A 941771-nucleotide genomic window follows, 5' to 3' on the forward strand; every position below is an offset into this window, starting at 1 on the left:
GAGTCAGCATCCAGGCCAAGTCTTGAACCAGATTAGGAGAGCGTTGCGAAACAAGGAAATTGTTAGTGAGGTACTTCTCGAAGCAGCCCCCAGCTCTTGGGCGCCTGCTCGTAAAAGGTAACAGTACTCGGCGATCCTTGACAATCAAAATTTTCGTGTCACCATTTGAATTCAAATTGCCCGCAGCATCCTAGAACGTGTCCTTAATGCAGACTGGGGTTTTCACGAACCATAAACTCAACGTTCATAGTCCTGGAAATTTGAGTCCACAAACAGTCGTCACCATATAAAAGTTTGAATATCAAACCAAGAATTCAAACAGAAAGCTACGCATGATGATGGGGAATGAATCAAGATCAACATCTGAACCATCATGACGACTGCAAATTTTAAGGCACCTGCCAGAAGGTCCATGTACTGAGTACATGATGTAAAAAGCCAGCTAGTTGACGCACAGAGCCAGCCTCCCTAGCACTGCGAGGGGAGCAGATTGGGGTGTGGACTGATTCATGGTTGGCCAGAGTGGAATGACTCACTAAGTCAGCGGGCGGCTGGGGCTACAAAGAGAAAGGGCACACCAAGGACGAGAAAAATGGAAAAACCCACAGCTTACCTTACCTGCTGGTTGCCGCCGTCTGGGCGAAAAATCTGCTTTGCGGTGTGTCCGGAAACCAGGCTTTGTGCGTCTGTAGAGCAAATTGGATTATGCCGATAGTGGTTTTCTGCAGAAGCTTCTGATCATGGCATAATGTTTCTGAAAAAGATGAGACGCTTGCGAGACAACCATCGCTATCAGCAACATCAGCAACATTCGACCACACAGGCCTCTGAGGCTGCTAGGGTGACGACGCGTCGCGATGGAGGGCGCGTGGGCTGAGGAAATTATCAGTGAAGGGGGCAGAGCGTGTTTCAGGGTCCCGTCATGTCGTTGGTGGTTGGCAAGAGTTGGTGGTTAGGTTGGGATAAGAGTCCCACGGGGGCGAGAAGAGGGTTTGACAGGGCCGAGCATGGCTGGAACTTGAAGGTAGTGGGTGTCCGCTCCGACACTGACGGGGGTACGTGGTTGTGATTGGATCAACGGGTGTGATCTTGGTTGCGCTAGCGAACGAGTGCAATCAGACTGAAGGTGAGGAGTCGCATCTGAAATGAGTGAGTGAAAAAGCCGAAAGGTAACCAACCACGCCGCGTCGGACTAGCCCCCCCCCCGGTCCATAATTTCAACCCGTATCCGAGGTCCACAGGCATCTGAGGGCTCCATGGATAGGCGCTGTGACGCTTTTATCGCCTCCGGATTGCGTGCTGCTGTCGTCGCAAATTCCGGCTTGAGTCAAGCCAGTCCAGGTCAAGTCAGGCTCTGCTCGACGCTGGGCCTCGGTGCCCGCCTTTCCCACCTAAAGTGGTCGTTCCCGTCAGTGTTGGGCTTCGTTTTCGTCCGTGGTGATTCGCTCGGTGCTGGTTCTTGCCGGTCGCTTTTACTGTTCTGATGGGTTTTTATCTGATCTCGGCCGTGCAGTTGTCCTCATGTGGTGCGTTGTCGCTTGCCAAATCGATCATCATGCTCGAATGTCGGTGGCTGCTTCTTCAACCTGCAGATTGATGTGAGGTTTGTGGGTTGTTTGAGAGGAAGAGGAGGTGAGAGGCAAGGTGAGGTGACGGAGGGACAGAAAAGAAAGTCCAGGGGGAAGATGACGACAGGAAAAGAAACGAGAGGAGGCAGGCAGGTGGGCTGACCGCGCCAGACATCCTCGGTCGCGCTAGGGGCTACAGGAGGCATGCGTCCTCTGATTAATCAGGACAGAAACAAAAAAAAAAAACAAGACAAGACAAAGAAAGAACTGGTAAGCATGATCCAATACTTTCTCTGTACTCTTTTCTACTTTTCTTTCTTTTCCTGTTTACATCGACAGTCAGGTTTCTGGTGACGGACACATGCCGAATGGGCTATCACGCTTGGGCACGAACGATTCCTTCCTCATGATCTTGTTTCTCAGTGAGAACAGGACATTACAGGCTGAGAGTGAGCCGCGGCCAATGTCGGGCAGCAGGGCACATTGCCTACCTACTTGTTTGTAGTGGCGATCTGGAAGAGATTTGTTTTCCCCCCCCCAGTGCAGGGCTACTCAGTGCGTTGCAGGTGCTAGACCATACACTGAAGAAGGTAACCCAAATCCGAGGTTCGTGTGGAAAAGTCACTTGTACATAGACTTTGAGTATGTTATAGCGATACTTCAGGGGTTTAAGCCTTGGACTGGGGTGCGTGTGTGGGAAAAAAGGAGATAAAGCCAGCGTCGCAAGAGTGTTTGATTGGACCGACAGAGTTTAGTGCACAAACTAGCGCACGCCAAGCCTGCCAGCGTCGCCGCCACAGGTTGTGTTGTTGCCTGGGGTGTCCTGCCTGAGCAGCCTTTGCCCAAAATTATAAGTAGCCAGCCCTCCCCTCGCCCGCCTGTTTCGAAAGACCTGCGTGGAAGTTCCGATTGACGGCCCTACGTACCAACCACTTACGTCCGGCCACTCTTTTTATTCTTGCTCCCCCCACGACGTCACACCCCACATCACACCTCCATTACCTAACCAACCTTCCTCATCTTGACAATATTCACAACCTCACATCTCTTTGGGATAAAAGGTTATTGTCACTTCTCTTTGTCTCCACGTCACGATCTTGCTCTACTGCAAACGTGATCCCACTCTCTAGCACAGCAAGAAAAGAACTTGGTGCAGACACCCTAATCAACCAGGTCACAAGAAAGAACTGAAACACGTTCCTTTCCCTCTTCGCTCCTCGCGCGCAATCGATATCAACGACGACCGGAACGAAGCGATCCCCGCCGACAGCCGTCATCGTCACATCAGATTCGTTGCGCTGTTGTAGACAACAATAAAAGAAAAGAAAGAAAGAAAAAAAAAAACAAGCTGCTGTGAAGTGAAAGAAGCTCGTGGTCTTCCAATACCTAATTCTTTGGCCGATATCTTGAGTATCGCCTACCAAAAAAAAAATCGACCGCCTTTATTTCGTTTTTATACCGTTCTGCATCGAATCTATTCATTCGACGCTTTCCGGAACAATCTATTCAATTGCTGGGTCAGTTTCTTTGTAGGGGACACATTCACTTGTTTCTCTCCCACTATTGGTATGTGCCCCATGAATCACCGCACTGCCCCACTCCGCCTATAAAAGGCCAGCTTCTTCTCCCTTTTCTTAACTTCCCTTCTACATCATATCAACGGCGCTGCATTTTCTGTATCCCGTTACATCATCCACATAGCGATCGCATCTCCCTCATAGGGTAGGATGCATGTTTTTTATTATTATTCAATACGCGATGCTAACCTCAGTCTGCTCATAGATCTGTTCAGCGATTGTTCATAACCGTTGACACTTCTCGATACCGACTCCAATCATGGAAGGCATCCAGACTCACCCGTCCAACGCGGCGCAAGCCAAGGCCTTTACTGCGCCTGGATCGCTGTCGTTCCCCGGAGCCACGAACGAGCTCACACCGCCGCCTGTCGGCAACAGCGATGCTCAGCAACCTGCTCCTAATGGTCAGCAGGCGGCAAATGGCAACGGGGTGGCACCCGCAACGCCTGTCGCGACGCCTGCTGCTACTCAAGGACCCAGTGGAATCACTCCCACTCTACAGTATGTATCCTCCTGAGTGACCTTTTTATGCTCAGTGAGGCTTATCTCGCAAATTTAAAGGAACATCGTGGCTACAGTGAACCTTGACTGCCGCTTGGACCTCAAGACCATCGCTCTGCACGCGCGTAACGCAGAGTACAACCCCAAGGTACATCAGACTATATGAGTACACTGAGTATAAACATGTTGCTAACATACCAAGCGTTTCGCTGCCGTCATCATGCGAATTCGTGAGCCCAAGACGACCGCCCTGATCTTCGCTTCCGGCAAGATGGTTGTCACCGGTGCCAAGTCTGAGGATGACTCGAAGCTCGCTTCCAGAAAGTACGCCCGTATCATTCAGAAGCTTGGTTTTAACGCCAAGTTCACCGACTTCAAGATTCAGAACATTGTTGGCTCTTGCGATATCAAGTTCCCTATCCGACTGGAGGGTCTGGCATCTCGCCATCACAATTTCAGTTCCTACGAACCTGAGCTGTTCCCTGGTCTTATCTACCGCATGATCAAACCTAAGATCGTGCTACTCATCTTCGTCAGTGGAAAGATCGTTTTGACAGGTGCCAAAGTCCGCGAGGAAATCTACCAGGCCTTCGAGATGATCTATCCTGTGTTGCAAGGTTTGTTCACTCTTGTCATTCTATTTGAGTACGTCATGCTAACTGTTCTCAAGATTTCCGAAAGGTCTAAGGTGTCACTATGTCATCTCTTACCCAACACATCACACCACCACTATCTTATCGACGTGTATGATTAGACAAACCGTCACGATACCACGATTGCTTTTCAATTCACTGGTTTCCACCTGGTCTTGACGCCCAGGATGGAAGCCAGGAACTTGCGTTTGTACCATTTTGAATCTTTTCTGCATTGCATTGGCGTTGGGAGGGCGGTTAGGCGGGGGATTTTCACGAGGGATTTCGGTTCAGGGGGAAAAAGATAAGATACTCATCCCGCAACACATCTCATAGATTGCTCGCGCCGGTACTGCGGCGCATGCGCTCAGTTGATTTGAGCGCCTTAATATTTCAGGGATTCGTTGAGTTGAGAGGGGCTGATGAAACAAAGACGAGGAAGGTTGTTGACATGAGCCCTTTGGATGGTTCCATGAAAGAAACACAAGTTCGGTGACGGGCTTGTGAGTGAGCGCAATGGAGAGCAAGCCTCTGGCGACTGTGGCAAGGCGACAAGCATATGGTGTTCGTTACCATAATGACTTGAACTAACACCTGCGAGAAATGCCTCCAGGTGAATAGTTTTTCACAGTAGTGAGATAGAAATAAAGTTCAAGTTCTCTCCCAAAGCTGTCGCCTTTTTGACGTTTTTGCAGTTCTTGAAATGTGCATGCTTGTGCGATAACGATAAGAACGCGGTTGTTCTCACCGCACAGAGACCCACTCGCGTGCCCTCCAATAATGGCATCACTCAAGGTCAACCAGGAGACCAACCCCGATCGTCGGCAACCCCAACGCTAATCAGCCCATTCTTTAGTTATGTTTAGTCTTTTTGACGACGCCTCCCCGGCCAGCCAGCGCCGGGATCGGTGTGGGAACGGGGGAAAAGTCTTTCGAATTCATCGGCTCATCTAGACTTGCTTTTGTTGATAGTCTCGTAGATAAGTGACTGTTCTCTTGCAGGCGCTTGTGTTCTTCTTTCCATCTTGCAACTCATTTCTCATCTGTCTGTCGCAATGGCAGCCGCTCCCTCCTCCATCCTCATCGTCGGCTCTGGCGTATTCGGCCTCGGTACTGCCTGGGCTTTGACCAAGCGACCTCATTACTCCAACACCAAGATCACCATCGTCGAAGAATGCGCTGGCCAGTTCCCTCCTGAGGATGGTGCCAGTGTAGACTCGTCCCGAATCGTGCGAGCCGATTACTCAGATCCACACTACGCTGCCCTCGCCGCTGAGGCGCAAAAGGAATGGCGAAAGCAGGGTGACGAAGATGTCGGCGGTCAAGGACGGTACTCCGAGTCCGGCTTTGTCCTTTGCGCAAGCGAAACGCCCAAGGACTTTAAGATGAAGAAGTCTGGCATGGACTATACCAAGGAGAGCGCAAAGAACGTCGAATTGATCGCTGCGCAGACCGGCCTGCCCATGGACAAAATCCAGAGGCTTGAGAGCACCAAAGCACTACAAGAGTTCCTCGGTACGGACGGATATCCTGGCGACTGGGGCTACCTGAACGGTAACTCTGGTTGGGCTGATGCTGGAGAGGGTATGAAGTGGCTCTACAAGCAGGCCAGTGCCACAGGACGTATCGAGTTCGTCAACGGCAAGGTCACAGAGCTCGTGACAGAGGGCGATCGAGTTGTCGGCGCGAAGCTGAGCGATTCCAAGGTTCTCAAGGCCGAAGTGGTCATGGTTGCTGCGGGTGCTTGGTCGGGTTCGCTTGTCGACCTTCGAGGTAGAACAGAGGCTACTGGCCATGCAGTCACCTACATGGACATTACACCAGAGGAGCAGAAGCGTCTGGATAACTTCCCTGTGGTACTGAATCTTAGCACTGGTTTGTTCCTCATCCCCCCACGAAACAACGTTCTCAAGGTCGCCCGCCACACGTTCGGATACATCAACCCTGTTAAGATCACCAACGCTCTTCCCCCTTCACCCAACGACAAGAGGGAGCCTTTCATCGCATCTCAACCCTACACCACCCGCAACGACTCAGCAAACCCTCTTTCTACCGAGGCCGACAAAGATCTCCGCCGTGCCCTCAAAGACTTGTGTCCTATCCGTGGCCTGGAAACCCGGCCATGGAGGGAGGCGCGAATCTGCTGGTACTCCGATACACGAGACGGCGAGTGGCTCATCGATTATCACCCTGGCTGGAAGGGACTCTTTGTCGCGACAGGAGACAGCGGGCACGGATACAAGTTCCTCCCCAACCTTGGTGAGAAGATCGCCGATGTCTTGCAAGGTCAGGGCGGCGAGCTTGGTGAGAAGTGGCGCTGGAGGGAGATGAAGAACGATGGCGTCGGAAGAGAGACAAATGGTGTGTATAATGGATTGATGACGCAGGACGGAAGCAGAGGCGGACGTCCCCTGGTATTATGTGATGAGCTCGCAAAGGGTCGGGCGCCAGTTGGAGAGGCCAAGGCCAAGCTATGATAGAACATCAGATGGTCTTGCCCGTCACATTTTGCTCCGCCCTGTATACATGTTTTCAGCGCAAATTTCGAATCGTTTAGGGCTTTAGATGATAATAGTTGAAGCGTTTGTAGTAGCAAAAGAAAATATTGTTTGTTGAAAACCGAACGTGTTTGTAATTGGAACGTGATATGACATGACATGACATGACAAGAAGGGAAGGTGAGCCCAGTGTAACATCATTGGACTACATTCTGGCAGCATAGTCCTATAGCGGGGCGAATGTAATAGGCAAGTGAAATAAGCCGAGAGAGGCGTCTCAGTTAACGCGGATATTCATATACATGAGTTCGTTAACCGGAAATGAATTGTCTGAAGTTGTGTGTGTCCAAGCTTGGAGCCGAGATTTGGACTCAAATGCAATCTATTTTAACATGTAGCCAGGGTATCAAGTATTGGTCCCTGAAAGCACAGGGTAGTAACTCAGTCTAGGCTATTTGAAAGTAGACTCTTCTGTTGTTTATTTGTGTAGGCATGTGGTAAAGTTTAAAGGCTGACTGTTTGATTATCGTGAAGACAATTAAATTTCAGGTTCGGAATACCCTATAAGGCGATTATCACATTCTTTCTGGATGATTCTTAAGCTCAAGATATCACAACCACATCTTTCATACAAGTCCATAATGCTATTTATTGTATAGATGCCTAGCCGAGAAGAGAATATCCCAACGGAATCTTTCATGGGCAGATCAGTACCAAAGTAGATTTGTCCTGTCGATTTACCCCAATCCACGCTTAAATTGCAGCCCAGGTATGGAAACAACGTACCGGCAACAACCGTCGTTATGCAGCCGAGACACAAATTAAAACGAGACACTGGCAAATAATGATTCAGCGTTAGAAAAGAAATATAAAATGGATCCTTCATACATTTACTACTCGCTATTGCAGCATAACTGTGTGTCTGCCGCTATCGGCATCACGTGATACCCTTTGGAGGGGCAAAGTTTTGATGTTGGAGATCGATTGATACCCTGGAACTAGTAACTCACGCATATCGTTTTATTGTTTCGCCAGGTTCTTTAAAATGTCCAGCCAGGATAACTCACCATGCCGGATTCTTGTCATGGCCTCAGGCTTTGGCTCTAATTTTCAAGCCATCATAGATGCGATTTCCACAGGTTCTCTCCCAAACAGTCGTATCATTTCTCTCATCGTGAACCGCAAGAATGCACATGCGACTGTTCGGGCAGAGAAAGCAGGTACGACATTTTTCTTATAGCCTTGGAGTTCACGTCTATTTGCACAATAACTAACTCATGACCAGGTATTCCATGGGAATACTTCAACCTGATCAGCGGCGGTTTCCTGAAGAAGGGAGAGACAGACGAGCAGAAAGTTGTTGAGGGCCGTCAAAAGTACGACGCCGCATTGGCAGAGAAAATCCTATCAGCAGAGGTGAAGCCTGAACTGATTGTTCTCGCTGGTTGGATGCACGTTTTCTCGACTGCTTTCCTTGATCCCATCAAAAAGGCGGGCATCAACATCATTAATCTTCATCCGTCAGTGTTCCCGATATATGTATTTGCCTAAGAAATTTGTTTGGACGCTAACTCTGCTTTTTCAGTGCGCTTCCTGGAGAATTTGACGGAGCTAGTGCCATTGAGCGAGCCTATGATGAATTCAAGGCCGGACGACTAACACGCTCGGGTATCATGGCCCACTACGTAATTGCTGAGGTTGACAGGGGTACTCCTATCCTGGTCAAGGAGATCGAGTGGAAGGGTGAGAGTCTAGAAGAGTATAAGGAAAAGGTGCACTCTCATGAGCACGAGCTGATTGTGAACGCAACAGCCAAGGTTGCGCAGGAGACAGTTCAAAAGAGGGCATCATAGCGTTGAGATGGCTTAGCCATGAGATAAAATGAAACAAAAAGAAGACACTGCACGAGAATGGCACGACTTATCCATTACGAGATATGAAAAGCAGCTTGTGCCTCGTTCGATAAGCATAATCATTCCAATCATATGAGACATGGTGAGAGTGAGTCTTGTTAGTGGTGTTGAAGGTTGCTTGGACCCACGTCTGGGTCTAGGTTAACTCGATGCGCCTCAAAGTTGCGACAGCCAAGCTCCGCTCAGCTCTAAACGACATCACTTCGTTCTCTTGTAGTCGACATTTCACTTTCCACTTTCGACCCCGAAACCACTCACGAGCACTAGAAATGTACCAATAAAAATCATTCGCGACACAAGACCGATCATGTCCTCCGGCAAGGGCGCCCCCGACTTCCCAAACCTAGAAGCTAAGCTTCAAAAACCATCCAAACAGTCTGCCTTTGAGAAGCAGAAAGCAGAGGCCGAAGCCAAGCGATTACGAGAAGAAGCCGAAACTGCCGCCGTGTACAACGAATTTGTTAAGAGTTTCGACCGCGACGATGATTATGATGGCCACAGCACGCCCGGCTATTCAGCGCCTTCGCGCCCTCGACAAGGATTTGGAGGCCCGCCGCCTCCCTCAGGACCTGGTCGACGACATTTTGGCACCTCAGGACTAAAGAGTGGTCCAGGAAGCTTGGGACCACCGCCGTCCACGTTCGGGAAGAAGCGATCTTTCCAGGACTTTGCGCGGGCACCTCGTGAGAAAGGAGTACTGGGTTATGACGAGGGCAGTGGTAGTGGAGGAGCACTTCCAGCATCCAGAGTTTTTAACACGAGTGATGATGAGGATATGGATGGCGCGACGAATCGAGCCGAGGAGAAAGCGATTGCAAAGCCTACGTTGCGACTGTCGAACATACCACCAGGAACCTCACCAGCTACAATCAAGGCGTTGATTCCAGAGAGCTTGGTAGTTGATGATGTCAAAATGACTCCCTCCACTGGCTCTGCGGGATCAGAACGAAAGCATGCAGTTTCGATTGTGATTCTGTCCCAGGATACACCCGCGAACGAGATCGAGGCAGCCGTCAACGCGTTACAGAACCGATATCTGGGCTATGGTTACTATTTATCTCTGCATCGACATCTTTCCTCGGCTGTTGCGAGTTCAGTAGCGTTGCCAGCCATTGGTTCCAACTCGGCATCCCATCCTTTTGGAGCGAAACCTGTCGAGCAGCCATCAGGACCACAGAATGCACCCGTACAGCACGGCTTTCACAAAGGATTTGCGCCTCCAACCTCATACGGACCTCCTGGTGCTGGCGTCAACCGGTCTAACTTGTTACACGTGCCAGTCAAACCTCCATCAGACGTCAAAATTATTCAATTGATCAGCAAGGTCATCGAAGGGGCTCTCGAGCACGGCCCAGAGTTTGAGGCATTGCTAATGTCACGGCCTGAGGTTCAGAGAGAAGAGAAATGGGCATGGATATGGGACGCAAGAAGTCAAGGTGGTATATGGTATCGATGGAGATTATGGGAGATCATCACAGGTTCACAACAATCGCGACAGAAGGGCAAATACGTTCCCCTTTTCGACGGCTCGCATGCGTGGAAGGCCCCGGAGAAGAACCTCAAATTCGAGTACACAACCAAACTTGATGAGTTTGTATCGGATTCAGAGTACAACTCATCGGACGACGAGGACTTTGACGATGAGAACAAGCGTGAAACCGCAGATCCCGAGTCCGAGAAGACATTCCTCAACCCCCTGGACAAGGCCAAGCTCACACACTTACTGGCGCGATTACCGACATCAATGTCAAGGCTGAGAAAGGGCGACGTCGCAAGGATCACAAGCTTTGCGATCGCTCATGCAAGCCGGGGAGTTGACGAGGTTGTAGGAATGATCACATTCAACGTTGAGAAGCCAATTGCCCTTACCGGCGCAAATCCTGAGAAGAAACCAGACGCTAAAGACGTACAACCGGGCGCGCAGGAAGAGGCATCGAGGGAGGAGGGTGTTGACATCAGTGCTGCTAGCCTAGTAGGCTTGTATGTCGTAAGTGATATACTGTCGTCTTCATCAACAAGCGGCGTACGGCATGCATGGCGATTTCGACAACTGTTCGAGACATCGTTAAAGGACCGCAAAACCTTTGAAACACTAGGCCTTATGGCTGAGCGGCTTAAATTGGGTCGTTTACGCGCCGAAAAATGGAAGCGTAGTATTCACCTTGTCCTTAATCTTTGGGAGGGATGGTGTGTCTTCCCAGCTGAGAGCCATGAGTTATTTGTTCGAAGCTTCGAAAACCCACCATCATCGACTATTACCGAAAAGGAGAGTAACGAAGGGAGGAAGGGCAAATGGAAGACGGTGGAAGATGCTCAAGCGCGGGTACTGCCAGTATCAACTGCGGTTGAAGAAGAGGATGATGTGCCGGGCGAGGCGATCGAGGAAGACGATGTTATAGGGGAGCCGGTGGAAGAGGACGACATTGAAGGAGAACCTATTGACGAGGATGATATCGAAGGCGAGCCGATTGAGGAGGATGATGTGGTTGGCGAACCAATGGACGAGGACGAGGCTGTAGGAAGTGAACCGCCACCAGCACCTTTAGAACAGCCCCCCACTGAAAGTGGAAACAATGACCGAGAACAAGCGTCCAGAGCTGGACCACCTAGAAGGCGGATGCGAGCGGTGGACATGTTTGCGGATTCCGACGACTCGGAAAAGGAAAAGGGCGCATAACGATAGGCGAAGCTCGAGGATACCAGTTAATGAATTAAGCGTAACCGGTTCAATCTGCAAGATGGCGCAATTCAACGGCGCAAGACTAAAGCCAAGACCAAGACCGGACCAAGGAATCAGATGTGCTGTGAGTTGTTGTGTGACGCCAGGCCTTTGAAGATCACATTGAAAAGATCCAATATCAAAGCCAGTCATGGAGAGTCACGCTCGACTAGGGGAAGCCGTGGCAAGAAACTAGGCGAGGATCTCACAGGAGATGAGCCTAGAACAGAGAGAGAATGTAACGCTATTATGGAAAGGACATGGTTCTATGGGAATAAGTCTCGTAATCACTGTATCTTGGTTGGTTTAAGGCCTGTGAGGTTTAGAGCCGCGCATGGGCTGAAGCAACGGGCCGTGCCTTTGACGACTTGTAAGTTATATGATTTGGTACTCATGTCTACGTCACGGAGAATAATAATACGAATGGGATTATCTTGGTGTGCATGAAGCAAAGACAAGGTGAGGAGGAAGAAAAAGGGCAAGAGACTTGTGCATGAGCTATGATGGTGTTGAAGCGGCCGGGGCCTGTGAGCCAATGGAAACTTGCTCACCGGCCAGGTTGGCTGATGGAGCGAGCATACGGTAGTGGAGAGGTAAGAGAGAAGCGGCAAGAAGGTTAAAGAATTACGTTGGAGAGGTATTTTAAGTATCTGACTCTATCTGATGGTCTGGTAATTTTTTTAATATATTTTATCTTGTATTGGTGTCATTTGCTGGGTATCATACCGAGGCAGTATCGGCCGTCCAACGGAGGTAAATTGTCGGCTTCGGCCGATCAAATGCACTGCTCCGTACCGGCGGCCGGAAAATGGATGGGTTCATTCGTTTCTGTAAGGAACGGGGCTGCGGGATGAATTCGGTCTTGGCTTTTTTGAGGTTGTTGTCATGGAAATGAAGTCATGTTTTATTTCAAGACGTTGAAGATTATCCGTTACAAACTCCAGTATATTTATATATCCTCACTTGTCAATAATCTCGAACATGTCTATTCCGTGAATACATTCCGACATGACCTGACAAGACATCAAATGATAGATGCTGCACCTCAAGTTTGGCTTGTCACTAGCGTCGCAATGATCTTGCTAATCAAGTGCCTCGCTAGGATTAGACACCCTTTTGGAGCGCTTCTTGCTAGCCTAGCTTGTCCGCTGCAGCGCTGCAGCCCCCGCATAGTGGGGGGTTGATGCACCTTTGCAGGTAGAAAACCCGCTGTTCGCTTTTGCTGCTGACAAGGTAGCGGCAGACGCAGGCGCAGGCGCTGGGTCCCTGAATTACAAGACAAGTCTAGTCAACATCGCACTTCCTCTGGCTGGTCTGTTCTGTTGGCTTTGTTTCACCTTCTACTTTCAACACAACGCCAACGGAAACCATATTGGGCTTCAATCAGTCACTACTACAAGTCCACGTACACTCATAATTATTCTGTACACCAGCGAGTTCAAGTACGACAGTTTTGTATCGAATATCGAACCCCCACACCGAGATCGACGACTTGCGCTACAGCCGACACAAACCTCATCTTTTGTAGCCCCTCGCTCATCGCGGAGACATTACAAGCCTTGGTTATCGCCGAATAATTTGCGTCGCTTCACACGGATCCTCACATTTCCATGTCGAAATTCGCGAGAATCGCGTTCTCGTCGTAGGCTCGCTCCCGTTGCGGCTTTGCGCCGGCCACAATCCTTACAACCCATCCGTCTTGTTCCACCTCTGTCATCCGTTATACATACTACTCCTCGGACGACCTCCTCACCATGCCTCTCATCAATGGAATAAAAATGGCCTGGTATGTTGCCGCTCGGCCTGGCCTGATTGGCACCCGTAGGACTCGGTAGACTTGACTAACTCTTGACCTTGTAGCGAGCCTTGTATCCGGGGCCATCGCTCTACCAAGTGTACACATGCCAACGAGCGACTAATGGTGCCCGTGAGAAAGCCAGGCAGACCTCTAAGTAGCTGTCCTCATCCGGCCTCACGCCCATGCTCTTGCGGAAGGGTCACGGCTGCCATACCTAAGAAACAACCCTGCCATTGTGGTCCTAGCAAAGGCGCCGAATCACCAACTATTAACCCCGAGAATGGCGACAGTGCGAACAGCTCTGCACCCCAAAGCCCTGCTAGCAAGACCCCAGGCTCTGGTTATCGAGTGCAAAAGACGAGTTCCAAGGGGAGCAACTCGAGTCGCAGGGAATCGGTTGACCCGACAGCTTTGCAGCGGATGGATCCCAAAATGCTCAACATTCTACCTTCTTTCGAGGACGCCACCCCAAAGTCTCCTACACCCCTTGCTGATATGAATCCGTACGGGAGCATGGGCATGACTCCTGCAGAAAGCCCTTTTGGTCCTGTCATGTATCCAATGTTCCAACAAGTCCAAGCTCCTATTCTGAGCCCAAATAGCTCGAAAACGATAATGGACAACCACGCAGGTTCAATGACAACTACGCAAGTTCTAGAAGAACCAAACCCGCCTGCACCCAAAGTCGGATCTTGCTGTGGAGGAGGGAGTGCCCGAAACGCGGTCTCTACTCCTATAACACTCGCGTCTGTGCCGAGCCCTCCAAAACCCAAAAAGAGTTGCTGTTCTTCGAAGAATGACTCACCCAAGACTGACCAGAAGACTGATGCTATACCACCTGGCGACTTACCCACGCCCAATAGTATGATGATGCCTTTTCCGGCACCCGTCATAATGCCTAATGGCATGTATGCCTACTATCCTCAACCAACAGTATTCACCTACCCACCTCAGTATGGATCGTATTTGCAGCCTCTTCAACCGGAACAATGGAGACAAGTCATGGCTACCATGACGTTTGCTAGCCAAGGAGGCATGCCGTCACCCTATGGTATGCCTGGTGCGACGCCATTCCAAACTCCGCACCCCGCCGCGGGTACTTCTCATCAATGTAGTTGTGGTGCCGCGTGTGAGTGTGTCGGCTGTGCAGCTCATCCGTATAACGAGGCGACACAGAACTATGTGAAATCGGCTTGGCAGAGCATGATGGAAACAGGCTACACCCATGTCAACGGGCACAGTAACGGACATGTTAACGGCAGCGAGATACCAGCAACAAACGGCCACAGCATGAACGCAAACACTGCGGTTGCACCCTCTATCGGTTCGGCTGAGGGCACCGTGTCGCCAGTCGCCCCACAGACTCCTTCCGAAGCAGCCTCCGGTCTTAGTGAAGAGCAGGCATTGTCGGCCAATGACTTCTTCTTTGTCAGCTATCCATTTGGAGACTCGTGTGCAGGAGAGGAAGCGAGTTGCCCATGCGGAGATGACTGTCAATGCTTGGGATGTGTCATACATGGCAACAGTGAGGCAGCGGTGGAAGTAGAGAGCCAGGCCTAGAAGGCATTTATGCAGGAACCGGATAATATCAGAGCGCTAAATTACTCGATATCGCCCCCGGGCATCCGTTGATGCCAGAGGGAGCTGATTTTTTTCTGATTTTTTTTTTACCAGTCTGATGCTCTCAACATAACAGCATATTGAACAGAACGAATCTAGAAAACTATCATGACTTGGAGGAGCTCGTCAGATTGGAGGAGGATATATACCCTTTGTGAGCGAACATAAGCGGAATAGCAAGGTCGCTGAGCGACCAAGAACGCCATAGCGCAAAGTATAAAAATACTTTGGCAGAATACGTCCGTTACTTAAAAGTTATTTGCGTATAATGGAGTTTATTTTCCCTCTATGCCCGCATGTTTGAGGTATCATGAGAAAATTTAATGTATAAAATAAAACAGATCTCGACTCGAATATAGACAATTGGAGCTACTGGTAGCGTAACGTTAGAGAAAAGCGGGGCACACTGTGCTATCCCTTGACCTCAAAATCTCATCTATTTAAGAGCTTTGAACTTGTTTTAACTGCATGTTTCAATATTGGTTTATCGAATTTGAATCGCATGTCTTAGTATCCGGATTACTCGCCATAATATACCAGAGTCAAAATGGGGAATCATGATAAGGTCCGCGAAAGGTCACCGCGCCGGGACTATGGCTCTCACAACAGACGGAGCTACGATCGCGACAATAAAACCAGCACGCGCTCACGCTCAAGATCACCAGCGCATGAACGATCAAAATTATCATCATCACGACATGAAGGACGTTTATCTGAGCCAAGTCATCGCCATTCATCATCCAAACATCATGATGGCCATCACCATCACCGCTCATCCCACAAACATCGGGATCATGCAAGTCGTAGAACAGAAGTCGCAGTCAGACTTCCGTTTGATGCCCGACCTTTATCAAAAGCAGACCTGACTGCCTTTGAACCGCTTCTTGGCGAGTATCTCAGTGTCCAGAAGCAAAAGGACATGACGCAAATGGATGACCGTGAGGTCAAGGGACGATGGAAGAGTTTTATTGGGAAATGGAATCGCAATGAACTTGCAGAGGGATGGTACGACCCTGATACTTATGCTCGTATCACCGCGGAAAATCCAGTGACAGCTCGACCGAGACGTGCTTCAGTGCCCAAGGAAGAAAAAGAGGAGCCCCTCAAGGATACAGGGAACCAAGGTAGCGAAGATGAGGATGATGACTATGGACCTCCTCTTCCAGGATCAGATCGCGCACGACGTTCCGGCCCAGGCATCCCCACGCTCCAAGATTTATCTTTACGTGCTGAGCTCGCCGAGGAAGATAAACAAGCATCCATCGAAGACATCCGCAACGCACGCAAAGCCGACAGGGCTTTACAGAAAGAACGACTCGATGAGCTGGTTCCCCGTGCCGAAGCTGGAACGCGTGAGCGCATGCTCGAAAAGAAAACAGCCGTTGCAGATAAGATGCGCTCGTTCCGTGACAAGAGCCCAGGCGCTATGGAAGTTACTGACGAGAAGGAGCTCATGGGTGGCGGCGATTCACTAGACGAGTATAAAAAGGCCAAAGAGAGAGAGCAGCGACGCAAAACGGAAAGGGAGATTCGCAGAGAGGAGATCGACAGAGCCAAGAGGGAGGAAATGGAGGAGAAGAAGAGGGTCTACATGGAGAGAGAGGAGGGTACTGTGAGTATGTTGAGGGAGTTGGCGCGACAGCGATTCGGATAGAGAACTCCCTTTCTGTCTCGGGGGTCTGAGGTTGTGGCAATGGGCGCAGTTTCTATTCGTGTATATTGCTATTGTTGGCGTACCTATCGCATATAATGGCGTTAAAGCAAGAGGTGGATTTTTCACGCACTGTGAGCGCACATTTGGCCCACCACTCAGACCAAAACTCTTTTTTCCATGACATTCAACAATATCGACCGACGGCGCTTTGTCTCTAGAGACTGAGGTTTATTAGAGAAAATACCAGAAAAAGAGGTCAAGGCCCCAAGACCAGCTTCATACAGCCTACGGAATATCTTAGCTACCTTCACCGGATCGCCGGAATCTTACTCCAAACCTCACAATTTTGGTCTACACTCACTCACCATTAAACTACCACCATCGCTTATCACAATGTCTGGAGAAGTAGACTACGGCTTCGGCGACCTCATGGACGACCCAGAGGATTACTGCCCCCCTACGCCCCCGCCTACATCTCAGGTTTTCACTATGCAGAGCGGCAAGCCTATAACTTTGCATCTTGTCGGCGCCAGCCCTACTGAGGCTCATCATCTGTGGAACGGCGCAAAGATGATTTCTGATTTCTTCGAGGAGGATCCCTCACGGGTGAAGGACAAGACGGTTCTTGAACTCGGTGCTGCCGCTGGTCTTCCCAGTCTTGTCGCTGCTATCCTGGGTGCGCGCAAGGTCGTCGTGACGGATTATCCGGACCCTGATATCATCAGCACCATGCAGAAGAATGTTGACGAGTGTGACGAGACTGTCGAGCCTCGTGGCCGCATCACCAACACTGTCGATGCCATGGGCTTCGTTTGGGGCGCTGACTCGGTCCCACTGCTGGCTCGTCTGAACCCAACCCATGATTCTCACAAGGAACGTTTCGATGCTCTTATTCTAGCTGATCTTCTATTCCGACACAGCGAGCACGGAAACATGGTCAAGACGATCAAGGAGACACTCAAAGTCTCCCGTGAGAGCGTTGCCTACGTATTCTTCACCTCTTACCGGCCATGGAAGAAGGAACTCGACATGGGCTTCTTTGATATTGCGCGCGAGCAAGGCTTCGAGGTGGAGCAGATTGCTGAGCGAAAACTCGACAAGCCTTTGTTTGAGAACGACCCTGGTGATTTGGATGTTCAAAAGACTGTCAAGGGATTTGCTGTGCGGTGGTCCGCCGAGGCGTGCAACTGAGGGATTATGGTAAGGCAGATAGACAAAATGGCTTTGGTATAGGGGATAGTAAGACTTGAGAATCGGTATAATGAATGACGATTATGACAACAAACAGTTGATACTGGCGTGAAATCTCAATACACGCGAGGCGTCTGACTACGAATTGATACTCCCAACTGTTACGTTACTTGAACCGACATCGCAGATGCAACGAGCCGGCCGTAACAGTAGTGGAATTCCCCACATGGGTTTGATAAAGAGGACTCGTAGCACGAAAGAAAGAAAACACCTGCCTTATTACCTGCAGCCGTTTAACAATACTGAAACCCTTTTCTGCATATATCCGCGCCAAGTCTCGCTTCGTCTCGAGATACCCCGAAGCATCTCCAACATCTACTACACTGCCTGCCCTTCTGGCCGAAGAGTTGTTACAAGCCTTGTATCCCCCCAGGTGTGCTTAGGTAGCTCGAGAGAGGGGTTGCGGAATTCTGCCCTATTTTACCGGCGGTCCACCGGCTAGTTCATCGTTCCGCGCCGCACCGCACCACCGTAAGCCGCAATAGACAACGCCGGTGCAATATCACATCATATACCATGCCAACTTCGCAGTACCTCCAAGATCTCGACAGAGACGGCTTTGTCGTCATCAAGTCGATCGTGGACAGTGATAAGCTCGAAGCGTTGCGCGAGGTTAGCTCAAAGGCAACTCAGCTGGCTCGCGATGGACAATGGCCGTTTGTGCGTACGGTCCCAAAGCAATTCCCTCCGTGGGACGCGAGCCAAGCGCGCGAGCACGGAATATGGGGCGTGCAGCATCTCATGAACCCTGAACTTCCAGGCCACGAGCTTTTCACCGAGCTGTACTTTTCTGAGACCATCTTGGGTATTGTAAAACAGTTGCTACAGTGCCAAGATGAGCATCTCGTGATGGAGCTCTTCAATATGCTTGTTAGGCCAGAGAAGGATTTTGAGTTGAGATGGCATCGCGATGATATCCCCGCTGAGGCTAGTCAAGAGGAAGAGATGGAGCGTCTTGGCAAGCACGCCTACCATGCTCAGTATAATTTTGCCTTGTGGGAGGATGAGTCTCTCATCGTTGTGCCCGGTTCACATAAGCGCGCCAGGACCTCGACTGAGCGAAACGCTGACCCGTTTGCCAAGTATTTGCCTAACCAGCTCATTGTCAAGCTAGAGCCAGGTGACATTGTATTCTACAACAATAACATTCTGCATCGTGGCGCCTACAATAGTAGCAAGGAACGAATGACGCTGCATGGCTCAGTCGGTCACATACAGGGCAACAGTCTCCGAGCGAGGAACGTCTTACAACACGGAGTTGGTAGCTGGGTCGACAAGTGTGATTTTCAGCCACTCCTGGAAGATGATAGGCGAAAAGCCGAAGAAATGAGACAGCGTCTAATCCGCCTTGGCAGCGAAAGCGGTCAGGTTGGTTACTCACTCCAAGGCTGAACGGCTGGGGAAGAACGAGATAAGACATCAGAGTTGCTTTGATGTCATACCTAGCTTTGGCGCTCACTTATTGAGGCGGGCCTCAAGTTATAAGAGGACGCGAGGGGCGTATTCGGAAAGGGGTGTTAAGTGGCTACGATCTGTACTTGGACACTGACTCCGTGATCAGAGACCTATGTAGGTAGCCAATGTATGTTTGACAAAAGCAGTCATTCTGATCAAGACATGGGATGTGTGCCAGTAATAGCCAATGTGATTATTGTTAGTGTCTTGGCTTAGTATCAGACATTCTCTGAATCTGTTCTTGTATTACGAGCATAACACGATTTGAGCTACCTTGAATGTCCTCAGTTTCACTGTGATATATCAGCCAGTGAACCAGATCTGAGTGGCTTGGAGTGGCAGACACGACAGAGGGAAATGAGAATTCACGGGGAGATGGCCGATCTTCCGATGACCATCTTTTGATGGCCCTTGATATATGTATACGTATTCATGGGATTCTGAGCCGACCCCGCATCTTAATTACCCCGGATGCAAAGGGTATGTCGGATCATTTGGGGATCCCGGATTTTCAGCACGTAAAATGTTGAGTAGGCTGAACTTAATTATTGCCGGTCCAGGGCAAGACATTGTTGAGGGTGTAGCTGCCTGAACTTCCCAGCTCACAAGTAACAAGGCATGGCATCTTGTGCAGATGCGAGTCAGGCAGGCTGGCAGGTATCTCTATAAGTTTAACTTGATCAGGTCAACAAATGATACAGCGTACCGTAGCTCGGAGTCATCGACAAACTTTCTTTCATTGGACTCGGTAACATCCCGGTGGAAAGAAAAAAAAGGGTGGGCTCGGCTTATACGCGGTTTATGATAGGAAACCCCACGGGGAAATGAAGCCTCACGCGGGGGCAAATCCCGACGATTGAGTGCCATTATCCATCACCCATCATCTAGCGGTCTGCACCTTCAGGGGGCAGCGGGCAGAGTAAATACCTGCATAGTGGCGGCGGCATGGTGCAGTAGACAGGACAGGGTAAACATCCATGAGCTCATGTTCCAATGCATAGCTCGGGAAAAGTCCAAGCCAGAGTCCAAGTGTACCGTAGAGAGACGAGGTTCTTGTCTCAGTCGCGTCTGGATCAAGATCCTAAATCTAGACTACCCCACACGCACCGACCACCAGTCCCCGCACCTCCATAAGTCCCCAGAACTCGCTTGTCGTGAGCTAAACCCACCCACCAGGCCTAAGCATTGAAAAAATTAGCAAATACTAATAGCATCCTTCCATACAAATTTACCGTTGATAGTGGACGTCTGTGAACCGTTCTTGGTAATTGTGGCCGGGATGGTTTCTGAAAGTGGCTAATCGTAAGCTCATCTGCGGAAACCTGGTTCATCGGTTCCCCAATTCGAGTGAATTCGTTGTTCCCCAGCCAGACGCGAGCCATTCAGGCTGGCGTGCTCTGTAGGACTGCTTGACAAAGACAAGGCTGGCTATTGTCGGCCATCCAATAAAAGTCTTGTCAGGAATCGATTGATTCAACAAAGTTGTGGGCAGACCCCCAACACGTCGCTCATGAGCAAGGACCCTGGACCTTGGCGCAGAGGCTGATCACCACCGTGATTTGTGATGGTGTTGCAGTTACGTGGAGGCGAGTGTAGCGGAGGAGGGAGGAAAAGAAATAATGAGAATGATGGCCATGGCTGTCAAGCTTTTGGCAAGATACGACGAGTGGACTGTAATTTGTGTAACTTGACACTCGGAGGGTATCACATTGGGCAAGCAGATAACATATTTGCTCATCGTCTCCGATACATATCACGGCCCCCAAGCGCCTGTGTGATCTTCCCGATCCCACCACTTGAGAGAACAGAGTTTGGGGGCAACTGAGTGATTGTTCCGGTCATCTCGTTGCTTTTTGGGAGTCTCAGATTTGCCTTGCCTATGTCTTGTTGTTTCGAGAGGATCAGCAGCATGCCGTGGTCGTAACATGACACAGGATGTCTTGGTGATCATAGCATAGCATGGCATGGGTACGTGATATTACGCGACTGCGTCGTGGGGGAGAGGGAAAAAAGATAAACGAGGAACTATTCCTGGTGTTGCTCTCTTCCTTTGCTCCGCACCGACCTCGTCTCCGCTTCACGCCCTAAAAGAGAAGCGATTTTCATTGGAAAAAGTTATCTCATGCGTTTTGATTCTCCAAGTAACGGCGCAAAAGGCGGCATGAGGAGGAAAAGAGGAGTAGCTTTGATTGGATGCGAAAAGGTTGTGATTTGTCGAGGATTGAACAAAAACTTATCACGTGTAGAAAAAAAGTGCAAGTGCAACTGAAGCAATTTCAAGAAAAAGGAAGGCACTTTTTCAATAATGTGTGTTTCATCATTTGTACCTTCCGGTTGCGTACAACATGAGGTGAGGGCAATAGCAGACCAGCCTGTACAATTGACTAACACGGTATGATACCCGGAGATCGACCGACGATGATCCGGTCTCCAAATACCACTCAAAATATTAACCTGATAGAAGAGTTGGGAAACGAGTTTTCGCTAAATAAAACGACGCTGATTCCGTAAATGTTCAGCTCTTCGTGAACCACAAAAAATGCCAAGTGCTCACTCAATGTCGGCGAAAAGCGACACCTACTTTGGTAACTGTAGACGACCGTTTACCTGCCGTAACCAGGTAGACTCGGGGGTTGAGATCCATGAAAGTTGTCATGATTGGCTCGGAAAAGTATTTTCTGCTTGTAAGAGATGACAGACAAGGTGGATCAGTCTGGCCGCCCTAGCGGTCTCCAATCCCCATGGGGGGCAGTCTAGGCTCCCCCCGCATATACTTTACGGTACTTGGGTTCCATCGCTCGGGTAGTAGCCGCGGAGGTTCGGTATCGTTGGAATGCCCAGAAAGATACAGGGAAAAACTGGAAGGGAAACGGGATTTCTCCTACAAAAGGACTTCTGCTTGCATCATGCATACAGACTGTAAATATTTATATATGTTGTCACTAGATCGATCACGATTGCAGCTTGGGAGCCGAGATTGATCATCAACTGTTTGCGATTAACCGTCCCCCCTTCCCACCAACTTGATTTTTTTTTTTTTTTGACATGTGCCTTGGCTATCAATAAACACAGCTGTTCCTTCACGGTGGCTTACAAACAATACTGTATCTTTTACCTCGCGGCTCACTCTGACACATGCCCAGGGTGGCTTAGCAATTCTGACTGGGTGAGAGTTTACTTAGCTGCCCGTGCAGAGCTGTTACAATGGCCTGAATGGATGGGAGTTTAGGGGGGATTCATTCATTGATGACGAAGGCTACAATACGTTACAAGCCTCACTGCACGCCCCCAAGACGTCGCGGCCTTGGCTAGGCTGGGCTTGCGTTGAGGTTATTTCAACTAACAAGAACAAGAACAAAGCTTTACTGGCACGAGCTTGGTCCTACCGTTTCTCTGTTTCTCCCCAAGCTGCCAGTGCCTTGTTGCCTTGCGCTGACCCGTGCTGGCGCACAGTTGTGTAGAGTGTAGTAGGTAGGGACGGCAATAATCCCGTCCATTCCGTGCCCCTAGAATGGAATGTTTGAGTGCTAATCGTAGAGGCATGATAGGCTATATTCTCTCGTGTTTGTAACATTGATAATTGATCAAAATCTTGGGTATATGCTACATCCTTTATCGCATTTTTGTTTTCTTTCTTTTCTTTTTGCAGCTGTCCCTGTCATTTTTCAATTCCGCTTTGTGGCTTGCTTGTTTTGGCGGAATCAGTGGCTCCCAGACAGATCCATTCCCCCAGATTGATGCAGTCGGGTTAGTTTGCCCACTCACACTCCCCACACTTTGTTCTCGCTTGAATAGTGTCAAGATTTTAATCACTTACGTACAAGACAACTTGAATCTGATAGGGAAGAAGGATTAAGACTATCTTCAGCAATATAATTCCGGATATCCTAACTGCTAGCATGTATGCATCTCGGTCAAATCTTCCCCATCTTATTCTAATCCGTTGATTCTGTCAACTAAGCTTGGCACCATCAGGAACACTAAGTTACGTTAAGGTAATGGAAGCACCGGGCATCCAAGTAAGTACCTCCTAGTACTGTAGCTTATCACCTCCAATTTCCCCGCCCTGGCCCTTGCGCCCGCGCTACGCCGTCATACCTTGTCCAACCTGTAATCCGAGCCAGTGTCTCCGTCTTCTCAGCAGTCTCCGAACGACTTTACAGTGAGTTTGTTAGGGGACTGGCTGGCTGTACGGAAACCTTGCCACACCATTCCTGCTGGGCTTGTCTCCTCTCTTCCCCTCTTTCCCTGGACTGGCTTGGCTGGACTCTTTCGCCACGTCTGTTTCTCTTTTTTAATACTTACACCCCTGTATCGTCGTCTGGCTGGCTCGGCTCTTTCTGTCCCTCTCTCGGCGTATCGACGTGGCATGCTGAAGCTGCCCTACAGGCTACGCCTCGGTGTACTCCGCCGACCGCCCACTGACAGAACTTTGCGGCGAGCCCTTTGATTGACCTGACATGAATCTAGACCCAGTGGCTCCTGGTCACTGAATAACCTATGATTCCAAGTCAGCGTGCACCGTACCTTATCTAAACCTCTCCTTTCAGTGCTGTATTGCATTCTTATAGTGGGAATTATTATCTTGATACTTGAGATCTCATAAATGTGCCATATTGTCATAAACCCACATCCACGACTACTCCATCTTTTGTAGATCCGGTATCAGTGCCAGTCTCTCGGGCGTTAAGCCGGTGACTTAGACCGCAAACTCTGACACGCGCCAACCCATCTATTATGTTTTCCCCATTCTCTCCTCTCCTCTCCTCCATGCCCCGGGCAAAACCCCTCCTTGCTCTACCTATGTAATTCCGCCCTTCCTCTCTGGGTACCTGCCTGTCTAGTTTTCTCCTCTTCCACAACCTCGTTTCCCATCCACCCATATTCGTCCACAGATTACAAGGGCAAAACGTGATATTTACCGGATGAATTGATAGACGACAAATAAAAGATCTGGGCTTGATAGACCAAGGTCTTGGTTGGAATTTTTGAAAAATCGAAAGCAATATCCATATTCACGGTTCGGTTCGGCATCATACCGAAAACATCGTCCCTCCCTCCATACGGCATCACAACTACAATCACAAGTTGACTTACAACAACCACAATTACCACCACCCAAAAGTTGACGAGACCGGAGAGACGGTACGGCAGAGTACTCATCCAATAACGTGTTACACTCGGCCAACTCAGGTATTGCGCCGTACCTTTTGATGTCGGCACGAGAGGGGAAAAGCCGAGATACCATACTGCAGCGTACCTACCGTATGACACGAGAGGGGAAGCACTAAGGGGGCGTCTTCTGTTTTTGTGTATGGTTTGGTTTGGTTTGGCTTGATTTTGAGGCTTGCTGTCCGTCGTTGACCTTGTTGACCTTAACCTTGGCCTTGATCTCAACCTTGACCTTGTCCCCTCCATCTCATCCCATCCAGCTCCTTGGATTCATTCACTCTTCTTGGCTTAGGCTTGGATGCTTGGCTGTGGTCTTTTTTTCTTCTTTCATACTGGACCTGGACCCTAGTCACTCCTCCTTCCTTTCAGGCGCTGCCCCCCGTTCTTCCCGTCCACCCCATCTCCATCTTTCCTTCCCCCATCCCCGTCTCGTCTTGTCTTGTCTCTCCCGCGGAAGGCAAACCTAAGACCAAGCCCAAGCCCAGGCCTCCACCTTGCCTTCCACCTTTCACCCTCCACACACTCCACCCTCCTTTACAACGCTTGTATTGTATGTACTTACTGCAACTGCATTGCGCTGCACTGTAGCTCACGGGCCACCGTCTATTTCCTCCTCCACATGCCATGCTTTACCCTTAACGCACCCCGCAATCTTCCTGCATCTATCTCCCCAGTTCCAGCTCCAAATCCCAAATCTGTGTTGCTCTACTCTGTTCTGCTCCTTCTTTTCTTCACTATCTCTTTTATCTCTCCTCGATATCTTTCACCCCACATCTCGATATCAAACATTAAACATACTAGAAATCGACCAAGGACTTGTTATCTGAGCCTGCGTATCCACGATGCTTGCTATTCAGTCCATGGAAGGCCCTCCTCGGCCTCTTCCTGCTCCTCCTCCTGCTCTTGTAGGCCCAGAGTCAACTGAGGTTCGCCAGCCAAAGCCCAAGACTCTTCCCTGCAAGTACTGTAGTAAACGATTCAGGTTCGTTATCTTTCTCCTTCACCGACGATTCCATTGTAGGCTGACCAAACTTCGCCATAAAGACGTGTCGAGCATGTCCAGCGCCATGAGCGAACACATACCAAAGAGAAGCCATTTTCATGTGGATGGGATCGCTGCGGAAAGACGTTCGGACGAAGGTACGTTATTCTTAGTTCCCCTATATTCCCCAGTCTCTCAGCCCGTCCCACCCGGTCACTCATATACTGTAACTGAGTCACCACTCACTCATCCACTCATTTCTTAACCTGTGTTATTTCATGACCTCTGCCTCGTTTCCTGTCTATGCGAGCGCTATCCCAACCGGGACTTACACTTCACCTCAACTCTGTCAACACATATACTGACATGGATATAAGGGATCTTCTTGTTAGACACGAGAAGCTCGTGCATCTCAACGAAGGTAGCAAAGACAACAGTCGACCCAGGAAGCTGTCGTCTAATACATCTTCAACCTCACATAAGAGCTCTATCTCTGAAGGCCAAACAAACACTGAGGCTATCGGACATCAGCATACCAATGTTTCACGGCCCCCGCCACCTCAGCAACCTCTGCCACAGCCTCAGGCTTATCACCATGGGCCACCTCCAGGCCCCCAACAAAGCCCTCACGATCACCGGGCACAACCCCGATCAGCAGCTTGTAATCTTGACCTATTATCCGACGCAGCCCTTGCGAGTTCAGTGACGCCTGTTCAGAGAAATGCTGCGCCAGCGCCTCTCCCACCACATTCTCCAGAATCCCGAAGAAAGAGCAGTTATGGAGAATCTATCGTTGCCTACACGACGGAACGCCCACGAGACGACCAACCTTTGGGATCTGGCTATGTACCTCAGCAACCACCTCCTGGGACTTATGACGATTACAACCCATTCCTTGACGAGTTTGCTTCTTCTTCTCACTTTTTGCCCCCGAGCTTCGAAACCGAGCAGCAAATGATGTACTCTCGAAGCCAAGGCGGGACCGCTCAACGACGTTTATCGAAATCTTCATTTCTTCCGGGCCGTTTCCCGCCCATGCAGACTGAAGCCCGAGACCCTGCAGATCCTGCCTCACGAGGTATTGATGAAGCAGCGCGACAGTCTGCCCTTCGTATCTCTGTAGCCGACCATACCGTGATCAAGAACAGACTGGACGAATTTTCTGCCGTTCTACCCAACGACTTTGTGTTTCCTTCACGACATACTTTGACACGATTCTTAGAAGGCTATATCAGCGGGCTTCATGAACATCTGCCTTTTCTTCATCTTCCCACTTTCTCACCTGCCGAAGCCGCGCCCGAGTTGCTCCTTGCTATTCTTGCTGTAGGAGCACAGTATCGCTTTGAGAAGAATAGAGGCTATGCCCTATGGTATGCTGCTAAGGCTGTAGCCATGGAACAGATTCGTCGAAGGCGTATCTCGGAGGTACATGCACTGTTGCCGACTGCGGCTGCTTACAGTCCTCACTCGACACGCCCTTCACCAAGTGCAACATATCGTCACTCATTTGCATCTGCACAGTCCGAGCGGCCAGCAACACAGGATACTCACCGTGAGCCTTAGTAAGTTCGCACCTTCATCAACTAAAAAGATCTTCATTCTGACTATGCATCTAGCTCTCCTAATACGCCTCAAGCTCGGATCGAGACTATCCAAGCAGTTTTGCTTCTATTCGCCATTGGCCTCTGGGGTGTGCCAACTATTCTCCATGAAGCACTATCCTTGCAGAGTAATCTCGCTATCTTGATTCGGGAAGAAGGCTTGGTTGCTGAAGTTAACCAAAGTGTGGTCAACGACTGGGAAACGTGGATTCGACTCGAGACTGCGACACGGACCAAGCTTGTTGCCTACTGTTTCTTCAATCTTTGTAGCATTGCCTACAACATGCCACCGTTGCTTTTGACATCTGAGTTGAATCTACTCCTGCCTCAAAGAGGCAAGCTCTGGAGGGCTGAGACGGCCTGGCAATGGCAAGAAATGCGACAATCAACACCGATCATTGAGCTCACCTTACACGATGCTTTTTCACGACTATTCGGCCGGACAAACCAAGGCCTTCCCCAGCACCTGTCGTCCCTAGGCAGTTACGTTCTCATCCACGCACTTATCCAACACATTTACTTGCTAAAGCAGACATCTTTTGCGACTGGTCTACCATACAACATTCATCGAACCATGAAGCCTGAGGATGTTGAGGAGGTTTCGCAAGCACTTCGTGTATGGCAGACTAGCTTCGAGGATCAGCATCAGCTGAGGGCTGCGGAATCTGGCCACTATAGCATATCAGATTCAATTGAGGGCGGAACTCTGGATTACACGGCAACTGCCTTGTTGCGACAAGCGTACATCCGACTCTATACAGATGTGACCCCTTCGACCGCGCTCGAGACTCGGGATCCGCTTTTGGTGGCGTCCGCCTTGAGTAGGACCCCCTTACTAGTACGAAGCCTAAGACTGCATAGAGCAGTATTTCAAGCAATCCATGCCCTGTCTATGCTAGTCAAGGCTGGTGTCAATTACGTAGCCAGGACCAAGTCCGCCGACTGGAGCATTCAGCACTCATGTAGGTACTAATTGGAACGTTATTCTTCGACTCGATCACTAACTGGGTTCTATAGTGTGCAATTTCGAGTGTGCCATACTGGTATCTAAGTGGCTTTTGACAATTGGATCAATTGGACCGCATGATGCGCCTGCTTCCCCCGAGGAAAAGAACTTGTTGGATATGGTGCGTCGGATGCTTGATGAAACTGAATTCGCGGTTCCGCCAATCGACCCATCGCTTTCAGGACAGAACGAAGCGCCATCAAGCGACAGCGCCAAGCTACGACAACTCGCGGTTGCGGTTGTGCGACTCTGGGCTGAGACCTTCAAGGGAACGCATATCTTTGAGATTGTCAAGGTCATGGGCCAGAGTCTCGACGCATATGCCGATTTGATCGAGAAGCCAAGAGACAGAAGTCCTCAAGTGCGATTATTGGAGCCAAACGTCAACTAAGAGGCATGATAAAATATTACTGGATATTCCCGACGATGGGACTGGAAGAAGATGATTATTGGAAATTTTGGGCGTCAGGGTTGGACATGGGTTTGGCACTCATCTTTCAGGAAGTGTGCAGCAGGGTTAGGAAAGCCAATGTGGTTATGATGATTTACGATGTGGTATATTCTGTATATCAAGGCGTTTTCAGGCTGCGTTATAAGAGCCTTTGATTTAAGCATGTTGTAAAATAAGGATGAAGTTGGAATTTGTTGAGCGAGGACGAGAGTGACTGGAGGTAGAGTTGAACATGAATACCTAGTAATTCAATACCAGTTGAGATCTAGTTTTTGATATAAATTTTACTCTTTAGGTTGATGATTAACAATCTAATATTTGGTAATGACTTGTTATTCGTGACAACTGCTAATAAAGAAGTTGTCGTGTTCCCCGCAAAGTTGAATCTGATGTACGGTAAGTTGCGGTACTCCTTTCCGCCTTCCGCATGTGAGAGTGGAGGACCGAGCCGAGTGTGGGGGAAGGAGTGGGTCTTTACTGGCATCATACCTCGGCACCTTTTTTAAGGTTGATCATGGAAATGGTCATGAGGGACTGGACAGGTATGGACTAACGTAGGTACTGAAAATATCTAAACAACCTCGGGTCAACTCTCTCTTCATTCTTCTTTCTTATGTGAGACGGCTTAGACTATATAGACTTAGATATACAGGATCTCTCCCCCCTCCCCCTATCTTTTACATCTTTTGCACTTTGTTTTTTACACAAAGACAATCATCACAATGCCTTTTGCGACTGAACTGACAAAACGACTGGGCATCAGAGGTTCGTATCACATTAACTCTATCACCAACGACTTAATACTAACCTTTAAAAATCAGTGCCCGTCGTGCAAGGCGGCATGATGCACGTTGGCACCGCCGATCTCGCCTCAGCCGTTTCCAACGCTGGCGGCCTGGGCCTCATCACCGCCCTCATCTACCCGACCCCTGAGGAACTTCGCAAAGAGATCCAGCGCTGTCGCACCCTCACCAAGAACCCCTTCGGTGTCAACATCACCCTCCTTCCTTCCATGGTCCCTCCCAACTACGCCGCTTTCGCCCAGACCATCATTGACGAGGGTATCAAAGTCGTCGAGACAGCCGGTAACTCGCCCGGGCCTGTCATTACGCAGCTCAAGAAGGCCGGAATCATCGTTCTTCACAAGTGTACCACCATTCGTCACGCGCAGAGCGCCGTTAAGCTGGGCGTCGATTTCCTCAGCATAGACGGTTTCGAGTGCGCTGGCCACGTTGGAGAGAGCGACATTACCAACTTTATCCTTCTTAGCAAAGCGCGTCAAACGCTGGGTGTGCCCTTCATCGCGAGCGGTGGCTTCGCAGACGGTTATGGACTTGCCGCCGCTCTGTGCCTCGGCGCTTGTGGTATTAACATGGGAACGCGATTCATGTGCACCGTCGAGGCACCCGTGCACATCAAGGTCAAGGAGGAGATTGTTCGCGCCCAAGAGACAGACACGACACTTCTTCTTCGACGATGGACAAACACCACTCGATTGTACAAGAACAAGGTTGCGCTTGATGCGCTTGAGATTGAAAAGAAGAGCGAGTCGGGTGAATTCGCAGAGGTTGCGCCTTATATGAGCGGTAAGCGAGGAAAGGAAGTGTTTATCACTGGAGATGTCGATTATGGCGTAAGTTTTTTGTCTTATATGTTAGATTGCGAAACGAGTTTGCTAACTGATTGTAGGTTTGGACAACAGGACAGGTTATGGGTTTGATCAACGATATTCCTACATGCGATGTGCTTGTTAATAGAATTGAGAAGGAGGCTGAGACGGCCTTGAAAGAGAGACTCGCGCTGTTGGTGCCAGAGTCTAAACTATAGAGCTAGAGTATACTAGACACGCGAGATTCTGTTTTTAGAGCATGTGCAAAGATCTATGTTTTGTTTTTGGTAGTAAATACAACTGATGAGCGATTCTACAGCACAAACAATCTATGAGAATACAACCTCTGTGCTTCTATGCCTGTACTTGTTCAAAGTCTTGTGTTTTATGAAACGCATAGTCTAGTCGGTGCCGCTTCACCTGGTCTGATGATTCCGTCTGCTTCTGCGGTCGAGGTTGCTGAACGATGAGTTCCGGAACGCCACGGTTTTCGAGGGACCATTCTTTTGCCTGACAGAGACTCACGCCCGTCTCAATGAGTGATATCTTGCCTCCAGGTCTTCCCATGGTCCAGCCTGCCGGAACGGTGCGTTGTCCTGGATCATACTTTGCGTCGTCGGTGAGATGGAGGTTCATTTCGAGGATCGCGCCGCGAAGACCGCAGTACACTGTATCCGACAGATCAGATGATTTGGCCAGACAATAGATCCTATCGAATGTTGGACCGCCGATATGTAGTGTAGCATCGGGACGCCAGTAATTCCGTCTGGATGTACCGTGCCAGTTACACAACAGTCCAGCCTGGGGATCGCAACCCTGAGGTTGACAGTCTGGCGCCCAGCCTTGCCTCCACATCTTGTGGTCGTCCTTTTGGCTGGGAAAAGGCCATTGTGTTGTGCATGGAAGAGCGCTTGTGTGGTGATACGGCTTGGGGTATCTAAAGTCAAAGAGACGGATATCCGGTGATGTGTTACTGCCAGCTACGAAACGCTCTGTTCCGTAGACGAGAAGAGAACTACCTGCTTCATATGGCTGGAAGCGATCACGGTAGACTGCGTCTTGAGGTGAAGGAGTTCTTATATCCAATAGTCTTATGAGAGGTAAGTAGCTGGTTCAAGTAGTCGCGGAAGAGAAACTCACCTGTATGTACCGTCGTCCCACGTGCTCAAGAGAAGATTCTCATTTCCTCCCCTGACAGGCTCAATCGCTCGGACTGTCGTCTTCTCGCCCATTCTGACATCAGTCAACTTGGCAGCATCATCAAGCGGCCTTGGGTTATTAGCAGTATTGGTGAAGTGTATACCCGTTGGCGTGAGTTGTCCCCAGCGTAGAGGGTTTCTGCTCGCACCCAAAGCGCAAGCCACGACATCTTTGCTCATGAATTTGGTGCTTCGTAGGAACGATGCTTCATCATCGGGACTTGTCTTTGAGAAGTCGTAGGACTCTATGGGAGTCAATCCTGAGTCGTCCGATGCCGAGAGATCGTAGAGCATGAGGGTAGAGCCTTTTCCGCTTGCGAGACGATTCGCCTCTGGTTGCCACTGCAAGGATGAGACTGAAGTTTGGCCCGGCGACTTCCTCATGTCAGAAAGACTATCTCTTAGTGACCCATCTGTTCCCTTCAGTTGTCGTGAAACAGATGTAAAGTTATCCTTGCCAGATAGTATCTGGATATCTCCATTGGCTCTCCCGACAACAACGCCTGGTACCTCATCATACTCTATGACAGATACTGCTGTGACGTCTCCGATGCCTCCTTTGTACCCATGAGCCTGGCCCGGGATTTGATGCCAGGTATCAGGTTGTCCGTTCACGGGCTTTATTCGCACCATGAGATTCTCACCCACGCCAGCCGCGAGAACATCAGTCTGAAGTGACGATGAAAGCCGAGCATCGAGGACAGTGTGGAACAAAACCGATTGGCTTCCAGCTACCCTGCGATGAAACCTCTCTGGCTGCTGCTTCTTTTCATGAAGGACGTTAATCCAAAACCCACGCTTCTCCCAGCAACGATCAAGATACGTTGCCCGGTCTGCAATTGCACTCCATCGAGTATCATCATTCGTCGCTATTCCCAGTGAAGGAAATCTAGTTTTGACAAAAGTCCGCCAGCCATCCTGTTTAACAAGAGAGCGAAGATGTTTTGTCAAGGCCGAGACGTGCGCTACGTCACGAGCCGTGTCGAGATGCTCAACGATATCGAGAACGAGGTCATCTGGGAGACTTGCCAGAGATACCTTATCCATGGTTTATTCTTGGTTGAGGAGGTAGATTTTGTTGTATCAAGGGCATTTCGCCGAGGAATTTTAGATGGTTATGATGGCGTCTCTTTTTTTTTTTTCAACGCCGCTTTTCAATGAGTCGGTAAGGTTTATCAAGGAGCAGAATTCGAATTCGGCGGTTCCATAAATTAAGAATATTTTTATGTCCTTGTTTACCTATGAAAAAGGAAAGAATGATTCAATAGAAATGAGAAAGGCACAAGATCACTTTCCTAATGAGTCAGGATTTGTTACATTGCTTACTTACTTCTTATTCTCACTAGTTAGTGCCTGTCTGCCTAGAATTGATACAAAACACAGCGTCATTGCGGGTCTTGACAAAAGTTGGCCTCTTAAGTCTTAGGGTACAAAAATAAGTGGTCTAAGAAGTATAGTCTAAGGAGCATAAACTGGCCTACTAATTTCGTCTCTTATGCTTCTAGCGGTCAATTTTTCTGATACCCTGAGACTGAGATATCTCAAGCATTCCTCATTCATGGGCGTCTCATCTCGTAAATAAGTTTTGCACAAACAATATGTTTTTGTTTTGTTTATTGAATTTATGTACAGTAGCCAGTTTGCAATTTCAGTTGACAATACTGCACCCCAGTCGGCCAAACAGAAAATCAATGAGTGTGTTGTAAACCATCCCTCCTTTGACAATTCAAGATACCTCCTTCATTAAGTCACAATAGCAAATAAAAGAAAATGGTGTATGCTGGGAAATCGTCACAAATCTGTCGCTGTCGCTGTCCTTCTCTGTATGAAGTCCTGTCATGATAATATCTGGCTTGCAGACTATCTTGTGCTCAGAGTGTCAGCAAGAAGTCTGGATCCCTGAACTAGAAATTCGGCTCAATACCCAAGTCAACCGAGAAGCAGTCCCCTTACATATGGCCCAATATGTGTCCAAGGGACTGCCCTCAATTATTGCGACATGATTGTCGTATTGAAGCCCGAACGGTAACGTATAATAAAAGTAGTAACATGCGTCCCGTACAAAGCTACCCATGGTTAAGCCTTGTAGAGTTCATGTTGCATTAAGATAATCATCCTTGGCATTCTAAGCCCACACTCAAATCCGGTTGAGTGCTTGTTCCTCGATGCCGTTAAACCAACTTCGGCCCAGAACCAGCCTCGCGTCATGTATACCTCCATTTCCCCTATAGGGGACGAAGCACTGTGGACCAGACGGGAATGGAAGATTGGGAGATTCCCATTGAAGGTCGGCAAAGACGAGGTACCGAATGGGAGCTGATGTTCCGTCGGGAGTAAGGACTTCTTCATAGGTAGGTGGGCCTGGAATAAAGCAAGGTGGTTGTCCGGAAGCCGTCCGAAGCTTATTAAGATACGACTGGGAAACGAAATTGTACTTGAGGCCGCCGTTGTAAACAACGATCTCTCGGGATGTATATCCATTCGCAAAGGTCAGCCTGGCGGAGTAGCCTCCCTGGCCAGAGTTTAGATCCAGGGGCGGTGGTGGCGCCCGTCTTTGGATCTCGCGGGCTATGTCTTCCATGTGTCGTTCAAATTCAGCCGGACTCATACCTTCTGGATCGAAGGCGTTCCAAAAGTCACTAGAGGAGCCAAAAGGTAGTTCCTCCAACGCTGTCGGGATACTTTCAAGATATTAGAGGAGCAAAGAATATAGCATGGACGACAATACTAACTTGGGATGGGCTTTGTAAACAGCTGACCTTGGTCCTCCTATCAGGCCTCCTTCATCGACACCGGATATTCCTATATCGGTCACTTCGGTAGCAAAGGTCAAGTTTGAGTTCTGGCTGTTGAGTTGTGATGCAACACTCTCGGGTGTTAAAGCCAACGATCCAGGTATGACCGTATTGTGGGTGATCCCTTTAGAATCTCCAGGTCTGTTATCAAGCTCGACAAGCAAATCAGTATGGTCAAACTGCACTGGAGTCCTGAGGTTCTGGTCTGGCTGCGCAGTGTTGTTGATAAAGTCTCCCGGAAAAGGCGGGCCAGATGTTCGGGTTAAAGATCTGGTACTGGTTGACGAACTAGTCTCCATAATTTGTCTTGTATGTGATTGTACTGCTTGAAGACGTGGCTGTCTATTTCTCGGGTTTCTCTGACGCTCTGCTCTTTTCCTCTCACGCTCTGCTCTCTTGCTTGATGTTTTAGTAGTGACATACCCGTATAATTGGAGATAGAGTAAGTGTCTTTCGAGTTCTCGTTTGGACTTTCTATTAGGATTCAAAGATTTACTGAGAAACATTGCCACATTGGGCTACGCTCCTTAGTATTTGAAAGAGAGTATTGAAAGTGCAGGAAAGGATATTTGAGGAGAAAAGAAATAGCGGCAGAGCGGCAGGAAAGTAGGAAAGCCTTACCTACCCAAGCTTCACCTTTGAGCAGACCAAGAAGTGCTAGACAGGAGAGTATCTTCAGGCCTAATTGGATATGGGGGAGGGGGGCCATGCCATATAGTAGCCCTGGGTATTGCATTCTCTCTGCAGAGCCTCAATCGGCCAGGGGCGTATTGGAAGGAGATGGCCAAGGTGTTCATGTTGTAGTAGGTAATTTACATTGGGCACTCATCGCTGGCGGACAAAACAACAAAGCGGGCTGCCACTCTGTTGCCAATAAGCCATCGTGGAGAATCTGCCCTCGGATCCTTCTCCCCCTATGAAAAGAGGTTATTATTTTCAACCTGGCCTACTCTTCAGTTCAAATTCTGCCGTCTGATCATGCGGTCATCTTGTTTAGGAACCAAGGTATCATCGTGGTTGGTTGGGTTGGCCTCGGAGAGAGGGGCCGGGGGCAGTTGATGAGAAGGTAAAGTGATAAGTGGAATAACAAATGGGAATGGAGACGTGATGATATGGATTGAGCATGACATAGATGTGTATTCCAGGGTGTTGTAATTGCCGCAACTGATACTCGGCGTGAAGTCGTCAAGAGAAAGACAATAAACTCGAGGGATCCGACTCTTTGAATTGTAATTTCCAAATCATCTCTTGCATCGAGATATTAGGCTAATGCGATGCGATGCAATGTGATGTGATGAGAAATGATGTGACGACGCAGCTCCTCACATAAAGGTGTCATCCTACATACGGCAACAGGAAGAGGTGGGTGCGTTCATTGTCTCAGCTGCAACCTCCCCATCTGGACTCAGAGCCTGATTCAATACATCCCATCTCTCTCGGCAAAAACACTCCTTACCTACCAACCCAAGTTGGCATGCAACACTCCAAAAGGGCATCTGATGACCCCGTTCTTAGAAGTAGTTTCAGAATTCTTTTTCAATATTATAAGATTCGCCTCAATTCCAGTTCCACAAAGTTCCATTCCCGAATATCATGGTGTCGTTATTTGAGGCTCTAGAAATTCTTCTTCAGGCTTTGCCTACAAGTCCTGTATCCATCCCACCCTTATTCCCTTCCACATTGGGACTGTTGATTCACTCGTTTTAACAGTCACCTCTCAACTTCCTCAATTATCCTTATGTCAAGTTTCGTCTCCAGAGTCGTGTAAGCCTCAATCATTCCTCATCTTCCTCGCCAACTCAGCATTGACTGGTCTAACACAGAAAACCGAAGAAATGCCATATGAATGCACTGGTACTGATAGTAACCTCGCCATCATAACGCATTGGGAGCCACTTACTGCGGATCAACCCTTGTTGAAACAACAGCGCGAATCCCACGGCCCATTTCGCATCACTACTCTCGTATACGGAAGAGGAAAAAATGGCCTCATATCCAACGAACTTGCCGAGAAACTGCGAATCGTCGACAATAAGCAAACCACTAAAGTCCCTCCTGTTGTTTGTATCTCTTGGACATTCGAAGGACCTGATCAGAACCTTGAGACCAGTCAAGTTCACATCGTTCCTGGACTCCAGCAGGATCTGATCCTAGGAGACGATACTGACGAACTCTACCAAAGTGTCCACATAAACCGTCCTGAAGAATCATTGCCTTGTCAGCTCAACACTAGAGAAGACTTCGAGAAACACGGTATCTTGACTGCAGACAAACGGTCTGAAAACGAGTTAAAATACCTGATCAGCCTCTGTGGTTCCAAGACTCAACCGGACAACACCAACACCAACATTGCTGACTCGGAACCAGAAGACATTCAAAGACCATTAGAAGCCAACTTCGGGTCACTGCCTAGCGTAACACCTGATAGCATCAGCAACACTGGCTCAGACGCCGACAACTATATCATGGACTTTAGTAATAGCATCCAGAATGTTTCATTCCCGCAGTTCTCTCATTCAGGTACTTCTGATAAACAATGCGGTGCCTACTACAATGCTACTGCTCACCCGAGACGCACTCACTCCCAGTCTGGCCTCAAAGATCACGCCAACAATTGTGGTTGGGAATCATCCCTTGAATCGACGTCTTGTGCTTCACAGGTAGATTCTCCCATCTCCAATTGGTCCTTCGTAGAAAACGAGCCTGGAGAAATGGAGGATCAAGAAGTGATACAGCAGTGTCAACGAAGCGACTTTGAAACGCACCCGGGCCATCGCTTCTGGATTTGGGATCGTCAAAGGCAACTCTGGCGCCTAAGAGGGCGTGATGGGCTAGATGAGAGAGACTGGTTCACGGAATTGTTTTTTCAATAACATCAATTGAAGGTAAGCAACCCATTTCCTTGGTCAGCAGATGATTGCGAGCTTAACAGAAAGGACAGGTCCGGTTATATGGCAGGCGTTGGTTGTGGTATATCTAGTAATATAAGGAAGGGTTTATAGATTTCACTTACTTTATATAGTGATTTGTATACCAAATAGGCTATCAGTACTAATACTTGATTTTCTTTGTTTTTGTGGGTTCCAAGGGTAGCTAAGTGACCGAAATTGAACATCTTTCACAGATAGCACAAAGCCAAAATATATTCGCATCGTTGTCTGACTATCCAATCATAGTATATGCACACAAAGTAAAAACGCCATGCACCAGCAAATACGCCCATCTCCTTCCAAATGATGACGCCTTTCAATGCATGTCCTGTTATAACAAAAGATGCAGCGCTCGTACGCCCTTCTCAGCTACTGCGATATGCCAAGGCCGAACATCCATCTCACGATCTGTGACGCCTCTAGCACGGGCCAAAGTACCAAGACCCCTAAAGTAGCATAGCATCTCTCTTAGGAGAGGCTCGTATGCGCGTGGGGTAGCCTCTGTATGAACAAGGTTGACTTCCATCACGACTGGAGGATCTTCAATCTTGATTCCCGTCCGTTTGATCAAGTAACCACTGGCAAGCGCAGGTCGTACTTCAAGAAGTGTAGTAGAGTTGCCAAACCGATGTGCAGCGATGGCGCCCCATGTTTGGTCAGTGGCGTCAATCAAGAAAGAATCGGCGTCTGGTTCAGTGACACTCTCAGCACCTGGAGTGGCAGCCAGGGTATTTTCCCGCATAGGAGTTGCTGGAGTCGTTGTTTGCTCCGGCGAGACAATGTTAGCCTGCGGCGTGGACACGGGTGTTGAGTAGAATGCCGAAGTTGCCGCATGAGGAATCTTTACGACGGGAGGCACAAGTTGTAGGGATGGACTAGTGTCAACCGACATCAAGATCATCGTGAAAGAGTACTTGTCATCGAGTGTTGATGCTGCTTGCCACCACTCAACCTCTTTCTGATCCATCGGTCCGGCTCTGGTAATGATTACTCGCCATTGAACTTTCCATATCGATATCATGCTCAACGTCGTCGCCCAGATTTCAGTTATGATGGCCGCTTTGTGCTGGGAAGCAGATCGGTCAGGGGTTCTGCTCCGCGTAATCGAGTAAGATGCAGTGGCTTGTCGTTGCCCACGGTTATCTGTCCATGCAGCCGTGATCCATCGACCATCAAGGCTTTCAGCGTAGCCCACATGAATACATGAGTTTTCGTGCATAAGGGATTGAGAAGGCGAGGTAGTCAACTTGAAGTCAATCATTCGAGGCGGAGGCTGTTCAAGCATGACCGCAGGTGCAGGGGTAGGACCGCCATATTCAGGGGCCAGAAACAGCGTACATCTGTCGTAAGTCTCTACACAGAGTTTGATCATTTCTGCGGGAGTTGGAACAACTAGAGATGTCGTTGATGATATCAGGTTCGACGACACAAGCTGCAAAACCAGCTCGTTCTGCGGAGATTCTTTGCGAGCTGCTAGGAGTTCACTATACTCATCAAAGCAGCGGTAGAAAGCGGTGCAAGCTTCGATGATAGAGGCGGGATTGTCAGGTGAGTAGACGAAGTAAATGACCAGATTCTTGTCCTTGGACTTCAATTCTGATAGAGAGCTTCGGAGCACTTCCATGCTCTCCACTAGAGAGGAGCCATGACCAGTAACAGTTGCGTCAGGTGAGGTTGAGATCCTATCGACCTCATAAGGCAAAATGCCGTCGTCCCAGTCTCCAGATAAGGGCAGGTTGTTGAAGGTACCTAGCTTCAGCGATTCATATACACTCTTTGAGCGGCTGAGAAAACTTCCGACGTGATCTGGCATTCCCTTCCAGCCAGGAAATATGCAAAGGGCAGTGACATCCTTTGCGCCCCACGAAGGTGACAGTCCAAGACCTTCCCAGAAAGAGATAGATGACGGAAGTACGGATAGTTTCGTTTCCGATCTGCGAACCTCGAGGTGAGGTACTGGAATCTGGTAGAGGTTGTTGGCCCGTAGTTGCTCGACATTGGTATCCCTGCCAGGTATCGGTCGGGGTTGCATGCGATTTGGCTGCCCCACGAGTGGTAGGTCTAGTATCTCAAGCAATCCTTTTAATCGTACCGCCATAGCGCTTCCTAAATTCGAGGGAATAATGTTGTGAAGGAGCTGGAGCGAACTACGGGCAACATTGAGCTCATGACCTTTCATTGTTGCAAGTGCAGCAGACTCTTTCCTGTGATCAATACCGATATCAAGTCGGCCAGTGGCAGCTTGTTCGGTGACAATTTGTGCAACCTCAACGAACTCGAGGTTAGAAAGTCCCACTTCTGCATTGAGAGGCTCCGGATCCGAAAAAAAGCGATGAAGCGGCAGTTCTGGTGACTCGGTCTTTGATAGCTTGGGTAGTTCGATCGCAAACTGCTCTTCAGTGGCATCGTCTATCAGGTCTGCCTCGCGCGATGTTGTGGCTTGCGAAAGTGCATCATCATCCACAACTGTCCGTTTCACGCTGGACTTGATCGGTGACATAGGGCCACCAGAGATTGAACTTAGGTCATCCGCCTCTGAATCGACATCACTATCTTCGGAGAAGGATGCATTGCCGTTCGATTTTTGGGCATTTGTATAATTAGCAGATCCGTCTACGCCAGTCAAGCTTCTGATCAAAGACACACCAGAGAGGGTCTTGGAATCCGGCTTGATCTTCCCCTGTCGTTCAAGGTATTCATCTCTGGAAAGGCCTTCAGTATCACGCTTCAATTCCCCACTGCCCTGATCCTTTGAAAAGTCAAATGCACCGCCGTGTTCGTACTTCTTGTTGATCAGGGGGATCTTAGGGTCAAACTCGACTTTCTCAAAAATGCTACTCTTGCGCCGAAGAGGGGCTTGAAAGGTGAAGTTCTCCTGCGTAGGGCTAGCCAGAGAAGCTTTGACTCGCTTGAACACAGTATCTGGGTCAAAGGGGCTGGATCCTCGCTTGTTGGAATTTGACCGTTCAGTCTTGACCTTGTGGTTGATCTCATCATTGAGGGAGCTCCTGGCGTGTTTTAATTCTGGCTTCGCAAAAACAGGTTCATGGGTCTTGGGTTTTGACTTGATATTGGGCTTTGGCTCGATAACTTTCTGGGGTTGCGGTTGCGTGATCATCGGCGGGGGCATCGCTTGAGGGGGCATTGCTGGAGTGAGTATCGCCTGAGGGAGTATCGTTTGAGGAGGTATTGCTGGAGGGGGTATCGCTTGAGGGGGTGGTGGATGCGAAATTGGTTGTAAGTCGGCTATGTCGATATCCATATCGTTGCCATCAGGTCCATCAAAAAAGTTGAAGTCGTCTTCTGTCACATCATGATCACCAAATACATCTCCGCCCATACCGTTCATTATATCATCGGTATCGCCAAGCAAGTTACTGTCGCTTCGCTCTCTCTTTTGTTCATGGCCACCGTCCCACGTATCATGGTCAACGTCAGCCATCAATGTTACTGTCGGCATCGTGGCATCTGCGTCAACAACTGCAAGAGTTGGGTGGTGGTTATTAGGACTGGAGGTCGCCCCGTCTATAGAAGGAGTAACGCCGAGGTGCTGTTGGATAGCGTCAGGAGGAGTCGGATACATGACACCAGCAGCGGCCGTACTTGGACGCCGTACTGATAGTGGAGATTGGCCGTTGAGACTTTGAGCTTGGAGGTTAGCAACATTGACCTCTTTTGCGGCAGTATGGGCACGCTCGGCTTTTCGCCTGGAAACTCTCTCTTCCCTTTCAGAAGTACCAGCAAACCATCCACGAGCATCACCCAAAGGATCGTGGCATTCCTCGTGGCCACTCAGCATGGTATTTCCCACACGGTGAGTCGTCGATACCTCCAATAATTTCTTGCGAAAGCAAAGAGCTCCTGGCCATGGAACGGTGGCACGCAGTCGCTTCTGCTCTCCATCTACATCCTGCGAGGTCGGCTTCATGATGAGAAGATTGACCCATGAGCCCGCTTTGAAATTAGACGGATTAAGTCCACAATATTCGAGGGCTTTAAGGCACGAATGTTTCCAGAGTGAATCATTTGCGTCTGGGAAACTTCTGACGCTCAAAGCTTGTGTGTTCGGCGTCTGTACAAGACTCCGGTCCGCGTCTCCGTTGGAAAAGCTGGATTTCGTAGCAAAAACTCCATAAGGGGCAGCTAATATCGGACCGCTCGACGAAGTGGAATCTCCAGAAAGAACATCTTCCACCGTAGCCAGATTCTGACAATAAGAGAAGTAAAGACTGACCACAAGAGAACCTGTGGTTGTAAGATAAGTTTTGAATGTACCGATAACAGGATCGGCCTGCAAAGAATCCTTTTCATGTTCGTTTCTATCGGCTTGCAACGGTGGGATTAATATTGTCCTGTAGTTGAGAGGAACCGCCATAGATTGGCTACAAAACGCAAATGTTATCGCGGAAATTACTGCAATGATGAATTGCTCGTATATAATCTTGGGTACTGGCTGTGTCGTCTTGGTGTCGACAGGCTGAGCCGGAAGTTGAACGCCTCCTTCTGCTTGAGTCCCCACGGTTTGTGTAGGTGAAATTAGGGGGTTGCGCTGATGCGGTTCAGCTGGAGATGTGATTGCGGCCGTGTTTGTTGCAGCATTTTGTGTTGTGTTGCCAGGGATGCGGTTCTTCTGTAAAGCAGCAGGTTCGAGTGTGCCCTCCTCGACCATTCCCAGCGTGTAGCCACAAGCTTCAAGACTGACACCCGAGCCAAAACTGACAGCCTTGCTTGCTCCATCTTTGTTGGTGATCTGAAAGATCCATATCGCTCCTCGGTCGGTGTCGTACGAGACTAACTTTCCTTGGTCACGAAGTGTACTTTGAATCTCAAGGGCGGATGATTGGAAGCTATGCGATTGGTCTATGGACGGCTCGTAAATGCGAAAGGCTATCGACGCGATGTTGTTCTACAGATCCAAGTGTCAGATGGTGAACGAAAGGGAATGTTTGTACCACTCACTATCGACAGAGTATTCGTTTCATATTCGCTGGTCTCCATTGCGACAGTTTCCTCGCCGCCCCGAAGTCGCAACCGTGAAAGCGGTTTAATGCACAACGGCTAGGCGCAAGCCTAGATGGGCCCGGTGCTTATCGTTGTCACCTTTAAAGGCAGTCAAAGGGAGGTTAACACGGGGATCCTCGAAATATGGTTGTTAAGATTGTAGTTGTTGGGGCCGTCGATTCTCCGGACTCCATCTCAACGAACGAGACACTGGTGCCGAGCGAGCAGCTCGGAGATGGCGCCGCGGGGAGCTTATTAGGTACTCGGTCGGTAAGATGAGTGTTCGAACTGTAGGAATTGAAATAGAGTTAAGCCATTAGACCTATGCTGTGCTGTCTTGCAATTAGTGATCGGTGGGTTGATGTTCTGTATTAAATCGATGTTTGATGATATATTCGACGTCTGTCGCGATTCAGAGAGTAGGCGAGATAGAAATTCAGTGGAGGTTCGTACGGGAGCCAGGGCCTCAGCTAGGATGGGGCGCCAGAAAGTAAGTAAACAGGGACGTTTTAGGGGGGTCCCTAATGGATGTTTGATGGAGGACGTCAGTTGCACTTAGGGGCCCTCCCAAAGCGACTAGGTTTATTACGGACGTAGCCTATTGACTTTCCGATAGACAGATAGGAGCAGGTGGCCCGATGGCCGGGGAGGTCCCTTCACCGAAGCCTGGTCACCGAGCTCACCGAACTTGGTGGGGCAAGCTTTTTCTTCACCTTGATTTTTTTCTAACTACAGTCCAGTCGCATCCGCTGGACGCAAAACTTACTACCTGCAGCACAACAATCTTTGTTCTTGCGATTCACCAAGAACAACGCCGCCATGAAGTTGTCAAACCCGGGAACCGTTCCCGTATACACAATCTCGGGCGCATCTTCAGCCCGACCTCTTCCCGACTGGCTTGCGCGACGCAGAAAGCGAAGTTTGAAGGATGATGCCGAATACCAGAATCGTGTCGAGCTCCTACAGGATTTCGAATTCGAAGAGGCCAGCAACTGCATTCGAGTCAGTGAGGATGGTGACTGGATTATGAGTACTGGCACATACAAGCCGCAGATTCATGTTCACAACTTATCTCAGCTGTCGCTGTCTTTCGCCCGTCACACCAACGCCCTCAACCATTCCTTTCAACTTTTGTCGTCCGATTACTCCAAGTCTATCCATCTACAAACCGATCGCCGCCTCGAATTCCACACTCCCATGGGCTGCCACTATGAAGTTCGTCTTCCCAGATACGGCCGAGACCTAGTCTACGACCGACAGTCCACCGAGGCTCTTGTACCATCTGTCGGCCTTGATAGTGATGGTAAGGGCGAAGTATTTCGCCTAAACCTCGAGTTGGGACGTTTCATGAAGTCTTACCAGGTTGATGTTGGTGGTGACGATGAATTAACTGGTGGTGGTCTACAAGGAGGCATTGGAGTCGGTAGTGTCAACACTGCAGCCATCGCAGAAAACACCCACAATTTGCTTGCTTTCGGAACTTCGATAGGAACTGTTGAGTTCTGGGACCCTCGATCCAAGTCAAGAGTTGCCATGTTGGGCGGCCATGACGGTGAAGTTACAGCACTCGACTTCAGTCCTTCAGGTCTTTCTATCGTCACTGGCTCGTCGACCGGCATGATGCAGATTTTCGATCTTCGACGGCCTGTGCCTCTCCTGAAAAAGGATCAAGGTTATGGATTTGCAGTAAAGAAGCTTATACACATGACAACGGCATCCCAAGAAAAGAAGATCCTCTCAGCTGATAAGCGCATCATTAAGCTGTGGGATGAACAGACAGGAGACCCATGGACGTCCGTGGAACCTATCGTTGACATTAACGACGTTGCCTGGTGTAAAAACACTGGTATGATCATGACAGCCAACGAAGGCAAGCAGCAGCACGCATTCTTTGTTCCCCAACTTGGTCCCGCGCCCAAGTGGTGCTCTTTCTTGGACAACATGGTCGAAGAGATGGCCGAGGAGGTGCACACCGAAACATACGACAACTACAAGTTCTTGACACTCCCCGAACTGAAGCAACTAAGCTTGTCTCACCTTGTTGGAAAGACCAACCTGCTCCGACCATATATGCACGGTTACTTTGTGGCTTCCAAACTGTACGAGCAGGCTAGGTTGATTGCTAACCCCTACGTCTGGGAGGAAGAGAGGACGAAGCGTATCAAGGATAAGGTCGAGAAGGAGCGTGCAAGCAGAATCAGAGGCACCAAGAAGGTCAAGGTCAACCAGAAGTTGGTTGACAAGCTTCTCAAGAAGCAGGAGAACAGAGAAGAAGTCGATACCAAGGCTGGTGTTCTTGGCGATGATCGTTTCAACAAGATGTTCGAGGATGAAGCCTTCCAGGTCGACGAGAATACTGGAGAATTCCGCTCCCTCAACCCAAGCACTATGGTCGAACAGGCCATGCAGCCTAAGGGCGCCAAGCGTTACCAGGCCAAGGACTCCGATGACGATCAGTCCAGCGATGAAGATATGGATAAGCCTGTCACCGCACCCAAGAAGAAGTCCAAGGACGATGATGATGTTGTCATGCGTGTTACGTCAACCAGTAACCAGGGGCGAGCTGTCAGGGATACAGCGCTTGGCTCAAGACAACAGAAGTTCGGGCGCGACAACAAGGCCCGTGGTGAAGTTGTCGGCGAGCGACAAGTTTCATTTATCCCCGAGTCAAGGAGGAAACAGAAGGCGCGAGAGGAGGAGTTGCCCGCCGAGCCTCGAGACAAGCGAACTGGAGCTGCTCGACGAAGTGCCAGCGGTAATACATTTAGACGGATCTAAGAAGGAGAAAATAGGCGCTTGGAATTCATTATCAAAAATAGCAAAGGCGTTATCGTTCAGTTCATGGAGAAAAGATGAGACAGCCCATGCGTGGAGGGTTACTATTTATACATGAATGATACCCGGATCCTGTCCGTTGGAAACACCAGTTCAAGGCCGCGACCACCCGAATATTGTGTCAGACAACTTCCTGCGACCTTTCTCTACCAGTGTAGTTGCCAGCTGAGCCATTCTTGGCTGACACTTCTATGTTGCTGTCTACTTTCTTGCCCACTTCTTCTCCTTTCGCTTTGCCTTGGCTTGTGCTAGTCCCTTTTCGAGATCTTCAGGTCGGATTCTTGGTGTTGGGGGGACATCATCTTCAATCCGTGTACGGTTGCGATGAGTTGGAATAGACCCGTCCTTGACTGAAGATGGGAACTCTGTTCTTCTGGGTGTGAGAGCGGTGACAACCTTGCGGGCAGACTTTCTAAGCGTCTCTCGCATTGTCCATTCACGCTTCTTTGCGATGAAGAAAAGAGCAGCTGTAGAGACTGTGATGAGGTTAGCATATGTAGCGAGACAATACATTGGTGATACATACTACCGACTAAACTGACAACAACGACAACAATAACGATAGCGATCATGCCGCCTTGTGAGATAGAAATGGAGTTTCCTGAACTGTCGCCAGCAGCACCGGCATCGGTGCCAGTGTCTGCACTTGGGGCATCATTGTATACTTCCGATGCCAATGGGAAAGGGTCGGTTGTTTGAGACATTATGATTGAATAAGAGCTGAGTGCTGGTATTTGTTGTTCGAGAATGTGCAAAAGAAGGCTCACAGAACCTTAGATAGTATGGAAGAAAGCAACAACACGATATAATTAAGATAAAAGGACCAGAATTTTCATAAGAATATAGCCATATTGAGAGGATGTGCATTGTATTTACATCCATGGATCTCTTTTCTTTCATCCCCCACATAGGTTGCACCCAGCCCAGGCTACCCCTTGATACCGACTTGGCCCTCAACTCCCGAAGGTTCAAGACGAATCGTTATTGGATCCTCATTGCTGGGTCGAGACTCAAGCACAACACAGGAACCGCGATATAGGTACATGCTTGGTTGTGATTGGTGATCGCCGAGCTCGAAGCGCTGAGCGGCAAAGCCTCAAACAGGGGTCCAACCAATAAGATAAGCGTATAAGCACTTGAACAACCGCAATGCTCGTTGCTCGTCACGCGCCAAAGGGTGATTAATGCAGGGCCGTTGCTTGTGCCCAAGGAATATTTTTCTTATGTTTCACAGAGATGAGCCGCTGGATTGGTCCTACAGAGTCTTAGTCTAGGGATTAAGTTGTAGTGCATGTGGGTGTTTGGAGATGGGTTTCATTCTGACATAGGTCGGTGATAACAGCGGCTGGGACCAATATAGTGAGGGTGACCTAAGCGTCTCTGACGTCCATCTCTAAGTCTCATGTGAAGCGCCCAGGTTCAGAAATAGGTCTTGTATGCTTCTCTTGCATTTTCCTGACATTGTGTGGCCGACGTTGACGTTTCGTCTATTTCCTTAATTTCGAGATAACCGCCTCTGTACTGCCTTGTCTTTAAGCGAACTGTTTAGCCATGTAGTACAATTTGAACTTGAATAGATCATGATTGTCAGGTTTGGTGTTGTAGGGCAGCTCAGCGAGATGTTGCCTTTCTTTGAGACGGTCTCTTTTTGCGAGGAGCAATCCCCTGCATGATCTACAAAAGTCCTTGTCGACAGGGTTTGTGAGGCCGTATGTGATATCACTCGATAGTCATATTGAGGTTGTATTATCACAAGGAACTGTTTTCTCATTCTAAAGGTTCACACAATCCTTGAAGCAGTCAATTACCCGATTCGTGTTTATACCTAAGCGTGCAAACTATGCCCAAGAGAGTGCTCTCGTGAGAGGAAAAGAAGACACCATCACCTAGGCTTACTGTGTGCTGGGTATCGAAGTAGGCAGGAAATGGCGAGAGTCGCCTTTAGGTATAGAAGAAGTGGAAGCAACAGAGACGAAATAAGGTTAATTTATGCTTTTCAGACCAGACTCTTTAAGTTTATACCATAAAGGCCAAAGGTCAAAGGTCAATGTTTCTATTACCCACCAGACGCAGCAACTGTGATAGGAGAGTAGAGTGGCAGAACTGAACCGAACAGATAAGGAATAAAATGTTGGAATTGCGGCTACTGTACAAAATAATGGCATTGGTATAAGTGCTTCGTGACTCAAACGGCTGCATGTTGTGATGATGGTAGGAAGTGAAGAATGGCAATGGTTACTCGGATGCACCGGCTGCTCTTTCCATTCAAAAAATGTTTTACAGAGCACTCGCTGGCTGTTGCTTCCTCTGCACGCCCACCTTTACCTCACCATGATTGAAAGGGAAGCTACACAGCGAAAACTTTCTCAACTTGCCAGGCAGAAGGTGCAATGTTGTGGAAAAGGATGGCTCAACAAACCAGGCAGCATCCTCCTCTCATCCAAAACTCTTCTTCTTCAACGAATCGATTCACTGGAAAACTCTCTCTTTTCTTCATACCCTGTCACGTTGGACTTCTTCACGATCAAACCCATTCTGTTGCTCTGTCTAGATCAAGGCCGTCTTGGCCTGTGATAAGACAATGTCTGCTTCACCAGCATCAAGGTCTCAGAGCCTTGGCCAAGATACCAACCTAGCATCATTCGGCCATAACAGAAATAATAGAGATTTCGAGAAACTACCCTCCATCATCCCTGACTCCCAAGTATCATCCAACGTATACGCAAACCAGATTCCTGTCACATTCGGCCACAACGAAGATGGTAGAGGTTTCGAGAAACTGCCCTCCGTCATCCCCGACTCTCAAGTAACATCCAATGTGTACGCAAGTCAGATTCCCGTCAAACGGTTTTCCGTATCAAAAGAGGACGTATCAATATCCAACATCTCTGAGGGTTTCTCCTTTGGTGCAAAGAAACCACCTCGTCCTGGGCAGTTTTCTGAACGACCCAAAATTGACCAGTCTCAGCCAGGTGATGCTTCCAAGTTCTTCAACTCGACGGGCGCTCTTCCGCGCATTTCTCCTCCTGATCCGCCACGTCCTCTCAACATACAAATCCCTCCTCCTAGTCCACCACGCGCCCCTAACATGCAGAGTCCTCCTCCCAACCCACCACGTCCTACTAACGTACGGGTGCCCCGACATCCACCCTTGGATCTACCCGAGATCGGACTGGTTGGGAGACAATCTTCCCCCCAGGACTCTCCTACTCTGTCTCATCGAGATATCTCAGTCTCTCCTGAGCAACAGGAGCGACACTCTCCAAAGTCTCCTCGAGAGGGAACTCCTCAGAAGATTGACTCTGGCCCCGTGTCTTTGTCTGCTGAGAGGTCTAAGATTCCCTGTAGGGACAGAGCTCCTTCTGCTAGGCTACACGCGCCGCCCCCAAGAACCAAGGCATTCTCAAGCTCTCCACAGCCTTCTAGAGTGGTTGACTCGGCAGGAACACCTCGGCATATACAAGACAAGAATCGTCTCGAATCTTTCTCGTCTAACGAAAGTGGTAAGATGAAATCAATCACTTCTCAGGGGTTATTCATGCTAACACAGTCATCTAGCACGTAATTTTAAGCATCTAAAATTTCCACTTCCACACATTGTCCAGAATAATCCAACTCATCATAGTGTTTCATCTCCGAGTACTTGCGGTGATCCGGAAATGCCTGCTCCGCAATCTCCAAGGACTGCGAGACGAAGTCGTACTTCAGGTGGTTACTGGTCCAGGCAGCCAACTGCAAGATCTGATCACTATAGAGACTCGGAGAAACACCACGATCGCCCGCAATCCAGAGAAAGCAATGTCTCCAGAAAACGATCGTCGAGGCGAAAGGATCGGTCACGAACTACAGTAGATCCTGAGCGAAAGAAGCTTGCTATGCAGAATGTGGCTCAACACTGGAACGAATGTATCCAGATTTCTGAGGCTGAACGTATCGAAGCAGCCAAAGAGATTGCCCGCCTTGAGGATGAGGTTCACAATGCAGAAGAAGCCTTGGAGATGTCAAGGCAGCTCATCTCTGAGAAAGACGCCGCAATTCAAGAACTAACGGATCTTCACAAAAGTCAGGAAGAAGAAGGGTCTTTGGTCGAAAAAGAAAGTCAGAAGCTTCTGAACGAGGTCGAATCACTGCGTTCAGATCTGGCCAAATCCCATGAAGACAAAGAAGCGATTCATGAAAAATATCGCAAGAACCGAGCCAAGCTCAACGAAGCCATCACTGAACAACAAGATCTTTTCAATCGGTCCCGTGCCCGCTGCGACGAAATCGCGGAATTGCAAAAGGACAAAGAGAAACGTGATATAGATGTCAAAGCCGTCGAGTTGGCTCTTGAGGCTAGTCGAAAGAAACGTGAGGAGCTTAAGAGCTGTGTCGAGCAATATCGAGCTGAGACAGAACAAGAGGCTCAGAAGAGTAAGAATTCATTCCTTTGAGCGAGTACACTGACCAATTGTGTCCAAGAAAACCACGCCATCGAGAAGCTGAGGACGAAGCTTGAGCATCAGCAACAAGAAGTCATTCGCGAGAGGGCAGCTGCCAGTGAACTTCAAAGACAGCTTAAAACGGAATCAACTCTGATAGATATGGTGAAGAACATCCATTCTGATGTTTTTACCCTGAAAGAAAATAATGACAAGCACAACGAACGGTGCCAGAATCAAGACAGAGTGGCCAAATGCCTTTCCGAAAAGTAAGCCGCCGTTACACTTACCACCAGAAAATCTATTAACAGACCTCAGACTCGATCGTATAAGCGACCACCTGAATTCACACATCGAGGGACAGATTACAAATGGAGACGTCAAATCAATGCTGGAGAACTTCGAGACCAACATCATTACTCGGTATGCATTCCCACATATCTTCCGATTCTTCCACTAAGTTGTTCTAGCTTGGCGTCGGAAATATACAATGTCATCTCGTCACAGACAAATGCAGCAAAGACTGCTGCGTGTTTTCATGAAACTGTCCATGGCCACTTCGAAAAACTACATAATAATACGGCCGAACAGCAAAGCACCCAGTCTAAAACCCAGCGGTGGTTTGAAGAAAATCGACAGGTTTTCGTCGATTATCTAGATGCCATATCTGCCAAGACTGTCGAAACTCAAAGGGCTTACGAGGAATTGAAGAACGACTGGGTCGACTTTTCTGAAAGTAACTCCGTCTGGAGGGGTAGCTTCAAGGACAATTTGCACAACGAGATCATCCAACAACTTGAGAATCGAGAGTCAAAGATTGTTAAGCTTGAAGAGACGCTGCGCCAGGTTTCTTTTGGATGGTCTCAGAAGCTCGAAGGTATGAGATCATCTATGCTCGAAAACGACCAACAGACCGAGAAAGGTTTGCAAGGGGCCATCCGTGAGGTCAGAGAGACTCTCGACAAACGGTTTCAGGAGCAAAGTATTGCATCCCAGGGCGACATCTCCAAATCGGAAGCCATCCGCTCCACGATAGAAGCGCACCTTGAGCAAGTCCGACGGCAACTAGAAGCAGTTTCATCAGGCGATCTCGAGTCCCAACTTCTACGCGAGGCGTTACTTGAAGAACGCAAAAAGACTTCTGGCCTACAAGAACATCTTGTCAAATTACAAAGCGATGCTGGCACCAGTAGTGAACTTTACCGAAGAGAACGCAAGGACTTCAAGGCTATGGAGGCACTCAAGAGTCAGCTGGAAAGCATGAGTGTACGAATGCCTCGTGTGGAAAACCTGAACACCACATTCAACAAAATGATTGACCTTAATCAGATATTACAATCAACGGCTTCCTACTTGAGCAAAGAACACAATTGGGTCAGGGACGAGTTGGCTGCCAGACGGCAGACCATCACTCCTAACGAGTCACAGGAGAGCGAAGTCGGAACTGAATTGGGTTACTTCCAGGGGCAGCGTTCCGAGGAGCCACGTCCTGGCCTCCAGACACAGGACACTGGCGGCAAACGCCCCAACGATCTCAGTGATGTTTTGACGCTTGATGTCCATACTCAAGGAGAGAGATATCGCCGCAGGGTTGTCGTCGCCAGTCCTACAATCGAAGAATCGTTGCCAGCCCCTCCACTTTCAATTGCACAAGAGCAGCAAAGGCGCCGAGAGCCCAGCGTTGCGCGGCCCATCCTACGACCAGCAGCTGCATTGATGAAAGAGGCAAGTCCTCTCAGGACTGCCTTGAATCATGACCAATACAACCAGCCTGTAATAGCCAAGGCGAGCTCAGCTGCGAGCGGCACCAACCCAGCCATGGTAGAACAAGTTCGCACAAGGTTGATGCCAAGAATGGGGAAATGGGATTTGCCCACCATAGAGGACTTTACTAACGAGTCTGTCTTGAATGATACGGAGGGAGCCAAGCCAAGCAAAAAACGTCTCACAATTACCGATGAAGGAAATGACACTGCGAAAAGGATCAAATCAGAAAGTCAAGCTGAATAGGAAGACGCCGGCGGCATGTAAGCCGCAGCTACTTCAAACATACATATACCTCAAGAAGCAATGCGACTCATATACTTAACACAAAAACAGACAAGGCGGGACATGAGGGGTCAATGTTGCACGATTCTACCAATCTTCAGTCGACCGAAAATTCAAGCATATTATGGTTACCGGCCCCAGAAGAGGAACAGGCAGGCATGCCTATGGAGCGGCCAATGATGATTCAGTTTGGTGATTTGAAGGAGACAATTTGTGGACGGTGATGGGATGTGATTTTCTCCATGGTCTGTAATTAACCGGTAGACATAGCTCAAATACAGAATGCACAGAAGTGCTGGGTTCTGATCGTTAAATTCAATGGCATATCAGTGTAGCCATGTCGTGAGGATATAGTTGTAATCTATGTTGTACATGTTGAGTCGCATCTGTAGAGCGAGGATCCCAGGGCCCAAACTCCAGTAATGCTCTTTTGTGTATTGTTACATGGCGCGTAAGTGATGCGGCCGTCGAGTGAGCTGTTTCTAGCTCAAGCAAGAGATGGAGGAGTCGAAATTCTTGTATCGATAAGGTATCGTCGAACGAAATTGGGTGGGCGACGTTCATTTCCTCTTTTTGGTCTCGAGGAACAAGACCTTCTTGCGCACTACAATTAAGTGCATTAGCTAGTTGTTCAGAGTGTTATGGATTCGTATGGTCGTACCGATGGGATCATATTTCAACATGCTCATCATAGGTGCGGTTCTAGGACGCTTGAAGGTGTAGAAGAAGCCAGTCATGGCCATGGAAACGAGGCGTGCATGCACCAAACGAGCCTTGGCTATAGAAGAATTAAGTCAGTAAGAGGTTTTTCTGGTGAATAAATGCGCCACTGAAGCATCTGAAAACCATGCGTACCCTTCTTTGCCATGATGATTGACGATGATCTGATGGCTTAATCTTCCTATACCTCAGACGCTGTGAACGTACATATGAAATTTACGGATCCAACGACGTTGGTCGGAATCCGGGAAAACATGACGCCGCTATAGGGTGACCCATGTCCAGATCTCGGTGAGTGAGTGAGCTGGAATTCTCACCGAGAGGGATTGATTGACGCTTGGATCGACCAATTGGAAGCTGCATATTTACTACCTTATCTGCATGTTAGTAGTAGTTATCGGTACATGATGCAGAGATCCAACACAATTTGAGCAAGGATACCTAAACGTGTATAGATCCGAGACCGGTGCACTTTATTGTTGAACCCTTGTACAGCGTGTTACCAGGTACGATATCGGTCGGGCGTTTTCTCTTCTTTTATAAAGCGGTATAAAGAGCTAAAATATTATAATCACCCTTTACATTTTCCAGGAGTTATTTGTAGATTGTACGACACCATCAGTAGTTACATGTTGATTTACCCGCCGCGGCTGACATACCTAATCTCAGCTCCTAAACCCCAACAAACAACACTTCCCCCCTCATTAGGCTGGACAATAATTTACCTTGACTCCGCGCTCAGCACAACTGTGTTTCTTAGGCTCTTCGTCGCTGTACGACATCGCTTGTTGTGCCGGGCGTCATTTGCGCAAATCTTCGAGTTCTCCTCAGTCATCAATTGCCTGACTTGGCCGCTGTGGGAGTAAGCGAGACGAGGCTTTGACGATCCGATATCAACTGTCAACTTTCCACTCTGAGTTGTCTCTTGGTTTGTCTGGTCATACAACAAGATAACTCTCGCCTCGAGGTAGGCTTTGAGATTTCCCTTTCTTCAAATTTTGTGGATATTCATTCTTCGGAGTCACTTTCTGGCAGTGCTCACTTATACTCTTTCAACTGCCGGTTTCAGCGACTAACTCATCTCTGTGTTCAGCCTCTCAGATCCCCACGCCTCCACAGCTCCAGCCGTGAAACAAGATAAGACAAGGCAAGAAGATCGACTATGTTGTCACGTCGAACTCCCGTGGTATCAGTCCGTCTCGGACAAACGCTGCGATGCCAGCCGCTTCTAAACTCGTTGCGAGTGACTCTCAGTGCTGAGACAAATGAGTCTGCTATCAGTGGACAGAGCCCCGCTATCTCAGGTACGTTTTGTCACAAGAGAGCTTCCATTGTGGATGATGGAAGACTTTTCTGTGTACATTTTTAATTCCCTCAACCAACCAAATGCTTTATTTCCAATATGTACATCTGCAGGGCCGGTCCGGTCCCGTTGAAACATGTTCCCCGCAGAGCAAGATGCTCTTCAAGAGAGGCAAAGAGAGAAAGTTTATCTGATACCAATTAACAAATCTGACGCAAGGCGAGACGTTCTATTGGATCTCTTTCAAATCCTTCCTCTTTCTTATGTAACTGCAAGCGCTGTACCCCTTGTTCCTTTTTCTTTTTCGAAAGTCATTCTCAGCTGCCTTCTTATATTTTATACTCGAGCAAGACCCGAAGATCGGTGTTGTAGGCCCGAGCTAAACTCCGGGATGGTCTCGGAGGCTTCCAGTATCGGTCATGTTCTCGGGATGCTCCGAAGGGTTTCTTTCGGACAAAGTGACCGAAGACGATACCATTCAATGTCATGAATTTAATGTGGCTGCAGTCATATGATCTATCAGCTTTCCGCTATCATGCGGAATCAATATCTGCTGCTGAGTCTGAGTCTGAGACTCCGAGTCTGTGTCTTCCGGGGTCCCGGCTCCGGCCCTTGGAATCCCCAAATCTGCCCCCCATTTTCCATGCTTGGAGGCACCAAACCAACACACCCTGGCTGCATAGACTACCCACGCACTCTCTATCCCTCTCCACGTTCCCCCCTCCAAAGCGTCATCCGTCAGTTGACTGGGCTGAACTGAGCTGAGGCAAATATAATTTGTCCAGTCTTTTCGTCATGGACATTTTTCTGCGCCCCCCTATTCCTGCCCGTTGAAAGTCAGGCAATTTACAGGGCATCATGCGCTGATTTTGGGGAACCCCCGTTACTTTCTGACCTACCTACTTATACTACGTACCTACATCTTGAGGCTTTTGTCAGTACAAGAGCACTGGGGATACACTACTGAAGCTATGACTATGACCATGACCCATGCATCCACCCCGGGTCTCCATCCGCCCCCCAGACGTGGACGTGTTTGCGATGTCGATGTGCTTGTCTGAGTGGGTAACGAAGGGTTTCGGCCTTCTCTAGCCTTTGATTTCCTCTTCTTTTTGCCTTGGTACATGGACATTGTACCATGTGCCCGCATGAGTTTAGTCAATGGATGGGTGCTTTCTATCTGCCTTGCCTATATGGGCATGTCCCATTAGTTTTTTCTCTTACTCTATCTCTTTTGCTCTAATATTTGTATCCGGCTCTGCCCTCGTCTTTTTTATTTCGTCTTCTTCAGTTCACGATACCCTTCTGACACTTACACTTATATTTATACACAAGTGTTGTCTTGGCGTATTAGCCTTCTCCAGTGTATGCCTCTCTCTTTCTCATTCTCTTACACACACCGGGTTCACCATCCTTGTCTCATCCCTCTTTCCCCTTGACACAGGCTTCAGCTCAGGCCTCAAAGCATTGACATTTTTACTTAATTTGGATACTGTTACAAACTGTACAGTAGTACAGTACGGCCAGTTCTTGCTAACATTTGGCTTTTTTTAAACATATATAGTTGGTCCCCGTACTTGGAGTAAATCTATTACTACCGCATCTACCCCACGACCCTTACTCACCTCGACTTGTACCCCGCCAAAAAGTTCTACTGCTCGTCACCCCCACTACAACAACTACAAATACAACCTACACCTACAGACCTCATCTTTTTCGACATATTTTGCCAAAATGAGATTGACTACCGAGAATATCAACCAGCGCGTTGTCGCCGCCAAGTATGCCGTCCGTGGCGAACTTGCTGTCAAGTCCGAGGAGTACCGGGCCAAGATCGCGAAGGGCGATACCGGCGACCTTCCTTTTAGCGAGGTTATTTCTGCCAACATTGGCAACCCTCAGCAGCTCGACCAGAAGCCCATCACCTTCTTCCGACAGGTCGCCAGTCTTCTCGAGAACCCCATCCTGCTCGAGAACGAGGAGGCTCTTACTAAGCACTTTGGCTACAAGACCGATGTCATTGAGCGCGCCAAGTTCCTCCTGAGCAAGATTGGATCCGTTGGTGCCTACAGCGCCAGCACTGGTGTTCCTGCTATCCGCGATAGCATCGCACAGTTTATTGAGCGTTAGTTATGCCGTCCTTGGATGTATATGACCACTTACTGACAACACCCAGGTCGCGATGGCTTCCCTGCTGACCCCAATCACATTTACCTGTCCGCTGGTGCCTCTTCCGGTGTTAACACTCTCCTTAACGTTATCTGCGCCTCTCCTAAGACCGGTATCCTTATCCCTATTCCTCAGTACCCTCTTTACACCGCCACCCTGTCTCTCCTTGACGCCACCGCTGTTCCCTACCTGCTCGACGAGTCAAGGAACTGGGGTACTGATGTCGATACTATTCGCGCTTCTTACGAGAAGGCCAAGGCCGACGGCGTTGATGTTCGCTGTATCGTTATCATCAACCCTGGTAACCCCACTGGCGCTTCCCTCCCTGAGGAGGACATTCGCGCCGTCCTCGAGTTTGCCAACCAGGAGAACCTAGTCGTTATGGCTGATGAGGTTTACCAGACAAACGTCTTTGTCGGCAAGTTCCACAGCTTCAAGCAGGTCCTCTGCAAGCTCCAGAAGGAGAACCCTGGCAAGTTTGACGGTCTCGAGCTCGCCTCTCTTCACAGTGTCTCCAAGGGTATGGTTGGCGAGTGTGGCCACCGTGGTGGTTACTTCGAGCTTGTCAACTTCGACGCCGATGTCGAGGCCCACATCTACAAGTTCATCTCCATCATGCTCTGTGCCCCCGTTATCGGCCAGTGCATCGTCGAGTTAATGGTCAACCCTCCCAAGCAGGGTCAGCCTTCATACGAGCTTTACAAGAAGGAGTACGACGGTATTTTCTCTGGTCTTCAAGAGCGCGCCACCGCCCTGCACAAGGCTTTCTCCCAGATGGAGGGAGTCGAGTGCGCCGAGCCCCAAGGCTCCATGTACCTCTTCCCTACCATTAACCTTCCTGAGAAGGCCACCGAGGCTGCCAAGGCAGAGGGCCGAACCCCTGATGAGTTCTACTGTATGCGCCTCCTCGAGGCCACCGGTATCTGCGTCGTTCCCGGTTCCGGTTTCGGTCAGAAGGAGAACACCCTCCACTTCCGAACAACATTCCTCGCTCCCGGTACCGAGTGGGTTGGCAGCATCGTCAAGTTCCACAAGGAGTTCCTCGACAAGTACCGATGAAGCAACAACACCGATTAGAAAGAGTTGTGATATAGGAAAAAGGCCCCACTGCATCTATCGCGGGCCCGATCCTTTGGCGGGGTCCCCAGAGTGGTTTCAGCAGTGCGGAGCCGAAGATTCGGCACTGCGCTGTGACATGACCCACGGTGTGCGGATGAGAGAGAAGAAAATCAGGCGTCGTTCGACGAGAAATTGCATTGCATTGTTTAGCGTACTAGTCAGTATTGGATAGACAGAAGTTCACCAATCTAGCATTTTTATGATATGTAAAACCGGGACCTTTTCGGAAAGTGTGAGCGTATCAAGAACTCAATTCTGGGGTATAGACACACCATGCTGTCATGTTGCTGATCTTTCGATGTCTGTCACCCTTGTCTGCATGCGCAGGTACAAAAGAGCAATAGCTGGGGTAATCCGATTCTCGTTTCTATAACATCATCCAACGCACATGCAACTAACTCCACAGTTGTCACCTCGGTGTGGATGGGGGTAAACATCAGACCACTTTTTGGTGCCTCACCGGGACCCAGCCAAGTCTATTACCGCAATGGCCTGCCTAATTTATATCATACAGTCAAGCAAATAGGTAAAGGCATGGGATTTGTCTTCTTCTAACCCATTTCCTCCCCCACTGCGTTGTCTTTCTTGGCATGACATTACCAAATACCAGCTTCCTCATCCGTCTCGCACATCTATGCTCTCTCGCTACCCCTCAGCCGCACAGCCTGGCCGTACTTTTGTAGCTTTGTAATGAGCTGATCGCCCTGTCGCACGACGTCTTGGTATTGCTTGTTCTTGTCATCAGGTCGGTTGGTCTCGATGACACCCTTGCCTGTCACGCGGTCGATGGTGCAAGGGATACGACCAGCAGCAATGAAGCGGGCGAGGTCACTAGATAAGTAGAATTAGCTTGTGTTTGTGTATGTGATAGTGGGATAAATAACATACCGGTCGAGGAAGTCAACAGTGACACCAAAGTCGTTGGCCATGCTCTCAAGGCCGACAACACGGTAACTTTGCAGGAGCTGCTGGTAAGCGCGAAGTCGCATCTCCCGGATGAACCAGTTCTTGTGCTCGTGAAGGTAGCGATCCTGGTTCAGGAACGCCTCCTCAACGTTGGCCAGAGAAGTGAAGAAGGCCTTGTAGTCGCCCTTGTACAAGCTGCTGACGAGCAAGGCCAAGGGGCTGAAGTCAATGGCCATCTCAGCTTCGGGCTGATCAGCGCTTGAGCCCAGTGTGGTCAGGTTCACAGCAGCGGTGGCCGTCTTAGGTGCCTTCGCGCCGGTAGTGTCATCAGCACCTGGGCCGGCACTGAGAGCGCCGCTAAGAGCTAGCAGCTTGTCTTCACCATCACCAAGAATTGCCTTGATCTCTGGTGCGTCAACAACCTTTGACTTGAAATCGACTCGCTTGAGGGAAACTGAACCAGCGAGAACGGAATACACAACGAGGTTGGAGTAAGTGCAGAGTTCGTAACTGGTGAAGGTGGAAAGGGAGTCGAGGAGCAGCGGCGCAGCGAGGTTGTAGGATCGAACGGTGAGCAGGTGCAGGCCCTCGTAGGCCTTGAGGCGGTTGCGGCGGTCCCAGTCACCGCCTGTATCGACAAGTCCCCTGGCGCGCTCAACATGCTTCTTTACGAGAGGCTTGTCGCCATAAAACAAGCCCATACGTATTATAGCAAGGACGAGGTCGATCTTGGTACCGAGGATACCCGTCTTTTCGAAGAGGCTCTCGTAGGCGGCGATAGCCTTATCCTGTAGGGGTATTAGCACGGAGAGCTCGAATTGCTACCAGATCGTAAAGATCTGGGCGAAAATAGACATGCCTTATCTCCCACTCGAGCCCAGAACTCTGCTCGCTTGCCTTGGGCGGCCATGACCTCAGTATCTCCAGCTTGCTCCACAGCGTCATCCTCCTCTTTCTGGATCTCTTGTAGCTCACGGTCATTGTCCTCTGTCAGCTGGTTGTAAAGACCCTCATCCCAAGGGAGACTGATATTGGCAGCAGCAGACTTGGTGGCGATCATTCCAACAAGGCTCGACTTCCTGCTAAGAGGTCGGCCAGGAGCAGAAGCGCCGCCCTCGCCGACCGTGTTGAGGACGCCATCGAGAGGGTGAGCGAGATATCGGTAAAGGGGAGCCATCTTGTCCTGGGCGATGGCATCTTGGAGAGCCTTGACAGCGGCTTGTTGCGCATTCTTAGTGGCGTAGCCGTTTGTGAGGGTAAAGACATGCTGCGAAAGAGGCAGCAATGGCCATTTGGCGTACTGGGGGTCGGAACCCATGATGACGGTGCTAGGTGGTCGTCGAGTATGTGCCTAGTTTAATGCGCAGAATGCGATATCGGGGGAAGCTTTGTGGCTCGTTGGGTGTGACGGTATTTACTGTTGATTGTTGGTGATGTTGTTGTGTTTGGAGATGGATGACGAGAGAAGCTCAGAGATAGGTCGGTAGAGCTTGGTGGTGTATGGCATGGGCGATGGCAGGCAATTGGATGGCAAGGCGACTGTGGAGTGAGTGGCCCGGGCGGTTGTTGCAAGGCTCCAGCGGGACACGCACTGATTGATGTTAGTAGCTTGACTGGTACGTACCGGGTGTAGAAGCTGTAGGCAAACCACTCGCTGAATATTATGAAATATTCATACCAACTGGGTTTGACAGTTCCATGGCCTTGTTAGAACTACCTAGTCAAGTTACACAATATTATGATGTCAATTTGTAACTCAATGGTTTGATGCAACCTCCCTTTAACGTTCAGGGTTCCCGTTGGTGATTCAATGTGCCATATATTAGCACACCTTGCCAATTGAGAACACACAGTTGACATCACTTAAATAAAAGAGTGATATGTTGAATATGAGAAAACTAGTGAAGTTACTATTAAATATTTGTCAAGACCGCAAAGCATTGAAACTCACCCATCTTTGTGAACAAATCGCCAAGCCGACTCACTGCAGGGTAGATGTATGGCCCAAGCGCCTGCAGGATAAACTTGAGATTAGATAAGTTCTTGAGGACTTCATCATCTCACCCTCCAATCCTCAAACTTCAACTTTACATTCGAAATTGCAATACCGAGAGCTCGACGGTGATAGAATTCTCGTCGGAACAAACCTCCAAAATGGTCAGAGATTCGGATCGCGCCGAAGATTATGAGCGCAGCGGCCGTAAACGCCGTGCCAATGACGAACCGCAAGACGATCTCCCCCAGCCATACAATGCCAAGTCGCTTCAACCAGCAAAGCGACGCGCCCTCTCTCCTTCCGAACAGCCCCGGAAGTTGAAGCGTCCCGGTGCGCGCGCGCGTATCTCAGAAGCCGAGCGAGAAGCTATCCGACAGCGCCAGCTCGAAAGAGAACGAGAGGCTGCGGCGGACGACGCTGCCGAAGCTGAACAAGAGAGAATTCGTAACAACAGCGATCTTGTGCGACAACACTACAACAATGTACCGGAGCGCGGTCGCGACTGGAGAACGAGGGACAGCAAGATCAAGGGATTGCGCGTTTTCAACAATTGGATCAAGAGTTGCATCATTCAACGATATTCACCTGACGAAGATCATACCCCTGGTTCGCGCGAGGCTGGACGTTCTAGCGGTAAAGATCTGCTTGTACTCGATATGGGATGTGGAAAGGGCGGTGACCTTAATAAATGGCAGCAGGCTCCTCAACCGATTCAACTCTACGTTGGTCTGGACCCGGCTGACGTGAGTATCGAACAAGCTCGCGATCGCTACAGAACTTTGGGCAGTCGTGGAGGACGAGGAGGACGAGGCGGTCACCGACGACCGGCACCCCGCCTGTTTGATGCTCGTTTCCACGTCAAGGATTGTTTTGGCGACACCATTGAGAATCTTGACATCATCCAGCAAGTCGGCTTTGACCCTTCACCCATGAACCGCCGAGGCTTCGACGTTGTCAGCATGATGTTTTCCATGCACTACGCTTTCGAATCCGAAAAGAACGCGCGCAACATGCTCCGCAACGTTGCCGGAGCACTTAAGAAAGGAGGGCGATTCATTGGCTGCATCCCAAACTCTGATGTTCTGGGCGAGCGAGTCCGCAAATTCAATGAGGAGGCTGCTGCTAAGCGCGCAGCCAAGGAAGAAGCAGAGAAGAACGGCGACGGCTCAACAACCCCGCAACAGACAGAGCCTGAGGATGGCGAACTGGAAGAGGGCGAGGAGGAGCCAACGGCTGAATGGGGCAACTCTATCTATCGAGTGCGCTTCCCTGACAAGACACCAGATGATGGTGTGTTCCGACCCGCATACGGTTGGAAATACAACTTCTTCCTGGACGAGGCTGTGGAAGAGGTACCCGAGTATGTCGTACCATGGGAGGCTTTCCGTGCTCTTGCCGAGGAATTCAATCTTGAACTTCAGTTCCATCGCACGTTCCCTGAGATCTGGGAGGCTGAGAAGGATGACCGAGAGTTAGGCCCTCTGAGCGAGCGTATGGGCGTACGTGAGCGTGGCGGTGGTCCCTTGCTCGTATCTGATGAAGAAATGGAAGCTGCTAGCTTCTATGTCGGCTTTTGCTTCTACAAGGTCTAGTCTCTTGTACCGGTATAGGAAACGGCATTATGGATTTGGCGTTAGGGAGCTTGTCATGTTATATATAAGAGGGGTCGCATTGTACTAAGAGCTTATCAAAAGAAGAAAAGATGATGTTATTATATTTATTTGTGACCAAGCTTATCATTGGAACTGGGTATCATTTTCTTTGTAAATGGGAAATAGAACTCCTTCTCATGCAATTTATAAGTGACTTCAACAAAGCCATGACCCATGCATCCGACTGTATCCAAGCTTGCTGTTGCAGTTAAAAAGCGTTAGTTGCGCGCCGCCAGATTGTCAATGCAGCAACACCCGCACAAGCTGTGGCCCCAAGTGCGATATACAGGCTCGTTCTATCGGGCCCTTCTTCACTGCTCTTAGGAAACGCAGTGCTAGGGTTTGTAGCAGCATCTGCGTAGGCTACAAAAAGCTCACTGATACTGCCCCAAGTGACACTGACATGCAGTGGGAGGCTCATGTTAAGAGAAGAGGTGTACTGATCTGGCTGAAGTTCGCAACGTTGGTTGGTTTTATCCTTGTCGGCCTTGAGTGCGGTGTAGATAGAGGGAAGCTCATCAAGGTACGGGTACTTCTTTCGCAAGTCAACAATATGAGAGAACGAGTCAGGGTCCGATGAGTCGTATGCGTAGCAAATGAGATCGCAGGCGTCTATTTTGGCACGGTTCTCGAGGATTGCAGGTTCGAGTTCACCAAGCTCCTCCAAGATAAGATAGACTTGCTTCCCCCCAGGCAACTCAACACTGTTTACTGCGCGGCGGGGTTTGATAGTCGGATGGTACAGACCATAAAAGGGTCGGTTGAGGAACGAGTCCAGGAGAGCAGATTTTCCTGCACCTGATGCACCAACAACGTAGCAGAGCACTACATTTCGCTCGACTCGGCCAAGACGACTTCTCCTCTTGCGAGGCTTTGTGATCTTGAGTGCAGCGGTAATGGGGTCCTTTGGATTTGAAGGCTCAAATCCAAGATAGGCAAGATATTCGATTGTAGTCTTGGGTTCAATGAAAGTTGTCATGCTCCACTGAGCAAGCCAGCCCTGCAGAGTAACGTGGCCAGCCTCGTTTCTCACAGTTGAGGATGGGAACGACGAATCAGTCCAAGAACTAGGCGGTCCCGGAGCCGGGGCAAATAGAGCCTCCAGTTCCTCATCATTCAAGCCGCCATCGTTATCCTTGTCAAAGGTCAGAAACAGGTCTACAAAGAACCTATAACCAGCAGGACTCAGCTCAGCAGACGAGTATTCTGGGACCTCAAACTTTGGCCGAATAAACTTGTCTTCAAGGCTCAGACTGTCGGTATAGTGAAACTTTCGAAGAATGATCCAAATAGTCTCATGGCGTCCCTTCTCAGCATAAAGCTTGTTCAGTTGCAGAAATCCTGGCAGGTCAATTCCTTTCTCCATATCAGAAGCGGGCAACGACTTTGAGATGCTGAGCTTGATGTTATCCAGATCGTCAGTCGTTAGGGGTTTATCGAAACATCGGGCTTGGAAGTCTCGCATTTCCTGCTCGTTGAGATGGCCGTCCTGGTCTTTGTCGCAAAGGTAGAAGATGCGCTTTAAAGCGTTGATACACAAGGGTTTGAGATGACCCTCCTTGTAATCGAATAGAGGAGCGATTGGGTGGGTGACGGCCTTTTGGCAAAGGAAGAATACTTCGTTCACGTTTCGATGGTCGCGGGCGCTGGTACGAATGCAGGAGTCTACCTCGCGAAACTCGGCCATAACAGGTAACAGTTCCTCTTCAACTACCTGGGGCGTGGTACCCTGGCCGACCAGATCGGATTTGTTGGCGCATAACACAACGGGGACGTTGACACCTAACGATCGGAAATACGGCATCCAAAACAGTGCTACCCTTTCATAGCTGTAGTGGTCGGCGTAAACAAGAAGGATGACATTGCACTTTCGAATCTCTTTTCGCAACGTCGTCCGGTCTTGTGGGCGGGCTGAGGTATCGACGATGGTGGTCGAGACATTTTCAGGCGTACCGATGCTTGGTGGGATGGTGATTTGAGGAAGGACGGGCTGGATCTTGTTGTTGACAAACTGATCTTTGACGAGAGAGGCGATGAGGCTGGATTTACCAGTGCTCTCGTCGCCGCAGACACAGATCCTAACTGCACAAGGGAGGTTAGTCATTGGTTTGGGTGTCTTATTATTATTGTTGTCGAGTTATGATTTGGCAAGGGTCGGAAATATATGATGATGATTATAGGGCGTTCGTACCAGTGGACATGATGGAGATATTATTGGAGTTTTTGGTCCGAGTATGTCGTCATTAAGGTTCCATACCCAAGAGGGGACTGTGGTCTGCTGATATCGTGGGTTCGGTCGTCGATCGTGGGGAATGAATCGTAGTGACAGTGGCAGTGACAGCGGCGTTGGGGTAGTGGCAGAGGGAAAAGTGTTGAGGAACAATGGCAATTGTTTAAAGATATTAAAGAGAAGAAGAACTTGATAGAGGCAAGATGGTGGAAGAGGATTGACTATCAGGTGCAGATCTATCAGGCCATGTTTCAGTTGAAAATAGAAACAACACAGCACAGCAGTGTAATGTAATGCAATGCAAGACAAGACAAGACAAGGCAAATAGTGCAGGCGTCAAGAACACAAGTAGATGCAGCTAACTCAGGACAGGTACAGTGCTAGGATGGTTGTGGTTGAAAGCAGAAAAGAAGTGTTGCGACGAGCAAGGATTGGGCGGTTTTGGGGACGATCAATTAAAGATGCGTCCCTGCCCGCCTTCTGAGAGTTTGGTGTGTTGTCATGTGTGGAACCAACCTGTCGCTTCATCAACTCACCGCACGAGCCTGAATACAGGGAATAAAACGCTCCACACTCATCTTTCTTGTAATATCTATGGATGGATCTGTAATTTGAAATTGGGCGCTTATTCGAATCATTGTATGACTTGATTATATATTTAGCCTAACACCAACTTCAGGTTAGGAGTCATTCACACTACAGAGTGAGTATATTGCTTCGTTAAGTGATCTGGATAGGTTCCCGTCCCTGTTGAAGCCTCAACACCACATTGAATCCACTTGAATTACACATCACTCCATTGAGAGGCCAGGAACATGTTTGTTGGATGTAATTGAAGGTTTATAAACCATGATAGTTTCCAACCACTGCCCAGATACTCGGAGTATCCGTCGTACGTAGACCAGTGACCAATGCAAATGTACCATGGAATTCCCCTCCTCGGCAGTATAATATATAATGCTCAAGATGCTGAGGGTATCGGTTCGCTGCACCAAGCGATACGCCATTTCTTAGCCCGAAAACCCGGGCCATTGAAGCAGTCAACGAAGGGCATTCCGAAAGATCGACGGCGGATAGGAAAGAGTCCAGGTCGTATCGCGTCAACATTTATGTCACCTCCACGCTGACTTCTGGAACCCTGCCCGTTGATAGCGCTTTCCCCAGTTCTTACCCCACACTATCGTCTGCGCCTTCCTGCGCGCATAGTCCGATCCAGGTCCAACATCCGCTGCTCAAATACTTCTCGGCTGTTTCCTACCAGCCTCATACTACAAGGTCAAGCCTAACAAGTCAATTCACCACCAGTCCGGTATCTCACTAGAAGTATCTACCCCAGGGGCCTCTCGTCCCACCTCTGTGACGTACAGCACCTTCCAATTTCGACTCGGATCTGCTGTGCCTCTCAACCGTTCATCCACCTCTGCCTCTGGGTATCCGACCTCTTCACCGAACAACTAAATATCGCGATATCTTCATTCGACCAGAACCGGCTCAGCCCGAACTGAATCGACAATAGATCCCATTTGACATACAAACAGTGCATATACTCCCATCATGTTGTACGTACAATATCCCGACTGCGCACGCATGCTCTTGCGACAGCTTTGCGTCTGACACAAACTGACGCCATGAGATTCCAGTGTTCTACCTCCTCCGCCGCGGTATCCCACCATGGGGCCATATGGCGCCGGTGGAATACACCCTGTACCTATGATAGAGACAAACAATACGTTGTCAAACCCAACCGGCCCCGAGTGGCAGTTTTTAGTCGGAGAAGGTAACATTTCTGCCTGGCGCCGGGTCATCTGGACAGAAATTGACAGAGAACGACAGGAACATACACACTGAAAGAAGACTTACATCTTGCGACACCTCCTCCCCATCCTTCCGAAGCTACCGTCCCGAACCCGAACCCTTTATCGACCCTTCCCCAGCCTGCCAGCGCTGGTACCTCAGTTTCCCTCATCGCTCTCGAAAGTCGACCGGCCCCGAACTTCTTATACAAAGGCCTCTCGTCCACTACCCTTGCTTTGAGTGGTGCTCCGTCGAGTATTCAGGAACACCCTAATGAGGGCCGTTACTCTGCCGAGGGAGGTGTGGCCAGCGAGGATGGTCGAACTGGCTCAACTAGTGATGCTGCCGCTGCCTCAGCCTCCATAACCATAGGATCGGCACCTGCTTTTGGCGAAGGCAACGCTTTACTTACTCAGGCACCGACCAAGGATGTGAATAAGAAGAGGAAGCCCAAGAACAACATGACCAAGAGCAATTCCTCTTTTATTTCACGCGTTATCGTCAACGAGAGCCTCTCCAAGAAGCTTACAGAGCGACCAAACGATGGTATTTTTGCATTTGCCAATATTAACCGTGCCTTCCAATGGCTTGATATGTCATCCTCTTCAAAAGTGCGTCCAACTGCGAATCCAGTTAGTCTCACACACACACTGATATCCTGAGCAGCAAGACTATCTTACCAAAATTCTTTTCACAAAAGCGCATTGTTTATGCCATGACGTAAATATCCACACCAAGAGCGTTTCGCACCTGGATGTCATCATGGGCTTCTCTACTGGCGAAGTTATCTGGTGGGAGCCAATCTCACAACGCTATACTCGACTGAACAAGAACGTGAGAAAGCACTCAAGATTCCGAGATATACCGTATAAACTGCTGACACCAATGATAGGGGGCTATCAACGGAACGCCAGTGGCAGCAATCCGATGGATCCCTGGTTCCGAAAACCTATTCTTGGCTGCTCACATGGATGGGTCGCTCGTGGTTTACGACAAGGAGAAAGAAGATGCTCAGTTCAATCCAGAAGAGGAGGCAGTGAACGGAATGGCAAACGGGGCCAGTGGCGAGTCGCTGGACGCCAACAACATTGGAACTCATCACAATACCATCCGTATCAACAAGTCCGTCCACTCTAAAAACCAAAAGGTCAACCCAGTTGCCGCTTGGAAATTATCCAACCATCGAATCAATGCTTTCTCATTCTCACCAGATAACCGACATCTGGCGGTGGTCTCAGAGGATGGTACGCTAAGGATCATTGATTATCTGAAGGAGGAGTATGAATCCTGATATCTTATACACACGGCTTGGAAAGCTTATCTGACTGGTTCACAGGCTCCTTGACGTTTTCTACTCCTATTATGGCGGGCTCACATGCGTTTGCTGGTCTCCAGATGGTCAATACGTGCTGACTGGTGGTCAAGATGACTTGATATCTATCTGGTCACTATCAGAATCAGCGCTAGTAGCCAGATGCCAGGGACACCAGTCTTGGGTGTCAGCTGTTGCATTTGACCCTTGGAGATGTGACGAACGAAACTACCGATTTGGTAGCGTAGGAGAAGATGGACGCCTGTGTTTGTGGGACTTTAGTGTTGGCATGCTTCACCGACCCAAAGCGGTATGTGCCACTATCCTCATTAATCCTGAAGGGAAGCGTGTTATTGCACTGCCGCCTTCCGACAAGTATGATGCCTCAAGAGAAGCTGTAAGCTGACAATATACCTCATGTAGCAATCTGTGAGACACCGCGGGTCGATTTCGTCACGCTATACGGCGTTGCAGAGGGCTGAGACGGCCACCACATCTAACTCGCGCCTACGATCTAATTCCAACCTTGATACCGAAGATGAAGAGATGGCCATCGCACACCCTGTTGAGCCACGAGCTAGAATTCCAATGCTTCCCCCCGTTCTCGTAAGTATTGATAGGACTAGACGACATGTGATGGGGATTTGGTTTGGAGATCCTGCAAGCTAACTGTGAGATAAAACAGAACAAATCAATCGACACGCACCCAGTGTGTTGGCTGGACTTCACAGAAGATGCTATCATCACGAGCTGCAAGTCCGGTGAGTAACCATCAACAAACTATTCTTATCGATCTGCCGGACCGGCTACACTATCGGTGATCAACGATCGCTTGTTCCTGACATGCGCTGACATGTGAAATTCTGAAAATAGGACATATGAGAACGTGGTTGCGACCTGGATCGGAGCTTGCGGCACAGACCAAGGGAGCAGATGCCCCGGCAGCAGCGTCATGACGAGCGGGTCCATAACGAGCGATAAACACTCATGAAATTTGATTGAGATGGAGGCGACGACGAATTGGAGTTCACGGCGACATTTTCATATTTGACAGCAACACGCTCGTATAAGAGCAATTGCTTTTGGAGGCAAGGGGGTGTCCGTTATCGTTTCAATTATTGGTCGCTTTCAGGTTACGTATTGAGTTTGACGTTGAAATCGTATTAGGAACAGAAATAGGAAACCCACTTCAAGTCTTGGCTATTTGACAAGTTTTCAGCCCTGGTCGCCAACAAATTGTGTCTCCAAGGCAGCTAACAAATTTGCTCAGGCGCGGCTGGGATAGTCGAAGAGTCATATAGGTCTCGGGAATCCGTTTTTGGGCACCCAGGAAAAAGACTAAGTCGGTCCTATCGACCAAACGTCTCCGTTGAGCCCACATGGCCACCGGAGGCTCTTCGGTGAGCAACAAGCTGCCGTGTTTGAGGTCCACTATAGCTGCAGGACCCTGATTTTAAGCGTTTGGTTTTTTCTGTTCCTAGAGATATCAGTGGATAACAGCTAGCGCACGTAACGATTACATACATCCAATTGCGGCATGTTTTGAGATAAGCAAGGAATGGATGTACGAAGAGGCTGAATCTACTCGAGCACGTACCAAGGTCGAAGAGATGTGAAGTCTGTGATAGTATAACGAGGGAGGACTTGGAACTCGCAAACTGCCATTCTATATGATATCCCTAATGTATACAGAATGCATAAACATCTACATAGGCCGTAATACTACGATTTCGTTTATCCAATTGCATGGCTTAGTCAATGAAGTAGATTCTGCTACGACGAACAACAAATCACTGCCCTGTCCAATTTGTGTATCGTGCACTTCACACTTGACTAGACTAATGCAAGCTTATACGCCCGTTACGACCGGGTGTCATCTACCGAATCGACGCGCGCCTGTGCGTCAAGCAAGGATCAGGCCTCATGAAAGCCTAGGAGGCTGAAAAGTGTTGTTGGAACCTCAGAGCCTCTTCAGACACGAGAAATCCCGATATCAGATTGCATGTGGCTGGCTGGATCAGAGCCAGTCGTTGCTTGTAATCCTTGCAAATTGGGAAAAGGAGAGAGGGGCCACTCAGTCCACTAACACGGCCGATACCGAACCAGACGTGATAGACAGGGGCAGGATAGACCATCAGGCGGTGGCTTGTCTGATGGTGTGTGCTAAATGTTGGACACCGCCTGTAGGAGGATGTGTTGATATAACCCGATAGGGTAGAGTATGAGGAACAAAGAGATGGAGGCGCCGTTGGCGAATAAAACAGATATAAACATTGTGCATGATAATCGCGAACTACGATGAGCATGTATCATGAAGTCTTCTGCTTTACACGTTTGACAGAAAGTAAACAAATCGCCGGGGCTAACTTTTGCAATCATGATACCATGATGTAGTCGGATCTTGTAAGTGAACCACGAGTGTCGGAGAATTGTCTTCGAGTATTTGGCACTGAGATTGTATCAATCGTGTTTTTAGCGTCAAGGACTTTCAACTGGCTAAAAGCCTCAACCAACCAACCAAGAACATGCTCCAAATTTCGTGCTTTGATAGTAGGCGATTGTATCACACAGGGCTGACTGTCAATAATGGGTCCTGGTGACTAAGTTTCCGATCGAACGGCCCGGTTTTCGAGAATGAAAGCCCTCAACAAAAAGATCAGTGGATTCGTTTGTTTCTAGTCAAGTTTGAAGTAGTTAAGCGAGTAAAGATTGTCTCACAGTTGTAATTTCAGGAAACGTCGTACGTATACGGATACATGGCGACCCGGATCCCTTTTAGAACGTTTCTTCGTATATGTCGGTGTAGAGATGGTGTATCGCCGGCCAATTTCTTCAAAGAGTAAGTACCTAGGTATATGTAGTAGTCGGAAATTGAGGCTGTCCAGACATGGCACCGCCACATATGTACAAAGAACCGAGTTCTGTTAGGGCAGAGGAAAATTGTATCATGAAGCGGTGGCGCCTAATAAGCAATCAGGTTCATGAATGGTGGAACCTCTCTTAAGCTATGTTTTTCTCTGTGCTCTCTCGGTGCTTTGTTACGGCACGGTGCCATCCTAGTTGCCGGTGACGGGTGCTTGTTTGATGGAGACGAGTCAAATAGAAGGGGCCGGTTTACGTACGACTGGGTTGTCGTGAGTTGTAAGGGAGGTAGAATGGAGCCTGGCCAGACCGTCTGTTTGAGAGGCACGGCTATTGGTATAGGCACAGCAGACGAGACTGTGTTTGCTGCCAGTCCCGAACCGAGGATATTGAAAATGTTTGAAGGATTGTCGCGGGGAAACAATCCTAGAACATGTAGCCATGGTCTGACCGGCTAAAGGTAGAACCTGGTTTCTGCCTTTGCTGGCAAAATCCTGATGACCGAGTTCTAGACATCAGTGACCCCCACTCGATACCGTCAGACGAGTATCAATCTCAGTGAGATTCTAGGCCAGGGCCAACTGATCCGGACTCGCTTTTCCCGATTAAAGATATACCTCAGGTGAATCCTGCATGTGCTGCAGCAATAGTCTCGTGGCCCCCAACGCTGAAACCCCCATATTCTGCACCCGCCGTGTACAAGAATCATATGATGATCAGACACAATGGAGGGGACACAGAAGATGTGTTGAACAGTAGCACAAATGTATACTCTAATAGCTTGAGAAAATCGATGAACAATTCTTGGCTACAGTTAGTCGAGCCAATAGCCCCATCTCCCGATAAGCAGCGAAACGATAGCGAATATTCGAAGAGAAAGTCCGTGTTATGGCCGTGCGCAACAACAACGTGCCTGGCATGTTGCACTGGATTGGGAAAGAACCAAAAGACTAGACTAAAATGGTGGAGCCGCAAGAATGTGAGATCTTTTGAAATTGAGTCAGAACCAAGTTTAATACCTTCCGGACCTGATTCTCCATGATTTCCGTAGGTCGCCATTTAAAGTCCGTTCTTGCTCTCGAGAGCTTATCGATGAAGCCATGATCAATGATGGTTCAGAATGCAGGAACGTTGGAAGCAATCGTTGTGGCTGTGAATGTGATTGTGGCTGTAAGTACTTTCCATGATACCTCTTTCATCATTAAGGTATGCACAAAAGGTTAAAAGGTTTTTATCATCATCTTACCCAGACCAACACTCAAAAGCATCTCTTCGTCATCATCGTCCATTAGCTACATTTGTAAAGTCATTCCTGTTTGTCGTCCCGATAACTCCAAAATGCAAACTTGGTGTTGTGGTACCTTGTTTATGTACCTTTTCTCGGCGTTTCGGCGGTAGAAGCACAGTCGCTCGGTACAGCGTTTGAAACTGCAGGGCAAAAGCTTCGATCTGGCTTCGATGCCACGAATCGTCCCGACTCATGCAACAGCGAACCAGCCTCAATGCGTCGGCCGGCGCCTCCGCCCCACCGACCCTTGCGCGCGCAACATGACATGGCCTTGATCAATATCAATCACTCATCAGCCAAGCCAGTAGCACAGTCTCTTGCGTGCTTCGGCCTAAAACACGTCGACTCTCGCTAACAAGACAAAACGGCCGAGATATGTAATTTACGCGCAACAAGGCCCTCTTATCTGTAGCAACAGATTGCACTACTGTTCCTTGATCCGTTTCAACCTGTGTACGGATACAAGGCAATTTCACAGTTTTCGCCGTAAATATCTGTTTCGACTGCCGGCCCGTCATCATCCGACTTCCATTTGATGTACCATTCGCAACCTCCCGGGCACGTACGATACACGCGATACATAATACATGAGACTTGCAGCTAGATGCAAGGCTGTCCTATCTCGACCTGTTGTTGCTGTCGCAGCCAATGCCTTTCCTGCGTCGATTGCGCCATAATACCATGACCGTATGCCCGGCTTTTGCAACGGGAACTGTTGTGCACAAGACTGACCTGACTGAACTTCTTCAACAGGGCAGAAAGACCCCTGCAATCACTTATCACTACCTAAACGGGACTGGATCATGCCCTAAACTTGGGCAATACAGGGATGATATCACTGAACTGATTGACTGACATGACTGTTGTGCCAATGGCGTAGACTGTTTGGCTGGTCATGATCAAAGCCAGATGCGAGCATCAGATGTCATGCAAACCGCTTCGGTTTGCTCTCTTTGACGTCCCGTTCCTATTCTCCATGTTTCTTGTCATACGCATCTGGAAGCATCGTCGTGGTCCACACCACTATTAAAGGAAAGTCCATTACCGCCTCCAATCGAGACCCTGTTTGACCTTGGTCTTTTCCGCTACCCTCGCCTGCCGCCTCTCTAAACTTATCCTAGTTGTTCGCAACTTTTTTCTCTCTCTCCCCTGCTACGTTTGGATGTCAAATCTTTAGTGAGACTGACACGGTGGGCGTCTTATCAGAACAAGACCCTCTTTTCTACTTTTGTCGCAATCCTGACTCCACCAGACGCCGCGCCGCTTGATCTGCTCTGCTTTGCGCTATCGACCCTCGCCTCCCATTGCATGGAAGTTCCATTTTCCTATCCTTGCTTAACCTGATCCTCGTAGGTTTTGGCTTTTCCTGATCTCGTAGCCCCACTCAAGTTTTCTAGAGGCTGTACCGTATCCACAACGTCCCGTCGACTCGTGAGTGGCTTGGGCTGCTGCAACTCGTCACTCATGCACTTGACTTGGTCGTGAATCTAAATAAAAGCGTTCCATCTCCTCCAATTTATTCTCTCGTCCCTTCTAGTTCCCTTTCTCGGCAGTTTCGCAACCAATTCATTTTGAACCCTTTACACTTTGCTGCTTTGCAGCAAACCACAACCACTTATACGACAAACATCGTCGCTATGCCGTCTTTTAAACCCTTCGCCTCAGTGACGGGGCGAAACTCTTATAGTCTTTTTGACATTCGGTACGTACATACTCACCACCACAGCCAAATTAGAATCGAATACTGACTGAACTTGTTATGCAGCTTGGACAGCGATTTTATCGTTTTCCGAGGAAGCGACCATGAATCCTCTGGACAAATTCTCAAGGGCACATTAGTTTTGTGTCTTCAGTCATCACTCAAGATTGAGGACGTCCGACTGAGACTCGTTGGAACTCTACGCCATGTGTAAGTTTTGAAAATCCATACCTGTAAGCCAACACCTTCTTCGAACCAGTAACTAACATGTAACAGCTGGGCCGACCCTAGAGGAACCGCTCCGGGCGTTTCGGGACAAAAGGTTGACAAGACGACGACGATCCTCGAGCACCGATGGGCGCCTTTTATTGGCACACACGGTAAAAGCATGACACTCCCCGCCGGCAACTACGAATGGCCTTTCGAGTACATGCTCCCAGGCAACATGGCTGAAAGTGTCGAGGGAATTCCCGAGGCATCCATTACCTATAGACTGAGGGCGACTGTCGGACGCGGAAAGCTGGCATATGATCTACACGCAAACAAGCACCTCCGAATAATCCGAACACTAGAACCCGGTGCCTTAGAATTTCTGCACGCCATGAGCGTGGAGAACATCTGGCCCAACAAGGTTGATTACTCAATTATTATTCCTCAAAAGGCTGTGGTCTTTGGAGGGTTAGTCACGATGGAGATGCGATTTACACCTCTTCTCAAGGGTCTCGAATTGGGAGATATCACAGCAAGATTAATGGAGGTCCGTGAGTGCTACGTTCAAGGATCTTCTTCTGGTCACAGCACAAGGGAACACCGAACAGAACGCGAGGTAGCACTGTGGAAGTTTGCAGCGTCGAGGGAAGAGCATTGGCAAGACATGATCGAGGACACTGGCCAAGAAGGCTGGGCGTTGACCAAGAAGCTTAACCTTCCCAAGAGATTGCGCCAGTGCATTCAAGACTTGAACCATCACGGCATCAAGGTTCGACACAAAATTAAGTTGACCGTTGCTCTCTGCAACCCTGACGGCCACATTTCCGAGGTAAGTTCTTATCTAAGAGTTGTATCATCGGATTTACTAACATATCCTTCAGCTTAGAGCAACACTACCAGTATCCATCTTTATCTCTCCCAACATGCCCCTTGATGAAGAGGGTAACCTGGTCGACCAGTCACCTACCACACCCAACAACGAGCGAGAACTTTCCACTATTGCCCCTCCCGGATATGGCGAGCATGTCCTTGACCAGCTATACGAAAATGTCGATGTCAGCGGTTTCCAGACGCCTGGGTTCCAATCAGGTGTCAGCAGTCCTTTCTACGCACAGTCGCGAGCTGGCTCGAACGAAAACCTTGCAGCACTCGCACACAGTCGACCTGTTGCACCGGCAGCACTGTCATCCCGACTGGCCAATGTCTCACTAGATCCCTCTCAGCGAACATCTTCGTATACATCATTGCACTCAGCAGGCTCACCAGGGTTCATGTCCCCAACTTCAGCACCCCAGTACCAAGCTCCGCGATCGGAGCCCGCGACTGCCGCGCTCACCAGGACGAACAGCTCTGAAGATTCATCACGGCACTCGGCAGAACATATTGACCTCGACGCCACTGATTTGGCTGAACTGAGCAAGGTTCCCAGTTACCAGACAGCTGTCAAGACCCCAGCCCGCTCGCGCGCTGGCACTGGCGATTTACTTTTGCCTGATTATCAAACAGCGCTTAGCGCTCCTCGAACACCGCCTGCAACTGACCTCACACCGGATCCTCTGGGCACAATCTCGGAGGATCAGGACGGTGAGGATCACACTCAACATATCTCACGCCCAGCCAGCTGGATCTCTGGTGGACGTGCTTACACTGATGACCTTGCATCATATCGAAGGTCACAGAACCGTAACCAGGTTTTCTAAACAAGTGCCTGGATATTTCTCAGGTCGGAGAAACACTCAATTATGTGTCAAATATTTATGGGTATGAACAATAGGTCAAGAGACCTGGACGGCGTTGGTATATTTGTTTTTATTTGGAAATGTATTATGGGAACTATAGACATGGCGTATCTCTGATGGCGAGCTATTTGACTCGAAGATTCCAGCGCGATAGTTATGAACAGAACAAAGCGCAGGGAAGACGATGGATGAAAGGAAGACATTTGTATAATTAATACCCCTAAAGCATGATGATAGGAAGAGGAATATGAAGAACCAGATATGTTCAACTACAAAGATGAGCCGCATTGCACACAAAATCTTTAGACCGTGAATTGTCGTGCACATAGATAACTATACCATGAAGAAATATGGCATTTTAGAAGCTGATGTACCTCTGCTGTTCGACTTGTCGAATGACACAAGGGGCGTTAACGGTAGAGTATACAGTGGCAACTTGCTGAACGAAATTCTTCGGCACTCGGTGACATCCGTTACGAAAAAGCTTGTTATCTGTGGGTACAGTGCTATATCGTGGCGATCTGATTGATGGTGGTGGCGTGTAATTCCCTGAATGTTGACGGATGTCTGTACTGTTGGCAGTTAACGCTACTGTTTATGATGAAGAGTAATAGGTATTTCTGATTAATATTCAATGCCGCAGACTGCGTCATGGTCTAGTTTAGCATATGCTTTTTTGTAAGAGAGAATATCTCAAAGCCAAGGAAGGTTATTCAGGCAGCCAAGCTTTGAGATGCACAGATTTTACTATGCCAAGCCTGTGTTAGTTTTAAGCGTTGGTACGACAAATTCAAGGGACCAAGCCCAAAGTTTAGTTTGTACTACGCGCTACAGTTCGAGGGTGGTTGACGTCATTATCATAGATGTCAGGCAGGGTCTGGTGATGGGTTATTGTTGAAGTTGATGATAGTTTCAACGAATTATGTTTGTGACAGTTGTCACTCTCAAGGTTGGGTGTCGCAATACGATTTGTTTATTTCCGTTCAAGTACGGATCGAGGGAATATCCTTGTAGAGCTGAATCTGGAACCTGTTGAGTTGAAGGTATACAGAACGTACAAGCACAATCATGATCGACCGTCTGAGATTGTGATAGTGCAATATAGTTTCAAGGGACACAACCGATCTATTTCAATTAGTCTAGTCTTGCCAAAGAGGCCTCGTGCATACTACAAATCCTCACCGACTTGAGTAAATGTAGGCAGGCCTAGCGCCGGGACTTTCAGGTCTTTGGTGTCTCAACAACCCCTCACAAAATAAAAGGATCGACGTCATTTAGGCTCTCTCCTGGCGATCCTCTATCTACGACGTCAACACTAACTTAGTTGAGCTATTAAATCAATTACATGCCTCAACAGGTCACAAGCTACTAATACAAATACTTGTTCAATCCTGTTCTCATCAACTTATATAAACCCACTGAACAACCCCTGCAGGAAAGAAGCTTCAGAACCCTTGAACACCTGAACCGAACCGTGATACCCCTCTTCGCACCTCCCTGACCCTGTCTGCCAAGCTTGGACAGCTTAAATCTAATCTCAAAGCTATTAACTACGTTACAATCCTGACTGTCTATCATTATCACTCACCACCCCTTTACAAACGCAACACCAACACCGACAGATAATATCGCCATGGCCTCACCTACAACATCCAACCTTCCCTCAAGGGCTACTACTGGTTTCAGCACCGCAAGCGACGATGCTATCCCTGAAGTTGATCCTTCAAGCGTATGTCACTCCAGCGCGACACCTCCCTGCGCGCGATGCGCTTTCGTCAAGGCGGCTACTTTTGCAAAAGACATGGACTGACAATTCTGTGAATAGACCGCCGGCTTGCTCGCCGAGCGACTCCAGGCATGGAAGCATGCTGTTGGTTATATCGAGGAATACATGAAGGCTATGGAGAGAATCCACGGCCACCACGCCAAGGAGTACGAGAAGGCGCTCAAGGTACGATGATCCCGACGATAGCATCACTTTGCGCCAGTGCGACATATACTAACAATGTTCAACAGGCTATCAATAGCCCCCTGAAGGAGGGTCACCACTTCGACCAAAGCCTCGGCGGCATGGCTGGCTTCTTTGAGAATATGCGCTCCAACACCCAATCCCTTATCAACACCAACATCGAGACCGAAAAGAGCATCAAGGGCTCCGTCCTCCCCGTCCTCGAGCGCCTGCATAAGGAAATCAAGCACAAGGCCAAGGAACTCGCCCATGGCGCTGAAAAGGGAGCCAAGGAGGTCGAGAAGGCCCGCAACACCACCCAGAAGCAGATCGAGCTGCTCGGCCAACACTCTGCCTCTTTCGACTCGGCTGGTGGCCATCTTAACAGTCACGATGACCCTTACGTTGTGTACCGTGGTGTCCTGCACCGTCTCAACAGTCAGGTCATTGCTGAGAATAACCACCGAAATGACCTGATCGCTGTTCAGAACAACTTCCACGCCTTTGAGGCTCACATCATCGAGGTTATTCAGCAAGCTATGGAGGCTTTCACCCAGCTTGCCGGTGGTCAGGCCGACAAGACACGAGCCCTGTACAACGACCAGCTTTCGGTCATCCAACGCGTCGCTCCTGACTTTGAATGGAACGCTTTCAACGCTCGCAGCGGTGACCGTCTCGTTGACCCCAACGAGCCAGCGCGTTCTGTCGACGCCATCCAGTTCCCCAACATGAACCACCCCGCAACCAGGGCTCTGATTGAGGGTTCTCTGGAGCGCAAGTCGCGTAACAAGCTGTCTTGGGGATACTCAACTGGCTACTACGTGGTCACGCCCTCCAAGTACCTTCATGAGTTCAAGGACTCGGATAACAACCGAGTGGACCCCAAGCCTGAGCTCTCCATTTACCTTGGCGATGCCGTCATCGGAACCGTTCAGGGTGAGAAGTTCAGTGTCAAGGGCAAGGACAAGTCCAAGACCATGAGCAGCAAGCTTACGGGCTCTACTGAGCTCAACTTCAAGGCGCACACAGCTGCTGACGCCCAGAAGTGGTTCCAGGTTCTCTCAGAGTGCGGCAAGGCCACGGCTCCCCTTAGCACTGGGTCCAGCCCTGCCGGTTCTGCGCCCACATCTCCCAACCCTCAGGTCACCGCCGACCCTCTCGACTCCAAGGTTCAGTCTCCCATTAGCCCTGTCAATGAGCAAGGTGGTCAAGAGGCCGGCGTTGTAGGTGGAGAGGCTCCTGCAGCAGCACCCGTAGCAGCACCCGTTGCGCCAGCTGAGAAAAAAGAGACCGCTGCCTAGACGACCGAAATGAGGCTGTCGAAGAGTGACAGCCATTCCGTGTGTATGCTGGCGAAACTGTTTTGAATGGACGGAGTTTTCTATACCCAGTCCTGCACACACAGGCAACAAGTGTCTTTTCTTGTCTTTAATTTGGTTATCACTCAAAGTAAGGCTTGCGATAGCAACCTTTAACACTTTGGTAGCGGTGCTATCAATGTGGCTTTGGGTGGTTTGAGAAAGAGTTGGATGAAAACGATAGCATGTGGTCTTTCGCCTTGATTTTCAGGCGTATATGCTGTTGCATTGGTCACGATGCTTATCTTTACTTGAGTGGAAGAGAACAGGTTAATGTGGATGTGTTTACGATGGCTGCATTGTTACAAGGTTGACCTACATAAGTTACCTACAATAAATTATACATTTTATCCGTACATGCATGTACAACTGTTGAATCTCTATCGTGAAGATACAGTATCTGTGGTATAAAAAAAAATACATGTTATCTTGGGGTGTTGTTCTTCGACGTACAAGTAATCGCCCACGGCAGTCAATGTATCGAGACTTTTGACACTCGACAGGAAGGCCATCACATGTCTGCTGGAACTGAAGATGATACCTCTTCTATATCAAGATACAAGTGCGACATTATCAAACCACAAGACAGCATATCGTAGTGTGTTGTGTACAGGGATGAGGGCATTTTTGCCTTGTCATCAATAGAGCTGAGTACTCCATTGCCTTCTATGGGTAGTAGACAACGAATGTGGCTTACAGGGACAGTCTCCACGATATTGCGCAACAATGAACTGCGAGGGAATTCCATCAACAGTCTGAAATGAACAAGTGGATGTGCAAAACTACTCGATAATGCTCGATCAACAAAACTATATAAAGTGCAGAATCAAAAGTGAGGCGAACATGACGACGTATCGAAGACTTCTCGACTCGTTTCAACCAGGCTGACATAGCCAATGTCCTGGGATGGCAACCGTTTCGAATATCGGAAATCGCACATTATGCCTAGCACAGTAAGGGAGCTTTAGATCTGGTTGGTTCTTCAAGTAAAACAGGGCGAGTGCAATGTGTGAAAATAGGCACGTTTTGGTGTGGTTAGCCAAGGCGATCGATCAGATGCAGGGGTTGTCTATCAGGCTCTGGGGTAAAGGGAATGGGAGTTGCGGTTTTGAGAAGTGCTGATGACTTGTCTGTTCAGGGATATAAACAGCATGATTTTACTGTGCATATATGTATTTGTTCACTATTGTAGTAATGATATACTTGCATTCTAGTATAGTGGTCTTGACGGAGTGATATGATGTGATGGATGCGATGTGATGACCTGGGCGAGACACATGAGGCTGAATATAAACTGCCTTAGACACTACACCCACCCAAACATATCCTGCCTACCACGCCGGGCGAATTCAAGGTCGCATCCTTCCAGAATAATGTGTCACAATGAAATCTCGGTGTGTCTATGAATGCAAATGTTACTTACTTATTTCCTATGGACAGGAACAGACCTGGACTGAAAAGTCGAGGTATCTTGCACAAGTTCGCCCTATTTTGAACCTGCCAACGCAGAGAGAAACATCATATGTAGTCTCTCTCTATAAAACTTATTGTATGCCTTGCTGCGATTGCCTCTACGCCTCTCTAACACCACAGTCAAAAAACGAGGCTCTGCGAAAAAGTGACCGCATCTAAGTACCAAACGAGGCTCCGGTCAGCGACAAGAATGTGTCAAGAGTGGTAGAGTCATTGGCTCCCCTCATATGTGATAGACTTTTTCAGCTCTTCTTTATGGTATAGTTTGTGCTTTTCGTTTTTCTTGGGAAGGTTTACAGTACTTCTATCATAACCATAACCTCCAGCTTCAATCCCAATATCTCAATATCTCAATACGATTGGGATTGGGAACTTACATACAAAAAGCACACGCTAATTCTGAAAACATCTACTCAGAACAAAGAGGCTAATCTTTGTTTTGTTGATTTACCTCAATGATCGTTGAGATATTCGCTGTTGCTGAAACCCTGATTGTCCCGGGCTAAGAGCAAGAGGCATCATCACCGCAACAGTATCTATCCAACACTCCCAAGTCCAGATTAAACACTGAAAAAGCTATTCAAGATGATGGCAAAACCCTGGAACGAGCACCGTGAGGTTATCACCAAGTTGTATATCGACGAAGGGAGGACACTCGAGGACACACGCAACATCATGAGGGATCAATACAACTTTCATGCATCGTAAGGTCCCACGTCGAATATGTTATTTCTCTGCTAACTATTAATACAGAATTCGATCTTATCGACAACACTTTGACAAATGGCAAATTGGCAAGTATAACTGCAAGAAGCGTGACAGGCGTCGTCGTCAACCCCTCAGCAAAAACCTCCCACTCTCCCCACCACACTCTCCATCAGACGTGCCAGGAGAGGGAGAACGCAGCTCGCCAGCATCATCCTCCAGCTCGATGAGCCGACGCTCCTCTGAACAGAAGTCATTGCCTGTTCTGAAGCAGCCTCAAGCGTACACGGCCTACTTCTATGACCATGTTCAAGCTCAGGACGATCCGCAGATCAAAATTGAGAGCAATGGCCGGGAGCCGCTTTATGAGAGCTTGGTAACTAACTCGTTCCGCAACTCGAGCGTTGCTGATGGAATGTTGCCGCCGTGAGTGTCTTCCCCTTCCAAGTCCTCCAAATCATTGCGTTAACGGGAGCCCGCAGAACTGTACCTGTCCAGGCTTATCCCGATTCTGCAGGCTGGCCTGCTCATCGAGGAGCGCGACCCTCGTACCGCGCAAGCCCTCCACAGGGGTATTGTCCAACATCTTTGCAAGACACGGTACCGCGGTATGTGCCTGAGACAACGCTGTATCCTCGGGACGCAGAGTTTCGGACAGGGTTGCGAGCTCCCGACATTTCAATCGAAAGAAGTCATAGAGGAACAGACAGTATGATCAACCATATGGCCAACTATCAGAACATGGCTCGAGGCTGAGTATGTAGGTGACCAACAGCAGGGACGCAAACGTCTACCATCTATCAATCTCTTAGAATGGGACAGGACTTGGTTCAAGATTATGTTTTACTAGATCACACTCGTTTCACAATTTTCAAAAAGGGTCTCAGGCAAACGATCAAGTGTCAACTCGACGGTCTCATGTACAGAGTAGAAATACGTTATATTATTTTATATGGAATATTATTCGATATTGTTATCACTTACCTTTCTGGTATCTGCAAGATTATCATTGTTGGGATGCAGACCCAGGATGGATGCCTTCAAATCAACCGAAGGGTTGACTTGACAGGGCATGCTACCTTGTCACTTGACAAGATTGTTGAAATCGCAGCCGCGTTGCTAAACCGCATACATACGACCGATCCCAATACTATGGCAAGTGGTTGGGGAAAACCTTTGAAGTCATGTTAGTGACCTTTTCTTTACGTCATTGGCAAAGAAGAAAAATGGAGGAGGGAGGGATTTCAGGGTAAAGTGCCTTGTCACAGGCGTTATCGTCAAAGCATATGGCTACGTTGACCGTCGTGATATTGTAACATCATATAAGATGGAAGAGATGAGAGGATAATGAAGTTACTAACCTTGTTGCCAAAGATCCTGTTGTTTGGATTAAAAGTGGGAGTATGGCTGAGTATGCTTTCGAAATGTCAGCCGCTGTCGTTGAAAAGACTGCATTGACGTGACGTGAAGCATCTCGATCAGTCGATAAATGAGTTATCGTCGTAGCGTGAGCTCGGACATATGCTTGTCGTTTTCATTTTGGATCATCATAGAGATGATGTGGAATGCAAATGCTGGGGCCAGTTGGCTACTCACGTTTGATCTACCTGATAATTGGTTAGCACAAGCTATCAAAGGCTTGCAAATAAAGAATGTGCATGATATTCGCGATTCAGGAAATGCATGAATGGTAGTAAATATGGTGTCTGCATCGAAAACTCGGATAAGACTCGTCATCTGATGTTCATCAGGAAAGCGAGGTGGTGTTGGTAAAAGAAATACAACTCAATACGTACAATTTGGAAACGAATCCGGGCATGGTTGGGAACACAGGTTAAAGTGATAGAACACTGGCACTCGAGGTAGGTTAGCCCCAGTGGCTCAACGACATCCAGCATAATGAAGGTAGAGCGTGACAAGTCAGTGGGCGAGGTTTTCTAGGCCTGCCGCAAAGTGGCTTTTCGTACTCATGGGATATGATTCGGAGCCCAGTGCCGTTTCATCAGGAAAGGTCGAGAGCGAGGTCGAGGTGTGTGAAATCGCATACCTTGCTGGTGACTAAAATCTTTCGTTGTTGTTAGCGCGAGCTACTTTATGAAGAACAACAATAGTGAAGAATGAGTCTCGATCAGAAATAGCCATTTTATATCGTCAAAGAATAACTCAGCCGGTAATTTCCAGCGTATATTGTAAAAGAAATTGATCATCATGTGAGACGGGGAGAGCAGGTCGCAAGCGCGACGACTGTGAACGTACCATTTCAACCCATGCTGAGTGAGGGGAAAAGCTTGAGCATCGTCGCAATGATCCACCGCTTGGTGATGAGAGAGCTATTGATTGAATGGTCAGCGCGTGTTCAACTTGCAAAATACTGGAAACAGTGCGTGATCGTAGTCTTTCAGACTGACGTGCGAAAAAGAGGTTTCATTCCATTTAGGTCAAAGACTCTAGTTTGCGGTTTCGGTGTGTCATCAGGAAGAAAGGGCATAGCAGCACAAAATGCTGCGTTTACAAAACGTACCTCTGCTTTTGATTGTTGATTGTTTTTATGTTGTTGGTAAAGATAGAAAAGAACTTGGAGAAGTAAAAGTTTTTGTAGAGGAAAAGCTCGGACGAAAGTTTCTATGTGGGGTGTGCGGGTACTCATTCTTCCGCTGCCGGGCTTTGGTTCCGGAGCAGAAAGATGTTCGGCGACGAGCAACGACGGTCCACCTCGAGAAAACTCAGTCAAATATGGATCTTTTCACCTGAAAATGAAATTGTCCGTCATGAATCGCAAGGTTTATGGTGGAGTTATCGAGATCGTCTTACGTACAGGCCGGTAACCATGGTGAATTAGGATAGCGAGAGGCTGGTCTTAACTTTACACTTTGCTTCCCTTCAGATCACTTAACATCACGTGATATCGCGTCTGTAACAGACGCCCCAAGGACGCGCCAGGCTTCCAGGCCAGCCGAGAGTCTCTGACGCAATGTATTCTCCTTTACTGCATTCGCTACCATATATCGATCTTTGAACGTGTGCCAAAATGCCTGAAATTGCAGAAGGTCTGTTCGTGACTTAACATTTGTGAATAACATGTCTCTTGCTAAGATTCAAACAGTTGCACGCATTGTCCACTTCTTACGACTTCACGTTGTGGGGAAACGCATCATATCCGCTTCAGCAATAGATGACAAGAATGTGTTTGGTAAAGTTGGGACAAGTGGCGAGGAGGTTGAAGCTGCCCTGAAGGGAAAGAAGGTAAAACATATACTCCTATCGGTATTTTGCAAAGTATTGATCCATATTAGATTATATCTGTTGGAAGTCAGGGTAAATACTTCTGGTAAGACTTCAGTAGCTACCCTATGGACATGGAACTCGACTTATAGCCAAAAATAGGATAACCCTCGAAAAGCCTCCGCATCTAGTAATGCATTTTGGAATGACAGGTAATGGGATCAAGCTACGGAATCATCGATCATTTACTAATCAAGCCAGGTTGGATGCATATCAAGGATGAACAGACAGCATACACCAACTATTACAAGAAGATGAAGGAGGGCGAGCATGAGCAATGGCCACCAAGGTTCTGGAAGTTTCAGTTCAAGACCGAGGGTTCTCCTGGAGTTGAAGCTGCTTTCACAGATTCGCGCAGGTTTGGTCGTGTGCGACTCATCGACTGCCCAGGAGATGAGATACGACAGCACTCACCCCTTGTCGAGAATGGTCCAGATCCAGTGGTTGACGTTGATCGGTTCACCGAGGAATATTTGCACACCAAAATGAGAGCCCGTCACGTCCCTATCAAAGCCCTTTTGCTGGATCAAACAATGATCAGTGGTATCGGGAACTGGGTTGCAGACGAGACACTGTACCAAGCCAAACTCCACCCTGAACAGTACTGCGATCAGTTCAACGATGAGCAAATCAGCACTCTGTTTAAGATGATACGTTACGTCTGCCAAACAGCTGTCGACAAGCTAGGAGACTCCGACGAGTTCCCGGACCATTGGCTCTTTAATTACAGATGGGGTAAAGGATCCAAAGATGCTGCCACTAAGCTGCCCAACGGAGACAAATTAGCTTTCATCACAGTTGGCGGGCGAACGAGCTGTTATGCTCCAGGTATACAGAAGAAGACTGGCCATACAGCTTCCGGAGTCAAAGAAGAACCCCTCGAAAGTAAGGCCGAAGCAAAGCCCCCCAAAAAGTCAAGAAAGAAGTCACCAGTTGTGAAAGAAGAAGACGGTTCACCCCCAAAGAAGAAGCGTGCGAAGGCTGTCAAGAAGGAGGCCAATGGGGACGCCATAAAGAAAGAGGCCGATGCAGAGGAAGACCAGCCAGATCTAGGACGAAGGAGGTCGGCTCGTCTAAGGAAGTAGATGCGCGCATTGCCTTCTTGTATATTTGGGTTAGATGACTGCATTCTTGTGCCCAGTGTCAAACCTGGTGGTTACTCGCAAGCCATATATTGTATTGAATTATATCCCCACAATTGTCAGAATACGGTTGGCCGCCTTCATATGTACTATGACCAGACATCATTGTATGTGGGGAAGTTAAGAGTGAGGTTTCGTCTGGATACAAAACACTTGACATATGCTATATTTGACAGTGCTTACGGCCAGAGAGAACCAGATTCTCAGATCGCTGGTGTCTTAGAATACAAAAATAAACAACCTAGAAGTCTTGTCTAAGTAGCATAAGCTGACCTACTAATTTCGTCTCTTAGGCGTCCAGCGGTCAATTTTCTGATACCCTGAGGTCTGGATGTAACCATGAACCTTTTGCTGCCTCACAGCATTGGTTGCATGATTGACCATACAGAAACGTGACTTTCCGAGACTGCTTGCCTGTACTTCACGTAAGCTGTCATCAAGTTGGATGTAAGTAAAGTCACAAAGAAGCGTCTGACTTTAGACCAGATCCACGAGTGATCTCACATATTACAAGGGTTTGGTCACACTTACATTGTGAGATCTGCATAGCTAAATCAAGAATCGCCAGCCTGTACACATAAACTACATTCCATGATAGAAGAGTACAATATTTGATATCTTTTTTCGTTCTCTTTTCAACCGACACTTTTCGGGACGCCATATGAAACCCAGTCTATACCAAATAACCCTAGGAATCCAGAAACATATGCAAGAAATACATGAAGCAACCACCATTGCGCTTCGTCAACCATCAGCCACCATGTACATGTGTACATGAAACAAGTAGAACAGCCTGTCACTTGCCTAACCATCATATATCCAATCAAATTTACATAGAAATCGTATGCAAAATTCGGCTTAGTTGCCATCAGCCTCAGCACCATTGGACTCGAGCTTTCCCTCAGTCTTCTCAACGTAAGCCACCAGGTCAGCAATAGTGCAGACCTTCAAGCCCCACTTGCGGGCGAAAGTAATGCAGTCCTCTCCTCGCAGCATGCCATGGTTCTGAACAAGAGCTTGGCCTGGGGTCTCCTCGCCGTCATCAATAATCTCGCAGATAGCCGCGGCCTGGGCCTTGCCGGCCAAGCGACAGAACTCAGTGGCAGCCTCGGTGTGACCTGGGCGCTGTCGAACGCCACCAGGGCGAGATCGCAGAGGAAGGACGTGACCGGGACGACGGAAGCTATCGGGGCGGGCTTTGGGGTCGGCGAGGGTTCGGCATGCGAGAGCACGATCGCGAGCGCTGATTCCTGTGGTGACAGAAGGATCGGCCGAGTCGACAGAGATAGTGTAGGCAGTGCCTCGGGGATCCTGGTTGTTGGGGACCATCTGAGGAAGATCGAGAGATTTGGTGAGTTCGGGAGAGAGAGGAGCGCAGACGTAGCCGGAAGAGTGGCGGATGAGGAAGCCCATCTTCTCGGTTGTCATATCTTCAGCAGCGATGATCAGATCGGCTTCGTTCTCGCGCGAGGGGTCGTCGAGAACGACGAGGAACTCTCCATTTCCTGTTGCAAGACGTATCAGTGCTGTCAACACATTTACGGGAGTCAAGATCAATCACTTACGGAAAGCCTCAATCGAGTCGGGGATTGAGTCAAACTTGTTTTGTGGGATGGTTGCAGGCATCTTGAAGGTGGGATGACAAGTGGTGGAGGAGCAATTGAGCAGCGCAAAAGCCTGGAAGCAAGAATAGTGATTAAAGTTGAAGAAGACTTGGCTGTTCGACCTCGGCTTGTAATAATTGCGAATGCGACGGTCGCGAACGGGACGCACGAGGAGAGCGGGTTCGGAGGCGGAGACGGAAGCGGCAGCGTCAGCGGGGGATGGAATTGAAGAAGGAGGGGAACTTTTTTTTATTGGAGAATCGATCAACTGACGGAAGCCAATTCGGTGATTATTTAGCAAGCAGAAGCAGTTGGATATTAATAATAAATTATTAAGAACGATAATGCCCTTCATATATCTACTATCAAAGAATTTGGATCAAGTATTGTTTCTCGTATCGCATGATTCAACCCTTTTTCTAAGAAAAAGCCCCTCCATCTACAGAGTAGATAACCGGTCTTTATCATAACCGCGCGGTGAATTTCCCGCTCGGGCTCTGATAACTTATGGCCGGCTTATCCGGTCTAAGTCAGTTGAACCCTGAGTGAAATCCAACTCCCGATCAAGTTTACCCTCGGAATTATTGACTCTCTTACCGCGTTGTATCGGCGTTGTGATGAGCTCACATGTCAACGGGATGTTGGCCATGCGAGAAGGGTCTTTACTTGTTCGGACAAATCGGCTGCAGTCACTTCATCAAGATTGGTCAGAAGTGGAAAGACTATTATGTAAGCTTTGTAAGGCCATATTTGTACTAAGAAATTGTGAAGCATCAGTCAGCGAAAGAATCTACGAGACGGAAGAAATTCTAGAATAGCAACAGTGTAGTGGAACCAATGGCGGAGCTGTCCGATTGTGTCCTCTAAATTCGAATCTGGGTATCTTCAGGGTCCATCGAGTGCATCTTATCTTTTCTTGGCCCGTGGCTTTGTCAGCCTAACATTGACTGTCACACCATCCACACTTTACCCATTCAACCTCTTTGACTACCTTTATCTCTCCTCCAAGCTCCTAGCAATGGCGGCTCCGTCCCGGTCGGCGGGTGCCCTCTTCCGCAACCTCGCCCGATCAAGTCGACGATCATTGGCCATCTCATTGCCGGCAAACCGCATCGTCGCAGCTAGAACCACGACGCCACCTACTCCTCGATGGCACTCTACATCCTCATCCAGCAGCTCGTCGCAAAACTTCTCCTCAGTCAACCCCGATGAGGTCTCACACTTCAATGCTCTCGCCGCCGACTGGTGGGATCCTCATGGCTCCTCTCGACTACTTCATCTCATGAATCCTCTACGCCATGATTTCATCCGCGAATGTCAACGCAACGACCCCGATGCTCCCACTCGCGACCTGAAAATCCTTGACATTGGCTGTGGTGGTGGAATCTTTGCTGAAAGCGCTGCCCGTCTACCGACTACACGACATGTCACTGCTATCGATCCGACCCCGGAAGTCCTTGCTATAGCACGCGCGCATGCCCGCAAAGATCCCGGTCTTCGCTCGAAGCTTGAGTACCGCCAGACGTCCATAGAGAACCTACCTCTACCCGCGACACCACAAGATGCCTATGATATCGTCTCGCTATTCGAGGTTATTGAGCACATCGATGCTCCAGGCGCCTTCTTGGACAAGGTGCGCCCATTTGTCAAGCCTGGAGGATGGCTTGTCATGAGCACGATTGCCCGCACCTGGATGAGCTGGTTCACCACCAACTTCATGGCTGAGGATGTTCTGGGTATCGTTCCCAAGGGAACCCACGACTGGAACAAATATCTCAATGAGGAGGAGCTAAGAGCCTTCCTTGCAGGTCGAGGTTGGAGTCATCCAATGGTTCAGGGTGTGATATATGTCCCTGGATTTGGATGGAAACAGGTCAATGGAAGTGAGAAGGTGGGCAACTACTTTTTCGCTGTGCGTCGATCTGAGCCATGATAGACTTTGGTGTGAATGTGTATGATTTATGTTGGTGTACGGTTCTCGAAAAGTCAAAGGAAATAATGGCAATTGTACAATCTATTGTATTCTAGTGTAATGTTATGGTATATGTGCAAGGGATGACGATATCAATACCTCAAATGTGCCTGTGTTGATACGGTTTTGGTGTAGGACCACACCGTTGTGATCATCTAGATTGTGAAGAGATAACATAGCATGGATCTGTGATTGAAACACAAAACGTCATAGGTACACGATCCCTGATGCTCTGTAAGACGACTATTATTCCGAGAACCCAACACGTTGTCGCTCAGCTTACCCATTTTGGAAAGCTGCTCAAATTTAGAGCATTGTGTGGCTGACGGAATCATCATTTTAATCTGCTAATTTTCAGTAACTAATTCTGACAGTATAGAGATCAGCCAGTCATGGGATCTAACGTTGCCGTGGCTATGCAAGCTGAGGATTTAGCTTCTGCTTACCGGCATGGGTGTTGGTCCTGCGACTGATCATTGAGATTCATGTTTCACACAATCACAAAGAGAAATAGTACTACAAGGAAAGAAAGAAAAACCGGCCGTGTGTTTTCATATAACAATGGCTGTGTTTTAATGAACCAGTAGCCATTACATTCACTTCATCTCGTCAATATCAAATCCAAATTATAAGTGACATCTAAAATCTAGCACATGAACGCCTACCTGGGGCTGAATGCTTTTTAGTGCAGACTCCGCCAACTGCCAGGGCTCTGACAGGCCAAAACACTCTAAGGATCAGCCCTGGGGCAGGAACCAGGAGGGGCCGGTGACTGTAACGGTTCGCTTGGCCCACTTGGACCCGAAACTTCACTCTTCTGGGCTTGATCGGACATTTCCTCTTTCTTCTAGCTACATAATTTACAGGTACCATCTCATGATGCGTGTCGTCGTTCGTTGAAACTGCATACAAGGTTCTTTTCTTTCTTTCTTTTCTTTTTCTTGGTATACAATCGCTTATATCGTAGTCGTTCAATTGTTTTCGTCTCGGTAGCAACTGTATTTGTCTCGTCTCAGGAATTCCTTGTCTGTAGCTCGTTGTTGTCTTGCGATGAATTTGCTTATTTGCTGGATGACGACGACTACTATTCCGATACCCTCTCACCACTCTTGAGAGACTCGTTGCATCGTTGGCAACCTCACCTCGAATCGCCCGCCAACATGGCGGCTCCTCACCTCCTTTCACTTATATATATACGATTTCTTCTCCTTTTCACCTTGATTTCTTCATCTTCCTCACAGTTTCTCCCTGGCTCCGATGCTAAGGCGCGTAATTTAACAGTCGTCCACTCACCTGCAAATCGGGACGTCACTGTCTCTTATAAAACTCCCGAGGACGTGTGTTTAACAGCATTTGATTCCCAGAAGCAGTACACAGGCTGGGTATCAGTTCCTGGCGACTATCCAACCAATTTATTCTTTTGGTTTGTCGAGGCTCGTGAGCCTACTGACAGCCTGACCATCTGGCTCAATGGAGGGCCAGGATCCAGTTCACTATATGGTTTCTTCACAGGCAATGGCCCTTGTGAGATTGTCGAAAAGGGTTTGAATGAATACGAGACGCTTGTACGCGAATGGGGTTGGGACCGAGCTTCTAACATGCTGTTCATTGATCAGGTATGTTTCCTTCGGCAAGTATCACAAGTTTACAAACTCACGTGTACCTTTTTAGCCCAACCAAGTCGGCTTTTCATATGACACACCCAGTAATGGCACAATCAACTTTGCCAGTAACAAGGTCGAAGTGCCTCCTGAAGTCAATGCCGACTATCCTGATTGGGTACTTCGTAATGGTACATTCAGCTCCAACAATGGGAATTTCACTGCCAATACTACCGAGACTGCTGCCATGGCCGTTTGGCACATGGTTCAGGGCTTCTTGACCACCTTTCCTCAATATCAGCCATCCACCTTTTCCCATAACAGTTCACTAGGAATCAGTCTCTTTGCCGAAAGTTATGGTGGCCGCTATGGCCCTGTATTTGCGGAAACATTCGTCAAGCAAAACGCCCGTCGCCAAAGTGGTGAGCTACCACAAAATTCAACTATTGATGTCCACCTGAGCTCCTTGGGTATCGTTAACGGGTGTGTCGATATGGAGACACAAGTACCTTACTATCCAACCTTTGCTGTCGACAACACATATGGTTATGAAGCTTTGTCTGCTGGCGATGCAAAATTCTACCAGGACAAGTTTACTGCCGAGGGTGGCTGCCGAGACCTGCTCCAGAAATGTGCGATTGATGCGTCTGTGGGTGATCCCGAAGGAGAAGGAACTGAAGAATCTATCAATGAAGCGTGTTCTGATGCTTTGAATAACTGTTACGACATTCAAGATGCCTACACAGGTTCAGGTCGCGGCGTGTATGACCTTGCAGCAGCCTCAACCGACCCTTTCCCACCAATGACCTTTTTGGAATACCTCAACCAAGAAAGTGTGCAGCAAGCTATTGGTGCCCCTATCAACTATACTCTCAGCAATTACGAAGTTGGTCGCGAGTTCCAAGATACGGGCGATCAAGCCCGCGGCGGCAACATACAGCGCCTGGCTGCTCTTCTCAATCAGGGAGTTCGTATCGCTCTCATCTACGGTGATCGAGACTACATATGTAATTGGATGGGAGGAGAGGCTGTTTCTCAAAGCCTTGCTCAAGAAGCAGGCAGTGAATACAGCATTCGATTCCCTGAGGCAGGATATGCTCCTATTATTGTCAACGAGTCCTATATTGGTGGTGTTGTGCGTCAGTTTGGTAACCTTTCCTTTAGCCGGATCTATCAAGCAGGTCACGCCGTGGCCGCCTACCAGCCTGAAACAGCCTTTCAGGTCTTTGCCCGCATCATCTTGGGTACTTCTATCTCTACCGGCAAGGATATTGACCCCGCCACATATAACACCACAGGCGATGCCAACGCTACGCATACAGACAAGTTGCCTGGTCAACCAAATCCTACTTGCTATATACGCAATCTCCGGGCCACTTGCGACGATCGTGCTGCAGAACTGGCCGCAGAAGACAAGGGTGTCGTCATCAATGGCATATTGTATGCCTCTACAGATGACTGGCCGCTACAAGCAGAGACCACCGAGGAACCAACAACATCTACGACGAGTGCCAGCGCCACATCAGATATGACTGGCATCTATACCGCAACCGAAACGCCTGATGCCGCTGCAGCATGGAACTCACCCAACTCGGGCCTGGTTGTCGCCATAGTCTGCATTATGGTCCTTCATATTGTTTAAACATGTCAACTCATTCTACACCCTTTTGGTACAAAAAGTACGCGGCCGTCACAAACAGTTGAGGCGTTATGCTCTATGGTTTCGGATATAGGTTTGGATTCTTTTGAAAAAGCATCACATGGTGTATTTGTTGTTTGAATTAGATCAGCTGTTTCATCAGCTCAGAGGTGGATGTAATGAACTGCGTTAGATACCCTACGATGTCGTATATATTTACATAGAACGGATTATATCATTTTACACAACTCCCTTCCACTTAGTATTCTGGGCGAGTGGCCTTCATGCGACGCGCCTTTCTTATCACACCTGACGCAAAGTACTTTCCTGTTGCAATATCCATCAGCGCACCAGGTGTCGGGAGCAGCTGTGGTGGGGTATCATTCTATCATTTCTTCGTAGTGTACAGCCTCTCTATCCCACGAGAATATATCCTTTGATGCTTTCATCCATTGACTCCAGACAACACAGCAATCATTGTTCCCTCTTGAGTGCTCTTCCGGGAGCGACTTGCTGGCCACTAATCCTAACTTCGTCGTCATCACCATCAGCGTCCTCGTCCTCATCATCCATCTCCATCTCTTGTTCTGCCTGTGTCTGGCGGGCGCGCTTGATACGACGCTCCATGGCTTGATCATGGAAGAAGTCTTGGTCGAATCGCGCACGTGAGAAACTCTGCATCTTAGGTTAGCAAATATTTTATGGCAAGAAATGTTCGCACGGACCTGTGAGCAGCCTGCTTGTGGACACTGTGATTCTCCTCGCATGGGCAGATATTCAAGCAGGGCTGACTTTTCAAATGTGTGCTTGCAATTTCGGTTGGTGTATGGATCTTTCATGGGCTGTAGTGTCAAAGGACAGTTGATGCTGATGATCTCGCGCGCAACGGCAATATCATCATCGTCGTCGTCCGCGGCACCCGCAGCAGCGTCCATTACGGGTTCGCCGTCTTGGGTGAACCAGCGTGAGGCGTCTGGCAGAGGTGGTCCTTCTTCTCCGGCTGCGGCATCGTGCCAGAGCTTCTTGAAACCAGCGTAGTCGTTGTTGAGTGCATACCGCTGGTGGGCAGACATATTTTTGTATTCTGCCTCCTTCTTGCCACGCAGGTCTTTGAAAGTTTCAATGACGCTAGATGCCTTCTGTTCATCGCCTTCGTCTTGTTCTTCCTGGAGTTGTCTTTGTTGGTGCGCTTCAGCACTGGTAATGTCGTATAATTCGCTGAGAATACCAGCTTCATCTTCGAGTTCAGCTCTGCGGTCTATAAGTTCGCGAACAGCCTTCTCAGACGATTCGGTTAATTCATTGACACGATCCTCGAATTTGGCGAGATGAGCTTCGAGGCGTTGCTCGTCTTCGGTTTTATCCGTGCCTCTTTCTTCTCTCTTGGCTTTCTGGTTTTCGAGGTTCTCGCGCTGTGTGCGCAAACGTTCATGTATGTCACTAACGCTGAATCCGAGTAGTCGAATAGATTCGCTGACTTGCTGTTGGTATACGGCGCTTACGCGTGTGTTGGATAGGTCGTTAAGATTGCGACGGGCGTTATCTGTGAGAGGGCATACTGGTGGCTCGTAATCTGGCAGTACGACTGTAAATGATGATGACGATGGATCTAATGAGCCGCCTGGGCGGTTTAGTAGTCTCCGCGACATGATGGGCTCCAGGAAGACTGGATAATTATGTAGACACGATATTGAAGCCAGACGTGATATTCAATTTGGGTGCGACGCGTAAATTGAAAATAGACGCGCTGAAGTGGGTCTCTTTGTGGTTGACTTACCCTGTAGCAGCCGTCAAAGTCCACGAGCGAGTTCCTGCTTCCATGTTAGGCAGGTTGAGTACTAAGGCAGGTGCTTCACAACTCTACGATACATTCCCATCGTATCAATCTACTCGCTTGTATCTAATCAAAATTGCGGATCGGTTCATGGAGACTTCATATTCTCGAAATACTTCCTGCACGCTCAGGGAAACAATATCCGAGTCTATAATTGAATGTTGACAATTCTTATTGGCAGACAGTAGCCATGACCGTATCGCGGACCAGTCACAGACATCAAGCTGACAACCATCTCGATGATAGTTCCCAAGAAGGACCTAAAAACAGCAACAGGGTCCAAGACTGAAAACCGACGATCTCGACGGTCCTTGAGAATCGATGATAATCAGGGTCCCTCCCTTGTTAATATCAGAAACCTGGCAGCGACGCCGTCATTGATATTTGATCTTACATGATGAGTTCTGATCCAGTTACAAGATGGTCAAAAACATACCCTAAATACCGGGCTGCATCAAATGGATCTGAATTGACAGAATACTGACGATCATCGCAGGTGTATCGAGATCAATTCGATTCAATCCATCAATCATAATACCAGCAAAAGTGTGCAAGCATCATCACGCAGGGCAGCTAAGCTCAGCTCATAGCCCACAAACTTCACTAGTGACGATGCTGGGTCTAGACCCTCAGGAACGCTGTTATGACCTATCCAATATCTCGATGCGCTTCCCGATAAATCTGCTCTAGGAACATGCCGACTAACAGAACCCAGATCCTTGTCTTAGACGTTGTGTGCCTTTAACCAACGACAAATGGACTGTCGGGAACGGTCAGCCCCATTTCCCCAAATCCCGATACATCATGATCGAGGTGAACAAGACTTGGTTCCGCCCATCGAAGCCTTAGCCAGCTATCACGCCTCAACACCAACAAATTCTCTCGTCCCTACTATGGCGCATCGGCGATAGTATCGATCAAGCAAAGCGAAGTTCCGTACGCACGCTACTCAGACTTGACAACTATGTGATGCGTTTTCATTTCTTAGCGAGAGGGCCTAGAATATGTCTAGATATTACCTTGTATCTGTGAGCGTGGCAGGCCGCCGAATCAATGACGCGCGATGGAATATGATCATGATGGGGTTCACCGTCGCATCAGCAACAATAACATCGATCGAAAGCTATTATCAGCCATTTGATGGAATCTGAACGCCAAGAACGAACTACAAATTCAATTTTATCTAAAAGCTCAGGAAAACACAAATACGATTGATATTCATCTGGAAGCAAGCAAAAAAAACCCCGATTTACAACGACAAGAACAGCCGATTCAGAAGATCAAAAGATACACATTGATTGCACCGATCTAGAGCGGCGGACCAAAGTACCCGGCGATCATAAGAGGACGTACCTTTCTTGTTTCACCAATCTAACAAGTCGATTCCAAGTCTAAAGTGGAGAAGCACACCGATGGGTACCGATCGCGTGTATGGAGCCGGTCACCAGCGATCTCTCCAACTCTTCGGGGATCATGAGAATCGAGCACCCTCGACCAATCGTTGATGTCTGACCCCCTACCCACATCGATGTCTGTACTGCAGATACGCCTCATGTCTCATGATTCAAACCCCTTCCCTCTCTTTTTGAGCGGCTGTTCAACCACTACCGATTCTCTGTTAGTAGAGTAGAAAGACATGAGGCTGTAGCACAGGCTTTGGGACACCAGCAAACAAATGGATGAATCACAGTTCATCCAAGCGAAACATTAAGCAAAGCCTCAATTTTGTCCCTGTCCTAAAACCATATAAAAATGAAACTGCGCCTCTTGAAAACCCCAATGACAGACATCATCATCAGCATCATGACAACCAACACTAACATCTGAATACTACACTCACACCATTTAATTCTCTGTCACGCCCCCAAACATCGCCTGTCTTTGTTCTTCGCTTTTCAGGGTCCATCACGATTTGCATTCGAAAGTCTTCATAGCGTCCACCCTCACAACTCTATCCTGGCTGCCTGCAAATCTGACCTGGGATAACTATCCAACCAGCCGCAGCCTAAAAGAGTCTCCACGAGTTCTTCCTCGCTTACCTGCCAGTTCATACATGCAGCATACCCATCTCATCCAATACATACTCTCTCAATCAACCTGCCATCCGATACCGAGTCACATCCTCCAACTTATCCGCTTCCACTGACACCTTACCAACCGCTTACTCCGTCATACTGGATCTCGTTTTGGTTTACCTGGCCCTATCGCATCGAGGCCATACGGAACCAGCTCTATATATCTGCATACTTGTCTCTTCCCTCAACCTTTAAATGACAGCTTCAATGCGAACCATTAATAATTCACCACTACACCTGAGCTTTTCATCCTCACGCTCACCCTCTCCTCATTGTTCAACCATGACATCCAAGACAATTCCCGCCATGAATCCTTGGGAGGTCAATGCTCTTAACGTGAGTTTTGGTCAGATATCACCTTTTTTTTAATAAACATTTATTGACTTGGGTAGTATGAGTTTCCTCAAGAAGGCTCCTTAAACGTCGATGGCACAATGAACTCTGCGGGCACTTGGCGTCGAGTTCAAGACCCTGTCATCTACCCAGGCCTCTATGCTCCCAGTGGTATTGACATCATGTCCATCTTGGTAGGCTTGCCTCTTTCACCCTATCCGCCAAATATTAACCATCAACAGTTCCGAATAATGGGACGACCAAACCCCCAAGTTGTTCTGGGCCCTGTTGACTGCTCTGTCGCCCTTGTTGTTTGCGATATGGCCAGAGCTGATGCTCCCGTCATCTATGTCTCGGACTCTTTCACTGATCTTACCGGATACTCTTCTCGTGAAGCTGTAGGCCGAAACTGCCGCTTCCTACAAGCACCACCTGGACAAGAGCGTCGCTCCGATAGGAAGGGCGCAGACAAGGTCGCCTCGCATCGCATGCGTCAGGCCCTCATGGCTGGAATGGAGATTCAGACTTCTGTCACCAACTACAAAAAATACGGACAGCCATTCAACAATCTCCTGACCATCATTCCAGTCCCTGACGACAACAGTGGCACCTGTCACTGCATTGGCTTTCTATGCGAGATGGATTAAATAACAGCTATTCATAATAGCTGCGATATTCGACGACAACGACGATAATGACAACAATATGACGACTTGAAGTCTACGCCTCACGTTTTTTGGTCTCTACGACGATGCTGCAAGGGTGCCCCTCGCCAAACAACATCATTTTCAAATTTGACAGTACCGATGCACAAACTTCATCTTTACTCATCTTTCGTGTTTCGACATCGGGCTTTGGTTTCTTCATTTCATTCCGGTATCACTGCTTCAAGGCATTCACGACTTTTTTACGATACCCTCTACATCGACATATTTTCTTTCTTCAAAACGGTTACAGCTCATCACATTGGAAGCACTTCGAGGTGTTAAGGTCACATTTATGAAAACATATGGTTTAGCGTTGTTGTTTAGTTTACGATTTTGGTCTTCACTATCATATTTTGATGATTTACGCGCCATGAAGGTTTTGAATTTTTAGATTATTTGCTGAAACTCAAGCTCGGGCTTGGATGTTACAGTAGCATGGTTCGCGGAAAAGATCTTGTTTTTTCATTATAGACTCTGCTTTCAGGCACAGGCATATCTTGTTAGGCGCTTTAGGGGTACACTTTGTTTATTTCTTATTATCTGATCCTCATCAAGGAACAAGGAGTTGGCAGGACTCAGTTGGGCATCAAGTAGCAGATCAACGTGGCATGAGATCGTCAGTGAAACATTAACTGCCGAATATCCAGTTATTAAGTGGATAACCGAATCAGATCATATACAAATATAATTGTTCCAACAAGTTTTTGTTATAATTGGCATTTTATCTTGTGACTGACCGGCGTTTCCGAATAACAACCCTTGCTGACAAGTCTCGATCTTTACACCTCCCTGTCTTCCTACGCGATCGAGACAAGGGACCAACCAAGACAAAGTAAGCATAGCCAAGCCAAATGGGTCTCAGCCCGTTAGCTGTCACCGCCTAATATGGCAAAGGCGCAGATCAAGTTTCATGCAAGAATCCATTGGTTGTTTCATAGGCGAGTTGCGAGCCGATCAACAGGGAGGCCTGCTTGGAACCACATGATAAAGGCCTCTCATATCATAGCAAGAATATCCTCGAATATACACAGATCGCAGGCATGAGCTCCCTCTTCGGCAGTTGCACCTTTCTTCGCTGATCGATCATGTTCTGAGTTATCGATCAACCAGCCAGGATTCGATTCAGAACTGTTGGAATATACTCGAAACATGAGCATGCATTGTTGCTCCGACAGCGAAGATGGGTAACACCGACAAGAAAAGGAGGCCTTGAAGGTCAGAAAGGGGGGGGGGACTGGGTGGCTTATTTATTCGTCTTAATGATTGGAAGTATGCGTTTCCCGTCGGTTCAACAAACTCTGCTGCTACCGCAGCAACAACCAAATCATCGCCTCATATCTAACAATAGACTCTGCCACGCAATGAAGGCTGAAGCTACTGTTGGACAGAGGCTTGTATCACTTGATATTGTGCTACGGTGCTGATATTGAATGGGAGCGATGACCATGGAAAGCCTATGGCATGAGTATCGAGCATTGGCCATGACTGACTCGTTTTGCCAAGGGATCGAAGTTTCCACTAATAACTCGTGGGGCTCCGCGAATATAGGTCGGGTCTACCGAAGAGGTATCAGCGACCACAGCAACAAGGAGACAGTCAGCCAGCTAACAACCGCCGATGCGGGTCTCCAAGAACTATTCAAGAGCCACTTGGGGAGGTCAGCAAGAAAACAGTCTACCAATAGTGATGAGACTAGAGAGAAATGCATCAAAGGGTGGTCGAATCATAACGAGATGACCGTGGGGGCTGATTAGAGGGTAAGGCAATATTGTGCATAAACACAACCACCCCCTTCCTGAATAACATGTCCAATATCAATGGCGGCATCTTAAATAGGCACCTAGTCACATAAACGACAATTTAAGCAAAAGAATTGGTAAACCAAAGTCTACGTACCCGTGTATATAACACAAACGAATAAACTCCATGATAATGCAACCTTCAAGAAGTCAGCACCAGCACAGGCTCCTTTCTCCACCTTTGTGAAGAACTTCTCAAAAATTAAACAAGCTTAGGACCACCAAGGCCCTTTCCCTTTTGTCCGTAAGACGCCTTATGTTCCTATGCCAATCCTCATGTTTAATATGTCCGTCTTGATACCGCCTGAGTCATCACCCAGCCTTTTATGCCATAAAATCATCCTCGATGCTGCCTCGTCCACTTGGTTGGTTCAGATCGATTTTCCCTGCCCCATCCACGATATCGCTGGTTTCCTGCTCTCTTGGGCCTGCCGTACTTGAGCGGACTTGCACTTTGACATCTCCTTGAATACCATCGACTCTGATGGTTGACACAGTCGTACCACCGGGTGGGGGGCGCAGGTTGGGTGGAGGTGAAAGATTGACAAGCTCCCGGAAGAAGGTGTTGGCAGCCTCACATCCATCCAACAACCATTTGAGGCAGATTGTCACTCGTTCCTTGGCAAAAGGGTTGTGATCATCGTAAGCGCAGCAGTTGAGGAGAGGCACGATTCCGTTGTACTTGACCATCTGCATCTGGACATCAGGGTTACCTGGGCTACTCTGACCAGGGGGTGGCTGTAGGAGAGTAGCGATAATGGTAAATATTTGTCCCTTAATTCCGGACCAGGGGAACTTGTGAGCTGGCTCTTGCAGAGGAGGAGGTGGCGGCGAAGGTGGAAGGCCATCGTCAGCAGATGAATAGGGCCGCTCGACCATAGGGTTGCCGTTGGTTTCACTTCTTGGCGATCGCTTCGGGAGTTCAATTAGAGGTTTCTTAGGCACACCAGCCTCCAATCCACTCAGAATGGTGATGAGGTCGTAGACAGCCTCCCATTCGATAAGCTTCGCCCGAGTGTCCATCATCTCGGCAACCGTTGTGAGGAAGTCAAGGTATTGGGCCAATCCGTCTTTAGCACGTTCCATATCCCAGCTGTCCACAGGGAACTCAGATGGGTCAAAGTTCTCTTCGCGGATCTGAGCTTGGAGGTGCATCAAAGCAGCGCACTCTGGGACGATGCGGGTTCGGAAGAAGCTCAAGAAGAAGTGCACAAGCTTGATATCGCGAGCGTTATCCTTGTTTTCCTGGGAAGATGAATTGTTGACTCGAGCTCTGAACATGTGGTTAACAAGTCGCAGGAGAACTGTCTGTGCTGGCGAAATGATGTCCTTTGCTATACGCAATGAGTTCCATGCATACGGAATCAAAGCGCTGTGATGAAGAGCCTCCACGATCTGGGTTGTCACCTGGAATATCAGTGACTGCTCATCCTTTTCCCAGACGGCAATGAACACCAGCATCTCTCGTAGCAGACTCTTTCCACAGTCGAGCGCTAGGAACATACGACAGCGCGTCTTTTGAAGGTTCTCGCCCGCGCGAGTCAAGCCGGAGCCAGCATTGTCCAGTATGCATGACTTCACGATCATGTGCAAAGCCTCGATCTGCTTCGGGTCTAGGATGTTCGGCACCTCAGTAAGTAGCCCTGTCAACGGTCCTTCCCCGTAAGATTCATCATCGTCAACGTCTTCATCGTCCATTATATCTTCCACATAGTCATGACCATACTCATGATCATGATGGTGATGGTGGTGATGATGATGATCGTGTTCGTGTTCGTGTTCATGGTCATGGACGTGATCACATGTGCACTGGCATTCAAGGCCGTCTTCGTGGTGATGGTGACGGCCAATGAGCTCGTGCTCGTGTTCGTGATCATGGGTACATTCGTGCTCGTGCTCGTGGTCATGAGTGCATTCGTGAGTGTGCTCATGCTCATGGTCGTGGTCATCGTGCTCGCAGTGATGGCAATGTTCGTGGTCTGATAGCTGTTCTTCCTCAACGACGCCCGAAGGTGGTGAATGGTCCGTCCCGCAAGAGTGAGCGTATTGATGGATGAGGTTGTTACGACAATGCTCAAGACGAGTCTGCGCGAACTCCACGGAAGGCATGGGAACATTCCATTCATCGTAATTGGGGTCGCGGGCATTCAGCCACCAGGTATCGATCTCTCTAGAGACGCGACCGTAAGCACGATCTTGCTCGAATTTATCCGTCTCATCTGGCCTCCACACCGGGTTGATCTTCTCGTCAGTATTGGTCACGTCTCCAGGAACGTCGACGGAGCCATCCGGGAGCCAGTTCCAGGCCAATGGGCGGATGGGAGCAAGGTTTCCGGGTGGTTTATCGGCGTGGTTCTGAGCATGATCCTTGAGAAGTTTCCTGGCAGTGTCGCAAAGCTTGGAATTTCTATCCAACCAGTGTTGGACTTGTCTTTTGGCCTCTTCTGGTTGGAAACCTAAATTATCGCCAGGATTCTCATCGCGACATGAAAGCGCGCCATCGTCGTCAAACAAAACGTCGAACCAGAACGACATTTTGTTCCTGTCATGTTTGGCTGTCCAGTTATGCGCCTGTTGCAACGAAGTCACAAGTAGCTTTTTGTCTAGTAAATGTTAGTGAGGGTGTATTGCAGACGTTGATATTTGTCGGACACTTACATAGTTCAGTAACGCCACCCAATTTTATTCTCTGGGCCTCGTCAAGAATCTCTCCGTCATAGCCTTTGCTAGTAACATTGACACATAGGATGATTGTTTGGTAGACCATTTGATCAAAGTGAACCGCAGCACAGATATCTTGGGGCACTTCAGGCTCCGCATTGACAAGCAAGTTGCGCGCGATGTGCATCAGCTTGATGAGAGTTTCGAGGTCTTCCCTTATCGACACATGGTTCATAACGATTAAGGCTGTGCTCTCTTGTGGAGTGACGCCTTTCTCTGGATCGTTGAGGCTTGACAAGGGTCCCACGGATCTTGTGGTGAGACTGGGTATAGCAGCCGCAAAAATCCTTGTGAGCCAGATCCAGATCGCCACATTTCTTGAGACGGCTTCGCTGTATGCTCATCAGTAAAGAGACCCGACGAAAGAATGAGAAACCAGCCTACCGAGTCTTGCGGAATGTATGTGTTTTTTCTAGTGTTTTGTTGATCATAGAGCTCACTTTGGCTGCTGTGTGCGGTCCCATGGGAGGGGACTGGGTAAAGTGCCCTTCAAGGCAGATGAGCGCCGCAGAGAAGCATCGTTCCTCGATTGTTTCATCGTGTTGACCGTCTTCTTGCGGCTCAATCAATAGAGTTTCATTATCTGATAGTCGCGTCATTTTCCCACCCGAGTCACAACTGCAGCGCCCGGCGAATATGATATGTATCGTGATGAATTATTAGGCTGCTGAGGTTGTGGTGGGTTGAATTTTGGCGGAGCTCGGGAAAATTTTGGCCGCCCGCAGCTTGGTCAGCATGAGGAGGAAGGAAAGAATTAGGTTGAGGCTTAGAGCTAGAGGCAAAGAAATAGGAAAAAGAAGAATGACGAGACTGTCTTTTCAAAGATAAATGATTCATATGCCTTAGTAGTTTATTTGGAAATGATCGTTCATAAACGCCATTTGCTATTTAGTGCAAGTGTCAAAAACATTAAAAATATTGCAGGTGACATAATTCAAAATCAACCCCGCCATTCTAGATAGCAATTAAACAGTGTTCAAACAACCAGCAAAACTATTCAGTACAAAACATGTCGAATATTGAAAACATTCATAGCCAAGGGTGCTAAGATTCAACTCCAAAGATAGATTTGAACATTTATTCGGCTAACAGAGCCATGAAAATAAGGCCAGAAGGCGAGATTCCAGACCTCACGCTGCGAACATCAATCCTTCGGACACCAGCAATACATCCTTTCTATTGATCCCATTCACTGATGCCTTGTGCTCAAACAAGATCTAACTAATCCTCTAGGTAACTAGTTACTCTAATATCGACAGCAAACTCTTGCCATCATCACCAAAACCCCAAAGACCTAATAATCTTCAAATGGCTCAACCAATAATATAGCTCCCAAGGGTCCACGACCCCTCCATCAAATAGCCCAAGCACGTAATCTTGGCCATGGTATGGCGGGGTAGTTGGGTTAGTAGGTGATTACTCTCAGGTTCTTATCGCGACAAATATTTTTGGGCGACGACGACAACTTCCACCTTGCCATCATCACCGTTTCAAGCTTCAATCCCTGCGAAATCTATCGTTGCTCCAATTGTTCAGAATGGCTGACCTCCCAACTATCTTTGATAGTATGTAGACCCAAACGACGATCCCGACCCTGCCGAATCATCACAGGCGCAATGCTGATTCTTTACTCTTATAGAGCCTGTCCATATCGCCGTCATTGGCGGTACTGGTCTCGGCCAACTCGAGGGCTTCGAGCCTGTCGCTTCTCTGAACCCCATTACACCCTGGGGTGCTCCCGCGTCGCCCATCCAGATCCTCTCTCACAAGGGCGGTTACGTCGCTTTCCTTGCTCGACACGGCGTTCACCATCAATTTGCTCCTCACGAGGTTCCCAACCGTGCCAACATTGCTGCTCTACGACACATCGGAGTTCGATCCATTATTGCTTTCTCCGCTGTCGGTTCGTTGCAGGAGGAGATTAAGCCTATGGACTTTGTGCTCCCTGACCAGGCCATCGATCGCACAAAGGGCGTCCGACCTTTCACCTTTTTCGAGGGTGGTGTAGTCGGACACGTTGGGTTCGCTGATCCTTTCGATGCAGGCCTTGCCAACGTTGTCAAGGCTTGCGCAGCTCACATGGAGGGCGATGGTGTCGTCTTGCACGATAAGGGCACTGTCGTTGTTATGGGTAAGAACCTACTCTGAAAAATCTTGATCTGAATATGATCTGACACACACTCTAGAGGGACCACAGTTTTCGACTCGTGCTGAGTCGCACATGTACCGATCGTGGGGCGGTTCGGTCATCAACATGTCGACACTCCCCGAAGCTAAGCTTGCCCGCGAGGCCGAGCTGGCTTACCAGGTAATTGCAATGGCGACTGACTACGACTGCTGGCACTCGTTTGAGGATGTCAACGTCGAGTTGGTCCTGAAGTACATGAAGGCCAACAACGAGAATGCCAAGCGCTTGGTCGCCGGCGTTCTGGATCGCCTCGCCGAGCTTGAGAACAGCGATTTGGTTCTGGCCAAGCATTTGGCTGGCTCTTCTCAAGGAGCCGTTAAGTTCATGACCAAGCCTGCGGGCCGTAACCCCGAGGCCATGAAGAAGGTTGAGTACCTTTTCCCAGGCTTCTGGGAAGAGTAAGAAATCCAACAAAAGAGGTGGAAACTTGAAGGCCAAGAAAGTGCTATATAGACATCTGGTGTTAGTGAAGGAGGCGTTACTGCGAAGCGGCGAAACAATCATCGTATATCACTCTGCAACCATCATATTTACCGATTGCTGCGTAAGTAGAACGGGTACAAACGTCATTGGGTGTATGAGAAACTCAATTGGTCTGAAATGCTGTCAGCGATTGAGATGCAAAGCAGCTCTGCTTGCTGTCCATCAGTACCCTCTGATAGGATAAGAAAGGACACTGCAACGTCACCGTACCACGACTCAAGAACTGAAGGGTGTTGAATGACCCCTGGCCCGTGACAGGGCCTTTTTCCTGCATAATTCCTACCCAAAGTGTATGGTTGAAGATGGCTTTTTGTGATGGCAGTGGTCGACGCCTCAACGTCGTGTTTTCTCTTTTGTTCTCTCAAGCCCTGCATATGCCAGTTGATGTGGCAAAAAGCGGCTCTTACTGCATTGCATGCAGTAATTGTTCGCTTGCAATGCGTTTCTGAGAGCTGTACCTCAAGGTTTGAGGCCTGACGCAATTGACATCGCTTCCATCGCTTCCAACGCGTCCTACAAGTTCCCATTCTGCATGGACAACGCAGGACATGAGCTGCATTGACCCATGCTAAGATATCATGTGTCGGCAATGGCCAATCCATAGTAGGTTTGATGTCTGCCGGGGCCCTTGTACAATACCACCTGGCATTTCTTGCAGCTTACATTAGTGTTGCCGCGCAGGTAGTAACCACTTTCGTGACGATTGCCGGCGTGCTGAGAAACGTCGTTTCTCCCTAACATCTACACACCTCTTTTCTTGCGTGATAGAGTTTCGTCTCCATAGGGCGTAGGCAAATGTAATTGGGTGCCCATGTTGGCTATTTAGTGGAATATCTGACGCTTGCTTTGTGTAGAGTACTACACCGCTGAATCAAGATCGGGAGAAGGCAAGGGACCTGGGCTCACACCCTCTCGCCTGCGTGTAAAGGACACGCAGACGCCGTCTGACTGCATCTTGAATAAAGCCACGATTCATCTCGGCCGGAACACTAGGTAAAGCCCTGCTCCAGTTCACATATGTAGTGCCGGCTCCGACTCCGCGGCCCCTAAACGGTTGTTTGTTGTCTCAATTGTTCTCTCTTCCAAGCCAAGCTCTACACCCCCAGAAGAAGTGTGCATGCTCCCAAAGTGATGTGTGTCTCCGATTATGCTGCTGTGGTATCAAGGTTGAGCTAGCCACTATCCTGGGGAGGACCTCTTATAAGCGATTGATCTAACATGATATGATGTATCGAAGGCAAATTGTTGGGGACAGCCCTAAGAAAGTTATATTGACAAGAGCTATAATTGGGATTTTGGGTGCCAATGAAGGCAATGAATGTTAGGCCGTTGGCATGCGATATGATTCCATAACCAGATGCACTGTCCAACCTCCATCTGTACCATATACTCATAGGACGCTGTCAAAAGCAGTAGTGTCTGTAGTAACGCGGGAGTATGAATGCTGAGAAAGAGAGATAAACCAGAAATGAGCGGCTTCTGGCCGATCCGAATGGATCGGTGGCCGTGTTGTATTGTCAGGCATTTGCCGACCGGAGCGCCATCACCAGGTATAGACGGGAAGTGTGGCTTCCGTTTCCGTGTGGGCCGCCGATGCTGTTATCTCAAGGCTGAACGAAGCACAGGCCTTCAATGCGCAAGAAACTAACAAATGAAGCGAGTAAGACATGTACATACGGATAACATGTTCCATAAACTTGACGGCAGAGGGGCATATTGTTGGCCAATGTCAAGACCAAAGTGCTCATCCTGTGTTCTTTGCTTCTTCTCAGCTGTAGTGTTGATGAGTGTCACCGTTTATTGAACCTATTATCGGCCCTCTGAAACATGATCGTTCGTAACCAGATGAATGGGATCTTTTTGATAACCTTCCGTGCGTTGTTTTGGAATCAGACGGGCTGATGGTTTGATAGGCGAAGAATGATTCGTGACAAGTAACTTGACAACTTGATCATATCACATCTCAACTCGCATGAACACGGCGTAGTTGTGCGTTCCAGCCTCGGCTAACTATTGCTCGCCGCCATATTTGGTTAATGCTTCGGGGATGCATTACCAAGCGCTGTCAAAACACGCACCTGCAGGCACAGAATGCTTTTGAGTGGACTCGTCTCATCTAACTACCGGTCTCGCAGTGGGTAGCTGCTGCTACATCAACGGGCGGCGGGTTTTCTTCCGGAGAATCCCCCACAAGATGCCAGGGTCTTGTGTAATCGGGCTTGTCCCCCCGAGTGATTTCTCTGTGCCTGAAAAAAAAAATCGTTGTTGAGTCGAACAGTAGACTCTAACCTGACCAGATTCAGAGTACGTCGTTCAAGATATGGGGCGTTGTAGCCGGCGGATGATCGACGGATCCATCCAATACCGCCAGCATGAACCTGCACATCTCTGTGGTAGTCGTAGTTTAACTTATCAGGCGTTAGCTATTAATCCCACGTGGCATGTGACAGTCGGTCTGCAAAAAGCAAAAGGATCACCGACAAACAGTCTAGATCCTTTCAAGTAACAGGCATCGGGCCACTCGCCTGGGCCATTCAAACGCAAGTCGTGCCGTGGTAGTAATATCGTTTCTCACTTTTGGTACCCTGACGGTAGGGAGCTTGCGAGGCTAGTGAGCCATGGCGTCGTTGCTTGAATGTCAGGTATCTTGGGGTACTGGAAAATCCATTGCACTGTGACAGTTCAGACTTCTCATTTGTCCATCACAAGTGACAGAAATGCATCACGAAAAGCCACCGAGGATCCAGCAAGGGCGGGTTGTATTCCCGGCAAGCGATAATACGATGGATTACGTGAGTCAGCTTTTCGGTCGGTACTGTCTGTAGTCAAGGATGATGGATGTCTTGGATCTGGGATCACGCTTCACTCAGCCGCGTTGTTGCGATTGGTTCTAGTTGACGAACCTCCTGCTGTTTCCGTTTTAGGCCCTTCTTAAGCAGGTGCGTCGACCACTAAATCGAAGCCCGGAGCTACCTTCCAGTTGGCGTCCACATCTACATATCATATCACATTGAATAGACATTAATAAGGCATCAGCACATTAGCCGTCCTGTGTCTCATCCCGGCTACTTGCTTCTTGGCTTGTTTGTACAGCAAAGCAAAGCAATGCAGAAACAAAACAGAACATCAAAGCGTAACGACAAGGATTCATCTTTTTCTCTACATAGTAGCATACATGATCGAATCAACTTCACTTTTTTTCGTTTCTAGCGGCAAACCCGGGGAAACCGGGCATAATATGATTGCCTACTATAAGCATCCACTTTTCTGTTTGCTTTTTTGTGAGGCTCTCACGACATGACAACTTCCAACTTCAACGTCAACTGGGTCTCTTAGCTCAGCTCTTCTTCCTCCTCCTCCTTCCTTACTTGCCTAGACCTGGTAATAAACACTAAAGCTGCACCGGAAGCGGCCCGTTGACTCGGCCCTGTCCGGAAAATCCAGTCGTCCGTCAGATGCTCTACCGTAGTGCATCATCGTGTCCTCAACTCAACCAGGATGTCCAGAGTTGGTTTTGTGCTAGACTAAGCTAGCCATCCTGCCAATACCCGCAAATACTGTATGATGCTTGAATGTGCCCGACCCATATTTATCTCCTTGACGATACAACAGTACTGGAGAATGGCGAAGCCCAAATGGCGACTATTGACATTGACAGTATGAGTGACACTTCCCAAGCTGTCGAATGAGATAGCGTTGTTGGTCGTTACAGGAATACTCGGAAAGGAGCCGGTTCAGGCCTTACCAGGCTGTCGGGAGTCAAAGATGCGACATGCCATTGCTCGATCATCCTCCCGGCCCTGAAGTCCGGCAGAAAAGACAGGATGCTGATCCCCGGTGACACCACACCACACCACAACTCTTACCCCCGTTAAAACTCAGTACAACTCAGTAGGGTGTTAACCTTTAATCGCGATCTGTCCAGCTGCTGCTGACCTGTATTGGATGCCATGATGCCATCGTTATCAGTAAATTGCGCCCTCCTTCCATGGCTTCACATCTTGAAAAGTATACTCAGACTTCATATAGTACGTATTTGCCAAGTGTCTTAGGTCATAGCCAATTTTTGGTCGCGTGGAGCTGCTGCAGACCATTCATTATTAGTCGGTCCTAGTAAAAAAAAAAAAAAAAAAAAAAAAAAAAAAAAGAAGAAAAAAAATCCCCATATATGCATAACAGATGTACGATATGATATGATTTTGAATGAACATCCGTCAGTTTCATCTTTGTAGGGGTGAATGAAGGTTGTCGCTCTCTTCTATGATCGAGATACCTAAAGTAAGACAAGTTACTTTGGATTCTGAGAAGGGAGGGTGTTGTCGTATCGTAATACAATGGCAGCCGATAGCATTCGTCATGCAAGGTTTTCATATCTCGATTCGTACTGGTCAAGTTACGCAACTGTGCCATTCTGGGAAGCGGCTAAACCGGGTCGATAACAAGTTGAGTCTGACTTTTCCTCATTGCACCGAACACCGTGACCTGGGGTCCCAAGATAGAGGTGTCTGAGTTGCGTTCCTGGTTTGGCGGCTAAGAAAGTTGGAGGTGTGGGTATGTATGGCTGTCTTTTAGTCTCTACGGACAAGGGCAAGGGCAAGGACATGGGAAGGGTTATTATCCGTCTGTAAAACGTCACTACCTAGCCAGGATCCCTGATGATAGCTGCACGATGCTATTAAGCGTGTTTCTTCAATGCAATGCAAGTTGACTGACTGACTACACGTGCAGTTGGGTGATAAGTTAACAAAAGGACAAGTAAAGAGGATGAACCATGGTAGCAGATAAAGCTCCAAACGGAAATGAATGACGGAGAAAAGGAAAAAAACTCTGCATGGGATCAATTGATCAATTGCACCTAGTCAATAACAACGGCTTACTGTACATATAGCGCCCAGCCATTGACTTTTTCAACGTTGGAGCTCTACTAAGCATCAACCAACGAGATAGAACCTACCAAGACTCAAAACCAGTGGAGAACAAACACGGCCCCAGTTAACTTTGAGCGGACCTGCGGGAAAAGAAAGGAAACCATCCTAGCACGGCGGGAGTTCCCTTCCTTGCGTTTAGCTAAAGCCTAGTAAAACTTTGACGGCCCCATCAAAGACGTTGAGGCTTGGCTCATTACTCAAGACGGTAGCAGGGTCCATCGTGCCCAAAGTCAGTTGATATCAGCAACTGCCTTGCAAGATTCGTGCCTCATAGCCTGCTCTTCCAGTCTCTGTGACTGACAAGGACTTGATGATGGTTGCGCGTGTACCCCCAGCTGAGAGAGCATACTAGTTTAGTGCGCAGTTCTGAACCCTTGCAATGACTGCGGGCTATTTTTTCTGCATCTCACTCTTGCAGCACAGCACACCTCCACTTGCAACCCCCATCCACTCAAGTCTCTTCCAAGGCGTGTCTGCGAACAAAGCTTGACTGCAACAAACAAACATCAACACACCCTCCCCCCTGCATGGCTCTCGATTCTGCAGAGTCCATCTGAACTTGGAGCCTGTCGTCAAACCTTGAACCCGTATTGAGCTTTCCTGTGACCGCCAATAAATAAATAGTCCTCACGGTACGTCCTGGACTGCGTACGCGTGCACTCTTTCCCCACCGCCTCCGTGTGATGGGTTGTCGAGATGCAACAATGATCTGTGCCGCGGTGAAATGGGGCAGAGACGGGGCCGAGCCTTGTCAGGGAGTTGAAGAGCAGCGTTCTCTTTCAAGGTGTGTTGGATCAACAGGCGGTCAAGGTTTTGAGATTGGAGTGTAGGCATACTCCATCTTCGGCAAGACTCGCGAGATTCTCAACGCCTCGAACGATTTGCACCAAGGGTTTTGAAAAGACACCGTGCAAAAGGGGCCAGGAACCGTTGTCGAGATAGCACTGAGGATCAGCGACCAACGACGCCATTGTGCTACCCAAAGAGTCAGCCCATCAGTCTTTCAACACGGAAGAGGCAGACCAAGGGTATCGTGGCCAATAGAGTCCGACTTGAAAACCGCGCTATCTTTGCCGTCTGTCAAGCTCATGTTGCTTGTCTCTCTAGCTTGAGCGGGATTCGTTTTGAACCATGACGTGCATCTGTATGTATCCCACCTTCCAGGGCTGGAACTGGGGATGAAACAGGGGTGTTTGCAAAGTGCCCTATGTTGTTGTAGCCACCTTGACTGACATCGAGGATCAACCAAAAGCTCTGTTTTTCTTTTCTGGGCTGACATGACCAGTCATCTCATCAAGGCTTTTTTGCCGGCATTACCAGAGACGGCCTATGGATAGCAGACAGCATCAAGTTGGCCAGCACGGCAATGCCTAGCGGGTGAAGGCGGGTCCGTGGAGATCAAGACGGAGCCATGAATGAAATGCCTCGGTGGAATCTTTGGTCAAGTGTCGTTCTCCAGACTGCACAACCGATTGCGAAGCGCGCCATTCCTTGAACAGGCTCGTGCTTGTTTGGTGAGTTGATTACATGCCCTCCGGTGATGGTGGAGGGAGCGTAGGCCAAATGCCCAAATAGGCTTTCGTTTCTCACCACATCCTGGATCCTCGTTAGTGCTCGCTCGTGCAGGGTCAGGGCCTGGATATTACCGCGAGTGTTCTGAAGTTACAACAAAACTTCAACACGTGATTCCAAACCACGATATGCAGCAAGCCATCCCATTGCCACTTAGCTCCTCGGTAGCCTGATATAGCACCATTCTGGAAGGCTTTAAATACGACATCTGAGACAGATAATTGGGGTGATCAATTCCTTCTACAACAATGACTAAAGAGCAAGAAACAAAAACGACAGACGTGTAGGGGAAAAAACACGGCACACACAAACACACACACCAAAAAAAGGAAAAAACAAGGGTCTTGATATCTTCCCCAAAACTTAGCGGGACCCCCCATGTCTCGCAGTGGAGAGGTCAATGTTGGAGCAGCATGGGGGATGACACCCTCTACGCTCGCCCCAATGCAGGATTAATCGCTTTGAGTAAAGTCTGTACATGGCCAAGATCCGTCCCATTTCACTATACCACCTTGCGCACGCAAGCAAATACATTCTAGTGCTGGGGTATGCCGTATCACCCAGTAGCAGTCAGGGAATCAAGACCAGCATTGTACATACTGACGGGCATTGCATTGAGCTGTCAAACTGAAGAAGCAGAAAAACAGAAAGAAACCCATGGGAGATCCAGATGATGCATTGCTTTGTTTCCATTGAGGGGCAGACACTTTCGTTTCAGCGTCCAGGATCCACGCTCCGCGTTGCTCTTCTTGAATCGCTTCAAATCATATCACGCCCTTGCTAGTTCACTGCCTGCCTGTCTCTTTCTGTCTCGCACCATTCTACCACTTCCAGCGCCTGTCCACAGGCCTTCCTCGACTCCCTGAGCCGACTCCATTGAGCAGCGGTACTGGCACTGGCAGGCACTGAAACCAACATTGTCAGTGGTAGCTGGCAGCAGCTGGCATCTGATTGAAGTGATTTCCCAACGCCAGGGTATAAGAATCGACCGACGCAGACCTTCAATCGCAATCTCTTCTCCTTCCACTCGCTAGCTTCCTTTTTTTTTTTGGCGTCGACAACATTATCCGTCAACTTTCGACACATTTGCAGACACCGGTGCCACCTTGCGCAGTGTTATATCCTTTTTTCAATCGCCGTTTTTTTCTTTCGTTCTTTTCTGGAGGCGATACTTTGTCAACCCTTACACCACCGGTTGTGTGTAACAGACCCTGTTTGTGACTGACGTCAAGTCGCACCTTCCTCCGATTTTGGACAGTAGCTTCGGATAGCTGCTTTGAATAAACATTCGTTCAGTTCTTGTCCGGTTCATGAGACGCAATTAGCACCATGAGCCCCAAGAATGATGCTTCCGCCCATGGAGCTGTAGTCGATATCGGCGGCAGTAACATGTACGATGATGTTGCTGAACGGCTGGAGCAGACCCTCACGGCGTCGTATTCTTCAACCTCCAAGCCAACCCTTCCAGACGAGCTCCTATATGACGATGTAGGCTTGCCGATCTGGAACCAGATCATTTTCACCCCAGAGTTCTACCAAACTCATGACGAGATTGCGCTTTTCGATAAGCACGGTGCAGATGTCGCTGCGCGTTGCCAAGCTGGTGTCACTATTGTTGATCTAGGAGCCGGGTTAGTTTGTCCTCTGTTGTCCCCGCATTCTGCCCACCCTCAGCGAGTAGCGGCTATAAGCTTACCCTGTCAAAACTAACGCGCCTTTCTCTAGTGACACCCGCAAGGTTGGCCACCTTCTTGCTGCTTTCGACAAGGCCAACGTCTCCACCAAGTACCTTGCATTAGACATCTCTCGATCGTCATTGGACCACAACATCAAGTATCTGGTGGGACAACATCCGAGCAAGCAGTCTTCGGTCACCTGCGCAGGTATTTGGGGAACCTTTGGCGATGGCATGAACTACGTGAAGAAGATCCAGTCACCCCGACTGTTTCTCTCGCTCGGATCCGTACTGTGCAACGATCCCTGGCCCGAGGCATTGGCTCACCTAAAGTTCTGGGCCGATGCTCTTCGACCTGATGACCTCCTTCTTATCGGAATGGACGGCCACGTCCTTCCAGGCAACCGAGACAAGATCTGGGACGCTTACCACTCGTGTGATGACCTCTATCACCAGTTCTTCTTGAACGGATTCAAGCATGCCAACCGACTGGCAGGTGAAGAGTGGTTCCGTGAGGAGGACTGGGACTTCCTTGCTCAGCTGGAGGAGGAACCCACGACACGACACCGATTCTTCTTCCGCGCCAAGCAAGACGTCAAGCTCAAAAAGATGGGCCGCGTCATCCAGAAGGGTGAGGAATTTGACTGGTTCGATTCTCACAAGTATGGCGAAGACAACGTGCGCCTCATGTGCTATAAGGCAGGACTGAGCGTGATTGATGTCTGGCAGGCACCTAACTCGGAATTCCGTGAGTAATCCCTATCCACGCCGTTCATAGCGTTTTGTTTTCTTTTTCCTCCCTTATTTCTATTTTCTTCTTCTTCTTCTTCTTCTTCTTCTTTTACGATTTTCATACTGATGGGCGTGTAGGTCAATATCTTGTGCGCCGCAAGGATAGCAAGGACCAGCGAGACGACGCTGACAGTGCCGTCTCAGGGGTCAGTTAAGCTGTCCCATTGGTCGACCTTCATTTCGCCCTATCGATTCCTCAAAAATGAAAGGAAAACAAATGATAAAAAATCTTCACCTCTAAAAAGGCGGGCAACTATTTGCTGCGATTTGTTAAATACCGTTGGAGGTATTGGATCCCAAAATGGACAGAAAGACGTGTACAATGAATGTTTGCGTCAGGTCGGGCACAGAGTTTCGTCTTCTTCTTCGAGTACCCTCTTGACGAGGTGTTCCCACCAAGGATATCTCTGGCCGAGAGATTCAGGAATAGGAGTTGGGTCGAATTGGAGGTTTACATCGCTGTCGATCCAGTCCCAGATTCTTTTGAGCGCGTTGTATAATGGGGGGACACTCTGGGATGAGATGTTAGCACACTAATTCAACACTAGAGTAATTTTGCGGTAGACCTGACCAAGGGCAGAACCAGCCTGCCCTTTGCCATAGATTACGAAAATGGGAGGATTGCGTTTCTTTTTCTTTTGTCTTGTTTGTCTTACTTACACTTCGAACTGGCGTGTTTGTGACTTGTTGGAACCAGCCTCTTGATACCTCCTTATGCGCAGGATTAGTAGCAAGCAATCCTAAGAAGAAGACTGGCAGTAAAGGCGCCTGAGCTGTGAAATGTGTCCCTGATGTTGGCATAATGCGAATGCACTTGGCGAGATCGTCTAGATTGGAAAGAACTTCCGGGTGATTTCGTGGTAGTCTAGGCAGGTAAGGCCATGTGTTAGCGCACTTGCCATGTTTTTTTGTGTTTTTTTTTGGTTCTTTGTCGAGAAGCAGGAGTATAGATGCATGGAAGGAAAGAGACAGTGCTTTTACACAATCCTTATCCAACCAATTCTCTTGCTCCTCCTTCTCCATCTCTTGTTGTCTTCCAACTCATACCTTAAAAGACGACATTGATAATAAATTATCGCCGCAATTCTCCATGCTTCGGCTGTAACGTCCGTCATATCCTCCTTTGATGATACTATAACATCATCCGGGATGATACGCACCCAGGTTATCGTCTGGGCACGCTGTTGACACTGTTCCCAAGACTTCCCCTCACGGCTCCATTGGCGCATGTCAGTCAACGTCCGCATCAAGAATCTTGCCGTAATGGGGACGATGGTGCTCGTAGGTTCCTGCTGCAAACGCGCTGCGCAGTATGTGACCTGGCTCATGGTGTGCAACAGCTTCTTCGAAAATCCGCAGCCACCATGAATCTCGAACAGATCATTTTCCGCGCCATAAAGAAGCCAGTTAAACCTGTTGGATTCGATCTCGGGATTCATTGTTACGGGGTCAGGGAGTGCCATCATCGGTTGAGCAAGGATTACTGCCCGACCAACGATTATTGATTGAGATATTCGAAGGGGATCGTATTGCACAGTGCTGTGACTTTCATTCCAAAATCGACGACCAGGATCCGTTTGTTGAAGGAAATATTCGCCCTGCTTAAAACCTTCCAGCCATCGGGGCTTCTCAGGCTTTTTTAGACGTCGTTCGGTAAGGATGACCTGGGAAACTGTTAGGTCATTTCACGGCAAAACTAACAGAACATAGACTGCAAGACACAGTCACACATACATCTTGCATAGAAAGAAGCACGGCCATGGTGATAACCTCTCGCCCCTGTCCACGCGTTGTGCTTTCAGGCGCGTTGAGAAGTTCAACAAAATATTCATTCGCCATGGCATACCGTTCATTAATTCGTTTTCGAATACGCTCATCTGGCAAATAATCATAGATATAAACTCCAGCAAGGCTTTGAATAGCATGCAATATGCCTTTGTTTTGACCCATTGGAGCCAAATCTTTGAGCCAAAGATTCGTGTTTTGGAGAACGCTCCTTCCTGGGCACCAGTTGTTGATGTCTATAACGACAGTTAGGGATGGTTGAAACATGGTGGACTGACGACTGCCAGCCAGCACTGCCACTGAGCGGACTTACAAAAGTCGAATAATCGCCTGTCAATATAGTCCATGTCGGCCATGGCGGCTTCATGGCCGAACTTCTTGGGAACCTTTCGTGGAGCTCGTGCAAACGCTTCTTGAGGTGAAGGTGACGAATTCACCATCAATGCCTGCGATGGAGTGCCGCCTCCCAACACCAACTCAATGGTCACGGACGACGACCTCCTGCTTTGCCCTCGGGACATCGTGGGCGCAGACATATCCAAGTATACCATGCCAGAGTTGTGAGTGTCAGGACGCGATCGCGATATATGTGGCGTTATATCCACAACATCATCGTCTGATTGCGAAGAAGTAGGATCAGGCAGTTGGCTCGAGTCCTGTTTCGTAGGCCAGTTGAACTTGACATAACCATTCACCTGTCCATTATGAGGCCGAGCGAAACGAGGGAGGACGGACACAGTCAACCGTTCCTCTGAGTTGAAAGGGCTGACAAAAGGTGCCTCACCCTGCCTTGCAACCTCGTATCCTGCATCTTCCTCCAGAGTAGCGCTTGGTGCCGCAGGCAAGAGTCGAGGCAGTTCTTGTGTCTGAGGACGTTGCAGTTCAGGTTGAGGCGTCGTGGCTGCTTGAAGGTTCAACGTCGCAGGCTGGGGTGCTGCATGGAACGTCAGCTCACAGACTCGATAGTCTACCATGGCATGATCGGGTCAACGGAAAGCTTTAATTCCTTTATGATGGGCAGTGGAATGGAAGCAAGGGTTTGATGGGTAAAAGATGAGCTCTGAGTTAAAAGGTGCGACGGTGTGAGGGTAGGGGTGAGAGCGGGGTGGGCAGGTGCAATATGTTCTCTCAAACTGCCCAAGGCGTTGCACTCTCATATGAGACCCATCTCACCCCAAGGCCCTCCACAGGGACGGAATATGGACAATGAAAAAAAAACACGGCATGATGGGCAGAGTACTCGGGGCGCATAACCAAAAACGAAAAGGCATCAAGGGAAGCTGGAAGGATCCATTAGATGAGGGAAGACAGGTTCACTTCCTCACCTGTAAAATTAGGGGTCCAAGAGGTGTCAATGTCTTCAGAAAAGTTGAAGAATACCTGAGAAGGAGACGACAAGGCCGTCGTCGAAGGCCATGGGTTATCGAAAAACGGCACATCGGCAACTAAAGACCCGTTGATGGTTTCGGAAGCTCTGATATCGGCTCCAGGTATACTCATTTGAATCGCATCGTCATGTTGCTCGTATTTCACGCGCTTCGACGGACGAGTTGGCTCTGGTGAGCTTTCCATCTGAGCGGCTCGCCGCCGGAGTGTAACTCCGATGGGTCCGCGCGTTTGCAATCGACAAGAGAGATGAGATGAAAAGGCGGTCTTGTCGTTTCGGAGACGTCCGGATCAGAACACCAAGGAGACCAGCTGCGGCGGGCGGTAACAGGAAGCGATCTCAGATGTTGGATGAGCCGCCGGGCCCGGGGGCAACGCACAGCGCGTCGGTTTGAAAGCTTATTGATGAGATACTGTACCAGTAGAGTGGTTCGCTTCAAGGCAAAAGCCAGACCTGGCGAGAGTGGATTTCTGGAGGGTGAACCACCGGAACAGCGGGGGCGGAAGGAGACAACAAGAAGCGAAGAGGAAACAACAGAACTAAGGGGCCAGCAGAGGGGTGTTAAAGCAGAGTCAGGAAGAGCGTGAGGTCATGGTGTGAGTCTGGGGAGAGTACCTGCATTAAAAGGCACGTTTGACCAAGGTGTTGCTCTCTGTCTCTTTTGGACCCGTTCAGAGCTTTAACTATAAGAGATGTCTAGGAGCCGTTAGACAGGACAACGTCTGCCATGGGCGATGGTTGGATTGCGGCTTTCCCCACTTCAACGACAAGCTTAGAGCCCTTAACACAAGGGAAAGAGTTGGGCTTCTCCAATGGTTACAGTAAGCCGCCTCACGATATTGGGTCCAGTGCCGCCTGGTCAAGATCGGTAGGGCGGGCAACCTGAAGGCGAATCTCACCCTCGATTGCCTCAGGCGCTTCACGCGCCAGCCGCCGCTGTTAACACAAAAGCTATCTACTGAGGAACTGTACCTACACACACAAAGAGAGAGGGTCCGGGAGAGAGAGAGACAGGAAATGAGTGTGGCCCAGCAATTTGTACCTAGCGTGGCTTTTCGTCGATGTGATAGCCAGGGTCCAGGGATCAGGGGGGAAGGGGGCCAAATGAGATGGGGGGATCCAGTAAAGGAAAAACGCCATGGCGTCCCATGGACGCTAGCTATCCGCCCTTGCTTTTCCAGGTCCAGGATCGAGAGTCCACCGACCGGTATGGAGACAGCCCAGTCGCGCTGAACCTTGACCGGACGCACAATGGTGTTGCGCTGCGGCGTGCAGTTTGTCCCGTCCAGTGCCAACAATACTGTAAACTACGTTGGTACAAGCTGGGAGACCAGCCCCCGAACACACCAGCGTTACCTAGACCCAGTTGTCTCTTTTCTCTTAGCTAGTTGTCTCTTTTCCCGTCACCCGTTGCTCACACGAAAAAGTTGTGCTTGTATCCGGCACCGCATGTCTTGCCTCTCTGGCGGCCTCATAAGGAGCTGGTTCCAAGGACTGACTGAAACCACCACAGCATTCATATTGTCAATTCCCCGTTGGGTATTGCGGTTGTTCTCTTTCACGGGCCTAAGACGCAGGACGCTCGCTCACCGAGCATCTACAGCGACATTCGACTTTCGCCTTTGAGCACTGGCTTCTAGGCCAAACCAAACCAGACAGAGTACCTACAGTACAGTACACAACGCAACCCCGCCTATGGGCATTCGCCAACAGTTTACGCTACATGCTGTCCCATCTTCCTTCTCTGACCGGCCACCAAGGCAAGCAAGCAAGTGCATGAGCATCTTTTTCCTTTCTTCTGTTTTCAGGAGCGCTACAGTCAGAGCGAAACCCTACTACATACGTATCCGTGCCTGGGCCGTCTTTTTTTCCCCTCCCCCTCGGCTGCTGCCCCAAATTTTTGCCTTCCCGTGGTCGCCGCCGCGCCGCGCCGGTCCCGAGCCCTTCGTTAGCTTCCGTGCCACAATTTGTAGCAGCACTACTACTGCTAGGTCCCGTGTGGTTGGTTCAGACACTTGAGCATAGTACGGAGTACATAGTGGCTCTAGTTACATACAGTATTGACGCTAGTCAACAACAAATACAAGAGTATCTAGAGAGGTACAGAGTACAGATACATACGATACTGTCACCATGCCAGTCCCTTCAACTACGCTTGTCTTTGAATCGGGGATCCACGCTATACCCGGCAACTCGATGGGACCCAACTCTCTGGATGCCCTAGTCCGGCACCAATTAGCGGCTGCGTCCAGAGACCTAGCATCAGAGGCTGAATTCACCGCCGCCGGGACATCGCCCGGACATCACCAAAACATCATTAACGATGTGGGCGACTACCTTGCCCAAACCGCCCGAATGTGGTATTCCTTGACAAATAGACTGGTTCAAGGGCCACATGTGGAGAGAGCGGCGGAAGACGCTCATGAGCGGTCCTTTACAACGACTCATATGGCGGATTTACAACCAATGGCCACCATGGACATAAATATCACCAAGCTAGGGTAAGTTGTACCACTTATGAAACCCACTGTGAAAGCATGGCTCATCCGTTCTTATAGCAAGATTCGTGATCTGGCAGAGAAATTCTCCGAAGAAGTACAAGAAGTCTGGCAGCGGAAACCCGAATCTGGAGCAGGGTTATCTGGGTCTACTTACCAGGTCATTCCTCCGTTTCCTGCTGTCAAGTCTGAGCCTGCGGGTTGGATTCAGCAACCAGGCAGAGGAAGTGACGCTGGTCTTGGTGGCCGTGGTGGTCAGCGAAACCTACTATCTCAAAACACTGATGATACTCTATCTCCTGGAGGAAACATCTCTGCTTCAGAAGATTCGGGAGGAGATGAGGATGAGCAGTTCAGCAAGATTGATATGGATGCTCTCAAACAAAGAGGCAAAGGCTCATATCACTGCCCGTTAGAATATCGGTGCGACAAGGGTGGCGTTGACAAAGAGGGTAATCTTGTTATCTTTGATCGAAACTCTTCTTTCGCGTAAGTCTCACATCTCACACACAAAGTTTTCTGGTTCCTGCTGACCTTGATATAACACAGCCAACATTGCAACAAACACAGAAAACCTTGGAGGTGCGACGTGCCTGGTTGTCCAAACCCGCCTAAAAAACGCAAGTTTGCCCGCAGAGATGGACTTGAAAGACACAAATTGACGGTCAAGCATCGCGTCATGACATCTTGAGGCCCCGGGTCACGAGCTCAATCATTGAGATGCGTGACCTAGACCGGTCAGTTTCCTTACATTTGGAGTCGTACCCCTGATTGGAGGATCGCCACCGGTCAAAATCAACCATGCGGCTCATAGAAACCCGAAATGCCTGAAGTATGCATGAACCAATCATTGTACGCCAAGAGATTATCTGTCCAAGGGCGCATCAATCGCTGACTAGGCCCATCTATTATTAACGATCCAACGTTGTAACTCATTCATGGAAATTGTTTTGGGCATACACATGGACTGTCTGTATCTTCTGCAGTGGCAGCCACACTTCGGTGCTTTATCCGGCCTCAAAGAACTTACAAGACAATCATATATCACTCATAGCCGGTCACACTTCTTGGTGCTGAGCCGGTCGCCCAACCTTTCCTCGGCGCGGAGGACAGCTCGTTTTGTGGATGATGCAATCAAATCACCTGTAAGCTGGTGCATCATCGGTGAGAGTCACCAAAAAAAACTAAAAAAAACTCGTTACATATGCAGCTAGCCTTCGGGCAGGATGCAAGAATTCTTTCTCACACTGAATTGCAGGACATGCTTTTTTAGATTTAGCAAAGGATCGACTTAACAATAAGCCGAGTAATTTGAAAGGCCATGGCAGGCCTCAACGACTCATGAGCGCCCAGCTGCGGATACTACACTGTATGCAAGAGCTGGGTCGGTGTATGTGTCACAGATCAAGACGGGCAACAACATGAGCAAACTTATCAATGGGTGTCGGCGCTTGACGTTTCGGTTACACGCATCGGGCGATTGTTGATTGAGTCGTACGACGGGACCGCACATCAAGATCGTTCGAGAAAAGGAAGCAGAGCCACGTCTGAGGGTGAAACGTATTGGAGTTCCATAAGAGAACATGGGAGTAAGCTACCAGAAGGCGCCAAAGGCGGCAGGGTCTGAGGATCTACTAGAGTACATTTCAATACAGAGCAACGAGCCAGTCCGCCTTGTGAGGAACGGGTGGCTTTCCCAGACCTGTGGTCTGGCTGTCACTCGCGCCTCCGCAAGGCATAGATGACTTGCAGCCGTACGATCTCATATTGAAGCAATGTGACATTTCAACTTTAGGGTGCTCCAGAGCCTTTTCGTGGAAACAGGAGCTGAAATCTCGCCTTCTTTTGGGCATCTTGGAAAGACGATCCCGACGCTAGCGGGATTGCACAGACATGTACCCTGGCGATCAGAATATGAGCCAACCATTCGGAAACACTGATTGTGAGAAATCAATGTGTGATGATGGAGAGCCTGAGACCATTCCCGCATAACGGCAGCAAGCAATGCCATGTCTATGCAGACAAGGGAATCTCATCTCATCTCGACCATGGCATCATGCCATGATGTAGGCTCCAGCCCGGCACTACGATCCGATCTCAATGGTCAATCTACTCCTTCCCCACACATGTTTCCCCTCGACATCTCATCTCAACTCCAGAAACAAGACAGACAGGCTCCGCGCAACCCCTAGTGGCGCACGTGGCTTCTTAACGGTGCGGGACTAGGGCGGAAGCAGATGGGAACTTGCATGGGGGTTGCATGAGGGGTGACTTCCACCGCAAACTGGGATTAATAAAGGGCAAGGAGGCGAGACGGTACAAGACGCGAGGAGGCGAGACGAGAAGAGGAGAAGAGAGAAGAGAAAAGAAGGAGGAGAAAAGAAAGGATGAGAGAACAAAAGAAAAGGAGACAACAAAAAAGAAAGGCAAGCAAGCGAGCGGTGAGTTCCGACGGCAAGGCACTTCTGTCATAGCGTCCGTCAACTTCAGCTTCAGTTTTGTATCTGACTGTCAACAGTAGATCCACCAGGCACGAAACAGCAAGCAGCAATTCTTAATGACAGTGCGCGATCGCTGCTGTACGGAGAATCACTCCATATTGTTCCTGCTAGACGCAGACCCAGTATTCGTAGCGAATACCCAACGCGTGGGTGGGTGGATGGTACGGTACAGTGTATTCGTACCGGGAAAGCAGATCTCGCGGAGATCCTGGCATGCCGATAGCTTTGATGCATGGCATCCACGGGTTCTACAGCACTGTCGAGCATCGGTAACCTCGGGGCAAGTTGCAGAACTGAACTGCATCTAGGCGATACAAACAACGACAGCCCAAGCAGCCATCGCGCTTTGATCATAGTACAGTGCTGTATCAGTCTAGACTAGTTCCTCTCTTATCATTCAAGGGAGCCTTGTGGTACCTGGCACGGAACGAGGCAATAATTACAGGTTGTCTGAATGTATGAGCCCGCAACCAACCAAATCACAAAATCATGGCTACTCGAAGCTTGTTGCCCGTCCCAGCCCCATGACCCTAGCTGGGTTTTACTTTTCTACTGTTTCGGGTTGGGTGGAGAAGGTGAAGAGAGAAAAGAGCATGTTCTCTCTCAAGTCTTTCCAGAGATCGCCGAGAGACGACAAGGTTAATGCTCTACGAGAAAAGTACAACACAACCACTTTTGTTCGTGTGGCTCATCTGATATCACTCGCCCTATTTTTTCTTTCTTTTTTTCTAATTTTTTGTTCTTTTTTTTTCTTTTCGCAGTATATTTCTTTCACCCCCCTAAGCCGTCAACTAACTACGCAAAGTTCAGGGGTACAGATACTAACTAACTAGTTAGACTAGTAGTTGTCTAAGTTCTTTTTTTTAGTTGATTTTCTTGCGTGTGTTGTGTTGCTTCTTCTCCTAATTTTCTTTTCTTCTTTACTTTGTTGACCCCCCTTGCTGGAAGCCGTCAAGATGAGACAACTCCCTTGGCATACGTCCACGTCAATCAATCATTTAATCAGTCGATGTAATTACCCAAGTCTGTTTATTATGTATGTACATACTCAAAGGAGTGTGGAACTAGGTGGTTAGCCGCCTAGGACAGGACCCAGGATTAATGTAACTGGCCTTCTACTGTACTCTGCACTACCTTGTACGTAGAGCACTGTACTGTGGTGTATGTACCCATTGGATGGATTGGATGTTTGAACGCCTTGTCCTAGCCTTACCTTGCCTGACTTGCACGCATGCGGTCAGTACTAAGCCTATGTACACGAGACTGACCGGCAATTGCCTATGCTCTCAACGGTTACTAGTTTCGGGTTTCTGGCGTTTGTCTCTCAGTCGACCGCTTTTTGATATTAACTAGCATTGGCATTGGCCTAGAATTCCCGGCCCGGCCATGGGTTTGGTGGTTGAAGGCTGAGGATATAAAGTTAGTAGTCGTCCGCACCCATGAGACCCAACATGGCGTTGACAAGTCTCACTTTTCCTATACACCAAGAAACAAACAAACAATTATTTTACTACTCCCTTTTACTCTTTCAATTCTCATGCGCATTGGTTCTGAGACTCCAATTGAACTGAACTGAACACATCCCACCCCTCACTACCATCATGGTCATTCCTTCTGTCCTCATCATAGGGGCCGGCAACTTTGGTGCTGCCACGGCGCTCTCGCTTCTTAGAAAGGGCAACGTCAAGGTTACCATTGTTGACCCGGCCGCTTACCCCAACCCCAGAGCCGCATCGCACGACATCAACAAGATCATTCGTGATGACTACCCAGACAAGCTCTACATGCGCCTGCTGAAAAAGGCCATGCCCCTCTGGAGGGGTGACGAGCTCTACAAGAGTTTCTACCACGAGGTTGGCATGCTCCGTGCAGACGCTACTTCGTTTGGCGAAGAGAGCATTGCCTCTTACCGCGAGATGGGAATTCCCAACAAGTCAGAGCTACTACCCGTCGAGGAAGTACGCCGCCGCTGGAACGGTGCGTTTGAGACGGCTGACTTCAAGGGCGTGGATAAGGTTCTCTGGAACCCTAACGTGGGGTTCGGGGAGGCGGACAAGGCGCTCGGCGCAGTGGTGCAGGCTGCGGTCGACCTCGGAGCCGAGTTTGTCATGGGTGAGGTGACGACACTTGACTTTGGATCTGAAGATCAATGCGTCGGTGTCACGCTCAAGGACGGCACGACATTACGTGCTGACAAGACCCTTTTGGCAGCAGGGGCTCGAACAGCTTCTCTACTTGCACAAAGCGCGCCTGAAAAGCCACTGCTCCATGCTGGCGAAAGATTGTTGGCTACAGGTGCTGTGAGCTTTTACGCGAAGCTGCACGGCGCGCAAAAGGACAAGTTTTCTACAATTCCTGTTCTCAAGAATTGTTTGCCCCAGGTCAAAGGTATGTTGTTGCCGAGCTGAGTGAGGCAAGGCGGATATCATCGGTCATGAGGCTAACAATTGCTATCAGGCGAGGGCATGTCAATACTGGCTGACGGAACTATCAAGTTCAACTGCGACCTATGCTTCACCAACTACCAAGTATTTCCTCCGACCGGTGAGGCCATGTCAGTGGTGCCTGACCAGTCCGTGTATAACACGTGGACAGGGCCTCGGTTCCTCAAGTTCTTTGAGGATCGGGCGCGAAGGACGTTTAATGGTCTATATGGCAAGGAAGTTGAGAACATCAAGATTGAGGCCTACCGGATGTGTTGGTAAGTAAGCAAGGCCAACGGCCACCCCCATTTGCCGTTAACTGGAAATGAACGACATGTCTTGTCTTTTGTTTCAATGTATTGGGAAATATCATGGTCTGACCGGTTCTATGCCACAGGGACGCATCAACACCAACGCATGACTTCCTCATCTCTCCCCACCCGCAATCCGACAATCTCTATATCGCAACTGGAGGTTCATTCCACGGCTGGAAGTTCCTGCCCGTCATTGGTGACTACGTGATGGCCATGATGCAGGGCACCCTTGACAGCGACCTAGCCGACCGATGGGCCTGGAACAAGAAGGGCGGAGATGGCCACTCAGCGAACCCTACATACCAAATTGTCGGGGACCTCCAGGACTGGACTCGCGGTTGGGCCAACTAAAAGTGCCTTTGCTTTGACAGTATCTTTTTGCTGTTTTTCCAAAGGGGAAAAGCGACAACCAACAATCCATCGTCCCCAAAAAGGATCGAACCCAACCAACAGGGACATGACATGGGGACATGGAGCACAGGGGCCCTGGTCATCGTCCATTTTGCAAGTGAGTAGACACGAGCCACAGGCCATGTTCTACCTACCATTACCCCATGTCTAGCATTTGATCGGCGCCAAAAAAAAAGTTGAACCCCCCCCCCCCCCCCCCGGCAGTTCAAGACACCAACGACCTAGACCCGTCCGCCCTGAAATGCGTATGTTCTCATACATACGGCGCTCTTGCACTGAGCTGAACCAACAACCCATCGGGGAATGGGAGGAGGGCCTGGGGGATGATTGATGATGACGACAATGATGATGATTTGGGGGCACCCGGTTCCCATCTCTTGGTTATTATTATAAGCTTTACTTTTTCTGGTTACAAGCATTCACAAATGGGAGGGATTCTCTGACAGAGATGAGGAGTCTGCGGTGGCTTTTGGAAGGCCGAGTTTTAACATACATATTGCGATATCCATGGGATTCCTTTTTTTTGCTTTTTTTTTTGCTTGTCTTTTTATTTCCCCCTTTGCCTCGCCTTCTTCTCAACTGGTTCAGTCTTGGCTTATCCTTTTTTCTGTTGTTCTCTTTCTCCTTTTGTTTTTCAGTGTGTGACAACTATTAGAGATATCGTAACATATCACATGTTTGCATTGGGCATACTTTTTTGTAACTTTTTACTCTATTTCACTCGTCGTCACATTTATGTCAGAGTGTTCAAATGTCATTCGTCTTGCGCGTTTTATTGCCTTTCCTATTCTAGTAGTTTGGGGTTATACAAAGGGTCAGCATCCACTCGCAGCATCCAAGTTAAGAAGAAAACCCGGCGTAAGATACGGAGAGAATACATTCGATTCTAGCATTTATTATTACAAGGGGGCTTTTCTTCTAACTCATTGGTCAAAGATATAATTGCGCCGAGAAACTAGAACATTGTAAAGGATTCAGGCTCTTGTCGGAGAATTTTCACAGTGATTATGATATCTGACGACAGTGTTTGCTACGAGACAACAACAACAAGAGATATGGATACTCGTGCAGTAAGGGGGTCTGATGATTTAGTTGTACATGATACGGTACATTAGCCTTGGCGATGCCCTCCACTTGACAATACATCATATCATATCATGACAAGAAAAGATGTGGGTTGGGTTTGTCTGAGGTAAGACAAAGGGATGGGTACACAAACCCTACATCCTTGGTCATGTTATCTCTCATGTACTTGGTTGGAGTTTATGAGAGAGAGCCCCAGCATCGGTAGTTGGATATCTCCTGGCTCTCTCCTGTTACAGTGCCTTCGGTTATTAATTAGATGCGACACGGGACACGGGACAACAACAAACGAGGCTGAGAAAAGAGGCCTTGTTGTCTTGTCTCTCTCTCCCCATCTCAACATGTACTCTGTACGTGTGGTACAACATGTCTTCAACACACTGTATCCGTACTGCGTAGGGCTTTTCTTTTAGCTCTTCTTCAAATGGGACTGTGGGCTTGAGCTTTTGGGAAGAAGAGCTGAGACAGGGATATCGCAGATCTCGCTTGGACCATCTTCAGGTCCAGCAGCACGTACCAGGTACTCTCCGAAGTTAGCTTGCAATTAATTAGCTTTTTTACTTTTCCGCACTGCAGGGTCGTGCGAGAATCCTTCAGACTCCGTCGGACAATACGTTCAACCCGAACATGACGAGTAAAGAGAAAGGAGAAAATAAGAAAAGTATTCTGCATAAATCATATTGTTTACAGCCAACAGAGAGTTACAGGTTCAGTTGCATTAGTTTCCGATCTGTACCTTATAATTAATAAATGACAATCGTTTAATGTGCGTTGCCTCATCTTGCCTTATCTGATCTGTCATCTCTACCAAGACCAACGCGCCCCTTGCATCTTTTCCACATCGTTCTCTAGAAGTTTTCGATTTGAGTCAACGACTTGGAACTACGAGATCGACTATACCGTTCTTGTTGGACAGGAATTGTTTGTTCTTTTGCCAAGAGATGAATCTCCATATCGGTACGTGAGGGAATTGCATGTATTTAAGATATTGAGACATCAGTTAAGTACATGTAGACTGAGACGGGATATGCAGAGATCAACGTACGAACGGAATGGCTTGATACTAGGGAAGTTTATCCTTTCGCTAATAGCCTTTACTTCTTGGGTGGGGAATCTTTGCTCGATCGTTATGGGTATTCTCAACTTGCTTCCAGAAAAAAGGTACTGTACATTCCTATGTATACTGTGGCTGAAGCTGAACTGAAACAAAGTAGCCGGTCAACTACGGACTATTTCTAGTACTTGCATGAATGACTATGGCATGACGTAAATCACAGTGTCAAGTTCCATCTAGAACTAAATGGCATGTTTGTTGGTCGTTTAGAGATTGAGAATTGCGTGTCTGCTCATGATGGCGAACCCTCCACGCAACTTGACAGAAGGATCGTCACAGCCTCACTTGACAGGTTGAACTTCTGACACAGTGAGTGGGGGTAATTAGTTCATCTAGGTTCAGCCTCATTTGACATATCGTTCACCGTCAAATTGTCATATTTCAACCTGATACTGTGCTCGTACGCACGCCACCAGACGTCTACCCCATGTCAGTGATCGCAGTTCAGGAGACGTCGTATCCCAACCAGTCGGTCAAGGACGATACGGTGGGAAAATCTGCATTCGAAACTTGGTCCGATGAGATGAGATCTTGTCTTTTCCAGTTTCTCGTAGTAGCTCCATCGGACCTTACGTTTACCGTTCCCACATCTTTGGGGAAGAGATGAGGGTAAACTACACTAAACATTGCTTTTTCCTTCTCGATTGACGAAACGGATGGAAGGAAAAGGCCAAGAGAAGGGGCGCCGGTAATGTTTTCTTTTTCAGGTGTTCGTTGGTCATATGGTTGAAAGAAAACGACTATTCGTCTCGTAAACATTCGTCGAGATACGAGAAGTGGTCTCCGATGATCGGGCCCTCCCTTTCGCATTTCAGATTATGATACGATTCGATCTTGATTGTTTAAGATCGATGAAGGAATCGTAATTGCATTCCATGCGTACGGTATAGAATACGGTGCCAGGTACTTAAAAGGACAAGCACGATACTTCTGGATCATGAATGACAAGGCATAGGGTAAGTCGTCCATTCAAGATAGTGGACAAGGCTCTTTGCAGGGGAATAGTTTAGTGTGGACTTGTTAGGAAAACACACTCAACTTGACTGTCAAGCATTACAGATAAAGGCACTTACAAAATATATAATAATAATAAAAATAAGGTTGAGCAACGGCAACTAATAACTGAGTTGAGCATACTGTTGTCTACAGTTGAGTGTAATCAGAGGATGGTTGGTCTGAGAGTTGCACAACTGTCACGACATAAACACCAATAGGATACGCACTACCATCAATTAACCTGTCCCCTGTGGCTTAGTTGGCTAAAGCGTCCGACTGTTATTCATAGACAATCGGGAGATCGGAAGTTCGAGCCTTCCCGGGGGAGTTACCTTTTGCTGTTTGCACCAATTTTTATATGTCCATTGCTCTCAATAGCTCAGTGCTCAGATTGTTCTTTTTTTCAAACCGTCAAGTGCATTGTTGTTGTCATGTGTAATGCTGTGCAATGCTCGCTCCATACCCTGCAGATAGCTCAATGGATATCTCAGGCTCAAGTAAGTCATCTAATCAGATCAAAGCTCTTTATCTTCTGGAAGCGAAGCGCTGATTAAAGTAACTGATTGAGAATTAACCACATTGATTTTGTAACTTTTGACATTACTATGTGCTGTGTAATTTCCGTGGCAGCAATAACTTCCTAGGAATCCACGACTTCAACCTGTGGTACTCTGTAGTATGAGGGACAAATGGATATGTTCGGTTGGCTCAGGATTAGCCGTTTGGGCAATACTTTCTTCATCCAACTTTCTCAGCCCATATCTCCTAACTTCAGACATGCTCATCCCGCATTGTAGGTGCTTATCCACAGGACCGATCTATCAAATAGACATTCCACGCTGTCCCTCTATGTTAAACTCAAGCTCTTCCTCTGTCCATTGGAAACATTATTTCAAAGAGCAGAAGTCTCTTTAATAAGTTCGAAGAAGCCCCGTTGGCTCAGTGGTAAAGCGTATCACTAGTAATGATAAGATCACTGGTTCGATTCCAGTACGGGGCATGTAACTTGTCCTTTTGTCTCTTTTTGCCGTTTCATCCGACTACAAGCAGTCTCCCTCCCGAACCCGGTCACTGTCGTTCTTTGCCTACTCTCCGCTGCTTCGGTAAAGATGTCCCTGCACAGCATCTAGGATCGAACACGATGTGCCACTGCGGAGTTCTAGATAGAACTTGCAGTTGATTGATCACATACTTTATCTCCGTTATGCATGTCCATAATAGCACGTGCATCGTCTCAGCCAAACAGACGATGTTCGGAGCTTCTCCATTGCTGGGGACCAGCTCTATGCCGTCGGCTTTCCAGATTCGCTTATAGCGCTCCTGGGCTATAGTCGATATGGTATCATCACATATATACCGGAAGCTTAATCAACCTGCAAAAAAGGCTATCATCGGTATATCTCAATCTCCTTCACCGGTCGCTGAAACCCTAAAAACGGATCGACCTGACAGTGCAACCTACAGCCTCTCCAGCCTCTCAGCTTCGGATGGCTCCTTTCGTATCGCACCCATGCTGTCGGGCTTTTCACAACCCCAACCTAATAATTTCCGCTGAGTGGCTTATTTTTCATAGAGTTTAGGCCTGAGAAACCCCTTTATTTCCAAAAGTCCTACACGTGAACAGATATTGGGCATTCACTAGATTGGGCTGAGGCTCAACACGAGTAAAAAGCCACCTAGGTCTAGGGTTGATGCCCAAAGCGATCGGCAATCCTCGCTTGGATGGAGGGGGACATTTGGGATCAGAACAAAAAGGAAATTCAAATCTCGGGTTTCCAGATTTGCTCTGGCCGCGCCGGAGAAGTGCGGAAAACTCACTTTCGTTGGTCACTAGTCGGTTTCATTGTGCTGATATTTGCTTTTTCGCTGAAGCGATCTGGAGGTCTAGACCACTCCCGCAAAATGAGATGATATTTGGCGTTGGGCAGCATCTTGTGAATATTGTTAAGGCGGATAACAATTTGAAGTTTTACCGGTAGTCGCGCGTGTAAAGATCCAATCCCCGGTCATCAAGGGAGATATGAGTCTGGCCTGACGGTATGAGTGAGTCCTCAGGCACGAGGTATTGACGATATGGGCATACGTCTTCATATTGGCAATAGGTGGAGTGTGACCAGGAAGAGAGGACGTATCGAAATCGTGGTTATAGTTGATAGAGTTTCTCATGCTGATAGGTTGCTTATATGACAAGACTGTATGCAATACGAGTCACCAAATATCTCATGGATGAATAGATATAACATGAACAGCCAAATGTTCGGTTGTATTCAAACGCTTCAATGCTTTCTATACTACTAAGCACCATTTTGGACATTAATCATAAGAAGACACATCGTCTAGTAAACCTCAAGGACGTATCGTCCCTCCTCCTTAAGCTTCTCAATCTCCTTGCGGGGATCAATCTTCTTGCCGGCAGCCTTGGCCTCGTGGGCAATAGCCTCCTCGAGAACCTTGGTCACGTCAGGTACAGGCCAGGTAGGACCACACAGGTAGAAGCTGCCTTCATCCTGAACGTAGGCCTTGGCAATCTCCTTGAGAGTCTGGCGCATACGGTCCTGGATGTAGATCTTCTGAGGCTGGTCACGAGAGAAGGCAGAACCGATGAGAGTGACAACACCGGCAGCCAAGTAGGCCTCCCATTCCTCACCATAGAGGTACTCCTCACGCTGGTGACGAGAACCAAGGTACAGAAGGATGGAACCGATCTCCTTGCCCTGAGCCTTCTGCATAGCACGGTACTGGACAAAGGCACGGAAGGGAGCGAGACCCGTTCCGAGACCAGCCATGATAAGAGGAGCAGTGTCCTTGGTAGGCAGCTTCATGACGGAAGGCTTGACAGAGGCAGTGACCTTGGCGCCGACCGGCAGACGGCTGAGGTAATGGGTAGCATGTCCGTATCGGGTGCGGCCACGAGGGTCAACCCAGTCGACAACGACAATCATCAGAGACACCGAGTTGGGGGTGACAGCCTGGGCAGAGGCGATAGAGTACTCTCGGCGCTTCGCGGGGCTGACAATCTTGATAAGCTCCTGGAAGCTGGGGCGAGCAGACTTGAACTCCTCAAGGATATCGACGTAGGTAGCGGTGTCAACCTCGGTACGACGCTTCAGTTCCTCGGCACCAGTAGGACTGGCAAGAGCCTCAAGCTTCTGCTTCTCAGTCTCATCAGTGGCAAACTCAGCAAGGGCCTCATAGAAGCGCTTGGGAGGCTTGCCAAGAATATCAACGTTCTGAATGAGAGCCTGGAAGACGGTACGGGTCTCGAGAAGGCTAGAATCCTCACGAGCAGGAACCTGGACCAGCTCGGCAGGGTTAATGCCGTAGAACTCGATGAACTGGCTGACTTCCTCCTCGTCATTCTCAGCGTGGATGCCCAGAGCCTCACCGATCTTGTAAGTAAGACCAGAGTTGCCGAGATCGAACTCAATGTGGAAGATGTTGCGGTCATAATCCTGAGGAGTGAGACGGCGGTTCTCCTTAACAGTGATGGTGGAAGTCTTGACAGCCAACTCGGGTCGCAGAACGTTCTTGGTGCCATAAGCCTCCTTGAAAGCGAGGGACTTGGCAGCGGCCTGCCAGTCACGGAGCTCGAATGTCTCCTCAGCCTCCTCCTTGCTGTGGACAACGAAGCTGTTGGACTGGATGGTGGCGGGAAGGTTGGGGTCAGCAAAGTCAGCATCGACCTCGGCCCAGGTGGCAGGGACCTCGAACGGGCGGAGGCAGAGACCGACAGCATCGATGGCCTCCTCCAGAGTAGGAGGATGACCCTCGGCGAGGATGTGCTTGGCAATCTTCTCAGGGGTGTAGTCAGGAAGAGCAACCTTCAAGAAAGACAGCTCAAGGAGGAGCTTGGTGAAGAGAGGATCCTTCTCAAAAGCAGGAGAGTAGGTAGAGTCAAGGATGAAAAGCTGAGCGGACTTCTCCTGGAGACCCTTTCGGAAAGCAACAGGAAGACGCTTCTCAACCTCATCGTCCTTGAAGTTGGACAGCTTGACAATGACCTTGCCGCCATCAGCCAGACCCTTGAGGACATCGATCTCCTTGAGAATGTTCTCATCGCCAATAACGATGGTATCGGCATCGTCAATGTCGTAAGGAGCCTCGAGAGCCTTCTTGGAGGATCGCAGATCACTGCGGACAACACCACCTTGGGTAAGGTTGTCGAAGATCTCGTTGACATAGACGTTAGAGGTAGACTCCTGGGAGAGGAGGCTGCCGATCACACTAGGGGAGTTGAGAGCGGGAGAGCTGTCGAGGTCCCAGAAGGTGAACTGCTGAGCCTGGACGAGAGAAGGCAGCTTCTTGGCCTCGCCATCGTTGTTGAAGATCTTGTGCAGAGTGCCAACTAGACCCTGAGGAGTGAAAGACTGAGCAGGGGTGTACTTGATGTCAAGAACCTCAGGCTCGTTGGCAAACTTGCCGGAGAAAGCAACAGCGGTCAGAACATCGCTGTAGAGAGCAGACTGGGTAGCCTCGTCTTCGACAGCAAGCTCATCCTTGACCTGGCCAAGAACGGCGATGGTGCGGGTAGAGGAAGGGATAGCGTTGAGGAAAGCCTCCTCAATGAAAGGTCGGTAGATTCGGACATTGATCACGCCAACCTTGGCTCCATCAACGGAGAGCTTGGCCAGGACCTCCTTGGAGACCTGAGACTCGACGCTGCCAAAGGCAACGAGAACGACATCAGGAGACTCGTGGCCGTGGTACTCGAAAGGCTGGTAAACGGTGCCGAGCTCATCGTTGAAAAGCTTGAGAAGCTCGACAACTTTACCGGCAGTGTCAAGGCGGGTGTTGAGCTTGCCAGCCTCAGTAGAGAGCTTGCTGTACAGGTCAGCAACACCGTTCTCGCTCAAAGTATCAACAACACGAAGAGTCTCGCGGGCAACGCGGACACCATCGTAGATGTGAAGAGTGGGAAGGAGAGTAGCCAGGAGAGTCGCAAAGATGGACATATGCTGAGCCTCATAGGTAGAGGTGCTGGCAACAAGACCAAGGCCAAGGTCCTCAGCAAGGCGAAGAGCAACATCGTAGTTGGAGATCAATCCCTTGCTGTCAGAGTAGTCGAGAGCGGCAATGTGGGCAACAAAGGGGCTGGAGACGCCATAGAGGAGGGAGAGCTGGTCGAGAGTGCCGCGAAGTTGCTGAAGGCTGCCCGAGGGAGCAACCAGAGACTGGGGGATGTGGCGCTTGGTGACATCGAAGTCGGGAGAGAAGATGTAACCCAGGGCGAGCGCACCAGCACCGACTCGGGTCTGGAGGGGCAGAACCTCAGTGGAGTATCCGTGGATGTTCTTCTCGTTCTGGGAGGCCCATTGCTTGAGTGCGATATCGAGGTCGAAGGTCTCGGGAGAGTAAGAGAAGATCTTGTCGGACAACTTGTATGCGATCTGCTGGACAAGAAGCTGGGCAGTCACATATGTCGGACCGGAGATGGAAGAAAGAGAAACCTGCTGGCCAAAGGGGAGGCTAGACGACAACTTGGTGAAGTCAGCAGAGTTGGTCTTGGCCACGGGGGCCGACTCTTGGTGAGGCATCTTGAGGGTAAGAGTCCTGTGAGTTGAGATGCTTTCAGCTCAAAGTGAAGAGAGAGTGGGAGGAGGGAAAAGAACGAGCGGCGGAGTAGAATAAAAAGTACAACCCTCCAGGAGGCGACTCAACGGGACAGCGGTAATGATAGCGAACTCCATTGCGCCAATTTGTTCTTTGTTGCCGTTTGACTTGACAGAATTGAGAATTGTTGATGCTTTGACAGAATCACGCAATTGAACTAGGCCGACTTCGGAAAGGACATCGATGTCGCAAGATGGGAAAGCTGCATGACAAAAAAAGGGCAGGGGCAATTGACACCACGGTTCCTGCCTTTGTTTGGCCATTATTTTGGTAACTTCCCCACATCAAAGTCTGGCCCCTCCATGGAGACCCCGAAATCCCGATGCTCCTGCCGTTGACTTTTTTCCTTCCCTCTAGGGTCCCCCGAGGGTCCGACCGGCACTCGGCGGTGTCGCAATCGCTATTTTTGCCGCCCTTGACTTATTCAGCATCGGAGACAAAACCGTAAATTAGAGGTAATAAGAAGCCAATCATGTTGGTTTGTTTAGTATTGTGTGGTTGTAAAGTTCCAGGTACTATTTCCGGGCGCTCTTGTACGGTCTAGGAGTAAGTGATCGATATCAGAAGCCTAATGTTACGTTGTTTTGCGTTGCAATCAGTATACTTGCTATCTGTAGAGTTTCGAAATTCGTATAGCATTCAGGATGTACAAGCCTAGGGAGCTGAAGCGATATGTAGAAAGTATAAATGCCCGATAGGAAACATAAACATACTATAGGAGCTGAACACGGTTTAGGCTGTGGAGAGGAAAGTCAACTGAAACACAACGAGTTTTTTATATATATCTTATCTCTTGATGTTTAAAAGATCTAAAAGGATTTGCAATATCTCATAAAAAACAGGCTTCGTGGATAAGAATTGTTGGGGGCATAGCCTCTATCTCTGCCCCTCTACCCAAGCAGGTTGACTGTTTAACTCTTGTTTGAAGCTGCCCGATTGTTGCGAATTTCAACCACGTACGATTCACATATGTCAAAAGCAATTTGTTAACCATAAAGTCGAGGCCAAGACAGCTGTGTATAACCAGGAGCTTTCGATAAGACCTGAATTTCAAAGCAAACATCGCCCAAGTCGAGTACATGATGACTCGCTGTAAAAGAGTCAGTACAGTTGCCCCATTCCAGTATAAAAGACACCACTGTGTTGGGAAGCGTGCCAAGGCTATGCCTTGAGATGCCAAAAGTCTGAAGAAGGTTTCTTGATGATGGCAATCTAGACCAGTTACGCCCGTCAAGAGGCTCGACTGCTGGCCCTAGCATGACGCTATAAGGACAGCAAACAGATAATAGAGATGAGGGTGTTGTGCTTTCTATCTACTATACGCACAACTGAATTCCTGTGAAGGCCTTGGTATTTTTGCCTGCCGCGAATATCACGTTTGTCATGTATGTAGCTTGGCAGTTACTCTATTGACTCAGTTGGTTGGAAAGAGCACATACTCTATTGGCCCTGAAACATAATTCAGTCATCCCCAGACGAAGCCTTCGTTATCAGGTATGCCAAGGACAACCTAGAGCAGACCGGCTAGCGAACCTTGTTATCTCCGCAAACATGCAAATCTACTACTGCGCCCACGATCGAAATAAATGATACACTACTACCACAGGATAAACGATATGAGCTTCGTGCGTAATTCTAGATCTTGTCATAGCACATCGAGGTGAATAGAGTGCTGCCGTGAGTGTAATATACTGCAGAGGCAAGCCTGGAAAATTGCTGCTGTGACCATGTTCTGACCTAACAGGCTACACGCCCGACTATCCAAAGAAGATATTGTGAAACTCGCTGCTCGGTTTCATGAGCGATTGGGAATTTGAGACCGGAATCTGTAACGAACAAGCTACCAGGAACTGGATATTCGCCGACAGACATTCTCATTGCGCAAGCGGCGAACTATGATGGAAAGTTGTAAATTCCAACACCAATTCTCTAACTATATACAGTTAAACAAAACCCTGGCCATACGGGAATTCCCGAAAATTGGAATAACAGCTTGGCGGCTGTCAGTCAGTAGACGCCTGCCGGTTATCTTATTTGAAGCCCCGTGAAATATCGGCATCGTCAGTTACTAGCTTTCAACCATGCTGGGAAACACAATCCTGGATCATTTAGTAAACTTGTCGGAGAATTTTGAATGACTCTGTCATTGTAAGAAGGAATGCGGCTCAAATCTATCAGGACCAGACCATGAGGATGTGAACTCTAACTTGGACTTATACCATTTCCGGGTCACACACTCTAACCTCATTGGCCACTCAACTTATTGAGCTTGCTCTCGAATAGTTGACAACTCAAAGACCACGCGATTCGACTCGGGCAAGGACTCGGTCCCTGGAAAACTGGGACGCCACCAAACGATCCATCAATTAGACTAGCATCGGCTGCCCAATTCCGTACATACAGGAATGTGCTTGCTAACCCTAACTGAGCTTGACAAGCCAGCCATGCATAGTCCTTTGTTCTCTAATTCCTGACTAGAGCTATGACCCGCGGAGTTATTCAGTTTCTAACCTTTGGAATACACTGTTCCTGCATCAGCGTGGCGGACTACTAGGTATTCGGTTACGATGAGGCGCTTGCTAAAATTTGGAACGGCCATCCATATCGAAGCCTCTTCAGGGTCTCGTACGGTTTGCCGCTGGAAGCTTTATGACTACATACCTACCGAACAAAAGGCTTCTAACGATATTCCTGGTTCGTACTTAAGTCTAAAACGAGAACATCCGGATTGGAACCTGGTCCTTCTTCTCCAAACCAACACTCTCATTTATATCCAGGGATCTCTTTTACCAACTCTTGTCTCTCCTTATAACATATATTTGATCAATGGTTCAACTCAAGACCTTCGCAGTTATTGCGACCACGCTCTTTGGTTGCGCTCTAGCAGCTCCCACAACGTCAGAGGGCGTTGACAGTGCTATCCCCGACAGCTACATCATCACACTAAAGTCTGAGATTGGGCCACCCACAATTAAGGCTCACATGAAATGGGTTGGCGACGTTCATAAACGGAGTCTCGAAAAACGTGGTCTCGAAAAGCGTGATAGCGATAACGGTGTTGAGAAGACATTTGAGACCGAAGCCGGCTTTCGAGGCTACGCTGGTACTTTTGATCCTGAAACAATAAAGGAGATCAAGAAGAGCTCAGCTGTAAGAGTCATTAACCATGAGAGTGAGGATATATCTCTAACAATTTGAATAGGTGGCTCACGTAGAGCCTGATCGCCGAGTTCAGTTGACATGGAGACCAAGCAAGCGACAAGAACAGCCCGCGCAGCCCTCAACAGAAGCCGGTCAAGATGAACAACCTAGCGATGGGGATGATGACAACGAAGCCCTTGAGAAGAGGGATGAGGTCAACCAGACACCCGGCACATGGGGACTCGGAACTATCTCGCACCGTAAGAAAGGTTACAACAACTACTACTACCACAAGTCGAGCGGTTCCTCATCGTACGCCTACCTCGTTGATAGTGGCGTGCGCGCCACCCACAAGGAGTTCCAGGGCCGTGCCAAGAACGGCTGGACAGCTTTCAGGAGAGATTTCACTGACCGTCTCGGCCACGGTACTCACGTCGCTGGAATCCTCGCCGGTAAGACCTATGGCGTCGCTAAGAAGGCCAAGATCATCTCTGTCAAGGTCTTCCAAGGCGACTCGGCCGATCTCTCAGTCATCATGACCGGTATTGAGTGGGCTGTCAACGACATCATCAAGAAAAAGCGACAAGAGTTTTCCGTTATCAACCTGTCTCTCGGTGTTAATGGCGTCTCTGGCGCTCTCAATGATATCATCAAGAATGCCGCCAAGGCTGGTGTTATCATCGTTGTCGCTGCTGGCAACCAAGGCAAATCCGCCAGTCTGACATCCCCTTCTTCTGCCCCTCAGGCCATCACCGTTGGAGCCATTGACAACAAATGGAAGATTCCCGACTGGTCCAACTACGGTTCCTCGGTTGACATCTTGGCCCCCGGTGTCGATATCGTTTCTGCCTCGTGGCTGAGCGACAGCGGCACCTACATCCTGGATGGTACATCCATGGCCTGCCCTCACGTCGCTGGCCTTGTGCTTTACGCCCAGTCAGTTTACGGCATTGTTGGGGTCAAATCGACGACAAACTTCATTAAGAAGTATGCCACCAACAACAAGGTTTCTGGTTCGCGCCGTGGCACACCGAACCGAATTGCCAACAACAACAACTTCGCTCAAACCAAGTGATTTTCTCAAAACATCTTCAATGAGTATGGTTCCGTTTGAACAAAAATTAGACTGTAGACAACGATGTAGCATGGCGTTTGATACTGGTAGCACACATATACCTCGATAGCGATTTGTATTTTGCTTATAGACATTGCTTCCGATTCAATATTTACTTGCCTTTACATAAAAGTACACTTGAACTGCATTCAGTGATTCTTTGATGGGATAAATGCATTTATCTGAAAGTAAATGACTTAATCTCTACAAGTTATACACAAGATCGGATTTAGTAATTGTTAAGTCCGGAATCCGTCATGGAGATAGATAATATTCCTCAATCTTGCGTGTATTCGAACCCGCTTATTGTAACGCTAATAAGTGAGTCTATACTGAGACAAATTGTCGGGGTTCTGTAGTCCGCTCATGGCGGAGTTTGTTGCAGTATATAATCCCAAAGCTACCAATACCGAGCCTGGACCTTGACACACAAAGCTTATATTTATTCTCCCCTCCGACTTATCATTGAGCTACCAGTTCGACTTCACTCAAATAACAATGCATCTCATTCTCACTGGTGCTACAGGCCTTGTTGGCTCCAGCGTTCTAGATGCTATGCTCAAATCGAAGGAGATCACCAAGATCTCTATCTTGAGCAGAAGACCAGTACCTTTGGCGGAGAAAGATTCAAGAGTCAATACGATAATTCACAAAGACTTTGAAAAGTACGAGCCTCAAGTTCTTAACCAGTTGCAAGGCGCAAACGGGGTAGTATGGGCATTGGGGATCAGCCAACTCAAGGTGACAAAAGAGTCCGTCTGCGCCATGTCACTTACGTCGAAGAGTACAACATTTGCTGACAGTATGCAACAGAGAATATGTCACCATCACTAGAGACTTCCCTCTCGCTGCTGCTGAGGCTCTCTCTACCCTGTCGCCTACTGAGGAGCCCTTCCGCTTCATCTACGTCTCTGGTTACGGTGCGACCACAAGCCCAGGACCATTCACGTCACTATTCGGGCGTGTAAAGGGAGAAGCTGAGAGGAAACTATCTGAGCTGCGCACACCAAAGTTTCACGTCGAGACCGTACGTCCTTGTCATGTAGACGCTGCCAATCACGACGCGATCAAACCGCACATTCCCAACCCTGGTATGGTATATAATGCGCTGGATCTAGTTCTTGGACCGATTATACGGACGATGCTTCATTCTATGCACAGTCCAACCGAACGACTTGGACCTTTTCTGACTGAGATGGCGATGGGAAAGTACGATAAGCAGTTGGCCGCAGGCGGCAACGGTATCTCGAATTTGAATGGGTCAAGGATATTGGAGAATATAGCATTCCAAAGGCTATATCGGCCTTGAAAAGCCTGGGCTTCTTTGATCGACAGATAAGCCCTTGGTAAAGTCGAATCTATGTTCTTTTACTATTATACCAGCACTTGTAATCATCTAGCATCACGTGCTGATGTATTGTATCTTTGCGAATGGGGTAGGTGCCTCCTGGGTAGGCGCTACGTGGAAGGTGTCGGGTGCCTCTGGCCTTTGAGGGTCTAGAAGTGGCTGGAGGAAACTGATAAGAGTGGTCACCTACGTACCTACCTGTTTTAGATTAGACTACAGGCATTATCTTCTTACACGCTCTCATTCACTGTATAAGTAGGCAGGAAGGACCCTTGCGCCAAGAAATGCTTCGTCTAACTCTTTTGTTCTTGTTCATCCCCCCATCTTCACCATTCTTATTCTTGCCTATTTCTTCAGCGCCGCGATGTTGCCCCAAGACACTGTAGCGCATAAAAATGCGTTATAAAGATACCAAGACGTTCATCTTTCGCTTCTCAAGATGTTTTTATTGATTCGCATTCAATTATTCCTCTGCCAAGAGACTTCCCCACACAATGGACTGAACCTGGCCGTTTTCCAAGAGATCAAAAGGCCAAGCTTTCTACCCATCAGCGGCTTCCCTGTCAGACATTCTTGGCTTAAACGAGTCATCACATTCACCTGCTTCGGACAAGATGTCAACGAAATGAGTCACAAAACCGATAATTTGGAAACTTATTGTTTGTCTTGAAGACAGTGATCAATTCAGCTCTTCAACTATATACGATATGGTATTTCAAAAGCAACAACGCCGGCTATAAATTGTTCATCCTTCATTCAGCAAGCCTGTCTGGTCCAAACTTAGACCCGGTTGGCCGCATCCTTCTCTGCCGCATCAGTCTCCTGGGCGGTCTGCTCGATAACCTCTAGGGGATCCTCGATTCCGGTCTGCTTGTAAATGATCATGACAGCGAACAAATCGCCAGAAACGTTGATCGCAGTACGGAAACGGTCGAGGAGCCAGTCGATGGCGACAATGACAGCGTACATTCCAGTGATCTCAACGTTGACCGAGCGGGCAATCATGATCAGGAGTACGAGCGAAGCAGAGGGGATGGGAGAGACACCAATCGAAGCCAAGGTCGACAGAAGAGCAACAATGACATATGCGGTGGGTGCCAGGGTTATGCCTTGGGTTGAGGCCAGGAAAACACACGCAGCAGGGAGGTAGATGGCAGTACCGTCCATGTTAATCAGGCAACCAAGGGGACAAGCAAACTTGTAGATGATGGCAGGGATACCACGCTCCTTGGCGCATCGAAGGGTGACCGAAAGAGTGGCAGCAGATGAAGCCGATCCCCAAGCCGTGATCCAAGCCGGGGAGATCTTGATCCAATAGGAATAGGCGTTCATTCGAGTGAAGGCGAAGAAGATGATGGGCACAACGACCAAGATGTGGATGAGCATGGTGGACAAGGTGGCGCCAATGAGAATACCCAAGTTTGAGCCGATCTCACCAATGTCGAGCTTCATCAAGTTGGGCAGAATAAGGAAGAAGACACCAATGGGAGCCACTGCAATGAGGAAGTTGATGACTTTGGTGATCATGCGCTCGATCTCTTCGGCGACTCGGATGATGGGCGAATGAGGGGACTCGATGAGATATCCAACAATAATGGCAACAATGATGATGGCGAGAAGCTCATCGTTCGCCAAGGCAGCCACGATGTTTGCGGGAATGAAAGAGTAGAACATGTCTCGGACGACAATAGCGACTGGGCGCTCTTCGGTATTGGGAAGAGACTTGTCATTCTCATCCAAAGGCGTGTTATCGACCACGGTGTATTGCTTGGACCAGACAAGACCCTGCATGATACAAGAGACCGTGATGGAAAGGAGGGTGGTGATGATGTAGTATCCCACAGTCCATTTTGCAAGCAGCGAACCTCCGTTAGACATTTGTCGAAGTCTGGTGACAGCAAGCAACATGGAACAGACGATCAGTGGAAGGACTGGCTAATTGTCAGTCACGATTCTCCAGCAACACAAGTTGTCTATGTGGACTTACCGACTGCCTTGAGGGCTCTCAACCAGAGGTTACCAATAATACCCAGGAGTGTGATGGCAGTCTCAGGGATCTCATCAACCTGGGTAGCGACAACTACACCAATAGCGATGGCAAGAACGGCGGCGGTGATGATCTGAAGAGCGTGGCCAGGCTGCTTAAAGCCATGGTACCAAGGCCTCTTGATGGTCTCCTCCTCCATGATAGAGCCGCGAGGAAGATCACTGCTCGAGTTGGTGGGCACCTGAACCGGGTGCTCCTCAGGCATCCCCTTGGCTTCTTTGGTAGCCATTGCAACAGAAGCAAGCTTGGCCTGACTTTGTTTAAATACGAACGGCAAGAGGTTTGCTAAAGAGCTGGTCTATGGGTGAAAGAGGAGGCAAGAACGGATAATGGGAACCTGAGCGAAATTCCAAGAGGGCTTCCCATCATTTATAGCTCATGGTGCACCCCATCGCCAAGCCAGCTTGAACAGACGGGAGGGAAACGCTTGAGGCTTGGCCTGGCTGAGAAGAGAAGGTGAGCGTTACGAAATTCTCTCTTCAGTGCCAAGAGGACAAGCATCAACTCCTTGGTATTGATAACCTGGGGTGCCCGGGTAGACCGATGGGGAATCACTCGTTGGCTGACATTGTGGAGAAAACCCAAGAGCACCTGTTGATTGAGGATTGGGATTTGCCCGAGGAGGCGACGATGCCAACAGGGAATGCAGGCAGGCGAGTCGTTGGAGACGAAGAGCCAAGAAAGCCAAGACCTTGAGGCAGTCTCACAGCCGATAACATGTTGTACATTCACCCAAAGCCAAGGCGCCACACACGACAGAGTACCATACATTACGGGGAACAAGCCCCACGCTTCAGATATGAAAACTGCACAGACGGGGACGAATGTTTGTGTTATCTGGCCAAGCTTCTGGTCCATGCAAAAAGGTTGCATGTTTTACGAAATACCAAGACTTGATAACGCAGTGCGGAGACTCGGTCGGTTCCCCATACGCATATTCTCTATCTTTTCCATGAGATAAGACGCCGAAAAAGAGATCTCACTGGCTACCGATGGAAATAGAGGTCTTGGTTATGGCAGATCAATTTTGCCAATTGACGAGAAATGCGATGGCGTCTGAAATTACTGGAGGCATCGCGTGGTACAATACACGACTAGCGGTGCCTTGGACAAAGGCTGACTAACAGAAATACCAAGTTACTTGTACTGCCAACGCCATATCGTGGCAATATGTGCAGTACTGTAATTAAAGGCTTGCCGCACTCACGGTTGTCTTTCCAACCTAAACTTGAGGTACTGAGGGCCTCAGCGTTCGAGGCATCAAGTCGGGGTCTTGCTATGCGTGCAAGGCCCGCCTACCTACCCCTATAGCCCCTGGGGGTGGAGCTCTGAGTCTAAACCAAGATCCCGGTACGTACTGCGTCGTTTCTGCTTCTTACCGTAGCGGAAATTAGTATTGCTTGGATTGATCTCACCATTTGGCCTGGCGGCTAATTCTTTTTGTTAGGTAACAGCTTGAACAACAGAGAGAATGCTGGAGTCCATCTTGTGGATATCCTGTACCCCGTCTTCTTGGCCGACCGCGTTTTGGATCATTACTCACGCGCATGACTACTACGTTCCATCGAAACCCCATGTCGACCATTGTCTCGGAGCCATCTCGTGGTTTTGATGTCAGAACGCCCACGCAAATCGACCCTTTCGCAGGTATGGCAATTACCCAAAGGATGATGTCTGCCTATGCGCGTGCAGCGTTTGGAGATAACCGGACATGATCATCCAAACAATAACCACATGAGGCGATTCAGCGTAACCGGATCAAGGCTCCGCCCGAAATAAACTACTGTAAAGGTGGCCGGTGAAGCGCAGTGAGGGCCTGTCCAGTTGGAGTAGCCTGTCTCCAAAAGGTTCCAGAACTTAATTCGGAAGCAAATAGCACGCCTTATGTCAACAGATGGGGGCTGTTGGTCCATGGCTTACTTGGTTGTGAGTACCAATGACTCCAACCAGCCTGCAACCTGCACAGTCCTAAGGATTTGTCTACTGCAGTGTCTCATGCATCCGAGGCATATTTGAACGTGGCCAGATGGATCATCATGGATGTTGAGGCTTATCCAGCTTTGGTCCAACGTCCGCATAACACTGCATCCAACAAGTAACACGGACCCCAACCCTAACGGCCATCACGGTAAAGCATACCGACACGGAGTGCAGAGCAGAGGTGCGACTGATATTTGTTTAAAAGCCGCTCTTCCACCCCGCGAAAGATTGAGTTATTACGTTTGAATATCCACTTGTGTCCGCAGAATAAAGTAGGGGAGCAAGGTTACTTGACTCGTCATTGCTTCAACCGATTGGGGGAATTATGCAATCGTGCACTGGCGCTATCATTTGCCTCCCCGGAGCAGTTCATCTCAATGAGTGAGATTCTGGCAGCCTGCTATTGATGGTGCTGCAAAAAGAAGGAAATGCTTGAAATCACAGCACAAGACCAGATGGACGGTACAATTCGCCTGCGGGCGTCATAGGCTTGGCAGGTAGTGAGATTGAGAGAGTGATCGTCCGTAAAGGGCATGTGCAAAAAGTCTTGGAAAAGTCTTGGAAGGTCAATGGAACAAGGTCCTATAGGAGGGTTGGTCAAGGAATTGGAGAGCTGGAAAGCTTATTGGGGTCAGTCTGACGAGTGAGCCAAGTTGCTGACAACCCGCTCATAGCCGTCTCTGGCCTTGACATTTCGCCCCTCCCCCAGACGAAGGCCAAGATATTCCTGCACAGATGAATAGATCCCCCACAGTCCATCGACGCTTCTTGCTTCTTCTAACATGGTGAAGTGAGACTGTACGTAATGAAATGTTGATTGTCATGAACTTCTCCGCAATTTCCTGGAGTCGATGAAAGCTTGGACACGTGGAGTAACAGGCATTTCTCGCTTACAGCTGTTATTCAATCTGGTTGCGATGGCAGGATGGCAGGATGGCAGCTGCTGCTTGCTTTCCTCAAGTAAATATGCATACATATCTATGTATATGTCCCTGGAGTGCAACATCTAGATACGAAAAGGGGGATAGTTAGTAGTTATGGTGCCTGTGGCAGGCCCTGATACTGGTATCCATAAGAAATATCCGGCATGGGGGTCTCTCGGCATTCAATACTGTTTCCGTTGACATCCGTCAAGCCGTCCAAGGGCATATATAGATCAAGCTTTGGCCACGCACGAAAAGTAAGAAGGGGGACGCAAATGTCGGGAGATCCATCGACTGATGGAGAGACAGATGGAGACGGATCCATGCGCCTTTTATCAAGCAAAAGTGCGACTGATAAAGAAAGGGTGTTTTAGGAGTCGGGCCATTTTTTCGTCAACCACGTTGCTAATAGATTCACCAAAAAGTCTTGGCTAAAATACAGGTAGTTTGCTTCCCGCTGTTTTCGACTGACAGACTACCTACCTACCTACTATTCAGCCTGTGTTTTTCTCGTCATATAAGTTTGTATATGTTTACACTTCAAGATGTAAATCAGAGGGTTCCAACTCGTATTCTCAGGAGTCATGACCCTCGGTGTATCGGAAAGATTTACTGTTGTAAGCATAAGAGGCAAAACTAGTAACTGAGTTTATGCTTTTGGACCAGACTCTTTGGTTGTTTGTTTTTATAACCTAAAGCCTATGATTAGAGATCGGCTTTTTTACTATGTATTACCTTCGAGACGACCCCAGATGCTCCAGTCACGTACCGCATCTTGGCTTTGCAGTGAGTACAGGACCTACTTCTCTGTTATCATAGCTACTCAATATGTATTCAAGTACTCGGCTCCTGTCCATCCTCCATATTCCTTTCCATACTGTTTAACTAATCAATTTAATCACATTTTAAAGTCGAAGCGCGATGCACAATTAACGCAGGCAGCGGTTAGTGATTGGCAGCACATACCGCGCATCTAGGCTTTATCACATTCGGATTAGTGTCCTTTGCCTCACCTTGCTCTCACCGAGAATGGAAAAGAAGGGAAGGAAGGAGCAGCACTCGACCTTCTTTCGAAGACAATTCTTGGAATTTCTCACAAGTAGAGGCATTTTGCCCTTATCATCACTTTTATACATTATACAATACATACAAAGATTCTCGTCGGTCTTGAAATGCCAAATCAGACAAAGTTTATTGAGTATACGCATCACTAACCGTGCACCAAATTAGTGACAAAGCAATCATGACGATGGAGTCATCGTTTGCGACATTTGTGCGGTTTCTGATCACGACCCTTTGATATTAAATATCAGCTCTGGAAGCCTCTCGAGACAAACAGAACTTCTCATCCTTACTCACCAAGATTAAATATAATCCCCCCCGTGTTTTTCTGATACCAAACTCTCGCATTTTCCTGTCTTAGTTGCCTTGCTTGCGACAACTCTATTCACTAAACATATTATATACAAACCCCCAATACCTTTCACAGACGCAACACAGCACATATTATCAACCATGACAAACACCACAAAAATGTCGTCTCTATCACTTGTTGTCACGACCTCTTTTCTTTTGGGCAACCTCCACTGCCCGACTTGCGTCACCCTGATCCGCTCCCTATTACACGATACATTCGGCGACTGCGTACTATGGGTTTCTCCTAATCTTGTCACTTCTGTCGTCACAATCGAGCACAAAGATAGTTCCTTCGCCTCTGTGGGCAGCATGCAAAGAGTCCTTCAGGAAGCCGGCTTTGATGTATGCGGCGTCAACACCACTGCAAACTCTGCAAATGATCTCCACCACATCTCACAAGTAGATGGGGAAAGCAGCCGCGTTGCAGAACACTCCGATGGCTGGCTAGATTCATTCTTTCAGTTCTGGCGCCCACAGGTTTCACAGCTTGCACTCGAGCGGGCTCGTGAAGCTCACCTCGAGAACTGTGAGGCATGCAGACTCGAGAGACATACGCAGCAGTCTTTCCCATCAGATGATAAGCGACAACTGGTGAGAATCTCTTCAAGCGTATCTGAGACTCCTACGAGACGCGGCTCTGCACCTTTTCCTTTACAAAGTGTTGTCACTGATACAGCTCCCGCTCCGTCGTCTAGAGTGACACTCTCTATCGGCGGCATGACTTGTGCTGTTTGTGTCAATACAATCACACAAGAGATCGAGAAATATCCCTGGGTCACGAAAATTTCTGTCAATCTCGTATCAAACAGCGCAGCAATCGAATATACCGATGGAGACCGGGCTCAAGAGATCGTAGATTCCATCGAAGATCTAGGATACGAAGCTGCAATCGACAAGGTCGTCAACTTGCAAGACACCAAAGCATCAGTCGATGAGCGTGAGGTCGAGGTCCGCGTTGACGGTATATTCTGCTCGAGATGCCCACCACGAATTGTCACAACACTCAAGAGCCTTGCCCCGAACCGGCTTCAAATCCTACAAGAACCAACCGTTCAAAATCCCATTTTGAAAATTCGATATACCCCTAATGCTCCTACTTTTACCATCAGACAAATTTTGCGTGCCATCGAAGCAGCTGATGAGTCACTCAAAGCTTCTATCTACCACCCTCCAACACTCGAGGAGCGATCTCGAGTTATCAGGGCCAAACACCAAAGAGCGTTGTTGTACCGCGAGATCCTTACACTCATCTTTGCTGTACCTACCTTTGTTCTCGGAATAGTGTATATGAGCTTACTTCCTGACTCAAATCATGGAAAGATGTACCTTATGAAACCTTGGGTCTCCGGGCTGAGTCGCCTCGATATTGCACTTTTTATCCTCGCTACTCCGGTATACTTTTTTGCTGCTGATGTGTTTCATATCAGAGCAATCAAAGAAGTGCGAACAATGTGGCGTTCGGGAAGCCGCATGCCCGTTATGCAACGTTTCTACCGATTTGGTAGCATGAATATGCTTGTTTCGTTGGGAACCAGCATCGCCTACATATCATCGGTCGCACAGATGATTGCCGCGGCTGCATCTAGCCGCAATCATCATGGATCCGGAGCCGAAATGTACTTTGACTCTGTTGTCTTTTTGACGGTGTTTCTGCTCGCAGGCAGGCTTATCGAGGCATACAGCAAGTCCAAAACCGGCGATGCGATTGAGATGCTGGGCAGGCTTCGGCCAACAACAGCCCTACTTCTAGAGAAAGATTCTTCTGGGAACCAAGTAACTAGTACTGTTCCTGTCGATCAACTTGACTCTGGAGATCTGATTCGCGTGCCTCACGGTGCTTCTCCAGCTGCTGATGGTATTGTCGTCAGTGGAGAAACTAACTTTGATGAGTCGAGTCTCACTGGCGAGTCACGTCCTATCAAGAAAGTGGAAGGAGAAAAGGTTTTTGCTGGAACTATCAACAAAGCAGCCGCGATTGTTATGCGTGTTACTGGTACCTCTGGAAAGTCAATGCTTGATCAAATCGTTCAGGTCGTTCGAGAGGGACAGACAAAACGAGCCCCTATTGAACAAATTGCGGACCTGTTGACTACATATTTCGTGCCTGTTATCACTCTCATTGCTGTTCTCACCTGGATTGTCTGGATGGTGGTTGGATTTTCCGGAGGTATCCCAGATCACGAAGTAACTTCTTCTGGTGGCTCGGTTGTCTTTGCTCTCCAGTTTGCTATTGCTGTTTTCGTTGTCGCATGCCCTTGTGGCCTTGCTCTCGCAGCGCCCACGGCCATCTTTGTCGGAGGCGGTATCGCGGCTAAGCACGGTATTCTTGCCAAAGGTGGTGGTGAGGCGTTTGAGAAGGCGAGCAACATTGATTGCGTCGTGTTTGATAAGACAGGTACTCTCACTGAGGGAGGGGAGCCGCAGGTTACCGAATCCGTCATCTTTCCGGACACTCCATCTTCTAATGAGGAGGAGCGCCAGGCGCTTCTATCCGCGCTCAAAGCTATTGAGGAGAGCAGCAGCCATCCTATAGCCAAGGCGATTGTTTCATTCTGCGGTGATGTCCCGGCTGGTGGCATTACTAACCTTGAGGAGTTGGCTGGGAGAGGCATGAAAGCCTCATTCAAGGGTGTCGATAGCCAAATCGACATGGTCATTGGCAACGAATTGCTTATGCGAGACTTTTCAGTTACTATCTCGTCTCATGTCTGTTCACTTCTCAACACCTGGAAATCCGAGGCCAAGTCTGTCGCTTTAGTCGCTACAAAACCATCAACAGCTGAAGCCTGGACACTGGCAGCGGCACTTTCCATCTCAGATCCCATCCGCCGCGAAACCGCACCCGTGATCAAAGCATTGATCTCACGAGGTATACAAGTTTGGATGCTGTCTGGTGACAACATTACGACAGCCCGCGCGGTGGCGCAGCGCGTAGGCATTCCATCGTCTAATGTCCTAGCAGAAGTTCTCCCTTCGGACAAGGCAGCCAAAATCTCATCGCTCCAAGCCTCTCTCCACGCAAGCGGGTCGACCTCCAAACGCGCAACTATCGCCATGGTCGGCGACGGAATCAATGACTCCCCCGCGCTCACCACTGCCGATGTAGGCATCGCCATAGGAACGGGAAGCGACGTGGCCATTAGTAGCGCAGCCTTTGTCCTCGCAACATCGCAACTGACAGCTGTCGTCACGCTCCTGGATCTCAGCCGCGTCGTGTTTCGTCGCATTCGCACCAACTTTGCTTGGGCCCTTGTGTACAATATGCTGGCTGTGCCTGTTGCGGCTGGGTGTTTCTATCCCGTGGTAACGTCCGGCGGAGAAAACGTCAAGTTGGATCCCGTGTGGGCAGCTCTTGCGATGGCTCTATCAAGCATAAGCGTGGTATTGAGCAGCTTGAGCCTACGGTGTCGGATTCCTATTGTCGGGTTTCGGCACCGCAATATTGAAGTCGACGGGGAGTAAGAAAGAATGAGTGGCGTATTATGCCTACGTTTAGATAGTGATGGCTTGGCTAAGCCCCAAATTTGTTGTAAGCCGGGGTGGGATTTCAGGGTCTGTTTAGATAATACCACAATACCACACTGTTACTGTTACGTATACATGGCTTACTCTCAGGCATCTCACACGCATATGCCACGATGTCGATCTATCAAATAACCAATAGATGGATTCTCGCAAACACCATTTCTAGAATTTGTCCTCCGATGATTCCGCTTTTCGGCCCCGACGGCACGAAAAAAAGAGGCTGCAGAGTTGGACTAGAAATCCATATGCACACCATTTCGCTCCTCCAACGGTCGCGTCTCGTGTCTTGTTTCGCTCTTCGTCTCTCCGAAGGATCCGCAATGACATGACACTCACAACCATCTCTTCCCCCGCATTAATTGTTTGCGTATATATATCCGTTAAAATAGGGTTCAATTAATCAAGACTGACTGTAGGATTATGACGATATTCTACATTTGGAAAAAAAAAACTAAAAATACATCTTGACATGACTAGTAAATATGGGTTTAATAAAAAACGTTTCAATCAAGAATGAAACATGACGCTACTCATGCGCTCACTGACCTCGTATCAAGTAAACATTCTTTTGATAAACTCCATAAAACAAGCTCGAATCCCCGTATTTGCATTCGCCAATCCGCCACCCGCATACGCAACCGTCTACGTTGTATGTGGTCTTATCATACACCTGCTTGCCCCGCCTGACAACAAGTTTTTTTGAGTCATTGAAGATATGTGTTGTGTTATTTCATCATTATTCTTGATCCGGCATATGGTTGAATGTCTCCGTTTATTTCCTCTGCTTACACCTACGGAGGTCGGACTCTACGGAAACCGACAATGAAAGGATTCAGTTGTTTGCAGTTTAGTTATTCCTTCGTGATATGATTGGCTGTAGACTCGAATCAGCATACCAAAAATGGCAATTGGCCTAGGAACAACCCTGCAACAAACTCGGGCAGTGAAGAAGGCTTATTTTTATACGCAAAAGTAAGATCTACCAGGACTTGATCCTTGATCTTACCAAGTTGGTTGTAAGAATATAGTTGTAAAATTCACAAGGCTAAAAGAGGCATTCTTTGAGGTAGATCGCGGCATATCGCCCGATTTGTATTGAATAGTGTAAAAGGTATCTTATCTGTCTGATCTTATTGTTGTAGTATGCACCGCCTGAAAAAACTTTGTACCCAAAAAGTTCCCAATTAAAAAACAATAACAACTCCTGCATTCGAGGCAGTGTACTCCTTTGCCGTTTGATCCTATATCCTTTCCCAATCCATGGAACGTAAAAGTGATACGTTGTAGAGGCCGTCGAACAACGTTGATAGTGCGTGATCCAACCCAAACCATCCAGTACACCACCTTTACCCGTAACAGCAATTGTAATGCACACGCCCCCCTTAACCCCGGGGAGGCTCCTGTCTTTCATGCAAAACCCGAAGAACGCCGGTCTTTCTGTTGAAAGACTTTGAAGACCCAAGCAAATTCGACAATAGTGATAATAGAACAAAGGGAATAGTGATGGGTGGCAATTGACCATCCCATTGTGGATCTGGCTTTCTTGGAAAAGCAGATGTAGAGAGAAAAAACAAACCCGACCGACGCCTTGCCAAGCTTTCTTTTTACGATGCGAAAAAATGTGCAAAGTGAATTGATGCCAAACGTTGGTCCGTGTAAAACTCCATGCCTATGCATCAGGTATCAAGTGCGTGCGCGCACTGCCCGATTGTGGTTGGGTATTTATCGCACAGCGACACCACCACCGAGAAGACGACCCCACATGCCACGTCTTGAGCGCTGCTGCTGCTGCTGCTGCTTCTTGGACGAGGCGTCTTGGTAGTGCTGGTACTGTTGGTACTCATCGGCGGTGATCTCGTAAGGAAGCATGCGTCCACTCATATGCACCTTGGGGTAGTCAACATCGGGGACGATCTGCACAGGTGAGTCGTAGAGGCTGCCCTGTTGCGACTCGTAGTAGTAGTAAGGCTCGGCCTCGGAAGTCTCCAGGGGAGTAGTAGCCTGTGAGTAAGCGCGGCCAGAAGAGACAGATGAGGCGTAAGAGCTAGAAGAGCTGCTGTAGCTGAGACCGGGAGGAGTGACAGGTCCAGAGAGGTTTCGTGCGTGCTCGGGTGTTGATCCTCGAGAGCGGGAGTGGCCACGGGAAGAAGCAGGGCTGGGGTATCGGGCGGAGGCGGCATGGAGCTCCTTCTGTCGTCGCTTCTCCTCGCGGTGTCGAATCTTGCGGGCATGTCGCTCGGCAATCTTGTGGCGAAGAGGCTCAAGGAAGTCGTCGAGATCCCGGTAAAGGTCCTGCTCAGTAATTCGGAGATCCCACTCGAGAAGGAAGAGAAGCTGCTTCTCCATAAGGTTGACCTCTGTGCGGCTGAAGCCAAAGTTGTAGCACTCAGTGGTGATGTGGCTGTAGTTGGCCCAGTGCTTGTTCTTGGGTGAGCTGTCGTTAAGGTACTTGGCTGAGAGGATGAGAGCAGCGAGGAAGATGCGGTGGGCAGTACATCGCAGACCGCGAGCCATAGGCTGTAGCTTGGACTTGAGGCGGCCAAGGTAGACTAGTGTGGACATGAGAGTAGGGACCTGGACGTTGGAGGAGACGACGAGCTGAGTGATGAACTCCTCAAGAGTAGGTAGAGCTCCGTCTTCGGATCGGACAGTTCGGGGCTCGGGACTCCTGGGAGGAGTTGGGATGTTGTGACGAGGATCGGCGGGAGCGGGAGGCATCAAAGTCGAGTCGCAGGCGATGACGTTGTGAGCAGCTTGGGCGAGGTAGGCGATCATATCGCGGCCCACAGGCTGATAGACAAATTGTTCCAAGGCGTTCTTGTTAAGCTCCTCCATAGTGAGGTATCGTAGTGATGATGTGGAAGCCATTGTGAATGTGTATGTGGGTGAGAAGATTGAGAGAGGTGGAGGATATGAGAGTATATACACACAGCAACGAGGTGTGTATAAGTGAGGGTGGGGTGAGAAGGTTCAGGTACAGGTACAGAGTGTAAGATGTGAGGCCAAAAAAGGATTGGTAGGCCTTGAACCTTTTGACGTGAAAGCAAATGCAAAGCAAAAGCAGGTGATTAATATCTTGAGCGAATGTGACTGGAATAAGAAACCAGCCAGGGGTGAAGGAAGGCGACGTAAGGCTTGATATATCAATCAAGAGACAGAATGGCTCATGTGAGGTATAGTGGATGAGAACCTAAAGGTTGGGACGGGACCCTAGCTAGACTGAACTAAAACTGAACTGGCTTCGTAAGTAACCAAGCTAAAGTGACGTTTTTGGGGGTGGAGGGGCGTGTCTTGAAGAGGCTGAGCGCCGCGTCGCTCGCTGAGGTTGAGGTGGACAGGGGTTCACTTTCAGTGAGTCTCCAGTGCCACAAGCGGGCTGGGCTTGGCTGGCTGGCAGCTGGGCTCCATCGCTTTCGGGTCGGGTGCGTGCAGGGGTAAGGGGTAGGGGTAGTGGGCTTAGAGAGGGAGGGGTCACTTACTGGGCCTTTGCCTTTGCTTTTGCAGGGGAACGGAGATGCCTCGAGACTAGTAGGCTAGGTCCACCAAGTGAATGAATGGATGGATATCTGTAGAGGAAGAGTCCGCGGGCAAGAGTTGTTGGAGAATTGACGGCAGCTGAGCGATGGGCGGTCTGACCGGAGGATAAATGTTTTGGTTGGATGCCTTCAGCTAAGATGGGTTCCAGCAGGTACTGTATCTAACCAAAGAAAGGCAGATACCACAGGGCAAAACTTGACAGTTTTTTTCCCTTGGACTTGGAACCAAGATTGAGTGGCAAAGCGAGAGCGGTCTGTGGCTTGTTCAATCTGTCCGCGTAAGGGGAAGAAGAGAACAGAACAGTGACAGTTTTTTTAGTGTTGCTTCGCGTTGCGTTGCGTTGCGTTGCAGATGCGGCGTAGCAAATATTAAAAATGTCTTGTTGCTGTGCTGCGTCCGTTTGGTTTGTCTCAGTTTACCGAAACAACGAGATTGTGCTCGTGTTGTCCTTTCTTTTTTGCTTTCTTTGTTTGCGGGATAGCCTAGTCTTCCGAGATGTTGATTCTGATATTAATTAAAAAATACCAGACACTTGGTCTATGAAAAGTCCAGATTCAGTAGAGCCGATCGGTTAAGTGCAGCTGCTGCTGTTTGCTTTGCCGGGTACGGGATAAGGCGATCGAGGCCCTGGATTGTACGGCGATGAGCGAATTGAGACCTTTCCGAGAACAGTTTCTGTGGGAAGCGAAACGGATCGGAGCGGAAATAAAGCTGAAGCGATTTAGACTTTGTTCTACTTCTACTCTCTTTGCTCGTGGCTTAAGCTTTTGAGGCAAGAACGTAATCCAAGTTGAAGGTTGTGGGGGAGGCGTTGGAGCAGGACCTGACAACCGGAATGGTGGTGAAAGTGAATGATGAGAAATGATTTGAAATGTATGGATCGTAGGTGACGTGACGTCTTGGTTGACCGGATTGATTAATGTTGATCCAAGTGAATGATGCTGGTGATTGCAAGAGTTATATAATCCAACTTTTGTATCAAGACCGGCTTGACTGAAAAAGGGAAGGAATATTGATTCTTGATTAATCGTGAGGGTTGGCTTCAACTGGAATTTTAAGATTGCATACAAAGGGAGAGAGTCTTGCTCCTCGCCAGAGTATTGAAGGGTGAAGTTGCTTTTTTTGGTGGTTGGTGGACCTGCACCGGGAGATGAAGAACCGATAGCGCGGGGAGGTTATTAGTGGTAGTGATGGGGAATCGTCAAGATCCTCTTTTTTGTGTATCGGTACAATAGTACTCAATTAATTGTTGGCCAAGGGATGGTATGGTGTGATATGATGATGTCTATCTATACCTGCCAGAGGTATGCGGGAATGTCGAAACGTGGCAAACAAGAAAGAAAAAAAACAATAAGATCGACAAATGAATTCCAAAGGAAAGGTGAGGAGGAGAAGGATGGTGGAGTCGGGATGGGATGAAGATGATGTAGATGGAATAAAAAAAAGGTCACAAGATGAAACGGCAGTGATGAGGGCCTTAATACTCTGCTCCTAGGACTATGGTTTGATATCGATGTTTCCTTGTTCTTACTACGTGGTAGGCGACATTGCAGCAGAAGATCAGAGACGATCAAATTCATTGGCTGCAGATCCATACAACTTATGGCAGAAAATGGATCGTTGAACCTCTTTTGCGCCAGCTACGAATAGATGGCTAATAATAAGCTCATAAGCCCTTCCTTCAACCTTCAACCACCAACCAAGCTGCATAGAACAAGGGCCAGGTCTATCTGTCAGCGTATTTAGAAACTCGAATGCAATTGATTCAACCAGTCGGACGCGCATATCATGCATCTCTTTAAACGCTCGGGAAAATACTGACAGGGCTATTGATTGGGTTGCGCTATAACATCAAACACACGAAACAGTTCTCTGGGCGGTTGCAAGCTTGACGATTGGCTGTCGACTCGTTTGACATGAAACCAGCCTGTCTGAAGCAAAACTGGGGCTGCCTGCCACTAACAAAGTCCACTAAACATCAACTGAGGGGGAGGCAAAGTTAAGTAACAGGATCAACAGTCCCTGCATCTTTTTTTCTCTCTCCAATTTTTTTTTTTTGAACGCGTACCACAATGTGTGATATGAAAAGATCTACAGGGACCTTTTCCTTCTTCTTTCGTATTACATAGTGAAAATCCCTCGTCCAAGAGTTACGGTTACAGATCATCTTATTAACCGCTCATCAATATTACAAACTACCCTTGAGCATAAACATCAATCTCTAGTATTCACCAAACTAATATCGACAACGACTACGGGCCGCTCTCTCAGGCCTCTCAGTGGCGGTTGTCTCTGTATACTAATCTTGCGTGACCGTCGTTTCAGTCTCGGCTCTCTCGTCCCGTCTCGTGGAGCAGTCGTACAAAGTAAAAAAGACACATTGATTTGATCAATTGACTGTTTTGACACTTTCATCTCGCTCGAATGGCACAAAACGTTTCACCTACACCCACCACATGTCAACTGTGAACTGTACCTGGCGGCCTGTAAAATTGTGGCTGTTCTGCTGTCCTCTCCTGGCTAAGCTCACACGAATAACCTCACAGACCCTGCATTAGGTGAAATTCAATATCAACCAAAAGTTTCTCACAAAACGAAACAAATGGTTACCCACCATCAAACATTGTCAGCCAAACGAAAAAATGCATGAACAAACGCTTTTGATATTGACATTCGTGGAAACGGCAAAAGCAACGAAATCTGAGACCGCCAAGACGAGCTGGCCTGTGACATGCGTAGTTACATGGTTCTGAAGAAGCGAAGCCAGCGGAAACACAAATACAAACGCCAACGCATTTTTGTTAATGGAGGCCTACATCACCAGTAGATCCCAGCACACTGGGTGAGGATCGTGATTTAACGACTGCCAAATGCGTCCACGTTGTATCTGGGGCCTGGTCTGTGTGTTTAGTAAACCATTGATCGTCATACCATTTTTGGATTGTTTTCTATCTCTTGATGATATCGCATCCCAATTAACTTTTAGCCATGGCGCCTTGCTATGGAACCGAACCCTTGGGTTCAGGTTCAGGTCCAGATCCAGAGTCAGTATCCGTACTGCGCTTACTAAATTACTACTAACTTGGCAGTGTGTCGTTGACCACCGAGTCACATTCCTGTTGACATCTCGTCACAACCGTTGCTTTTTGTTCTCTTACTGATCGGATCTACTTTTGCCGGTCCGGCCCTGTACCTGGCGTTTTCCCCCCTTGGCGATGGCTTCCTTCAGAGGCCGATGGCGTTCGGATCATCAGCCACGAATGACAGATAAGTTTGCCGAAGGACTCGAGAGAAAATGATGCTATACAAATGGCCAAATCTGCATCTGTGCAAACATAGGCAATGCTTGATAAACAGCGTCTTGGCATAGGGATCCATCAATCCGCAGCGGCCAGTCCGCTATAGACTCTTATTGTACATACCTGCATATACATTCCGAGCCCCGACTGTCTTCAACATTGACTGCGGGGTAATTAATGAAAAGGCAAAGCAACCATCACCATTAACGAGATGCACATTCATCCCTTACAGTTACTGATGGTGGTCAAGTACATACAAAGACAGGCAGACAACTGTAGATCAATCACCGACCTCCTTCACCTGACGCTATCAGCCATCCACTGAACTGAACCGTTTCATCCCTTGCCCCGACGGTGATTATCCGTGAAGATCAAACATCAATCATGCTGCCATCATGTCTCAGTCCATACAAATAGTCCGTCCGTCCTTCTTCTCTTTGCTGCCCCATTAACCCATCAATCACTCACGACGAAGACACTAAAAGATAACCCCCTGCACCGCGCACGCTGTGAGTGTGTCGGCAGACGCCACTAGCTTCGCTCGGGAGCAGCCCTTTTAAGGAATGCGCATGTAAAAGGGTGGGCATCACCGCCAATGGTTTTTTTCCCCTCAAATGCGAGGGAGAGAGACTAAGCAAACTGATAAACTCTCGAGATACTCTGCCCTGGATAAAGGAGTAACCAGAACCAAAAACCCAATCGATAGCTTTGTTCAGGGCAACCGGTCAAGATCAATAGGTACGAAACCTTATAACCTATCTTTCGTATACAAAAACGTCCATTAAACAAAAGAGTCAATCAAATTGTTGCCATCTGCATACCAGACAGGTAGGCTATTGCGCTAATAAATCACCCCCCCTCCCCCCCCCTGCTCCTGCCCAGTAGATCCTCATTCACGATTTCCAGCTCAAACTCGGCTGGGATCTTCAATCAGAGCAGCCCTACAGTCCAATGTCAGTGCATTATAGTGACAAATCTCGACTTAGCCATCAATTCTTAACGGGCCGAGAAGAGTTAGCATTGTGATGATGCATTTTTTGTCTTATGTTCTATTTGCAATGAGGGTATCCACGATCGAGCACGTAGTGATCATCTGAGTCCATCGCGAGATCTATTGCAGCAAGTGGTCTGATTGAGGTTGTAGCTGTATCTTTGTGCTAAGTGACATGTCAATATCATCACATCACTCAACATGACTTTTCTGGTCACTTTTGTTCTGTTTTGGAAAAACTCTGCTTTCACCGACTGTTGCAGGCATATTTGATTGGGAGTATCGCATAGCATGAATCAAGGACGGCCACTAACAGCACACACAGAATCATCCATCCATCCATCTTGTCACGATAGTCAATCGTTAGCCAACTCTCAAATCGACTGAACTCTCCTGCTGAAGGTCCTTAGCCCCTGATCCTTAACCCCTGGCCACTGACCCCTGAGCCGGTCTAAGCCAGTAGCGCAATTGCACGAAGTCATGGCGTTACACGCCCTCCAAGATCCGTCCGATTTTCTCCCCTATCTGATCTTGTGATTGGCCAGCCCCGCATATGTATCCCTGACGCCTGCATGTCAAGAGCCCTCCCATCCAACGCGTGGCTCTGACTCGCTTTCCCCCTGCAAAAAGGAAGTTTTTGCTTTGCTTTTCGAGATGTGGCTGATGCATGTACGTCTTTTTCTACGCAAAGCAAGTGTGGCACAGGCACCGGAAGAGGTATGGTATGTGGGCTCATATTGGTGGCGACGCCGACGCGTACTGGATCGACCGCTTTCGGAGGGCTGCAGTCAGTCAAACAGTTCCAATATGGCTGGTTTCGGGATATGCAGCTATTCGCAGTTTGAGTCCACCTGGTTCTGTCTAGATCTTCAAGTTCTAGGGTGCCGTAGGCAGGGAGGTATATACAGTAGGTAGTAGTTGGTTTTATCAACACGAAGAGTTGGCAGACTAGAGCGTGACATGTCCTCCACTCACACTCATGCGTACAACTCGTGTATCCACTAAATTTGACCCCAAACTAGGTCCAGGTCCAATGGGTAGTCTACAGCACAGCAAAACACGACAAGAGATAAAGCATCTCGAATGAAACCTTATAGTTGCAGAACAAAACAAGACAGAAGCAGGACTGTCGTGGTCATCACTTGATCTTCAGTCTTTCATGCCTTATTCCAAGGTCTCTCCCAGTAGCGGTGGCTGCAACGAATGTCAAGAGTGGACCATCTCATGACCTTGAGCTGTAGCTAACGTGTCCGCGTGGTTGGGTTGGTCCTAGCCTCATGCCTCATGCCCAACATCCAACTACCTACCTGCCATGCGGGGAATAAGTCAACTAAAAATCGTAAACTAGTAAATCCGTGATCGGGCTGCAGCGAATGACTCCTCGTTGCTATATTGCGGTGTAGATATTCAATGCAAAAGCAAAGTCGTACTATCCACTATCAACCAGTACAGTCTAAGTGTTCGTGTAAAGTGGACTACCCCCAATTCCATCTCGTATTTCCACTACCGAACCTACTCTAACCAACCGTCAATACAACGACAAAACAATTATCCATGCTTTACTCTTTGAACAAATGAGGGAATCCTCCGTGGTCACGTCCGATGCTTTTCTTGTTCCGCTCCGGTCGATCGGTCGGTCCGGGCGATCCCCACAGAGAGTCCCCAGGCTGCCTCTGCTAAGAGTCTCCACATTTTGCCCAGACCTCGGTTCAAGCCGCGGGATTGGCGCTTCCCGCTGTAAAACCCCCGGTCGAGCTGTGCACTGCCGCTCACGATCGCCTGAACATATCATTGCATGATAACTCAGCATTGTAGGGGCTTTAAGCTTGATGCATAATGACATATTGGCTCAAAGAGGCTTCTCAACGGTTTTCGCGATGTCTATCTGAGTAAAGTTTACAGGCCTCTGTTACAAGAGTCGTAATCAAGGTTACATTTGCTTCTTGTCCTCTTGGATGCCTCCCAATGTTCATGCAACGCCAATGAGTCAACACGATTCAGAAACCAGTAAAGCATAAAGACAAAAGCAAAATGACAACACAGCCTCAGTGTTGGCATTAGACGTTTCAAAATTGATTAATACACCTTTTGCCAAGCTGAAACGAAATACTACAACTCCTACCCTGCACTTAAGATGAGGGCGCTTACAATCTTCCTCTAAGCGCCGCGTTTCAAGACCAACCCCACAGCTTGCTATTATTGTTAGGCGGCTATCAAGCCAGAGACGACATGGGGTTCACCAGATCGGAAATTGTTACCAGAATAGATTCGTGTTGCAGTACCGGCGGCCCTTTAGATGGAGACGCGCGACCTGGTCGGTCTATATTAGCTATCAGCGCCTATATTCTCCATTTGTAAAAACGCCTGGGATTTCTTCGGTCCGTGGTGTCTCCTTCGTGGCAGTGCAGACTTGCCAAGGTGATCCAGACCAACAGTCTGTTGTTGTTGTTGGTCGCGGGGGCGAGACGCACAATGCTCTGTTGTCGACGCAAGTGACCAGTCCTGATCTCCGGCCTGGTTCGTCCCGGTTTCTCGGTAAAGATCCCAAATTCCACCCGAGAGGCTGAGTGATGCTGGGTTGTAGGATCTGGCCGTCCATCGCTTCAACAATTGCACACCTCCATTGCATTGTCGCCGTACGACCGATGGGGGCCATCTATTCCTGATCAACCCCATATGCAGTTGGTCTTACGAGATAGCTCTGAAGAGCACACAATGAGTAGGAAAGACTGAACACGGTAACATTTGCCAAACGTATCATAATATCATCAATTGTCATGCTTTGCCACGCCCCGGATATCAAACCACACGCTGAGCTAAGTACTATCATTTACAAAGCACATTCAAAATCAAAGCCATACGAATAAAAGATCTGCCGCCCTTCGTAAGAACTTGATCTCAAGTCCTCTATCTGTCTGCCTTCCAAACGCCTAAAAGACAAGCAATTGCTTGTTGATTCTATCCCTGTTCTGTCATAACGAATCCACACCACCTCCATTAGTTGACCAGGCATAATAGCTTTTGACCCCATAACAGAACAAGCCAATTATGTTGGTCAAATGCCTGGTCCAGGTACTGATAGATCTTCCAGCAATGCATGGTCGAGTCAAGCAAGGCTAGCCGAACTGCAGTTTAAGCCAAGAGGCAGCCGACTGCTCAGGGTCGATTGGAAACCCCATCGCGGCCGTTGCCATGTCCGCATGTCCCATTGGCTTTGGCCGAAATGCCAAAGGTATCCTCAAAGCAAGAATACTATTTCCACCCGTCAGTCTTCCTGTCGGCGGAGTAAAGTTTAGTGCATCTGCATCTGCATCATCCGGTATGGAGCTGCGTATCCCATCTAGTGATAATAGCCATTCGTCTGAGCAGATGCCTGCTTCTGTGCCAGGTACGGCTCAAAATAGGGGTGGTTGAAAGCTCCCTTAGCCGAGATACGGTTTGCTGGGTCATACACCAACATCATCTCAAGCAATTCTAGACCGTGTTCATCAAGAGTGCTGCACAGAGAGTTACTGTAGTCACGCTGCCACTTGGGGAAGGATGCCTTGAAGTCTGGGTAAGATGTGACACCTGGCCAGATGTCTTCAGAGGGTGTACCGAGAGTGCTGGAGAACTATTAGTTGCCTGAATAATAGTCATGGCGTAGTCATATCACTTACCGGAAGATCTTGAAGATTTCATCAATTTCAGAGTCACCGGGGAAAAGAGGCTTGCGTGTGCACATCTCGGCAAAGATGCAGCCAACGGACCACATGTCCACGCCAGTCGAGTATTGACGGCCTCCCAGTAGAATTTCAGGGGATCGATACCAAAGAGTGACAACTTCGTGAGTGTATGTGCGCAGAGGCACGCCAAAAGCGCGAGCAAGACCAAAATCGGCGAGTTTGAGGTTACCCTCCTTGTCGATTAGAAGGTTCTGTGGCTTGAGATCACGGTGGAGGACCCGGCGGGAATGACAGTACTTGACACCATCACAAAGCTGGTACATGAACTTGCGAACGACCATGTCGCCGAGGCCAAGATGTTGCAAGTGCGGCGATGTACCATCGGGCAAGGCCTTGCCTCGACCGCCATCGCTTACGGGAAGAGATTCCATGTACTTCTTGAGATCGAGGTCGAGGAACTCAAAAACGAGATATAGTTTGTGACCATCTGAGTGAACAATATTGAACAGACGGACAATGTTGGGGTCTCGCATTTCCTTGAGGAGGGAAATTTCGCGAATGGCGGTACTTGGGACGCCTTCATCTTCAGCTTCAAGGCGAATCTTCTTTAGGGCGACAATTCGACCGCCATTGGCGAGGTCTCGAGCCTTGTACACGACACCGTATGTGCCTGGAACATGTCAGAATTATGGTCTTGCAGTAAAAAAGAAAGCTAGTGATCTGCGGGAGCTTTCAGGGTGAAGCTTGGCAGAGAAGAGCACACGTACCTTCACCAATCTTTTCCAGCTTCTGGTAATTCTCCATGGTCGGCGCTGTGTATGCGTAAAAGGTATCGCAAATCGATGATTGTGTTGAAGAAAGGGTGAAACGTGAGATCCGTCTTTTGAGAAGAATTAAGCAAGAGACAGCTGCGTCGGCGGCGTGGATGTTGGGAGCTGAAGCTGTAGGGAGAGCTTCTCGGGGTTTAAGTTGCGGTGATGCAAGTCCCGTCTTATTATCGAGATTGCGCAGTGGGTATCTCGCCCTGTCTTGTCTTGTCTTGTCTTTGCCTTGTTTCGTATTATGCGATCGTTAATCGTGAAACGTCAAGAAAGAATCAGACTCGAGTTGCTCGGGCAGCCAAAGAAAAATGTCTGCGAGTTTGAGACTATCTTTGCTAGTCGGTCAATGACCAAAGAAAAAGAGGTCTCGTTCTGCTGATGGTGGGGGAGGAGGAAGATGATGAATACGGGAAGGCGGGGGGAAAGGCAGAAGAAAGAAAAAGGGTCCAATTTCAAGTACGAACAGGCTCAAGTCTGTCAACAAACAGAAAATAAAAGAACAAAGAAAGACGCGAGTTAATGGACGGAATCTTTGAAAAGCTTTGTGTTATACGAGACGAGAATCTCGTTGTCTGTGCATTAACTTTGTGGCGGGCGTTGCAACAGATTGTGGTCTCTCTGCCGCTGTTCCTGGCGAACGAGAATTCGTGACTTGAGCGATGAATGAATATTACCAGGTAGGCGGTATGGATGAATGTTTACTTTTAGACGAGATAGGCAGGCTGCATACCTCTTTTGCTTGCTTGGTTACTGACCTCAGTAGGTTGCTGGCGTGGTCCTACCTGTAATACATCACTAATAGCAGTTAATCTTCAGAACCACCTAGGCGATCATATGGATGTGTTAGCAGGTAACAGGCTTAAACTCATTTCATCCAAAGCGCCTCTGTTCCTGCTTACACTGAACTTCTACTCAACCATTGGTGAGAAGAATCCAAAGCTCAATTAAACCTACGGGCATCTTTCTTATTTAGGTCTCGGGGAGACGGTGAGTCGTTCCAACCTTGCTACACTACTGTACGCGTCTTAGTCGCGCTTCTTTGTCTCGGGGCAATTCAAAGAATGACCATAAACCAGGTTGACTTATACAATTTCTTGTTTTCGAGAGAAACATGGCTATTCGTCCGGAATTTCAACATGTCATCAGGTCGTTTATTGTATGAGACAGCCCGGGTTGACTCATATTGGTCTGCCTCATTCAAAGTCAATATTGTTCAAGACATGCATTTATCCACCCAGCAACACTGCAACGTCTATCAACGCAATGAAACCAACCAACGTCGACTCATTAATAGCAAAAACTATGACAGGTCGACCAACTGACTTGATTGTCCAGGAAACAAAACATCCACACTGCAAAAAGATCAATTCGACGCAGGCCTGATTCGAACAGACGCCTCCGAAGAGAATAGATTTCTAGTCTATCGCATTAGACCACTCTGCCACTGCGCCTAGAACGAATTGATAGGGGTTAAGGTCAGTTTCAGACCTATACGCATATTCTTTGAGGAGTAACAAGCATTTTCCCGCTGATACTTGCTCTCAAAATGGTTCAATGGTATCGTGATGGGATGGGTATAAGACCGTTTTTCCCTAGTGATAAGAAAATTTTCCAGAGAGGCTGGTTTGCTAGGAGTTTATGAGTTGGCGCATTCTATCCGTGTTGCTTGGCCAAAGACATGCAGGCGCAACGGTTGTTCGATAAGCTCTGGAAGTTAATGCTCATGCATGAACTATAAAGCCTGGAAACTTTACAAGTATGTGTGCATGACCCCCCCTGATATGAGTACGATTGGGACTCAAGCATAAACCGTTGGGCACTTTTGATGGAACAATAGACAGGTTGGGCTCAGCACATGTCAGCACGATAGGTGACTGGACAGCAACTTCTGACATGATGATAGGTTCATCATCATGTTGAATAAACCGCATAATATTTGGGTTATGGGTCATAAGTGATGGTGTATGTATTCGTGGAACATAGGCATCCTGCTAGACAACACCCAGTCCCCAAGGCATCAGAAAACTTGGCCGCTGGAAGCATAACAGAAGAAATTCACATGTCATTTTATGCTACTTAGACCATAATTCTTAGAACACCTACGGATTTTTGTACCCTAAGACTTAGGAGGACAACTTTCTGCTGCCGACTGGCCAGTCTCCCATTTGGCGCGACTGCAACAGCATTGGACAATCCAAAACAAGATTCGAATTATTGAACTCGGCGTAAATGAACACCCCTACAATTTTTATACATTGTTCAGCCTGCTGTGTCTACATCTAGATACGAGATCTGAAAAGTCGCCTGCATAAGTAGCCATGTCCGACATGCTACCTATACGTGAAATCTGTCGAGTCTCTAGAGCAACCCGAAAGTTATATTGTCATCCATCCTTTCCTCGTGCCCCAAGTCACGTTTGTAAGTTCAAAATCGTGAGTTATTGCATCGGTCAGGACGAACATGTTAACTGGATTGTCAAGGTAAAATCATGGCGGATGTATATTAGTAGTTTTGTCGTTCTCAACCAGAGCTCATGTAATACATGCATTATGTACCTTCGTTCCTCCTCAAGTCCAATACCTTTCCTAAATTCAACGTTCCCTTTGCACCCCATCCCGCAGGTCCAGCTTGAACATCAGGCCGAAGGTTGATATACCAAGTCCACGCTCGCTTATCCAGCTCTTCGCGGCCCAGAGTACCACCCCAGCTCCCAAACAGTAATCGCAACGCACCGAGAACACGTCCCAGATTCTCATGTTTCTCTTCGTTGGCAGCGGTGACCGTCTTCTTTCCGCTATCCTCAACTGGCGCAAAGGCTCGTAGAATGTAGTTCCGTGCACCCTCTGGTCGATGGATCGGCATGCCGACAGTTGACGTTGAGGGATTCTTGTCTTCTGGATCGAGAGCCCAGACAGGTTCCCCATTGAGGCTAGATGTACGCTTCTGAGATGATAGAGCGTCGTTGAGGCACTCCCTCATCAGGCGCCAGCGATCGGGGCCAAGCATGACACCGCCGTACCATCTTGTAAGCACGACGAGCGTATTGCTGATGTCGAGATCGCGCAGTTGTTGGAGCAAGAAGTTTCCACATCCCGACTCTCCATCGTCAAAAGAGGCTTCTTGTTTAAGGGGTGAGTTTCCGAAGCTGGTCCGAATAGCCCAGGCGTTGTGCGTTGCAGTCTCCAACTCTGGCTTCTCAGCCATGAGAGATTTGATAACTGCACCACGTGTAGAAGGTGAAGTTATAGGTATAGCATGGGCTATGAATGTAGAACCCCTCGAAGATAACTTTCGACTTGCGATCCAGCCTTTTGGGTTTGGTGGACTGCTCTGAAGGGTTGCTGTTGAAGCGTTGGATGATGTAACCTGAGAAGAGCCTGACCAGGTATATCCGCCTCGTTTGAGAACCGGAACGGGACGGTTCATAATCGAAATCTTTGGTTGTCCCTCGGGGGCTTTTTCTTGTCCACCAGGGAGAGCCTTCTCGACACCTATACTTATAGCTTTGGTTCGCGAATTGGCGCTCACGACAGCCTGCGCGAGACTCAACCGACTGCTCAGAGGCTGTTCCGGCATAGTAAATCGTAATAGTTCAACAGCAAAAGCCAAGAGCAAGGGCGCCCTATTAGTAATAACGGTAGTGTTTCGAATGATTTCCTCGTCCTCTTCCAAGGGTAACTCTAGAGCTGCTTCGAGATCATCTCCAGACATAGCGCTATAGTCTAAATCACGTCGATGGGCCTCAAGTTTCGGCTTCTTCACTTCCGCAGTAGTTTTGGCGCCATCTTCAGCTGCGCGCTTAGTACCACTCTTCTTCTCGTGATTCTTGCACGCTGTGTGAAGACTCTTTGCTATCTTGGCATCATCACCGAGGGCTTCCTCGACTGTAGCCAAAGGGGCATCAGCGATTTGAGCGATACTGTAGTATACACGTTAGTATAATGTTATAAGATGATTTTACCAATGCTACCTCCGGAGATTCTTTGATTGCAGAGCTTTTACGTGGCCCATGGCTGCCATCATGGACACTTTACGCGCCGTGAGCAGGCGTATAAGCTCTTGGAGGTCATTTTGTGTTGCCATGCTTTATTTGTATCAGCTGAAAAGAGAGCTGTATGGTCTGTGAGGCTCTCTGTTGTAATTCTGGTTCAGCTTCTGATTCAAGAGATTTAGTGTCAACAGATGATTGTTGTAAGTCATAAAGGTATCAATGACCGTTAACGCTCCGCGATATGATGAATGCGCCCCCAGAGATCGGACCCACCCGTCGAATGGAACCGACCCGCTCCACGAAACCCTGCTTGTAATCGTATTTTCATCCACTCACTTCGACATGTAAAACCTCATCATCAAGACAGCTTCAATTCCCCCGTTTCGCACCTCAATAGTCGCCACGAACCCCATGGAAATACCGCCATCATGATCAATTCAGCTCGAGGTCTCACTATGAGAGCCTTCCGCACACAATGCCGTTTCGCGAGCTCTACACCTCGAACTCCCCGCCCTAATATCAAAACGCCGACATCTCGACCCCCACCAAAGATCTCGAAACCCTACAAACCGTACATCTCCTTGTCCGCATACGATACCCAAAAAGCGAGTATACTAATACACAACGCCCAGCAAACCTCGACCTGAATATATCCCGAAACCCTCCTCCACATCCACCTCATCCTCGTCCTCGTCCTCCGCTTCGTCGTCTCCCCAGCAAGCCGAAACTCTTCTCGATCTCTGGCGTGCAACATGGCTTCCTCTAACAGGAGCAGCTCTACTCGCCGGTGCTCTCGGCTTCTACATCTTCGGAACAGCTGCCGCGTCCTTCAAAGCGACACCCTGCAGCGGCGAATGCGAACACGCTACCCCTACTGGTCGACCACCAGCCCTCGATGGCGATAACGCGGAACAGTTCGACAAGGAGCTTACTCTTCCCGAGTGGTGGATGGGCATCACAAAGTTACGAAAGCGCTTAGCAGAACGCGCGGACGGACATGTACTGGAGTTGGCAATGGGCACAGGTCGCAACCTGGAATACTTCAACTGGGAGCCATTGAACATGCGCGTGGAAGGGAAACTCAGCAAATTCGGCAGTAAGATCCCTCGAGGTGTTTTGTCATTCACCGGTCTCGATATTTCGGTCGATATGCTCGATGTAGCTCGAAAACGCCTGGTCAAAACTGTTCCGCCTATGGAAGGGTCTGATCCCATTGTCCGCGCATCTACTATGGCCGACCATACCGGAGGACAATTATCGTATCTCAACGATCAACTCCGATTAATTCATTCCGACGCACATCATCCGATTCCCGGGCCGGCGACCCCTGCGACCACGAAATACGATACGGTTATTCAAACATTTGGCCTGTGCTCCGTGTCTGACCCTGTCGCTGTCGTCAATAACCTGGCCAAGGTTGTCAAGCCAGGGTCAGGTCGCATAATTCTCCTCGAGCACGGCAAGGGCTGGTATGGTATTGTTAATGGTCTCCTCGATCAAAATGCTGGCAAACATTTTGCGAAATACGGCTGTTGGTGGAATCGCGATATCGAGGCTCTCGTCGAAGAGGCAGCAAGCAAAACACCAGGCCTTGAAATCGTCAAGGTGGAACGGCCCAACTTTCTACAAATGGGCACCTTGGTCTGGGTCGAGTTACGCGTGAATGACAAGACTTGACACGTCACGCATTCACTCGAGCAAACGATTAATATGAAGAATGAGAAGGGTTTGTAGAATATAGGATTATGTACAATATTCAAGAGTCGAAAGCAGTATGAGCGGCATTGCATTTTTAGAACCCAAATATGCGCAACCTTTTTGGCGCCGAATAAATCAAAACCACGGGGATGCTGTAATCCCTTTTCCTGGTACTCCAAACCCAATCAATCCAAAACACCAGACTGTTCTAAATGTACAAATGCTTCAACAAGCGCCTTCCCCATGCAATTAATATGTAAGTGTGTGTCGTATATCCGTCGTCGCAGACATGGCGGAATTATCATCTCGTTCATCCCCGATCTCTTGCAGCTGCCAGAGAAGTCGTAATCGCTCAGCAGTCGTCAAGCAAGCCATCGAGCTCGTCAATTTCAATACTCTCGGCGCCTTGGTCCCATTCCATAAGCTTGTTAAACTTCAACCAGGTCTCGCCGTCATCTTCTTTTCGGGGACCTGATGTCATGTTTGACATGGAGCTAGGCTTTACCGCGGGGCTAGTAAGCAAGGCACTTGAAGTGAAGATGCGGTGGTCACCGAACCAAAAGTCGTCGCGGTATCCATACTCCGAGGTGTGAGTGGTGCGATCGGCGGTCTCAGCAGCAGGGGTGTCTTCGGCAAACTTGCGTTTCTGCAAGAAATCGGCCGTTTGAGTAAACTCCCGCTCGTCTTTTTCCAGAGGCGGTGAGTTGTGACGGCTGTTGCGACGGTTTGGCACAAAGCGATGATGAGAAGGAAGAGAGCCAATGGGAGTGGCAGGCATCATGACTTCATCGTCACCTTCCTCAAATCCGTGATCCGAGAGGTCAACCTCGGGCGAGGGACTGAGTTCGCGTCTGCGAGCTTCAACATCGTCAGAGCCAGAGTCGTCCGTCAACGACACGGAAGGCGTGTCGAGAGCGGAAAGAGAAGGCACAGCGGAACTGGGTTCAGGGATGGGTTGACGAGGGCAGGTAGCGAGAAAGTAGTAAGTCCTCCGAGGGTGAATGTTCTCGAGTTCTTTGGCGAGAGGGCAGGGTTTTTGGGCAGTCCAGCATGATCGCTTAGCATATGAAGCCAGCCGGGAAGAGATGATGGCGCAAGGGTTGGCAGAGCTGGGATCGGAATGTTAGCGCATGGGAAGTGGAGGGGTTGAGGGGAATGGTTGGTGTCTCAAAACTTACTGTTGCACAGAGGTAAGACGTTGGGCCAAAACGGTAGCCAACTCTTTGACCAGATGAGGACGGTTTCCAGTAGATTGCAATCGAATAATAACGGCTTCAACGATATCGTCGCGGATCGCTTCAAAGTCAATCTTGGACTTCACTGTATCTAGATCGAGGCTCGAGTCTAGTGTAGGCGAAGGAGGTGGTGTCTGCTCAATAGCACTGTCGTCGGTATGGGATCGCTTCTGTCGTTTGCTGGGATGCGCCTCGGGGGCCTCAGAACCTGATGAGGGTGATGACAAGGCGGATGAGGCAGCACTGGATAATGACGACGAGGACGATCTTGAAGCGCTCTTGGAGGCGGCGGCAGCAGCGCGAGCAGCATGTGTCATTGGGACGTGTATGCCGAGACTGGGTAAAGATAGCGACTTGCGGCGCGTATTGTAAGGCATGGCGAGAATGTTGTGTTGAAACAAGATGGAGATTAAGCTTGGAAGAGAAGAAGTCTAGTCTATCTATACAGATGATGGACGGATGGACTGTAGACTTTTGGTAGAACGGTCACCGGGACGTTGCTAGCAGTTTGTAAACTCGGTGTTGAAAGGGATCAGAGAGATCTCCAAGGGTCTACTATATGGATCTAGCGAGGACAACGGTGATGTAGATTATAGGTATGGATAAAGATGGAAGAATGAAGGAGGAGAGATGTCAAGGGAATGGTGATCGAAGGGGGGTGGGAGTGTTTGTTATTGATCGATGGACTGAAGCCGAGAGTGGAGGCGGTCTACGGGTGTTGACGACACAAGAGCAAGAGCAACAGAAGATGGAAAGTAGGCAAGGGAGCGCGCAATAATGGCAACCATGAGGAGGAGGATACTCCAGTAGAAGGGGATGAGATGGGGGGCAAAGAGTGGGCGATGAGACTTGTACAGTAGCGGTGCTGGGGAAGGCACAAACGGGGAAGCTAGCTAAGAAGGGACTTGCAATGAATCAATTCTTGTAAGCTGATAGGTCCGGAGAGAATGAACTTGTCTCCATTGCAGGACTGGAGGCACACTCTGACTTACAAGAGGAGAAGTGATGCTCCCCTCTATGACGGGAAAGAGTGAACTCTGTGTGCTGACTGCCACATGTTGGAGCAAGGGAAGCAGAGCAAGAGCAAGGGAAGCAGAGCAAGAGTAACGAGAGCACGAGAGCTCGAACTTTTTTTTTTTTTTTTTCGTTTCAACTAAACTGGATTGGTTGAGACTGGCGTGCATGGCTGCCGAGAGCGGGGCACGCTAACGCATGGTGGGGTCATGATTGTGGATATCTAGGAGCATCCTTGTAATTCAAGTATCCAGCCGCGACAAAATTGCAAAGGAAAAAACGACCGACATTGACAGCACTTTTCCCCTCTGCTGTCTGTGTTGTTCCTTTCAATGGGGGACGGGCAGAAGCAGCCTGGTTGCATAATGGCTGCCATCCAAATAAACAGGGCGCTTACTCTTGACCAGGCAGCTAAAGTAACCTTTTCACGTTCTGACACGACTCAATGTATATAAATCAATCAATCAATCAATCAATCAAATGTCAGTAATTATTATCGATGATGACCAGACGGCCCGGGCAGAGGCAATGGAACTTACGCAACCAGGTACAGTACTTACAAACATAAAATGACCTTAATCATTGTACTTACTTTGAAGAGTTTAGCCATCTTGACTCGCCAATGTCTTCCATTTCTTTTCTGTTTCTGGCTTAGTTTGGTAGGATCAACTGTGGTTGGACTGTACAGTACATGCCTCAGCAGCCTCTTCACTACTGCCTCTCAGGAAATAGCCTCGCCTCATGCCCGACTCTGTTGTTTTTTCCGCCTCATCCGCGTCCGTTCTGCAAAGGTAAAATACCTCCGGAACCCGGGCCACTTCGGGTCACTGCTACTAGGTACGTAGTTAGCGCGTGCTCGGAGGACCCTGAAATCTTTTTTGGGGAACGCCCGAGAATGGCCGTGGATACTCTGTAGGTAATGTGATCAGAGCTCAGGTAGCAGAGAGAGCAAAACACAGGACAGCACAGCAGATCAGACAGGCATTACCTGGTGTCCCTGTCAATAGATAATCATTCAAGTGAACTGAACCCTGGCTGCCCAACCTGGCTTCTCTTTTATTACAGGTCACACCGCATCTGCAACTACACCTGCAACTGCTGCATCTGCAGATGCATCTGTTTGCTCCGTGCGACCATCTTTCTTACACCGCATTCTCTTGACACGCTTATGCTGTACAGGACGAGATACTGTTAATGCATGAGCATCTATATTCAGCTCAATATGAGCGCCAAGCCAAGCGAGAAAGCTGGTCCCGACACATTTCAATTCCTAATGTTGTCGAATACGCAAAGTATCCACTTCATCTCAAAGTCGATGGAGATGAGCAGTGGGCCAAATCATCAAAAAGAATCCCGACAGCACCGGCAGGACCCCTTGTTTGACTCCATTTAACCGTCACCTATGGCAATCAAATCAAACCAATCCCTTATTGTTGCAATGCAGAGCAGACACTCTTTGTGCCTGAGGCCGATATCGAGGTCGAGACCAATGTGCAAGGCTATACTCATCCCATGTCCATGTCTCAACCGATATGTGTGTAAGTGTCTCGTCTCGCTTGACATTACACTCTTACATACATTAGCCTCAACAGCCAATGACACAATTGGTATTCCAGCATGTTTCCCTCTATCCTGACTGGCGTCAGTCAGTATTGGACAGGGGAGTGGGTTTCAGAGCGCTTTCTCCGGCCGAGGTTTTCCTTCACTCATATGACTTGATGCTATTACTATAGCCGCGGAGCCTTGATCGGCCCTCCACTTGCCTCTGTGTAAGTGAGCGACAGATTTGAGGGTACGCGGCAATCGATTCAGTCTCCGGCTCAGGCGTCATCTTGAGTCTTGTTTGGCCTCTGCTCAAATCCCATGTTGGATTGGCCGTTGGGCATTGATTACCGACGCAAAATCGCGATAAGCTGCCCTTGCACATCAAAACTTTGACCACCTCACGCAATGCCTCAAGCCAGCCATTGACTGATACCCCCCTGGTCCAGATCTGCTTATTAGATCGAATTCATCCAATTCTCTTACACGACTCTTTTACCCACCACACGCACAAAATAACGCCTGGACCCAGCCCAGCCACCATCCTGTAGTTGCTGCGTCATCTTTCAAAGTGGAAAGAGTTCGCCTCCTGATCAACAAAATCACCTTCTTTATGTTTACCCTACGGTCCACCGACGACTGAGTGAATGGATGTCACTCCATCCAAAGAGATGCATGCCACGAGGTGAATATCCACTGGCACATCTTTAGCCCTGCCCCTTGCCGCGCCAGCTGCAACAAGCGTCTGCCACTAGCATGGGTGCTCTCCACTTTCGCCTAGGCCTTGCTCAAGCTTTGCTCTGCAAAGGCCCACCGAGACTGGGTTCAGTCCACGGCCCCTTGCCCAGGCCCATCGTCTGATGAGTTTCCATTTACGGCAACAATGTTGGAAATGCCGACTTTTCGCTCATCATAGGTCTGAGAGATGTGTTCAACTGCGGGACATCTGAAGTCACCACGAGCTGCAACTTCTGTGTGTCTTTTGCAATATCCTTGGTTTGCCCTGTTCGTGCTTTATCCGCCATGAAGTCACTGGTAACGACTAGCCTGCAGATCCCTCGAAAACCAACCTACGAGGTGTCTGTCTTTTCCTTGCAAGTCCCCGTCGTTCGTCAAACTATTCATGTCTTGGCGCCTTGCAGACATGGAACCGACCTCCTGCTTGCCTGAGGCCACTCAAGCCGTTTTTGTCAGATGGGACAGGCCATGATCAACACTAAATAATCCTTGTTATTTGATTGGCCAATTCGTTTCAATGCCGTTCTTGTCTCCACCAAACCTTTGCGTTTTACCTAAGTGTAAAAGGACATACCAAACACAACAACTCTCTTTTAACAGAAAGCCCCCTTCTTTCTGGTGGTCTCATTTAGGAACCCTGTTTTGAACCTGAACAATCTCCGAATACTGAGATAGACTTCTGGTTCGTGACACCGTGGAAATATACTTACTTATCTGTCTAAGCAATTTATAACCGACTGGTTACAGTCACTTGCCTTTACGAGACGCCAGAATCCTGGGACAAGAGGTTACCCTATACTCAGCGTAGCACATGAACTCTCCTGACTCAGTTTTTACTTTTCCATCTTGCCAAAGTGACGCTGCCCCACCACACTCTTCCCCTCCTTCGTCATAATCCTCACTCAGCTTGTTGCTATATCGAGATTCATCAGGCCAAAGCTCTTGTCAAGGTCAGGTTCCCGCGCCCAATCTCCAGCCTATCTGTATCAGATCTCTCCAGTGCCGCATCTGTTGCAGCTGCACTTCCATAGAAGCTAACATCCCTCCAGCTGAAGCCACCAAAGCTTAACCATGGAGCTTCCCTTTGTTACACTCGATGTCTTCACAAAGACTCGCTACCGAGGCAATCCCCTCGCTGTCGTTACGATCCCAGCAGATAGCAGTAATCCTAAGCCTACGCAAGAGCAGAAGCAAACCATTGCCCGCGAATTCAACCTCTCCGAGACAGTCTTTATCCACGAGGCCAGCCCTGATGCCGGCAGTGATGTCACTCGCCGAGTGATCGACATATTTACAACGGACGCCGAAATCCCGTTTGCCGGACATCCTACTATAGGTGCCGCTGTCACGCTCATCCCCAAGGGCGTTGATACGGTCATAACAAAAGCAGGCCCAATTGCACTCACCCAGACCCGTCCCGGTTATATCCAAGCTGCTATTCCGCACAACGTTCGCTGCCATCAAAAGACCTTGGCCGATCTATCAGCACCAGCGCCTGGCCAAATCTCTCCAGACCCCGCGATACGCGATTGTGAACTGCGTGCACCCCTGTTCAGTATCGTCAATGGTATGACGTTTGTGCTCATCGAGCTTCCTGATCTTGATCATCTCGGAAGGGTTCAATTAAGCGGCGTATCCCTGCCTGCGAATGACGTTCTTGACGGTGGTTGGAAAAAAAGCCTCCTCTGCAAATATTACTACGTAGTCAACAACCGACGTGAGGAAGATGGTGTGTCAATATATTCTATCCGGTCGAGGATGATGGAAGCTGCCATGGAGGACCCAGCTACAGGCAGTGCTGCAAGCGCGCTTTCAAGCTACCTTTCGCTTCAGCAGACTAGCACTGGTGATCACGACTTCCGATACGAAATCGACCAGGGTGTTGAGATGGGCAGGGAGAGTAACATCGTAGTTGATGTTGGCATGAAAGGGTCCGAGATTGCTACAGTCAAGCTCTCGGGAACAGCTACCCCAGTTATGCGTGGCTTTGTCACTGTCTAGATCAATACACCAAGATTTTGGAACAACTTGGATATCGCGTATGGACAAGATGAAAAAGAGATGTAGCAGATCCAAGATCGATCATGCGCATGATATTTTATGTCTTTTGACACATCGTAAATACTATCGTACAGTAATACAGTATTAACTGCGAGCTGCTTTCAGGTTGAAGATACTCTTGCCCCCCCGGACAAGATGGCTCAGCACCTCATAACATTTCGCTCCTCTATAATTCTGAATTCTTTTTTTTTTTGGACCCAACGCCCCGTTCATCTCACAATTCATCGTAATGTATCGCCTCCCAAACCAAAACCCCTATTGATAGCATATTATGATTCTCCTATAATTTCCTTTTTGTACTGCCGTGTCCCAATCGTTCCAGGCTAAGAACGTGGCCTCCAGCTTAAGCTTGTGTAAGTACTCGTGAGAACTTCTCGGCAACCTGATAATACATATTAGTACCAAGACAAGATGGGAGCATACGGCCTAGACTTACGTCGGGGGTTGCCTTGATAAAGGGGAGATCGAAGAACATGTACTTTTCGTTCTTCATGAGTTCCACGACAGTATAGAGGAGACCCCATGGCTGAGGCCAGAAACTAACCAGCCGCTCAAGCAGCACTCGGGTGATCTCCTGACGAATCTCGTTCTCTTCAGGATCGTCAAGGTCCCTGCCAAAAAAGTATAGAAGCGCCTGTCGGAAGAAAGTGGTGTGCGCATTGGGGAATCGAAGTTGGTTAACCACACTGACGAGCAGATAATATCTAACCTCGGCAGAGAGCTCGTGGAGGATCATGGAAAGGAGGGTCACTTCGTGTTCATCGCCGGTGACAGACATTGTGATGCCTGCCTGTGCGGCCTTTTCTGCGGCACGCTGTCCAGTATAAATATTAACAGCATCGATGACCGCCATGTTAGCATCGACAGGGACGTGGCCGTAGGTTGTCGTCTTGCGAGTGTCCTGTGCCATGGCATGTGTGATATTAGCAACAATGTCTTCTGTCGGGCCACTTTGAAGCGCTTGGTCGATAGCGTTCAGGAGTCCTTGATCCTGAAGCACGGAAGTAGCTTCATGGATGAGGCTAGGGTGAACATTTGTCTCGTCGGTCTGGTCTTTGGCATTAGAATCGTTGAACCTTGGGATCTGTTGAGGAGTAGCAGCCAAGACAGCGTTGATGAGCTGGGTACAATGAGGCGGGATACTGGCGCAGAGCCTGATGTGATTGGCCGCAATAAACTCGGGGAAGTCATGGTGCAAAATGATGAGCAGCTTGAACGTAGCCCGGTAAATGTCCTTTGCAATATTTGAAACCTCGAATACCTTAAGTTGGTCACCCAGGGTGTCGAGTAACTGGCAAACAAGTGTGACGAAGGGTACCCAGCCAGCACCATCGGGCAGCTGCAAAATGGAAGGCATAAAAGCGCGGTGCTGGACGAGAGAGAGCCAGCCGTAAATAAAGCCAGGGGCAAAAGCAGGCCCGATCTTGTTGAGTCGAACTGCCATCTTGATCAGAACCTCGCGGCGTTCATCTTCGGGCAAGGCCTCAGAGATGGTCTGAATCTCATAGAAAAGCATAGAAAGGAGGCGGAAGAAAACTCTTTGGTTCAACTCCTCTCCGCGCTTGACATGGTGGTTGGTAAGGATAAGCTCAATGAGCGACAGAACCGAGTCGATGAATGCTGGGCGGGTGGATGTTGGCTCAAAACCCATGCCAATAAAAGTTCCGATGAGCTTGGAAAGTGCGTCCACCATCACATAGGCATCTCCAAGAGATCCAGTGCGGACGATGTATTCAAACCGGTCGGCAGAGAGGTCAAGTGCGACACGGATAAAGACAAAAAAGTCATCACGGGTTTGTAGAACCTGGTTGCTTTGTAGTTGCTGCACGAATGCCGCAATAATATTGTCAGATGCATTGTGGTTGTGGCAGAGTCTAATCCATTCGTCAAACACATACTCTATCTGGTCGTGTTTGAAGAGAACTTGGTTATCGACTGGTGTGGGACGCGTAAGGCCTGTATTGATCAGCTTCGACTTGATTCGTTGACCAGCAGAGGACTCAGGATCCTCTAGAATCCAAACCCAAGCTGCCTCCAAGGTGGAGGCAAAGTCAGCGTACAGGGCGATTGGGCGAGCATCGAGAAGAGTGAGATCAAGCATGTGCTCCAAGAAGTCGAGAGAGCCCTCCTTACGAGCCTGAAGTGCTTTGGACATGGCCAGATCGATGCTTCTCCACTCCAATAGATCGGTTCGGACCAGCGCTGCAAGCAATGGCAAGTTCAAGAACGTGGAACCGGCCTGCTGGCTGAAGAGAGTTCGGATACGGCTGTTGAGAGCAGGACCAGAGATCTTCCTCAATGTTTCCAACACATGGACCAAACTCTCAAGGGTCAAATTGTCATCTACCTGCGAGAAGATGAGGCCAGTGATCTGTTCCGCAGCGTAGATAGCAAATTCCTCCGAGTTCTGCGATGTCTTGATGATGTGCTGTACTAGCGCATCGACGACATCCAGGAGAGAATGAGGTCGTGGCAAGCCCTGGAAATGCTCCTCGGGTGACTCGCTAGCCACCCTGACAAGTTCTTGAAGCAATTTGTTCACTCGCTCAGCCAAGCTCTGAACATTCATCTGGAACCCAGGCGATCTTCCATTGGGCATGTTGTTAGCGCCGCTATGAACAGGCGCATAGGGTTGCATTTGAGCGCCCAAGTGCTGCTGCTGAACCGAAGGAGTCTCTGCAGGAGTTGGAATGTTGGGGACAGTGGTGAATGGCTCCTGCAACACCTCGTTTGCCATTGACCTGGTAGCATCAGAGGCTGACTGGCCATGGGAGGGTGTGGGGAGAGTTGCACTGCGTGGTTGCCGAGCAAAATCTTCGTATATGGCCATTTGCTCATGGTTTAAGCCGTTAATGTTTGGTGAAAGCTTGTAGGGGTGGGGAATGGCCATGGCCCAACGGCTAAGGCTCGAGTCGAAATAAGGATCATTGGGCCTCTGGATGCGGTGTCTTCGACGAGCCTCAAGTTCGGATTCGATCATCTCCTCAATTTCAGGGACAGCTCTCTCTTCAGCCTGTTTCTCGATAATGTTGCAAGCCAGGTCCAAGTTGGAGTTGACGCACATGATGATTGTGCCCTCGGGAAGTCCCTGAGGAAGGTCGTTCGAGAGGTTTCGCATATAATTAGTGAAATTGGCACGAAGAGGCTCCTTGGACGTGACAAGAGCAAGGCTACCAGCCGTGGCCTTCACCATGCTTACAGCCGAGGTTCGTACTCGGTTCTCGTCAGGCTCAATGGCAAAATCCTTATGAATCATCTGCTGAGTTGAAATTGCGGCAATCGTAACTGATCGGTCAACGACAGGCTGAATGATGTCCTGCAATGCACGGCTGAGCGCCGTACGCACAATCTCGTGAAGCCGAGTGGTGCTGACAACCATCTCATTAGTAGGGGGGATATTAATTAATGGACCAAGGTCTGGGATGGTTGGTGCAAGGGTTTGAGGGGAGAGCCCAGCACCAACAGTGGAACCGATGCCATTCAACGACAGATTCTCAAAGGCATCGAGTTGTTCGGTAGGCAAGACGTCAGCTGGCTCTTCAACGACGACAGGTCGATTTAGAATCTCGCCAGAGGGCTCAATACTCTTGTGGTCCAGGTTTAAGCCCTTACACAAAACCTCAATTTCGAATTTAAGGTTGAGCTTTAATTCAGCATTGTGATACAGTTCGATCAGCAAATGGATGATGTCCATAAGCCAGGGATTCGGAGGCCTGAAAACTGCTGATGTGGCGCCTTGTGTCAGTACCTTACAAACGAAAGGTATGACAACGATGAGCCGTTTAGTGTCGTGTGCCTCTATCAAAAGCTGCTTGAACGCGATGTTCTTATGCTTGATGGGGCGATCTCGCGCCAGTGTCAAGAGACCTAACCAGCCTCCGAGGTTTTTGAGATGTGTTCTCTCGGTTGAGTTTTGCATCGTTGCTTCGGAGTTCAACATGCGACATACGCTGACGTAAGTCTCTCGCAGAACCTCGCTCCAAAGAGCCCTATCCTCAAGCAACCTGACCAGTTCGAGGTACACGTGGTGGTAATTTGGTTGCATTTTGGCGCGTTCCTCGACCAGGTGGCTGGCGAACCACTGCTGGTGCCGACGTTCCATAGTCTCTCGGAGTTCCTGACACATCTCCCGGATCGTCCCCTCAGTAATGTTGTTAAGAACAAATTGTACCTTGTCCTGGGCGCCTTCATCCGGATCTTCGAATTCAACGTCGGGAGGTGGTGGGTCAACATTAAGAGAGGCAAATGCGGGCGCTTGACGGTCGGCAGTCGCAAGCTCTTCAACGTTTCCATTCGGGAATGCTTCGCCCTGGTATCCCAGCCCATGAGGTGTTCCAGCACCGTTGCGCCCACGCGAAAGCTCCTCGTCGTGTTCGCGAACGACCTCTTCTGCCTTTCTGAAAGCCTCTGTGTTATGGAGTCCTGGAATTTGAACAAGTTGTCTACAGAAGCTGGGCCACTCTCGGAATCGAACGAACAGCTGCATCAGTGCCTGAAGACCGAATTTGTACATAGGATCCTCCTGGGAGTGATCTCGGACGGCTTCCAGAATCATGCCCAATCCAATCTGAAGAGGTAGATTAGAGACAAGCTTGTGGGAGATAATACCGCCAAAGAGGACCGCGGTAGTAGCGAGGGCCTCCAATGGATAATCCCCATAATGACTATACTCATCGAAGAGCCCGTGGATCATGCAAGCAAACACATCCTGATCGAGAGGGTCCCTGGAGTGCTTGTACTGACTGAGGACCTCGACGATATTCCGGACTTGGACTTCTTCACTATACATTTTCTTGTAGTGCTCTTCCATCTTGCCATTGGCAATCGGCGATAGGGCGTTTCCATCCCTGCCGTTAGCGTCAATGAGGTCGTCGTAGCCTTCGCCGTAGTTAATCAACCGTGGGTAGGCAATGATACAATGCCGCTGAACGACGATTAGCTCGGGAACGGGAGGGCTTGGTAAGAAGTCTTCGAGGATTCGGAGCAACGCCGATACGGTGCGGACTTGAAGGGTTGTAGAATTCTTAATAGCAGGTTGCCCATCAACACCCCCTCGTTGAAATTGGCTTTCCAGATTCGCTTTGATCATTAAGAATTGAACAAGAGTGCGGGCAATTTCAGTGCTTCGTTCAGCATTGTTACGTGCCCACTTCGATAGATCCAAATATCCTTCAGCGTGCGCCAGGGCAGCTAAATCAATACCGAAACCGTTGGGCAGGTAAACCAACGAGTCAAGCCAGTTATGCTTCACTGCGTGTTCAAAAACAAGCGGGAGATCCACTGGCTTGATAGCGTGAGCATCAATCAAGCGCTGGATGACCCAATCCTTATCTTTTCTCCAGAGGCTATCAAGAACAAAGTCGTATTCGGGCGAACGTTTATAGAGGAAGTTCTCAAACAGAGAGCCGAGGGTTTCCATAGCCATCGGAGCCCAGTGTTGCCGGGGAACCTCGAAGGCGGAGACAAGAAAAATGTCCAGATTAGGAACAACCACTTCTTGGAAAAGCCTCTTGGCCTCAATACTAGTGGAAGCCATAACAGAACTAAGCGCAACGTTGAAGATCGAGGAAAGTGCGGCAACAGAAACGAGTGGATGCTTGACAGCAACAGCCGCTCGCTCTTGTACGTTGGGAGGAGAATTCGCGTAATCGTCGATGGTAATACTGCGCTGAAGCCCGGGGATTGTTGTCGCATTCAGCTGTTCCGGAACCAAGGAAGCATAGGCACTAACAAAAGAGAGCTGAGCTTCTGGGTTTCTCCAGACGCCGCCCCACAACCTCTGGATATCGAAACCAGATTTGGAGTCCTGGGCGATGGGCAAAAAGGCTTGGTAAAGACGCAAGAATTGCTGAGAAGAAACACGGGCCGAAGGCTGGTCAAACAAGACAATCACCTCCATCCAATCGAATGTCTTCGGAAGAACTCGCCTCAAGGCGGCAACCAAGATGCTCGGATCTTGTTGAGAGGTTTGACTGATGGCTGTGAAGGTCATGGCGGCCGAGATCTGTTCGGGGCCTAGCTGCAGACTACTGGACCGGTTCTGTAAGTACGAAACACATGTTTCCTCATCTCTAGTCAGTTCGCTGCCTATCTTTTGGATGTACTTGACCAGCCCATTGGAGGGTCGGTCGGCAAGTACCCTGCTCAGATCGAGGGCAGCAAGAATCTCGGACGGCGGTGTTTGCTCCGGGGTCTGACCGAGCCATCGCTTCGTGACAGAAGTCTCCAAATCACGTCTAGCAGACGCATTAAAGCTAGGAGGGTGATATTGAAGGAATCGGTCGACGATCATAGCGATAAAAGGGGGGGAAAGGTCGGCGTGGGCGTCAATAGTAGGTCGGGATATAATGTCGAGGAAAGAGGGAAAGTTGGTAGATAATATGGCATCGGCTGCAATTGGGTAAGCACAATGGATGGGGTACCTTGTGGTATGTGCGTGCGCTTACCTTTAGTCTTTAGATCTGCCCGTGAGCCAAGCTTGAAGGCCAAAGCTAACAATGTCTTTTCCAAGGGGTCGAGCTTGAAATGCTCCATAAAGGTTGAGAGATCAAAGTCACGAAAGATGTCTTCGGTGCCACTTTCAATCGACTCGGCGATTTTACTTGCTTGGTCGACATCGTGTGAAATCTTTTGCATCTCGCCCACAAGGATATGGTAGTTGCCTGGGTTCGACACGGGCCTGTTGAGGCCAGGGAATATTTGCGGCGCATTGCCGGCAACGAGCCGGGTGAAATACTTTGAAAAGACTTCCATACCGTTTTCATCGATGAGCTATAATGCAAATGTGTCGTTAGCCAACATGGAGCTTCACGGGAACAAGGGTGGCCAACCTTCTTCAGTTGATCAACTTGTATTTCCCACTTTGCGCGGTCCTTATCCTCCTTGATAGTGCTAAGCAAAAGATAGACTTGGGCCACAACAATTTTGGTTAAGGAGTTGGTGCCCGTTGGACTGCTGGCGCTGGGGCTTGCGCCAGCACTGAGAATGGCAGCTTGCGATGGGTGAGGTGAATGGCTCGCACCCGTCTGTAGTGTCTGCGCAGGATTGGGCGAAAATGATCCCGCTCGAGGTGGTGGGACCATGGAGGTGTATTCGCGGCGGAGGGGGATGAGATAATGGAGCGCCTGCTCTCGGTGTGGTGGCAGGCCGGAAGGCTCACGATGCTTGCGAGCGGGGAAGTGTGTAGGAGGCTGGGTCGATATATAAGATTCCTACATGGGGGAGCGGCCAATTCAAGCAGCGATTGGGGGGCGTGATAGTAGAGCCAGATATTGTGCGATCGTACAACCGGTTTCGATAGGAAGAGACCTGTGAGTCGGACTCGACTTGAAGGTGGAGATCGAGGTACGTGTCGAACTCAGAAGTCGTCGGAAAGAGATGGCCGAAAACGCAGCAAACTATATATCTCGGGGGGAGGCCTGCAACGAATCGGCGTCAAGATGATCCAACGGAATGCAGAGTATGTATGGCGCGTGGTAATGCAAGTATCGATATCGTCAAGACAGTCCGTACTCAGAGTGGTGGTCGATGTTGGGTTTGGAGGACAAGGTACAGTAACTGAAAATGACAAGGTACCGGAGAACGGCAAATCCCGATCCGTCAAGGAGCTCCACCACACCCGCATCACGTGCCTTGGAGAAACGATATTGAGGTGCCAGGTAGCCAGGTTCGATTGAAAGTGAGTTGGTCAATGCTTCTGCTGTCGCCCCGCCAACAACAACATGCCACCAAAACAATCTAGCTAGGTCCATCACCGCTTTCTTTAACACCATTGAATCAGCTACTCATCTCGTGTCTCGCTTCCTCTATCAATAGTGTGGAGTACAGCACGACCGAGGCTGGCCCTTTTCCTATCATTGCCCATTTATTAAAATACATCGTTACGATTGCCAATTAACGATTTTTAGTTGATTGACTTTCAATTAGGCATCATGCCTGGTTCAACAGTTGAGACTCCAACCGTTACGCTGTCCTGTAAGCAGAACTCGATTGAATACCGTTCACCTCTGGCTGATACATGAAATCTTAGTTGCAAACAACTTTTGGGGTAAAGAAGATGCCGGAGTTACGCCTTTGCTCAGTCGCATGACTGCGGCCAAGACGACATGCGATGAATTGAGAGCATTCTATGGCGGTATGCCAATATCCATAAGATCTTCTCGAAGCAACATAACTAATACAACATAGCTCGAGCGTCGATCGAGGAGGAATACTCCCGAAAACTACTAAACCTCAGCCGCAAGCCACTTGGTTCTCAAGAATCCGGTACACTGAAAACATCGTTGGATACCGTCCGAGGCGAAGTGGAACAGATGGCCAAACAACATCAACTTATCGGCGCAGAGGTGAAATCTGAACTCGAAGAACCATTGGCCGCTTTTGCCGGTGGAATGAAGGAACGCCGGAAAATTATACAAAACACTGTCGAAAAAATTCTCAAGGTCAAAATGCAACAAACACAAGTAGTCAACAAGGTCAGCTTTTCAATCCTGCTTGTTCTGACCAACTTGAACTAACATCAACATAGACACGAGATAAGTATGAGCAAGAGTGTTTAAAGATCAAAGGTTACCTTGCTCAGGGCCACATGGTCATGGGCCAAGAAGAACGCCGCAACAAAGCCAAATTGGAGAAGACACAGATCGCTCTTGCGGCATCCAGCACCGAGTATGAAAACGCCGTCAAGGCACTCGAAGATACAACAGCCCGATGGAACAGAGAATGGAAATCGGCTGCCGACAAATTCCAAGACCTGGAAGAAGAACGCTTGGACTTCACCAAGAGCAGCCTGTGGACATTTGCCAACATTGCCTCAACGGTATGTGTTAGTGATGATTCGTCATGTGAAAAGATTCGACTGTCGTTGGAGGTTATGGATGTGGAGAAGGATATCATTACCTTCATCACCGAGAAGGGGACCGGACAAGAGATTCCAGATGCACCCAAGTACATCAACTTTTGCCGTGGCGACGTGACAGACAACCAGTCCGAGGCATCAGATGACGACAACTACTCAGTAGCCCAGTTCCCTCGCATGATCAACCCTGCTTTCCGATCGTCTTCTCCTCAGCCATCGACCTTTGAGTCGCATCATGATCCGAACTCTGCGTTGGCCAAGGAGCTGGCACACAAAGACAACGCTCCAGCCAAGCGTGAACCCAATGCTCCAGTTCAGAAGTTAGCCACGCTACCTCCTGACGATATACTCCAAATCGGTCATCAAAAGACACAGCCCCAACAGATCCAGGCGGCTCCTCAGCAGCGTCAACATCACCAATCTCAGATGCAACATCCCTCTCAACTGCAACACCACTCGCAACTTCAGCGCCCCTCGCAGATGCAGCGTCCGTCCCAACTGCAGCACCCTTCTCAGCTGCAGCACTCATCTCAACTCCAGCATCCTTCTCAACTCCAGCATCCTTCTCAACTCCAGCATCCTTCTCAGCTACAACACCCTTCTCAGCTCCAATATCCATCCCAGTCGCACCGTCCTTCTCAGCCACAGCGTCCTTCTCAGCATCCTGCTCAATTGCAGCATCAATCTCAACAGCAATATTCTCCGCAGCGCCAGCACCCTTCCCAGCAGGCTCCTCACAATGTGGATCATCGTATGCAACAGCAAATGAGACCCTTGGAGATGAGGCCTACAGATACGAGAAACGCAAATATGCGGCAGCATGAACCTAGGCCTTCTTTGGAAATGCGCTATTCTGGAGAAGTGCGACCTTCGATGCAATCTCGACCCAGTGTCGATACGAGACAGACACCAGATACGAGAACCTCGTTGGAGCTGCGACGGCCTATTGAGGACCCCTCCCGCCGTCAGCAACCCGCGGCCTATACTGCATACGATGCTAACCAGCACGGTGCGGTTTCGGCGGTTCCCCACGATCCCTATCCCATGGAGGGCATGACTATGCTTTGCAGGACTGGCCCAAGCCCAATCTCAGATCACGATTCGCAGGTAACATCGGCTCGACCTTCCAGTAGGGACTCGCATAGTGATTATTCGAACCCGAACTCGTTCTCTAGCGTCGAGCCCCCTAGTGGTAAGACCTCGCCTGTTAAGCAGGATCCCATCAGACAGGATCCTGCTCCCGCCCCCGCGTCAGCTCCTGTGCAAACACGAGCACCGGCACCTGTACAATCACGAGCGCCAGCACCGGTCGCCGCGCCTGCACCAGCCCCCGTGCAAACTCGCGCACCAGCGCCAGCGCCAACGCCAGCTGCTCTGACTCCCGCTTCCAAGCCCGCTCCTGCTCCTATCGCTTATGCCCCTGCCCCTGCCCCTGCCCCGGCACCGGCACCAACGCCCGCTGCCGCCGCCCCTACTCCCAGTCCTGTTAAACTGGTCGCTAAGAAAAAGAGTGGCGGTTTCTTAAAGAACCACAGTCCTTTTAGACGTAAGAGCCAGAAGGAACTCCAACAGCAGAACAGGAACACTTGGCACGCTTCAAACACTCAAAGCTCGAGCAGCCCGGTTCGCAGACCCCAACCACAGACCCAAGGCTCAACAAACAATGTGGTGACTCAAGAACGTACTCAGAGTCCAGAGCCAATTGACGCCAATGCCAGCTTGGCTCTTGGTGTTGGGCAGAATGTCTTCCCAGTGTCAACCCCTGACACGAAAAAGAAGTCTGGCGCTGCCGCAGCTCAAGAGCCCGCAGAAGAGCTAGACCCTATCGCACTTGCTCTTGCAGAGCTTAAGGGCGTTACATTGGGCAAGAACTCCTCGATGAGGGTCTCAGCTGATCATTATTCCGGCATTGCAACTCCAGCATCGGGGTCGGAAGCCGCCTCAAGACAAGCTTCTGCCACTCGGCCAGTATCAACTCCTTCGAACCCCGACATCGCGGCAGCAAAGAGAGGAACGCCTCCGCCATCGTATCAAACCCCAACATCACGCCTGGGCGTTCCGCCACCTGCTGTCACTTCAAGGGCGATGAAGGAGGCCACGAAGAAGGCCACTTCGCAAACACGTAGCATGTTCGAGAATGGAGGTAACACACCAGGGGCGTTTAACAGTACATCTTCGAGATCCAACACTCGCGCTACCGAAACCAAGCGAGCAGAGCCATCTTCAAGCCAAAGTATCCCACCAACCGCTTCACGACCTGCCACTAGAACCGCTACACACGGTAGAGGTGAGTCTGGAAGTTATAGTTCAGCATCCATGTCTCGACCAGGCACACGAGGTACCGAAATGGGTCGAGGGGAACCTGCCGGCTATGGCACATCACCCGCACGATCAGGAACGAGGGCAACTGACATGTCTCGTCCGGACACGCGAGGCTTCAATGCCAGCCCTCTTTCACGACCCGGAACCAGGGGAAGTGACATGTCGCGCGGAGGATCCGGTGTTTACGGCACATCGCCAGGCTCACGACCAGGCACCAGAGGCACCGATATGCCTAGGGCCGCTTCCCCAGCTCCAGCTAGGAGTGTTTCTCCCCAGCCACCGATTAACGACAACATGAGTTATAGATCGGTATCTCCAAACCCTTATGCAGCCAGCCAACGCTCTCCCTCCGTCATGAGCTCAGCACAGAAGCACGGCTCTGCTCAAGGTTACTACCCCCAATCCCCTGCTAGTCGCGGGCCCTCCCCTTCACCCTACGGCCAGCAGAGCCGGCCTGGGAGCGGTTATGCGGGCAGTGATATGGCAATTCAACTGGCACCGGTTTCAGATCCCTATGGTTCTGTGAGAAGTGGAGGCAGCCGCCCTTCTTCCAGGGCTAATAGCTACTACGACGACGGTAGCACCCGTCAACGCAGTCAGAGTGTTGCTGATCCTTCACGACTATATACTCCCGACGGCAGAGCTATTCTTCATTATGGTAAGTCTTTTCTTGGTCACAAGTTATTAATGTTTGATACTAACATAACATTGCAGCACGCGCTCTGTATATGTACCAAGCCGCCATTCCCGAGGAGCTGAGCTTCGCCAAGGGTGATTATCTTGCTGTCCTTCGTCACCAAGACGATGGATGGTGGGAGGCAGAAGTCCATGGCGGGGATGGAAGCGTCGGGCTGGTCCCAAGTAACTATCTTGCGGCGTGCTAACTTTACCATGATATGAGCGAGTGAGCGGATTATTTGCGCAACGTTTCCCGGATGATTATGTTTCTTATATTGCGGTTAAGGCATTGATGGAATTGATTGACGACTTGATTAATATACCTTTCGGTTTGCTGTTTTTCGACGCAGCATTTATTTGATTTGGAGCTCGGGCTCGGATTGGGGGATTGTTGTACATGTACAAGCTATGATTGTTCAGGGAAGATTGAAACGAATGCTTTTGTTGTTTTTGTTGTTTATTACTAGTACGATTAGAGAGCACCCTCCTATTTCCTAATGTTAAATTTTACACGGTTGATTTGCTGCAGTAATTATTGCGACAATGATTAATGTGAAGTTACACAACTTACCTGTCTGTCGAGAGTGAGTAAGTGAGCTATGTACAGTACTGTGAGTACCTATGACGTTGGAGCTGCCAGAGCTTAGCTCCCTTGTCCATCCATCCCTGTCCAGGTCCAATGTGGGTGTAACTTGCTGTTGCTTGTCGCCTTCACATGCCACTCACCCAATAACTCCCTTGAACCTTTCCTCCCTTGTCGTATGCCACTCTCGTTTCCTTCCCACAAACCATAATTCGTCTCATCCCAGTTGATGGGCTAAGTAGGCTCAACATGGTGAGTTATGCTCACGATATTGACTGAATTCTGTATGACTGATCGTGTCTGCAAAGGAAACCCTTCAAGAGACGGCCCGTGTCGTCACATCTAAGCCTGTTCAACGAGCTGTCGTCAACACCGTCCTCCTCGTCTCAACAGCTGCAACTCTCTTTTGTACTGCTGCGATTGCTTCAGTACTCTTTTTTCAGAATTTCCTGCCTCATGAGGTTGTCACTTTGCCGGTACATCTCCAATATGGGTGCGTAATTTATTCTACCAACTTACCTACATGGATCACTGACATGGCTGGATTTCCCATAGCTCTGGAATTAACCCATATGGAATCACATCACTCCAAACGCCGCCCATGAAAACGCAGCAAGAGTACGACGTGTCGCTATTGCTATCCATGCCGCGCTCGGCCCCAAACGTGGAGCGCGGTAACTTTATGATCAGCCTGCACATGCTCGGCCCCAAAGCTGACGTTTGGCTTCACACCCAGGCTGAACAACATGCGTCGTCACACCAAGGGTTTGATCAAGCCAATGTTTTGTTCAGTTCCCGCAGGCCTGCTTTGTTTCCTTACGTGGATCCGCTCGTGTCTGTAGCATCCCGTCTTCTGTTTCTGATTTACCACCTGTTTACCCCGGGATCGAGCACGAACTCCGTGATCATCCCATTGGCCGAGCGAGTCTCTTTCTCAAAGGACTCATTGTTACCTAAGTCGGCATACATTGAGGTGGAGGCAGGTCAAACAATACAGGTGTACCATGCTTACCTACAGCTTACGGCTCAACTTCGCGGGCTTCGTTGGATGATGGTTCACTATCGTATTTCAACATTCCTGGCTCTTACCGTTGTTTTCTGGGCCTTTGAAATTGTATTCATGGGTGTAGCTTGGGGAATATGGAGCGTTGCCTCAGGATCACCGCCTGCAGAAGACGATGCCAAAGTCAGGAGACTCAAGGGTTTGAGGGATGACCATGAAGAGGAGCTCACGGACCACGAAGAGACCTTTCCCACGTATGGCAAGCAACGGCCTCTCAAGTACGAGCCGGACATCAAACCAGAATTGGACCCCGATCAGCCCCTGTCTGAAATTCCTCGAGCAGGAGCTGATGCTGACGATGAAGACGATGGAAGCTTTGACGACAAGGACGAGGATGTGGAACACAAGGACTCGGGTATTGGCACGAGTTATAGTGAGGACGGTACTTCAAGTATTCGACGGCGAACATCACGTAATAGACTATGAGGAGAAACTGGGGTATAGTGTGTATTAATCAGGGGCAGTGGTACGCGAAGTGGTTGAAGCAGATACCCATATATTTTAATATGAACGATAGAATAATGAGAAGTCGAAATTATATTATGTTTGGCGTTTATTCAGAGGGGTGTCTAAGTATCTTGATTGGGCCATGCCGATTTAAGGTGTATGCCGACTTGAGGTGCAATTCTATGACGAGCTCATAAAAGGTGCAGAGTAAAGTTTAGTTACGAAGGTCCAACCCATGACCTTGAGTGAGCCGTTTTTGTCCATATCAAAAACCTTTGTACAAGATTGGTGGTCATCTGTTCGCTCGAGGGTAAGGTTAGGCTTTTAGGTCCGCATTTGAACGTGTGATGAAATCAACACACGCTGTATGTATCATTGGCAGCAATGGCAATGACAAGCAATTCTTGTTGTTTAGTCTAGATAATCACAGCACATACCGACAGAAAAAGCTGCTAACAGATACCTACCTACCTGGGCTCTACACACAATATTCATGTTGACCAACGCACCTATTCTCATATTTCATATTGTACCTGGGCTTCTAGGTTAGGTACCTAGACTAGGTGTTTTGATTTTCCTCCCCTGCCCGCAATTCATCAACGAATTTTATAGCGGGCACACACATCCAACCCCTCCATATTGTAAGGAATACCCATGCTCGGGCTGGCTGATCTAGATCCCTATCTCTTCTCTTCTCTTCACATGGGTAACTTAGCCCCTCCACTTTCTACCCGTGAACAACAAACAGCACCCGCTTGGTTCGTTTCGGCTTGTCAGTCGAGTTTTTGCAGTACATCCGTTAGTTAGTTGCTTCATCAAAAATACCGACTCTTGTCTCCCCCCTTATATCAGTAGTCATATAAGAGATATGACCTTGAACCTCTGAATTGCTCATTGTCTCCACCTCAGTCTACTGGCCACCTCACTGCTACCACGACAGCAGCAGGTACCGTGCCGCTACGTACCGACCGCCATTACTAGTTCCATTCACTTGGACTCTATTGCGGGACCAACTACAGCCAGCGACTACCACCTCCACCGCCCACCCGCTTGTTCCTCTCGACGTCTCCCGAACCACGTCTGAACATTTACGACAAGCCCTGAGCTGAGCACACCGACCTGACCGCATGCGCTGAGTTAAGTACCGGCAAGCGACTGTCCGACTGCTTTTGCTGCTTGTATTTCGCGCCAGCCTAGCCCTGACCAGCCCAACGTTCAGCGAGCCTAAACGAGACCAGACTTTACGACCAGACCTTAGATCTCTCTCGCCGTTATCATCATCTCTGTCTCCCCTCACCTCGATTATACAAACCAGTTCGTCCTCAGCACGTACCGCCACGATGCCCTGCTTCAAGGGCATTGCGGTCAGCATCCATGCGAATTCTGCCCCGCTGCCAGAGCATGGTATGCAGAAGCAATCTCGTCTCTCGCGGATCAGCACCTACATTCCTGTACCCCAACCTCAGCTCGCAGAGTCAAACAAACCCGAGCCTGCCAAATTCGCCATCTCCATTACGCTCCTTACTCCAGGCCTGCCTATCCCATACTCAACCCCCAAGCCCAGTGATGAGAACCCTTACCCAAAGCCTCAGTTCGTTGGTGGGCTCAACACTGGTGAACGGGGCAAGTCAACTGGTGTGGTCAACCCCTACATTCCCATGACCAATTCCGAGAACGAGACCATCGCTGCTTATATCTACTTTGACGGCCGAGCCAAGGAAGAAGTTGCTACTCTGCTACGACCCGGCGAAGAGACTTGGGTCAACAGCCGTTGGGTTCAGGTCCCAGACTCTGAAGGTGGCGGTCTGGCCGAGCGCGAGTTCTTGTTCCGTGAAGTCGGCCTGGAGCGATGGCTCAACGGCTTGGATCTACAAGGACATGATGCTGCCGAGAAGCTAGAGAAGCGTCGTCAAAAGTTCGAGAAGCGCCGGCGACGACAAGGGGCTCTTGAGGGAAACGCCAGCGCCGACATAGAAGAAGGATCTTCCAGTCGAAGGAGCACACTACGCTACGGCGCTGACGACAAGTCCCCTATCGAGGCTGTCCTAGATGATTCCGATTCTTGGTCCGATGACGACGATGAGCCACCTGAGGCGACTGGTCAAATCAAAGTGGCCATGTTCCGTGTCCTTGCCTCAGGCGAAATTAAAAAGGGCGAGTATTCACCTCAATTCGACGCTCACGATGGCGATGAAGACGACATGGGGTCTAAAGAAGGCAACGGCATCGACGCTGATGTCGAACACACCACAAGTTTCGCCAAGCCTAAAACGCTTGACCCCAAAACTATTAGCACCCAAACCGTCACAGGCATTGACGGCCCAGACAAGCCTTACGCCGTTTTCACCTTCTTCTACCGTGGAGAGCGTAAGTACCATATCATATTCTGGCTTCCATATACTGACAAGTCGTTATAGGCCAACTGCAAAAGCTCGGCGTTATTCAGTCATCAAAGAACCCACAGACGACACCAAGCTCCGTCAAGCGAAGATCAGGCCAACTTGACTTCTCTAACCTGGGACCTCTCAAGGCTGGTGGTACCGTTGGCTTCTCTGCCTTCCGCGACCAAGCTAGTGAAGCCTCAAGACGACGCAAGGCCCGAAAGAAGAGTAACGGCAATATCGCTGATGACAGCGACGATGACGATGACGACGACGACGCGAACCTGGGCAAGATGGAAGAAGCCTACGACAAGGACGTAGACACCAAGCTCGCTCCAGAAGATGCTAAATTCCAGGGTGAGCTTGCTGACGGTGTGGACCGTATTCACGTAAGTCTGCCGTGATCATCATTCAAGACCCCCTGACTTAACATTCTGAATTTAGCTTAAGAGGGCACACTCCGCGGACCCGGATAGCATAGCTGCGTCTTCAGCATCACAGACTACCAATACTGCCAACTCATCGGCAGCTAACGCCGGAGGATCACCTGCAAACAATAGCTTGCCAAATGCAGCGATTTTTGACACCCCTAGCAAGTCTACTTTCCAGAGCCCACTGAAGAAGTACAGGCCTAGCGTTGACTACGGGGCCGAAGGCATCAACTTTGGATCAGGCTCTGGCTTGAAGACAGAGCTGGAGTCAACGCCACGTACGGGATCCGGATCTGGAACACCTTCCAACGCCGAGGTGCAAAAACCAAAGATTGACGACGAGGAAGAGCTATAGAAGCATCCAGTCAACTAACACGACGTTCCGCTTGTCCAGAATAAGCATGATGGCCGAACTCGGAAGCTGACGATAGAGTCCAGCAGTATTCCCACACGAAGCTGTTGGATCTCAAGACGGGCGGGCTGGTACGAGCAGATTCGATATAGACTGGTGGATTATCACTTGGGAAGACGCTGCGATTATGACCGGAATGACTACTTGCGGCAGATTTTAAACGGTCCACGAAAAACATGATAAGGTGTATTGGCAACGATCAAGGAGTCCTTGGGTGCTTCTGGCTTTTTGAGAACAAGTGGCGCGTTGACGAAAGGCCCTGCTTTTCTCGCTGCAGGAAACAAGGAAATCTTTATTTGGAGCGGAGCAGACTATTAGAGAGGCTGGAAGGTTAAAGCAAGTACTTTGTACCAGCCAGAGGAACTAGCTCATGGCTCTATGAACGAAACTACTGTATATATGATAGCATGACGAGAGAAAGAATATGACTCTGTTCTACACATTCATTGAAGCAATGTGAAGTATGAGATGGCGTATACAATGTTACCCGATACGATGCTTGGACGATTGTCAGACAACATGAAAACCATGCACTTCACTGGAGACAAAAAACATATTACTGAGAAGATTGAACTGTGTTTCATCGAAAGGTATATTGTATTCATTAAAGAGGAACTAATAAAGGAGTGAAGTAACAATACTATTGTCACAATACCGGAAGATCTCGAGCAATGATCGAGAAAAATTTACTAAACTGATTGTCGAGTTAGCCAATGCTTCTGACAAGGTTCTTGGAATGTTTAATGAATGTGAAGGAAGTTTGTCAGACTGTTGAGCTTGATAATTGATAAATCAACATAGAGATTCAGTTGGCCGTTCTTAATGGAAGAGTTTGTCATCATACAAAAGGGGAAGGGAAAAATGAATGGGTGCACGCGTCCGTCGCGGGTTGGACGAGACAACAAATCGTGTCGTGTCGTGTAACGTACCTTACTGTTGCTGGGTGAGAATTAAACCCGTGACGAGAAGATTATGATGGGGCAGAGCGTAAGCCTGCAGAGTCTTGAAGCATCATGACCTGAAAGTTCCGTTGGGGCAGTCAATTGCAGCCGTTGGAAATGTTGTTGAAAACGAAAGAAACTTTTCAAGCAGAGTTGCAGCCGCAGTTTTATTTCCCAGCCAGCCTGGAGTGGAGACACAATATCGCCCTATCCAAGCTCCATCCCACCATTTATGCATTTAGCGATGCCGCACAGTCCTGGCACAGCCCTGGGGCCCAACTCGCAGTAGGTTTCCGTGGCAGCCGCCCTCTGAATCGTCAAGTTGTGCCTAATCTGCACTGTGCCCCCTCAACCCCACCATCGATCTCATCTCTTGCTTTCGTGGTTGCTTCCCCTCGGGCAGACTTTGCGATAACCCAACTCAAACAAACGACTCTGTCGCAAAAACATACTCGCTTTCCTCTTCTCTACGCATTAGCGATTTAACCGACCCGAACAGGTCCCCAGATTTCAAAATGGCCGGAAGTGAGTTTCTATAGCAAGAAAACGATCAGGACAATTGGAAACTAACCGCGCACACTTCTAGACTTTGAGGATGTCGCCAGTACGTTTGGACCCCAGATGGGCTTTCAATCAGCCCGTCTTTAGCGGTATGGGCAACACCACTAACATAGCAAATAGAGCAATTTGTTGAGTTCTACTACAACACCTTCGACACTGATCGCAAGGGCCTCGCTTCTCTCTACGTAAGTGATTCGTTGCCAGGCGGTGGGCAGCAATGCAAAACGGTTTACTAACTTTTTCCTGATAGCGACCTCACTCCATGCTGACCTTTGAGTCTGCTTCCGTCCTCGGTGCCGAAGCTGTTGTTGAGAAGCTTGCCGTATGTATCCTGTCTACCTATGACCCGATGCTTACGTTCTAACGATCATATAACAGGGCCTCCCCTTCCAGAAAGTCAAGCACCAGGTTTCTACCATCGATGCCCAGCCCTCCAACGAGCAGGGTGGCATCATCATCCTCATCACTGGTGCTCTTCTCGTATGTCTCAACCCACACAATATGCTTGTGTAATAACTAACAATCTTGTTCAGATCGACGAGGAGCAGAACCCCATGAACTTCTCCCAGACCTTCCAGCTTCACCGCGACCAATCTGGACAATACTTCGTCTACAACGATCTTTTCAAGCTTGTTCTCGGTTAAAGAGCGTATTGAGTTTGACTGAGACATGAAAATGAAGTCTACACGAAGTGGGGCGAGAGAGGAGGGGAAATTAAAGCAGGAATGGCAATGGAATAGTGTTTTTTTGACGATACGATGAAATTTAGAGAATAGTTCCAAGTAGAACATATTCAATTTGCTTGGCTTGACTGTGGTTTTACCTGGAACATCTCCCCCATACTGTTAGCCAGTGACTGGGTTATTGAACGTTGTAGTCTTATATGATGACGTGACATAGAACACACAAACCAGTGCCCAAGATAGTGGGTAGCAGAAAAGTTAGCCTTTGAGCTTTAGGCCACAAAAATGAACAGCCTAAGAAGTATGGTCTAAGTACCATAAACTGGTCTACTAATTTCGTCTCTTATCTCACCTGTGTGGTCCACCGATGATCAATCGTGGATTTTGTTCCACGACTGAGAAGCAACGACGGTACATTGTTAAGACCAATGCATATGGTCTCTACAGAAACGGGTAATCTCGATTCTGGCAAGATATGAGGCGCACTACAATCACAATTACGGTCAAGACTTGTCCAGGAAGCAAGCTCATCATCTATTTTTAAGAGGGTTGGGTGACCAGCCCCTCATGTCACTGCGAGTGGGGATGGGAACAAAAAGTAACCCGAGAAAAATCATTCATTTTCCATGCCGTGAACCGTGCAACACCGTTGATCCCATTTTCGCAATGCATTTGAGGGGTATAAACAAATTAGACTTAGATCTTGGTAGCAGCCTCGAGAGCCTTCTGCTTCTTGATGATCTTCATCTGAGCCTTGGCACCCATGATACCACCACCCCATTGTCGGCGGGCCTGGTCGTGCTTCTCAAGGTAACCATCCTTGACAGCGGAGACGAGCTTGGAGAGCTCAGTCTTGTCCTCGGAGCGGACCTCGGTGATGGCGAGGACAGCAGCGGTCTGTTGTTTGTTAGATATAATTCTGAATTGGTAAGTTTGATAATGCTCACCTTCTTGTGGACGACAGTTCCGAGACGGGCCTTGCCCTTGACAATGGCGTAAGGGATACCCATCTTCTTGCAGAGAGAAGGAAGGAAGACAACGAGCTCAATGGGCTCGACGTCGTTGGGGATGAGGACGAGAGAAGCCTTCTTGTTCTCAATCAGGCCAACAACGTGGTTGAGACCGTACTTGACAGTGTAGGGCTTCTTGGAGACATCCTCCTTCTTCTTGCCCTCCTTGACGGCGGTAGCCTCCTGGAGGAGACGCTCCTTCTTCTCGGCCTTGGTCTCAGGTCGGTACTTGTTGAGGAGCTTGAAAGCCTGGGCAGCAGTGTTGCGGTCGAGGACGTGCTGGAACTGAGCAAGAGCCGGGGGAACCTTCAGGCGCATCTGAAGGATCTTCTTCTGGCGCTGGAGGCGGACATACTCGGGCCACTTGACCATGCGAGAGACATTTCGCTTGGGCTGGATGTCCTGGCCGATACCGAAGTTGCGGGGTCGCTTCTCGAGGAGAGGGTTCTAGAGGGCTGTCAGCGATCTTTGTATCCCGATGGGATAGATTATGGAATTTACTAACCTTGGCAGCCTTCTTGCCAGCCTTACCCTGAGGGAAAGGGGCGGGAGCGACCTTCTTGCCGGCTTTGGGAGGCTGTCATTGAGAAAAGAAGACATCAGCAAGGCATTCAAGCCAACAAAAGGTCTTCTCTGAACTCTAACGAGAATAGGCCATGGCATTTCTGCACACGCCGCATCTCCAGCCAAGTCTTCACCAGCTCGACACTTTTTTACGGTGATCGAAAACTGGCGGAATACCAACAGCATGTGTCGCCCACAAAATATGGACGACGCTGCGGCTTCAATTGCGCATAAAGCACATTTGACTCACAAAACTGTGGCCATTAGAGTCGAGTTGATTTTTTATTCACTCACCATCTTGAATCGTTCGGGTTAGTAGTTGCTCGTGGGTTGAAGAGCAAAGTCCGGGACACGAATGGTGGATGGAATAAATTCAAAGAAGAAAAGATGCGAAATAGGAAAAATAATTAGGGCTTCTGAAAATTGGTGGGACCTTTCGGAAAAAGTCTCCACCCTGGATCTGCCTCTCAGAGAGGCTGGACCAGATCTTTTTGTCCTTTTCGTAGTAGCACGTGACTGTGACTCGTACAGCGGCAAAGTTCCATATCACGAGTCAAACTTTGGGAGGCAACAAGTGGAAGGAAAGGGAAAGACTAGAATCTGTAAAGTTAAAGTAAACGCGAATACTTCTCTTGCACAAAATATTGTATACATTGATATAAGATCCCAACTTACAGACATTTGAACTTCTCCACTTAGACAACAAGCATTCAGATACTTTCAACCCAACTGAGAGACTAATTCAACCTACAACAAAATGGCACCTACACCTTGCTTTCGGTGTAAGAATAACAGGGCTGTTGTAAAGCGACCCAAGAACCACCATAAGCTATGTCGCGACTGCTTCATTCAAGTTTTTGAAGATGAAGTTCACCATACAATCACATCGTCAAAGCTCTTCTTCCGGGGTGAACGAGTTGCTATTGGTGCTTCAGGTGGCAAGGATTCAACAGTTCTGGCTTCTGTGATGAAAACCTTGAACGAACGCCACGACTACGGGCTGGATCTGGTATTGCTTAGTGTTGACGAAGGTATCAAGGGATACCGAGATGATTCACTAGAGACAGTCAAGCGAAATGCTGTTCAATACGACATGCCCCTGGAGATTGTCGGCTACGATGAGCTGTATGGATGGACTATGGACCAGGTCGTCGAAACTATTGGAAAGAAGGGAAACTGCACGTATTGTGGTGTTTTCCGACGACAGGCCTTGGATCGAGGGGCCAAGAAATTAGCTATTCAGCACGTTATTACCGGCCACAACGCCGACGATGTTGCTGAGACTGTCCTCATGAACCTTTTACGAGGAGACATGCCTCGGCTATCTCGAAGTACCAGCATCGTCACGGGAAACTCAAGCAGCGAGGTCATGAGAAGCAAGCCTCTCAAGTACGCCTACGAGAAGGAGATTGTTCTTTATGCACACCACAAGAAGTTGGACTACTTCAGCACAGAGTGTATATACAGTCCAGAGGCTTTCAGAGGTACAGCACGAGGACTTATCAAGAATCTCGAAAAGGTGCGGCCAAGCGCCATCTTGGATATTGTCAGGAGTGGAGAGGACATGGCTCGTCTTACACCCGACAAGGGCCAAGGGGCATGCGGCGGCTGCGACGAGGGCGAGGGGATTGGAGGCTGTGGTTCGGCCAACGGGCGAACTTCTGGCAACGAGATGGCCCAAGTCGAGGCTAGCTTAAAGACGCAGCACGAATCTGCAGCTCTCGAAACAGAGATCACGGTCAACGGAGCCCCCAAGGACGATGCCGTACCTCTACCAGTTAGGACAAAGAAGCCAAAGCAGAAGGAGGCACCGCCTGCACCGAAGCAGAGTCTAGGAAAGTGTGTCAAGTGTGGCTACATGTCGAGTCAGACCATGTGCCAGGCTTGTACGCTACTGGAGGGTCTGAATAAGAATAGAGCAGAGATAGCGATATAATGGAGATACCCCTGCTGTCAAGACCAAACCACTCGGCCTCAAACATTCTTCGCGATTTGGACAAGAGAAATTGTTTGATATTGTTGAATTCTCTCTCTTAGCCGCCGCCCACTCTATAGGCCAGGCCGTAGCCTTATTGCCTCGGACCCAAATTGTATAATTACATTTGTCGATCTGGGTTCCCTTCCTGTAACCACTCGCTCTAAGCCATCGTACTATTGTTTAAGAAAAGCGTGTTTCCAGCTGAATTCTCGTGTCAATTTGTGAATCATGGTATCAAGAGCACCACATACCTTCCAGGGGTTGTTCAATTCGAACCCTAAGGGTGCCTCTGGCTTGTCTGTTTGTCCTCGTAGAGTTCCTGTAAGACGACGGTCACGTTCCATCACTAATTCTTTGGTTAGTGTTCTTCAAATAGCGCACATTTCAGGGTTGTATCGTACTTTGCTGAAAGACAATTAGCATTATGTGTTGACTATAGGTGCGCATAACTTACTCTATCCCACTGATCCACCGAGTAACGAGGTCGCTTGCCCTCGTTTTGGATGTTCTTAATGACGGCAAGACCGGTACCAGAGATACCGAACATCTATAACTTAATGAGCCTCCATATTATAGAGCTGCGGAATCGGATGGCGACATACACCAATCATGATGGCATAGGGAAGAAGAGCCTCAAAAGGAACGGGCATTGTGACGGCGGCGCTGCCTAAGCAGACTTTGAGGTATTCGGTATGTTCTTCGGAGAATGGGAAATCGAATTGACCAGGCCTGACCTGTCGTCCTAGTTCGTCGTCGTGGTCGAGAATCTTTCGAATGGCCGGGCCTTGAATTGAAGCTCACGTCGAGCCGAGCCATTGACGATTCAGCGATTGGTGATGCGTTTTGTTGATGCCTGAGGCACAAATTTAGCTCTGATTCTATCCCTGCATGAAATACAGTTAAGAGCAAGATTAATCACACAGTGTGTCACCAGATTACAACGCCCAATCAATCAATCAATCGTCGCACGCACTGTGGCAACTAGCTCCCGCGACAGCTGTTTGATATCGACCAAGTCGACGCGACTTGATCAAGTGGCTTGACTTATTGCATCTCCACGGGATTTGTACTCTCTACAAACGCGTAGGTTGAATTGAGGCAGAATACTCGATAGACCTGTTAATTTTGTCTTTGGTTATTCTTGGTCCTGCATCTTTCACACGCCGCCCCTCAATCCAAGGCCGCGTCTTCAGCCGTAACCGCGATGAACAAGACGTGATCATACCGCGAGAAACGCTCCTTCAAATTCCGATAACGATCGCTATGCAAAATATAGGCTGCATTTCAGAATATTCGCTTCCGGTACGCGGGAGTAATTACAACAAGCGCACAAATAATGGAAGAGCAGCTTCAAAAAGGCGTCATGGTTTCAGACGAGGATGCCGAGTATGATACGGCAGGCGAAGCAGGAGGAGATACAACAATTATTGCAACAGGTTCTAGAGAAGATGGGGCAGTGTCTAGCGTCGACCGAGACCCATCAGACAATGCCGATATCGACCTGAGCGACCAAGATGCCTCAGGCGAGGATGTTGACGCATCGGGCGAGGAGGATAATGAATACCTAGCACCCCCGCAACTATCATCCCATAACAGCCGACAAACCGATCAAGAAGAAGATGAGGCGGACGAGGAAGTAGAAGGGGAAGAGGCCGAAGAGGAGCATGACGATGTAGATGCGGATGCTGAAGGCGACGAGGACATGGACGCTGAAGGAGAAGAGTACGAAGACGATGAGGGCGTTGGGGCTGTCAAATTTCAACCTGGAACCAGAAACGACGACGAAGACAGCGAAAGTGATAAATCCGAATTCCCTAGCGCCAACGAAGAAGAGTCAGACGAGGAGGCTGCTTGGGACGATGCTGCCGAAGCCGAAGAAGATCACGATGATGAGGAAACTGCAGAAACGAACAACTGCCATTTCTGCACTCAAGGAGAAGACGACGACCCAAGCGAGGAGTTCGAGGCGTACCTGGCTTGCGCTCGTTGTGGCCTGAATGGTGAGTATCCAAACTACAATATCAAACTTTTGGAGGCTTACAAACATATAGCTCACCAGCAATGCGCGCGCGACGCCGCGGCATTGAGCACCGAAAATAGTGAGTATGGTATGCCCTGAAATCTGGCCACTGCTAACACTTCTAGCCCCTGATCATTGGAAATGCCCAGATTGTTTTGGTCAAGAATCTGACGTCGAGGGAGAAGATGAGGTGATGGAGGATCATGATGCCGAGCATGATGCCGGACTTCCTTCTCAGCAGTCTGAAATTCCCGAACTCTCAGGCGAAGCCTATTTTGAGCAACAAGTGGAGGACGAAGACGCTAGCTCCCATCATGAATCACATCATGAAGACAACGACGAGCCTGATGAGGAGCTAAGAGAGGCGCCGCGCACCTTGAGAAAGCGCAAATCGTCGTCATTGGAAACCGATGGAAACCCGATTTCGTTAAGAAAACGCCGACGAAACCAGTCCAACGATGCAGCATCCGAAGGCACGGCGCGAAATGGAAGCGCCGAACCAAGTCGACATAACACTTCCAGAACTTTACGTCTCAAGGTTACACGGCCCCCACTAGTTTCAATCAAGAAGCACACACGTACATCGCTTGTACTTAAACTCCAGGTCAAGCCTGGCAACCTCAAGGAAGTTCTTGGCCGCAAAAAAAGAGAGACCCGACGACAACCTGGAACTGTCACACGACCGCCTCCCCAACGACCAGCCCCAACACCACGAGCTACCGCAATTGCAGCTATATCTGTCCTCCCAACCCCTTTTACATCGGACAACTATTCACAACCATTATACTTCGACTGTGATCTGGAAGAGATGCAGGGCAAACCCTACGGCGGTATTCTGTCAGAAGCAGATGCTGACACATCCAAAACTCTTCCAGCCGAAGACGACGAGAACAGGTTCAAAGATGCCTTGCAGAAGGCCGACGAAGAATGGAGAGCACGGCTTCTGGCCATGCAGGAAGAGGCCCATGCGCCTGTCCGAAAAGCAAAGAAGACGGCTGACAACGCCAGCCATATTGAGTGCATCGAATTTGGTGGATGGGAAATCGATACGTGGTATGCTGCGCCATATCCTGCCGAGTACTGCACAACTCGGGTACTGTACATCTGCGAGTTCTGCCTCAAATATATGGCATCAGACTACGTTGCCTGGCGACACAAACTCAAATGCCCAGCCAAGCATCCACCGGGAGACGAGATCTATCGACACGGATCTGTCTCGGTTTTCGAAGTTGACGGCCGCAAAAACCCAGTCTACTGTCAGAATCTGTGCCTTCTCGCCAAGCTATTTTTAGGTTCGAAAACGTTATACTACGACGTGGAACCATTCCTCTTCTACGTCTTGTGCGAATACAACGAGACAGGATACCACTTTGTGGGGTACTTCTCAAAAGAAAAGCGAGCAAGTAGCCAGAACAATGTTTCTTGTATTCTCACACTACCAATACACCAGCGGAAAGGCTATGGTAACTTACTTATTGATTTCTCATACTTGCTTACAAAAGTTGAGGAGAAAACTGGTTCGCCAGAAAAGCCGCTATCGGATATGGGTCTAGTTTCATACCGTAACTACTGGCGGCTGGTTATGTGTCGGTATTTCTTGACAGTGATGAAAGAGGAGAAGTATGCGATAGAGGGGCTTAGCATCAAGCGCATATCCGACAGTACCGGCATGACACCAGATGATGTTATATCCGCCCTGGAGGGTCTAAGAGCTCTGGTCAGGGATCCACAGACCAAGACTTATGCCTTCAGAGTTGACTTAGACTATTGCCGACAATATGTAGGCAAATGGGAGGCAAAGGGCTATGTACAGCTGAAGCCTGAATCTCTTGTTTGGACACCATATGTTATGGGCCGAAGCAATGCCGTCAACTTTGAACTGGGCCCCCCAATAAACACTATCGCACCAAGGGAAGACGACGAGGCCAAGGTCGACGAAGGACTTGGAACAACTGGCACTGGAGGCCAGTCCCTAATAAACGGAGAAAAGAATGAGGAAGCTACAAATATCGACACTGGTGCTGAAGCTGAAGCGAACGTCAACGGCGAAGCTCAGGATGATGTGGTCGAAGATGACGGTGCTGAGCCAGCCCCAGTCCCGTCCATCGAGGACATAGCACCTGGGGAAGAGAAAGACAAGGATGTGGAGATGAAGGATGCAGAAAATGATGGCCCGCCTACTTGGCTAAAGCCATATCAGGATATTCCGTATACTCGCTTCGAGGTATTCCCAGCTATTCCTGGAGGTAGACGTGAGAGGGCAAGACCAAGCGTCAGCCGTCCGACCGTGCCTCGTACTACTAGCAGCGCCCCAAGGCAAAAGCGCAGCAGCGGCAGCCATCGCACATCATCATCATCCAGACCTAAGAGCTCATCTAAGAAAAAGACTGGTGGCACAGGCCGTGGTCCAGGCCGATGGCCAAAGGGCACAAAGAAATCTGACTACGGCAACGCAGCCAGTGGTCCTGGTCTGCCGCCCGGGTGGCAGGATAAGCAAACCAAGCTACGAGACATCACCGAAGGGAACGACCCAGATCAGGAAGTGGCAGTCGAAGAGCCCGCAGAAGACTCAGTCGTGGTATCGATGCGGGCCAATGGAACAAAAGCTACTAATAGGACTGCTGCTACACGCAAAGCCTCTGTGGCGGACGAAAATGGAGAGCAAGCTGCCGAAGAAGGAGAGGAGGACGTTGACGCTGAAGGGGAGGACATTTAAATAATTATACCTAAGAGCGGGTAGCCACAGGTGATGAGAGTTTGTTTACGGTTGTGTTTATTATACCTTGGAGGAACGGCGTGGTTTGCTTTATTAGCTTTATCTCTCATACGATAGAGGCTTTTGTTTGTAGCAAGCGCATTTTGTTATTGAATCATTTAGACAGTCACAGGCTATAGCGTCCCTAGTATTATTAGGGGCCAAATCATTCAGGGATAGAAAGCAGAACAAAGGAAATTTGATTAAAAGAGTGTATCTATGTGAGTGCTGAAATAGAGTTAGTATTCAAGAACATCCTCACCTTGTTGCTAACCTTGCGGTTAGTTTGTCATGGCACGATGACCCCCTACTTGGACTCCCCGATGGGCTTGGGCTTGCCAAACACTTCAAGGGCTTTTTCGTGGTTCAACATGACCACTTCCTTGTACAGCCGAAGGAAATGGTCTGGTTCAAGCTTTCCCTCAATTGAACACTTTTGGAACAAAAGGTGGACAGCCCTCTCAGTTAGCTTGACAACTGACTTACCTGCAATGAATGTGTTTCTACCGGGCCAGTTGTCGTCACGAATAGCAAGCAATGGCTTGTCGCAAGTGTCTCCCGGTGCAGGACGCTTGTCATCGGCGTCACGGATATCCATGTACTCACTTACCATTCCTTGACGGTTTTCGAGACCTTTGCTGTTGTAGCTGTAGATGGGCAAGCAGACGACATGCTCTGCCCAACACTCGATGACGACCATTTTGCGATACTTGGAGTAAACAGCACTAAAGGCTGTCACTCCTGTGTTGTGGTCGTATGTCGAAACAGTGTCATCTCGTTTCTGACCGTGGTAAGGGGCCGAGATAATCGTGCCAAGTACGAGGTCATCTTTGTGATACATCTTGTCTGTACCACGCATATGCGCAGTGACCGATTCTCCGCGGCTAAGATCAAAATGAGCCTGGTGGACTCCGTAGAAGGGTTGACGATTACCTACATCTCTGTTTAGCGTTTGTCGTCTGAGAGCTTCAATGTTCTTAGAAACAGCGCTTCTTGGACCCAACTCAACACTGTTAGCTTCTGTAGCAGGTGATACAATCAATACCTGCGTCGTCAACATCAGAAGAGGGTAGGGAGGCGTGAAGCTAGCGTGCGCAAAGAGGTTTATCTTGGCCCTGAAAGAGAAGGCACCAGGCCCATTGCGTCGGTTGTTGCGTGGTGCCTTGCTTGATGCCTTGCTTATGCGGCTATTCCCTTGGAAAGGAGCCATCTTTGCGACTTAAATGCGAGTTTCTTAAGTTGTCTGTTTGCTAGTACGTTGGTTAGAGTGATGCTGTAGTTGTTTGTTAGCTTGTAGTGCTGGATGTTGAGTTGTTTGGTAATATCAGTTCTACGAGACGAAACTTAAGCTTTATACTACAAGATTGACATATCACAACTGAGAACTGTCATGTATCTTGGTGGTTGTTCAAGTTGCTAGTTCTTGTCGTTAAACAATGACATTGTTGGAACATTCTTTTGTTCCATTGTAATAACTATGCACTCCCCAATGTTCATAAGTATTGTTTAAAACATAACAGGTTGTTCTGTGCTACACCGTTCCTTTCTATTTAGAATGATTGCGGGATGTTAGCAACAAAGGATGCAACCGTTCTTACAGTCCCACGATACTTTGTTGTGTCTTCAACTCTAGAGTGGATGTTCAATACAGCACGACCCCAAGTATGATGCCAAGACTCGGACCATGTTCTTTTCCTGTAAGCTCATCAACAAGTGTTGTAGTTGGCCAACCAGTGATGTCTTAATCGAGTCAAATACCTGTCATATGAAGGGCCAACTCTCTGAGCATCATCAAGGCTGGACCCCAGGCAAAAAGCAGGATGAAATAGTAAGTCAGTTTAAACAATCTGAACCAGACTTTAGGTTTTTGTTTCAATACTAAAGGGCATGGGCCACTAATTCAGTTACATACACAGGGGGTTCTGTTGACTGTCAATATAGGGGGTCGAAACGTTTGCATTCCATCGCAATAAAGACTGGGTTGTATATTCTCGAATTCCCACATTAATCGAATGTAGTAACAAAGAAACAGTAGACAAGTTAAACTCCCCATGGTATCTTTTTGAGTTCGACCAGAACATGAACAACCTTGGCCCTTCAACCTGCGACCATTCCTCCCCTTCACGAGCTTCAGCCTCCGCTCTAACCTCAATCTCCTATCCTAGACGGGACTAGAGTTTCCAGGACGGGGCATCTGCCGAAATTTTTCCATAGTCCCGTAGCCAGAAACTCCAGACTTGTCGTTTCGGGGGATTGAGACAACGCTGCCGGATGAAGAATAGAGAGACTCAAGCCTGTCGAGATCTTCGTCTTCATCCATCATGGGCATCTTCTCCCCGTCTTGGTCTTGCGCCCGCTCTTCTTCCTCGACGTCCATATCGTAGTACTCGAAGGGAAGAAGGAAGTAAAGAATCGTGACGAAAAGCTGGGCAATGAAGACATAGGGGATGATGATGAAAGGTCCGTCGAGGGTTACCACAACGATGGAAGCGTACCACTCGGCCAGGGCCATGATGACGGCGAAGTTTATCATGGCCTGCGAGTGAGCACGGAAGCATTGCTGTAAATCGGGGCTAGCTATTTGAGTAAGAGTTCTGTTAGTGAATGAATCTAAGATACTAGTAACGAAGAGATAAATGGACGACATACACAACTTAACATCTCGGTGGATCTCTGATCCCACGCACAAGACCGCAATTTGGAACAAGGTAATTCCACCATACTTGAGGACTAGTAATAGTTAGTACAAATAATTGATATAATCTGTAGTGGTATACTAACATGGCGTCCACCAAATAGCAGAAAGATTCTCATAATCAGACTTCATGTTGACTGAGTTGAGTCGAGTCGACTTGCAGGAAAAATGTCGAAAAGGTGATTGGAGTAAAGAATCAAGACAGGGAAAAGGGCCGCCTGCTGAATTTAAACGAAATGGAAAGAATTCGTAAAGGTAAAAGATGGTTTGTTGCGCTGGTTTGTGTGAAGTATTTATAAGGGGACGAGGAGTGGTTGATGCGAGAGTTTTGATCCTTTTACTTTATAAAAGGACTCCGCCTCAAATACGTTCCACCTTCTACACCATAGCTCCCTCGTGGTGATATTCTATCTCTGCTCAAAATCATACACTATGGACTTTCAGTCACTATCAACAATCACTCCAGGCATGCCTGGCAGATCGACCATCATGGAAGCGGCCTCTTTGGATCCCCTCTGCGTGATATGTAAGTATTTACATTCTTTTTAAACAATCTCAGTACAATGTTAAACAATCATTAGACCTGACCGTACACTTCTCGTTACTCCTTGTTCTCCCGCATTACATGTTTTCTCGCCTTCATCATGTGCCGACGTTACATCATAGTAAGTACAGAACCAGTCCCCCCTATTTTGTATTGGTTCACTTGCTAACTAATGAAAGAAAACCCAGTCACTCTTGGGAAAGAAGTCAGACTAATCAGAAGAGTGACCATGATCATGTGGGCTGCGGTGGCTTTTGTGTGGGTTGACTCGATGGTGCATTTCGGATTCGACCCTCAGGCTCAGGGATGGTTGCTTCTGCTTCTTGTGCTCTTCAATGGCCTTGTATTTACATCATTTATCCTCCCTTATTGGACTGGGGAGCTTCCAGAGTACAATTCTGATGGCGCGAGTCTTGAGGCTTGAAACTACGAAACCTAGAAGAGAAAAGAGACTTTGATGGATGAGGTTTCTAGTTGTGAAGCTGGGTTTAGATCTATGAAGAGTGGCACCTTTACTTTTACTTATACTTTCCCAATAAATCTTCAATTTATGGTTTGTGTACTTAAATCACCCCCTCGCCATTATATATAGCTTAGGCTGTGCCCATATTGCATGCTCACTGATAAGTTTACCACAAGCAAATAATGTCGTCTGCCCTGTACTTCCTCGCTATCTCTTGCGGTATTTCCATTTGCCGGGTCCTCATGCAGATTTCGTCACATTCAGATCGAAATCTTGACCATATGTCAAACCTAAACCACACCTTCATCTACAACAACAAGACTCTCGTGACATTCTCTCCTGAGTTTCCCATGGATGTCCTGAGCATGTCGGAATTTTCAGATTTCAAGCGTGGGGTACTTCACTGTAAGACTTGTTCTATCTTCCTTCTTGTTGATTAGTATCCCGAATACTAACCGATACGCAGCTGTTCTCATTGGAATTACCGCCGTTACAGCTATAGCAAACACCACCCTGGCCGTAGCAGTCTCTCGCAAGATTCGCCGTCCCCAGACTATCGATGAACAAGGTAAATCCGCACCATCCTACTCCCCGGTCCATAGTTTACGACTCAAAAACTAACACTCTCGTTCTAGTCCCTGAGCCCGGCAAGATCTACGCTGAGGTACTGAATAATAACATCTGGGTCCTCTTAGGCTTGCAGATATGTTTGATGTTCAGCTCGTCAGCGTTCCGTTCGAAGCGCTGCAAGGAGGCTGGAACGGATAAAAAATGTGACAGAATGGGCTATGCCTTTATATGCTTCTCAGTCATTTTCATCGCCATGATCTTCCAGTGCTGGAACTTGTGGAGGTTCTCTCGGAAGTATGCGCCTCCCAGAGATGACGCTATCGAACTCAACGACTATCCTCCCCCCGCGGATGCTACTCAAGGGTGCGGACAGGAGCATACCGCGGCCCCCGCGCCGCCATACGCGGCCTATCTCCACCGACATGTGTAGAAGAATTGTATCTACATCCCGTGCCTACCTCTAAGGCTTGTTAGTCAAGCTCTGCGCTATCACAGGAACGGGAGGTCGGTCATGATCACCCTCGGGTGACGAATTCTGCACAGTTTCAGGAACGGTTTTACGGTTCAGGTATTTAGAATATGCAGATGATGGATCATAGTTCGATCTAAATACCATCTCCTAAGTTGGTAATAATCACTTCCTCTCTTTAGCGTCTCTCTCCTCTTCTTGCCCTTCTTGATACTTGTGCTCATACTCATACTCATATTCGAATTCCTGCGCCTGCCTGTTTCCCCAGAACCCTTTGCCATAACTAACAAGAATCTCTTCTCCCTTTTTGATTCCCACTCCCTTCTTCTTCTTTCCACCTCCCAAAACCCAAACTCCCACACAAAACTCCCCCCATCTCTCACACCAAACTGTCCGAAACTCTGCGTTCGCCCTGTCTCCCACGCCTCTGAAATCGTTCACGTAGCGTCCTTCATTTCCTTGATTCGCCGCATCAACCGCAGCGTCCATCTCGCGGTCCAGCCACAAGTCGTAGTCGCTCTCAGTCGATGATACGGTGCCTGAATGTACACGGCCCAGGTACGCGAGGATGAAACTACCAGGTGCGAGATTCTGCGCTGCAAAGAGGCCGCATTGGCCGTTGGCTGGATGTGAAGGGTTGGAGATGGGTTGGATCTTGACAAGGTTACATGGCGTTGTTGTTGAGGCTGATGGGATAATGGGGATGCCGCTTGACGGAGAGGGTTTGCTCCTGAGAGCTTGAATATGTATTAGGGTCAAACTCTTATCATGAAGAGGTGACTTGAGATAAGGGAAGCCATCTGGCCAGTTTTTAGGTTTAGACATGACTTGTTGGTTTATTTACAGAGCATAAACCTCTGCTGAGGTTGAGGTTGATGATCCACTCAACCCCACGTTCAGTACAGGTCCATCATACTTGGTTACAAATACTTCGCTCAAGGCTTTACTTATTCTCTATGTTTCGTTTAATTGCTTGCATTAGTAGGAAGTAGTATTGCTAACTTTTCATTCTGTGTAATTGATTCACTAACCATCATTATAAACATCACCATCAAGGAAATCCGACATCCCAAAATTCTTTTCCTTCATGCTCCTTATGACTATTTAGACTATTCTACAATGTGGTCTGCTTTTTAAGACCATTGATGCTCCTGCTCAGACTCAACTTCAAAACGCACTCTTTTGACTGCATTCTCCAATACAAAGGATATTACTAAATCACCGTAAAGCCACTCCAATGCGGCGTCATTTCTATACAGTTCCGACCTGTGCCCTTATCCTAGTGGGACATTACTTCGCGGTATCGTTCCATGCTCAAATCGACCGAGTAAGCCAGTAGACGGTCTTGTGTCAGAGGCAAGTTGAGTATTCTAGACCTCAGTTCCTTATCCTAAAAGTCGTCCAGTTAGTCATGTGTTCTGACGAAAGCATATCGACTCAAACATACCTGTTTCTTCTTACTAGCCTTGATAATCTCCTTGGCAGTCTCATCCGCCATGTCCGACACAGCAGCATATCTTAGAACGCCAGCATCTCCTGCTTCCTCATCCATCGCGTGCAGGCCAGCGAGGAGTTTCTCTAGAATGGGCTGCGGCGTAACCTCATGCTGGGCGCGGTGCTGAATCAGAGCAAGGAAGAAGCTGTAGATCTCACCTCCCAATGACCAATCAGAGATGAGTTCCTGTCGGCCCTCAAATTGAGAGATGAGAGAGGAGAGGTTTGCGTAATCGCGCTCGACAATGGCGAGTGGTGCAACCTCCTTGACGAGAACACGATGAGCCTCCACAAAGGAGGTAGCGCGCAGCAAACACTGAACCTCCAAGTACGCATCCTTCTTCACGCTGCGCATGTACAAAGCCAGGGCCTCCCAAATCCATAATGAAGGAATCAATAACTTCTCTGTAAGAATGCTAAACGCGGACGAGTTTTCATCTCCAATAAGACCAGCATGTCGCGCGAGATGTTCCTGGATAGCCATCTTGCGGGCAAGTGGCTTGCTCAGATGAAGCAGTACGAATACAGCCTCGAGCCATTCACCAGCGCTCGTGAGTTGGGAAGCAAACGCAACGGTAGCTGCGTCAGCCTTCTCTGCACCATCTTGGCCAAAAGAGACCTTGCCGCTGGATGAGAGAGCAAGACCAAGCTGCCATGTCAAACGCATGTCAAGAGGAGACAGCTGTGAGTTCTCTGGACGCAACACAGCCTGAAGGTCAGAGGCATCACTGGCATACATCTGCAAAAGACCCCAGAGAAGATCTTGTCGACGATCAGCGTCTACATCATCCCACAAAGGCTTGACACCTTGGTCAATATACCAAGGCAGTGGCAGATATTCTCTCTCCTGGTCAACATCGTTCTTGAACCCAGTCACTGCGGCCGCCAGATCATCGTTCTGGCCAATTGAGTACCAAAGGCGAAGGCCAAAAGATTGCTTCCAGTCAAGACCGAACTTCTTCGAAATGACAAAAGAATCCAGACGATCCTCGACAGGCACGCCCTTCATCCCTTCACAGACGCATGAATTGCCAGACAGAAGCTCATAGATGGTACGGATCGATTCCGAAAACTCCGAAAGCATTTTCGAGTCATGCCAAGCCTTTAGCTGATCTCGCATGTCCTTCTTGGCAGCGTCACTCGTGCCAATGAGAGGAACCAATGTGGCGAGGCGAAAGTTCTTTCCATCAAGAAGATGCTTGCAGGCTTCGATAATGCGATGGCCGGCCAAACAAGCCACAGCTTTTTCATCGCTCGACCTCGCAAGGCCGATGGTTGTGGATGAAGCCGAGTCCACCAAATGGGACCAGAAGTGAGAGAGCTTGGTTCTGCGAACGACATGTTCAGGTTGGGTAAATGTGTCGAGGGGGTCGAAGAGAATGCTGGCCAGCTCCCACACATGCTTCTCCTGCATGCTTGCAGGATCATTCATGTCCTGGTGATGGAAAACATCCTGGAGATGAGCAGCGTTTAGTGTCGCAAAAGGGACCTCATCAACAATTCGAATGTCAGTAAGCTTATCCTGGTTGCCGAGATATCGCTTAGAGTGCTGTACGACTAGTCAGTTTATATCAATCACTCATCCTCGGACCACAAACCTCGGTTGCAAATGTGGCCAAGCGGACCTCTTGGTTCTCAGTCTGGACTGTAGAGCGCTGGAAAGAAATGATATCGGCATGTTGGGTGAGGGATCGTCGACCACCATCCGAGACCAGGGGTCGAGGTACAACAAGCATCTCATCCGGTCCCCAGGTAGGTCGGGCAGCGTCGTGGAAGGCTTTCTCGTATCCATCCAAGCTCATCGTCTTGTCTTGTCTCTCGTAGGGCCACTATTCAAAATCAAATTTAGCTTCAATTCATGTAATATAAAATCATAGATACATAAACCTCCAGTATATTATTATAATGTGGGGTCAATCAGGATACAACTAGGGAACCGACCTTGGGAAAGCCTTTGCCAGACATTGAGGCTTGCATGTTCTGGGGTGCTGGCTTGGGTTTCTCAAACAGTGAGTTCATGAGATCGATGCTAGTCGCAAACCCACGACCTTTATCCATGCCAATGGTGCTTGCCGCAAGATTATCCAATCTGTCTTGCTTTGCTGTGCTCTTCCTCCAGATTGATGATTTCCGCATAGTGTCAGATCCACTCTTGTCAAGGTCAATCAACACGCCAGTTTTTCTTGATGGGGACTCATTCATCTCTCTCAAACGTTGTCGATCTCGCTTGACCGGGCTGACAGTCTTTCTTAACATTTCCATCCAATCGTCGCCATCTGCGACTTCGAGCTGCATTGGACCAGCAGAGTCCTTTACAGCTCGCATTCTAGCTCTGAGAATGCCTCCAGGGGTAGCCTTGACGGCTTCTGGGACACCCTCGGACGAGTTATCGTCGAGCTCCGCGGCCAGATGCTGTTCGAGTGAAGACCTCGCCATGTCTTCATCCTCGGACACGTCATATTCGTCACCCATGTCATCGGCGTACTCCTCGAGGGATAGCCTGACATCGTTGGGTGCAGAATCCGCGGAGCTAACCCCTAAAAAAGACTGCTGACCAGACATCTGGGTTTCCAAAGCTTGTGGCTGCTCATCAAATCCGCCAGGTAGGCCATGAGGACTTCCGAAGCTGAAGGTATCGTTTCCCATGGCGGAGTCGACAGAGCCGATGGAGGCATTGAAAGTCTGTGTAGGAACAGGCTCATCCTCGACCATATCCTCATCGTCAGAGTCGTCGTCATCGAGACCATAGGTAGTGAAATGTTCAACTGAGAAAACCCAGATGCCAGTGTCCTTGTCGTAGCTCTCAAAAGTTGTGTTCTCGATTCGCTTGAGACGCTCCACGTGTTTGTTAAATCGTTTGGGGTCGCTAGCAATCTTCTTATCGCGACCACCACGAGGCCATGACTGCTCAAGAGCAATTCTTGCAGGTACGTTGAGGCCCTTTCCGACCGGTGGCTTCTTAGCGGAAACGGGGTAAACAGTGGCGGAACGAGGCTCAAGCACAATCAGAGTGCCGCAAATGTCAGCGAGGTCAATGTTGCTGATATCAACAGGAACCTTGAAAGAGACATAGCCGACATTATCGCGTCCCACAGTGAATTGGTCAACCTTTTGTCGCTGCATACGGTTTAACTTCTCAAGATCCTCCATGGGAGGTGAGATCCAATACTGGCCGGGGGTGTTGTCAGCAACGCTAGTAGATGATGCCTCTGGGGTCGCAGTAATGTCCTCCTCATGAACGATAGCCAACTCATTGCCCTTGACTTCCTCCATCTCGGGGGTCTTTGAGCCGGGTGAAGCGTTAGCTGCGCGGGACTGGCGAGGGGTCTCATCGTTAGCAGGACTATCGACATCGCTAGCAGCAGGCAGAGCACCGCGCACAGGGGTGCTATCATCCATATCGACATTGGTGGTGTCAAAGCTGACACGCTTAGACAACTTGCGAGAACTGGTTCCATTATCGATAGCTTTATCCTTTTGGGGGGTAGAGAAGAGGTCACTTCTAATGTCTCGGTTGATAATAAGCTTCTTCGAGCCAGTGCTGCCATACCATCTGGGCTGAGATCCATTAGAAAAGGCTCCAGGGGCAAGGATACTGTCTTCGGTGTTGAAGCTGCGGCGCAAGTTGTTGCTTGACAAGCTCTTGCTGAGGTTTCCAGATCTGCTGGACCCTAGCAGACTGTGACCAAGGTTGCCAGGTGTGCTGGAAATGCTGCTAGCTGGACTACCGGAGGGAGTTCCATAAGCGCTGTAAGAGAATCCGAAACCTCGCTTTTGGGGAGTAGCGTATCGAGAGGCAGACGCAGGAGCCAGCTTGTACATGGGCAGGATGGAGCTCCTCCTAGGCTTGGAGCCGCCGCTAAGGGGGGTAGCGAGAGGCCCAGGATTCTGGACCTCGTTTCCTCCCAAGCCGGCGAATAGGCCAGGAGATCCGAATGCAGAAACGTCGTTGAGGTTGGCAGTTAGACCCTGAGGAGCATTGGCAGACTGGCTGTTGCCGAGAATTGACGAGCCATTTTGCTGCTGCTGCTGGTTCATGCTGCCGCCAAACAACGAGTTTCCGGCGCTTTGGTTATTCTGGCCCCCGAAGAGACCGCCGCTGGTGTTAGCTGTGCTGCTTCCGAAGAGACCACCAGGCTTCTGCTGTTGGTTGTTGGTGTTGCCGAAGAGACCGGTGCCGGTGTTCTGCTGGACCTGGTTATTCGAACCCAGTCCGCCAAACATTCCAGTGCCGCCAGTGTTCGCCTGGGTGGTAGCACCTCCTCCAAACATGCCCCCGCTAGGAGCAGCGGGCTTGTTGCCAAACAGACCGCCTGAAGCAGTATTGTTATTAGCTGCGCCAAAGCCAGTCGTATTTGGTTGTTGCTGTGTGTTTCCGAAAAGGCCACCGCCAGTGTTCGTCTGGGTCGCAGCGCCTCCTCCGAACATGCCTCCACCCCCAGCGGGAGCGGCAGGCTTATTGCCGAACAAACCGCCAGATTGCTGCTGAGCCTGGTTGTTTTGGCCACCGAAGAGACCGGAGCCAGTAGTTTGCTGAGCCTGGTTATTGTTCTGGCCGAAGAGACCACCACCAGTGCTGGCAGCTTGGGTGTTGTTGTTGCCGCCAAAGAGGCCACCGCCTGTGCTCTGGGCCGTGTTGTTGGCTCCGAACGCGCTGTTCGTCGTACCAGTCGCTCCAAACCCACCCGTAGCATTGTTGGTATTTGTGTTGCCAAAGCTGAAGCCGGTACCGGCAGGCTTGTTCTGGGTGTTGCCAAAGAGACCGCCTCCCGTGGTGTTGGTGTTCGTCTGACCAAAGCCGGTTCCAGTCGTGTTCGTGGCACCGAAACCACCTGTTGTGGCAGGATTTCCTCCTCCTCCGAAGAGGCCACCGCCGGTTGTATTCGTCTGCGCAGTGTTACTTCCAAATAGACCTCCGGCGGGCTTATTCGCGGTATTGCCAAACATTCCTCCACCGGTGGCGGTGTTGTTGTTGGCAGTAGCACCAAAGCCAGTAGAACCAAAGCCAGTGCTCGGGGCTGCGGTATTGTTGGTTGTGTTTGATCCAAAGAGTCCGCCGCCAGTGTTGTTCGTTGTGTTCGCCCCGAAACCTGAAGTCGCGGTGGTGTTCGTGTTAGCGCCAAACCCTCCGCCAAAACCAGAGCTCACTCCAAACGCACCACCGCCAGTAGCATTACCATGCCGTCTCCCTTGAACGTAATCAGTGAGCCTGAGTTCCTCGGCAGAAAACTTCTGGTAAGGGTCCTGGAACAGGATGTTTTGGTATGAGTTGGTGGAAGTACTATTTGCTTCCTTCTCGTTGTGGGCCTGGAAAGCGGCAACAGCAGTACCGGGAGGGTCGCCTGCGGCGCCGCCAATGGTGTTGGTATTGGCAGTACCGAAGCCAGAACCAAATCCACTCGAGGTACCGGCCGCAGTGTTGCTACCTCCAAAGAGCGAACCACCCGTGGTGGCCGCGGCGCCAAAGCCAGTCTTGTTGGCAGTGTTGCCTCCGAACATGCCGCCTCCTGTGTTGCTGCCGAACGCCGACGTTGTGGTGTTATTCGCAGTGTTTCCGAAACCCCCAAATCCTGCGCCAGTGGTAGCGGTGGTGTTTGTGGCAGTGGAACCAAAGAGACCGCCGCCTGCTGTGCCAGTGGTAGACCCAAAGGCTGGCTTCGCTCCGAAACCGCCGGCAGTGTTGGTTGCGCCGAAACCTCCTAGTGATTGTTAGTACATCCATATTGATTTGACATCTCGCCCATCGTTTCCTCTCGGTCGTGAATGACAGCGGTGCGTGTTGGCAGAATTTGCGTACCGGTCGTTGAGCCAAAGCCGCCTGCTGTGGTGTTGTTATTGCCGGCTCCAAAAAGGCCACCAGAAGCAGGAGTGGTGTTCGGTTGGCCAAATCCACCACCAGTATTGGTAGCTCCAAAGCCTTTCGAGCATTCCAATCAGCACCGCTGCCATCGACCATCCCGATGGTTTGAAAAAGGTTGCTTACCTGTAGAAGTGTTGTTGTTGGTCGCACCAAAACCTCCAAATCCTGAGGGTTGGGCGTTGTTGTTATTGTTTTGTTGGCCGAAGCCTCCGAAACCGCCGCCGAAGGACATGATTGTTGTCACGCAGCTGGCGCGGTTCGGGGTCGATGTAAGCTTGTTCGTATGCGAGCGAAGCAGTCGTCGCGCGTTTGCGTTTTGACGCTAGGAGAAGAGCTCTCGTCGCGAAAATCGATGGACGAATCGACACTGATCGCGATGACAACAGGAATTCGTTATCGAAAATTAGATGAAAGCAAAAACTTTCCCTCGCGACAGATGGCGCAAAGCTTTGTCTCGAGCTGCGAGGTGAAAACACGAGCTGGGTCGCAGCACACTGCAGATGATAGGGCCAAGGGGAATGTAGCTGCAATCAGCACTGTACAGCGGCAGTGGCCGCAAAAAGTTGGGAAAGGTCGCACAAGAAGAAGAAATTGAATATTAAGTAAATGAAAGAGATGAGCGTATGGGAGAGATAATGAAAGTGCTAGGACCAGGAGAGGTTACACCCTTATACTCTCAAAAGCTCGTGGCGATGAAGTTGGTGGTGAGGTCAGTCTGTCGCTCCTGTCATCTAGCCAGCTTTTTTTTCGGGGCGAACCTTTGCTCTTCAGGCAGGTTGGCTGTAGCTTGTTGCTGCCTCAGACAATAACTTTCCACCTCTGATTGGTCTTAGCTGGGATGGTGACGAATTTGGACCAATCACATTCAAGTATAACACTACTTGCTGCCTGAGTCACTGCTGCCTGTGATTTGCCATGCATCTACCTGTCGCAAAGGTACCAAGGCAGACTCATCGTCAACCAGTCGCGCGTTCTAATTGGCCTATTGGCCATGAACGCGCCTGAATGTGAAGAGTTACAAAAAGATGGTCTTCAGGTGACATATTTCTTCATCACTTGGTCTTTGTAATATACCAATTACTAATTATGATTTTCAATCCGATATTGAATTGCTTGATGCCAGCTGTGAAAACCCTTGGAAGATTCAATGGCAGCAAGATAATGACAGGTAGTTTCTTCAGTACTCCTTTTCGTCCCCACCTTCGAAAACAAACTTAAGTCACAGCAACGGATGATCAGATTGTTTGTCCATCAAAAAGAGTCCTTATCAGTCGAGGCTCGAATCGAAGTACTTGATCCCGATGAACAAGTTCTTCAATCGCATGCATTTATCATTTTTATAATCAGATATAGGGGAACAATCCTATTTTCCAATACTTTGACCATGGGTAAACATCTGCCTCGAAATGTGTTAGTGCCATTTTTTTTAAGTTGGGTAGTCGTACACCGCGTCTACGTCTGTAGTCGCGTCGCAACCCAAGCTCCTAGATCTCAGCGAATTGACTACAAGCAACAACACCAAGCCAACCCTTGCGCCTTTCTCTTCCAACGTCTTCCCGACATCCCGTGTAGTGCTTTTTTTCTATTTTTGAGCTTCGCGATCATAACTAGCCTCGAATTATCGCATTCCTTTTTTTCATCGCAGCGCGATTATATCCCATACCGATAACTCGGCTACTGCCTTTTTTCCGAATCCTACCAACCACATTCAGCAATCATCATCACCATGAATTCGCATGCAACGCCACGTACTGCCTTTCAAGGACGCTCTCTAGGTGGCTCTGGAATTCCTCCACAATCAAGACAACCTGTTGCTCCTCAGGTTTCGGCGAACGAGGAGTATAGCACGATTCCTGAAGAGGATCGCGAACATATTGACGAAGTTGTAAGCTGAACCCGACTCGCATCGAGAACGACGCCCATTAATAATCCCTCCTACCAGTTTGACTTAATGGATATGAAAAAGAAGGGATGGCTCAACAGTTATGAATTCCGACACTCGTTAGCAGCTCTAGGCTTCGATATGTCCAAGCCCGACTATTTCAGAGAATTACAATCCTACGGCTCAGTACCTCCCGAATGGCAAGACCCGCATACCTGCCCTGTCAACCGCCTCTACGTTTACTTGGATCAGTTCCGGTTATGTGCTGCAAAACTACTAGCCAGTCGGGATCCTAGACAAGAAGCGACAAAGGTATTCAACATGTTTGATTACGATGGCGATGGTGTGATTTCATTCGAAGACATGCGACGTCTGGCTTCTGATATTAAGGAAGAGAGGACGATGACAGATGAGGAAATTCAGAGTATGATCGAGCATCTGGATCACGAAGGCAAGGGCGGCGTCAACCTGGAAGAATTCATCCAAATGATGGAGGAGGCTGGTTAATTCCAATCACAGCAAGCTCAGGGACGGAACAAATACCAAAGCATGTCGGCCGATGGCGGTAGGAGAAAACAATGCCGCTTTTGGCATCCGGTGTCGGGGTTTGCGCGGTCACCGCAAGGCGTAACAGGCGTGAATGATCGCTTGTTGAGCTTGTTGCTCAATCGTAGGCTGGCGCTGACAAAGTCGTAGTCGCGAAGTGGTACTAACGACACTGTCTCACAAGTCACAACCATCTTTGCAACCCCATAATTGAGCCGCATGTATGAACGACTAGGCTAGCCAAGTCAAGCCACATGGTCGTGCCAGGTTGATTCAGAGCAAGGTTTTCTCCGTCAAGGCACATTGGAGACATTGAAACAGGAAAAAGGAAATGGCGCCATAAGGATACGACGGAGTCAGGAGTAGATTTCAATAAGATCTAAGAATTGTTTTTTTGAATGCTTCAGGGGCGCTCTCTAAATCCCCAAAATCCACAAAAGCTTTCCCATTCCCATCACAACTAGACCTCCTACATGCCAGGCTTTGATAGAACAAAACAACACCGAGAACAGGGGAATACCATCCTTCGCCTGCACAGAAAACGGGAATCGGGTTCAAACCGGAAGATGAAGATGAACACAACAAAGAAAAGTTGAAAGCAATCAAGCAGATGGTTCCTCGGCAACCAGTGAATCTGCCTAACCACCTACTAACAGGGTTAAGTTGACAATTTACAACGTAGATTAGAATTGGATCAAGTCATTGTTTTGCTGTTGTTGCTGCGGTGCCTGTTGATGGGCAAAGGGGTTGTTAGTCTGGCCATTCATACCTGCAGGTCCGGTAGCGGCTGGCATCTGAGCACCATAGTTAACTGTGGGCATGCCTGTGAACTGTTGTCGTAGGAAAGGGTTGTTTCCGGTGGCCTCAGCGTTAATGCGAGCAGCACCTGAGCCAGCACTGTTGATAAATGTGCCAGGAGCCGTATGTTGAGCAGGAATACGTAGGTTGCCTGTGTTACCAAAGGTATCCATGCCATCGCCACTGGCAAGCAAAGTGTTGAGTCGAGTCTCGTGCTCGCTCATCTCCTTTTGAGGAGCGTTGAATGAGGGTTGCGACTGAGGGAAGCTGTTCTGCGATTGCATAGGGAAGCTGTTTTGTTGCTGTAGCTGGGGTTGAGGTTGAGACTGGTTGCCGAATGAGTTGAGGCTCTTCTGTTCGGGTAGCGCTCCCAAGGATGACATGGGGTTTGGTCGAGCGGATTGGGGACGGCCAAACTGGGCGAAGGGGTTGTTGGAGCCAGTAGGGGTTGGTTGCATCGATTGCTGCTGGCTGTTGCTGGTTGCCCAAGGGTTATTGCTACCAGGCTGGAGAGTAGGCTCGGGAGACGCTGGTGAGGAGAAGGATTGCTGTTGAGGCTGCTGCTGCTGCTGCTGCTGTTGTTGCAGGTATGGGTTGTAACCAGTTGGTTGAGGCTGGAAGCTTTGCTGTTGTTGAGGCTGCTGCTGCTGCTGGCCAAATGGGTCGAAACCCATGCCAGTCTGTTGGCCCCCAAAGCCTGGGTTGTAGTTTGGCTGGAAACCAGTAGGCTGAGGCTGCTGGAAACCAGTGTAGGCGTTGTTCATATAGCCAGTAGGCTGAGGCTGGTTCTGTTCAATAGGGTTGGCAAAGAAGTCAACGGGGTTGCCTTGCTGGTAACCCTGATTGAAACCAGTGTACTGTGGCTGACTGGTCTGCTGCGAAGGCGTGGGATCATCGTCGAAGAGGGAAGCAGCATTACTGTTCTCTAGCTCCTTGCGCCTTCGTTCCTCTTCTTCCTCACTAAGCTTGATTGCTTTCGCAAGATCGTCATCGTCCTCGGGCCGGCTCTCGCGCTTCTTTCTGTCTTCCTCCTCCTGGTACTTGCTTGCTTCGAGAGCCAGGCGATATTCAGCATCTTCCTCTTCATTCATTTGTCTTCTTGGCTGCTGTCGTCGGTTTGCCTGGTGCACAGGTTCAGCGTGCTGAGGGGCGAACTCTTCGAGGCCAGTAACGCGCGACTTCCAGGATCTTCGGTCGCTTCGCTCGGCTCGCAATCTTTCTTCGTCAAGAATAAGGGAGGTTAACTCCTTGGCGGCAACTCGGACTATAGATATGTTAGAAACCGCCTAATGCGACACAAAGCCGGTACTTACCATTCTGTCCTACGTCACGACCTTCCTCATCAACATACTGGAATTCACGGAGAGTCTTGATGATATAGATGCTCTGGCGAGCCCATGTGACGACAAGTTCTGAGCCTTCGTGGAGACAATAATCCAAAACCTTGAGTGCCTTCAAGACGTGACGCCAGTTCTTGCCTTTATCGTTCAGGCGCTTATCGATCATGTCCATGATCTCGTAAAACTCGGTTGATCTAATCGCGTCATGCCAAGTCAGTACTTCACATCATGATTGGTAACCCAGCGATGCGCAGATCGTCTACGTACGTGTTGTATGTCATTTGAGCAATCTCGCTCATCTGGGTACCCGTCGGACCCCATGGATCATTGCTAGTAGCTGCGTGTACATGGTCAGCGATGGTGATCCAGGGACACGGATTGCGCGGTAGTTTCTAACCTTCTCGGACCTTGACCTGGGCGCTGGAATAACCCTTGGTCACATTTTTGACACTTCGCATTACCTTGGACATGATGGGCGATTTGTGATTTGTACTGTGGGATCTCGAACAGGTGGTTTAATAGGTGAGGTAGGTATGCTTCGTGAGCACCAATCGATCGGCCGATATAGGGTTTCCTTGGGTGATTCGACGAGACTTGAGGCAACGATGGAAACGTTTGAGCTTTTCGAGCGACAGTTTATGCGACTCGAACTTGAGATGCGCGCTCGTGAGACGGAGTCAACGGAACTAGTACCGGGAGGGGCGTTGAGGGGATAGAACGAGCGAGCTCCAGTGATGACGGTATAACCAGTGCCGCTCTCAGCAATGTTTGCGTGAGATCGCGATCAAATAAGACAATTTTTAGTCGCCGTTTGATCTGGAATTGGCGATCTGTAGGGAGATCGTTTGTGGAGGAGGTTGGAGAATACAATTCGTGGGGTGATCGATTAGGTCTCGATTTCAAGAGGTCGGGGAGACCGACCGGACACGAGTATATAAGAGACAGGAAGAAAGCGGCTAAGCACCAAGGTGTTATTGGAGAGGCGGATCGAAGTATAAAAAGAAGTTAGGTTCGGGCGTGTCGGAGCAGCGATTAGAGGAATAAAGGCGCTCTTGACGCGACTCTCAGCGAGGGAAAAAGGATGGGTGAGTGCAGGATGATGAATTGGCGCTCTCATGCGGATTGGGATTGGGGATTGGGAACTCACACCTACCGGGCTTGCTTGCACAGGCCTAGAAACAAGGCCTAAGGCAACTAGAGAGACGGGTTGTGGCACTGCAAGCTGATTACGTATCCATTTTCACTTGCCAGCTAAGAGAGAGCTATGCCAAGATTTGCGGGGGTCTTGGATCTTGCGTATGTATGCGTGTTTAGATTGATAGTTACTTTCTTTCTTGCATGATGACTTGGATGCTTTGGTTCATGTCGGCTCAAATTTGATTCTTGTCTGTACTCTATTGGGAGCTCTTGGAAGTCCATTTTGGTAGCGTCGTTAACTGTGGCTGAGATTTAACTCACACAGGCGTAAGTGTGATTTGCACCCGCTGTCCATATTAGGAAAGACCTACGTCACGTTCCCGAGACCCCTAACCGTCCCAGGGTATCAGAAAAATTGGCTATTAGGAGCATAAGAGACGAAATTAGTGGGACAATTCATGCTTTTTAGGCTCTGCTACTTAGATTACTTATTTTTGTTTCATAGAGCTTAGACTTTGACTTTTCTGTTACCCACTAGCCGTGTTAATTAAGCTGTTTAGACTTACTGAGATCTTACCCTATATGCTGATGCATTGAAGGCACTTGAATCTTGCCATGAAACGATTAGGGGGCAATTGGGGGATTATTATTATCGTGTACTGTAGATACCGGTGTATCTCACCTTGGTAGGCGATTTGTCAACCTACTAATTGGGGTATATCGCGCATTCCATCTCCAGGACCTCCCAAAAATATCTCCATCCGAACCTTGAAATAGCTCCATAGCAAAATCATCACCAAATCTCCCATTCCCGGTCCTAATCATTTCACCTGCAAATCAACCCGAAATCTTCACCTTTCGCTCGAAAATAGCAAATCAATCCTCATAATCTATGATGAAAGGCCTAGAGCTCGCATTGGCATCATTCCCGCTGCCACCGCCCTCAACACCACTGCCACCCTTACCATTTTCAGTTTTAATCCTCTTGGGGGAGCTTCCCATGTAGCGACAATCATCGTCATCATCATCCTTGCTGCAAGAGTCAAATGACCGTTTGTTCTGATCTTCAGGCATGTCAATATCCTGAGTCATGTCGATCGGTGACTCTCGGTTCACTGGAGGCGGAAGGGGAGAGCCTACAAACAAGCAACTCTCCTCACGATTTGCTCTTGCTGGAGTGCCTTCGGAGTGAGATGAGGTTCCTGGTGATGATGGTGTTTCCAGCTTCTGGACAAAAAATGGACGGGGAGACTCAGGGGTAGCGCTGGGTACGAACAATGACGATTCTGTTCCATGTCCAGGCGAATCCTCACGCATAGGAGCTGCTGGTGGCGGCATCGCCACTCTGTCGGCTTCTGCTGCGTGAGTGACTTCCATCGTGCCATCTCCAGCTTCGCCATGATCCTCATCCTCGTCATCAGCTTCATCGTCACTGATATCAATAGTCTCGATATTGTCAGTAGCAACAGCATCGTCTCCACCACCATCATCGTCGTCATCATCATCGTCGTCAGGATTGCTCTCACCATCTGAATCTTTAGCTTCACTGCCATTCTCAGTTTCACTGTCATCCTCAGCTTCACTGCCAAGCTCATTATCAGAATCCTCTCCATCATCAGAACCATGGACAACGATGGGATTGCCCACAGAACTCTGGAGTAGTGGATACAAGTCGGGCGGTGGTGTAAGGAGCCCTGTAGGCCGATTGACGAATGCCTCAAGTCTCGCAGCGAGCGCGGCACTGGGACGACACCCTTCCATTACGGGTGCCAAGTAGCAGATTTGAGAGAAGTGATCATCGTGGTGCGATTTCTCTCGACGTACACAATTGTTGATGTCCTGAACAAAAGTCCAGTCACGGACTGGCACCCTGGTCTCCCCCTCCTTGAGCCATTTGTCGTAGTCCCAGAAGGTGACTTCTTTCATACCACGAAGGCAATAGATGTAGTCAAGCCCCTGGGCGGTACGCAATGCGCGGAAGAGCCGATAGTTCGGCTGCTTTCGTGTGAGTTTTTCCATGTACTCGATCATGTCCCGGGGCTCATGCTTGCGTCGCATGTATTCCTTCGAAGACTCTGGTATGTGAACCGCCATTGTCTTCAGACGACAGGCCCCAGTGAGGTAAGCCAAGTCATGGGTTCTGCGAGACGTATACTTGCCCTTGCTGTCAACCTCATATGTCAGTCTTTGGGCGCCCATCCAAAGAAGCTCGACGTGCTGCACAATTTGGAGTTTACACTCAATGTTCTTCGCAAAGCGACCCTATTCGCCAACGGAAGAGAAAGCAAAGGTGTTCATCCCATAGAATAGATGGGAACCAATCGCATTCCAGGCTTTGCATACCAGGAGAGGAGCAAGAAGTCTCTGGGGATGAATAGTACCGAAAGTCAGAGAGACAGGCTCCCTTCCAATGTGGAACCGATGAAGGAGTGTCGTCTCGCCATTGCAGTTTCGATGCAATGATTCTGGCTCGTAGTAAGGATCGAGTCGAGACACAGTGTGAACAACGCCATCGAAAACGAGAACATGACGAAAGATCTTGAGCTGGATCTTTTTGGGAAGACTTTGGAAGCGAAACGGCCGAATCTCTTCTTCTTTATCCGAGGACTCGCTCTCGCGTGGTGTAGGTGGAGGAGTACAACTGTCCAAAGCACCAGCTTTTCCACTCTCCTCCTGACTCTTCGTCGGAGGCATAAGTTTCAGGTACGGGTGTGTTTTTGGCGGTCTGCCTTCTCCGAAAGCCCAAGACATGTTCTCTTCCTGACACGAGAGCTTGTAGATATCCCCCCAGGTTTTGTAGACGTTTTCAGGACTATTTGCGAGAAAGTCCTCGGCCGCGGTTGGCCATTCCTACGATCTGTCAGTAATCTGATATCATGAGATGTTGGAATGGATATGAGTACATACCCTCTCAGTCTTCCGGCGGCTCCCAGCTCGTAGCACATGTCGTGGCCCCTGGATTAGGTACACCTGGGTGCTCTCTGGCAGCCTATTCCAGACGGGCCGAGGCAAGGATGCTAACAAGTCAATGTGTGGTTCAGGCTCTGGGAAATCGGCCAGGTCGTCCTCTGTGAGGAACTCTCGAAGAGCATCGTTCTCTTCAGCAAGTCTGCTGTTCTCCTCGGCATTCAGAGTATATACTGCGTAGAATTCTTCGACTGCTTCCTCCAAAGCCGCGACCTGTCGGTTGAGGTGTCTCACCCTGCCTCTGTTCAATTCTCTGCAATCTTGCAGATCTGCTCTCTTTTCGAGGAAGCGTTGTCGATACTCGAGGTAGAACTGTGCCAGCGCATTCCGGTCGTGCATGGGAATACCATCTTCTGCCAGAGCCACCATAAGCTCCGCATCAGGATCCTTATTTCGGAATCGCTGTTCGTCTTCTTCCGTTTCATCATCATCATTGAAGGGATCATCAATGTCGATGGCGTCTAAAGCTCCTTCATCGCCGTCGTCGGATGAGGCGGACTCGTTGTCGGCGTCGTTGTCCTCAATCGATGGGACAGGTGTCGCATCCTCATGATCTGACTCTGAATGATTGTCATCATCAGGGTTGAGATCGATGAAGTCTACCTCATCAAGGCCTTCGTCCGCCATGAGGATGGTTGTTGTAGATGATGATGAAGGAAGAAAGAAGAAGAGAGATGAGAGAAGACGGAATACAGGGGGCTTTATATAGGAGATCTGGAAGGGATGATGAATCACTGTCGAAGGGACCATAAGATGTTAGAAGATATCATAAAAGATATAAGAGATTCAGGAGAAAGTTTAGGCTAAAAGAGAATAAAAGGAGGCCTAAGTTAGAATAGAATGAGTGGACATCTAAGCTAAAAGAGAAGAAGAGGAGAAGAGGAAGCCTAAGTATAGAGAAGCCCGGAATTGGTGGTGCGGTATATATGATAGAGCTGGAGCTACGAGGAAGCCAACCTGTGAAGTTCCGTGCAAGTCGGTAGCTGCGAGGAGATGAGAGTCAGGCTGCTACTACACGGAGCGGACGTCAAAGGGACACCCACATCGAAGATGATATACAACAAGGCACCACATGCAAGTTCTATGTTTAACAATCTATAAAAAAGATTCACTTGCGATGATATATGAGAATCCTGATTCTGGCAAGCCAGTGTTGGCTTTGTTTTTATTCAAACTCACCTTATATAAGAGCAACAAGCACGTTATGGGAATTGCAGATACAGAATGACTCGACTCAAGCTCTATTCAATGCTGTAGCTAACATCGAAGTAAAACGCCTTGTTCTTGCTCCTCTACATCATCTGATCTGAATTGACAGGATGCGTAGGTAAGAATTAGATTCTAGCATGCTGTTCCAGAATTTGATTTCCTCCGGAGACCGCCTAAATGTGGTTTGGTATCTTTCTATGCTCGTTTGACCTTATTCTCATTTTATAATCTAGTTCTTAAGGGCACTGGTAACAGGGTAGTGCCAGCTGCGGAAGGTATCCATAACAGTTGTGAACACGACCAAGAGGATACCACCTCCGGGACCAAGACGGAGAACCTGAAGAGTTGTTAGTACCTCGCGCCCTCTATCCGATAAGATGACTTACCTTGGGCAAGAAACCCTTGTACAGAGCACTGAAACCCTCCTCCTTGAGCACAGTTCCGACGGCAGGGAAAGCCCAGTTGTACTTGGGGACCAGGCCAGGGACCTTGGGGGTGTTTTGGATTCGGCTCTTGACGACATCAAGAGGAGTGTTGAGCATGGTTCCGAAAGTACCACCAATGGCACCAGAAATGAGATCGTTGGTGATCTGAGCCTTCTTGGTCTCAGCCTTGGGAAGCATTTGTCGGACCTGGAAAATGCAACCGAAGTAACCAGCGTTCCAGAGGATGTGGCGCCATAGGGTACTCTCGAGACCCTGGTAAAGAGTGAGAAGCCCCTCGTTCTTGACAGTCTTTACGACACAGTCGACCATGCCGTTGTACTTTCCAGCAGAGGCCTTGTCTTGCAGACGAATCTTGACGAGCTCAAAGGGAACGACGACGAAAGACTCGGTGGCACCAGCAGTGGCACCGGTGAGGACTGAAAGAGGCTGGTTCATCTTTTCCATGCCAAACATCTTTCGGTAGACCTTGCCCCATTCATCGTTGGCAGCGAACTTGGTAGCTCGCTTAGGAGCCTCCATAAGGATGGGGGCGGAGATACCACGGTAGAGTCGGGAGAAACTGGCGAATTTTGTTAGCTGCGAGCGCTATATCTAAGTGGTGAGCACAAAGCGTACCCCTCCTGCTTGATGATCTTGCGGAAGCAATCAAGCATGCCATTGTACTCAGCGGTGGCGCCGGAACCAGTCTGCAGTTGGCTAATTGTTTAGTTAGCGATTGTATAGTATTTCGAAAAGCGCACGCGAGGTTGGTCATACACTCGGGTCTTGACAACGTCAAGAGGGTACCTGAGGTCTTGTTAGCTAAAATATCTTGAGCACGCGACAGAAGCGGACTTACATCACCAGAATCTACAGCCAGCACAAAATTAGCAACGGCTCTCAACGGGATAAAACTCAGATGAGCATACCTCCGAGACACCAGCAATGGCGCCTATTCACCTCGAATTAGCCATTGAGTCTGGGGGAAACGTTTTAAGGTTGAACGGGCGAACGGGGAGATATTGCGTACCTGCGGCGAACTGGTACATGAAGGGGAGGGGCTGATCAGCAGACATTGCGACGATTGTACTGGCGACCGGATGAAGAGGAGCAAAGACAGGAAGAATGAACAAGAAGACGAGGTTGAGTGGAGAGTTGTCGCGAGTTGACAGAAGAACAAGTCAAGTCGAGATTAGCTAACGGAAGGGAAGATGGCGAGCTCCGAGCGAAGGCCGGACCGGAGAGTGGAGGGATTTGTTTTTGGTGGTGTGTCTTTCGTCTTATCGGGTTTGGGCTTGGATGATAAGATAGATTCCGTAACTTTTGAATAGTGGAGATGAACGACAGGACTGTCAACGGCGTTAATTAGAGCGATGCCGAATGGATCAATTGACTGTGGAGATGATGGACAGTCAAGACCTGGGGGAGGGGTCCTTTCCTGTCTCATCCCGTTCCGTTCTGTCCTGCCCTTGTTCTTTGATCCTCATTTTGGTAAAATGGTAACCGATCTATGGATATTTGCTTGAAAGTCTCCGATTCTTCTCCGACGCACAAGTTTAGGTATGATCTATAATGTCTTGGCTGCACGTATTCGTCATTGTCACAAATTCCAGAGAAGACAAAGAACACTTTGAGCTTGTATACTCTTGTACTCTTGTACAACTATCAACCTCATTACTGTTTGTGGTACACAGACAGATATTCGCTAGGATAAAGGCAGCCCAGATGCCCGATGTCTGCCACTAGGCAAAGCTCTTATCCAGCCAGAATTAGCCTTCAAACCGCTGTACCTGAGCAGCGGCGTCGAGGGGTCCCTTGTCCCTGGCTACGGGTTACTCATGCCTGATAGGCTCTGTTAAAAAACAAAAGTCCGCAAATGATGCACATGCGGCTCCACGGAGCTGGGACCTTTGGAAGCCAAGAGTACACAGCTCTCTAGGCTATTTTTAGAGGTTCAAAGATGCTCTCAGAGGACTCATTACTACAAAAACATGACATTAAAGAGGGTGTGACAATAGAGCAGAGCACCCCAACTACTATATGCCAATCTTATAAAGGAAGGAATTCGGAGACACAGTTGACCAGACGTTCTCGAATTGTTCCATTAAGCTGTTCTTGGCATAGAATAACCGCGGAAACTTACCATTTAGTTCACCGGCTTGAGAGTGTCTCATTTAAAATCTCGAACCACCTTACCGCTATCAAGAATACTGATAGAATATTTCAATTCGACACACAACTTCCTGAAGAGAGTTGTGCATCGTTCGCAGTAGGTAGCTGAGCATGAACATCCTTGATTCCTTTACCCCACGATTTCGATCACCGTGCACCGGCCTCCATCCCGTCGACCGAGCGGATCGGGCACTTTGACCGGTGATGGACAAGATGAGATAACCCTGACAGTACCATACCAGCTATAGTCTAGGTCGAATCGCAAGTGTACAGAGTACCTGTTGTTATAAGCCAGGACTGTCCGTAGAGCCGTAGTTCGACTGGTTTGTTTCAGAGATCTGAAAGGACTGAGGGGAATTGCGCATCCTTCAAAAACACCAGATGCTATTCATTTCAGCCCTCGGTTCCCGCAAAGCCAGTAGCAGACATCGAAGGACATGATTTTCCCGAGTATTGTCTGTGCTGGCTTCCCCCCCCCCCGATGAATACGGTAGGAGGCCTAATTCGAAACAGCTGATAAACCATACCTCATCATGGCCACGGGTATCCGGAGATGATGCATGTAACCTGATGCGCCAGTCCGTACATCTCTGAGAGAAGCACGATTTACTCGATACATGGCTTTGAATGCCTCGCTTGACCAAGAGAGAACTCGGCATATATCAAGTTGTTGCCATATTTCTCTGACTTGCGATGGGATATTGGAGTACCCAAGCAACTAAAAAGCTCACGACGTTTGATGTGTGCAGCACAAGAGCATCAATCCTTGATGATTCCTCTTAGTGTCTTGGGTAAGCCGCGAGAGACAAGTGGTTGTTCTGCCAAGCACGCACGATACCAGTGGCAAGAATCATGAGCGACAAATGAAAGGCATCTATCGAAGCCATGTGGTGAAGCCTCAGATTATGTTGTAGAGGTTTGAGCTGCACACCTTGAAGAGAAGAGCCATCATTGGTTTAATTTGAAGACAGTGATTGCATGCAGTTGCATGGTGGGGTAGGTCCTGTCGCTATTGGGGCATGGCACGTTTTTTGGGGCACGTTCATGGAAGGTTCTAAGGCGGGCACTTGCTGACGCGCACAATTGGCCCCTCCAGGGCTCGCTATCCGTACCTTGAATAGAGAGTCTCAAAATCGTTTATGACATCGCATCTTTACCCTTTTAACCCGATAGATCCGATCCTTCCTCATCATTTCGACTCATCAAATACGACTCTAACTGCTACACATTATCGAACAACTTTTTAATCGAAGAATCGCGACTCGAAACGAAGCACAACCGATCAGTACCCCTTTCTGCTTTACCCCGTCGCCCATCAAATCCACGCTCGGTGGCAACTTACACCAAAGACAATTATCGCAATTTATCTTGCGCCAACAGCATCACGTCCCAGATTTATTGGAGCCTGTCACTACTTCAAGCTCTCCTGCGCTTCAAATTGCACCTTTAAACAAGCCGTGACCCATCGAGAGTCACAGCGAGGTGCCTTTCGCGCCCGGGAGAGTCTGCTTGTCCTGTCCCCTGCCCATGAGTCACTTACTGTGGAAATATTACTGGGAAAACGATGTCGACCGATTTCGGCGTCTGCTGGCCCCAACCAGCTACAATGCTCAGCCCGTTTCAAAGAGTCCCGCGGTAGGAGGATCAGGTAGCTTTTTTGGAGGAAGCCCTGGTCTTCCTGGGACTTCTCCACGACCTGCAGCGAAGCAACGGCGTGCATCTGGCCATCCGCAGACACCGGGCAAACCAAGGGATAACAACACGCATCTTGGACGAACCGAAGTCAACAGCCGCGATCATGCTGGACTTACAGTCCTTCTCCGTGCCGCCTCCTCTACCGACCCAAACGCCCACGAATTTGTCCGAGCCCTTATCGAGCACCCCGCGATCGACCTTTATGTCCAAGATCCTGAGAGTGGCTGGAACGCCCTCCATCGATCTCTATATGCTGGAAATATTTCAATCGCACGCTTGCTGTTGGAACAGGAACGAGTCGACTTGACGAGCCATAATTTGAATGCTGTGAACAAAGTAGGTCTTTTAATTAAGACCAAAGACCATGAGGGCAACAGTCCTTTTGACGTTTACAACTCGACGATCGCCGCAAGGTCGTTGAAGAGCATGGAAGATGGAAACAGCTCTGATAGCGATGGTGAAAGCATTGACAGTGGGGGCGATGATTTCCATACGTGAGCAGCAATAGTGGTTTTCTCTTGTTGGGTTTGACTAATTATTATCCTAGCATGGTAAAAGCTTCGCATGGGTCGAGAAAATCGATCGATGGCGATGAGCTTTTTGTTTTTGGCAGTAACAAGAATCGGTCTCTTGGAGTTGGAGATGAAGATGATCGTCAGTATCCTGACCGGATTCACCTCTCCAGACCCGACCTTCTTGTGCACCGATTCTATCATTCTCATTTGGAAGATCAGGATGTCGAGGCGCCATCTTCACTTAATTTGGATGAGATACCGACTTTGGTCAGGAACCGTCCTATTGTCATTCAAGATGTGTGCATGTCCAAACTGCACAGCGCCATTTTGACCACCGATTCGGTATCAAATCTGTACATTTGCGGCGTTGGTCGTGGAGGTCGACTTGGATTAGGAGACGAGAACACGCAGTTCAAGTTTGTTCCTGTTCAAGGCCCATTCTTGGATAAGAAAATTCACCAAGTGGCGCTGGGCCAAAACCATACAATGGCTGTCGCTGACAATGGAGAACTCTGGACATGGGGCCTTAATTCTGCTTCGCAGCTTGGATATGCTCTACCTGCCCCGTTGAAGGTAGATGAGGAGCCCATGAGCCTTACCCCACGCCAAGTCTTTGGGTCTCTCAAGAAGGAAATCGTTCTGGGGGTTGCTGCCTCTGCAAACCATTCAGTCGCCCACACAGGAGCATCTCTGTTTACTTGGGGCCGGAATGTAGGACAGCTCGCTCTGATGGACGCTGATTCAAGATCTCTCGACATCCAACATACCCCCCGGAAAGTTGCTGCTTCACTTTTGGCGGCCCCGATTGAGATGGTATCCGCTATTGACAAAGCTACCATATGTCTGCTGTCCAACCATACTGTCTGGGTCTTTAGCCACTATGGTTATAATTTGGTGAAATTCCCGTTCCCCGATGTCTTTGCAAACAACATCACCATGACACGCTACGAGTCAGGAGGTCGAAGGGAGATCGATTTTATTACTGCGGGTGGTGAAACAATAGCGGCGGTAACTGCTCGCGGAGACCTTTTTACACTGCATCTCAACGAGAAGGGGGACTTAAGCCAATCTGTTGCTTCCACCACTAACCCCGTCAAAATTAAAAATGCGCTAACGCAGCCGCAATGCATCTGGGACTCCCGCAAGGATGGTGTTGCCTCTGTTGGAGTCGGAGAAGATGGCTCAGTCATCATCTGTACAGAGTCAGGGGCTGTGTGGAACCGAGTCAAACGCACCAAAGGCAAGCTGACTGGGTTTTCTGGATCGAACGGTATAAAACGTAAAGATGTCAAGTTCCAACGAGTGCCGTACATTACCAACTGTGTGGCTGTTCGAAGTTCCATTTTTGGTGCTTTTGCAGCTATCAGAAAGGACAGTAAGGTCATGGCACAGGAGATTGTAATTGGTGACAAGTCGCTTCGCGACGACATCGGTTCTTTACTTTGCCTCAATGACTTCGAGGCCTCGCAACACCAGAAGACTCGAAAAGTGTGGGAAGCAGCTATAAACAGAGAAAGACGTGATCCTGTAACCTACGAAATTCTCCGGTCAGCCGATATTGAGGCAGACTTGCAACATTGGCTGGATATGAATTCCTTCCACTACGACGACATGAATATGGCAATCTGTTCATCGTCCTTGCCTGATATAAAAATACCGGTTCACAGCTGGGTTCTTGCAGGGAGGAGTTCGGTTTTACGGCATGGGCTTTCGGAACTGCGTGACAGAGGGTCAACGTTGAGCACAGATTCGTTCCGCATCGAGGTTGTTAGCGATAGGCCCTTGTTGACACTTTTTGAAGTTGACATCTACACCGTCCTCAACGTTGTGGTTCATGCCTATCAGGACAGGTTCGTTCCTGTATGGAAGTACACGCGCGAGGCACCTTCACTTGCGTCCCGATTCCGACATGTTCGGACAGAATTGATGAAAATCGCAACCCATCTTGCTTTGCCCAAATTGGAAGCAGCAGTTCGTTTGCAGACAGGTGGTGTCGAAGACTCTCTTGATGACGATTTCAAACAAGCAATTTCTGACCCTTCATTTTTCGACGATGGCGACATCATTATTGAGTTGGATGGAGAAGACGTCATGGTTCACAGCCAGCTATTGTGTCAACGGTGCCCCTTTTTTGAGGGCATGTTCAATGGACGATCTCAAGGCCAGTGGCTCGCTGGACGCCGTGATGGCATGGATACTGCGGAAAGAATCAGGGTTGATCTCAATCATGTCGACCCTATAACATTCCACTATGTCATGTCCTTCATCTATGCGGATGTTGGGCAAGAGCTTTTCGACAATGTCTCAATGTCCAACGTGGACGAGCTCTCGGAGCTTGTCCTCGACGTGATGGGTGTTGCAAACGAGCTGATGCTCGACAGGCTATCTCAAGTTTGTCAAGCGCTCATAGGCAAGTTTGTAACAACAAGAAATATTTCGAATTTGCTTAATGAGATCAGTCCATGTTCCATCACGGAATTCAAGGATACTGGTCTCGAATACATCTGTCTCCAGCTAGAGTCAATGCTCGAAAACCATCTTCTCGATGATTTGGACGAGGATTTACTGCTCGAACTTGATGAGGTGGTTCGTGACAACCAACTTGCGCGATTCCCGTTTGTGCGCAGCGGAAGGGCGGAGCTCTTGCTTCACGAAAGCAACCCTGAGTTAGCTGCTGATATTGATGAGGAGCGCCAGACCAGGGTCAAAGAGATGGCCTACAAAACAACTCAGAGGGATGAAGAAAAGAAGCTATCAGCGTCATTCAAGACACGGATTGGAAGCTTGGATGAGGCAAGCCCCTTGCAGACCCCCGAGACAATTCGACGCAAGTCTAGAGGTGGGCGCAATGAGCCTTTTAGCCCTAGTCTACGGCCGAAGCAGTCACAGGCAGATATGATCTTTGACATGGAAGACGAGTATGACTCTCTGTCTGCCAAGCCTCAGTCGCCTTCAAATGAAGCTTCCAAGCTTCGTTCGCCTTCAGATACAGACGATATTCCTCATCTTCCTAAAACATGGCGGGAGTCGAAGGGCAAGGAGCATGCAAGCTCTGCGCATAACCCAGCTCCCCTCGGCTTTTCTTTGTCTCCTGAATCTCAGCCAACCGAGCTAAGTAGCTTGAAGACACCAGGAGGTCGAGCTTCCAAGCCTGGAGTTCCTTGGTCTTCTTCTAAGTTGGCTACTTCCAAGTTAGATCTAAAAGACATCATGTCAGAGGCGACTTCTACCTCGGCACTAACTACTGGGCTTGAAGCCCAGAGGATACAAGATGCGGCCACGAGCAAACCACAGACTAAGATATCACAAAAGGAAAGAAAGAGGCAGCTTCAGGCACTGGCGGCGGCGGAAGCTGCAGCGAAGGACGAGTCGACAAATCATGTACCCTGGGAAACAGTTCCAGAAGGTAGCCGACCAGCTCCTTGGAAAGCAGCAAGCTCTGGACCCAAGACGTCTCTCAAGGAGGCCATGTCTGATGAATCAAACATGCCCAAAGGGGTATCTGCTAGCGCGAAACCTCTTGTCGCTTCAGAAACAAAGCCAAAATCGGCAACAAAACGCACTGCGTCACCCGACACAAGGTTTCCGGGACAGGGTCGAACCAACAGCTCCCCCGCAATTGTTGCTGGACCCTTGACAGATCAGCCTAGAAAGCCGCTGGTACCACACTCCAAGTCGTACATTACACCAGCACCCAAGGCGGAGGCAATGCTCGGGTTCAGTATGGTCGATATTATTGGTCAGCAGCAGCGCGAGCAAGAAGCTGTCAAGGAAGCTGTTGCGAAGCGGTCACTACAAGAGATCCAGCAAGAGCAAGCGTTCCAAGAATGGTGGGACCAGGAGAGTCGTAGAACACAAGAGGAGGAGACTCGACGGAATCAGAAAGAAGTTCGAGAAAAAGACAACAAGGCATCAAAAAGGGGTCGACGAGGACGAGGTGGCAAGGCTAAGAGCACCGGTGAAGCGGTCGCGAACCCCGGACAAAGCAGCGCAAGCAGAGCCAGGGGCGGAGGGGCTGCTGGCTCAAGCACTAGCAATCGGGGATCCAGCGGAGGACGAGGTGGAGGTGGAGTCGGAGGCAGTCGTGGCAGAGCAGGGAAAGGACGTGGCAATAAGTCTCAGGCTGCATGATATGGCACCAGTGGTGTTGACCTTGAGGAGCATAGGACTCAACGAGACATGGTATAGGATAGGAACGACAAGTGGTGCCTGGAGGATGGGTCTGCTTCAGTGTATTTATTGGCACTTGGTTACAAAGCTAAGAATATCGTACATATGATCATCTCCCTTTTCAATAGAAGAATTTCCAAGAGGAAAATCAAAGCATTATGGTATGGTGCATAAAGGCGAAACAATATTGTGAAGTTTGAGATGTGCGGATTGTGTTGCCATGCTGCTTAAAGCTGTAAGCCAATGAGCTCAATCAATCATGTGTTTGTGGCACAAATATGCCATTATGCCTCCATCAAGGTGATATATCCCATTGGCCATTTGTAGCTCTCAAGGTGCTGAATGTGTACATGCCGCAGCGTAAATGTAAACTTTCATCCTTGCACACGATGCATCTGCGGGGATGTTTGATCAAAGACGCAAAACGTTCCGGATCTACAAGGCTAGACTCGATGAAGAAGGCTATAGCAAACGCATATCAGAGGCATGGCAGAGATGTGCGATAGGTTTGATAACGAGTTGAGTTGCATTGTGGTCAGGCAGACGTCTATCTATTGAAGTGAGGGTAGGCAGCTTATCTCCAAAACCGATGGGCTTATCTCTTGTACTCTTTTGGGTTGTCTGCGGTGAATGTGAGCCTGTGAGGAGAGGGGAATGTCATGAGTCAACACCCGACTCGATGACTGGCATTGAGTTGTGACAGTCATCATGAGCTAACCAGAAGAGAAGCTGCCTAAATCTATAGTTCAATTCATTCATGGTTCAGTTACAGTTGCTTGAGGAACATGGAATATTGATGATGGATTGCACATGCTCTTCCCATTGGATTGCGTGCTACAGAGGCAGTAATGAGCATACAAAGGTCTTGACGAGAACCTTTGTGGGGACCGAGACCCTGAAATGGAAGAGCAAGCAGATTTGAGGCGCTTACTCTTACTCGTACATACTGGGGCTGCCCCAGAGCGATTCGAGGCAAACCCCTGTTGGTGTTGATCCGAGCTTGAGCCCCCCTCTATAGGCCGTTTGAGGTGCATTGATACGAATCGTTATCTTTTGTGTTGATACGTCTTGTATTGTGCAGTTGTATGTACTAAGGGCTGTCCATCCTTTATTGTCGGGTCACAGGACGGAGTGACAATCGACCGATTACAGTCGTGCATCTTTGGAAATCGGCAAGTTGCGGTAAATCTTGGATTAACCAAAGATTACCTCGACTTGACTTGGCCTCTGACTCGACTCAGGCGCATACATAAGGTACCATACCCCATGAGCCCTGTGACGTGAGGCTCTAGCCGATGACGACAGCCCCGGTCCCCCATCACGAGGTCCTGAGTGGTGACCTTGAGCCTTCGTAGCTCGGCCTGTCTTCCGCAGTAGGAGGTACCTTGGTAGTCTACTGTGTTGCAGTCTATCACTCTCGGCTCAAACGAAACAATCAAACTTCGGCACAGGCACTCTATTCATTACTCGTTGTTTCTGCAACTGTCCATACTGCGGCAAACCGTTGCTTCATATTTGTTGCCGGGCACAAATAAACAGACAAATACGATACACAAACAACTACGCTGCCGAGTGCCTTCTTAGTACTACCTACCGCTCCTGCGGGACTGTCTTGTCTTGTCCCGTACAGTGCTAGATCCTTTTCACTCACACCTCACCTCTCCCAGACCTATTACATCTATCGACAACAACCCTGGGAAGCTGCCTACCCAGTCCAGTCCAGTCCGACCCTGCCTGGATTTTGCTTTTGCATTGCATTCACGTCCAATCTCACCGACAGCGACAACAGGTAGCCAACGGTCCAAGCTTCCTTCATCGCCCTGTCCCTTTTTACACTTTACATCTTCATCTACATACAACCAACCATCCTCCGCTCCTACTTCCGATTCCAGAGGATAAGACTGCCGAAATCTGAGCCCATCATTCATCCATCGAGCCTCCCTTCTCTATCGATCGATCTATCTATAACGACATGAACCATGGATAAGCAGGTCTCCTGGCCGATCAAGATCCCCATACGTTCGTGATCAATCCGATAGCAGACAACCAACACCAGTATACTTTGCGCGCACGAACACGATATACCATGCATCAGCAACCCCGTGCCCCAGCCAGGGTATCATCCCCAGGCGCAACAGGCCAGCCGAATCTGCCATCTCGATCCAACAGTACCCGAGAAGCTGTCTTGGGCTCTCGCCCTCGCGCCGGCTCGAATATTGCCGGCAGAGATGCCCCAAACTCGCCTTTCCTTGAGAGCCCACCAACACCGGCACCTCCTGCTGATTCTGTGCGGAAACTCGATCAGATAATACAGGTATGAGTTGGATGGCATGGCTGTGCAGGCCTGTCGAATGGCTTAATCCTATGGTTGCTGATACAATCCCATCTACAGAATTTCTACGCAAAGGCGGCTGTGCTTGTTCTCGACTCACGTATTAAATCCAAGCCTGCACGCGGCGCTAACGGCGCGCGGAAACCCAATAAATGGGTAGGTTTGCTGGCTATCCGTATACCTTCAGTGGCTGATTAGCGAATAGTTCCAAATCGAGACAGATGAGATTGACGATTTTAGAGATGAACTCAAGATCTGGAAGAATTGTGGTAGCCTCGATAACCTCCCTCCTCCAATGGTTATCGAGGTATATCTTGATGCCTCTCGATTAAAGGACAGCCAGAGTCTCGTCATTGTCGATGAGAACGGTAAAAGATGGGATGTAATGGAACAGTTGAATTCGTATGGATCCTCCACCGACAGCTCCGGCGCATCACGGAGAAACAACGAGGTTGTCATCGAAAGGTGGCAAGTCGAGCTGAAGCACTCAGGCATGACGTCCGCCGACTTTGGCCCAATATTGCCGACTGTGTACAAGAAGGCCATTGTCTTCTTCCGGTCACTATTCATCACAACCCGATTGCTCCCAGCATGGAAATTTGCCAGCCAAGGAGCTGCTAAAAACTCACATCCGGCTCTCATTCCCCGATGTCGAATACGTCTATCTCAACCTGAACGCCCACGTTATGATCAACTGCGCCTTCCCATTGATGGAAGGCCAGATCCAGTGACGGAGTATGTGTTTGGAGACCTGGAGGTGCCTGTTGGTCGATTGAGCACAGTTGTCACATATCGCAGTGACTGTAACTTTCGTGTGGATGATTCTGAGGCTCTACTGAGCTCTCGCTTTATGGGTGTGGATGAGAATTTCTTCAGACCCTCCCTTCCTCAACAGCATGACACGTCGAGAGCAACTGCGGCCGAGGTGGGATCGCTCCGTGATCACAGATCACGACCAAATCTGAGTGATATCCAGCAAGCTTATGGGAGCCTATCAACGTTCCACGGGAACGTTCCCATAGGGACCAGCCCGATCTCGGCTCTGAGATCAGTGCGACAACCGGGTTCCGACACAAGCTCACCCCCAGAATCTATTCCAGCACAAAACGATGTAGATGGTCCAAGCTCTCTGCCGGTCCGCCAAGGTACAGCACGACCGGCGTTACCAACTTTCGAGGGCTTAAGCAGAAGGCCCTCGGTGTCGTTTCAGCCTTTCAAGGCAGGCTCACTTTCTGGTTCACCTGTTCCTAGACAACTCGATGCTGAACCTGCTTCCCCTCAATCTTTGACGCGACCAGGCATCCCTTCACTTAGACAGGCGGGTAATCGTACATCTCTCACTGCTGGTATGCCAGCTTCTCTGCGAGGCGGCCCACCTACATCGTCGGGAGAAACTGCAGTTCCAGGCTCTCCTCGGCCCGCGTCAACTAGTCGTTATAGTAGCAGTTTCACCCACCGCCGTGGACGCCTCTCATTTGGAGGCGCTAGCAGAGCCGGAGACGATGAGCAGGGAAGTAGTGGAAGACAGAGCTTGGCTTCGTCGGTGGCACAGCCAGGGTCTGGGTTGCTTGCTGAGGTGGCAGGTACCAGCTCTGATTCCCTCCGAGACGACAGTGAACAACTTGAAGACTTCATTAAGGCCTTGGATAGCAAGAAAACCTTACAGAGTTTCAAGACTTCAACAACAGGCGAATCCGCGACGAATAAGACTGTAGCGCAACTATCTCGCTTTCATATGATGAGGGACTCAAACAACGCACTTACGGAGTCGATGACATCGTCCGTGCAAATGCAGAGATCGTCAAGCTCCTCTAGTAGGCAATTGACAAGCGTGCCTGGAATGACTGCACCAGCCTCTGTGTCTGCATCGTCATCTCCTGGTAAACCACTTTCACCTCACACACCTCACACGCCAGCGATTCCGTCTAGATTGAGCGAGAATTCAATTATTGATTATACTGGCCAAGGACGGATCACCTCACGTCAAGGACGAACTTCTGATAACGCCCAGCCAGGGACTATCAGAGAAAACACAATTACGCAGGACGGTACAACGGCGATTGATATCCCTCTTTCGCCACGACTTGCGACTTACCAGCGACGAGCGAGCTCCGTTGCGCTACAAAATCGGTCAATGGCTGATGATGATGATACAGACTCAGCCTTTGCACACCGAAGTATCAGCTTGGGTGCTGATGACAGAGAGCCGCCTACGTTGAGCATTCTGCTTGGCAGACAAATGCAACTTGAGGAAGAATCTACACAAAGGCCATCAGACAGCCTTGAGCCAGCTACCGATGTCGGGAGTGCGGAGACGCCAGATATGTTGCGACAAGGACTCTCGGAAGAGAATCCGCCTGAGGGTTTGATCCCGGCAGCGACGTCCAGCTCACCATTTGGACGCCGTCGATACATGGGCATGGCTTCACACAGACAAACCCCACCGCAGTCATCCCGAGGTAGCTTCAATGGATCTCTCAATAGGCAGGTCCGGGCTGATGATGACTCGGTCAACGAGGAGCCCTTGGTTTTTGATCTCTCAGAAATGGATGCACAGGGCCGACGAAGTATCGAAGAGGCGCGTAGTGGCGCATCTGGAGGGCCAAACATTGGACCTGATAGGGGAGGATATGAAAGCCGTAGCGCTTCAAGACGGGGTTGGTAAGAACGACATGTTGATCTATGCATATGCGTTTTGGACACACTGCGATGCAAACACAGCATTCATTTGGCAGCAAATAATGGATAGAGATCCATGATTTGATTAGAATTATTTGTTTCGTTTCAAAGGCACTGGAGTTGCCGGCAGTATGGCGCATTGGTTGCCTGATGGAAGGACACAGTAGATTGCCATGAATGGAATGAGCGGCGTACATGGACATGTATAAATTATTATGGGTTTACAGCAGCGTGTGTAGTGTATGTAGCTAGCGAGAGGCATCCCTTTTCCCGACAAGGGCCAAAGGCATTTGCAGCGTTGAATGTTACACTTGAGTAAAATGTGTTTGTCGTGAATCTGCGATCCAAACTGTAAGTGTCTATGATGATACCCAATCCAAGGGACCGCGCCACGTAAGGACGTCACCAAATGTGATGAGGACGCGCAACTGGACGCGAAATTGTAGGCATACAAAGAATGGAGAGCCGTGAAGGTTATTCTACAGTAGTACTGCTAATACCACAAATTACATCGTTTTTGGTGTTTTTAGAGTTCACTTTCAGAGCCTCCCAAGTTTCATAAGATTGAGATATCGATAAGCTTGATCTTTTAAAGTCAGATGAAAGCCAAGGAATCAATCGTGATACAGTTGTTGATCACTCTCAGATAGAGGTTGGCTGTGTAGGTATCTATGTGTGGCGCACGCGTGTCCTCTAGCCACATGAACCTGGACAAGTACAGGGGAGCTTCAAGGTCATGGTAACCGAACCTACTAAGCTCAGCCCCGCTGCTTCCTTCGCCGCTCGTTCGTCATCAGTGGTAGAGAAGCTGGAAGGAAGCCTGTTTAAACTCTCGTTTACCTTCACTTGCTTTGTCTGCAACTTTCCACAAACTTATTAGTCAGGTGAAATAAACAACAGGCAATACCTACAAAGACGCCTACGACGTACGATAACTGCCTTCTCAGGTACCTACCTCAATCTACCAGATCGGTTCAAGTGACGTGCTTGTGGGGTGCGACGGCCGACGTAACCCAGGGTCTTGGTACGGGACATCTTCATCTCGCATCACTGTCACCAACATATTCTCACCCTCAACTGTAATTTTGTCGCTTTAGTTGACCCTATTCTTCTGCCATACGATCGATATCCGCACAATACCCAAGGCTTCTAGCCAACAAATACCCCACGCGCCCCTACCGCGTTGACATTGTTTCCCCGCTGCCTATCGACAACTGATACCCAACTCACGCATCATGTTCCGAGCCTCAGCAGCAGGTCCCTACGACGATGTCGTCAGTACGTTATATCTCCCTCATTATTGCCAAACCGAGTGAGCGGGCTTCTTTCAGTCGGCGCTCGTTCCTATGTGTCTGTTCGTGCGACTAACCCTAGCATAGCCAAGGCCACCGACGAGAACCTCACATCCGAAGATTGGGGTGCCATTATCGAGGTCTGCGATAAAGTAAGCAACGACCAAAATGGCCCCAAGGAGGCTGTCCAGAGTATCATCAGACGTCTCGCGCATCGCAATGCCAACGTCCAGCTCTACACTCTTGAGGTACGATAGAGTCCTGCTTTCTGTAATGACTAGTTCACCTACTAACCCCGAACCAGCTTGCGCATGCGCTCGCCCAGAACTGTGGAAAGAACATGCATCGCGAACTCTCCAGCCGTGCTTTCACAGACGCCCTTCTTCGCCTGACGAACGACCGCAACACCCACACACAAGTCAAGTCAAAGATCATTGAGCACATGAAGAGTTGGACCGATATGTTCAACAACGACCCTGAGCTTGGTATCATGGGAGATGCCTACAACCGTGCTACACGAAGCAACCCGAACCTCCAGCCCCCAAGCGCTCCTCAAAAACAGGGTCTCACCGACGTCGATCGCCAGAAGGAAGAGGAGGAGCTGCAAATGGCGCTCACGCTTAGTCTTCAAGAAGAGGAACGCAAGAAGACTGCTGCCACCAGTCCAGGAGTACAAGCTGGCCCTAGCAACCAGACAGAGAGTCCTGCTCCTGCCCCGCCAGCTGGCACCACAGCTGCTACAGTGAGCCGAGTACGTGCTCTCTTTGACTTTGCGCCCTCTGAGCCTGGCGAGCTTGAATTCAAGAAGGGTGACGTGATTGCTGTTCTTGAGAGTGTCTACAAGGATTGGTGGCGAGGCTCTCTCAGGGGCAAGACTGGTATCTTTCCACTCAACTATGTCGAGAAGCTTACCGATCCTACTGCGGATGAGCTGCAGCGCGAGGCTCAGATGGAGGCCGAGGTGTTTGCTGAGATCAAGAACGTTGAGAAACTTCTCACATTGCTCAGCACCTCCAACACTGCGCCCAGAGAAGAGGATAATGAGGAGATTTCCGTATGTTTCAACTGTTGCGCATGAGTGGAGAAACCGAGCTAACATGATTTCTAGAAGCTGTATCACCAGACACTTGCTATTCGACCAAAACTCATCAAGTTGATCGAAAAGTATTCTCAGAAGAAAGGTTAGTTGATATGAGATTGTTGCTCATGCGACACGCAACTAACGATAGATAGACGACTTCACACAATTGAATGAAAAGTTCATCAAAGCTCGACGAGACTACGAGGCTTTGTTGGAGTCTTCCATGGCCCATCCTCCTCAGCACAACTACCAACAGTATGCCATGCGCCCAGCTCCTGGACAAGGTTATCCTCAGGCTGGCGGATATCCTCCCCAAGGAGCACCGCCTCAGGATCCATCACGGTACTACACACCTGGCCCTGGAGGTTAGTAACTTTTCTGAAAATCGACATGCAAACCTCATTCTAACCCTCTCTTAGAGCAGCCTCCATACCAGGCCTCATCCCCTCCCCCTAACTTCCAGAACCAACCCCAAGGTCAACCAGCTCCTTTTTACGTAGCAGGAGCTGAAGTGCCCGCTGGCTCGCAACCCTATCCTCCTAGAAATGAATCTCCTTCCAACGGCAAACAGCCCGCCCCTATCAACACATCGACACCTGGCCCGAACTTCAACCCTTACAATCAATCTCAGAGCAACAACCCGTATGGTCAAGCGCCTATGGGAGGTCGACCTGGAAGCACGTATGGAGCCCAAGAGCTGGCCACTTCTGTTTACGACTCACCTATCGCGACTAACAACCCACAACCGCTTGCTCCATCTGCTACATTCTCTAGCTCAGTGTATTCTCCTGAAGAACCCAATGAGAACGCCACTGCACCACCTGCTGGCCCCTACGGTGGTCATCAACAACAGCCACAGCAATACCAGAGCTACAACCCTTCACAAGCTCCCCCTATGCCCACAGGCTCAGCCCCTCCTCCGCCTCAGAGTGTCATGACCCCTCCCCCTCTGCAACCTGGAAATGCTGCCGGATATGATGCTCGACACGGTCTTCCCAGCCAAAGCGGCGGTGGTGGACAGAACCAGTACAAGCCGTATGTCCCTCCTGGTGACGGTCCCTCTGCTCCAGCACCAGACAGTTACTACCAAAGTGGTGGGGTTTACTAGAGACGCGGCCGCCCATGAAGGATAGTCGACTTTTACGATAGCTTTCAATAACCAGCCTTGCACTTTTTTACTGCTATGAGCTTTTCTATTCCACTTGTTGGTAATTCATGCAACACGTAACTACATGATTTTCTTTCAATCAGCTGGAGATGGTGAACTTTGCTATATGTTTGGGATACCAGGGTTGGAGTGAGGTCAAACCCGCAACAGGCCCATGAGATAGGTAGATAGTAGGAAATCTATCTTTTGTAAAGTCTTGAACTATGTCATTATTTACATGGTTAATTAAGCTCAGTAATAACTTGTACAGATCCGGACTATATCTCCCAATTGGTAAATAGCCGTTCCGTTTGACAACCTGAAACCTTGACCGTCACGCCCCTGTTACAGTCCCTTTTTTTTTTTGCCGCCTCCCGACTCCATTTCCCCCCCGTCTCGATTTTCCCTTTCTCCTCTGCTTTCCTGTTCTTCAAAACTTGACCAAAAATAAATTAATTCACCTTCTTTCGAAAAAGCCCTTGTCGGCCATATTTTTAATTCAATCTCTTCTTCTCTTGTGTTTCAGCTGGTTCTGTAACTTCAAGCGTCTTTCTCTCTTTTCCCCACATATTCACCAGTCTATCTATCTCTCTCTCTATCTCTTGAGTGCCGCTTCGAATATCACGCCATTGCGTATTAAACATCGTCACAATGAAGACTACAATCTTTGTCACGCTTCTTTCTGCTGCTGCGTCTCTCGTCAGCGCTGGCATCGTGGTTACACCTGTTTTCTTTGACCAGATCGTTGAGAAGATCTCTGGTGATTGTCCCTTTGGTGTTGTTACGCCTCAGGGCTGCGGGTAGGCTATTTACTTTCCATGTCTGGCTTCTTATCGTGATACTAACTCTTCAACAGTCGTCAGCGTGGTTAGAGGGTCGTGGTTACAGATGGAAAGAAAGTATTGGATTTTGGTTATGGGATAGACCCAAGTCTAGGGAACTGTTCAACTTGGTCGTACCGTTCTTTGATGAACGGAGAAATAATACCATTCAAGCGTGTCTTTTGATTTACAGCACAGACAAAGAACTTCTGTGACGTTCTGGCAATACTATAGTGAATATATTCAACATTCAATCAAGTCTCTTCTCTCAGAATTCTTCACCAAAGCTGAGGTGTTGCCTTACATACTTGTCGAACCTCAGTTCTTATAACACAAACATCTTACCTAGATCTACTCATTTATCAGATGCTCTTTATCTAAAAATCTGATAACAAAGGTGATACAATCTCTACGAAGGGTTTGCTATCATCACATGGACATTTCTTGTGATGCAATACCGATGAGCAAGACTCTTGAATTGTCCATCCTGTCTACCAACGAGTCTTCACATGCCCCTTAACATTACTGGATGCCAAATACCAAGACTACGAACTAACTCTGTTGTGTTCCAGACTCATCTCAGACAACCTCACTTCGTGATAAACATTCCCCAGTTCACCTGACTCTCAAATTGCTCAACACCTGCCTCTGCCATGAAACTCTTATGGTTTGAGTGGTGACATACTGGTTTCATATCAAGTCTGTAACACGGTTTCTCAGATTACTGTTTTATTCACTCCCCGTTGTATTCATCCTATGTCATGGTAGATTGTGAGAGAATTCTCATGAAGAGGCATTCACAGCACAATGCACATGTAGTTTTAGCGTGACCGATTCTTATTCAACTAATAAACAACAAATCTTGAAGGGCATTCACCTCCAAGTCCTAATATCCTATCATCACATTGTCCATAGGCGGGCGGATGTAAACCCAAACCGTTCTAACTAGCCATATACCCAAACTCCATCCTCATTAATCTTCTGGTCGAATATTGTAATATTTTTCGACTCAAGAACCACCATTGGGTACTCACACCGAAAACCTCCAGGGCCGCGGTCAAGTAGAATGGCTCTGCCTGTGTCTCTATAAACTCATCATTGTCTTCATGCGTCCGTAGTTGTACTGTTGGCAGCGCCATCTGCTGAAGCAGCTTGGAAGCCTCCGAATCGACCGCGACCGCCGCGTCCGAAACGACCACCTCCGAAGCCGCCACCTCCACCACCCTGACCCCCTTGGCCTCCGTTTTGATCACCACCCTGAGCTTGGTCACCACCTTGGGCTTGATCACCACCCTGAGCTTGGTCACCACCTTGGGCTTGATCACCACCCTGAGCTTGGTCACCACCCTGAGCTTGGTCACCACCTTGGCCTTGATCACCACCCTGAGCTTGATCACCACCCTGGGCTTGGTCACCACCTTGGCCTTGATCACCACCCTGAGCTTGGTCACCACCCTGGGCTTGGTCACCACCTTGGCCTTGATCACCACCCTGAGCTTGGTCACCACCCTGGGCTTGATCGCCGCCCTGATCACCACCTTGGCCTTGATCGCCGCCCTGGTTCTGGTCGCCACCCTGATCACCACCTTGGTTCTGGTCGCCGCCCTGGTTCTGATCACCACCTTGGCCTTGACCGCCGCCCTGGTTCTGGTCACCACCTTGGTTCTGATCGCCGCCCTGGTTCTGGTCACCACCTTGGTTCTGATCGCCGCCTTGGTTCTGGTCACCACCTTGGCCGTTGTTCTGGTCGCCTCCCTGGCCACCATTGTTGTTGTCACCTCCGTTGTTGCCTCCGTTGTTACCGCCGCCGCCGCCGCCATTGCCTCCAACAGTGATACGGATACAATCGTCCTGAGCTCCTCGCTGAGCAACAGGCATGAGGACAGGCTGATGGTTGGATGCGGCAGACATGCTGCAGATACGGTAGTTTCCATCAGGCAGACCACCTTCAACACTAGCAGTCAGGAGACCCTGGCCGTTACCGGCATCGTTGATACCCTTGAAGAAGGCAAAGACCTGAGGGTCCAGGGGCTGAGTAGGGTTTAAGTCATTACCGGTATCCTGGACTGTGACGTGGGTGTGACCGATAATGTTACCACCACCATCAAGATCCTGAGGAGCTGAGTAGTAGGTGTTCGTCGCGTTGGTAAACGAGCCAGGCGCGAAGTTGATAAACTGCACCGAGATGTCAAAGTCCTGGTTGGCTTGGATGTTGTCACCGTTTTGAGGTGATGTGAAGACAGAGGAAACCATGTTATTGGCTGAAGGGATCTTTCCCATAGCTGCATAAAGGGTTAATACAGGATGAGCAGGGAGGATATGCCACTACTTACGGATACCGTTACATGAGCCATCTCGGTTTTGCTCTCCGTTGGTGAGTGTTTGGCCGGAACAGAAGTTGATAAAGTTGTTGTCGTCTCTGTGGTCTGTTAATACTCCGTGTTTATCTTCGGTGTTGCTGTTGATTGACTCACGTTGCCGAGGCTGCTTGCTCATCCGAACCAGGGTTGTTACCATCCTGCTGAGATCCGGTCTGTACGGCGTTGCCTTGGAGAGTGTTTCCACCACCGCCGCCGCCGCCGCCGCCGCCGTTGTTACCGCCGTTGTTACCGCCGTTGTTACCGCCGTTGTTACCGCCGTTGTTTCCTCCGTTGTTGCCGCCGTTGTTGCCGCCGTTACCACCACCGAAGCCGCCGCCACCACCAAATTGTCGTCGTTGGAGAGCGCGAGCCAGGGGGTGTCTCTTTTGAACCACAGCAGCGTCTGCAATGACAGACATGCTCAAAAGAGCAACCATTACACCTTTCAACTGCATCTTGAATAAGAGTATGCTGGTACTGACTTGTTGAAGGAAAGGGGATGATAGAAAAGCTGAAGGAGAATAAAGCGTTGTCTAAAAGTTTTCGAATGGTACCAGACCAATTCGAAATAAAGATAAAAGAATGGTCACTGACACGAAAATAATTTCAACTAGGGCCTCAAAGGAACGAATGGAAGAAAGGAGACTACCAGAGCTGAAGAGAGAGTAAGAAGATGGTTCGATTGTAGGACGGTGGAACGAGGGTTTAAAGCCTTGTGGAAAACTGGAGTGGTCATCTAGAGATGATATCGGAAACGAAGTTGCCGAGAAAGATGCTTGCTTCCATTATGATAATCCCAGACAATTCAACGTCTCGGGCTCGCACATCAGACCGGATGGAATTCTGGGCGGTCGAGGGGGGAGGGCTAGGCTCAGGGTCACAACTCCATGAGCAAGGTCGAGGCTCGAAGCAAACAATGACCTCTCGCTTGCTCGGTAAGGGCAGCCCTGGTAGGGCCAAGGGGTAGAGGCCAAGATGTAGCGATCAAACTTGATGAGAAACACCAAGAGAAAGCATCGCGGGACAGAGAGACAGCACTAGCTGTGTTTGAGAAACAGTGACGGGGGCATGAGACAGCGGCAAGAGTAGCAGACGAGGCGGAGTACTGCATGTAGTCATCCAGAACCGATAATGCCTGAGTTGAATAATCAATAGTAGGCCCAGATAATGGTTCTCTTCCAGGTGGCTGATGGTTGGTGTGACAAGAGAATGTTAGTGAATCGTGAGCAGTCAGGGCACATTGGTTAGCGCTTGGCTAATCTTGGCGGGTGCACATAATGCCGAGTACTCGATAAGTTCAAGATTCCAAAGCCAAGAGAGAAGGTGCTTCTAGTTGATGAGTCAACAATGAGGATGTCATTCTGCTGCATGGTTGATGTTGGAAGCGTCTCAGCCCGTGCCTCCTTCCTTCCCTTTACGGAGTCTGCAACGGTGGGTGTGGCCAATCAGAGTACTTCAATCGTTGTACCTGCAGCAGCTGCCAGGGGCGAGCCTTAGGGGTCACCGCTTCCAGGCACAGCACGTTTCGACCTCTGGAGCTTCGAAACCTTCAACGTTAAGCGCAAGTGTCGGAGAGTGTCCACTCTGTCACAGTAGTCAGTCCACTGTACCTGCCTAACTCTTGAGGTCCCTCTCTTGGAAACCGTCATCTATCAAGACAAGAGGCATTTTCAAATATCCATATCTTGTCGCAATTTGTAGAATCCTCAAGCATTGGCTTGGCTCAGTCATTTTCAACTGAATCTAATTACCAATTTTGTTTCAATCATTCAGCTGCAAACCGGGCCAAGCCATAGTGGACATATATCATGGTCACTGTATACTGTCATTCATCTCCATACCTAGTCGATATCAAAACATGCGTATAAACTTAACGAAAAAGAACAGGTCGGCTGAGTGATGGTCCGAAAACTGTAAAGAAAACTCACATCGATTATCTATCGATCGAATCCTATCTAAATCGTTGTCTACTAATAAGATTTGAAGATCTTCTTCGAGCCGGTTTTCGATGGCCAATATTCGTTGCAGAAATGTTGCAAGCGAGTAAGCGTCCACGAAAGACTCACATGAACGTTGCAGCCACGAGGTTGCATTAAACGGCGACCCTTGCACTGTAACTTGACCTGCGACAAGATACATGTATCACTATTCTTTAACTTAGTTTAAGCTTAGTATTCCCATAAAAACTTCGTTTGTCTACCCCAATGTTCCAGTTTCATCCCGTTCTGTACTTTTGCAAAATCCCTTCAGCATAACAGCCGGGCTGACGTTTTGTCTCAGGCTCAGAGTAACATTGAATAAACGAGCATGATTAAAGTGGTTTATATTCCATTGCCTATATGATGTCATGTTATAAATGTTCATATCCGTACATACTCCGGTCTGTGGATTGTTTTCATGCGTAATTTTGTTACAAAATATTATCGTTATTCCACAAAACCATAGTGCCAAGTCGGAGGTTTATAAATGTGCAGTTACATGCAAAACAACGTGCATCGTCTGAACACATATGCTAACCAGAAAACAGCCACCTTAGAGCTCCTCAGAAATCTGCTTCTGCTCAGCATCCTTGTAGGCCTCGACGATCTTGTCCAGCCACGCCGCCATTCTGTAACCGGCCTTGGCAACCTGCTCCTCTAGAACAGGGGCAGCCTTCTCAAAGTACTCGCCCCCAAGTTCCTGACCGACAATAGCTTCGGGTCCCTCGGGTAAAACTGTAGATCCATGTTAGATAAGGCGAAATACAAACTGTTACCGGGGCGATCGCCTACCATGAGTGCAAACGAGTGCATTAGTCTCTCGGGACCAGGCAAGTGCCGTGTCAATGGGCTTCTCAAAGTCCAGGTCCTTCAACCAGGTCTCCTTAGCTTCCGCATACTTCCCATCTGTGATCTCAACAGCAAGCTGGTTGGCCCATTTGTTGGCCAGCTTAGAAGGGTCGCCGTGAAGGCCACCCAGGAGTTTCTCGGCAATGGAGCTGTCCCAGACGTGGTGGAGGTTGAAATGTTTACCATCAAAAATCACTGAAAGTCCATTGCCTCCCTTTTCAACATCTTCGTTATGCAGAGGTTGGTGGAGATCACCGACAAAATGGACAACAAACTTGGCGGCCTGGTTGCGCCTCCAGAAGGGCAGCTCAGGCTCGATTGATTGCTGAGTATAGTTGTGGAGGGCGGTGATGACACAACCATCGTCCTTGCAGTCGCGTTCATAGTCGACGTCACAATTATGAGGCGGGCGGTCGTGAGCATCGATAAAGTGAAAGTTCTTGGAAAAGCGGCCCCAGTTCGTGTATCGGATTGAGTCTGCCCATGAAGCAATCTTGGCAAGATAGTCCTCCTCATCGTTATACAGAATATACTTGAAGTGCGCTTCGGTTGTGTTGGCGACGAAGTGACCGGCAAGGTAAGCCGTGGTCATATGGCCAAGACCTGCAATTGTGAGCTTGGGATGAAGACTGGTTTCATGATAGGATGAACTCACTGCCCCAGGCAAGAGTTGCGGGCAAATTGGCCAGCCCGAGAGCCAGTGCACCGCTAGAGAGCTTCATGATGATAGGGAGGGGGTGTTACGAATGATGAGACGCTTATGGATGAACGTGAATACTAGACAGTAAAGGTCGATGTTGATGGTCACAGGATGAAGGAAACAAAACAATACTGAACTTGAAGAATGTGAGTGCAGATGTTTAAACTAAATCAACTCTGAGCTTGAGAAAGAGGCGAGTTCTAGATCGGCCAAAGTGTTTGAAGCTACAGAGCTGAACGCAAAGTGGTTGGCTGAGGTTGCCGTTGCGTACGCACGTTGCCTCAGTCTGGAGCATGATCAATCGTCTCTCATGAGCAGCTGTCAGGGGTTTAAGCTACCTACCGCCTGCTAGGCTGCACGGCTGGGGGAAGGGCGGGACGGGGAGCTTGTAGTAGCAACTTAGGGCGAATCATGGGGAAGCATGTGTTGCTCCACGCGAAACACTAAAAGCGTGGCTGGGAAGGGAGATGGAGTTGGCTGGCTGAGCTGAAGTTATGAATCTACCCTATAACTCAAGTAATGACTGAAACCAGTTGAGTGACTTTCAATTATTGGAACAACTTCAATAGATCCATCATGTTGCTTTCCATCAGGTATGAATAACTGTAGTTACTGTAACTGTGATTCAACATCGGTTTGTTATCGGAGGTGCCCGAGAGTCCCAGGACCTCACATCGTTTCCTCTACTCACTCACAAAAAAAGACTCACGCGCCTTGGAATCCCCATTTTTTAGCTCACAAGATCGTCCAGCCCAGTGCGTCACTGTTTACGATAAGCGCTCGTTCGCCAGCCAATACATAATTAGCAGTTACCAAACGACAGTGATAAGACCTGCACTATCAGAACCGACAACGGACGGGATTCCCTTATCAGACAGGGCTGGCAGTGCCTTTTGCCTTGGATAACCGTTCTTTTTAGAGTAACTTTAGTTAATAACTAACTTTTTTTTGCTTCAGTTTCTCTTTTTATCTTCTTACGTCTTCAGAGAGGTGAATAAAGTGTGACGAGAAACAAACGGTTCTGGATGTAAGCCCTTGGGTTCGACAAAACACGACCCTTGTTTTTGGAGCAAGATCTACACTTGCCTAGCTTATTTGCTTCGTACAGTGATAACTAGATCCCCGGTTTCGTTCTCTGTCGCTCGGTGCCCTCGTGATACCCACCTTTGTCGCACCACCTCCTCTTATTCTTGCTACTAACTTGGTCTTGGTCCCATACCTAGATCTGATTTCACCTCTTCCTCCGATCTTCTTCTTTCTTCTTACGTTCTAATCTTTACGGCCAGACGACGATTACCTTGCCATGCCTCTGTTGGCTTCAACCTCAATCGCCGCCGCGGCGCATGCGTTACCAGTCACATTAGCTCTGTCGGGTATCTTTGGCAGCATCAGTTTAACTTCTTGGATATGCCTTCTGGTACGTCCCTCATTCGCGCGTCTTTGCGTTACATTTTGCAGCTGCAATGGCTGTCGCATGCCTTTGACCCAGCTTAACTAACAATGCCCTGCAGCTACCCCAATTGTTCGCCAACTACAAGGCCAAGAGTGCTGATGGCCTCAGCATGGCCTTCCTCATCGTCTGGCTTCTGGGCGACGTCACAAATCTCATCGGTGGGTTCCCATTGCGAAGCGCATTCCTGCATACATACCCCCCAAAACAAAATTTGTATCGAGACAAATACTATTATTACGCCATTTTCGACGCCCTTGTCAGAAAATTTGTTATCGGCTAGAAGTGGCTTGCGCCCACGCCAGACCTTCATACTTGCTAACTTTGTATCTTTAGGAGCCTTGTTCACCCGCCTAGCCCCCACCGCCGTTGCCCTGGCAGGCTACTTTTGTATTGCCGACATTGTCCTCATCGGCCAAGCTGTTTACTACAACGCCATCAATGCCCGCCGAGCGAGTCGCCCTGAGGAAGCGAGACCAATTGACCCTTCGGAGGAATCGCCTCTCATCAACCGATCGCGCCGACGAAGCTCTTCTTTTGGCCTCCCGGGGTCTCAGCGACGCCATGCGACACATACCGAGTCCTCAATGGAGCCATTGAGGAAGATCGTGACCGGCGAAGACGACACCCCCGATAGCAGCCCTTGGGTCCACAACGCTCTGAGCCTGCTCGCTGTATACGTCATTGGATTTGCTGGCTGGTTTGTCTCATACAAGGTCGGCGCCTGGGAGAGTGGTGACACCGGCACCCCCGATGCGCCTGAAGATGCGCAGACTACAATTGAGCTTGCAGGACTCATTTTGGGATACATCAGTGCAGCTCTTTATCTCTGGTGCGTTTTTCTTCACGAGTGAAGCTTGATGGTCATACTAATGCGCTGTAGTGCCCGAATTCCCCAGATTATCAAGAACCACCGAGAAAAGTCATGCGAGGGTCAGTTTCATTTTTTCCTCTTTCGAACGTAACATCAGCAGACTAACAACATATAGGTCTCGCATTGCTTTTCTTTATGCTATCTATGAGCGGAAACCTCACATATGGCGTCAGCCTGGTTGCCTACTCTCAAGACAAGAAGTATCTGCTTAACGCGCTTCCTTGGTTGCTTGGTTCTCTGGGTACCATTGCAGAGGATCTCATCATCTTCGCTCAATTCCGAATCTACTCCAACGTTGACCGAGAAAGTGCCGTTGAGCCCTAGTCGACAATTGACTATACGAACGACATGGCACCGAACTTAGAGAGTATAAGAAGTCGATTTTTGGGGGGTCTAATGTGCATGAACTGGCGTTTCATTCATATGTTTGACATTTATTGATTTAGTTACATGGCAGACAGGTCGAGATTGGGATAAATCCTCAGGATAGAGGTATATACGAGACATGGTCCGGGTTTTCTCTTTGAATAAATTCAACAGATATTTCAATATGCTTCTGATGTCATTGGATCTTCTAGACATGACCCATCGTAAAAAAACACGGGCCTTGAATTAGATAACTCGACCCATGAATGAATATCCTCATACCATCCATAGTGGGGGCAACACCCACTAACGGCGAGTCGTCTCCGATGACGGGATAATTTGGCGGGGTTCTTAATGGACTACTGTAACTTTAGACTCACTCGTCTTCAACACCAAAATTTAAAAACATCTGCAACCTCTCACCAGGCATTGTGTGAATTGTCCCGGGCATTGTATCTTCCGTTTCAAGCGCTTCTATACAAAATATACCCACAATGGTCTCTCAGTTCCCTACCAAGAAGTGCGGTATGTCATCTACAGCCATTATTGCCCCTCCATCCGATTTCGCATCCAATGCTCTCATGCCACTTTTTATATCGCTGCCGTCAAATAATACAAGACTAATCGCTTCTCTCGTATAGGTGTCCTCGGTGCCACTGGCTCTGTTGGCCAGCGCTTCATCCTTCTTCTCGCCCAGCACCCTTACCTCACCCTCCACGCCATTGGCGCTTCCTCTCGATCTGCTGGCAAGAAGTACAAGGATGCTGTTCGATGGAAGCAGGCCTCTCCCATGGGCGACATCGCCGACATGGTCGTCAGAGAGTGCAAGGCTGAGGAGTTCCAGGACTGTGATGTTGTATTCAGTGGTCTTGACTCGGATGTCGCTGGAGATATTGGTATGCCTCCTCTTCATGTCTCATGATACATGCCTGTTAATAACCCTCACAGAGATGGCTTTCATCAAGGCCGATATCCCCGTCTTCTCCAACGCAAAGAACTACCGCCGCGATCCTCTAGTACCTCTCGTCGTCCCCACCGTCAACCTCCCTCATCTCGACCTCATCCCCCACCAGCGTTCCGTCCACAAGCTCAACAAGGGCTTCCTCGTCTGCAACTCCAACTGCGCCGTCATTGGTCTCGTCGGCCCCTTCGCCGCCCTCCAGGCTGCCTTTGGCCCCATATCTACCGTTTCAATCGTCACTCTTCAGGCCGTCTCCGGCGCCGGTTACCCTGGTGTTTCCAGCATGGACGTGATCGACAACATCGTCCCCTTCATCTCAGGCGAGGAGGACAAGCTCGAGACCGAAGCCCGCAAGATTCTCGGCCGTCTCGACGACAGCGGTACTGCCTTTATTGAGCAAGAGGGACTTCGCGTCTCAGCCACCTGCAACCGAGTTCCCGTCATGGACGGCCACACTGCCTGTGTCAGCTTGAGCTTCGAGCGCAAGCCCTCTCCCTCAGCTGAAGAGGTTCGCAAGGCTCTGCGCGACTACAAGTGCGAGGCCCAGACCCTTGGCTGCCCTTCAGCACCTGAGCCTGCTATCAAGGTCTTTGGTGATGATGAGCCTGACCGTCCTCAGCCCCGTCTCGACCGCGACCTTGGCCGTGGCTACACTGTCAGCGTTGGCCGTGTACGTGAGGATGAGGCCGGTATCTTTGACATCAAGTTCACTGCTCTGAGCCACAATAGTAAGTCTATTACTCCGTCGTTCAAAAACCCGACTTATACTGATTGTTTTAGCCGTCATTGGTGCTGCTGGATCCTCGATATTGAACGCCGAGGCTGCTATCCTCAAGGGTTATATCTAAATAGCATGTGGGACAAGGGAAATTGCAAAAAGTTTATCAAATAGGACAAAAAATAGACAGGAGTATTCATTCGGAGTTTCATATCTGACCACAAAATAAGGGCCATGACAGTCGTAGGCGAACGGTCTAAAAGAAAGATAGGATGACTTGAAGAAGGGTGAGCGTGAGCAGTACTCATCCATCCGCCAGCACCGATTCAAATATAAGACGCGGTTTTTTGCACTTGTAATGAGCATAGAGGTTTCATCTAGAGTTGTGGTGGAGAAGCGATTTGAATATGCTAATGCTAATTATTCAAGATCGTCTGTGAAATACACACAGCCGCCGATCAAGGGTATACCTATCTATGCATTCCAGCGCAAGTGTCTTGACACCCATAATGCGCACCCAAATAACTATAACCAAATTCATCCATGTGATTTAAGATCCGTAATCCATGCTGTGCTCTGTATCCCAGTGCGCCAGCTGCCCATCCTATTGCGCCAGTCAACAAATACAAGAAAACTCCAATGATTTCAAACAAAACTGTATCCCATGGCTTACTGACTGTTCCAGTAAGCAAACTGTGCGTAGCATCAGCATCAGCGGCTGCGATCCTCGGGAGAAGGAGATCTCGCCCTGGTGAAGCCGTTGGAGAAAATGCTCAGCCAACCATCGCGGCTCCATCGTGAGGATCTGGGGTCGGACGAGTGCAAGCCCTGCTCAAGATCCGACTCTCCATCACCGTCACGTGCCCCGGAGCCTTCTGCAATAGTTCCTTCGTCGTCATCGTCTTCATCATCGCTTGCGTCGTCTCGATATGGTTCATAATGGGGCTCGGAAGATGAGCCGTGAGCGAGGGATCGAACAACATCACCCTTGCAAATAGGGCAAGTTCGCCGGCGGGTAGTCAACCAAGGGGTACTAAAGACAGTTAGCCATTGAGCATAGAGGGACAAAATATTCGGTACTTACATGCACGCGACGTGGAATTCGTGGCCGCATGGCAGACTCATCACTTGGCTTACACCGTCGACGTATTCTTCGAGACAGACGACACACTCGACTTGGCGTCCCATATACTTCTTCCATTCGGCAGAGAAACCACCTGAACCCTTTTCACGCTCATTTTTAGTGTTGTTTTTAGTCGCGTTCGAGGGTGTTGGGATTGCTTCGCTAGGTGTCGATCGTGTTTCATCTGCAGGCGCACCAGATGAGCCTCTTGACCGAGGTCTAGCCCGCGAAGGAGACTCTTGGAGGAGAGGAGTGGTAGGCGTTGGTGCAGACGGTGAATGCGCCCTCGGGGTAAGAGTTGGCGAAGGAGCGACTGTGTGAAACGTGCGGACGGGAAGACGTTCCACGACGGACTTGGGGGCTCTCCAACGTCTTCGGCGGATTCGAGCGCGAAGGATGAGAAGGGCGTATACGACAGTCAATGTGACCAGGGGACTGATGACCAGTACGAGAAGCGTATCGAAAAATGGGCTAGCATTACTCGTGGGTGTGATGGTGACCCAGAGACCATCGTGTGCGTCATCGTCGAGTTCGTCGGGGTCCTCGTGGCTGTCGCCGGATCGGTCAATGGTAAAATCGAGTGCGTTTTCTTCGTCTTCGGTCAAGAACTCGACGAGAATTTCTTCTTCATCTGGCTCAAAATCGTCGGCGTCCGTGTCGTGGAGGGAATGGGAAGCCTTGGGTGGAAGAATAGGCTTGTACTTTCTGAAAGTCGTCTCTTTTTCCAAATCATCGTAATTGTCCTCAGACAGAAGAGGACTTCGAACCTTCTTGGGCGATTCTCTAGTTGCCCTGTTCTTTCGGGTGACTGTCTTTCTGGAATATCTAACAGCTGTCTTTCGCTTTCTCGAGGCAGGCTTGGCAGATCGCTTTTTATGTTGAGTAGTACCAGCGGATCGTCTATCATGAGTTGAAGCGGTAATTGTGGACTTGACTGCATCTTTGCGATGCTTCTTGGACTTGGGGCCTCGTTGAACTCTCAAAACGGGGTTGCCCTGATTGTCTAGTGTATCTTCGATAAAGCTGCCGGGCTGTGTAAGTGCGGACAGCAGCTGTGCGGTGGTACGGGCAGTGAAAACAGAAGGAATTGTGACATTATCAACTTCAGGACCATGCGCAAACATTTGAATGAGAGGGCCGCCTTTCTGGTTATCGCCAACAATGACTGCGAGAGCGCCTCTTCGTTGTGCCCACATTACTTTGTCGAGAAAGCCGCAGCCGCCTCGCATGATGAGGGCGACCTTGCCGTCAATTTCGGAATGGTCGTGCGTCGCAGAAACATGGCTAGAGGTGGTGTGACCATTACCAGCATTAGGGATGACGACCCGGCTTCGCTTGGCGCGCGCCGAAGAGCCTGACTTGATACCAGCAATGGAAGGGACAGCAGCCCTCAAAGCCTTGTGTAAAGCAATGGCCTCGGTCCTCTCATTCCATCCTGGGACGTCGCTGCAGCCCAACTCGCCAGTGCCATGTATAAGTGCGTCTTCTGCAAAGCCGCTACCGACCCATAATTGACCACTTAGACCGTTGATGGCCAGTTTGGGCCCAAAAGCGGCGGGACGGGCGGCAAACGAAGTGCTGTTGTCGTCGGTCAAGCTGATAGCAGCATTTGGTGGGAACAGAGAGAATGGCGTATTATAGTACATGGAGTTCCAGACGGACTTGGGTGATTTTTCTGAGCTGTCGTTATTATCATTGTCATGATCGTCATGAGACCCTGAAGGCCTGTAGCTTGTATTTGTTGTTTTGGTCTTGGACTTCCTCCCAGCGGGGTAATCTGCGTAGGCGGATCGAAGCGAAGACGATATAGCTCGGCAGAAGAGTAGGAGAGAAACTGCGACAAAGAGTATAAGGACAAAAACGCGTGGAGGACGCATTTTGAATGGTAGTTAAGTACCTCCAAGACTGAATGGAGAGTAGAGGTAGCAAAAGGAAAAGGAAAGAATGGAAAGGGAAGTGAGAGGATAAAAGAGTAAAAAGGAAAGAGAGGAGAGAGGTTGGTTGGTTGGTGAGCTGAGGTGTGAGTGAGGTGACCTTGGGGTCAGTCGGAGATATACCAAAGACGTCACCTCGGGCCTAGACCGATCATCAGTTGATTACTGCAGTCTTGTCTGGCTCGCAGTCTGGATGGAAGGTCGGATGGAAATATCCGGATAAAGAGAGAAAGGACGATAGGAAACTATAACATGGTTCTGCGGTCTGAGAGGGTTTTTTAACAGAAGTATGTTGAAAACAACAAGAGTTTATGCGGTGCTATGCAACGAGAAGCTTTGGGATGAGGATGCAATAGAGAACAAGGTTGATGTCAGTGTGGCTGATTAGAAAGTTCGACCGATCATCCATTCAGAGTGTGGAGAATGTACAAAAGAAACAGAAACAGAAGCAGAAGCAGAAGCAGAGAATAGACGACAGCTCGAGTAGGTAATCTTGGTAAACTATGGGAAAGGAGCGACTCATAAGGTCACTCGCGTACCAACAAGTCTACTAAAAACTACAAAATGTCAATCAGTGACGACAAAGACAAAAAGACATAAGAAGCTAAAGCTGATGAGAGGGGCCGTCTAGAGGGAAAAGACAAAGACCGCACGCGGCATACTGAGAGCCATGTGCCGTAAGTGGAGATCTTTGGGCGGGGCTTTCAGAAACAGAAACAGACTACAGGGGGCCGGTTACAGCGCTCACAGCAGGGCCCCTGCCACAGGACCCTCTGTTTACTTGGTCTGGTCCGGCCTCCATGGCTAGGTTGCTTGGCTCTGATTCTCAACTCACGGACAGCAAAAGAAAAAGCTTAGCCTTGGGTTGCTTGGCTAAGCGGAGATGTTGACTTTTTGATACCACCCAACATCGTCTCAGGATCAGTTGATCAAGTAGATTAATAATGAATTCTGGTATAAACGGTTGCTGACTTGACTGAGACCTGGGTATCCAAGCCGAGACCATGATAACCGCTCCGAAACCTATCTACCTACATACAGTAATGGAGCCTCCTCTCTCTATCGGACCCAACTCAGCTGGACAACTCTCGTGGGGTCCTTGACTTTTCTGAGCCTAGGCCATCATGATCAGGCGCCTGCCCACCAAAAGACCAAACCAAAACCAAAACCAGGGTCTTGTCTGCTTGGCCTTGGCCGTCACATCACGTCACATTACAGAACCTGAAGAGGGGGAAGCCCCAGCCATCTGCCATTCGTATCGTGAGCCAAGTAATCGGGGTTAGTCTTGACGCCGCAAAAGTTAACCACGCTGTTCCTGATTCTGTGTCTGACTGTTCCTGAAAGACCTCAACGACTGGACTCTCTCCTTGTACCGCAAACGGCTTGAGTTGTTGTGCAACAAGAAATTGCAGCAGGGAACGAACGGTCTTGTACAAGTGCAGTGCAACGTCGCACCTCATTAGTCAAGATAAAGTAATATTAATAGGCTACAGGAGTGTCGAGATGGCGTGTTTTTGTTCTGTCGCTGGTGAAACGGTCCATTGGATCTCCCTGTCGATGGGTTTGTTTCCCTTATCCATGCAGCCTGTCAATTTTATTCACGGACCCTGACCCGTGAGAGCATCAGGTGAGCTTACAGAACACCACCAACCTCGTGAAGATACCTCCTACATCACTTGTCAATTGGTAAAGAGATGAAATAAATTCAGAATTGAAAAAGTAACCGCTAAACTCGGCATCTTGAGTCCACTATGGATAGCCGATATATCCATATAATAATCTCGTCCATGTTTTGACTTACGCTCCATCCAATAATCTTTGAGATGCTTGCGCAACACTCATACGAATTCACCAATCAATCTCGTATAGATAGGACCAATCTAGCAAACCCATCATCTTCACTTCCTTCCTATATCTCGTACCTGATCTACGGAGTACACATGCCTAATATGGGTAGGTGTAGTATGTAGCTGTACCTGGTCATGTCAAGTCTGGGCTTAAAATAGTTCATCCCCTTGGTCCAAGTTTCAAGCTGTCATTATCATCCCTTCAACAACAAACGCCAGGACTCAAATTTAGATTCGTGACAAAGAGAAATCTTGATCTTAGACTCAACTCAATATTGAATAGCGACCCTTACTGTCCGTCCTTGGTATCGCTCCATCTGTACTACCGCCTTACAGGCTCAAAAGTCGCTACCAAAATCAGTCGTGTATTCTATCGTATTGTCTTGTATTGTGTTACCAGCCCGGTCCAGCCCCAGCTCCGACTTGTTTCTTTTGGTTCAACATGGCGTTAGGAGATCCATGCCACTACGCTACTTGACCTTTGTTGCCCGGATTCAGGTACCAAAGTCTGTTTCAAAACTTAATTGAACTTGTTATTCATCATATCCATGTGCTTATCCGGAGCCCTGACAATATTTCTTGCTCGTCTGCGCCGGATTTGGAGTGATTGTGGAGATTGTCAAGGTCGATCTAGACTTCCCTGATCGGTCAACCGATTGCCCGTCTCCAATCCGTCTATTCATACATCAATGTCTTTAACAAGACGGCTCCTTATCGTGATAAAGTGTCACCAAAAGTCAATACCCAGAAACAAGGCAGTGCTTGTTACGCTATGTCCAATCATCGCTGAATCAGTGTCTCGGCTCACAACCTCTATCCAATCCGTTGCACCGCCCCGTAACCACGTTGGAAGATTCAATCTTCTGATTGTAACACTCCGTCCGCCCCGATTACCTTGTCAACGTCCCATGCTCTCTTTTCTCCAGCCTTGGACCATTGCACGCTTTCTACCGACTTCTCCTCTGTACCACTGGCCCGTTGCATCTGCTCATCAGCGAAGCCGGCTGCCTTTGGTCGTTCCTCCTGGTTCTGACGTAGCTTTTGGCGGTCTCTAAACGCTTCCACTGCATCATCCCAGGTATGACCACCATCCTCATTCTCATCCATCTGTATATCAGTTTTCGGGTCATATGTCTCTGAAAATCGTCGATCGATACCCGAGGACCCTCCCACTGTTCCTCGGCCCCGGTATTTCGGAGGTGGTGCGGGTCCGATGGGATCTTCCAAAATATCCGAGTCCTCTTCTTGTTCCTCAATCCGTTTGCGGTCTTCCTTCGTCTCCAGAGGTGATCGATGTCGATGCCTACTCTTAGATTCTCTGGGCGATCGAGACCGTCGCCGGCGTGTAGGCGTTCTAGACCTATCTCTCCTCTTGTGACTGTGACGACGATGACCTTCTTCCTCCGAGTCTCTATCTCTGCTTCGTGATCTATCGCGTCGCTTGTGCTCTCTCCGTGACCTGTCTGACCGTCTGGAATCGTCGTCTGTCTTACTGTGACGATCTTCTCGCGACAATCGACCATGTTGGCCGCGATCGCTGCGCTTTTTCGCAAAAAGATCATTCGAATCTTGTTCTTGTTCGCGCTCTGATTTTTGGTCCCTGTCGCTGCGTTTTAAATCTCTCCTCGATGAAGGCCCGGCTTCGTCTTCAGTTCTTGGTCGTCGCTTGCCGCCTAGAATGGCATGAATATCGCCCATTTGCCGTCGCCTGATGTCGTTCACGTTCGGATTTGTCTTGCGCCGTTTGATTTCTTCGCTGCGCTCAAGGTCCTTCAATCGCGCCTTGGACTCGGCGGCCTCTTTGGCTAATAGTGCCTTGTTGTGATGGTCGGTATCTTTAATAATATGACGTAAAAATCGGGTGTTTGGTTTCATCATATTCGCAGGTCTGAAGCCATGTCAGCGACAGACATGCCAAAATCGATCGGGTTATGTTACTTCTTATTCGTGCGGTATGCTTCCATGCCCATGGTTGAGTATTTTAAAGAGCAGTCGGTTGCCTCCTGCGAAAGGAGGTCCGCGACGTAGTCATCGGTTAAAAGTTCGTTATTCTTCGACATACTTGCGCGTGTTTGAAAGTCCAAAATTGTGACACAACGTCAAGATATATATATGTCGACTGCAAAATTGTGTCAAAAAAAAGTAATTTGAGTTTAGGATTCAGATTCAGCCGTTACCTCTCGGCTTGAAGTTGCATCTAATTGATGTCAGCAGGTATCTGCCGTTCTTCACCGCTTCGCATGAAGCAGCCTAGGGCACTAATCCATATCGGGTTCATTGTCAACATCTCAGGCGCATCAACTCTTCATAAATGAAGCGTGTATTTTCTTTGTTACATTCTCAGCTATAATATCACTTCGGCAAACGACAGACTTAAAAATGGGACAGCCTGACGTGCAAAAGGTCTTGGATACCTTGACAAAACTCCAATCAACACAAGAAATCTCAATCATCAAACTCAGTGAACCCATCTCAAACTCAAAGCCCCAAGATGCACGACAGCGTACATCAGATGCGTCCAATTCAGCCTTTGACGCGCTCACGCCGGCAAGCTTAACGGCCGATCTTGCTCATTACAAAGAACTATTCGCAAAGTTACGATTCTCTTATGTGCAGCAAGTCACAAAGGAGAAGTTTATCCGAGCCATTGTTGGCGACCCACCAATGATTGTCACCATGGAAGAGAACCTTGAGCTTGAGAAGGAAAACATGGTTGTCAAAAAGGAGCTCAAAGAGTTAAAGACAGAAGTCGCAGAAATGGTGGCCAATCTTGAAAAACGGGGTATCGAACTGAGCAAGAAGTACGAGAGTGTACAGCTCGAAACCGCCCAACTGCGCGAGATGCCCGCCAAAATTGAGGAACTGGAAGAAATAATTGAAACACTGCGCTCGGAGCAAGAAATGCCAGATGGAACCGGCCCCGACATGAATTTACCATTGGCCAAGACACAAGACCTGGTCAATCAACGAAAGCTCGAACAACAGGAACTTGCGCGAGAACTGGAGTCTCTACAGGCCAAGGTCCCTCGAAAGAGGAAAGAAGCGGATAGACTTCTTATTGAACTTCAGCCCCTTGAAAATAAGCGCCAGAACAGCGCAACTGCTGCACGCGAGGCAAGGAGGAGAAAAGAAGCGGCTCTGGGTGGTGCAGCAGATGACTTGGAGGAGAGAGCTCGCTGGTGGAGAGCTAGCGAGGCTGTGTTGACCCAGGTACTGGATATCAAGAACTAGGGTTCAGTTCGGAAATGAGGATATGTAAATGATGATGTTATGGCCGGCGTTGGAAGGATAGAAATATGGTATATTGGAACAGAGGCGTTGGAGGCTACAGTGCTGGCCGAATTGATTACCTTTGAGTTCCAACTCAATTAGTAGATATATGATTGTTATGTTGCACACTCTTCCCCTTGAATAATATCACACTTACTCCAGCCGTGTATTTCTCCCACATGGTAACACTGAAACTGTGCTCTCATCTAGAATGTGATGTCTTCTTCTGGGTACTGACTGATATTCGTGACATGATATGCTAGGAAACAGCAGACAGCGTTCTTGTGCGACACAAGTGAGCTCTGTGGCTTTACTGGAGCCGCCTCCTGCAGTCTCTGCCTACTGTTACACTCCTGTGCCACTACCGTTGAGGTCACTTCTCTTCTCACCAAGATGCTACGTACATATAACATAGGGGGTTTCTGATCAACCAAATGTGCTTAAAGCTCAACATCCGGCTAGAAGTATTGATGCAAAGATCGATTTCCGGTTTGTGACGACCGTCTTACGAAGCACTATGGAGCAATCTTGCCAGCCAACTTTGCAATACTCTCGCCAGTTCTTCCTACAGGCCAGTATAGTTCCTTTCAATTGCATGCTCAAGCTGAGATGAGATCTTCGAGCCTGTAGCACCTAATCCCATTTTCATCTAATGTTAATGCACTAAGGAACTATCCAGGCGTAGAGCAGAGGTGATTATCAAGGGTTTGGTATATTCATACTAGCTGTTGCCAGTTACAGATGGTTTGCCTGTTGAAATGAGCTGGACACGAAATCGATATACTTGGAGTGTTCAATAACCTAACAGTCTGATTCACGAGCAGCAGAAACCGATAGAAGAAGCCATAATATGTGGTTGTTTCTTTACTTTTACAGTTATCAGCTTATTCAGGTATGTGAAACCAAGCATCTGACACCTCTAGATTAACCACAGTTCCGAGTTGTTCTCAGGAAGATGTCAGACCAACTTTTCAGAAACTTTGGTCAATCTAATCTACCCGGGGGATACCAACCCTACAGTTGGAGATCAAGCATATGTTTGTAAGACTTGGTTGTCAAGTCAAAGTTCTTGAAAGTAGATGATATGAGTCAGTATGTCTGGCTGAAGGACACAGGTCTTGTGAGATTGATAAGTTGCAACGACGGTTATAGTTACAGTTATACGACACATTAATATTCTCTCCTTCCCTTAGCTCATGCGAATTAAGTGTAATTTCATCGTGGAGATTCAATAGAAAAGATTGACTTCATCAGTGGCAGACAAGCAACTTTCTTTGCGTGCTTTCTGTGTGCCACTACGAAGTATCAGTCCATTCACGAATCAAATGACTACTATAATAGATAACATATGTCACACATGCCGATACATTCTAGTTAGGCACATCGTCTTTTCCCTGTGAAATATTGTGTTTTCTGGCACAGTCGTCTGAGTATCATCAACACACAAGATACATCCAACCACCTTGCTGTGACGCAGAACGATATTATGAAAGACTTGTTCCATGAGCCAGCTGCATGTACCGACTCATTCCGTGTTGGCGTCGGTGTCCAGAACCGTATCCTCATGAGCCAACTTGTTTCGATGGTACATTCTAGTTCCCTCATGGTACCTACCGCAATCGTCACGGAAGAAAACCATAAAGTGTCGTACTGTAGCCTCACGATAGCCATCTGAATACTTTTACACAACTCACCGATGAACGATTGCCACAAACTATGTTCGAGACTTGGATGAGGAGAGACAGATCGCGATGCGAGGGGTGCAAGAATCTGTACGATGGTGTAGCTGATGGCTTCAGCCCGTCATAGCAATGAGAATCTTGGCGATGCATGTTATAACCAACAACGATGAGAATGTTGTTGTTTTAGTAGATGATGACATGTATATATATACAGTGAGATATGTCATTCGTCGCAATACGGTGCCCGAAATGATGGCGCGCGGCAGAGAGTCTCTACAGTTTAATCCGCTGACATGAGAGTTTACAGATGTTGGTTGAGACCCAATGAATGTCCCGAATGGTATTTGACTTGTCTTTGATGCAATGAGATCAGGTCAGCGCTACTGTATATGGAAGATTGCGGAAATGCTTTGGGTTTGGATTGCATGAGGTAAACCCGCCCGATGAAGGCATATTTTCATATGGTAACACAAAACACCAAAAGACCTTCAACCCCTTTTCGCTATGGAGAGTCTGCATCGCCGAATTTCTAAAACCCGATCGGATCGTCAAGAGCAATACGCGTATCCAAGTTTTGAATGCGACTCGTTTAGGCGGGGAATAGAAAAGACCGACGCGGACACTGTACGGACAAATTGGCTGTGTAACAGCGACAGGAGAGGGCCTGTTCGATCGGGACCCGTAAAGCAAAGGCGTCCTTCTAACAAGTGTATTGATTATTTTGTCCGTCAAGGGTTGAAACCTTCTCTCTCTGTTTCTGTTTCCAAGACCGAGAACGAGGGTGATATTGACCGAGCCAAGCTGAGTCTTGGCTCTGCAATGGCGAGCAAGATTACGACAGAGTTTGAAGCTAGGGCGACGATTTCGTATCTCGTTTTTATTTTTCCAACCAGTAATTACCGCGCACGATCTCATTCTAGCAAGGCACAGCTCGGTCTTGAGCTTAACAGTTGTGTCTTGTGCCCTACGTTGCAGGGGTACCGCTGCACTTGGCGAGGCATGGCATAGCTTGGAGTCGAATCGAATGGTTTACCCAGATTAGCAAAGACCGGTTCCATGTAGCGCATGTGCGTATGCAAATCAAACAATTACGGCGTATACAACTGTCGTTCTGTACGCGTAGGAGGAGGCTTGGAAGACCTTGGCCAGTCTTGTTACGTGGACGAGCGGTCTAAGCCTCTCTGCCAGGGAAATGAGAAGACAATCACACAAGCAATCAAGCAAGGCCAAGCTTCAATCGCTCAGCTTTGCTAGGATATGCCTGATGCATAATGTCACTCCTCTTGATTTAGGTTGAGACGCCCGAACCGGCTCTTGGACTCTTGTGTTGGATTGTTGGATCATTGTAGTAGTGATCTACCAATATACAACAGGTATAGGGTTACAAGGCGCTGTAATTGCGGGTGCAAGTGCAACATGGATTCAAGCGAGGTTGGAGTTGAGGATGCGGGATGGAACAGAATACGAAAATGAATGTTGCGTTGCGTTGGGTCAAGGAATGTTGAATGCTGTGTTGTTGGTTGATGAGACTTGACAGGTTGATCTAAACCATGTGAAACCCTGGCTATGAATCATCAATGTGAGACTCTTGAGTCTAATTAGGTATTTCGTCGACCATGTGTAACCATGGATTAAGAGATGCAATTGCGGCAATTGTGTATCGACTGATTGGGCCAGAGTATAGGCACTGTTGATGCATCTAGTGATGCGTGTAAAATTCCATCACCTTCCTAAAATTCGGACTCGCTTCGCCATAGAAGGGGCACGGGATTTCCAAATGGAAGTTACAGAGTTGTTTAGGCAAGTACGTACCATTTAGTAACTGCCTCCCGCATCCCGGCCCCACATCTGCACATGCACATGCACTGCTGCACCTGCCGCATGGCATGGCCCATTGACACATCCAAAGCCCCACATGATCGCTTCCTCTTCTATCTAAACGAACAACTAAGAGAATGCGAGGAATGCGAAAAAAACATACACCGCGGTTCGTCTCTCAGGCCATACATCCACAGACTTTCCAACATGGTAGTTTACTATCCCAAATAATCAGACACGGTAATTACTTCCCTCAAGTAGGATATGCATTCATCGTTGCATGTTGGTCAGGCAATTGATCGACGCCCAGGTTGTTTCTGGTATGCCATGCGATGTTATCTAACGTAATACGCTTACTGCGTATTATATGGACAGATTCATTTGGCTAAAGCTTAAAAGGTTAACCTTTACGGGATAACAGGGCGCAATTGATGAACAGCCTATCGACCACGTTGTCGGTACAATATGTGTCAAGATGCCCTTTTTTTTTTACTCAAAGCAGTTACAGCTTACAGCAATGAAAGACAGCATTTTCCCAAAGCAATTTACCCCAAATAGACATGTATTGAATGGCTGAATCCTAAACAACATCCCTGCCTGTTTTCTTTCGTTTCCTGTCTTTTCCGTTCGTTCTTTTTCTTGTCTCTTTTCGAGGGTTTTCCTTCTAAAGTATGACTCCGTCGACCGAGACCGTGTCCGTAGCCCCGCTACGTACCGGAGGGTAGCAAAAACCCGAAGGCCGGACTCTAACAATCATTGGTCCATTCCCTTCTCAACTCCGCACTCCGCGGGGTGGGGACCACTGACTTGTGCTCCACGGAGGAAGTAGCTACGTACCTAGCGGATTTGGAAAGTTGGCCTCTGTTTTGGAGTGTAAAAATAAATGAAGAAAGTATGTGCTGTCAAGACGGCATGAGTTGACTCATTAATTTCGTCTCTTGAGCTTTGAGATGTCACTCTCTGACACTTTGAAGCGTATCTACCCCACAGGCAGAGGAACAATCGAAATCACAAACTGCATCACTAAGAACCGCTGACTGATTGTTCCCCTGTTCTCTGAACAAGGGCTGCGTATTTGCTAACGTGAGGTCAAGCACATTAACTCCTTTTCTGTATCGGTGATAATTGACTATTGTAATACTTCATAACTTGTGACGTTAAACATAGCTGCATCTCCAAGTTGCAATAGTCCACCATCACTAACACAGTTGCAGTCGTATACAGTGATGAGAAACCATAATAATACATTATATTAATGATGAATTGCTGAGATTGAAACCTTTCAACTGCATGCATCGAAGCACATACAGTACAGTACAGTGCTGTTCTGTACATCAAACGTTTGGTTCGTCCGTTGCTTCGTCCGACGACAACAGCAAGCTAGGGCTGACAGTGACACACATTCCCAACCTTGTCTGGCTGATCAATTAGAATCCTCATATCTTTGGTTGCTCTTCCAATAAGCCAACGAATTGACTAATCAACACAATCATCCTTCGTTCTACTCCTGAAGAGGAATAAGAGCGGAAAAGACGCCATCAGTAACCATATCCACCTGTATTACTAAACTGCCTCAATATTCCGTTATGCCTAGGGTTCGATTTTCCCTCTTCTACTAAAAAGTCTTCGATGCTATTGTAAGCAGCCCGCAGTACTCGGTCGGTCTGCTACTGTACCCAGCTGCCGCGAGACGCTCGACGAGGAACCAATTAATTCCTGTTCACCTTGTTGTTGGTGGGATCCATCTTCTGATGGTAAAATGATGAATGATGACTCTTATGCCATTTTTGTCAAGACTGACTAGCCTCTACTTTACATAAAAGAGGCAGACGAGCTTTTGAACCATTGGTCATCAAACACATTCCCATTTCCAAAGCAATAATAACCTCCCGGATTTACGGCTTACGGTAATCTAAATCCCACTCTGAAGAGGGAAGTGGCTGGATTGTATTGCCGTACAGTGTGTACCGTCTTAGCTCCGGGTTTCTGTACTAATACCAAATAAGTAGAGGCGTGTCTGTAACCCTGCGGCTCCTGAGTGTCACTGTTTTAGAGCTTATACGCAGAGCGTTTGTGACAACAAAAAAAAAGGTTCTTTTCTACCATGCATTCGGCGCAATTTTCCCGCTCATCAAGGTTGAGTTAGTTGTTGATTAGAAAGCAGCCCGTCCTTCTGGGGTGGGCCATACCTAGTAAACCAAAAAAGTATGTCCGAGTAATTGGTTAGCTTAACCATAACTTTTAAGAATAACATTTGATTACGCACTGGACCGACCGTTAGCACTCACTCGTGTGAATGGTCTGTGCTAAAGTTGAGTGAGTTTGTGTGTGTGTGTGTGTGTGTGTGTGGCCTACGGCACTACATGGGGCGTCAAAATCTGACAGCTCCGTGATTTGCGCTATCGATCTTCAAAGGACCCCGAGACCCCCAAACAAGAGGGGATTTGAAATAGGGGATTAGAGTCCAGACCGTTTCAGTGAGATTGTTGCCGACTGGTTCATGATCTGATGGAGGGGGGGGATAATATGATGTGCCTGTTTGTGGCTTATAGATGCACACGCACGGATACAGTGCAGAATTATTACCGTTGAGCTGTTGTTGCGGGCGGTTTAGTAGGCGATGGCAAGGTGGCTCACTCGATGTAACGCTGTAAGTTAATCATATTATTAGACGAGAGAACAAAATGGAAACGCGATAGTTGTGAAGAATGAATCATCTCGGGAGTTGGATTTGGGTATGCTAATGCACAGTCTATCTAGAAATGCCTTCTAACTTTACTCCATCCCTTTGTTTGGGCTCAACTTCAATATTGTAGTCGTGGTCGTAGCCAAATCTCTCGTATCATACCCATACATCCCTTTCACGACCTTGTCGGCCTTCGGGGAAAACATACACAACGCCGGACCAATTCTGAATCCGTGCCTTTAACACCGAACCACCACGGGTATAAACCCAGTTGAGAAAACCAAAAAAACGCCCAAAAGCCAAACAAACACCGTTCCCCGTGTGACAAATTTTCAACGAAACAAAGAATGGTCGTAAAACAAGTCTAATCGTGCTAGTCAAGTTTCAATTCGTTCTGTTGATTGGTTTATAGTCGCATTGGTTCGCCATCGTAGCCTGAATAAATCATGGGATCTCCCATACCCAGCATCACTTCGGGGTTAGGACATGAAAGGACGTGAGGCTTGATTGTTCCGAATTCCGATTCCAGCAGACCCTGATTCAACATCTCCATGTTGGCCATCATACCGCTTTGTTGTTGCTGTTGTAGAAATTGCATAGTAAGATCGGTGAGTTGAGGCTTAATCATTGGCCAGGCGGGGAAGTTGTTCATTGAAGGAGATTGTGAGGGGAACAGTGTTGAAGCATCGATTTCGGGTGGTGGAGGGGCAAAGTCGAAGTCGGGAGAGCCAGTGAAGCTCTGCGGTGAAAGGGTCATGGCGTTGGTGTTGCCAAATGCAGCTTTTCGGTAGTCATATTCGATGTCGACGTCGGAATGATCGAGTTCCGATGATGACGCTCTCTCGGTTCGGTTACACACTGAAGAGTCTGTGTCCTTGATGGCTTCCTTCGCAGGCTCGTGTTCCTTCTGCTGATCCTCGAGCTGTCGAGCCAGCTCAGCCATGCCGGCCTCGTCCTCAGGGAATACCGAGTGCACGGGAAGATCGATGTCGCTGTTGGGGCGGATACATCCGAGCTTTTGGGCGATGTTGTGGATTACGGGTTGGCCGCGATCGTTTAATTCGGGCTCGCCAAGGTCCCAGGATTGGTTGTTTCGAACCATTGAGTAAAGCTTGTGAACGGTAGCAATTAAAGCGAATTGAGTGTTCTCGAGAACTTCGGCGTAACTGTTGAGATTGCGTGTAAGTGAACTGCGGACCACAGTGTGTCATTCTTGGTGGAATTTCCACATACCCTCGAGGCAACTGCTTGTATTCCATCTTCTTTCGTACACCAGCAGTACAAACTAGACCATCATCCTTGCATCGCTTGCAGGGGAATTCACCGTCACACTTGAGCTCGTGTTAGTTGTGGAGTATAATAGAGAGTACATGAGAAACGTGCCTTGGTCTTCTTCATGCGACATCGCTCACAAGCCTTCCACACACGCTTGTGTCGACCGTCCATGCCAGTTGTATGTGTGACATGATCGTGGTGGTGAATTGTAGCAGCACTTGAGCTGGCTCGCTTGGAGGTGCGGTGCACAGGCTTGACCGATTTGGTACTTGAAGATGTACTTTTTCGAGAGAGGGTCGATTTTTGATCCTCAGCTGGAGGAGAGGGCAAGCTACCTGATCCCATTGTAGCGTAGAAATAGAAGCTATAGTATTTATTATATGCCAAGCAATGTGGGTGATCCACGATCCAAGTGAAGGATTAATAAATATTGGAGTAGGTAAGATAGTAAGAGGAGGGTGGAATGGATGGAGTGGAAGAGGGCATGTATATGTATATAGTAGATTGATACCCAGAAGAAAGTGGAAGATGGGGGGGGGAGGGAAGTAAAGAAGAGAAGGGATCGAGGAGCTTAATAATAGTGGAAGCAGAGTCGAGTTGAGGACCCATGAATGAATGGAATCTAGGTTGTGTGACTTGGTTACCCAAGTTATGTATGGCACGGCACAGTACAAGACAGTAGTGGTCATAGGAAAGCTATGTTATGCGCAGCGCAATGCAACGGCCATGAATTATGGATGAGATTATGTGAGAACACCTCAGTCTCTTCGACCACAGTGCAGTCATTCTGATCCTGATTCTGATCATGATCCTGGCTGGGCTGGGTCTTTGATCCCAGATCCACGCACGCCCTTCACACCCAATCCCGGCGCTCGGAAGCTTTTCGCTGGTAGCGGTAGGAAAGTTCCCGCCCGCTGGGAAAGGAAGGGAGGGTGTATGCATAACCATCGGCGTGGTCTTTATGCCCGAGATGGCGAGAATGGACAGAGAGATTTAAACAGGGATAATGGAGCGACGAGATCAGGTCAGGGGAGACCCACTAGAATGATGATTTGATGGTGTGGGCCTAGGCACCTAGGCCTTTCTCTACAGTGCAGCCCGCCCGTCTACAGGGCCCCAGTCAGAGGGGACTAGAGGGGGATTTAACGCACTGCAAAAGTCCGCGTAGCGTGCGGACTTAAGAGATGCAGCACCTCCACAACGTAGCCGGCCAACCATCCTAGTGGAGAGGTATCAATCAATGATTATCAGTACATCCAATATCATTCATCCGTTAGTTTTGGCTGACGGGGGAGGCTTTGATGTTTTCTTTCTAATGCGCTGTGTTGTGCTTACACTGACAGCGTAGTAGGTGCAAGAGCATCAATGCAATAGGTAGAAAGGGCGCATTGACATAGAAAAACGATTGGGCATCCATATACCGAGGACTAAGGGTATTTTCAGGGCGCATGCAAATTGAGTCCAAACCTAACTCAAAGGCGAGGCGATCAGAAGCAAGAACAGACCAGGTCAAAGACTAGGATCAGGGCGAGGAACTTTGATCGGATTGCTATCAGGGAACGTGTACGAGAAAGAAAGCCAAGCTTAGGCAAGCGAGTCGGGATTTGACGATCTTCTTCTCGCTGCCTCGTTTCCTGCCCCGTGGCTGTGGTATTTTGGATTTACGTGTTTTAGTTACATTATTACAGTCACCGTACCGTAGCTACGGTCGTGTAGTGCGAAGCTTGGGGTTGCCAAGAACCGAAAACCTAATGAGAACGACAATGCTGCGCTGCGCTGACTGCCGTGTTGTTGTTGAGTTGATTTTGATTTGACGTTGCGGCTTGGAAAGCTTGCTTTCAAAGATTTCAAAACGGCAAATGATTGATTACACAGGCTAACCGTGAACTACGCTACACTGCACTTACTGCACGGCAATGTAAGACGGGGCAACCAATGCTTATTATTTATTGTATTGGGATCGGGTGTTCAAATGATCGACCCAGCAATGGTCCAATAGGTATGTGTTGTATCCGTAGTAGTCACTGCTTTAGTTGATTACTTTGTGCCTACACCAACACCAAAAAATATTGTCAGATATTATCATGTGTGTAAGACGTTACCTCACAAGAGTGTGGGAGAACCCACTCAGCGTATGTGCAGCTATTTCTAGCTACATGCGTATTTTGGAAACGTATATATCCAAGGCGTTTCTCTTTCTCTCCCCGCGGTTGAGAACTTTTCCAGACCGATCTCACATCATCAGGGTTGATGAGCACTTGACGTTGACTGCTGTTGCATCGTAGATACTCCATGGTAATGACTGAAAATTAGTAAAGATTGACGTTGAATCACTTCAGTTTCAGTGGAGGCTCAACACCCATAGCCAACGTTTCTATCCACTTATTGCCGTATTTCCATCATCTCTCTGTCGCCACTGACCGAATAATTGGCGCTTCTAGAAGGTAGCTAGCTACTGTAAAGTAGGTGAGGAGCCAAATTAGCAATCATGAACCCCGAGCCCGATCGATCAAGAGGAGTCACGGAGTCTTGTCGGTTTTCCGTGACACCGATCTCCGTAGATTACAGTCACAATCCCCAATCCCCGGGTCCGTTTCATAGGCCTTGTAGTATAACGTAGGTCCATGACCTGATATCCACATGCCCACTCGTTCCCAGCACAGCGGATCGAAGCAGAAATTCGCTAACTAGTTTAGCTTTGCCAACAAGGGGACAAGATGAAATGATACATACCCCAATTAATTAGTCTAAAAATTCCCAATTACAAATGCCGCTGAGGGGACAACTCATTTCTCGGGATGGATTGACAGTTGACGTTGACAAGCCAGGAGGCAGACAAGGATGTGACCACCTTAAGGTTCTCATGCCCACGCTCTGCGGCCGTTGCACAATAGAATAGGGACGCGGATCAGTCTAACATCCCGCAACGCACGGCAACCCCCGAATGAACCTATTCCTTCTTTGTGTAGTGGTTGTGATGCTCCAGGTGACAAATACCCAAGCTCACGGGGTCGCGAGCAAGGGCATTGTTACTCGGCGCCGGTTACAACCACCGGCGCCGATGATAAATACGTACCGCCTACTTAATCAGATCCGTGGCAAATGAGAGACTGAACGCCTCTATTGGAAATGTTAATTATATGGGTCTGCCTCGGCTTGCTTGGTCACTAATAACCAAGTTTCTCCAATGCAGACAGACAATCAAACGAAACCCAGGCTGGCTTAAGCATCAAACTTCCGCGCGCGCGTTCTGCTTGTGCAAACCAACGTCAATGTCGCCGAGTAAGGGTGTTATACTACTGTCATGTGTAAGCGGGAATTTAGACGCGGGATATTCTAGCGCCGGAGGGTCTAACTAGCTTCTCGTGATGGAGCCCGCGGAGGAGCCTCATCTTCATCATTGCATTTTCCTTCACTTAACCTCACTTTGACCCTCCCTTGTCCCGCAGGGCAGGGGACGCTTCAAAGTCCCAAAATAAGTTAAATCAAGCACATACGTTGTATATCGCAAACCCTAAACAACATACAATGGTCTAGTTTACCCCCGTTACCGACTTTCGTTTTGCCCGCCTTTTGAGAATGACACATCAAGTGCCGCTCGGTTACCGCATTGATTCATTATAGGGCTGTTACATATTGTCCATGGGGTTCTTGGCTGATCCTTGAGCTGAGCTGCCGTAACGGTGACCAGCGAAGAATAGCTCACCGTTGAATTGCCGCCATGATACTTTGTCGATGCCGCGGATTTAGGCGGGTATACGTTGACAAATTGCCTTGATGGCTTCACAGGCGTCTTAGTCATTTCTCTTGGCTGATCAGGAAGAAAGAGTAAAGACTTTTCACATCATGGAGTGTATCACAGAAACTAGCACATCACTTTAGACATGAGAGTATCTCTTCCATCTTGTGTTTGCTGTGTTTGAGGGTCGCTGTTGTCCGGACTTGTTTATTGTACCGACACCGTTTCGGAGTCCGCAGCGGTCAAAACTTCCGCGGGGCTTTGCTGTCAATGCTTCCCTCTGCTTTGTGCATGTGCTTACTACCTAGCTTGCTGCGTAATTGAGAATGGAATCAATCAAATGTGAGGCACGGGTAGGTAGTAGCAGTGGTCGATCAGTTGATCCCTCATTCTGTGCAACTGCCGAATGGACGAAACCCTCCGCAAACCGTATTTCGATTCCCGAAAACCCAGTATTAGCGAGCCATGATAGATACTGTAGCATTCTACTAACATGATGATCTCATTATGTGGTCTTCTGTTCTGTTCTCTTCGCTGAACTACTGCATTGCCGAGAATCGTCGAGTGATTCTATTTGTTTCACGGTTCCGTTCATGGAACACAAAGAGGCTTTCTGTCATCGGTCCATCCCCTGTCAAATAATGCGCTGTCAAGTGAGATCCTGGGCACTTGCAATCTTGCGTCGTGGGTATTCTCGAAAAGCCTCGTTTAGAGCCAAGGCCGAGCTGAGTCTTTGTTGACCAATCACTGACAGCCAAGAATAACAATCGATCGAGTTTTATGTTTCCAAGCATCTTGGATGTTAGCTGATACTTGTTTTGCAGTATTGGTATTCTGTTACGTTATGTTACGCCTGAGATTGAGATGGATCTGTAAAGAGAAGAAACTTCCACCTTGACGACATGCAAATTGCTGGTAACTAACTGTACTGTCAGGATCAGGCCATCAACGCACCAGTAGCAAGCATTGAGCCTCTTCAAGATGGACCAAGAATGACGGCTTGAAGAATAAGGCTCCCCAAGAGCGGAATTTGGACCGCATAAATCTCCAAGGTGAGCTCAAGCCCCCATTTTTCTTTTTCTTTTCTCTCTTCTTTTTTTTATTTTTATTTTTTTTTCGCATTCTCTTTCTAACGATGCATTTCTTCAATCATTCCCCACAGCTGCCATGCTAAAACATCTAACCGTCGACGTCATGGGCCTCTTGATTACCAAACAACAAAAGTTCATCCCACTTTGGCCTTGCTTGGTCTCAACGGCACTTGATTTAGATCAAACTCTATTCGTTGTTGTTTGATTGTCAGGGCAAAAAGAAGAAAGAAAAAAAACAGAAGAAAGGCTAGTCAGGGCGTGTGTTTCTTGTCGAGTTATGCATTGATGCATTAGTCAATGACACCAACACAGAGGAAAAGCGAAAAACCCTGATCGCCAGATGGGGGGTTCAAGCACTAGCTTCCAGTGGGTATCAAATAACCCAACACAACACGGGCGGGCTGTCTCACGAGAAGCCGGAAATAGAACCCATGCGCCGGGTATAACGGCATAACGTTATCCTTGTCAAGGATCTAATACGTAAATTCTATCAATGACTCGACTGCAATGCTGTTTTTGCTCAATATCGCATCACAGCTGGTCAAACATATCTGATTGACTTTTTCCGTTGCACTTTGATGTGGCTTTCTTGATAACACAACGCCATACTTGACCATGATCTCATAGAATAACGTTGTCAGACATGATATCAGCTGTGTTATCTTCATATCTATGCTTTGTAGAACCTTGATAACTACGAGCCGGAGTTAACAAACATGTGCAGCAAACGTGACCTGCGACGGGCGTAGCAGTAAGCCGTTGTGCTGTTAAGGCTGGCGTCATACCAATAAGCAATTGTTGGTGAGAATTAAGCCGGCTAAGTTTCTAGTCGCAAATTTAACGTCAAGTGCTGATGATTGATAAAGACGGTTGGTCGACTCGGCAAGCACCAGCCGAGCAATAGACGTTATCTTTATTCGTGATGCATCATGTTTTGTATTGACCAACACAGGTGTAGCCCTATGGGATCAATTCCTTTCAACCGCGATGCGATGCGATATCCCTTTCAGAGCTTTAATTTCTCGATCAAGTGCGTAGCTACCTGTTGATTCCGCTTGAAGCTTCTGAATTCTGTGAAAACCCGCGGGGTTTCCATGGCCCTGAATCGGCACCGAGACGGCAGTGGATAACCAATCCTTCACCCCCCTGACCTGACCTGGAACAGCCTGTCGGATTGTAGAAGACCTTTTCGGGCGATACCGAAAAAGTGAGAGTCCATCAACGTTTGCATCGTTGCACGGACTTTCCATCATGGAACACCTTTCGGCGCCGATGTGGGGGGCTCCTCCATCTCTCTAGGTCATTACACTGCATCATCAACATAGTTTGTTACTATTCTGCCGTTGAAGAAAAGGTAAAAAGTATCTAATATCAGAATAAGATGAGATCAGTGGCTGCTTGATATTCAGGGATAGTTGTTAGTCCAGCCCAATTGATCTACGAATGTCGATACCCGTTTGAATAACCCGACTCGACCTCGGTGCCGAGGGAGGGCGTATGATTACGGTACAGACAATAGATTGTGCTATCTGATCCGCTCGTCGTCAAGTCGGCGTCTAAACCTCCGACGCGCCAATTTCAAGAGCCCGTCGGGGCATTCTCCAATACCACACACACTGCATGATGATATGAGAAACTTGTTATTAACGTGCTATCTCCGCGGTCCGCTGATGCCTTTTCTGGACGACGTCGTAACCCTCGGAAGGATTAAGGGTCTTCAAGGGTATGTTTTATTAATCAATTCGCTCTTTGAGAACGCGTATGGGCCAAAGTCAGCATTTGAGAAATGCCTCAGATTTGATATGAGACAGCCGTCTTAACCGTCACAGCTGTTTACAGAGTCGTTTTCAGTTGTATGGATGATGGATCCATGCATGAATGCAAATCATCAAGGATCAGGATTGATACTCGGAACATGGGGAACGAAAATGGAGAGGAAGGAAGAAGATCTTCAGCACTGTCTCGTTCTATTCCTTGTTGGCTTAGAACTTTCGCCAAACACCTGACAGTCTGCACAGTCGTTTGAGCTTCAAAAGTAAAATCGTGATTTTTGATAAACTTTTATCTTCAACAATCCGTTTCGGCTCACTAGACCCTTCTAGGACGTGCTCCTACATACCAATGCCGAATGCTAAGGCATGTCATGCCTTTCTTCGTGAGCCTCATTGAACCCGTTCCTCGGCCCCACCCGGCCGATGTGGAGCGGAACCGCATCTGGAGACAATTCCGAACGAACCCCGATCCTCAAACTACGGTAATTTCCGTATTGTACGATATATAGAAAGAAAGCAAACGTCACATGATAGACACAGAGCCTCATGTTAATTGATAGCTGATCTCATTCCCATCTTCGCTTGTTGCCAAGTCCTGAATCATATCATGAGCTTCCTTCTACCACTTTCACAAGTAAAATCATTGTGATTTCACATGGCCATGGAGTTCTTGTTCGGCTACGCCGAAGTGTATATCTAAATCTTTGAATTATGGGACCGTGATGGAGCCTCGCAAAATTCTCAATGTCAGTTCATCTTGAAATCCGGAATTCGGGTTTGATGTTAAACCCTTGTCAACAAGCACAAGCCTCACTCAGATATTATCTTCAGCTGCCATTCACCTCCCCGCGAACCAATGGCAAGAGGTGTCACTGAAGACACTACTTAGAATCTCCCTAGCCCCTGAATGTTTTCAAACTCCGATTCTTCTCCAGTTATGCCCGACATATGGGTACTGTCCCACGGGCGTATTGTATCGCAATGTGAGAGTGGACCCTGATGGATGAGCAACTTTGTTCTATCGGTTCCTAGATCGTTTGTATGGATGTAACTATTGGTCTCGCCAGGGCTTGAGTCGAGCTTAGACGTTACAGCCCAGCTGGGGCCACGGGGTTGTCGTGGATCAAGATTTTTTCAGGGCCGAGCCTGTGATAGTCTTGTGATAGTATTCTAGAATGCCATATCCTCGGTTAAGCATCCATTTATTCTGCTACCAAGAATCACATCCATGCTGATCTCCACAACCGATGCAGTGGATTCATGGGCCCATCACCAAGAAGTAACTGATACAAGAAAAAAGCATCCCGCCCTAGTGGGTAGCAGAAAAGTTGGCCTCCTAAGTCTTGGGGATAAAAATAAGTAGTCTAAGAACTTTAGTCTAAGCAGCATAAACTGACCTATTAATCTTGTCTCTTATGCTTCCAGCGGTTAATGTTTCTGATACCCCGAGGCCGCCCCGCCTGACGTTGCCAATATGTTCCTTCACCATATCAAGCAGCCGGTCACGATTCTCCTTTATTATACATCATTATACATGATGAGACTGGGGTGTTCTTGCTCACAAACAGCCCATGTCCACGCGGCACTCGGCAAGTAATTCATGAGAACTGCAGCTTTGTGGCCATACGATGCAGGCTCAAAGAGGTCAGGATCATGCCGGCGTACTTTCTCCACGGCATCGGCTGTAGCCAGGGCGAGGAAGTGTTGTCGTCTAGTTCCTTGGGGAAGCACCCTGTTTCGAGTCAGTTGATCCTGGATCCAAGATATTACCAAAATAGTTGTGGTTGGGTAAAAGGAAAACGTACAGTGCGTTCCCAAAGATTCCATGACACAAAGACGGCTCCTTTATTAGCAGACCATGTCTCCAGGTTATGCCCTCCCCCTTTTCGATGGCCGAGTCGATACGGCTCTGAAGTTCGGGAAAATAAGGGCGCAAGGATTGTAGCGAGTACAAGAAACCAGGAGCACCATGACACCACTGAACTAAGCTTGCACTCTTGCCCTCCTTAAGACTTCGCATACTTGACGGCCAATTCCCGTCCGGTAGCTGAAGCTCAAGAAGTTTCTCTAGGTGTCGGGCGAGTTGTGGAGCGAGCGATGGATTCGAGAGAACAACCTGTGTTATGATACCAATATCGCCATGGGCTGCGCCAAAGTACCGTTTTCCATGCCACTCCCAATTTCCTCGTCCGTCATCGTCCGTGGACATGATTCTCTCCGTTAGTCGTCGAAGAGGGGACTCGATAAGAGTCTCACTCCTCGGCATCCAATGTTTCACCATGCGCAGCAAGTACAAGGTACCTGCTCTTCCGTATGGTATCTCTGATGGAAAAGCATCTTCCTGAGGGCTCGTATATGGACCAAGAAGTATGGGCATATTGCTTAGGAACTCTATCAAGTGATCTTCGTCCTTCGTCACACATGCTCTTACTGCCTGGAATGATAACTTTTCGGAGGATATGCCGCAGTTACCCTTCTCCAAGACAAGTTTCCCTCGGTCTCCTTCAAGATATCGTTGCGCCCATGATATCAGTTTCTGACCTGATATCTGCAGATCTGGATACAGCTCGGAGAGCTGAAGAAACAGGTAGGCAAGGCCAGTGTACCCGGTGAAGAGACCACCGAGGTGGCGTTCATGGTACACTTTGCGGGGCGGTGTGTGTCGGACGACCAGCTCGAGAGCATACGTTAGCAGCTCTTTGGGGTCCGAGCCTAGACTCTGAGCTGGGAGGTTATTTGAGATGTATCGTTGAGCCATGACTATGGTTGTTGATGTAAGTATTCGTCACGTTGGGTAGAGTATAAAGAAGGCTTTCGGGTTGCCATTATTTCGATGAGGCTGTCATTAACGTTGGGCTCATAGCGAGATTATAAGCGCTGTCTTCTGTGACGCATACCTTTGATCTTTCAGGGGATGATCAGCAATTTGTTAGACAACTGAAGGAGGGGGCGACGAAGCTCACGCGACATAACCTACCACAAGTGCACCAGTGACAAGAGACTCTTTCGGGGGGTTATAGGACTCGTAGGGCAGACTTGAAACTGATCTGCCTTGTTTCAAGGTCAGTCTGCTTACAAGTCAACAGATAGACGTCAGTGTTGGTTGGAATCTTATAAGAGCTCCCACGATCTAAGGACGATGGTGGGTCATGAGCTCCCCGGCCGATGTGGGTCTATGGGATGTTTTGTCCGGCGATCTGCGAGTTGACGTTGTAGCGGGTGACTTTAGAAGCTCAGCCTAATGCTGAGAAAGGTGACTTAGAACACAATCGAAAGCGCGTGATTTTCCTTGGCACAGTAATTGGGTGAACAACTGAAGTTAATGAAACTGTTATATCAAAAGTTGTCAATTAGCGTAACAAACGCATCATTGCGACGATTTAAGGTAGCCCCACTCGTCCCTTAGTTACGTAGAGCCCCACGAGCTACTGTATGTATTAATGACGACATCGATGTGAGCTTCTTTCCTCCCTTGAGCTTGGAATGGAAAGCTTGTGATTGCCAGCCTCGCTGTGATAATAAAAAACAGAGAAGCCGATAGAATTTACCTTTTTCATTCTACAACATCATCGTTGTTGAAGCTGTTTATCACAACGCATTTCGAAACCCGTCTACATCACAGATCACGTCGTCACACCAACAACCTATCATGTCTGACACAGCTGAAGCTTCAGGAGCTGATCACCAGCAGCAACCCTCTCAACGCAACAGAGTGGTCGACACTGTGAACGAGAAAGCTCAAGAGGTCTTGTAAGATTGAACGCCGATTACATACATCACTTTCCTCAAGCTAACATCTTCAATTAGCAAGGAGGACTATGCTCAGGCCAGGGAACATGTCACTAATGCTGCCAAGAGCAGATCCTACCTCTACCCGATCAAGGTACGAAAATCACAGGGATAGAGCTCCACGGTAATTGTTTGCTAACATATCATGTCTCTTGTAGGGTATCTTCTACTTTCTCTCCCGTCGCTCGCTTTGGAAGCCTTTTATCTCCAAACTCGGTCCTCTGGTCCTCCTCTCTACCGGCGTAATTGGTGGCATGTTCTTCTTCACGTACCTGCCACAGCTCGCTATCCTATTCTTCGTAAATGGTCCTATTGCACCATTCTCCACGGTTCTTCTGGTTCTGAATGAGAGCACTACCATCATTAATCTCATATCACGCAACTACCTTCTCCAAGATTCGCTGTTGGATGTTTTTGATGGTACCCTCCTGGCTCGTGGAGACACTAAGATCGTCAGCGAGGGACGTGAGGTCAAGTCAGGAGGAGATCCGATGCAGAAGTTGGGCAAAATCATCAAGAGCCCCTTCGAGAAGTTCAGTCCAAAGGCCATCATCCGATACATCATGTATCTACCTCTCAACGCTATCCCAGTCGTCGGCACCGTGATTTTCATTCTCATCCAAGGTGGGAATTCTACTCCTCTATATCTATTGCTCCGCTGATTCAAAATAGGCCGCACCCGAGGAAAGGGAGTTCATGGCCGAGTAAGTCAAATGCCTGGACAGTATTCACAACTAAGCTAACGTTGCTCCAGTACTTTCAGCTCAAGCGATGGTCAGAGCCCAAGAAGGAGGATTGGCTTACAAAGAACGTTGGACCTTACACTGCGTATGTCACTCATTCATATTTTTCGACCATCTACTTGGTGGTTAATCGCACATTACGGTTCTAAATCAGCTAACTGATGTTTTCCAGATTCGGACTGGTTGCTACGCTCCTTGAAATGATCCCCGTTGCTTCAATGTTCTTCACTTTCAGCAACACAGGTAAGTTATTTGCATACTGACTATACATGTATGAGCTAACATCAACAAGTTGGCGCTGCTCTGTGGGCTGCTGATATCGAAGACAAAAACACTTCCATGACTGATGGGACTGCCCCAAGCCTGCGGGAAACCGCTGAAAAGGCCGAGTAAAACACATGAGTCTTTGTACAACACTCAAGCCTCAAGGCCACGCAACATTCAGTATCTGCGAAACAGTTAAAAAAACATGGTCAGGTGCCAAGTAATACAAATTTGTTTTTGGTTTGTTACGTGGAAGTTCAAAAGAAGACGGGGTTACTGTCGTCAATGCCCTACCCGGGAGCTCCAGGGAACACGTTCCTGACAATGGAAAGCAGCCTCGGGGTATCAGAAAAATTGACAGCTGGAAGCATAAGAGATAGAATTAGTAGGTCAGATTATGCTCTTTAGACCATAGTTCTTATAATACTTATTTTTATACCCTAAGGCTTAGGAGGCCAACTTTTCTACTACCCACCAGGGCGGGAAAGTCTCTGGTCGCCAGCGCAGCTATATGGGAAGGTCCTATTATTCGTGAGAGCATTAACACTTTTTCATGTCTTGGTTTCTTTTATTTCACACAACTTTCTCCGTCTCGATCCGTCTCCTTTTCACATCAACACATGCCTCGCAACCATGTCCTAATTGGTTCTTTTGCCTGTAATTTGGCGATATGTGTCGGTGCTCCTACGTCCATTTCCTTGAAGAAGTAGGAGGAAACCCTAATACACCGACAATTCCTGCTACAGTGGTGGCCGTAACTCTGGCACCCTGATAAAATATTGACGATCTAGATTTCAACTTAACGAATAAACGCCACTCATAACAAGTTTCGATGCAGCCAGGACTCAAGCAGGCTACATCTCTAATGTGACCCGACGGCAAGCTGCATCTCGCCTCGTTGCCGAAGCTGGTTACATGCACTACAACTGGACGGATAACATATCGCTTTTGGTATTCTGGGCCCTGAACCGTGGAACCTTTAACAAACACCTCCTTGTCCTCAATAGCTGAAAGCTCGACATCCTTTGTGTTTCATCACTTTGCCTGTCCAAGACCTCTGTCACAATGTTTACTGATACAAGCTAGACTCGAAGAGATACGCCAGCTCGAAGACAGTTTGCCCCTAGAGTCGAGCAACTTCCATTGCGCTTCGGTATGAAGCTCGTTTAGTGAAAGAGACAACTATTAAGCACACTCTCCCACCGGGTTCACACGTCTTGGACTCTGATACATCGTGGCGCTGTTCTCTGTATGGCAGGAACATTCTGGCCATACAAGCGAAGGAATTGCATCAGAATGTTTTATTCTGTTCCACTCTATCTATATAAAGGAAACACTTCAAAATGAAGGATGGCTTGTGAGATGGCTTGAAAACAATCATCGCTTGATGAAGCGAAGGGAGCAGTGGCAAGAGTCGACACCTGCAGGTAAGCGGTTGCGGAGAACCGAATTGAATTGTTATTCTCCGAAGGTACGAACAGAGTAACGCCCATGACTTCGAGGCTACCTGTACAGCCTGTCATTCTCACGACTATCATCACGGCATATGAAGGCGGGACGATGTGTCGGTCCAGGGGACTGGGTCCGCTCCCATCGGATAGATGGCAAAAAATCAATCGCAGAAATGCCCCATGGGTTGGTCCAAAAGGAATACTTGCATAGGTAGCCGAGAATATCACCGTGCCACCAGGTACTGATCAAGCTGAGGAAACATGCCTGCAGATTCACCAATGCAAAGATCCTGGGCCAGATGACTGTAACCTATTCGATTTGGAAACGCAATTTGTACGCTCATGCTGTGGTAAGCTCTCGGGGGTGAGCTAAAGATTACTCGAGCTGCTCGTAGTAGATCCTCGAGTGCCCCTTTTGCCTGACACTGGCAAGCACTGCGTGATAGCTGGCACTGGTGCATATCTCACATCTCCCACGTTGTTTATCATTCGGCTACGCACTCGCTTTCTAACGCGTGCTGGGCTTTCTTTCTCTTTCTCCTCTTTTCTACCGCGCTTTCATTTCTCTCGCTTCGTGGTTTTATTCTTGCCTTCTCCTTATCATCGCGAGAAAGCATCAAGGGAATACCCTCCAAGAAGTCAAATACCGCTCGTTTATCTTTACGCCTTGCTTTACATTCGGCTCACACACTCGTTTATTTCCCTTAATACTTTTACCGACTAATTTTCACTCGTTTCGCGTGCGGTAAGACTTCCTTTTCCTGTGTTCTTCAGGCATTTGTATGTGATCTCGTATACTGACAACAGCACCTGCAGAACTCTCGCATATTCATCATGAGACCACCAAAGATTTCTTTGGTTACCGTTCTGTCGGTATTCCTGCTACTCTCTTGCCTTCTTGGCAGCGCGGCTGCATCTCCTCGCCAGCAGCGCCCAAGTCGTCACCGGGTCGTGCGCAGCAACCGTTTCGTTGAGGCTCGCCAGCCTAATGATGACTATGGCCCCCCTCCCCAATACTACACGGGAGAGCCTGCTATTCCCACTGAGATGACCTCCTGTTAGTGTTCTGGTGCAGGCACCTCTCCGCACAGCTAACGCTTCTAGATTCCACTTCGAAGGAAACCACAACAACGGATATCGGCACTGAATCCTCTGAGGCTAGTGTGACCTCTCAGTCACACGCATCTTCCGGAAACTATACTGTTTCTCTCGGAATTTCCACTCCTTCTTTGTCTACTCGGTTTGATACCAGCATCGCTGTGCCCTCTGCTGCTTCAAGTGCCAAGGCTGGCAGTACAACTAGCTCTGAGGCATTAACATCCGTTGATACCACATCTTCTGGATTATCTCGTGTGGCCGGAACTTCTGGTGATGAGGCTTCTGAAACTGCAGGTGACCATATGTCTACCTTCTGGAACAACAGCACTTCGCCTATCAGCACTCGTTCCTCTGCTGTCAGTGATTCCGATTCCACCAGCATGACTGGAACTGCCTCATGGGAGACGGAACGCTCCTCCGCCAGTGTTTTGCCAGTCACAGTTTCCAGCATCATGACCCTAACAGAGACAACCACAGAGGTCATCTCACTCACAGATACTGCCTCGAGTCTCGAGGTTTCAGGTAACACCAATGTGACAGCCAGAACTTCTTCTACTGCTGAGGTTGAGTCATCCTCGGAAGTCTTTACGTCACTGGAGGAAAGCTCACAAATGACTGCCTTGACCACGACTACAACAAGTATTCTCAATACCGCTGTGACAGTCACAGATGTGGGAGACTCTACCGGACTGACATTTTCGTCCACGACCTACCTCACGCCGACCAATGGTTCTTCGAGTGTTGCTACCTCGTTTGGGCTTGTATCAGACGTCTCATCGAAGACTTCAGCCACTGCAGCTTCGGGTTCAGTCGTGACAAGCGCATCACAAGATGGCCTAACTGAAATCTCCGGTTCCGAGTCCACGCAAAAGACGTCTCTTGTCGCCAGTGGCTCCCGCAATAGAACTGTCATTGTTACTACAACTACTTATTTGACTTCAACACATGAGACTGCTACTCTCTCCACTGAGTTTTCCAACCAGTCCGGTGACTCCTCTGTTGTTACCTCCGAAGGGCTATCGAGTGCTAGTACTGGAGAGCCTTCTCAGACTGTTACTTCATCGACTTCAACGATGTTTAGTAGCGTTACGAACAAAGGATCTGCCGCGATTACCTTCGCATCGTCTGATGTAGAGTCTTCTACTTCCTTCATGTCTACCTCTACACCGAACGGAAGTTTTGTGGGTTCTGAATCAGATATCACCACACTCACCATTCAAACCACTTCAGACTTCTCAGTTGAATCCAGCTCTCTGCCAGTTAACGTAACGTCGAACGTAGTCACCAACTCGCTTACAACTACAACAATCTCAGAAACTCCGGTCATTACTATCATCCCTGGCGGTGTTTCCCCATCAAGCAATGTCACAGGTATGACTAGTGGCTCTGTCTCGACATCTACTGCTTCACTTTTCAATTCTTCAATGACCCGTATGGAAGTTTCATCTTCCCAAGAGACCAGCTCGTTGTTCGATTGGCCCACTTCAACATTAGTCGAGTCACATCGTTCCCTGCCTACTATCGGACTTCCCCCAGTATCTTTCACGAGTTTTTCGTTTTCGATCATCACCACTCCCATGACTCCACCTAGCATGGCAACTGGCTCAACATCGCCACCTTTTGAAAACGCAACAGTGATCAGTTCTACATGGACTTCAACCATCACGACTAGCCTCGGGCCAACAGGTTTGACTTCTACCAAGCTTACAGCTGCTCATAGCAGTAGTGGTTACAACTTTTCCAAGACCACAGAATCTGATATGAGTTCAGTTAGGTCTTTGTCCACATCTGCCAGCAATCTTACAGACATAATCACTTCCATCGTTACCAGGCAACCTACCAATTTGCCCTTCCCGACCAACACCTCCAGTGGATGGAATTCAACAGTGTCTCCGACATTACTGACCGATTCCACCAAGACCACCAACTCTCAAGGCCCGCAAACCTCGCTGTCCACAGCTGGTTCAGGCTTGAATGCTACTGCTCCGTATGCCAACTCGACGTCGACTACAAATTCCGCAACATACTCTCCACCATCTGGCAACGTGACCTCTTCCAAGCTGGCTGTCACTACTTACCGCTCATGGAACGCTACCAACATCGCTCAAGGGCCTTTCAACTCCACTATTCAGACTGCCACTAATGGTTTGAACGGGACGGCGACTGTTACGCATTTCCCAACTACAGATCATATTACTCTCACTACTATATCTGGCAGTGTCATGACCAAAACGTACACAGATATCTTGATGTCAATAATCACCCCCACAGACCCTGTGTTTTGGACGTCCTTGAACACGACAGTGGCTCCTCCTACTATCACCAGCACTCCCGGAATGTTTTCCACGCCTTACAAGGAATCCACTTCGACAAGTGAACGGAAATATCATACATCAAACGCTACTCGGCACTCTGGATCTGCCTCGGGCACGAATGCACCCCCGTTCCCTAGCTCTAACTCGACTGCCACGGCTACGATTACCTTTTCATCGATCGTTTCATGGACTCCTGACCCGGAACCTTGGACAACGTGGTCGACTTGGGATCTCACAAGAAAGCCAGGCTTCGTAACATCAATTGGTTTGCCCCGAGTGACTACTCGCAACCGGAGCAGTGAGACTTCAGAGTCAACTTCGTACACTCGCACTACAACATTGTTTGTCACTCCTACTATGGTAAAGCCAACTTCGTCCCGTCTCGTTACTGGTAATCTCAGCAGCAAGGCTTCAGATTCAACTTCTTATACTCGCACCACAACGGTGGTCCTCACTACTACTCTAGCAGATCCAAGCACACCTCTGTCTAGGTTCCAGAACACCACTGACGGTGCTTCATCGTTCATCTCCTACATTAGCACCACAACTCTGGTTCTGACTACCACTTTGGAAGAACCAAGTACCTCTCGTTTGTCCAATGCCGCAATCACTTCGACTGCCTCGACATGGATGAACACAACCTTGGTAACTGTTCATTCTTCGGAAGCATCAACCTCGTTGTCCGAGGTATCTGTTACCTTTCTTACTACTGGTAGTGCAAAGGGAGTAGCGACTTCCGCTGAAAACTCCGCCTTGGCGCCCTTCCCTGTGATCAACTCGACGCTCTCCCGAGTAACATCTTTGGCGATTGATACTTTGACGACCACATACACTTCGGATCGTTCAGTAAGCGCAGCTACTCCCTGCGAATCTTCGTCTACGACCTCATCGACTTACACGGAGTCACTGGACTATCCTCCGTATGAATCATCATCAGCGGGCTCACCCACAACCGATTGCTCGAGTGGACACTCGATGTCAAGCTGCAAAACGGCGCATTGGTCGAACATGACTGAAACATTTGGCGCGAAAGGTTTGTACTGTTCCACGCAATCAATTGAGTTATACTAACCCTTGAAGACTTAGGCACAAGTACCTATGGATCGCTCACGACATTCAAGACAGTCACCACCGTCCGGGCAGAGGAGTCCCATTCGGTATGGGATGACTACCCTACCCCTACTGACAGAGTCACTCCGTCAGATGTCGTGCCCGTGGACTCCAACTTTCCATGGGGAAACGACTCCCTGATTCACCGTCACCAAAACATGTCCGATGTAGGTATCGGTCTTGACGGTGGAGGTGTGAGCAAGAGAGTTGATTGGCGACTTCGATGGGAGAACGTCAAGGACAAAATCAACAGTTTGTGGCACGGGTAGGCTTTGGAGAGGGAAGATTAGTCTTGCCGCCGGCATGGATACAAGCGACGTGGATGGTCCCTCACATTAGGGGAGAAGGAATGAGTGTTATACAGATACCATGTCATTATTAAGGGGTCTCGTTTTCTTGTTAGTTTTTCTTGGCTGGACTCTATTTCTGATTCAGCCCTGTTGGTTTCGGTAGTTCGGGCTACTCTCAACTTCCGGATATACAAGGTATTGTGGATCGCCAAGCAGGGGTTAAGTAAGGTTTAGGGAGGCCTCGATGGGGAAGATTGCTCTGTTTATGAGTGAATGGATGAAAGGAAACGAGTATCCGTGTACAAGATTCACACAAGTCATTCTATTAATTTATGCTAAGACTGACCTAATTGTTTGGTGTTTGTGTTGATACTGTGACAATTGCCATTGCGAAACAAGTGTATCAGATGAGACAAGTGTGGATCATTGGCGACTTATTCACTAACATATTATTGTAAGTGCATGAATATGTGTAAAAATGAACATAATGAATGGATTCATTGTGCAGATAGTCAGACATAAAATATATATACGCGGATTGTTGGCCAATCGATCATGACTTGGAATCGTCGTCATCGGGGAGGGGTCTCTTTCCTTCCCGGCCCCAGATTCATGCCTCGCGCACCTGACGCCTTACCAAAAGCGGAGCCCTTGCCACCGAGACATCCGATGCAAGTGCAAGGGAAACTTAACAAGTAGAAGGCACGCTACTACTTTAACTTTCTCCTCGTCTTCAATCTCCCATCTTCCCACCCACACATACAACAACAACTATCCATCCATCGACCCATCCATTCATCCTTTTCAGCATAGGATATATCAAAACTCAATCAGTCACATCATGCTTTTTAAGCCCCTCGCCTTCGCAGCCACTGCTGCTGCAATTCTCATCGTCCCCGAGACCTCAAACAACGAGGATGGCATCTTCCGCGCTCTGCCTATCGAGGCCAGCACCTTCGAGCTCCCCGCTATCGCACATAAACAGGCCATCGATGTTCCTTGTCTCCAGTGCCGCGGAAAAGATACTCATTTAGAACTCGACTTTGGTATTAAGAACCGTCGCCTGGTCCTCAACGGCTTCGAACTCTACCCACGTGCCGACCCATGGAATGGTGATCTTTCAGCTGCCGTTATCAAGGGCAATGGCAAGAGCGATATGCGCCGATTGGGATACGGTCTAGCTATTCGCCCAGAGGGAATCGACGAGGATCAGCATTTGGAGATCGTCAACGTTGAAGTACGAATTATTGAAGTTGGCGATCGTTTCGTCGATGGCGTTCCTCCTGTGACAGTCAAACTTATCAAGTCTTTGAGCGGAGATATTCTCATCGGAAACATCGAGATTAAGGGTACTGGCGAGAAAGCACCAGAGGATTGCGACATGTGGTGCCGAACCAAGGACATGGTCCACGACACTTGGAAGGGCGTCAAGGGCAAGTTCAAGGGCTGCCACGGAATGAAGCCTCATCATGGCCACGAACACCACAAGCCCCACCATGGTGCTGGCAAGGCCGAGCACAAGCCTACCGATAACTTTAAGCAAGGCCCACTCATGCACAAGAAGCCTGAGCAGTCCATGGGTGAGGTCCTCAAGCACGTTGCCGCATACATCGTCCTCCCTGTCCTTATGGGCGTTGCTGCTGGTGTTGGAGTTGCATTGTACGTTGAATCTTATCGTTCTTGGTTTCATATACTGACCACTTTTAGTTTCGTCATGTGCCTTTTCAGTATGGTCCACCGCTTGGTTTGTCTCTTCAGAGGCGAATCTAGTGAATCCACTGAATCCCTCGCTGCTTATCATCAGGTGCCTTTCACCGAGCTTGACGTTGAGGACGAGAAGACTGTTCTCAACAAGACTCTTCCTCAGTACGAATCACGCAACTAGAGTCAACTTACACAACAATGTACTCGTACGCAACTCGGTCTATATAGAAAAAGGGAACGGCGAAACACTACCAACACAGAACTTCTAAAGAAGGCGTGTTATCGATTCCAAGATTGATTTTACTTGTGATTTGGGCTTGGAATAGGCGTTATAGCGTTGGATGCACCATGGACGGGATCATGTTTTACGAATTGGATGGAAACGTCTCAGTGCAGTCGTGGCATCACTGGTAACGAGTTTTGTAACGTTACTGTCCTCTCTTTAAAGGTCTCAGTCATGTCTATCGGGTTCAGTTCTATGTACCCAGGCATTATTTAAAATGAATAAAATGATCACTATATGATACATCTCCAGGCCACAATGTTCAACACCTACATACTGTCTGATTGACAATACTCTAGTGCTCCTTGTGGGAAACCACCTGTCTAATTGCTTAACTATATCAACCTTATGGAGACGTCAAATACAACTACTAGACGAAACTTGTGGGATTACGCAACATTCATCCGCCAGAGTGCGGACCCTGAAGATTAGATATTCCCGTTCCCACTCCCGTTTTCGCTTCCACTTTCGGCGATCCCACGATCCCCAAGTCGTGTAAGTGGATAAGTTATAAACGCAATGTCATTTGCGGGGTTACAGAGTGGACAACAACTCGCTACTCTCTAGCCCGATTGCCGAATTCATCTATATTACTGCCTTGTTCCCATTAGCCACAAACTTATTGTTGATGATTGTATATTCTCGCACTCCACACAAGTCATCACTCACTCACAGCACCAGAATACCCCAAAATGTCACAAACACCTCGTCGCTTCGCTCAAATCGTCAAGCTCAAACCAGAGCACCTTACAGAGTACAAAGAAGTACACGCTCGCGTCTGGCCTGATGTCCTGAAGCAAATCGGGGAGTGCAACATTCGAGATTGTACGATCAACAACCCTAACCTACATCATTCCCAAGGTATCAAGTGGCTAACATGACGGGGTCTTGCAGACAGCATCTTCTACGATGATCAGAGCCACATCCTCTTCGCTTCGTTCAAGTACATCGGTTCAGACTACAGTGGTGATATGGAAAAGATGGCTCAAAACCCTCGGGTGAGAGAATGGTGGAAGATGACAGATGCCTGGCAGGAAAGCCTTGTTCCTGGGGCCGTGAGCTCCGAGTCTGGCGAGCCATCCTGGTGGAAACCTGTCGAGGAGGTATTCTACCAGCCTTGATTTATCAAGTTAGAGAGCCATGTAAGGAACACAATCACAGGGAAATAAACAAGGAAACATGTTTCTAAAATATATTTCATTGACAAAACATGCCATTAAACACAGAGGCCTTTCTTTTGATAAACGCCCACGCTAATCTCGCTCGCGAGATATCTATGAAGGGAGGTTGAATAGAATAGAAGGAAAAGGAAAAGGAAAAGGAAAAGGAAAAGGTGCCTCTATAGTGTTTATGCAAAATCTCTCTTCTTGCTTCTTACTTGATCTTCTTTTTCATCAATCAATCCCCATCTCATATCCTCACTCATTACCAGCCACGGGCCAGCCTTGGTGAAAACAAAATAAACTAGACACCGGGGTGAACTGGCCCTATCATCGAGAAACGCATATTTACCTATGTTCGCGCATTATATACAGCGTCTATCCTTCACTTCATCTTTTTTTGATGGCTTCTGATCTGCCCTGTCTCCAAGTGTGTACTGCTCTATGGCGAACAGACACGTAGGCTGAAGGAGTTTTCAGAGACAAGACATGACGTTTGACGTTTCCCCCAACTGTACTTGACCCAATAGTGATCTTGTACCTCAGAAGGTCGACTGACTCCTTGTCGCCGATGCTGACGTTCTCTGCCTCCTTTGCCAGTACCCCATCATCTTTACGAGCCTTAGCAAAGAACTTATCAATGCTAGACTGTGCGTCTTGGGCACTATCTACATCCTGCTGCTGCAGAACAAAAAGTACAGCGACCCGCGCAAAGTCCAGAACCTCATTGGTAATCTGGAACTTGTTCGTAGGACTCTGTGTTTGTGTAGGGACAGCTGTACCTGAGCTTTGGGTTGCACTCCCCGTTGTAGTCGGCACGCTTTCTGGGCTTCCCTCATCTACAATCAGCTTTGTGGGGTTTGCAGTCTCTGAAGATACGACAATGGCAGTAGCGGATTCGGGTGCGCGAGGTACCAGGGAAGCGGCATGCGCCTCACGTTTATCCTGCTCGAGCATAAGTCCCCTTTTGCGCGAAGCTGCGCCATCAAAGGTGACCAGCGAATTTTGAGCAATGCAGGACAGCTCCTGAGCATTTATCTTGGCCATGATGGCGGTACCGGACAGAGGAATGGAGAAGTTCTTTGCACTGGCTTCGATGAGGCGCGGGATGTTCTTTCCCAGAGTCACATTGCTGAGATCGCCGCCCAAGTCCGTCATTGTGCAACCATCGGATCCCGCAACGCTGCAGTCCGAGCCCGTGAAGCCATTAGTACAGATGCACGAGCAAGTGCCCTGGGACATGATGTTTGTTCCACCGTTCTGGCATTTAAGTGATTCTTGGCATTGAGCAAGTGCAGACTGAGGCTTGTCATGGTTTCCCAAGTTCTTAAATACAAAGAACTCCAGCGGAACAAGCACTGCAGCCACGATGATACATAACAGCAATATCATTAAGACGACAAACGCCCAGACAGGGAGGCCACAGCAACGCCGACGTCGTTTACCTTGACCCTCATCTGAGGGTGTCTGATTGCGCTGGCCATTTCGTGACGGTCCGTTGCCTTGTCCGGGGCCAGGTGCAAGAGGCCAGGACGTTGTGCGAAACCAAGACCCGCGGCTTTGCCGGCCTGTTGGCTGGGCGGGGGGAGGGAATGCTGCCAGCATATCTGACAGGCCTAATAGGTGTTAGTAAAAGACATCATGTCTGATGCGGAGTATCTCACCTGAGTTCTCCTTGTCCCCCCCTCGCATCTGACCCTTATCGTCGAAGAAATCATTCAAGTTATCAAATCGGCTTCCTGGTCGTTTGCCATGATCAATCATAGTTGCAAGTCGAGTTGCTCGTCGGATTAAGTCAGGCAGACTTGTCATACTGCCTCTCTCTTCCGCTTTTCGAACGGCATCAATGTCCAGCTTCGGTGGTCGTCGAATGGCCGAGAGGCGGTTGTAAGGCTGAGGCGATGGTGATGGTGCAGGCGCCTGTGACTCTGACAGGTTGGTCGCACTAGCGGCTGCAAATGCTCCGAGAATGGCATCTGGGCTTAGGCTATCGCGAAGGTTTTGCTCAGGGGCCGATGTCTTTGCCAGTGGGAGTGTATTCGAGGAGCTTGATGATGCGTCGATATAACCAGTTCCTGAATCAAAGGCCTGAACTGGAGATGGTGCAGGCCGGTAACCAGGTTCCATAACAAATGATTTCGTGGTGATGAGGGAAGGCTTTCCTCTTTTGCCAATGCTGGCACTGCGGACCAATTTGCTCTCATCATGAAATTCTTCGTCTTGACTCCTGTCAGTAGCCCCGTCATCATAATACGAAGGACTGCCAGCTGGAGAGCCTCCGCGCCAGCTATCGGGCATGGCTGCGCTTGATGCGTATGAATCGTGCGACCTTGAGTTAAGGCTTTCTTCAGGAATTGGCGAGACAAACGACGCGTGTGAGTAAAATGACGAGACGCCTCGTCTCGCCGAGGGGGGAGGTCCAAGAGTGGCGCTTCGCCTGTTGGCTGCTTGAACTTGGTTAGGTTCTGGGAAGTCAGGAACAGATCCGAGGCTAGAGACAGTATTTCGTGAGGATGGAGAAGGGGGGACAGTAGAGCTGTATTCTTCGGGTTCTGGGGTGAGAAATACTGGAGTCGGTTCTTGAAGTCGAGACTGATCGAGTATTGAAGGAACTTGGCTAGGTCGAGGAGGTCGTCGAGGGGCCTGAGTTGGTCTACCAGGGGGTGGTCGGTATGGCTCAGCCTCAGGCTGGTTCATAGCAGCCATAGGGGGGCCAGACAGAGGCCATTGAGGTACTTGTTGAGGTCGAGAAATAGTGACGCCAGAGTTCCCGCTCCTGTCTATCGCGTGCTTGGATTTAGGAAGCCTGGATTGTCCCATGGTATTTGCGCCCAAGGGTCGGCGAGGAGGAGGAGCCCTGAGTTCGCCAGGCGGGTCATCTTCCATGGAATCTGAGTATGTCGGTTGGTGTCGCGAATATCCACCTTGTGTTCTCTCGCGTGCGCTTCTCGAGTTTGGGTCCATACCCCTCCCATCATACGCTTGGCTCATTTGATTGTCCTTATGCCGAGTCGAGAGTTCATTCAAACAGTGTCACACGGCTAGGGACCTAGTAACAGGCTTCTGTATGCAGTTCAACTGTATGTAAGAAGCCGTCGAGTCGCAGGGAATCGAAATGGTGAAATAATACGGGTATCCGACGGTTTGCGCCACCCTAAGTCGATGGTTTCAAGAAGCACTGACACAGCGTTCGTATATGGTGGAGACGATTCTATCCGAGATGCTGTGTTGCAGCATTAAAAATCGACTCTTCCGGATCGACCAAGTCGTACAGCTGCAGACTATGTCGATTTCACGAGAATTCCGACAAGCGTAGAGTAGTAATAGTTAAGACGAGAACGAGATAGAAACGAATGTAGAAGAAGATAAGACGAATCGAACCAAAAATGAGAGTTTGTTGCACGGTGAACCAGACCAAGCAGGCGTTGAAGCAACGCAAATGTGAAATGAACTATGCAGAATATCAGTATTAGAAGGGATAAGTAATAACACAACCAAGAAATGAAGTGAAACAATGAATATGATGTTGAAATCGCACCATCTCAAGAAATCCGAAGCAGCAAAGTTGAAGACATACCGAGGAAGGTCGCAATTCCTACAAGATCACTTGGTCGTGACGAATTAAGTCGAAACGGAGCTCTGTTGCAGTAGGCAAACCAATATATAATTGATACGTCACAGGGGCTTGCAATGAACGGTTCAAAAAAGAGATCAATGCGACGAGCAGATGCAGTGATCCAGTGTCAACAGAAAGATGAAAATTCAGTGGTCGTCGCTGTGGCAGTTAAAGCGGGAGACGTGGGCGAGGCGTGTCACCAGGTTGGACGAATCGCGTTTCAAAGTTGCGTCTGGACGGTTTGAGGTTGCTCCAGGTGTCGAGACGATAACGGTTGTGAATGGAAGTTCGGATCGATGAGATACCGACAGTCGAAAAGGAAGGCGTCGGGTACCTGGTGAGGTTTTTGAATTATCGACTCCTGCTCTTGCGATTTCCTTCTTCTCAACCACGAAATTATTTTGTGGCTGATGCAACTATCAAAGTGGCCAAGCAAAAGAAAAAAGGAAAACAGAACGCAGATCTGATTATCCTCTGGGGACACCGAAAACAGTAGTAGAAAAAGAAGTTTTAAGAAAAAAGAAGGTGCGCGATGCTACAGTAGCTAGGCACAAACGAAGAGGAATCGAAGTGGTTAGAGAAAAAAACGAATGTAACGAGGCGCAGACGACGACAACTTGGGTCGAGGCAGGCTTATCGAGAGGCACGAGAGTGCGGGTGAGAGATGAGATGGAAGGAACGGAAGCGAGAGGGGGGAGGAAGGAGTGAAAATGGAAAGATGGAGTGCAACCTGCCCGGACAAGGTACCTGCCCTGTGTCTGCGTGTGATGAGGCTATCGGGGACGGACCCTTGAGGTTAAGTTCGAGCAAGCAGGGAAAGCACGAAACAGGACGATTCAGCACTGGACTGGGCGAGATAGCAATGGAACGATAGCTTCATTCATTAGCATTACCCTTCTATCAAAGCAATGACTTCTAATTAATACGTTCTAATCAACAGGGTCGATGCCATTGTAGCATGAAAACGCCTCTGACCATTCATAAGCTCTGAATCCAGGTCAGAATGGCGAGCACAGAGCGCAGAGCAAACAGGCACAGAGAGATATATGAAGGGGTACCGGCCGTGACCTCTGAAAAGGGCGTTTCTATCCGTCCATTGCTTCGGCTAACGGTCGACCGTTTTCCCCCAAGCCACTGCTTTCTACTGGTTCAATTGAACTCATTCTATGTCAAAAACCCACTGTCTTCCGTCTTTTGTGTCAGTCCCACCAATCATGAAAGAGTATCACGCATGTCACAAATCGAAACCCCCTGGAAGCCAACATCAAGTGAGTACGTACCACTAACATACAGAGTGTTCCATGCTCACAGAGTTCAAGGTTGTGTCGATCCCATGCCAAAAATGTCTTAGTAGAAACACTAGCTCATTCTGTTCCTGCAGCCGAGATCCATCATCACTGAATACTAACACAAATATTTCACGAGATGCACTGCTGGATAATTTTCAGCGGACATACTTTATTACTTCTTTCGCATGTAGTACATATTGCAACGCTGTAGAATTTGTTCTATGTACTTTATTTTTCTCAGCTCTCTGATTAAACGCAATATAATATGACTCCGTCAGTGCGCAAGCATATGGCCGAATCTTTCCTCTCTTTAGATTCATCCACTTTGCGCCGAATTGACTCTTGAGCTCAATCCAAGCCAGCCTTGATCAAACTCCACCCAAGGCCGAACAGGATGAGACGGAACACGATGGAACTACAATGTTTGGATGAACTGAACCATTCCGCTGGAAGAACGGACTGATACCAGCCGGGCTTAACTAGGTAGAGGTGGGCTAGCTCTTTCAGAACATTGCTTTCAGTACGCGGAAACGAGCGCCCGTCCCTCGGATCATGGACGATCACATCGAATACACTCGTGAAGCTTAATAAATGAGGTTCAATTTGTTTGATGCACTAGTTGCAGTTATGCGCGATTTCTTATGGGCAGAGTTCCTTTCCTTTAATCTCTTTATGAATCCCTTTATTTAACTTAGCTTGGGGTTGTGCTGATTTCTGGCATTGGTTATTCGGAATAGCGGGACAAGTTGCCAGTGTATCCGACACTGCGTTTTTTGTAATACATCGTGTCATGTTGTATCCTGTCTGTATCTTACGACACACCCTCAGACTCAAAGTTAATGGATGAAGGCTGTGTTTCACCTTTTTGGAGCCAAGATCTGACCTCGATCGACTACTTCATTGATTGGTCAAACATATGACCAAAATCCAAAAGCGACGTGACACAACTGAGACAGGATGATTGAAGTTTTTTTTGTTTACTATAGCTCATATTGGACAAAAGCAAACTTGGCTGATGTTTTTGATGCTGGAAAATGCAGACAATTAACCATGGAAGGTGCTAAAAGAGTTGCTTGGGCTGTATTCCTTAGCGTGTTTCAAACTTGCATGTGGTGGGGGTGAGGGGCTTGGGGGATCCTTTCGCGTCATCGCCTGATAGCTCCAAGGGTCTTGGGCATTGAAGTGTCGATCATTTCTTGAGAGTGTGGTTTTTCTCGTATTTTCTCTAGGGTAGTTAGCTTAATTTGAATAATGTACCAAAATACATATACTTCAGGCTCTCAAACTGAGTTGCTTGTTATGTGCTTAGGATAATAAGCACTGAACGGGCACATAGGTTACCCACCTACTGGGTAGCAGACAAGTTGGCCTTCTGAGTCTCAGGGTACAAAAATAAGTAGTCTAAGAAGTGTTTGCCTCAGTAGCATAAACTAGTCAACGTTTCGTCTCTTATGCTTCCATCGGTCAACTTTTCTCATACCCTGATGCCTATCAAGGGTGGGTAAGTCTAGATGCCATGTAAGCTTACGTATAAGCCTCTCAAATCGCAACAAGGTCATGTCGGGAGAATGAGGCGCTGACTCCAACGGGCAGCAAGGATCACGAACTATACGCGGTGTAGACCCGTACCGTATGTAGTTCATGCATAGCACATAATTGAAAGTTGGTTCTAACATTACTATATTTTACTTTAATGGATCTCTACATTCTGAAGACACCGAACTTGGTATCGCCCGCCTTGACCTCGTTCCTACCTCCCATAGCAGCCTGTAGGCCCAGACCCAGGTACCGTCTTGTATGTTGAGGAGGAATAATACCGTCGTCCTGTGAAGGTGTTAGTCCTTAATGCTGTGCAGCAAGGTTTATGCGTATATCACTTACCCATAACCGTGCAGAAGAGAATGTGGCGTCACTCTCCTTTTCGATGCGCTCCTTTAAGCCCGCATCAACTGTCTTTCCAACTGTTTCCATAACAGCAGCTAGTTGCTCGCTACCCATGACACCCACCTTGGCGTTGGGCCACATCCATAAGAATCGCGGGCTGTATGCTCGCCCGCACATTCCGTAGTTACCAGCGCCGTAGCTACCGCCAACAACGACAGTGAACTTGGGCACGTCTGCGCAAGCCACAGCAGTCACAAGCTTAGCGCCGTGCTTTGCAATGCCCTCCCGCTCTGACTCTGAGCCGACCATGAAGCCAGAGATGTTCTGGAGAAACACAAGTGGAATGCCACGCTGCGAGCAGAGCTCGATAAAGTGAGCACCCTTGACGGCCGACTTGGCGAAAAGAATACCATCATTGGCCACGATGCCAACCTTGTGACCGTAAATCTCGGCGAAGCCAGTCACAAGAGTAGTACCGAAGTCGCGCTTGAATTCAGAGAACTCTGAGCCATCCACAACTCGAGCAATGACCTCGCGGATGGGAAGAGGTTTTCGCAGATTGGTGGTAGCAATGCCAAGAAGCTCCTCAGGGTTGTGGAGTGGTTCTAAGTATGTAGGCTTGGGAGCTTGCGTCTCTGGTGACTTCTTGGGCCAGTTCAGGTTGCTAATGCAGCGTCGGGCCAACACCACGGCGTGGGCATCGTCCACAGCCAGGTAATCTGTTACACCAGACACAGATGAGTGCATCTTGCCACCTCCTAAATCTTCATGGCTGACAACTTCTCCTGTCGCTGCCTTGACAAGAGGAGGACCGGCAAGGAAAATATGACCCTGCTCCTGAACGATGATGCTCTCATCACTCATGGCTGGGACATAGGCACCACCAGCTGTACATGGACCCATGACCACGGCGATCTGGGGAATACCCTCCGAGCTCATGCGAGCCTGGTTATAGAATATGCGACCAAAGTGATTCTGATCGGGGAAAACGTCGGCCTGGTGGGGGAGGTTGGCGCCGCCGCTATCGACAAGGTAGATGCATCTGGTAGCTGTCAGTTAAGGTGATCTCATGATGAGGCTGTTACGCATATGTACATACGGCAATTTGTTTTCTCTGGCAACGGCCTGAGCGCGCAAGTGCTTCTTGACTGTAATGGGATAATATGTACCGCCTTTGACAGTGCTATCATTGGCCACAATGACACAAGTCACGCCCTCGACAACACCAACACCTGTGATGATACCACCTGCTGGCACCTCGGCTTCAGGGTAAAGATCATATCCAGCCATAGGAGACAGCTCCATAAATGTAGTCCCAGGGTCGATCAATGCCGTAACTCGGTCTCTGGGCAGCATCTTCTTGCGCTCAATGTGCTTCTGCCTAGCCTTATCGGATCCTCCCTTCTGGATCTTGCGGGCAAGTTCCTGCATGCGGCTCATGACCTCGCTCATTTGCTTCTCATTCTCCTTGAACTCTTCCGACGAAGTATCGACGGAAGTTTGAATCCGTGAGATTGCACCTGCATGGTGTGGTGGAGTGAGGTTTGCGACAGCTCGTTTTTGTGAGGATATCTGTGAGCGGGAGCTCTGGCGACCGAATTGGCGACCAAGGAGCATCGCCTGACGAGATGAACGTGATAGAGTCATCTTTGGAAGCTCTATGAAGATTGTAAGGTCCCAATTACTCAAGGCGGATCTACGATGACAAGTAGAGGTAATCGTAGAAAAAGAAGAAGAGCCTCTTTCAAAGGAATCGGTCGGGACGGAAAACGAAGCTCTCTCTAGTAATTCTCCAAAGCCGAGACGCGGGTTACGCTAGAGGCCGAGGCTTGTGACGTATCTTAAAAACCTGGGGTAAGCGGGCCGGCCGCTAGAAGCCGTGAAGAGCCGGGTCACTCCAACGCGGCTATTGTAGCCTTTGCTGGCCGTGTCTCAATCCCTCGGTCGGTTCAACGTCAACGGGAAAGTAAAGCAAAGAAAGAAGGATAAGCTGGTTTTTTTCATCCTGACTTTACAATCTCTTCTCATTCACATCTCTTCATCACACATTCACAATGGCAAGCGTACGAACCCTCAGATCATTGGCGCGCCCAGTCGTTGCCCGTCAATGGCGTCCAGCTGTAACTCTCCCCGCTATCCAGTCACGATTGCACTCATCCAAACACCCCAAAGGCTTCGAGGCCCCTTCAAATGAGGAACTTGATGAGTTGAGAGAGCGAGTGCAAGAATTTACGCGCCGCGAAATCACAGAGGAGGTGGCGGCAAAGACAGACAAGACAAATGCCTTCCCAGCAGAGATGTGGCAAAAACTGGGTGAAGCTGGCTTCCTCGGTATCACAGCAGATGAGGATGTAGGAGGTCTCGCCATGGGTTACCAGGCGCACATTATCGTCATGGAGGAGCTATCACGAGCTTCTGGATCTATCGGTCTTAGCTACGCAGCACACTCACAGCTGTGCGTCAACCAGCTACAGCTCAACGGTTCACCCGAGCAGAAGCAAAAGTACCTACCCGGTCTCATCGCAGGCACAAGTGTCGGCGCGCTGGCCATGTCTGAGTCCGGCGCTGGAAGCGACGTTGTCAGCATGCGAACAACAGCAAAGGCTGTGGACGGTGGATATGTCCTGAACGGATCCAAGATGTGGATCACCAACGGACCTGACGCCGACTTTATCGTTGTCTATGCAAAGACAGAGCCTGAAAAGGGTTCAAAGGGTATGACTGCCTTCATCGTGGACACAAAAACCGAGGGCTTCAGCTGTGCTCGTAAGCTCGACAAGATGGGTATGCGTGGTAGCAACACCGGCGAACTCATGTTCGATGGCGTATTTGTTCCCACAGAGAACGTCCTCGGCAAGCTTAACGGAGGCGTTAGAGTGTTAATGGAGGGCCTCGACTTGGAGAGACTGGTATTGAGTGCTGGACCCTTGGGTATCATGCAGGCAGCGCTCGACGTTACCCTGCCCTTCACACACCAGCGCAAGCAGTTTGGCCAGCCTATTGCACACAACCAGCTCCTCCAGGGCAAGCTAGCAGACATGTACACAAAACTCCAGGCTTCTCGTGCTTACACCTACACAACAGCTAAGGCAGTAGACGAGAACGGCTTGATCCGTACTCAGGACTGCGCGGGAGCTATCTTGTATGCCGCAGAGCGGGCAACTGAATGCACACTTGATTGCATTCAGCTTCTGGGTGGAATGGGATATGTTGAGGAGATGCCTGCATCAAGATTACTTCGAGAGTAAGTCCACCCCGTTTAATTAGGTTCTCTATTACAAACAGGCCGAGATGACCTCTATGATGCAATATACTAACTTTGGACGCAGTGCCAAGCTATATGAAATTGGAGCCGGTACTTCCGAGATCAGACGTATGGTTATTGGCAGAGCCTTCAACAAGGAGTATGCGCAAGCATAAGGTGGATGAGACAAAGCACGATATCATGCACGGTATGGTGAAGAAAGAGATGTTCATAACATAGAACGGACGCAAAAGTCCTGATGAGTTGATGGAGCTTCATTCTGAGCAAGTACAAGAAGAGATGGAGCTCAGGACATATATGTCCCTGGGTCATACGTGGGAGGCTATTAGACCATTTCAGCCAAGGGTTGAGAGATCACACATAAAAATAGATACAAAAACAACACGAAACATTATGAAAGAAAGATCTTGAGCTCACATACACACACACCATATGTATGGTTAAGTCAACTTGTCCTCAATTCACGACAGAATAGGAATATTAGTAGATCGTGTGTTATGAGAATTGTGAGTCACTAGTACCAAAACATCTTGGTTATTTAAGCAATGCAGAGACTTACTTAAATTCATCATGAATTTTCTATCTCCCACGGAGCAAACGTCGTGATATGGCGGTGTTGGTGTTGACTGCCAGTCCCCACATCAAGATTTTGCTATTCCCGTGACATGTTACAAAAATGACAAGTCTCATCAGGCTCTTCACTTCGAGTGACAGGGATTATCTGCAGTTAAGTTCCATGTAGTTTCTACCAATCTCTAGAACAGGAAGCCCTGGTCAAATTTGCTTTTGACGACCGGTCTGGTCATCTCAGCAATAACTGATCGTCCTCATGACCCCGACGATCCTACTCAACAAAGGATCCTCAATTTCTACGATTTTCTTCCCTCAGTTTCCTCTTCCCCCTTTCAGATACGAATGGCTTCAATCGATCGATATGGTGACGATTGTGCATTGCAGTACGTTAATGTATGCTTATACCTCTAGCTTTGGTATACCGAACGGTGAAGTGGTGTCCATCGGATGCACACACCGAGTTCAATAGCCAGCTCTGATACGATGCTGTGATGGTACCTTTCTTTGACACATGTCGCGTGTGCATATTTGCTTCTTTCTTCAATAGGCTATGCTGCTGGCTCGATTCTGATCCTAGATCATTGCGGCTCTGAAACACTCGGGCGGACACGAGCGATGATTGTCTAGAACGGATTGGAAGCTCGTCTTGATGCCGTCGAGTGGAGTAGACTGCTGCATAGATACACCCACGGGCCAAGTAGTTAGAGATCATTGGAAGGGAGAAAAGACGGATTTCATGGGTATCGATATCCATGTGCTTCCTTGGCTGGGGAAGTTGTTAACCTAGTGGAGAATTTGTCTGACATCCACACCATATGCCAAAAATGGAAACCCGGGATCGTTTAAAGTATCCAGGGGTTATCCACTACCACGATCGGGCTTCTATAATTTTGGGTCTTGAGTGTTGAGAAGTTGCTGCCTAGCAGGCTTGTTGATGATATCGGAGCTGGCTTCCATCTCGCTTAGAGTGACGAGAGTATCGGAACAAGAGGTGTTTTCCTGTTTTCAGTATAGTCTTGATGTTGTTAGTAGAGATGAAAGTCAGGCTGGATTCTTAGACACGGAACTCTGTTCAAGTTGATGCCTGGGGCGGGGCAGCACTTAACGTACCACCACCCATCCACCATGGCTTGCAGTGATAGATGGATGGATGGACGGTATGTACGGTAAGGATGGAGACATGTGTCCAATACTGTGATGAGTTGTCTTGGTGAAGAAGGTAAAAGAGGGGATAAGATGGGAAATCGAATTCTAGACCGTCGTTTTTTCACCCAAATTGGATCATCTGAATTGTCGCAAGGATTCAAGATGGAAATTGTGGACCGATGAAATCCCAAGGGGATGGAAGGGAAGGAAGCCGGCCGGCCGGTCCGGAGGCGGGGGTGGGGGTTCACCTTCCATTTAGCTTTTTTTTTTTTTCGGTGAGTGAGCAGGTGGGGAGCTTTCAAGCTGAGCTCTCCCGTTCCTTCCAACCCTACCAGACCGACCTATCTGAAGGCAAGGTACCATTATTGCAGTACACGATGGAAAACAACCGTCCATCAGATGAGTCTCGTACATTCTATTCTATTGTGTACTTGAGTACAATGTAGCTTGGTATAAAGCTGAAATAAAATAAATACCAATTGATTTCCCACTCTCATTGATGATCATTCCATCCACGTCAGCTCCTCTCTCTTCTTCCCCCTGCATCTCAGTCATCATTATACCATCAGCATATCTTTTCCCCGTTTCGTTCCTGGGCGCTAATCATACTCTGCTCATCCCTGCACCATCGACGTCAAACTTCACGAGGGGAGCTTCAGCTTCATTCCCTAGATGCTCTGCCGCCACTTCCACTGAGATCATAGGAGCTGTCACTCGCTGTTCGCCTCCATAAGAACAAATTGATCCGCCAATTTCTTCCCCTCTTTTCTCCACGCTTCATTTCGTCCCAGAACCTTTTTAATCTCTTCCTTAGCCATGTCTTTTGCACCTTCTTTGCGTCTATGTGCGCGGCGTGTTGCTGTTTCACCTGCTACCCGCCCCCGATTCACTTTCACTGCTACGCGGAAGCTTCATAATGTCCCTCCCCGTCAGGACAAACCTGGAAAATATGCCCAGACTGATCCCCAGATCGAGGTTGAGTACCCCGAAGATCATGAGCTCCCTAGCAGTGAGCCCGTCTCGGGCGCTGGTGGCCAGTATGTGAAACCAACTCTGCCCACCTTCACACTCGATGGTCATGTCGGCATTGTCACTGGTGGTGCGCGTGGGCTGGGTCTTGTTATGGGCCAAGGAATGGTCTTCTCTGGATCCAATCTTGCTCTTGTTGACATGAATAGTAAGTCGTTATACCTTTCACAGCAAAAGCCAGTTCTAATACAATATCAGAGGAGGAGGCGGAGAAGCAAACTAGCTTGATTATTGAAGAGTTCAAAAAGGAGAACCCCCGAGCTCGACGGTAAGCTCACCACTTGTCAAGCTTCCAAATTGCACTGAAGGCTAATACAACCCTTCTCATAGAATCCCAAAGGTTACTGCTCACTATGCCGATGTATCTGATCCCGAATCCGTAGAGGCTTGTGTTGCCGAGGTCGTCAAGGAGCACGGAAAGGTCGACAACCTGGTCACCTCAGCTGGCTTCACGGAGAACTTCGAGGCCGTTAACTACCCCATCGACCGTCTCCGCAAGCTTTGGGCTGTCAACGTCGATGGTACCTATCTCTTTGCAACCTCAGTCGCCAGGCACTTGATGGAGAGAAAGGCACCTGGTAGTATCGTCATGATTGGTAGCATGTCTGGATCCATCGTCAACGTTCCTCAGCCTCAAGCTCCCTACAATGCCGCCAAGGCTGGTGTGCGCCATCTCGCAGCTTCCTTGGCGGTTGAGTGGGCCCAGGCAAACATCCGAGTTAACTGTATCTCTCCCGGTTACATGTTGACTGCACTGTAAGTCATACAGAATATTTTGAAGAGGCACTCGACTGACACGGATCCAACAGTACTCAGAAGATTCTTGACGATAACCCAGATCTCAAGGCGAAATGGACTTCCCTTATTCCCCAGGGTAAAATGGGACAACCCCAGGACCTTATGGGACCCGTGGCATTCCTTCTCTCAGATGTAAGTTGTGTAGTCCTACATCATGTGAGCGCAACTGACCATTTTAAGGCTTCTTCGTATGTGACTGGTGCCGACATCCGAGTTGATGGCGGTTACACCGTCACCTAGACATTCTCGTATAAAGGCGAAAAAGGGTTTGGCCAAAATCGCACCGTATTTGGTTTATGTGAGCGAGTTTGGAATTCGAAAATGTACCTAATGGTGGGAGAAAGGAGACCGTGATTTTGAACATCTCGAAAAGGAATTAATTGCATACTCCCCCTGGAGACTAGAATGCCTCCTTAGTTCAACTCCGGTTCTATCTCATGAAACAAATGATAATTTACGAAAGAAAGTCTTGATACTCAAGGTGACACAGCCCGAAAACGGACAGTTGTACTCTAAAACCCATGACATTACCGAGTGCAACCATCAGACGCCCAGCAATGCTGCTGTATTACTGAAGCGGGATCGGCCTGTAGAGATACCCCAACATTTTCGTCAAGTCCGAGGCTACGGTACAGCCAGACAAAAGCCCTTGTAAACGTGTTGATCACTTGTCATTGGGTTTTCTCCTTGTACGATGTGGTACAATACATTGTCGATGGATCCCCACGTGCTTCCGAAATGCAGCCACGGTGGACAGGCTTCGAAATAGAAGTGAGGGACATGCGTGTGGGTGTGGGTGTGCGTGAATGTGACCTACAATCTGGTGCAAGACGGCGATCTTATGGTAGGCTATTTGAATAGAATGTGCGTTATACTTTGTTTTAGACAACACATTTCGTAACATCTACTGGCTTGAAACTGTTGAGAGTACCAAGTTCTACTAGCTGGAATGGTGGCAGTACTTTGAAAAGCCAGCATCGGCATACGGGAACTAAATAGGAAGCTTATTATCTACTCTTGATCATTCGTAACCCCCTCCATCTCTTGTTGAAGCTCAATTCTAGGGTCTTGGGCAAGGGTCCCCACTACCACAAAGCTTGGTGTGGTTCAAAACGTGGGGGGAGGCAGGTTAAGCCGACGCTGATCTGGGCGGACTTGTTTTGTGGTACCTTGCACTGATTGAACTATTGAGCACGTGGGTGAGGGATCAATAATCTAAATACCTAAGAGGGATCTTCATTCGGTGTCGATGAAATTGGAGACTGGCAATGCAACAGGCCATTTGGTCCAGGATTTTGATGTGCGGGTTGTCTCTCTACTTTTCCACTACCCCAAATCTGGGGCTTCAAGCTTAAGCTCTCCACAGTTAGCCGAGTTTGCAAAGTTTCTAAGCCGACGTTGAGCATTGTTAACATCACCCCAGTTTTTTATTGGATGCTTCTCGGCAGTGGAACTTTACTTGATGCATCCTACAATTCCTCTCGGCCGACAACTTCATGGAGATCCCTGGAACTTACCTCAGAGTAGCTTAGACTAAGGTCAGCGAGGTGGCTGACTGCGAACCCCTCTTCAGTATCTCAACGTCAGGTGCCTTCAGGAACAAGCTTGTGCCGCCATAGTCCTAAAGGCTACAATGTGGTGTATCAGAACAAAGCGCAAAATCGGCCTTGATTGGTCTCTAGAAAACTAAATGAAGAGACACTTTGGAAGCGGGGAAGAGCCTCAAAAAGAAAAACATAAAAAAACCTGATCGAAAAGGTCTCGCATGAAACCTTTGCTGGGTGGCTGGTTTGATCAGTCACACGACCACGGATGGTCCTGGACAATGAATGACCCCGCCAAGAAACGGATCAGAAGACTCGAAGAAATTGACGCTTCTATAAGAGGAAAAGATGGGAGAGGAATCAAAAAAGAAAGGAACAATGGAAAAGAAGAAGAGGGGAAGCGGAGGGAAACCCGGTCGAACTCTTAGACATACATACATACATATAGGCTATGGCAAATACTGAGAATTGCATGAATGCCATGAACACTGTCCAGCAGCGACATGTTTATTTCAGGTAGGATGAGTGTTTCAGCTTCCGGGAAACTTGTTCTAGAAGTCGAAGGCAGAGACCATGTTTCGGTAGGATCGACGATCGTGCTGTTTTGGGCAGTTTCGAGTCAGGCTGCTTCAAGGGATGGGAGATAGGCTAACAGAACATGTGCAGAGCCTCAGAAGCATTCGTTGGATTATTTGGGGTTGTAAAATGATTATCTTGCGTTGGCGTTCTAAGGTAGCTCATTGCATACTGACTATCAGCTAGCAAGATTCGTTAAAGTGAACTTTTCGACATGGCAGGTATTTGTTTCCCAGCCTCGACGAGAGCAAATCTTCATTGCTTTCGAGGCGGTGAAATTACCTAATCGCCATGTTTGAGTACTTGGTACAGGTCCTGATTCAAAGTGACAGCTCGCCCTGCATATAAACGGGGAGTATGTCATTGTCATGGAAGTTGATGATTGGCGATATCTTATGTTATAATGGCTCGTGACCTTGATACTGAGATGTTTGCCTATCCTTGTCAATGCTATAGCCCCTGCCGACTGAGTGTACAAGCTCAGCCACTGGGCTACAATGACATCGAACAAAAGAAAGCATGAGAACAAAGTAGATCCGGTAACATTGGTATAGAATGGTAACTCATGGCGACTGGATACTGCCAGTTGGAACATCTAGACATAACGCATTTGTTGGTAAGTACCTGTGTCTAAGAAGAAATGAGAACTCTGGGCTACTGCGATCATCCGAGAAGATATGCCTCTCTGGTGGCCAGAATGTCCGTGTTGAAGAGATGGATGTGAATACCTATTACCCATGCCCATGTAAGAAATAGAAACCTGAAGTCTCCTGTAAAGTTCAGTTCGATTTAGCTGCCTCCTACGCACGTCACATGGAACCTAGGGGGGTGTCCACCCGCGTACGCGGTAGTTCAGGTTCCAATGTAACCTACATCTGTTAGCGTCCATTCTTAGCCTGCTATGCCTGGGCAGGGAAACCAGAAAATTTGAGACCTAAGCTTGGAATACAGAAGTTGATAGCCCAAGAGCGGGTCTGATAAAATGGCATGAAATAACCAAATTGTTTGATCTCTTGGGCAAGTATCAATACAGTATCAAGGTTTCTGCGACCTGCAAGTCAGGCGACTTACAGGTGACCTACTAGGGAGGTACCTAGCACTAGGAGCCCGCCAGCCCATCAAGCTCTAAACTAGACTGAGGCAGGTGCTCTGAATGGTGCCTTCCTAAGAAAAGACTTGAGCCCAGCAGGCTGGGGAAAGAACAGACCAGTCAACAACCACAAATCAACATATCTTTCTCCTCCATACCTGCATTGCTTTCCTCCCTCACAGTTGTGGCTTTTGCATGCCCCTGGCCTTCATATAGCACCCCATTGCACCTCGGACGCACTGCCTGCTTCGTCTGCCGAAGGGACTATCGACTCAACCACAAGACAGCTTATCCTTATAGCGTGCAAAACCTTTGGTGACAGGCATCCCTCACCTCAACCTACCTCCACCGAACAGATAAACGTGCTGGGCAATAAGTCGCTAAAAACACAGACCCCTGGTTTTTCTTTTGACGCAGAGGCTCTGATACATTCCGTCAACAGGGCTCATTCTGGCCTGGACCGGTCAGCGACCCAGCGGCCTCTCCGGAAGGTACCTGCCCGTCTTTCGCCGCCATCTAGGTACCTTGGCCAACTAAGCCGACCGAACTCCTTTTCAATTACTCCCGGCCCCCTCGTCACAAAGCCAACAATTCCGATCTATAATCACTTTGCCTACCTTTGTTACTGAATTTGCGGCTACGTACCGGAGTTTTGATCTGTTCTTCTTTCTTCCGAGATTTTCTCAATATTGTTTCCCTAGTATCGTCATCGACTCCGAAACTAATCGGCATCAAGTGTAAAGGCCTTTGCAGAGTCTTGGTACCTTGACTTCTACAAGACACGCCTTCACTGTCTGTCAACCTCCGACGTCGCCGTCCGCCGCCGCTATTGAAGTTTCCATATACCCCGGCCCGACGATTCAGCAGACCGAGCTGTACCCATGAACTCCAGCTGCAAGCATTCGATATCTTCAGCCATTATCATCAGTCCCTCCACCGGCTCTCCACCGTCTTTTTCTTTGGTTCACTAGCAGGTACAGACTTTTTTTTCACCTTGGGACCCTCAAAATTTTCTTACATCTGTGGCCAATTCTTCTTCTTTTCATATTCCTAATTGCTCAGCGCGCAGACTTTCTCCAATCTTAAGAACCTCGAGCTGCAGATGTAATGAAAGAGCCCCGAACGCGTTGTTACACTTACATAGCACCTATTCGAACGGCGCTCTTAATTTAGCTTACAGCTGCAACTAAAAGCTCGCGCTCAGTTAAGCTTTCGTTGCAACACCACTCGAGTTTCACACAGCAAAGCAGTTTCGCTTCACCAGTACAAGGTCCACTGTTATTCACTTTCGCCGCTTTTTCACACACAAGAAGCCAACTTTTGCGTCACGAGCTTACGAGTCACGAGCCATCCCGAAGCTCTTTTTTTGCAACAGTGTTTCGCTCGGAAGGAATCAACAATTACTAACCCACGCCAAGGGAAACAAAACAAGCATAGAGAACTGTATAACCTGGACTTTTGTGAACACCTAAACTGCGTCAGCTGCTGCATTCCTCATCTCGGTGTTGGTGTTGCCTGAATCCAAGCCCGTCTGAACTTATTCGACTCATTCACAACCACAAACTATCTGAGATCACTTTCAAATCTTGAGGTAGCTGCATTGAAGCTTTATGTCAGTTGCAGTTGGAAGAAAACAAAGAGGAACGATTTTATCGACCACCGAGTTACATTGTGCGCCCACAATCACTCAAAAGCATCAAAACTCATCCGCACACGGGTCACTCGCCTATCATTTTGTTTAAACGATCATGCTTCGCTTGTAGCCGTCAACAAACACCTTTGCACCAAGGAACCATCAGGGGTACTTGCAGACCAAATCAGATCACCAAGTTTGCATCCCGTCGCCGCAGAAGTTATCCATGACAGCCTGGTCCTACCATTTATTACAATTTCAATCATGGATCCAAGCATGCCGATGATGTTGCCAAAAGGCATTGTCACCAACTCGGAAAACATCTATAAGGAGGTTGCTGACTTCCCAATTGTTCCCCCTGACAAAGTTTGGAAGTATTGGCATGGTAAACCCATTGATCTTTCCGCACGTCTTTTCACACGGCTCATATTTGCTTAGTGTACACTACCACATATAAAAAGCTTCAGGATCCGACAGCATGTCGGCTCGAAAACTTTTGGTGGCATGTCTGGGGAAGTGATCGCAGGTTTCTTAAGGGCAGTGCCCTCGCCAAACTTTACGAAGAGATCTCCAACGGGCCAACATTTGTACCCCTCAAGGGACCACCAAACCGATGGGAGGGACCCGATGTATGTAGCATTGAGGCTTTTGGCCGAGGACTCCTCTCACCAACTGACACCGTGTAGATGCACCCCCTGATCAAGCAAATTCTGGAAGCCGCCGAAGCTCAGGCAACCCCACCTCTACCACAACCTCCAGGGTCCCACTCATCAAGACCTACCGACTCAGCGTTGAGAACCCTATCTTCGAGTGCCTCAAAACCGCCACCCACCCACCCGATCTTGAAAAAAGCCCGGGGTCCGTCGGCATCAGGACCACGGCCGACGGCTCGCTTTGTGTCACCACACGAATCTGCAGATGAAGATGAGATCCCGTCGTCGGGAAGCACAGCCGCGACAGCGTCTGAGGCGCCCGTGTATGTAACAGCTTCACCGAAGAAGAAAACGACTACAATACCTCCCCAAAAGCTCACTTCCTTATCACCTGTCGCCAATAAGAAAATGTCATCATCAAAGAAGCCGACTCCAACTGCAGAACCCCTTATTCGAGAAACTGGGTTTGGGACATCCGGCGGGTCGCGAAATGCCGTGCAGCAGTCTGCACCACCCAATACCCGCACAACCGTGGAACGTGACCAACCAACGAGTGTCCAGAGCAATGGTGTGGTGAAGGAACGCCCTTTAATGAGCGAAAAGGCACGTGGTAAACAACCAGCTGCACCTCTTCGGCCGGCATCACACAGGAAAGAAGCAGGAAAGGATGTGATAGCAGAGGAAAACCAGCAGACGTCGCCCTTGAAAGATCGCCCTTGTAGCATTCATCGCGAGAAAGGTGTACTCCCACAAGCTCGTTCACTTATAAATCTTTCGAACCATGGATCACGTAGAGGATCCAGGGGCTCTTCAATATCGACATTCGGCGTGGGATCTCTGGAGAGTAGCCAGAGCCAGGACTCGTCTGCCATGTCTCGGTCTCAGTCCCATGGCGGATACGACCAACACAAGCCGCAAAATGGCATCAGAGCGCCGGGTCTCTTTACAGAGGCCACCTCATCAACATCTAACGTTGCTGTCACAGGCACTATTCTCGATCAATCCGGATTTGGGTCTACATCAGACTTGAATAACATCGATCATGGACGACCCGAGCACCACACTATTTCTGCTGTGCCACCTCGGCCGTCTATTCTTGATGCTCGTTTCACCCCAACGCCGCCGACCACATCGGCAAGTGTGCCGTTAGGACGCACAAAAAGCCAGCTGACACTTCTCCTCGAACGCGAAAAGGCACGAGGCAGCGACAGACCGCGGTCAAAAAACTAAACATCTCCACTTCATTCTAAAATCACTATTTGTTGCTGCATATACTCGTGTTGAGGATTATGCATGCCATTTTCAACCAAATTCCGGCGTTCCTCTAGCGGGAATTACCGCTCTTTATACTGACCCGGAGTGCATGGCCATGGAGTTGTTGATGGGTGCATAGAAGTATGTATGGTCTTCAGTCTTATCTTATAGGTTGCCCATTTGCACTTAGTAACAAATGGCTCTGGTGCCAAGAATTGAAAGCTGCATGGTTGGTTCTTCCTAGATATATGATCGGTTCAGGAGTAAGGCGTTGACGGTGTAGCTGACTCGAATATGAGTAGCTTCAAGCGGACAGACTCAGAGGGAAAAGGAAGTGGGACGGGTTGGGTTGATACCATTATAGAACCAAAAGCAAGGCACCGCAACAGCATGCCCAAGTCACTATCGAAACACAAAAAGCCTATAAATAAAGTCAAGGACATATTCATCGTGGCCTGTGCCTTCAACTAAGTGCACAGATGGCTGTTTTGAACTCTAATAATAATAATGAGGTGCTGTGTATAAGTCTGTAAAAAATCTCAAAAGTCATAAAATCTGTGACACAAGTTCGATGCTGAAAAATATTGCTTAACATGGTATCTAATGTTACAGTTAGGAAACTGAAGGGTAAGATAAATAGCTACTATATATTATGATTGATAGGCTTTTGGTCCTGAGCGTGCATCTTGGGTGTTATCCAACCGATTAACCATCCATCAGTCCGTCCATCCGTCCGTCCATCCAATGTGATCCGTCAGTTTATGCATTAATCCAAGAATTTCGATGGCGCGTTATCGAGAACAAAGAGAAATGCACTGCTCTTTTTGAAACAGAGAAGCGCTGGAGCGAGTGTATGAGGGTAAAGAGCTAGGGACTAATTGTGTCGATAAATAGATGTTAAGTTATAACAGTTGTTGATATTATGAAGAGCGTGCGGTGAAGAGCACAATGCACGAAGAATATAGCTCACTCGTCAAGCTTGAACATTCTTCGTAGTGCTCCAAACTTCTTCTTCTTTGGCGTGCCGACCTCTGAACCATCAGTCGACATGGCATGGGAGCGCATTTGACTATGAGAAGTACTGCGACGCTTGAGGAAGCCTGTTTTGTTTGTCGGAGAAGATGGAGATGAGCCAAGACCGCCAGCAGTAGATGGCCTTTTCTCCTCATCGACGACGTATGTGTTCTGGGAGCCTTCATCAAAATGGTCCTCCTCTTCGTGAGCGTGCTCATGGTCTTTGAGAGGCCAATTCGCCCCACGTTTCTGCAGGCGTGAGTTATGGGCAGCTCCTTCACTGTTGCTTCGAATAACAGCAAGACGCTCCGGGGCACGCTCCAGATGGGTATCCTTGCGGGATGCGCTCTCACTTTTGTTGCGAGAAACCTTATCAGAGGGGTCCCTTTTGCGCCGCAGAATTGACGACATAAAGCTGCCTCGTCGCTTGTGGCCTGGCCGTTCCCCTGTTTTCTCGATAATTTCATTCTGGACGCCGAAATTGCCTCGCCCTGAGCCGTTGCGGTTCAATACTGGAGCAGATCGAGAAGCTGCACCATTGGAAGTAATTCTCTGCTGTGTTTGCTCTTCTTCGTCGTCGTCACTGTCTGGTAGGTCAGGGGAATCTTGAATACCAGCACGAGAAGGAGGGGCTTTCATGGCGGCAGCGGCGGCATCATTTGAAGTCGAGTCTCGCAGTGTTTTCGGTACACGCTTTTGCTTGGGCATGGGCGAAGGAACGTCCTCGTCACTGGAATCGGCAAAACGACTACGGAAAGATGGGCGCGTCTCATCTTCGTCGCTTGAATCTTCGAAACGACTCCCGCCTTTTGATTTCTTAGCTTTGGCTGAACGGCCAAATCCAGAAAGACGCTTGCGAGAAGACTCAGCTTCAGACGATTCGGAGCGCAGGGATTGTCGCATACGACCACCCATCGCAACAGGCGGAGGTGAACTTGTGTTAGAGTTGCGTCGGAACCCGGTAGGAGATAGCGACCGAAGGCTGAATCGACTACTTCCACGGGGAATTTCTTGAGCTGGTGATGCCGCTGGCGCTGGTTCTCGAACGCTTCCTCTCATCGTCTTACGGAAGCCAAGACCTTCCCCACCTCCCATCTTTGCACGTCGGAAACTGCTTTCGCTGGAGTCAGATCCTCGGCGTGTCGGGGCTGGATTCGTGGCACCTCGCATAGTAGGTCCCCTGTCTTCAGAATGTGTGCGACGTTTGGTTTTAACCGTCTCGGATGCGGTTGCTGGTTGATAAGATGTAGGCCGAGCACCCTTTGGAGTTGGGGACATGTTGTGTCCATTAGCCGTAGAGCCGTTTGCTCTAAGCGATTTACGCATCCCAGTGTTCGGAGTGGTACTAGCCTCAGGCTCTTGACGAAGAGACTTGCGTAGATGGCCGTCGTGCGAATGCTGCGGGCTCGAGGGAGCAGCGCCAGATCTCATAGATTTACGCATGCTGCCATCCTGAGCTGGTCTTGAACTATCGACTGCTGGGGCCGCAGAACCTCGCATAGACTTGCGGAGCTTGCCTCCCCCGTTTGGTGTTGCGTTGTTGGAAGTGGAAGTATGTTCCCGACGCTTTTCAACATCATCGCGGGGCCAGCTCGTGCCTGGTTGAATTTGATAGATTCGTTTCGTATCGCGATGCTTTTCTGGAACTTCGGCTTCTTCCACGGGTTCTCGGACTGGTTCCTTCACACCCTTTGCCTTGGTGTGACTTGTAGTCTTGTGCTTTGGTCGACGCACTGTTTCTTCTGGGATGGGTTCTTCGTCAGAATCCTCCATAGCCTCTTTTTCAAGCTGGCGTCTACCCTCCGGGCTTAGACTCCTCCAATACGCCTTTGCAGTCTGCCAGTCACTGGGTGACTGAAGAGGCAACTGAGGGGTGCTTTTTACAGGCGTAGACTGCCGAGACTTGTCGGCCTCTTGAGATTTGGCCATTGCCCTTTCTAATACCTTTTGGGGAACAGTGGGCTCAACGGGGCTATCCACAACTGCATCGAGCGATAAGAAGCCGTCACCCTCCATATCGGACAGGTCCTCATAAGCGTCACTGTAGATGCTGCTCCCATCGGATTCTTCTGACTCTTCTTGGATATCATGCATCTGGGAGTTTGAGGATACTGCACTGTTTGACTCGAAGGATCGTCGAGTCGCAATTTGTGCCGGCTCTTTACTCTCATCGGATATTCCCTTCTTGTTGTTACTAGCGTCAGTTTCTGCAGGAAAATCTCCAGGGACATCAAAGAAGTCTGAAGGCGAGTCTGACTGGTTTTCATCTGGGATACGCGGACTAGGATGTATGATTGAAATCGTCGGTATGTTGTCACTGGGACTAGATTTTGCCGAACCACTCTCAACTCCGCCAGTTGTATCACTGACTGTGGTTTGTGTTTCAAGCCCGTGGCCTGTGGATGTCTGAGTCTCTAAGTTTCCGATGTCTGATTCAATATCGGATTCCAAGTCGCTGTTACTAATATATCCCTGGCCGTCAACAGAGGTGACTACAGGAGGCAGTGGCTCTCGGTATCTGGAGGTGTTGGCTTCATTGCGAGAGGCTTCTTCTTGTGACAAGATAGAGCCAATAGCATGATCACTGGACTGAGCCAAATCCTGTGTAGTTGACTGATCAGCCGCAGGGTATGAAGATGAAGCAACTGGTGGTGATGCTGATCTGTCCGTGGGCCGAACCAGGGGTCGTTCCTCGGGTTCTCTGACCTTCTTCTCACGAACACTTCCAAAAGAAGGGAGAGCAGGACGGGGGGTCATTGTTTCGTCTTCGTCCAAAGTTATCGAGTCTCTCTTATTCCGTCCGATGATGCTGTGCCAAGGCTTCTTAGACTGAGGACTGGCTAACCGTGGCGAATCCGTATCAGATGCCGGCGTAGCCTCGCCCATAATTGCTGTGTTTCCATCATCAAAACTAACCCGCACACTTTTCTTTCGTGAAATATCTGAATCTTCTCGAGTCATGCCTGACCATGCAACGGATGCGTCTGAGCCATCTTCTGAAGGAGACGCGTCACGAGGGCTTGAATATTTGAGAGCAGATTTTCGAGGTGACAATGATCGTGGAGGTGGCTCGTGCCTGACGAGTAGTTGATCGGCTTTGGGCGCAAAGTGTGTTGTGCGACCGGGACTACGGGCAGGGCTTTCAGAGTGTACACGAGTGCGACGCACGCTTTCGTTGTGATGATCCACCAGAACCGATGGCTGCGTTTGGGGCGGAGTAGTAGACTTGACAGGTATCGCATCGACTTCATCCACTGGGCGTTCCTGGGACATAGTCGTCGTGACCGGCTCGTATTCCTCCTCCCGTTCACGATCTTCATGTACGATTGACGGGCGCTTCCTAACGGAGGTTTCAGACTTGTTAATTCGAGGTGGGCTTGCAACAATGTGATTTGTTTGCCTTGACGCTTCATCGTCTGACTCTAGATCCGACTCGTTCATCATTTGCTCCTCAAGCACGCTGGGCCTTGCTACAGACTTTACCCCACGCTCGACATCTGGTTCGAACTCAAGATCCGGTTCTGGCGCGGGCTCCGGCTCAGACTTGACTGGGATGACCTCTTTGGCCTGTCCAGGTTGTGTAACGGCCGCATGAACGACTGGCGGACTTTGTACGTGTTTGGACGTTTTAAGTGGCGGAGACGCTGGTTCGACTGCTGTACCCTTTAACCGTCCTAATGTCCCCTTGGAAAGATGGGTGCCAGCCCTGGAGCTTTCATGCTTCTGTTTGCGGACAGGTTTCTCGGATGCATCTCGGATATTTTGTTCTTGCATCAGCAACTGCACCTGAGGAACCATCCGCCTTGAATTGGGATCGTACACCATTTCGTTGTTTGATTGACTGGGTGAGTCAGTCATAGAACGGGGATAGGAGAAGTTGATGGAGCTTGGACTGGTGGGACGTAAATCTACTGACGCTCTCTTATCAACCACGGTGGCTCGTCGCATATTGGACATATCCCCAGCTGCAGCTGCTCCAAACCATGTGCCTTGACCGTTTTTCATCTTTTGGCTGGCTGTTTGAAAAGACTGCGTCTGTAAACTTGTTGCCCGTTTGCGGGTTGGGTTCTTTGCATCGGATTTGGCTTGCTCATTTTGAGGAATCTTGGGGACCGGAGGAACATCATTGGACTGTGGAGCAGGGTTCCTAGCTGGCGATGGCGAAGGAGATCGAAAGGTCCGCTCTGTCATGGAATTCGCACTCGGCGATCGATGAAGATCCCGACTCCGCCTATCCCGGCTGCCGGAAGACGATACAGATGCGCTCCTGCGCGAAACTCGCTTCGATTGGACCTGAGAGACATTTGTTGGTGTTGTAGGTCGAGCTTTGAGAGCGGCTGCGGCTGCTGCTGATGACAAAGATGGCGTTGTTTCCCGTCGCATAAAGGCCGATGCGGCGGCGGTCGCAGCGTTGGGATTGGCGGTCTCCCTTGTCAACGGCTGCGATGATATCGCCATGTTAGTGGTGCAAAGATGATTGCAAAGTCGATGAAAAAAGAAAAGAGAAGATAAGAAGACAAGGAGAGAAAAGTCGCGAGAAGAGTTGAAGGCTGATGATAATACAATGGCCAAGGACGAATGCGGCAAGGCTCACAATACTAAATGCCTTTGACGATCATGGCAGGTGCCGTGGCGCTCGAAACTCAAAAAAGCCAAAACCGGTTTTGCAGAAACGGACGGGAATATGAGTATTAAAGCAAATTACAGATAGACTCACCAGAGAGGGAGTGCGATGCCTCCTTGAACCAAACATGATGGGCTGGCTGGATTAGGGTGGGCTAGATCGAAAGCGGCGCGAGGCCAGCAAAGCTCAATAGGCGGCTTGCATTCAGGAAGGGCCGCGGATCTTCGGGAGAAAGTCAACAATGACGCTGAGATGTGAGTCAAGTTATCCGCTCACATTAAGATGCTATTATGTTGTGTTGGGAATACGTCAGGTTGAATGATTGAATGAGACAGAAATTAGGGCTGCAAAAGTAGTTTGAAGAAGAAGAGGGAGGTTCCATGCTAGTTTAAGAGACGATGACGACAAGTATCGAGCCACTGCGCACCAGCAACGCTAGCCTCAATTAGAGACCCACTGAGCTTTGCTCCGATTGATCTAGCTCCATTGCCAGGTCAGGTCTCAGGGCCAGGGGCGCGCATCGCATCACATAAGTAGCATCGCATCGCATAACAGAGGAAGGGAAGGGCTTAATAAAAGGGTCCAATAAAAAGGTTTGGCATGGATGTGACATTTGTCCAGCCATTGGGAACAATGATACTGTCATGTCCTCCCAGCTCATGGCACGTTGGCATAAACACGTGGTTGTTATTGTACAGAGCAGAGTCTTTGAAGCACCTCCTTATCCTTGATGTACACTGTGCAATGGGTACGTATCATGTAACTAACTTTCCTGTTTCTTGTGCCTTGACAATCTCAGCTGCAGCAGGAAAACAACCCGGCTACTGCACAGATCTTTCAAAAGATCACTAATCTACTCCATTCGTAGATCAGTTCCTCATCAGGTCCAGTTCGGCAGGCCTCAAGATTGCAGCTGCCGAGATCTACAAGATTTTCTCGGCGGAATAAACATAAACAATCTGGGGGCCTTGGGTTGCGTTGCGTTGCGTTGCGAGGAGTGAGGGTGGATCGCCCACACGCATGCACGCACCAGTTCGTCGCCGAAAAGCTTGGCCCCATGTATATATATAACTCTATCTGTGTATAGAAACATCTCCGAATTAGTACCTATTGAGACAGGAAGACGTTGCAATAAGGACAATGAAACTTTGAATACTGTCAGATTGTCATCCGTACATACCTGTCACTACCCTAATAAACTAACTTAAGGGTTCATGATTCTCAGCTGCATCTAAATCATAGTCCCCGCCACATGGTTAGATCCATCCATATCCACCAAGGGTAAACTCCAACTGAATTAATAAGGGGCCCTCTGACGTCAATATACAACTAGATCGTTTCATCTGTATTTGGTTTTGTTCACTTCATGCGATTCAGGACTCTCTAGACAACTGCACATATAGCATATCAAAAGGACGAGACAAAGCAACTGGCTAACAAAGAGTGGTCATAAAAGTATTTACTAGTACAGCTTTGCCAATACACACTGCGGCTATTCTTGACACTGAAAGTGTACTTATACTATCCATGGTGGCACATCCTACCACATTCCTACACCTGATAAACCGTAGTTGCTCTCAGTTACTGAGCCATCTCCCCACCGAGTGGCTCAGTCTTCAGTAAGCCGATACTTCCCCTGATCAAGTAAGAAGCAAGTGACTCGTAAGTCGTTAGGGTATTTCTGCAATGTCCAAGACCAATAACAAGAAACAAAGCCATTGGAGTTGCGGAACCCTTAGATTCAACGAAAACGTTCCGCATTGCACCAAGCCAACTGAAAGATGGCACCTCGTTTGTCCGTATCTTCTTGGTTGATCGATAACGAATGCACTTTCCTCAGATTGACAAGAGGAATGTGGTCGCTGAAGCAGTGCAATCCCCTGCATCATGTTCAAAGCTTATGGTGGTGGACCATCTGCTTTTATGTCGGGCCCCGTCCGTTCTCCAGGAGAATCGGGATAGTCCTCACCCTCTTCTGACTGGGTCGAGTGATGGTGGTTCGTGTCCATATGGCCGGCTGGTTCCTGACCTGGCGGTTGAGTAACAGAATGCTCTCCCCTGGACGACGCCTTGCCACTCTTTTTACCTTTCCTGCTCTTCGCCTTGGCCTTCTCAAGAAGTCGCTTGCGATCAGCTTCCTCTTGTCGACGTTTGCGATCTTTGATCTCATACATTCGGATCAGTGCTTTGGGAGGTTCACCGAAAATGCTTTCGTACTCGCAAAATTCACAGATCCAGTCGTGTGTTGCGCTGTTGGGATTTGTTCGTCGAGTTTCTGTAGCAACTTGACGACGGCGCCTAGCAGCCCTATCAAGTGACCGATCAAGACGGCGCTTGCTATCCCGACGAGAACTCCCGGAGCCTCTACTAGCAGCAACGGAGGAACCATCATGGTGAGCAACACTGCCAGCTGGCAAAGAACCAGGGCCACCCTGGGTCGACATGCTGTGCTTATTCGCGTGGCCTTGTGCTCAAATCAGTAAACGTACATCTTCATTGTCTCGTGTGCACACTTACCAGGCCACCGGATAGTGCCAGGAACTTGAGATTCACAGGTGAAGGTGAACTGGGTCGAAGCTGGAGTGCTTTTTGTCACAGCCGAATGTTGCTGGAGTAAGCTCACGTTGTCCTGGCCCTGGGGTCGCAGTTTCTCAGCGTTTGCTATAGCGTTTGAGATTATACCGCTTCCTTCTTGTTCTAATTTTCTGTGTTAGAGTCTGGTAACCTGTTGATGATAGTGATGAGGGGTAATTATAAGCGAGGCCGAGTGCGAAAATACAGAACAGATAATCAAAATATTTTGTACGTTGCTGGGTGGCTGCATCACTAAGGTTCCGTTCTGCCCCATATACGCAGCACAAAAGAAGCATAATGTCATTGATCCTATAGGTCGCCTGATACAATAGGATCATGCATAAGACTGGCCGATGAATGCTCAACTGCCATCACGGATCCATTGTTGGGAAACAAGACAATAGAACGAAAGAATAGAGGAACAACACGTGAACCTGTGCGTGAAAGAAAAAGAGAACTTACCACCTGGTGCCCATTGGGGTTGAGCAGGTTTTGGTGTTCGTCCGATCCACGAACTATTGCCATCAGACAAGGCTCGAAGTGGGCTTCTACCGTTCCTCGAGCGCCCAAGTCTACCTCTACCAGAACCTGAAATCCCCTGACTGTTGGTTATGAACCCACTGGTACTTGAATGCGGGTACGATCTGTCATTATGCAGCTCGTTGTCAGGTGAATGTCCTGTGCTAGTTGAAATAGCAATGGACCCCATCTCATTGTTCAACGCTTGAGTGTTATTCAATATGGCGTCTCCTGCGGAAGGTATCTTGCGCTTCTTTTTGTTGCTTGTGTTCTCGAACAAATCATAACCGTCTGCCGATGATGTCGCTGAAGGAGGCGGCTGTGCATTCGTGCGAGGCTGGTCTGGCTTTGAATGTCGTCGAGCACCACGGGTCAGGATCTTTGGAGGCGACCGAGTGACCATGGTACTTCGCAGGGTCGTTTCTTCATCATCACCGTCACGCATTCCCAGACCGTTCTGTCTGGGGGTGTAGTTGCGCCCTGTTTCGGTCCTTCGGCCCTGTTGAGTTGGGCTTGTAGATCCTATCCTTGGCGGGCTTCCCTCGTCCTTGAGAGTATATGGCGGATAATAGAAAAGGGGGGTGGTTTCGTGCGTTGGAGGGGGGTATTTGATCGTATCCGCGACCTCTGAAGAGAGCTTCTCTCGAAGTCGACGTCTCGGTAATGGCCGAATCGGTCGCTCTGGAAATAACGACGATGCAGTATCTGGTGACATATTGGGACTATGACCTGCGCGCAAAGAACGCAAATTTCTCGTTAGCAGATATATCACCAGAAACCCGATAAGAATAGTCACGGCCGAGGCAGTATCCAACATTGCGAGGGATGTGATAATGGGAATATTTCATGACGTTGCCAGACATCGCTCAGCCTGGGCAGCCATTGAGAAAGGTTGAAGTATCAAGACTTGCCAGGCGTCACAACTGCCTCGCAGCGTCCAAAGTGAATGGAAAGCGTACCCATCAAACATTGTATTGACTCTGATGCAAACCGCAAAAGAGGGAGCAGGCGAACAGCAAGTGTGGCCAAAGGAGGGGTCGTGTCGCAGTATATGCAATCAATATATTGTCGACAAACTGTCTTGATTGTAGTGTGCTGAGAATACAATCCGAAGGGGGTATCAAAACCGTGATTCGCAAACGCCAACACCGAGTTCGAGGCCTTGATGTTGTCTCAGAGGGGTAACTTGGTTCGGTCGGGCTATAAAACGTTCTGTGTGCGGGTCAGAACATATTGTCGACATAAGGTATCACGACTGGACGTGAAGTACTAGAGCGAGTTTCGGCCTGAGCCAATCCAGCCTCAGCCTTGAACCTCGTCTCAAATACAAAGTCAATCGATTCTTGAAGAGGTTATACGAATGGTCGCTGGACTCGCTCGTTGTCCAAGGTCGGGGCTCGCTTACCCAGTCACGGCCGGGTTACTTGTGGAGGGGGGCTTGAGAGACTGGAGAAACCTCAATCCAAACTCGTTCACCCGCTGAGGTCCAAAATCCAACAATAATTGACAAAAAGAATCCAGAATGTCGGTAGCCTGCAAAATAACAACGCGAAGCCCGATAACACCTCAAAGTTGTTGTACAGTATCTGTAGCTGTGTGGTTAAATCATCACCAGTGGAGTTGTCACAGCCAGAGCCATATGGCCGTTGGGAGGCAGTGGAGCAGTTAGTCAGCCAAGCTGGCGCCTAATGTCTATAGGCTGGAAGGGAAGTAATTGTCCCACCTTTTGAGTTTCTCCAATTCTAACTGACAGCACCCACAAGAAAAAGAAAAGGTCATGATTGGCTTCATGACTGCCATCCTCATGCTCTGCACTCTCTACATCATCGCATTTTGGGCGGAAAGACCGTTGATGGCGCTCTATAGACTAGCCTCTCCGTTGTTCGTGTGGTGTCGCCAGGAACTTGACGTACATCCATGGCATTCAATGTCTCCCTGATGTCATTCTCCCGAGAATCCCCATGTATGGATTGCAGGGTATGCACGGTAGAACATTTGATACATATGTACGGATATTATCTGTGAAAACGGACTTCATTGACTGACCATGATGGAAGCGGAAACAAACCGCCGACTGTGGGGGTTTAGTCGCTTGATCAGCAAACAAAACAAGGTCCCTGGCGACACTGGCAAATGGTACAAGACGGCATCAGAAACGTTAACATTTAAGCTTTAGGTAACAAATAAGCAATGGCCTAGGAGTCCTGTCTAAACAGTTATTCATCAACTGACTGATTTCGCTTTATATCTCCAACAGTCATGGAAGTTCATCTGCTACCCCGACGTCTCTAGGTTCGAGTTTGTTACGGTGAGTGGGACTAGAATTTTTCAGTGTGCCTTCTGAATGGTTAAGCACCTATGCACAGTGCTCCAGAAGACCCCTGTATCCTGGAGCTTGCAAGGTGCTGCACTGAGCGGGCAGTTCAGTGAGTGCTAGAATGCCCTGCAGGTGGTCTTGTAGTGGTTCCATCGGTTCAGGTCTTTCTGAAGCGATGCTAGGCAAGTGAGACCCGCGCCCACCTTCCTGCCCACTTTCCCATGCCCATGCCCACGCTTGAGCAAGCCCATGTCCGCGCCTCTTCTCTTCCTTCTCCTCCTCCAAAGAAAGCTTCCGCCCACTCTTCTCTCGGCACATACCACCTCATTGTTACGGTATCTCTCCGTTTCATACTCATAGCGTTTCTGCGCATTCTCGACATGCTTGCTTGCCAACCCCGTCTTCGATACGAACGTTCTACCTTCTTGTTCCAGTAGTCGCACTCGTCGCTGGTCGCTCACCAACCCAGCTCCCACGATCTTGGTCGCCGTTGCATTACGTTCAATTCTCGCGATTCTACCTTCTTCTGACGTGACCATCAACATCGGAGAGAGCCTGTCTACTATATAGTGTCACACGCGCCGTCATCTGCCGAACGAGGCGTCGATCCCCTACCCTTTCTACCATCTCGTTTTCTCCTCATATTCCACCTCACCTCGGTGACCCTACTCCCTCAATGGCACCACCTTCGCCGCGACGGTCATCGAGAGCCCGCATCACCAATTCTCAATCACAGCAATCATCGGTATCCTCAAACACGTCGGGTCGAGTCGAGCGGAACACAAGATCTGTCGCTAAACCTTCTTCCAACAAGTCCACGCCCAGCGGCTCATTATCCTCGGAGCCATTTGAAGATCTTGACGATACCCTCCTTGGTCGAAGGCGAAAGCGGAACCAGGAAGACGATAACGACAAAAATTCCAAGTCCGACAACTTTGACATGGTGAACGGAAGCGACGACCTTCAAGAAGAGGAGGACGAGGCTGTTCGATGCATCTGCGATGCTGAAGAGTATCCAGGTCGTCCGCCTGTCGAAGGTGCCGACTTGGACTTTTTCAATGCCATTGAATTCACCGAAGACGTTACCGGCTTCTTCGTTCAATGCGACATTTGTAAAGTCTGGCAGCACGGCGCCTGTGTAGGCATTTTTAGCGCCGAGAGCTCTCCTGATGAGTATTTTTGCGAGCAATGTCGCAAAGAACTCCACAAGATATATACGGCAAGCAATGGGTGAGTCAAACTTGTCATTCCGGTTGGACTTTGTTCAGTCAAGATGTCTCTGGGACGTTCACTTTCTGAAAATTCTGTTTTTTACCCCGACTACCTATTTCATCTCCCTTCGCTACGCACTCCCGTTACGATCGTCTTGCGCTGACATTATCTTTCTCAGTCAAAAATGGTCTAAATATGTTCCCCATAATCGTCCGTCGCGCGCGACCTCCCGAGCTACCTCGATCGCTAAGGATGGCAACCGCTCACCCAAGACTGGGACGAGCAAGAACTCGCGCCCTACTTCCGCTTCGCAAAGTTCCAAGCGTCGATCTACAATGAATAGCCGCGACCGTGCATACGAAGATGAGCAATTGTTGAGAGCCATTGAAGCAAGCAAAGAAGACGTACCTCAAGATGGATCAGAAATATTAACCCGACGAGCGAAACGAGGACGCAGCGACAGTGAGGAATCAGTAGCTGTCAACGCTCGTCCACGGGACGACAAGTTGGCGTCGCTGAGAAATCCAATAAGCGTCAAGCGGCAAAGGACCAGCTCTAGGTCACCTTCGCCCCCAATCGAACCGGCCGAAGTACAGACTCACAATGAGTCGGAGGACGAAATCAATACCCGTAACGGAACGAAGAGGGTTCGCAACAACAAGAACCAGCGAGCCAAAACTGAGAAGGAAGACAAAGAGCGTCAGAGACAAGAGGCCGCGGACAAACGCAAAGGCCGCGCAGAAAGGCGACGAGGAGAGGGTAAGATGAACAACGATGTCTACGGTACAGTTGAGGCTGACAATCACTTAGACTCAGATCCTGCCGAGGAGACGCCCCCTGCCACAGTCAAACCCCCAGCCACGAAGAGTATTGAGGCACCTGTCATTATGGAGACACCCGCGCCAGTCGAGCCTGTACCCGACACACCCCCTGCGAGTCATCAGCCTGTTTCAAGCATCCAGAAACGTGGCGGAAGAACGGCTCACAAGAAAGGCAAAGGGAGGAACCAGTATACGAGAGATCGAGACGGGGAAGGCGAGTCGCCAGCGCGGTCAATGTCGCGTGACATACAGAAGACCAGTGACGAGCCCACGCCGGCTCACCCGAAACCAACGAGTGAACATCGACATGGCAAGTCGAAGCCGGCCATTCACCACAAGTTGAATATGGTCGACATGAAGCGGCGTGTTGGCGCCATTATGGATTTTATTTCGAGGACTCAAGTAGACCTTGCAGCCGAAACTTTGCCAGTGACGAATGAGAACACGAGTAATGGGGAGGTGTCGCTTCAGAAGACTATGAGCTCTGAAGCTGCTGACAAGGAAAGTACTCGGGAGTCCTCTGAGGGTAAAGAGTTCAAAGACTTGAACCCCATGGAAATGATGGACGTTCTGACAAGAGATATGGTCAAATGGCAGAATCAGTATACCTGATAACACAGATTAGGTTCACAGCAGCACATCTTGGAGTCTCTACAGCAAGGGATACGTGCTCGATTGTTATTATTTCAGGCGTTTAAGGTTAAGGTACATCCAGCGGCGTCACCAGCATCCAAAATTGATGCAGCAGGCACGGGTTTTTCGTTCTTCTTAGGGTTTTGGTTGTTTGTCATTTGACTGGAAGCACTCTATCGAGGCAGGGACCCTTTGGTGTTCCGGCTATCATTCTATATATACCCTAGCACGCCTCAAGGACTTAGTCATTGGTGCCTGCACATTTTCAGCAAGAAAGGTTATGTGGGCAAGGGACAATACGAATTTGAGTATGATGTAAGACAATATGCTTAGACAGTAGTGTACATGGAAAAAATGCCCTATTATGCAGATACATTTTACAGTGATCAAGTCTTGAATTCATGATTCTAAGCACCCGCTCTTTCTTGTGCGCGTGCTTCTTTCAGTTGCTTTTTAGCCTGGTTCATGCTGAGTGGGGGATTTATCAATCGCTGTTGATGTTCCTCGATTGCTTCGTCCGTTAAATCTTCGAGCATGAACTTGCCCAGCTTCCCGGTTCTCCAATCTTTCAGGAACACGCTGGCCGCTCCATGGAAGTTTGGTGAACCCCCAGCCTTCAGTTTCCCTGTTTTCGTAGCAATGGATGTAAGTAATTCTTCAACGCTATTTGTGGGCTTTGAATACTGCTCGTAGAAGGCTGGGTCGATCTTGTTGAGGCGGTAGAGCAGGTAGTCTACCAGAACCTCTGAAGGTACCAGGCCAACCTTGATGCCTTGCACGAGCGCAATCTTTATCATGGTTTCTGGGTTGTCGACGTATGGTACGAAGACACCTGGAGTATCTAACATGAATACCCCTTCACCAACACCTCTCTGCGGATCATTGCCTTTTGTTTCCACGATGCGAACGCTCGTGCCGATCTTGCGCGTAATTCCTGGTTGCCCCCCAGTCTTGGCTGACTTTTTAGTTTTCTGCGGTAGCCCGTTACTCCGTAATGTGTTGAGCAATGAACTCTTTCCCACATTGGGCATCCCTACGATCATGGCCCTCATTCCCGTTATTGAGTCGACTGCGCGCGCAACATCTTTGACCTTTCTAAGGAGGTCTTTTGTTGTTTTTTCGCTCTCTTTATTCCAGAGCACAAAACGATCGCCGTACAACTTGCGCAGAGCGTTGACGTACTCGGGTTTGTTGGTTGTGAGGTCGCATTTTGTGAAGACAACAATTCGCTCGCGGCCGGCAAGGGATTGTTCGAGGATGGGATTATTCGTGGTCAATGGGAGACGTAGATCGCGGCATTCGAGGATGAGATGTATATTGTTCAGTCTCTTGATCATACCAGATTGGGCTGTAGCATGATGGCCTAGGTAATATGTCTTGGGAATTGAGTTTGGTAGGCCAAATGTTTGCCGAGGAATGAATTGCGCCATTGTATCGGTTTATTCAAGAAGATCTCCCGAGGTCATGTGTTTTGCATGTTATCTTGAATGTGGGACTGACGTCGAGAAACTCCAGATATTACAATGAGGATAATGGGATATTAGGTATTCAAGGACCCTGAAAAAGAAGACGACTAGTAAATCTAGAATTCAGCCTTGCCTAGATGCTCCACTTTTACTTACAGCCTTGCCCCTCCGCACGTGCAGATGTACGACAGAGCTGAAAGTGACGTCACTCTACCTCTCTTCAATGCCGAACCAATTGAGTTTCTGAATTCAACCACGCGGCTCAAGAGACTATAAACTAAAGCATGAACTAACATGATCGAATCGTTTCTCGTACTGACAAGGGAAGATGGCAAATAACCATTGAACGCCAAGAAATATTCCAAAGCCAAGAAAAAGCCAAGACCAGGCTTTACATATGGGACCAAAATGATAAATTGCCTCAGAGTCCTCACTCAGAGTCAAGGGAAGATGCATCATGTGCTTGCCTTCAATTCACTTCAGAACCGCCGAGTTTTGTCTTGTTGTTGTAGTCAAAGTTGACGTGAACAATGGCTAGGCCTGAGACTGAACCAGTTCAAGACTTGATTGACATCGAGAGAAGGCCAACCTTTGGATCTGCTAATACTGTCACACCAAACACCAACGCTCAAGATGCAGCAGGTCCACCTAATCAAGGAAATCGACCATCCAAGTATTTTGGCAAAGAGGGCAAACTTCGTCCCTTTCGATTACTAAAGGAAGATGTTATCAATCTCAAAGATCGATACCTGTCAGATTGGCAAGTCTTTAACCAGCAGGTGGTTGCGAGTGCTGTCTACATCTTCTTTACCAATCTTCTGCCCGGCATCACCTTTGCAAGTGACTTGTACACCTTGACTGGAAAGTCGTGGGGCACTATCGAGGTCGTCTTCAGCACTGGCCTCTGCGGTCTCATATTTTCTCTGTAAGTGGCACTCATAGTACAAGGCTCAGCTGAGCTGCACGCTGACAAGACCATAGTTTCTCGGGTCAACCTCTGACAATTCTTGGCGTGACTGGTCCTTTCTCAGTCTTGGCCGAGAACGTTTACGAACTATGTGACAAGCACTTCCATGTAAGTTACATGAGCAACACCAAGCCAAGTCTTCTAACATAAACAAACAGGTCGAATTTCTGCCTGTCATGGCATGGACTCTCATCCACGCCGGGTGGATGCACTATCTCCTGGCCATCTTCAATGCCCATGACTGGACGATGCAATATGTCACCCATTTCAGCGCCGACATCTTTTCTTTGCTCAACAGTGTCATCTACTTCCACAAGGCTGCCATGGAACTGAAGCGCACCCATGCCCGAGTCTCACTCGCTGCCTTCCTCTATGCTGTCCTAGGCGCCATAGGGACTTGTCTTCTGGCCATTTTGTTGTCAACCGCAAACTCGTGGAAACCCATGCTCCATCGCTACGTTCGTCTTGGTCTTACAGAGTATGCGGCTGCCATTTCCATCATCTTCTGGATTGGAATCCCATACATTGGAGAACTAGCCTCCCTGGATCATATTCGTCTTGAGGTGCAGACTAGCTTCCGGCCTACAAACCCTGACAGGGCGACATTCTTTGTTCGTTTCTGGGAGGCGCCCATTGAGTGGGTGTTCCTGTCCATGATTCCAGGTGCCATCGTTACAGTATTGTTCTACTTCGATCATGAAATCAGTAGCATCATCTGCACTGTAGAGCGATATGGGACTAAGAAGCCAGGCGGCTATGCTTGGGATGTGGCTCTATTGGGAACAACTACAATAATCTGCGGTATTCTCGGCATCCCTCCGGCCAACGGTCTCCTCCCTCAAGCACCTCTCCACTCCGAATCACTGATGCACTATGTCCTAGAGAGTCCTCCAGCTGAAGAGGGTGAGCAACCAGAGTCACCCCGCCACGTTGCAAGGACCTATGAGCAGAGATACTCGCACTTCATTCAAGCTGCTCTGATTCTCATTTTTGTATCACCTCCCCTGCAGAAGCTATTAGGTCTCACACAGACTTCTGTGCTAGCAGGGCTCTTTATTTTCATGGGCTATCAGTCATTGTCTGTCAACCCTATCTTGGAACGGGTTGTTAATCTTCTCACTGCACCGTCCGATCTTCCTGAACTTCCCGCTGGTGTTACCTGGCTCGGAATCCACATGTACACCATCACTCAAATTATCATGACTGGTGTCGTCTTTGGTGTGACTCTGACGGTTGCAGCTCCTGCATTTCCACTCATCATTATTGCTTTGGTCCCTATCCGATTGTCAGTCATGAACCGGATTTGGAGTCGTGAGACATTACGAAGAGTAGATGGATGGGCATGTCGAGAAGGGAAACCAGAGGATGATCTGATCCCAGTAGAGATACTTGCAGATGAAGAGAAGGCCAACGCCTAACTGCATGGAAGTGTGACCGGAACAGCTCAGGCACATCCAAGGGTGGGGAGGATACCTACATAGATTTAACTTTTAATGACAACACACACAACACTCTGATTTGTTAGCTATCCACCGTCTTTTTATATGCTCCCCCACAAAGTCTACCACTGTTAAGGCATTTATATTTTGGTCGTGAAAAGCAAATTTCAAGTCAGTCAATTATCGCAACTCGATCGAAGCTCCGAAATCCTGAGGACTGGCTAACATGGCATCGCCTGCACATGAAAAATATGCTTTCGTTACAGGCGGAGGCTCTGGTATGATTTCGCCATGATATAATAAGTATCAACCATTCCGAGACTGATTACGAGAACAGGCATCAACCTATGCTTTGTTCGCGTACTGCTCGAGAATAGATGCTCGGTTCTCATAGCAGATCTTAAGCTTCGATCCGAAGCCCAACAACTCATGGAACAACACCCATTTACGGGCGACAATGACAAAGCTAGAGTACTATTCCAAGAGACGGACGTTGCATCCTGGCCTCAGCTGACAACTGCATGGAGAATAGCCTTGGAGAAGTTTTCCAGGGTTGATATCGTCGTCGCCGGAGCGGGAATATTTGAACCTCAATGGTCTTCGTTCTGGGAAGCTCCGAAGACGGAGAGTAACCAAGACAGTGTTTCTCGGGATGATGCTGATGCTGATCCCGGACACTATGCTGTTCTGGACGTGAACTTGGTGTCTCCCATTCGGCTCAGTCAACTTGCTATTGGATACTGGACAAATACAAAGCACAAGGGATGTCTCATACATGTCGGCAGCATAGCCGGATATGCAGCGGCCATCACAACGCCTTTGTACTTTGCCAGTAAGCACGGCTTGCACGGGTTTGTGAGATCGCTAGGAGGACTTCGGGATGAACTTGGCATCCGCGTTGGATGTGTAGCTCCGGGAGCTGCAGCGGTAAGTTCATTCCATATCTACATGTGGTCTCTCGCGATGGCTGCTGATATCAGAACTAGACTCCTATATGGAGCGAAGACCCAACCAAAGCCATCATGCTAGAAGAGGATACAGTGCTCATCAGTCCCGAGGAAGTGGCACAAGGCATGTGGAGACTTGTTGTTGACCCGGAACTTGGCAACGGTACCATCCTTGAAGTGACAAAGGGTGCAACAAGAGTTGTACCTCTCTATAATGTACCAGCTCCTACTGGAGAAGGCATCATGGTACCCGGCTACGCAGCTTCCACCGCACAGATATATCAGAAGCTCAGAGATGGCGGTTTGAATGTATAATCGAATGCCCGTTGCAATCGGCCGTGACCTTCTACATGTTGGACCCCCGTACAAGCCGCCATGACCTCTTTACCAGTACTCATGGCCACAACCTCAACGGTAGATAGTTCAAATGCATCGATAAGTAGAACACACAGATCCCTCAACAAATGGTATTTTTAGAATCAGTGACGCAGATCGCTTCGCTTGTATATTCTGGCTCCAGCTCTGTATTACGACACGCAAGCCAGCCCTGTTATCCCATAGATCCCGAGTCAGTCTTCTGGCGCATGGATCAGACTGAGCACCGTGGATAGTCAGGATCTAGGGTCCAGTCCAGCATAGCCTCATACCCAATATTAACAAAGATTCTCTCTGGAAACCGAGCTTAGACCATCGTCTTGGCACTTTTAGGCCTCTTGAAGCTCTGTTTCCTCACACATTCAGAATTGCTGATTGAGATGACTTCTTTTTCAGAAATGGATTCGTACAACCCAAATAGCAGCCATAAACTCCCTTTTAATGTTTTGGACATTGACTGACCAGAAGTAGCCTGGTAGCTCTTACAAACAAGTATTTCCACAAGCACGTTCTCCCGGTTGCAATAACGGAAGACGCTCGTTTGATGGTGGCAAGAAATAAATGAAAGATATTGACATGAAACCCATAAGATGATGGTACACTTGAGTGCTGTATCATAATAGCGTAGATAACTAAAGCAAGGCCAGTGAAGAAGAAAATAAATCCATAATCGCACACCGGATAAGTGAGCTCGCGAAACGAGTTGGGTATCTTGATGAGCCGTCTTCATCATACTGCACTGCTCTTGATTTCCTTCTCTTCTACATCTCCTTGTCTATCACAGACACCCTCTCCTCCAAGACAAAAGCCGAAAACATCGTCCTCGCTGTGTTGAGAGAAACGTGTTGTTCCAAAAGAAGTAATAGATCGGCTCGCGTTGCGCCGTAAAAGCTGCAGGCTCAATCGTTAATAGGAATAGGTAGGTGTAAAATGGTTGTTTGTCTTGTTGTCTCAATTTCTGGTCTTTGAATATGTAAATGGTTGAATGGGAAAAACAGGGTGGCTGACGAGCCAGAAACGGTGGTATGGAACAGGTGCGGTTTGGCTCTAGGTATCCAAAAGCTTTGTCGGTCTACTTGATGTTCTTGAAAAGGTCAGAGCCCAGGCTTCCGTTGTCCTTTTGGATATCGGTTAATTCGGGTATCATAGGAGGCGGCGGGCCTGATTGCTTCTGGGGAGTCGTAGCGCGAGGAGGTTCTTCCATATACATGGTGCTGGCTCGTTTGTCGGGGAGGGGATCTCCGCTTCTCATGCGCCTGAACCAGCCGCTGGCTCTCTTGTTCTTGCGCTCGTCGAGATAGCTCGCACCGCCCTGGCTGGCTGGGCGAGCATATCCGGGTGGGGGTGACTGGACACTTGCGTTCGATGATTTCTGGCCCTCTGCATAACTGTTATTCAACATGGTCCTACTCAATAGGCGACGGATGCTGCCTTGACGGCTTGAAGCAGCTGGGCTCAGTGGAGCATCGTCGTCGGCGTTGCGCTTGGTTCCAGCGAGATTACCATTAGAAGAAGCAGTAACGCTTGGCTGCGGTGTGCTGTTGCCGACGTCCTCGGCGACACTGCTGTATGTATCCTGTGTCGACTCCTTGGGGGCTTCGTTCTTGGCTTCCTTGACGGGGGGCGGTGTCTGTGGAGGCGTTGGGACCTTCTGAACAGGTGAATCCGGAGGCGGTGGGATATTGGTGCCGTCTGTGATGCTGCCAAAATTGAGGTTGAGGGCAGGTAGCTGGAAGCGTGAGCCTCCGCTACTCTTGCCAAAGAGAGACGACATTTTGGTTAATTAGGTCGTTGATTCAAGACAACACGGATCGGACGGGTTCTGGAACAAGGCAGATGGAGAGTGTCGACCAAAAAATCGGAAAGGGGTTTTGGCGAGAAAGTATCGAGAAGCTCAAAGAGAAAAGAATTGAGCTAGCAATAGAAAGTCTCGATAAAGTTGCAATCGACGACTGGGATGCAACAGTTGCAAAAAGATGACGAAGCAGAGTTTCAACTCCCCGCAAGAACAAGGCGACGAGAAAGGAGAGGTTTGATCAACGGCTCAACCCAGGTCAGGTCAGGTCCAGGATGTGCAGTACAGGTATCTGTGTGTAGGTATGCTGTATGGATCTGTACAGTATGGAGGTGGTGGAAAATTGGAGCAAGGGTCGGGTGGCTTGTGGTTGACTGCAAGCTGCAAGGATTCGCAACGCGGCGTGGCGTGCTTTTCTGGATGCTATGATGATGGCCCTGGTCGTGGAGAGAGCAATTGATGCGACGAAGAGAAGGACAATTGCGATAGTAATGTTTGGCGCTCGCAAAGGAGACGCAGGATAGAATAGAGACGAGGGTTGGTTGTTGAGAGGATGATGAGGGAGGAGAAACGTCTTTGCTGAAGAAAGAATACTCAAAAGTACAAGTACAGTTAGCTACCTAACCTACTTGATCTAGGGTGCTAAGACAGGTAGAATTGGTGCAAGACGGGGTCTTGGGTCTTGGAAGGAACTGTGGGTTGAGGTAAGTGGAGAAATGCCGTGGCTGGCACTTGGACTTGCTCTAATGGGGATACATTGGAAATACTTGCAGCTTCGCATGCAACCCACTGTTTCCTCTTCTGGGCCTGCCCCTGAGAGACTGCAGTGAATCCGCCCTCTCCTGGACCCTGCTGCTAGCCACGCGGGTTGGGCGCTGGGCGACTTTGGGTTCGACAAGTCCTCTTTAGAACTCGGGATGCCAAGATGGGCCCCATGGGATTAGTCTCTATGGAGAATAGCGGGCCAACCCGCAGGCAGTGGTTTTACGAAGTACAAGTACCTCTAGAGTACCTGCGTCCAACTCCAACTGTCATGCAATCACTCAATGACAATTATTGAATAATAACAGGTAATACCTACCTCTGTTATACTCATTTCCAGGCAATTATAGTATTCAAAACTGTTGCGACATATATCGAGGTTGTATATACTATAGCATTGCTGATTAAAATTACAGCAACGTCTAGACGCTTCATCGCGATCAGGGCCCCCCATTCCTTACATTCCCATTCAATGCAGGCAGGCAAGCAGGACATTCTTCTGTCGTGCAGTATAGTGCTCTACTATAGATGGAAAAGCTGGCCTTTAAACTTTACGAAACAAGAATAAATGACCTTAAAGACCGGCCTAAGTAACGTAAATTGACTTGATAATTTTGTTTCTTATGCTTCTATCAGCCAACTTTTCCAACGCTGTGAGGATACTCCCAGTACTATAACGCCACAGACGTAGGCCAATGCCAGACTCAAATACCCCAGTGACGTATGTTTCAACCAGGTTGTGGACGTTTCGACAATCTGAATATATTCCAATCGTTTCAAGATCTTAGAGATGTCTTATCTGATCCCGAGATCTTCATCTTTGCTCAGATGCAATAAACACAACTGCCTCGTTAGCCCCAGTCAGTTCAGTCATGTATACCCTGAAGTACCTGAAGAGATAGTCGACCATTACCAGCAAGTGTTTGTTTTCTCTCCCGGACTTTAATACTTGGAGGGGTTCCCATGGGATCTTGGATTGTTTCGGGGCTTTCTGGCAGACCATATCGTGGTCTATTCACTCAACCACATCTTTCGCCATCATTAACCACCACAAACCACAATCGTCATCGATTGTGATGAGGGACCGAGAAATTACGTTGGCAGCGTTTCAGATATATCTATTTCCACTACTGTTGTCGTCATTGTTTCTCCAGTGTTCATGTTGTGAGCAGCGATATGCCTTGTCTTAAGTTTCAAGATACTACTATACCAAGACAACCGTGATGCATCACAATAGTCCATGTCGATAATTTGAGAATTATACCGTAGTACTGAGCCGCACTATAATACCGGCAAAATACTTTTCTTCCGAGATGAGATTAATTTCTCCTATGTCGCTGTGTAACTTGATTGAGAGCTTGGCATATTAACCTATACCTACAAAGACAGATACTTTATCAACAAAAAGAGAATGATCTGACTGGATTGCGTTTCCATAGGAGACCAGGAACAGAGTGGAAAGACGCTAAAACATGTTTCATCAACTGTTTTGCCTTTGCAGATTGAGCATTACATGATTCAAGATTTGAATGTCCTCCCTTTGGTCCGTCTGGCAAAGAGAGAAATCTGCTAGAATGGATACACACACTCTCCTTCCCCTGATTATCGCGAGTCATGATGCACCGGATGAAATATAAAAGTATCGTCAAGTACCTGGAGTTTTCTATGGTGACAAACTAAGGCAGTGGGAATATGCAAGCCCCCATTCCCTTCTCAGCTACCTACTACCTATTACAGAGAAAAATGTTTTACCCAGTCTCCAAAGTCGAAACCCCCGCGTTCCACAATTGATGAAGGGATCCAATTTTCCACAATTCGATTCTGGACCCCGATATTCAGACACTCTTTATGACCCCGCTTAATCGCATTTTTTGATTGGCAGATAAACCCGTTGCTCGCTTGTCCGTTAACGTCATGGTCTTGTAGAGCTTTCGTCAATTTGGACTGAGCTCGGCTGAACCTGTTTCGTCAGAGGTTGAGTTGAGTCGCAAAGCAACTTCAATTACAGAAGCAGTTCTCTAACAAGCACGGAATAATTGATAATTTATTCCATTCATCATGGCCAGCTCACAGTGTTTGCGCCTTAGGCCGCTTGCCTCTGGGCTAACCAGACCCTCGGCAAAGCTCAGCGCTCAACATATGACAAGACTTCCCATCACTGCGGCACGATATAAGTCGGGTCCTTATGGCTACACACAAGCAAAGGCCCTTGTTTTCTCTAAGCCCGGTGAACCTTCTGATGTCCTTAGGTGAGTAATTCATTCCTCTCAACAGGCACCACGATCTAACAGACAATTCTCAGCCTTCATACTCACTCCATCTCGCCATCCATCCCTTCAAACTCGGTTCTCGTCCGAACGCTGGCCGCTCCAATTAATCCCGCCGATATCAACACCGTCCAAGGCACATATGGTTCCAAGCCTCCCTTCACTTCTCTGATTGGAACATCTGAACCTTCTGCCATTCCTGGCAACGAAGGTGTTTTCGAGGTCGTCTCTACCGGTTCGCCCTCTTCATCGCTGCAGAAAGGCGATTGGGTTATCCCTGCCATTGGCCAGTTCGGAACCTGGCGGACACACGCCGTCGACGAGACCGACAAGTTCATCAAGATCGATAAAGAGGGCCTGACTCCTACACAGGTTGCGACTGTCAGTGTCAACCCATCTACTGCCTACCGGATCTTGCGACATTACGGTCCCAATGCTGGTCTTCAGGCTGGCCTGGGTATGCGCCCACTTGAGGTCGGCAGCGGACAGTGGTTCATTCAAAACGGCGCCAACTCAGGTGTTGGACGAGCCGCCATCCAATTCGGTAAGCTTTGGGGTCTGAGGAGCATCAACGTTATCCGCGACCGTGATACTCCCGAGGCCACTGAGACTCTCAAGAAGGAACTCCTCGATCTTGGCGCAGATGTCGTTGTCACTGAGTCGCAGTTCCTATCCCGTGAGTGGAGAGACCAGCTCGCCGAGATCACCCGCAAAGGCCGCGAGGAGATTGGACTGGGTCTCAACTGCGTTGGAGGCAAGTCAGCAACCGCCATCGCCCGATCTCTTGGCAACGGCGCAACCCTAGTTTCATACGGTGGTATGGCCAAGCAACCCGTCCAGCTGCCTCTCGGTCTTCTGATATTCAAGGACATCCGTTTCACTGGTTTCTGGCTGAGCCGACTGAACGAGCAGGATCCAACCGGAAGAAAACATGCAATCAACGATATCCTCCAAATCATTCGTTCAGGTCAGTTCCGCGACGTCCCTATTGAGGAAGTCAAGTGGGATTGGGAGACAGAAGAGGAGACTCTGCGCAATGCTGTGCAGCAGGGTCTTCAAGGATTCCGCAAGGGCAAGGGTGTCTTTACTTTTGGTGAGACATGAGACAAAAAAGAAAAATAGGCCGACAACGGTGTAATGATGCCTGTAAGCTCCTGGCTGGTAAAGTATGCGACGCCAAGCAAAAAGCAAAAGATGAAATGAGTACACGAGTCTCGATGTTTGATATAAACAACACTTATGCTCACGTGCATATACGAACATATACAAAATCAAATTGTTAGTCCATTGTCTAACCCATGCTTTAACTGCCTGTGTACCACAACGCCCCAACTCCATCACCAGATGAGATTATGTCATTAGGACTTCTAAGCCCGGAAAGCTTGCGCCCACTCATGCAACTTGTCAATGACAACGGGTGCATACGCTGTCAGTGTATCTTCAATGACCCGATCGAAATACCTCAGCGCCTCTTCCTCGCTCAACTCCAGATGGAAGCGCTCTCGAACCTTGAGCACTGCCTTGTCCGGCTCAAGTCTGATATCAGGGATATTAGCATCGACCATAAGACTAAAGAGATTGAGGATAAGGTTCGATGATTTGCGTAGTGCCGTGTATGATAGGAAACAGTACTGCTTGAACTGTCTATAGTGCTCCGACTGTACGCCGCCCATACAGTCCACCATTTCTTTTGAAAGCTTCATCAGCGGTGCAAAAGGTTTGGGATCTCGGCCAAGAATGAATCCAAAATCAGCGTGAAAGAAGTGGCCGTCGGGCGCAAGCAGAAGGTTCTCCAGATGACGATCACCGACACCAAGGATGTAAGTGATAACACAGTAGCCAGCGCAGGACCTCACGTATGTATCCAAGGTTTCCTGTCTAACACCAAGAGGTTGCCTATCATCTGGGTTATGATATTTAAGATAAGCCAAAGCTGGGTTGTTCTTGAATTTGTTGACAATGCTTGATAAGCTTGCCGATTGCACGAATTGCGAAGCGCCAGCCGAGGTACTGGTTGCCAGAATTTTGTATGGCGACAACTTGAGATCCAGATTCTCTTTCTGCAATAACTGATCCATAAGAGTGATAATTTGGATAACAAGCTGATCTTGTCTAAGATCATCGCCTAGCTTGAAGATGATAGGATACGAGCTTCCCGTCGTTGTTTTGAATGTGCATTTGAATGGATTAAGTGATGATTTAAAAACCACTGTCTGATCTGGGATAATTCCCGTCACCAATACTGAAGGATCAAGCGGCATCGGCAAAGGAGGATCGAAGGTAAGGAGCTCATTCTTTGGGTCAGCCAAGAAATGCTTTACCTTATCAACCTTCTTTGCAACAGATTCGTTCGACGTTTTGACTTCTTGCGCAATCCTTGAGAGTATGGCGACCAGCTCTGCTTGGCGTAGTAGAGTTTTGCGCATCTCTTGGCCGTCTGGTTGCTTCACAAGTTCAACCATAAAATCGTAAGCAACCTTTCGGTAGATGTTGCGGTTATCGACACCTTGCTCGGGACTCGGATCGTCGCACTCTACCATCAGATACCAGTGGAAATAGTTTCCCAACATGAAGTTAGCTGCCGCACGTTGGATTAGGAAGCGAGCCAAAGATGAATCATGACAGCTCTCCTCTTCTGTTTCAGTTGAGATGTGCTCATACTTGAGAGCCTGTACCAATTGCAACAGATATAGCAGTAATTCCTCGTCATCCGCTTTGCGGAGTCGCTCTACAGCGTAGGAACGGACAGCAGAGTTATCAAAAGACGGCCCAAGAAGTTCGAGAGCATCGTCGATGTCAATAGCGGTCCAACGACCAAGTACTTGTATAGCCTGCCTTGATTCGCTCTGATCACCCCAGTTGACTGATTTGACAAATTTGGTCAAAGCTCGCTTGTCTCTGGTCAAATGGTAGCGGAACTTCCAAACCAAATCAGTTTCCTCTGGGCTGAGGACATGGGTCGGAGAGTACGACATGATCAAGTTAAGCTCATCTCGAACCTTTGCATTCGGTTTCAGATCCTTGTCAAGAATACCATGTCGGTGTGAACTTCGGAATAATCTTCTGTGTTTGGCCTCTGCAGGATTGTCTCTATGCCCAGCTTCAGGATCATAAACCTTGATCAGTCGACCCCCAAGAGCTGTAGAGTGTTCGCCTAACGCATTTATGCCAGGGCCATACTGAACTTGCGGCTGACGGTGGGCGATGCTGGCCTGGGAGACTGAGAGATTCTGGAGGGCCGATATAGGAGGAGGGCCATATTCGTGGTCGGCAAAAACGACAGGAAAGTCGAATCGTGGAAGCTCAACATTCAGCAAAAATGTTGATTGGCCTGGGCGTCCATCTTTCTCCTCACCATCTTGGCCCTTCGTATCGTTCTCCCCGTTTATGGCTCGTTGTCTCTGGAGCATTTTCATTGATGATTTGGCGGCTTGTAGGCCTCGCTTTTCAAAGCTCCGGAAAACCATCTGATCCAGCCAGTCAACTCGAGGTATCTCGCCCATTTCGTGTTTCTTGAACAACGTCTCCATCCTGTCCAACTCCTCTGCATCTTTGTCCAGGGGAGGAAGTTGTCCTTTTCGAGATGTTTTCTTCTTGGCCGAAACCAGCGCAGGTGTCGTCGTATTATCATTGCCATCTGCGTGTTCATGTCGGTGTACAAGACACTTCTGTCGTCCCTTCTGCGCTTGATTTTCGTCGTCGAACATAGGTAGAGTCGTGCCTCCAAAGGGAATGGCGTGGCCGATGGCCCCATCTCCGCCCACCGGTGAAAGATCCCATACTGTGATTGCCAGACATGAGTTGGCCGGTAGAGAGTCGTAAGTAATGGGCAGCTGAATCCACTCGTTCCATCTATCATCTCGATCAGCATATGGCGCCTCAAACTCTATGGGTATCATACTTTCGCTCGGATCGGAAGGGTTTGTAGGCAGTTTGAACCGGAACAGTCAAGGGCTTGGAGCCGGACCAAACCTGGACAGTAACATAGAGGTCGGAGTTGGGGCTAGCAGCTCTAGTTAGCCTGCCGCAAAGGTGGTTTGGAGATCATCAACATGGCGGCGCACCTGATGTTGGAGCCAATGTGGCGCAAGTCTGGGCGCTCGAGAAGGGTTGAGAACTTGTAAGGGGGTTCCTCGCCCTCAAGGTTCATTCTTCGCAGATGTCAGTCCAGGCTTTGGTTGCGAAGAGGCCTTTCTTACATGCGAATACTCACAGGATGATGGACATCCTTGGAACCCGCAAAGGAGAACGGGTCCATACGCCCGTACTCAGCCATGTCGCTCTATATCATTCTGTGTCTAAGATATAATGGCAGTAAAACGACGGTAAAGTCGAAGGGCAGGCTGCGCAGGTAGAAATCGGTGCCAGAAGATGTTGGAACATGGAGTAGAGGTAGGTACTGGAGAATGACGGCGTAGTTGTCGCAGACAGGTACGATAAGATAAGAGGTGCCTATTAGGTACCTTACGTGATCCACTGTTGGGGATTGTGGGGGAGTCACATGGGGACTATCACAAGGCATCTAAGACAATATATCTACAGTCTTCCAATCCTTAACCAATTTACTCTCAAATTAAGATATATGTAACTGACAAGTTTTGGTACTCCATCCTCATTACCAAGTTAGCATAATGCAAGTTTGCTGCTCTACTCAATTGCCAATTTGCTTGCTTCTGTTGGAAGCAGGGGCCCTTGATAAACTTTCAAGCCTGTCGATTAATCAAAAAGCTTCTTTGCATGGCTAACCGAATATACAAGTCTTTTCATGCATCAAAGTTCCTTCGTATTTTGGACGAGTCATGATGCAGCAATGTTGAAGACGGCTCATTTCCTCGTCAATCATCACTGGTCAAATAGGTTATACAAGCAAGTACCGATGATAGGCACTAAATATATCCAACTTGGTCTTTTTGTCTCATGGAGATTGCATAAAGAAGATCTTACTGCCTATGATTTATTGGCTCCGGCAGTCATGTCTCTCTCTCGATCCTCGTCCCCTGCAACGGAATGCCGTCCATCCGCGCCTGTTTACCCGTCGCTGGTTCATGACAAGGATCAGAGACTACTAAAGCAGACTCCAAGCCTCCAAAGTGCATAGCTCAAACCTAGCAGCCACACCGGCAGCTTCATCAATCAATGAGTTTCCTTCGGAGACATTCGTTGGACCTTTTAGGCATTTCATACCCTGTATCCGTACTGACTTGGCGCACCAGTCTCTTCAGCTCTTCTCCCTACCTACAAATTGCAATACAGAGTACCCTGGGTACCTAACACAGATCTACAGTACGCTCCTTTGGGGCGGTGTAAATTGTCATAACTATTCCCGTGTTGACTGTCACTATAATTTAGTTATAGCTGGTCCTCCTCATGCTTCGTTTTTTCAGAGCTCTGTTCTCTGCTCCTCCAGCCCATGACACGGCCTCACCGCGCCCAAAGTAGGCCAAAATGGCTCACGAGAGTCGTAACGATGTTATGATGAGGATCATGCCCAACGGAAAATATACCCTAGAGGCAATAATGGTCATTGTACGAATCCCCTCATAATCTACCTTTCGAGTAACTGACTAACATTAACCTCCTTGACAGATCTGCGCCACTATCTCGCTCTACAATGGCATCGAGTTACTTGCTCTGATTTTCACCTCATCTAGGAGACGCAGCGATTTGTATTTCTGGAGTCTCACTGCTGCTTCTATCGGTATCCTGCCATACGCGGCTGGCTGGTTGATCCGCTACCTTGACATCGTTGGCGACGTACCGGACATGATCATCAACGATATCGGATGGATGCTCGTGACTACTGGTCAAGCACTTGTCCTGTACTCCCGACTTGTACTACTTGTCAAGAACCCGACAGTTTTGTGTTTTACCAAGTGGATGATTATTATCAACGCTGCCATTTGGCACAGTGCAATCACTGTTCTCATCTTCGCCATTGGCCATAAACAGAGACTCGACCGCAATGCTGCATATATTAGGGTCGAAAAGGTCCAAATGACAGTATTCTGCGTACAGAATTTTGTCCTATCTGGTATATATCTATGGAAAACGACCAAGATCATAAGAACGAAGGATCCGCAATACCGAACTAGCCGTGTCCTATGGCATCTTGTTTTCATCAACGTACTGCTCATACTCATCGACGTCGCTCTGCTCGCAGTTGGCTTTACCAACAATCCTCTTTGGCAGCAAGGCGTAAAGGCAGTCGGATATTCAGTCAAACTCAAGCTCGAATTTGCGATCCTTGGGAAGCTTAGCGATTATCTTTATAAAGGAGGGGAACTGGTGATTGACTCTCCCATGTTTGGATTCGTGGAAATGGAGCCTGAGCCTCCATCAAAATCAAGACCAGGGCAACCGATACCAGCTCCCGAGACAGCTCACTTTGAAAGTACCAGAAAGCCTTCAAGTGCCTCTGCTGCAGAGTCATCGCGACACCGGGAGTTTGTATCGGATGTAACGGTCGTTGACAAAGGCAAGGGTGTGATAAGGCGTACATTGGATAAGGGAAAAAGTAAATGTTCTGACGATTGCTGCAACAATGGTGTTCGGGCTTCGAGTTAGCATTATACCCATTTTTGTAATTGATGTTTTTTGTTTTGTATTATATGTTACTACCAAGTTTGTAGCTTACTCTTGCCTTTGTAAAAAAGAAAGCATTAATTTCGGGTAGATTGATTTGTTCTCTGTGACATTATCCCAACTCCTTGTCGCTACTCGTGCATGAATCATCTACTGCGCATCTATTTGCTACCCTGGATATGCCAATCAAACACCTTCATAAAGACTTCCTTTCCATCGCCTTCCAAAACATCTCCATGGCAAGGAATCATGGTAGTGAAGTCCCACTGAGCGATAACAGCCATGCTGTCGTTGAAGCTGTCACGGTTCTTGGCGAGCAAATACCAGTTGAAGCGCTGCAGCCACTTGGTGTCGCCACGGGGGTTCTGAACACAGGCGAAAAGCTTGCCGACAGCTCCATCATCAGGGAGCTCTGCTTCGGGGACCTTGCTGTACTGCTCAGTGGGTGGCAGGTTGAAGAGCAGATCAGCCTGAATCAAGACACGCTCGGGCTTGTAGCAAAAGACAATTTCGAGGTTGGCGTGGCCGTCGACGTATTCGTAGTCGAAATCGGCATCAAATTCCGGGTCGATCCTAGTCTCTCGCTTGGTCTCCTTGTTGAAGACTACAGCAAATTCCTCGTTACCAATCTTGGGGTCATCGGTCTGCTTGGCGCGCTTTTCAGGCAGACCCTCTGGGCCGATGATCTTGGCTGATGGGTATTCCTTTGCCCATTCTGAGATAAAGATGTGATGCTCATAGTCAAGGGCGACGATATAGCGAACATCGCCTCCCATCTCAATGACCTTGGCTTGCGTAGCTTTTGTGAGTGCTACTGGTGAGAAGACAGCAAGACCTCCAGAAGTAAGCTTGACTATAGAGTGTGTCAGTTTAGTGCAGCTTTATAATGAGTCGAGGCAAGAAGCATACCTAAAGTGCCTCGACCACCAATCTTGACCTTTCCAAAGCGTGAGAAGGGGACTGAGAAGGTTGCAATGTTGGGCGTGACATTGCGAATGACCATGACGTGGTCAGGGTCTGAAGGAATGAGCTTGGAAGACATTTCTGCAAAGATAGGTTCTTGTGAATGTGGTTGTGGTGAAGAAGTGAAACTGCGCTTTTGAACAGGAAAAGTAAGTGAAGTTGAAGTTGAAGATGCAACTCTTGGTTTTGAGGTTGGAGTTGAAGGATGTATGACGTTTAATCCAAGAGCACGTGAAAGTGTAAGAGACCTCTTTTGCAGCTGGAAGAATCTGGGCAATTCGTTGTTTAAGTTTCTGTTGATGGGGGCTGAGGAACGTATCATGACGAGGAATTAATAAGTAATAAGTACTAAGCTACTTCCTAGGTAGATGGGGGTCGTATGTTACCTATGTCAAGGCGGAGTTTCAATGCTGGCCATGACATCAACATTTATTATTAGCTATTAATTGTCATCCATTTCGGCCGATAAATCTTGCACGATTTCCTCGGTCATGGAATTACTGTCAAAAAGTCAATTAATTTTAGTTGGACCGGAAAAGTGGATGCTTTCCGAGTCCATTCATCATGTGAATGTCCTTAATAATGACTTGCATGTCGCCTGACTTATACGAATATATCAAATACACGAGAATCTCAAGTCTTGCACGATTAGAACAAATTCCAAATAAAAAAACGTCTTCTTTCTCTCCACTTCACTTTGCTTAATAATTCACTTTTGGGTTATCATTGATTCCACACCAAATTCTAGCTGACCCATTCGGCCAGTTCTTGAAACCCGAGAACCCGTCTTATGGTAGTTGTGTCAACCTCGGCATCGTCAACAGAACGGCCAATATTTCCACACCAGTCTAGGTCTGCCAAAACAATACGTTGGTATGAATCAGACTCGGATGAAACGGTAAAAGAACATGTTGATAATCTACCTCTGGGAGACTTGATGAAAGAAACTTAATAACTAAAGCAATAGAAAGCAATACTATCTGTTGACTCCTTAACCAGCTCATCTATCTTCAAGGAAATTGCAGCTGCTCAGCTGAGCCTTCAAGGTCCGCCAAATAAGGTCACTTTCACCTTATGTATACCAATCCTGAAAAGCGTCGTCAACACTAGGATCCCAGAATTAAAAAATTGACACACAACTACACACTCTTCCAGTATCCAGTCCTTCAAAGTTGTAATGCCGAGAGACCAGCACATAAACTCCACAAAGTTGCCAACACCCCGTATCAATCCTTGCTCTTCGCTGAGGCCCCAGACTGATACTTTCGATGACATGGCAGCTCTCTTCAACATGAGGGTCGATGCCATTCTGTTGGCCTCGAGCCACATGTTCCGTTCTCTCAGCAGAACCAAATAAACATTGTACGTTTTAACGTACAAGCAAAAGAACACAATCGTCAATATCATGGCAATTGCAGCGTTGATCAAGGAGGCATATGAGGGTAGCCGCTTGCCCACCTGTCGGTCCATCCACCTGTCGAAACGAAGACAATAGAAAGTAAGGACGGGAAATATAGCCGCCAACGATGAATCCGTTCCCCGTTTTTTAATAAAGGGCAGTCCCCAATAAAAGAAGACTATAAGCCAATACTGGAAAAAAGCCGATGCCTCGAAGCCTCTTGTCCTAGCCCTGAGGCCAGAGCTCTCTTGAGAATCTTGCGAATCTTGGGGCTGGGTTTGGGGTTTGGGCTCAGACTGGCTCTTCTTCGAACCGTCCCCGCTAGAAGAGAAACTACCTTCCTGGGTAGAACCCTTCTTGTCGGAAGAACCTTCCATTGGGGATGATTCTTGCACACGCTCTGGCTCATGAGGCTTTCCCTTGGGGCCAGCAGGCTCTGGAGCGTTTCCATACTCGGGAGAAACACGTTCTGGCGCATCCCACTGTGAACCTCCAACAAAGTCACTTTCGAATGAGTTGCCCATGCTACTGGACGGGGGAGAGCTTCCAAAAGAACGAGTTGGCCCTCCAAATGAGCTGGAACCAGCACGAGAGTTATGTTTCGATGGCGGAGGTTTGGTCTTGACTGATTCGAAATACATCACCGTCTGATGGAAATCGTGACGGTGCTTCTTCGTTGCATTTTGCCAGCATTCGAGCACGAATTTCGAAGAGGTTTCGTGCCCGAGTGAAGTTTTCATCTCCTTCTGACACATCTGCAACTCACTATTGCAGCGTGCGACTGCTGCACGGAGGAGCGCCACGATGCCACTCATACTATCAGGGTATTGGCTTGAACCCATGGTTGATGTGTTGAATCTGTATAGAGGCCCAGGGATAGGCGCGCTTGCCTTTGTAGGTGTACCTTGAATTGAACCATTCGATGAAACCGTGTCTGATGGGCCAGGTGACACTGGCGAAGTAAGTTTGGATGTACCAGTTGGGACGTTGTGATGTGAGGATGGTGATGGCGGCACTGATAATGACGATTTGACTTTGCCTGCTGTTGGTGGTGTATCAAGCATCGCTGGTACCTCACGTTGCTCTGTTTCCTCAGGTGAGGATGGGATATCCAGGTCTGGACCAGCACTGGCCCATGTTGTCACGTCAGTTTGATTGGTGTCGGCAGGCAGTCCTCGGTCAGGCGCCAACGACAAGTGAAGCTCTCCAATCTCCCGTTCCAATCCTTCCTTGGCATTCGTGAGTTCATTGACCATTTCTTGGAACTTGTCGTTCTTTTCACGAAGATCCTCGTTCGTCTCGTCCAGATCTCTGTTTTCGTCGACAAGCCTGCTGTTCCTGGCAGAAAGCTCGTCGAAGCTACGTCTCGGAACATAATCTTCATCTGCAAATGAATTTTTAGCGTTTGGTTCGTTATGAAGGGTATGGAACTCACCTTGCCATTCGTCTTCATCGTCATTCATGTTCTCCAAGCCAGATAGGTCGGTGTCATTGACCATAACCAGATTATCTTCATATTCTTGGTTGAGTTCCGAGGCAGTCTCGATCGACCCTCTCATCATAGGGTGTAAGTCATCGAATTTTCCATCTTTAAACGCTTCGTAATGTGATTGATTGCTTTTGGGCGATCGTGATTTTCTTGAGGCCGAAGGGTCCCTGGCTGGCGGTGATGCCTCAGGACTGGGGTGAGCAGATTGCTCTCTGAAAAAGTTTCTAGCAGGACTTATCGCGTATGAGCGAGCAGCAACATTCCTAGTAGCAGGCTCAACAATAGGCTCCAACTTCTGATTTTGCCTCTTGGGTGCAGCCTTACTAGGGCTAGATGTCAAGAAAACAGGTGTACGAGGGCTCTTCGTCTTTTTCGAGCGACGCTTGGCGGCCTCGAACGTTAACCCACCGCTACCCGGATTGACGCTTCTTCTCTCTTGAGTACCTCTCTTAGTTTGGGTTGACCCAGACATCATGTCTGACTGATCATTCATGCGTTTCTGGACCTTATCTTGAAAATTCTTCAATGCGACTTTAACCATGTTGGTCTCTTCTTTACTTATTTGAAGCTTGTGTTCATGGACTTTCATGACATCAAGTTGCGTTTTCCTCAGACGGGCTCCGAAATACTTGGCATCTTCGTGTTGTGACGCACTGCAGGTATGGAACATCGCTTCGATACTGTCTTTAGCCTTGGAATGAAGCATTCTCAAGACTGTCAGGGCCTGTTCTGGAAGATCAGGATGCATTTTCAGACACTCTTGTTCGTAAAAGTTGTCGAAGCTTGAATCAAGACTGGTCTTTTTCTTCTCCCATTTTTGCGTAGTTTCTTCTGATCGAGTTTTGGCATTCTGCAAAAATTGGCCGAAGCACTCATCTGCGGTGGCAGGCATGTTGGGTAGATGAACAAAAGGACAATAAGTGACGTATGATGATGTATTGGGGGATGATGTGTGCAAGAATGTAGAGAGCCCAGGAACGTAGTCCTAAAACCAAAGCTGCGTGAACCAGTTCACTTGTGTGGGCATAAAATCTTTTGAAAGAATGGGACACTTGGAACATGGACAGGAAAGCAGGTTGCAGACAAGAGGACAGGAGGGTATTATGAAGAGACGAGGAGAGCGTCCTCGAAGCTCGAAGGAGCCTTTGTTATTCATCCATCTTCTTTGATTCGAGTTCTTTCTTTGTTGGTATACGACATGCGCCAAAAATATACCGAGACCACACACCTCTTATCGTGCACAGGCACACTCTTTCACAAAGACAAAATGCCACCAACAGCACCAAGTCTATTCTATCGGTGCTCAAGGTAATGACGAGGCAAAGTGATGAACAAAGAAACCCTACCAAAAGTTTGCCATACTGACGCGTGGGACTAGCCGAAGTCGTGCCTGGCCTTTTGCAGCATCAAAGGTGTCTTGCTTGGGGGTTGCATGTCAATGGATCTGAAAGACTCGACATGTTCTTTCAACCTATTCACCTTGTCGTTTTTCAGCTGTACCATCCCCTAGCGCCGGGCCCTGAATTTGTTACATCCTTCCTGTGTGCGATCATGGGTTCTGTCAGGCCAAAAGTGTCTATGATGTCTTGCCAGGTCTCCATGTCCATGGATAAGATTGCCTGGTGCTTTGCTGCTCCGTGGCGTGTTGGCTCTTCTTCTTCTTCGACGTCCTCTCTATTGACCGGGGCTATAATACAACTTAGCGACATAAAGATAACTCCAGTAGCTGACTTACCTAGAGCGGGAAGGCCAAACTCGTCAAATTCGATTTCCACACGGCCATCTCGGATAAGGAAACTGACGTAGAACATGTTCTCTATAGTTTGGCCGAACGATTTAGGGTTCACAACGAAGCGCATCAAGTCGATGCCGCCAGTACTGCGGAGACCATACTGGTGCATGATTCTGTCCCTCTCTTCATCGTCCATATCGTCATTAATACTGTCCGATACGGTTTGTTGAAGGTGGGCTTGAATTCTTTGTAATTGATGGAGGATCTTGCTGCAGATTGCTGTGAGATCGTTCTCTTTGTGAGTCAAATCTTCGACATTGAGGACTTCCGGGCGAGTTTCTGTCAAGTTGTTTGGCCTGAACGGCGCACTTCGCTTGGCAATTTTTCGAGCTTTCTTCTCGACTGATAGGGGACCAAGAAGGAACCCAGGTAGAGCAGGGCGACGGATATACGGTAAGGCGGAAAACCGGCCAAGGTGAGGCCAGTTCATCATGTCACCGTCGTCGCCAATATCATCGTCCCCATTTTCGTCGGCTCTTGTAGTTCGTCTTCTCTGGCGTTGAGTGCTCGAAAGCTCGGGGGCATCGTCATCTATAATTCCTCTTCCATGTCTCATATACGTGATGCATTTTGACACAAACTCATCTACATCCACGCCTTGAGAAAGGCTTCCTTGAGTTAACCGCAAAGTCTTTCTATAAGACAGATCGGTCGTGCTGACAAGTAACCGTGAGTCTATCGTGGCTTCGGTCGTCTGCCGTACTTTCTTTGACAGTTCATTCGCACGAATAATAGTGTCGTAAATCCCACGCGAATCGGCTTGCAGGTACTCTTCCGTGTTCTCTGTCACTTCGCGGAGCAAGTCTCGGAATCCCTGTTGGACTTTACGACGCTCTTCCAATGGCTGGTCGGGGTCGTATATATCGTCATCATCACTGTCGTCGTGGCTGTCATGAGAAGGTTTAGCTGTCCGTCTTCTATGATTTGAGCTCTCGCCATTTTGTGTATCCGCTCGCTTTCGCTTTGACCCCGAAACAGAGCGACTGGATTCCCGTTCTCGCACGGTGAGGTCTCGATGCGATTGTGCTGCTCGTGGGGCTAGAGAAGGCGATCGTGACTGCGACTCTTCGTCTGAATCCCGCCTTCGAGTAGGCATCTGTGCGATGGGCTGAAAATGTGTTAAAAATGCAATGTAAATTTGACTGTCAGTTTAGTCTTGATGTGTGGATACACAGCATTGAATGACTAGCTAGTATCGTGTGATAATGTTCAAGATCGTACGAGACAAAGAGGTCGATGACACCCATGGAAGAAATCGCGTCTGTGTGTTAATAGAAATGGAAGACGCGACTGAAGGTACGTGTTTCCATTAAGCCCAGGGCCCACTCACAGTGCTAACAGAGGATACCTGGAGTGAACTGCGGGGCATCCCCAGCACTCAAGGTTCACACCAAAGGCGCTATTAACGCACCCGACCCGGCAGTTTCGTTGGGCTGGACCCTGAAATACAGATCAATCTAATGTCACATATAATAGTGATCCCATGAATTAATGGACTGGGTCGCCAGGGCCTTACCGATATATCACAAAAACATCACTTATATAAACAAACATTCAGATGGTTTCAAAGATAAGTTCTCAAAATCTCTAGTAACTTGATCGCTATAGAAATGCGTGACGCTATGATTGTTCTGTACAAAATCTTCATGGATGTCTTCATGACATAAACTACCATTTCCGTAAAATATATACTGTTTGAATGGAACCCCTTAATTACCTCCACCTCTGCCCTGCGGTCATAGTCTACCAGGTGAAACTTTCTTCTACAAAGTCCACCACGCTCGAGCCTTGCACCGCTCTGGCAGCTCCGCGAACATCGTCAGCAAGAGCGCCAGGTCCACATACTGTGACACACATGGCACCCATCTGCTCTTGAACTTCTCTTTCCAGAATAAGGGGAACGTTTGGTCGTCCTGGGAACATGCGCACCGTGGCGCTAGCACTGACAATATCGCGTGGGTTCTGAGGACGGGTGACGAAGATCTGGATACGGAGGACGTCTTTTCGATTGGGAATGCGGAGGATTGTGTCCATGTATGGTCGGACCCATTCGAGGGACTCGTATTCGCGGATGATCCAAACGAGTGTTATACGTCGAGTGGCAGTCGTACCTTGGTTGTATCCTTCGAGAAGGTGACGGATGTACGAGACTTGATGAGTAATTCCAGTCGACCCAGCAAAGAGGACTGCGTGGCCATAAGAGTCGAGACTGTGGTGTCCGGCATAGGGACCTTCCATGGCAGCTTTGGCGCGAAGGCCCCCGGGGTACTGAGCAGCACGGTCGTAGAGCTTCTTGGTGAAACCTGTCTGAGCTGCGATCAGAAAAGAAACACTCGTCGTCATAGTTGACTTGTCGACCGTGTTGGAACTTTCCTTCTCAGCAATGGGCAGGCTACTGTCACGAACGTGGTTGGTCCAGCAGATCGAGAAAGGGTGGCTTTCCCACGCGCAAACACCCCAGATGCGGAGGTAAGCGTGGGTGCCGGGCTCGATGTCCTTGTACCGTGGCAAGTGGAGGGTAACCCGAGTAACGTTGCCAGGCATAGCCTCACACACTGCCTCAGTCCAGCCCTTTGATGACCAGTTGACGGACAAAAGACGGAACATACGAGAGAGTCGGTCGCAGAACCAGATGGCCATGATGGCCATGATCCATGGGAGCTGGGGCAGACCTCCAGGAAGCGCAGAGGAGGCACAGTGAGCCCAGGTAGCAACGAAAGCCACAAAGGCCAAGATAATGTGGACGTTTAGGAATGTCTCGTAAAAGGCATGTCGTACAGGCGAGACGGAAAGCAGAGCGAGGAGGGTCATAGCCACCGTGCCCACGGCTCCCGAGCCGTAGAAGAGGATGCCAGTGATCTGACGACCAGCGCCATCCCAACCAAGGTCGTCTACGGCAGCAATGAGCCAGGCGACAGTGTGGATGATAGTCTCAAGAACAACAATGCGACCCATCCAACGATGGAGGAGGTTGTAAGTGTCAAAACTGATCTTGAGCCACGCAATAAGAGGGTTGTTGCGTCCAGCAAAGATAATCAAGGGCACCATGTTGACAAGTGCCAACGTTCCTGAACGGCCTCGTAGCTCAGCGCAAAAAGCAAACTTGTTCTCATTAGCCCAGTTGAGAACGAACATGTAAGCAAAGTTGCTGCCCAGGAGGATGAAAAGGATGGTGAAGTGAAGTCGCGATGGAAGAGTGCCCATGCTGATAGCAGAAGAGAGCCTGAACTCTCGGTTGTGACGTTTATTCCACAGGGGGGCGTAGATGATGTTCTTCTTCATGCCGGGCATCCATGACCACTGGGAGATCTTCCAGTACTCTTGCTTGTGCCCAGGCACGTTCATGGCCGACACATGGCGGAGTCTTGCCCATAGAATCTCAACGAATCTAATCCACAAAACAATGAGGGCCATGATTCCCAATGTCCACCACAGAACATCCTTAAATAGCATATTCATAGGTTGGTTAACACCGTCGAGATTGGAGTGGTAATTGGGAGTAGCTTCAGCATCTCCGTGAGCTGCTTCGGCACGAGATTTGAGTGTTGTCGTAGGTATATACGAGCTGATGTCGGCGATCCGGCGCCGTGTGAAATCCATTTTGTCGGCGTAGGCTCTCTGGGAGCGACGCGAGTAATGATCGGGTGAGCTTTTCTTATATGGGACTCTTTAGATGGGAAAGAAGGTGTGATTTGTCGTTGTTTGCTGTGAATGAATGATGAAACAAGGCGGTTGTGTGACTAATAAAGAATCCCAAACGAGCACGCAGAGACTGGTGGTGGTCTTTTAAAGAAAGTGAGTGTATGCTGTTCCTCCTTGTATTCGTTCTTTGGTGTCAGAACATGATCGTATCCAGGTGTTGATTTGGCGGTGGTATTGATAAATCGTGATCGACAAGCGGATTGTTCGGTAGTGACCTTGGTAATTTGGCGCTGTTGGAAGGGTGTTCAACACACAATGCAGCGAGCGAAAGAACAATGGGGACAAAAGAATCCGGGCAGAACAAGGGAGGCTTATTGACCAATGTCAACAATTCTCAATGACGTCTGAAATCTAAGCGCTGTTCACCTCGTCCACGAGGTAATGTTCTCGGTTGCAGCTAGAGGAAATCAGAACTAGCTGATGATATCTCTGGCTATTTTTGTTGTTCTGGCGGATTTGGATTTAGATCTGCAGTAAAGAACGGGTCGACTTCAATTGCCGCGAGTAAGTGAAAGTGAAGTAGAAAGGTTCAAGTTAAGTGAAGTTGAGGCAAGGGCGCTTGGAAGACAGTCCAGCGACAAGGAAGGTAGAGACAGGCGTACAGACGATCGACGTTTGGGCGCGTGTAGTAGGGCAGTGCAACGCAAGTCGCTTGTTGCAAGACAAAAAAAGGGTCTGATCTACCAGAGACAATCGTGACGTGACAAGACAATTCAGTCGGATCTGTAGGGGAAAAGGGCTGTTTTTGAATGTTTCAAGCCTTTCCGAGACCCAAGATCCAGGTAGAGAGACACGGATGAAGACGAAACGAAACGAGCAGCTGGCAAGCAGTGGCCGAGAACAATCGACGTCAGAAAAATGGAATGGCCAGCCTCAACGAAGAATGTATAGAAGGTCTCAAGGACAAACAAAGAAGAAGAAACAGGTAAGAAACTGAACAACCAGTATTGAGACCAGGAATGAAGGTAGGCAAGCCTACAAGGAGCAGACGTTGTGATAATATGTAAATGGATCGGTCTACTCCGCCCTCTTGTCAGCCCAGACTCCCTCACAAGCAAGCAAACAAAACTGAATTAGGTCTCGACTTGGCGCTGAAAGGATTTACTTGCTACCAGGTCCGTTGGGCCAGGATTCCTCCCTGTAGTACAAGTGGTACGTACAACGACAAGGGGCCCCTTACAGCTCTCTCCTGGCCTGGCTCCGTCCAACGAGTCAAGTTATCAAGACTCTGAGTGGCTACCAAATTCATCCGGAACCCCTTGCAAGGCGTGCTATATTTCTTGTTCCTGCCCGCATTGTTCGTGGAACCGAGAATTTATTCCAACTTTTCTGGATATGGTTCGATCATGTGCATCTCTACATATCTTGTGATGCTCTACAGAGAACAGCTGCACAATTTAACATGTACACGAGCGTATAAGCGCCTCTCCCATGGAGAAAACATGTGTTCTGTGCCTTATCTAGGAGCGCTCCCTTCGCTGGTTAGTGGTCAGTCAACCTTAATAGGCCCCGATCGCCTTTTGCCACGACAGGGGTAACCGCAGTAGTAACGGCGTGGCTGTTCAAGATATGGCCAATTGGATGAGAGATGTCGCTACCAGATCTCAGAGTTGGCCACTGACGGGAAAAAGAAGGTAACTTAGTGGCTGCTTGAGGAACCAGTTAGACCTCACCCTTGTCCACCTGTGCTCCTGAAACCAGCCACTACTTGGCCCTGGCTCGTGGAAGCAATTCCCAGACCCCTTTTGGAATGGCGACCAAGTTTTTTAGCTGTCTTCGTCAGGGGTGAGTGGCTGTCAACGGCCAGACTTGCTGCAAGAATACGGGTATTGAGCCGTTGCAGCGCTTGCGAGCCAGTCAATGCCCCATAAGACTGCCGCCAAGAGTTGGAGGATTCTCAACGTCGACTCCTCAGAGGCATCCAGTTGAAAATGGAAATGGAATGTTTCTACGTAGATACTCCGTACTTGTCTCAGGAACTGGCGGCATCACATCACCGCTACACCACAGATGTGCAGTATAACTTGTTTCTATGTTTCCTGTTTTATGTTTGGATAAACATATTTTGTTCCCGCCTTCCCGTTCTTCGTCGCCTGACACAAACTCGAGCTAGGCGGACGAAAACGAACTGACTGAAACAACCTATCCACTACCATACGGGAAACTCGGAGTGACTCGATCATGCGAGCATAAGATGAATAATCGCCGCACCCACAATCGTTACTTCCAAGATGACGAGAAGAGTTTTATAATTACTCGATATTTTTATGGTCGGTTAAGCATTGTCAGATTGCCAGCATGGAACACAAGCCTCAAAGACAGGGTAAAAACTAACATGGACCCTGGTAGACATCGTGGTCCAGGGTCAAAGGCGGCCCGCAATCTTATAATTCCCGTGCTGTGGTTGATGGAAATCAATTCCAACGTCAGGTTTGATACAAACTGCACCTGCGGCCCGTGTCACCGTCTACTAACATGATAACGGACAAATGCCCATACTGCACGAGGCACGCCGGCCTTAGCATCCAATATAGATATCGTGTCGACCGACAATTCTCTTGGCGTCGCAGGTAAAATGATCCAGTGCGTGAAAGCTCGGTTCCATTGCCTTGGGAAGCTGGATAATACGACCCACAGACGGGCACTATCTCGATTCTAGAAAGGGAAATCTTATATCTTGTTCAGGCGATTGCCCTGAATCTGACGCTTGCTTTTAATCCTTCCATTCCATCCAGTTATCCAACATGCATTTGATGACGAGTCCACAGTAACGGACTGTAAGCAGGGTTGTGTGACATACAAGTGGTATGCTCAGTGACAGCGGATGTGGCCCGAGACGTTCATCTGTTCTTAGAGTTCGGATAGATCATCTCCATTGCTCCAAGACAGATTAGGATCTGAGCGAGCATGATGTTAGTTACAGTTCTAAGAAAAAGAAATAAGATCGCTGATTATGCCACGTTGAGTCGGAATTGCGACAGCACGGACATAATATTAATTGATATGTGTCATGTTGGCAGCATACAACAGCTGCTCCCGTGTAAGAGCTTGATGATGACCAGGCCTCAGGGTATCAGAAAAATTAACTGCTGGAAGTATAGAAGACGAAATTATTAGGTCAGCTTATGCTTTTTATGCAATAGTTTTTAGACTACTTATTTTTATGCCCTACGACTTAGGAATGTAACTTTTCTGCTACCACTAGCCAGGCCTTGGTGAACAGTGTTGCGCCATAATTTGCGCCATACTCAGCGCCACACATTTCGTCACAGCAAGTCTTGACACCTGAGGCAGCAATATGGCCATTCCGTGATGCTCCCGATCAACGCCGGAAATTTCCAGGAAGGCTATCACGAGCTGGGTATTGAACATCGTTGCACAGCCATTGAGGTCGACACAATGGGTTCCAGCGAGTCGAAACCAATCTCCTCACATGTGTGGAAGGCGTATGTTGTTCCTAGTTTTCAAACCATCTTGATTGATCTCAATCAGTAACTGACAGCTTGCCAATAAACAGCTCAGCGCCCAACGGCATCTCACAAGATCTCGTAGATTCACTACAGTCTAGCAACGAGGTACATTCTTCCAACCGAAATACCACCATAAAGCTACACAGGAATCCGGTGACGCTAACAAAGTCTACCTCAACAGACTGATGCCTCTCGATCCAAGATAATCGAGCTCCAGATCCAGGCCCGCGTGGCCGAGGAGCTCAAGAAGCTCCAAAAGAAAGAGGCAGAAGCGCTCAAGATCGCACACGAGAAGCTCTCCAACGCCGAGTTCAAGGACGACGACAGCACAAGTCAGCACACTGTTAGCAAGGAAATCGAGGCAATGCGTCAAAAGCTCGAGGCTCGCAAGCAAGTGCGTGATCTTCCCGAGGGTGTCGAAGGTGCACGCAACGAGGTTATCCGATGTCTGCGAGAGCACGACCGAAGGCCGCTCGACTGCTGGCAGGAGGTGGAAAACTTCAAGGCTGAGGTCAAGAAGCTAGAGAAGAGCTGGGTCGAGAAGGTTGTCTCATAGACGGAACCTCGTGGGAACTTGTAATGAGAATTGTGAACGATTCTATAGAGATATAGAGAGGATGGGTCCTGGCATGCCCAGACAGGAACGTACGTGTACATTACGGTATTGGGAGCGAAAAAAGCTATGTTCAGGAATCAGAGTGTACAGCAACTTGTATCTCAAAAGAGCAGGCCCGCCTGTTCTTCCCCTTCTCCGTCATTGAGCTCATTTCCATCACTTTTGTTTGCTTCTTGCTTAGCTTTTAACTCGGCTTTCTTCCGCAGACCCTCGGCACGTTTCCTTTCTCGTCTCGTTGCTGCATCTTCCCACTCTTGTCCCTCTGGGTTTCGACGAAGGGCTGGTGCAGAAACGGCATCCCGAAAAGCGTTCTGGAAACGGTCGATACGCTTCTTGTTCTCTTCGAAGCGTTCGTTTGCAATGTCCACGAGTGTCTGAAGGTATTCAGGGGAGACTATCCGTTGGCGATGACCGTCAACCTGCTGTCCGATGAGTGACTCGAAGGCAAGGCCCATTGTCCGTATAGCAACCATGGGAGTAGTAGCATCTTTGCCGCTGGGGACAACGTTAAGAGCACCTGACTCTCGGAAGCCTGCCTGCAACCCGCATCGCAAAAGTATTTGAGCATGCTCAGGGGATGCTGTAAGGACGTGGAGGATCTACGTAGTGTTTCAGCTTAACATGTACTTGTATTCTAACATTGCCTCTCGTCTTGTGTAGAAAAACACGATTCCAGCTTACCATTGCTTCAAACTTGAAATGGACAAGTCTTCTCTCCTTGACCGTTGGAGCTGCGTTTTGAGCAGCTGTAGAATCTTCAAGTCCAAACTGACTACTCCAGTCCGTGGCCCCATCACCTTTATCGGGTATAGGATCGTGAGAAACAAACAACCAGGCTCCTCCAGCACCCTTTCCACCAACACCTGCTACTCGCTCATCCTCGCCTTCGGTCTCAGCAATCCTTCGTCCCTCAAGGAATACACTAACACGCCCTGCACAGCTGCTGGTAGTGACGAATCCTGACTGTTGATTGATTTCATTAATGAGATCCCGGATTCCCTCGTCTACAGAGCCTTTTGGTGAAGCATCCGTGTACTCAGTATCAGGAATTGCGAGTTGGTCAAGAATCTTTTTCTTCCTCTCGACAAAGGCCGGGGGACAACAGGCGAGTTCTTGCATCGTAGGTGTGAGACAAGACTTTTTATTTTTAGTCTATACGCGAGGCTGAGATAGGTCACGATGAACAGTAAAGGGTAAGTGGCAGGGCTTCGCTAATGTGGTATCAGATATCAGTAGTGGGGAGGAGACAACTTGTTAGCATGAAAACTGAATTATCGACGCGGGGTAGTTTGTCGGTGGGCTTTCACCTCGTGATCTTGATTACATACACTCAATCAACTTCATTCTCACATCTCATATCAATCATCACACGTCGAAAGGCAATCAGTCCTATGTTTGATAGATTCTTTTGTTTATTGTTTTGTCTGCTGTTTGGTGCAGGTTCTATCGTATCGATTGAGTGCTCGCTATTTGTTCCTCCACCGCACCAGGCTTCTCACATTTTACCCAACGCCAGTCGATGATTTTCGATATTCCCATTCCCTTTAGGCTCAGCATGATTCTGCTGAACCGGTTTATTCCTTAAAACGCCTTGCATAATGCTTCAATCATTAAGTCATCAAATATAAGTTTTTGTCTGTTTGCGAGTGCAATTAGACTGTGGGCAGAGCCACTTTCTCGAGGGCAGCAGCAAGCTTTTCCTCTTGTTGCTTGCGCTCCATCATGGCAACAAACTCGGAGTAGCGAGATTGCTTGTTGTGGATACCACATTCGGTCTTGTCCTGGCCCTTCCATCGGCCGGCTCGCTCGTCTTCGCCCTCCTTGACGGGGACGGTGGAGTGCCAGTCACCGACGGACTTGTAGCCTTGGTCGAGAAGAGCGTTGTAGGGGACGTTGTTCTCCTTGATGTATGCATCAACTTGCTTGAAAGACCAGGTGGCCAAGGGGTTGATCTTGACAACACCACGCTCATCATCAATCTCAATGATGGGGATGGAACCACGGGCAGCACCCTGAGATCGTCGACGACCGTTGAGGACGGCAGCAACCTTGAGCTCATCATATGCTCTCTGAAGGGGCTCAACCTTGACAATCCAGTCATACATCTCACTGGCGGTGTTCCACATCTCCTTGCCGTACATGTCCTCGAATTCTTCGGGGGTGTTGACACCGTCGGGCTTGAAGATGTGAACAGGCACGTTGGGGTACCGGGCCTTGACTCGATCGACGAGGTCGTGTGTCTCCTCGAAGTGGTACAAGGTATCCAAGAAGATGAGGTCGACAGTGGGGGTGTTGGGGTGCTCCTTCTGGATCTTGGAGAGCATATCCATGGTGGCGAGACCCGTCAAGCCAAAGGCAGTCGATTGGTACAAGTTAGGGAACATGACCTTGCAGAAGCGGAGAATGTCCATGGGGTGCATATCCTCGAGCATGTTGTTGAGATGGTCGACGTGAGGCTTTGTGAGAGTGACTCGAGGAAGAGTGGTGGATGATGATGGTGAAGAGTATTCTGAGTTTTGTCCAGAGACATAACCTGACTCGCATTCAAGCTTCATGTCGGGGAGGGACACCTGCGAGGAGGTTTCAGAGATGAAGGCAGGCATTTTGAAAACGCGTGGAAGATGATTCGAGGCGTTGTTTGTTAATGTTTGGACTTGTTGAAAGTTGGGACAGGCGAAGGGCGTATCCCAGTTATGTCTAATAAAGATCCAAAGGTAAGAAGGCTAGGTATAAGATAAGGTATAGTTGATGGCGCAGATATTCTGCTGACTTGAATATGGAACAGGATTTCAAAGCACTGGAAGAGTCAAGACGACGAGATGACGAACACGATAATGAACGAGCGAGGACAGTCAAATTCTTAAGAGGAGGGGAGAGTTGTGTAGTACGGGGGCCTATATGCTATGTCCGGGCGACCGCCCGCAGGGCCCCAATCTTAGGCGTCCTTAGTAATGAACAAGGACATCGTCCGAACCCGAGCATCTGCTTCCTCTAATGAGCTCAATACATGGAAAAAAGATGGGGAGTTGCAATTGCGCAATCGCCGCCAGGAGGACTATCGTCTCTAAGTTGCAACTGAGACTGATCACGACATCGACGCTATACCTTTCGCGATGGAGGGCGCCACGTTCTCGACAAACTTTGATTGGCCCACCCACCAAAGCCCTTGAAATGGAGGCTAGGCCCTGGGTCATGTTTGCCTCACCTCCAGTAACGACATATTTTTGATACAGCCGCCGAGCCGGAGCTCCATCAGGTAGCAAAGTGATTTTAGGTCTCGAAATCGGTGGGACTACAGCGGCAACCCCGGAGATCGATGTCTTCATTACAAGTACAGCTTATAAATGGACAGCCGACAGGTCATATCTGGATTCTGGTTCTTGTCGGAGACCAAAGTTGGATGAAATCTAGATCCAAATACGGTTGGGATGGCCATGGCGAATGATTGAGTATCATATCCCATGTTAGCTGAGACGGGTCTGTTGCATAATGTGCACGAGGGCGGTTTCCCCGCGATCATGCCATTTTGGTTGGTATTTCGCAATCGTATATCCGAATTGTCAATAGCTTCTATACATGTGGTTATGTCCCTTTGTATCTTTTTCGCAAGAAATAGCCATCGTGTCGTCACATCCCAAGATCGGGGATCAACGTTGTTGATGTTCCGATACTTATACATGGGTCCAACAACTACACACCTTTGCTGTGAATATACAATATTGTAGAGCATAATGACAAAATCAGAGTTCCATTTATAAAATTACGTCGTCGTCTTACATGTCTTGAACAAGACGCAATTGCAACACCAGACGACCGATGCGGCAATCGGTCTTCTTTACGTGCTGTCGGAGCGTCGGCACCGAGGAACCGGGCGACTACCGTCAATTCCTTGGCGTCCACTCTAATAAGCAATTTTTTCCCTCCTTTTCCGAGACGGGCCGTTTCTCAACATGGGATAAATGTTGAGCCGTAGTCCGTTTTCCCTTGCTCACTAATTGAGTCAACTTAGAAATCTGGAATGCTGACTTAGCAGATAGGCCCCTTACCCTAACGATGGGCGACTACGTCATACTACCAGCTTGTTTGCTTGCGTCATTGCTATCTCAATGTTACCGTGCTTTATATTCATCGTCGTTCGCATTTATGGACAGTGCTGTTGAAATTTCGCTCTTCCCGATGCCCTGCACAATACATGTGAAGACTGTCAATACTTATCTGCAAGATGCTATGACACATATCTCATTAGTATTGTGTACTTTGTCTACATATATACACATACCGCAATGTTTGTAGAGGTAACTTTAATCCGAAAAACTTACACAGGTATAGGTTATTGCGACGACATTATTCAGTAATTTCTCTATCTCGCAAGTAAGAACCACGTGATCAACGTTTCCTCATCTTCAATCCGTGTCGTTGTGGGCGTATTCACGCCAATCATACCCTATAGCAGCCTGACAGGAGCCGCAGAAGCCGACCCAAGGTTGCACGAGCCATCCATTGGCGGGGCAGAAGACGGAGAAGAGTGCCCTGGCGAAGGACGAGTCAAAGCAGGACCAGCAACAAACGCTCACCTCAACTAACCAACCTTTTGAAGATTGACTCAAATCTTTTGGGTTCGTTGCTGTACCGTATCGTCAACGGCGGTCGCGTATCACTATTTATCTGCTTTCCTGCATTGCCATATACTTTTAAGCATTTCTAGTCTTCATTTTTGATTTTCCAGGTCGTATCTCGGCTCATTTTCACTGCCTGCCTTACGCTATTTCCATTGTCAGACGTAGCAAGTCTCACCCCGCGCGCGCACGATACAATGGCAGACCAACCAAGCCCTGCCAAACAGAATGTCGCACGACCACAACTGAGCTCGATGAGGAGCAGCTCATACCTTAGTGACCATCAAGAATACCGCCCTCCTCGACAAGATTCAAACCGTCAGGACCAACTGTTCCACGGTATTGACACTGTTATAGAGGATACAAGTAACAACTCGCCTATTCCTCAAACGAGGCCAATCCTCCCATTTAATGGCATCCCTTCTGAGGAAAACCCCCCGACTGTGGTTGACAGCGGATTGAGTCACTCGTACTCTCACCCTAACTGTGCCCCTCGTGCTGGCGAGAAATCGGATCGTCTCATTGCGACTCTCTTTTACAAGCCAAGAGGCGAAGACCAAGGCTCTCGATCGCCTGTCAAGACCACATTTGCCGACAGTAATGAGTCTCTACCCGCCAACCTGGCCCCTACGACCGACCCAAACGAGTACCCTCTCGAGCCGCCTACCCAGGAGTCTGAGCAGCTGGATCATATTTATGGCTCCTACATCTCGCCTCTGTGCATTACCTCTTTCCTTCACCTCATGTCGTCGTTCCCTCTACCCCAAGACGCCGAGGAGCCTCACTCCTCTCACAGGTGCTTGGACAACCAGGAGCAACCGCGCATCGTGGAGCTAACGCTCTCACCCACACCATCTCCTGACTATCTTAGCCTGAATGATCTGAGAAAGCATGAGATGATTTACCGCTTTGAGCAGGAATGGAATGTGGACGTGGTCCTCCAGAGAGACAGTGTTTGGAGACGCCACCCTCGACTGGTGGTCTTTGACATGGACAGCACTCTCATTACTCAGGAAGTAATTGACCTTTTGGCTGATCATGTCAAGGATCCCCCAGATCTGGCTGCCCGGGTTGCCGAAATCACACATCGTGCGATGATGGGTGAGCTAGAGTTTGAGGCCTCTTTCCGTGAGCGAGTCGCTCTCCTCAAGGGTCTTTCTTCTACACTCTTTGAGGATCTTCGACCAGTCTTGGACGTTACCAGGGGTGTACCAGAGCTGATCAAATCTTTGAAGCGACTGGGTATCAAGACGGCAGTCCTTTCCGGCGGCTTCCAGCCCTTGACAGGATGGCTCGCTGGGCAATTGGGTATCGATTATGCCCATGCAAACCACGTCGTTATCGAGGATGGCAAGTTCACAGGCGAGGTTGAAGGTGTCATTGTTGGCAAGGAATGCAAGAGAGATCTTCTTGTCGAAATTGCCGCCAAGGAGGGAATTGACATGTCTCAGGTCATTGCCGTCGGCGATGGTGCTAACGACTTGCTCATGCTGGACAAGGCAGGTCTGGGTGTTGCGTGGAACGCAAAGCCTAGAGTGCAGATGGAGGCCAACGCTCGCCTAAACGGAGAGAGCCTACTGGATCTATTGTTCTTACTTGGCTTCACTGCCGAGGAGATTGACGCATTGTCTGTATAGGTCATTGGCGTTGGATGAAGAGAGTAGTATCACGAACGGTGAAGGTAGGAGTTCAGGATATGATAGGGAAAGTGGGTGTGTTGTGTTGGATTATTAAGATACCAGGCAGCAACGAGAAACAAGACTTCCTCAGGATGTGTCTTGGGTCGTAAGCATGAAATAAATAGTGATGACTAGTTGAATGTATATTGAACTTTAGGTGTATTTGAGTGCCAAAATCTGGCAACACTATATATATAAGTATGAACCATTTTGCTACCTTGATTAGTGTGTGAAATGTGAAGTCATTGCCTGCCTCCAGATTTTGGCAAGACACAAGCCATATCATATCTTCCGTAACAGAGTGAGCTGGATGCCCCTTTGAGGCACTCCGGTATTTTGGACACAACTCGTAGAACTCATCTGTTAGACCGTTTGCATCTTGGCTATAATACTAGCCGCTCGCCCGAGCAAGTTATTAAGAAGGCGTTGACGCAGAGAGTAACAATTCGAGACCAACAAAGACAAATTATAGTCAGACACAAAGCAAGTAAAAATCGCGAAGCGTCATATGTGAACTATGGGTGGTTGCTAAACTTCAGCCCACTCTGTCCTTCTTTCTACACTGGGCGTGAGGTGAGAACTGACTGATCCAACCCAGAACTCTCGCCACCCATTCCCTACAACATGTGCTTGCACATGTAACCAGCTTTAAATACGTTCAAACATGTCGATTTAAGGATATCCTTCCTTGCCCCACTTGTTGTACTTGTCGTGAAGCTCGGCAGGAAGGGTGACGTTGGGAACAACGACAACGTTGAGGGCGCTGGGAGCGTCCTTGGGAGCCTGGTTGGGGTCACCACCGGGGTGGTACTGGTACTTGCCAGAGCTGCCGCTCTCCCAGGGATGGCTGGCAATGGTGACGGGAGACTCGGAGGTAGCGCCAGTGGGCGATCGGCCTGAATTTCAATATGTCAGCAACTGCTTCGTCGTGCAGATACCTTTGTGGATTTCCATACCAAAGTAGAAGCCAGCACCGCCAAGAGCAGCAACCATAACACCACCGAGAATCTACCATTCATCCATATACGTTAGCAACGATAGTTCGTGGCACGCTGTTATTGTTTATGTTGTCGACCTGGCGCAGGTGAAGGGCTAGGCCGAGGCATTATGACGCACCAGAATCTCGGGGTTGCGCTGGGACTCCTTCTTGAGCTCATTCTTCTGGTGCTCCTGGAAACGGCGAGCAGTGGTGGAGAGGAAACGACGAGAGACGATGCGAGAGGCCATTGTGACGACGGGCTTTTGCGGCTGTGGTTGGAGAATGGGTTTCTACGTCGGGGCTTTGGTGGTAAAGCTTTGAAGTTCTCGTATGATTTCGGAGTCAGTCGCTACGATGAATGCGAGCATGATTATTGGCCAATCCCGGGGAGCATCATACATCACGTGATAGATGAGCTAGAGGGATGATGGATGACGTCTGGAGAGGCAGGTCAGTCCTCAACCCAGAACCTCTCGATGTATGCCTGAGACTCCAGGCCATGAGCTGGAGCATTCCGTTTACTTGTCCCTGGCTAGAGCGAACTATTCGTTCATTGTGACGCGACGCTGATCATTCGGACCTCTTAAAGCCAAGACTGATAAAGTTAGTCGACCCAGGAATGCAGCCAAAATCAAACTCTTTCCTATTCTCGTAACCGACGTTATTCTGGGATTGGATGTCAAACGTCAATGAGACGGGTTGCTGCAGAAGGCTCCAACGCTTGTGCCTCTCTAGATTGACTGACGTTTGCGGATGTGATTTGTGCATAAGAAATTCCTGGCGAGAGCAATTACAATGCTTTCAGCCATAAACAACCTTTGATTTCCGTGATCAGTTATCGCATTGAGTTATCACCCTCCAGACCAGTCCAGCTCATCCCTGCATCAGGGCCGCTAGCAGGGGCTTCAGTGACCTGAGGACAGGTCAGCCCCTGGCCCCTTACTGGGGCCCGAGAACAGCCTAGGAACTTGTCCTGCTTGTGCCGTAATATAGTGTGCGCAGCGGGAACGTCCAATTACCTGACGATTCTCGACCAAGGTTTCTGAGGCTGTCCTGTCCGGGCTTGGAAAAAGGAACCAAGACACAAGTCCAAGCCCAAGTTGGAAGTAGGAAAAAAAGGAACAAGCATACTCTGTACACCACCTCCTCTCATTCATCACATTTTCCTTTCTTTGCTGGCCGCTTCTTACGTTCTCTACTCTAAACCGGGTTAACTCTCGATTTGTGCGCTCCCTACCTATCTTATTTTTCAACTTGTTACGACCATTTCTCCTAATTTCTATTTTCCTTGGGCTTCAATCCGTCTTATGCCCCCTGTCCGTCCCTTTGGTTCATTTGTACAGTACTGCGTAACGCGAACAACTGCCGACCGTGCCGACTTTACCTTTGGATATACGAGCCGTTTGACATCATTCGTTGGTGAAAACGATCTTTGGAGGACGACTTTGAATGACATAACGAGACCGTGGCCAACACGCAACTACTTTAATTCCGAACGAACCGCAGACACGTCACTTCGCAGCGAACGAGCACTGCACGGACGACACAATTACTAAAATACCGTCGCCATGGCCTCGAAACCCGACGATGATGGCTTTCTGGCACCACATGTTTCCCGGTCTGACGCACAGAGGCCACTGAGTATCGTCTCTTCCCGAATGACGGATATTGCGAGTGAAGATGGTGATGAACCGGACGTGCAACAGAATAGATTGAGCATTCCACAAAGTACCGACATGGGCTCGCGACCTGATACTGCACGGACGGGAGCTTCTTCGAGAGGGCCGTGGCAGAGTCAGTCATTGCGAAATAAGACATATCTTGCTGGTGTTCAGGCTAAGAGGGGGAGTGTTGAAAGTTCGACGGCCGGTTCGACCAGTCAGCCACCAAGTTTGTCAAGCAGAAGCCATGTGCCGTCATTACAGTCGCATGCCTTCTTCCGTCCCATGAGCTCGCAGAAATTACAGGCGCAAAGAGGAGGATCTCATCGGCCATCGACAATGAGCCAGATGTCAGCTGCGTCACCTTCATCCCCAACATCTCCGACATCTCCGACATCGCCTAGGTCCGATGAGCTTGGCGAGGCCAGTGGCAGTCAACAAACGCGGCAGAGTATTATATCGAACCCCATTGCGCAGTTGCAACGCCAAATGAGCAATGAGGAAAACATGCGACCGCCGCCATCCCGAGGTACCGAAATGACCGAGCAAGAAACTTTGGACAGAATAACGGCGAATACAAGCCCAAGTCATGGCCATTACCCGACAGGAAGTTTAACTGATAGTGTTCGCCCCCTTCAAGGCAGAACTTCAGATACCAGTCAATTTCAGCATAGCATCATTGTGGACAAAAGCTATAAAGACCTTTCCAACCTACCTAGTCCTATAAAGACTCCAAGGTCATTCCGCTCAAGTTTTCTTATGCCTGGTCGAAGCAACGACGGGCAGCTAAGTCAAAACCGAAGCACTGAAGGAGCCGAGAAACTATCTTCGGCTGCCTCATCGCCCCAGTTTAGACCCATTGATTCTAGGACTGAGCAGCAGCACCCACGTGTTCCGTACAAGCCCAGCCAAAAATCCGATCTTGGTCGAGTCCATCAGTATTTTGATGGTAATACAGTATTTTGTTTGGGTGGCCGTTGGCAAAACACACGAGGAAGGCCCATCAACATAGCGACTGGCATCTTCGTTGTCGTCCCTTGTGCTCTGTTCTTTGGTTTTGAGGCGCCATGGCTATGGAACAATGTGTCACCTGCGATACCTATTGTATTTGCATACCTCGCTTACATCTGTTTCTCATCTTTCATTCATGCCTCAGTAACAGACCCAGGTGTAAGTTTCGAATCCTTTCAATAACAGAATTCAAATGTATGCTAACACCGCTCAGATCCTACCACGAAACCTACACCAATTCCCACCTGTAGATGACAATGACGACCCCCTTCAACTTAGCCCCCCTACAACGGATTGGGCGCTGATAAAATCCGCCGAATCAACCACTGCCGCTATGGAAGTTCCAGTTAAGCACTGTAGGACGTGCAATATCTGGCGGCCACCGCGTGCCCATCACTGTCGCCTGTGCGACAACTGCATCGAGACCCACGACCATCACTGCGTGTGGCTCAACAACTGTGTCGGAAAACGCAACTACCGATATTTCTTTACCTTTGTTACATCTGCGACCATTCTCGCAGCTTATTTAATTGCCACGTCTCTTACACAGATCCTTCTTTACAAATCCCGGGAGGGCATTTCCTTCGGACAAGCCGTCGATCATTTCAGAGTTCCTTTCGCCCTTGTTTTCCTTGGTTTTATCACCTTTCTCTACCCCGCTGCCTTGATGGGTTATCACATCTTCCTCATGGCACGAGGCGAAACAACAAGAGAGTACATGAACTCGCACAAATTTGCTAAGAAGGAGCGTTTCCGGGCATTTTCTCAAGCCAGCGCCTTCAAGAACTTTATTGTTGTTCTTTGTCGTCCACGACAACCCACGTATTATCAATTCAAGGCCCACTACCATGAAGGCGACCAGCGCTTGGGAATTCGAAGGGACAAGCGGCCAAGATCAAGTTCCCAGGGATTGGAAATGCACGATGTCAACCCTGGGTCATCTGGCTTTCAAGGCCCTGTCTCGTTGAGAAATGAAACTCCTCATTAATTGTGGTGCTTAATATTGGGATTGCATTACATTGCGCTGTGCTTATATTATTATAGTTTTGGTTGGCGCAGTTACTGGGAAGTATTCATCATTTGGGGGGCGGTGAGGATGATATGATGCCTGTTTCTTTCTTCTCTTTATTATACCCTATTCACGTTTAACTACTTGACCGCATTTATGTATCCCCCTTTTTTTGTAGTAAAAAATCCTGGAAAAGCCGGCACAGCCAGCAAGACAGACAGACAGACAGACAGGCGTTGGGCACTGAGTGGGATGAACAGCCTCGGTAGGCTCTGGGGCACATCTAAGATTCTATCCAGATTTCTTCATAGTGCAGTACAAGTAAACTCAACGTTAGATTCACTTCTTGTAATGCATATCCTTTCCATAAATGGAGTGACCGCCACCACTTAATTGATACGGACTAGGAAATCTCGTTTTTTAGGTTCTTCCTGGTTGGTGATATACTTTCAAAGTCCACTTAAACACTCCCCAGATGCACGTGGAAATAACTTAGGAAAAGGCGGAGTGCCCGATCCGTGCAGGCGATAAACGCATTGATAAGAAAAATTTCAAAATTTAGTGCGCCCAACCTTTGAAACTAAGGAGTCCCTGCTCTACCTAACATCGTAAGCAGCGCTTTTTCTACGCTCGCTATACTTTTTTCTTTTTTCCCTCAAGGGCATCGTTGGTTTTTGTTGGGTTTTCATTCTTTTGACTGCTTTCATCGACTGGAACAGCATCTAATACCGACTGAGGCCCTTTTCAACATCTGTCGTATTGACCGATTTGTTTGTTTGCGCACGGCGATACAACAAAGAACTCGATACGATGCCTCATCCTGTTACGCCGCCGTCCGGCGACGCCCCGCCCCCGCCATCTCAAGAAACCATCAACGATCTTCTTAACACAATCTTCACCGCAAAGACCTCGGCCTCGTCGATCGATGCTTGCTATGGCCTCTGCGAGATTCTTATCTCTTCCGTTGGCGTCGCTGGCTTGAACGATTACGGTGTCATTGCTGAGATCAAGAAGGCTGCTGCTGATAAGAAGTCTGGTCTTCGCCGCGAGTCTAGTCAGAACCTTCTTGGTGCTGTTTTCGAGCGCTTCCTCCCTCGTCAGCCTATCAGCGAGGTCGTTCTCCTTCTCCAGGATAGCAACCTTGTCGGCGTTGCCCTCGACGCTCTTTCCGATAAGGGTGCTGTCGTTCGCGATGCTGCCCACTATGGTCTTGATGCGGCTTTTGGCGTTCTAAGCCCAGAGGCCCTCGTTACTGGCCTCCTTCCTGCTCTGGTCGAGTACCTTTCCAGGAAGACTGGAAAATGGCAGGGAACTGTCGGCGCCTACAAGCTTCTCCAGAAGATGGCTGACAAGGCCAAGGTCTCCCTCGGAGGCACCAAGGAGGAGGCTGTTGAGAAGGATCTTCTCCGCGAGTCTCTGGGTGCCAAGCTTGCCGGTTTGATCCCTATCGTCGAGGGTGGCATGCACGACTTGAAGACCGAGGTTGAGAAGCAGGCTGTTGCGACCATGAACTCGCTTACCACTCTTCTCTCCAACGACGATGTCGCCCCCCGTATTCCTCTGCTCGTCGACACCATGCAGCACCCTTCATCCCAGACTCTTCAGAAGGCTATCCATGCCCTGTCTCAGACTACCTTCGTCGCCATTGTCACATCGCCTGTGCTGGCTCTCCTGACACCTTTCCTGGAGCGGTCTCTCAACAGCCCCACTACTGCTCAAGAGGTTCTGCGACAGACCGTTGTCATTGTCGAGAACTTGACCAAGCTGGTTCACGACCCCATCGAGGCCCGAACCTTCTTGCCCAAGCTAATTCCCGGTGTCAAGAGCGTTTGCGACCGAGCTTCTCTTCCTGAGGTTCGTGAGATCGCTGAGCGCGCCCTTGCCACTATGGAAAAGGCCATGGGTGATGATAAGGATGTTGTTGCTCGTACATCCGGCGAAGATGTTGCCAAGGTTCTTGACGAGCAGATCAAGGCCAACGGCGGTCTTGCTAGCCAGCAGGATCTCTTCAAGCAGGCTCGTCCCTACATCTCCGACATGGTCGCTATTGATGTCAACTACCGCTATGTTAACCGTATTTCTGGACGAATTGCTCCTTACATTACAAGCTTTATGAAGGATGCTGAGGCTTGCCAGAAGGTTGCCGATGCTGTTCAGAAGCACTACGTCGAGGAGGATGAGCGCAAATACGGTGTTCCCGAAAAGGAGGATGACGGTGAGGTTGAGATCGTCAACGCCGACTTCTCTCTCGCCTACGGTGGTATGCTTCTCCTGTCGCATACCAACTTGCGACTTCTCAAGGGCCACCGCTACGGTCTTTGCGGCCGAAATGGTGCTGGAAAGTCAACTCTTATGCGAAGTATCGCGAACGGCAAGCTTGAGGGCTTCCCTCCCCAGGATGTTCTCCGCACTTGTTATGTCGAACATAACCAGGGCGAGGATGCTGATATCAGCATTCTTGAGTTCGTTGCCAAGGACCCCGAGATTGCCACACAAGGCCTTGAGCGTATCTCCGAGGTTCTGGCCGAGTTCGGCTTCACTGCTGGCCCTGAGGGTCGACAGTCTGAGAGAGTTGGATCTCTGTCTGGAGGTTGGAAGATGAAGCTGGCTTTGGCCCGTGCTATGTTGCAGCGCGCAGATGTTCTTCTTCTTGACGAACCTACTAACCATCTCGACGTTGCCAACATTGCATGGCTCGAGAACTACCTCAAGTCTCACCCTGACATCACCAGTCTTATCGTTTCTCACGACTCCGGCTTCTTGGACAATGTCACCACTGACATCTACCATTACGAGCCTAACAAGAAGCTGGCCTGCTACAAGGGTAACCTGGCCAACTTTGTCAGGATCAAGCCCGAGGCCAAGAGTTACTACACTCTGTCCGCCTCTACTGTTCAGTTCAAGTTCCCTCCTCCCGGTATCTTGACTGGTGTCAAGTCTCAGACTCGTGCTATTATCCGCATGTCCAACGTTTCATTTTCCTACCCCAACGCACCAAAGCCTTCTCTATCAGATGTTTCTTGTCAGCTGACGCTGTCATCTCGTGTTGCCATTATTGGACCCAACGGTGCTGGAAAATCGACACTCATCAAGCTCCTTACTGGCGAGACCATTCCTAGCACCGGAAAGGTTGAGAAGCACCCCAACCTGCGTATCGGTTACATCAAGCAGCACGCTCTGGAGCACGTTGAGATGCACTTGGAGAAGACCCCTAACCAGTACCTTCAGTGGCGTTACCAGCACGGTGATGACCGAGAGGTTCACATGAAGCAGACTCGTGCCTTGTCAGAGGCCGATCGCATCCAGATGGACAAGTGGGTTGACCTGAAGGATGGAAAGTCCGCTCGTCAAGTCGAGACCTTGGTTGGTCGTCAGAAGTACAAGAAGACCTTCCAATACGAAGTGTAAGTCCTCTTTCTGTGTTGGAACAAAGTGCTTTACTAACCTCTAACAGCAAGTGGCGCGGCCTCCTGCCCAAGAACAACACTATGATTTCTCGTGAGACTCTTATCGAGCTTGGTTTCGACAAGCTCATTCAGGAGTTTGACGATCACGAGGCTTCCCGAGAGGGTCTTGGTTACCGTGAGCTTCAGCCCAAGATTATCTCCAAGCACTTTGAGGATCTTGGTCTTGACCCTGAGATTGCCAACCACAACGAGATCGGCTCTCTTTCTGGTGGACAGAAGGTCAAGGTCGTCATTGCCGGAGCCATGTGGAACAACCCCCATCTTCTCGTGCTTGACGAGCCTACTAACTTCTTGGACCGAGACTCTCTCGGTGGTCTTGCTGTCGCTATCCGTGACTTCAAGGGTGGTGTCATTCTGATTTCTCACAACGAGGAGTTCGTCGGCGCCCTGTGCTCTGAGCAGTGGCACGTCAACGATGGCCGTGTTGCCCTGAAGGGTACCGCTGCTATCAGCCTCGACCGCTTTGAGGACAGCCGTCCCAGCAGCGGTGTCAACAGCACTGCTGCCAGCTCCGTTGTGAGCAGCGCTGTCAACAGTGGCATCGAGGACAACTCTGATATGAAGTTCCGTGCCAGAAAGAAGAAGAAGATGACCAAGAAGGAGCTCAAGGAGCGTGAGGTCCGTCGTCGGCTTCGCCACATCGAGTGGCTCAACAGCCCCAAGGGTACTCCCCACCCTGTTGACACTGATGATGAGGACAACTAAGAAAAGTTTTGCTTTTTTAATTTTATTTTTGTGTGCGTCTTGTTTCGGAACATCTGCAGATATGAATGAGTTTTCATGTTGAGCGGCATACGACGATTGCTTTCAAAAGAGAACTCGAGGCATTGCGAGTCATCAATGATGTCGCATCACGCTATGAAGAATGAATGGTACTCACTTAGATAGAATTGATAGGATGGCATAGAGGCGTTGGTTTGTTTGGGATAGACGACTTTGAATCACATCAAACTTCGACTGACTTTATCTTTTATTCTTCTGTGATCTGAGCATTGTTCATTGACGATCTTTGTTTCCGATTATGCCCCAAACTGATGCTTCGTAAACGAGATTATTAGACATTACAACACTCTCACATGTAAGTGAGGAGAATTCTCTTCGAAGCAAGTCCGTATTGTTGTTAGATAGAATGTGTCTTGACCTGGCAGAATTCTCAAAAGTGATAAAACTGGATACTGAAGCGCTCATGTGCACGTCGCAGCCATGTTAGAACAGTACCGCGGCGGCGAACATCACAATGTACGTCAGATGGATTTAATCAGAAAGATTGAATTTATTGACTATGGAACTTGTGTATAGTTCTTCGAAATACAACGACTGGAACGAATGCTTCTTCGAGTACATGTTTCTATGCTCCTATCATGAAACTCGATATGAAAATAACACAAATGAAATAAACAGATATGCTTTTTTTGGGTGATACAGGAACCAGATTTACCAAGAGAAGGTCATCAGGGCAGGGTTCAGGGCCAAAGGCAACAGAAGGTGACTTCCAGCTACAGTGGCCATGGGTAGAATAGCAACGAAATCATTAATGCGCCAGTCATGAGGAACAAAGTCCGCCGTGGCCATGATGATGAGACCGATGATAGCCAGTAAAGAAAGAGTCATAGAGACACGGAACTATTGAAAGATGTTAGTAAATATTCGAAGCTACTCCATGGATGGGAAAGCTTACCTTCTTCAAAACCTTGGGAACTTCGATAAAGAAGTTAGAGAATTCGGCTTCCTTGGAAGTGGAACCCCAGCTCATGTCAATCTCAAACATATGTGCCAACAAAGCTTGGCTGACATGCAGAGAGAGACCTCCGAGGAAAAGAGCTAGCATCAGGGTCCATTTGAAGTTCTCGTAGATGGCATAACCCAGGCTACGTTCGCCAGAACGGTATCGCATCACGGCAAGCGCGATGTTACCAAGGCCGTTGAAGACAAGAATGATAGAAAACCACACCTGCCAGGAGTCAAGGTAGTACTTGTCGAGGTATCCGTTGAACCAGCCCATCAGGAAGTAATTGGCAGTAGTCATGATCCATGCAGCCCCAATAGCATAGTAGGTACCGATGTAGGAAATAACAGTGATCTTGGAAGTAAAGCGAATGTTGGAAAAGCAGAAACGACGGAACAAGGGAGTGAAAGGACCGCGCCACAACCATGTGCGAATGGGGTTGAACAACAACTCATTGCATCCAAAAGCGTACTTTTCCCATCGAGCAAGCTCATCATACACGGTCAGAGACACGCCCTCTTTGAAGCCGTCACCAGCCCATGCAGCGAGACGGATGATGTAACCACTGCATTGCAGACGGAGAGACATATCGAAATCTTCGGAGACGTGACTCTCGGACCAGAATTTGTCATATCCGTCTTCATCCTGATAAGCAACTTGTTGGATAGCAGACCAGCGAAGGATGGCATTGTGGCCAACAAATGGAGCAACATCGCCGTTGGAGACAGTGAAACGAATCGCCGTGTAGATGAGGTCAGTGAAGAAAGTGATGCCATTCTCGAAGTAGGTGTGCACAACTTGCATAACACCGGAAGAGAATTGCATGATACCAACTTCAGGTGACTGTTCCATCTCAGAGACGGAGTCCAGGAGGCAGTCAGTGGGAACTCGTGTATCAGAATCGATGAGGAGGATGTAGTCGCCAACACGAATGTTTCCGTCAGCCCAGGCACGACCATTCTCCTCGAGAACATCCTTAAGAGCCTGTTCGTAAGCCAGAGCCTCATCAGCTTGACTCCAATCGGCTGGTCGCTTGATAAGCTGTAGGCGTTCCTCAACTTTGCAGGAGATCATGAGACCAAAGTTCATGTTTGAAGCCTTCTTGAACTTGCCCTTTCGTATGAAACCATCCTCGCCATGCTTGGGTCGTGCGACCCAGCCAATGCTGTTATCGGCGTAGAACTCAATACGGGCATCGCGCTCCTCCGGGCTGACAAGCTGGAGACCATCGTCGTTGATGAACATATTGGCAGATCCTCCCTGAAGCTCATAGGTTGACATAGCTTGCTTGATAGACTTGACAGTAGGAAGAATGACCGCGTTTAGGCCTTCCTTGTAGACAGGACATTGGATGGTGATGTGAGGCAGTGTAGCGCCTTGGAGTCTTCTGGGAGGGCGGGCTGAGTAGAACTTGGAGTTGATGGTCAGTTGACGGATGGGACCGAAGATCTGTGCCAAACAACCGACAATGACCTGGGCGAAGAAAAGCGAAAAGAAGACCTGGATGGGAAAGAGAGCAACAAGGCCAAGGCGCTTGTAGTCACCATCAATAGCAATCTCGACGGCGAGCTGTCTCCAGGCAGCACCAAGGGAGGCCATAACGATTAGAAGTGTGAGCGAAACGAGAACGGCATTCTGGAGATGAATTGGCCGGTTTTCAGGCTTAATCTCACCACTCTCCTCGTCAATCTCATACTCGACCTCAGTGGACGAATCTTTCTCATCCTCGTCTATCGCCTGCCCCGAGTTCCATACAAGTTCCATGAGCTCTGATTCAATGATCTTAGCGCGGGCCATCAAGTTTAAGGCGTCATCGTCCCAAACAATCAACAAGCCATCAGAAGCAATGAAAGCTGCAAATTGATGCTTGCGAGCTCGGGGCAGGTCATTGACAGTGGGTAAAATCTGCACGCGAAGACCATTCATCAATGGTACATCCACTGCATCGGGCGACCATTGAAGAAAGGTCTTAATAACACGGGAGTTCACGGTCATAGCACACTGAGAGACAAGTTAGTAATGAGTTTATTGGTGGAATCGAGACCTGAACATACTTGAACGTTGAGTGCTGTGCAGGCAATAGCGAAGGGAGATTGTCCTAGTTGAGGTGGGCAAGCCATATATTGGCCGCGAGACTTGCGCAGAAGAACACCCTCAATCTCACCAGAGCTGTCACCAACCCAAAGTTGAGAACATTGTTGTTGGTAAAGGTAGTTGACCATGACTTCGTGTTTGATGTCATCAAGAAGTCCACTGCTGCCTGTCGAGGGCGCAATGGAGGGAGGACCAGCAGTGAACTTGGGACCAGGGTTCAATTCGACAACAGCAGCTGGAGGAACCTTTTCCTCTATGGGAGCATGGATAGAAACAGAAGGCCGGTGACTGGGCCTCCTGGGAAGAGGTCCTGCCGGAACCTGAGGCGGGATTTCCGCCTTGAAGTAGCTGCCAATGCCCATTATGGCGACAAATGGCTGAAATGAAATCTCGATACAGACTTGGGAAGTCTTGTTGGCTTGGGAAGGTGGTTGGAGTTTGTCCTAGTTAATGTCAAATACAGGAGTGAACGGAGACGTGGGATCCAGTTGGAATGATTGGAAGGCCTCAAATGTCGATGGCCATGAAAATTTCAAAAGAATGATGTGGTGAATGAATGACAGATAATTTTACGGAAGAAGAGAATGAGTGACTGGATGGTTGGATGAAAGAATGAATGAAGAGAGTGAAGGACAGTAGTGAGTGTAGATTAAAGATCCAAGAATCGAACCTCGAAGTGCAACGACCGGTCAATTAAACAAATTGGAATCCTGCATCAGGTTCAACACACAGGCAAGTGCATTAAAGTTTCCTTGTCCTAAGAAAAGCGCAGTATGCGATAATACGCCACCTCGGACGGGGAGTAAGGCAATGAGGTCGGACAAAGCGACATAAGCCATGAAAAGCGAATCAAAAACGGAGAACATGGAAAGAGACACCCACAAGACAATCATAACTAGGCTAGTCAAGCCCCGAGACCACTATTGTCCCGGACAGTCCTGAGTCTGGACAGTCATAGTAGATGACCGAGAGAGGGGTGACAAATTGGTAGTCTTGCAGGCGTGTTTCTGTAAATGCAGCGACTCTAACCGACTACCTGGTTCAGACGCAAAGCAAAAGCTTTCAGAAAAGAAAGCGTTCCCATGTGGCTGGAGCCTAGGCAGGTCCAAGTGGGCTCCAAAGCTTATTGGTAGTCAGATAGCGATTTGGCGGTTCTGTTCACAGTCGATGCTTGTTCGAGCCCGTCGATGCCAAGCATATCTGTAAGTACCTGAACAATCAAGAGACCGATCTGTAGCTTATCCTGTTGAAGCTGACATTGGGAGCTGGTGGCAAAGACTGCCTTTCTCGGGTGAAATTACCGAAGCCGAAGAGCTCCTAGCATTACGAGTAGCATTCCATCTTATAGAATGATCGAGGTGAGAACCAGCACGGTTACAACACCTTTCAGCCTATGCTTGTGAGGTTACAGGATAGCTGGTTTGTATGGCGGATTGGAATATACATTCTGAGTATCCAAGCATACAGCTCGTGATTTGCTTTTGTGTCCAGTTAGCGACGTGTGCTGTAGGCAGACGTTGATGAGTTATTGGTGTTGAGGTGAGGTTGGAGTGCGGATAAAGCATACACACGATCTAGACTAAGGAAATCTGGCTATGAACCAATAAAATCCTATCATTTCGTGCTTGCTACACAAATTGGGCAAGCGGATCGCACTTGCCCCTCCTCTAGTCCTACTGACGGCTTTCTGTGGCGTATGGCTTATTTGTGACCTCCGGGAAAGGGAAAGCACGATAGGATAAGTAAGATTCTGGCCAATGCACAGTCAGATGGAGGCAAACGCAGGAACGAACGAAAGACTGTACCTGCAGCAGGGTGAGATCCTTTCTTGAGATGCAGGAACGACTGAACAACTCCACTTCCTCAAAATCTATTCATTCGATACTGCTGATACCGACAAAAATAAACACTACCTATAATTTGTATTTGCTTTCACCACTTGTACTCACGACATTCCTTGCCAGCTATCGAGTTCCCGATCGAAACTGATACTCACGCTTAGTCCGTTTCACCCACATTTATTACCCTGCAGCATTCCTTCCGAGTACCTGACATGGTCATACAAAAGTCTACCCCCGAACTTTGACTTTAATGGCTTCTAGCTTCGCGCCGTCCCGAGAGTGTTTGCATAGCCCAAGGAACGCAGAGGCTCTAGATGTTCCGGTCGGTCCACGGTCTTTCCTACACACCCAACAGACAACTTAGATCAATGACCAGTAAGCTCCTTGATCTTGCCGACGCATGTCATCGGGAACACGGCTAGAGGAAGATTCAGCTTACCATGTGGGTAGCTGTTGGCCAAGACCACAACCAACTACGAGTTCCCACTCAAGAGGTTCAAGCAAACACAATTCTCTACTTACAATCCTTTCTACTTGGCTGCCGAAGGGTTTCGGTCATCCTTGAGTGGGTATACGTATTTTATCCCCTTGGCACCCACAATTCCCAAAGATCTGGATGAACTGTGTTTCATATCATGGTGATCTTTCAATCCACGTAGTATATGACCCAGTAGACTCCATAATCTGGAGACTTGAATCATCAACTTCGTGACGATTTTTATCACCTACACGGAAGACCTAAATATAGATACGAACCGGTATCAGATGCGGTGCCAAGAATCACCTCTTGGGCACTTCCAACACTATTCACGCCAGGTGGGACAATCTTTTGGTCCAAAATCAAAGTTCTGCCATCATAGACTGCTCTTATCACACGCTTTGGCCTCTTCTCGTTTGCCATAAGCCTCAGAGCTGACACGCGAGTGACGAGATTGCAACACTCAAGCTCGAAGAAAAGATGTTTGTTTATTCATGTTTCGTCAGAACAAATTTGAATGTCTAGCATGGCATTCGCAAAATCACAACTGCCAAAATCAAAGAAACGATTCTACAACTGACGACCGTTGAACCTTGATGCAGACTCAGTTGACTTGCAGGGCTGTATGCATCTTTCGTGCCTGAATCTGCATACCTTTCGTAATTTATCTGCAAGTGGTGAGTCGAAGCTCACCTATTGTGGTCGTCCTCTTGCAGATCTTCCCCTGGTACCTTAAACTGGTCACAGTGCTGAGCAAATCACAACGGGCTTTGCTCCGGAAATGGCATGGCCTTTAGGCCTGGATCAAACTTTCTGGAATTCCAGTCATCGAAATTGAGAATATGAATTAACAATAATAGACTAGACTGCCCTATTCACTCGTGAACGTGGCGCATCCCTACGATCCTCGAAGTTCGGCGCCTCCGCTCTCCACTGGCAGGAAGATCGTGCCCCACAAAGCCGGTGCAAGTTTTAATCTCGATTCATGACAAATAACATTCTTCGTATGCTAAGAGTACAATGCCTTCATGTGCTCATACCTAAGTAGTCAGTATGGCCAGAGCTCAGTGGCTCTTGACTCTCGGGCCGGAGGGACAGTATCACAGCCTCAACATGGCCAACCTCTGTAGCCACTAGCTTGATTGGAATACGATGACAATCTCAGGGAATTGAATTTCGATTCTATTGTCGTTGGTAAAATGTGAGTCATGGCCGTGAGCTAGGGGAAAGGTATGATGTCGAAGAACGATCCGCCGGAGGACAGCTCAGCACGGTGGCTTGGGTACTCTTGGATTACTGAAGGGGATGGTAATACCTCCCAGCCGTAAATATTAGAAAATACCAACACATGGAGATTAGTTTTTACTGTCGGGTCTCAATACAAAGTATCGGATGTTGGTGTTACGGAGCACATGAATTGGAAGTTCGAAATCGGATTCTCCATCAAATATAAAGCAATTTAAATACATCTAGGGGGTCATGGCTTTTTAGGAAAGCCAGAAAGCGATATGTAACAAAAAAGCAAAGAAATAAAAGAAAATCCAGGATATCACAACATGCTCTTATCGAGAAAGCTGTGCCACTCATAGCGCTCCTTCTCAAAGATCCACGTTTTCATTGCCATTGCACTGCTGCATCATAAGCACACGACTGACTTCAACCTGTGGCTGTTTCCATGTAGGATACCACTGGTCCCTGGCATCCCAAAAGTCATTCTTGGCTGTAGGTGAGGCATCATACCAGGGCTTGTCCGACTTGCCGTCTTGAAACCAACCATTCGTACCGCCAACAGCCAGATTGATAATAAGGTAAAACTCTTGGTCAAACGGTGCATTGACATCGCCTGCACCAGCCCAGGGATCATCGAGTCGGGTACCGTTCTGATCCACGTCAGGGAACCCTCCTCGTTGGTACATGGGTTTCTTGAAGTTGGTGTAAGTGACTTGAAGAAGACGGGTGTTGACATAAGTGAAGAGATACTTTTCAGACCACTCCAAGCCAAACATGTTGAAACCGGCACTGTAGGTTGTATGTAGGGCCTTTCGTTTGTTGTTGGTCTTCCACCAACCATCGTTGGCAGAATTGGGCCCCCAATGCAGAGCCGAGGAAACAATGTCATTTCCGCCTTGTTTATATGTCCAGTTGTTTCCGCGCGACTCAATGATGTCCATTTCACCAGAACGAGGCCAGGGGCCATACTTGCTTGTCCTGGGAAGCATCCAGATAGCGGGCCAGAGCCAATCGCCTTCAGGGAGCTTGGCAGTAACCTCAATGCGGCCATACTTGATGTTGGCGCCCTTCTTGGTATTGATACGCCCAGACCTGACGGGGGGGATGATGGTGTTATTTCCATTGGTCAGATTGGTGGCAGCAACGCAGTTGGACCAAACTTTGGAAGTGCAGGTGCCGTCTTTGAGAAGATTGATGACATTGTTCTTTTGCAACAGCTTAGAGTCTTGCAGAGTCGCCTTGACGATCAAATTGCCATTATCGACGTAGACATTCTCATCACCGCCGGTAGTTTCCTCGAACTGGCCATTCCTGTGGGTGTCAGTACTAAAGTACATGCCGAGTCTTTGAGAATCGAACATACCCGTATCCGCCGACTTCAACTTCCTTAGTCCAAATACTCGGGTTCAGACCTTGACTAAAGTCCTCATCTAGGACAAGGCAGTACTTGTTCTTGACCACACTTCTGACACCGTCCCAGACGAGGAAGCCGGATCCAACGAGGCCGAGGAAGATAGCGAGAATGGGGAAGATGCTAACCCATTTTTCCTTGGGATTAGTTTTCTCAAGCCAAGGCTTCTCAACTTCTCCAGGTCTCACTCTTCTAGAGTGAAAGTATCGATTTCGGTCATCGATTTGAGTTCCAGAATCGCACTCTGAGGAAGGACTTGCGTACTCGGGGATACTGAACATGCCTGCATTACCGGCAGAGCCTGAGCCACGTCCATTGTCGATACTTTGACGATATCCAGTTGCCATTGCATCCGTGTGACTGCCATTGGAGTCCATAGATCTTCGTGGCATATCGGTTGGGCCTGGGCCATCATGGCCGCCATAGCTACTTTTTCGATACGGGTTGCTCATGATAACGAGAGTGTTGAATATGCAAAGACTCGAAGAATGAATGAAAATGAAGAGGTAAAATCCAAAAAACCCAAGTGGACGAAAGCGACTGGCTTTGTCAAAAGGGAACAGACAGTGTCCTGATAAAGTTCAACGTCAGGGGTATCCGAGGCGCAGAAACTAGTCGGGAACAAAGGTGAGGAATGATCGGCTACTCCAGCATGAAGCATAGTTCAATGCAGATTTTTTCCTCTTTACTAGAGTCCTCCGAGTGAGATCATGACGCCGGTTTCCAAGGCCACCAAATCGAGAAGTCGCACGGATGATGAAGCTTAGAGGCGGAAAGACTAAGCCATGACGAGTAAGACATGACAAGTATAGACTTGGTAATCTTTTGCTGCGATGCTGAACTGAGCCTAGTATTGAGATGCTCGATGAAGTAAGAAAGAGGCTGATGAAAAGGCTTCTTGGCAAGACAACGATTGCCCAGATCGGATGGATTGTGTATAAGTTGAACGGATTAGGTAGGTATAGAGAGGTGCGAATCATGTATGCACTGTACATATCGATACTGTCCTGGCTTCTAAGGACTTAGCTCCATAAGCTACCGTCACAACATTCCATCGTCCTCCATCATCTACCTCCATTGGTTGCAGTATTATCGTCTCCATCCCGATTTCGCTCTCGCAGTTGTCAATAATACACTTTTTGAACAGAACTAACAGAAACCTTCTCTTTGATCTCATGTCATTCAGGTACGAGCCTCCCTGACTGCCAAGAGAGCTCACCAAGTCTCCAAACACAAAACACCAGTTTCTTGGAGCTAATCTTGGTTCATGCAGCTGCAAATACATTTACAATGTTTTCACCAGATGGCTATTTTTATGTTGATGCTTATAGGCCACGTCAACCTGGAACTACCCGTCTCTCCCGTCTTCCTGTATAGGATCGCTCTAACGAGCACCTTGAAACGGCAGTAGATAGATAGACAGGAACTTCTTGCACACTACCGTGGCCGAGGCCAAGGAATAGTAGCCACGCCCCCTCCCGCTTTCGAAAAGTTCCCAACTCTGTTTCCGCTTAGCCACACCTTTCGGCAATCAGAACCACCAAGCGATCCAAATGGACCCCTAATATACCCCCGTGCCCTCTCTCTATACGTTTGCTATCTCAGGCATTCAAGGAGCCTGTTACTCTGATAGAAAGTGATTGTATACTGAGAATCAGGAGCTGAAAGCCGGCTCTCTCTTGGCCTTTTGTGTTGGTTTCCTCGGGGAGCAACTCGGAAACACATGCTGATATTGGTGTCGTTTATGCCTTCGTTGAGGGTGCCACAACACCAAAGGATAATAGAGTTTCTGGCATCAAGGGTCATGCTTTTCCTGTCTATGCCTGCTTTCAAAAGGCTGGCCTGCTTGGATCCAGAGAAAGTATTACAAGGCTAAAATATGTAATCAGTATCCCGGGAAAACGGTGTAAGGCCATTCTTTTCCGTGCCGCAGGGCTATCATGTCTGCAACAGTCTTACATCTTTTCTGCCAGTGTTGGGGTCGGTTCGTCCCCGACAGCACATCATGATTGTTCATGGCAAACCACCCTCTCTTCCACAGCAAACGCCAATCTTCCATACGCGCGTACTTGGCAAAAAGAGAATATCCATACTTGAGACTAGCGCCACAAGAGAGGCTTTCCTTTTTGAGAAGAAACAGCTCCGGATTAGGCTGAGTGGGTGAGTTGAGAATGAGGTCTAGAGAGGCCTCGCCTTGTTCCACAGCTGGTAAAATTGAACCAGAAAGATTTTTACAGATGATAGTGGTTTAATGGATAATGATCTGACACGCTAGGGAGAGTACTGGCTTTCCTACGAGCTTACGCGGTGCTACAACGATGAACGTGGTTTATACCCTTGAGCTCAGGAAATACGAGCTTCTCCCCAAACGCCGTTGGGTTTGCCATCAAACCAGAACTATGGATATGTTAAAGCTAACTGCCATCAGTTCTTACTCTCTGACAATCTCACCATTCTGGGATGAACAACAGCGACACGTGCGAGTGTTCTTGTACACAGGAGAACAAGTGCTGTTGATATCTCATCATGTTCAAGTGACTATGGAGTTGCATCATTGGACAAGATTGTGGCTCGTGCCTGGCTGTCAATTCCAATCCGGAGATCTGGACCCTTGAAATCCTTGCCACGCAGGTTCACTAACAGGGTTCAGGGTTCATGTTTTGGAAAATTCGCCGATCTGATGCATGGTACTCTGTACTTACCTTTGTATACCACACTACACCACAATGTTGTTCCACGAGCCCAGAAGCTTGGCTTTATTTGGGTTTGCTCGTGAGTTCTTGAACAGCTATGATTGGTGATGTTAGTTAGTACACCATTTTCTTGGCTCTGTTATCTCAGGCTTCTTGCGGGTGACGGGATATCCGTAAGGCATGTCTGAGCCTAGACAATGAGAGAAGACCCTTCGAGGCTTCGTTCCTCGAGTCGGGCAGTATTAAGCTCAGTTGAACGACTGCCTCCCCCAGTTTCGGTTTCTTTGTTTTCCCTTGTCATTCTCAAACATATTCCACTCATTCAACGTGTTGATCACACTCCTTTTCGTTGCATTCACTCATTCATTATAAACAATAGTATTGTTAGGCCTGACACAGGTTTGCATACTTGTTTTTTGTCTTGGATACTACAGTAAATAAGTCTCAAGTCGGGTCACATTCATTGGCGAGAGCTTTGGCCAAAACGCCAACGATTTTGTGGGTTGTCGAACTTCTTCCAGGTGACCCATCAGTTTTCAGAGCATCACATCTCATACCAGAACTTACGCAATGCTCATATTTCGAGCATTTGCTGGCATTGCTAGCATAGTAGCTTTGGTCGGGGCTGCTGAAACCAACCAACCTATGGACCTAGGCAGTGTACTCAGCAGACATCCCAAGCTTTCTACATATTACAAGCTGATCAAGGTACGTCCTATATATTCAACATAAGAAGGTATGATATTAATATGTTTTGTTTAGAAATTTCCTGATATCCTGATGCAACTACCCAGTTACGACGGTGTCACTGTAAGTTGAGTGCTGCCCCTAGGTTGTGGCCCGTTCTTATGAGAATCGATCTGACATTTACCCAGATTGTTGCGCCTTCCAATGACGCTTTTGAACAAATTCCATACTCACCTCTTTCTAAAATCTGGGATCCAAATGATGCCAAGACTACCACCCCTATCCTCCAGTATCATATACTGCAGGGCACTATAAGCACCATGAAGCTCAAGGCAGGCCCTGCTTACGTCAAGCCTACACTCCTTATGGATCCAAAATGGAGCAATGTTACTGCTGGACAGAACATTCTCATCAACAAGCAGCCCGATGATGTCGTCTTCAGCACGAGATATGGGAACCGCGCTACGGTCATCAACTACGACATCAAGTTTCAAGGCGGCCTCATTCAGATTGTGGACAGTCTCCTGATCCCACCTTCTGGTGTGCTTCAAGTTCTTATGGCAAGCAAAGTTGAGTCGTTCCTTGGTGGACTTTTCAAAGCTGGCCTTATGCCTGATCTCGCTGATCGCAAAGACGTCACTGTCTTTGCTCCAAGAGATCAGGCCATGGAGAGCGTTGGAAGCACACTAAAATCCATGTCACGCAAGGAGCTGGCTCGCGTCATGGGCTACCATATAGTGCCTGGAAAAGTTCTAGTCTCGACTGATCTTGAGAATGCCACGTCTCTCAAGACATTGGAGGGCGAGGATACTTATATCCGTCAGATTGGCAACGAGAAGTTCATCAACTCGGCCAAGATCATAACAACCGACATCCTCATATCCAATGGCATACTGCACATTATTTCGAATGTCAACAATCCAAAGGATGCTGACGCTGTACCTAACCCTACTCTATGGGCTCAGAAGCCTGTCTTTAAGTCTGCTGGGGCTGACGACGTCTTCCATTCAGCCATTCCATGCACTTCAGATTGTCCAGTGACAAATACGCCAGTATCTACACCAGTTGAGAATAACGTGGCCACTACACCATGGTTCAACACAAGGTCGAGTACTGGGGAGGCAGCTGCGCGGGCCACAGCTCAAATTGCTCGTGCTGCGCTGGGAATCGTAGGTGTGGGTGCAGGTATGGCATTTCTATAGAAGAAAAGGTTTGGCGTGTTGTTCTGTTCTCTACGTTTCATTGAATTTGGTGATGTTGTCATCTGTTGTATATGAGGTTGCGTACATGAGCCAATACCCCTACAGTCTTTACAGATAATATTAATCTATCACTTCCTTGACGTTATACGATACTCGTTCAAAAAGGAAAGTCTTGCGTGCATTTGCTTTTTCTCGTAACCATGTCACCAGTATTAGACTTTTAGTTGTGTGACACAAACTTCTCATTAGTCTACCCCTGCCTCAGTTACTACACAGTTGACATGTAAAACCTAGCGCTTAGAACTCATGACTGAGCTGCATCAGTATCCCGTATCCAGCAGCATCCGTCTTCCCCTTGTCATACCATTCGCTGTGATACGATTGTAGCCCTTGTCTCACCTGCAATCATAAACGATGACTTACCATTTCCAGTACAACAGCACGACCCAAACGTCAAAGCGCAAGAGGCTCTAGGGTAGGGACCCTGTCAGTGACAACCAAGGAGAACCCAGTTAGCTCGTGGGGTAGACAAGGTGAAAATGCCTGAAAAGTGTTGCCGGTAGGGATCAGAAGCGCGGTAGATGGCCTTAATTGGCAAGCACCGATAGTGCGTGGTGGTGAATCAGGTGAATAGAGTGGCCAGTACACTGAACGGGAAAGATTTTTAACAAAGCCGCTTCATTCTGACAGCTTGAAACTAGAGGCATAAACTCTCTTACTAGTGATTGTTAGTTAGCAGTCGACAGACGGTGTCTTATGGACTAGCCTTAGATCGTAGGTTGCCAAGGTGAGGTTGACTGACAGCATGCTCGAAGTGAAAAACCTTGCACTCACGATCCATCTACTCTAGGAAAAGACACACAAGTGGCAATTATTTAGATAAGAGAAACCCTGCAAACCTGATTTGACTGTTTTATGAATAAAGCCCATGCTCTGGCGACCGAGTCAGGGACACAACCAATGGAGTCCACACACTTATAACACTCATCCCACGATACGACAAGTAGTTAGGCCGAAACAACAAACGTAATAGACCCGCTCTATAGTCTGGCTTGTAATATGCTGTCAAGACGAACCAACAAAACAGCTTGGTTTGGCCAGCTGGGGTGCTTAGCCAAAGAGAGCGGCGGAAACACAGATAACATGAATCAGGATTGTAGGTTGTAGTTCGCTAAAGACATCAGAAGGACGACTCTCACGGTGCTAACACCCGTCCTAGGAAGTGCCGAGTAGACAGAGGCACAGACGAGTCCCTTCTGAGAATGAGCAGAGGGGTGGCATCTCTCTCACCCTTCCGCCTATGCGCCAAGTCGCCTCATCGCATGGTTGCTACTCTGGCTTCCGTTGTACCCAATGATCTATCCTCCAGTCAGCTTTGCCTGTCGCTTCTGACAGTTTTCCTCCAGGAGTCCACTGGCTGACCATACTGTGCCGTGCTGTGCTCGGCTGAACTGGGCCATGCTGGCCTCATGCCTCCCCTCCATCAATTCCACACTACAGGCAATGCAAACTGCGCAACCTATACAAGCATTCGACCGCCATCCATCGGCTGAAGCGTCTCTCTTTGCCCGTTTCCCGGGTCACAACTTCAATCCCGGAAAGGAGAGCGTAAAAATAAGTTGAAGTGGACATGATGCCACATCCTGACCACTCCTCGATCAACACCGGACTCCTTGCCTCTACCACCACGCGAAGTCGATTTTCAAGTCATGAGTTCTAGGTGACAGAATGGTACATGCTATTTCTGGTAGTTGGTCCTGGCCCAAGAAGATGGGCCCTCGTTGCCCCAAAGACGTTGAATATGGCTAGATTGGCAGAGTGAATCTAGGAGAAGTTGCGACAAGTGAGCGTTGATAAGAAGTACAACAACATCTAGCTGTGAGGAGGAGAGGGCGGCCCATCTGGCTGAGGAGGAGGAACGCGTGGGCCTCCTGGAGGTGTCGGCGGAGGATCCGGGGTCTGCATCCCTAAAGATAGGATATACTGAGCTGTACCATGAGTGCAGGTATAGACATAAGTGTAGTTTTGAGATATCATGGATGTGAGAGAGAATTGCTGGAATTGCTATTCGAAAGAAATCGAGAGTATAGGGCAAATATACCCCTGGGTTTTCTTGTTAAAGTGGGAAGAGCGCTTGATCGACTCAGCCCAAGACCGAAGTTTATCTTAGTCTGAATCATTGTTGCCCCCATCATCTCCATCACTTGATGCGGCACTGGCTTCCTAATGGAGTTCACTGTTCATCCATTAAGATGGCATGATGTGTACCTTGTCGAACAACTAACTCCCGATACCCACGTTTCTTAGCATGATCAGCTGAGCAAGGTGCGATTATGCACGGTAACTGTATCCGTTGCCGCGGTCCTGGACCAGGCTTTGAAATTCATCTTAGCGGATCACTATTATCGTAGTTGGTGATGCACGTATTCAACCCACATGGCAGCCAAACTAACAAACTAGGGAATTTAAAGAGAGGGTGAAGGCCTCCCACCCGAGAATATTCCGAGCAGTTGAGTAAACTTTCGGACCGATGGGCGTAAGTAGAGGAGAAACGCTAACGAGGCAGCGGTACGGGTATGGATATCGGGATTGGCATGGGTACGATACCCTCATCGGCGATTTCAGCCTCGACTAGAGTGAACGTTCATGCTATTGAGTGAGATCCATGAATGGCAGCGTCAAAACAATAAGGAAATTTCCGGAAACGTTCCATGGTGACATACGTGGATGATAATGCATATACCCTACTTCTGGCAGTCTAGAATATCGTGCAAGCTGGAACCGACTGTTGCAATGGCTAATTGAAAATAATCGCATCAAGCCAAAAGAGCTGTCAGCCCCTCGGTGCCACAGCAATACAGGGTTCTGGCATTGCTGAAGATGTGACCGGAACAATGATTAGACAGTTCAGAACAGCAATGTTACACAGTTGAGCCATGGATCTTCGGAAGCACAACCGACTTGGACCCTGCACCGCGTGCGTCTTCCATGCAACTGGAATCTAGACTTAAAATGGCTTCGAAGTCTCACCCTCCTCCTTCCCTCTCCTGCTTGGACTTCATATGCATCAGATGTCCCGAAACAAGACAGGATCCGTAGGAGGGTGGTATATGCCTCGTACCATGCCATGCTGGCTGGCCATGCGAAGATCCTAAAGTGGTAATGCGATAAGGGAGTCTGAGGTCCGCGTATGAGCGGAAACGTGGTCTGTCGGGCCTCAGAATCGACTTGCGTCGTGATGTGTGTGTAATGATTGTTGTCCGACGAGAGGAGACTTGCTGGCCAAGTTTCTGTGCAGTCAATGAAACGCTGCATCGCACACTAACCCCAGTATCTTGTAGTCGGCTACTGTGCGAATTGATCACATGTAGCAGATTGTTTGGTGGATATACGATGTGTTGATGCAACGGCTAGGGGTAATGTATGGTTGAGCGCCGACGGCGGTCACAGTGACTTGATCGGTCAGCACGCATGGCGCATATGAGGATCTCTTCATGTCCATCCTGCCCATGGCTAGAGATTATGCCATACCCACCCAATCCATAACATGCATCCCATTAACGAAGAGCTAGCCAAATGTCGCGCAGCCTAAATCTAGACACTGCCGAATAATCCTCTGCTTTTCAGCTGATGTTCGTCGAATTATGCGTTGACAAGCAGGCTACGACTTGGCCTTCCGGGGCAGGGGAAGGGAGGTGTGCACCATGTCGTGGCAAAGAGTAGTGCAGGCTTGACAGCGGCCCCTCTTTAACGGTGGTCTAGACCCCTGCTGGTCAGTCCTTGGATCTTGCTTGCAGCGGCTATGTGATGGAATCGGGCCTCAGCCCTATAATAGAAGCCGGTCTGTTTGTTGGATGAAGAAACTAAGAGGGCAGTGTCCTGCGTCTGGGACAAGGGTAGTCAAGCGTGCGTGATCATCGGCCTCATCGCTTCTAGTGATTCAATGTCTTGTTATGTTTCGGTGCAAAGAAAAGTTTTGTTTCGAGTAAGGTCTCGGAAAGGGACTTGAGTCTTGCCAAGACGAATCTGGCTAAACGACATGGGAGCCCTCGCGTGTCCCCACACAAGGTCCCGTTGGTTATGAGTGGGGGAAATGTTACAAATGGTATGTATGTAGATGAGATCTAGTGATCCCTGAATGGCCGGCATGCGTTCGGGGAGAAGTATTAGCTGCAGCTCTAGCAGCATAATATTCAATGCCTATCCCACCTGCCGGGCACCCATGTAACATAACGACATGTTGAGGATTCATGGGAAGACAAAAACGTTGGGGTGTATTCCTTACTCGCCCCGTCCATCTGCCACAGCACATACGGAGTCATGGCTGATGCGCCGGAAACAAAGCGTGCGGTATCACGTAAAATGGCCATAGCCTTGGACATTGACACAATTGGAATTAGTTGATTGGCAGGTGGTTGGTTATATCGTAACGGAGGGGGGTAGCTCCGAATTGAAACAAGGGTATGATAGGCCAGAGTCCGAGAAGTGTTTGACGAAAGCACTGCCACGGAGTTTTGCTAGTAGGTGCATCTTGATCTAACCCAACTGTCAGCGCACCAATCGTTAGAAGATTTACAAGTAACCAACTCGTTTTCTTTTTCTTCCTGGGAGCTAATTAAAACTTGGGGCCCGTGCCTCTGTCCGTTTTCCTCGCCTCATAACGCCAAACGAAACCAATTAATTACACCATGTTTAAGCTTGACAGCTTATCGGGGATTGTGTCCCCGGCTGCGGGATCGACTTCGGTCGCCATGGCTATCGATGCTACCGCGACGTCTCGTATCGTGGTCATCGTGTCGGCCAGCCCCTTTCCGTCTTGGGGATCTTGAGCGCGACCTAGATGAGTGAGAATTGTTGGAGCGACTGCGATACCGGCCGACCCCACTACGTGAAGCAGGTCTGGCGGACGACCTGGAAGGTGAGCGAGATCCTGGGCGATATACATCCGATCTAGGACCGTACCGGCTTCCCGGAGACATACGACGGCGGCCTCTTCCACCACTCATGCCATTATTTCCTCCCATACCCGCACCAGGCGGACCCCCACGTCCTCCTGAAAAGGGCACTCTGGGATCAATATTGGCCCCACGGCGAGCTGTTGGAGGAGCAGGAGAAAGCTTGCGTCGAGGCAGCACTATAGAAACGTTGATCGCTGAACCGTCGACTTGTGCCTCATGCATATGAGCAATGGCAGCTTCAGCATCTTCCTCGTAATCATAAAGTATGTATGCTGTACCGCGATTGGTTCCAACTGTATATTGTGGTTAGGTGTTATTCCAACAGCAAGGTTTCGGTGACCTTACAAGTTCTATTGATTGGCAGATCAAGGTCCTTGATGCGTCCAAACTGCCCAAAAATCTCGTAAAGATGTTGCTCGTTGATATTCTTAGATAATCGCTCCACAACAATCTATTGGCAATAGTTTAGCTTATAAGATCAGAGACCACGAGGAGGAGGCATACCTTTGTGCTTCTGGTGGGTGGAGAACCGCTTCTGCCTCTATCACTACGCTCACGACCTCGGCTGCGACTGCGGCTCGGGCTTCGACTTCGACTATTGCTGCGGCTGCGGCTCCTGTAGCGGCCGTTTCGACGCTGGGGCGACGGAGAGCGGGCGGGTGAGCGCGAATCGTGTTGGTTGCGGCGCTGGGGGGATCGGGAACCCTGAGAGCGTGGAGTAGGAGAGCGCGTGCGCGACCTGTAACGGGCGCGGGATGGCGATGGCGATGGCGATGGCATTTGGAAGTTGGGATACGATGACCTCAGTGCAGGATATTTTATCGCGTGTTGAAGTAGAAAGAATTAACTTGAAACGCGGCAAGTGGCGGTTGACTGGTAGCTATGTTTCAACAGCTAGAGACTTCTTTGACAGGTAATCACGTGATATCCAGTAACGCGTCATATCAGACCCAGCTTCACTTACACTACAAACCAACTTGAACCATTATTTCCTATACTTAAGTCCTCAAACTCTTTCAAAATAGAATTTTCAATACTGATATAGCCTAAAAGATCCATATGCACAAAATTTCTGATTATTCCATTTGCCTGTAACTATCCTCCTCACTTGGGTTGATGAACGAACAACCCGTGATACTGCATTGTCGATCACTGCAGAACTAGGCTGATTTGGTACTATATCTACATAGATATACTGTAGCCTCCAATCTTGCGAGTCTGCGAGGGCACTTTGATAGCCCGACGGAAATAATCAACCTCGGTAACCTGGAACCTCCCATCCTTGCGCTATGTCGTATCATCTACAAGCATGGAACCATAACCACGTGTATGAGCCACGCCCCCCAGGGCTGGTCTGCTGCATCAAGGATCTTGTGGGATGTCTGACCCTAGTTCATATCCTTAGGGCTCGGCTGCGTGTTCTCAAAACCCCATGTTGACGTTCCCCTTTGTTTGACCATCCTTGGTCTTATTCGATGGAGCCTGTCCTCACTTGAATCGCTCTACGCGGTGTTTGAGAGCCTGCGTGCTACCTGTTATCATATTAGTCTTCTCTTTAGTCACGTCAAACTCGATACAACGCTTTGACTTACGTTCCCAGAAGTTCTCTTGACGCAGTTGAACAGGTTCTGGCTGCGCAAGCCCAGCGATTCTCGCCTCTTGAGCTGCATGATGTTCATCCTGGTTCGCCACGTTGCCATCTTCGGCTCTGCGCAGCGCGCCCCTGGCTTGATGACGCCCTTCAAGGCCTCTGGCGACAAAGATGGATGTGATGATAATGAGGAACAAAGCAACCGTGCCTACTATAAGGCCGATGTCGATACTGCCCATAGTTCGTGGGCGGGGGGGTTGAACCTCTGACTGAGAGGACACAACAGGGGCTTCAGTAGCCGTGATGCGTATTCTTGAGGTATAAGACGTTCTTGGTTCAAGAAAGGAACTTATTGGTAGATGGAATGCGGCTCAAGTAAAGCAATGGCGAAGTAGTCAAGAGATGGATTGAAGGGTAGCAAAGTGTTTTATAGACCAAAAAGGAGGGTTTCGCAACTCTTCAACAAGTGAAGTGAACTGTTCATAGCAGCGATCAATTTTGATGTTAATCCAACAACAAGTGAACAAGTTCTATTCAATCAACGGGTCAATGATGAATATCAGTTTGTTGCGTGGTTCAAGCAAACGCTGCCAGGTGCTGCCAGGTGACTAAAACCACAGTAAAACCAAAGCATAAACACATATTGATTGAAGACGTCGTTTGATTATATGTATATTCAGTAGTTTTAGTATCTCATCTAAATGGTTCAAACCCTGTCGGGATAAACATGAATAACCTAAGTTCCCACGGCTGTTTTCGTCAAACTAAACTACCTCTACAGCATATATCTACAGCATATATCTACAACCCAAAGACTGCCATATGACATGTCTATAGTTAACATACCTAGTATGGCGAAATCTTGCCTCATCCAAGTCAACTTCTGCTTGAATTTCCGTCAGGGACACCTGCCCCAAGCGGCATCTACATAACGTTCATCAACAGTCTGTGCTTGGGCATAAGGGGTGGCAACTGTGCGCTTGGCAGGCTCCCTTCTCAAGGATAACGTCCACAGGAAATATAGAGGTGTTACTTGGTAAAGGGTTTGTGAGTCCATATCAACTTATTCTTGACACAGACTATCTGTTAAGCGCAAGTCAAGCGGAGGAGTCCTTCTCATATTACTAAAGACGGCCAATGAGACCGTTCTTGGCTCATCCGACAGACAAAGGCAGGCTGCCAGCCACCAACTTCACTGCAGCCATAGCTCCTAGCGATTGTTTTAGATTCGCGATTACGAAAGATATCAGTCTTGGGTTGGTATAAGGAGCTGGTATTGTTACGTCCTCTGGCTTATATACGAAGTTCACATCATCCCAAACAAATCCCAAAAACAACGCCTTAGTCTTGTTGATGCAAATCACTACACCCCATATAACTTAACTAGTTTCGGCTCTGCGAGGCGTTCAAAGTCTCACTGGTAGTCTTCGCAGCGTTGCGAGGTCGTGACTCAAGGTTAGCATCACCAAGCCTTGAAGTCCTCAAAAACGGGAATGAGAGCCTCAGAGAGGAGATCGCATCCGTAGTAGAACAGGACGTTTCCGTTCCTGTTGAAGGAACCATCAGCCTTCTCGGAAAACCAAGTCAGGTTCTCGTCCTCCTCGCTGACAGTCCAGGCCAGGCTGGGGTGATCCTTCTTGATGGAAGCAAAGGCGTCCTCGATCTCACTGAGAGAAGAAACCTTACGGACGTTGTCTCCTCGGCGGATGAGAGTTCCAGCACCGGAGTCGGTAGAGAGTTCCTTCTGGAGATCCATGTGTACAGAGAGGTTCCACCCTCGGAGCAACCACTGTCATCTTGGTTTGGTTCGTTTAATATCGGCGGCTACAAGTGTCGTAAGACAAGTTTATGAGTATCACAATGTTAAGTGCATATTTAAGAAGTTATTATCATGTGATTGAACTTATGCTGGTAAGAAAACTCGTAGGCATTCCATCAGAAGGCAGAGGAGAAAACCGTTGTTACCTCCAACCACGCCCATGACCGACCTTGTCTTGCCAATGATTCCAAGAGCCCAGCAGGCTGATTCTCGAGCCGATACGAACCGCGCAACAAGACAAAACCCGAATCTGCCGATAAGAATGCGTAGAAAGGTATACATCTCAATTAATCGGGGAACGCCTAATCTCATACATCCAGCCCTGGCCAGCGTTGCAGGAGTGATGCTGAGACTGCGTCTTCAGCAGAAAACCCCAAGAGCAAAGTCGCCAGCACAACATGACCGGGACCCAACGTGAACAAACTCCACCGTGCTCAAATCATATTCCATTGCAATAATGGCTAGTTGCCCAAAAAAAAGTTCCATAACCCATGGTCGTAGCTTGCGATTATTCGAATTCGTCATGTCCCAAGCGTGTGCATCGTGAGGACCAAGTACCCAAAGCTTTTATTAGGTCTTTAGCGGGTAGCCACAACTGGAGAGAGTTAGCTGCATGTCTATGGTTTTGGAGATTTGGGAGGAGATCGTACCAGAGGGGACAATGATGATGACCAGCAGAATAATGATACCAATAATCAGGCACATGCGCATCTTCATGTCCTTCCACCACATCTGCTTTCGGACCCTGTTGGCTCCTCGGCGGAAACCTTGTGCTGAAACAGCCAAGTTGTCGGTCTTATCCTGAAGAGCATCGAGTCGCTCACCACGTTGAGATACCTTGTTGATATTGTCACGCATCACACCCACGGTGTCGTCGATTTGCTGGCGATCATGTCAGTAAATATTCAACTTGCTAAGCATCGTAAAGTCTGGTTTCTATGGCGCATGTGGTTGGGAGGCATTTTGACATGGAGAGCTAAATGACGCTTGGCCTAGAATGACAGAAGCTGACAGAATGAGGATGAACCAGAATAAGCAGCGCTCAGCCCGGTTGCCTGCAAAATAACCATACAATGCTGTGTGCCAGATTGCAACAAGTATTACATGGTTTTTTTTGGGGCCAAAGATTGATGCTCGTCACTCAAGAATAACCATCTCGTGTTTTGTTCGCGGGTTTCGGAAGGAGACGTCATCCGTCACCAATAACCTTTGCCGCCAGGTGTCACAACCCAAACCCGCCCAAAAACACCGGCGCATCAATAAAACCATTAGAAAAGCTACTTACAGCTTGCAGCGCCTGCGTCCTAGCATTGCCGCCGGCACCCTGCTGCTGCTGGGCTCCAGCCTGGCCGCTGGGGATATAGGGGTCGTAGGGGGCTTCCTGCTCAGGCATTTTGGCTGTGTTTTGTGAAGCTGTCGGAGCGCTAGAAAATAGCAATGGGTATCAATCGAAGAAGCGCGAAAAATGGACGATGGACGAGAAGAGGTTTCGAGATCAAGAAGTCGTTGTCGTTTCGTGCCGTGTTGTTGGGATATTGTATGCGAAAGAAGGAGGTTGGCGTAGCGAGAGGTTGGAAGAGGGAAGTTGATTATGAGACGTTGCGCTGGTTCAGGCGAAACGAGTAGTGACGGGAGTGAGTGACCAGGTTGCACGGAGACTGGTGGATGGGACTTGTGAAGGGAACCCAGGGACCCTACTGGGAAGGGCGGAGCTGGTCGGGGCTTGGTTTGGGGCGCTGCTTGGTGACGAGGCCCCCGAGAGGACCGGGCTTCAGACGTACTGAGCCTGAAATGGCTCCATCTGTGAGGTCGGGTGGCCAAGTATCTCTACTTTGATGGAGGGGTTTAAAGTCTCTAAATTATGAAAAATCGCCTACTCTGATATTTTTTTTTGGCTACCGCTAGCTAGCTCATGTGTAATTGTGGTGTTTGACGGTGATTGACAATCTATTTTTGGCATCTGTGAAACTTCAACACTTTATCTTGTTGTGGATGTCCTCTGGGGTTTCCGATTAATCTAAGTTGTTTCCACCGCATATCTCGGATACTGTAGTTCATTAACTGCCAAGCACATGGAAGCTGGGGAGTAAACGGATATACATTAGTTCTAACTACCCGGAGTTCCCTGAGTATCAGTACCTAACAAGGCTGACCATGAATTGGACGATATTCTCATGTGATGGTTTCTTTTAGCCAGCGACGGAGGGGTGTCGTATTCGTGTTGGATTACCAGCCACAACTAGCAATACAAAGCCGCCACGATCATGCAAACCATACCTTAACTTTAATGGGTCCAGTATCGTCATCAAACATTAAGCTTGTCCTGAAACAATTCAATACATTCAGACACATGGATAAGACGGTTTATATCAGAAATGCTCTAACGACCCTTACATTATTATTGTTAGATAAATCCCTAATCCTAGAGTAGCCTATAAGACCATATCGTTATCTGTGTTTCGCGACCATCATGAAACGACTGGATCTCTATTCAGAAGCAACATATCCTAAAGTACCTGCAATATAAGAGCATGGAAATTGCAGGAATTCTCAATGTTTGACAACAAGGTAGATACACCTTTGGGGCCATAGTCAGTGTAGCTGTGTAAAATGACAACCAACAATAACTACCCTATGCATGTCGCAACATCCTTCGATTATCTGTCATCCCGCAAAGCGATCACATAATAGTCGGAGCATACACATGACACATGTACACCTATGCTCGACTAATTTCACGTACTAAACCCATCCTAGACTGACTTGCAAAGTAACAAGGACTTCAATAATGCTATGGGGGAAAGATCACTTCAAAGGCTCTTTGTTCTCAAGTGAGTGTTTCAAAGACGTCAATAAGAAGCCACATTCAGTAAGCTTAAAAGGCTAAAACAGTGATATTGAGTGCCCAGATGTTGCTAAGCTCAGATGATGGCATTTAAACGTAGGATGAATTCGCAACTATTCCCGAGCTTCGAGGAGCTTTCAACGCCGCTGTGCCAATGTAACGGATCCTGAATGAAGGGTTAGTAACCCCCGATTTACACTGGGCTGTTCGGCTCCTGAGAGTCACATTCGGACAAGGTAAGAGAAATTCGGGCAAGGGTTCTGTTGATCATTCCCCATGACCAATGAATCTCTGCAGTTGTAAACCATAGTTGTGAAGATCTCGATCGTCAATAGCCGACCGATGCATAGCTAATCTCTATACATAGTCTGCTGCGCGCAAACCGTTTGTTAAGACCAAAGCCTTGGATGATAATATGCCAGTGTCCCGTTCGATTAAAACGCGATACCTGTCGTTTGTCCTTGACTTCTCATAAGAATTATATGTGTATGTCTGCTGTAGTATAGCCGCGACAAACGGATTATAACTGTGAGGTCGAATAGTACTCAACATTGGACGCTGTTTTTATTGCAAACGAAGTTCGAGACAGACATTTAGTGCGTTTCGATAGTGCATCCTATCTCGCTGTAGAAATGTTGAAGACAAGATTCGTTAGCATGCAATATGCTTGCAAAGCAGATCCATAGCTCCTGAGAGCATATGTACTGGTTGCAAGAGTTGAGAGGATGGCCCTGCCTCTATGTATTTAACTCGTGCGGAGAACATATATATGGATCAGATAACACTGCCGGATTAGTTTGATTAAAATTTCAAACAAACATCTCTAGCATAAGGCTGTTGTGACACTAAAATGGCACATTCTGTTGTCATCATGACGGAAAGGCGTCTGGGGGAACAAGCCCGTGGTAGAAAAATGGTCCCTTTTAAGAATGTCAGGAATCAAGAAATGATGGAAATCTCGATTTCAATTCGATTTACAAGGATGATTGACCAATCATACAGCCTGGACGATACTCCGGTCTGATGGTCCAACTGTACACCTGATATGCATGTTGTAGGTAACCTACTCAGTAGTTTTAGTAAACACATGCTCCTGGACCCTTGGTAGATTCACGTGAATTATGGGAAATCACAATGGGGAGCTAGATACATGCCATACAACACAAAATAACAATCCTTTTACTCGTCATTCACTCCTGGAGTCCCTCGGCCAATGTCATCAGCAAGCTAGGTTTCTTCTCGACTAGCTAACCCCTGTCGTCACCAGAAGTCAGAATCCAGCAATGTCAAAAAGATATCGCCAATTGCTCCCTATCCCTCAGTCTGAAAGTTCCTCTAATTCTCAGCCCTCTGGTTCCTCTGCAACTCCTCGGTCACCTGGCGAAGAGCCTCTCAAACGACAACGAATCAACACGCAATTAGCATGCAATTCGTGCCGTAAGAGGAAGATTCGCGTCAGTCTCTTTCACTCATTCACACCCTATCTTGCTTCTGTTGACTTGAGTCGCTTGAGTAGTGCAATGGCAAAAAGCCGATCTGCGAGGCCTGTCATCGACGCGGCGAGAAAGAGCCATGTGTCTATGCCGAGACCAAGAGTGCACCGCCGACAAGCAAAGAAACCGAACAGATACTGGAATTGTTTGAGACTATAAAGACAGGACCCGAAGCCCAAGCCATTGATATACTATGAGTCTTGCGAGGCCACGCCGACCTTGATACGGCTTTTTCGATAATCCAGTCGCGGATAGCACAGCCTGTTCGCGGCCAAAGGCGCGGCACTGCTCCTGAGCAGACCCGGTATCTAGGCCTTGAGTCTGAACTCATGGCAAGACATTCTCTTGTTTTTCCAACACTTCAATCCCCGGAGTCCATCATTCTAAAGTCAGTGGGCTATAAAAGACAGACCTAACAATATTGTTTGGTTGTATACATCCTATTCTATAGCTGACACTGACCATCATTAGGAAACTCTTTAGCACCAGTAAAAAAGCAACGCCAAACGGCGATAACGACGCACAAATGTCGAATAACGAACCTAACCCATTCCCGGCGCATAATCCTACACACGCTCAGGTGCCTACCCTGACTCTCTGTGACGATCGGCTAAAGAAACTCAACATTGGCTTTTGGACATCAGTACCTATTCCCTCCGACCTGGCTGCAAAAGTTGTTTCACTGTACCTGGAGACAGATCATCCTCTTCTAGGCCCCTTTGACCCGGACCTGTTCTTGGCTGATCTTGTTGAATGTCGAACTAATTACTGCAGTGGTATGCTAGTCAGTGCAATCATGTACTGGGGTTGTGTAAGTGACTAAGTCTGGATTTGGCACTTGAATCTAGCCGCTGAGACGATGATAGCAAATGTACAGTGGCATTGACTCTGCTGTTGGGAAATATATACCCGAGTTTTGCGAAGAGACAGAAAAGCGGTGGTCGTCGGAAAAGATGACCGACTCGCTTTTGACACTTGCAGCGACAGAGCTGCTCGGTTTGGGGTATCTGGGCAATGGAAAGGACCATTACGTCTTGACATATGTATCAGAGGTCAACTCTATGGGCAGGCGTATGGGCCTTTTTGGTGTCGACTCAAGTGTTGCGATTGCAAAGGCAAAGCAGGTCAGTCCTGATATGCAAAGCGCAACATCGTATACTGCTTGGGGCACTTTCAACTGGATAGTGTAAGTTGGTATGGCAGGTCAGAACGGATCCATGGCGAAACTGACACACACAGACTCATGGCTTTGTTTTATCAGCAGCCAGGACTTTCATATCCTGAATATCCGCCTGCTATGCCAATACCGGGACATACATGGCATCACTCATCCGAGGGCAGCCCACAGTCTGCACGGCAAACGTTGCAAGAAACGTACATGGGAGACACATTTCCAGTTCTCTGTCGATTCTGGCGAATAATGCACGGGGTGACCCTGAAGTACTACCGTGACCAGCCCCATCCGCGCGAGAGTCTCAGCAGCCATATCACACTCGCATTTGCCGAATACAAGTATCGAGAGCTGATAGCCTGGGGAGAGACGTTGCCACCGTCCATGGTGCGTTCCGAGCAGAGTCCGCACCATGTTCTGGTCTTTCAGTACGTGAGAACCCAGTTGATGCATCTACAATGAAACCTTTTGTTTGGAGACTAACTTGACGGTAGTATTTGGTTTCACGTGGGCATTCTCAGTATTTTACGGCCTTTTACCGTTCGAGCAAGGGGTTCTCACAAACCATTACGACTGAAGACATTTCCTTGCAGACGAAGCTCGCCGGATGCTGCTTATAGGGTATCAGTGAATCAATTGAAACGCCTTGTGGTGGTATATCGTGAAAAGCACCCGTGCTCGTCTTACACGATGCTATGGCACACTGCTCTAATCCACGTTACGAACGCCATCCTCGGCGACACAAGAGACCCCGCCTGGCGCTTCTATTTATTTTATTGTGTCCAGTCCTACAGCAACTTACGGGGATCTTTTCGTTTTGCCGAAACCATTGGCCGAAGCATACTCTCCATGACCCTTCAGCAAGGCGACATATCAGCAGAGGAGGCGCGAAAACTGATGGAGCAATTTGAAGAAAATCGGCTGAGTAGTCCTTCGGATGATATACGAGCTACATTTATGGCTGACTTGAATCTCGCCATGACTGATCCCGAAGAGGCGTCCGTGGAAAGTTTGTCCGACAAGTTTGAGGACATTGCACTGTTTCGGGAGTTTACGAATGGAGGGGGTTCTAGTGCGGACGAGCCCATGGAGTCGGATGACAATGCATGGGATACGTTTTGAGACGTTTATTATGAAATGATGAATAAACAATGCGTTTGGGTTGGTATGACAAAACTTGCCGTATTGACTGCTATTAACAAGATGACTAGAGTCGGCAACGATTCTCCTATCTCGAGTCGAAAATATTTTTAGGATGCTTGATTGAGGTGATGTGCGTGTAGCAGTCATAAGCATATGCCATGTTGGTGTATGAGAAGCTGGCGCATGTTATTTAGACTATCAACAATTGTTTGTAAAAACTGATTGAAGCTCACGTCAAATCAACAACGACGTCATTGACAAATATCTGGGCTTAAGCTCAGGTAATTAATGGCTTGGCAAGCTTGGCACGTGGATATAAGGATTTCGCCGAGGAACTGGGCGCTGGGGTCTCTTTGTAACGATTGGTCATGATCATGACAAAGGCTATGGATGTTTATATGGTGATGGATTTAAGCAGTGACTGTCTCTTTATTCGTTATCAATGCTGCCGAATTTCCGAGACAGTCTACTGTTCGTAATAATGGATACCCATCATTGCATGCCATTCAGGTACGAGTTAAGCTTATCCTGTCTCGGTTTGGCACTTTCCTTTCCTTTCCTACCTCGGACTACCAGGTTCTGTTTGTCCCGTCGTATTGGGAAATCCCCACAGAAGGTCAAAGGAGCGAGCCCCAGGAATTGAGGGGAAACATATCCACTATCCATGTACATAAGCATCACATCACGATGTAATGTTTCCGCATCCAAACTGTCTCAAGTCATCTGCTATACCGAAGCTGCATTCATCAGATGATACCCATAGTCAAATTGAAACAAGACATCAAACTCACTTGTTGGACAACAATTGCAGCATCTGAATAGATGGTAGTACTGGAACCGAAAAGAGCTTCGTATGGGACTTTGTAGTATACATGACTGCGGCTTAGACTGGACGATCGATCTCGAGTAGTAGGTACCTATACTGTAAGCTGTAATCCATCCTAGTTAGGTGTGTGTTGCTACACGAACGAGCCATTTACTGTCACTACCTATGAGGTTAGGTAGTACGCTCTTTTACAAGCTTGTGTCTGACCTTTCTTTCATTTCAACGTCTTCATATTCACATAATGATTGATTGGTCTTCTTCCCTTGTCATCACCCGACCTCCAACTTTTCCCTTTTTAAAGTTCTATCCATCAGAATAGGTACCTCCCTCTCTAAGTAAGCATATATTGGCTACAGTGCAGGATGCACCTAAACTTGCTTTAGCTCTTCCCGCCTCCCTCAATCTGACCCCTCTGCCCCTGTTCCTTCCCTTCTTGGATACTAGACTTACCTGCCTTTTTCCACTCAATTTATCCTCTGCTCACGCCGGCCTCTCCACTTCTCGCCGTCATCCTTCGTCTTGTCTTGTCCCGTTTTCTTTTTTGCCTTTTGTCGTAAATCTCATCCTCTCATGAAGTTCGACTCGCATACCAGTCGTCGTTTCTGATCTCATCGTCGACATGCGTTTTACCTCAAGATCACATGGGGTGAGGCCCGGCGCAAATAGCGTCATAGCTATTATTCTACTGGCGCTGAATCCTTTCACCATGGCCTACAAATTAGATCCTAATTCGACGAGTAAGTTATGCTGTGAAACAATGCCCAGGCTACTTTTCCTCGGCATTCACTCAATACTAACATTCGAAACAGCCTCTGTCAAATCCATTTCCAAGTCAATCGCCAAAGACATGGTTGCTATGTACCATGGGCATGAGCCCGGCGGAACGCCTGGTTTACTACCTGAACCTTATTACTGTATGAATTACACAGGTCTACCTCATTCACATATGCTAATTTTGATACCCAAGGGTGGTATGCTGGAGCCTTTATGGGAACACTTGTTGACTATTGGGCATATACTGGCGATGACCAATATGTCAATCTCACTAAGCAGGCACTCTTATTCCAGGTCGGCGACCATGATGATTACATGCCTATCAACCAGACAAGAACCGAAGGAAATGACGACCAGGGTTTCTGGGCACTCACCGTCATGTCTGCTGCCGAGTACAACTTCCCTCATCCCGAACCTGATGAGCCACAATGGCTTGGACTTGCTCAAGCTGTTTTCAACACCCAAGCTGCTCGCTGGGACACAGAGCACTGCAACGGCGGGCTGAAATGGCAGATCTTTGAGGTTAGTTGCTCATATTGTTCAGTGTTTCGATCCCCTCTGTTACTTACTACTTGTCTCCCATCCCCAAACACTCACAGCAATCGGAACGTGCACACAAAGGCTAACAAACAGTGACAGTGGAATAAAGGTTACGATTACAAAAACTCAATTTCCCAGGCTTGCTTCTTCGCCTTGGGCGCGCGTCTGGCTCTTTTCACTGGCAATAACAGCTATGCCGATTGGGCCGACAAAACCTGGGACTGGATGATCGGGACCGAATTCATTGACCCAAAGACTTGGTATGTTTACGATGGTGCTCACATCTACAACAATTGTACCAAATTGGTACCTTACCAGTTCTCCTACAATGCGGGCGGTATGATTCTTGGCGCTGCTGCCATGTACAATCATACAGAAAGTCAGGTCTGGAAAGATCGCCTGGACAGCCTCCTTGAAGGTGTCAAGGTTTTCTTCACAGGGCCCCAGAAAAACATCATGACAGAAGTCGCATGTGAGTCTGTAAAGCTCTGCAATCTGGACCAGAAGTCATTCAAGGCATATCTAAGCCGCTGGCTGGCCGTTACTACTCAATGGGCACCTTACACTCACGACTTCATCATGCCCCTTTTACGCGCCTCGGCCGTCGCAGCCAACGATGTATGCACCGGAGGTGAGAATGGACGAATGTGTAGTCTTTACTGGAACAAGAACAGATTCGAAGGTGATGTTACCGTTGGTCAGCAGATGGCGGCATTGGAAGTCACACTTGCTTGCATGATTCAAGATCGACCTGCTCCATTAACGAAGAACACTGGAGGAACAAGCAAGCCTAATCCTGGTGGCGGTTCCGCAGATATTGGACGAACAATCCCCGATTTGTCGTACGACCCTCTTCCTGCAGGCGATAAAGCTGGAGCTGCTATCCTCACCGCTTTGGTTATCACTGGCCTTCTTGCCCTCATGCTATGGGTCTTCTTGGATGAGACTTCGGACAGGGGCCCAATCGATCAAGTTCGAAACTTTGGAACATCAGCCACGGCAGCATTGGGCGCTCAGAAACACAAAGGTATCGACGAGAAGAATACCGCAGTGTTCCAAAATAATGACAGTTCCCAAGAGAGCAGCTTTAGGCGCGCTGCCGATGATATGATGATGTATGGAGGTGCTCCTAACGGTCAAGGTTATGCACACCGTCGAGTATCTAGCATGCCATTGGGTTGGCCACAGCACGCAGCGAGAGCAAGTGCTACATATGATGCTAACAGGATTTATCCCCTTTCTGCTTCAGATCTTCAGGCTCGAGGATAATGAACAGAAGCACCGATACAACTTCTTGATGAACTCGGCAGGAAAGACTTATAAACATTTGGAGATGCCGAGCCAGGTCCTTTTGAGACTGTTGAAGTAGCAGATTTATTACTCGGTGTTGGATGATCAGCGGTAAGAAGAGTATTTGAGATTTATGACTTTCGTACGGATACACCGTCAATCAAGATCACGGTGGACGTTTTCTACGTTATGGGGCGTTATGGCGATAACGGCGCATCTTGGATGACAGCCCGCGGCTGGGCTTTAAGAATTGTATATACAAGCTGGACTAGAGACCCTCATATAAAACAAGGTTTCCGTGTACAAGGGCAGAGCAGCATCACACAAACTCTCAATACGAAGCACAAATATTTGCCCTATCTTCCTTCCCTAGCTACCTCTGAATTACCAATCTAACTAGATATGTGGTAAGTCTCGTGGACGGCCACTTTCTCTCTTTGCAAAAACTCATCAAATGTACTCAACGGGATGCCCCATTCTTCAGTAGCTTCTTTTGTCGCTAGTTTGGCCATATCTCGCATGCAGAGTTGACCAGATATAAACGGATTGGTCGGTTTCTGTTTCTCAATCTCCTCATCCGAAAGGTATTCGGCTTTGAGTTCCTTGCCTACCGCACCAGAGAGCTTGCCTAGGATGGTCTCTGCGTCAAGCCAGTCATCAGCATACGTGATCTCCTTTTCGTGGAATCGCTCTAGGTTCGAAAATGCTTCGCCGCCGAACCTGCCGATAGTTATAGTATCAGTTAGGGGTATGATAGTAGTAGGTTTGAGGGCGGTTATCCAAACCCCCTTTTCGATGAGGTCAGGATACATTCTGACGAATGGTTCAACAAAGTTGGCCATGAAGAATCCAGGACGCAGGATAGTCCAGTAATCGAAGCCTGAGCTGCGAGTTTGTTCCTCAATGGCATTCTTGTTACGCATGACTATGTCCGCGAAACCTCCTCTTTCCAGGACTGTCAAACTGTCTGGGTCATCGGCGCTGAACCCGCTTGAGTAAATGGCATGCTTAACGCCAGCTGCATTGGCAGCGAGGAAAATGTTGGTAGCCCATCGCCTTTCTGCAGTAAGATCGGTGAAATCAGGCATGAGGACCAGGAAGAGAGAGGTGCAGCCTTTCATGGCTTCCTCCAGCGCGGCCTTGTTGTCATAGTCACCCGGTGTGAGTTTGACACCAATAGCCTTGAGCTCTTCAGCCTTCGCTGAGGTTGGGTTACGGGCGAGAGCGTGTACAGAAACGCTTTTGGATCGAAGGTAGCGGGCGACTGCACCTCCCTGGCAGCCTGTAGCTCCACTGACGAAAACTTTAGGTGTGTACATTTTGAAGATGAATGAGATTCGTGTTTAGATTGATTGTATTTCCCAAGAATGTGTCGTGAGTGATTGTGCAAGTTAAAGGGAGTCTGATGCTAATCCATTGTGAAGCAATTTTTGAATCATTATATACGGCATCATAAATAATGAGAACAGTATTATCCCCCGTATGCGGAATACCCAACTCCGTCGCCGGAGATCCGCTATCATCGTCCGTAAAACTCCCGACTCCGACTGTCTTGAGCCGGGCGGAGTTCCGCCAAGCCCCATTTTTCCCGGCGCATCTTACATCGCCCTAAGTGAGTGGTTGGATTCAGGCTTTCCCTTCTTTATCCTACTGTTATCAAGTCACATCATTATTCTCAATCTTCACTGCCTCATTTCCCACAATTTGACTCATTGAGGCAGGGAACCGTGACTATCATGTCTCTCACCGCGCGTGAACGCCGCAATCCGCCAACTCGGCGGAAATCCTGCGCCGCCTGCACCAAGGCTAAGCGGCGTTGTGATTTTGCCATGCCAGCATGTCTTCGGTGTTCACAAAGACACATCCACTGCCAGTACCCGACCCGAGTAATGAGAGAGCAGCCTGTGTCTTCATCGGAAGCATCGGTGGTGGCCGTATCTCCTGACTGCCTTGCCACTGACGACTCGTCTCCTCAAATAACAGAGAGTCTATCAAGCGATGCCCCAATAATCGAAGATTTCAATGCCCTTATTTCGGGACTTGATGCATGCTCTGGCGATCCTGGAGTACTCGAGTTTCCATTGGAGGACAATACGTTGAAATTTATTGAACAGCCATGGACATTAACTGCACCTTCGACAAAAGACTTTTCGCATGTTCCCGAGCGCATTTTGAATCGTCTCCAATGGGCTGTTGATGAAATAAAGCGATCTCCTGAGAAGATGGTTCTTGAAAACCAAACTCCTTGGTCCCATCCACTCCTTTACAAAGATGGAATGCCTAGGTCGATACAAGGTAATAGACCAAAGCTCCTATGTATACTATTCACTCATACTAATTCCAGTCTAGATGCTCATTCTTCCTGTGCTCTGTACATGGCCAAGAATCGAGTGAACTCTCCGATCATATTTCGTAGTATAGAATCTCGCGTCAACGACCTCCTTGCAGCGCCGGCACCAATAACTCCATTGGAATGTCTGGCACATACGCAAGCTCTTATTCTTTACCAAATTATTCGGCTATATGATGGCGATATCGGGGCTCGTGCATCAGCAGAGCGTATCATCCCAACTATAGAATCCTCTGCAGTATCGCTTTTCTCTTATGCGCAATTCGACATAGACGCAACGGCCATAACCCTTCCTACATATCCAGTAGCGCCAACGAAGGCATTTTGGCAAGACTGGATTCTACAGGAGTCTCTACGTCGCACACTACTATTTTCTTTCTATTTTGTCCAGGCATATCGCATTATGGCTGGCTGTAAAATACTGCAGTGCGATGGTAGGCTTGGTTTGTGTCACGCTTGGACGTTGTCGGCGCATTTGTGGAATGCGACGACGCCGTTAAGTTTTGCCGAAGCTTGGAGGGACAAAAATCATTTTGTTGTGACGAATGCCATCTTTTCGGAAGTTCTGACTGAGGCGCAAGCGGATGATATTGATGTCTTTGGCAAGATTATGATATCGAGTCTCCTGGGACAAGATGAGGCCGAAGGGTGGTTTGCGAGCAGGGGAGGAAAGTTGTAGATACTAGAAATGAAGTTTGTGTGATTTAAGGATAGCTCAAACCATCCTGCTTTTACCACTGCTTAACCAATATAGAAAATATACCATTTTCAACCATCGAACATATTATTCTCCAGCGATGGCTGCTCTTCGCACAGATTCTGCTGCACTTGGTCTGTATTACAGCGTATACTTATAAGCAACAGCGGGTTTAGCTCAGTTGGGAGAGCGTCAGACTGAAGCCAAACTTCAATCATTACGATATCTGAAGGTCATGTGTTCGATCCACATAAACCGCAAAGACTTTTCTTTTGCCTCGGTCAGCTCCACTGAGCGTCGAATGTGTTTCATTTTTAGTGTTACACTCACTCCAAATGGAGTTTCAGAGTGATTGATATTTTCCGTTAACTAGTAGTAAGTAACAACAATCAATGCACGCTGGGATGAGCCGGATTTCTGCGTGCAAGAAGAACTGACTGATATCTCGGATTCTGACTTTTTAAGCTTGTTCTGTTTGACTGGTACAGTGCGGCTGCTTTCGTTTGCTGATGAGTACCTGCTACCTCACTCAATATAGTGAGTCTTTGAGGGATGTTGTTCCTGTTCAATCCCTTGCATCTCCCAAACCAAACGTCAACCCATTAAACTACCGAATAAATGAGATCGCACCATTCATAAGCATCGTCGTTCGGAAGTGGATGAATGCGGAGCCCAACCGAAGTTAGCCCCCAGTCTTATTCGTGGGCGGCATTCAAGATGCTGTACTGAATAGTACTAGCACAGTGGTAGGCTTTCAAGGGTCTAACTATCCATGTCTTACGTCCCCTTAAATAGAATTCCTTAATAAATGCTACAGCCGCAACGTCGTAGTTGTGAGGACACTTTATGTTCCTCATGAACATTTTGACGTTACAAAATCATGCCGCCATCAAATCTAAATATTGCGCCTTCCCAGGCGGATCGTGATAACGCCTCGTTCCTCTCCCCGATCGCATACGACGATGATGCTTCTTCACTTCATTCCCGCAGCGACCAGGATACCGATACCGACGATGACGAGCTTATCTCGCGCGCGAGAAACAGCAGAGAACTGCGCGCCCATGATCGCATCGTATTAATGGAAGAAGAAGATATCGATCGGCTCGTGACAGATTCGCGGCAAAAGAAAGATCGAGAGCGACGTGGCTCGGGGTTAGCTGTGCCCAATATAGGGAAAATGTTTGGGCGCCGAGGAAGCAGTTCAGGAAACCGTTCCGTCAACAGCTCAACAGAAAATCTCGTGACTGAAAAGCGAAAGACTCGACGCCAGCGAAGACAAAAGAAGCGCGAGAATCTTGTGGAGCATGCGGAGCACGGAGAAGACGGCGAATTGATGTACGAGATGGAAGAGGGAGGCATGAAGGAGGGAAGCTCAACGGGCGAAAGCAGCGAGAGGGACGATAGCGATGAACTTGATCGACACCACCTCAATCTGATTGCCGAAGCGAAGACCCAGCGACGTCGCAGCTGGCGCCGGTGGGTCTTTATCCATTCACTTATTGCCATTGGATTTGCTATCTTGCTTCTCTTGGCCTGGAAGCTTTCCAAGAATCGCAAGAGCAGAAATATGAAAGTGAATCAGATATTGGTTAGCAATGGAACCGCCCTATTTGCGCCGACATCTCTTATCATCAGTCTGGACGGTTTCCGCGCCGACTTTCTCCAGAGGGGGCTTACACCCGCACTGAACTCGTTTGTTGCTGAGGGTGTATCGCCAAAATGGATGCATCCGTCTTTCCCATCAGTCACTTTCCCAAACCATTACACTCTGGCGACCGGCCTGTATCCTGAGAGCCATGGTATCATTAGCAATACATTCTGGGATCCCGAACTTCAATCACAATTCTATTACACCCATCCGGATCAGAGTCTGGACCCAAAATGGTGGGGAGGAGAGCCTTTCTGGGTGACAGCAGAGAGACAAGGAATCCGAAGTGCCATTCACATGTGGCCGGGGAGTGAAGCGCATGTTCTTCATACCGAGCCAAGTTTGATGGATAAATTCAATGGCAAGGAGACGCTCGACAACAAGGTCTCAAGGATTATGGAATTTCTGGATCTGCCTGGGTTTGAAGACAAGACTCTGGATGCGAGCGATGTGCGACCTCAACTGATTGCCGCCTACGTACCTCATGTTGACCGTGATGGCCATAAGTTTGGGCCCAATACCACCGAGATTCGCAAAACAATTCAAGATGTCGACGGTATGATAGGAAAGATTTTCCACGGTCTTGAAGAACGCAACTTGACAAATATTGTCAATGTAATCGTTGTTTCAGATCACGGCATGGCGTCAACTGACATCTCACGCCTCATTCAACTCGAGGACCTCATTGATACAAACAAGATCGAGCATATTGACGGCTGGCCATTGTATGGTCTTCGACCCAAAAACCCGGATGACTTACAAGGGCTCTACAATGAGCTAAAGGAGAAGTCTAAATCAAACCCCAACTTCCAGGTCTATCTCCGGGATGTCGACATGCCCGAGCGATACCACTTCTCCAAGCACCATCGCATTGCTCCCCTCTGGGTTGTTCCCGAAACAGGATGGGCTATCGTGACCAAGGAGGAGTTTGATGTTGAAGATGGAAAGAAAAAAAACCTTGTCTACCATCCTCGAGGTCTTCATGGATATGATCACGAGCACCCGTTGATGCGGGCTATCTTCATCGCTCGCGGCCCAGCATTCCCCCACCCGGCCAATAGCCAAATTGATGTTTTTCGTAAGTCTTAATTCCTGCCAAAAAGCGTGTTCATGCCACTAATTTTTGACAGAAAATATCGAGGTGTACAACATGCTGTGTGACTCTGTTGGCCTGACACCCGCTCCCAACAACGGAACACTGCGGCTCCCACTGAAGCCTATTGGTGTCCACGAGCCTGAAGATACATCTGAAGAACCAGAAGATCCCCCATCCGCTACCAAGGAGTCGGCTCGACCAACTGTGCCAGAGAAGCCAACTCAACCTGTGCGCCCTACTGTCCACCAGAAACCTACTCAGCCTCAACGGCCGACAGTGCCTGTCGCCCCTACGCAATCTGCCAAAACCACAGTCTCACTTAAGAAACCAGCAAAGCCATCCAAGTCACCAGCTCCATCCAAGGGAAGCGACGACAAAGATGAGGACAGCGATAGTGATAGTGATAGTGACGATGATGATGATGACATGGATAAAGGTATCTGGGACTGGTTCGCCCACAAGGTGGAGAAGGTCTGGCACAAGATTACTGGTGATGACTAGATGTTTTAGTGCGTGGTATATTATTGGCTTTATGGGATTTACATGGCGTTTGAAACGGATGATGAGTCTAAGGCTGACTCGTGGGGCGTTTGATATCATGCAGGGCTTGGATGGCTTTGTGAATCATTAGGCAGAATTGGTGTAAATGATATCGGTTTATTCTTACCATGAACGGTCTACTCATGCATTTTCCTGGTTGAAAGTGGGTCGATCTGCCATGCTTATTGTTGCATACCGCTGAGAAGAATGGGATTCAGCAGCAAGTCTCAATGCCAACCAGATATTAACCCAACCAGTCACCACCACTAAGAGAATGTCTAAGGAAGGGCCATCGATCGGCCAAAATGGCATGGTTACAATCTATGCTGTCACTATTACAATACCAACTAGCACTCAATTATGTACTTTTGAGATTGGTCGAATGATGGATGGTGTAGCCTGTCATCTGCATTTGTATTGCACTTCCACCCGCATATCCCTATACATTACTGCCACGTAGCATTGTTGTTCCAAGACATTGTGAGTTCTGAGTAATCTTTGAATTCTCAGCCAACAAGTCCATTCCTAATTTGAATTCGAGCTCTTATCAATGATAAGGACATAGGTTAAAAGGCTACGAGAGTTAAGTAAGGCCTTGAATTTACTTACACCCGACGATCGGAACTTTGAAGATATGGTATCACTGTTTACCTAATACGTAGATAAATCTATGCCTTGCCGGGGGAAAATAAATGGAATTTGCTGTGTTTATTAATTGATTCACTGACTGCCTCTTTTACAGCTAACGAATTGTTTATTGAACTCCAGACTACGGATGTCCTTGCGAATCATAGTACTGATTTTATCGATGATTTCATGACAGAAGTAGGCAATTCAATGTGGAGACCGACCGATGGAACTAACCTAGGTAGTGTTAAAAAAATAACCTTTAAGTAACCAATGGTGCACAAAATAAGTATTCTAAACGCCCATCTAAAATAGCATATAACTGACTTGGTAATTTATTCTCTTATACTCTCAGCAGTCAAATGCATCTTCTTGATCCCCCTGGCTAAAATGATATAGCCTACCTGCCCAGGGGGCAATCTTTGCCCTCCACTACAATATGCTGCTGCTGCCTGCATTAGTGCAATTTTCCCACTGTGAATACGCGTGACGCGGCATAGCTCCGTCCATACTGTCGGGTACACTCCATGCACTCACTCAAAGACTTAACAGTCACAGGCTACAATTAACCCTGAACAATAAACCTTACATCTATCAACTGCCCGCATACCAGCCTCCAACTGCCGCATACCAGACTTCAATTTGCTTCGCAGCATTGCATGGTCAGCAATTCGAGCGTTTTTGCCCTTCGCGCGTATCACCCAAAGCAGTAGACGTCCCCTGTGAATGCGCATATCTGCAGACTACAGTATCGAGCGTGGTCAGCCACTCAAGTCGCCTTGTGTACCCAAATCTTGATGGCCAGCCCCTTGCCCCCTGTAGCCTGCTGCTGTCGCTGACCGAGAGCCTCTCGGATGATACTGCGCTTGTACACTGTCTCGTTCGCCTTCCTGCAGGCTACAGCCTAAGATGGCCGACGAGGACGCCGCCTCCATGAGTGTGGAAGAGATTCAGGTCCAGGAGGAGTTAACCGTGCAAACTGTCGTGCTTGATTCCCTTGATGGTGCCGACTACGACGGAGCGGAGGAAATGCGACAAGATGCCCGTGAGGAGATTTCTCGCCTTAAAAAGCAACTTCGAGATTTGAGACAGAAAAAACAATCAAAAATACGTATGTATCGTCCACAAGCATATGTTGGGCACCATCTCTTCTTTGTAAATGAACTAATTTTCCCCCAGCCAGTGAAGTCCTTCAAAAAACCCATGCGCCGAAAGGTTCTTCGAGTGTATCCTCCAGTTCAGGTATGTATTCTTATCATGATTTTGTTCGAACCCTATGCAAAAGGTTGTCTTAAACCCAAGATCTGTCACCCCAACACCAGATGTTTGCAGCTCTTTCGGTCTTGCTGTGATTCACTGTTGTGTTTCATCCAAACATGGTTGCCTGCTCTTTGACAAAGAACACCACATGTATTTAGCAGGAATACACTCACTCAATTTTCTACAACTCTTGCTCTCTCTGTGTGAAACCTCTCTAAGCTTTGGGCTGATTTTTCTCCAGGTGGGCGACAACGAGATACAGCTCGCGTCATGAATCCTGCTACGGAGTATGGGAACATCTCCTACGCCTTGCCGAGCCGGAAAAGGGGAGCCGACTCAGCTCATCTATCTACCCACGAGAATCAAGCAAAATCTCGCCGGTTCTCTCCTACTCCGTTCGAGGATTTGACCTCAGATGTGCCGGCCATCAATAGCTTCGATCATGGATCTGTTGACTTCATTGACCTTACTGGGTAAATTGTTCAGCATTTTAAACAGCTCCCAAGCTAACAAAACTATTCTAGGGATGATGATGATTTTATCGCAGAACAGATCAAGGCCGAGCAGAGGCAAAAACAAGAACACTCGGACCGAGCGTTTGCAAAATTTCTTTCTAGCCAAGACTCTTCTGACCAGATGACAACACAGTCTCCTCAGAACAATGCCTTCACACGGATAATGGGCAGTCAGCTTCCAGCCGGCCCCATAGTCCCCGACGAAGAGAGCCCGTCTCGTATGCCTGGTGCTTACGATACACGCTGGGATGATCCGGCCGCTGGTCCAGCTTTTAGAATCCCCCAAAGACAACTAGGCCCCCAATACATACCTCCGCCAGCCCCTTCGTACCGCAACACCAACAACGAAGAGCCAGATATTATCTTTGAGGGGTCTGTTGCTCGTGCTCCCCGTCCTATAGGTCGCGCGGAACAACTGTTCCCTGGCATGGGTATGGGCTATCCAGATTTGACTAGACAGGATGTTCATCATTCACCTCATCTGGCCGGCATGCCCGGTCTTTCGTACAGACCTCCTCCTTCATTTGTACCAGGCTCGTTTGCAAGTCCGTCGTCTTTGAGCGAGCTTATTGGGCGGACGAATAGGTTCGATCTTACCAACGGAGTAGATGGCGGTGGCAATCCATTGCCTACTCAGCTCAGAGAATGGATGCAGGATCCTGATCACGATCCTTATGCCACTTTTCAAGGGCCTCAATTGGACGCAAAGGAGCTTGAGAATCTACTCGCAAACATCTCTTCCGACATGGATCTACCAAAGGCAGGTCTAGGGGAGGCTCCGGCCGGATTAAAGAGACCACTGTATCCTCACCAGGATATTGCCCTTGCCTGGATGAAGAAGATGGAGTCAGGTACAAGCAAGGGCGGTATTCTCGCAGACGACATGGGGTTAGGAAAGACGATTTCGACACTCGCCCTCATTCTGGCTCGCCCAGCGACGACTCGACCCAAGGTACGTATTTAAAACCTAGCAACAAACCCAGCACTGACCAAACAGACAAACTTGATTGTCGCTCCCGTCGCTCTCATTCGCCAGTGGGAGGAGGAGATCGCCACCAAAACCAAACAATCTCACCATCTATCGGTATATGTGCACCACGGTAAACGGACTTCGATAAACGAGCTGCTCACAAAAGACGTGGTCTTGACCACCTACGGCTCACTCTCACACGAACTCAAACGTCTTGACAAGTTTCTAGAGGAAAATCAGGAAGAGGATCAAATCGATTGGAATCACAGAACTCCTAGCCTCAGTTTCCCACTCCTGCATCCCAAGGCTAAATTTTACCGCGTAATCCTGGATGAAGCGCAGTGTATCAAGAACGAGAAGACACAAGCTGCCAAGGCATGCACTCAACTCAAGTCAATTCACCGATGGTGCCTCACCGGAACACCTATGATGAATGGTGTCTTGGAACTTTACTCGCTGGTCAAGTTTCTCAGAATCAGACCCTACTGCAAGTGGGAAGACTTCCGTCAGGTATGCCATTATTGATCTTGACGATTACTCGCCACTAACACTCACTACTCTAGTCTTTCGGACGACTGTTCGGCCGCAATGGTGACCCGAAAAGCACTGCAATGAGGAAACTGCAAGTGTTTCTCAAAGCCATCATGCTTCGCCGCAAGAAGAACTCGTTACTCGATGGCAAACCCATCCTCAGGCTGCCGGAGAAGACTGAGGAAATCGTTTATGCTACATTCTCTCCTGAGGAGCTTGACTTCTACACTCAATTGGAAAAGAATGCCCAAGTATTGGTCAGCAAGTATATTCGTGAGAGATCCGTCAGCAAGAACTACTCTAATATTCTTGTCCTTCTACTCCGTCTTCGTCAAGCTTGTTGCCATCCGCATCTCAACCTCGACGTCGACGACGCGCCATCTGCAGTCTCTGACGAGGAGAAAAAAAAGGTTGTCGAAAAGCTCGATGAAGCCATCGTTGAAAGAATCAAGGGTATCGAATCCTTCGAGTGCCCTATCTGCTACGACGCTGTTCAATGTCCCAGCTTCTTTGTTCCTTGCGGGCATGATAGCTGCGGCGAGTGCCTTGTCCGCATTGCCGAGAGTGCTCACGCAAGCAACTTACAGGAAGGGACCGAAAGCAGCCGGGCTAGGTGCCCTGTCTGTCGTGGCCACTTTGACCCTACTAAATGCTTTTCGTACGATGTCTTTAAGCAGGTGCACATGCCCGAAACCATCGAGCAAGAATCTGATAAAGAGGAGGAAGTTGTTGAGGAAACTAACACGAGTGAAGACTCGGAGAGCGATTCAGACTACGAATCTGACGATGAGGTTGATAAGCAAGGCAACCTCAAGGATTTTATCGTTAACGACGATCTTTCTGACGACGAGGCACCAACCAGAAAGAAGCGCAAAGCAAAGGCGAAAGGAAAGGGCAAAGAGAAAGCACTGGACGTGAGACCATCGATGCTCAAGACCCTGCGCAAAGAGGCTTGCAGGAACCGCGACGCGTACAAAAAGTACATGAGGTACTTGCGCAAGACCTGGGAGCCTGCTTCTAAAGTGACGGAGTGCTTGAATCTCCTCAGGGAAATCGAAGCTACCGGAGAGAAGACCATCATATTCTCTCAATGGACTCTGTTACTCGATCTTCTACAGGTGGCCATGCGGCGCGAGAACATGGCCAAAGCCGAACGTTACGACGGGTCCATGTCGGCAACCCAACGCAATATCGCCGCTCACAATTTCCGTGACGGAAAGGACGTCAAAGTAATGTTGGTATCTCTCAAAGCTGGCAACGCAGGCCTCAACCTTACTGCTGCTTCTCGGGTAATTATTATGGACCCTTTCTGGAACCCTTACATCGAGATGCAGGCTGTCGATCGTGCATATCGTATCGGCCAGCAGAAGCCAGTCAAGGTGTACCGTATATTGACAAAGGAAACGGTCGAAGATCGCATTGTTGATCTTCAGAACAAGAAGAAAGAAATGGTCGAAGCGGCCCTGGACGAGAACCAAGGTGCATACATTGGAAGACTGAGCGAAAACGACCTTAGAAATCTTTTCAACATTCGCGATTAGACAAGCATGGTCATTAATGGAATGTCGGCAAGGTGCCGACGATTTACTTTATGTTGTGGAAGAAGGCAAACTTTTTTCTTGAGATCTTTTTAGAGTCGAGGAAGGGGACAGCATCGTTACCACGGCTCTCATTTCTCCCAGAGATGTGGAAAGCCAGGAGACTGATTGCAGTCCAAGAAGCCAACATGTCGAGAGCTCTGGGGATTTTGGACGTAAACGGCATCTGAGCAATGCTGGCTGTCCACACGCGATGCTCTCAGGTGGTAGGGCAACGCGGAAAGGCATGGCAGGGATTATTTGCTGTAGGAACTAGCTAACGAAATTCTATTATGTATGCCATGCTGCATACGACGTGTAAGGGTGTGCTTCTGCGTATGTTCTGTTCCAAAGGTCTATCCAACTGTTGGCACATACGGGATGGCATCTCGAAACCCATCGTCTAGTTCTTTGAGTGAGCCCATGTCTCTCTTTTCATCGACAAGAAATACTCTTCCAGGACTTCGTAGGCAATGTCTCATGTCTGGTAAAAATCCAAACCACAGTCCCTTCTATCCTGCCCTGGTTTCCCGGAGTTTAGATCCCATCTTGTGATGATATCCTTCGGATCACTTGATCGACTATAGCCTGCACACTTTCCTTTTCACCATCGTCCGACCACGTCCATTCCTGGCGCGCCAGCTTACCGTCAACCAAAGATGTGCTTCTCACACGTAAGTCTGACGTCTCTGTAACAGCAAACGACAACTCAAACTCCTCACTGCTTCGGTTACGGATGACGTTGCCCTGGATACTCCGCGTCCATGGAGACGAAAGGTTGGAAAGGTAGTGCTCTACGAGCAGACGCGTGGCGGCGGTGCCGAGATAATCGGCCAAAGCGTTGGGGTCGGGGTATCCTTCTTTGTAGGGGGCGCAAACAGATGATAGTGGCGAATTGTGCGGTAAAATCACAGTGTAATGGGTCGCTGTGACAGGAACTTGAAATGTGCGGCCACGAACAGTGCAGGTGATGTTGGGGAGTATGGTAAGTTTTATGTTGAATTCAATATGGTTCAGCATATTCTTGATCATGGCCTGCGAAGACGCGAGTTGGTTAGGTCCTTGAGTTGAGGTGTCTGAATCTGAGGGGGACATTTTGGGGGTGCTGAGAACGAAATTAGAGAGGATTCCAGCTCGCTGTAGCGACTTGACAAGGTCGCCAACATGCTGGGTAACAATCCTGACGTTACTAAAATGCATGAGACGGGCGATGATAGGGCGAAGAAGGGCATGTGTTTGCTGGCCTCGAGATCGTGGGATATGAGGAGGCATAGGACGTGTCCTTAGCAGTTCGTTTTGTCTGTGGGCATAACCCAGGAGAATGTGTAAAGATAGCGATATCGCCTCAGCGATGTGGTTGTCTGGAAGGCCATCGTTTGACGAAGCATAAGTGCCGAGTGGTACCAACTCAAGGATGATTCTTGACTTGGACCCTGGATCAATGTCGCAGGTAAGCCGGGAGCCAGCTGGCTTAACATCATATGCTGCCAGGGTACGGGCTTCTCGCGTAAGCTCATGCCAAAGCTCTTGTGAGAAGATGGTGTTTCGAGCTTCCAGGACATGCTCTTCAAGGGGGGCATCGAGAGCTGTCTCGGCTGGTAAAGCAGAGCGACCAGCAATTTTACCGTCCCTCTCGAACGTCACCACGACTCTCTCCGAAACTCCTCCCAGTTTACCGCAGTCAAGCTGGACTGTCCCGTCGGCACCTCTCCTCATGGGTGCAAGGCTATTTCTGTATTCAGGTGCAGCTATCGAGCGCGTTAGTAAAACCGCGGCCGGTATTCATGGTGGAGACTTGCCTTCCGAGAAGCCAAATCGAACACCCAGTGTGTGCCTCTCCATGGGAACCCTAGTTATAGACCACCCCGACTTTTGGACGGCGACGATATCCTCCCAGTACTTTCCCTCGGCCGTGACTTGCTTTTGGAGGACAGAGCTCGCAGCTTCGGCAGCGTCGCGTACCTTGTTGGTTTGCATCAACGTGAAGCCAAGTGCTATATTCTCCTGCTCTTGTGCCTTGGCTAGGGTAATGGGCGAGTTGTCGAGCTTATCAGCGCCTATCGTACCGATTCCCACCATGTCGCGTAGGCCTTGGGAGAGGGTAATGCCGGCTTGTGTAGGGTTCTGCTTCGAAATGAGGAGGGAGAGGAAGTCGAGGGTAAGGAGGGCCGTATTTCCTGCGATGCTGAAAGATGTTAGCTTCAACGGCAAATTGAGATCAAGGATCAAATTCTCCTAGACAGAAAGGGTTTCCCATACTCAAGGTTCTTGAACATCTCCATGCGCACTTCTTGGGGATCTCTGGTCGCATCCTGATCCTCTTCGTCGTCGTCTTCGTCGGCTTCGTCCATATCTACGTCTTTCTCTTGGGAGTCTCCGTTTGTCGCATTCTCTTGAGCAATCTCCTCCCTGAGTTTAGCTTCTGATAGAGCTCGAAAGCCACCCGGTTGCGCGTTAACTCGCGCAATGAATTCGGCGATGTTTCGAGGTTTGCGATCGGCGACAGGAGGCGGTCGCAGGGACAGCGGTTGGCTCTCGCCGCCTGGTGTCATGATGGCTCGGTCTGTGGGTGTTCGCTAGGTGTTTCGTTTTCGAGTGATCTTGGAAGTTTTCAGGCGTACCTCGATTCGGGCAATTGAGCTTGATTTCCTTTATCTTCTTTGTTTGTTGGATGCAGTCAAGTTTTGATGATGTTGTTGCTCTAAAGTTTGGGTCGTACATTAGCTCCCGTCAAGGCCCATGACCGCGGGGCCATCCATCAGCTAAGACCCACCCAAGCTCTTTTTATACCAAGACCTCAGGGTATCAGAAAAATTGACCGCTGGAAGCATACGAGACGAAATTATTAGGCCACTTTACGCTCCTTAGGCTATAGTTCTTAGGTAGACTACTTATTTTTATACCCTAAGACTTAGGAGGCCAACTTTCCCAGTAGAAACCTATGATTTCAACAATAAAGGTAAACAATAAATATATCAGTAAGGCCACAAGGCTTCACAATACAAGATTTCAGTAAAAACTCTATATCAGAATAAATGCGTAAAAAATCCGCGATAATGCAGTGTTCTTTCTTCACCTTCGTCCAACAAGACAACCAGCCGAAACGACAAACAAGCAATTAAGCAAGCTGTATTATACTTTGTACATATTCGATTTTGTTTCATTCGTGAGAAATGTAAAGATTGAACAAATCAATGTGTTGCTTTCGTCCCATTCTATTTATATATAACTCCTACTCGTCTAGAAAAACCATCAACCGTGTACACAAATATATGCCATACCTCAAATCCACCATATCCATTTCGCCGTTACAATGCTTCATAGTTCTAATTATCAATATCAAGTTACTCATCCTGAACGCTACTTGCGCTACTCCATGTTTCTTCGTTTCCGCCTGTTCGTCGGTGTCCCTCTCGCTGCAACATCCTGACTCGTCTCAACTTGGACTGTGAGTTATCGGCTGTCATTGTCGGCATCAGATCGTCCTCAAGAATAGGGACTTCCCCCAAGGGGTCGAGTTGATCGATGATGTCGGAGATTTCGGTTGGCGGGACAGACTTGAAAACAGCCTGGACATCGTTGTGAGGCGATAGGGAAGTGAATTGCCACTTGGATCTCTTGCCGGCAGCACGTCTGGACTGCATCCAAAGACGGCGTCGCTCCACAAAGCTGATGAGGAGAAGAGTAGGCATGTTGAGAGTTCGAATCAGAGCTACATTCACAATATGGAAGATTCGGGCTGAGGTGACAAGCTTCAGGGGTAGAAGCGTCATGAGAGCCAAAATATTGAAAGGGGGAGGGTAGGCAAAGATTGAGTCGCTCTTGACACCTTCAAATGTCAAGACAGCGCGTCGGAACTGAATCTCAGCGGTTTCGTCGGCCACAATCTTGGAGAAAGTGTTTGTAAGCATAGCGATAAGGATAGTGAGGAAGAGTGTGTTGCCGAGGAACGCAAAGGCAATCATGAGTGCAGGACCGATGATAATGTGGAAACGCACTGACTCCTCGATTCCTTCACCATCAAGACCGAACCAGATCCAAAGCATCCACTTGCCCACGACATACCAACTGAACTCCTCATCGCCATCGTTGCTAGCACTAACAAGCCACTGCAAAGCAAGTAGAAAGCCAGTGAAACACCAAGTAGCGAGAAACGTCAACATGGTAAAGTCCTTCATCATGGCGTGAACTGAGATGAAGACCAAGTTGTTAGGCAGCAGGTTGAAAGCGACTCGAGTCAACATAACAGGCGCTGCAATACACAATATCGGTAATCCATAGCCGGAGTGAAGCTGATCGAGCAGAAAATCGTAGATGCGGAGAATGAAGTAGGCACCAAAGATAGAACCGAATGTAATATCCAAAAAGGCCCATAGATTTTGGGCGTGGACTGCCCAGCCGTGCTCGATAATGGCGGCCATCTTCTCAAGGAGCCAGCCGAAGGTGTAGATACAAAAGGCAAACTCCCACATGTTGACTTCAGAGTGGCGTGAGACCATGGTCATGACATACAAGACCAGAAGAATAATAAAATGGACAAGTTCGATCAGATTTCGGTTGCGAGGGACGATGAGACGGTGGTGATTTAGCAGGGGTGCGGTTCGAGGATCATAAAGTGAGATAGGTCGTCGTTTGTAGTAATCCGGAAGGAAATCCATGAACGATAGTGGTGTATAGATGATCTGTCCATTATGAACAGCGTCGACAGCTCGCTGACAGGCCGCAGAGCTAATGAAGAACTTGCTTTCTGAGACGATTGCTAACTCCAGTGCCGTAAGCTTTCTCTCAGATCCAGGGCTATCTTGAGAAGCTCCAGGCCACTGAGGACGGTTGGCTGGCCGCTCCATGTGACTAGGGGCCCCCTGGAATGGATCGAACCCCTCGACGAGGATATGGGATAGCAGCAAAAGGCCTTGGGGTCCTGGGTTATCCTCATGGAAACGACGGAGGACTCGACTGGCAAGTAGCTCGCACAGGATCGCACGAGCTTGGTTAACACTTTGATGAACTTCTGCAGATTGGTCTCTTAGGAAAGAGACACGGTTTGCCAATAGACAGTAGACTAAAGAGCGGTAAGTCTGGGAAAATTGGAAGAGAGATTCTGTCTGGCCAACTTACCAACCGAGATATCGTCTGGGTTATAAAGTCTTTCAACCAATGGTCTTACAACAAGAGCATTCATCTTTGGATCTCTAAAGTGTTCCATAGTATAAGGGTCATCTTTGTGCGTTGTTAGCTACAATATTCATGATAGTCCAAGGGATGAGACTTACCGATACTCGCAAGGACTAAACGCCGGACTCTGCACTCAAGAAATGTTAGCACACTGATATCTCACACCAGAGAGGACAGTTTCCGAGGTGGGCTTATACAATGGCTCACCATGGAGACTGAACAGGCTCTTGTGGCTCCGCAGGGATTGGGTCAAGGTTACCGGTGAATTGTCATATACACGGGAAGCTCAGAAGTCGTCAAGTTAAGCGTCGATCTGTTCCCCTCATCGAGGATTCCCTTTGATTCAGCATCTCCATCCTCTGCCAAGCCGAGGAAGCCGTCATCTTCATCATCGTCGACGGGCTTTAGCCAGTCGTTGGAGCGCTCAGTGCTTCTGCGGACCACCATAATGAGATGAGCTGTGTGACAGTCTTTTGGGTTTATATGTCAAATATGAGATGTTGAAGAAGGAATTGAACACCAGATTCCAGTCTCCAGCAAACACAAGAAACAGAAACACGAGGCGAGACGCTCGAGTTTTAGCTTTTAGTTCTTCGTCAAGTGAAGCGGAAGCCCCATTTCCGATGTAATTTTGGGTCATTCTGCCCCTGAGAGCTCCCATTCCAACATTACGGCGACCAATGAACGGCTTTAAATCGCTCAATTGACCCGCCTCTAGGTACGCGTGTCTTGTAGGCGAAATACTGAGTAACTAAAGTATTGATAAAGTAGGCAAGTGGCTTTTTGTTTACGACATTCTTTAATTAGTATTTTCTGTGCTGCATTGTAATTAAGCGCATTTGTAATTAATGCCTGTGATGCTTCCATTGCGGTGACAATGCAATGGATATTGATGCAAGATAGATTGCCCTGCGATAAACGGGCTCAGTTGCATGAGACAAGCCAGTCCTTATTGGAAGATTGTGGCGGCAGTAGTCACAACCTTAGGTAGTAATACCCCTGAATCATCACAAAAGTTTGGTGACAGATCTGCAAAGACGCTAAAAACAGGGTCCAAGAAGCAATAAGCAATGAAGAACATATGCAATATTTCTTGACCACAATCTATCGCATACCCTGATAGGTGACAGATCAAAGGCCAGGGTTGGCAGAACGAATTGAGTAAATGAGTGAATCTCACTTATCTTGATCAAAATCTCTCTCATGAGCGGATAGTTTCACCCTCAAGTTACATCAAGGCCTCCTTAGCTTAAAGAGGCTTTCCATTATTGAAACGAAGCTCACTATAACTAAATTGTCTCATGGAAGAATCAAGATTAAGAACAAAGCCTTATGATCAGACTCTCCGTCTTGTATCATGACACTCACCGCATGGCTTTTGTTTGCTATGACACTTTGAAGGTAGGACCATGAATTCCTTCAGGTTGTTGGTATCTTTTTGGTTTCATCATGGGGTCTTTAAGTTCATGGCTCAGCTTTGTTTCTACTTTGTTTCGTCAACTTTCGAGGTCCTTTGGTATCGTCAATCAACAGAAGCACTAAGTGGTTGTACAATTTTGTTAGTCAGCGGGCCTCTTGTCATTCAACCATCCTGACAGGCATTGTGAAGTTGCACTCAAGAGTTACTATAGACGCTTATTGACTCAAGACAGGCAGGGGTTTCAAGCAATGTAGACTATTCGGCAACCTTCTTTATCACAAAAACAGACATCGTCTGGCCTGCCCCTCTTCACCAGCAACACCTGACCACCGCCCAGTCTTGGCTGTGAGCAAGCTTAAATATGGGGTAACCTAATGAATGCTTGGCTTTTCTAATGGTGGCGTCCATATGCACGCAAAATTACACGCCAAGAAGACCTAGAGTGGCTATGTTTGAATAAAGTCAAGACCTGAGGGATACAGACCAACAAGATTGGTTCAGAATGCTGTTTGACCGAGAAGAACAAGGGCATGCGGATATCCATCCTGTCATTAACACATGCCACATGAACGTCTTGTAGTCTGCATCACCTCGGCTGGTCAGGGCAAAGTAACGCAACGCAGCTGATTGACTGGCGTCAGATCCAATCTGACAAGCACCCACCCACGACCACAACCTTCCTTGAAGAGTCCGGGGAGCCATGGCGGGGGATGGCATCCGGAGGTTTTGGTGGTGGATCCGATGATATGCGTCTTGATGAATCTGGCATGAATAAAATTTGGTTAAAGTGGTCTACAATCAAGTTCAAGTGAGGTGGCTGGTGACAAAGAGCTCCAGATTACAGTATCGGAGTTGGAGATATGCTGATAACGGCGACAAGTAATATTACCTGCCTTGAGAAATATCTCGCATGTCAGGGGAACACATTGAAGAATATCACTTTCTTCGTTAACTATGGCTATAGATACATGATGTACAGTAGTCATTGTACATCCATGTTATAGACCCTGGACCAAGTTACTGCATCGGCTAGGAGCTGTTTGTTTCCTCACTACCACTATCCTAAGCCCAGGTAGGCGCTAATTATCTGGGCACGCCCAGATAATTTTGGAGTCTAGAGTAATTGAGTGTGAATTGTGGCGTTATAAGAGGGTCAAGGCACGATAGGGTAGCTGGGTAGCCATGGATCCTGGCAGAAAAGTAGATGCACGGTGCTCACTAAGATAGGTTGGTATAGATATCCGTATTCTATTATTTCAAACCTCGATAATTTTGTCCTGCTCCTGATCAACAAGTATAGAAACCACAACGTAGCTGCACGTCGGTAGCTAATAAGGTGCTGACAACTGCTGACTTGCATCAAGTTGACATATACTTAGCAGTACCTTGACTCATAGAGACCAATATCCGACTGGGTACAGACGGTCTCCCTTTGAGGAATGAAGACGAGGGGCTCGAGGGCACACACACCAACTAGCCTTAACGGCCAAGCCTCAGCGAGGGTTTTAAGATCCGGTGATACAACAACCTAAGACCGAGCAGACCCTCCTAGGATACCCTAACCCAGTCTCGCTTGTATGGTGACAATACCTGGTGGGTAGATCTGATTTTTTGCTAGTGACGTTGAGCAATCAATGCACCAGCCGAAGCTACCGAATACTGCCTTCTGCCTTGCCTCATTGCTCATGATGACGACCACTTGCTGCCTTGTTGATAGTCTTGTGTTGTCCTGTCCTGTCTCTCCTTGGTTGAATGTACGTGGTAGGTCGCAAACCTACCAGCCCAAGCAAATTTGGAGGCTCCATTCGTGACGCAATGAGTAACCGACTTGCTGCTTCCCCAGCGGGCTTGGCGCCTGAGCACTTCCTTGTAGCTACGTCGAAAGATGCCCCGAGCTAATCTTAAAAAGGCTTAGGTGGCCTTTTAATCCTAAGTCGTACCTGAGCGTACCTTTTTTTCCGTTGTACAGGGAAATTGCTATGAAACTCTCCTAGCAAAACGATAAGTTTATGGTACGAAACTTGAACCCTATTTTCACATGAATTGCAATTGACTAAAAGATTTTCTCAAGGATCATAAGCTATCCCTGAGGTTACTGAAGATGCCAATCTAGGGCCGTCGCCATAGACAACTGAATTACGTTTATGTGGAGCTTGTAGCTGGTCCAGTTATTGCTGCAACATTGCAACTTCTTATCTGGTGTAAACAAGAGCGTCTTTATCCATTTTACTCGTCTGTCAAGAGGGGCTTAAGCTCTGGTGATGATGTAGGTATATCTGTGCCTATCATAAACAATATTGTTATGCCCTGGTTTCTCATCGCTACACCAAGTAGGAAGTAGGAAACTCATTCATCTCAGGTCTACCTACCTATTCAAAGTGACTCAGAAGATATAGGTGCAGGGGCAGGGACTATACTGACGTAGCTATCGATTAGGGAGAATTAGAACTTTAGCATCTATCTATTAATTAACCAGATGAATCGATCTGTTTAACTAGCCTCAAGATCAGTACTTCAACTTATGTTATACTTACTGCCAGTGTAAAACCGGAGACAGATACAATCCTACCCTTGTGGTCTATGGGTACCTCGGAGTACTTTGAGCAACATGCTGGCGCTCCACCTTCCAGTTGGCCCGGGCTTTTGCGGTACTGCTTTGGTGTGCCGTGCCGTGCCTTTCCTGCGGGCAGTGGGCAGTAGCTCCAACCTACCTAGCTTAGGTTTGGTTGAGGTGCTCTCTCGCAGTTGCTTCTATGCCAATTGACATTCTCCACGCTCACGCCTGCGCCGCGCTTTCTCTGTCTCCTACGTCGTGTCCGTGGCTTTACTTCCCGTCCCTTCCTCGCATTAATTGCACCGGCCTCCCTCTTCATCCTTCTTCCCTTTTTCTCCTTTCACTTCGCGATAACCTCGTCCCCCACTGTCGTCATCGCAGACCATTCTGTGAAGTTCTTTTGCTTCACCCTCACCTGCATCCTCATCTTCACTCTTATCTGCACGGTGCTCATCACCAGCTTCCTCATACACATACACACACACATACACCCTCCTACGTAAACTCCCGCGCAGTCAACATGGCGGACTGGAAGTCGGGCGTCATGCCGCTGTACCAAGTGCACAAGGCTCCTTTTACCATCGAGGCTCCTGGCTACGAGAAGATTCCTGGCGAAACCATTCCTCGACGTCATCCCAAGGCCAAGGACGGTCTCGTCAACTATCCTGCCCCCGATGCTAGGACTGTCTTCCAAATTGTCGAGCGTAGTGCTCGACTCTACCCAAACCACCACGCTGTCGGTGCTCGCAAGTTGGTCGAGATGCACAAGGAGAAGAAGAAGATCAAGAAGAACGTTGATGGCGAGGTCCAGGAAGTCGAGAAGGAGTGGTCATACTTTGAGTTGAGTGGCTACGAATACCTAACTTACAAGCAGTATCTCGAGCGCGTTCTACAGATTGGTTCCGGTCTAAGGAAAGTCGGCTTGACCAGCGAGGACAAGCTTCACGTTTTCGGCACTACCAGGTATGTTTAGACCAGATTGCCTATTGTGATTATCTCTAACTTTGATATGTAGCATCGGCTGGATTTCCACCTCTCACGCTGCTGCCTCTCAATCCATCTCGATCGTTACGGCATATGATACACTCGGCCCCAGCGGCGTCGAGCACTCTCTTGTGCAAACCAACTGCGCCGCCATGTACGTCGATTCGCAGCTTCTCAAGACCGCTTCAGAACCCATCAAGAAGTCGTCAGTCAAGATCGTTATCGTCAACGACGCAACCATCTTTTCCAAGGAAGGCGAGCTCGAAAAGTTCAAGGCAGATCACCCTGACCTGAAGGTCATCACCTTGGAAGAACTCCGAAAGCTTGGTGAAGAGAACCCCGTCGAGCCCAACCCGGCTAAGCCAGAAGACCTTTACTGCGTCATGTACACTTCTGGTTCAACGGGTCTCCCCAAGGGCGCCTGCATCACCCATGAGGGTCTCGTCGCTGGCAGTATGTTGACTTCCTACTTTGATGCACTCATTTAACTAATTCATTCCCCATCAGTTACCAGCTTGTACACCTGTGTCGAAGAATGCGTAAGCGACAAGGAGTGCATTCTTGCCTACCTCCCCCTCGCCCATATCTTCGAAATGGCCCTCGAAAACCTGGTTATGTACATCGGCGGAACGCTCGGATACGGTAACCCTCGAACACTGTCGGATGCCTCGATGAAGAACTGCGCTGGTGATATGCGCGAGTTCAAGCCCACTGTCATGGTCGGTGTTCCTCAAATCTGGGAAACTGTCAGGAAGGGTATCACCTCCAAGTTGGAGGCTGCCAGCCCTCTTCTCAAGAACCTGTTCTGGGGCGCCTATAACTGGAAGGCGTTTGCTTCTAAGAACAAGCTGCCATTGGCTGGCTTGTTCGATAGCCTGGTGTTTGGCAAGGTCCGCGAATTGACGGGTGGTCGCATGCGCTTCACTATGAATGGCGCCAGTGGTATTTCTGACGGCACAAAGAATTTCATCTCGCTGGTCGTTGCCCCTATGTTGGCCGGTTATGGTCTCACTGAAACCTGCGCCAATGGTTCACTGGGCTGCCCACTTGAGTTCTCTCCCGACGCCATTGGTCCTACTCCTTGTGCATGCGATGTCAAGCTCGTTGCGCTCCCTGATCTGGGCTACTCCACTGAGGCCAAGGTCCCTCAGGGCGAGATCTGGATCAGGGGTCTGCCTGTTATGACCAAGTACTGGAACGACCCTGAGGAGACGGAGAAGGCTCTCACTCCTGATGGTTGGTTCAAGACTGGTGATATTGGAGAGTTCAATGAGCAAGGTCATCTCCGAGTCTTTGACCGTGTCAAGAATCTTGTCAAGATGCAAGGTGGCGAGTACATCGCTCTTGAGAAGCTTGAGTCCGTGTATCGTGGTGTGCAGTCGGTAGGCAACGTCATGGTTCACGCTGACCCCGAGCACTCACGACCCATCGCTGTTATCATGCCCAACGAAAAGGTTGTGCAAGAGAAGGCTAAGGAGCTAGGCATTGATGAGCACAACCTCCACACCCTCCACACTAACCCCAAGATGGTGAGCTTTGTTCTCAAGGATCTTCAGGGTGCTGCAAAGCGTGCTGGTTTGAGCAGTCTGGAGACTGTTACTGGTGTCTTGATTACAGACGAGGAATGGACCTCAGACAACGTAAGAACACCCCTCTGCTTTCTGGCCACTCATAGACGTGTTACTAACTCATTGTAGGGACTTCTCACTGCCACCCAGAAGCTTAACCGACGAAAGATCACTGAGCACTTCAAGAAGGACATTTCTGCCACGCTCGAGCGCTCGTAGATAACGACAGAATCGGATATGCAACGAAATTGTGGAACATCATGTTTTGAAGTTGAGACGATGAATACCAGGATCGAAAGAGAGACGAGAGAGTGTATCGACTTTTAGCTTGATTTTGTTTTTAGTGTCTAATGTATTGTCGTGGCGTTGGCTCCAAGATATCTCGAAGGGAAATTTTGTAACGACACTGGAACTAGGCTCCAGGTCATATTGTGCTTGTTCCCAATACCCTGCTCTATTACGTATCTCAAAGCTGGTTTTGATATGAGCCGATAATATTTCAATTCTGCGTTACATGAAGTTGCCAACTCAGATCAACTGGTTAAAGGGACGCAGTCACGATCACTGCAACGCCACGGCGGCACTACCTAACCAATCGACTTGGTAGTGTTGATAGTGTTTCATAAGTACCTAGCTACTTCACGTTCGTGAGAAACCCGAGTTGAGCATGACCATAGCAGTCAGTTGAAACAAAACAAGTGTCGTTGGTATATATATGAACATATCAAGGCTGCCCCCAACAAAGAGATTCCCCGTGCACCGAGCCATGGTTGATTGAAAATGTATGACTCCCCAAGCAGATATACTGAAAGATTCACGCTACCCACTCCGTACAATGCCCTGCGATACCAGCTTGCTAGATACAATGCACGTGTGCCGAAAGGCGACCGAGAACAACTTTCCACCTACCCTAGCAAAGTGCTATGGCCAAAAAATCATAACATTTGCGCTAGAAAGCAAAAGACGGCCGTTAAAAGGGGTGTGTGCTTAGATGGGTATTTGAGAGCTCCCAATATTGGGGCGCTCACAGGACACAAGCAACACTTTACCTGCACAAAGTGGGAAACATGAGACGATACCATGATTGAATTCGTCCCCTGGTCTCCTTGACCGTTTCGAGAACACGTTGTGAAAATAGACGGAGAAACAGGGTACTCGACGGGATACCCGGATAGGCAAGACGAGCTTTGTTAGTAGCCACACGTCGAGATGTGGTGGGCTCAGCGCATGCCCTTGCGGCGGAAGAAGACCAAATATGGGACTTTATCTCGACCAGACTTAAAAACGTCTTCCTGAACATCATCACGATCTCCACTTCCGATGCGAACCTTTGACACACGGGTATCGTTACAGCAGTACCAAGCAAACGGATCGTGAGATGTGTAGTCGCGCACATATGCCAAATAATGCCCGTTATTAATTTGACTGCCGGTGTGAATAATGACTGCATAAGCCTCGTAGCGGAAGGGTCCTGTGAAGGCTGGGTCCATGGGATCGGTGCCGGATGAAGACTCGCGAGCACCTCGAGGCAGGAAGTAGCGGGTGAAGTCAGTGTCGTTGAAGTCCCATGTGATAGGCGCAGTAGATTTGCGCGTATCTCTTGTGGCTGGTTGATAGTTGAAGCGGCGAAATGCGACGCAGAGTAGGGTGGGAAAGCGAGCAAATGAGAGACTCTGTTGAGCCTGAGTAGGGCGGCAGCAACGGGCGCAAGCAAAGTCGTCAATAGGACTACTTGAGGCGTACTCATCGAAAGCCTGCTCAAGAGTCATACCACGGCCCATGCCTACCGTGACGGTGATGAGGTCGAAGGTGGTATACATGTAAGTACGTGTGCTGCATTCGAGGCACTCAACAGTTGATAATTCAAGACCACGCCAGAAGCGGTCAACGATAGATTGGTTGTATTCGAGGTGGTTGTTCCAGAATTGCATAGCAGCTTTCAGTAGTGTTTGGCGAGAGGTGTCCGGCTGCGGGATATTGCCCTGTCTGTCTCGGCGTATGTTGGTCTCATCGTGGAGGTGTGTCAGAATGAAACTCATAAACTCCTGAGCGTCTTGTTGCTGGGATCCACCGAACTGCTCGATGCTCCGACTTTGTTCGCATAGATGCCGCGAGTAGTCCTGTGGCATAGTCAGCTTCGTTCTTTTTTTTTTGTCATTCCTTAGCTTACCATGAGTGTTTGAGCCTTCATAACCTGGAACTTGCCCGAGTTCATCCAGTGGAACAGGTTCGAGATAATGCGAATCATGAGTTGAGGATGATCAATCTTTTCATCTTGTTTCCTCGGTGCCTTGTATTTGGCGGCCCATTCCGAATTTGCCAGCATCTTGCCGAAATCGGGTGAAGCAAGAAGACTCTGAAGTGTGCTGTTTGCATAGCACCAGTTATGGGGATTGTTAAGCCCTGTATAGAATCTGTTTGAATCACCCGTCGACTGGTGCTCCAAGGATTTCATGGTCGGTACTCTTGATGGTCGTGCTGGTACAACCGTGTTGTTGTTTCCGTAAAGCTCATTTTCATCACGCCCCTCAGTGAGGCCACTGTAGCTACGACGTGGAAGAGCGGGCGCTGGTCTTGTAGGCGGCGAAGGCAGGTCGGTATATAAATCTACCTTGTGGGATAGCCCGTAAACTGCTCGGTTTTGCGGCTTTTCCTCCGGGGAAACCATCGACTCCTGTTCCACGGACACTGGTGGGAACCTTCTCAGAAAGTCTTCAGTAGTGCGAGTAAAATTTGGCGACGATGCAGTTTGCATATCATCATCATGCTTGAGCGTTTCTTGCCAGACCTTGACTTCGTCCGGTTTGAGAGGTTTGACGATATATTTGGACCTCACCCGTTCGATACCTGATTGTCGGTTTCGATTTCGGTCAAGTTGCCCTGATCTGCTCACAGCTGAAGTGGTTGACCCTAGTGACGCCTGTCCCATCAGATCAATCCATGCATCTAGACCTCCTTTAAGCAACTTTGGCGTGTTTTTGAGTTCTTTCATATAGTTGAAATGGACCAGGGCGTGGTGAAGAGAGATGATCGCCATATCTTCTTGATTTCGTGGTTGTTGAGGAATATCTTGAGAGTCTTGGTCGTAGAGAACTACTAGATCGTAGATATTACGCTGCTCAAAAAGAGACTGCTCCTGGTTGGGTGACAGGATCAAACTTTCAGAGATATCGTCTGCGGAGGGGTTGTGTCTGAGTAAGATACTGGGCTCAATGCATATTGTTGACGATGACATGATGTGGCCATCGTTGAAATCATCACGCATTCGAACATCTATTATCAGAATACTGCCTTTGGCTTTCATGGCCTGGTACAACTCTTCGGGGGAGATGGTATGCCCATCAGGAATCTTGATAGAGCTCGTCAGATTGCTTGGAGGGGCGGGAGGGATGGAGTTGTTGGAATAGCTTTGCGTCGGGGCGAAATAGTCAGGTTGTGACTGTGATGAGGCGTTAGGCGTTCCAGGGCCTGAAGCTGTCGATGCCGTACGATACAAGCTACGTGGTGTATTTGATGGTGGTCTTGTTACTTCTCCTGAAATGCTTCCACGAGCAGGGCTGTAGATTGCATCGGGCATTTTTGGTAGAGTTGGCACACTTGTGTCGATACCAACCTTGGGAGGCCGAGGAGGAGGCATCTCTCGAGGGCCCATTGGTTTTGGAAGTGTTATTTGGTGCGTCTTTATACGAGGGTCTTGCCCAGGTGACGCTTGCGGGCCTCTTAGGTTGGCGAATCTGGCAGCAAGATCTTGGTTTACTGGCCTAGTTTCCTTTGGTACCCCGGGTTTAATGGCGTTCCCATGTAGAGATTGGGGCTTTGGTTGAATTGCTGGTTTTGATCGAGCGGGAGAACCATTGGTGACGGCCCCGTTGAAGCGAGGTTTTGACGACGACATGGTCCCATCCGCTGCCAACCCTGACGGGGTCTGGGGCCGACTCCCCCCTTGCGACGAGTTCGAACGGACTGTCCGTGGCTGTACACCTGATCGTTTGTTGTCTGCGATAATGTCTTGCTTAATCTTAGCATAGATGGGATCCTGCTGGCTAATCTTGGCGAGCAGGTTCGCATGAGCCCTCCTAAAGTCCGCGTGACTGGCCCTAAGATCATGATAGTCTGGGTGCTTGGGGAGGGTTTGTATTGAGACAATGGAGGCTCGTATGTATTCGTTCAGAGCAATGGCCGGTCTGCGAAACTCTCGAGACATCTCGGCTTGTCGAAAGGCCGTCTCGGCCATCTCGAGAAGCTTCCGGGCCGACGTATTAGGGCCTAGGTTTTGAGGAGGAGCAATAACATCGTCGATATGCGGAAATGAAGCCTTCGAGGGAGAGTCGCCCCCTCTATGGCCACCCGGTATCGAGCCATGACTGAATGCGCCTGAGTTTCCTAGAGAGTGCGATCCTGCTGTGGCTACGCTGCTTGCCCGCGAATGGCCTAGAGAAGCCATGATGGCTTACTCCCCCGGAGCGATTAATACTATAAGGACTCAGTCGAAGGGTTCGAGTTCGTAAATCGGACGTAGTCTCGGCGTCAAATCGTGGAAAAGAGGTTCGAGGTTGAGGTTGCAAGGTATATCTCGACAGCGACGCAACCTTGAGTGGCGGAGTATTAAGTAAGTGTCAACGTCTTGGCCTAGATTAGAAAGCGCGAACGTGCAGCATAACTCGAAAAGCCATTACACAAAGAAACGTGACAAAGGAATAGTTCTTTAGAAAACATCACCGAGGCGATGGAGGAGGGATATTCGAATCGCCTCGGAACAATGAAGTTGGTATAAAGGAGCCGCCTATGCCTATGGGCGAGTTGAATGCCTAGGTGCCATGAGGTGAGGTGTCGGCACCTAGGTATCTGTGGGGGAGGGTACCAATAAAGTCAGGGTCATCGGGTACCTTAGGGAGCTGGACCCGCCGCAAGGACACCTAAAGTATCTACTGTTTACCTCTTTTTAGTACCCCTCATGGGAGTTCTTTGTTTACCCAGCGCATGAGCCACCTCGAGTGTACTAAACCCATAACGACCCAAGTATGGAGAGGACATAGGTAGCTACGCCACAAATGAAATCCCTCCAGCTTCGTCATTTATGACCGTGCCCCCTGCCCGCGCTGACGAAAGGCCCTACGAGTATTTGGTCTTCAGTGGGGTCTAGGCTTCCTCGAAGTGAACTGCTGTGGAATCAATGTCCGCTCTCGTCCAATCCGCGCCGGTTGAGCTAGCTCTATGAGGGACCATTCTACGTAAGGCACCTGAACAGAGGCTGGGGTTCGTGATAGCCTGAACCAAGCTAGATGCTGAACCTCCATCAGTCATCAACAACCTCATCATATCGCATCGCATCGCATACCAGCCGCTCCGCCGTCACTTCCTGACATTTCGTATTGTCAAATCGAGAACCAGATTGCTCTATTACTAGTCGACTTTTGTTTCCTCAGCGTACATCTCCCTTGCTTATTGTCGGTGCCGAATTCAAGATGATGAGTTGGTGGTCCTCGTCCGCCAACACAGCCTTGGATGAGCAGGTCGAGAAGGCCACGAGCAGCAGCCTGTGCGTCATTATTCAGCTTCCAAAGTAACATCACCCGCTAACCTGGATTATCAGTGAAGATATTGCTCTTAACCTCGAGATTTCCGATGTCATTAGATCCAAGACGGTCGCGCCCAAAGAGGCGATGCGCTCCCTCAAGAAGCGCATCGGCAACAAGAATCCCAACACCCAACTGAGCGCTTTAAACGTACGGCTTCTACCATGTCAATAATGATCCATTCAAGCTGACTTTTTATCAGCTTACCGATACTTGTGTTAAAAATGGCGGATCGCACTTCCTTACGGAAGTCGCATCACGAGAGTTTATGGACAACCTCGTATCGCTTCTCCAAGCAGTCGGTGGTGCTGCTGTTAACGCTGACGTCAAATCAAAAATCCTCGAACTTATACAATCCTGGGCAGGTGCCACTGAGGGACGATATGAACTTTCATACATTGGCGAGGTGTACCGCACCTTGGAGCGCGACGGGTATCAATTCCCTCCCAAGACATCAGTGGCTAGCAGCATGATTGACAGTAGCGCGGTAAGCATAACCACCGAAGACCACCTTGACGACCAGCTAATAGTGTCTTAGCCACCTGAATGGACCGATTCCGACGTGTGTATGAGATGTCGAACGCCCTTCACATTCACAAACCGAAAGCATCATTGCCGAAACTGCGGCAACTGTTTCGACCAGCAATGTTCTGCCAAGGTGGTTGCGCTCCCCCATCTCGGCATCATGGCACCTGTGCGAGTCGATGATGGATGCTACGCGAAACTTACCAACAAGGGCCATAAACTCCCCAATCCGTCGCTCGATCGATCACCGACATACCCTCATAAGACGCGCAGTACTTCCGCTATGCAGCCCCGGAACGCTCGAGTTGACGATGGGTTTGATGAGGATTTGAAAAAAGCATTAGCAATGAGCTTGGAGGAAGTCACAACCCATTCCCACGGCTTTTCTGGGCCTGTTCAAGCTACCCATGCAACCGATGGCAATGCTTCGGCAGCTAAACAAGCAGAGGACGACGACGATGACCTTAAGGCCGCTATTGCTGCGTCCTTGGCCGATATGGAAGAGCAGAAAAAGAGGCACGCTACAGCGCTTAAGGAGCAAACTTCTAGCTCTGTTAATACGTCTTCCCCCGCCAACTTTGTTCTCCCTAAGAACGATTACGAATTAACTCCCGTGGAAGCGGAAAATATCAACTTGTTTGCAACATTGGTGGATCGCCTTCAGACCCAGCCCCCAGGAACTATTCTTCGCGAACCTCAGATTCAGGAGCTCTATGACAGCATCGGTACATTGAGACCCAAGCTCGCCAGAACTTACGGAGAGACCATGAGCAAGCATGGTGAGTAAACCATCCCTCACAAGCGCCAATAGCTAACACAAGCACAGACACACTCCTTGATCTCCATGCCAAGCTTTCAACCGTCGTTCGGTATTACGACCGTATGCTGGAAGATCGACTTTCTAAGGCATACAGCCAACAAAATCTCGGCGGATACAACCTACCTCCAACTCGCCAGCCGGCTGGCCCCTACCCTTCTATTTCTTCTCAAATTCCCAGCAATCCTGGTGTTGCAGAAAGCTTTTACACTGGGCAACAACAACCCAGTTACCAGGCTTCTCCTCAACACCAACATTACCAACAACCACCACATGCGACAACTCAGCCTCAGTATCCTCCATATGGATCTGCGCCAGAATCACAGCCCAGTCAATACCCTCCTCAACATGTCCAGGGAACTGATAGCTGGCAGAACAGGGCACCTTCAGCACCTCAAGACCAGTATCAGCAGCAGCCCCAGCAGTTATCACACGATCCAAACCAACAGGCGCAAAACGCCCAACCACCGCAGGCGCCTATCACCAACGACCCCAACGCCTCTTATTATTTCACACCCCAGCAGGCCCAGCAGGCTCCTCTTGGGCCATCTGCTCCAGGGGCAGCACCTGACGCTCCTCAGTCCCCGTATCCTAACTTGCAATCACCATCTCAATACCCTGGAGGGCCAGTGCCTGTCCCCTCACAGCCTACGCCAGGCCAAACACCCTCTCAGCCAACCCAGGCACCTCAACAACCTGTTCAGTCCCCCCAACTGCAGCACTCCCAACCACCGCAGCCCCAACAGCCTCAGATGGGCCAGCAAGCGCCTCCCCCACAGCAGCAAGCATACTGGCAGCCTTCTATGCCACAGCAGCACCAGCAGCCACCCGCAGCACCGCATAACTGGGCGTATGGTGGTTACACGCAAGATTCGTTCCCCTCGGTACCACAGCAGGAACCCGCGAAACAGCCTGTAAAGGAGGAGGCCCTGATTGAGTTTTGAATTTGTACCGAGTAATGGCCAGGGACTTGTATTCACTTACGCTTGACTGACTGCTTGTTAAGCAATGGCGTTTCAGTGGGATTGTTTGCCGTAGACGATCGGAAGAATGCATTTCAGGACAGATCAGGGACATGGTTCACGATCGGATGTACTGATAAATAATGAATTTGAACTGCGATACCATTATTTTTTTTTTTGGTGCAACGTGCAACGGGTTCTTGTGAAATGAGTCTTTTTGGAAACATCGTGACAGAGCTACTGAGTCCACCCTTAAAGCCAACACATCAGAGATGAAAACAGTCCACTGTGCCAATTGCCTAGTGAGTAGCAGAAAATTTGCCCTCCTAAGTCCTGGGGTACACGAATAAGTAGTCTGAACTATGGTCTAAGGAGCATAAACTGACCTAATAATTTCGTGTCTTATGCTTCAAGCGGTCAATTTTTCTGACCCTGAGGATTGCCTAAGAAGAGGCCAGATCAGGTACAAAACGGGCAAATGTATACAATTGCGTATTCTTGTATGTGATTCTCGGCTTCCTAGGCAGTTGAATCGTTTTTCACTCAAATACGATTACAGTCACCAAGCCGAAGAACATACGCAACAGGTATTCAAGGCGACCCAACAGGCTGGCCACTCTACTTTGAATAACCTACAGAGGCTAATGCATCTCGGAAAACCCCCACGGATTGTCCAATCGGTGAGCGATGGACACGCACGCCGTTCACCAAGGAGGGCAGCTCCGCTTACGCAGTTGGGTCCGGCCTCCGGGGATCATGATCATGACACCGGCTTTGGCGGGCCACGTCGGAGGTGTTTTGAGTCATTACATCTGTGATCCAAGTTTTCCCTGTTATCGTACAACTTGTCGTTTGTCCATTGTGATTCATTGAAATAAAGACCGCTTTGTCTTTAAAACATTTTTCTTCCTTTGAATTATTTTGATTACTGTTCTAGACATTATCTTTTGAAATATCACTCAGACACATCTTACTATTTTAGAATATACATACATCATCATGGCGCCTACTATCCACCTCGTTCGTCACGCTCAAGGCTTCCACAACCTCTCTATCGAGAATGAGTCAATGCAAGACCCGGACCTGACTCCCCTTGGTGAGAAGCAGTGTGCTGCTCTGCGCGAAGAGTTCCCTCACCACGATAAGCTTACCAAGCTCTTTGCTTCGCCTATGCGTCGCACGGTTTACACCTGTCTTCACGCTTTCGGCACTGATGAGCTCAAGCCAATCGTTGCCATGCCCGTTTTCCAGGAGGTGTCTGCCAATCCTTGCGATACTGGATCTCCAGTTGCCAAAGTGCAGGCCGAGTTCGAGGGTATTGCTGATTACTCCCGGGTAGAGGAGACATGGACCGATAAGGGCCCCGGGAGCGAGTATGAGCCTACTGTTGAGAAGCTCACGGTCCGCGGTCTTAAAGCTAGAAGAGCTCTAAGGGACCTTGTGAGTGGTGATGAACACGTTGTTGTCGTGTCTCACGGAGGATTCCTGCACTTTTTGACCGATGACTGGTATGGTGTGCCTGAAGAAAGAGGTAAGTAACAACTGTATCTCACGCAGAGAAAGTATGGTTATCTGACATATTCTGTAGCTACTGGCTGGTCAAACTGCGAGTTTCGATCGTATCGGTTTGTTGATCCCACAGGCAAGGACGAGGATGCTGCGCTGCTTGAAACTGAAGAAAGTTGGCATCGACGTCGGGGCGATACAAAGCCTCCCACTGTAACAGAATTGCGCCAAGTAAAGCCTGTTGCCCAAAAGGCCATGGCTCCTTACTTGAACCTCCAGATGCCCAAATGATCTTCGGAGATTGGACATTTATGGCATTGAGTCCACAATAACCCACAGCACTTCTTCGATGTGGACGGAACAGTACTATCAGTGAATACATCCCTTCAGCTAGATACTTGTTTCCTTTGAAAGGATCAGAGAGATACCAATTAGAGACTTTAGATGTCGATTCAGCATTGGGTTTCTGTAGGCTCCTGGACAGTCTTTGGGTTAGCTTTAGGGTATGCCATACATTTCTATGTCCACGAGAAATAGTACTGGCAATGTTAGACAGACATAGACATAGAAATACAAAGGATTCTGTTGGGCTTTGCCTGATTCATTGAGCAGATGAACGAAGCGTTACTTATATTTCGTGAAACTGACACCCGTCCTCAAAGCTAATTCCATCATTAACTCAATCCACAAAAGTGTTAGAGCGACTCCCTGGTTCATCTAGATCCTTTCTTCCAAGAGCATCCATAGCTCGCTGAATTTCCTTCCAAGTTGTAGTGCATATCTCAAGTACCGTAATGCCCCAATCAGATTCTGATCCGGGGTCTGGTCGCAACTTACATCGACAAAAGCATTTCATGTGCGATGAATGCGCCTTAAGCAGCTCTCGAGCTGCGCAATCAACTGGACTCCCTGCCTCCTAGCCTAGGAGAGAACCATTGAAATAAGGCGGGCACTCCTTGAGCAGGCTTCGAAAGCGAAAGTACTGCTTCTTGTGAAAGTTCTCGCGACTCGAGTATACCACTCGAGCAAACAGTTCGAAAATGACGTCGGGCTGATTTCGGAACATTTGTGCTTTAGCATCTAAGAGTTCCTGTAGATCGAAAAACGTTTTGAAAGGCCTTAACAATAATTGGCCAGTAAATACTGAGGAAGTATGAGTTTTTGTGGGCGGTGACGATCGAGATTGGGAAACGATCCAAGTTTTTTGCTCAACAGTCCGTGATTCATGCTCGGGGATTTTGCTCCTGTTTGCAGTGGAGGCTCCAATTGTTGACACAGGCTTTGGTTCCCGGCGTGTGTGCTCTCGAACCGCCCTCCAGTCTATTTCTTCTGGCAACAGGGCATATCTGATACTGGATCCTGGTATGTGTGAAGAAGAGTGCGGTGAGGAACGCTGTAGTTGCGGGTCATACTCGTCCACCGACTGTGAGTTTCGACTCAATGTACGAAGAACACTTGATGGTGGCTGTTGGGGCTCTTGCCAAGTATCCTGTTTCAAAAGCTCCTCCAGAGCATCTTCGTCGGATTGTTTCAGATCGAATTCATCTATGTCATCCAAATGCGGTGAAGGCCCAGAGCCTCCTGTGGGAATAAATCCAATGAGACCCTCGAGACATTGATTTAACTCCAGATCATCGAAAAGGTCGTCGTCATAAGGGTCTTGGGGCTCTCGTGGAGAGGGGTCGAGCGAACTCTGAGAGAATTCCACGTTGTCTGTGTTTGTCGAACGAAGGATCTCATCCAATGTGAAATTGGACCCTGGAGATTCAGTAACGCCACTGTAGGTAAGTTCTTGGATTGATTTGTCGATATTGGGCCGTTGACGTTTGAAGTCATCCACGCAAGGGTCCTGGTCCTGTAGCAAGTGACGTTTTGATGATTGCGCCAGAGGACCGGGCCTGATCGACATGTATAAGCACTGGGAAAATGAAATCATACAGCCGGGTCGATCATTTAACTCACATTAATAACTGAAGATTGTCGTTTGGTTGCATATCGACTGGAGTCAGTCCCGCTTGTGAGAGAAACGGTGTAACGTCATTGGATTTATGTGCCAAAGCGTTGTGTCATAGCCATGTCCACAGGTGGATTGCTGAAATGTGGACTCTGAATAGATATAACGATCTCCCACAGGCCACAGCCTCTAGAGTGACGTTGTGAAGTGACGTTTTTTGCATAGAAGAATAAAGGGTCTAGGTGTTGGTTTTTCTCGAATCTCGATGCAATTGTGATCGTCAAATATGTTCATCGATAAGGCATCGCGCTTGCCTTTACAGCACTGTCAGCCACATCCACTGCGACTCTCGCAACGCACTTGCCACGGATGTGACGTGAACCGCCACTTTTCAAAACCGGTTTAATCCCATGCGGACGACTTGGTCCGAAGGAAGGAGTAGAGAGAGCAGAAGCAATTAGAAATTGCGGACCCGGGCCACAGGGTAGACGCAGTGAAAAAGATGCGATTCTTCATGATCTTTTGCATGCATTTCTTGAAAGCACCACATGTCCCAACTTTTGTAGAAATTGATGGCTTAGCCTTTTTGGGAAGGACAAGGCTGTCCATTGGTTCAAATAGCTATCCACGTCCAGGATTGGATCTCGTATCCATGTAGTTGCAGAGCTATCTTCAGGAACGAATCCAGCTTATGGGTTTGATTGCCGGCTGGATGCAAATGCGTACAAGCAAAATACCCCCAATATTGAAGAATTTGGGTCACGTTTCTAAATGGAAGCCATTGGGGGTGCCGGCAGTACTTGTTGGGGGCGGGTACAGAAAATCCACCAACCAGGGGTCCAACTATAAAGAAAAAAAAGCATTGCAGCGTAGTAGCAGTCATTTGAGTGTCAATCGCTGCATTTGAGCCTCCCGAACGAGCCTGGGCAGCACGCGTCAACCAACCTAGTACGATACATGTAGGTCTATGCCCACCCTCCAAGTCTGGACTCGGTGGGTCCACCCCTTAAAGAAGGTTTCCGGGAGACAGAATTGAATTGAAAGAATGTTTGCCGGATTACTACATTGGTTTTAGGATAACGTGGGGAGGGCTATTTTGGGGTTGAGAATGCTAAAAAAGTTGCTCAGTAAACAGCTTCGAATGTGTTTCAGCTTTTCGTAAGCTTAATCTCAATCTGTCCTCATGATCTGAGAATCAATTTCCCCTGTGTGGGCTTCAGCCCGTGGAAAGCGATTTATCCAAATGTCCCGTTGAATTAACCAGTGGATGAGACCCCCGAGGCCGGGGCTCCGCATCGTCCGCCTGACCTGCAAAGTGGGGTTGGGGTATTAGAAGTAAAGTGCCCCGCTAAATGGATTGCAGAAGCCGACTGAAAATCAAACCTGCTTTTGAATTTGACCCGGCGATCGATCTCCCCGGGACTGCAAAGTGGTCCTTGTCGAGGCACAGCAACACAACATCCAAGCCTAGCAAGCCTGGGTACCTAGCAAGCATCCCCAACACCCCGCCCTCCTTCCCTATCCGGTTCTGGGCGTGGGCGTTAGACTGAGACTGACTGTTTACACAGTCGTCAGCATTGCACACACATCGTTCCTGCCCTGCACATGTCAGTTTCTGTTTGACTCCAGCCGTTTGGGCGCCGGTCTCCCGCCCTGTCCTTCCCCCGTGTCTAACTCACAATGGCATCCCGAGGCTCCCTCCGCTCTACCCTCCGCTCTTTCCCCCACCCTTCCCCTTGTTCCCCCTCGATCCTCAAGCATTTATCAAGGCCGACTTCCTCCCTCAATCGTCTACCTTCTTCATCTTCCATTCTCCATTCACCATCATCTATCAAGCATACTACCCATCCCTCCATCTTTATATATACAAACAACAATCTAGCTCCTTGGCTACCAACTCTATTACAACTTAGTAGAGCTCAACGACACTCAACCTCTTCGCCACATCCTTTACTTTGCTAGGGACGGCTCCCTTGCCACGATATCACAAACCACAAACTCACAAACACTTTGTCAACATTGTGTGCAAGGATGCAATTCTCAACAACCAACGCACCCCATTGTCTGGTGCAAGATAGTTTCGACGACATAAACCCCAAGGACTTCCTCAGACAAGAATTCAAGTCTAAGCGACCACGAACTGCCGATATCCTTCTCGAGGAGCTACCACAGGGTCTTGTTCAGGATGCTGAAGCAACAGATGTCACAGGAGATTTCTTCTCAGCCAAGTCTGAGTTAGAGTCAGACCACGAGGAACAACTCCCCGACGGAATCGAAGAGACCGAGGAAGAGAGACAGAAGCACTGGTTCGTCGGTAGCATCGACCAAGGCACAACATCAACCCGATTCCTCATCTTCAACGGACATGGTGAACCTGTCGCCAGTCATCAGATGGAATTCGAGAACCTTTACCCCAGCTCTGGATGGCATGAGCATGACCCTATGACCCTTCTTGAATCTGCCGAGATTTGCATCGAGAAGGCAACTGAGAAATTCTGCGCCCAAGGACACAGTGTCGAGGAAATTCGCTCTATTGGTATCACAAATCAGCGTGAAACCACCGTTCTTTGGGACAACACCACTGGCGAGCCCCTTTACAATGCTGTTGTTTGGCCTGACACCCGTACTTCTGCCCTCGTCCGTGACCTCAAGAACAAGCCTGGTGCCGACAAGCTCCAGGAATCTTGCGGCCTGCCATTGTCTACCTACCCTTCAAGTGTGAAGCTCCTTTGGGTCCTTCAGAATGTGGAATCTGTTCGGGAGGCCTACGAGGATTGCCGACTATCATTTGGTACTGTCGACTCATGGCTCATCTACAAGCTCAACGGTGGGCACGCACGTGAGGGTGGACCCATCTTTGTCACCGATGCCACCAACGCCAGCCGTACCATGTTCATGAACCTGAAGACCCTCGATTATGATGATGATCTTCTCAAGTTCTTTGATGTTGACCGCACCAAGGTCAGCCTACCCAAGATTGTTCCCTCTTCCCACCCCACTGCCTATGGTACTCTCTGCAAGGGACCACTCAAGGGTATCTCTATTGCTGGCTGTTTGGGTGACCAATCTTCTGCCCTCGTTGGCCAGTGTGGCTTCAAGCCCGGCCAGGCCAAGAACACCTATGGTACTGGCTGCTTCCTCCTTTACAACGTTGGCAGCGAACCTGTCATTTCCAAGACCGGCCTGCTCGCCACTGTTGCATACGACTTTGGCAAGGGCCGCAAGCCTGTCTACGCTCTTGAGGGTAGCATTGCTGTTGCTGGCTCTGGTGTCAAGTTCCTCGAGAACAACTTGGGCATTATCAAGAACTCTGCTGAAGTCGATACTGTTGCCCGATCTGTTCCTGACAACGGTGGTGTCACATTCGTGACTGCCTTTAGCGGCCTCTTCGCCCCCTACTGGATTGATGACGCCAAGGGTACTCTCTTCGGTGTCACCCAACACACCAACAAGGGTCATATTGTGCGAGCTACTCTCGAAGCTACTTGCCACCAGACAGCAGCCATTCTGGACGCTATGGCAGCTGACTCGGGCCACGCCCTCGACATCCTGGCAGTGGATGGCGGTCTATCTAACTCGGACCTCTGCATGCAAACACAGGCCGATATCAGCGGAGTTCCTGTCGATCGCCCGGCCATGCGCGAGACTACTGCACTAGGCGCTGCTATTGCTGCGGGTCTTGCCACTGGAGTATGGAACGAGCTTGAGGAGCTTCACGAAGTGAACCGAAAGGACCGCAAGGTCTTCTACCCCGAGGCTGACCCCAAGACTGTTCGTCGATCCCGACGAAGATGGGAGCGAGCTGTCGAAATGAGCCGGGGTTGGTTGCAGGAGGATGAGGATGATGAATAAAATAAGGCGAGGACGGATTAGACAAAAGTTTGTAAACTTTTTGTCACATAATGACTGGTTTACTGGCGTTCAACTGGCATAGCGCATCATGAGCATAGGAGCTCGGCATCTGATATTCTGGGATTTTTAGTATAGCTTAAAAAGCTTCCATATAGTGCATAATACCATAACGATTTAAATTAAGCCTTTTTCAAATTACTGAATCGTGAGAGTTGTGATTTTGATAGTTAAGAATTTTGTTTATCTGAAGTATTTGATGCAGCCTGACCGCCTTGGGACTAGGCTAGTGACTAGAGTAGTCACTTGGTTTCAACATCTATGGCTCTCGGAAGACTAAAAAGACCACATACTACAATTGAGAATGCCATACATGTTGCTAATTAAAGAGTCAACAAAGCGATCATTGAGCATGCAATTGTGATCTATGGTGTTGAACAATGTTAGTAGCATGGAGAATTTGTCTCTTAGATTAACTAGTGGGTATACAGGCACAATGCCAAAACCGTCCAACCAGGTCATACTTCTACAAGACAACTGTTCTAGGGGTGTGTCCTATGTTGCGGAATGTGACAAATGGTATAGTAATCAAAAAGACAAAGGAGTGAAAACTGGAACGCAAGAGGGGAAAAGACTTAGGGGTGGCGAGTTGTCAGAAACCAGACAAAGCAAAGTAAAGTCAAGCGGGATACTCAACGTCGTGCTTTTCGGAATGCCTTGATGGGTTAGTTGGATTCGTAAGGCGACAGCAATGCAATCCATGCCGTGCCATGTCGCTACAGCACTCGCTAAGGTGAGACACCTTCTATGGGAGATTCTAGCCCTGGTCTTAATTTAGATATTCTAGGATTAACAAGACATCACGCGGAAAGAAAGAAAAAGTTGAGGTGGGCCTATCCCCTAATGCCGGAAATCCCAAGAGCAAAGTACTTGTTCGGATCCGAGACAAAGAGTATGGGGGCATGGGCCTTAGGCCAAGGGAGCATGTTGATCCTCGTGAGCAGCAAAAAATCAATCTAAGACATGTTGTGGGATTGATTGATTCTTGTGTGGGTTCTGTTTAGCTTGCCTGAGCTTGTGCTTAAGCGAACGGAGCAGAGCCGCAAAGACGAGCCGGCTCTAGGCCCCGGTCTTGAGCAGTTGCAAGCGTTTCCCCGCTCAGGCACAAACTGTTTAGAAAACGAGACTAACCTGATTAGGAGTTTCCGAAAAGATGGGGAAGACAAACCTTCATGTGACGGCTAAGATTGGATTCCGGGGCCAGATGAAAGAGGGGAGAGGAAGAGGTCGGGGGCTCCGAGAGCGGAGACAGATTATGATTATTACTGCACCTAATTAGTTGTTCTTTGCTTCACACCGTATCTGATAACTGTTGAGTTGTTGATTCAATTGAGTTCTGAACCCCTTTCTTTGGCTCTGCTTTGCTTACTTTACCCACAACACCACGTACCCCTTCCCCATAACTAACTCACATGCTCACGATGATCTTCACTTACTCAACACTGCTCACTAGATTAGATCAATTTATATCAGATTCTAATCTGACTCACCAATTTGTGACAAACCGACACACGCATTCTCACCCCTCCCTCGTTCCATCTCAGAACCCCGTCCCATCCTATGGGTCAGGGTTTTGACCCCAGTCCCAAGCTTTAATTATTAATGCATGACACTAAAAACTCTTGTCAAAACTCTTGTTTGTCACGCTAACCTGGAAGCTGCATGGGACAGCAGTCCAAATACAAGCTAACTTATCCATAGTAACAAATGCTTGATCGGTTGGTAATTGATTGACATGAGTATCCGTATATGATAGCTATCTAGTGTATGGAAATAGCTTCAATCTTGAATGTAACCTTGATAGAATGGAATTCTTTCGGCAGAGTCTCGCTTGTTGGTCCCACTCTCATGGGAAGGACCTGGCTTGCATCTTCCCATTCTCTACATCGGATATAGCTGTTGGGGAATTCCTAGAATCTTCCATACTACCCATGCGTCCCAATCACATGGGGCCATGCACGTTGAGTTTCCATGAGCATCTTGCCCTTCTATCCATATCCTCGGTTAACTATGACAGTTTCTTGGTTCTAACAGAACCAAGACAACAGCCGAAACCCACAGTTTCGGTCAGTACATAACTGCCAACCTAATTACGATTCCTACCAATTCCTACAGCTTCTAAAATCTCGCATTTGGTTCGATGGGATCACCGACAAGCCCTCGAGTGGATCCGTAATACCTTAGTAAATGTAGCAGCATGATCCGTCTTCTTGAGTGCATAGTAAACATGGAAACAACATATCTGCGTCCTATCAAAGGCCGCTTCGGATGCTTATCTGTATTCTCTGTAGATCGGCGATCTATATCGCCTTGGTTCTCTGCCGCCTCCAACGATCGTGATGCTGTGCTAAAAGCCATGCGCGTGGACTGTCAATATTGGACACACGGGTAAGTACTCTATCGGTCTATAGTATCTGTCCTCGTGCAAATTTGCTGAAGCGGAGTCACTATTTACGTAGCAATGAAGTTCCTAACTTCAATGTTCAAACTATCACTCAGAAGTAAGCCGCAGTCGAAGGAATTAGTGACTTTCACTTCGAGTCGGGATCAACGCCAGCGTGATTATCTACCAATATTCCTCTCCTAGGTGATATAGCCATAATTTCCGTGTAATGATCGTCCAGAAGTTATTATCGACTCGATTGATAACAAGGATATTGAAATATTGCTTCTTGAATATGATAGCAAAGCGATCAACTATAGAGATTGTCCTTTCCGCAACTCCTATGTGAATTGCACCTTTGTAATGCTGGCGATTGTAGAAGCAGAATATATCAAGTTCGAGACATATGCATCTGACAAGCCTCTCTAGTATGTTCGTGTTGATTGTAGGTATCTAAGAACTCTATAGCTCTATATCAAGATACCATTGATGGTACAGCCTTGTAGTCTTACTGAATCGTATCTACCACTCTTCCTACTTGTATGCACCTGGGTCAATACTGCGGCATCTCTGCTCTTTTCTCTTGCAAAGATTGATTGCATCGCAAGATATCAAGATAACATCAGTCTCAATGTCTAGACTAGGGACTCGAAAGCCAATGCAACTAAGAGAGCATGGCTGGTCTTCTTCACGAAGAAGTGTTATGCCATTTACTTCTTATAATTTGCATTCATGATAAGTCTTTGAGCTGTATCTCGGATACAGTTTCCATTTGTTTGAGCCTGACCCGATAGTTATTCTACATAGATATTTTGCTGGACTGTGGTGTATTTGGAAGGTGCTTTTTGCCATCAAGTTAAGATCGATGGATGGTATTTAAAATTGTCTCGTGATAACTTAGAGTAGTTTAACTGAGACTGTCTCTGCTGGATACCTTTTTGTTGTATTCAGATTTATTGGTGAGCCTGATCCTCGATCCGTTGACAAGCCAAGTCCCAAGCGCAGATATGGCACTATCAGAACAGGCATATCGTAGCAGAGCAAAACATGATTATCTTCTGGGCAACCATTTGGCTTTCAACGCTCAAGAATGTAGTGGCAGTTGGACGAAGCTTGTATGCATGTGATATATTCGCCATCAACAAGAGTTGGGGTGACAGAGCTTCGAGTAACCAACAGCAATGGCTGCATACCGTATTTATTGCACAGGAATACCGTCATAATAGTTAAGACGACAGCCAAATCTCTTTGTTTCATCGTTTGTGGCGATGAGCTCTGGTAGTGATTTGGGCTTGTGCTTCACTTGCTGGTGTTTGCTTCTGGGCAGTCAAAGGCCGATTCACTTACTAGTTTGTTATACTAGTTTCCTCAGGGGACATAACGGGAAGAAGAATATGAGGCTATTATACCTTAATTCAAGTAGCGCCTACGTAAGTTATGTATGTATTCGTGATACCTAGAGTCGAGTCGCGTTGTACGACTTCTGTTAAACTAACACTTATAGAAGTTTATCCTGTTTGGGAGAAATGAACTTTGCAATTATAAGTAATGGGTACTTTTGGAGGATTTTGTATATGTTCAAAGTCTCCAAGATTTAACAATAGCGAACTTCCATGCCCTTTCATCTTACGTGCTATGGTAGTGCTGGTGTATATCATAACCTGATTGTCGACTTGTGACACCAACGAACGGTATCACTTCTTTTTCTCTTTACAGCCACGTTAGATCTAAGCTAGATAAATCCGAGAAGATGTGATTACTTTTTTACTAGCAAACACATATCATGTTGTTAATGCTGAAAATTATGTACTCTGCCTCAGACTAGGACGGGTAGAGTATGTGCATGTGTCTAATCCAAACTTGTTGCTATTCATGGCCCGGCACCATTCATCGGTACCTTTTACAATTACATGCCTCTTCAGGTTACAATCCCAGTGTATCTATATTCCCCCTGACACATGGAGAGTCGGTCCATCAGCAACAGTTGCATATCTATGTAAGCGAGTTGCCATATGAGGAGGTTCGACGATCAGTCATACAGTAATAGTGCTCACATGTGCCAGCAGTCTTTAATGCGTTCACGTCTTCTCTTTCTATTCAGTCTGGGAGACTCTTATTTCCCTAATCTAGACTTACAGCGCTCATACCTCGATAATCGTCAAGGTATGTTGCCACCAGTAAGAGACATTCCAAGTCAGCAGAAGACTTACATTTTCAACAAACTATTTGCGACGTGATTGCTTGTTGAGTACCTGAGTTCATAATGCGATTCGAGCTAGCAATTACTTACGGATAGACCGAGTACTGTTGCACTTATGGAGAAATACTGTCATAATCGCTACTCCTTTCCGTTTAGGTCGATAATGCATTGGCGCATATAAATACACCGAGGTGACTTCAACATATCTACGTTAACTGGAAGTGAGCCAATAGGTATTTGAACTATAAATTCAGTAATTCCCCGAGTGTACAAACATTATTGTTATCCGTCCCGAGTAGCTCTGGCACTCCTACATTTTGAACTTGGAACATTTCTATGATACTTTAGTATTATGGTGACAATTGGCTCACATATACCTTGTCTGGTAGAGCTGGCAGTTTGTGCAAAGCATTATGCATCCATAAACGACAAGTACCCGCCTTTCATTCACGCATACACCACAGCTACACCATTCGTGGTTCAACAAGAATTCAATATACATATCTAACTCTCAACTCAGTCCATCTAACCTTTGACTCAATGGAAACAACCCAATTGTCTAGGCCTCCTGACTGAGTCCTAAGTTAATGTATGGCCAGAACTAGGTAAGCGCTTTCACAGCAGGCTATATGTCTAACTTTAAATGCACGCTTCCCTTTGAGCAAATGGTTGTATCGGATGGAAAAGCTTGTCTGATAGTGGATGATAATTGTTAAGGATCGTGAGTTGAACATACGCGCAAGGTAATATGGTATATCTCGAGGAGTACATCTCGAGAGAAAACTTTACTGATTTCCATTCAGCTGTGGTAAATCACACCACAATAAACGGGAACATAGAGCAGAGATGCTGCCGGGAGAAAAGCCGCTACTGATTTCAGACCATTGGTAGTCGCTGACAGCCAAGCTTCTCGTTGCTGAGAAAGGACGCAATTCCATGTCGAATCAATAAAGTTGATGAGAGACTGGAGCCAACCAAATGTACACGACAAAGAAATGGATCCATATAAAGTCCTACGAAAGGTCCTGAAATCCGGGGCCCTGCATCGATTGTCCTACGCTTGCATACCCCAGCTAGTGGGTAGCAGAAAAAATGTCATCCTAAGTCTTAGGGTATAAAAATAAATAGTCTAAGAACTATATTCTAGGGGGCATAAAGTGAACTACTAATTTCGTTTCTTATGCATCCAGCGGTCAATTTTTCTGATACCCTGAGGGCCAGGCCTCAACTCAAACCCAAGCCTAAATAAGCCTACGTTTGGGTGGAAGCGGCTGAGAGATTGATGATCTGAACCATAACTGGCACATGGTAACCAGGCTCGCACCTGTACAGTATTCGGAATGAACTTCTCTGTAGCCTGTTTTCTTTGTTGCTTTTGGAATGACTGTATAGGTAGGCATGATGAGTATGATACGAAGTAACCAACGTCATCAGCATCGTCATGGTCAATCTCGGCGTGACCGTTCTTTATTTCTTTTTTACCTTGGATACTAGGATAGATACTCATTATCTCGTAAGGGATTGCCGTATCGTATTGGGGCTTTGCTCGTGTCCTGCATTTGCATCTTCCCCACCATCCAGATCACTACCAAACGTCATGATCGATAATCATGAGGCACTTTGTCAAGTTTATAGAGACAGAATAGAATGGTATTCTTGAACTGACCTCTACATACTAAACATAACCTTATATAAACGTCACTCTACTCTAATATACAAGTATTTAGTTATTGGCACAGAACGGTTGCCGAAAAAAGAAACATCTCAGCCGGTAGGATTCCACAGCACTAATTTAGTGCTGGATAACCCACAGCCACAATGGGAAACATCCATCGCCCAGTGTACCATCAGATTCATCCTGTCAGCAAACCATTGGACTTTGGTTTATATCCCAAAGAAAGAGCCTGTTGGACTGTCTTCTTTCAGTACAACCTTATTTTAGTGATCTAACATTGAACCGTAATTTAAGTTACAGAACACGTTGGGCCGTTATCCCACGGTCTTGCCAATGTTAATATTTAACTTAGTAACAGTAAGATCATGAACTTTCTCTCAATCAGAAAAACGGTGTAAAACAGACCTTCTTGGTCGCTAAAATGCACCTACAGTAGCATTACAGAAGGACATGGGTCCTGTAAACCCTTGCACTCAGCCTTAAACCGCTGGAAAGATCCTAGCTCTGTCAGCTGCGTCTCTACCATGTCTCCACTGGAAGCGGTCGGACACTGCTTTCTCGTCTCTTGTTGCTCGTTCTATTGGATCATTCATCTTTGAAGCGGATATCTAACCCAGCTCGCAGCGCCTCAATTCAGCCACTCACTAAACCTCAGCTTATTAGCCAAGCCCAGAAGGAAGAAGGTACCAGCATCCTCATTCTTCTTTTAACATTGATAGAGCCTTAACAGCATTTCCTAATAAATCTACTCAGTACCTGAACATTTCGCCTCTTCGGCCAACCCGTTCGTCTTTTCAACTGCGCCTCTTTGTTTGATCGTGTCTCGAAACGGTAATAAGCACTGAACGGGCCAACGCGTGTATCGTATCGACGCCAACCCGACAAAGCCCAACCCACTTTGAATCTCACGACTCCATCTGTCACTACGACCCTACACAACGGTGCAGAGACATTCTTCAATTCCCAAGATACCTAAAAAGCCCACAGATTGGAAGTGAAAGACCAAATCCAATTTGCCTACCACCATCCATACAGTGTTTGCCCAAGCTTCGAGCCTGCATCAAGCCAGAAAACCTGGAGTATCAACAGTCTGTTTTCGGTGCATTCAGCTTCAAGCCAGCTACAAGCCCAAGCTCAGCCCAAGCTCAATATTATTAACCAACCATCCCGTGAAGATCTCAGGCTCGCACACCCCTCTTTGTCCCTTCGCACGCTCCAGCAGTCTGTCTTTACTAGCTAGGACGCGACGGGACAGGACTGCTCAGTTCAGGACTCAACAAGAATTGAACGAAGCATTATATGGCATTAGCATCATAGCTTCAGAACCAGAATCAGCGCAACCATACGGTTTGACGGCCGATTACCTGTCCTTGGTCCTTTGCCTCGCCTCTCGCTATTCCTAGGTTCTCAAGACGAAAAAGAACCTAGCTTGACCATTTTTGCTTGCTGCGACTGAGACTGCCAGTGTACTGCTCTGTCGCTGCCCCTCCCACGCCCCCGTGCTAATTTCTGACCCGAGCCCAAACCTGACCCTCCACTCTTACTCTCAAATCCCCCTCCCCCTCTTACGCCCAATCCTAATCCGCCTCGATCCAAACCCCCCTCGTCCTGTCCGTCCTGCCCCCCGTCCTAGTCCCCGTCCTGCTGCGGCGCCTCGCTCACTCGCTCGCTGCCCTTTGTGTCTGTGCCTGTGCCTGCCTCTACCTCTTTTGACCTCTTGGGTCCTACTTCTCAACCCTTTCCCACCTCTGCTTCCTCTCCTCTTTTCCATATGAGTTCTATGAACTCCCGCTTCAAGAGCCTTGGCTTCGGAAAACGCAAGTCCACCGCAAGCATACAGACCCCGGAAGGTCTAACACCGAGCCCAACCCCTCCTCCAGGTCAAATACCGCAGCCTCCTCAGCAGCTACGCCCTGCCTCGATCGCCCCATCGTCTTCGACGACGAGTCTTCCGATGAATCACCCGGGCCCCGGCAACCGTCCGCCTAGCTATACTGCAAACTTCCCTGGCCAAGCTCCTCTTGGTCGAACCAGTCCTCTCACTCAACAACCTAACCGCACTCCTCCTACTCAAATGGTCGGCGGTCCTCCTCCGATCAACACCGGAGCCCCCATGGGCTACCCTCCCGGTATGGCTCCTATGGGCCAAGGTCCTCCTCCGATGGGAGGTCCTCCCGGGTTCGGACAACAACCACCACCTCCTCAAGGATACCCTCCTCCCGGTCCCCCAGGCGGACCCATGAACCAGCAGTTTCAGCGACCAGGCCCTGCCGCCGAGGTTGAGGGTGCTAGCAAGAGCAAGGCTCAGCTGATTGTTGGAATCGATTTTGTAGGCACATTGAACAGCCGCCGGTATGGCAAGAAGAGTGACTGACAAACAATCCATAGGGTACTACATTTTCTGGTGTCGCCTTTGCATTTGCGACCAACAACGAGGCCAAGGAAGATATTATCACCGAATGGCCCGGTGCCGGTTCTTACACAAAGCAAAAGGTACGTTGAGAAAACGAGATGGCTCAATTTCTTGAGCTGACATGATACTTCCCAGATTCCTACGGTTCTTTACTACGACCAATACCAAAAGGTGGTAGGATGGGGACCTGATATTGCTGACGCCCTCGCCCCTACCGGTTATCCCAAGCCCGGTGTGCAAAAGGTCGAGTGGTTCAAGTTGCAACTGATGCTGAGCGGTAACACATACATTGACCCCATCAACCTCCCTCCTCTGCCCCCAGGAAAGTCCGAGATCGATGTCGCCGCCGATTACCTTTTCAAGCTTCGACAGGCTATGCGGTCAGCCCTGCAGAAGGCATTGGGTGAAGTCTTTAACCGAGAAGAGCGCAATATCCGATACTACCTCACTGTCCCTGCCATTTGGAACGATGCTGGAAAGGCCGCCACCCGAGCCGCTGCTATTCAGGCCGGTTTCCTCCGTGACGAGAACGACAACCGTCTGACTCTCGTCTCAGAACCTGAGGCTGCTGCTTTGTTCTGCTCCAAGACCGGTCTTCTGGATCTCAAGGTGCACGACGCCGTTCTGATTGTGGATTGTGGCGGTGGTACTGTCGATTTGATTGCGTACGAAGTCGAGGAGGAAAACCCATTCACTGTCGCCGAGTGTACAGCTGGTTCTGGCGACTCATGTGGTTCAACAGCCCTGAACCGTAACTTCAGCAACATTCTCCGCACCAAGATCCGCAAAATGAAGTTGCCTGATGGCTCCAAGACGGCCGGCCGAGTCTACGCCAAGTGTATCATGGACTTTGAGAACCGAATCAAGGCTGACTTCCGAAACAACGGTCAAAAGTGGGCTGTTGATGTCGGTATCGAGGCCGAGTTCCCTGAGGCCGGCATTGAGGAGGGTTACATGACCTTCACCAACGAGGAGATCCTTCAGTGCTTCGAGCCTGTTGTCAACCGTATTCTGGAGCTTGTCAGAAACCAGATTATCGCTATTCAGGCTCAGAACCGTACTCTTCAGAACATTTTGGTTGTCGGTGGTTTCGGTGCCTCTGAATACCTCTTCCAGCAAATCAAGCTCCACGTTCCTCCCCAGTTCCAGTCCAAGGTTGTTCGACCTATGGACTCCGTTGCCGCCATTGTGAAGGGAGCTGTCACTGCTGGTATCACAGAGCGAATCGTCACCCACCGTGTTGCCCGTCGACACTACCTCATGGCTACTCTTCAGCCTTTCAAGGAGGGCTACCACCCCGAGGCCTACCGTGTACCCTCTCTTGATGGAAAGGATCGCTGCAAGTTCACCCGCCAGATCTTCGTCCAGAAGGGCCAAAAGGTCAAGAACGGCGAACCCGTCAAGGTCTCCTTCTTCCGACAAGTGGCCCCAGGTGCTACCCTCATGTACGAAGATGTCCTGTATGCCTGTGACGATGACGTCTGCCCTGAATATACCAAGGATCCCCGTAAGTTTGACTGGAATCATAAACCCAAAGCCATGACTAACAACAGTATGCAGGCATTAAGGAAGTCGTTACCCTTACTTCAGATTTGTCCCGCAAGAACCTGGAGAAGGACTTTGAACGCATGGATACCCCTCAAGGCACATTTTACCGCGTTTACTTCGATATTTACCTGACGCTGGATGGTTCAGAATTCAGCGCCGAGCTGGTTTGCCAAGGCGAGGTCATGGGTCGCTGCCGCTCTCGCTTCAGATAAACAGGATCAACAACGGGAGAGAAAGAGAAAAGTCGATAAGTTTAAGGTTCACTTTGAAACCGCATGATACCTAGGAAAACGCAGGTCGAGATGACACCCATTCAGAGCGTACGGGGAGATTATTTAAGACGGCCTTGAGAGCACTTGTAGAGGCCTTTCTACATGTCGAGCGAAATATGTTGGATTTAGTATTGAGAATTGAAATATAGGAGCGTGGTAAACAGACCAGTGTGTTTGAGCCTGGTGCTACGTTCCGGGTACAAGAGGGAAAGAGTTGCATGCCTGAACGACATGATGATTACTCGTATATAGACAATGAATTCCAGTTGAATGAACGCATGTACCCAAGTATGTTGCAGTGGTTACTCCCTGACCGAAGGCACTGCCTTTGATGCACACCGTCATCTCTAGCCTCATAACCCATTGAACGTTTACTGTTGATCACATACGACCAAAGCTCGTAGAGAATACGGGGTCCCGTCCGCTCCCCCATCGTCAAGCTGCGAAGCGCCGGATTAGTAGTTGGGTCGGTGACGACCAGCGAATCCCCGGTGTTGTATGTTTTTTTTTTAGTTAATTTCTATTTTTTTCCTCCCTTGTTTTCTTGAAGCCTTTGGATATGTTGTGTTCTTCAACATGAGTTGTCAGCGAACCACAATGTTTGACGCACCTAGGATTAGGCTTTTCTGACGGTCGATGCTAGTGATTGAATGAAACTAACTGGTGTTAAATTGCCCAATTAAATCGAGTTAAAGTAAAATTAGGCATCTCTAGGTAGATATCTGAGCTTATTCTGTTTGCTGTTTGTGATTCCCAATATGAGTTCATAGAGGTAGGTATCGTTGTATGTTCTATTGCAGGCGGCTCCTCTGACGTCATTTCCACCGTAACAGACAGGCGCCCAGCCAACATGAGAGCATGGCATCAATTTCAGCCATCCCATACTTCCTTCCTTCCTTCCTTCCTTGAGCAACCTGGGCGGGATCCCAGTGTGGAATCCATTAGTACCTACCATGGATGTTTCTCTGCTCATTCAATCACTGTCATTCCCTTGTTTATCTTCTCTCTTCTTCTTGGCCTTCTTGTAGACTTTTGATTCTCACCTTTGCTTAAGACGGCTTCTTTGGCTTTGTCGGTTACCTTATAATTACCCTTCATCCTTCTTCTCCTTTTGTTTATCTTTTGGACGATCGAACACCAAAAATAGTTGTTATCCCATCATCGTCATAACCTTTCTTGCCCCTTGTCGTTTCAGATATCTCGACTCGTCCTCTCATTGCCGTGCTTTCAAGCTAGCCTAGCCTACCACGTCTGCCTCGCCCAGACCACCCTGCTCGTTGGGCCAATCGCCCGTCATTCATCTGGTCATTTTCTTGAATCGCAGATCACTTGGACAGGGGTGATCAAGAAACAGTTGCTGGGAATCAAGCAAGCGGTCCCGGTTCGCAGCTTCGTTATCGCCTATACGTCACATTCGACCCTGGACCCTGGCTCCATACCAACACCACGCTTGTGTTATATCTATCCGCCTGTCAACCGCTGCTTGAATGCCTAGCTACTTGGACGTTATGATCACCAATTGTTGATACTCACTGCTTTTCACCTTGGATTCAAGGCCAGTTTGTTTGACAGTGGCATTGGATTGCAAACCTAACCACATATTTCTTTAACATCTTTACCCAACCTGAATTAAGCCTTGCGAGTCGTGAAATGGGGCCCTCTTCAAGACGTAGAGGCGTTAGTAGCATTTCCATCTGTCGAGTGTTGGTGCCTACTCTTGCCATTGGTCTCTTTCTGCAGACTGCAAAGGCAGGTGGCTCAAATGCTGCCGCCAAGAGATCAGACAAAGGACTTCTGAATTTCCCAGGACGAATTAGTGCTGCAACACGAAGGGAACCGGATGACTCCAGCGACTCTGATAGGCCTATCCCTTTGACCATCACCAACAAATGCGACTCAACAATATGGCCCGGTATTGCGACACAAGCTGGCAAAGGCCCAGGAACCGGAGGCTTCGAGCTCACCCAAGGAAAAAGCAAAGACCTTTGGGTCTCATCGGATTGGCAAGGACGGGTCTGGGGTCGCACAAATTGCACAGTGAAGGATGACTCGTGCTCTTGCAAAACGGGAGACTGTTCTGGAAAGTTGGATTGCGAGTCCAGTGTAAGTGCTCTCTACAGAAACAAGCCTTGCATTTCTAACGGTAACAGGGTGCTACGCCAGCGACTCTGGCTGAATTTACATTGGCTGGTGGTATGGAAGGGAAACAGACCTTTTACGATATCTCACTGGTAGATGGTTACAACCTCCCGATGGGTCTCAACTACATTCCTGCGAAGAACACGACCTTTGTCCCACCCAACCTTACCAATTGTGCCTGCATTGCATCTCCTAGTTGGATTTATGCAAGCAGTGAGACTGGAACCTACTACACAAACTCAACATACCCTGTTCCGTTGGAAACTCAGGTTAGTAATGAGAACGCTCGGAACTGGTGTCCATGGAAGTACCTCGCTTTCCCACCCACTAAGCCTGGGGATGGAGTCTACCCTTATCCAGACGACGACATCCAACGACCAGAGTTCTCCCCGTGCAACAGCGCATGCGCTGCATACGGGACTGACAAGGACTGTTGTGTTGGAGAGTACCACGACCCAGATGTCTGCAAGCCGTCGGCCTACAGCAAGAGGGCAAAGATAATCTGTCCCGATGCCTACAGTTTCGCTTTTGACGACCAGCAGTCCACTTTCATTATTCCCACAGGCGGAGGATTTGAAGTCATCATGTGTCCCAAGGGCCGGTCGACTAATATTTTGCGACAGCTTGGAAAAGAAATGAACGAGCTAGCTGAATCAGGCGGTCTGTCGGAGTTGACACAGAAGAAGCTCACAGACGTCACTTATATTGTATCTGAAAAGAGCCTTGGAAACAGTGTCTTGCCCACAAGACTCCTGATGGTTTCGACAGGATTGGCAACAGCACTTTGGCTTCTTGTCTGAGTGCGTCTCCTGTTAGTCGGAAAAGTAAGACTTACAGATAGCTCCTTTTTCCAGAGTTCAGGCAGGCTCCTGTTCTCATAGCACTGCTTTTGTGCACTTACGCTGCGAACGAGATGCCCACGACTGCATGATAGATGAAGAGGAGGAATTGATACCATCCCTGTATTAGAAGGCTTATACCCCTTATTTTCGATAACCTTAGATAAGAAATACTTATTCTTGCACCTTTGCGTAAGCTACCTTGGTTCTATCGCTCTGATATTCAATGCTATATGCCTGCCCATATGTTGATCCGCTTCTTCTCATGAGAAGCAACCTCTATTTGAATGATTTATAAGCGCCGTATATCGCTTGTCTATTTGCGCTGTTTCTCCTTCCGTCTCCTCTCCCATTCAGCACGCTCCTCGTCATCACTGCCACTGAACTCAGCATCATCGTCACTCTCGTCCGGAACATCAAGCACGGCACCCTGGCTACCCGAGTTGTTTACGGTGATGAAATCTCCTGCATTTTGGTTCGCATATTCGTGCTTCTGGATGAGCTCGCGGAGTTCTGTGTTGGTGGGGTCGACAAGCTGGTATGGGGTGAGGCGGGCCTTGTTCTTGACTCGGGTGTTGGAACCGGCCTCGAGCATCATCTCGACAAGGGCGTTACCGAAAGGTCGCTGGGCAGGCGGCTCCGAGTTTATCCATCTGATGACAGTGTGAAGTGGTGTGTCGCCTTCCCGGATGTTTACAGGATCGCACTCGAATTCGGGCTGGTCGAGGAGGTGGTCGATGATTTCGTCTAAGGGCGGTGGGGGTTAGCTCGTTTGGATCTCATGAGTTGTATGTATGTGAGGCGCACAATTTCCGCGAGAGGCAGCTTCATGGTAGAGGTGGTTGCCCATGACGGTTTTGGTCTCGTTGAGGAGCTTTGAGATTTCGGCGTCGGTCTTTGACTCTAGGCATTCGTCGAGAAGCTCAACGTTGTTGCGGCGGCATGCTTCGATCAAGATTTCCTGGACGGAAGCGCCCTAATGATAGAAAACGTATGAGTATGAGGTCCTCATGAGTTTGATCATGGTGAAGTGACATGACTTACATCGTGTTCTTCGTCTCCGGCCATGTTCAGGTCCCTGGTTATCAAATTGTTGTCGCGGGAGCGGGGTATAAATTGACCAAAGTCGACAATGACGATAGCCGGTTTTGAAGATTTGGTCAAGGTTCAAGAACAAGGAGCCGTAATGTGTGTAAGCGGCTTTCGTGTCGTTCAAGGCTAAAGGAGGTAGTAGTAAAAGAGGTGGCAGTAAAAGAGGTATGGACAAGACCACCTAAAATCAGGTACAGTTTTGATCTTGCTTGAAGTGTTTCGTCAGGCGGTGTTTGGAGGGGCTGCCCGACGAGAGTGGAGGGCTGATGCTGAGACAGACGCCTGAATGTACTAACCTATGAGCTTTCTCAAGGCGGAAATGGCGGGGGATGGCGCTAAAACAGCAAACAGCCGCCTGAGCGATGAGACCCACCAGCACTGTACCGTATCCAGAAATGGAATAAGCATCCTGCAGTACCCGCTCGAATTCATGGAGCCTCATTATCGTCGGCAAAATGAAAAAAAGTCATACTCCGAGTTTGCCTTGGTACTCAACAACGCGATTACCTCAACGACCACTGCCAAACCTGAGAGAGTATCCTCCCTATAAATTGGATACATATTCAACTATTCTACGCGCACATTTCAAACCGCCGTCATGTTGCTCTGTAAGACTCTCCAACCCCAAATCGATATGCACGTTCCAAGCTGACCAACGTCAACCTCCAGTCTGCCCCCATTGCGCGAACATTCTCACTGTCTCCCTCACCAACACGCGGACCAATCGACTCGAGTGCCGCACCTGCCCCTTCGAACACCACATTACCGAGCCTGTCTTTTCGCGACGATTGTACGAGCGTGTCGAGAGAGAAGACGTCTTTGGCGGTCCCGGCGCCTGGGACAATGCGCAGAAGGGTCCTGCTCAGTGTCCTGCCGATGGATGCGATGGCGAGGAAGCTGCCTTCTTCCAGGTCCAGATTCGCAGTGCTGATGAGCCTATGACCAGCTTTTTCAAGTGCATGTCCTGTGGTAACCGGTGGAGAGAAAACTGAGCTCAAAGGACTTTCTTTGAGTTGCGAGTCGATGGGTTGTTCTTTGTATGCGAGGAGAATCGGAGTTGGATCATCAAATGCTTGTCTTTTTAAAACAGTTTAGTCAAGAATATGCCTGCGGTGCCAATTCGTCATTGCTAAGCAGTGTTGGTACATAGGCTGATATTATTTCTTCTTGCCACGGCAATGTTTTCGCTTTTGCTTCGAAATATCAAGTATTTCAACATTATTGCCTGACGCCTGGGTATCATGTATGAAGTTCGTGTCATGTTTTGCTCCGCGTAGCATTCCGACTCGGTAGGACCATTTCAGTTCTCGCGGTGCCAGTCGACGGAGGCTTTCATGCCCTCCTCCATCAGTGCCCTTACTACATCAGGACTAATAATCTGTTGTCGGAATGTTTCCTGCTGAAGGAGCTCGAGATGTCGTAGTGTCGGGCCAGGGTATGTCAGGTATTTAAGATACGGCGGCTTGCTCCAATACCGAAGGTAGGCAAGGTATGCGACAAAGGCGGGCTGGTTAAGGAGCTTCTGGGATGCGAGGTGGTTGAGGTAGGCTGGGTTCGCCAGAGATTGAACAAACTATGTGAAGTGGGTTTTAGTTATGGCTATACTGAGCTGGGAGAAGAGGCAGGGCGAACCTCGAGTTCAATCTCGAATCGTGAGTAGCCACCATATTTGGGCTCCTGGTCTGTTTGAGTAGGCGCGGGGGGAGGTGATCCCATTGAGACGTCTTGAGATGCTTCTTCTGCCATGTTCAAGGGTATTCGTTGGCTCGAAAGGAGACGGAATGTTAAGGTAGGCTGATCGCGCTCGTGGATGGCGATGCGCAAAAGGTGGATTAGTTGGAGGTGTGTGTTTGATGTTGGTGTCTAGGGGTCTGTATACTAGGAATCTTAGTATGCTATAAATGCTGAGCTGAAGGCCAGAGGGTACAGAAATACTCTAACACCTAAGCGCCGTTTGCACCAGGCAGTAGCGCATTAAACTTTCATAACACCGATTTATTTTGTCTACCTTCACTTGCTTTTAATTCTCTACCTTTCACCTTCCACTATTCTCTACACCTGTTTAATACTACGACACCTGTTCATCTTTCACGATGAGCGCACAGCAGCCCAGTATATCCGAGATGCGCGAGATGCACGAACTCCTGGACAATTTTTTGCGTGGCGACGTCGCAGAAGCTCAGCCAGAGCTCATCCATGCTGTCAAAGCCCTGTTTAAAGCAGAACCGGAGTACCGCAAACCTACCACAATCATTCCCACACATGAAGTAGATACGCGTCATGAATACGCTATCAAGATCGAGGAACAGATTCTCAAGCACCGTCCAGACTTCGAGTTTACTGAGGTTCATTTAGTCGGCATCATGGTTACTCCTCTACATAACCTTGAGCCCGGTGGTTATCTCTCATACCGCCAACACTGGCACGATTTGGCCTACAAGATGAACTCACTACGTTGCCTGGTGAAGCGATGTAAGTTAATCTCTCTTCCCTGTACAATCTCACTTACTGACGAGTCTCAAGACCTTCTCCAGAAACCCGAAACCCCTGAGTCGTACGCTGTAGTCGCGACAACAACAGGTCCACGTCACTTGACAAGTATGAGCAAAAAAAGGGCCAGATCTGTATCAAATAAATCGAAATCGACATCTCGCAAAACACGGTCTTCCAAGAAGAATGAAGACCCTGACGCCGCCTTCCTCCCGCCCAGCGACAGTGAGAACGAAAAGAAACTCTGTCGACAACGTGACCACTACAGATGCATTTTTATGCAGACTGCCGAGGGAGAATGCGCTCATATTATTCCTCAAAGATGGAATGATACGAGAGAGAACGTGAACCTAACAGAAAAGGTCATTCATGTCGCCCGGATGTTCCTAGACGAAGATACCTTATTCAACCACGCAGACCTTTTTGCTCACCCTGACGACGTGGGTACTACCGATAAATGTTGGAATATGCTGTATTTTAACAGGCAACTCCATTGGTATTTGGATCACACATCGATCGGGTTCAAGTGCCTTGGTATCGATCCTTGTGAAGACGACAAAACAAAAGCAGTCGTCGTCATCCAACTCAACTGGCTACACCGTTCCAAAGATAAGCCCAAGATCGTTACCAGTAAGGGCGACGCAAATGATTTCGACAAGCTGATCAACGGACTGCGACAATTTGAAGAAGATGGCAGACCCGCCCGTGTTGAACCTGGGCAAGGCATGTTCGCGGCGGTACGAGTTAACAACAACGTACCTCTCATATCCGGCCATATTGCCCGTATAGAGATGCCAATTGCAGATGCTGTAAAGTGCCAGGTTATGTTGGATTTGGCCTGGGCCTTGAGCGTCGTTGCCGCCATGAGTGGTGCGGCTGACTGGCCAAACCTCCTTCCTGATCACGACGACTGGGACGAAATCAGGCAAAAGGCTGCTGTTGAACGATGGGTTGAAGACCAAGCACGACGTCATCTTGTGTCGCCAGAGCAGACTGACACCTCTGATTTCCTGCCTCACACCTCCGATCTCCAACATCGCATGCCAGACCGTCCATCTCATACCTCTGATCTCCAACCTCGCACGCCAGACCGTCCGCCGTACAGTCCAGATCGCCTACCTTACACTCCACGTCAGCCGCCAGCAGGAAGACTACAGTCACCAATACCTCTAGGCGAAATCACCAACCGATCCCGCCAGGATAGCTCTCCTGAGAAACGAAAGTTGAGACTTGAGGTGCTTGGCCAACGAACAGAGACAAGCTCGCGTAGAGACGACTCTCCTCACAAGGGGAGTGAGAAACTCCAGCAGAGCCAAGTACCGGGATCCCCATCAATCGTTTTGCAAACAGAAGAACGACGTCGCGATAGTTCTCCTCGCAAGTAGGATGTCAAAAGCTGAAAAAGACGGCGTCAAGTATTTGACAGAGGGTGTTCACGAGTTTACCTTGGCAACCGGCGCATTTCTGAAGCTGTATGCAAGTCCCTGGACTCCTGTATACGGTGGCTGGGCTTTCCAGTACGGCAACGGTCATGACTTTGATATCCCTTCAGGGATGGACGTGGCCGTGATTCATGGCCCTCCTCAAGGTATCCTCGACTTTGCGGGTATGACGGGTACCCACGCTGGATGTTCAGAACTTCTTGCAACCGTTGCTCGTGCGAAACCCAAGATTCATTGCTTTGGGCATATCCATGAAGCATGGGGAATGCATCATGTAACCTGGGATGGTAACGAAATCGATCAAGATCGGTCACGACAGCTTGGGCTTAAAGGGCTGCGACCGAACCGGGTGACACAGGACAAAGAGACAGCCCAGATGACGAGGGAGAACCTCATTGAAATGAGCAAGCAAAGAGCTGTTCAGCTTGACTTGACTCAAGGCGATACTCAGGTAGTTCCAGGCAAGCAGACGTTATTTGTAAATGCGGCGATCATGAGTATCAGATATCGACTAGTACAGCTGCCGTGGCTCATCGATATTGACTTGAAAAGGGCCGAACAATTAGCCCAAGTATGACTCGACAAAAGCGGAAGCTACACCTAGGTCGTGCATTATTCTCACAGGAATAAAAATAGAGTTTTCTTATACTTGTTTATTATTAGATGCTATATATCTATTACTAGTTTTCCCATCACGGTGAATGGCAACTTGTTGTGTTTCCGAAAGACTTAAACCTTCAATGTAACGTCATGTCGTGAATTCCTTCGCAATAACTCCAGCTTAGTAGCTTTCCCAAATTGTTCCATGGTAATACTGCATTATGTACAAACATCCAGTATGTAGGAGAGCTCTTACAGAGCAATGGCAGCAGCAAAAATGGCGAGAAGACCCATGGCAGGGCCAACGGCAGCAGCACCAGCGTCGGTGGGAACGCTGCTGGCACCACCGGTGCTGCCGCTGCCGCCGCCGCCGCCGGAAGTACCAGTGGGTGTGACAGCGCCTCCTCCGGATCCACCTCCCTCTGTCATGGTCTTGGTCATTGTTCCGTTACCGGGACGGGGAGTAACAGGAGGAATGGGCTTCTCATCAGGGATGCTTGAGAAGATGGCGGGAACGCTGGCAGAGCCAGTGATGGAGGTGTCGATGCTGACGGTGACGGAGCCGAGACTCTCGGTGGGAACGACAGTGGTGGAGCCGGCGCCAGCGGTGGCGGCGTAGGCCTTGCAGGCATCGACAGCAGCCTGCTGAGCCTTGAGGAGGTCTTCAACCTGGCATGATTCGGTCAAGCAGGGTGTGATGATGGGAGCGAGCTTGGTTTGGAAAGAGGACTCGCATTGGCATGCGGTGTCGTCGAGCTCGCAACCGGCCTTGGGGATGAATTCCTTAAGACATTTGAGCTGTGGAGGTTAGTTGGTGTCCATAAAATAAACATACAATGTGGGGGACTTACAGCACACTCGGGTTGGCCACTGAGATCCTGAGCGACAGCGAGGCCGGCAGCAGCGATGAAGAGAGCAGCCTTCATTTTGGTTGAGGTATGTTGATTAGGAGGTAGGTAGGTAGTTTACTTGAACGATTGATGTGTTGTAAATAGCGAGTGAGCTTCAAATGATCTGAAAGCAACAAGAGTGACTCTTATTAACGAAAGCGGGTTGACTGGATGTGATGAGAGGTAAGACATGAACCAGGGAGGTCAGCTTTGCCTCTTTATAGGAATGCATCGTACCTATCGAGAGAAGTATCGAATAGACTGGACTGCAATAGTCGACGCAAGCTAAGTTTCCGAAGCCTCCATGCCATACCTGTTCTAGGTAAAGAGTGGCTGGTCGCCCGTCTACGAATACAGGCTATTGATGGATTCGATTCGATACTTTTTTAGTCGCTTTTCTTTTTTGCCCCTAGACTTGACTGGACTGGACAGACTGGACAGACTGAACTAGACTGAACGAACCCCTGGCAGCCTTCCCTGCCCGCCCGTGGTTGACTTTTTGGAACTTTGGACACAGCCAATCAAGTTTTTACTACTGCTCTTCAGAGTTTCTGATGGCCTGTCCGTCAGGTTATCCTCTGTCGCCAAGGTGGTAGTACAACAACTCCCGGAATTATCATGTACCATGGCTCGATATTCCAGCAACTCTATTGTTATGGCAGCGCCTTTTTTCAGACGCAATTATGTGCTCGGGATTGCTTCTCGGGACATGATTTGAGTTTTAACTTAGGTTATTAACCTCGAGATAGTAATCTTCTCATCTTTTGCCGGTTGCCGTCCGTTTCGAGGGCTGCGCCATGGCGTTTTTTTTTGGTATGCACCTATTGCAGATGCATCTGCATTGAGTGTTTTAACAGGAGGGGAAGGGAGGTGGGAGGCTAAAATCGTGTTACTGCTGAGGGGACAGAAGGCTAAAAAGATTTATTGCCCCGGACAACCTCACACAAAAACATTGGCTGGACAAGTCGTATTGGAATAACCTTAACTTGCTATGGACAAGGTTTCCCGTTGCTACTGCAGAATCAAGAAAACACCAGCCCTGTTGCCTTTGTTTACTCTTCGATTACCTTGATAGAACCAACAGACAACCGCCGCAATCAGTTAGAGAAGAAAGGATCAAGCGCCATGGATTGATGACATGCTTTACCTTACCTACTCTCAACTCAGCCGCTACAAAGACGGTAGATACCTAGCTGTAGTTAGTTAGTGGGGAGGTAAGTAGATAGGTATTCAATATTGACAAGGCTGGTAATACCTAGTGGCAGTGAGCTTAACTGCAATTGCATTGAATGCCTGCGGCAGATAATCGCTTCCCTCTCTGCAACTGCCTACTACTAATCAACGTCAGCTTATACCCCTCCCTCTCTCCCTGCATGCGTATGCAACTGCGTCGACATAGTACGTCTGCGTCTGCGTTGTGATGTAGAGGTAGCAAAGCCCCCAACAGACATAGACACTTACGCGTCAATGTCCCTCGCTAGGACTTTTATGGCTTGAGGTGTGTATGATTCCCTAAGAAATTGCCCCCTCTCAGGGCCTCTCTCTTCTGGGTTGCCCTCTCCCTTTGGAGATCAGTAGCAGACTTGGACTATTCTCGTACTATTGGTGGAAGTTGATTTCCAATTCGGGTAGGTGTTGATGTCTGGTTGAGGTCGACAACGTAAACTGCAACTCCACGAAACAAAACAACCCAATTCTTTAAACAAATTGATTCTTTTTTGGCGGTTATTACTTTTCACTCTGACTGGATATTGATTGGGCCTTCAACGTCATGACATGTACCCGTGCAACGTCAGATCAGCATCACATCCAAGATGCATCTCGTATCCCGAGTAACATCCAATGGTGGCATAGTCGAGCCACCATGACACAGCAGACGCTTCTCATGCTGTCCTACGCAACAGTGCACATCTATAATGGATACATGTCCAACAATAATTGTTAATGTATCCCAAATCAAATCATGCTGCAAGCACATAGTGTGACCACGTAATAATAGGTAATAGTACCGCATATTCGTACCCAACAACAAATTCTCTCAGCCCTCGAACTCTACTTGAAGCCAATTAGCTCTCTGCTTAGACAATTCAGGCACGGAGAACTGGCACTACCATTTTTCCTTTCCGTATCTCCACGATTTTCCCCATATTATCAATTTCTAGAGCGTATCTGGACAAGTTGACTGACAGCTTGGTCTTTTTGTGCTCAATGGATCGAAGAGTGGTCTTTTCTTTGTGTTTAAGGAAGAATAAGTGGGCTGCTTAGCAGTGCTTTTGTATTGTGTGAGAATAAGGTTGCTCTTGAAGCCCTATCTTTCGTGACGAAGCCGCCTGATCAGATCTATTAGACTTTGAGAAGACCCCCATCAAAATCAATTTCTAGAGCGTTGCTCCGTGTGTTGCAGAACAAAAGCTTGGCCTAGCGCTGAGATTTTGCCAAGATTCTTTGTGGAAAACTGAATTGACATGGCAATTGCTTGTACAACTAAACTCCGAAAAGGGAATTTGACGCTGCAAGCGTGCCTATATTATCGTAATCGCGATATGTCTACGTCTATGTTCAAATTCAAAATACGCTGTCTACAACCAAATTCTGTCTATCCGGTCATGAATCATCATCCCATCGAGGTCGGTTCATGATGATAGGTCTCGCTGCATCCCATGGCCCTCGTATTTCGTTCTTGTACTTCTGAAGCCCGATCAGCCACCAACTGCAGCCTCCTGTACCTAGTATAGCAATCACTACTCCAACGATCATACCCACCAGTCCGCTCTTCCACGGCCATCCATCCGTGCCTACAACATCCCCCAGTATAAGTCCAACACCGAAGCCTGCTCCCAACACCAGTAAAATAGCTGAGAGTATATGAAAACGCCAGCTGCGGTGTCGTACATAGCGCCGAAACACTGGGAACAATCCAAATACCTGAATGCTGAAAAGTGTCAGACTAAACACCTGTTTAGTAGAAGGTAACCGGCTGGCCAGTACAGTTGATGCCATCAGAGCGGCATTGGTAGACAAGGACGCTGGGAACTTGGCACCTACGCCGCCTGAATAGTCGAAGAAAAAGATGTTGATGGCGAGAAGCCAGAAGGACATGGCCCAAATGCTGTCGCTCGATGTCGATCGTGTGAGTGATTTGAGTATTGGACTGAGTCCAAGCAGCGTACAGTAGATAAGGATCGCGGATTTAATGGTTTCCATCCTCTGTCTATATCTATTCTCTTCTGGCAGGAGTGGAGGGGGTAGTTCAGGAAGATGTTCCTGGCTCGCTCGTGGAGTATGGGCGATACCACCGAACAAGGACGTATTCGAAGCTGACTTCGTTCGATGCATCGTATTAGACGCATGTAGATTGGTCGTCGAGCTTGCTGCCGAAGGAGTAGCAGATGGCGCGGCAGTGGATGGTGCCGATTCGATCCGGAGCGGAGTTGGACGTCGGATGCTTCCTGTACGGGTTGGCCGTCTCAAACTTCCAGTGCGGCCGGCCCTCCCCATAACATTCGCCGCCACGCCCAGACTCGGGTCGTCAGGTTCCTCGATTTCGGATAGCCAACGTTCCCACAAGATCCACCCCACGAATGTCGCAAAGCTGCTCCAGCTTGTAACGGCAACAGGAGACACGCGGTCCTGGTTTATGCCAACAAAACAGACAACGAATATGATGACAGAGCATACATGTTGCAGTATGACGGTGGAATCGGCGACAAGAGGCCAGAAGTCGTACGGCTTGAGGCGAGGGTTGCGCTGTAAGTTTTCGAGAAAGGTCGCTTGGTCGGTATAATTATCAGGATCTTGGATCGGTTTATTAGCTAGTCTGTCTCCTCGGGGGCACCAAGCGTATACATACACGACTGCTTCACCCACATCAGCTTCTTCCATGGACGTTTACGTCTTCTGCTGCGGCCTCGTGGGCCTCGAGGAGGCGAAACGAAGGCATCGTCAGGGGAAAGATGCGAACGGCCAAACCCATGGAGGGTAGAACGGTCTAACGAGGGGAATGGCGTCTCGTCATCGGTAGGGGATGGCATTCTATCAAGAAGGCATTGAATGCGTCCGGGGTGTCGGCTTGGACTTGTGCTAGGGCCTGGAGCTGGACCAAGACTCTGGTGTGAAGTTCGGGATTGCGCCTGAGATTGGCAATGATGCCAATTGACATTGACAGTTGTCATGAGTGGGTCGGTGTCATTAAGGGCTAGTGGGCTTGGAGATCGTGTTGCAGCGTTTCCCATCATGGAATGGATCGGATTGATTGATTGATCTAAGCGCGTTCTGCTGCAGGTATCCGTACTTAGGAAGCTAAAAGCTCCGCTCTGACATTCAATATATGGACGGGATGTGTCTTCTTTGATTGTATCACGTTCACACTTGGATGTTGGTGATAGATATGCGTGTTTTCTCATTGCATGATGTTAAACACAGGCAAGACCTGCCTACATGGAACCTGTTGGCGAGTGGGGTAGGTGCCCTGCGATGCATGGACTCCCATACAGCAGCTTCCTGTTTGGACTGCAGGACGCAAAAACCTCAATCAGGCAGGTTTATCTCCCTTATTTCCTGTCTTATTCCAGCACCACCTTCCTTAGGAGCTATTAATTGCACTGAGTTCCATACACATCCATGATTCGTTCATATTGAGATGCTCCAACCACCTTGTGTATCAACACAAATTCCATTCCTTGCAAACGACCTAACGAAGCTTTTGAACTACCCTACACCATAAACTCACAGCTGCCACATCTCAACTTTCACAAGACAATCCAGTCCAACACTCGAGAGTTAATCACTCAAGAAACTGCATCGTTGGCGGCTATATCGAAGAACTCTTGATAAGATTGGGTATCGAAAGTGACCACATTGTTGCTATGCACACCGATGTTTCAAATCCAGCCGCTCGACCACAAATCCATTAGCCATTCTAATATCCAGCACACCACCGCCGCCCTTCTCTCGCCTGGGATCAATCCTCCTCCTGTCTGTCTCATTCAAATCAAGGAAGATGGCTTGTTATGGCTTGCACAATAAGCACTGTAGGCAATCAGAATGCAAGCCTATCTTTCTGTCACACTCATACGACCGCGGGTGCATCTTGACCAGATAGATAGCTTGGCCCTCGGACGTTTAGCCCAGTTCCCGATCTTGACAGGTCCAATTTGAAGAAAACGTGGTCTTGGGACCCAGATCAGCCACTTGTTTGCACCTGCTGATGCATCTTAAGCGACGAAGTTGATCACCATGATGGCAGATCATGAGCATGCGAAACAGTCCCAAGGTTACTGTTGCTCAGGGTCAGATCTCACTGCCAATCACATCCCGACTTGGGTAAATACATTCATGTTGGCTGGTCCCAGAACCATTACACTGGCACACCAATCGCGTACTCTCCCGCCTTAACTTTACAGACTCCACACGGGGTTACCCGATATCCCTTGCAGGTTCAAACCCTCCCGCCTCACTTTAACCACCCAAACCCCCGGGTCCAACCCTGAGTATGTGATTCGAGTCTAAGTACTGTGCATTGATAACAACACAGAGAATACGGCCCAACTGGAACGCTTTCGCCTCGGCCTGGCAAGCAAGTTCCAGAATCAAGGTTAGACGGGAGCCAGCGAGTCATATCCACTTCTCTTCTCCCATGCATACTGAGCTGAAAGCAATCATCTGTACGCTTTAATAGACCCACGTTCCCGGATAACCGCTCCCTAGACCGATGCTGGACAATCGGCATCCCTAGTGCGATATTGTCCTGTACAGTGCAGTATCATAAGCGGTCACCTCCCAACGTGACAGTGAACTGTACCCTGTACTGAGCTACAACCTGACGTTCTCTGGCTTTAGCATTGCATCGGCCTCGCCCGCAGGTTTCTGACGCATGACTGGGATAATCTATCACGGCTCAACTCGCATCAGACCATCGTCCAAGACAGCTCACCAACACTCACCCTGAGATAGCGACATATTTTAAGTCTTGGACCGATGCGTTCCGTCAACTGTTCTGCTGACCGCTCGACTGTTACTGGATATAATACTATCTGTAATATTAACATGGCTCGGAAAGAAAAGAAGATTAGTGAGCGTGTTTGACGAGATCACAGACGACCGGGAAAAAGGCCCGGCGCGGTGCGGCGCTGGCTAGCTTTGCTTTTTACAAGATAGACAGGCGAACGAGAAGCGCGAAATCCTCGATAAAGTGTGATCGTCCATTAGACGTCTTGCACCATCTGCGGCTCACCCCGGTCTCATCACCATTCCCTCCCTTGGAGAGCAGCCTCATTGGTAGGCCGGCTGAGGGAGCCAAATCCACCATGTACCATGCTGCTATCGAACCGCTCTAAGACGGTGTCGGTGAACCATCCCAGTTTTAGTAAACAGTGACATTGTACAAGCATCACGTCTGACGATGGCTTCACGAGGATCAACTATTTTTCCCGCCCCGGATATGCCGCAAACGGTCATGGCCCCCCCAACATGTAGGTATGACACCGTTTCCGTCTGTCCTCGTGAGAACCCCTGTGCTAGCATTTGGCACTATATACCCGACGTGGGTGGGATCCAAACCGCTGCTCATACATACGTACGTACCTCTTGGTTGGTTATAAACCTCAATGGTCTCCGTCAAACTATCTTCTCTGGAGGCTGCATCCTCCGTTCGTCATGGTAAACATGTCCTCGTTTTCAGTATACGACTCTGAAACCATGCCTTATTGGGACCTATCAACTTCATCCACAACCAGCTTCACTTCTTTGCCTCCCGAACTTCGCCTGAAGATATGGTCGCGGGCCAACGAGCCTCGCATCGTTTTATACGGTGATCTAGCCCAAGGGAATGGGTCTTGTCCGTTACCAACTGTTACACAAGTCAATACCGAAGCGCGAGATGAAACTCGACTAGGGTATGAGCCAATAGGCCGCGGATCTTTCTTGGATTTTTCTAAGGATATTCTTGTTTGCGACCATAAGATCTCAGACCAAGCAACAGACCAGTATTTAGATGAACTGGCGCCCCGGGTCAAACGGATGGCTTTCTGGGATTGTTTCCCCGATGATGGCCGGGTACAGATGCCTCATCACTACTCCGTCTACCTATCTATGTGCTTCAATCGACGGGGAGACTTTGGGAGAATCGAGTTTGACCGATGCTGGTTCCCTAACCTGGATGAACTATGGGTTGTGAAGGTGGGAGAAATCGATCCACGCTGGCAGATCCCGGTGAACAAGCAAGCGCCATATGAATCTCGGCTCAAAGAGCTGGCAAAGCAATTCAGGTACTGGGTAGAGGACGAGATCATCGAGATGGCACCGCTAGACCTCAGCGACCCTGATTCGCATGCTGTTCTCTACGAAGGCCGTTGCGGGAAAGAAGATTGCCACGAACTCAACCGGGGACGCACGAAAATCGTATCCAAGGTTGTCTTTCTCGATGGAAAATACAAAGCTCCTGATGATGATCAGCAATGGGTACGAATCTTTCCCTTGCAGGCAAAAAAAGAAACGGGCGATCAGATCCATGCGGATGAGTTGAGATGGGTTGCCATTGAGAGAATCTTAACCTTCAATCTACATCGCGAAGCCTGGAGCGAAGGTGGGAGGGAGGTTAGACGCAGCAGACAGTTGACTTGAAAGCAAGAGCTGGATAGCATGTTGAGGCTAAGAAAGCATTCTCCGACACACAGCCATACTCAAAGAACCCGTCTAAGAAGGGTTCATTACGGGCGATGGCTACGACACTGGTAAAGGGGGAGTAACAGAGCTGGAGAACGGAACGAGCTCACGACGTAATGAGCTATCTCGATTCTCACGAAAGAACCGAATGTTCATGACATACTGCGTAAATCAGAGCGTTATTATACAAGGCTATGATGCAGAGGCGGCAAATTAGTACCCAGTCACTCCACTACGTTAGGGCATACCAAGGTATGTTGTTTTTATTTACTATTTAATATATACTTGATTTTATTCTGAATGCCAAAGTAGCAGTTAGAGTATGCCATATGTGCAATGAATTTCGAGGCTGGGTAACTGGTGTTTGTCGTACCTCCATTATTTTGATACTTGCGGCTGGCTAGCGGTTTTGGGCACGATTCCTCGTAGAAAGATATTTCCGTCATTGCTCTTTTATTATGGAACTAAGCATTCCTTTTAACAAAGTTATAGTAGCCAAGTTACGAGCAATAGATTTCTATCTCATCTATTTTTGTAAACATCTCAACGCTATAATAGTAAAGACACATATGGCAAATATTCTACAAACTATGCATCCGACACACGTGGGTTGATGTTTCTACCAATATATTACATCATGTTCCTCCGATCACCTCGTCTCAAACTTGAAGCCCTTGACCACTCTCCCGCCGATTTCCTCAATCTGTTACCAAGACTAATGCTGGCGGCGGAAAACCCTTGCATTCGCGACGGAACAGCAGGCTCTACCCTTTCCCAGTCGCGAGTCACCTTAACGTCCTCATCACTATCTCCCATAGCCGGGCCAGGCAGCATCATATGTCTTTGTCCTTTGAGCATGGCACCCTGCAGCGCTGCCCATGACTCGACTTGGCCGTCTGCAGCCTCCTCCACGCAATTGCATTCATCGCCCGCAGGACATTGCGTCTCGCCAGCAGCATGCCACTCTGCCAGACATGCCTCATGGCTAGCACAGCCACAGGCTAAACAAGGAGGGAACAGAGCATCCACTGGCTCAAGACAATACACACATGTGAGCTGACTCTGGGTCTGGTGGCAACGATCACATGTGCCCACAGCGCCACCAACCTTGGGGTCACTAGACGTGTATCGAAGAGGCTCCAATTGGATCTCATGTATACGACACATGCCTGTGACATCCAAACCACGGCCCGATGCAAGCAAAGCTTGAAGTTGATCCTTCTTGCCCATAGCAATGGGAGACGAATTTGCGTGATTTCCATGATTCTTGCCATCATGACCAGTGGCTGAATCGTGGAAATTGTCATCGATGTGTCCACCAGTCATATCCTCCTTGAGCGAGTTGAACTTCATGATCTCAAGTCTAGCAAGAGGTTGATTCCACATTTGCAGCATCTCAGCATACGCATATCGGTAGCGAGCATGAGCATCCGCCTGACTGGACTCGAGTAATGGTATATTCAACCAGCCATCATCGTCAAACGCAGTTTGATCCTCCATAGTGACACAAATCTTTGTAGGAACGAGAGGTAGGAACTCATCCCTACGAAACTCATCATCATCCAATGAAGTCCTGCCGCCATTGGAGTCCATGGCAGTAGAAGCACTCCATGTGACATTGCCCGGAGCCAAACTGCTAAGATATGTTTCAGCAGGGCTTGGTTTCTTTCTTCCATGATTCGGGGGAGACGAAGAGCTCACTCCTGCGAACGAGCGCGGAAGGTTGGCTGCAAAAGCAGACGCCAATCCGGAGTTGGCTCGATTCAAGAAACGAGTGTTTGGGGATGTCGATACGCTAGGTGGTGCCTCAACATCTCCGAGATATCCTTTGAATCTGTTTGGTGGTGTTTCCCCACAAGAGTATGAGTTTGACGCTGCATCTCCAGCCCATATGCCATCATCGGATGCTTGCGATCCAGCATAGTGGACAGGAGTATGTACTGTCATTGGTGTGGTGATGGCCGAGTTTGTATAACTGCGGCCGCCGATGTTCCAGAGCGAGGCATCTGTTGGAAAGTAGTCCAGAGAGAATGCTGGGGCTTTCATAGGAAGGGGAGTATCGGGCTGAGGTATATGCGACTCAAAATATGCCACACTGTCCGCAGCAGTGGACTCGCTAAATATGCATGAAAGCATTGCCAACATCTGAATGTCCGCAATTTTTTCAAAATATGCAAACAGATCCATAATGAAATCGCGGGCTAAAGGGTGCTTGCCCCATTTCACTCTGCCTGACAGTGCACCTTCATGCTTGTCCCAGAGTGAATCGCGAGGAGAATAATTGGCATTGCATCTTGAGACCACATCGTGAGCGATCACCAAGATGGAGTCACGACGCTGGTTGTGTGAGAGAACCTCAAGTGGCACGCCCTTGTTCAATAATAGAGCGAGATATCGCCAGACATCAACAAGATCACGGGCGTTGTACTTCTCAGCGACCTTTGCATTGTGCTCACACACTTCAGCTCCATCTCCAAATATTGCGTACTCACGCGCAAACTCCTCCTTCGAGGGATGAAGAGCACGGAAATCATGTATCGATATGAGATTCTTTGGCCGACCGGGCCGGCGGCGACTTGTTCCCGTACCAGTGCCAGTGCCAACACCTGTGCCACCGCCGCTGGACCGTATCGACCTATCCTCGCTCCAAGTTTTCCTAAACTGACGACTTGGGTGATACCATAGACTTATCTTGTGCATTGATGTAGACTCTGAATCACTTGAAGACGAGGAGGAAGAAGAGGATCCTGAAGCAGAGGAGTCAGAATCTCCACTGGACGCAGAAGTGTCTTCTGCCATGAATCGCTGCCGGGGGCTGAGATCATGTGCGATTCTGCCAAAACCAGCAAAGAAGGGTTCCCCTTTTGGACGCTCCCTGTAAGCATCCATTGTAGTTGTGAAAAGAGCTCTGGCCTTTTCCTCTTTGGAAGGGAAGAAGCAGACTAGCCGTCCATTATGTGAGAATCTAGCACCGCACGTTCTAGGTGGCGGTGGCACGATAGTCCTGTTTGGAGGCGCAAGTGCAGTATCAAGTTCGTTGTGTGGTGGGAGTTCTTGAGACATGGATGCTGAACCTCCCGCGGGTATGTCTTCGTCAGACTCACTTGAGCTCTCATCAGCCAGACCATCAAGCTCATCATCAAGGTCCCTGACATTCTTGAAGAAGGTTGTGCTGCTTTCAAGATCAACCTCTCCTAGGAGATACGTAAAGGCAACCTCGAGACAGTTCTGTTTTCTTTGCAAAAACTGGTCCGCTAGTTGGTGAATTTCACGATCGATCTTCTTGTGAGTTTCCGCGGGCATGAAGGACGACTTTTCAACGAAGAACTTTGGTGCCTTGGTCTTGGGGTAACCGATCGGTATATCGATGCGGACCTTGATGAAGATGGTGTCTCCGTCAGTTCCCCATGGTCCGTTCAACGAAGCATTCAGGGTCATGTTGTCCATGTTGATATTATCCCACTTCACTTTGGGGAGCTGGTGGCTAATACGCAGAAGTTCTTCTTGGATAGTGTCGGGTTCAGCCCATTCGTCGTCAGGATAACCGTGTCCGAAAATACCCGAGTCTTTCGACAGGTGTCGTTTGACGCTTGTAGACGCCTTTCTCTTGGTCATGGCGATTCCCTTCATCCATCCTATCTGTGACTGATTGCGGTCGACGGCCCTTCCAGGAACCTTGGCCTTCATCGAAGGGCCTCGCCATGCCACCGCCGCACGATGACTCTGGGTCGTTCCCGATCGCATGCCCAACGTTAGTGCACTTTGTTTGTGATAATTGGTCCCAGGGCGGTGATCGCTCATGGTGGCAGATTTTCGATCACGGTCTGCCGTCTCGTCCACTGTACGGAATGTTTTATATGTAGCACCCTTTCGTGTGAGGCTAATGGCCGGATCTGCCGGTATGCCTCGCTTGTGTCCAATGGCAGCAAAAGCCTTGGGATCAATACATTGCAGCTTTAGTTCGTTGTCTGTGCCCCAGGAGACGAGCTGGAATTCACGGTTATCTTTGCCATCATCAGTTATACCACCACGGCATCTCCACAGGAACTCCTTTGCTTTGTGATCTCCGTGTCCAGGCCAAACATCAATTGGCTGAGTTGTCAACTTTGATTCTGGTTTGAAACGTGTGTCGTATAGATATAGATCACCTGGTTCGTTTTGGGGTATGGCCAAGAGACCGTGCCCAAAGGGAGTGTGACGAGCTCTCCATACCGGGAAACCAGTTTCAATGGTGTGCTGTAACGGTTCCTCAGCAGTATAATCCCAGAAGTTGATTCTCTTATCGATGGAACAAGAAACAATGGATTTTGGGTCTGAGCGGTTCCAATCTAGACCGTAAATTTTGGATTTATGGGCCTTGATAGATTTAAGAGGCTCGGAAGAGCGACGTTCATCCCAGATATGCAGCCATCGATCATGGGCTGAAGCAAGTATGTGGGATGCCTGACGATTGTACTTGACTTGTGATGCACCAGCAGTCCAATCGCAGAAGGTAAGAACGGGCTGGCGTGGTCTTCGGAGGTCCCATGCGTGGATATAGCCATCTACTGAGCAAGTTGACAAGAGGTCGGGATGATGAGCAGACCAGTTGACATCAGTGATGGCGCGGCTGTGGCCTTGCAGCGAGTGCTCGATCGCCCCTGAGCTGGAGTCTTCTCTGCGATTCAGATTCCACACAAGAGCGCGATGGTTGGCGGCCGAAACGATCCAGTAGTCGCGAGCAGCAAAAGGGGACCATTGAACATCCACGACGAGCCAAGGAAGACCGTGAGTTCTCAACCGTCGAGGAGGGCTATATGGCGAATCAAGGTCTATTATTGCGAGCCCATCGGGCCTTTTTACGGACAGTTAGATGTGCACATGTGGTTATGTTTTTAACTTACGAAGCTAATGCGACATCTCGTCCTGCAGGAGAGATAGTGGCTGAACCGACCAAACCGTCAACATGAATAGTACCATCAGATTCGAAGCTTTCGCTGTCATAGGCAGACTTTATGACCTTGCCCTTCTTAGGGGCATCAGCGAGTTGGTCGAATGACGGCATGGTAACGGATATTTGGAGAGACTATCACGACGTGCCTCATGTCATTACTCGTATGAGGCAGGAATGTAGTATACGGCGATCTGCCACGAAGAAACTTCTGATCATATCATTATCTGTTAGAGAAGAAAAGAAAAAACAGAGAGCTCTTATTAGAGAGAGCGAAACCCAAAAAAGGGCCCGTTGAAGGCTATTGTGAATGCGAAGTTGTTTATACAAGGTGATGTTCATGAAGTTGGTTAGTGAAGCTCGCGTTCTAGTGGTTGTTGAAAGGAGATGGTCAAAGCGCGTTACGACGTTGTACAAGTACCGCCCTTACTGTTTGAGGTGTGAAGGTACATCCCCGTCGTTATTAATTGGCCTAGGTCTAGCACCTGACGAGACAGCAACCTTTCTGTATCGGGTATATGTCGTGGGACTCTTTTTGTATGGCATAGAGCCTAAGAAAAGGCATCATAAGGTAAGTGAGTGGTGAGGCACCTACTAACTTATTAAATGATATTTCTTTCATGCATTTATTTCTTAGGGACTCTTATAATCCATACAATTAGAGTTGTTATCATTTTATAAACACTACCCCAGTCTTTTTTTCGTTTTTTGTGTTTACCATACCTATCTTAAGAGACCCTGCTGTTTATTGCCCCTCGATTCTACTTGATCCCTTCTATCTTTGCCCCGCCGTGACCCAAGCAGCACCTTACGGAATAGTGCATGTCAACCTTAGTAGTTTAAGTGCCCGCCTTATTTCAAGGATTCAACTTCATCTTAACCACGACCCTTCACTTGTCACAGACACAAAGGCTACGACGACACGATACGATACTGATACCAAAATCTACAAAAGTCAAACCTCGCGCACATTTGCTTAGCTTGCATCAGTATTCCAAAATGGCTCTTCCGAAGCGTATCATTAAAGAGACAGAAAGGCTCATGGCCGAACCGTAGGTTATCCGTCTCAGACACAAGTGCCCTGTCTTGCGCCCTCAAATCGCATCCTAACACCGCTCGCGATATAGTGTTCCAGGAATCAGTGCCATCCCTCACGAGGACAACCTCCGATACTTCGATGTTCAAATCCACGGCCCTGCCCAGTCTCCTTACGAGGGTACGTTTTCCGTCGATACAGACCATCTCGTTCAACTCTAACCACATGTCCAGGCGGCGTCTTCAACCTTGAGCTCTTCCTACCCGACGACTACCCCATGACACCTCCCAAGATCCGATTTCTTACCAAGATCTTCCACCCCAACGTTGATAAGCTTGGTCGCATCTGTCTTGACGTTCTTAAGAGTGGGTTCCATATCGAGGCATAATGTTCAGAGGCAACCCGGCTGACAAATCTTCCAGACAACTGGTCTCCCGCCCTCCAGATCCGAACCATCCTTCTCTCGATCCAAGCTCTTCTCGGTGCCCCTAACCCCGACGATCCCCTCGCTGCCGATGTTGCCAAGAGCTGGAAGGAGGACGAGCAGGCGGCTATCGCAACCGCCAAGGAGTGGACTGCTCAGTACGCGAAGCCTTGAAGGAAGTGTGAAATAACAAGAAATAATCAAAAAAGAATCAAGACTTGAACAGTCTTGTATGACCAAGTTAGGAATGCAGACGCTGGAGTTCGGGGCCAACTGGTTTCTCATGGAGAACCTCCCCCATCGAATTTTTGACTGGATACAAGAGCACTTGCAGGTTTGCGCTTGGCGTTGTCTTGTAGAACTGGAAGTTTTCGTTTGTCCGCAGCATACACAATGACTTTGACGATCTTATAACCGACATATACAAATTACCAATTGCATGTGATTGGCCTGTAAGACTTGTCTGCCTCAGTAGTCACCATGTCCAGCATATACACTTTGCCAGCAGGATGCCAGTGAGTTCGGTTGTGTTAAAATCATACCCAAAATTCTAACATCAGCTATTCTTCCTTAGCCATATAGATATGCTCAAGCCCTTTAAAAGATATGGCAGCCTCGCCATGCCAAAGCCGAAAACCTAAACATCTTTATTCACTGCACCGGGTCTGGGGTTGTGTTTCTACCTGGCATATCTATTTTCATTGCTAACTAACAGTCTGTGGGAATACCTGGTTTGCAGTTTTGCGAGTTATAGCCTCCGCTAAACGGAAAACCTGAGTGAGGTGTGCGCCGACTTGAACGATCTCTTCATTCGTGTCGCTCCTGAAAATTAGCAACTAGATGCTTACTATATGACAGCTATCGTTCAACATAGTTGCTCTCAATTCTACCGTGTACTATTTTGAAGTGACAAGCCAATTTAAGCCTTCCGTCATATGCTTTTCACACGCCAAAGCAAAGTCCAAGTGAGGAGCTTTGAGCCAGAAAGTATGTGGCCACCCAACCTCAACCTGCAATTTGACTTCGATTTCTGCCTCTCTGAGGAGCATCCCATAGCACAGCCCATCCGAATAAAGAGTGTCGTTGGAGGTGAGTTGGATCCATGTCCGAGGATGTCCCTTCAACTCCGCTGCGGTAGCCTCCAGAGGCAGTTTCTCAAGGCCATCCCTTGGCATATCCCGATTCAGGTATCCATTCAGAGAGGTGATGAAAGTAGGAGATACACTCGTGTGGTATGGGCGCAGTTTCTCAGGCACAAATTCTTCGCCACTAGCTCTATCGGCTGTAACAGGACACCTTAGTAGCAGACCATGTATCGATCCTTGAGGGACCGATTGAGCTACCGCAGATGCCATCTGCCCACCACTTGAGCTCCCAGCAACAATTATCTTCACACCCGGTTCGTGCAGTGCTCTGAACGCATCCAGGCAATCTGAAAGGCATATCTTGGCTGGATTCTGGGGCAACAAACGATAGCCTACCGAGTATAGACGGACCTTGGCCACCGCTGACTTGACGATATGCCGACACGAAAGCTCTTCACTATCTGCCTCGCCGACCTTTAGGCCTCCTCCATGAAAGAAGATAACTATAACCTCTGGTTCATGACTCTCATTCTCCTCAAGCTCTAGTTGAAGAATGGGAATTGGGTGGCCATCCACGGATGAGGACACCGTAAGCTCCTTCTTGATGAATCCCTGAGATAAATCGTAGTCTCGAGCCCCAGGTGCAGTCATTTGTTCGTAAAGAGCACGGCACTCTCGAGCATAGACTGGTTGTCTCTCCTGGGTAGTATTGAATGTCTGAGGAGGGCCCTTCTTCTTCACTTCATCCTCGTGTTCTAACCAAGCAGGTTCTAGGGGAGGAGCTTTCTCGAAGACATAGCTTACAAGCTCAGGATCAGGAAAACTCATGATTTCTAAGGGTAGAACGTTGTACCTATGGCTAAAGTATTGGTACCGAGTACATTCACACGAGGGATATTGTGGTGTAACCATGTAAGTGATAAGCGACTACAATTAGGCTAAAACAATGACCTTCCACACGTGACACAAATTTACCAAAAAGATACCATTCATAGACGAACATCTTTAATAAAGAACGCAATGCCAATATATCTAGAGAATACTTCGATTCAGGGAGTTCAGATTTCCCTGAGTGTACCTTTGGAGCAGACAGCATGACCATGACTAGGATAGCGGTTATATTATACCGGTTCAATCTCAATTTCAGACTAAGTCAGGTTTATATTGCGCTTCAAAAATAGGTCAAAGGAACTAGAGCCTCGCTACCCTATCTTGTTGCTTTGAGTTGAGATATGTATGATGGTGTATCGATCAGGAGACATGCGGTTTTAAGATGTAGGGTATGCTAATTGTGTAAAAAAACAAAACAAAAAAAACACTGAACCAGATAACATGAGTCGCTACGTGCAGAAATACATGATGCAGTCCTTTGCCATTGATGCGCTCTTATTTCTATATGTGACTCGGAGCAGTAGAGGTATTAGTGACGAAAGACATTAGAAGAGGTTTTAGGTTTTCGAGGTTAATTCGGTATTAGTGGTTACACTTGGCAAATAAATGCAAGAAGATAGATATTACGGCTTGCTTGTTGTAATCAGAGACGATGTTTAGTTCTTGCTAGTCCAGGTTAAATGCTATTAACTCCATAAAATTGTCTACTGGATAGGCACTTTGGTCTTACTAAATTTCAGGGACAGAAACGCAAAGGCGCTTTGCAAAGGCTTTAAGATGGATGGCCAGTTTTTCACTTGACAACACTCATTGTGAAACGTAACGTTGCTCTAGGCATTGGACATGCTCTCAACACTATGCTACCTTCAGACACCAGTCTGAACTGACATGTTCAGATAATAAGATATTATGAAGCACAGAGGAAATTTTGTAGATGTTTGGGTATGAGGAAAATCTGGGTTCAGACCCCAGTTCTCTCTTATCTACAATGCTAGAGTACACAACGCGAAGGCGGAAAGGGAACGTCGCAATTCGTCTAAACCATAGCCAAGTCGCCAAACTTCTCCTGCAGTGGGTGTTAGTACTGTTAAATATCATATAACCTCTGTAACGTACCTTGTAGCCTGGCACCATCCATCGGCCCTTGGAAACGAGCTGGTCGGTCTTCTCGTCGATAGACTTCTCAGCAGCAGCAACCTCGTCCTATGCAATGTGAGAATCGGTCTAATGGTCTCTAATATAGTGATACGTACGACAGTGAGGTCCTCGAATGGTCGGGCCTCCTCGATGTTCTTGAGGGTAGCGGCGAGGTCCTTGAGCTCGAGGTCGACGGCCTGCTTGGTGGCCTCTGCGTTCTTCACGGCTTCAGCCTCGAAAGCGTCGATGGCCTTCAGCTGTCGGCTAACATCGTAGGTAACGGGCTTGAAGGCGTTGAATCGCTTCTCGATCTCATCGATGATGGCCTGGTTCTTGAGGACGGATCGGTACTGGGAGAAATCGACGGTGGTGGGCTGCTCCTGGAGCTGCTGGACCTTGCGGCGGACGTCCTCGTTGCGCTTCTTGAAGGCCTGGAGGGAGGCAACGGTCTGGCCACGGAGACCGAGGGAGCTGGTGACCTTGGTCCAGTCAAGCTTGAGAGCTGCGCTTCGCTGTCGGAGAAGGGGAAAATTAGCTCATGATATCGTGGGACGTAGAGGCGCGGGATCGGGATCGGGGTAAAAATTCGACAGCATCTGTGATCAGTCAAACGCGCCAACTGATGAATTGAACTTACAGTCGCCATTTTGAGGAAGGTTGCGATGTCTAGAGGGCTGAGAGGTTGATCTTGATTTGATTGTTTGATGACTTTGCCGAACTTCCAGGGAACAACCGGGCGCTAGCAGGTCACGTGCACTGGCATCGAATATCCGGCGGGCAGCGTTTTCGGACCCCTCATTGATTGAAAGCTTGGGTTAAACGGAAGTTCAATTGAGGAAGATAATTAAAGTACACGATTGCGAACAAAAGATAACGTTTGCTGCACCCGAAATATTTGGCAATGCCAACTTGCGGTTTATCAACCGCACTTAGACGAAACTAGTTCTGGGTGGACAATTATACAATCACAATCAAGTCACTGTTTAGACTCAAAAATACAATATCACGTATGCAATGACAAAAGTAATGTTTGACGGATGTGGGTGCTTTCCCTTTGATTTTTTTCCGTTGTTTGACATCAACTCCATTCCGCAGAGTACAGTTCGCCCAGAACTAATACAGAGCCCAGTGTTCGTCCCATGCACATGCTTTTGTCGAAGATCGTCCGGTCAAAAACTTATGCCTAGATACTTAGAGCCATGATGGAATTGACAATGTCGTTGTCGTTCTCCTTCAATGCCTTAACAGCCTTGTTTCGGCTGACATTGGCCTGGGTCATGACAAGCTCGATGTCCTTATCCTCGAGTCCAGAGGCATCGACCTCCTCCTCCTCCTCATCCTCCTCCTCCTCATCATCTTCCTTGTCCTCCTTCTTCTCGTCAGCCTCAACAGCCTTGCTGGGCTCGCCGTGGTTGTGACCAGAGTGGTCCTCAGCGTTCTGGGAGGCGAGCTGAGCAGCAGCAGCTTGTTGAGCAGCGGCGTTAACGTCCTCAATCTTGGCCTCACCGAAGACACTGAATTGAAGGTTAGAAGGGAGTCGCTAACTGTATTTGTGAGACCGGCTTACATGTAGGTGTTGCTGTTGGGTGACTTGTAAACCTCGGGGGTGTTGATGACGAAGAGGATCTGGAGCAGATCGGTTAGCACCATTCCTCAATTTACCCCTCCAATGTCTCTTCGGGATTCCTCGTCACTCACGTTCTTGGGGCGGCGGAGAGTAACACGGGTGATGCCAGGGATGCGGGTGAGGTGCAGCTTCTCGAGGGCCTTGCGAGCCTTCTTCTCGTTGCGGTTGTGGATCACGGTAGAACCAGCGGGGAGCTGGCCCTCGCCAACCTCCTCAACCTCAGAGTCGTCGCTAGAGTCATCCTCGTGCTCCTGGACGGTGGTCTTCTTGGGCTCCTCGTCGGGAAGTTCTTCAACGCGGGGGTTCGACATTTTGGCGACTGGTGCGGGCACAGATGTTAGTAACTCTAGCTAACAGCAATTCTCTTCTGGCGAGATATTTGTGGCTTAAAAATGCACCCGATGTCGCAAAAATCGAGAGCCAAATAACACGATAAACAGAACCGTAGCTGCGTACTTACTTGTTTTTCTGGTCCCAGATACGTCTGTTTGCTGGCCTATTCTCTGACGTCCTCGTTTTGTGATGGGGATCTCGCACAGCGATAATTCTAGGGCTTGCTTGGTGGGAGGTGGGAACTAGGCGTATTAGGTAATCAAACTTTGCGTCGTTACTCCTCAGATCCCCCTCCAGATTCTCAGAGGGACGAGGGACGGAAAATAATGGACATGGAGGCAATAGTAATTAATTAAGGTTAATATGGGGGTAGATATCGATCAATTGACAAACAAAACGAGCAGATGCAAGCACAGCGGAGAGTAGGGGGTATTCATTTCATTTTTATTTTGGCTACACTTCACAATGAATCCATGTTCTTTTTGGTGCTCCTCATGCTTTGAATTCAGTTGATCTCAGAATTTCCGTATTGACGCCGTTCATCTTGAAAAAGACGAAATGTGGCATACAGCCTTCCAGAACGGAGCGAAAAGAGAATCCAGCAGCCTCTATACAGCCGTGATTGTGTTTCGTACCCTGTTCCGTGCCACTTGATCTAAACCCGACTTTCAAGCACCTCCCGTGACTCCAGCTAAATAACCCATTTATGCGGAGGCCTTGACCTTGGCCAGAGCCTTGCGCTCTTCGAATCGTCGCTGCTTCTTGAGTCGGAGAACCTGGAAACGCTCGAAGTCGGTAAGAGCCTTCCTTCGCTCCATCTGGTCCCGCTTCTTGGCCCAGTTGGTCTGCTCCCACTTGGAGTCGATCTCGGACTTCTCCCAGAGCTTTCGGACGACACCAGTTCGGGAACCACGGTTCAGGCCCTCAACAGAGAGAGAGGAGAGGAGAACCTTGTTGAGGGGAACAGCTTGTCGGGGAGTGGCGAGGCTAGCGTTCGCGGAAGGACCGTCGACGAGAATCTATGGCGAGGGTCAATATCGTGTGTTGCTGCAATCGAAGCAGGAAAAACCTACTCGCTTGTGGTCGATGATCTCGACGATCGTGGCCAGGTGGCCAGCGAAGGGGTGGTCGCCGTTGATAACAACGACTCGGCCAACCTCAACGAGGCGCCAGTTCGAACCCTCAATGACTGCGTCGCCCATTGTGACGGTGATCTATATAGTTGTCGATTAGTCGAAATATTCAAAAAAAAAAAGTCGCGCGCGCAGTGTGTATTCGGATTCAACTGCGATCGTAGGGGTCGAGGTTCATACCAGTTGTCGATTATGCTGTCCCGTTAGTTGGTTGTTTGCTGGAGCCGCGGACCTTGAAATCGCTAAGGTCTTTTTGATGGTGAGCAGAAAAAGAACCTGTGCGCGCCTGCCCTAACTTTCGGTCTAATCTGCCGGACTAATCTTTGACCGCCCCGAACGCGAACGGAATACCCGATAACGGTGCACGGGCCAGGCCTGCGAGAACTTCAAAAGAAAAATTCTGGTCGACAGGAAGTTTCCTGCGGACAAACTCCCTTCTCTTACAATTTGAGAGACGAGCATAGCGACAGCGACAAGATTTCGCCGGGCGCATCAAGGTAAGCTTCGAGTACTTCTTTTTCCCTTTCTTCGCTTCAAGATGAGGTAATTTGCGATTGATTCTACCGGATGGCTCTCTTTCGCCGGAGTAGCTAAATCGGGTGGATAACTGATATTCAATTCTTACATATTCTGAAAGCACCAAACTTCTTATCATTTTAGTCTTGCATACTTTGTTGCGCTACATGGACTAACCAAGACAATAGTGATACACTCGTTACAAGTACCTTTCATAATTTGTTAAGCTGTCAGTGGCTAGGCTTTCAATTAGATAAATACCTATGCAATATGAATACAGCATATGTTGTTCCAAACACCATAAAATCTTTAAAACTCGTGATGTTTTTGATGACTCTACTCCTTGTTTGCAACAGATATCTCGGCATGTCTATGTGCTTCATCTTTCGACTGTAAGGTCCATCTGTTCGCACATGTCCAAATCGATGGACAAATCACGCTAGACTTCCTGTCGAGATGAACACATGCCTAGTTTATTAATAGAGATGTACTTGTACAGCTGTCGGCTCTTGAAAACACAATCCTGCAAACTCATCATGCTGTTATAGCGATACTTATCACATGCTGTATTCATCACGGTACAGTGGTTATGGAGTGACTTCAATTATTGTTCATTAATTCATCCCTTCCGCATCATTTGCCTGCAATGAAGCGGCCGTGATCTAAGTATTGTTACAATTAAGCCTTGCCCTTGCGCTTCAGCTCCTCTTCCTCCTCAGCTTGCAACTCTGCATCGACCTTGGCGCCCTTGGAGGGTTCGTTACCGTGAGAGCGAGCCTTACGATTGATGTTAGAATGCGATGTCACGACCGGGGTTCGATTGGACTTACAGGCAGGGTAGGGTCCTTCTTTAATTGGGCAGTCTCAGTATCGTCACCAGACTCTGACTTCTGCTCCTCAGCAGCGAGTCGGTTGGCAATGGATCGCTCATCCTCTGCGAATTCGTTAGCATCAATCCTTCCTATCTTTGCGTTCTGGGTAATCTTACTAGAGTCGAGGTTGTCGTGGGAGTTCTCCTTGCCCTCGTGGTAGGGGTTAGACTCCTGGGCCTTGCGCTCAGCCTCAGAGATGTTTCTCTGGTCGCCAGCCTCGTAGACGCCACGGTTACCAACGTTGGAGTAGCCAGACATGATGAAAATTTGGAGGAGGTTGTGTTTTTTGGTAGGAGAGAAAGGAGTAGAATGTGAAATGATAAGATGCAGTGTGTATGAGAGAGAAGCTTTGAATCGACCGCGAGACCTTTTTGTAGTTTACACTTTGACGATGAATCGCTGCTACTGCCATGGTCATACACGCCTTCTCCACAACCTGACTTCATAGAATACGTCATTACAAGAGTGCTTGGTCGCGACAACAAAAGAAAAACGCATTAGATCGTAGCACATACGTCATAAGAGAGATGCAGAGATTTAACTCTTTCTTTAGGGTTCTGCGACACATGCTTGCTGCAGTCAATCTTCTAGTGCATGCGGTTCGACACAACTTGGCGAGGCGGCTCTCCCCTGATCGTCTTGAATAGCAACTTAACGAACAAACGGACGAGAGTCGATCTTCCTATACTATCATTGTCTGGTGACTTTGTATATCAGAAGACTACTTACGCATTTGCAATGTGCTGATTGTTATTATTTTGGCTTTTACTTTATTTTCACATACCCTATGCAAGCAAGAGTTGCTTCGGTAACACACATACTAAAAGTCTTATGAAGTACAGAGACAATGGTATTTATTTTACTCGCAAGATTTACTTTGCTTACCATGTACTATTGGCTACACTAGATAAATTGACATAGTAATTATGCCCCTCATTCATGCCTGTCCACATGGATCTTCTACATTAGTCCGGTTCACCTAATATCGATTTTGGCGGACTCGGACGATACTGTACGCTGAAGTCCGGTTCGAACTATAACGAGATGATGCGATTCGTATTGGTCGTATTGATACCGGCACCCAATGTGTACCATAAATGTTCTGGTTCTTCGTTGTTCTTCGTCTGATAAATACTAGGTACTCTTACTTCCGTTGTCGGTACACAGCATCTGCCTGTTGGCAGCTCATCTGACGATTATTTTTAGCAGCCAAGACTCTACTGTTTTTGCCATTTAAACCACTATAGATAAGCTAACATTGACATAAATGATATCTTAGTCGAAATATCTGCTTGTTTACTTCCTGCTCTTAAACTTGCAGTTTCGTGTTAGCTGCTACCCCTCGATGAGCTGGTATCAAGCCCCTCCAAGATCAGAAAACTTCTTTGCTGGAAGCACGAGAGACGAAATTAGTCAGTCAGCTTAGTCCACTTTAGACCGTGCTCTCGGGTCACTTATTTTTACACCTCAAAGCGTAGAAGTCAACTTTTCTGTTATCCACTAGCCGGGCTGTGGTGGGGTCGTGCACGGATCAGGTAAACACCGAGCCATTAAGTCGTCATATGGATTTCGGCGTGACAAGCTTCATGGAGCTATACCAAATCGGAGCTCAAATGTGAACTTCTCTTGAACAATCGTGATTTCTCTTTTATCGTCCCTTGACAAACGAAGTACAGGATCAATCCGGCAAAAAATGTTTCGCTTTGTAAGTTTGCACCCTGCGGTTATGGAATTGGTAACTAAACAATCAACAGCACAAGACACTCGATATCGTGACGGTCTTTCACAAGGCTAGCTCTCCGGCATCCGTGAGAGTCGCAAACCTTCTCAAGCAGGTCTCCGCCAACGCATCCTCCGGCGCCACTCTTGACCAGGCAAGCGATCATTCTGCCCAGACCGCTCCTATCCGAGAACAGTTTGAGCTCAACATCACTGAGGACCCCCCAACAGAAGACCAAGTTAAGACGATCCTGGAATATGTTGGTACCAGCGGCATTCCCAAGGTGATCAACGGCGCAAACACCGAGAAGGATGCGCTCAAGAAGTTCAAGGAAAGCAAGGAGAACTTCATCCGACCAGTGGTATGTAAAAGTCATCTTTCTGCAACGGCACCTCTTGGCTAACATCATCCCTAGGTTGTAGACTGGAACAATGGCAAGGCCATTGCTGGCGAAAACGAGTCCGAGATCCTCAAGCTTCTCAAGCAACAGCAGTAATGATTTCACTCTGGGAAAACTTCAAACTCTATCATACCTATGCCCCCCTTTATATACTTGTTATCAATGACCGAGAGACTGTCCGATGACGACGACTCATGTTGACACACTGTTCTTGAATAAAGATAAATCCAATATGGTAAACTCAACCAAAGTCTCAACCAACTATCCGTACCTCCAGACTTGGAAGCATAATCTACTAAGCTTATGAGTAACTGGCATGATGTACCCTCAGCCAAAAGCTGCACAGTATCGGTACCCATTTTGTTCGGGTGAGTACCTTAAATCATAACAGGTAACCAGCGTCAATAAATCCAATCGAATCGCATTGTTCGTCAATCAAGCTAGAAGAAAAGGATTCCCGGGTGAATGAATGTGGGCGTAGGACGCAAACAACTTTTATTACTTACGGGCGGCGGGTCGAGGTGGTTATGTGCAGCGGGAAGCAAGCACCCATAACCTCCAACTGACTTGGTCGATTGTGCTCATTGTGTATAAACAAGGCATTAACAAATTTGCAACAAACGTCGACTTTCTTCCATTTATATCTTCTGTGCAGGTTCAAATTTAACCCACTCTGACTCGTGGTAGCCAGGGTGTCGACCACCGACCTATCTACAGAGAGTTGCCTCGCGACTTTTTGCAGTTTGCACTCTCTAATTCACAGGAAAATCCAGGCCGAAGCGACTTTGCTTTGAACCTCCCTTAGGTTGGTACTTCCATTCTTTTTTAAGTTGTCATTTGCAGTTACCAGGCATCAGTGCAAGCCTCGGTCGGTGCCAGTGCAGTGTCAGTGCCAGCAACCGTGAGTGATTGCAACTCAAATAGTTTTTCAGTTTATGTTAACTTTTCCTTTATTATCTTTGGCCTTTCAGCTCTTCTGAATTTATCTCCTCCTTCATCCGCCTCCTTCTTCATCCGCGCACTTCGAGTACCTATCATCCGCATTCCCTACGCCTTCTCGCATCGCCTTGAACTGCCAGGAAGGAGCGACCTTCATCTTTTACTTTCCATTCCACACTCCCACCTCTGCAATCACCTGGAATTCATCCGCTCTGTCTTGTTGATTGATTTTCCAGTGCAGCGCTTCTGTGCTACAGGTAAGCATCATACCCTCCTTCGGCATGATTTGATTTGTCTTTGCAGACGTTTCATTTCATCGCATACAGAAGCTCGATACAAACTACATCACAACGCACACCTTGATTAAGAATGGTTGCATCTTACACACCATTTGCTAATCACTTCTTATAGGTCGCGCCATGCCTAAACCTAAACATCGTCCCGCCCCTGGGGGTGACTTACCAACCATGGGGCCATCGACCTCACCAGAGAAGGCCTCGGACCAAAGCAGAGTTTATGGTAGTCAGCAGCCGCCTAACCAGCGCGAAGCCTTCAACGAGTTCTATCCTAACGGACTACCCAACGTCTACAAGATGTTTCAGACCCCCAGCGCCGACGGTGTCCGGCAGACGTATCTTGAAGACTATCTCCCTGTGGGGTTTTACACGAACCCTCGTACTGAAGCTGGAGCTATCTTCTCAACACAATGTGGACGACGGCCTTTCCGCCGAATGGACCAGCTGATGGCCCAGCGTCGCGTCCACCTCTGGAACAAGGACGAAGTCCAGTCTGTTTGTAACTCGCTTCGCAGGCTCTACTGGAATTACATGAAGTACATGCAGAAACCCTCTTGCTGGGATGACTTGTGGATCTATTTCGATACCCACGATATCTACAACTATGGAGCCCTGAATCTCTGGAATGTGGTCAACCATCTCTATCATGAGAACCAAATCATCGCTGAGGACGTGAAAAAGACAACGGCTGTTGAAGTCGGCCTCTGGGCTGATTCATGGATGTATATGGATTCCAACTGCCAGAATCTTATAGACTGGGATGAAACTCAATCTATCATCTCACTTCTCAGTCAGGACGATTGGAAGTCGATCGGTCGTATTCCAGCTGAAGTTATGACGCTCGTTGAAAGCGCGCTTACACACCGTCGCTCCCTGTTACTTGCTCCCGAAAAGCTAAGGCTGGGTTCGGATGTAAAGCCAAATCATCTGATGAAGTCTTGCGCCGACAACAACCTTGAAAACTGGCTTGGTATGTATAAATAATCAACAGCACCACATATAACCTGAAGCTAACGAGATCACAGCTGGCCAACGCATCTTTGAGCCCTCAGGCCTTCCACCACCTCCAGCGGTCAACCCCCACCAAGCTTCGCCAACTTCCATGAAGGCTCTCGCACCCGTTCTTGTATTAGACGGGAAACACTACTATCAGTCGCCATCCGAAAAGCGCGTACCCAGCGCAGTGGAAGCCCTGCACCAGTCTGCCGCCGCCGCTGGACCTGTCGTCGCTCACAGTAACAGCGGCGTAGTGTTGACGGAACAGACTAAGATAACCAACTCCGGGGAAACTCTTCAAGTATCACCTCAAATCAGGTGCAAATCTACCGAGCCCTCTTATGCTATGCCATCCCCGCCATCTGGTAATGGAAAGAAAAATCAAGCTGCTCCTAACTCATCAACAAAGCGGAATAAGAAATCGTTTAAGAAACGCCGCGATCCAGAAGAGTTCGATGTACAAACCCCGACAAAAGCTGAGCGACGAGGTCGTGGCAACCCTCGGGCGACTCCAGGAGCTCGCAAGTCCACAGTTACAACATCACTGCCAACATCGACCGCAATGGAATTTTCAACCTTGAGGACTCCCGAAAAGCAGACCAACAGTGGTACACAACAAACTGGTTCCAGCCCTTCTCTCGATGATCTGAACGCTGTTTAGAAACCAGCCCAGGCTACTTCGAGCCCTTCGAAGGAGGATGACACCGGTCGTAACAGCAAGCAAAGAGATACCGTGTCGCAGGCTGACGCCTTCAAGGAGCCCAAGAAGAACCAACAGACGGGCCAATCTTCTGGTCGCCTAGGTCCCCAGGAACACAAGAACATGCGGCCCCTTGGTGGCACCAACAATCCCAACCAATTGCAAAGACTGGACTCAAATTTACATACCAACTACATGCCTGTTGTTCATATAGAGGGGGCAGTGCAGCCAAATCAGATGCACAATCCTCTGGGAATCACTTTCCACCCCTCTGGAGCCTTCAATCACGTTGCCCAAGGAGGGTACCTTGCCCCTCAAGATAATGCCTCTAATGGCTTAAACTACCGCCACGCGAGCATGCAGCAACCATTTTTTCATTCAAAGGGGTTCCCCCCCAACCGGGGTAGGAATTTCAGCAACTCTTCCCGCCTGGATCGCTCCGAGCTGAACGACAATCGTTGGTATCAGAACAGCGAGAACTTTAACGGTGCTAACTCAGGTTTCAATCGTGGAGCTAATCAGCGCGGTGGACGTAAAGGGACAGGCCGTCGAGGTGGCCATAACCAGCGAAACGCAACAGCACCTGTCACTCAACCACATGTTGGTTCCGACCCCATTCAGAAGATGCGTGACGGAGGACCATGGAAAAACAACAAGTGGCGCCGAGAAGGCTCGGACCCAGTACAAGTGACATGCCGGAACGTCCAGGATGGGTATGCCATTAGAGATTACGTTCTTTGCTCCTGCCAGATGTGCGAGGCTCGTAACCGATCTGTGCACGTCGCCGTGGAATCTCAACATAAAATATCATCGGTAGACATGCAGTCCCGGGTCAAGTATGGCTTGTCTGGACGATACGGGCTTGTGGACGAAGTATACCCATTACCTTCAAAGGAACCAGGACGTTTCATAGTCAGGTGGGTTGAAATCTCCGTTCTTCAGGCAAAATGTCTTTACTAACCGACTGCTATCAGGTTCAATAACCCTTCATCTGTTGCTGAAGCGCTGACGATGGGTGGCGGAAACATGCCCGAACACGCTCTGTCAGTTACTTTCACTCCGGCTATGCGTTCCAAGTGGACACTCTCCGAGCAAGCACCGACTCGGGTGACCTCTAGCCAGGCTATTGACCAACATCCCTCTTCTGTACCATTCTCTCCATATCCCTTTGGTATCGTTGTGCCTGGTAATACCCCAGGCGTTGCGGCGGCTCACCAGATTCCACCTGGAATGCTTCATCCATCTGTGGCGAACCCAGCCAATGCGCGTATGTGGCCCAAGACCGGTGGCCAACAGGCTTTCTCTGGATTTGCTCAACCGATGCCGAGACTACCTGATTTTGTTTCTGCCGTACGTAGCTATTCTCAAAACCAAACTTTTGTCCCAGGACCTACACATTTGGAGACTGCCGGCCAAGCCGTCGATGAGCCATTGCAGACAAAGCCGCCTGCTGAGGAAGCTTTGGAGGATATGCATCGCAATGATCGATGCGGTTCCTACAGTCCAGGAAGCGACGGAAATGGGACTACTGGAACCAAAGCTCGTGTTTCATTGCCTAACACCCCTTCTAAGGCTTCTCCAAAGGAAGTACACACAACACAGCCCACGGCCGCAGAGAAGGTTGCCGATAACCAGGCCAGTGAAGGGGTCGTGCCTCGCCTTACACACACAACATCTGTGCCAGGTAGTAGTGTAACGAGCCACAATTGGGTACCCAGTGTCTTCACCAAGAACGAAATCAAGGAAAGGCGCCAAGCTTGGGCAAAGATCCCCATGCCACTAAATCATCGCTGTTCTAGAAACTTCACACCAACTAAACCCAGCAGTGGCCCTATCAAGGATGGTGATAATTCACGGGTTTCAAAGGGCGACAAGCGCGAAATGTACGCTGCTGAATCCGAATTGTCAACTCCGACCAAGAACGTGACATTCACTCCTGATACTGGTAGTGTTTATGAGCAATCTCCTGGAAAACCCGTGTCTCCCACATGTGCGCCGAAGGATTCCTCTGCCCCCAACTCAACTGGACCGACAGGACAAGAAACAATCATCGAGGAGAACGAAGATCGGGACAGGGAATTGGCCACTACCTCTTCTCAAATCGGCAAGACTGGATGCCAGAGCGAGCTAGATCAAACCCAAGCGCTCAAGCCCATTGAACAAGACACTCAGCCCGAAGTTTTTGACACAAACCGGCGTTTAGACAACGGACAAGCAAATCAGCCAAAGGGGAAGGGAAAGGGCCCGAAATCGAAGTCGAAGAAGAAGAAGTCAAAACATAAGATGATGTCTCAAGACCACGAATCCAACTCTCACACACTCAATTCTCATACGGCCACTCAAGCTTCTCGAGGCGATTCTGAGAGTACGCATCACGGACTTTCATCCACAATTGGCCCCGATAATCAGCCGTCTGAATCATTCTCCCCTACAAAGCGGCAACATGACGACCCCGAACAACGTTCTGCATCCGATCTCTCCAAACGAAGCAAGAAGCATGGAAACAATCAGGAAATTTCTCACGATGAATCTGATTCACCTGATGAGGATGCCCGTGGCCGTAAGGGATTCAGGGTCGGCAGGGGAGGTTCGCTTCGTATGGGCAAGACACGTCGCCCCCGTGCCATTATGACTGTAGCAGCACTTGCAGAGCAGCCCACGGACACCCAAACTCCACCCCCTTCATCGGATTTTGCCTTTCAATGTCAGAGCTCTTCTGCCTCTACTAGTTCACCAAGCCTACATGGGCCCGACAACAGTGCAATGAGTCGACTGAATCCCAAAGCACAGGAGTTTGTCTCGCCATCTAGAGTGACACTTAATGACAAGCAAATAACTCCTGAAACTGACGGAATCGAGAATTTCGATAGGCTCATATCAGAAGATGAAACCAATCGCACACGAAACGCCATTCAAGAACCACTGAAGTCTGGCCTGGGCGCAGCTCCTACCGACGACTCCATGCTTTCTGAGGTAGCTACTTCAGCCCCAAAACATCGACGGGCTCTATCGGAAGCGGCTCAGAAAGAGACCCTGGCAAACGATAAAGAGGGAGCGTGCCAGGGCCATGCAAAGACGCCGGGAAAAGGCCCCAAGCGAGCGAAGGGCAAAGAAAGAGCCGCTACACTAGGCGCGAGAAAAGAAACGGCCGAGGGCACAGAGGACGCAACCCAGGATTCACCTCGAACTCCCAAACAACCAGTTACCAAAACCAGGAAGCCTGGCCTGATCAACGATGATTGGCCTTCTCTTCCAGCATCTCGGGATCGTGCCCCATCAAAGCCGCAAACACCCTCGATCTGGGGCGCAAAGACGAAAGCTGCGGTGGAAAATGGTGGCCTAGAACAGGGCTCTCCAGTCACCTAAAGATGAGCGACGGCCTTGACAAGGAATGAAGAATGATGAAATATGGGAGGGAATGGTTTACAGCATATGAGGGCACAGATGCGCAAATTTTGGTATTGTTCACTGCTTGACTTAAGGTCAATATCATCATGGGGATTCTCAGGACAAAAAGGGGTGTAGATTTGTGGAACTTGCATTGAATGTGGGCAACTTGGATTGTCCATTAAGTACTCTATTGTATTTGGGTGGCTGTCATTCATTACGATCATGACACATGAGACAAATGTAACAGTTGAGGAGAGGATAGTACATCAAGCACATTTCCACAGTATGGTACAGCTATCGACCAGTGAATGCACTCGTCCCTTTATAGTCACCCACTTACTATACATCAGCCATGCTGCTATAACATCCAAAAGTCAAGTGAGTTAGTTCTGTTGGTTGCAAGTAGTCTCACCTAATCAAACACGCCGGTATTTGGAAAACACCCTCTGTATAGCAACGCCAGTCGCTCACACAAAAGTCATAGACCCATGAGACGAGAGATTGGTTTTTATGGTGATGCAATACTCTTTTGTCGCATGCTGATTTTGACCCTTATGTACAATTCATCATCGCGGAACCCGACTTCAAGGCCCCCACTCTCAAGTTCAAGTCTCTTTCGCAAATAACAAGCAATAATCGTCTATTGAGCAGGTTGGACCAGGCTAGTAACAGTGTCCTCAATCTCCTTGTCGGAAAGACCCTCGAGGATCTGTGACTTCTCAACACCTCGCTCTATAGATGGCATGTTAGTATCGCTGTCTTTGAGTGCGTGCCATGTCGTGTCGTGGGAGTTGCAGATGGCTCGAGGGGTACCAACCGTATCGGGCGAAGACCTTGGGTTGAGTGCCGGCGGCTTCACGAATGAGGATAGGAATGTTGGGGTTGTTGCGCTTCATGGTAGGATACGATCGAGTAACGAATGATCTGTGTCGGCGCAAGTACAGTCAGTCTTGATGTCCCTCTAGCTGTGTATTCTTTCGGTAATGTTCTCCAATCTCTTGTGCACTCCAATTCCTCCAATTGACTACTCGTTGTGTATGTTCATGGTCGTTACTCCGGAGTGAATGGTTCAAACATACCGGAGGGCCGCGCTCTGCTCCGAAGTCTGGCAAAAGAGGAATCGCACCTCGCGGAGAGATTTTGCGAAAGCGTACTTTGCCGACATGGTGAGGTGAAGGGAATTGGGCGGATTGTTCAAGTCGTTGGACAGCGAGGGAGTCGTCGGGGTCGACCTTGAAGTGCCTATAGTGCTAAGTAATTGCGAGCTTGTGGTTGGCAAGGATCCTCAATGAGGCTCGGGCGGAATAAACTGAAGGCGGAGTGGCATAAAAGCTAATGGCGTAATAACGCAAGTTGTCTCTTTGCATAACCATTTTATGCACATGCTCCGGTGCCGCTGACACATTTTCCCCCACGTTAAACTCCGGGCACACGATATCTCCGGTTTCCGGGCATCGCGCTTAGAATCTCTCCAAAAGAATAGACGGGAATTAGCGCACCACCCACTAAATCCATAGCCTGGAAAAGTTGTAGGGGCTATCTCGGGGCGACAGCGACCGACCCTTGCCCCAACGCCTATCCGCAATCAAAGCTTCTTTCAATTGAACCTCGTCTTTTCGACTTGACTAGAATACCTATACAACTCGTCCCGTCCGAAGAAGCATCTCCTCTCCACCAAAAGATGTAAGTTAGTGATTGAGTTTTCGGATACTGAAGCAATTGCGTCATTTTTATTTTACCTATGTACTTGTCGCAAAATATTTTGAATGCGCGCCAACTTGTTCCGACTAACCTAGATTTGATACCTGATGTGCATGCATACATGTTTTAACATTGGTACTGATACTGATACTCAATAGCAACCATGGCCTCGTCCGCAAACACTCTCTTCCGCGCCTCGCGCCCTCTCTTCCGCCAGGCCACCATTGCTCAGCCTGCTCGCCAGGCTTTCCGCCAGCAGACCTTCCGACAGAACTTCTACCAGGGCAGCGGCCGTCGATGGCAGAGCACCGATGGCGCCCAACAGCAGCAGCAGGGCTGGTTCAAGCGCATGTATGAGAGCGAGATTGGCTTCAAGACTGTGCACTTCTGGTGAGAGAGCATCCGAACCAATATCAAGATTGGATTGTGGAAACGGGGTTTGCTAATATGCGTGGTTGTAGGGCTCCTGTCATGAAGGTTCGTTGACGATAATTACAACTCGCGATATCCCGCCTACGAAGACGGCTACGTCGGTACAAACGAGATAAGCACACATACTGACTTGGTTCGTCGCTTGTAGTGGGCTCTTGTCCTTGCCGGTATCTCCGATTTCGCTCGTCCCGCCGAGAAGCTCTCCTTCACCCAGAACCTCGCCCTTACCTGCACTGGTATCATCTGGACTCGCTGGTGCTTGATCATCAAGCCCAAGAACTACCTGTACGTATAATCCATTCTCTAAATATCCTAGACATTGGCTCACACTCCACTACAGCCTTGCTGCCGTCAACTTCTTCCTCGGACTGGTTGGTGTCGTTCAGGTCTCCCGAATTCTCAAGTACGAGTCCGAGAAGAAGAAGGGCCTACACGGTGTCGTTGAGGACATCAAGGCCGATGCCAAGGAGACCATCCGGGAGGTTAAGCCTTAAATCCACCCTTGAGCTTCGACAAACAAGACAATGGCCGTAAATTAACGTCTCTACCGGACATATCTCATGGTTTCTAATCCCCACACCCTGCAGCATCTTAACAGGTGCCGGTTGTGGAACTCTGGATTAAAACTGGACGCATTTGCTGCGTAAAAGGAGGGAGTTTCGGAAATTCAAATTCCAGGTTCAGGAGATCTCTCGGAATAGGTAGTTGTTTTTTACTCGTACAGGTTATGTAGAGTAATTCTCCTGCAGAGAAGGGTTGGGTTCAACGAACAAATATGGATGAGACACGTCTAGCCCTTGTAATTGTTGAGATGCAACGGTACGCTTGAGGATGTTACGCACAAGTCGTCATAACCTGTCACAGTGACTTGCTATTATCCAAAACTATCTCCTCTAATATTGTTTAGGTATCATTCATGATGGGTTTCATAACACCAGCAACTTCCTTGCACCACCTATGAACGCCCTGCCACAAAGATCCCCCCTCCGCCATAGATCCAATCATTAGGCTATAGGGCCATAGAACATCAAGTGAGAAACTGGTCAATATGTACATGTACACGAGCAAAGAGAGCTCCTCTTCCTCTGACCATCCATCACACATCAACCTTGTGATTTCAGGTCATGCATGTTGCTTTAAGATCTTGTTGCCACTCCAGGTGGGCCGAGACGTCTCTTCAGGACGGATCTGCATCATAACCATTATATCAGCCGTTCGCTTCTTCCCTCTCACTTCTCCATGTGACCGTCATTCAAAAGCATCTCCAAAACAATCTGTCGACCTGGAAGCTCAGGGTGTGACATGGCAATCTTGACCGTGCCCTTTGACCCTTCACTACCTGCGCTCGAAGTCTGCACATAACCGTTGCTATGTGACTGTGGGTTCAATGTGCTTCTTCCCGTAGGGCCCCGGACGCCGAGATCCAGAACACGCACATCTCGCCCAGCGATGATTTGACGCAAGCGTCCGTTTTCCGCATTTCGCACCTCAACATAGTCCTCGTTGAAGAGAAGCAGATACTGTCCGTACATGATCGCTCCACGAGCCTTCTTCTGCTTGCCCGTGTACTCCATGATAAGTGTGCGGCTGACATCGCCGTGCTTGTCCACGTACACCGCACAGTCCTCGTATGCCACGATAAATTCATTCTCGTTGAGTCTGAACATACCCAGCGGCTTCTGATTCTGGATGCGGCTGGCAATGTTAGCGATTGCCGGTGCTTTGAGATCAGGAATTGACATCGGTTGCTTCTTGTCTAGTGTGAGCATTTCTACTCCCTTGGCTGTTGCGACTGCAATGTACGTTTGGAACAGACTCAGTGAGTAGCACTCAGTTGGGAAGAAAAACTCGTCGAAATCACGGAATGTCTCTGCGGATCCTCCACTTGTCTTGCGTCCACCAAAGAGTCGCGACTTCTTTTCGGTAGACTTTTGGAAAATGGGCTCAAGAACCTTGAACGACGTATGTAGACCTTCCTTGCGCTTATAGAAAAGAAGCATTCTGTCCTTCATCTTAGCTGTGGCAAAATAAGTCACATCTTTAGCCAGTCTCTGCGGCGCTCGTCGGGGGTTGTCGTTCAGAGGAGCCGAGAAATCAGAAACTGGAGCGATTACGTCCAGGGGATAGGAAATGAGGTTTCTGTCTGCAATGAGCACACAGACAGCGAACTCTTCGAGGACTGCGATCTGAGTCACACGATTGGCTTGAACTGTCTAGAAAGAGTGTTAGTTTTGTCAAAGGAGGGGATAGGGGTACTACATACCCTCTGCCATCCACGGGGGTTCGATGGTTCTGATATGTAGACACCATAATCGGTTCCAATGGCGATCACGGACTTTCCAAAGGCAGTAAAGCTTGTGGCGCAGTTGACTTGGGCACGGCACACGGGAGCAACGCCTTGAGCTGGTCCTAGAACACTTTCCAGCTCATGGATGGCCCGGTCCAGAGGAGTGCCCTTGACTGGTACGCTTGCGTATCTGGCATATACAGAGGTGTTGTCGTAATGGAAAGCAGCATCCGCAAGCACTCGCAGTCTGAAGGGTTCGGCGTTCTGGGAGAAGAGAGCCTTGGCATGTCGTGTCTTGGTCTCAATGATCATGTTGCACCAGTCGGCTCGATCCTTTGCTGATGATGCATACAAGGTATACACCTCATGACCCAAATGCTTGACCTTGAAAGGGTACAAAATTCTACCTTCAGTGTCGTTAGAACCAGTCGGAGTCAGGGACGAGCCAAGAGAGGAGTTTGTAGCCACATGTTCCAGCCCAGGTCTGCCAGTGTTAGTTCCCACTTTGTTAAGTTGAGTGGTAGAGGCAGAAGCTGCTGTTGTCCTGCCTAGCGGAGCGGTGATGCCCTTTTGTTTCTGTACTGGCTCATCGTTGACACTCTCTGGGAACAACATAGGCATCGGGATAGGCTGCGTTGTGTTAGTAACAGCACCACGGTATCAGCCAGCAGATTTTGCATACCTCTTTTGAAACATCATACTTCTTGTCCTTGCCCTCTTTCGGTGTCACTGTCTTTGCCAGAATCATGTAGTGATCGAAAAGCAAGGCATGCGTATCAACCCATCTGACTCCCTTTGATCCCATTCTTTGCAGGTCTCCTTGGAAGATCAGTTCGCGGCCGAGATGGTCAAGGTTCAACACGGAGTGGAAGCCTGGCCTCAGCACGAGCATTCTGTTCAGCTCCATCATCTGGACTCTCTTGTTCTGTTCTGCAACCTTGGTATCAGACTCCAGAGTTACCTGTCGAATTTCGGCGATAGCCTTGGCCAAGTTTGTCTTTTCCTCGCTGTCGGTAACCATCTTGCCTTCGACACTTTCAAGAAGAAGAGTATAACGCTGAAGACGCTGAATTGGCGCAATCAGGTAATGAGTCCAGTCATGCTTGGATGAGACCTTCTGCTTTTGCATGTCGTCCAAAAATCGCTTGAAAAGAATGTTGCGATCGGCTTCTCTGCGAACCTGATAAACCGCATTGGGATAAGCCGAGGCGTATTCAATGTATACCGACTTGGCTTTTCTGATCCATTCTCGGAACAGATCGCTGAAGCCGATGATCCAAGGACCCTGCTCCTGTTGTCGATACTTGAGCTGCGACAACAAGTGATCTTTGTTGATCTCCTGCACCTCATCAAGCTTTCCGAACACCGTAAACAAGAACTTATCTCGCTTCTCGGGCTTTAAGATTGGAGGTTGCATCATGCGAAGTTGATCCCGGTAATATATGCGGAAGATATCCAGCTGCTTGATATAATTCTCTTCGCCAGTGACAATTTCATGGAGGATATTCTGACGGTCAACTTCCTTCTTTGGCTTCGATTCCCAGTCGGCCTTGCTGAGACCATAGAACACGTGCCATTCGTCAGCGGGCTTTGAGTCTTGGGACAACTCCTCCAGATCAACCTTCTTCAGGGTACGAGTGCAATGGTGTGAGTAACATCGGCCGCCGATCTCTTCATCATGCACCTTGGGAGCATAGCATCCAGAGCCTGTCAACTGCCACAGGACTCCGGAGATGCGTCCGTTTCCAAGCTTGACCCATTCTTCTTCTGGTATAAGCACACCGCGCTCCAACATCGACGTCACTACGTGCGTGCTGAGAACCTCGGCGTCTGCTACATTCATCATCGGGATCTTGCCGGTAAATAAGTTGATCAATGCTTCCTCGATTGACTTGGCCCTTAGATCCTGCTCGCCTTCTCCCATCTCGCGGATCCAGGCCTCAAGGCCACTAAGCGCCCATGGCTCAGGGCATCTGCGGAAATCGGCTGCATTGAGTTTTGAAGGTACGAATTTCTTCTTTCGGCCACTTGGTAGAGTGATTCCATCAAAGGCTGCTATTGAGCCAGCAGGAGTCTCATATTCGGGGAAAGACTGATTAGAAGGTACGTGATGGTGACCATGTCTGGCAAGTTTCCTCCGTTCTTCGGCGGCATCGGTCCTGGAGCGAGCGGGTGCTTGTACCTGAGGTGTGTGGCTGTGTCCAGCCAATGAGATGGATCGCTCGGGTTGCGGATTATAGGGCTGACCAGCAGTATAGTAAGCTTCAGGATTATCCGGCGCACCAAATCGTGAGTCTGAACTACGAGAGTATGCGTGCTGATACTGTTGACGGTTGTTGGTCTGGACTGAGAGCATCGAGCTACTGTCGGATCCAGGTCCTGGGATAGCTGGTAGAGGTCGACTTGACAGTCCTGGGTGATAGAATAGATCTTGTAGTTCATCTTTGCTCGGTGAGTCTGTTCCGCTTTGTCGGGAACGTAGTGATACCCGCTCGTCTTCCTCGTCGAAGCTCAATCGATGTTGTGTTGGTGGCTGTAAGCCCCCTGTGCCACCATAGTCCACCTCTGCTGTCTTGAACGCCGGAACGCTGTCACCTTGATCATACGCACGATTGAAGTGACCCGGCGTAGGGAGAGGTCGGCCAACATCTTGACCGGAGGAGTTGGGCGGTGATCCTACATCTCCGCCATAAGTCAAGGTGCCACCAAAGCCACCACCCAGCATTCCCAAGTCAACGCCGGCAAATTCGCTGTCGCTGCTATGAGTTTGCTCCTCGGGGTGAGTAGTTAGTGTGTTGGTTGACATATTCGTAGATAATGAGTTGGTATGGGCGGGAGTATGAGCGGGCTCCGGGCTAGGGTCTGCCATGACGGGCATGTCTGTGTATCCAAACCCAGTGCTGAAGCGCTGTTCATCAAGCTCAGCCTGTCGCATAGCCATCAGACCAGCCTCTCCGTACGCGTCGTCGTCATCATCTTCGGGTTCGTAAGCGGTTTGACCAGTTCGTCCTGAAGTTGTTCGGCTGGCTGTATTAGGGATTGTGGTAGCGCCAGAATCGAAACGCTGCAGCTGCTGGCCATGAAAATCTTCGTCGTATCGACCATTCTCAGGCTCCGGGAGCGGACGGTAACCTTGTCCGGAGCTGCCCAACTCAAGTTCCAACTCCTGCATCAGGTTGTCGCTCGTAATCCGTTCGTGTCCGGCGGTCCAGGCAAGTTCATCGTCGCCAGGCCTGATCGGCAGTGGTGCATTCGTCGGATGCCGTTGTAGTCCGGGTGAAGTTGATCCAGCGTTCGAGGGAGAGCCGATAGGCGAGGCTTGGGAATTTGAACGGGATGCCCTGTTGTAGAGTGAATTGTGCTCATTTGGGGAGTAGTACGGCCCAACGGGCATCTGCGCTGTAGTAGGATATGGAGGCTGCGAGGCGTTTGAGAAAGACGCCCCTCCGTTTGATAATTGACCCGGATATTGGCTGTATGACTGGTCATATCCACCAGTTGATGGGCTTCGTAATGGCTGATCGAACCCAGACGACAAAGCAGGTGAAGCCGCTGAGTGCGGGTAGCCTCCAGAGGATTGACTGAAGCCAGGAGATGGTTGAGAGCCATAGCTTTGGCCATAGTTGTTATATCCTTGGTAGGAGCCTTGTCGTTGTGGTACATTGGTGCTTGCATAAGCAGATGGGTCGTAAGCTTGCGGTGTGTAGGAGCTGGCATTGGAGGCGTAACGTGAGGAAGGCTGGGTCTGACTCTGGTTGCGGTATGGGAGAGCGTTGGTAGAAGTCGATCGCGAGAAGCCCGACGACTGCGCAAAGCTTTGAGGGTTGTACGAGTACGTAGGCGTGGGAGGCACGTCTTGGTACTGGTGCTGGTAGCCCGATAGGGCGCTGTTGGTGGAACCGTAACCAGGCCGAGCGGCGGAGTTGTTGTCTATGAAGAGCTCATCTTCGCCAGAACCGAAGCCGGGAGAACGGCTGGTGGGTTGCTGAAGATAGGCGGCATCATCGCCGCCGTTGAAGCTAGCTCGGCGCCCGAGGTCTTCGTATGGTGATGGTCGCTGCTGCTGCTGCTGTTGTTGTTGTTGTTGCTGGTACTCTTGATCGCGACCAGCAACTGGGTACCGTACAGGTGGCACATGGCCATATCTTCGCTGGTCGTCGCCTCGGAAAGACATGACGACGACAGGTGTGGTTTGAGTGGAAAAGTAGTGACGGAGGTTGTGGGAACAGTCGTAAGAACAAAAGTCAGGGCCTCTTGGGCTTGGCGTTTCGGGCGTCTACCTCGTACAGGACGTCGAGGGTTGATGAGCGCGGGCGGGTCGCATTGAGGGGTCGAGATGGACGGTATCAGATATGGTGAGAGCTGAATATAACGCTCAGTGTCGTTGACACCATTAAGAGGAGAGGGAGAGAAGGAAAAGAAGAAGAAAAAAGAGCGACGAGGTTGCTAAAAAATCAAAGCGAGGGGGGTCGAGTGAGCTTCGGCGGAGTAGATGGATCTGGTTTCGGTGGAGGGAGGGAGACGATGGTTATGTGATGAGCGGAGGGCGCGGGAGGATTGATTGATTAATTGAATGACTGAAAGTAGAGCCCCTCTTACTCAGACGTATGCGTATGTATGTAGGTAGGCTGGGCAGGGTCCTTCAGTTCCACTAACGTTGGGTACTAAGTTATCCTGTCCTTTGGTGGTAGTAGTAGTAGAGAGAGCTTTGGACTGCCTATGACCTATGTACGTCCTACGGTGTGAGATGATGGGTCTGTGTCGTGGGCACTGCAAGCGCAGGTCCTGTATGTAGGTAAGGTAGACTAGTCCTGAGATGACCGGAAGAAAAAGACAATTAATGTTGAAATAACGATCAGTCTCTCTCGCTCACTGTTGTCCAGGTCCAGTCAGAATTTGGCTGGGTGGTGTTAAGGCAGGGTTAAGCGAGTGAGTGTGAGATTGATTGATGAGGCGTCACTGAAGATCAATCAGGCTCTCAAGGGCAAAGGTCCTCGTCGGGAAAGCCTTGAGTTGATGTTATAGTCTGTGTTGTTTAAGGTCGCAAGCCACAATTAAATGATGACAAGATTCAACGGGCGAGTCTTGACAGACAAATGCTGTCAGTGTGTACATTTTAGTGACTCCACCCTTTGTTTCCCTACCTGGGGAACCCTGAGAACTTTGAACTCGGCCTTGTGCCACCATCATCGGTTAAAGGCTCGTGCTCATTACATCCATAGCACGGAGTATGACCTACATAGGTAGGTACTCGGACAATGTTGAGAATTATGGTTACTAGCTTCGTCACGACCGGTTAACAAAACGGTTCTCCTTTATAATCTAAAATCTAATTCTTGTACTGAGATTCATCCATGCGAAGTCTGCATCCTACAGATTATCATTTGGTACACCTGTATCTAATACCTTAGTACTGGGTCTCGCTACTTTCCCGCTGTCAGATTAGCGGATGAACCGCCCGTACTGCAATGTTTACGTCAGTGCAGCGATGGAGGGGAGGCATGGCACAATATACAAAAGCTTTTCGTATTCGACGGGACTCAGTTAAAATTGTGTTGGACAAATTACATACAAGTTTATTATTTAACGGGGGACATAATGTTAAGAAACCATGGCAAATGAGATCTTAAAGACCTGTTCTCTGTCTTGCCGAGTTTAGCATCTACTCGAGATGCGTACCAACCTAGGTACTAACCTAACTGTCTCTTGAAGTAAGTCCTGACCTGCTGTACAGTGAATACCTCGTGGAACGATGCAACAACACATGTGAATCGTTGAATATCCAATCGCAAGGTCCCAGAATCATTCTTTCTCCAAAAAAAAAAAAAAAAAAAAAAACTTAACTCGAGGCCGATTGTAGGGCTGATTTCGTGGTATCATGTAAATGATCTATCCCACACCAAACGCTCATCTGACTGCATATACTTACGGGCCGCAACATATAAACTCGGCCTATTACGGGGCGACCGAAGCATGTCAGCCGCCTTGAGCCCCAGCCCTATAGTACATACAGTCACAAGTTGGAAGAATTACTTGGGAGAAACCTCCTCTCATTCCCATGTACAATTAGACCCTGGGTTTGGGCTTGGATGATACCCAAGTAACTAGCCAAGAAGCGAACTTCATCTCGCTATATCCACATCACCCATGTCATAACGACTTGGCAGTTGGTTTAAACTTGTCTCTCCACTTATACAAAGCGGTTTGCTGGATGAAACCGTTCGCCCGTTATAGCCAACAGCAATTATCAAATCCGTGTCAAATTACCGAACCTGCAGGCTGACTTGCTCTTCTCAAACGTGCTAATACAGTCGTCGTTCCATGACTCTTTGCTCTCAAGACTGGCTCGACCCTTAGCTTCATGTTTTGGCTATTCTTGCCTGATTTGGGTCATGTGAAGTCAAGAGTCTTTCTTTTGTGGATAACTAACACAGAACTTAAGTCAGCGGATACATGAGGGTAAGTAAGTACCAGCAACCTAATTGCGATGAACTCATGCTACGGAATATTTTAACTTGTAAGCGAAAATAGTATTGTTTGATCAAGTTACTGTAATAAGATGATGATGCTGAAGTCTGCGGGTCTTTTACTTTTAATGGTGGGGTTCAATTCAATCGGGTTTCACATTGAACCCTTGAATCGACAACTTGAATCAGCTCCAGTCATTTCAAGAACCTCACGTCTTGTAACGTAACATACCGAGACTCTTCGAAACATAACCCAAAACTTCTAAATCGTCTTCCCACAATTACAATGACAGAAGATGCACACCGCAAAATCTGGCAGCCCCTCCACCCCGCTATTCGTGACCGTCTAGATCCCCAATACGTCGCTTATCATGAGGCACATCTACAGTATATCGAACCAGATGAGATCAAAGATTGGGATGGTTCGACAAGAACAAAGAAGGTATCTCTGCCTCCGGGAGGAACCAAGCCTATTCCTGTTGGAAGTATCAACGACTATCATGTTGGCCGGTTCAGGGTGAGGGTTTACACTCCTACAGGCCAGTGTGATGAGCGAGGCTGGCCTGTCCTCGTTTGGTTCCACGGTGGTGGATGGGCAGTAGGAGGCTTGAATAATGGCACAGATCTCTGCTGCTGGGCCTGTGAGAGTATGTAATGTCTATGAGTGCCTATCTCTGAGCATGAAACGCTAACCCTTGACCAAGGAGCACGCTGTTTAGTTATCAGTGTTGACTACGGCCTCGCCCCTGAACATCCATTCCCAGCTGCGGTCGAGGATTCGATCGATGCTGTAAGATGGGTTGCATCTTCTCCAGCCGAATTACAGAAAATAGATCCTTCACGTATCTCTATTAGCGGAACTTCATCTGGCGCTAATCTAGCAATTGTCGCTGCTATATCAGCATCAAACCCAGAAGTCGCTCTGCCAACAGCGCGGCCTTCACTCCCAAGCACCATAACCCAACCCCCAGTGTCACTACTTCTGTTTATACCAGTTGTCGACAACACTGCTACTGTCGACGGAGTCTGGAAGCCCAATGCAGAGACCGCCCCTTGGCTTACACCTTCTCGAATGGAATGGTATCGTAAGCTCTACTTTACCCAAGACGACCATCGCTCAAGATGGGACGCAAGCCCTAATCTAGCTCCGGAATCTCTTCTCAAGAAGCTTCCAAAGACGTGGATGGCAATTGCAGAGATGGATGTTCTTGCTCCCGAGGCGTCGAAATTCAGTCAGCAATTGAAAGGGTTGGGAGTTGATGTTGAGACCTTGATGGTACAGGGCGGAACACATTCGATTCTTTCCCTTCATGGAGTGATAGACCGAGGATACAAGATGATAGAAAACGCAATCAGGCATTTGCAAGAGACATTTGGCACTGACTAAGTGTTTAGATTAAAATTTACAAACACCAGAATACCTTATTCTGTATAACTGAGCTGCAGTGTCATATCATTATTGACCAATTAAGGAGCCATGGAGATTGTTACATGCCCATGCCGAAACTATAGTGCCTTGGTCTCACTCGCGGGTGTCTTCCTTTCGTAATCGGTCGAGTCCTGGCTAGTACTAGCCCTGCTCTTGCGACCACGGAATCCCCAAAGCCCCTTAAGACCGCCATCATCTAGTTCCAACAGTTCCCGCATACAGATGGCAGGATGGAAGATGTTGAGAACCACCACCGCAACCACTATCAAGATCCCCTCAAAGCCAACAAACATGTACTGGTCACCCATGATGGGGCCTTCCCACCCTCTGGACAACTCTGCCACTCGAAAGGCGCTCCGCCAGAGGATACAGAAAGTGGCCAGGGACAGGGCACCAAGAAAAGCCTTGAACCGGGTCGAGTTGCGAACCTTGACAATTTCAGGACGTTGATCGAGGGCTGCATCGCCGAGAGCGCGTTGACGGCGAATCGTTCGAATGGCAAAGTCGACTGAGCATGCGATGAAGCTAAGGATTGTGATGACTTGGAAAGCAAGCCCAGCGATCATGATGTTTGATCCGGTATCAGCACTCTTGTGCTGATGAGAAGCAATCGAGGCCATGGCACCTCCTAAGGCTTGGAGGACGAGAGATACAACATCGCAAGGGATGAACTAAAGAAAGACATGTTAGTGTTGAACATGGAGATATATCACCAACACCAAACGAAAATGAACTTACTATACGAGTGTAGTATTCTGGGGGAAGCCTTGAGTTCTCAGGCCCAAAAGCTGATACAATTCTCCGAAGGCAGAGGTACACTCCAGCAGCCATGAACGCAGGACCGATAGTCAGGCAGCAAATCTGCACCAGAAAACCATTCTCGCTCCAACGGTTCTGCCAACTCAAGATGCGTCCCGCGTAGCCGATAACCTCGCAGATGAGACCGAGGATCAGAGCAACATTGAAGGCGGTGCCACTGCGAGTTATGATCCAAGTGACGATAAAGCCGATTAAGGAAGCGGTAAATATGGCAAGGAAAGCAGCATTGGGAGCGAGGTCGACGCGGTATTGATAATATCCAGGAACATCTTCACAATATTGTGACTTTGGGTTCTGAAAGCAGAAGTAAAAAAGGCCGCCTTGGTCAATCCATGTCTGATTGTTAAGATCTGGAACGGACGTCGACATGATGTACAAGTGACAGAGGCAATACTGAGAGGGAAAGAAAATCTTAATTCTGCAGAGAAGAGGAGGCTAGGCCAGTATTTATGTTTCGAATTGAGTCAGTTGTTCTTCCGTCTTACTATGCTCACATATTTCAGCTTGAAAACAACTGGCCGAACCAATCCTTCAAGACAGCCACATAGGTAAGGATGAGACAGCCCTACAAGTCGCGCTAAGGAGCAACTGCAGTAAGATAGTGAAGAGAGGACAGGACAATGGATAAGACCTATCTGAAAGCTTCAACAAGAATGCACATGTGTTTCGACTATTTACTGCTTAAGATCGGAGACTTGTCCCTTCGCTCCGCCGGGGCGTACGTATTTCGTTTACTCTGACTAAACGATCTATCATCTCATTACAGATAGACCGCTACGGGCTTCTGGTAAGAAACTAGACATGCTACGGGAGGATGCTATCGGGAACCAATTCCGTCGTATTTCGTGTTTCAAGTAATCCTAGAGCCAGACATCGTTGTTTGATATATCCCGTCGGCCCTGTTGGACCGAAAGAACAGCAGGTTGTTATATGTGTCGACAATTGATCTAACAACAAGAAATAATGATCGGTTTTCGTCTTGGCTTGAAGTGTGTTAGCTCACTTCAGCCGCAATGTCCAAGTCGGTCTGGAGGATCAAACAACATCACAGTTGACCCACACACCCTTTCTCGCACCATGATCCCTTCTCGGCTGTAATATATGTTTCCTTCAATTTGATTCGTGCGTGTTTCATTCAATTTCGTTTCCTCATAGAGTCCCATATCAAAAATTCAGTACAGTCTTGTGTGCACCGTGGATTACATCAATCGTGAAAAGACATTGAATGTCACCCTAGATTGTTATGATATATGTCAGTCACGCCGTTTGATATCTCAGCTTTGACGAAATCATAAGGAAAAATATAAGGCTTGTATCGGAAAACACGATGACTCGACTCTCCCTCTTTCAGCATCTGCTTGCTTCCACTTGACCACCTACTTGTTCTTTTTCCTCTCCGAGCCACTTTCTCTTCCAGGGCTGCCCTCGCCGTTGATGCCGCTGGCGCCGCTTGTGGTCACCACACCACCGACGGCTCTACTCGCTCCAATGGTGATACCTCGACCTTCTCGCATGCCGTCCAGGCTGATGTTGCTACCCACGCTTCCGCTACGCGTAACACCGGCCTTGACCCTTGCCGCTATAGGGGTTCTGGCGCCCTCATCTACCTGTTCTTGACCTAGGGGCTGTTCAGTGGGTTCAGTCTGGACACCCTCCTCCAAGGATTCTTGACCAGCAGGAGGTTCGGCGGGTTCGGTCTGGAATGTCGGGGTCCTTGGCGGGGAGCCTATCTTGTCAATAGAGTAGTTGACCCTGTGCCGTGTTGTGTTCTTTGGCGATGGAATTCCGCTTGCAGTTTCTCTTGCTCGGTGAGGTTGAGGAGCTGGTGCAAGCTGGACGCTGTTCGTCCCTTCAAGACTTGGGGTAAGAGTCGACGACTCGCTCTCACTACCTGGATGAGCTTGAGCACGCGCATATGCATATCCTGAACCTAGCAGACTCTCCTGCCGGCTGACATAGTATCGATCATACTCCTCCTTTGTATGCTCGGCGTCGGTGAAACTGTCAAGCGCATCAAAGACGTGCTGGAAGACTTGCGTATCCACGTCTCTTGCCCAGAGGAAATCGAGGTGCTCATAGTGGGGAATTTCGGTTGCGACAGTCTGAGGTGGCAGTTCCTTCAGCATCACCTTGATATCCACAAGGGAGTCACTGCCTCCGTATACGAGAACGATGGGTGTCTTGATGTTGCGAGTCGGGTACTTGGCTACCTTTGAATATTTTCTGGTCGAGGTGACACTAATTGGCTGGTGAACGTCGTCGTCGTACATCTGGAAACATTTGTTTCGAATGATCTGGAACCAATGAACCACACTCTTGGTGCTTGTGAATGAGTACAAATGAGGATACGCAGCCAACTTTTGACTGGCCGAGATATTGAGAGTTTGCCAGTTGAACAGGAACGACAGCCCCATATCGATAAGCTTGCTGAAGATGGGCGGATATAGAATAGTTTCCCACATGGTTGCAGAACTTAGAATAGAGCGACGACCAAACAGAAGGAACAAAACCGAAGGCGATGCCGTGACAAGCGCGTCGACAATTCCACTAGACAAGCCGGCTGGAGCCATGGCAGGGGCGAGAGCGATGAAGACGTTGACCTGGTTGTTAAGCTTGGGGTGAATAGCTAAGCTGGCAAAAGCCTGAGCTGTGCCTTGTGAGAAACCAATGTACGACAGACTTTCCTGCTGGGTAGTGTCAAGGATGTAGCTGATGCTGTCTGGGATGTCATGAAAAGCAAATTCGTCGATGGAAAAGTCCCAGAAGGCATTGGAAGTTGGAGAGTGGTGAATCGATTTCTTGGAGTACTTGTTTCCTCGGTTGTTGCCAAACTACTAGTTGTTAGTTGAATATAGCTCGAGCATCAGTCGTGTTGATGAAATGGAACTCACCCAAACATCGTATCCCTTTTCTACCAGCTCGAATGGAAGGCATCGCTGCTCATCAGTGAGAGACACCCAAACCTCAGAATTCATAAGAAGGCCATGGTGCATGTATATGACTTTCTTTTTCAAACTTGTTGGTCCGTAGTTTACCTTCTGGCCCTCTTCACCCTTTCTCCATTGGAGTCGATGAAGACCTAGAAGATATCCATCCTTGGTTTGAGCAATATGTTCCTCTGCCTCATAACCCCAGATGCGACACAGCTCAACAAAGTCTGCTGCATCTCGAACTGAAGTGGATATCGCTGATCAATGATGTTAGTCTAAATTTTAAGCTAATGGGGGAAAACGCTGACATTTACGTTTGCTCTCCGCTCGCCTCCTCGAAGGGGCAGAGAACTTGTTGAAAAGCCTCCTAGAAGCCCTGTAAAAAAGCGAAACGAGAAATGGGGCTGGGATTGATGGTTAGTAAAAGTCCCTACACCGCTTGGGGTCGGTCTGTAACTCACGCAACGCCAACGTCAAAACGCGAATGACTGCCTCGAGACCAACGAGAATAAATGAGCCCACGAGGGCAAGATACTCGTAGCTAAAGGGATTAAAAGTTAGTAAAGTCGGCACATGCAAGGCAGGCAAGCAGAGCGTGTCAGCCTCGCTGATCATCAAAGCCACTCAAAGCCAAAGAGATAGGGGAAACCTACGGGCGAAGTCTCCCAATGAAGGGAATAGCCATCGCAACAATCCTTGACTGACGATTGTCGCGATGAACGCCTTATCGTAGTACAGATTTTTAGTTGTAATAAAGACCAGGGGGTTGATTAATGGGGGAAAAGGGAAAAAAAGAAGAAGACTGAGCAAGATGATCAAAAGTAAGTCGAGTCAAAGTGATGTCACATGTAATTGGAGATAACAAAATTCCATGCTCTGTACAGGTACCATGTACAGCTATATCGAGCACTGACGTCCACCAGAACCTGTCATGACGCTTAAGATTTTAGGTGCCGACTATGCTTTTTTAGGCGACATAACAGTGTAAAGCTTCCCTGCTTTGTGTACCTATTTACTAGGCGAGGCCTGCTGATGGGCCTTGACAACTCGAAACTCGGTGAGGCCATCCTTTATCAAGGGCCAGGAGATATAATGTTCTATGTCAAGGAATTACAGTAAATCAATCGCATCCCCTCCCGATACCCTGCTGAAACAGCTATTACCACCACTGCTGTTGTCGAGTCGTGAACAAGACATCCACATGGCTCATGCAAATGTCAGGGTCACAGACAGCAGGATTGGACTACTAAGACAATTATAGTGGGCCGCCAGCGTTGCGGCTAAGACATACGGATACAAGGAATAATTAGCCTAGATTCAGATTCAGATCTATTTCAGATTTAGGTCCAGAGACAGGTAGACAAGACGAACTATTCCGAACTACATACAGACAAGACACGTGCATATGCATATATATAATCGGGCTTAATTACTGAAATTGTGCGAATGTATCTCATCTGTTATAGTATCGCGGCTTACCATTCCCATTATTCACCACGCTTGCTCCATTCTTTAGTAAAAAAGCTCCAATATTCCATGCCTTGCCACGTCATGTCATGCAATGCAATGCAATGCCATGTCAGGCCATGCCATACTGTTCCCGTTCAACATCGCTCATCCTTCCAGAGTACAAGCAACGATATCATTTTCCTTCTGTCTCTTTTCCATCTCATCGTCTCATCTCATCTCGTCCTCATCCAGTGCTATCGTCTGCTCCATCTCCTATCCACACCTATACCTCAAACATCTTGGTAGCGCCCTCTCCTTGATCCGCTCCTCTAGCGTAGCCAGCTATCAAGTCTTTGTCTATTGACTCGACTGCTTGTATAGCCAGAAGCGCGGCGGCAACATCCACAGCGGTTCGAAGTGCGGCTTAATGTCTTACATCTTCTCTCACGCAGAAGATCCCAAGAGAAGCCGAAAACCGTAAACACTCTTGTGAGTATCTTCCACCAGGGACAGTTGACGCCACAGCACTCGGACGCCACCAAGTAATACAAGAAGAGAAGAGTAAAAAAAATCTTTCCAGGAAAACACTCCCCGTTACGAGGCCCAGGAGTTGCTCAGTGTTATGAACCGAGCAATTCTGACTTGCGGTTGCTCTTCCAAAAATCGATGGCTTCGACAATGTCATCTCCCTTTTCGTCTTCATGTGCAAACAAAATCTGCAATTCAAGTTAGCATTCTGATACCTAAATGTAGCGGTGCAAAGACATCACTCACCTCGTGTGTACTGCTATGCAGCATACGAATGTTCTTGCGGGGAACAATATGCACAGCACCGTTTTCCATGTTACGGAGCTCGATGAAGTTTGGTTCGAACGCAAGAATCCACGGGTAGCTGAGCGCGAAACTTTGTGGTGTACCCTCCCAGTCAATTCGCCATTCCGGCCGAGCCCTCCATCCGTTGCGATTAACAAAGAAGGAAAACTCTGAGTAGTTAAGCAAGAACTCCCCATTAAGTCGTTCAATATGGATCGGCTTAACTCCTTCTTTGCGAGCCACAAAGTCGAGCGAGGTGTCAGCCTGGTCAAGTAGCGATTGTGTCTCAAGAGTCTCGAGAGAAACGACCTCAAAGCCTCGAGCGCAAGCAACACAAAGTTTGGACTTAAGGAAGTGAACAGACGACGACTCGGTGGGAATGTAGAATTCCTTGAACGGCTTAAGTTCATCGTGTCCGCCGCTCATAAACTTGCCTATACCCTTCTGTTTCTTGGCCTTGGTCATGGCGTCATTAGGCTCAAACACCTTGATCGTAGTAGATAGAGCAGATGATTTGACGCAGCAGACCAGATGTCTACCCAAGCAAATTCCCGTCTTAAAGAAACTGCAATGGCTCTGGATCTTCTTAGGCCTCCTAGACAATGCGGGCTCATCGGGATTGAGGGCTGAAACAGGATAGGACTGCAGCGTCTTGTTGGATAACACCAAGAGAAGCTGGTACTCCTCCAGAATGTCAATCTGAGTGACACTAGCTGTCTCCAACACGCGGCGTGGTACCTGGTCCTTCACCTTACGATCGGAGAGGTAAACACCGCTGTCTGTGCCGTACAGGAGTTTACGACCGCCATCTGGATCAATGTTAGTTTGACGCGGACTGTATTCTACAATGTAGCAAACTTACCAAATGGCGTAACACAGTTAACTCGGTTAGTGCCAGCAAAGAAATGGCTTGATATAACTGTCGTGTTGAAGAAGTCGGCTCGAGACCGAAGACGCTCCTGTGCGGTGTGAATGAATTCAAGCCATTTCTGGCGTGTCGCCTGGTTCGATGCAAAAAGCGTCAGTTCATAGCCGGCTTTTCCAAGATGGCGGAATGTAATTGGCCAGCCTTCCTTTCTCGCTGGATCGTTGTTGGTGTTGTTACGGATCGAGGGAATCAAGCTTGAAGAAGTTCGCTTCATGTTGCCATCCTTCGGAATAACTTCATCCATTTCCTTAATTGCAAGAAGCTCCAAAGGAATGGGTCGACGATATGCCTTGATTTCTTCGGCCTTGCCTGTTTGCTTGATACGAACCAGAAGAACCGCGTGATCGAAGAGGAAAGCTGTAATCTCGGGAGGATCGGTAGCTGTCTTCTTAAACTGGCACTTGAAGACCATCTCGCGGCCTTCTTCGGTGAGCCGAAGATCCACCCTTTCGTTAGGCCTGAATCGAAGCTGCTCGTGGAGTCTTCTCAGGTTAAATCTATTTTCAGCCTTTCCAGACTCTGCGTTGACTCTACCCAGGATGTCTCGGATCATGACCAGGACCTTGGGAATGTCCTCCTTATCGGGGTTATCATCTTCTGTGTACTTCAAGACGTTTTCGAGTAGCAGGGGATAACGAGCCAGACGAGTTGTTGGCTTGGTCAGATAACCGTTTAACTCCAGTTTTCTAGACTCCTTGCGCCTCTCGATCTCATCCACAAACTTGCCGAAGTAAGGGTTCACCGATCGTTCGTTTTCAAACTCAAACTTTCCTTCCAATTGTTTTGAACCGTACAAAATGAAGGGTTCGAATTGAGGAACGTATTCTAGGAAAATGTCACCGATGTTGTGTACAATGGGCTCCTTCTGTTGTCGTGTTGTCAAGTTGGAAGCAAATCGGGAACTGACGGTGTGAATGCTGGGATGGTCGATAATGTTGCTGAAGATCGTCTTGACAACCTTTTCACGACGCTGAACGGGCACTGGCGAGGCCTTTGATCGCAAAGGCAAAATCCAAAAGTCTCGTAGGTATTCCAAATCCTTGACAAAGTCTCGTTCGGTATAGCAGATCTCTGAAATGACTTCTTGCCTCTTCTTCTCTTTATCTCCAACCTTTTCGGCAACTTCTTTGGGAACTGAGTTGATCCAAAGCTTTTGTTCGTCAGTCTGGTCGACTTCGTCGTCGACAGCATTGACAGCATCCTCTTTCCGCAAGCCAGGGTTGATCTTCAGATTAAGCCTAGAAACTTGCTCCAGACGTCTAGGACATGCGATAGAATAACATAGTTGGTCCCTGGTGCAAGTGGGAGAGTAACATTCGGAAAGGAGGACAAAGACACCGTTAACTGCAGGCTTGTCTTCTGGCTCATCCATCAGTGTCTCCCTAAACTGGTACATTTCCGATTGGGAGTCTCGTAGGCGATGCTCGTAAGTGACATCATGGAAGTACTTTTGTGCATCTAGAGCACGTCCAAGTAGCAAAGCCAAGTTACGGTCGGTAGTCCTGATAATGTATGATAAAACATCCACTGCCTCTGATCCGCTGAAGGCATTCTTGTACGTCAATTCGTTCTTGGTACGATCACCAACAATAATCTTCTTACGAAAACATTCTCCTACTCGAGAGAGAAGAGCCGGGTACACGAGGGGGGGTCGGATCTTGGTCGCAGTTGGGGGTCGTTCGCTCTCAATCGACTTGCTCCTGGTAGGTCGCTGAGCCAAAGTCGAAGCGTCTGACTCGGAAGGAGTGATGGTTGGCGCTATGGTAGACGCCATCGACATGGTCCTACCGTGATCGCCGCCACCATTGGATGAAACCATGCTGGATGTTCGGGTTTGTGCGCCAGGAGCATGAGGCATCGAGTTGGGATAGCCGTTGGCGGTTGGCAGCTCTGCTGGTGCTCGCCTGTTAGGTATAACTCGTCCACTCATGGTCTGATGGGCATCCATGTTTTGAGGCTGATAGTTGCCAGTCAAAGACATAGTACGATCCTCATGACGTTCTGGCACGACTCGCCCTTGAGCAGTCGTCCTCGATGAGTTCTGCTGCGCGTACGGGGCCTGTCGAAGGTGGTTTGCAGGGGCTTGCTGGTACGCGCTTGGAGGAGGATGGTACATTGGCTGGCGAGGAGTAGAGGCAAGTGATTGTGAGCGATAAGGATCATTGTTCATAGCCGGTGCTGGTGCTGGTCCTCCTTGATAGAAGCGCTGGGCTGGCGTCCTAGGGCCAGGAGCTTGCTGTGGTGGAGGGCCTCTTGGATCCATTCGCGGAGGTGCCGGCCCTCCAGGCCCAGGTCCGGGATATGGACGTCTCGCCTGTTGCTGCTGCATATAATGGGGTGGCATTTGCTGGCCACCGGATGCTGATCGTTGGGAAGGATAATAACCATTTCCCATCATGCTGTTGCTATCCATCGTCCGAGTTCTGCCGGAGTTCGGGTGGTCGCCATAATGACCTGGGGGAGCACGAGGCGGTGGCTGCCTCTGCATACCGGAGGACATGGAGGACATGGTCTGAGTGCGACCAGGGTCCATCATGGACGGAGGCATAGAAGACGACGAAGTCATAGTTTGTGAACGACCAGGAGGGGGAGCCGCGCCGAAGATATTGGAAAAGGCGGCATCTCGTTGACCGTAGTTGTCGTCACCATATCCCCTTTGTGGTGGTCGTTGAGGAGCTCCTCGAGGGTCGTAACCGTAGTTGGACATTGCAGCGGATACTTGGCAAGAAGCATGTCAGGAGACAGAGTCGAGGTTTAAGGGAGAGGTTTGATGGAGGGGAGTAATATTACCAGCAGTTGGGTGAGCGCCAGAGGCTGAAAGCTCGTTATCAGATGTATCAACAGCCGACCTTGACGGATGCGCCGCCGTCAGTCGACGCCAATACGTCCCCTTAAGCTAGGGTAATGTTGAGGAGGGTACGTGGGCGATAACCGTCCGTTTATGTTGCGCTGCGAGTACCCTCACGGGGTAGCGCCCGTCGATACAGCTAGGGAGACGTTCTAGAAGGATTCGAGGAGTTGATTCTGCCCAAGTATCGTGTCGGGGTTTTGCGAGTTTGGGCTCGAGGGGGTCGTCGGACAAGGCGGCTGGTCGAGCAAAATGTCAAGCCTCAGGCCTTGTTGCCGAGGTCGTCGACCGATCAGAGAAGGGACGAAACAACAATGGAAATGGCTATCGCAGACAATGGGCGGTCGCCGTCTCGGGAGGTTTTTTTTTGGGGGGGGTGTGGCCCTCTAGTAATGAACTTTCGAGGGAGTTGCAGGTTCACGATCCAAGCCAGGCACTGGACTCGTCGCAGGTAAAAGAGGCAAGGTAATCACAACCAATCCCAATCCAGGTCGAGGTGCTAACTGTATTGTCCTCTGGAGGACAGGGAGCCAACGATGGACAAGCCAGTGCTGGAGATCCACCATAAAACCCACCTATTTGATGGCGGCCTCTGTGCTATTTGGGGAGGTGAAAGTGGTGACAGGGGCGCGGCAGCGTAGTAGTGTACAGTAGTGGATGGGCAGTTAAATTATTTAGTACCAAGGTAAGGGGATGAAATATGCTGGGGTATACAGTCGCAGTGTAAGAGCATGGATCTCGGCGTTGCACCGTGGATACGAAAAGAGGATTACAGAGGGGATGATGATGTTGTCAGGGAGAAAGGAATCAATGAATCAATGAAATAGTCGACTCTGTCTACTACATATCAGTTGCCTTGTTTCAAGTTGGGGTGTTATTTGGAGGAGCTGCTACATACAGTGAATGGACGTGAATGGACTCTCCTTAATGTTTGTGTACCTCCTCCACTGTTACATACTACCTGAGGTTATGTACTAATCTTCGGTTCCATCTCTGCAACAAGTAATGTCTCTGTCCTCGTCATGCATCTTTGCTGTAGGTAGTCGAGGTGACATTGTCTACATAAGGTCAATGTAGCCACATCAAATTCAATTAGATTGCGAGGTTTCCGGCAATTAAACGTCGAGTTCGATTGAGGGACTCAAGGGTCACGCTAGTGGCCGTTAATTCTTACTTCTAACATTTGGGGCATCCTTTCATTATGCATAGTGCGATTGCCTATTCGCTTTGTCATTAAACTTCTCTTTTGTTACAAGCCATACAAATATGTCCTTTTCCTCCCTCCTGCTTTCATCCCGCTTCTGCTTGGCTGAGTGAACAGTATCGAACACGGCTACCTACAGAGGCAAAACCTGAGTGAGACAAGTACAGTCGGTAGGTTGTTCTGGCCTTCTAATCGTGGTCGATGGCGATATACAACGATCAGTAATGCCCAAGAGGCGTTCAAAGACACACTCGAGTTCAGAGATAAATTGTAAATTGTAAACTGAAGGAAGTAGCAGCAAAAGAGACTATCTGTAATGAACAAGAAGTCTCTCAACTATTCGGTTTGGACTTCGAGACAACTTGATTTGAGGCTGATGTCGTCACGTGAAGATACCGCTAGCCACCTGATTGCTCATTGGCTAAAACAGTCCACCAATGTGGCTGGCTTTCCACATCAGCTCTCAACTCCCGTCTCTAGCAGCCTTGGACCAGTAGCAGGCTACATCATCATCAAGCTTCTAACGTCAACTTATACGCCGCCCTTGACCTTTGAGCTCGTCGACGGCCGCATCTCTTTACCATGGCAGAATCAGAGCTTGCCCCCAAGTTTGCCCCCTTTATTGGGATGGTAAGTATTCCTCATGTCCAGTCTACGGCTAGACAGCGACCCAGGGGTGGACGCGATTGCTGATGCGGCGACTTTCTAGGCCGGAATTGCAGCTGCAATGATCTTCGGATGTACGATCCTCCATCTTCTTTACGCGACACAATGATCTCGAGAATCAATACTAAACCAGCGTGATAGGTATTGGAGCTGCCTATGGCACAGCGAAGTCCGGCATTGGCATTGCTGGTGTCGGTACCTTTCGACCAGATCTCATCATGAAGGTATTTAATCAATCATCTAGTCCAACAACGGCTATTTCTAAATCATCTCGCAGTGTCTAATTCCAGTCGTTATGTCCGGTATCATCGCCGTCTATTCGCTAGTCATCTCCGTCCTCATCGCTGAGGATCTCGACCCTTATCAGAACTACAGCTTGTTTTCGTACGTCAACACGAACTCTTTTCAGCAAACACGAATACTGATAATAGCAGGGGCTTTATGCATCTTGGATGTGGTATTGCAGTCGGCATGACTGGTCTTGCCGCTGGTTACTGTATCGGAATTGTTGGCGACACTGGTGTCCGTGCCTATATGGAACAGTCCAGGATTTTCGTCGGCATGGTCCTGATTCTTATTTTCGGCGAAGTTCTCGGTCTCTACGGGTAAGACTTCCCAATACATGCCATACATATGGCTCATACTGACTCTGTCACAGCCTCATTGTTGCCCTGATTCTCAACACCAAGAGCAAGGGTTAAATGAGACACGATTCGTATCGTAATCACACACCTATTCATATAACCTTTCTCAGGAGGAACCGACGTGTACGTTGAGGGAGCTCTGAGCTGCCATCCAGATACGGGGATAAACCATTGTTTGTACATCGGGCATGGCGTTATTGGACGTGTAACATATTTTTCAACGAGGTAGAAGAACAGCGGAGAAGTTGACAGTATCTAGTTTCGAGAATACATGCAAAGTCTAAGCTAACATGATATTTTCAAATTTGTTTTCATAGGTGGGTAGCTTTCAGCGATACTGAAATGGTTGTTGAATTTCATGCGATGTGTGAGCTACCTGATGCGGCTTATCCAGCACTATGCGACCTTACGATTGAAAGCGAGTGACAGAGAAGAATACTTTGACTCATGATAGCCGTCTCATGCCGTCAGTCAGTTTGCATATGGAAAAATCCGCGAACCCGTCATATGCCATGCCTCATCAGTAACCCAATCTAGATCATAACGCCTTGGAGACAATGCGACAATATGCTTCAGCAAGAACCAGCCCTGACACGGCAGCAGCGACCCAGCACAGTCGGAAGAGAGAAAATGACGACAAAGGAAATGAAAGAATCCATAGAGCAGAATCATAGCAAACGCCTTCCTCCCATACGACGGAACAGCTTCTTACGGCTCCCGGCATCCTGTTCTCGACGGTAAGAAGTCCAGCTCCTCTGCCGCTCATCCGAGTCCTTCATCCGAGCTACCCGGTCATTAGCGACTGCACCATACAATCTCATTATGGCTTCTCAAACTTACCCAGGAACCAGTCCCATTGGCGGTCTTCCCGGATCAAAATATCATCCCCTGTCTCCCGTGCAACTCGTTCTCGACGAGCCCGAGAAGCAGCCACCTCACCAACCAAGTAGGGGTCCTCCAAAGGCCTGGATGTGTATCTCTCTTGTTCTTGTTCGCTGATATCAGTCATAACGCGACGAAGGCTGTCTACGGGATCACGCTGTGCTGTCAATCTTCGGTTGGCAACGTTCTGGTAGTGTCGGGCGGCGGGATTGCTGGATACAGATGACCACGTCGCAATACGAAAGTTGTTCAAATTCGGCTGGGATCGCAAAGGGGCCGCGGGCACTGGAGGCAGGCCGATAGTCTGTTGGCGCGCAGTGGGAGTGGATGTGCCGCTGCTGGAAGGAATCATGGAGCTTCTCACAACCGCATGGTTTCGAGCTGGAGGGGTGTATGAAGGCAAGGTCTCGGGAAACGGGTTTGTTGAGTGGTAAGAGGGAGCTTCTGAGACTGGAGCGGTAAACAGGTCAGCAAGACTGATCTCGTGCCAGATTGCAGAGCTTTTGCTGGCGGCGTCCAGCTTCACGATATAAGTAGAGCTGACGGCCTTGCAAAGTGCTTACGATCGAAGCCGTTTTGGTCGACTTACCATAAGATGGAGCAGCTGAACGAACCGAAGCTGTCTCGAAGTCGTCGTTGCTGTACCGAGGGGTAGCGACAGCGCCCGTCATGATGGCAGTTTGTAGTGGAAACACAGTTGAGAGCAGAGTGGAAGAGGGGCAGCACAAGACAACTTGAGCATTAGTCTCGAGATTGTCGGGGAGGCTGAAGTTAAGTAGCGAGATGAGACGAGACAGTACAGCAGCTGAATCACAGAGCAAGAGGCTGGGACGCTTCAGAGATTTGTGAAAGGTCAGAGGGCAAGACAAGTGAGACTTGTTGGAGTGTGTAGGATTGAATCAGAACAATGGCCTTTTTGTCTTGTCCTGGGCTGAGGCCAAGCTAGGTGAACAGGGATGGTCAGTATGCCCAAGAGTTTAATGCACAACCACGGATAAACATGCATGGAGATTCCAAGGATGTAGCAGAAAGGTGTGTGGAAAGGAAGCAAGCGAGCGAGGTAAATAGGCGCAAGAGCGAGTACAGAATACACGAAAGCTATTGGCAACCGGAGCACTTCGGGGAGGTACCAGGTTCAACCCGAGCCAAGGTCTAGGCCGCCAGCCGTATCGCATCGTGGCGTGGAAATCCAGGGCGTGGAGGTTGCAAGGGGGACTGAGATGCGGGGACACGTGAGAAAAGACAGCGACGATGATGCTGTGGAGGACCTTGAGCAGCACCATGACGCGTTCTGTTCAAGGCAAGATAGAAGCAGAACTCTGTTGCTTGCTCGGCATAATCGAGCAGGTTTGTTGATGGCTGCTTGTTTGTGTTTGTGACACAAACTCAACTCTTGCATATATCCATACATTTTCTTTGATTGCCACAACTCCAACAGATGTGCAGAGGCAGGGTGCACGAAAGCATCAAGAGGATGCACTGTGACATCCCTATTTAGGTACAACCATCAGCGAGCTCCCCTGAAGACGTTCGGGCGTTTTCCTTAGTAGGAATAATGAGCTTCTACAGATGCTTCGATACGGCGATAGCGGGGTATGCGGACTGTTTGCCGGGCCTTGGACCGGCGAGGCCTCGGGGGAGCTTTTTACCCACTATGAATGGCGGGGTTGTCAATGCTGTGGATTATCGGGCTGTGTTCGCAGGGAGGGACTCAGATAGAAGTTCAGATGGCCAATCAACAGGACTGCTGCAATCTTCTTGGCTTTGAACTTCCATGGCAAAACCCGCAGAAACAGCGTAACTGACGGAAGCCAATGTTTCACGTCGACAATGTTTACGGTTCTCAATCCGGTTTTGTCAAAGACAACGTGGTTGGGCTATTTGTACCTTGGTGGAGCTTGATGATGATGCATTCGACGTTGAGCTTACGTTTTTATAGCCAGGTTTGTTCTCCGTCTCGTCCTGTTGCAAGAATAGACACAGCTGTCACGATATGTCCTTCAAGTTGCCGATCTCCCTAACCGGTCTGCGAGCCGCACGGTCGGGCCAGCCTATGATACTAGACCTGGCTATTCTTTTGGGATTCTGAAATTGCGCTATGTGACTCCCAACAGCATTCAACCTTGTGCAGCGAGCAACGACAACACCATCACTTTGGAACTTGTGCGCTAGTCCCCACAAGTGTTGATGTCTTGAGTCGATGTCTTGAGCGCACTAGAGGACTTGGGGAGTTGGTGTGCTGCCGCCCGCACGACTTCGCACCAACTCATTCGACAGATAGGCTCCAAAATCAATGCCTTGGTGTAGAGAATGATCAATCAGAAGCGGAGTGGCTTGTATGATCACCAGACGACTGGAACCTTAAACTTATGACTTTTGTTTGGCATATTATAGATGCAGGAACAGGTTGTGGGACATCAAGCACCCCTCTAAACGCCATTGTGAGATATCTTTTGCACCAGGACTTGTGAGGCACTATTGAATATTCCCCGCTTTCTCTTGTGAAAGGGGAGTCTATCGCAAGCCACCAGCCGACCCGAGCTCATTTCTCCGAGCTTCGAGACTTGTCGGTTGAATTTAGGCGACTCAGTTCTATCTCAGGGGAAGCGGCACGGTTCGCACCGAGATGGCCATTGGGGGTCGCAAGATGGGTGTCTTGCTCAAGCTGGGCGTAATCCGCATGCTGTACTCTGATAGCGGTAGAGGGCGGTGAGAACGTTCTGCTGACGTGCATCGACAGCTACCCAATATAGGAAGCGTGTGTAGGAATATAAGGCTACTGCATTTTGGGTGGTTGGACCCTTGAAACCGACAAGCCAAGTGGTGTTGTTTGGTTTTCACGAGAGGGAGTCCGGAAAATCTCGTATCGAAGCGCTGTGCTGTTTCATGATGATGGTCCTTATGAAGTGTCAATATTAAGCCGCTTGGTATTTCCTTGCATTTCTTCCTGCGTGGGTACTAAGGTAGTGATATGTATCTCTGATGATGACGATGGTGCCCAGGCAATTCAGTGGAGTTGTATGATGTGTGCCTGCCTAACGCCGACTTCACGTCAGTCCAGGTCGGGGCTCCTTCCTTTCTTGTATATCACATGTATTTTAGGTACCTTCTTTCCTATGACAAAAGAAAGTGAGACCTTTGTGCATTAGTAGAGCTTCGCCTATTTCTTTTTACGGGCAAGTTAGTAAAACGGTATATTTCCTGTACCACTGGAATAGGTACGTATAAGGCAACTGTTCAAGTATTGGAAATTTCTACCTCTTATGTACCTAGGTAGGTAGGTATCTATCTACTAGTAATATTCTATTGAATGTTTCTACGGCAGAAGGTCTGTAACAAGGATAGATCTAACATCACATCTCGTTGAACCAGGTTAAAACGAGAAATGTACATTGTCTTGGAATATTCTTATCGAAAGGATGACCCCGGTCCTAAGCCAGCAGATGCTATGTCAATAGGATGGATGTTGGTCTCAGTTGCACCATCCAATAGGCGGGTCAGCCCCCTAAGGATAGCAACCATCTCAAATCTTCTAAACTCTTAAAATGTCAGATGAGCTACCATCTCGCAGTTATCTAAACCCAGGAAAGCACCATCCCATAATAAGAGAAAAGTCGAGGCCTTTGAGCTAGTAACTATGGTACCGCACTGTGACCTAGGCGGAAGCATGCAGGGGACAATCTGAGATTGTCACTATCCCCATCCTTACTTCCTACAATTAACCCAAAAGACTTACAGTAAATAACAAAGCCAAAGGAATTGCTATGTTTTTTTTTTGTCTTTTTCTTTTCTACGACTCAACCTCCCTCGATTAACATCAATATCTTTTCTGTGTTACCAAGCTCAAAAAGACCTATTATCTTATCGGGTAGTTGAAGGCGTGATACCTAAGAGTATCTCGCCATTATCAACTTGACGTAGGGACACCAATGTTGCAGCTGGTTAATTTTTTTCCGAACCCATGCCCTATTGAGAGCTCGATCTTTCTTATCACAAAAGAAGAATCTAATATAAGATTGTAAACACCGAAACACTACACTGTATTCTAAAAGCTGGAATTTCGAGTTCACTCTTATCAAATAACCATGCGAGATGATTTATCTATCTCTGAAGAACCTGGAGTACTAGTACCTGAGTCACAGAGGAATGACGCCGAAGATGTCGTTCAACATCGTGAAGACCAGCCCCTACTCCACGCACCCGATGAGGACACCTGGAAACCCCCGCGGGGGTTCACATGGATTCAGCTAGCTATCATGTCTAACGTCTTTCTCTACGGGCTTGACAGTACAATCACTGCTGCTACGTATGCTGTCATCAGCTCTGAGTTTGATGCGGCCAACACTGCTTCATGGTTGACTACTTCATATCTTATCACAAGCACGGCCTTTCAGCCGCTCTATGGAAGAGTGTCTGATATTTTTGGTCGACGTTTGTGCTTCTTTATCTCAACTGTCACCTTTGCTCTTGGGTGTCTTGGATGCGGTCTTGCGAGCAATGTGGTCTTTCTCAACGTCATGAGGGCGTTGACTGGCTTCGGTGGAGGAGGCCTGATGACAATGGGTGAGTGTAACCCTAACTATTCTGGAACCATTTCACTAACTACAGTTTGAAGCTACCATTGTCAACTCAGACATGATTCCGTTTCGTAAACGTGGAATGTACCAAGCTCTTCAGAACGGTATCTATGGGTTTGGAGCCATATCTGGAGCCTACTTTGGAGGCTCGATTGCAGATCATATTGGATGGCGATGGTGTTTCCTGCTTCAAGTCCCGGTCTCGATTGCAGCCTTGATCATTGGCGCTTTAGTTGTTTCTAATCAAACCACATGTTCCGAATCCGAGAACAACCTGGGTGCCGTTTGGAAGAGGGTTGACTTTACCGGGTCTCTACTCATGGTCATGGCAGTCTCTATTCAACTCTTGGGACTAAGCCTTGGAGGCAATGAGCTACCTTGGAGCAGTCCTTGGGTCATTGGATGTTTGGTCGGCAGTATCGCTTTGTTCGCGTTGTTTTTTCTCGTCGAGGCCAAGACAAGCGCTATTCCAGTAATTCCTCTTCGTTTGTTACAAGGAAGGCTCCCTATTTCGACGCAGTTTGCAAATGTCTGCGCAGGTATGGCCGCTTATGGAGTAAGTTAACCATGAAAGGACCTCTTTATACTCGCTTTACTGACTTTGCGCAGTACCTGTTCATGCTCCCGCTTTTCTTCCAAGTTGTTCTTCTTGACTCGGCTACCACCGCCGGGGCCCGGCTTGCAATTCCATCTCTGGCAACCCCAATCGGTGGTGTTATTGCCGGTGTCGTAATGTCTCGCTGGGGCAAATTACTCACTCTTGTGCGCATTGGAGCTTTCCTGATGGTATTAGGGAATGGCTTAGTAGCTTCGTTACGGTTCCATGACTCGAAGTGGAAGTACTTTGTTTATGTCTTTCCGGCGAACCTTGGCCAGGGCATTATTTATCCCGGAATTCTCTTTACTTCACTCGCTTCATTCCCGCATTCCGGTGAGCTCCCATATTTCCACCTATCAACATTTGACTGACATATATCTAGATCATGCAGTTACCGCCTCGACAGTGTATCTTGTCCGTTCGATGGGAACGGTTTGGGGCGTTTCGACTACTTCTGCCATTGTGCAAACCACTCTCAGCGCCCGCTTACCGGAAGCATTGGTCGGCGTGCCAGATAAATGGAGTGTAAGTCTTATTAAATCTTATCCAAAATCTTAAAATGTCCTCGGAACACTTATTGATAGCACCGCTAGATCATTGAGCAAATCCGACACTCGGTCGATTACATTCACGAGCTCCCCTTAGACCTGCAACTCAAGGTTCGTTTAGCCTATTATGATGGGATCAGATATGCCTTTGGTGTCTCAACCGCCGTTGCTGTTATAGGATTCTGCGCCGCTTGCATCGCTAGCGGAACCGGGCTTCGAACCACTCACAAGTAACTGGAAAGAACCCGTGAGGAGCCAGTCCTCGATAAATCTCAGGCAGAATACACGGCATGCGTTTATCCAGCCAGGATTACCAGACGTCTAGTCGCCAAAGATAATCAGAGTTTCCCTATGGTCAGGAAACCACGCCTAAAGTCCAATAGTATCATCTCAACCGTTCCCTTCATCCACATTGAACGCTTCCCACTTCTTCACCCCCTTGTCTACTCACGTAGCTCGACAGAGCAAAAGAACGTCACCTACGATACTTCTACTTCGAAGGAGGTGGGTCAAAAAGTGAGGTTCTGCCCGGGCTCGAACCGGGGACCTTCTCGGTGTTAACGAGATGTCATAACCAACTAGACCACAGTACCATGTTTTTTTCCTGATATTTGATGCTGGTTTGTTGAGAATTTGTTATAATATCCCGAATTCAGTGCATCGGTATCTTCATTTCCTGAAATAATGGCTGTAGTCTTTCGTCGTGCGCATTGCAGACTCTGTCAGCAAACAGGGAGAGGGCCATATATACCTTCTCCAAAATAGGGAACAATAGAGGGTTGGCTTTCCGAAACGGAATCGTCGTGTGAGGTTGACGTACACTGTAAAAGGTACCATATCATCGTATTGAGAGCAGACCAAAAGTGATGGTCCTGAAGATCCGACTCAAATCTAACTTGCAATCTGATGTGAGTACATCCGAAAAATCGAGCGAATACTCTGACGCTACTCGCTTGATCTATATAATATCGATGGAGAAACCGAGGAGTGTATGTGGGAAACTAAAAAAGAAGGCCATTGAAGACAGAAGAGCTTATCAATAGACAATAAATCATATGATAGAAGAATGGTTTGCACTATCTTCAGATGCATAAAGACAATGGCTCAATGAACATCACAAATTTTGTGGACAATAGGAATTCAAGTGCAAACGCCAAGTTGCGGGCTGCCATTTGCTGCTGCCTGAGGTGCCAGCTGCTTGACAGTGACTGCCAGGCGTTGAAACTGCTCCCGCGAGAGGCTCTCTTAATTTCGACTGCGCGTGACGCATTCTCGTCACTCTTACTTTCTTCGCATCCTTGCATCAACTCCTCCTAAGTAATTCGGCCTCACCTCCTCCAGTATCACCAACAACTTTAACCCGGGCCTCCAACATCAGGGGTAGGCAGAGACTACACACTCCGATTCAAAAGAAGCTGCTTCCTGTCCGCCTTGATCGAATTCTCTAGGTGTTTTCGAGTCTTCAGATGCGCATGAGAGAGCACCATGTTTTATAGTCACGAGAGTAAGTGAGGCCATCATGCAACGCTTCTACTTCAACAGACTAACATATACATTAGTTCTCAGCAACACCCAGTATGGGGTTGCTACTATCTGGTATTTCTTGAGGTACTTGTACTGTTTCCAACACCCTCACTTACATATCCAAATAGGCTCGTCGCTACCGTGGGCAATAGTAGCCAGAAACGTCTGACTCGCAAAGCAATTCAAGGCGTTGACGTTCCAAAGGCATGCGAGACTATCATTGACCCGGGGGCCCCCTTGGCCTTGCGTCTTCAGGGAAATCTCCTTTACGGAGTTTCTCGAGTCTATTCTCAGCAGTGCCATTATGTTCTTTCAGATGCTGAAAAGACACAATCACACATGATAACATTCTTTCGGGCCATGAACACAAACGAAACAGACCCAAACGTGGGCAAGTCAAAGTAAGCAATTCTTTGTTGTTCTCAAAACTCTTTGTAACTGACCTTTTACTCCTTCGAGGCGACACCAAATCACCCTCCAAGATGACCCATCCTTTGATCCTTTGTCCACTGTCCCGAAACTAGATCTTCTGGCCAGTGTCGATGATTTGGTTTTCCTTTCAACTCAATTGTCGACGCAGAACAACGTCTCTCAAATGACCCCAATGACCCAGGGCACAAGTTCTTCTGGCCGAGGTAACTCACTCTTGAACTTCGGCTTCCCACAGTCTTCTCAATCTGGTCGGAGCTATCGTCTTCCAACTGACCTCGACCTTGATTTACCAAAGCCATTTCATGCGCAAGATCCATTCGAAGAATTCAACCCTTTCGGCGAAGACATAGCAAATATTCCCGATCTTGATCTCAACTTGGATATTGACGGAAACCTCATTGATATTGGTGATCTCGAGCCAGAGCTTCCTACTCTTCCTGGAACCGCAGCATACGAAGAACAACTCCACATCCAGGCAGCCAACGCCGACACCAACAAAGAGCGCAACACAGGTGGCAACGTGATCATCATGGGCGAGGATCCTCTGCCTGACGCTGAGCCATTTCTCAAGCGACCAACTGCTAAGCAGCCTCCCTCTAACGCCGAACCAACCACTACATCAACAACCGAGACTCTAGAAGTCAAGGCCCCTTTACAACGGGGAAGGCCACGACGGAAGCACCAAATGATTGACAAGAAGGATTACATCCCTTCAGCTACGATTCGAGGATGGTATTCGGCCTACCCCGATAGCATGAAAGCTCTTCTCAAGTTACGCCCAGCAACTACGACAACCCAAGCCCGCCGCAATGCCAAGGCCTTCATTTTTGGCAATGGGCTTGCTTACGTCGCCAGAACTCCATTAGGGAGGGCTCACCTTCTTGCTGAAAAGTTTTCTGGGATGGCCCTGATGGCGCAGTTTCAGGGACGAGATCCCGAACCAGAGCCAGAGCTTCAGCCTCGAGGTCGCCGTCGTACATCGGCTGAAGCTTTTCCAGATGAGCAAGATGAAGAACGAAATATCCGTCAGAGAACTGGACATAGGAATGGTGTCGGCGAATTGGGACGTGGGTATGACAATGACACGGTTGCAGTCATGTTCGGCGAAGATCTCGCCCCCGAGATGGGATTGGATGCAGCGAATGGTCTTGAAGACCGCCACTCATCTTCCATGGCTCCATGGAGCTGTCCTCCCTCTATCGCACCTGGCTCATCACGTCGAGGACAGGGACGTGTGCAGAAAAGGCTTCCCGCGCCGAGTCCCCTACATGGCCGCGGCAGTGTGGTTCGCTCTATTGAGCGCTTCAGCGATCTTCCTGACTTGCCTCAAAATTCTGACGATGTGGCAATATTGTACTCACAAGACTCCTCTGTAGGTGATGAAGGGTTTATGGGCGACTTTGACTTTACCAATGGGAAAGAAACACAGGACTCCGGCGTTATCGATTCTTCTGCTCTTGATTTTTTGGGTTACGCCACTACTCGTGCACAGGAAAAGGGCTATACTCGTCCCCGTGATCGGACTGACCGTCGCTGGATTGACTTCCATGTACTCACCGAGGAGCTCGATGATCCAGCCAGCACAAAGAAGTTTGTTTCAGAGGCGTTTATGCATGTTCTCGTTCTTGCCACCAAGACCGCTATCGCCGTGGAGCAAGAAGGCATCGCGAACAACCAGCCTTTTGGTACTATCCGCATAGGACTCACTGTTGTCGAGCAAGACGCCGACGACATGGCCGACAAGCTGGCCTAGACTTGTTTTCATAAATTGCGGGATCTGACAGGTACATCTTCTCATATACTCGGTCTGTACCACAGGAAGACTTACGAAAAGAACGGCTCATGACATTGCGGATTTAGCGGCATCACCTGGGTTTATTTTGACGGGGAAACGGAATTACTAATTCTTGGGAGTTCGGGGAAGTTTGGTCAGAAGCAATATGGGCAATGGGACAAACCAAAAAGACGTGAGAAACAGGTATGGGTGCACAGGCGCGTACGACGATTTCGGGAAGCAAAATAAAGAGCATCAACAAGCATTTATGGTGCATGGGCAATTTCCTTGGAGGCAGGCATGGCGCCGTTACAATCGCATAGCGAATAAACAAAAGATCAAAATTAATGGGTGCTTTATTATAGTTCGTGTTCATCTAATCATAAAACTCATCATCTGAGGCAGCCTCTCGATCTTCAAACTTCATGTACTCAAGATCGTCTTCCAAGCCAGCATTGACAAACTTCCAAGCCTCATGGACAGAGTCAAGGATAGAGTCATCGAACGCGAGGCTTTGCGAATAGGATGAGAATGTAGCAATGTTTCCATCAATACTCAGAGCGTTTATTCCGTCGCCCTGTTCATAGTACAGCTTATAAAGCAGTGGAAGTACTTCCTGGCCATTCGACACGGCAGACAAAAGAGACGAAAGAGCCTTATCCAGAAATGATTTCGCAGATGGTGTACAAACGGTGCTGAGATATATAGCATCTGTTATTCCTTCGTTAGCACACTGTTCTTGAAAAAATATGAAAAGAACAATAACGAAAGGAGGAAGGTGTGTATCAGTTTGTCAGAGATTTGATCGTCATTGGGATTCAGACAATGTAGATAAGTATTCGGTATGTGAATCATCATAACACCAAAGGGATAGGGAAAAAATGCTGTTGTTACTCACATTGTCCAGAAGGGCACTCCCCAGTGTCGCTTGAGTGTACCATCGCGTAGACGGGAAACTCTGAAGGATTCTCACCCTCAGAGACTGAGCCCGTTGGTAAGGCCACTACGGCAACAGCAGGCACGGGAGCGCCCTCAGTAAGGAGTTCAAAGAGCGAAGACAAGTCCGCCTTTGCCACCGCCGTAAGCCTGCTGATTCGAGGGCTGTTGGGGTCAACCTTATCAGTGCCTTGAACCACCAATTTGGCTTTGACATCGATGTCGTTCGTAAACGAAAGTTCAAGGGGAGCCTCGGCTTCAGCAGAGCTAGGGCGCTGCAAATTCTTAATGCCGGAACCCAGCATATAAGTTGCGCCGCCAACAGCTGCTGCTCGGCAGCCCACTTGAGCGACCTCTGACAATCCACCCCATTTGGGATAGACTGCAGCAAAGCCAGTACCAAAAACTCCCATGGAAGTCAGGTGTCTGCTAATCGCAGTCAGGCCATCCTTGACTGATATCTTGCCATCATGGCTCAAAGTCAGTGTGATAACATAGGACTGGAGAGCCGCATCAAGTTTGAACTCGGATGCCAGAAACTGCGTGAGCTCCTCATCGGCATGCGGCTTCCACGTCTCAATTTGAGGTTCCGAATTGAAATCAAGCACAAACTTGAGGAACTTCATCAAGGACCGCTTGGACCGAGCCGGTATGGACTTGTTGGAAAAGACATCTTCGCGAGTCGACGGTATCCGGCTGAGGGAAGGTAGCGACGAAGAATCCGAAGGGGGCTGGTAGATGTAGAAAGAGCCGACAGCGAGGAACTCGATCTGGCGAAATGCTTTCGAATCAACGAGCTGAGTGACAAGCTTCGACCGTGAATGTATCAACTGGGGCGCGAGAGCCAAACTGTAGGCACGTGCTGAACTCAAGGTGTCATCACGCTTTGCTTCCGCAGCAGAAAATAACCGGGAAGCGTCGGCGGATCGGTTCTTCTCAGCCCACTCGTCTGCCTCTTGGAGGCTGAAAGCGGCTTCGCTACCCCCGTAGAATGGGTTGGGATCGACGTGAAGTATGTTTTTGCCTGAACGCGACAGAGCTCTTCAACAAAGAAGGCTGGGTCAGTCCGACCGGGGCACATCTCGACGATGGAATCCAAAGCTTACAGGGCTAGGAGGGACTGTTGTAGCCCAGTGCCGCTGATCACTACATCCCACAGGGTGTCTGAGAGGGATTCCATGGTTGAGGTTGAGATTGTTGGAGAGGAGAGGAGAGAAAAGTGTGAGAGTTGATCTGTCTTTTTATGATGCGCGAAGATGAAGAATATTCCAGGTGGGGCAGGGTTGCTAAGCCAGCTGGACCCATGTAAATAAGAGCAAAGTGGCCCGTGCGCAGAGGCTGGGAGTGATGAAAAAGGATTGGCCAACATTTTCCTTTCCTCTTCTCTTCTTCTTTTTTCCTCAACATCCGCTCAGCCCTCTATGCAATGTCTACCTCTTCTGGCGGAACATTGCTTGTGGCGTGGTAGTTTCATTACTATTCACTTTATGAGTGGTAGAGCAATTTGTCTTCCGGTATCTCCTGCCCTAGAATAAAGTCTGACAGGGTGGGTCGAATGGTATAGACACATTTCTTCTCCAACGTAGTTCATGATAACCATGACATTGTAGTTAAGGACACAATCATGTTCAGTTTTGTATTATCTCTATTGGGGTATCATAAATCTACGACTGAGTGATGGCCGCATTGAACTGTTCCCATCGCTTCGTCGCCCAGCCCAGGAATTGTTCTGATGTGAGGAACTGAGGAGTCAAGGCAATTCCTCCGTGCTTCGAAATAGACAAGATGTTGACCTTTCCGTCCTTGCAATCCACCACAATCGTCACACTCTCGTCGCAGAGTGACTCTTCAAGTCTATCAGGATCAACGAGCATCCAGAACTCGCCGTCAGTGGGCCGGTCGGTTTCTTTGCCAGTGAAGACGACTGCTGTGCAGGCGATCGGGGTGCTGGTGATGCTAAGAAGCCTTGATTCCTTGCGGGAACAGACGATCATCTCTCGATCCACATCGAAACGAGCTCCAGGGAGCTTTGTATCTCGTAGTGCGGCCATAGTAGCAGCCCAAGCAGCGTCAAATGGGTTTCCGTCAAAGGAAATAAAGAAGATGTCGATGTAAAGCACCCAGTAGGCCACAACAGATCGATTCTCATTAGGTGCCTCGTCGTCATCCTCTTCCATGCGATCGTCGTCGGCTTCGAGGTCTTCCGACGCTGCTGCATGCCATATTCGTAGGTCTTCAGGCTTGATAATCTTAGAGCTGTGGAGGAGAGAGTATATTCGTGTGCTGAGAGTTTGAGCAAGAGTGCTTGGAGGACCACCGGGGAGGAATTGGGGGGCGCATCCTGTAGCGAGTTCAATGTTGGGAACAAGCAGGTCGTACTCTTTCAGCTCGGTTTCGATATTGGCAGCGCGGTAGCTTGGAATGTTTTGGGTCAAAATAGTCTCGGCTCGGACACCGCAAATAACAGTGGTGTCGCCCACACGCACCACGGCGCTACCATTTGCATGGGACAAGCTTGATACGTTTACTGTTGGGACGCGGGCCTCGTCTGAGGCTCGTCCGTTGCTTCGAGCCGGGCGTACATCGTTGGAGGAGGGCTTGAGGTTGGCGAGTAGATACGGATGAGGAGAAAGTTTGGCAAAAGTAGACCGAGTGAGTCCTGTGGTTGACGCCATTTTTTAGCAGCAGGATCTCCTTCTCGATGGCCTGTAGAAGATTAAAGCTGATTGTGGTGGTCGAGATTGTTGGGTAGACTCGACTTTTAATGTCAATGATGAAAAGTTGTAGGTATGGTCGCAGCCTCGTGGGGTCGGATGTGGGGCATAGATCTTGTATAACCAGTTAGAAGTCAGTGGATTGCGAGGCTGAGAAGCTTCGTTCACGGGTATAGGGTAAACAGATTAGCTTGAAAATGATTGATTCAGAAACAGATTTTTATATTTGCGATAGGCTAGTAAGATGGAAAGTAGTGTATCATTTTTATGGTTCATTTTATGTATTTGGTTTTGTATGTATCTGGTGCTGGATTTCTGCGACTTGTACCTGTGAAACCACCTACAAATGCAATTGCTCGATTTATACCTACAGTTAAGTTGTAACCACCACCTCGGTAGATAGATAGTTGATTATCACGCCAGTTCTTTCCCACGTATATAATTCACAGAATCAGAAAGAAAGAAAAAGACCAACTCTTATCCCTTGCTCATTATGAGCTTCCCTTTCTGTCATTCTATTACCTACCTGGTACTTAAAGCACGGCCAGTAATGTTGTTAAGGAACAAGATCGACGGCCTCAAGAAGTAGCGAACTCATCACCAACAAGAATTTATTGTCACCTACATCGTTCGGCATGTTGGAGGCGTGGTAAAGAAAGCGACCAACAGTCTACAGGGAAGCCTGGATCGTCTGTTGGTCCTCTCGCCTCATGGTTCGTTTGTTTAATGCCGCTGCGGTCCGCAGTGACTGTGCATGAGAGCCAGTTCATCACCAACAACCAAGCCTGATAACCATCATGGTATTGTTTGCCATCGAACGATGGGGTATGGATACCATTTTGATATCAAAAAATCGACCCTGACCCAATCCTCGCGCTCGGATGATGCTTGACCTTTTTGGGCTTCTAATGCCCGAGAAGAGAAAGGAGATCTTTGAATGAGGTCAAAAGCTTCTCTAGTAGACGAGCACGAATCAAAGGACGCATGCGCTTAAAACCCCCAGAAAACTATACAATATCAACAGCGAATCATATTTGATGTGTTACCGCCCGTTGACAACCCGCCTGAATAGTCACGGCGTCACTAGTCCAATCAGAGCAGCCTATCGCAACTCATCACCATCACAGAAGCAGCGTTACATCTTAAATGCTCCACTATGGCTGCTTCTCTTGCTCTTCCGCCATCCGGCCCCCCCAAACATTACCTATTACTGCAGCCAACAGTCTGAGAATGATTACCTGTTGCTTGGAAGGGGATAGAGCAGTATCTGGATCACGGTCCAAGTGCCAGGAACAGTTTTGCCTCGACCGATCGGGTTTTTAGAGCGCCCAATCCTGAGCCATGCTCAGACGCTCATCTTTTCCATGATTAGGAATGAGCCAACGGCCGTTAAGAACTTTGACACCAGCAGCCTATATCATCACAGATTTAATTTCTCATCTCGTACATAAAGCGCTAGCTACGATGAAGATACTTCTTTAGCGTTCGCACGCGATTATATTTGATGAAGAAGGAAAAGAAACGGCCAAAGTTTATGCTAACAGCAGATCAGCTATCATGTTACCTATACAAAAAGAACCAAGAAACAAAACCCCAACCATCGCTGATGATCCCTGGCCTAAACATGCAGTCTTGGAGCTACACCATGGTTCCTAATCCTAGAAAATATCAACCTTCCGCGGTCCCGCCATCTGAGCCGACCCTTTCTGCCTCTGTATGTCACTCACCTCATTAACTCCACCTGCAGACTGCGTCTGTTTCTCTCGAATATGATGCCGGCTCGCGGCTGTGTGACAACCGGATGATCCACCCACCGTGGGGAGACGGCATTTCAACAGCCAGCCAATATCAGAGCTCCGTCAGCCGCTGGCCCTTGAAGCTCTTTGGCCACCATTCAGGATCAGATGCTTTTATACTAGCACTAGGCATGTATGTTGCTGCACACTCTTCCAGCACGTCAATCTTGAATCCCAGTTCCAATTTTCCCTACCCCTGTCCAGAGTGACAAGCTTGCCGCCGCCGTATCACAAGAGGCACCCACCATATGCAGTGTTCTGCTGAGCCTTAGCTCTGCAGCTCTGCCGTTCTCCGCTTCACCGTGAGGATCTGATCGTCTGAGGCCATATATTCGGCCGCATGCCCTGTTGAACTCCACTGTAGCTTTCGCCTTAAGACCCTGCTCCCTAACTCAAGTTCTTTCGTTTATCATTTGTGTTGCTTGTTGTATTTGCCTCTGCACGTTTTATTCAAGAGTCCGGTATCTTTCGATGAGCGCCAATTGACCGGCTCACCCGTGCATATCTCACTAGATTGCGATCCTCAAGACTCTCATATACCAGTCAGCCAAGTCGTCGATTTGCCTTCTTGGTTTTGCCTTATAATAACCCATACACCACGATATACGAGATTGCCATTGATGTCGAAATAAAAGTGTTTCATCGCGCTTTGTCGCCAATTCATTATCGAACTTGCTGGAGTTTCAACGCTGGTCGAAATGGCTCCCAACTCAAACATCCGTCACATTCTCGAAGAGGCCGCCAACAACTTCTCTGGTTTGGTCAAGCGAATTTCCATTCCTCTAACACCAACAAGTCCACCAGGCCTAGTCCAAGCGCATACACTCGACCCATGGGAGAAGTCAGGAAAATACGGTCGAGGATGGTCTTATTTTGCGCTCGCCCTGATGGGCACCATCCTTGTCATGCGTGTTTGGCACTTCTGGCAGGACAAAATTCGACAAGCTATTTATAAGCAGGAGGTAGAGGAACATTACCAGAATCTCTATAATGCCGAGGCAGAGGCCATGTCTGGTATGCGAAGTGGTCAGAGTCAGCATTTCTTCCCTGAAGGAAACGAAGTGTTGGGTGAAAAGCACTTCCGACCAAAGGCGCATTTCTCTTCTGTCAACATGATCAACGATACTCTGGCTCTGTTTCGATGGATATTCTATCGCCCTATCCCTGATTTTGTATGGGGAAGACGCCGAGTGACATTCTCCTCCTTGGCAGTCCTCACCACTGTCTTCATCTCTCTTGTCTTTGTGGTACTTTACTGCTTCCTGCAACAACCACTTTACTGGCAGAGCATCCAGTTTGGCTCACCTCCCCTGGCTATCCGAGCAGGCATGATATCTATCGCCCTGACGCCTTGGATTATCGCAACCAGCATGAAAGCGAATATTCTTACCACCATTATTGGAATTGGTCCCGAGCGACTCAACGTTTTCCATCGTTGGGCAGGCTATCTATGTTTGTTTTTGTCACTTGTTCACGCCATTCCCTTTTATATCCAGCCTGTTTGGGATGACGGTGGAATGGAAGTATTCCAACGTTTGTTTCCTGGTGGCAGTGGTATTATCTACGGTACAGGCATAGCTTGTCTCGTACCCCTTATCTGGTTGTGTGTCGCCTCACTCCCTTTCATTAGGAGAACAGCTTATGAGGTTTTCGTTATTCTTCATATTCCTGTTGGAATGCTTTATGTCGGTCTCTTATTCTGGCACACAAAGAACTTTCTCATGTCTTGGGCATATCTATACACGACAATTGCTATCTGGGCATTTTGCTATTTCTTGAGGCTGTTCAAATTGAACTGGCTCAAGCCTTGGCGCATGTCTTTCATGGTTGGTGATGAAGCAGCCATTACCCTTATGGCCGAGAACGCGGTCAAAGTCACAATTCCAACACAGATGAAGTGGAAACCTGGCCAATACGTCTATCTACGAATGCCTGGAATTTCCATCTTCGAAAACCACCCTTTCACCATCTCGTCGTTATGCAGCGACGATTTCCCTTCAGAGTACGGTGAGCAATATCGTGACTGCACGTTGGTGTTCCGACCTTATGGCGGATTCACACGCAAGGTGCTAGACACTGCCATTGAGAAAGGACCTTTCCATACTTATCGTGCGTTTTTGGATGGCCCTTATGGTGGCATGCGCCGCGATCTGGCCGCCTTTGATACCTGCATTCTTATCGCAGGCGGAAGTGGTATCACGGCGCTTGTATCACAGCTTCTCAACCTTATTAAAAGAATGAGAGACGGCAAGGCCATCACCAAAAAGGTTGTGGTGATCTGGGCCCTCAAGCGACTTGAAGCTATGGACTGGTTCAGGGAGGAATTAAGAATTTGTCGTGAGGCTGCTCCCCCAGAGAGTGTCACTTGCAAGTTCTTTGTGACGTCGGCCGTAAGAGCACGACCCGGCATGGAGGGTGAAAGTCCGTTCAATCAGAACAATGGCCCCCACGGACCCAGGGCTCTGAGCCACATGTTCCATGACAAGCTGGACGGGTTTGTCGCGGGCATTGCTTCCAAGAGAAACTCAGCCCTGATTCATTCCGAGGCCCAGGGCGACCCGGAGCGTGAGCGTGAGCTACGTGCTGAGGACGAGGACCGCATAACAGCCCTTCCTCAGCAAAAGTATCTCCAGCCTCACTCATTCCCACCTCCACCGCCGGGACCACCGCCCACTAATCGGGAGGAGTCTCTTAGAAGGCTCGAAGGGCACGGCTATCCTGAAGACAAGAAGCCTCCGATTGAAGATGCCGATGAGCCTACAGCGAACGACGGAGAGTTTCACTTCAGACCCATGAAGAATGATAACCCACCTCAGTTCAATTACGCACCGCGATCACCTCAGCGACTTCCAGAATCATTCCCCACAGAGGAAGAAGCATTTCCAGTACGAGCTCCAGAGCTTGCACACCTTCGGACGGCCAATCCTGAGGCGGGAAGACCACGACCTACATCCACTTTTGGACCGCCATCTGGCTTCGATTTTGGGTTCCCGGAAACCCCAACCGAGTTTCAAAAGAGTCTCATGCGGTTTGCATTCCCAGTGCCTCATCAAATCGATGGAGGCTGGAGCGTTGAGTACGGCCGACCAGACCTGGGTTATATGCTCAAAGAATGGGCCACAGGAGGTGCTGATGGACGAGGCATCCTCGGCCGCCGCACAGCTGTGTTCGTTTGTGGCCCGCCAGCTATGAGAGTTGGTGTTGCCAACACAGTAGCTCGACTCCAGGCAGAGATCTGGGGCGATGATGAGCTGGAGGAAATCTTCTTGCACACCGAAAACTACGCCTTGTAGAAGACGAAAGGCGTGCACATAATATGAAGGAGAGTGTAATCCTATGAGTCGTGTTGACTCGAATGGAGGCAGAGCGGAGCAAAGAGATACCATGAGCGATCTGAATTTTTGATGATTTAGTATACATACCCGCACCATTGTTTTAGGTGTCTAAGCTGCATGAACGGGGCATTGAGCCCGAGCTATATAATATTTATATGACTATTCACGACCATAACAATTTATTGCTTGAACCTGCTCTTATTGAGAAGGATGAGCTGATTCCGCGACCGGAGGAGAATACTAAACATGTGAGAGTATGACATCTATCCATGATGGCTTTCATGACAGATGGGGAAAGTGGCCATAAGGGTTCACGGGAATGCCCCTCCTTCTTGATCAGAAGTCATGATGAACCCCACGCTGAGTGAAGCCATAAAACCGCGATAATATTTAGAGGGCCGTGATTGGGGGATAGCTCAATTGGGGACCTTGGGGTATGTTGAAGGGAGCACCTTGATGGCTTCACTTCGCGCTTCTGTTGCGATGCGACCAACGAAGCAAGCAGTAGGCAGACTTATACCAAAGAGGTCCTCAAAAACCTAAAAACTCTACAAATATAAATCCTTGACAGAATCCTTGTTAATCAAAGCCCTTGCCTGCAGGTTCCTACACTCTGGTAGTTGATTTATTACAAAGTTGAGTATAGTGTACACTCAAACTCCAACATTGCTCATACTATTCATTACCATTCCCCAACATTACCTCGAGCATCGACTTCAACAATCAACGACAATGGCAACGCGGCCAGAGAGAGATATTGAAGAGATGGCCAAGGGATGGTCCAAAGCCATGGGGTTCTCCAAGGCCCGATTACAGCGCGTGCACGATCTTGCAGAAGATCAACTTGACGACGCCATCAATGCCGGTCATCTGGTTCTTGAGAATGTGTGTTTGTTTATTCATGCATGCGTAAGGCATGGACAATTCCGGTATGTTTTCATGCTCTGCTGTATCTTATAACGGCAAACTGACCAAGACTGTAGACCTCCTCTGAACTTTTGGCAAGTTCTTCATTCTGAGTACGGTATTATCGTATATCCTTCTGCATTCCAGGAGGACATAAATATCCCAGGATTGGGCATCGAAGTGACATTTACGGAGGCATATCGGGGCCATATTAGTAAGTCACCAAATTACTACCCAATGGTTTGTATGGTTTATACTTACGAGTGATAGTGATGTATGGTGGAACACGCACCAAGTATCCTCCTCGCTGCCCCTTTGAGTTCATGCAAGAACCACCACCGGTCTACCAGGAGGAAACACCAAAGATGGAAGCATAAAGGCCAAGATCCAATTCGATTCGATTCAATGGTGGGGATATCCGATACGATGCAATGATTTTGGTTTTCAGCGGGTGGGTTTGGCGATAGCGGTGCGCCTGGAGTATAGGCTTCAACGTTGTTTGGTGGTGTTTTGAGCGCACGCCAGTTCGGCATGGAGTAAAAGAGTTAACGACGCAAAGTCACAGTCTCAGCGCATGAATTTTACAACTTCAATATTAAGAGTGATCGATCAAAAATGTCATGTTTCGTGCTGTCCTATAGCTCCATCCCTGTTGGCTCTCCAAACCCCCCCCTCACCTTCGAACTCTTCACGTTTCCATACCTCAACCTTGTTTTTACACTCTTCCAACGCCTCTTCGCCTGCTCGCCACGCTGCTTGACGATGAGGAGACGATACGGCGATTAGGATGCTCTCCTCGCCGATAGGAACAGCGCCGAGACGATGGATCATAGCTACCCCACGTAGGCCATGCTTGTCATGAACGTCTTTCGCAATGGCCATCATGGACTTGAGAGCACGAGGGTGATATGCTGTGTATTGCAATTCCTTGACCGGTTTACCAGCAAAGTTATCGCGGGTGGTTCCTGTTCAAGGTCAGACTTCTAGTTGAACGAAGGAAGATGAACAAGGGCAAGAGCTTGCCTGCAAAGAGAACAATAGCGCCAGCTGAGGGGCTGCGTACACGGTCCATGATGGCCTGGGCGTTTAAGTGATCGTGTGTCAAGGCGACGTAGCAGTCTTGTTCTGTTTGTTCCCATACATTTTGAGTATTTTGTGAACTCGCCATTTCGAATGATATATTTGAATATAGTAGTGAAGGATACTAATGCAGAGAGGGAGAGTATGAGTTAATCTCTCAGAATTGACTCTCTCAACCTATCAAGCAATAGTGGGCTTGGTTTGTATGATAACCACTAACCTACCTACCTACCTACCTACCTAGTAGCTTTGGGAAGTCAGGATGTACAATTCTACTACGATAATTAGCATTGTTTAAAGCGAAAACTGGGTGATATGAGCCACTGCACTAAAATAAATGCACATGTATCTTGAAGTTATTTCTATCAATCCATTAATGCTACTGGTTGCTATCAAAGTCGCACATGAGCGCTGATCCCGTCGCGAATGACTAAGCCCCACCTGACGTACTTTCTCCCTAAGCCTTGACTTTTCAACTTTGATTCGCAAACATCTTTTCACCTCATTGATGTATTATTGCTTTATGAAATTAGCTAGCCTTTCTCTTTTTGTTTCCAAAAGAAAACCTCAAAGTTGAGATCATCGTGCGCGACGATCACTCAAGGGACAAACCAACAAACAATGGACACAAGCGACGAATGTCAAGACCGAGATGCCGGCTACCAATCGCGGCAGGGTAAACACATAACCCGCGCCTCAGGCGGAGATGGGGAACTCGAGAAGGACCTCCATGGATGATTTGAGCCTCATAGCTAACTTCCCCACGGGATGGCGAGACCATTCCAGGTCTCCACCCAAGCAAGATTTCCGCAACGACTCGAGAGGGAGAGACTCTCAGCACCGGGACGACGAGGACTACGACAATGAATACTCAAAACGAGGTGGCGCATCTCGAGATGCGCGCTACAACACTCGCGATGAACATGACTATCGAGACATGTACGATGATGGCTATGTCGACGAAAGCGACCAAGGAAGACGGCGTTACGAGGAAGACAAGCAATCAGGTAGCAGAGGAAGATATCGCGACAACGATGACCCGCGGTCCCGATCTCCATCCGGAAGCTACCAGAATAACCGCCGCTCCAACAGTCCGACACGAGAGGCAGGCAAGCCCAGCGATACCGTCATTCTCGAAGGCCTGCCGTTCAGTATATCGTCGAATGAGGTTGGTACCCTGCTGGTCTGAACAAAAACTCTCGCAGCAATCAAACACTGGAATTACTTTGTTTCGTGAAAGGCAACGCAATCGCTTTGGAAAACCTATCCATGTGCCGCTCTTGTCGCCCCTATTTATTTACTATAAATGGCACCGGCGACGAAATACATATCCTTTGAAATGAGTCGACGTATCAGTTCGCAAGACTAATTCACGGACCTGTAGCTTCGAGACAGTATTCTGAGCAACACCGTTGCCGCCGAGTTCCCGTCAATAGACGTGCGCGTTTCCGCTTCTAAGGGTAAGCAAGATATGCTCGACAGCCGATAATACTTAATCAGTCGCTAACATGACCAAACAGGAAATCGCAGAGCGTTTGTGCAGTTTCAGGAAGTTAATCATGCTGTTACTTTCATGAGAGAGCATTATCCAAAGCTCCTTATCGAGATGACGCACTCCACTGATGATGTCCCAGAAGGGAAATTCGATGCGTACATCCACTACGCACGAAGCCGAGATTCGCGTGATGCGACTGATGTCCGTTGCATCCCAGGTGCTGATTGGACTTGTCCCACTGTAGGTCAACTCTCGTCGTCAGTTGCATAATTGCTAATTGAAGCTAGTGTGACTTTTCCAACTTCTCTACCCGTGTTAAATGCAAGATTTGTGGTGGCCCCCAAGCTGGTAAGTCGAAATCATATCAATTGACAACAATGAACGCTGACACTGCCTTGCTAGCTCCAGCATGGCAATTGAGCCTCACCGGCATGGCAGATGCCTCGGACGTACCTGCACAAATCCTTGTCGTCTATCCCCTTGCATCGTTCGTGACGGAGGATATGCTTGCGAACGATATGAAGCGTCTGGAGCTTGTGAAGCCGGAGAAAGATAAGGATGCCTCAAATGGGGGACCAAAACTGAAGTCTACAGCGCCGACCGGTGACACAACAGGCTACGGCGCCAGACCCGGATCCCTGCATCGAGTTTTTCTCATGCGTGATGCCAGCACTGATGAATCGTTCAAATACGGGTTTGCTGAGTTTTGGACTGTGGAAGATGCGACAGCTGCCATGACCAAATTCCAGAAGTCTAGGTCGTTCACTGTTGCCGCCTGCCCAGTGACGGTAGCAAGCACTCATATGGGTGTGTTCCTACCCGAAGAGCGAGAGGTTGTTCCAGCCATCGAACACACGTCGTTCAATCCTCTGTTCAACCCGAGCCTTCGTGTTCGCTACAGAGATTACCATGTCTATCCCAGTCAGCAGATTGTCGCCGAGCAGCCCCCAGAGGGCTGCAGGCTCTCCAAGGCACGCGAAGAGGAGGAGAACGACAAGAAGTCGAAGAAACGTAAAGCAGAGGCAAACCTGACCGCCTCGTCCACAAAGAAGTCTGCTCCTGTAATGGCAGGCCGTATGGCTATGTGGCAGCAGAAGAGTAATGAGCTTCGCGAGGAGAAGGAGGTCAGACCAGCGAGACCATCGAGACCAGGCAAGGTCGAGTTCAGCGATGTGAACCGAACTCCACTGCGTATAAATCTCTCGGGTTCGGGCGCAGATGCAGCCAAGCCTCAGAGCGCCATTAAGATCTCTATCACCCGGTCAACGAAGCTTGATACTCCTGAGCTTGCAGCTCCTGACAAGCAGGCTTCACCCGAGGAGGCTGGTACGCCTGGCACTTCCACACAGACAGCATCGAGTTCAGAGGAACCTCCAGTCTCCTACGTTGACCGCGATCGACTGATGTGTCTGATATGCATGCGCAAATACAAGTCTGTAGATGAAGTTAACATCCATGAAAAATCACGAAACCACAAGAATGCGACGGAAAATGAGGAGCAAGTCAAAGCTGCATTACCCAGACTTGCAGCACGCGACAAGAGACTTCAGAAACAGGCACCGGAGAACATCGACGCTGCAGCTGCAACTTCGCAATATCGTGACCGTGCCAAGGAGAGGCGAGCTGTTTACAACCAACCCACCAAACCCACAACCGCACCGCAAGGGAAACCCAAATCTGCCCCCAAGGCTGAAGATGCGGCGCCGGCTCCGAAGCCTGCCCAGTCCAAGGGAGCAGGCATGCTGGCCAAGATGGGTTGGTCTACCGGCGCAGGCCTAGGAGCCAATGGAGATGGGCGAACTGAAGTCATCGAGACAAACGCTTACCAAGAAGGGGTTGGACTGGGTGCGGAGGGTGGTAATTTGGGTGATGCGGCCCAGCTGGCTGAGCGCAAGACAAAGAACACTTACGCAGATTACGTGAATACGGTGCAAGACAAAGCACGGGAACGGTATAACAAGTTGGGCTAGTTTGGAACTCGACTCGCGGCGTGTGATTTGCACTGTTCGGGGATATAGCTGAATTTGGCGTTAAGGGAGCTTGTGTGCGTCGCGTATCGAGGCATAGATTGAAGAATGGAAATAGCCTGTCGGTAATACTATAGACTGGGGTGGTCCAAAAGGCCCTATTATGCTCTCTTTCGCAGAGGCAGACTTGTCTAAGGATCATCTATACTGGTGTAACGTAGCAATTTGACGAATAGTAGCTTTGTGTACAGGGGTATAATACTATATATACAACATGTACCATGAATGCCAGAAATCCTTTCCGTATCGTTGCATCTACAAATCCGCACCAATATCTGATGCGTTCTATCCGCATATACTGGTCAGAGTCTATTGAAATGCTTATAAAAGAGTCAATGCAATACCCGCAGAGACGATGAGGGCCACCAATGAAGCAGGGGAAACATGGCCAGCAGCATTCTCGGGCTCTGTGAAAGCGTTAGACCACAATAAACAGGGCGAGAAAGACAATTCGTTGAAAAATTACCTGGAACTCCAGAGACGGCTGGTAGTTTGGAGTTTGCCTTTAGTTCAACGACACTTGATCCGTTATTACCGTGAACAGCCTCGGCAATAGCCACTTGCTTGTTGGCCAGATCGTATACGACGTAAGTGGAGCGTAGGAACGTGTCGCCAAGTATAGCAAAGCTGGAAGTACCGACACCGTAGGTGCTTGCGGGAGAAATGCCAAACATGCAGACACCATCCCAGTCCTTGAAGTAGTAGTCGAGGCGGGGATCCTTGAAAAGATCCTGGTTATCGGGAAAGGCGTTGACGACCATCTCGCTCATGGGGATAGAGATCGTCTTATTGTCGAACTGGAACTCAAAGGTGATGCCTTCGCCCTTGTCTTTTCCATACCCGCAGTCTACAAAAGGGATGGGGACATCTCTCACACTGAGAACGTCAAAGGCCTTGTAGATTTCGTTGACCTGGGGATCGGGCAAGAGACAGACGGTGGATCCAGAGTCGAGAATAGCGACTGTGTTCTTCTTGAGGCTATCCATCTTGATGCCATCTGAATTCTTTGGCGTTCTGACATTAAGGCCCTGCAAAGAAACGCTGAAGGAGGTGACGTTCAGGGATTTGGCGGACTCGGGCAACAGAGGGAGGGTGGCAAGTTTGCCATAGAACTTCTTGGTATCGATGCCACCAAATAGAATGGTTCCTTGATCAGAATCTAGGTCGTTCTATGTTTGGTTAGAGATGATTGGACAAGTCCTCTGAGTTAACTTACCAGCCAGAGACTGTATGCAGCTGTATCGATGAGACCCTGAGATACCATATTGTCAACGATGGCAGGGTAAGACTTGTTGGTAGCAACGTTTTCAGAAAAGCCCAAGCCCATGATTCCAGTTGGGCGAACAGACTTGACCGCAAGACCCAGCTGCTGCTGCTTGACGGCCTTGCCGTCGATAGTAACAGTATCATTAAAATAGTCACCCTCGATTCGACGAGTGTCTAGATATCGAATATCAAAGCCATCGCGGTCCACAACCTTAAATGTGCGACTGTTCTGAGGCTTGACTATGGATTGTTAGTACTATTTTTCATTCGTAACAAGGATAAGAGCTTACAAGTAGTCATGCAGTATCCATTCTTCTTTTGCGCCTCCTGGCTATGGCAGAGATCGGTGTTGTTTGAGTTGACCCAAGTATCACTACTACCAGTATCAAGAAGGAAGCTGATGTTTTGAGGTGGCGTTCCAATCTGGAACTCTGCATAGTATCCTCCTCCCGTGATGTTATTCAGAGCCTCTAGATTTAGAGTATTGCGCTTGTCGATGGAGGCGCCATGGTGAAAGCCATGCTTCACGAAAGGAGCAGAGACTGTGCCAGCAGAAGCTCCTATAGTAAGAGAAGCGAGAATAGTAAAAGTACGCATGATCCTGGTTTCAATTGACAACGAACAGGGCTGTGATAAACTGAAACCTTGGTGACTCGAATACTATGTCGTCCTGAAGATTAATGAATCAAACTCTAGCACGCGTATCCGAGATTATTGGCTGATAAAGAATGAATGGAAATAAGAACAAAACGAATAACAACGAAATGAATGAACGAATGAGGGAAAATAACCAAGAATAAGCTTAATCCCACGATGTCCGATCGCCAGGACTAGATAAATTAGAACTAGAGAAGGGAAAAGGGAGAATCGACCAACAAGACGATACTAAGTTTTTAGGAGCTACTAGCCGGTTTAATTAATGGATCACAGAAGCCAAGCCTTGACGGTTAGACGGCACTGACCGCGCCGCTAAATAATTTCATTGGTTCGCGCCCCCTAGAAACAACATTCTTGGCCGTCTGTTTCAGCGGTAGGAGCGTGGAGACTTCAGTAGCATCATCAGAAGCATAAGAGACGAAATTAGTGGGCTAGCTTATGCTACTTAGACCATGGTTCTTAGGCTATTTATTTTTGTAGCCTAAAAGTGGATAGCATCCATCATGTAATGACGCTGTCAAATATCTGTACTTTGTCCCTTCTATGAACAAAGCTTATTGTATACAACATTGGAGATAGATATAGCCGCAATTGAGTGATAATCAACATGGCACAATGAAGATATTCGCAAATTATTCTGTGATGCATATATGTAAAGCTCGGGTCAAGATCCATGTCACGACATAACAAACATCACCTTGCCTCAAAACGTGATAAATAGTGGGAAAGAGTCTCATTCCATTTTTGGATAATTTTATTCTGTTTTTTTTCTGTCTTTTGTATATCTGTCTAGATTACCTAGTAGTGTTGGTAATGATGTTCTGAACCAGAACCGACAAAAGAAAAGATAGTCAAGAGAGCAACTTCCTCGGCTTGACTATGATTACACGCCTTTTCCTTTGTCGGGTCAAGAGCCCGCTGACAGAAATCCAACTGATGAGAGAGCTGACGAGAACATGAATCGTCCTTGATCCAGACGGAGTCAGGGCGCAAACGATAGACCTCGTTCTTCAGGGCTTGAAGCTCCCAGGTGCCGTCCTCTCGCTTGCCATCGGCATCGAATCGATCGGCTGGCACGTACTCTAGCTCTTCGAGACCAGCAAATGCCTGGTAGCCGACAGTCTCGGCGTCAACGGCCCAGAGGATTTGCATTTGAAACTTGATTGCCCAGTATCGAGCCATCGAACGAGAGTCCCAGAGGCTACGATAGCTAGCGGGACCACCGTTCCAGGTGTGTGGATGATCTTTGCAAAGCCGGCTTTACACTTTGGGCACCATTCGATAATAATCTGCAAGTCCGTTTGCGGCTCGCAGCCCTTCTTCTTGAGGAGTTCCTTGACGACACTCACCAAGGACTCAGCACCATTGCACCTGACCTTTCCCTCGTAGACCCAGTGGGCACAGGGAGCGTAGACGGAGAAGATTTCCTGACTCATTTTGAATACGTATCTCAAAAGAGATTTGCGTGTGTGTGGAAGGAGGAAGGGGAAAACCAGAGTTGTGTAGATAGGATATGATGATAGACTTACCTGACAGGTATGGGTTGTGTGAGTGAAAACGTAGGAGATGGAAGAACTCAGTTTGTTGAGGATACGAAGAAAAAGAAAACTTATTTCGATCAGGATGGAGGGGATAATTTATACCAAATCTGGGGGTTGAGGTCAATCAGACAAACGACATGGTCTGCACTTATTCTTGGTGAACAGAAAGTTAGCGTCAATGGACAAACAAAATCCCAACCTATTGAGAGAGAGGTACAACTGTCCTTGTGAGCATGACTGTGCGCTAAGCGCGATACCGTGTATTCACATCGCAGAAAGGAATGCGAAGTGAATGCGATCTTTATATTATACAACATCAATCTTGTAATGATGTAATAACTTCTAGGAAAACAAGGGTCATGTGTGGATGACCTGAGAAGAACAGCCTACTCAAAGAGAAATGTTCAACTTTCCATTAAAAAACTGAACAGAACATAAATAATGTTGAGACGGGATATCGAAACAAACCAGCAGAAGTTGAATAGGGAATAGTATTATTGTGGTATCAGTAAACAAACAAAATGAACAATCACATAGCCAACGACGAAAAACTACAGCTTTGCAGCTTTCTCTCCACCGTCTTTCTTAAGTCGAACAACGCCCTGCACAAAGTCAGTGTACTCATAATATCACAAGGTAACAAGTCAGGACTCACCTCTTGGAAACATGTCGCCAGCAAGGCTCCATCCTTGCCAAAGATCTTCTGCGTAACAACGCCCCTGCCATCTCCTGCCCATGGACTCTCCGTCTCTGTAAACATCCACTCATCCGCCTTGACGGCCGTCGGCTCGTGGAAGTAGATGCTGTGGTCTAGACTCACCATCATGCCGACGTGATCTCTCTTCTTCCAGTCCTCAACGTTGGAACCCATGCCTTCAAACTCGCACATCTCCTTGACCTTTTCCTGCGTCTTCTCATCTAGTGAGGGGACCTCTTCAGGGGAGAATGGGAAGCGCCATAGGCCATGGAGGCGGGAGACGGTGCCGATAAAGTAGCTATCCGACATGTAGGCTAAAGCATTTAGATGTGCTTGGTGGCCGCCTGCAGCTGAGATCTTTTGTCGCGATCGCATCCACTGTCTGCTCTTGCGGTCCTGTGGCTTTACTTCAGGGTCATTGGAACCCAGCACCTCAATTCTGTGACTCTGAAAGGGTCCGGTCCTTGCCCACTCTGGCTCGCCGTCCCAATCATCCGCGGGTGCAGTTACGTTCTCTGGAAGGGTCGCCGCATGGCTCACCTCCCGCTGCTTCTTGTCTGGACTAACCTGGCGCACAAAGCTGATAGTGGTGGTAAAGATGCATGCGCCCTTCTGTCGTGCCTGGACCGTGCGTGTCGCATATGAGCGGCCATCGCGTACCCGCTCAACGTGGTAGAGGATTGGGGTCTCGGACGAGCCAGCAAGGAGAAAATAACAGTGGAGGGAGTGCACCAAGAATGTCTCTGGAACTGTCTTTTGCGCAGCGGCAAGGCATTGGGCGATGACGGCGCCGCCATAAATACCACGGGCTCCAGGGGGACGCCATTGAGGATGTGTGTTTGTGAAGATATCCTGGGGTCAGTTAGTAAATTTTGTCTTTGCTAATATTGTCTGTCTCTATCATGAATTGACTGAGCATGGGTGATGTTGTACGTGTCGTAGCAACGATATACGCCCTGATATCAACGAAAATATAAAGCACAACTTACTGTTCCTAGAACCTTGAGCTCGGTAACGTCCAAGACGTTCTCAATCAAAGACTTATCTTCGTCATGCTCTGGCGGTCGCAGCAGCGTTGGCCTAACGTTTCCTTCAATAACGGTCATTGTGTACTCTTCGCCGCGTTAATTGAACGCGCCGATACTATTAATAGAGAATTTTTGTTGATGTTCTAAAGGACAAGCAGGATATTAAATGGGTAGAGAGAACAAAGTCAAGATTGTAGACCGGGCTTTTACAGGTATTGATAAGAAAGACGAGACTCATACGTAACCGGCCCCTGACGAGTTTAAGGCTAGCAAGGTGCTGTAGCTGTAACGAAATAAGGAACTAATTAGTTTTTTGCCGAGGTTCGGACTCCTACCGATCGTGGGGCCGAGTTATCAACCAGCCCGTGACCGGCAGTTCAACACTTTTATTCTCCGGTCCGGGAATTACAACGGCAAGCCAATAACGAACACGATGTTATCATTCCAACGTGACATTTCAACAACTATAACTCATTGTAACATACACTCGCTTCTTGTCTCTCATTTGTACAACGTTCCTCCACCGATTGCTGCACACCTTGTACTCCGACTCTCCTTGTTCGCTTTAACAGGCTATTAACAATTTTCTACTCAAAAGCACTAATACTGAACTGTATCCTGATTCTCATCCACATGGTCTTCGTAAATGGGCTCCAATCCCTCCCAAGCAGCTTGAGGGTCGCCCTGTGGTCCAGCCTTCTCGCGCTGTTGCCAATATTTGCCGGTGAATTGCCAGTACTCCTCTCCCGTGATCTCACAGCGTGCCTTTTGGAACCAAGCAGGTGCGAACTCTTCGCCACGCTCCTCTCGAAGTCGTCTACGTGCTCGCTGTGCGTTTTCCAAGCGATTCTTCTCCTCGGCAGCAAAGTCATACTCTCCGTCCTCCATTGCACGCTGGTCAGGGCGGAGACGAGAGTCGGTAGGAGGAAGCCAAGGCCGCAACTGGTCATCTATATGGTTGAATGTCAAGACGAATGGTGTCAAGTTGAAAGGGATTCCAGTTGGCCGCTCGTTTGCCTTCCAGATGAGATACGCCCGGTTGGGGTCGGAGAGACCGCTGTGTGCCATATCGGCACCACTCTCCTTTGACTCATCGATTGCTGCCTCGTAACCCGGTGTTAGGCGAGCGTACAGCTTGGAGTTCCAGCGACCACCGAGACTGACGCGCACTTTGCCGGAAGCATCAGTGACCTTTCCAGATACTTGATATGCGCTAGATGCCTTCCAGCCACGTGGCTTAAATTCGACATGAGCCACCTCGCCTGTCGTCCAGTTCTTAATCTCCATAACACCATAGTTGTCAACTGTTGGGTTTCCGGTAATAATACCGATGACTGAAGAGGTAACTTTTTTCCACGTGTAAAGTTCTTCCTTGCCTCCAGCGGTAGGACGAAGCTTGAGGAACCACGTGCCCAAGGGGTTGATGTCAAAAGATTTACCGTAGAACTTGGACCTGACGGCTGATTCTCCCCAGTAAGACCACTTGGGTGCCTCTGCATGGGCCGCGCCAACAGGTGGGTGGTGGCTGACTTGTTCGATGAAGAAGCGGTACCCCTTATCAGGTCGTACGTATTCGAACGTCTCTCCCAAAAGAGGGTTGAAAGGTTTAGCTACACGGCCAATCGTGGATGCGTATTCACTGGCAGCAAAAGCAGCCACGTAGATGAGCCGTTCAATCGAGTCAGCTCGATCCGCGGCCAGGTCGAGCAAGTCAGCATACTCCATATCCTCACCAGCGCGGTAGAGGAGAGAAGTCGGCTCGTTAAATGAAACAGGCAGAGTCATCTTGGTCATATCCTTGCCAATCATAGACTTGAGAATACCCTATTAAGAGTCAGTATAACGAAGATATTGTTTGCGTATAGCACACTTACCCATAAAGAAATCTTGGGTCGGTCATCAGCGTCCATTTTGAGTCTCGTTCGAACACCATTTTCGTAACCCTTGAAAGAGGAGCTGATGTCCATTCCGCCGGACACAACGATATCCTGGCTTTTGGGCTGAATCTCATCAGCAGGCAGTTCTGATACCTCAACTTGGCCGGCGTCCACAGCGTCAAAGAACTCGTCCTCTTGTTCGGATTCGCTCTCAGACAAGTCTACAACAATCGTGGGTTTCCTTCGGACAGTCTTCATTGTGGGTGACTTAGGCTGTGCCGTTGCCGCTGCTGGTGCTGATAGTTTGGTCGCTGCATCTTCGAACTGTCCCTCCTCGTCCTCTTTTTCTCTGTTGTCATCCAACTCCTTTTCCACATGTGTGTCCTGGATAGGGAGCTCAGCTCCAACGGGGATGCCGCTTTCGATAACCTCACGCAGCGCCCTCTTTGTTGCCTTACGCCTTTTCTCTGCTTCTCCGACACGAGCTTCCAAAACCTCTTGCTCACGAGCAACCTGTGCCATACTCTCCTCCCACATGCGTCGCATATTGGCCTCCCGATCGAGACGGTACTGCCAGTAGGCATCCCGGTCCTTTGATATCCGGAGTAAATCAGCAACAAGGGTGGATAGACTTCGAATGGCACCATCATAGGTGCCTAGAGCTTGTGATACGCTGTTATCAGAAAGAGGTGTATTTGGGTTTTGGTTAAGCTCGTTAAGGAGGGCCTGGTGAACATGAGACATTGTTTCGAGCTGAAGCTTGGCCGATTGGGCTGTAATATTTAGCGCATCTTTCGTGGCGGTAGGCTCTTCGTGGAGGCTCATGTCATCGCCATAGTCATCATCATCATCCATGTCGTTGTGTGTCGGTGCTCCATTCTTATATACTCGCGAGGTACCCGCGTCTGTCTCGACATCCACGAATTCATCTTCTTCAACACTGCCACTAGTGCCGGGGCTAGCGTGGCTCGGTCGTTGATCAACCGAAGAGATCTTTGAAAGCGATCTGCTCGGGAGTTGAGAGCTGTTTCTGCGCAGGTCCGTAACACTAGTACCCTCGCTATGAGATTCCTGAAGAGAAAGGGTGCTCGGGTCAGCCTTGGCTTGCCGCAAAAGCTCAGCACCACGAGCTGCCCGTTTCTCTTCTTCTTTGGCCTGATCCTTGGACCACTGAATTGAATTGTTCAGGGCCCAGAACCATCGTTTGGCCTCGACTTCGTGATTTGCCTTGAGGGTATACTTGACAGAAGATTTGCCGTGGATTTCAAATTTTGTCTTCTCGTCAGGGCTCATGTGAAGTTTGGCAATCCGCATATTGATGGCACCACGGCATGCAGAGCCTGCGTCGTCCTGGTGCTTGTAATAACTGAGAACACCATCCTCAAGTACGAACCAACGTAACTGGTAACCCTTTCTATAGTTGGTCCATTTCTTGAGATAGCCCTTCATCTCACGAGCTTCTCGCCCAGCTAGAGGATCGCCGGAGGTAGAACCTGCTGTGCCCTGGGAAGCAGCCTGTCCAAGCACTGCCTTCTCCTGGATTCCCCGTTGGGCAGCAACGGCTGCAGGGGATTTCTTGAGAATGCCCTTTGTAGCATCGTCGCTGGTGACGGACTGGGGTAGTTTGCCCTTTCGATCGCGGCGGAACGGGTCGGCGCCATGGAGAAGGAGGACTTGGATGAGGTTGGTGTTCTTCTTCCGGGCAGCTTCGTGGAGCAAAGTGCCTCCAGTCTGGACGGTGACAGGCTCGGATGCGAATTCGGGGCTGTTGATGTCGAGAACAGTCTTGACGCGGTGCTCCTCGAGAACGCCAGCAAGTGCGGCATAATTGCCCCGCGCGATCAGCTCCTGAACTTGCTTGACCTTGGCTTCGGCAAAAAGCGATCTTGAGAGCTGCAAAAGCTGGAAGATTTCAGGGTTTCGCGCTACATCCAGTGGCAATTTACCCTGCGCGTTGGCGATGGCATCATTGATATCCTTTTGTTCCAAGAGAAGCTTCACAACTGTGGTTCTGCCCTGGATTGCGGCCAAGTGAAGCGGGGTGTTTCCATCCTTGTCACGAGCATTGACATCGATCGATCCCTGTCCATCGGACAAGACGTATTCAATGACGGGAAATTCAGCACACTGGATAGCCAGGTGAAGGATTGTAGTATCGTCAAGGGCGCCTGAAGAGGAGCCGTTTACAGAGGAAATGCTCGGGCGGGGGGCATTCTCAGCAGTTTCGCGAATGGCGCGGGAGATGGATGATGTGTCGCCGCTTCGTAGGGCCTCGACAAATCTAAACTTGCGAACAGACTGCTCGAGGCTTGCGGTGCTCTTATCGGTAGTGGGTGATGTGAGGACCTGCTGAGGCTTTGACGGAGATGGGTTGGAAACCGTAGGAGAGAGGCCAGCCGAGGAAACGGACTGTTTGGCGGCGTGGCCGCGGGGGCTCTGTTGGTGCGCCATGGGGTTGATCGGGGTCAAGGCCGGGTTCGAGGATGAAGGAGCTTGCCGAAGCCTTCCGTCTTCGGAACCAGACTCTTCGTCTCGAGTATTGTTGCGCCGCAGGAGAGAGAGGGCGGCAGCGGATTTGGACCGCTTGTGGATGCTGAAGATAAAAGATAAACAGCGGTCAGTAGGTGGAACGACTTTGATACTGGGGTGGTTGGTGTTGGTCAAATAGCCCAGGGCAAGGCCAGCCCAGAATCGGAGGGGAAGCTAAGTTTAAATAAAAAGAGAAGCATCCAATGTCTGATGTGGACTGGAGACTGGCCAAGCTGGGTCTACATAGACGCATGTGCGTGCAGCAGGAATGGCGAATCAACCTGACATGCCAAGATGAATGCGGGATGCTTTACTTGGTGCTGCAACAACAGTATCATTAAGTTATCACTCAACTCACCTATCGCCAGTCTCAGACATTTTGGCCAACGTCTCGTCAATGGACCGAGCGCACCAAGCAACCGTACGTTATGCCAGCCGAATCGAGGCGGGGAACAATCGAGGATAAGGGGCCAGATACTGGATGTGCAGCAAGGTAGCGCGCTATAGTATCGATAACAGGGGTTGTTTTGACCAATGCCAAGATTTTGGGTGTAGATGCTATTATTTGGTGTTGTTGGCGATGATTAAAGTCGTGTAGTAGGGGAGAAAAGAATAAAGTGACCTGATCAAGAATATCGTGGTTGATGCATCCGTCAAGTTTGTTCTAGTTGATTATAAACAACGTCGTCGTTACAGACAAGGCAAGACGATAGAGTGACATAGGTAGGTAGGCAAGTTCCGTTAGGTTAACGAGGGGCAGCACCTACTAGTTTTAGAGCTTCACGCCAGGTGGAGATGAAGAGCCGACCCAACACATTCAGGATCAGCCACGACTGGAATACGGATACAGAATAAAGTAGTCTGATAGTTAATCTGAGCTTGGATGATCAATAATGTAGCATCCACCATACATCGGCTATTTCTCTACGGCCTATCATTGACACCTTGTCAGGGTAATCAAGCACTGCCCTAAATATTCGTCACCTTCACCAAACTCCATGGACTTTTTGTAGGCTGTCTTTAATGAGAAGCTTCCCCTCATATCGAATGACGTCTTCATCATCAACCAATCACTAGATTAAGCATTACCGTAAAGCCGGTGAGATAACACTGCTATTAGGAGTTAAGGGTATGGCATTACTTGTAAACTTGCAGCACTTGTCATATATTAATTAGAGGTATGATAAATCTACAAAAGATATTGGGGTACTCAATTTAATTGCAAATGTTGAAGTACCGAGTTATTTCGATATGCACAATGCTTGTCTTGTGGATGGTGCCCAAAGCGACGATCCAGCACAAAATGGGATATAGTGGCAGCCGCTGACGTTTTTGTCTGCATTCAGAAACCCAGCTTGTGACACTTTAAACGTTCACCAAAGACAGGGACAAATAAACAACGCATTGGATAAACGCCAATTGATAAGCAAATAACGTTAGAATACCCGGTAACTTAGATTCATCGAGTTGAGCGTAGAAGAGCGTTTCATATACATATACATAACATAATCAGGTGAGATTTTCTGAAACATTGTCATATACACAATCGCAGTTGTTTCTATAAACTACATTGGACATTATTATTGAGTTTTAGCCGTAACATGGGTAGTTATGTATTCGTTCTATACACATTATAACATAATTGGAGTGACATGAAGTTGTAAAGGTTGCCCTTTACGTTGAAGAAGGTATAGTAAAGCGATCCCGGTTTTGCTAACCAGAAAAAGAAAAAGAAGAATCAACAAAAAGGAGAGTAAACGTGGTGACACTACTACAGAGCAAGGACTTGCAGAAGTGCAATGCCTGCCAAAGCAGTCAGGCCTACGGCCATTGAAGAGGCGCCAGCAGTAACGGGAGTAATGGACGTGGGTATATAGGTATCGATAGGAGCCTCACCGTTGTGGCCACCTGTGGGAGCAGCAGCGCCAGAGTGTTGCTCTTGAGCAGGCTGCTTGTCTGTGGGCTTGGCCTGCTCGAAAACACCAGGCTTGGTTGCTGTCTTGAGCGTAGCAGGGGGGACAGCAACGCTGGTGTAGACTGTGCCATTGAGATGAGATCCAACCGTTAGCGGCTTAGGGAGCTCGGCAACAGGTTTGTAAGCCTTGATGGACTGGGTCTCCTTGACGGGCACAATGGCTGTTGTCCATGATGCGATCTCGGTAGTGACGGCACCGACTTGGCAGTTGGGGTTCTCAGGGGGACACTGGGCGACGGTATGAACCTGGCTCGTGTAGAGAGTCTTGGTCTTATGGTTGACAAGGACATCAGTAGGAGCTGGCTTATCAGCCTCTGTTACAGGACAGATAGTAGTGTAGACAGGGACAGTCTCAGTGGTGACAGATCCGTAAGGGCAGTTAACGACACCAGGAGCGCACTTGGTGATGGTGTGGACACTTGTGGTGTAGACAGTCCTGGTCTCATACTGAGGAGGAGCAGCATACTGGGAAGCGTAATCAGTAGGCTTAGCTTTACCAGTGACTGGGCAGACGGTAGTGTACAAGGGAATAGTCTCAGTTGTGACAGATCCATAGGGACAGTCAACAACCTCAGGGGGGCACTTGGTGACGGTGTGGACTCGCGTAGTGCAGACGGTGCTGGTAGTCATGCTAACAGCATCTGTGTTTCCAGGATAGTTGGTGTAGGCAGGCGATCCCTTTGTGGTAAGAGAGCCAGAATGAACAAGGGTAGAAGGGTTACCGTATGTCTGTGTGTAGGCAGCGGTGCCCGTTGATGTAGTGTTCCAGCCTCGGAGAGTGCTATAGGCGGTCGCGACAGTCGCGGGCTCAGTCTTTGTGGCCGAAGCGGTCGACTCTGTAGCTCGCGAAACATCGGTCGTCGCAGCAGTGCCAGTAGCAGTGTCGCTGCTAATGGGGGAATCGACAGTTGAGCTAGAAGCTGCTCCAGTGGCAGCAGAATTATCAACAGTCGCAGACACGTCAGATGTAACAAAGAGGGCATCACTTGTCGAGGCACTGTCGGTCGTTGAAGCCATAGTGGTGTCAGCTGAAGATTCTGTGGCTGTGACAGATGCTCCAGTGGTAGACTCGGTGACGGCGCTGGAAGTGTTTGTACCGGCACTAGTAGCTGTCTCCGCGGATGCAGTGGCATCAGTAGAAGCAGTAGCATCGGTAGAAGTAGTAGTATCAGTTGAGGCAATAGCGTCGGTAGAAGCACCATCAGTTGAAGTAGTAGCATCAGTTGATACAGCATCAGTAGAAGCAGTAGTATCAGTTGATACAGCACCAGTAGAAGCAGTAGTATCAGTTGATACAGCATCAGTAGAAGCAGTGGCATCGGCGGAAGTGGTGGCGGCAGTATAAGTGGCGGCATCGCTGTTGGTGGTAGCAGAAATGTCAGAGGTAGCTGTGGCATCATCAGTTGAAGATACATCAGAGGCGGTGGTGGTGTCAGTCGAAGTAGCATCCTCCGTCGATGAAGCACCAGAAGTTGTAGAAACATTAGATGCAGTGGTAGTATCAACTGTGGATGCTTCAGTTGTCGCGACGTCGGTAGAGGTAGAAGCCTCTTCAGTGGTTGTGGTCATGGCGCTGGTGGTGGTAGTAGGAACTGGCACAGGGGCACAGCCATACTTGAGAGCATCCATGACATGTTCGTTGTAGCTCTTTCCGTCAACAATGTTCTCTTCTCCACGAGTGAGATCCCACAGAGAAACACCACCGAAATGAGACTTTGTCGTGAGTTCACAGACAAGATCCTTCAGATCTTCGGGCTCAAGGTAACCGCCACCTGGTGCGGCTTCTTCGCTAGCAGGGAGACCGACATACAGCTTGGCATCCTTGCTGCAATCACTGTCTTCGATTATATCCACCCACTTGTCGTAGTTAAAACCTTCACCCTCAAGATCTTCTGAAACGGCATCACACCAGCGGTTGTTGTAAAATTGCACAAACAGGGCATCGAACTTGGCCGACTGGATCATCTCCTTCATGTAAAAGTACTCCTCGCTAGTTGGGCACTGAGGCGCACCAGTGATAGTGATTCCTTCGTCGAGTTCGCGAAGTCGGTTGATCATGGCGATGTAAGGGCCATTGGCTTTCAATTGTTAACGAATGTTCAACTCTAGAAGATGTCTTACTCAATCACTTACGAAGATCATGTTCGATATCGAAATCGAAACCATCAACTGCAGCATGAACAGTATTGCCATCTTCATCGACACTGTCAAAGGGGCGAATAGTACCCGAATGCTCATTGTAAGGACCGAACGCCTTGTAGAGGAAGTCGGCAAACTCTCGGCCTTTGTCGTCGTTGGTCACCTTATAGTTACTTCCTGCCTCGTTGTAAACACCACCGATACTCAGTAGAATTTTGACACCACGATCCTTGCAGTACGGAATTCCTTCCTTGATGGTATAGCATTCGCTGAGGAGATTGGAGTCTTCATAGGTGCCGCCTGCACAATGCCCAGCAAAGTTGGTTCCGGGAAGATTCGAGTCACTGTGTTCGGGAGCTTGGTTCACGAAAGAGAGTGTGATGTATTCAGGGTGAGAGTCACAGTAGGCTTTGAGGGGCTCAAACCCGCGTTGACCCTAGGTAGGAGATACACTTAGTTAACGGTTCTTTATGGTTGCGACAGTGTACATACCCAGTAGCCATTGAGACCACCGAAGGCCTGAATGACAGGAGCAATGACTGGAAGATTGTTGGGGATAGAAGACAGATCCATAGTGACTGATCAAAAGACGGTATTGCGTGAAAGACTGTAAAGTGGCCAAGGCCGGTAAAGAATGTGTGATGATATCGCGATCAAAGAAAGGACGCAAACCAAAGCTTGCAATGGGGCCTAGAACCAGGTCGTCACTTGGATCGAGTGTCAACGAAGTTGATGGGAAACAATAAGAGCACGAGAGAGAAGAAGAGGGAATGCCATATATTATCAAGAGAGCTACTCTACTCCGAGCAAGGGGCTGCTCGCACTGGACGCATCTCCTTTCCACTGTTAGTCAAGCTGCTGGAACCCAGCCATATGGGTTGGAAGTTGCCTATCTTGGACATAGTCAATACTCTTCTCACTAGAGAGGTGCGGTTTCGACATGGACTTTTGGGGTTCTCGATGGGACAGCTTGATGTCGGCCGCGCTACAAGAAGCAATCTCCACTAGAGAAAAAAGTGAGAAAGTTTAGGTCTAAGAGGCTGCACGTTTGTGCAGTTTAGACAGCTGAAGTTGTTAGTTAGTAGACTATCGTTTTCAGGAACAGGCTAAGCGTTGGTCGAAAGCGAGGGACTATTGAAAAATGGGCAGCTGAGCCGTGTAACCGATACGCCAAGGGGAGAATGGAGAATAGAGATAAGGCTAAGATGAATAAATGATACCATTTCTTGACGCTACGAGGCGGAGTGATGTAGATTTGATCTTGGCAAGAGAACCAAATGTACCGAAACTCCGTGGACGGGTGATATCCTCCTGAATCGCGGCGTCAACGTTGGGAGGTTTCCGGTGAGGGCTAAGACTTCAAGAGGCATTCTAACTGTGGGTATAGGGATTCAAAACAAGGTTAAGTATTTCCGGCAAAGATAGATCAAGTTGACATGAATGAATAGCTGAGCTTGACCACGTCTTTTGACTGAGATTTGAACTGCATTGCTGAGTGACCCGTTGTATATCAAAAAGAACTCCTTGAACTTGAACCTAAAGCCTCGGCTCAGTTTTCCAAACTAAGAAAAGCCCAAGGGGAAACCGAGTGATGAAGAAAGAAGCTGTAGAGGTTGGTTGTAACTTTGTTCGTTGTTGGTTCTCGGGCTCCTACCCCTGTTTGGGTCCAGCTTTCCCGTGGAGTCGTGAGCTAACTTAAGCGATGCGACTAGCGGTTCCTGCATCTCGGTTGACCAATAGCATTTTGTTACAGCTCGAGTCATCGCTGTAGGGCTAAAATCATAGTGTAAATATTGGATGGAAGCTATTGTCACTTCTGATGAATGCTGGACAGATACTGGCTTCCTTTACCAATGGAACCCGTGAGAGGAAATTGATCGCCACTTTTAATAAGGGTCTAACCTCTGGAGACTCGACTTGGCGGTGATGGAGCCAAGGACCCTCAAGCTCTGACCACGTTGTGACATGGCTGATCGGAGGGGTTATTCCTTGCCATTGATCGACACTCTTCGCTTCCTCCCGAGAATCCTTATTATAGTGACATCAGATATTTAATCCATCCTACCTACCTCAATACTTTCTTGAAGTATCATGTAAATGCATCGCTCACCTTTGTACGTACCTAGGTAGGTACCTAGAGAAACAGATAACGAATAACAAAAGGAGTTTGATTGTTAGCCTGAGACCTCCGCCTTGGCTCCGATTGTGGCTTTTATTCTTTTTTTCCTTCTGATGAGCCTAGAACTCATGGTTTACTCTCAATAACAGCCGCTAGCCAAGTTGTCAGTTAGTCCAATATTTACCAATATTTGTTTCGAAGGGTATCAGATGTGGCATATTAAGAACACCCATTGTGATTACTTCTTATATCTCATGTATGACCCCCTGTTGTCTACCTATGGTCTGTGGTTATTCTCGTGTTTCTATTTTGCTATTGGGTCTTACATTCATCGACCGCACATCCACCGCCTTTTCTTTTTGGCCTGACCTCTACACAATCTCCTCACAAAGCCGTCTCGCACCAAAATCCAACCGTTTCACTTGGCGAACAAATCCAGGACCCTACTTTGGAAGACTGACTTCAGCGTCACGATCTTGGCCCATCGGCTTTATCAAGCAGGCTTCAACATCAACTAACAATACCCAATTCTTTTCCCTCAATGTCAGATATATCGATTTCCCTCCTAGCCATCTTACGTGTCCTTCACTCTTTCTCGTCCAATCTGATAGTGGACTATTCATTTACATTGCAGGTATAACTACTGGCTCGGCAGACCAAGGTCAGTCGTGGATCCCTCAAGTGCTCAGCAACGCCCTAAAAACATACAAAAGATTCGGCCATCATTCATGGATATGATGTCGCTTTCCTTACACTGTTGGATAAACGAACCTTGTTCTCGTCCTGTAGGTCCTAGAACGAGCTCAAATTATTCTCCACTGCGGATTCAATTGGGACAACAACCTTCCTTGTCGATCTCGTTCACAACTGTGTTGCCTGAGTCATTTGATGCCTCCACTTGTTGGTTACACACATCACTATTTTAGGTCAGAGGGGAATTGAGAGATTTTATAGAAGGAAAATCAATTTTACTGATTTACGCTAAATACATTCAGAGACTTCTCTCGAGCGATATCGCTCGCCCATCTATAGTATACGAATAGGAAATCTTCGGCCAAGTCATGACTGGACATTTTGTGCTTATGCAGTGTCCAAAACAACAACCTCTGCCTCTACCTCACCAATGCTTTCCACTGCGAGCTTATCTCCGGCGTTGACACCCTCAATAAAGGCGCCGTCGCCTTCGAAGATCTCAGCATCCTCGCGGCCATCCAGACGGATCTTGGCCTTTCCTCCCTTGGTCATGGGAACGTGCACGTAAACCTTTCTCTTGGTTTGCTCAGTAGCGCCTCCTCCAACTGTCCATTCGAACTTGTTGGTTGGCTCGATGATACCAGCTCCCATGACAAAATCGGCGTGGATGGGGATGGTGTCGGGAATGACGGGCTCGGCAACCTTCTCCTGCTGGGCAGTAGCATCCTCGCCGCCCTTGAGAGGGCTCAGAATCTTGACAAAGCCCTGTCTCTTGGACTCATCGCTGAAGTGACGGGTGTGGTATCGGGGAACCAGGCCGCGCTTCCAGGGAATGGCCCAGATCTGCAGAAAGTGCACAGTGTCGGACTTGTGCTCGTTAAATTCAGAGTGGGCGATGCCAGTTCCACCAGTAGTGAATTGGACGTCTCCTCGATTCATGCGGAAGAACTTGTCGGACTGGCCTCCCTCCTTACCCTTGGTGAGCATTGAGTCTCGGTGTGTGAGTTCTCCTCCAATGATGTAAGAGAAGATCTCAAAGTCACGGTGAGGGTGCGTGGGAAAACCCGAGTTGGCCTTTACACGATCCTCATTGAGGACGCGGAGAGAACCAAAGTGAGTGAACTTTGGGTCATACCAGTCGGCAAAAGAAAACGAGTGGTATGTGTTGAGCCAGCCATGGTCGCTGTGACCCCTGTTGCTGGAACGGTGGGGAGTGATCTTTGCTTGGCGGAGTGACTTGGACATGTTCTTTGCAGCGTTGATCATTTGGCTCTGATGAGCTGCTTCTATTGTTGATGATTTGTTTGTGAAGATGAAGTTTGTGGTAAGTTGTTGAAGGTGGTTGATGTAGCTGTTTGCTGGTGAATAGATGATGATGAGGATGGAAACTGCAGCGACGAAAATCGCAATCAAGGGACCGGAACGAAACATATATAGACGAATTCACCGAATTCACGAGAATATACCTGTATTAAATTTGAAGTTGATTGAAAAACGCTGACAAGATATAGCTAATTGTGTTTTGCCATTTCTCATTAACTTTGTCATCATTGCTCAGCGGATTGGTCAATGATTGACAGTTCCAAATTGTGGGGATGCATGCAAGATTTTGGTTGATTATCTCAGGCTTACAGAGACACGACTAAGACACGATCACGTGATTAATCGTCAATTGAGCTAGGTTAGTAGTCTGAAATGTCAAACTCAATCCAACGAGTGCCCCGTCTAGCCCGTGGAAAACGTTTTGACTTTAGTTGGTTGTAAATGAACCCAAAAAGAGACGTTCAATACGAGGCGGCGTAAATTATTTTTTTATTACTCTTCCAGTGAAACTGTTTATGCATGGCTGGAAGCTTGAATAGTTTTCAGCTGATTGACTAATCAAACCACTGGTGGTCCAAGCCGGCCAGCCAGCCACTACTTCATCCCTTGAAGTAAAGAGAAAATCAGATTGCCCAGCATTGATCTTAACAGGGAAACCCATAATCTTTACCTGTTCGCCAATAGAAAATCATTCCAAAGGACCGGGAGACAGTGTTTCTCGTCGTGTTGACCTTACTACCATGACGCAGAGGGAACCCGACGCTTTGATAACCAACCTCTCAAAGACTGGGACAGACATATCAAACACCAACCATAGATACAATCCTGGTCTCTTTTCCAATCTATTTTGTTTTTATGTTGCATGTACCTTGCATGAATTAGTATGAGATACATTAATTACAGCGCGCCCTTGCAGAATATGCTCTATGTGTACAGTATTTGAGCTGTCAGTGGGTCGGTGATGCCACTTCAGCTAGTGTAAGCCGAGTTCAGGTTGCTTTTGCATGTAGTTCGCATGAGAAACAGATTTGACAGTTGAAGATGAATTACTTATGATTAAGTTGATCTAAAAATGAATTACTATTTTCATCTCTCTCTATTAGTGAAGGTCAGTGTGTTTGTATAAAATTAGATGCCTGACCGCACCTCTGCTGTTGTGTGACTCTTGTGTTACTCCCTACCCGAGTTCTCTCCCTGTTCAAAGCATTCAGTCTATTAAGGTCAAACAAAATATCGGACAGTCGAATTGACAACGAACGCTAGTGCCTGAAACGGTCGGCATGACACTTCGAACTCGTAGCCGAATCTCTAAACGCTCACCAAAGCCATGAGAGGAAGCTGAGCTGATTGCCTAGGTGAGCTCATGAGGTGGTTGGTAATGTCTCAGACCCCTGTCAATCATGAGTGGGAACTTCTAGTCTGGGGTAAGACAGACGTCATTACCTTCTAATTAGGAAGACTAGTGTAGTGAGCTTTACAAACCAAGATGGGCATCTGAGCACAAGCTTTACAAACAAGAGTAGCCTATACAACTAGTAGCCTCGTAGGCATCTACCTAGACCAAATTCATATCCATCATTCTCTAAATGGAGGTGTGATTGTGACAGCTCAAGCCATCAGTCATGGTGAGCTTGCTCCCGACGGGCCGTATGATTTAGACCCGACTAGGTATAGCCAAACTTTGCGCTGGCCTTGTTCTTTGCCCGTGCAGTGACAACACAGCAGTCGCAAGACATCCATCAGCATCCCATGGAAACCCGACTTTTCTCTCTGCCCAACGTTTTTTCTCTTTCCAAAACTCTTAAGAACCTCCCGAGACCTCTCTTGGTTCTCCATCTAGTATTGACAGTTTTGCTTCACTTTTTCTTTTCTTTTTCTTGCTTCTAGCTGTAAGTCAATCTCTTCCCTGTCATCACCTTCCTTGTCATCTTTAAGACATCAATCCAGCTTTGGTGGGGCACGGGGGCTGGGAACACTTAGTGCCTTCATGTTACTATCATTACCAGCCTCTCCAAAGAACCCAGCCTCGTGAAAAGAGTCTTCATAGTCCAACCATATCTCATATTTTCTCTTTAGCCTGCAGCATGCCTTTGCTATTTTCTCTCTAGAATCCTGTTTCGTGCTATCAATTGGTCCTGAGACGAAGAGTGAGTGTGGAGAGTGGGAACAAGTCGGTCTGCATCTGCAAGCCAAGTTTATACCCTCCCTCCCAATATCAGAGCCAAACAGGAAACAATTCAAGTCAACCTGCCCAAACCAGCATGAACTTCCAAAACTTCAACTTCGACTTTGTGGAAGGACCTCGTATGTGACACTACACCCTCTTTTTCCCCTCCAACATTCGCTTTTGGACACCACCACACATTTGCTACACAATCTGCACCTGCGTCTACACCCACATCCACACCCAACTACTACTGCACCTTCATTCATTGTCGGTGTCGCTGACGGGCAAACCCTCACAGGCCAAGGCCTCCCAAAGAGACAAACTCCAGGCCAACAATCAATTGACGACGACGATCAATCGCAGCCAATCCTTCATCCTTACTATGATCTTAGACAGCGTGTAGGCCGCAACTCAACCAACCCATCAGCATCACCACCTGGTGCTCTCTTCTTCGCTCCTTCGCCTCCTTCACTACCTCCATCCAAGGTCACAGCGTCATCAGCTGAGATTTACGGCCCAGAGCGACTCTTCGGCTCTGAACTTCCTGGAGGTTTTGCAGCGCCTACACCGCCAACACAAATACACTACACTGCTCCTCCTAGGCCTCGATCTGCTCGCAGTGCTCGAGCTGCACCGCCTACCGCACCGCCTGCTCCTGTTGCTATCCCTAGTCCTCCTACCGCTGTTCGTCCTACATCTGTACGCTTCGACGAGGCACAATTGGCCATGTTCGCCGCCGAGAACTCAGCTCGCATGGCTAGCATAAAGGATGAATTGACGATAGCCGCTGGCAAAGTCACTCCAGGTGTCGACGACACGCCTTATATTCAGTATGCTCTCGAAGCACTTACAAGAAATCATGGTGGTCCTTCTACCGCGCGATTCCCCTCTGGTTCATCAAATGACTACGAGGATGATTACGCGCAACCAAGACGGTATGCCAACGACGAGATGGGACACCATCAATTGAGACGCCCGGAGCCCGCTTACGTTGAAGATCGTTTACCAGAACCGATCGAAACACGCGCTCCCCAAGAAGAGATCCCCGCCGAGATGTTCCACGCTGCGCCAGCGGCTCGTCACGATGTGAGAAGTCCTCCTAAACCACCAACTCCCTCAAACCACTCTGAGCACGACCAATTCGCCCAACGGGAGAAGACTCGTCCTCGATCCATTCCCATCGACCGAGCGCATCCTCCTCTCACATTCAAGCCCGCCATCATTCGGCCAATCTCCCTGAGTATTCTTACTGTACTATGCTTGCTCATGATCACCGCTCTCATCTTCTGCGCCGTTTACTCACAGAAGCAATTTGGATTCACTCCGTATCCCGGAAGTATATACAGTGGTCAATACTTCTTGTTTCGCATCATGCCTCAGATGATTGCTGCCATTGTCCTCCTTTACGCGCAATCAGTTGTCGCTGCTTCAATGCGAACACTTCCATTCGCGGCCATGGCCGATGCTGAGCCCCGAGCACGATACCTCGCGCTTTTCCGAAGACTGTATCCTCTAACGTTCTTGTTACCGTCACTGACAGGCCCTTGGCAATTCCAATTCTTCAGTGTTTGTACATGGCTCGCCAACTTTACCATTCCTCTCATGAGCACTGCTTTCTCCTGCATCTATCAGGATGGGAGCTGGGTTTGGGCTGCAGTTCAGGGTATCACTTGGACTCTTGTCGCACTCTATGTTCTGTTACTGATTGCAACCATCTTACTGATGTTGTACTGGTCTAAACGATGGACAGGTCTCATGTGGGATATTCGATCTCTAGGACATCTTCTTCCACTACTGAGCCAGAGCAACACTACCAAAAGCTACGAGGGCGTCGATGTGGTTCAAAGGAGCTCCCTATTTCAAGCTCAGCTCCGAGATCGCCATCTTGACAGACTTGGATACTGGCAGATGGATGGCCCACAAGGTGGCATGTGGTACGGCATTGGTTCTGTGGGTGAAGATTTCCAAGGTGACCGCAGTACCTACAAGATTATCCCCAAGAAGGCCAGCTACAACATCTCGCCTGCTTCTTCCCGAGATGATCTCGAGGCCGAGGTCCGCTATGCGCATTACAGGTACTTGCCCATTGCCCTACGCACTCCTGTCATTCTGGGCTCGGTCATCTTCATGACTCTCTTCATCCTGGCCATTCTTGTGGTCTCCTTCTTGCCACAGACGAGGCTGGACCAGGGCTATTTCCCTCAAGTTCAAGCAAGGCCCAATGGCGGATCTTTCTCTGCGGCCAACTTCCTCTACGCCTTTGTCCCCTCGGTTTTGGGCATGATCATGTTCCTGCTCTTCCGAAGCGTCGACCATGCTCTGCGGGTTCATCAACCTTGGGCGGATCTGTCCAGATCATCTGGCTCAATCGCATCCAAGTCCATCCTTGCTGATTACGCAGCCTGCCTTCCGTTCCAGTGTACTTGGAACGCTCTTCGTAACGGCCATTGGCGAGTTGCAGTGATGTCCTTCATGGCCACCGTTTTCATTTTTATCCCTATCCTCGCTGGCGGCCTTTTCATGGCCCTCACCAACTTCCGCGGCCAAGTCAAGATGTTTCCCAACATGCCTGTCTTTGGCGTCTTACTTGCCTTTTTGTTCCTTTACCTTGGTTGTCTCACCTTGATGCTGCCTCGTCGTCAAGCTCTTCACATTCCCCATCCCGTCAACTGTCTCGCAGAGCTCATTGCCTTGTGCACAGCTGAGGATACAGTCCACGACGAAGCCTTCTTGGCTGTCCGTGATACCGCAGACCTCAAGTCCCGTCTGGGTCTTGACCGTCCCAACTCTCGCGAGCAATCAAGATGGTACTTTGGCGTTGCAGCAGGCCGCGACGAGCGCCGCCTGAGCGTTCGCCCAATGCAAAAGTTTACCGAGAAGATGAGATCGACGAGATCTCTGTAATAACGATCAGATGCACGATTGATTTTGCAATGTGCTGCACAGAGGGGTTGACGAGACTGTGTGTTATCTGACGATACGAATTTACCATGAAAATGAAATTGCGGGTTTCGATTTGGGTTTTGGATACTGTCAGCGTTTTCGTTTACACTCAGATGCATTGGTTGCATTATTTTTGGCGTTTTGGAAAGAAGGAATGGGTCCCTGATACTCACATGTTAGATCATGGTTTGTTTATGTATGTTAACGAGAAGGAATACTTACGACGAAAGGAATGAATTTAATGGAATGCTTCATATGTTGCTGGGGTCTGAGGAATTTCGTCACCGTTTGGAGAAAAAGTTGTGTCTCAGTTACTATTAGACTGTCTGCGTGGTATGTCTGGCGCAATCTAGAACGATTTAATAGGATGAATTCATGAAGAAGAGAGACTGTTGAGGTCCTTGATTCAAAACCTTGTTTATTTTCAGGCACTATGCAGGCCATGGCATGTTTTGACGTGTGCAGTATGTGTTTATTGTCACAGGTAACATCCACTGGTGGTTGGCTGAGACATTGCCAACCTCAACAAAGCATTCATTCATATCAGCACTAAGCACATGACAATCATGGCGAAGAACAAGCAGTTTCAGGATGTCATCATTGAACTAATCCAGTAATATATTCAAGCATGTGCAAAAGAATTTGGTAGTAAACCGTTAAGTTTCCTCGTTGTCCTTTCCCTTTCTGGATTTCCGAGGCCAAACAAGGAATGTTCTTTCATGAGAACCTGCACCCCTTTGGTCTGTGCACCTACACTCCAAGCCTTTGTTCTCATGTCAAAGACCAGCCATTTTTCCTGGTCCGCTCCGATTTTGGCATGTATTTGCTTTTGTCCTTTGGGCAAATGCCATGTAACAAAGGAAAGAATGAAACGAACAGATTGTTCGTCGAGCATTCGCTCAACCTTGAGCTTTTGGGAATATTTTCCAGGACTCCGTGCTGGCGTGATCCGTAAGAAAAGTCTTTGTGATAGTCATGTTGCGTCTAGTAACGTCGATACGTACGGTGGAAGGTTCCACTCAATCATAAAAGAGGGTAAATATGTCGTGGGTAGTCGTTGAGACATTCGTAGTTGGTATCATATACAAGAATTTTTGAAGAATGAAAGAATGTGGGGGAAAGACAACGAACAAATGAAGGTAGGATAAGTTTCAGCCTCGACTGCGTCGTCCTAACATTCGCCCTAAAACATCGTTTTGTCGCTTGCGCGGCGATGAAGGGGCAGTTTGTTGGCCTGTTTTGCGTGGGTCACTTCCTGACCGACGATGAAACCAGAATGAACGACCCCCAGATTCAGTGTCAGAATCATCATCGTACTCAAAGACTGAGTGGGGCTCTGCTTCCGGAGCCTCTTCCGCCTCCGGTGGTGGCGTTGGCGGTAGAGGCCGCATGCAAGGGAGGGACTTCTTTGGGAGAATGGCAGAAGTAGGAGGCTGGGAGTTTGTAGAACAAAGACGTTTGGCATGCTGGTGTGAGGCGGTTTCAAAGTAGGAATCACGTTCTCGAGGCGTTGGAAGTTTTGTCTCTTGTGCCGTTGTTGGACGGTTGTCCTTTGGTGTAATAGGACGAGGCGAGTCTTGAGAAACAGCAAAGTGTGCAACAAGGGGTGAGTTCTGAAGAGAACGGAAAACGTAAACTTCTTCGTGTGGGCGAGGTGGGCGTTGGGGCTTTTGCTTCGCATCTCGAGAACATTGCCATGATGGAGCTTGTGGTACAGTTCGAGGTGGCAGAGGCAGTGGTTTTGGGAAAGGGGAATAGGTTGCTGTCGGCTTTCGATCTTGGTTGCGAGCGTTTCCAGAAAGAGGCCATGCCTTGGCGCGGTACTCCTCTGCTTGCTTTTGCCATCGTTGCTGTTGTTGCTTCAGTTCCTGATGCTTTTGGCGTTGTTGTTGTTGTTGTTGTTGTTGGGTGATTGGAATAGAGTCCGCATTTTGCTTCCTAGGTTGAAGTTCAAGCTTGGTTGATTTGCTTGGAAGCCAGAAACTGTCCCATAGCTCCGCGCCGTGGGTATGGTATTGGTAGTCATCATCCAGAGAGACTTCTGAATCCGTTCGATCATCGATCAGACTGGGCGAAGACCCTTCAGATCCCAAAGACGCCCTGTCATCTGAGAAGCGACTCCGAACATGATGTGATGGGCGTTCCGGTTGCTGAGGGTATGAGTAGTTGGTAACCGGGTAGTACTTGGAAACGAGTTTGAGATCGGCCAGCTTGCTAGGGCGTTCCATGGTGGACCGTTGAATTGGCAAAACGAAATTAACTTGCAACAATATTGGTATCAAAATGAAGAAACCAGGGATGCAGACGGCATGATATACAAATAGATGTGAAAGCAGAACTGTCAAAGAGATGTTGAAACATAAGCGCGGGTCCACTACACCCACATAAGGCTTTGCATTGCATGTGTTCTAAATGTTGACAAAGCGTGCCCCCTTGGTCTGGAGGGGCATTCCTGGGTAGAGGGGCTGCTAAGTGTAGCCATCCCCCTTGTCAGACAACCTCAAGCATTCCGGCACTCATATCTTGTTCAAGGGCTTGAACTAGTCTGGGCTCGTGCCCCGGGGGTTTGTCGGTATGCAGCCGCGACTGGTCCCTTGCGTCACGTTTTTGGGTGTAGTTTCTATGTTAGACTTGCATCAACGTCAGAAGAAATGACTGCAGATGCATATATACTTGCTTTGGCGAACTCGTAGTCCATCGGAACAACAAATGCCAAGTCTAAAGAGCACCTCTTCCGATGGGAAAAAGCAATCTCGAAGGACCCGAAAGGGAATCGGCTCCTGAAATGGCAAGTGGTGGGCTTTGAGAACACCAAAATAGGTCTCCTCGAAAGGAACAAAGGGAAAATATGGACAGTGCTACTCACTACCCGTACATTTGACTTGTTCATGTAAGACAAGAAAGGGCTTCCTTGTATCGATGGTATGGCTCGCTCGCGTCTAGATGACTTCAGCGATTTCGTTGATTCCTTGATCCGAAGCTGCTTAGTGCCATTGCTCAACGCCTACTGCAATATCCCCTAAACGAACAGGCAAGCTTCCCAAGAATCGGGACCATAGTCCTGAGCCGAGACACGCAGGACTCATGAGATTTGGTCCCCAGGGAATGTAGCGGATGATACCAGTGATCGGCGACGAGGCTGGTGTTCAGGTCTCTCTCCATTTTGGTCGGCCGCTGTGAACTAGGCCGTTGGATCTTTGTTCAAGATGAGAGTCACAGTGTTGCCGAGATTGATGGCCTACATCAAACAGCATAAACTCCATCTCTATTTTTGCACGACAACGACGGCAGTGCACTGGCTTGCCATAATACGCGTCTAGGCGCCATGTTCATTCGAGGCATCTCAACAAGATTGCATCAGGCATTTAATACGCAGACCAGCTGTATGAAATTGGACACGAGTCGAGCTCGCTGACACAGTCACGGCCTGTACCGAAACTTGGAGCGAAAATGCATCCTCCCTGCTTGATTATCAAGTCCTTGGAGTGGAGTCGTGAGACACTTGTCTCCGATAGCTCGGGAAAACGTCTGATGAGAGCTGTTCGAGTAAACACAGTGGACCCTGATCCGTAGCAACGTGTTTCTGGTGGAAGAAGAAAACATTCGATTGAATCTGGACGTATAGGCCGGCGATTCCGCGCGTTTTTCGCTTGAGATAAGAAAAGAAAAGAAAAGGTAAAGACCTGGCGATGTTGAATGAGAGTATAGAAGAGAAGGAATGGAGAAAAGCTTAGTAGGTACAACTAAGGCACTCAGGTACAGGCAAGCTGCCCCTATCGGGTAGGCTCAATGTTTGTTAGGCCCCATTCATGGCTGAAGTCAACTACCAGGTAGGTACCGTATCTGGCGTTAGTGTAGGTAAACATCGCCCTGCTTGAGCCTTTTTTCACAAAACAAAACATCTCCCCAAGCTGAGAGGGAGAGAAGGGGAAAGAAAGAGAAAAAAAAAGTGACAGGTCCATCTGGATAGGTGATACAAGGCTTCAGCCCTCAGTCTACCCCCTGACTTTGACATTATCAACCTGTCAAGTGTCAAAGTCGCAGATCTCTTGTGATCCAGGAGCTACAGCTGCAGCTGCACACTCTGCATTAGTCCTGTCCATGCTAAGCTACTATTGACGCAGGGTCCCATCCGCCTTGGCAAAGCTGCCTATTCTGTATATCTACCTACACATCCAATAGGCTATGCCATGCATATGCTTTTTTCTCCCTTCAACAACATCGCATTGGACACTTATCTGCGGTCGAAATGTTCGATTCCATGAAACAGGAAAATCTTGAGTGTGACCCTGTCTTTGAACCCTGTGCTTCACCAAGCCAGCTGAGAAAGTCAACGTTCATTCGCGTCTTCTAGGGTAGCACCAAGAACGACAACAGTAATCGACAAATCCCTTGCTCATTCATTGAAACAAAGGCGGCTAGCACCAAAGCTCTCGATAGCTTCAGGCTTTGGCGATCCCTTCCCTCGACAGTTTAGACAACGCATGTCTCAAAAAAGGTCTTAGGTCAGATTACCAGCCAATCGCTGGGACTCTCCCGGAGCTCAGACTGTTCGATCACAGGTTTTTCCCGATCTTCGATCGGCGATCTGGACTTTCCGTGCTCTTTCTTCTATGCTGGCTTCAGTCGTGACGTCAAATATGTAGCAGCTCTTCAACAGGAGGAATGATGATGGTACTCGACGGGGAGGCGTCTTGTGGTTCTCACCTGCGCCTTGCGTGAGCTGCATTAGTAGTTTCGATCGGACAAGTGCTCGATCGAAAATGTTTCTGCCACTACCCAGCTGAAATACAGAGGGAAAGTGTGCCTGCATCGTGGCTGCATACTGATGCAAACCATGCATATTGTTGAGATTGGGATGGACGAGAGATCTCAAGAAAGCCATGAGCTGACTGCTTTCTGTCGTGCATGAACCCATCCTATGGATAATCAGCCTCTAGGAATCTTTGTGGCTAGGGGACGTTGAACTCGATCCTGACAGGTGCAAGGTTGTTGATCATCAAGCCCAGGGTCATGTTGAGCGTTATCTCAGTCCCTGTCCCTTGGCTAGCTCTTCACATTAGTTCCTGATAAGTTAATTCATCATACAGCAGTCTGCTTGCTTGTCTGTCAGGGAATCATCTCAACGATCTCGATGCACCGACGTGTAGCCCTGGAGGCGTCCAGTGAGATTGCTGCGATGGTGCCTTTAGTTCAATAGCGGGCACAGGATATCTCAGGAACATGTTTTCTTGCGTAGGGATGCATTTCATGGGGTGGTTGCAACCATCATGGGATTCTGCTTGATCGCTCGATCGCCCAAGACACTATGTGCTTTGCAAGAGGTCTGTATTATAATAAGAAGCTATGGACTCATTAAACTTGTGGCCATCCTTCATATCTCACGGGCCAGAAAATTTCCCTAATCGAGATGAAATGGGAGACTATCATATACTTTGCTTCTGTGATCACCATCCATCCAAGGAGACGTTTACGAACTACAAAAAACTGAGCGGCGCCATTTGCACGAGTTCATTCCAATTCTCTACCCGACAACCTACCCGAAAGAATCACACAACGACAGAAGGGGGGTTTCCAGTAAGACACGGCTATTGAGATTCAAGCCAACAACATCTTCCGAACCATTCGAGAGGCGAGGGCGAGGTATTTAGACAATGGAGTGCGTTTTGCCGAGAAGTTACCCTACAGAACGACTGCGTATCAGCTCAACGGATGTCTCAGACGGAAGAGAAAGCTGAAATCCGACTCAAGGGATATGATGGCGCCAATCCGGAGGGTTTCCGAAGATACACATCCAGTTTGATTCACTGCGTTTTAACACCCGAAGAGTTCTTTTTCAATCACCAGTGAACTGAAAAGAAGGAACCATTGGAAAAATCAAGAGCTCTCAGCAATTTGCGATATGTTCGAATGACCAGCAATTCAAACCTAGAGCTATGCCGAATCTAGATTAGAAAGACAATCAAGGGACGTCGGTATTGCATTTGGAGCCGACATTGAACCTTGTTGACAATGGCTGGCTGTATGCGGATCATACGACATCATTTCCAGATCGAAACCCTCTAGCTAATGCCCAGGTTCAGCTTCAATTTCGACTCCTCACCAAGGAACAAGACTCTGATTGGAAGTTGAGGACCCTGATTACGGGGCGTGCCGTCCATGGTTCCCGTTCTTCCAGGCTCTATCTGGGTTAGACCAATTCGATCGATGAACATGTTTCTCGAGGCTACGCTATCACTTTTGCCCTATCCCGGCAATCAAGAATTCACTGGCACTCAGATCGCATAGCTACGTTCCCAAGTTCCATCTAGGTTGGGTTTTCCCACTGACGTTGTCCTTAAACCTAAAACCGGCGGTAAGGCTCGAAACAGAACACGATATGCAGCCGTGGGAAACGTGGCAGACAACCGTTGTTCCGCTTAACGCCATGACGTGGTGTTACACCCGGACCCATTTCCGTTTCCTAATTCGCCCCAGTCAACCAGCTACTCGGTGCAGTCCAGTGGAGAATCGAATCCGCACAAAAGACAAAGTTGGGCGAAAGGCAGGGGCGGGATCAAGATCCGATATCCGGTAAATGACCACGGAGGAAATATCGAAACAAGATGGGCCCAAAGGGTTAGGCTCCATGGACCCAATGGTAACTGATTTTACGAAGATACTGTAAGCTCAAGGCCAATTATACCATCCGCCTTACGTAGATTGCCCAAGGTTCAACCCAGCGCAGCGTTGGGCCCTTGCACATATGCACCGGAGTACGCTTCAGCACTGCCATTTCAAGGAGGCAGCATAAAGCTCAGGATACATAAACCAAGTAACTTGAGAGCAGGTGTAAGATGAGTCCCTCTGGCGAACAAGTTTTTGGACATTGACAGTCCAGCCGCCCACCGCCTCGTCGAATTTTCCAACTCAGAAAGAGAGATCAAGCCCCCAGTCTTACCCATAAAATCACCGCTATTTGCCATGCGACAACTGTCAAGGTGATCATAAGGCAAAAAGCATAATATCTGCTTATTGGGTAAGTGGAATGAGCCGAGATCAGACGAGTCGAGGTGAGACACTGATGCCCTGAATGTTACTGGTTTTGAAGTCAGTGAAAGGAACGATCAGCGGGTCAAACGCCAGTCCCGAGACAATGCCTGGCAGAACGTAGTTTATGGAATGATTTCGAAGTCTCGGCAAGGGTTTCTTAAAGATTGATTGTGCATACGCTCTTTTCATGTCGTACGGAGTACTGACTAGTATCTTGCGACACATTTGGAAATACAACCATCAATTTTCAGCCCAATATCATAATTCCATGGCCCTATAACCCGTATGGATACGAGATAGACGATGTGAGTTAATGGAGGTACAAAGACACTCGGCTACGATTGCTTCCATAATCTTGGAATTCGACCAGATGTCATGTTTGCAAAGACTACTGCTGAAGACAAGACTTTGCGGTCTAAAGACCCTCGATCCTGGTCCAGTCGTGCCTTAAGCAAGCTGGCAGTATTGGTTGCATTAGCTAGGCACTTACTAAGGTAGTATACTTGTTAGTTGGCAAACCATTTCAATGACATGGCCAAGTTAAAAACCTGGCGCAGTTAATTAAGTTGTTAGACTAATAATCTAGGCACGGCGGTGCAAGTCTGATCGAGGGAGGAGCGGTCCAGCTGGTGCAGCTTCCTTCAATTTAGTCCGCTACGTCAGTGCGCTCTTTCTTCTTTTTCCCTCCCCTTCCAACTATTCAAACTTCTTCCATTCACTCATTACCACACTTCGAACAATGTCATCTCAGCGTATGCGTGGATAAAAAAACTTCAGCGAGACGCCATTGGCCTGTAAGAGGGCATGTCGGCATTGTATCGTGCTGCCCTTGCTTCCTTCACCTTTCCCAGCCGCTCGATTTACTTAGCTCTTGCGGACTCCGAGTTGCGTATGACAGCCTCGACATAAACCTTTGGGTCATCGCACGCCGATTGCGAATACCGAGCCGGAATCAGATTCGCTGGACGAACAAAAGCTTTCATGTTCCATAGGGACTCCTAGCCAGCACAAGTGATAAATAATCACGGCCACACGCGCGCGCAGACAGGCGAGCAAACTGGACGTGCCGTGGCTTTTGCGCCAGGATTATACCTACAACATATGCGACTGCGCGCATTCAAGTCGCGCCGCCTTTACAAAATCAGCGACACGAAGCAATTGGTTCCTTCAGCCAAAGTTTGACCACCGAGTATCCTCGAATTTCACGCATCGCGTGCGCGTGCGTTGTGCTTGCAGTCTCAAGTTTCTTTCTTGTTAGTGGCCCGTTTCTCAAGGGCCTCTGGGCTTTGTCTCCTTGGCCTGGTAGGCGGCCACAGCAGCTCCTAGCACCAGCCCCCCAAATTTCCAGCTTTAGGCCCAGCTTTGGGTTCCCTGCCACCAGCTTTTTTTTGACATCACCAGCCGATGCCCATCTTCTTAGGCCCGCACTGAGACTCACCACCCGACCTGATTCTTCTCACCTTAACCTCGCTCGTCTCAACATTCCAGTCGGGCAATCACACTCTCGGCCCTGTTTCGAGTGGACTCAGACCCAGACCCAGATCAGACTGAGACTTGGTTGTCCTTCCCGAGACCATATCGCAATTATCCTCAGTTTGAGTTGGGCTACTCTGCTGTGATCTGCTCACCGGTTGGTAACTCGAAAAAGAACCCGACTTTGTACAACGCATCAAGAGCTTCCCCCACTCCACCACCACCAGCGCCCGCTGGTGATCCATCAACTTGTCAAACTTTCATAACCAAATTCCTCGCCCCTTCAGCGCCGCAGAAGTGACTAGAATACGCTCGTCCTCTGCTTCTTACGACCGTCACGACCTTAACGCGCCCACGACCCCTGCCCAGTACCAGCAACGCCAGCACTCAAGAATTCCTAGCTCTAGCTCACGGCCACTGTTCAATCAGACCCAGGATCCTATTGAGCGACTCTCTACGCCCCGAAGTCTTCGTCGAACCCCAAAGTTTGACGCACCTCCTAGTCCAGCTCCCGAGCCTCGTAAATTTCACCGCCGAGCCGCCTCCCTTGGTTTTGAACCCAGGAGAACCGTCGCGCCCGTTGACGATTTACCGGAAAGCCATCCCACTGTATTAGGACTTGTCCCCGTTCGCTCAGTGCAGCCTCAAGCTCCCCGACTCCGCCGACGGCTTTCACAAGACTTGACCGAGGACCCTGACGAGGTCTCTTCCGAACATCCCCCGTCCCCTCCGAGACGAGCTCTCTCTGTGCCTGCACACTACCTAGATCCGCACCCTGTACTTAAGATCTCCAAGCATACCCACAGCGCCATCCTCTTTGCACTCGAGGAGGCGCTGCGCAACCCCAATCCTTTTACCCCAGATCTTGAAGAGGAGTCTGCAAGCATGGCCGACCTCATGGCTTCTGGAGGTATACCTCCACCCTCCAACGGCAAGCCTGCCCCTCCGTTCCGCCCAGGCTCAGCTCCTGGTCAATCAGGCTCGCCCTCCGGAATTAGAGGTCCGAGAATGATCATGCAGGAACGCGCAGCTCGTGAAGCGCGACAACGCGCAGAGGCTGAGGCGCAACAGCGCGAGAGAGCTGAGCAAGAGGCGCGCATCTTGGAGCAAGCTCGCAGAGCAGAAGAACAACGTAGATCTGCTTCTGGCATTGCTGGTGGGCAGGGTATTGACACGGAAGCGCGTCAATCCATGAACCCCCAACGACAGGCGCAAACCGCACCTGATAATACATCAGCTCGTCCTCGAGCAAATACTACCGGGCAAGCACCACAAAATCGAACCAATCGGTCTGGTACCACTAACCAACCGCCCCCTCAAACGTTTACTGGCCCAGCACCAGGAACACAACCTAACTTTACTGCTCAAGGCGCGGAGAGTGGCAACCAAGGAGGCACCGGTGGTTCGAAACCACGTAACTCCTTTCCTCATGCTTTTGAGCGATGGGAGACATTGTCTGCCCATTGGGAGGGTCTCACTAGCTACTGGATCCGTAAGCTCGAGCAAAACAAGGATGAGATGAATCGAGATCCTCTGAACCAGCAGTTGGCCCGTCAGGTCACAGATCTGTCAGCCGCTGGTGCCAACCTGTTTCATGCTGTCGTTGAGCTCCAGCGTCTTCGTGCAAGCTCCGAACGAAAGTTCCAGCGTTGGTTCTTCGAAACGCGTACGGAACTAGAGCGCGCACAAGAAGTTAACGCTATGCTGGAAGCTGCTTTGGACCAGGAACGCCAAGGTCGAGCTAATGCTATCCGAGACGCCGTTGAAAACGAGCGTGGAACTTCAAAGGCGCAGAAGCAGCTTGCCGAGATGCGCAAGGAGCTGTCCATATCCAAAGAAGAGGCACGCCGAGCATGGGAGGAACTCGGACGACGCGAGCAAGAGGAGCGTGACAGAACATTGTCTCTTCAATCAGGGCAACCTACCATTGTTGGAGGCGTTCAAGTTGTTCCAATGACTCAAGGCGGATCCAGACATCACAACAGTCGAGCTCAAGGGGCTTACCAAACTGAATATGGATCTGGCTACCCACCTGAAGCAACATCGTCTCCCCAGCACCAACCTCCCGCGACTAGTGCTAACAGTCAATACCGCCAACAAGGACTTCAAGCACCAATGTCTGAGGGTGGTTACAGCGAAGGTGAGTACGTGATTGATGCAAATGGCAACTTCTTGTTGGATGCCCAAGGAAATAAGATTCCCTTCGCTGCACCACCTTCCACTTATTCTGGTTCTGATGCTGAAGCAGAAGAGTATGCAACACCTGCCACCACTGTGCCACCAAGCGGTAAGCAAGATTCCCCGTCGACTTCTACTGGAGGGGGGAGTGGTGGTAATGGTGGCCAGTGGACTGGCACACACCCGGAGCCCCAGGATTATACTGGTCAAGGGTATGGCACTCCTGGTTGGGAAACAGTTCCTCGCCATCACCATCCTACCCGGCTGAGCGATGTCATGGAAGAGGAGGATGAACGCAGCCGAGCCAGCACGAGCCGTGTTTAGGACTCAACGAGCTCGTTCTGATACGAAAAGCCGACGTATATACTGTTCTGTTCCCGGTCACTAATCTAATTCCACCCTAATAGCGCACACATTCGAAGCACAAGCGAGTACCTAGCAATTGCCCCTTGCGAAATCAAGAAGACGACGGAACACATAAGAGTTGTCTGTTACAGTTTTTCTGTCATGTAATATCGGATTACAAGCAGCATTTCTCCACCACGCCAATGGGTGCACTGTTCCTGGTCTGGGACCTGGACATTCGACTGGAGGAGTTTCATAGACTAAGCCTGCATTTAGAGAGTTCATCATGTTCTAATTGCGATCCCGTCTTCGGTCTCATCTATTCGGAAATACCCCCTCATGGATCAACCTAATCATGTTACTATTTGCGGATTCGTTCAACTGGCAATATAGCAGACTTGTTATTATACAAGTTTGTGCATATTTATTTCATTATGTATTTTACTAAGGAGAGTTTTGGGACACTGCAACGAGAAACACAAAAGCAGCATGCCATGGATACGAGGGTTTCATCACAGAAACTCACTTTTTACCTCGCGGCACATAATCTGTTCAGTACGAGTTTTTGGAGTTCGCGTCTACCTGCATGCATGGCTACATAGCTAAAATAAGAAAGAAAAGGGGAAGCGGAGTTGACGGTTTTGGAGTACGGAACGGAGGAATTTTGGAGTTAATGTAGTCGCTATTTTTCTCACTCATGTGTATGACTGCAAGTACCCAGCCGTCTAATGTTCGCAGACGGGTTCACAGGCCAGGTTTACGAGAATTAGAGTACAGAGTTAATGGAAATTTTCTATGCATGGACAAAACACAAGACCCAAAACGCCTGCTACTCCTTCAATGATGATGTTGTAAAGCACGGCGCGGCATGACATACAAAGGTTATTATTTGCCTACCAAGGTCGAAGAATATTTAAGAGCATGATATTTTGAGGGGTTTATACAATCCATTACCATTGTCGTCATCAATAGCATTCGTCACCAGAAACGTATATATATATATATGAACATTACAGAATACTGTTTGCAACCCGTGAGTCCTGTTGCACGAATAATAACCAAGAGCAGACGTAAAGAAACTCTACACAAGAAAACGCCTATCGTTCGCCTTCCTTCCCCTATTACGACTCCGAAATGCTAGTTGAGTAAATATTCCGTGCTCATACAGCTGCATCGCCTCTTGCTTCAGAACCCCCTGGTTGTGATGTGGTGCCCCAAGGGAAGCCGTCACTAGTACTAGCTTGTGACGGTTGCCGGCTTGTGTTTCTGAACCAGCTGAGTGAGAGAATATTGTTAAGTGTGCCTGTCTCCGTGGAGCTTCTATTTCTCTGGTGCTTACGAGCAACAAGGCCTGGGAAGCCTGTGCTCTTCCGCCGTCTTCGGGTCTGTCTTCGAGGGGTAGATTCGGTGCTGGGACCCGATTCTTCTCCGCCTGGGCCACCTGCGAGAGATCTCTTTGTCGGTAACAAGGGTGATGACTCTGTGTGACGGGGGAGTGTGCTAGACCGCCGCCTGCTGCCCGGGGTGGTGGGCTCATCCCTATCCTCTAACTCGCCCCAGATCTCTGCTCGCTCAGCCCACCGTGGGGTTCTCTTGCGAGAAGGAACCAATGGTGTCTCGTCAATCGCGGGCGGGAACGTTTGATATGTGTGCGGAATCGAATCTTCTTCAGCGACGGCATTATCTGAGCCGAGAAGAGATTCCTCCTCCTCAGTATCTTCCACAAGTCCAAGGCCGGGCGCAAGAGATGATTGACCAACGCCAGGGGTGTGCTGCTCGTCGCTTAATCGCCATGACAACGCTAACACGCCAGACAGCAAAATAACTGTTCCCAAAGCGATGAGGCATGCCCTCAGGGGTGATATTAGGCTTGTCTGGTTAAAGTATATCAAGCCATCTAAAATAGCAATGATGTTGTAGACGCAGAAGACCAAAGGATAAAGAACAGACGTCGAAACCAGCTTGAGACCCCGGTGTAAGTAGTAGAGCTGGCAGAGTGCCAAAGTAACAAGCGCCATAACGATTGCCCAAGATTGCCAGTGCACGAACTGGTTACGTCCTGCAACGGTCTTGATGACTAGCTCCACGGAAGACTTGGCAAACAGAAGGGCATGAGCAGAGAGATCTCCGCTGATGACGCCGTATGTTATGCCTCGGGCTAGTCGGAATCGGGCATCGTGAGATAGGCTCGACATACTGTTGATTAGATCAACAGAAATTGCCAGCGTGAGAACGAAAAGCGCTTGGAGAATCATCCAGATGATGTATGGTCTTCTCGCCATGAGCGCTAGAAGCTCATTCAAATCGTGCGCCGGCGAAGGTATGGCTCCAAATATCGCGATCAGTACAGCGCCTGTTGTGACAAGAAGAGTGCCCGAGAAAGACCATCTTGTGAAAGGCTCGCTTAGGATTAATGATGCGCATATCGAGTTGAAAACAAGGCCAGCGGCCTGCAAAGTCGAAAGGACGGGTAGTGGAAGCGTCGAAATCTGAATACTACTTCCTAAAAGGTTCGCAACGATGAACATTCCCATGCCGATCTGCCATCTCCTCCTTCGGTAAGGTGGTCTTCGAACATCGTGGGGGCCTTTTTCATCTTCGAGTATATGCGACTTTCGTTGTAAGGTAAGACCTAGACTTTGGACACTTGTTGACAACAGTCCAACGATGATTCCAAGCTAAATTAGATCGAATTAGCACCATTATTCGTTGCAGAAGTGCTGTACGCGACGACGTACAGCTATGGTTCCTCCAGAAGAGATGCCGCCAAGCAACCCCATTGCGCCTTTGCCAGGCCCGGGGTCATCTGGCAAGGGAGAGTTGAAGCGGATTGTTGAGACGTCGCATAGGCAATGCCCTCGTTATAATGGTCGCTTCGTGTTACTAAAACAGTAGATGTTGTAATCGATTCGATACGGTCAAGAGGAATGGCTAGTCAAAGCGCCAAAGGTAAATAACAAGAGAGACTGTCGAGGCTGTCGCTGGCCGAGTCTATGTACCGTTCGGTGGCAGCGCCTGAAGAAGAAGAAGGATCAAGCAATGTTGGAGGAGGAAAAGGTGTTTGTTTCGATGTGATTTGTCTTGGTTTCAAACTAATCAATAGTTGAGAAAGTCGGAGGCGGACAAGCTCGAGTCGTGCGTGGGACACCTGACGTGAGTAGAGAGGCATGTAGCGCCGACACGAGACTAACTGCCCGGCTACCTAGCCACAGTGGCAGTGCAGTTACATAATGCATGTTCTTGCCCAGGCGGGATATTAATCAGAGCTGAAGATGAGTCCTGATGTTATATCAGTTCGTTGCGACAACTGCACTAAAGTACTTTCAAATAAAAATCAACCTCATCTAACACTGTTTAAACTACAAACGAATTCTAATGTCTGTCGATGTTAGTGACGTTGAGTCTTGCTGGGCGAATGACTGTATACTCTAAACTGTGGGGAGTAACTGTGGCTTAATCCCCCCAAGCTCCAGTTCCCTGCTGGAACACAGTAAGATGCAGCTAGGACGGAGCGGGTAGGTTGGGTCTTAGGCGGCTGGCGTCACATCACAGCTACCAACTCCATCATAGTTCATCCTTGACCTCACCACCAAAGAGGCCATCACTAGCCTTTCATCACCATATCCTCGACCCTGAAAAGGCCTGAACTCCTTCACACTTCGAATAAACAAACCTCTTATAATCCGAACAAAACCGCCCACCATGTCGCAACACGCTCTATCCGACCAGCAGGTACGCATTACCCGTGCTCAAACGACGCAATCCGTCGTCCATCTCATCAGTCCCGTATTCTAACGCGCGATGCCCCAAAACAGGTCAACAATGAGCTCAGCAAGATGACTGCGTTCATCAAGCAGGAAGCTATGGAGAAAGCCCGCGAGATCGAGATCAAGGCCAATGAGGAGTTCGAGATCGAGAAGTCCAAGCTTGTCCGCCAGGAGACAGACGCCATCGATACACAGTACGAGAAGAAGTTCAAGCAGGCCACCATGTCCCAACAGATCACCCGCTCTACCGTTTCCAACAAGACGCGACTCAAGGTTCTCGGCGCCCGTCAGGAGATGCTCGATAACATTTTCGAGGAGGCTCAGAAGAAGCTCGCCGAGGGTGCCAAGGATAAGGCCAAGTACCAAAAGGCCCTCAAGGGTCTCTTGCTCGAGGGCTTCTATGCTCTCAATGAGCCTGAACTTCAAGTTCGTGCACGCAGAAAGGACTACGACGTCGTCAAGAAGGCTATTGAGGAGGCCGCCAAGGACTTCAAGAAGGAGCTCGGAAAGGACATTACGGCAAAGATTCAGGAGGATGATCCTCTTCCTGAGGGAATGTATGTGATGCGCTTCTCATATCGATCCATGCGGATAGTAGCTAACGAAGAAACAGCGCCGGTGGAGTGTTTATCATTAGCGGAAGCGGAAAGATTGACATCGACAACACCTTCGAGGCCAGATTGAAGTTGCTTGAGGAGTCTGCTGCGCCTGCGGTGCGAGAGGCTCTATTCGGCAAGAACCCCAACCGCAAGTTCAACGACTAAACTCTCTCACCGGCCAGATATGTGTGTGGGTGCCTCTGCCTGTCTATACTTCAGCCGGCTTCGATGGGCGCATGGCTGGAGAGGCTTTCGAACTACCTGCGACCCGTATTGTTGATCAGTCTGCGCTTCGTAGTTTGGAGGCTGTGTATCGCGTGTTTAACCTGTTTTGATTGATTTGGAACTTGGCCCGTGGTAGAATTGATTACATTCCAATGACTCGTTTATTGTTAAACTACATCTAGTGAACATTATATGCTCAACATCTGGACGTCTGGTCCTGTTGGTCCCCTTGTCCTCACTTCCAGTTCACAGTAATAGTTTCTGGCTTATTATTTTCTTTCAAGCCCGTTTTTCCTGATGTTGACTGCTTTGGTGCCTATGCCGAGGTAGTTTCTTGGGTCTTACGCAGGAAGCTCCTCATGTAGTTCTGCTGTTCGGGAAGAAAAGAATCCTGCTTTTGGCTTGGAAGGTCAAAGATACTCTTCTTAGCCTTCCGGCGAGTGCGAACAGAGTGTGCCAGTCGTTGCTGTACCCATTCTATCACACTCTTTGCTTCCGTGCGAGCAAGCTTCATCCCCGCGTCGTTGATCTTTCGCCAGATCTCTCGTAGCTTTCCTGAGAGTTCGTCGATGTCGCTGTTGAATTGTTTCTCGTGTTCCGGGTCATCAGATGGCGCGAAAGAACCGTCATCTACTGTGATGTTAAGAAGTAGAATGTTGGCTTGAAGTTCAGTAAAATCTGTTTTAGGCCCGACGGCAAAGTCATTGTGGCCTAGTCTCTTTATGATGCTACGGATAGTTATTGTATCATCAGGATGAAAGCGGCCCAAAGCCGGATCATCGAACAAGAATACTGCAGCCAGACGTCGTCTCATTTCATGGGCCCTCGTCTTACTGATGGGCAGACATGCTAGAGTATTCGTTCTGACGCATTGTGCCTTGACCAAGGTATGTAATAGTGTGCAGGTTTCGAGGCACTAATCAACTGTCAGTGATTGTTTCCTGTACGATTTCAGAGCGCGACTCACGAATGCGTCCCAGCTGGGCTGGGGAATGGCTTCCAAGAGAGTACCAATAGTAATCTCGTAGGTAGTCAGGAGATTGATGTCGTAGATCAAAAACTTGTCCATCGACATACGCAGCAGCGCCTGTGATGCGTAAACAATAGAGTCTTCGGGCATGTACGGTGACACAGCTGTCAGGAGTGATAGGAAGGAGCTCAGAGGTGACCAGTCGCGTCCTTCATAAGGCTCAGCGCCGGGTTTTGATATATCTAACTCCGAGTCCCACTGCCCGAGCTCAGGGGAGGCGCCAAAACGATACAGGAGCTCTTCTAGTCGCTGCGGTGTGATACGTGGCTCGATAAGATCTATGCAATTACTGAGCAGGTTACAGTATTCTTGCCTGACAAGAGATGATTTTTGGGCGCATAGGTCGTTCAAGATCCAATCGAAAAGCTCTTCCGGTAAACCTCCTTGCAGTTGGAGCAGGGTGAGTGGCACACCAGATGCAAGATGCTGTTCGCGAGTTTTGTAATCGCCCTGAGTTAACAACCTCCAGTGGCCCTTGTTGAATTTCTTCGGGGCAGGACTAGGGGGAGGCATGGCGTAGTCTTTGGAGAAGAAACAATACCGAAGTTCCGACTGGCCAGTCTCTGATCTTTTTACTGCTCTCATGACTTTCTGTGCATCTTGAGCCGTGTTACTCTTGACAATACCCTCCATGACATCATGTGATGTCTCATCTGTCGTCATTTGTACATCTGCTTGGTCGTCAAGATTTGATAAAGCTTTTGCTCTCATCGAGCTTGCTGTAATAGCATCGTCCTGGCGAGCATCCTTGGCTAACGCTTTGAGGTCGAATCTGTGCTTGGATATTATGGCCAACGGAGAGGTATGAAACTCGACAGCAGTTCTCTTTGCTTTTGGCGTAGCAAATAGGTTGCGGGCAGGAGACTGAGTTGCCTTTGCTGGTCGCCCTCGTCCGATGATGGTGGATAGATCCTCGAGCGAGTCGTCGGACGAAGATCCGAAGTCATCCTCATCATCTGAGGCTTGAATCACACGATTCGGGGTTGGCGACACTGTCTTCTTCACAGGGGTAGTCGCCTTTTGTTCCAGCGGATATGAAGATGGCGGATCTGGCGTTGAGGATTTGGTAGCCTTGGGTGTTTGAGATCTTGCCTTGGGCTTGAAGAAGCTCATGATATTGCCATTTTTGCTATTCTGAGACATGTTGGACCCTGTCTCTTTGATGAAAAAGTGCGACAGTCAATAATCAGATAAGTGTCATAAGTCTTTAACCTGGTCAAGTCATCCGCAGAAGTAGAGTTATGATGGAGCTGTCATGCCAACCGCGTTAATTGGTTTGGATTGAGACCGCGTTTTGGTGGTATCAAAGCTAAAGAGTGATCATGTGTGGCTAAAGTGGCTGTTAAGTTCTTAGCGCTGAATAAGAGACTCTGAATCTTCCATGTTCGTCAATATACACATGAACAGAAACATTTGCAGTGCTATGTATCTATTGCATACTGATCCAAACCGTAAGTCTAAAGATAGTTGAGCAATTGATGCCGTATTGTTTACTGATAGACACTCTCACCCTACAGCGAATCAATCATCCCTGACTGTGGCGCAGGCAGCTAAAGAATGGAATGAGTTTTGGTTCTTGGTTCATGGCCCCTTTTCTCGAAACACGAATTTCCAGAAGAATCCCCATCTTGGTTGGTCTTGGTATTGTAGCCGACAGCATTGACCAGGTCTTTATCACGATACAAACGTACCTAATGTTGTTGTTTTTAGCTCAGAGGTTCGTGCCCAAGATACGCGGCGTCCATGGGGTGAACCAAGACCAAACCCAGTGAAGCCTCACTGTAGACTAATTAATCTACTGTTGACGCATGCGCGTTGTGTGGTTAAGAAAAAGGGGGTTATGTGTTTTACTGCCAAATCTGCCGAAAAGACAATGAATGGAAGGGAGGATCGTCAGTTCATTCCAGCATCTTATTCCTGGATTGCTGCACAAATCATGGCGCAGTATCTATAGGTAAAGGCTCGTACATCACCAAAATTGGGTTTGAATCCTTGTATTTGGTATGCGATCTGTCTTTAATCCCTGAAGAAAGCTTACGTGCGTCCATTGTCATTCCAATCTTGGCTTGTATTGCATGTGGGCCATAGAGAAGCGCGAACTAACGTCGACAAGGTATTGACTAACCTGGCTGCTTAGTTTATTATCAATCAGCGTTAGTGAGCTTGATAATGCTACTGCTTTGTTCTTCTCTGTTCTAGTGATGACGCTTTTCTAATGGCATCAAAATACATCACTGATTCATTTGCTAGAGCTTAATTGGCCTGACCAATTTGAGGCTGACAAAGCCCAACTTAGCGCTATCCTTCCTATAGAGGGTTGGCTCAGTACGTGTACCTCCCTGTCTAACGATGGATCTAACCTAATGAGGTAGCAGGTACTGATCCATGGATCTCATTATAGGTAGTCTGGGATCCCTGGGAGTACGAAAAAAAAAAAAGATCATCGGGACAAAAAATGCTTATTATTATTGATTGAGTGAACGTTTATAGAGTACGTCGCCACGACTATCCCAGTACCTAGAAGTCGCAAGACTGGCGGAGTAGACTCGGAATATATCCTTCTACATGCCCATTCCTTCTAGTATGTTTCATGCTACGGATATTGTGCCATGGATGGTTCAAAATAGGTTGTTGAACTTGACGATCTAGTTGTCGTGATTTCTGACTACCTACCCACCCCTGATATCTCGTCATGGACTGGAAATTTGGACCTGCAGAAGGTACGTAGGCTCAAGAGAGGAGACCCCTAACAAGGGTCTTATGGAGTTGACGAAACAGGGAGCAAAGGGCACTAGAGTTCCCGAGCGGCACTGAACTGTGCATGTACCTAGGTATGCATAAGGATTCAGGATATAAGGGAGAACAATGTATGGATCTTTACTTGTTACTCGTAGGTACCCGTGTCCTATGGGAGGAGAATACAGAGGGCCCGAGAATTGTGCACTGCTGGTATGTACATATTAAAAAGTCTTGAATGTAACGCTGCAGAAGCACAAATGGTTTGCCTTTGTGTTCCCGAAAACTAGACTCTTCGGCAGTACATGCGGAAATAGCAGACTTTTTATAAAGCGCATCACCGTACTTGATCAAGTTCAGTATCGAGTCAGGCTGAATCATGAAACGTCGATATTAGTGCCTTTCCATAACCGACCAAGTGGATCGTAAACCGTCGCCTTCAGAGTAGTGAGTATAGGTATCCGCAGATACCACGGCCTCGCCGCTCCTGGTCGAATGAGAACGGGTCCATCAGAATGAGAATAAAACAAAAAATGAAAGTCCCCGCTGTGATAGTTTGCATGTCGCATGTTTGTAAGCTCCGTTGACGGATTACGGTATTATCAGACAGCGACCGGCCGAGGCACGAGATTTTTGGTTTCTAATCGCGGGAGAAAAAGGATGTGGCGCTTCCCTCGCTCGTAATTAAACCCCGTGAACCCGACGTCACGAAAGCAGCTTAGTAGGGACATGTATACAACAGTATTGGCGGGATCTACGGAACTCGAGAAGAATCAGAAGAATTGCATCTAGCGTCGGAGTGAGGAAGGTGCTTGTAAGATCCTAGTATGTAAACACAAGAGCAAGTTAATTGCCGAAAACCTGAGGACGACACTGGCAGACTGGAGATAAAAGTTAAACCAGTATAAAACCAAGGACGCTTTGATGAAGCGTTTGCATAGAGGTACGCAGACTGTACTTTACTGGGTCACGTCGTTTCTCTGAATGAGGCAGTTACGCGAAGATCTGGAAGGAAGCTTGTTACGTAGTATGCAGACCTACTAGGTAATTAAGCATCCGTTAGTTAACCACGAAGATGTGGAGTGTCATTGGTATTCTATTACATACATAGGTACTCTTAGTTGTTCTCGCCAGATCTTAGTCCAAAATAGCCAAGGGCAGACAACCTTGAACAAGAGGACTCAAGAGTAGTCTCAGATCTAACTCATAGTATATCGACAATTAGACGGGACGATGCCGGATCTTGATGCCGCCAAGCGACTGAAACCCAGAAGGATCATCACGCAAGGTTAGAGAGAACGAAAGAGTGGAGGACCCCCAGACCCCGTCTCGAAACATTGTCCCTGAGTGCCAACTGGTGCAGTGACGGGTCCCTTGGTGCTTGGCTTTTGAGGTTAAAATGTGAGTTTTCGTTGCGCAACCTCCGTCCCCTGATCCTCGCCAGGAAATTTGCACAATCACCACTCAAATGACTATGAATGTAAAATACGACCTACCGCAAAACCGTAGTTGATAACGGCTGGCCGTCAAGGGTTGCTTTTACCGACACGGTAAAAAGCCGACGAGACTCATTGAAACTCCGCCCATTCTCTACCTCAAGACGGCGTCAATTAAAAAGACCACACTCTCACGGACTTATCGGAATGGGTTTTCACGATATGCATCACGCTATCGATATCTTCGGTCATCCGCGGACGAGTGCATTGCCCGTAAGCGGGGTCGATAAACGGAGGCATCGGAGCCAAGATCGTCAATTTCTGCCTCTTGCTCCGAGATTTCCATTTATTGATGTAGGCGACATCCAGGAAGACCAAAATCGCTTATGGCCTTCGTAAAAACAAGCAACACATGCTCAATGACAATCTTGACGGGCTGCTTGGCAAATTTAGACACGTCCTATTATAGGCTCCCCCTTTGCTAGGGGTATGTTGATGCTTCAAGGGGGGGCTAGCAAATGCCAGCCGGAGGCGTGGGCTGCAACAGAGAGTATGAAGTTGCTAACAAAACTCTTATAGGACCGAGTTTTCATCTGGCGCTTGGATAACAAGAACTCTTGGACTGATGCGAATATATTGATGAAGTCTTTCAGCTGTGCCAGTCGTTTTCGGCCAACATCGTTCTGGTGGTTACTCACTCAACTGCTGTGGTCTTTGTTAGGTACCCCTGGACGACGGGGTTTCATTGCAGGTCCCGTTTTTCCCAATTGGATTGGAAGAGATGCGATGCACACTCGAGTTAGCGTCGGGGATCTGTAGCGCCCGCCAATGCCGCAACAGACATCCGAGGGAGGCTCCTATTAGGTTCCCAGGGCTGAGGTTTGTACTGGCGTCACGTTGAATAATGATTGCATCAAACTGAAGACAGTCAAGAGAAGGAGGGAGGACGGGATAGAAAGAGTTAAACACGTGGCGCCAGCGTTAGCGGACGCGATCGATGAGTTCGGACACCGTTGAGGACAGAACTTATTGTATCGGGCTGTCTAGTAGCCCGGTAAGGACTCTTGCAAACTCCCTACAGGAGGCACTTACCTCTGTGCTGTGAGTAATACAACTGCACCCAGGTAGGAAATTGATTTCAAGACCAACCTGACGGATCATGTCCAGTCGTATTTGTTACACATGACTGATGAATACTATATTTGGATAGACGATCAATCGGACTGAACAGTATAGAATTGGATTGGATGAATTGGAGCTTAGCAACACTGCCTTAGTAGGGCTGTACCATCCTTTTGACCTGTGAAGCAGTAAAGTGAGGTACAGTAAGCATGAGATGAGTGCGAGACAGCCCAGCATATCGTGAAGCACTAGCCATTTGTACCTACCTAGGTACTGTGTAGGCGGGGAGCATAAGGTAAAGCAGGACAAGATGACAGGGTACTTAAGGGGTACATTCCGGGCAGAGCAGATGAGCGCGTCGGATGGGTCGGGAGTACGACTCTCACGCACACACACACCCACCGCGCCCCACGCCCCCCGACACCCTCTCTCCACTGTCTATTTCCCCTTCAGCAACGCTCCCCAGCGAGTCCCAGTGCTTGTCTCGAGCGGGTACCACCCAGAATTGTCCTCTTTCTTTGCCAGTCCGAGTGCTAGAGTCTCACTTTTTGGCGGTTTGCTCACTCTGACTGGCGGACAGGGTGCGGTCTCCTTCAAAAAGTCCACCGTATCTTTTTTTCCCTTTCTCAGGTTGCCTTGCTAGCTTGCCTTGCCTTGCCTCGCCGCCCCGTTCTTTCCATGGAGCGAGCCCCATTTGATCCTAACATTGCTTACACAATTCCCCTTGTACCATACTTCCGAGCCAGCCATCCAGACCAGACTTCTCACATCTCGTCACCATCAAACTTACCTTTACCCTCTCCACGTTCCCGCTTCACTCACTTTCTTGCATCGTCTTGACGACTTCTCAACGGCCCTGGCGACGTCGTTAATTTCCAAAACAACCATCCCGTCGGCTCCATTAATAATCTTCTAACGAGCAGCTGGTGTTGCTTCAATTGCACCTGCTCCATTCTCTTCGACACCGCACTGCACCGTAACGTGCCATATAATATTGATCGTGCCGAATTTCATCATCCGTATCCCGCCTCGACAGATTTAGCTCTGCTCATTTCTCCCAACCTGGCTGGCATCGAGGGGCCGATCGGGCGCTTGCCCGCGACTTCACCATGACCACAACAACAGCTGACGGTCATCTTGCTCCCGACGATTCTCAGCATTTGAGCGCTACTCAAAGATCGCGTTGGGCTACCCAAAGGAAAAGTGTTAACAGTAGTAACAATAAGCGCAACTCTCTTCTTGAACGAATGGGACACAAGAAGACAGGCTCCAACGAAAAGAACCCCCCTTCTGATGGATCCGACCCTGCCGGTGATGATGGACAACCACCGGAAGCGAATCCCAACAATGAGGATGATGCTGAGGAAGAAGAGGAGCACGAAAACCGGACCTTGTACTTCAACCAACCCCTACCAGCTGGACTTCTAGATGAGAATGGCGCCCCGAGCCAAACATTCACGAGAAATAAGATCCGAACAGCCAAATACACCCCTATATCGTTCGTTCCAAAGAACTTGTGGTTCCAGTTCCATAACGTTGCAAACATTTTTTTCTTGTTCTTGGTTATTCTGGTCGTAAGTTTACTATCTCGTTTTGACGTTCTTATGGCTTTGTAAATAACCTTTAACCGTTTGATATAGATTTTCCCAATCTTTGGCGGAGTCAACCCAGGTCTCAATGCTGTGCCTTTGATTTTTATTATTGCGGTTACAGCTATTAAGGATGCCATCGAAGATTACCGACGAACTGTTCTCGACATTGAGCTAAACAATGCTCCTGTGCACCGACTCCGAAACTGGAACAATGTCAACGTTTTGGAGGGCGACGTTTCTGCTTGGCGCCAGTTCAAGAAGGCAAACTCCAAATTCTTCGGTGCCATGTGGCGTGCTTGTCAGTCTGTCTGGTCCAAAAAGGCGAAGGAAGAAAGGGCGAAGCGCAAGGCGGCACCAACTGATAATGACGCCCCCCGCCCATCGGTTGAGACGCAACGAACTAGGCAGTCTATGCGTCAGTCTATCGCATCACCTTTCTCTGGACGGGAGTCCTTCATGTCTGCTCGAGAGGACATTCAGATGACCCCTGTTCCATCGCCGTCACCCCAGGCAACACCACACGCCCACTTTGAGATGCCAGATGAGCAAGATGCGAAGCGCGCTGCTGCTCTGATGCAGATGAAATCAGACGTTATCAACTATCATCACCCTGCCTCTGGAGCTCGTTTCCAGAAGGATACTTGGAAAAGCCTCAATGTCGGCGATTTTGTCCGCATCTATAACGACGAAGAACTGCCCGCTGATGTCATTATTCTCTCTACCTCCGATCCTGACGGAGCTTGTTACGTTGAAACGAAAAACTTGGACGGCGAAACCAATCTCAAGGTTCGCCAGGCTGTGCGTTGCGGTCGATCTCTCAAGCATGCCAGAGACTGTGAGCGCGCTGAGTTCGTAGTCGAGAGCGAGGGTCCCCAGCCTAATCTTTACAAGTATAATGGTGCCATCAAATGGAAGCAATCCGTGCCTGGTTACTTAGACGACGAACCCGAGGACATGACCGAACCTATCACCATCGACAATCTCCTACTGCGTGGCTGCAACCTCCGAAACACCGAATGGATTGTTGGTGTGGTCATTTATACAGGACACGACACAAAGATTATGATGAATGCCGGTATAACTCCTAGTAAGCGCGCCCGTATCGCTAGGGAGATGAACTTCAATGTTGTTTGCAATTTCGGCATTTTGCTCATAATGTGTTTGCTCGCTGCCATTATCAACGGTGTTGCTTGGGCGAAGACCGATGCTTCCCTCCATTTCTTTGACTTCGGTTCCATAGGCGGAAAACCAGCTATGAGCGGTTTCATCACATTTTGGGCCGCCATTATTCTGTTCCAGAACTTGGTACCCATTTCGCTCTACATCACACTAGAAATCGTCCGTACGTTGCAGGCTGTTTTCATTTATAACGACGTGGAAATGTACTACGAACCCATCGATCAACCATGTATTCCCAAGTCCTGGAACATCTCGGATGACGTTGGCCAAATTGAATACATTTTCTCCGACAAGACTGGCACCCTAACACAGAACGTCATGGAGTTCAAGAAAGCGACGATCAACGGACAGCCATACGGCGAGGCTTACACTGAAGCTCAAGCTGGAATGCAAAAGCGACTCGGCATTGATGTCGAGAAGGAAGGTGAACGGGTTCGTGCTGAGATTGCTGATGCCAAGGTTCGTGCGTTGGCTGGTCTGCGTAACATTCACGATAACCCGTTTCTACACGACGATGCTTTAACTTTCATTGCCCCTGATTTTGTATCCGATCTGGCTGGTGAATCAGGCCCTGAGCAGAAGGACGCCAATGAGTTTTTTATGCTTGCCCTGGCTCTTTGCCATACCGTAATGGCCGAAAAGGTGGACGGCGACTCTCCAAAGATGATCTTCAAGGCGCAATCTCCCGACGAAGAAGCTTTGGTCGCCACTGCTCGCGATATGGGCTTTACCGTCTTGGGAAGCTCAGGTGAAGGTATCAACCTCAACGTCATGGGCGAGGACCGCCATTATCAGATTTTGAACACCATTGAATTTAATTCTAGCCGAAAGCGAATGAGTTCGATTGTAAGGATGCCGGATGGCCGAATTATCCTCTTCTGCAAGGGAGCCGACAGTATCATTTATTCTCGTCTCAAGCGTGGGGAGCAGAAAGAGCTCAGACAGACCACCGCGGAACACCTCGAGATGTTTGCTCGTGAAGGTCTTCGAACACTCTGCATCGCCTGGAAGGAAGTTACAGAGCAAGACTACCGAGTCTGGAAGAAGGAGCATGACGCAGCCGCCTCCGCATTGGAGGAACGAGAAGAGAAGCTGGAAACCGTGGCTGAGCTGATCGAACAAGATCTTTACCTCGTTGGTGGCACAGCTATCGAAGATCGCCTGCAGGATGGAGTCCCCGATACAATCGCTCTCCTGGGTAACGCTGGTATCAAGCTCTGGGTTCTTACCGGTGACAAGGTTGAGACTGCTATCAACATCGGTTTCTCATGCAATCTTCTTAACAACGACATGGAGTTGATTCATCTGAAGGTGAACGAGGACGAGTCTGGTGAGATTACCGATGATGCCTTCTTTGAAATGGCAGAAAGGCTTCTCGACGACAATCTTCAAATCTTTGGTATTACCGGTAGCGACCACGATCTCGCTCTCGCTAAGAAGAATCACGAGCCACCGGCACCAACACATGGACTGGTTATTGATGGTTTTACTCTCCGATGGGTCCTTAATGACCGCTTGAAACAGAAATTCCTTCTACTCTGCAAGCAGTGCAAATCAGTCCTGTGTTGCCGTGTCAGTCCCGCCCAAAAGGCTGCTGTGGTAGCCATGGTCAAGAACGGCCTCGACGTCATGACTCTCTCCATTGGTGACGGTGCCAACGATGTCGCCATGATTCAGGAGGCCGACGTTGGTGTCGGTATTGCTGGTGTTGAAGGTCGTCAGGCTGCCATGTCTTCTGATTACGCGATTGCTCAGTTCCGGTTCCTATCAAGACTGGTGCTTGTACATGGTCGATGGTCCTATCGCCGTCTTGCTGAAAGTATAAGCAACTTCTTTTACAAGAACATGGTATGGACTTTCTCCATCTTTTGGTATGAGATTTATTGTGATATGGATATGACCTATTTGTTCGACTACACATACATTCTCATGTTCAACTTGTTCTTCACATCGATTCCTGTCGCTATCATGGGTGTCCTGGATCAGGACGTGTCTGACAAGGTATCTCTTGCTGTTCCTCAGCTCTACCGACGTGGTATTGAGCGACTGGAGTGGACCCAGCTCAAATTCTGGTAAGTAACGCTCTGGTAATATTACTGTACTGCTTCGTACTAACATGATCAAGGCTCTACATGATCGATGGCGTCTACCAGTCCATTATGGTCTTTTTCATTCCTTACTTGCTGTTCATGCCTGGTACCTTTTTGACTATGAATGGTCTTGGCCTAGAGGATCGCCTTCGATTTGGTGCCTACGTCGCCCACCCTGCCGTTATTACTATCAATATGTACATCTTGATCAATACCTATCGCTGGGATTGGCTCATGGTACTTATCGTTGTCATCTCGGACCTGTCCATCTTCTTCTGGACTGGAGTTTACACATGTTTCACTTCTTCGGCTTACTTCTACGGTACTGCCGCTCAAGTTTATGGAGAGGCAACTTTCTGGGCGTGTTTCTTCCTGGTGCCTGTCATTTGCCTCTTCCCTCGCTTTGCTATCAAGGCTCTGCAGAAGGTTTACTGGCCTTATGATGTCGATATCATCCGTGAGCAGGAGAGGATGGGCCAGTTCGCCCACCTTTACCAAACAGACGACACAAGTGACCCACCTACTGCTGACACTAAGAGCGACAAGTCGAAGTCTTCCAAGAGCTCTAGGAGGTCTAAGAAGATGCCGAAGCATGTTGCCTATGGTAGTATTGATGAGGACCTGCGACCCATTTACCCCCCTTCAACAGCGACGAGAACGACAACGTATAATCAGCACAGCCAGAATGGTAGCGACTCAACTAATTATACGGCGCACCGTATTTCGCTAGATGTACCCATGCAAGCTCGCCCTTCGATTGACCGTGCCCGGCCTTCGTACGATCGAATGAGGGCCTCAATGGACCGTGTCAGACCCAGCTTCGAGGCTAGCAATGACTTCACATCAGCAGCGCGGCTATCACGAATCGAGTCGAGTCAATCACAGGCAGGACGCTTCCATCCTCGCCTCAGAGGGCTTTCACTGACCAAGAGTGCCAACATATAAGAGATGGATGATGATTCACACAACTACTTGGTCCTTCCTGTATACTCCTCAACCATGGCTGATGACACGGATCTCCTTTTCAGTTTCTGAGCTTTGTTTCTCTTCGCCTTTTATTGCTTTTGATATCCCAGGCCTTTACGGGGCCAGTGATGCACGTACGATCTGCATGAGCGATCTGTCAGCTGCTCCCCCCGGTCTTTGTCCGTTTGTTCATGCGCTGAAGCACGCAACGAAGGCAACGAGGTCGAAATTAGTTCTTTTTTCTTGATCCTCCCACGCTTTACGCTGGGAGGTTTGCTTTACATACGCAGGGCGTTATAAAGGGGAAACGCAAAAGGAGGGTTTTGCTTTTTTTTGTATGAACTGTTTTTTGGTGGCTTCCAGTACTATCACTTTTAGTCTTATTTCCTCCGCCGAAGATTTTCTTTCCACCCTTTTCCTTTTCTTTTTAGCATCTTTAGAGCTGGAGAGCAGCGAAACCATTCCCTGACGAAGATTATTTCATTATTGCGTGGAAGGAGTTGAGAAGGGAGAAGAAAGCGGGCGAAGGAGGAGTCGAGAGAGGGGAGGGAACGATTCAAATCGAGAAGCGAAAGAGAGAAAGAGAGGGAGGCGGATGACGTTCCGAGACAGACAGTAAATAAGCAGCGGTTATATAATCAGGTTTTCCGTTGTTTTGGAAACCAGACATGAAAATCAATAAGACGATACGCAATTCAATTACTAGAATATCGGGCGCAGTAACATGAAGTGACTCTGTTAATGGTTCGATTTGGGATATGAGTAGCAAGCGGCGAGTACGAATACGCTATATCGGTCAAGGCTTGGCAGGAACGGGTTCCACAAAGTCCCTGGAGCTAGATATGGTACGGGCAATTAAAGGTGACTTCACTCCCACTTTAATAAATGACACTCGCGTGGGCTCCAGTTGTGGCATGATATAAAGAAGACGCCCAATTTCTACTCTCTGGGTCTTTCCTACATTTGTAAACAAGACTGATCGTGCTTGAACATACAATGGAGGATCAAGAGCCTCTGCTTCTCGCCGTTTGGCGGCGATGCAGTGAAATGGCAGCTGAGCACAACATCTCGTACGTTTAATCTATTCAGCCATTGAACACGTCTAAGCTAACACACTCCTCAAAGACAATCCACCCTCTCCGCCGCTGCAACAGTTGTCGCGATTATCGCCGCTACTTTCATCCTCCGCGTCACCAACGCCATTGCTGCAGCGTCCGTCTCAACAGCTACCAGCCGCCCTCGAAAGTACACTGTTCCTTCGCCCAAGGTCCCCGAGCCGCACACCACCGTCGATGTCACCTCTGTCAAGGTCTCCGGTAGCTCAGCTGTCCAATGTTACGCCCCAGCAACCGGTCAGTTCCTAGGAAACATCAACCCTTCTACACCTGCCGCCATCGACCGCGCCGTTTCTGCTGCTGCCGCCGCGCAGAAGACATGGGCCGAGACTACATTCGACCAGCGCCGTGCTGTGCTGCGCTCGCTGCTACAGCACGTTCTCGACAATGCTGAGGAGATTGTCAAGATTGCTTGTCTCGACAGTGGAAAAACCATGGTGGACGCCCAGCTGGGAGAGATTCTTGTTACAGCCGAGAAGCTCAAGTGGACGTTATCCCACGGAGAACAGGCATTGCGCCCCTCGCGCCGTCCGACCAACTTTCTCATGATGTACAAGCGCAATACAGTTCACTATGAGCCCCTCGGTGTCGTTGCTGCCCTGGTCAGCTGGAACTACCCTTTCCATAACTTCATTGGTCCCGTAATCAGCGCCCTCTTTTCTGGTAACGGCATTCTTGTCAAGGTTTCTGAGCAAACGGCTTGGTCTAGCAAGTACTTTACAAACATTGCTCGTGGCGCCCTCATCGCTCATGGGCACGATCCTCAGCTTGTCCAGACCATTGTGTGTTGGCCCCAGGCAGCTGGCCATCTCACTTCCCATCCTAGTATCAGCCACATCACATTCATCGGATCGCAATCTGTTGCCCATCATGTTGCCGCAAGCGCAGCAAAAAGTCTTACTCCCGTTGTTGCTGAACTCGGTGGCAAGGACCCTTTTATTGTTCTGGACTCTGCTTCTGGTGATCTCAAGCGCATTGCTGAAGTCATTCTTCGCGGAACCTTCCAAGCTGCTGGCCAGAACTGTATTGGTATTGAGCGAGTCATTGCCCCTAGCGCTATCCACGACAAGCTTGTCGAAATGCTTGCTCCCCGTGTCAACGCTCTGCGACTAGGTCCCGATGCTGATGTTGGTGCTATGATATCTGATGCCTCCTTTGACCGCCTCGAGGAACTCATTTCCGAAGCTGTTTCACAAGGCGCCCGTCTCCTTGCTGGCGGCAAGCGCTACAATCATCCTGAATACCACAGCGGCCACTACTTCCAGCCAACCTTCCTCGCAGACGTTACCCCTGACATGCGTATTGCACAAAACGAGTGCTTTGCCCCTGTTCTCACGCTTCTTCGTGCAAAGTCATCCTCTCCTGAAGACATCCTCTCTATTGCCAACGCACCTAACTTTGGCCTTGGTGCCTCCGTCCATGGTTCTGAGCGTGACCCCAACGTGCAGCCTATCGTCAAGGGACTTCGCGCCGGTATGGTCGCTGTTAACGACTTTGCCGTTTACTATGCTGTCCAGCTCCCCTTCGGTGGTGTCGGTGGTTCTGGTTATGGTCGTTTCGCAGGTGAGGAAGGCCTGCGGGGACTTTGCAATGCGAAGGCTGTCTGTGAGGACCGCTTTGGCTGGCTGGGCATTCGTACTAGCATCCCACCTCCTGTACAGTATCCTGTCAGGAGCCAGCCTGACAGCTGGAAGTTTACTCAAGGTGTTGTCGAGCTGGGCTATGGAGCCCCTATCAGGAAACTCCAAGGTCTTGGCAAGATTCTCCAGAACATGTAGGCTAGAGGGTTATAGCAAGCACTGGCGACGAGGTAGAAAACGCGGACACAAGTCTGCAACGTCAGATTACTCAAGTTTCGGACAAAACTTTGTTTGGTCACGGTTTGAATAAATCAGATGATAAATAATCTCACGACTGATGAGCAGAACTAAACAATAAAGAATACATACCTTCAAACAAGTGGGTGGCTACGGCATCACGAGTTCACAAGCAGTGGATTTAATTCATTGAGTGCAAATCTGTCATTCGTTGAGATGCTATCTATCTACTAATCTAGGAGCTCCCAGACGGTCAGATCATCCTTGTATCTCGGTAATGTCCTTTGCGTACAGCCAACACTAAGCTGTAATTCCTTTCACCTGAAAGTCTCATGGCCAAAAAGACCTGACAAGCCACTAGTAGATGCCTACCTGTGCTGTTGCGGAACTCGAAGATTTACCAAGCATCGGCGACAACGGGGGCAGGGGCAGCAGAGTCATTCCAGCCGCCGGCCTGAGGTTTGTCGTCAGGAGGGCCCCAAGCATCACCACCAGCATTGCCGTTGTCGCCACCACCTCCTCCCCAGGCACCACCCGCACCGACATCAGCGCCATCGCCATCGCCATCGCCATCACCGCCTCCCCAGGCATCGCCGCCAGCATCGCCAGCACCAGCATAGTCGTTCGGATCGAAATCCGAATCAGCCTCGAACTTGAGGTTGGCGCGGGCTTCGCCTTCAGGGACGTACTGCTGCAAGAACTCGGGAATTTCCTGGTCAGTCTCCAGCAAGGTGCGAGTGAGGACGCTGCCAATGGGTTCATCTCGCTCGGAAAAGAAGGACGTAGCTACGCCTCGATGTCCGATACGACCAGTTCGACCTGTTCAGGTTAGTAATTGAATATGAGTAAGGAATGTGATCATACCGATGCGGTGAGTGTATTCCTCGATACCGCCATACTCAAGAGAAGGCAGGTCATAGTTGATGACATGCATGACGTTCTGGACGTCGATGCCACGCGCAGTGACTCCAGTGGCAATGAGGATGGGTGCGTTACCCGATCGGAAAGAACGCATAGCGGCTTCGCGCTCCTGCTGGGTACGGTCGCTGTGCATGGAAGTGACCGGAAGATGCATGTTGAAAAGGAAATCATCGAGGTTGTCGGCGGCCTGACGGCTGTTCACGAAAATGATGGTGCGAATACCATGCATTTCCTCAAGCAAGCCGACCAAAAGCTCTCGCTTCTCGTGAGACTCCGCCTGCAGAACAATCTGCTTGATGTTGGCAGTAGTGCTTCCAGCACGACCAACGCGGAAGCGGACATGAGAAGCAGCCAGGTAGTTCTTGGCAAGATCACGGGCAGCCTTCGGGAAGGTAGCCGAAAACAAGCTGAACTTGACGTTTCCCTCATCCTGCTCTGTGAGTTGGTTAGCCACGAGTTGATAACTTGTCCGTTGAACTTACCACCACCAGAAAGGATGGGATTGAGCTCTTCGGCCCAATCATCGTTCAACAGTTCATCGGCTTCGTCAATCACGATATGGCGCAGACGGCGGAGGGTCAGGTGTCGGGGCCGCTGGATGAAATCAATAAGACGTCCAGGGGTTCCGACAAGAATGTCACAGCCCATGTTAAGCAAAGCAATCTGCTCGGAGATAGGCACACCGCCATATACGACACCGGGTCGTAGCATGGTGCGATAGCAGAGCTTTCGTGCTTCGTTGAAGATCTGAAGAGCAAGCTCTCGAGTAGGAACGACGATCAACACGAGAGGCTCGGCGGTCACGTCGTCAACACCAGGACGGTAAGTGAGAGGGTTTGGGCGAAAGGCAGCCAGCTTCTTAGCCTTGCCCATGAGCTTGCTCAGAATGGGGATCAGGTAAGCGGCTGTCTTGCCAGATCCTGGGATAGGGTCAGCAGTATCAACACATGCAAAAGATATGCCTACCTGTCTGAGCGATTCCGATAACGTCATGGCCAGTGAGGATCGATGGGATGGTGAACTTCTGGATGGGAGTGGGGTTGTCATACCCGCAGAGCTTGATGTTCTCCAACATCGCGGGATGAATGCCACCTTTCGCGAAGCTGTCAATGGGGTCGATTTTGCTTGGCCCCTCTTGCTGGACCTCGATACTGTCGATTCTGTAAAATAATTAGTTCGTCCAAGGAAAATGAGACGCAACTACTTACCGAGAGAAATCAAGCCCCGTTCGTTCGTGACGAGTGTCAGGCTCGCCGAAAAGCTCGAGTTCAAGTTCGGGGCATGGGGGGCCGACATCGCCATACTCGTCCTGCCAGGCGTAGGCGCGGGCGTTGCAGCCCCAAGCCTGGGTATCATTACCAGCGGCCAAAGCCGGGTAGTCGAATGCCTGGGGCTCAGTCCAGCGACCACGCGAAGCATCGTAGCCCTTGGGAGGCTCGGGCTGGGCATCGCCATTTTGGGCCTGGGTGTTCTGCTCAGTGATGGGGAGAGCGTCAGCCTCCTGAGTGGCAGGAAGCGCATTGGACATGTCGCCAGTTCCCCAGGGGTCCGACATCGTGTCCGAGACTATGGTGTGGTGGTTAGATTGACTGCTCGGATGGTATCGGGATAAATGCATCAAGAGTGGTTGAAGGGGATGGAGAAGACTTACTTCACAGATGAGTGTCGGCAAAAACAGACGAGTTGATGAGGCAAGAAGGCCTTTGCGAGATGGAGATAAAGACGATGCACTGCAAGAGCAAATGTTAGTATACCTTCCACCACGAAGTCATAGATAGAACACAAAGAGGTGAGCTGGCAAGCGAATCTGGACTGGAAAATGAAGGGGCTGCACGGATGCGCAGGGAAAAACAAACTGGGAGAAGGAAGGCGGGCGAAAAGAAACGTACCTGATGAAAGCTTCTCGAGAAGACAGTTGGTGTATCCTCAAGCTTCTACCTTTTGGCTAAAGTAGAAGGAGGAAAGAAAGAAAGATCTTTGACTCGGCTCAAAGGAAGCGAGTTGAGGCAGAGTGAAGATGGAAAGCAGAGTAAAGATCGAAGTGTGGATGGAGGGAAGGGAGAGAAGGAGGAAAGAGGAAGCCCGCAGCGGAGGGGGAGTATTTATAGTGTTGCCTAGCGACGCGCTGTGAAGGCAATGATTCACTGCAGAGGAGAAGAAAAGATAAAAACAGAGGAGGGGATAAGGGAAAGGGATACAGAAGACTAATGTTTGCCAGTCGAGGCAGGTGCCCGTGATGCGTTTGCAGTCATCTGCCAGCCGGCAGCCAGCTGCCAGCTGCAGAGAGAATAATTGGAGACAAGTGCACCTCAACGCGAGGTAGCCACCCGAGAAATCTCGGACTCGATTTACTAAAGTAAGAAAATTCAATGGCTTATCATTCAATGGGAGTGCCTGGAGTCCAAAATGGGGGAAACGATGTGATTGTTGTTACAAGTCAGGGGGAAACAATCGGGAGCGACACCGCAACGAGCAAGAAAATCCCTATTCTGTAATGGCTTATTCCAAACATGCCAATAATCATACGCCTGCATCGTATATTGCCTACCTGCGGTACTTATCGTTCTCATTGACCCTGGCTGTATGGGACTATGAGCCACAAATCTTGCTAAGCTTAGATCGGGGGCATGTTGCCTGCTTCTGGCTTAACGATATCACAATCGATGCATTCTGAGCTCAATACTGTAGACTTGGTTTCCCACACATGTTGAACTCGAGCGACAGACTCTGGGGTGGGAGAATATGCATAAGACGCATTACATCTAAACATACAGCGCCATTCTAGCAACCCGTAAGCATGACATAGACTTTTGAATGTATCTAAGCGAGTGTGTATCATTAGGGATCTATAAAAACCTTTCACCAAAGGCTCAGGAGATCCTGGGTATCCATTGCTGTTGAACTCTCATATTCGCCCATTCCGTTCTGGAGCACTTGGTCGAGGCCAGCCGCCGCTCGGCCTGTAGCACCGCCTTCTTTCTTCGCTTGGTCCGCACCCTTCAATACTGCCTCTAAAAACCTTCGCTCAAAAACTCGTTGTCTCGCGTCTCGGCTAGGGTACATTTCCCCTTCTTCGTCTCGTCTAGTGCCGTATAGGTTGAGATATTCGAAAGCATTCGAATCCTGGGGTATCCGGTACAAGTTGTCCCATATCTCCGACTCATCTGCTGGAATCTCAGCTTCCGGTCGAAGGCCGGCTTCCAGAAACCGTGATAGTGTAGCGATCTGGCGGGCATATGTTGCAGCACCCTTGGCGCTGAGTCCAGATTTTGTGCCAGAAGACCATCCGGCTTTTGGGGTTTTCAGTGCCCATCCCATCATGGCACAGAAACTGCTCAAGGTCTTGACCCAACCACCAGGGCATACAACCAAGTCATTCTCCGCCACATCCAGAAGCCATTCCATCATGCCCAGTGAGTCGTTGCTAATATCTGCTGATAGATGAGTCATGCCTGCCCGGACGAACATGATGGCTTGCTCAACACTGTGCCTGACCTCGTCAGATGGAAGCTCTCTAAAAAGTTTGAGAAGTTGACTTCGGACTGGTGTCGAGCTATCTGAGATTAAAGGGAGCAACTTGACAAGCACCGCATGTGTTCCTACAGGGTTGATAGGAGGTTCTGAAGAGAGTTGAGAAGTGAGATACGCCAATGCTTCCCTCCTTTGTTTGTCAGATTTTGAAGAAGATGCGAGTGATAGATTGTGCTTGAATTGTTGAACGACATCGGGGGCTACTGCTGACAGTGATTGATGTCCCATTACAATCGCTACGACTTGTTAGTAATTGGAAGATGCCGATAGTGTGACTTTTCATCTACCTCTGGACTTGAAACTCGTGTCTGTGAAGTTGGAGGCTTTTGCCTTGTCCTTTCCAACCTTGAACTTCGGTTTCTACATCATAATTGTGAATCCATGTTTCTGCAAGACAGTGACAATCGATACATACTTGGAAGTCCTTCTGCTTCTCACGCTTTTTCTTGTTGCTGGAGCCCATGTTGTCGGTTTATTTGCTATGAAAACCAGCAATAGTAGGTGTAGATTCAATGATGATAGGCGATTACGATTGTAATACTGAGATGCCGCTGGTACTTTAAGATTTAGATTCTTCGACCACCACTGATAAGATCTACTTTCCTTAATGGGTTTCTCAAAATTTTGGCGGTGTCTGGTGGCAGAATATGCGTCCTGTCAGCCTGCCCCGCGACCTCCCTGTCCTCTATCTAACCACGCCGGGAGCTGATAAGCCAGGTCTACCAAAGCAGCACTCAACACCACATTTAGAATGTCTGACACGACACTGGTATGCTGCATTACTAATTGATGGGAAATTTATCTGGCTTACAAGATTTTAGGTCAATGGGCACGATGCCCTCGAGGAGAAGCTCGGTCGCTTGTCGAAGAAGCCTGGTGTGAAAGCTAGCATTGTCCTTGACCGCGCTACAGGTGCGATCCTCAAAACAAGCGGACAAGTCGACGCCTTGCAGACCTCCAAGTCTCGGACTACATCTACGGCGACAACATTCTCCAATGAAACCCCTGCGCTAGAAGAAAGCGAAACCCAAGGAGTCGAGCAGTTCGCAGCGATCGTCTGGAATTATGTGAATAGCTCCGGAAATTTAGTCCAGGAATTGGACGGCGAGGTGAGAGCAGTATTCGGCATTATGGAAGTTCACTGCTGATACTTGACAGGATGAGGTGAAGCTTCTAAGATTGCGGACAAGGAAACAGGAATTGGTCATTGTGCCAGATCCCAAGTATCTGCTTGTCGTTGTGCATGACACGCCGCCAGCTTGAGCTTCGAAACATTCTTGTCTGAGTCTAATAATGCTTCAGCGGACTAGAGCCAATCGCTTGTTGGCTACTGCTAAAGGGTTGAGAAGAGACTCCTTGAATCAAAGAACATGTTTGCTTCATCGGCTGTCTATCCCCGTGCGACAGACCACGACACAGAAGATACCCAATACTCAATGTTGGCTGATGTTGCGTATAGTCATGGGCCTGAGAGGTAGTGCAAGAGATCTTCACCATGACTTTCTTAGGTTGGTGGTTGGTAAGGCAAGGTGCATGCATTACTGTACCTCAAAGGAGGAAACAGCATTGGCAATTGAGCTGGACTTTGCGCCCTTGCCACCATTCCACTACCCGATTTCATATTACCTTGCATCCGTTGTTCCGGGAGCTATCGTGGTGCGCGCGCAATCTTACTGAGGCGGCAGGCACAATAGAGGCGGCGAAAACAACGCTGCTGCAAGTTGCCGCGTGTTGCGAGGGATTAAATGGGCTGAGCAAGTATAACACAGCTAGGTTGTACCCCTTGTTTCGCAATAACAGTTTACTACGACGAAAATGGTGGCAGAAGTGGAAACGCTAAAGCAATCGTTAGCAAAGAGCACGGAAGGGTCTGATGGTGGTTAGGACAATCGAGGATCGCACTTAGATATCGGCAACCAACATAATTGAACGGCAATTCCATTCCACACTTGTAACGGATCGAGTTACGAACGTGAGCTTCATCATTTACAAGCAGGGTCGGTCTACGTACCAACAAGTCTGTATGAGAGACACGTACGCACGTACCTTGTGCGCACGTATACGAATTTGTAGCGAGAAACCTTGTTCTTTACTACCTACCTAGGCGCCTATCAAGTTGCAATCTACGTTGAAAGAAGGTTGCCACTATTGCAGGGCTGATACACGGTAAACAAGTTAACTGTTGAAAACGTTAATGCTAACGATGCAATGTGCCAGGCGCAAATAATTGCCGATTTTACAACGCAATAGCCTTTATTGCGCTATCCTCGATAATAGCATTTCGAACCCAGCTGATCAATATTGAATAATTGCTGCAAGATGCCTTGGCACAAATCGCAATTCTCCCTGGATCGCTTCTGGCAACGACGGTTTCGAAACACGTCGGCGGACCGACCTCCACTTTGACATCTTCATTTCCACAGGGAAGAGGCCCACAAACTCACTCGCCTCAGGGTATCAGGAAAAGTTAGCCGCTGGAAGTACAAGAGATGAAATTAGCGAGTCAGCTTATGCCGTCTAGATCGGACCTTTAGGTTGTTTATTTTTGTGCCCCAAAGATTAAAGGTCAGCTGTTCTGTCACCCTGTCACTCATGGGCTTCCTCCAAAACGAGAAGTGAGCCAGTTTGTCAATACGTACGCTTGTACATCCGGATGGTCACAGATGACGCTGGCATCATTGTTAGATAGTTCAACTTCACTAGCAAGGATCAAGCATTGAGCTCGCGGGTGCCGGGATCCTCGAAACCCGATTTTGCTCGGGGCATCATGCAACATAGTACTGTACAGCCTGTTGCAAGACTGAAGTTTAATATGCACCCAGGCCATAGGCCAGTTCATGGACAATATGTCGACCTTACTGCTGGATCTGCTCCCGTGTCCTCGCCCACATCAACGGCGAATCGATGCAAATAGCAGACTACTTCCGTTTTATCCACATCAAGGTGTAACGGCCCACGATCCTCCTGGTCCTAGGCCCACACTCCGGATTGTACTCGCCTAGTAATTATATCCGTCGCGCGTGGAGACCGAGTTATTGTTGCACGAACAAGAGAGAAGTGAAAGAGGGGCATTTACCTGTTACCGAAGACCTGAGACAACCGTTGAAGATACCCAGAAAAAGCATTGTGCTTTCTTGCATACGTACGTGGACCAACCGGTGAAGAAGCATACTTGAGTAGAAAAACAGATACGATGCCAACCATGACCCTGACCAACACTTTGCTGTGTTGTCTCTCAAAGATCAAGACCCCCATCTATCTCCGGATTCCAGCTGACAAATTGTGAATGCTGAAGCACAATTGTTGTTCAACTTTGGAACGAATACCGTGACTGACGGTGGTGACGTTTTTTTTTTTTTATAGGAAAACACGGAACTTGGTTTGGTTGAGCAGAGAGTTTGGATCTCGGCTCATCTCTCTATCCAAAGTTGCCTTGATGTGACTGCAGTCGCCAAACCCCAGCCTTACCTGTTCGTCGAGACCAAACCGACCCTTCGGCGGCGGATGTCCGCAGTGCGTCGAGTTTGTTGCGCAAAAAAGGCCGAAGACCAATCCTACACAACATGCCACTGACCAAAACAAGGCCGTCGCGGCCTTCTGCTACGAGCAGCTTCAGCGACGCAAACAGATCGGGAGAAACAGATGACAGACCCAGATTGGGGCTGAATGATGATCATGAGAACACGTCTAGGAGAAAGCGCCAGCATGGACGGCAATGGTCTCACGCATCTTGGAGAAACACGAGTGTCATACCAATCAAATATGATGCCGAGATCCAGAACGAGAACCAGAACAACGACAACGAAGCCATTGAAGAGTTTGGTACTGTAAATACAGTTCCATCTGCATCGACCGGGGGTCGCTTCAAGCGTCCGGATTTTGTACTTCAAGGTTTAATCACTCGAGCCAAAAATCGTGTAAGGGATCGCAATGGGAGAGGGGAGAAAGGAGGTGAAGATGTAAGTCAAGTTTTGATGCTCAAATGTTGTTGCCCATCGAAACATCCACTGCGACAATGTATCATTTCATCCGTCATGAATATGCATGGTTGCCAATTGGAAGCCCATTTGAAAGACATTGCGACATCAGGCCATTGCGCCTAGCCAACCCAGTGTCGTGTGCTATGGCGATCGTTGGTCAGGTCATGCCATTGTCCATTGACAGCCCTGAATTGGCCCCTCAATGGGCTCAGTTCGGGGGCGCCTTTGGCCGATGGATGGTATGGATGTCATGATAGTGCTATGTCATGTTAATTTTCCATCTTTCCTTCCTTCGTTCTTCTTTTTCTTCCTTTTCTTTTCTTTTCTTTCCTTTATAATCATTTTCATTTTGTTTCCCAATCAAATCGTATTCCATTACATATATGCACATTGTGTTCTGTCAATGCTCCCAATTGATCTCTTGTCAGCTACCACAGCCCTTTGAAGCTCACCTGACCTAGTTGACTGACTCTCTAGGTCCCATCGCTGCAACAGGAACAGAGTGACGCTCCCATCCTTTCTCCTTTGAGTAACAAGTCGTCCTCCCCGCATTCTCCTCCGCCACGAGCCGCTCCCCCCGACCGAGGCTTCCGCCGCAAATCCCCACCTGTAGTTCCTACGGGGATATTCCAGGGTACCACGACTAAGACAAGGACCAACACTAAGACGCCCTTGACGCCCTTGACGCCCACGCCTTCATCGTCACAGTCGCCGTCACATTTACCACAGGCTCTTATTTCCCCGCGTTCACCTCCGGACCAGAACAAGCCGCTTCCTCCTCCTCCACCGACTCCGGGTTCCTTGTCCAACAAGGAAAATGCTACTTCTCCCCCGCCCAAGCCCGTCTTAAAGCTGAATCGAATCATGTCTACTCTCACTGAGTCCGAGATCGAGAAGCTCTTCTCGGGAGCCCCTCAGTATTTCGCCCGTAGCGAGGGGCATTGCTCTGGTGCCCCCAATCCCAGCGTTGCATTTCCCTTTGACGAGGCATTGGAGATCCGTGATCTCACTGACCACGTACAAATCGAAGACCGAGCATGGAGCGGTCTTACAGCATGGCCTCACCTAACTCGGGACCTTAATCAGGATGCCGCTGCCCGAGCAAAGGCTGTCGACTCGCGCAAGGCGCACTTCTTTATCCGCTGCCGGGAGCGTCCTAATATGCTGAATATGCAGGGCCTGGAAAAGGGGACTATGGGCTTCTCAGCTGCTCTTGAGCTTGCCGTTGGCGATGCCCTCGAGGAGGAGCAATTCGGTTTCGACAGTCTCGGAAAGAAAGCCCATGCTATCGTCGAGGCACGTGAGCGCATGCTTTCCCCACTGGGTTACCTGCGTCGCCTTCCCGAGACTGAACTGATGGACCGTCTTAGGCGAAATTCTGAACTGTACCGAGTCAATGATCTTCGTAAGAAGACGTCTGTCCAGACTTACCAGGACCTCTTTCATTCATTCATGCGGCCATGCAATTCTGTTGTCGATAAGCGCGACCACTACAGCTTGGCCAACCAAATTAACGCCCTGATCAAGTGTCTCGGCACTGCCAATGTGTGGTTCGACTTCACCCATGTTGAGTGGAGGATCAGACTGGGACAGATCCTGTGGGGAAGTGAAGACAACGATGAACTGGAGGATACTTCATCAATTCACGATACAACCAATGCAAGTGAGCGAGCTGAGGAGAAGTATTGGCTCTTCATGCAAATTCTTGTCGCTACTGAACTGCTCATTCGACTAGATGCCATCACGGAGGGTGAGGAATACGGGGTCGAGGCGTTCCGACCTATCGACGTTGTTCACTTTGAGCGAGCCGCTACTCCGATGGTCAAATGGTCGCTACACCTTGCACGAAGCTGGCTTGACAATATCGAAATTGAAAAAGTTGAAGAGCAGCCTTCAAGCGGTTCCAAGACAGAGAAACCAGCCACGCCTCCTCCAGCATCAGGTTGGCTGGGCTCCCTCTTTAGCAAATTCACCTTCCGTCAACATCACGAAGATAAAACGACAGCCAGTCATAGCTATACTATTAAAGGCCGTAATCCACAACAGCAGGTGGACGGGCTTACCCATTTTGCAAAGAAACTACTCTGGCCTGGCATTGACACGTATGAGGGTCTCATCGCAAACAATGCACGTCGATCCATCATTGGTTTGGTTCCAAAGCCGACTCCTGCAGTTGCTCTTGATAAACCAGCCAAAAAGTCTTCTGAAACAAACGGATCCAAGCGATCGTTGTACTTCGGATCGTACGACCAGAAAGACAAGTCACGGCCACAACGACGAAAGCTCGCAGCAGCGCTCCATCCTTCCGGCTGGCTTTCAAAATCGTATGTGTATGGTCTGATGCTCCCTGGAGATGGCTTGTGTCATTTCCTGATGGCCACACTACTCGAGAACGACAGCAAAGCCATGGAACGCTTGGGCTCGTTTGCCAACTTGTGTGGGGGATTTGTGTACTCAGGCAAGAGCTTCTGGAGCACATCGTGTATTGTGGGCCGAGTCATTGCAGCAGGCCAAGGTTCCGCCGAATGCATGGGATGGGTTTCAAGTGATATTCTTCCTCTTGGCATTGACGAAGGTTGGGTGAATATTGAGGTGGAAAACGTAGCTGGCAAGTCCTTGTACGCATGCCGATGATGAAGACTAACTAACAAATAACAGACGATATGGCTCATTTGGGCAAGAAAGCGAGACTATGGGCAAAGAAGCGAGTCGAGCGCGAATCTTCTATCCTTGGAGATGCAGACGAATACTCTTGTTTCCCTGCAGACTTCATCATCCCCCACGAAAATAACTACTCGACACCTCCTCCGTTGATTAGCGTTACTTTTCGATCACTAGAACTCATATCATCCGAGTCGACCAAGGTTTTCCCCGCGAGGGCAGCTAACAAGGATCCTGAATTACTATCGTTACCAGCCACTGTCAATTTTGCTGTGGCCATTGACGGATTCACGGCTGAGAACTTCTCGTTCTCTCTGGCCTACGACATTAGTTTCGTAACGGCGCACCCGTGTTCACCTTCTCACCGAGTTCGTTTCATTAAATCGCCATCAAGCCCAACAATCCAACAAATTGACGTGACTGGGTCTGACACGTTCGGGCAAGGCTCTCGGCCTGCCAATCGCACAGGTATGGATAATCTCTACAAGGCTTACGGTTCCCAACTAAATGTATTCTCAGGCCATCCATTACACAAATGGTATAATTACGCTGTCATCCACATCTCGGAGCTTCTGAAGCGTCAGCACACTCCGCTTTCAGAGCTTCTTGCGGCCCCTCCAACTCACCGCCGTACGCCTTCGCGACTAGGAAGCGACCGGGTGCTTGTTATTGATTGCATCACCAACTTATCAGAAGTGCCTCAATCTCCCACCATCGAGAGGCTAACCTCAAAATATAATATCGTTCAGCGACGAGGCAGTTTCCCTGCCGCGGAACAAATGCATTTCGAGTCCAGGAAACGACAATTCGGCTCAGACATGGAAATTCTGGTTCGTGCGCTCTGTGCTCAAAAAGGCTGGAATGCCATCATCAGTCGACGAAAGAGAGGATGCCTTGCCTGCGCTATTCGCGAAGCCGGGGCATTGCAATGGAAGGTTATTATCAGGGTGGAGTAAATGAGACACATCTCTGCCATCACGAGCTTATGATATGGCGTTTGTGTTACGGGTGTATGATGTTTTGCAAAATAGGGTCTACGAACAGCTGCGACTGTCGTGGACTGGTCAAAGTTGCTGGTGTGTTACTATCATATGTATGTCTATGCTGGATATCAAATCTTGGTTGTGACCTGTGATGTGTGTACAATCATTATACGGCCAAGTATTATTATATCTGCATCTCTTTTTGTATCATGATAGTTAGAAGATTAGAAAATGGAAGCCTCTTCTACATAGGTAGTGTTTATCATGATCCTCTGTCTGCTCTAGTAAGTCAGCGTTTGGGTATATTCATTTCCCTTTTAGGCAGGTAAAATTCTACGCCACGCTACCCCATCCGAGAAAGCGCCACAATGCAAGCCTCACCCCAGTCCAATTGACTCGACGACAGGTCGCGCGAGCTAAGAGGTAATTGCGACACCCATCGACCAAGCACCACTTGTCATCACCACAACAGCAAACATGTCGCCTCCCAAAGACCCCAGAAGAACCGACCTCAGTAAGTACCACGGCTAGAACGCTCGGCAAAAACCTGTGCGCAAACTTCCAGCGCCATGCGATTGTCACAATTGCGACCAGCAAGCTAACTTAATGACACAGTCGTCCCTTACCAAGAGCCTAAGAGCTCGGGCGAGTCGACCGATATCTCCTCGACAATGTCTACCACCCTTCCTATGGCGGCTATGTTCACGCGCAACAAGCTTGTGGGATGGTATGTAGCCGAATGATTCCTGATGGTCGCGGAGATATGGCGCGATAACGACGAAACCATGCAAGATATACAGCCGGATTGCTAACGACTTTTGATATGAACAGGGCCTCGGTCGTTTTCTCCATCCAGAGCTGGCTCGGCGAGAGCGAGGATTCTAAGAAGAACTCCACCACCCCTGGATACTTTTCGGTCGGCATGTCAAGTATGTTTCCCCCATACATCCAGCAATAAGAATACGATGTCTAACGGGACGCAGTTATGGCTCTTGTCGTTACTTATCTACCTATCTTCCTCCCTCCCGTCGGTGGAAAACAGGCTTCTGGAACCGAGGCCCCTGCTCCTGTTCCCCTAGCATAATCAAGCCGTGTGCTGTTCAAGAAGAAATGTATAATAGTGGGTGATTCGTGCAAGAACGGGCGGAGGTCATATTATCTGAGATTAATTGTCATGGAGCGTTATCATTTTTCTATCTCAAGAAACGTCCGACACAAATCTCTGAGCAGGGAAATGTCTGGACAGCTATAAAGTCCTTCCTGTGATAACGGGCAGTTTCAAGGCCAGCGCGTCTTACTTGAGCAGTTGGTATTACACTGACTGGTGTGGTGATACTAGGTTGTCCTGACACAGCTTTGTTGGAAACAATATTTGTCAAGTTCAGGAATTCCACCGCCTTAATACTACGACTTACCTCGACAACTCGTAGTGTCTCACAGCATCAGGGTCGTTTCCTATCTTGCACATTTCGTCATACCTCGATTCGTAAGAAATAAAATAGAAAATGCCTGTACCTTATTTAGCGAGCTAGTAGGCAACAGAAGATGACCTCCGAGCTTTAGGATACAAATGTAACTAACCTTAGAGTATGGTCTAAATAGCATAAACTGACTTACTAAATTTTCGTCTCTTATGCCTCAAGCACTAACTTTTTAGTACCTAAAGACGAGGCATACTTCCATTGTGAAATATACAAGTCAAGTGAGAGTGATGATAGGGATCCAAAATCATGTTAAACTGCATCATAAAATCCTACAGCCTTCTAAAACGCCTTTCCTTCCCTTTCTAGAGCCATGCGTATAGTCATTATAGTGAGGCAAAGCCGGAGGCAACTTCCATTCACTTCGTTGCGCAAGTTGCCGGCTTTGCCTAATAGCATTCTACCATCTTCGACCGTAGATAGAGCTCTCTTCCTTCTTGAGCCGCCCCTGCGTTGGAGCCGCTGTCCTGGTCCTACGTCCGTTGCTATCAAAGCTGGCATCGGCCACACTAGAGGTATCAGCGATTATGCTAGGGTTTTCTGCAGAAGACCCTGGCTTGAACAGGTTGATGATTTCGTTGAGGCCAAGCTTGAGGGCTTCCTTGCGCATGCCACCCTCGATAGCCTGCTCGGCGAGTTCACGCTTTTTATCTTGCAATTCGAGGATACGTTCCTCAACTGTTTTGGATACAGTGAGCTTGTAGATGATGACATCGACGGTCTGTGTGAGGCGGTGAACACGATCGATGGCTTGTTCTTCCACAAACTGTATCTGTTAGCAAGTCTTTAGATAGGGGGGGCCTCAGGGTATCAGAAAAATTGGCCGCTAAAAGCATAAGGGACGAAATTGGTACGCCAGTTTATGCGAATTAGACTATGGTTCTTAGGCCACTTATTTTTGTACTCTAAGACTTAGGAGGCCAACTTTTCTGCTACCCACTAGGGAGTAGGGGAAGGGGGAAGGGGAGGGGACATACTGGATTCCAAAAAGGCTCGAGGATGACAACTCTGGTCGCCGCTGTGAGGTTGAGTCCTAAACTACCGCACTTCAAACTGCACAGCAGGATTCGCGTCTCAGGATCGCTCCTTAACTTTCGCAAGCTTTCTTCTCGCTCATCATTCTTCATGCTACCATCGTATCGGACGAAGCTGAACCGCTCCTTACGAAAGAAGGGTTCCACCAGGTTGAGCATGGAGGTGAATTGGGAGAAAACAATGAATTTGTGTTCCTTGACTTCATTCTGAAGGATCTTGATGAGCTCTCGAATCTTTGAGGAAGCGAGGACTTGTGGAGAGTCGGGGTCGCGTGAAGGATAGAAGACGCTGTCATCTTCATCAGAAGACGCGTCAGAAGAATCGATATCGGACTCGGATCCCGATCCAGAATCAGAGTCAGAAGATCCGGAGACAGCAGTTGTATCTGCAGTCGCTGTGTCTGCAGTTTTGGATCTTCTATCATCCAGTGTCTGTGCAGCCATACGCTTCGTAAGATCAGTCAGAGATGCCAAAGAGTCATCAGAGTCAGAGTCAGAGGCATTGCCAGCCTTTTGGTAAGGGTTGTCGGTAGTTTCGTCGTTCTCAATAAAACTGCTCAGGTTACTCTTGTCGTCGAGCTTACTCTCCTCGTCCTCAGAGTCTTCAGGGCCTATAGAATCGCCCCCACCTTCGGCATTTTCGTCTTCTTCGCCACCAGCCTTTCCGAGGTGAAGTGAGCCTTGTTCATCTTCAGCAACGAGCCATGAACCTTCGGCTTCTTCCTCCTCGTCACTATCCAAGATAGCGTTACGGTTTCGAGGCTTTCGAGCGGTCTTTTGTGGCGACAATACGTCCTCGTCATCACTGTCTACAACAGCGTTTCGGTTGCGAAGTCGTCTCGAGGTCGCCTTGTGGGACTCATCATTCTCCTCCTCATCGTCATCGACCTCGACGATTTCTCTATTGAGAACCTTTCGATCGACGACATTCTTTCTGGCCCCTTCCTTCTTCTTTTCTTTCTTGCCCTTGCTCTTGGATTTGGATTTGGACTTCTTTGACTTCTTAGGTCGTTCAGGCTGCTCTGATCGCTCATGGTCGTTAAAATATGCCAGGTCTGCGTGACATTCAGAGCAGATGTCTTTGCCTGATTTGTTATCTTCGCTACTCAAGCCTCGACCACAGATATTGCAATCCTTGGAGACGATGCCCATCCCCGCGAACATATCGGCCATAGAATCGATGTCTGCCTCCTGGTTCTTCTGAGTAGAACCTATCGACATTGCATCCTTATCCTTCTCTAGTTTGCCTTCAACAAGTTTGGGGTGGTTACAAGCTTGTCGGAGTCGGAGCAATAGAGTCAAAGCATTGGCGTAATTGACTTTGCCTTGTAACATCTGATCCTCAAGACTCCGGTCTGCCCGGGCTGCTAGCCGATCATAGAATTTGCGCTCTGCTGGTGATAGCTCAGCCGCCACAGTGACGACCTTGCGCTCGGTAACCTTGAAACCCGTCGAGGAGCCTTCGCCCTTGGCGGAAGGCTTACCACCAGGGTTAAGGGCGCCTTCTTCCTTGAGGATATCTTTAGTTCGTCGCTTCATGAAGCATCTGAGAAGGCTGTGTAATCTTCGAATGGCAATGTGACCTCGGCCGTTCTTCAAGGGCAGGTCAATATGCTCCTTCCATTCCTTGAGATTATCGTAGGGTCGAATGCGAAGAAACTTAATGAGAGATTGGAGTTCATCAAGGTTGTTTTGCATGGGCGTACCGGATAAACACCATCGATACTCTGAACTCAAGGCGTAGCATGCCTTTGTGGCTTTTGCGTTTCGGTTCTTGATGGTATGGGCTTCGTCCAGGACGACTCGCCACCAGTGCAGGCCGAAACAACCCGCCTTCAATCCATTCTCGGCATCAGATGAGTTTCCATGCTCTGAGACTAGAATTTGGTAGGTTGTAATAACAACGTCGTAAACGGCAAGATCTTTAAATCTTTTGGTGCGGTTGGGCCCATGATGGACACAAACTTTGAGGCCATGAGTCTTTTCCACTCTATCCTTAATTTCGTGTTCCCATTGACGAATCAGAGCTAGGGGCGCCACCACAAGTGTTGTCTTTTCAATCGTCTCAAAGTGCTTCTTCCAGCCAGGAGCGTTCTTGGCCGGCTTCTGGTTGGTGAGGATGAGCGAGATGGTTTGAAGGGTCTTTCCAAGACCCATATCGTCAGCGAGGATACCTCCCTTGGGCACCCTTCCTCGTTTCACAGGACCTAGTTCTCGTCCCCTCATCCATTCAACACCTTCGACTTGATGAGGCAACAACTTGACCTTAAGACCATCTATTGTGCCGTCTTTAGCATCTTTTGTTGCTTCTTGTTTCTTCTCGCCATGGCTTTCTCCGCCTTCCTCCCCACCTTCTTCTTCGCCCTCTTCCATGCCACCCTCAAGTAAGGCCTTCAAATCGGCGCTTGCCTTGGCAGGGTCTGTATAAAAGGTCTCCTCGCCGCCGTAGTTTCTGGAGGGTGCATACGAAGATGCGACTGGTGGTGCAGGTGGAGCATCTGAGCTGAACATCGGTAACGATGGCGCCCTCCGGTCGTGATATGTAGGGCCTCTGGGGCCTGTGATTTTGGTACCGCTGTTGCTGAGATGGTGTTCAGGTCGGGTCTTCTGCCGTATAAAAGGGTCTGCTCTCTGCTTACGAGAGGACATCATCTTGGTAGGGTGACCGAACGTGGGAGTGCTAGTAGCGCCAGTGATAAGGGCGGTGATGTCGTCGTCAGGAGAGGGCTCGCGAGGCGCCCTCGGGAGTGCACGTTCGTTCACCATGTTGGTCGATGAGATGGCTAAAAGGTAACAGAAAAGTTAGCCTCTAAGGTCTGGGGTATAAAAGTAAATAACCTAGGGGTATTGTCTCAATAACACAAACTAACTTACTGATATTTCTTGTCTTTATGCGGCCAACTTTTCTGATGCTTTGAGTGGTGTTGGGTTGACGCGGGGCAGTTTTGAACAAGTTGAAAGCCGTTGAGTAAGGGTAAGGAACTTTGTATGGTATGTCCAGCGTGGTGGGGTCCGTGTCCCCTTAGTTTTGGGTGTCAAAAAACAATGAACAGTTATGAGCCGGTAGACAGCAAAAACTGTCTTGTGATTTATGATACCCCTCATCGGTTACTGGGGCAACTCATTATGTCATTAGGTTGGCGATAAACGGCCGTGAAACCACATAACCCCGCGGTAGTCTACCGTTTGGTCCCCTCTAATGGGTAGCAGAAAAGTTGGCCTCCTAAGTCTTGGGCTATAGTTCTTAGACTACTTATTTTTATACCCTAAGGAACATAAAGTGACATACTAATTTCGTCTCGTATGCTTCCAGCGGTCAGTTTTTCTGATACCCTGAGGCCCCTAAATGGTGTATAATAGATTGCCTCGTTCAGGGTATTAGGAAAGCAGGTGCTAATGTACCAATCTAATGATTTAATGAAAGTATAGCTCGATGATTTCCAACTCGCAGGCATTTATCCTCTGTCCTATCCTCCCCAAATCAAGACTTGTCAGGTTATAAAAGATGGCCAACGATCATTACGTTGCAAAGGTATCCAGGGTTGTTGAATCAAGTCGTTTTGTGGACATTATTGGTGTATTTTTTAAACATTCACAGGAGACAGCTCGGAAGCCAAAGTGTAGAAGATATATACTTTTCTATTGCAGAATCGTAAAGCTGTTCATGCTTACATTACATACAATCTCATGCCATGTAAAAGAAAACCCTTCAGATATATAAAATTAAAAAAAGAGGGCAGCCGGTTGATGGCCGCCATGTAATGACGCCGGACCCAAATGGTAAACAGTTGCTCAAATTCATCACAAAAAAAAGATCGCTTTCCCTTTTTTCCCCTTCTTATCCTTTTCCTTAGACAACGGGGCCAGCCTTGACGACATCCTCGGTGGCCTCGCTCTCGTACTTGGCGAAGTTCTCGCGGAAGAGCTTGCCGAGCTTGACAACCTCGGTGTTGAAGCTGTCCTCGCCAGCGGTCCAAGCCTTGGAAGGGTTGAGGAGCTCTGAAGGAACGTTGGGGCAGGTCTTGGGGACCTGGAGGTTGAAGACACCGTAGTTCTCGTACTCAACGTTGGCGAGCTCGCCAGAGTGGATGGCGTCGAGGATGGCACGGGTGTACTTGAGGGGGCATCGCTTGCCGCCCTGAGCGAAACCGGCACCGACCCAACCGGTGTTGAGGAGCCAAGCGTTGGCCTTATGTGTCTCGATCTTGTCGGCAAGCATCTTGGCGTACTTCATGGGGTGCAGAGCAAGGAAGGGCTGAGCGAAGCAGCTGGAGAAGGTAGCCTGGGGCTCAGTGACGCCGTCCTCAGTACCGGCCATCTTGGAGGTGTAACCAGAGATGAAGTGGAACATGGTCTGGGCGCTGTCAAGCTTGGAGATAGGAGGCAGGACACCACGGGCGTCGCAAGTGAGGAGGATGATGTTGGAAGGGGAGTTGGGGGAGAGGCAAGGAATCTTGGCGTTGGAGATGTACTCGATGGGGTAGGCGCATCGGGTGTTCTCAGTGAGGGTAGCGTCGTCGTAGTCGACCTCACGGGTGAGAGGGTCGAAGACAACGTTCTCGAGGACGGAACCGTATCGGATAGCGCCGTAGATATCGGGCTCCTTCTCAGCAGACAGACCAATGGTCTTGGCGTAGCAACCACCCTCGATGTTGAAAACACCGTTGTCAGACCAGCAGTGCTCATCGTCACCAATAAGAGCTCGGTTGGGGTCGGCGGAGAGAGTGGTCTTGCCAGTTCCAGAGAGACCGAAGAAAAGGGTGACATCGCCATTCTTGCCCTCGTTGGCGGAGGAGTGAAGGGTGAGGACGTTGTGCTTGATAGGCATCTCGTAGAAAAGAACAGTGAAGACTCCCTTCTTCATTTCGCCAGCGTACTCAGTACCGAGGATGACCATCTCCTTCTGCTCGAAGTTGATGGCAACCGATGTACCGGAGGTCATACCCTCGGTGTATCGGTTGGCAGGGAACTTGCCAGCATTGTAGATTGTGTAGTCAGGGTGGAAGTCCTTGAGCTCCTCTCGTGTAGGTCGGATAAGCATGTTTCGCATGAAGAGAGCATGGTAGGCGCGGGCGCAGATAACTCGGACCTTGATGCGGTACTTCTCGTCCCAGCCGGCAAAACCGTCAATGACATAGATACGGCTTCGGGTGTTGAGGTAGTCGACAGCACGTTCTCGGTTGATCTTCCAGACCTGTAGTAATTATTTTGTCAGCCAATGTTTCAATGAGAAAGTTATGCGATGAATGAGATCATTCGGGGAAGGAGATCCGGCCGCCATTCCATAACGGGTTAAAGGCAGCCGGGTCGGAAGAAATCGTAGACGGGAAGAAAAGAGGGGCATAGCACGGTTGACAGCTTCGGGGGTCGGGACAGACATCTCGGATTGAGTCCGCAGACAATTGCCAGAGAGGAAAGTGAGCGTGTGAGGACTGAGACTGCGGGGTCAAGATTGCCGACCCCATGACGCGCCACCCCGGAACGACCAGGGGAACAAGCCAAGCGAACAGGTACCATGGCGTTAAGCCAATGAACCGCTAGAGAACCACTCGGTCAGGCTGTACCAACCAGCGACCAGGCAATTGGGTAAGAGAATAAGCACCAGTGGACAGGCCGTCAAAGCCATGACGCCCACGCTGCGGGTATCCTCGGAGTAGCCCCAATTGTAAGAGTCTGGTCGCTGGAATGGACAAAACCATCCCGTCGGTCTAGACAATTTGTTTGGTCTCGGTTCGTTCGTCTCGTTGTCGTCAAGCTCGTGATATTGGCAATTCTTCTTCTGTGACCGAGATCGGAAGAGAAAAGTCCAAATATCACAGCAAGCAAGTCTCAATTGATGATGTGGGCGGATATGATGTGCAATGTGCTTGGGCAGAGCGCCAAATGTTTCTTACCTCAGGAGTCATGGGCTTGTTAACAGGTCCCCACCTAGTAATTTTTTGTTAGCTGTCTGATGACCACGACTCATGCACACGACAATGGAACTCTATTGCCGGATTTTTGGGTGTTAACATACCAAATGTTGTCCTTGGAAGAAGCCTCCTCGACAATTCGCTTGTCAAGAGGAGATCGACCAGTCTTAGCACCAGAGTAGGCAGTCAGGGCACCGCTGGATGTGATAGCGGTACCAGTCTCGTAGACGAGAGCATCCTCGTAGAGAGCAGCGACTGAAGGGTTGGGGATCTGAGTAGTGCCATGTTAGTGCCGGCTACTTTTGAATGGGTCGCAAAATGTTTCTTACAATAGCGACACGGTCGTAATCGATGTGAGCCTTGTCGTGGAGCTCCTGTTCCAGCTCGGTGTGCTCCTGGTGAGGGCTGAAGTCTATGTTAGTGGACATGCGCAAACATGTGCATATCATGGGAAACATACGTAACACCGGTAGGGTGGAGAGAAGTCTTGTTAACGTTGTTGGGAAGCACTGCTACAGGGTCAGTATTGCGTTTTGGTATTGTGTGATGATGAGAATTGGACGTAGAGATTCGATCATGGGAATGACAGGCTGTGTGAGGGCATCATGACAAGTCGACCAAGGTGTAAAGACAAGACTCACTCTTGAAAAAATCGGTTCCTGAAGCCTGGATGTTTGAGCCTGGACCTTTGATGAAAGTTGTATTTGAATAGAGAGAAGCAGTTTTGAAGACGGGGTCATTCATGGCTTTTATAAAAGCTTCACGAGCAGCTTGAGATTTGAAGGTGAACGCCCTGGGGTGTGCTATACAAGGTGTGGCCCTCCGCAAACTGGGCACTTTAGATAGTGCCCGTTTACCATGGCCAAAACCGAGGATGGAGTAGGATGGGGACGGATAGAGGGCTAGGCTCTGACTGGCAGAGACAAGCGCGTAGTGGATCCGACGAGGCGTCGCAGGTGACGGGCACGATATTAAGTCGGAAGAGATTCCTTGGTACAAGGACAAGGTCAAGGTGACGGTGACGGGACGGGAAAGGTCATGATGAGGATGGTACAAATGTACCCGACACAGTCTGGGAGCCAGCTTTACGATGGGTTGTTGCGGGACGGAAGGGGGTCACAAAACGTAACCCAAACCCCCGGTCCACGTCCGTCCAGACTCTTGACAAGAATGAGGGGAGAAAGCGCCAGAGTTTTGGCGGGGAGAATTGGACTAAGCTAAGTCCAGGCCAGGAAGATGTCGGAAGACGTCGGTTCTTGGTTCAGGGAATTGTAAACAAGCAAGATGAGTGGGTGGATGAACGAATGGATGGATTCCTGAGACTGTCTTCGCTATAGATGATGCCGAACGACGGGTAGGTACAGTAACGCCCACTTGACGTCGATGTTGACGGTAAAAAGGATACTGAATGACACTGTATGCAGAAGACGGTAGGTATGTAGGTACGTAGACTCTCTTCACCTCGCTACCGTTGTTGTTGCTGGTAAAAGCAAAGCAGATGATAGTCAGGTTGTTTGTTTGTTTGTTTGTTTGTATGTAGCTTGCTTGTGTTGACAATGATGACAGTACCTGCCTATTTCTCTTCTGATATTCTTATATACGAGTCTACAATATTCAGCCAATTCATCAAAACACCACATCTTGTTATACTGAGGGCTCTGTACCGGCCACCTCTCTTTGACCGAATTTGTTAGGATATATTGTTACAATTACTTGTGTCTATAATTCTATTGCAAAACCACAATCATCTTGGGATCGTGTAGTTCAATCAGGAACAAATGTGTCGTCATGATCGTCGGTCCAGGACCCCAATCTAAAACATAACTGCGATTCAATACCCGCGATCTTCCGTAAAAAGAGACTCGGCTGCATATCAATTACATACTGAATACCTCCCAGAGCCCATTTCTACATGGATAAATTGTCATGCATAATATACATGGTAGAATTTAATTGGGAAGAAAACTCTTCCTGAGATTCGTTGCTGTATTGACGTGAATTCTCTTATTGAATGCCCCGTACCATGTTACCCACCGTAATCGGATCGCCTACCGTTTATTACTGTACCGTACTGCGCCGACTTACAGGGCCTGGCAAGGGCCGAGTCCCCGGTTTCCCCTCATCCATATTTGATTACCATCGGGGCAGTACGGGGTATAACAAGAGCTACTGCTAGGCCAGTCAAACTTGTACGGACATTGAATTCCTTAGAGTTTGGAGATTCTGTATGGGTGTAGTCCTGCAACCCTCTTTTTGCTTTGTCGCAAGGCAGTTTGGCACGATCCTGATATGGATAATGATATTTCCTCTTGCTGGCTTGACTGCCTGCTTTCTCGCAATGGCTGGCATGAAGAGCAGCGCAACAGTACATGGCTGTGGGGATGCATTGGATGCAAAGATTTTAACCCATTGGTTATACCGTTAAGGATGACGACGGGACATTACTGATAGTGGGTGGCCATCGTGAAGTACTTCGTCTTGGACGACGAGAGCCAAGACTGGGGAGGCCGGAAGTCTGGCTGCAGTCAGATCAATAATTTTTACGTACTGTAATGCGCATGCTAGTCAATGTCTTTTGAGTAACAGGTCAGCCGACCAACAAATTAAACATACGGCCAAAACTTCCATTCATGATCCAGAGTCTAGACAATGTACAAAGGTACAATAGGCATGTCAAGATCATGGGGAAACAAGCTTGCCAAGACCGCGTACTGGATGAGGGCGGTCAGGACTAAAAAGGGAATAACCTTGAGTCGAAGGAGCTAGAGCTGAGTTTGAAATTGTGGAGAGAAAAGGGAGATGAACAGGAGATGAAGAAAAAAGCAAAGAAAAAAGCGACACCGAGCCTCACCCCAGGCCCAGCTCGGTCTACGATGCACTCTTTGTCTGTGCTGCTAAAACTCATCGGTCAGCAGACAGCAATAACACGGAGACAGTGGATACGGTACGGAGAGAAGAGGCATTGCTATCGACGCTAGATCCATTAACGAAAAATCCAAAGCAATGCAACAGTTGTTAGTTTGGTGCTTGTACGTACCTTGGCTATTCCCGGCTGCTGATGGTATAGGCTGGTGTTTGTACTGTACACTCTGCCATTCACATGTTTAAGTTAAGCAAAGACGAGCAACATGATAGAGGAATATTGCAAATCATGTTTAATCAAGCATCAAATTTGTGTATGATGTAGAAAGTCTCATCGTAATGGAAAGACTTGAGACTATGCAGTGCCTGCCTCATCACCTACCCTAGGGTTGTCGCGTCGTTTTACCCCACGATCTGCTAGCTCAAAGTGCTTTGAAGGCATCAAAGTACTATTGCACATAAACAACACGAAAGTCTACATACTCTCCATACTGAGAACTTCGGGAATTAACTTCTGCAGGTGCCAATGCGGATTCCTTTTTGAGTAGGAGGTTGGTACATTTGTCAGTCTTCAATTTCCTTCTTGAAGACTAAAATTTCACAATCGAGGAAGTGCTTATTATCTCAGTGGACCAGTAATTAGCATCGACGATTTCCAAGTCACCATCTGCAACTGAATCTATTTCTGGGTTAGTACCTACATATGGTAAGAGTTGGGTACTGAACACAGCATAAGGATAGAGTACGAGGACAAAATTTATGAGACTCTACCTATTTCCGTCACCACATGGTGCCTAGGTAGGTGGTGTTCAGCTTTGAGTAAGGTGGAGGCTTCTAGACTGTGTTCTTATCTTCACTTGGGGTTTTTGACCATGAACCTGGGGACACCTACTTTTGGAACAGACGGTCCACATGACTCTCGTTACCGAGTCAAAACCAGTCACGATTTGGAGAAGAAAATTTCAACCAACTCCTTGCTACCGGACACTTGTACCCAGGTAATCTTCGTGGTTTGGATCCCGGTTTGACTGCCCCTGAACTAAGGGCTTGCTCGCCCCGCAACTCGGACTTGACAGTGCCAGTCATTACGCAAAATACAAGACCAAAAACAACAGTCACGATAATAATGCGAATACATTACCGTCAGTAGCCTCTTTCTTGGGGTCTGGGTGACGTACAGACCTTGAACTTGCATTCCCCTGTTGCACTTTTCAAGCTGCGTCTCTCCACACGACTCCGTATTTCGACAAAGCTAGCACATAAACAAGCCTGATTGGCTAGACCCTCACCTTGAAAACAGACACACCCTAGACACCCCTCTCCAAGTGCTCACCTTGTCAGTAACCGTGCTCTGAGTGTTCCGACATCATCCGAACCTCCGTTTCTGACCGTTTTCCCGCCCGGAGCCTCCATCATAAAATATGTCGGTACGTTCCCGCGGCTGGGGCTCAAGAACCGTGTGGGGAACTGGGGTTGACCTGCGGGGGCAGACAGACTGGCTGCTGGCTGCTGGCTGGAAGCGGCCCAGCGGATCGGGAGTTGGGGGCGTGCCAGATGAGATGCGGTTTAGTAGAATACGGCAAGCTGCCACTTCTCGGTGAGTGAAACCTTGCGACAGAATAATCTCATTGTAGAAATCTCTTCGGAAGGTTACCGAGAGGCCGGAGGTGCACGGAACGCTGTGAACACCATTGGGTTCAGGGCGGGTCAGTTTTGCATGCTGATGAGTTGAGGCTGGCGAAGTTCTAGTTTGATATTACTATTATCATGATTGTGCTTGAACGATGTGAGCTAGCCAGTACCAAAGGCGTTAATGAGGCGCGTTCTGTATCCACAGGAATTTAACGGCCGGACGGGAAAGAATATTAGTATTTCTACTCCGTACAACGAGAAGCGAAACGGTAGTAATCATTATGGAGGCCTATCCGTTATCACCAGCCTATTATTCCATTAGAGATAATGAGAACTGCAGGTGAGACTAAACAAGAGGCATGCAGCACAGGCATGGGCAAGGTGAGCGGGCGAGTGGTTGGCATCGCGTACCGGAGGCATACGGACGAAACGGAGCCGACTGACGGGGGCACAGTAGTCAGGAAGTTAACCGAAACATGGACAACGTTAGTCGGGTGTGACATTACAAAACCTCTATGCTCATGCCCACGTCCATATACATGGCACCGTATGGGGATCCGCATCCGCAACCGCAACCGCACCCGCAATCTACCTCCCTTCCCCATGTTCATCCCGGATCTTCATTTGAGATCTCGACGATAACTGTCTGTCTCAAGAACGCTGTCTTGGACCGTCCCGGCTTTTTCTCGTACGCATATCTCTCACTGATATTCTTTCTGATCCTAGCCATGAAAAACCTGTGACTCTGTTACATAGAAAGCACCCCCATTGGGTTTCCGTCCCGTCCCAGTTACCTAGCTAACTTCGGAAACCGTCCATCAAGATAACTATTCCTGTTTTCTATCTGGCACTTGAAACTGGGGTCACTCGAACGCGGATTAAGGCCTAGAATATGCATTATCGTGACTTTATGCGCATCTCGGTGGGGTGCAAGTCACCGGCTTTGTTGTTCCTTTGTATACATGGGTTGCCTCCCGACTCTACTTGCAAAACTCACGATAACAACTCGGACTGCCATTTTCGTTCACTTTGTCTTTTTCTTTTCACTGTCATGGTCTAACTTGGATCCCCTATCTCACTGCCCTATCAGTTTCCTTCGGCCAGACCTCTCATACGCGCCTACTTCTACGCAGATTCGTCATTCTCGCATTATGTCATTCACCAACTGCTTGTACCAGTCCATGAACTCTCTTCTACACCTGTTTGATATAACATGGAAGAATTGAGATGATGCCAAGTGCTCGTGTTTTGTCACTGTGCTCATTCTCACAGGCGTCTCCTGTTTACACATGTTTAGCACAAAAGGATGAGTGTCACAATATTTTACTATCAAACTCCTTTTTGTTTTCTCCTTGGCTCTCTATATATACCTGAAGTTTAGGAAATGCACGACACCACCAAATTGCCCACTATCCCTCCTTTTTGTGGCGTTGTTTTCAACTTCCTCCTGGTAAGTAACAAGAGTGGCCTTCGTCGTATAAATGCTGGTCTCGCATTCCTGAAAAATGTCTCCTCCCTTGGCGCCAAAACCGTGATGACTCGTGAAGATGACTGCGGTGAATGCCCGTTACATTCCCCTAGTCTTTTTGCCAATGGCCACTATCCTTTTTGGCGTCACATAATCGTGTCCTAGCGTGATTCAAGAACAATCATAATTCATTTAAGCTTCGTCAGAGATGAGCCTTGTGATCTTGCCAATAGCGATGGTTTGTCCCTGTGTACATATTAAGTTAGTCGCTGTTTCTTACATGATGAAAGCACTCCCCAAGACTCTTCCCACCACACCATGCTCGGTAGTGGTTCCTTTGCCCCTGGTTATCTAGGGATAAAGCCGGCAAAAGTATGGGGTCAGCAGAATGGGGGAATGTGTGTAATGGATATCGCCACAGGGGCTGGGGTGAGTAAACTTACCTGGTCTCTCAATGTGAAGCGACCCATCTGGGGGTAGTCCTCGAACTTCTCCACGCACACAGCGCCTGCTCCGCCAATCACCTGCATGCGGGCGATAATGCTGTCGCCCTTCTTGGCGTGTGTAGGTGGGTTCTTGCTCTTGCGGTTGGTTCCCTTTTGTAGCTTGTGTAGAAGGCTAGCGAATGTCACTTCCTCAATGGCGGAGTGGACGTGAAGAACACAGTTGAAGCCAGCGGTCAAGATACTCTTAAGCTCCAAAATGCGAATTTGCGCCTCGAACTCGGTGACAGTGTGCACAAGTCGCTTTGGTGAGCACAGCACGAATCCGGGCAGGATATCGTCCTCCTCGATACCCTTGAGTCTAATTCGCACTTGGTCACCACATTGAGCCAGTTGAACTTCATCTTCCTGCTCGCCGTAGACGGCGGCAGCCTCAACACTTTGCTTGTTGGGCATCATGATCATGTTCATGCCTTTCTTAACAACACCGGCCTCAATCTTTCCCTCTACCATTGTACCAAGATCACGGTACTTGCCATTGACGGGCAACATGAAAGGAGCATTGACCTTACGCTCAAGCGCCTTCATGCTGTCGAGGTACTCGAGCAGCGAGGGACCCTCCCACCAGGGAGCGTCTTCCTTGGGGATACGGGTCTTGATGCCCTTCATTTGCTGAGCAGCAATTGGCAAGAAGTAAACGTCGTTCTTGAGGTTGTAACCAGTACCCTTAAGAAACTGTGCGAGTTTGGATGTGCACTCGGTATATCGCTCTTGAGACCACTCTACAGTGGGGTCATCCATCTTGTTAACGGCAACGATGAGCTTGTTGACACCCTGAGTCTTTGCAAGCATAGCATGCTCACGGGTCTGTCCACCACGCTCGAAACCAGTTTCATACTCACCCTTTCGGGCGGAAATAACCAGAATACCGACATCGGCCTGTGATGCACCTCCAATCATGTTGGGGACGTACATCTTGTGACCAGGAGCATCAAGGATACTGTAACGACGCTTCTCGGTCTCAAAGAATCCACGTCCAACCTCGATAGTCTTTCCTTGTGTTCGCTCCTCCTTGTTCAAATCCATAACCCATGAAAGGTACCAAGACTCACGACCCAGTTCCTTGGCCTCTCTCTTGTACTTATCCATGGTTCGCTCATCAACCATACCGGTGGCATACAGAATCGAACCACCCAGAGTTGACTTTCCGGCATCAACGTGTCCCATGAAGATGATGTTGACGTGCTCCTTGCCGTAAATTTCCTTGAGTGTTTCCTCATCGACGTCGGCAGCCTGCTCCTTCTCGACAGCATCAATCTCTCGGGCAGTCGGCTTCTTCTCACCAGCAGTAGGGCTGTTACGTCCAGAAGCAGGGCTTGGTGAAGTCTTGCCAGAAGTCTTAGTGCTGGCAGCCTTGCCGGCCTTCTCGCCTGTCTTCTCGATGGCCTTGGCGGCTGTGGCCTTTTGACCAGCCTCAGGCTTGTCGTTGGGCTCAGGCTTGGGGGTTTCCTCCTGCTTGACGGGGGTAGCGGTACCGGATCCAGAGATGGAGAGAACCTTGGCCTTGGGTTTGGGAGCAGAAGTGTCGCCACTGATGCTGATCACCTTGGGCTTAGGGGCAGTAGCAGCGGGTTGGCTGGAGGCATCGGCGGCAGGTCGCTGGGCAATCGTGGGGGCAGCGGGCTGCTGAGATGGTTGCTGCTGTTGTTGTTGTTGCTGGCCATATTGAGGGTAGCCACCACCTATATTATGTTAGTAAGTCATATAATGAACCCTGGTGATGGGCAAATTTTTTGGCGCAAGTATCATACCATAACTTTGACCTTGACCTTGACCTTGGCCTTGGTTGTAGCCACCATAGCCCTGGTTGTACTGGCCGTAGCCCTGCTGAGCACCACCGTATTGAGGGTAGTAGCCTTGCTGGTAGTATTGTTGCTGCTGCTGGTATTGAGGTGCGTATCCTCCGTATGCTTGCTGACCAGGCTGGAAAGAAGTGGCGCCTGGTGTGAAAGCGGCGGCACCAGGCTGGAAAGAGTTGATGTTTGGTTGGAAGCCGCCTTGCGCGGGGGCGGGGTTCATGTTAAGTTGCTGCTGAGCCTGCTGGGCGAGGTTCTCATCCTGAGCAGAGGGATCATCCTCCCAAGAGTTAGGGGTCGCCATTGTGATGCGTTTAACGGCGGTAGAGTGGGATATGCCGCGTTGTAGAGGTGAGTGAAGGAGAGGAGAGGGTTTTGCGATCGGTCGTTGCGGTCTAATGGGGGTTGCGGATTTAAAAGGCCCTAGATATGCGGCCTGTTTTGTGGAAAATGGGGCTCGTTTCGATCACTAAGGTTAAAACAATGCCAAGTTCTTTGAAAGGCTGGACTGGATGCAAGGCACAGAGTAAGGGGATGGACCTCGATCTAGTATTCGCCCGAGACTGGCGTAATAGATAATTGATGTAATCTTTAGGCAGCGAATAAGCCCAACGATGGTATTCTGTGAATACTTTCCTTGTGCTCTGGTGGGGAGAGGCAAGGTTCAGTTGGGCAGGTTGAGGTTAGGTTGTAAAAATTACTGCCCCACCATCAATCATGACGCTGAAGGAAAAAAGTGTCAGGAGGGTAGAGGGGCAATTTAGTAGGTGTCTACTGTGCGCAATGTTTATTTCGCACATACCCATATATCAAACTTGGTGAGACGGAACAGGCAGAAGCTTGTCTTGCAATGACTGTTGATCCTATCCTTGAATATTACGCCCAGTGAATCTATCCATCAGCCTTGTTAACTTTACTCTTGACTCGTCTTGACTCATCCTGTGCCTGAAAATAAGCCTTATGACGAACTGGGTAGCAACACCAGCCACCATAAGTCTCAGCACGTGCCATACAAAACGAGGGGCATCCTGGTTTTCTGGCACTGTACACGTTGCCCCTCTATCGCCGCTGTAAGGGCAAAAAGTCAAAGCTCTAATGCGCTGGCGTGGTCAATTTCGTGCAGTGAATCAATCAACGCAATACAACCTCTTAGGAAACTTTTTATCAGGGACGTGCAATCTCGGCTTGCTCTATGTTTTAATCTTCTCTGAGTTTTATTGGCTTCCCCTTCTGGAGACTCTTTTACTTTAAGTGCTCTCCCAGCATGATAAGATATTCCATAACTGCGAGCCTATATTGTCCTGGTCATGGATGAGTTTCTCGCAACAGTTGGCGTTCAAGCCATGAGATATGCCATTCGCTCTGGTATCGCCTTAACATCATCCTATGCCATAGGTCAATGTTCGCGGCTACTAAAGTCGGTCGAAGACAAAGCAGTCCATGCCGAGCTCAAATCCTTGCAAAATCAGCTCGACAACAAAATAAAGGTGCGTCACATCATGAATTCCAACCGCCAGTCGAGAGAATACCTTGGCCATAACTTGAGGCCCAATAGAAGTTAACCAGCCTATTGCGTCACAGATCATCTCTCCTGCCATAGACTTGATCGAGTTCAAGTAAGTACCCCATTCTCTCACCAACTAGAATGCTCTAATTCGAGCTACTTGTCCTAGTCTAGTTCTGACATTTTCAACTACTCTAGGTCAGGAAGAGGCAATGTTTTTCTTGAATCAGCTGCTCCCCTTGCGAAGTCGCTTCATAAGGACATCGTCTCGCTTGGGCGGCGCATAGAGGCCGTCACTACTGTCGATACAAGCAGTAATCGTGTCCAAACGAAGCCATTGCGAGTTAGTCGTGATGACTTGCTGGCCATCGCTTCCGGGATAAAGGCATTGTTAGAGCGAATAGACCGCGAGATCCCACTTCTGCAGTTGGCTATTAGTGCGTCTGGGGAGAGCCTTTCAACATCATTGCCTGCTGGCATATCGCCCTCGAGATTACTGCAGGCCAGCACTCTACTTACTGTCGGTGACACGCAGTTTGCCCAAGATCCAACAAGACCCGTCCAGATTGGTCCAGCATTTACTCTTTCTTTGTATATGCTATTCCTTGGGCATGCATCCGCACTGATGCCACACGGCTCGACAGATGTCACAGACACCACAATCTCTACCCACAACCACTCCTCAAGTTCGTCAAGCGTCGGTACAGGCTACGGCTTGGGTGAAGGAGAACGAAAGCCATTGTGGCAAGAGGTCCTACACAAGGCTCGTGTGCGCATCTGTAGAACTCGAAGAGACACCTATTTCGATAGCCAGCGAGGTTATTGTGCTGTACCACTGGAAGACTACACGCTTCCTCTTCCTGAAGCGACTGGTGGTGGTGAATACGCCTATCATCTCGAAATTATCGAAGATCTAGACGATGGACGCGTACATGACGACGAGCGTGGTACTCAGTCATACGGTGACATCCCGCATGCAGGCATTCGCGAGTCTATACCTGTTCATCAGTTGTCAAAGATCTTCTACACAGATACAGGACGGATTTTAAACATAGGGTCAGCTACCGACAGCGAGCAAAGACCGGTTCTGCTCCTCAAAAGGGATGTTCAAGTTGGACCATCCAGGTCAGAGCATGATGATATCAACGGATTTATCGAGGAAATCGACAGAGAGAGTAACGGTACGGCATTGGATTTGACCAGTAAGGACGGCGACCAGGCAGACATTGACAAGCAATTGCTGGGAGAGTTTGTTCGCCCTGCAGCCGAGGACTCAAATGTCGCTATCCATCCCTCGAAGGACTATCTCAAGTGGAAGTTTCCTGCACATCTTGATCCCGAGTGGATGGCTCTCGAGGTGTATGAGGAACAAGACGACGATGACGACCCTGAAGAAGAGGACGACGATGACTCTTTAGACTCGGCGAGGCTAGATCAGCCAAGAGTGACATCAAAGTCCAGTACTCCTCGTCGTGGTAGGAGATCTCTAGATTCGAAGGTAGTTGATCAGATCAAGAGACTGTCACTGAGTAGCCCTGAGAAGATGAGCTCTTTACAAGCAGCCATTTCATCACCAACCGAGACAGAGGATTTTGTCGCCCGGTCACCATTCGGAGCGATCACAACATCCTTATCCTTGATGGAGATGCTGATACGACTGGCTAGTCTTCAGGAGTTTCAGCAAACGTCTCATCTGTCTATTCCTGATCACATCCTGACATTCTTCCTGGAAGAGACGTCGACTACGGGTTTGGTTGGTGAGACACAATGGAGGGCCCGAAGCGAGGCAAAGCGTCGCATGGGATTTGACCCTTATACCGATGCCCCGACAAGATAGTTGATGATCTTAAACCTAACAATTACAACAGAGATTTGGTCAAAACACTGTTGGAAGAGTGAGTGCAGTGATCAACAACGTATTATAAGGTTGTATCATGTACGTACAATAGCGAGCGTAGCAATAAAAACATAATGAAATCCTTCTGACTGTCGAGTTCCATGAGAACTGCCGAGTACTTCTTGGTCGAGGTTCACTTACCCTATGATGGTGACGACATTTTTGGCTGAAACAAACTGCCGACCTACTAAGGCACTCGCGTAGTAGGATATGGTTTCACATCCTACAGCTTAAACTTACCTACATATATAGCTCCGGCATCAACCCAACTCCACCGATAACAAAGTTTTCAGGCGATTCAAATAGTTTCTGAATCCTATTGCAACCAAAATGGCTCCTCTCGTCCCTCGGTTCCATCTCTTTGAGATTGATGACCAGACATGGTACGTACTCCAACCAAAGCTCCACCAGCTCTCAAGCTATGTACGTTAGCCAATTCGTACCTGAGCTTCACCTCCAAATTTCAAGCCAATTGAGCTTGAACAAGCAGCTTTATGATGCATCCCTATCTTACTGACATCGCATCATAGGTTTCCTGCTTTTCTTCGCGCACGTGTCCAAGATGGCCTCACCCGTGCTTGGCTCTTTAGCCCGCCTCTTCTGTCTCAAAGTCCCGCAAGCCTCAGCGCCCAAGTCCTGATCAAGGAGCTCAACACGTCTCTATCCGACTTCACCTTTATCGATTTCTGTGCCGGCGGTGGTGGACCTACGCCCTCCATAGCAAAGACAGTGAATGCACACCTGCGCTCCCACGGATTGGACTCTGTTCGCTTCATCCTTACGGATCTTCACCCCAATGTCGACGCTTGGGAGCAGGTCGCCCAGAAGAACCCGCTTCTGACGTACGAGCGTAAATCTGTCGATGCCGCATCAGCTCCGAAGCATCTCGTAAGAAGAGAGGACGGGACAAAGCCGTTTAGACTGTTTAATCTCGCCTTCCACCACTTTGACGACGACCTAGCTTCTGCGATCCTACGCGATAGCGTCGAGACAAGCGAGGGGCTCGCTATCTTTGAGCTTCAAGACCGTTCTCTTGCTAGTGTGTTGATGGTTACGTTGCTAGGTATTGGCGCGTTTCTCAGCGCGCCATTCTTCGCTCTCAAGTGGCGATCGCCTGCGACGTTTATCTTCTCGTGCTTGATTCCGATCCTGCCTTTTGTTCTCACGTTTGATGGCTACATCTCGGCGCTACGAACACGGACACCAGAGGAGGTCGAGAGTCTGTTGCGATCTTGCGGTGCTGACACAAGCAAGTGGGAGGTCAAGAGCGGCAGTGACGTGTTCCTCTGGCCTTGCGGATATGTTCATTGGATCATCTGCAAGCCCCGTAAAGCGTAGTAACGGATTATAGATAATATACATATGCGACTTCTATTTTACTCGATTTATTTTTATCGAAACCACCAGTTGACTGAGGCATTCAAATCTCCACTCTCTCCGACACTCTTGACAGAATGCCAATAATGGGTAGGAATGAACATAGCATCTCCAGGATTAAGCACGACCTCGTATGTCCCTGGTGGCACGGGCTTATCGGGATCAGCTTCCCAAACGGCCTGGTGTAGCTTATCTCGTTCCTCGCCCTGCATCATTTCGTCCGTTCTTATGCGGCTATTGCCTGATCTCTGCAGCTCGGCCTGGATCTGTCTGAACAACCAGTCTCCTGTCCTTGGTGCCATGAGTCTGATGACTTTGGTGCCGGACAGTTGGCAGAACAGATTGGGGTTTGGGTCCCGATGCAAAGGCGTATAAGTAGGTGTTATGCCCAGCCATATGCTGGAGCCATATATATCCCCCTTTCCAGCATGCAATACTATTTCTGGAGTGGGAATACCTTCCTGCAGAGCTTGAGGTAGATCGGCGATCGAACACTGAGCAATATATAGGGATATTCCTTGCATCCCTTTCTTCCGGCCAACATCATTAAACTCCAATACCTCAGTGAGGAGGCGAAGAGGAGCGTGAAGCTGAAAAAAATCCTGGCCATTTGTAGAACCTGCAAAGCATGAGTCCCAACTTCTTGAAATGGTCTTGTCTTGCGCTTGTTCTTTCTCGAGATAGTCTCGAAACAACACTAGACTCTCTTTCTGTGCAGGAGTTGAAGCGTATATTTCGTATGGGACCATGGCATCGTGAAACTGGCAAAAATATTCTGACAGTGTTGTCGAGGCGTTCCTAAGGTCTTTGGAGAACCATTTATTCAAGGCGGGCAGAAGAGGCGTCGGAGAACCATGCTCTTTTCCAAAGACGACAGGCTTCTTGCGCTCAAATAATTGCTCACGGAATATTTTGACAGTAGCGTGCTCTTTCGGCAAGTGTGCCAGTTGGGGAACTTTGTTTCTCTCAAACGAAACGCTCCCACTCATATAACGGCGAGAAGAAGCCGTTTTTGACATATGCCAAACCCATTTTGAGTTAACAGATAAGACTTTGGGCATAATTTCCCTAGTTTAGTCAATGAGTGTAACGGAGAAAATAAACAGTTTAACAGCCCATCATTTAAAGAATTGGCAAATTTTGTAGCCCCGTTAACCGTTCGAGGATTGATGATCGACATGATGTTCTGCATTCAGCGTCTGTTATCCGTACTTTGTTAGGTGATCTATGGTTTCTATATTAAGATTCATAGTTCGGAATGCGGCGAAATGTACCCCCGAACCAGATGCAGACCGTATCGGGATTTTCCTGGTTGGGCTTTCTGTTGCACCAGAATCGTTGAATCCTTGTGAAAATCGACAGAAAAGAAAAACAATTTCATTCGGCATTGTTTATTTATTGCTTCAATTCGTTCTCATTAACCTAGGTGGCCCGCTCACTTACTTTGAGTCGGTCTTGTCCCAATGCGCTGATTTTCTTTACTGTTAGTGATTTTGGTGCAATCACATACACCCACCTACCAACCGATCTTAGCGTATTTGCGTGCCCTGTCCCGTCTTGTCCTGTGCTCGTGGCTCGCGATATCCAATCTGCGCCCCTCAAAATACTCACCAACATCACCCCGCCTCAAGGTAGCTTCACAGCTATCCCATCGACACCGCGAGCCTCAACCCCACGTTTAGAGCTCTCGCAACAGCTTGGTTTCCACCGCCTACCCATTGCGATCCGTTTCCCCCTCGCATCTACAGTGCGCCCCCTCAGCCTCGCCACTGGCGTCCGTTGCCCCTCGACAGCGGAACCGACAACCACCATAGCGACACCATGTCAACCTCATCGGGCGTTCCCGAGTCCTGGATCTCGAGTTTCTGTTCCCTGCTTGGGCATGAATACTTCGCCGAGGTCTCGGAGGAGTTTATCGAAGATGACTTCAACCTGACTGGTTTGCAAACCCAAGTTGCGATGTACAAGGAAGCGTTGGAGGTATGTTTATCTTGCCAACGCGTCGACATTTCACGGCTTCACTCGAGGATATAGAATTGCTAACATCGTGCCCCATAGATGATCTTGGACGTGGAACCAGAAGACGATGAGGACGAGGAGGAAGAAGAGGAGGAAGAGGATGAAAACGAGTCCGACCCAGAACGCCTGACCAGGGCATCCAGCGAACGAAGGCACCACCGCATGGCCAGCGACTTGTCCGTCATCGAATCCTCAGCTGAAATGCTCTACGGCCTTATCCACCAGCGCTTTATCTGCTCCAGGGCGGGAATCCAGCAAATGAGCGAGAAATACGAGCTTGGCCACTTTGGCTGCTGTCCCCGGACGAACTGTGATCAGGCCCGTACTTTACCTGTCGGTCTTTCTGATATCCCTGGCGAGGACACAGTCAAACTTTTCTGTCCATCGTGTTTAGATGTCTACGTCCCGCCCAATAGCCGCTTCCAGACCGTCGACGGTGCCTTCTTCGGCCGCACCTTTGGTTCTCTTTTCCTACTCACTTTCCCCGAATATGACTTGACGAAGCGTGGAATTGAGGTGCTCTCTAGCAGCGGCCCTCGCGTCAACGAAGGTGACGGTCTTATCAACGGAATGTATGCCAAGAACATTGGTCCTGGTCTGGGCCGTGAACGCATATATGAGCCTCGAATCTACGGATTCCGTGTTTCTGAGAGAGCCAGATCTGGCCCCAGAATGCAGTGGCTTCGCGAGCGGCCGACAGACATCAACGAGCTTGACGAAGCTCGCCTTTACGCAGAGCAGAACCCAGACTCAGAAGATGATGACGACAACGGTGGTCAAGTTGGCATAAATGGTAGAGCCATGGTTCGTCGACGCCCACCTGGAAACGCTCGCCTTCGCCAACGACAAAACCAAAATGGTAGCCCTATGGCCATGTCAACAAACGGAGCTGAATCGGAGCTGTAGAGTTGTCATGTTACGCGACTAGCCTTGAAAAATTTAGGTTTACGACTCCAGTCATTGCTCGTGTCGGGATTGTTGGTATGGAAGGTGAAAGCCTGCCACAACATGGACATCCCGATATTGAACTGACTGGATTTTGGCGATACAGTTTAAGGGGAGCACAGGAAACAAACGTAGACACTTTGAGAGACGTATTAGGAGGAGCAGAACAAGAACATGCCATGTGGGAGTGGAATGGCACCATTGGGTTTTGCAATTAATGCATAGACGGCGTTGAACGTTCGAGGTAGGCAATGGAAAATACACAACGAATGCACATGAAACATCACTCAACTCGTTCTTGTGAATCCTTGTGGAAGACAACGCAGGACTCAGTCTGAACTGTGTTCTTGCTTGGATCGTTCAACTTGTCGTGTATTATTTTTCGTAGACTTGTTTGTAAGCATGACTTTTGTGGATAGATGCATGCATGCTGTTCCCTATTCTGTTCGTTCTCACGCGATACAAAACAATTCGCCAAACCTGGGCGATTGCATGTATGTCATGTGTACTCCCATCTCATCCCGCTGTGACTCAATAAGTCAGCCAAACTCAAGGTCCTCCTCTTCTCATCATGAATTCATTCACTAGCTCATTTCATTGAGTAGAAGCACAACTAGTGAATAAGATGAAGTAGTAAAAGCAGGAAAAAAAAAAAAAACAGCCTATCACCAAACACCCTGCCTTCAGAACCCATGCTAATCGTATACATCATGGCCCTTATCTGCCACCCGTTCTATGCTGATAAAAAGGAAAGGGGAGAAATGGAAGAAAGGAGAGGGGCTCGGCCATTGTAATGCTCATGCTGTGCAACGGCCTTCTTGCTTGCACTGACAGAGAAACCCTGCAACACCAAACTGCATTGGCATGATGAATTGTACACTCCTGAAGGTCCCGAACGCCAGTTACCAGTTCCGTTTCCATCATATCTATCGTGTACAGCGCATATATTCCAGGGGCTAAAACCGTTTAAGCAAAAGAAAAAAAAACAAGAAAAAGCAGAATAGTCAGTCACCATATGAGGTAGTGGTGAAAGACTGTCGTACTGAAGAATGCCAATACCTTGGAAAATCACTTGTTGTTTTGGTAAGACACCACCATGCCATATCTGCACAATGAATAAAACGTTTGTCGCCAAGAGCGAGACTCAGTGCTGTCGAATTCCCTTTTACACAGAAGAACAAGGGGTTGTATCAGGCGTCGCCGAGCTTGGCTTTGTCAGCACCGCCCGCTTCTTTCGAGTCTTCAGAAATAACAGTAGTTTCGCCAATGTCCTTGTCCTTCGCATCGTGCTCGGCCCTTGGCGTGATCTCGTCACTGGCCTCTGAGCCGCCCACCCTGGACCTTGGGAGGAACCAACCTCCACGTTCCCATTGACCAGGTTCGTATAAGCAAGAGTTGCGAACCTCTTCATCGGAAATCCCTGCAAGGAGAGTGTTGAGACGCTTGAAGTCGATCGGTTTGAGGATCCATCCATCAAAACCAGCATCAATATATTTCTGCTTTTCACGCTCAACGAGCGAGGCCGAGACAGCGAAGACGGGGATGCGATGGTTGATGTTAGCCAATGCTGAGTGGCCGTGATGATCTGCAGAAGCTTCCATTGATCTGATCATCTTGGTACTTGTGAGGCCGTCGACGATAGGCATCTTATTCTTGTTAGTGACCATGCGCATTTAGTTATGACTCGGATAACTCACCTGCATATCCATCAGGACAATGTCGAACTCCTTTGACCTTTCACGATAAGCTGCAGCACAATCCTCGCCATTTACAGTATGGTGCACACCATGGCCCACCCTCTCGAGACGCTTCCTCAGTATTTTCATGTTGATTGGATCATCTTCAGCCACAAGAACTTGGAGGTGCTGCTGCTCAGTCATCTGAGTTCCTGCACTAGTAACGCTTTCTGTACCAGCCTTGGCTACCGGACGATCGTTGGTTTTCATCTCGAAAAGAATACGAGATTGCTCACTAGGTTGTGGCTTTTGAGGCATATCAGTGTAGTCATCTGGCATCTTGACTGCACGGATTGGGGTTTTTGAATCCATGACTTCGGTGCTGCCGGGCTCGCTACGAGGTTTAGTCGAAACGGGACTTTGAGACCGCCTATTGGACGGGCTGGCAGATCGACCACCAAGGCTAACAGCTCCGCGAGACTCAGGGCGCATGGTGTTTGTTCGTAAGTCCCTTCCCCCTTGAATGGGAAACTCGGTGCCTTCCCGTTCATTTAGAGACAGTGGCGTCTGAATTGCATCGATAAGTCGATCGGCATCACTCTGGTGGCTACCCCGACTACCACGGCTGCCGTGACTTGTATGGCTGCCCATGCTACGTTGACTTGCCCCACTGCCCTTGAGCGATACATCACCGGCAGAAGCCATAGTACTAGCTCTGTCAACAAGCGTTATCTCCCCTTCCGGCACAGCTCTTAAAGCATCAGGGGCGGTACTGGCAGTGCTATTGCTATTGAAGGATTGGTTTCCTGGCCCGGCTGGAACACCTTCAAGATGAGAACCGCTGCATTCATTCGATAAGAGGAATGGGAGCTGAACGACGAATCTCGATCCTTGGCCGACTTCTGATTTCAAGCGAAGCTGCCCGTCCATGTTGCGAACGATACGCGCAACTACGGCAAGGCCTAGTCCTAGAGTACGCATTTCACGAGGCATCTCATCCAATGAGCTTGATGTAGGTGCGTCCTCTGAGCTGACCTGTTCAAGATCCCGGAATAGGGTGTCAAGCTGACCTGCACTCATGCCGATGCCAGAGTCCTCGATGACAAAGTCAACAACGACCTGCTGATCTCTGATCTCGGACACAAAAACTTCCACCTTGACATGGCCTTTGTGCGTATGAGCAACAGCATTTGCTGTTACATTGGAGAGTGCCTGACGAATTCGTCGTTCATCCCCTTTTACAAACTGAGGCAATCCGGGGTGTTGGACGACTGTGTAATGGATTCCCTTTCGCTTCGCATCGTTCAGAAAAGGGCTGGTTGCCTCTCTAATACAGCTGGCAAGATCGAACACATCATCTTTGACCAAATTCTGCCCTTCCTCGGTTTTCGTCAAATCCAATAGGTCATTGATGACGTAAATCAAGGACTTGGATGCGGAATGAGACCTAGCCAAGTTGTCGCGAGTTTCCTGATCTAGACTACCCTCGAGGGCAATCTCTAGATAGTTGATGATAGCATTTAGAGGGGTTCGAACTTCATGGGCAGAATTAGCAAGTAATAGTCGGGTTAGCTTGCTGCTCTGCAAAGCCTTCTCCTTTTGTCTCCAAACTTCGATAAATTTACCGTAAACGAGACAGAGAACAGCCGCAGTCTCTACCTGCTCCTCATTCCATTCTCTGCATTTACCAACAACAGTCTCGTGCCAAGTTTTGAAACTCTTCCTTGGCTCGAGATAGCCGGCAGTACCCTCACGAACAAACTTTTCGTAGGGATTGCCAGCCCACTTGACTTCTTTAATTTGGCCTTTGCGGAAGAAGACAATGAAGTCGTTGCCGCCAACACTCAGTGGTACGTAGAGTAACCCAGCGACAAGTTGAAAACCAGGTGGATATCGCAGATCGGGGAAGTCCTCTCTGACGTCTTGTGATGCAACAACAGAGGTAAGTTGACGCATTCTGAGATACTCCAACATGGCGAGTGCTTCTTGGCTCTGTTCAACAGGTCCCATGAGTTTGGTCTCACCCTTGATTGATAGCAAACCAAAATCGGCATCGAACAACTTCAATAGATCCTCCGAGGACGCAATGATATACCCAGAAGGGTTCTTGTCTGTAGGTGCGGTGTTGATCAGCTTGCGAGCTTGTAGTCGTGAGGCGTAAGACAGTCTCTCGATATTTCTGGATGCAGTATCTCCCACCAGACGACACATTTTGCGAATAGGAAAAGACACTCGCATCCCGTGATTTCCATAGGAATGGCAAGAAATGAGACCCCATAGTTCGTTGAAAGCGTTAATTGATATCGACATGGAGGATCTTACAGCCATGTTTTTCAGGTATTTGATATGAATAGGCGACATGGCTCGCAAATAGCAGTGGCTCATATCCAACGGAATGTCGAGGTCTTCTTTTGTTCGGCAAACAATTCTGGAGGTGTCTTGATCGCGGTCGTAGAGTAACCGTACTTTGTTGAGCTTATAGAGGTCGCGAGCTTGTCGTGGAATGTCTGATGCTGGGAAGTGGAGGCCTTTGTATAAATCCCTTGTCATGGATGTATCGACAAGTTCTGTCACAACCTTGCCGTTGAACGAGGAGTCAAACTGGTAGATCATGACGCGATGGAAGCCAGTCAATTCTTTGACTATGCCCACCAGGACCTTGAGGAAGGCCTCAAGGTTCGGGGCAGATGAAAGTTGTTCCTGGACTTGAGACATGATGTCAAAAACTTGCATGGCGCCTTGTTCGCCTCGTCTCTTTCTTGCACTCCTTAGTATCCTCAAAGGCTTACTAAGAACCTCTGTGCTGTCTTCTATCTCCTCCAAAGTTGGGTTCGATTGTAACGTGTCATGGGGGGTGTCTGGTGTCATTTCATCCGCAGGTCGTAAAGGATATTCGACGTCATCGTCCAACTCGAACTCGCAGATTATCAAATCAGGATGTGCCGGATTTATATGGATTGCGCACCAAAGCTTTGTGCTCTTGCATTTGGGGGGTCGGATCGATAAGCTGAAAACCTCGGGTCCATTGACAGCGGGATCTGCGTCTTCATCACGAATGAAATCGATGTGGTCAAGAAGATTATCCTGTTGCTCTTCCGTTAAGATGTCGAGGAAATTCTTGAGTTGAAATAATTGTTTCGGTGTATAGCCCAGCATACGAACGGAATTCTCGCTGACGTATCGGGCAACAAAGCAACCATCGTTCTCTTCGCGAAGAGCAACGAGAACACCGAAAGTTTGAACAGCACCAGGAGCGTGGATTGGTTCGTCCTCACAACGCTGAAGGACACCGTCACGACCAGTGATGACCGCATGGCCATCGTCAGTCACAACGTGGGTAAACCGAGCAGTTACATGTGAGACATCAGCACTGGAGAACCCGGCAGAAGAAGCATCGGGTTCAATCCCTCCCGCTGAAACGTTCGCCGAGCCATGGCCTATTACCCCCGATTCTTCGGTTTCTGTGTTTGCATCTGCGTCTGCCTCGTTGTCTGACGTCGATATATCAAATTCTAAAGGGACCGTACTGCTTCCGTGGCGGTTTGCATCTAGCTGGATGCTCGACATAGGCCCGCTCATTGTGTTCTTCCTTCGCATTAAAACGTCGATGCGTTCGCTGTGGGCTCGTGAGTGGTAATTCGCTGGGACTGTATCTGAACGTCTCAGATCTAGCCCTGTGTCAGCTCGAGGCGCACTTGGGATTTTGATAGGAATGCTCTGGCCATCGCGCTGAGGCAAGGCATGGAAGTAATCGTTGCTGGTTATCTTACTGGAGCTAGGGTCGACGCTAATGACGGATCTTATAGGAAAGACTCGGTCCCCAGAAACATCCGAAGCTGTGGAGTGATAGCCCAATTGCTTCTCTGAATCGACACTCCAGGGCGAAAACGGTGGCTCCGAGTTGGAGACACTGTTCTGCTCGCTGGGGGCAGCAGACGAGGCAGCTCGAGTCGTGCGGGTGGGCGTTGCGTCGTTGTGGGTGTTTGTACGAAGACCGGGCAGACTTTCTGGGCCGCTGGGCCGCTGGGTTGATGAAGATGCCGTCGAGGACTGAGGTGGAGGAGGATAAGACTCAGAAGGCAGAGCGGTAGGTGAGGGGTTGTGTTGCTGTTCTTCATGGCCATTTTGTTCAGGTTGACTGGTGTCCTGGCTCTCTTTATCGTGCGGCACATCCATTATGGCGTTTACTGGTCGCTAACCTAATACTTGCGAAGCTGAAATTGAAACGATGAGAGCTCAGAAGTTGACGAGGGTGCTAGAGATGGTACTCGAGCGGGAGATGAGGACGATCCTGTCACGTAGTGTCGCGCATCCCCGTGATGGCCTGTGATACCAGTGAAGGGTGTCGGCAGAGAATCTCACAAGATCAAAGAATTGAGGATGGCCAGTCGGAACTAGGAAAAATAGTAAAAAGGGATCGGCTCTCGTGTTCGTCGTAGTTGTGATAGTCGTGGTCGTTGGCGAGGGCTTGACTTTGACAGGAGCAGCGACGTGGGCTACAATGCAATAACAGTACTGTAAAATCGATAAAATAGAAAAGTAAGGGTCCAGATGCAGGAGTGACGAGGCTTCAATGCAAGATCAACAGGGGGCCGAGATCGGTAGACCAAACAGTAGGTAGTGAGAAACAGAAGCTATCACAATTCGAATCAACGGCGATGGATGGCGAAAGGGTTGCGAAGACGAATACCCAATGTGGAAAGAGTGACGAAGAATCTTGAGTGGCAAGGCGACTTGACCTGCTATTGATACGTAATGCCACTCTGGGCTCGAGAGAAAAGGAAGAGTCGAAACGAGGCGAGATAGGACGGAGCAGGGCGACGAATAATTTACTGTACCAGTTGGTAGCAGCTTTTGGCTGAGGGGACAAGATGTTAAACTGTAAGAGTAAGGTGTTGTAGGTTGGTTGTGTGGAGGTGGCAAATGTACAGTGTGGCCCTACAGTACAGCAGTACGTTTGTACCTATGATGGATTTCAGGTGTTAGCCCAGGGAACCCCAACCGTATCCCACCTAATCCTTGCTCCTCCTACTTAGCTACTGTATATACTTCACTGAACTGGGCTGGGCAGCCTGCACCTGCAGTCTGAGGGGAGGCAAGAGTGGCCCGGGACTACAAGGGCAGAAGTGGAGAAGGGCTGGAAGGTCAAGTGGAAATGGGACAGAGCCTGAAGGCAAGCCTGGCAAGGACTTCCCTACCAATGGGTCATCTCTCGCCTTGTTAGCTCTGTCGATCTCTACCATTTTCTCTCCCCTCAATGAGCAGAAGACCGGATTGCGCTGCCAAGACCGCTCAAAATCCCATCCTTATCCCTTGAAATCCCATCTTATTCTATTGTGTACTCTACGTTACAGTACCTACAGCCCCCTCCCTGGCCTTTTGCCATGGAGTGTGAAGTGCCCACTTACTATCCCTAACAAACGAGCTGAAGGCCTTTGGTCCATTGTATCCTGAAGAAATAGTTGTTGGACTGACAACGTGTTAACTCTTATTTTGTTTTCCTCCGAGTTCCTGTGCCGTAATGAGCTTGTGTTCCGGCATCATGGATTTTTCCGTGTCGGAAAGGAAGGGTTCTCATAGTGAATGAAGTCTTGGTGGTTTCGATGACCCCACGACCCTGCGTCACAGTCAGTGTACAACAATTAATCAGTCTTTTGAGAACTGGTCCGTATTGCCCTCGGATTATCTATGAATATAGTTGCTCATTCAGTCTGGCCCGACAAATAGTCCTTTCTCTCAACCTGAGATGCACCACAATCATTCCTAGGCATTCCTATAAGAATTATCTATAGTATGTGTAATCCTTGCGGGCACAAGAAGCGAGATCGACAAATCGTACAAAGGACAAAAAAACCTTGACTTTTGACGAGACAGACGCACAGCTCACCTAATGAGACCTGTGCTTCTTGGATCGAGACCCATAAATAATGGGCTAATCTAACATGAGAAATGCTAACTTAGTGTGCGAGTTTCATACTACTAAGGTTGAGCGACACTACTGATCCTAACTCTTGTTGCTTCATTTAGTTACCTTTATGATGCGGACAATTCTCAATCTAGGCGCGGATCGAAGCCTTTGGCCCGACAGTTTCGATCCGGTCTGCTGACAACTGCACCACTCGATAGTACGCGCACCAGCTCGTGGCTTGAAACAGGAGCAACGGTCTTTTTTGAATTGCGATACTGTCCCTCCTGGTGCCAATCTCGAAGACTGGAATTACCGATAGGCCAGACCGCTTGACAACGTTATGAATCGGCGATCATGATGCCTAGTCCCCCACTTGGCTTGCAGAGTCCCTTTGAGCTTTCTAGGATAGCCAACCAGCAAGTTCACAAGTGACTTGTTAGCTTGAAGAATCTGGCCCCAAGATACGTTTGAACCCCTCTCATCTTGATGCTAGGAGGTGGGTAGAACAACAATCCGCGTACGATCTCTAAGTAGGGAAGTGCAGTGAAGGAAATTTATGATCACCTTGCTGCTTCTGACCCGTATTGGCTAGCTCTTTACTTTTGTCGACCGCACAGGCTAGGACTGGGGAGCGGGGATTATTTTGTCCTCCATGGGGCTAGGTCCAGGGCACCTAGTCGATCCCTGTCCGTCTCTGGTGGACGGGCCAAGGCGTCGTGGGTGTCATGAGGTGAGAGAGGCAAAGTCCCTGAGCCACTTGTTGATCTCGCTGTCGACACCATTCTGTTACACTGACAATGGAGCAAGTGTCTCGAGGTGCACTATACGTATTGTTCCGGTGTTGTGCTGTGTGCAGATGCGATGGTAACCAAGTTGGACATATACATACAAGTGTACCGCATAGAAAGAAACATGGCGGAGCATGGCATACATAATATGCAAAGCTCATACCTAGGCATGATGAATGAGGCTCGGTAAAATATGTACGTACTCAGTGTATACATTCGTTCCGAAGCAAGTCTTCACACTGTGGGTGCGCCACATGGCTGTGACATCATTCGAGCCCGGTGCTTTCTCTCCGGCTTTAGAGACAAGGAATAGATATTCTTGGCAAATCATCGTTTTGAAACGAACGACTTTTGTGGTCATGACGATCATGCCCTCTCAAGGTGCAGATCCTGATGCATCAGCCACAGGTGGCGAACAACAACCGCTCAATAGCTGTTACTATCCTGGTTTTATGGGCAGTGATGCTTTGGTGGTGTTTTGGTGGACAAAGACAAATTTGCAGATAATGACTACCCAACTATTATTCCCTGTTCCTCGGAGGTGTTGTATTGCAAGAAATGCACTCTCCATTGAAAGGAGATCTTACCAAGTGTCCATCGTAACATCCCTCCAAGTTGCCAGTAGAGCAGAAAATTCTCTTTTGCCTGTGGATCACAGCGATGGCTATTCCCCAATAACCCGGCCTTGAATTACAGTATTGCCACTTGAATACCCGAAATTTCTGTCGATTATACATCATAAATTACATAAATCAACAAGCGTGGGACTGTCAGTTTTTAGGCCACTTCCTGGCTGGATACCCATATGAGAAAACGGCGCCAAGCACAATATTCACACTTTGATTCATCCGGAGGTGTTCCGAAGCAGCCCGGAGATCCGACGGCATTCGATTGTAGTGTCAAAACGGGTCTCGTTTTGTTTACATGTGAATTAGAATCAGTCATCGCATGCCCATCGGTATTTATTTATGTGTACACGTACGATAACAAGATGAAGAATGGACTGGTATTCAGACTTGCTAAAGTGTGACAAATTACTTCACTTGCATCGGATCCAAAGGAACCATGCCCCATACGTTCAGAAACATGAAGTCTGGTTTTTCCTCAAATACAACGTCGTAAAAGTACCCTGCTCGACGCCAAGACAGTGCGAAGATATGTAAGGTATTATTGCCCAAGCTTTACAAAATCGGCCAGATAGATTTGCATTTCACTCAGGTAAGGACACTGCACCGTGCCTATACGCGATATATCAGTGATAATCAGGTTATCATACTATTTTTAAGATTGTGAAAAGTGTATCGTTGCAATATGTTAGGCTAGGCACCTTATGCTGAGTTCTGATAGACGCTCAAACGTCGGAGCGCTAATTGCCTCTGTCAATTGGTTCAACATCACTTACACAATTTAGCTCAAGGTTATCAGGTATAAAGTTAATCTCCTCGGCTCGCAAAGCACTCCCTGCAATTGTCTATATCAAAATGAGGGCATTGTAGATAAAAGTCATGGCACTTTCATATACCCTGGGTGGGCCACAGTTGACCACGCAATATATACATAGTTCCAGATCTACCTGCGGATAGTAATTGTGATATATGACACAGCTCCTCCTCGCCTACTGATGCCCAAGGGGCCTCAAGGCTGACGAAAGCGGCAGATGGAAGTCTAGAACGTAGAGATTCTCCTAGTAATGGGCCCTATAAACATGGCTGCCCCTAGCTATCTATGTCGTGCAGGGTCTAGTTGTCTTGTGCCGCATGCGATGCTTACTGGTCGGCTTTACTCCCTTCAACTCGATTGGTCGATCTACGACTCTTGAAACAAATACTTCCATCGGGAATATGCTTGTTGATCACTAATGCTTGACCCAACTCAGCGTCTTATAAAGCGGTGTGATTGTTTGTTAAAGTGAATACAGAGACACTTCATGTTGATGTTACCCCGGGCCTCAGTCCGGGCATGTCCGCCGAAACAAAACTGGTGAGTTGTTCAGCATTCGCCAGAAAGAGAGTCCCTGCTCGCCATGTTGCATTGAGCTATAAGAACAAAGGAATGAAAAAGAAAACAGTCAGAAGAAGGAAAGCGTACAAATCATATTCATTTTCTTAGCTGCTAATGAGTATGCCATTTGTATCTGAGACATAGGCAACTCATCTAACACGTAATGAGTGCATTCTCCTCATTCGTATTTCCACCTCATGCTGTAGTGCCATTTAGGTTCTAGATATCCTATATTGTTGTTACTGATTAGTGAAGATGAGCTCTTAAGCAAACTCATTACTAATTGAGGATCAGTAATCAGCCATTTTGTGTTCATTGATTTGATGACTCGGGTGAACCTGGTGCTGAACTGTATTACGCTCTAACCTGGAAACAGTCATTCTGGCATACACACTAAGTGCATAGGTATGAGGATATATGGTAACAAAAAGGGACTGGGCTTGGAATTTGTGAGCTTGTTTACTCAATCATGCTTCGTCAGCCTGAGGAAAAAGAGATCAAGTAGTCTTTGTGACGTCAAAAGATGATGCAAAAGGAAACTCCGGTACAGGGAATCGAACCCTGGGCTCCGCGGTACTGATCTCTCAGGTTATGAGAGCGCGAAATGTTAGCCACTACACCATACCGGACTGGTTATAGTTTTAGGCTTCAATTGAATATCACAAAGCCCAGGGTGTCGGGAACGACATTCACCATCACCACCTCTAAACAAGCCTGGAATCTTAACAAGTTTACTTTGATTATCGTGACATCTCTTCCCTTAGTCTCATCAACTAGGAGACAGTGACCGTCACATTACCCATGAAGTTCTCGCTAGAGTTGCCTACAAAGATAGTAAAGTCTCCAGGCTCAACAACATACTTCATCTTGCGGTTCCACAGACCCCATTCCTCAACCTTGAGGTCGATCTTGACAGTTTCAGTCTTACCAGCTTTGACGGCGACCTTCTTAAAGCCCTTGAGCTGGTACCGAGGAACGTCGACGGAGGCGAGCATGTCTTTGACGTACAGCTGAACAACCTCAGAGCCATCGCGCTTGGACTTGTTGCTGACGTTGACAGAAACCGTGACTGTGTCGGATGATGTTACGTTCTTCTTGGAAACAGATATCTTGGAGAAGTCGAACTTGCTGTATGAAAGACCGTAGCCGAACGTGTAGAGAGCTTCGGGGTTTTCGAGGATGTAGTTGTTACCGAACTCGAGGGTGCCGTTCTCGTGAATCTTACCTGGATTGGGATAGGCACGCGCAGAGTTGAGGTAATCGTAGTAGATGGGTGTAGTGCCGACATCGTAGGGGAAGCTAACAGAAAGCTTGCCGGAGGGATTGACATTACCGTAGAGAATATCAGCGAGGGCATGACCTCCCTCCTGGGATTGGTAGAATTGCTGAACAAGGGCAGCAGCCTCCTTAGAGATCCATGGCTCAGTTATGGGCTTTCCGGAGCTGTAAACAACGATGGTGGGCTTTCCAGTGTCGATAATTGCCTTGACAAGCTTAGGCATGGCACCGATGAGGTTCAAGTTGCTAGCATCGATATGCTCACCGGTGGTGGCATTGAGGCCTCCCCAGAGTTCATTCTGGTCGCGAGTCCAGGTTCCGACAACAACGACAGCAACATCAGCAGATTCAGCAGCAGCGATGGCATCTTCGAAGCCAGACTCGTCTGCGGACCACCGCTCGCAGCCTTGGGTGAAAGTGACTTTGCCTTTACTAGCAGTCTTGATGCCATCATAGGGGGTGACACCTCTAGTCATGGCAGTATGAATGACATAGTCACCGTACTATTCAATGTCAGCGGATGTTCTCCAAGGTGGCAAAATTGTTATTTACGTTGACGTAGCCGTGGGCCATAGGGCCGATAACGGCAACATTGGCATCCTTCTTCAATGGAAGAACGTTCTCGTGGTTCTCAAGGAGAACGATACTCTCAGCATCAAGCTGTCGAGCTACCTTCTTGTGAGCCTTGGTGTTGACATAATCCCAGATTTTGTCGTCGGCAACACCAGTAAAGGGCTTCTCGAAAAGACCCATCTCGAACTTGGAACGAAGAACTCGGGACACAGCTGTATCGACGATCTTCTCATCCAGCTTGCCAGCCTTGACAAGCTCAGGGATGATCTCGAAGCTCCAGTAGCCACCACCCATCTCGGCATCGTTACCAGCAGGAAGAGCCTATGGCTAGTTAGCAGAGGGCTTATCACGTTGCGGAAAGAAACTCACCTCAAGAGTGATGCACTCATCGTCCTCAAGGGGGCAGACGTGGAATGCTTGGGCAAGGCGAGCAGTTCCACCGGCATCGGAGATGACATAGTACTTGTAATCCCATTCGTCTCGAAGGATATCTGTCAGGAGGTGGGAATCCGAGACAACTGGGACACCATCGTATGAGTTGTAGGAGGACATGATGGAAGTTGCCCCGCCATCGATGATGGCTCTCTTGAAGGGTGGGAGGTAGAGAGACCGCAGCTGTCGCTCACCACCATGCACAGGTGCAGTGTTTATACCTTGTTCGGGTGTAGCAAACGCAGCCTACACTGTTAGCTTTCAAGGTTGATGATGGAATGGCAATAGATATGGCTTACATAGTGCTTAACCATAGCTGATACTCCTCCAGCCTGAAGACCCTTGACGTATCTGTAACCCATTTCTCCGGCGCTACATGAGTATTAGTATATTTCATTGCCTAGAAACACGCAACCAGGACAGAACGTACAGATAAGCATCTTCACTGAAACACTCCTCAACTCGTCCGAATCGCAGTTCTCGAGCGAGATCGACTTGAGGAGAGAACAGCTGATTGATACCAAGAGCACGAGATTCGGTTGCGATGATGTCAGCCATCTTTTCGATGAGTTCCGGATTAAAAGAGCATCCCATGCCGATGGGAGAGTTGAAGATTGTTCCATTAAGGATTAAGACTCCGTGAAGACCTTCGCTTTGGATAAAGGCAGGGATTCCTTTATTCCGTTAGATCGCACAACAGGAAATCAAACAAGTAGCTTAGCTTACCTAGCTCGGTTTCCTTCATGAGATAATCTTGTCCCAACTTGGCAGCCTTCTTGATAGTGGTCATGTTGGCGTACAAGCCAGTCCAGATGGAATTGGCACGGTACTTGAAATTCCACTCCAGACCAGTCTTGTTAACAGCCTCGGTAGTAAGATTGAGATAGTTGGTCATGTCACCCTGGATTAACTGTGCCGTCTTGTCCTCGATAGTCATACGCTCAAGGAGATCCGAGACTCTGTCGTCGACAGAGGCTTTGGAGTCTTTGTAGACTGGCTTATCCTTGGCAGCTTGCCCGGCCGTGGCCAGGACAGCCACACAAACATAGCTAGAGAGCTTCATTCTGGAGACTTGAAGATGAGAAAGAAGCTACCTAGGAGCTATGGATTGTAATAAGGTGGGCTCCACATGGTTTTATGTAGAACTAGAAGAACCTTGGCTCTTTACAATTAACCGTGTAGCCTGGACGATGGTCCCCTCTTCTCGTACCGCAAGGCACAGGTCTACGATCCTGTTCGCCCTCAATGCATGCGAGTTTGATTTCGGGTTCAATTCGTGTTAGTTCATGTAATGAGTCGTCTTTGGGGATGTTACGGCCGAAGCACAGAGCAGATCATGACATGATGGGCTTTGCAAACCCTGGAGAATGCGGGGCAGAAGACCAGAAGAAGGAGATGGGCAAAGCATTGAGATTCGTGGATTTGTTTTTAAGTTGTCATGAGAACAGGGGAGAACAGAGCAGAGTAACAAAGGGTGTGTAGTCAACCATTGGACCGGTATATGATCTCAAGGCCAGATGGAAAGACGAGCCGAAGATCCTAGTAAAGACGCAGAGCAACTATGTGTCAAGAAACGTATGACATAGAGAGAAAGGGCTAGCTTGAAAAGAATTGGTCAGGGTAAAGAAGTTATGTATGCAGGTCATTTTACGACATTGAAACTGAGGAAGTTGAATATCGGTACAAGTTAAACCGAGCCCGAAGCTCAAGGTTCAACGGCCCAGCAGCCGTTAGCTCAGTCAAGCCGGGCACCAACTCGCCAACTTACAGTGGCTCCCCCTTGTAAACCCCGCATGTTCACTCTCTGTATTTAGCCGGGGGTGTTTCTAGTGCCCGCTAATTTATCCACCAGTCGATCATCTCGCAGGGGATCCTTGATTCTTTCTTTCCATTCATGCTCGATAGAGTATCATTAACACTTGTATCTTCACCTGTCAACGTCAATGCCATGACAAGATGGTGGGGTCAAGAGGGGAAAACATGAGATGGTCCCCATAACCAAAGGATGATGCTGTGCCGGATGAATTATCTTTGTAGGATGATGGAGAGTTAGAATCTCTCATCCAAACAACTACTTCTTCCTTGGAGCAAGCTCTCTACCTCTTACATTTCATTATACACTGACTGAGACTAAAATTTGATCTCCTAAACACCAAAGATGCATCTTCGCGATGGTATGTGGCTGCCCGCCGAAAACTTTCGCACAGAATACGCCGAAGATGTCTACGAAATCACCCCCACCCAAGACCAACAGGCATTGAGCTTGCTGTGCCCGACAAAGCATATCCGCACTCGTGGCGATGGCCTCAACCAACCCACTCTTACTATCGATATCAAAGCCGAGGCGGACGGCATCATATCGATTGAGAGCACACATTGGGCCGGTGCCCAACGAATAGGTCCTAACTTTGATCTCTTCCCGGATGGCCAGCCAAAGATCGAAGGGAAGATCATACAGAGTGACAAGGGAACCACCCTTCAGTCTGGCTCTTTGTCTGCCACTATTCATCCTGACCAACACAACTTTGACATCAAGTTCCATAGCTCTGATGGCAAGAAATATCTCACAAATCTCGGCAACCGCAGCACCGGTTTTGCCTACTCTCCTGCTCCTACCTCACAAATCCAGACCGGGGACATGAGAGACTTCAAGCACTACATGTTCATGCAGACAACTCTGTCCGTCGGCGAGTCTGTCCATGGTCTGGGCGAGCGATTCGGTGCCTGGAACAAGGTCGGCCAAAACGTCATTCTCTGGAACGCAGATGGTGGCACGTCAAGTGATCAGGCCTACAAGAACGTATCTTTCTGGATGAGCAATCGTGGATATGGAGTATTTATCGATTATCCTGGCAAGGTCGATCTCGAGATTGGCAGCGAGCGATGCTGTCGTGTGCAAACCACTATCGAAGGACAGCGTCTCAAGATGTACATCATTTACGGCGATGGACCCAAAGATGTGCTCAAAAAGTACACGGTCCTCACCGGAAAGGCCAACAAAGTCCCCAGCTGGAGTTTTGGTCTTTGGTTGACCACTAGCTTCACCACAAACTATGATGAAGCCACTGTTAACTCTTTCCTTGAGGGTATGAAGGCTCGCGGCTCGCCAGTTGACGTGTTTCACTACGACTGCTTCTGGATGAGAGCGTTCAGGTGGACAGACTTCATCTTTGACTCTGAGCGCTTCCCTGACCCCAAGGGTCAGATCTCGCGTCTCAAAGAAAAGGGGCTCTGCAAGAAGGTCTGCGTCTGGATTAACCCCTATATTGGCCAAGCTGGTGTTGCCTTCAAGCATGCCGCCGAGAAAGGCTACCTTCTCAAGCGTAAGAATGGCGATATTTGGCAGTGGGATCTGTGGCAGGCTGGTATGGGCCTTTTGGACGTCACAAACCCCGAAGCTTGTGCCTGGTATGTTGAGTGCCTCAATGACCTCTTTGATAAGGGTGTCGATGCCCTTAAAACCGACTTTGGCGAGCGCATTCCCACTCTTGATGTCCAATGGCATGATTCGACGGTTGATCCCCACAAGATGCACAACTACTATGCATTTGCGTATAACAAGCTTGTCTACGAAGCTCTTCAGAAGCGATATGGTGATAGTGAAGCCGTCCTCTACGCCCGTGCTGCCTGTGCTGGAACACAGCGATTCCCTCTCGTATGGGGTGGTGATTGTGAATCTACCCCTGAGGCCCTCGCTGAATCTGTCCGCGGTGGTTTGTCCATGGGTCTCAGTGGATTCACCTTCTGGAGTTGCGATATTGGTGGCTTCGAGGGTAAGCCCCCGCCGTGGATCTACAAGAGGTGGGTTGCCATGGGTCTCTTGTGTAGCCACAGTCGACTTCATGGAAGCAACTCTTATCGTGTACCCTGGACTGTCGATGACGATGATACTACGGAGGAAGGGTGCTCAAAGACCCTCGCAAAGTGGACCGCGCTCAAGACTCGTCTGATGCCGTACATCTTCTCCCAAGCGATTGAGTCTATCGAAGGTGGAATTCCCATGTCTCTTCGAGCTGTCGCCCTTGAGTTCCCCGATGATCCCACCTCGTGGTTCCTTGACCGCCAGTTCATGGTTGGATCTCAACTCCTGGCAGCCCCCATCTATGAAGAGTCTGGCGAAGTGGAGTTTTACCTACCTAAGGGTAAGTGGACATCCTACTTCACTAACGAGGTCAAGTCTGGTCCCGGTTGGTTCAAAGAGAAACATGCATTTGGCACCTTGCCTTTGTATGTCCGCGAGAACACTGTTCTTGTCCTTGGCAGCCGTAAGGAGGTTGGTGCTGCGTATGACTTTGCCAGCAATGTCGAGGTTGCTCTGTACCAAACTTCATCTGGTTCGAAGACTTTGGTAGTGGACGGCGATGGTAACACTGTTGCCGAGCTTGTTGTTGGTGATGATGGTAAGCTTCAGGGTACCGAAAAGCTCAATGGCGACTACAAGGTTACGGAGAAGGGTCGTGACTTGGAGGGGGATGCTCCTGTTTCGATTGAGTCATTATAATAGAGCTGAGCTTGTGAAGCTTATTTGTGTATACATGGCGTTACCATCCATGAGCAGGAATATATAGGCTTTGATGACTGAACTGTACTTTGTGTCTACTCGTTGACTTCTTTAGATCAACTGATATAAACACAATATTGATAAACACAATACTGATAAACACAATACTAATAAACACAATACTGATAAACACAAAGAACCAGCCGGTCAGTCTCGGTGATATCAGCCATTAAACTCGGCATCTATTAACCCGATATTCTGGTCATTGGCCAAACGAGAACATGCAAGAAGCTTTGTTGGTGTAACTACTATACCCGAAACTTTACATCCCAGAGCTGGAACATGTAAAAAATGGTGGTCAGTACCAACATAGATCTCATTCTTCATGTCACTCTACTTAGTCTAAAGTTCCGACATAGCTGCAGCAGTTCAAAGAGTACTCTTCACAGCCATCCGTAAAACTCACCCCCACTGAGGCTCCACTGCCAAAGCGAAATCGAGGGCATTGGGGGTTTCCCAAAGAGGAAAATCCAGGCGGTCCAATGCTACATGATTGGCCGAGTACTATCGTGGACTGAGAGAGTGGGATGGGGGTATTGGAAGGGCCTAAAGCTTGCTGTAGATTCATACATAGCAGGTTCGGTGTTAACTTAGCATATCAAAAGGTGCTGGATTACCTAGTTAGAGCTCTTGATTCGTCTAATATCCAAGCCCGGCTCCCATGATGCATCTGGGGATATGTTCAATTGACAAGTGCAGATCTCACTCTTCGTTCCTTTGTAGGAATTCCTACAATATGGCACAGTTCTCATTAACACTGAAGTTTTAATCTATAGTACAAGTTAATGGTTATTTCACCTGGCCAATGGCATAATTTCATGCAAAACGTTCGCAGTATAGGTTGGTTGGTATGTCTTATGCCCTTGTTACCTGTGCATGACCTAGCGTTGATCTGCAAGAACTACGGGCTCGGTGTCCGTGAATAAATCTTTGGTGAATTTTCTATCATCGTATGGTATTGACAGCATGTGAGACTGAGGAAGGAAGGATGGAATATCCACATATCTCATGATCATCTATGTCCGGGTGCGGTCTATCAAACCCCGACCAGAGACCTGATTGGTCCGGCTGTAAGTGAAAGCAAGAAGGATCAAAGGCACCTTCACTGCTAGACTCAATATGCATCTGTGAGTCTGCATTTAGCCGGATTGCAAAGAACTCGGACAAGGGGCTATACGCCGATGTCCTGTCTCGCCCGGGTCTATCATAGATGTGGCTGACAGACGGCATATGATATGGCCCAATGACTGATCAGATCATCATCGTGGTTCAACTTTTACATCAAGAAACAGGTCTGCAGCAATGCTTCTTGGCTCGGCCCTGAGGCATGCTGGTTTTGCTTTCTCTGGGACAATGAACCAATAAACGGCAATGAAGAGGAGTGGCCGACATACTATTTCTCCGGCCACTCGGGGCCGACCCAAAATCATCTCAGGGGAGCCATGCAAGACCCATCACGACTCGGCCTTTGCGTGCCGTGTTACATCTTACATAGTACTAGCCGATAGAGACATTTTATGGTCGAAAATCTACGGAGAACCCCGTAAACAAAGCCTTGCCGGTCACGTTGATCACTTCTGAACATGACGGAAGTTTACACTTGCGTAATTATGTTTGCACCCCATTGCTCAGTAACATGATCGCTATCGAGACATCCCTTTGACGCTCTCTGTAGACTTGGGTATGTGGGACCACCGGGATCACAGTGACCAACATCTTGGGGAATATTGATCATGACACTCACTATTGCTTTGGGAGAGGCGGCCATATAAGTAGACTCCCGAGCCACTGTTAACCACCCTAAAGTATCTTAATCCCATCGCCCCTAATACTTGAAGCACTCAATACAACAGATTCCAATTACTTGTATAACTAAACTATACGGGATAGTCTACGGGTATCATCATGGGGAAAGCCTATAACATTGGCCTGGCTTGCTTTGCAGCCATAGGGTGCGTACAAATCCTATACTATCACGGATGGAATTCCCAGTCATTCTGGTATGGATAATAATGGTCATCTCTTGAGTGCAGGTCCTTTCTCTTTGGTTACGACTCTGGTGTCATGACTGATGTCATTGCCTCGAAGCACTTCCAGAACTACTTCGATACTACATCCACTTCCTCCATCATAGGTGCCATTAACTCGACTTTCAGCGGAGGTGCTGTATTTGGAGCGTTGTTTGGTGGAGTCATCATGGATAAGTTCGGCCGAAGAAAGACTATTGGCATTGGTGCCTTTATCTGCACGGTCGGCGGAGTCCTTCAAGCTTCTGCTTACCAGTATGTACTCAGCTACTAACGTTGACATACCTCGTTGACTAACACATCGCGTAGTCTTGCCATGATGTTGGTTGGACGAATCATTGCTGGTTTCGCCGTTGGCTTGCTCTCCATGAGTGGTAAGGCTATTGTATACAGCCTCATGAATTCACGTTACTGACGAGCACTATAGTCCCAGTATATCAATCGGAATGCGCAAGCCCTAAGAACCGAGGTCTCATCGTTGGACTTGCCCAGCAAATGATCGGAGTCGGTTTCATTGTATCTACATGGGTTGGTTACGGCAGTCATCACATGCCCGATACTTCGTCCTTCCAATGGCGTTTCCCTCTTGCGTTCCAGGCATTTCCTTCTGCTCTGTTGTGCTTGGGCATGCTCTGGCTCCCAGAAACTCCTCGCCATCTTATTGCTACTGACCAGTTGGATGATGGCATGAGAACGCTCCGAAAGCTACACTTTGACGGCTCAAACGAGGAATGGATCAAGTCAGAATTCAATGAAATTAAACTGACTATCGATGCCGAGAAGTTGGCTACTGCACCGGGCTGGATGATTATGTTCAAGGTGCCACAGTGGCGGAAGAGACTCATGCTCGGAACTCTGGTTCAAGTATTCACTCAGTTCACTGGTAAGTGATAGTTGCATCGCTTGGACTGCGTGTCCTATGATAAAGAAAGTTGCTAACATCAGTTCTAGGAATCAATGTAATTGGGTACGTGGTATCATCGCTCCATCTCTCAGCTTCACCTTTGTCATGCAAAACTTCATTCCAGGTGAATATAACATAACATTGCTAACATAAAATAAGATACTATCAAACCATCATGTATGAGAGTCTTGGAATCACTGGCAAAACGAATCTACTTGTCGCAGGAATCTACAACTGCACAGGCCCTGTTGCAAGTAAGCTAGAGGCCCTATCATACAACATAACGCTCGCCAGAATACTTTGCTAACACTGTACAGATTTGGTCTTTATTACCTTGATCTCAGATAGAATCGGTCGAAAACGACCTCTGATTTATGGCATCGTTGCCATTTCTATCGCTCTGGTTCTGGAGAGCGTTGTCAACAGCCAAAACGTCGACGGCACCCACCATGGCCTCAGTATCGCTGGCGTTGCTTTCTTGTTTTGTGTCACGGTTATCTTCTCGTTGTCTTTTGGTCCCGTCAGCTGGACTTACATGGCCGAGATAATGCCTTACCAGATAAGAAGCAAAGGGTGTGCCTTCGCTACCGGTATTGGTAACTGGCTTGTTTCTACCTTCTGGAACCAAGTCAGTCCCCTGGCACTCAAAGAGCTAGGCTGGAAGTTTTACTTTCTCTTCGTTGGTAAGTAAATCCCTGTGACCTATTCAGGGTTGTCTGGCTCATAGTGAACAGCGTTCAACATTGTTGTTACTCTACCAACTCTCATCTTCGCTTTCCGAGAGACAAAGGGTCTGTCTCTCGAGGAAATCGACCTTTTGTTTGGAGACCGAGCACTAGGAAACCTCCCGGCTGATATCGAAAAAGATGGCGGTACCGTTGCTGTAACTAACTCGCACGAGGAGAGGTCTAAGCGGGAACTATAGTCTTTTTTGTACCTAATATGGAGTTAAATACGTCACTCACAGTCACGACTTCGTAGCACTAGCATATATAACATTTTATGGACATAGGCTTTCGTACTGAGGCGAGGATTGATAGACAGAGGTTAACCACAGTTACTACAAAGGTTCGCTTTTCGTGCCTGACCTGCCATCACTGACTAGAGGAGGAAGCTAGATACCTAAGATATCTGGAGAGTAATTAGTGCAAGATCATTCGACGTGATACTGAGCCATGGCAACTATTTGTGCTGTACGGATACAATTTCAAATCAAACCAAATTCACCCTCTCTTTCCATGTGCGATACGAGCGAGTATGTGAGAGCCCTTCGTCGTTGTTATTTCTTGTACAACGTCCGTTATGAAACTAAATAGGGTTTCCACGGAACCGCCGTGTTTATGAGCCTCAGCCATGTTGATGCCAATACTAAAGATCAACAATATATATACGATCCCCTTTGGCCGGACAACGTATGCATGTACATATAGTAACTCGACCAACGCGATGATTCGGGGAATTGATCGTGGGCGTCTCCCGATGTTTGTTTCTAGGGTCATGGTACCAAATTGTGAGTTCCAGGTCAATAATCACCAATCGCAATTATAACCAGTCCGGTATGGTGTAGTGGCTAACATTTCGCGCTCTCATAACTTGAGAGATCAGTACCGCGGAGCCCAGGGTTCGATTCCCTGTACCGGAGTTTCCTTTTTGCCGTTTGATGATCGAACTTGAATTAGTCCTCCATCACCCATAGCGACAGGTCAACCGACATAGCTAGCTGGCTAGCTATCTATTGTTTATTGTGTTATAAGAAAGTACAGGCAGGAGGCATTGAATTGCATACTTTGTTGATTTAGTTAGTATATTAACTCTATTATAAGATTACAATAAAACATGTGAAAACTATTCTATTTTCTCTTCCACTATAATTGACATTGAACCAATTCAAGACTTCATTAATTCCTTAAAGACAATCTGATATCCTATCTGTTATCGCAGTCGTGGAGTGCTCTATCCGGCACCGGTCATTTTATCATCCGGATTTTGGCCAATTAGGAGAGACCGCGCACGGAAATGTGGTCATGGGCTACGGGAAGGCGGGCAGCAGCCTCGCTTCCTGTTCCAGCTTCTCCTCGTCCCAACACCCGATCAAAATTGTTTTTGATCAAGTATACCACGTCAACACGGCCTTTTCTTTCGAATTGGGGCTTACCCCATTTCCTGGCATTGCGATTAATCTTCTATCTTCAACATATTCTTCCAAACGCGCCTGGACGGCCTGGCGCTCACTCGTCGCTTCTCGACATTCATCCATCGAGTCGGCTCTTGGATCCAATAACTGCCCGCCATGGCGTCGCAACAAATTCTCTTCGCCGAGACAATAGCGGGCATGAAAAAGGCTTTTAAAAGGAAATCATACGGTACGCGAGCATCTTTGCGCTTTTCGCGCCCAGGGGATCCTAAGCTGACCCTACCAACCACAGAGTCCGACTCAGATTCCGAAATCGAAAGCTATAGTAACCGTGGAAATAAGCTCAAGAAAAAGGCGCGGTTCGCTCGGCAAGGACAATTGGTTCCCAACAACGGCCCAAGCTCGTACAAAGAGGTTCGTTCTATGGACAAGCCCCTCCTGCTCAAGTCTAACATTGTCAGTATGTCGAATACGCAGGAGTCTGTCGCCCAATCCTTTATCGCAATCCTCTTTTAGTCGACGAGGAAGGATACGAAATAGACAGCGACGACGAGGATGAAGAGCGCGTTCAGGAAGCTGAGGCCTCTGCCGCAGAGTTGAACCCTTATGCCAATATCCAAATTGAGAGTATGTGAACCACTCTGCAGGCCAATCTCACGACTAACGGAAGCAGATATCCTTGCACCCCTCACTTCATCGACCGCCTTGCCGACACACCCAACCCTCTCGAAGCCTTTTACATCAAAGACCCTCACGCGGCTTGTTGATCAAGGCTGCGACATTATGCGCAAAGAAAACCGTTCCTTGTGGAAGGTCAGACACCTCCTGACAGCGTTATGTGGCGACTACACCTGGGCTCCATGCGAGATGATGGTCCGGCCGGCGGATGTCGAGCTTTACACAGATAATCACATGGCGCGCCATCTACTAGCCCTGTCCCAGGCAGTATCGGCGCTCCCTGCAATCACTAACGGCGATGTTGGAGTAACTCAAAACGGCGTCATAGCAGGAGATGCTGTTCTAGACACAACTTTGGTTGGAGAAACCATGGACAAAGACACAGCAGAGGATGCTGATATAACCATGACAGACGCTGGAACTGCCGACCCGGACGATTCCCATCTGGAAGACGCTGGCGAGGCCGAGAAGATGGATGTCGAAAAGAGCGCGGATACAAACTCGAATATTCCGAACGGCGAGCAGGCCCCGGCTGAACAGTCCGATTCCGCGAAAGTGATCCAGGTTGAATCAACAAACGTGGCCAACGATGGTTTGAATGAGCAGAAGCAAGATAAAATCCGAGCAGACAGAGCCGAAACCTCTGGACAACAGGCAACTAGCGGTGTACATCAACAGAGCGAGCTAGTCGAGCGAATAATACCAGACGCATCTCTGGTTTCTGAAGGAGAGGATGACTTTATTCACCCTCTGTTTCTTGCACCTGCAGGGGCAAGACCAGACAGAGACATTGGCTTGCCAGATCAGGAAGCAGAAGATATCCGACGACTTCTTGCTCTATATGTGCAAAAACAAGAAGAGGTATGCCGAGGGGCAAAGAAGTTGTTCTTGGGACTTCTCAAAGCTGAGCAGCTGCGCAAAGATGTGCTCCACTGGTCCAAGGCAGAAGCTCATTCAGGGCTCAACCGAGACATGTCGGATGGTGAGGACTGGTACGACAAGGAGGAATGGGGCCTGGCAGAAGATCTGAAGAAAGGGCAGGACGAAGAGGAGGAAGACGTCCAAACAACAGGCAAAAAGACAAGAAATCGACGGCAATAACGCCGAGTTCTCTCGCTGTTATATATTGGGATGATAATGACTGGTTTGTCGGGTTTAATTGTTTGGGCGTTCAAGGATGGCGTTTGGAACACACGCGAGATAGGCCTTGATGCCAACCGCGAGAAGAGCGCATGGTTTTGCATCTATAGATATGAATGTTGAAGCATTTTCTCTTTGGTGATTCTGATCACTTGATTCATTCATTAGTTTACTCAGCTTTGCTCCTCTTTGGTGGGTGCGTGAAGGAACATTGATTGATTTGGTTCATTGGTTGCAGGGATGTTATGGAGATGCGAGTGGGCGAATGCTGGTCGACCCCAGCCCCGCTGCTTGGCCATTATGACGCTGCCCATGACCCTGGACAGGCCCTCTCATCTTTCGCTTTCCAGTCACTTCCGGGCATGTGACAGGACAGGTAGGACATGCAAGACAGCGTAACTTACCTACCTACCTATTCCAGCTCTCCTAGTTTTCTCTTTCTCTTATTTTCTCCGCAAACTGTCAGTCATAACAGCAAGCAAAAGTTGACTGTCTCTACTCTTTGATCATCGCTGTTCTTTGTGACTTACACGTGAACTTGTTACGTCAGTGATCACGACTTTTACTTTACCTCACTTTACTCTTCGTTGCCTCGCACTTCATTAGCTGTCATCATGGGTATCATGGCTCTTGGTCCACAAGACTTCCTCGACTATGTCAACTACGACAAGCAGAGTTTGTACAGTGAGTTGACTTAACTTTGCCTCTGTTGAACAGTGAATCTAATTCGGTTCGTTTGCTCGTCTTAGTCTCAGCTGCCTCCATCGCCTTTAATCCGCTCTTCTGGAAGTGAGTTGTTTAGTCCCAATGTGACGACCTGGCATTGTTAACTTATTTCTCCCAAGTATCGTCGCCCGTCAAGGTATGCATAAGCTCGCTATTTAACAAGCGCATCGTGCTCTAGTATCGACTAACACTGACCTGCTAAAAAGAATACCACAACAAGCTTCTGACAAAGCTCTTTGGTGGAAACTCCAAAGCTGCTTGCTATGCCCTCGCCATCACTATCTTTTCTCTGGGTATGGTTCGCGACTTGATTTACAAGAATGCCATCTCTGAACAGCCTACGCATCCCGCTCTTGTCAACGACTACATACGGGCTGCTGCTGCTACTCTCTTTGTCGCCGGCAACGTCTTGGTTGTCACTTCGACCTGGCGACTTGGCATTACTGGTACATTCCTCGGTGACTACTTTGGCATTCTTATGGACGAGATGGTGACTGGCTTTCCCTTCAACGTGACTGGCTCTCCCATGTACACTGGCTCTACATGCAGTTTCCTCGCTACCGCTCTGTGGTATGGCAAGCCTGCTGGTGTCCTGCTCACCATCTGGGTCGATATTGTCTATAAGCTCGCCCTAAGATACGAGGACCCCTTTACTTCTGGGATCTACGCCAAGCGTGAGCGTGAGCGTGCTGCGGGTAAGAAGTCAAACTAAGCTTACCAGCTACACCCGTCGTTACTCTTGCAAGTGAAAAGACAAAAAGAGTAACCAGATGTCATGACGGCAGTGCACCATTCGCGTCTATACATAAAAAGGCCAGCGGACGGAAATGGGACACATGACAATACGATACAATATGCTATTGTGCAATATGCACCAGGCTGGCACAGGAAAGCTACGCCTTTCAACAGGCCGGGTGCCTCTCAACAGGCTTAAGGAGTTTTTCGGATACAGACACACATTTATACCATGCTATTACCGACACCAATCAGTCGACGGGCATAAGACAATACATTTCATTCTACACCAATACCAAAAATACATTGCATTCGATCATGAGATCACACATGTGAACAAGCATCATGTTCCTTTCATGACACCTACTCGAGACTGCATCTTGACCACCGTCTTCTGGTAAACACCTCTGGGCGATTATTGTTTGCTCTGAGTGTCACGATATACTATGTTTGGGTGGTAATAAGTTCAGTAGGAAGTTGGTTTCCAGAGCACACAAAGTTGAGAACATCGCATACCGTCTTTACTGGAGGTTCGGGGGTGGTAGTCCATTCACACATGTCTTGCCAGATTTCTGCTATCAGACAGTAGTAGAAACAAAGTAAGAACAAGCCTACAGTAAAGTCAAACCGAAATACACAAGATATTTCATCTTTCAAAGCTACTAAGCCTTTCTGTTCATTCCTCATAAGTTGATTTGAGAATCTACTTTACATTCCAATAGTCCTATAACAAAACAAATGGACTCTTTAACTTTACATCACTCCTCATGCACCGTTCTAAATCAGCCAACTGGTCCCATTTTTACCATCAACATCGACTCCAGTCTTGCCCAAGTTTCGATCATTTATGCCTCAGAGGGCTTATCGTTAGGGAGAAGGTCAACAGCTGTAGCCTCAACGGGCTTCTTCTCTTCAGCAGGCTTCTGCTCTTTTGAAGCTTCGCCCGCCTTCTCAGCTTGGCGCAAAGCGAGCTTCTTTTCCTTCTTCTTATCCTTGGCAGCCTTTTTGGCCGCGGCCTTTTCAGCCTCAAGGGCCTTCTGCTTTCGAATCTCCTCGCCACCGAAGGCCTCGCGCCACTCGTCAAGCTTGGATGCAGGAATCTGTGTAAAGAGAAGCTTGGGCTCGCCAATCTTTTGACCGGGCTTGATGAGATCGCCAGTCCATGTTTCGGGGATAGAAACAAGACCGGGGCTACCAATCTGCTCAAGAATGGCATCGGAAGTCGAGGGCATGTAGGGGTATACAATACTGGCAAGAAGTTGCAGGTGGTTGATACCGAGACCGATGACAGCGGCACAACGGTCAGGCTCATCGGCAAGAAGCTGGTTGTTCAGCTTGCTGTCTTGCAAGAGCTTGTTACCAAGGGCGGAAATATGCATGACGGAAGCAAGACCAGCACGAAGCTTGATGGCATTGAACTGGGCGATGAAGGTCTTGAGAGCCTCGTTGACTTCCTTCTTGTGCTCTTCCAGTCGCTCATCCGTGTACTTGGTGTAGTCTGGTACAACACCGTCCAGCTTGGCCTGGGTAAACTTGAGAATTCTCTGGTTCAAGTTACCAAGGTTCTTGAGAAGATCGTTGTTATTGCAGTCAATGAATTCCTGCCATTTGAATTCAGAATCGGCAGTTTCAGGTCGTCTTGACAGAAGGTAGTATCGCCAGACATCAGGATCAACGCCAGTTTCCTTGGCAGTGTTACCGAACACACCAACACCGCGAGACTTGCTGAACTTTCCGCCCTCGTAGTTAAGATACTCGGTTGTTGACATCTTGTGGACCTTGGTCCAGTTCTCTCCTGTTCCAAGTTGAGAAGCAGGGAAGATGATAGTGTGGAATCTAATTGACTTGCGTTAGTAAACACTCTGCACACGGTGCCTTTGGCTAATGGGGACCGTCAAGATTCGGGTTCACTTACGGAACGTTGTCCTTGCCCATGAACTGGTAGAGCTTGACATTCTCGGGGTTCTTCCACCACTTCTCCCAGTTTGTACCGTCCAAGTTATCACCATCCACCAAGTTCTTGGTAATGGAAACATAGCCAATGCAGGCATCGAACCAGACGTAAAAGACCTTCTCGGCGTACTCTTCATTGCTCAAACCTTCAAGATCCTGGGGGATTGGGACACCCCACTTGAGATCTCGAGTGATACCACGGGGGAGGAGACCCTTATCGATCCATGACTGTGTGATGGAGATACAGTTGGTGCTCCAGTCTCCTTCCTTGCTGCTCTTGTGGAACCAAGGAACTAGAAGATCCTTGACGGCATCGAGTCGGAGGAAAAGGTGCTTGGTCTTTCGCTTCTCGGGGGTGGTGCCATCGACCTTGCAGCGGGGGTTGATCAGGAAACCAGTGGCCTTGGCCTCGACGTGGTCGTCCTCTGAAGCACTGGGTTCGCGCTCGGGCTCGAAAGGGTCAAGGAGTCCACCACAAGCATCACATTGATCTCCACGAGCGCCGAGATCGTGGCAGATGCTACACTCTCCCTCGACAAAACGATCAGCGAGGAACTTGCCGTGGTTGGCATGTGTACAGAAGGGCTGGGTAGTCTCCCGCTCCTCAATGTAGCCATTCTTCCAGAGTTCCTTGAAGATCTGCTGCACAATCTGTGTTTGTTGCTGGGTGGGTGTTCGGCCGAAAATGTCAAAGTCGATTCGGAACCAGTCGTAGACTCCCTTGTGAAGGGCGTGGTACTTGGCGCAAAGGTCGGCGGGCGAAAGACCTTCCTCGAGAGCCTTTGTTTCGGTAGCGGTACCATATTCGTCAGAGCCACAAATGTAGATGGTGTTGTAATCTCTGGCTTTACAGTAGCGAGAAAACACATCAGCAGAAAGAACACTGCCGATGATGTTACCCAAATGTGGGATGTTGTTGACGTATGGAAGGGCAGAGGTGATGAGGATGTTGCGCTTGCCCTCCACGGGGAGGATTGGTGATTTGGAGGCCATTATAGGCAGTTAGTAGTCGCAGCCAGTGGTTAGATGAACTTCTGTAGGCTGTAAGTAGATTTTGCGTCGATGTTTGCGAAATATTTGTGAGTCACAGAGCTGCGATAACGCCGTTGACAGTCAAAATTCGTTGCTGAGGTGGTATGGCGGGGGCGGGGGAGGGGTGACCAAAATTATCTATGTCTGGGTCTAGGGTAGGCTCAGATCGATGTTATTGAAGTGGGTGCATTTGAGGCTCCCTACCTACCTAGGTACCTATCATCAATTTGCTTTCAACTATCTCATATAGCTTGTCGTGTACAGATCCAACAGTATCTTATGTGAATGCCTATTGATTGAGTGATAATACTGAAGCTCAGCTCATTACTGCACGGTGGTACATCACTGAAGTGAAGGGTGGAAACATTACAGAGATCTTTTGAAATGCAATTTGGGCAAGCATTACCAGTGGAATATGAACGGTTTCAGGACATGGAAAGCCTCCATGTCACAAATCATCTTTTTTCTAACATCTTCTCTGTGGCCTATCAGAGAGCCATGTCCAACTCTAATTAGAGCTTCACATAGTAATGTCCCTTTTTCGGATGACCCTGAAAGCTAGAAGTGACGACAGTCGACCCACCAAAGCTGGCAAGAGCCCCGCGTCACGGCCCGCGACCAAGTAACTAAACCCCACTATCCCTCCTTCTGTTACGGCAGTAGCGAGTAGGTATGCGCCTGACTGCCTGGGTACTACTCGATTGGAGCTACTAACCATACCTTGATTTGCCTTTCCTCATCCTACCTACCTACATTGCCTGATAGTTTCTTTGTTGTTACAAACACTTCTGCCTTCAGTCAACAGCTCGGGAAACTATCGTCTCTAGTCGCGTCACCGAAGCTTCGCATTGTGTCGTCTGACTATTGGCTAACCCCACATTCCTTGGTCTACCATCATTCATCAGATACTTGAGCTATCCAGAGCTATCGTAGCGCTTGAGATAGCATCGTCCTAGCATTATCAGGGAACAATATCGCAAGGACTTTAACGTACGCAACATAAACTACATACGGAATTTGTCAATATAGTTCATCATGAGTGTGTTCGCAACGGTAAGGTCACTCTATCCGACATGCATGTGCCAAACTCTACGGCTGCGACGTTACTCGTTGGCAACTCCTTTGAGCTATTTATATGCCACTGGTCCGCATTGAACAATCGTATATCAACTGGCTAACACTACTATAGAAGAAACCGTTCTCGGCCGTGACTGTCACAGTCGAGAATCTTACCTCTGAGGCGTATGAAGAGGAGGATTTCAGTGGTATCCCCGAGCTCGTCGAAGTCATCACTTTGCAAGCCACTGGCCCAAGCGAAGCAGCTCGCGCTCTTCGGAAGAAGCTCAAATATGGAAACGTCCATCGCCAGATCCGTGCACTAGTTCTCCTCGATGGTCTTATTCAGAATGCTGGCGAGAGGTTCCAGCGCACCTTTGTTGACGAGCCTCTGCTTGAGCGTCTACGTGTTTGTGGCACTTCTGACTTATCTGACGTGGCCGTGAGAAATAAATGCAGGGAGCTTTTTCGCTCATGGTCGCAATACGCCGGAAAACCGGGACTCGACAGTCTTTCACGACTTCACAGGGTGAGTCACAGCTGCTGAAAGCTCCTATGATTATATGCTCATTCTTTCAGGAACTTCCCAAGAGGAAGCAAGCTGTCACTCAAGAGCGATCCAAGGTCCTCAAAGAAACAGAAGAAAACCCATTTGTCGATGACGAACAAGAAGCTGCGGCAAAGGCTGCCCGCGATGCACGAAACGCCTCGGGCCCTTCAAATTCAACCCCTCTGTCTGGTTCAGGATTTGGTCATGCACCTTCCAAATCCTCATCCGGAGGCAGTTCCTTCTTCGGCGGTTCCAAGGACAAAAAGAAAGATAAGGATAAGGCCAAGGGGAAGCGAAATCCTTTCAATCTCGAGGCTGAGAAGGATCAGATGAAGTCTGTCATTGCCGACTCCTCTATTGCAGCCACGAATTTGATGAATTCGCTTCAAAGCGTTAACCGCGAAGTTGAGCGCATTTCGGAAAATCAAGTTGCGGTGGAACGTTTCGAAGCCTGTAAGCTCCTGAGACGAAAAGTTTTGCGTTATGTAAGTCATCCTCGAAGTTGCTTCTAATGTATTAAGCTCATGGTTGTCAGGTTCATCATGTCGAAGAAGAGCAGTGGTTAGGAGGGTTACTCCACGCCAATGACGAGCTTGTCCACGCTCTCATGTCATTTGAACAGTTCGATTGCTCTATTGACGCGGATAGTGACTCTGATGACGAACTTGCTGAGCAAGCCCATCTGTACCGAAGTATGTGTCGATGTTTTCTTTAGTCAGGCTTCAGCTAACTCTTCATAGTGGCTACGATCAAAGGCAAGGAGGCCATGGCCAAAGCAGCCGCCCAGTCTCCAACTACTTCGCAACCCCCAGATCTGTCCGAGCTGAACATTTCACATTCTCCTGCTCATGCTGCTCCTCCTCGCCCTCCTCCAATGTCAAAGCCTCACTCAAACCCACCTCCCCAACCCCCACGGCCGGCAGCAGTGTCTCCGCCTCCACAGGATGAAGAGGATGACGATGACCCTTTTGGAGATTCACATGCACTCGATACACCTTCACACGAGCGCGAACAGCCTAGGTGGTGACGATCGAAAGCAGGCGTCAATATCGGTAGTTTGAATAGTTGAATTTAGGCACAGGCTTTTGTTGGTTAGAACATTTAGGCACGACATTAACAGTGCTATTATCAAAATATCTTTACCATTTCGTCCTTCTGTCAGTATTAATGTTTAACGATTACTCAACGAGCCTCCATGTAAGATCCGATGGTGACATGTGTAGGTTAAGTTTTGGCATGACAGATCACCATTTGAACACCACAATTATATGTAATCAACTCAAGCTAGAGGTAAGCATAATCAATTATAAAAGAAATTTTATGTAGAATTCATGTTTGTATTTGACTCTGAACTCCTAACACGTCTGATTAGTTATCTATCATGACTGTCGGCAGAGTTCGAGCAGTGCGTGTCATTGCGAGTACATCACTTTGACGAGCTAGGCGCCAGAAAACCCTACGCATAATGTGGCTAGACTTGGACTCCATCAATTTCAGGCCTCTCATCTTACCGTGTATGATTGTTAGGATCCCGAGTCAGTTCATTCGCTTGGTATTGTATTCCCATGGTACTAATCGCGGGTCTCTTCAGCCCGAGATCACCCAGACCGCCTTCGCTCAACACACGGTCTGATGCGGCCGTGTCGGTGTGGGCGTCTCGCTGCACACTCCCCATATGTACCTCTTTACCGTACAACGTGTGCAGCTCATATGCATGAATGCGTGGAGTACCGAAGTGTTGATCTCCATACTGCAAGCAATAAGGTGCAATCTACAGCATTTCGTCTGCTGTATAGATCTTGCGGTCAACAAAGCAAAAGGACCTGCCCCAAGTGCCATGAAGCAGTACAGCAGAGTATTAAATAAGATTTAGTTCCCGTTGTCACCTAGGAAAAAGCAAAAGAAAAAGGAAAGTTTGCGAAATTCTTGTATGTAGATCTAATACACAAACAAACAGCCTGTTTCCTGACAGTTCCGATCGAAATAGTGTCAAGGAAGGGCACTTGCTCCCATGTTTAATTGCTTGTGCTTGATCTGCACAACCTGTCATGATCCTGACCGCATGTTGGCTATTTACGCTTGTCTTACGTTAGAAATTGCCCGACTAGACTACACGAGAAATGTAGTCTAGAGGCGACTCAGGCACACAGATCTGCTTGTTGAAGATTACCGGGATACGGCGGGGTCCTCGTTCACGTTGCATTGATCGGACATGGCGGTATGGACATATGTAGACTTGGACTGCTGTCGGCACGAGAAAGATAATTAACTGCCGCATCAAAGCTGGCATGGTGATGGCATGGCGCGTTCCTGAACAGCTGGCCGAAGCTTCTTGATCGACATGCCCGTCTCGCTTGTTGGAAGCGTTGTGAACAGGGCAGCGCAACTCGCTTTCCAACCAACGCATAATCCCAAGGATAGTCAGCTCGGAAGTGTGGGACGATTCTGGCCAGACCTTTCTCATGGTTGCGTTGTTATTCAGGCACGCTCTCATTGTGCGGTCAGCTTGAGCGCAAGAGAACGGTGACAGGCTGAGACAACTGTTTGGCACCACAAATACTTGAATAGGAAAAGAAAATGCGGGAACGCGCAGGTAGGTGTCCATCCCTAAAACCGCGTCGACGGCAATCTCAGCCCGGACCACCAGACGAGTCCACTTAGTCGTGGAGCAAGTAAAGTAGTAATTAGAGAGGCTGCAGGAGATTGCATACAGTACCATAGTACAGCAGCCCCGACAACACACGTCCACATGATCATTCAGGAGCTTCTCGTCTTGATTAAATTGCCAGCCTTGAATCACCAACCACTATTGCTCTCAAAGCAGACCCCACCTCGCCGGAGCCTAGTGTGAAGCGATTTCAGTCGTCGTGACCAAGTCCAGGTTGGTGGGTAGCAAGGTACCTTGTACTGAGAGGTAATGCTTCGGGTTTCTAGCGTCACATCTGGGGAACATGATGAAAGAAGACCAACGTTAATTGCGGCAGAAGCAAATGTGTGTACATACTGACATGGAACGAAAGTCCTCGTGGCAGCCATGGGCCAAAGACACCCCTGCGTTGGCCCTGCGTTGGTGTGTGTGCTCCTTGGTGTGGAGGGGGAAAGTCAAAGCCTGCATTCAGCCCTGAGAGACTCACTCTTTGACTCCGCTGCTCCACTGCTTCTGGAAGCTTTCCATCATTTGTTTCATCCTCCGGACCTTTGGGCACGTTCCTAGGCTCAAAATGCGGTGCAATTCAGGGACCCCTGGGAGAATACAGTGAGATAGGTTTCGACAATACAAAAGCGAAGAAATAATTCCATCTATATCGCCCACGTTATCAATGTAAATATAGTATCCGCGTCGCGAGCCATGACATCCCGATGCGGTTTGCATTGGTGTAGCACGAAACAACCAACTGTTGGTTGTAGGCTATTTTACATTCTTTCACGGATGTAGTGAAATGTCGATCACCAGACAGTTCTAGCAATTGCTGGCCCCACGACCCAAGTTTAGATTCGAGTCATTGCACGGTTGCGCTGCTGTTACAAGGAAAGCTTTGATACGATCGACCAAAGACATTCATTGATTGTAATGGATTTGCGACACCCGAAAGCCTTGACCAGCTGAGTTTCTCGGCCATATGCGGTACATTATGATGTATTTTTTTCTCCTCTCGAATCCTTTGTTTCAAGTTGATCATGGCTTCGTCTTCAGGAAGCCACTAAACAAAGATGTTTAAAAGGACAGCCGTGTTTCTTAGCAAAGATGGCTTGTCGTCTTCGACAATGGAAAAACACATCATGCTGTAGCTTACTGCATGACCCTTGAGGTTATTGCGGTTCTTGAAACAAAGATGTTATTTGTGCCACCTGCGCTAGGGCGGAGAATAAGGTCGAACTGTTTCATCCATGCTTCGAGTCTCTCAAGGTCTGTGTCCGAGCACAAAGCGCACGTAAGAGGACAGAAGGTATTTCGCACAGCCGCCAAGCTTTTCGCATTTAATCTTTCAAGCCACTAACCTTCTTGGTAGGGTCGGTGTATCGCCTTCGCCGAAAATGGCGTACGGATGGCGGGACGAACTGACTGGAATGGTGTCGCTACTGACAGCTCCCCAGCCTAACTTTGTCTCCTAATAATTCTAATAATAAGTGACATAGATGAAGCTTCGCTGATGTAAAAGAGGGGACGTCTGAGCATGCTTGGAACCTCAAAATTGGTATGTGCGCAATACTTCTGGAAGGGTTCTTGAGTGGGTTGATCACTTTGCTTGCCCATGTCTTGGATACTGAGACAAACTCAAGCCACACGAGTGATACTGCTCATAACATGTGGAAGCAGTTCGCCCCTTGCCTATCATCCTGGAGCCTTTGCTCTAACGGTAGTTTACGTGTGCTACAGAGTACAGAGTACAACAAAGCTGATCAAGTCAACGGTTGCTGACAAACATGGTCAGCAGCCCAAGACCGTCGTTGGTCAGACGACGTCCACCTCAGTTGTACACGGATGAGGGGTTCTGTTGGCTGTTGGTGTCGTATGTTTCTCTTTGCATCTTGAAGTAATGAAATGTGATAAAATAAAAGCCTCGTCGACTGTTGAAAGTTCGGTCAGACTCCGATACCCCCACGTCTCCTCGAATGCGATTTCTCAGCTGTTATGGTTGTCTTCAATGAATATAGGGTGGGCTGAGGGAGAAGCCAAAGAGCAGATGAAAACTTGGAATACAATCAATGAGGTTGTGTTCCGGAACCGCAGCCTGATTTGTACATTTCCAGGAACCGTGTACGAGCCTTGTTTGTATTGAAAAGACAGCGGTATATATGTCCGATGAGACCATCTAGGAAGATTCTTTGCAGTATAGCCTTGGAATGCCTCATCTGTTCGCATGTGGATTTATTCTGTCTCATTGAATGGTGATAGCCTTCTGTGTTTGAGTTGCGCCACAAGTCACCAATGCATGTTCACTTAATGAGTTGCCATACAACAATTAATTCCTCTTCCACCAACGTAGTATAGCCTAGAGCGGATAGTACGCCATGGCTGCTGCACCAAAACCGCCCAGCAACTCTTTCTTGAACTTCTAGAAAGCCACCAGAACAAATAGAATTGATCCATGCTCCTTCAGCACGGGGCAATTGAAGATGGGGCCCCGAGAGCATGGGGCCAGGGCCAGTGCAAGGGCCAGGGCGGCCGGTAGAGGGCTCTTACGTGTGTCTCGAGACAGAGACAACACGGATAATCATTAAAGATATGTGTATGAGTGGGAGAAGCCGAGCGGGATCTGTCGAGAGATTTTGGGCTTGGGCAGTTTGAACTGAAATTGTGGAGGAGAACAATTAAGTTAGCACAGCTATACGGCCAGCCTACCAGCCAAGGGACATAAGTTTCATCTCTCATGCGTGGGACAATTCTAGGAAGGAGGGGTGAAATGGAAGGGAAGTGGGTGGGTGGTGAGCGGGTTGGCGGCGGGCAGGCAAAGGAAGGATCGGAATGAGAAAGTGACATCGAGGAGAAGAAGGAGGGAAAGAAGCTCAATGGAAGGAACGATATGGTCGTGGGCGCAACGCTACGCTCGGACTTGCATTGTCACAGACGCTAGATCCGCCTTTTACATTACCATTGTTCCAGAAGGTTTCTCGAAACCTTCCTCGGAGAGTTAGCGTCATCTCCGAATTTGTAATGATTGTACTGATGGCCCTGTCTAGCGTCCGAAACAACCAACCAAAGCTCAGTACCCGAGCGTAGCCCCTGCCATCCTGTCGCGTTTAATACCCAAACCTGTTAGTCTCATTCAAACTCGAGCTTCGGTGTTTTTTTCTTCTTCTTTCTGTTGCTACACCCCTTTTCAAAATTCAAGTCAACTTGACTCAACACAACGCCAATTGCTCATCAGCGTCATGGTGGATCTTGAAGACTGTACATCTGCCTTCTGACTAACTATTGCTCTCAATATCTTTTCTTTCTGTAGATTAGTACATGTCCCTCCATTAATCTACAACGCGGCACTTGCCGGCAAAGGAAAATATATCTTGGAGATGACCGTTGCCACATAGTAAAGCCAGTCTCAAAACTAAATCAGTTCAGGCGGTGTAAGCCCAGTTGTGCCTGTCCAAAAGGCAGGTCCATCATAATGAAGCTCTTTGAAAAGACTGTCAGGTACTGACGAATTAGTCCCACCTCAGCCCACTACACCTCGAGCTATGATAGGTATCTTTGTTACACAGTGCAGGGTTGTTGACTCCAACACCGGGGAGCGCCCAGACCATCCGCTTCACTTCCGATTGGGCAAATAGTAACTGGAACGACCTTCGACCCAGGAACAGCAAACATCCCATGAGCGGCAGCCTCATGCGCATTGCATGCATTGACAGCCTAGTTAAGTTGCGGACTATCACAGGGAGAAAAGAGCGGAATATGAAGTGACACCGCCTTCACCGAGTCACTGAGAAATAATGAATGTGATATGCTGTTAATCCAGGGGCAGTTTTAGGTCTTTGTTCGCATCAGTCGAGTGACGGAGCTATCGATTGCCTAAGCCGCGAATCCCTGGGCTATGTGACCAAGAACAAAGAGAAGTCATGACTGACAATCAACTAACACGAACAGGTGATCAGATATTGAAATTACAGATGTCGAGTCTCATGCAGGTTCAGGCTACGCTCTAACCGGTTTCACCGAAGTTGATGGTAACGCATGGCTGGAGATTAATTAGCCTCTACCAACAATCAGCACTTATTGTCGCCTATGGCGCAGGAAACGATTGTAAAAAGACTACTGCCAAGAGAGGTGGATTCTTATTTGAGGCAAGCCACACTAGGTATATTACATACGAGACGACACCGCCAGTATGTGTGAGATGGGTCAGGGGGTATGTATGGGCACTGAATTCTTCTGGAAGCCAGCCAGATCTACCAGCCCCGGCAGCCCAACATTACCAGTTCTGGGTATCTCTGACCGTGCCCAAATTGACGGGACCCGTTTGAAAACCCCTAGGAACAGACCTGGGTTATTTTGAGGGGCGCACGCACAATCGCAGGGTACAGGGAAGACTCATGACGTCGGTCTTGGCGGGTAGGGGTAGGCAGGGGAGAGTGATGCGTTGTACATTAATTACATCCAGGGATTCTGTTGAGGGTTGAACATCAAACAACGGGAGCTGGGTCAGAGAGAGGCCTGTTCACGATCCCGAAGGGGAGAAACAATGACAACGTCCAGAAACAAGCAAACAGAGGATGGTTTGCATATACGGGATGCATCATCTCATTGCATGGCCAAATCGTCTGGCACAGGCTTATATGTATAAACCCTGCTCACCCACTCTATGTTATTTCATTGATGATGATCCGTTGTTTGGAAACACGAGTTGACAAAATGGGAGGTGATGGGGCGTCCACTCGCAACCCACGACAACACAGCATGATATGCCGGCGGCCCAATAGGCATAATGCAGTAGGAGCGAACGATACGATCAACGTCTGAGGATCACTCGGGTCGACCAGGAATGCCTGTCTTTAAGATGCTCGCCCATTCCTAGCAGCGATCCCGTTTTTCCACGACAGATGAAAAGGACTGCAGCATGGTCCCAATCAGCATCGTTCAATAGCTTGACGCTGCAAGACCAAGGCCTGATGCTATTGTTCAGGGACGCTTCCAAGCCTATCATCGACAGCCTTTTGGCTAGACAAGGCGGCGCCTCGCTTGGGGAAGCCCTGTTCAAGGCGGTGCACTGTAGGTATGCACTGTACTGTATGCTGTTTGTGCTTGTACTGCATTGGAGGCGGCAACATGACGGGAACCATCTTTTCCGAGAACCAGGGCACCCGTTCGCCTGGTACTGTAGCCTGGATCGATGCCGTTGCAGTGGAAGGGTTTCTCGTTGCTTTTCCCTCGGGGACACTATGCTGGGTACCGACTCCATGGGACCAGGACAAAGTACATAAATGATCTACTGTTCTTTCTGGCTTGAATTATGAGAATAGCATCGTTTTACAGTATTCCAAAACAGGACGGTGGAGGCTGAATTGAAGTTGTAGGTAGCCCTCACCGTTTGTGACGTCTTGCGTGCCCATCCATCCTGGTAGGCCTGATGTACCTCATAATTGCCGGACCTACTCTCAGCTGTTCGCCTTACTGTGCTAAAATAAAATTACTGAAGTGGACTTACTGGACTCAACACTGGGCCCTGTCCTGTCCGTCTTGTTCTCAGCTCGCGTTTGCCGTGAGATGAAACCCTTCATTTTGCAGCTCCTCCACTGTCGCAGTTTGTCGATCCCTCGATCATTGCTCTCCTGCCGCATCGTGACTCGAGTTTCTGCCAGCCCCCGTCCTGTGCTTCGATCCATGTTACGGTGCCCTTTGTGAGATCTGGTGCACAGAGTCAAAACCTACGAGATCCAGCTCAAACGAAACCCTCAATGCAACGGTACTCGGCTAGGAAAAAGAAAGTAAGAAAACAAAGACGGGAACGGGAACCATACCTAAATCATCATTATCCTTTGATTGATTGATCGAATAATTATCTACCTACTACGGAGTACGTATCCCAAGTATATCATCCAAACAAACAGATGTTATTATCACCTGCGACCATCCATCAAGTGTCCGTTTGATCATTACCAACCACCAGTGTGTTAAAATTATCACATTTTCTTTGTTTGAAACTTGTCAACAAGACTCGACGACTCGTCCAAATTGCACCAACTAACCAACCTGCTTTACTTACACCTGCACTACTGTTTCCATTATCTCATCCCATTAAATCTATTTCTGGCACTTTTCTCCTGGGCTGAGGTCCGAGAGCTCTTGGCCATGCTTTATTCTTATTTTCTAAATCCTGGTTTTTGGCCTTACTCTCTCTAACTAGAGAGCCTTTAATATGGCCCCTCATGCGGTGGTCGGTATTCGCGGTCACTAAGCTGGTGTGAACTGAATTGGAAGCGTTGGTTTGGCCTTCTTTGCGCGGTGGCCGCTTTACTGAGCTGAGTCTGAGTCCCAAGTCTGCGCTCCATTCCCATTCTCGCTAGGTTATGTACGCTACCGCTATTCACGCCCTCACCTAGGTCTGGTCGCCTCCCCTGTCGTTATGTATGGGTAAGGTATGGATCCTGGGCCTGGGGAGTGCCCTGCAATTTTTTTTTTGTACAGACCCCCCTCCCCCAAAAATGGAATCCACTCTCACTTTTCCCTTCACACTCCCGGAACTGCCTTGTCACGTCCCGCCATAGGGACCCGTCCTGGAACTTGACATAAAGACTTGGCCCCTACCTGGCCCTCGATCATCGCATCGACTCTCTCTTGGTCTATTTTATCTATCACGTTCCCGACTTTTGTTGTGTTGTATTCCTCCTGAGCTTCCTGGTCTCGGACGATTAATAACAACTACTACCTACCTGCCTAATCTCATCCTTCATCCTCTTTTGTAATCCCATCTCTCCCCCGACCTCTTTACGGTACCTGCATCTGGACCAGCGGCCTGTGAACAGACCACCTCCTGATCCCTTCCACTGTCTATCGCGCCTGTGAACGACTTCATCAACCACCCGCACCCGTTGAGCCGCAGCGAAGTGTAAATTGATTTCAACTTGACATAGACGAGAGTTTCTGTTCTGTTGACTTTTCAACACCCTCACCGCCCGATTGACAGTGCATTACTTTGTGGAGGGTACAAGAAAAAAATTAGTTATAATTTTTTTCCGCCTTACCCCTGTGGTCGCCGTTCTTTCACCTTACAACCTTGCGCGTTTCGCCCTGGCACGTCCCTAGACTCCGATTTAAACGCAAACACTTTTGTCGACAACGTATTCCTGTCGCCGGCCGACCTCCTTCCTCCCTCGCCCGATACCTCACCGAAAAGCGGTCAACAAGATTTCGTGTTCACGTTCGGTGTGATCATACACGTCATTTGTTTGCATTCAAACGCGGAAAGGTAAGTCACATATTTTGTCTACATGACCCCGACCCTTGAGTGGATCTTGCATACAGGCAACATCATCCCTCGGAAACTGGCTGGACCAGCTGTAATGCCCTGGCATTCGCTGAACCATCTGCCGGTCGCCTAGGGCGATGCTGGCTGGCGCAGTGCATTCAAAGTCGAACATGTCGACTCTACTATTCCAAAATCAAGCCACTGACCATGTATCTCTAGCCATCAAACAGCTTGACCGCCTTCCTGTCGTGACCCGTCACTTGTGAGCGCCCTCGCACATCCTTTCCCAAACGCGCCACGTCTTCAGCTGGCATCCCATACCCATATTGAAGATGAGCGGCATGCGATCACCTGCTCCTACGGAGGTTATGGACATCACCAACATGCTCAATAAGAAAGGTCAAATGCAACAACTTACATCCGGTCTCCTCGATCACCACCAATACCAACACTCCTTCGTTAAGCACGAACCCGGTATGGAGCGATCCGCCTCTCCTCACGGCTCCGAGCACTCGCAGTACTCTAACCCTCACAACATCGCACGAGCCTACCCATCGCCATCCACGATGCAAGCACCGATGCATATCCCCAACCCTATGCCCTCCGCCATGGGCCTGTCCGGCTACCCCGAGATGCCCAACATGGGCGGCATGCCTCACATGCACATGCAACACATGCCTCAGCAGCAACAACACCACCAGCCTCCTCCTCCTCCTCAGCAGCCCATTAAGGCATACCCTTGCAGCACCTGCGGAAAAGGCTTCGCGCGACGCAGCGATCTTGCTCGTCATGGTAAGTAAACCAAGGAGCAAATAAAGAGACAGCACTGACATCCTCCAGAACGCATCCACAGTGGTGTTCGACCCCACGTCTGCGACTGGCCTGCCTGTGGCAAGCAGTTTATTCAAAGATCTGCCTTGACTGTGCATCAGCGAGTTCACACAGGCGAGAAGCCTCACCATTGCGAGACTTGCGCCAAGGTCAGTACTAAGAAACCGTTCTATTTGGTACCAATGCTAACCAAAACTAGCCCTTCAGTGACAGCAGCTCTCTTGCCCGTCACCGCAGGACACACTCTGGAAAGCGTCCCTACAAGTGCCCTTACGCCGATTGCCAGAAGACGTTCACCCGTCGAACCACCCTCACCCGCCACCAGAACCACCACAGCGGTACCATCGAGGAGGCTGCCGCCGCGACTGCCGCTGCTCTTGCTGCGTCAAAGACTAAGGGAATGTCGCAAGCTCGATCTGAAAGCGACCACATGTCTAACCACGGCTCTCCTATGACCACTCCTTCTCCTAGCCAGCGAACAATGTCCATGTCGCCTAGTGTTGATCTCTCGGGCACGAACAGCATTCCTCGTCACCCCGGTGACTTCCAGTACCTCCAGCAGACTGGTTCTCTGCCCATGCACATGCGGGTCGGAAGCCCTACTTCTACCTCATCTGGTGGCTACAACATGATGCGACCTACCTCGCACCCAACTAGCTATGGTCCTCCTCCCACCCTGGAGCCCAACCTAGACAACAGCCAGGGCACCCCCAGCAGCAACGGTGGAAGCCCTCATATGGCCAACGTTGGCTGGCAATCGCCCTCGCACATGGCTTCTCCTTCGCAGAACAACGCCAGCTATGTGTATCCCGACCCTGCGGATGCCTACCCTACCAACAATGCCATGAGCCAGATGTACTACGGCGCTGCTACGCACATGCGCCGACCTCAGAGCGCCGAGCCTGGACTGGTGCATATGGCTTAGTTGGACCTTTTGCCAGTTTCCACTACTTGAGGAATGCTTTGAGGTCATCTTGGCGATCTGGAGCGTGCTCATCGATACCCTGTATTATTGATGCCGTGCCTGATGTAGGCACTCTGATTATCTCAGCGTTGTTTTGCATTTTGGAACCGAATTTCCACACCTCCACCGAACGAAGCTTGCCGCAACTGACGCCATATTTGCGTGCTTGTTTTCGAAATAATATCAATCTCCGCAACACCACCCCACACAACACTACTCAACGACTCCTACGCAGTTCGCTCCTAGATGGAGCATGTTTGACATGGAATATTGATTTCTGCACCGTTTCGTCATTTTCTGCTTTTATCGATTCCCCCTTTTTCCCGTGCGTTATGATGCTTTTTCATTTCCTTTGTTAAGTATCAAATAGACTGGCGGGCGGCACTCTTATGACGATGGACAGGGCATTGTGTGCATGAAGCAAACATAGGAAGGGAGTTACACCGGAATGAACATTTGCCGCTTTTCCATTTCTGAAATCAGAGGCGAAAAGACAACAGGCATCATGGGAAGCACAAGACGCTGGCCTGTTTGTGTAATTATTATCTAGACGGATTTGGGACTGGGAGCCAACACATAGACTTGATTTTTATGCAACGAACCAATTACATACTCCATCAAAAACCAACAACTCATTGTCGTGATTTTCCTTTGTGATTTGATCATTCGCATCTAAACGTGTCTACTACCATGCTGTAAATAGTTAATCACCGACTTTTAGAGCCGACCGCCTTTGTTATGAGTTATCATGCATGCCTCTAATTAAACCACATGAGGAGGGAGACTATGTTTCACCCTAGCAAGATCGACAAACCATGAATTCATCCCCTCTTGGCCCTTCAGCCCATCATGACGTCTATCTTGAAAGGCAAAAAGCCACCACAAGGCAAAACATGCGGCTGAAAGAGTCTAGACCTCATCAAAAACAGTACTGTTGGGCTAAAATAAACGAAAACGCGCCATTTCCCCAAATAATACTTCAAGCACAGATGTCAGACATCTTTACTGTAATGATCCTTCCAGCCCTTTCGTGTTTAATTCCCGGTAGCTCGCTTTTCCGAGCCAGTCCCTCCACCCCGCAGAAATTGATTTTCTGATTATTCATCGCAGACATATTCAATATTCAGCGACAGGCCTTGATGGGCGGGGATCATGCTCGACCCTGCGAATCGTGCAGCCTTTTGTGTCGTCTTCGCTTATTTCTACTGGATCGAATGACTTGTCATGACGGATAGCGTTTGGCTGGGCGTTGCTTGCCCCGAGCCGCCCTGGTCCTGAGGAGGTGAGAAGTGATACTCGATGGAACATAAGAGGACAGGAGATGCGGTATTCTTTTTATATAACTCGTGGGGTGCAGAAATAGATAAGCCCAGACTGTTCCTGAGATCTACAGTGGCAGCTAACTTGACTGAGCTTGTGTGTTCAACGTAATTCTACATTAAGATATTGGTAGTATTGCTCACTCGACTTGCGAATACAAGTCAACTGTTATTTGCTGTCCCTCTTGATCTATCCCGTGTCCAATTTGATAGGATGATTGTGGATATCGTTATTCACGGGGACATTCTCTGTCCATGGTGTTTCTTACAAAAGAAAAGCCTTGAAGAAGCTATGAAACGATACCAAGCACTTCACCCCGAGGTAGAATTCGATGTCATCTGGAAACCTTTCCTTCTCTACCCTACTCTACGAAAAGGTATACTGGATCCCTCTGTTGTTTGGAACAAGCTAACCTGTAATTCAAGGTGACAAGAGAGCTCTTTACGAAAAGATCATGTCCCCAGAGAAACTTCGTCTCTTTACCTCCCGTCTTCAAACAGCTGGGGCTCACCATGGCGTCTCGTTCTCTGTTACTGGTAATACAGGGCCCTCACAGCCTGCTCTTCGTCTCGCTACTCTAGCATTGCAGAGTCGCGGGCCAATCGTCCAGTCCGCGGTCCTTGATGCATTGTTCCGAGGCCACTTCGAGCACGGAGAGGACATTACCAACGAATCGTGGTTACTGCATGTGGGCAGGACAGAGGGGCAACTCGACGATGATGCTATGAGAGCGGCATTGATGGGACCAGAGATTGGTAAAGTGTTGGAAGAAGAAGTCAGGAGTGCTGCGGTGGGGGGCGTAGAAGCTGTACCATGTGTTACGGTGCAAAATAGATTTCGAGTTGGGGGATATCAAGCGGCAAACATCTTTGAAGGATTGTTCGACAAGATACGGCGGGAGAATAGGTGAATACGAAGGGGTTCGATGGGGGACACGATTAAGGTGCAAATATCCAGACCCGGTGTTTTCCATAAAGGCGCCGAAGAAGGCAATAAAAGTTGATAATCAATTATTCTTATTGATGTAATGCATTAATATGCCGCTGATGTACCTGGTTCCCCCATCTATCCGTCAATGTCCATCTCGTGATACCTTGTCTTTTTTATTTGGCATAATTTAATAGGTGCCGATGTCGCCAAACGCCGAAATAAAAAACAAATAACCAGTCCCTCGAGCCTTTAACTCGTTGATCAAACGCCTGGAAAGAAACAGAAATGTATTGCACACAATCTTATCGTCGCATACCACTGTAGTCCTGCATGAGATGCGCCATGTGGACATTGGTCGCCTTTCCGATCCTGTTGCCCTTGCGCCTCTTCTGCACCTTGGGCTTGTTGCCCTGTCCCTCCTTGGTCTTGCGCGGGTCCTCGCTCGTAGGCTTTTGCCCGACGCTGGTGAGTTTGCGGTGCATCTCGTCGATGGGCGGTAGCTGGACGCGCTGCCACATGGCCTGGAACTCTGGCTGAACCTTATGGTGTAGAGAAGCATCGTTGGGCCATACGTATCGTGGGAGGTTGTCCTTCTTTGTGCGGACCACAAGGATCTTGTACTCGCGCTCAAGTGCCGATATCGTGTCCTCGCAGTCGGGCCAGCCGTCCTTGAGATCTTTGACCGACACGCCTGACGCATCTGTCTTTGCTTGCAGGTGACCCAGAAGGGTGGTTGCGTCCTTAACTCCGGGGATGATGGGTCGGTGAGCGTAAGTGCCTGTCTTCCAGGTCTGCTCGCTCAAGTTCGCATCGGGCTTCCAGTCTACACGGGGATGTCCTCGCAATCCTTCTGCCAGCTGGCGCTTGTGCTCTTCGTCGTAGCCTCTCAGACTCAAATGATCGATAATTTCCGTAATGGTCTTTGAATCGCCCTTCTTTTTCAAGTATTCGACAGCAAAGGTCATTTGGGTCTTGACCTCAGCACCATAGCCCGTGAGTTGTGGCTGCGAGTAAGGGACCTCGGGCGCGGCATCTCGTTTTCGCTTGGTAGTAGGGGTATTAGGATCAGAAGCAGCTGAAGGGGAAGGCGAAGGAGGAGCTAGTAATGATGGTACAGCCAGGGACGCGGCTTTGTTGGTCGAGGGATTCGAGATCTTCGTTGCGGCAGAGGAGAGGGTGCCTCGGAAGGCGTTTGCCTGCTTTTCGAGGTAGGATGACATGATTGACGCTGGAGAAAAAAGAGTGAATTGTGCTTTTATCGCTTGGGTAGGTCGAAAAGCAGCAGGAGGTTATTCGTGGTTGATTTCAGGCCAAGGAGAGACGGTCAGGGCGGACGGAGGCGGAACAAGGGAATAAGGGAACAGAAAGAAAGAGATCCAAAGATGAGCTTTGAAGTTGGAGGATTGACGTTGTTCCGGAGGCAGCGAAGGGCGAGTGAGGCTGATATTAATGACCCAAGGTAGGCTAGTGTGGCGCTGAATGTAGGTACTCTGAGCTGAGGCAGGAGAACGTGCAGGGGTTCACTTTAATTGTTCCGCCAGATGGGCAATTAGATATGCAAAGATGAGGCTCAAAAATATCTTGTTGTTTCTGCACTTATATAACGATTCGAAACTGTTTCCTTTTCTTTTAAGGGATATTTTCCCAACCTTGTGAGAATAGACTCTGACTTATTGTATGACTCCCTCCTGCGTCCAAGCCACAGGACATAAGTTGTCACTTGCCACGTACATAATCTTATTTGTGAACCTTGAGGAAAAGAGTACACTTTGCACTCTTTCACAATACAACATCTAACTGATACAATTGTCAAGGTTCAAGGTTGGGATTGATGTCTCAAAACTTTACAAGGCTTCAAAACTTAGTAATGGGCATGTTTGTGCAGTGTAAGGAACATAGAACAAATGGTCATGACGTGTCGTCAATTAAAACAGTGATAGATGTTTACTTTAAATGTCGTTCCCTCTGTTGAAAGCATGTCCCAATCCCGTGCAACACCATTCTCCATAGGATGGATGTCTGCGCACGAGCCGCGTTTCAGCAAATCGGTCTCTCTATCCCCTTCTCGATATGCGATCCTTATCTCTTTCGGTCGCACTTCCAGGTCTCCCCCAACAAAAAAGTGAGAAATCGAAAACCCAGACATGGGTTCGGTCCGGGAGAATAGCCCACCCACTGTTCTCATCCATCCATCCATATGTCCAAGTCGGGATAAGTTAAACTGCCTTTGTAGTCGTTGTAGTCGCATGCCAACCGTCTATCGCCGAACGGCCTCTTCCCTCCAGGCCAAAAGAAAACTCCCCAATGCAATTGTCGGTCAATCATCCGTAGACCTGCATTGATGCCATAACGAAATCACAAAAGCTCCCCTTTTATAACTCTCCGTCCTCATGCGTTAAGATTGAGGTTAGACACTTATGCGGAGCCTTGGGCCTCGTTCTGCTTCTGGAGGTAGTTGTAGCCCATGTAGGCGGCGAAGCCGACAGCGACAACAAGAGCGTAAGAGGTCAAGCTGGAGCCGGTAGGATCCTGGCCGCTGCCCTGGTTTGAGTTGGCGATCTGGCGTTTGGGGCCCTCTTCACCAGGCTGGAAAGTGACACATGTTAGCTAATGATCGCCGGAGTCTAAATTGGATGAATAATTGAGTTCTTGACTTACCAGACGCTTGAGCTCACCAACAAGGAGACCATCGAGAACCTCTCGGGCCTCGTCACTGTGGCCGACATCCTCGAAAGCCTCGGTGGCGTCTTGACCGGCGACATCGAGCATAACTTCCTCACCACCGCTACTCTATGTCAGTATGCCATGTATGCGATTGCGCGATGCAATGGAGCGCAGAAGCGGGAGAAGGAGATAACGTACGGGTGCTCGTCGAGGAACTTGGTGCAGTCGTAGACCTTCTCGTGGACAACCATGTAGATGTCTTTGGAGGTGTTGTGCTCAGCAACATCCTGCATGGTGAACTCCTTTGTCGCGGACATGATTGCGGTGGATTATGATGAGGTCTTATCGAGAGGTGCTGTCGAACGAACAGGTGATTTGGGTAGAAGTTGACAAGTGGAGGAAGAGAAGAAGAAAGAGAAGAAAGGAGGAAGAAAGTGATAGGCAAGAGACGGAACTTTAGTCTAGGAAGCTGGTTGGGCTAAATTAATTTAGATCCCCTGTTCTAGGTGGCCTTCTGGAGATTTGGCGGCACCGGGCAGCTTTACGTTGAGGGGCAGACAGTGCAGGGATCCAGTTGGAGAGTGGGAGACTTTAATCAGCACCTACCTTAGTAGACAGAGGTGAGGAAGGTATCTGATCTGTACGAATACTATGTACTGTGTACATGATTACCCATTGGGAGGCGTCTACTTTGCATTGATTCAGTTGTCTTCCTCGGAAGGGCATCGGAAACAGAAACCGACGAGAGATTCTAACTTCCAATTAGTCCCCCAGATCTGTTTAGGTACCTGCTCAGTAGTAAACCCGTTGTCTTTTCTGGCAATACCATTTTAACACCAGTTTCACCACTACTATCCGTACAAACATACCTACCTAGGTAGGCTGCTTTCCCTCAATAATGGCCACGTAAGTCTCTTACAATAAAAATGTAATTCTTTCATCTTTTCTCACTCGAGTCCCTGGTACAATCAGGCCAGCCAAAAATCCGGACCCCCATCCGTTGCAGGACCCCATCACCGAGAATGTTTCTGAACCAATTAGACAAGTTAAAATTACCGTCTTTTCACTATGATTCGTCTATTCTCTTGAATACCCCAGCCTTACCAAAGCTAAGTCACTTGTACTGCTGCTGCTTGGACCCATGGAAGAGCCACGGACTGGTCAATTCTCATTGCATTGTTCGCTGTAACTTCTTTGTTTGCACTGACTGTACATACGAATACGGCGCCGTCTTCTTCTTCGCCCTCCACCGTGTCCGGAACTACACCGTCATTTTGAAGGATTGAAGGAAGGCCTTGTTGCTTCGTTTAGTGTTTGAACATGCATGGTATGATTACTTGCTTCCGTGTTTTAATTGCCTACGCAGCTACCTATAATCCTCTAGAGCACCTACCTATTTCGTGGCTCTTTAACAGGACGTCAACAATTGCTAGCTGGCTGCCTTCAACACCACACATACCCCTCTAACAAACCTATCTACTAGACAATCTCCCCGCATGCCTAAATAACTCAGTAGACCATACTTAAAACACGGACCTCTCCTCCGTCTACCGCGCGGGGTTAATCATGTCATCTGTTCCAGTTCACATTGACAAGACTCAGGGAGGGAATTTCCTCTTTAAGCCAAATCAAGCGGAGCCTCTCACAAGTTCATAACAAGAGTCAAGATACCCGAACACTATGCCGAGACCTACCTACCTATGACCGATTCCGCGGGTCATCATGATTACGGCACTTCATTGTACACAGGTACTCAAATCCGACATTTTGATTCCAGAATTGCTTGTCACTCGTCACACCAGTGCCACTTTCCACTGGTGCCCGGTCCCGGTACAGATACCGATGTCCGATTCCCGAGGGAGCCATCTCATACCTTTACCCGTTGTGGTATCTGTCATGCAAGATAAGCAAGGCATGCTAAGGGAACGGGCTTCTTTAACTCTTTTTGTTATCTTTCATGTACTTTTAAATCTGCTGTGACTGTGGTAAACTACACGGCAGCAGTTCAGTTGATAATGGACGTGAGGTCTCTGCGTTTCATCTTCAGTTGGAGTATTTGTATGCGCCGGTATAGATTTTAACAATCTTGTGCAAGTGGCTTTCCACCTACTGGCAGTATTTTGACCATGATCGGTTATGTATGCCCACCCCGTCCATCACTTAGTTCGTCTCATTCGCTACATCACAAACATGGTTTGGCAGCCGCAAATGGTGCATGAGACTAGAAGCCTTCTTTACGTTTCTATGTATGTATCTGGAATGCCCACACTTTATAGAGCAACTTCATGCCTTGACCACCATCGCTTGATAAGGTGATTCAACTCCAGACAATCAACTACCGAACCCGTGCACTATGGAGATATTCTTGTTTCAACCACAAAAGTAGATAATCCATGCTGGTCAAGCTAGGCCGTCCATCAATCACATTTACTCTACGCTTCTCCCTGTTCTGGTCTATCTTTCAAATCATGCGCTTCAAAAAACTCATACCCTATCGCCTCGAGCTTCCGCCGCCAATATCCTGGCCTAGACGGTAGCTTGTTACGCGGTCCCATTCGATCTTCTGTCTTGTCACAGGCAATTGCCGTCGCAGACCCTTGAATGCACCCTCGCTAAGGCTCACGAAACCCTTGTTCAGCTCCTCTTGGTACTTCTTCTCTGTTGTCGAGATTTCTCTAACGATACCAGCGCCGTTGACCGAGGAGATGGTACTGGAGACGGGCTTGTTAGTCAGGAGACGAACATTTCCGTCCTCGTAGTAGTGCACGTCAACCTTGAGAGAGCCCTCAAGGGCCCCAGATGAAGGGTCCAAGATGTAGAGCGATCGCCAGCGTCCGTTCCTGCGGTGCATTAGCTTCGGTTATGGAAGGCATTCCCAGCAGAGCTTACCAGAAGTTGTTAGGGCTGTATTTGTTGCCGACAATAACGATGGCAATCTTGGAGTCCGAGTCGATTGGGTAGACGCCATGCGCAGCGTTGGCAAAGTGCTCTTCAACGTAAGGACCGATGCTCTTGAGGATGGACTTGCTATAATTCTATTAATATTTCGTAGTATTGTCGTTTGATAAACAATCGGCTTACACAAGGTCCGCTTGAGCTCCTTCCAATACGTGGCTCTGGACAGCACTGGCTTTCTGATATCCTGTCAGGGGTTTCTTTCCATCAAATTTATTGCGTGCAGCTCACCTGCGTAGTATGGTCGAAGGCGAAGCTGGACGAGGTCTCAACATCGAAGTATCGGCCGTCTCCGAGAGAGTTGTAAGAGCTAATAATAACCTGTCACTCCATATTAGCCTTCCGATTTCTCATATCCATCCTAGACTGCTGGTCACCCACTGGTTGGCTGCTACCAGGCAGCTTCACCGTAACAAATTGCTCCTCATTGTACTTCTCGAAGGCGGGCGCGAGGTTATTGACGATATCGGGGTTGGAGTCGAGTGTCAGCGATTTGATATCTGTTGAACCTGCGTCAGTATTGCGCATCCCTATTCGATAGCGTCTTGGTCAACGGATACCTGCGATAACGTCGGCGAGCTGTATATCTGGTTAGCTGATGACACTCCAGACAGCCAGTGGCCCTGGGACGTACCTCTCCTGGAGGAGCTCCCTCTACAAAGGAAGAGACGGTTTCGATATCAGACATTTTTTATACAAGTTTAATGCGCCGCGACAAGTGGAAAGCGTAGGTGACGTGATGTGACGGCGTTTGAGGTTCGCAACGTGGAGTTCTCGAAGTACTGCATGGGCCGCAATCAAGGGGAGGCGGGGCAGGATGGCTATCGTAACTTGGGAGCTTAACTTGGGTGGAGCAATGAGATGGATCTGTATGAGCCATGTTAGTGGGGTGCACACTAATACCCTCCATTTACCTAACAGCTGTTATACTTCGAAATCAGTTCTTATATAATTTATACAGACTCATACAGGTAAATTTCCTTAGTTCACTCTAGACAGGACGCAATTTGAAGTTGCTCAGGTTTTCTTCGTTCACTAACTCTATGCTTGTCATAATCGAGGCCATATCAGAATCGCCGTCTTCATATAGATATTTTATGAGTGATAGGATTTATCAATCGCTAATAAAAAATTGAAGTAGAATTGGGTCCTTATTCTAAAGGGCTCCGTTTGTTCATAGTGATTTAGTACCTTTTTGGATCAATTGCGGCGGAATTATTATACTGAACTTCCTTTTGCGCCTTCGCTCTAGTATGTTTAACCACCATAGCTCAATAATCCAATAGCCTCTTGATGTTATCGTAAATTCCTAAAAATCGTTCAGTCAGTTTTGCGTTGTTCAAAGGAGTTTTTTTCCAGGGACTTACTAGCAACGTCAGGTAGGTTAAATCTCTCATATAGAAGAGGCTGGTGAATACTCCAACCAGCAACCCGAGCAACCGGAGCCTCCAACCTCAAGAAAGTATCGTGATCCTCTTGAATAACCGCAGCAACCTCAGCGCCAATACCTGCATTAACCATAGCCTCGTGGACAACCATAGCTCGCCCTGTTTTTCGAACACTCTCGAGCACAGTCTTCTTATCCCAGGGGTATAAAGTTCGCAGGTCGATCAACTCAACAGAAATACCCAAGTCCTGTTCTGCTTGCTTGATGGCGTTGTGACAGAGGTAAAGAGGTTGGCCATAGGAGACAATCGTGACGTCTTTGCCTTCCTTCAGAACTTCAGCTTTTGATAATGGGAGCTCGTATGATCCTGTAGGTACTTGTTCAACAGCTGCGCGATACAAGATCTTGGGTTCCAAGAAGACGCAGGGGTCGTTGCTGCGGATAGCTGCCAAGAGAAGACCTTTGGCCTGAGCCGGCGACCTTGGCATAATGACCTTCAGTCCAGGGATATGTGTAAACAAACTCTCGGGGGATTGTGAATGATAGAGGCCACCATGGCCGACACCGCCGCAAGGCATTCGAACAGTTAAGCCACCAACACTTCGGCCGCAGGTTCCATCACGATATCTGAATTTGGCTGCCTCGTTGACTAATTGGTCAAATGCTGGGTAGACATAGTCGGCGAACTGGATCTCGGCAATCGGTCGCATGCCTTCCGCAGCAAGACCAATACCGAAACCCATGATTCCTTGTTCTGTGAGAGGGGTATTAAACACTCTCTCAGCACCATGTGTTTCGGCAAGATTCATGGTACATCTGAAAACACCACCAAAGGCAACGTCTTCGCCAAAAACAACAACGGATTCATCTTCTGTAAGAGCAATTCCCATCGCATCATTGATGGCCTGGAATAGATTCATCTTCTTTGTTGGCCCATTGCGGATATGTTCAGGAAGCTCCTTATGACTTAGAGCAGTCTGGGAGCTATGTGCGAGTAGAGGTGTTGTGCCGTAGTCGACGGGTAGGTTGAGTTTGGCATTTGGGGGATGTGTCGAGTAACATCGTCGGCCTACAGGTAATGCAAGTGAGAGCCGAGCTGTCGAAGGGCAGCTGGCGATGTGAGCCCTCTTGAATTGGTGAATGACTCGGTGCTTCATGGTGATGGTTGGCAGTTCACAGATGGATTCAATGGCAGAAGGTGGACAGCAATAAATTCAATTCGGACGGCATAGTAGTGTAGTAGTAGTAGTAGTAATAGGTAGTAGCCGGAAATGCAGCAGATCGCTATACCTTAGATATCCAAAGCCAACCGAAGGGGGCTTATTGATCGTGTTCCTCGGCGAAGGTGATGTCAAACTTCGGCTTGCTGCGGGTTCCCGGGACCTTGACGGCTTTATCGCATGCCAATGCCGCCATGAGCACCGCTGATAAGATAAGAGATTGTTGTCCTGTCAACGGCGACGTTAAACAAACAGGTTCCATGTATGTCGTCACTTTTAGATGTAACTGCAACTAAAAGCACTGATCTTCGCTAAAATCTCATTCCTGAGAGGTTGCATACCAGCCAGCCACACCGCTACAGGTCTCAAAATGCCTACGCGAGAATCATCGCGACCCCCCCGCTCACATCGACCAAGGGACCGAGACAGGGAAAAAGATAGGGATAGAGATGGACGGCGAGACGGCCAACGAAAGAAAAAATCACGATCGCGGCAACCAGCTTCGGGCTCAGAAGATACTCGGGATAGAACCTCAAGAACACTATCATCCCATGCCCTAGCCGACCTTGAAAGAGAGAATGCGCGCCAAAAGAAGCGAAGCGAACGCGCAAGCCGAGACTATAGAGATGAATCCCGGAGACCAGAACGACGACGTGATGGACACCCAAGGAAAGATCGAGACCCGGAAAAGCCGCGCACTCATGGCAAGGGTAAGAAGAAAAGAGTTGTTAGCGGAGCTGTTATGGAAGAAGGGCAGTCAAAGGCGCATTTAAGAGGTGGTGGGGGAAGCGTTGATACCATCCAACAAGAGAAGGACTTTTACTTATCAAAACCACCTAAGAAAAAAAAGAAAAAGCTGTGTAAGTTTCAATGATTCTCCTGTTCTTAATCCATACTAACAGAAAATCAGGGATTGCAATTGGCGTGGGCGCTGTTGTTCTGCTCATCATCATTGTGGTGGCAGTTGTTGTCAGCCAGAAGAAAGATGGCGGAGATGGTGGTGGCAGCAGTAGCAGTGACAGCTCCGACGATGCAACCGATACGTCAGGCCTCGATGGAAAGGATCGTTCAGAAATACCCGAAAAGTGGCGGAACACATATCTCGACCCTTGGACTTGGAAATCAACAGCCGACTTCAACCTCACATTCACGGACGAAATGGTTGGCGACCTGCCGATTATGGGTCTCTACGATGACTGGGACGATTCAGCTCAAGCTAACGAGAATGTCCCTCCGCTGAACAAGCCCTGGGGTTCTTATGGCAAGAAGCCTGCTCGCGGAGTATGCATTGGTGGATGGCTTTATTTGGAACCTTTTATCTCACCATCTCTTTTCAACTACGACACAAAAGAGGGCATCATCGATGAGTGGACCTTATCTGAAAAGTTGGGTTCTGAAGCAGGAAAGACTCTGGAAAAACATTATGCATCGTTCATCACAGAGCAAACTTTCAAGGACATACAAGCAGCAGGTCTGGATCATGTCCGTATTGGCTTCAACTACTGGGCTGTAGAAGTTTATGATGGCGATCCTTACGTATACCGAACGTCTTGGCGATACCTCCTGCGTGCCATTGAGTGGTGCCGTAAGTACGGATTGCGAGTCAACTTGGATTTGCACGGCATTCCTGGTAGTCAAAACGGATGGAACCATAGTGGACGATGGGGTTCTATAGGTTGGTTGAACGGAAACGACGGCAGCAAGAACGCGGAGAGAGCACTCGAGATTCACGAAAGGCTGTCCAAGTTCTTCGCCCAGCCTCGCTATAAAAACATCATCACTCACTACGGTCTTGCCAACGAACCTCGAATGACGAGTTTGAAGACGAGCGATGTAATTAAGTGGACAGAAGATGCGTATAAGATTGTGCGCAAGAACGGTGTAAAAGCACTTGTGGTCTTTGGAGATGGCTTTATGGGACTCGAAAATTGGCAGGGCCTGATGACTGGTTACGATGACATGGTTCTCGACGTCCACCAATATGTCATCTTCAACGAGAACCAAATCGACTACACCCACAAGGAGAAGGTTGAGTATGCCTGCGACGGCTGGACCGAGCAAGCGGAGATCAGCATGGACCGTTCGAAAGGTTACGGGCCTACCATCTTTGCCGAGTGGTCCCAGGCGGATACAGACTGCGCAAAGTTCCTTACCGGAGTAGGCTGGGGTACTCGCTGGGAGGGTACATACGATACAGGAAACAAGGACTCGTCCATCCTGGAGCCTCGCTGCCCAACTAAAGACGACAAGTGTTCATGCCGCGGCGCCAACGCTGATCCCAGCGACTGGAGTGACGAATACAAAAAGTTCCTCAAGATGTTTGCCGAGGCGCAGATGCACAGTTTCGAGAAGGGCTGGGGATGGTGGTACTGGACATGGAAGACGGAGGACAACCACCAGTGGAGTTACGAATCTGGTCTCAAGTCTGGTGTTTTGCCTGAGAAGCCTTGGGATCGTGATTTTAACTGCGATAAAGATGTTCCCGACTTTGAAAAGATGGGATTGCCCGAGTATCTCTGAAAATAGAGAAGGGTTTGTGCTGCATATATTATAGGTTCTGGGTATGAAAGGTTTGTTTCGGCGTTTGGGTATGCATGGGATTGGTATATAGAGCAAGTATGTTTGGGCCAGTATGTCGAGGCTTTGGAGAGACGACCGGTTGAATGTACTTATAATCAAGGTACAGTACATTGTTACATGTTAGATAGATAGTTAATAAGAACAAAGAGAAATAGTTGCCATGATATTCAATTTCTTAACTTGGTGAGGCCTTGCCTGACATTTTAGCCAAAGTATGAATAACGTGGATTATGTAGACTTCAATGAACTTGCCGGCATGAATACATAAAAATGAGGGCATCGTGAAGCCCTCATCATGCCAAGGAGTCTCACATTGTAATTTTGACACTCTGATATTTCATGAGCCGACCGACAACCGCCGATTGGGTGTTGGGAATAGCACGGATCTGTGATGCAATCTGTTTTATGATTCGGTGAATAGTCGAGATAGATATGTCGATACATCCTGAACAGGCAAGACTTGGCTTAAGATTCAAGCCACTCATAGACAAGAACGAGCTTGAGAACTAAAACTCCAACGACAGTTTAGTTGCGGGGGATGTTTGAGGCCAGACACTGCTGCAGAGCGTATAAGAAAGTTGTCAAAGCAGAATGAGGATAGGTTTGAAGATAGACTTGTTTGGCCTCTGACCTGGAGAGATTATGGTTAGACTGAGATCCATATTAAGTACTTCACATATTGTTATTCCATAACAACTAGAGACGCAGGCCGAGATAAACTAATTAGAGTCCAGACACATCAACAAATCCCAAACTCATGATGGTCATCTACTTCGACAGATATGCCACATTCGAACTCATAATCATGGTCAACTTTGAAGCATAGGCATGTTTTAGTTTTATTCATCGTGCATGTGTCGGCAAAGGAATGTAACTGTAGATACTATGAAATTCAATCGAGGCAACTCATGGCGAGGGCCATGTGTTAAAAACGAAATCCATATCACAAACACTCTCAGTCGCGGTTCACAGAATTATCATTATTGCTGTTGGTTTGCCAGGAAAGTGTTTCTCTAATCAGAGGCAGCCTCTTGCGACAGTGCCGATATACTCCTCTCCAATAGGATCAGGTGTAAAGGGGGAGGTTTTCCTGTGCTGTTTCTGCTTTGTCGAAAGAGGTAAAGGAAGTCGAGGCCAGCCACACGTAGCATAATCATCATCGTCATGATCATCATCAGAGTCACCATCAGAATCACCATCAGCGAGTCACTTCAAGCGAGTCACTCAAGCAGACACTTGCAAGACGAGGTAGTAAGCCTGAGCTCCGGCTCCCCTTCGGTAGTCCTGGATCTCAGCGGACAGGACCTTGACCTTGTTCTGCTCGGCAAGGGCCTTCACATGGCTCTCGTAGCCTCCAGTCTGCCAGATCTCACGGATGACAGTGGCCACGATGTAACCTCCGGGCTTCACGATACGCACGAATTCACTGATAGCCTCGGGACCAACGTGAGACTGTGTCAGAGTGCCAACACACGTCACGACATCATAAGAGTCATTCTTTGCAGACAAGGGGCGAGACAGGTCTGTCACGTCCAGGTTGCGGTATGCTCCTGTAGTGCGGGCCTCTTCAAGCATTCCGGGGCTCAGGTCAACACCATCGAGCTTCTTTGCGCCCAGACGAGCGAGGAAGATTCCGACGAGGCCAGTACCACAGCCAGCGTCAAGGATCTCGACGTCTGGGTTGATGATGGGAGTTCCTAGGGCTTGGGGAACATGGGCAGCGGCAATGGCAGGGCCGACATAGTCTTGGCCCTTGCCTGTGATCTCCTCGTTGTAGGTCTTTGCCCACTCGTCGTAAACGGAGCGAGCATGATCAACAGAGGTGAGGGAGTAGATCTTGGGGAAGTATTGAGCAGTGGTTTGGGAAGACATGATGTTGAATGAGGATGGGGGTAGTTGGGAGGTGTTTAGGAAAGTGTGTTATGTAAGGGATAGTTGAATAGGAGTTGATTGATTGTATGTGTGTTGAAACCAAAGTAGTCTAAAGAGTTGAGTTGAATTGAAGAGTTATAATCTCAAAAAAATTGAGGAGAAAACATGCCCCTTTTATAAACAAAAGCTCGATCAACCAAAAAGCCCCGCGTCTCTTCTTGTTTCCCCTCGCCTCTTACCCCCCGCGTCGAAGAGATTCCGAGGTGACGTTTGGGCGTGCCTCTGGATGCGAATCAATTGGTGGATTGAATGAATGAACATAAACGATTGCGACTCGGCGCAGCCTAAAGCAGTGATCCGAGGTAAGCGTTGAAGAATAGTACGCCAGTGGAGAGCCTGTACTGTGCTGTACAGTTTGGACTAGTAGGGATAGAAACATAATAATGATAATAATAGGTTTTCGTCAGATAAAATGGGGGTTGTCAAAAAGAAACCGCCATGTTTATGTTGGGTTGTTATTTTGTTGTGGTGTTGAAATGCAAACCAAGGTAACGCAACGCAACGTTGGCGGTTATGATCAGCCGAGAACTCTTGGCCAACTGGGTCAATTGACGGAATTACTGCTGAATCGAGTGGTATTATGAGTGTTTTGCCCCCTCTGCTCCTTTTGTATTCTTGGGCGATATTTTGTCTGTCAGTTGCGTCGAGTTTCTTTTAGTACTTGTGGTATTCTTTACACCACCAAGACGATAAACTTGTGCATCATGGCAGCAACTCAATTTGCGCAGACACAAGTTCCTTATCACAAGGAAATAGATACTGGCCTTGGGAGAATCCAATAAAATAAGATTCAGGTCACCCAGTTTAATCCCCATCCTGTCGCGGGCGCATCATGAGTGCGTCCGTTGCGAGAATTATCTCATGCAGTTGCAGGGCTGCATAGGTAGTCATTGCCCTGTCTTGTTTTACAGGGCCGGGCAGTGCAGCTGCGGCGTCTTATTCCCTGGAAGTGCATCTCTGAGTTGCGACTAGAGCTCATGGTAGAAGCGAGTTGTTTCGAACTACGGTGTCCTTTGGGAGCTGGTGACTGTCTTGACAACTTTGACTGTTTGATGCGACGCGACACCAACACTCATGACTCTTTAATTGCATCTGTTCTCGTTAACTAGGAAAGCTGCTGCACGAAGGGACCTGCCTACCCTACAATAAACTAAAGCACTCGAAGCAGGTACTCTGGGACCTTTTTCCTGCTGACCGAGCTGTGACTGATGGATTGTGTTACGAGTTACAACCCTACCAACGCCCGCAGTGGAAATGCACATCACGGATGGAACTAAATGACGCCATTCACGTATGTCGTCTTGGTCCTCCTATCAAATGTTGAGGAAGAATCCAAGTGAATAGGCAGACAATTGGTCAAGATACAAAGGGTGATCTATGTTTCTGTACCATGGATGATACGAAGGAGTACCTCGACGGTGATTCGTTGACTAGAACTAACAAGTTCTTGTTTATTCGGACATTAATCAACAGGCATGTGAAAAATAACCGGGACTTGCAGGGTAGTCAAGAGAGTCTTATTCGACGTCATGAAGATGATGAATGTTAGCGCGATACTCTTCCATGCAGTCCCCGCAAGTAAATACTACAGGATGATAAGCATACTCAATGTGCTTGTCTTCGTAAACGGTACATCTGCATTGATAATAGCTCAAGTTTTGAAATGCGGGGAAATAACAATTATTGTTCTCTCATCATGTCGCCTCTTGGCTCTTTGTGCTCTCTTTCTCTCTCTAGGTTGGAACAAGACATCACAAAGGCGAGAAAGAACAGACAGGCGAGTTGCTTGTTATCTATGTATTACGATAGGTTGACGTCGGCTTGCCGTATCTCACTGTAAACCGGTAGCTAGATACCATCACCAATATTAAATCACACCGAATAAGTGACAGAGTCAATAGAACACTGTATATGGTCAAGTCCGAATCCCAAATCTTGCTTCTCATCGGCTCCTAAAGAAGTCCTTGCACAAGCAAAGACGAAGTCGCAAGGCTTATATAAATCTCAAAGATCTTCACAAACTTTGTAGATACGCTATACGACGCATTCCCTTTGATAAGCAAGCCACGGTGGTCGCTTGTCCATTGTTGATTGGATCGTGAGAATTGCTTTGCAGGTTTTGTTGGTCAGCAATTACGAAATGGCTCGAGTCGTATGTAATTGAGGTTTTATATGTAATGTTTTCTAAGCGAGCGTCGTGCCCCTAGTGGTGAAGAACGAGCTGTAACGTATCATACAGGAGTCGTTTGCGTATATATATAAAGGTCTTGAGGGCCCTGGTGGTTGATAAACTTGGCTCTTGGCAGAGTACCTTGAACAGAAAGTCAATGTCTACTTAAATCATTCATTGGTATAAGCAGGACTTGAGAAGCTACTGTGGAGCATCATCACTCTTCAGGATACCATCAATAGCAATGGATCGCGATATCGAAAAGACGTCAATAGACGAAGGAACTCTGAAGTCCGAGCCAGTATTCTTACCTGTTCGCCCAGGAACAACAGAAGCCATGAGAGCTCGCTCCAGAGCATCCAGAAACCTCTCTCGCTGCCAGTCTCAGAATGGTTACAGCTGCAACCCTTACCAGAAGCCTGACATTGATGATAATGATGATGAAAATGCGCCAGAGAAGGACCCCTTCGAGGTTGATTGGGAAAACAGAGACAGTGATCCCTGGTATCCGCGCAAGTTTGTCAAGATGAGAAAGTGGTTGATCATCTTTATTGTTTCGTCTGCAAGTCTATGCGTGTAAGTCAATTCTTCAACACTTTAGTGTCTTGTCACAGTGGAAACTCACTAACACAATGGGAATAGAACTGCCGCAAGTTCCATCTACACATCCACCTACGAGCAGATGGAGGCTGAATTTGGCAACTCGCGGGAGATATCTATCCTAGGTCTTTCAACCTTTGTCCTAGGAATTGGTCTTGGACCCATGTTCCTGGGACCCATGAGTGAATTCTATGGTCGAAGACCTATTTACATTGTCTCATGGTCTATGTACTTGATTTGGATTATTCCACAAGCTGTGGCTCAGAATATTGAGACTATCATCGTGAGTCGGTTTCTCGACGGCTTCTCAGGCAGCGCATTCCTTGCTGTATCCGGTGGTACTGTCGGAGATCTCTTCACTGCCAACGAAATACAAGCGCCCATGTTGATGTTCTCCATTGCACCCTTTGTAGGACCTTCGATCGGGCCCTTGATTGGAGGCTTCATCAATCATAATGTTGACTGGAGGTGGACGCATTGGACACTGCTAATATGGGCGGGCATTTTATGGATGGCCATTGTACTTTTCGTCCCTGAGACGTATCGTAAGTTCTTGACTGAATCAATACAGTGGCTGGCTAGTATCAACTGACCTTGGACTGTTTTAGATCCCATCGTTCTCAGAAATAAAGCAAGACATATTCGGAAAGAGACAGGCGATGATAGATGGAAGGCTTCTACAGAAAGGATGGAAAGGTCGGCCATCAGCGCAATCGGACGATCTCTCCTACGCCCCTTTCAGCTCCTCATCTTCGAGCCTATGTGTCTCAACCTCTGCATCTTTACAGCCATACTCCTCGGTATTCTCTACCTCTTCTTCGGAGCCTTCCCTCTTGTCTTTGGCAAGCTTTACAACTTTAGCCTCTGGCAAGTCGGCCTATCCTTTCTGGGCATCCTTGTGGGCATGGTGGCCGCTGCAGGACTCGATCCTGTGTGGCACCGCATCAGGAGTAATCTCATCCGCAAGCTGAGCACAGAAACAGGCGTTCAGGGCAACAGCCAGCCCGAGTTCAGACTCCCACCAGCGATCGTGGGGGCTCTCATCGTGCCTGTTGGTATCTTCATGTTTGGTTGGTCTTGTTATCCCTGGATACACTGGATTGTGCCCATTATTGGATCAGCCATATTTGGGTCTGGGTAAGTTAAGCCATCTCATTATTTCATCGCTCTATAACACCGAACAATTGGCAGGCCTCAAGGAGACGTGGCTCGGGGAGCATTGGGCTTTGGATCGTCCTACCCCAGTTGCGTAATTGTCTTAACACGGTGACTGAGACAGGAACCATACCAACGGAATCACACTCGCACAAGAAAAGCCAAACAAGAGTTTTTAATCTTAGTCACCGCTTGGTCATGCCTTTTGAATCTCGTATCTCAAGAGCTTGTGTCTTGACGAACTGCAGCTAACCGTTTGGTCCTGAGATAGAATCCTTCTTGTGTTTAGCGGAGTCTTTACGTTTCTTGTAAGTTCAATTGAAGCCTTTTTGCATTGTCCGGTTGTACAGAGGCTGTGACAGGCTCACCGCACGTTACACTGCTCTTCGCATGAGTGACTCTACTCTCGTTGCCGGGATCATGACAGGACTGCAATGCGATTCCTTGTGCTGATCGTGATGGGATAGGTGGATGCGTATCCGCAGTACGCTGCGAGTGCATTGGCTGCCAATGCCTTTGTGCGTTGTGCTTTTGCTGGTAAGTGACTGATATCTCACCCCTACCACTGTTTCATACCGCCGTTCACTTGATCTACTAGTTAGCTACCTTGTACTGCAAATGTATGATATTGTTATAGGTACAAACAAGCTGACTATTGTGTGCACAGCTGCATTTCCCCTGTTTGGCAACCAGATGTACAAAAAACTCAATAATCACTGGGCTTCGACACTATTGGCATTCCTAACAGTTGCTATGATGCCCTTCCCATATCTCTTCTATCGTTATGGAAAGCGGATCAGGGCCAATAGCCGCTTTGCTACTTCTTGATGGCTTGCTAGAGCTATAAGGGATAGTTTCGTCTATGTTTCCGCGCCACTAGAAAAGGCACTAAACGTACCTGCGCTGAGGAACTACTGCATCAATGAGATGGATGTACGACAGTGGGATACACCGAAAAAAGGAATGCTAGTCATTGAGAGGTGTTAAGAGTAGTTCAGTGAGTGGGTTGATAATTGATCATCGGTTGTACAAAAAAAGCCGGTCTATAGGAGTCATTATGCGTGAAGCCAGAGGGAGTTGAGTTTTGCTTGCTCCCAGGCTGCAAAGTGATTCACTATTATCCAACTCAACTAATGAATCGACCAAGATTAAGTCTATGGGGAAGTGAAGCCGATCTTCAGCCAGGATCTGCTTGACCCGCTGAGGCAAATGCGGGGATGCAGTTAGATGTTGACAGACATGCATGGCATTACTTGATTCAAGGACATTGACAGACGATGTATAAGAAGATGATTTGATAGTGTTCAAGTGCTAAGCGATTTCTTTCCTGAACAGGTCAAGTCATACGAGAGGCCCTTGCAAGCTGCCGACAAGGTTATATGCTTGTAACATTGTCAGCTGTTTCAACTAGGTACAAGCTTGATGTTCTTTCAGCTTGACAAAGGCCTGCATAGTTTACAACTCATCCGTCAACTGAGGTGCGAGATGAGCCAACCACAGCTTTGGTGTGAAGAACACAGTCAAGATGGACAAGGGTGTCTGTCTGAGCCTCTAAGGTCCTACGAAATAAAACCTACAATCTGCAAGTCCCATGATACTCGGCTATCGCAGCCTCGACTCTAGGTTTTCGGCCAGCGGCATGGATCATACTATGCAGTGTTATAGCCTCCAACCGGATGAACGCTTGCCTGCTTCTACCCGCTATAAAAAACAAGGAGCAAGGTGTAGTCAACTCAGCTGTCCGTGGCCCGGTTGTCATGCAATACAAGCCGCAGCCGCAGGAAAAAGAACAGAAAGAAAGAGTAGTGGTATTGACTCTAGCTTGTCGAGCAAGGTATTCGAGACAATGGCAACATAGCGAATTAGTTGAATTCAACTGGTATTGTACTTGCAACTATGTCCGCGCGGTTACTTGTTTTCTAACCAAATATTGCAACTCCATGTCTTGGCATGTGTAAGATAGACCCTGGACATGTCATATAATAACTCTCGGTCGCCGAGGTCAGGCGTCGGTTAACGACAGTTCCAGACCCTGGGGTATCTATGATCCAATAAAGTACCCTTGATATCAGAGATCCATGGTTCCAAGTACGGTAGTACTCACCGTAATAGATAACTGAGATCAAAAAATGGGAAAATACCATCAGACAAAGGATTCATCATGAACAAGACAAACCTCGGCGGCCTTCCGCTTCTGCCCCACCTTGGCCTCCGGCATCCGGACTCGGCATAAGCAAAACGCTCCGGATGGGCGGATATTTTGGAATAGCAGATGTTGATAAGGCATATCAAGGTATCAGAGTATTTTGATCAAATAACAATCAAGGCGAAAAATACATGGTCTACAATTTTCAGCTACTTGCATGGGGCCTTTTGCTGTTTCGGGTACCTTGCTTTGATGCTGCACACCGGCCGTCCCACACCGGCCTGTCGGTGACAGTCGCCGGGGTAGGGGTTTTTTCTTTTATGTATCTTTTTCTCTTATTTTTTTCTCTTTCTTAACAGCTAGCCTGTAGTGGGAAATGATCACGGTATTAGTTAGTGCTTTCTATAACTAAGTCAGTATCAATTTCAAGCACATATTTTGTGTCCATGTTGAATAGATGTATACCAATACAGGTGAACTTTCAAGTATCAGCAAGATACAGATTACTATCCTATACTAGGAATCACCTAGAAGCCCAAACTGTTCAACAAACATATAGATAGACGGGCATACAGATATAGACCCTTGTCTGATGAGGCACAATACCACTTTGCAAGAAAAAAATTGACATGAGACGTCTTGGTCAGAATCTCCTTGTCATCACAGCCTAAGCAGCCAGCCTAAGCTAATAACCAAGGGTGGTTGGGAAATTAGTGACAAAATGGATCAATGGAGTTATCCTAGCGGCGCAGCGGGATCTCTCTTAACTGGAGCCGGATCAAGACTTTGTTGCTCAAGTCAGGGAGAATTGGTTATTTATTTGTCCTTCTTGACCGCCAGGTCAAAGATTGAGTCAGGGTAACTTAAGTCAATGACCACCCTGGCTTCGTATCCGAAAATATGACAGAGTCAAGTCGCGAAAAAATCTGATCTCAATTTGCGACGGGCTTCAAGTTACAAATAGAAGCCATCGTCGGACCAATGGACAGCCTCGAGTTTCCCCCAGGGCGGGCTACCCTCTCCACTGTATTACAGTAGTAGTGAACCCCGCAATCAAAGTTTGGCCATGATTGGGCTCTATTTTAGCGGATGGAAATGGATTCATAAAGGTCCGTAGCTGGGTACCACCTGTCCATAGGTTCGGCTTGCTGAGGCATAAACAAACAACAAAGTATCAGCCATTGTTAGTATTATTAGTCTATCAAATCCACCTGAAACAACTCGTGGAAATCTTTCATGATTATCAGTGTGTTGAATGCATTGTTTACGATGATATCCATCTAGCAAATTGACTGCCGCTGATACCCATGCCTTCTAAGGTTGTATTAATTCCAGCATTTGCAAATTCAGGACTTGCAAAAACAGGCCCTGAGAAACATTTACCCACTCTGTCCATGTAAAGTTACCTGGACAATGCGGTTATTGAATCATCCGCCTGGCCTGTCAAGTGTCATGTTCCTTGTTTACGAGATTCTCTGTAGCATCAACACCTCGGTTTTTCACATTGACACATGCACAAGTATACATACTAGCCTTGGTTATTCATCAGTGCCATAATCACGCCCTACCGGTATGTTGTAAATGATTAAAGAAAGAAGGAATAATGTATCTGTTTGTCCCAGGTATTTCGATATGTATCCATATTCATTCCTCTAATGCAATCCACTTTCTCACTCGTTAATCCACTTTGTTGGTTGTACCGTACCTACTACCTTAGTACATACAATACATCAGGTACTTCTGGGGTCTCTAGCACGCGATTGATTTCCTCGGAAGGATTCATCGATCTTTACAGTTTACCTATGGGACTGTACCCGCGGGATTCCATGGAGAGATATATTCAATTGCCCTCTACTCTGTGGCGCCCACTAAATCTCAATCCATTTCACCAACCACCACCAAAAAACCCCACACTACAACACTCACTGGAACCAACCACTGTCGTCTGACCTTTGACCTCGCTGTTGGACTCTTTTCTCGCTGATCTTGAATTGCAACAGTTACTGCTGACGACTTGATCTGCGAATTGCCTCGTTCGACTTACCCTCCTACCTATCGTCTTACTTGACCAATTCAATCAATTTCTTTACCTACCAACTATCGCGATCCGATTTCTCCGCGCTGCGCTTCCCTCCACTTCGTCTCGCCTGGTTCGCATGCCTCATCTTTGCACGACGACGCTACTTCTACATTCAACTACACTGTCACCACAGCCTGCTTCTACTTCGACCGTCGCCGACGCTGTGCGAGCTGTTACTGTTGCTGCTGTACGCTTTGCTCATTAGATTGGTCAGTCCAGCTATACCACTGGGTCCAGCCGTTCCTCATGGGGCCGCGGGTAGCTGCATCCTATTCTTTCCTCTTCGTCATCGTCCTCCACAACCGCACCCTGGCCATATCGTACCTGTAGCTGTCGCTCTTTTCGTGTCGCCTCAGTCGCCTCTACCGCTACCTACGACTCCCATGCGTTGAACGATCATCGATTCTCCTATCGACCCTCGAATCACATCTCTACCACAGGTCACATCCTCCGCCTTCCTCAGTGACGAGACTCGCAGCCTCACGGTCCCCCCTGTGACTTGCAGTACTGTTGATTGCTTATACGTCGCACGAGAACGCCCCTTTGCGTATCATATATGGGTGCTTTATTGACTTTACTTGAGTACACCCCATCCAGCATACGAGCTCGACCGATCACTTTCGGTCTCGCTATTATCTCAAGGCTTAACACTCCAGACACGGCTGCATACAGCCCTCTGGCCTCGTTTGCGCCCAACGCCATAGTCCTACCAGATCTGTACCGTACAGCTTAGGCTTTTCCTAAAATTTCATACACCATCTTCGCTACTCGCATAAGTGAACGGTTAAGAGATCAGGAGAAGGATTCTGTTGCGCGTTACCGCGCCACCGTGGGGGTTATTGTCTGTGAATAATACGCATCGCGAATTTCATTCGGCGACGTACCTGTCCCTGCTTGTTTGTGCCATCGAGGCTTGTACAAGTGTGGTTCCGCAAAGGTGCCTGAAAGGGGTACGAAGAGACAGTGAGAAACGAAAAAAGGTTTCTAGGATTCGGAAGCTGCATTCCCGGGCCGCTTTGTGTACAGCAACCTAAACAAAGTCTCGGGCTCGACGAAGCTGAGAGGAGGATATTCCAGCCGTCGCATTACCTTGTGTTGGTCTCCAGGCCTTGTATATAAAACCTAAGACACCATGCCGCACGAGATGGAAGAGAATGGTGCTGAGGTCTCGGATGTTATGTCTGAGAACGAGGACGAGACAGAAACTTTTATCAAAGACGACGACGAAAAGATGGCAGACCAGAGCAATACTGAGGTCAAGAAGAAGTACGACCCAAAGGATCCTTTGCGTCCAAGAAGGAAAAAGGCTCGTAGGGCTTGCTTTGCCTGCCAAAGGGCCCATCTGACTTGTGGTAAGTCTCCTTGCAGCGGCCGTCCCGGCAATTTGTTGGCATACGCCAGTCATTACGATGCGAACTGTCTTTTCCCATTGTGAAGTTTGGCCCTTATATTAGTCCTTCGGTTACCAGTATCTAGCTGGCTGACTGTTTGCGTACTTCTCATAACCCATTTCTGTGAAAAGAGTCATGGTTGAGATCGTCGTGCTTGAAGGTCAAGAAGAAGGTTTCAAACTGACATCTTTCCAGGAGATGAGAGACCATGCCAGAGATGCATCAAGCGAGGTCTCGCCGATGCATGCCAGGATGGCGTTCGAAAGAAGGCGAAATACCTTCATGATGCTCCTCCAGAAGCTCTTCGACCTGTTCTTGGCCCCAACTACAACCCCAATACCAATCCTACGCCTCCGCGTCCCAACGCACAACGTCAAAATTCGAATGCCAGTCAGTCAGATAGCTTGTCTGCTACTGGGAGCAACTTTTTTTCTCAAGCAACTACAACGACTTTACCGGTCTATTCAACAGGTGCACAAACTCCTGTAGGCATCGATGGCCTGCCCTTTAATCCTCAAGCTTCGCCAACAGCTTTCCAACCTCCAATTGCCAATGCGCACCCGCCAATGAACAACATATTACCCACCGGAAATATGGACTTTAACGCCTTGTTCGATCCTAGTAACCCTGCCTTGTACAACTTTGACCTGGAGGGCCTCAATTTTGGTAGCCAGTATGCAGGCTGGGAATTCGGAATCCTCAACAAGATGGCCCTTGGGGCCGAGACACCACCACGGGAGAACTCAATGTCACAAACTCCAACAAACGAGGCCAATTATGCGGCTCTATTCGGGAATGCAAATGGGAACGCAAATGGCTTTGATCATTCCATGTTAGGGGCCGACTTCTCGGGTATGGACCAGAATAATCAGTCTCTGTATGCACAGGGGAACCTCCAGCACGGGTTGCCTCATGCCTATGCCATTGCGGCTGGGCCTACAAGTCTTGCCAGCCCAAGTACAGATGCTACAGCCAGTCCTCATTCAGTCGCGGGCATGGAAGGCTCCCCAAACCACAATTTCGCCGGTATCCCTACAGTTCCTGGCGCGCAACGACACAGGCCGAAGACTGCCAAAGCGGCTCCGAAGTCTTATCTCGGCAAGCGACAAAGGGATTCTGCCGCTATCTACGAAAGCGTTAAGGAGCCCTATCCGTATACCACCGGGTTCCACAACATGGTGGCTGTCTTGCGAAACCGCCTGCCCGCCAACAAGCTATTAAGAATTGCCAAGGCCCTTGGAGAGATTCGGCCGTCATTCATATCATGTACTAAAGACTTGACCCGGCAGGATCTGATCTTCATGGAAAAATGTTTTCAGAGAACATTGGTCGAGTACGATGACTTTTTGCAGCATTGCTGTGCCCCAACGATCGTGTGTCGAAGGTCGGGCGAAGTAGCTGCTGTCAACAAAGAGTTCACCGCGTTGACAGGATGGACAAAGGAGGTGCTGCTTGGGAAAGAGCCAAACCTCAACATCAATACGTATAGCGGCCGCTCGACCAATGGGTCCAGTACGCCAGACAACAATACTCAGGGAGATATGCCCACCCCTCGTCCTCAGAAAGCCACACTTGACAACAGCAGCGGGCGCCCTCAGCCTGTGTTCTTGGGTGAGCTTTTGGATGATGACAGCGTTGTCGAGTTCTACCAAGATTTTGCCGAACTGGCTTTTGAAGACAGTCGTGGTAAGGTACAGAGAAGCTGCAGGCTAAACAAGTATCGGTCATCTCAAAGCCTGGACATCAAGCCAGAACATGGTGTCCCAAAAGACATTCAACCGGGTATTCTCAGCAGCCGAGTCACGCGCATTGATAGTGAGCACGGCATCTCAAGGATTGAGAGAGATGGCAAGGTCGAGTGTACCTACTGCTGGACCATCAAACGAGATGTTTTCGACATTCCCATGATGATTATTATGAATGTGAGTTGCAACGCTGTTGCTGATACAAGATGTGAGCTAATTTTTCATGACAGTTCTTACCGCGATATCTACCAGACCAAGGCCCTCAGCAACTAGCTGTTTAGTCGGCCATGACTGCTGGTGGATTTGAAATACGTTGATTCCCTCTTTCTTGTTTGATGTCTTTTGACAAACGCGAGACCACTTTTAAGCCCTTGGGGGAGGGGCCGTAGTATGGATGAGACAGAAGAGGAAAACAATGGAGTACATGTTTTTGATAGAAGACTAGCCATGGTGCTATTTCATGGGTGGTTAGGAAAGATGGGGTTTCACATGATACCCGGGCAGTATTTAACAGATATAAAACGTCAAATAACAAATACATGAAATCGAAGTATATCTTCTATGTTGCTGTTCTATCCCTAACTCCCAGTCACTTTTCTTTACCCTGGTTTATCCCGCTGTCTCTAAGCATCACGAACTAACCACTGGACATCCAAGTTACCCCCACTGATAACACGGCCCTTCTCAGGGGCCCATGCCTCACGAGCAAGGCTGTTCTTTGCAACTTCGCAATCAAAGTTGATATCCTCAATAAGAGCCTCCAGACTCTTATAGTCTTTCTCCTCACGGATGAAGCCGAGAATGAGCAGGCGCATAGGCACATCGTAGAAGTCTGCAGTGAACTTATGTAGCACGTGAACCTCGGCACTACGGACCTTGTTCTTGTAGAAGGGATTGTAACCAATAGACATAACCATGGGGAAGATGTGGAATGGGGGGTTAGCGGGAGCTCCAGCTGAGAGAAGAGCGTCCTCTGTGCCATTTTGGGGAGCAGCGTTGGATGACGCTGATGAAGGAGCATCGGGATGCTCAGAAGGAAGCGCGAGAGAGGCATAGCCAAAGTAGACGCCTGATGCCATATTTGAGATCCAAGGGGTCAGAGCTTCATCGACGGGAAGGTTGGCGGTAGGGATGCCAAGCTGGGAGACGTTAGTAAGATGGAATAAGAAGGTAAGTGGATTAGAAAATGGTTTCACTTTACCTCTTTGGAGCCGCGTCCGAAACCAGAAATGACCTTGCCTTCCATATGAAGCGGATAAGGGGCCTCGGGGCCGGCGTCCGGGCCGACGACTGAAGGGCGAGAAGGCATGATGGACGATAGAGTCACAGAAGTAATATTGCTTAGTGATTGTTAATATTCAGTCGACTAAGAAGAATGAGAATGAGTACTATGAAACCAAGAGGGTGTGTTTTGTCAATGAGAGTAACTATACCTAAGTCTTGGCTGGTACGCAATGAGAAAAGGTGAGTCTTGGGATGAGTGAGTAAGTAAGAAGCTGATGGCAATTAATTATCAGAGTACAGGTGGGGGTGGAGTTGAGTTGATGATGAGATCCAATCCGATGAATGGTGGGGCACGGCGGGGAGTCGATACCGAAGTGCGAAGGTCGGAGGAATAATGTCGTCGTTGTACTTAAGTCTTTGCCTTAGTAGGTAGTTACCTAGTAGGTATCTAGGTAGTACTTTCAATGTTGCACGCAAATATCTGAGGTTTCCAGTAGATTATATGATAGACTTGAAAGTTACGAGTCATTGATGATCTGAGCGATGAAAGGAACAGTTGAGATTAGTAAGTAGCATGTAAGACAACGCTAGAAAGTGAGAGATAGCTTCAGAAACAGAACTGTATCATTCTCATCATTCTCATCATATTTGTCCCCTTAATCATAGAGGTGATCTCTCAGCCGACACCCGCCATCTGTAACATTTTCACAACAGACACCATTGTAAATTGTATGGCAGCAGCTCACTTCCATACGTCGTATTAGGTCAAGTAAATGTGCATTGTGAAGTACCAAACGATTGTAGTTCACCCGTGTTGAGTCTTTTTACCATAGCCACTCGGGTTATATTTCATTTTGGATAGGAACCAAGTAAGACACTAAACGCCGTTGCATTCCTTTCCATGCACTCTATGCAGCAGTCTCCGTCTTGGTCTCTGTAGCTGCAGTCTGATTGCCTGGCCACTCAGTCCTGCCCAGCTTAATGATATCGCTTGCGTTGAGAATCCAATACTTGCTCGGTGCCTTTCCCTCCTTCGCCAACTGCGCAGCTCTTATGGCCGCTTTGGCAATGACATCGGCGTCTTGACCAATGGTATCTCTGAACCCGGAACTGAGGCTTCCTAGACCGTTAATTGCACTCTGAGCTATGCCCTCCGCAAGGCGGCTTGTCTCTCGCTGGCCCATGATCATGCCTGGCTTGAGAATAACGGCCTGCTCAAATCCCATGTCCTTGATTGCGTCTTCAACCCCATTCTTCATCTTTCCGTAGGGTGAAGAGGCTCCCAAGAATGAGCGCGTACCCCCGCTTGAGATGAAGACAAAGGTCGACACACCTGCGGCCTTTGAGGCCTTTGCCAGTTCAATGTTCAAATCGTGGTCAATCTTCCATTGGTTCTGAATTCCTCCTGCCGCAGCACGGGTGGTACCAAGAGCAGAGTAGACAATAGAGGGTTTAGGTGTGAGGCCAGTGAGGAGGTCTGCCCACTTGGTGGTGTCGGTGTCGACTATCGCGTTGAGCAATGGGGATGTTGCCTTAGGAGCACGTCGAGTGATGGTGTGAACAGGATTATAGATGTCAGAATCAAGAAGGATTGAGAGAATGTTTGAGCCGACGAGGCCGGTAGAGCCAATGATGGCAGCTGAGGAAGACATGGCGTGTAGTTTTGTTATCTGTTGGCCAAGACAATGGTTTGTGATGAAGAGGTTGGGGTATCAGAACGTAAGAAGTGCTTGTGAAGATGGCCAGTTCACAATCGCAGTTTTTAGGGTATCAATTGGGAAAATGCAAATAATGTCCAGGGATCATCGTCTGGTCTTTTTAAAAAGCAAACAAGGACGTTAGGTGACGCTATGGCCCAAGCGATAAGGAACAAGCCACATTGAATTAGCAGGTACAGTACTAACGCAGCATCCAGCAATAACAATTCTCCAACAAAAACATCAATGTATTCCAGAAACTTAATCGTTCTGTAATCAGTTTATACACCATAGCCTCTTGGAGAATCAGTGAAACAGGCCATGTAAGTGAAGCTGTCAGCATATCTTATTGTAACAATCAATCAGCACCTAATCAATTGTACCTGCCTGCATAATCGTGGCTCAGCTGCAGGGTAACAGGGGTCCAAGCTCTTTACTAAGTACCTTCCTGTTACCCCACTTACAACTCGAGCTTCGATTTTGACTTGCGACATCTTTTCTCTGCCTGCGTCTTACACCACCACCTACTGTTCCACGACAACGGTTCGTCGCCTAGTTGTCCTCTCACATACTTATTTGACCGAATTTTATATACCTCTGGAGGTGATTCTTCATCAAACATCGCCACCCCAAATACTACAGCGACCGCTCACAATGGCTACTCAGTACGAAGGTATCTTCACTAAACCCCTCCACCCCTACACCCAGTAGCTAATCTTGTTCTTCCCAACAGTCGAACACAATGTCAAATTCACCGAGGGTCGTCGCTCAGGCCGTCGCGTAGATATGGCCTCCTTCTTCTCCCTCCTTGATCAGATCGCCGAGCCCTCAGGCGCCCAGACCCCTCACCACAACCCTCACGCGACGCCCACTCCCGTAGACACAGCCGCTCTTTTCCGCCTTCTTCAGGAACAATTGCACCAGCTTCAAATGACCGCTCCGACAGACGACAACCGCGAATTTCTCCAGTCTCTCATCGTTAATCTCGAGGGCGACATCAACGATCCTCCGACTCGACTAGCAGGCGTTTCGCAAGAATTTCTCGACTCACTCGATCGCGTGAATCGCAAAACTCTCAAGAAAGATGACGACTGTTCTATCTGCAAAATTCCTTACCTGGAAGATGAATACTGCCTTGTTGTTGAGCTGCCGTGCCCGGGCGGCCACCAATTTGACCTCGAGTGCGTTGGACCTTGGCTACGAAGCAAGGGAACATGCCCTATGTGCCGTCATGATCTGGTGAAGAAGAAGGAGGTTCCCGTTGTACAGGATGAAGAAGAGGAGGAAGACGGCGATATGATGTATGCGTAAAGAGCGACGTGTTGTTGGCATTGTGTATAGTCTGGCGTTTGGAGTCTGAGCCACAGTGGGTTTGACTTTCTGGTGAATATGAGAGATGATGAACATGAACCCACTCGGACATAAAGGGATATACATCACGATTTTGGCCTTCCTGGTGCAAGAGCTTTGTGTTCAACCCGCGAAAACCATCAAGCTATGTTTCTTCACACGATAATGACGCTCTTTCTACCTCAGCATGAACATTCCAAAGACGACTTAAAGACTCGTACGGAAATTATAATTTAATCTCTCTGATGGGCAATATCGTCATTAGTATAGCCTGTATTGCACAAACAGCGACTGGTCAAAGAGCTATCCATGAAAAGAATTCATTCCCCTGGCAAGAAGAAACAGCAGGGTATGGAACTTCAGTACGCAATGATGCAGTCCAACTGATCACTGAACTTCACGAATCGCAGTCGTACTTAAGACTTATGGTGCGTCATCCTAGACACTCGTGGATTTTTTCCTAAGGTCGTTTGACACTAGTATTGATAAGAGCTTCAAGTAAATAACGAAATGCTTGCCAATTCATCACTGATCCACACCCTGTTAGAGACTCAGTTTTCCGTGGCCAGCACTGTTTCTTCTCTCCCGCAGGAGCTCTCTTCATTCGCAGGGCGTTCATTCAACCTCCAATCGTGTCAGCGGCTTACGGCCACCTGAAGACCCTCAGATGGGACGTTAGTAGCGTGGATCGATATCCGGAGATGTGGGGCCGGTCAAGTCGGAGCTGTTGACGGAGATGCTCCGGTGCTCTCCGCATTTGAACATGTTCAAAGACAACAATTCTTAAATTCCAATAGAATGAATGAATTAGTATTATGCTATATATATAAATCAACTAACAAGGGGCGTATCGGTCGTTATAGCCACTGATTAGTAGCTGGCTCTTAACCACTAGCTGCCTATCACAAACCAAGCCATTCCAAGTAAAGCATATGGCCTTATGTCGACTCAATACTCACGATTTGTATAGGTCATCATTGATTCAGTTGTTGTTACAATTATGCAAGTGATCCTTCTGCTCCTGCCTAGGTGAAAACACAATGAATATAATGTGCATTTCGCAGCGGTAACACGCTTCTCATTACCATCCCTTCCTCCTACTTGGACTTGGGCAGATCACCCTTCTTTGGCGCACTTCCACTTCCACTGGATCCTCCCTTCGAGATTTCCTCGCCAGCTCCCTTGGTCTTGATGGTCTTCTCATCGCCCATAGGCTTGCTGATCTCCTGGTTTGCCCCGCTCGCATGCAGGGCATCCTCTCCCTCGGAACCTTTGGACTTGGTCTTCTTCCTCGTCTTCTCAGCCGCCTCCTCGGGCCGTGTCGTGTTGGGGTCAAAGGCAACATCGGCATGCTCAGACGCCATCTGGTCGTCGGTTCCAGACTTTGTGTTTTCATTTGCTGTAGGTTGGAGTGACTCGCGGTCCTGGTCGTGCTTGTAGGCCATTTGTCTGCGTGCTGTCATGTGAAGAGGGCGGATGGTGGTTGCGCTTGTGCGCATGATGCTGCGGAAGACAGACATGATGGCGAACGAGTATAGGGAATTAGAGTAGCAATTTGAGAGGCAATTGAAGTGATGAAGCTTCTTTCTTGTAGCTGGGATGATTTTCGAGGCAATTGGATTGTGCGGTCAGCGAGTTTAAAGCTCTGTGAGCTCCTCAAGCTGGAGTGATGGTATTTGACCTACGTCATCGAACATCATCTGCGATCATAATCGTCATTATTTTGCAGTGTAGGCTACCCTGCACCATCATGATGATGCTTCTCTCTACCATACTCTACATTTACGTGCCCAGAATAATTCACAAAATGGAATATAAGATCCTGTTTAGTTTAATTTATGGATAGCGGTTGCTTTCAGCAAGAAAACTATCGATAGAAAATCAGCGGTGGTCGATTACTCGTGAGTTGAGCTAAGAGAATACGGAACCACCTCCCAAAGCTGGTGGGAGGCATTTGGAATTACGGACGGTTGCAGACTTATTGTCACCACAGCGAGACTAACAGCTAGGTGTTGGAAAAGCCCCCATTGAATCGAAATCGACATTGGGATTATCCAGAACAAGCTAGTTTCTGAGACATCCATCTAGATATGTATTAAGCTCCAGGGATTTGATTCGCAACTGTTTCTCTCTGTCAGCAGTCCAAGAGGTAATACAACTGCCCGACTCAAGTACTCGATCTTGGCTGGATACTCTAGAAACTCTAGACTGCGGGAACATACGATTATGATGAAAAAAAAACTGCATCTTGCATGGATACTAGAAGTCAAACAGTAATGAAAAGAGCATCAAAGCCACGGCAAAGGCGGCTTTGACTATGAGTCGCCCGACCGCCTAACAACCATTTTGCTGGATAGCTAGGACTAGCATGGATTTCGGCGAAGAAACTTTGACGGAGAGAGTGTATTGAACCGGAGAAGCGATTCCTTATTGATAGCAATGTATCCGTACATGCGAAAGTATTGCGTATTCAATGTTGGTCGGGCAGCGGCATCGTCCAAAAGGCACTAACAACGGGTAGTTCGTGTTCTAGAACATTTCATTTTAATTCCTTTTTCTTTTCTCCTGTCGAATTTGAATTGTAGATGGGAGATCAGGACATGCTTGCCTGTTCGGTGTGACGACATATTCATATGAGTGAGGATCAACAGCAAATCACAACTGAACATATGCAGAAAGGATCATCGTTGTTCAGCTCGGCTTGACGACGCGGCCGTGGATCTGTATCAAAAGTAAGCGAGTATCATCTTCAGCTGACTTTATGCAGCCCAGTGAGTAGGTGAGTTACAGGACGAGAGTGAAGAAGACGATGTACACCGCAAATCTTTTTTGAGATTGCTCTATCTCCAGGATGCGATACGAATATGTAATCGTGGTAAAGGAAACGGCTGCGGCGTCAAGTACAAAAAGGAGGATCGGCATCTGATACGGGTGGGAAACAGGGGTAAGGGAGGGATTAGACGAACGCCTAACCACCGGGAGTTACAGATCCTGAAGGTACATACTCGATTGACAGCCTTGCGACTGAGCTGATGTTTAAGAGTAACCGGTCAGGTTGGTACTGTAACACCGTTGAAGAGGCACCGGCATCGACGGATAGATGGAGCCTCGGGATCTTTTCCTTTGATGTTAGTTATCTAGTGAATTGGCTGGGTTGGCTGAAGCCTCCAACTGCCCACATCAAAGAGGCGGGCGCCGTTGCAGCAGGAGCAGGGGCCTTTGGGTGGCACAGACAGCCAAGTACAGCAGGTACATATATTGATTCTGCAGCTAACATTGGTTTTGCTTTTTGCTTTTCTTGCTGTTCTTTTCTGCAACCGTTGTAATGGGTCCAGGCACTTGGCAGGGGCCGGTGTAAGTGAGAGTTCTCCATACCAGAGAAAAACATCAACCGACACCTCTTAAACCCACGAGAGGCATGCTCAACAAGGCAAATAAATCCGCGGGAGACCAAATCCACGCTGGTCTGACTATTAAGTTATAATGGACGCCACATACATGAAGGGTCCCTTAACATGACATGTCACCGGCATCTCCGTCGCTTATCTGCATATGAGAGGCGTTTGCGGTAAATCCAAGACAAGGAAATTTGCTTGCCCACATGTGTATGTAGCCGCAGATATTTTGTAACATGTGAAGCCAGCGAAGCCTTCCAGAACGATGCGATGCTGGGGACATACGGTCTCACAAGTATGAGATTTGGGCAAACACATGTAGTAGTGCTGATGCAGGGGCCCGTCAAGTGAGATCTGTGAACGCATCCCGAAGCCCAACAGCCTGGATAAACGGTTTGGTTGGCTCGTTGGTTGCTAATTCGTTGTGTGTAACGGAGCGAAAGTTGAGGTACATATGCATACAACACGACGACGACGTGAGTCAGCCAACAATAGTCCGTCTCCATTCATCGGTCAGTCCCTGACGAAACATAGGAAGGGGTTTGATGGTCGTGCGCCGGCCTCCTCCCTAATATTATTAACTGGTGCGAACCTGGGCTATTGATTCCAGCAGTAATTGGTTGCGCCACGATGTAGCAAAAAGGCTCAACTTGAACACTAAGAGTCGAATCAATGACCTGCGTACTACATAGTAATAAAGTTGTTAACCCAGGCAGAAAAGGGATGATGATCCGACAGGTAAATTAGGTCAGGGCCATGAGCTGAGACTGATGGGAGTAGTACCAGCAGTGGAGATCCTCACTTGCCTTAGTAGCTCACATGAGGGCTAAGCTGTCATGGTAGTTGATTGGAATTCTGAGATAAGACTCAAGAACCTGATAACTTCAGCTATGTACTGATAGACTACGGATACGATCTATCGCAAATGCCATATCCGGATTTATTGATCCTGGGCCTGACTTGAATGTTTATTTGAGGGGTTAATTGGTCAATGAACGAGCAGGAGCAAAGTTAGTTGGTCGTCTGCCAAGAGTGTAGATCTTGCCCTGTCAGCATTTGGCACTAGGGACCTACAGTACTGTACTCCTTCTTGTTCTCGTTTTTCTTCTTTTTTAGGTAGGTAGATTCACAGTTGCACTCTTCATACATAGCTGTCTTGTGGATCATGGGTTCGCCTCGGCAATAGAGTCAGTTTAGACGAGATTCCACTCTCCTCAACTCTTTCTGGCTCTGGTTGTAGGCACGTGTCGACATGAACCGTGAAGTTGATCAGTCAGTGGCTAGTTAGACCGATTTGCCAGCCACACGCCGTCTTATCCACAAGCGCTACCCCTTCGGACACGCCGAACAACAGGCACCGATTTCGAAGGTTGTAATTTAGTACTTAGCTCATCGGTTTTCAGTGGCTTCTGAAACAATGGAAATAATATCAATTTCACTTTAGAAACGCAGACTGAGCCAATAACCGGCAGCGATGCCTCATGGGTACATTGCGTGAAGAATGATACAAAGACATCCAGATATCCGTAGCTTCACCACTACTGGCTGTTGCTGCTACTGCACCTAGGGACGTTTGCCCACCCTCCTTTGAACGGCAGTGGAACCAGGGTACCGTACACTTCTTTTGTTCACCAAAATATGCAGTGCTGAGATGTACCTTTGTAAGTGCAAGAGTCAGGACCCTTGTCATGGGTCTGATCTGGGGCCGAGTGAACGAACTCAACTCTGAGCCAGACGACCACCAAGATGGCAACGCTCACTTGTCTGTCAATAATAATGTGGCATTGACAGATCTCGTCATGTGTCTGATATACTGCAGTAAATAGGGTTGACCAAAAGCTAGTTGCATGATTATGCAGCTGTGTTCATAGACTGCATACGTAGTAGATCCATAGATGTGGACAATCAAGCTCCAAATCATGTAGACCCTCTAACTGAATCAATCAGACAACGTCTCTTGTCCGTCGGGGATTTTCCGTTACTCTCAAAATCCTCGATACCATTCAATGGGATCTCCCGAGCCAAGCCAAACCAAGCCAGGTCATTCCACCCCATGGTACTAGGGAACGGTTGCTTGATCCTCTCTGCCTGCCGAAACAACACTGTTGTCTCCCAGGAATGATTCTTGATAATATTCACCTTCCAGCCATAACACATAATATTAACTGGTATCTATTAACGATCACTAATAACACCAGTTAGAGAGATGTCCGCCAATCTAGGTCGAGTCTGCCTGTCTTACACGAGACTGTAAGCAGGCAGACAATGTGCTTATGTATACCTACATACACACATGTACACACACATTCTTCAACGATATGCTACCTTCTTGGCTTGACGGTTGATAATCACCCCTGTTTCTGTTTCACTCGTCACAATATTGATACTGAATTAGGGTATATGTCAGTATGTACCTTCGACGATAATCACTACTTCTCTGGACATGGCTTTTTGACCATATTTGGCGATGTCCCCGTTCTAGTTCCATCCACTCATTGTATGTATCTATTCTTCACTCTTATTATTAGGTAGGTACATACTCATACTCTGGGACCCATGTTCTGCGCTGCACTGTCCTATCCGTTGATATGCGGTTGCCCGTGCTTTTCTCTAACATGGGATCTGACTACAAGGGAGCTGGCAAGATTCAGACCACTTTTGAGACGGAATGAATTGCACAGACCAGACATCGTCTTTGGCAGCGTAGAGTTGAGTCGAGTTAAGATGGACGACTCTGTAACAGACTTTCTGCAGCAAATACAGCAACTGCGATAGGTGTACCATGTAACCCCGGGACCCTGTATAGAAGGGACTCTTGCATACCCGCCTCCGCCTACCTGATATGTACGCCCGGCAGACACCTAGTGGCATCATTCCTTCTTTGTTTCGACGGTGTGGCTCTTTTCGCTTGTTGTGATTGTTGAAGCAATTGCTGCAGACTGCTCCTGGGTATTGTCTGATTCGACAAGTTGTAGATTATGTTCCCTTCCATCTCTGAGAAGGACCCTCTCGTCCACCCCACGGATAGCTACTAGCTCAGTTGAGTCTCCTGGGCTTCTCCCTTCCATTAATTTAGTAGTGCCTGGTGGACAGCTATCCGCTACAACACCGCTATCCATTGCTGTCTCAACACCTACTGGTCACTACCACCTTGTCTACACCGTACCTTAGTTGCTACTAGGTATCTCCCCTTCTACTACTTGAATTTCCACTTGACCCATCGAATCTTCTTTCATTTCTTCTTCGTCGTCTTCTTTTCCTCCCTGAACTTCCACCCAGTCTAAACCAGTCCAAGTCAAGGCCTTTCCTCCCATTGCCTTCCTTACTATAGCTTTATACCTACTAGGTTGGGACCTTCACCTACAATTCAAAATTTCAACGTGGCTAGGATCCCTAAGCTAGAGCAACTTTGACTTGACATCCCACGTCTCGAAACGCCTCCACAGGTAGACCCCCTCCTACTCGCTAGGCCTTCCTCTACCTCCTCCTTTTCTTCCCCTCAAATAAGAGCTGCTCTCCTCCCCCCTCTCTTCCCCCGAAAGTCGCACGCCGTCTCGTCGACTTCCCGCCGCCACCTGGACCCCCCGAACGACGTCCTAATTTTCCTCTACAAAACGAAACGAAAAGCGCTGCACTGCGAAAAAAAAAAATCCGATTCTCGCCTCCCGTCCTTTGCGCCGCCCGCTAAGGTCCAGACCCTGCTCTGCTGTTCGCACCCCGATTCGACTCTCTACTTCACAAGCGTCCTAAACCAAACCAAACCAAACCAAACCAAACCCAGCCAGGCCAAGCCTCGTCTTGCTTTGCTGACTTTTGAGCTGCATTTGCGTCTGCTGCACCCCTGCGAACCTGGTCTTCTTGCCATTATCATCACTGTTATCAACACTGCCGAAATCAACACAAACGAACCATATTCGAAAACCGAACTCGATTTCTCAACCTTTCTTTACGCGCCGCAAAGAAGACAAGTGCCCTGTCAGATACTGTCACGGCGCTCCGATTCCACCCTTGTTTCATCTACTAGACTCGAGACTCAGCATGGGACTTTGCTACCTTTCACGATAATTCAACGTCGTCCACCATATCGACCCCCTCACGATGGGCAACGGCCAAGGAAAGCCCGTCGACCTCAACGGCGAAGGTATGTCAACCGGCTCAACTGCTAGATTCATTTTCATCCTTGTCTTTTTCTGTCTTCTCCAAATCGCCATTGGGTCATTTCGATTCTTGTCACCCTGCATAGTATCTGTTGTCTCTGAGCTGCATTTTACTTGGCATCATGTCTTCCTGGTGTATCGTGCATACCCGAAGGATGGCTTACGCTCCAGCGTTCCCTTTCAAGACAACACGACGGTTCAACATTCGATTGTTTGTGAAAAAGCCATTGGTACATTACGCTGACTTTTGCTTACAGTAAATCTTAATCACTTCCGCCTGTTGCGAGTCGTCGGTCGAGGTGCCTTCGGAAAGGTACGAATTGTCGAGCGAAAGGATACAAACCTTGCGTTCGCTCTTAAATATATCCGAAAAGATGAAGGTAAGTTACCGTTAGTTCCTATCTTTTCGTTACATCACTGGCTTCGGAGTCATGGTGTTGAATCGTGTACTACTTCTATCCTTGGTGGCGATTGTCGATTAGATGGGATGTGCAGTCACCGCTTTTGTAGCACCCAGCTAATAGTTGTGAATCTCAGTTGTACGATCTGAGAGTGTGCGTAACATCATCCGAGAACGTCGAATGCTGGAATATGTCAACCATCCTTTCATCTGTAACTTGAGATACAGTTTCCAGGACATTGAATACATGTACGCCCTCCTGCGACACATCCTCGACTCTAGCTCACATTCGATACTAGGTACCTTGTGGTTGATTTGATGACCGGTGGAGACTTGCGGTTCCACATTTCAAGAAAGACCTTCACCGAAGAGGCTGTTAGATTTTGGATTGCCGAGCTTGGATGCGCCTTGCGATATGTGCATAGCCAGAATATCATCCACCGCGATATCAAGCCCGACAATGTGCTACTCGACGCCGATGGCCACGTCCATTTGACAGATTTTGTATGTTTCGTCTCTGTGGTGTTATATCGAAAACTAACCAAATTAGAACGTTGCTTCTGATGTCATTCCTGGCAGGACGCTTACAAGCAAATCTGGCACACTGGCTTATCTCGCACCTGAAGTATACGCTGGTAAAGGATATGACGTTCGAGCAGATTGGTGGTCTTTGGGTGTCTTATTTTACGAATGCATCTACAACAAGGTACGTGCTTATCAAGCCATGCTCTACGGAAGTGCTGACCCGATACAGCGACCATTCGAAGGCGGCTCAGAAGGATCCCTTAGTCAACAGATCCAGGCTGCTTCGCCCAAATACCCCGTAACACAGCCACCTGTTTCCCTCTCTTGCCTCTACGCAATCGGCTCCGCCCTCGATCCGAACCGTGACACTCGAATGGGATCGACGTGGGAAAGTTTCATTTACAACGAATTCTTCAAGTGCCTCGATTTCGAGCTTCTCGAGCTAAAGCGGATCGAGCCGATCTTCGTTCCTTCGTCAGAAAAGACGAACTTTGATGCCACCTACGATCTTGAAGAGCTACTGTTAGAAGAAGCTCCGCTTGAGGCTCGCGCAAGACGCCAGAAACCACGAGAGCGTCTAAAGGATGATGCAACTGAGAAGGAGATTCGAGAAGATGAGCTGTACCGTATGATCGAGTCGGATTTCAAGCCTTTCGACTACACAGTAGCCGCCTATAAAAGGTATGTGTCTATGATAACTATGAAACATCATTACGTTTGCTAATCCGGACAGAATTACTGAGGGCGCCGGTTCTACCGAGGAAGGTTCTCAAGCTACAGATAATACCCCCCAGGCAATCACAACCGACGAAGCAACACCTGTGCCCGTAGCTAATGGGGGCTACCAGTCGTCGCCTCTTAACCCAAGTACCAGCAACGAAAGTCGCACAGGACGCCCAGTACGCCCCGCCCCACCACCTCCACTACAGAACAATTTCCAAACTCGCCATGTTCCGATGGTTGCTGGTCAGCGAATGACGAGTCCTACTGGAGGCGTTCAGGTGACTCTGGATGGCAGTGGTAGCTGGTCTGAGCTGGCTCGTCAGGATGCAACCTTGCCCACGGACGCTAACAATATTGGTGACGGGAAGAGCGAAGGCTCTGGTGGCATGTTTGGATTCTTGAAGAGCAAGAAGGGCCGCACAAATAGCCCCAAGCCAAAGGAGAGAGGTGTGCTAGGCAAGGAAGGCGCAAGAGTTGTCATCGGTTAGAAGAGGATTGAGGCTCGCAACACGCCGTTCTCGCGCCAGATTCGAAGGACCGGCATTCAACCGGCTTTTTGCACGCCGACACTACGGACTGGAAGGCTCGGATATTCTCGCAATGTGCATTTAAGGGGCGAGTGCTCGGCGCTCTCTACGGTGCCTGTTTGCTTCTTACGACATGAGCCGATGCCTCGACAGCTGAAAGTTGGCGACGCATTGTATTTCAGGACGGTCGATGCCGAACGCGGTATGGCGACAGCAGCAGTGCAAGGGCGATGAGATACGGCCTCTCTACTTCATTCGTTATGGCGTTCGGTCATGTTTTACGGCTAGACGCCCTTGCTGCCCCCGGTTATAGAGGGGTATCGCATTTTGAGGAACGACTGCTAATTTGTAACAACGTGGTATAAAACCAAACAAACAACCAATATGGGAGGAATTATGCATCTGCAGGTATACTTCATTCACTTGAATCTGCAGCATCTGGGTGGTGCTTGAATTGCGAAGGCGTTTTTCTCTTAGTGGGGGCAGACATTGATGGGATATAGTTATATCTTACACATTATTCATACTATCGACATCTTCGCAGATGTCTTATGAAGAGAATGGAAGAGGTGGATCGTATACAACCGGCGTGTATGAAGAGGCGGCTGGAAGAGGGCACAAGTAGGAGATGCCCAGTATTTATGGTTTGCTTGTTTGTTATTGTGAGCATATTTGGAATAATACCCCGTTACACTTGGCTGTTCGCCCGTCTCTATTGGTTTACTGTGACTTGACAATGTCAAGCTTTGAAAAATTTGTATTGACTTGGATATAACAGGACGTGAAGAAACCAGCGTTGTTGGTAACTCTTGACTAATCCTCGATTGTTTGCAGGCGATAATATATATGACGCGATACTACAAGTTATTTACTACCCAACACAGTTATGAACCCATGCTAGCCTATCATTATCATTAAAAGGAAATTCAACAAGACCAATGTCCAGATACCACAACTATGCACAATATTCAATGAGCGCCAAAATATACCAGGACAACAACACCACTTGGGGGGTAAGCATACGGTTTCAGAGGTTTGCTCGAATATTATCTCTAATAGGGCCGCTCCCATCGAGTTTCTTAGGGACCACTTGGTCGCTATTACCGTGACCCGAAGAGCTCTCGCTCAAAAAATCGTTCACTAGTAATGTTAGTCGAGCTTGTATAGAATGGTGATTTGGGATTACTTACAACCGAGAGCACTAAGCGCATTTGAAAGGCCGTACACCTCCTCTTCGACTTGATACTTTTGTCTTTTCTCTCGGAAATTCCTCATGGCAGGAAGGACGATATCCTCGTACCAGTTCGGGTTTAAAGACAAGTCATCCCAAGACCAACGTCCGACGACCTCTTCCGCTTTGACTTCCCAAAGGCAGATGTAGTGGTTATCGAGTTCCTTTTTGTATAAATTATACGGAACGTCGATGCTGTAGTATCTTATCTCATCGCCGTAGTTGATTACAGGACGTTTTGCCTCGAGACGTACTACTGGGTCGATGACCACAACGGTCTGGTTTTCCCTGTATGGACGAGTTCGTCTGAAGTTTGCAGAACTTTCAAGCGCTTCAGGCGAGGATGTGAACGAAATATAAGGGGTAGGCTCCCATATATTGTTCCTGATATGGGTCTGCAGTGTCGATCGCCGAGCTTGAGAGGTGCTTAGAGGCATGTTGGATGCTCTGGCATACATGTCTCCCGACTTGTCTGGTAGACTTCCGGAATTGCAATCATATGTCCAGAGCAAAGGACGATTAGCTAGATCCCTCTGTACATACCTCTGAGCAGAGACTTTCCAGGAACGCAAAGGGCGCTCTAAACTGACCGGAGACATGGACTGAAATGGAGTGGCAGTATTGGTAACAATGGAAATGATGTGATGCATATTTGTGGTTGACGTGTCTCAAGACTGAAGTTTCTGATTGTTTCGTCGATGCTGTACGAGACAGATAGTTCCTTATTGAGTAAGGTAATTGTAGGCTGGATAATTGTGCAGAAGTATGTGTTCTTCTCACATCAGTTGAAAGTGAAGCACCACCAGCTTAAATACTTCAAGATGTAGCGAGGCTTCCCCTGGCTGGACACGTCGTGAAAGTTGCCTAGTAGGCAACAAGGCATTCAATCATTTCCTGATCCCCTCCGAAGAACATTATGATGGTTCCAATATTTCATGATGGTGATGGTCGGCCTCCAGCGCCAACTCTCTACCCAGTTGTTGGTTTGCATGTGGCTGAGCAGGCCTTCTGAAAGACCTCGGCGACCATTATTACGACCAATGAATCGAGCGGACATGCATCTGAAAGATGAAATGGACCAACTACACGGTATTCAAAGTGATGATCAAGAAAGCCTTATTTCCTTGTAGGATATAACGGTTTGGGGCAGTGTTATATGAAGAAAGACAAAAGTTAGTGAGAGAGAAGGGGTGGGAGGGATGTTAGTTGTTACATAGATAGTGAAATAGAAGATGCTGCTGCGCATGTTATTCCCAACACTTAAAAGGAAACTGAAATGCTCCTGCAATAAGTGTGATCAGATAATATTTCGCTATAGATGTAGAAGAAGTTCCCCGTCAACTTTGAGTGTCTTGGGTAAAACTCGGCGAAAACTGATAAGCCCGACGTCTCAAGTACGAAGTTGAATAAGATAAATATAGATCGAAAGAACAAAAGTAATGACAACCAAAAAACAAGGGTATAATGTGAATTAGTTACACCCGAATAACGCCTATTCCATGCAATTGACCCAACACTGGCTCAGGAGCTCATATCTTGTTCTCGCCAAGTGAGAACATGCCCGCCCTTGATGAGTCCCTCAAGACCGTCTCTGCCTCCACCTTCGCATTAGCATCCCCTTCCTCTTGTATGCCTGACTCGGTAGCGAGGGCTACGTCTGGTGACGTTGGACTCGGTAATTGCCCATTCTTCTTGAACAAAGGCACAAAATACCGTCTGCTCGGCGCCCGCTTCTGACCCTTCATGCTGTTCATTGATACAGGCGGAGGCTTCGTGGTCTTGGAGATGGGTGGCGGGGAATGAGGCAAGGCCGTCATTTCAGAAGGCGGGCTGAACTTGGTTGGAGGTAAGGGCTTCATCACATCATGAAGTAGTTTTCTGCCAAGGGTGCTCATCGTGCAGTTGGATGAAGTTCGGGCTCGAGCTCGGGAGTCTGGTAACGACTTGGAATTGTTTCTAGCAACCAACCCTGGAGTGGGTGGAAGAGAGCCTTGTGTCGATGGGACCTGGGGTGAAGGTTGTTGCTGTGGAGGATTCTGAGCCAAAGGATTCCGCGCGATGAAGTGCTTGACCAAAGGCGAATTTGGCGACCGTGGTGATGACAGAGGCGATATTATCAAGGGTGTCGTCGACTCCAAAGTATGAACCCCTTCAACTCCTAGCATCTGAGCAGCTTTCTGTGGTATTGTAGGTGGCGGGATCGATCGAGTTGGGACCATCTCAACCTGGGTAGCAATAGGAGAGTTCCCATACGATTGCTGCGAGTAGATGGATACTGAATCTGGGATTGATACCCGGTGGTTGAATGCGTGGCGCCAAGAACGATACGCCGAGCTGCCAGGGGTTGCTCCACGCCTCGAGCTCTTACTTGGTGATGATTTCGTGTCGTTAACTTGACCATTGGCACGCTGTCGTCGGATACGGTATTGTTTATAGATAAGAATACCTATGAACACTGTCACTCCAAGGATGATTCCGGCAGCAATGGTTCCTCCAACTATAGCGCCCTTCTCAGTCCCAGAGTTTGTATTCTTGTTTGAGTTGTTGCTGCTCGAGGAGTTGTCTTCATCTTCGACCAGGGAATTAGAGAGTTCAGAGCTCTTGAGTATATGGTGTACCATCGATTTGACGTCTTCCCTACTCAGGTCTGTTTCCGTGATAGCTAATGGCCTGGCTTCTGTATGTAGAATGGTAAGTGCCATGAGAAGGCAAAACGAATGATAGGTCCAAGAGTTTGTCATGTCCGTGACTGTCGTTCGCATCATTGTTGTGTTCCGTCTCCATCTTGTGAAATCTCCCGAGCCTTGGTATTTATCGAGCTGTAGAAAAATTAAAGACGTCGTGTTCTCGAGGCCCTTCGTATCTGAGGCTCAAAGCATTATAATAATAGTATCATCTCGGTCGAGTTGACAAAGGGACTTGCTCGGGATTAAGAACAACTCGGGAACATACTTCGAATGAGCTTTGTTGTTTCGTCATAGGAGTATTTTCGTTCGCGCTATATCGGACCGTCGACTCGTCGTTGCTTAAAGAAGCCAGATTTAACATGCTGTTTCATGTCTAGATCGATCTTAGGTAACAAAGACGACAACCCAAGAGACCTTGGGTGAACAAAGGACAGCTATGGTCAACAGCTCGTTTGCACTGACCTCCATGATGGCTCAAGGATATCAGTCAACATTTCAAATTTCTTTGTCAGTGAGAATAGATATGTTGCAAAAATCTTCATGTAGCCCTGTTCAATGTGCCTGACAAAGAAGTGGCAGCGACACATATATGGCTATGGTATCACAGGTATGCAGGGCGATGGCGTTGAGATAAGGTTACAGCATAACGAACGGCCGTGGATTGATATGCGGCCGTTTCTTCTGCAATGCGGATAGTGCATTTCTTGCATCTCCGGACTGATAATAAATAGTACATATCGCACGGCCAGACACAGTTCATGATTGGGAACTGGCCTATCTAATCTCCAGCCCTCGACGACTTTTTGCAAAGTGACGAGGGTCTTAGAGCCACGTAGGAATATAGAAGTGACTCGCATTGATTGTGCAAAAGATAACGCACATATCGCCTTATTGGATGCCCCGGATTTTGTATATCACACTCTATGGACGCTTGTGGACAGGCACAGGAGTTCTGTACAGCAGTCACCAACGCAGCCTGTACTCTGCACAGTGCTGTACTTCGAATGTGCATTTGGGTAGGTTGGGATACTCTCAAGGGTCCAATCTTTTCTTCATCACGACAAACGCAAACAAAGAGTTCCCCAGGGGACAATTCTACTGGGGATGTTCTGGTGTCCTGGTGAGCACACTGTGACCCAGTTTGTTTCCGTGATCAACACTTGCGTGGTGATCACAAGCTCCAACCACCAAGGTGAACAGGGCAGCAGACCTCTCAAGATAAGAGATAACATGGTTTTGTCCGAAGTATTGAACCGGCGCTCCTGGCTCCTAGACCCCCAACTGCGACCCCCACCTTGAGGCAAAGCAATATTGAAGTTGGTTTCCTATTTTTCAAGCACTCTAGGCACTCGATTGTCCTGTCTCCCTGCACTTTCCTGTACAGTACTGTTCCCACCAGAAGCAGGGAGTCAGAACTCAAATGGTGATTCTGTGCCGAGACTGAGAGTACAGTAATGTATTACTGTCGTTGTCTTGCGAGGATTTGACCGAAGCTAGAGAGGTGTCATGGCAGTAGCGAACGGCTCGCGACAGGCTTGGTGCTTCACTTCCTTGTTGGTCTCTGCCTCTCAGAGGCATTCTCACGTGTTGATTTGCGGGCCAAGAGTCTGTTGCGGGCGTTGGAGACGGACACTGAGAGATCTGATCGGTCAACCCACTCTTAATGTCCGGGGACACAAGCAGGCATGACATATTAATATCTGTCTCTATCTTCGGCCCACACCGCCATAGTGGGGCCAACTCCGGGCTCTAGATAATCTTGTGCTTTCAACATGTTACAGATCGTATTGCCCACAGGTCCTGAGCCATGATTTGCTCTTCTTAGCCACCGGATTTCCCGTTGAAGGTCTTCCGCAACCATTAGTATCATTGAAACCCCCCAGCATTGACGGTAAGTGGGTAGTAATCCTTACATACAGAACGCAGCATGCCCTGGTTGCTTGTTCCCGTTTTCGCTGTTGAGCTGCATCATCCACTGATGCCGTGCTTCTTTTCCATGTCAGGAAGCGGAGCAGAAGAGGAGAGCTTGACGCTCATCAACTGTTTAGATCGACCCAAGGCTCGACGGAAATCGAATACCGGAAGGACGCCCCGGATGCCCGTTCGCCTCCTGTCAAGACAAACTGGGGACGAACTCTCCAGTTATTTGGGAGCTTATTTAAGTAAGGTACGTGAAGATATTAGGCACAAGGCGACCTTTTACTTTCTTCTCAACGAGACGTATACCGTTTCCACCAGTATGGCGTATTAACAATGGATTATAGAACCGCATAAACGGTTGCCGGTAACAGATTTTCAAATCCCAAGCTTCCATAGTACTGAAACAGTGTTGCGAGGCTTGGATCTTTGTTTTCCCGGATATTGTAGTCTAAAAAGACCGAACCCGCCTGTGGTGGGTTCATTCGATTTCGACCAACAGGCTAAAGGCTAAAGGCTGAAGTTGCTGAACCCACCCAGCCACTATAAGGTAGCCTCTCATAGGGGGCTAAGCCGCTGACACCATGCTCGGTTGTTTAGTGCAGTATTTTGAATCAGTTGCGGGCGCAACTCTGACACGAGCCTCTCACAACTTACAAGTTGCAAGCCATTGACAGGAACGACTCCCAAACAGCCGACAAGGGTTGCCGCTCGTCCTTACCTGCCGGCCCGAGTAGAACGAATTTTGTTCTCGGCGTTACTATTCGATCTCATTGTTCCAAAGTCGTGAATACTGGGGAGTTACTTTCTCAGCATCGCATCATAATAGCCGTCATGTTGGCGAATTTAATAGTTCGATGAACTCGCCGTGTCGTGATCTAGACTAGACATACATACATACAACGGTTAGCATGATACCGAGGTACGGGAGAAACTGGTTCTCTGACTGATCTGCAATCCTAATCCTGCAAAGACTCGACTCAACCGGCCATAATCTGCACCGTATATCCGATATACAGTAACCTGGGTTCTCGACGAATATGCGGATGGAAGATGTCGGAACGACCACGTCTGTTGCCCAAGGGCCACGAACAGGGGCTCAATGGAACCCTCTTAGCTTGCCCGTCAGTACCCCTGCCGACTCGTGGGTAGCAAGTGGGGGTCGATGCAAGTGCTGTATGAACGAAGGCGTCTGTTTGTCTGATGTTGCACTCCACCAAGTCTTCTCCTCATTGCTGTTGTCTCGAACGTCGTCGTGCATCTCGTCCTTCCAGGATTCATACATGCGGCTAAATTAAGCATCTGTATGTATCCAGGGGCCGCTTTTGCCTCTTGATGCCGGCTAACTAATGTATTGCATGAGCATTTGATTCTTCTAATAAAAACCGAACGTGTTATGAATGCAACTTGAGTTTCAGGAGGAAGAAGACACTGAGTGGCCCGGAGCCTATAAACAAAGAATGGTTTTTCAGTATACATACCTGAATAGGTATCCGTGGAGCCTGATTTGTATGCAAGCTAATATATCAACGTCTTCAAGATGGATGATTGCTTGTTTTCTGCCTACGCCACTTAACAATCGGAGATGTGGGCTTGTTTGGTACACATAGGTAACTAATAATTAACGGACTTACTCATTCTGGAAACCGAATATGGGACTGTATAGAGAGTATCAGAATTGTGTTTTGACGCCAAGCTCATTTCGAGATAGGTGACGTTAATAAAGCGTTATGTTTCTAGAGAACGGATATTACATGAGGCTTCTTTACCAGAGACAGGGCGAGGGATGGGCCCCCCTAGTTCTCCGCCTCTGAATGACGATGGAACAGTGGAGCTGAGCTTGTACTTACTCCAATTCCCCAGCTCTCCATGCTCCCCAGTTCCCGTGTATTCCCCAACTCTGTTTGACGATTCGCGTGATGTCAAATTTTCATGCAAAGATCCTAAAAGCTTGACGAGTTCGGAGCCGCAATGACAATTAACGAATACAACTGGCCAATGAGCGCCTCGAAGAATACACCGACAGCACGGCTATCGAAGAGCCTCTAGCTCTAGCGGCTCATGGTTGGTAGCTATCACGGCGTGGCTGACGTGGTTTTGACAGTAGGTACGTACCCTAATCCCTACCGTACTCGGGGGAACTGCACAAAATGACGAATCAAGGCGAGGACTTCGCATGGCCAGATGCACAAGACCATGAACCGTTTCTGTATTGAGTAACAAACACTTAGGCAAGTACCCTGAAAATCGTCTTTCTAAACTCGGAATGGTGTTGCGGGCAGATGGCTCCACTGTCAAGGTAATATTGGGACATGCCAGGGCGACCCTTAGCCTAACCTCACGCACGGTCGTGGGCCTGACTTGACAAAGGAAGGATTCATACGGAGTATGTATATCGATGAGTTCGAAGATCCAGGCACCATTCCTGACGTCTATGTTCATTTTGCTCATGGTGCACTGAGGCTGTGAGGGCAAAGAGCATACAACAGTAGATCGTTTGTCACAAAGGTTGCGAAGAGAGACAGGAACTGCTGTCAGCATGCGACAAACACCTATACTACTCACTGGTTAGTACCGAAGTCGCAGACATCCATGCAGTTCGGCAGGGGCTGACAGTTGTATCGCATCAAGAGCGATATTCGCCGAGATCCCAAAGTTGTAAATCACAATCATTGCTTGCTTACTATGAAGCAGAAGTGACTACTCTAGGTGATATGGGAACATGAGCGGGCGTCATGACTCAATTTTTTCTTCTAGGGTTTCCCGCGGAATAAAAGTACTTGACTGTAGTTTAAACGAAACCTACCTCACATGCAAATCCCAGCCGTTGGGAGACAAGCCAGGTTGCGACTAATATAGTCAAGTGTTGCTTGCAAGGACTGGCCTAGCGTCAAGTTATGCTTGAGGCGGCTAACGGAACCTCAAAACAAAGCCCATGCCATGTGCGTTGCAGAACGGAAAAACGCCACGGCATATAAATCGCGCCTTGATCAATAATCTACCCCCTCACTGGTGCTGGTACTATGAGTCGCAACCTTAGTATCTCAGATCGAATCTTAAATACCATGATCGATTGAGTCGGACGTGCCTAGCGTCCCAGTTATCGACAATGCCGACAACTTGGCCCTTTACGTCTCGGGGCCAACATTATGGGCCTGAAGTCTGGCGGTCTTCTCCCGCCTGGACAATGCCATTGTGGCCAGTCATGGTCCTGGAGTTCGTCAGCCCATGGGTCTGCTGCTCATATGGTACCCGGCACCGAAAGGTGGATAACAGGGACAACGATACTGACCCTCACGACGATACTTGGGTGCACAAATTGGAGAATGATTTTGGGTTGCTTATTACGTTAGGATGTTTACAAAGTAGAGACGATAGCAAGATACATGTTTTGAAGATACATAAACCGGGGCAGGCAACAAAACTATGCCGATGTAGCTTCTTCACATGCATGACTTCAAAGGACCCAGGTACCACCTACTTAGGTTCTCATGAGGCTCAAGGATTAGGAAGGAACACTCCCACCAGAATGCAAGACGCATCCGCACTCGGAGGCAGTTGCGATATGAGGGAAAAAACAGAGGCGAGAGTTTCGCCGAGCTCGCACAGAGTCTGCAATAACAAAACAGACAAGGTTTTCAATGGAATGGGATATATTCTGTGTCCGTTGTACTTGCAAATTGGTTGCATTGCATTGCTTTGAATATTTTTTTCCTTCCAAATATTCGCTTGAGGAGCTATGTCATTGATCTATTGTAATATGTAGGTATCAAGATCTTCTTACAACCTACCTACCCATGGACACCCGCAATGTCATTGTTACATGGATCCCTGCTGTAAGGCCATGATACTGGGGGCCCATAGCATATATTGCATAGTTGCGGGAATGGGCGGCCTGGACCCTTGAAATCTGAAGCACTCGTCAACCTGTTCGTGACCTTGTCCTGGGACTATTATGGATGTCAGGTCCGGTCATAGGAATTGGTAGCGCAACGATGAATCCACCAGCGTGTTCATTTCGAATGAATACCCTGCGAACGCGGAATGCGGTTGTTCGTCCATCTCCTCTTCTCCTAGGTAGTGACTCTTCTGGTCCAGCAAAACGCGCATCGAGTCCAGTCGTCAAAGTTCATCTTTGTCGATTCGGGCCTAAGTGTTGTGGCGGGATCCGCTGTGATGGATACCCTTCTAAACGATGAAAGGCTTGGCGAGTAGCCTTGGACGTCGTCGCCTAGTCAAATTTGGCACTCGAGAGACTCGGATTGGTTCATCCAGTATTGCTTGTCTCGGGCTTTGATGTGCGATGCTCGATGCACCCTCAGCGCTGAGACTAGGTAGTATGGAGGAGAGACGTGGGGCACTAACAGTTATTCTGAATGGAAATAAACGACCCAGTAACATTTGTTCTGTTCTGTTCATGGATCTTGTTTAGTTCCCTCTCTCCCATGCTTGTCAAATTGTCACTGTAAACTTCAAGTTCTCGACTCGACTCAAGCTTCCAACTTAACTCTCAAAAGCCGCCGACCCTCCCTCTTTAATCCCCCTCCCCCTTCCCCCCTCGTCTCTGCATACATCTGTTCTTGTCCTGCTCTACCTATCGCCTGATCTTCCTGTCGGCCAGCACTCTGCATCCATCTCAACATACATACAGAGTAACGTACTCTTCCATCATCGACTTGCGCACACAGCATTCGGGCAGTCAATCAACCTCTCCCCCCCGCCCAGCAACGCCCGTTCGCACACTCTACTGGAGCCTGGAGCCCACTGAAGTCCCCGGAGGCTCTCCCAAAAACAAGCACCCCACCCCGTTCGGAACCTGGTGCATCCCAGTCAAGTCGAGGTGGCCGCTTTTGGGTGTAATGAAGTGGTTGCCCTGATCTCAACGAGGTTGGATTTTTTTTTTACAGGGCTCTTCCAGCTACAACCCATAGCGCTACCGCACCATTACCTCCAGTAAGTCGAGCGGCATCTGAGGTGTTCTGCTTGCAGCAGCTGCAGCAGTGTAACCCACACCCGAACTTTCTCACACCCTCCCACTAAAGCCACTACGTGGGGGGCCCTTCTCTTCTTCGTCACCTCAGCCTCTCGCGCTCACACTTTCATACCCTCTTCCCTCTTCCATACATTTTGTAGTCCGTTTAAGTTTCGCTCCACCACAAGCCTTTTATTCCAACATTCATGAGCACGTCTATCTCAATCGCCAACTCAAGTCCTGTTCTGACCATGAACCCAACAATAACAGAGCACGACTTTCGCTTTCCTAGAAGGCCAGGTGCATGGCCCACCACCGCTCACAACGCACCCACTCAGCGCAGCGGCCAGTCGAACCATATCCCAATTTCTCGTGACGTCTCGGCCAGCTTCAAGGAGCACAAGACCGACATGGCAACTACCTACTCCCTTGCTAGGCAGGGCCTGGGCGGTACACCATCTTTCCCATTCCTTCAGAATGGTCTCGCCGACCCCGACCGCAGTATCGACAAGATGCAGCAAGACGACCCTCTGGCGACTCAAGTCTGGAAATTTTTTGCGAGGACCAAGCAGCAGCTTCCTAGCCAGCATCGTATGGAGAATTTGACTTGGCGCATGATGGCTCTTAGTATGCGCAAGCATAAGCAGGAGCAGCAGAGGCAGAACGAAGCAGAGGCTCGAAGGAAAAGAAACATGGAGGCCAGCAACCGGTATGTGAATTACTATTTATACCTGTGACGTTTTTTTGCGCTTCCTGTCACCATCACTTTGGTTCATGACGTGCTGACAAGGGCCTAAAGACTTGGGCGCCCATTGATGCAAAGCTCTCCCAGCGGCATTGCTCAACTGCGAAAATCGTCTGAGCACAACATGCCACAACCCGATGCCATGAATCTCGACGACTTCATCTTTTCCGACAACTCTGCTTCGCCTGGCAACTTTGCTTCGCCTGGCGGTGACAAAATGGCCGACGACAGGGCTAGTAATCTAATGGCCTCGGCCATTCCTATCAAATCCCGCAAGGAGCTATCGCACCAGACCTTCGTCCCACAATCAGTACCTGTTCAACCGCTTCACCAAGCCACCCAAGGCCATGAGTTCAACTACGTCAACCGCCATCTTCGAAAAACCAGCATCGATGACCGTAGGGTGAGTGATTCCAATGGCTCCTCCCTCCTCTTTTTTGCTTGATTGGTTGCGCCCGTCTCTTCCCCATCATCGCAAAGTTTCAGTTCTACCCACTGCCCGATTCACATGTGATAGCACACTTATTTTGTGCACGTAGGCTAACTTTTGCAATAGACTCGGAAGCGCCCCGCTGATTTCTCACCACAAGTTCCGGCTGTTAACACTTCTGCGCAGCAGAACGATCTTGATATTGATTCGGAGCTTCATGATTACTCTCTGGATCAACCTAACCAAACAGGCATTCCCCAGCAGTCAAACGGCGTCGGCGTCCCCTTTGGTCTTGACACTTTCATGGAGAATGACACCTCCATGGTCAACAACAATGGAAATTTCCAGCAGAATTTCTCATTTTCTCCTTCTACTTCACCTATGATACCCCATGGTCCCTTTTCCGGCATGTACCACAATTCTTCAGTTCCTACAGCATCTGTCAACAACAATGACTTTTACTCCCCCCCAGCATCCGCCTACCCATCGAATGTTTCAACTCCTCACCCTGTGCCCGAACAGGATGGATTTTATTTTGGTTCCCAGGATGCGCGAACTCAGCGGCCCCAAGGCTTCCAACAAAGTATCAACACCATGCTTAGCCATCAGTTCATGTATGGTAATGCAAACGGCAACAACGGCAACACCATGTTCTCTGCTCCAGGAACTGGATCAGAATCCATGTCTGCCTACAGCACTGCTCCTAGCTCCTTTGGACATATCGACCCTTCGCAGGTGTTCCAAAATGACCAGCCTGTGCAATCTCCGACGATGCAAACACAGCAAGACAGCATGTTCTCGTTCGGAGCCGACTCGGATGACGAGGATAATAACGCATTTGCTGACCGCAATGTGCCAATGCAAAAGGATATTTCCTCATCTCTTGATGATTCTGGATCCATGGGCTGGGATGCAAGCCTACCGGGTCAGTTCAGCACCCAGGCTGCTCGTTTCCCCGGTGGGCCAACTCGCAAGCAGGTGACAATCGGAGGTACTACAACCGATTTCGTCGATAATACTGGAGACTGGGAATCAAACGGTCTTGAGCGATCACAGTCACAGTCCTTCAGAGGTGGTAATCTCAGGAGACAGCATCCCAAACTACCACGAAACGCTTCCACACCAGTGCACTTCTCTGGCCAGCAGAACGGCTTCGAGCAGCTTGCCCAATCGATGCAAAGTTCACCTGCTGGTGATGCAAATGGAACCATGTCGGGATTCTCGTCTGTTGCTCCAAGTAGACCATCTTCGCCGCCTATGTCAAAGCAAGGCTCGACAACGAACCTGCAGGCGGCCGCAGGCAATGGCAGTGATGGAAATGCTCCGACCACGTGCACCAATTGTTTCACTCAGACGACGCCTTTGTGGAGGCGAAACCCTGAGGGCCAACCGTTGTGTAACGCCTGTGGCCTCTTCCTAAAACTACACGGTGTTGTGCGACCATTGAGCTTGAAGACGGACGTTATTAAGAAGCGTAACCGTGGTTCTGGAACCAATGTTCCGGTCGGGGCCAGCAGCACCAGGTCTAAGAAGACGGTGAGCGCGCTGAATTCGCGTAAGAATTCAACACTTTCGATGTCTACTGCGACGGGCAACAACACCAATCCCAACAGCAGCAACCCGACTCCTAAAGCAACGACACCGCCTGCTGCCAGCCGACCTGCAAGCAGCAAGGACGTGGAGAGCCCCATTAGCGGTACTACATCGGGTACCAACACCGCTGGCAGTACTCCAAACAGTCATCTTGTTGGCCCAGGTCCTTCATCTGGTGCCATGGGTGGCAAAGGTGTTGTTCCTATAGCAGCTGCACCCCCTAAAACTAGTCCTGGACCTGGCGCCTCATCGATGTCGATGCAGCGACCTACCACTGCATCATCAAAACGACAACGCCGTCACAGTAAGAGTATCGGCGGAGATGTGCCAGTATCTATGGACATTGATAGCCCTGACTCGACTAGTTCCATTGATGCTCCACGTCCCTTTGGCTCATCTGCTGGTTTGTCGAGTCTGCCCGGTGGCATGTCTGCCAGTAGCTTCAACCTCAACCAGCGGCCGAGCACACTGGGTTCAGCCACAGGCATGATTAGTATGTCTGGCGGTGGACAAACAAGCTCGCTGATTGGCAGCTCTGCTGGTCCACAAGAGTGGGAATGGTTAACAATGAGTCTTTGATCGCAATGAGACTTGTGTGCTTTGTTGATCAAGAACACGCGAACTACAACATTTGACGAGACATGGAATTATTCGAGGCGTTTTAGATGGAGGCGTTTTTTGACGGATTTATGACACGACGAATTGATACCTTATTACTTGGATGTATGACACTGGCGGATTATCGCTTCCAAATTTCCTGGAGTTCTATGTGGCGGAAAGGCCGTCATTATATCATTGCTTTTGGGCGTTTGTGTACATGCAAGAACCAAGCGCGGTATGAGAATAGCACATCTTGTGACGGTGACTATACCGCATCATTGCATACACCCTTTCAAGAAGCTTGAATTAGCTGGGAATTCCCTTTGTTTCGCTTATAGAAAGCCTGGATATATATGGGATCTGGGAGGCCAGTTTGATACATAGGACACATTCTTACGGTAAATGCGCGGCTTTGAAACAATTTAAGATACCATTTGAAGCACAATATATTCAGAATCTTGCATCCCGTCTCATTTCTTCGCCATGCGCTCTCTCACAACTGCTCGTCTACAACCCGTGATAGCCCACACAATGGAGAGGACCACTGTTCATGATCATTCGTTGGATTGTGCTGTACGCTATGTCGTTCCTCACTAAAAGGGCAAGGTCGGAGAAAGAGAGGGCTGGAATCATTACATGGTTCATCTTGAGCGCACAGTACTCAAGAAGTCCCATCATGCTTCTTGCTCCCAGCTACACGCTTGCGACTGAACTTATAGAATTGCATTGGGTCTTCCGTTTGTGATTCCACTCCTTTCCCTGACCTCATACCAGCTAAAGTAAGGGTCGGAGTAGTAGTCCTATTCTCCAAGCATACATACATGACTGGAACTGTTCCCTAAAGTCTGGCCGTCATCAGACTCCTTTCCACTAAACCGCATACATGAACCTGGTCCGTATCAAACTCCTGCCTGCCGTAATGAAGAGCAAAAAGACCAGACTGCCAAAAATGACAGCCCTGAATACATGGTCAAAAGTGGTAATACAGCAGCGTCGAAAAGTAACAGGAAAACGATGGATGGGTGATAAAAGTCTCCATCATCATGGCACACAAGCCATATCGTTAAAACACTGATTGCTAGTTATTAGAGTAAATCGCCACCGTTGCTTCACAAGAGGGCCTTCCGTCGGTTGACGAACCCACGCCAACCCAACACCCTCTGGGAAATTTGAGGCTCGTCCTAGAACATCGTCCCAAATGACTCGTCGGTCGGAATGCGTTTCCGAGGACTCCCGCCGTCTTCTGTGGCAGGTTTACGATGCCTAAATGTGAAGCCGACAAAGAGGCTCTTGCTCATTTGATCCTCACGTTCAGCCATAGTCTCGAGAGCTTGTTGCTTGTCGTGGACTTCCTTGTACTTTGCCATGTCAGCTTCGTTGGTAAAGTCGTCGAAGTAGCCCGCATCGGTCTCCGAGTCCAGCTCAGGGACAAAAGGTGCACGAGTCTGTCGTAAAACATCCCATTCAACTTCAGCAAAATATTGATGGGCAAAGATATCGGTAATATTCGAGAACCGTCTTGAGCGGGAGTTGATGCATCTGCATATCATAGTTAGTTCACACTCATGATGTATGTGCCGGGATTCGAATATGCTTACGTGCAGATGAAGTTCCAGGTTCGGTTGCTCAGGAAATAGTTGGGATCCTCCCATACAGGCCTCTTCAGGACTTCTTTCCAGTGCTTCAGGTTGCGCCACGTCTCATCAGGAGTAGCACCTGCGAAGGGAGGGAACCCAGTGAGAGCTTCAAACAGCATACAGCCTAAACTCCAGTAATCTACTGTAAAGTCGTATTCCTCCCCTCTAAGGACTTCGGGAGCCATGTAGTCGGGTGAACCTACGATAGATTTGGCGTAGTTGACATCGTTTTCACGCATCGTCCGGTAGCTCTCTCGACGTTCGGCCACGGTTCGTTGATCCATGGGCTTGCCGAAGGGGACTGAACTCTCAGACGCCTTTTCCAGCTTGACGCGCATCGACTCGATTTTGGACGGGGCCAAGACACCGGCAGCAAGACCAAAATCGGTTAACTTTATGTGGCCTGTCGAATCAACCAGGAAGTTTTCAGGCTTGAGATCCCGATGAATGTAGCCCAGCTGGTGCAAGGCGTCTACGGAGCAAAACATTTCGGCGATGTAAAAGCGGGCGTGGCGATTTGATAGCACACCCGTATTGTTAAGTAGGGTGCGGAAGTCACCACCAGGCACGTACTCCATAGCGAGATAGATACTCTTCTCGTCCTGGAAAGAGTAGAGGAGCCTAACGAGCCACTCGCTCTGGGCGGTTGTGAGAATATCTCTTTCGGTCAAAACGTGACGAACTTCATCCAGCTTGAAAAGCAGCTTCTTGCTCATGACTTTGAGAGCGCAAACCTCACGGGTGTCTTTCTTTTGGGCTAGGAAAACTTGGCCATAGCCGCCCTGACCAACTTGGGTCAGGATTTGGAAGTCTCCGTGTCGAAGTCGCACCCGACGCTTGCGAAGGTTGGCGCGCTCTCGCCCAGCATACTTGGTCCACATTTGGTTGTGCGTCTGTTCATCGGTCTCTGGTGGCGGGGGGTATTCATTCTTGAAAGCTTGTAATCGGTTTTGGCGAGCACCAACGTATGTGAGAAGGTCAAAATAATAGTCTAGAAAGTCTAGGAAATGTTAGAGGCTGATGAATAGAAGTTACGTTGTATTCAAGCAATTGTGAGAAGGGCTTACAAAGTTGCGTAACATTCACCAGTCGCTTGACGTTGGGCTTTTGGAGGATTTCGCGCTCCTCTGCTGTCAAGCCTCGATGGGTGTTGAATCGTTTGGTCGCAGGTGTGGTAGGTCGGTCTCTCTGCTCGTAGAGCTGTTGGCGGGTAACAGCAGCATGGCTGTGCTGATGGGGAGATTCGATAGCGGCCAAGCGAGAGGTTGGGGGCGTATTTTCCTGGCCTTGCTTCTTGTTAGGGCTCCCCGGTCGTGTCTTATGGACGACACTTTCATCAACATTCGGGCTGGACTCGTCAAGAGGTTGGGTCTTGGTCTTGCCAGTCGCTAGCGGGGTCACGACACTCTGAGGGCGGCCCAATCTGAGAGGCGGCTCAATTGTTGGGGTGTTGAGATTCAGGGCATTGTCGAAGGCGGAAGGAAGGTCGTGCGCGCCAGGAGGATTGGTCTTCTTGCTCGGACTACCTTGAGGCGTGCTCACGGGGTTAAGGAAGTTGTCCAACTTGGTAGACGGTGTAGCAGGGCGCGAGGTACTGTTTTCGCCAGAAGCATTGGTTGCTTTTCCGCCAGGAAAGAAGCTTGACATGAAACTAGCCATGACCGGTTGTCTTTCCTAGGCAATTCTAGCTTATGCTTGGGTGGATGAGAGAATATGAAATAAGAAGACGCTGAGGAGCGTAGTCTATGGCGGGGATGTTTTGTTGTCGCAATACAAAGTTGGGGTTAGAGTCGAGGGGTACCGTAATAATGGGCTTTCTTGTTTGGCAAGGTTGGCTTGAGCTAGGCGGGTGAGCGGTGGGGAACCTGGACAGATAAGAACAGCACTGAGCTCTCCCAGTGGACTCAAATAAATAAAACGATAATGTTGGATCCCAAGGCAAGAAGAGTTATTTGGTGGTGTAAAGTCGGGCAGAGATGAAGGATAAGTGCACCGGCTGAGGTAACCGGTTCCAAATAACAAAGCATTAGAGAGCAAGAGCTGCCACCGCTATTGACAACAAGAACTTGATAAATTAGGTGCTTGCTACTCTGTACTATCTTAGTACATGTGGAAAGCAAGGTCAAGGCCACCTAAGATCGGTCGGGCTGTGGTGGGGTTTGTTTTTTGATGATGCGATTGGTGGGACCCGATCGATCAACAATGGCATGGTTGCAGCAGCAACCGATCGTCTGTACCCGAGATATACTCCAAGTTTAGTAGATATCTCTAGAAATGACTTTTTATTATTATGTTGCACAGCTGCTAACTAGACTAGTCTACTCATGGAAAATGATGCCCCTGTCTGTCGTTTGTCATTGATCTACCTTGATCTATAGCCAAATTTAGGTCATATGGGATCACACCAGCAAGGCTAAACCAATACCAGTCTCGATCTGTTTTTGTTGCCGAGCAAGCCAGCATGCATTACTCGTAGGTACATTTATACGAATACAATATTGGCTAGGACTGGAGCCTACTTCTTTCCCTAACATACCTACCTAGCAGCGCACCTTCTTGGTCAACATTTGAGAACTATACCCTATGCTACCACCCACAACACTGGCAGACAAATAGGTAAATGGCGTTACAAACAGGGCAACTTGGTCAATCGCCTGCCAACGCTCTGCAGTCATTTGTAATCAAAGTGTTATCGAATGATTGTGCTTTGCGGAAACATGTAGACATATTATTATGTTACGCAGCTGGTAGGAATCTCCGTGTATAGGTATCTAGAGGTAACTTGTTTGATTTTCATTAATTACTTTTCTTAATGGGAGTAACCGCATTGCCAGGCTATCTATTAATAGATTTTGATCTTGGAACTAAAGCTATTCTTCCTGCCTTGTATTAGGCTTGAGATTATCTCCTCATGAGGAGGACTCTTAAGATCTGATGTGCGTCTAGTAGATGGAGTTGCATCAAACTAACGACAAACGAGAACCAACCACCAATAAGTACTACTATCTATCCACACACCTAAAATACATGTTATCCACCCTTGGTTCGTCAAAGATGTTCATAATTCGAGAAAGGCTTGTTGAGGTTGTCGAGTATGTGGCCCGGTCTTCTTCTATATGCAAACAACTTATATTTTGCAGCAAATACTTCCTTACCATCACGTTGGCAATCAAATTTCCAGTCTACTTGGACTCAGACTTACATCTCTCTAGCAGCGTCACCATTACTTTGATTTTCAATGAGTGCTGAAATTTGTGTCAGCTTACATCCTTCTCCTCAATCATGTTTGTCCATATACAGAAAGTTATTGAGGTAAACACTCTATCGCATTCTAAAACCACAACGACTAGTTCTCAAGAAATGCAACCTGATTGAATCTTCTCTTCAAACTGGCGGCTAGAGCAATTGATTTTACACGATAGGCAGTTTACATCTGTAAGCAGTTAAACAAAGTAAACAACTGATCGCTGAGCAAACGCTGCGTGTATCTATAAACTTATCACGAATAGACCACTCCCGTTTTTTTTATATTCCACAATATGGTGGGGTCTTCCAAGTAACCATACGAGAGGAAGGAAGTTCTTGTTCAGGGCAAGATTCGTGTCCCCAGCTACCTGTTACGTTGTATGGTTTCTTTCGTGTTCAGTAATGGGCGTCTTATCGTTCTCTCCTCCATTAAACAGATCTTTACAGCCGAATAAAGATTTTAAGTGCTCTTATTGTTTGTATTCATGGCGAGAACTTTCTTTTATTTAGGAGTGCAACACCAGGTGACTCGACTCAATCATGTCTAGTAGATAACAAAAAGTATGACCTCTAAGCCTTAGAGTATAAAAATAAATGACCCAAGATTATAGTGTAAATAGCATAAAGTGACCTGCTGATTTCGTCTCGTATACCTCGAGCGCAACGCTTTTGATACCCTGAGGCATGTGTTATTGATAAACTACAAAACGAGCCGACAGTGAAAATTGCATTTTAGAAACTCTTTCGAACTTACTACTGTAATATGTCTTGTGGGTACAAATAGCCCGTTGCAACTTCAACGGTTGTGTGTCATGGCGCGGTTTCCACCGGCCATCCATGACAAGGATCTAATCTTATCAATCTACCGCTTGGCGAGTAACATCATCATGGGATCAGTCCCCCTCAGCTTAGCGCGGACAACTTCCGCCTCGATTCACTAGCGAAGGTCTCACGCCCCATCTGAATCAGAAGCTTAACGTTGTAGCCAAAATCTGCCACCGCTTTGCTCCTCTTTTGCTCTTGCCCCGTGCCTTTGCTCTTCTTGCGGCAAACTTAATAGAGGCGTACCCTCCTTCTGTTGTCAACTCTGCCAAACGCGCACAACCCGGACATAGCAACACATCATGAAGTTTTCCCACGTAGTCGCCGGCTTCGCTGCCACGGCGCATGCTTTTAGTCCCAAGTTCAACATCTTCGGCGACAACGATAATGCCGACACCAACGCTCCTCATAGGATCCCTACGGCCCATGAGTCTGTTGTCATGGCGCGTCGCATCCTTGCTCTCACCAAGGTCGCCACTCTCTCGACTGTTTTCCCTTCTGGCCACCCCAACGGTGATCTTGCCATCGATGAGAACCGCCCGACCGGACTCGAGGGTGTGCCTATTGGCATGATGGATTATGTGGCAGATTGCGAGGATGAAGGTAACCCTACCATTCTCGAAATTAAGATCGCAACAACGTTCAAGAACATCCGCGCTGGATCGAACCTTACACTCTCCATGAACTGGGTCCCGCCCTATCCACCCGCCAAGCGCATCTCCCTTCTCTCTCGTCTCTCGGCATATATTCCCTTCCTCCCTAGCTACGACTACAACAGTCGTGTCGAGGAGTCTTCCACCCCGGACACCGTTCCTTACTCAGCGGCCAATCTGCCCCGGTTCGCCCTTTTTGGATACCTGGAGCCCATTGAAACCACTCCCGTATCGGCTGTCAAGCTTGCAGCATGCTTTACGCGCAAGCATCAAGACGCTAAGTACTGGCTGCCAGGTAATGTCATCCATGAGAGCTCATGGGCGCGCCTGGTTGTGACCAAGATATATTGGGTTGGCGGCTTTGGCGACCGGGCGCGAATTGGCTGGCTGCCTGTTGACGAATGGAAGAGCGTCACCAGAGATGAATGGGAGAGCATCAAGCTCCCCGGTGAGGAGAGAGGTTGGAGCGAGTGGTCAGTCAGCTCTGCGGGAGAGCTGTAAAGGTGGTATGACCTGACTCTGTTGGAAAGAGTCTTTACTTTTTATTGTTTGGCTTTGTGGTGAGTTTCGGGCGGCAGAATTCTTTTGCATATGGATGGATATAGTCTATAACTTGATCGTGGCTTTGGTTATGTACACGGAAGATCTTGCTTTTTTTTATTTTACATAGTCAGCCAGGGACAGCAATATGTTGACAGGGTGCTTTGTATCACAGGCCCTTTTTACGTCTCCAGTCTGTTTTACATCATTGGCAACTTGCAGCATTCCCTTTGGAAATGTCTTGGGCAAAATATGCAGATAGCCGAATCGACCAATCTTGAATACCATGCAGCTGTTTCCCTTGGTTTGGTTCACCGTGCTACAGAGTTGCCGTGATACGAGAAGTATTTGTCTCACAGAACCTTCATTCGGTAGTCCGAATTGTTACGCTTGGCAACGTGTTATGGTCACCGGTGACTTTGGTTCATATTGCTTAACCTTATCAGCCTGCAAGAGCCCATGGCGCGTCACAAACAGAACACCCTTGCTCGTATCTACTGCAACCGTGCGCTTAAACGGATTGGGACGGGGCGGGAAGTTCATCAACCCTATGGGCTGGCTGGCACAAGGGCAAAAGGGATGGCAGCGATGTCGTGATGGCCGTGTTAGGGACTACATTGTGGTGGGTTACAGCTGCGTAGCTGTGGCGGCTTGATCCGGCGGGCCACGGGCGATCCGACTCCTCGCGCAATGTGAGAGTTTTGAGTAGATAAGTTTCGACTGTTTGTCGATGTTGCGGCATCGTTTGCGATATAGTCTAGTTTTTGTCTTGAATAATAAATCGCTGAGCTGGTAACCATTTGAGATATCTCATGCGTTGTCAACGATGTCAAATCTGTTTTAGCAAGGGTTGCCCTCCCTGTTCTATTATATTCGACTCAGCCAGAAATATTGGCCCGTTTAGTGCAAGGACACAAAGGATCTACAAATGAGACAATCAGAGAGTATTGAGCGGCTCAGTGCAACGAGGCACTGTAACTACCTGTGCAGCTAAGTAAGTAAGTAGCCTACATGAGCATGTGAAGACCCTAGCCCCATGTTTCGGAATACGATCACCGCAGAACAAATAACGATGCCCTCCCCGAAAAGGAAGGTTTCTTGTGTCGTTGAGTCTCTTCTCGGTAGAGGAACTCGGCCCGGGATGGGATCCCGACGGAAAGGCTGGGGGGCTCCGCTCCGTAGGTGGTCGGTCCAGGGATATCCCTCTGTCTGACATCCATGGTTTCCGGATACATTACAGCTATACTGCACTGCGCCGAGACAGTAGAGATTGGCGTTAGGCTATCAGTTTAAGAATGCGAGACTGGCAGTGAAAAGTGCATTAGAGGCGTTTACTTGCAGATAAATGATGCAAGTGGTTCAGACATGGGCTGATAAGACAAACCACACCTGTATCTTAACGGTTATCTTCTCCGCGACTGTATTGCACTAATTACACCGCAGAAAATGCCAAGCCAGTCACGCCTACTGGTTGTGAGCCAACAAATAAACCCATGATTCAGACTGGGGAGCCTTGAGCTTGTTAGAGTCAGCTTTAATCCACTCTCATCAGTAACGTCAGTCACCCAAGAACTTGGCTCTTGAAGAGAAGTAGAATATTGAAAAAGATGGCATGGTTTATGTATTAGTTCTCGACCCTGCGCTATTGTCGGGGCTTGCGATGTGGCTTGCACTATTCATTCCTATAACCGTCCTATCGGTGTGGTGTTTGTCCCTTGGAAATCCAATGTCCATGTTGATGGAAAAAGAAGCCAAGGGAAACGGATTGGACTTCATGTGGGTGGGAACACAGACCAGACCACAATAGGCACCTGCAAGAGCTTCGCACTGCGGTAAAAAAGTAGGGTTTCCAGGCCGCTGAGGGGATGAGAGGAACTATCGGCCGATTATCATCCAATGGCTTAGGTTGGCGGATAAACTAGGTGTATGCATGACGGTTGATGATGAACAACATTAAAGCATCATGTGCCGCCTGGACTTGGCCGATGAGGGCAGAGTTGAAGGTCAATGAGAAGAGGTAAACATTGACCAAAAGGGGTGCTTCTTCCAATGATCTGGACTGGATGCCGTCATGGGGGCATTTCGAGAAATGATGGCTGATGAGCTTCGCTTACTGGTTGGTTAAGTCGTAGCTGACATTGGACCATGTTCTACAAACACGACACAAGAAGCCAAGACAAGCTTTTGATGAGGAGACACTTTGTTGTTTCCTGTCCTAAGGAAAATGGGGTGTCGTATGGAGAAGAGTTTCTGTATCTAGCCTGTAATCTCTGACACGTCAAGAAGTGATGGTGCTCCTACTCAACTGCTGTATGTATGTACCAATTCAATAGTGCGCACCACCAATAAATAACGTACATTCCGCGAGGCAAAAGGCTTCCTTGCGATCTTAGCTGCGCGATTGAGTGTGCCCTCAAGCGGGGTCGATGGCTTTCGGCTGGGGGAGCTGCTGTAATGTTTTTTGGTCGCCAAGGTCAGCCAACCGTGACCCCTGAATACCACAAACGACGTTATGCACTCTGATGTGACCTGAGCCTGCCAGCCTGCACCTCGAAACGCCCGTTTACCTTGAGAGCAATCAGCCCGCTTCCGAATTGCCTACCTACCTATCCCTTCCATATTGAAAGAAAGTACAGCACTGTATCGGGAAGTGTAACGCAGTGCGGCATGTACGTATTAATGGATGTTTAGTCTGTAGTATAGGACCAACCAAGCCATTGGTTATGGCACACAAGGTATCGCCACCTGCCTTAGTAGTTTAGCACTTGTTCCCAGCCACTGGCGTTTCAATAAATCCAAAAGTCTCCTACAGTAATAGTAATAGAGCTCATGTAATAGAATTGTTTCCCTAATAACAGTTCCCCACCCGCTACTATCCCGTCAACCTTAGCCGTAACCATTACCCGTGAAACATAGTCGGGTAGGTAGGTTCCTTGGATCCGCACAATCTAGAGGATAATGAGCACAAAATCTCTCCCCAAGATATCCGGACAGGCAGGGTCCCGTCGTAGACAGACTCAAGGGACCTGACCGAACAAGCGACAGGCTGAGGGGGACACATCCATGCCAGTTTACCACTAGCAAGTAATCGGTACTTAGTGGTTATGGGGCATGGCGGGCCCTCTGACGCAAAAGCCCTGCTATCAGTGCATGCTGGCAATCTCTCCATGTGTAGCGTCTACCTGCATCTCCACCTTCCTTCGCGTCCCCATATTTCCTTTTGAGGGCCCGAAGGCCTTCTTAAGTTAGTACCTTGCCTTGCCAACCTTGCCTTGCCTCACCTCAAAAACGCTCTAAACAACGTACCTGCACTGCACTGCACTGCATATTACCTACCTTGCCCCGTCCGACCCCATCCATCTCATAATCCATCGACGTTCCCGCTCTCGGTCGGGGTTCCGTGCCGCTCGTGTACATACTTGCGCTATCTTGACACTTATTGTTAATTCTTTGTTCTTTACATCCTCCTCCTCTTTTCTCGCATCAGCAAGGGCCATTCGCGTGCGTGGTCAACCGAACAACAACGGGCGTTTACTCGACGACTGCGGTGGTGATAGTTTGGAAACGATATAACGCACGGGCGACGGTCACGATCCAAGTCAAATACTCGACTCGCCATTCGTCATTCGGATTGCGCGGCAGGTCCATCAAGCATTTATAGGTCAGCGACGATAACGCGATCGAGAGAACGCAAACCTGAGGCGACACTTCGATATCGAGTATCCGGCCCTTCGAGGCGCTAAGGAGCATCGCACGGCATCGCGGTCTGATCTTTGACGACCGCGTTGACTGCGACCGTCTGCGATAAACTCCAACATAATTCAATATACCCCTTGTCTAGATCTTTCGGAATGGCGCCTCCGCCCACGAATCGAAAATGACCTCGCGGACCCCCATGGGCGCCCATCCGCGGCCGCCTCAGCGTTCCGTGAGCTCATCGTCGTTACCTGTCCAGCGCCCTCCTCCTCAACGAACGTTATCACACCAGCAGCAGTTTGTACCCGCCTCACCAGTTCGAAAAGACTCTTCATTCATCGATCTTACCGCCGATGCCGGCGATACCACCCCTAACCGTTATAATACAACACCGAGAAGAGGCGGCTCACGTCTCCGGCTTGAGTTATCCCATAATGCTTCGACCAACTCCTTACCGACGTCCGAATCACCACAATCTCTGACACCCTCACGAATACCTGCCAACTCCGACCCTTTCCAAACCATGGTCGGAAGCCCAATCCCCATCAATAGCGCTAACTCAACTTCGATGCCAATGCCGACACGCCGACCCGTCGCTTCACAATTGAGGTCAGCTCCTCCCGTCACCACAACGACTGCACCTGCACTAGTAAAAAAAGACACCCGGCCAAAGCCGTATACAGTTGAGGTTCCTTCCGCTGCACCAAGATATTTCGCGGCAAACCGGCCTGAAACCACCCCTCGGAATCCCGTTGACCCATTCAGCAAAGGTCTTAACTCTGGATATGCCGATTTCTTCCCTTGGAACGGAGCGCATCACGAAGATGAGTGGAGCAGCGAAGCCATCACAAAGGGAACCTGGGATAAGGTGAACTTGAATGTTCCCGAAACCTCATCTGCTAAACTTGCCATCTTCCCAGCTTTGAAGCAAAAGACTGGCCTGACTGCTCTTTCCACGATTTTCATGGGTGTTCTGACTCAGCGTAGACATCGAGGCCAGATCAATGCACCCTCGACTTTCAAGCCACCACCGCGAGTCACACTCACGGATACGAAGAGAGAGGTCTGGCTCAAGGACCTTGCCAACCCCGCCATATCTCTACGACGTCTCAGTCGAACAATTCCTCATGGCATTCGTGGCAGAACTCTGCTCGACCAATGCTTGAACAAGAACGTTCCTGCTGAGCGGGCTGTGTGGCTGGCAAAATGCGTCGGTGCCAACGAGATTAGAGGGCTGAAGCGAAAGGGCGTCAACGGTGCCTTTGTTATGGGTGGCGAGCTAAAGTGGGCTCGCGACTGGACCGTCTTTGTCGAGCAGTTCGTTGATGCTGTTGTAACTGGCTTCAGTGAGAAGGACTGGAAGACCAGAGTTACATATGCGTAAGTTTGGACTGTTTACAATAGTCTTATAATTGCGAGTACTAACGGTCAATGCAGGATTCGTCTAGCAACAAATCTTTACTCGGAGCAGTTGCTGGATCGGGATCATTATCTTGATTGGATCGTTTCTGGAATTGAGAATAGCCTTCAGTCAAGAATCCCAATGTGGCTGCTAATAGCTCAGATATATTGGAAAGATATCCTTAGGTTTCGCAAGTACGGCCGACGGCTTGTCTTTGCCCTACTGAGTCATTTGCACGTAGTACGTCAAAGCACACTCGTTCAGGCTGACGTGTTGACTAACTGAAAAATAGATATACAACGACCCTGATCAGGATCTTCTTATGCAACTTTCAAGTAGACTATCAACCCTACTCAGCTCCTTGGTCCTGTCTAACCCAGAGAGCTTCATCAATCCCGGTGCTTGGCCACGATACAAAAACACTCTTCAGGCCTTCTTACGTACCGATCATGAGCCAACCCAAAAGTCTCTACATATAATTAACTCACGAAACTCGCGACTAGTTGTGTCCAGTACCGCTTCCCCTCCCGCCGGTAGAAGTCAGCTAGTGAAATTACTCGATGCCGCTCTTAAGGAATCTAGTGACGATCATCTGGCGGCGACATGTTGGGCCACGAGTGAAAACAAACCTCTGATCATGAAGACAGTCGTTGAGTGGGCTACTTCCTTCCACCGCCCCGGTTTGGCGAAAGTTTATGCTGCGGCTCGATTAATTCGACAATGGAGCCAGTTCCGTGTGAATCCTACAACGCCGATACTCGAGACACTCGATAGCATTTCCATCGAAGACAAGACGCGAAAGAATTTGATTTATCATCTGGTCACTGAATTGGTTCGGACTGGCCATTTCTCTGTCTCCCAGTACATGCAATGGACTATTGCACGTGGTGGCTACCACAGCGGAGCGGAGATCGACGCCGATTCAGGCCCGTGTTCTAGCAGATTGTTAGTTGAGCTGCCGCTCCATGCTTTGTCTGAGAAAAAGAGAGCCGAGAGAGGAAACCTGCTAAGGCGAGCTGGAAACTATTCGATCGTTGAAGAAGAGCAAGATATCGCCAACGCCATCAAGTTTGTCAGGCATACCGTGGGACTTCCCTTACCGCCAGGTGATCCGCTGTCAGAACGAAAACCCGTTTCCCTAAAGAAGCTGCTTCCAAGATTAAGTAGCAGCAGCGGTGCTCTCAGGAGCTGCATTGGTGCACATCTTCGTGATGTACTAACCAGTCAGTTCAACCACAACAACCAACCATCTCTGCCTTTGACCATGTACAACTCGGTTCGAGCTATCATGGAAGCAGTTGAAGACTACTCTATGTTGTCAGATGTCCTCGGGGCGTGTTCAAAAATTGCCGATTATGATGTGCTAGCGTCCGTTGCCGATACCGTTCACTCAAATCTTCAAATCTTTTCGGCTCTGGGCAGTGCAAACGATTTGTTCAATGTACTGATCGAACGCCTAAAGTCGATGAACGAAGAGCAAGGAATCGTGCCGCGGCCATTACTCGCTTCCCTTTCAAGCCTCGCCCAGCGCATGACAGGTTATGAAGTCATTGCTTCCCATCTACGACAAGAATTACTCCAAAGTGACCGCAGCAATGCTGTTGATGCTTGCTCTCCGGTATCCGATATTGTGGCAGCTCCTACTCAACACGCCGAAAACGAACTGGCAGAAGATATTGAGAAACAACTGTCTAGTGGAACGCGGTTAGATCCCCCAACCATGAACAAATTGTTCAGAAGGATCATCCCTGCACTTGAGCGAGGCTGGGAGAAGACGGATGATACACGTCGAGTGTTTGCAACGTTGTTAACCAGGATACGAGTTTTTGATGCTCATCATTTCGATAAACTGATGACAGACTGGACAAGTCACGTTCGATCTCTTTCCAATCGTTCCCCTCTTGTCAGTCTATTCCCTCTTCTGGTCAGTACAGGTTGCCTCACGATGCCAATCGTCATGAGTACTGCGAGCCCGCCATCAGCCAGTTTCCAGAATTTATCTTCGGATCCCTCGGGGAACAAATTTGGCCCAGCAACATACTTGCAGGAACTCTTGCAGCTTATCATCATGCCACTGCCCTCAGGAACGGGACTTTATGCTGAGGAAGGTTACCGGTTCCATACTGAACAAAAGTGTGCCAAGTTCGAGCAGTCGAAGGGGCTCTTGAATTTGGTCCGCAATGCCCTCTTGGAGTACTCAGGCTTGAGAAATCATGCCAACAGTCCTGAATTCCCACTTGACAATCCCACATGTCAAGAGAGTCTTCTCGAAACCCTACGAACTCTTGTACTAGTCGACTCGTCCGCCGTCTCCAATGCTCTTGGTATTAAGTCGTTACCAGCTGAAGCCGTGGGTCTTGTTCGTAAGGTGACGACCAAGCTCCTTATCCCTGGCGATTCTGGCGACACCCAAATCTCGTTCGACCATATCTTACAAATTGCCAACGAGCTGACCCTACCATTTTGTCAACTTAAGCTAAACTTGGACTTGTCTTTACCACAGCCTAACGCAAATGAAGGTCAAGATCAGGGTTCTTCCCGCTTTGAGATTTTTGCCAAGGCTATGGATCGAGCCATCGAAGCGGGCAATATCATGTGGACCAGCCTCCTACCTTGCCTGAGCGACGATATCACCCAGCACCTCAAGAGTCAGGCTCAATCTGTATTTCTTGAGTTGATTCCTTCATCCAAGGCGCCCGAATGTGCCGACACCGGGTCAAGACAGTCGCTGCGCATGGCCGAGAACTTGCTGGAAGTAGTAGAAGCCATTATCTCTGGGCAACCCCCTCCGAAGGTGGCACAACTATCTTCAGGGATGGTTGAGAAACTGACAGACCTATGGGAAATTATTGCAACGGGACCCCACGAACGTCCTAACTGCTACGCCGCTGTGCTACAGCACTGGTTGCCTGCAATGCTTCGCTTTGTTACCCTCCACAGCTTATCGTCTGAACCTCCTTCGGCACCACTTCCGACCGCATCAGCAACACGGCCTCCTATCCCACCTGTTCACGACACTCGTGCCCGTATAATTCTTGTCCTCTGCGGCTTGCTGCTTGAGATTGATACGCTATCGCCTGCCATCGTCGGTTCGCTTCCTCAACAGGTCTTCGACATCGCAATTCTACTTGTGGATGCGCTGCCAGAAGATTTGCGAGCCAACTGTGCCAAGGCCATCTTGCTTACCTCCGGCGGACTACCCAACCAAGGAACTTCCTCTGACCCTCGGCTCTACTACCTATTCAGCTCGCCGCCGCCGTCGGTTGCAGACAATATTATGCTATCCCACCGGGAAAAGGCAGCAACCCCGCAAAGCGCTGTGGCTCGTGGCATGGGTGCACAATACGGCATCGGTCCCGCCGTTCAGGAACGTCTCACTCCTTTTGTTCTCCGTCGCTGGGAGGTGCTTAGTGAGCCAACTCCCAATGTCGGCGAGAATGATACAAGTCTTAGCTTGGGTCTCTTTGAAGCTATCAAGCTTCAATAAGATTGTCAAGAAGGCACCTTACTACTATTATCACCTTATTATTGATGCCAAGATCCCTTGGCACACCACTTTACATCGTGGACACTATACGAACTATTCCTTACACCATCATACTTCTAACTCTGTCTGAGTTCTTTTCTTTAAATCTCATGGCTATACCCCTGTTACGGAACTCAGGCGTGTTTGCATCAGCGATAGTGTGCACTGCAAGACGGATCTTTCTTTTTATCAATGTTCAATCGGGTTACACAGGGCATCGTACAACGAATGGTCTCTTTGTTCTTCTTTGTTTTCGGTAGTTGGGGCAGTTTATTATTCGTTTGTTTCCTTTTGATTCATCTTATTGCTTCCCATCTTTGTTTTGGGATCGCTTGACTTTGACTTTTTGCATGGCGCTGCGTACAAAGAGGACTGGTGAAACGGTTGATGATATGTCAAGCACAGAACACGCACGATACATTTAGCATATATGTATGAAAAACATTGGATTACGGCGTGTTGATGGGGGAATGAGAGGGCGTAAGGCTCGCTGCATTTGTTTACATCACTCGCCGAAGTGCAAAACATAGAAGTCAAATCAAGTTACTTGATTCACATAACCTCTCTGAACATGTTTGTTATCTTGGAGCAACACTGCTCATGTGAATGATGGTCATAACGGGCCAGCTAAGCAAACTATAACGGCTATGATGATACCATGATATCGATAAGGTGCAGTAATTTGCCGTAAGGCTAACAAGGCCCAAGTTGAGAGAGACTACCAGGTTGAATAATTACCTGTGAAAGAACCGGTATCATCTGACACGTTCGTTAATAGTTGACTCATGGTTACTTTCGTCGAATCTCTCAAAGACTTTTGGAAGAGTTGCCAACCAGTGGTTTCCGACAATGAAGTGCTCCTAGCTGAACCGGAAGGTTCGAACCAATAAAACTCGGATAAAAGATGCCAATCAATGACACGTTGCTTTCACCTTCTCTTTGTATGTCGAGTGAGTTGTTTGTCTCTTTCTATTAGTCGCAAGTCAATTTTGTTTCTTTCGCGCAGCTTACCCTAAAGCCACACACCAATTAGCCTTAGTGTTATCATGACGATGAACTGAGTTCACGAGAATAAGATTTGGATTGCGGAAATCATATACAATTGTAGAGGCGCGCTCAAGATGACTGTCCAGTAATTATCTTACACTAAGTTCCAAGTACGAAGAGACGAACATGCATTAGATACGAGACGCCATGCAACATAAATGAGCTAGCATGGACGGAAGGAACCAAGCTCCCCCTTCTTTCCCCTTAACAAACTATACCCATTAGGTCCCTCTTACCCTTACCCAAAATGTGACGCAGATACAAGTCTAACTAATCCTCGTCGAAGATTTGCAGTGTGTTCTGCAGGATGGTGTCGATAGCCTTGATCTGCCAGCCCGCATCAGCAATGGCGGTGCTGGGATCAGTACCCATGAGTGTAGGACCAAAAATGACGGCAAGGTTGTGACAGTTCATACGGTTCACATGGCTATTGTCCATAACTCTCCCGAGGTGAAGGGTGAGGGCACGGAGAGTAGCATAGTTGGGGTCAGGCAGACTGTTAATGATAGCGTGAAGAGAATCACGGCGAAGTGTATCATCTTCGTGCTCTGCGTATACTAGTCAGTACTTTCCTGTGGTAATTCACTTGGGAGGCGAGAAACATACTGGCAGCAGCGATGAAGCTATCGTGATACTCGAGAGTAAGTAAGGGGTCAGGGAGGTCCCGGAAGAACTGCTTCAATAGACCGGTGACACTGTTGACATCATGATAGAAGTTCTCGGGGTTCCTAAAGTCGAGAGCTGGGCTGGAAGACTCTGTTACATGATTAGTTCTGTCCTCTGACAATGATCCAGCACAACATACCTGTGTCGAACATGTTCTTCAGCTTCTGAATGTGAGCCATAGATCCAGATTGCCGGTAGATACCCTCCACATTAAGGCCGTACATATCTACCGCCTGGATACACTGGTGGACCACCATTGGTACAGCTAGACTGTCCCGCTCATAAAGACGACTCAGTGGTAGGCCGAACACTGGCTTCGAAGGCCCAGAAGGCCCAGGACCAGGTGGGGGATGACTAGACGCCCCGTAAGGAGGCGGTGATCGTCCAGCACCCGGAGGTCCATGACCCATAATTGCACCGCTACCCGTGCGTTCGTGAGGAGGCTGATGAGGGCCAGTTTGTTGAGAAGGAGAGTCACTCGGCTGGAAGGGTAATGCACCCAGCTGTGGTGGACCAGTTGAGCTGACGGAACCGCCGTTGCCATATCTCTGGCTAGGTGCTTGCTGATTAGGGCCACGGCCCGGGAACTGTTGTCCAGGTGCGGATCCGGGGCCGCCCTGCTGCAGTGGCATGTTTCCTTGGCTGAAGCTCCTGTTATGAGGCTGCGAGAATGGGCGCGGGTCGTCAGAAGGGAAAGAAGAATCGCCAGTAATACCAGTGATGGGGCCAAGTCCCAGAGTACTGGTTCTTGATCCCGGGCCAAGGGGCTGGGGCCCAGAGAAGCCCCCTTGAGGCGGTGTCTGTGATACAGGTGATTGCACGGTGGCAGGTTGTTGAACGGGACCACCTGGTACATGACCGCTAGAGTTTGGGGGGTTGAGAACCTAGAATTGGCGTAAGCGACGAGGCTAATTACCTGTTGATGCATTTTACTTACTGGGTTACGCTTGTACTCAACCTCGCCAGTGTTGGCGGGTACGCTTCTGTGCTGCGCTGTGACATAATCATTCAAGTCTTTCTCATTATCGATCGACGAAGCGGCCTGTCGCAGGCTGCGCTGGGAACTGCTGCCCTGACCTCCCGGGCCGTGAATAGGGCTCACACTCAGACCGTTGCTTAATAGCAAACGTTCGTTGAAGGAGGCTAGTAAATGTAAGTGAAGATCGCACTTTGGCAATACTGGAAAACTTACCAAACTTCTGCATTTGCAAAGAGATACCAGCGTCAATCTCCTTGATGGAGTCCTGCAGGGCTCGAATGGCTTCTGGACGTGTCGTCGAAACGAGCTGGGCCTTCTCAGCCTGCAACGCTTGGACATGTCCGTGATATGTAGAATCGGCGGCCTGAACCTTCTTCAGCAACTCGCCCTCATGCTGTTGAGCAGACTTGTGACCCTTGAGACCGAACATCTTGCCGCTCTGGCGCGACTCGCCTGTCTTAACTCGCTCGTAATCGTCGGCGAGAGAGTCGTACTTGGCCTTGCTCTTACGCATAGTCTGTTCCATCTCCGCAACCTTATTCTCGGCGGACAGGCCATTTTGCTTCCACGACTTGCGGCTGCGTTCTGCAACACCGGCGAGCTCCATAAGCTCATCGTGCATTTGGTGCAACTCTTTCGAAAACTCAATTCCGTTCTCGGCCATGCGTTCGTGGGTGCTCGCCATTGCTTCGTATGCGCTACCAAACGTGCCTTGGCGGTGGTCAGGCCGGCGCATGACCTCTTGAGTCGTACGTGTGAGCTTCCTGATACCATTGGCATGATCTTCTTCGAGACTGGACCGCTTCTTGAGAAACAATGCGAATTCCTACACGATAACTTGTCAGCGAAACGAGTCGCTTCGGAAGCTTGAATAACCACTCACCTTTGCTGAAGCTATGCTCTGCTTGAGACGATTTAGCAGAGTAACAATACCGATCTGCAAAGTGAAGTTAGCCCATGGTTCAAACCTCGTTATACCACTCCCTCGTAGGTTGATTGTACCTCAGAGGACAAGACATCTGAAACTTGTTTGAACTGTTCAGAATTCGCACCAGATGGACCGGCCGGTTGTGTAGGAGAAGTGCTTTCGCCATCTGGATTCTGGGATTTGTTCATGACATCGTCAACGGCAGCGCCACCGTTGTCTGACGGAGGACCCTGAGTATTTGTTGGAATGTAGCCCAAGGACATCATGCTGCCTGATCTTCCGCGTTCCTGTTGAGGAGAGAAGGCGTCGTTCGCCGACGGATTGTAGTCGTTCATGGTATCGAGCGCAATCTGAGATTCCGAAGGATTTATATACTGAAGCTTATCAGGAACCGTTCGAGGTTTCTAACTGTGAGACCTTGTCGAGGTGGTGGCTCACATTCCTCGAGCTGTTCGGGTCGTGGAGTAGCGATTGGGCAGGAAGTGTCGCTGTAACGGAGCGATAGACCAGCCTCTGTGATTAAGTACGACGCCAACGTCTACTATGAATGCGATGAAAACTCTTGGGGGCTCGAGTCAAGTCGAGGCGACAATAGTGACAAATGTGCTGTGAAGCTGTTGGCAGAAGGGGCCGTAGTGTTCTGATGGGGAGAGCTTCGCAATCCGCAGCGGGGGTCTCAATTGATTCTGTGCCAGGGACTGGTTGGGCCGATCGATAGTCGTCGAGACAGCACGGCCTCTCGGAAATGATGGATGGCGGGGGTAGAAGAGAGAGAGTGAGAGGGAGTGAGAGAGAGTGAGAGAGAACAGAACGAAACAGAAGAACGAATACGCGCGCACCCGTATTACGCAGAAACAATGACACAAAACAAACAAGTTCCAACCAAGAGATTCGAACAGTTTATAAGATAATGTGGAAGGAAAACAAGATGCAAATCAAATGAAAGGTGCAAGCGGAAATGGAACTGGAGACCTATGAAATGGAGATGGAGATCGACTGGTCGGTCGGCGGAGTGAGGGAATGGAAAAGGAAACACTCCACTGAAGCTACAGTGTAACACGGCACCGGATTGGATAGGGTTTGGTTGATTGTGGCTGAGCCTAGTCTTTACGGGTTGGGTTTCATGAGCAGACGCCACCAGGGAACTAAATTTCTCTCCATGGGCAGCTGGGTAGTTCTTTGGCCTAGTGCCTTTAGGGGTCTCTTGATTGACGCTCAAGGAATGCCGTCAGGGGATGGGACCCTTGTAAGCTAGTAGAATGAAGATGCCTTAGTAGATCGGTCCATAAGGTTCGATTCTCAGAGTCAGACAGTACCTACCTGGGTAGCTTATAATAGCCTCGACCTCCCATCCATCTATCGTGACTTGGCCATTGTTTTTACCTTGGCTGTGCTGTGACAAGACTACCCTTCGCCTACAACATCATTCACGCTTCTCCGTGACAGTGCCTGAATACCCTTCCTTCCTGCTAGGGAATACCAAGACAAGTCCCCCGCTCGCTCATTAGCCAATGCGTATAGCAACGAGATGGATACGTTTACAAGCCACAACGACAAACGGCAGCTTTCAAAACAAAACACTTTACCGTCTGTTGCCCTCGAGATTTACCTTTTCTTATCCTATAAACATGTTAAGTGTTACGAAACTTCTTACCTCTGATGGCGGCCTGGCAGTATCAGATCACCATCCTGCCAGCCTGCCAGCCCGGTGTGCTTGCCATGTATCGTCCCACTCAGGGTTCTTTGACCGTTGAAACATTGCCCTTCTTTGGTTGCGGGCGCCAGCATTAGCTCGTCTATCAAATGGGCAACCAATCTGGCCCAGTGCCGCATTACTCTCTGCGGCGATATGCAGTCGTGTTTGCAGAAGCGAGTGAAACAGTGGGTGGTGGTTTCTTTGTTGCTTACACCTTCGGCTTTTGAGGGCTTCAACGAGGTTTGATCTGTCATATGTATGCATATACTCGGAAGAGAACCGAGAAAAGAAGCTCTTCTACGCTAATAAAGCATACGAACCCCGAAAACTGCAAAAAGGCTAATTATTGCTTAGACATGGCGTCTCCTATTTATAAACCCACTAGTGTTAAAAGTCCTCGAGCTAATGTTCCTGTTTCATATCCAACCCCAGTATCATTCGTTCTAGCACAGGATACACGCACGAGACTATTGAAAGTCTACTTGAATTGCCGAAGCACCTTTCTAAAACGAGAGAAACGACATACAGCCACAGCCGTAAACAAACAACGATAACCTGCATTGGGGTGGGTGGGTGTGTAGGTGGTTCGTATCACAAGCCGAGTCCTCATATCACCCACGTTACACACATTAATACGCTCCCACAAGAAGGCAACAGAAGAGGGAAGATAGAGGGGGAGGAAAGGAATTGCTGTATTCTCTGACACACGAGCCGTGTTTGCCACTTTGATTTACAATGCGACTCCAGCCCTGGCAAACAAACCAAATGGAGGTGATGGCGAAGGTCAGCCCACCCTTGCACGATAACGAGGGCACTTAATTCAGTTGCAATGAAGGGCCCTGGATTGAACACCAACGTCAGCCCTCCCCCATCTAGCGGGTAGCAGAAAAGTTGACCTCCTGAGACTTAGGGTATAAAAACAAGTAGTCTAAGGAGCATAAACTGACGTACTAATTTCGTTTCTTATGCTTCCAGCGGTCAATTTTTCTGATATCCTGAGGCCCGTTGATGCCCTAACTGGAACATAGCATGTAGCGGCCGAGGCCAACAGGGAATCTGAAAGAGCCAAGTTCAGGCCCAAGTAATTGGATTCGTAAACCCCTTTCAGTCAGAGTCATCGTAGGCAGCAGATTAGATCTCGCTCTCTTTGTAGGTAATCAATCTGGTGCTGCTTGCCAAAGCCATACGTTGTTCACTGCAAAGTCGGGTGATAAATACTACCGACCAATGCACATAAAGAGCGTGGTCTGATTCATTCAGTTGTCATTTCAAATCCTATCTAGATAGAGCCCGGGGTATAAACAATTATGCACAATCATCCGGACCTCCACACATCTCTCGTGGAGACTGATCCAAAACAAAAGACAGTGTCTAATCCAAGTCTGTCACCCACTCATATCTCTATATCGCAAAAAAAAAACAAAAAAAACCGCTCTATTAAGACCAATGTCTGGGTATGATAGTAACCAATAGAGCGCCATAGCAGAATGGGTCCTTGCCCTTCATAATTGCCCCTATTTGAAATAGAGACGAAAAAGCACGCGGTTATGATGATAGAGTCATGCTTTTGAACAGATGCCTACAACTCCGAGAAAGAAAAAGGAGAGAAAAAGGAAAGAAAAAGGAAAGAAAAAGAACCAACGGAAACGAATGAGGAAGTCATCCGCTTTCCGTGGCCGTCGGGACCTGGTATCATGCTGCGAAAGAAAACTGTCGACGATCAGACAGAAATTATAAGGGGAAAAGACGTATAGGTATATCCTGTGATATCAAGGAGATTCGTAAAACGCAGGTGAATCATTTCGTGAATGTGGTTGTGCAACAGCGTTGCTATACATTCCCTCAAAAACAAAGCCATAGTTGCTCTCACTCGATGGAAGTGGGAACATGCGCCTTATCTTCGGGCCATGTTGGTGTAGGAATGGGTGCGTACTTGACGCCATTTTGAGCTTCAAGCTCCTTACGAAGGATCTCAATAGCCAATTCCCATCGACGTACAAGCTTAGCCTTCCGTGACGAAAAGGTGCTGGCCAGCATTTCTTCCTCATGTGCCGCTTGGGCTGCCAACTCGTCGAGTTCATCACGGTTTTGGTTGAGGAGATTCTCGTGCTCGGTCTCTTGTTGGTCGATGAGCTCTTCCATGCGCCTGGCCTGGCGGTCTCTCATGACGTTGATCTTGGCTTGATGTGACCTTTCCATGCCATCGCGGATGTTGTACTGTTGGCCCAGTTCACGAAGATCACGTTCGGTGACCACACGCTGAGGCTGAGTACTTGCCGAGTCTGGACTTGAGCTTCCACTACTACGTCCCAGACCGTCGCAATAAGCTTCCATGTGCCTCAGTCGAATATTAACACTGCGGGCACTTGCTTCCAAGGTATTTCGGAGGTCCATCTCAGCAGCCACTTGTCGATCTTCCAACTGACTAATCGATTTGGCGTGCCTTTCCTCCATCTTTTTCTCGTCTTCCACATGTCGTAGCAACATCGCCCTCTTTTCCTCGACAAACCGAGACCGCATGTGCTCTCTACCTTCTTCAGAAAAATTGAGGAAGCGAGTCATCTCTTGCTTTTGCGTCTTGGCTATGTCAGAGAAGTCCCCGTTGTTGTGCGTTCGTCGCTCGGCTTCGAGCCTTTCGGCTGAGGCTGCCGCCGCAGCTGTCTCTTGCATAGCTTTCTCTTCCTCATACTCAGCCAACTGAACCTGCTCCTCCCTTCTCCTTCGTTCCATCTCTTCCTCTTGTCCACAACTGTTAGGGCATCCGGAAGTAGAATCCCACACACCGCCGCAGGTATAGCAAAACTGGGCTTTGCACTTGCAAGTCATGCGTGAGCTCCCCTTTTCTTGTGGAACCAAATTTTGACACTTGTAGCACCTTTTCCAACCGGCTTTATCCCCTGTTTTGATAACCTGATCCAGCTCCCAATCCTCAGGGCAGTCCTTTCCGGTAGGATGAGCGTTGTGTTTGCACATAAGACAAACTTTAGTGTTACATTTACGGCATGTAACATTGGATGGGTATTTGAGGTCCAGTTTTTGACGCGGTGGAATGAACTCGCCGCAGGACGGATTCGAACAAAATATCCTCGCTTGCCAGGGTGTGCTGTATTGGACGATAGCCTTCAAAAATTCCTGCTGAGCATCGCGGCTAAGCAAATCCCTTATCACCGAGCCGGGTAGCGGCTGGGCACAGCACCTTGGAGGCATGCTAGATTCATCAGACATGGCCGCATGAATGAGTGATCTTAAACAATTATCGCAATAGGTATGGCCGCATGAAACGCTGTGTAGTGATTTCGAACTCTTAAAATCGGCACGGCAGCTCACACAGGTCCTATGCCAATAGTCAGTATGTTCTGCTTGTGATACATATCCATCTGAGTCCGGGTTACAACGCACAAAACGACCTGAATTGGCTGAGGGGACCTCTTTTTCCATCGCAATTTGAAACCTGATTTGACACTGAACAGACTACGCTTCGTCTTGCCGCTAAAAATGCTTGGAGGAGGGTTGGCGGGCGAAAGCGATTGCCTCGTTGTTTTTGGGTGGTTATGATGAGGATCGATCACGGATAGATATCGATCGTATTGACCGAAGCTTAGATCCTTGGATTGACGACCACTCGATGGCGCTGGGTCAGGTGTAGGTGGACCAAACAATGACGAGTGTGCCGTCAAGGCGGTACTCGTTGAACCGCCAGAAAGCATGGAGAATGTCCGCGCATTGTAGGCTGTGGAAGCCGACTCGACGCTTGACGTGTTGCGTTTATCAGCGACTGGCGCACTCGAGATGCCGAGGGCATTTGCTTTAGACACAAGAGCATCCTCGATCTGGTTCTCCGTTCTGCCATCTTGTAATTGAAGAACATTGACGAAGTAGTCCAAATCGTTTAGCTCAGGAGCTGTGACACCTGTGTTAGTGTCTGCGCCGTTGTTGACGCCAGGGCTAACGCTTGTGGTCGTTGAAGGCGTTGTTGTGGTTGTGGTGGAGTTAGCCATGCCGACAGCGATGATCGGACTCTGGCGAAGGGCTGTCGCGATCATGGCTTGGGGAAAACGGCTCGTTAGCCAGGGGTGGTGAGAAATTTGGCGGTGAAGTTGTCGAGTCGAGGCGGGTCGGAGGATGCTATGATCTCAGTGCATCGTCGAGAGAAAAGACAAGATCGGTATGGGAAATGGTTGTTGTAAGCTGAGAATTAAGAGAGACGAGGTTGTCGTGATTTGGTTTATTTGCGTATGGTGAGGCACTGAAAGTCGGTTGAATCTTGACTTGGTATGTACCTAGTACTGTAGGAGGCAGGTACTACCTAATGTATGGGGTTGGGCGGTTCCGGTGTCTTTCGAAGTTGGATCAACAATGGAGCGAACAAATCAGACCAGACCAGACCAGATTAGGGTAATTCAGCTGGCGGTTGACAGTTGGCAGTATGCGACACCTCTTTTTCTCGGATTTGAGTCAGGTTTTGGCAATTCAAATCTTGGGCTTGCATTCGATCCAATACCAGTTGCTGGGATAAGAATTCCGGCCAGAACGTTGCAGGTAGGTTTGGTGTGGATCGAAGAATGACGACGGGTTGAGGTAGGTAGTTGATAAAGTTCGATGGTTGAAGATTGCGCCACTAGGTAGACTAGATAGCGACAAAAGACACAGAGAGTGTGTGTGTGGGAGGCAGAGAAGGAAATGCGCCTGGGTATAAGTTCAAGTGTGAAATATCCGGGTACTGTACCAAGAGAGAAGAGAAGAGAGACAGAAGTATTGAATGTTCTGTACTCGATATAGAAACAAAGATTCCGATGGGCGCAAATATGAGCCGGAAACAAGACTAAGAAATCCGAGATAGAAGCGGATGGAGTCGTCAGTTTTAAAAGACCAAGGTCGAGGGCAGTCCAAGAAGCCGGGATGTGATGGGGTGGGATGGTGAGCTCTTATTTAATTAATAGCCTGACCAGAATCAGACAGGAGGGGACTGACCCGACCCTCTTTATTAGTTGGGAGGGCAGGAGGGATATCTGCTCCGAAAGAGAGCATTCAAAGGTTCAGGGCCAAACCGTAATGGGGTGAGGTGAGCAGATCAGAGACAAGGCTAGAGTTGAGTGAGTTGAATTGAATTGAGTTCACGGTACAGCTTACAGGGTTGTTGATGCTGTTATAATGGGGAAACAGGTTATCCGTAGGTCGGTACTCGATTCAACCAACTACCTACCATTCCCATGCATCAAGGGACTATCGAACAATGTTGTTTACACGGTACACGTTGTTTCATTCGACTCGGTTCGATACAAACCCATCCACATCATCATCAACATCAAGATTGAAAAGTGTACGGAGTATCCGACATGCGAAATAGGAATATCCATGATTGTTCATCCGCCTCATTCTTATTCATATTCGGTCTTGGCCATTGGGTATCCATCGAATGTAAAGAGTCCACCAACAACCCGAAAATTAGATCTGACCTGGCCCAAGCAAATAATTGATCAATCAATCAGTCAGTCAGTTAATCACCTCGGGACGGGTCAAACGTCAATGTCAATGTCAATGCCAGGGTTCGGCTGACTGGACGAGCGAATGACTTACAAGGGCAGGGCGGCAAACCAAAAGCGAGACAGGGGTGTTAAGTAAGTGTGTGAGGGAGGATAAATGGGGAACAAGAGTCACAGGAAGAATGTGTAGCTATATTAATCATAAGAGAAACTTGCACAATGTAGGGGGATGCCTTTTCTTACCCCTTAAAGTATTCAAGTCTGCATTTCCAGTCTCTCCCTTTGTGTTGTAACGAGCAACCTATTGTCTGTCTCTATTCCTAGTATACCTAAGTATATCAAGCGGTTGCAATTGATCTTGACCACCAACTGTGCCCCCCGTCGTATAGCAGTCCCGTGTCGTCTCACAACGGCGGGGAGTTGCCTGTCTTGAATCATCTGTGCCGCAAATTAGATGTAACCATCAAAAGCCGTTCCTGTTCCTGTCCTGAATTTGTCCCCGGCAGTCCGGTAAGGTCAGGTAGGTCAAGCCAGACAAAGCGTCACGGGCTTGACAGGGAGTGTCTCGTTCACCGAATGAGGCCCATCGCCAAGAAGAAGCCAACATCATTAGCTTCACTATCCCACTATTGTTACGAATACCGTTTGTGTTGCTGGTTGCTCTTCACTTCGTCAGCGATTGCTTTGTTTCCCGGTGTTTTGCTTCTATGACCCACGGACCATACAACGAATAAAAAGACTGCTGCTTCTTGAAGGTTGACGATAGCAATCACTTTATTTCATACAAAGAACGTCTCGAGGAGTAGTCTAGTTCGGGCTCTTTTACCGACTTGACTACATGGCACGTCAAGTCAAGCAATTTTTGTCGGAATCCGATATGTTGATCCTCTTGCCTATCATGACGTAAAACGAAAGCTCTGTAGTTCCTAGACTAACCAATTACTCTAATGATCAACCTATAAATTTTGCTTGTCGATCCTTTGTCAATTGGCACAAGCCGTGTCAGTTGATGCGGCAGGAATACAGCTAGTACAGATAATCTATGTGGATGTGTGGAATCGATATTCTAACCAAGAAGTTAGGTAGTACATAGATATAACTCTTGTATGAATCTCGATAAACACTTTCCGTAAACACTTTGGTAGCCAATCAGGAAGCAGACATACCGCCCTGACTCAATAACTCATGATAGCCTCGCTAAGAATAACCTAGTAACTAATGCTTTCTTTTGGCACATATGTAGGACATCGAGTTTGACCCACAGCAATACCATCACATCTTTACACGTAGGTATTGTGTACTGCAGTGCAAGCGCAATATGTATCAGCCGTAGTAGTCACTAATAATGCATCATTCAATGTGAGCCTGGGATGAGCGAGTCCTATTTGTTTGTGTTACAATATGGCGGCCAACCATGGCACACTTTGGGGGACGAAAAATTGAAGAATGAAAAACACTTCCGATGATCACCGCATCTTCATTTCCCAAATATTCGGGCGAGCTCCATGCCGAACTGGGCACCCTTGAAATGGTATTGATAAGAAACAGAATAACGAAAAAAGCAAACATGCTATCATCGGCGATAGGATACAGTAATTATCCCCAACACTGAGATCAGCATACAGGTATGATGTACATATCATGAACAGAGAAAAAAAAGCCTCACATGATGAGTCTCCAGATTTTCCGATCGATGAAAGATTGTTTGCTTGTCTATCACATATTATAATGTGAATTGTCTGTGATTTGCGCAGATCTTGATATCCCTCATTAGTAGATCACCCGCATGTCTCGGAGTGATAACCTCTAAGAACTTGGGCCAAGGGAAAACCCCACGCCCCTCGATCAAGGGTTTTCCTCCCGGAGGAATTTGTAAAAGACTGGGGCCCATTTAGTGTTCTCTGACCGAGATACATACCGTGCAGTTCATTCAACTGTTTAACGTATGCGGTTGCAAGGCCGTCTGAGAGACCTGGAATTGTAACGGCAAGGGAGACGTCGGGAGCATATGATGTGAGCCGTTGAGAGCTGACAACTGTTCTGCAAGTTCCAGGCCCTCCATCCCTGTGATCAAAGCTGCTCATGTTTTCAAGTCAATTTAACATGCCCTATTGGCACAGCTATTCAAAGGCACCTGATGAATTAGCTGAAACTCCTTACTTAGTAGCCTACCCAACACATGCCACCAAAAGGCCGTTCGCCTTTGCCTAGTTAGTACTTGACTCTTCAACCGCCTGTCCGGCCGAAGCATCGGCCGATCAATTTAATGGCCAACTAGCTGCAACCCGACACACCAGCCAAAGAGAGACCCTCGACCTCAGATTGGCGGCAGCTGTGCTCCTCGCAGACGCAAGCTCGCGGGAACTAAGAGTTAGTCCAACTTCATAGTAAAAACGCCTATCATCGAGTCAGAAACTCGAACTTGGCCAAAGCTTGTGCGCGTTGGATGGGTGGCAGAGCTGAGTCTTAATTGAGCACTGAACTTGGCTTTCCAGCGATGAATGTCGCCCAAGGCTGTCAACACGATGACCAAGTTCACGCGGGCTGAGCTGGGCTGAGCTGGAAGTCAAAAGACAGAAGCTAGATCTTCCGTACTACATCAACCAATAGCTATGTATCAGAGCCGAGACATCAAAAACCAGCATCGTCCTGATAACGCAGACCTCAAAACCTTGGCGGCCACTCACTGCATGCCGCTTTAAACTATTTGTGGCCATTATAACCCAATTCTATTATGCCTTATTCTTGCCTAACTTAGGTCCCAAGTCAAGTGTACTAAGGTCGCCAGACTGTCTGTATGCTGGCAAACAAAAACGGGCTGCATAAGTGATCGACGCGGATCGACGATTCCCGAAGCCAAGACGAGCCATCAACAACGGTTGACCTCTCTTGTGACAGGGCATAAGGCACCCAATGCTCCACTCCAGACTATAACTATGTAGTATTTCAACACATGCTCATCCTTTTGAACCGATGGCGTCTCGTCCGTTTGCAGTCTGAAAGGTTCAAATTAATATGCTGCAAAATATACCGGACCTCGGGCTGAAATAGCGATCAACGCTTTTACCCAAGCTATGGGTACAAACAAAAAACAAACCAACACGGTTGACTTATCACCAACAGTTGTTGGTTGACAGCCAGCATCAGTTGACATGACTTGCGACATAATTCAGGGGTCTAGCGGGATAGGCTAAAGACATTCGTGTGTTTGTCGATACGATCAATCCCGAGACCGAGCATCCTACTATTATGGCAATGTAAGTGCACAGACAAGAGAAACACAAGGAGCTTGGACACGAAAAGATAGGTAAGGGACCCGACAGAAGAAATATAATCAAAAAGTCGGTGTATGACAATACCATCACTCTTTTTCATCTTGCCCTGCCTTGCATAATTAGACAGGCAGCTAGCTATAACCATCATCAATCATGCCGACTGGACTACATTGTCCGTGTAACGCTTCTCACCGACTAACATCACAAGATTACTCTCTGGAACATGCATCGTCTTCAGAGTCAAACTCGTCCTCTGACTTGACCCCACCAGTTTCAATGTTTCGCCCGTTAGGAGGTACTGTGGAAACAGTCCTTGTTTAGCCTTATAGTAGGATATAAACCCTGATCCTGGGTAATCCTCTCTCTTCTGAATATACCACCAATGATGTTATTATTTCATCAACAGTAAGGAATATGCAGGATGTTGGGTGATTTAACGCAGTACTATAAAGTGCCTGAGCCATCCGAAAGTTATAGGAACTTGTATCACGGACCGAGTCACCGTCTCAGCACTGACAAAGGCTATACACTTCCTTGCATCGTTCTATGTCCTGTCTCATCCTGATCAGTGAGTGACCTGGAGTCCGACCGAACCAACAACATGTAAGTATCTAGTCTAGTGGCTTGCTGATCAGAAACACATCACGGCAAGTCAAGTTCGCAAGATCGTCTATCTATAGCTAGCTCCAGGGCCAATTCAAGATCGGAGAGAGAGACAAACGATACTGTAGGCCCCATTCGCTGCATATACCTATAAGTACGATGAAGGCCTGGTTGCCGATGACACTGTCTTCAACCCATGCCTGCCAAATATAACCCCATTTGGTTATTGACAAGGTTGAGATCATTGCATCAAAGCTCATTGAGCGTTTTTAATTATATAAGCATAAAAATTATATATGGACGCCTTTCGTTTGAGCCGCCATGTCATGGTCAGAGAAGAAAGGACGCCTCGAAACATGGTTGAAAACAATCATCCTATACGGTGCACGTGTAGCAAAGAAGGGCGATAAAGAGCGAAATTTCATTCGGACTTATATTAAACTAAATCTGTGTCTCTAGTATGGAAAGGGCTATATGAGTTCTTGGAACTGTAGGTAAGAGTTATTGAATCGGGATCGTGAAGCTTCTATACATAAGTCACATTACTTCAAATTCACCTGGAGAGCTTTAGAACACCGGGCTTAATGAAAGACCCAGCTTAATACCATACGCAATTTTTTGAAGAATAAATCATAAGACTGGGGGTTTAAAGATTGCCTTGTCAAAGCCAAAGCCCTGTCAAGTGATGTTGAAAACAGGCCAATTGTGATACTACCCAACTAGGGATGTGTCTCTGAAAGAATTAACCGTTGGTGCGATTGAGGTCAAGTCACCCGCCTTTCAAAAACCTGAAAGACTGTTACAAAATAAAACGTCAGCCCTCTTTGTTGTAAATAAAGCTTATGTGTAAACCTTTATCAGTTTCTCAGCTGAGTCGCATGGCTTAAAGCTGTTATGTTAATAAGAGCAAATGAGGACCCAATGAATGGTATGGACGTCATTGTGTATCACGGAGCCCAAGTATCTGACGAACCACTCATATAATCACAATCTGTTTGTGTAACTTTGTGAGGTTATTCTTGTTAACCTTACATCCACCCAGACATGTGGGTGTAGGTTCCTTTGTATTATGCCTCCACTTGCACTCTCGGGCCCCCCTGTTGCCGTCGGGTATCCCCACTAACTAACACTTAACTTACTTAATTCTAGACCCCAGACCAGACCCTCCTCCGGACTTCCCTTTCCTTCACCTGCGCGTCAACTTCGTCCTTGAATAACACTCGATCATTACCATTTGGACATTATCAGCCGCCAACATACGATACTCCAACACCCATCATTATATTTTAAACATAGATACCCTCAAACTCTTGTACTTGAACCTTTTCACGCTCTGTCGCGCATCACATCATGGCAGCGTCTGGCCTCATTGACCCGACAAAGACGGGCAACTATCCCGTTATCCTTGGTGACGCACTCTTGGGTAAAACCTCAAATGAAATCTTTACTGGCATACAATGTGTGTTTACTTCGCTCCTGTAACCGAACTTCCTAGTACTCACATCCCTTTTAGACAACCACAAACCTACTCTCTCATCAGACCAAGCCCCAAATTCGGCCCGCATAAAACCCTCGGTCCCTGGCAAAACAACCTCATACGACCTCACCTATACCGATAACGACGAGAAGTATGCCTTCACAGGCACAAGAAATACCGACAGCGGCCAATATGTCCTTTACTTCGATCCCAGCCGTGAGGCCTTCATTCTCGACCTTGTCGACTCTACCTTCAAGATGAACGTCACTCGACTGCCTGGTAATAGCGATCCCGATAGTCTACGTCGACAATTTCCACATATCGATAGCAGCGCGTCAAAAGCCAGTGCCAAAACAGAAAAGAACAACACGGACACAGAGAAGCCCATGACAAAGGCACGCGCCAAGCCATCTACTCAGAAGAAAGAAGTCAAGCGCAAACCCGAGAAGAAGCAGGCACCCAAGAATGTCGCGCTCTCACTCCCTGTACCAATGCCTGCGCAGCAACAGAAGCCTGCCGAATCTAAGAAACGTACACCAGCTCCCGAAGAAGATGAAGAGGAGGATGATGACGATGATGGTGGTCTTTTGGTGGAGAACCCTGGCGCCGACACTAGCACGGCGCGTAGAACCGACTTCTCCCCGGCCTTTCCTTCTTTCCGCCGATTTGACGAGTTTATGGACCAGCGCGAATCCGAGGGAGATGATGCTGATGGTGAAGAGGATGACGAGCCCGACCTTGACTTCAAGTTGCCAAGTCCCGTCAACAACCGCAGTCATTATGAAACGGGGCCCGACCCTATGGACGTAGATGAAGAGGAGGAAGCCGAAGAGGAAGAGCCCGAGTTGGATCTTGCTAAGGAGCTCGAGGATGCATTTGAAAACTTTGAGAACAGCCAACAGGAGAGCCCCGACGGTGATGAGAGTGAGATTAGTGAAGAGGACTAGAAGATGACAGAGTGAATTACTGGCTATCTTTTGGAGGAGTTTGGTTTTGGGTTTACTTGGAGTTTTCAGGGAGACGGTTCAATATCTGTCGCACAACGGTTATTTGGTCAACCCGGCGTTGTAGAGGTTCATTCCGAAAGGCACAATGTTTAACGATACCACCAGCACACCTCAAGACTCTTTCTTGGTCTCGAAATTTAGTTATACTATTATAAATAGCAACATATGAACAAGAACTACGACGACATGGACAAATGTGGAATTTCCGAAACACACTATCCAACTTTCTCGGCACCCTCTCCTTTGTCATGGTACTTCCACTTCTCCCCGGGTAAATGATCTGATATACCCTCGATAGCATCCTCGGACCACAGGTGCACCTCTGAGTACGCCAATTTCAGGCCCCACTGCTTGAGATCCTCTTGGTCAAAAGTTCCAACCGACATGCTCATCGAGTTCGACTGCTCACTACGCCAAAAGAGCCAGCTACCGCACTTAGTACAGAAGCCACGCGCAGCGTCTGGTGTAGCATGGTATCGCGACAGCGTTGACTGAGAGATGAAAACGACGCTTGATACGGGCACCTTGTGCAGCCATGCGATAAGTGACCCGCCATTCTTACGGCATTGGGAGCATTGACATGTTGAACACTTCGCAGATGGATCAGCATGTGAAGATCAGATGGAGAGATGATAGTTACGCCTCTCTTCCATTCATGACTGGACGGGAATGTCACTTTATAACGTACAGAACCGCAAAGGCACCCGCCAGAGACAGCCGTCGGATGTTGCTCTGAAGTCATAGCGCTGTTGAGGAACCAGGATATTGAAGCATTTATTTTGTAACAAGTGGTTAAGTTGTATTTTGTGGGTTGTATGACTCCGTCATTCGTACGTTTATATAGACGAGCCGTGAGTGTCAACGACGCCTTTCACTTCCTTGCTTTTTGGGTGCTTGGCTGTTGTCGATTTCATTATTTTTCGTGTTGAACTCGTGGCGTCGAAGGGCGCAGTAAGCGAACATCCACTAGTAACTGCAGATCAGGTTCGGTCCTGATTATACACACGCTTCAAGTGATCTCATTTCAATAAACTCTGAAGTATGTCGCAGGAATTTTGACCTGCGCTTAATGTGCTCCGTTCAAACGGCTTCCCATTTCGCAAGCCATCCAACACTTTCACCCGCGTTGCGCACGATACAGTACCTTCCTTCCCTCGCATCCTTTTTAACATCGTCAAGGACCTTTTGAATGGCAATAGAGCCAATGGCCATACCATGCCCTTCGCTGAGACTGAAAGATCCAGTAGTCACAAAGCCAACCAGGTCCTCGGCATTTGGTACAAGGGGATGTCCGTTCAAATCAGACTTGTTGGCTGCCAGGGGTGGGAAAGGTGAAGGTTTGGCGATGAGTTCAGCAGCAAGTTGACGCTTCAAAGATTCCAAGTCGCGAGGGCCTGAAGTCCTTGGTGGCTTGTTCCTGCTTGCAGTAGAGGGAGGTGCTTGAGAAAGCCATTGTGAGCGGAGATCATGTGGGAGAGAAGAAGATGATAGTGATTCAGGGGGGATGGTGGCTGGTACTTCGGTTTCGGAGGATTGAGGTGCTGGCGACGGCCGGGAAGGGAGGCGGTAGATGCGAGCGCAGGGTGTGACTGTGCCTCGAGAGACGAGCGATATGCGGACGCCTAGAAGGGCGTTCGTGGGTACTGGAGGTGGTGTAGGAGAAATAACGGTTTGGGAGAAAATATCTTTGGAAATATGGCGGAGTTGGTATAGGCGCGGCTCTTTTTGCTTCTTCGGTGCTTGTGTTGAGTCCATTGACTCGTCGTTGTCAACATCCATGGCGTCCTGGCCGTGACTCTCTTCACTTTCCGGTGCACCCGCAGTACCGAACAGCATCTCAAAATCGCTAGCGAAGCCATCTCCAACCTCACCTTTCCTCCCTCCGCCCAGATCGAGAGATTCCCAGATTGTTCTCTTACTCTTTGGCCGCCTCTCCCAAGCCGCCTTCCTTTTACGCCGCTCTTCAAGCTCCCAATCAGCACCTGCCTTGGTCCCAGGGAAATCTCCCGGAAACCAAGGCTGGCCTCGTTCGAAGGCGACCTGACGAATCTCGTCCAGGCCTGCAAAGCGCGGGTTGCCCCCTGAAGAAAGGGGGTAATGCACTAAGCAGTACCAAATATGCTGTATACACTTCCAAGGGGCAATTAAGGTCCATGTGCCTTGTGTTTGGGTACCAGTACCCGTACGTGAGGTAAGGAGAGTGATAGGGATGGGAGGGTCGGTTTGTATTGGTTTGAGAGGTGTCCCAGGGTTACTTTTGCTTTTCCGTCTATCGACTTGTTTCTGTGACGGAAGAAGCGACGCGCGATGGCGAACATCTCGGTCAAAAATTGCATATGGCTTTAAACCCTCCTCCGCTGGCCAGGCCGCAATCTTTTCGAGCAATCGTAATTGCGCATCATTATCCTCAGGGGGCTCAATGCGCTTCGGGGGGTAGTGAAAGCGAGGATCCTGCACTGACAAACTCAGTACGGTGCCTACAGGTAGGGTAGCCGCATTGGTAAGCCCTGTCAGTCCTTTAAACATCTCTGCGTGTGTATTCTTGGTCTTGTCTTTCTGGGTATAGGGATGCAACACAGCCAAAAGGGACTCTGTTGAACCCGGACCGGACAGATCGATACTGCCGATTTCAAATCGAAGGTCCTCAATGTAGAGTAGAGGGGTTTCCTGTTTTGTCAACGACAATAATTCGTTAAAGAGTTCAAGGAAGGCCGATGGGTGTATTCTTAAGAACACCTGTCTCTGTTGCTTCTTGGGTTCCTGGTTTGGTTCCGCTGTGGGCGACTCAGGATTCCATAGGATAGTGCATGGTCCAATAACTTGTCGATCATGGTGATTTGGCTGTCCTCCATTCATGGCCCGACTCAAAACCCCGGTCCACGTCCTACTTCCAAGCCTCCATTTAGTTCCCTTGTTATTCCAACATGAATCTTGAACAACACCTATTCGTTTCAAAACGCGTTCGATTCCAGCGCGATTGCCAAACAAGCCAATTGTGCTCATGTAGCTCGTCTCCCAGATGACCGCTCCTCTGTCGCCTTGTGCTCGATGGGTTGGTCGATGAATCTTTTCATTCGGCGTCAACGGTATAGCGAACCGCCATAGAGGGCCCAATGGATCAGTCATTCTTGCCCTTTTCGCATGCCATGAGTGAGTTGGTAACCAGGTTTTGTTCATTTGTCGCTTGCGGAACTTGGCCTTGGGTTTCGGGGGCTCGTTCAGTTCGTTTCGCCGAATCTTTGGTCTTGGTGCCCGTCCTACAACAGCCAATGACTTTTCCATGTCGATATTACCGTCCTTTTTGGCCTTCACCAGACTAGCCTTGCGCTTCCTCATCGCTAAAATACCTAACTTTCGCGCTGTCTCGGCCCGTATCCTCGCTCTTGTTGTCCTGGGCTTTCTCCGCCTCGCTTCCACTACTGGGGTGTTGTCGTCCTTCATCTCTTTGACTGCGCGCTTCCTCAGTCGACGAGGCACCCGCTTGGGGTTGTGGCTCGCCGTGCGACGGCGTAAGCCCCGGGGAACTTTCTGAAAGGCACGGCTGCTACCGATGGCCTTGGACGTTGCCATACTTTGTTCCAGAGCGCGGATTTCGAATTCGTGAGCAGCCACGAAGGCCTGAAGATCGAGTGCGCCATCTTTGAGTGCAGTCTCAGCAGGTAGTGCAGGAATACTGCGTGCTGCGTAGACCATTTGGCGCCTCTGCGCAAAGTTGTCGCCGCGACCATTTGCCGCTGGAGTATCGGCCTTTCGCTTTCTGCTATCAGTCCCAGATTGGGCTCCGGTAGACGATCCCGGAGCCATGGTGAAAGAAAGTCGATAGCAAGGATGTCAAAGTTGTGAGCTTTGAGATTGGATCTGATATCAATTAACTTTGACGCGCAGGGTTGGCGCAAAAATAAAGCTTTATCGATAAGCTATCTTGTTGCTGACGATGATGGATGGCTCTCCAACCCACCCAGGCTCTTGACCAACAGCACCACGACATCTTAGTAAAAAGTACTTTTCGTTCTAGAACGATATTTAGCTCCCTTCGCATCATTTCTGGCCAAGACAATCGTTATTAAATATTTCAAATCTCGGACAGTAAGTTTTTATTGAAGAGAAGAAGATCGGACGCTAAATCAGCTTGAGCAGAACACAATGCCGTATTATATCCTGGAAGCATTCAGGTCCATATTTCGCGAAAGCTCCGTACAAATTGGAAAGCGAGCAGACTCTTCTTTAAAACACGAGTCTTTGGTCTTGGCCAGGTTCGTATCGCACCCTAGCCTAGCTATCTGGTTGACGACGGACAATCAATGGAGCTGATTGTTGAGAGACAACAAGATGGTATCAAAAATCACTAACTAGATGAAGTATCTTGGAAAAGATGAAAACGCCTCTAATAAGGGTACGTATCTATAATATCCGTTGCGCCGTTCGCCATGTCCCTCTCCTTGATGTTGATCTGCGAAGATCAACTTTTTATAACCAATTCATAACAAAGAAGCCTTTGTAACAGCAAATAAGTGTTGAAAGATAAAAGCCTTCATGGCAGTATTTCATCTCGTCAACCAATAACACTGTAATGCCTTCTCACGGCTTCAGCCAGCTGTCCGGGAGGCTGGCACTTGGAACACAGCTTATGGCCCCTGTAAACTGGTCAGTTATGTCTCGACAAGTGTGAGAGGAACAAAGCATACCAAAACTCTGGGGGGTCAACAACTTTGGGCGAGCATGGTCTCTGAGATCTTTCATAGTTGGGGCACCACTTTCGTACAATCCAAGCGTGATGCTGGCACCGGAATTCGACCTGAATAACCGATTAGCAGAGTTCAAGGCTCATATTGTGGGTACAAGAGCAACTCGTACATATGAGTAGTTACACATCGCAAATAGTACGGACAAAGAAATGGTCAAAGGTCAACAACGATCGTCCCCTTTTCTGCAGGAACGGCTTCCTTAATACATTCATCCCCCCTCCCCCTCCCATTCCAGTGTCATAAACTATTGCGGAACTCTCAAAAGTGACCGATGAGAAATGACCGATGCTTGGAACATCACCAACAACGTATCATGCTTCAAGTATCACATTGCTTTTTTTCTCTCGAAAAAGCCATTTACTGGAAGCGATGGCACTTACAGTCCCTAGCAGGGGATCGAGAGACAAATCGAGCAATATGCGCTTAGAACTACAGAGCGAAAAGAGCATACATGGCAGGGAGTTTTCTCTTTTGTCATCTCTTTTCCCGTGGGGAGAGAGATCTCTCTCAATCTAAACCAGGAACCGTTATGGCCCAAGGATTCACACGTGGTTGGGGGAATTCCTAATCCCTGTTATAGCAGGTGTGTTATCATGATAAACAGGCCAGGAATTCGTACTTGCAGAATCATCTGCTGTGTTGTAGATTCTTCACTTCGAGCTAATGGCCTTTTGGTTCTTCAAATTCTCAAGCATTATCTCTTTTCTCAGCCGTCTTCCATCGTCTTGACCCTGGTCTATTCGTTTCAGGTAATTAGCCTCGCTTACCACTTCAGCTCAAGAACATGGGTTCCTGGTTGTTGAATCGTCACATTGAGCTAGTTGGTAGATTCAACGGGATTCAAGACATATGTAGAGAAGCAATTTCTCTCACAGCAAAGAGCATGATATGGTAATGCTATTGTGTTCTGTCGCGTCTGTGCTATGAAGCGGCAGTAAGAGCAGCTCAAGATATGCATTACGACACTCCAAGACATTGAGAACGATTTCCCGAAACTCGACTCAGGATTCCCTTTCTACATGAAACATGTGCATCGGTGGCTGTCCGTCAAGTCGGGTTCAAGCTTGCAGAAATGACCTGCATGTGAATGGGTCTGATTTCTCCTCAAAATCAAGGGAGAGGAAACCCAGAAGCCCATAAGCCTCGTGTGGCTGTGCAACTCCAAAAACCATATTATCTGTGGCGTCATGACGACCACAGGGGCTACCTACCTACAATCTTTCCCTCTGTCATCGGATGCGATTCGTACCAACTGCCAACCCACAGAATTACATGTGACGGTATCTCCATCATACCTTTACATGTAATAAGTCGAACAATTTGCAATACTTTTATTGTCACTAACTACCTACTTATCATCCCATTCCCCTCCACACTTCGCAGACTGCAAACTACAGGCTAAGACTACAAACAACGGGTAGACGGCCCACCAGACAGCACGATAGGGGACCGCATTCTCGGGCCAGCCACTGGCGGCGTCCACTAGAATTGGAACCGTTTGTCAATTCAAGGCCGAAGCCTTCGCCAAAGTCAAAGCGTGAACAGCAGAAGAAGAATGGCCTCTATAAGTAAGCCGCAGCCCCAAGAAAATTAGAGTTTCACTGCATAGTTATATGACCAAAGATATCCCCGATCCAATTTTGTGCTCTATATAGTCTTGATACTCCTTCCTACATACGAAAATCCTGACGAAAGACTGGGTGTCGTCATAACCACGCTCAAGCGAGCTCCTTATCAACGCAACTGTTCATTCAGTCATCTACATCTTGGTCACGACGGACTCTTGAACCAGAGAGTATCTCAAAATCTCTACTAACATGGGCTTTCTCAAACCTGAAGTCGGCAAGGCGCGAAAGGTTAGCATTTCCCTCCCGCCATCACTCACCGTTATACCAATTGACTTCTATAGCCAAAATTCGACCTTCATCTCAAGGTAACATTTTCCCATCTACAGCCAGTAATTTGAATAGAGGGCATCGACTCATGTTTGTTAGATATATGACCTCAACAATGTGCCACTCGTTTCCGGTCAGTCATTCGTCAAATGGCACCTTTCCCATTCCATGACCGCGGAACACCGCGGCCGCACTCAGAAATGCCCAATCGCCAACCATAGAGTCGACTACAGCTTTGTCACTGCGGTCCCCGGCATTCGCATATCAATAGACCGCAACAATCACCTTGCCGAGTGTCCTATGGAATTCGAGGTTATTCAGGAGTTTGGTATAGCCGAAAAAGTCACACTCGGTGTCGTTCGCCTCAACCTCAGTGAGTATGTCGAAGAGAGCGAAGCCTTTGTCAAGGATGTTGCGTCGCCTGGTCGCATGCGTAGCGGCAGTTTTGGTGTCAACTCACATGGCACCGGGACATCACGACCACGCCGTGATTCCGATGTTGTTGAAGATGGCATTGTGAGAAGATATCTCATGCAAGAAAGTAAAGTCAACAGTACCTTGAAGATCAGCATTCTCATGGTTCAAGTCGACGGCGAACGCAGTTATGTAGCGCCGCCTCTTAAGACCGCCCCTGTGTTTGGTGGTATCGGAGGTATCATGGGCGAGGCGATAGAAGACGAGGCTGGACGTAAGTGAAACCCCACATACCCCATGTATGCCACGGCTAACAGTTCGATCAGCCATAGCTGCTGCCGTACCTAACTTATCAAAACCACGCGACGCTGCCGAGCTTCAGGACCTCTACCGGAGTGTCCTCACTGCTTCATGGTGCCGTCAACCCGAAGAGCATTCCGCAGAGGAAGTCATCGACGACATCTTTAATGGCGGCAACGGCTGGAAAACGAAACCGCATAATGCCTCGCCCGTCACGGATGGGGATGATGACGACGACGATATTGGCCACCGCGGTACCGTTCGAACCCGTGACGTCCGTCGTATAACTCACAACCTCCTTCATCCTCATATTCACGGCCACAACCATCGATCACCGTCACGCCACCGGTCTAACAACGGTCCAAATGGCTCCTCACATAGGCGTACACCAAGTAATTCAAGCGACAAAAGCTTTTCTACCGTCACAGTCACACCGTCCAACCGACGCAAGGGTGTCCGCATCCACGAGCGTCATCTTGACCATGCGCGGAGTATGGCGAGTATGACGTCCACCATGACGCTCGACAGTGATCCCATGCGGGAAGCGAATTATAAAGGGGCTCGCGAGGTCAAGGAGAATGATATGCGGAACGATCTGGTTGCTTGGCGGCTACCGGGCGATCAGGCCATGTAAAGTATCATTTGAATAGCCAGGAGTTGGGGAAACACGGGCCGCTTGCTGTCTTCGAGCAATCGCATACGAGCCAATCAACACAAATAATTAATCAAATCCATTGTCTTCTATTTTTGGAAAGTTTCATTTAATTCATCCCGACGACCCTCTATAGTGTCTTCTAGAATCTACCAATAAACCCATGCTTTGGATATCCATCCACCTTAAATGCCTACTCATAAAAATCATTGCGGCTTTTGAATCAAGTCTTTGCTTTTGAGTCTATTAATCCCAGACTCTTAAATGCTTCCTCGCACACCACCCTTGCCACCGACTTCACGGGTTGTAACGGTGACACTCAGGTCGGCAAGAACGTTAATCGTGACCTCGACCTTGCCACCAGCCTTGACGCCCTTAACAGCGGCTTCAGCAAGTGTGTTTCCAATCTTCCAGATCTTCTCACGGGTCTCCTCATCCTCCTCATCGGAATCGTCAAAGTCAGAGTCATCCTCATCCTTGGCCTCCTCCTTCGCCTTGGGCTCAGGCTTGGTGACCTTGATGTGAGTGTTACCCTCAGCAATCTTGATTAGCACATCACCACCATCCTTGGGAGCAGGGATGTGAACGGTGCGTCGAGCGGGAACGGCGGTCTCGGGAGCGACGATAGGGGTAAAGACATCCTCGCCGTTAGCGCCAACAGTGATAACACCAATGGCGTTGGAGATGTGCTTGACGGTGGTGACAGCAAGGTGGGTAGACTGCTCAATGTCAGAGGCCTCGTACTCCTGGATGAGAGAGGCCTGGAGGGCAGCACCGCGAGCGAGGAGCTCAGAGGGGTTGATAGCAGAGACGCTGGTGGCGGGAGCCTGGATCTCGGTAGTCTCAGGGAAGATAGTGCGAAGGTTGTTGGCAATGCGAGGGGTGTGAGAAGTACCACCAGACAGGATAACCTCGTCAATATCGAGAACGTCAAGACCAGCCTTCTTGACAACACCCTCGATAAGTCGGTTGAAGCCCTCAAAGACCTTGCGGGCAACCATCTCGTATCTTGTTCTGTTGATAGTAACAGAGAAGTCGAAGCCTTCAGCCAAGCTCTCAACACTGAATTGAGCGTTGGCACCCAGACTCAGAGCTCGCTTGGTAGCCTCAGACTCGAGTCGGAGCTTGGCGAGACTGCGGGCGTTGTTCCGGGGGTCGATGTTGTGCTTCTTCTGGAACTCCTTGGCGAAGTGCTCCATGAGGGCGTTATCCAGGTGAACACCAGCGAATTCGTAGTCGTGAGCAGTGGCAAGGATGGTATAGAGGCCACCTCGCGAAGCGATAACAGCAACATCAGATCGGGTGCCGCCAAGGTCAGCGACAACAACGATCTTGTCCTCGATCTTGGCCTCAGGACGGGCATCGTAAGCCAGAACGGCGGCAACCGGGTCGGAGATGAGCTGGAGGATCTCGAGACCAGCCTCGTTGGCGGACTTGGTCAGGGCCTCTCGCTGCTTCTCAGAAAAGTTTGTGGGGACGGTGACAACGGCAGAGGTGACCTTCTTGCCAAGGTAGTCGGAAGCGGAACCGACAAGTCGTCGCAGGTATCGGGTAGTAACCTCAGAGACAGGAATGCTGGAGGCATCCTCCTCGGCCTTATCTTTCACAGTGAAAGCAACGGAACCAGAAACGTCCTGAGGATGAGCGGAGGCGTGAGAGTGGGTAGGGTCGATAGACTTGAATCTGAGAGGTCCTAGTTAGTACATTGGTCACAGAGGTCAATGCGAGGTGGAAATGCAGCTGCATACTCTTGTCCGAGGAAGTCCCGGAAGTTGGCGATGGTGTTGTCGGGGTTTCGAACAAGGAAAGCCTTAGCTTGACCACCATAGTACTCGTCGCCGTCAATGTATGAGAGAACGGTAGGAATTTGTCGATCTATCAAATAGACTTATTAGTAAACTACGCCATAGAAAGTACAGAGGACCTCTTTCTCAGAAAGCCTCTTCTCCTTCTTGTTGTAAGACATACCTCCGTCCTCGTTGGCAATAACCTCGGCCTTGTCGTCAACAGTGTAGGCAATAGAACTGTTGGAGTTGCCAAAGGTGATGCCAATGGCAACTCGATCACCAGGCTCGGGGCCCTTAGCGCCAGCGTTGTCACTCATAGGGTCGGTCGGAAGAGGAATTCGTGAATTGGGGTATAGAAAGGAGGTTGATCAAAACTCGTCGTCCTTGTTGAGTTGAGAAAAAGAAGGTTGTGGTGAGTGTCGAGTTTTGGAAGGCGACTTGGTGATGGATGGTAGTGGGGGTTCTTTCTTTTCCCGCAGAGACTGGGAAAAAAAACTGCCCGCTAATCTTCAATTGCCCACATTTTTCTGAGCGGCTAGTGGGGGGCAGAAAGGTTGACCCGACGTGGTTTGGGAAACAAAAATAAATAGTTCAGGATGCTCAGTCTACAAGGCATAGACTGACCAGCTGATTTCGCTTCGTACACCCCTAGCGGTCAATTTTTCTAATATCCCGATCAACGACAACCGATACGTATTTTATCTTATCATTATCAGTGTCCCACTACGCGGCTTCTGCTCAATGTTTTTGACGACAAGGCTGTGAATGAAGCTTGTTGCATTACATTTCAAGCTTGTAAGATTCTCATTCGCTACAGATACTTCAACAACAGAAATATCACAGAATGTCATCCGATACTGTATTTGTACTACCGGGCGATAACATTGACCCATCTCTCATTCCCTCGCATCCAAAGAAACCTCTTCGTCTCGGCCCTGGTCTGCGACATGTCCCTCCTAACGATATCATTCCCACACTCGCTGGTCAGCTCGTAACCGATCGACAAAAGAATGCGATTCGGGTAGAGAATGCTCGAGGGAGGGTGCGCACCCAATATCATTGATCAATTTCCTTACGCTAACATATGACAGTACACTCCACGTGTCGGTGAACTCGTCATCGGAACGATTCAGCGCAGCGCTGCAGACTTCTTCTTCGTTACCCTTTCCGACTATACCGCACCCGCACAACTCCCACAGCTCTCCTTCGAGGGTGCTACAAAGAAGACTCGCCCTCAGCTCGCTGCGGGTGCACTCGTGTACGCACGTGTCGCTCTCGCCAATCGCCACATGGACCCAGAGATAGAATGTGTGTCTGCATCAACAGGAAAGTCTGAAGGTCTGGGTCCTTTAACAGGTGGTATGCTATACAACGTGTCACTTGGGATGGCCCGGCGTCTCATGATGCCCAAGAGCGTGCAAGAAGGCCGTATTGTGGTGTTAGAAGAGCTTGGCAATGCGGGTCTTCAGTTTGAGACCGCAACAGGACGTAATGGCAAGTTCTGGGTCGACAGCGAAAGCGTGAAGGCAGTTATTGCTGTAGGAAGGGCGGTACAAGAGACGGACGAGAAAAATCTAGATGTCGAGGAACAGAAGAAGCTGGTGAGGAAAATCATCAAAGAGCTAAGCTAATGAGGCTGCATTGATGAAGAATACGGTGCTACTTGGCACTCTTTTCATTGAAATAGGTCAGGTATACAATGTCGTACTTAATAGATACCCGAGAACGAACACGTCTGGCTCGTCCTCTGTCAGACGAATTCGTCTTTCCCACAACCAAACGCCGATAGCCCTGCATGTCTGCTGACGTTGCTTTTTTGTGATGAACCCTAAACTTCTAGTACCCGAATGTGCCAACACGAAAAGAATGTTAAAACCGGCTCGCTATTAGGAAATGAGAAACGCTGAGTGATGACCAGATGGGACTGGCCGCATATTACAATGGCGCAAAACGAACACTTCAGCCTTCGCCTCTTACACGTATCTTCATGTGCCTCCCATATCTTGATCAACTTCCACGGGGTCTGGAAGGTATCTTTGATCCATGTTGTGGATTTTCGTCATATGTCGCTTCCAATTATCCTTACGGGGGAATCCCTTCCCACCCTGTCTTGAATAATCGCAGCCTGGAACTGCACAGTGAAACTTCTTCTTCCTCTCATGTCGATCATTGACATGACGCTGAAGATGAGTTTTGGTTCCAAAACCTTTGCCACAGTTCGGGTAAGGACATTTGTGGTCTTTTGTATGATAGCGCTGATGGTGTCTGTAGGCAGTCAGTACGGCTCAATTGGCACTGGCGAATGTTGGCTTACTTGAGCTTGTGTGCCTGGTCAAAGACCTGGTGACAGCCAGGCTCGTCACACGCGTACACGCCATTCTTGGGCGACAGATTGCTGGCACCGGTACCGGGTGATACGCTCGGACGGTGGTAGGAGGATGCACCAGAATGAGGAGAGGGTGTATCAAGCTGAGTTGCAGGAGTGTTTAGTGATGAAGGGTTAGTGGATGCAGGTCCCGGCTGAGGAGTTGATGCATCAGAGGGATAGCTCTGGTGTCGGACGTTGCTGTCAGGCAAAGGACTCAAGTGGACATTCGACGGAATATCAGACATGGAGATATCCTGGCTCTCGTCGGGCTCTTCCTTCTTCAATGCAGTTTCGCTCTGTGTGGGAGTAGGTGACTGGATGACGGGCAGAAGTTGAGGCTGAGGTTGGGGAGTATTAGGAGCAAGCGTCAATGGTGAGGGTGAATCGACAGGTCCCTCTTTTCTCCTAGGCTCCATTGATGGGTGCATTTGTTGTGGCGAGGATTGCGCTACGTATAGTTGATAGTTTGTTCTGTGCCATAATTCGCTTTCCGTTGAAGCCGGCATCATATCCATCGGGTTCACAGTACCGGGAGCAGGGTGGCTAGGAGGGGACTGAGATGCGTTGAAGTTGAACGTGGTTGGTGAATAATCTGGAGAACTTGACACGGCGTCTTTGGGGAGGGTAGATGGTAAGGTGATAGGCGAGCCCAGGGCCTGTGCAGGATGAGGTACTGGTAATGAGTCGGCAGCTGGCGCAGTGATATCGGTGGGAGATTCAGTCGGGTCTCCAGCTGTGGTGATCCGCTGAAGAGGAACGTCCTGCGCAGTGCAAGGAGCAGCTCTTGTGGTTTCAGGACCTTCAGCAAGTGACAACGACGTCGGTGAACTGAAGGATTGGTCACGCGTACTCTTTCGACTGAACATCTGCTTCAAGTTATGTTTCAATGAACTTCCACGCGACCACGAGCGTTGGGGCTGAGGGCGAGGTTCCTCAGCTGTGAACATGCCGAAGGCCTCCGAAGGCACGGCTGGACTGTAATAGTCTGCACTGGTTCCATTGAGAGTTCCATCATGTGCATCGCCAATGGATTGGGGCATGTATTCTTCATGATATGTTCCATCGATACCAAATGGCGCCGAACGTGGTATCGAGTTGTCGAAACCCGGCTGAGCGTTGTTGAAGCTTTGTGCAGGTAAGTTGGTATCAAGTCCGTGGCCAGTGTTAGGTTGATTTAATGGCTGAGTTTGTCCGTTGGGCTGTATCAGAGCATCATGGGGAGCCCAATCTAAATCCTTAACAGATCCGTCCACACCTCCACGCGTGTTCTCTCCGGAGGGTTTAAATGAGTCCTGGGAAGATAAGCGTCGTTGGTGATCGACGGTGGGCGAAGATCCAGCTGTAGGAGCCTCGCCCGTCTCAGGGTCGTTCGCGTCGCCTGGCCCATGAGAATGGTCTTGCCTTCGGCGTCTAATTCGACGGATAATGAAGGGATAGGAACAGAGCGCTACAAGCGCAAGGCCGACGATAACACCAACAACAACGCCAGCGATCCCCCCATCACTCAGTTGCCTCCTGGATACTATTCCTCTTGTTTCGAGACGGCCTGTCACATGGCTCTTCCTCACACTTGGATGTCGCAATATATCCATCGAATTGGACCCCGCCGGGCTTGAAGACTTGCGTGGCGAGTGGGAAAGTAGCCACCAGCAGCTGGCGAGAGCTGATGGAAACTATAATTTGGAGCGGCAATTCGAGCGTTGATTATTTTTCTGTCGTATTCTGATGGTTTGGTTATTGGGCGGGGCGGCTGGTATTGTACTGGGGACCCGAGTCTTGGGAGGCCGCCGTCGCAGTCGCGCGAGACACGACAGGAACCGATCTGGAGTCAGTCAAAGGCTCGTGCGTTGTCCAAGGGTCCAGTGGGAGAATCGAAGATGGAGCGATTATCAAGGGATGATCACTTTAGCTTCTGTTAATGACATCGTGATCAAAGGAAAAGAGAATGAGAACTACTATGCACGGGTGAGATGCAACGGCATGGCACGACCAAGAAATCCGGGGGTGGTCGTCAGCACAGCGCACCTACCTAAAGCACCCTCTGACAATCACTTTTTGTCGCGCCTTTCAGGGCCACCTCCAGAGCCTTCAACTTCCCATAACGAGAGTAGCTCACACAAGCGAGATTTGATTGGTTCAGGAAGTGACCTAGGTCCCCGCGTACCGTCCGAAGCTCCGCAGTCTAAGCCACACTCATCTCGACTTAGTGTCACTCACCCCTGATGTCCTTCGTTAGAGACGATGGTCCCTGAACTAGAGGCTCCATTTATGTAGATGACAATTTGCAGACAAGCGCTATAAAAAGAACCTGTTTTAAAGATCAAGTGAATCAGGACACTAGGTGCGGATAAGGAGCAGAGTATATACCTAGGAATACTGTGCTGCAGTTGCAGCTTAAACCGCATGTACCGTGTATACAGAGTAGGAGGTACTCAAATACCTCTCACTCAAGAGTTACCTTTATTGACTGTACGCTTACTCCATCGATAAGACCAACTACATACGGTGATAGGCACGGCAGGGTATGTAGTGAAACATTGAATATGGCTACAATTGACCTCTGTTTAAGTTGCAGACTGCCTAGTAGGTAGTACTTATGTATGTGCACATCGTAGGCCAGGCTCTTGTCGCCAGCACTACATGCCAAAACCAGGATAGGACCATGACGGATGACTTCCACTCCATCAACAACGAATAGATCTCAGGCGATCAATGACTAACACGAACAATACCCTACAGGTGTAGCGACCAACAAACAGCGGTCTGTACACAATCTTTAAGAAACGTGGTTGCTTCCTCAATCACAAATGGAACATTAACTAGCCATCGAACTATCAGCTCCCGCACGTAGCCTGGACATCTTCAGACAACCCGTTCTTGGATATCTATCATCCCATGGCCACTAAGTTATAATTTCCATGTACTAACTCAATTATAACGTCATTCGGTCTTTATTCTACACATGAACGTAAATTTATTTCCTAGAGTCTCATCATCAAGTCGATTGTCATTTAACGATTCCAATCCAATGTTTCAGGCCCTGGATCCATATTCAAAACTACTCTGCAAGGCTCCCACAGCCAAGCTATCTTTTCTGCTGGCATTCGTTGATCACATGTGGCTTGGTGGCTTCCAAGACACTAGATTGCGGGACTAGTATCTTGTTTTAACTTCATGTCATTAAGAATTGGGCAACTTTTCCTGTCGTTTGCATATTGCATCTAACTGAGTGTCATGCGGCGAAATTAAAACATGAACACCTCCACATCCGATGCCTTCGGGAATTCCTGACTACCTGGAATCGAAAACAAAAACACCCAATCCGAAAAACCAACCAAACTAGCTCAAGTGCATGCTTCAACAATCACAGCAACTGCCATCTCCATTCTGGAGTAGTTGATATCCATCAACACATCGTTCCTTTCTCACTCAGAGCTACAACACAAACAGACGGTCATCCTGTACTGCGTCGTTCCATACTTTTGAAGTGTAATCAGTTGGAACCCGCATCCCAGCGCGAAGGCGGAAAGTCATTTCGGGATGCATTAGTATGACTTCGGCCTGTCGTGCCCGAGTAATGGCCACATTCATTCTCTGTGGCTCATCCATAAACCCGGGTCGGGTTGTTCGGACCATGTCGAGAAAAACCACATCCGCCTGGTTCCCCTGGGCCCTGTCCACAGTCAAAACTTCGACCCTGTCCTGCCATTCGACGGGCCACTGCTTGACCGAACAAGTGTACTGACGCATCGCAACGCTGTATGGAGTCTGTATCATTATTCTCCCCGGCTGTTCAACGTCTGTGACACATCTGAAATCTGGGTCTTGGAGTAGTTCTTGAACCTGTCCCACGACCCATTGGTGGTTTACGGGATTCCAAAAGCTGCGACATTGCATCTCTTCTTTGCTCTTCGAGAGAGCAACAACGGCTCGGTTCTCTTTCAGCTTCCTTCCACCACCAAGTCTTTCGAGGTAGGTACGCAAATAGCCAACTGTTTCCGGGAACTGCTTCGTTACTGAATACCCAGAGATCATCCGTCCGTGATAAAAGAGCATGGATGGCAACTTTTGCAAGTTGCCGTATGCCCGCCTGTTAATTAAAAGCGAGCTGTTGATCGCTCCAACCTTTGCCGCTCTGGCCATCAGACTGAGTCGCATTTGCTCTGCATACGGATTGTACTCGAGGCCTTGTTTAGCGGTATCCCGTAAATCGCCGCTTTTGACAAAGGGACGGGTCTGGTTAACATCCCCGGTAAAAATCCAGGCAAGAGGCTCGAAATAAGCAATAGGTATCAGGGTGGTGAGCTCGCGTGCATGTGGAGCTTCGTCAACAAAGATGATTTCTGGCTTGAAATGCTTAGAGAATCCGCCGTATGCTGCTACAGGTGTTGTTGCGATGAAGTCGGTCTGTCGCAGAACTGCTGTATACAATTTTGTGACTTGGCCCCTTAGGGTCTTCCAGTTATCATTGCCCAATGCCTCTCCGGTGTCCATTCGAGTCAGGACTCGTTTCAGAGCCAAGAAGCCGTCGTTCTTGTGCTTTTCGTAGTACTCCCACGCCGCTTCGTCCAGGGTTGGCGCCTTGTTGGGATTGCGTCCTACGTGAATGCTTTTGTTGATACTCATCGTAGCAAGAAACTTCTTAGTAAAGTCCGCACCGTGTCCGTCATCGTCTTCAGAGGTGCTGGCATTCAACTTCGAGCTGTTTCTGATCTCATATGGCCAACCATGCATTCGAACAACCCTCAGTTTCAGCCCAGCTTCTTTGCAGAGGTTGTAGTAGCGATCAGCTGCATCATCGACCGTTTTGTTGAGATCAACCAAGAAAAGGATCGGGCTTCTCCTTTTGGCTCCAGGGCGTCGCTTCGATTGAAGAAGGGCAGAAATAACCATGTTCCATTCCGTCTTGCCTGCACCAGGGCACCCGTTGACAAAGTAAAGGCCGTTTGGGATTTTCTTCAATCCCATAAAGGCGGCACGGTGGTCATTGTTGAAGGAATGAAACTTTCGGAGGATCGTGTACCTGATCCTGTGCTCGAAAGCGTCAGGATTCTTCAGATGGGGGAATAGACTATGGAGGTCCAAATAGGTCTTGTCGCAACCTTTCAGATCAAGGATCATCTCGAAAGCTGCCTTGGACTTTTGTCCAACCTGGCGACTTTCCAGTTGGCACCCCTGTGTAAGCCGGCGTAGTGCTGAAAGCTCGGCCTCGAACGTATTCGAAAAGGTATCCCACGTGATAGTTATTGTCTGGTGTTTCGACTCGTCTAGGGAGAGATTTTCGAAATCGTCGAGAGAAGAAGCAGTTTGCATTGATGACATCAGATCAAGGCTCACTTTTTCTCCGTCCTCATTCTTCCACGATCTGCACACGTCGACCTTGAAGGCCGCACACTTTGCAACTACCTTGCTAACGAGATATTCTGCATCCTCGTATGGATTGCCGATGCGGGTGGCAGGTAGATTGACCAGAGAGTACGTTCCATCTGGTAACTGGATTCTGCTCTCGAAATCGACGTGGAAGTTGTCATCAAGGCTCGGAAATACGATGACTTCTGATGGCTGCGGAACCACCACGAGAACCAGCCACGAGGTGTGGAAGGAGGTAGCTAGTCCGGGAATAGGGGCAACAGGCCAGGCCTTGAATGGTGTTCGTTGCTTGTTGAAGCGTACCAAGATATCCAACTCATTTTTCTGTTCTATGAGTGTCCCCTGTTCATGGCGGTGCACATAAGTCGACTCCGATAGAACGCAGAGTGGTGGGAGCGGCTATTTGGAATTAGAAAGGCACTGAACGCAACGTCATCGGGAGTTATTCGCACTCACCTTATCGACCACAATCTGGCCGGGCGTTATTGCCGCGGGCATCATGAAATACCTGTGCGACTGTGCGAACACCAATCGTGTTTTCAGTGTGTGACGGGTGAGTACAGGAGGCTGCGGCGGATGGGCCTCACAGGGCTTGAGCGGGCCAGGATTGATCGCAGAAAAGAGGTACGATATTGACGAAAAATTTTGAGCGAAAAAGAATAGCTCTGACTGTCACTCGCGCAAAGCACCATGCCAGTCTCCAGCAAAGGGTTGGGTGAGGAATCTCTAAAATGCTGCAGAGTGATGAGCCAAGGAGACAAACGAGGAGAAATAAATTGAGAGGGCAGAAATGTACGGGCAGGTGACAACTTAGGCAGCATCCATGCTGTGAGGAGGTGGAGGAGTGTTTGCGCCTGCCGTTTGTTGCTGCCGGCCGTCAACACTGCTGCCCCTGCTAGCGGTCTTTACAGCTAATTGACTGACAGCTACAGGAGCCAAATTTGTGTGATGAAGTTGAAAGAGAGAGGGAGGAAGGCGGGAGAGAGTGCGGCGTACGAAATTCAAGGAGAGTGTGTTATAGCCGCGTTGAGTCGGCAGTGATTCACTATCAAAGAGTCACCTACAAACAAAGGGGTGCTCCATACTAACCATGTAAACTTAGGTAGAAGTGCTCGTGTGCACATTCTATGCGAATATTACAGAGTCTTTGCATCGTAAATTCTGGGCTAAGGAGCCGAAGAATAGCGATCACATAATACATAAACTAGACCCGCCCTACTTCGATGCAGAGGAGTGCGTTCACTCGTCACAAGAGTATGCAGGGATGGCGTATTGATTGGTGTTATTGGCCTAGCTACCTAGGTAAATAGGTCGTGATATTCCAGTTATTCCCATCCATATCAATAAAGAACTTGCCAACACAATCAAGATTTAATTCATAATAACTACAAATCTATATAGCCGACTCCCTACATCCAGCTCAACAGCAGCAACCTATGGCTTGCTACAGTACTTGGCTCTTAATTTGGCCATCTTATCGACCACTCGTCTCTAAATGAAGCCATCTCTGTATCTTCACAGGTACTCCGTCTCTCAATCATCCAGCGGCCATCCTACCACCTCAATGTATGTATCCTGGTCATCATGTCAAGTCAATCACCATCGTCTCAGATACACAGTGGTCATAGTTGCTTCTCTCCTCGATGTCTACCTCCATCATCTCTGGGGAGCGGCGTGACTCGTCCTCGGAGTCCTCTTCTATGGCAATGATGTTTCGATCATGACAGGGCATCATGCCGTCTTCTTTCAGGAGCCACTGTTCTATGTGCTTATATAGCACACGGACAGTGACTGGCGGAAAGGCGTTGCCAATCTGTCGCTTGATGGATGTGATATTCCCTAAGAACAGGTGCCACCTTGGGAATCCTTGAAGGCTTGCAAACTCTCGCAGAGTCAGCTTTCTGGACCCATCCAGATAGTAAACGTCACCTCCTCTAGTGGTGATTGTTCCTGCGAGGCGTTCGGAATTGTATGGGGCACGTGGGGGGTTAAATTGTTGGACCCTATCAGGATCATGAAGATCGTCTCCAAGTCGAACTCCCCTAAGAGCTTTGCCAATGGTGTTGTATGGCAACAAGCCAGATTCTTCTCCGTGTGTCGGCATTGGGAATGGTGGCAGTCTTTCTCCAGGCGCAGAAGCAATTATGATCAGTCTCTTCCGATCTTGCGCTGCGCCCCAGGTACAGAGCTTGACCACTTTCCAGCGGAATGAGTAGTTCCACTGCGTGAAGTCATGAAGGAGGCCGTTGAAATAATCTCCATGACGGTCATGGGTGAGACCAAACGTCTGCTCCACCGTAACTATGCGCGGCCGCAGCTTCTGCAGCAGTTCATTGCATCCAAAGAGCGCGGCAATATTGTCGTCGTCATGTATAGACGCATGAGTGTGTGCAGGAGAAAAAAATTGGCATGGTGGAGAAAAATGCAGAACATCTACTCTCTTATGGCCAACATTAGGCTGCGAAATGAACTCATCAAGGGGCATTCGGAATAGTTCAGTATCAGGAAAGTTGGTCTCATAGGTATCCCATACTTCCGGGGCCTTGTCAATAGCATACTGGATCTTAAATCCTGCCATGAGGGCACCTCGCGACACCCCTCCTGCGCCGGAGCATGAGTCGAACATTGTGTATCTTTGTCCGTCGAGTCGAGTCTGGTTATCTTCAGTGTCGGACTCGAGATCGACGGGGTGGCCCATGTTTGAAGGGATCCAAGACCCTCCTTTATTCGTTTTGCCTCGCCATCGCTTTCGCAGCACTTCGTCGGAAACCTTGAACTGTGTGTCTGCTTCACTCGAGTGTATGCGGATGAATGCCTCTTCAACCTGCCTCTTGCGGCTCCCTTGTCCGACAAAGCAAACCTCCAGCTTCTAGCGGCAGATCAGATGTGTGTAGCAGTTGTTTGGGCGGTCTCTTTCTTCTGGGTAACAAGGGTTGAATTCGGGAAATTCGGCGTTTGTGGTGATAAGATGGTGCGATTGAAGAACATCGGAGAGGTTGATGTCCACGAATTCCTGATGTTTTGCTTCATCTTGGTAAATGAGCATACAAACTTCATTCGACATCATGTTGTAGGGTTTCGAGTATCCCTCACTAGCCTTGATAAAGGGAATGCCGCGGATTTTGATCGTATTTGCAGATAGGCATCGGATCACTGCCTTGACCAGAACAAACTTGACATGGTATTTACCGAAAAGAAATTTTCTGACCCGGATGAATGACTCTTTTTGTACTGTGACACTGAGCAGTTGTATTTTCTCCAAATGAAGCTCGCCTTGACGAGAGAGTGGCAGGCCTGTGAGTTCTGCAGTGAGATCGATGATCTCCTCGTAATCAACGGCTTCGGTAGTCTCAACGCCATCAAGCGTACATGAAGATAAACGCCTCCTGTGTTCTGGAAACCCTGTGGGTCTTTCGGTTAAAAATATCACCTCCTCCATTACTTCTCGCTGCTCGAGGTCAATATGTGTAACCACCATGTTATGCGAGGTAGGCTAACCCAGAGTAGAGCAAAGAATGTCTGTGTTATTGTGTGAGCCGCATGTGATTGCATCTAGAGAAAGAAATCGCAGTTTCGTACCTTCAGTGAGCTATGTTGAGAGCAGCAAATTTCTGGCCAGGTCTAAAAAGAAATTATGTTGGTGTAGAGGCAAGGTGGTGAAGTGAGGTCGGAGAAAGAGGTTGAGAGAGGTAAACTCTACGTGCATGCAGGTATACAAAAACCTCCTCCACACCAAGGGCAATTTATTCTTGATAACTCTAGCTACATGGCTCGTGCGGTATGAGCTATGGACTGTTCTTATTCAGATTGCTTCAATCTGTCATAGGACTGTAAATCAAACACTGCGGTTTAAACGTGAGATTCATATTACAATAATTACGGTGTAGTAGCATGCAAACACCCTCCATAGTTAAGTGCGAACAACGGAAGACCTCCAGGGGTACTTTGATACTCTTCATCTTCGGCTAGAGAAGTCGAGTCCTATACATAGTTCTTATATCGTCATGCAGTCTTGGGATCTTTGAGCTTGACTCTTTCGACTCATACGAGAGCTAATAAGCAGCCTTTTGGTCCCAAGACGGATTCTCCTTCTTGCGGTCCTCAATACACCAGTTCACTTCCAATATCACAGCTAAGTGCTGCAGACAGTGGTCTAATCCATGCCCGTAGATGTGGACGTATGTAGCACTCGCTGGCACTGCAAAGCAGGTCCTGCATTGTAAAGCCCTGCTGTAAGTGTGCGATATAGCGACAACTTTTAAATTCAATTATTATTGAATGGTTATCATGCCAATGTTACAGTATGCCTTTGTGTAGCAGCTATCATCTACCCAAAGCCGTGATGAGAGCCCTGGCATAACGGGTGAAGGCCTACGATCAACGTCACTATCCTGCTAGCGTGTTTGCTTCAGATTTTGTCAACATTCCCTTTTTTTTTCCTCGGGAGAGTTTTCCTGTTAATTCACGATAAAAACTATTGCACAGTACTCCGCGCGTGGCGTTATCCGATATCATCTGTTTGCTGAATGTATAAATGGATAAGCTGTAGACAGTTAGGCAACATTTCATCCCGATAGTGAACTCCTGGGTCAGCCAGCCATCTACCATAGATACCTCAGTAAGTTACAACCTTGGGCTGAAGGTGGTTCAATTGAATTCCGTATTCTGTCACCACTACAAGTAAGACAACTATAATAGTGTTGAGATATCTCAAAATGGATCAAGACAGGGCTCTAGTAAATGTACCAGAAATAAACAAAGATTTTTTTTAGTTATTATGTGATTCTAACACTTGATGAGACCTAGTACAGGGTAGATTGGCTTACTCGAATTGGTAGTCTAACACGGGCGATCTATATCTACCTAATAAGGTTAGTCAGGGCAACGTCAAGCAGTGGCGTACTGATGGAGTGGCAGAGTGGATATAGCATCGGCGATCCTTGTTTCGACTGTTGAGGTCATTGATGCGATCAACCATGATTGTAAAACCAACTACAAAGACGTTGGAATTGCACTATACGGCAGAACGAGCGACCTTATATTATTGATTACACGGAATTCTCTTGATTCTTGGTGATGATCAGAGGCCTGCCATATACCCCCAGGCTTTTTGTACTACCAAACACCCTTTACAGTCAGTATACACCACACGAAGCCTATTATCATTTTAATATCTATACCCATTCAGCAAAACTAATCATGGCTGCCCGGACGCTGCGTAAGCGTGGAGTCGAAAGCCAAAATGAGACTTCAGCGAAGAAGCAGAAGAATGCCAAAACCCAGATTAAGGACGAGTCCCCAGAAGAACTTCCACACAACCTCGGACCTATTCGTGCTACTCATAAGAATGTCCGGAAAATACCTACTCCCCCAATAGACTCAACGGAGTCAGTCAAGGGCATAAAGGTAGAAGATGCTTCATCCGAAGTTCTGAATCCGCTTTCGCCACAGGGGACAAAGTCTGTAACCCGGCGGTCATTGCGACCGCGGCGCACAGCCGCCAAATCCATGTACTTTGAGTCGGACGAGGAGTCAAGCATGAAACCACAGGCCAAGAAGTCGAGCAAATCTTCTTCTATTAAGCAGGAAGTCAAAGATGAGGACGAAGACGCCAATGTGGCGATGGAAACCCCAGTCCGCAAAACGGTCAAGAAGACCAAGGAAAACCCATATGGGCTTACTCCCGGTATTACACCTTTTCCTGAATGGGAAGCTCCATCGGAAGAAGACTGTGAAGAAGTCTATCGCCGACTGGCCAAGATCCACGGAGAGGCAAAGGCTCCCGAGAAAATACCAGCACCATCTCTTGAAGTCTCAGGCTGCGGAGAAGTTCCAGCTGTCCTAGACGCTTTGATTAGAACCCGCCTAAGCGCAAATACGTCCAACCGTAATTCTAGCGCAGCATTTCGTGGGCTGGTGAGCACATTTGGAACTGTCGACAAAGGCATTGGAAAGGGCAGTGTGGACTGGAACAAGGTCAGAATTGCTCCTCTTCCTACCATTGTTGAGTCTATCAAAACCGGCGGTCTAGCTCAGGTCAAAGGCAAAGATATCAAAGCAATCTTGGAGCTGGTATATGAAGAGAATACAAAGCGACGAGAGGCCTTCTTGGAAGAGAAGAGCGGAGGCAAAGCATCGGGAATCACTGGGGCAGATGGAAAGACACAGGGTCAAAAAGACCTGGAGATCTTGAAGACAGACCAAGAGATTCTTTCCTTGGACCATATACACGGGATGGCTCCGGAGAAAGCTATGCAGACCCTCACCAAGTTCCCCGGTATTGGTGTCAAGACAGCATCCTGCGTTATCCTCTTCTGTCTGCAACAACCCAGCTTCGCAGTTGATACCCATGTGCACCGCATCAGCGGATGGCTAAAATGGATACCACCGAAAGCTACTCGAGATCAAACGTTCAGCCACTTGGAAGTTCGCATACCTGACCACTTGAAATATGGGCTGCACAAGCTGTTTGTTCAGCATGGGCGAAGCTGCATCCGCTGTAGAGCAAACACAAGTGAGGGAAGTGAGGAATGGAATAAATCGGAGTGTCCACTTGATGAGCTCATGGAAAGAACAGGCAAACGGCAATATGGAGGCAAAGGAGGATCAAAGAAGCAGTCGAAGGTAGATGACAGTGATTAACTGCATGACGCAGATGATAAGATAAGGTCTTGGGCCTGTGTATAAAGAGCCTGTGTTACGTCCTTTTCGCTTTTTCTTTACAACCTTCTCCATACACTTTATATAAAAACTTATCTGTGTAGTTGGCTTTCTAAATGTGCCCATAGCACGAACATAAAGACGTGAGAACAAGACGAGAGAAGGGATCCAACCTGCCTGGTTACATGCAAACTCAAACAGTCCAGAAACAGGCACCCATTAGTACCTAAGTGGCTGCTCAGCGACCAAGACACCCCACACCATTCATTAAACCCCCTGCAGAAACGCGGCAAACCAAGCGCGTCGAAGCTTGGAAACTAGGACCAAGGTTGTTCGTCTCCATTTGCGCTCAACTCAAAGCTTCGACTATCCTACTGTTTTTCAGTCCCCTGCATTTTCTTTCATCACATATCGCAGCCTCATCATTTGCCAGCCAACAAAAGCAAAGGCATTGGTAGGTAGGGCATTGCAATTTATGTTCAATTACATTGACTCATTTCTCTCCAGTTCATCACTCCTTTGTTTCTCAACGCCATCGGCTCGTGACCCTCCAACGGGTTGTTTGATTTCAAAATTGGAACTGCCCCTAGCAAGAACGACCATTCAATACCGACATAGATTTTTATTCCCAACCATTCGACGACTACTCCCACTACCAATAAATACACGGCACCGCCCGTAAACTAGAACCTAGAGTCGACCCAAAAACCTCTTCTCGCATAGTCGCATCGCACCTGGTATCCCGTTCAAAACCCCGAGACCTTGTTCCAGACACAATCCCGAGAGATGCGCAAATGCATCAATAAATTCGAAATTTCACAATGGATCTTCACGAAGAACTAACTCAGTGGTACGAGAAAATACAAGCCTTTGACAACGAATGCCATCTGCTGTGCCCTCGTATCAACGACGAAGACAACGAAAACTACAGGATCCAACATGACCCTGAATCGGCCATCTCGGAAGAGGAAAAGACGAAACGAATCGAACAAGGACGAGCGCGCCTAGAAGTTACGTACTGGAACTGCTTGATCTTTGGATTTGATCTAGACAGCCAAGGGAAATGGGGGAAGCAGCTTGGAGACCGGCTCAACACCTGCCTAAAGCACTGCGCAGACTGTGTCTACAACTGGCACATGAACCGCCGACCTCTTCTGCAACAGTTCCAGGATCGGTGGAGTGAAGATGTTGCCGCCGAAATCAAGTCCATGCTCGAAGGCAAAGATATCACGCGGATCGACTTGAGTTTGCAATGGGCCAAGAAAACTATCGAGACTATCGTAGCAACCTATTCTACCTTCAAGAAGTCACAACTTGGCGAACATTTGTCAGAGGTCCACATTGCTGTTTATGAGGCGTTGTGTTGCATGCCTTACATGGAGGATCCAGAGCGACGAACTACATTTCAATTTGTTTTCCAGCGCCTCCAAGGAAAGAGTGGCCTCAAACTTGGAACCAAGGAGCCCCTGCCGGGAATGACATACTTCATCTTCGATCTCAGGAACCAAGACCGACGCACATGGGCAACAAGCAACTATCAGAATCTCGACAGCAACTCCATGACGCTCGATCAATTCGACTGGGCTGTTAGTGGTGGCCTCTCAAGAGCCATTGACGATATCAGCAGAAGAGATCCGCTCGTCCCAGAGTCATGGCCCGACATTGAGCAGTTCTGGCAAAGCTTCACAGAAATAATGAGAACGCTGAGTGCAGATGTCATCCTTCAACGCCTACGGAACCTAGAGCTCAAGCCCGGGAGTTTAAGTACATACGACCTTCTCTTTCGTCACATTCAGGATTGTCCCGCAGAAAGTGTCTTGGTTAGCAACATCATTGTCTTGACAAATTTCTTCAAGAAAGCGCCCAGGGCCTTTTGGGACGTCATTGGCGATGCTCGGCCTACTGTTATCCCTGATCTAGTCTTGAAAAGTCGAGTCTACAAGAACTTACTCCGTCAATCACTGGACAACTGCTGGACAGGCTTTGACAGTGGCGCATCCGACGCACCGTTTCCTACCTCGTGGGTTAACCCATGGCTACAGTCTATCCAGCGTGATCATAGATATGACGCTTGTGATGGCTTTATGCACACTCTACTCGAGACACTTGCCAAGGACCAGACTATAGGAGAACCAGGTCGTGCAGCCTGCGTTCGAGCTGGGTTCGATGCATTGCAGCTCACTATGTCTACATTTGTTGATCAGGAGACCAAAATCGGTGCCGGTACCACTCACCTCTACGCTTGTTGCGCATTTAACCTACCCATGAAATACAAAGACCTCATCCTCCGAAACCTGCGTGCACCTGGACAAGAACGGGAGGGTTGGCAGACCTTCCAAGTGGCAAACGCGGCCAGGAAGGCTATGCAAACTGCCATGAAACTCGATATGAAGATATTTGCAGAGGAGTATTCAGCATGTCTCGATGGAAAACAGCTTCAGGCAGCCGTCATCAGGGACTCTAAGGTTTTCTGGCAAGGTGTTGTTGAGATGTTTGATGTGTCAAGTGAGCAGATCGACCTCGCTAAAGATATCATTTTGTCCTTGGAGCCACTGGTTGGTGTTGAGCAAGTCAGAGCTCTGAAGGGTAATGATCAATTGAGTGACTCGAGCAAGAACTTCAACAAATCCCTAAGCGAAACAGTGGATATCCTTGGAAATCTACTCGGTCGTGTATCGGAATTGGACGCCACAGACTTGAATACTCTTTTCAATGACCGACTGGCGTTTCAGGGAACTATAGCGCTATCGACTCATGGAGAATCGGCGCTTGCTGAAGCAGCTTCTGAATTGCTTAAAAGCTGGACTGGAGAATTATCCCAGAGTGGCGCTTTTGAACAGATGTCCCAGCTTCACCCCGACCAAACGCTGTCGTCCATAGTATGGGCCTTAGAACGAGTTCTGAAACCGCCCTACCCCTGGGGACCTATTCGGCCTATTCTCAACATGAGTAGAGACATTCTTCGCGGATTGACTGATCCGATATCTGGAGTTCTGCGAGTCAAAACACTTGAGCCTATGTCAGCTGCTAAAGTCTTGCGGTGGTGGAACGAACAATGGCGGTTTGTGTCTATAGCATGCAGGAATATCGATGGATGGTCTCGATACATCCAGAACGCTGTCATGACAGAGTTTTGTCGAGAGATCATGGAACTCGCTGAAGCTTTGGTTGCGGAAGACGGCTTGATTACTTCTGCCATCTCCAAGGCGCTCAGCAGGAGTGAGGAAGACACTATGACTTCAATCCTTGGTGCACCGAAACAGTACTTTTCTGGCATGGAAATCATGATCCGTCTGAAGGACAAGTGGCTTGTTGATGTTACCGTAAGAGTCATCTGCAAAATCCTGACCCGACTCCGGGAAAACAAGCTTGAAATTGCCCCAGCATCCCGCAAGCTCATCACCGATGCCTGCTTACCTACTAATATCCCTGGAAAGTATGTTAGGTCGACCAATATGACCGACCAACAACGAGCAGAGCTCCTTCAAGCTCTTGGACAATCGGACGAGGAGGTGCAAATCTTCCAGCTGGGATTCGCTGAGAAGGGACCACCATCGTCTAAACCCAAAGATACTGTCAAGAAGCAGAGCAAGATCGATGCTTGGTCAAAATCTGGGACCTCATCCAGTGGCACTATCACAACCCCATCATCCAGATCTAACCGTGATGATGTGCATGACCTTAGTAGATCTATCGACAGTCCCATACTCAAGCAGCTGGACGCCCAGAAAGCTAGGGAACAGGCAAGAGCCAAATCAAAGACCAACGCTATGCTCAAGTCTAAGTCGAAGGTACCTGACCAGAAAGCTATCTCCGCTCTGAAAGAGAGTAGACAGAAGGAGAAGCTTGAAAAGCAGAAGCGTGATGCTGCAGCCATTGCGAAGGCTAAGGCTCTCAGAGGAGAGACTGTACCTGGTGAGGGCTCAGGCTTGCTTGGTCTCGGCCTCAGCGGCAAAGACCATGGCAAGAGCGAGATAATGGTCAACAGTTCGGATGAAGAATCTGATGAGGACGAAGAGGACGAAGAAGAAGATGCCGATAACGAACTCGCTGCCCTAAGCACCGGAGGTCTGAAGACTATGGACGAGGCCGAGAAACGCCTTTCAAAAGCCATGCAAGATATGATTCGTAGACCGGTTAAGAAGGTTAGACAACAGCGCTCAGTCAAAGAGATGAGAGCCAGACTGATTCCGCCTATGGACCGACTGCACAACACCATCCTATCTTGGGATATCTTCCATGGCGGTAACGATCCCCCGAAGGGCCCAGTTGCATCCGAGGTTGCTACCAAGTATTCAAACCCCAAAACTTATCAAGACACCTTCTTTCCACTACTAGCCTCAGAAGCCTGGCGGTCTTTCGTCACAGCCAAGGATGAGATAACATCCCAAGCCTTCGGCATGAAGATTGCAAGTCGTGCTAGCGTCGACAGCTACCTGGAGGCGACGTTCACGATGCCCGTGGTTCAGAATCGGGAACGTGGTGTTTCTGAGGGGGATATTCTCCTCGTTTCCGAAGCTGAAAATCCGTTGGGAGACCAGACAGCTCGACATTGTTTGGCCAGAGTTCATCGTATCACCTACAAAAGAGAGTTGATCGAGATCACATACCGTGTGGCTTCTCGAAACAACCCTATGACACAGGTACTGACCCCTAACGTAAGCGTGTTTGGAGTGAAAATTACCAACATGACTACAATCGAGCGAGAGTATGCTGCTCTGGAAAGCTTGCAGTATTACGATCTGATGGACGAGATTCTGAATGCGAAGCCGTCTCCTATTCTTCGATATGATGAGGCGAAGGTCAGCAACTGCATGCAAAACTATTCCCTGAACCATGGACAAGCTATGGCTGTTTTGGGTGCGCACGACAATGATGGTTTCACTCTTATTCAGGGGTAAGTTGCTCTATTACAATCTTTTTCAAAACTGACGCAAGTAGTCCACCTGGTACTGGAAAAACCAAGACCATCGTTGCCATGGTTGGCACTTTACTCTCTGAACAACTCAGCCAAGCTGGCAATCAAGGTATCCCTGTGGGTGTCCCTCTACGACCAAGTGGCCCACAGACGGCAATCAACCAAAAGCGATCCAAAAAGCTTCTTGTTTGCGCGCCCAGCAACGCTGCTGTAGACGAACTAGTACTGCGACTGAAGGCTGGAGTCAAGACAATATCAGGCAAGACCAAGAATATCAACGTGTTACGACTTGGTCGAAGCGACGCTATCAATGCCGCTGTAAGAGATGTGACTCTGGACGAACTTGTCAAGGCCCGTATGGAGAGTGACCAAACCAAGGACAAGGCCAAGGCCGACCGTGATAAGCTTCATGAGAATGCTGGAAAGATCAAAGAGCAACTAGCAGTCCTTCGACCTCTCATGGAAGCATCAAAAGGCCACGAGGACCGAACGACTTACAACAAGCACTCCCGAGAGTTTGATGCGTTGAAACGACGTCAGATGGACATCGGAAAGCAAATCGATGCCGACAAGAGCAGCGGCAATTCGGTAGCTCGAGAGATGGAACTACGTCGCCGACAAGTCCAGCAAGAAATCTTAAATAATGCCCAAGTACTATGCGCTACTCTGAGTGGTAGCGGCCACGAAATGTTCCGAAACCTGGATGTCGAATTTGAAACGGTCATCATTGACGAAGCTGCTCAGTGTGTAGAGCTGAGTGCCCTGATCCCCCTCAAGTATGGTTGCTACAGGTGCATTCTTGTCGGCGACCCCAAACAGCTACCCCCCACAGTCCTCTCCCAGTCCGCGGCGAAATTTGGTTACGACCAAAGTTTGTTTGTCCGGATGCAACAAAACCACCCCGACTGGGTTCACCTGCTGGACATGCAGTACCGTATGCACCCTGAAATTAGCATGTTCCCTAGTCGTGAGTTCTACGAAGGGCAACTTGCTGATGGCCAAAACATGCATGAACTCCGACAACAGCCATGGCATCAGAGTGCGCTACTTGGGCCTTACCGCTTCTTTGATGTACAAGGTGTCCAGGCGCGAGGTCACAAGGGACAATCTCTAGTCAACACCAAGGAGCTGGATGTCGCCATGCAAATGTACGATCGCTTCAGCAACGAATACGGCGAGTGCGACCTGACAGGCAAAATTGGTATCATCACACCCTATAAAGCCCAGCTCTATGAGTTGAGGAACCGTTTCCGATCGCGATATGGTGAGAGCATCACGGACATTATCGAGTTCAACACGACAGATGCATTTCAGGGTCGTGAATGTGAGATTATCATCTTCTCATGTGTTCGTGCCAGTTCTACAGGTGGTATTGGTTTCATGACTGACATCCGGCGTATGAATGTCGGTCTGACTCGTGCTAAGTCGTCCCTTTGGATTCTTGGAGACTCGAGAGCACTTGTTCAAGGCGAGTTCTGGAAAAAGCTCATCGAAGATGCTCAATCCAGAGATCGGTATACGAAGGGTGACATCTTGTCGATGTTCAGGAAACCTTTGGAAAAGGCTAGGCCTGGTACTTACCTTCCGCCACCTAAAACCCAAGACCGAGAGGTTGTGATCCGAGATGCATCACACGTAATGTCCTCGGTGTCTTCTTCTCGGTCGAATTCGCCGAATAGCGTCGCAGCTCAGAAATCAACACCCGCACCACAGATACCTGGCATTGGAGGAAGTGAAGAAGCAGAAATTGTACCGCGGTCTGCTGGACCCCCTGTTATTCATACGCCAAGCACATCTGGGGGAGAAATAAAGAAGCGGCCACACGAGGGGCAGGAGACAAATCAGCCATTGTCCAAGAGGGTGCGTTAACAAGGCTTAACAGTTCTTTCGTCCATCAGCTAACGGTGATACAGATAGCGAGTGACACTAAAGTTCGAGGCAGCGGTCTCATGAGCAAATTTGGGCAGAAGCCGCCCCGGCCGCCCAGGCCCCCCACAGATCCTTCGGCAATGTCAGTGATGGGATTGGTGCCTCCCGAAAGACCACCTCCTGCTTCTATACCTACTGGCCCGAAAATCCCGACTGAGTCTCCAAATCAAGACCACCGACAGTCTTTGGATGGAAATCGCCAGGTGCGTTGAGTAACTGACCACAAGACTTAATTAGACATTTGACTTACATCAGATTTAGCAAGCCAGACGTCCACCTGGTCCACCACCGCCATCTCGGAAGAAGGCCAAGCCAAGTCTCTTCGTACCAAAGAAACGGTAAAGAGGGACAATTTGTTCATTAGAATAAAGGGGTTATAGATAGTCGAAGCATTTTATGGGCGTTGGAGGAAGATGGGCATCATTTTCCCTTTGTATGGGGGGAACATTCATGATTGGTACTGAAAGAAGCTGCAAAGGTTGCAGCCTTCAATTAATTGGAGATACTATAAATAATTGCTTTACTCTTGGCTCGGGAGTATGATTCGAAGCCAAGCTACAAGATAGTCTGGCGAGTACATGCGCGGGTGGATTTGGGGTGTTTGACATGCAAGGGAGTCCTCTTGATAATGTGACCGAACAAACCGAACAGGCTCCGAAGCTAGAAGGCGCATATCACAACGCGGCTTGATGATGAACTATGGTAGTACTGGGGATTCTACTCTCGACCACGTAAAGTCGGTGCGTAGAAAATCTCTGCACGACTTGAGACTTGAATCTAATCCGATGTTCCCCAAATCAAACCTGATGAAGTTGTTTTGTGTCACGTGACGTGAAACAAAACACCAAGGTCTGGGTGCTTACGCAAATGAGCATGGTTCAGCTCGCCTAACCATCCGTTAGTGAAGACGATCTCCAAGAGCCAGGGTTTTGTCATCTCACTTAACAGGGGCCAATGGCAAGGGGCCCTAGCAGAAGACAGGGTCAGGTCAGGTAATGTAATGTCCGATCCTAGTCATAGTCATCCATCACAAGAACAAAGTTGTGCACTTACACTATCATGGTCGGTGCAACATGACAACAAATTCGAGGCGTGCGTACGGATACAACAGAATAATGATGTAAAGGGTCCGTGATAGCTTAGGCGCTGACGACAGAGTGTGAGCTTTTTTATTAGTCTCCCTGTGGCTTTTTGTTAGAGAGGGCGGGCGAGCTAAGATAGATTAGCAACAGCCATGACGCTACTGTGCAGCTGCACCTAAAAAGACTACCCAGGCACACAATTTGCTTTCCCCCTACTCGGTAACTTGGCAAAGCGAAGGCGCTAACGGTTTCCTGCAGATGAGATCGGCGGTGGCTTTTCCGGGACTTGATGAGAAGAGAGCTGAAAAGAAATGGTTCCCTCCCTCATCCTCTGGGGACTTGAATTTGTGGTTGAGATGGGAGGAAACTGCTGTTGCGTTCGCGTACGATGTTAGGTTACACGTTCAGGTGGTGTAACGAATAATACACACACCATGAGTATAGGACCAAATAAGACAGCCATGGTATAATGATGCCAATCAAGTTATTGTTGTTTCCGCACTGACCAATCTTTGTCACATTGTGTCTGTTCACACGACCCGGTAGTTCCACCACGATTTACTCACAGTTTAGCGGTGACGACAGTACTGACTTCGCCTTGCTTTTTCTTGATAGATAGACAAAGTTTGTGGAAGAGGCTGGGGTCTAAGACTTTGCTTTAACAGTAATGTCTTGCAGTGGTGGGAAAAAGAGACATTCTTAATGCATAGATCTATAATTCATCGAGGGGCAGAGAAGAAGCAAAAAGAAGCAAATGTGATAGGAATGGGGCTAGACATGGGGCTAGACATGGGGCTGGAAAATGAGATCTCCAAAGCAAATACGACTAGTTTACGTTGAGTGGATTTGTACCTATGTATAGTAAAAGTAATCAACTCCAGATACTGTACAGACGCTGATCATGGTCGTAACCCGAATAGCCGGGCGACTTGGCTTCGTTTCCTTCGTCATTGCAACCTTGGAAAGGGACAGAAAAAGGGACGCGAACAACGACAGAGATTAGCTGGGCTTAGAACAAAGGAGACGATCTCCCTTCTGACAGAACGACCCTGATTGGGGAGTTTGGCCAAAGGGTTTCCGCCTCCCATCCATTAAATGGAATAATTAACATTAGACCCAGGGCTAGAGGTAATAGCGACAATCTTGGCCTTTGGTGGCTGTCCAGGGTTCTACAGGGAGTGACGGCATTTTTCTGTTTGTCTTGTGAGGGGCCTGAGAGGGGAGGGAATAAGAAAAGAAGGGCCCTGATTCTGAATTGGGTTGGATTAGAGTGGACTGTGTTATGCTAGGCTGAGCCGTGACATGGATATGGATGTGAGAGACTAACAAAGATGGGATTAAGTTATGGGAACGAGGCGTCACTCCCCCAGTCTTGTAGTTAATTAATTACTAGGTAGCCTCTTTCTTTTCTTTTTGCAACACAATCACTTCTCAACTTTTTCATCTTTGTCATAAGCTTGGCCATCTACATTGCTAGTCACAAAGTACCGAAATACCTCCTTGTGGCTTTCTAGTTCATCATCGTCTGTCTATTATACGGTCTCCTAGTGACACAGGTTACCTGCTCATCTCCACTATCACGCATTCTCCCGTCTGCATTCTCCCGTCTCCCTATCCCCCAGAGGAGGAAGGACACGACAAAAGCCCCAATAGCAGAGACCATACTGTACGTACGTAGGGTCAGCTGAACCAGGATCTTTTCTTTTTCTTCTTCCTTCTTTTGCACACATCCATGCTGACACAATACTATAGGCCATCGTCTTGTCTCTCCATGGATGCGAGTGCATCGTTTGGCAAGAGCGTCTAGACAAACAAACAAAACCAAATCAAATCAAGCAATCAAGCAATCGATTGTCTAGACCCATGTTTCATTGATTGTTGGCCCGGCATGGCTCAAGTTACTGGCCTCGATCCTGAGGCCTCTGTCACGTCGGGCAATGGCGCTTCCTATCCTCGCACAGTCCCTCCGGGTTTTTCTTCTCCCTCTGCATCTGATTTTGCGTCTGCATCTGGCTCCAAGAGGCTGAACCGAAGTTCGTACCAGAACCTACCGCGCTCGAGCTCCCAGTTCCAAACACAAGCACGTACCCGGCTAAGAGCAAAGTCTGCGTCAAACCTGTCTGCCCGACCCAGTCAGGACCAGGACCAGGACCAGGACGTGCGATTCAACGACGACACTTTTATCGGCGAGAAGGAAGACGACGGCGAACCGCATGATGGCATTGCAGAGCTAATTGACTTCCTGAGGAATCACAGCCCGCCGTCTGGTAACTTTATGTCTATCCCTGACGATATCTCCCCCGAAGACAGGGGGCGATGGTACAGGCTACGGAAGCTAGGCAAGAGAGGCAAATCATTTTCCAAGTCGCCTCAGACAATTCGCCTCCCAGACTCAGCTATCTCAGGCACCACGATAGGGGGACACAGGCATATCGCAATATCTATCCCCTTGGACGCCTCGCCCTTTGGTCGAACACCTAGGTCTCAGTATCCTGTTTACCAGCAAAGAAACGCCAGACCCCTTAGTTCCCAGTACGGTCCCACGAGAGCCGTCGTGAACGACAAGGGTGTCGTGACAGTATTGCGCACCGTCAAGGAGGATCGGGAGACGAGTCCTTCAGTGAGCCCAGCAAATTCTCAGCTCCTTCTGTCTTCGGTACCCCAAGGACCTTCGAATACCACAACTGGAGGACGATTTCATCCGGGGACTATTAATAGCAGCAACCAGACAAGGTCACCAGAGCACTCGAACGTTATGGCGACACCTCCAAGGGTCGTCTCCTCAGAGCAAGTCAGACAAACTAATGAGCAGTCCGGAGGATTTCAAAACCATGAGCAAGGCAATACGTCCGCAACGAACCCGACTCAGCATGAGCGAGCTCCGTCACGAAACTCTAACTCAGCAGGGGGTCGCTTCGTACATCTCGGTGACCTGTCGATCGACACCATGATGTCTCAGCCAGTAACGACGGATATCAAGTCAGAATCTACTTCATCTGCCCGTCCTGTCTCCCGAGACGGATCCTACCAGCATTCACTCTCTAAAAGCATCATGACTACAAGCGACAACGACCCTGTGGTTGCAGAGGCCAGGCCAGTCGAGGCGAAGTCTGTTGCAGCCAGAGAGTCGCGTATACGACCGCCAGCTAAGCAGTCTGGTGAACACCATGTTACTATCATCACGAAAAGCCCGCTTCGTGTATCTCGGGACTATTCTACCCAAAAAGGTAGCGAGGAGTCACCCTCTTCGTCGTCCAAATCACCCCAAAATCGTCGCGACAAAGTAAGGGACAAGAAGAAGAGGGACCTTGAAGCTGCTTCTTCGAAGCGACGCAGTATGCTGGTCAATACGCCAGAACCCAAGCAGGAATCTGACCAAGATACCCTTCAGGAGATGCCTGAGGATGATGCGGATGAGCCCCCGCCTGTCCCTTTGAAATCACCCCAGAGACAGAGTATCTGTCCTATTATGGTCGTCGCAAACGTTACGCCATCGCCTCCTCCATCAACTAGCATCAGCACCTTTCCCGAGAAGAGGGACAGCGCGGATTCCGAAACCATCAAGCCTCTCTCAAAATCCAAATCGGGTGGAGTCAGCTTCCTAATTGGAGACGAAGACACAGCCAGCCGGCCAATTTCACCCTCTCCCGTTTCTTACATGAACGGATCTCCAACACCGCCTCAGTCAGCTCGATCATCGCCAACTCACGAGCAGAGGTCTCAAGACCGAACCTCTCTCTCGCGACGTCGGGAATGGAACGCCGCACGAGATATTGAGCGCAAGCGTAAAGAAGCGGCATCCAGCAGCAGCCCCCAACCCAGAGCGAGAAGAGCGACTACAGGCCGAGACGAAAATGATGACAAGACAACTGGTGCAGAGGTTCTTCGACGATACGAAGCATACCGGGAGTACCGTATCAGGGAGATGGAACGCCGTGTTCGACGACTAGAGCGCAACGGAGACGTATGGCTACGAGCGCTTGTGCCAGTACTAGACAACCTCAACCGCACACTTGCCAGCTCTCAGGATGATAAGACCAGCAAAGCACAGGGATGGGTCTCTGACGACGATGACAAATCAAAATCGCCAAAGCCATCGCCGATTAGGCCATCGAGTCGAGGTCGGATGATGACCAGGGCAGGCACATCGGAGCGAGAATTCCTGGAGCAACTTGTGAAGACAAGGGAGGAACTTGAAGCTGGGAGCATCAGTGACGACATGAGCGGATTCGATACCATTGAACCTCTCATGAGGGAATTGGCTGGACGATCTCGACTGAGCTTTGAAGCACGATCATTGGGAATGGACGACGAGGGATTGCTGCAATCACTCTCCCATTAGTCAAATGTCAAACGAGAGGATAGGGGTATTATCTAATTATATGAGGCGGATTTTAAGATTTTGCATTTATATGCAGTGGAATTTATTTGGGTTGTTCGAACAAAATGGAGCGAAGCGTTTGGACTTGAAAACATTTCAACATTTTATATAGCATACCTACCTGTTATGCACTCGACGTGCGCTTTCCTATTTAACGCCTCTTACGAACTACTCTAGAGCATCATTTTTGCCATTAGTTATTTGTCTTATTTATATAATCAATCTAGTTATACTATTGTCAATCATCTCCTGTGAAGTTAGTAAATTGTGGTATTCGATCAGGAACCAACTACCTTGGTTCAACGGTCAACACATAACAAGCTCATATAGTCAAGACCTTAACGCCTCAAACAGCCGCGTTCTCTAAGCTTCAACTTTATATCCTCTAGAAACTATTGAAGGTTGGTTTGGAGAATGAGTTCTCGGTTATGCCCAATTGGGTATCAAGCATCTGCAAGTAGATCGGGGCCCGCTCGACCGAGATCTTGACCTTGCATGACGTATTTGGCGTATTCGGGGATATTCTCAACCTTTCAAGGACGTCTCGTTAGTAGGTCTATGCATCATTGAAACGATGAGCTGCCAAGAAGTTGTGCGATTGGGACAGAATCCAAATATGCCATCGTGAGAATAAATGAATTACCCAATAAATAAATTACTTTGCCTCATTTACTTTCGGTAATCAATCTTTAAAGAGTTCAAAGTCATTTACGAACGTACTTTCATACCAACACAGAAAATGAGCAAACCATGGATTTTTGTCTCGCCTTCAACCAGAGGTATTGGCTATGCTCTTACTCGCCATCTCCTCCAAAAGACGTCCCTTCCTATTCTCGCAACGGCCCGTCTCCGCCACGACCCAGAAGATGTAAAAAAATCACTCCTCGAGGGCTTCCCCGAGAAAGACAATCTTGCCAGACGCCTCTCAATAGTCCATGCAGATGTCACAGACGACAAATCTCTAAGCGACGCTGCATCGAGGGCCGCGGAGTTGTTCCCTACCGACAAACATCACCTTCGTCTTGCATGCGCCGTCCCCGGTATTCTTAAACCCGAGAAGAACCCTAGTCAAATCGACGCCGATGCCAGTCTGGAGCAGTTCCGCGTCAACACAGTTGGCCCCCTTCTTCTCATCAAGCACTTTGATCAATTCCTCCCCAGACGCTCCACCAAGCTAGAACAGAGTCCGGAGAGTGACGAGGTCAGGATGCCACCACACTCTGTATGGCTCACCATGGCTGCTCGCGTGGGTTCTATATCGGACAACAGAGCTGGAGGTTGGTTCTCGTACCGAGCAAGCAAAGCAGGCGTCATCAGTGTGGGCAAAAGTTACGATATTTTCTTAAAGGGGCGAAGTGGTGACAGGGCAATTTCTATTGCTTATCACCCAGGAACAGTCAAGACGGATCTGAGCAAAGACTTCTGGAGTAGCACCAAAGCAGATAGGCTATTCAACCCAGAGTTTGCGGTAGACAGGCTTGTTAGTGTTGCGACAGACACGACACTGGATGGACGAGGGAAATGCTGGGATTGGGACCACAAGGAGATTCTCCCATAGATGAGACATGACAGTAGAGTTGCAATTTCGACGGAATCAAACAGACAACGAGGACTTGTAACAGTCGTGAGAATAACAATATATTAAATCAGTATCTGCGGTGCCGTTACCCCTAGCCCTGGCCGACCTACATAACCGAACATAGTCGTATATGAGACAATAAACAGCTAGACACAGCCGCGCGCTATCTGATAGAGTATACATTCAACCCCAAAAGTCAAGTCACATCAATAAACCATCAAGCCTCTTCGTCTATAGCTCGACTTCTTGGAAAGATGCTCCATCAGGTGTTGGTGCAGTCTTTGCGGTTGTTTCATCCTCTGACTCATCCTCTGACTTTTCTTGCTTATTATCCTGCTCAGCTTTGACCGATTCCCCATTACTGGCTGGTCGCAGAGCAACCTTCTGTTCTTCTTTGTCCTCGAACCGTACCTTTTGTTCCTCTTGCGGCGACTTCATGGCCTTCTGTTCGACCTCCACATCGTCATCGTCTTCACTGCTGCTGTCGCTTGAGTTCTTCTTCTCGCCGTTCTCCTGGGGTTCCTCTATTTCCTTCTTTTCATTCTCTTCCTTCTCCTGTATCTTATCGTCCAGCTTCTCCTCTGATCTCGAAGCCGATTCACCGTTCTGACTGGGCGGCACGGGTAAGCTCTTCTCCTCCTTCTCGGGTGGTGGTGGTGGTGGTGTAGACTCCTCTGCTGGGGGACCAGGTTTCATTGCATCAAGGTAGAACTTTGTGACGCCCAGAATACGGCCGCCCTTTTCACAAGCCTCTACCCATTCGGGACGTACAACAGGAATGTTACTCTCGACAGCCTTCTCCCATTGCTGTCCACGACCCTCAGTTGTGACGAAATGCGTCGTATCAATGCGGACTCCATCCACAAGCTTGGCTCCAATGCGCTCGACCGCCTTTGTCAGATTATCCTTGACAGAGCTTGGCAGTATACCAGTGGTAATGGTGATACCTCTCAAGTCTGTCATCTTGTGTGTGCGCACCGGTACGCGCTCGCTGACATAGGTACCTGCGCTCGTGCGTAGAACCAGGTGGAAGGTGTACTCGGTGTCGACAGCAAGGCCACTGATCTTTGTGCTATGCATTTGCAATGGGCGGGGAATGTTTCCGGCCTTCTGGCCATTTCGATAGAGGCTCAGAGAGATGAGGTCGGCGGTAGCAAGCTGAATAGGATCCCATTCCAGGACAACCGAAGTCTGAGTAGCATTGCGGCAGCGCAGCACGGGGGTCGTAGGCTCGGAAGCACCAAAGGAATTGTAAATGCTGTCTTGAAGAGCACGGAATGCACGATCGGCGGCGGCTTCTTTGGTTGCGTTTTGCGAGACGTTGATGTCAACGATGCTGCCGGAGGAGATATTGGGAGGGAGAAGGATAGAAGGAAACTCGATCTACAAGCACAAGACATGTCATATTAGCAGATACCCAAGTGAGCCTTTCGGGTGTAGCTTACCAGGCGCTTGTCCGGTGTCAGAAGGACAGTAACGCCGGCATCGACCTTGCCGACAGTGAGAGAAACAAGCATCGCAGCTTAAGTCGCAGGGGACGAATTAGAGTGGTGGCAGGGACAGGTTCTAGGAGAACACGCGAGCGCAATGGAAGTGAAACAAGGATATCTTCGATTGGGAGGAATTGGAAAGATAGACAACTGCAAAGTATGTCTTCGCTGTCTTCCTGCGCTGAGGAAGATGCTGTAGAGGAGAAGCAAGGGAGGTTGGTGATAATGGTAAGAACGTTGACGTGGAATCTCTGGGGCAGCTGTATTCGTATGGTAGGTAGGTACATCCAGTGCAAGCCACTCAAACCAAGGACAAAGAGCTCGAGGGGTTTGGCGTGGGCTTAGGCACGGAACCGCGCGTGGCCAAGCAGGAACGACAGGCTCCTGAGGGGTGAATAGCCCCTGTATTTTAGGTCTCTAATAAAGCTTACACCCCTTGTGAGGCTCCCTAGCTAGCATTGCCCGGGAATTCTATCGCTAATTTAAAATGTAGTGTAAGAAATGAATGAGCAAAAAGCAGGCCTTGATACCAGTAATTTGACTCGATGATTTCGTCTCTTCGGCGGGATATCAACAGTCAAGCTTTTAGCTACCCCCAGGGACCTAGAGCTAGTTACGTTGGAAGAAAGCTTTTATCGTGCACGCACACTTCCATGGAAGTGTTGTATGTATCAAGCGTGCCGCCCCTTGTCAAGTTACAGTACGTATTCTCAATTTAGCCCAGACATGCTATATTAGATGTTTGAAGCCATTATTGTATCCCTGAATCAAAGGAATGAATTTTAATTGAATAATCCGATATGAACAGTGAAAATGTTCTAAACATAAACGGAGATCTGCTGTATCTTTCACAGCATAGCACAAGGCATTGGTATCAAAGTTTCCATAATATACACCAAATTCCTCAACCATAACTCCAGCTAGCAAGCTTTGCTTCGTAACAGTCATTGTCCCCTTCAATACTTTCGGTTCCATATCCAGGGCTCACTCAACAAGTCCTAGATAGAAGAAGCCTCGGATTTTCGACATTAAAGAATGCCTACCGTTTTTTCTCCGAAGCCGTCGGCGGTCCTGTCTTCTTGGCGATTTCGCGCAAGTGTTGCTGCCACCTTCTCTGCACTGCCTTTGCTACCGCCTCCCCGAGAATGTGGGCCGGAGCTTGACTGACACGCAACGCGTCGAATATCTTTATCATGACAGTCCCTTTTGGGCCATCCATAGAAAACCCCAAGTCTTTTGCTGCCCTCCAAACAGCTCCCGATAACCTCTTCGTTATTAAGCTTTTCACAATAGCATGATCGCCGTGGGATGTCGTGTACACCCACAGTGGTTCCTCTTCCAACTTTTGTCGGTACTTCGACATGACCACGGGCAGCATTGAAGACCCTCCAGGCCTTAGATGTTGTAGGTCAAATGGATGTAATATGTAAAGAGGCCCGTACTGAATTTGGCAGCCGAAGAGAGCGCGGATTTGTTGGGTATCAGGGCCCAAGTCCAGGCCTTCAGCCTTGGAATTATCGTACTCAATGCCTGTCTCCTGGAGGAATGACCATACTTCTGGTGTGGTGTATAATTGGTTTGAAGATGAGATATGAGACTGGGATGCTTGTTGTGGTACGAACATTTTGTATCGTTTCGCTTTCCTTTCTTGCCCGTGTTTTTGTGGATGCGTTCGTACATTTGCGGTCGATTGGGCCTGGCGAGATTTCGGTTTCCGTTTATCAAGCGCATCTTTCGTTGTGGAAGAGTAGGAACGGCATATGGGTAAGGGCATCGACCGCAGATGCCTACAGACTGAAGACGTTCGTGCTATTGGCATGATGATTGTGTGAAAGTAGAGTTTTTGATCATGTTCTGCTTGTGGTCGCGCTGATAAACAGAACTCCCAGAGAGACGTCGATATCAATTCGTAAGGTAATGCGCCAGCAGAGTGGAAGTTTACAAAATGAACTATCCCAATCTACATGACGCCTGAGGGCTCGTCTGTGCGATTTCCAGATGTCCGGCAACGGCGCCACATGTGGCAGTGCATTAGGTCGACAACCTCAGTGACAGTGGTATCAGAAAAATTGGCGCTGGAAGCATAGGAGGAGGGACAGTGTGTTCAGTAGTGACTATGAGTGAATGCAGTAAAGTGATTAAGATCTCACTGACTGTAGGAAGGGATTCTTGTGTATTCATTGTTACCATCTCGATAATAGCTGTTTGACTCAACTTGACATTAACAGGTCATTGACCAAAACTTTTCGCAGATCGTCTTAGTCTGCATGGTAACGAGATAAATACCTTTTTTATTAAGCGTGTTTACTATGTCTTCAAAGTATTGCTAAACCACTCAACCGCCACACTTTGACTCATAGTGGACTAGTTAGTACATAAACCACAAGCCAGTCGCCCCATTTTCCCTTGCCCAACCCAATCTTTCTCAGTCAGCAGAGTAGTTAACTCGAGGAAAAATCCACTTTCTGTCCAAGGCCCATCAACGACACTACAACATCATCACCAGCTTTCTTCTCTCCCCACCAAAACCTCTCTCCTTCACCAAACCCATAAAGCATAAACCGCCAACATGCCTAAGAACAAGGGAAAGGTAAGCAACCCATCCTCACTCATATCGTCGTTGTATTCTCGCTTCCTCTCTCTTTTCCTGGGTCGCATTTCCACGCATGCGATCGTTGCCCCGCCCCCACTATCGTTGCCCAAGTTCTACCGCAATAACAAAGGAACCATCGCTAACAATTCTACAGGGTGGAAAGAACCGCAGACGTGGTACCAAGGAGAACGATGACCAGCGCCGAGAGCTTACCTTCAAGGAGGATGGTCAGGAGTACGCCCAAGTGATTAAGATGCTTGGAAACGGTCGTCTCGAGGCTCTGTGCTTTGACGGCAGCAAGCGTCTCGCCAACGTGAGTAACCCGAATCTCCGCTCCCGCCAAAATGTTCTGCGACAGACTCGTGGCTGGCACTCCTTCCCTACCGCACCATGCTAACCTCTGTTGTAGATTCGTGGAAAGATGCGAAAGAAGGTCTGGATTAACCAGGGTGATATTATCCTCCTGTCTCTTCGAGACTTCCAGGACAACAAGGGCGATGTCATTCTCAAGTACACTGCCGACGAAGCCCGTACCCTCAAGTCCTACGGCGAGCTTCCCGAGAACGCCAAGATCAACGAGACCGATTCATTCGGGCAGGGCGAGGATGGCGAAGCCTACTTCGAGTTCGGTGACGCTGACTCAGACGAAGACTCTGACGATGGTGCTGCTGGCAAGAAGGAGGTCGACATTGACGACATTTAAGCTCCTTCCTGGAATCACCAAATCCCCTTCTCTCTCCACCGAGCCCCCGACCTGGTCCCGGGTGCTTTACGCGTTCCTCGGCTGGCGTTGTTGATACTGTCTTCTCTCTCAAACCCGGAGCCGAGCACTAAAACTCTGTGCGTCGGGTCCCACGACAGTAGTTGCTGTGGAGTCATAGACAGCCATGGTGGGAGGGACGTCATGGCGTGTCGCTCTCTTGTCGGTTTACAATATCACGTTTGAGTTTTCTGTCTTGGTCTGTTATTAAGGTAGTTTTACTGGACGAACATGGTTTTTTTCTTAACGCGTCATGGTCATCGCATTCATCTCAAAAGCACAGGGTTACTTAGACAAGACAAGAAAATGCATACAATTCTTTCATAAATATTTATTTCATGCTTTCGCTACATCCATCCAGGCTGTGATCAAAACAATGACAACATTGTCTGCTGTGTTCTTTATTCTCTCAATCTGGTGATCTTGGACAACTCCCCAACACCATGCAAGCTTTTTCTTGAAACCATAGCCGCTGCACCTTGCCGTGCCAGTATTTACGATGGGTATAGACGTACGTTAGCTTTTTGAATACGTACAGCGGCTTGAAAAACTGCGTCAGTCCGCGGCCGAGAAAACGCCTGGGACTGAATGATCTGAAATCATCACCATTGCCCGAACGCGCGTGCGTTATCAACCCCGGATCGAGGAGATCTTGCGGGCTTTGCTTGCCAGTTCTCTTCTTCCTTCTCTTAAGGTTTGCAGCTTTGTAGCCTGCCTTACCAATCGTCGTTATCGCTTTCATCATCTAGACTAGGGTTAGTACTGTCTTCTTGATCAGTATAGAATTGGTAGCGAAACTTACCACTCTTCGAGACCTTTTCCTTTCTCTTCTGCAGCGCCGCCGCAAGAGCATCGGCCATGCCACCGCCACCGCCTGAAGCACTAACAGCTGAGGCTGTAGCACTGTTTCCGCCAACGTCGCTACCACCAACTTGAGCACCACTACGATCGCGAATCTGCGAGCGATCAACCTTTTTGAGAGAGTGAATGCCGCCAGCCTGTTGAATGCCTGCCAGCACAGCAGAGCGACTAGGGTCTCCTGCAGCAGAGGGAGCAGGGGCGCCGCCACCAGGAGGCATGGGAGGAGGAGGAGGAGGAGCTCCATGGCCTCCTGGAGGTGGCGGAGGAGGTGGCGGAGGAGGAGCACCGCCGCTTGGTGGCAGCGGAGGAGGTGGAGGAGGAGGAGCAGCAGGACCTCCAGGAGGTGGAGGAGGAGGTGGTGGAGGAGGTGCGCCATTTGTTATTGGAGGCAATGGTGGAGGAACTGGAGGGTGGGAGCTCGCGGCTGGGGGAGGAGGTACAGGCCGGGTGCTTGGAGGCGGTAGTGGTGGAGCTGAGCTTGTCGGCACCTTTGGAGGCAGAGGCGGAGGAAGAGCTGCGGGGGGTTCGCTGCGCGGAGGAGGTGGAGGAGGAACCGATCCACGGCTGGGTGTTGGCGGGGGTACCCTTGAGCCAGGGAAAGGAGGAGGGACTCCAAACCTATGACTCTCGTTCTTCGTCGAGTCCATTGGAGTCTTTGCTGGTCGCGGAGGAGGTGGTGGTCCAGGGTTGGGTGCTGCTGGAACAGCTCGGGGAGGCTCAGAGTGAGCGAACTTGCCTGCATCTGCCAATGGTGGTGGTACGCCAAACTTGGGTCGAGGAGGTGACGGTGCTCGCTCAGGCGCAGTCTCAGCCTTGCCAGATCGTCTGGGGGCCGGAGGAGGTGGGGGTCCGCCTTTTCTCGGGGCCGGTGGCGCGGGAGGTCCATCTTGAGAACGGCCAGCAGACGGCGGAGGAGGAGGCGGTGGTGGAGCTCGAGAGTTTCGTCCATCATTACCGTTGGCAGGTGAAGCTGGCGCTGGTGGAGGTGGTGGTGTTGAGTGAGGTTGAGAAGCCTTCTGCTGCTCCTCCCTCAAGAAGTCTACGATGAACTCCTGGTTCTCCTTAATGAAGTCATCTGTCAAGCCCTTGTCCTGAAGATCCGCTCCAAAGTGCTCACGCCAAAGGGGATCAAAGGCATCCAATAGAGAAAACTCCGAATGTCTGTGGCCATTGAGATTGGGCGTTGAGTTAATGACGTGATGTTGAATGGAATTTGCGGGCATTCGTGGAGACTCCGGAGGTGTCGGGCCTGTAGGATGATGGGTAGAATGGCGATGGCTGAACAATCCTCCCAGCAATCCATGCTTATGGGATGGTTGTGCTCCTCCTCCGAAGGGTGTTGCCTTTGTGGCTCGACTGGCGTTCTTTTCTCGCTCGTCCATTTTCTTTTTGAATTGTTTGGCCTCCTTCTCATCGACAAAGCTCAGGCCAGCCAAGCATTCCTCGAGTTCAAAGGTATGAAAGAAAGTTCGATCCTGGTTGTAGTTCCATGTGTCGAAGATCTCCTGGTCCCAAATCACTCCTCGGTTGGTGGGCTGGGCGAGTTAGCAAGCAATGGTTAGGTGTGGCATGGTAGCCACAAGAGACTGCATCATGAGCATACCGAGATATCGACCATCTTGATCCAGTACGTATTTCCAACTAGATCATTGACGAGTGCAACGGCTCCCTGTATCCCGGTATATGTCCATTTTGAGCGATTGGGATAGGCGACATAGAGTCTAGCAACAGCGACGGCCTGGATCTTGTTGGACTGTTTAGGAATGAACCGTTTGACGGCATCCTTATCGTCGTCGTTGAGAATGGACGGCATTGTTGCGTCGCAATCGAATAGAGGTAGAACGAATCGGAGTCGTAATATCAAGTGTGTCGACGATGTCGTAGCGAAGGATATGAACGAAGGGTAAGACGAATTCGTCAGTCGTCGCCTCGGCTGAACGCGTGGAGTGGCGCTTGTCAAGCAAGTCTCTCCTCTTTCAGTGTCTCTTCAGAATCGCTTGGCGCTCGCGTGAGAATGCAATGCAATGTTTAAGAGGTTTCGCAGGTATTCTACTAAGAGAGCGTATGAGCGCCCGAGCTTCCGGGCTTGAGTGGTAAGAGATCCCTCTCGAATGGCGTAGGTGAGTGAGCACGGATAGTCGTCGCACGCACGTCAAAAGGTGTTCGTCCGTGGGGAACGGAACCAGACTGGGCCAGCGGTCGGTCGGTTAGAATGATGTGTAAAGAGACCACTCCAGGCCAAGACGGACGAGGACCAGCCACAATTGTCTAGGTAGCACTTGCAGAAGCTGACCACAGCCACAAATCGAAGCGGGGCAAACTACGTCTTCGTGCAGATGACAAAGACGACAGGTTTGGTTTGTTCTCTTGTTTGGAATGGGCAACGTTGACTTTATGGCGACAATTACTAACTATATGACTGTGACTATGACTGTGCTTGTGCTTGTGACATTCTATCACTACCTGACCAAGGTGTCCTGCGTAATGCAGCGGTCAACTCTCAAAGCTTCAGGTATCGAACTGTTCACCGCTCCAGCCACCTTACCAGGTTCTAGAAATTTCGCAGGGCAGCAGTAGGCGGGCAGTTGGGCAGCCAGAGGTTAGCAAGTCAACCGCTGTCTTTTGGTGGAGCCGATAAGGGGCACGGTTTAGTGGGCGTGTGTAAGGACTAAGGAGACAGACATGGAGGCTGTCTGCCTGGCTGTTCACTGATTAACAGGTACCTAAAGTGATTAACTACAAATGCAGGAACTCAGGACAACTGCAGCAAGTGTATCGAGTCAATGGGCTGTTATAGTAAGCAAAATACTTTCAACATCTGGACGGTGTCTCATATTTGACCACTGCATAGAGAGCATTGTCTCGGATCTGAGGAGTAGGAGGGGTATAGGCCACAGTGGTATGGAAATCAACTAGAAATCAACTAGCTGTGTGTCGGGCTACTTGTCAGCGGGGGCCTCTGAGGCTACCGTTGGTCAGTGCCATGATGTGAGCATGAAACCACGACTTGACAACGATGGACACGTTCATATGCGAATTATAAATAGCTGTCTAGCTGTGTTGTAATAAGTCGTAAAGCAATCCGCTCCCATATCTAGTCATACAATCATGTCGGCGAAATAGCTTCTGTTGCAGAAGTCACCTGCTTATTTCTTGTTGAGAGCCTCCATCTTAGCCTTGCGCTCCTCCTTGGTACCCTCTTCTTGAGGCATATCCTTGGGCATGGCGGGTCCGGGGTGAGCGTTAAAGGCAGAGACCTTGTCCTTAGCTTCATCCTTGATGGGCTGGATGGAGAATTGCTTCTCGCCCTGTTTGAAGAGACGGTCAGTACCGTATTACATGACGCAGTATTAAAGCTCGCGTGTAGCTGGGCTGACTTACGTCCTTCTGTTGCTCGGTGCCAGTCATTTTGGTAGTTTGTCTTTGTGTGTTGTTTTTGGTAAAAGAGAAAGGGTCTGTTGGAGTTAGGCTTTCTTTGTTGATTTAATATGATCTGGGATCGTAATCGATACTGCAGTCGGGGTTATCAACGTCCTTTTGTAGTCACCAGCCCTATCATGACCGATGACGTCGTCGCCCTACGTAAGACTGTTCTGTGGCGCAAGTTGCGACGGGTAGAAACGCAAGCTCTCTGAGGAAGTGTCACAAGAGATCAAGTACAGTTTCTAATTGGTTCTCGTGATACAAAAACCGCCGATATTGAGACCACTACTGTGTAGGACTCTGCAGGATCTTGAGAATGACGTGGTGATGTTAACTATAGGTATACACGACCCCCCTTCTCACTAAGTTCCTGGCACGCCAAGGACTGCTGCAACCCATCTGTTCCACTAATAATCCCAAATCGATTTGCAGTCATCGCCATAGGCCCATCCGAAACTCTAGAGAAACTTGTTAATAGAACTTCGGTTATCGAGATTGAAACACTTACAAGAAGACCACAAATGACCGATAGTTTCGTGAGAGCTGCCTACCACCCCCATCCGCGCTTTTCAAGTTGTCCGAGTCTCTGATCGTGTTGTACTAGTCTCTGGTCGTGTTGTACTTTAAGAGTTAGCTATAAAATAATTAAAAATAATCGTGGATATCTTACTGCCTCTGAGATACATAGCTTTAAGCAACGCACTATGTAGCGCCATGGGTTCTGTGCTGCTTGATGATCTTTCGAGGAGATCTTGAACTTGCGCGTCGGCGCGCTGAAGTTCTGCTTCCCTATCCATGCGTGATAATTTGAGCGGCGGCAGGGCAGGGACACGCGTTGTTCCATAGACATGTCTCTTCTTCATCCATAAATGGATCGCGTTCGAAATATGTCGAAAAGGATTCATCTTTTTGATGTACGTTGAGCGTATTGCATTAGCTGGAAATGTTGTTGCAAGGTTGAAGTGGGGAAGTAATCAGGGGTGGCACGGACCCCCACTAAGATCTCCAATGCATCATTCACGGTCATCATCCCTTCCTTTACAACACTTTCTCTGCCAGCACCAATACTTGGGTGGCCCGCATGTCTGCAAACAATGCTCCCCAGCCAGTGAAGCTTTCACTTCCGCTTGTATGTTGGCCAAAGGTTTCCTGCTATCGCATCTATCTAATTCATCCTAGGAATACCAGCAGAGCTTATTTCAGGAGCTTCGCGCCGAAGATGAGCTTGTCGTGATTGCCCGCGGCCTTGGGCTAATGCGCCTTGTCAACAATCTCCTCCACTCCTACGATGCGGCTGGCAACAATTTGATTGTAGTGGTCGGCGCTGATGATCGAGAAAATGGCTGGATTGGAGAAGCATTGGCTGAGCATGCGGCCATCAGCATGTCGCCCAAGGCGCGTGGCTTGACGGTCGTCAACACGGATTCCCAGAGCGTCAGTGCAAGAGAAAAGATGTATACCAAGGGGGGGATATTCAGCATCACATCACGCATCTTAGTCGTGGATCTCCTCACAAGTTTGCTCAACCCCGAGTCCATCACAGGTCTTGTTGTACTCCACGCCGATCGTGTCATCGCAACATCCCTTGAAGCTTTCATCCTAAGAGTTTACCGCCAAAAGAACAAGATTGGTTTTCTGAAAGCCTTTTCTGATAATCCTGATCCTTTCACGACCGGTTTCTCCCCTCTAGCTACTATGATGAGAAACCTTTTTCTTCGAAAAGCCTCGCTGTGGCCCCGATTTCATGTCACAGTTGCGCAATCCTTGGAAGGAAAGAAGAAAGCCGAGGTTATAGAACTCGAAGTCCCCATGACAGACTACATGCGTGATATACAGACCGCAATCATGGAGTGCGTTGAAGTCAGCATTCACGAGCTCAAGAAAAGTAACAGTGGCCTGGAAATGGACGACTGGAATCTCGACAGCGCTCTTCTCAAGAACTTTGACGTTATTGTACGGCGACAGCTCGATCCTAATTGGCATCGTGTGAGCTGGAAGACTAAACAGATTGTCAACGATCTAACGGTACTGAGGGGCATGCTCAATTCGATTTTATCGTATGATGCTGTTTCCTTCCTCCAACACCTTGACACCATACATGCAGCTCACTCTCCACCGCCGGGGTCGACTCGACAAAACCAGTCACCGTGGCTTTTTCTGGACGCCGCCCAAACCATTTTTGACACTGCAAGACGACGAGTTTATTCTGCTAGTGCCAGGGATGCGGCTCGGGAAGATAATATCGACTCCTTGAGACCTGTTCTTGAGGAGCTTCCTAAATGGGCGCTGCTGGCTGAAGTCCTCGAGGAGATCGACCGCGACTTATACTTTGAGCCTCCTGTTCGAGACGATTCCAATGGCACCATTCTCGTCATGTGTTCAAATACCGATACATGCCGCCAGTTACGAGACTTCTTGCAGACAATGCACGTTAAGCCCAAGACGGAGAAGCGAGCAGGGGAGGACGAGGAAGATGAAGATAAGCCCTCTGCAGCTTTCATGATGAGAAGGCGCTTGCGAAACTACCTTAAATGGAAGAGGCAATTCGCTCAGATCAGCGCCACTCTCTTTTCTGAAAACCAAAAGGCTCTCAATGGTGCTACTGACACCCGCCCGGGTTTTGGAGGATCGCGGGGCGGGAAGGCTCCTGCAAATAAGAGGCGGCGAGTGCGCGGTGGAGGCAACGCCGGTACGAGCATGGGCCGCGCTGAGAACGGCAGCATCATGCAGTATATCGAAAAGCCAGGAGAGGTTGCCGATCTCATGGCGGAGGTACAGATCACAGAAGAGGAAGCACAGCAGAAAGAAGAGGTTGTATCCGATCCTCTTGACAATATGGAAGAGTACTTCAAGATGTACGATATGCAAGATCTCGTTGTTGTTCATGCCTACGACGGAGATCAGGATGAGCATGTTCTCGAGGAAACCAAGCCCCGTTACATCATCATGTACGAGCCTGACGCCGCTTTCATTCGTCGAGTTGAAGTATACCGATCCTCGCACAACGACAGGAACGTGAGGGTATACTTTATGTATTACGGTGGCTCAGTTGAGGAGCAGAAGTACTTGTCATCTGTCCGCCGAGAAAAAGACTCATTCACAAAACTCATCAAAGAAAGAGCAAGCATGTCACTTGTCATGACAGTCGACCCGACCGAGGATCCTGAAGAGGCGTTCCTTCGTACCGTTAATACCCGAATTGCCGGTGGTGGAAGGCTGGCTGCAACAGCTGAACCACCGCGTGTAGTGGTAGACGTACGAGAATTCCGTTCCTCTTTACCTTCACTCCTTCACGGTCGCTCCATGGTCATAGTCCCATGTATGCTCACGGTTGGGGATTACATTCTGTCACCGAATATCTGTGTGGAACGTAAGTCCATCAGTGATCTGATCTCATCGTTCAAGGATGGCAGGCTCTACAGTCAGGCCGAGACCATGTTCCAGTACTACAAGAATGTGATGCTTCTGATCGAGTTTGACCAGAACAAGTCCTTCACTTTGGAGCCATTCGCTGATCTTTCTGGAAGCCTGAGCAGTGTTGCCCCAACTAACATGTCATCCGACCTTCAATCCAAACTAGTGCTACTCACCATAGCATTTCCCAAGTTGCGCATCATCTGGTCCTCTTCTCCCTATCAGACCGCCGAGATCTTTGAGACTCTCAAGACCCAAGAAGAGGAGCCAGATCCGATCGCCGCTGTCAGAGCTGGTCTGGATAAGGACACCCGGGCTGAGGAGCAGGCTTTCAACCAAGAACCACAAGATATGCTTGCCATTGTGCCAGGTGTCACACCACAAAACATCAAGAACTTGGTGCTCAAAACCGAGAGTATTCGCGAGGTTGCTAATATGTCTGTACAAGAATTAACGCCCCTGGTAGGCGCGGCATCTGGGCGTCAGATCCATGGGTTCTTTACCCGTAATGTGATGGAAGAGGATGACTAAATCAATGAGATAGGCGTTGCATCATATCCTATTTACATATAATTAATAAAGCGTTCGCGTCGTCCACGTATATCGTGTTTTCTACTACTCGCGTATTTTACAATTACTACGTACTTTGTGCCAAGCACAATACCTGTCGCTAAAATTGTGGTGTTAGCGATGATGGATAACGGTCAGACATTTGACAATTTTACCCTATCCTTATGCTAAACTCAATAAATTGGGTCACTGAGTGGATTGTTATATCATAGTCAAGAATCACTTCGAAGGAGCAGCACCAAGTATTCGCAGAAAGATCTTTGGATTGGGTATCCTAATACTATCGCAGGAATTACAAAAGAAACCAGATACGGCCGTTATCGTGACAGTCGCAAAACTCCTCTACCATGTGCCAGTGTATCATTATCCGCACTTCTTCCTCCTTCCCTATTTCTCTCTTCTCAAATTGGTATCATTAAGCGCTTCTCTATTCCTTGGCGTCGTTCAGAGGGAGTGTTGGAGCTTCTATACTCTCGTCGATCTCATGTGGTTGCCCGTTCGTCGCTTGGTGCGTCCACCCTTGCTACCGCAGTAGCCGCAGGTGAGGAAGCTGACAATGATACCGCAGAAGCGGACAACGGCGCCGATGATGGCCTGGAGGATGCGGCCGATACCGCCGATAACAGCCATGATTGCATCTCCAATGGTCTGGAGGCAAGATCGAATCTGTGAAACAGGTTGTTAGTTTGTGTTGTTGAAGATAGAGATGTGGCTGTGGTGACCTACGCAAGACATAATACCGCCCATTTTGGATGATTTGTGTAGTTTTGAGTTTAGGTGGTTGTGTTGTTGTGTAGCTGCACGAGATGGTCTTGTAAAAGACTAATGAGATGTTGTAGGATGTTGTAGGAGTAGTAGTTGTTTGTTATTGTTGATGTGATGGAATAAAGTTTTGTCTGCTCCAACGTCCTCGCAGCCTTATATATCTGAAAACCGTTGCTTGTCAATCGGGATTTTTGCAGGGGTGATTTTCTTGGATCATACCTACTGTGACTTTTCCTCCATCATGTTATTTCCTGACGTCAGTTTGCGATCTTAGATTTCCTCATGACCCGCGCCTCAAATGCTGTGGCTACAGCGATGGCTAATCACTGATTGGCCATGTCACGAACTATGACGTCCAGCTTGTGGCTGATCCACCAAGAAAACAAGGTCTGAAATATTCGCTGCCGCTGTAGCCCTTTGCGGCTCTGATTAAAAGGTTGCAGCCGCGACGTCAGGCAAATCGATCTTTCGCGATGATTCCCTGCAATGACTCCGCTGATTTTCCCGCCCTTACCCCTACAGATGGTGCGACACCACCTTGCGTTTGTCACATCTCGTCCAATTGTGTAAATTTGGTTAAACGAGTTTGAAGGAGGGCTCAAAAAAGGAAATAACGTCTGACATCACTATGTCATGATGAAATCAATTTACACGAGAATTCGTGTCACAACGGCGATCAGACCCCAGCCTGGACATCGGAATGAAAACAGGATGTTCGCAAATTTTATTTGGGGTATTCTCGTTGGTCGTCATTCTCGTAGGGTAGTATTAGGCTATTGGATATCTCGATGGGTGATGCCTGTCAAAAGATGTCTGCTGTCCGCATTAGGGTATCTTTCGCTTCAACTCCAGCCTCATTGAGATGAGTAGGTATCTAGTTTCTAGTAAATATGCTCTAGTTCATACAGGTGGCTTGATTTGTGCCACGATATAGGGTAGTCAGGAATACCCAAATCTATTGTTGGAACTTGTATTCCAACACGTCTTTGTCTGTGCCTTGCCAGCTCATAACCTACAACCACTTCTTTTTCTGCTGTGATACGGCTTTCTGCATGTTGATTCGTCGGAGCATCTCTCGGTTCCTGTTATCAAGGAGTCCCAGCGCCGAGCGATCATCAGGGAAATAAGACTGTCCACGAGCGATCGCCGGCCGTTCATCGTCCATCATCTTGATACGCTGTACGCGGCGGAGCTTGGTGAGGCCGTACCAGCATACGATAAGCGAGAAGACAACCGAGACCCCGGTGACACCAGCGAAGCCCCAGTTAGTCTCTTCGATAAAGTTCTCCAGGTTCATGCCGTAAAGACCAGCCAGGAATGTTCCCATTGCCAAGCCCAATGTTCCAACGCTGAACCTGAGGTCAAGCAGCATGAGAGCGTTGCGGTTGGCATCTAGAATAGCACGAACGCTGCGCTTGTCAGATAGATGAGCGGTACTAAGTCAAGGGTGTCCTTACATTTCTTCCGTGTTTCGGATGCCAGAAACAAGGTTGCCAGCCTCCTGCACGATTTCGTCTGTCAACTTGTGGTACGACTCCAACAGCATTTCAACTTCAGTATGGTCATCCACTCCTCGGTACAGATCGTGCGTTTTCTCAGTCAGATACATATCTGCGAGATCATCATCCGCTTCAAGGAGGTCTTCGATAGCATCCCTGACAAGCTTGGCCTTTTGTTCGAAAGTGCTCACCCGCTTGGACAGGATGAGAAGCATGCGCAGCTTGTGTCTGTCAATGTCGTCCTCGAGTTCACTAAGAATATGCATGACGGGCTCGCGCACCGCCTCAAAGTCGGCTTCCAGTTCAGACGTGACCGACGTCAGTACGGCTTCCAGCGCACGGAACTCGTAAGGGAGAGAGGCATTTCCTGGCGCGGTCTTTTGCTGTAGCTTCCCCTGCAGATCGTACATAAAGGCCGATTGGGGGTATGACGTCTTGGAACCGTAAATATCGAAGAGAAGAACTCTGTCATGCTTGATCAAGACCTTGAGATGAAGCAGATTGAGTAAGATGGCCGAAGGACGGATGAGTATGTGAGGTAGGTTTGACGAATCAATTTTTCGCAAATCACGGGGCAGCAAGCCAAACTAGAAGAAAAGCAGTATGAGCATCGTCCTACGCAAAGTTTGTATATTCGCCCATACCTTGGCAATGAGCTCGGTCTTTTTAAATTCCCCATCCACCAGGATTACGTTCCCATGCTCATCGACTTCCGTGCAGCGTAGTCGAGGCTCAGATGCCGCCTTGGCTGCAAGTGTTCGCCGATTGTTGAAAATAGACGAGTTGTCACTAAACTCGTCATGATTCGGTAGGTCGTCTGGCTTCAGAGCCTTGTTATCTTTCTTCCCTGCCAACTTGAAAAGGCTGTTCCAGGTTGGCATATAACTCGAGCTCGACTTCCGTCCACTCCAGAAACCGCGCGCATTTCGGCTCGTACTGAAATAGTTTTGTGATGTCAAAGGTTGGTTTCGATGTGGAAGCTTTCGGGTAACAGGGTCTCTGTCGAAGAGCGACGGCTCCAAAGTTGTGACTTGTCTTTCGCATGCCGTAGTCAATGCTAAAGGTTGTTTCCGTATCGCAGTATTCAACGATCGAGCGTGACAGCGTATAGCTGAAGTAGTTATTGTGTCTCGGCCATGGTTTGCGCACGCGAAAGCCCTCTTGGACTGACACCGAAGAAATCGTAAGAGGCTTCGAGACGGAACCGGAAGACACAGAGTTGACTGCATCACTGGATATTCGTATTACACATGCATTGGAGTTGAATATAATTCGAGGTCGCTCAGAGAAAATACACTCTTATCGATCGTTGACGATATCTAGGAAAAGTCGATGTCACAAAAAAATGTCTTAGTCATCGGGCCCAAGCCTTTGGTTCTGTGGTGGCGGATGTCGGGTGGGTTGCACAAACAGGTCCGCAAATTATAGGAATAGGTATCTGATCCAAACGCGGCATCCATCTAAAACACGGAACGCAAATAAGCATAGGGTTTATAACTAGAATAATAAATGAGAGAGTATGCAAGATCTTAATACACATGAAAATAGTTTTCTCTCTCTCTTGAATATGCTTTGTGCGTCTTCAACTAATGCCTGAACGTTGACTTATCTACCCACCTAGTAATCAGCATGTCATAGGATCAGTTCTTCTATACCAGCTTTTCTTTTCGCCAAACATCTAAACCTTCTCGAATCCGTTTTTCTACACCCTCTTGACGGCCACATCAATGAAGCTCCAGATGACGGGAAATCTCTTCTTGTGGGCATGATACCGTGAATTTTCGAAGGGCACGCTCTCTGCATGCACACATGAGCTTCAAATTTCCCCAGTCCACCCAGTGCTCGCCGTCGACTTGACTTGAAGGCCTCTACGCCCCCATCTATACGCGGTCTTGAGCAGCAATACATCCTTCGAGTTCTGATCATAGGCTTCAAACAATGACTCTCACGCCTGTTCGAATTCGAGGCAAACGAAAACATCAATCTGCTAGCAAGCCATCATCTCGAGGCATTTCCACAACTACGCCAGTCGCCATAGAAACCCGTCCTCTCAAAAGGATGAAGCGCTCTCTATCCAATGTTCTCGCCTCCCGGGCAACTCGCTGGAAGCCTGTTTTACAAGCTCTTCCGGCAGAGATTATCGAGAGCATATTTCTCTACAGCGCCAACGTTGATTTACCTTGCGCCTCGCCAGTTATCGGCGCAAAGCTATCTGGACGTGTGACTCTCATTAGGTTCCTCATGTGGGCATTTCATGGAACCTGGGATCAATGTTTCGGTAATATTTCGATAGGTCTTGCGGAAGACAAGAGCGACGTAGGCGGTGATCGACAGCTTCAGGTACGCCAACACCCTCTTAAACTGTGTAGTATTCTCGAGCGTCTAACAAGGTATAGTCAACTATACTACGTCTACCATGGATCAGCGTAGACTTGATAGTTCAAGCACAACAAATATGGGCAGACACTTATGCTAGAGATCGTCATTATAGGCATTGCCTTCCCCAGATAGACGCAGAAGGTGACCCCTTTATGTATAGCCATGACCACCCATTCGAAGGCGGCGTCGGACACTTCAACTCCAAAGAATGCTTCGAAGCTGATTATCAGGAGGTCTCATCCTGGAAGCCCTTCGAGAAGGTCGGGAAATGGGGTGGATGTGATATTCACCCAAGGGTACGCATACCTACAGTCCTCATTACTGGCCCATGGGACGAGAAGAGACTACGCCTCCTGTTCTGGCTCCGAAGGGCTGGGAGACTTTATGGCCTTGAAGAAAATGAGTCGTCATGGGAGATACAGCTGGACTGTCTTCGAAACGCATTCATCGATGCCTCTGAGCCCAGTATTCTCATCACAAACTTGATCGATCTCACTTCGCTCTGTCGCGGCTTACCCAGAGATATTGCTCGGGAAGAACGACGTCGCATCGACCAGCGGCTGAAATGGGGCGCTGATGGCGTTGTTGCCAAAGAGATCCTTCGGGAGGTCTACAGCACCATCGGGATGTATCACGACGGATTCGAGGCTCCTGGCTCACCGAAGTAACCCATCTTGACACAACCCTCCCGTCAGTAGCGTGGTCTCCAGTAACACGTTGATAGGGAGGCAAACAAAGCACTTCCTGTCGGTCTACCCAATGCAGCTCGCCGGCTCTGCCGTTCTAAACACAAGATGAATGACCCTAGGGTTCTAAGGGCTCAACCGATTCCCACTCCCTGGGGTGAAGGATTAGTGTATCGGTCTTTATTGAAGCTCACTTGTAATCATTATGGCTCATCATATATCACATCACAATACTTACATGAACGACCCCCCCGGGTTGCAACTTACCTCAAGGTCACATGTCACATCTCATGGAAAGACAAGGAAAAGTGTCAAGGATAATTAGAAGTATATCCTTATGTTGTTTATAGACTTCTGCCTGCAGTGGGCAGTATGGGTACTTTTACTACTACGCTATGTATATTTAGGTTTGGTGTGGATAGAGTATCGTGAGACCCTCAACATCACGGTTTGCAGCAAAGCTACTATGTAAGCACAGTCACCATAAGCGAAAAGACCCTCGTCCTTCAACTCACCTTCGTTCTCGCTTACCATGCAAAATCTTTTTCATCTCCACCTGGGCCAACAACCTGCCTCAACATCACTCATTTTCACGATGTTTGTACGGCGACACCAACCAGAACTCAGCCCTTTCTTACAGCCCACACACACAACTCTGTGTCTTTGCCTCTGATTGCCCAATGAAGATAGTTTCCGGCTTCTCGGAACAAAGAAGGTAAGAGGGATACAAGATAGTATCCTGTCAAGTTTGCGCCAAGCGAACGGGGAGGGCAGAGGATGACTCACACACCGTGAGCACACCATGCCCAGTAAACCACGCGATGCCGGGATTTCACGGCCTGGGTCCATCCCTTTCCTGGTAGTCCCAAAAAAGGAAGGCCTTTTTTGCAGAAGGTGCGTGTGACTGATGTGCGTATGGTTCGGTTATGCAACAGATCACACAACTCCATATCGATGGAAGACGTACTTGATCGTGCGTGGCAAAAATCGCAATCTGGAGATGGCTTCAGTCTTGTGTTTAGAGCTTCTTTGCCCAACCTCGATTATGGCGCGTATCACGTAGTCACGGTATTCGCTTTAGTTGCGTGTAAAATAGTCAGCGTAGGCGAAGAAAGTCAAAGTGTTGCAGCATAATGCTTCTTTTTTTGTTTTTGATTTGGTGGTTGTCTTGGTATGCTCGTGTGTCTTTCTCCTATCCGAAAATTGGTTCCATAAGGGATCGGAAACGACTGGCACGAGTCCACTATCGCGAGGACTGTTTCAAGCTAGCTATTAGATTTCGCCATAGCGTCATCGCTCTCCTCAATTCAGCTCACTCTTGGGACTCCTCTGATCGAGTCCGCGTCCGAAATCGACTGGTTTGTTTGCCATTGAAGTTCCCAGGGTCTGCCTTTGACGAGGTCGAGTGGATTCAAGCTTTGGCTGTGTCTCTCAGACATTATGTGGTGCTTTGGTTATCTTGATTGTAGAAAGGGCAGATCGGACTCCATTTGATGCAAAACCCATTCCCTCACAGAAGCAACACTCGACGCCAAGTTGTTGTCCTTTCGTGGTGTTCATCTGCTAGGTTTTGGCAGCAAATTAAACCCATTGCTCCCCTTGTACTATCCGTTTCTCCTCCATAACTCTCTGGATCGTCCCTCATCTCTCGCGAAAGACTGCAGTGACGAAACGAGTAAACAACGCTATATAAAAGCACAATGTACAAGCAAAACAAAAATGCAGTGACATCCTAGTCATACAAAAGTTGCAATCGTCATCTCTTCACTTCCTCTGATAAAACAAGACGTTCACCGCCGTCTCCCTCTCCCTCGTGATCGATCCTAGAGATGCACGTAAATGAACACGCTTTTTGGCCGAATCTCAACACCTACAAAGTGCTTTCCGGGCACTTTGTCAAGTCATCAAGATGGGTGGTATCCAAGGCCTTTTAGCAAAAGACTCCTTGCTTGCCAGCAACCCAGTTCAATATTTGACATAGAAAATGTTATTGATTCAACATTAATTCTTCACATTGTGGTAAGGATGTTAGTTTGTCGGTAGTCGACGGGGTATCGAGTTGATCAAGAAAATTAAGGCGACCAACGAGGTACGATGGGCTTAGTTCAAGATACCCTCCCACATACCAGGTCCCCGAATGCCGAGGGCAGGATGGACAGACGAAAATTCGTAGCCCTGTGCGGCTTCAGCAGAACAACACACTCGCTTGCCAGTGCCTGGCAGGCTAGGTCGGACGGGGACCTGAAGGTTGGACTCGGAGGTAATACCTCGAGTACGAACCAACGTATTAGGCCAGGTAGGTCTCTGAATAGAGTAACGACCACCGAGCATCTCGCGAACATTCTCCTGGAGACAGTTGTCCATAGAGGCAGTTCGGCTTCGCTTTGTGCCACTTCTAGGGGCCGAGGCGTTGTAGTTCTGAAGCTCTTGCAGAGCGCGCGCAGCATCAGAATCACGAGCCATATCCTCAAGCTCTTGTTGTCTTCTTGCCAATGGAGTATCCAGCGACAAATCTCCGAGTTTGCCAACAGGGCCGGTGAAATTCTCGGGAGATGACGTGTAGCAGTGTGCATCACGATCCTCAGGAACCGAAGAAACGGTCGGCTTCTGGCTCAGTCTCTCATTGCAAAACTTCTGCGCTCGGAATCGCGACGGAACACACAGCCTGGAAGGGCCGAGGGTCGCGCTAGCAAGCGTTGAAGTAGAAGAAATAGAGGATGAGCGCGAGGAGCGCGAAGTATCCGAAATCATGGATTCAGGTGAGGAAGCTGTTGACACTGAGTTGGCAAGAGAGGATCGACGAACAGGACAGTAGTTTTGAGGTGAAGAGGTCATAGAAGTAGGAAGACGATCGAGATACTGAACAGTAGTCATGTTGCTAGCCTGGGCCATGGCCATACCCATAGAACTCTTACTGAGCATGTGGGAAGCGGCACTCGCGGCAGGAGTGCAGAGTCCATTACTCTGAGGAGTAAGTCGAGGAGTTGGCAGCTTTCCTAAGGCGGGAGCCAAACGACCAGGGGTAAATCCTGCAGGCGCAGGCTCCATGACCATTGGAGCGTTGTACGACTTAGGAGTAGGGGTAGCCTCGGCTGATTCATAGCCAATTGTAGGCTGAGCCTCTTGAGGAAGGTTGAGGATGCTGCGAGGAGACAGTGCGCAAAGGTCACTTGACCTAGGCATAGTGGGAACAGCAGGAATCAACAAGGCGAGGTTGGTCAATTCAGGGTTAAGGCCTAAAATAATTCGGTTCCAGTCCAAGACCTGTTGAGACACAGTCTGAGAGACTCCTCCAGGAGATGATGGGCCAGACGGAGGTGGTGTATACTTGAGAACGATGTCAGTCCATCGCTGAAAGACTTCATCGGCAATGTGCATCTTCCAGTTAACAGCAAGCAGGAAAGCAATTTCGTTCTGGTTAATCTCTTCAGTTCTGAGCCCCGAGATCTTGCTCCAGGCACGGGCAGAGTAATTTCTGTCCTGAAGGTACTTAGAGGCCAAGATCAGAGCGGCAAGAAACATGCGACGGCCACATTGAAGTGCGCGATCAGCGTGTCGATCAACAGGCTGCTCCATTGTGAAGTTGTGTTTGGGCACATGAGGCTTGATGAGAATCAAGTAATACAGGGCAACCTGTAGAGTGGAGTAACTCGTCCGTGAGCGGCGCAAGGTCTCCTGGATGAAGTTGCGCAGCGGCAAGACTGGGTTGTCTGAGGTAACATTTCGACAGGCGACAGATGACAGAGGCCAAATGGCTTCGACGATCTGCGTCGACGAATCTAGAAGGACAATGGTTAAACGGACGAAGGAGAATTCAGGATCTTGTCAAAACATACCAACTAGGCTATCGACAAAGTTGACTTTTCGCTCGGACTGTCGGACCAGAGCAGGCGGGCAAGGGCCACGAGCACTCGAAGTTCTTCGAGGATTTTGACGCAGCTCGACAGGAAGCGCCTCCGTCTGTGTCCTCTGAGCGCGGCGTCGGAAGTTCAGTGCGCTTTCGGCGACGGCAGCCTTTCTCGAAAAGTAAGAGTCGCAAGAGTCTGAGTCGGAAGAATGGGCGGAAATAGAGGTATCGTCGGAAGTCTGCGAGGTGGTGTCGGACCAAACAGAAGAAAGTGAGCTTGAGGCGGAAGAAGCTAGAGATGTGTTGTAGGGAGCATATCGTGCGGTGTGAATAGTAGCGGGCGAGATGATCGCGTCGCACGTCATTTTGGGTGGTCGTTTGTAACAGGCCTGAACGGTGTATTCAAGCCGGTACGATTATCCAGTCGCCGTCAACGGCTAAGTCAACCAATCAAATCGTGGTTTACCAGTAATAGTTCGCGAGGTCAAGATCGAGTAAATATACTCCGTAACAGCGTGTAATTGCTGTCTCAAAGTAAATCCGTAGGTGTGATTACAAGGGGCGTCTAGACAAGGAAGTCGAGAAGCAACTTAAAAACACAAGTGATAAGACCGGAAGACGAAGCAGAGACGACGACAGAAATAAGATTTGTTTTTTCAATAGGCATTGCGACAATGCTTCAAATCTCGAAAGTGAGGTTGGAAGCAAATGGTAGTCTTAGAACAAGGCTACCATCGGGGCGGGTTGGCGAATGATAGATGGGGGTCGGGGGGTCGGAAGTCGAAAGTCGAAAGTCGAGATCGAGGATTGAAGTCGGGGATCAAGCCGGTGTTGTCTTGTCGAGTTGATCGACTGGTTGATATGCAAGGTACAACGGTTGGCGAGATTGGAAGTCGTGGCTGAAAAGTGATGAAGCGACCTGGAAGAGGTGATGGAAGGATTTATTAGATGGCCGAAAGAAAGTGAGTCTTGTTCAATGTGGCCTAAGGGGCGAGGCGTGAGGCGTCGAGATGGTGAGTGACAGCCTGGCGTGGTGGGATGTGACTCTTTTCGGTTTGCACGGTGGCGAGCCCGAGCAAGTTCGGTGGGGGCGTGTAGTAGGCGGGAGCCAACTGGCGATCTCGGAGAGAGCGTGAGAGAGTGTGCGCGGCGGTAGCCTGTGCCTGATTTGGTGGGATTGTAATGCAAAGCAAGGCAAGGATGACTAACAACCAGTTCGTCACAGGCACGCACAGTGAGTGAGTGAGTGTGGCGAAGGAGCTGATAGAGGGCTGTAACGGGCTGTAGCCTGGACTGACAGGGGGAACAGTTGACAATGAGAGAATATACAGTAGTGTAGTAGGTACAGTAGCAGTGACAGAAATAGAATTTGAACAAAGTAAAAGTGTAATAGGTAGATAGATAGACAGACAGAGGAGACACAAAAAAGAAGAAAGAAGAAAAAAAGGGGACTGAATCAGACGGCAAAGAGATGGGTAATGGTGATGAAGGATGAGTATACAGCGAGGTCCGGAGACTGACTGACTGACTGGAGATACTGACTGACACGAAGAGTCACTCAGGGTAGGAAGGACAGGACACTTCTCCGTAAAGTCACCTCACTGAGAAGAAGGCGATCTTTCTGGGTCAGGGCCAAGGACGGGCAAAAGCCGGGGTGGGAGGCAAGGTTGGTACTTTCGGGCTTGGGCTCTCGGCTCGGCTTGGCTGGGCTCGACTGGACTGGACTGGACCCAGGCAGTGCTGCGCTGTGTGTTCTGGTGGAGGAATTCGTAGTAGAATTCAAAACTGTGACTCTTTTTTTTTGTACCGTCAGGCGGCAAAAGAGAATGAGTCTGTTTTTTTCTTTCTTTCTTTTTTTGGAGTGAAAAGTCGCAAGGTGCAAGTGAATGCCGCTGCGGCCTGACTGAGGGTCGTTGATTGATTGTTTGTTCTGAGATGAGATTTGATATTACCAAGATGAAAACAACAAGAATTCAAGACAAGACGCCGTGGAGAGTGGAGATGTACACGATCCAGAGCAGACTTCAGAGAGTCGCTTGGGACGGATTTAGAGGGCGAAATCGAACATGATGGCGACGATGTCTGTTCGATGGGGGGAGGGGGAAAAGGCGGGAGATGGCAGCGGCGGGCTATGGCATAGTTTTGAATGCCTGGGACAGTGACAGCGTGAGCAAGACCAGGAGGAGAAGACGAGTTTAACGTCGGTACCTACGGCGCGCTGCAAAGAGTGCCCACGGCGCGAGGTATAGTACTTGACGACAGTTGGCGTGCGCGTTATCAGCACTGTATAATCGAACCCTTGTAAGTGGCACAGCCAGTCAGTAAAGCGCTGAATCTCGCGCTGTTGCCTTCCACTGGACTACGTGTTGCCCCTCTTTTGTAGCTCCGTGCGATACCGTGTCTAGATCGCGCAGTCTGTACATGGTTGCGGCCTTCCTCGATGGACCTGGAAGCGTGTCTGCCTTTTGGCATCTCCCCATTGGTTCTCCAATCTGTAAAGCGCGTGTGTTTCTTCTGGCCGCCCCCTCCACTTTTTCCCACGACGCCTCCACCTCCACCTTCGTGCCCTTCCACTTCCCGGGCCTCTCTCTATCTTGCAAGGCCTCAAGGCATCCACGAATTCAATGTTTCCCTGGCATCGACCTAGGAGTCACTTGCTTTGCTGTCCCGTTCTGTGCTATACGGTGAGGAGATGAATAGGGTTGAATTATTGTTATGCGTGATTAACGCATCAACAGCCACCCTGGATGATCATCTACCTACCTGTGTGAAAGCCCTGACGTCGTCTCTGCTACATGTGAATATGTGTCAAGAATGCCTTTTCCATTATAGAATGCATCGGCTACCCTCACATCATGCAGCATCATGAATGAAACTGGTGTTTTCCTGGGCGAGGAAAATGAGTGACGATGACCAACAACAACAACAACAACTGTATACATGTCTCCGACTCTCATCTTTGAACACTTCACTTGGCTGGCTAGCCCTCTACTAGCACGCCAACCCAGCCTGGCCTGGTTCGTGCATCTCGCGTATCCCTGCCGTCCCGACCACCCTGGTCACCCTCCCAACCCTTTCTGGCTTCACTGAGTTGTCTGATCTCGAAATGAAGCCGCCCTCGTTTTAGGTTCTCTTCATCCTCATCCTCGCTTCGGCAAACAGCTTCTTGCTTCACATCCGCCCCCGGCTTGCGCATAATACCTGATTCCGTATTTAGTTTCTAGGTATACGTGCATGATCTGGCCCGATAATGCAGATCACGGAAATCTCAAATCTTCAAGGTCTGGAACAACCCTGGAAGCACTATAACTTCCTTCATTTGAAATAGGTCGGTAACCGCTGTGCTGTGATTTCAGTCTGCCAGAGGAAAACTTCAACTGGTGCTGACTATTCTCCAGACTTGACCATTTTGGGGTGAGCATGGTCCTCTAAAACTTGGCTGCTGATGTACGATGACTCTTCTTCAGTTCTTGGTAGTGTAGTCTATACTTCTCCACCCCCACCTTTTCCGCCTTCATCTGGTGAGTTTTTAGACCTGATATCTTCATGATGACTTGAAAGAGGGGGTTTCTCGTAACATCTGGTGTTGGTTCTGTGCGTGATCACCCATGTGTCGGTGTCTTTACCTCGTCTCTGCACTTCGAAACCTCACTATTATATCTCCTTTCCCAATAACCAACCATGTGTACTCTGTGGTACTGATGATCTAGATGTCCAATGGCGAGACGACAACTTGACGCTAATGTGAAACCATCCAATGCCCTTGTGCCTTGTGGATATGATGAAATGGTTTTGAGATTTGGACTTGTCTCGTCTCAGACGCAAGCTGTCCACAGTGACTCGCTCAACCTCTTTCAGGCAGGGCAGGCTGGCAGGTAAGTCAAACTCGGGGCAACTGACTTGAGAATCGGTGGCGTACAAGACGAAAAAAGCAACTGTTGTCCAGTTTATCAGATCTTGGATCAGGCGTCAGCCTGTTTCTTTACTGGGAGTTCAGGCTTCTGGTTACTAACTAACCCACAGGCAGGCACCATAATTCGAAGCAAAAAAAACTTTGAGCTTGTCTCAATACAAGCTTTTCATAAATGCCTCGGAATTTGAGTTGATACCTATCAGAAGCGCTTGTTGAAGTCCGATGCCGCCGTGGTATGGTTCTTGCTTACAAGCCTTCCAGCACCCTGCTGGTGCCCTCATTCATACAGAGGTTTCTGAGAGATCTCGCCATTTCTCCCTGGAGTGTTGCTAATTAATGACCACGGGGAACCCGGCCGTCCCACAATGACCTCACCGCAATTGAACTGTTCCGATGCAGCCCGTCTGATAACCAAATAAACAATAGTATCTTATACATAGAGTTGCTTCATAGTCAAGTGTCCTCAAGAGTATGGCCCGAGAATATTGTTGAGAGTTTGGAGTCTGTTCTGGTGGGCTAGGAGGTTTTCTAGCAACGAGAAGTACATCCCTCATCTTGAATTTGTTTACTTATTGGAGGTGATGTTACATGTGTCTAACGTGAATTCATCCGGGCTTCCGTATATGGTTGAACTCTTGATCATATCCGTATTGTCGATTCATCTATAAGACCTATGATTTATAACAAGTTCGATCAATCAAGACACAACTTTTTGTGTAGCATCGCTTCACAATAGTGTATGTACCACGTTGATCGTTCTCGTTGCACCTGTGCGACGACCAGCACTCTCTCTTTGAGCTCATATCATGAGAATGACATTGCGGGCGCCATCATGACTTTGGTTCCACCGCGCATACACGCACGGCTTCTCCTTAGTTGTGCATGATGGGCGAGAACTCACTTATTCTCTACCTGTATTTGGTCTCTTTTACTTTTGTCATCTGTGCCATGTGTACCTGTATCTGACTAATGGTGAAACATGAGCGCTTTCTTCATCACGCATCTCAATTTCGTAAACATGATAAACACTCTTTCATCTGGCTCGTGCGCCCACCATTGTGTGGCGGCAGCGCTACCAGTCTTCAGCCCCTTAACAGAGTCCAATCTCCTTGTGCTGGACCGAAAGTCGCTACGTCGAACTGCATGTACCCTTCGTTATGGTTCACCGCACAAATCCCACTACAATGTTGTGCTGTTCATTTCATTGCGCATTGTCCAAGTTGTACAAATCATTACCTCAGCAGGGACCATCTCGGTTCAGATATGGGCCCCGTTGAGTCCGTGGACCCTTAACAGACGTGGGAGAGTAGGGACTTGTAGATTCACTTACAGTATTCCCAATAACTTGCCTGTTCATGCGCTTTCGTATCGTATCACGGGTTGTTGTTGTCTTATCTACTCGAAACGTTATTGTACTCTCCTGTTTTTAAAGTCAAAATCTTCGATATTACTGCGTCTTTCTCGACATTCTCTGTGCGTTGACTGTGCTACACTCCATAGCCGAAACCCCGCTTGAGAAGATGTACTTTGGTTGGTTCATGCAAAGGTTGGATGAGTCAGTGGTAGATAGTGGTATTAAATCTGAACACTTGAGTTCGGTCAGGTTGTGTGCAAGGCCGACTGCAACAAGATCTCACATAACCACAACAGTACGCAATGAAAATATTCATGTAATATGGAGAGTTACTATTTACTGCCAAGTGCACGTGTTTTGTGTTTGAGTCACGAAGTTCGACCAACTACTTGGACTTACCCTAGATGACAACAGTCGCCGCGTCTGTTTCATTACTTATGTTCAGTACACTCAAGTGGATAACTGCTATTGATATTGCTCCACTGTCAAATCATACCTGTAAGATGTTATGTATTTTTTATTATTGTGTACTACGTATCTATTAAGGCGAAGTCGTATACGTCGCCTGTTGCACCGCCCGCTTGGAAGCTTAGCTACAGGCAGATGGCTGAGTACAGAGTTCCGTATGATGGGTACTATGACGCACCGCGTAAGGGAAACTTCTCATGGGACCTCGAGGGTTCCGTAAAACTCACGAGAACTACCAGTCATTCATCGTCGAACCAAGTGCGTTGTCACTCACGAGTTGGATTGGATCCATTATATTCAAGCCTTACCTCTACTCAAACTTCGGTGAACCCTTCTTCCATATGCCCCCACATTCCGGACCCCGGCCGGCAGCTTCGGGGCCCAACCGCTTCCACCAAGGTTTCCTATTATATGCGGTGCGAGGTTACGACTGTTTATGCAGTGCTTTTTTAACAAAACAACTCCAGTAGCTTGCGTATCTAAAAGTTGCCAGAAGCCAGAGTTCAGGCGGTATCGATCTGATGTGGATGAACTCTTGAACTGGGATATCTTATCTGCGATGGCCCTCAGGGTTCCAAAGTCCCATCAAGATGGATCCCCCCATCCCTACCCTGGCTCTCGACCTCTTCACCGTCAGGTTTCAAGACAGCTGCATACATACATAGTCGAAAACGTGGTTGCCTAACCCTGTCAAGGCTATACATACCTTGCGCATACATGTCTCTCTGGCTCTGTTCTGTTATTTCCATATGGACACATGAAGCAGGCATCAAATCAGACTGACTCTGTTTGCTTACTAGATCTTGTAGGCAATCGTCATCGTGGTGCCGGATCGTGAATGTCAAGCAAAACCTTGTCGGATTAGGCACCATTCCAGAAGCGATGGAACAAGGCTTCAGTCAAATCCAAAAGACGTCAGAAACCACAAGCCGATATCGCTTACACTCGAGCAAGTCATGGCACAGGACCTTGATCGGCTTTGTAGGGCAAAACGTAAAGAAGGTCTTGTAGAAGCATATCTCAAGGCGCATGGCTTCAAGGCAGGGGTGTCGGTTAGCTACCCCGTCAGGCAATCACAAGTGTTGATCAGGCGGAGAAGCTTGCCACAAGGGAAAGATGCGAAAGAGTGAATCCGAGTATGAAGGCAATAACTAGATTTCTCTAACTAATATACTTTTCCCCGTTACCAACAGGTAAACAAGGAAGTCAGGTGGACAGTCCATGCATGATACAGTCGTGGTTGAGGTAGTTGACACTGAATGTCTTGAATCCATCCAGTCTTGCTTGTCGCGATCTTTCCTTCCACAACATGTTATCCCTCAGCGCAGAATTCGACGTGAACGAAGCGACTGCATAATCACTAGAGTCCATAATCCCTATACAACTAACTAACTAGCTTACGTCCAGTGTCTCAACCTGGACACCCATTTGCCTGCAAACATCCTAGGCAGGATAAGCGCTTGCAAAGCACAAGGTTGATTCCATGTCAGGAACACGCCACCAACGATGCACACGACAAAATCGAGGGTCGTTCGGGCTGACGGGAAAAATTGTACTCAGGCGGTAGAAAGCATTTTCCGATCTTGTCTTATTGTGCGACATAACCTACTAAGAGATATCACGACAAATTAAAGTACTCATAATTCCGCCGTGAATGATACTACCCAGTCACAAGTCACAGAACAATAGAGGTGGGTTGAGGGCAACACACAAGCAGGTATCCTTGACACTCCATGAATGGTGAGACCCGGGAACTGGCAGATACATCACATACTTGTTGAACGGCGAACGAACCTGGCTCACTGGAGCCTACCATAGCGTAGTGCGAGTGAATTTGAAAAACAATCAATACATTTGACCAAGACTAAAACGGTTGCAACTTTTGCCCTTCGCTGACTTAATATCTCAATTCCAATTTCCCAGCTTGTTAATATCGGCCCTTAGCAGCGAAAGAAGTTGACTCTTGTCGTGGCGGTGCCCACCATAGTGTTGTCAGGCCTTTAGGAAGCCATGTAAGTGCTGGCGTCGACACCCTCCTTGGGGAACTCACTGCAAAGTGTTAGTCAGGGAAATGGTGCGAACAAAGAGCAAGTCAACTTACGGCAGAGCGACCTCAAATCGCTTCTCAATCTCCTTGAGCACCTCCTGGTCTTGATCGGTGCTGACAAACGAGATGGCCAAACCCTTGGTACCGAATCGTCCAGCACGACCTACACGGTGCAGGTAAGAGCTGGCATCGTTGGACAGATCGTAGTTGATCGCCAGGTTGATACGCTCAATGTCGATACCTCGTCCGAAAACGTCAGTGGCAACACAGATTCTCTTCTTGAACTCCTTGAACTCCTTGTAACGACGGATACTGTGCAAAGTCAGAAATAGTTTTATGTATGTCGGATTGATGATAACTTACCGCTCTTCCTGACTGACACCAGAGTGGACGGCAATCGAAGGGAAGTTGCACTCGCGGAGAAGCTTGTCGAGCTCAGTAGCGCGGACGGTGCTACGCACAAAGATGATGACCTGGTTGAATTGGAGATCATCCAGGAGCTCGTTGAGCTTGCGGTTCTTTTCCTTCTCTTCTAACTTGATGTAGTACTGCTGAAGACCGTGGAGAGTGAGTTTGGTGTCCTCGTCGACGTAGTGCTCAGTAGGGTTCTGCATGAACTTTCGGCAGATGGGCTTGACTTCCTCGGAAAGGGTGGCTGAGAACATCATAACCTGCTTCTGCTGAGGAGTAGCACGAAAAACGTCCTGCACATCAGTGCGCATGTCTGATTGGTTAGTATGTTACTGTCAGAAACGTATGAAGTAGTGCTCACCAGGCTGATCGAGCATCTTGTCACACTCGTCGAGAACAAAGATGCGAACGCTGCCAAGACGCAGAGCCTTGTCACGGACAAGAGCCTTGAGACGACCAGGGGTACCGACAATGATGTGAGGGCATGTCTCCTTGTTCTTGAGCGTCTCCATGTCGGTCTTGATGGGAGTACCACCATAGAAGACACCGGTCTTGATGTCGGGCATGTACTTGCTGAAACGGTTGTACTCGTCGCGGATCTGGTAGGCTAGCTCACGAGTGTGGCACATGACAACCACAGAGACCTCTCCGTTCACGGGCTCGACTTGCTGAAGGGTAGCAAGAACAAAGACAGCAGTCTTACCCAGACCGGACTTGGCTTGGCAGATAATGTCACCACCGAGGAGCGCCTGGGGGATACAGGTTTGTTGGACTGTCGATCGAATCGATGTTAGAGTGGGTTTCTAAGAAGCAACGAACGACGGGTGTAATGTCAAGTGTCCGTCCATCGTCGCAGCTTAGCCATAATGAATTCTCGCACTTTCCACCGGCGTGGTGCTACAGGAGGGCGTGATAATAACCCGAAGGTCGACACCTGAAGGCCGGATGGTCGCGCAAGCAACCGTGGCGGAGGAGAACCAAGAGCTCCTTGATGTCTTGAAAGATTTTTCTCGTTTCGCTGGTCTTTTCCCAGGAAATCCGTTCGCAACAACGAATGATGTCTTATCCGCTTCTGCGCGATAATCCTGACATCAAAGTTGTGGTTTCGCGGAGAGCCACGTCTCTCAACCATGGGCTCATTCCGCCCGGATGCTCGGACCACCTCAAACTTTCCTGAACCACCTCTGACGACGATAACGATTGCGGAGAAGATTTGGCCATTTGTTCTTGCTTGCGAGATGGACGAACGCTTGAAGGAAGGGGATATGATGACTTAGGGTATTAGAATATCAGGACTGACCCTCCGATGGATGCTCGAAACCGCAGTCGGCGATGGCGCGAAGCAACTCAGCCTTCAGGAGGAAATCGCGGAAACCGGTCGAATGGATACCGACGTAGCTGCCCTTCTTGTCGACATTGTTACCGGCGGCGAGCTCGCCCTTCTTGCCATTGGAGGCAGTCGCGGCGGTCTCGTTGCCACCGATCTCCTCGTCGGAGTAGTCAATGAGATCTTCCTCGTGAGACATGTTGATTGTGATATACGAGCTGTTAGACTGTTGATGTGGAAGCTATCGCGAAAGTTGTTCTCTGCAGCGGAATTGCGTTGACGAGTCTGACGCGAATACGTTTGAGTCGCGTCGCCGTAGAAAGTCGAAGGTGTGGTGTGGGTGTTCCACTGAATTAGAAAAACGATGAATGAAGCGGATTTGAGATGAGATGGGAAAAGGATAGATCGAACCCAGTCTCGTTCCAAGGATGACTTGAGGAGTCTTTGTTGAGGCTGAGAAGGGAGGTGCCAGAAACAGGCAGGAGCAGTGCAAGGTCGCTGCTGGCACGGGGTCCGTGCTTCGTATATCACGTGACTAAACTTGATACAGTGTCAAGTTTTTCCGCACGCACTGGCACGTGAGAATTGCGATTAGTTTTACTGAATTCATTTACCACCTCTCTTACCTGTTCGCAACGACATATACCAAATTATCAGTTCTTATGGCGAAGACCAAGGAGAGTAAGAGCGTTCAAAACCGCATCATATACTCAAGAGCATCTTATCTCTACCAAGCAGCTTCGTATCTCGCTCAGCAACAATCTCTAGCCGGGCAAGATGATCTATCAAAATCCTCAACCTCAGGCCAGGGGTACAGTGCTTCTGCGACAACGAAGAACGAACAAAAAGCCTTGCAAAACCTGTCTCGTCAAGCTGTGACAGACTTACGGGCCGTGACACAGAAAGCACAGATCCGACAAAGCCCGGCTATGAAACAAACCATGTGCAAGTTTTGCGATACCTTACAGATTGAGGGTGATACCTGCACATCAACCGTGGAGAATGCTAGCAAGGGAGGCAGAAAACCATGGGCTGATGTTTTGACTATCAAGTGCGGAACATGCGGCAATGTAAAGAGGTACCCTGTGAGTGCACCGAGACAGAAGCGGAAAGCTCTGCGCAAGCCGGAACGACAAGAAGGTACAGAAGACAGCAGCCACGAGACAGGGGGATGCAAATCTACGATGCAGACGACACCAAATGATACGCCATATCAGACGCCGAGTCAGACGCCGAGTCAGACGCCAGGCCAAACCCTAGGACCCTAAGCTGGAAATAAGAAAGGTCTTGTTGTTCAAATCCAGCAAACGTAATTGCTGCAAGCTCTCAATACTGAAAGCTCCTAGATGAGAGGCTCAGTAGCTCAAGCCATCACAGATGGGATACTATTGGGAAGACCCAGGATTATTACGGAAATCAAGGCCTAGGCTCTATCCTCGTATATTTACAATTGAATATAAAACTAATATCCGTCTGCCACCAATACCAGGGTGGCTTATTTTCCAGGCTGTCCAGCTTCCTTCACGCTCTCCTCTCCTAACACCTTGCTTGCTGCCATAAACCTGTCTCTAGTAAGCTATACCATTCTTATGGAGTCATAGAGAACTTTAATGGTATTACTTACAGCCCGCCGTGCCAGCTCCCTAGTCCTCGCATTGCTTCCGCCTGAACGCTTGTCATGCGCAACAAGTTTTCCGTGTCAGAGAGATTAGATGATAGTTGAGCAAGTTGTGAATTAAGCTGGGCCTAGTAAAAGCACAAGAATATTAGAACAATGGTTTCGTAGCACGAATAGAGACTGTGAAATTCGAATGTGGTATTGCCTGAGGATATAACAACAAACAAGACAGTTCAAAACATGGCTTTGAAGAACTCACTAGTTGTCTGGCCTTGACGGCACCTCCACTGGCCACCATGCTCTGCCGCACGTGAGATCCGGTAACATTACGCGTAGCCATATTGATATCGAGTTTGCGCTCTTTTGTAGGCGTTTTTAATGAATGGTAGAAAAGGTAACAGAATGGACTGACACACTTCTGATCGAGTGCTTGTCAGGATTGGTGAACCGCTCAGAAGGATACGCAACGTCTTAAGTCAACGCGATCGGAGTTTGAGCTCGTAATATGAATTTTGTCCCAGCTCGTGTGTGCTGGAATTCTAAAAGTAATAAAAGTTGCAAACAACTTGAAAGATTGATAGTAGTTTGTTTACAGACAGGCGGGGCCAATCGAGATGACTTGACCGACCCGTGCACTTGACAATCTCATTGGCTCAATCATTAAATCACATAGTTACCTGTACAATCGGAAAGCCACTTCTCCAGTAAATAAACAATATGATATGGCTTTCTTGTGAGGAATCGGATCATGTCAGGGTTTATAGACTACCTTCGTGGGTAAAACATTGCATACACCACTTGTAGTACATGCGTGCTGATAATGTATACACTGATCTTGAGGAGAGATTGCTTCCCAAATCTAGCAATCCCCGGAACCACCTTCAAGGAACCAGCAGTCAGCCTAGGGTCTAACCGACCATGTAGTTGAACGCAGATAGCTACCAGTCAGCGACTTTGAATCATCACCTAACCAAGTTATGATGTCAAGCAAACTACTGCATCTTGGCAAAAAGGCACATCGTGCAAGCGCGCATTTTCTCTTGTTCTGGCAATTGTAGTAATAAACGAATTGCCATTAAATACAAGCCGCTGATTAATTTTAATTTCGGAGTCCATATGGGATTATAGGTCACTATTCGTTAAGAGCTCTGTGTCTTTGTAGGAACTGAGGGCAGTTGTGGCACTGCACTCTTGTCATGGCCGTAATTATATACCTAAGAAGGGAGTTTTGAAGAGGCTCAGAAGGAACAAATAAAAGAATAATCAGTTGCAGAACAACAAGCCCTAATGGTATTCTCTATGCCTGGGTAGAATGATGTCACCTGGGTCATGAGATTCCTGTTGTTTCTTCGATTCAGACGTCACAGCTTGCCTACTCTAGGCAGACTGTAGTAGTTAACTGTTCAGCCCAGCTTGGCCCAGACACGAAGGATCTGAATCCAGGACCAACACGTCCTTCAGCCTTCCAAAACATCAAATCAGCTCGAGAGATATTTTGATGCCAAGCCTTGGCATTGAACATCCTCTTGGAGGCCTAGGCTGACTGATGTCGATCAAAATGCTGGATAAAGGTTTAAAGTACCCCATAGACATAGTGATTAGTTCATGCGTATCGTGTCTCTATTTTACTTGTATCCGCAATCCATCATGAAGGTAGCCCTTTCGCTGACAGCTCTGGCCTCCTCAGCCTTTGCGTTTAGTGGTGGTTACGGTGTTGGCGGAGCTTTTGGAAACATGACCACCAACGAATGGCAAGCTCGTTTCGAAGACGCCAACGCAACGGGAACATACTATTTCGATGCCTACAATGTATCGGAAAGTTTCCCACCCAACAAAACTACCAGCGGCTGGTCGGCTACCATTCGCGTGGCTAATATCACCGACGACCCTGACCCAGAGAGCATTCCATATCCAGGCACCGACATCAGTATCAAAGCTCCAGATGGGATGAAGTTGCCGGAGTCCAACTCTACCGGGTGGCAGGCCTGTGCGACTTTCTGGCCCCCTGACCTTCTCACTTCTGGGGCAACTGGTGATGCTCAACACGACGACGGAGACTGCAGTTCTTTCCTTTCCGAAGAATGCATTGAAGCCATCAAAGCTTCAGCAAATAACTATATCGGTGATAGAGGGAGATGTACAAACACCGCCAGTGTCCCTTCTTTATGTGAGAAGTGGTATGGAGGGTCGGGAACTACCATAGGTAGTGGCAGCAGTAAGTCCAACCTTTGAGCATTGTCTTCTTCTTCTTTATCCTTTCTTTCCGAAACGTGATCTTAACCTTAATATAGTTGGGAACTTCAGTAGGCGCTTCAACGGTAGCACACTTTTCTCCGAGCGTCCACAGCTCATAGGATCAAGTGAGTATACGAAGACTGAGGAGGAGGCCTACGAAGAAGCTATTCGTGGCGTTTGGACTGTCATAATTAACTGGGGCCGCCGTTCTTCGTTTTCCTACAGTCCTGGTGATGCATTGCAGCCAACGGTGTTGTGCTTGCGTACGAGGAATATCACAGAAGGAAGCAAAGATCCCAATGCTGGCGCGAGAACAGCAGCCTACGCACCTATGGCGCTATTTATATCTATGTTGGCTGTAATCATGTTAGTGCACTAGGACTTGTTGAGATAACAGGTAGTTGTCTGTAATAATTAGGAATGATTATAACGTACAATTTTTTATATACGCATCTATCTTTGTCAAATGACCGGAAATGCCAATGTCAAGGCCGAGTATGTTTGGAAGAAGGGTATTTGCTGAGCATTAATAATGAATAATGCGATGGGCTTCAGACAAAATCTGATTGGTTGCAATGCTTTTTGGTTATATACTTTATAACACCGCCGGATACATTGATAAACATTCCGAAGCAGACATATGGCACTTCAAAACAGGATCGTTCCTTGCTTTAGATATAGAATTTCTTTCAATGCATTTCATCAGTGCCTACTGCTGTTTCGTATCTATGTATGTTTCCAACAGAAACTCTCGAGGCTCATGGACAAGTTTCCTACTCGCATCCCATGACTTCTCGCAATGAACAGATTAACCAGAAAAAGAAACAACCATCCTAATCTAATTTGCTTGTGTAAACCCATCAAGAACAATGACTCATAGCCCTCCCTGTTTGCTACCTCCATCCGACTTTTCTTTTTTCATGACATTTCCATGCAAACAATCGGGAGGGTACCTCAACAACCAAGAAAAACAAAGACATGCTCGGCTTCTGCAATGCCTTCATTTCGCCCAATTACTTCCCAAATTGTCCTCGTAAAGATGGGCTTCAGTCTTCGTTGGGATCCCAATCCGTTAGTACAAGCTTATCTCAACAGAGCTTGTAACAACGGATGGTTGATTATATGCTGAAAAGCACCAGAACGTGATCCATAATTCCAATGCAGTATTACCAAAGACAGGCTATTCTGTTTGATCGTTCAGTGTGTATGTACGGAATGTGTTGGGAACGGAATAATTAAAAAGACGTCGAGTCTGAGAATAGTCCAAAGCGACTGTGACTTTTGTCGTGTCGTTGCGTTTTTTTTCGATGGAGCTGGGCGTATAATAAAAACAAAAAGAAAAAGGGTCGTCTTCGCCGAGTGGCGTGTCGTATAGTTATTCAAGCCAGATGAATAGATGTAGTACAAATGGCCTCAACAGGTCCAACAACGAGTAAACCAAACATGGCCCTCTGTTGGCGGCATTAAAAGCATAACCGGAACTCCATAACTGCGAATATCAGAACCTCGAAGCCTCATTCGTCCAACGCTGCGCAATAGCTCTCCCGACATCACCACCGTCAAGGTGTATCCTAACGCACACCGATCGGGGGTCGTGGAGGCAAGCTGCCCTGGCTGCTGTTTGCAGACTGTTCGGAGTCAAATTCACCACTGCCCGCGCTGGCGCTCGCACTACCCGTCAGACTGCGAACATTCCTAGGCTTAGTTTGATGGAGGGCGCTCACCCCTATATGTTGTTCAACTTGTTGTGGTGCTACTGAGTTTCCTTGCCCGGGCGGGTGTCGGGGGACAGGTTGGCGGACACCATCAGGAGGTGATGGCCGTCCGTTCATACCGGGGCCAGGGCCATAGCCACCTGGTGGCGACCCCCGACGGCTGCCACCACGCATCGATGGGGGGTAGGGCTGCCCGGGGGATTGGCTCACACGTCGAGGGAAAGCACCATTCATCCCAGGAGGTCCGCCAGGACCGGGGCCGTACTGCATGTCGTCTAGCCTCGAGGCTGTCAGCGAATTTGCTCGAGAGCCTGCATTCATAGCTCCGCGATCGACTGATCCATATCGATCCGAGGAGCAGCTCATGAGGGGATCTTCAAGGATGTTCTCAGTTGTCATAGAGCTGTGGCCGACCTGACTGGATCGATTGCGTCCGAAGTTGGGTCTGAACCGACCACCCCTGGTAGGAGGTGGCATGTCATCAGGGTTACGGCGAAATTGGCCAGGAGTAGGTCCTGGCGCCTTTCGGTTCTTTCTTGATGTTACACTCATCATGTCAAAATTGTCTGGGTCAATCATTGGGGCGCCAGTGTTGGCTGTAGGATCAAAGTAATCGTCATCGTCATCATCGTCGTCGTCAAACACCTGCTTACTGTTGCGCATAGGATGAGGACCACGACGGGGACCGGGGCCTCCAGGGGGGCCGGATGGAGGTGGCCCACGACGCATTCGCATCTCCTGCTCGCGGAGAGCCATTTCTCGCTGCCGTAGAGCCAGTTCTCGCTCCCTAATGTTGATATCTGAGAGATCGCCGGTAACGGATGGTTCAGAGCCTTCAGGAATATCGTCGTAAAGCACCAGGTGAGAGAACTCCTCCAAGTTGGTCTCTTCCAGCGAGCCTCTCCTTGAAGGCTGACGCGATCCACCGCCATTAATAGAAGGAGGGCCTCGGCCATAGCCATTGGGTGGTCCACCGTTCATAGGTGGTGGGCCACGGCGCATACCACCTTGACTGAAATTTGACGAGTTTCGGGGTCTGGGCTGACGAGGTGGCATTCCGTTACCGTTAGGCATTCCGTTCATTATAGGGCGGTGGCTGTTCTGAGAGGGCATTCGAGGAACTGTCTGCGCCGATGGGGACACTGGCGGCATTGTGTTCGCGTTCGGGTCGCCAGGCTTGGGTCTGTTGCGGTTGACAAGGTTGAGGTTATGGAGAACTGAATACAGGGTCTCAATTCTGGGGAGTGTCATGTTCGCATCTCTGGCCAACTTGATGGGCGAGCCTAGGTAAGTCTCGACTTCCATCGGTCTTCGAGCAACGTAGTCTTGCCACATAATACTCTCTCCTGAAGTCTTGGTCATCTCATCCATTGTCTTCTGCTTGAAGTCGTGTTCAAATTTGCACCCGCTGGCGTTGGCTAGACGAAGCAGTTCATCAATGACGTCCGAGACCATGTCTTTAACACCAACTTTTTCCAAAAGCAGTGCATGATTTGGCGTCTCAAAGATAACACTGATGGGATGGAATGCTATGGGACTGTGCTGCGAATTAGCTAGGTTTTACTCAATGGTGCAAAAGGCATACCCGATGACCCTCTCGTATTGCTGTTGACGAATGTTTGGCGAGACCTTGCACTCTACCTGGCCGGAGCTGAGTGTCATTGCCAAAGCCTGTGCCATATCCTCCTGTATAGTTTTGGGAATGTTATTGGGAGTACTGGCTGGACCGATCCAGATATCGGTTGGACCCTTGTGTTCGAATTCACTCTGGCCCAGTTGTGTGAGTTCGGCACCTGAAACGAGTGACAAGACTACATTGGTAGGAAATCTCTCTTCTAAGGCAGCTTCGACACCAAGTGTGTGTGTTGTGTTAATGAGGATGCATGTATGTTGAGGAGTTACGACCGAGTCGATAACGGAGGCGAGGTCGTATACATCAGGCAAAGCCTTGACGCATAGTACTACATAGTCGAAGGGACCGTCTCGTGCGCTGGCGGCATCTTCGGGATTTCGAACAACTGCGATTGACATGTCAACATAATGGGAAAAAAGAAGCTCGATAGCAGGGAAAGACATACCATGTCGAGGCTTGAATCTTTCGTTACCAAATGTCGGGGACCTTGGGGCTTTGATTAGCATGTGGTAAAAGATTGAATCACCCTGATTCACGTACTTGAACGAGATTCCATATTGTGCCACATGGTCGTAGCCAGACTTCCAAACGAGTGTCACATCACACGCATTGGTGGCCTGGAGTCGCCATGACAAGAACGCTGAAACTGGGTTTCCTCCCACTGAACAAACAGACATTAGCTCGCGGTTCGCCATGATGAGCAGTAAAGGCGGGTCGCTACACTAACAACCGTCCTGACGGTTGCCGTGAGATTATGAAGTCAAACGAGTGAATTGAAAACGAGGAAGATAGGGAAGATGACGAGAGGCAGTGTTGGACTAATGAAGGAATGGTAGGCCAGCTGGTTTCTACGTGAACTAGCCCTAGATTTGAAGGGAGAATTGTAAGAAAAGAAACGACAAACCTGATAGAATCTTGAGCCGGGGCGATACAGGCGCCATAGTGTCTGGCGGGTCCAGATGTGGAATAGTGGCCTAGGCCAGTGATGGTGTAGCGGAGCGGTTTCTAACGACGGACCCGTAGCCTCGGGGCGTATATTGGGTACCACGACACAACGCAATGAGATCCGGAGTACCTCCCTAGTGGATGGCAGGGTATGGATAAGCTTCTAGTGACGATGATTGCCGTTTTCTGAGTGATAATGTGAGCGACGAGAATGATACGAGGATCCAAGGCGATAGTCCAGCTCAAGTGTGCATGTAGCGGCTCGGGAGAAGGAGATTATCGAATAGGAATGGTGCCAGGAAGGCGTCGCAGGCGAGAGATGATGGCCGCAGAAGTGACAGCCAGCGGTAGAAACAACGAGCGACGGGTTCAAAAATCGTGGCGTAACCGGCAGGATGGCGTGCCAGGGGTGTTCTGTAGTGTTGTTACGTGCGTCAATTCGCGATAGGTAATGAAGCAACGAGAAGTCGACGGTCAGTAAGCAGTGAGTGTGACGAGTGGGACGAGAGCTGAGATGGTCTCGGTGGACGATGCACTAAATGGGGGGTGGGAGATTATCTGGGGATCGTAGTCGGACAGATTATAGGAGCGAGAGTGGGTTGAGCTGAGAAGCTGCAACAAGAGAATTGGAGCTCGATCAAGCAGGCTTAGAAATCTCACAGCGGGCGCGGATCAAGTTGCGCGGACTTGGCCCAAGGTAGGTATCGGTGCGGGAACGGCGGGCCTCCGATTTCTCTTTCGCAGTCGTCGTACGTACTGCAGGCGAAAGTTGCCTTGAATCAATCAGCTTCGTTTTGATGGGAAAAATAGAGGGTCCCTCTCGGTTTCTGATCTGAGCAACAGGACAGTGCAGTGCGTGTTGGCTGGCTGTGTAAATGATGATATGGCCCGTGAATGATTGGGTCTCAATTTGGATTGAGGTGGCAGGGGGGGGCGCCGCCGAGAATGAAGAAGCGTAGTGCCTACCTTGGGTGTACTTGGCAAGACAACCACTGCAATCTCTCTGGGTACCGGGGGTGTTCAAGAAGCTATGCTATGCAATGCGGTGCTCCGGGGAGGCTAGGTAATCTTGACAAGAAGAAGGAAAGTTAGAGGAGGCGTGTGGGAGAAAGGGAAAATGCGAGTGGACAAAGATAGGCCAACAAAGTAGGTACCAAGGGGACCAAGCTTGACAAGGGGCCAGTCTCAGCAACAAGCAATGAGTACGTGCTGTACACACTATGTAGCGACGAGGTAGGTATGTGCAGAGAGGCTTAGATACAGAAAAAAACAAGACAAGGGGACCCCGGCCTCGACAAGGTAGCGGCATGTGCGATTTGCGGGAGTGGCTCAGTCCGAAGGAGTGAAGATGGATATCATGAGCTATCAGTGGTTGGAAGGATCAAATCAGATGACAGAGGATGGATGGGTGACGAAATGAGATGAGGAAGGATGTATATATTGTGGTTGTGATTTTGTGAAGAAGAAGTGGAAGAAGAAGAAGAAAAAACCACTGCCACCCGAAGAAATGCAAAAACCCCGTATTTGATTCTGTTGTGGCAGAAATGCCAACGGCAGACAAGACAAGGGATTGGCGATGAGCAATTAATAGAGGGGTGGGCTAGGTCGTGACTTGCGTGAAGGAAGGGATGGAGAATGGGACGATGGATAGACTTTCAAGTCATGATGAGCAGCAGATACTGTCTGCATGCTACATAAACTTAATTGATACGAGCTGGTAATGCTTCACCCTCTCGGACAGTTTTGTTTTACAGCAGAAATTGATCAACTTACAAGTTCTGGTGATTTCCTTGCTCCCTCAGTAATCTAGTAATTCCCTTCGATTGAATTATTTCCTAACCCAATAACAAAAAATAAGATAAAAACCAGTGGCGTGGGAGAGCAGTGACGAATGCTGACGAGGACGGGGACACGGAAGGCCTTTGTTCGTTTCGAGATTTGCTGTTAGTCCACGAAGCCCCGTAGCATGGATACCGTATGTACTGATACTGTACTGCAGAGATACCCTGGTGAGGATGGATCGGTTGGTGCGAACTGCGGGCGGAGGGGGCGGTTGTTGAGGAACCCAATGAAGCGAGTGTTCCCACCAGAGAATATACACGAGCTTAAGCTTGATTGAAAGATTATACAGACCGAAAGTAACTGAACTGTTCCTCTATTGAGATTGGGACTTGAAGGAGGATATCCGCCGATACTCGAGCAATTCAATTCCAGGCTGTCTTAGTGTGCAGTTGTTTCGTTCGTCCGAGACAGACGCCTGTTATATCGAATACGGTTCAAGATTAATTAATTAATCACTTCAAACGTCCAGAATGACCGGAAGTTTGAGAATGATAACTCAATCTTGTTTGTCGTTATTGTTTTCGAATCGTTCTGTTTCGCTGTCTGCCTTGGTTTCGTTTCAATCGAGTTGCTCGCTTCGTCTTTGCTTTGCGTTTCGTCCAGACTCCGCTCTTGATTTCTTTTCCACTAGTGTCGGTGATAGGCAGGTATTGATTATTTCCCCAGACGCCACCACACTGCCCGAAATATCCAAAGAGGGAAGAAAAAGACGTCAAGCTGCGAGTGGTCGATCGTCGATGCAGCAAAATTGAAGCCTACAGCATTCAAGAAGAAGAAAGTAAAAAGAAAATAGCGAGGGAGGAGACGAGAAATTGTTGTTCAGTCAAGGGAGAAGGAAACAAGGGGAATCAATGAGGCACGGTCAACCTACATACGAACATTCTACCACCCACCTAATGGATACGAAGCAAACCCTAGAAGCGAGAAGCTTCCAACAGTAAATCAATGGCACCCTGACTTGATTGCCTCAGCCCATCCAAGCCCAAACTCAAACGGCCTCCTCATAACTGCCTACCCAGAACCCAGTAGGGCCCTCACACACACAAGGAGATACCAGATTTGCTATCGTGATCCCCACAAGCAGCATCCCGTTCTCACATCCACATGCGGCACGAGGCTGCGCTGATGTTGGAGAAGCAAACTACAGTACAACACGCCAATGTAACGGGTAGAATGATGTGATGTCGCCATCCGAATATCATCTGTTGAAAAATTAGTCAACATGCAGATAACCAGTTTCTGAAACCTCTCAATAACATGCCCTTGTCCCAATCTTCAATAAAATTCTCTAGTATTACAACTGCTTTTATCGTGCTGACATGGATGCATCAACAACGGAGATTTTGCTATATTACAGCTAAAAGCGATCGTATACATACATGTGTACACAGTTTGGATGACACTTCAATGGGTTTTTGACATGGGTGCCTGTATCCAAGTTCGTCACAACATATAGTAGCATCGCATTATTATCAAGAAGGCGAAGCGAACACATGCCAAAGATAATATCCATGACTTATCCGCTCTAGCCAAGATGCAGGGCGACCAAAACCTCGTGTAGAGTTCAATGCCGTGGAGCATCGCACAGCACACGCACTCACGCAGGCATCCCACAATGCTGCGCCACGAAGAGGAGAGCAGCAGACGCAGAATATAGAAAGACCACTGGCCAAGTATAATCAGTGGGTAAACGGAATAATTCCCACCTTCCACCAACCGGGGATTAAACCTCCTCCGCTTCGGGTGCAGAGAAGGCGGTTCTTATCTGCTACCATTTTTCACACGAAAGGACTTTGATGTGCGCACCAAACCGCTTCTGACAGCCATGAACGCAAGTGCAACTTGTCGAAGCTATATCGAGTCGAAGAAGACGATATGGAAAATTCATCTGGTGTTAAAGTTTTGAAACAATACCAATTGTCAGTTGCTTCGGTGGGGTCATGCCCTGCCCTCTTGGACTCTATTTTAGAACCCCAACAGCCTAGCATCTGAGTTTATCATTGACTATATTCGGTTCGTTTCAATGGCCATTTCTTGATTGGGCTAGTATAATGGTAGCTTGTCAGCAAACTCACAACTTTTTATTTTCTACATCTGAAAATGCTTCTCAACCCAGTAAACATTGCACGATACATTGCCAAGGTAGAGAGGATTTACTTCTCCCACGTACTCCGTAGATGCCTATAATAGCATCCAATCTCTACGATGAGTAGATGGAAATCAAGATTCAAGCTGCTAGCTTCCGTCCATCGTTACACCCAAAAACCGGAATCTATATCCCCGTCTATACTATATGACCTAGAGTATAATTAAAGTTGCAGACTTTGGTTCAGTTCTCCTCCTAAAAACATAGCTGGGTATGCAAAGAGGTACGGATATTGCAGCATCGAATTTCCTCTTCTCCAGACATGTATGGGGCTTTGGCAGTAAATCCCATGCCCATCTTGTGGAGCAGTCCTGATACACGTTTACTCCGCTGCCATGGCACGATTATCAAGGCTACCAGGGGGTAAACTTGTCTTTGCCCAACGCCAAACTGGATAGTGTGCCAGTTACTTGGCAGACTGTTTAAACTTCTTGAACAACTTCACAATATCACTGCTGGAACATGTGGGGTTTTATAAGAAGGTACATAGTAGCAGCCAGTAGATAATTCCTGAATCAAACTCTCCGACTCAGATCAGAGCAGAAAAGAATAGAGCCCGATGATAGACCAGAGACAACAGCAAAGTATCCCTCATGTACCTTTGAGGTACTTACTGCTAGATCGATCGTGGATCCTGGACATTATCCCTGTCTTGTCGCGCTGTACCTTGCAGGCCAAACCCACATTCCGTCACCATCCACTAATTAGTTACGAGTACGCGTCTCCCAGTGTGGTCCAAATATGTATGGACGCGTACCTACTGGCAGAGAAGGAGTCAAACAAGCTTTTTTATTATTGTTTATGTTCCCTCCTAAATATCGCCCTACTTGTAAACCCCTATTTCCTTGCAGTCACTGCATATTTTCTTCTCTTCGGAGTATCCTGTTTTACTACGAAAGCTGTGAGGTAAACACTCGTCTTCCGGATGGTCCGGCGGTAGTTTTTGTCCAACGGCGCAGTCAATGACGTATGAACAGACAGAGCCAAACTACTTTAGACAATTTTGGCAGGACGATGAAATGGACATGGGACGAGTTTCGATTTCTGGCCAGCTAAAAGGGCCAGGGTCAGGGATAAGGACCGAGTGTTGGCGTTTTTCCAACGTGCCACGAAACCACTCCTATTTTAGTGAGCGAGGCTCAGCGCTGAGCCCAATGAGGCTACGCTGTAAAAATACGCTTCCATGCCCCGGGATAGACCGTTCAAGCTACCGTCCTTAGGCGTTGCTTGATCCGCTTTGGTCCGGCCAGTCACGTTGCTTTCTCTCTTTCACATCGTCGATCTGCCGACCTTGCTCTTTGTATGCTGCCGGCTACCGGTCCTGTAATTGAAGCTATCGACTGGCTGCAGAATACACTGTAGTACGCTTCACTGCTGCTGTATGCACCGAAAGTATACCCCAGACGATGAGCTGGTCAGACCAACATCACATCTACACCGAAACTTGGCAGAGAAGCCATAGTCATAAATATTGGGAACTTAGGCAGTCAATCTTAATCCTTGAAAGGAATGAACCAAAAACTCTCCCTGTGTTGATGGATCCATCCTTTCGGGTTCGGTTCCACCGGAGACCAGGTAGGCTTGGGCCTGTCTATGTCTAGGTCTCGGTCTAGGTGTTCACGAATCCTTCCCATATCTGCCGCTGCTCATTCATATATCACAAATTGGCTTGAAGCTCGACGCATATGTGACATATCTGTTTCTTCCCGCTGTGTCCGCTCCACGGCTGAGCAGATAAAGTGAGGCTGAAATATAAGGACTTTCTGTGCCCAAACCAAGGGCCTTTGAGAGCTCTCCAATCACACGTGGGCTCAACTATGAGTAGCTACAGTTGTTGACGATCCGCTCATCAACATGTGGACAAGCCAGTCAATAAACAGATGGTAATCCGACAAAGGGACCCTACCAGATCTTCCGTCATGATCTTGAATCACCTACGGGTCACCGTTGTTTAGTATGATCTACAAGAGATGGGCAACTATCTTTATCCTCGCTTAGGCATCGCTTAATCGTTTAGTGCTGGAAACACAGATTCCCTTGACACTATTGGTTGGCATCCCACCCATCGACTCGCATTTTTTATGTATCCTCGGCAATAAAATGATGATTATTTCACGCTCGGTCATTTGGTGCAGTGGCTAGTATTCGAGTATGGGTTTTGGCGGGCCTTTATCTCCGCGCAGCATAAGTATGACATTCTCATCCTCTCTTCCGCCCACACAGGTGCACAAGGCTGAACTTCGTCGAGATTGGCTTTCCAGGATAACATTGATCATCCCGTCTAAGCTGAAAACAAAAACAAAAAACGGTCGCGGCCTGAACGGTGTTACGCTGGACCCAGTAGTTAGTTAAGTGAAATGGAGGCGCATGCTAAATTTGACATCACAGGGGGATCTTCAACCCAGGTACCCAAGCGGGTCCCTCCATGGGATTTCTAGAATATTGCATGTGCTTGTCAGGCGTCAGCACATCATGTTCTGGAGGACCGTACGGAGTCATAATCCGTAACTCATCACCCGCTTATAACACAGTTCAGTACATAGGCGCCTACGGATACTCCGGCGCTGATCATGCATGCATTGGTTACTTTCCACGTATCCCTGCGACAACGGGATACTAACCCGCCATGTGTTCTGATGTCTAATTAGGACACCATGATAGAACAAGTAGTTTAATGAGACGTGCAGAGATCGACATGTCCAGGAATCGTACGGAGTAGAGTTAGGAGAGAGGGTGTCCATTTCATAACTAATGGCACTGGCTACATACAAAGTAAACACGGTAAACATAAAATCGTTTCATATACTGTCGATCTGCTCACGTTCAAGTGATTTTCATAAGGTCATTGTCCTATACCAGATTGTGACTGACTACTATATACATTACAATTTCGACACTGGGTTGAAATAACGACTTTCTATCCCGGTTGTACAATTAGTCGCGCTTGAAATGATTGGGTTGCTTAATACAGAGCCGTGGTAACACGAGCATTCACTTTTGTACAGGGTAGGCAGAACCTGATTGATGGTGGTCAATAGAGAGACATTCGAGACGATTTGTTCTACTGTAGCAAGACCTAAAATAAGATAATATATAGGAGTCAATCTTGTCCATACCTGTTTGAGCACATCCTCAATGTTTACTTCATGTGAGCTGTATCTCTCAAGAAGTCTCTGCTAAGCATTTGCGAGACATGTTCACGGTCATTAGTCAATATTGATCACCATACCATAGAAACCTGAATTTGGCATTCCGAGAGACACTTAATTTATGTTTTCATTCTTCAGCAGAGATATTCAACTATGACGAAACGAAACTGCCCAGCATGTGGGTCATGTAGTAGTATTGAGCAGTTATTAAAGACCCAAGTCCAGTTAGCCACAGAGAAGAAAGGAATGAACGGTATGCATTATCAGTACATGCAGAGGATAGTCGGAGCGCAACTGTGAGAATGGACATGTATAGAACACCGGAACTTGACTGTTGTACAAAGTTCGAATGCTTGGAGGCCCGCCTGTACATATCTTCACAACGTGGTAAGCGGCCAGCTGCATACCCGACGATGCATATAACAGGTGTACTGCCGCGTTCCGAAATCTGATGCAGGAGGATTAACTTCTCATGGTTTAATCAAGGCTGAGGAAGACCGGAGTTGTCTAGGATAGGAGCATATTCGGAAGGAACAGGAGTTCACCAGAAAAACTTGTCAACCTTGATATCAGGTTGGTTTTGCATTTTGCTATGGGACCCGTGACATCAAATAACCACTAAGTCAAGTACATACATGAACTATAGGTTGCAGCAATAAATGTAGGCCGAGACTGATAACTACCGACATAGACTGAGCACCCTGAGGGTCCACACCGTTTTGAGTCTGCAATTGCTGTAACACAGCTCAATCCTGCTGTGATATATGCAGAAGAAAGTCACTAGAGAGTGAAAGCAGCTGCCCGAGGCGTGGCTGTCATACAATAAACAAAGCTGTGTTGCAAGTTAGAGCGTATGCTGATGCATTCTGGCGTCAATCACATATTGGTGAATGTTCGTTTTGGCAACCTGGGGCCAATGCTCGAGTCTTTTGCGCGGAATAGACGAAGGTGCTCTCATCTCACTACCATACCCGAAGCTAGGTGACCATCAGACTGGTCTACAAGAGTGTACTGTATAGTATGTTTGATTGTATGTAAATGTGACATTTGTATACCAAGTGGAAGTTCCTATAGCAGAGCGATGTGAATTACACGATAGGAGTAGGCTTGAAATGCAAGAGTGCTTCTACAGGCTCGGTTCTTCCCACAGACCTCCCTGTAGCTATCAAACTTTTGCTAGTTTTCCTCTGGAATTGTTGATAGAGCAATGATGCTGAACTCGAGGTTACCATCGGCAACCTTGGTGTACCTCTTGACAGTTGCTTCAAGCGCCTGTTCGCTAAGGAGGTCATTTCCTTCATCCAAGATACCGCAATCAACTGGTTCGCCCCAACCTCCCTCTAGGTCGTAGAGATGACCGTCTGAACCTTTGACGAAGCTGATAAAATGATACCCGACAGGTTCTTGGCTCGTAGGTGCTGCAGAATCCCCTGTCATAGCTGCATCCATATGGGCCTTTTCCAGTTCAACGGAATTGTAGAGGAAGTCGGCACGTGCAAGGGGCTTAAGGTCCTGTGTCTCCTTGATGATCTCGTCTAGGAGCGAGTCTGGGTTGATAAAATCCTTGGCCGTACCGTTGCTTACACTGTGTAGGAGAGCGATGAGGCCGCAGGCGTGTCCGATAGTCTGTCTATACCACATGACGGGTTCATCTGGACCAGAGCCATCGTATGTTAACTCTTTTGAACCAGGATCACTTTCCCGAACGCGAGCCCACATAGGCGCAGGAGTGATAAAGATGAGGGCGTGGACGGGGTGAGGAATCATGGCCAGCAACTCAGGCTCGTCAACGCTGTAGACATCGTAGAAACCGAGCTTCTTGGAGATGCCTAGGTTATGAATGAGCTTGGTGAACACTTCTGGGTTGTTCTCGAGCGGGATGAATGTTTTCGTTCCGTCCTTTCGGAAAGTTACTCCTGGAGTGGTCGACATGATGATGGTTGACAATGTTCAAATCAGAGTAATAAGCGGTGGGATGTTCCTTTACCCCGCGCTTGTTGTTCATTGATCCTCAAGAACTCTGCTGGTTGGAGTTAAAGGCAACGACACAGAGTAGGTCTTCGTCGTGTTAGTCATGTTAGGCAGGCAACACTTGTTGCGTCACCTTCATACCTGCAAACCTACAACTATAAGGGCGTATGCCTGTAGACACGGATTCCTATCAAACTGGCTGCTACCTCTGCGAAATAAACGAACGTGCTGCAATCAACAAAGCCTACGGAGATTAACATGCCAAAAGTACCGAATGATGTTTGAATTGAGCAACCGGATTGTTCCTGAAACGAAGTGACTATTATTATCCTACAAAGCAAATTATGCAAGCCGCGTTTAATAAACTTCACCATACCTTTGTGAAACTCACGTTTTCTATTTAAACCTTTGGCTACTGACGACTTCATAATGCTGCTAGCAACATGGCATAGCGTCTCATCGACGTTACCTTTGGCTGTATTTGTTGCCAATTCTTACCGACTTGGAGGCCCTCGGGCATAAGGCACAAGAGAAATCCATATTTGTGACCAGGAGGACTCACATTATTATTGACAATGGTGATAAATAGAGCTATACTTTGAAGAGTTATCTCAAAGTAGTAGATCGCCCATATAACCACACGTAAAAGGTTGTACCGGTGAAACAGCCACTGTTTTTGAAGAGTCGTTGTCTTTGAGTGTTAGCCACTTACACGAATGACCTGACGCACTAACTACACTGTCATCCAGTTAGGACCAGGAACCAGTATTTAGGTAGTCCAATACTCTGTAGTAGTATTGCAATTATAAGCCCGAGGCCGCAGTAAACTGAACATATCTTACGAAACTTGCCGATCGCCCGTTGACAATTATGAAGATCATGTTTGACATTTTGGCAGAAATTTCATGGCTATGAGTGGGTTGGCCAAAGGTTCCAACACCTTTTGGTGACAATGTGAGCCGAGCTGAACAAAAGTTCGCCACGTGATGAAGATTGGCTGGAGACAAATGGAACCATCTTGTTTGACGAAGGACCTTTTGCTAACAAGTTGGATGAGTTTTCCATATTGATTAAGTGGGACGATCAAACCAAGACATTCTCATTCTCGTTCCCTTTCTTGCTCTATCTAGGTAGGCAAGATAATTATTTTTATCAGTGCAAGCTCTGACAAAACATCAGTCAAGAACGGCAGCGAGATTCAGCCTGCCTTTACCTAGTAGGTAGCCACCCCTAGTCTGTGTTCCAGAAGCGTGCTGAATTGGTCCCAAACCCGACACTATGGTGAGGAGGCAAGTTCTCAGCGCTGTTGTTAGTCCGATAGTTGACTGGACCCTGAATTGATCGAGAATCATTCAGCAGGTGATTCTTGCTTCTCTCTTTCAGCATGATATATAGCCGGGTGTGCCGTTTATGTGGACAAAAGTGCCAGGCTGGGGTTGAGTGCTTTAAAACTAACACACACCAGCAAGTAAATTTTCACTGACCTGACGGTTATCTTATGGGCCGAGGCTAATACTAGAGGGGCTGGAGATAAGCCGTGTGTTCTGAAGGGTTGAGCACCCATCTGAGCCTGGGTCTATTGGATGAATTAAGATCCCTCAAATGGCGTGCCAACGTTTGGATGTGACCTTGGAGGGACATGACTGGGCTGGGCTGGACTGGTAGCCTGGGCATACTGGGCTTTCGTCAAGATGCGTTATCTTGAGAGGAGATAGGCGTTGGATGGCTTCTTGGTCTTCAAATTGAAGCGTTTGGATGCTCGAAATATCTCCCATTTTCCGACCCAAAGAATTGACCAAACAGAATACGTGAACAAGACTCCAGCTGTGTTTTCAACAAAAGGTCCAAAAAATTCGACATACTGAGAGGCCACAGAAGGACCATCAGAGCTCTGCAGTTGACATGGTCTAAGCTTGTTCTATCCCCAATCAAGAAGGTGGTCTAGATTGAACCATGCCGTTGTCCGCGATAGCCAATGCATAGAGAACAACACTACGGCCCAAGACGTCTAGTGCCGGGTTCTGATGGGAGTGCCAATCTTTTCTTCGCGGGGAGTGACCCTCCTTGTCCCTTGGGGCTGAGAATCCCCCCCAGTTCCAGTCCCAGTCAGTCTCAGTCTGTATAACCACACCCGCAAAGCAGCAGCCGCTGTCGGCATCTTCTTTTGCCTGCTTCAACATCACCTCACGACACCAGAAGATCAAGCCCAGGCTGTTGTTGTCGCTGTCATAGCGGGTTTAAACCCACGCACTGCCGTCGGTTTGCTGTCGCTTTTGCTGTCTGTCCGTTTGCTATCTGCAAAGGATATCCATTAACCACCATGGCGCCCTCTCTCTTTCGCAAGCGCCATGAGGCCGAGGATATTATTCCTATCCCCGGCCCCCTCGAGACTGTCTCCGCCTCCGGTCGCGATTATCTCGAGAACCTTCAGCAATTCGAAAAGTCGCACAAGTTCGATCCCAACTTGCCCATCGACGACCTCACCGATGTGGACGCCGCTATCGCGACAGGAAATGCTGAGAAGGGAATTGAGATTGAGCACGCGCTCATGGAAGACAACAGTCCCTATCCTGAAGTCCGATCTGTCGTCCGAAACTACGATGTTGACGTCCCCGCCAACACCATCCGTGCTTGGGTCATTGGCCTGGTTCTGTGCACTATCGGCTCTGGTGTTAACATGCTCTTCTCGCTGCGAAACCCTAGTGTCACGGTCACTACCTATGTTGTCCAGCTTGTCGCATACCCTTTTGGTCTGGGCTGGGACTTGATCATGCCCGATCGTGAATGGAACTTATTCGGCCTCAAATTCAACCTGAAGCCTGGTAAATTCAACTACAAGGAGCATGTGGTGATTGTCGCCATGTCAAATGTAAGCACAACTTCTTGATATACCTCAGCACTCACTAATTCCGTATCAAGGCTGCCTATGGTGGTGGCGTCCTCTACGCAACCGATGTACTTCTTGCCCAGCAGATTTTCTATGGCCAGGAGTTTGGCTGGGCGTTCCAGATACTGTTCGGCATAACTACTCTTTGTACTGGTTATGGACTGGCTGGCCTTGCCCGTCGTTTCTTAGTGTGGCCAGCTGCCATGATCTGGCCTACTGATCTAGTCAACTGCGCCTTGTTTTACACGCTTCACGACCACTCTGGTTCCGACCCCACCAAAACCAACGGTTGGAAGATGGGACGTTATAGATGGTTCCTGATTGTGGGATGTGGAGGCTTCGTTTGGTACTGGTTCCCCGGCTGGATCTTCAAGGGACTGTCCTACTTCACTTGGGTTTGCTGGATTGCGCCTCACAACGTTACCGTTAACAAGCTCTTCGGTGGCATGACTGGTTATGGCTTGATGCCTACATCCTTCGACTGGACCGTGTACAGCGGCTACCTGCAGTCTCCCTTGATCCCGCCATTCCACGCCGTTGCCAACGTCATCGTGGGTATTGTCGTTTTCTTCATTTGCATATCAATGGGAATTCACTTTACAGGTACATGGTATGCGGATTACTTCCCCGTTCAGTCATCCGAGTCCTACGATAACACAGGCGCCATCTACAATGTCTCAAGGATCCTTGACAGCAACTTCCACTTCAACGAGACAGCGTACAAGGAGTACTCGCCGCTCTTTTTACCGACACAATTCGCTCTTTCGTATGGATTGTCTTTCGCAGCTGTGACGGCTGTCGTCGTGCACGTTGTACTCTACCATGGACACGAAATCTGGAGGCAATTCAAGCTTGCCCGTAACCAGGAGGACGATGTCCACATGCGCCTAATGAAGAAGTACCGAGATGCAGAGGACTGGTGGTATGCTGGTAAGTTTAAATCCTTGATATTTGATCACTAATGAGTGATACTGATCGTAAATAGCTCTGTTCATCGTCATGGTAGCCATCTCGATTGGTGTCATTGCTGGCTGGCCGACTGGTTTTCCAGTCTGGGCCTACTTCATCTGCCTTCTCATCCCCGTGTTGTGGCTCATCCCCATTGGTGTTGTTCAGGCCATCACCAACATTCAGCTCGGTCTCAACGTTTTGACAGAGTTTATCATTGGTTACATGGTTCCTGGCCGTCCCATGGCTATGATGATGTTCAAGAACTACGGCTACATCTGTATGGGCCAGGCACTCTACTTTGCCCAGGACCTCAAGCTCGGTCATTACATGAAGGTCCCTCCTCGTGTTATGTTTTCTTCGCAGCTCGTCGCGTCTATTTGGTCGGCTATTGTACAGATTTGTGTGATGAACTGGGCTCTTGGTCATATCCCCGACGTTTGTGCCATTGACCAACCCAACAACTACACCTGCCCAGGAGGTCGTGTCTTTTACACAGCCTCTGTTATTTGGGGAGCCATCGGCCCAGCCCGTATCTTCAGCCACGGTGCCATTTACTCATCTCTCCAGTGGTTCTGGCTGGTGGGTGCTGTCACGCCTATCATTACATGGCTTCTCGCTCGCAAGTGGCCGCGTTCAATCTGGCGCTATGTCAGCACCCCTCTGATTTATGGAGGTGCTGGTATGCTGCCTCCCGCCTCTGTCTACATTTATCTCTGCTGGGGTATTGTCGGTGCTTTCTTCAACCGCTTTGTCAAGAGGAGATACACTGGCTGGTGGCTGCAGTACAACTACGTCACATCGGCAGCTCTGGACTGTGGTCTCATCATGTCGACTATGGTAATCTTCTTCACACTGTACTTGACGAGTGCATCTCCTCCGAACTGGTGGGGAAATTATGGTGCCATGGAGACAATGGATTGGAAGACGCATGCTATTTCAAAATCGGTGCCTGAAGGAACCATTATTGGGCCTTCAACATGGAACTGAGGTTTTCGACTTTATAAAGAGTGACGGTTATGAATATGTGTTATACGTGCTTGGAAAGCGAGATTTGGCGATTGATGGTTTATCGGCGTTATGGTCTAGGTTGTGTGCTATTTACATAATGATTTTTGGTTACATGTGCGAGATACCTCAATAACGGTTGATGTTTATTGACGTTGATTGACGTTAGAAAAGATTCAGTCTAATGATATAAGGGAACAATTCAATCCAAGAATACCTACGTAGTCTAATCATCCATTCCACTTCAATTCATAACTGTCTATACTTAAATATTGACCAATGAACAGCTTTGTTGATCAATTTGTTTAAATGACCCATATCTGTCCCACCGCTAGAAAGAAGGTGCAACCAGTCGCTCTTGCCCCAGTCACGTGCCTTTCACATCACATGACGATCGAAACTGCCACACCTTCCGTTTCTTAGGGTTGTAAATTCGCACTCCGCCAAAAAAAGGTCTCCCAAATTGAGAATTTCTCGATCGCCATCCAACTAACCGCCCAAACACCACAGCCAAGATGAGTACGTCGCTGCCTGTCAGCTGCTGCTCGCGAAACGACAGCAGATGATCCTCTCGAAAGCAATTCCGCAGTTTTGCTAATGCGTTTCAACAGCGAAGGGTACCTCCAGCTTCGGTAAGCGTCACAACAAGACGCACACCCTGTGCCGACGATGCGGTTAGTTCTTATGCCCTCTGGTCTCTCCCTTCAGGCATCCCTCGATACGCGCAATGGGATACGCGACAAAGAAAGACGACATCGAAAATTAGACGATTGCGAACGTTGAAGAATGTCTGAGCGGAGGGGCTCGAAAATTATTAAAAATGGATCGGAAAACTGATGGAATATCTCTAGGTCGCCGCTCTCTTCACGTCCAGAAGCATGAGTGCTCTTCTTGCGGTTACCCTGCTGCCAAGATCCGCAAGTGTACGTGAACATCTCACAGATATTCGTCGACAATTTCGATATCGAAACAAACACCCAATACTGTTGAACTGCAGTACTGACCTGGCTTTACAGACAACTGGTCCGAGAAGGCTAAGCGAAGAAAGACCGTCGGTACCGGCCGCACTCGCTACCTCAAGGATGTGTCCCGACGATTCAAGAACGGTTTCCAGACTGGCACACCCAAGGGTGCCCGTGGCGCTACTGCCGAGAAGGCCTAAACGGGGACTGCATCCCTTCTGATCCCCTCCACCACCTCTCCGGCCCTATCCCTCTTCAACCACGGACGTTCGAAACACCCATTCTTTCGAGCACGCGCATATCAACAATAACGGTTCTCTCATAACATGAACTGAGACCGCAGGGGAATCTGGTTGGAACTGGAGTAAGGTGGTGGCTGGGGCGGTTGTGTTTGTTGGTTCGTGGATGAAGGACCTCTAAAGGGACGGCTTGGAGCATGGGCACGGTGTTTTACATGTTTGAGCAAGGAAGTAAAAAAAAGAACCCCTTTGCTCTTCTGAGATTCCATAGGGTTTCGGTTACGAGGTTCTGAAATGGCATCTTGATTCTGCATGAACATGCCTATAGTTCTTGGACAGGGCATACGTGAGAAAACACTTGCCCTGGCAATTGACGCATTTGTGCATGATACCCTTGAAACATAACCCAAACTCTATTCGGCGGTAAGCTATCATTTGCGGTGATCAAGCTTGATTTTTACAACATATTTATGATCGTTGTGTCATTCGTAGTATTCGTGTTTTCTCGTATCTAGATTTTCATGTCCCCCTCTCGAAGACTTTAACACCACTGTCCGCAACAATATGGTAAAGGTATTCGGCAGCACCTCCTATCCCTTCGATATCAGGTCCTGTAATGCGGACGACACCACTGACATCCCTTGCTGTTCCTGTGTCCAACATGCGCAGAGCCAAAACAACGTCAGACGTATGAGCTATCGAGAGCACAAGGCTGGCGTGCTCTCGTTCGAGGGTAGTAGCTTGGGCAGCAACCAGGGATGTGTCGGCAGAGAGTGTGAGAAGAGTGCTGTGAACAAGCTGAGAGATTCGAGTTAGATATTGTCATCGACCTTTACGAGCTGGTGTAAACTTACACTGCGGAGGCCGAGAACGAGGTTTTGTAATGTGAGGCTTGTGGTTGACTCATCAGTGACAGCAAGTAAGGCATCGAGTTGGTCAATGATGAGAACTTTGCGTGAGGCTTTCAAGTCCCCAATAGCGCCTTCGATTTCCTTCTTGATATCTGCAAGATCAGTACCTCGAAGCGCTCTCTCTTTTCGTGCACCTGGTGCTTGGGGCTTGCTGTCACCGTAGATTCCCGTGAGTCCATCTACGAAAGTGAAGCGTCCTGTTCTGCTGTGGGCATCAAGATCTAATCCCTGGAGTAGTATGAGTCTCATGTATCTATGGAGAAGAATTGCTGTAAAGACAAGGGACCTCACCAGCTTCGTAGAACCCTCTTTCCAGAAAGCGCCATCTCTCATAAAACTGACCAGCACCACACCTGTGTCTTTGGTGCTCTCGTCGCCATCTGTGCTTCCTCTCAGGTATGAGTACACATGTCGTAGAAGCAGCCAATTTGAACTCGCGCCGAGTACGCTTGTGACAAGACTGAGTGAGCCTTCTGAGGGAAGAGCAAGATATGGCTCTAAGATATGAGGTATCCGTGACACGGAAGCCATTTTGTGGGCTGTATCAACAAGGTTGTTTGGTTGATATTAAAGATTTTGAGGTTCGATTGTACTGTGCGAGAAGTGTCATAGTGGAGCGTAAGTTTTGGGAGAAATAACCTAGCTCAACACTGCTACCCGGCATAGGTAGGTGCCGAACACTTCTCGAATTATCGAACTTGATCAGATTTACGAATGCACTTCCTCTATATTTTTCTAGAGCGCCGGGTTTTTCACAAGAAAATAGTCATGCTCCTCTAATTGATTATTGTCTGATCTCTCATAGTTAGTGTGCGGTCCTGAGGTTTAACTCGCAATGTGTGTGGCCAAGTCTCCTTGGCTGAATTGTCGATTGTCCAGAAATCACAAGATGGTTATGGAGTAATGATGCACTGAATAAAGGCCTTACTATTGCTGATAGATGACAGGGAGCTACTACTGTTCGTTTCTTACCATTGTGCTCCCAACTGAGAGATGTTCACTAGGAATATGCTGGGGCTGGAATAGTGTCCCAATGATCAGATGCTATAGCATAGCTTCTCACCAACACTCATATGAAATTTTCATATGTACCAAGTGATAGTATGTAAGGACTGCATCCGTGACAAATATCCAGGACGTGTCGCGTACGGAATATACTAGAGGCAGGGTACATGTAATCAGTACTAGTTTTGAAAATGTCCAAAATACCGGCTCTGTCTCATTAAACTTCATACTGCAGTTCAGAAGTGATATTATAGATAGTGATCTGTACATAACCAGATTATAATTGTCATGACTTGCTGAACAAACCTCCAAAGAGCGATGATCCTCCGCCGCCTCCTCCACGGCCTCCATGTCTCCTCGCTTCGGTTCTGATCCATTCCTTTAGGAAATCTCGATCAGCAAGCTTTCTGGCATCAGAAAGCTTGGTAGCCGTCTGAGCTTCCCCGCCGTCAAAGCTCAGAAGCGTGGGGATGCTGGTAATCATGTAAGTCATGGCCAGGTTGGGATCCCCCGACATGATATCTGGTGAGTCAAACTCGACAGTAGCAAGAGATACTCCACCTTCCTCCTCGCCAACACCAGACTCGACGAGGTCGTGAAGGAGGGGACTGACAGCTTTGCATGTTGAGCACCACGAAGCGGACCAGAAAGTCAGCAGGGGTGTGCGGGACGATGTTGAAAGTGAAAGGTAGGTTGAGAAAGAGTCATTGTTGCGGATACTAGCTGGCGGTCAACAAACAAGCTATTTCTCGGCGTACGAAGACCCAGACAGCGATCGGCAAATAAGGGTTGCAAAGGAGGGAACATGTGCGGAGACATATGATCTGTCAAAGCAACGCGATTCGACTTACGGGGCATATATTTGGTTCTTGGCTTGTCGCGGTGTGCTTGATGAGATTGAGACTCGTTGAATTAAGACAGCCCGCAAAGATGACGTTTTGCAGTATAGCGGGCGTAGTCCAGCGCGTAGAAAAAATGTATGCATTTTTTTTTTGTGCGGTCGGTGTTGATTTCAAGGATACAAGAAGGAAAGTGTCAAAACACAACAATCTGACACTGCAGTAACAATTGAGCCTCAATAATGGGTGAACGGGATGAAACCATGGAATGCGAGCAGATTCTCGAGGTTAGCTGCCCAGCCTCAGCAATGATGTAATAATGCTTCCAGCATACCGTATCTCCCGCAGCGACCCTTGGTCCAGTGGCTCCAGGACCCTTCGATAGGCGGGGGTTGCAGAACCCACTGGGGACAGTTCACAGTGAGATAAGCCAGTAATAGGACGCACGGGACACCGTTTAAACGCCATAAGTCGGTCACGCGTGCAGCATCTACAATAAACGAAACTTGGTTTAACCTGGAATCGATCGTGTTTAATGACTCTGCCGCCGCTCCCGCTGGTGACTATCGCTATTGTTATTGTCACCAGGCCCCGAATCCTACCATATTGGATGCGTGGGAGTGGAGTTGGGCCCCGGTGATCCAACGTTAACCTTACTCGTGTTAGAATGGCAGGCTGAACGAGCAGTTGAAAATTAACCTTTCATGCTTGGCTTTGCTTGGGTCTGTCCAGTGCCCTTACCTATCAAGGAATATGGACGGACCCTTGTTAATCTATCTCAAGTATCGTATCTGCCTACCTACTAGTGATACACATATATCTAGATGATCGTGTCCTCCCGTTGTTGTCGTACCATCTCCCTCTCTCCGTGTGTATACCAAGACTCGAGCGGCCTCTCCCCTTCGATTTCCTTGTTTTCTAGCTATCATATTGGCAGGATTCTTATTGTCTTTGTTCCTGAAGGATTTGACGACAGCCAGCATACACAAGCGATCTTCTCACGACACTCCACAATTTATTGGACCTTTATGCCTTCCATTACTTCGCTACACTAACGACCTGCCTCCCAACCTTTCCATATCATTCCTATCATAAATCCTTCATCTCCATCTTCATCTGCATATGCCCTGAAACTACCTAGAAATCCTTCATCCTTCATCCTACTTCTTCCAGTCTTCATTCAGCTTGGTAGACCTATAGACGAAATACGTTCAACTCCTGAAATCGACCACACCAAGTTTCTATTTATCAAGGTCGTCTCACTCGGTCCACAGGCATTGCGCCTAGCCCGCTCTTTGCCCCAGAGAAAATTTACAATATCAGAAAATTCTTTGTGTCTTAAAATTATTGTCTTGTAAAGACTGTCATCATGTCAGAAAACACCAATGTGCCCAGATGGCGGCGCTTTCTGGGCGTCAGCCCTGGCGCCGGCTCTACCGACGCCCCCCCTCAGAACGATGCTTACGGGCCGTCAAAATGGAGCATGGGAGTTTTGAACGATAAAAAGACCATTGAGGTTCCAGGTAAGTACAAAAATATCTTGATCTGGTGAACATGACAATGCTAACGCGCCGCAGGCTCTGTTCTTCTTCTTGCATCCCATCGCAATGAACCGCTTGGTCTGCGAAACGTTCATGCGAGAAACTCCCATTCTTCTATTCCCACTGGCTTTGTTGTCGATGAGCGGAGAGCATCAGCCTCGTCAGCAGCCGCGGCGGCGGCAGCAGCATCAGTTGCGGCGGAAAGCCATCGGCCAGCAAGTTCAAGTCGCCCGGCCAGTGCAAATGAAGGCAAGAAGAAGACAAGTGACGGTGCGATCATCCTGGAACCTCAACCCGAGGAATCAGGAAATGACCCCTTGAATTGGCCATCCTGGAAACGAGATGCTGCTCTTTTGTCACTTGGCTTTTACTGCATGATTGGTGGTGGCACCACTCCCTTGATTGCCGCTGGCTTCACGGATGTCGCTGAAGAGTACAACGTCGACGTCGAGAGAGTGGCTCTAACTACTGGACTTTACATGATGGGCATGGGCCTTGGTTCAGTTGTGTTCTCGCCAACTGCCATTCTTTATGGTAAGCGCCCAGTATACTTGGCCAGCTCCGTCATGTTCATTGGCACATCGCTCTGGTCTGCATGGTCTCCAAGCTTCAACTCTCTACTGGCCGCCAGAGTCTTTCAAGGCTTCGCCGTCGCACCAGTCGAATGTCTCCCGTCAGCTACAATCGCCGAGATCTTTTTCCTTCACGAGCGAGCATACCGTATTGGCATCTATACCCTCCTTTTGCTTGGTGGCAAGAACTTGGTCCCTCTTGTTAGCGCAGTCATTATTGGCAGTCTCGGATGGCGCTGGACCTTCTGGATCTTAGCTATGATCATTGGTTTGGGCGCTGTACTCCTCTTCTTATTCGTCCCCGAGACATTTTGGGATCGAACACCTCACGCAAGACCCAAGCATCCTTCAAAGAGGCCGAGCTTCCTCCGCCGACTCTCATCTCGTCATCACCAGGTTCAACAACCCACAGAAGAAAAGGTATTGGAGCCCGAGCATGGAGAACATTCAGTTGATGTGCCTCCTGCCCAAGATGGACGACAGTCGCCTGCTCCCTCCCATCACTCCCACCACCACCGGGCTAGAAACCTCCATGTGGGCTTCGCCGGGCCTGACGCTACTGACAAAGAGACCGCAGCTCCCGAAGTCGACGCTGGCTCGCCCAAGGCATTGGCGGATTTTTCGGATAAAGACTCGACTTTACCTTCTGGTGCTGATACCGGAAGTGGAAGCGGTTCCGTCAACAACTCATTCAAGTTGGGCCCAACCCTCGAGAACGAAAAGTTGAACGCTTCGGACGTTGAGGGCCTACCGAAAGTCCAGGCATACACGCATAACCTCCGCCAACAACCCCCGAAGTCGTTCACTCAAACTCTGAAGCCTTGGCATGGAAGACTCAATGGTGACAATTGGTTCAAGGTTATGATCCGCCCATTCGTACTCTTTGCCTATCCTGCCGTTTTGTGGTCATCTGCCGTGTATGCTTGCTCTGTCGGCTGGCTGATTGTCATCTCCGAGTCGATTGCCATGATTTACCGCGACCGAGAGTCTTATAACTTCACTGCTCTCCAGACTGGTCTGGTGTATATCTCGCCGTTCATCGGCGGCATCCTAGGAACCGGTGTTGCAGGCAAGGTCAGCGATATCATTGTCAAGATGATGTCTCGTCGTAATGGCGGACTTTACGAGCCCGAGTTCCGTCTTGTCATGGCCATCCCTATCCTAATTACTACCTGTATTGGTCTTATGGGATTTGGGTGGTCGGCCGAGGAGAAAGACCATTGGATGGTCCCTACCTTCTTCTTTGGTGTTGTTTCGTTTGGATGTTCGCTTGGCTCGACAACAGCCATCACGTTCTGCGTCGACAGTTACCGTCAATACGCAGGAGAGGCTTTGGTGACTCTCAACTTCTCCAAGAATATCCTACACGGTCTTGTCTTCAGTCTCTTTGTTACCCATTGGCTCCACGGAGATGGTCCTAAGATGGTCTATATCTGGATTGGTATAATCCAGCTGGCCTTGATGCTTTGCACGATTCCCATGTACATTTATGGCAAGAGGGCTCGCATGTGGACGGTCCGGGCCAACTTGATGGAGAAGTTCTGATTGTAGCACGTTTTTATTGTCTTGTTTCGACGCATCATATGCATTCTGATAAAGGTGTTTTGCACTCGCACTCATTGGCACGACAAACAGGAGTTTGGGTTTCTGTATTACTTGCATCCCACGGGGTAGCACGCAAGTGCTACAGTACGGCATGACTTGCATATTAGCATTTGGTAGAATGATAGCGCTCAGAATAACACTGAAATGTTCGCCCCTACATATTTATCCACAAGAGAGTACAACCTGTGAACACATGCCACGAACATTATTTGGCACAACAAACTACCACCGCCAAACTTTTGAAACATATCTAGAGGTATCCTTGTTCATCTAATTCGTTCATCGGGAATTTATTTAAACTATGTCTTAGCTTACCCGTTCTATGGTAATGTGCTAACGCTGGAAGCCTGTGATATATCCGATCGATCCGAGATATCGTCACACGCCCTCACAGATGACACACGACGCTTGTCGCGTGTTGTCAGGCGACATCGTAAACGTAATATGGTTATACCGATGTATACTCTAACACGTGTAAAGTGCACCTCCATGGTTTGGATCCGGCAAATAAACAACATTATACGTGTTCCATCGTAGTTCTGATGTCTTTGTTTCAAGGTTGGATTGAGAGTGCATGTATCTCTATTCATCGGGGTTCCAAATACTACTTCCCTCCGGGATGAAGCCGAGTCGCTCGGTTCAAGGAGCACTTTTTAGCAGATGCGTATTGCCCAAGTTGTATCAACATGTCCAATGCTACATGACTAGGCCGCAGGAAGGCCAATTGGCTCCAGATACCCAAGACTTTGATTTTCGTCTCTATAAAAAGACAGAAGATCTTATGGAAAAACAGAGAAAGCTTGTCAATCAACAATTCTTGGTGAGTCTTTTATCATAATGTGAAATTGCTCTGTTGTAATGGTATATATGCGCCATATGCAAGACCTACCCATGCCATTCAAAGATACAAGACTCAACGCCCCTTTCTTTTCTCTTTTATATACATGCCAGGATTTGTTCTTCTTTCCCTGTGCTTACAAAACACGGCTCACATCCTGGCTGCCTCATAGTTCATATAACTCCTATATACGCTTGTGTCACGACCGCTGCGTATAGGTCATCCGTAGTTTATCGTTAGAAGTCGAAGAGATAATGCTGGCTTACATGAGGACACAGTCGCCCTCCTGCTTCTGATCCATCTTGCTTCGAGAGATACGCTCACGCTGGCGTGCGCCATTCTTGCCTGCGCCCCGTTTCAAATCCTCTAGTCGCTCGCGAGCTTTAGGGAAGTCTTGGGCTACAAATAATTGTTAGTTATATATCTTTTTTTGTCAATGTGATTGCACTCACCGGCTGCTCGCCAATACCAACGCTTTGCGTCCTCAAGATTCGGCGCGGCACCAATGCCTACCTCTGTGAAGTATCCCATAGCATACTCCGCCTTGGCCAGACCTGCAATGGCAGCTTTTCGGGCCCATAGGTATGCTTCTGTGTCACTCTGTCCCATCACACCTTCACTACCTGTTAAGTACCAGCCGCTTAGAGCGAGCTCTGCTTGGTGCTCCTCCTGTGTTGCCGCTTTCGAATACCACTGAATGGACTGTCGAGGATCAATTGGGCAACCCAACAATCCATACTCAAAGGCACAGCCAAGTCGGTACTGCGAAAATTTGTACCCCAAATTGGCAGATTGAAGGAACAAGTTATAGGCGTATGCCTCGTCTCGAATGATAACATCATTTGGCTGCGCTGACTCGTACAGCAACCCTAACTCATGTAGAGCATGGGGGTTATCCTTGTCGGCTCGTTCTGCTGCTCGTTTCAACCAGCCCACGGCTTCTCTCGGGTTTCTAGGTTGGCCAAGAAGCCCCTTTAACAATATCATTCCGACCTTGTACATCGCTGGAGGATCACCCAGAGTTGCAGCTCGCTTATACCATTGAATCGCCTTCATTGGATCCTTCCGCGTACCACCACCATCTTCGTGACCGATTTCACAACATACTGCAGTTCGGTAAGCTGCTGCAGCATGTCCAAGTTTGGCGGCAGACTGGTACTGGGTGAAAGCCTCCTTGTAATCAGCCTCACCGAAGAGACCTCTTCCAAGGCAATCGGCTAGCAAAAACATAGCATCTGGGTTCTGAGCGTTTGCAAGCTTCTTGAGAATTTTGTGACAATCGATCAGGTAACGTTCACGGGCCCTAGAACGTTGCTTAGGGTCTGGCATCTTGGGTGCCAGCACATCGGCAGCTTCAACCAGCTTCTTGGCTAGCCTCAAGGCCGAGTCCTGGTCGTTCGCGTTGCTTTTAATAAGCATTCGGAGATGCTCCAGTTCTTGAGTTGTGACGGGACCTTCTTCTCTAATGGGTGGCTGCGAACCATTGTTACGAGGCGGCGATTGTTGCTGCTGCTGCTGATACTGGGGCTGTCGCTGTGTCTGGAGCTGGGGCTGTGGTCGAGGTGCTGGTGTAGAAGCCCCATAGTTCCGGACTGGTGCTGGCTTGCTACCCATATGAACCATAGTGTCTTGCATCAAGCCCGGGCGGATGGGCGTAGGATGTGTAGGGAGGCCATCCATGGTCACTGGTTCTCTAGTATGAGCATCGTTCATCGCTACCGGTGCGCTCGGTCCCCTGGGTGGGAGCTGGCTGTAATCTTGATCATAACCTGCCTGGTACTTGCTCATAGGTGGCATAGGAGGGACTGCAGGGACGTCTGGTACATCCCCAGCCATTTCAAAGATGGCTGTTTGAGGTTGACGGAGCATTGGCTGAGATTTTGCATGGTTAAGTACTGCGGTTTGATGGGCTACACGCTGAGGCTGTTCATTGGTAGGACGCATTGACTGTTCGAAAGAATCGCGTTGCCCTGGGCCAGATGCCGCATCGAAGTCAGGAAGGCTGGTTCGATTCTGCTGAGGGTTCTGCCCGTAATCTGGGTTGCTATTCCGTTGGGGATCGAGGTAGGCGTCGTATACTTCTTCGTATGAAGCCCTCGGTGGGGTTTGGTATGCGCTTTCGTCGTTATAGCCACCGCTATATGGAGCAGCCTGGCCTCCCTGAGGGCCGGGCGTATATAGTCGCTGAGGGGGCGCCCTGTGACCGCCAGCAGTCGAAGGCCGTTGAGGTATCCCTCGACCGGCAGGGGTGCTGTATTGCATTGACTCCATCTGTTGAGGGGGTGGCATGTTCGACGTCTGTCTCATGTCGTCCACTGGCATGGTTCGGCTTCGCGCTGGGGGTCCAAACCCACCCACGGGAGGTTCTTGCGAACCATGATACCCATTATCATAATCACTATAACCACCTTGAGGCCCATAACCTGTATTTTGTCTTGGGGGAGGCCCTTGAGGATATCCTCTGGGAGGAGGCCCACGACCCCCATTTCCTGGATGTCGTCCGTACTCGCCTTGGCTGTAATGGGTGTCTGAACTTGCGCGTCCAGTTGTTGGCATCATTTGCCTCTGATTCATGTCCATTTTCGACATTTGATCGACCATTTGTTGTTCATAGCCCATGTCCGGTCTTTGTCTGTTTTGCGGCGGATACTGTTGCCCAAATTGGCCGTCTCGAGGACTCATGGGAGGAGTATTCATCTGTTTTCGGCGGGCTTTTTTCTCTTTGATGAGTTAAGTAGCAAGTTGTGATGTGAAGGGGACTCACCTGTAGGATCTGAATTCGTAGCATGCGGTCCTGGACGCATACCATTCTGCGTAGGATGTCTATTTGACATGCCCAGACCTGGACCTCCTCGAGGAGGAGGAAGGCGCTGTGGGCCACGATGAGGATCAGCCGTTTGTGAACGAGGAATTGGCCCTCCGTGAGGACCAGGCATCGGGCGTCCGCTACGTCCATACAGGTCGTGGGGAGGTGGCCCTCTGCCGTAGTTCTGGTCTTGATATTGCCCTCCATATCCCTGATTAGAACCTCCGTCATATTCATCATAGCCATGGCCTCTTTGATGCCGATCGTAGTGTGGTTGTGTTCCGTATTGCTGCGGCGGCGCACCACCATGTTGTCGCGGGGCAGGTCTGGGCGGCCCTTGTTGCTGTTGGCCACCGTAACCACCTTCGTACAGAGATGCCATGGTCACGGTTCGATGGCTAAAGAATAGAAGAGCTTCAGTTTCGCCTCGTCGGTTATGTTTATCGGCTATGAAGAAGACAATATGAGTTCATAGGTCGGTTGGCGCAAAATCGGGTTCAATCACTGTCGCATGGCGTGCCGCAGCTACGGCAACTGGGTTCCCAGTAGGCGTGTGATCGGCAGTCCGGATCGCGGAACTAGTGTAAGAGAGTCGATTGTGATCTCACCACAAGAGGTGGTGAAAAGAATACAAAAAGACAGTAATACTCTTGAGTCTGTCGACAGCTATTAAGAAAATGCGAGGAAAGCACCAATTGTTCGCTGATCAGAAACCAAAGAGGGTGATAGTGATAAGTGAATGCTTTGAGGAATAAGGATAGCCTCAGCCAGAATCAATATGTCTGATGGACAGGTAGAAATGCCTTTCGAGCGATGCAAATTAAAAGAGGATGGGGAATCCCTTTATGTTTGGTCATCCGAAACGGCAAAGCTCATGGATAAGAGGTCAGGTTGCCTCCAACCTCCAACGTGACCTGCCCCCGGGTTTGTTGCCATATTAGCTGCAGCCCAGTAGAACCCGTCCAACTTCTTCAATAGGACCTAGAGCATGTGGAGTGAGGGCGCTAAATCTACAGTGGCTTTTCGGGTCGTTTATGCCCGTTTTCCAGGTTACCTTGAGTGGATACTGTCCTGCATGCGGGTGGTACCTTACTTGACGTTTAACCCCTGTTAGCCAGGTCGGAAGAAGTTTTGAGACTGCGCGATGAAAGGCTCCAGGGGCATCGCATCATTTATTAATACTCACCCCCGGGGCCTTACTTATTTTATGTGTCAGGTGTACTGAGGTAGCGTTAGGCCTGTCGCAAGATAATTAAGCGACCCGGCATCAAGGACATGCCGATGAGAGAACGCATGGGTAAAGCGTATCCATATACCTAGGTAAGTACATACTGTATAGGTAGTACTTCGGTTTTCCACAATTATGAACGGATTAAACGGGCTGTGAAGGTTTTCCCATTCCAACAGGACGAGAGATTGGGCGCTTCGCCGTTGCCGGCGCATACATAACTATTTGTGGCTTGAACCAGCCCCTGGCTGTTCAACGGCGACGTTGACCGGTTCTACCACGCCCTCTTACTATTGCCGCGCTGTATAGTAGGATTCGACGTGTCAATGCCTGGTTGAGACAAAGCTTTGTTGTGTATCACAATGCTGGTCATTATAACTCAGTGACCTAATGGTGTTATGGAAACTAGTAATACCATCGACTCCATGCGAACAAGAATTGCTGAAGACTGGTCAAAGTCGAAACAAATCAATAAAACGAATGATCCTTTGAAAGCCGTGTCTATTTTCTTGACAGACCCCTGGTAGCCCTAAGCACGGTTCCTCGCATATCATCATCTGTGGATCTGACCAAGACACATGGTTTCCTGTCAACGAACGATTCATAGGTAGTGTTTCCGGAGAGTTAGAGGAGCCCTGTGGCGGCTAATCGGCGCTAGATACCTGCTGTAGGCTGCTAGAAGACTTCCCCCTCCCAGTACTTGTGCGTAGTCTTATAGACAGAACCTGGTATCATGTTCGCGCTTGGCACTCTGGGTGTATTGACGTCAGGAGAGATCTTCTGGTGCACTCTTGGCTGAAGTTGCGAACTCACAAGCTTGATCCTATGGTAAAGGTTGGGCAAGTGCCTGGGAGGGTGTGTATAACCGACAAAGCCGGAGACTTGTCCACCCGATCTAGTTTCCTGCGACACGATTTGTCAAGTGAGCATCCAAGCTGAAATTGTCTACTAGCCAGTAAGAAGCTCCGGAACGTCTTATTCGGGAAGAGGGCTCTTCGCCACCTCCCAGCGACTCGTTCGGTACGAGAATGTAAATTCGAGCTACGGAAAGCTGAGATAATGGTATGAGCCTCGTAAAGGGCTTGTCCAATCGATGCTGCTATTCGTACCCCCAAAGCTGAGCCTCCAGAGATTGTTAATGGAGGAATGAAGAACCTGCATAAAACAGTCGACGACTCTATAGGTTCGTTTGCACATTGGCAGCCATTCCCATATTTCATAGAGAATACATCACTATGCAAAGGACTGCGGCCAAAATATCCATTGATATCGCAACCTGAAATAAGTACTCTTCAATTACAGCATAGTTAGCTTGGTATGTCAGTCGGGCCCGGGTGAAGATTGGTTCCGTGACCGCTTTCCCAATCAAACCGCCCACCAATGAAGGAATACTGCCAAATCAATGACGGATGCAGAATCGTGAAAATCATCATTGGAACAACCAGCGCCCAGTCCAATCCGACCGTATTCACGGACTACTCTGTGCGAATTGAGTCTTTGCGAAATTTACTGCATCTTACCATTGCAATGGCAGCTAAGCAGCCGTCTTCAAGGTGGTGGTTTTGGACCAAGGTCGTTATGGGGTACGGATTCTATGATCATAGCATACCCGCGAAACCACAGGCTAATACATTGATGCAGTGGTGCTGTCGTCGCTGTTGGCGGCCCAGCCTTCACCATGTGGTTGACACCTACCGAGGAAGAACTTCGATCAAGATATAACCCCGAACTACGCAAGAAGAGTCTAGAGAACCGCGAAGAGCGACAACAAGATTTCGATGACTTTGTGACCCGATTGAAGGAGTATTCAAAGTCTGACAAGCCTAGTACGTTTGTCTTGTTACTTCGACCTCAACCACTAATCAGTTGGCAGTCTGGATCGTTGTGAAGGAGGAAGAGGAGCGAAAGCGAAAGAACGCCGCCGCTGCTGCAAAGGCGTCGAAAGTCGAGACCGAGACCCGACGAGAAGAGATGAGAAGAGAGGCTGGCCTAGATGCGAAATAGGTTCGTCAATGGCCGTGTATATTAAACACTATCTTTACTTGTAAGACTATGAAGAATGATCAAGGGACGACTCATGTACAACAGCTGGGTAACCTGGGAAGCCAGTTGGAGGGTTAAGAAATCACTTGGAGTTGGTATATTACCTGGTAATTCGTTGAAACAAAAATGCTTTCATTCTTTGTCTTCGATTCAATCCTAATAATGTTTTCTATCAAATCAGATATGAATGCAGATTCTGTTACAACGATACCCATTGCAGTGTGAATAAAAAAGTCGAATCTTGGGAAAGCATTTGTACCTTTTATTAATACCAATTATACTCAAAAATTGTTCTAGCATGATTTCACTGCTTTTATTCAGTTGTTCACTACTCAAGCAAATGAACTGAAGCTCTGAGTTACCCCACGAGCTGACTGAGCCTGTAACGTCACGTCCTACCTTTAGCTGGTGGTTTTAAGCAAAGCACCCCTACCGAGCCTAAGGGCGGAGCGCCCAGAGCCCCTCCTCATCCTCGGCGAAATGGTAGTTCCACAGGCGAAAACTCTTGGCACGCACAAAATCTACTTTGACTTATCACCACTGATTCGAAGCCGACGGCGACAAACAGCTAATTAACCAAGCCTAACTACTGGTACGTTACCCGACCCGCGCATGCACGAATTCACGATCAATTCCTCTCCGAATAATCGATTTATACCGTTCGAATTCGACCCCGACTGACGAGTTTTGTTCCAGTTTCGATCGAGTCCCCCGATCCCCCGCAATCGAATTTCGCCCATCATGTCCGACGTCCAAGAACGCCTCAAGAAGCTCGGCCTCGGTGCCCGAACTGGTACGTGATTTTTGCGCAATTTTGAAATTATCTCTGAGGTGGGAGCAAAAAGCTGATATATAATACAGGGTATGTTTGCGCATAACGAGGCTTATACGCCGTCACAGCCGAACATCGCAGCTAACGGAACGACTTAGTGGAAAGGGTACCCCCCGACGAAAGGTCAAGCGCGCACCTGCCCGCTCCGGTGCCGACGACAAGAAGCTTCAGCTCGCCCTTAAGAAGCTGAACACCCAGCCCATCCAGGCCATCGAGGAGGTCAACATGTTCAAGCAGGACGGAAACGTCATCCACTTTGCTGCCCCCAAGGGTTAGTCATCCCACTTTGTTGTTGTGCGCGGGGCTTTGGTGTATACTGACATGTGCCCTTCCATCCCGACAGTCCACGCCGCTGTCCCCTCCAACACCTTCGCCATCTACGGTAACGGTGAGGACAAGGAGCTCACTGAGCTTGTCCCCGGCATCCTTAACCAGCTCGGCCCCGACTCCCTTGCTTCTCTCCGCAAGCTCGCTGAGAGCTACCAGAACCTCCAGAAGGAGAAGGGTGAGGACGACGACGAGATCCCCGACCTTGTCGAGGGTGAGAACTTCGAGGGAGAGCCCAAGGTCGAGTAAATTTCCTCCAGAAAAACTCGAGGGCGATGGGGCAGTGAGATCGTAGGCATGTCCGGCCAAGAGGCTGGCTAGTTTCTCCTGCGAGGCGGGTTTTATGTTTTCCCCCTTATGGGTGGATAGTCGTAACAATCACTCCCCGGCTCTCTATTTCGAGTAGCTGAGGAGTAGGTACGGGTATGCAAAAGGTCACAGCTTGGGAACGGTCGCGGTGGAATGGCGATTTATGCTGGCTGAGGTTGATTGATCTGTACAAACAAACAAAAAATACGACTTACATCGGGAGAAATACCAATCTCTAATGATGTCAATGATTGCTACGCTTTTCTAGTTGGAAATCTGATCCCCCGTCATTCCTAATCCACCCTACAAGTGCCGTCTCGCGCGCCTCTTCCTTAACTCTTCTTCTATGAGCTGTTAGCTGGCCTTGCTTTACATCCCGATAAGTACAAGACTTGAGATATAGTGCTGTGGCAGAGCACCCGGCACCGAGTCTATCGGCAAGGTCCCCGGCTGCCTCCCACATGCGTTGTCTTGACATGCGACTTGCTGCATTTGTGTTGAAAGCTTTCCGACCTTGAATAACTCCCCCGATTATGTTCTCTTCAAACCCTGAAGATGACCACGTTGCTGCAAGATTGCTTGCCGATATCTTATCAGCCCGAGCTTTCACGGCTATTTTTGAGAATTCAAACTCCAGACCAGTTGTCAAGGTTGAGAATTGCTTGAAAGAATATCCTCCCAACCACATCTTACCAGCCAAAGGTTTCAATCTACCTTCTTCTGAAAAAGCCCGTCTACAAGCGACTTCAGAATGTTGGGATTCTGGCAATACGATACTGTGAATGTATGCGTTGGTTGTGTCAATAAAAAGTGATGATAGAGCTGAGAGGAGCGAAGTGCACTGTTTAAGTGCTAGTTTGTCGGAGCAGGACTTGGAGAGCGTTGGCGGTGCATCTCCTCGAGCAGGCTTTCGCCTAACAATACCAGTTCGAGAAAAGCAGGCTCGCCCTAACAGAGAGGTATCGGCATTTGGATCAGGAGTCCTGGTTGTGGGTGTTGGGGCCTCCCATGCTGAAGCATCTTCTTGGGCGGCCATTGTGAGCTCCATGCTGGCATCGCCACCTGTTTGAGTCAGGGATAAAATCGACGGCGATCTGGGAATGTCATACATGGCGCTTCTGAGCAGTACATATGCAGTCTTACATCGTCTTTAACCTGGAAAGACTGTGGACACATTCCATCGCTGTTGGGTATATTCTTTTTTCTCTGCAAAATGCTCAATTTGTTTTCATTTTCCAGGAGACTTTGACATTCGTCAAGCAGAAAGCGATTAAAAGTCCTGATGGCCAGGATCTCGGCATGCCAGTCATGGATGCCAACACCGTTCGACTGTGCTATTTTCGACACCGGAAGGCATTTCATGCCAGTTCTACGTAATCAAACTTAGAATCGAAGCAAGCCATGAGAGCCTGATATATCTTACGCCAGAGCAAGACAGGTCAAGACCCCGTTCTGTTCAGCAACGATGCCACTCAGAGGAACCCATTCATGTAAACCATTATCGCGAACGGCAGGTTTCCGTTTTGCAGGTAACTTGTGGAATTGCTGCAATACTGCTTGCGCAATCAAATCAGCCTGTGAAGACATCTAAGCATCCATGCCTAGATTATTCAAGACCCGGGTTGGTCCCTGAATGAATGGATTAGCAAACGAGTGGTTTGTGACAACCAATGGTGATATAAGTGAAGCTGAGCCTCTTCCCAGGATGTTGCACCGACGATTCTCCGGTTTCAGTGAATGAAGTGCCCTGAAGCCCGCTGTGGATGCGCAGCTGCACGTGATAGCATTCGCCAAATCAGATCTAGCGATTCGCCTGCCCTAGGTCGCTTAGTCATTTAGCACACAATCCGAGCGAAATTGACTGCCCGTAGACAATCGACCCCCCTCAACTTCCATTTGCAATCGCCAATCCACGGTCAACTACACAACACCTTGTCGCCTTTAACGCACAACCAGCGACAAGATGCGAACCTACGAGGACACCTTCTCCGGCGCGAGAATCTACCCTGGCAAGGTACGCTCCTTCTGCCATTTACCCCGTTGATGCGATCCGGTCGATTATCGAAATGCGAAGTTCCAAGTCGCTGGAGGTGGATGATGACGATGATGGATCGCATGGACAAGGCACACTTGGTGCTGAACAAGATGAGGACATCAAAGGCTAACGGATATCGCTTTACAGGGTAAGCTCTACGTCCGTGGCGACAGCAAGATCTTCCGATTCCAGAACGGCAAGTCGGAGTCTCTCTTCCTCCAAAGGAAGAACCCCCGCCGTATCGCATGGACCGTCCTCTACCGCCGACAGCACCGCAAGGGTATCTCTGAGGTATGCAACAATTAAAAGCCGGCAGCACTTAACACGAATCCCCTCACTGCTGCTGGCTCTCCCATCCTTTGCTATATGACAGAACTGACGCATTCTACAGGAGGTTGCCAAGAAGCGAACCCGCCGCACTGTCAAGGCTCAGCGTGGTATCGTTGGTGCTTCTCTCGACGTGATCAAGGAGAAGCGCAACATCCGACCCGAGGCCCGTTCCGCTGCCCGCGCCCAGGCCATCAAGGAGAGCAAGGAGAAGAAGCAGGCCGAGGCTGCTACCAAGAAGTCCGAGAAGGCTAAGCTCGCTGCCCAGGCCTCCAAGGGCCAGGCTGTCCGACAGGTCAGCAAGCAGGGTGCCAAGGGCTCTGCTCCCAAGGTCCAGGCCAAGACCCGTTAAATTAGGAATGGAACTTGAGCGAGGATGAAAATGGGAGAGTGGAGTCCGTGGTTCTTGTGTCTTTGTCCGGCCGGTTCTTCTACAATCTCGGGTGCATGGAATGCCAATAGGGTGCATTGATAGTTGAAATGCAAAATGGTCAAACAAACAAACAGACAACGCATCTGATTCTTGTCGTGACGAACAAGGGATGTGCAGTTATGCGGTGGCTGGGTAAATACCTCACGGCGTTATTCAGGAAACTAGCAACTTAGCTTGTTAGATAACGACACAATGCCTTACGATGCAAGACCAGACGTCACGGGAATCGCTTCAATTAGATTGTGTTCAATGGTATTCATGTAGTTTGTCTCTATTCTATTGTTGTCTCATACGCTCGTATATATTCTGTCTTGAGAATCTCTTGTGCGAGTAAACTGGATTACAAATGAGCAAGGACACCAAGGGCACCAGACTTCTCGATGCTGCCGGGCTCATCATTGGAGGCGTAGACGATCCTGCCATGGTCAACAATCACGGCGAAACGGCCAGTTCTCTCGCCCAAGTTCCAGCCGATGCTGGTGGAGAACTTGGCATTGTGGTCGGACATGAAGAGCTAGCCATGTTAGTATTGTATCTTGGTAATAGAGAGGTTCCGAAAGACTTACAATCTTGTCATCTGTAATTCCATTGGCCTTGGCCCAACCATGCATGACAAATGCGTCGTTGACAGCAATGACGATGACCTGGTCAACGCCCTTGGCCTTGATCTTGTCAATGTTCTCGACGTAGGAAGGAACGTGAGATCCACTGCAAGTAGGAGTGAAAGCACCGGGGACGGAGACAACGACAACCTTCTTATCCTTGAACTCTACAGAACAATGTCAGTATGGAACTCGAGTAAGATATAAGAGGACATCGCTTACCATGACTGGCGTTGTAGTTGGTGGGAGCGCCGCAGGTAGAGAATTCAGCGATCTCAGGAGTGGGCTTGATGTAGCTGAAGAAGACACCTTCGGGGAAGTTGGCGCCGACCTTGAGTTCAGACATTTTGAATGTGTTGGTGAGGGTTGTGGTTTTGGTGTTGGGTTTCTTTTGTGATGATGAAAGGGCCAAGGTTTGATGTGTATTAGGATGCGAGAAGAGAGATGGAGTCAACAGAGTTCATGGAAATATATAGAATATTGGGTTGGTAGCAGCTTCTCGTTCCAGGTAGTCGTCCGTGTCTGAACTATGCCGCTCTTTCCCCAAGGCACTCTAGAGCCAACGTGGGATTCTCCGCCTTTACCTGGCCCTCAGGGTATCAGAAAAATTGACCGTTGGAAGCATAAAAGACGAAATTAGTAGGTCACTTTATACTCCTTAGACTATAGTTCTTAGACTACTTATTTTTATACCCTAATACTTGGAAGGCCATTTTTTCTGCTACCCACTAGCTGGCCTCCATTCTCTCTACCTTTTCGGAGAGCCATCGGAGAATCAGATTCGGCACTGGCGCAATGAGGGTCACCCATGAGGTCAGTGAAGGGCCTGTGGGGATATTCCGAAGGCAGTCGGCGCGGCCTTGGTGGAACCGCCATCTGCCGCTCAAGGCGCACTGGTCAGGTATTTAGACGCGGGTCCTGTTTGGAATCATTTCTGACGCTGCATGCTCCGCAAAAGATTCACGTTGGCATGTCTTCTCTAACGAATATCAAACCTGTCACGATGCTGTTAGATGAGGCTCGGCTTCAGCTTCGGTATGCGAGTTGCACTCGGCAGAGTATTTGTCATCCGGCGCGTGATCTAATAGGTAGGTAGGCAGATTATCAATGCCAGAAGTATCGCCGACAGGCTCCAAAATGGAGAGCAGGTGGTTGGAATAAGACATGTTGCTTGATTCCAAATGATCAAGTCATAGTAGGTAAATCATGCTGTGTATCGATACAGCTAATCCACGTGGTTGGTTCCTCTGCTTCGAGACCAGTAACAACGACTCATGTTTAAGTCTGGATCATTTAAGTTCATTGCGAGTCGGAGGCTCGGGCCTTGCAATATGGAGGTGATAGTGACATCGGCTGGTTATGTACGTACAGTAAGTATAATTTTAGCGAACGTTCTGTATCGTCTCCGACTGGATTGACTTTGCTGAAAGTTTTGAGTCCATAAGGTAGCTTTCGACGATGTCGCGATTTTCTAATTACCCTAGAGCACATATACTTATTTTCTATTTGTATATATTGTTAACAGGGCGGTAGTGCAAGCCTTTCGTATAAGTAAATTTAGGTTGAATTCGTAGGGTGTTCGTTAGTAGATGTGTTTTGTTTCAAAGTATGATGGTTTTTTCGGCATGCAGCTTCGGGATTTCGTTATATTTTGACCAAAACGGATGTCTTTTTATTAACGTGCATGGCAACTGTTAACACTAATCTCGGCGTCTCGTTCATTTGCTATATAGCAACACCATAATCGCAGAAACAATATTTAATCACCCCATGTCTGGGATGATTTGTGACTTGTTTCTCACTATATTGTCCATGAAAATTTCCTAAGCATTTCTTTCGATGCGAGGAGTGAATGTCTTCACTTGATGTTGTTTGTGACAATGCCACTCGCCTACCAATCATAAGTGATGATGATTCACATATTTGCCTATTTTGAACAATAAAGATTGCTGTGGGATACACGGACCGAACCGTCCCGGAGCGGGGGAAGACCTTTCGTGCGTGAGTTGACAACACCAACTAACGTTTATTTATTCAACTAAACACAAGATAAAATGCCAGAAACAAGTTCTGAACAACCAGTTGCCGGCTCAGGTATACACTCCCATACTGCTTATCCTTCAGCACTAACTGGTATACCAGAGACATGGACTGTGGAGAATGTTTTGAGCGGTAACAAGCTGGTCCAGTCATCAAACTCGCCCATCTCATTTTTCCACCTTCTGGGTGGTCTAAAGACAACGAAGCGTGAGGGATGGAAGAGACATGGAATTGAGTGAGTTACTTCGCCCGCGAGCTAGACGTGATAGAGGCTTATGGTATGTTAGCCCCGAGTCAGTCGCCGACCACTCTTATCGGATGGGCATGATAGCTATGTTCGCTCCTCAAGGTCTCAACCAGGTCAAGTGTATGAAAATGTGTCTTGTTCACGACATCGCTGAATCTGTTGTGGGCGATATCACCCCGTTCAGTGGAGTGTCCAGGGACGAGAAGGGCAGAAGAGAGGCTGCAACTATCGAGTACATAGCCAACCGTTGGTCTGGACCGTATACTGCCGAGATAAAGGAGCTTTGGCACGAGTTCGAGGCTGCAGAGACCCCAGAAGCTCATTTTGCCCAAGACATCGACAAGATCGAGCTTCTGCTTCAGGCAGTGGAGTACGAAAGGAACAGTGAGAACAAAAAGGACCTGGGCGAGTTTATGGGAGTTGCGCGTAAGCTACGATCTGAAGCTGGCAAGGCATGGGCGGATGAGATCCTGGCTGATAGAGAACATTTTTGGGAAGGAACGCAGCATTTGAGAGGAGAACATGCTGAGAAGGGAGGTCTCACAGAGGAGATGACAAAGGCACACGATGCATACTACGGATGATTATTGGTAACATGCCACAGATATCCAAACATTTAACCAAATTAACCAATTTTGGTGGTATCTGAACTGAGGTTCTAAACTCATCCTGGAGTGCCAGAGCAGCGCAAACACAATGTCCACCCAAGGCTGACGAAACAGAGGATGCGATTGAGGATTTCGATACTAATGTACCTATCGAGAGGATCAATCCTGCCTGATGGCAAGAGACTTCGACAACATATTTCCACCCCCTTTCTCTTCAACATTTAATTTACTATTATTTTTAAACTAGGTATCTATTATGGATGCATTGAATCACCAGTACCGCCAAGAGCTATATGTTATGCGTTATAACTCTCGTGCAAAAGCAATATTGAAGCTTTCTGTACTATCCTACCTCACCAGCTCACACGATACGTGGTTGAGTGTTCCTCAGGGTATCAGAAAAGTTGGCCGCTGAAAGCAAAAGAAACGAAAATAGTAAATCAGTTTATGCTACTTAGACTATGGTTCTTAGACCACGTATCTCAATACCTAATAGGCCAGCCTTTCTGCTACCCACTAAGTGTTTTCTTTTCTGATGTTATAGTTAGCAGACGTGTTTGCTTTTGAGCAGTGATTGATTATAGGCACATGCTCTTAAGACACCTAGGTAGGTGTATGGCTGGAATCTGAGCTTGAGCCAAAGTAACCTGGTAACCTCCTTCTCACCCGCTTTCCCGTATGAGCACGTCACTATGACAAAAACCTCTTAGTAGGTGCTGACCAGGAGAATACACACCGGCGCATGTCCGCATTGCTTCTAAAATCAACCGAGAAGTTTTGAAATTCTTCAAATTCCGCGATCGCAACTCAATTCTTTCATCCGTCTTTGACCCTGAAAAAGCAACTACAGTAGTAACACGGCGACTGCGTACAGCACTACTGAGTAGCTGCATTCCGAACGAGACATTGCGTTTGCACAGCAAGAATTACTAATTGTAAGAGGGTATCGGGACGAAAACACTCATTTGGTTTGGCGCCTTTTTGCTAAAGCTGATCCTTCAGATTGCCGAAGTATCGGCAACAAGGAACAAGGCCCTCCCTTGCTCGAGTCTGAATATCTTCTCCACTCACATCTTGCATCGCATCGCACCGATTAACACACAGCAGTGAACAACTTGTCAATCGCCCAAGATCCATTCCATTGGTTGTTCTTTACCTATAACCAAATTAGACGTTCAAAGGTGATGGCTTTCGGCCTATTAAAACTAGTCTACAAAAGTGTCTAGACTGGAGCAACATTCACGCTTTCGAGTCTTTTTCACCATAACATTTCATTCCCCAATGCGAATTTTCATGGACCGTTTATGCGGGCTGCCCGATAATTGGGATGTGGTGTCAGCCGCAAGCAATAAACTTCAGCTCACACATTCCTATCGGTAGATCACAGGAACAACAAGGGCCCTTGCCGCCACTCGATTCCCCTTCTGGACTGTATAAGCACAGTTGATCAACCGGACGAGGATACAAGCTATGGACGTTTCGTTCATTCTTCAAGCAATCTGTTCTGGCCCAGCCTCGAGCTATGAGGAAACAGCCACATCTAACCTACCTTGGTAGGATTTTATGCCTCCAACCTTTGGACCCGAACTTGCATTGCTAGCAATGTCCTTCGGAGTGAGGTCCCGGCGACAACTAAATTAGAATCCAAGCAAAAGCTCAACGCTAGGTCGATCCTAGCCTTCAGAGATACAGTACCGGATTTAGTTACAGACAGAGAGAAGCTCGTCAGAGTTGGAGATCGAGCTGGACTGGGATGGATATGGGAAATTGCTTTTCACATCAGCTCCTGTTCATCGTGCATATTTGTCCGGGTCAGCTTGTTGGTGTGCTGCACGACTAGATGACGGATGTTTCGAGGGTCAGTGCAGCCAAACGAGGAAGGGCTGAACAACTCTCAGGCCGCCGTACAACCCAATCATATGCCTCTGCCCGCTCTTGACTACTAACTGTTTGTGGTGTGTGCAATCTAGTTTTCGATTGTGTACCTGGGCCCGTGGGCTGTGGCTGGTTTCAAACATATTAAGTTTGTGGGTGATAAAGTTCGTTGCCATAGATCCACCCAACCATCTCGGGATGATGACTTCTTTCAATGTACTGTGTCGTTAGAGAGGCTTAAATCGACGAGTCTAACGCTTCTGGGTATCAAACTACCCAGCAAACTGGACACCCCTGGCCAATATTCTAACCAACCCCAACGTGTAGCATGCTTTTAGCCCAATGCGAGATGGTTATGGGTGCCTTCGATGACTGGGAGGCGGCTTCAGCGCTTGGGATCTTTCGCTATGTACCAGCAAGTTATTTAAGCAACAGACTATCCCCATCTCTCAACCCTCGTGTGACTCGCAGACCTGCTGAGATCACAACGTTCTATCTACCCCTTCTCTTTGCATTTCGGTTCACTCTTTCACTCAACTGCCTTTCACTTAACTTTATCACCATGGGTCTTCTTCCACTCACTTATACACGCCCAAAGCACATGGATCAGAGATCATATCGTAGCAACAGCGCCAGCAGCAGTGGCGAGTCTCTATCTGATGGAGAAAAGACTGATGGCTCAGTCAGCTCTGGATTCTCTGGCTACTCTAGTGGTATACCTGACTCCTTGGCTTTTGACAAGATTATTGATGGAGGAACATGTCCTGTAAGCTTGCACACCCCAGCCAGATCGCCACATGGACTGCCACTTATTGATTCTTATTGTAGCCTATGACTGTCCGGGATTTCATGTCCTATCTTATTTATGTAGAACACGCTGCCGAGAACCTTCAGTTTTACCTCTGGTTTAAAGACTATGAGAAACGGTTCAACTCAAACCCCACGACCGATATCAAGCTTGCTCCAGAGTGGACCAGGGCTATGCAGGATGAGGCCATTATCAAGATCCGAAAAGAACAGGCAGATAAGATGCGCAAAGAGCCCAAGGCTGCCGCAATCTTCAAGGGTACCGACTTTGAGAAAACCCCTACAGCTCAGAACCGGAGCATGAGTGCCACCATTGATCCCTTTACAACGCCTCCCCAGAGCAGCGGAGGGGATGTGGCCTCAATCTTTACAGCGACCAACATTATGCCTTCGCTCGATGCGACGAGCTATATGAGCCGAGCCTCTGACGCCTTCCAGGCCACTGGCACCCAACAGCCTTGTAAGTCGATGTGCTTCCAACACTCCGTTATCTCCCAGACACTAATCAGGGACCAGTCACTATCCAACCATTCCGAGAAGAGGTTAACAGAGTGATCGTGACGTATATAATGGATGGAGCTCCTCGACAACTGAATCTCTCATCTGCTGAACAAAAAGCGACCATCGTGGCACTCTCTCAGACAACACACCCAAGTGCATTCCGCAGCATCTTCAAGACGGTTGACTCAAGTCTTCGTCACCAGGCCCATCCCAACTTTGTTAGATGGTCAATCTGTAACGGCAACCCTGCTCGCGTGTTCTTCGCGCGGTCACTCGGGGTTGGCCTCATCATGGTTGGCATTGTCATTGGCCTCATCCTCGCTCTCAGCAGCGCAGGTCGAGGATACCGGGCTCTAGCAGCAATCTCTCTTGTTCTAGGTATCAGCACGCTTGTTGCGGCTTACAAGGGTATGTGTGTTGTTCTTCACGGAATGCATCATCGCCACATCAGACCGTGGGAGTTGTTCGCGGACAGTGAGAACATGGATGACTTGGCTAAGCGAAGCTTTGATTCTTTCGGACTCAAGAACAGCTACGAGGATGAACCTTGGGTGGTCAAGTATGAGAAGCGCAACATTGTCCGCAAGGTGTTTGATCGCGAAGTCTGGATCCAAGAGCCAGCGCTGCGTCAGATTCAAGACACTATTTTCATCCAGGCGGTACTTGCTTCAATCCTTATGGGTGGTATTATCGCAGCAATCTTTGTGGCCGTCCCAGGTGGTCACTTCTTTTGATAAAGGTTCTCACCTGGCGATGAAAAGGATAGACCGTCGCACACTCAGGATACAATGCCTTGTCAGATTTTCCTTTATAACTTTTTGAATTATTCACGGATACCCAATTATTGATAAAAGCGCGCCTTGATGGAGTTAAGCATCAACGGGGGAGCTACCTCACAGCCATTAGTATTAAATACAATCATGGATTGATGCAAGCTGTTCAGTTGACCGCAGGTTGAATATACTTTGTGAAGAATCAAGTGTCGAGAGGCTTTGCAGATTAGGATCACTCCTTTTGCAGCCGCTCAATGCCGCTTAACATGGAGAGCCGACGGCATTTAGCAAGCCAAGCTCGGCATCAACCTTGAACCCCTCCTTGTAGTAGTTAGTTATCCGGGCCATCGGGGCTGTCAAACAAGCCGCAATGCATGGAAATACGTAGTAGGTCCCTATTTACCGACGTTATTCGCGGGTAAATAAATGCGACAATCCCTGAGTGTACCGTACTACTTAACTACGTCTCAACAGAGTTGATCCTCATCGGCCAAAAGCCGGGGGAAGGGAGCCAATTTCCCAGGTTCAACCTTTGTTGATCTTTGTTGAGTTAATGATACGTTAGGTACTGTAGTACCTTTATGGAGTTCTTCCCCAAAGACCTCGGCCCACCGGCTTTGTTTGAAGGAGCAAGCGCTGTCGAAAAAGGGTCGACCCCATTGTAATGTCAAGTCTCCCCATCCGATTGAGAGTCAACCCCTCCACAGCCGTTTATTGTACCGATTTACCTAGGTATTAGCTTACCTAGCTCATCTCCCTTATTACTCCTTATCTCAAGTTTGTCTGTTCTTCAATATCTTGCATGTAACCTTCGATTTAATCCTTATATCTAGCAGACAAGACCATCCACCATCGCGGTGCTTTGGGATTAACTTTGCGCCAAAGTATCGAACTCTCGTGTCTGAGACCCTTCAACTCCAGTATCTCCACTATCTATTTAACCCCCCTTCTATCCTCTTCAGAGTCCTCGTGCGCGACACGAGAGAAATAGTCACGCCATGACGCCCGCCTTAGAACACGAGGATGCCATTGCGCAGGAACCTCAACCGCCAGCGCATTCTTCAAACCACAAGCATCGCAGAACCATGACATCGACCGACGAGATAGACAGCACCATCATTCGACCCGGCAGCGTCAAGATCAATGTTAAGGGCGCTTTTATCGTCGATCCCGATACTGCGACGCCAGCGTCGACTTCGGGCGCAAGCGCTGGTGCTGTCAATTCGATCAACGGCCGAACGAGTCCGACGCACCCTGAGACGAGCGACATTCGACTTCCATATCACACTGCCATTGTGAGCCATATTGCGATTGACGTATGTATACTCTTGCCGGAACGATATCCCCAGAGAAAGGCGAAGGCTGACAGAGGTGGCGCTACAGATTGGCGGTTCACTTATAAAAGTCGTTTACTTTTCGCGTGAGGTTGATTCTACAGATCCTGGTGGCCGGTTAAACTTTCAGAGCTTCGAAACAGATCGCATCGATGATTGTGTCGAGTTTATGCGCCATTTGCGCGATAACCAGCTTGTCAATGGCTCACAACCGGGAGAGCTGTGTGTGATGGCTACAGGTGGTGGCGCATACAAGTATTATGACAAGATTCGGGCGGCTTTGGAAGTGGATGTGTCGCAAGAGGACGAAATGGAGTGTCTCATTATCGGTCAGTAGCTCGACTCGCGATCACTCGTTCTACAGCTAACCATATCTTCTAGGCCTTGACTTCTTCATCACCGAAATCCCCCGCGAGGTCTTTACCTACTCTGAAACGGACCCCATGCACTTTGTTGTGCCGCAAGAAAATATCTATCCCTATCTCCTTGTCAACATCGGCTCAGGAGTTTCATTCCTAAAAGTTACTGGACCACGATCATATCAACGAGTCGGCGGCACATCACTTGGTGGTGGTACCCTCTGGGGCCTATTGTCGCTATTGACAGGCGCCCGAACCTTTGACGAGATGCTTGAACAAGCCGCCCATGGCGATAACGCTAACGTCGACATGTTGGTTGGCGACATTTATGGAACAGACTATGGTAAGATAGGACTGAAGAGCACGACTATTGCCTCCTCTTTTGGCAAGGTCTTTCGCATGAAGAGAGAAGCCGAATCAGCTGCGGAAGATGGCAGATCGGCGACACCAGAAGATGCATCCTTTAATAGCGCCGATGTTTCACGTTCTCTGCTTTACGCGATATCAAACAACATTGGCCAAATCGCCTACCTTCAGTCACAAATTCACAATCTATCTAACATTTACTTTGGTGGATCCTTCATTAGAGGCCACCGACAAACTATCAACACACTGAGTTACGCCATTAAATTCTGGAGTAAGGGAGAGAAGCAGGCGTACTTCCTCAGACACGAGGGTTATCTCGGGTCAGTAGGCGCCTTTCTCAAGAGGAAGCCCAAGAACTGGGGTCGGAAGGGCAGCCTTGAGGGTATGGACGACATTGCTGAGTTGAGGAGGAATCTTCGCGATGAGGCACCCAGCTCCGGTACATTGTAGGCCTAAGAAGATGACGGACGAGCCACAGAGATTTATTCCCAGAGAGCTTCAAAAATATGTACAAAGACTGACGGCACCTCATTCAATGTCAGGCTGAACGGAAGGGTTGATGGCAAACATAGTTGGTGGTACAACCACAGGCAGCATTGGCGGCGTACAATCGGGCGTTGTTTATTTCGGGATGGCGCATAGTCTTTCTTCTGTGGGTTCTAGCGCATTATACAAAGAAACCACCGGCGATATCCGAGGTCATTTCATTCGAAGTTCTTATTTGCTGTGGTTGAGAATTGGAAACTTGCATAAAGCGGTCAAATCAACTATCATATCATGGATGGCTACTGGCCTTACGATAGTCGGAATCTAATGAATCAGATTTGTGCTTGAATGGATAGCAAAACTACGTCGTCAAAGAATGATGTTTTGTGTCGTACATTTCATGCCCCTATCCTGACGATAAAGGATGAAAGCACACGCGACGCAAGCACACTCTTGTCGCGTGCTGCCCGGCATTTCTCGACGTGCACTTTTTTTTTTTAATTTAAGAACTACTGTCTTCTCTATTCATCTTTCTTCTACAGATATCTTACGATCCCGAAGAGCTTCCGTTCAATATGGCTAATGGGATTGCAGTCGTTGATAACTGGATTAGCGTTCCTGATCCCAGAATATCACAACAACCTTACTACACAAGCTACCCAGCACCTGCTGGATATTACCAGCTATACAGCCCAGCGGGCGTAGTCTGGGAAACGGAAACCTTGAGCTCTTGGTCAGAATGGAGTTGCGATCACGACAGTCCTTGTTGCGGGTGCGACTGCGACTGCCGGCCTGAGATTAAGCATATCAATTTGGGAGATCAACGTGAACGAAGAGAGCAGAATAAGCGAGACCCCGTGAGCAACTCTTTTATCCATGATTTTCAGAATACCGCTGACTTTAGGTATAGCCCGGCACTGCCAATGTCCAGAACCATAAGGTCACCTGCGAGCCATCGCCGTCCTTGCACGTCGACGGCAAGCCCAACGCTCAACACTACATGCGACAATTTTCAGACAGAGAGGCACTCCAGTACGATAAACAAGACCTGTCGTCTATGGAAGATCTCATATACCAAGCCGCTAAACAACAGCGTCACCTGGACGACGCCCGGAGAAGAATACAAGATTGGATAAAGATCATGCCTGGACTTGTTAGCGACAACATGACTCAAGCAACAGAGCAAAAGACCGAAAAGTGCCATTGCAAGGGTTGTAAAGAAGAAAGAAAGCGAGAAGCACGGAGTGCTGGCAAGGGGAAGAAACACAGGCACAAGCAAGAGGCAGAGAAGAAGAAGAACAGAAAGAAGTCTAGACGATAGAGTATGGGATGCAATGCTTTGAGTCAAGGGTTCCGAAGGAAGGAGGTTGAGGTTACGTATGGTATGAATGGTGAATATGTTGCTGGAAGCATATTTCAGGTCGTTAGTGTAAGTGACAAGGTGGGTGTTGATAAGACACATAGAGCATACAGAACAATTCTATCTAGACCATGGCTAACAAATTTACCAACGAAATAAGCACTCTATACATTATTCAACTTTGAATCCGAATTGTTGTCAAACTTGAAAGTTGTAAATGTGGTTGAACAAGGCTGATTTAAGCTCGACCAATCGGGCGTTGAACGGTAATCCCACCAACTGTACATAGATCTCAAACCCCAACCAGTCGTGGATGTCAAAAAGGAACACAGTCTGCGTGTACTAGATACAAAAAAGGAAGTCTGTCTTGTCTGCTCTGTGTTAATGGATAGGCAGAATCGGCAAAAGTGAAGGGTCTGGCCGGGGATTGAACCCGGGACCTCTCGCAAGCAATGCTATAGGGTTTTCCCTAAGCGAGAATCATACCACTAGACCACCAGACCTGGTCAAGCGAATCTGAAGATTCGCCCGTGTGTTGTTGTTGGGGATCGACATATTATTTGAACTTATACTCTTGGAACTGTTGTTGACTTCGATTGGTCTTTGGTGGGGTTAACTTCTTTGGCTTTAACGGATCTCGATGTCGTGCATGTCCCACCCGGCTCCTCAGGGAATAAGATTCTGCTCTCCCGAAACCCAATTGGCTACTCGTACACATCACCAGGGATTGCTTGCCGATTGCCCTGACGGGGTGCATCTTGACAGCACGCGACCGTCGTAACGTCTGGCTTTAAGCCTTTTGCCACTTCATAGCTAATTGTCAACACCCCAGAAAACATCGCTAGACAACTCACTACTGATATTGTAGCAGCAACACCTCGACTATATCAATCACATCATCACGGTAGTAACAACTGTTGTTGGTCATTTGTTTGTATTCATTTCGTTGTCATCATGATGCACCTTCCCGTGCAGACAGCATTAGGTATTGTTCATCCTCTGTTCTCTTATCTCCTCTCTCGGGCATAAAGTTTCTCGCTTTACTTCTAGTTGCCCTGTCCGACATCCTTGCCCTGGGCGAGACCCTGGCTCTGGCCACCGCTGGCGTTGAGGTCCTTGATAGCCAGGCCCTGCTCGTCCTTGCCCTCAGGGAGTTCAGCGGTCTTGTCGGCACGGTCGACGTGGTCAGACTGAAATAGAAGGTTAGCCAAGTGTTTGTATCGGGATGCAGTACACAGATAAAACTCACCTCGACCTTGCCAGTGCCGTGTGTGATGTCGTGCTTGGCCTCCTCAAAGGGGCCGTTGTCAGAAGAGCCGTCTCCGTTGCGAGGCATGATGATGGTTTGTTTGTGGTGGTGAGGGGCTTGTGTTGTTTTAGAAAGATTAGATTGGTTGTTGAGTGTGAATGAAGAAGGGAGTGATCATAAATGGCGAGTACAAGCAAAGTTATTTATATGTCACTGTGGTCCGGCTTTTTTACCTTTTGGCAGCCCCGTGCTTAGCATCGTGATGCGATGAATCAACGACGTCATTTGAACGACGTCATTCTGATGATTGCCCTGGATGCCCCTCCATTCTCCTCCATTCTCTCGTCTCCGCAGCTGCGAGAAGCCGTCTGTGGGGAACAAAACAAAGCACGAGCTGAGCAAACGCTCCTTGAATGGACCTGCATTCCCTTCAATCTCCATCGGATTGAACGGCCAGCCGCCATTTTCCGTCATCACCGTCTCCTCCACGACTCATGCTTCGACAGCATCATGCCTTCTCCACAGTTGCTATTTTAGTTAAGTATTCAATCCATATAGAAATGGGGTCTATGTCAGTTTTCAAACTGTTGTTTCCAGTTCCATCGAATTCCAAAGTCATCCACCTATTGGCTCACTAGATTGCTTTTCATGGCTGGCTACCAAGTCAACATTACATCAGTTCAAACCGCTCAAGTCAGATACTTATTGCATTGCTACTTTCTACTGTTCCTCGTTACTACATATCATGAACTGGTCATCTAAAGGACCATTATGCCATGAAACAAATCCATCGGCACTTCGTAGCCTTTACAGATCGCTCCCAAGACAATGTACACTCGCGCCTTAACAATGATAATAAAAAACATGGCCAGCCTCCTCATGGTCAAGGGACTACAAGCCTCACCCTTGACTTCAACGATAGACATTTAAACCTTGGCAGAACGGCCTCGACGGAGATTGGTCTTCGGAGCTGGCTTCACCTCCTCCTGTTCTTCTTCAGTAGCGTCCTCCTCCTCAGCAAGAGCTGCCTTCTTGGTGGCCGCCTTTCGTCCTCGCTTGGCAGGGGCAGGCTTCTCATTCTCATCTACCTTCGCAGCTGCAGCTTTGCGTCCTCGTTTGGTGGGAGCGGGAGTAGGGGCTTCGTCTTCGTTTTCGTCCTTGACCTTTTTCGTAGCTGCCTTTCGTCCCTTCTTGGTAGGTGTTGGTTTCTCCTCGGTATCGGATTCATCCTTGACTTTCTGAGCTGAAGCTCGGCGTCCTTTCTTAGTGGCGGTAGGAGCGGGGGCCTCATCCTCACTCTCGTTCTTGACCTGGGCGGCCTTACGGCCACGGGCAGGCTTAGCAGCAGGCTTCTTCTCCTTGTCCTCTTCAACCTTGACGGACTCGGTCTTTCGGGCTTTCTTGGCCTGCGGCTCATCCTCCTCGCCATCATCATCGCCGGTGGCCTTCTTTCGTCCACGCTTGCCCTTGGCCTTGGGCTTGTCCTCACCGCCTGCGGCAGCCTGTAAAACGTTAGAAACATGTGCCATGATATCAGTATAGCACTTACAGCCTCGGCCTCCTCCTTCTTCCTCTTCTGAACAGCAGTCAAGTGAATACCTATAACACCGAGCTTGTTCTTTTCGGGGTCCTATATGACATGTTAGCTGCAGTAGACAAACGGACATGTTTCAAGACATACCCCGTTGAAATCTTCGGGGTCAATGAAGCCCTGCGTAACGCAACGGCGGACCTTCTCCTGCAGTTCTGGATACTCGCTGCCATTGTCAGCAACATATAGATGTAAACCTGTAACTGTAACTTACTCAAGCTCATCGTAGCCGTCGATTATAGTGCAATCGAAGCTACCATCGCCTTGCTGGCACATTTCACGGACGTTCTCTAGCTGTTGACCAGAGACACAACCCCTAAGAAAAACACACATGAGTTAGTTACCTGATGTGAACTTTTCTCACGACAGACAAATGCTTACCAATGTTTCCATGCCCAGCTTCCATGTTCTTCGATTTCGAACCAGGATCCGAAGCGAAGAGTTCCTTTGGTGCATTTCGCGGAATTCTTCTTGCATTGCGAGTCCTTGCAACCAGCGCGGTTGTTGGGGGACACCTCTAGTGTGCTGTGAGCAGACTACTCCTGGTAGAATCGCAGCCAAGGTATGAAGCGGTAACTTGACTGTGAAAAAGACATGTACATCTTGCAACTTACCAATACGATATTCGCCCATTTTTGCGATGATATAAGACACCTGTGGAGTACCAAACGTCGAACAGAGATATAATGCTGGAAATGTCGATTCGCAGGCAAAGCTTTGGTTTTGGCTGAATGTGTGGTGTGGGCTCTGATTGAAGAGGCTGAATAAAATTCGCACGTTGAGTAAAAAGAAAAGAAAAGATCGCTTGGCCCAAAGCGACAGAGAGATTATATACTCTTCTTCTTACCAGTGAAGAAAAACAGGCAGCAAAAAAGGTGAAAGGGTGAGATGCGATGGGTGAAGGTGGGAGGTGTGAGCTCAAGCTCAGTCGGGCAGTTTTGGGGAAGGAGTGATCCGACGCGACCAACGCGTCCCAGCCCAGCACCTCAGCAGTGTTATCCCTCGTTTACCACTCACTGCCAACAAATTGCCGCCTGAAACGTCAGCACATTCAAGGCGGCCAATCTAGAGACAATAAATTTATTGAATTTAGGTGCACAATGAATATTAATGAGGCGAGTTCAAAGAGGGGGTTCGTTTAATTAAAATCAGCATAATAAAAATTCAATGTGTTGTGAGTAACCCAGCCCTTTTCTTGCTTGCATGCATTCAACCCAACGCCATTCTTTTTTCTAGCTTTGTCCTTTCTCACAGGAACGGACACCAGCCTATATACATTGCAGCTAAGTTTCTGGGATCAACCGCTTGTTTGATCAGTTCTTCCACTTGGCCTTCAACTCCCAGAGGAATGCTTTCAGTTGGGAGCAACCCCCTAACCTTGCGTTTGATGCTGTCCACAACGCTCTGAGGCTGAAGCTTGACGCCTACATCTCCTCTCCGATGTGTACGTTTTTCTTTCTGCAAGTCCAACGTTGGATCGTATATAAATGCCTCAAGAATGGTCATCAACGTTTCCTCTTGTTGGCGAAGAATGCTTAGAGTCAGTTCGCAAGACTTGCGGAAAGGCCCTTCGTAGCCGTAAATACCCATTGCAGCTACCATGTTGTGAGTGAGTCGGAACGGCACCCGCTCAGGTTTTGCAAACGTCAAGCCTTTGTCAAATAGACAGTTGAAATCAACGTGGAATACTCCACCGTTGCCTTCCTCCAGGTTCACGTTCTCACCATGCCTGTCGCCAAGTCCCAGGATGGTGCCTACCATAGACATGACAGCACATGATCGTGTATACTTCAGTCGTGCAGCGAACCATGCTGACGGATTGGGAAATTGTTGTGTGAACCAGAGCTGAAGAACTGGGGGGAATCTTCCCATAACCTCATCAGTAAAAATTCTGATTTTGCCATCGGAAAGACATGCTTCATCCATAAGCTGCTTTAGGACTGTATAATCGGGATAAATCTTTCGAGAAGCATAGAGGTTGATAAGGATATCTCGCATGGTTTTGATCCCTGGCACCCATTCGATAATACCACATTCTTCGTTGAGTGGTGTTACAGCATACGTTCGGATGTATAATTGTCTTCGACTGGACTCTACGTCCCGTTTCAACGATCGATTGATTAACCCGTTGAACTCCATGAGGCGCTGGTCCGTTCGTAAATCGTCTTTGGGTTTGATGAGAAGCATGTAGTTTTTTCCATCACTACCACGCGCTGTGAGTCGTCTTGGTTTGGCCAATGAACTCAGCACCAAAACGTCGTCGAGGAAAGAATCGATTGTAACCACGTCTCTGGAGAATGCTTTGTGCTTCTTGACGTACTCTGACACCGCTGGCAATGTTGCTGTCAAAGAGTTCTCGACAGGCACCACCAATGGACAAGGAGTGCACTTGTGATGGAATCGAAGATCTCTGCTTAGGCTGGCATGGACAGTCTTGTTGCTACGGAAGTCTCCGTTTTGACACGCCAACAGCAACTGCTCAGCTAATTTCTCCCCCATCCTGAGTAAGTGCTTGAAGTCAGTCGAAGAGCCTTCCACCTTCTTTGATATATTCCTAAGTGTTTGAAGGATTTGGGTTCCCCGCGCCTTTCGTTCCGACACCTGCCTGGTTGTCATAATTCCGATCAAGCTCCAAAGTGCCTGTCGAGGATGAGCTTCCACGACCTTGACAATTATATGCGTCAACCGGTCGAATACTTGCGGATTGGGATGGGCGATACGTGCAACAATCTGCGGCAAAGCAGTGTAAAAGATATACGCTGGCAGCCTATGGATGTACTTGTCGAGGAATGAATGCAGCAGGTTGAGCTGCTCCACACGTCGTCGGTGAAGTTCGCGAGAAAGTGAGGCCTTGCCTTCTGGTGCCTTGTCCACCTGTGCTCCGAGATCAAGCCAGAGAGTCAATATTCTTGGAAGAGTTTGATAGAGATATTTAGTACCCGAGTTGAGGGATCGCACATAATTCTCTATGACAAGCCTTGCAACCTCACCGGTGATGTAGTTATCGCTTTGGTCCTCGGCTTTAAGAGGCTTTTCGGCTTCGAGGATCTTTTTGTAGTGCCGACCGAGATAGTAGTGACCCTTCTCCCAGGCCGCAAATGTTTTTGGAGGCTGCTGATACTTCTCACGCAAAGCACCCGCATGTGTCTGCCCAGCGCTATCCAGCCACTTGGCGAGGAGCAGTTGTGCTCGAGCTGTCAAGAGCTTCTGCTGCGGGTTTAGTTTGTTGGTGTTAGTGCTGGTTGCCGTTCCTGTCTGTGTCATAAACTTGTTGCTCTTGATTGCTCCCTGCAGGACTTGAATTGCCTTTCGGTGCTGGTCTTCTCTCCAGAGAAGCTTGGCATTCTCGATGGTCGCCGCATCGTCACCCAGCTGCGAGGCATGCAAGACAGCGTTGAAAGATTGATGTAGAGAATTCGACTTTCGAGCGAGTCGTGCACTTGATAACCACAATCCAGAAATGTCTAGGTCTGTAAAGCTTGGTCTATGTTGGTTAGGATAAGAACATGCATAGACACTAGCTGGAACAAACATACCTGTTCAACTCCATGGCTGCGCGTCGAATACCAAGGAGATATTGCTTGTCACTCATATAAGCACCTATAATCTCAAGCCGTCTGTCTAGCAGCGCCATTGTGTTTTGCCGAGCCGCTTCGTCTCCCGCCTTGGTGTCAATGATGATCTCCAAGTCTGTAAGAATATGAGCCTTGAGGAGGAGATCGTGACAGGCTTGGAGTGATGATGTGGATGCAGCGTTCATTGACGATGAAATTTTGACTCTTATGTCGTTCATTATCGCAGATATCTCTTTGGACTTGTTTTTGGCCATGAGCTTATCGAGAACAGCCGCGACCGATACATTGAAGTCCTCAATGATGTCTCCATGAAATCGCTTGGTGAATTTGACGAGGCTCTCCCACCTCCCTGTTACCCATGCTGCTTCTACTGCATAAGGCATAATCTTGTTGTCTATGGATGCATCAGTTCGCATGCTCTCGACGTGATTCAAAAGCGCCTCTGTTTCTTATTAGCCACTGATTTGGACCGGGCAACCAAGTGTTCTTACCATGCTGGCCGGCTTGCTTCAGACAATGCAGCAAGTCGATCTGTGCATCTATGTTGGCAGGTTCCTTTGCAAGTTTTATCTCGTACCAGTTCTGTACAGCGGTCCATCTACCAGCTTTGCGATGACTCAGAATCTGCTGGTTGATGTCAAGAACTTGCAGGTGAGCTGAAATCCCGTCAAGTCCGTCAGGCTCATCAACGTTGGCATAAATATCTTGCAATTTTTGCAACAGCCGTACGCGCTCTTCTGGCTCCTTCTTCCGTTGCTCCATCTTCTGAGCGTGCTGTTCTAGATGGAAAAGCGCCCGAGCGTAATCATTACAATCGACGGCCCTTTGTGCGATTAACTCGGCCGGAATCTTGTCGAGAGCTTCCTGTACTTGGGTCAACCTTTCCTTATCAGATTCGGTGAGGCGACCGGCTGCTCGCTTTGTTTGCATCCATCTCATTGCATAATCCACGATGCGAAAAACAGCCTAAACCAATTAGTTTGTGACCAAAAACGTTGAAATCCAAGACTTACGTGACAAAATCTCTTCATATCCTCTTTCTCCAAATAGGACGCCCCTTCGCCAGGCTGATGCTCTAAGATGGCCAGAAGCTCGCCAAGGACGTTCTCCCTATCCTTTTGAGTAGCACGAGAGCCTAGCAGAGTATGCAGTACTATGTAGGGTAGAATGAATTCGGCAATGGCAAGATCCCGGACACGAATGACACGCGCCAAAGGCTCGAATATCAGATCAGCAAATGCGGTCTGCCCTTTCCGAAGAAGGTCTATAACGTAATGCCTCAGCCAATTCCCATATGACCTCTCAGGTCGGAAAATAGGATAATTTATTTCCGAGTGCGCCATTGGGGCAACAACGTACTTGGAAGTCAGGAAAGGGCTGACCACTTCTCGGACAGCTTCTGGCATCGTGATCCACTTGCGATAAATATCGTTGCCACCTGACATCCCGCTGGTCGCCATGGCACATGCAGCACTGAGGTCACACCTGCTCGTAAGCTCCTGCATAACGTAGGACAGAAACCCCTGGAACTTGACATCGGTCGTGGACAGAAAAGCTGGCACGAGGGCCTCCTCCAGAAGAAAAATAACAAAGTCAGTGGTTTCTTCTGTATCCACGAAGTTGTTTAGAATCACAATGGATTTCTGTTCCTTCACAGTTTCGGTCTTGCTGGGATCCAGACAGCCTATCAAGCCCAGAGCTTCTGTACATAGCCGCGCGATGTCTCCCGGGAGACCGTTGTATTTGCAAGCACAGTCGAGGAGAGATCGCACAAGGACCACAACACCAGTGTCTGATTGTAGACTGGCATCGGAGGTATGTAGAGCTGCCTGGTTTCCGCGAAGATATGGAATCAACTCGGTCAGCGCTTGAAGCGTGACGCCCGAGTTCTCATGGCGGATTCTCTCAGCAAAGGCTCCCAGCACCTCTTCAACCGCAAGTGCTGCTGGTCTGTGCTGTTCCAGTTTTGACTCTATATCTTTGAGCTCAGGAATATGTCCAAGTGAAGGCAATTTGACGATGTATTTGGCGACAAGAGCTTCAAATTTATCGACCAGCTGTTGAAGGGTCCGCCGAGCTAGAAGAGTTGTTGGCTCGTTCATTGAAGGCCAGTAGCGAGTAACGACAAAGAATGTCGTTTCTAGCAATGCCTCAACGTCTTCAGGGCCAAGATGGGTGAGCATTGACACCCAGCAAGAGAAACTGGCCTCCCTCAAAGCATCTTGCGCAAGTGTGGACAGTAAACAAGCAGAAATCTGGAAACAACTTAGTCATTATTTTCATGACATGTGTGCTTTGTACCTACCTGAGGTCTGGCGGTGCTTGCGTAGCCCCTCGACACTCTAATCATTTCTTCCATAGCTCGAATGTGGCACCGGCGCTCTGGGTCTGGAAGGTTCTGATCATTAATTACATCGAAGAGACGTGCCATAAGCCCAAGAAGCGAGGAATGAATAAACCGAGCCGTATGATCTCCTTTCTTAGATCGAGTTCCTTTACTTGAAGGCAATAGCATCTCGGCCATTGTATCCAAGGCTTTCCGAATCTAGGGATGGATCAGTTGGTCAAAACGTCAAGCATATGCAAAGGATGACTTACTGGTCCCTTTCTGGTCTCGTCTGAATCGCCGGCTGCCTTTAGCAGTTCCATCACAGTGAGTACTGGCTCCACTTGAAGAAGATTGGCAAGCGACTCAGTTTCAAAATGCGCTGATAGCTCGTCCAGGCGTGACTTTGCAAATGCCGCGATGTCTTCTGTATCCTGTATCAGAAGCAACGCGAGAGTAGCAGCCAGATTCGCAGGGTCGATCAGAGGCAGCCAAATCTCCGACTCTTGTCGGGCCTCGGCAATCTTTCGAATGACGTCTTTTTGTTTATCGAGTACAAGCCACGGCAATGCGTGGGTTTGGATTAGGAGAAGAAGGTCGTTGACAGAAACCTGAAGGAGTTCAGCAATCGTCCGGCTCATTTGAGGGCGCTGGACCATGTCCTTAGTGGCCATGTATGCCAGATTTGGCCAAAAGGGTTCAAACAGGCGTCTTGGGGTCACTCGGCGGGCATCTGCAAGGTTCAAGAGCTCGTTGAAAGCAAAAGCAGAAATTACGTTGTTACTGCTTCCCAGGTACTCCAGGAGTTTAATAAGTACCAAGTTGAGTTCGTGCTCCCAAACAACTGTGCCTAGTTGACCCCATGCCATAATGAGTGTTTCGGTCAAATTTGGTTGGTCCTTGTCCGAGATTGATTTCAATAACGCGATCGAGTTCTTTCTGTTGCGCGATACCAAGTCCTGGCGCTTCATTGAGGAGGCTCTATCTGCTGTACTCAAATGCATATTAGCATGAATAGGAGGCTCCTGAAGATGGTTCACTCGTGGGTTTTTAGTACCATTTCCCTCTGCTGGGCGAGCTGGTAGAACAATGCTCGAGGGGACAGTATCTGGCCTGGTTAAAGAAAAAGTAGCCAGAACTCTTCCTGCAGCTATCCGAAGCTCTCTTATCGAGCTATTCAAAGACTGAAGACACCACTGGCCCAACGCAGAGGTTTCTAGATTGAGTATCTCTGCGTCATCGCAGTGCAAAATTATCTTCCTTAATGCCATCATGGCAGTAACCCTTAGGCGCCGAGATTCGGCAACAATTGGAAGTCGGATCAACTGGGTAAAAAGTGCCTCGACTCGAGACTTCTGAGCAGTTGTTGCATTGAGGTTTGAACGACTCGAAAATTCGTTTGTCTCGCAAATAGAGCAACGGGCCTTCGCATCGGATGTTTTCTCATCGTTGGACAGCGGGACCTTCCTGTCAGCCAGGCATGATACCCTCGAGAGCAGATCAAGCGCGAGGCATTGACGTGATTCATCAAGAGATGGAAATATATTCCTGTGCCAGTAAGAATTTGGAAAGTAGAGGCAGGAAAGTGACTTACAGAAATTTCTGTTCAAGGTTCGGGAAGCCATCATCAATGCTCTCTAACCCCAGGGTAGCCCCCAAGGAGCTCATCAGAACAGCCATAGGGCTAGAATCTACTTGCGATACTTTACGTCGTTTGGAACGATCTTGTGAGTTCTCATCAGGTGCATCGTATGTTAAAGCCAGCGCCTGGAGGATCTCGCGCACTTCTGCATCCTCAAAATTGGATGGGTGCGTATTTGAGCTGAGCAATCCTGGTTCGGAACTGGCATTCACTTGCCTCAACATCTGTGTCATTCTCTTTTCAAAAGTTAGTGGTCAATAGAAGAAGAAGATGTAGATAATACCATACCCATATATCTGTTCCTTCAGGCATAGCAGAATAAAACATCGAGGATTCGTCTACAAGGCTAGACATCGCCAGTCGTCCGATCGACCTGTCCTCAACCGATGCTGCTATGATTATAGCAAGAGCTAGGACGTATGATCGACAGGTTTCCTCATCATTAGGGTCTAGCATAGATGATGCATCCAAGCTTGCTACTATATCGCCACAGAGAAGGATCAAGAGAGTGATAGCTTTTTTGTGAGCTGAAGCACTGACCCCTGTCTTTCTTGACAGTGCTCTCTCGATTTGGATGGTTTTCTGTAGAATGTGAAGTGAAGGGGCGGGAAATGCATGACCGTAGCGGTTCCTGATAGCTTGCATATCTCCCAAAACATCAATCAACCATACTGCACTCTCCGAGAAAAATATCACAGTATGGAATGTCTCATCCGTCGATATAATAGGATGGGCTACTACGTTGCAGAAGCTTATGAGTTGTTGTAAAGCATGTTGCATCCGGTCAACGGAATATGTCAATTGGCCGATCAAGGACGAGCTTTTGTCGACGTATCGACAAAGAGCAAGTTCCGAGGGTAGAGATAACATCGCAAAGCTCTCCTCCACATCGGGTACGACAAGGGGATCTTGGAGTCGATTGAGTATGTCTATTGTATACCCGTGAGTTACTGCATCTCCACCTTTGGGGACGCCACTTACGAGAGGTAATTGTACGAAGATAGAACAGAAAGGCAGGGACCATATCCCACAAACTCCAGTTTTGTGCCATGATAAGCATCGTATACTGAAGGAAGCTCTCAATGGCTTCTGTAAGTTCAAGGCATTGAGCATGGCCAAGAAGCCTGAGCAACTGGGGAAGAAGCCAAATCCATAGTGGCTCCTGCCCACGGAACATGTACTCTTGGCTGCTCACTTTATGCTTGAGCACAGCAGGTGTTTCTTTGATGGAGAATCTCAAGAAATTGATTGCTTTTAGAGCTTCTGTTCGTACTTGTGCCTGGTCAAGGAAAGGATCGTCTAATCGAATACCTTCGAGGACGGCTCTCGAATAGACGTATATGAGCATGTGGTTATGCTCAACTCGATCTTCCGGGGTCTTTAATAGAGTAGGATCGTCCTTGACACGCTGAATGATGGCAAAAAAACCCTTCAGTTCACTATTCTCATCTGATTTGGAGGATTTCGTAGATGCGGAAATGTTCTCCACGAGCTGTGCAGCTAGGGTCGATGGAGGAGGTCCAGCAGCATATCCACCAGCCATTTGCCCATGATCGGAAACAGCCGCTCTGGGATGAAGGTTGTTGGCCATAATGTATGAAGCATTATGAATACTGCCTAAACACACGATGATGCACGAAGGTCTTTGTAATGACAAGTGAGAAGGGCGCGACCAACGATGTGGGGCGACGCGTGATCACGTGACTTTTATATCATCTTTACCTACACTACCTACTAAGGTATTGAACCTACCTACCTGGTACCTAACACAAACATGAGTTGCAGAGAATAACTTTTTAATTTTATTTCGTTATATCAAGATGCAGAATCAAATACCTTCCCTAAGGAAAGGTACATGTTTGGGAAAACGCCCAGTTCGATACTAGTTGGCCGCAATATCGAAATATGCTCTTCCATACTCCTTTCCCATTGATGCCTGCCATCGAGTCTAGCGTTCATACCGCACACTGATCATATCGTGTGTAATCCCTATTTAAGCACGAGTTAGCCACGGTCATACTCCTAATAACCAGAAATTTCCCACCTCCAAGTTTAACTGTGTATGTGATTTCTGCTGATCCGTACACTGCTTCAATAGCACCTTTCAGGCAATAATATTGATGCATTCCCATGCGTCTGACCCTCGACGCCCTTTTGACACCTTCAGGAATCTTCCTAAGGTCGATTGAGAGTGTTCCGATCCGTTGGGTGGTTGAATCGCGATGTACCGGAGCCTTGCCATCATTGTTGTTGCTATAAATATCGACCTCGGTTTGAGGTTCATGGCCAACCGTTACAGGAAGATCGCATTGGTACTCTATCCGTGATGGCCTGCCCTCAGGATAGGATTCGCCCTGATCAAGTTAGCATGAAGAAATCACCGTTATATAAATTTGGAATACTTTTTGGATGAACCAACACATTTCGGAAACGACGTGTTCTTGTTCTTTTTCAGACCAAAACCTGCAAGCAGTCAGCAAAAGCGGCTACAAGAAAGAATGTTAGTTACCCACGCTTCTTTCGGGTTATGCTTCATTCTATCATATTTCGTCATCAAGCATGTTCCATATGATCGTCTAGCGATTCGAGACGCAACTTCTACCCGGGTCGACGAGGACTGGTATCGACTGAGCCCATGCATTGCGGCACCTTTAACCACAGCTGTCCAGCCATCTTCTGGTTGAAGGACTTCCGTGCGATTCGAGACGGCTTCCTTGACGCGGGACTTCAGATACTTGCTCTGGCCGAACCCTCCAACAAGAATCACAGCAGCAACTCCCTCTCCAGCCATCCTGATTTGCTCCTTAATAAGACACATGACATCCTTCATGATGGGTTCAAATATCTTGGTCTTCATATCGTCCTGTGACATTGTGTAACGATTTCGCTTCAGACCAAGACTAGGATCGACCTTGAGAGTTAGAGGTTCACCTTTTGGTGAAAAGGTCTTCTTGAACTGTATGTCGTGAGCGAGCTGACCTCAAGCAATGCCTTGGAGATACCTACCGTCTCAAACTCATTTAAGGCTGGAACAAGTCTCTCGTCGGTCCAGTACTTTTCACCATGAGTCTGCTTCAAATGTCGACGAAAACGCATGTTCAGCATAGATGAACCACATTTCCCACCTGTGCCCTCGGTGACTTCTCTCACTTCAACACTGCCTGTTCGCGTTACTTGGTAGGATATCAAGTCAACGGTACCACCGCCTGCATCGCAGACAACAAACTTGCGACCTACTTGCAACGTTGCAGGGCTAAGAGTATTGAGAGTATATAGCGCTGCGGCTTCCTGCATGTTGTCAGCACTGCAACTTCACTATCCTTTGAGCCTTCGACCTACAGGCTCTGAAATGAGCATGATGCGTTGGTTGCCACAGAATCCTGCCATAGCTGCGGCTTGTTCCGTCATCTGCTTTGCCTTGGGTGACCAAATAGCCGGGACCGTCACGACAAAGTCCATAGGCGTTGATCTTACTACACTTGGCGACAGACGCTTTCCAAGAACACTGACGAAATGCGACTGAAGACACGACAGGTAGACCTTGGTGAGGTCCTTTGCTGACTCTCCATCTTTCGTGAGCCCAGATGGATCGTCCAACTTCCTACAAAAGATTTTGGTCAAACAAGGCAGTAGAGAAAGAACGCAGAAAGACTAACAACTTGAAGTATTTACTTCTTTTCGCCGTTTCAGGGATCTGGAACCCCCACTGCCATCCAGCTGCCACCTTTCGGAGTTCGGTAGGCACCTTTGCGCTGCTCTTGAACGAGTCGGCTGCGGGCCATTCTGTCACGACATGCTGAACATCAGGCTACTGGAGTTAGCGGTCTCGCAGTTGAGGAGATGTAAGGGCAAAGCTTACCCGGCTCGTGTCGGCCCAGGCGACGCCTGAGTAGGTCGTTCCAAAGTCTATGGAAACAACGATTCTGCGACCTGTCATGGCTAAATTTTGTTCACTCGAGGTACGATATGGTGTTTCATTACTATGTCAACTATTTGTGGTGGGACGGCCAGGTATGGTCCTGTGATGTATGAGGTATGGGAACTCTGCCAACAGCTCATTCGTGAACAGCAACTTGCCCCAGATTTCGTTCATGTCAACCCCCAATTGGATACATCTGAATTCAGTACGTTACCGGAACGTTCTTTATTAACCCGCCGATGAGCTGTTCTGCAGTTTGAGCGCATTCAGCCACTCATCGTGGTTCTTTCAGGCCTCATCGCGGTGTGACCGGGGTTCATTGGGCCTCATCCAACCCTCACCGATCAGTCATGGAGCAGCGACCACGTTGGTCTCCAACTTTGACCTTTTCCAAGGCTTCAAATCGAGTGGGTTGTCATTTCCTAAGCACTGTCGTCTTGGCCCTCGATGGAAATTCGGCACAATCGAAGACCATTTTGACCCCGGCAACATGTAGTGGAGCTCACAGTGACCGCTCAAGACGAGACCGACTTTTTGCTGTCGCACAACTCAGCAAAGGATTAGGTACCCATTAGCTGGCGCCTAATGCCAACAACGAAAGTGTCCAACCACAACATGAGGCTGCAGTTAGGTCCTTGTTGGGCAACCTTGATGCCCATTGGCGGTGGTCTTCCTGCAGAGTGACCCAGCCGTGCCACATGTGGCTTCATTTCGATTTACCAGACTTAATCAACCAGACTTAGAGCCAATCTCCGGCAGTCACAGAGTTGCAAATGCAAGGCTAGATGATTTGATTTTCTCACTAATGCTTCGCTATCTTCAACTTCTAACACAAGGCACCGATGCCGCAAACTCGGGAACGGCGCGCCATCACAGAAACAGAGGAGAAAGTGGTACGACAACAGAGCAAGCATCTTCACACGCACACGGACTTGAAGACAGGTTAACTAGCGAGACCCATTTGCGTCGCTTCACTGAGACCGTACTGGACTCACGGCAACAGGAAATTGAGGACCGTGAAATGGAGAAAGACGAACTGGTACTCCGTGTGGAAACACTCGAAAAACAGCTTGCTATCACCCAACAGCAGCTCGAGGAGACCCAGGACCAGGTTTTTCGTCTACAACCTAGCAGAAAGGACATTACAGAATCAGAGGCAAAGGATGCCTACAAGACTCTTGTTGCGAATGTTCAACGATGGGTTGAGAACCGTGCCGGACATGTCATTGATGAATTGGAAACCGGCCGCCTCACGAGTAGACCAGTTCCTCCAGAAGGTTCACGACTTGTCACACTTCTCAGAGAACAATCCAGGCGGTGTATTAATGTGAGTCAATCTGATGAGTTCCAAATCATGGGAGCCATTATGAACTATCTCCACATTACCATGTTTTCCAAGTCATTTTATTGTCCTCTGGATGATAGTGACGACGACGGAACCGCTGTCTGGATTGATGAGCTTGAAAGCACTATGTCTCGGCTGCAAAGAGGTTTGTCTCGTCCCTATGGATGGTGCATCTGGCAAGTCGCTAACTTGTCTTGAGATATAACTCAGTGCAGGGAATGGAGAAGTGAAACGTTGACAGCGCTGACACACCAACCCGCCTTCAAAGCTCGACGGCAACGGTATATCAATTTTGTTGTCGATGATCTGACTTCTTTGCTATCAATTGTTGTGCCAAGAACACCTCCCGCAGATCTTCAGGCTTCTGTTCGACGGAGTATCGTGGAGCCTGCGGCAGACCTCGTCCACCAGCTTCACCTGGCACCTAGTATCTATTCCTTGAAGTGGCCAGCTCGGTCAGCCTCAACACGACTTGAAGTTTACCAATGCTTCAACCTTGCAAATGGGGGGACACTTCTTGACTTATCTGGGACCAAGTCCTCTTCGCCAGCAAGGCGCAATGTCATGTATTTATTTGATATAGCTCCTGGGCTGTTTGTCGAGAGGATTGACGAGGGGAGAAAGCTCGGGCTGAAAGCAATTGTCAAGCCTACCGTTCTCGTTACAAACGCAGGGGGGGATATATCTCAGGGGCCAACGGTAATGAGATGGCTATGGGATGGCATACCATCTTCCCAGGGTTCCAGCCGAAGCGCATCAAGGGCGTCAAGTGCAAGAAGTAAGTATGCGTGTCTATAACAATTCTTCAAGCTCTGACGCGTCTCAAGGGCCAGCTGGATCCGTCGTGTCATCATCAGGCAGATCAAGATATTAGCATGCATGGAAAGATCGCTTCTTCTTTTTTTCTTTTTTTTTTTTTTTTAATGAAATACACAAAGTCAGCCAAATGCAGGGCACAGCACTAAGAAGACGGTAGACACAACAGGGAAACGATTGAATGTACGGAAATTTCGACTGGGTGCTTGTGCAGGATAACGATCTTGGGTATTTAAGGGAATTTCGTGCTAGATTTGAACGTTTTATCGATACCAGTAACCACTATAGCTTTCCTGTACAACAATGACTGGTATGCTCCGTACTCGACGAGGTCGAGGAGGCAAGGGAGGCAAAGGAGGTGCCGGCGCGCCAACATCTGACACAGGCCTCGGCCGGTTCGAAGTAGGAACTCGTAGGGTAACTCCAGGGTAAACTGGCCGTTGGGGAAGTGGTGGCGCTGATGCTGCATGAGAACGTGACTGCGAAGGTCGCATAAGCCGGTCAAGGCCACCGGGTGCAGAGTTTCTTGGGAAACGTTGATTATAAGCCCCTGGCGACTGAGGTTGTTGCTGTTGTGGCGATGGTCTTCGGCTGGTTGTCTTGTTTGGCGACGGGTCTCTGCCTCTGGGAGGAGTTGTGCGTTTTACTTCAAGCGCAGGTTGCTTGGCTTTTTTGGCTGGAGCTGGAGCTGGAGCGGGAGCGGGAGTGGAAGTGGGAGTAGGAGCCTTTCTCACAACTTTTGGCTTATTGCCTGCCGTTGTGTTAGTGGTTGTCCCAGACGGTCCCGGGTTCTGGGTGGATGTCACTGGGATAAAGGGTCGAACACAGTTGCTGATGTAGTCGTGACTGACCCCCAGAGCTCTGGCATCGGCAATTCCCAAGTTGATTCGGTCAATATATTCTTCCTTGGGATCACTGTCGACGATGTATCTTGGACTGATATATACCAATATGTTGTGTTCCAAATGAGGTTTGTAGACCATGAGTCTGCTCTGTCCGGCGCTTTGCTGAGCCACAATTCTCGCCTGGTCTGGACCGCCGTTGTTCACAATCCAAGGCACAGGCCGGCGGTACAATGCAGCATCAGCACGCCGTAACAAGACTGACATGTACTGTTTTCTGTATGCGTCCTTGGAAACGCCTTCATTGATATCGAGACGAGCTTCGTCTCGAGAATTGATCTCGTAGACCAAGCCTTCAACCCAGTGGCCTTGCGCCTCAACGACATTTGCGTACCCGCGCTCATTGATCTGCCATCTGTAGTCTACAAGCTTTGCAGAACCGATGAACTTGCTTCCAGGACATCTTTTTTTCATCTGCTGTAGATGGAGGTTGCTTCCATAGGCAAAATAATATTTGGTGGACTGGCCTTCGTCATCTGTATGTGTGTTCATTTTGAAAATCTTTCGGGGGCATCAGATTCCGAGCATCCGGTAATCTGGTATGGTATGGTATTGTGCGGTGCGGTGCAGGTACGGAGAGAAACGTATGGTATGTTGCGTTATGTTTCGTTTTTGGTACAGCAGAAGAGTGTGATAGTGGGTTGCTAACGTCGATTAAGATGTGATGGGAATCGGCTCCCTCACATGAAAGGAAAAAACAAGGAGCCGGCCAAACAAGCAGCGTCCACGTCAACTTTGCCAAAGCATAAACTGACTTACGCACAGTAGTCGCTCTCGGCGCCAACAGCGGTCGGCAGGCGGAGTGGACTGCTGGCCCTGGAGCTCGCTGTCACATTGGGCAGCAACTGAGTCAGATTTTGACAACAACTCACGACCAATTGCTGAGGTCCACGTTAAGACGACTTGTTAAACAACTAGCGAGCGGGTATTGCAGGGTATGTGCAGCTATCCCCCAGAATACCGACTGTTTGGCGAGCCTCAATGGCAGGCAAAGAAACCAGCTGTCGTCTGATACTGCAGCCTTGGAAGTTTGAGACGCTACGAGGCGGCCCAGCCCGCTCCTTTTCCATGTTAGGCGTTGGCACCCCGGCCTCTCGGCAGACCCCCGTACCCCCGGCGAGGTTCCACACCGGCATCGTCTGCCAGAGCATCCGTCCGCACCGCCTATTCGAGGAGAGAGACGTTTTGCTGTACTTAACAGCACGAAAAGACAACGCTTTTCTTGGGATGTGACGATATTGTACAGCTTCTGTCAGGTGAACAACTATCATCACTCATTGCCTGGACAGCTGAGAGCCAATTGTTCATATATCTTACAAGACAAAAAGGATATCAATCAACAGTCAATCAGCTTCATGCATGTGGAACAACATCATTCCTACTAAAAAGCACTTCGATACCTGTACAGAAATCAAGGACGGTCATCTTCGACATACATCTGCAGGCCCAATCCGCCACCTTTATCCCTGAACTTATCGACTCGGCCAACTTTTTTCTTTTTCAAGTCCCGCCTTTACATCAAGCAATGTCGATCATGTCGGTTACAAAGCTTAAACATTACAACTTTGGTGTTGAGATTGAAGCTGTTGTGAAGCCTTACGGTCCTGTGGAAAGTTTTACCAACGTTGATTGGTATCGACAACTCGCCCAGAAACTACGCAACCGAGACATTGCAGCAGTACATGATGACTGCTCAAAGTACAGCAAACACCCAGAGTATTACGGTGGCAAGTGGTTTGTCACTAGAGATGGCTCTCTGAAGAGAGAGCGTCCCATGGGTATGTAATTCCGTCCAACACGGCACCAACCGAACCTAGCTAGTCAGCTCACTAACATGGGATCCTAGTCTGCATGGAAGTCGTCTCCCCTCGTTTGGATACCAAACAACCCGTCAGTCAAATCCTCGGTGACTTCTGGGAAGCCATGCGAGTACACTTCAGTCCTCAGCGCGACATCTCCTGTGGAGGTCACGTTCACATTACACCTGTCTCCAGTCACAACAAGTTCTCCTTGCGCAGTCTTAAGAAGATTGCCTTTGCAACTGTCCTTTACGAAGACTTTGTCGCGGCCATGCTTCCAAGGGTCCGTCGTGAGAACCAGTACTGTCGCCCTAATAGCCAGAGTATGGGTTCTGGACTGCGCGACACGCTGACCATGTTTGGGAGAAACAAGAGCTCACTGATGAAAGTAGCGGCATCAATCAAGGCTGCAACATCAGAGATTGACTTGTGCTACTACATGCAAGGAAACCGATACGTGCTCTGGAATTTCCAGAACATCTTCCCAAGTCCCAAGACCGGAAAATGCACTGGCACGGTCGAGTTCCGAGGCGGTAACCAATTCCTGAACACAACCGGAACCCTTGCTTGGGTGGCATTTGTGATGGGTTTCATCACGCTGGCTATAGAGGAGGTGAGTTTAAACGCATACCCATAAAGCTCGTCCATTCTGACAAAAATCTAGGATCTCATCAACAAATTTACTATCTTTACAACGTCTGATGATCCAAAGTTCCAAGCACGTATTGAAAGCTGGTGGAAACGGATTCGCTCATCGGCCAAGGCATCCAAACTTAGCCGATATCTCCCTTCGGAGTATACTGCAATGCATACCCGATAATCGGGCAGCACTGGTTCTTCATCTACAACAGACTCGACCCAGAAACATCAGGGTCAAGGCAAATATTCTTTTGCTATTGTTTTGGTTTGATTTTAAGTTTTTTTCCTGTCTAAGATTGCATTGCAGGAGTTGGTGGAGTTTGGGCATATGGCGGAGAGACACAGCTGAACGACAAATAGGAAGGATAAATACCTGCTCAACCATCAAGTGAGAGTTTGAGCCAATAGAGGTTTTCAAAGTCATAATTAAACCATTGAATAGATCTACACTCATACATCCTTTATTTAACGCCAGAATTTATTATATCATTATATCCAAATCAATCATGCATCTCCATCCTTTCCTTCGGCTTCTTCAAACATCACAAGCACTGTGCCTGCTTTGCAAATATCCTGAACCGTGTTAGTGATAATCTCTGTGAAAGTTTGTTGTATTGACTCACTCCTTCCTTGTGTGCCAGCTTCTTGATCACACCGTCTTGCGGCGATCGGATAATAGTCTCCATCTTCATTGATTCGATCCTAGGAGTATGTTAGTCTTTCTATAAGAAAGGACACAAGTGAATGACTTACACTACAAGAGGGGCACCCTTTTGTACTGTTTGGCCCTCTTCAACTTCATTCTTCAGGATCTTACAGGGCATGGGTGCTGCCACCGAGGCACTTGATTCCTTAAGGCCCAGTGCCTTCTCATACCACTTGGGTGGCAGTAGGGCAAGATCCGTCTTCACACCATGCTGAAAGACAGTGACTTTTGTATCGTTATCTGTGTGTTGGGGTACAACCGAAGACTGAATACGTTCGAGTGGGAAGTATGATTCAAGCTTCATAACCTCGCCTTCTGGCTCTGGCTTGCAGGCAACGTTGGTGAATACTTGAGACGTTTCATCGTCTTTTCGGGAGATAGTAACGTTGTACAGGTTATGTGCTACCTGTGTCACACTGGCCTCAACAACTTCTCCTTCTTCTTGGCTGTATCCGTCCTGGATCTTGAAAGAAAGTTTTCGTTCGCCAATGTTGTTGGTCTCGCCAAAGCCAAGTGTGAGGCCATGAGGCCCAGAGTTTTGGAGTTCGAAGTTGATCATACCAAGGGCTGCTTGCGCAACGACTTCGTTCTTAATAGCTCGAGGTTTAAATAGCTGCTCTCGCCATTTGTCGATAAAGCCGGTCTCTACGTCGCCCTCCACAAAAGCGTCAGTCTCACAAAGACGCTTCAGGAATTCGATATTTGTAGCAACGCCGACGATCTCATAGGATCTTAGAACGCTCTCCATCTTAGCAATAGCGCGTTCTCTTGTATCGCCTCGTACGATAAGCTTGGCGATCATACCATCATAAGCCTCGGAAATGGTGTTTCCAGAACGGAAGCCCCAGTCCAGACGAACGTCTTCGTTCTGCAGCTCGGCTGGGAGGTACGCCCTTACTAGCTTGCCAGAGTCGGGAATAAACCCCTTTTCGGGATTCTCGGCGTAGATTCTTGCCTCAATGGCGGCACCTCTCGCGTTCATCTGGGTTTCCACCTCCTCTTGAGACAGAGGAAGCTTCTCGCCAGCAGCAACTCGGAACTGCCACTCCACCAAATCCAGACCAGTGACCATCTCGGTGACAGGATGCTCTACTTGAAGTCGGGTGTTCATCTCCATGAAGTAAAACTTGTTGGTATCCTTGTCGAGAATAAACTCAACGGTGCCAGCACCGACGTAACCGACCGCTGAAGCTGCTTTTCGGGCCTTGTCCCAAAGATCGTGCCGAGTTGCCAGATCCAGATCAGGAGCAGGAGATTCCTCAAGGATCTTCTGGTGTCGGCGCTGAATACTGCAGTCTCGTTCGCCTAGAGCGACGGTATTGCCCCATTTATCGGCGAAGACTTGCACTTCAACGTGTCGTGGGCGAATAATGTACTTTTCCACCAACATGACCTCGCCACCTTCACCAAATGAAGCCTTTGCCTCAGCTCGGGCGCTTCTGAGCTGTGTCAAGAACTCTTCCTCAGTCAACACGATACGCATTCCTTTACCGCCACCACCACGGACACTTTTGAGAAGTACGGGGAATGTGATCTTCTTGGCGTGTTCTAGGAGCTCTTGCTCGCCCTGATCTGCGCCGTGATATCCTGGGACGCAGGGAACGTTGGCAGCTGTCATGATCTCTTTACTGCGAGCCTTGTGTCCCATATCGGCCATAGCAGTAGCGGGTGGCCCGACAAATACGATACCCTCTTCCTCGCAGCGTTCCGCGAACTTGGAGTTTTCAGACAAAAAGCCATAACCAGGATGGAGTGCTTGGATGCCATTCTGCTTCGCTAGAGAGATAATCTTCTCGCCGTCTAGATAAGCATTTGCGGGACCCAAACCCAGAGATTGAAATCCTGAAGAGGCATGCCAAGAGCCAGCATCAATGTCGGTATAAACAGTAGTGGCCCGGATACCGAGGCGCTCAGCAGTTCGGTTAATGCGAATTGCGATTTCACCACGGTTAGCGATAAGGACCGAACTGATGGGCGTGTGCTTTGGCGTGGGTGACGAAGAGGCTACAGAAGAGGTAGAAGCGCTTGGAGGAGTAGTGGTAGATAGAAACCGAGGGAGAGGCTTCAAAGGAAGACGTCGGTTTGTTGCGCGAAGTGTAGAACGCATGATGGGTAATTAGGTTATAGAAGCACCCAATTCAGTGTCTGGGAACAGTATGCAGCTTGACAAAACTTCAGAACGAAGTCCTGGGGCATAAATAAGAAGACGACCGTCTACAAATATCTGCCTCGGAATATTATTCTCGATCCTAATGCCGTGAATGTGCTTATGCCGTCGGCTCTGAAGGTTGAACGCGGCAACAACAACCGTGACCGTATGGAACCGCAAGTAGCCGGTACTTAGGTACCTTCCCCAGACGGCAACTTTAGAAGCTTAGCTCCTAGATTCTGGGGAAAACAACCTAAAGGAACAGAATAAGACATGAACATATTATACAAAATGGTGTATAGCTGCCTTTTCCAATTCGAAATCATATCCATTCGGTTTTGGATGTGGGTATTAAACGAATAAACTCAGATCTTGTTATTATTACTGATCCTAACTTTGGACTATCTGTCTCATGGGACAAGAGTCCCCAGTTGCACTTCCCCACGACATATACTACGTCACCTGCCCCTCAATTGACGAATGACTAAGCCCAGATGAGTGCGTCGGGACTTGCGGAATGTGCCGTATAGCAAAGCTAGGCTGAAGCTCCTGCAGAGCCTATCTCATGCATCTTCAACCACCAAATTATTAAGATACATACCTCAAGATGGAGCAAATACCTCTCAACTCTGAAGCTTCTGTGGGTGATACTCACAAGCAGACAACATCGACACTGCCCCCGGATGTCGTTCAATGTCTTGATAATGCTCGCTTTGTACGCTCTGCCCCTCCCCCACATTGGTATCGTGTTCAACGAACAATCACCACAGATCAATTACTGACAATCAATATAGCTTCACTTGGCAACATGCACAGATAACATGCCCCATGTTTCCCTTATGAACTATACATACCTCCCATCTTCGCCTTATTCCAACTACCCAGTCATCATCATGACAACAAACCCGGCTTCTAAAAAGACATCCAACCTGGTGACTAACCCCAACGTATCGTTGCTTGTCCATGATTGTACGCATTCCTTACATCACTTCTGAATAAGGATACTCCAATACTAACAAAATCTTAGGGGTCTCCCACCGACCGCCGACTCACGGCCGCCGACCGTCAGGCGGTTCTCCTGGTCCCGAGCACCGCTCGAGTCTTGCCTCACTCCTTCTAAATATCAACACTGCAGCACTCTCTAGTATCAGCGCGACCATAGGAGGTGCCGCTCGCTTGGTGCCTAGTGGAACTGAAGAGGAGAAGTATTATCGCGAGCAGCATCTCGAGAACAACACCTTTGACGAGTCTACGACCGAGTCGTTTCAGCGTGAGAACGGGCTTGTTGAGGATGGAGGCCGCGGCTGCTTCGTAGCTGGCGAAGAAGTCAGAGTTGTATCGGTTGATATCAAGGACGTGCGCATCAGTGACTGGAAGGGCACTGTAAGAGACTGGGAGATCGTGCCGGAGGAAAACATGGTTAACGGGACCCAATGAAAAGGGTATGTTGCAGCTAGCAATTCTCTGTTCAGTATGTTATAATTTCACAGTTGGCAGACGGTAGTCAAGCACAACACGGTGCATCAATCATGAAGGTTGATACAGACCAAAACAACTCGTTTTATTTTTCCATTACTCATTTGCACTATTATGAGCCAGGCCCAGAACCAAGAAACTCCCGCTTATAACAATACCTTGCATATAATAAACAGTGGGCGCAAGTCAATCAAGCATTGGCCAATTTTCGACGTTAACTCCAAGTTTCTGTAAAGCCTTGCCGGTACATGTTTCCCGAGCAATAACTGACTCAACCCGTAACACCAATAGAGACCGACAGATGTAGAGACAGTCCAACCAGACCTAAGATAATCGACTTAACAAAACTCTGTTGGCTTTTCAAATCCACGTTTAACTTGTGAATTATCGAGCCCATTCGACGACTTCGAGAGCCATCATAACAAGGATCAGGGTTGAGGGAAGGATCCTGCATAAGTTAGCGCGGTTCGGGTCATATCATACCGAGGCGAAGAATTGGTGACTTACCAGATGACATAGCTCTGGAACAAGATTCTGCCCATGGTCTTCTCAAAGACGTTGTTGATTTGGCAAATCTGAGCAAGTTGAAGCGCACTGGGTGCTCCAGTGAGCAAGAAACAAACAATGACAAAAATGGGATCATCGAGAATGCTAACATTCACATACTTGGCAATGAGAGCAAGCATGGGAGCCATGATAGCAGTCGGCAGAACCATGCGACAAAGCAGAGAGGCAACTAAGAGCTTGGTTCCGATGCGCTCCTCCTCGGGGTCCAGTGCCTCATCCTTGGCCATGGTGTTACGAGCCAGGTTGGCACCAAGAACGACCAAAATCAATGGAACGGCGACATTTCCACTTGAGCGAATGGCGTTGGTCACACTGTTCTGAACGAAAGAACCCTCTTCGAAGAAAAGTCGCTGAAGCGACGGGATGGAAGCAACAAGGATGGCAATCAGCATAGCCCAAAGAGGAGGGTTCATGAATTCCCAGATGAAGTTGTTGAACTTTCCAGCCGCACGCTTAGTAAACCTCAAGGTGGCCTTGATAGGGGCAGGAGACTTCTGGTACCAGTTGCAAAGTGTTTTGGATGTCCCCCTGTGTAGACGGATGAAGGGTGATTTGACAGCGGACTTGGTTCTCGCTGCGATACCGGCAGGTTCCTCGTCATCCTCAAGCGATGGGACAGGTGGGAAAGAATCCATGCTACCCGCATTACCATTAAGAGGAGCAGTGATATCAGTTTGTCCCTGCTTGCTCTTTGGCATAGACTTCTTGGGCATATCGTCGTCGCTAGAAACCGCAAGCGAGACACGGGAGGTACTCGCGATAGGGGTCCGACCGGCGGGATCATAGTTTTGCGAGTCGATACTCAGGCGGTCTCCCTCATCCTCCGTCTCGCCATCAAGGCCATCAATCAAGGCCGCATTTTCGTGATCTTCATCGTCACGGTAGCGCTGGCCTTCTTCGGCGATCTCTTCCCGGTACTCGGGGTACTTTTCCTTAGGAGCAAGGAGGACATGATAACCCCAGCTCCAACGGACAAGCTGACCGAGCTGCTGGAAGATAAGGAGATAGAGAATACCACGCGCGCCAACCTCATCGTCGTTGTCGCCAGGAACCTTATCCCAGTGCAGGCCTTTCAGTGTTTGGGAGAGCGAGAGAACGAGGGAGATAGGCAGCGAGTTTGAGTTTCCGAAAACACCCATTGCTGTAACAAAATTGGATGCTCGCCTGTTGAATCCGAACAACTTTGCGACAACGAAGGATACGATCCATGATACGAATGTCTGGATGATGAAAATGACGGGAATAATGGCGAGGTCGGAAAGTTTCTCTGCAGTAAGCTGAGAGGCGAGCTTAGTGAAGACTGCGATCATAATGTTAGCATACCGAATTACAGTTGGTGCTGAACCATAGCATACTCAGGCATGGCGTGAATAGCATCACATTGAGATTGGCCAAGAACTTCTGCTTCTCAGCATCGAAGTGGCCGAGCCGCGCGACGATGTAGCCAGGCAAACTGACACATACTACTTCTAGTACAGCTTCGAACACCAGGAGACATAGGTGCGCTATCGAAGGATGCGTATCATTAGTGGTGACGAACGTTTGTAGGGGCAACTCGTATGCATCTTGAGCAAGTTGCGTCAGTCGAAAAGACGGGACCGAAAAGGACTGCCAAGAAGCCATCAAGTAGTTGAACTGCTTCGGATTGTTGTTTGTTGTAAGGTAAAAATCAACGATCGGCACGAATCGGAGGATTATCAAATGCTTATATCTCTGGGCACGCGTCCGTGGCGATGCAACTGATAAGGCTTTTGTCCGGCTTGAGTGGAGATCGGGCGCGCAGAAAAGCCAACGGGGGACTCAGTTGATATATACGAAAGTGAGGCCTTTCAATTGCGCCGAAGAATTGCGTCGTTGAATAGTATTTAAAGAAAATAAGGTCAAAGGATAGCGAGTGCGAAATGATAGAACGCCGCGTGGGTGGGTACTTTTCTGGGGCCAAAGGCGGCGGTGCCTCCTAGGCTTGGACCTGGAACGGGAACTGGAACAAGTTACAAGATGGCGATGTGCGTCCCCAATCCCCGATTGATAACCTTGAGCTAGTAGTTTGGAGGTACAGAACTATGACAACAGCCCCATAAGCTTCCTTGTTTAGGCTACTTTTGACTATCCTATCCTCACCTGTTGGGTTACCTCAATCCGGGCCTTCAGCTCCTTGGGGAATCATCTATCCTCGTCACTGGCTGCTTCAGTAATGTGCCAGCGGCCTGAATGAGGTAACCAAACCATTTCATCTGGACCCTTGTCTCGCAACAAACTTAACCATTGAAACACGCCCATGTGTGCCGTGGCGCCAGGGCAGCATCCCCCAAGCAGGGGTTTCCAATGCAGACGAGGCGACTTTCTGGGTGACGCCACAGCCAACTACTCACTAGTAGACTCCTATTGGGCTCATCCAGAAACATCCTTCTACAGGGCCAAGTCGGCCATACACCTCCTTTGTATCATCAAACAAACAGAAACAAATCACATCTTTTCTTTAACGATGATGTATTGAAACATAGTTCTGACAGTCCACCATCAAGACGCCCTAATGTCTCAAAATCGTTCAAGAATACCAAGTTAGGAATGTTGATCCTGTCCTGTCTATTCGTACAGGGGTCGGGTAGGATAGTGATCTCCCGGCACGACGCACTATTGCATTTAGGTGTGGCGCCAACTTTCGTCATGGTGTTATCTGGCACGTTGCCTGGTGCTTCACGCTCAGAGGCTGGAGTTGTTAGGCCTCTGTGATGAGCCACGCAAGCCGTCATTACGCATTTTGTACTCCTCGAACAGCGAGACAGTGTGCACCGTTATTGGGCAATACTGATGTTTGTATATGAGGCGAGGTCTATCAGTTTGCGTAGCTTGTCACGCGATGCTTTTCAATTCTGATATGACATAGCCAAATGTTCCTTACCAGCATGATTCGTTCCGATAGATAGTAGCCCATATGATAGCACAAATATCATCATTATCGCAGACAAATTGTTTCGTGCTAGGATTTCCAATCGCTACTCCGACAGAATATATTAAATCCATTTACTAATAATAGTGTTTACCGTCTATGTAGGACTGGGCAATCCTACATATAATAGCAACAGTTGTTAAGGAGTTGCATTCAATAATATGTGCGGGATATGCTTATTCGCCTTGACCATCAATCAATGCTGCTGGCATTCCGAAGCCCGCTGACTTATCCAAATACCCACTCATGGATGGATGTGATAGAACTCCAATTGACGACCCTCCGAAGTCTTGGCAACTTTGTTTTAGAGAATCTTCTCAGTTACGTTTCGTGCTTGGCCTCCGATGCCACGGCCACATTGATAGGAGTCGCTCTGTAAAGACATGTATCATGACGGTTTCGAAGTACCCTGCATTCTGCATTACCCAAAGAGATCGACTCTGCGTTGGAAGCTTTAGAGTTTAAGATGGCCTGCAGGGATCGCCGCTGGCGTGTAAAACGCTGCAGAAGGGTAAAACGCTGCAGAAGGGTAAATTTAAGTGTGATTAAAATTGGAAAGAAGCATCGTCAATTGTGCCCCTTCCATAATACTATACCAGAAACAAGGTCGTTAAGAAAAGGAGCTCGCGATAACTATCTCAGGGTGTGATAAGAATTCTTACGATATAACTTTTGTGCACTTACTTCCATTTCAGGCTCGCACATCATCAACGTAGCCATCCTCACTCAGACCTCAAACTTCAATGGGTTAAGCCTCTCTCAATAAAAAACAACAAGTACATAATACGCCACGTGGAGCAAATAGCTTGGTCCCTGAGAAGAACGTGATATTTGTAGGGCATGTTATCCCCTTTTCTTCCTGTATTATCATTGATGTTTGTTTATAAGATACCTCCTGGGATGTTGTTTGTAAACATGGGCCTGGCATAATCTCTCCCTCTCAAAGTCATGAGCACCTAACAAAGGACAGTTCACCCCCATTGGCTGATATTCTGTATTTATTGCCATAGCTATTCGTTAAGCGGCCAAATAGATCAACATTTCACATGTTTGGTCATTGAGGTCAAGGAATCAAGAGTGTTATGTTATGTACCTATGGTACTGATGAAATTCGTTTGCATGCCTAGAGTAGTTGTGTTCTACCAGCAGGTTGCTATCAGATTGCATTTGCAAATAGCAAACAACTATCCGCACCTCTAGATTATTTGGTGATAAATGATCTAGGGAATGTCCTTCTTTGCTTTAGATCTACCAGTTTAGAGTAGTAATATTCGTGTCATTCGTAGATGCTCTGGTTGTCTTTACCTGCCTATGAGAAGTTTGCATCTTTAACAAGTGCCCACACGTCTGCGCAATCCAATAGGGAATGTTATCAATTACATAGATAAAGCTGCAAGGCCAGGGGAAAAGTCACTACCAGACTTTGGAAGCCGAGAATCATCAAATAGGTATCTGTGGATGCGGATAACTCATTTCTTCTATGACCAGTGGAGTCGGTGTTCATCATTGCAGCTGGATAAACAGTATTGACATCAACTGCGAAATCCAGCGGACATACCACTCACTTTTACGCGCGGTATCTGCAGCCGTATTTATGTCAACCATAGCTCATGGGTATTACATGCAAGTCCCCACCTCGAATCAAGGTTTGACATCAAGTGCATTTGACACCGACCGCATTAACGTCATCGGTACAGCTCTCCATCGACGATGGCGTCGCAGATTAAGAAAAATCAAGGACGAACTGTAAATGAAGCCTGAAAGCAATTATCTCCTTTGAATAGTGCATATTGCTTTTCATAAATGCCACTATTGCCCATAGCTCCTTAATATTATCAGGTGCCCAATATTACAAGAAAAGCCGTGGAATGAGTTCATCATGACGCCAGTCAACTCGAATCCTTTCTTTTTGACGGAATCCCATTCTCATCATGATGGAACATTAGCCCAAATCTTTTGACGTTAGCGTATATTCTCGCAAGATAGACCCATCCTGTGGCGCCCGCCATGGGGAATTCCTCCTGCCACTGTAGTCCATCACGTCGGGCTGGGACAACCCCTGGAGAAGGTAGGTTTTAGCGCGTGGCAGCGGTCCGTCTTTAGGTGCCCATTGCCTTTGCCATGCTCTGAGCCTGGTTTCCATGCTAGATTACCAGGTAGATGCGTGAACCGCCACACATCAGCGTTCCATCCAAAACTATCACCAACATATTCAGCCTCATCTTGTTTTTCCCTCTGCTTCGTCACTGCTACTTGTCCGTGTTTCTCGGGGCCTTTTCCTGTCTTACACACGACTTACGCAGGCCTAGACTGTTGCTTAACAAGATTCGTTCATCTCTATTCTTGCATCGCCGTCGAGTTCGCCTGGCAACTTAGTTTTTAACCCCGCACCCAGCCATCTGTATCTTGCTCGACTCTACGGATACGAATACATGTGGGATCGAATTAATCGCTGAATCAATTCTTTACCCTTCTTTATTCATTTACGGCCAGGCCCTTGCTTTCGGGTGCGTACATAGCCTTGATTACACCATCAACACTGGATATTTTGCATCCAGGTTCCAGAATAATTTATTCTAACTATAACCTTTCCTCAGTCGACCGATTTTAAAGTCCCAACAACGCCACTACATTTCATCACTACCGTTTGGAACCTTGGCTGCCCAACTGTCCGTCAGGGCAATTGAACTCGCTTGAGTAGTATCCGTCATATTGTACAACGGACAAATCCACCCGCCTCGTGTCACCCGGAACAGACGAAACAAATCAGACACATTGCGAAAGGCTTTATTGCAGATACGGAACGTTATCAGGACATCAAACTTATTTGCCGTCCCTGGGATTCTACAGTCTTCTTCCTTAATAACAAGGAGAGTCCCGGTTGTTGCAGTACTAGGGACGTTCTAAAAGCCTAGACCGCCCGCTGCTTGACTCTTTTAGCCCCGACATAATCGCACCATCTGCTTCCCCTCCATCGCTCCTTCTTGTACCCGTCTAATCGATCGCGTCCCGTCTCCCGATCGAGAGCTCCCCGCGGTCCTGTCAGGATACCTATCTCGATCCTTGCGCCGCCCAGAATTTACACCGAGCACATCTCACATTCAAAACCTCCAAGTCTTTCCAAGACACAACTCTTACCGCCATACCTTACCTCATTACCATCAACGTACCGTAATACTCGATGTCCGCCTCCGACTCGGTTCCGGCCACACCGGAGGACTGGAAAGACCTCTCGACGCCCGGATCTCCTGGCTCTGAAGATTCGTCTGAACCCAGCACGCCACTCGAGTCTCCCAATCATGACAGTCCCCATGAGCCCCCTCGAAGGGTCCCGTCCCTACGGTCCGTTTCTGATCCTCGCAATATGAATCCGAACTCGACTGCGATGGGAGTTTTGGGCATGGCCAGACGTCCCGTGCAAACATCCTCCAGTTTTGCTGGAAACAGTAGTGCTTCGGTAGAAAATAGTATTATGGCCAAGGCGCGGGCACTGCATCAGCAACGCCTGCAAAAAGGCAACCCAGCATCACCTGTTGGGCAGTCACCAACATCCAGCGTATCGACCGGATTTCCTGGCAACCTACGAATGCCCCCGAACATGCAAAGACCACAGGCTCCACACGTTAACTCGGCCCCTGCGATCACAAAGCCTTCTCTAAGCGCCAGAAGGGCCAATTTGGGCATGAAGCTGTCCGATATGGGGGGACCCGGCCCTACCGCAACCACGGGTAAGAAGCGTGGACCTCCTGGAAAACTATCGGACATCACAGGTGACGCACCAAGTAATGAAGAATCGAACGGGACAGGAGGTGGCCACGGGTCGAAAATGGACGACTTCAAGAAATATATCGATACGGAGAAAGGATGGGTCACATTTGATGGCGCTGCCACCATCACACGCACGGGAGTCAACTTTGCCAACGGCCAGACCTTCAGCATATCCCTCGATGAAGTGGAAGTATTGACCGAGCTGGGCAAGGGAAACTATGGAACAGTCTACAAGGTTAAGCATGCCAAGAGAAGTCTTCCGCGGTTTGGACAAGGCTTATCAAGAAAGCCGCCCCCTGTCCAGTATTCGCAGTCGGACCCTTTACCAGTCAGGCCGATCGAAGACTCAACTAACGGCCAATCAAACTCGGGTGATGGCACCACAGGTACGGTTATGGCAATGAAGGAAATGCGGCTGGAACTCGATGACGCCAAGTTCACAACTATTCTGAAGGAGCTCGTCATATTACACGAGTGTATTTCGCCCTACATCATTGACTTTTACGGTGCTTTCTTCCAGGAGGGTGCTGTCTACATGTGCATTGAGTATATGGATGGAGGTTCCATTGATAAGCTATATGCTGGAGGAATTCCCGAAAACGTGTTGCGGAAGATCACCTATTCCACAGTGATGGGTCTGAAGTCGCTGAAGGACGAGCACAGTATTATTCACCGCGATGTCAAGCCAACAAACATTCTAGTCAACACACGAGGCCAAGTCAAGATCTGCGATTTCGGCGTCAGTGGCAATCTGGTCGCCAGTATAGCCCGAACCAACATCGGCTGTCAGAGCTACATGGCACCCGAAAGAATTTCAGGCGGTGGATACGCACAAGCAGGAAACTCCGATGGATCTTACAGTGTCCAGAGTGACGTCTGGAGTCTGGGCCTAACGGTTATCGAGTGTGCCAAGGGTGCATACCCTTACCCGCCAGAGGTGTCCTCTACCATTTTCAGTCAACTAAGTGTAAGTCGGCCCTCTTTTTGCCGGCGATGTGAATGCGGTTTATTAACGTAGAACAGGCTATTGTCGAGGGCGAACCACCTGCTATGCCTGAGGAGGGCTACTCGGATACAGCCACGGATTTTGTCAGGAGCTGTCTTCACAAGATTCCCAAACAGCGACCAACCTACGCAATGCTGTTGAAGCACCCCTGGCTTATTGATTTCACAAAACCCCAGACCATCGCAGAAGAAGCTGAGGATGGTGATGAGGCTGACAAGATGGCGGAAGCTGTCGGTAAAATTGCTCTCAACTCCACAACGGAGGACGCAGAAGTGGCCGACTGGGTAAACGGTGTGTTGCAGAAGGAGAGGGACGGTTTGAAGGTGGATGGTCCTCTAAGGCCTGCATTACACACCGCTCCGCTCGACAGCGTCAGTCCTATATCAAGCCCGAATGACGCCTAGGGGCCGAAATTTGGGGACGAATGAATCCTGTATTCTTCTCAGAGGCTGGCTGGACGCGACAATCAGTCAACAGAGCAGGTATCTAGTTGGCTACAAAACCAAGAAATTTACAGGCACCTGTCAAATTGATGCGATGGCTGCTATCAATGAGTCCTTTCTTACCACGAGACGGTACATTACGAAGTCTTTCGATCAGCATGTGTTATCTATACCGTTTTGATCGGTCTTTTCTGCGACTTCTTTCTTTTGAGAACACCCCTGTATACGCTTTAGGATGGCTTTAGACGAACCTGGATCGGATTTTGGCTTGTATTACGGAAGAACAAAACTAGGCAAGGACTCTTGGGAGATGCATCAGGACAGCATTTTGGTTTTTCAAGCATGTACACGACGGACGAAAACGAAGGTGGTGGAGCGAGGTAGGATAAAGAGACGGTTATGAAGGCGACTTCAGACTTCAATCGTTGACGGAAAGTCAAGACAAGGAAGGCGAGTATCAAGGAAGGGGCTGAACGAACAATCAACGAAATCACGATATTCGCATGCCGGCTTTGCTTCATTTTATGCTTTAGCAACGTATCGGCGGCAACAATATCATCTAACTTTGTGTTGAATATGAAGCACAGGCGATGTGAGCTTGTGAAACATTGAATCAACAAAACAACGTGGAGGTAGGTTAGTTGGAGTTGCAAAAGTGTAGGGGACAATTTGTATATCGAGACGAGATATAATTTGAAAATACTTGTATTACTGCAGTATCATATATTCATAACTATTACGCGATTGACGAACAAGCCTCTCGTAGATCTCGTCGTAACTTTCGCTTCAACATTTTCGAAGCATTCAATGCTTCCCACCAAAAGGTTTCATGTGTACAAGCCTGCCAAACACAACAGGCCAGTGACTAGATCAAATATGAACAGACAAAATCAAGCTGTCGAAAACACTTGAGCCGCCGCATTTGCGGGCATTGCAGTTGGCCGGCTAGATGACAATTGGGTTCTGCAAAATTGACGTTGAACTTTCTCGAGTTCCTGATTAACGCCTTGCCAACGCCCCCCTCCAAAACCGATCGCTTAAATAAGTCCTAAGTGGCAATTTTTGAGTGATAGTTTAAGAGTAGTCGTCCTTCACACGGCGTCCCTCGTAACCGTTGGTGCTGCGAACGCTGCGTCTGCGACGCCATGAGCGACCGCTGTAACCGCCGCTGGAGCCCTTGTCACCACGCATGCCGAGGCAGAAGAGAACGGTGGCGATGAAAAGAGCAGCCCAGGAGGCCCAAGCAAAACCAAAGGCGTAGCGACCGATTGAGGCCGAACGACCCGCACTCTTGAAAGCGTTGCGGGCGAGAACCCAAGTAGCACTGCGCCAAATTGTTAGTAAACAATAATCATTGGACTTGGGGAACGCGAGGGAACATACGTCATCAGGGACATAGCAACAGAGGAGCAGAACAGGGCGAACATGGACGCGAAGCCAGAGATGCCGGCGCCGAGACGGCCGCAGCAGGCAATGAAGCCGGTGAAAAAGGCAATGGTCTCGAAGAACAGGGTGATGAGGATGAAGACCCAGCCGAACCTCCAGAGGAAGAACTGGCGGTTGGAGGTAGTGTCGCCGGCGCGACCGCCGACGAGCGAGCTGGGCGCATTGCGAGGGTTAGAGTCCCAAGCTCGACCGATGACAGGAGCAGCGCGAGCACCATCGCAGTCGTTGTTCCCGGCGCCACAAATATAAAAGAAGTTCCATTGCGTAGTGTCACGAGCCCCAGTGATATCGCTCGTGTCGGCGCGGAGGAAATACGTCTTGTCAAATGGAGTGGTTGAAGTCAGTCCAGACAGAACAATGAACCAAAGGAGGAGCAGTGAAACTGCCATGAGGACCAGGCCTGCAAGGCCAAGAGGTGCGTCTACAGCATGTTAGTCTACGATTGCCGAGATGATGTGATGAAAAGCAAAGCAGCAGTGAGAATAGTCTTCGCTCCTAGGCTTGGCGCCAAATCACGAACATGATGGGAGAACTTACTCTTCGCCATGATGATACTTGGTGGTTTCAATCACGGAAAACTCAGTTGTTGAATGCACTGTCGCCCAAAAAAAAAATAAGTAGTAGGGATTAATTTGTTGTGATGGAGCCTGGGAATTGGGTGTTGTCACGCCCAGGATCACTGTCAGGGGAGCCAAAGGCTGCAGCTAAAAAGGCCACTACTGTACTGTAATGGGATTATGCGTCGGGTGTTGTCTCGTGCGTCTGGCTCTCAACAAGGGGTCCAAACCAAGTCCTGTATTATACAGACCAGGTGGTGCGATAGGGTGACAAAGTGAATAATCTTATATCAAGGTCGAACAGAGATGGGAGGAGGGAACCAAGAGAAAAGGGAAACCTGAGACGGGGAGATTGACGATCCTTATGAACCTTGTTTAGCTCTTGTGGATGGTTTTCTTGTTTTTGTTTCTGGAGCTTTTTTTCTTAGCGTCTACTACGTACGGTAGTTTCTAGCTAAGTGCTAGGGGTGATGTGATGGACTGATGCTTGCTCGCTCGGGATACGGCCTGTCGCTGTGGAGTATGTCTCTGTCTTGGTCAAATTGTACGACGACGACAAAGATATTTTGTCTCCCTTTGGCGAAGAGAGACACCGAGTTTCTGGTAGAAAATGGGTAACAATGAGTTTCTAAGAGGATGGGAAGGAGAGGGAATAAGCGTAGTAGTCCTAGAAACAGCTTGTATTACGGCTTGGGTTCTTGCTTATGAACCCAAGCGACTCAACTTGGCCCTCATTCATACGTAAATTCACATTCATCCATCATTCATGGAGGGTGTTACGTAGGTACGGTACATACATTGCACATGCATGGTAGCCCCAAGGTACCTCTGCCTGTGGCTGCCGTTCCCTGGCCTCCATGGTATTCGGGCATTCAATCACCCAGATCCCAGGGCATCTTGATCCCGGATTTTCCATCCATCCATTACAGTCCAGTGACCCCCCCAAGCGGAGATTGGATGCCCAAGTTACAGCAGATGATGCTCTCTCGGCCCTCTACCATCTTCCAACGGGTCTAGCCTACAATCCAATCTCTCTCCCAAGCGGTCGCTAAAGAGATAGAGATAGACCAAGAAAAGTTCCGAGTGCACAGCAGCTCGGTTATGACGACACTTGGCAGTAATGGAGAAAATGAAAGTTAAGCACCAAAGCACCAATAACATCTTACCCAATGGGGAAAAGCTGCAACAACCATCTGTCCTCTGTTGGGGTTTAGCGCACGTCTCCTCTGATGTCATGAGTCACAAAAATGAATGATGCGACAGCGATCCTGGTGAAAAGGAAGTGATTGTCGATGATGAATGGGGCGACAACACTACGATCAGCCAAGACTCGCCAACCACGGGTCTCCTCAGTCTTTAGCTAATAGGTTTGTAAGTCCACTATACTGCGTTGTTTCGTGCTATGATGTGTTGTTGAGACAGGGCCTTTGCCGCCGACTTGCTCTTGACGGAACTTTCCAAGTAACTTCCGTTGCTTGTTACATGGGCATCGCTTATTTGGTGGGCATTTTTCGCATTTCAGCTCTCGGTTCTCTCGATCTGTGTCTTGGATTTGAATTAGTTTCAGCTAGCATCGTGTACTTATTATGCCATCGTGCAGTGAGTGGTAGTGAGCTAGCTGGTGTTACATACTTACCATCACTTGACAGCTGTTGTACATGAGGAATCTTGCAAGCTTTTACCACAACACTACTGAGCCACTCGTGAAACTGTAACGCCTATAGCACAACAACAAAAAATTCGTTTTATTATCGAAACACCATCAATTTGATCGAGATTACTAAGAGCCGCAATGCACAAAATATTCACATTCACATACGCCAGAGACGGTTGAGTCCATGACTGTTAATTGACTCTCGGGCTGCCTCCGTTAATCTTCGGCCCTGATTGACCGACGTCACCGTCAGCCGTCTCTCTTTGGCCCCACGGGATCGTCCAGGAGCAGAAACTCACTTTTGCTAACAACCATTGTCTTTTGTTGGTCTTGACGCATAGGATAGGTTGTCCCTCCTGACTATCACCACCCACGCCTGCTTGGATCCCATCGACCAACCAACTGATCGTCATTTCTAAAGTGCTCGTGCTTCCACCGGCTCGTTCCAGGCTTGTCTGGTTGCCTGGACGCCGGGATAAAGAATGCCGCCCAGTATGCGGCTCAAGGCCGTTCCGTCTTCCGGCATTCTATCCACCCTGTTCCGCTCCGGGGCCGGGCTAACGTCCGGTCGATGGTCATCTACACGTGCTGTTGGCCAACCTTCTCTCAAGCTCCTTACTCATCAACATCTCACGGAATCAGGATCTGATACTTTTGTCTCTTATGACATTGCCCACGCTGCTCAGGAGGACCTACGCTCTCGGTTTCTCCAATGGAAGGGTTTGGCCGATGAAGAGCAAAGGGGCCGAGTACCTCGTCCTCATCTTGTTTCTTTTGAGCCTACACCAACTCTTACCCTTGGACGTCGTCAACCGCCTCTGACTCCGGCTCAGACGTCCCGTTTTCAGGCGCCCCTTTCTGTTACTCTCCCTAGCCGGCGTAGCCCCGTCCCTGAGCGGACCTTTACTCCTGATGTTAGGCAAACCAGTCGTGGCGGTTTAACGACATACCACGGCCCGGGGCAGCTTGTGCTCTGGCCTGTGTTAGACATGCATTCACCATTGTTTGCCCATTACTCGGTTATGTCCTATGCGAGTCATCTCGAGGCTACCACACGTCGCCTTCTCGCCGATATATTCGGGTTGAAAACTTACACAACACGGGATGAACCTGGAGTTTGGGTCTACACCTCTGCTGGTCAGCCGGAGCGCAAGATAGCGGCTATGGGGGTCCATCATCGGCGACACGTCACAGCACTTGGTATCGCCGTGAACATAGATATTCCCGTGGAAGGGCCTGAGGATGTAAACCCTTGGGCCCGTTTTGTTCCATGTGGCCTTGAAGGCAAGCTCGTAACATCCGTGGCCGCCGAGTTGAGAGGGAGTGGTGATATGTCACGATTGAGTGATTGGGATATGGCATCTCTAGCAGCCAGATGGGCGAAGATTTTTGACGAGGGATTGGTGGATGACACGAAGAGGGATGTTTACGGCGAAGCCAGCACTGAGCTTCGCCGTGCTGCCATGTAGAAAATATGCCTTCGAGAGGACAATAGGTAACTATTAAAATGCCGATATTCACAGTTTAGACTTGCTGAAAAGGGCAAAAGAACTTGACTGATAATAGCATAAGCGATGAAACAAGCATATCAGCTATCATAGTTTGGACAGGTAGTTAGCCTAGCCACCATGAACGTGGGTGTCGAGTTGTTGTAATGTTCAATCTTAGGTCGTTTCCACCCTACATTCAACAATCACAAAATGGCCTCGTCGGCTCAGTGTAGTACGTTGAGAGAATAACACACCAAATAACATCTATTTAAAAAAAAAAAAAAAGGAGAGGAAAGCCCTTAAGAAAAGCTCCCCATGCTGGCCAACCGTCTGTTTGATCTTGGTTTATTTGCTTCTATTTAAGAAATTTGGATTGCGATTTGGTAACTACTGAAAGTTGAGGGTTTTATTTCTTCGACCACCCGGTTTGCCGATGAGTTTCTCACAGTCTAAACAATTGTACGCAAGATCTCATGGCTCAACATGATTTTAAGAGCATAAAAACAACATTTCTCTTACTCTGCAGTACGTTGAGAATCTTGGCCGTATTCCACCACATACAAAACAAGGACCAAAAATGATTCAACATTGTCGTAGGGTAGGTCGCTCTGAACGTTCAAATGATGGGACTTGAGACCTAATGACACCACCGATTATCCCTGCAATCGCTTAGAAAGCATTATCGTCTCGGCCTGATCCGATAAATATCGTTGACGATTAGACGTCTAGAACGCTGCATGTGCGACCAATCAAAGCTGAATATTCGATCAACAGCACCCTGTCAGAACAATCCAGGGACCTGCGATCGGCCATTATTTTTTATTGAATTTCTCGATTGTGATTCTATCCCGCTCCATGCCGCCAACGGCCTACACCTCTTCACAAAATGTTTTGCTTCGGTCCCTCCGGATTTCGTTCCTGCAATGTACCTAGTTTCTTGCATACCTACGTAACTACAGAGGTGCTTGATATACCCATTAATAACCCTATGCAAACGGGGTTTTGCCAAAACAGCGAAGCTCAACTTTATGACTCCGATACTGACCCACCCACCCGCCGGAAACTTCGATGCGACTACGCCCACTTCGGCATCAAGCAATTATATTTCACTCGTCTTTTTGATATATTAGCTTGATCCTGCCACTCTCTTGATCTTCTTTCCTCAGAGTCAACTTGTGATCGGTCGCGATTTACGCATCGCCATGGATGCTCTTGTGGCCTTGGAGTTGGAAAAGCTGGACGATGGCGTGCCATTCCGCGCCCGGCCACAACATGTTCACCACACTTGGGCGCGCACATTTTCGTCCCTCCCAGAACTATTTATTCAGCCTGAATCTCTGGCAGAAGTCGAAAAGGTTGTGAATTTGGCAAGGAAATGTCGCCGGCGTCTAGTGACGACTGGATGTGGCCACTCGCCTTCCAATATCACTTGCACATCCAGCTGGCTTATCAATCTAGACAACTTCAACAAGATTCTCTCAGTGAACAGAGAGACCGGCGTCGTTGCTATGGAAGGAGGAATAAGGCTATATGCTCTTTGCGGAGAGCTTGAGAAACACGGACTCACGATGCCCAACCTTGGGAGCATCAACGAGCAGTCTATCAGCGGCGCTATCTCCACAGGTACCCATGGTAGCAGTTTGCGTCACGGCCTCATGTCCGAGAACATTATCTCTCTCAAGTTGACACTGGCCAATGGAAAAACTGTCTCATGTTCTAAAGATAAAAAGACAGACCTTTTCAGGGCCGCTCTCCTTTCTCTTGGTGCTGTTGGTATCATCACAGAAGTCACTTTTCAAGCAGTTCCGTCTTTCACTCTGAAGTGGCAGCAAAGCGTGGACACAGACTACAAGATGTTCAAGTCTTGGAATGGTGATCTTTGGACACAGAGTGAATTCGTTAGGGTTTGGTGGTTTCCCTACACAAGACGTGCGGTCGTCTGGAACGCCGAAAAGACCGACGAGGAACTCCGTGACCCCCCTCAAAGTGGCTACGATGGCTCAATCGGTTACTATGTATACCACAACCTACTGTATGCCGCACAGTACGTTCCACGAATTTTACCCTGGGTCGAGTGGTTTGTCTTTGGGATGCAGTACGGCTTCCGCAATGGCACTACCTCATCAGCTGTTCAACCCAGTGGCAAGGCTCTACTCATGAACTGCCTATATTCTCAGTTTGTCAACGAGTGGGCCATTCCCCTTCGCAAGGGACCCGAGGCTCTTAGGCGCCTCAGCTCATGGATCAACCACTTGACACCCAACGACCCTGACTACGTTCCTCACAACATCCCCTTCTCTGCCGATGGCCTCTACGTACATGCACCTGTCGAGGTCCGTGTAAGCGACACTACACTCACATCCAACGTACGACCGTACCTTGACATCACTGTTGATGATGGACCGACCCTGTACCTCAACGCAACACTCTACCGGCCCTATCTGATGGATCCCCCGTGCCACGAGCGATACTACGAGGGATTTGAGTGGCTGATGAAGGATCTTGGAGGTCGACCTCACTGGGCTAAAAACTTCGAAACGTCACGGGCCGATATTGAATCATTTTACGGCAAAAATCTGGAAGCCTTCCGAGCAGTGCGCAGTGATGCTGATCCCCAGGGTATGTTTGTTGGACCTTGGCACCGGGAGAGAATCATGGAAGAGGGCGAAGGCCTTGAACTCGAAGAGGTCGAGATTCGACGAGAGAAGAACAACAGTGGAGGCTTGACAACATTTGGAGTTATTTGATGGTATTGTCAATCACGTAAAATGTCACAGAATAAATAGACAACCACTTGCCACATGGCCAATGCCAATAATCTTGAATTCAGGATGTTGATACGATCTGAAGTTCTGTATGATGAACAAAGCATGTCGAATCCACCACATCCTTGACGAAATAATGAATTATTAAAATTACAAATCAATCGCTTGTATTCGTTACATGTGAGCGTAGAGGTATAAAAAATGGCAAGTTAATGAGTTCTCTAGAATTGGCGCAACTCACACCAGTCAATGGTGAAGCTGTGCCATGCTTTGTCTTAGATCTGTCGGTAGCCTGACTTTTCGTCGATATGTCGGTAACGCTCACGCTCCTTGCGGTCCTTTAGTAGACAGGCAATGCATAGAACAAAGATAGCGTCGATGCCTTAGGAGAAGGTCAGACATCGCCTTTGAGACCAGAAGTAGTATAGGAACTTACCAACAAGACCAAAGAGAACAGTAAAGATACCATCGATATGCAGATTGGCAAAACTGGAGATGGACGTGGCACATCCACGTAGCAGAGCTGAACTAGCAGGGCTGGTACATATCGAGTCCATGACAAAGGCGGGCGATGTGCTGTTGTTGTAACCGCAGCATTGAAACTGTGAATCGCGGGTCAGTACACAGTATTATGTGGCTTTCTGGTGAAACGACGTACAGAGTTCTGGATTAGGCTCTGCACTTCCGGCTCCTGATCAATGTAGATGTCGAAAAACTGCTCCTTCATCCTCAATGTCATGACCCAGAGAAATACAGCCACACACATGGTGAATATCGAGCACACCGTCACCATGTATCCCGAAACCTTGAGAAAACTGCGAGCGGGCATGACAAGTCCCGGCAAGGTTGCGGCGAAAGTGACGAGAATAAATATGGCATTGACGATACCTGCAGTCAAAGGGAACCTCTGATACAACAGATTTCTCGTGACAGTCTCTCCATCGCCTGCCATGTCGTTCATTTGGCTCTTTACGACCAGCGAGAAAACCAGCTCCATCACACCCGATGCTAGAAAGAGAATATCGGCGCAGACCGTCGTGAGAAAGATTTTGTCGACCATGTTGACGATGTCGTGTTCGGTATGCGATAATTACGAGTAAATGAAATCGGTAGCGAAGAATCGATATGTATTTTTTTTTTCAGTGTTGTATTGAAAAGCTCTGCAAATCGTATTACTGGAAGATGCTGTTTCTAGACGGCCAGCGTCCGGGATATTGAGATCTCGTCAAGAGATGGAAATGAATGAATGAATGAAGGGAGCGGCCCCAAGAGATCAACCCTTGAGAAATGCTCAACGAATATGTTCAAAGAAAGAGAGGACTGGTTAACGCCGAAGCGAGCACGGAAAGAAGATCCGGCCGAAGAGAAAGTCGTATAGTATTAAAGAGAGTTGAAGATCAAAAGATGACGAATAACCACTATGAGAAAGCTGAACCAAACAAGAGAAACAGACCACCCCTTTGCCAAAGAGTCGCGAAGAAAGAGCAAACCGAGACCGTACCATGAAACTGGACGTCAACTCAAACGTCTCGGAAAACAGCTGATAACGGACAAATTCTCTACCAATTGACGTTTCAGGAGGTGGTTTTTGAGTCGCCAAAGTCAACGGTCCCCTTGTGCTGTGGCCCCTTGTTGGGGCGGTGGCCAATCAGAGACTCAAGATGCGTGGTTGAATACCCTCTTCGGGACACTGGCCGTTGGAGCCAAGAAACTTGAGACTCGGCAACAGGTGGCGAGCGTGGCTCAAGTTCATGGCAGAACCACTTGAAAGGAGTATAATTGCAAGAAAACTCGTGGCAGCAGACGCCCAAGTTATAATTCTCGGATGATTTATGGCGTGACTTTGTTTCTTTTCACAAGATCTGCGACGTCTCGAATCACTGACACGTTTCGACGCTGCCCTAGCTCAGGTTGTAGAAGAACTCTACACATCCATCTCTACGGATATAACGGTCAATCAGTCATTTCGGTAGTTGGAGAGAGGCTCAACTCCCTGAGGCTAGGGGATTTGAGGAAAGGTTCACTGAGGGATGCCTTCACTGTTGCAATGTGCGGGTGCAAACCCTAGCTTGCCGCTAGATCAGTCGAGCTTAATTCTGCTAAACATGGAGATAGAGAGCCAACCCCTTGAGGGATGGTGTTGTCATGCTAGTTGATTGACAATGAGCCACATATCATTTTGATATAGAATTGATATAAAACCATACCACCGCCATGCATCCATTGACTGTTGCTATGATTATTGCAGCTTATTTCTTCCCGGGGGTTCGCTTCATTATGCACCTTCCCTCCATGCTAACAGCATGTCCACTGACTACTACCCCTCTCTACAACACAGCAAGATCCGATAACCTGCTTCATCTTCGATTACGTGCAGAAGACATGTCATGAGAGCACTCTCATTTTTACTTGTCCTGCAGCTTCAACGTTAGAGCTAATCAGGCGAACCCTTACGTTACTACTGGGTGACATCGAGTTTTAGCAATGGAGGGTATCTAGGATGCTATGCTGTCATAGATCCTCTAGATGTGAGCGATCGAACGATCTCACGCTTTGATTCGGTCGTGTAGTGAGTGACTGTAGGGTGAGGATCAAGGCATTCCTAAAGAAAAGAAAAGAAAGGGCATCGTCCCAATTGATACCGGATGCTGCCATGCTGCACGTGAGAATGTAGGCATAGTAGGTGAGTCAAACATATTCTGAAAGGAGGGAGGGAACTATCGCTTTCCTTTGATTAATTCTGCTTTGTGACTGCGAGGAGGCCTAAGCGCCCATAGTCCCCACATCGGAGGACTATGCAACTAACGATGCTGTCTTGATAAATAATAGCTCGTTAAAATAATACCCCGATAGGCACCCTAGAATATTAGGCTCAGTAAAATCAGCAGTGAGCTTTCCGGCAAGTGAGATCGATGCATTGCCTGCCTCTATTTTGGCATAATTCAACTCCAACGTCAACGCGAATCTATTCAACTCATTGCTCGATTCATGTTCACGATTGATATGGTCCATCGTGTTTAAGATACGTATATTGTCGACACGAGAAACACAAACTCCACGCTGACACTGTGCCATTCTTGGTGAGCTTCCTATTTAAGCTAAGCGTGGTCTTCCAGGATGGAGGGGCCGTTCAGAACCTTAGCTCAGTAGCCAGCAAGCTTTGACCTGGGCTAATTGCTACCATTCACTCGTCGTTGTCGTTTGCATGGATGGCTGGGTAGCTCCGAGGCATGAGCTTCCCCGCCTGTCGTACTGTATCTCGAGACCGTGCGCCTGAGTCGCCGGAGACTCAGCCTGCAGGGCTTGCTGGAAGTCCCATCTCGGACATTGGGTTCATGGCTATTCGAGAGTTGCTTTGCTGCACCTTTCCCACTGCGGAATGAAGCCTTGCTGGTTCCATATGCGTCTCCAGCCTTAAATGCGAGGTTGGACTCGACATTGTCTGACATGTGAGATACTGGGATGAGCTCGAAGAACGAACAATCAACATTTGTTTGTACAGTACTGTTGCCATCTTGCCGAAACCGAACTCAACGCGACTCGACTCGAGTTACAGCATCTCATCATTTCAAGCACGGTTCCAGCCTAAAAGTCGCCCCTTATCAGGGAACAAACAAACCCTGAAGCCGTTCCCGCCACCCTCCGACGGAGCCGAGGACTTCGTCCACCAATCCCCGGGCCATTGCTGTGGTGTTTTCAGGATTTCTCCCTTCGTGGTCAACAAATAATAACGAGCCGTTAATTTGTTTGGCACAATTACTCCACAGTCTCTGTACCCTCCTTCAACCAGGCCCTTGATCAGAATAATGGGATGGATGACATGAATGCTTCTGGGTGTCCTCAACCTCTTGCTAGACTCGGCCCCACCATCCTGACGGTAGTTTTGTGCAAGCGCATTAGCTATTTCAGCAAGATTGGTATTGAAAATTGAGATTTAAAGACCGTTTTCGAGGCTTCCCGCCAATCACGTCTTTTAAACTGTGAGGCATATTTGCAGATGGGGTTGAGTACTCCATGAGGACTATGCTAATGGTCTCGATCAGTTGCACTGCGACTCTGCAAGTATCCCTGGCGGCCAGGGGTTCAGAGCCGAGGAATTAGGGCCGTCCATCCTGAGATCCCCATCTGCCTCATCAATATGCGATACGCACTCAGACACCCTTGAAGCTCGTCTTTGCCTCTTAAGCTCATTGACTTATACCAATAGGGAAGATCCCCTCAAGAGAGATTGTGCAGTTGAGATAGGATAAATATTGCCGATTCTTTACGACATCTGCTATTACGAGTTCTTGGTGAAGCACGTATCCCATTGAGCGTTCTCGTCATGATCAGTTAATCCCAGTACTGATTAGATAGCCCCACTTACTAAAGTGGATGATGCGACAGGTCGAGGCCTTTGCAGACGCACGCGCTACAGGGGAGTAGCGCCATGTGTCCATCGAAGTCCAACAATTCGTGCTTTTCGTGTTCAGTTTGGTCCCCAGGATTGTGAGGACGGGGACACTGTGCGACAGATCTGCACTAGTCGAGATTTGATTGCAAACGGGAGGTTGGCGGCTGAATAGGTAACAAACATCAAGGCTTGTCCTTGATGTTTTCGTATTTCCAGCATCGGGCATTCTGGGTAAGGAGCTTCAGGAATACTACCTCCCGCCAAACAATACCCTTTCTTAATTACATAGCTTGCGTAAGTACAAAGTGCGAAAGCCTTCCGCGCTTGCAGCTGTTGTATGGTTCGTCACGCGGGAGCATGCGTGCGGCGCAGAATGGCCCACCGCGTTCAACGGCTTGGGATATCCTGGATAAGGCCGAGGCCTTTTCCTCTGAAGCAATGTCAACGCGTGAGGTCAACAGGATCTTTCCGCAAAGCGTAGAGGTACGTGCATCGGCACTCTTTGCGGTAGGGCAACACTGTGTCACTCGCTTGAAAGATAGATGACCGGAGAGGATTACTCCTAGTAACAGTGGAGTGCTCTATTGCCTGATGGGCCGACTCGCGGACCTCCGTCTCCACAGCAAGCAAGAACTCTGTCCACTATGTACGTTGTTGAGTTGAGGCTTTGTGGCAAGATTGCAGTTGAGACTCCAGTGAAGGTCGAAATGCCATCCCGGAAAGGCAAGTCAATAATTAATGTCCTTGCACAAGCTGTAACGGTCGTCGTTCCCACGCTCCGCTTGAGCAGGACACATTGGGTGACGGTTGAGAAGCCGAAACGAGACACTACCAGGTACAAGTTGTGCTGTATGTCATCACTGACGTCCCACCCTGTCTGTTTTATTGTCATCGACCTGAGATTCTTCTGCCTGGCACGGAGGTTGGCCGGTGCGAATTTGGTCGAGATGATGGATGGTCAGTCAAAATTCGTTGACCAAGAAAGATCGAAATGGAAGAACCCTGTTGATAACAGCGGTTTGCAAATGGCTCCATTCGATCAGTGATGAATGCGTCGATTGACGAAATCAACAGCATCAACGAGGATTTCTGCCAGGGCACGACGATCTTTCCATTGTCCACAGGATAGTCCGTGTGCAGGACGGCTACAACATCACTATCCTCGTTTCATCGTCGGATCGTGATGACGTTGGTGATCACAGTTGCTCTCCCCAGATTCGGCGGGCGGCTATGAACCAATTGTTGATTCTCAATCCGAACGAAAAGGGCAAATGCGCGCAAGCGAAAAAAAAAAAAAAGGCAAAGACAAGGAGTCTCAAATAGCGATAGCTCATCTAAACTACCCACTGGATACTTCGTTGTTTACATCGACTTGTTCTAATGACACGGTATCATCAACTTTCGGTCAAAATGATGCACAGGCGACAAACATATCAGCCATTGTATGACAAACATGTTTATTCGCCAACCTCATCCCAACAATCCAGGTCTCTTAGGAAAACACTTGCGTTCGCCGACACTTTGGGCTCCAAGTGGAAGAGCCCATGCAAATTCTCACACATGCTCTCACCAATATTCACCATACGCGTGCCACAGTCCACTCATGCAATCCCAGTCTCACCAGCAATGGCGCGCTGCATGTAGCAACCCACCAGACGATTCAATCGTGACTCCCTAACTCAGCAACGAACAGGCTAATTTGAAGTCTGTGGTTGGTCAAGGCTGGACCTCACATCCCTTCCATCTCGCTCTCATCTTGTACCCATTCCACTCGTGGAGACTGCACGCCGTCCCGCTGCAGCACCCAGGAAGCTTGCTACCTGCTGAGACGTTGCAGAGCCCTCGTAATTCAGCAAAGCATAGCAGGTCTTGCCCCCAGCATCCTGGACAGTGGTGATGCACTGTCGGATATATGTTGCTAAAAACTGGAACACCTTGCTGCTTTATCTGTATCTGTAATTTATCATCCCCTGCCCACACGTCGCTAGTACAAACTCACACAGTGAACGAAATGAAGGCCCATCTGCTCAGATTCCCCCGCTCCATGTTCCTACCCCCATCGGCTTGAACCCTGGCAGCTGCTGGGACTTTTAGCCTGGCTAGACTCTTGTCGCAGTAAGCTTTCGAACCCGCCCCACACCCTGTCATCTCCGCTTCCGGTCAAGCGCCTCGTCAGTTGCATGCGGTGTCCAGCGGTTGCATTTAGCTCTGCCAATCAACGTTGGGGAACCTTTTGCTTAAGGTAAATTCCCTCGTCTTCGTCTGCATACAGCAATCTCTCCCCTGTCATTTTGCTCCTGCCCCCCTGCACTCTCACACTGACCCTTAGAACACGCGCACTTGCACTTGCCTCGCCTGGCCTCGCTTCTTTCCCGTCCGCGCCACCCACGTTCTCCACAGCCCGCACTCAGAAAAAGGAAAGGCCCCCCCGACCTGAACCCAGACACACCCAGACCAGACTCGAAGCAGCAAACAAGCAAGAGCAATACCCAACCAGGTTTCTGCGACAATAAACGCAGAGCACCGCAGCTCCCTCCATTTTCTCTCCGCTCCCACTCCAGATACAGTATAGATCCATCGGCACCACGCTCAAAGCAGTATCTCCACCACTCTTTTTTTGTTCTTTCTGTCGCGGTTGTTCGTGGTAATACAAACAAGAGCTCTTCCTTTTTTGAGATAATTCAATCCAAGCCCATTTGAGACGATTATCAACTCTCAGACGCCATGGCCGACATCACAGATCAGCACGACCAGACCTCTCCCACCGAGCTCGATGAGCAGAATGTTGGCAATGGCAACGCCACAGAGTCTCGCGGTATCAAGCGTCAGCGTCCTTCAGCTGGCGACGACGACGACGACGATGATGAGAAGGGCAGCCGTGAGCGTCGCAAGATTGAGATCAAGTTCATCAGCGACAAGTCTCGCCGGCATATCACATTCTCCAAGCGTAAGGCTGGAATCATGAAGAAGGTATGTTTGCACTTTGATGTTCTCCAAACCCAATAAAGAGGAAGCTTCCTGCAACGACCGAGGTATCGTAAATCGCGGTATAATGCGCATCAAACCCACCACGCGCAATTGCCGACGTGATTTCAGCACAAAAACTCTGCGCGGAACAGATTATGACCTCCCAAATCCTCTGTCGCGTCCAACCAGGGCTCTGCAAGCTTCCGCGTCAACTCACTTGTGCCCGTCGCAGACCATTATACAATGCACAGATCACTAACATTGCTTGCTCCATAGGCTTACGAGCTTTCTGTTCTTACAGGCACTCAGGTGCTACTTCTTGTCGTGTCCGAAACTGGTCTCGTCTATACCTTCACCACACCTAAGCTTCAGCCTCTTGTGACCAAGTCTGAAGGCAAGAACTTGATTCAGGTACGTGACGGTTGTTTTGCTATTCGTGTCGCGTTTTGCGATTCAGAAACCCCAGATGTGCTATGCAATATATACTGACTCTTATCAGGCATGCCTTAATGCACCCGAGCCCACCCCAGGCAACGAGAACGGTGTTGATGGCGGCGACCAAGTCGAGTCTCCCGAAGAGCCCCCTAACCAACACCTTCCTCCTCAGGGCAACCGGCCTGGTATGCCCCAGAACCCTCATATGCCGCCCAACAACTATATGCCCAACATGCCCATGGATCCCCAGCAAGCTTTGGCTTACCAAAGCTACGTGCAACGAAATCAGGCTTACGGCTCCGGCATACCTCCTCAGCCAGGTATGCCCGCCAACAGCCATCACCAGTCGTAATGACGCCCGACTCCAAAGATGGGTCTTTGGCCACTGATACCCGGCGCTCAATGCTTTTTCGAGACATTGCCTCTCGACCTTGCACGCCACTCCTGGACATGAGAATTGTTCTGTGAGGACCTGGTGAAAAGGCGTTGGTTGGTGTTGATTTGCCACCTGCATTTTCTCTTTGATTTTTCTTTTATCTCCAGTTTACATGGCTTTTAAGCCACAGCGAAGTCTGACGAGACCCTTCACTGGATTATAATAATAGCATCTGGTAGCGGTGTACTTGTGGGCTATAGTGCTTGTTTTTGGTGGCCCAGACAGCTCCGCCCTTCAGGCTTGAAACCACTGGCATAAAGCCCATGTTGGCGAAGCCTGTCGCGGCTCGCCTTACATATCATTGTTTCTTGCGGCCAATGACCGCGGCAGCGGAAATATCGCCGTAGGGCGTTCACACGTGGTTCAGGCGTGTTTGAGCATACACATGTTGTCACTGAAGAGTATAAGGGGCGCGATTTTGGCTTGTGAATTACTGCAGAGTGTTTGGGATGGCACTGAAATGGATGGGATGAAGGCATGAACATTATGGAATGGGAACCTTATGCAGATTTGACGTCTATCATGGGCCAAAAAGAGACAAAAGGATGCTTCTACACGAGAGGTTTCGATACCCAAAAGCTCTAATCGTTTGACTGTTGCGTAGTGAACGCGCCGAGTTCTTGATATTAACATCAATGATCCTTTGTAAATCTTGAAAGCGATCAGGTGTGTAAATCAGGAGCTGGCCTGGCGTGACGGACGCAATAACATTGTTCATGGAGTTCTTAGCTGACGACGGATTTGCCCAAGGCGGCTATTCCACTTGTAAAATACCACAGGTTTTTAAGCAACCAACATGTAAGTTGGGTCACTTTAATTGACTTTGCTTGGCTGCCAGATAAGGAAAGTTTTTAAACTACAAATCGGCACTACCGACGACAATTGCCATGTTCTTTTAAAACTTCAGGGTCCTCTTTTGCGACTAGAACAGAAAGAAGGAAAGTTCATGTTGTGAATGTGTATCGCGATGGATCTCTTACCGCATTAGGTGACTTGGTCGCTCATGATTGGGAGGTTACGTGGAGGGGGAAAATCATCTGTGCCTGGCCGGGCTTTACTGTTTTTGTCATAATTTATTTTCTTATTCCTCCTGCACGTAATTTGTACGTGGATGGATCGAGACGAGATGACGTCTAGTTAGAGAAATTTGAGCACATCACCTACGACAGAAGGGGTTTGGGGTCGGCCTTTCCCTTCTTTGGAGGTGAGGTGGGGATGAGGAATCAGGTGGGTTTAGTTGGGATGAGAATGGGGTAATGAACGTGATTATAATTCTGGATAATTGTTAAGCTCAAAGATTGTTAGCTAATGGTAGGATATGCCGATGCTGATGTGGCCCAGTAGTAGATTCGCGGTGAAGTTGTGGGTTTATTGTTACTTCTTAGCCACACCCTCGCCGATCAAAACGGCGGCTACAACGGGATAACTTGATAATCCTTCAAGAACCCGGACGACTCCGCTGATCAGTATTACTCAAAGGACGATCAACTGGCGCGTTTTCAGAGACTATCCAAAGCTGTCTATTCACCGTTATTTCCCTGATATATGTAGTCCGCTGTGCATACTGACAACATCAAGGGTATATAACAGAAGGAACTTGACACTTGACCAAGTAATCGACCTCATGGAGAAAACTGCTAATGCTCAGAAGTGAATCGAATTTCAATATTGCCCTGAAGCCCTTCTATTCACTTCACTGTGTGTATCCTTATTGTGTCTTTATTGGTGGCGGAGTTTGTCATTGAGGAGAGCTCACCGCTTTTGTCTTGATGATGTGAAATAGGGGAGGAAAAGAACGCAAGATGTCCAAATTTCCTGGATGTTATCGGCTTTGTATTTTGAATTCCCATTTAGATCTGTCAGCATGTACAATCTTGACACTTTGCTGCAGTCTCAGCCTGGATAACAACCTGCCTTTAGACTTGGCCAAGGTACCACCAGGACACACAAAGTACGGTGAAACGGGGACTATTTTAACTATCTACTGCTATAAGACATCTTGCCCCTTCGTAAACAACCTAAAAGCGTCGAGAATCATGGCTGCTCCACATTGTCTTCATACCCTCGTACTGCCAGCACTGGCACTTGCACATTTTGTATGGGCCGTTTTCGCCATGAGAGATACTCATTACCTACCTCTAACGTAGCGAAAGAAGAAAAAACACAATATGGACTTGATCAGTTCGAGGAATTAGAATAAGTCTCAGCCATTGCTAGGCTTTCCTCACGTTTGGGCTTCGTTCTGACATCAGAGGATATAGGAGACAATAAACTCGACAAAACAGAAGAGGATCCTATTGACTTACGCAACACGCACAGAAAGACTTGCTTATAGCTGAAGAAAGCCAGAAGGAGTAACATAGATTTAATGTGTCTTGTTGTCGATATCGAAATGCTTTTCTACTTGGGAAGCTTTACAATACGCTGCGATAAGCCCGCTGGCTACTACGTTGTACATTAGAGTTGATAGGCAATAGTCATATCCTGTCGGGAATCTATTGATAAGGTACAGAGGTACAGAATTAGAATGGTAGGCAGGTAGGTTAGCTAGTACCTTGGTAAGTTCCATCTACTTTTATGCTGTACACTGATTGATAAGGAAGGTACATCTTTTGCTGATAATATCACTAATACCACTTTGGCATAGCCTGTACATTTGCGCAGGTGAGCAGGTTTGAGAAGGTTTTCATGCCAGACCCCGCTAGGTACCAGTACTTGAGACACTGCCTCGAACCTCATCAGAAGGATCGAATTAGTACGCAAAGAAATCGACAAGGAAATCATGGTGATAATGAATAATCAATGACCTTCTTAGGTGAGTAGACCCACGATTGTGAACGTATAACCTGGATCATTCCATGTATAATAAATAGCAATCAAAACCTCAGACGCCAAATAAACATCGCTCGTAATTCCAGATTTCGAATTCCAGTAATTGCGTGGAATAACTGATGTGAGTATATTTAATGCTCGACTCCTGATGTGTATCGACCGACTGCTAGGCTACCGGCAAAGACACCAGCCAGCACCGAAAGAAAGTAACCGACATTCATTGTCATGACAGCCAACATGCTGCGAAATAGAATTAGCATTAAAGTCAAAAAAGGAATATGTAAATCAGACAGGGATAGATAGACGTACAGCAGGTACCCAATACCGACAATCACAGTATCGAGACATGCGCGAATAGGGTCAACACTGAACCGCCATGGTCTCGTCGCAGCTCTCTTCCTCTCAACAACGACAACCGTTTCCTCAACTCCGTTCTCCGTGAGGGTCATGCGGCGTGCATCCGGGCTAGAAGCTATCTGCTCCGATAGCGGAATTTTGCCATTGACAGCGACGTAGCGGCGTGCAGCTTCGCGGTCAAGCCAGCGGGCTTCTTGGATGGCTTTCAAAGCAACAAGTACTCGTGCAACAATCGCAAGGACGGCGAGAAAGATGCATGTTCCTGCATAGGCGCCGGCGTTGTTTGGTGTCCAGGAACTTGCGTAGAGAGGTGTGCGGGTTTCGGTTTGGAAGACCATTGTCATCATGTTACTCGAACTGTGGGAGTCGGAGTGCGAGGAGGAGCCGGACGCGTCGCCGCCCATGTCCATACCGGGCATATCGCCGTGTCTCGGGAAGTTCATATTGGAGGTGATATTGTTGATATGGATTATGTTCGGTATGGGCGCGTGTATGATACGAATAGATGGGCAACTGGATTCGTAGTTTGCCGGATACAGGAGCGTCGATGTAGGTGTATCAAGTCGCTGAACTTGGGATAATTGTTCGAATTTTGCAATGTATTGTAGTGTTGGTGAACCAGAGATCCAGAAGAGGAAGTGAAAAGAGGACAGGGAATATTGGAGGAGTTGCACAGAGTGAAAAGTATTAATGAAGAACAGAGGAAACCGGCACGTTCAAATACGAAGCTGGATTAAATAATGCAACGTTTTTGTATTTAACGGCCGCTGGGGAAAGCAATTTACGGTAGTAGGTATGTTTTAAGAGAGTTTCCTGCTCAAACGGACTCATCTCCTCAGTCTGGGGTTATCCGTGCAGAAGTACCAGTACATACCCCATGCACCATTTAAACACCAGACAGATAGATCGATGTTCAACATACTCATGTTCGAATAAAATACATGATAAAAAAATCAGGCGAATTTATCATCTTGACATCTTTGGTATGTTTGCATCGAGTGAATTATCAGCAGAACATGCCACCAAAAAGTCAGTACCCAGCCCGCATTCCAGTGACAAAGTGACGGCATATGCCTCATGGGAATGCCTTCGCTCACGATTCCTGGCACAAGTGAACCGTCCAGAAGCCGATCAGTTTCATCGACGCCCCCATTAAGACGCAAACCTTTAGAAGGCTAATATATGCTTATTTTCGTGGTCTGATTAAAAAGCAATTTGTACAACGGATTGGATATTAACCCGGAAGTTGAAATCCGTGACCATCCTGTAACTACCCATGAAACCTCGATCAAACTGGCAGCTCAAGATTCCGATACTTCCATATATCTACAGGACTTCTAAGTGTACAGTGACATACGATACTCAGACTGCTAAATAGCTTTCAACGGAACAAATGGTGAATAGCTCCGACGCCCATAATGAACAAGTGTTGATGTTCCATGTTGCCCGGTAATGCCACAGAACATGGAGCTATCACTTATACACTCACAGATACTAACGAGGGTATCCTGTCGCATAGGGATTACTATGAGAACTCTATGTTAGCTGCCGCTCGCTGCTCGCCAAAGTCGCCGAGTATCAACAATGCTATAGAAGTTCAATCGGAACTCAACATTTTCCTCCACACGGCTAACCACCACAACATTGGAAATAGTCAGAGGTGGCATAAGACTCAAGATCTATCCATAGGTTCCATAAGTTCTTCCTGGTTTATAGAGCATCAAGGTACACATCGAAACAGACAGCAAAACTACCTAGGCAAGAAGGCAATACCAGTCAGGTTTATGATAAAGTTGTAGTACAACCCACGGGATACTTGCCATTAATTTCCATATGTGTCTATATAGAGTACGAATAGGAATATTCATATTCATACCAAGGTTTATGGGTACTTTCGAGGTAGTCCGGGTTGAAACTTGCCTTCACCTCATATACCTTCTCATCCTAGGAACATGTATCCAACTGTACGATTAATATACACGTGCAATGAATTTAGTGATGAGTTACAATATCATCACGCAATCTCCAACAAACAGCATAATTATTCCTCAATATTGTGATTCGGCCTCATGGCATAATTTGGTGGCGGTCACACAGATGCACATACTTGCCGATACTCACTCAGGTCGACAGCTGAGCTGTCCCTATGAAGCAAAGTAGGCAGCACAAATACTCTTCAACAACACAATCAATTTTAATATTTTCACAGTGACCCCGTAGCATGCTGACTGGAAGATCTACACCCCCCTTGGATGCCTCTTCCCGTGGACTCGACCGTTGTGTTACACAACTATTCGTCGTTATTGCTCAGCTCCTGCGATGCACAGGAGCGGCACATTTGTTTCCCTGAAGAGCGAGCACAGCGTACGGGCAATAAATTCTCGGCAGACTGCATGGGCCTTATGATCTAGTCTGGCGTCTGAACTTGATATAGAATTTGGCGGGAGGCTGCAGACGGCAGCGCTCGGAATGGACCGGGAATTTGGATCGGTTGCGGACGACACGGCGATAGCTGTCGGGTCTTCCGACGATAACCTAGGCAAATCAAATAGTAATTATATCAGAATAATGGAGAGAAGTTCCGGAGTTAAAGGTAGAGCCTTTACCAAGAGTAGTAGAAACACGGTAAGAATAAGGCTGAGCCACGTTGTGCACCTCAAGTAGCATCGAAATAGAAGCTGCTCTATTGACCTCACGAACTTGGTTTTAAAAGGTACAGTAAATACAGTCAACACATTGCTCTCAGCCGTCATAAGCATGTCCGTCGCTGTGAAATGGACCAGCTACAAGCGAGTTACTCTCATCACATATGCAGATTGTCACATATATTTGGGGAGAACAGCAGCTGATGGATAACCCAATCTGAAATACATGAGGAGCATAAAAGGGGGGTTGTACTCACCCCGTTACAAAATTATCAAGATAGCATGGAGTATGCGGATCGGCGACGAAGAAGCGCCTGCCGAGAACCTGCGAGGTTCAACTCGAGAATACTTGCTGTCTAGTCAGCAAGGATACGGAGGTGAAGATGTGACCATTCACTATGTGGCCCAAGCGGAAAGAAATTTTTGTGTGTGTTAAATTCCGTCTACGTGCGGGTCGACTGAGGCACACCCATGACCTGACCTCCTCCTCAGCTCAGACATGTGGACGAGAGGGCTCCTCGGGAGTGGATGGGCTGAAGAAGGCCAAGGCAAGTAAACGGCGGTCTATAATAATCATGGGGAATGAGATAAATCCAAGGTACAGTGCAGTGCCATGTTTTGCTGAGACGACCCAATCTCAACAGTGCGACACAGAGAGTTGGACTCGAGTCCAGATTTCATTCAGGGGTCAATGTAAAACTATAGGCCGATAAATTGGATCTTCCTTCTTGACAGAAGGCCCTTAACATCTTTTGACCCTCCATTTTGTTGGTTATCGTCCTGAGTGAGCATGTCACTGAAGGCGAAGCTGGTGGTTTCTGTCTCGCCGGGCCCATGTCCGGGTCTTGGATGAACATCATGGCTAGACTCTGTTCTTGGGCATCTAGAACCCTTTCTGCAGTGCGGGTGTTGGTATTCTGGTATGGAAGCTGCTGAAGATCTTGTAGGTACAGTAGCATACAACATGAATGGATGAATGGATAAAGTCGAAATCCTACACTGAACTTTCAGCCTTGATGCCAGACCAGATCCGTGGCTGGCTGTCTAGAGCCACATCGTCTCATTCTTCGATCTCAGCGGTAAGATCACGCCCTGATTCACAAGCCGAACTCAGGTTCTGCCCTTAGCTACATTTCGTTTCGCCTTCTAGAGAAGAGGCAATGTGGTGAGGGGAAGCCACCTACTACGTGACCTGTTGGATGTACAGTCTGTACTGTACCTCCACGCTTCCACAAAACACATCCACTCCCGCTGGCGGACGCCTCTTTTACTCACCCTTGCAACTTATCGACTGGGCTTTCGCCTCCCACATACTTTAATTCCCTTTCTTTGCACGCCGTTCCAGGCTCTAGTTCGGTTCAGTTCCAGGACTTGCGTGACCACCCTCTTCAGCTTCACACTTGTGCGCTTCCCCGTATACTCAAACGCCGCAGCATGAACTCTTACCGTAGATGGACCTGGCGAGAATCACTAGGAGATCAGGGAACTGATCGGATTTGGAAAAGGGCAATGATGGTGATACGCACTCACTCTCTTGATGTCGATACTTTGGTGGCAAGCTGTCACCTAGTCCTGGCATTGAATCTGTCCAAGTACCTACCTTAACCCAGTCCAGAAGCCACACGCCCCGTGGGCTGCAGTTAAAGGATGCTTGATAGTGCGCCTGTCCCGGCCAGCAGGTTTGACGTTTCTGCCTCATCTGACGCCCCAAACCTAGCGAAGCCTACCTAGCACTAAGCCATGTAGTACACTTCTGTTCTTTACAGAGTACATCAAAGAATAATTGAAAAGAAGGTGGTTCAATGATATGACGGTGATGAGAGCGTGGGGGGTGAAGGGATTCCCAGCTCATTGAGCCTTGTACGGGACATGTGGACGGGAAAGGAACGACCATAATCCCAGTAATACCAGTCCAAAACATGGGTTATTTTCTTCTTCTTCTTCACTTTCACCTCCATGCCATTTTCTGTGTATGCTCGTATTTATTCTTCATTTTCTATGGCCAGTCCCACTGCTCTTGGTATCACTACAGCATGATCAACGTCCCATTGATTCCGTTGCAATCTCTTCAACAAAGCTGTACATTAAGACAGATGCTCCTGCTTCAGCTTCGGTTTCGGCATCAGTTTGCATAATTCCCTCTGGAGCAGCCACTGAATGGGCGCAATTGGGAGAGCACCTCACTTCGCTCATCCCCTTTCTGCTCAAGACAGTCAGACTCAGCCCCGAATCCGTTGAGGCCAGAAAGTCAAAGCACTAGTCTCAGTATTGGAAGACGCCAGGCTCCAGGGATTTGATCCCTAAAGGGACAAGGACACCATGGACAGGGAGGGCAGCCCCCTAAACGGAATAGCCTCGCCTTACCCATCAACACATGCTGACCGAATGCACCTTGAAGACAGGTAGTTCCAGTGCGGACGGACGGCAGGATGATGAGGTGCAATACATTTGTTTCATGTCTTCGTACAAGTGGTGCGCTTTTGAAGTAAATTGGAAGAATAGCTCCGCAACATATACATGCCTGGTCCTGTTATTTTTCCTTTCTTTTTCGATGCGAGAAATCAACACCGTATTTGTTACATATCGCTCGTAAATCATAGTGTTGGTCAGCTTTAAATGAGACTCCCAGCGACAATCCGTCACCAAGCTCTCTTCGGCCACCAACCACCTCGATAAACGAGATGAACTTTTGAGGCTGTAACTCAATTCAAATTCTTTGCCATTATTGGTATCAATACAAAGATATGCCATCGTACAGTACGCAGTATGGTACCCGATGTGTTTGCTGGATCCAGGCTCATTGGGAGCTCTCGGTTATCTCCTTGCATTGCCCAATCACTCGACACTCAAACTTTAAACTAGAGACGATTCTATGATGGTAGCTGTTCTCTTTGCGCTTGGGGATTGGCCAGAGGTAAACTTGATTTCGGCTACTGCACGTCTTTGATAGGCATAACAGTAGTCTTTTGTGGCTGGCTGGCCAAATTTCCGTGCCAAACATTGCTCTAGAATCGCCATAGTACTCGGCCAAACCATTCCCACTCCGGACCCCATCTTCAATAGCATTACTTGCTTGCAAAGAGGGACCATGGCCAGAATCGGCCAGGCCGCCTTTGACAAGATTCTTGTGCGCTGTTGTGTCGGGGCTGTTGTACAGCTGTACAATAATACGTTTTGTGGGTTCTGGCAATACCGGAAGAGACAATTGACTCATTAGAGAGAATGCAGAGTATCGTTAGATTTCCAACAAGTCTAAATCGATCGAATAGCTGTTGAACATACATACACATATCGTGAAGATGTCAGAATTACCTTGATTTTACAAATTCATACCTGCCATAGCTAACCGTTTCCCTTTCCGTTATACCCAACCAAACCCATCCTGTTCCTTAAACACCCATCGCTGAAAAACGACACAAAGACGGAATGCAGTCCTAGTTTTGGCCTGGTCCCTGGATTTCTAAAGCTTTCCTGTCCGCAAACCCCTCATGAGGCCTTAGCTCCAGCTCACGTTGGTTGCTTGATTCCTTGACGCCGTTCCAAAACATATCCGTCCTCCATAACACATGCAAAAAAGAAAAGACAGAACTCCTCATGGATGTCGAACGCTCTGGTCTTTGCCAGTGGTATCGATTATTGCCTTGAATAGGCGCCGTTGTACGCAGTTTATGGCCAAAGTAAATCAAGGCCCTTTGTGGGCCATGGAACGTGGCGTAGTTGTCATCTCGCGATAGAGGCACTTGGTGAATCAACAACTCTTTCTTTACTGTTCACGCTTGATAGGGCTGTCGTTCTCCTCTCCACTTCGATCTGTCCCATTACTGTCTGCGTTCATGGCCTCGTTGGCCTTGTTCTCACAACCCTTGACGAGTCGGTGCCTCTATATCAGAATTAGTAATTATTTCAGACAGAGTTGAGTTGTTAATCGGAGAAATCAACTCCGCAAACATGATGTGTTTCTTACCTTCAAGGCATCCTTGCGAGAGAAGCTCTTGCTACAGAATGTGCAAGGGAAGGGCTTCACAGCCAGATGAATTCGTTTGTGACGCTTCAGATCATGGTTCCGACTGAACGATTGAGTGCACTGATCACACTTAAAAGGACGCTCTGATTGTGGAGGAGGCGCCCCGTGTCCGCTGTAAATCATAGGTCCATACGGAGGTACACCCATTCCTGGAATCATCGACATTTGACTACCGGGCTGGTGGATGTTCGACATGATAGCTGACCCGCTCATGTTGTGAAGCGACTGATAGGGAGGATAATGCCGGAAGGAGCCAGGGGGCGCCATGCCAGCTGATCCCATGCCTCTGGGAATAGGCCCATGACCTGGTGAGTGCTGAGTCGGCGAAGGTTGGGTATGGTAGGACGAAAAGCTTGGCTGCTGGGTTGTAGAGGAAGCTGTGTAGTAGTTCGACGTACTCGGGGGTCTTGAATGTGTATAAGAGTCCGCATGAGCCGGTACGTTCGCAGGAGCAGGGGGTTGTGTGGAAACCGAGTTTTGTGAGGCGAGAATCGTGTTCTGAGCATGATGGGATGTCGACAATCCTGGCGAAGTGACCTGGCCACCTCCCCCTGAGATGGGAGTTTGGAAAGGATGGTGCACCTGATCGTAAGGAGGCGCTGGAAGGCCTTCAGCTCCAGTAGCGGGCGACTGTGAGCTTCGCGGATGGTTGTACTGATGTATTCCGGGGCCTTGGCTATACAAGGGCTGACCTCGAAGAGCGAAATGCTGCTGGCCGAGAGCGGGCGGGGCCTGAGTCGCGGAACTAACGGTATAAGCAGAGTTGTTCGCCGCCGACCAGTTGCCTTGGAGACCGTTATACGAATAGATTCCACCTGGTGCTTGAGAACCCTGGGAACTTCCCGTGTTGACACTGGAAATACTAGGGCTCAGATCTTCACTGGCTCCTGGCGAAGGGGTCAGAATACTAGGCGAAGACGAAACGCGGCGATCAGGGAAGGAACCGTGATGGGAAGAATAAGACGGATGATAGGAATAGCCAACCGAGTCGGCATCCCGAGGGTTGTGGAACGAGTCTGACTGGTTGCCTGCAGGAAGAGGGTAGAGGGGTTGTCTGGCCATACTTGGTACATCAACATTCGGAGGCGGCAGAGAGAAAGCCGGCAGTGAATTTGCGGCAGGGCGCCGCGATGTAAAGCTTTCGGGATCCCCTGACATTGTTCCCCGAGAGTTCTGTGTCTTACAGCTCTAAAGTCAATTTGGGGAGGCTTAGTCCTGTCGTTTTCCTCGCAGGTCCGGGGCTTGCTGGCGTTGAAAAGGGGACCGCGACGTTTTCTGAAAGGCGTCTCTGATAATAAATGAAGTCAATGGCGAAAATGATTTTCGCTGGGGTTCGATGTCGCAACCCAGTCAACAGAAATAAAGTTTAGTTTTTTCTGGCGAAGCTTAAGCCCGGCTATGTTGTCGTGTGAGGGGGCGCTTCTTTGGAACTTTCAAAAAGATATCGTGGTCATGTACTATACGGCTGGTAGGGGAAGTTTGTAACTCTTCGTTGATATCCAATAGTGTGTAGATGATACAGCAGTTTTGTGCAAGTGGAAGGGTAATCTAATGGATAGCGCCAACAAACGGTAAGACGGAAACAGGAGTATAACAGCGACGTCGAGGTGTGATAGAATGACTTGAAGCTGGGTTGGGTAGTTGGGTTTGAAAGGAAGAGAAGGGGAAAAGAGAAGAGCTGAAAAACGGAGGAGGATCGAGGTAGATGAATGAAGAGCTTCAGAGTAAGGCAGTCACGATATGTACATATGTAGAGTTTGGATCGGGATAATGGGGTCAACTGGGGTGGTCTTTCTTGGGGTGTCGTCAATGGGAAACAGGTACTTACATACAGACCAGACTATCAATAAGGTTTCTTTGCACAGAGTGGCGTGTACCTCCAACCCCGATACACGAAGCATTTTCTCGGCTCTACTACTTGCACCCCCAGTACGGGCAGGACCAGACGAAGAGAACGAGATGAAAATGAATGAGCGCAGAGACCAGTACTGGGTCGAGGTAAGGCCAACTCTGGGAAGCAAACCCAGCTAAAACGTAGTGAGACTAAAGCACCATCAGAGCTCTAGAGTACGTACTCTCCCCAACAGAGCTAGAGTAGGCCCCTCCCAACTGCTCTGAACAGCTTCTCGCCTTGGCATCCTTCTGCGTTAGCATCCTTGCTAGTTCCTCTCTTGACGGGATCTCTCAGGACAGGACACCAGGCACTAAAAGCGACTAGCGTGGGAGGGCTGAAAGAGAATCATGGGCCCAGTTGGTTCCAAGACAGACTCCAAAGTCTCTGACGAAGCGGGAGGACTTGCCTACCTAATGTAAAAAGTACGTCCATGGTACTCTGTATAAGGAGCCATATCGAACAAGAGTGCCATTATTTACCGTACCAAAGTTTAAACTCCAAAAAGAAGGAGGCGGGATTGCTGAGATAACCAATGGCAAGAACAGCAGTTAGATAACATCACGATTCTCGTACATTAATAGTTTCTATTAGCACAACATTAGTCCTAACCACAATCATCTCTCTAGACGAGGATGCCCACCACTTTACGTATTGGCAGCTGGAAGACTCACTGACAATGCAGGAGAGGAGACCTACCAACACTTGATCTGGGCAAGTCTAGTGCAGTATGAAAGGCCTAGGCATGTACAAGTGCAGGCCCTGGCACTGTACCACCACCACCAGTAGGCCGGAGCTGGAGCCGGAAAGAAGAACAGGGGTGGCACCCAGATTGACATGGGGAGAGGGGTGTGATGTGTCTGCATTCTGCAGGTGTGGATCAGGATGAGTTGGGGTGCGAGACATTCAATTGAAGACACAAACCACGTCTTTCAGAAGCAATTGTGCTTGGTAGTAAGGTTATACTCTGCTCGGCTGTGGAGAAAAGAGGCAACGAAGCTGCTATACAAAATACTTGCCGAAGTACTTGCAAGTACTGTATCCGCTGAGGTAAGAGAAGAGGTAAGCTGAAAAGACAGATGTTCTCACGACCTGCTGCAATCGAAAACTGGGCGAGTACTGCCGAAAACTCTGCAAATATAGTTATTCAGCTGCCCGGCAACAACCTCGATATAGAAGCGCCATTCGCTGAAATCGCAGGCATGTGAGTTGGAGTTTTGCGATGACCTGACGGTTCGCCCGGGTCCGCCTCGCTCATCAGCATCACAGATAACCATGGATCAAGCTCCCAGCCTTCTCTTCGGTTGGATCTAGCTGGCTGTATGGCCTTGTTGATCTTCGTCTACTGTGCTCTGGCACACGGGATCTCCATCCCCGTCCCTACTTTTCACTGCGTGGCTTGGGCCAGATCGGGAACCAGGGGTGGGAAAGCGGCTGACGCCCGCCCTGGGCGAATGGCACGCAAATCGCTCTCACAGAATACCTTTGTACACTCAGAACGACTAATTCTTGTTATTCAATCACTACTTCTTTCTTGATTTCCTTCTCACTACTTACATTGGTGGCTCTGGTTTTAGCTGGCGTTTACCCTCGGGTTATTCCGTTAGATGACGGGCCTACCTCATCATGCTGAAAACAGGTGTCGTCTCCCAAGTCCGGGGATGGCTAGACTGACAAACCGCTGAGCTTGCATGGCAGTCCGTGCCTCTCCAAGTCAAACAATTTATTATGGTTTTTTTTTTTTGGGGGTGCAAAGAAATGCAGTCCCGACTGCGGGCTGGCGGCTACTTTTGTTGGCTATTCGGGAGAGGTTGTCTTTGACCCTAGTACCCCGGCTGTGGCAGTGGCGGAAACCGACCAGCTGGACTCTGTTTCTTTTATAACCCCTGAAGGCGTAGAGCACAACGGGGACGGCGTCCGGAAGGCGTCCCTGATGGTACTAAGATGGAGTGCAGATGATGCTTGTCAAAAATGGTGGTGTTGATGGGTGATGTACAATACCACCTACAGTAGAAGTACATTTCTTTATACATGGTAAAGGGTTGTGGCCAATGTCTTTGACTGTCACATTTAGTAGTCGTGGTAAAGAAAAAAGAAAAAAAAACGGTTAATACAACAGTGAATTAAAAGAAAGTGTGCCTGATATTAATCGTGTGAGTGGACGCATACATACAACGTGGCAGGTGAGCACCTCCTCCCTACTTACGCTTGCTCGCTCGCTTATTCACTGACTTCCATCAGAAGAGACAGTCAGACAGTTCAGGCGCCTGTTGTAGATGGGACCCGCCAGCGACCAGGTACACACGGGCCTTGGGTTACCTAAGAGCTGATAAAATAAAGGTTGTCAAGGGCTCAAGACTTTCGAAAATGCATGGAGAGAAAAAAAGAAGGGGGAGAGAAAAAGGCTTTAGTCTAAAGTTGGACCCTGAATTTGAAATCCTCGGCCACAGCGAAGTTGAGAAGAGCCCATCGTTGACAAAACGGGACTATTGCTAACAAGCCCAATATGCCGGGGCTGTGTTGGACTTGCCCAATCCGCCGAACAAGAAAAGCCTACCTACAACTTCACGGAGGGAACCCCCAGCATGGGAATGGTCAGTCCCGATAGAGGTTCGGCTGCCATGGTCTAGAACATCGTCCCTCATATGATGGGTAGTTCTTTGACCAACACACTTTTATTTCGCCCGCATCTTGTCTGAAATATCAGAGTGATGTAGAAAAGAGAAATAAGAAATAAGCGAGAAAAGCAAAAAAAGACAAGCACGACGGGTGTCTAGCGGAAGCCTCAGTGCCGAACTTAGCGCTGGGCCAAAGACAAAGGGGATGGATGTGCAGTCTGTCTCTTTCCAGACACTGTCCGCGTATTGCTCTACGAATCCAATATAAATGCAATCTTGCCAGCGATATGTTCTTACTTTCAACTATCAGCAGGGGGGCAGGCACCAACGAAGGAGCCTCAAAAGCCACATCCAGCTTCTCCCCTGCCAAGATTTGTGGTGTTCTGCTATCCCGACGTGTCAAGACCCAGCTTAACGGCATGGCTGATCTGAAATACATTCGTCGTCATGAGATTTGTTTCAGGAAAAGTAGAGAACTTGAGGAAAGGAACCGATGGTCTCACCTGCAATTCCTCTGCAAGTGCGTGCGCGCTGCCGGTATTAAACTGTACTGCGCTCGTGTTGTAGGGTAAATTGCTTGCTCGTCAGCTTTGATTGAACATGACCGTCCTGCAGGGTACAAATGCATACATATTTGTTTATCAATTAAATATCAATATCAACAACAGCTAGAGTAGAAAGCATCATCGCCAAGCGTGTTGATTCCGTGTCAGCGTGTCCACTTGGGATGTCAGGGTCCCCTGTTACACTCCCGTGTCCATGGTTCGAGTTGCAGTGCAGATCAAAAAAATAAATAAATAAAATTAAAGAAAGAAGAAAAAAAGAAAGAAAAAAAAAGGGAATGCTTTGTCTTGCCTCAGATCAGCGATTCATTGCTCTTTGCAGAGCGTTATGGAGTTTGGATATTAGGCCTGCGAAGTGCAATGCAAAGCACAATTGCCATTGCTCCATCATTTGCAACAATCTTTACGATTACCTACTAATGTTTACATGTCGTAAGTACCTAAGGTGAGAGAGACAAGAACTGGGTTACCCAATAACAATTATTACACAACATGCCGCAGAGGTATTTGATTGCTCCGATACCCCTGTCAGTTACGTTACTGCACTGTGACCCATTGATTTACAGACAACGCCCTCTACCTGTCTGTGCCTTCTTATAGTAACCACCCACCATCATGGGCCCCTTGAACATTCCCCACGTTTAATTGTTTAATCCTGTCCTGTATTAGGAAAATAGAACTTTGTGATTGATTCTCAGTAAGCGGGTTGTCATAAGCAAAAGTCTCTACTCATTTGCGTTTTCGCAGCGTCATTCCCCTGTTCTACACTTCTTCTGTCCAGAGACGGCCTACTTGACAACATTCAGCTGGGAAGAAGCCGTATTCATTTCCATCTTCCCTAGAGCCAAAAGTCGTTGAACAGATTATACTAGTGAACAAGGCTATCGAAAGAGATTGGGCGTCTCTCCACCGGATCGCTGCTCCATGTTCCCCCCTTGTCTACAATCACATCGCAACCCCTGTTATGGTCTCAGATGCACGCCCCTTCTCTTCTGGCACTCGTACCTACAAGAGGGGCTAATGCTAGTCGAGCGACCGGGGAGAATGCTTAGTTTTTGAGACCATCGTGGATCCCGGGCGCGACACCAACACCAACACAAACGCAAACACCTCGCCCTGTCCCACCCT

The 941771-nt window shown here is 48.6% G+C and overlaps 293 protein-coding genes and 8 non-coding genes across 301 annotated transcripts; 156 read left to right on the forward strand and 145 right to left on the reverse strand.

The window, feature by feature from the left end:
* Positions 1-3404: 3404 nt before the first annotated feature.
* EDB82DRAFT_473965 (transcription factor TFIID-domain-containing protein) lies at positions 3405-4333 on the forward strand (the record flags this gene model as incomplete). Its single annotated transcript, XM_025733401.1, has 4 exons — positions 3405-3646; positions 3707-3794; positions 3849-4263; positions 4317-4333. 4 exons carry the CDS (start codon positions 3405-3407, stop codon positions 4331-4333), a joined length of 762 nt encoding a protein of 253 aa, XP_025584310.1.
* A 1000-nt stretch (positions 4334-5333) lies between these two features.
* On the forward strand, positions 5334-6755 carry EDB82DRAFT_427959 (FAD dependent oxidoreductase; the record flags this gene model as incomplete). Its single annotated transcript, XM_025733402.1, has 1 exon — positions 5334-6755. The coding sequence occupies one exon, from the start codon at positions 5334-5336 to the stop codon at positions 6753-6755; it is 1422 nt and encodes a 473-aa protein (XP_025584311.1).
* A 1030-nt stretch (positions 6756-7785) lies between these two features.
* On the forward strand, positions 7786-8768 carry EDB82DRAFT_495426 (formyl transferase). The gene is made up of 3 exons (XM_025733403.2): positions 7786-7996; positions 8062-8296; positions 8362-8768. The coding sequence occupies exons 1-3, from the start codon at positions 7822-7824 to the stop codon at positions 8627-8629; spliced, it is 678 nt and encodes a 225-aa protein (XP_025584312.1). The 5' UTR covers positions 7786-7821; the 3' UTR covers positions 8630-8768.
* A 55-nt stretch (positions 8769-8823) lies between these two features.
* Positions 8824-11366, forward strand: EDB82DRAFT_459460 (uncharacterized protein; the record flags this gene model as incomplete). The annotated part of the gene is made up of 2 exons (XM_065607866.1): positions 8824-10676; positions 10761-11366. The coding sequence occupies exons 1-2, from the start codon at positions 8997-8999 to the stop codon at positions 11364-11366; spliced, it is 2286 nt and encodes a 761-aa protein (XP_065464548.1). The 5' UTR covers positions 8824-8996.
* Positions 11367-13162: 1796 nt separating this feature from the next.
* EDB82DRAFT_544818 (uncharacterized protein) lies at positions 13163-14766 on the forward strand (the record flags this gene model as incomplete). The annotated part of the gene is made up of 2 exons (XM_025733405.2): positions 13163-13194; positions 13269-14766. 2 exons carry the CDS (start codon positions 13163-13165, stop codon positions 14764-14766), a joined length of 1530 nt encoding a protein of 509 aa, XP_025584314.2.
* A 524-nt stretch (positions 14767-15290) lies between these two features.
* On the forward strand, positions 15291-16962 carry EDB82DRAFT_495430 (uncharacterized protein). Its single transcript, XM_065608511.1, has one exon. It carries the CDS (start codon positions 15374-15376, stop codon positions 16478-16480), a length of 1107 nt encoding a protein of 368 aa, XP_065464549.1. The 5' UTR covers positions 15291-15373; the 3' UTR covers positions 16481-16962.
* On the forward strand, positions 16678-17959 carry EDB82DRAFT_132287 (uncharacterized protein). The gene has a single exon (XM_025733406.2). It carries the CDS (start codon positions 16874-16876, stop codon positions 17669-17671), a length of 798 nt encoding a protein of 265 aa, XP_025584315.2. The 5' UTR covers positions 16678-16873; the 3' UTR covers positions 17672-17959.
* Positions 17789-19488, forward strand: EDB82DRAFT_132356 (uncharacterized protein). The gene has a single exon (XM_025733407.2). It carries the CDS (start codon positions 18248-18250, stop codon positions 19121-19123), a length of 876 nt encoding a protein of 291 aa, XP_025584316.1. The 5' UTR covers positions 17789-18247; the 3' UTR covers positions 19124-19488.
* A 5712-nt stretch (positions 19489-25200) lies between these two features.
* Positions 25201-28338, forward strand: EDB82DRAFT_473972 (uncharacterized protein; the record flags this gene model as incomplete). The annotated part of the gene is made up of 5 exons (XM_025733409.1): positions 25201-25340; positions 25403-25498; positions 25718-26902; positions 26957-27903; positions 27959-28338. The coding sequence occupies 5 exons, from the start codon at positions 25201-25203 to the stop codon at positions 28336-28338; spliced, it is 2748 nt and encodes a 915-aa protein (XP_025584318.1).
* A 674-nt stretch (positions 28339-29012) lies between these two features.
* EDB82DRAFT_495440 (uncharacterized protein) lies at positions 29013-30333 on the forward strand. Its single transcript, XM_025733411.2, has 3 exons — positions 29013-29163; positions 29220-30031; positions 30088-30333. The coding sequence occupies exons 1-3, from the start codon at positions 29121-29123 to the stop codon at positions 30223-30225; spliced, it is 993 nt and encodes a 330-aa protein (XP_025584319.1). The 5' UTR covers positions 29013-29120; the 3' UTR covers positions 30226-30333.
* EDB82DRAFT_495443 (uncharacterized protein) lies at positions 30334-32573 on the reverse strand. The gene is made up of 2 exons (XM_025733412.2): positions 31148-32573; positions 30334-31097 (listed from the first exon to the last, which is right to left on the reverse strand). Exons 1-2 carry the CDS (start codon positions 32251-32253, stop codon positions 30362-30364), a joined length of 1842 nt encoding a protein of 613 aa, XP_025584320.1. The 5' UTR covers positions 32254-32573; the 3' UTR covers positions 30334-30361.
* Positions 32574-33343: 770 nt separating this feature from the next.
* On the reverse strand, positions 33344-34300 carry EDB82DRAFT_523267 (uncharacterized protein; the record flags this gene model as incomplete). Its single annotated transcript, XM_025733413.1, has 2 exons — positions 33344-33887; positions 33939-34300. 2 exons carry the CDS (start codon positions 34298-34300, stop codon positions 33344-33346), a joined length of 906 nt encoding a protein of 301 aa, XP_025584321.1.
* Positions 34301-35631: 1331 nt separating this feature from the next.
* Positions 35632-37214, forward strand: EDB82DRAFT_132573 (uncharacterized protein). Its single transcript, XM_025733414.2, has 3 exons — positions 35632-35763; positions 35835-36886; positions 37178-37214. The coding sequence occupies exon 2, from the start codon at positions 35837-35839 to the stop codon at positions 36872-36874; it is 1038 nt and encodes a 345-aa protein (XP_025584322.2). The 5' UTR covers positions 35632-35763; positions 35835-35836; the 3' UTR covers positions 36875-36886; positions 37178-37214.
* EDB82DRAFT_132577 (mediator complex subunit 13 C-terminal-domain-containing protein) lies at positions 37069-42111 on the reverse strand. Its single transcript, XM_025733415.2, has 2 exons — positions 41891-42111; positions 37069-41837 (listed from the first exon to the last, which is right to left on the reverse strand). Exons 1-2 carry the CDS (start codon positions 41927-41929, stop codon positions 37263-37265), a joined length of 4614 nt encoding a protein of 1537 aa, XP_025584323.1. The 5' UTR covers positions 41930-42111; the 3' UTR covers positions 37069-37262.
* Positions 42077-44710, forward strand: EDB82DRAFT_473978 (uncharacterized protein; the record flags this gene model as incomplete). The annotated part of the gene is made up of 4 exons (XM_025733416.2): positions 42077-42191; positions 42280-42422; positions 42553-42623; positions 42673-44710. The coding sequence occupies 4 exons, from the start codon at positions 42077-42079 to the stop codon at positions 44708-44710; spliced, it is 2367 nt and encodes a 788-aa protein (XP_025584324.2).
* A 129-nt stretch (positions 44711-44839) lies between these two features.
* On the reverse strand, positions 44840-45643 carry EDB82DRAFT_132599 (uncharacterized protein). Its single transcript, XM_025733417.2, has 2 exons — positions 45294-45643; positions 44840-45243 (listed from the first exon to the last, which is right to left on the reverse strand). Exons 1-2 carry the CDS (start codon positions 45469-45471, stop codon positions 44969-44971), a joined length of 453 nt encoding a protein of 150 aa, XP_025584325.1. The 5' UTR covers positions 45472-45643; the 3' UTR covers positions 44840-44968.
* A 1497-nt stretch (positions 45644-47140) lies between these two features.
* EDB82DRAFT_132594 (uncharacterized protein) lies at positions 47141-51375 on the forward strand. Its single transcript, XM_025733418.2, has 5 exons — positions 47141-48270; positions 48326-49180; positions 49229-49457; positions 49507-49611; positions 49659-51375. Exons 1-5 carry the CDS (start codon positions 47349-47351, stop codon positions 51196-51198), a joined length of 3651 nt encoding a protein of 1216 aa, XP_025584326.1. The 5' UTR covers positions 47141-47348; the 3' UTR covers positions 51199-51375.
* A 422-nt stretch (positions 51376-51797) lies between these two features.
* Positions 51798-52105, reverse strand: EDB82DRAFT_523273 (mitochondrial 54S ribosomal protein bL33m; the record flags this gene model as incomplete). The annotated part of the gene is made up of 3 exons (XM_025733419.1): positions 51798-51841; positions 51899-52015; positions 52093-52105. The coding sequence occupies 3 exons, from the start codon at positions 52103-52105 to the stop codon at positions 51798-51800; spliced, it is 174 nt and encodes a 57-aa protein (XP_025584327.1).
* A 2498-nt stretch (positions 52106-54603) lies between these two features.
* Positions 54604-56618, forward strand: EDB82DRAFT_132637 (pyridoxal phosphate-dependent transferase). Its single transcript, XM_025733420.2, has 3 exons — positions 54604-54625; positions 54825-55385; positions 55437-56618. The coding sequence occupies exons 2-3, from the start codon at positions 54995-54997 to the stop codon at positions 56486-56488; spliced, it is 1443 nt and encodes a 480-aa protein (XP_025584328.1). The 5' UTR covers positions 54604-54625; positions 54825-54994; the 3' UTR covers positions 56489-56618.
* Positions 56619-57180: 562 nt separating this feature from the next.
* Positions 57181-58772, reverse strand: EDB82DRAFT_523275 (26S proteasome subunit RPN7-domain-containing protein; the record flags this gene model as incomplete). The annotated part of the gene is made up of 3 exons (XM_025733422.1): positions 57181-57379; positions 57437-58242; positions 58326-58772. 3 exons carry the CDS (start codon positions 58770-58772, stop codon positions 57181-57183), a joined length of 1452 nt encoding a protein of 483 aa, XP_025584329.1.
* A 544-nt stretch (positions 58773-59316) lies between these two features.
* On the forward strand, positions 59317-61155 carry EDB82DRAFT_495468 (mRNA capping enzyme-domain-containing protein). Its single transcript, XM_025733423.2, has one exon. It carries the CDS (start codon positions 59450-59452, stop codon positions 61040-61042), a length of 1593 nt encoding a protein of 530 aa, XP_025584330.2. The 5' UTR covers positions 59317-59449; the 3' UTR covers positions 61043-61155.
* A 21-nt stretch (positions 61156-61176) lies between these two features.
* On the reverse strand, positions 61177-63548 carry EDB82DRAFT_132907 (mitochondrial Rho GTPase 1). Its single transcript, XM_025733424.2, has 2 exons — positions 63294-63548; positions 61177-63184 (listed from the first exon to the last, which is right to left on the reverse strand). Exons 1-2 carry the CDS (start codon positions 63301-63303, stop codon positions 61311-61313), a joined length of 1884 nt encoding a protein of 627 aa, XP_025584331.1. The 5' UTR covers positions 63304-63548; the 3' UTR covers positions 61177-61310.
* A 1455-nt stretch (positions 63549-65003) lies between these two features.
* EDB82DRAFT_523278 (WD40-repeat-containing domain protein) lies at positions 65004-67394 on the forward strand (the record flags this gene model as incomplete). The annotated part of the gene is made up of 8 exons (XM_065609111.1): positions 65004-65109; positions 65166-65737; positions 65793-65960; positions 66019-66404; positions 66463-66835; positions 66913-67044; positions 67124-67199; positions 67312-67394. The coding sequence occupies 8 exons, from the start codon at positions 65004-65006 to the stop codon at positions 67392-67394; spliced, it is 1896 nt and encodes a 631-aa protein (XP_065464550.1).
* A 4831-nt stretch (positions 67395-72225) lies between these two features.
* Positions 72226-74197, forward strand: EDB82DRAFT_523279 (uncharacterized protein; the record flags this gene model as incomplete). The annotated part of the gene is made up of 4 exons (XM_025733426.1): positions 72226-72290; positions 72354-72497; positions 72564-73326; positions 73379-74197. 4 exons carry the CDS (start codon positions 72226-72228, stop codon positions 74195-74197), a joined length of 1791 nt encoding a protein of 596 aa, XP_025584333.1.
* Positions 74198-75942: 1745 nt separating this feature from the next.
* EDB82DRAFT_495477 (uncharacterized protein) lies at positions 75943-77900 on the forward strand. The gene has a single exon (XM_065608512.1). The coding sequence runs from the start codon at positions 76094-76096 to the stop codon at positions 77483-77485; it is 1392 nt and encodes a 463-aa protein (XP_065464551.1). The 5' UTR covers positions 75943-76093; the 3' UTR covers positions 77486-77900.
* A 1540-nt stretch (positions 77901-79440) lies between these two features.
* On the forward strand, positions 79441-80342 carry EDB82DRAFT_133493 (Clr5 domain-containing protein). Its single transcript, XM_065607041.1, has 3 exons — positions 79441-79547; positions 79601-79719; positions 79769-80342. Exons 2-3 carry the CDS (start codon positions 79601-79603, stop codon positions 80148-80150), a joined length of 501 nt encoding a protein of 166 aa, XP_065464552.1. The 5' UTR covers positions 79441-79547; the 3' UTR covers positions 80151-80342.
* Positions 80343-82427: 2085 nt separating this feature from the next.
* Positions 82428-84476, forward strand: EDB82DRAFT_495496 (Formamidopyrimidine-DNA glycosylase N-terminal domain-containing protein). The gene is made up of 5 exons (XM_025733429.2): positions 82428-82767; positions 82824-82963; positions 83014-83048; positions 83105-83154; positions 83204-84476. Exons 1-5 carry the CDS (start codon positions 82749-82751, stop codon positions 84085-84087), a joined length of 1128 nt encoding a protein of 375 aa, XP_025584336.1. The 5' UTR covers positions 82428-82748; the 3' UTR covers positions 84088-84476.
* A 117-nt stretch (positions 84477-84593) lies between these two features.
* EDB82DRAFT_495499 (DHBP synthase RibB-like alpha/beta domain-containing protein) lies at positions 84594-86515 on the reverse strand. Its single transcript, XM_025733430.2, has 2 exons — positions 85710-86515; positions 84594-85649 (listed from the first exon to the last, which is right to left on the reverse strand). Exons 1-2 carry the CDS (start codon positions 86101-86103, stop codon positions 85003-85005), a joined length of 1041 nt encoding a protein of 346 aa, XP_025584337.1. The 5' UTR covers positions 86104-86515; the 3' UTR covers positions 84594-85002.
* A 151-nt stretch (positions 86516-86666) lies between these two features.
* On the forward strand, positions 86667-87778 carry EDB82DRAFT_133566 (S-adenosyl-L-methionine-dependent methyltransferase). Its single transcript, XM_025733431.2, has one exon. It carries the CDS (start codon positions 86767-86769, stop codon positions 87679-87681), a length of 915 nt encoding a protein of 304 aa, XP_025584338.1. The 5' UTR covers positions 86667-86766; the 3' UTR covers positions 87682-87778.
* Positions 87779-88478: 700 nt separating this feature from the next.
* Positions 88479-91220, forward strand: EDB82DRAFT_495502 (Alpha/Beta hydrolase protein). Its single transcript, XM_025733433.2, has 2 exons — positions 88479-89336; positions 89392-91220. Exons 1-2 carry the CDS (start codon positions 88881-88883, stop codon positions 90961-90963), a joined length of 2028 nt encoding a protein of 675 aa, XP_025584339.1. The 5' UTR covers positions 88479-88880; the 3' UTR covers positions 90964-91220.
* Positions 91221-92783, reverse strand: EDB82DRAFT_495504 (zinc-finger of the MIZ type in Nse subunit-domain-containing protein). The gene is made up of 2 exons (XM_025733434.2): positions 91686-92783; positions 91221-91635 (listed from the first exon to the last, which is right to left on the reverse strand). The coding sequence occupies exons 1-2, from the start codon at positions 92607-92609 to the stop codon at positions 91435-91437; spliced, it is 1125 nt and encodes a 374-aa protein (XP_025584340.1). The 5' UTR covers positions 92610-92783; the 3' UTR covers positions 91221-91434.
* Positions 92784-95151: 2368 nt separating this feature from the next.
* On the forward strand, positions 95152-95849 carry EDB82DRAFT_523287 (uncharacterized protein; the record flags this gene model as incomplete). Its single annotated transcript, XM_025733435.1, has 3 exons — positions 95152-95205; positions 95262-95396; positions 95445-95849. 3 exons carry the CDS (start codon positions 95152-95154, stop codon positions 95847-95849), a joined length of 594 nt encoding a protein of 197 aa, XP_025584341.1.
* A 2183-nt stretch (positions 95850-98032) lies between these two features.
* EDB82DRAFT_428485 (uncharacterized protein) lies at positions 98033-101028 on the reverse strand (the record flags this gene model as incomplete). The annotated part of the gene is made up of 4 exons (XM_065607673.1): positions 98033-99517; positions 99713-100311; positions 100367-100761; positions 100814-101028. 4 exons carry the CDS (start codon positions 101026-101028, stop codon positions 98033-98035), a joined length of 2694 nt encoding a protein of 897 aa, XP_065464553.1.
* A 938-nt stretch (positions 101029-101966) lies between these two features.
* Positions 101967-103019, forward strand: EDB82DRAFT_473996 (nucleoside phosphorylase domain-containing protein; the record flags this gene model as incomplete). The annotated part of the gene is made up of 3 exons (XM_025733437.1): positions 101967-101994; positions 102069-102560; positions 102616-103019. 3 exons carry the CDS (start codon positions 101967-101969, stop codon positions 103017-103019), a joined length of 924 nt encoding a protein of 307 aa, XP_025584343.1.
* A 7789-nt stretch (positions 103020-110808) lies between these two features.
* EDB82DRAFT_134011 (histidine-specific methyltransferase) lies at positions 110809-112308 on the forward strand. The gene is made up of 3 exons (XM_025733438.2): positions 110809-111231; positions 111326-112023; positions 112146-112308. Exons 1-3 carry the CDS (start codon positions 110930-110932, stop codon positions 112220-112222), a joined length of 1077 nt encoding a protein of 358 aa, XP_025584344.1. The 5' UTR covers positions 110809-110929; the 3' UTR covers positions 112223-112308.
* Positions 112217-115673, reverse strand: EDB82DRAFT_134135 (fungal-specific transcription factor domain-containing protein). Its single transcript, XM_065607042.1, has 6 exons — positions 115178-115673; positions 114166-114819; positions 113802-114088; positions 113115-113731; positions 112728-112932; positions 112217-112579 (listed from the first exon to the last, which is right to left on the reverse strand). Exons 1-6 carry the CDS (start codon positions 115422-115424, stop codon positions 112403-112405), a joined length of 2187 nt encoding a protein of 728 aa, XP_065464554.1. The 5' UTR covers positions 115425-115673; the 3' UTR covers positions 112217-112402.
* Positions 115674-117372: 1699 nt separating this feature from the next.
* EDB82DRAFT_523292 (uncharacterized protein) lies at positions 117373-118230 on the forward strand (the record flags this gene model as incomplete). The annotated part of the gene is made up of 2 exons (XM_025733440.2): positions 117373-117740; positions 117798-118230. The coding sequence occupies 2 exons, from the start codon at positions 117373-117375 to the stop codon at positions 118228-118230; spliced, it is 801 nt and encodes a 266-aa protein (XP_025584346.1).
* Positions 118231-121715: 3485 nt separating this feature from the next.
* On the forward strand, positions 121716-123430 carry EDB82DRAFT_134223 (FAD dependent oxidoreductase). The gene is made up of 3 exons (XM_025733442.2): positions 121716-122626; positions 122696-122939; positions 123059-123430. Exons 1-3 carry the CDS (start codon positions 121840-121842, stop codon positions 123324-123326), a joined length of 1299 nt encoding a protein of 432 aa, XP_025584348.1. The 5' UTR covers positions 121716-121839; the 3' UTR covers positions 123327-123430.
* Positions 123431-126823: 3393 nt separating this feature from the next.
* Positions 126824-126907, forward strand: EDB82DRAFT_t80. Its single transcript has one exon. It is a non-coding gene; the product is annotated as a tRNA-Asn (tRNA).
* Positions 126908-126988: 81 nt separating this feature from the next.
* On the forward strand, positions 126989-127526 carry EDB82DRAFT_495568 (uncharacterized protein). Its single transcript, XM_065608513.1, has one exon. It carries the CDS (start codon positions 127258-127260, stop codon positions 127492-127494), a length of 237 nt encoding a protein of 78 aa, XP_065464555.1. The 5' UTR covers positions 126989-127257; the 3' UTR covers positions 127495-127526.
* Positions 127508-127579, forward strand: EDB82DRAFT_t81. The gene has a single exon. It is a non-coding gene; the product is annotated as a tRNA-Thr (tRNA).
* A 1230-nt stretch (positions 127580-128809) lies between these two features.
* On the reverse strand, positions 128810-132361 carry EDB82DRAFT_495571 (uncharacterized protein). The gene has a single exon (XM_025733446.2). It carries the CDS (start codon positions 132111-132113, stop codon positions 128916-128918), a length of 3198 nt encoding a protein of 1065 aa, XP_025584351.2. The 5' UTR covers positions 132114-132361; the 3' UTR covers positions 128810-128915.
* A 2488-nt stretch (positions 132362-134849) lies between these two features.
* On the forward strand, positions 134850-136565 carry EDB82DRAFT_573933 (peptidase S8/S53 domain-containing protein). Its single transcript, XM_025733447.2, has 2 exons — positions 134850-135339; positions 135392-136565. The coding sequence occupies exons 1-2, from the start codon at positions 135016-135018 to the stop codon at positions 136403-136405; spliced, it is 1338 nt and encodes a 445-aa protein (XP_025584352.2). The 5' UTR covers positions 134850-135015; the 3' UTR covers positions 136406-136565.
* A 94-nt stretch (positions 136566-136659) lies between these two features.
* On the forward strand, positions 136660-138075 carry EDB82DRAFT_495573 (uncharacterized protein). Its single transcript, XM_065608514.1, has 2 exons — positions 136660-137196; positions 137258-138075. Exons 1-2 carry the CDS (start codon positions 136943-136945, stop codon positions 137751-137753), a joined length of 750 nt encoding a protein of 249 aa, XP_065464556.1. The 5' UTR covers positions 136660-136942; the 3' UTR covers positions 137754-138075.
* A 370-nt stretch (positions 138076-138445) lies between these two features.
* EDB82DRAFT_495575 (Sodium:dicarboxylate symporter) lies at positions 138446-140182 on the reverse strand. Its single transcript, XM_025733449.2, has 2 exons — positions 139780-140182; positions 138446-139723 (listed from the first exon to the last, which is right to left on the reverse strand). Exons 1-2 carry the CDS (start codon positions 140066-140068, stop codon positions 138573-138575), a joined length of 1440 nt encoding a protein of 479 aa, XP_025584354.1. The 5' UTR covers positions 140069-140182; the 3' UTR covers positions 138446-138572.
* A 4093-nt stretch (positions 140183-144275) lies between these two features.
* On the forward strand, positions 144276-147620 carry EDB82DRAFT_429225 (E1-E2 ATPase-domain-containing protein; the record flags this gene model as incomplete). Its single annotated transcript, XM_025733450.2, has 1 exon — positions 144276-147620. One exon carries the CDS (start codon positions 144276-144278, stop codon positions 147618-147620), a length of 3345 nt encoding a protein of 1114 aa, XP_025584355.2.
* Positions 147621-149405: 1785 nt separating this feature from the next.
* EDB82DRAFT_474006 (uncharacterized protein) lies at positions 149406-150551 on the reverse strand (the record flags this gene model as incomplete). Its single annotated transcript, XM_025733452.1, has 1 exon — positions 149406-150551. The coding sequence occupies one exon, from the start codon at positions 150549-150551 to the stop codon at positions 149406-149408; it is 1146 nt and encodes a 381-aa protein (XP_025584357.1).
* A 3315-nt stretch (positions 150552-153866) lies between these two features.
* Positions 153867-154860, reverse strand: EDB82DRAFT_134934 (uncharacterized protein). The gene is made up of 2 exons (XM_065607043.1): positions 154392-154860; positions 153867-154336 (listed from the first exon to the last, which is right to left on the reverse strand). Exons 1-2 carry the CDS (start codon positions 154586-154588, stop codon positions 154033-154035), a joined length of 501 nt encoding a protein of 166 aa, XP_065464557.1. The 5' UTR covers positions 154589-154860; the 3' UTR covers positions 153867-154032.
* Positions 154861-158850: 3990 nt separating this feature from the next.
* EDB82DRAFT_474007 (cell division control protein 2) lies at positions 158851-159979 on the reverse strand (the record flags this gene model as incomplete). The annotated part of the gene is made up of 3 exons (XM_025733453.2): positions 158851-159115; positions 159170-159845; positions 159943-159979. The coding sequence occupies 3 exons, from the start codon at positions 159977-159979 to the stop codon at positions 158851-158853; spliced, it is 978 nt and encodes a 325-aa protein (XP_025584358.2).
* A 1386-nt stretch (positions 159980-161365) lies between these two features.
* EDB82DRAFT_t163 lies at positions 161366-161447 on the reverse strand. Its single transcript has one exon. It is a non-coding gene; the product is annotated as a tRNA-Ser (tRNA).
* Positions 161448-162125: 678 nt separating this feature from the next.
* EDB82DRAFT_495590 (uncharacterized protein) lies at positions 162126-164219 on the reverse strand. Its single transcript, XM_025733455.2, has 2 exons — positions 163967-164219; positions 162126-163915 (listed from the first exon to the last, which is right to left on the reverse strand). Exons 1-2 carry the CDS (start codon positions 164077-164079, stop codon positions 162544-162546), a joined length of 1485 nt encoding a protein of 494 aa, XP_025584359.1. The 5' UTR covers positions 164080-164219; the 3' UTR covers positions 162126-162543.
* Positions 164220-164415: 196 nt separating this feature from the next.
* On the forward strand, positions 164416-165664 carry EDB82DRAFT_474009 (S-adenosyl-L-methionine-dependent methyltransferase; the record flags this gene model as incomplete). The annotated part of the gene is made up of 2 exons (XM_025733456.1): positions 164416-164558; positions 164620-165664. 2 exons carry the CDS (start codon positions 164416-164418, stop codon positions 165662-165664), a joined length of 1188 nt encoding a protein of 395 aa, XP_025584360.1.
* Positions 165665-165850: 186 nt separating this feature from the next.
* On the reverse strand, positions 165851-167407 carry EDB82DRAFT_135017 (uncharacterized protein). The gene is made up of 2 exons (XM_025733457.2): positions 166864-167407; positions 165851-166794 (listed from the first exon to the last, which is right to left on the reverse strand). The coding sequence occupies exons 1-2, from the start codon at positions 167295-167297 to the stop codon at positions 166038-166040; spliced, it is 1191 nt and encodes a 396-aa protein (XP_025584361.1). The 5' UTR covers positions 167298-167407; the 3' UTR covers positions 165851-166037.
* Positions 167408-171285: 3878 nt separating this feature from the next.
* On the forward strand, positions 171286-172215 carry EDB82DRAFT_523304 (uncharacterized protein; the record flags this gene model as incomplete). The annotated part of the gene is made up of 1 exon (XM_025733458.1): positions 171286-172215. The coding sequence occupies one exon, from the start codon at positions 171286-171288 to the stop codon at positions 172213-172215; it is 930 nt and encodes a 309-aa protein (XP_025584362.1).
* Positions 172216-172278: 63 nt separating this feature from the next.
* On the reverse strand, positions 172279-179800 carry EDB82DRAFT_495599 (CCR4-Not complex component, Not1-domain-containing protein). The gene is made up of 4 exons (XM_025733459.2): positions 179106-179800; positions 178722-179046; positions 172712-178665; positions 172279-172657 (listed from the first exon to the last, which is right to left on the reverse strand). Exons 1-4 carry the CDS (start codon positions 179355-179357, stop codon positions 172619-172621), a joined length of 6570 nt encoding a protein of 2189 aa, XP_025584363.1. The 5' UTR covers positions 179358-179800; the 3' UTR covers positions 172279-172618.
* Positions 179801-180097: 297 nt separating this feature from the next.
* Positions 180098-186384, forward strand: EDB82DRAFT_535337 (uncharacterized protein). Its single transcript, XM_025733460.2, has 8 exons — positions 180098-180249; positions 180305-180409; positions 180463-180749; positions 180803-184112; positions 184169-184265; positions 184958-184967; positions 185024-185208; positions 185271-186384. The coding sequence occupies exons 1-8, from the start codon at positions 180207-180209 to the stop codon at positions 186202-186204; spliced, it is 4971 nt and encodes a 1656-aa protein (XP_025584364.2). The 5' UTR covers positions 180098-180206; the 3' UTR covers positions 186205-186384.
* An 849-nt stretch (positions 186385-187233) lies between these two features.
* Positions 187234-189397, forward strand: EDB82DRAFT_135201 (uncharacterized protein). Its single transcript, XM_025733463.2, has 3 exons — positions 187234-188592; positions 188643-188995; positions 189051-189397. Exons 1-3 carry the CDS (start codon positions 187566-187568, stop codon positions 189390-189392), a joined length of 1722 nt encoding a protein of 573 aa, XP_025584367.1. The 5' UTR covers positions 187234-187565; the 3' UTR covers positions 189393-189397.
* Positions 189398-190716: 1319 nt separating this feature from the next.
* On the forward strand, positions 190717-191874 carry EDB82DRAFT_495613 (uncharacterized protein). Its single transcript, XM_025733464.2, has 6 exons — positions 190717-190915; positions 190977-190994; positions 191072-191136; positions 191202-191273; positions 191330-191431; positions 191485-191874. Exons 1-6 carry the CDS (start codon positions 190906-190908, stop codon positions 191593-191595), a joined length of 378 nt encoding a protein of 125 aa, XP_025584368.1. The 5' UTR covers positions 190717-190905; the 3' UTR covers positions 191596-191874.
* Positions 191875-192036: 162 nt separating this feature from the next.
* On the reverse strand, positions 192037-193637 carry EDB82DRAFT_495618 (60S ribosomal protein eL8). Its single transcript, XM_025733466.2, has 4 exons — positions 193503-193637; positions 193150-193221; positions 192582-193091; positions 192037-192531 (listed from the first exon to the last, which is right to left on the reverse strand). The coding sequence occupies exons 1-4, from the start codon at positions 193503-193505 to the stop codon at positions 192331-192333; spliced, it is 786 nt and encodes a 261-aa protein (XP_025584369.1). The 5' UTR covers positions 193506-193637; the 3' UTR covers positions 192037-192330.
* On the forward strand, positions 193492-195279 carry EDB82DRAFT_135227 (uncharacterized protein). Its single transcript, XM_025733467.2, has one exon. The coding sequence runs from the start codon at positions 193966-193968 to the stop codon at positions 195142-195144; it is 1179 nt and encodes a 392-aa protein (XP_025584370.1). The 5' UTR covers positions 193492-193965; the 3' UTR covers positions 195145-195279.
* Positions 195280-195366: 87 nt separating this feature from the next.
* EDB82DRAFT_523311 (uncharacterized protein) lies at positions 195367-195836 on the reverse strand (the record flags this gene model as incomplete). The annotated part of the gene is made up of 5 exons (XM_065609112.1): positions 195367-195387; positions 195438-195532; positions 195568-195586; positions 195641-195733; positions 195789-195836. The coding sequence occupies 5 exons, from the start codon at positions 195834-195836 to the stop codon at positions 195367-195369; spliced, it is 276 nt and encodes a 91-aa protein (XP_065464558.1).
* Positions 195837-196167: 331 nt separating this feature from the next.
* Positions 196168-200182, forward strand: EDB82DRAFT_495621 (uncharacterized protein). Its single transcript, XM_025733469.2, has 3 exons — positions 196168-197186; positions 197238-197285; positions 197332-200182. Exons 1-3 carry the CDS (start codon positions 196523-196525, stop codon positions 199920-199922), a joined length of 3303 nt encoding a protein of 1100 aa, XP_025584372.1. The 5' UTR covers positions 196168-196522; the 3' UTR covers positions 199923-200182.
* Positions 200183-200268: 86 nt separating this feature from the next.
* Positions 200269-201171, reverse strand: EDB82DRAFT_554169 (uncharacterized protein; the record flags this gene model as incomplete). Its single annotated transcript, XM_025733470.1, has 1 exon — positions 200269-201171. The coding sequence occupies one exon, from the start codon at positions 201169-201171 to the stop codon at positions 200269-200271; it is 903 nt and encodes a 300-aa protein (XP_025584373.1).
* Positions 201172-202122: 951 nt separating this feature from the next.
* EDB82DRAFT_523314 (uncharacterized protein) lies at positions 202123-202788 on the reverse strand (the record flags this gene model as incomplete). Its single annotated transcript, XM_025733471.2, has 3 exons — positions 202123-202538; positions 202611-202691; positions 202743-202788. The coding sequence occupies 3 exons, from the start codon at positions 202786-202788 to the stop codon at positions 202123-202125; spliced, it is 543 nt and encodes a 180-aa protein (XP_025584374.2).
* A 269-nt stretch (positions 202789-203057) lies between these two features.
* Positions 203058-203708, forward strand: EDB82DRAFT_554172 (uncharacterized protein). Its single transcript, XM_025733472.2, has 3 exons — positions 203058-203182; positions 203238-203321; positions 203380-203708. The coding sequence occupies exons 1-3, from the start codon at positions 203089-203091 to the stop codon at positions 203622-203624; spliced, it is 423 nt and encodes a 140-aa protein (XP_025584375.1). The 5' UTR covers positions 203058-203088; the 3' UTR covers positions 203625-203708.
* A 137-nt stretch (positions 203709-203845) lies between these two features.
* EDB82DRAFT_535344 (uncharacterized protein) lies at positions 203846-204663 on the forward strand (the record flags this gene model as incomplete). The annotated part of the gene is made up of 3 exons (XM_065609279.1): positions 203846-204068; positions 204130-204231; positions 204299-204663. 3 exons carry the CDS (start codon positions 203846-203848, stop codon positions 204661-204663), a joined length of 690 nt encoding a protein of 229 aa, XP_065464559.1.
* Positions 204664-204782: 119 nt separating this feature from the next.
* EDB82DRAFT_495624 (uncharacterized protein) lies at positions 204783-205558 on the reverse strand. Its single transcript, XM_025733474.2, has one exon. It carries the CDS (start codon positions 205525-205527, stop codon positions 204868-204870), a length of 660 nt encoding a protein of 219 aa, XP_025584377.1. The 5' UTR covers positions 205528-205558; the 3' UTR covers positions 204783-204867.
* Positions 205559-205664: 106 nt separating this feature from the next.
* On the reverse strand, positions 205665-212775 carry EDB82DRAFT_495628 (nuclear protein 96-domain-containing protein). The gene is made up of 6 exons (XM_025733475.2): positions 212180-212775; positions 211994-212113; positions 208138-211895; positions 207795-208025; positions 206150-207745; positions 205665-206092 (listed from the first exon to the last, which is right to left on the reverse strand). Exons 1-6 carry the CDS (start codon positions 212286-212288, stop codon positions 205982-205984), a joined length of 5925 nt encoding a protein of 1974 aa, XP_025584378.1. The 5' UTR covers positions 212289-212775; the 3' UTR covers positions 205665-205981.
* Positions 212776-213528: 753 nt separating this feature from the next.
* On the forward strand, positions 213529-214454 carry EDB82DRAFT_135485 (uncharacterized protein). Its single transcript, XM_025733477.2, has 2 exons — positions 213529-213941; positions 213999-214454. The coding sequence occupies exons 1-2, from the start codon at positions 213783-213785 to the stop codon at positions 214443-214445; spliced, it is 606 nt and encodes a 201-aa protein (XP_025584379.1). The 5' UTR covers positions 213529-213782; the 3' UTR covers positions 214446-214454.
* Positions 214455-214861: 407 nt separating this feature from the next.
* On the reverse strand, positions 214862-217042 carry EDB82DRAFT_495638 (ENTH domain-containing protein). The gene is made up of 3 exons (XM_065608515.1): positions 216890-217042; positions 216596-216816; positions 214862-216546 (listed from the first exon to the last, which is right to left on the reverse strand). Exons 1-3 carry the CDS (start codon positions 216919-216921, stop codon positions 215168-215170), a joined length of 1632 nt encoding a protein of 543 aa, XP_065464560.1. The 5' UTR covers positions 216922-217042; the 3' UTR covers positions 214862-215167.
* Positions 217043-218233: 1191 nt separating this feature from the next.
* EDB82DRAFT_535349 (uncharacterized protein) lies at positions 218234-221353 on the reverse strand (the record flags this gene model as incomplete). Its single annotated transcript, XM_025733479.2, has 3 exons — positions 218234-219976; positions 220103-220609; positions 220667-221353. 3 exons carry the CDS (start codon positions 221351-221353, stop codon positions 218636-218638), a joined length of 2535 nt encoding a protein of 844 aa, XP_025584381.1. The 3' UTR covers positions 218234-218635.
* Positions 221354-221863: 510 nt separating this feature from the next.
* EDB82DRAFT_495644 (mitochondrial carrier domain-containing protein) lies at positions 221864-223843 on the reverse strand. The gene is made up of 7 exons (XM_025733480.2): positions 223391-223843; positions 223290-223312; positions 223220-223230; positions 223138-223167; positions 222997-223077; positions 222322-222940; positions 221864-222272 (listed from the first exon to the last, which is right to left on the reverse strand). The coding sequence occupies exons 1-7, from the start codon at positions 223434-223436 to the stop codon at positions 222165-222167; spliced, it is 918 nt and encodes a 305-aa protein (XP_025584382.1). The 5' UTR covers positions 223437-223843; the 3' UTR covers positions 221864-222164.
* A 1835-nt stretch (positions 223844-225678) lies between these two features.
* EDB82DRAFT_135638 (uncharacterized protein) lies at positions 225679-231032 on the forward strand. The gene is made up of 2 exons (XM_025733481.2): positions 225679-226721; positions 226775-231032. Exons 1-2 carry the CDS (start codon positions 226060-226062, stop codon positions 230871-230873), a joined length of 4761 nt encoding a protein of 1586 aa, XP_025584383.1. The 5' UTR covers positions 225679-226059; the 3' UTR covers positions 230874-231032.
* Positions 231033-232998: 1966 nt separating this feature from the next.
* Positions 232999-235909, forward strand: EDB82DRAFT_523324 (autophagy-related protein 13-domain-containing protein; the record flags this gene model as incomplete). The annotated part of the gene is made up of 3 exons (XM_025733482.2): positions 232999-233226; positions 233305-233400; positions 233450-235909. 3 exons carry the CDS (start codon positions 232999-233001, stop codon positions 235907-235909), a joined length of 2784 nt encoding a protein of 927 aa, XP_025584384.1.
* Positions 235910-236685: 776 nt separating this feature from the next.
* EDB82DRAFT_443701 (uncharacterized protein) lies at positions 236686-239707 on the forward strand. Its single transcript, XM_025733483.2, has 6 exons — positions 236686-237201; positions 237303-237463; positions 237520-238269; positions 238324-238396; positions 238449-238661; positions 238716-239707. Exons 1-6 carry the CDS (start codon positions 237159-237161, stop codon positions 239402-239404), a joined length of 1929 nt encoding a protein of 642 aa, XP_025584385.1. The 5' UTR covers positions 236686-237158; the 3' UTR covers positions 239405-239707.
* A 387-nt stretch (positions 239708-240094) lies between these two features.
* EDB82DRAFT_523326 (uncharacterized protein) lies at positions 240095-240315 on the forward strand (the record flags this gene model as incomplete). The annotated part of the gene is made up of 2 exons (XM_025733484.1): positions 240095-240243; positions 240300-240315. 2 exons carry the CDS (start codon positions 240095-240097, stop codon positions 240313-240315), a joined length of 165 nt encoding a protein of 54 aa, XP_025584386.1.
* Positions 240316-241231: 916 nt separating this feature from the next.
* On the reverse strand, positions 241232-243290 carry EDB82DRAFT_135704 (uncharacterized protein). The gene is made up of 4 exons (XM_065607044.1): positions 242739-243290; positions 242598-242683; positions 241995-242546; positions 241232-241538 (listed from the first exon to the last, which is right to left on the reverse strand). Exons 1-4 carry the CDS (start codon positions 243077-243079, stop codon positions 241369-241371), a joined length of 1149 nt encoding a protein of 382 aa, XP_065464561.1. The 5' UTR covers positions 243080-243290; the 3' UTR covers positions 241232-241368.
* A 1640-nt stretch (positions 243291-244930) lies between these two features.
* EDB82DRAFT_495662 (phospholipase C/P1 nuclease domain-containing protein) lies at positions 244931-246579 on the reverse strand. Its single transcript, XM_025733486.2, has 3 exons — positions 246108-246579; positions 245396-246055; positions 244931-245338 (listed from the first exon to the last, which is right to left on the reverse strand). Exons 1-3 carry the CDS (start codon positions 246172-246174, stop codon positions 245157-245159), a joined length of 909 nt encoding a protein of 302 aa, XP_025584388.1. The 5' UTR covers positions 246175-246579; the 3' UTR covers positions 244931-245156.
* Positions 246580-247358: 779 nt separating this feature from the next.
* EDB82DRAFT_573961 (PQ loop repeat-domain-containing protein) lies at positions 247359-249187 on the forward strand. Its single transcript, XM_025733489.2, has 5 exons — positions 247359-247569; positions 247664-247763; positions 247939-248434; positions 248486-248535; positions 248592-249187. Exons 1-5 carry the CDS (start codon positions 247456-247458, stop codon positions 248798-248800), a joined length of 969 nt encoding a protein of 322 aa, XP_025584389.1. The 5' UTR covers positions 247359-247455; the 3' UTR covers positions 248801-249187.
* Positions 249188-249221: 34 nt separating this feature from the next.
* On the forward strand, positions 249222-250904 carry EDB82DRAFT_443704 (uncharacterized protein). Its single transcript, XM_025733490.2, has 4 exons — positions 249222-249367; positions 249484-249738; positions 249791-250531; positions 250584-250904. The coding sequence occupies exons 1-4, from the start codon at positions 249337-249339 to the stop codon at positions 250649-250651; spliced, it is 1095 nt and encodes a 364-aa protein (XP_025584390.1). The 5' UTR covers positions 249222-249336; the 3' UTR covers positions 250652-250904.
* Positions 250905-251198: 294 nt separating this feature from the next.
* On the reverse strand, positions 251199-253949 carry EDB82DRAFT_135832 (RING-9 protein). Its single transcript, XM_025733491.2, has 2 exons — positions 251606-253949; positions 251199-251554 (listed from the first exon to the last, which is right to left on the reverse strand). The coding sequence occupies exons 1-2, from the start codon at positions 253519-253521 to the stop codon at positions 251233-251235; spliced, it is 2238 nt and encodes a 745-aa protein (XP_025584391.2). The 5' UTR covers positions 253522-253949; the 3' UTR covers positions 251199-251232.
* Positions 253950-256280: 2331 nt separating this feature from the next.
* EDB82DRAFT_474038 (uncharacterized protein) lies at positions 256281-257485 on the reverse strand (the record flags this gene model as incomplete). The annotated part of the gene is made up of 2 exons (XM_025733492.1): positions 256281-257313; positions 257364-257485. 2 exons carry the CDS (start codon positions 257483-257485, stop codon positions 256281-256283), a joined length of 1155 nt encoding a protein of 384 aa, XP_025584392.1.
* A 237-nt stretch (positions 257486-257722) lies between these two features.
* On the forward strand, positions 257723-258942 carry EDB82DRAFT_495673 (uncharacterized protein). The gene has a single exon (XM_025733493.2). The coding sequence runs from the start codon at positions 257805-257807 to the stop codon at positions 258654-258656; it is 852 nt and encodes a 283-aa protein (XP_025584393.1). The 5' UTR covers positions 257723-257804; the 3' UTR covers positions 258657-258942.
* A 5952-nt stretch (positions 258943-264894) lies between these two features.
* EDB82DRAFT_495682 (uncharacterized protein) lies at positions 264895-266908 on the reverse strand. Its single transcript, XM_065608516.1, has 3 exons — positions 266265-266908; positions 266115-266212; positions 264895-266047 (listed from the first exon to the last, which is right to left on the reverse strand). Exons 1-3 carry the CDS (start codon positions 266499-266501, stop codon positions 265288-265290), a joined length of 1095 nt encoding a protein of 364 aa, XP_065464562.1. The 5' UTR covers positions 266502-266908; the 3' UTR covers positions 264895-265287.
* A 6883-nt stretch (positions 266909-273791) lies between these two features.
* EDB82DRAFT_135980 (uncharacterized protein) lies at positions 273792-275753 on the reverse strand. The gene is made up of 2 exons (XM_025733495.2): positions 274564-275753; positions 273792-274490 (listed from the first exon to the last, which is right to left on the reverse strand). Exons 1-2 carry the CDS (start codon positions 275514-275516, stop codon positions 274277-274279), a joined length of 1167 nt encoding a protein of 388 aa, XP_025584395.1. The 5' UTR covers positions 275517-275753; the 3' UTR covers positions 273792-274276.
* Positions 275754-276107: 354 nt separating this feature from the next.
* Positions 276108-278018, forward strand: EDB82DRAFT_495701 (uncharacterized protein). Its single transcript, XM_025733496.2, has 7 exons — positions 276108-276508; positions 276566-276641; positions 276706-277171; positions 277220-277251; positions 277302-277375; positions 277463-277533; positions 277583-278018. Exons 1-7 carry the CDS (start codon positions 276408-276410, stop codon positions 277681-277683), a joined length of 921 nt encoding a protein of 306 aa, XP_025584396.1. The 5' UTR covers positions 276108-276407; the 3' UTR covers positions 277684-278018.
* A 4948-nt stretch (positions 278019-282966) lies between these two features.
* EDB82DRAFT_136431 (uncharacterized protein) lies at positions 282967-284009 on the forward strand. Its single transcript, XM_065607045.1, has 2 exons — positions 282967-283451; positions 283499-284009. The coding sequence occupies exons 1-2, from the start codon at positions 283049-283051 to the stop codon at positions 283795-283797; spliced, it is 702 nt and encodes a 233-aa protein (XP_065464563.1). The 5' UTR covers positions 282967-283048; the 3' UTR covers positions 283798-284009.
* Positions 284010-284449: 440 nt separating this feature from the next.
* EDB82DRAFT_495710 (uncharacterized protein) lies at positions 284450-286050 on the forward strand. Its single transcript, XM_025733498.2, has 2 exons — positions 284450-285477; positions 285526-286050. The coding sequence occupies exons 1-2, from the start codon at positions 284660-284662 to the stop codon at positions 285701-285703; spliced, it is 996 nt and encodes a 331-aa protein (XP_025584398.1). The 5' UTR covers positions 284450-284659; the 3' UTR covers positions 285704-286050.
* A 43-nt stretch (positions 286051-286093) lies between these two features.
* EDB82DRAFT_495712 (rhamnose mutarotase) lies at positions 286094-287139 on the forward strand. Its single transcript, XM_025733500.2, has 2 exons — positions 286094-286630; positions 286700-287139. Exons 1-2 carry the CDS (start codon positions 286498-286500, stop codon positions 286924-286926), a joined length of 360 nt encoding a protein of 119 aa, XP_025584399.1. The 5' UTR covers positions 286094-286497; the 3' UTR covers positions 286927-287139.
* A 69-nt stretch (positions 287140-287208) lies between these two features.
* On the reverse strand, positions 287209-290345 carry EDB82DRAFT_136456 (uncharacterized protein). Its single transcript, XM_025733501.2, has 2 exons — positions 288630-290345; positions 287209-288581 (listed from the first exon to the last, which is right to left on the reverse strand). Exons 1-2 carry the CDS (start codon positions 289954-289956, stop codon positions 287356-287358), a joined length of 2553 nt encoding a protein of 850 aa, XP_025584400.1. The 5' UTR covers positions 289957-290345; the 3' UTR covers positions 287209-287355.
* A 2928-nt stretch (positions 290346-293273) lies between these two features.
* On the reverse strand, positions 293274-295706 carry EDB82DRAFT_495716 (carboxyl transferase). The gene is made up of 3 exons (XM_025733502.2): positions 294854-295706; positions 293752-294796; positions 293274-293694 (listed from the first exon to the last, which is right to left on the reverse strand). Exons 1-3 carry the CDS (start codon positions 295399-295401, stop codon positions 293572-293574), a joined length of 1716 nt encoding a protein of 571 aa, XP_025584401.2. The 5' UTR covers positions 295402-295706; the 3' UTR covers positions 293274-293571.
* Positions 295707-295808: 102 nt separating this feature from the next.
* On the forward strand, positions 295809-297174 carry EDB82DRAFT_426774 (acyl-CoA dehydrogenase/oxidase; the record flags this gene model as incomplete). The annotated part of the gene is made up of 2 exons (XM_025733503.1): positions 295809-296998; positions 297084-297174. 2 exons carry the CDS (start codon positions 295809-295811, stop codon positions 297172-297174), a joined length of 1281 nt encoding a protein of 426 aa, XP_025584402.1.
* Positions 297175-299062: 1888 nt separating this feature from the next.
* EDB82DRAFT_495722 (uncharacterized protein) lies at positions 299063-301039 on the forward strand. The gene is made up of 5 exons (XM_025733504.2): positions 299063-299915; positions 299966-300035; positions 300098-300523; positions 300577-300697; positions 300746-301039. Exons 1-5 carry the CDS (start codon positions 299555-299557, stop codon positions 300803-300805), a joined length of 1038 nt encoding a protein of 345 aa, XP_025584403.1. The 5' UTR covers positions 299063-299554; the 3' UTR covers positions 300806-301039.
* Positions 301040-305469: 4430 nt separating this feature from the next.
* EDB82DRAFT_136779 (uncharacterized protein) lies at positions 305470-307426 on the forward strand. The gene is made up of 3 exons (XM_025733505.2): positions 305470-305793; positions 305847-306037; positions 306095-307426. The coding sequence occupies exons 1-3, from the start codon at positions 305673-305675 to the stop codon at positions 307289-307291; spliced, it is 1509 nt and encodes a 502-aa protein (XP_025584404.1). The 5' UTR covers positions 305470-305672; the 3' UTR covers positions 307292-307426.
* Positions 307427-307869: 443 nt separating this feature from the next.
* EDB82DRAFT_136800 (uncharacterized protein) lies at positions 307870-313267 on the reverse strand. The gene is made up of 3 exons (XM_025733506.2): positions 313230-313267; positions 313047-313175; positions 307870-312769 (listed from the first exon to the last, which is right to left on the reverse strand). Exons 2-3 carry the CDS (start codon positions 313080-313082, stop codon positions 308282-308284), a joined length of 4524 nt encoding a protein of 1507 aa, XP_025584405.2. The 5' UTR covers positions 313083-313175; positions 313230-313267; the 3' UTR covers positions 307870-308281.
* Positions 313268-314851: 1584 nt separating this feature from the next.
* EDB82DRAFT_523346 (uncharacterized protein) lies at positions 314852-316761 on the reverse strand (the record flags this gene model as incomplete). The annotated part of the gene is made up of 3 exons (XM_025733507.1): positions 314852-315417; positions 315471-315650; positions 315990-316761. 3 exons carry the CDS (start codon positions 316759-316761, stop codon positions 314852-314854), a joined length of 1518 nt encoding a protein of 505 aa, XP_025584406.1.
* Positions 316762-318659: 1898 nt separating this feature from the next.
* Positions 318660-321405, forward strand: EDB82DRAFT_495744 (uncharacterized protein). Its single transcript, XM_065608517.1, has 3 exons — positions 318660-319593; positions 319754-320334; positions 320386-321405. The coding sequence occupies exons 1-3, from the start codon at positions 319040-319042 to the stop codon at positions 321006-321008; spliced, it is 1758 nt and encodes a 585-aa protein (XP_065464564.1). The 5' UTR covers positions 318660-319039; the 3' UTR covers positions 321009-321405.
* On the reverse strand, positions 321406-322586 carry EDB82DRAFT_495746 (P-loop containing nucleoside triphosphate hydrolase protein). The gene has a single exon (XM_025733509.2). It carries the CDS (start codon positions 322457-322459, stop codon positions 321437-321439), a length of 1023 nt encoding a protein of 340 aa, XP_025584408.1. The 5' UTR covers positions 322460-322586; the 3' UTR covers positions 321406-321436.
* Positions 322587-322757: 171 nt separating this feature from the next.
* On the forward strand, positions 322758-324988 carry EDB82DRAFT_495749 (HCO3 transporter family-domain-containing protein). Its single transcript, XM_025733511.2, has 3 exons — positions 322758-323420; positions 323477-323570; positions 323621-324988. The coding sequence occupies exons 1-3, from the start codon at positions 323026-323028 to the stop codon at positions 324878-324880; spliced, it is 1749 nt and encodes a 582-aa protein (XP_025584409.1). The 5' UTR covers positions 322758-323025; the 3' UTR covers positions 324881-324988.
* EDB82DRAFT_495753 (uncharacterized protein) lies at positions 324989-326318 on the forward strand. Its single transcript, XM_025733512.2, has 3 exons — positions 324989-325179; positions 325239-325828; positions 325888-326318. Exons 1-3 carry the CDS (start codon positions 325128-325130, stop codon positions 326161-326163), a joined length of 918 nt encoding a protein of 305 aa, XP_025584410.2. The 5' UTR covers positions 324989-325127; the 3' UTR covers positions 326164-326318.
* An 808-nt stretch (positions 326319-327126) lies between these two features.
* Positions 327127-328089, reverse strand: EDB82DRAFT_136933 (uncharacterized protein). The gene has a single exon (XM_025733513.2). It carries the CDS (start codon positions 327995-327997, stop codon positions 327296-327298), a length of 702 nt encoding a protein of 233 aa, XP_025584411.1. The 5' UTR covers positions 327998-328089; the 3' UTR covers positions 327127-327295.
* Positions 328090-330572: 2483 nt separating this feature from the next.
* Positions 330573-332338, forward strand: EDB82DRAFT_566159 (uncharacterized protein). The gene is made up of 2 exons (XM_025733515.2): positions 330573-331029; positions 331083-332338. Exons 1-2 carry the CDS (start codon positions 330839-330841, stop codon positions 332149-332151), a joined length of 1260 nt encoding a protein of 419 aa, XP_025584413.1. The 5' UTR covers positions 330573-330838; the 3' UTR covers positions 332152-332338.
* On the reverse strand, positions 332339-335471 carry EDB82DRAFT_495760 (kinase-like domain-containing protein). The gene is made up of 4 exons (XM_065608518.1): positions 335247-335471; positions 335112-335198; positions 334949-335050; positions 332339-334899 (listed from the first exon to the last, which is right to left on the reverse strand). The coding sequence occupies exons 1-4, from the start codon at positions 335321-335323 to the stop codon at positions 332415-332417; spliced, it is 2751 nt and encodes a 916-aa protein (XP_065464565.1). The 5' UTR covers positions 335324-335471; the 3' UTR covers positions 332339-332414.
* A 602-nt stretch (positions 335472-336073) lies between these two features.
* Positions 336074-337640, forward strand: EDB82DRAFT_495763 (uncharacterized protein). The gene is made up of 2 exons (XM_025733517.2): positions 336074-336573; positions 336634-337640. The coding sequence occupies exons 1-2, from the start codon at positions 336493-336495 to the stop codon at positions 337609-337611; spliced, it is 1059 nt and encodes a 352-aa protein (XP_025584415.2). The 5' UTR covers positions 336074-336492; the 3' UTR covers positions 337612-337640.
* On the reverse strand, positions 337641-339123 carry EDB82DRAFT_495764 (uncharacterized protein). The gene is made up of 2 exons (XM_025733518.2): positions 338539-339123; positions 337641-338482 (listed from the first exon to the last, which is right to left on the reverse strand). The coding sequence occupies exons 1-2, from the start codon at positions 338912-338914 to the stop codon at positions 337791-337793; spliced, it is 1068 nt and encodes a 355-aa protein (XP_025584416.2). The 5' UTR covers positions 338915-339123; the 3' UTR covers positions 337641-337790.
* Positions 339124-339664: 541 nt separating this feature from the next.
* Positions 339665-342372, reverse strand: EDB82DRAFT_523356 (uncharacterized protein; the record flags this gene model as incomplete). The annotated part of the gene is made up of 3 exons (XM_065609113.1): positions 339665-339679; positions 339730-341375; positions 341427-342372. The coding sequence occupies 3 exons, from the start codon at positions 342370-342372 to the stop codon at positions 339665-339667; spliced, it is 2607 nt and encodes an 868-aa protein (XP_065464566.1).
* Positions 342373-342970: 598 nt separating this feature from the next.
* On the reverse strand, positions 342971-346872 carry EDB82DRAFT_427185 (uncharacterized protein; the record flags this gene model as incomplete). The annotated part of the gene is made up of 3 exons (XM_025733520.2): positions 342971-343167; positions 343216-344380; positions 345040-346872. The coding sequence occupies 3 exons, from the start codon at positions 346870-346872 to the stop codon at positions 342971-342973; spliced, it is 3195 nt and encodes a 1064-aa protein (XP_025584418.2).
* Positions 346873-350142: 3270 nt separating this feature from the next.
* On the forward strand, positions 350143-351315 carry EDB82DRAFT_137174 (uncharacterized protein). Its single transcript, XM_025733523.2, has 3 exons — positions 350143-350420; positions 350492-350549; positions 350626-351315. The coding sequence occupies exons 1-3, from the start codon at positions 350287-350289 to the stop codon at positions 350998-351000; spliced, it is 567 nt and encodes a 188-aa protein (XP_025584420.1). The 5' UTR covers positions 350143-350286; the 3' UTR covers positions 351001-351315.
* On the reverse strand, positions 351162-352179 carry EDB82DRAFT_523360 (methyltransferase TYW3-domain-containing protein; the record flags this gene model as incomplete). The annotated part of the gene is made up of 2 exons (XM_025733524.1): positions 351162-351659; positions 351742-352179. The coding sequence occupies 2 exons, from the start codon at positions 352177-352179 to the stop codon at positions 351162-351164; spliced, it is 936 nt and encodes a 311-aa protein (XP_025584421.1).
* A 406-nt stretch (positions 352180-352585) lies between these two features.
* EDB82DRAFT_137246 (uncharacterized protein) lies at positions 352586-353962 on the reverse strand. Its single transcript, XM_025733525.2, has one exon. It carries the CDS (start codon positions 353661-353663, stop codon positions 352713-352715), a length of 951 nt encoding a protein of 316 aa, XP_025584422.1. The 5' UTR covers positions 353664-353962; the 3' UTR covers positions 352586-352712.
* A 1651-nt stretch (positions 353963-355613) lies between these two features.
* EDB82DRAFT_137212 (HAD-like domain-containing protein) lies at positions 355614-357339 on the forward strand. The gene has a single exon (XM_025733526.2). It carries the CDS (start codon positions 355874-355876, stop codon positions 357311-357313), a length of 1440 nt encoding a protein of 479 aa, XP_025584423.1. The 5' UTR covers positions 355614-355873; the 3' UTR covers positions 357314-357339.
* A 495-nt stretch (positions 357340-357834) lies between these two features.
* Positions 357835-358711, reverse strand: EDB82DRAFT_495792 (uncharacterized protein). The gene is made up of 3 exons (XM_025733527.2): positions 358472-358711; positions 358312-358363; positions 357835-358251 (listed from the first exon to the last, which is right to left on the reverse strand). The coding sequence occupies exons 1-3, from the start codon at positions 358580-358582 to the stop codon at positions 358028-358030; spliced, it is 387 nt and encodes a 128-aa protein (XP_025584424.1). The 5' UTR covers positions 358583-358711; the 3' UTR covers positions 357835-358027.
* Positions 358712-359697: 986 nt separating this feature from the next.
* Positions 359698-362083, forward strand: EDB82DRAFT_137264 (Palmitoyltransferase ERF2). Its single transcript, XM_025733528.2, has 2 exons — positions 359698-361165; positions 361221-362083. The coding sequence occupies exons 1-2, from the start codon at positions 359903-359905 to the stop codon at positions 361992-361994; spliced, it is 2037 nt and encodes a 678-aa protein (XP_025584425.1). The 5' UTR covers positions 359698-359902; the 3' UTR covers positions 361995-362083.
* Positions 362084-362561: 478 nt separating this feature from the next.
* On the forward strand, positions 362562-366333 carry EDB82DRAFT_137266 (P-loop containing nucleoside triphosphate hydrolase protein). Its single transcript, XM_025733529.2, has 2 exons — positions 362562-365419; positions 365470-366333. Exons 1-2 carry the CDS (start codon positions 362826-362828, stop codon positions 366185-366187), a joined length of 3312 nt encoding a protein of 1103 aa, XP_025584426.1. The 5' UTR covers positions 362562-362825; the 3' UTR covers positions 366188-366333.
* A 140-nt stretch (positions 366334-366473) lies between these two features.
* EDB82DRAFT_535392 (glycosyl transferase family group 2-domain-containing protein) lies at positions 366474-369664 on the reverse strand (the record flags this gene model as incomplete). Its single annotated transcript, XM_025733530.2, has 3 exons — positions 366474-367105; positions 367161-369209; positions 369263-369664. The coding sequence occupies 3 exons, from the start codon at positions 369662-369664 to the stop codon at positions 366917-366919; spliced, it is 2640 nt and encodes an 879-aa protein (XP_025584427.1). The 3' UTR covers positions 366474-366916.
* Positions 369665-373059: 3395 nt separating this feature from the next.
* Positions 373060-375166, reverse strand: EDB82DRAFT_495797 (concanavalin A-like lectin/glucanase domain-containing protein). Its single transcript, XM_025733531.2, has 2 exons — positions 374215-375166; positions 373060-374162 (listed from the first exon to the last, which is right to left on the reverse strand). The coding sequence occupies exons 1-2, from the start codon at positions 374712-374714 to the stop codon at positions 373220-373222; spliced, it is 1443 nt and encodes a 480-aa protein (XP_025584428.1). The 5' UTR covers positions 374715-375166; the 3' UTR covers positions 373060-373219.
* A 1916-nt stretch (positions 375167-377082) lies between these two features.
* On the forward strand, positions 377083-378999 carry EDB82DRAFT_137341 (FAS1 domain-containing protein). Its single transcript, XM_065607046.1, has 3 exons — positions 377083-377663; positions 377718-377765; positions 377831-378999. The coding sequence occupies exons 1-3, from the start codon at positions 377526-377528 to the stop codon at positions 378842-378844; spliced, it is 1200 nt and encodes a 399-aa protein (XP_065464567.1). The 5' UTR covers positions 377083-377525; the 3' UTR covers positions 378845-378999.
* Positions 379000-383525: 4526 nt separating this feature from the next.
* EDB82DRAFT_474074 (uncharacterized protein) lies at positions 383526-385632 on the reverse strand (the record flags this gene model as incomplete). Its single annotated transcript, XM_065608012.1, has 6 exons — positions 383526-383755; positions 383826-384095; positions 384148-384253; positions 384360-384507; positions 384767-384848; positions 385395-385632. The coding sequence occupies 6 exons, from the start codon at positions 385630-385632 to the stop codon at positions 383526-383528; spliced, it is 1074 nt and encodes a 357-aa protein (XP_065464568.1).
* Positions 385633-386648: 1016 nt separating this feature from the next.
* EDB82DRAFT_495816 (uncharacterized protein) lies at positions 386649-387215 on the reverse strand. The gene has a single exon (XM_025733537.2). The coding sequence runs from the start codon at positions 387147-387149 to the stop codon at positions 386856-386858; it is 294 nt and encodes a 97-aa protein (XP_025584433.1). The 5' UTR covers positions 387150-387215; the 3' UTR covers positions 386649-386855.
* A 495-nt stretch (positions 387216-387710) lies between these two features.
* Positions 387711-388741, reverse strand: EDB82DRAFT_137453 (synaptobrevin-domain-containing protein). Its single transcript, XM_025733538.2, has 3 exons — positions 388498-388741; positions 387863-388094; positions 387711-387807 (listed from the first exon to the last, which is right to left on the reverse strand). The coding sequence occupies exons 1-3, from the start codon at positions 388603-388605 to the stop codon at positions 387791-387793; spliced, it is 357 nt and encodes a 118-aa protein (XP_025584434.1). The 5' UTR covers positions 388606-388741; the 3' UTR covers positions 387711-387790.
* A 3138-nt stretch (positions 388742-391879) lies between these two features.
* EDB82DRAFT_474076 (uncharacterized protein) lies at positions 391880-393843 on the forward strand (the record flags this gene model as incomplete). The annotated part of the gene is made up of 5 exons (XM_025733540.2): positions 391880-391938; positions 392022-392361; positions 392417-392736; positions 392790-393149; positions 393216-393843. The coding sequence occupies 5 exons, from the start codon at positions 391880-391882 to the stop codon at positions 393841-393843; spliced, it is 1707 nt and encodes a 568-aa protein (XP_025584436.2).
* A 1466-nt stretch (positions 393844-395309) lies between these two features.
* Positions 395310-397273, forward strand: EDB82DRAFT_428084 (glycosyl hydrolase family 76-domain-containing protein; the record flags this gene model as incomplete). Its single annotated transcript, XM_025733541.1, has 4 exons — positions 395310-395427; positions 395500-395604; positions 395658-395986; positions 396104-397273. 4 exons carry the CDS (start codon positions 395310-395312, stop codon positions 397271-397273), a joined length of 1722 nt encoding a protein of 573 aa, XP_025584437.1.
* Positions 397274-397479: 206 nt separating this feature from the next.
* Positions 397480-398840, reverse strand: EDB82DRAFT_137559 (uncharacterized protein). Its single transcript, XM_025733542.2, has one exon. The coding sequence runs from the start codon at positions 398611-398613 to the stop codon at positions 397687-397689; it is 927 nt and encodes a 308-aa protein (XP_025584438.1). The 5' UTR covers positions 398614-398840; the 3' UTR covers positions 397480-397686.
* A 45-nt stretch (positions 398841-398885) lies between these two features.
* EDB82DRAFT_535399 (uncharacterized protein) lies at positions 398886-400392 on the forward strand. Its single transcript, XM_025733544.2, has 2 exons — positions 398886-399589; positions 399644-400392. The coding sequence occupies exons 1-2, from the start codon at positions 399031-399033 to the stop codon at positions 400321-400323; spliced, it is 1239 nt and encodes a 412-aa protein (XP_025584439.1). The 5' UTR covers positions 398886-399030; the 3' UTR covers positions 400324-400392.
* Positions 400393-400507: 115 nt separating this feature from the next.
* On the forward strand, positions 400508-400601 carry EDB82DRAFT_t82. The gene has a single exon. It is a non-coding gene; the product is annotated as a tRNA-Phe (tRNA).
* Positions 400602-401124: 523 nt separating this feature from the next.
* Positions 401125-403743, forward strand: EDB82DRAFT_137575 (alkaline-phosphatase-like protein). The gene is made up of 2 exons (XM_025733545.2): positions 401125-403067; positions 403120-403743. Exons 1-2 carry the CDS (start codon positions 401222-401224, stop codon positions 403584-403586), a joined length of 2313 nt encoding a protein of 770 aa, XP_025584440.2. The 5' UTR covers positions 401125-401221; the 3' UTR covers positions 403587-403743.
* A 1418-nt stretch (positions 403744-405161) lies between these two features.
* Positions 405162-409498, forward strand: EDB82DRAFT_554224 (RING-13 protein; the record flags this gene model as incomplete). Its single annotated transcript, XM_025733546.2, has 6 exons — positions 405162-405363; positions 405432-405494; positions 405754-405985; positions 406037-406979; positions 407025-407507; positions 407561-409498. The coding sequence occupies 6 exons, from the start codon at positions 405162-405164 to the stop codon at positions 409067-409069; spliced, it is 3432 nt and encodes a 1143-aa protein (XP_025584441.1). The 3' UTR covers positions 409070-409498.
* A 144-nt stretch (positions 409499-409642) lies between these two features.
* EDB82DRAFT_544866 (subunit 17 of mediator complex-domain-containing protein) lies at positions 409643-411657 on the reverse strand (the record flags this gene model as incomplete). Its single annotated transcript, XM_065609424.1, has 3 exons — positions 409643-410853; positions 410905-411290; positions 411365-411657. The coding sequence occupies 3 exons, from the start codon at positions 411655-411657 to the stop codon at positions 409643-409645; spliced, it is 1890 nt and encodes a 629-aa protein (XP_065464569.1).
* Positions 411658-412175: 518 nt separating this feature from the next.
* EDB82DRAFT_443762 (uncharacterized protein) lies at positions 412176-414879 on the reverse strand. The gene is made up of 4 exons (XM_025733548.2): positions 414540-414879; positions 414379-414407; positions 414224-414325; positions 412176-414167 (listed from the first exon to the last, which is right to left on the reverse strand). The coding sequence occupies exons 1-4, from the start codon at positions 414725-414727 to the stop codon at positions 412450-412452; spliced, it is 2037 nt and encodes a 678-aa protein (XP_025584443.1). The 5' UTR covers positions 414728-414879; the 3' UTR covers positions 412176-412449.
* A 3895-nt stretch (positions 414880-418774) lies between these two features.
* EDB82DRAFT_523380 (uncharacterized protein) lies at positions 418775-421025 on the forward strand (the record flags this gene model as incomplete). Its single annotated transcript, XM_025733549.1, has 4 exons — positions 418775-419217; positions 419270-419691; positions 419746-420878; positions 420936-421025. The coding sequence occupies 4 exons, from the start codon at positions 418775-418777 to the stop codon at positions 421023-421025; spliced, it is 2088 nt and encodes a 695-aa protein (XP_025584444.1).
* Positions 421026-421951: 926 nt separating this feature from the next.
* Positions 421952-425342, reverse strand: EDB82DRAFT_137705 (uncharacterized protein). Its single transcript, XM_025733550.2, has 2 exons — positions 422977-425342; positions 421952-422926 (listed from the first exon to the last, which is right to left on the reverse strand). The coding sequence occupies exons 1-2, from the start codon at positions 425248-425250 to the stop codon at positions 422027-422029; spliced, it is 3174 nt and encodes a 1057-aa protein (XP_025584445.1). The 5' UTR covers positions 425251-425342; the 3' UTR covers positions 421952-422026.
* Positions 425343-426271: 929 nt separating this feature from the next.
* EDB82DRAFT_474086 (uncharacterized protein) lies at positions 426272-428668 on the forward strand (the record flags this gene model as incomplete). The annotated part of the gene is made up of 5 exons (XM_025733551.1): positions 426272-426345; positions 426400-426532; positions 426585-426869; positions 426921-427686; positions 427734-428668. 5 exons carry the CDS (start codon positions 426272-426274, stop codon positions 428666-428668), a joined length of 2193 nt encoding a protein of 730 aa, XP_025584446.1.
* Positions 428669-429405: 737 nt separating this feature from the next.
* Positions 429406-430784, forward strand: EDB82DRAFT_495870 (histidine phosphatase superfamily). The gene is made up of 2 exons (XM_025733552.2): positions 429406-430217; positions 430275-430784. The coding sequence occupies exons 1-2, from the start codon at positions 429686-429688 to the stop codon at positions 430481-430483; spliced, it is 741 nt and encodes a 246-aa protein (XP_025584447.1). The 5' UTR covers positions 429406-429685; the 3' UTR covers positions 430484-430784.
* Positions 430785-431108: 324 nt separating this feature from the next.
* Positions 431109-432101, reverse strand: EDB82DRAFT_523384 (uncharacterized protein; the record flags this gene model as incomplete). The annotated part of the gene is made up of 1 exon (XM_025733553.1): positions 431109-432101. The coding sequence occupies one exon, from the start codon at positions 432099-432101 to the stop codon at positions 431109-431111; it is 993 nt and encodes a 330-aa protein (XP_025584448.1).
* A 1836-nt stretch (positions 432102-433937) lies between these two features.
* EDB82DRAFT_137816 (uncharacterized protein) lies at positions 433938-436193 on the forward strand. The gene has a single exon (XM_025733555.2). It carries the CDS (start codon positions 434178-434180, stop codon positions 435996-435998), a length of 1821 nt encoding a protein of 606 aa, XP_025584449.1. The 5' UTR covers positions 433938-434177; the 3' UTR covers positions 435999-436193.
* Positions 436194-443607: 7414 nt separating this feature from the next.
* Positions 443608-446521, forward strand: EDB82DRAFT_137847 (uncharacterized protein). Its single transcript, XM_025733556.2, has 4 exons — positions 443608-444642; positions 444702-444806; positions 444862-446233; positions 446287-446521. Exons 1-4 carry the CDS (start codon positions 444085-444087, stop codon positions 446484-446486), a joined length of 2235 nt encoding a protein of 744 aa, XP_025584450.1. The 5' UTR covers positions 443608-444084; the 3' UTR covers positions 446487-446521.
* A 1368-nt stretch (positions 446522-447889) lies between these two features.
* EDB82DRAFT_137895 (thaumatin family-domain-containing protein) lies at positions 447890-449648 on the forward strand. Its single transcript, XM_025733557.2, has 2 exons — positions 447890-448649; positions 448697-449648. Exons 1-2 carry the CDS (start codon positions 448197-448199, stop codon positions 449483-449485), a joined length of 1242 nt encoding a protein of 413 aa, XP_025584451.1. The 5' UTR covers positions 447890-448196; the 3' UTR covers positions 449486-449648.
* A 54-nt stretch (positions 449649-449702) lies between these two features.
* Positions 449703-450897, reverse strand: EDB82DRAFT_495886 (uncharacterized protein). Its single transcript, XM_025733558.2, has 3 exons — positions 450569-450897; positions 450332-450500; positions 449703-450271 (listed from the first exon to the last, which is right to left on the reverse strand). Exons 1-3 carry the CDS (start codon positions 450590-450592, stop codon positions 449841-449843), a joined length of 624 nt encoding a protein of 207 aa, XP_025584452.1. The 5' UTR covers positions 450593-450897; the 3' UTR covers positions 449703-449840.
* Positions 450898-451214: 317 nt separating this feature from the next.
* On the forward strand, positions 451215-451608 carry EDB82DRAFT_523389 (transcription factor S-II-domain-containing protein; the record flags this gene model as incomplete). The annotated part of the gene is made up of 2 exons (XM_025733559.1): positions 451215-451224; positions 451286-451608. The coding sequence occupies 2 exons, from the start codon at positions 451215-451217 to the stop codon at positions 451606-451608; spliced, it is 333 nt and encodes a 110-aa protein (XP_025584453.1).
* A 154-nt stretch (positions 451609-451762) lies between these two features.
* On the reverse strand, positions 451763-452576 carry EDB82DRAFT_137915 (SOH1-domain-containing protein). The gene is made up of 2 exons (XM_025733560.2): positions 452249-452576; positions 451763-452189 (listed from the first exon to the last, which is right to left on the reverse strand). Exons 1-2 carry the CDS (start codon positions 452360-452362, stop codon positions 451917-451919), a joined length of 387 nt encoding a protein of 128 aa, XP_025584454.1. The 5' UTR covers positions 452363-452576; the 3' UTR covers positions 451763-451916.
* Positions 452577-452607: 31 nt separating this feature from the next.
* Positions 452608-455125, forward strand: EDB82DRAFT_535414 (uncharacterized protein; the record flags this gene model as incomplete). Its single annotated transcript, XM_025733561.2, has 3 exons — positions 452608-453088; positions 453140-454399; positions 454476-455125. The coding sequence occupies exons 1-3, from the start codon at positions 452710-452712 to the stop codon at positions 455123-455125; spliced, it is 2289 nt and encodes a 762-aa protein (XP_025584455.1). The 5' UTR covers positions 452608-452709.
* Positions 455126-455177: 52 nt separating this feature from the next.
* EDB82DRAFT_137972 (uncharacterized protein) lies at positions 455178-456336 on the reverse strand. The gene is made up of 3 exons (XM_025733562.2): positions 456276-456336; positions 456000-456162; positions 455178-455946 (listed from the first exon to the last, which is right to left on the reverse strand). Exons 2-3 carry the CDS (start codon positions 456072-456074, stop codon positions 455401-455403), a joined length of 621 nt encoding a protein of 206 aa, XP_025584456.1. The 5' UTR covers positions 456075-456162; positions 456276-456336; the 3' UTR covers positions 455178-455400.
* A 1915-nt stretch (positions 456337-458251) lies between these two features.
* On the reverse strand, positions 458252-460450 carry EDB82DRAFT_495903 (phosphatidylinositol N-acetylglucosaminyltransferase-domain-containing protein). Its single transcript, XM_025733563.2, has 2 exons — positions 459889-460450; positions 458252-459832 (listed from the first exon to the last, which is right to left on the reverse strand). Exons 1-2 carry the CDS (start codon positions 460439-460441, stop codon positions 458643-458645), a joined length of 1743 nt encoding a protein of 580 aa, XP_025584457.2. The 5' UTR covers positions 460442-460450; the 3' UTR covers positions 458252-458642.
* A 2251-nt stretch (positions 460451-462701) lies between these two features.
* EDB82DRAFT_523394 (uncharacterized protein) lies at positions 462702-463658 on the forward strand (the record flags this gene model as incomplete). The annotated part of the gene is made up of 1 exon (XM_025733564.1): positions 462702-463658. One exon carries the CDS (start codon positions 462702-462704, stop codon positions 463656-463658), a length of 957 nt encoding a protein of 318 aa, XP_025584458.1.
* Positions 463659-464221: 563 nt separating this feature from the next.
* Positions 464222-468971, reverse strand: EDB82DRAFT_535418 (uncharacterized protein). The gene is made up of 2 exons (XM_025733566.2): positions 468584-468971; positions 464222-468534 (listed from the first exon to the last, which is right to left on the reverse strand). Exons 1-2 carry the CDS (start codon positions 468742-468744, stop codon positions 464331-464333), a joined length of 4365 nt encoding a protein of 1454 aa, XP_025584459.1. The 5' UTR covers positions 468745-468971; the 3' UTR covers positions 464222-464330.
* A 217-nt stretch (positions 468972-469188) lies between these two features.
* EDB82DRAFT_495908 (ubiquitin-conjugating enzyme/RWD-like protein) lies at positions 469189-470544 on the forward strand. The gene is made up of 4 exons (XM_025733567.2): positions 469189-469682; positions 469758-469846; positions 469900-470031; positions 470089-470544. The coding sequence occupies exons 1-4, from the start codon at positions 469630-469632 to the stop codon at positions 470262-470264; spliced, it is 450 nt and encodes a 149-aa protein (XP_025584460.2). The 5' UTR covers positions 469189-469629; the 3' UTR covers positions 470265-470544.
* A 136-nt stretch (positions 470545-470680) lies between these two features.
* EDB82DRAFT_138228 (Alpha/Beta hydrolase protein) lies at positions 470681-472078 on the reverse strand. Its single transcript, XM_025733568.2, has one exon. The coding sequence runs from the start codon at positions 472001-472003 to the stop codon at positions 470987-470989; it is 1017 nt and encodes a 338-aa protein (XP_025584461.1). The 5' UTR covers positions 472004-472078; the 3' UTR covers positions 470681-470986.
* A 1024-nt stretch (positions 472079-473102) lies between these two features.
* EDB82DRAFT_523398 (uncharacterized protein) lies at positions 473103-473849 on the reverse strand (the record flags this gene model as incomplete). The annotated part of the gene is made up of 4 exons (XM_025733569.1): positions 473103-473132; positions 473183-473269; positions 473320-473715; positions 473841-473849. 4 exons carry the CDS (start codon positions 473847-473849, stop codon positions 473103-473105), a joined length of 522 nt encoding a protein of 173 aa, XP_025584462.1.
* Positions 473850-474228: 379 nt separating this feature from the next.
* Positions 474229-475395, reverse strand: EDB82DRAFT_574024 (nascent polypeptide-associated complex subunit alpha). The gene is made up of 4 exons (XM_025733570.2): positions 475291-475395; positions 474902-475149; positions 474771-474829; positions 474229-474717 (listed from the first exon to the last, which is right to left on the reverse strand). The coding sequence occupies exons 2-4, from the start codon at positions 475139-475141 to the stop codon at positions 474387-474389; spliced, it is 630 nt and encodes a 209-aa protein (XP_025584463.1). The 5' UTR covers positions 475142-475149; positions 475291-475395; the 3' UTR covers positions 474229-474386.
* A 170-nt stretch (positions 475396-475565) lies between these two features.
* On the reverse strand, positions 475566-476712 carry EDB82DRAFT_459641 (60S ribosomal protein eL14). Its single transcript, XM_025733571.2, has 3 exons — positions 476477-476712; positions 476237-476377; positions 475566-476182 (listed from the first exon to the last, which is right to left on the reverse strand). Exons 2-3 carry the CDS (start codon positions 476363-476365, stop codon positions 475868-475870), a joined length of 444 nt encoding a protein of 147 aa, XP_025584464.1. The 5' UTR covers positions 476366-476377; positions 476477-476712; the 3' UTR covers positions 475566-475867.
* Positions 476713-477490: 778 nt separating this feature from the next.
* Positions 477491-477942, reverse strand: EDB82DRAFT_523401 (uncharacterized protein; the record flags this gene model as incomplete). Its single annotated transcript, XM_025733572.1, has 3 exons — positions 477491-477589; positions 477643-477746; positions 477801-477942. 3 exons carry the CDS (start codon positions 477940-477942, stop codon positions 477491-477493), a joined length of 345 nt encoding a protein of 114 aa, XP_025584465.1.
* A 1435-nt stretch (positions 477943-479377) lies between these two features.
* Positions 479378-479900, forward strand: EDB82DRAFT_523402 (thioredoxin-like protein; the record flags this gene model as incomplete). The annotated part of the gene is made up of 3 exons (XM_025733573.1): positions 479378-479389; positions 479439-479765; positions 479820-479900. 3 exons carry the CDS (start codon positions 479378-479380, stop codon positions 479898-479900), a joined length of 420 nt encoding a protein of 139 aa, XP_025584466.1.
* A 1262-nt stretch (positions 479901-481162) lies between these two features.
* Positions 481163-486101, forward strand: EDB82DRAFT_474107 (uncharacterized protein; the record flags this gene model as incomplete). Its single annotated transcript, XM_025733574.2, has 4 exons — positions 481163-482009; positions 482065-482643; positions 482704-483652; positions 483710-486101. 4 exons carry the CDS (start codon positions 481163-481165, stop codon positions 486099-486101), a joined length of 4767 nt encoding a protein of 1588 aa, XP_025584467.1.
* A 664-nt stretch (positions 486102-486765) lies between these two features.
* EDB82DRAFT_523404 (thioredoxin-like protein) lies at positions 486766-487290 on the reverse strand (the record flags this gene model as incomplete). Its single annotated transcript, XM_025733575.1, has 3 exons — positions 486766-486857; positions 486943-487049; positions 487205-487290. 3 exons carry the CDS (start codon positions 487288-487290, stop codon positions 486766-486768), a joined length of 285 nt encoding a protein of 94 aa, XP_025584468.1.
* Positions 487291-487636: 346 nt separating this feature from the next.
* Positions 487637-489101, forward strand: EDB82DRAFT_495932 (uncharacterized protein). The gene is made up of 5 exons (XM_065608520.1): positions 487637-487808; positions 487985-488216; positions 488288-488303; positions 488407-488543; positions 488599-489101. Exons 2-5 carry the CDS (start codon positions 487990-487992, stop codon positions 488750-488752), a joined length of 534 nt encoding a protein of 177 aa, XP_065464570.1. The 5' UTR covers positions 487637-487808; positions 487985-487989; the 3' UTR covers positions 488753-489101.
* A 66-nt stretch (positions 489102-489167) lies between these two features.
* On the reverse strand, positions 489168-495141 carry EDB82DRAFT_138616 (CNH domain-containing protein). The gene is made up of 3 exons (XM_025733578.2): positions 491228-495141; positions 490522-491175; positions 489168-490471 (listed from the first exon to the last, which is right to left on the reverse strand). Exons 1-3 carry the CDS (start codon positions 494717-494719, stop codon positions 489488-489490), a joined length of 5130 nt encoding a protein of 1709 aa, XP_025584470.1. The 5' UTR covers positions 494720-495141; the 3' UTR covers positions 489168-489487.
* Positions 495142-496892: 1751 nt separating this feature from the next.
* EDB82DRAFT_138686 (Alpha/Beta hydrolase protein) lies at positions 496893-498535 on the forward strand. The gene is made up of 2 exons (XM_065607047.1): positions 496893-497659; positions 497717-498535. Exons 1-2 carry the CDS (start codon positions 497299-497301, stop codon positions 498397-498399), a joined length of 1044 nt encoding a protein of 347 aa, XP_065464571.1. The 5' UTR covers positions 496893-497298; the 3' UTR covers positions 498400-498535.
* On the reverse strand, positions 498459-500044 carry EDB82DRAFT_138667 (RTA1 like protein-domain-containing protein). The gene is made up of 2 exons (XM_025733580.2): positions 499180-500044; positions 498459-499112 (listed from the first exon to the last, which is right to left on the reverse strand). The coding sequence occupies exons 1-2, from the start codon at positions 499627-499629 to the stop codon at positions 498519-498521; spliced, it is 1044 nt and encodes a 347-aa protein (XP_025584472.1). The 5' UTR covers positions 499630-500044; the 3' UTR covers positions 498459-498518.
* Positions 500045-500529: 485 nt separating this feature from the next.
* Positions 500530-503027, reverse strand: EDB82DRAFT_138672 (Alpha/Beta hydrolase protein). The gene is made up of 5 exons (XM_025733581.2): positions 502844-503027; positions 502652-502731; positions 502505-502594; positions 502152-502447; positions 500530-502091 (listed from the first exon to the last, which is right to left on the reverse strand). The coding sequence occupies exons 1-5, from the start codon at positions 502873-502875 to the stop codon at positions 500637-500639; spliced, it is 1953 nt and encodes a 650-aa protein (XP_025584473.1). The 5' UTR covers positions 502876-503027; the 3' UTR covers positions 500530-500636.
* Positions 503028-504102: 1075 nt separating this feature from the next.
* EDB82DRAFT_138726 (CNH domain-containing protein) lies at positions 504103-508386 on the reverse strand. The gene is made up of 4 exons (XM_065607048.1): positions 508171-508386; positions 505315-508098; positions 504414-505261; positions 504103-504355 (listed from the first exon to the last, which is right to left on the reverse strand). The coding sequence occupies exons 2-4, from the start codon at positions 508085-508087 to the stop codon at positions 504260-504262; spliced, it is 3717 nt and encodes a 1238-aa protein (XP_065464572.1). The 5' UTR covers positions 508088-508098; positions 508171-508386; the 3' UTR covers positions 504103-504259.
* Positions 508387-509898: 1512 nt separating this feature from the next.
* On the forward strand, positions 509899-511048 carry EDB82DRAFT_495948 (V-ATPase proteolipid subunit C-like domain-containing protein). Its single transcript, XM_065608521.1, has 6 exons — positions 509899-510062; positions 510142-510172; positions 510240-510322; positions 510376-510482; positions 510533-510703; positions 510757-511048. The coding sequence occupies exons 1-6, from the start codon at positions 510015-510017 to the stop codon at positions 510797-510799; spliced, it is 483 nt and encodes a 160-aa protein (XP_065464573.1). The 5' UTR covers positions 509899-510014; the 3' UTR covers positions 510800-511048.
* Positions 511049-511410: 362 nt separating this feature from the next.
* EDB82DRAFT_474115 (uncharacterized protein) lies at positions 511411-512295 on the reverse strand (the record flags this gene model as incomplete). The annotated part of the gene is made up of 3 exons (XM_065608013.1): positions 511411-511526; positions 511583-512144; positions 512188-512295. The coding sequence occupies 3 exons, from the start codon at positions 512293-512295 to the stop codon at positions 511411-511413; spliced, it is 786 nt and encodes a 261-aa protein (XP_065464574.1).
* Positions 512296-515509: 3214 nt separating this feature from the next.
* EDB82DRAFT_138865 (major facilitator superfamily-domain-containing protein) lies at positions 515510-517861 on the forward strand. Its single transcript, XM_025733585.2, has 5 exons — positions 515510-516187; positions 516240-516757; positions 516811-517132; positions 517182-517324; positions 517393-517861. Exons 1-5 carry the CDS (start codon positions 515710-515712, stop codon positions 517579-517581), a joined length of 1650 nt encoding a protein of 549 aa, XP_025584477.1. The 5' UTR covers positions 515510-515709; the 3' UTR covers positions 517582-517861.
* Positions 517862-517866: 5 nt separating this feature from the next.
* EDB82DRAFT_t162 lies at positions 517867-517940 on the reverse strand. Its single transcript has one exon. It is a non-coding gene; the product is annotated as a tRNA-Val (tRNA).
* A 673-nt stretch (positions 517941-518613) lies between these two features.
* EDB82DRAFT_495955 (Rec8 like protein-domain-containing protein) lies at positions 518614-521422 on the forward strand. The gene is made up of 4 exons (XM_065608522.1): positions 518614-518851; positions 518907-518943; positions 519000-519272; positions 519331-521422. Exons 1-4 carry the CDS (start codon positions 518833-518835, stop codon positions 521054-521056), a joined length of 2055 nt encoding a protein of 684 aa, XP_065464575.1. The 5' UTR covers positions 518614-518832; the 3' UTR covers positions 521057-521422.
* EDB82DRAFT_574038 (GDP dissociation inhibitor) lies at positions 521423-523193 on the reverse strand (the record flags this gene model as incomplete). The annotated part of the gene is made up of 3 exons (XM_025733588.2): positions 521423-521788; positions 521976-523054; positions 523120-523193. The coding sequence occupies 3 exons, from the start codon at positions 523191-523193 to the stop codon at positions 521454-521456; spliced, it is 1488 nt and encodes a 495-aa protein (XP_025584479.1). The 3' UTR covers positions 521423-521453.
* Positions 523194-523417: 224 nt separating this feature from the next.
* EDB82DRAFT_495960 (ribosomal protein S5 domain 2-type protein) lies at positions 523418-524921 on the reverse strand. Its single transcript, XM_025733589.2, has one exon. The coding sequence runs from the start codon at positions 524686-524688 to the stop codon at positions 523678-523680; it is 1011 nt and encodes a 336-aa protein (XP_025584480.1). The 5' UTR covers positions 524689-524921; the 3' UTR covers positions 523418-523677.
* A 1801-nt stretch (positions 524922-526722) lies between these two features.
* Positions 526723-530085, forward strand: EDB82DRAFT_495963 (ferric reductase like transmembrane component-domain-containing protein). The gene has a single exon (XM_025733590.2). The coding sequence runs from the start codon at positions 527222-527224 to the stop codon at positions 529814-529816; it is 2595 nt and encodes an 864-aa protein (XP_025584481.1). The 5' UTR covers positions 526723-527221; the 3' UTR covers positions 529817-530085.
* Positions 530086-530352: 267 nt separating this feature from the next.
* Positions 530353-531361, forward strand: EDB82DRAFT_138919 (uncharacterized protein). Its single transcript, XM_025733591.2, has 3 exons — positions 530353-530787; positions 530842-530978; positions 531035-531361. Exons 1-3 carry the CDS (start codon positions 530591-530593, stop codon positions 531139-531141), a joined length of 441 nt encoding a protein of 146 aa, XP_025584482.1. The 5' UTR covers positions 530353-530590; the 3' UTR covers positions 531142-531361.
* A 3-nt stretch (positions 531362-531364) lies between these two features.
* EDB82DRAFT_495967 (Molybdopterin biosynthesis MoaE) lies at positions 531365-532155 on the reverse strand. Its single transcript, XM_065608523.1, has 2 exons — positions 531788-532155; positions 531365-531729 (listed from the first exon to the last, which is right to left on the reverse strand). Exons 1-2 carry the CDS (start codon positions 531930-531932, stop codon positions 531383-531385), a joined length of 492 nt encoding a protein of 163 aa, XP_065464576.1. The 5' UTR covers positions 531933-532155; the 3' UTR covers positions 531365-531382.
* A 310-nt stretch (positions 532156-532465) lies between these two features.
* On the forward strand, positions 532466-535309 carry EDB82DRAFT_427862 (uncharacterized protein; the record flags this gene model as incomplete). The annotated part of the gene is made up of 6 exons (XM_025733593.1): positions 532466-532520; positions 532597-533012; positions 533229-533304; positions 533365-533579; positions 533627-533687; positions 533748-535309. 6 exons carry the CDS (start codon positions 532466-532468, stop codon positions 535307-535309), a joined length of 2385 nt encoding a protein of 794 aa, XP_025584484.1.
* A 182-nt stretch (positions 535310-535491) lies between these two features.
* On the reverse strand, positions 535492-537501 carry EDB82DRAFT_138958 (aspartic peptidase domain-containing protein). Its single transcript, XM_025733594.2, has 4 exons — positions 536923-537501; positions 536583-536872; positions 535833-536535; positions 535492-535773 (listed from the first exon to the last, which is right to left on the reverse strand). Exons 1-4 carry the CDS (start codon positions 537227-537229, stop codon positions 535688-535690), a joined length of 1386 nt encoding a protein of 461 aa, XP_025584485.1. The 5' UTR covers positions 537230-537501; the 3' UTR covers positions 535492-535687.
* Positions 537502-538087: 586 nt separating this feature from the next.
* Positions 538088-538725, reverse strand: EDB82DRAFT_523421 (uncharacterized protein; the record flags this gene model as incomplete). Its single annotated transcript, XM_065609114.1, has 2 exons — positions 538088-538447; positions 538495-538725. The coding sequence occupies 2 exons, from the start codon at positions 538723-538725 to the stop codon at positions 538088-538090; spliced, it is 591 nt and encodes a 196-aa protein (XP_065464577.1).
* A 528-nt stretch (positions 538726-539253) lies between these two features.
* EDB82DRAFT_139023 (thioesterase-like superfamily-domain-containing protein) lies at positions 539254-540920 on the reverse strand. The gene is made up of 3 exons (XM_065607049.1): positions 540891-540920; positions 540517-540838; positions 539254-540379 (listed from the first exon to the last, which is right to left on the reverse strand). Exons 2-3 carry the CDS (start codon positions 540631-540633, stop codon positions 539360-539362), a joined length of 1137 nt encoding a protein of 378 aa, XP_065464578.1. The 5' UTR covers positions 540634-540838; positions 540891-540920; the 3' UTR covers positions 539254-539359.
* A 30-nt stretch (positions 540921-540950) lies between these two features.
* EDB82DRAFT_495986 (Oxysterol-binding protein-domain-containing protein) lies at positions 540951-545774 on the reverse strand. The gene is made up of 3 exons (XM_065608524.1): positions 545320-545774; positions 542430-545025; positions 540951-542379 (listed from the first exon to the last, which is right to left on the reverse strand). The coding sequence occupies exons 1-3, from the start codon at positions 545337-545339 to the stop codon at positions 541156-541158; spliced, it is 3840 nt and encodes a 1279-aa protein (XP_065464579.1). The 5' UTR covers positions 545340-545774; the 3' UTR covers positions 540951-541155.
* Positions 545775-551138: 5364 nt separating this feature from the next.
* On the forward strand, positions 551139-552132 carry EDB82DRAFT_139120 (uncharacterized protein). Its single transcript, XM_065607050.1, has 2 exons — positions 551139-551855; positions 551908-552132. The coding sequence occupies exons 1-2, from the start codon at positions 551453-551455 to the stop codon at positions 551988-551990; spliced, it is 486 nt and encodes a 161-aa protein (XP_065464580.1). The 5' UTR covers positions 551139-551452; the 3' UTR covers positions 551991-552132.
* Positions 551838-553474, reverse strand: EDB82DRAFT_495995 (RmlC-like cupin domain-containing protein). The gene is made up of 2 exons (XM_025733601.2): positions 551908-553474; positions 551838-551855 (listed from the first exon to the last, which is right to left on the reverse strand). Exon 1 carries the CDS (start codon positions 553316-553318, stop codon positions 552275-552277), a length of 1044 nt encoding a protein of 347 aa, XP_025584490.1. The 5' UTR covers positions 553319-553474; the 3' UTR covers positions 551838-551855; positions 551908-552274.
* A 1114-nt stretch (positions 553475-554588) lies between these two features.
* Positions 554589-558281, forward strand: EDB82DRAFT_474129 (uncharacterized protein; the record flags this gene model as incomplete). The annotated part of the gene is made up of 3 exons (XM_065608014.1): positions 554589-554634; positions 554758-554835; positions 555319-558281. 3 exons carry the CDS (start codon positions 554589-554591, stop codon positions 558279-558281), a joined length of 3087 nt encoding a protein of 1028 aa, XP_065464581.1.
* Positions 558282-558864: 583 nt separating this feature from the next.
* On the forward strand, positions 558865-559426 carry EDB82DRAFT_139179 (uncharacterized protein). The gene has a single exon (XM_065607051.1). The coding sequence runs from the start codon at positions 559040-559042 to the stop codon at positions 559379-559381; it is 342 nt and encodes a 113-aa protein (XP_065464582.1). The 5' UTR covers positions 558865-559039; the 3' UTR covers positions 559382-559426.
* On the reverse strand, positions 559376-560810 carry EDB82DRAFT_139196 (uncharacterized protein). The gene has a single exon (XM_025733603.2). It carries the CDS (start codon positions 560546-560548, stop codon positions 559472-559474), a length of 1077 nt encoding a protein of 358 aa, XP_025584492.1. The 5' UTR covers positions 560549-560810; the 3' UTR covers positions 559376-559471.
* Positions 560811-566453: 5643 nt separating this feature from the next.
* EDB82DRAFT_544886 (uncharacterized protein) lies at positions 566454-569327 on the forward strand (the record flags this gene model as incomplete). The annotated part of the gene is made up of 2 exons (XM_065609425.1): positions 566454-566528; positions 567255-569327. The coding sequence occupies 2 exons, from the start codon at positions 566454-566456 to the stop codon at positions 569325-569327; spliced, it is 2148 nt and encodes a 715-aa protein (XP_065464583.1).
* An 887-nt stretch (positions 569328-570214) lies between these two features.
* EDB82DRAFT_496013 (uncharacterized protein) lies at positions 570215-572490 on the reverse strand. The gene is made up of 2 exons (XM_025733605.2): positions 572087-572490; positions 570215-572026 (listed from the first exon to the last, which is right to left on the reverse strand). Exons 1-2 carry the CDS (start codon positions 572126-572128, stop codon positions 570509-570511), a joined length of 1560 nt encoding a protein of 519 aa, XP_025584494.1. The 5' UTR covers positions 572129-572490; the 3' UTR covers positions 570215-570508.
* Positions 572491-572864: 374 nt separating this feature from the next.
* Positions 572865-574098, forward strand: EDB82DRAFT_496014 (ATPase, V1/A1 complex, subunit E). Its single transcript, XM_025733606.2, has 3 exons — positions 572865-573080; positions 573164-573672; positions 573729-574098. Exons 1-3 carry the CDS (start codon positions 573051-573053, stop codon positions 573877-573879), a joined length of 690 nt encoding a protein of 229 aa, XP_025584495.1. The 5' UTR covers positions 572865-573050; the 3' UTR covers positions 573880-574098.
* On the reverse strand, positions 574028-576389 carry EDB82DRAFT_139278 (uncharacterized protein). Its single transcript, XM_025733607.2, has 2 exons — positions 574907-576389; positions 574028-574855 (listed from the first exon to the last, which is right to left on the reverse strand). The coding sequence occupies exons 1-2, from the start codon at positions 576110-576112 to the stop codon at positions 574256-574258; spliced, it is 1806 nt and encodes a 601-aa protein (XP_025584496.1). The 5' UTR covers positions 576113-576389; the 3' UTR covers positions 574028-574255.
* Positions 576390-581276: 4887 nt separating this feature from the next.
* Positions 581277-586248, forward strand: EDB82DRAFT_139338 (uncharacterized protein). Its single transcript, XM_025733609.2, has 3 exons — positions 581277-581837; positions 581904-585106; positions 585160-586248. Exons 1-3 carry the CDS (start codon positions 581373-581375, stop codon positions 586067-586069), a joined length of 4578 nt encoding a protein of 1525 aa, XP_025584498.1. The 5' UTR covers positions 581277-581372; the 3' UTR covers positions 586070-586248.
* Positions 586249-586956: 708 nt separating this feature from the next.
* Positions 586957-589177, forward strand: EDB82DRAFT_459688 (Aldehyde/histidinol dehydrogenase). Its single transcript, XM_025733611.2, has 2 exons — positions 586957-587160; positions 587216-589177. The coding sequence occupies exons 1-2, from the start codon at positions 587087-587089 to the stop codon at positions 588981-588983; spliced, it is 1842 nt and encodes a 613-aa protein (XP_025584499.1). The 5' UTR covers positions 586957-587086; the 3' UTR covers positions 588984-589177.
* Positions 589178-589211: 34 nt separating this feature from the next.
* Positions 589212-591498, reverse strand: EDB82DRAFT_535454 (P-loop containing nucleoside triphosphate hydrolase protein; the record flags this gene model as incomplete). Its single annotated transcript, XM_025733612.2, has 5 exons — positions 589212-589841; positions 589887-590378; positions 590426-590863; positions 590910-591103; positions 591152-591498. The coding sequence occupies 5 exons, from the start codon at positions 591496-591498 to the stop codon at positions 589420-589422; spliced, it is 1893 nt and encodes a 630-aa protein (XP_025584500.1). The 3' UTR covers positions 589212-589419.
* Positions 591499-592640: 1142 nt separating this feature from the next.
* Positions 592641-594043, reverse strand: EDB82DRAFT_496033 (Rix1 complex component). The gene is made up of 3 exons (XM_025733613.2): positions 593890-594043; positions 593762-593834; positions 592641-593710 (listed from the first exon to the last, which is right to left on the reverse strand). The coding sequence occupies exons 1-3, from the start codon at positions 593935-593937 to the stop codon at positions 592803-592805; spliced, it is 1029 nt and encodes a 342-aa protein (XP_025584501.1). The 5' UTR covers positions 593938-594043; the 3' UTR covers positions 592641-592802.
* A 182-nt stretch (positions 594044-594225) lies between these two features.
* EDB82DRAFT_523435 (uncharacterized protein) lies at positions 594226-594737 on the forward strand (the record flags this gene model as incomplete). Its single annotated transcript, XM_025733614.1, has 3 exons — positions 594226-594243; positions 594296-594583; positions 594633-594737. The coding sequence occupies 3 exons, from the start codon at positions 594226-594228 to the stop codon at positions 594735-594737; spliced, it is 411 nt and encodes a 136-aa protein (XP_025584502.1).
* Positions 594738-597037: 2300 nt separating this feature from the next.
* On the forward strand, positions 597038-601071 carry EDB82DRAFT_523436 (uncharacterized protein; the record flags this gene model as incomplete). The annotated part of the gene is made up of 3 exons (XM_025733615.2): positions 597038-597433; positions 597932-600029; positions 600113-601071. 3 exons carry the CDS (start codon positions 597038-597040, stop codon positions 601069-601071), a joined length of 3453 nt encoding a protein of 1150 aa, XP_025584503.1.
* Positions 601072-601575: 504 nt separating this feature from the next.
* EDB82DRAFT_474141 (uncharacterized protein) lies at positions 601576-602182 on the forward strand (the record flags this gene model as incomplete). The annotated part of the gene is made up of 4 exons (XM_025733617.1): positions 601576-601612; positions 601714-601825; positions 601930-602027; positions 602082-602182. 4 exons carry the CDS (start codon positions 601576-601578, stop codon positions 602180-602182), a joined length of 348 nt encoding a protein of 115 aa, XP_025584505.1.
* Positions 602183-602709: 527 nt separating this feature from the next.
* Positions 602710-606577, reverse strand: EDB82DRAFT_496047 (SNF2 family N-terminal domain-containing protein). The gene is made up of 3 exons (XM_025733618.2): positions 606488-606577; positions 603557-606396; positions 602710-603345 (listed from the first exon to the last, which is right to left on the reverse strand). Exons 2-3 carry the CDS (start codon positions 606377-606379, stop codon positions 602980-602982), a joined length of 3189 nt encoding a protein of 1062 aa, XP_025584506.1. The 5' UTR covers positions 606380-606396; positions 606488-606577; the 3' UTR covers positions 602710-602979.
* Positions 606578-607398: 821 nt separating this feature from the next.
* On the reverse strand, positions 607399-610416 carry EDB82DRAFT_139705 (phosphoenolpyruvate carboxykinase-domain-containing protein). Its single transcript, XM_065607052.1, has 6 exons — positions 610167-610416; positions 609986-610034; positions 609855-609930; positions 609630-609796; positions 609508-609541; positions 607399-608807 (listed from the first exon to the last, which is right to left on the reverse strand). Exons 1-6 carry the CDS (start codon positions 610267-610269, stop codon positions 607464-607466), a joined length of 1773 nt encoding a protein of 590 aa, XP_065464584.1. The 5' UTR covers positions 610270-610416; the 3' UTR covers positions 607399-607463.
* Positions 610417-614497: 4081 nt separating this feature from the next.
* On the forward strand, positions 614498-615352 carry EDB82DRAFT_496061 (uncharacterized protein). The gene has a single exon (XM_065608525.1). The coding sequence runs from the start codon at positions 614982-614984 to the stop codon at positions 615243-615245; it is 264 nt and encodes an 87-aa protein (XP_065464585.1). The 5' UTR covers positions 614498-614981; the 3' UTR covers positions 615246-615352.
* EDB82DRAFT_496065 (P-loop containing nucleoside triphosphate hydrolase protein) lies at positions 615353-618502 on the reverse strand. The gene is made up of 3 exons (XM_025733622.2): positions 617742-618502; positions 615931-617672; positions 615353-615733 (listed from the first exon to the last, which is right to left on the reverse strand). Exons 1-3 carry the CDS (start codon positions 618088-618090, stop codon positions 615680-615682), a joined length of 2145 nt encoding a protein of 714 aa, XP_025584509.1. The 5' UTR covers positions 618091-618502; the 3' UTR covers positions 615353-615679.
* A 298-nt stretch (positions 618503-618800) lies between these two features.
* EDB82DRAFT_496070 (RanGTP-binding protein-domain-containing protein) lies at positions 618801-621274 on the forward strand. Its single transcript, XM_065608526.1, has 3 exons — positions 618801-619273; positions 619368-619402; positions 619489-621274. The coding sequence occupies exons 1-3, from the start codon at positions 619094-619096 to the stop codon at positions 621125-621127; spliced, it is 1854 nt and encodes a 617-aa protein (XP_065464586.1). The 5' UTR covers positions 618801-619093; the 3' UTR covers positions 621128-621274.
* Positions 621275-621322: 48 nt separating this feature from the next.
* On the forward strand, positions 621323-622552 carry EDB82DRAFT_140013 (uncharacterized protein). The gene is made up of 2 exons (XM_025733624.2): positions 621323-621570; positions 621718-622552. Exons 1-2 carry the CDS (start codon positions 621518-621520, stop codon positions 622523-622525), a joined length of 861 nt encoding a protein of 286 aa, XP_025584511.1. The 5' UTR covers positions 621323-621517; the 3' UTR covers positions 622526-622552.
* Positions 622553-623770, reverse strand: EDB82DRAFT_140009 (uncharacterized protein). Its single transcript, XM_025733625.2, has one exon. It carries the CDS (start codon positions 623623-623625, stop codon positions 622579-622581), a length of 1047 nt encoding a protein of 348 aa, XP_025584512.1. The 5' UTR covers positions 623626-623770; the 3' UTR covers positions 622553-622578.
* Positions 623771-623909: 139 nt separating this feature from the next.
* On the forward strand, positions 623910-624648 carry EDB82DRAFT_496073 (casein kinase II beta subunit). Its single transcript, XM_065608527.1, has one exon. It carries the CDS (start codon positions 624386-624388, stop codon positions 624596-624598), a length of 213 nt encoding a protein of 70 aa, XP_065464587.1. The 5' UTR covers positions 623910-624385; the 3' UTR covers positions 624599-624648.
* A 12-nt stretch (positions 624649-624660) lies between these two features.
* On the forward strand, positions 624661-625872 carry EDB82DRAFT_496075 (casein kinase II regulatory subunit-domain-containing protein). Its single transcript, XM_025733626.2, has one exon. It carries the CDS (start codon positions 624746-624748, stop codon positions 625487-625489), a length of 744 nt encoding a protein of 247 aa, XP_025584513.2. The 5' UTR covers positions 624661-624745; the 3' UTR covers positions 625490-625872.
* Positions 625873-626630: 758 nt separating this feature from the next.
* On the reverse strand, positions 626631-631577 carry EDB82DRAFT_140070 (uncharacterized protein). The gene is made up of 2 exons (XM_065607053.1): positions 627226-631577; positions 626631-627174 (listed from the first exon to the last, which is right to left on the reverse strand). The coding sequence occupies exons 1-2, from the start codon at positions 631378-631380 to the stop codon at positions 626719-626721; spliced, it is 4611 nt and encodes a 1536-aa protein (XP_065464588.1). The 5' UTR covers positions 631381-631577; the 3' UTR covers positions 626631-626718.
* A 4863-nt stretch (positions 631578-636440) lies between these two features.
* On the reverse strand, positions 636441-636530 carry EDB82DRAFT_t161. Its single transcript has one exon. It is a non-coding gene; the product is annotated as a tRNA-Glu (tRNA).
* An 83-nt stretch (positions 636531-636613) lies between these two features.
* EDB82DRAFT_554340 (glycoside hydrolase superfamily) lies at positions 636614-639247 on the reverse strand (the record flags this gene model as incomplete). Its single annotated transcript, XM_025733628.2, has 6 exons — positions 636614-637682; positions 637732-638073; positions 638122-638430; positions 638484-638556; positions 638615-638858; positions 638911-639247. 6 exons carry the CDS (start codon positions 639245-639247, stop codon positions 636675-636677), a joined length of 2313 nt encoding a protein of 770 aa, XP_025584515.1. The 3' UTR covers positions 636614-636674.
* Positions 639248-640006: 759 nt separating this feature from the next.
* On the forward strand, positions 640007-642878 carry EDB82DRAFT_496086 (glycosyl hydrolases family 31-domain-containing protein). The gene has a single exon (XM_025733629.2). It carries the CDS (start codon positions 640343-640345, stop codon positions 642683-642685), a length of 2343 nt encoding a protein of 780 aa, XP_025584516.1. The 5' UTR covers positions 640007-640342; the 3' UTR covers positions 642686-642878.
* A 1772-nt stretch (positions 642879-644650) lies between these two features.
* Positions 644651-646601, forward strand: EDB82DRAFT_474152 (general substrate transporter; the record flags this gene model as incomplete). Its single annotated transcript, XM_025733630.1, has 8 exons — positions 644651-644697; positions 644779-645027; positions 645082-645146; positions 645200-645655; positions 645724-645739; positions 645836-645930; positions 645994-646359; positions 646411-646601. The coding sequence occupies 8 exons, from the start codon at positions 644651-644653 to the stop codon at positions 646599-646601; spliced, it is 1485 nt and encodes a 494-aa protein (XP_025584517.1).
* A 627-nt stretch (positions 646602-647228) lies between these two features.
* On the forward strand, positions 647229-647318 carry EDB82DRAFT_t83. The gene has a single exon. It is a non-coding gene; the product is annotated as a tRNA-Glu (tRNA).
* Positions 647319-647966: 648 nt separating this feature from the next.
* Positions 647967-649589, forward strand: EDB82DRAFT_523449 (RXT2-like protein; the record flags this gene model as incomplete). The annotated part of the gene is made up of 4 exons (XM_025733631.2): positions 647967-648039; positions 648103-648224; positions 648272-648437; positions 648484-649589. The coding sequence occupies 4 exons, from the start codon at positions 647967-647969 to the stop codon at positions 649587-649589; spliced, it is 1467 nt and encodes a 488-aa protein (XP_025584518.2).
* A 453-nt stretch (positions 649590-650042) lies between these two features.
* On the forward strand, positions 650043-651498 carry EDB82DRAFT_140256 (phospholipid methyltransferase-domain-containing protein). Its single transcript, XM_025733633.2, has 4 exons — positions 650043-650312; positions 650378-650417; positions 650474-650490; positions 650561-651498. The coding sequence occupies exons 1-4, from the start codon at positions 650243-650245 to the stop codon at positions 651064-651066; spliced, it is 633 nt and encodes a 210-aa protein (XP_025584519.1). The 5' UTR covers positions 650043-650242; the 3' UTR covers positions 651067-651498.
* A 2-nt stretch (positions 651499-651500) lies between these two features.
* EDB82DRAFT_140333 (uncharacterized protein) lies at positions 651501-654187 on the reverse strand. The gene is made up of 2 exons (XM_025733634.2): positions 653005-654187; positions 651501-652925 (listed from the first exon to the last, which is right to left on the reverse strand). The coding sequence occupies exons 1-2, from the start codon at positions 654033-654035 to the stop codon at positions 651935-651937; spliced, it is 2022 nt and encodes a 673-aa protein (XP_025584520.1). The 5' UTR covers positions 654036-654187; the 3' UTR covers positions 651501-651934.
* Positions 654188-654724: 537 nt separating this feature from the next.
* EDB82DRAFT_496095 (uncharacterized protein) lies at positions 654725-656842 on the forward strand. The gene is made up of 5 exons (XM_025733635.2): positions 654725-655127; positions 655264-655659; positions 655710-656165; positions 656216-656372; positions 656421-656842. The coding sequence occupies exons 1-5, from the start codon at positions 655110-655112 to the stop codon at positions 656705-656707; spliced, it is 1314 nt and encodes a 437-aa protein (XP_025584521.1). The 5' UTR covers positions 654725-655109; the 3' UTR covers positions 656708-656842.
* Positions 656843-657587: 745 nt separating this feature from the next.
* On the reverse strand, positions 657588-658656 carry EDB82DRAFT_496097 (uncharacterized protein; the record flags this gene model as incomplete). The annotated part of the gene is made up of 1 exon (XM_065608528.1): positions 657588-658656. A coding segment is annotated over exon 1 (610 nt), but the record flags the coding sequence as incomplete, so codon positions are not given.
* Positions 658657-659805: 1149 nt separating this feature from the next.
* Positions 659806-660235, forward strand: EDB82DRAFT_140391 (uncharacterized protein). Its single transcript, XM_065607054.1, has one exon. It carries the CDS (start codon positions 659934-659936, stop codon positions 660165-660167), a length of 234 nt encoding a protein of 77 aa, XP_065464590.1. The 5' UTR covers positions 659806-659933; the 3' UTR covers positions 660168-660235.
* Positions 660236-665914: 5679 nt separating this feature from the next.
* EDB82DRAFT_474157 (uncharacterized protein) lies at positions 665915-667338 on the forward strand (the record flags this gene model as incomplete). Its single annotated transcript, XM_025733638.1, has 3 exons — positions 665915-666374; positions 666423-666562; positions 666613-667338. The coding sequence occupies 3 exons, from the start codon at positions 665915-665917 to the stop codon at positions 667336-667338; spliced, it is 1326 nt and encodes a 441-aa protein (XP_025584524.1).
* Positions 667339-668714: 1376 nt separating this feature from the next.
* On the forward strand, positions 668715-669768 carry EDB82DRAFT_140450 (DSBA-like thioredoxin domain-containing protein). The gene is made up of 2 exons (XM_025733639.2): positions 668715-669073; positions 669123-669768. The coding sequence occupies exons 1-2, from the start codon at positions 668911-668913 to the stop codon at positions 669605-669607; spliced, it is 648 nt and encodes a 215-aa protein (XP_025584525.1). The 5' UTR covers positions 668715-668910; the 3' UTR covers positions 669608-669768.
* EDB82DRAFT_140409 (uncharacterized protein) lies at positions 669769-671097 on the reverse strand. The gene has a single exon (XM_025733640.2). The coding sequence runs from the start codon at positions 670845-670847 to the stop codon at positions 669930-669932; it is 918 nt and encodes a 305-aa protein (XP_025584526.1). The 5' UTR covers positions 670848-671097; the 3' UTR covers positions 669769-669929.
* Positions 671098-671958: 861 nt separating this feature from the next.
* Positions 671959-672869, reverse strand: EDB82DRAFT_140481 (cytochrome b5-like heme/steroid binding domain-containing protein). Its single transcript, XM_025733641.2, has 3 exons — positions 672490-672869; positions 672286-672412; positions 671959-672213 (listed from the first exon to the last, which is right to left on the reverse strand). Exons 1-3 carry the CDS (start codon positions 672606-672608, stop codon positions 672043-672045), a joined length of 417 nt encoding a protein of 138 aa, XP_025584527.1. The 5' UTR covers positions 672609-672869; the 3' UTR covers positions 671959-672042.
* A 1825-nt stretch (positions 672870-674694) lies between these two features.
* On the reverse strand, positions 674695-676225 carry EDB82DRAFT_140505 (F-actin-capping protein subunit alpha). The gene is made up of 7 exons (XM_025733642.2): positions 675881-676225; positions 675807-675825; positions 675628-675746; positions 675478-675567; positions 675373-675425; positions 675181-675318; positions 674695-675131 (listed from the first exon to the last, which is right to left on the reverse strand). Exons 1-7 carry the CDS (start codon positions 675932-675934, stop codon positions 674783-674785), a joined length of 822 nt encoding a protein of 273 aa, XP_025584528.2. The 5' UTR covers positions 675935-676225; the 3' UTR covers positions 674695-674782.
* A 292-nt stretch (positions 676226-676517) lies between these two features.
* On the reverse strand, positions 676518-677790 carry EDB82DRAFT_544904 (thiamine diphosphate-binding protein; the record flags this gene model as incomplete). Its single annotated transcript, XM_025733644.1, has 2 exons — positions 676518-676555; positions 676614-677790. 2 exons carry the CDS (start codon positions 677788-677790, stop codon positions 676518-676520), a joined length of 1215 nt encoding a protein of 404 aa, XP_025584529.1.
* A 298-nt stretch (positions 677791-678088) lies between these two features.
* On the forward strand, positions 678089-680612 carry EDB82DRAFT_566204 (glycoside hydrolase superfamily). The gene is made up of 2 exons (XM_025733645.2): positions 678089-678713; positions 678764-680612. The coding sequence occupies exons 1-2, from the start codon at positions 678224-678226 to the stop codon at positions 680371-680373; spliced, it is 2100 nt and encodes a 699-aa protein (XP_025584530.2). The 5' UTR covers positions 678089-678223; the 3' UTR covers positions 680374-680612.
* A 941-nt stretch (positions 680613-681553) lies between these two features.
* Positions 681554-682422, reverse strand: EDB82DRAFT_140591 (S-adenosyl-L-methionine-dependent methyltransferase). The gene has a single exon (XM_025733646.2). The coding sequence runs from the start codon at positions 682303-682305 to the stop codon at positions 681658-681660; it is 648 nt and encodes a 215-aa protein (XP_025584531.1). The 5' UTR covers positions 682306-682422; the 3' UTR covers positions 681554-681657.
* Positions 682423-684779: 2357 nt separating this feature from the next.
* EDB82DRAFT_554346 (major facilitator superfamily domain-containing protein) lies at positions 684780-686347 on the forward strand (the record flags this gene model as incomplete). Its single annotated transcript, XM_025733647.2, has 3 exons — positions 684780-685111; positions 685178-685680; positions 685744-686347. The coding sequence occupies 3 exons, from the start codon at positions 684780-684782 to the stop codon at positions 686274-686276; spliced, it is 1368 nt and encodes a 455-aa protein (XP_025584532.2). The 3' UTR covers positions 686277-686347.
* Positions 686348-691433: 5086 nt separating this feature from the next.
* Positions 691434-694104, forward strand: EDB82DRAFT_140706 (uncharacterized protein). The gene is made up of 3 exons (XM_025733648.2): positions 691434-691868; positions 692103-693829; positions 693883-694104. Exons 1-3 carry the CDS (start codon positions 691649-691651, stop codon positions 693931-693933), a joined length of 1998 nt encoding a protein of 665 aa, XP_025584533.1. The 5' UTR covers positions 691434-691648; the 3' UTR covers positions 693934-694104.
* Positions 694101-695401, reverse strand: EDB82DRAFT_140752 (uncharacterized protein). The gene is made up of 3 exons (XM_025733649.2): positions 695042-695401; positions 694854-694992; positions 694101-694791 (listed from the first exon to the last, which is right to left on the reverse strand). The coding sequence occupies exons 2-3, from the start codon at positions 694959-694961 to the stop codon at positions 694276-694278; spliced, it is 624 nt and encodes a 207-aa protein (XP_025584534.1). The 5' UTR covers positions 694962-694992; positions 695042-695401; the 3' UTR covers positions 694101-694275.
* Positions 695402-695784: 383 nt separating this feature from the next.
* EDB82DRAFT_474168 (uncharacterized protein) lies at positions 695785-696528 on the reverse strand (the record flags this gene model as incomplete). The annotated part of the gene is made up of 1 exon (XM_025733650.1): positions 695785-696528. The coding sequence occupies one exon, from the start codon at positions 696526-696528 to the stop codon at positions 695785-695787; it is 744 nt and encodes a 247-aa protein (XP_025584535.1).
* A 513-nt stretch (positions 696529-697041) lies between these two features.
* EDB82DRAFT_140823 (uncharacterized protein) lies at positions 697042-698026 on the forward strand. Its single transcript, XM_025733651.2, has 2 exons — positions 697042-697246; positions 697307-698026. The coding sequence occupies exons 1-2, from the start codon at positions 697228-697230 to the stop codon at positions 697882-697884; spliced, it is 597 nt and encodes a 198-aa protein (XP_025584536.1). The 5' UTR covers positions 697042-697227; the 3' UTR covers positions 697885-698026.
* Positions 698027-698713: 687 nt separating this feature from the next.
* EDB82DRAFT_496154 (uncharacterized protein) lies at positions 698714-699561 on the reverse strand. Its single transcript, XM_025733652.2, has one exon. It carries the CDS (start codon positions 699441-699443, stop codon positions 699021-699023), a length of 423 nt encoding a protein of 140 aa, XP_025584537.1. The 5' UTR covers positions 699444-699561; the 3' UTR covers positions 698714-699020.
* Positions 699562-705416: 5855 nt separating this feature from the next.
* EDB82DRAFT_523467 (kinase-like domain-containing protein) lies at positions 705417-707611 on the forward strand (the record flags this gene model as incomplete). The annotated part of the gene is made up of 7 exons (XM_025733653.1): positions 705417-705459; positions 705733-705855; positions 706013-706124; positions 706175-706379; positions 706426-706581; positions 706630-707081; positions 707134-707611. The coding sequence occupies 7 exons, from the start codon at positions 705417-705419 to the stop codon at positions 707609-707611; spliced, it is 1569 nt and encodes a 522-aa protein (XP_025584538.1).
* Positions 707612-708496: 885 nt separating this feature from the next.
* EDB82DRAFT_140917 (uncharacterized protein) lies at positions 708497-709673 on the reverse strand. The gene is made up of 3 exons (XM_065607055.1): positions 708844-709673; positions 708674-708790; positions 708497-708605 (listed from the first exon to the last, which is right to left on the reverse strand). The coding sequence occupies exons 1-2, from the start codon at positions 709529-709531 to the stop codon at positions 708678-708680; spliced, it is 801 nt and encodes a 266-aa protein (XP_065464591.1). The 5' UTR covers positions 709532-709673; the 3' UTR covers positions 708497-708605; positions 708674-708677.
* Positions 709674-710228: 555 nt separating this feature from the next.
* EDB82DRAFT_496165 (uncharacterized protein) lies at positions 710229-712081 on the reverse strand. Its single transcript, XM_025733656.2, has one exon. It carries the CDS (start codon positions 711644-711646, stop codon positions 710411-710413), a length of 1236 nt encoding a protein of 411 aa, XP_025584540.1. The 5' UTR covers positions 711647-712081; the 3' UTR covers positions 710229-710410.
* Positions 712082-718708: 6627 nt separating this feature from the next.
* EDB82DRAFT_430433 (nitrogen regulatory protein area) lies at positions 718709-721804 on the forward strand (the record flags this gene model as incomplete). Its single annotated transcript, XM_025733657.2, has 3 exons — positions 718709-719166; positions 719257-719605; positions 719759-721804. 3 exons carry the CDS (start codon positions 718709-718711, stop codon positions 721802-721804), a joined length of 2853 nt encoding a protein of 950 aa, XP_025584541.2.
* Positions 721805-722953: 1149 nt separating this feature from the next.
* On the reverse strand, positions 722954-725298 carry EDB82DRAFT_141150 (kinase-like domain-containing protein). The gene is made up of 3 exons (XM_025733658.2): positions 724530-725298; positions 723424-724462; positions 722954-723364 (listed from the first exon to the last, which is right to left on the reverse strand). Exons 1-3 carry the CDS (start codon positions 725119-725121, stop codon positions 723007-723009), a joined length of 1989 nt encoding a protein of 662 aa, XP_025584542.1. The 5' UTR covers positions 725122-725298; the 3' UTR covers positions 722954-723006.
* Positions 725299-727832: 2534 nt separating this feature from the next.
* On the forward strand, positions 727833-728684 carry EDB82DRAFT_523472 (pyridoxamine 5'-phosphate oxidase-domain-containing protein; the record flags this gene model as incomplete). Its single annotated transcript, XM_025733659.2, has 1 exon — positions 727833-728684. One exon carries the CDS (start codon positions 727833-727835, stop codon positions 728682-728684), a length of 852 nt encoding a protein of 283 aa, XP_025584543.1.
* Positions 728685-728846: 162 nt separating this feature from the next.
* On the forward strand, positions 728847-729519 carry EDB82DRAFT_141185 (uncharacterized protein). Its single transcript, XM_065607057.1, has one exon. The coding sequence runs from the start codon at positions 729010-729012 to the stop codon at positions 729376-729378; it is 369 nt and encodes a 122-aa protein (XP_065464592.1). The 5' UTR covers positions 728847-729009; the 3' UTR covers positions 729379-729519.
* Positions 729520-732600: 3081 nt separating this feature from the next.
* Positions 732601-737308, forward strand: EDB82DRAFT_544911 (uncharacterized protein; the record flags this gene model as incomplete). The annotated part of the gene is made up of 3 exons (XM_025733661.1): positions 732601-733799; positions 733857-734061; positions 734114-737308. The coding sequence occupies 3 exons, from the start codon at positions 732601-732603 to the stop codon at positions 737306-737308; spliced, it is 4599 nt and encodes a 1532-aa protein (XP_025584545.1).
* A 1356-nt stretch (positions 737309-738664) lies between these two features.
* Positions 738665-741302, reverse strand: EDB82DRAFT_523474 (uncharacterized protein; the record flags this gene model as incomplete). Its single annotated transcript, XM_065609115.1, has 7 exons — positions 738665-738942; positions 739001-739150; positions 739200-739944; positions 739998-740203; positions 740253-740865; positions 740923-740976; positions 741042-741302. The coding sequence occupies 7 exons, from the start codon at positions 741300-741302 to the stop codon at positions 738665-738667; spliced, it is 2307 nt and encodes a 768-aa protein (XP_065464593.1).
* Positions 741303-744464: 3162 nt separating this feature from the next.
* On the reverse strand, positions 744465-746862 carry EDB82DRAFT_141255 (uncharacterized protein). The gene is made up of 2 exons (XM_025733663.2): positions 746063-746862; positions 744465-745997 (listed from the first exon to the last, which is right to left on the reverse strand). Exons 1-2 carry the CDS (start codon positions 746704-746706, stop codon positions 744530-744532), a joined length of 2112 nt encoding a protein of 703 aa, XP_025584547.1. The 5' UTR covers positions 746707-746862; the 3' UTR covers positions 744465-744529.
* Positions 746863-753374: 6512 nt separating this feature from the next.
* Positions 753375-754448, forward strand: EDB82DRAFT_523476 (RNA polymerase II transcription elongation factor-domain-containing protein; the record flags this gene model as incomplete). Its single annotated transcript, XM_025733664.1, has 2 exons — positions 753375-753483; positions 753538-754448. The coding sequence occupies 2 exons, from the start codon at positions 753375-753377 to the stop codon at positions 754446-754448; spliced, it is 1020 nt and encodes a 339-aa protein (XP_025584548.1).
* Positions 754449-754585: 137 nt separating this feature from the next.
* Positions 754586-755419, reverse strand: EDB82DRAFT_141346 (Mss4-like protein). The gene is made up of 2 exons (XM_065607058.1): positions 755149-755419; positions 754586-755098 (listed from the first exon to the last, which is right to left on the reverse strand). Exons 1-2 carry the CDS (start codon positions 755248-755250, stop codon positions 754724-754726), a joined length of 477 nt encoding a protein of 158 aa, XP_065464594.1. The 5' UTR covers positions 755251-755419; the 3' UTR covers positions 754586-754723.
* On the reverse strand, positions 755420-758357 carry EDB82DRAFT_141335 (ribonucleases P/MRP protein subunit POP1-domain-containing protein). The gene has a single exon (XM_025733667.2). It carries the CDS (start codon positions 758310-758312, stop codon positions 755589-755591), a length of 2724 nt encoding a protein of 907 aa, XP_025584550.1. The 5' UTR covers positions 758313-758357; the 3' UTR covers positions 755420-755588.
* A 2713-nt stretch (positions 758358-761070) lies between these two features.
* Positions 761071-762496, forward strand: EDB82DRAFT_474182 (N-terminal C2 in EEIG1 and EHBP1 proteins-domain-containing protein; the record flags this gene model as incomplete). The annotated part of the gene is made up of 3 exons (XM_065608015.1): positions 761071-761109; positions 761248-761836; positions 761889-762496. 3 exons carry the CDS (start codon positions 761071-761073, stop codon positions 762494-762496), a joined length of 1236 nt encoding a protein of 411 aa, XP_065464595.1.
* A 102-nt stretch (positions 762497-762598) lies between these two features.
* Positions 762599-764872, reverse strand: EDB82DRAFT_496211 (Hsp70 protein-domain-containing protein). Its single transcript, XM_025733671.2, has 3 exons — positions 764483-764872; positions 764263-764389; positions 762599-764197 (listed from the first exon to the last, which is right to left on the reverse strand). Exons 1-3 carry the CDS (start codon positions 764616-764618, stop codon positions 762775-762777), a joined length of 1686 nt encoding a protein of 561 aa, XP_025584554.1. The 5' UTR covers positions 764619-764872; the 3' UTR covers positions 762599-762774.
* Positions 764873-765145: 273 nt separating this feature from the next.
* EDB82DRAFT_428325 (uncharacterized protein) lies at positions 765146-765932 on the forward strand (the record flags this gene model as incomplete). Its single annotated transcript, XM_025733672.1, has 2 exons — positions 765146-765343; positions 765393-765932. 2 exons carry the CDS (start codon positions 765146-765148, stop codon positions 765930-765932), a joined length of 738 nt encoding a protein of 245 aa, XP_025584555.1.
* Positions 765933-766109: 177 nt separating this feature from the next.
* On the reverse strand, positions 766110-768479 carry EDB82DRAFT_141491 (uncharacterized protein). The gene is made up of 2 exons (XM_025733673.2): positions 766616-768479; positions 766110-766566 (listed from the first exon to the last, which is right to left on the reverse strand). The coding sequence occupies exons 1-2, from the start codon at positions 768259-768261 to the stop codon at positions 766287-766289; spliced, it is 1926 nt and encodes a 641-aa protein (XP_025584556.1). The 5' UTR covers positions 768262-768479; the 3' UTR covers positions 766110-766286.
* Positions 768480-770104: 1625 nt separating this feature from the next.
* On the reverse strand, positions 770105-772537 carry EDB82DRAFT_474186 (P-loop containing nucleoside triphosphate hydrolase protein; the record flags this gene model as incomplete). Its single annotated transcript, XM_025733675.1, has 2 exons — positions 770105-772438; positions 772496-772537. The coding sequence occupies 2 exons, from the start codon at positions 772535-772537 to the stop codon at positions 770105-770107; spliced, it is 2376 nt and encodes a 791-aa protein (XP_025584558.1).
* An 843-nt stretch (positions 772538-773380) lies between these two features.
* Positions 773381-775679, reverse strand: EDB82DRAFT_443917 (S-adenosyl-L-methionine-dependent methyltransferase). Its single transcript, XM_065607794.1, has 4 exons — positions 775619-775679; positions 775538-775558; positions 774968-775487; positions 773381-774880 (listed from the first exon to the last, which is right to left on the reverse strand). The coding sequence occupies exons 3-4, from the start codon at positions 775476-775478 to the stop codon at positions 773622-773624; spliced, it is 1770 nt and encodes a 589-aa protein (XP_065464596.1). The 5' UTR covers positions 775479-775487; positions 775538-775558; positions 775619-775679; the 3' UTR covers positions 773381-773621.
* A 1316-nt stretch (positions 775680-776995) lies between these two features.
* Positions 776996-779048, forward strand: EDB82DRAFT_496222 (DNA glycosylase). The gene has a single exon (XM_025733678.2). It carries the CDS (start codon positions 777116-777118, stop codon positions 778679-778681), a length of 1566 nt encoding a protein of 521 aa, XP_025584560.2. The 5' UTR covers positions 776996-777115; the 3' UTR covers positions 778682-779048.
* A 363-nt stretch (positions 779049-779411) lies between these two features.
* On the forward strand, positions 779412-785624 carry EDB82DRAFT_141629 (SEN1 N terminal-domain-containing protein). Its single transcript, XM_065607059.1, has 3 exons — positions 779412-783596; positions 783641-785477; positions 785535-785624. Exons 1-3 carry the CDS (start codon positions 779521-779523, stop codon positions 785568-785570), a joined length of 5949 nt encoding a protein of 1982 aa, XP_065464597.1. The 5' UTR covers positions 779412-779520; the 3' UTR covers positions 785571-785624.
* Positions 785625-788516: 2892 nt separating this feature from the next.
* On the forward strand, positions 788517-790970 carry EDB82DRAFT_523486 (uncharacterized protein; the record flags this gene model as incomplete). Its single annotated transcript, XM_025733680.2, has 1 exon — positions 788517-790970. One exon carries the CDS (start codon positions 788517-788519, stop codon positions 790968-790970), a length of 2454 nt encoding a protein of 817 aa, XP_025584562.2.
* A 553-nt stretch (positions 790971-791523) lies between these two features.
* Positions 791524-792629, forward strand: EDB82DRAFT_496243 (uncharacterized protein). Its single transcript, XM_025733681.2, has one exon. It carries the CDS (start codon positions 791749-791751, stop codon positions 792565-792567), a length of 819 nt encoding a protein of 272 aa, XP_025584563.1. The 5' UTR covers positions 791524-791748; the 3' UTR covers positions 792568-792629.
* On the reverse strand, positions 792630-794402 carry EDB82DRAFT_496247 (uncharacterized protein). The gene is made up of 2 exons (XM_025733682.2): positions 794034-794402; positions 792630-793971 (listed from the first exon to the last, which is right to left on the reverse strand). The coding sequence occupies exons 1-2, from the start codon at positions 794103-794105 to the stop codon at positions 792820-792822; spliced, it is 1224 nt and encodes a 407-aa protein (XP_025584564.1). The 5' UTR covers positions 794106-794402; the 3' UTR covers positions 792630-792819.
* Positions 794403-794829: 427 nt separating this feature from the next.
* Positions 794830-796003, reverse strand: EDB82DRAFT_141717 (uncharacterized protein). The gene has a single exon (XM_025733684.2). The coding sequence runs from the start codon at positions 795895-795897 to the stop codon at positions 795118-795120; it is 780 nt and encodes a 259-aa protein (XP_025584566.2). The 5' UTR covers positions 795898-796003; the 3' UTR covers positions 794830-795117.
* Positions 796004-796463: 460 nt separating this feature from the next.
* On the forward strand, positions 796464-797763 carry EDB82DRAFT_496250 (uncharacterized protein). The gene is made up of 3 exons (XM_025733685.2): positions 796464-796668; positions 796826-796984; positions 797081-797763. Exons 1-3 carry the CDS (start codon positions 796648-796650, stop codon positions 797372-797374), a joined length of 474 nt encoding a protein of 157 aa, XP_025584567.1. The 5' UTR covers positions 796464-796647; the 3' UTR covers positions 797375-797763.
* On the reverse strand, positions 797764-800507 carry EDB82DRAFT_496255 (uncharacterized protein). Its single transcript, XM_025733686.2, has 3 exons — positions 799896-800507; positions 798234-799827; positions 797764-798176 (listed from the first exon to the last, which is right to left on the reverse strand). Exons 1-3 carry the CDS (start codon positions 800103-800105, stop codon positions 798148-798150), a joined length of 1833 nt encoding a protein of 610 aa, XP_025584568.1. The 5' UTR covers positions 800106-800507; the 3' UTR covers positions 797764-798147.
* Positions 800508-801323: 816 nt separating this feature from the next.
* Positions 801324-801956, reverse strand: EDB82DRAFT_141810 (uncharacterized protein). Its single transcript, XM_025733688.2, has 2 exons — positions 801674-801956; positions 801324-801600 (listed from the first exon to the last, which is right to left on the reverse strand). The coding sequence occupies exons 1-2, from the start codon at positions 801698-801700 to the stop codon at positions 801439-801441; spliced, it is 189 nt and encodes a 62-aa protein (XP_025584569.1). The 5' UTR covers positions 801701-801956; the 3' UTR covers positions 801324-801438.
* Positions 801957-802757: 801 nt separating this feature from the next.
* On the forward strand, positions 802758-805749 carry EDB82DRAFT_574114 (uncharacterized protein). The gene is made up of 2 exons (XM_025733689.2): positions 802758-802844; positions 802895-805749. Exons 1-2 carry the CDS (start codon positions 802797-802799, stop codon positions 805658-805660), a joined length of 2814 nt encoding a protein of 937 aa, XP_025584570.1. The 5' UTR covers positions 802758-802796; the 3' UTR covers positions 805661-805749.
* Positions 805750-805944: 195 nt separating this feature from the next.
* Positions 805945-806627, reverse strand: EDB82DRAFT_496262 (uncharacterized protein). The gene is made up of 2 exons (XM_025733690.2): positions 806426-806627; positions 805945-806365 (listed from the first exon to the last, which is right to left on the reverse strand). The coding sequence occupies exons 1-2, from the start codon at positions 806444-806446 to the stop codon at positions 806165-806167; spliced, it is 222 nt and encodes a 73-aa protein (XP_025584571.1). The 5' UTR covers positions 806447-806627; the 3' UTR covers positions 805945-806164.
* Positions 806628-807476: 849 nt separating this feature from the next.
* On the reverse strand, positions 807477-809192 carry EDB82DRAFT_474197 (mitochondrial inner membrane magnesium transporter mrs2; the record flags this gene model as incomplete). Its single annotated transcript, XM_025733691.1, has 3 exons — positions 807477-807873; positions 807922-808550; positions 808608-809192. 3 exons carry the CDS (start codon positions 809190-809192, stop codon positions 807477-807479), a joined length of 1611 nt encoding a protein of 536 aa, XP_025584572.1.
* Positions 809193-809401: 209 nt separating this feature from the next.
* On the forward strand, positions 809402-811292 carry EDB82DRAFT_141826 (uncharacterized protein). The gene is made up of 2 exons (XM_025733692.2): positions 809402-810303; positions 810360-811292. The coding sequence occupies exons 1-2, from the start codon at positions 809902-809904 to the stop codon at positions 811008-811010; spliced, it is 1053 nt and encodes a 350-aa protein (XP_025584573.1). The 5' UTR covers positions 809402-809901; the 3' UTR covers positions 811011-811292.
* Positions 811293-812924: 1632 nt separating this feature from the next.
* EDB82DRAFT_142071 (cyclin-domain-containing protein) lies at positions 812925-815411 on the reverse strand. Its single transcript, XM_025733693.2, has 2 exons — positions 814865-815411; positions 812925-814807 (listed from the first exon to the last, which is right to left on the reverse strand). The coding sequence occupies exons 1-2, from the start codon at positions 815238-815240 to the stop codon at positions 813129-813131; spliced, it is 2055 nt and encodes a 684-aa protein (XP_025584574.1). The 5' UTR covers positions 815241-815411; the 3' UTR covers positions 812925-813128.
* A 7000-nt stretch (positions 815412-822411) lies between these two features.
* EDB82DRAFT_554370 (P-loop containing nucleoside triphosphate hydrolase protein) lies at positions 822412-824594 on the reverse strand (the record flags this gene model as incomplete). The annotated part of the gene is made up of 6 exons (XM_025733696.2): positions 822412-822659; positions 822712-822969; positions 823021-823381; positions 823430-823871; positions 823949-824340; positions 824369-824594. 6 exons carry the CDS (start codon positions 824592-824594, stop codon positions 822611-822613), a joined length of 1728 nt encoding a protein of 575 aa, XP_025584577.1. The 3' UTR covers positions 822412-822610.
* Positions 824595-824629: 35 nt separating this feature from the next.
* On the forward strand, positions 824630-825912 carry EDB82DRAFT_142251 (RNAse P Rpr2/Rpp21/SNM1 subunit domain-containing protein). Its single transcript, XM_025733697.2, has one exon. It carries the CDS (start codon positions 825058-825060, stop codon positions 825661-825663), a length of 606 nt encoding a protein of 201 aa, XP_025584578.1. The 5' UTR covers positions 824630-825057; the 3' UTR covers positions 825664-825912.
* A 22-nt stretch (positions 825913-825934) lies between these two features.
* EDB82DRAFT_496279 (uncharacterized protein) lies at positions 825935-826805 on the reverse strand. The gene is made up of 2 exons (XM_065608529.1): positions 826020-826805; positions 825935-825957 (listed from the first exon to the last, which is right to left on the reverse strand). Exon 1 carries the CDS (start codon positions 826351-826353, stop codon positions 826162-826164), a length of 192 nt encoding a protein of 63 aa, XP_065464598.1. The 5' UTR covers positions 826354-826805; the 3' UTR covers positions 825935-825957; positions 826020-826161.
* An 855-nt stretch (positions 826806-827660) lies between these two features.
* Positions 827661-828627, forward strand: EDB82DRAFT_523500 (uncharacterized protein; the record flags this gene model as incomplete). The annotated part of the gene is made up of 2 exons (XM_025733700.1): positions 827661-828228; positions 828305-828627. The coding sequence occupies 2 exons, from the start codon at positions 827661-827663 to the stop codon at positions 828625-828627; spliced, it is 891 nt and encodes a 296-aa protein (XP_025584580.1).
* Positions 828628-829435: 808 nt separating this feature from the next.
* On the reverse strand, positions 829436-832496 carry EDB82DRAFT_142350 (ketopantoate reductase PanE/ApbA-domain-containing protein). The gene is made up of 4 exons (XM_065607061.1): positions 832137-832496; positions 832042-832082; positions 831549-831981; positions 829436-831500 (listed from the first exon to the last, which is right to left on the reverse strand). The coding sequence occupies exons 1-4, from the start codon at positions 832289-832291 to the stop codon at positions 829820-829822; spliced, it is 2310 nt and encodes a 769-aa protein (XP_065464599.1). The 5' UTR covers positions 832292-832496; the 3' UTR covers positions 829436-829819.
* Positions 832497-839649: 7153 nt separating this feature from the next.
* EDB82DRAFT_496291 (uncharacterized protein) lies at positions 839650-840384 on the reverse strand. The gene has a single exon (XM_065608530.1). It carries the CDS (start codon positions 840049-840051, stop codon positions 839830-839832), a length of 222 nt encoding a protein of 73 aa, XP_065464600.1. The 5' UTR covers positions 840052-840384; the 3' UTR covers positions 839650-839829.
* Positions 840385-840452: 68 nt separating this feature from the next.
* On the reverse strand, positions 840453-841707 carry EDB82DRAFT_142792 (uncharacterized protein). Its single transcript, XM_025733702.2, has one exon. The coding sequence runs from the start codon at positions 841608-841610 to the stop codon at positions 840855-840857; it is 756 nt and encodes a 251-aa protein (XP_025584582.1). The 5' UTR covers positions 841611-841707; the 3' UTR covers positions 840453-840854.
* A 366-nt stretch (positions 841708-842073) lies between these two features.
* Positions 842074-842539, reverse strand: EDB82DRAFT_474205 (uncharacterized protein; the record flags this gene model as incomplete). The annotated part of the gene is made up of 3 exons (XM_025733703.2): positions 842074-842319; positions 842362-842382; positions 842492-842539. 3 exons carry the CDS (start codon positions 842537-842539, stop codon positions 842074-842076), a joined length of 315 nt encoding a protein of 104 aa, XP_025584583.2.
* A 1223-nt stretch (positions 842540-843762) lies between these two features.
* EDB82DRAFT_496297 (OPT oligopeptide transporter protein-domain-containing protein) lies at positions 843763-846784 on the forward strand. The gene is made up of 3 exons (XM_025733704.2): positions 843763-844518; positions 844569-845466; positions 845522-846784. Exons 1-3 carry the CDS (start codon positions 843970-843972, stop codon positions 846472-846474), a joined length of 2400 nt encoding a protein of 799 aa, XP_025584584.1. The 5' UTR covers positions 843763-843969; the 3' UTR covers positions 846475-846784.
* Positions 846785-846818: 34 nt separating this feature from the next.
* On the forward strand, positions 846819-847714 carry EDB82DRAFT_142881 (60S ribosomal protein eL37). The gene is made up of 4 exons (XM_025733705.2): positions 846819-847011; positions 847104-847166; positions 847344-847415; positions 847509-847714. Exons 1-4 carry the CDS (start codon positions 847008-847010, stop codon positions 847652-847654), a joined length of 285 nt encoding a protein of 94 aa, XP_025584585.1. The 5' UTR covers positions 846819-847007; the 3' UTR covers positions 847655-847714.
* Positions 847715-848106: 392 nt separating this feature from the next.
* Positions 848107-849213, reverse strand: EDB82DRAFT_142949 (uncharacterized protein). The gene is made up of 3 exons (XM_025733706.2): positions 848896-849213; positions 848548-848832; positions 848107-848491 (listed from the first exon to the last, which is right to left on the reverse strand). The coding sequence occupies exons 1-3, from the start codon at positions 849133-849135 to the stop codon at positions 848213-848215; spliced, it is 804 nt and encodes a 267-aa protein (XP_025584586.1). The 5' UTR covers positions 849136-849213; the 3' UTR covers positions 848107-848212.
* Positions 849214-849799: 586 nt separating this feature from the next.
* On the reverse strand, positions 849800-850923 carry EDB82DRAFT_142968 (uncharacterized protein). The gene is made up of 3 exons (XM_065607062.1): positions 850461-850923; positions 850146-850328; positions 849800-850082 (listed from the first exon to the last, which is right to left on the reverse strand). The coding sequence occupies exons 1-3, from the start codon at positions 850592-850594 to the stop codon at positions 849896-849898; spliced, it is 504 nt and encodes a 167-aa protein (XP_065464601.1). The 5' UTR covers positions 850595-850923; the 3' UTR covers positions 849800-849895.
* A 737-nt stretch (positions 850924-851660) lies between these two features.
* EDB82DRAFT_142996 (major facilitator superfamily domain-containing protein) lies at positions 851661-854296 on the forward strand. The gene is made up of 2 exons (XM_025733708.2): positions 851661-851971; positions 852026-854296. Exons 1-2 carry the CDS (start codon positions 851818-851820, stop codon positions 854104-854106), a joined length of 2235 nt encoding a protein of 744 aa, XP_025584588.1. The 5' UTR covers positions 851661-851817; the 3' UTR covers positions 854107-854296.
* A 948-nt stretch (positions 854297-855244) lies between these two features.
* On the reverse strand, positions 855245-858469 carry EDB82DRAFT_143004 (uncharacterized protein). The gene is made up of 3 exons (XM_025733711.2): positions 857769-858469; positions 855457-857715; positions 855245-855403 (listed from the first exon to the last, which is right to left on the reverse strand). The coding sequence occupies exons 1-3, from the start codon at positions 858190-858192 to the stop codon at positions 855267-855269; spliced, it is 2820 nt and encodes a 939-aa protein (XP_025584589.2). The 5' UTR covers positions 858193-858469; the 3' UTR covers positions 855245-855266.
* Positions 858470-860565: 2096 nt separating this feature from the next.
* Positions 860566-861042, forward strand: EDB82DRAFT_523509 (uncharacterized protein; the record flags this gene model as incomplete). The annotated part of the gene is made up of 3 exons (XM_025733712.1): positions 860566-860621; positions 860680-860864; positions 860912-861042. 3 exons carry the CDS (start codon positions 860566-860568, stop codon positions 861040-861042), a joined length of 372 nt encoding a protein of 123 aa, XP_025584590.1.
* A 510-nt stretch (positions 861043-861552) lies between these two features.
* On the forward strand, positions 861553-862814 carry EDB82DRAFT_496318 (nascent polypeptide-associated complex subunit beta). The gene is made up of 3 exons (XM_065608531.1): positions 861553-861874; positions 862011-862184; positions 862257-862814. Exons 1-3 carry the CDS (start codon positions 861823-861825, stop codon positions 862487-862489), a joined length of 459 nt encoding a protein of 152 aa, XP_065464602.1. The 5' UTR covers positions 861553-861822; the 3' UTR covers positions 862490-862814.
* EDB82DRAFT_143081 (adenosine deaminase/editase) lies at positions 862665-864552 on the reverse strand. The gene is made up of 3 exons (XM_025733714.2): positions 863973-864552; positions 863659-863918; positions 862665-863611 (listed from the first exon to the last, which is right to left on the reverse strand). Exons 1-3 carry the CDS (start codon positions 864134-864136, stop codon positions 862794-862796), a joined length of 1242 nt encoding a protein of 413 aa, XP_025584592.1. The 5' UTR covers positions 864137-864552; the 3' UTR covers positions 862665-862793.
* On the forward strand, positions 864227-865581 carry EDB82DRAFT_496325 (60S ribosomal protein eL24). Its single transcript, XM_025733715.2, has 3 exons — positions 864227-864563; positions 864732-864875; positions 864976-865581. The coding sequence occupies exons 1-3, from the start codon at positions 864513-864515 to the stop codon at positions 865261-865263; spliced, it is 483 nt and encodes a 160-aa protein (XP_025584593.1). The 5' UTR covers positions 864227-864512; the 3' UTR covers positions 865264-865581.
* EDB82DRAFT_496329 (Redoxin) lies at positions 865582-866668 on the reverse strand. Its single transcript, XM_025733716.2, has 3 exons — positions 866169-866668; positions 865911-866113; positions 865582-865858 (listed from the first exon to the last, which is right to left on the reverse strand). Exons 1-3 carry the CDS (start codon positions 866290-866292, stop codon positions 865685-865687), a joined length of 501 nt encoding a protein of 166 aa, XP_025584594.1. The 5' UTR covers positions 866293-866668; the 3' UTR covers positions 865582-865684.
* Positions 866669-867873: 1205 nt separating this feature from the next.
* Positions 867874-869305, forward strand: EDB82DRAFT_496337 (uncharacterized protein). The gene is made up of 3 exons (XM_025733717.2): positions 867874-868040; positions 868089-868221; positions 868274-869305. The coding sequence occupies exons 1-3, from the start codon at positions 868001-868003 to the stop codon at positions 868815-868817; spliced, it is 717 nt and encodes a 238-aa protein (XP_025584595.1). The 5' UTR covers positions 867874-868000; the 3' UTR covers positions 868818-869305.
* Positions 869306-871278: 1973 nt separating this feature from the next.
* On the forward strand, positions 871279-872758 carry EDB82DRAFT_474215 (uncharacterized protein; the record flags this gene model as incomplete). Its single annotated transcript, XM_065608016.1, has 3 exons — positions 871279-871482; positions 871545-871983; positions 872040-872758. The coding sequence occupies 3 exons, from the start codon at positions 871279-871281 to the stop codon at positions 872756-872758; spliced, it is 1362 nt and encodes a 453-aa protein (XP_065464603.1).
* Positions 872759-873795: 1037 nt separating this feature from the next.
* EDB82DRAFT_523516 (fumble-domain-containing protein) lies at positions 873796-875306 on the forward strand (the record flags this gene model as incomplete). The annotated part of the gene is made up of 3 exons (XM_025733719.1): positions 873796-874113; positions 874181-874460; positions 874513-875306. The coding sequence occupies 3 exons, from the start codon at positions 873796-873798 to the stop codon at positions 875304-875306; spliced, it is 1392 nt and encodes a 463-aa protein (XP_025584597.1).
* Positions 875307-875612: 306 nt separating this feature from the next.
* EDB82DRAFT_143479 (uncharacterized protein) lies at positions 875613-876961 on the forward strand. Its single transcript, XM_025733720.2, has 2 exons — positions 875613-876199; positions 876253-876961. The coding sequence occupies exons 1-2, from the start codon at positions 875918-875920 to the stop codon at positions 876661-876663; spliced, it is 693 nt and encodes a 230-aa protein (XP_025584598.1). The 5' UTR covers positions 875613-875917; the 3' UTR covers positions 876664-876961.
* A 153-nt stretch (positions 876962-877114) lies between these two features.
* On the reverse strand, positions 877115-877205 carry EDB82DRAFT_t160. The gene has a single exon. It is a non-coding gene; the product is annotated as a tRNA-Pro (tRNA).
* Positions 877206-877748: 543 nt separating this feature from the next.
* Positions 877749-878038, reverse strand: EDB82DRAFT_523518 (uncharacterized protein; the record flags this gene model as incomplete). Its single annotated transcript, XM_025733722.1, has 2 exons — positions 877749-877892; positions 877952-878038. The coding sequence occupies 2 exons, from the start codon at positions 878036-878038 to the stop codon at positions 877749-877751; spliced, it is 231 nt and encodes a 76-aa protein (XP_025584599.1).
* A 644-nt stretch (positions 878039-878682) lies between these two features.
* Positions 878683-880272, reverse strand: EDB82DRAFT_143440 (uncharacterized protein). The gene is made up of 6 exons (XM_025733723.2): positions 880157-880272; positions 879924-880059; positions 879757-879858; positions 879633-879708; positions 879501-879581; positions 878683-879453 (listed from the first exon to the last, which is right to left on the reverse strand). Exons 1-6 carry the CDS (start codon positions 880173-880175, stop codon positions 878878-878880), a joined length of 990 nt encoding a protein of 329 aa, XP_025584600.1. The 5' UTR covers positions 880176-880272; the 3' UTR covers positions 878683-878877.
* Positions 880273-880790: 518 nt separating this feature from the next.
* On the reverse strand, positions 880791-891022 carry EDB82DRAFT_429749 (uncharacterized protein; the record flags this gene model as incomplete). The annotated part of the gene is made up of 16 exons (XM_065607684.1): positions 880791-883026; positions 883079-883559; positions 883609-884083; positions 884131-885372; positions 885423-885662; positions 885716-886991; positions 887038-887301; positions 887369-888014; positions 888067-888728; positions 889087-889439; positions 889488-889548; positions 889599-890041; positions 890092-890373; positions 890425-890686; positions 890745-890893; positions 890945-891022. The coding sequence occupies 16 exons, from the start codon at positions 891020-891022 to the stop codon at positions 880791-880793; spliced, it is 9150 nt and encodes a 3049-aa protein (XP_065464604.1).
* Positions 891023-891809: 787 nt separating this feature from the next.
* EDB82DRAFT_474221 (uncharacterized protein) lies at positions 891810-893223 on the forward strand (the record flags this gene model as incomplete). The annotated part of the gene is made up of 3 exons (XM_065608017.1): positions 891810-892494; positions 892702-893127; positions 893177-893223. 3 exons carry the CDS (start codon positions 891810-891812, stop codon positions 893221-893223), a joined length of 1158 nt encoding a protein of 385 aa, XP_065464605.1.
* A 64-nt stretch (positions 893224-893287) lies between these two features.
* EDB82DRAFT_143718 (uncharacterized protein) lies at positions 893288-894770 on the reverse strand. The gene has a single exon (XM_025733727.2). It carries the CDS (start codon positions 894557-894559, stop codon positions 893429-893431), a length of 1131 nt encoding a protein of 376 aa, XP_025584604.1. The 5' UTR covers positions 894560-894770; the 3' UTR covers positions 893288-893428.
* A 695-nt stretch (positions 894771-895465) lies between these two features.
* EDB82DRAFT_143729 (putative amidoligase enzyme-domain-containing protein) lies at positions 895466-896695 on the forward strand. The gene is made up of 3 exons (XM_025733728.2): positions 895466-895845; positions 895914-896479; positions 896531-896695. Exons 1-3 carry the CDS (start codon positions 895593-895595, stop codon positions 896684-896686), a joined length of 975 nt encoding a protein of 324 aa, XP_025584605.1. The 5' UTR covers positions 895466-895592; the 3' UTR covers positions 896687-896695.
* A 226-nt stretch (positions 896696-896921) lies between these two features.
* Positions 896922-899702, reverse strand: EDB82DRAFT_496363 (carbamoyl-phosphate synthase L chain, ATP binding domain-containing protein). The gene is made up of 3 exons (XM_025733729.2): positions 897259-899702; positions 897129-897207; positions 896922-897078 (listed from the first exon to the last, which is right to left on the reverse strand). The coding sequence occupies exons 1-3, from the start codon at positions 899316-899318 to the stop codon at positions 897010-897012; spliced, it is 2208 nt and encodes a 735-aa protein (XP_025584606.1). The 5' UTR covers positions 899319-899702; the 3' UTR covers positions 896922-897009.
* EDB82DRAFT_143732 (uncharacterized protein) lies at positions 899644-901068 on the forward strand. Its single transcript, XM_025733730.2, has 3 exons — positions 899644-900075; positions 900155-900329; positions 900388-901068. The coding sequence occupies exons 1-3, from the start codon at positions 899968-899970 to the stop codon at positions 900795-900797; spliced, it is 693 nt and encodes a 230-aa protein (XP_025584607.1). The 5' UTR covers positions 899644-899967; the 3' UTR covers positions 900798-901068.
* A 152-nt stretch (positions 901069-901220) lies between these two features.
* On the reverse strand, positions 901221-904156 carry EDB82DRAFT_544936 (membrane transport protein-domain-containing protein; the record flags this gene model as incomplete). The annotated part of the gene is made up of 7 exons (XM_025733731.2): positions 901221-901284; positions 901344-902703; positions 902759-903162; positions 903399-903442; positions 903525-903557; positions 903776-903840; positions 904039-904156. 7 exons carry the CDS (start codon positions 904154-904156, stop codon positions 901221-901223), a joined length of 2088 nt encoding a protein of 695 aa, XP_025584608.2.
* Positions 904157-907135: 2979 nt separating this feature from the next.
* On the forward strand, positions 907136-909666 carry EDB82DRAFT_144015 (kinase-like domain-containing protein). The gene is made up of 2 exons (XM_025733733.2): positions 907136-909088; positions 909145-909666. The coding sequence occupies exons 1-2, from the start codon at positions 907535-907537 to the stop codon at positions 909529-909531; spliced, it is 1941 nt and encodes a 646-aa protein (XP_025584609.1). The 5' UTR covers positions 907136-907534; the 3' UTR covers positions 909532-909666.
* A 701-nt stretch (positions 909667-910367) lies between these two features.
* EDB82DRAFT_144021 (SUR7/PalI family-domain-containing protein) lies at positions 910368-911873 on the reverse strand. Its single transcript, XM_025733734.2, has 3 exons — positions 911554-911873; positions 910954-911437; positions 910368-910894 (listed from the first exon to the last, which is right to left on the reverse strand). Exons 1-3 carry the CDS (start codon positions 911561-911563, stop codon positions 910645-910647), a joined length of 744 nt encoding a protein of 247 aa, XP_025584610.1. The 5' UTR covers positions 911564-911873; the 3' UTR covers positions 910368-910644.
* A 1562-nt stretch (positions 911874-913435) lies between these two features.
* On the forward strand, positions 913436-914946 carry EDB82DRAFT_144062 (uncharacterized protein). The gene is made up of 2 exons (XM_025733735.2): positions 913436-913573; positions 913649-914946. Exon 2 carries the CDS (start codon positions 913710-913712, stop codon positions 914694-914696), a length of 987 nt encoding a protein of 328 aa, XP_025584611.1. The 5' UTR covers positions 913436-913573; positions 913649-913709; the 3' UTR covers positions 914697-914946.
* Positions 914947-915557: 611 nt separating this feature from the next.
* On the forward strand, positions 915558-917509 carry EDB82DRAFT_496381 (D-arabinono-1,4-lactone oxidase-domain-containing protein). The gene has a single exon (XM_025733736.2). The coding sequence runs from the start codon at positions 915920-915922 to the stop codon at positions 917462-917464; it is 1545 nt and encodes a 514-aa protein (XP_025584612.1). The 5' UTR covers positions 915558-915919; the 3' UTR covers positions 917465-917509.
* A 248-nt stretch (positions 917510-917757) lies between these two features.
* Positions 917758-918542, reverse strand: EDB82DRAFT_523532 (uncharacterized protein; the record flags this gene model as incomplete). Its single annotated transcript, XM_025733737.1, has 3 exons — positions 917758-917864; positions 917919-918084; positions 918141-918542. 3 exons carry the CDS (start codon positions 918540-918542, stop codon positions 917758-917760), a joined length of 675 nt encoding a protein of 224 aa, XP_025584613.1.
* Positions 918543-922232: 3690 nt separating this feature from the next.
* Positions 922233-922921, forward strand: EDB82DRAFT_474232 (uncharacterized protein; the record flags this gene model as incomplete). Its single annotated transcript, XM_025733739.2, has 2 exons — positions 922233-922358; positions 922448-922921. The coding sequence occupies 2 exons, from the start codon at positions 922233-922235 to the stop codon at positions 922919-922921; spliced, it is 600 nt and encodes a 199-aa protein (XP_025584615.2).
* Positions 922922-924599: 1678 nt separating this feature from the next.
* EDB82DRAFT_474233 (SRF-type transcription factor (DNA-binding and dimerization domain)-domain-containing protein) lies at positions 924600-925957 on the forward strand (the record flags this gene model as incomplete). The annotated part of the gene is made up of 4 exons (XM_025733740.1): positions 924600-924845; positions 925119-925253; positions 925342-925597; positions 925914-925957. The coding sequence occupies 4 exons, from the start codon at positions 924600-924602 to the stop codon at positions 925955-925957; spliced, it is 681 nt and encodes a 226-aa protein (XP_025584616.1).
* Positions 925958-928586: 2629 nt separating this feature from the next.
* On the reverse strand, positions 928587-929562 carry EDB82DRAFT_144248 (Ctr copper transporter family-domain-containing protein). The gene is made up of 2 exons (XM_025733741.2): positions 928855-929562; positions 928587-928785 (listed from the first exon to the last, which is right to left on the reverse strand). The coding sequence occupies exons 1-2, from the start codon at positions 929343-929345 to the stop codon at positions 928677-928679; spliced, it is 600 nt and encodes a 199-aa protein (XP_025584617.1). The 5' UTR covers positions 929346-929562; the 3' UTR covers positions 928587-928676.
* Positions 929563-935295: 5733 nt separating this feature from the next.
* On the reverse strand, positions 935296-937016 carry EDB82DRAFT_144296 (uncharacterized protein). Its single transcript, XM_025733742.2, has 2 exons — positions 935512-937016; positions 935296-935427 (listed from the first exon to the last, which is right to left on the reverse strand). The coding sequence occupies exons 1-2, from the start codon at positions 936727-936729 to the stop codon at positions 935311-935313; spliced, it is 1335 nt and encodes a 444-aa protein (XP_025584618.1). The 5' UTR covers positions 936730-937016; the 3' UTR covers positions 935296-935310.
* Positions 937017-941771: the final 4755 nt, after the last annotated feature.

This window comes from Fusarium venenatum, assembly GCF_020744135.1.
Source record: "Fusarium venenatum strain MPI-CAGE-CH-0201 chromosome Unknown EDB82scaffold_2, whole genome shotgun sequence".
Classification (NCBI taxonomy): domain Eukaryota; kingdom Fungi; phylum Ascomycota; class Sordariomycetes; order Hypocreales; family Nectriaceae; genus Fusarium; species Fusarium venenatum.

Coding starts and splice junctions, on each gene's coding strand:
- EDB82DRAFT_495426 (XM_025733403.2), top strand. CDS start 7,822: ATGTCCAGCCAGGATAACTCACCATGCCGGATTCTTGTCATGGCCTCA. Junction 7,997..8,061: donor TGTTCGGGCAGAGAAAGCAG/GTACGACATTTT, acceptor ACTCATGACCAG/GTATTCCATGGGAATACTTC. Junction 8,297..8,361: donor AACATCATTAATCTTCATCC/GTCAGTGTTCCC, acceptor CTGCTTTTTCAG/TGCGCTTCCTGGAGAATTTG.
- EDB82DRAFT_495430 (XM_065608511.1), top strand. CDS start 15,374: ATGGGGAATCATGATAAGGTCCGCGAAAGGTCACCGCGCCGGGACTAT.
- EDB82DRAFT_132287 (XM_025733406.2), top strand. CDS start 16,874: ATGTCTGGAGAAGTAGACTACGGCTTCGGCGACCTCATGGACGACCCA.
- EDB82DRAFT_132356 (XM_025733407.2), top strand. CDS start 18,248: ATGCCAACTTCGCAGTACCTCCAAGATCTCGACAGAGACGGCTTTGTC.
- EDB82DRAFT_495440 (XM_025733411.2), top strand. CDS start 29,121: ATGCCTTTTGCGACTGAACTGACAAAACGACTGGGCATCAGAG. Junction 29,164..29,219: donor AAAACGACTGGGCATCAGAG/GTTCGTATCACA, acceptor TTTAAAAATCAG/TGCCCGTCGTGCAAGGCGGC. Junction 30,032..30,087: donor CTGGAGATGTCGATTATGGC/GTAAGTTTTTTG, acceptor AACTGATTGTAG/GTTTGGACAACAGGACAGGT.
- EDB82DRAFT_495443 (XM_025733412.2), bottom strand. CDS start 32,253: ATGGATAAGGTATCTCTGGCAAGTCTCCCAGATGACCTCGTTCTCGAT. Junction 31,098..31,147: donor TGGGACGACGGTACATACAG/GTGAGTTTCTCT, acceptor ACCTCTCATAAG/ACTATTGGATATAAGAACTC.
- EDB82DRAFT_132573 (XM_025733414.2), top strand. CDS start 35,837: ATGCCATATGAATGCACTGGTACTGATAGTAACCTCGCCATCATAACG.
- EDB82DRAFT_132577 (XM_025733415.2), bottom strand. CDS start 41,929: ATGGAGACCAGCGAATATGAAACGAATACTCTGTCGATA. Junction 41,838..41,890: donor AAACGAATACTCTGTCGATA/GTGAGTGGTACA, acceptor TTGGATCTGTAG/AACAACATCGCGTCGATAGC.
- EDB82DRAFT_132599 (XM_025733417.2), bottom strand. CDS start 45,471: ATGTCTCAAACAACCGACCCTTTCCCATTGGCATCGGAAGTATACAAT. Junction 45,244..45,293: donor TGTTGTCAGTTTAGTCGGTA/GTATGTATCACC, acceptor ACCTCATCACAG/TCTCTACAGCTGCTCTTTTC.
- EDB82DRAFT_132594 (XM_025733418.2), top strand. CDS start 47,349: ATGTCTGCTTCACCAGCATCAAGGTCTCAGAGCCTTGGCCAAGATACC. Junction 48,271..48,325: donor TTTCTCGTCTAACGAAAGTG/GTAAGATGAAAT, acceptor ACAGTCATCTAG/CACGTAATTTTAAGCATCTA. Junction 49,458..49,506: donor GCCAAATGCCTTTCCGAAAA/GTAAGCCGCCGT, acceptor AACAGACCTCAG/ACTCGATCGTATAAGCGACC.
- EDB82DRAFT_132637 (XM_025733420.2), top strand. CDS start 54,995: ATGAGATTGACTACCGAGAATATCAACCAGCGCGTTGTCGCCGCCAAG. Junction 55,386..55,436: donor CATCGCACAGTTTATTGAGC/GTTAGTTATGCC, acceptor GACAACACCCAG/GTCGCGATGGCTTCCCTGCT.
- EDB82DRAFT_495468 (XM_025733423.2), top strand. CDS start 59,450: ATGTATGGCCCAAGCGCCTGCAGGATAAACTTGAGATTAGATAAGTTC.
- EDB82DRAFT_495477 (XM_065608512.1), top strand. CDS start 76,094: ATGGAAGCATGCTGTTGGTTATATCGAGGAATACATGAAGGCTATGGA.
- EDB82DRAFT_133493 (XM_065607041.1), top strand. CDS start 79,601: ATGATGGCAAAACCCTGGAACGAGCACCGTGAGGTTATCACCAAGTTG. Junction 79,720..79,768: donor CAATACAACTTTCATGCATC/GTAAGGTCCCAC, acceptor CTATTAATACAG/AATTCGATCTTATCGACAAC.
- EDB82DRAFT_495496 (XM_025733429.2), top strand. Junction 82,964..83,013: donor CTGCCCTGAAGGGAAAGAAG/GTAAAACATATA, acceptor GATCCATATTAG/ATTATATCTGTTGGAAGTCA. Junction 83,049..83,104: donor AGTCAGGGTAAATACTTCTG/GTAAGACTTCAG, acceptor AGCCAAAAATAG/GATAACCCTCGAAAAGCCTC.
- EDB82DRAFT_495499 (XM_025733430.2), bottom strand. CDS start 86,103: ATGAAGGGCATTATCGTTCTTAATAATTTATTATTAATATCCAACTGC. Junction 85,650..85,709: donor CGACTCGATTGAGGCTTTCC/GTAAGTGATTGA, acceptor GTCTTGCAACAG/GAAATGGAGAGTTCCTCGTC.
- EDB82DRAFT_133566 (XM_025733431.2), top strand. CDS start 86,767: ATGGCGGCTCCGTCCCGGTCGGCGGGTGCCCTCTTCCGCAACCTCGCC.
- EDB82DRAFT_495502 (XM_025733433.2), top strand. CDS start 88,881: ATGGCGGCTCCTCACCTCCTTTCACTTATATATATACGATTTCTTCTC. Junction 89,337..89,391: donor ACATGCTGTTCATTGATCAG/GTATGTTTCCTT, acceptor GTACCTTTTTAG/CCCAACCAAGTCGGCTTTTC.
- EDB82DRAFT_495504 (XM_025733434.2), bottom strand. CDS start 92,609: ATGTCGCGGAGACTACTAAACCGCCCAGGCGGCTCATTAGATCCATCG. Junction 91,636..91,685: donor CACAAGCAGGCTGCTCACAG/GTCCGTGCGAAC, acceptor CCTAAGATGCAG/AGTTTCTCACGTGCGCGATT.
- EDB82DRAFT_134011 (XM_025733438.2), top strand. CDS start 110,930: ATGAGCCCCAAGAATGATGCTTCCGCCCATGGAGCTGTAGTCGATATC. Junction 111,232..111,325: donor ATTGTTGATCTAGGAGCCGG/GTTAGTTTGTCC, acceptor GCCTTTCTCTAG/TGACACCCGCAAGGTTGGCC. Junction 112,024..112,145: donor GGCACCTAACTCGGAATTCC/GTGAGTAATCCC, acceptor ATGGGCGTGTAG/GTCAATATCTTGTGCGCCGC.
- EDB82DRAFT_134135 (XM_065607042.1), bottom strand. CDS start 115,424: ATGGAAAGCTCACCAGAGCCAACTCGTCCGTCGAAGCGCGTGAAATAC. Junction 113,732..113,801: donor TGCTTCTTTCTATGCAAGAT/GTATGTGTGACT, acceptor ACAGTTTCCCAG/GTCATCCTTACCGAACGACG. Junction 112,580..112,727: donor CAAACACGCCAGTTCGAAGT/GTAAGTAAGACA, acceptor ATCTCATCCCAG/AGTGTCCCCCCATTATACAA.
- EDB82DRAFT_134223 (XM_025733442.2), top strand. CDS start 121,840: ATGGTCATTCCTTCTGTCCTCATCATAGGGGCCGGCAACTTTGGTGCT. Junction 122,627..122,695: donor TTGTTTGCCCCAGGTCAAAG/GTATGTTGTTGC, acceptor AATTGCTATCAG/GCGAGGGCATGTCAATACTG. Junction 122,940..123,058: donor GAGGCCTACCGGATGTGTTG/GTAAGTAAGCAA, acceptor TCTATGCCACAG/GGACGCATCAACACCAACGC.
- EDB82DRAFT_495568 (XM_065608513.1), top strand. CDS start 127,258: ATGAGGGACAAATGGATATGTTCGGTTGGCTCAGGATTAGCCGTTTGG.
- EDB82DRAFT_495571 (XM_025733446.2), bottom strand. CDS start 132,113: ATGCCTCACCAAGAGTCGGCCCCCGTGGCCAAGACCAACTCTGCTGAC.
- EDB82DRAFT_573933 (XM_025733447.2), top strand. CDS start 135,016: ATGGTTCAACTCAAGACCTTCGCAGTTATTGCGACCACGCTCTTTGGT. Junction 135,340..135,391: donor AGATCAAGAAGAGCTCAGCT/GTAAGAGTCATT, acceptor CAATTTGAATAG/GTGGCTCACGTAGAGCCTGA.
- EDB82DRAFT_495573 (XM_065608514.1), top strand. CDS start 136,943: ATGCATCTCATTCTCACTGGTGCTACAGGCCTTGTTGGCTCCAGCGTT. Junction 137,197..137,257: donor CAACTCAAGGTGACAAAAGA/GTCCGTCTGCGC, acceptor AGTATGCAACAG/AGAATATGTCACCATCACTA.
- EDB82DRAFT_495575 (XM_025733449.2), bottom strand. CDS start 140,068: ATGGCTACCAAAGAAGCCAAGGGGATGCCTGAGGAGCACCCGGTTCAG. Junction 139,724..139,779: donor GAGAGCCCTCAAGGCAGTCG/GTAAGTCCACAT, acceptor ACAATTAGCCAG/TCCTTCCACTGATCGTCTGT.
- EDB82DRAFT_134934 (XM_065607043.1), bottom strand. CDS start 154,588: ATGCCAAGACGCTGTTTATCAAGCATTGCCTATGTTTGCACAGATGCA. Junction 154,337..154,391: donor ACAGGGCCGGACCGGCAAAA/GTAGATCCGATC, acceptor AGATGTCAACAG/GAATGTGACTCGGTGGTCAA.
- EDB82DRAFT_495590 (XM_025733455.2), bottom strand. CDS start 164,079: ATGGCAACACAAAATGACCTCCAAGAGCTTATACGCCTGCTCACGGCG. Junction 163,916..163,966: donor CAATCAAAGAATCTCCGGAG/GTAGCATTGGTA, acceptor TGTATACTACAG/TATCGCTCAAATCGCTGATG.
- EDB82DRAFT_135017 (XM_025733457.2), bottom strand. CDS start 167,297: ATGCCTTACAATACGCGCCGCAAGTCGCTATCTTTACCCAGTCTCGGC. Junction 166,795..166,863: donor CGTCTTACCTCTGTGCAACA/GTAAGTTTTGAG, acceptor TTCCGATCCCAG/CTCTGCCAACCCTTGCGCCA.
- EDB82DRAFT_495599 (XM_025733459.2), bottom strand. CDS start 179,357: ATGGTCCCACCACCTCGAGCGGGATCATTTTCGCCCAATCCTGCGCAG. Junction 179,047..179,105: donor AAGTTGATCAACTGAAGAAG/GTTGGCCACCCT, acceptor TTTGCATTATAG/CTCATCGATGAAAACGGTAT. Junction 178,666..178,721: donor GGCAGATCTAAAGACTAAAG/GTAAGCGCACGC, acceptor ACCCAATTGCAG/CCGATGCCATATTATCTACC.
- EDB82DRAFT_535337 (XM_025733460.2), top strand. CDS start 180,207: ATGCCTGGTTCAACAGTTGAGACTCCAACCGTTACGCTGTCCT. Junction 180,250..180,304: donor TCCAACCGTTACGCTGTCCT/GTAAGCAGAACT, acceptor ATGAAATCTTAG/TTGCAAACAACTTTTGGGGT. Junction 180,750..180,802: donor AAACACAAGTAGTCAACAAG/GTCAGCTTTTCA, acceptor ACATCAACATAG/ACACGAGATAAGTATGAGCA.
- EDB82DRAFT_135201 (XM_025733463.2), top strand. CDS start 187,566: ATGCCCTGCTTCAAGGGCATTGCGGTCAGCATCCATGCGAATTCTGCC. Junction 188,593..188,642: donor CTTCTTCTACCGTGGAGAGC/GTAAGTACCATA, acceptor AAGTCGTTATAG/GCCAACTGCAAAAGCTCGGC. Junction 188,996..189,050: donor ACGGTGTGGACCGTATTCAC/GTAAGTCTGCCG, acceptor TTCTGAATTTAG/CTTAAGAGGGCACACTCCGC.
- EDB82DRAFT_495613 (XM_025733464.2), top strand. Junction 191,137..191,201: donor AGGGCCTCGCTTCTCTCTAC/GTAAGTGATTCG, acceptor TTTTCCTGATAG/CGACCTCACTCCATGCTGAC. Junction 191,432..191,484: donor TCATCACTGGTGCTCTTCTC/GTATGTCTCAAC, acceptor AATCTTGTTCAG/ATCGACGAGGAGCAGAACCC.
- EDB82DRAFT_495618 (XM_025733466.2), bottom strand. Junction 193,092..193,149: donor CTGGCAAGAAGGCTGCCAAG/GTTAGTAAATTC, acceptor ACAGCCCTCTAG/AACCCTCTCCTCGAGAAGCG. Junction 192,532..192,581: donor GAACTGTCGTCCACAAGAAG/GTGAGCATTATC, acceptor AACAAACAACAG/ACCGCTGCTGTCCTCGCCAT.
- EDB82DRAFT_135227 (XM_025733467.2), top strand. CDS start 193,966: ATGGCACCTACACCTTGCTTTCGGTGTAAGAATAACAGGGCTGTTGTA.
- EDB82DRAFT_495621 (XM_025733469.2), top strand. CDS start 196,523: ATGGAAGAGCAGCTTCAAAAAGGCGTCATGGTTTCAGACGAGGATGCC. Junction 197,187..197,237: donor CGCTCGTTGTGGCCTGAATG/GTGAGTATCCAA, acceptor ACAAACATATAG/CTCACCAGCAATGCGCGCGC. Junction 197,286..197,331: donor GGCATTGAGCACCGAAAATA/GTGAGTATGGTA, acceptor TAACACTTCTAG/CCCCTGATCATTGGAAATGC.
- EDB82DRAFT_554172 (XM_025733472.2), top strand. CDS start 203,089: ATGGACTTTCAGTCACTATCAACAATCACTCCAGGCATGCCTGGCAGA. Junction 203,183..203,237: donor GGATCCCCTCTGCGTGATAT/GTAAGTATTTAC, acceptor AACAATCATTAG/ACCTGACCGTACACTTCTCG. Junction 203,322..203,379: donor TGTGCCGACGTTACATCATA/GTAAGTACAGAA, acceptor AACTAATGAAAG/AAAACCCAGTCACTCTTGGG.
- EDB82DRAFT_495624 (XM_025733474.2), bottom strand. CDS start 205,527: ATGTCTAAACCTAAAAACTGGCCAGATGGCTTCCCTTATCTCAAGTCA.
- EDB82DRAFT_495628 (XM_025733475.2), bottom strand. CDS start 212,288: ATGTCCTTCGGCGGCGGTTTCGGAGGCTTCGGCCAACAAAACAATAAC. Junction 208,026..208,137: donor CTGGCAAAGGCTTTCCCAAG/GTCGGTTCCCTA, acceptor GATTTTGAATAG/TGGCCCTACGAGAGACAAGA. Junction 206,093..206,149: donor AGGCTAGTAAGAAGAAACAG/GTATGTTTGAGT, acceptor GACGACTTTTAG/GATAAGGAACTGAGGTCTAG.
- EDB82DRAFT_135485 (XM_025733477.2), top strand. CDS start 213,783: ATGAATTCGCATGCAACGCCACGTACTGCCTTTCAAGGACGCTCTCTA. Junction 213,942..213,998: donor GCGAACATATTGACGAAGTT/GTAAGCTGAACC, acceptor CCCTCCTACCAG/TTTGACTTAATGGATATGAA.
- EDB82DRAFT_495638 (XM_065608515.1), bottom strand. CDS start 216,921: ATGAGCGAGATTGCTCAAATGACATACAACAC. Junction 216,817..216,889: donor GCTCAAATGACATACAACAC/GTACGTAGACGA, acceptor TGACGCGATTAG/ATCAACCGAGTTTTACGAGA. Junction 216,547..216,595: donor TCGTGACGTAGGACAGAATG/GTAAGTACCGGC, acceptor ACATATCTATAG/TCCGAGTTGCCGCCAAGGAG.
- EDB82DRAFT_495644 (XM_025733480.2), bottom strand. CDS start 223,436: ATGTCTGCTGATCAGCCCCTCCCCTTCATGTACCAGTTCGCCGCAG. Junction 223,313..223,390: donor CATGTACCAGTTCGCCGCAG/GTACGCAATATC, acceptor CGAGGTGAATAG/GCGCCATTGCTGGTGTCTCG. Junction 223,078..223,137: donor GACGTTGTCAAGACCCGAGT/GTATGACCAACC, acceptor CTAAACAATTAG/CCAACTGCAGACTGGTTCCG.
- EDB82DRAFT_135638 (XM_025733481.2), top strand. CDS start 226,060: ATGAGTCACTTACTGTGGAAATATTACTGGGAAAACGATGTCGACCGA. Junction 226,722..226,774: donor GGGGGCGATGATTTCCATAC/GTGAGCAGCAAT, acceptor TTATTATCCTAG/CATGGTAAAAGCTTCGCATG.
- EDB82DRAFT_443701 (XM_025733483.2), top strand. CDS start 237,159: ATGTTCCGAGCCTCAGCAGCAGGTCCCTACGACGATGTCGTCA. Junction 237,202..237,302: donor TCCCTACGACGATGTCGTCA/GTACGTTATATC, acceptor ACCCTAGCATAG/CCAAGGCCACCGACGAGAAC. Junction 238,270..238,323: donor AGGATAATGAGGAGATTTCC/GTATGTTTCAAC, acceptor CATGATTTCTAG/AAGCTGTATCACCAGACACT.
- EDB82DRAFT_135704 (XM_065607044.1), bottom strand. CDS start 243,079: ATGCAGTTGAAAGGTGTAATGGTTGCTCTTTTGAGCATGTCTGTCATT. Junction 242,547..242,597: donor TGGCTCATGTAACGGTATCC/GTAAGTAGTGGC, acceptor CCCTTTATGCAG/CTATGGGAAAGATCCCTTCA. Junction 241,539..241,994: donor CGACCAGAACAACGGCCAAG/GTGGTGACCAGA, acceptor ATCAAGCCCAAG/GTGGTGACCAAGCTCAGGGT.
- EDB82DRAFT_495662 (XM_025733486.2), bottom strand. CDS start 246,174: ATGAAGCTCTCTAGCGGTGCACTGGCTCTCGGGCTGGCCAATTTGCCC. Junction 246,056..246,107: donor CGCAACTCTTGCCTGGGGCA/GTGAGTTCATCC, acceptor TCACAATTGCAG/GTCTTGGCCATATGACCACG. Junction 245,339..245,395: donor TGCACTCGTTTGCACTCATG/GTAGGCGATCGC, acceptor ATGGATCTACAG/TTTTACCCGAGGGACCCGAA.
- EDB82DRAFT_573961 (XM_025733489.2), top strand. CDS start 247,456: ATGCCTCTGTTGGCTTCAACCTCAATCGCCGCCGCGGCGCATGCGTTA. Junction 248,435..248,485: donor AGTGCAGCTCTTTATCTCTG/GTGCGTTTTTCT, acceptor AATGCGCTGTAG/TGCCCGAATTCCCCAGATTA. Junction 248,536..248,591: donor CCGAGAAAAGTCATGCGAGG/GTCAGTTTCATT, acceptor AACAACATATAG/GTCTCGCATTGCTTTTCTTT.
- EDB82DRAFT_443704 (XM_025733490.2), top strand. CDS start 249,337: ATGGTCTCTCAGTTCCCTACCAAGAAGTGCG. Junction 249,739..249,790: donor GGATGTCGCTGGAGATATTG/GTATGCCTCCTC, acceptor TAACCCTCACAG/AGATGGCTTTCATCAAGGCC. Junction 250,532..250,583: donor CACTGCTCTGAGCCACAATA/GTAAGTCTATTA, acceptor TGATTGTTTTAG/CCGTCATTGGTGCTGCTGGA.
- EDB82DRAFT_135832 (XM_025733491.2), bottom strand. CDS start 253,521: ATGCGTCCTCCACGCGTTTTTGTCCTTATACTCTTTGTCGCAGTTTCT. Junction 251,555..251,605: donor GAATTCCACGTCGCGTGCAT/GTAAGTACCGAA, acceptor AACTGTCTTTAG/TACCCCTTGGTTGACTACCC.
- EDB82DRAFT_495673 (XM_025733493.2), top strand. CDS start 257,805: ATGGGACAGCCTGACGTGCAAAAGGTCTTGGATACCTTGACAAAACTC.
- EDB82DRAFT_495682 (XM_065608516.1), bottom strand. CDS start 266,501: ATGGGATCAGGTAGCTTGCCCTCTCCTCCAGCTGAGGATCAAAAATCG. Junction 266,213..266,264: donor GTCGCATGAAGAAGACCAAG/GCACGTTTCTCA, acceptor CACGAGCTCAAG/TGTGACGGTGAATTCCCCTG. Junction 266,048..266,114: donor TACAAGCAGTTGCCTCGAGG/GTATGTGGAAAT, acceptor CAATCTCAACAG/TTACGCCGAAGTTCTCGAGA.
- EDB82DRAFT_135980 (XM_025733495.2), bottom strand. CDS start 275,516: ATGGCTCAACGATACATCTCAAATAACCTCCCAGCTCAGAGTCTAGGC. Junction 274,491..274,563: donor GGAATCTTTGGGAACGCACT/GTACGTTTTCCT, acceptor GACTCGAAACAG/GGTGCTTCCCCAAGGAACTA.
- EDB82DRAFT_495701 (XM_025733496.2), top strand. CDS start 276,408: ATGTCTGACACAGCTGAAGCTTCAGGAGCTGATCACCAGCAGCAACCC. Junction 276,642..276,705: donor CCTACCTCTACCCGATCAAG/GTACGAAAATCA, acceptor TGTCTCTTGTAG/GGTATCTTCTACTTTCTCTC. Junction 277,376..277,462: donor AACGTTGGACCTTACACTGC/GTATGTCACTCA, acceptor GATGTTTTCCAG/ATTCGGACTGGTTGCTACGC.
- EDB82DRAFT_136431 (XM_065607045.1), top strand. CDS start 283,049: ATGAACACAACCTTGGTAACTGTTCATTCTTCGGAAGCATCAACCTCG. Junction 283,452..283,498: donor TGAAACATTTGGCGCGAAAG/GTTTGTACTGTT, acceptor TAACCCTTGAAG/ACTTAGGCACAAGTACCTAT.
- EDB82DRAFT_495710 (XM_025733498.2), top strand. CDS start 284,660: ATGCTTTTTAAGCCCCTCGCCTTCGCAGCCACTGCTGCTGCAATTCTC. Junction 285,478..285,525: donor GCTGGTGTTGGAGTTGCATT/GTACGTTGAATC, acceptor GACCACTTTTAG/TTTCGTCATGTGCCTTTTCA.
- EDB82DRAFT_495712 (XM_025733500.2), top strand. CDS start 286,498: ATGTCACAAACACCTCGTCGCTTCGCTCAAATCGTCAAGCTCAAACCA. Junction 286,631..286,699: donor GGAGTGCAACATTCGAGATT/GTACGATCAACA, acceptor GGGGTCTTGCAG/ACAGCATCTTCTACGATGAT.
- EDB82DRAFT_136456 (XM_025733501.2), bottom strand. CDS start 289,956: ATGAGCCAAGCGTATGATGGGAGGGGTATGGACCCAAACTCGAGAAGC. Junction 288,582..288,629: donor GGGGGACAAGGAGAACTCAG/GTGAGATACTCC, acceptor AACACCTATTAG/GCCTGTCAGATATGCTGGCA.
- EDB82DRAFT_495716 (XM_025733502.2), bottom strand. CDS start 295,401: ATGACTCTATCACGTTCATCTCGTCAGGCGATGCTCCTTGGTCGCCAA. Junction 294,797..294,853: donor GCCAGAGAAAACAAATTGCC/GTATGTACATAT, acceptor GACAGCTACCAG/ATGCATCTACCTTGTCGATA. Junction 293,695..293,751: donor TCTCTTCTGCACGGTTATGG/GTAAGTGATATA, acceptor ACACCTTCACAG/GACGACGGTATTATTCCTCC.
- EDB82DRAFT_495722 (XM_025733504.2), top strand. CDS start 299,555: ATGTCTTTTGCACCTTCTTTGCGTCTATGTGCGCGGCGTGTTGCTGTT. Junction 299,916..299,965: donor TGCTCTTGTTGACATGAATA/GTAAGTCGTTAT, acceptor ATACAATATCAG/AGGAGGAGGCGGAGAAGCAA. Junction 300,698..300,745: donor TGGCATTCCTTCTCTCAGAT/GTAAGTTGTGTA, acceptor GACCATTTTAAG/GCTTCTTCGTATGTGACTGG.
- EDB82DRAFT_136779 (XM_025733505.2), top strand. CDS start 305,673: ATGGATCCAAGCATGCCGATGATGTTGCCAAAAGGCATTGTCACCAAC. Junction 305,794..305,846: donor AGTTTGGAAGTATTGGCATG/GTAAACCCATTG, acceptor ATATTTGCTTAG/TGTACACTACCACATATAAA. Junction 306,038..306,094: donor ACCGATGGGAGGGACCCGAT/GTATGTAGCATT, acceptor GACACCGTGTAG/ATGCACCCCCTGATCAAGCA.
- EDB82DRAFT_136800 (XM_025733506.2), bottom strand. CDS start 313,082: ATGTTTGGTTCAAGGAGGCATCGCACTCCCTCTCTG. Junction 312,770..313,046: donor GGCATCGCACTCCCTCTCTG/GTGAGTCTATCT, acceptor ATATCATCGCAG/CCGTTGACAAGGGAGACCGC.
- EDB82DRAFT_495744 (XM_065608517.1), top strand. CDS start 319,040: ATGGCACCACCTTCGCCGCGACGGTCATCGAGAGCCCGCATCACCAAT. Junction 319,594..319,753: donor ATATATACGGCAAGCAATGG/GTGAGTCAAACT, acceptor TATCTTTCTCAG/TCAAAAATGGTCTAAATATG. Junction 320,335..320,385: donor AGAAAGGCGACGAGGAGAGG/GTAAGATGAACA, acceptor ACAATCACTTAG/ACTCAGATCCTGCCGAGGAG.
- EDB82DRAFT_495746 (XM_025733509.2), bottom strand. CDS start 322,459: ATGGCGCAATTCATTCCTCGGCAAACATTTGGCCTACCAAACTCAATT.
- EDB82DRAFT_495749 (XM_025733511.2), top strand. CDS start 323,026: ATGGCTAGGCCTGAGACTGAACCAGTTCAAGACTTGATTGACATCGAG. Junction 323,421..323,476: donor TGCGGTCTCATATTTTCTCT/GTAAGTGGCACT, acceptor ACAAGACCATAG/TTTCTCGGGTCAACCTCTGA. Junction 323,571..323,620: donor TATGTGACAAGCACTTCCAT/GTAAGTTACATG, acceptor ATAAACAAACAG/GTCGAATTTCTGCCTGTCAT.
- EDB82DRAFT_495753 (XM_025733512.2), top strand. CDS start 325,128: ATGGCATCGCCTGCACATGAAAAATATGCTTTCGTTACAGGCGGAGGC. Junction 325,180..325,238: donor CGTTACAGGCGGAGGCTCTG/GTATGATTTCGC, acceptor TTACGAGAACAG/GCATCAACCTATGCTTTGTT. Junction 325,829..325,887: donor TAGCTCCGGGAGCTGCAGCG/GTAAGTTCATTC, acceptor TATCAGAACTAG/ACTCCTATATGGAGCGAAGA.
- EDB82DRAFT_136933 (XM_025733513.2), bottom strand. CDS start 327,997: ATGTCGTCTCTCTTTGGCAAGAGTAGCGGAGGCTCACGCTTCCAGCTA.
- EDB82DRAFT_566159 (XM_025733515.2), top strand. CDS start 330,839: ATGGCCAGCTCACAGTGTTTGCGCCTTAGGCCGCTTGCCTCTGGGCTA. Junction 331,030..331,082: donor GAACCTTCTGATGTCCTTAG/GTGAGTAATTCA, acceptor GACAATTCTCAG/CCTTCATACTCACTCCATCT.
- EDB82DRAFT_495760 (XM_065608518.1), bottom strand. CDS start 335,323: ATGGCTGAGTACGGGCGTATGGACCCGTTCTCCTTTGCGGGTTCCAAG. Junction 335,199..335,246: donor CATCCTGTGAGTATTCGCAT/GTAAGAAAGGCC, acceptor ACATCTGCGAAG/AATGAACCTTGAGGGCGAGG. Junction 334,900..334,948: donor CCCTTCCGATCCGAGCGAAA/GTATGATACCCA, acceptor TCGAGATGATAG/ATGGAACGAGTGGATTCAGC.
- EDB82DRAFT_495763 (XM_025733517.2), top strand. CDS start 336,493: ATGGCTCACGAGAGTCGTAACGATGTTATGATGAGGATCATGCCCAAC. Junction 336,574..336,633: donor TAGAGGCAATAATGGTCATT/GTACGAATCCCC, acceptor CCTCCTTGACAG/ATCTGCGCCACTATCTCGCT.
- EDB82DRAFT_495764 (XM_025733518.2), bottom strand. CDS start 338,914: ATGATACGTTCCTCAGCCCCCATCAACAGAAACTTAAACAACGAATTG. Junction 338,483..338,538: donor TGGTGGTCGAGGCACTTTAG/GTATGCTTCTTG, acceptor CACACTCTATAG/TCAAGCTTACTTCTGGAGGT.
- EDB82DRAFT_137174 (XM_025733523.2), top strand. CDS start 350,287: ATGCTCCCGATCAACGCCGGAAATTTCCAGGAAGGCTATCACGAGCTG. Junction 350,421..350,491: donor TCCTCACATGTGTGGAAGGC/GTATGTTGTTCC, acceptor GCCAATAAACAG/CTCAGCGCCCAACGGCATCT. Junction 350,550..350,625: donor CACTACAGTCTAGCAACGAG/GTACATTCTTCC, acceptor CTACCTCAACAG/ACTGATGCCTCTCGATCCAA.
- EDB82DRAFT_137246 (XM_025733525.2), bottom strand. CDS start 353,663: ATGCCTGCCTTCATCTCTGAAACCTCCTCGCAGGTGTCCCTCCCCGAC.
- EDB82DRAFT_137212 (XM_025733526.2), top strand. CDS start 355,874: ATGGCAGACCAACCAAGCCCTGCCAAACAGAATGTCGCACGACCACAA.
- EDB82DRAFT_495792 (XM_025733527.2), bottom strand. CDS start 358,582: ATGGCCTCTCGCATCGTCTCTCGTCGTTTCCTCTCCACCACTGCTCGC. Junction 358,364..358,471: donor AGCGCAACCCCGAGATTCTG/GTGCGTCATAAT, acceptor GATGAATGGTAG/ATTCTCGGTGGTGTTATGGT. Junction 358,252..358,311: donor CGGTGCTGGCTTCTACTTTG/GTATGGAAATCC, acceptor ATTGAAATTCAG/GCCGATCGCCCACTGGCGCT.
- EDB82DRAFT_137264 (XM_025733528.2), top strand. CDS start 359,903: ATGGCCTCGAAACCCGACGATGATGGCTTTCTGGCACCACATGTTTCC. Junction 361,166..361,220: donor CCTCAGTAACAGACCCAGGT/GTAAGTTTCGAA, acceptor AACACCGCTCAG/ATCCTACCACGAAACCTACA.
- EDB82DRAFT_137266 (XM_025733529.2), top strand. CDS start 362,826: ATGCCTCATCCTGTTACGCCGCCGTCCGGCGACGCCCCGCCCCCGCCA. Junction 365,420..365,469: donor AAGACCTTCCAATACGAAGT/GTAAGTCCTCTT, acceptor AACCTCTAACAG/CAAGTGGCGCGGCCTCCTGC.
- EDB82DRAFT_495797 (XM_025733531.2), bottom strand. CDS start 374,714: ATGAGCAACCCGTATCGAAAAAGTAGCTATGGCGGCCATGATGGCCCA. Junction 374,163..374,214: donor GTTGAAGTCGGCGGATACGG/GTATGTTCGATT, acceptor TGACACCCACAG/GAATGGCCAGTTCGAGGAAA.
- EDB82DRAFT_137341 (XM_065607046.1), top strand. CDS start 377,526: ATGCTCATATTTCGAGCATTTGCTGGCATTGCTAGCATAGTAGCTTTG. Junction 377,664..377,717: donor CATATTACAAGCTGATCAAG/GTACGTCCTATA, acceptor TGTTTTGTTTAG/AAATTTCCTGATATCCTGAT. Junction 377,766..377,830: donor CCAGTTACGACGGTGTCACT/GTAAGTTGAGTG, acceptor ACATTTACCCAG/ATTGTTGCGCCTTCCAATGA.
- EDB82DRAFT_495816 (XM_025733537.2), bottom strand. CDS start 387,149: ATGGATCTCCAGAAGGAACTCTCTACCGACTCCGGTGCTGGAACTCTC.
- EDB82DRAFT_137453 (XM_025733538.2), bottom strand. CDS start 388,605: ATGCCTGAGCAGGAAGCCCCCTACGACCCCTATATCCCCAGCGGCCAG. Junction 388,095..388,497: donor GGACGCAGGCGCTGCAAGCT/GTAAGTAGCTTT, acceptor CATGATCGCCAG/CAAATCGACGACACCGTGGG.
- EDB82DRAFT_137559 (XM_025733542.2), bottom strand. CDS start 398,613: ATGTACACACCTAAAGTTTTCGTCAGTGGAGCTACAGGCTGCCAGGGA.
- EDB82DRAFT_535399 (XM_025733544.2), top strand. CDS start 399,031: ATGTCTCTCACCGCGCGTGAACGCCGCAATCCGCCAACTCGGCGGAAA. Junction 399,590..399,643: donor AATGCCTAGGTCGATACAAG/GTAATAGACCAA, acceptor ATTCCAGTCTAG/ATGCTCATTCTTCCTGTGCT.
- EDB82DRAFT_137575 (XM_025733545.2), top strand. CDS start 401,222: ATGCCGCCATCAAATCTAAATATTGCGCCTTCCCAGGCGGATCGTGAT. Junction 403,068..403,119: donor TAGCCAAATTGATGTTTTTC/GTAAGTCTTAAT, acceptor AATTTTTGACAG/AAAATATCGAGGTGTACAAC.
- EDB82DRAFT_443762 (XM_025733548.2), bottom strand. CDS start 414,727: ATGGTGGTCCGCAGAAGCACTGAGCGCTCCAACGACTGGCTAAAGCCC. Junction 414,326..414,378: donor TTTAGTCCTTGCGAGTATCG/GTAAGTCTCATC, acceptor CAACGCACAAAG/ATGACCCTTATACTATGGAA. Junction 414,168..414,223: donor CCCAGACGATATCTCGGTTG/GTAAGTTGGCCA, acceptor ACCGCTCTTTAG/TCTACTGTCTATTGGCAAAC.
- EDB82DRAFT_137705 (XM_025733550.2), bottom strand. CDS start 425,250: ATGGCTTCTCTAGGCCATTCGCGGGCAAGCAGCGTAGCCACAGCAGGA. Junction 422,927..422,976: donor TGAAGGCTCAAACACTCATG/GTAAGCTAAGGA, acceptor ACTATGCCACAG/GACTACTCGCGGCATCTATG.
- EDB82DRAFT_495870 (XM_025733552.2), top strand. CDS start 429,686: ATGGCGCCTACTATCCACCTCGTTCGTCACGCTCAAGGCTTCCACAAC. Junction 430,218..430,274: donor TGGTGTGCCTGAAGAAAGAG/GTAAGTAACAAC, acceptor CATATTCTGTAG/CTACTGGCTGGTCAAACTGC.
- EDB82DRAFT_137816 (XM_025733555.2), top strand. CDS start 434,178: ATGCAATTCTCAACAACCAACGCACCCCATTGTCTGGTGCAAGATAGT.
- EDB82DRAFT_137847 (XM_025733556.2), top strand. CDS start 444,085: ATGAGTTCTATGAACTCCCGCTTCAAGAGCCTTGGCTTCGGAAAACGC. Junction 444,807..444,861: donor GTTCTTACACAAAGCAAAAG/GTACGTTGAGAA, acceptor GATACTTCCCAG/ATTCCTACGGTTCTTTACTA. Junction 446,234..446,286: donor TGAATATACCAAGGATCCCC/GTAAGTTTGACT, acceptor AACAGTATGCAG/GCATTAAGGAAGTCGTTACC.
- EDB82DRAFT_137895 (XM_025733557.2), top strand. CDS start 448,197: ATGGGGCCCTCTTCAAGACGTAGAGGCGTTAGTAGCATTTCCATCTGT. Junction 448,650..448,696: donor AGTTGGATTGCGAGTCCAGT/GTAAGTGCTCTC, acceptor TAACGGTAACAG/GGTGCTACGCCAGCGACTCT.
- EDB82DRAFT_495886 (XM_025733558.2), bottom strand. CDS start 450,592: ATGGCCGGAGACGAAGAACACGAT. Junction 450,501..450,568: donor CCGGAGACGAAGAACACGAT/GTAAGTCATGTC, acceptor TTCTATCATTAG/GGCGCTTCCGTCCAGGAAAT. Junction 450,272..450,331: donor AGCTGCCTCTCGCGGAAATT/GTGCGCCTCACA, acceptor CACCGCCCTTAG/ACGAAATCATCGACCACCTC.
- EDB82DRAFT_137915 (XM_025733560.2), bottom strand. CDS start 452,362: ATGGCAGAAGAAGCATCTCAAGACGTCTCAATGGGATCACCTCCCCCC. Junction 452,190..452,248: donor GATTCGAGATTGAACTCGAG/GTTCGCCCTGCC, acceptor CACTTCACATAG/TTTGTTCAATCTCTGGCGAA.
- EDB82DRAFT_137972 (XM_025733562.2), bottom strand. CDS start 456,074: ATGAAGGCTGCTCTCTTCATCGCTGCTGCCGGCCTCGCTGTCGCTCAG. Junction 455,947..455,999: donor GTGGCCAACCCGAGTGTGCT/GTAAGTCCCCCA, acceptor TAACCTCCACAG/CTCAAATGTCTTAAGGAATT.
- EDB82DRAFT_495903 (XM_025733563.2), bottom strand. CDS start 460,441: ATGAGAAAACACGCATATCTATCACCAACATCCAAGTGTGAACGTGAT. Junction 459,833..459,888: donor GATGTGGGTGAAGCAGTCGT/GTATGTATACGC, acceptor AACCGATCCAAG/ATCCTGATAATTATACCGAC.
- EDB82DRAFT_535418 (XM_025733566.2), bottom strand. CDS start 468,744: ATGCCGTCATTCGACCAACTCGCTGATGCCCCTAAGAAGGGCAAGGTC. Junction 468,535..468,583: donor CGAGATGTCGCATTAGCTTC/GTAAGTTAAAAA, acceptor GTCCGTAAAAAG/GCCCGATGGGCTCGCAATAA.
- EDB82DRAFT_495908 (XM_025733567.2), top strand. CDS start 469,630: ATGGCTCTTCCGAAGCGTATCATTAAAGAGACAGAAAGGCTCATGGCC. Junction 469,847..469,899: donor TGCCCAGTCTCCTTACGAGG/GTACGTTTTCCG, acceptor CCACATGTCCAG/GCGGCGTCTTCAACCTTGAG. Junction 470,032..470,088: donor CTGTCTTGACGTTCTTAAGA/GTGGGTTCCATA, acceptor CAAATCTTCCAG/ACAACTGGTCTCCCGCCCTC.
- EDB82DRAFT_138228 (XM_025733568.2), bottom strand. CDS start 472,003: ATGAGTTTTCCTGATCCTGAGCTTGTAAGCTATGTCTTCGAGAAAGCT.
- EDB82DRAFT_574024 (XM_025733570.2), bottom strand. CDS start 475,141: ATGTCGAACCCCCGCGTTGAAGAACTTCCCGACGAGGAGCCCAAGAAG. Junction 474,830..474,901: donor CTCTCCGCCGCCCCAAGAAC/GTGAGTGACGAG, acceptor GATCTGCTCCAG/ATCCTCTTCGTCATCAACAC. Junction 474,718..474,770: donor CCCAACAGCAACACCTACAT/GTAAGCCGGTCT, acceptor CCTTCAATTCAG/TGTCTTCGGTGAGGCCAAGA.
- EDB82DRAFT_459641 (XM_025733571.2), bottom strand. CDS start 476,365: ATGGGCGACGCAGTCATTGAGGGTTCGAACTGGCGCCTCGTTGAGGTT. Junction 476,183..476,236: donor AGATCATCGACCACAAGCGA/GTAGGTTTTTCC, acceptor CCCTCGCCATAG/ATTCTCGTCGACGGTCCTTC.
- EDB82DRAFT_495932 (XM_065608520.1), top strand. CDS start 487,990: ATGGCCTCGTCCGCAAACACTCTCTTCCGCGCCTCGCGCCCTCTCTTC. Junction 488,544..488,598: donor ATCAAGCCCAAGAACTACCT/GTACGTATAATC, acceptor ACTCCACTACAG/CCTTGCTGCCGTCAACTTCT.
- EDB82DRAFT_138616 (XM_025733578.2), bottom strand. CDS start 494,719: ATGTCTTTCCGAGGCGACGACCAGCGAAGATATGGCCATGTGCCACCT. Junction 491,176..491,227: donor AGTATGATGTTTCAAAAGAG/GTATGCAAAATC, acceptor AACACAACGCAG/CCTATCCCGATGCCTATGTT. Junction 490,472..490,521: donor ACCCCCGTGGATGGCAGAGG/GTATGTAGTACC, acceptor CACTCTTTCTAG/ACAGTTCAAGCCAATCGTGT.
- EDB82DRAFT_138686 (XM_065607047.1), top strand. CDS start 497,299: ATGACAGAAGATGCACACCGCAAAATCTGGCAGCCCCTCCACCCCGCT. Junction 497,660..497,716: donor CTGCTGCTGGGCCTGTGAGA/GTATGTAATGTC, acceptor CCCTTGACCAAG/GAGCACGCTGTTTAGTTATC.
- EDB82DRAFT_138667 (XM_025733580.2), bottom strand. CDS start 499,629: ATGTCGACGTCCGTTCCAGATCTTAACAATCAGACATGGATTGACCAA. Junction 499,113..499,179: donor CAGAATACTACACTCGTATA/GTAAGTTCATTT, acceptor GTCTTTCTTTAG/TTCATCCCTTGCGATGTTGT.
- EDB82DRAFT_138672 (XM_025733581.2), bottom strand. CDS start 502,875: ATGGCTATTCCCTTCATTGGGAGACTTCGCCC. Junction 502,732..502,843: donor TTCATTGGGAGACTTCGCCC/GTAGGTTTCCCC, acceptor TAATCCCTTTAG/CTACGAGTATCTTGCCCTCG. Junction 502,448..502,504: donor GAGGCGAGCGGAGAGCAAAC/GTAAATGTCAGC, acceptor ATCATTGATCAG/CGATATCCACTTCAGTTCGA.
- EDB82DRAFT_138726 (XM_065607048.1), bottom strand. CDS start 508,087: ATGTCCAACTACGGTTACGACCCTCGAGGAGCTCCTCAACGACCACCA. Junction 505,262..505,314: donor TAACTGTGTTACGCCATTTG/GTAAGTTTGCTA, acceptor ACATTGATCCAG/ATGGCGGTCGTAAACTCCTG. Junction 504,356..504,413: donor TGCATAGCAGTACACACGAG/GTGAGTGATGTC, acceptor CTTGAATTGCAG/ATTTTGTTTGCACATGAAGA.
- EDB82DRAFT_495948 (XM_065608521.1), top strand. CDS start 510,015: ATGGCAGAATCAGAGCTTGCCCCCAAGTTTGCCCCCTTTATTGGGATG. Junction 510,063..510,141: donor TTGCCCCCTTTATTGGGATG/GTAAGTATTCCT, acceptor GCGACTTTCTAG/GCCGGAATTGCAGCTGCAAT. Junction 510,173..510,239: donor AGCTGCAATGATCTTCGGAT/GTACGATCCTCC, acceptor CCAGCGTGATAG/GTATTGGAGCTGCCTATGGC.
- EDB82DRAFT_138865 (XM_025733585.2), top strand. CDS start 515,710: ATGCGAGATGATTTATCTATCTCTGAAGAACCTGGAGTACTAGTACCT. Junction 516,758..516,810: donor CAGGTATGGCCGCTTATGGA/GTAAGTTAACCA, acceptor GACTTTGCGCAG/TACCTGTTCATGCTCCCGCT. Junction 517,325..517,392: donor GCGTGCCAGATAAATGGAGT/GTAAGTCTTATT, acceptor TAGCACCGCTAG/ATCATTGAGCAAATCCGACA.
- EDB82DRAFT_495955 (XM_065608522.1), top strand. Junction 518,944..518,999: donor TATGGGGTTGCTACTATCTG/GTATTTCTTGAG, acceptor ATATCCAAATAG/GCTCGTCGCTACCGTGGGCA. Junction 519,273..519,330: donor CCAAACGTGGGCAAGTCAAA/GTAAGCAATTCT, acceptor TACTCCTTCGAG/GCGACACCAAATCACCCTCC.
- EDB82DRAFT_495960 (XM_025733589.2), bottom strand. CDS start 524,688: ATGGCGTCAACCACAGGACTCACTCGGTCTACTTTTGCCAAACTTTCT.
- EDB82DRAFT_495963 (XM_025733590.2), top strand. CDS start 527,222: ATGGCTCCCAACTCAAACATCCGTCACATTCTCGAAGAGGCCGCCAAC.
- EDB82DRAFT_138919 (XM_025733591.2), top strand. CDS start 530,591: ATGGCAACGCGGCCAGAGAGAGATATTGAAGAGATGGCCAAGGGATGG. Junction 530,788..530,841: donor GTAAGGCATGGACAATTCCG/GTATGTTTTCAT, acceptor CCAAGACTGTAG/ACCTCCTCTGAACTTTTGGC. Junction 530,979..531,034: donor GGCATATCGGGGCCATATTA/GTAAGTCACCAA, acceptor TACGAGTGATAG/TGATGTATGGTGGAACACGC.
- EDB82DRAFT_495967 (XM_065608523.1), bottom strand. CDS start 531,932: ATGGCGAGTTCACAAAATACTCAAAATGTATGGGAACAAACAGAACAA. Junction 531,730..531,787: donor CGCTATTGTTCTCTTTGCAG/GCAAGCTCTTGC, acceptor GACCTTGAACAG/GAACCACCCGCGATAACTTT.
- EDB82DRAFT_138958 (XM_025733594.2), bottom strand. CDS start 537,229: ATGCGTACTTTTACTATTCTCGCTTCTCTTACTATAGGAGCTTCTGCT. Junction 536,536..536,582: donor CTGCATACAGTCTCTGGCTG/GTAAGTTAACTC, acceptor AACCAAACATAG/AACGACCTAGATTCTGATCA. Junction 535,774..535,832: donor AGCCGTCTCTGGAGTTCCAG/GTAATTTTTCAA, acceptor ACGCTTTCACAG/AGCCCGAGAATGCTGCTGGC.
- EDB82DRAFT_139023 (XM_065607049.1), bottom strand. CDS start 540,633: ATGACCGTTATTGAAGGAAACGTTAGGCCAACGCTGCTGCGACCGCCA. Junction 540,380..540,516: donor AGCTCAAGGTTCTAGGAACA/GTAAGTTGTGCT, acceptor AACTGACCCCAG/GATATCTTCACAAACACACA.
- EDB82DRAFT_495986 (XM_065608524.1), bottom strand. CDS start 545,339: ATGTCTGAGACTGGCGATAG. Junction 545,026..545,319: donor ATGTCTGAGACTGGCGATAG/GTGAGTTGAGTG, acceptor TTTTATCTTCAG/CATCCACAAGCGGTCCAAAT. Junction 542,380..542,429: donor GACCCAAGATTTCTTTATGG/GTAAGTGTGCTA, acceptor GACTCTTAATAG/GGTATTCTCAAGTCTATGAT.
- EDB82DRAFT_139120 (XM_065607050.1), top strand. CDS start 551,453: ATGACCCCCTGTTGTCTACCTATGGTCTGTGGTTATTCTCGTGTTTCT. Junction 551,856..551,907: donor TACTGGCTCGGCAGACCAAG/GTCAGTCGTGGA, acceptor AACATACAAAAG/ATTCGGCCATCATTCATGGA.
- EDB82DRAFT_495995 (XM_025733601.2), bottom strand. CDS start 553,318: ATGTTTCGTTCCGGTCCCTTGATTGCGATTTTCGTCGCTGCAGTTTCC.
- EDB82DRAFT_139179 (XM_065607051.1), top strand. CDS start 559,040: ATGAGAACCTGCACCCCTTTGGTCTGTGCACCTACACTCCAAGCCTTT.
- EDB82DRAFT_139196 (XM_025733603.2), bottom strand. CDS start 560,548: ATGGAACGCCCTAGCAAGCTGGCCGATCTCAAACTCGTTTCCAAGTAC.
- EDB82DRAFT_496013 (XM_025733605.2), bottom strand. CDS start 572,128: ATGGGGTTGCTTGGCGGCATCTCTTCTGGAGGAACCATAGCT. Junction 572,027..572,086: donor CTTCTGGAGGAACCATAGCT/GTACGTCGTCGC, acceptor GATCTAATTTAG/CTTGGAATCATCGTTGGACT.
- EDB82DRAFT_496014 (XM_025733606.2), top strand. CDS start 573,051: ATGTCGCAACACGCTCTATCCGACCAGCAG. Junction 573,081..573,163: donor ACGCTCTATCCGACCAGCAG/GTACGCATTACC, acceptor GCCCCAAAACAG/GTCAACAATGAGCTCAGCAA. Junction 573,673..573,728: donor GATCCTCTTCCTGAGGGAAT/GTATGTGATGCG, acceptor ACGAAGAAACAG/CGCCGGTGGAGTGTTTATCA.
- EDB82DRAFT_139278 (XM_025733607.2), bottom strand. CDS start 576,112: ATGTCTCAGAATAGCAAAAATGGCAATATCATGAGCTTCTTCAAGCCC. Junction 574,856..574,906: donor AGCCCAGCTGGGACGCATTC/GTGAGTCGCGCT, acceptor ACAGTTGATTAG/TGCCTCGAAACCTGCACACT.
- EDB82DRAFT_139338 (XM_025733609.2), top strand. CDS start 581,373: ATGACCACAACAACAGCTGACGGTCATCTTGCTCCCGACGATTCTCAG. Junction 581,838..581,903: donor TGTTCTTGGTTATTCTGGTC/GTAAGTTTACTA, acceptor CGTTTGATATAG/ATTTTCCCAATCTTTGGCGG. Junction 585,107..585,159: donor TGGACCCAGCTCAAATTCTG/GTAAGTAACGCT, acceptor AACATGATCAAG/GCTCTACATGATCGATGGCG.
- EDB82DRAFT_459688 (XM_025733611.2), top strand. CDS start 587,087: ATGGAGGATCAAGAGCCTCTGCTTCTCGCCGTTTGGCGGCGATGCAGT. Junction 587,161..587,215: donor GCAGCTGAGCACAACATCTC/GTACGTTTAATC, acceptor CACTCCTCAAAG/ACAATCCACCCTCTCCGCCG.
- EDB82DRAFT_496033 (XM_025733613.2), bottom strand. CDS start 593,937: ATGGGCTCCAGCAACAAGAAAAAGCGTGAGAAGCAGAAGGACTTCCAA. Junction 593,835..593,889: donor AGAAGCAGAAGGACTTCCAA/GTATGTATCGAT, acceptor ATTATGATGTAG/AAACCGAAGTTCAAGGTTGG. Junction 593,711..593,761: donor CACGAGTTTCAAGTCCAGAG/GTAGATGAAAAG, acceptor AACAAGTCGTAG/CGATTGTAATGGGACATCAA.
- EDB82DRAFT_496047 (XM_025733618.2), bottom strand. CDS start 606,379: ATGGTGAACGAACGTGCACTCCCGAGGGCGCCTCGCGAGCCCTCTCCT. Junction 603,346..603,556: donor TCGAGCCTTTTTGGAATCCA/GTATGTCCCCTC, acceptor TAACAGATACAG/TTTGTGGAAGAACAAGCCAT.
- EDB82DRAFT_139705 (XM_065607052.1), bottom strand. CDS start 610,269: ATGAATGACCCCGTCTTCAAAACTGCTTCTCTCTATTCAAATACAACT. Junction 609,797..609,854: donor ATTACGACCGTGTCGCTATT/GTAAGAAACATT, acceptor GGCACTACTCAG/ATCCCCAACCCTTCAGTCGC. Junction 609,542..609,629: donor TCTTCCAAGGACAACATTTG/GTATGTTAACAC, acceptor AAAAATTACTAG/GTGGGGACCTGTTAACAAGC.
- EDB82DRAFT_496061 (XM_065608525.1), top strand. CDS start 614,982: ATGGGTTGCCTCCCGACTCTACTTGCAAAACTCACGATAACAACTCGG.
- EDB82DRAFT_496065 (XM_025733622.2), bottom strand. CDS start 618,090: ATGGCGACCCCTAACTCTTGGGAGGATGATCCCTCTGCTCAGGATGAG. Junction 617,673..617,741: donor AGGTCAAGGTCAAAGTTATG/GTATGATACTTG, acceptor AACATAATATAG/GTGGTGGCTACCCTCAATAT. Junction 615,734..615,930: donor GCTTCACATTGAGAGACCAG/GTAAGTTTACTC, acceptor ATATGTACACAG/GGACAAACCATCGCTATTGG.
- EDB82DRAFT_496070 (XM_065608526.1), top strand. CDS start 619,094: ATGGATGAGTTTCTCGCAACAGTTGGCGTTCAAGCCATGAGATATGCC. Junction 619,274..619,367: donor AGCTCGACAACAAAATAAAG/GTGCGTCACATC, acceptor ATTGCGTCACAG/ATCATCTCTCCTGCCATAGA. Junction 619,403..619,488: donor ATAGACTTGATCGAGTTCAA/GTAAGTACCCCA, acceptor CAACTACTCTAG/GTCAGGAAGAGGCAATGTTT.
- EDB82DRAFT_140013 (XM_025733624.2), top strand. CDS start 621,518: ATGGCTCCTCTCGTCCCTCGGTTCCATCTCTTTGAGATTGATGACCAG. Junction 621,571..621,717: donor GAGATTGATGACCAGACATG/GTACGTACTCCA, acceptor ATCGCATCATAG/GTTTCCTGCTTTTCTTCGCG.
- EDB82DRAFT_140009 (XM_025733625.2), bottom strand. CDS start 623,625: ATGCCCAAAGTCTTATCTGTTAACTCAAAATGGGTTTGGCATATGTCA.
- EDB82DRAFT_496073 (XM_065608527.1), top strand. CDS start 624,386: ATGTCAACCTCATCGGGCGTTCCCGAGTCCTGGATCTCGAGTTTCTGT.
- EDB82DRAFT_496075 (XM_025733626.2), top strand. CDS start 624,746: ATGGCCAGCGACTTGTCCGTCATCGAATCCTCAGCTGAAATGCTCTAC.
- EDB82DRAFT_140070 (XM_065607053.1), bottom strand. CDS start 631,380: ATGGATGTGCCGCACGATAAAGAGAGCCAGGACACCAGTCAACCTGAA. Junction 627,175..627,225: donor TTGTCCTGATGGATATGCAG/GTGAGTTATCCG, acceptor AACAAGAATAAG/ATGCCTATCGTCGACGGCCT.
- EDB82DRAFT_496086 (XM_025733629.2), top strand. CDS start 640,343: ATGCATCTTCGCGATGGTATGTGGCTGCCCGCCGAAAACTTTCGCACA.
- EDB82DRAFT_140256 (XM_025733633.2), top strand. CDS start 650,243: ATGGGTATCATGGCTCTTGGTCCACAAGACTTCCTCGACTATGTCAAC. Junction 650,313..650,377: donor CGACAAGCAGAGTTTGTACA/GTGAGTTGACTT, acceptor TGCTCGTCTTAG/TCTCAGCTGCCTCCATCGCC.
- EDB82DRAFT_140333 (XM_025733634.2), bottom strand. CDS start 654,035: ATGGCCTCCAAATCACCAATCCTCCCCGTGGAGGGCAAGCGCAACATC. Junction 652,926..653,004: donor ATGGGCAAGGACAACGTTCC/GTAAGTGAACCC, acceptor CAAGTCAATTAG/ATTCCACACTATCATCTTCC.
- EDB82DRAFT_496095 (XM_025733635.2), top strand. Junction 655,660..655,709: donor GTCTTTCACGACTTCACAGG/GTGAGTCACAGC, acceptor TCATTCTTTCAG/GAACTTCCCAAGAGGAAGCA. Junction 656,373..656,420: donor GCAAGCCCATCTGTACCGAA/GTATGTGTCGAT, acceptor AACTCTTCATAG/TGGCTACGATCAAAGGCAAG.
- EDB82DRAFT_140391 (XM_065607054.1), top strand. CDS start 659,934: ATGTCTTGGATACTGAGACAAACTCAAGCCACACGAGTGATACTGCTC.
- EDB82DRAFT_140450 (XM_025733639.2), top strand. CDS start 668,911: ATGATTGTGGATATCGTTATTCACGGGGACATTCTCTGTCCATGGTGT. Junction 669,074..669,122: donor CTACCCTACTCTACGAAAAG/GTATACTGGATC, acceptor CTGTAATTCAAG/GTGACAAGAGAGCTCTTTAC.
- EDB82DRAFT_140409 (XM_025733640.2), bottom strand. CDS start 670,847: ATGTCATCCTACCTCGAAAAGCAGGCAAACGCCTTCCGAGGCACCCTC.
- EDB82DRAFT_140481 (XM_025733641.2), bottom strand. CDS start 672,608: ATGTCCGCGACAAAGGAGTTCACCATGCAGGATGTTGCTGAGCACAAC. Junction 672,413..672,489: donor AAGTTCCTCGACGAGCACCC/GTACGTTATCTC, acceptor GACATAGAGTAG/CGGTGGTGAGGAAGTTATGC. Junction 672,214..672,285: donor TTGGTGAGCTCAAGCGTCTG/GTAAGTCAAGAA, acceptor GTCACTTTCCAG/CCTGGTGAAGAGGGCCCCAA.
- EDB82DRAFT_140505 (XM_025733642.2), bottom strand. CDS start 675,934: ATGTCTGATATCGAAACCGTCTCTTCCTTTGTAGAGGGAGCTCCTCCA. Junction 675,568..675,627: donor TGCCTGGTAGCAGCCAACCA/GTGGGTGACCAG, acceptor ATGGAGTGACAG/GTTATTATTAGCTCTTACAA. Junction 675,132..675,180: donor TACAGCCCTAACAACTTCTG/GTAAGCTCTGCT, acceptor AATGCACCGCAG/GAACGGACGCTGGCGATCGC.
- EDB82DRAFT_566204 (XM_025733645.2), top strand. CDS start 678,224: ATGCCTACGCGAGAATCATCGCGACCCCCCCGCTCACATCGACCAAGG. Junction 678,714..678,763: donor GAAAAAAAAGAAAAAGCTGT/GTAAGTTTCAAT, acceptor ACAGAAAATCAG/GGATTGCAATTGGCGTGGGC.
- EDB82DRAFT_140591 (XM_025733646.2), bottom strand. CDS start 682,305: ATGTCTTCCCAAACCACTGCTCAATACTTCCCCAAGATCTACTCCCTC.
- EDB82DRAFT_140706 (XM_025733648.2), top strand. CDS start 691,649: ATGCCGCACGAGATGGAAGAGAATGGTGCTGAGGTCTCGGATGTTATG. Junction 691,869..692,102: donor AAGGGCCCATCTGACTTGTG/GTAAGTCTCCTT, acceptor ACATCTTTCCAG/GAGATGAGAGACCATGCCAG. Junction 693,830..693,882: donor CCATGATGATTATTATGAAT/GTGAGTTGCAAC, acceptor TTTTCATGACAG/TTCTTACCGCGATATCTACC.
- EDB82DRAFT_140752 (XM_025733649.2), bottom strand. CDS start 694,961: ATGCCTTCTCGCCCTTCAGTCGTCGGCCCGGACGCCGGCCCCGAGGCC. Junction 694,792..694,853: donor TCGGACGCGGCTCCAAAGAG/GTAAAGTGAAAC, acceptor AACGTCTCCCAG/CTTGGCATCCCTACCGCCAA.
- EDB82DRAFT_496154 (XM_025733652.2), bottom strand. CDS start 699,443: ATGTCTGTCTTCCGCAGCATCATGCGCACAAGCGCAACCACCATCCGC.
- EDB82DRAFT_140917 (XM_065607055.1), bottom strand. CDS start 709,531: ATGCATCACATCATTTCCATTGTTACCAATACTGCCACTCCATTTCAG. Junction 708,791..708,843: donor AAATGCGCTTAGTGCTCTCG/GTTGTAAGTAAT, acceptor TAACATTACTAG/TGAACGATTTTTTGAGCGAG.
- EDB82DRAFT_496165 (XM_025733656.2), bottom strand. CDS start 711,646: ATGATGCGAACGACAGTCACGGACATGACAAACTCTTGGACCTATCAT.
- EDB82DRAFT_141150 (XM_025733658.2), bottom strand. CDS start 725,121: ATGGCTAGTTTCATGTCAAGCTTCTTTCCTGGCGGAAAAGCAACCAAT. Junction 724,463..724,529: donor GGTGAATGTTACGCAACTTT/GTAAGCCCTTCT, acceptor AACATTTCCTAG/ACTTTCTAGACTATTATTTT. Junction 723,365..723,423: donor ACCTGGAACTTCATCTGCAC/GTAAGCATATTC, acceptor TATGATATGCAG/ATGCATCAACTCCCGCTCAA.
- EDB82DRAFT_141185 (XM_065607057.1), top strand. CDS start 729,010: ATGCAGCTGTTTCCCTTGGTTTGGTTCACCGTGCTACAGAGTTGCCGT.
- EDB82DRAFT_141255 (XM_025733663.2), bottom strand. CDS start 746,706: ATGATCGCGACAGCCCTTCGCCAGAGTCCGATCATCGCTGTCGGCATG. Junction 745,998..746,062: donor CAGCCAATTCAGGTCGTTTT/GTGCGTTGTAAC, acceptor CTATTGGCATAG/GACCTGTGTGAGCTGCCGTG.
- EDB82DRAFT_141346 (XM_065607058.1), bottom strand. CDS start 755,250: ATGACTTCAGAGCAACATCCGACGGCTGTCTCTGGCGGGTGCCTTTGC. Junction 755,099..755,148: donor GTCATGAATGGAAGAGAGGC/GTAACTATCATC, acceptor CCATCTGCGAAG/TGTTCAACATGTCAATGCTC.
- EDB82DRAFT_141335 (XM_025733667.2), bottom strand. CDS start 758,312: ATGGCTCCGGGATCGTCTACCGGAGCCCAATCTGGGACTGATAGCAGA.
- EDB82DRAFT_496211 (XM_025733671.2), bottom strand. CDS start 764,618: ATGAGTGACAACGCTGGCGCTAAGGGCCCCGAGCCTGGTGATCGAGTT. Junction 764,390..764,482: donor TATTGCCAACGAGGACGGAG/GTATGTCTTACA, acceptor TCTATTTGATAG/ATCGACAAATTCCTACCGTT. Junction 764,198..764,262: donor CGGGACTTCCTCGGACAAGA/GTATGCAGCTGC, acceptor AGGACCTCTCAG/ATTCAAGTCTATCGACCCTA.
- EDB82DRAFT_141491 (XM_025733673.2), bottom strand. CDS start 768,261: ATGGATATATTGCGACATCCAAGTGTGAGGAAGAGCCATGTGACAGGC. Junction 766,567..766,615: donor GACCAGGCACACAAGCTCAA/GTAAGCCAACAT, acceptor GACTGCCTACAG/ACACCATCAGCGCTATCATA.
- EDB82DRAFT_443917 (XM_065607794.1), bottom strand. CDS start 775,478: ATGGAGGAGGTGATATTTTTAACCGAAAGACCCACAGGGTTTCCAGAA. Junction 774,881..774,967: donor ATTTCCCGAATTCAACCCTT/GTTACCCAGAAG, acceptor TTGTCGGACAAG/GGAGCCGCAAGAGGCAGGTT.
- EDB82DRAFT_496222 (XM_025733678.2), top strand. CDS start 777,116: ATGATCAGAGGCCTGCCATATACCCCCAGGCTTTTTGTACTACCAAAC.
- EDB82DRAFT_141629 (XM_065607059.1), top strand. CDS start 779,521: ATGGATCTTCACGAAGAACTAACTCAGTGGTACGAGAAAATACAAGCC. Junction 783,597..783,640: donor GGTTTCACTCTTATTCAGGG/GTAAGTTGCTCT, acceptor TGACGCAAGTAG/TCCACCTGGTACTGGAAAAA. Junction 785,478..785,534: donor ATCAGCCATTGTCCAAGAGG/GTGCGTTAACAA, acceptor TGATACAGATAG/CGAGTGACACTAAAGTTCGA.
- EDB82DRAFT_496243 (XM_025733681.2), top strand. CDS start 791,749: ATGAGCAAACCATGGATTTTTGTCTCGCCTTCAACCAGAGGTATTGGC.
- EDB82DRAFT_496247 (XM_025733682.2), bottom strand. CDS start 794,105: ATGCTTGTTTCTCTCACTGTCGGCAAGGTCGATGCCGGCGTTACTGTC. Junction 793,972..794,033: donor TGACACCGGACAAGCGCCTG/GTAAGCTACACC, acceptor TTGTGCTTGTAG/ATCGAGTTTCCTTCTATCCT.
- EDB82DRAFT_141717 (XM_025733684.2), bottom strand. CDS start 795,897: ATGCCAATAGCACGAACGTCTTCAGTCTGTAGGCATCTGCGGTCGATG.
- EDB82DRAFT_496250 (XM_025733685.2), top strand. CDS start 796,648: ATGCCTAAGAACAAGGGAAAG. Junction 796,669..796,825: donor TGCCTAAGAACAAGGGAAAG/GTAAGCAACCCA, acceptor ACAATTCTACAG/GGTGGAAAGAACCGCAGACG. Junction 796,985..797,080: donor GCAGCAAGCGTCTCGCCAAC/GTGAGTAACCCG, acceptor CCTCTGTTGTAG/ATTCGTGGAAAGATGCGAAA.
- EDB82DRAFT_496255 (XM_025733686.2), bottom strand. CDS start 800,105: ATGCCGTCCATTCTCAACGACGACGATAAGGATGCCGTCAAACGGTTC. Junction 799,828..799,895: donor TCAAGATGGTCGATATCTCG/GTATGCTCATGA, acceptor TAACTCGCCCAG/CCCACCAACCGAGGAGTGAT. Junction 798,177..798,233: donor GGAAAAGGTCTCGAAGAGTG/GTAAGTTTCGCT, acceptor ACCCTAGTCTAG/ATGATGAAAGCGATAACGAC.
- EDB82DRAFT_141810 (XM_025733688.2), bottom strand. CDS start 801,700: ATGACTGGCACCGAGCAACAGAAGGAC. Junction 801,601..801,673: donor GCACCGAGCAACAGAAGGAC/GTAAGTCAGCCC, acceptor CTCTTCAAACAG/GGCGAGAAGCAATTCTCCAT.
- EDB82DRAFT_574114 (XM_025733689.2), top strand. CDS start 802,797: ATGTCTGCAAACAATGCTCCCCAGCCAGTGAAGCTTTCACTTCCGCTT. Junction 802,845..802,894: donor TGAAGCTTTCACTTCCGCTT/GTATGTTGGCCA, acceptor AATTCATCCTAG/GAATACCAGCAGAGCTTATT.
- EDB82DRAFT_496262 (XM_025733690.2), bottom strand. CDS start 806,446: ATGGGCGGTATTATGTCTTGC. Junction 806,366..806,425: donor TGGGCGGTATTATGTCTTGC/GTAGGTCACCAC, acceptor CCTGTTTCACAG/ATTCGATCTTGCCTCCAGAC.
- EDB82DRAFT_141826 (XM_025733692.2), top strand. CDS start 809,902: ATGACTCTCACGCCTGTTCGAATTCGAGGCAAACGAAAACATCAATCT. Junction 810,304..810,359: donor GCGGTGATCGACAGCTTCAG/GTACGCCAACAC, acceptor AACAAGGTATAG/TCAACTATACTACGTCTACC.
- EDB82DRAFT_142071 (XM_025733693.2), bottom strand. CDS start 815,240: ATGACGTGCGACGCGATCATCTCGCCCGCTACTATTCACACCGCACGA. Junction 814,808..814,864: donor CTTTGTCGATAGCCTAGTTG/GTATGTTTTGAC, acceptor TTGTCCTTCTAG/ATTCGTCGACGCAGATCGTC.
- EDB82DRAFT_142251 (XM_025733697.2), top strand. CDS start 825,058: ATGGCGAAGACCAAGGAGAGTAAGAGCGTTCAAAACCGCATCATATAC.
- EDB82DRAFT_496279 (XM_065608529.1), bottom strand. CDS start 826,353: ATGGCTACGCGTAATGTTACCGGATCTCACGTGCGGCAGAGCATGGTG.
- EDB82DRAFT_142350 (XM_065607061.1), bottom strand. CDS start 832,291: ATGGCGAACCGCGAGCTAATGTCTGTTTGTTCAGTGGGAGGAAACCCA. Junction 831,982..832,041: donor AAGATTCAAGCCTCGACATG/GTATGTCTTTCC, acceptor TGTCAATCGCAG/TTGTTCGAAATCCCGAAGAT. Junction 831,501..831,548: donor CAATACGAGAGGGTCATCGG/GTATGCCTTTTG, acceptor TTCGCAGCACAG/TCCCATAGCATTCCATCCCA.
- EDB82DRAFT_496291 (XM_065608530.1), bottom strand. CDS start 840,051: ATGTACAGGCGGGCCTCCAAGCATTCGAACTTTGTACAACAGTCAAGT.
- EDB82DRAFT_142792 (XM_025733702.2), bottom strand. CDS start 841,610: ATGTCGACCACTCCAGGAGTAACTTTCCGAAAGGACGGAACGAAAACA.
- EDB82DRAFT_496297 (XM_025733704.2), top strand. CDS start 843,970: ATGGCGCCCTCTCTCTTTCGCAAGCGCCATGAGGCCGAGGATATTATT. Junction 844,519..844,568: donor TGATTGTCGCCATGTCAAAT/GTAAGCACAACT, acceptor TTCCGTATCAAG/GCTGCCTATGGTGGTGGCGT. Junction 845,467..845,521: donor AGAGGACTGGTGGTATGCTG/GTAAGTTTAAAT, acceptor GATCGTAAATAG/CTCTGTTCATCGTCATGGTA.
- EDB82DRAFT_142881 (XM_025733705.2), top strand. Junction 847,167..847,343: donor CACCCTGTGCCGACGATGCG/GTTAGTTCTTAT, acceptor GAATATCTCTAG/GTCGCCGCTCTCTTCACGTC. Junction 847,416..847,508: donor TGCTGCCAAGATCCGCAAGT/GTACGTGAACAT, acceptor CTGGCTTTACAG/ACAACTGGTCCGAGAAGGCT.
- EDB82DRAFT_142949 (XM_025733706.2), bottom strand. CDS start 849,135: ATGGCTTCCGTGTCACGGATACCTCATATCTTAGAGCCATATCTTGCT. Junction 848,833..848,895: donor AAGAGGGTTCTACGAAGCTG/GTGAGGTCCCTT, acceptor ATACTACTCCAG/GGATTAGATCTTGATGCCCA. Junction 848,492..848,547: donor TCGTTCTCGGCCTCCGCAGT/GTAAGTTTACAC, acceptor CGAATCTCTCAG/CTTGTTCACAGCACTCTTCT.
- EDB82DRAFT_142968 (XM_065607062.1), bottom strand. CDS start 850,594: ATGCATACATTTTTTCTACGCGCTGGACTACGCCCGCTATACTGCAAA. Junction 850,329..850,460: donor AAGAACCAAATATATGCCCC/GTAAGTCGAATC, acceptor ACCGCCAGCTAG/TATCCGCAACAATGACTCTT. Junction 850,083..850,145: donor GTATCTCTTGCTACTGTCGA/GTTTGACTCACC, acceptor CATGATTACCAG/CATCCCCACGCTTCTGAGCT.
- EDB82DRAFT_142996 (XM_025733708.2), top strand. CDS start 851,818: ATGTCAGAAAACACCAATGTGCCCAGATGGCGGCGCTTTCTGGGCGTC. Junction 851,972..852,025: donor AAAGACCATTGAGGTTCCAG/GTAAGTACAAAA, acceptor AACGCGCCGCAG/GCTCTGTTCTTCTTCTTGCA.
- EDB82DRAFT_143004 (XM_025733711.2), bottom strand. CDS start 858,192: ATGGCATCTCTGTACGAAGGTGGTTACGGTGGCCAACAGCAACAAGGG. Junction 857,716..857,768: donor TACGAATTCAGATCCTACAG/GTGAGTCCCCTT, acceptor AAGAGAAAAAAG/CCCGCCGAAAACAGATGAAT. Junction 855,404..855,456: donor TTGGTATTGGCGAGCAGCCG/GTGAGTGCAATC, acceptor AATTATTTGTAG/CCCAAGACTTCCCTAAAGCT.
- EDB82DRAFT_496318 (XM_065608531.1), top strand. CDS start 861,823: ATGTCCGACGTCCAAGAACGCCTCAAGAAGCTCGGCCTCGGTGCCCGA. Junction 861,875..862,010: donor CGGCCTCGGTGCCCGAACTG/GTACGTGATTTT, acceptor CGGAACGACTTA/GTGGAAAGGGTACCCCCCGA. Junction 862,185..862,256: donor CCACTTTGCTGCCCCCAAGG/GTTAGTCATCCC, acceptor CCATCCCGACAG/TCCACGCCGCTGTCCCCTCC.
- EDB82DRAFT_143081 (XM_025733714.2), bottom strand. CDS start 864,136: ATGTCTTCACAGGCTGATTTGATTGCGCAAGCAGTATTGCAGCAATTC. Junction 863,919..863,972: donor TTGACCTGTCTTGCTCTGGC/GTAAGATATATC, acceptor TTGATTACGTAG/AACTGGCATGAAATGCCTTC. Junction 863,612..863,658: donor GTACTGCTCAGAAGCGCCAT/GTATGACATTCC, acceptor TGACTCAAACAG/GTGGCGATGCCAGCATGGAG.
- EDB82DRAFT_496325 (XM_025733715.2), top strand. CDS start 864,513: ATGCGAACCTACGAGGACACCTTCTCCGGCGCGAGAATCTACCCTGGC. Junction 864,564..864,731: donor CGAGAATCTACCCTGGCAAG/GTACGCTCCTTC, acceptor ATCGCTTTACAG/GGTAAGCTCTACGTCCGTGG. Junction 864,876..864,975: donor ACCGCAAGGGTATCTCTGAG/GTATGCAACAAT, acceptor CGCATTCTACAG/GAGGTTGCCAAGAAGCGAAC.
- EDB82DRAFT_496329 (XM_025733716.2), bottom strand. CDS start 866,292: ATGTCTGAACTCAAGGTCGGCGCCAACTTCCCCGAAGGTGTCTTCTTC. Junction 866,114..866,168: donor CAACTACAACGCCAGTCATG/GTAAGCGATGTC, acceptor ATTGTTCTGTAG/AGTTCAAGGATAAGAAGGTT. Junction 865,859..865,910: donor GAATTACAGATGACAAGATT/GTAAGTCTTTCG, acceptor TAACATGGCTAG/CTCTTCATGTCCGACCACAA.
- EDB82DRAFT_496337 (XM_025733717.2), top strand. CDS start 868,001: ATGCCAGAAACAAGTTCTGAACAACCAGTTGCCGGCTCAG. Junction 868,041..868,088: donor ACAACCAGTTGCCGGCTCAG/GTATACACTCCC, acceptor CTGGTATACCAG/AGACATGGACTGTGGAGAAT. Junction 868,222..868,273: donor TGGAAGAGACATGGAATTGA/GTGAGTTACTTC, acceptor ATGGTATGTTAG/CCCCGAGTCAGTCGCCGACC.
- EDB82DRAFT_143479 (XM_025733720.2), top strand. CDS start 875,918: ATGGCTAATGGGATTGCAGTCGTTGATAACTGGATTAGCGTTCCTGAT. Junction 876,200..876,252: donor AGCAGAATAAGCGAGACCCC/GTGAGCAACTCT, acceptor CTTTAGGTATAG/CCCGGCACTGCCAATGTCCA.
- EDB82DRAFT_143440 (XM_025733723.2), bottom strand. Junction 879,709..879,756: donor GACGGCTACGATGAGCTTGA/GTAAGTTACAGT, acceptor TGACAATGGCAG/CGAGTATCCAGAACTGCAGG. Junction 879,582..879,632: donor ACCCCGAAGATTTCAACGGG/GTATGTCTTGAA, acceptor CATGTCATATAG/GACCCCGAAAAGAACAAGCT.
- EDB82DRAFT_143718 (XM_025733727.2), bottom strand. CDS start 894,559: ATGAACACACATACAGATGACGAAGGCCAGTCCACCAAATATTATTTT.
- EDB82DRAFT_143729 (XM_025733728.2), top strand. CDS start 895,593: ATGTCGATCATGTCGGTTACAAAGCTTAAACATTACAACTTTGGTGTT. Junction 895,846..895,913: donor GAAGAGAGAGCGTCCCATGG/GTATGTAATTCC, acceptor ATGGGATCCTAG/TCTGCATGGAAGTCGTCTCC. Junction 896,480..896,530: donor TCACGCTGGCTATAGAGGAG/GTGAGTTTAAAC, acceptor ACAAAAATCTAG/GATCTCATCAACAAATTTAC.
- EDB82DRAFT_496363 (XM_025733729.2), bottom strand. CDS start 899,318: ATGCGTTCTACACTTCGCGCAACAAACCGACGTCTTCCTTTGAAGCCT. Junction 897,208..897,258: donor AAGGGTGCCCCTCTTGTAGT/GTAAGTCATTCA, acceptor ACATACTCCTAG/GATCGAATCAATGAAGATGG. Junction 897,079..897,128: donor AGCTGGCACACAAGGAAGGA/GTGAGTCAATAC, acceptor AACACGGTTCAG/GATATTTGCAAAGCAGGCAC.
- EDB82DRAFT_143732 (XM_025733730.2), top strand. CDS start 899,968: ATGGAGCAAATACCTCTCAACTCTGAAGCTTCTGTGGGTGATACTCAC. Junction 900,076..900,154: donor GTCTTGATAATGCTCGCTTT/GTACGCTCTGCC, acceptor CAATCAATATAG/CTTCACTTGGCAACATGCAC. Junction 900,330..900,387: donor ATCGTTGCTTGTCCATGATT/GTACGCATTCCT, acceptor ACAAAATCTTAG/GGGTCTCCCACCGACCGCCG.
- EDB82DRAFT_144015 (XM_025733733.2), top strand. CDS start 907,535: ATGTCCGCCTCCGACTCGGTTCCGGCCACACCGGAGGACTGGAAAGAC. Junction 909,089..909,144: donor CCATTTTCAGTCAACTAAGT/GTAAGTCGGCCC, acceptor AACGTAGAACAG/GCTATTGTCGAGGGCGAACC.
- EDB82DRAFT_144021 (XM_025733734.2), bottom strand. Junction 910,895..910,953: donor GTTGCTATGTCCCTGATGAC/GTATGTTCCCTC, acceptor AATTTGGCGCAG/TGCTACTTGGGTTCTCGCCC.
- EDB82DRAFT_144062 (XM_025733735.2), top strand. CDS start 913,710: ATGCCGCCCAGTATGCGGCTCAAGGCCGTTCCGTCTTCCGGCATTCTA.
- EDB82DRAFT_496381 (XM_025733736.2), top strand. CDS start 915,920: ATGGATGCTCTTGTGGCCTTGGAGTTGGAAAAGCTGGACGATGGCGTG.
- EDB82DRAFT_144248 (XM_025733741.2), bottom strand. CDS start 929,345: ATGAACTTCCCGAGACACGGCGATATGCCCGGTATGGACATGGGCGGC. Junction 928,786..928,854: donor GTCGGTATTGGGTACCTGCT/GTACGTCTATCT, acceptor TCTATTTCGCAG/CATGTTGGCTGTCATGACAA.
- EDB82DRAFT_144296 (XM_025733742.2), bottom strand. CDS start 936,729: ATGTCAGGGGATCCCGAAAGCTTTACATCGCGGCGCCCTGCCGCAAAT. Junction 935,428..935,511: donor CTCGCAAGGATGCCTTGAAG/GTAAGAAACACA, acceptor ATTCTGATATAG/AGGCACCGACTCGTCAAGGG.